We start from the raw sequence: 1,075,040 nt of genomic DNA on the forward strand, positions 1-1,075,040 counted from the left end.
TTGCTGCGAGAGATGTCGGTGAGCTTACTGCCTATGTTTTCCTCTAAGATGCTTATGGTTTCAAGACTTACATTTGAGTCTTTTATACATTTTGAGTTTATTTTTGTGAATGGTATAAGTTGGTGGTCTAGTTTCATTTTTTTGCAAGTAGCTGTCCAATTTTCCCAACACCATTTGTTAAAGAGACTGTCTTTATTCCATTGTACGCTCTTACTTCTTTTGTCAAATATCAATTGTCCATAAAGATATAGGTTTATTTCTGGGTTCTCTGTTCTGTTCCATTGATCTATATGCCTGTTCTTATGCCCATACCAAGCTGTTTTGGGTACAGTGGCCTTGTAGTATAACTTGATATCAGGAAATGTGATATCTCCCACTTTATTCTTCTTTTTCAAGATTGCTGAGGCTATTCGTGTTCTTTTTTGGTTCCATATAAATTTTTGGAATATGTGTTCTATATCTTTGAAGTATGTCATTGGTGTTTTAATTGGTATTGCATTGAATTTGTAAATTGCTTTGGGTAATATACACATTTTAATAATGTTTATTACTCCTATCCATAAACACGGTATATACTTCCACTTGTATGTTTCTTCCTTGATTTCCTTTATCAATGTTTTATAATTTTTCAGGTACACGTCTTTAATCTCCTTGGTTAAATTACTCTTATGTACTTTATTCTTTTGTTTGCAATAGTGAAGGGGGTTGTTTTCTTAATTTCTCTTTCTGACAGTTCATTGTTGGTATATAAAAATGCCTCTGACTTCTGTGTATTAATTTATACCCTGCCACCTTGCTGAATTCACTTATCAGGTCCAGTAGTTTTTTGACTGAGACTTTAGGGTTTTTTTATATACAGTATCATATCATCTGCAAATAATGATAGTTTTACTTCTTCTTTCCCAATTTGGATGCCTTTTATTTCTTCTTCTTGTCTGATTGCTGTAGCTAAGACTTCCAGTACTATGTTGAATAAGTGTGGTGAAGGGAGCACCCCTGCCTTATTCCTGATCATAACGAGATTGCTTTTAATTTTTGCCCATTAATTATGATGTTGGCTGTGGGTTTGTCATAGATGGCCTTTATCATGTTGAGGTATGATCCCTGTATTCTCACTTTGCTGAGAATTTTGATCAAAAATGGTTGCTGAACATCTTATCAAATGTTTTTTTTGTATCTATTGAAATTATCTTGTGGTTTTTCTCTTTACTTTTGTTTATGTGATGAATCACATTGATTTACGAATATTATATCATCCATGCCTTCCCAGAATAAATCCCACTTGATCATGGTGTATGATTTTTTTTATGTATTGCTGGATCCGATTTGCTAATATTTTGTTGAGAATTTTGGTATCTAAATTTGTCATAAATATTAGCCTATAATTTTCTTTCTTTGTGTTGTCTTTGCCTGGTTTTGGAATCAAAATTATGCTTGTCTCATAAAAGGAGTTGGAAGTCTTCCTTCCTCTTGAATTTTTTGAAATAGCTTGAGAGGGATAGGAGTTAATTTTTTTTTGAATATTTGGTAGGATTCACCAGAGAAGCCATCTGGCCCAGAGCTTTTGTTTGTTGGGAGTTGTTTGATAACTGTTTTGATCTCATTTGTTATAATCGGTCTGTTTAGGTTTTCTGATTCTTTCAGATTGATTTTTGAAAAATTATATGTTTCAAGGAATTTGTCCATTTTACCTGGGTTGTTTAATTTTTTGGCATACAATTCTTTATAGTATTTTCTTACAATATTTTGTGTTTTTGTTGGTCATTTGTTATTTCTTTACTTTTATTTCTAATTTTATTTATTTTAGTCCTCTTTTTTTTTTTGTGAGTCTAGTTAAAGGTTCATTGATCTTGTTTATTCTTTCAAAGAACCAGTTCTTGGTTTTATTGATCCTCTGTATTATTTCTTTAGCCTCTATGTCATTTATTTCCTCTCTGATCTTTATTATTTCTTTTCTTCTACCTCTGGGCTTTACTTGATGTTCTTTTTCTAGTTCTTTTAGATGCACGGTTAGGTTATTTTTTGAGCTCTTACTACCTTCTTAAGGTATGCCTGTAATGCTATGAACTTTCCTCTCAGGACTGCTTTTGCTCTGTCCCACAGTTTTTGAATTGGTGTTTGCTCATTATCCTCTGTTTCTTGATTTTTTAAATTTCTTTCTTTGATCTCATTGTTAACCCATTTATTATTTAATAACATGCTATTTAGTTTCCATGTGTTTGAGTATTTCCAGTTTTTCTGTTGTGGTTGATTTATAGTTTCATGCCATTGTGATTAGAGAAAATGCTTGATATGATTTCAGTGTTCTTAATTTTGTTGAGACTGCTTTGTGCCCTAATATGTGGTCTATCCTAGAGAATGTACCATGAGCACTTGAAAAGCATGTATATTCTGCTGCTTTAGGGTGAAAGGTTCTGAAGATATCTATTAAATCAAATTGATCTAGTGTGTCCTTTAAGTCTGCTGTTTCTTTGTTAATTTTTATTTTTTTGAAGGTCTATCTAGTGATGTTAGTGGGGTATTGAAATCCTCTACTATTATAGTATTATGTTGATCTTGCCCTTTATATCCATCAAAGTCTGCTTTATATAGTTAGGTGCTCCTATATTAGGTGCGTAGATATTTATAATGGTTATATTTTTCTGTTGGGTTGCTCCCTTTATCATTATGTAGTGACTTTCTTTATCTCTTACTATAACCTGATTTTAAAGTCTATTTTGTCTGATATAAGTATTGCTACCCAAGCTTTTTTTTTCATTTCCATTTGTATAAAATATTTTTTCCATCTTTTTACCTTCAGTCTATGTGCGTCTTATGTTTTTAGGTGTGTCTCATGTAGACAGCATATTAATGGGTCCTGTTTTCTTATCCATGCAGCTACCCTATGTCTTTTGATTGGAGCTTTTAATTTATTTACAGTTAAGGCTATTATTGATATGTAGTTGTTTATTGCCATTTTATTCTTTAAAGCTATATTCCTCTTTTGCTATATTCTCTCCCCCCTTTTTTCTGTGTACAACAGGCTCCTTAACATTTCTTGCAGCATTGGTTTAGTTGTAATGAATTCCTTGAATTCTTTTTGTCTGGGAAGGTTTTTATTTCTTCTTCAATTGTTAAATGATAACCTTGCTGGATAAAGTAGGCTCTTGTTCTGAATTACTTTGATTATTTCTTACTGTTCCCTTCTGGCCTCAAGTGTTTCTGTTGAGAAGTTGGCTGTCATCCTTATGGGGGCTCCTTTGTAGGTGATAGTCTTTTTTTTCTAGCAGCTTTTAATATTTTCTTTTTAGCTCTTAGCTTTGGTATTTTAATTATGATGTGTCTTGGTGTGGATTTCTTGGTGTTTTTCTTTAATGGAATTCTCTATGCTTCTTGAACTTGTGTGACTTTTTCCTGCATCAATTAGGGAAGTTTTCAGCTATGATTTGATTGAACAAAGTCTCTATCCTTTGTTCTTTCTCTTCTTCTTCTTCAGGAACCCCTATGATGTGGATATTGTTTCTTTTTAGGTTGTCACAGAGCTCTCTTAGAGTATCCTCATATTTTTTTAGCCACTTTTCTTTTTGCTGTTCTGCTTTCATGTTTTTGTTTATCTTGTCTTCTAAATCACTGATTCAATCCTCTACTTCATCCAGCCTGCTTTTAATTGCTTCTACTGTAGTCTCCATTTCTGATATTGCATTTGTCTTTTCTGACTGGTTCTTCTTTATTATTTCAATGTCCTTTTTGATGCTTGTTATCTCTTATGTGCTCACTGTGTCCATCCATTGTTGTTATAAGATCTTTCAGATTCTAATAATCATTATTTTTAATCTGAAATACATTATTTTTAATCTACAATAACTCAGCATCTGGTAATTTGCCTATTTCCATTTCACTCAGTTCATTTTTGAGGGTTCCTCTTGTTGATTCATCAGATTGCACTTCTCTGTCTTCCCATTTTGTCTGTGTTGCCCTGGACCTCTCTGGCCAGGACCTGGTACAAATCAGTGGGGGTTACTGCTATCACTGGCTTTTATCCACTTTTTGGGAGCTACCGGTTATCCATGTCTTGTGGCTGCCTCTGCTGGGTCCAGGTGCCATTGTAAATACTAGTTGCACTCCTAGGCTTGCTTTTATCTACTCTTGACCTGGGAGAAGTTCCTTTAAAAGTTCAAGTTCCCCTAAAATTCACTTTCTGTTGCTTCTTATTTCTGGCTACTTATTGGGCTCAAAACTGTAATTCAGAGACTAGGTACAGATTTAGATGTGGCCTATGCCTTAGCCTCAGGTATCATTCTATCCAGACATTTTATTTACTTATTTTCTTTTATTTTGTTCTATTGTTCTTTTTCAGCACTCAGTAGTAGAGTGTAGTTACAGGGGTCCAGTGGGTGTGGCCCCTGTGCTCCTGTTGTGTGGTCTGTCTACTGGGCCACCACCACTGTTGCTACCTAGAGATTTTGGGCTCAGACCCTGCTGGTGCCAGCCCACCTCCGTGGCTGCCGCTGCCCTGGTCAGGCTCTGCGTGCCCGCGAGGGCATTTGGACTGCTTTTTTGTCCACTCCAGCTCCGCTGCCTCTGAGAGCCAGTCTGCGCCATAAGCACTATTGCTCACGGGCTTGGGCATCTGCCCAGGCTTTCACCCCCATGGGTGGGGCTGGGCACTCCCACTCAGACCACTTTCGGAGCTGCCTTGTCTCAGACCTCAGCAGCGGCCTGGGGGGGGGGTGCCCACACCTGCTCCAATCACTGCCGAGGTCTCCCTTGCTTTTGCTGCTGCTGAGAGTGCACCAGCACCCTAAGCAGGTTTGTGTGCTTGCCTGGATCCATGCAGCAGCTGGCACAACTTCTGTCCTCGCTGGCAGGCTCAGAGGTGCCCAAGTGTACCCCTCCACTAACTCTCGGGTCTCTATCTCCACCAATGGTAGGCCCACTCAGTGAGCAGGACTGTGTGTTAGTCCGGATCTCTGCAACTGCAGCAGTGGTTCTGGCTCCTGGGGCCAACTTGCACCTGCTTGCTTGAACTTCCATAGCCATGCCTTGCTGCCTCTGCACTGCCTGCTCCAGGGGAGCACTCAGCAGTACAGGGGATGGTGTAGCTTAGACCTCTGCACTCCCTATTTATGTCCCTAACATGTTAGGGGTTAGGGTGTCCTCCTGGAGCTCTGAGAAAGTGGCTGTGAGCAAGGCTTTCTGTGTAGTTCCTTTAATACAGAGCCTGGGTCTGAGAGTCCTGCCTTCTTTTCTCAAACCATGTCTAGGCTTTTTTCTTAGCCAAATGTAAGCCCCTTTCAGGCTCCAGGGCTCTAGGCTGGGATTCTGGTTTTGGGGATAAAAACCTACACTTCACTGGACATCCTTCCCTATTGTGAAAGTCCCTCTGGGCTGCTGCTTGCTCCCAGGAGCGGGGCAGCCCTTTCCGTGTCTCTTCCTTTCTTACCAGTCTCAGTGTGGGTTCTTTGGTGGTCCTTGGTTGTAGAATCCTCTTAGTTTAGTCCAAAGTTTGTCTTTCATGATGAGTGTTCTCAGATTAAGTTGTAATCCACCTTGGTACTGGGATGTGAGAGTTGGAGTGTCTGCCTACTCTGTGACCATCTTAGAACTCTAATAGTTTTAATTTTTAAAATATCACTATTAATTTATACACTGTAACTAATATACTTGTTTCAATCAATTGTAGTCACTATTCTTTTTTGATGCTTGATTTTTCTCTTTTAGCTACAGTTTTTCTACAAAATGTCTTTGGTGTTTTGTTTTGTTTTTTGTCACTAGCCAGATAAGTAGTCTTTGATATATTTTTTTCTTTCTTGTACAAAAACACGCATATGTTCATTATGTTGATTTCCTGGCTAAGATCTGAAATTATCTATTTCTCTAAGGAACCCTGGTTGTTGTCATTTTTTTCTTCTAAGTGAGAAGAGTGGAGATAGTGAGACAGACTCCTGCATACGCTGGAACTAGGATACACCCAGCATGCCATGTCTGGCGTTGATGTTCTGCTTATCTGGGGTCTGTGCTTTTAACTAAACTATTTTTACTGCCTGAGGCAGAGGCTCCACAAAGCCATCTTCAGCACCTGTAGCAATGCACTCTCATCAATTGAGACAATGACTATGGAGGGGATGAGAGAAGGTGGAGGGGAGGAGAAGCAGATGGTCATTTTTCCTGTGTGTCCTGATTGGAAATTGAACTATCATTAATTTTCACAGTCTGTCTTTAGATAATCCACCAATTCACTTATAAAAATATACTATTTCTTTCCTCCCATCATTTATGCTATTTTGTCCAAATTTTACTTATGCAATAAACCTCAGAATACACTTTTGTTATTTTTTGCTTTAGACAACTATATTATCATATTTTGAAATAACTTTAGGCATACAGAAAATTGCTAAAAGAGTGCTGAGAATTCATGTATACCCTTTATTCAGTTTTAGCATCTAAAAACACCATAGCACAATTATCCAAATCAGGAAATTTATATTGATCTAATACTACTTATTAATTTAAGACTCCAATCAAAATAACAACCTTTTTTGCTAATGTACTGTCTTTGGTCCAAGACGTTATTCAAAATCTCACATTTCATCTAGTTGTCACGTCCCCTTAGTCTGTTCCAATCTGTGACTGCTTCTCAGTCTTTCTTTATCTTTCATGACACTGATAAATTTGAATATAAATAGATGATTACAGCCTGCTGCCGTTATTGCTGTCATGTTTACCTATTAGATATTTTTCTGTTTTCCTCATTCTTCCTATATTAATTAGAATTCTGTGTAAGAAAAAAAAACACAGTTTTTTCTCCTTTTCTCTCTCACTCATCTATCTAATTAAGTATACAATTAGTTTTTGCATTATTTTCTCCATGAAAACAGTACAAAGTTTGTGTAGTCAAATTTTTAAATATTTTTAAATTAATTTTCTCTGTATCTTTGATTCATAGTTCAAAAGTTTTTTCTACATGTAGTTATTAGAAAAAGTCACCTTTTTTAATATTTGCAATATTTATTTTACACTGAAATTCCCAGTCCATTTGGAGTTTATTCTTATGTGTGATACAAAATGTGGACCTGATTTTTTTTCCAAATACTACTCATTGCCCAGTCTCATGTATTAAAAATTTTGCTTTTATATTAGTGATATGAGATGGCTCTTTTATTATTTTATTATATACTCTGATATAAAATCATGGGTTTTTTTGAAATTTATCTGTCATTTATTAATAGATATGTTAAAAACCTGCCACTATGTTAGTACAGTATTTTCATTTACTTGCAAGTCTGCCTCATTTTTTTTAAAGCTGTATTATTAGGAGAAAATAACTTTTAAATTGTTATATTTTTCTGATTTGTTAAAACATTTTTATTACTGTCTAATAAATCCTTTGATTGCTAATAATGCTTTTTGCTTTAAAGAATGTATGCACTAATATTAATGTAGGTTTCTAAGCTTGTTTTCTTAGTATTTGCCAGAACTTTTACCCATATTTTTATTTTTACTCTTTCAGGTACCTATATTTTAGGTGTGTGGCTACATGACTTTTTAAAATCTAGTCTGATAAATATTGTTTTTTATTTATTTATTTATTTATTTTATTTATTTATTATTATTATTATTTTGTATTTTTCTGAAGCTGGGAACGGGGAGAGACAGTCAGACAGACTCCCGCATGTGCCCAACCGGGATCCACCCAGCACGCCCATGAGGGGGCGACGCTCTGCCCCTCCAGGATGTTGCTCTGTTGCGACCAGAGCCACTCTAGCGTCTGGGGCAGAGGCCAAGGAGCCATCCTCAGTGCCTGGGCTATCTTTGCTCCAATGGAGCCTTGGCTGCGGGAGGGGAAGAGAGACAGAGAGGAAGTTGAGGGGGAGGGGTGGAGAAGCAAATGGGCGCTTCTCCTGTGTGCCCTGGCCGGGAATCGAACCTGGGACTTCTGCACGCCAGGCCGACGCTCTACCACTGAGCCAACCAGCCAGGGCTAAATATTGTTTTTTAATTGCAAAACCTATTTATTTTAATTGTAGTTACTAGTATAGTTGGAGTATTTCTTATCAGATGCTAGGGACTGCTATCAGCTCATAAACACTTTATCAAAACTAAGAATATTTACAAGAATAAAATATAGTAGCACTTTATTTTATCACTTAGGTAATATGAATTTATTCAAACTTACATGAGAGCTTGCCTTTGATAGCTAATGTTTTTAAGAGCCTTTTTTCCTCCTCCTCCCAGAATCCAGGCGAAGTCACAATTTCTCTATTTCCCCTTATTGTAGGTTATCCTACCTATATTCCCTATTACTGAGTGCATATCCCCTTCAGGATTCTGTATTTATGAAAGGGTCGATATAAAATCTTGACCAGATGTAAGGTTTATTCTTCTACCTGTATCTGGTCATGAAAATGAAAATTCAAGATCCTGTGTTACTCTAAATTAGTCTCTCTTCTGAAAACCTCTGTCACATGTTGAGTCATCTAGTTCTGGTTTCCATTGGAATGTCTCCTAACCTTTGAAGCCAAACGGTTTTTCAATTGCCCATCTGCTTTGCACTCCACCTGGACCTTCCTCAGTCTTGCCAGTCAGTTGCTGACATCACCATGCATTCAATATGGTGCTGACAATAGAGAATTAATCTTGCCCTTCTTCATTTTTATTTCTGCATCCAACCCATTAGCCAATTGTATTGATTTTACATCCAAGTGTATCTCAAATCTAATTCTCTGCATCAGTCAAGATAAAAATCATCATCATTTTTTCCATAGGTTATCTTAATAACCACCTGACTGGTCTTATCTAGAGCCCAAGTATTCTATCTATTCCATACACACAGCATTCAGGATATAGTTAAAAAATAAATTTGATCATGTGATTCCTTTGACTTCATTTATCATCATAAAAATAATAATACCTAATTTCTATATTTCCTACATGGCCCTATGATATCAGGCTCCTGTATTTTCCTACAAACTAGATGCTTTTTCCTACAAACTTCAACAAAAGAAACATTTTAGTGCTGTCTTGGGTACTCTTCTCATGGATCTTCCTGTTAGAAAAAATATCTCGAACAGCTATGCTAAGAAGGCTAGATATTCTTTGTATTTCAGCATAAATATCATATCTATAAAGTTCTCTTCTCTGACCATCTTATCTAAATTATATTTAGTTCTTTCTTCTGGCCTTACTGCTTATTCTTTTTAATTAAATCTTGTTTGTTTTCTTTGTAGCACTTACATTTTGAAGTTCTATGTTGTTTGGGGAATTTATTCTTTAATTGAAAAATTATTTTAAATTGTCTTGCTCCTCGTTAGAGTGTTAAAACCACGACACTGGACACTATGTTTTGTTCACTCTTATGTTCTCAGTATCTAGGATTGTGCCTTACACATAGCAGATGCTCAATCAATATTTCTAAAATAAATCATCATGGCTTCAGGTTTCTCTAAATATTATTAGAGCTCTTTTCAGAAAGATACAGTTTGTGATTTTAATTCAGAATTCAAAGTTATGGTTGCAAGTTCTGTTTCTGTCACTAGCTGCATATCAGATTCCAAATTTATTTGTAAATAACAGGCTTGGGCTCTCCCTGTATTAGGATCATTCTTTCATTAACCAACTACCCATAGTATTTTGGGGTACTATAAGGAGGGAGAAAAGTTAAAATATCTTTTTTTTTCCAGCATGACTCCTACCATGTATGTAGTGGGAATCAGATTATGTCTTCATCTAGTTAAGCCTGTCTTAGAGAGGAGGAATTCCATGATATTTTATAAGTTCAGTAATAGAGTATTTCTTTTTTCTCAAACTGGATTCATTTTCTATTTCCATTTAAACCCATACAACAAATGGTGGAGAAGAGGATCCTTAGAGCCTTGTCTTCTTTGATATTCCATGAATATGACTTTACTGAGTAGGCATCAAAAATCCCAACCGATTTATATTTTGCATGTCATAAAGGGTGTTGTTCTATTCATAGCTCTGTTCACAGAGTGCTGTAATTGACTGCAGAAAAGGTTGGTCTCCGTGGTATTCTGTAGCAATTAACAGGAACTACTGAAAACCTTTCATCAAATACACGCCCTTTAGACTCTATAATGCTTCAAAGATATAAAATCAAATACCAAGTGAAGAATAGGCCAAGGGTCAGTTTCAAAGTTTTCCTGTTTGAGTGCATTTCCATTTTAATACTTGAGTTTATATTTAATATTTGGACTTTTCAGTATGAGGTCTTTAAAATTTTTAATTGTCGATACAGCTGTAACTTTGAGAGATGTGGCTTTTAGATCTAATATTCTTTCATTATGCTTTAAGATATACACAGTGATTTTTGCTAAAAATTGATTTTTGGGTAATTCTTTAGAATATAAATTAGATAATTTGTTTATATACTAACCTGTTAATTAAAAATTTTAAGAACAAGTCAAATTAATGACTTATTATTAACAATTATAGGACTATATAGGGCACTGTGCTCTAAATTAGACTATAGCAATACATATTTACATTGAGTTGTGGTAAAATATACTTTGAAATGAGAGAAATCTACATTTGAATTACATTTCTAATATTGAATAGCTGTGATCTTGAGGTACCTAAGTGTCTTTCCTACCAGATTCTCTTCCTATTTTGTTTTCTACTGAAAATGATAAGTACTGCTTTTAGCCCAGGACCAACAACCATTCTAGTTATATGCTTAGGGGTTAATAAACAGGTTTATACCATTCCTTTTATTGTTTAAATGATTCTGTTAAATGCTTTTTAAATACTTCTGTTAATTTGGAGGAATGGCTCCCAAATGTATATTGAATCTACTAGATTTCCATTCATTTCCATAAATTGACCTTTTTAAGGGACATTATGAATGGGAACATGGGTAGAAAACTTAAATTTATACCAGACACATGCATTTTTAGTAAAATAAATACTAATTTGTTTTTCCTTAACAGAAGCAGCAGAGCATGACACTTGATAGCTAAGACTGTGGTGTGAATTCTAGCTCTACCATTTGCTGGTTTACTTATTTGTTTAGAATAAACAACTTGACTTCAGTTGGGAAATGGGCTGAGAGAGATGAAGTTTTTGACTGAAGTAACAGATTTGTTACTGACAGTGGGATAGATATAAGCATTCTGCCCACTCCATTCCATATGTAAAAAGAAAAAAGATGGTGATATATTTACCCTTCTGTGATCTCACATGTTAATCACAGAATTTCACTGGAGTTTCAGGCATTATAATAGTCCAGTCCAGATGACCCGGCACTGGTGCCATGAGCCCTTGGTCCTAGACCCTTTCTGATCTCTGTTTCTTGTTTCTCAGACACACAAATAGCATTGTGGGGTGTCATGCCTGAATGAAGTGTATTTTGCTCAAGTGTTTGTCTTGAAAGAGAGTTTTACTATTATTAGCACTTCTTGTGGTATCTGAAAGTTGGCCATTGACCATTTCTTTTGGGGAGTCTCACCTATTCAAGAAGTCTGTCAGTGTCAGGAAAACTACACATGATATAAAGGATTTTTTTAATGGAGTTTCTGAGGCAATGGAAATTAGTCAGGCTCTTCGAGTGAACTTTTGTACCCTTTAATGAAATGATAGATTTGTCATTTCTCTCTCCCTACTCCCTCTTGATCTGGTAAGCACTGGATCTGACTGGGACTTTTGAGCTTTCTAACTCAGAGATTTCTGGAAAGTTATTGACCTCTAGGATATTTCTTAACACTCAAATGATACATGTCACACGGAGTACAAAATGCTGTACATTAAGAATTGCTTGGCTATCCTTTCTAGTTAAGTGGCTGTCAGCTGTTTGGGACATCCCTAGTGAGGAAGCATTGTATCCAAACTGGCCAAAGGAAACCCAAAGAATCCCTGGAGAAGAGACATGAAAAATTGAGTTCTCACTTGTGAGCTCATGACTCTTATGGAGTTCAGGAATCATAAAAAGTTAATAAAGGCTTTGTCATAAAGAGAGAATAGCAATGACTACTCTGGCTGGTGTGTTACTACCTGTGTACATAGCTACATACTCTATGCATGGCTAACCTAGTTCTGAGGTGAGGCTGAGAGATTGATGCTCTGTCAGGTGGTTTGTTGGGCAGACAACTACCAGGTGGATAGGAATATGGGCATGAGAATCAGACTAACCTGCATTCTAATCCAATAAGTCTCTACCACTCATTAGACACTTGAGTTTGGAAAAGTTATATGACATTGCTAAATCTCAGAGTTTCAGATGATGAAGGAGTATAATGCTTTTTATTTCATATATCTGTCATGAGAATTAATATAAAGTACCCAAAAGCCTAGTACAGTTTCTGGCATGTAGTAGGCCCTCTTTAAACAGAAGTAGTAATTGTTTTTAAGAAAAGGAAATAGCTGTTTTCCAAAAGATTTTTCAGGCTCTATGTTTATTGTAGCTTGTGAAGTAATCACACGCAATTTTCCATCCCAACAAATTCTCTAACAAACTCAAAAAGAGTCTGAAGGCTTTGTTAGAATAAATGAGAGAATTATTCAATGGACTTAGAGTTTGCAAATTAAAAATGCAGCTAGGCCAAACCTCAGAAGTATTCCAAGAAGAAAGTAAAGTTGAATTTTTATGATAAAAAGTGCATTCCTGAGAATAAGTAGTTCTGCATTCTTAGCCCTTGGATTGGTCCAATATGGTTATTAATCTGGATGATGGATATAAGGTGGTCTGGAAGATGGGTGCTAGAAAGTCTGGTCACTTTCAGGGGCCTGAATAATGGAGGTTGGGTGGATGTATATGTGAAGCCTTCAGGAGGCAATCAGTTGGCCTGGATATGTGAATCTTTCAGGGGGGTGATATAAAGCCAGATATAAATCTCTATATTGACCCAGGACACAGGCATTGATGTAGGACTGAAAAGTTCTTTTAAAAATTGCATACCCAGGCTAATTAAAACAAGAATAAAGTTTTCCTAATGCCAGAACTGTCATAATGTCAATAATTTTAGGGGCTTGCTTGAAGTGACTTTATTTTATATATTTTCTATCTTTAGTTTCTTTTTCTCAAAATGATGGTCGATGCAAAGAAACTATTTTCCAAATGTATATTTTTTTAATTGCTGAAGTTGATGGGAGTAGTAAAATACCTGAAAAGGGACTACCTTAGACAGTGGTCCCCAACCTTTTTTAGGCCACGAACCAGTTTAATGTCAGAAAATATTTTCACGGACCAGCCTTTAGGGTGGGACGGATAAATGTATCACGTGACTGAGACAAGCATCAAGAGTGAGTCTTAGACAGATGTAACAGAGGGAATCTGATCTTTTTTTTTTTTTTTTTGTACTCCTCCAAAGCTGGAAACAGAGAGGCAGCCAGACAGACTCCCACATACGCCTGACCGGGATCCACCCGGCACGCCCACCAGGGGGCGACACTCTGCCCATCTGGGGCACCACTCCGATGCAACCAGAGCCACTCCAGTGCCCGAGGCAGAGGCCATGCAGCCATCCTCAGTGCCGGGGCCAACCCCACTCCAATGGAACCCCGGCTGCAAGAGGGGAAGAGAGAGACAAAGAAGAAGGAGAGGGGGAGGGGCAGAGAAGCAGATGGGCACCTCTCCTGTGTGCCCTGGCCAGGAATTGAACCCGGGACTCCTGCACGCCAGGCCGACACTACCTCTGAGCCAACCGGCCAGGGCCACTGAGCCAACTGGCCAGGGCCTGATTCATTTTTTAAAAATAAAACATCATTCAGACTTAAATATAAATAAAACGGAAATAATGTAAGTTACTTATTCTTTCTCTGCAGACTGGTACCAAATGGCTCACGGACCAGTACCGGTCCGGATCCTGGGGGTTGGGGACCACTGCCCTAAGATATAGTTGGAGCTAACTCCTGGTGGTCAATTAGTACCCTTCCTTGTTAAAGGCCAGAGTTGATTAACACCCATCACTGGAAAAACTTAAATTACAGCAGCTACAAATAGACCTCTTATAATTGCATCGTTGCCCAGTGGTTCCCAGAGAGGAATGTAGTTATCAGTAGTTGGAATGGATTAGACATAATAGTAGACCAGTTACTGGTTAAATGATCCTAAAATAAATGCTGGGACAGACCACAGGCCATATGTGCTGGGTGTGTACTGGTAGCTGACTGAGAATATTTCATTGTAAAGACCAAGTGCCTACTGACTTATTCAATCATGGTTTCCTGATATCCTGAAAAACACCTGGATGTAGTTAGTAAACTATTTTTAGGAGTTTAGACATCATTCTCTGTAGTGAACCAAGAGTGAACTAACAGTCCCACAGACTGGAGCTGAACAGCTTTTAAAGGAAGAGTAAATGTCATTAAGGATTACATTTTAGATCCCTGTATCAATCAGTCTGGCTTACTAGGACCCTAGAAACAAAGTCAAGCAGAAAAAATAGATGTTAATGTAGCGGAAATAGAATATCTTTTTTTTCTCCCTAGTGCAGTTTCAATATTTTGTGAATGTCTCAGGGGTACTGCATAGTGCTTAGATAGTCATATACTTTAGAACAGAGTATATTTTGTTTGTGGCTTGCATTTTAATGAAATGGATATATCCATGGAAGTGATCTCATTCTGTTCTTTCAAAGCTGCCAATTTCAGTAATTTGGAACTTGATGCATAGGAATTGATGACTTACTGTCTTTGCTGAACATTCTCAATCTGCCTTTTGGGCTTCACTCTCCGGTTTCATTCTGCTCTGTGTTCTAGGAGGTTGCTCTCCATGAACTGGAGGCTCCATTGCCTTTCTGATTTTGCTTGGAATGGCCAATGGGGAGAACCAAAATGAGACAGAGGAGACAAAGAGGTTGGAGTGTTTATTTCTTTGGTCCCATTTCTCCGTGTCTTTCTGTCTGTTGTGACCAGAGCTCTTGTTGGCTGATCCTTTCTTCAGATTTTCAGTTTCCAGTAACCATTCTTCTCACTTGCTTCCTGTTGTGGCCTACCTCAGGATGCCTCACCATCCTTTGTGATTTTCCTTGACTCTGCCTACGTTTTGTGAACTGTCCCTTTATTCAACCATCTTCAGCCATCCCTTTTGAGTGGGCTGTCTGTTTATTGCTGCGCCGTTGTTTCTAAAGAAGCGGAAGATGGAAGAATGGGTGTATTCCTAGCGGTTTTCACTGAATATCCGTTAGAAATAAGAGTGTCCTCAGCCTCTACATGTTCTCGACTGCTGGTTCACAGCTGGAAGCACTGGAGTATTTGACAGTGTGGTGCTGTGAACAAAAGGCAGATAAAAACCATACATATTTGGATATTAATACATTTCTAAATAAACCATGAGACAAAAAGAAAATCACGAGGGAAAATGAAAGTATTTAGAGCTCAGTTAAAATGGAAACAAAACATAAAATTTATAGGGCTAATATTTATGCAGAATGCAGGTTTAATATGTAAAAGATCAATTATATAGTCTACAAAGAAGAATTAAAAATAAAATTCTAAAAATTACCATTTAAAGTGGCATCAAAAGACAAGAAATAATTAGGGAAACTTTTTTAGCAGAATATGTTCTTGACCTATACACTGAAAACTATAAAACATTGCTGAAAGGATTGAAAGACTTAAATAAATGTTCCTGGACCAGAAGATTCAGTACTGTTAAGATGTCAGTTTGCCTAAAAATGTTCTACAGATTCACCACAATGCCAGTTAAAACGCTTGTAGTTTTTTAAATTTTATTTTATAGATATTTAGCTGCTTCTAAAATTTATATTAAACATATGAGAAAAAAATTAAAGAGAATTAGAATATCCTAAATCATTTCTAAAGAAAAACAAAGTTGGCAAATATTATGAAGAATTTTATTTTTTTTTTATTTTATTTTTTTTTAATATAATTTTTTTTTAATTTTTCTTTATTTTTTTTTTATTCATTTTAGACAGGAGAGGGAGAGACAGAGAGAGAGGAGAGACAGAGAGAGAGAAGGAGGGAGGAGCTGGAAGCATCAACTCCCATATGTGCCTTGACCAGGCAAGCCCAGGGTTTCGAACCGGCAACCTCAGCATTTCTAGGTCGACGCTTTATCCACTGCGCTACCACAGGTCAGGCTGAAGAATTTTATTGATGTCTATTATTATACTAATCAAGACAGTATATTATTGGTATGAGAATAAACATGGATCAAGAAAACAGAATAGGCCCTGGACGGTTGGCTCACTGGTAAAGGGTTGGCCTAGAGTGTGGAAGTCCCCAGTTCGATTCCTGGTCAGGGCACACAGGAGAAGCGACCATCTGCTTCCCCACCCCTCCTATCTCTCTCTCTCTCTCCCCTACCCCCTCCTCCCTTCCTGCAACCATAGCTTGTATGGTTCGAATAATTTGGCCCCAGAAGCTGAGGATGGCTCCATGGCCTCACCTCAGGCTCTGAAATGGCTCCGTTCTGAGCAATGGAGCAGCAGCCCCAGATGGGCAGAGCATCGCTCTCTAGTGGGCTTCCAGGGTAGATTCTGGTCAGGGTGCATGCAGGAGTCTCTCTCTTTGCCTCCCTGACTCTCACATAATAATAATAATAATAATAATAATAGTAGTAATAAAAGGAAAACAGAATAGAATGCTCAGAAATAGATGCACACATTGTGTATATGTGTACATAAATGAAATATATGTATATATGTGTGTATATATACATATTCTATTTTTTAAAAAAGTACTTCAACCTTACCTTACACTACACACAAAAATTAATTTAAAATATATTAACTTTTTATTAAGTATAACTAAGACTTAAACATAAAACTGAAAAACTTCTCAAAGAAACAATAGACTAAAAAGAACAAAATATTCTTCATCTTGGTATAGAAGAGCTGTATGCCACAAAATTATGAACCACAAAAGAAAAAGTTGATAATTGTACTAGAATGAAATCTAAAACTTTGCTAATTAAAAATATACTCTTGAGAAAAAAAAGAGACATTACACATAAGACCTGGATAAAATTGTATGTATATGTCTGTGTGCATATACAGTGTGTCCGTAAAGTCATGGTGCACATTTGACTGGTCACAGATAAGCAACAAAAGATGATAGAAATGTGAAATCTGCACCAAATAAAAGGAAAACTCTCCCAGTTTCATACCTATTCAGTGCAGTTTGGTGTGGACTCATGCACAGATTTTTTAGGGTTCCTTAGGTAGCTATCCCGTATAGCCTTTACAGACTTGTCACTGACTGATGGCCTACCAGAACAGGGTTTCTCCACCAAACTGCTGGTTTCCTTCAACTGCTTATCCCACCAAGTAATGTTATTCCTATGCGGTGGCACTGCGTTATACATGCGCTGATATTCACGTTGCACTTTGGTCACGGATTCGAATTTAGCGAGCCACAGAACACACTGAACTTTCCTCTGTACCGTCCACATCTTGACTGGCATGGCCGTGGCTGCTCCACTGTATACACGGTGCTACGTCATCATCTGCACATGTGCACATGCTGCCACATCATCTTACAGAAACTGGAAGGGTTTTCCTTTTATTTGGTGCAGATTTCTCTCTTTTGTTGCTTTCCTGTGACTGGTTAAAAGTGCACCATGACTTTACGGACACAGTGTATATATTTGTGTGTGTGTGCATCTATATATATATATATATATATATATATATATATATATATTTTATTTTCAACACATTTATAAGATAAATAACGCAATTAAAAATGTTCAAAGATTTGAACAGATGTTTCACATAAAGGAATATACAAATGACTAATATACACATGTAACTATGTTCACTATCACTGACCATTAGAGATATACAAATTAAATCTTCAATGAGATATGACTACACACTCACTAGAATAATTGAAATTAAAAATGCTGATAATAATGTGTTGACAAGGATAAGGAGCCATTGGAACTTTCATACATTGTAAAAATGTCAGATGACACAACCACTTAGGAAAACATTCTGGAAATTGTTATACAATTTAAAAAAATGTCCAATGGCCATGAACTTCAGTAATTTTACTTTTAGGGATTTATGTAAGAGAAAGGAAAACATGTAACTACACAAATTGGAACCCCAGTAATTATAATAGCATGGTTTATACAGCCAAATACAGTACTGGAAATAATGTAAATGAATATAAACAAGTATAAGAATAAATAAGTTCCATTTTACTACTCAATAATAAAAATGAATAAAGCACTGATACAATCAACAATGTAGATTAATTTCAAAAACATAAGTTGAAAGAACTCAACACAAAGTTATATACAGTATATTCCATTTATATAAAATTTTAGAAAAGACAAATTAATTTAGTTACAAAGAGCATATATATGGACTTGGACTCAGGTACAGGAATGGCGGCACTGACTAGGAAAGGGTGCAAGGGAACTTTGGGGGTGATGGATACATTTGATATTTATTTTGGATTGGTTACATGAATGTATACATTTGTCCAAACTCATCAAACCGTATTCTTAAAATGGATGCAATTATTGATTACACTGGGGAACAAAATTTTTGTTGCATCCACAAAAACACTTGTCCTTACCTAACTTGAGTGTGCTGATCTCAAATCTGACATTAGTTTTTCTCTGTAAGCTACAGGTTTTTTGAAATTCAAGATTATAGGTTTTCATCTTATTGTAAAATTTTCAACATTTAGTTTAACATAATGAAGTAGAATGTCTTCTTGGGCATCATCTTTGTGAAAATAAAATAATTTATATAATGCAGTAAATATACTAATACACTAAAAGATATACTGCATCAGAATTTGTCTACAATTTCAAAATAGAACATATTAAGACACCTATTTTAATCATAACATTTGCATAAAACTTATTTAAATTATATTCAGGCAAAAATTTGCATTTGTAGGTCTTGCGTTTGTTGAGGACAATCTCGTTTGATGCTCCAGCAGTAGTCTGCTCATCACTAACAGCTCCAAGATTTTCAGGAAACTTATCAAGGTGACTGTTCAGGAAGTGAATCTTAATGATCATGTTACATCCAGTGTCGCAGAAAGCCAACAGCATCCTTTGAACCAGAAGTTCATAGTTTTCCGCTTTTTTGTTGCCAAGGAAGTTCTTTGTAACTGCCACAAAAGACTGCCGTGCTGCTTTCTCCTCTTTATTTATCTTTCTGGCAAATTTTTCTTCATGTACGAGGGTTCGAATTTGGGGTCCACCGAATACACCTTCTTTTATCTTCTCAAAAGACAAGGCAGGAAAAGCAGAAATAATATGCTGAAAGTATTCACTTTCTCTATTCAAAGCCTGGCAAACTGCTTCTTAAGCCAAGTTTGATGTGAAGAGGGGGAAAAATGATCCTGTCTCACTTAACTACAGGTTCATTCACAATATTTTGCATCCTTACTTCCAGAGCTTCACGTTTCCACCAGTCCTTCTATGTCCAGTGTTTCTCCTGAGCTCAGCTGTCCCACAAACACAGAAAGCAAGGATACTTTATGAAAACTTTCTGTTGTCCTACAGGAAATTTACCATTTTAAGATCCACACAAATGATCCAGTTATGCTCCTCATACTTCAGAAATTTGAGGACAATTTTTATGTCATTATAATCTTCTTATAGATGAGTTGAATAACCAATTGGAACCACTGCATAAACATTACTATTGTGTAGGAGAACATATTTCAGACTCCATTTAGAACTGTCAAGAAATAGCCGCCACTCTGTTGGACTGTAAGTGGTAACTCGTAGCTGTCTGAGAAGACTACTGATATTATGACAGTAAACAAAGTGTTTGTCTTTGGAAAAAAAGTCCACAAAAATTTGTTCATGCTTCCTGAAATGGGATACTTTGACGGTGAAGTACATTCTTTTCTTGAAACCTGGAGGCTAATAACTCAGCTGCTTTCTTTGATGGGCCCAAATCTCTTACTATGTCATTCAATTCCTGATGGCTAAACTGCTGAGGGGTTAATGACTGCTTGGCATCAGAAGAAAACCCTTCAGATTCTACAACTATTTCCTCATGCATCTTATCAAAATATAGTTGATCACCATGTTCACTTTCTTCATTCTTAGAAAAAAATAAGACCATTAAAATCTGGAACGAGGAGTGTCTCAGAGTGTGGGATAGGTCGTATTGCTGAAGGAATATTAAGATATGCAATTATATGCCGTTTTTTCTTGCTGATGCCCTTTGTATGGGTCAGACAGAAATAACAGTCACTGCTGTGGTTCTTAGGTTCACGCCAAACCATGGGAATACCAAAAGGCATTCCTTTGCGTTTTCCTTTTGTCCAGTCACAAAGTGTTTCCTCACAATTATGACACACAATATGAGGAGCCCAATTCTTGTTTTGATCGCCAAGGGGAACTTGAAAATAGGTAATATATGCACGTGTCACAAATGATGAAATATTGCACCTTTGATGTTGAGGTGCGTAACAGCCACATATATAACAGAAGGTGTCAGGACTATTCTTACATTTACGCCTACTTGAAGAAGCCATGATTCAATATTAAAACAAAATAAGATAGTGTTTTTATCAGATAATATTTTTTTACATTTAAAAACAACTACAATTATGTAAAAGTGATATTTGTAAAACATTAATTGCCTTGTGGTTATGTTCAATCTAAGAGTCATTGTCAATTTAAAAACCAATGCATTCCATTACCTGTAACAAAAATAAAAGAAAATTGCATAAAAACTAGAGCATCCACCAAAAAACAGATTTCAGATTTGGAATCAGCTATGCAGAAATATATGGAAACAGTTCTAAAACCTCATGCAACAGAAAATGAAAAAAAAAATTGTTCCCCAGTATTATATATTATACCTTCACAAAGTTGATTAAAAATAAAATTAAGAATGTATATAAGTATTTCCATTTATGTGATGTTACCAATGAGTAACAAAAGAAACACTGCAATGAATTTATGTCCACAGAACAAACCCACTAAGTTGAAAGCACATGTTTTTCTTTTAAACAGGGAAGTAATTTACTCTTCCAAGAAAATGAAACCCTACAGGCATGATGGGCTTTGCTAATTAATTGAGTTTACCTTAAAATTTAGTTTTAGTGTAGTGTTTTGTTTTGTTTTGTTTTTGTTTTTTGTTTTTGGAGGGGAATGGGGCAGGACTGAATAGAAAAAAAACAAAAAAACAAAAACAAAAACAAAACAAAACAACCCTAGGATATGATGGCATATTGCCATTTACGACAACATGGATGGACCTTGAGAACAGTATACTGAGTGAAATAAGTCAATCAGGAAAAGGTAAAACCTGTATGATTTCACACATAGGTGGGTATAAAACTGACACTCACAGACATAGATAAAAGGGAAGTGGCTTATGGGGGAACGGGATGTGAGAGAAGGGTGGGGAGAGGGAAGGGTGTAAAGAGGAACAAATATAAGGTGACAGAAAATGATTTGACTTTGAGTGATGGATACAGAACATAATCAACAGTTCAAATGCTATAGAAATGTTTACCTGAAACCTATGTACTCTTATTGATCAATGTCACTCTGTTAAAGTTAATTTTCTAAATAAAAAAATAAAAAAAGCAAGGATATATTTTCATGTTGTGAAGATATACCAATAAGTTTAAATAACTAAGTGGAGTTTCTTCACAAGATTTTTGTGTGCATTACAAACCAGTTATTTAGCCTTCTTTTCTCATATCCCGATGTCTGAAATCTTTTGCTTGCCATCTGTGATGTAAGACTTTCTCTATATTTAATTTTCTGTGTCACTGAAAAGTTGTCCTCCTTTAAAGCATCATTTTCTCATAAAATAATTGTTTTTGCATCCAAACTTTAAATGTTTTTCTTCATAAAAACTACCTTTTTATTATAAAAATGTGGGAATCTTATTGCAATAAAAAATAGGAATGTATAAGTTCAAAAAATGCTAGTTTTCCCCTTTCTTTTTTTGTTGGTGAAGTAAACACCATTAACAGTTTGCTGTACATTCTTTTCAATGCTTATGGAAACAAACACATCTACAATTTGTATGCATAGTAGGTTAATAGGCAATTATACTTTATCTAGTATTCTGAAACTTTTTAATTTAAACATTTCTAACCTGTGTGTGTGTATAATTGTTTCTTCTGACCGTAGAGTATTCACAGTGTGCATAAACCACAATTTACTCAACCATTTGCCTATTAATGAACGTTTGCTTTATTCTGTTTTTTATTCTTCTGCATTATAAACAATTCTGCTCTAAATTTCTCTCTACATATACATTACATATTCATTCTTTTGTTTCTTTGAGACAGAAATCTAGACAGACATTAACATGAACCTAAATACCTTAACTTGTTTGTTTATGGCTTTCAAAAATCTCTGTGCATAAGAAAAATAGAGGTTCTTTGTAAAAATGCAAATTTCTAGAGCAAACCTACCTCCCATGATTCTCAGATGGAATCCGGTACTTTCTACCTTGAAACAAACATTTTTAATGACTTTAAAACAGATACTCCTGGATGCTGGCTGGTTGGTTCAGTGGTAGAGCATTGGGCTGGCATGTGGAAGTCCCAGGTTTGATTCCTGGTCAGGGTAAACAGGAGAAGCAACTATCTGCTTATCCACCCCTTACCCTCCCCTTCTCTCTCTCTCTCTCTCTCTCTTTTTTACCTTCAAACAGCTGGAATGAGCAAGTTGGCCCTGGGCGCTGATGATGACTCCATAGGCTTTCCTCAAATGCTAAAAATAGCTAGGTTGCCGAGCAATGGAGCAGAAGCCCCAGATGGATAGAACATTAATTAGCCCCAGATGGGGGTTACCGGGTGGATCCGGATGGGGTGCATGCCAAAGTCTGTCTCTCTGCCTTCCAGCCTCTCACTTGATAAAACAAAACAAAACAAACAAAATACTTCCAGAAGTACACTTTAGAAAACATTATTCTTAATTATTATCCTGGGAAAGTTGCATATCATTTTTGAATGTGTTTTCTCATTTTTCCACATTGGAATGTAAAATTCACCAGGGTGAGTAGTTTTTATTTGTTTAGATTACTAATTTAAAGCCTAGAACCATGTCTGGCACATCAAAATCCACAAATATTCAATGAGTACAAAAATGAATAAATGAATGATTCACTCTGTGTAATGGAACTAATACCTATTGCCTAGGATTGCTTTTAGGTTTCAGTGCAATAATGCAACTAATATTGTTGTACCCTCTAGCACTTAGTAAATATGAGCTCTCTTTTTTCCCTTGAAATTTTAGGCATCATGGTATACAAAATGCCAACTACAACTTAATGGATAGTGTTATTTAAAACAAAAATAATATAATAAAACAAGGAAAATGAGCTTGCCAATTCAATGACACAAACATGATATGTTTTATTTTTTTAATGAAAGGGTTATAGAGCAATCCATACTATGCCCTTTCTTTACCAAAGAATCCATCAGAGGGAAACATTAACTTACTTCAATAGCAGTATGAAAATGTGAAAAATGAGTCATAGAGCACAATACTAATGTTGCTAGCTATTCTAAATCAAACTCTGTGTGTTTATAGAATGCAGAGGGTTATTACTGATGATGATAGGAGATCTATTTAAGTTTTAAAATTAACTAGTCAAAATTTAAGGACAAAACATATTCCACATAAACTTAATATAAAATAAATTATTCATCCAGATCTTAAATGACATTTTTTTGTTTAGGCCGTCAAGACTTCCCTTACCATGTGTACCTTGGAAATGCATTGGTTTAAAAAGTAGACAAAGCTTTGCAAAATTTTAGATCTTATAGGTTATGACTCAGAACTTACACTTCCCATTAATATTAACTCACTGTTTAATTGGACATTTAACTTCACCCTCTGGGAGCTTCTGTGAAATAGTCTCATCAATCAAATAGTTGTAAATACAGTTATAGTTCTGGAAAATTACTGTGATGCTAAGTTCCACAAAGAAAAAGTTAAGATGTAACCTCAAGAGATTTGGGGACAAAATAAACATAGGATTTCAGTGCATCAAATAGGTATTGTATTAAAAAAGAGTAGAAGAAACTCATAAAGCTCTTTCATGTGTGTGAAAGTAGTTAGAAGTCATGGTAGTATGTTTTATCATAAAAATAAAAGATAGTGCTTTCAACATATCCTACAATGCTCAAGAAAAATTAGCCAAAGGTGACTTATTTTACACATGAACAAAATGTTAATATCATGTTTTTACCGTGAGACAAAGTGAAACTTTATTGAAATTTTGACTATGCTGACTAGTTCATTTCGTCATCCAGGTAAGTGAGGGAGTCTTTTGGGAAGTTGACTGGTAGGGAGTTTTCATTATGACTTAAAGCAGGGGTCCCCAAACTACGGCCTGCGGGCCACATGCAGCCCCCTGAGGCGATTTATCCAGCCCCCGCCACACTTCTGGAAGGGCACCTCTTTCATTGGTGGTCAGTGAGAGGAGCATAGTTCCCACTGAAATATTGGTCAGTTTGTTGATTTAAATTTACTTGTTCTTTATTTTAAATATTGTATTTGTTCCCATTTTGTTTTTTACTTTAAAATAAGATATGTGCAGTGTGCATAGGAATTTGTTCATAGTTTTTTTTATAGTCTGGCCCTCCAATGGTCTGAGGGACAGTGAACTGGCCCCCTGTGTAAAAAGTTTGGGGACCCCTGACTTAAAGGATATGATTTCACAGAGCTGATGTTGGTTCATGTTAACAATCTAAAAAAAAAGGAAGGAAGAAAGGGACCTGACTGGGTTGCTCAGTTGGTTATAGCATTGTCCCAATAAGCCAGGTTTGGGGGTTCAATCCCTGGTAAAGGCACATACAAAAATCAATGAATAAATAAGTGGAAGAACAAATTGATGTTTCTTGCTCTCTCTCACTCTGTCTTCCTCTGTCTTCTCTCTCCTTCTCCCTCCTTCTCCCTCCCTATCCCTCTCTTTTCCTCTTTGTCTCTAAAATGAATAATTTTTAAAAAAAGAGAAAACAAATAAAAAAGAAGAAATGAGCAGCATTTTTGCCCCCAAGGGGACTATATACTCCATTACCACATTTTATAGCAGAGATGAAAGTAAAATTAATGCAGAGAGAAGGAAAAGAAGAAACAAATCACAGCCAGCATACACACACACACACACAAATGTGTTGACATAAAGAAATAAGATCTTTGAAATATATGTCTCCTATTATCTTTATTAATGAAAATGGCTAACAAATTATCTTATATCATTTCTTATTTGGAAAATGTTATGTTAGTCAACTGGATGTGGTTTCCTGGACACCTTTCCCTGGGAAAGGTGGGCTAGTCTGGGTTTGATCTGACTCCGTAGATGGTGATTTCTAGTTCATACAAAGAGAGCTGCCTGGTACCTTCGTGAGACTCAGCTGCCTTAACCACCATGCATCTTCTAAAACTCATTTTTATCAAGCTAAATGTCTAGGTTTATAAACTCTCTTCTGCATTTGTTTTATACATTGAGCATTTTGCTCTTTGGAAGGAATTGTGATTGTTAGATAGGAATGCAATGTATAGTTTGGCACCGCCATGTGAGAAAGTGAGTCTGCTTTCTTTCTCTGAATACTGAAATGAATTCCTATACTCATGATAAAGCTATTAATGCTTGTTGTGCAGACAGAATGTCCTCTGGGCCAAGATACATCTCAGAATGCTCTAACTCTATCATAGTTACCAGCACTGTGGAATCTGTATACTCAGTTTAAAAATGGCTGAACCAGCTTGAGCCAAGTAGATGGGCACTATCTACAGATAACTTGAAAGGATTACATGATGCTACCAGCTGAGATAGCACTTTGAACAGAGGCTCAGAGGTGGTACCAAGTGTCATATGAGTTGCAGGTGGTAGGTAGGAAATAGGGAATTCAAGGAGGAGGTCAGCCTAGTTAAAGCAAACAATAAATATATGGAAAGTGGAGTTAAGACCAAGGTGGTGGCAAATTTCTGCCAATATTAGATTCTAGACAAGGACTTTCAACATGGAGTTGTAGCTTATCCTTCAGAATGAACTGCAAATAAAACAGAGCATATGGAGACTAATGTAGTAGTGTTATCATATTGTAGGCTGGAAGCAATGAGGATTAAAAGCAAACTTCAAAGCCTTTATTAATTTAAAAACTCCCAAGAATTAATAGTTCATATATTATCAAACTCATAGTCAATATGTTCCAGGTACCTCACTGTATTCATTGGGTCAGATTTGTCCATCAGTAAGATGGTTATTATTATGGTTTGGATATTAAACACAACATGGTAAATAAGCTGTTATTGGTGAAAGAGTCAGTCCACGAAGGATGTACCTAATGCAGATCATAGGCAGAACAGCCTACGTGAACTTTGAGACAAAAAGGAGGCAAGCAAGCTTTTCTTTAGCTTCCAACTCACACCTTCACCCCAGTGGGACTTCAGATGCCAGAGGCCAGCTTAGTTGTCAGGTTTCCCATCCTGGTGACAGAGAAACATCCTGTAGGTCACACACTTGGAATCAAATATTATTGATACTACACTGGCAATGTAGTATTTAATGAGGATTTAAAAGAACTCGACTTAGCTAAAGAACTATGAAAATAATGAGATAAAACTCTTGAAACATGACTCAGAGTTTTATATAACCCGCTGGCAAATAGTGAGCCTTAGGCTGCTTCCCAGAGAAAGGACATTTGTCAGGTCACCTCTGAATACTGTACTTAGACCAAGGAAAGTGCAAGTGTTTGGGGCTTTCTAAGTTCTGTCCTCTGTGCAGATACATCTAAGGGGAGCTTCTCATTTGTTTATTTGATAGTTGTTTGCTCATACATTCAAGAAGCTTTAAGAGCTATTCCAAGCACTCAGGATACAGAAATGAAGTTTTAATGGTGGACACCGATAAGTAAACAGAGAAAAGCATAGAACAGGAAAGAGGGTGTGTGTGTGTGTGTGTGTAGTGGGGGAGGATACAAGGCTTCCTGCAAAAAGTGAGTTCTGGACTGAAGTTAAAGGTGAGAAAAGATGAAAGCAAAGACATTCTAGAATGAGGACAGAACTTGAAGTCAATTCCTGCTTGGACATTTTGTTTTATCAGTTCTGAGAGATGCTTACAATATCAACAGTGCATTTGAAAGGCATTTTGTTGCCTGAAAGCTTTCTTTTTCTCTCATTCAGAAATGAGTGAGCTGCATGTGTCGGCTGACAGTGGCAGAAACAGAAGGAGCAGAGCTCCTTGAAACACTTAGTGTGACTGCTCATAGGACTGTGCTCTGTAGGACAATGGAGGGATTGGTGAATCTCAGTGTCTATGAGTTCCCTAATAATCATTTAAGACTTTCTTGAAGGGTGAAGAAGGGCTTAAATAGCGCCACCCTCTTTTATTTCTTAAAACAACCTAGCTGTAGCTGTTTCATAGGAGACAGTGTTCATTTGGTGAGCATGTGTGGGGTTCCTCACCAGCAGAGAGGCGCAAACCCTGACAGGGAGTGGAGGCTTTGTTTCTCAGGCCAAGTGTCTTCACTCCTGAATGGAGTCCAGGACAAATAATCTGATAAAACAGACATCTAGCTCAAGGCTTTGGATTCTCTTTTACCCATAGTAGCAGATTTCAGTGCATCTTCTCCTCTAAGTTATATTCAAATAAATTTTTTAGAGTCACACACTGACTGGCATTAAGATTCATTAAAAAAATAAAGAAAAGGCCCTGGCTGGTTGGCTCAGCGGTAGAGCGTCGGCCTGGCGTGAGGGGGACCCGGGTTCGATTCCCGGCCAGGGCACATAGGAGAAGCGCCCATTTGCTTTTCCACCCCCCCTTCCTTCCTCTCTGTCTCTCTCTTCCCCTCGCGCAGCCGAGGCTCCATTGGAGCAAAGATGGCCCGGGCGCTGGGGATGGCTCCTTGGCCTCTGCCCCAGGCGCTAGAGTGGCTCTGGTCGCAGCAGAGCGACGCCCCGGAGGGGCAGAGCATCGCCCCCTGGTGGGCGTGCCGGGTGGATCCCGGTCGGGCGCATGCGGGAATCTGTCTGACTGTCTCTTCCCGTTTCCAGCTTCAGAAAAATACAAAAAAAAAAAAAAAGAAAAAAAGAAAAAAAGAAAAAAGGACAATGTTACCAATATGAGGAAACAGGTATATGGTATTCGTTCAATGAATAACATTTAATTAGGTCATTAGCTAATTAAATAAGCTATTCATAACTTATTTGTTAAAGTTTTGCTAGATTTTGTCCATGTTTGTTTAATGGTAAAAGACAATAAAACTTGGAAGGCAACTATCTACATGATATATAATGAAAGCCCGTCTTCAAAGTGTTGTGTGAATTTCTTTTTCTGAGTTGACCTTTAGCAAGTAACGTGCTCTGTTCTCTAGAAGTTGTAGCTCTCAGTACATACTTCTTCACACACCCTTAACATCAAGTTTCCTACTTTCCTACGTTATCTGTGACATATTTCCAATCATAGAATGTTCTTTAAACAAAACTTCTATAGTAACATTTCTCTCTTGACATCTCCTGTTACAGTTTAACCCAAATAAATATTTTTTTTCATAAAACAACAAATAGAAACAAATTTAAATTTCTCTTTAAACCTCTCCTAAAATCTTTTTATTTAAATGCCACTCAAAATTTAATGTAGTGTTCTGAAAAGGGGGGACAAGAGCTAATATTTATTGAATGCCTATTTTATGCCAGGAGCATGACAGATTTTTTTAATTGAGTCTCTAAACCAGTGGTTCTCAATCTTTCTAATGCCGTGACCCCGCAATACAGTTCCTCATGTTGTGGTGACCCCAAACCAAAAAATAATTTTGGTGGCTACTTCATAACTGTAATTTTGCTACAGTTATGATTCAGAATGTAAATACCTGATATGCATTATGTATTCTCATTGCCTCTCCGCCTCCTAGGCTTCTGTTCTCCGGCGCTTGCTGCGCCTGCCCACTGATTACGTCAGCAAGCACCGGACACAAGTAATGTGCTACTATGGATGAGCAACCCCGCTGCTATGGACTGTGGAGCATTCCCCCTGCTTCCCCCGCCCCTTAGGCCCCAGACGGATGATGCAATCACATCTGCACATGACCGCAGGCATTCAGTTTGGAACACACGTCCAAAACGGTGTGCGTTCAAGCTGAATAGCGCTGCTGCCCAAGGTAGCGCCACTTCTCAGCGGCTAAAACCATCGAAAATATGTATTTTCCGATGGCTTTAGGCGACCCCTGTGTTTTGGTCATTCTACCCCCGCCGGGGTCGCGACCCACAGGTCGAGAACCGCTGCTCTAAACAAACTCATGGGGTATGCTTTGCATACAAATGTGGAATTTGAAACACAGTAGCAAGACGGTTGTTCAAACTCACACAGTTAATTTTTATTAAGGATCTGAGCTGGAGTCTGCATGGTGCCAGAGTTCATCCTCATTCTCTTATAAACTGTCAACAGGTAAAAGCCCCAAACATAGGACTGCCCTGGATTCTTCAACTGCAAAGAGATGTGTTTATATACTTCTGTTTCAGGAAACAACTTAGTACCTAGCATCTCAAAAAACTAAAACAATAACACAAAGCAAACAATAACCGTCGCCCTAACATAAATCATCATTTCTCCTGACAAAATATGACTTGAGATTCTTTGTCTACGCAAAACTTTTGGTTGGTTTTAAAATACTTTCATTTCAGAAACAACCAAAAAGTATTAAAACAAACAATATTCCTACACAATACCCACATAACAGAGAGATTTGTTTGAATCAACTAGTTTTTTCTACCAGGATTCATATACGGGGTGTGGCAAAAGTAGGTTATGGTTATTTGTATGGAAAATAATACAACAATTAATAGATAATGACACAAGGATAAACTCTGTGTTTCATATACACACAACTATAAATCTACTTTTGTCCCACCCTGTAATTATTTGGCAGTTTGATAACATTTTAGTAACTTATATCATGTTTAATAATAAGAATCACAAATAGCCCTGGCCAGGTAGCTCAGTTGGTTAGAATGGCATCCCCATACACCAAGGTTGCAGGTTCAATCTCCATTCAGGACACATGGAAGAATCAACCAATGGATGTATAAATAAGTGGAATAACAAACCGATGTTTCTCTCTCTCTTTCCCTCTCTCTCACTTCCTCTGGTTCTCTAAGAATTGACTATAATATTAAAAAAGAATCACAAATGGTAAAAATCCTCTGTGTAGTTATAGACACACAAGAAACCTAGGCACTCTTGTGGATGCTTTTCATTTTAAGGGATGATAATTAAATATTGTCCTATTAAGCACCAACAAAACATTTACTGAGTATCTGAGATTGATGCTTTGTATGGCAAGACTGCACTGCAGTCAGTAGGAGGGAGAAGGATCAGAATAAAAAAGCAAATGTCAAAACCAGCAACAAAGTCTTTGCACAGGAGCCCCTTAGATAAAAAAAACAACTGTAAGCTACTTGACTTTAAATGCAAGTTACCTGGGGAAGGGTTGAGTAGGGGGCATTTAAACTGTTGATATTCAGACAAGCTCTCAAAATATCACTCAGTGGTATGTTGAAGTTTTATATGGTTCTTTTATTCTTAAAGAAGTTTATTTTTTCTTTTTAGAATGATGTTGGATGAAGAAGCACTTATGGAACTTGTGTAGATACTGAAGGTCTTGCTTGAGAATGGATTTTCTTATGTCTAGTTTAGGACTAAGCTAACAAATGTTTATTATCCTAGAAAAAAAATAAGTTTTTATGGACTTTTCTGACTCTATTCAGTTTTTTGTGCATCCCTTAATCTTTGCAAAGGCCACTGCTTTCAAGAAATAAGTGATAGTGTTGTTGGTTCAATTAAGACTCCTTTCCTACCTGATGGAATTCAATTGTCTGTGCTTTTTTAAGATAAAAAAGTATATTTACAATTACTATTAATGCTAATTATCAAAAAATGCAAAATACAAGAGTAAATTAAAGAAAATATCATTCATAAACCTATCACTCGTTAATATTTTAGAATGTTTATTCATTTAATATATTTAAATATTCTCTACCTCCACATTTACATCTACATCAGTACCAACTTTGTGTCAAGCACCACATAAGAATGCAATAATAGGCAAAACAGATATAATCTATGCTCTCAGAGAATCTGCTGTGCATTTTTGGAGCATAGATGAATATTAACCAAATAATCACACAATAATAGCCACTGTGATTTAGTGCTATGGAGAAAAACATGATAAAATGAGATGTCATAAGAGGAAACTATCTTATCAGGTAAATTTTTTTGATAGAGAAGATTTGAGATAAGGTCGTTAAGCTGAGTAGAAAATAAGAAATGGGTAGAAAGTATGTAGTAAAGAGAGAAAGAAGAAGAAACTACAGGCAAAGAGAACAAGTGATAGCAAGGCTATGAAGGGGAGTGCAGAGATGCATTTGATGAACAGAAGAGGATCAGAACCTGCAACACAGAATGTGATGTTGAAGACATACCAGGTGCCAGATCATGGTTTTTATTTTAGATCATGTTATTAATTTTGATCTTTATTGTAAAGACAATGGGAAACCATTATGCTGTTTTAATCAAAGGATTTACACGAGGAAATCAACACTAGACAGTCACGCTGGAAAAGAGGTTAAAATGGATTTAGGGAGAAAGACTTGAAGATTCTGATGTTAGTACAAAAGAGCTAGGACAGTTGTGTGGACCTGGATGGTAGTGGAGAGAGAGAAAAAAAGGTGAGACAATTTGAGAGCTATCTCAGCTTAAGCGGATAGTATTTGGTCATGGATTGGGCATGGGAGGTTAGGGTTTGGAGTTATTGGCTTGCTTAACTCAACAGGTGATAATTACTGTGCTAGGAAAGAGGTAAGGTAGTTGGGAATTAAGGAAAGTTTATGTTGTCTGCTTTGGGCCTGCTGCGATTAGTGCTTCAGAGCTTTATGTTTAAATATCAGTAAGCAGTTCGGTATGGATGTTTAGGGTCCATAGAAGTAATCTATGAAAATAAAATATATTTAGGGGTCCTGGGACCAGATGGTAATTGAAGATATATATATGGTTGTGTTGTGCACTGCTGAGATTTTTCTTTTTTTTAAATTTTTAAAGCCAGTTCCTCACTTAAGGTACTGGTTCTAAAAAAAAAAATGTTTAAGCTTGTGATCAGATGCAATTTGTTTTAAATATTTTAAAATACTTTTGTCCTATGCTTACACTAAAATTTGATTATTTCCCCTATGGTATAAAAGAAATAGCACATATCATTTAGGATTAGGTTCCATTCTATATAACACTGACTTTAACACAGTGGATTATTTTTCTTCATGTAAATAGAGATTGCTTTTTGAGACCAATATACTGATTCCACAGTCATCAGGGTTTTAGACTTAGAACATGATCTTAAGTTTGCCTCATGATTTAAGATGTTTGTTACACCTCCAGCCATTACACCTAATGTTCCTAGAAGAAAATATAAAGCAAAAGAAAAGGTTACTGTCCACCTACTGCAATAAAGGAAGCTGAGAAATACTATCTTTTAACAGGACATTTTGCCACCTGATATAATGTCTATTCTCTTCTTTTAGTGAGAAAGAAAGGGAGAAGGAATATGAGTAAGCAACCAAATCATTCTATCTCTTTGCCACAGAACATGTGGAGATGAAGTTTAATTCCAAGACTTGCCGTTAATGGGCTTTGTTACCTTTAAAAACCCCTCTGTGAAGAATAAATGGCATATAGTGTGTGAAAATGGCTTTTTGTAAATGTTATACACTGTTAGCTATTGTGATTATTTCCAAAGTGATAAGATCTGCTGGTACTTGAAAGGTAGCTCAATGTTTGTTATAAATATTGAAAGGCCACTTAGATTTTAAAATTATTGCTCTAGAAATAAGTTATTCTTTTAAATGGATAAGTATGATTTTTCCATAGCTTTACTACAATGTCATTTTCTGTCTTGCTTTCCTATTTAATACTACATTCTAAGCATTGTCACATACTTTCACATAACACTCACAGCCACCAATTTTATTAGTGGCTGTATAAAATAATAAAATCATTATTTTTAAAAATTTGCTATTTCAGTAATTTTTATGAGTTAAGCAGGAAGCACAATTTTTCTTGGATTCATGCATTATAGCAATTTTTAAAATTATAGAAAAGTATTAAATATTGCTGAAAGTAGGAAATTTTGTCTTTTTTCTCTTTTAAAAGGGGCAGTTACTCCTTTTTTGTAAATTTATAACTAACTTATTTGTTAAATCTCATAGTTTATAGCATCAAATGAGATGAACATTTTATTCTGTATATCAATGTGCTACAGTTCTATTAATAGATTTACTAATATTTGATCTTTGTATTCCTAGAAGAAATTTTCTCTAGTAGATGATTTTCTTATAATACTATTGAATACAGTTTGAAATAATTTTACTTACAATTAAAATTTATTTAAAGTTGTGATAAGTGTATTATTTGCTTATGGAATGATAATTTTAGAAATATATATTATTTATCATGTTGCATCCATTATTAAAATACTTTACATAATTTATTTAATCATCTTAATAACTCCAACTCTAGGAATATTATCACCACTTTGCAGCTGAAATAGCACTATAGTGAGACACTATTTATATCACAATGGAAGTCAGTGTTAAATTATCATCACAAAATAGAGTAATTTACTCTTTTAATATTCTGTAACATTTCAACCTGTGTGCTTAAAAATGTTTTCAATCATATAATACCTGACTGTTAGTCAGGGCACTGACCTCTTTTTCCTTAGATTGTCAAATAAAAAGTACAAAAGACAACACAACAATAGTGATCTGGTGTGAATGAATCAAAATTATACCTATTTTTTGTCAGATGGGCAAAAAATATATTTTTGGTGGATTTTAGTATTTAATTTATGTCTGCCATGCATGAGACACAAAAGGTTGAAAATTACTGAATTAAACCAAATCCTCTAGAACTTTTGGGGACAAGATTTTTTTATGAGTCATTAGTCAATGCTGATATGACAAAAATTGGCTACATGCTCAAGTAAAGCTGGGTTCCCTTTTTTCTTTTTCCTTTAGGTGACAGGAGGGGAAATAGTGAGACAGACTCCTGCATATGCCATGGTCAGGATTCAGCCAGCAACCTACCTGGGGCCAATGCTCAAATACTGAGCTATTTTTAGTGCCTGAGGTTGATGTACTCTGACCGAGCTATCCTCAGTGCATGCAGCCACGCTTGAACCAATTGAGCCACTGACTGCGGAGGCTGGGTGGGGAGAGGGAGAGAAGGGCGGGAGAAGCAGTTGGTTGCTTCTCCTTTGTGCCCTGACTGGGTATCAAGCCCAGACATCCATACACTGGCCTGACACTGTAACCACTGAGCCACTGGCCACTGAGTTTCTTTTAGGGAACACAGGACACTTACTTTGTCAGGCTCTCTTACAGTTAGGTGGTCTTGCAATTAGGCCAGTAGAAAGTGGATAAGTAATGATATATGCTACTCCCATGACTACCTGGAATGGTCCATATGACTTCCATGGCTATCTTTTATCCTTTTTAGGTGACTGCAAGTGGAGAAAGGACACTGAAGTCACTGCTTAAACACAAGCTGCTCAGCAGTCAACCAACCCACATTAGATTTGCTATAAGAAATAAACCTTTATTATTTTGAGCCACTGAGTCTTTGCTTAAGGTGAGTTAATTTTATTTTTTTCATCACCTTTAGTATGGGTCTAGTATGGCCTATATTCTTTTGCCTTTTCCCAACCCTTCCTTCCTTCCTTCCTTCCTTCCTTCCTTCCTTCCTTCCTTCCTTCCTTCCTTCCTTCCTGCCTATTTAATGATATTTCCTTTGTGGCAAAATATTTGATTAATATTGCAAATGTTTTATGTAAATTGAGAAAAGATGTGCACTATTTATATTTGCAAATTTTAAATGACATTAATTCTCATTAAATGTATTATTCAAATATCTTGTGTTTTTCATTCTATTTTGGTATGTCAATATCTTTATAAATTAAAACTGGTGTTTGGTTTTAGTTTTCACTCCTTGGCCTGGATTTACTCAATTTGTTCTTTTTTAAAAATTAATATATATTTGACATATATAATATAATTTTAGGGTGTACAGAGGTCAATTTGATATATTTATTATTGCAGTATTATGGTCTTTGTAGCATTAGCTAGCACCTCTATCATATAATTATTTCTTTCTTTGTGGTGGGATTAATAAAGTTCTAGTCTCTTAAATATACTGTGTATTGGATCTACAGGACTTATTTACTTACTAGTTGCAAGTTTATACCCTTAAGCAATCTCTCTCCTATACCCCCACATACTCCCATCTCTGGTAATCATGATTTAACTCTTTTTATGAGTTCAGCTTTTATAGATTAAACATACAAGTGATATATATCATATTTGTCTTTTTTTGGTCTGATTTGTCTCATTTAGAATAATACCCTCATAGTTCATTTGTATTGTCACAAGTGGCAGGATTTCCTTCTTTGTTGTGGACAAATACATTTCCTGTATGTGTGCTTGTGTGTGTATTTTTCTTCTTTATCCACACTTATTAATGAATACATAGGTTGTTTCCTTCCATATCTTAGCTATTGTGAACAACTACAGGAACTGTGGAAGTGCACATCTCTCTTTAATATTTTATTTTATTGGATATGTATCCAGGAGAAGAATTGAGGGATCATATGATAATTCTTTTTTTTTTTTACTTTTTGAGGAATCTCATACTGTTTTCTATAGTGCCTATACCAATTTAATTCCCACTAGCAATGTACACAGGTACCTTTTTCTCCACATCCTCTTCAATACTTGTTGTTTCTTATCTTCTTGATAGCAGCCATCCTAACAGGTGTGAGGTGGTATGTCATTGAGGTTTTGATTTGCATTTCTCTTATAACTACTAAAGTTGAGCATTTTTTTCTATCTGTTGGCCATTTGCATGTCTTTATGGGAAACACGTCTGTTCAGGTCATCTGCTAATTTTTAATTGTTTTTTTTTGTTGTTGTTGTTGAGTTGTATGAATTCTTTATAATATATGTTGGATACTAGCCCCTTATCTTAGTTATCATTTGCAAATATCTTCTCCCATTCAGTTGGTTGCCTTTTTATTTTGTTCATGGTTTATTTTTCTATCTAGAGCTTTTTAGTTTGATGTTGTCTCATTCATTTATTTTTGCTTTAACTTTACTTGTCTTTGGGGACAAGTTCACAAAAACCCCTCTGTGATTAAGGCCTATAAGATTACTACTTATTATTTTCTGCTATGTATTTTGTTGTTTTAGGTCTTATATTCAAGTCTAGTCCATTTTGAGTTAATTTTTATGTCTGGTGTCAGATAACAATCTAGTTTCATTCTTTTGCATGTGGCTTTCCAGTTTTCCCAACACCATTTATTGAAGAGGCTTTTCTTTGTCTGTTCTATGTTTTTGGCTCCATTGTCAAAAATCAATTGCTCATATATATGTGTATGTTTATTTGGGGTCTTTTTGTTTCCACACAAATTTAATGTTTTTTTTTTTTCATTCTATTGCCTTGAAATTTATTGGACAAATCCTTCGGAATTTGTTGGGCATTGTACTAAATATGTTATCACTTTAGGTAATAAGACCATTTTAACTGTGTTGATTCTTCTAATCTATGAACACAAATATCTTCCCATCTCTTTGTGTCTTCTTTAGCTTCTTTCAACAATGTCTTACAGTTTTCAAGTAGGTCCTTTATTTTCTTTGTTTATTTCTATGTGTTTTATCCTTATTGTTACATTTGCAAATGAATTTGTTTTCCTCTTTTTCTGATATTTCATTTTTACTATGTAGGAATACAATAAATTTTTGTACATTGATTTTGTATGCTGCACTTTACTGTATTTGTTTATTGTTTCTAAAAGTCTGTTGGTGGAGTCTTTAGGGTTTTCTATATATACAATAATGTCAGCTGCAAAAAGTGACAGTTTTACTTATTCAGTCCCAATTTAGATGCTTTTTATTTCTTTTTATTTCCTGATTGCCAGTACATGTTGAATAACAATGGCAAGAGTGAACATTCTTTTCTTATTCTTGATTTTAGATGAAAAACTCTCAGTTTTTTGCTCTTGAGTATGAAATTAGCAGTGGGTTTGTCATAATATAGCCTTCATCATGTTGAGGTATTTTCCTTCTATACCTACTTTATTAAGTATTTAATTATAAATGGATGTTGTATTTTATCGGATGCTTTTTTTGCATCTATGATTTTTAGCCTTTATTTTGTCAATGTGGTGTATCAGACTGATTGATTTGTATCCCTGGAATGAACCCCACTTGATACGTATTTTGTATTTGATATGCTAGTATTTTGTTTAGGACTTTTGCATTTATGTTCATCAGTGAAATTAGCCTATGATTTTCTTTCTCTTATGTTAATCCTGCCAGTTTTTGATATCAAGGTAATGTTGACTTCACAAAATGAGATAGAAAATATTGCCTCTTCAACTTTTTTTTGGCAAATTTTGAGAAGGATAGGTATGCAATCTTTGAATGACAGGATTCACTGGTGAAGACATCTGGTCTCAGACTTTTGTTTTTGGAAAGATTTTTTGATAACAGTTTCAATTTTCTTACTGCTGACCAGTCTATTTAGGTTTTCTAGTTCTTCATTGTTCAGTCTAGGAAAGTTATACATTTCTAATAACTTGTCCATTTCTTCTAGGTTATTGAATTTGATGGAATATAACCATTTATAGTATTCTTGTATTAGCTTTTGTATTTCTTTGGGGTTCCTTTAACTTCTTTTTCATTTCTGATTTTATTTGAGTCTTTTCTCTTTTTTCCTGGAGTCTAGCCAAAGGTTTGTCAGTTTTATTATTTTATTTATCTTTTCAGAGAAGCAGAGCTTTGTTGTATCAATATTTTCTATTGTGTTTTTGTTCTCTATTTTGTTTAATTTTGATCTAATTTTTATTATTTTCTTCCTTCTACTGACTTTGGGCTTCATTTGTTCTTTTTTAGTGCTTTAGTGGAAATGTTAAATTGTTGATTTGAGATTTTTTTTGTTTCTTGAAGCTTCTAATGCGATAAACTTTTCTCTTAGTACCACTTCTGCTGCATCCTTAAATTTTTGACATATATTATCATTCCCATTTGTCTCTGCATCTTTTGATCTCTTATTATTTTTTTTTTGATGCTGTAGATGTTCAGTAGTATGTTGTTTAATCTCCAGATATTTGTGGGGTTTTTTAGTTTTCTTTTGCAGTTGATTTCAAACCATTGTAGGTAGAGCATGTACTTTGTATAATTTCAATCTTAAATTTACTGAGACTAGTTTTCTGCCCAACATATGGTTTATCCTTCAGAATGTTTCATGTGCACTGGAAAAGAATGTATATTCTGGTGTTCTGAATATCTTTCATGTCAATTTTGTCTAATGTGTCATTTAAGGCTAATATTTTCTTACTGATTTTCTGTTTGGATGATCCATCCATTGCTGTCAATAATATATTTAGGTCCCCTATATAATCATATTTTTGTCAGTTTTTTTTTTCTTTAGTTCAGTTAGTAATTGCTTTATATATTTTGGTGCTCGCAGATGGGGTGCATATATAATATATTGATGTGTTATGTCTTATTAATGTATTGACCTTTTTATCATTAAAAAAGGTCCATCCTTTTTTTCAGATTCTATTTATTTATTTTAGAGAGGAGAGAGAGATAGAGATAGAGAGAAAGAGAGAAGGGAGAAAGAAGGGTAGAGGAGCAGGAAGTATCAATTCCCATATGTGCCTTGACCAGGCAAGCCTGGGGTTTCGAACTGGTGACCTCAGCATTCCAGGTGGATGTTTTGTCCACTGCAGCACCACAGGCCAGGCTATAAAAGGTCCATCTTTGTCTCTTGTTTCTTCTTTATATTGAAATCTATTTTGTCACATATAAGTGCAGTTATACTGGCTTTTTTCTAAATGGCATATACTTAGAGTATCATCTTTTACTGGTTCACTTTGAACCTGTGTTTGTCTGTAGGTTTTTTTCATGCCACCATGATGCTGATGTCCTTTTTTCCTAAGATGTTTATCTTACCATTAAGAAAGAATAAACACTTGAGGGATATATGCTCTTTGGGTTGTAATTTTTAGCCCTGAGTGTTTAGAAGAATGAGAGAGAGTAGAGTTGTTTACACCTGATTGACCAGTGCTTTCACAGTTCTGGGTGGTTTTTGACAACTTCTAAGGTGAAGACCATGATTATCTGGACTCAAGAAAGAGTCCAGTACTATGGCTAAACATCTTATGATACAGAGGATGGATCCCTACCAAAAAGGAATATCCTGCTACAATGGTGATAATTTTATTATTTACTTCTCTTTGCTGTAATCATCATTACAGTGTGTGCTATTTATTGCATCCAAAACATATTTTCTTTAGCTTTTGGCTCGTACAATTGTACAATTGATGGATGTAATGTATACTTAGATCTTTTTTTTTTTTTTTGTATTTTTCTGAAGTTGGAAATGGGGAGGCAGTCAGACAGACTTCTGCATGCGCCCAACTGGGATCCACCTGGCACACCCACCAGGGGGCGTCACTCTGCTGCAACCAGAGCCACTCCAGCACCCAAGGCAGAGGCCATGGGGCCATCCTCAGCACCCAGGCCAACTTTGCTCCAATGGAGCCTTGGCTGCAGAAGGGGAAGAGAGAGACAGAGAAGAAGGAGAGGGGGAGGGGTGGAGAAGCAGATGGGTGCTTCTCCTGTGTGCCCTAGCCGGGAATCGAACCCGGGACCCCTGCACGCCAGGCCGATGCTTCACCACTGAGCCAACCAGCCAGGGCCTACTTAGATCTTTTTAACAACATTGATGAGGAATTGTTCACAATATCATATTGATTCTCGAATCGACATTTTAACATTTTTGCCAGTTTGATGAGATATTTTGAATTTTTATTATTTCCATTAAAAAAATAACTAAATATATTTCTTGTCATTGGTTTTTCTCTTCTGTGAATTGCTCTTTCCTTTGTGTCCAATAATTCTGCCCCATAGTAATGAGAAATCAGATACCAGCCAAGGACATAACCTGAGTTCTGTAGAAATATAATTATTTTCAATTATTTGAGTGTAAAGATTAAAGCTACATACTATAGTAGTCCATTAAAGGGTTAGTATAGTCATATTTTTATACAATTTAGAGAAGTTAAAAGGAGAAATTAAACCTCACTTCCAACATTTTTTGAACACCAACTGAAAAATATTAAGCTAGAACTGTCATTTATAAATGTACCTCATTTAAGGGAAATTAAATATATAAATTATCCTAGAAATAGATTAATTAGAGCAGGTTGTTATGAGGACATCTGATTACTTATCTGAAATAATCATTCATTAGGGTTCCTTCAAATAGTAAATGCTCTACTACGGCTTTATTTTTGCTTGTTTCTTTAAGAACTTCTAATGAGAGGCTCATCTGTAGATGAATAACAGAGCTTTGTCTTTGTGCATCTTATCTAGAATAAGATAAATTACCCAGTACTTCAGTGGAGCCCCTGGTTGACAGAGATTGCTGTAAGCCTCAGAATGTTATTAATTTGAGCATGTAAACATAACAGGGTTTGTTCTGGAGACAACAGAAATACTTGTCTTGGGAGAAATAACAGAGACTATAGAATTTATAACTATTCAAATATTAGTACCTGTACTTTATGATATTAATAAATAGACCCAATTCATACTGTTATTAAATATATATCTTATACAAAAGAAGAATGGATATAATTAAACAAATACTAGAAAAAATACTTAGTTTACCATTTTTAAGTGATTAATACAAACCCAAAATGTCATTTATTCAAGTGGATTATGCTTTATGACATTAATTTTATCCTAAAGATCTCAAGTCAATGTTCTGTAAAATCATTATAAGATAAATCTAGTGTGAATCCTTCATGAAAATAATGAAACATTTTGTAATATTGTTTGTTTATATGTTGAATTTTCTTAAGGGGCTTAACAGTATTAAAAAATACTGTAAGATGCATCAGTTCTTCTTTGTTTTCAGTGTCATTATCTTGTAATATGTAGTAACTGTTTCCATGAATACAATTCCTCATAAAAAAATTTTCAAATTCTAATGAGACATTAGAATCAAACAACATGAAGATTGTTCTAGTAAAAAAAAATACCCTGGAGTTTTTATTTTTAAATAATGAAATAATGTTGCAGAAATTAATCAACAAGGCAGAAAATACAATAAGGTGTTGCATGTGCCCAATATACATCTATTTATTAATGCATATGCCAGAGGATCACATTGTATTATGCATTTGAAGAAGTCATTAACAAAGCAATCGCCTATCAATTTAATATGAATTAGTGGATCTCACTGGTCTGTGTTTTCACACCCAGTAGCAGAATGGTTCTGAGAGTCACGATAATATTAATTTTGGTTCTTAACATATCAGACCAAAGTATTTGCAAAACACAATCACTGTAACTGATTTTTTTTTCTGTCTGTATATGTTGTCCACTAACAGTTATGAGCATAAGTTTCAGAGTACTGTTCTACAGCCAAGTATTTAGATAGACTAAAAAGCCAAACCAAAAAAAATACAGAAAATGCAAATATTCATAAACTATTTTATATTCAAAATCCAATCTAGTTATGTACCATGCTGTATTGTGTTCTTATCTCCTCTGATGCATCTTGGTCTTATAAAATAACATAAATTACAAAATTATAAGCAATTTCTTCAGACTTTTACATTTTTCATTAAGTAGATGAAGACATGACTTTTTGCTTTAGTGCAATATATGGCAATGCTGTATTCAGTACAAATCATTAAATATTTTTAAAAGAAAAAAGCATTTAACTTATAGTCCTTTTATTAAGGAGTTAGGCATAGCTGTCAGAGGGAAAACACTAACAGTATAGTTACTTATCAGAGACAATTAAAAAAATAACCTTCCATTACATGACTTTCTAAAGAATAAAATTTGATAAAGCCAAGACATAATGCTAGATGGCAAATGCATCAAATTACCTTTTTAACAAATGTGATGTGACCTTGGCAGTTTTGAGAACAAATTTTGTCAATATATCAAACATTGTTAACAAACTCTATTTAGCATTGCTTTGTATAAGGTTTTTAATAGCATTTCTTCACAGTGATATTTCAGAAAGGTTGGAAACTTGTCAGCAGAAAATATTTTTCACCTTTTCTATTTTAATTTGTATGCAAAAATCATCACAATATATCTGCAACTATAAAATTACAAATGCTTTCTAGTGGTGACTGCATTTCTAATTATGATAGAAAAGGGTATTTGTAAAGACATCTACAATGAGGTAAATCTAAATAAAACAGGATTTGAGAAACAAAACCTTTCTGATCCATGGGCAATATAAACTAATTTAACAAAGACAACAGACAAACTCAAAAGACTGATTGTTTTTTTAGTATGCATAATGAAGTGAAAAACATTTAAAAAGATCTGGATATTTCACTTTACATCATAATTTTGGCACTTCATGAAACATTTATTTCTGAAAGACCAGAAATGGTATAAAAGTTCAGCAGGTTTTCCTGTAGACATCGTACGTGAGTACTGGCAAACACTGAAACATAGTGAACTAGACATTCCTACGTATTTGCACACGCATGCAGAAGTTAAACAATTATAGTTTATGAATTGTCGAGATTGTATCTTCAGTATTACTTTCAAGCACTCTCTTCAGCTGATCTTGTTTCAGATTTAAGTCTGACAAATTCTTTAGCCACATCATCGTTGGTCCTCTGAGAGAGTATTCTGAGAATAGTCAACCCAGTTTCATCCATAGAAACATTTTTCAGAAGAGGATACCATGCCCCATAGCTTCCCTTCTCTGCTATGTTCTGTAGCTGAATTACTGTCATTCCAATAATTCGATCTTCTCGGGCAAAGCAGTAATCCTTAACGGAGAGATGAAGTTCATAGGCTGCTGGGCGGTTTTCTTTACCCAGAATGCTGTGTGGATTAAAATGAGACTCAGAGACATGGACAAGAATGTGATGGTAATGGGAGGGGGGGGGGGAGAAAGGAAAGAGAGGGGGTGGGGGGAGGGGCGGGGCACAAAGAAAACCAGATAGAAAGTGATGGAAGACAATTTGACTTTGGGTGAGGGGTATGCAACATAATCAAATGTCAAAATAATCTGGAGATGTTTTCTCTGAACATATGTACCTTGATTTATCAATGTCACCGCATTAAAATTAATAAATTTAAAAAAATAAATAATGAGTTTTTAGCAAATATTTTATCTCACTTAGGAATACAGTTCTTAAAATACTGTTAAAAATGTTACACATTGCTCAGACTATTATATTGACAAAGTGAATATCATTTTTTAAATTCTGATATATATATTATTTAAATTCTACTTAGATTTTCTTTATATAGGTAATACTTGCTATCTAACTTAACAACTCCTTTTCCTAGATAGAAATAGGATAGCTAAATATGCTTTAATGTTAAGTTTGTTAATAGAAGCTGGAATTAAAATATTATGGTGGACTTAATCATTGGGGCAGGGTCTCCCCACTGATTCAGGGGTAGGATGGGGTTTCTAGGGATCATGGGAATTTGGCCAGAGTAAGGGGTAGGTGTTAAAATTTTTCTGTACCATTTCAATATCAGTTATTATAATCTCTTTTCTTTACCTCTAGCTCCTGGATATGCTGTTATACCTAGGAGCCTTTTCTCAGGGGAGTACACTGCACAGATTATCAAGCACTATTTACAAGATGCTAAATTGGATACAACTCTCCAGAGTAAATTAGTTCTAGCAGAGCTGGTACTTCAGTGCCAATTCTTTAAAATGGCAATAGTTAGGCTTGTCAAGTGTAGGGCTGCAGATGGCCTCGACGACTAACAACTCAGGACAACCTGTCAGGGCACAACTGTGCATAATGTAGAAGGAAGAGTGGTAACGTGCTAAGAATACACCCCACCCTTTAATTCTTCCTCAGATATTCTTGACTTCCAAATAAATATACATCTATTCCTCAGCTGAACAAGCTTCCACATTTCTTCTTTTTTTTAAAATAAATTTTTATTAATTTTAATGGGGTGACATCAATAAATCAGGGTACATATGTTCAAAGAAAACATCTCCAGGTTATCTTCCTTTTCTAAGTGACATTTTCTAGTCAAACATTTTGCAGATTCAAACTTTCTTGAGTTTGGACCTGTGTGTTGGACTGCAAAGCCCTGTACCCTGAGTACTTCTTCAAATTCAGTTCATCTCCCTCACTTGCCCACACTATTTATTGTTTCTTAAATATATCAGACAGGCCCCTGCTTTAGAGTCTTTGCACTAGCAATTTTGCTTGGCCTAAAATGCTCTCAACACTTTTCTCTGCTTAACTGTTTCATTTTTCCCCCGCCTCAGGTTTCAACTTAAAAGTCACATGCTCAAAGAGGCTTCCCTGAACACCTAATCTAAGTAGTTAATAATCATTCTACTACATCTTTCTGTTTTCATTCTCTGCATGATACCATCAAGATAAAGTTTTATTTATTTGTTATTTTGTTTATTATACATTCCTCATCTCTAGAAAGTAACTTCCATGAGAGCAGAGAAATCCTATTATGTATCCTCAGTCCTTATAATATTGCCTGATACATGGTAAGCACTGAACAGATACTGACTGAGTGGAAGGAAGGAACTGAAAACATAGCCTTTTTCAGCTGCATGAAAACAGTGATGAACATGAATGCTTAAAGCAATAGATTTTTCTTTCTTTAGTGAAGCCAGTACCATTCCTACCCTGAATTCTTCAGTAAGTTTAGCTATACAGTGGCTATTGCCTGGTTGAATAAATGAGTTGGATCATGACTTACAATTGAAATGTTTCATTGTACTTGGGTGACCAGGTGTTGCTTTTTGTCTTTGTGCCTTGTTTTCTTTTCTTGTCTCCAAGGTTGGGTCCCAGCATACAAACTTCCACAAAAGGGCGGAACATTGCAGTGGTCTGCCAGTTTAGGTTATTGATAGCCATCACTAAAAACCAAAGAGGGGAAGAGATACAAACTGTTAGCAAATGAGTATGTAGAATCTTTGCCTCTCCCTTCAGTTCTTAGAATGAATTCTTATTTTACAAAATGATCTATGATTTAAATTTGATAGTGTCCTAATGCCAATGACAAGAAAATATCCTTGAAGGGAAACAATTTACATTCTGGAATGCACACTTGATGGGGCTGTAAGCTCTTAGCTGTATGGCATTGGCATAGCTGTGGCAAAAAGTTAGCTGTAATTAAAATGACATTTGTTACTAATAAAAAGTTATAGCTTCTGCGTAAAAACATGTTTTTCTTATTAAAAATTGTCATTATGTTCATCATGAAATATTTAGAAAATATACAGAAAATACACTTAAAATCTATAATTTTTTAGAGGAAGTAATACTTTGTTGTATATGGCTTCATTATTTAGTTACTTCATATATAGAATGGGACTATAATATATTACAGTCTTGTAAGTAGCTGTATTTTTTAAATTCATCATGATATCTTTGCAATGCATTATATATATTTCAACTGCAAATATTTCACTCTATGGATATTCCATCCTATATTTACCCAATCAGCTATTGTTAAACACATCTGTTTCCTAAGTTCAGGCATCATAAATAGTTCTTAAATGTACCTTCTCATATATATACTTTGCTCATTCTTTAATAATAATATCCTTAAGAAAGTGTCTTATAACTAAAATTGAATGCAAAAGTTTCATAAAACTTTTGGCATTTCCTGCATAGTAACAAAATATTTTAGGATACTGGCCTACTGTATAGGCATGTGCATTTATCTGTATACTTACCTATATTGTACATAATCTATTATAGACTATAACAATATTCTTTTTATAATACAAAAATATATTAGGTAATACAATGCTAAAATATATTAGCAAGCCTTGGTTTTAATTAAAGTGGATATTATTACATTGTTTAAAATGACTAAATCTATAATATAAAAGCTGAATATGATTCTATTGAGCAAAATATTAACTATTAAATTTTACCTTTGGAATATTCCCTGCATTCTGATGATGTTTTTACCATATAAAACCAATAGATTAAAACATCATTAAAATAAAATCAAACTAGTTGTTGGAAATCACATAGAAAATAAATATTGCTAGAGTATGTGAATATTAAGAACATACTGACTTAAAATCTAAAATTTCATTGGCAAGTTATGGAGCCAATTCAATATATTAACATTATATATATATATATATATATATATATGGCATAAACCACAGAGACAATATTCAAAATATACATTTGTAATGTAATCACCAATGCAGTTAAACCATTTAGATATTTCAAATTATATAGGCTAATCATCTGTGCCATTTATTTGTTTTTAAATAAAAGTTCTAGTTCAGGAAAAAATTCTAAACATGCCCTAGAATCATTTAATATACATATTTAAAAACAGATCCAAGAAAAGACATTACTATTTTTTCAGAAATTAAAGTCTAATGAGTAAGTTGATGTATCTGGACCCAAAGTATACCTTTGACAGTGACTTTATGCTCTCCAGTGCCTGGGGTGGTTGTGATGTCCACATGAACAGATATCTGACCCACTGAATCTTTGGAGGAATGACCTGCAAATAAGCAGAAGTTTACTGGCCTGAACTTTTAGATTACTTAATAGTGGACATCTACATTCTCCACATAAGGGACTAAAGTATCCCTTTCTGGAAATAATTGGTTTGAGGAGAGACTAACACATAAGCATTTTGCTGCAATATAGTGTGATAAGTTCTATCACATAGTTATAAGGTCTTCTGATGGCATAAAAAGCAGCCAGTTTTAACCTGGGTAAAAAATTAAGCATGTTGTACAGGAAAGTGCCTGTGATTCAGGATCAGATAAACTTGAATTTAAATCACAGTTATGCCGCTGCTGATTCTGTGATAAGAATTTGCTGTATTCTCAAGTTTCAATTTTCTCATTTGTAAAATAGGAATAATAACACTAACATTTTAGTATGTATATATATTATATACACATTTAACATATCACCTATGAACATATACATTTTTTCCACAATCAGAAGCACACACTTTATCCTTTACCTTACCTCTATTATTTCACCTAAAAATATATTATGAACATCAATCCATTTCAGTATACATAAATGTATCACTCATTCTTTAATATAGCCAGAATATCACAACACTTAATACAAAGTAAATGTTCATTAAAACAGCAAAATATTTAAAATATTTAAAATAATGGTTGCCTAATATTATGTTATATGAATATATATTTTAACCATATTTCAGTTGTTCCCAATTCCTTGCTATTTTAAACAAACTATAATGAATATTTTTATGTTTATTTATGTTACTCTGTTGTATAATTTCTAGAAATGAAATTTGCCAATTTGAAATTTTAATTTTGCGCCAAAGAGATTATAACAATTTACATTTGTATATGCAACATATGAGATGAACAAGAATTATACATTTCTAAAAATAAACTATTAATATCCAAATCTAAAAATAGAAGGTTCTAAGAAACTTCCATTTTCTAACCTCAGAGAATCATTGAATTTGGGCCTGAACCTCTTACTAGGACCTGCTAGGAAGAGCCAGCTCATCACAAGAACCCCTGCCTCTCCACCTGGCCATTTGATAATAAAAGAATTGAAAGATAGCCCTGGCTGGATAGCACGGTTGGTTAGAGCATCGTCCCAATATGCAAAGGTTGCCAGTTCAATCCCTGGTTATGGCACATATAGGAACAGATATTTCCTATCTCTGGATATACAGAGATATTTCTATCTCTCTTGCCCTTCCTCTCTATCTAAAAATCAATCCATTAATAAAAAATTTGAATGGAAATGCTTCTAGAATTTTTCCAATACCCTCAGGTTTTGTGGAACAATGAGTCTTATTAGGGATTGTCACAGTTGGGGCAAAGAGGCAGGCACCTCGGAGGCATGTGGTGTGCAGTACTAGCTCAAGTGCAGCAAGAATAAGTAGCCAAGCCCTGAGCCTTGCAGAGTACATCAATTCTCCAGGTTGCTATTTGGAAATGAGTCTTACACCATCAGTTTTACAAGCTTCTATTTCCTCAAAGACAATGAACTGGAAGAACCCTAACATTATTCGATGACTCTTAAATAAATAATGACCACTAATGGTCACCACTGATGTTTAAATAAAGAGTCACTTGTTGTTTTCCTCTCTTTTCTTCCTTCTCAACATCAAGGAAACTACCATCAGAAAAAAGAGGAAAGGCACACAGGAGGAAGCCCATGTCTTCCTCCTCCTTCTATTGCTAGAGTCACTATTTTGTGTTTACAGATAGGGAAGGGACCTGCGAATCCAGTAAGTGATTAAAGATTTAATGTCAACAGGACAAGGTCTTAAAAACTGGAATAACTTTCTAATAGTGCAAGTCTCTAATATGGCGTGGACCTGGACTGTGATATCAGTAAGGGAGGTGTCTATGCAGTAGAAAGTAAGTTTATTGCTAGGGGACAGCCTCTTTCCTGGTTCTAGTAGTTTTTTCTTCCCCTTGATACTGTTGTTTAAGAGAAGTTAGTTTGCTATTCCTTCTGTCTCCTTAGTATCCTGCCTATACCTTTGTATATGTTTATTAAATCTTTATCAAATAATCTTAATTTGGGTGTGTCATTTGATTTCTGCTGGAATCTTGGTTTATAGAGTTAACATCTTTGATTTGCTCCTAACTTGAATGGAAATGCTTCTAGAATTTTCCCAATACCCTAAGGTTTTGTGGAAGAATGAGACAATCTTTTGGGTGGAAGGGCAGGGTATAAAATATGATGCTCACTACTTAGCAACTTTTATCATTATAGATTTCAGAAGAAAAACATGCTTAAGTAAGCTCTTAAAAGTTGAGTTAGAATGCATATTTTAAACAAAGGAAGCAGAAGACATAGCCTAAGCACATGTGCAGACGTATAAAACAGAACAGTGTGTCCTGAAAACTGTTATTTTGGTGTGAATGGAGCATAGATGATGGAGTAGCAACAGGAACCATTAGAGAAAATAGTGGTGCCTTGAATACCATATTAAAAATCTTTAGACATTATCCTAGTGCTGCTGAGAAGTTTCTTAAGGTTTTGGCCATGAATGGCATAGTCAGGTTTTTGAAAAAAAATTCTTTCATTTGCATAAAGGATGAAATTCCTACTCTCATCAGTTCATTCTTTTCTGGAAAACATCTCATTATATCATGAATCAAGTCCTAAAAGCCAGCCCTTCACTTGGATGCTCCTGATTACTTTTTACTTCATCTTCAATGGCTGGTCCATGCTGTCATCTTTAGCCTGATTCTTCATAACATCATATTTTCATCAAGACAAATCACATATTTGGAAAATTCTTTGTCTATTGGCCTATGAAGCCCTGTTCAAACACCTCTACCATAAAATACTTTTATTTAAAAAATTTTATAAAAAAAAATCTGCAATTAAGCCCTGACCAGATAGCTTGGTTGGTTAGAGGATCATCTGGAAACATGGAGTTTGCTGGTTTGATTTCTAGTCAGGGCACATATAGGAGCAGCTTGATGCTCCTTTCTCTCTCTTGCTCTCTTCTTCCTTCTCATTAAAATCAATAAAAAAATAAACATTAAGAAAACCTGCAATTATGTTCTTGATTTCCTCACTACTATAATATAGTACAAATCCCCTGGGCAATGGACTCAGACTGTTCTATGAATATGGTCTCAGTCACTTACTAAGAGATCATGAAAACTTTATGAACTTTTATTTACTTATTTTTATAGCACCTACCTGGCAGCATTGCAATGAGAATAAGTAATTAATTTCTTAAAATATTTTTTCATTTTTTTAGAGTAGAGAGAATGAGAGAGAGAGAGAGAGAGAGAGAGAAAGAGAGAGAGAGAGAGAGAGAGAGAGAGAAGGGAGGAGGAGCAGTAAGTATCAACTCCCATATGTACCTTGACCAGGCAAGTCCAGGGTTTTGAACTGGCAACCTCAGCATTCCAGGTCGATGCTTTATCCACGGTGCCACCCCAGATCAGGAACACATTTTTCTTTTTTTTTTAAAAGACTTTATTAATTTTAGAGAGAGAGAGAGAGAGAGAAAGAAATGGAAAGGGGGGAGGAGCAGGAAGTATCAACTCCCATATGTGCCTTGACTGGGCAAGCCCAGGGTTTGAAACCAGTGACCTCAGTGTTCCAGGTTGACGTTTTATCCACTGTGCCAGCACAGGCCAGGCTAATTTTTTAAAATGTAGAATATTTTGTGCCTTCCTATATAACAACTGTTATAAAGCATATATAATAGCTGTCTAGCATATGGATCCAAGTTTATTATTATTCAATTATTAACAGAACAATTTAAAGTATTAAATCCCTTGAACCGTCATACATAATGTCCACATTATAAAAATTACTTAAAAATCCATGGATATTATGGTTGTCAAGATCAAAGACTGCAAAAAGACAACTCTGGAGTGACTAGAGCTCTTCCTAACAAATTCAGAATTCCTACTTTCCTCCCCAACACTTTCTAGTAGAATAGTGGTGGCAGATTTTTAGAGCCCTCAAATATTTAATAGGAAAATCTGCTCCCTGTATTAAAAGCTTTCATTACCAAAACTCTGGTAAAATGACTTTTCTTAATTAATAAAGGGTTATTGTTTGTTTCTTTATTACTGAAATCACAGTTAATGAGAAAACACCTTTCAGCATCCCTGAATATGTATTCAGTTTGTATAATGGCCTCTAATGTGATAACTGAATTTCAAAGTCTGCTCAGTGCCTAGGTTTGTGGTGAAAACTTTTATGGGTGATCTTAATGTATTGCTACAAGCAGTAATGTCACTATGGCTGGTTTCCACTAATGTAAACACCAAAAAAGTGATAGGCCAGTTCTTGATAAATTTTTAAATAGTAGAAGTCTTCCATCAAAGCACTCACTAGGTATGATTTCTTCTCCTGAGTTTCTAATGGTCAAAGTAATTTAAAGGCTTTAGTTGTGTTGTTATAGACCTTGAAAGATTTCTATGGTAGAAAATATAAAATTTTAATTAGGAAAATATGTGAGTTTCTGTTCGGTGCCTTCAGTTATGGAGGAACAATCTTCTGCTTTTTCAAAACAACAAACAACTAATGTAATGGCCTGAAACCTTTTAAAAGATGCTCTTTAAACGCATAGATGTAAGTTTTCCCTTTTTACAAATTACTTTTGGGTAGTCCTCCACTTGTACATCCTTTGTGTGTGTGTGTGCTTTCTTAAGAGTCACGGACAGCTGCATTGGAAAGAGAAAGACATTAAAATTTTCACTTATGTACTCAGCAGTGCCTGAACATTTTTGTGAAAAACCTCCTGGGTGGAAACATTTATGAGACTCTCAAAATGCACATTTTCTTTTCGAGCACAACATGTGAAATTTACTGCTCAATCAAGTCAAACATAGTCTTGAGAACTGACTGCTTAATGTGGCACAACCTAAAAACGTGGAATTAGGAAAGCAATAGAGTAGAAACAACTGGTTTAAAAGGGTTGATCATTATTGCAATTATTGCCTAATAGTCATGCTATTCATTATTGTCACTTTAGAGAGCCAGGTTTGTGCTTTCATGGCCTGGAGTTTATACCACTTTCTAGCACCATCTTATGCCTTATATTGCAGTTAGTGATGCAGATTTTTTTTTCTTCCTAACTACATTCCATTATGGCAGGAAACCTCCATCAATAGTCCATACTTTCTATCACTAATTCCTACAATAAACTTGTAATATTCTTTTGCTATATATTAAATGACCAATTTATAGTTATTTATTTATTAAACATGCAAGCAATTCTCATTTACATGGTGTGATATGCCCAGATTCCACTTTCCACAGTTCAGTTCAATGTCACCTGTCTCCCAACCAGATGTTCAAATTTCAGCTATCATGGTACATTAAATGTGTATCCTTGCATATTATCAGTTATCAATCACATCACTTCTTTCCAAATCTCTTGGTGATTGGTCATTGTGCATCTGTTCAGTTCACCCAGAACTGAGGATAAAAGGGCCATATTGAGATGGTAGGAGAGGCAGAGACACATTCCCACTAAAATCACACCCTTGGCACAGCATTTCCCCTAGACCAACAAACAGAGAAACAAACAAAAAACAGAGCTTCCTTCTTCCTTAGTAGCAAGGAGTCTCCCACATCAGGCACCCCAAACCTTGAGATTTGTACCAGAGAGATAAACCCCCAAAGTGTTTAACTCTGAAAACCAACAGGTTAACAGAACTTACATCCCTACAACATAGAGCTGTAGGGAACAGAGATTCTGCTCTTTAGCATAAAAGCAATATTTGGAAAAGAGCCAATATCCTATGTGAAAAATATTTATTTGCTAACTTTAAAGCTTTTTTCTAGAGAGGTAAACTTCTTTTGAGACTCGAGGAATGCAGATGCTGGTGGGGTCCATTTCTGTTCTTCTTTTATATTGCTAGCACCAACATGGTGGTGTCATTTTTGCACTCTTTCTCTAACCTGCTAACGGGGGCAAGCAAACAGGCCCACTCCCATGCTTTGCTCCAAAAATGGACCCCACACTGACCTACTCCTGCAGCCCTGCCAAACCAGTAGGTGTGCACAGCCCACACAGGAACACACTCTGAGTGCCAGGCTCTGGTGGTCAGGGCAGATTGCCTTTCTAGGACCCACAGCTTTGAAATAGACCGTTTTAGAGACAACAAAGAACTAAGGAAAAGTTAAACATTAAGTGTTATCTCCTGTGCAAGGCCACTGCTTTTACACTGGAAGAGAGCTAATATATAGAAACAACCATCGTAAGTCAAACAAAATAAATAAGGGATAAAAGAAATATGTTACAAGAACAAAACAAGATATGAAAGCAAAGATAAGTAATTTTGTTCCCACCTTTCTCCCTAAAAATGTTAAAGATGATGTTCTTAAAGATGCCCACAAAACTCAGGAGAAGAATAGATGAACACAGTGAAAACTTCAACTAAGAGAAGAGTGGATCCAAGATAGTAGAGATGTAAGAAGATGCTAAACTCCCATGAGAAAAATCAAATATACATGTATATAGGTAGCACTGACTCCTGTGAGATAACTGAGCATTGAATGAGCAGCTGTGTCAACAAACAAGAGATAGAATAGAGGAGGCTGGGAAGCTGAGAGAGCCATGGGGAAGATGAACAAACTCTCCAGGGCCAGAGGACCAGGTGAACACCATTGTTTATGTTCCGCTCCACTTTGATTTAAAGCAGGCAGGAGCTCTATTTGGGGGCTTTGGTCTGCCTGATAAATCACTGCACATTGCCTGGAGCCTTTGCAGGGAACAAGTAGGAACAACAGGATGCCACCACACACCTGGCCTCCCTACTGAAAGCTCCTCTGGGCCAGCAGGCTAATGCCTCAGATGCCATAAGTGCTAGCTAGGCTCCAAATGGCTTTCCCAAACTACCCAGTACATAGAGCCTACACAGAGATCTCTTCTACACAAGACCATGTTCTGTATAACAAACAAATTATGGTATAGAGAAAACTGGAAAGCAAAGAAGCTTTCTAGGAATTGTGGGAATTCTCTGGGGCCTGAGGAGCAGGTGAGCACCATTGTTTACATCTCCATATACCTCCATAGGCTGAGTGGGGGCTCCATTCAGGGGCTCAGGCCTACCTGCAAGGTTAGTGAGAAATGTTTCTAGACATAACGTCTGAGCCAATTTTGATCTGAAAAAAGGGGGTAGGCAGGATCAACAGGGCATTACGGCACACATCTGGCATTCCCATCTGGAGCTGCGCTAGTGTGGTAGGCTAGTTCTCCAGATGCCTTAAGCACCCACTTGGCTCTTACTGACCTGGCAAAACCACCTTGCACTCACAGACTACACAGAGCTTATTTACATAAAAGGTACTTTTCCAAGACTGAAAGAGACAACTATTTCATCTAACTAATATAAACAAACATACAAAGTTAAACCAAATAAAAAGACAGAAGACTATTTCTCAAGTAAAGAAACAAGAAAATTCTTAGAAAAAATGGAAATAAATAACCTGCCTGATAAAGAATTTACAAAAAGATCCCAAGAATCCTCAAGGAGCTTGAGAGTAGGCTACAAGAACTTAGGGAGAACTTCAATAAAAAATTAGATAGTATAAGAAAGAAACAAGCAGACCTGAAGAATACAATAACTGAAATGAAAAACACATTAGAAGGAATTAAAAGTAGGTTAATTAACAAAGAAGAACATATCAGCAACCTGGAAGACATACCAGTGGACATCAACTTATTAGAGCAGCAGAAAGAAAAAATAATTAGAAAATTGGAAATAGTTTAAGGGATCTCTGGTATAAGATGAAGCATTCAAATGTTGTAGTATAAGGATCACAAAAGTAGAAGAGAGGGAGATGACGTCAGAGTAATGGCGGAGTAGGAAGCGATACCGATAAATCTCCCCCAAAACTCAACAAGATCATCAACCAGAAACAGAAAAACCTATACTTGGAGCCTCCAGATGCTTCACAATACACCCGAAGGTATGGTCGAGTGAAAAATTGGCTAAATATATAACCAAATCCTGAAGGAAATAGGGAGTAAGAAATGCTCCGCCTTCCTCACTAACCTAAACAGGGCGGCTTTCTCTGGTAACTGTGAATATAGAAACTGAGGCGGGCAAAGGGGGTGAATACACATCCAGGCCGCGCACAAAAGGCCGAACCAGGCTGTGGCACGGAGATCCTAGCGGAGGAAAAACTGTTCCTGTGGCAAGCCGGGCAATACAAGCTAACACTCGCGCCAAACCCAAACAAAGAAAGACAAGCGGGGCAGCCATTTTACCCGTTCTCCTGGTTGGTGCGCAGTTAGTGGGAGAGAGATCTCTTCCTAAGCCCCAGAAGTGGGTGTCCGTGTTGCCCCACAGAGAGGCAGGGTCAGAGGCCTTTCTGTGGGCCGAAAGCAGAATCTCTGGGCAGCCCCAGTGCCCTGGGAAAGCCGCGCACGGGAGGGAGCGAGAACTAATTCCAACGGTGGAAATTTTCCGTGCTGGTGAGGGTTTCACTCAGGGCAACGCGGCCGGCCTCATATCCTGGTGTGCGCGCGCAGATAGGTAGTGAGCGATTCCTCTGAGTGCCTCGGCAGGGCGCGCCCGTGTTATCGCACAGAGGGGCAGAGTCAGGGGCTTTTGTGTGGGCAAAAGCGGAATCTCGGGCCGCCCCAGCGCCTTGCAAAAGCCGCGCACGGGGACAGAGCGAGAGCGAATTCCAGCGCTGCAAATTTCCCTGCGGTTGGGGGTTTCACTCAGAGCGTGAGACTACTGGCCGGATATCCTGGTCTGCGCACGCAGATAGTGAATGAGAGTTTCCTCCAAGCACCCCGGAAGTGGGTGCCCGCCTGTGTTACCGGACAGAGTGGCAGAGCCAGAGGTCTTTGAGTGGGCGGAAAGCCCACCTGATTATGCTAGCAGCTCTGACTGACTGAGCCTTACCCAGAGCCCTGTGCTGAGTGGAAATAGAGTGGGGAGTTGCCAGCTCTTTGAACCTCTTACTATCCAGGCAGAGGCAGCAACAACCCCATAGCTGGATTATCAGGCTGCTAATTGAGGAAGGAAAGACTAGGAGAAAGGCTCCAGGAACACGGACTCTCTCACTGTCGGAGCCTATGAAAGCTAATGAGCCTTGACCCCCAACGAGACTAAAGCACAATACATGACATTGCCATAGAGACTTATCAACTGCAAACCTCTACCTGAGCGTGCCAAAGGGGCAGAACCTGGGGTACAGAGTCACCGACCAGGAAGAGGGAGAGAAAAGAAAAAACAAGAAGATAACCTCTCAAAATCAAGAATAATCTGCAGACTTTATAACCTATCCCATTTTATTATATTTGTTCGTTTGTTTCTCTTATCTTCATTCTTGATACTTTTTTTCCTCCTCCAATTTGGCCGATTAACTCTCTGCCGGTCTTACTCTCTCCTCTCCTTGAACTACACTACCCATAAGTGTTACATCTCCCATTATCTTTTTTCTCCTCTTCCTTTCTCTCTATGAGGGTTGCACTCCAAAATCCTTAACTCTCTCTCTCTCCTTTCTTTTTTCTTCTTTTACTGGTTCCCTCTTTTTTTCTCTCTCTCTCTTTCTTTTCTCCCTCTATATTAGTTTCTTCCTTTCTCCTTTACATCTCCTCTCATTCAAACCTCAATAACAAACAAATTATCTTATCTGGGACTCAAACTTATGTTTGTGGCATTTTGGGGGTTTTTTACTTCACCTTTTTAACTCACTAGCAGTGCTCCCATCCCTGGCTCTCCATTTTATCTAGTTCTTGTTCCACTAAATACAATAGTATTTTTTTAATTTGTCCCCCCATTTTTCTGTTCTCTTATTCCTCTCATCATAACTCTTAGATAACACCAACACCTAAAAGGAAATCATTTTATTCTTGACCCAAATTTTTTCCTTATTTGCTTTTTGTGGGTCCATACCACCCCCCCCCCTTTTTTTTTCCTTTTTTTTTCTTTTTTTTTTTTGCCCCTTATTACTTTTCCCCAATTCAGGACCTCCATCACAGGCATTGTTTGTTATAATTCACAGTTCACCACAAGATTTTCTCAAGAAAAAGGGGAGAGGAGAGGAAAAAAGGAGGGGGGAATAATTTCCTTTTTTTAAAAATTATTATTTTATTTTTCTTTATTTCATTATTAACTTTTTTTTAAAAAAAACAACTCTTTTTGATTTTTTATTTTTTTTAACATTTTATTCTTTATTAAATCTCATTAATACTATCAACAAAACCACCCTCAGATGCCATTAAGGAAGAGAAAATCGAATATCATGGATACAAAAGAAAGAGAGGTAACACAGCTAGATGAGGAAAAATCTATGGAGAAAAAATTTAATATATTAGAAACCTTGGAGCTAAATGACAGAGAATTCAAGATAAAAATCCTAAAAATCCTCCGAGATATACAAGAAAACACAGAAAGGCAATTTAGGGAGCTCAGAAAACAACTCAATGAACACAAAGAATATATGTCCAAAAAATTGAAACCATAAAAACAAATCAAACAGAGATGAAAAACTCAATTCACGAGCTGAAAAATGAAGTAACAAGCTTAGCTAATAGAACAGGTCAGATAGAAGAGAGGATTAGTGAAATAGAAGACAAGCAACTTGAGGCACAACAGAGAGAAGAAGAAAGAGACTCAAAAATTAAAAAAAATGAGATAGCCCTACAAGAATTATCTGACTCCATCAAAAAGAATAACATAAGAATAATAGGTATATCAGAGGGAGAAGAGAGAGAAAATGGAATGGAGAACATACTCAAACAAATAATAGATGAGAACTTCCCAAGCCTGTGGAAAGAACTAAAGCCTCAAATTCAAGAAGCAAACAGAACACCGAGTTTTCTTAACCCCAACAAACCTACTCCAAGGCATATCATAATGAAATTGACACAAACCAACAGCAAAGAAAAAATTCTCAAGGCAGCCAGGGAAAAGAAGAATACAACATATAAAGGAAGGCCCATTAGATTATCATCAGATTTCTCAGCAGAAACTCTACAAGCTAGAAGAGAGTGGACCCCAATATTTGAAGTCCTGAAAGAGAGAAACTTTCAGCCACGAATACTACACCCATCAAAGCTATCCTTCAAATATGAAGGAGAAATAAAAACATTCACAGATACAGAAAAGATGAGGGAATTTATCATCAGAAAACCCCCACTCCAGGAATTACTAAAGGGGGTTCTCCAATCAGATACAAAGAACAAAAAAAAAACAGAGCCACAAGTAAAAGCTCCAAGAAGAACACAATAAAACCAAATTTAAACTGTGACAACAACAAAAAGAAAGAGGGGGAGAAGATGGAGATTAACAGTAGCAAAGGACGATGGAGTGCAAAAGTACTCACAAAATAGTTTGCTACAATGAACAGGGTAGGGACCCTTTTCATTACTCAAAGGTAACCACCATTGAAAAGACCACCATAGAAGCACATGAGATAAAAAAGACAGCAACAGAGGAAAGATGTATGGAATACAACCAAATAAAAAAAGATAGAAAAACGAAAGAGAAGGATCAAACAAGACACAAAACTAACAGAAAGCAAGATATAAAATGGCAATAGGGAACTCACAAGTATCAATAATTACACTAAATGTAAATGGATTAAACTCACCAATAAAAAGACACAGAGTAGCAGAATGGATTAAAAAAGAAAATCCAACTATATGCTGCCTACAGGAAACTCATCTAAGTAACAAGGATAAAAACAAATTCAAAGTGAAAGGCTGGAAAACAATACTCCAAGCAAATAGCATCCAAAAAAAAGCAGGTGTAGCAATACTCATATCGGATAATGCTGACTACAAGACAGGAAAAGTACTCAGAGATAAAAATGGCCATTTCATAATGGCTAAGGGGACACTGAATCAAGAAGACATAACAATTCTTAATATATATGCACCAAACCAAGGAGCACCAAAATATATAAGACAGCTACTTATTGACCTTAAAACAAACACTGACAAAAATACAATCATACTTGGAGACCTCAATACACCGCTGACGGCTCTAGATCGGTCATCCAAACAGAGAATCAACAAAGACATAGTGGCCTTAAACAAAACACTAGAGCACCTGGATATGATAGACATCTACAGGACATTTCATCCCAAAGTGACTGAGTATACATTTTTCTCCAGTGTACATGGACCATTCTCAAGAATTGACCATATGTTGGGCCACAAAAACAACATCAGCAAATTCAGAAAAATTGAAGTTGTACCAAGCATATTTTCTGATCATAAAGCCTTGAAACTAGAATTCAACTGCAAAAAAGAGGAAAAAAATCCCACAAAAATGTGGAAACTAAACAACATACTTTTAAAAAATGAATGGGTCAAAGAAGAAATAAGTGCAGAGATCAAAAGATTTATACAGACTAATGAAAATGACAATACAACATATCAGAATTTATGGGATGCAGCAAAAGCAGTGATAAGAGGGAAGTTCATATCACTTCAGGCATATATGAACAAACAAGAGAGAGCCCAAGTGAACCACTTAACTTCCCACCTTAAGAAACTAGAAAAACAAGAACAAAGAGAACCCAAAACTAGCCGAAGAAAGGAGATAATAAAAATCAGAGCAGAAATAAATGAATTAGAGAACAGAAAAACTATAGAAAAAATTAATAGAACAAGGAGCTGGTTCTTTGAAAAGATCAATAAAATTGACAAACCCTTGGCAAGACTTACCAAGGAAAAAAGAGAAAGAACTCATATAAACAAAATCCAAAATGAAAGAGGAGAAATCACCACGGACACCGTAGATATACAAAGAATTATTGTAGAATACTATGAAAAACTTTATGCCACTAAATTCAACAACCTAGAAGAAATGGATAAATTCCTAGAACAATACAAACTTCCTAGACTGAGTCAAGAAGAAGCAGAAAGCCTAAACAGACCTATCAGTAGAGAAGAAATAGAAAAAACCATTAAAAACCTCCCCCAAAATAAAAGTCCAGGCCCTGACGGCTATACCAGCGAATTTTATCAAACATTCAAAGAAGACTTGGTTCCTATTCTACTCAAAGTCTTCCAAAAAATTGAAGAAGAAGCAATACTTCCAAACACATTTTATGAGGCCAACATAACCCTCATACCAAAACCAGGCAAGGATGGCACAAAAAAAGAAAACTACAGACCAATATCTCTAATGAATACAGATGCTAAAATACTAAACAAAATACTAGCAAATCGAATACAACAACATATTAAAAAAATAATACATCATGATCAAGTGGGATTCATCCCAGAATCTCAAGGATGGTTCAACATACGTAAAACGGTTAACGTAATACACCATATCAACAAAACAAAGAACAAAAACCACATGATCTTATCAATAGATGCAGAAAAGGCTTTCGATAAAATACAACACAATTTTATGTTTAAGACTCTCAACAAAATGGGTATAGAAGGAAAATATCTCAACATTATAAAGGCCATATATGATAAACCATCAGCTAACATCATATTAAATGGCACTAAACTGAAGGCATTCCCCCTTAAATCAGGAACAAGACAGGGTTGTCCACTCTCTCCACTCTTATTTAATGTGGTACTAGAGGTTCTCGCCACAGCAATCAGACAAGACAAAGAAATAAAAGGCATCCATATCGGAAAAGAAGAAGTAAAGGTATCACTTTTTGCAAATGATATGATCCTATACATCGAAAACCCCAAAGAATCCACAAAAAGACTACTAGAAACAATAAGCCAATACAGTAAGGTCGCAGGATACAAAATTAACATTCAGAAGTCAATAGCCTTTCTATATGCCAACAATGAAACAACTGAGAAGGAACTCAAAAGAATAATCCCCTTCACGATTGCAACAAAAAAAATAAAATACTTAGGAATAAACATAACAAAGAATGTAAAGGACTTATATAATGAAAACTATAAACCATTGTTAAGGGAAATCGAAAAAGATATAATGAGATGGAAGAATATACCTTGTTCTTGGCTAGGAAGAATAAATATAATCAAGATGGCTATATTACCCAAAGCAATATACAAATTCAATGCAATTCCCATCAAACTTCCAATGACGTTTTTTAAAGAAATAGAGCAAAAATTCATCACATTTATATGGAACTATAAAAAACCCCGAATAGCCAAAGCAATCCTAAAGAAAAAGAATGAAGCTGGGGGCATTACAATACCTGACTTCATACTCTATTATAGGGCCACGACAATCAAAACAGCATGGTATTGGCTGAAAAATAGACACTCAGACCAATGGAACAGAATAGAAAGTCCAGAAATAAAACCACATATATATAGTCAAATAATTTTTGATAAAGGGGCCAACAACACACAATGGAGAAAAGAAAGCCTCTTCAATAAATGGTGCTGGGAAAACTGGAAAGCCACATGCAAAAGAATGAAACTGGACTACAGTTTGTCCCCCTGTACTAAAATTAACTCAAAATTGATCAAAGATCTAAACATAAGACCTGAAACAATTAAGTACATAGAAGAAGACATAGGTACTCAACTCATGGACCTGGGTTTTAAAGAGCATTTTATGAATTTGACTCCAATGGCAAGAGAAGTGAAGGCAAAAATTAATGAATGGGACTACATCAGACTAAGAAGTTTTTGCTCAGCAAGAGAAACTGATAACAAAATAAACAGAAAGCCAACTAAATGGGAAATGATATTTTCAAACAACAGCTCAGATAAGGGCCTAATATCCAAAATATACAAAGAACTCATAAAACTCAACAACAAACAAACAAACAATCCCATAAAAAAATGGGAAGAGGATATGAACAGACACTTCTCCCAGGAAGAAATACAAATGGCCAACAGATATATGAAAAGATGCTCATCTTCTTTAGCTATTAGAGAAATGCAAATCAAAACAGCAATGAGATACCACCTCACACCTGTTCGATTAGCTGTTATTAGCAAGTCAGGTAATAGCAAATGTTGGAGAGGCTGTGGAGAAAAAGGAACCCTCATACACTGTTGGTGGGAATGTAAAATAGTACAACCATTATGGAAGAAAGTATGGTGGTTCCTCAAAAAACTGAAAATAGAACTACCTTATGACCCAGCAATCCCTCTACTGGGTATATACCCCAAAAACTCAGAAACATTGATACGTAAAGACACATGCAGCCCCATGTTTATTGCAGCATTGTTCACAGTGGCCAGGACATGGAAACAACCAAAAAGCCCGTCAATAGATGACTGGATAAAGAAGATGTGGCACATATACACTATGGAATACTACTCAGCCATAAGAAATGATGACATCGGAACATTTACAGCAAAATGGTGGGATCTAGATAACATGATACGAAGCGAAATAAGTAAATCAGAAAAAACCAGGAACTGCATTATTCCATACGTAGGTGGGACATAAAAGTGAAACTAAGAGACATTGATAAGAGTGTGGTGGTTACGGGGGGGAGGGGGGAATGGGAGAGGGAAAGGGGGAGGGGGAGGGGCACAAAGAAAACAAGATAGAAGGTGACAGAGGACAATCTGACTTTGGGTGACGGGTATGCATCATAATTGAACGACAAGATACCCTGGTCTTGTTATCTTTGAATATATGTATCCTGATTTATTGATGTCACCCCATTAAAAAAATAAAATTATTTAAAAAAAAAAAAAGTAGAAGAGAGTAAGGAACAGAAACTTTTCTTTGTTTTGTAATTTAAGTGAGAGGAGGGGAGATAGACAGACTCCTGAATGCACCCCAACTGAAATCCACCCAGCGACCCCCACCTGGGTCATATATTCTGCCCATCTGGGGCACATGCTTGCAATTGTGCTATTTTTAGCACCTGAGGAAGAGGCTTGCGGGAACCATCCCGAGCACCTGGGGCTAATTGCTCTAATCAATCAAGTCATGGCTGTGGGAGGAAAAGAGCACAAGAGAGAAAGGGGGATGGGGGTGGAGAAGCAGATGGTCACTTCTCCTGTGTGCCCTGACCAAGAATTGGACCTGGGACTTCTACACACTGAGTCAAAGCTCTACCACTGAGCCAACTAGCCAGGGCCCAGAAACTTTATTTAATAAAATAATGGCTGAAAACGTTTCTAATCTGGGAAAGGAAACAGAGACATCAGGTCCAGGACACACAGAGATTTCCAAATAAGATGAACCCAAGGAGACCTACACCAAGATTTTTCTTTTTTTGTAGTTAAAATAGCAAATGTTAATGATGAAGGGATAATCTTAAAGGAAGAAAGAGAAAAATAAATGACATACAAAACAACAGCAAAAAAAAAAACCTTTAATGCTACCAGTTGATTTCTCATCTGTACATCTCAAGTGTACAGGTCAAACACAAGTGGCAGGACATCTTTAAAGTCTTGAAAGAAAGGAATCTATAATCTACAATAATTCCCCAGCAACATTATTATTCAGAGTGGGAGAGATAAAGAGTCTTTCAGGCAAGCAAAAACTAAAGGACTTCTGCCTGACCAGGCGGTGGTGCAGTGGGTGGAGTGTCAGGCTGGGATGCAGAGGACCCAGGTTTGAGACCCCAAGGTCACCAGCTTGAGCGTGGGCTCATCTGGCTTGAGCAGGGCTCGCCAGCTTGGACCCAGGGTCGCTGGCTCGAGCAAGGGGTTACTCGGTCTGCTGAAGGCCCACCGTTAGGGCACATATGAGAAAGCAATCAATGAATTCAGGTGTCGCAATGCACAACAAAAAACTGATGATTGATGCTTTTCATCTCTCTGTTCTTGTCTGTCTGTCCCTGTCTATCCCTCTCTCTGACTTTCTCTCTGTTTCTGTAAAAGTAAAAATAAAATAAAATAAAACTAAAAAAACAAAAACAAAACAAAAACTAAAGGACTTCATCACCATTAAGCCAGATTTATACGACATGTTAAAGGGTCTTCTTTTAGCTGAAAAGGAAAGGACATAATCAGAAATAAGAAAATATGATAAACAGAAACAATCTCACAGGTGAAGCCAATTATTAAATATATACAGCAAGTCAGACATTTAAAAAACTACTACAAAAATTTTTTTGTTGTATTTTTTTTTTAAATATCAAACTCAACTAAAATTACAATAGGTAGTTAGGAGATCACACACAAAAAATCTAAAATATGACACAAAGCCTTGTGGGGAGAATAAAAATGTAGTCCTTATGGAATACACGGGAACTTAAATGTCTGTCAGCTTAAAATAGACTGCTATAGGTAAAGAATACTATACATGAACCTCATGGTAACAAAAAACCAAAAAACCTAATAATAATATAAAAAGAACGTAGAGAAAGGAACCTAAATAAAACACTAAAGAAACACTGGAAACCACAATAGAAGAGATCAAGAAAACAATAAAAGAATAGAGAACAAGTATAAAAATAACCTAAAAACAATGAACAAAATGATAATAAGCACATACATATCAATAATTACTTTATATGTAAATGAATAAAATGCTCTAATAAAAAGACATGGGGTAGCAGAATGGATTAAAAAACATAATCCATCTATATGCTGCTTACAAGAGACTCACTTCAAATTAAAAGACACATAAAGACTGAAAGAGAAAGGATGGGAAAAGAAATTCCTTGCTAATAGAAATAAAAGGAAAGCTGGTGTAGCAATACTTATATTAGACAAAGTAGACTGTAACACAAAAATGTAAAAAAAAGACAAAAAATGACATTAATTATAAAGAAGTCAACCAAGAATGTAAGAATCATAATGTTTATGTGCCCAACATAGGAGCACCTAATTAGATAAAACATTAATGGACATAAATGGAGAAATCCATAGTAATACAATAATAGTAGGGAATTTTAGTATCCCAGTCACAACAATGGACAGATTAACTAGAAAGAAAGTTAATGAGGCAATATGGCCTTAAATATTATATTAGATACAATGCAATAAAAAAAAGAATGAAGTCTTGCCATTTGTGACAACAGGGATTGACCTAGAAATTATAGACAGAAAAAGACAAATTATTCTAACTAATATGTGGAAGCTAAAAATCGAAATTAATGAATAAATAAAACAAACCAGAAACAGACTCATAGACCTAGAGAACAAGCTGATGGTTGCCAAAGTGGAGAAGGTGAGAAAAATGAGAATTTTCAAAATTAAAAACAAAGAATATATGCTGTGCAATTTGTATTTATATCAGTTTGAAGAACATGAAGAGCCTAATCTTTTATAGAGGTGAGAATAATTGTCCTTTGGAAGTATTGACTGGGAAAAGCATAGTAAACTTTTTGAAGTGCCAGAAATACCACCACATATATACACAGGTGGTCCCTGGGTTATGAACGAGATAGGTGCTATAGGTTTGTTTTCAAGTTGAATTTGAATGTAAGTTGGAACAGGTACACTTACCTATCAAATGCAATCTAGACAGATGCTTGTCATAATATAGTATTTATTTTTACCTTTCTGTGCATATAAATATTTAAACATTTTCAAACCTGCAGAACCTATCTCCTTCATAATCCATGGACTTCCTGTATATATAACCAATAAAACAGAAGATATAAGAAAGTACCAAACAGTACAAGTGGAGTTTCACAGCAGCCTAAAGCCAAAGAAAGAACTGGTGATCTATCAGACAAAACAAAGTCACCCAAACAGAGCATCAAAAAGAAAAAAGAATTTTAAAAAGTGAAGATAATTTAAGGGACCTATGGGACAAGATCAAGTGGAATAATAACATTGGCATTATAGGTTCCCTAAAGAGGATAGAAAAAAGTGGGCAGAAAACTTGTTTCAAGAAATAATTGCTGGCCCTGACCAGTTAGCTCAATTGGTTAAAGCATTTTCCAAAAACACTAAGGTTGTGGGTTCTATCCCTGATCAGGGCATATATGGGAAGTGATCAATAAATGCACAACTAAGTGGAACAACAAATAAATGCTTCTCTCATATAAGTGAATAAATAAATAAATGAATGCTGAAAACTTTCCTAACCTGGGAAAGGAACGAGACATTCAGATCCAGGAAGCTCAAGGAGGTCCAAACAAGAAAAAGTCAGTATCCTACACCAAGACACATTATATTTATATTAAAATTTTAAGGTTAGCTCTGGCCGGTTGCTCTGTGGTAGAGCATCAGCCCAGAGTGTGGAAGTCCCAGGTTTGATTCCCAGCCAGGGCACACAGGAGAAATGCCCATCTGCTTCTCCACCATTCCCCCTCCCTCTCCTTTCTTTCTATCTCTCTCTTCCCCTCCCACAGCCAAGGCTCCACTGGAGCAAAGTTGGCCCAGGTGCAGAGGATGGCTCTGTGGCCTTCACCTCAGGCATTGGAATGGCTCCGGTTGCAACAGAGCACCGCCCCAGATGGGCAGATCATTGCCCCCTGGTGGGCATGCCTGGTGGATCTTGGTCTGATGCATGTGGGAGTCTGTACCTCTGCCTCCCTGCTTCTCACTTCAGAAAAATAAAAAAAGTTTTTTTTTAAGATTAAAGAGAATCTTAAAAGCAGCAATAGAAAAACAACTTGTTACATACAAGGGAACCTCCATCAGCCTACAGCAGATTTCTCAGCACAAACTTTGCAAGCCAGAAGTTAGTGATATATATTCAAACTACTAAAAAGAAAATAATTTTCAATCAAGAATACTCTACCCTTTGGCCTGACCTGTGGTGGCGCAGTGGATAAAGCGTCGACCTGGAAATGCTGAGGTCACCGGTTCGAAACCCTGGGCTTGCCTAGTCAGGCACATATGGGAGTTGATGCTTCCAGCTCCTCCCCCCTGTCTCTCTCCTCTCTCTCTCTCTCCTCTCTAAAATAAATAAATAAAATTGGAAAAAAAAAAAAAAAAAAAAAAAAAGAATACTCTACCCAGTGAATTTAACATTTAGAATTTTTTTGTTTTATTTTTATTAAATTTATTGAAGTGACATTGGTTAATAAATTATGTTTCAGCTGTATAATTCTATAAACCATCATCTATATATTGTATTGTGTGCTCACCACCACAAGTCAATTCTCCTATCACCATTTATCCTTCCTTTACCCTCTTCCACCTCCTACACCCCCCTTTCCCTCTGGTAATCACCATACTATTGTCTGTGTCTATGAGGATTTTTGTTTCTTTGCTTAATGACTTCACCTTTTTCACTCAGCCCTTCCACTTTCCTCCCACCTTATAGCTGTTAAACATTTAGAGTTTAAGGAGAGACAGAGTTTTCCAGTTAAGAAAAAGCTAAAGGTGTTCACTAAACTGAACTGCCATTACAGAATATGTTAAAGAATTTATTAAGATAGAGTAAAGGGTACTAACTAGTAAGAAGAAATCATAAAAGTAAATATCTCACTGATAAAGGTAAATATATAGTAAAGGTAAGGGAGTACTCACATATAAAGCTACAATGATGGTTAAAAGACAAAAGTAGTGAAAATAACTATAACTACAGTAATAGTTAAGCGTTTCACAAAATAAAATGATATAATATTGATATGTGATGTCAAATATGTAAAGTGTGGGCTAGGGCAATAAAATTTCAGAGTTTTAGAATACTTTTATACATAATGTGCTATTGACTTTAAATAGGATATATATGTATGTATATAGATATGTAATTATACATGAAACATACAGTAGGCACAAAGCACAAACCTATATTAGTTACACAAAAGATAATAAGAAAAGAATCTTTGTAACATTACAGAAAGTCATCTAACCATAGGGGAAGAAAGAAAGAGAAAAAGAAAGAAACAGAGAGAACTACAAAATAGCCAGAAAACAATGAACAAACTGCAATAAGTACAAATTTATCTATAATTACTTTAAATGTAAATGGACTGAGCTATCCAATTAAAAAAAACAGAGTGGCTGAATGGATAAAACAGCAAAACTCATCTATATAGTGCCTATAGAACGCAACTCAGATATAAGACAGAAACAGGCTGAAATTGAAGGAATGTAAAAATTGTTTCATGCAAATGGGAACCAAAAGAAAAAAAGAGGACTCAAATAAATAAAATAAAAAATGAAAGAGGAGCTATTACAACTGATACCAAAGAAATACAAAAAATCATAAGAGACTACTGCGAATAATATGCCAATAAATTGGACAACCCAGCGGATATGAATAAATTCCTAGAAATACACAATCATAGAAGACTGAATCATGAAGAAAAAGAAAATCTGAATAGACCAATTAAAAGTAAGGAGATTGAATCAGTAACTACTCTTATGCTCACCCTCAATCCCCAAGAAGAAAAAAATCCAGGACCAAATGGTTTCACTGGTCATTCTAACAGACATTTAAAGGATATTTAAAACCAATACTGCTTAAAGTTTTCCCAAAAATCAAGAAGGAGGCAATGTTCCAAAACTTATTGTATGAGACCAGCATTACCCTGATACAAAAACCAGACAAAGACAGAAAGAGAGAGAGAGAGAGAGAGAGAATCTTACAGACCAATACCTCTGATGGACATTGATGCAAAAATGTTCAATGAAATATTAATGAACCTAATTCAATAATACATTAAGAGATTAATATATATGATTAAGGGGGATTTATTCCAGGAATGTAAAGATGGTTAAACATCTGCAAATCAATCAATGTGACATATCACATTAACAAAATAAAGGATATAATTATATAATCACTTTAATAAATATAGAGATAGTATTTGATAAAATTCAACATCCATTTATGATAAAAAAAAACTCTCAACAAAGTCTATATAGACAGAACATACGTCAACATAATAAAGGCCATATAAAGGCTAAATAAGAAGCACAAATTGTCATTACAAAGCAGTCATGGGGAAGTAAATAGCACATAGGAAATATAGTCAATAATATGATGATAACTATGTATGGTGCTAGTTGGGATAATGAAAATATAGAGGGGAATACTATTGAAAGTATATGGTATATGTTTCTTTAACCACTAAGCTATACACTTGAAAAAGAGTATTTTTTTTAAAAGGCTATATCTATATATGACAAGCCCACAGTTAAGATTATACTCAATGGTGAAAAGCTAACTACTTTTTCCTTGTTATTAGAAACAGAACAAAAAGTCCACTTTTATTTAACATGCTATTGGAACTCCTAGCCACAACAATTAGGCAGAAAAAGGACATAAAAACACACAAATTATAAAGTAAGAAGTAAAACTATCACTATTTACAGGTGGTCTATATAGAGAAACCTAAAGATTCCAAGAATAGGATGTCTACTCTTGCTACTTTTATCAAACATGATATTGAAAGTTCTAGGAAGAGCAATCAGGCAAGAAAAAGAAATAAAAGACATCCAAATTGGAAAGGACAAGTAAAGTTGTCGTATTTGTGGATGTCATGATTTTACATATAGAAAACCCTAAAGACTCCAAAAATGATTAGAACTAATAAACAAATACAGTAAAAGTTTCAGTGTGCAAAGTAATATATAAAAATCTATTGTCTTGCTAGACACTAATGACAAACTATCAGAAAGCCTATAATACATTGATGAAAGAAATTGAAGATGAGACAAATAAATGGAAAGATAGTACCCTGTTCATGAATTGGAAGAATTGGTATTGTAAGAATGTCAATATTACCCAAAGCAACCTACAGTTTTAATGCACTCCCTAACAAAATTTCAAAGGAAGTTTTCACAGAAATAGAACAAATAGCCCTAAAATTTGTATGGAACCACAAAGATCCTGAATAGCCAAGTAATCTTGAAAAAAAACAAAAAGTTGAAGTCATCACTTTCCCTCATTTCAAACTGTATTACAAAGCTATATTAATTAAAACAGTACAGTATAGACACACACACACACACACACACGTCAATGAAACATAATAGCTAAATATAAATTCATGCATGTATTTTCTTTTTTCTTTTTGTATTTTTCCGAAGCTGGAAACAGGGAGGCAGTCAGACAGACTCCCGCATGCACCCGACCGGGATCCACACGGCATGCCCACCAGGGGGCGATGCTCTGCCCATCTGGGGTGTTGCTCTGCCACAATCAGAGCCATTCTAGCACCTGAGGCAGAGGCCACAGAGCCATCCTTAGCGCCCGGGCAAACTTTGCTCCAGTGGAGCCTTGGCTGCAGGAGGGGAAGAGAGAAACAAAGAGGAAGGAGAGGGGGAGGGGTGGAGAAGCAGATAGGCGCTTCTTCTGTGTGCCCTGGCCGGGAATCGAACCCGGGACTCCTGCACACCAGGCCGACGCTCTACCACTGAGCCAACTGGCCAGGGCCCATGCATGTATTTTCAATTAATTTATAGCAAAGGAGATAAGTATACAATGGGAAAGGGCAGCCTCTTCAATAAATTGTGTTGGAAAAACTGAACAGCTATATGAAAAAGAATTTAATTAGATCACTATCCTATATCATACACAAAAATTAACTCAATGAATTAATAATTTAAATGTAAGACCAGAATCATAAAAATCCTAGATGAAAACACAGGTGGTAAGTTTGTTGATATCACTCTTGGTGATATTATTTTGAACCTGATTCCAAAGGCAAATGGAACTAGACCAACTAAGAAGCTTCTTTACAGCAAAGAAAACCATTAACAAAATAAAAAGGCAGCCTACTGAATGGGAGAAGATATTGACAAATCATTTATGCAATGTCTAATACCTAAAATATATAAAGAACTCATATAATAACTTAATAATAAAAGAAAACAACAACAACAAAAACCAATTTGATTAAAAAATGGGCAGAGGATCTGAAAAGTCATTTTTCCAAAGAGGACATACAGATGGCCAACAGGCATGTGAAAAATATGCTCAACATCACTAACCATGATGGGAATCCAAATCAAAACCACAATATGTCATCTTATACCTGTCAGGATGACTTTTATAAAAATGACAAGAAATAACAAGTGTTAGCAAGGACGTGGAGAAAAGGGAACCTCTACACCAGGGGTCCCCAAACTACGGCCCGCGGGCCGCATGCGGCTCCCTGAGGCCATTTATCCGGCCTCCGCCGCACTTCTGGAAGAAGCACCTCTTTCATTGGTGGTCATTGAGAGGAGCACATTGACCATCTCATTAGCCAAAAGCAAACCCATAGTTCCCATTGAAATACTGGTCAGTTTGTTGATTTAAATTTACTTGTTCTTTATTTTAAATATTGTATTTCTTCCCATTTTGTTTTTTTACTTTAAAATAAGATATGTGCAGTGTGCATAGGGATTTGTTCATAGTTTATTTATAGTCTGGCCCTCCAACGGTCTGAGGGACAGTGAACTGGCCCCCTGTGTAAAAAGTTTGGGGACCCCTGCTCTATGCACTATTTGTGGAAATGTAAATTGGCACAGTCTCTATGGAAAATAGTATTGGAGGTTCCTCAAAAAATTAAAAGTGGAATCACCATATAATCCAGCCATCTTACTTGTGAGTATTGAGTCAAAGAAAACAAAAATAGTAATTCAAAAAGATATATGTACCCCTATGTTCATTGCAGCATTATTTATAATAGCCAATATATTGAAACAATTTAAATGCCCACTGATGAAAGAATGAATATTTATAGCCAACGGATAACTATGCAGCCATAAAAAACAATGAAATCCTGCCATTTGCAACATGGATGGAGCTTGAGGGTATTATGCTATGTGAAATAAGTCAAACGGAGAAAAAAATGCTATATGATTTTGCTTATATGTGGAATATAATAATAAAGATAATAATAATCAAGAAAACAAACCAAAACCAAACTCACAGATACAGAGAATAGACTGGTGGTTACCAGAGTAAGTGTGGTGAGAGGTGGGGTAAATGGGTGAAGGTGAACAAGAAGTACAGATCTCCAAATATAAGATAAGTAAGTCACAGGATGTAATGCACAGCATGGTGACTATATTCAACAACACTATGTCATAAATGTGAAAGCTGCTAAGAAAGTAAACCTTAAAAATTCTCATCACGAGAAAATTTCTTTTATAATTTTGTATGGTGACAGATGGTGGCTGACCTTATTGTGGTGATCACTTTGCAGGTATACAAATGTGGAATCATTATGTTGTACACCTAAAACTAATACAATGTTGCAGGTCAATTATAGTTCAGTTTAAAAAAAGAAAGAAAAATACCACAACGTCTCACAGTGGCCCTACAATATAACCAAACTGTCTAAGCATAGACCTTTGCCGGGTTCCTCAAAGGTAGGGTGTGGGGAATTCATGAGTGATGACCACTCTGCCCTACAGCTGTTCTCCCCTTCAGGTCTTAGACTCTAGTTGGAAGTAAACTACCTTCATTCTCTAAATCATTAGTAATCATCAAAGATAGTAGTAGGGATTGTGGCTTGACATAAATCCCTTTTCTACCCTTCTTCTTCTTATGCTTTCCTCCTGTTTTTTCCTTGTTCTTTATTATCTCAATGTTATTCAATATATATTTTTAGGAATTTCGGGTAATAACAATAACAGCTATAATTATTGACCTCTTATGTGTGTCAGACATTTATGTGTTAGATCATGCTTGGATATCATTTAAAGGTAATGTGTGCATTTTACTGATGGTAAAACTGGGGACCCAGAAGTTAGTTACCTGACAAAGGTAACAAATGGGAAAACTAAGAGTTGACTTCAAATCTCTAACTTACTGGTACACTTCAAGTACTCAGAAGAGAAAGCCAACCACTGAAAATAATGTTCCTGAGGAAGTCCCAATAAAAATGGAGCCATAAAATGCATGATCAAAGCAAATTTCTTGAGCTAAAAATAGTCTGAATTTTAGAGAATTTTCCCTGGCCAATAGTTTGGTTGGTCGGAACATTGTTGCAAAATACAGAGGTTGCTGGTTCTATCCCTGGTCAGGGCACATACAGGAATAGATAGATGCTCCTGTTTCTCTCTCATTCTCTACCTTCCTCTCTCTAAAATCAATAAAATAAATATTAAATATTTTTTAAAGAATTCAGTGGGTTTCAGAAAAAATAATAAATCACAAACTTATACCCATGTATATCCAGGTGAGAAGGAGATAAAGTAAAGAAGGAGGAGGAAGAAGGGAAGAACAAAGGAGGTAGAGAAGGAAAAAGAAATATATCCAAGAAGAAAAGGAAGAAAATTTCAGCTGGTCTGTATATTCCTTGCAAAATAAAATTCAGAAGGAAATGGAACAATGCCCATAAATTTATGAGGGAGAGAGTCTAGAATCCTAGAATTTTAAATCTAGCCAAGTTCTTTCTCATGCGTGAACAAACAAAAAGTAATTCTCAAAATTCAACAGCTAAGAGAATTTATTTTTATACAGGGTTAGCAAAAGTAGATTTGCAATTATGAATATGTCAAAGAAAGTTTATTCTTGTATTATAATTTATTAATTATTATATTATTTATATAACTGTGATACAAATATATCAGTGAGCATTGGCACCATTTAAATATGAGAATATAGCCTGACCAGGCGGTGGCGCAGTGGATAGAGCATTGGACTGGGATGCGGAGTACCTAGGTTCGAGACCCCGAGGTTGCCATCTTGAGTGTGGGCTCATCTGGTTTGAGCAAAGCTCACCAGCTTGGGCCCAAGGTTGCTGACTTGAGCAAGGGGTTACTCGGTCTGCTGTAGCCCCACAGTCAAGGCACATATGAGAAAGCAATCAATGAACAACTAAAGTGTTGCAATGAAAAACTAATGGTTGATGCTTCTCATCTCTCTCTGTCCCTATCTATCCCTCTCTCTGAATCTCTCTTTGTCTCTGAAAAAAAAAAATAAATATGAGAATATATTTTACTGTAACTATCATGTGGCTATCAAGGGGGTATATCATCGTTACTAAATTTGAGTTTAGGAGGGAAAGAATAGTCTTATTTAGTTTTATATTCTCAGTGCTTAAGTCTGTGCCTGGCACAATGCAGGAACTCCATAAGAAGTAAAAAAAACAGAAATTTAGATGGTATGTGGGTTGACAGGTATTAAGAAAGGATAGAGCCCTTAATGGGAAAGGTTTATTCTCTTATTCCTAATGTTTCAATATTGTGTGAAATCATGAAATTATGAGACTACTCAATGGAAATTTTCCTTCTCAAACTGAACTAGACTGATCTATGTCTGGTTTCCATTACACTGAAGTATTCTCTCTTGGGATATAATAGATACAAAGGCAAGTTTCCATCTCTGCAGGAAAATTGTTGATTCAAATAATTAAGCATTCTGCACAAAGATGATTACGGAGTCTAAAATTTGCTTTGTAGTAGCTCAGAGATGTTCATGGCAATCCCTTAATCATAGAGGTATGGGGAGTTTGGGGTTGTGTTATATTAACTACTGTACAAGTTCTACTCAATATTGTGTTAAAATAGAATGACAAAACACTAGCAAAAATGAAAAAAAAACTAAAAAGATAAATCTTAGAAAAATTTTAAATTGTAGAGAAAGTCTAGAAAATAGATCTGAAGTGTACCTGAGGATTTTGTGCTATATAAGTTTTCATAAGAAGTAAAAGAAAAACATGAAAATTATTAAATCTAGCTAAGAATTAAACAATGAGAGCAATATGACAATTAGTCACCAACCACTACCCACCAAGTCTCTCTGGGAAACTGGTTTTATTTTTAAAATTATGGAGCACTAGAAAATTGGGGTGACGTTCTTCCCCTGTTTTAACTTTTTCATAGAGCTTCTCTGATGTTGCAGTATATATTTATTTACTTTTAGTATGTCTCTTTCACCTAACTAGAAATTCCATTAGGAGCACAAATGTTTAGTGCTTAAAACAATGCCTGTATATAGAAACTACTCAATATGTTTTTGACAAACATAGTTGGAAAATTTGAAAGGTTAAGAATAATGTTTAAAAGAAAAGGACTAAATATTAAGTATAAAATGATAAACTGTGTTTATAACTCTGGAGTTTTATCATCTCCATCTCTATTTTTATTTGCAGCATTTAAAAAACAGATAAAATAGAAAGAGTTAAGGTCTCCAAAATATTCCTTCCAGTTCCCATTCTCCATTGTGTAAATTCAAAACTTATTATTTCTTAATGTTTTAGGCTGTTGTTGATCAACCCGTAAATACTATGGATTCATAAATATTATACATCTGTCACATAATAGTATCACAAAATAGGTTTTTAAATATTATAAATGGTATTATCATGAATATGATTTTACAACTTCTTTTATTCCATTTAATATAGTTTTAGAGGTTTAATAGATGTTCGTGTTTTATTCATTTTTAACAACTGTATAGGATACCACTTAATGAATGGATCATAATTTATTCATGCATCCTTCTAAATGATTATTTAGGTTTTTTCCCCCAAGATGTTGCTATATCAGATATGACACCAAAATAGCAACAGCTTTAATCAACATTTTAAAATATGTCTATTGTTGAGATTTGATGAACATTGTATTGAATTTATAGATTAATTTGAAAATTGGTATCTTGTGATAATATTGTTGTATAGTCTATGAACATGGTATTTTTTCTACATTTATTCAACTACTCATTTGGCTTATTTTGAATAAAATTAAAAATTTTTTTTCTTAGTTTTTGACATATCTTACCAAACTTATTTGTAGATATATTATTGTTTTATTGTTATTTTAAATGGAATTATTTTTATTTCATATTAGAATAGGCTATTAACTGTCTAAAGGGATGTTTTTAAATTTGTATGTTGTTTTTGTAAGGAGCAACCTTATTAAAATTTATTGTTCTAATAGTTTCTCTATAGATTTGCTTATGTTTTTTACATAAACAATTAAATTGTCCTTCTACCAAGAAAGGAAACAACAAGAATTCATCCACCTGGAAAAGAGCCCTCACACAACAACATAAAAATTACAACTAAACTATAGAACAACCATCATTCGGAACTGCCTGAAATCTAGCAGAATAGAAGTTCTACAACTAGGGATTTAAAAAAGAAGCCATATTGCCCTGGCCGGTTGGCTCAGTGGTAGAGCATCAGCCTGGCATGCAGGAGTCTCGGGTTCGAATCCCGGCCAGGGCACACAAGAGAAGCACCCATCTGCTTCTCCACCCCTCCCCTCTCCTTCCTCTCTGTCTCTCTCTTCCCCTCCCACAGCCAAGACTCCATTGGAGCAAAGTTGGCCTGGGTGCTGAGGATGGCTCTATAGCCTCTGCCTCAGGCGCTAGAATGGCTCTGGTTGCAACAGAGCGGCGCCCCAGATGGGCAGAGCATCGCCCCCTGGTGGGCATGCTGGGTGGATCCCGGTCGGGTGCATGCGGGAGTCTGACTGCCTTCCCTTTCCAACTTCAGAAAAATAAAAATAAATAAATAAAATTATAAAAAAGAAGCCACATTGAGACTGGTAAGAGTGGCAGAAGATGTAGAATGGGCTGGTCCCAAACCCACAAATAGCTGTTTAAAATTGGGGTGAATGGCTCAGCTGTGGAGGTTTCCCTGAGGAGGACAGAGTCCCAGCCCCACTCCTTTTGGCTGTAAAAACTAATAGGGATTGTGGCTGAGTGAGATGGGGACCTGTGGGAGTCCCAGGAAGCTCCTCTTAAAGGGCCCACACATGGATGTACTTGGACATATTCCCTCTGAGCTCCAGCACTGGGCATCAGTTTGGAAGGAACCAGGGATATATGGGGATTAACTGTATTGTTTGGCATCAGGACAAGATCTGAGGGAGGCAGCTTTCTGCCAGATAAAAATGCTGGCAGAGGGCATTGTTCTTTTTCTGAGATTCCAACCTCTAACCCCCTACAGAACTAGCAGAACTACCATATATGAGTTTCCATCAACTTGGCTCACACTGTTCACCCCACATAGGTATTCCCTGAGACCTTGCTCCACCCAACTTGTGTGCCCATTCAAGCCGTTTCCAGTGGCTTTTTCATACAAATTTTTTCTCTTGCCTCATGCTTCGAACTTTCCTAAAATCTTTCATACAAGCAGCATCTGGCCTCTGCATATCTTATACTTCTTGGTAAGTGGCCCCATGTCTACCACTTGCAGCAGCTGGCCCTGGTTCACCATTTAGCCTCTCCTGAACACTCTAAAGCCAGTACAAGTAGTAGCTATTTGCACATTTCTCTGTAGCTAGTGCCAGGTGGCTCCAGGCTGGCCACAGGCAGTGGCTGACCTTGCATCTCTTTGGAGGCCCCAGAGCCACTGCAGCCCAGTGTACAGCTTCAGACCACACTAGGTTAAAATACTTCACGAGTGACACACTCAAGGGTGAACACCAAAGTCCAACTGAAGCAAGTCCTAATTTGTAGAGTTGACTCCAGCACAGCAGCTCCTCTGTTGTAGTCACAGCCTTGCCCTCACAGCCTATCAGCAGAGAGGTCAATACCTCCCAATGATGCCAATAGCAATCAAGGTTCAACTACAACAGGCCAGCACACAGCCCACACACAGGCACAGCTGGAGCACCCAGCTTGGGTAACTGGGGAGGCTATGCCACTGGGCCCTACTACAGAAGGCCATTCTACCAAGTCTGGGAGACATAGCAGCTCTACCTAATACGTAGAAACAAACACAGGGAAGCAGCCAGAATGCGGAGACAAAGAAATATGTCCCAAATGAAAGAACAGGAACAATCTCCAGAAAAAAGTAATAAATGACATGGAGGCAAGCAAACTGCCAGATCCAGAGTTCAAAACAATGATTATAAGAATGCCCAAGGAACGTAGTAGTGAGTATATAGTAACTATAAAAAAGAAACTAGTCATAAATAAAGGATACAGTAACTAAAACAGTGGTTCTCAAACTTTTTGAAGTAAGAGTGCATTTAAAATCCTACAAATAATTGTAGGCGCACTATATACAAATTTCTGAGAAATATGTTATAATAATTAAGTCAAATATTAGAGAAAAAAATATAAAGTCCAAGTGTGCTTTTACGGTAATTAAATGAAATAAATATGACAAAATTAAATTTATTCTAACAATATACTCTGGTTTCTCTTCAGATCGCATAAATCTTTCACCTTTTTAAATTTATTCTGACATTAAAAAACATTTTTATGTTATATATTTTGAGTTATGCTTTTTAGAATTCATAAAAAATAGGGTTAAAAATTAAAAAATGACAAAAAGTTATCTTTTTATATAAATAGATACATTCTTAGTAAGATTTAGTAAATTCGGCAGGTCCCAGCGCGAATGTGTTTTTTCATTCTTGTGTTTATGAGAAACATGAGCCTGATGTGTCCTAGTGATTTCTTCAATGTTTGGGCATATGTTTGAAAGGCAAACTCTCATTTCCTCGTTAATACATTAAAGAATTCCTCATTTTTTACTCTTAATTGTGTTGAGGGTAAAAATCCTAATTTACATAAATAAGATGTTGAAAATTGTAGTAAAATGTTTAAAGCTTTTTTATATATTGCCATATATTCTTCTTTTATAGAAATACAAAAGGCTTCAAGAGACAATTCCTTTTGTTTAATCATCTATACAAACCTCCCATCATACATATCATCTTAACTTTACACCAAACAAAATATAGAAGAAACTTGCCTCCAGTCTTTCCAGGGAACATGGGGGGTAGTATAAACAATACAGCACCACAGCTTAACAGCTTTTACAACCTAATCAGGCAAGTGAGGTGGGTGGTTGGGCAAACTGTCAGCTTACAGCCAATTCTCCACACCTCTGTCTCCCAAAAATCTAAACTCTAAAAACCTGTTGGTTTTTTGGTCACCAAAATGCATATATTTCTCTGGAATACCATAGGGCGCACTTGGAAATCTTCTAGGGCACACTAGTGTGCCCTGGAGCACACTTTGAGAGCCAATGAACTAAAATAAAGAATGATTTACCAGGGGATCAGTAGTAGAGTAGATAAAGCTGAAAATCATATCAGCAATTTGAAAAATAAGGAAGCAAAAAACAATCAGAACAGTAAAAAAAGAAAAAATAATCCAAAGATATGAAGATATATAAGGAGCCCTGGGGACAACTTCAAGCTTACTAACATTTGCATCATTGGGGTGCCATTAAAAGACGAAAGCAAGAAATTGAAAATCTATTTGAAAAAGTAGTGACAGAAAAATTTCTAACCTGGTGAAGAAAATAGACATACAAGTTCAGGAAGCACAGAGCATCCCAAACAAGATGAATCCAAAAAGGCTATACCCAGACACATCACAATTAAAATGCAAAAGATTAAAGGCAAAGAGAAAATCTTAAACGCATCAAGAGAAAAGCAGTTAGTTACCTACAAGGGAGCTTTCATAAGACTGTCAGCTGATTTCTCAAGAGAAATTTTGCAGGTCAGAAAGAATTGGCAAGAAACATTCAAAGTGATGGAAAGCAAAGACCTACAACCAAGATTACTCTACTCAGCAAAGCTACCATTTAAAATCTAAGGACATATAAAAAGCTTTTGAGAAAAGAAAAAAACCTAAAGGAGTTCATCACCACCAACCTCCTGGTATTGCGTGAAATGTTAGTCTTCTTTAAGAAGAAGAAGAAGAAAAAAGGATACAAAACATGAACAATCATTATGTCAATGAATACATAGCTATCAACAATTGAATTTAAAAAACAAAATAAGCAGAACAGGAAGAGAGTCACAGTTAAAGAGAATATTTTAATGGTTGTCAGATGGGAAGGGTGTTGGGAGAATGGGTGAAAAATGATGAAGGGATTAAGAAGTACAAATTGGTTGTTACAGAATAGTTATGGGAATATAAAGTATATCCATAGGTAATATAGTCAATGATAGTCTAATAACTATATATCATGCAGAGGAGTGTGAGACTTACCAGAATGATCACTTAGTAAGTTGTTATATAATATCTAATCACTGGGTTGTACAGCTGTAACTAATATAATATTGTATGTCATTGTAATTAAAAATGATTAAAAATAATAATTATGTTGTCTGCTTATGAGGATTTTTAAAAATTTTTCATTTCTCTTTTGGGTAGAGAAGATAACCTGCCTAATAATTTTATGAGTATATAACCTTAATATAAAAACCTAACATAGAGAGTGTGAAAAAAAACCCTCACTAAACTAATTTATACTTATAATTACAAAAATTCTAAATAAAATACTGAAAAATACACCCCTTTTACCAAGTATATCTCACCAAGGAAAGATTTAAGCGATCATTGTATTATCACTGAAAAATTATCTCATAAATTCTGGAAAAGCATTTTATAAATTTTAGTGCCAATTTATTGAAAAACTCTTAGATAATTCATATTTTTAAGGATGCTTTCCAAATGTGATACAAAATATCTTTTAAAATGTACATCATAATCACATATAAATCATTAGAAACTTCTTTTTAAAATTAGGAGCAAATTAAGACTATACAAAGTAAGAATAAATACAGTTGTCTGAAAATGTATATGAAGGCATTAATTTAAAAACTAGAAGATAAAGTATGGCTCTTGGAAAGGCTGAATTTTTTTTTGCAAGAATATGCTTGTGTAAAAACTAACATAATAATTGAAAATTACTTGCTTTAAAAAGAGAGTTTTTGAATTAATTTAATGACATAAAAACATTTTGGATGACTATATTATTCTCAAAGCAGAATATTAAATTAGTAATAAAAGAATAACTAAAAATGAAACAAAATATGATATATTTAAAGTTAAGATAAAATACCTTAAGGATGTCACTTAATTACATTATTATGATGGATTTACTGCCGTTCTAAAAAAAAATTACTAAGACTTAATTTATTTTTAATATATAATCCAAAGCTCATTTGGAAATGCAATGGTAATAGAAACTAAGAACTTATTAATAGCTGTACTTATTAAAAGTAACCAAGAACTTATTAAAATTTAAGTGTAACTAAAAACTTATTAAAAATAAAAAATATCATTTTTATGAAATATTAAAGTATTTTATTACCCAACAATAATTAAATTGGTCTGATCCTGGACTATAAATTGTCAGACAGAACTGGATAAGAAGTCTAGAAACTGAATTTCAAAATATTTAAAATCGCAATAGCAACGGAATTATCAGTGGGAAAGGGAAGGACTACTCAATAATCTAAGGGACAATTAGCTACTACTTGAGGAAAAACTTTAACTTATATCCTCAACGTATATTATATACCAAAAAAGTTAAAGTTAAAAAATCAAACTAAAGAAAGAAAACATAGATGAAATTTTATTTGATATTTGCCTGTGGAAAGACTCTTTGGACTTAAAATTAAAAAAATAAATCATAAGGATAAATGCATTAAAAACATTTGTAGGTCAAAAGACATCATATGCAAGTAATCAACTGAGAAAATGTTTGCAACAAATGTTATAAAGGGTTACTATCTTTAATGTAATGTATAAAGAGATCATACAAATTGATAAACTCTAAGATACTAGTAAACAAATAAATAAAGGTCAAAAACATACAATTCACAAAAGGAGAAATTCAAGTAATTAATAAATATTAAAATGTTTAACCTTTTAAAAATCAAATTAATGAATATTGACATAAAAAAGTAAGTGTTGCCCTGGCTGCTTGGCTCAGCAGTAGAGCGTTGGCCTGGCGTGCGGGGGACCCGGGTTCGATTCCTGGCCAGGGCACATAGGAGAAGCCCATTTGCTTCTCCACCCCCCCCTCCTTCCTCTCTGTCTCTCTCTTCCCCTCCCACAGCCAAGGTTCCATTGGAGCAAAGATGACCCGGGCGCTGGGGATGGCTCCTTGGCCTCTGCCCCAGGCGCTAGAGTGGCTTTGGTCGCGGCAGAGCAACGCCCCGGAGGGACAGAGCATCGCCCCCTGGTGGGCAGAGTGTCGCCCCTGGTGGGTGTGCCGGGTGGATCCCGGTCGGGTGCATGCCGGAGTCTGTCTGACTGTCTCTCCCCGTTTCCAGCTTCAGAAAAATACAAAAAAAAAAAAAAAAAAAAAAAGAAAAGTAAGTGTTGCCCATTATATTACAACTAATTTAAACAACCATTGCTAGAGATTTAGAGGAAAATCTAATATTCTAATCTATTTTTGATGTGAATAAAAATTAGAACAAATTTTTTTGTGTGTGTTTGTGTGGAAAAGCTACTGTTACATGATTTCCAGATATTCAGAACTTTAGGTTTAGTAATTTTATTATAGAATTCTATTCAAAATATAATTCTAAATACAGAAATAGTTTACATGAAAAATATTATTTAAAATTTAATTGAAAACCAGAAATAAAATTTAATATTTTGTAATTGAGGAATAGATCAAATTATGCAATATCTATGTGATTGAATATAAGCATGACATATTGACAAAAAGTTTATAGTATTATAAAAAGTTCTTGTACTGTTATGTGAAAAGAATACATTATTGCTTACAAAGCTTCTGAAATATTTAAAAATATAAGATGAATACTAAGTTTAGTTTCTGAATAATCTTTCTTTTTTTATACTGTTCTAAAATTTCTATTGTTTTTCAATATTGCATATGTTATACCAGTTATAATAAAAATTAATAAATCTAATTAAAAACAATGTTTGTATCAAGAGAGTTTGATTTAATATTGGCCAAAACACATAATTTAATTTTAAACTCCTGGTTATAGAGCTTTGAAACAATAAACCCATATATTTTTGCAGAAGAGTTTGACAAAGATATTAAAATAGCAGAATCTTTCAGGATCCCTACCAGTTTCTCCAAAGATTAATTCAAAAATATTTTTAAAAACTCAACCAATCTTTGCATAGACCTTCTGATTTTTTTAGATGTTGTCTTATTTCTCATATTTAATGATCAAATTTCTTGAATGTATTGTCTATATTTGCTAACTATTTCTCATTTAGTTGTCTGTCATCTCATCTTGCAGCACAATCCTACTGCATGTTGAGAGTCTCCAATTTTTTTTTAAACCAAATATATATTTTTTCCAGTTACTTGCTATTATTGGTTTAGCCCTTGGTCTTGCCATGGTTGGCTACTTCCTTGATTTCTTTTCCCCTTGGCTTTTTCATTACTTTCTTGGTTCACTGCTTACTTCTCTGAGTGATGGGGTGTTTTTTTTTTTTTCTGTCTTCTTTGTAACCTCTTCTTTTTTTCAGTATTTTGTTAAGTGACATTCCCCAATATTAGTTTCTGGATCTCTTCTCAATACTCCTTCCTTGGTTTTATAGTTTAAACTCTCATCTCATTATTAATTTTTCAATCTATGTTTCTAGTTCTTACCCTACTCTTTCAATTGAACCTCATTTCTAATTGTTTAACAGATAACCTTGCTTAACCTTAGCAAGTCCAAAAATTAACTTCTGGTGTTCTCATATCTCCTCCAGTTTCAACTTCCTCATTGAACTATTCTCCAGCTATCCAACAATACATTCAACAATATACTTTTTTCACTAGCCTTCCTTTCAGGCATTCCAATACCATCCCCTTCCAAACTCTACCATCTTTATATGGCTATCTTTATCTGGCTTTCCCAGTCACTCTGGTCACCACTGTTCACTGTCACTTGAACAATAAAAATTTGAATAAGGACTTCTATGATTTTATTCATACCACCCATTTTGGCACTTAATAATAGTCTGCCTCATCATATATTGCTGCTTTTTTTTTTTTCCTGCTGATCAAACTTTATTGCATCATGAAGTTACCCTAAGATTAAAATAGTTGCAATGGTAAATAAAAAAATCCCAATATCCACAACTGGCAAAGCTGGTGAATTAATTAAGGTAAAAAAAATGTTAATTGACCTATGTTGACACAGAAGATAAAGCTTTAATCTGGAATACTAAGGTCGCTGGTTCGAAACCCAAGGCTTGCCTCATCAAGCACATATAAGAAGTCATTTATGCTGCTTCCCCCTATCTTTCTTTCTCTCTCTCTCTCTCTAAAATCAATAAATACTAAAAAAATGTTCGTTGGGAACTAAACTTTTGGGATGCAACATAATCATGAGACAATGTACACAGAAAGTAAGAGTTTAGTCTCTAAGCCATATTGTCTGGATTTGAATTCAGGCTCTACCACATAGTAGCTAAGTGACCTTGGGCAAGTTACTTAGTTTCTCTGTGCTTCAATTCCCTCATTTGTGAAACAGGAATACTAGTAGTACCTAACTCATTTAAGTGTTGTAAAAATTAAATGAAAATTAAATCACTTGCAAGGGATTTTATTTAAAGTATGTGGCAAAGAGTCATTCACTTTATCGTTGTTGTTTATTAAAATATTAAACTATTCATGTCCTTTGACCTAGCAATTTCTTTTCAATAAGTCTGTCAAACATACTTGCATAGACACACGAAGACATATATAACTAAAAATGTTAATGGCAACCGTTTCATAGTGGTTAAAGGATTAGTTACAATCTATATAAGTACTAAAATAGTGAGTATAACATATTTCTTATTGTGAAATAGTATAAATCCACACTAAATGAGTAAAGGATATCTGTATATAAGATACAAAACAATGAAACTTGACTATAGTTTGTCCCCCTGCACAAAAATTAATTCAAAATGGATCAAAGACCTAAATAAAAGATCTAAAACTATAAATTACATAAAAGAAAATATAGGTACTAACTTTATGGACCTTGGCTGTAGAGAACAATTTATGAATTTGACCCCAAAGGCAAAGGAAGTAAAGGCAAAAATGAATGAATAGGACTATATCAAACTACAAAGCAGATAGGCACCCAACTAAATGGGAAATGGTATTTGCAAACAACAGCTCCAGTGGGGGTTAATATACAAAATATACAAAGAACTCACAAAGTCCAGCAACAAACAAGCAAACAATCCAATTAAAAAATGGGGAGAGGACCTAAACAGACACTTCTCCTAAGAAGACATACAAATGGCCAACAGATATATGACAAGATGCTCATCTTCACTAGCTATTGAGAAAATTTAAATCAAATCTACAATGAGATACCACCTCACACCTGTTAGATTGGCTATTATTAACAAGACAGGTAATAACAGGTGTTGGAGAGTCTGTGGAGAAAAAGGAACCCTCATTCACTGCTGGTGGGAATGCAAAGTAATACAACTATTATGAAAGAAAGTATGGTGATACCTCAAAAAATTAAGAATAGAGCTACCATATTACCCAGCAATCCCTCTACCAGGTATCTATCTTCAAAACTCAAAAACATTGGTACATAAAGACACATACATCCCCATGTTCATCACAGCATTATTCACAGTGGCCAAGACAGAAACAACCAGATATACCCCGATAGAGGATTGGATAAAGAAGATGTGGTACATATATACAATGGAATACTACTCAGCCATAAGAAATGATGATATAGTGACATTTATGACAACATGAATGGACCCCGGAAACATTATGTTGAATGAAATGAATAAATCAGAAAAATCTATGAACTGTATGATTTCATACATAGGTGGAATATAAAACTGAGAACCTGCGGATATAGTATAAAAAAGAGAAGTGGTTACCAGAGGGAGAGGTATGTAGGAGAAGGGGATGGGGAGAGTGGGGTGGGAGGAAGGGTGTAAAGAGGGACAAATATAAAGTGACAGAAAATGATTTGACTTTGGGTGATGGGTATACGACATAATCAACAGTTCATAATCTATAGCTATACAAATGCTATAGAAATGTTTACCTGAAACCTATGTACTCATTGATCAATGGATTAATGTCACCTTGTTAAATTTAATTTTCAGAATAAAGAAAAAAACAAAGAAAGAACAAATAGCCCAATTTTGTTATCCAATTTTGAGGGGAGAAGAATGTAAGTTTTATGTGTATATGATTGAAAGTCTGGGAGAAAAAAACTTAAATGCACACAGTAGGAATGGAATCAGCTGAATGTATCAGCTTTTCCAACATACACGTTCATATTATCTGATTAGGTTTTAGTGAGTATTATCTACCACTTGTTAATTAAAATGTTTAAATATACAAGAAGAAGCAGAAAATTAGAGTAGGAAAAATATAGACGATGAGTTTTGTTTTACTGATGCAAAATTCTGTGCTTTTCCTATCTATGAGAGTACACACTACACTGATGTTGCTGTCATTTTGACCAGGGTGTTTTCCACCCCACCAAGCAGATATCATGACCAAATTGTTGAATGCAGGATATATCAAGTAATTGAACAGCATTAAGAGAAAACTTGGTAATGTGCACAGATGGGTAAATGGAGCAGTGTCCACAGTGATCCAGTAATAGATTCATAGGTGACCACAGAACATAGAACTTACTTCTTTAAATGATCAGTCAAGAATGTTCACCCAGCAAAATATTCTCAAGGAGCAGCAGTAAAAACCATTTAAAAAGCAAACAAATCCAAGAGATGATAAATGCAATCAATAGTAGGTCCCAGGGTCAGAGTATAAGGCTGAGAGATCTTTTAATACCAAAGACTTTATTGCAGGCCAAAAAGAACTGAAGAACTAGAGGCTAGTGTAGAAACAGTAAAATGTAATTCTCATCATTACAGTGATGCAGCTGCTCTGCAGGAGGCAGCCATACGAATATGAACTCTGCAGAAACGGCATCAGAGTTTAGTAACTGTGTATTGCTCTGACCTTTCAATCAGGAACTGGTCTAACCTAATGTAATTTAGCAAACATAACATAACAAGATGGAAGGGACTGTAATGAACAGAGTAAATAACATTTGTCAGAAGAGAAATAGAGAACAGATATGCTTCCACTTCCCAGCAGATAGAGCGAACACAGGAAATTTACTGCAAGAAACTCTCTGCATTTCCTTTCTTCTTCTTTTCTTCTTTTTCTCTCTCCTTCCTTCCTTCCTTCCTTCCTTCCTTCCTTCCTTCCTTCCTTCCTTCCTTCCTTCCTTCCTTCCTTCCTTCCTTCCTTCCTTCCTTCCCCTTTTCTTTTCTTTTTTCTTTTCTTTCTCTCTCTCTGTCTCTCTTTCTTTTTCTTTTGTCTATTTTGCTTATTGATCATTACATAAGACTGACTAAGACTTTGGAATCTGGACTATGTAAATATTAAGTTACTGTCTAGGATTTAAAAATAAATGAAATAGACATAATATTTTTCATTTGGTTTTTAATATATTGTATTTAACTTGCCACTTTCCCAGGTATAGTGACAATCCCCCACAAAATGAGTGCTTTGCATTCCTACATTCAGAAAAGTGGAATAAAATATATACCTAAATAACTATTTGAATATATTGGTTTTGTAATAGGCAAACCTTGGCTCTACCATTTACTAGCTTTGCCCTTGGCACTCATTTTACCATCTATGACATTCAATTTCTTTATTTTGGAACTAAGATAATTACAACTCCTTCATAATATTATGAGGTCAAAATGAGGTAACACTGGCTGACCTCACTCTCTACCACATATCAGATGCTTACGAGTGTTAATCCCTTTCTTTATGTTCCTTTACTTCAACTTGGGTAAAATAACCTATTAACTTTTGTTTAAGAATCCACTTTAACTAGGAAAAACAAATAGATGTTATTTTAAAGGAAAATATCTGATGTGTGTTGATTTGATTTTAGCTTTGATTTAATCTAGGCCTTAGGTTTGATTAAGCAGAATAATTTAAACATCTGCTCATTGATAATGCTTATTTTCTTGCAACAGCCTTGAGTTCCACCTCACAAAATCTTCTTTAGGTGTTGTCTTCTTTCTTATATTTAATAATCAAATTTCTTGAGTGTATTTTCTGTATTTGTTCACTTATTTCTCATTTAGTTTTCTGTCATCTCATCTTGCAGCACAATACTACTGGATGTTGAGAATCTCCAATGATATTTTAAAGCCATATATATATATTTTCCAGTTTCCTGCTATTTGTTTAGCCCTTGGTCTTTCCATGGTTGGCTACCTCCTTGATATTTTTCCCTTGGCTTTCTTCATTACTTACTTGGTTCACTGCTTACTTCTCTAAGTTACTTTTCTTTCTGTCCTTTTTGTAACCTCCTCTTTTCTTTTAGTATTTTGTTATGTGACATTCCCCAATATTAGTCCCTGGACCTTTCATTAACACTCTTTTCTTAGCTTTATAGTTTCAACTTTTGTCTCAATACTATTAATTTGTAAAGGTGATGAAATGACAGTAAAATAAAGTTTGACCCCTAGGTTCCCTTAAGGAATTCACAAGTGGGCCACAGGATTGACGTGGAACTATCTTTTAGTGAAATACAACCTTTGGCATGATCTACTGACCAAATACAACGTACATGCATTCTTAAATTTGTTTCCACACAAAGTCTTTCAAATTAGAGATGCTTCTTGTGAAAGACTTGCAAAATTTTATAAAGGTCATATATTCTCATCATTTTGAGAAAACTCCAAGCCTTGAATCCTTGCTCTCATCTGTGACAGAAAGCCAGAGATTATTCAACCATATTATGTGTTTAAAGAGAGAGAATCAGAAAAACATAATCTCTCTGGTTTAGGAAGACCATGATTTCTGTTACAATAACAAATGAGGACAGAATGTGTTTGTTTCATAAATGTACTTCTCTTTTATAATTTAAGAAAATAACAAACCATTACCAAAAACAATTTTTTTGTTTTATTGACAGAAGTCCTCTTCACAGAAAGAGAAACAGGTAACCCAGCAACGACATGTAGTGGTTTCATGGGCAGATGTTCTTTGTGTTCCAAAGAAGCAGAGACCACATTTGGCTGGAGCAGTGCTCGGCAAACTCATTAGTGAGTAGAGCCAAATATCAACAGTACAACGATTGAAATTTCTTTTGAGAGCCAAATTTTTTAAACTTAAACTATATAGGTAAGTACACTCCTTATTGAGGTAGCGCCTACATGTGATATTTTGTGGAAGAGCCACATTCAAGGGGCCAAAGAGCCGCATGTGGCTTACGAGTAGCAGTTTGCCGACTAGGGGGCTGGAGTATGGCAGCTAGCCTGGTATATTCTTCCTGTCTGCAAGGAGTCATTATCAACAGTTGTAGACAACACTGGCCTAGTGTCCATGAATAACGTTTAACACTGAACAGTTCCTGCTCTGTGCTAGCTGAATCTTAGTTGACTGAAACCATCATTGAGTCATTCATTTATTCACTCAGGTGTCCATCAACCACTTACTGGGCTCCTACGTCTCAGGCACTTAAAGTGGTGTAAGTCAGTGGTTCCCACCCTCAGGTTGTACATTAGAAACATCTGAGGACTTTTCAAAACACACAGAAGTGAGTTTCATTCCAGGCCATTAGAATCTCTGGGGTGGAGCTCCAGCAATGGTACTTATTAAAAGTTTCTGTACGTATTTAGATATGCTGCCAAGGATAAGAGCTACAGGTAAAGTGACTCCCAGGCAAGACATGCCAACCTCTGTGGGAGTTTGTGGGCTCATGGAGAGATAGAGAAGTAGACAGGCACCCACACACAATTCAGTGGGATCTGTGTTATTTATCATAGGGAAGATAGGGAATTTGGGCAGCACACAGGAGGAGCACATAACGGAGGTGAGGGGTGGACTTGCTCAGCATGTTAGGGAAAGCTTCTCCTTGGGCCTGGTGCTGGAGCTGACCGTCAAAGGCCAATTTCAGTGATCCCCCCTCTGCATTGTAGAAGCTTCCCTTTTCCTAATAGTGGCCCCTCTTGGCTCTCAGCCACCTGGTCCAGACTAGGACTGAGTACACTGCCTCACTGACAGGCACCAGATGGGGATTATCTGACCTTTCCTTGGAGTCAGTTTGCCTCTTTTTGTTTTTCTTGCTGATCATCTCATTCACCTAGTAGGTTCTGTGGCCTGTGTCTCAGGCAGTGACTCCTAACACCAAGTTAGTTCCCCTGCTGATGTAGTATCCTTTAGAGATGAGAGACACACTCATCTCAACATAGAGAACAGAGCTGTTTTTAGGTAGGCCTGGGTTCAGATTATTTATTAGACTTTAGCCTCTACTTTTCCTTAAAGCACGGGGAAGACTCTACTTTGTTTGATTTTTCTTATGTCATCTGTTATAATGGCATTTCTCTTCAATGGCCTTTCAGAATAATAGCAACTGTGAGTTGCTAAATGTCTTCTAGAACATTGCTGCCACAGGGCTGCCCTATGCTGGCCCTGGGTGATGTTGAATGGGAATATTATCCCACCAGAAATAACATCATCTTAAGAGTAATTGCTGACTTTAGAAGATGAGAAAGGAGTCTACCCTCACAGGAGTGGCCTTTTGTTTTCTGGAACCAATATTTAGAACTGGGAATTGGGGAGTCAGGGGAAGCAGAACTCCTTAAGGATAAAGGTATCAGTGATTCCAAAACACTTATATGTCCCAGTCAGAATAGGGTGTCTATAAGCAAATCTGCATCTAAACCTGGGGGGCAGGGGTGTTGCCACAGTGACTTTTTCTGGTTTAAGTATAAATGCAATTTCAAGTTTGTAGTTGTTTTTTTTTTAATTGAAAACAACCTAGAAGTGTTAGACCAGGCATGGCCAACATACAGCCCACGGGCCGGATCTGGCCCGCGAAATGAGTTTATGTGGTCCGTGATTAAATTTTTAATATTCTCTACTACTTTAAAATCTCAGCTACTCAGAAGCAGAAGTGTCTTTGATTATTGGAAATTGAGATATTAAGAAGATTATTGGTTGAATGGATTCGCGATACTTCTTTATTTTTTTAAAAAATTTCATTATAAAGATTGACAACTTTTGTACTCATCTGTAATTGATATGAACTATTTGACGTTTAGCAGTGATATGAAACCCACATTCTTTTAGGTGGAGTTTGCCAGTGTGCACCCAAGATCAAAGGCATTGTAGCATAGACAATAGATGCAGTTAATAACTGAAAATGTGTCCAGGCTGTTTGTAAAACAAAATAATTGTTTTATATGAGATATAACCTCTTCAAGCTCATTCTATTAATTAAATATTGTTTTGACTGATTGTGATACAGTTTGGATATTTATATAGTATGTAATTATATTTTTATTAAAATAATATTGTATATTAAAATTTTTTCACTCACATTTATTCATAAACAAATTACATAATAAAATTTTGTTTACTTAAATGAATCATTTTTGTATTTAACATTTTTTAATTTTAATATTTCATCTGGCCCATGAAAAAAGTTTTCTTTCTAATCTGGCCCGGGGGCAAAACTGTTGGCCATGTCTGTGTTAGACACATAGTTAGTACAGCTTAGCTCATCTATATGATGAGAAACTATACATTTTTTAAAACTCATACTTTCAGAGATTTTTAAATAGAACATGAAGGTATTATATCTTATCACTGGAAAAAATCAGGCCACACTATTATATACAATATGGTATATATAATGCTGGGACATGGATGACAATGGAGGCCAGCTGGTCCAGTACAGGGTTAGGAAAAGGTTGACTTTATAAAGAGAAGGACCAGGGTCCAGGTTTCAGATCAATAAACTAATAGTTAAAACATCAGAAGCAGATAAGTCAAAGGTCTGGACACTGGGGTATCAGGCATCTTCAGCCAGAGGGGAGTTAAGGATCTGCAAATAAGCGAGAATGAACACTTAGATTATGGTAATGAAGACAGTGGAAGTGTTGTGTTCAGGAAGGCAGGTTGAGAAAAGTCATGCCTGGGAGTGAGCTTTCAACAAGGTCTAGTTAAACAAAGAAGTTCCCTGTATCCTTACCATCCTTCTATGAAGGAGTTTGGGGTGGAAATGGCTAAAATCTGAATTGGAATATTAGCAACTGAAGTAATTTCTATATATGGCTAAGAATGAGCTCAATACTACAAACAGGGTTCTAGCAGCAATTAAACTATGAAATAATAAACCACCAGGCAGATAATCACCTCTCAATTTATAAAATAATATACAATATACAAAATAATATACTGGACACTCACAGAGTGTCCAGTAAAGTTGTTTTCTAAATATCAAATAGTCTTCCCACTAAAGATTCATGAATCTTTTCCAGAAAAAGTATGTAGAATATGATAAAATAAATTAAACAGGATTCTGTGAAGATGGCTGAAAGAGTGGCAGCCTAATTTTTGATCTTCCTAAAACTACATAAAAACATACAGAGCAACTACTTAGTGAAATAAAAAATCCAAGGAACACATTTCCCATGAAACAGTTGCCAAGGTAGCCCCAGCACCCTTAACTATGAGAATGCAAGAGGCACCACTAACTGCCACAAGGCTTCTGTGTCATCGGTGTCTGTGTGGAAGAAAGCATGGGGATATCCGGTAGATTTGAGAACCAGAGAACCCCAAATTAGCCACCTGGAAGATACTGAAGGCCAGTTTGAGATAACATCTGAGAATTGGAGGGGATCTGCCTGACTGAGAATAGGTGAGTGCACAGGGAGCAGAGTAAGGACCTCTCTACATTAATCCTGCTTATTGTTTTACTAAGGGATGGAACTTGAGTCCATTCAAGCCTCTGGACCAAGCAGCCAATTTGGAGAAACACAGAAGAGCATGCTGAATCACCCTCTACATTTTCAATTAGGAAAATCCAGACTGTGGGACACTATAATAAAGCAACTCATGTTCTTCAAAAGATAAAATGCAAAGAAAAGAGATGGGAGAGGAATTTATAAATAAAAAGACTTTAAAACATCAGATTAAAAAGAATGAGCAAGATGAAACTATTGGGTATAAAACTATAAAGAGGCACAAGGAAGTGATTATATGTGAAGGGAGAATGAGGGTGTGACTGGAACAGGACACTTAGGACAGGACAGCTTCTGGGGTGACTGGAAAAGTTCTGTTGTTGACTTTTGTGAGCCTTTTGTCCTATGTGTTTCTCTATATCTATTTTACTGAAGGTAAAAAAAGAAAATACTTGAGGCCCTGGCCAGTTGGCTCAGCAGTAGAGCATCAGGCCAGCGTGTGGAAGTCCTGGGTTCGATTCCCGGTCAGGGGGCACAGGAGAAGTGCCCATCTGCTTCCCCACCCTTCCCTCTCTTCTTCCTCTCTGACTCTCTCTTCCCCTCCCACAGCCAAGGCTCCATTGAAGCAAGGTTGGCCTGGGTGCTGAGGATGGTTCCATGGCTTTCCCCTCAGGTGCTAGAATGGCTCCGATTACAGGGAGCAATGCCCCAGATGTGCAGAGCATTGCACCCTGGTGGGAATGCCAGGTGGATCCTAGTTGAGTGCATGCGGGAGTCTGTCTGAATGCCTCCCTGCTTCTAACTTCGGAAAAAATACAAAAAACAAAACAAAACAAAAAAACTCGAGAACATAATATCTGTTGATAATATAATCTAAAAAATATTAAAATATTCTACGTATATGATATTAGAATGGTGGTAAGCACTTAAAGGATATGCCTGTATCTCATTTCTGTTAAGATGGCTGGGGGTGGGAGGATTCTCTTTCTACTCTTAACTTGTTTAAACTCTGTCTCACTTTCAGCCCAGTGAAATTTATTTTTTCTTTTTTTTTTTTTTTTTTTTTTATAATTTTATTTTTTTAATGGGGTGACATCAATAAATCAGGATACATATATTCAAAGATAACAAGTCCAGGTTATCTTGTCGTTCAATTATGTTGCATACCCACCACCCAAAGTCAGATTGTCCTCTGTCACCTTCTATCTTGTTTTCTTTGTGCCCCTCCCCCTCCCCCTTTCCCTCTCCCATTCCCCCCTCCCCCCCGTAACCACCACACTCTTGTCAATGTCTCTTAGTTTCAGTATTATGTCCCACCTACGTATGGAATAATACAGTTCCTGGTTTTTTCTGATTTACTTATTTCGCTTCGTATCATGTTATCAAGATCCCACCATTTTACTGTAAATGTTCCGATGTCATCATTTCTTATGGCTGAGTAGTATTCCATAGTGTATATGTGCCACATCTTCTTTATCCAGTCATCTGTTGATGGGCTTTTTGGTTGTTTCCATGTCCTGGCCACTGTGAACAATGCTGCAATAAACATGGGGCTGCATGTGTCTTTACGTATCAATGTTTCTGAGTTTTGGGGATATATACCCAGTAGAGGGATTGCTGGGTCATAAGGTAGTTCTATTTGCAGTTTTTTGAGGAACCACCATACTTTCTTCCATAATGGTTGTACTACTTTACATTCCCACCAACAGTGTATGAGGGTTCCTTTTTCTCCACAGCCTCTCCAACATTTGCTATTACCTGACTTGCTAATAACAGCTAATCGAACAGGTGTGAGGTGGTATCTCATTGCCGTTTTGATTTGCATTTCTCTAATAGCTAAAGAAGATGAGCATCTTTTCATATATCTGTTGGCCATTTGTATTTCTTCCTGGGAGAAGTGTCTATTCATATCCTCTTCCCATTTTTTTATTGGATTGTTTGTTTGTTTGTTGTTGAGTTTTATGAGTTCTTTGTATATTTTGGATATTAGGCCCTTATCTGAGCTGTTGTTTGAAAATATCATTTCCCATTTAGTTGGCTTTCTGTTTATTTTGTTATCAGTTTCTCTTGCTGAGCAAAAACTTCTTAGTCTGATGTAGTCCCATTCATTAATTTTTGCCTTCACTTCTCTTGCCATTGGAGTCAAATTCATAAAATGCTCTTTAAAACCCAGGTCCATGAGTTGAGTACCTATGTCTTCTTCTATGTACTTAATTGTTTCAGGTCTTATGTTTAGATCTTTGATCCATTTTGAGTTAATTTTAGTACAGGGGGACAAACTGTAGTCCAGTTTCATTCTTTTGCATGTGGCTTTCCAGTTTTCCCAGCACCATTTATTGAAGAGGCTTTCTTAGCCCAGTGAAATTAATCTGTTGTTCTCATTGAAATCTAGAAGTAATTGTGTTCATTGCTCTGGGTAGTATGTAAAGGAGCTATTATAGTAATTAAGGTGTTTCAGAAATAAAGTTATTTAATCTACCCCCAGACTGCAAAGCTCCATGGAAACCACCTCGAGCGTTGCTTTCTTTGGATGCTTTCTTGGTCCTCAGAGGCCAGTAAGAAAATAATCTTTTCTCAATAGCTGTTAATTGATGAAGAAAATGTTGCCTTTTGAGTGTAAGCCAGGCAGAACCAGGCAAGAAAGGGGCTAGTTAAGAGGGCAGCAAGAGAGGCTGGGGAGCTAGCCGTGGACCACAGGAGGAGTGAAGCAGGGGAGAGAGCAAGTCAATACTCCCATTTTTCCCAGATGGGGCAGGAGGTGGAGAAAAATACTGCAAATACCAGTTCTGCACTATTTCCTTATCTTTATCTGTGTCCACTTCTCTGTTTTGAGGGGGAACAGGACCTTAGATGAATAGTGGTAGCCCCAGGACTGACCCTGGATGATTTTATTTCCTTCTTCCTGTTGTTAAATTCAACAGCAGACAAAACTCCTTTAGATTAGGGGAAGAGGAAAGTGAGACAGATTTCTGGACTGTTCAACCTTGCCCCCAAAATAAAAGAGCATACCATTCATAATCAGAGGATGTCTTGCACTCTCTGTGATCTGCAAAATTATAATACCTTTTGACTGCTGACAAAGTCAATGAAAGTCAAAGTTAATTTTTATTACCTGCCTATAAAAAAAACTGATGCAAATAAGGCAATTGCTACACCAACTTTTATGTCTTTCTTTTCTTCTCTGCTTGTTGATGACTATCCAAACCCTCCCCTATGCTTCATTGAAAAGCTAGGTCTTGCTCCTCCTATGTCTTAGCCAATTCTTACTATCAATTGCTCTCTCCTTCCTCTAAAACCATAGCACTGTCCTATAATGCTCTTATACGCCTGGCTTAGATTATATCATTTTGTTTATGGACTATTCCCTCAATAAGTTATCCTTTCCTTAATGTTACAAACCCTATTATTCAGACTTCTAAATTTTTTTGTAGAATATAGAAGAGTTCCTGGCATATAGATCATCAAAATATGTTTGTTGCTTGGTTTATTTCACTCACAGACATTGCTTGGCATGCTACGTGTTCTTTGAAATTAAAGAATTGATAGCTAGGAAGAATGCAGAAGTTCACTCCAATATAACTCAATCGTTTAGATTATAGACTACCTGAGAGTAGGGGCTGAAGTATTCAATGCTGTGTCACCAACATCTAGAATAGTGATTGGTTCACAATAAACACTTAGCAAACTTTAGTAGCATAAATAAAAAAATGATCCATCAATCTCTGGAGTTCTCTTAAGGTGTAAAAGAACTGACTTTTTTTAAGAGCAGAAAAGAAATACTTCTCTTGTATATATAAAAAAAACTGATATGATAAGAATGTTGTTCCGTAATTCAGAAATGTTGTTCATCAAAAACACCTGAAAAAATAAGGCACCAAAAAGTAACTTGTAATGAGTTTTCAGGTGTTGTGATTATTATGCATTCAGCACTATGAAAATACTACTATATATGGACAAAGAAATCTAATAGGTTTCTTATCATCTAACTTCATCTAACTGAGGTCATCTTGTTTTTCAGACTAGACCTTTTGTTCCAGCCAATCTAACTTGCTGTCCATGCCCTGAGCACTGCTTGCCTATTCCTACATCTTTGTTTTTGGTGATACAATTTGATGTCCACGGAAAATTCCTTTTTCTCTAAATCATATGTCTATATCAAGATCCTTTTATAGTCTTTTCTTTTTTACTCAGTGTTACTTGGAAAACAATTCTGTTCTTTTGGGATTTACGGAGACCTCACTCTAATAAGATCAAGCAACAGTCCAGAACCTACCATATTCCCACACCAATATGTGCTTCCCTGAAACAATCCTCTATGGTTCTGTCCTTACCTCTGTCCTGGTAAGTTAGATCATGACACTGTAGAGTAGGTGTCCATTATTCTCGTGGGCCCAAAGCACTTAATAAAATAAGGGTTAATAAATATTATATGCCTGCTAGTTACACTTATAAAATCTTTCTAAAAATAAACAAAAATAATCAAAACAACCAGTAGTGATATTTTGGTAAGAATGTGGAGAAAAGGTAACTCTGTTGGTGACATTGTAACTTGGTGGAGTCACTATGGGAAGCAATATGGAAGGAAGTTTCTCAAGAAAATTAAAACAGAATTATCATATAACCTAGCAATTCTACTTCTGGGTATTTATTCAAAGAAATCTAAAAGAGTACGTAATTAAAAAGATATATGAACCTTGATGTTCATTGCAACATTATTTACAATAGCAAGATAGACAAAAGGATAAAGAATATGTGGGAATGTGGGACATGTGTACAATGGAATATTATTCAGCAATAAAAAAGAATAAATTCTTGTCATTTGCAAGAACAGGAAAACAGGGATGAATCTACAGGGTATTTATTATATTAAGTAAAATAAGTCAAAGAAAGACAAATATCATATGATTTTACTTATATGTGGAATCTATAAAACAAAATAAAGAAAAAAAACAAACAAATTCATAGACACAGAGAACAAATTGATGGGTGGTTGGGGGGATAGGTAAAAAAGGTGAAAAAATCGAAAACAATCTATTTTGTGTGGTTTTTTTTTAATTTAACAATGGTAGGAACAATCACTCTCTTTAAGTTCTTCCAGGGCTCTGAATTCATAATGGTCAAATATCATTGGAAAATCTTATTTTTCAAAACTTGGACAATCTTACTAAACAGAGGAAAGTATATAATTGTAGACAAAAATTGTAAGAATGATTGAAAGGAACTATAGAGGAAATATAAATTACGTCACACATTTAAAAAGATACAAAACCAAAGCAAAAAAAGTTAAGAGCCCAATGTAGAAAAAATTGCTCAGGTTTTATTATTTACTGATTATACCTCTAAAACTTGCATAAATACTCATTTTTAGTAGGAAATGTATTGGATGTTTAGTAGAAAATGTGCCAGATATGGAATCCTGAAACAAGAATTTGTGTCCTAGTCACTACTGATGTGCCTGAGTGAGTCTTGAACCTCAACAAACCTCTATTTACTCTATTGATAAGATAGGAATGATAATATTTTTCTACCTATGCTTCTGTGTGAGCATCAAGGAAGATCATGAATACAGATATATTTGATACACTCTAAAATAAACTATTACTATAAGGTCTGATTTTTACAAGGCACTTAAGCAGGAAGAAGTGGGATGGTGAGAAGAATAATAGAATAGACCGTTTTTTTTCTGCAGTAGCACAATTGCTGATTTTTCATTCAATAAATATTTATTGAGCATCAGGCACCAGAAGTTTAGAAATGAAGAAGACAGACAAATAACCCTGCTATTATTTTTGAAGAAAAGCTTTTCAAATTCATGAGCATGTATTTGCATTTTAGTTTAATCCATTTTTATAAATGTCATTATGAGTCATCTAAACGAAACAGGTTTATATTTAAGAGATTTCCATGAACAAATATATATGTGGAAATATTGCACAGTATATCCATCAGCAAATTAAAAGTTAGGGGAAACTGCTTAACTTTTAATTTTAAGTCAGAGATCCCAAGACTAATTTGACCACAGGACTTATTTTTGTTTCTCTATTTTTCCCATTATAGCCTCTATAATTACTCTAAAGAACAACTGGGAAACACTGAGTTATTCTTACTTGAGAGTTATTTTATTTTTTTTAAGTAAGAGGAGGGGAGATAGTGAGACAGACTTCCATATGCACTGTGACTGGGATCTACCCACAACCCTCATCTGGGGCTGATGCTTAAATCAACAGAACTATTTTTAGCACCTGAGCCTAAGAGGCTCACACCAACCAAGCTATCCTCAGTGCCTGGGGTGACACTTGAATGAATGGAGCCACTGGCTGCCAGAGGAAGAAGGAGAAAAGAGGGAGAAGAGAAGGAAAGAGGGAAGGGGATAGAAGCAGATGGTCACTTCTCATGTGCCCTGAGTGAGAATTGAACCTGGGACATCCACATGCTGGGCCGACGGTCTACAACTGAGCCAACTGGCCAGGACTTTCTTTCCCTGATATTAAGCCAAACTCTGTCTTGCTGGAATACAGCTAATGCCTCAATTAAAGAAAAAATCACTATTGTGCTCCATGAAAGTTAGGTATACTTGGAAAATGGCTTACATTATTGCCTGGATATATTATTATTTATAGAGAGTCAGAATAAAAATTTTATTTAATGTATTTGGTGTTCTAACACCTAGATATCATTAATGTTAGCAGTCTCCTATAAGATTTCTGATACAATGTATCAATGCACTCTTCACTAATTTATTTACTCAAATATATAATATTCTGAGTTATTATGTGTTAGACAATAGGTTGCCAGCCTTTGAGAAAATAAAAGTCTAGTTCTTTGTTATAATTATTGCATTTCACACAGCTGGGACTCTCTTGTGCCCTTCTGCAATGCCTCAGTATTGAGATGATTTTATGTGCCTAATAGTGCTTCCTTCTCTTCCATATGCTTTTCTCCCACACATATCTGTGGTATTTAAACTAAGATAAACCCCTGCATGGAGGGCCTGAAGCAGCTGGAAATCTGATCTGGAGGTGCTGTGGACTGTCTTTCTAGCAGAGGACCCTGGGTCCTAAAGGTGAAGGAAGGTTTATCCTAGCCCTTATCTCCTTGAGAACTTGGTTGGATTCTTTGGCTCACTGCTGCTGCTGCCCTTGGCTCTTCTCTTTCTCTGGGTACCCAGTTCTCTTGCCTGTGTAATACTTTATATAATTATACTACTTGTTCCTGGTGATTTATCTCAATTGGCTTCTTAAGTAATTGTCATATATGTGTATATGCCTGTACACAGCAGGAGGTAACTCCTCAGTGCAAGTCTGGGACCTAAAGTGATTTGATAGACTATTTAAGTTCCAGTTCATAAATGAAAAAAGGAAAACCTCACGATCTATACCTCTTGTAGACAGCATCCTTATAAGGGACAAGTTATCTAAAAGTCACAGAACAGCATGTTCGGCATATGATATAGTAAAGAGTCTTTTACACATAACACTTCTGGTAGAAAGAATTCCCAAAGTTGAAATTAGTATACATATATGTCATTAAAAATGAAATTTTTGCCCTGGCCGGTTGGCTCAGTGGTAGAGCATCGGCCTGGCGTGCAGGAGTCCCAGGTTTGATTCCCGGCCAGGGCACATAGGAGAAGCGCCCATCTGCTTCTCCACCCCTCCCCCTCTCCTTCCTCTCTGTCTCTCTCTTCCCCTCCCGCAGCCAAGGCTCCATTGGAGCAAGGTTGGCCCCGGGCGCTGGAGATGGCTCCATGGCCTCTGTCTAAGGCACTAGAATGGCTCTGGTTGCGACAGAGCAACGCCCCAGACGGGCAGAGCATCGCCCCCTGGTGGGCATGCTGGGTGGATCCCAGCTGGGCGCATGTGGGAGTCTGTCTGACTGCCTCCCTGTTTCCAGCTTCGGAAAAATACAAAAAAAATAAAAATAAAAAATGAAAGTTTTGGTAAATGTATTCTCTAATATGAAATATATACATATTTCTGTGCTTAAAATTTTAGACTAAGCAGTTCAAAAGCTGTCCAGTTCAGCTAGAGTTAGTCATGTTGGATGTTTGAGAACCCTGAAGCCAAACCCTAAATACACAATTAGACTGCTTTGAATACATTTCTTTCATTGAAAGTGTGTGTGTGTGTGTGTGTGTGTGTGTGTGTGTGAAAGAGACAGAGAGAGGGACAAATAGGGGCTGACAGGAAGGGAGAGAGATGAGAAGCATCAGTTCTTTGTTGTGGCACCTTAGTTGTTCATTGACTGTTGTCTTATATGTGCCTTGACCTGGGGCTATAGCAGAGTGAGTGACCCCTTGCTCAAGCCAGCAACCTTGGGCTCAAGCCAGCAATGTTGGGCTTTAAGCCAGCAACTTTTGGGTTCAAGCCAGCGACCATGGGGTCATGTCTATGATCCCACACTCAAGCTGGTGAGCCTGCACTTAAGGCTGTGACCTCAGGGTTTCAAATCTGGGTCCTCCGCATCCCAGTCCGATGTTTTATCCACTGTGCCACCCAGATGTGGATTAAGGTTGGTTGAGGCTGCAGGCACAGAAGAAAATATTGGACCCCTTACATTAGGAAAAAGGGTAAAGTTGGGGTTTTGCGCGGCCCTTCAGAAGTCAGGGCCCAGGGTGCACCACTGTCTGGTCAGGTTCACTGAAAGTTCTTAAAGTCATTTTCATATTTAACATTTGTTTGCTGTGAGGAAACTGTTAGCTATTTCATTTAATCATTTTCAAGAGACTGAGTGAGTAATAAAATGAATAGAAGATTATTTTTCAATTTCTATACAATATCATGTACAAGTGACTTGAAAATTAAGCCTGTTTGAGTCAAAGAATGAAACAAATAGAAGCTGTTCAAGAATTTTAAATTTTTTCTGGAGAAAAATGTTATATATTTGCATCACCCAACATACTGTTAGTATGACTAATAAAAATATATATGGCCATGTAGTTTTCTTGATAAAGAGATCAAAACACAATCAACCCAGTTTATTTAAACAAAAATGATTAAATATCACTTATCTCAAAATTAAGAATCCAGTTATAAAGTATCTACTATGTACTAGGAATTATTTTAAGAATTTTACATATATTGATTCATTTAAACTTCTCACCAACCATACTCAGAGGTACTATTATTAAAACTTTACAGATAAGAAATTTAGGCATAGATAAATAATAACTAAGGTTACATAGTAAGTGTCAGAGTCAAAATTTAAAGAAATCAGTAATATGACTCTATTTGCAAAGGAGAGTTCACTTTCCTTGAGAAACAAAAAATTTTCAAATATATTGGCATTTTATTTGTATGTCGGCAAGTAATGCTTGGGGTCTAGGGCTACTCAATGAGCCATCTTATTTAGGATTCTCTAATCTCTACCTTTTAATTATGCCTGGTCCAGAAATGAATTCAAAACTCATCTTCCTGAGACTAAAGACTAAACAAAATGTTTCATCCATGGTGGTGAGTGCCCTGGACCAATTTTATTGTCTTCTGAGGCTTGGTACAAATGCACAATGAATCATCATCCCTTCTTTTCTTAAAAAAAAAAAAAAAAAAGTGGTGTCTCAGGGTGTCTCAGTTATTAAAACATGTGCAACTGGAGTCTCTTAAATATTTTATTATTGAGTGTATTGATATCATACATGAAGAGATCAACTTTGCTGTCCTGTTATCTGTATCTACTATATGTGTTATATATGTATAATTTCACTAATCCCTTCACCTCTGATCCAATCCCCCTCATCCCCCTTCCCTCTGACAGCTATATCTCTGCTCCCCATGACTCCGCCTCTGCCTCTATTCAGTTCCTCAGTTCACTGTGTTCATTAGATTCCACATATAAGTGAGATTATATGATTTTAATACATTTTAATTCTGCTGCTCATATAAGACAACCAAAGATAGGCTGATGAAAATGAATAATGACTATAGACCAAAGTTGGTTTTACTTAGTGTCCATAGCATCACTTTAAATGTAAAAAAATAAATAAAAGATTGATTAGTGGGCTGGTTAGTGGAAAATGTTCCATATTTGTAGTTGGAAGAATTTGAACCCATTACCACTACTTAATATCTATGTGTCTCTTATAAATCACTCAGTCTCATCTTGTAGCCTGGTCTTCTCATCTGAAAGTGGGAATAGTCTTGTCTTTCTTATAGGGTCACTGAGAGGACCAAGTGTAATACACAGGTGGGCTTTGTATAATGTACATTTGTACCATAATGTTTATCTGTGATTCACTAATCTTGTTATCTGTTTAACTGTATAAACACTTCATGCTAACTGATTGCACCAGTGGACCTCAATATAATAAAGGCCATATATGACAAACCTTTAACTAACATGAATGGTGAAAAACTTGAAATTAGGAACAAGACAAGGATGTCCACTCTCACCACTCTTACTCAGATAGTACTGGAATTCTTAGCCAAAGCAATCAATCAAGAGAAAGAAATAAAAGGCATTCAAATTGGGAATGAAGAAATAAAAGTGTCACTTATAGCAAATGACAGGCATGATTTTTTATATAGAAAACCCTAAAGACTTCGCCAGAAACAAACAACCTATTAGAAACAATAAGCAAATACTGTAAAGATGAAGGATATATAATCAATGAAAAAAAATCTACTATATTCCTATATACTAACAATAAAATTTCAAAAAAAAGTCATAAAAAACTATTCTTTTTGCAATTACAACAAAACAATAAAATACCTAATAAACTTAATAAAGGATATAAAGGACCTATACACTGAAAACTATAACACATTATTAACAGAGATTTAAAAAGACACAATAAAATAAAAAGATATTCTGTGTTCAAGTATTGGAAGAATCAACCTAGTTAAAATGTCCATATTACCAAAAGCAGTATACAGATTTAATTCAATCCCCACCAAAATCCCAAGGATGTTTCTAAAAGAAATAGAACAACAATAAAAAAATTATCAGATTTGTATGGAACCACAAAAGACCCCAAATAACAAAAGTAATCCTGACAAGAACAAAACCAGAGGTATCATACTACCTGATTTCAAATTATACTACAGAGCAACGATAATCAATTCAGCATGGTATTGGCAGAAAAACAGACACACAGACCAATGGAAAAGAATTGAGAGCCCAGAAGTAAAACCACATATATGGGCAAATAATTTTTGACAAAAGAGCCAAAAACATTCAATGAAGAAAAGAAAGCCTCTTTAATAAATTGTGCTGAAAAAATTGGAAAGCCACATGCAAAAAAATGAAACTAGACTACAGTTTGTTCCCATGTACAAAATTTAATTTAAAATGGACCAAGACCTAAGTATAAAATCTGAAAAAATAAATTACATAAAAAAAACAAACTAAAATTATGGACCTTGGTCCTAGACAAGATTTTATTAATTTGACTTTAAAGGCAAGGAAAGTAAAGGAAAAAAAATAAATGAATAGAATTATATTAAACTAAAAGCTTTCTACACAGCAAAAACAAATAAAAACATCCACAAAACAAAAAGGCAACCATCTGGATTGGAGAAGATATTTGCCAACAATAGCATTGACAAGGGATTAATATCCAAAATATATAAAGATTTCATAAAACTCAACACCAAACAAACAATCCAAAATAAAAAAAAATGGGCTAAAGAGCTGAACAGACACCTCTGCTAAGAAGACAGACAAACAGCCAATAGATATATTAAAAGATGTTTAACCTAAGTATTAGGTAAATACAAATCAAAACTACAATGAGATACCTCCTCACACCTGATAGAATAATTATTATTGACAAGAATAGTAATAACAAGTGTTGAAGAGGTTATGGAGGAAAAAAAACCTTCATGCTGATGGGAATGTAAACTGGTATAGCCACTATGGCAAACAGTCTGGCAATTCTTCAAAAACTTAAGGATAGAGTTACCATATAACCCAGCAATCTATCTCTGGTTACCTACCCCCCAAAATTTGAAAATATTTTTGCAAATATATGAACCTTTATATTTTTTGGCAGCATTATTCACAGTGGCCACAGCATGTAAACAACCCAAAAGTGTCTTTTGATAGATGATTGGATAAAGAAGATGTGGTACAGATATGCAATAAAAGACTACTCAGCTATATGAAAAAATGAAATATTTCCATTTGCAATAACATGGATGGACCTTGAGATTATCATGCTCAGTGAAATAACTCAGAAAAAGCTAAGAATCACATGCTATCACTCATATGTGCAATATAAATGAAAACTCATAGACACAGACAACACTATGGTGGTTTCCAGAGGGAAGGAGGGAAGGAGGGGAGGAATAGGGTAACAGGAGCCAAATATCTGGTGATGGAAGATGATTTCACTTTAGGTGGTGAACACACAATGCAATGTACAGACTGTGTATAATAGTAATGTACACTTGACACCTACATAATTTTATTAACCAATGTCACCCTAATAAGAAAAACTTTCTCAAAAAGAAAAAAAAAAAAAGATAATAAATAACTGTAACATTTACCTAACTTTCAAATTGGCTTACTCCAGAGGAAATGAAAACTTGATTTTCTTCATTTCCATTTCCATTACATCGATCTATTTGTTCACTCTTTTTAATTTCTTCACAGTGGCTTTCCTGCCTTTCATTATGATTCTTTTTTTTTTATTTAATGGTGTAGGAGATAGGGCTGTATCAAACCTTTGCTCTGTTTAATTTGATTCTACCTTGGGAGTTATTATTGTTAAGGGGGTGCTCTATCATTCCTGTTATCTTGCCCCCCCCCCACTTTTTTTTCTTTTTGCCTTTTCAGTTAGAGAGAATTCAGTGTGTTTATAAACCAAGGGAATAAGATAAATTTGAGTGGAAAATGAAGTGAGACATACCTGCATATGACAAGATAGCAATGCAATTTTGAGCTAAAATAGATCTAACATGTTCTAATTCTTTCATAAAGATTTCACATTATAAACATATATATAAATAGCCAAGCATTACACAGAAACTGACTTTTAAATCCTTTACATAATATTGTTCGCAAACAAAAAGTAAACTGAAAATAATTAAAAATAACCCCTCTTTTTTTGGAATAACAGGTTGGGATCAAGGGTCTAGTGTCTTCTATTATATATTATATATATAATAGAAGAAAATATGAGAAAAATGTGTAGGCCTGAATGATAACTTTGGCAACCATGAACATGTTTTTGTTTTTCTTTCATAAAGGCCTTCCTTGTTGTAGCTTTCAGATTTCTAATTTTTTAATTTTTAATTTTTGGTGTAGTCTACCTGAGGATCTTCCTTTGAGGTTGTCAAATGCAGGCTTTCATTTGAAAAATAACATTTTTATTGACTCCATATAGTGCTTTTATGCTTTCTGACTGCTCCTTTTATCTAGAGGTTTCTGGCTAGAAACCTTTGCTAAAAGTAAAAATTGACTACAGTTATAGTTTGCAACAAACACGTCAACCTGAGTTAGCTATTGGTGGATCTCACTTTAGGGAGTATCTCTAGGTAAGGGTTAACAATGGTTCTCAAAATGTGGCTCCTACCCCGGCACCATCTGCAGCTTCTGGGAGCTTGTTATGGATACAGATTCTGACTCCACACCAGACCTCATGAATCCAACAATCTAAGAGCGGGGTCCAGCAATCTGTGTATTAACAAACCCTCCAGATGATTCTGATGTGTACTAAAAAGTTTGAGAGCCACAAGTTTACTGTTACAGAAATGCTAAATGAGGTGACACATACAAAAGGTCAATATCCTTAGGTCCTTCAGATGGCACCGAAGGCCATTATCCTGTTTAACAATGGGTCAGGCTAATGGCAGTGATGGTCAAAATTCATATGTTTAATAGTTGGCCCTATTCATAAGCATGCTGATTTACTCAAGGACTCACAATGTGTTACAAACTTGTCCCTTCTGACTCAATTAGAGAACCTTTAAGGTGCTAGCAGCAAAAGTGTTTAAACACTTTATATGATATTTATCCTGATATTTGTCCTGATATTCATCCTCTATTTCCCGGCAACGCCTTTCTTTTGAGTGGCGGCTGGCTCCATGACTTTCCTTTTCCACCTGTGTGTGTGCCTTTTCTCAGAGCTCACACCCACCCCTAGGATTCAAATTCACCTCCTCAATGTAGTTTCAGAACTAACTGCTCTCTTAGCGACATCTCCCATCTGCCCAGTGGACACAGTCACTTAGATATCCTGCTATTAACACTTGGCAGAAAAAATAAAGCTGAATTCATCGTTTGCCTCACACGGATCTGCAAGTTACCTAAGTTTACCACTCCTCCTTTCCTTGCTTTTCCTATAATGGTCTGAAGGTTATTGCTTTCTATTTCTCGTAGTTACCCCTTCTTGTCTATTCCTACTATTAGTATACTCCAGGGGTCCCCAAACTTTTTACACAGGGGCCAGTTCACTGTCCCTCAGACTGTTGGAGGGCCAGACTATAAAAAAAAACTATGAACAAATCCCTATGCACACTGCACATATTTTATTTTATGTAAAAAAACAAAACGGGAACAAATACAATATTTAAAATAAAGAACAAGTAAATTTAAATCAACAAACTGACCAGTATTTCAATGGGAACTATGGGCCTGCTTTTAGCTAATGAGATGGTCAATGTCCAGTTCCATTATTTGTCACTGTAAGAAGTGATATGATGTGCTTCCGGAGCGGTGACACATGCGTTCCCGCATCACCGGAAGTAGTACTGTACGTGAGTGACGCCACACTTTGCGGTGCTACCACATACAGTACTCCAGGAGCACAGGATGCATCTCACTGACCACCAATAAAAGAGGTGCCCCTTTCGGAAGAGCGGCAGGGGCCGGATAAATGGCCTCAGGGGACCCCCGCCATACTCCCTCTCTTCCTATGCAAAAGTAGACATCATAGCATGAGCGCTTTATATTCTTTTATTTGACCACCTCCCCTTTTGGGCCTCTTTCTAATTACAGATCCGTCTCCATACTCCTGGGCCTGGCATTTAAAGCTCTCCAAGTTCTGATCACAGCCTACTTCTTCCATCTCCTGTCCATTCCTCCTCCTTGCAGATATTTACTCTGGTGGTTCTTAAACTCAGTCAGTGAGAAGGCTGGTTAAAACAAACTTTTGGGCCCTACTCCTGCAGTTTTTTGCTCCTTAGGTCTGGGGCTGAAGCCCAAAATTTTGCATTCCTAAGAAGTTCTCAGGTGTTAATGGACCGAATGATTGTGTCCCCTCCCCACCCTGCCCTCAATTCAATACTGAAGCTCTGACTTCCAATGTGACTGTATTTGGAGATGGGGCCTCTAAGGAAGTAACAAAGATGAAAGGAGATCAAATGAGTGGGGTCCTGCCCCAACAGGATTAGTGTTCTTAGAAGAAAAGATACAAAAATACTAGCCTCTTTTTCACTGCTTGTCTGCTGCCATCATGGGTCACATGTATACTCCAGGGAAGGGCTTATCCGAGTCAACTCTGCCCAACCTCCCCACCTGGCTGAAGTTGATGTCTGAGGATGTGAAGCAGCAGATCTATAAACTGGCCAAGAAGGGCCTGACTCCCACACAAATCAGTGTGACCCTGAGAGACTCACATGGCATTGCACAAGTTTGTTTTGTGACAGGCAATAAAATCTTGAGAATTCTTAAATCCAAAGGACTTCTAATCTTCCCAAGGATCTCTACTGTTTAATTAAGGAAGGTGTTGCTATTTGAAAGGTTCTTGAGAGAAACAGAAAAGAGTGCTAAATTCTGTCTGAATCTGATAGAAAGTTGGATTCACCGTGTGGCTTGATGTTATAAGAGCAAGCAAGAACTCACCCCACCCCTCACCCTCAATTGGAAACATAAGTCATACATAGCCTCTGCCCTGGTTGCATAAAATACCTGTATACTCAAGCAATAAAATCATTGTTTAACTAGAAAAAAAAAAAGAAGAGGAAGAGATGCTTAAGAGCTCACTCTCTCTCTCTCCACCATGTGAGGACATCATGTCATGGCAGCCACCTAAACCCAGGAAGAGGGCTCTCACTAGAAATTGAATTGACCAGTACCTGCAGCCTCCAGAATGGTTGTGAAAGCCACCCAGTGTGGGGTATTCTGTCCTAGTGGTCTGAGCTGACTGGTACCCCAGGAGATCCTGACTTCACTGCTCTTGGAACTGCACTGAGAAGCACTTCTCTAGTTGTTCCTAAAAGGTCTTTGTGTCACCTTGCTTCTGTGCCCTGCTGACACGCCTTTCTCTTCTCCTCCCACTACTTTAATCACATCCATTCTTCTAAGCCACCTTCAACCATACTTCTTCACTGAAGCCTTCCAACTTTCCTGCCCACAATAATTTCTCTCTTTTCTCAAAGCCCTTAGTACCTGTCTTTAGGTTCTAGTATTTAATGTAAGCTACCTTGTATGATTCTTTTCCCTGCATATGCTTATTCTAGCTTCTTTTAAAGTTCCTTGGAGCAGGGAATTTTCCCATGTCTTATACCCAGCATAGTGCTTTGTGCACAACAAAAGTTCAATAAATATATGATTATTTGGCAACCATGGACTTTATGGAGAAGTTCATAGAAACTGCAGGTTTGAGTTCTTCAGGTGCTAGTATAGGTTTCTTGATAATTCTGAGAGCCTCTTGGTAATGTAGAGGAACAGCTCACGGGGGAGCACATGGTTATTGGGTTCCTTGCTTAGAGAGCCATATCTTAAAACAAACAGTTTCTCTTTTTTTCATGTTTACAAAGAAAAGAGGTATTATTTAGATAGTGCATATAATAATGATGATGATGCACTAATAATGAACATTTATTGAGAGATTGCTCTGTGCTAGGTGTTTCATGTATATTACCACTTAATATCCTCCAAGTGACCAGTGGACTTAGGAGTTACTATGCTATCTATTTTACATATGAGAAAACTGAGGCTTAGAGAGTTTAAGTGACTTTTGCCAAAGTCATATTATCCAGGCAAAGGCAGAGGAGCAGGTGCATGGTCTCCTACTTCCTTGTCTAAACACACCAATTTCTTGCCCCTTCTTATCTTTAAGCAAATTAATGCCAGTAGTTAATACAAATCTGATTTCCAACCTTTGACATTTAGATTTACTATTTTCCTTCCACTTGATACAATTCATATTTCTTTTTAAAAAATAAATTAAACACTTAAAAACAAGCTTTAACTTCTAGTTCTAAGGGATCGCTGAAGGGGAAAACATCCTTTGTCGTTTGTTGGAAGTGAGTTATAAAGGGCACGTGGAGGTTGAGAGGCAAGAGTCTGCAGTTTTCAATTCATGTCACTGACCTCATTGGTCATAAAGCCTGTTCTCAGTAAATAAAGATGGACATTATGGCTCAGTGGGTCCAGAGAGTTTGTGTTGCATTTTGCTTGCTTGATTCAGTGATTTAGAGAATGCTTTTCTGTCATCTCAGTTAGTCAATATTTCCATAAAATTCCCAAGCAACTGATTCTAATCTCTTTTTATTTTTTAATCAACCCTAAACCAATAACAACAGCAATAACAAAAACTTTAAAGAGTATCATATCAATAGTTACCCACAATAAGAAAATGTTATGTAATTTTGAAAACACCTGGTTTATCATTGACTTAGTTTTTGTTTAATTTTAATCAATGCATTATTCAATCACTCTGTTGGATAACTGTCTTCATAAAATAAAATGTATAAATTATTAAATTACATATACACATAAAATGTGTGAAAATACAATGTGTGGGTAGATCCTACTTTAAACAATTCTCTTACCCACAGAGCAATTTTGAGATCCATTGAGTTGTAAGGAGAAAGTTAAACTTAGCTATTTATTCCACCCAAAGAATTAAATCCACATTCTTGAAAGACTTCAGAATCTACCATTTTTAATTACTTATACCTTTGTATTCAATTAAACTAGTTTATATAGCAAAGTATGTTCCTCATATCTCTTTTCAAAGGAAAATTATGATTAAAAAAGAAATACCTGGATATTTTAAATAATTGGAAAGTACAGAAAATTATAGGCAGGCAGAAAAAAAATCCACCATAATTTCACCATGCTGAAGTAAATATTGCATTATTTTGGAATCTAAAAGAAATTTAGTATCACAGATCTTGACTAATTTAACAAGCTTTATTTCACTAGTCCTCATCTATTCTACTGAATGGACTAGATCTTGAATCTGCCCACATCTCTCCACCCTGATTTCCACCAGTCCAGTATAAGTTACCTGCCTGCTTCTGTCTCGCCTCCCTTGGTCTTTTCCCACACTGCACCCTTGCTCAAGTCACTTCAATGGCAACTATTGCCTGTGGGTGAAATGACCATCTCTAAAAAGCACCCAGAATCAGTGTGGAATATCAAGCCAATAATACAAAGATCTCTGAATGACTTTGCAGGGTTGTTGTGAGGCTCAAGTGAGAAAAAGGTTTTCAAAAACGCCTATAAACTAGTAATCTGCAATTGTGAGCTGTTATTAGGTAGATCTTTGTATTCAATGTCAAGTGTAAAGCTTTTTTATTTGGTTTGGTTTGGATTTTAATTTTAATTTTTTGGTTTTGTTAAATTTTAGAAAAATAAACACACAGTTTTCAGAATTATTTGAAACACAATGTTAGCCTTTGAGAGGCAAGAAACAGAGAACACTGTCAGTCAGAAACCTATCAGTCTAATACCACTGATAGTCTGATTGGACTAGGAATGAGATCTGGTTCTCACCCAACTGAGAAATGAAAAGATGCACCACAAACACAAACCACACAAACCACACACACCACACATCGACTTAACATGGGTAGTGTTATGAAAAAAATAAACAAGAAAAGCATACCTGTTTTGAACTAGACACACACTAAGATAAGTTCACTAAGAATGATACATAGGATACAGCAAATATCTGCTTATTCTGTGCTGTGAGGACTCTTATATTTGGCAAATGATGTCACCAGTGACTCCCAGTTATCTCAACTTGACTTCAGGTTTCCACAGAAAATGAGATGCTGGGCAAGAAACACTGCATTATGAGAAAGTGAGATCTGGGGTTTTGATGCTCTGGCCAGACTGTAATGGAAACATTTCTATAAGTGAAAAGCTAGTATAGATTTGTGCTTAAACTGGACATCTTTGTCATCAAAATATGATATTGTTTCTTACTCCAAAGAGAAGTATTCTGATGCTTGACTTGATTATTTTAACATGTTTATCTTTGATGACCAAAATGAAAGAGCCAGCATGAATGATAAACATAAGAAATCCATGAAGAGTTGCCTTTGTATCAGTAAGGGTATCAATAGCAAATAAACTGAAACTCAAGGGTAACTTCAGGAAGGTTTAAGAAAGAGATTGTTCATAAAAGTTAGGTGAGGTTAGGAAAAAAAAGAAAACAAGGGATAGTGGAGCTAATACCCCTAGACCATAAAACATGAGGAGCAGAAATAGCTACTGAGGTCCAGAAGGAGAGAGTCCTCTAGGAAGATAATGTTGAGAGAGTCAAAGGACAGTGAGCCTGAGTGGACCATCCCAGAGGAGCCTAGAGAATGAATACCTGACCTCATTCTTTCCTCCCTCAGAGCTTTGCAGGGACTCCCTGCTGGCTGAAACCAAATGGGGAAACAGTGAGTAAGAGGGCTCATAGTTGTCATCAATACAACCCTGCCTCCTGGGGATAGAGTAGGGAGAACTGGAGGGGCAGACAAAAGATATTCAGCATAGCCTTTCATTGCAGTTTACCTAGCGTCTACCACGAAGGTTGGCACATAGTAAATGCTTCTAAAAATTAGTGTAATAAAAATATATGAAATCTGTCAGTGATATACACCAAACACAGCAACATATATTATATTTTTCCTAGTTCCTACTGAGTTTCATGTTTTGGATTGACTACAACACCATGGTTTCAAGAGTTTGAAGAGTTAGTAATTTTATTCTCCCCATCTAACTTTACATGCCCCTTTGTTTTTCTCCAGTGGCATTTCCAGTTTTCTACCTTGAATGAAAACTACTGAACAGTATCAATGGGAAGACTGTCAGCATTTTTCCCTAAGGGAACAAATACACTTGTGGGTGGAGGGCAGAGCACATTTCTAGCAGCTATGGCTGATGCAATGCTGTGAGAACACTCCAGATCCCAGAACCCTCCTGGGCACACCCAGGAAGGGAGCTTGCCCGCAATAAGGAAGTGACTTAGCGCCAACCATGCAGCTCCCTGACCTTTTCAGCCATTGGCTTTGAGGAACACACTGTAACACCCTATAGGCTGAACCCATGTATATAAGCTAGCTTACTTCCTGAATAAAGTGGATCTGCATCACTGAACCTGGTCCCTGGAGTTGGGTCTTTGCATCTCCGTTGTCCTCACCCCCCACAGGACTTGTTCACATACACTCACATTCTCTCTCTCACACACATACTCATACATAAACACACTTTGGGTGCTCTATAGTATATTGAACAGGGCTGTAAATCACATACTTTCCATAAAGGCCTGTTGAAAGGTTTGTAATCACATCCATCCATTCAAATTGTCAAATCACAATTTTTTATGTTTCTACATTCAATTTTCTAGCATTCAGCTATTCTAAAATTTACCAAGCACCTAATTCCTATCTAGTACTGTACTGAGCACTTAGGTTTCAAGAATAAGTAAGGTCCCTGTCCTTGTAGGGTTTACACTGGGAGAAGGGAGACATACAAATTAACAATTCTAATATGACTCAATGTGCTAGGGGAAATGTTACAAAATAATACTTCTGCTGATGGGGAACAAGGGTGGAGGGGAGTAGAGTAGAGAGGGAAACCAAAGTAGCAATATTCTATAGATATATCTTATACATATACACAGTAAACTAGAGGAATGAAATCAGGCTATGTCTAAAAGGAGAATATATTTCCTTACATTCAATTTGATTCCTATAATGTAAATAATTCATTAATATTCAAAAGGTGCCCTGACCACTGAGCATGCCTCATAACTGGGACCAGAATAAGAAGAAACTGGGAAGCAAAGTTAGAAGATAGACATTTTGGATGGAGTTTGTTGCTGACATAGATAAAAAAAAAAGTATCAACTTCAAAGATGGTCTCCTGAACAGAATAAAGATTTAGTCATAGTCAAATAGAAAGTAAGGAGGATGGGCCCTGGCCGGCTGGCTCAGTGGTAGAGTGTCAGCTGGTGTGTGGAAGTCCTGGGTTTGATTTCCAGTCAGGGCACACAGAAGAAGCACCCATCTACTTCTCCACCCTTCCCCCTCTCTTTTTTTTCTCTCTCTCTTCCCCTCCCACAGCCAAGGCTCCATTGGAGCAAAGTTGGTCCAGGCACTGAGGATGGCTCTATAGCTTCTGCCTCAGGTGCTGGAATGGCTCCAGTTGCAATGGAGCAATGTCCCAGGTGGGCAGAGCATCACCCCTTTGTGGGCATGCTGGATGGATTCAGGTTGGACACTTGCAGGAGTCTGTCTCTCTGTCTCCCTGCTTTTCACTTCAGAAAATAAAAATATGGAGGATGAAGTAAAACTGATTGTTCAGAACTAAGGAGAAGACAGCATGGTCTGTGAAAACTAAAAATCACTTTCTTTGCTTATTAACATAAATGTGAGATTGTGGCAAGGGCACCATCTCTATAACATTAGTAAATTTATTAATCTGTTTGTGGCTCATTTTTTAACCCAAGAAGTATGGGTAATGTTACTAGCCTCCCAGGATTATTAGGAAGAGTAGCATGGTGGTAGACAACTTGCTTGGATCAAAGTATTGCTCAGCATTATGGCAACGGTATCTAATATAGTAGTTGTCATTTCTATTTTGGAAAAGGATTCAGTGTACTCAGAACCATATTAACACTCCTATTAAAGTTATGTGTGTACAGCTTTTTGATTGCACGAAAGAGCCTCAGCCAGCTTTGAATACCATCAAACTGATGGCAACATTCAAAGAGCCAAGCCTCGTCAATTCTCCTCCATTTTTCCACTTGTGCATTTAAGAAATGCTAACCTCTGGTCTTGAGAGGCAATGCTAGCTAGTTGTATCTTACTGCCCTAGGGATAAGACAGTGGCATAGCTTTGTTGGATAGGATATTGGATCCCTGGTTATCTCTGAAAGGCTTATCAGTAAAGTGAGAAACTACTTCTAACTGTGCTCTAGTATAAATTGAAGACGGCCAAGTGGATTTTAATATTACTTCCCCACATGAACTGAAGACATTCCTGAGCATTTTCTTCCATAGATGGCATCCAGCTGAAAATTTAGCCAGAGACTTTGGCCCCTGAGATAATATCTTTATTTTGATGCCAGTCCTTCTTCCAACTAAATACTATTAATGTTAAGTTTTCCTATAGTTCTGATAAAAACAGACTTTTTCCACAGTGAACCATTTCTAAAAAGAGTATCTTTTCTACTTGTGGATATATTCTCTATAGTTTGAGGAACATAATTAGAAATAATTAATGCTTTATATATAGTTAATGTACTAAAGTATAATCATACATTCCAAAACATGAATCAGTAGCTCTCTTATTCTCATTTCAAATTAAAATACATTATTCTTCACTTTAGCAGAAAACAGGTTACTAAAATGACTAAAAAGATATGATTTTAACAAACTTTAAATAAGTAGGGACTCAAAAATGTTAGTCATAAAACTTAAAAGAACAGATCATGTAATTAAAATTTAATCTCATATATTTTAATTTCTATAGTCATTAAATATAAATTTTTTCTCCATGAGCCAGTTGTAGTTTTGACATAAAATACCCCTTTTGTGTGTAAAACTTTTGAGATTTTGGTCTCAAGCCGTAATAAAAGCTCAGATAAAGAAACAAAATATGACACAGGATGGCTTGGCAATTAATCATTTGTTCCAAATTGTTTTATTCATTGGAAAAACTCTACTTGGTCTGTTTTAGTTTTATACATATTTCTGTCTACTACTGCAGGAAATATTCAAAGAGCCCTTGGTATAATGAAATAGCTATTAGAAAAAACTCTTTTATGATGAATATTATAATCAAGATGCAAAAAAAATGAATTTAGTACCAGCTTATAAACCTATAAATAACATGCTCTTGAGAAACAACAAAAAAGTATAATTTTTCAAGCTGAATACCCAATTTAAACCATTGAGTAAAGTTTTAAGAGGTTATAATATGTGGTAATTACTATAAATATTAAAATAATTTCTACTTATGTCACACAAAACTTACTACAGTATTTCTGTATATTTTAATGGTATAAGGTAATCTAAGGCACTTTTAACTGTATCTCTTGATCAAAAAGTTGGTGATATGGTGGGTTTTTTAAAAGAAAAATAAAAATTTTTTAAATAAAAATACACTGTGGATATGCTTGACACACTGGAATTTTAAAATTAAGAGTAGAAGCACACACTTTCCTGGACACTTTTTTTATTCAGACTGCTTTTTCTTTCTGTTTCCTCATGATCCAGTTTAGCCACTATCTTCTGCCTTCTCTCTTTTTTTTTTTTGTATTTTTTTGAAGCTGGAAGCGGGGAGAGACAGTCAGACAGACTCCTGCATACACCCGACCGGGATCCACCCGGCATGCCCACCAGGGGCGATGCTCTGCCCACCAGGGGGCAATGCTCTGCCCCTCCGGGTGTCGCTCTGTTGCGACCAGAGCCACTCTAGCGCCTGGGGCAGAGGCCAAGGAGCCATCCCAAACGCCCAGGCCATCTTTGCTCCAATGGAGTCTCAGCTGCGGGAGGGGAAGAGGGAGTCAGAGAGGAAGGAGAGGGGGAGGGGTGGAGAAGCAAATGGGCACTTCTCCTGTGAGCCAGCCGGCCAGGGCCCTCTGCCTTCTCTTTTATTTTACTTTACTTTTTAGAGAGACGGAGAGAGAGATAAGAAAGATAAACTTATAATTGCATCATGTTAGTTGTCTATTGATTGTTTCTCATATGTGCCTTGAGTAGGGGTGGGCAGGTGGGCTCCAGGTGAGCCAGTGACCCCTTGCTCATGCCAGCAATCCTAGACTCAAGCCAGTGATATTGGGCTTCAATTCAGCAACTTTTGGGCTCGAGCTAGATACCATGGGGTCATGTCTATGATCTCATGCTCAAGCCAGCAACCCTTGCTTAAGCTGGTGAGCAGGTGCTCAAGCTAGTAACCTTGGGGTTTTGAATGTGGGTTCTCAGCATCCCAGACTGATGCTCCATGAACTGCACCACTACCTGGTCAGGTCCTTCTCTGTCTTCTCAAGCAAAATTTTCCCTTTTAACATGACTTTTGTTATATCACTTCTCACTTTTTAATCTGGTATTATATGTCCCAACATTAGTATTATTGCCATGTGTAGCAAGGGAGCTGTCCTGTACAGTTCCCCCGACCAGAAAGCAGTGACACAACTGTTCCAAATATGATAGTCAAAGCTCTTATAATATTCTTAAATGTCTCTGGGTAGACAAAATAATACTGCTTGAGAACCACTGATTTAGAGCAACTGTGCATATAACTTCATGTTCACCTTTGAATATATGCCTCATTGTATGGGACTTTGTTCTGAGATAATGCTCTGTAAGTAGTCATTAAGAGACTGCAGAGTAAGATGATATTTTACTACTGTAGTACATTGCTAGGATAATAAATATGGTACTCTTATAAAGTAAACTTTGTTTCATTTGAGGACTTCAGCTTTTCTATTCATTTTGCAATTGTTTATTTTTCTATTTGGAAAAGAAAGAGGAGAGAAGACAGTGTTTTCCCATATCAATATATCTCATTTGGCTCATAAATTTCTAATGGGACTAAATACCTCGTAGTATTTTCTAACTTTCATTTCAACTACTAGCAAAAAATAACGTTGAAATCTATTGAAAAAGACAAGGCAGAAAAAAAGCAAGCTATAGAGTAGAAAGGCACAAAATAAATAAGGAAATAAAAAGAGAGTAAGAAAAGGAAAAATCAATGAGCAAGAAACAGCAGGTTTTTCTATACTTATAAGCCCATTTTAAAAAAAACTGAATTTAAATAAAATATTTTAAAAGAAAAGTACACCTTTCTATTTGAAATAGCAAAAAAACTTTAATAGTAATTGAATTTTTAACATTTAATAGTACAGTTCATTTTCTAACATAGAAGAAAAAAACAAAAGAGAAAGATGAGAAAAAATTTTTATAAAAGGTAGACAAAGAAGAAAATGAAGGAAAAATTTTATGAGGATAAAAGAAGCAGAATATAAATGCTTTAAAAAACACACTGAGATTTCTAATGGACCCCCAAGTCCTTTTATATAACATGTAGATCTGTTATATAACACTTGAATAATGATTTAATGTAGTTTTAAACAGTTATTTCCCTGTAGAATATGAGTTAAAAATTAAGGGAATAAAAAATCAACTTTGTTTTACTGATCATGAGGTAAATGAAAACATGTGAAATTTTTCAAAATAATGTTTACTTATTTATAGGTTTTTCATTTAGATCTATATTCCTGACTTGAGAAATCGGGAAATAAAAGTCTAAGTAATGGCGAAAGATTTATTCAGAATGTTTGGCCTTTATACTTATCATCCTGAAGATGTACACACAGTGTTTAAGAGCACTGAATCCACAGATCTAGACTAGATGAATTAGAGTTTGGCTCCCCACTCTCGACTGTGCAACCCTGGATTTAGGCTCCCCCCAGAACTGGACTCTGAGACAAGCTTTCAAGGGTAAATGGTCTACCTGCGAAGGGATTCCAGGAAATGCTGAGAAGGGACTGAGGAGGTGAGAAAAGATAAAAGGAAGAAAGCCAAAAAAAAATTTTTTTAATATGGTGAAAAAAGTGAAGAAATTAAGGAAAGAAAAGTAAAAAACCTCATAGACACACACAACAGCATGGTGATTACCGAAGAGAAAGCAGGGGACTGGGGGTTAAGTGAGGGTAAAAGGGTATAAATGGTGATGGAAGGAGACTTGACTTGGGGTGGTGAACACACAGTGCAATGTACAGATGATGTGCTATAGAATTGTACACTTGAACCCTATATAATTTTATTAACCAATGTTATATCAATAAATCCAATTAAAAAAGAATGTGGTATCAAGCCAGACTTCTGAGGGAAAATGGAGATCCATCTAAAGAAGAACTCTGGAGTTTGTGCAAAACACATGCGAGAATGAGCAATTAGCTTATGGAGCCCAGTTCATTCTGAATGGAGCTGAATGTACTCCCGGGGCTCCTCAGACAAGAAAACAGCAGGGGTTTGCAGTATGTGGTACTAGCTTTTACTTCAAATGTTGTATTTGCAAGTTATCATGCCTGACCTGTGGTGGCGCAGTGGGTAAAGTGTCAACCTGGAACACTGAGGTCACCAGTTTAAAACCATAGGCTTACCTGGTCAAGGCACATATGGGAGTTGATGCTTCCTGCTCTTCCCTCCTCCCTTCTCTCTCTCTCTCTCTCTCTCTCTCTCTTTCTCCCCCCTGCCTTTCTAAAATGAGTAAATAAAATAAAAAAAGAAAGTTACCATAACACCAGAATTATCTTTCTCATTTAGAAAGATAAGAAAGTTAAGAAAATATAAGATTTAGAAAGTTAAGAAAATATAAATTTTTATATTAAAAAGAAGTTTGGTACTGTGCTCAGTGCTAGAAAATTATTTGGATAACTGCAACAATTTTACACTAGAAACTGGAACCTCATTTGGTCATTCTGGACTCTTACGTTACCAGGAAATTAGGTGTAAAAAGGGGATTATTGGTTCTACTATTAACTGGAAATGTCCATCTGCTGGTGGGTACCAAAGGATTCCCAAGGATGGAACCTAAGTTCTTCTGTTTCAACATGTTGGTGTCAAATATTCATAGAAGAATATAGAAACCCATATAAATAGGACCCTTTGAGAATTCAACTTTTTTATGTTTCTCAGTTAACAATTCTAGAAGCTGAAGTTCCTTTGAAGGCAAAGGGAACATGATCCGAATAGGAGCATTTGGAAGTCATAAGTATAAACAATGACTTTAGGATCAGTTATAGAAATGAAGATTGTTTCTTCTACTATATTTTCTTTTTGGTTGTGCCATACATAATTTTAATATTCAGCAAGTTTCCACCTTATCTTTCCTTTTACTTACTCTTTTATAAAAAATATGGTACTAGCCTACCCTGTGGTGGTGCAGTGGATAAGGCGTTGACCTGGAAATGCTGAGGTCACCGGTTCGAAACACTGGGCTTGCCTGGTCAAGGAACATATGGGATTTGATGCTTCCAGCTCCTCCCCCCCTTCTCTCTCTCTCTCTCTGTCTCTCCTCTCTCTCTCTCTCTCTCTCTCTCTCTCTCTCTCCCTCCCCCTCTCCTCTCTAAAACAAATAAAAAAAATTAAAAAATATGGTACTGTTGGCTAATTTTTTATTATTCAGGCTATGATAATGAATATTGCGGTGGGACTATGATAAAATTAGAAGAGAGGGTATAAATATAAACTCAGAAATCTTTCACCAGTTATGAGAATTTGGCTTGCCTCAATTTTTGATTGAACAATGGTTTGTTATACTAGGTAGTTGTATTTCTCCCTCCAACCTCCTCCAATTTGGAAATATAAACATCTATTTGAGCAGGTGGAGAACTGTAGAGAGATGGCAGTTGACAGTAGGGAATCCCCCATTATCACCAGAGATGTGAAAAGAATGAATGAGGTTTTCTATGGCTCAAATGGATCCTACAGGAGGAAGCTGTTTTTCAGCCCTCTTGCTGGGACCTAATTCCCGAGGGCTGGCCACTAGGAGCAGAGGCAGTCACTGAGGGGTCCCTGAAGGGAGCTGGAACAAATTCTGCTCACCCAAGAGATTAGCAAATACAATGGTCCCTAACACCGGGCCCCTCAGAAAGCCAGCATTTAGCGACAACCACACAGAGGACATTGAAGATATCTCCCTTCCCTCATTTAGTTTCTGCCCCCTCAACTGCTATAGCAGAAAGGGATGTAGAGGTGGGCAGAGATGGGGAGCAAAAGGCGCATCACCCTCCCTTCACACCGCAGGTATGTTGGACCCGATCATGACTGGTTGGGGACAGTTGTGGGGATGATGAGGTAGTTGGGCTAAATTTCCACAGAGCTGGGCTGAAGTCAGCTATTAAAGAAAATGCAAAGCTGTATCATATCTATGTCTTACCAATTTTAATTATGCCGAAACGAAGAAAAACAAAAGCAGCATACTGAACAAAACCAGAAAAAGGAAAGCTAAAAAACCAAGGGAAGCTCTGGCCACATAACTTAGGTGGTTAGAGCATTGTTCTGAAGCACAGAAGGTTGCTGGCTGGTTCGATCCCCAGTCAGGGGTCAGGTCACATACAGGAAGAGACTGATGTTCCTGTTCCTCTCAAATCAATAAAATAAACATTAAAAAGAAACAAGCAAAAGACCAAGATTGAAATGTAGTTATGGTAAATCAGGTGGTTACTGTGATTGTAATCCCACAATCCAGTATATTTTTAATGTTGTCATACAACACATACTATTAAAAAATATGTGTGCCAAATTCCGTATCCCAAAATTGATATACATATGCAGTTTTTTGGTGTGAATCTATGCTAAAATATGGGCTGTATGTACACTTAAATGTATACTTATAAAAGGAAAGCAGGTTTTATATACTTACATTCTCTGGGAATAAAGCTACAACGCTATCTATATGATGTGCTAGCATTGCATCAATATTTATAAAGTTCCGAAAACCTTGAAAGATCATGGATTCAGGGATTAATGTTCTGAATATTTCTGTATTTCTCGATAAGCCCTGATGAGCTCAGTTTACTTCCCCTTTCGGGAACCATCCCAAGATGTATGCTGGGTTTGCATACTATATATAACAAGGATTTGTAACATTTAATTGGGCATTATCAGGAAGCACAAAGCATTAAAGACAGGCCAAGCACCTACATACCACTTCACCTTGGCATTATCTTTGGTGTAGTTAGAAATGTTAAATATCCATGAAAAAACACAAATAAGTACAGAGAGTTTTTAGTACAGAAAACAAATGTCTCTAGTCTTTCCTTTCTGAGAACCTCTCATGAATGAAGACCATATCCCCTTATTTATATTTATGACTTCTGTGTTGTGATTGATTATGTTGTCGAGTTTCAGCAGCCTGCTCTCAACGTTGCATTTGATTCTTTTCGACTCACGCTGACATTTTCAATAATCTCTCAGAAATGCCAGACCAGAAGTTCACATAATTACCAAAATCTAATAAGTCACAAAACAACTTGAAAGGAAGGTTATTTCACAGTAATATCCTAGAAGTTTATGAGGTGGCATCTTCGCCATGTGAAACAGACCTGAGTTTTAAATAAAATACTTAATGCTTGGCCCAGTTTAAAGTAAAAGTTGAAAATTTTCCTAAAATGAAATTAAGATAAACTGATATTTCCCTTCTGGAAACCCCAAACCAGGAGATTTTACATTTGAAATCAGAATTTAGGGAATTACTATCATTTTTGGGGGGAGTTACCAAGAACAGCAAACACTGAGTCTTTTGTACTAAATTGAAGAGAATATCACAGTAATAAATATGTTAAACTAAATTTTGTTAAATTTTATAAAGTTAGAATCAACAATAAGTCAAACATTCTATACAGTTTTAGTATTAAGCATCCCCTAGAGTTATTGAAATGATTCATAAAATTATAATTTAGGAATGTTTAAAAAAGTAATTTTCTATTAACCATATCCTCTATTCTTATTGCTTTACTATAGCAAAAATCATTAATACTATTTATAATAATTTTTATGTTGAATTTTAGTTAGGCATTTATTTTACTCTTACATCCAATGTGTTACTTACTCTGTGAGGTTTGAGTGTCTATGAATTTCTTTACCAAGGCATCTGTTGTTTGAGTATAAAGACTGAGAGCATATCTCAGGGACTGAAGATCTGGGCTTTTCTCCAAGAAATTCTTTTTGAGGCCATTTCCTCCTGCATGAAAGTATTGCTAAAAAGAAAATAAATTATGTAAGCAGAAGCATTTTAAAATAATGCTAGAGGACAGGTTGTATTGCTGTAATAGTAAAGCTCAAATGGAACAGTGCAGTATGATCAATACAGTAAGATGGGTACAAAGGAAGTACTACTACTACAGGCCCACTGCTAAGTCATCACCATCTACTTAGATTCTCTCTCTATATTTTTGAAATGATGTTCTCCACTACGGACCCCAGATTCTTGAGGCTTAAGTCTTTTCATTCAAAACTTTAGTTAAGCATATGAGATTATGAAGATGCTGAGGTTAGCATCCTTTAAGCAGGGGTCTCAAACTCGCGGCCCACCGAACAATTTTGTGCAGCCCGCAGACTGTTTTCAACTGCAGTGAGAAAAGTGTTGCGTAACAGTTGCCTTTTGTAGACCTAGTGCGGCCAAGCGAACGACTGTGATCTTGCTCTGTGGCCCACATGCTGAGTTGAGTTTGAGACCCCTGTCTAAAGTTTAGAATGACACATTTAGGTAATAATCAACTTGGCTATTGACTTCTGTTTCCAGAGAATGAGAAAAAATATTTAGGGTTAGCAAAACTTCACAAGGAAATGTAATTTAGTCACATATTTCCAGACACTAGTTTGTAATTCAAGGCCAGATACCTGCTAATTCAACTTCTCCACCCTGTAATGACATTAAAATGCCAACCTAAAGAACTGGAGTGGTCCTTAGAAAGCCAACATCCCCTGAACCTTGTGTCTGATAAATGTAATAAACCATATAGGTTATTAACTTTTTTTTTTTTTGCTAATGTCATCCAACAAACTCAAAATACTACAACAATTATAGGTAAGATAATAGAGAAAATGTAAGCTCTTTGACAACAAATATGATCATTGGAGGATGTTAGCATTTTGCATGCTTCAAGTATTACGCACAATATCTTGTTGGAAAGCAGAACATGCAGAGATATGTAATAGAACTATAAGTTTTTTTTCCCAATCATTTAGAGATGATAATATATTTATACTATTTATAATCTGATAATGTTAGATAAATGGTTCTCTCTCTCTCTCTCTCTCTCTCTCTGTACCAATAATGCTAAATTACACATTCATTGTGACACGACTCATTATGTATGGTTCATATTCCTGGAAAATGACATATTTTTTTTAAAAAACTCAACAAATAATTTTGATATATGCTCTTAAATAGATATGTGTCATCCCTCTATCCCACTCCTTAAAACATTCTGAGCTAAAACATTACAGTGAACCAAAAAATTATGATTATCTCAATTTTCTCCCCTATTTATGAGATGTAGTAAAAATTGTACATTTGTAGACATCTGATACACTTTAAATTGGATAATGTAGAAAAGATTCAGGGCATGGGCCAGTGAAAGGAGGCAACGGGGATATAATCTGAAAAAAGATTGCTCTAGTTACAGACATCATCTCCAAAGAGAAAAAACTACGGCTACTTAAAATCTCAACAAAATAAAAAACCCTCTTCTTACTTTTTAAAAAAGGACAAAGATATAACATTTAAAATTATTTTTATACTTTGACCTTCTTATAAAAATGTTAAATTAAAATATTTTTATAAGTAGAAAGTATTTATTGAGGACTATGATTCCAGAATTGTTTTAGGTGCCTTGGTGAATGAAAAAAAATATATGATCGTTCTTTTTTTTTTTATAAAATATGATATGAAAAGGTGGAAAAATATTAAATAGTTGTTGAAAGAGAACGGTTTAGTTTGGTCTTGACATTTCTCCAAGAGGACTGCTCCAGTGAGGGTGCTTTCTGGGGGTCCGTTTATGTATGAACAAAGGAGTCATGGATGCAATAACTCACCACTGCTTTAGTAAACAGCAGTGGGTTACATTGAATGAAAAACAGGCAAGATCTCCGAGAAAAAATGCATTTTCTTTATGTGTTTCTAACAAACTCCAGTCTTATTAAGCTCAAGCATAAGTGCTAGGAGATTATAATTGAAAGATGTATAAGAATAATAATAATAAGCAACTATAATGGTATTTGCTATCCTTTGGGAAAAATGAGAGCTGTCAGCAAAGATTGTGAAAGACTTTGAAATGGGAAAAAATGATTAGTGCGTGTGTTCTCAATAGTATACCCATCTGGGTTATCTTTGCTTTTCATTGTCTTTAAGCTATATAGAGCTCTAAATTGTAGAAAATGAGTAATAATGTAAATGATGGGTTTTTTTTTCATAGAAATGCAAATCAATTATTTGCTGGTATGACACAACTGACCATTGTTCTGTGGGCAAACCTTTTGCCTCTATTTGTAAATTACTTAAGCTTTCTTATTGCTTATTCATATGTGTGGTTCTTGAAATTCTTCTTAGAGTTGGTTGTAAGAGCTTACTAGTTCCTTCAATATATGAGTAAAATACCATTTTGGCTTGTTTTATAATTGCATGAATGCCACAGTTATATCCTTGTTGGGCAAATGAGTTTGTAAAATTTGTATTGTTTGAGTTTGCTCACTTTTAGTGTTAAAAAATGGCACAGGGCAGCGCCAGGTAAGTGATCTGTGAAATTGCAAATTACCTACCTGCTTGGGAGGGCCATTGTCTTGCTAATGTTTACTGGAGGAGAGGTTTTGTGCCAGAAAGGTTTTGAATATGAGAGGAGGCAAACAAGGGAGGAAGCCAGTATGTGAAGAAAGAAAGAAGCCAGTTTGTGCAAAGGGAGAGAAGTCATGTTTGAGAGGAAGAACAGAGAGAATGAAGGTGTGCAGTTGGGGAATCAGAGCTGAGGGGCTTTGAGAGCCCTACTGAGGCTTGTGGGGGGCCTTTGATTCTAGGAGAAACTAGAGGAGATTCTCCTGGTTGTGGAATCGGAGAATGTGTCAGGGCTTTGGGAGTCCTGTGTGTTTACTTGTCAGCCAGTGTGAGACTTCAATAAAGAAACAGACCACCAATTTTTGGCTCCAGTTTCTTCTACTGCCTGACTGAATCCAATGGGAATCTGCATCTGTGTGGCCATGACGGCTGCAATTACTGGCCATACAATCCTCTTTTAAAAACTATTCTTTAACAGTGTATGTAAAGTAGCCCTGGGTGACAGCATTTATAAGGGTAACCATAATTTTTGTTGTCTAAATTGTGAGAACAAGGTCATGGGCCTGTGGCTCACCCCAAGAGCGTGGATGTCAGGGTCCGCCTTCCTGCCTGTTTTTTCTCCCTCTATTCCTTAACAAATATTTATTAAAATTGTACTATGAGCCAGACCTGGTGTTGGTTGTCAAGGATACAAAGCTAAAGAAGTCCAGAAGTTGCTCTCAAAGGGACTATAATCTAGTAGAAAATGTAACCAAAATGCCAAAATGACTTTAATAATACATTGCAGGTATAAGAAAAATGATTTGAAATACAGATAATGGGCAGGCAAACAATTCTATTGGGAAAGGAATCTGTAGAGGTTCCTAAGGAGGTGATATCTTTGGTGTTTATTATTTTATCAGCATTGCCATTTTAAATTTCAGCAGTGCCTGTATAAATCACTGCAGTGGATTAGAGAAAGAAGATACCCTTTCAACCCTCTTCCCCTGGTAACCAAGAGAAACACTAGCAGTCCTAGCAACACTTAATAAGAGAGTATTTGTAATTCTCAAAACATGTTTCTTTGGTATAGTTAAAACTATACTTGTTTGCTACTATTATTTTATTCTCATCACTAAACTCGTGCTGCCTAGAAGTTTCAAGTTGTCTCTGGCAGTGGTGGGCCTATAAAAATTAAGAGATGACATTATAGTTTTAAAGATTCACAATGATAATTAACATATTAAAGGCTCTGAGACCCTCTGTGGTAAAGAAATCTGTTTAACCTTTCATTAACACGCAGTAGTCTCCTTAGTTGCAGGGGATTTGTTCCAAAACCCCCAGTGAATGCCTGAAACTAGGATAGTACCAAACTATATATACTATCTTTTCCTATACATATATGCTCATGATGAAATTTAACTTATAAATTAGGCACATGTTGGGCAGATAAAATATATTATGCTCACTTTGTTAAAGACGGCGCTGCCGACGAGGAGGCTGTCGCCCAGGTGATATTAATGTGTGTCTCTGTGGGCAGGTAGAATCCTTGTAGCCTGGGGTTTGGTTTGGGGATTAAGCCTTTCCCACCCTTTTTGATATGGGGTGGTACAATCCAATCATGCCTCAGAGAAGTGACTTTGTACTAGAGACTTCCCTATTTTGTATATTGGATTAGAGGTTGTGAAGCTACAATATAAAATGGGGGCAGAACGAGAGCTTGCTCTCTTGGTTCCTGGGATAATTAGCATGAGAGAGCAGAGGGAGCAGAACAGAGAGCAGAAAGAGGCCATGTGGCCAGGAGAAGCAGCCAAGATGGCGGAGTGCTGAGTGAGATGCCAGTTTGTGCAGAGTTTGTGCAGGGAGAAGGAAGGAGATGGGGAACTGAGGAGAATAAGTCTGGTGAGCTAGAAACCTTTGATTCTAGGAAACTTGGATAAGTCAGTAGCTTTGTGAGCACTGAATGTGAGTGGGTTTTGGAGCCCAGTGTGTGTTTTTACTTGCCCGCCGGGTGCAAGCTAGAATAAAAGATGACAGCCCATCAGTTCTTGGCTCCATTGTTTCTTTACCGACTGTCCGAATCCAATGCAAACCTGCATGGGCTGGGCGGCTCTGATGGTGGCCCTGGCCATGGCCACTGGCTTTACAGCACATATAGGATTAATAACAATAACTTGTAACAAAATAGAACAATAATGACAATACAGTGTAACAAAAGTTACACCAATGTGACATTATTATGTAAAATAAGGGTTACTTGAACACTAGCACTGTGATATTGTGACTGTTGATCTCATAACCAAGAAGGCTATTAAGTGACTAAGTGGTTCCTGAGCTAATTTGCACATTCCAGGAGCCCACCTTGCTCTCAGCCCTCAGGAGTCAATCCCTAAGCATGTTTAAAAGAGCCAGTTTTTTCAATTCCCCAGGGTGCAACCAGTTCAAACTCAGATTATGGGGTGGGAGGGAGTTTCTGTGCTTCTATATACTTTAAGGTATACTCTGTGGAAGCCAAGATGGTCACTACAGAGGCTTGTCAGTCTAGCCTCGAAGAAGGATAGAACTGGTTAGTGGGAGGAACCAACGCAAGCTCGTGAAATTTTAAAGAAATTGATTGGGTGGCTTAAGGAAAGCTAGACCTTCCCAGTCTGAAAATATAAACAAGGATTTAACAGAGATCTGGCCCTTTTTCTCTCTGCCTTCCTGCTTGGGGACACACTTGCCCCATTTGATCCTATGCGTGGGCTGGCAGCTGCCTGTGGCCTGGGCCCTGTATGGTCTCCCAAGTACAGGCTTTGAGCAGTACCTGAACTGGACAAGCTTTGATATGGACTAAACCATTGTGCAGGATAACTGGACATTGGTCTTTATGCTGGGCTTAGTGAAGACAAGACTGGACTTTTTCCTTGGCAGGACAGTTGGAGATAAGACACTGAATACCTGTGAGCAACCTTCTATTTTAACACTGAATAAATATTACTATACAAACCTAAGCTTCTCCAAACACAGGTCCTATAAAGCGCTTTGTGTGTGTGTGTGTGTGTGTGTGTGTGTGTGTTTCTGAAGTTGGAAACGAGGAGGCAGTCAGATAGACTCCCACATGTGCCCGACCAGGATCCACCTGGCATGCCCACCAGGGGGCGATGCTCTGCCCATCTGGGGCATTGCTCTGTTGCAACCAGAGTCATTCTAGCACCTGAGGCAGAGGCCACAGAGCCATCCTCAGCGCCCGGACCATCTTTGCTCCAGTTGAGCCTTGGTTGCAGGAGAGGAAGAGAAAGACAGAGAGGAAGGAGAGGGAGAGGGGTGGAGAAGCAGATGGGTGCCTCTCCTGTGTGCCCTGGCTGGGAATTGAACCCGAGACTCCTGCACACCAGGCCAACACTCTACCACTGAGCCATCTGGCCTGGGCCTAAAGTGCTTTTTATGCAACTTCATACAAGAACCACATTTCCACCAGCATCAAAAACATGGAACGTGAAACCATGGATAAGAGGGCACTACTTGTACCTTGTTCTTAAAATTATCTGGATATAGGACACGTATCACACAGGTCATTTATTCACACTTGGGGACACAAGTATTCCATGGAATATGATTTAGGAAATCTTAGAAGAGAAGAATATAACTGGAATTTCTATACTTCAGATAGTTCTAAGGGTTTAGAAGGCTTCACGGAAGAAGGAAACTTGAGTTAGGCTATGAAGGCATAAACTAGGTACAATATTTCTTCATGTCCCCTTATGATAACTGCATAGGAAGAAATGTTTTTACTAGGAAGGCATTATTTTGAAGATCTCTGGGACATGGGGGACTAATAATAAAATGAAAGCATAAATAGGTATGAGCTTTCTTCTGAGGAAAGCCTAAGTTTCTCCCTAGAGTTTTCAGTTATGACATCGAACTGAATTCGGCTAAAGGCTCTAGGAGTATAGTAAATGAACAGAAGGTTTGTAAGGACAAAAATGATGCCTATGTCTTTGGGTACATTGTATAATAGGAGATGTTGCAAAACAAACCCAGGACAGAAGGTAGTAATGTTAGAAAAGAAAATAAGAAAGCAAGATGCTATGAATGAAAGTCTCCATTCAGTGAACATAGACAAATAACACATGCCAAAGGGTCCTTACTCAAAGAGCAAAGGAAATGAGTTCTATATTCAAATGTAACCTTGATGAAACGTTGCTTTATGGGAAGACTTTCACGTAGTGTTCAGAACCAGGGCTGTTCTGAACATGTTCCTAGGAGCATGGTCTGTTTATCTCCCCAGCACAGATAGTAAGGAGAAAAGAGGATGCAGTCACTGCATGCACCTTGTCATTCAGAAATTTCACATTTAGTGTTGATTTTTTGCAGGAGCCTTGAAGGAGCAGGAGAGTGGAATTTGTATTTGGCTGATGCTTGGGTTTGAAGGATCTAGACGTGAGGCTGATATGTGGGAGTGAACGTCTTAGCTATTAAAATCCACTATCCACAGCTCAGTGCTGCTGAGTTGCTCTTCATTTCTTATAGTAAGTATGTTGGGGGAAAGAATGTCTTAGAGGGGAATTTGTGAATGTGGAGTTTTTAAAGCCTTTGCGATGTTTCCCTTATGCCTGTGGAGAGTGAATTATCCTCCATTGGTTCTAAACATGAAGATTTAAGACTCAACTTCTTATTGTTCCTCTGCAACCTGCACCATAGGCCTCAAACATTTCTGATCTGTTTAGGTGTTTTACTTAGACTGGTGCAAATTAGCAGAAAATAATTGGCAAAATAACCCACTAGGACAGGTCATATCCTCCTCATTCAGGAAAGGAATTTTTAATCAGAGGACCAGGGAGAAGTTGGCTGTTTCGTGCTGGGAAGGATAAAATGTCAGCTGGCTGGGATTTTCTCTATGTTTGGCCCTGTCCTGGCTGATATTTTCTCCACAGACTTGGATGGACAAAGGCAGAAAGCATATTTTTCGAATGTGCAGTTGAGCCAAAGCTGAAATTATTGGATGACAGAATTTGGCTCTAGAAAGGTGTTGGCAGTCTGAAATGGTGGGTCAAAATTTACAGGATCAGATGACAAAGAGAAAAAATGTCTTTTATTTATGATAAAATGTTTTTTACAAAGTACAGAATAGGGGTGACTTAGCTTAATATCAGTAAAATTTAAAAAGCTCTAAAGGTTTATTTACTATTAAGCTCAACATGATTTAGTAAGCGAGGGGGAAGCTATCAAAGCTAATGAAATCTTATCATGTGTTAATATAAGTCAAGGGTCAGGAAACTTTTTGGCTGAGAGAGCCATGAACTCCACATATTTTAAAATGTAATTCTGTGAGAGCCATACAACAACCTGTGTACATTACACATTATCCAATAGAAATTTGGTGTTGTCCTGGAGGACAGCTGTGATTGGCTCCAGCCACCCGCAACCATGAACATGAGCGGTAGGAAATGAATGGGTTGTAATCCATGAGAATGTTTTATATTTTTAATGTTATTATTTTTTTTATTAAAGATTTGTCTGCAAGCCAGATGCAGCCATCAAAAGAGCCACATCTGGCTCGTGAGCCATAGGTTCCTGACCCCTGATATAAGTAATCAGGTTAAGACAAAAGAATGCAATAGAGCAACAGAGAACAATATCATCTACTAGTTAGAACAAATCAGGAACATTAGAGCCATTCCTAATTCATTCCTAGACTTCATTGCTTATGAAAAGTATGTAAGATAAAGGGTATGCAGAGGTAGGCAAGCAGGATTTTGTAAGGCCTAGGGACAAGTTATTTAATGAACAGCTGCAATGACTTCAAGCAGCATGATAGTTTTCTTCTATGTCTGAAGGGCTATCATATACAAAAAGAAACATTATAGTAGTTTCAAAGGACAGAAGGAGAACCAACACATAGCTACAAGTATCAGAGAGCAGATTTTCGGTCCAATCTAAAGACAACCTTTCTAACAATAATGCATCTTCAAAATTGGAGCTATTGCTTTTGGGTTAATGAGGTTTCATTACTGGCCATTCAGTGGTGGCCAGTTGACTATGGGCCAACCACACTGCAGATGGCATCTTTCTATATGAGCAGAAGGGAGATGTTGAGTTATATTTCCAATTCTTAGATTTTAAACTCCTCTTACCTTTGACTCTCTCTTACTTTGAAATGTGCTAGAAAATGTAATTTTCCACCTTGCTTCTGTGCTATGTAATTTTTGCATAGATTATTTAACCTCATAGAATATCAGTTCATTTATTTGTAGACTGGGAACAGAATAGCCTCCGTGCCTGACTGCAGTGTGGTAAAGATGAAATTAATTACCCTGTCTGTAACAGCTTTGTAACCTCTAAAGATCTTTCTACTTGTAAGAAAATATGCTTAATTGGTAGAATAACTCCTCAAACTCCAGCTCTGCTTTGTTCCCTGCCTCCAGCTTTTTACTGGATATTTATTTTCATGTTTCTGCCACCATACCTAACTCCAATGAGCAATAGGAAAATGACCTGCCTGCCTAATTTGCTGCTTTTCTCAGTGGAACCATTCTTTTCCCAGACTTGGCTGATACCTGAGTCACCCTGGGCTCCTCCCTTACTCTTGCTTCAATTTCAGTTGCCAAGTTCCAGTGAGTCCATTTCTTGTGTCACTCGTGTTCACCTTTCACTCTCTAATCCTATGGCCACCACCCCAGTGAAGACCCTCATCATCTTATTCATTTAATAACTATAACTGATTGCTGTTACTATAATCGTAATTCATTCAGCCCATCTTGCACATTGCTGTAAACTTTCCAATGCTAAAATGGTGCTCTGGCATGCCATATGCTTTCAAAATCATCAACAGCTCCTCATTTATAGAATCCACTGAGGATGCAAAAGGACATCTGTACTTTCAACCCAAACCTCATTTTTCACTGTTTTACTATGCAAGCCTCCAGTTCAATCCAGTTTGGTAAGTAGAATGGTCTAGTCACTGATTCCTAGCTGGCTGGTCTTATGCTTTTCTATGGTGAAATTCTTCCTCCCTGATTATGTTCAAGTCAGGGGTCATCCTCCAAGGAAAAGGTGTCTTTCCTACCCCGCCTGTTAGCTCCCTTCCATCCCATCAAGGCCACTCCTTCGGCTTTTCCCTATCCCTTGAGTTTAAAGTGCTGGCTTACTCCTCTAAGCTTTCCCACTGTTTGGGCCCTCAATTATCATCATCTTGTTCCATCTCTTACCCTGTTGTCTTGTCTTACAAGTTAACACATATCATTATCTTATCTAATTATTATTATTATTATTATTATTATTTGTATTTTTCTGAAGTGAGAAGCGGGGAGGCAGGCAAACAGACAGACTCCCACATGCACCTGATTGGGATCCACCCGGCATGCCCACCAAGGGGCAATGCTTGGCCCATCTGGGGCATTGTTCCATTACAACCAGAGCCATTCCAGTGCCTGAGGTGGAGGCCTGGAGCCATCCTCAGCACCCGGGCCAACTTTTGCTCCAGTGGAGCCTTGGATGCAGGAAGGGAAGAGAGAGAGAGAGACAGAAAGGAGAGGGGAAGAGTGGAGAAGCAGATGGTCTCTTCTCCTGTGTGCCCTGCCTGGTAACTGAACCTGTGACTTCCACACACCAGGTGGACACTCTACGACTGAACCAAGCGGCCAGGGCCTCATTATCTAATTTTTAATGTGATTTTTCCATCTTTAAATGCACAGTAGGAACTCCTTGAGAGAAGAATTAGCAGTTTCCCAGAGGGACGTCTCAGAAAATACTGGAGAATCTTAGGGTGATTATGCCCTTTATACTGATAAGTTGCTGTGCGCCAAAACCCAAAAGGTTGGAGCACAAGGCCTAGAGGATTTGAACTATTGTTTGGGGCAAATAATTAGATATAATAGGTAGTTTCACTGAGAGAATAAAAGGTTTATTAAGGAAGGAGGAAAAAAACTGGTCATTAGTTCACATGGGATGTTGAGTTTAACAGTGGAGAGGGCCTCCTTTAAAATAAGCCAGTTCTCAGGCCATGTTGTTGCTACATTTAAAGAGCTTTCCATGTGACAGAAACTGTTGTATTTGTTTTATATGTGATAACTCATTCCTGACAATGACCCTTTTTATCCTATTTTTATTTCCATAGGAGAGGACAATAACTTGTGTTCTCGAGTTTCTCTTTCTTAATCACCCACTATCCTGCTACTCTAAATGCCAGCAGTATAATTCTCCACATAGTTTCAAATATTTCATTTACATTTGTATTTGTATTCATTTTCTGATATTTGTAACATCTTCAATCCATTATAGTAACATATTGGCTTTGCTAATGTAAGGTTGCCTGGTGTAAAGCATTATTATTATTACATCTGAATGGGGACTGAAAAGGACTAGATATAAAGTATCATCTTATCTTGAAAAAATAGCTATTTTCTGTATTTTTGTATTCTTCATTAAACTGCAAACAAACAAACAAACAAAAAACCCAGAGTACTACTGACCTGATTATAATCTGTAAGAGGAAAAAAATAGTACTGCTAAATAAAAAAAAAAAAAAAAGAAATCAGGATAAATATTGTCTGCGTGTTTAGCAACACATTCCTTTTATAATTCCAATTAAAAACTTTCTAAATTCTTCAACTCCTCATATATGTCCTATATTTGAAGATCTTTCACAATCTATTTTTACTGACTGATGAGAACATGCTAATGTTTCTTCACGAGTTTGCAGGAAGAATTTACTTTTTTTGGCTACATATACTATTTTGGTAGTGATTTCTCCTTATCATATTTTCCCTTACAATGCCTGAATCATAATTTTAGTACATTCAGGCAGATAATTTAATCTGCAAATTTAGATACAATAATAATCTGTCCTTAAAAACTGAGGTTTACGTTTAAGAAAATTATTTGATAGATAGTTTAAAAACTATTTTCTACTACACCTGGAGTCCTCTTTTCTATACCAGATCACATTTGGCCATTCCCTCCCTTTTACCACTAAACTGAAGTTCAGATTCTTTACCTTGATGTTGAAGCCTCGGTATTTTGGCTCCACCCTGACATTCCACTTTTGTTCCCTATAATACACAACCAGTCAGGCTCTATTCCTCTCCACTGGATTGCTGGAGATTTTTTTATTTTTGGTCCAAAGTGAGAAGCGGGGGTGGGGGGTGAGGGATAGAGGGGGTGGTTGGCAGAAAGACTCCCTCATTCACCCTACTGGGATCCACCTGAAATGCCCACCAGGGGGTGATGCTCTGCCCATCTGGGGTGTTGCTCTGCTGCAACCAGAGCCATTCTAGCACCTGAGGGGGAGGCCATGGAGCCATCCTCAGTGCCCACGCCAACCTTGCTCGCATAGAGACTTGGCTGCGGGAGGGGAAAAGAGAGATAGAGAGGAAGGAAAGGGAGAAGGGTGGAGAGGCAGATGGGCGCCTCTCCTGTGTGCCCTGGCCAGGAATCAACCTGGAACTTCCATACACTGGGCCAATGCTCTACTACTGAGCCAACCGGCCAGGGTCTATTGGAGATATTTAGGCTGACCCACATCTTGCAATCCACTCAGGTTGTCTCTCAGCCTACAATGATATTCCCCCTTGTATTTTCTCAATTTTTACCCTTTAAATTCCAAATTTTCCTCTCTGGGAAACTTTCCCTTAGGTACTCACAAAGAATTTATCACCCTTTCCGCCCTCCCCGCCACTTTGTCCACCTGTTTTATTTTATCAGTTGTGAATGTTTTTGTTCATAAGTCAAGATCAAGGTCTCTTTTATCTCCAGCCACCTCTTCATTGCTCACCATATTTTCTGCATACAGTAAAGCTTCAAATCATAATGTTTGAATGATAATACTCAAAAAACTAGGTAAGGCACTGTGTTCTTCTCGGAGCAGCTGTATTTTAAATAATGCAAAAACTATACTTATAACGATTAAAAAAAGAAGATGCTGAGCAGCAGCCACTGAGATTGCCTGGTGAATAATGGCTAACAGTAGGGGGAAGGCCTCAGGCTGGGCAAGAACAGCAGGCTAACATCGCACATCCTGCTATTTGTCTAGAATCCTGAGCACCAGAACTGTGTTACCTGGGATTAAGTTAGAAAGGAAGAAGTAAATTCCAAAGCTATATTTAAGTAGATACTCATCTTTCATCCAAATTCTTTCCTTTAACCAAGAAATACACATTTCTAGAGGGCCCTGATCTATATGTTTACTATTTTTAAAACCCTGTATCATCACTGCAGGCAGTCAAACACATCTGCAGCAAACATTACAGTGTTGTGTGCGTGTCCAAATGACAAATGGTCCAGGGCAACTGGAAGTTTGGGCAAAATCGAACCCACCTGCCTTTTTTTTTTCTGGGTATTTAAAACTTCATTGTAAAATAACTTGGGGATTGTTCACAATTTAGGTGTGTCCAGAAGTCTGGGGATTTCATGCTCAGGCTGAGTCCTTGCTGCTGAAAAAAAATGTCTCCTGTTTCTCCTTGAAAGAAAGAAACCCACATGTCAGGGAATCTAAAATCAGTCTAGAGTCTTCCTGACATGTGGAGGGAGATTCAAAAGCTCAAGTGGGAACTCTTCAAATTAGGGCTTCCCAATTGGCCTTGGCCTTTCTTTTAGCTTGTACATACTGATGAAGTTGTTGGCTATCTGACTCAGAGCTGTCATCTTTCTACTGTGATTTTCAAATACTATTGATCTGGCTGTGTTGGCAGGTGAACGGAATGTCTCAAAGCCCAACCGTGCTAGCTGCAGCTTATCATTGTAACTTCTGTTAGTTGTACCATAGTCTAACCTTTTGGCTTATAATTAAAACTACATGTGTCTGGTATGAGAAAATGTCCAGTAAAAATGTTATCACTTAAAAGAGTTAATATTGTTTCAGTAATATTTGCATAGAGGTGGAAGGATTTCAAATTATTTTTAAAGAATTGGGAAATAATCTAAATAATTGCAACATGGTATTTTAATTTAGAAATAATTAATCACTCTAAAGAAATACCATCCATTTTGGCCTGTTACATTTTATCCACACTTTGTTAACATTCAGTGAAATAATGTGACATAGAAACAAGGACATTGACTATAGAGTTTGGAATGCTTTCTCAGCTCTGCCAACTACTAGCAAGTCTATGGCCTTAGACAAACCATTTAAACCCCCTTACTCATTCTTTTCTCCTCTATAAAGTGTGAATAATTATTCGTGACTTATCTAATATCCAGGATATTTATAAGAACCAGGCAAGTTTTATAAAAAAATATTAACTCTCCCAAGTAATAACATTTTTACTGAACATTTTCTCATACCAGACACATGTAGTTTTAATTGTAAGCAGAAAGGTTAGATTACAGTACAACAGAAGATACAGTAATGTGCTGCAGCTAGCAGGTATATACTTGAAAGGTATTAGAAAAAATTAAAAACAGTTTATCAGTCTATACTCTATAAACTCCATAACATTCTCCTTCTTTTCTTACTCCCAGTTTGTTTGCTTCAATGGAGCTCAAAAGAAATGAGGGCTCCTCTCTTCAGCAGCCTTTGGGTGTTAGGCTGCTTAGCATCTGCTGCTTCTAAGAACACCTTTCTCATGAGGCCTCTGCTTGTCTTATAGTGCTTCCTTTGGTGGGCGCCAGGCAGATGGTGGGGTTATACCGTATTTCCCTATGTCTAAGATTTTCCCATGTTAAAATGCATCTTAATTTTGAGGCCTGAAATTTGAAAAAAAGGTAAATGTGAAAAATCGGGAAATGCAAATAAAAAAGTCTACAACCACTGTATAAGACACACTCAGTTTTTAGACCCCAAATTTTTTGAAAAAGGGTTTATCTTATACATGGGGAAATACGGTAATTATTTTAAGTAGTTTGTTTGTTTGTTGTTTTTTTACAGAGACAGAGAAAGCATCAGAGAGAGGGATAGATAGGGACTGACTGGCAGAACGGAACGGAGAGAGAAGAGGAACATCAATTATCAGTTTTTTGTTGTAGCACTTTAGTTGTTCATTGATTGCTTTCTCATATGTGCCTTTACCATGGGGCTACAGCAGACCGAGTAACCCCTTGCTCAAGCCAGCGACCTTGGGTCCACGCTGGTGAGCTTTTTTGCTCAAACCAGATGAGCCCGCGCTCAATCTGGCAGCCTCAGCGGGGTCTCGAATCTGGGTCCTCCGCACTGATGCTCTATCCACTATGCCACCACCTGGTCAGGCTGAGTAGTATTCTAAGTAGTATTCTTCTTTCTCCTGAATTCTTTTGTAGTCAACATGAGAATCACTGCTTCATATGAGACAGTCAGGACAGTCAGTAGGGGCAACTTGCAGCTTCATCAAGATAAAGGGAGTCCCAGCTTTGGCTAACTGATGACATGGGCATTGAAAGCAGACATCAGGAGAGTGCCTCAGCAGATGGGCAGGCATTGGGGATAAGAGAGTCTAATAGCAGGCCTAGCACGAAGGCCCCTGAAAAAGAGTTGGCTTCACAGAAGTTGGGGACTAGAGGGACTGGAGACCTGACCTCAAACTCTGAGGCTCAGGAGTACCAGCATTGGACTACAGTCCTAGAATAACAATATAATGACACACACAGAGCCATTTATTGACATAAGACAAGTCTTAAAGAGCAGGGCAAGTAGTGGAGACTGAATTAAAAGATCACCACAGATGACCTAACAGGAAGATGGGATAGTTGAGCTGTCAAGATATAGATTAGCTTGGGGGTCAGGATTGTCCTAGAGTTTGGGCAGAACTCAGTCTACAGGTATTGGTCATGTGTCCTGACCAAGAATAATTAGAAAACCATTGGGGTTGTGGACAGGAACCCAGTCTGTTAATAGTTTGAATGTCATTCCTTATTTTCACAGAACATATTTTCCTTTCTCTCTAAAGTCATACATTGACCTATAAAATCCACGAAGGGCTGAATTTAGAATCTAAAAATTGTATTTTTCTTCCTCTTCATGGTACACTTCAGAGTTTCTTTTTTTCCGCTAGCATGTCCCTATATATAGCCGTTAGTGCTGCTATAACTTGAAAGGCCAGTCGTTTCTCATTCACATTTTTTTGAAAATAATTTTTAAAAAGAACTGGTTTTTCACTTTTCATGTTTTTCATTTCTTTCTGAAATTTATTTTTTAAAATTTCCACACATCCAGACAATACTCTTGCTGTATCTTTAGAAATTCTATTTCTGTAATCTCACAGTCTAAAATAACACTCCCCAGTTTCCATCAGGTGTTACAAAACTTTCACCTCACAGTTTTCATCGTGTAGTTTTTGACCTTGAAGATGTAGAAGATAGCCTCTTATTAAATGCTAACACTGCAAAACAAAAGTTATGAGGTGGTAGTTTTGTGAAGGTGTCCAGTTGTTATACAGGTAGAACTCTGTTCTAATGAGAATCACTAGAATGTCTGTTCCCAACCAGTGAGACTATTTCATACTCAGAAACAGCTCCTGGTAGCTGACACTTTTTGCTACACTGTTCACACATTCTGAGTAATATATAGATGCTTGACAAAGTGAAGTGTGGAGACATTAGATACAGTTTAAATTTACAAGGCAAATTAATATTTCACTCTTTAAAAGCCTTAGTATATAAGTAAAAAATTTATGTACATAATATGTAGGGTATCAATAAAAACAAAGAAATTCTACAATAAAATTTGAGATCTGCCCACATTCAGCCCACACTATAACTTTTGGTCAACCTTTGGCTATGAAAAATTGATGCACATAACACAATGTCTTTGAGTTTTGAGTGGAAAATTATTGTTCTAAGAGAAAGGAAAAGATCAATCTTTTAAAAACCATTTCAACCTACATAAAATAAATTCTGTTAACCTCAAATCCCCTGATACATCCTTTCACTGGGCTTTGGGGATAGTACATGTCTTTCTCTGAAAACACATGTTACAACACAGGGTTCACACACGTTTCCTAGAAGATAGACAGAGGAGGCAAGTAAAAGGGCAGAGTAATGTGGATAATAATAAGATGGTCTGGGATGAATCTGACACACATCAGGAATGCATCTATACACTGTGCTATAGATGGCACAGCTTTATAGATACACATCTGGGCTACCTTTCCCCGGGGGTATAGGGGGAATGCTGGATGCGTATTCAGAGGCACTGTAACCTTACCTTGATGGTAGCCAGGACCACTTCCATTATGGTGCAATGTCTCAGCGTCAGACCCTTGGCATCCTCTCGAATCATGTGCTCCTGGTAAACAGGTTAATTGCTTATAAAATAACCAGTTCATTAATTTAACAACTATTTTTAAACAAAATCTGTATAATCCTTATATGCAAACATTTCTATTTGTAATTTCTTCTTCCTATCAACACTTCAGATGATTATTTTGTCATATATTTAATAAATATCCATTTTGCCAAAAGAAATGCTAAATGTTTACTTAAAGAGTAATACTTGAATTCATATGTGGCTCCCCCCCCCCACTTATACAACTTAATGTAAGAATAAAAGAAAGAAATCTGAAAAATGAGATTTTTCCCCTTAATTCTTTGCTTTATATTATTTTACACTAAAGGAGGTCAGTTACGAAAGGGATTGCAGAGGTGATTTTAGTCTCTCTCAATTACTACTGGTAGTGGGTGCTTTAAATATAATGCCTCCAATGTATTCTTTCCTGGAGCCCCTTAATGCTTAGTCATTACTAGAAAAGAGTTAACTGAATTTAGGTCTAGGTAGTTTCAATATTTTAAAATCATTTTTCAATATATTAGAACCGATTTCAATATTTTACAATGGATTTTTCTTATTGTTCAATGTGCATTGTCTCAACCCATCATTCAAAACTTCTTTAGGGAAATGATGGTAGAAAATTGAAGACAATAATAAAGGAAATAGAAATTTGTCTACAATAAACATTTAAAAAATTCCCAATCTCCCAAATTAATACAATCTTCCCCAGGCTGCCAGTACTCTAGTCAAAAAGACCCAACACATATTTATTGAGTGCTCATTATGTGCCAGTACTATTCCAGGGGACTGAGATACATTGTTCAACAATAAAAGACTTTTGCCCTAAAATTCTACTTCTATAAGTGCCTTTGTGCGAGTTAGAGGAAAAGCCCGTGTGGGTGGACACCGGTCTGACAATGCATGGCTTGATGAATGGATCAGTGCGTTTGGTCAGTAATAGAGGGCGTCTCGCTTTCTATGGGACACAGCTCCACATCAGCACATGTGGCTTGGCAAGTGGAGCACGGGATTTATTTTGAAGATTGTTTGTTACCTTAGCCAGGCACTCTGTGCTGTTCACACATTGTGCAGTCACAGTTAGTGGCTCCTCTTCCAGTCCTAACCCTTATGTGGTTATTTAGTAGATGCTATGACTTCCGGAAGGTGGTTTCTGTGTCTTACTTCTGCAGCCTGCCAGTGCCCATTTTAGCAATTACCACCTGCTAGCCATGCTATATATTTTTGGTATAATTGGATTGTATTTCTTTTAGCTTATCTTGTAAAATTCAATGTGCTTAAATAGAATCACGCTCCTCTGAATATTGTTGAAACCACAGTATAATACCTCACAGATCCATGGTATACACATCAACGCCCTGCTGTGTCTTTCTAATATAGGGATTTCAACTCAAACATATAAATTCATTTAATATTTTTTAAACATAAATATTAAATAACCATTGAGACTCAAAGAGTAATAAGGAATGTTTCCTGAATTGCAGGGAGAAATGCTTAGGGCAAGTAAATACAAATATTTTACATTAAATAAATCTCTGGCTTCATCAGCCTTGACTAGGTTTACAATGTGGTCACATTTTTTTAAAGACTTTATCCATTTTTGGAAGAGAGAGAAAGCAAGACAGAGAGAGAGAGAGAGAGAGAGAGAGAAAAGGGGGGTGGCGAGGAGCAGGAAGCATCAACTCCCATATGTGCCTTGACCGGGCAAGCCCAAGGTTTTAAATTGGTGACCTCAGCATTCCAGATCAATGCTTTATCCACTGTGCCACCACAGGCCAGGCCTTGTATTTTTTTTTAATAGATGCTGATAAATAATATATGTGGTGCTGTAGAAAAATATAATTTTTGCTAGAAATAATTTTCTGGGGTTAAACAATAGCTCATTCAAATAAAGGAATCTCTGAAAGAGGCTGGCAATGAGTTATTGCCCAATAAGTTACTGCTTGCTTGCAGTAAATCATAGTCCCAGATATATTTTTATTAATTGGTTTGATATTGTATCTGCTGTCCATAAGATATATTCACTTAAAAAATTATGACAAATCTGATACCATTAAATACTAAAAGTTGGGTGTACATAATATACACTATGAAGTTCCAGAAACATGACATAATAAATATATATCAAAATTCTGAACAAATATGTGCTTTATGAATCCATTCAAAATTGTAGTTCCCTCATTGTTCCGTTTTCCTTGATCCTGTGTTCTTTTAAGTAAGGTTGTTATTTGTTAATATATAGGATTTATAATTTTATCCATCAGTACAGTAATTTTAAATAGCACTTTCCTGGTAGACAATTCTGCTTTCCAACTAATTATAGGCCCATGGACTAAAAAATATTTGGTAGTGACATTTTAGTAAAATAAGGGAAAATATCAAGTTCTTTATTAAGGCTAACTTTAAAACTTTTGCATATGATTACAGATGCTTTGTTGTTCTGTAATCCAAATAATAATTAAATGAACTTATAATTTAAAAATTTATAAAATCAAGAATGAATAATAGAACAATATGATACAGAACTCAGTTATTTTTTATCACCCGTGGAGAGCCAGATTCTGTTTTTAGTACTTCAGATTATTTCAGTGTTAATGAAATTTCCTTTTTATGACATTTATTCACAATTTGCTCTTAGATCATTATAATCAAAAGAGAATTTATTGAACTGATGAAATTTGGGATCTGCAAAGGAACCTAGTCTATGTTTTTGGTGGACTTTGATTTTTCCCACCTAGTATGCATCCTTCTGGGGAGCCAGTTCCCATCTTCTAAAACTCAGAGTTTTATAAGATTTGAACAGGTCTGATTGTATCCTCAGCTCAGGAGTGAGCATGTGAGTTAAGCTAAATGGGCATATGTCACTCCTCAGGCCACAGTGGTTGGCTTGGGAATGATGATAACACTCCGTCAGAGCTGATGATGTGCCCGTGAACTTTGCTGGAATTCCTTGCATCAAGATGAGTATTCTCTCTACAAGATTCCAAGGTCAAAGATGTTAGATACGGAACAGAGATGATTCCTCTTATCATGAAGGGGGGTTTGTAATATGTCAAGTAAGGAAACAGCAGAGCTTAGAGATAATAACTGGGTTCTATAACATTATTTGAGTTCCTAATCAAGCAGTTGTGGACACCAGAGTTATCCCAGAACTACAGAAATTCATGTAGAAATAAAATTCTTCCTTATGTTAGCCTGGCTCTTCGTCACCTGAAACTGATACATTTTTAGCTGATACAATGGTCCATTCAGGAGACTGAAGCTCAGGGAGTTGGAGGCTGTTTACTAATATCATACAGATGCAAGAAGCATGGGGAGGGCCATTTCTTTCTTTCTTTCTTTCTTTCTTTCTTTCTTTCTTTCTTTCTTTCTTTCTCTCTCTCTCTCTCTCTCTCTCTCTCTCTCTCTCTTTTTCTTTCTTTCTTTTTTTGTAATGAGACACTACAATGTTTTACCTTCATGGTTTTATTATGAGAAACTTCAACACTGTGTAAACCCAATTTTCAAAGTAAAAACTAGAAATCCCAGGAAGGTAATAAGAGGGATAGAGAAAGAGAGATCTAAGATACAAAACAATAGTTTGGCTGTGACATCTACCTTTCCTTTAAACTATCAAAATCACTGGAGTCCTGTAAAAACAAATGTAGGTGATAGTTATATCTTCTAAATGGATTATTGGCTTTTTTTTTCCCCTAAGGAAGACGATAATGTAGGTGATAAAATAGGATTTTGAAATTATAAGGCAGCTATTTCATCACAGGAAGTAATTACACAGTCAAATGGATTATCCTCCCCCTGTGTTTTACACAAGAAACAATCACCAGGATACCTAACTCTGAGCTGCCAGCTGGGGAAGGAGGCAGACAGCTCTTTCTGTGGGAGGAGCATCCTCTTTGCAGTTACTATGCAAAGATAGTAGATGTATTATCTCACTTATCCTCCCAACAATCCTATGAAACAATTGTTAAACGTTTCTGCATTTACAAAGACCACATCTGAAGATTTAGAGGGTGAAATGTTTGGGCTAGTGTCACCATAGTTGGAAGCAGCTGAGGTGGAACTGGAACCAAGGTGGTCTGTGTCTGGCACCCACCTCCATGCTACACTATATTCTAATCCACAAAAATGAAACCGGACATGCATTCTGACTATAGGGACAATGTGGGCCTATATGCGGTCCATTGAAGAAGGAATAAATGGATGAAAGAATATGTGATATGTACATAGAATAAAATATCATTTGGCCTTTAAGATAAAGGAAATCCTGTCATATGTAATAACATGGATAAATCCAGAGAACGTTATGATAAATGAAATAAGCCAGCCACAGAAGATTAATATGTATTTTAACCAGTCAAGTTTTTTTTTCTAACTATTCAAGTGCCTAACACAGCTACAAAGTATTGTGGATCTCAAACAGTGATAAAGGACAGGGTTATTTAGTCAGGATATTCTCCTTTATAATGGCATTGAGTATATTGACAAGTTTAATGTCTTGCTTTGATGAGTTTCATGTTCCAAATTATGTGTGTGTGTCTTTTTTTTTACCTATAAGCCTTCTCTAGATTTTATTGAATTTCCATGAAATGTTCCATTTTGCTTTTATTCAAAGCCAGGTTTGTAAATGAAAAAAAAAAAAGTTCTCTAATTTACTCCAAATGCAGTAATGCTACAACACAAAGTCAAAATGCTACAACCTAAAGTAAAAAAAAATGCCCAGTTACCATATCAATTGTAAAATGTAAAAAACATGGGGGAAAAAAAAACCAAAGAAAAACTCAGTCCTTCAATTTTGACTTGATTCAATTCACCCTCTGAGCAGATTGTGAGGTCACAGACACACATGCTTTTAGTCCTGCCATGGTAGCTACCGTTACTGGTAGGAGGATGGTTTCCTGCAGAGCTGTAGTAAGCTCATAACTTTTCACAGACAGCCAGAACTTTCTAAAATTCTTATTACCTTCAATTTGGATAATTGTCCAAGATCTTTAGCAGCGATAAAAATCATCTGGGGTCCCTAGAAATACACATAAAAAAAGAGAGAACATTGAGTCTTAAAAGCTTTAGTTATAGTCATGATAGAAATGTGGTTGATAGAGAATTTGCTTTATTTTCCTACAATATCTTTGAGTTTTATGCCAGATGCCCTTAATAGGTTCATTTTACAGATTGGTTCAAAGATACCTAGTAGTGCTAGCATTATAACTTTCCTCCTAAGTATCGCCCTTCTGTAGGTGTTAAGTCTGAGTTACTGAAAGGGTTGCCGCTCATATAGCCAGTTTGATAGAGCATATGGATTAAATCAGTGAGATTTAAGTTTTATTATTTTATTTTCATTAGAGAAAACTCCTTTACTCCATTCTTTCCCAAGATAAATATATAAAAAAAATTTCAAATGCAGCACGAAAGAAGGTGGACATGTTCCTCTTAAAAGCTGTACAATCTATCGGAGACCTGCCTTTTGAGTCCTCCCTCAGCTGGATCCTCTTCCTGGGACCTGATGGTCCTGGAAAGAGCTTGAAAACAACCAGAATAAGCCATCCGACACACTATTAAATGAAAAACTAGAGGCATATATGTTGGTAAATGTGACAGAAGAAGTACAAAATTTGACTAAGTTCATTAGTATCCCAGGATATTTTCACAGTTAGGAAAAGCAACCATTCTGGAGTTACTGTATCCAATGTTTAGTGGAGCCTATATATTCATTAAGAGATTAAAAACTACAAAGTTCACGAGAATAGAAATCATGTCTAATTTTATTCAGATTTTATCTCCAGCATGAACACCGTACCTAGTACATAATAGAAGCACAAAGAACATGTAGCAAATGAATGAATAAATGATATAATTTCATACTTAGAGATCTCAATGCTAGAGAAAACTGAGGTGATAGTACGCTTTCCTAAGGAAGGCTTGTATCAAAACTGAAATAAAGTATATAGTATTTCTGCTATAAAATGAGTTATGTATCCTTGAAAAACCTTGTACTATACAAAACTGTGCATTAGAAATAGTAGGGCTCACAGGGAAAATACCAGTGGGCTCATGCAATTTTGTTACCAAATAACTGTCAAGAGCAATAAATGCTAGTTGGGGAGATAGCTTGCAGGTTGCTCAGTGAGGCTGGTAGATGATTCAGGGAAAACTAAAAATTCAAAAAATGAAACAAAACAAAAAACAAATGAACAACAACAAAGTAATAGAGTACAATTATGGGCTGATACTACACTATACAAGCACAGTGGAAGGGGCCTGCCAGGTGTGAGCCATGCAAGGCACATCTTTCTGGGAAGAAGACCTGTGGGCAAGTAGTCCCTCTCCCCACTTTAATTTTTTTTTTAATTGGAGATGAAAGGGCTCCTGCCTATGTTGTAATCAAGCTCAGTGCTTCCCTTTTCTGAAGTTTATAGTCCTTCTATTATATTCCAGAGCCTCTCACCTAGGATGATTTTCATATAAACCAACCTAACTTCCAGATTATATTGTTATCATTCCCCTTTTAACCAATTACATGGTCACTCAATGGTCTCACAGAAATGCTTTATGCATTGTAGCAGAACAGGGTACATGTGGGGGCGTGAAGTCGTTTGTCTACACACACACACACACACACATACACACACAGAAACAATGAGATAGCTACACTATACATTCCCAGAATAAAAGCAAACTTAAAGTAATTTGTATTTTACTACTCACTGTTGGCAGTAAATCAACAAAACCATATGTGTCTTTGCATCTTGAAACACTTTACAAGAAAACATTTTCTTTTTTTTTTCTTTCTTTTTTTTTAATAAATTTTTATTAATGGTAATGGGATGACATTAATAAATCAGGGTACATATATTCAAAGAAAACATGTCTAGGTTATTTTGTCATTAAATTATGCTGCATACCCCTTGCCCAAAGTCAGATTGTCCTCCGCCACCCTCTATCTAGTTCTCTGTGCCCCTCCCCCTCCCCCTAACTCTCTCCCTCCCTCCCTCCCATGTCCTCCCTCCCCCACCCCTGGTAACCACCACACTCTTGTCCATGTCTCTTAGTCTCATTTTTATGTTCCACCAGTGTATGGAATCATGTAGTTCTTGTTTTTTTCTGATTTACTTATTTCACTCCTTATAATGTTATCAAGATCCCACCATTTTGCTGTAAATGATCTGATGTCATCATTTCTTATGGCTGAGTAGTATTCCATAGTGTATATGTGCCACATCTTCTTTATCCAGTCTTCTATTGAAGGGCTTTTTTGGTTGTTTCCATGTCTTGGCCACTGTGAACAGTGCTGCAATGAACATGGGGCTACATGTGTCTTCACGTATCAATGTTTCTGAGGTTTTGGGGTATATACCCAGTAGAGGGATTGCTGGATCATAAGGTAGTTCTATTTGCAGTTTTTTGAGGAACCACCATACTTTCCTCCATAATGGTTGTACTACTTTACAGTCCCACCAACAGTGAATGAGGGTTCCTTTTTCTCCACAGCCTCTCCAACATTTGCTATTACCCGTCTTGTTGATAATAGCTAATCTAACAGGAGTGAGGTGGTATCTCATTGTAGTTTTGATTTGCATTTCTCTAATAACTAATGAAGCTGAGCATCTTTTCATATATCTGTTGGCCATTTGTATCTCATCCTGGGAGAAGTGTCTGTTCATGTCTTCTTCCTATTTTTTTATTGGATTGTTTGTTTGTTTGTTGTTGAGTTTTATGAGTTCTTTGTAAATTTTGGATATTAGGCCCTTATCTGAGCTGTTGTTTGAAAATATCATTTCCCATTTAGTTTGCTGTCTGTTTATTTTTATATCAGTTTCTCTTGCTGAGCAAAAACTTTTTATTCTGATGTAGTCCCATTCATTTATCTTTGCCTTCACTTCTCTTGCCATTGGAGTCAAGTTCATAAAATGTTCTTTAAAACCCAGGTCCATGATTTTAGTACCTATGTCTTCTTCTATGTACTTTATTGTTTCAGGTCTTATATTTAGGTCTTTGATCCATTTTGAATTAATTTTAGTACACGGGGACAGGCTGTAGTCGAGTTTCATTCTTTTGCATGTGGCTTTCCAGTTTTCCCAACACCATTTGTTGAAGAGGCTTTCTTTTCTCCATTGTGTGTTGTTGGCCCCTTTATCAAAGATTATTTGACCATATATATGTGGTTTTATTTCTGGGCTTTCTATTCTGTTCCATTGGTCTGTCTATTTTTCTGCCAATACCATGCTGTTTTGATTATCGTGGCCCTATAATACAGTTTAAAGTCAGGTATTGTAATGCCCCCAGCTTCATTCTTTTTCCTTAGGATTGTTTTGGCTATTCGGGGTTTTTTATAGTTCCATATAAATCTGATGATTTTTTGTTCCATTTCTTTAAAAAATCTCATAGGGATTTTGATGGGAATTGCATTAAATTTGTATATTGCTTTGGGTAATATGGCCATTTTGATTATATTTATTCTTCCTATCCAAGAACAAGGAATATTTTTCCATCTCATTGTATCTTTTTCGATTTCCCTTAACAATGCTTTGTAATTTTCATTATATAGGTCCTTTACATTCTTTGTTATGTTTATTCCTAGGTATTTTATTTTTTTTGTTGCAATCGTGAAGGGGATTATTTTTTTGAGTTCGTTTTCTAATATTTCATTGTTGGCATATAGAAAGGCTATGGACTTTTGTATGTTAATTTTGTATCCTGCGACCTTACTGTATTGGCTTATTGTTTCTAATAATCTTTTTGTGGAGTCCTTCGGGTTTTCGATGTATAGGATCATATCATCAGCAAAAAGTGATACCTTTACTTCTTCTTTTCCGATATGGATGCCTTTTATTTCTTTGTCTTGTCTGATTGCTCTGGCCAGAACTTCTAGCACCACGTTAAATAAGAGTGGAGAGAGTGGACAACCCTGTCTTGTTCCTGATTTAAGGTAGAAAGTCCTCAGTTTTATGCCGTTTAATAGGATGTTGGCTGATGGTTTATCATATATGGCCTTTTTCATGTTGAGATATTTTCCTTCTATACCCATTTTTTTGAGAGTCTTAAACATAAAATTGTGTTGTATTTTATCAAAAGCCTTTTCTGCATCTATTGATAAGATCATGTGGTTTTTGTTCTTTGTTTTGTTGATATGGTGTATTACGTTAATCGTTTTGCGTATGTTGAACCATCCTTGAGATTCTGGGATGAATCCCACTTGATCATGATGTATTATTTTTTTAATATGTTGTTGTATTCGGTTTGCCAGTATTTTGTTTAGTATTTTAGCATCTGTATTCATTAGAGATATTGGTCTGTAGTTTTCTTTCTTTGTGCCATCCTTGCCAGGTTTTGGTATGAGGGTTATGTTGGCCTCATAAAATGTGTTTGGAAGTATTTCTTCTTCTTCAATTTTTTGGAAGACTTTGAGTAGAATAGGAACCAAGTCTTCTTTGAATGTTTGATAGAATTCACTAGTGTAATTATCTGGGCCTGGACTTTTATTTTGGGGGAGGTTTTTAATAGTTTTTTCTATTTCCTCCCTGCTGATTGGTCTGTTTAGGCTTTCTGCTTCTTCATGACTCAGTCTAGGAAGGTTGTATTGTTCTAGGAATTTATCCATTTCTTCTAGATTGTTGTATTTGGTGGCATGTAATTTTTCATAGTATTCTACCATAATTCTTTGTATATCTATGATGTCTGTGGTGATCTCTCCTCTTTCATTTTGGATTTTATTTATTTGAGTCCTGTGTCTTTTTTCCTTGGTGAGTCTTGCTAAGGGTTTGTCAATTTTGTTGATCTTTTCAAAGAACCAGCTCCTAGTTTTATTGATTTTTTCTATAGTTTTTCTGTTCTCTATTTCATTTATTTCTGCTCTGATTTTTATTATCTCCTTTCTTCGGCTGGTTTTGGGTTGTCTTTGTTCTTTTTCTAGTTCCTTAAGGTGTGAGGTTAAGTGATTTACTTCGGCTCTCTCTTGTTTGTTCATATAGGCCTGAAGTGATATGAACTTTCCTCTTATTACTGCTTTTGCTGCATCCCAGAGATTCTGATATGTCGTATTTTCATTTTCATTTGTCTGTATATATCTTTTGATCTCTGCGCTTATTTCTTCTTTGACCCATTCATTTTTTAGAAGTATGTTGTTTAGTTTCCACATTTTTGTGGGTTTTTCCCCCTGTTTTTTGCAGTTGAATTCTAGTTTCAAGGCTTTATGATCAGAAAATATGCTTGGTACAATTTCAATTTTTCTAAATTTGCTGATATTGTCTTTGTGGCCCAACATATGGTCAATTCTTGAGAATGTTCCATGTACACTAGAGAAAAATGTATACTCTGTCGCTTTGGGATGAAGTGTCCTGTAGATGTCTATCATATCCAGGTGTTCTAGTATTTCGTTTAAGGCCACTATATCTTTATTGATTCTCTGTTTGGATGACCGATCTAGAGCCGTCAGCGGTGTATTGAGGTCACCAAGTATGATTGTATTTTTGTTAGTTTTTGTTTTAAGGTCAATAAGTAGCTGTCTTATATATTTTGGTGCTCCTTGGTTTGGTGCATATATATTAAGGATTGTTATGTCTTCTTGATTCAACTTCCCCTTAATCATTATGAAATGACCATTTTGTCTCTGAGTACTTTTTCTGTCTTGTAGTCAGCATTATTAGATATGAGTATTGCTACACATGCTTTTTTTGGGGTGTTGTTTGCTTGGAGTATTGTTTTCCAGCCTTTCACTTTGAATTTGTTTTTATCCTTGTTGCTTAGATGTGTTTCTTGTAGGCAGCATATAGTTGGATTTTCTTTTTTAATCCATTCTGCTACTCTGTGTCTTTTTATTGGTAAGTTTAATCCATTTACATTTAGTGTAATTATTGACACTTGTGGGTTCCCTACTGCCATTTTATAAATTGCTTTCTGTTAGTTTTGTATCTAGTTTGATTCTTCTCTTTTGTTTTTCTATTATTTGTTTTTGTTTGTTTGTGTTCCATACTTCTTTCCTCTGTTGCTACCTTTTTTAAGTCAAGTGTTTTTGTGGTGGTTTTTTTAAGGGTGGTTACCATTAAGTAATGAAAAGGGTACCTACCATATTCATTGTAGTACCCTATCTTATAAGTATTTCTGCACTTCATCGTCCTTTGCTACTGTTAATCTCCAACCTCTCCCCTCTTTTTTTCCTTTGTTGTCACAGTTTAAGTTTGGTTTTATTGTGTTCTTGGTGGAGCTGTTACTTGTGGTGTTGTTTTCTTTTGTTCTTTGAATCTGGTTGGAAAACCCCCTTTAGTATTTCCTGGAGTGGGGGCTTTCTGCTGATAAATTCTCTCATCTTTTCTGTATTTGTGAATGTTTTTATATCTCCTTCGTACTTGAAGGATAGCTTTGATGGGTATAGTATTCTTGGCTGAAAGTTCCTCTCTTTCAGGGCTTTGAATATTGGGGTCCACTCTCTTCTAGCTTGTAGAGTTTCTGCTGAGAAATCTGATGATAATCTAATAGGCCTTCCTTTATATGTTGTACTCTTCTTTTCCCTGGCTGCCTTGAGAATTTTTTCTTTGTCATTGGTTTGTGTCATCTTTATTATGATGTGCCTTGGAGTGGGTTTGTTGGGGTTAAGAAAACTCGGAGTTCTGTTTGCTTCTTGAATTTGAGGCTTTAGTTCCTTCCACAGGCTTGGGAAGTTCTTGTCTATTATTTGTTTGAGTATATTCTCCATTCCATTTTCTTTCTCTTCTCCCTCTGATATACCTATTATTCTTATGTTATTCTTTCTGATGGAGTCAGACAATTCTTGTAGGGCTTTCTCGTTTTTTATTATTTTTGAGTCTCTTTCTTCTTCTCTCTGTTGTGCCTCAAGTTGTTTGTCTTCTATTTCACTAATCCTATCTTCAATCTGGGCTGTTCTGTTACCTAAGCTTGTTACCTCGTTTTTCAGCTCGTGAATTGAGTTTTTCATTTCTGTTTGATTTGTTTTTATAGTTTCAATTTCCTTGGTAATATATTCTTTGTGTTCATTGAGTTGTTTTCTGATCTCCCTATATTGCCTTTCTGTGTTTTCTTGTATCTCTCTGAGTATTTTTAAGATTTCTATTTTAAATTCTCTGTCATTTAGCTCCAAGGCTTCCAATATGTTAAGTCTTTTCTCCATAGATTTTTCCACATCTATTTGTGTTACCTCTCTTTCTTTTGTATCCATAATATTCGATTTCCTCTTTCTTATCGGCATCTGAGGGTGGTCTTGTTGATAGCACTAATTAGAATTAATAAAGAGTAAAAAGTAAAAAAACAAACAAACAAACAAAAAAAAAGGTAAAACACCCCACAAAAAAAACAGTAAGAATTTATTATTTCCCCCTTTTTTCTTTCTTCTCTTTCCCTCCTCTCCCCTCCTCAGGGAAATATCGTGCCTATAATGGAGGGCCTGATTTGGGGTGAAGAGTTCAAGGGGCAAAAAAAAAAAGGGAGTAGGGACCTATTAAATGCAAAAAAAAAAAAAAAAAAGGAAGAAAATCTTAGACAAGCATAAGATGATTTGCTTGTAAGTGATGGTCAACTAAGAGATATAATGAGAGGGATAAGAGGGAACCAGAAAAAAGGACCAAAAAAGAATAATAAAGAAGAGAAAAATAAAAATAATAAGTAAAAATCTGTTGTATTAAGTGGAGCAAAGACTAAATACAATGGAGACCTTGGGTTGGGAGGACCCAAAATGCCACAAAAATAAACAAACAAGAAAAAAAAATAAAAACAAAATCAAATAAGAAAAATAAAGCCAAAAAAAGCCTTGAGTCCCAAATTAACTAATTTGTTCGTGATTGAGGATTAAATGGGAGGAAAGTACAATGAGAGAAGAAAAAACAAATAGAAAGGAAAAAATAAGAAAAAGAGAAAAACAAAGGAAGAAATAAAAAGGAAAAGAAAAAAAACAAAATAAAGCAAAACAAACAAAAAAAACAAAAGAGGAGAGAGTGAGAGTTAAGTGTTTTGGAGTATAACCTTAAAGGAGGGTGAGGATGAAGAAGAGAAATAAAATGTAACACTCATTGGTAGTGTAGTTCAAGAAAAGGGAAGCATAAGATGGGTAGAGAATAGAAGGACCGAGGTGGAGGAAATAAAGGCAGTAAGATAGAAGAGACAAACAACAACAACAAAAAAATTAGTGGAACAAGTTGTAAAGTCTGTGGATTTTTCTTGATTTTGAGAGGTTAACTTCTTCCTTTTTCTTTTCTCTCCCTCTTCCTGGTCGGTGACTCTGTACCCCAGGCTCTGCCCCTGTGTCACACTTAGGTAGGGATTTGCAGTTGATGGGATTATATGGCAATGTCCTATAATGGGCTTTAATCTTACTGGTAGTCAAGGCTTGTTGGCGTTTGCAGGGTCCAACGATGAGAGAGTTTGCTTTCCTGGATTCTCTCTCCTAGTCCCCCCTTTCTGAATTAGCAGCCTGGTGATCCAGCTATAAGGCTGCAACTGCTTCTGCCTGGGGAGTAAGAGGCTCAAAGAGCTGGGAAATCCCCACTCTATCCCCACTCAGTGCAAGGCTTTGGGAAAGGCTCTGGTAGTCAGGGCCTCCAGTGTAATCAGGCAGGGGTGGGAGTCAATTGTTGTCAAGGTGACTGTTCAGCGCCTATCATTTAGTTGGACCTCTCAACCCAGGCTTTCCACACTTTGTAGCCTGTTTTTGCTGGGAAGAAGAGGCACTAGTCTCTGCTTGCGACTAGTGTAGTATAGATCTTATTATTTGCCAAGTCCTTCTTGTTAGCGTTTATCCCTGAATATGGAGGCTCTATCAATCAGAAGTTGCCCCCGCCCCTTTAGCAAGAGGCACTAAAAAATATCACGCCTCTTGTCTTGGGTCGCTGAACTGAGAGAGATCTTATCAATTAGAACCGAGGGTGCACAGATTTCATGGGTTAAGCTAATTTCAGTGATTGGGTCGCAGCTGAGCTCCCGAAGGTATTTTAGGCTGCCTGCGCGCTCCCCTCCCCCTACACTTGATTGTTAGCTTGAATGGCTGGGTGAGGTGCCCCGCCCACGGAGAGAATCTCCCAAGTAGGGGAAGACCACCCTGATGCCTTTCCCGCTCGCCCTGCCGCTGGCGGCTGGATCGCACCAGGCGCAGGATAATGGGGCACCCTGGGTGTGCGGGCCAGTAGGGTGCTCTGGGCGCGTGGAATGCCCAGGGCACGCGCGCGAATGGGGTGCTCCGGGCACCGGTGGCTGGCGACTCTCACTCGCAGTGCGCGGGCCGCTGGGAACGTTAGCGATGCTCGCTCTGCAACCGGACCGGGCGCGCGCCCGCGGCAGCTCGTGGCGGCTCGCGGTGGCGGCTCGCGGCGGCTCCCGAGTATGGGCTGACTCACCACAGGCGCACAACCTCGCGGCTTGAATGAATGCCCCTGCGGTAGCTTCCTCCACACCCTCGTCTCTCAGATTCAAGTGATAACAGTCCTTTCGCTATCAGTTTGTGTGGAACTCCGGAATGCTCCGAGGATAAATTTTTCTGTTTCTAGTTGATAAATTTGTTGTGATTTAGGGGAGAGCTGTCGGACGTGCTGCTCATGGCGCCATTTCCGTGACGTCACTCCTCCAAGAAAACATTTTCTATATAATTTCGTTGGGTAAATATGGGCTGAGTGTGCATAATTATGGCTCAATACACATTTTTGTTTAGTTTATAATTAATGAGTATTTATATCAGCTTATCTTCTTCACAGAAAAAAAATTACACTGTAACAGGTGCCTGCTAGGACTATTTTTTCCTTTCATGGCTCAGGATATAAGAACTGAGATACCTGGCACTGTGTGTCTATTTAGCCACTGTCTAACGTTGCTGCCAAAATGTTCTTTCTGGTTCTTTTTTCATTCATTGTGTATGACACAGCCATGTGCTTCAAATCCTCTAGAAAGTGTCTCTTCTATTAACCTCCAGGAAGGAAGGTAATAGAGGAAAGCAAAATGTAAAGAATAAAAGAATTCCATGTGGCAGTGCTGGGTTTATCTTCTTAAACTATAAGATTTCAGAGAGAAACATAGTGGAGATGTTCTAGCCTAAATCTCTATCTCTGGATGTTCACAGCAAAATTAAATTAAAAAAAAATTTATGTGTATAGACCAGATAACTCTATAAATTGAACTTTGATGCTTTTTTTTTTAAGAGAGAAAGTTTGACTGCTACCACCACTATAAAAAGAAACTGATTTGTATAGGACAATGTTATTTAAATGATCATTATTAAGACATTGTATACTAAACACTTTTTCCCAAAGGGCATTTGTAGGTCAAATAAGTTTGCAAATATGATGTATATGTTTGCTCGCTTATAGTTTGCATTGGGTGAGGGGAACAGGCTGTAAGCAGGCAGGGTCCTTATAGCCTAGGCTTAGATTTAAGACTAGGCTTATCCCACCCTTTTAATACTAAGATCTTCTTAATGCTGAGTTTCTCCCCACACCCTTGACTGTTGCATGATGTAGGGTTGTGCATTCTTATGAGGAATCCCATTTATGCCTCAGAAAGGTGACTTTGTATCAGAGACTTCCCTATTTGTATATTGGCTTAAAGGTTTTGATTTCTACATTATAAAATGGGTCAGACCAGGAGCTCTCCCTCTCAGTTCCTGAAATTAGCATTGCATAGGAGAGGTAGCCAAGATGGTAGAGTGCTGAAGGAGAAGCCAGTTTGTGCAGAGTTTGTGCAGAGAGAAGGAGGTGGGGAACAAAGGTGAATAAGGCTGGTGAGGTAGAAACCTTTGATTCTAGGAAACTCAGATGACTTTGTGGCTTTGGGAGCCCTGAATAGAAAGGTAAGTGTTTACCCACTGTGTGTATTTCTTGCCCACCAGGTACAAGCTAGGATTAAAGAGAATGGCCCACCAGTTCTTGGCTCCATTGTTTCATTACCGTCTGTCTGAATCAAATGCGAACCTGCACGGGCCAGATGGCTGTGATGGTGGCTGCAGCTACTGGACATACATTTGGCATAGTCTGTGGCAGGATTTGACACAGGTTGGTATGGAGCTAACACCACCTTTGAGTGGTGGAGTAGAGGATTGGCTGCTGCTATGGTTGCCCATGGCTGTCCTTTTGGGGACTGTAGGCTGGCTGACTTTTACAGCCATGCATGAGGAAATCGAGAGCTCTGTGGAGGAGGCTGCCTGGGACCTGCAAACCGAGCAGTGGAAGGAGCTGGAGAAAACGTGGGAGAAAAAGATGCCAACCCTGAAGCTGGAGCTAGCACTGGAGGAGGCTGACCAGGTTTGTGAGATTTGCTTGGAAATGGAGCAGCTGCTGGAGAAGGAATCACAGGTTTCTGAGTTGCAGATTGCCATGGACATTGTGGAGAGCCAGTAGCAGTGGGAGGCCCTGAGGCCAGGGCCAGTGCTGCAAGGCCTGTGGAGCAAAAGGCGGCGGTGGCCCGGGGCTCAAGCCCTACATCAGCAGCTGGTATTTTCAGTTCCTCTTTGGAGGATGAGGAAAATTGGGCTGGAGTTGTGATCTACAGTCTCCAGAAGATGAGAGCCCAGTAGCAAGGAGTTCCTACTACGCCTCTGGTAGGTCTGCAATTTTGGGATATAGGGGTGGATGCCATCATGCTCTCCAGAGCAGAAATGGAAATGCTGACTGCCATTGCCATGTGCTCCTCCTTGGGAAAGTGTAAGACCTGCCAGGATGGCAGGGATAAGGGGGGGTGGATGAGGCCCCACGTGTGTGGACTGATTCCTGGACGACGACTGGAGTGGGCACTGGCTCTTTTGTTGAATAGACTTACGGATTTTGGACAATTTGAAATACCCTGATGGGGATGGGGGGTGACTTTGTTGGAGGCCCTTCTCCTGCCCTGGGAAGCTTTTCAAATGGCAAGAAAGAAGTGCGAGGACATTTTGCGCTTTTGGCAAAGTGCTCAGAGACTGGTGGAAATGTACCTTTGTAATTGCTGAGAACGTTTGATTTGTGCTGTTGTTGCAATTTGTGTAATGTGCCTAATTTCCTTGTGCAGGAATACCTGTGCGTTAGATTGTAAGCGAGTGAGAGAGGAGGAATGTGGGTCAAATAAGTTTGCAAATATGATGTATATGTTTGCTCACTTATACTTTGCATTAGGTGTGGGGGACAGGCTGTAAGCAGGCAGGGTCCATATAGCCTAAGGCAGGGGTCAAGAACCTTTTTGGCTGAGAGAGCCATAAATGCCACATATTTTAAAATGTAATTCCGTGAAAGTCATACAACGACCCGTGTACGTTATGCATTATCCAATAAAAATTTGGTGTTGTCCCGGAGGACAGCTGTGATTGGCTCCACTAACCTGCAACCATGAACATGAGCAGTAGGAAATGAATGGATTTTAATACATGAGAATGTTTTATATTTTAATGTTATTATTGTTTTAATTAAAGATTTGTCTGTGAGCCAGATGCAGTCATTAAAAGACCCACATCTGGCTTGCGAGCCATAGTTTCCTGACACCTGGCCTAAGGTTTAGTTTTAAGACTAGGCCTTTCCCTCCCTTTTAATACTAAGATCTTCTCAATGCTGAGCTTTTCCCCACACCCTTGACTGTTATGATGTGGGGTGGTGCACTCTTACGAGGAATCCCATTTATGCCTCAGATAAGTGGCTTTGTATCAGAGACTTCCTTATTTGTATATTGGCTTAAAGGTTTTGATTTCTACACTATAAAATGGGTCAGACCAGGAGCTCTTCTTCTTAGTTCCTGAAATTAGCATTGCATACGAGAGGTAGCCAAGATGATGGAATGCTGAAGGAGAAGCCAGTTTGTGCAGAGAGAAGGAGATGGGGAACAGAGGCGAATAAGGCTGGTGAGGTAGAAAACTTTGATTCTAGGAACCTCAGATGAGTCAGTGGCTTTGGGAGCCCTGAATGGAAAGGGAAGTGCTTTCCCACAGTGTGTATTTCTTGTCCACTGGGTGCAAGCTAGGATTAAAGATAATGGCCCACCAGGTCTTGGCTCTGTTGTTTCATTACTGTCTGTCCAAATCAAATGCAAACCTGCACGGGCCAGGTGGCTGTGATGGTGGCCATGGCTCCTGGCCATACAGCATTTAATAAATATTTAATCTAGATCAAATCCATTTGAGATTCCAAGATGGCCATGGAGTAGGCAGACATTGCAGCAGCCACCTCCCTGGACCAAACTGGAATACAACTTAATTTAAGAACAACCATCATGAAAAACCAACTTTAGGCAAAATGAAGAGGACTCTACTATAACTAAGGAACACAGAAGAAGTCACAATGAGTCTAGTAGGAAGTGCGTAGACGCGGTGGGGGCTGCCTCTCTCCTAGAAGCGAGAGGTGGAGTAGTGCCCAGAAGGAATCCCACTGCAGGGAGAGGGACCCTGAGAGGTGGGGGGCCTCATCCCCAGGCTCGGAGCCTCAGCTTGGAGCCCCAGTGTTGGGAGGAGGCAACCATACAGCATTAGTGGTGAAAAGAGCAGGGCTACAGTCTGTGGAGAGGAGACAGCTTTCAGAGTAGCAAACTCAGCCTTCAAGGGCCTGCACAGAAAATCTTGCTCGAGGCCACTTGCCTAGGGCTTGGGGACGAGAGAGCTGAGAGAACTGGAGCTGCATGGAGTTGGAGGCATGGGGGGGTGGGTGGGAGATGGGGAAGATATGGTTAAGGCGACTGGACCTGAACACCTGTGCTGAGTCATTCTCCAGGGCTAAAGTGGACATATACAGGGGAGAAGTGATCCTTCTGTCCCACACCAGTCTGTGGAAAGGCAGCTGCCCCACACCTGGAAATCTTTCCATATCCAGCCAAGGGAAAGGCTCCTTTGGAAATTGAAGAAGCAGAGGGCGGGATAGTGACTGGGTTTGGGTTTCTGGTGAGATCAGAGCTACACCTCCCCCCTCCACTGCTGAGAGCATGCCCTGCCCCCAGAGAGCCCGAGGGCAGGTCATACCTTTGGAACTCAGAGGACACACCCAGCACACTCCTGTGGCAAAACTCCACAGAAATATGTAAAAAAAAATCTGGATAGAGTGAAAACTGGGACCAAGAGTAATCCATACCCACTGTCCCCGCACTAATCCCTGGAGTTTCCTGCTGGGCAATGTGAGTAGCTAGCAATTACAGACAGCAGAAAAAGAAAATCAGAAGAACTCACTTTCCTGTGGCTCACCTTGTTGGGGAGAAATAAAATTCAGGTATCCAGCAGAGGTTGTAGGATTAGGCCCTGGAGTAGGGGCCATATTCCCTGTACTGAATTACAGCTAAGAGACCCCTTAAGTAGGGGATTCCACTAATGTCAGAGTCCCAACGCAGCTGCCCTAACCCAATAAGTTTGCAATATGTGCAGGGGTAGGTTAGGTGAGGCCAGTTGGGCCCACATTACAATCTCTCAACAGAGGACTCTGGAAAGATGAGGCAGCTGCAAGAGGACCTGGAGCACTGAAAAGTGGGATATATCTTTCAGAGCTTGCAGCTTATACAGATCTGCTGACAGCTCTAAGCAGGAGGAAGCTGATCCTTCTAGACAGGTTGCCCCCCCCCCACAATACCCAGGCACAGAAACCACCCACACAAGCAGCAAAAGGAGCAGTAGCTAATGACAAGTAGCCCATAGCAGTTAACAAACAACAGATGATGCCAACCCAAGAAGATCTAGAACCAACAAAACCAATAGCAAAAAGCAGAAAACTTAAACCCTAGCCTCAGCTATTCAAACAGCACACCCAAAGGAGCAGTCCATACATAGAAAAAATGGGAAGACAGAGAAATGCAACCCAAATGACTCAATAAGAGAAATCCCCAGAAATAGAACAGAATGAGATGGAAATAACCAAATTACCAGATGCAGAGTTTAAAATAATGCTTTTTAGAATGCTCAAAGATCTTAGAGCAACAATGGATGGACATAATGAGCACCCACATAAAGAGACAGCAAGCATCAAAAAGGACAATAAAATCATAAAAAAGAATCAGTCAGAAATGACATACAATGTCAGAAATGAAGACTACACTAGAAGGAATTAAAAGCAGGCTGGATGAAGCAGAGGGTTGAATCAGTGATTTTGAGAACAAGATAAATGAAAGCACAGAAGCAGAGTAGCAAAAAGAAAAGAGGCTCAAAAAGTCTGAGGAAACTCTAAGAGAGCTCTGTGACAACATGAAGAGAAACAACATCTGCATCATAGGGGTTCCTGAAGAAGAAGAGAAAGAACAAGGGATGGAGAACCTGACTGAAGAAAGCAGAGCTGAAAATTTCCTTAAATTGATGAAGGAAAAAGTCATACAAGTTCAAGAAGCACAGAGAGTCCCATTAAAGAGGAAGCCAAAGAGGGCTACACCAAGACACATCATATTTAAAATACCAAAATTAAGAGATAAAGAAAGAATACTAAAAGCTGCAAGAGAAAATCAGTCAATTACCTACAGAGGAGCTCACATAAGGATGACATCCAACTTTTCAACAGAAACACTTGAGGCCAAAGGGAATGGCAAGAAATATTTAAAGTAATGCAAAACAAGAGCCTACAACCAGGACTTCTTTATCCAGGAAAGTTATCATTTAAAATTGAAGGAGAAATAAAAAGCTTCCCAGACCAAAAACAAACAAACAAACAAAAACAAAACAAAACAAAAAAACAATCAAAACTAAAGTAATTCATTACAACTAAACCAGTTCTGCAAGAAATGTTAAGGGGCATGCTGTAAATAGAGCAAAGGAAAGAAAAAAAATCTAGAAAAAGAGTACTGTAGATTAGATTTAAAGAATAAAATGGCAATAAACAACTACATATCAATAACAACCTTAAATGTAAATGGATTAAATGCTCCAATCAAAAGACATAGGGTAGCTGAATGGATCAGAAAACAGGACCTGTTCATATGCTGCCTACAAGAGACTCAATTCAGAACAAAACATACACATAAACTGAGAATGAAGGGATGAAAAAAAGTATTTCACACAAACGTAAAGGAAAAAAAACTGAAGTAGTAATAAATATATCTGACAAAATAGACTAAAATAAAGGCTATAAGAAGGGATAAAGAAAGTCACTACGTAATGATAAAGGGAGCAATTTAACAGGAAGATATAACCAGTATAAATATCTATGTGCCTAATATAAGAGCACCTAAATTTATAAAGCAGATTTTCTATGGACATAAAGGGCAAGATCAACATCAATACTATAATAACAGGGAATTTTAATACCCCACTAACATCAATGGATAGATCCTCAAGACAAAAAAATTAACAAAGAAATAGCACCTTAAACAACACATAGATCAACTGGATTTAATACATATCTTCAGAAACTTTCATCCTAAAGCAGCAGAATATACATTCTTTTCAAGTGCACATGGTACATTCTGTAGGATAGACCACATGTTAGGACACATAATGAGTCTCAATAAATTTAAGAAGATTGAAATCATACCAAGTATCTTTGCTGATCACAGGGCATGAAATGAGAAATTAACTACTATAGAAAAACTGAAAAACATGCAAACACTTGGAGACTAAATAGCATGCTATTAAATAATGAATGGGTTAACAATGAGATCAAGGAAGAAATCAAAAATGTCCTTGAAACAAATGAAAATGAACATACAACAATTCAAAATTTATGGGACACAGCAAAAGCAGTCTAGAGAGGGAAGTTCATAGCTTTACAGGCATACCTTAAGAAGCAAGAAAAAGCTCAAATAAATAACTTAACCCTGCATCTAAAAGAAATAGAAAAAGAACAGCAAGTAAAGCCCAGAGGAAGTAGAAGGAAGGAAATACTAAAAATCAGAGCAGAAATAAATGACATAGAGGCTAAAAAAACAATACAGAAGATCTATAAAACCAAGAGTTATTTCTTTGAAAAGGAAAACAAGATTGATGAACCTTTAACCAGACTCACTAAGAAAAAAAGAGAGGACTCAAATAAACAAAATTAGAAATGAGAGAAAAAAAAAAGTAACAACTGACAGAGCAGAAATACAAAAGCTTGTAAGAAACTACTATGAAGAAATGTATGCCAAAAAATGAGACAACCTAGATGAATCGGACAAATTCTTTGAAACATAAATTTTCAAAAATCAATCTGGAATAATCAGAAAACCTAAACAGACCGATTACAACAAATGCAATTTAAACAGTTATCAAAAACTCCCAACAAACAAAAGTCCTGGGCCAGCTGGCTTTACAGGCAAATTTTACCAATTATTCAAAGAACTAACTCCTATCCTTCTCAAGCTATGTCAAAAAATTCAAGAGGAGTGAAAACTTCCAAGCTCCTTTTATGAAGTGAACATATTCCTCATTCCAAAACCAGGCAATGACACTACAAAGAAAGAAAACTATAGGCCAATATCCCAGATGAAAATACATGCTAAAATTTTCAACAAAATATTAGCAAACTGGATCCATCAATACATGAAAAAAATCATACACCATGATCAAGTGAGATTTATTCTGGGGAGGCAAGGCTGGTACAATATTTGAAAGCTAATCAATCTGATTCATCACATTAACAAAAGGAAGGACAAAAATCACATGATAATATCAATGACACAGAAAAAGCATTTGATAAAATCCATCATCCACTTATGATCAAAACTCTCAGCAAAGTGAGAATACAGGGAACATAGCTCAACATGATAAAGGACACCTATAACAAACCCACAGCCAACATCATACTCAATGGGCAAAAATTAAAAGCAATCCCGTTAAGATCAGGAACAAGGCAGGGGTGCCATCTTTCACCACTGTTATTCAACATAGTTCTGAAAGTCCTATCCACAGCAATAGACAAGAAGAAGAAATAAAAGGCATCCAATTTAAAAAAGAAGTAAAATAATCATTACTTGCCAATGACATGATACTGTACATAGAAAACCCTAAAGTCTCCATCAAAAAACTACTAGATATGATAAATGAATTCAGCAGGGTGGCAGGATATAAAATCAATATTCAGTAATCAGTGGCATTTTTATACACTAACAATAAGCTGCCTGAAAGAGAAAATAAGGAAACAATCCTCTTCACTATTGCAACAAAAATTAAAGTACCTAGGAGTAAATTTAACCAAGGAGGTTAAAGATTTGTACATGGAAAATTATAAAACAATGAGAAAAAAAATAAAAATAAATACAAACAAGTGGAAGCATATACCGTCTTCATGGATAGGAAGAATAAACATCATTAAAATGTCTATATTACCCAAAGCAATCTATAAATTCAATGCAATTCCTATTAAAATACCAATGGCATTCTTCAGAGATATAGAACAAGTATTTTAAAAATTTGTACAGAACCAAAAAAGAACACAGATAGCCTCAGCAATTTTGAAAAAGAATAAAGTGGGGGGTATTACACTTCCTGATATCAAGTTATACTACAAGGCCATTGTACTCAAAACAGCTTGGTACTGGCATAAGAACAGGCATACAGGTCAATGGAACAGAAAAGAGAACCCAGAAATAAACCCACGCCTCTATGGTCAAGTGATATTTGACAAATTAGGTAAGAGCATACAGTGGAGTACAGACAGTCTCTTTAACAAATGGTGATGGTAAAACTGGACTGGTACTTACAAAAAAAATAAAACTAGCCCACCAATTTACACAATTCACAAAAATAAAGTCAAAATGGATAAAAGATTTAAATGTATGTCATGAAACCGTAAACATCTTGGAAGAAAACATAGGTAGTAAACTCTTGATATCTCTTGTAGCAATGTTTTTGCTGATTTATTTCCAAGGGCAAGTGAAATAAAGGACAGGATGAACAAATGGGACTATATCAAACTAAAAAGCTTTTACACACCTAAAGGCACCATGAACAAAATAAAAAGACAAACCACACAATGGGAAAACATATTCGACAATGTGTCTGATAAGGGGTTATTAAACAAAATTTATAAGAACTTCTAAAACTCAACACCAGGAAGGCAAACAATCCAATCAAAAATGGGCAAAAGAAATGAATAGACACTTCTCCAAAGAGGACATACAGATGGCCAATAGGCATATGAAAAAATCTTCAACATCTCTAATCATCAGAGAAATGCAAATTAAAACCACAATGAGATACCACCTCACACCTGTCAGAATGGTGCTCATTAACAAATCAACACACAATGAGTGCTGGCGAGGGTGTAGAGAAAAGGGTACCCTCCTGCACTGCTGGTGGGAATGCAGACTTGTATAGCCACTGTGGAAAACAGTATGAAGTTTCATCAAAGAATTAAAAATGGATCTGCTGTTTTACCCAGCTATCTCACCTTTAAGTATATATCCTAAGAATACCAAAACACTGATTCAAAAGAAGACATGCACACCCATGTTTATTGCAGCATTGTTTACAACAACCAAGATCTGGAAACAGGCCAAGTGTCTATCAGTAGACAAGTGGATGAAAAAGCTGTGGTACATATACACAATGGAATACTACATGCTGTGAAAAAAAAGGAAATCTTACCTTTTACAACAACATGGATGGACCTGGAGACTATTATGCTAAGTGAAATAAGCCAGGCAGAGAAAGAAAAAATATCATATGACCCCACTCATATGACAAATCTAATGAACAATGTGAACTAAAGAACGGAATAGAGGCAGAGGTGGGATCAAAGGGACCAAAGGGAAAGGGGAAGAGAGTATGGGATCAGAGAGGGGAAAGGGATTAGTGAAATTATGTATACATAACACAGAGACAAAGAGAGCAGGACAGCAAATCCTGGAGGGAAGAGGGGAGGGCATTGGGGGGAGGGGGCAAAAGGCATATCAAGGGGAATACAGAGTGGGGGGAGAGGGAGATATATTTGATGGGACTCTTGAATTTATGTAAACACAATAAATTAAAATAAAAAAAATCAATTCACTTAAACGAAAAAACAATTAGATGGGTTATTGAAAGTATAATCAAATTTTAGTTTAAATACATACCGTTTGATCGGTCAGAGGAGGGAGGACAATTTGTTTTTCTATTTTGTTGAGAACTAGCTTCCACAGCTCCTTCAAAACTCGCTTCAGGACTGTTTTCTCACAGATTTTTGCTGAGAGACTTAATCTGAAGTAAAATAATGCATATAGTCATGTATGAACCTCCTGTCCAGGCAGTAACTTATTTTAATAATCAGAGGTTCACATTTTTCAATACTGAGATTCAAATACCTGAAAGGCCTTTATAGTTTTCAAATGCCAGATTTCAAATTTATATCCTCATACTATATATGAGATAATTCACTAATTGGTAGAAAATGAATTTGAACTATTTTTTTCTTAAATTGTTTTTTGAATTGACAACAAGGCTCACAAAATACATGGTCTTTACCCTCATTTCGACTGGTGTTTTCTACCTGCTCGATTTCATGGGGCAGGCCAAACACACTGTCATCACTACTTGGCACCGAATCAATGTAACAGCATGGCAAAGATGCACAGAATTTCACTTAAGAACCAATATTTACCAACTTTATTACTTATTAATTTTTCAGTTTTATTCATACATAATTGACATATAACAGTGTGTAAATTTAAGGTGCACAACATAATAATTTGCTCTATATGCATTTATTTTAATATATGTATATAAGTTTAGTTAATATTCATCACTTCTCATAGTCATCATTCTTTTCTTGTGATGAGAACTTGTAAGATCTACTATCCAAGCAATTCTCAACTATACAATGCAGTAACTATAGTCCCCATGTTGTATGTTATATCTCCAGGACTTACTTATCTTACAACTAATAGTTTGTGCCCTTTGATCACCTTCATCCTTTTCCCCACTTCCCCATCCTCCACCTTTGGCAACCACCAGATAGATTTATTCTCTGTTTCTCTGACTTCAGTTTTTTTGTTTTGTTTGTTTTTTGTTTTTTTTTGTTTTTTTTTAATTCCTGATACACCAACTTTAATAGGTTTAAGGCAGGGGTTGGGAACCTTTTGGCTGAGCCATGAACGCCTCATATTTTAAAATGTAATTCCGTGAGAGCCATACAGCGACCTGTGTATGTTAAGCATTATCCAATAAGAATTTGGTGTTGTCCCAGAGGACAGCTGTGATTGGCTTCAGCCGCCCGCAACCATGGACATGAGCGGTAGGAAATGAATGGATTGTAATACATGAGAATGTTTTATATTTTTAACGTTATTATTTTTTTTATTAAAGATTTATCTGCAAGCCAGATGCAGTCATCAAAAGAGCCACATCTGGCTCGCGAGCCATAGGTTCCCGACCCCTGGTTTAAGGTATCTGTTACGAATTATTTTATTGATGAGATAATGATGGTGGCATCATTTAGCATTTATATAACACTTTGGTTTAGTAACCTCTTCCACTGATATTTCTTATCTATGACTATATACATTTTAGAAGACAAGAACAGGCTCAGAGAGGTTAGTAGTAAGTGAGGGCTTAGATTCAAAGTCAGACTCTTTCTCTAAATCCCCATGTTGTCCCAGACCCCATGCTGTCTCTGACAAATGTATTTTTGTATGAAGTCCCAGCAGTATATAAGGACACACTGCTGCCTAAATATTTACTGAATGTACCAAAATATTACAATGAACTCCAAGACTTTAACCAGAGCTAAACAAACCTGCTTCACAAAGGGCCAAAAGTGGGTCATCTATGTCACGAAAGCCTCACCAACTTTGTGTAGTGCTGCTAAGTACTCTTTGTACTTTTGGACTCAGAAATTATAACCTGGGTTCTGGTTCTGAGAGAGATAGAATTGACTATCTTAAATATTTAAACATATAATTAACATTCAAATAATAAAGTTAATAGTTAATAAAGGCATGTGACATGTGAGAGGCAAAGGGAAATATTTCCAAAATGTATTTTCATGTAGAAGTATTTCTCCTAACATTATAGTATGTGAATACTTAAATATATAAAAGTATATGAAAACAACCTCCTCTGGATGAAGAGCAGAGGTTGGGGTCCCTGAGGCATACCCATGGACTGCTATAGTCCAATATTCCAATTAGCTTAGAAACCGTTGTTCAAGGGTAACATCTCTAGTCTGCCAGTGGCTATTCATTATCTGGACACAAGGCAGAAGCCCGGGGAAATGTCATGGCAGAGCAACAGAATTTCTCTACCTTGGAGAATTCCTAGGATGATGTGAGATGCAACAAATTTCCCCATTTTGCAGCAGATGTGTAATTTCCATTTTCAAAAGATCTGAGCTTAAGAACTGATCTTGTTTTTATGGGCAAGCTCATGTTCTTGGCATGCAACTAACTCTGCTTAGAGTGGAGCTGAACGAATGGGTATAAAATCATTGACATGTTTGCAGCTCTGTGTGGATTTCCACCAGCTGGAAGCTTACAGCTCATTTTATAGACTGGTGAGGCCATGGTGGGGAAAACGAAACATAAACATATAAGATGTCTTACTTAGAGAGGTTGCACAAAGACAAAGAGAGCCTACCCATTTACAATATAACCAGTTTCTGAGGAAACTTTCTCAAAGCTCCCTTGAAGACTTTCAGCCACTAGTATTCATTTTAACTAACAGGAAAAAAAAAAAATGGACATTTAGCAACTGCTTCTTTAATTTAGTCAGAGATAATCAAATAGATAATGCAAGCCAAAAATCATGTACTTGGAACCTGAGCCATCGAGATTTGCTGACCACAGAAACAGTTAACCAGAAAAGTTTCAAATGCTCAGTATGCTAACTGGACGTGGAGAGATCCTGCCATACAGTTGAGAAGGTTTTTATAACTTAACCAGCCTTTCTTCCTTCCCCTGGAAGTGTGCATCCCTCATTGCCATGTGTTCAGACCCAACCCAAATCCAATTTATTCTGATCGTCTGAACGGAAGATTATTGCTTTAGACTTTATTGTGTTTATTTCTATATTTTCCTTATTATTTTCTTGCTAATCTTGAAAACAGAATTAATATTTTAGTTTAAAAAAAAAAATCTCCCCTGACAACTGGCTTTATGGTAATGAATTCTGAAATAACCCTGGGAATTTCTGCAACTCTTCATGACATATAATAACTCTTTCCAAAAATTTTAAATATCTTTCACAAATTTTTAAGGCTTATAAATGTTTTTTCTATTTTTATACGCTGTCTCTACTAAGAATTAGAATAAATTATATGCATGATGATATAGTAAAGTATAATTTTAAGTAGAAAATGAAAACAGTAAAATAACAATCTTAAATATACTAAAAATAAGGGTCTACCCACTTCATGTGTAGCCTCAATTTATAGATGGTGAAATGGATCGAAGGTCCCTTAGCTAATAGCTAACAGTATCAGGATAACTTAAAACTTTCTGTATGTTCTGCAACTTTGGGTTACAGTATATATAAATATACATAATTTTGCTAATGATAGATGACATATCCACACACTGCTGTTAAGATTTCTAACAACAAAAGACATTCTGGTAGGAGTTTTAAGAAAATCAGTATTGCTCTGGTCTGCTTCCCATTCACCGTCACCAAATGGTAGTGTGCTCATGTGATTCAATTTTGATTTGTTCATAGAGAAGAGCCGTAAATAAGACAAAAATTTTAAGGGGTTGTATAAGAAATAAGGTGATAAGAATAAAAGTCTACATCAAGAATCAAATTAAACAAGAAGTCTTTCTCCCCGTCTCCCTTTCTCTCTTTCCTTCCTCCCTTCCTTTCTTCTGTTTGCTAATTCTTTCTACATCCACTTTCCTCACTACGTCCTGCTAAGTTGTTTCCTCATAGAGAACAAGAAAGAAGAGTTAATTTGTCTACTAAATATTGGAATTAAAGTGTTAGAATGTTAGTCTTACTTACATACTAAGATTAGTTTATGACACATTATGCAGATGATGTTTTATTGAGTTATATATTTGGAACCTGTATGGTTTTGTGAACCAATGTCACCCCAGTAAGTTCAATTAAAAAATAAAAAATAAGATATACAGTTACATTTGAGCAAAATAAATGAATAAAAATAAGCAAAGGGAAATGGAATTATAAGTTGTAAATTATAGAAGAGGTTTCTCTTTGTCTTTAAAGAGAAGTATTTATCTTGCTACCTATGTTATTAATTTTCCACAACAATATTAAACAATGTACCATATGTAAACTACCAGGCATAGCACCAATACCTTGGTAGTCATTAAAAATTAATTTTTGCATTTCTCTTCTCCCTTCAATTCTAATTTTAAGTATCACTCTTTTAAGAATTTATGTTTTGGGTTGCCTTAGATCAGTGGCTCCCAATTTTGGACACATGTTAAAACAGAAGTCTTGACTCTACTCCAAACTTATGAAATTAAAACTTCTAAAAGTAGGGACTGAACAGGAACATTTATTTTTAGTTTACTTATTTAAAGAGAGAAAGGGAGAGAGATAGAATGAGAGATTAATTTTTAGAGAGAGAGATAGGGAGAGCGAGAAAGAGAAACATCGATTTGTTGTTCCACTTATTTATTCTTGTATGTGCCTTGACCAGGGATCAAACTGCGAACTTGGCAGATCTGGACAATGCTCTAACCACCCGAGCCACCTGGCCAGGGCCAGAAACATTCTTTTTTTAAAGCAAGCAAATGAACAAACAAAACTTTTTGGTGAAGCACGCCGTCTTTGTTGGTCATAAAGGTTTCCATTCCCACCCACTCCCAACAACTAGCCTGTAATCTCCATGGAGTCAGGAACTTTGCTTCTCATTTTTTTCATTATCTAATGCCTAGAATAGGGTTTGGTACAGATAGGCACTCAGTAAATAGTTATTGAAGGTTCAGGTGGGCAGCAATCTACTTGCCTCCGAGCTGAATTAATTCTGGTCACATTTGTGCCATTCTCTTCTTAAGTAGGTTTCTGAGACAAAATCAGATATTCTGGACTCAACTCACTCTTTTATTTATATCCAACAGGTTGGAAAACAATATGTAATCTGAGTAGCATGAAACCTTAAAGCTCTTTCTCCTCAAAATAACAACCTCCTTAGTTACCAATATTTACTTCCTTTCCTGTATAAAGTCACTCCTGTTTTGTTTTGTTTTTTGGGGGTTTTTTTTTTTTTGGTTTTTTTTTTTTTTGCCATCTATTAATGGACTAAGAGTTTTTGCTATTTAATATATTTTGTAGAAGACTTTTGAAAACTGTCTTATGTAGAGAAAAACATTTTCCCCCTTAAACCCATATCAGTCAAATTTAGGGCAATGAGTAAAGAGAAAATTGGATAGAAAACTTACGTTTTGTCCAAGAAGTCCATGAGAGGTCTTAACACAATCTCTGCATCCATTGCTGCACTGTTCTTATTCGATGCAGAATTCCCATTTGTTCTCATTTGATTTAGTTCAAAACCCATCTGTTTTATACACTCTTCAATGATAAACTGGAAACTAAAAATAAGGAATAAAAATACTAGAATAAAAGCATGTATGCCTTTCTTTGCTCATGTTTTTCTAATTCAACCCACAGCAGTTTGATCTGTTTTGAATAGTGTGAAATTCCTTGTTCGTTCATTTTCAAACTTAATTGTTCAGTTGGAAAAAAATTTTGATGCAAAAGATGCTTACTTGAAACTCGCATATGCAAAGCAGAGAAAAGTAATACCCTTCACCTTGTATGGATGTGAGTGGGGGTTCATGTGGTCCCTGTCTCTCAGAGAAATAGCTGAAGTGTTTCTCTGAGAATTGTTTGGGGAAATGACTGTTCTCAAAGGACACTTGGTGTCTGGGTACACCTTTTTCACTTGACTTACAGGACTCCACACATTTTGGGCTTTCCTCTGACCTCATTGGCTGCTCCTTCTCAATGACCTGACCTTTAACCATTGGAGTAAAGTTGCCAGATTTAGCAAATAACACACAGGATGCCCAGGTAATTTGAATTTTAGATGGTGAATATCTACTTTTTTAATACAAGTATAATTTTATTTTTTTAAAGATTTTATTTATACATTTTAGAAAAGAGAGAGACAGATTGAGAGAGAGAGAGAGAGAGAGAGAGAGAGAGAAAGGAGGAGAAGCAGGAAGCATCAACTCCTATATGTGCCTTGACCAGGCAAGCCCAGGGTTTCAAACTGGCGACCTCAGTATTCCAGGTCAATGCTTTATCCACTGCGCCACCACAGGTCAGGCTAGATGGTGAATATTTTTAAGTATAAGTATATCTCATGCAATATTTGGAACATATTTATACTAAAATTTATCCATTGTTTATCTGAAATTCAATTAATCCTACATTGTAATCCTCCAGACTCAATCCTTGGACTGCTCCATTTCTTCATAAAACAATCACTTCTTTGGTAATCACATCTGGTCTCATGGCTTTGTGCCATCAGTATACTGGTAAATATACATCAGCAAACATAAGTTTTAATCTGAACTCCTGACTATTTTATTAAACTGCCTATGAAAACTTTTCACTTAGAAGTCTAAGTTTCTCTTATATGCAACATTCAATCCAATCCATTAGCAAATCTTCATAAAATATCCTATATCTGAGCATCTAGTACTACTTCTACAAAATTATCATAGACCCACCCACTATTACCTTTTATCTGACCGTTTGTAATAATTTCCTAAATTGTCCCTTTGTTCGACTCTTTACAGATATCCCGTTAAAATAGAATCCAGATCATGCTCCTCTCTTGCTAAAAATCTTCAATGGCTTCCAGATCCACTCTGAACAGGGGTTGGGAAACTTTGTGGCTGAGAGAGCCATGAATGCCACATATTTTAAAATGTAATTCCATGAGAGCAATACGATGACCCATGTACGTTAGGCATTATCCAATAAAAATTTGGTGTTGTCCTGGAGGACAGCTGTGATTGGCTCCAGCCACCCACAACCATGAACACGAGCAGTAGGAAATGAATGGATTGTAATACATGAGAATGTTTTATATTTTTAACATTTTTATTTTTTTTATTAAAGATTTGTCTGTGAGCCAGATGCAGCCATCAAAAGAACCACATCTGGCTCATGAGCCATAGGTTTCCGACCCCTGACTTAGAACAAGGCTACAATGTATTTTATGGACTTAATTAAAGCCAAATATAATCTGGCCATGGAAACCCACTGAGCTCTCTTACTAATTAGAAGAAAAGAGTTCATATTAGTATTTCAGTGAAGTCAGGCTCATTTCTCTCCTCCCACCACACACAAAGATTATAGAGCTCATATTATTTGAGAAGTATCCAAATCTACCAGTTGCTCAAATTTGGTATTGAAGCTTATGAAATTTCACTATATAATGCTTCCATTATTAATTAAATTGAAAGAATATAAATATTTATTTACTAATGCATGCCTGCATTCTACAAATATTTCATAAATACTTACTATGTGCCAGTCTCAGTTATTAGGCACTGAAGATACTTCAATGAAAAAAACAGATAAAATTTCTTGTTTTTATAGCACACATGAGACATTTAATTTTAGAATTTATAGTATGGAAATATTTTTGCTAGCCTGATGTGAAATGTTTCATTTTTCTAGTTTTTGGTTTTGCTACCTAATATGGGAAATCTTTGATATATTTTAAATGATCTCAACTTGGATGTTTTTCTTGCTTCTGGAGCTTTTATAGCAGGTTTATAAATATTGGACCATAATTTTGAGCATATAGGCAAGGCATGATTCTACTTCTACCATCGTGTTGGCCTGTTTTTGTCTTTGGCTCCAGATTTCTCTTTGACTTGCTTTACTGTTGACAACATTCTTGCCGCTCCAGACTTGGCATTTGCATTTGGTTCCTCTATCCTCTGATATCAGCCTGCCCCTATGGATTTGCTTTATTTCTAGGCTCCCTGCATGGTTATCTAATTCAACATCCTCTTTCCAGCTCAGGTCCAAAGGAATCCAAATGCATGACCATTTGGCTTTTATCTGGCTAGACCTGCCTTTGGACTTTTGTCAGGCAGTGGTAGTGGTGGAGGTGGACAGGATGGTAAAGAGGTGAGAAAGGGGATGGTGGAGGTGGTGATGTGTTTATTTAGTGAGGGTAGAGATGGTAGGTAGATATTTTGGGTAATAGAAGAGGAAGGTACATAATGCTGGGCATTTTGAACTGTTCATTTACCACTGGGTCATAAGTGATTCTGCTGAGTGTAGTAGTAGTAATCACCTTTGAAATAACTACTTTCTTTTGCACTGATTCTCAAATCAGTAGAGGATAGATTGAGTAGAAGGTACAATTCTCACATTCCTATAACAAGCTCTGTGTGTGGGATTAGGCATAAGGGGGAAGGGTAATCAATGTATGGAAGATAACGGCATCTGGTTTTGGGAATAGATCAGGGTGAACTAACACCTGCATTTTATCTAAAAATCTTTTGTTTCTCTCAATTTCTGGTAAATTCAACTAAATAATTCTGTATCCATTTATTTGGTTGAAAAGGTCTTTATTAATCTGCTTGAATTATTGCCAGTTAATAATAACAGATTTGTGAGCACCTAAGTAGCCAAATACTCACTTTTTGGAAGAATTCCTATAAAATGTTTCTGAACTCTTTGTCCAATTAATCCAGCCAGCTGCTGGTACCAAATAGATCATTAAAAGAAATGTAGTAAATCCTCCTCAAAACAACAACAAAAACACCAGTCTGCAAAATATATGTGTAAGCAAAATCCTAAGTGGTACAAGTTATGAAAATTTTAATGTTGGTCAAATAAGTTTGTAAATATGATATATATGTTTGCTTGCTTATAGTTTGCATTGGGTGTGGGGGACAGGCTGTAAGCAGGCAGGGTCCTTATAGCCTAAAGCTTAGTTTTAAGACTAAGCTTTTCCCCACACCCTTGATTGATTATATGATGTGGGGTGGTGAACTCTCATGAGGAATCCCATTATGCCTCAGATAAGTGACTTTGTATCAGAGGCTTCCTTGTTTGTATATTGGATTAAAGGTTTTGATTTCTACACTATAAAGTGGGGCAAACTGGGAGCTTGCTCTCTGGGTTCCTGAGATTAGCATTAGAGGAGAGAACAGAGAAAGGAGAGCAGAGAAAGGCCATGTGGAGGAGGCCAGCCAAGATGGTGGAATGCTAAAGGAGAAGCCAGTTTGTGCAGGGAGAAGGAGATGGAAACAGAGGTGAATAAGGCTGGTGAGCTAGAAACCTTAGATTCTAGGAAACTAGGATAAGTCAGTAGCTTTGTGGGCACTGAATGAGTGGGTTTTGGAGCCCAGTGTGTGTTTTTACTTGCCCGTCAGGTGCAAGCTAAGAATAAAGCTAATGGCCCACCAGTTCTTGGCTTCGTTGTTTCTTTACCAACTGTCCGAATCCAATGCGAACCAGCACTGGCCAGGCTGCAGTGATGGTGGCTGTGGCTACTGGCTTTACATTTAAGAACATCTTTAAGATAGCACTGAAGTGGTATTACTGAGTCTCAGTTTCCAGGTGGGTGGGTGCTCTGTGACCATGTCAGGAACCCAGGAACCCAAGCTTCAGATGTGTGTTTTGGCTTTATTGCAAAATCATCCTACTAGGCACATATAAAATTACTTAATTGTGGGTTTTAATAACACCATATGATTTAGGGCTTGGACAATTAATTATGTACTTAATTTCAAAGCTCTAGTCCACTAATTTAGACACTAAGATTTAGACTTAAATTATCCAGTTTAACTTCACAGTATGATCTCACTGATCATTATGTACTTACCACCTACCCTCTGTGTGTGATGTAGACCTGGTTAGTAGTGTAGGAAATAAAACCATAGCAACAAGAATATAAAGATTATTCTTTTTATAAGGAAAGCATGACATGTGGGTTGTTTGTTCCCATAAGTCTAGCCCTAATTAAGCAAAGTATTAGAGTCTTTCTATCTTTAAAGAACAATGAAGAAATAGGCCTTGGCCGAATGGCACAGTGGATAGAGTGTCAGCCTGGCATATAGCCATCCCAGGTTTGATCCCCTGTCAGGATACACATGAGTAATGAACATTTGCTTCTCTTCCCTTCCCTCTCCCCCTTCTCTCTCTTTTCCCCTCTTGTAGCTAGTGGCTTGATTGGTTTGAGCATTGGCCCCAGGCACTGAGGATAGCTTGGTTAATTCAAGTGTTGGCCCCAGATGATGGTTGCAGGTGGGTCCTGGTCAGGGCGCATGTGGGAATCTGTCTGTCTCCTCTCCTTTCACATAAAAAAAAATAATGAAGAAATATGTAGATACTGGATAACCAAGAATTTCAATATCTAGGTTATTACAGCTGGCTTTATATGACTGAAATACTTCAAGTACCCTCCTAAGGACACTACTCCTTATTTCATAACTGAAATTTGTTCCAATTCTTTCACATAATAATTCAGATTTTAGCCTTTGTAATCTGAATATTCCTGCCCTACCCACCAAACAAAATTAAACAGGCCAAAACAGAACAAAAAGTACTGGTTCATAAATATGACTTGATAGAAAGTAATTTAAATATATTTTTTCTATTTATATTCTAGTTTCTATTCTGTTTAGTCATCTTGTTTCAGATAAAGTTCCAAACACCCCTAGCTATTCCTGACTACTTTTTTCTCCCTTTAGCGTTGCTAAATAATCTCTATTTTTGTCTTTCTAGCTGAAGCCAACAGTCTTTCTGCTAACACATATTAATTCACAACTGGAATAAAGACAGATAAGCCTAAAATAGCTGACTGAAGGCAGCATCACTAGGTGTCACCCCAAGTCAGAGGCAACGAGCCCCTAAATGTCTGGGACAATGTCTGTCTCTCTAACTCCAGGTAAATAAAACCTTTAAATTCCTTATTAACATTTAGGCAAAGGAAGCAGGATAGTCCTCATCAGCTAATAACATAAAACAGAAGGCAGAGTAACTACCTTAAGCTCAGCACAGCAAAGCTGCATCCAACTCAGCACCTGAACTATGCAGATGGGTTCCACAGGGACTGTGGACACACCTCTCATACTGAAGAGGAGGCCAAGTATGGGATTTTTCTTTACTTTGCGTTATCTCGATATCTGAGTGAAAATATGATGCTTTCAGTGTCTTCTACATTTTAGTCTTTGATTTAAAAGGGACACAACTGATCCATAAATGTTTATTAAAATGTAACTTTCCAAAACACAATAAGTGATGAGTTGAATTCGAAAACCCCTTGTCATAAAAGTAATTTTTAGTTTCATTTGATAACTGAATGCATAGTTTAAAATATTAAGTCAACATTTCTTGAGCTAATATTTAAACCAAATGTTTTATGACATTAACAGACCTCTTCAAATATATGGTTGCTTTCCTATCTATTTTTAACATTTGAGGATAGAATGATGGCTTTTTTCCTAGAGGAGCAAAATGAATTTGATACAAGATGAACTTCTTCCACTTTAGAACAACACCATGGATAAGCAAATTTACTTTTCTTTTAAATAGAGAAAATATGTATGTGTAATTTCCCAAGGAGTAGTTTTATTAAGATTTCTAAGCTGTGGCCTGACCAGGTGGTGGTGCAGTGGATAGAGCATTGTCCTGGGATGCCAAGGACCCTGGTTTGAAACTCTGAGGCAGCTTGAGCATGGGCTCACCAGCTTGACTGTGAGGTTGCCAGCTTGAGCATGGGATCATAAACATGACTCCATGGTCACTGGGTTAGCCCTAAGGTTTCTGGCTTGAAGCCCAAGGTCAATGGCTTGAGCAAGGGGTAGCTCACTCGGCTGGAGTCTCCTGGTCAAGGCACGTAGGAGAAGCAATCAATGAACAACAAAGGTGCTGCAACTATGAGTTGATGTTTCTCATCTTTCCTCCTGTCTGTCTGTCTGTCTGTCTCTCTATCTCTCACTTTAAAAGAAAAGGATTTCTAAGCCCTGAAACCTAGAATCCTAACTGAATTCAGCTTTGGGTCTGAAGTTCAGTTATTTGGTAGCGCAACCACATTGATATGTATGGCATGAATGCGACTCATATTTCTTACGTACATAAAGGTTTTCTTCCTTCCTCCCTCCCATCCTTTATTATTTCAGCAGCCAAATGGTAAGCTCTAAAAACTAGAATTGCAAACAGGAATGAGATTTGGTTTTTGCCAAATCTCATTTGCCCTTATGAAGCATATAGGAAAGTGAGGGAATCAAGCAATTAAACTGTAACTGAAAGCACAGTGTTGTAAGTGCCAACTGACTGAAGGATACATGGACATCTGTGGAGCATATAGCGAGATAGCACTCTAAGATTGCAGGGTCAGGGAAACTTTCCAGAGCAGATGATGCTTAGGTTAAATGGATTTAGCCAGTCAGAGGAGAGAAACATCATTGAAAGCATACATACAAGCATACTTACTATTAATTGAAACCTAAAGCCCTTGGATAATAACTAATTAGGCCACTTACCTTTCACCATAAGTAATGCTGAGCTCATCTAGAACCCCACTGAGTTTAGCTTGAAGTTCTTTGAGAATAGTACTAGCTTCAGGATCGAGCTGCAGAGAGACCATAAACAATATCACTTAGGAGTTCTGAGATAACATGTTTTTCTCTTACAAGTATTTTGCTTGTTATAAGATAATGTTAAATAATAGAACACATGTGTACTTTTTTTCTTTCCTTTTTTATTTTTGAAATCAAATGCAAAATTTAGGAAATTCTAAACAAATCAGAAAAGTTTTTATATATGAAACATTGATCAAAATGCATAGCATGCATACAAAAAAAAAAGAGCTAGATAGCAAAGCCTTTGTTGGTTACAGCAATGGGATGCCAGGCATAACAACATGACCTTCAAAGGCATGGTAACTTCATAACTTAGAAAAACTAACAACACATAACAAATATATGTGTTGCTTTAAAATACATTTTCATCTTTAATAGCTCTGTAAATAAATATTCCCATTAAATTTTTTTTAAAATCGGTAAGAAATTAATTTTGAGACTGCATTGTGCCGCACTTAACGGTGTTTTCATATTTTTCCAAGTATGGAATTAAGTATATATAATAGGATAAACAAGTTATCCAGATTCTCCAATGTTTCTTTGAAAGTGAGAGGCTTGACTTCTCTTTTTGGGTATCAATTTGCAACTCAGAGTTCAAGATTTAAAGTTTTACACCTATTTTTTTAAAGTTTCTCTTCTAATATTTAAATATTTATACCTTGGAGCTAAGCTATTCAGCTAATTTGTAGGCAAAAGAAAAATAATTAAATAAAAATAGCTTTCTTATGCTTATTCTGACAGTGTAAACTTTAAAAGCCAACTTTTTATTCGATCTAACTTCTTAAAATAATGTTAATATTACAAAATGTTACACTATAAATAAACAAACATCAATCAATTTGACAGATTATTTTTATAATTACTATTAAAGATCAACACAAACTTTACTAGCATTTAGAAAATTTTATCCTGTTTGTTAATTATGCTTTTGCAAATGAGTTGTAATTAGAATGACTTTAATGAATGTATTGTATCAAGGTGATAGAAGTTCATATAGATGGAAATCTCGATTATTCACTGATATATGTCAATCTTCCCTTGAGTCTTTAGAAATTGTTTCCTACTATTGATATCTACAGAGGCTAGTCTATATTTGAAAAAAAAAAGAATAAGATAAAGCCCACTTTTGGGAATAAAACAAATGAAAGGGGGGCTTAACAGCAATAAACCTAAGGACATCAAATATAAGTGGAATCCAACATCAGTTTAAACCCCTGGAACCAGCCCAGGAACCAAAAGTAGAATGCACTGATCCTGTAATTCTCCAAGAGCATTTTCTAGTGCTAAATAACTGCTAGTGAGAAATATTATTTATTTACCTTCGCTCCTGGGTGGCTTTAGGTTGTGTTGATATGACTGAAAACGTTGGAATAGAAATAAAAAATTGTATTTGACATCTGATGCTTTACTGGTTATATCAAAGTAATCCTTGCTGCCAATTTTGACTCAAATCCAGGTAATTTAAGGATTGGTTAATTTCTGCCTCTGTATTACAGCCAATATGATCCTTCCAGACTCTGTTTTTCAGTCTTTTTCATCAGATAGGCTTAGAGCTACAGACATACAAGCCACCATAAGAGATGTAGACTTTTCTGGGAGTTGAAAAATTAAAATACTCTTGATCTCATACCTTCTGAAAGAAAGTTCTATTGAGCTACAACTGCAAGGCAGTGATTCAGAAAGACAGTTAAGTGCCTGTTTAAAAAGACCTTACACTAATATACATCTTAGCACAATTAACCTAATAAACCATAACTCCTCAACATTCAACCAAAACAAACAAAACCAAAACAAAATATATGTGGATCATTTGACCTAATCCTGAAACCATGCAAGCTGAATGTTTTTTGTTATACACATATTTTATACCATCCAATCTTGGTAATATAAATCACTTGTCTGGAAGATGTAGCTGGCAGGCAAGATATATTTTAAGTTGTTTGTTCTTAAGGCTCTTCTACTTTTCCTTTAAAAGCCAATTCACTTACCACCTCCTTTTGCAAATTTTCCTCCAAATGTTGTTCGCTCCAGGAAGTGAGTAGCTTTAGCTTCTGCAGTACCTATGCTTTCTACTATTGTTGTCTACATAACACTCTCCTCTAATTGTTCTCACATAAATCTTTATCGGCCATGGTGAAACACTGTCTTTTATTTCATCTTCTCTCTAGGTGTTTTTGTCAGTGCCCTACATGCCTAAGCATTTACCAAATATTTGAGGAAGGAGGTAAGGACAGAAGGAAGTATGCATAGATTCCTGCAAAGAAAATCTTGATATCCAGAATGCTCCCTCTCCTTGGAATGATACTTTATAATGTCTATTAGTAGAAAACTTTGGCATTTGAAATCTTTCATTCCTTGCCATCCCTATATTCTGGAGTTACAACTTAGTCCTGATTTCAAATATTTGTCTCTCTGACAGACCATGTCAGGTTATGTCCTGAGATTTGTTTGATTCCAAAAATATGGTTACCATACTCACACTGCATGTTTTTTTCCAGCACAAAATATTTCCCTAAAGGATGTATATGTTATTTCAGCCACTTACAACAGCAATTGTGTAACCAACCATGTAGGTCTTGCTAGATTCTTAACTAGTTGGTTGGAAAGTGGCATTTAAACTCTTTTTTTAAAAAATTATTTTTATTTATTTATTCATTTTAGAGGAGAGAGAGAAAGAGAGAGAGAGAGAGAGAGAGAGAAGGGGGGAGGAGCAGGAAGCATCAATTCCTGTATGTGCCTTGACCAGGCAAGCCCAGGGTTTCGAACCGGCGACCTCAGCAGTCCAGGTCGACGCTTTATCCACTGCGCCACCACAGGTCAGGCGCATTTAAACTCTTTTAATAACTCAGTACAAAATCTTGAAAAACTAAAGGCTATATGGAAGAAGTTAAGGATCTTTAATGTAAACTTTACTCCTTTTCCACAGTGCTCATTGCTATTTCATTTTCTTTTTCTTTTCTACAGGCTACTAGGCTGTCTTTCCCAGTATCAGCTCATCATTGTCAGGGTTTCATTATTTGTTTATCCAAAAAAATGGAGATAAGGGAGGATGATGGCCCTCATCTTCTCAGGGTCCAAAATTGGATCATTAGTCTGGAAGGCTTCACACTCTCAAGATTTTTGCAGAAAAAAATCATTTAATAAATGCTAATGGCATACTATTTCTAGGAGAGTAAGTATCCTTTCCAACAAAAATAGTTGCTCAACTTGAGCCTGTTTTCTTCTAGATTTGTTTAATCAAATATCCCTATTTTCCATCCCTTCAACATTATTTTTATTATCCTATTTTATAAATAGGATAACATTTATGTTAAAATAAAAACTAAAAAAAGTAATAAAAGGAAAAACCCAACTAATTCGAAACTACCTTCTTATTGACATCTTGCTAATATCTTTTCTACTCTTCAAATTGCTCACAATGTAAGTGTAAAACTTGTTGCCTCCACAACCTTAACTCTTATATATTCATTAATGGTCTGTAGTGTGGCTCTGCTCTAGACACTACCAACTGAAATGTTCACACACAGGTCACCAATGATCTCTTAAATACTGAATCCAATAATTTATTTTGTTTATTCTACCCAGCCTGCATTCATCCTGTTGTTTACTCTGCTTCTCAGACTCTTGTTTTCTTGCTTCTCTAGAGATTGTCTTCTTCTACCACTTCTATTTTTCTGCCTTTGATTTGTCTCTTTTATGGACTTCTTCTATTTATTCTTAATGCCCTTCCATCTTCCCTTAACAGTCCCCCTCTCCTATATTTTCTCTTCTTGAGCAATCCTCCTTTTGCCTATGGTATCAAATGTCACTTCTATGCTAATGACCTCCAAATTTATAATCTACAGTGCTAATAGGATACCTGGTACATCATGTCTAATTTCCCTTGTATCTATTAGCTTTTTCCACTTTGATGACCACAAGTTCAACCTAACAAAGAACCATCTTATTACTTGCCCATCTTTAACTTATTTCTCTTATTGTCTCTGATTTGATTGATAACACACAATTGTTTAAGGCAGAATTGTGAAAGTCATCATTGGCTCCTCTTTCTCTTCTTCTCTTCATGTTCACTGAGATACCCAATACAACTAGGGATCTCTGAAATGTCTCCTCTATTAGTCATATCTTCTTTGTTTTCTGATGCAGAATTTTTCTCATTCAGATTATATTGCAATCAACTCCAAGTTGTGTTTCTGTTCCTGTTTTCCCTCTTCTATTTCATCCTCCTAACTATTCGTAGAGTTGTTTTTAATAAAGCCCAAATCTGATCATGGCACCTAATGACCTTCCCAGTGGCTTTAAACTGGGGGATTACTTCAAGCAATTTCATATAAATATGTCTGAGCTCTTGCTATTTCTTTGGTTTTGAAAAGATCACTTCTCTCCAGACCTTCTATTCGACCAAAAATTTACTCATACTAAAACGCCTGGCTTAACTTAAAATGTATGATGAGAAATCAGTAAAATTCCCTAGTGAATCCAGCAGGAAGGTTTTTTTCTTTGAAATGCCCTGAATTACTTTGTAGATCTACAGTGTTCAGCATGAATTGTGGGGTCAGTTGTCAGAAATAAAAGAATACATGTTCCTCTCTACTGCAAATGGACATGGCCCAGCTCTACCAAAATTGCCCCTTAATTTGGTTCTTTTTATAATGCATTTGAAGAGAGACTCTCCCATAGAATTTATAAGATCATGATTAGAGAGAGACGGTGGCATTTTTCTTATGCTATTCAGATTTGAATGAACTGTTACAGTAGAGGTATCAATTCTATAAATTCAAGCTTCTAACTTTTTGGTTTCAGAAAACTGAAAACCATCATTAGCTGTCTCTCACCCTAGTTAAAGAGAGTATGTATAAATCCAGCTGTCATTATGCTTCAAATCAACCAAATGCCTTGAGATATTAAATCCAGTTTGTTAACTAATTGAAGAGATAGGTAGGAGAAAGAAACCAGGCAATACCTGCATACTGCTAAAATAAAAGGCCAGCACTTCAAACTTTAGTTCTCCTTGTTATCTGCTGCCATGAATCTAAAAATAACTCATCATTCAGCCAAATGATATGTCACTTTTGAGCTTTGTTTACATAATAAAAGACTCAGGGTATACGTTATTCTTTGAATTGTTGCAGAATAAAATATAATGAGTACAACTTTCATTTAAAATATATTTTCAAGTTTAGAAAGTGTTGGTGATCCTCCCTCCACAAATCTTACTTCTTTGATTGTTCTGACTCCCCATTAGTAAACTTGGAATTCTTTGAGGGTGGGTCTACTTCTTAGAAATTATTGTATCTCTCTTGCCTGATGAAACCTATAGTTCATAATCGGTGCTCAGCAAATAAATGTGTGTTGAATAAAGTAATAAATTCTGTCTTCTGTTTTTCATGAGGAAATCAGCTCCAAGAAGGAAGAAATGCTTAATGATATCCAGGTAGAACAAGGTTTCTGATTTTATTATTATTATTATTATTTGTGTGTGTGTGTGTGTGTGTGTGTGTGTGTGTGTGTGTGTGTGATAGAGACAGAGAGAGGGACAGATAGGGACAGACAGCAGACAGGGAGAGAGATGAGAAACATCAATTCTTTGTGGCAGCACCTCAGTTGTTCATTGATTGCTTTCTCATATGTACCTTGACCAGAGAGCTACAGCAGACAGAGTGATGCCTTGCTCAAAGCAGATGAGCCCGCAGTCAAGCTGGCGACCTCTGGTGTTTGAACCTGGGTCCTCCGCATCCCAGTCTGAAGCTCTATCCTCTGCGCCATCACCTGGTCAGGAAGGTTGCTGCTTTTAAATAGCTCTAAATGGGTGCTAAAAGGGATAGCTGCTCTAATTGATGTTTTTGCAAGATCTTACTCTCTGTAAGCTCCTTAAGACCTAATGCATTTGTTTTTAAATCTTTTTATTTCTTATCTTAACTCCTGTCCCCTTCCCCATAGATAAATATAAATAGGTAACAATAGGCCCTTCAATTAAATAGGAAGAACTTGGCAAATTACTTTAGGAGACAATTTAGAACTAAAAGGAAGACATAATACAACTACTTAAAATTGTCTATTTTATTACCTAGTGACATCTAAGACATACTTTACTAATTTTATTTTGTAATTGCTATAAAAGAGAAAAACTGCAGATCGATTCTCATTAATGTATCAACTAATGAATTACATCTCTATTTGCATTAAGGAGAACATGTTAAATCAGAAACCTGAAAATAGAGCTTAGCCTCTTTATACTTATACCACCTCTTTAATAAGATTAAATAGAAAATGTAAGCATAAATCCCAAATGTTAAATGTTATTTGTTTATGACTGCAATTGGCCATCTATATCTTGAGAATATTATATTCTTTAATTCAAATATTTGCCTGAACTATTGCATGCTGTCTCAAGGTCCTCTCAAACAACTGGATCCCATGTGTTCTCAAGATTCAAAACATATAAAGCAAGTCAGGATAAGACAGCGAGGTGTTCTGAGCCATTTCCTGGTTGCTGTTTTAAAAGCAAAGAGCAGTAATTCTCAAAATGTGGGCCACTGGCCAGTAGCATCAGCATCACTGGGAATTTGTTACAGATGCAAATCATCAGGCACCCGACCTACTGAATCAGATACTTTGGGGATGGAATTCAGCAATGTGTGTTTTAATAAGCTTTTCAGGTACTTCTCACGTAAGATAAAGTTCAAGAACTACTGGCATGGAGGATTATTTCCATTAAAGCAGTGATCTTCAATCTCCTATTTCCTGGTAAGGATAAAGTTGAGAGGATAATGCTAAGTGAAATACGACAGAGCTTAATTTTGTCTTCTCTGGTCAGGGGTTGCTTGGCTGAAGACTGAGTCCAAGTGGTTAAAAGATTTTACAATGAATTTCAATCAGCTACATTCATATGCTTTCAGGCACTCAGATGTAGTTTTTATTAACACATCAAATTCATCATTAAAAATGACAAGTAATGTAGATACACATTTCTGAAACAAAGAGAAATAATTAAGTTGTTCATTAAAATATAAACATGTTTAGGATAGGTATGGTTATGTTCCAGATTCCTTGGCCCTGTTCAGAAAAGATTACCATGATGAGATGAGTCAAAAGATTCAATCATTTTTTGGAGACATATCAATAAAAATAATGTTATTATTCTGCAGTTGCAGAATGAAAGAATTTAGCTTACACACAACCCCACCCCCCATATTCCTTAAATGTCTTAATAGTGGCTGCATTCTAGAATTTGAAGTGCTGCTGATAGGGTGGCTGGCCTAAGGATAATTATGGATTCTACCATTCAGGAAGAGTGAACCAGGACAATATTGTGAAGGAGTAATACATCATCTGCTTACGTAAAACAAGTAAAATTCTTTTTTTTTTCTTTTTCATTTTTCTGAAGCTGGAAACAAGGAGAGACAGCCAGACAGACTCCCGCATGCACCCGACCGGGATCCACCCGGCACGCCCACCAGGGGCGACGCTCTGCCCACCAGGGGGCGATGCTCTGCCCATCCTGGGCGTCGCCATGTTGCAACCAGAGCCACTCTAGCGCCTGGGGCAGAGGCCACAGAGCCATCCCCAGCGCTGGGGCCATCTTTGCTCCAATGGAGCCTTGGCTGCGGGAGGGGAAGAGAGAGACAGAGAGGGAAAGCGCGGCGGAGGGGTGGAGAAGCAAATGGGCGCTTCTCCTGTGTGCCCTGGCCGGAATCGAACCCGGGTCCTCCGCACGCTAGGCCGATGCTCTACCACTGAGCCAACCAGCCAGGGCCTACAAGTAAAATTCTTATAAATCAATTAGTACATTGCAGGTTCTGGAGAGTTTCATAACAAATCTATTATGACTTCCTAAAATTAAATTTTGGATTATATAATTTTTTTAATGTACTTGTATTTTCTTGATCTGCATCTAATTTGTACAATTAAGTCCTTTCCATAGGCTGTAACAATTATGAAAAAAAAAAGGATACAGACTTGGTAATTTTTTGCAATTGATATGTACTGAATATACACTCATGATATAATGAAGCCATCTAAATAATATAAACCAAAATATATCTGTTTTACTTTAGAGCTAGTTGAGCTTTTATAGGATAACACTATCATTCACCAATGAATAAAAATTATTACTGGGCATTCTGATAATCATTTTATTGTTATTGTATGATAAAGGGACAGGTAATGCAGCTTGGGGATTGTGGTATAAATAATGTAACTCTATTCAAGTCAGTCCATATCATGGGTTGGTGATTTTATCTGTTAATATAGTGATTCCCAAAACTGTATTTACATAAAAACATCACCTGAGATTTTTTTTGAAAAAAAGACTCTGGGCCCCATTCGTACAGGTTATTTTTGATTCAGGGTTTGTGTGACTTTAAAAAAAGAGTCTCTAGAGTAATCAGAGAGTTGTTATGCCAAAACCTGCTCTTAGTTTTTATGCAGGGAAGCATGTTGGAAAGTCACTTTATAGGAGAAGAAATTTAGTGGTTTGCTCTTTCCTTTTAACTTTTTTTTTTCCCTAAATAGGGCATTGGAAAAGAATGTGTCACATGGCTTACAGGGATACGGTGCATGCAGCTGTTAACTGTGATTGCTCATGTGACACTTCAGGAGCCATTGTCAAAAGCATCAACACAATATTGTTGTTGTCTTAGGCAATGTTTTCCTCTTAGACTCCATACAAAGAGTAACTTTTTCTGCCCCCCCCAAAAGAAAGGTTTTTGAACATTCTTCCTGTTTGCAGAGGGAAAAGAGACTACTCCTGCAAAGAGCAAGCAGCTGCCCCAACCGCCGTCGGTTGGAGCGCTGAGAGCTGCAGCATCATGCGGCCAGGCCTGCCAACTCTGCTCTTCCAGACAGTCTCAGAGGCAAGAAACGTTGTTCTTAGAAGCCAACAAAGTAACGCAGCATTAAACACTATTTTGAGCAAGTACACAAGCAATCATTTGCTAATTAGATTCCTGTGGCAAGAAGTGCACATCCTAGCACAAGCGGTAGGGGACAAAAATAAGAAACTCCTAAAAGAAGGGTAAGTTCTAGATTGGAAAATTTCCCTTTGCAATACCAATCAAAGCTTTGCAACCAGTTCCAGCGTGAGGAAAAAACTGGGAATTGGCACTAGTACACACTGTATGACCTTTAAAAGCTTTAATAAGCCTATATTAATACCACCTATACTTTTCATATCAAAGGGTGAAATTCTGTCATTTTCAAAAAAATCCTTTTCATCTTTATAAAAGCCCCAAGTCAACAAATTTAGATCCTGCCATTTGTAGATGATTGTGTTGAAAAGGCTCTGCCTATTCAAGATTCTGGTGCTTAGAAGAAGCTAGGTGTAGCAACAAGCACTTCTAACGTAATTCCGTATGAATAATAAAGCCTGTTTCTGTCTGGGGGGCTGCACATTACACTCAGACTTGGGTTCAGGTCTTGCTTCCTCCTGACATTTTATCAAACCTCGTGCAATGCTGACTGGGTCTGCCTAAAGCTTTTTCTTAGCAGCAGATTACAAGAGACAAAAATGGAAAAGAATGAGAGGGAAAAAACCTTGCATAGAAAGGGAGACAGGAGAACATAGAAGAGCATAAAGGAGAGAAGGGATGAAATATATTTAAATGTTGGAAAGAAAGGAGTTAGGGTTCATTCTTTCCCTCTGACAGATTATATCATTAGAAGCTAGGCATTCATTTATTTAATTAAATTTTTCCTTTAAGTTATGTATGAGGAATTTAGCAATTAATATTGCCAGCGTTATGAAGGGAGAAGGCACCAAGTTCAGCATAGTTATCTTCATTATTTCCATTTTAAGAAGAGCCCTGTGATATTGCCATAAATTTGCAAACTAAATTTATAATGTGAAACCTGCAGAGTCAAGCTGGAGATATTATGTGAAATAAAGAATCTATTTTTGATAGGTGAACAAGCCACCCCACAACTTTTCTGGTTAGTGGTTTGGCCCACACAGGTTTTTGGTTGGTGTGTGTGTATGTGTGTGTGTGTGTGTGTGTGTGTGTGTGTGTGTGTGTATATATATATATATATATATATATATTACAGGTATGATTTGTTTGAGTAATATGCAGATTGACAATATATCACTCACATTAGAGTTTAACCACAAAGGGTAATAAAATAGTAGCAGAATTAGGAGAAATTTCTAGAAACACGGCATTTTAAATATAACCTCATCCATAAATGATCTGCAGTCTTTAACATTCACTAAAAGGACACAGAATTTCTCACAAGAAATTAGTAATTTCTTCACTACTTTTCAAAACAGTCAGTGGACTTAAAGTCTGAACATAAAACATAACTAGAATTACAGAAAGACTCTCCACTTATGATCTTCAATTGCTAGTACTCCCCTAATACAGCACAAGAATTCTGACGATGAGGTTGGTGCTCTCAAACCATGCAAAACCAGTACCATGCTTCAGGGAACGAAGCTTTACTTTATACAGATTAGGCTGAGTCTGCTGTGGCAGGAAGCACAGCGCATGAACATTTGTTACGGAAGTGCCACACCTTTGCACATGTACTGAATGCTTCTCCTCTGTAGGATGCTAAATAGCAAGTTCATTTCTCAAAAGACAGGCTTGTGGAGGACAAAAGTCATGGGGGGAGAGAAATGTAGAAATGTCTCTGTGGAGTCCACTTCCATGCAAAGAGGCCCAATCTTAAAAGAAGCATTCTGGGCCTTCTAAATTTAGAAATAAAAGAGTTATTTGCTTTGAAATCCAGCCTAGTTTTATGTATATCTTATACACTTACCACAACAAGAATCAGTTTAAGTAAAAATCTTATCCAGAAATATCCCCAGATTCTAATTAGCCAACATTGGGAATTTTTAACAGAAGGGATCATGCAGGGGGAATGCCCCCTGCATGACTGTCACCCTGGCACTGTCTCCAGTCCTCATTCCCCAGATGCTCCCGTTGGTCTGTGAAAGGAAAGACTGTGGCAGCAGGAGGAGGCAGGTGCACTGTCCACCTGATCCAAATAAGCAAATGAGAGTAAGTAGGAAGTGCAATGGTCTTTAGGTTTGGGTGTGGAGATGGATCAGCCAGGTAAAGGATAAGGTGCTTATTATCACAAACCTCATAAAAGAATCTTTCTCCTTCCTTCTTCTGCTCATGGAAATGCAAGTCAGAGATGTTGGACAAAAACACGACACATTACAGACACAGCACACGACACATTTTGGACAGAGACTTTTAGATGTAAACAAGAAGCCAGCAATATATCAAAACTACCAACGCCACAAAACACATTTCAGAATGAACATTGATAGCAAGTGGACATTGCACAATATGGCAAAAAATCTGCACTCTGTGGCTGGCACTTTACAGATCATTAGCATATATATTTAATTGTGTGTATATATATGACTATATATATATTACAAAAAGTTGTTGACCATCTTCCTCCTCCCATTTACACTGCTAAGATATTTACTAAAGTATTCTGTTGAGTGCACAATAATCATCTCAGTTACTAATGGGGTTTTAGATTATTATCATTTCCACTCTTTAGTTAAATCATGTAAAAATTGATTATGAACATTCAAATAGCAAAAAGATATGCTGCTAATGATCTATATTTTGCAAATGCAGGCATAAGAACATACCTACCTCTTTTCCTCCCATGGATTCAAACATTTTTTCCAACTGAACCCGCAACTGTTGAATATTGTTCATCAGTATACAGGGCTTTGAATAAAGCAAATAAAAGACAAGTAGTGTGAGAATCCTTTACACACTAAATTATTGAATGAGTTTACATTAAATATGAGCTTATACAAATATGAGCTTATACAACTATCAATGAAGTCTTATTGTATTTGGAAAATAGAATAATTTTCTAATTTAAGAGTATGCTTTTTAACAGTTAAATGGAAGAGGAAAAATGTAATGACTGCTTTACAGAATGAGATTTAGTAATATACTCAGACAATAAAGTATTGACAATCTACTACCACAGTTTCTTTTACTCTTAATATCATGGCATTTTATACTTAGAAATTAACCTAATTCTGTTTAAAGATTTATTTTGTAAGTAAATCAGAAAAAAACAAGAACTACATGATTCCATACATTGGTGGAACATAAAAACGAGACTAAGAGACATGGACAAGAGAGTGGTGGTTACCAGGGGTGGGGGGAGGGAGGACGCAGGAGGGAGGGAGGGAGAGAGTTAGGGGGAGGGGGAGGGGCACAGAGAAAACTAGACAGAGGGTGACGGAGGACAATCTGACTCTGGGTGAGCAACACCACCAAATTTTGTTGGTATGCAACAAAATTTAATGACAAGATAACCTAGACAAGTTTTCTTTGAATATATGTACCCTGAATTATTAATGTCATCCCATTAACATTAATAAAAATTTATAAAAAAAAAAGATTTATTTTGAGAACAGATTAGTTTAAAATATTTTACTTTTATAAAAAGCCAAAACACTATCTGAAATTTTTAAAAAAAGATAAAGGACTCTCTTAGGCTACATTGGTATTAAAGGCCCTTCTTTATGTGGTTCCAAAATATGTTTCCTTCTCATCTCTATCTATTACATTGTGATTATCTCCAACTCTGCAATTTATTTCCCCCCAAACACCTGCACTTTCCAGATGCTGTGACTTCACTTAGCATGTGGCCTCTTCACTTAGTCCCTTTGCCTAAGTGAATAAAATCTATCATTCAGGTTACAGCCTTCTCTTCCCTAGACTGCACCCTTTGGCCACTTACTTGACATTACTTTTATTTTAATTTATATTTGAGTGCTTTCCACTCTCTCATGAGCTGACCTTAAATGCACTGTGTGTGCTGCTTTGCCTTCTCTGCCTTTTTTCTCACAGAGTATTGCACAGAGCCTTCCACTTGCTTGCTACATGTTTCTTGACTTGTTTCTGAGAAGGCAGAAATGTAACAATAACATAAAGATGCAAAAGTGTTGTGACAGGACTGGATGTGACCTTTGAATATTAGAATTAATTTATAATTGAAAGAGCCCTGGCTGGTTGGCTCAGCGGTAGAGCGTTGGCCTGGCGTTCAGAAGTCCCGGGTTCGATTCCCGGCCAGGGCACACAGAAGAGGCGCCCATCTGCTTCTCCACCCCTCCCCCTCTCCTTCTTCTCTGTCTCTCTCTTCCCCTCCTGCAGCCAAGGCACCATTGGAGCAGTTTGCCCAGGCGCTGAGGATGGCTCTGAGGCCTCTGCCTCAGGCGCTAGAATGGCTCTGGATGCAACAGAGCGACGCCCCAGATGGGCAGAGCATCGCCCCCTGGTGGGCATGCCAGGTGGATCCGGGTCGGGCGCATGCGGGAGTCTGTCTGACTGCCTCTCCATTTCCAGGTTCAGAAAAATGAAAAAAATATATATAATTGGAAGAGATAATTCTGAATAGTTATAGAGTGTATTTTCTGCATACTGGTCCCAAAGATCTAGTACATCAAAGGAAAGAAAAAATAAGAAAGAAAGAAAAATAGATAAACCTTCCAAGGTTTGTGGAAATAAGCCAATAATGAATCAGAGAGAGGCATGCAAAGGGCTTACAACCTCAAAGAGGTGTTAGCTCTCATAAGTGGAAAGATAGTATTGTTGCTTTAATGGCTTTATTGACCTTTGAAAACTTCCTACTTTACTTTTAAAGTGACCACATCCTAGCTTCGACTTATAAAAACGATTTTAAACTTCTTTTTGTTCCCTTGATTCAATCACATAAACATTTGATTTTTAAAACACAGATATCTATTTATCTTTCGTATACGTATGCTGTTTAGTGAGCAGAACCACACATACCACAAATGATTCTGATCTCCTGCCATGATTGAAGGCCACTTGATTTAGGCTTCATTCTTTCTATAGCATGTATGACCCAAAGTTAAAAAATGGAACCAATAAATTGTTTTCCACTAGGGAATATGGGTGCAGGGGCTTTTATTTTCATAGCTGAGGAAGATATGGCTTGAATTTAAGCATTCCCACCAGGGAGAAAACGAAGACTAAAGTAGGACCTTAATGAGAAGTATGAGACTACACGGGTGAACAGCTTTATCCCCCTTCTGTCCCATGGGTCCAAGTGAGCTGGGTAGGCTCTTCTATGATTATTTGATGTTAACATTCAAGCTTATCTTTTTTTTGACACATATAACAGTCCTCCAGTGCCAGTTTTAGATATAAAAATTTAAACTCCAAGCCTTTTTAATGTGATAATTTCTGATGGAAAACAGCTACTGAGAAACAAAATGAACATAGACACTTGGGCTCACTTGACGTGGATTGCTATTGACCCCAGAGGAGACGACACAGAAAAAGAAGAGGCAGTTATCTAGAGGGAGATTCAGCTTTCCCTGACCTTGAAATGTTCCAATCTCAATGTTATTGAATTAGTTCATTAAATTACTACTGAGAATTGAATTATGCAAATCTAGCTTAAACCTAATCATGAAACAGCTTTTACTTAAAAACACCTCCATAATAAATAGAAAACACACAAACAAACAAACCCCAAAAGATACCTCTCACAGTAAAGGGAACAATAAACCTCATTTGGAAGCATCATTTGTTGATGAGTTTAGTAAGATAAAATAACCCACATTTAAAATCAAGTTGTAATCTTTTCATTTGCATATTGTGGCTTTTCCCATAAAGATATCATAATACATTGACTTTAATCTAAATCTGAAAGAAAGTTAGGAACCTAAAATACAATGACAATGAAACTTATTTCTGTTTAGACTATAGCCATTTCTATGTGACCGAAGTATGTTTCTGAGTTTAAAATGATTTCTAAAAATATTCAAATTTAAGTAATCCGATTTAGATAATGTTGCTCTGCAATATTTTGGAATGGGAGAAAAGGAATTAAAAAAACTTCTGATGCATTTTCAATGTAAAATGGCCCAGTAGAGAAAAAATTATTCTGCCACAGACATTTTATATACCTGTTGCCATTAATTCTTTTTTTTTTTTTACACAAATGTACCAAAGTACTTCTTCAGTTTGTCTCAGCTAAAAGCATAAACAAAACATCTAATTAATATTCTTTGATAGAAAAGCTAAAATAATACTTGGCATTTGATTGAGACTCTCAGATTGGTCAAGATATCAGTAATTAGGGGGAAAAGCATTGAGAAAAGGAAAACAATAAGTTCTTGTGCTGTAATATTTATAAGGTTGATTTTTCTTTATAAAAATTTGATTTTGAATGTTATGAAATATACAGAAAAATAATAAATAATACAATAAATACTAACTTATTCCTTTTCTCAAATATTAAAAAATAAAATATACTTGGAAACATTCACAAATGAAATGAAAGTCTGCAGGTGCCTTTAAAAGGAAATTTTTCTTTCTGAATGACAGGAATTAGCTTTGGTAATTCATAGACACCTTTCAAAATCTTCATTTTGGCTATCCTAATAAAATCAGAATTCTTCTGAAATTATTTGGTGCTGTTTTGATTTTTAGTAGATTACTTTTCAAATGTATTATCCTTTAATTAAAAATATATTCTTAATAAATAAATCCTCTTTCTTGCCTATTAGGATACTTATCATCAATGACAGAGATAATCTGCCGAGATATCTGAGCTTTAATAAAATTTCTGGGCAGCATATTAATGGAAATAAAAGAAAAATCTTCTGGGGCCGTCAAAAACAATTAGAACTGACTTACTTTAATGAGCTGTCAGGAAGAGGTCATTGATTTTTTAGGGAGAAAAGTAGATGCTTTATTTAGAATTTTCTTTTAGACTTGCCTGGTAATTCTCTCTTAGACTGATTTTTAAGGGGAGGGGATAATTTTCCTCTTTAAAACAATTCTATTGATTTTTTAAATACCTTTTTTTTCAGTGCTGGGTGTTTTATTCTTATAATGTTACCAACATATTTTTCCTAATATTACATATGGTCAATAAGAAAGACTTCATCTTCCACCATAAAAAAGCCACATTATAATCTAAACTTTAGTTTACCTTGCTTGCAATATTGTTTCTGTTTTTATAAACATTTGCATTATCCAAAAAATGAAAAACTAGCTCTGGTAGGTAGCTCAGTTGGTTAGAGTGATATCCCAATATGCCAAGGTTGCAGTTTCAATTCCTGGTCATAGCACATATAAGAGTCAACCAATGAATGCATAAATTAGTGAAGCAACAAATTGGTGTCTTTCTCTTTCCTTCCCCTTCCTCTTTCTTTCTAAAATCAATCAATAAAAATTTTAAAAAATAAATATTCAAAAAATAAAAGCTAAGTTAATAACTAAGTGGAAATCAGCATCATTCCTTACATTAACCATCCTTCTCAATTTATTTGAAAACTGAAAGAATAAATTATACCCATTTTAGTATTGGTACAAAACTAAACTAGTTATTATAGTATCTACAACTTGTAGAATTGGGCATCTGAAACCTGTATAATTATGTTAACCAGTGTCAGCCCAATTAATCCAATTAAAATAAACTAAACTAGTTAGTGGCAACACTAAACATTTTTTTTCTTTTCAGTGAAAGAAAGGGAGGCAGAGACAGACTCCCACATGTGTTCTGAGCAGGATCCACCCGGCAAGCCCACTAGGAGGCGATGCTCTGACCATTTGGGGCCCTTGCTCCATTGCAACCAGAGCCATTTTTTAGCACCTGAGGTGGAGGCCATGGAGCCATCCTCAGAGCTTGGGGCCAACTTGCTCTAATCAAGTCATGGTTGCAGGAGGGAAGGAGAAGAGAAAGAGAGAAAATGAGAGGAGGAGGGGTGGTGAAACAGACGGGTGCTTCTCCTGTGTGCCCTGACTGGGATTCGAACCTGGGACATCCATACACTGGGCTGACTCTCTACCACTGAGCCAACTGGCCAGGGCCCATACTAGACAACCTTTTAACTCCCTACTTCTCGGCTTCAATGTTTTACAATAATGTGGGTCTTGTTTTGTTCCTTATCATCATGAATCACAAGAGGTCTGGAATTGAGATACTCTCAAACTTCTTCTGAATTCTGTATTGAAGACTACTAGAGAAATTTTCAAACAACTTCTTGAGATATCTCTTCATTATCATCCTGTCTGCACAAAAGAAAGAAATCCATTTCTCTTGCTTATTAGTTGGGAGAGGTGGATCTCAACTGAGGTCTACTTGAATGTAGAGACATTTTTACTTACCACATTTTCCTTATCACAGTAGGAACTAAAATCACTTGATATAATTGCGGCATACTGAAGTAGTACTTTATTGATAGTCTAGAGAAAAACAAAAACAAAAACATTTGTCAAATGTATCCAGGTTAGTACATAGTTTTATATATATACTGTAGAGGTTAATACTAATCAGGCAAACTTTTCACATGTCTTTTTCAACTTTTTGTAAGCAGTGTTTAAACCTACACTCTTGCCAAAAAAGGAACTCAATTAAAATATTATGTTTAGATTAAAATTTGTCATATTTCTGAGTACATTTGAAAGATATTTCATATAAATTTATCTCATTTTAATATAGTATGCTTCATCACAAAAAAATTATTTCTAACTGTAGTAAATACTCTGGAAATATACCAGTTATTTTTGTGGTGACCTCTTTTACGTATGAATAGTTACTAAATAATGACCCTTAATGCCTTCTCTTTTTTTCTGAATAAATGACATTATGCTTTGAATCATCATTTATGGTTACTAGGTACAACCCTTGCACATACATATACAACACCAAAATTCTTTGTAGTGGTCATTTTCTCAACTTTCTCCACTATTTCTAAATACCTCATTCTAAGTAGGGTCAGAGTATTCTTACATGGCACTTAGCAATAAATATTTTCAATAAATTTATATGCTAAGGAGCCTTATTGGTTAATATCAAAGACTACCTCTTAAAACATAAAACTTCTGTTTTTGTTGTATCACAATATCTCTATACTTATCTTAATTTTCTAATTTATTTATTGATGTATTATTTGCTAAAAATATTGCCTTATTGTTTCCCTCTTTTTGTCTTTTTTTATCATATTCCACATTTTCTTTCTCGATTTAATAACTTTCTGAGCTTAAGGGTGGCCTCTGCTTCCATTAATTATGGGAAAAAAAAAAGAAAAACAAAGAAACTTGGTTAGTTACATTTAATTCAATTAATTAAAAGTGAGTTTGCATCCTGCTGCTTTTACTTAGTTTGAATGATCATAAGTCAAATATGGATGTGATTTTCATAGAAGAGAGAAAGCAACCAAGGACACAAAAGCTTTTATTTTCTTTTTTGCATAATTCATTCATCTTAATTTTCTTTGTGGCTTAGAAATCAACTCAGGAAGATACTCCAAGGAGTTAAAGTGAAGGAGACACATTTAATCTACAAAACTGAATTCACTAACTGACTGAACTTGTTTTATAGACTTTAAAAATTACAATAAAAACCTGAAATGAGGGATAACATGCAGAAAGAAAATCAATACTCTGTGAAAGTACAAACTAAAATCATAATATGTGTCAATTTAAATAGAAAATTGGCTATGGAAAATATAAATCTTATCAAGCAGCAGACCAATAAATCTAGAGAAACAGATGGCTGATCAAACAGCCGTATCTTTCAAATGCAGCTGTTCAAATTTTACTTTAGACATAATGCTGAAAATTACTTTGGGGCTTACCTAAGGAGTACTAAATCACTCATACATATGAACACTACTCTCAATTTACAGGTTCTAATAACAGTGTAAACTGTAGGAATCATTTTACTAAACTGCAAAAACAAACAAAAGCTTGACTTTAGGAGCTTGTTGCAACATAGACATGATTTGTTGGGCAGGGAAGCCAGACATCTATTTCTGATCATCATCAAGATATCCTCCAGAGGGAAGCCAGACACCTATTTCTGATCATCATCAAGATATCCTCCAGGGTCTAACTCTTGACTTGATGTCCTAGGAAAAGCTTAGTCCCTTGAATTACTGCTAGGACACAACTGAGCTTCGTTCGGATCTCACATCCATTTGAGATGGTTAGCAAGTCAGGATGGGTTGTGAGTAAGGAAAGGTACTGTTATGTAGGATGTGCCCATAGAGTTGTGGGTGCACTGGCTGTAATAACATCAATTTCTTTACTAACATACAAAGTATATCTGAATGAAAATGTCCATATACATTTTAAGAGCAACTTCAAATCCACTCTAATTTACTCAACAAAGTAAATCACTATATTAGTTCTTTAATTAATACTCATAAGTAGTTACTTAAGACATGTCTACTTAAACATGTCTCTATCATCAACATTAGCATTACCTGGCAACGTATTGGAAATGCAAATTCTCTGATGTTATCTCATACTATAGAGTCAGCAATTCTGGGGTTTGGGCTCAGCAATTTATAGTACGTTTTAAAGTCTCCATGGGGGGCATGATGTGGTGTGTAGATGATATTATATTAAGTGAGACACTTGAAACCAAGTCAACACAATAAATTAAAAAATAAAACAAAAAGTCTCCAGGTGATATTGATGCAAGCTAAACCATTGTCTTAACTGATCATATATAGCAGGGTAGAGGTAACTCTTCAGAGAGATCCTGTTAATGGAAGGGGTATATAGTAAAGCCTGAAATGGAGGACTTCTGAGTGTATGAACTTTGGTCATTATTTTATCATTCGGGGATTGTGACTGTTGGGGTTCAGAAATGGTGACAGCATAGAGAGAGAGGCAATAGATAACTTAGCAGGGGCTTTTTGTATCGTGCTCTATAATAAAACAGAGTTTAAATGAAGACAGTCATGAGGTGGAGACAGTTCTTTTATAGATGCAGCAAAGGAGCTTCCATTCAATGAGCTCCAGATTAAACATGATAAATTCTGATAGGATTGTGGCAGTGAGAGAGGGCTACTGCTGTACTTAAAGGATCGGATAGAGTGACTCAAATATCTTCAAGCTTCAGTATACTCTGATTGGACATGCAGCTTCTGGTACTATTGAGTTGAGTGGGATGGTCATCAATTACTTAAACTGATCTATGGTCTCCTAAGCTAATGCCATCCTAATAGGGATAGGCTAAAAAGCCTGTAAATACTACCAGTAGGTTCATCTAGGATTTATTCTTATAATTATTAAGATAAAAACCATGGTCCAAACTCCATTTTTGCAGTCACATTTTAAGTATGGAGCATTACAGTATCAAAACAGCACAGAGAAGAAGACTGTGCAGTATCTGTTAAGTGACATTGGAAATGTGACTTCAGTTTCTTTCTTTCTTTCTTTCTTTCTTTCTTTCTTTCTTTCTTTCTTTCTTTCTTTCTTTCTCTCTTTCTTTCATTTATTTATTTATTTTAGTGAGAGGAGGGGAAGCAGAGACAGAGTCCCATATGTGTCCTGAGCAGGATCCACCTGGCAAGCCCGCTAGGGGGTGATGCTCTGCCCATCTGGGGCCATTGCTCCATTGCAACTGGAGCCATTTTTTAGTACCTGAGGCAGACACCATGGAGCCATCTTTAGCACCCAGGGCCAACTCACTCCAATCAAGCCATGGCTGTAGGAGAGGAGAAGAGAGAGAGAAGCGAGAGAGGGAGGGGTGAAGAAGCAGACGTGTGCTTCTCCTGTGTGCTCTGACTGGGAATCAAACCCAGGACATCCACATGCTGGGCTGATGCTCTACCATTGAGTCAACTGGCTGGGGCCAACTTCAGTGTTTTATAACAGTGTATTTTAATGCGTTCAAAAAGGAGAGAAACCTTCACAGATGCCTAACTTTAGCCCAAAGAGTAAAAATTTAGTGCTGAGATCTTGCTTTTTGACTTACCACTTCATTTCTAATGACAACAGAATGTGGAGGTAGAATAGCTTAGTGGTTAAAAGCATTCTATACACACCATTTCTAGATAGGTTCCTTGTTTGAATTATTTAAACTTTCTAAGTGTTTTTTTTTTTCATTTAAAAAATTAGGGAAGATAATAGTATCTATCCCATGGGGTTGTTGATAGTATAAGGGAGACTATATAGGTGAAGTGATTAGTACACAGTGGTGCTTGATGAATTATCATTATTATTTTTAAAAATTAGGATTAGGTTCCCAGAGAATAAGGAATATGTGTGCTTCATTCACCATAGTATCTCCAGCACCTGGCAAACAGTCAGACTTATAGCCAGGAGTCAATTAATAGTTGATTTGTTTTTAAGTAGTACTGAAGATACTTTACTTCATTTTCCCTTTTTTAAATTAAACTACCCATACTTGTCAAGAGCAGTAATGTGAGTATCGGAACGTTCACTACCCATGTGCCACTTTACTACGCCTCACAGCTCCTGGATGTATCTGCTATGAAATTTAAAGCATTTGTTTGGTAACTGATTCAGTTTTATATATACGGTATTTGTAAGAAAAAAAAATCATCCCTTAAAGTTTCATTTTAGAATGCTGTATCTTTTAAAATGTCTGAAGATAAATGTATCATTAATTTGTCTTTTCTATAAGGGATGGTTTAGAACAGTATAAGCCCCAGTAAAAAAGAATGTGATTTCAACATATTTTGATATAAGAAACCTAATCCTAAAAAGAACAGGGTTTTTGCCCTGGCTGTATAGCTCAGTTGGTTAGAGCATTGTACTGAAACACCAAGGTTGCAGGTTTAATCCCCAGCCAGGGCACATACAAGAGTCAACCAATGAATGCATAAATAAGTGGAACAACAAATCAATGTCTCTCTCTCTCTCTTTCTTTATTTCTCTCTTGCTAAGATCAATCAGTAAATTAAAAAAAATTTTTTTAAAAGAAGAATAGGGTTAATAAAACCAATGGTTACATCTGATAAAATACACTCCAGTAGTCTGAAGTTGCCGCAAAATACCTAATTAAATCAACCAAGAAAGGTCGTTTTTATTTTAATGATTTATAAAATCATTCCAGTAAAATATAATTTATTTTTCAATGAATGTCACCAATTTCTACTTTCCCAGAAAATATTTGACATTACTCTTACATTATTTCCTTGTGATAATAATTGGGCATTATCACATTTTTTGAATTAATAATGTTTTACTTAATTGAAATTATTTTTTTGTGCCAATAAAAGCTCACATTTTGTCAGTGGCACATGATGTATAATTATTTTTTGCATTAGAGAATGTGTTTTCCTGAATGTAAGTCTAATACAACCCTTGTTGTGACCGCCCACCTTTTTGTGTTTCCCTTCAGTCCATTGGATTATACCCCCCATGGTCTCTATCTGGCTAGGTTTAGCTGCATAGCTGGAGAAGGTCAGAGCTGCCCAGGAGTGGAGGCTGGGCTGGGGCCCAGTGAGGCTTCTTCCCTTCTCTCTCTCAGTGCTTCCTGGTCTCACCTTATATAACCTGCTCCCTGACTGTTCTGATGGTGAAATCTATATAGTTACTGTTTTAATATCATGTGCAAGTATAATGGTACGTTACTAAATATATTAACTCTGAGATTATTAAATTCTTATATGATCCTGCTTTCACTACAAGTCCTGCAGTTTCCAAGAATAGAATGTGACATACTTTTTAAAGCAGTGTCCCTAATGACCCCATTTTCTTCTCTTCTTGGCAGTCATCCAAAACGCAGCTGCTCATCAAGAAAAGAGTTACTTAGAGCATTTTTAAAGAGTAATTCTCTTGCAGAATGACTGCAGTTTTTTAACACATTGGGAAATTAAAATCAGCTACTATCCAGAAAATCCCCTCTAGGAATGATCCCAGTAAATGATATTTAGACATCATCTTTAAAAGTGGGAGGTTTTTAGTCTTCATAATTAACAGACATAAATACTAGAGTTCAAAATATTTCACGGAAGATAATGTAACACCGTTTAGGCTGACAGACTGTCTTCCTAAAAGACTTCACTGGCTTTTCATTTTCTACTAAAGAAATTCAGCCACTGTGCCTGTTCTTCAAGACTGTGCAAAAATGGACCTAACTTTTCAATCATAGTTTCATCTGCCCTCTGAATCCTATGCTCTTTCTTCCTTGGGACCTCTCAGGTTAGAACCCCTGAGTCACAGAATGGTGGGAGTGGGGGTGAAAATGATTGTCTCCTTGACCAAACTCTAGCCAGGTTCCTCTTGTCAATTAGGCCTCAACCTTAGCCTATAAAAACTTGAACAAACACTAACAGAGTTTCCAACAGTACAGCCACAACTCCAGGATGACACTAATTCTCTTTAAAGTGCCTGCCTGCAAAAACAGAAGTTGACTATTTGTTGCAGCCAACACTTGGTGGGAGGGTCGGAACCTAAATTCAATAAGGAACCAGGGAGCAAACTCTGGTGGGTTTCACATGGACCAACTCCCTTATCTTGTTTTCCACCATTTTTCACTCCCCTGACTCTACTGAGCCCCCACTTATCCCTTCTTCCTCTTTCTCCCTTAAAAATGCCCAGTGAACTCTGTATAAATGAAAATTGAGTCTGGTTCACTCTTTCCTCTTTTCTATTTCTCTTTCCTCTTCTCTTCTCTTCTCTTCTCTTCTCTTCTCTTCTCTTCACTTCTCTTCTCTTCCCTCCCCTTTCTTTTCTTTTCTTTTCTTTTCTTTTCTTTTCTTTTCTTTTCTTTTCTTTTCTTTTCTTTTCTTTAGTGAGTGGAAGGGAGGCAGAGAGACAGACTCCCACATGCACCCCAGATTGGGATCCATCTGGCAAGCCTGCTAGGGAAAGATGATCTGCCCATCTAGGGCATTGCTAGCAACTGAGTCCTTTTTTTTCTTCCTTCCTTTTTTTTTTTTTTAGCACCTGAGGTGGAGGCCATGGTGCCATCCTCAGCATCCAGAGCCAACTCACTTGAGCCAATTGAGCCATGACTGTGAGAGGGGTAAGATAGAGAGGGAGGGAAAGAGAGAGAGATAAGGGGAGGGGAAGAGGTAGAGAAGCAGATGGTCGCTTCTTCTGTATGCCTTGACCAAGAATTAAATGGAAACATCCACATGCAGGGCAACGCTCTACCACTGAGCAAACTGGCAAAGGTCTCTTCTCTATTTCAATGGTAAATTATTGATTAAAATCCGTTCTTACCTCTTTAACTAGTATATGGCTTTGTTTATCTTTGATAATGACTCCCCTACAGAGTCACCTGACGTGTATCTGAATTTGTGTGAGCAGCAAACAAATCTTTGTTTTATATCATAGAGTTTCTTGGCTGACTTGTTACTTCAGCATAAACTGTTCTACTACAGTTAATGAAGATACTGCTTCCCACAAGAAACCTTTCTTAATTCATTTGTTAGTGAAACTAGGTTTAAACTTGTCTATGAGCCAGAGCCAATGACATGGCCAGGCTCAAATCTCCCATTCATAAAGGTCTTCAAACTTAGACTTTTAGTGATAATACCAATGAAGTTACATACCTTTTGTGTTTGTGTCTGTGGTTAAAAGCATGTTAAATGTATACATCTTTTATGAGCTGTATTGTGTCCCCTCAAAATCCATATGTTGAAATTCTAATGCCTAGTATCTCAGAATGTGACTGTATTTGGATATAGGGTCTTTGAAGCGGGGATTATTAAAGCCATTAGTGTGGGCCATAATCCAATCTGACTGGTGTCTTTATAAGAAGAGAAAATTTGGACACACATAGAAATACCAGGGGTTCATGTGCACAGAGAAAAGACCAAGTGAGGACACAGTAAGTAGGCTGCCACCTATAAGCCTAGAGAAGAAAGAAACCAAACATGAGATATGCATATAGATATAGATATTCTGGGCCATTTCAACCTCTGAGATATCCTGAGTATAGCTTTTGACTTTGCTATATAGTTGGTCCTCCCATTATAAGTTTTTTGAAATCAGAAGTTATGCTTATTCATGGCTAGTAAAGTGTGCAAGTGAGGAGATGAGCAAGGAAGCACTTGAACGAACAGCCAAGACTTCCACTATCATCCAACCTGTGGAGCCATTTGTATTCTTAGGGCAGTAAGACATAGGACTGCAGGATGTTCCCCTACATGATTTTATTTGTCATATCACTATCCTGCTTAAAAATCTCCAAATGTTCAGTGTTTCTTAAATTGTTCAAAAGTCTAAACTTCTCAACATGAAAAAAACAAAGCTCTTCACAATCTGGACCTATCTTTACTCACCAAAATTTTCCCACTGCTTCTCCCATAACAGGTGCTTGCCTCTTACGGGTCAAGCTTAACTTCACCTCTTCCTTCATTCCTGCTATTCCTTTGACTTAGAATACTTTTACACCTTCATCTTTTGAGGCTGAAAGAGCTCCATTTCCCATGAAACTTCTGCTTATTTTAGTTCGCATTATTTTTCAATCCTCTCAACTTACTGTACATCCTATTATACTTGAGATTGAATTGTGTCTTTCCACACATGATCTTCCAATAAGTTTATGTCATGTGGCCTTAATTTTGTGTGTGTGTGTGTGTGTGTGTGTGTGTGTGTGTGTGTATTGTTTGAAGGGCAGAGATTGAATCTTTTATTCCTTACATTTCTTTGACACTCCTGGCAAAGTAGTAAACACTCTGTAAGCCTTCTTAGAGTTTGAGAAGAATAAGAGATTTTAAGAGGAATGTAGTTGATCAAAATCAATTTGTTAAGTAAGAAACCTAAGTTCATAAAAATCGAGGAAACTGCTTACACTTATACTATAGTTACTGGATGATTTGAAATCAGAACTCAGTTGTTATGTCTCTAAATTCAATATACTTTTCATTATACTACAGCGTCAGCTAAAAAAATGCTTGCAACTTGAATACAAAATACCAAGGCTTTTTTTTCAGCTACAAAGCACCTAGTTGAAATGGAAACAATTTGGCCACTCATGGTAATGTCTTCATTTACAAATGATTGAGTAATTAATGTGAATAACACACAGATTTGTTTTAGGATGATAAATTCATATTTAAAAAACAGGAAGCAATGAAAGAAAGATGACAAACCTGAAACAACAGTGAAGACACACTACAAAACTGTAGCATTATTCAAGTTCCATGCAGGCAAGTAATAACCTGGCACAGTCCCAGCAAAGAAAGTATCCATTCTGTATGACCTACCTTTGCAAATCTTCTCATTAAGTGAGATAATGCTTCAGGGTTAGGGCATTCCAGTTTCTTAATAATCTCAAAGCTCTGATTAAGCTGAGCAAAGACATCAACCACGGAACAAGAGAAGAGAGCATGATCAGATGTCTGCTGGAACTGAGGGGAGAAGGTGAAACCATTCCATTAAACTCATTATCAGGATTATGGACACAGTCTTCATTATTTCACATAAACAACTGCATCCCCTATAGGACCTTCATATCACATAGTTTCATTTTCCCATAATAAAATGCCTATTCATTTTTAAATCAGTCATTTCCTATTCTGTAAGATGTAGGGGTACTAATATCATGGGGCAGGTTGCTATTAATTGGTTTATCCAATGCTGAATTGGGGAACTGTCTTTGTTTGTTTATTTGTTTTTTGTTCCCCATAGGTATCAGGATAATTTAGCTAGCAGATTGTGGCTCACGACTTTTGAGTTGCTTCAGAGGCACTCAGACGGTATCTATTTGCTCCTAATCTTGGCATCCTTGAAAGGTTCCAGAACCACAAGGGAGTTTTGTACAAGTCTGGTAACCTTGTAGATCTTAACCAATTCAATAAGTAAAGAATCATGGGGATAAATTGATTTTTGTATTTGATTTTTAAAATTTAATTGATTAAAAAAAATTTTATTTAAGCAATTTCCTAGGGTACCTATCAACCCTTTAACCTCATAGTTTAAATTTAATCAGAAGATTAAAATAAACTTTAATAAATAACAGTGAGCCTAACAATTCCCATTAGTGTAAAGATGAGCTGTGTGAATGAATCTTGACAATAAATAATTCTAGAGTAATTAAAACTTACGCCATCTTTTTTGTCTCTTTCCAGTGCTCCATGGAGAAACTCCATTGACACATCTTCATTTTCATCTAGCCACTGCATGACAAAAGGTTCAAACCACCTAAAAAGTTAATATTACAGAATATAAAAGGTGTCATTTGCACACAATTAACGGTGAAAGCTGCTCTGTTCTTACATGGGAGTAATTTAGGACATCCAATATCTTATCATTCTTTTTTCCTAGTTCTGCTTCCTCAGAGACCTTTAGCTTTACTGCATTAAATAAATCCCGCTTTCTTTTACATTCAATTTGTATCTCTTTCTATGTATATTTTAGTCTACAAAATACAGGCTTTTTAATTCTCTATTACATTACTTTAATTTTACCTGGTGTTATTTTCCCATCTGAAGCATGGTTCACTGTACATGTACTATTTTGGTAAGGGTCTCTTAGAAATGGTTTCTTTTAGCTTCTCAATTAGGTCTTTATTTTGCTTTATTTTTGATGAATATTTTTGATACTTCTCAATTAGGTATTTATTTTGCTTTATTTTTGAAGGATATTTTTGATACTTGTAGAATTCTAAGTTGATAGGTTTTCCCCCAGCATTTAAAATATATCAGCTTATTATATTAACATTATAGTTTTAGTCACTTCTCCTGAACAGACAGTCAATGAACAGTAATGTAGCTCTAGTAAAGTATTTTCCCTTCCTTGACCCTAATACATTTTTTTGTTTGTTTGTTTTTTGAAGTGAGATGCGAGGAGGCAGAGAGACAGACTCCTGCATGTACCTGACCAGGATCCACCCGGCAAGTCTAGTAGGGGGTGATGCTCTGCTCATCTGGGGAATGGCTCCGTTGCAATTGGAGCCATTCTAGCACCTGAGGTGGAGGCCATGGAGCCATCCTCAGCGCCCAGGCCAACTTTGCTCCAATGAAGCCCTGGCTGCCCCAATACATTTAAATATTTTCTTCTTTTTTGATTTTAAGTAGTTTCTATGATGAACCTACATGTGGTTTTCTTTGCATTTATCCTGATTAGGATTCATAGAAATTTTGAACTGTGCTTCATGTTTTCATCAAGTTTACAAAATTCATACCTAGTATCTTTTAAAACATTGTTCTAGAATTATTTTACTTTCTTCTATTTTTTGGGGGGGAGGTATTTTTTGTGTGTGTATATTAAACCTCTATAATTTGGCTCACATATGCCTTGCTGTAAACCACTAATGGCATATCATTTTTCTATTGACTTGTTCACTGAAAGCACAAAGTTGAGCTAAATTCATCTTCTGCCAGGGACCCCATCCTCTTGTACACATTAAATCATGACATATGACACATGCCGTATTGTTATGTCACCCTTCCTCCTCAAGCTCTATGCACGTGGACCCTTTGTTTTTATATCCCCAGCACCTCATACATGACCTGGCACAAGATGTATGCTCAATAAACATTTCTGGTATTTGATGGAACTGGGAAACCCTTCTCTTCAGGAACCAGTTAATGTGTGAACACTCTTGGGAGAAGTAACACACTAAGTCGGGCTCACTCCTGACATTTGCAAAGGTAAAAAGCACAGTGGAGGTGTGTATGCCATAGACCTAAATAATACTTAGGTTTCTAAATCAAGCTAATAAACTGTTATATAACATGTGTTCCATGTTCTACCTCAACAAATAAACTCCTAAGACTTTGCACAGTGCCCAATAAATGGAAGTCACCCATAACAGAATAAAATAGGATTCTGATAAATAGCAATGCAAAGTATTACAAGTCTGATTATTGATTATGAATGTATTTGATAGAAATATGTTTATGAAAATGTTACCTGTTTAGTAATAACTTCAATTTTAGAAATGTAAATTTTCAGTTTGAATTAAAGAATAAAATCTGATTGTATAGCTCAATATACTATGTTGGGCAAAACTAGGTTTATAGTGGTGAATATGTGAAACAGTTTTTTCTTGTATTATTATTTATTAATTTTTGTATTATTTTTCTATATGAACTGTAAACCTACTTTTGCCCCACCCTGTACAAGCACCATTATCTTCCCAAGAAAATCTAACTTTAATAACTTTTACAGAAAATAATCTCATCTTGTGACCCACTCTATCACATATTTCTTTTTCTTTGAGTTGAATATCTAAGACATCCTTGAAAAATGCAACAGAATTCAATTAACTATGGCTCCCAAAAACATGCAAATCATTTAGTGTTAATTTTACAATAAACAAGTCTGCATTCACATGCAGAATTCATGAAGAGATTTCAGGGTTGCATAATTCATGTGTAATTTTGTGAGACTTTGAATTGAGAACAAACTTTGGGTTGAAAACCACTACTCACAAGGAGTATTCAGGAACAGCATCCTTGAAGGCAGGAAGTTCACGAACATATTCATTATAAAACCATTTCACTTTGAAATGCAAATTCATATAATCGGTGCTCTTGCATAAACGCTGCTTTTCATGTTCTATAACAGATAAAATTAAATATTTAATAAAGTTTGGTTTGCCAACAAAGTTATGTTCCAATCTACTTTTATTATTAGTATTTCAAAAAGTAAGAAAACAGTGTATTTGATATAAAGTAAAAGTGAATTGCTAAAAACAGACATAAAATTTTGCAAAATGTAAAAATCATTACAAGTACTATGTGGAATTAGGTCAAGTAGTAATGGAAAATAACCTGAATATCTAATGTGCCTTCCTGAAAAAGGTGAGAATTCTGACAGTTTTTTTTTTCTATTTACCTGTAAGCTCTCATATTGTGACTACTTTTGGACAGATAAAAGTGTCAGAGAGAATTAAAACTCTAAACAGAGTAAAACATGAATTAAACTAGAAGACATAATCCCTGATTATTATGGGAAATGTGAATGAACAGACCACATTTCTGGCCTGGATATATAACACTTAAAACATTAAGAGAGCTGAAAAGGAAAGGAAGTATGTCTAACTTCTAAGCCAGATAATTTTTCTTCACCTGTCAAATTCAGCTAAAATTATTTTATACCCTGTGACTTCTTTGACATTTCTTTAGCAAAATTTCCTAATATGTGTGTGACATTTTTTTCTCTCTTGCTCAAAAAGTATAGCTTAAAACCACTATTTTGATCTGGATGTACAGTACTGGGGAAAATATATATAACTGAACATGTTTATCTCTCTTTCCTTCTTTCCAACCCCATGTTAATATCTTCACCAATTGTGGCTACAAGTATAGACACAGCCAAACTCCAAATATCCCTAACTATACTTAGGTTGAAAATGCCCTATGAGAAGCTCAGGTTGAGGTGTGAATCTCTTTTAAACTAAGGGCATTGACTTATAGTACTATAGAAACATTGTATACTTTATATTTCTGGTTAAAAACACTAATTGAAGCCATCAAATTATTATTAAAAAAAGTGAGGCCATCCCTGCTTCTCAAAATCTGACTATAGAAAGACTTAACTTCAAATGATAAGCACAAGATTCACACAACCCCAAACAGAACATTTTTAAATATCAGTATACTGATTAATTCAAAACAACTTGTAGAACCAAGAAGGAAAGAGAATACACAAATATGTGCAGAAACAAGGGTAATAAACTAATATTTCTAGAACAAACTCCCAAACAAAATTATGAACTGGGTGATGTTTTGCTTCAATTCCTTCAAAATTCATTTTCCCCCTTGGTTCTCCTTCTGTAACACCCCTTCTGATGTATAGTGTCCTTCCACACCATAAGAGGAAACAGTTATCTGATAAACTCACAGATTAAGATTTAATACAATACAAGTGAAGACTCTTGCCCTGGGAATCAACACATTAAAAGGGCTCTTCTTATTACAATTACACAAAAATTAAATAGCTTCTGGGATCCTGTCACCTGGGGTCACACACCTGGTATTGGCATAGAGCAAGCCAGGACTCTAAACAAATAGTCTTGTGACTAACACCACCTGCTCTTCTGATTAACGCCCTCTAAAACCAAGAGAATTACTTCGGACTGTCTTTTGTTCTCTCACCTAGAAAGAAAAGGTGACTGACCAAAAGCAACCAAGGTTTGTAGTTTGTCACTGTTGACAACAGAAACAGATAGTGCTTTGAAGTATAGGAAGGAATTTGAAGCATGGAAGTATTTAAGTAAGAGAGAACTAATCCATCAGGCTCTTTCTCTTGTTTACCTCTGGATAGCATAACTACAAGAGATTATTGCATAACAATTTTTTTTTTTTTTTTTTTAGGTGAGAGGAGTGGAGATAGTGAGGCAGGCAACTGCTTGCAGCCTGACCAGGATCCATCGGGCAACTTTATCTGGGGCCGATGCTTAAGTACCGAGCTATTTTATTTCATTTCTTAAATTTTATTTAGAAAACCCAACTTTAACAGGGTGACATTGATCAATAACAGTAAATAGGTTTCAGGTGAACATTTCTATAGCATTTGAACTGTTGATTATTTTGTATACCCATCTCCCAAAGTCCAATCATTTTCATCACCGTGTTGCTGTTACTCTTTACACCCTTGTCACATCCTTTCCCCCATCCATTCCCCCTCCCCTCTCCATTCACTTCCCCTGGTAACCACTTCACTTTTATCTATGTCCATGAGTTTCAGTTTTATATCCCACCTATGTGTGAAATCATACAATTCTTAACCTTTTCTTGATTTACTTATTTCACTCAGTATAACGTTCTCTAAGTCCATCCATGTTGTCATAAATATCACTATTGTCATCATTTCTTTTTTTTTTTATTTTTTTTTTTATTTTATAATTTTATTTTTTTAATGGGGTGACATCAATAAATCAGGATACATATATTCAAAGATAACAAGTCCAGGTTATCTTGTCGTTCAATTATGTTGCATACCCACCACCCAAAGTCAGATTGTCCTCTGTCACCTTCTATCTTGTTTTCTTTGTGCCCCTCCCACCCCCTATCCCTCTCCCATTCCCCCCTCCCCCCCGTAACCACCACACTCTTATCAATGTCTCTTAGTTTCTATTGTCATCATTTCTTATGGCTGGGTAGTATTCCATTATATATATGTACCACATCTTCTTTGTCCAATCCTCTATTAAAGGACTCTTTTGGTTGTTTCCATGTCTTGGCCACTTGAATAATATTGTGATGAACATGGGAGTGTATGTGTCTTTTTATACCAATGTTTTCGAGTTTTGGGGGTAGATATCTAGTACAGGGATTGCTGGGTCATGTGATTGCTCTATTCTTAATTTTTGAGGTACCACCGTACCTTCTTCTATAATGGTTGTACGACTTTGCATTCCCATCAGCAGTGAATGAGGGTTCCTTTTTCTCTACAACTTCTTCAACACTTGTTATTACCTATCTTGTTGATAATAGCCAATCTAACAGGTGTGAGGTGGTATCTCATTGTAGTTTTGATTTGCATTTCTTAAATAGTTAGTGAAGATGAGCATCTTTATATATATATACCTGTTGGTATTTTGTATGTTGTCTTGGGAAAAATATCTGTTCAGGTCCTCTCCCCATTTTTTTAATTGTATTGTTTACTTGTTTGTTGCTCAGCTTTGTGAGTTTCTTATATATTTTGTATATCAACACTTCATTGGAGTTGTTTGCAAATATCATCTCCCACTTAATTGGCTGCCTCTTTGTTTTGTTGTCAGTTTCTTTTGCTGTGCAGAAGCTTTTTAGTTTGATATAGTCCCATTCATTTATTTTTGCCTTTACTTTCCTTACGTTTGGGGTCAAATTCATGAATTGTTCTTTATGACCAAGGTTCATGAGCTTAGTACCTATGTTTTTCTCTATGTAAGTTAATGTTTCAGATCTTATATTTAGGTCCTTGATCCATTTTGAATTAATTTTTGTGTCAAGTTTCATTGTTTTGCATGTAGCTTTCTAATTATCCTAGAATGATTTATTGAAGAGGCTTTGTTTTCTCCATTGTGTCTTTTTAGCTCCTTTGTCAAAGATGATTTGTCTGTATTTATGTGATTTTATTTCTGGACTCTCGATTTTGTTCCATTGGTCTGTATGTCTGCTTTTCTGCCAATACTGTACTGTTTGGATTATTGAGGCTCTATAGTATAATCTGAGGTCAGGTAGTATGATATCTCCAGTTTCATTCTTTTTCCTAAAAATTGCTTTGGCTATTTGGAGTTTTTTGTGGCTCCATACAAACCTGGAAATTTTTTGTTTTATTTCTTTAAAAAATGGCATTGGGGCCCTGGCCGGTTGGCTCAGTGGTAGAGCGTCAGCCTGGCGTGCAGAAGTCCCAGGTTTGATTCTCGGCCAGGGCACACAGGAGAAGTGCCCATTTGCTTCTCCATCCCTCCCCCTTTCCTTTCTCTCTGTCTCTCTCTTCCCCTCCCGCAGCCGAGGCTCCATTGGAGCAAAGATGGCCCGGGTGCTGGGGATGGCTACATGGCCTCTGCCTCAGGTGCTAGAGTGGCTCTGGTCGCAACAGAGCGATGCCCCGGATGGGCAGAGCATCGCCCCCTGGTGGGCAGAGCATTGCTTCTTGGTGGGCGTGCCTGGTGGATCCTGGTCGGGCGCATGCGGGAGTCTGTCTGACTGTCTCCCCATTTCCAGCTTCAGAAAAATACAAAAAAAAAATAAATTAATTAAATAAATAAAAAATGGCATTGGGATTTTTATGGGGATTGCATTATATTTGTATATTGTTTTGAATAATATGGCCATTTTAACTATATTGATTCTTCCAATCCAGGAACATGGAATACATTTTCCATTTTATTGTGTCTTTTTAAATTTCTTTCAGTTATGTTTTGTGGTTTTCAGTATATATAGGTCCTTCACATTCTTTGTTAAGTCTTTTCCTAGGTATTTTATTCCTTTTGTTGCAACTGTAAAATACAACAGAATTTTATGTATAAAACACTCAACAATATGGGAATAGAAAGGAAAATATCTCAACATAATAAAGGCCATTTATGATAAACCATCAGCTAACATCATATTAAATGACATAAAACTGAGAACTTTTCTCCTTAAATCAGGAACAAAACAAGGTTATCCACTTTCTCCACTCTTATTTAACATAGTACTGGAAGTTTTAGCCAGAGCAATCAGACAAGAAAAAGAAATAACAGGCATTCATATTGGAAAAGAAGAAGTAAAGGTTTTACTTTTTGCAGATGATATGATCCTATACATTGAAAACCCCAATGACTCCACAAAAAGACTACTAGAAACAATATACCAATACAATAAAGTCGCAGGATACAAAATTAATATACAAAAGTCCATTGCCTTCCTATATGCCAACAATGAAACATCAGAAAACAAACTCAAAAAAATAATCCCCTTCATGGTTGCAACAAAAAAAATGAAATACCTAGGAGTAAACATAACAAGGAATGTAAAGGACTTATATAATGAAAACTACAAAGCATTGTTAAGGGAAATAAAAAAGGATACAATAAAATGAAAAAATATTCCTTGTTCCTGAATAGGAAGAATAAATATAGTCAAAATGACTATATTATCCAAAGCGATATATAAATTTAATGAAATTCCCATCAAAATTCCAATGTCATTTTTTAAAGAAATGGAACAAAAAATCATCAGATTTATATGGAACTATAAAAAACCCTGAATAGCCAAAGCAATACTAAGAAAAAGGAATGAAGCTGGAGGCATTAAAATACCTGACTTCAAATTATATTATAGAGCCATGACAATCAAAACAGCATGGTATTGGCAGAAAAATAGACACTCAGACCAATGGAGCAGAATAGAAAGCCCAGAAACAAAACCACATGTATATGGTCAAATAATTTTCGATAAAGGGGCCAACAACACACAATGGAGAAAAGAAAGCCTCTTCAACAAATGGTGCTGGGAAAACTGGAAAGCCACATGCAAAAGAATGAAACTTTCCCACAGTTTGTCCCCTTGTACTAAAATTAATTCAAAATGGATCAAAGACCTAAATATAAGACCTGAAACAATAAATTACATAGAAGAAAACATAGGTACTAAACTCATGGACCTTGGTTATAAAGAACACTTTATGAATTTGACTCCAAAGGCAAGGGAACTGAAGGCAAAGATAAATGAATGGGACTACAACAGACTAAGAAGCTTTTGCACAGCAAGAGAAACTAACAACAAAACAAATAGACAGTGAACTAATTGGGAGATGATATTTTCAAATAACAGCTCAGATAAGGGCCTAATATCCAAAATATACAAAGAACTCATAAAACTCAACAACAAACAAACAAACAATCCAATAAAAAAAATGGGAAGAGGACATGAACAGACACTTCTCCCAAGAAGAAATACAAATGGCCAATAGATATATGAAAAAAGAAATCGTTTTTTTGAGTTCATTTTCCAATGTTTCATCACTGGAGTATAAGAAAGCAGTGGACTTCAGTATATTGATTTTGTAACCTGCGACTTTGCTGTATTAATTTATTGTTTCTAATAGATTTTTTGTGGAGTCTTTGGGGGTTTCTATGTACAGGATCATGTCATCTGCAAAAAGTGATACCTTTACTTCCCCCCCCCCCCCCCATATGGATGCCTGTTATTTCTTTCTCTTGCCTGATTACTCTTGCTAAAAGTTCCAGAACTAGGTTGAATAAGAAAGGAGGGAGTGGACAGCCTTGTCCTGTGCTTGATTTTAGAGAAAAAATCTTCATTTTTTTTAACCATTTAGTACAATATTAATTGATGATTAGTCATATATGGTCTTTATTATGTTGAGGTACTTTCCTTCTTTTTCAAGTTTTTGTAGTGTTTTAAGCATAAAGGGATGTTGTATCTTATCACATGCTTTTTCAGCATCTATTGATAGGATTGTATGATTTTTGTTGTTTTGTTGATGTGGTATTTTACATTGCTTGATTTTTTTATGTTGAACTATCCTTGTTTTCCAGAAATAAATCCCACTTGATCATGATGTATTATTTTAAAAATGTGTTTTTGTATTTGATTTTCTAGTATTTTGTTTAGGATTTTTTGGATCTGTATTCATTAGTGATATTTGTGTATAGTTTTCTTTATTTGTGTTGTCTTGCCAGGTTTTGGTATAAGGAGTATGTTGGTCTCATAAAATGTGTTGGGGAGTACTGCTTCTTCATCTATTTTTTGGAAGACTTTAAGAAGGGTAGGTACCAAATCTTTGAATGTTTAGTAAAATTCACTAGTTTAGCCATCTGGTCCAGGACTTTTTTTGAGGGGGAGATTTTTGATAGTTGTTTCTACTTCCTTTCTGCTTATAGGTAAATTTAGGTTTTCCACTTCTTTGTGACTCAGTCTAAAAAGAGTGTATACTTCTAGGAATTTATCCATTTCCTGTAGGTTGTTGAATTTGGTGGTATATAACCTTTCATAATATTCTACTATGATCCTTTGTATATCTATAATATCTGTGGTCATTTCTCTTCTTTCATTTTGGATTTTGTTTATATGAACCCTTCCTCTTTTTTCCTTAGTGAGTCTAGCCAATGGTGTGTCGATTTTGTTGATTTTTTCAAAGAACCAGCTCTTTGTTCTATTAGTTTTTTCTATAGATTCTTGTTCTCTATTTTATATAGTTCTTTAATTTTTACCATTTTCTCTTTTCTGCTGACTTTGGGTTCCCTTTGTTCTTCTTTTTCTAGTTCCTTAAGGTGTGAGATTAGGTTGTTTACTTGGGAACTCTCTTGTTTTTTGATGTAAGCCTATAATGATATAAACTTCCTCTTATTATTCCTTTTGCTGAATTCCAGAAATTTTGATATGTTGCGCTGTAATTGTCATTTGTCTGTATATATCTTTTGATCTCTGCTTTTATTTCTTCTTTGACCCAGTCATTTTTTTAGAAGTATGTTAATTTTCACATTTTTGTGGGTTTCTTTGCTTTTATTTTGCAGTTGAATTCTAATTTCAAATCCTTATGTTTAGAACCAAGGTAATGTATGCCACTTCCAGTCTTGCCTTAAAACCCCTCTTGTGAAATTCTCCCTGTTTCCCCTCATTTACTGGCCACATTTAGAATATCCAGCTGAGCATTCCAAAGAACAAGAGGCTGACAGAGCTACCAGAGGGTGCAAGTCTATGCCTTGTGCCACTTTTTTTAGGAGAATTGTCTAATCAGAAATATAGTAATCTCCCCCTTATGTGCAGTTTCATGTTCCATGATTTCAGTTTCCTGTAGTCCAAGAATATTAAATAAAAATTCCAGAACAATTCACAAATTTTAAATTGCATGCAGTTCTGTATAGCGTGATGATGTCTCACGCTGTCCACGGCATCCCACCCAGAATGTGAATCATCCCTTTTGTCCAGCCCATTCACACTGTATAGTCCCTGCCCACTAGTCATCTAGCAGTCACCTCCATTATCAGATCACTATCAGCAGTATCAGTGTTTGCATTCAAGGAACCATTATGTTGTTTTATAATGGCTCAAAGTGCAAAGGTAGTGATGCTAGCAATTCAAATATGCTAAAGAGAAGCTAGAAAGTACTTCTTTTAAATAAAAAGGTATGTGCGTTTAAGAAAAAAAAAATAGCATGTATCAGGTTTGGTATTATTTAGGATTGTAGTAAGCCACTGAGGGTCTCAGAACATATCTTTAGTGGAGAAAGGGGAACTACTGTGCCTACTTTACTTGTACAAGTAAGAAATAAACAAAATGGTACTGTGTTAAGCTGTATGGAGTTAGGCTACATGGGGTTATATCCTGTTGCAAAAATATTTTCGAAGATTGAGACCTAATTATTATTAAATTATTAACATCCAAACTACTATTTCCAATTTCTATATGTATGTATGCATATGTATACACACACGCATTTAACCTGTCCTCTTGCTTTGTGGTACTATATTAGCATAAGTACCTCTAGTTGACCCCACTGTGAGTTTATCTATCATCACAGAGGAAATCGGTTAATCAAACTTAAGTTTATTTTAAGAAAATACTATATAGGCTTTAAGAGAAGGATAATCAGAAAGAAAAATACATAAGCATTGTGGGTAGACTAATATCATTTTTTAATCTTCCTGCCAGCCTTGTTTTATACTTGTGGGTTCTCAGCTATATTCTGAGTCATTATTATCACTTTAAATGATTTTATAAAAAGTGAGCTGTTACTGTTCCAAATAGATGTCTGCTTCCTTCAAGTCCTCATATATTCCTCCTATAATGTATAATTGTACATTATAAGAAGATATTTCAAATTAACTACAGTTACATTCTGACTGCTGCCTACCAAATATCAATGTAAAAGATTATATTATAAAATTCAAATATATACTCTAAATTATTTTTTGCTCAGTGGCAGGCTACATTGACAAAATTGCATTTATCTCATATAATGTGAATGACTCCCAAAATTTATATATCCATCAATCCTCCTACATTTTTAATTTTGGCAACAAAGATTTAACTAGCTCATTACATTTACAAATTAAAACATTTAATTAGTTTTCCAAACAGCAGTATGATAATTTTATATAAAATTTAATCTTTGAATTTCAATGAGAAATATAAATATTTTACTTCAGAATAAAAATGCTCCATTAAAATTGTATAGGAAACAGTTTGGCAATTTAGAAGAATATGCCTATTTTCCTTTAGATGATATGTACCAGCATTTATTAAAAAAGAATGTATTTTCTTCTGATAGTCAGTGTTTACGCATGGGGTTTTGTGTATAATGCAGAAATGTACAATGAAATATTGGTAACAGCATAGTGGTGGTATACTCTTAATTCATTCTTGTGTCAAAAGCAAATTCACTCTGTATGAGTCTTTCTCTTTTGTTTCTTAGTTTACTTTGTTCATTAAATACCACATATAAGTGAAATCATATGGTACTGGTCTTTCTCTGACTGCCATATATTGCTTAGCATAATACTCTCCAGGTCCATCCATGTTGTTACAAAGGGAAAGATTTCCTTCTTTTTTATGGCTGAGTAGTATTCCATTGTGTGAATGTACCACAGCTTTTTTATCCACTCATCTACTGATGGGCACTTGGGCTCCTTCAAAATAGAAAACAGACTGACAGATGTCAGAGGGGAGGAGGGTTGGGGTAGTGGATTAAAATGGTGGAGAAATTAAGCAAAGAAAAAAACCTCATAGACAGAAAACAGTGTGTGATAACCAGAAGGAAAGAGGACAGCAGGAGGTAGAAGTGGGTATAGAGGGAATAAATGGTGATGGAAAGAGACTTGACTTGGGGTGGCGAACACACAGTACAATACACAGATGCATTATATAGTTGTACACCTAAAACCTATATAATTTTATTAACCAATGTCATCCTGATAAATTCAATAAAAGTTTTTTAAAAAGTAGTGCCCATGTGGCAGGTAGTAAGTACTCATTAACTGTTGATTATTAGCAGACAGAGTGTCTTTGAGGGGACAGGAAACTTCAAAACACAAGTCATTTCAGAAAACAGTTATTTAATTTCACTTTAATTAATCAGTTCTATAAAATTTATGGATTATCTATTTTGTACAAGAATCTGTCCTAGGCACTAGTAGGCAGTATTCATGTCTCCAAGTTGTTTAGAAGGGGGGGCAAAGACAACCCCATATATAATTCTAATACCATATAGAAAATAAAACATTTTTTTAGCCTTATTGCTTGACTAGAACTTCTAATACCATGGTGAATAAAAGTGGTGAGAGTGAGCATCCTTATCTTGTTCCTTATCTTAAAGAAAAGCTATCAGCTTTCACCATTGAATATGATATTAGCTTTGGGCTTGTTATATATGGCATTTATTATGCTTAAGTACATTCCTTCAATACTTAGTTTGTTGAGAGTTTTATTATGAATGTTAAATTTTGTCAAATGCTTTTTTTATTTGACCTATTGTACCTATTGAGATAATCATGTGATTTTTTTCTTCTTTATTTTGTTACCTGGGTATATCATATTAATTAATTTTTGTATGTTCAACCAATTTTGTATCCCTGAAACAAATCACACTTAATCATAAATAAAGCAAATTGGCTGCCATAAATCATGATAGTGTCATTTTCTAGTTATTTATTTGTGGTATCATTTTATTGCATAAATACTCTGTGTTGTTCTATAGTTAGTAGTGTACAATTTTATAGGACTGTTTCAAACATCTATCTGATTGTTTCACAGCCTGATCTATCTTTCTCGAAGAGACAGTGATCTGAAAGATCTGGAAGGAGTATCAAATAAAAAGCCAGTATTAAGGGCCCAAAGAATTGATGTTTTGTGACATATTACATGCTAGCAAACCTAAAACCTATTGCCCAGATCTTTTGGATCTAAAAATAAATATGCAAATAGAAATCCCACTTTTATAGTTAATATACACACATGAACATCTATCAAAGATAACTATAAATTCATATAAACAGTATATGGATGGGGAATCTTTTTTTTATACATTGAGATTGCTAAGCCATAAAACTAATAATAAAAAAACTATGATTTTCCATTTTAGAGCAACTCTTTAAAAGTTCTTCTAGTATTAGCACATATTTAGAGTGAGAAATCACTTAAATTTCTAGCTGTCAAAGCAAGCTATGGTACTAACAAGACGTAAAACTTGAGAAAATGAAATAGAAATTAAAAAAAATAAATGACAAAACGTAACATGTTAACAAAAAATAATTTGGACCAGAAAGAAAAATAATTTGTGACACTCCCAGAAAGAAAAATTAGCAAACAAAGAAAAAAACTATTCACAATAGTACATTATTATATACAACTTTCTTAATTAATGACTATAAAAGAACGAGTATCATGAATTTTTGTAGCACAAGAAAAGATATTGAAGTTTCCTTCATGATATATTTCTGATAACTAAGTCTGAGAAGAACACTAGAAAAAAAATGCCAAGCACATTAATAAAATATTGCCTTACTCCATGACTACGGATACTGATACCAGAAGCAGTTTTACCCTAGAGAGGATGGGTGGCAGCCCTACTCATAATGATAACCAGTCTCTCAGCAGAATTCCAGAATGAATCCAGGCTGAGACTGCCTTTTTCAATAGGGTGCTAGAGAAAGGAAAGATCTCTAATGAGGTGACACTAAAGCAGAACTAAGTGAAGTTAGCAAACCATGCAGATTTCTCCTGGAAGAGTATTTCAGGCAGAAAATAAAGCAAGTGAGTGGCCCTCCAGCAACATCGAGTGCTTGATGAATTCGAAGAGATGCAAGGAGGCCAGTGAAGCTAAAGCCGTCAGTGAGCCACAGAGGTGAGACTGATCTGAGAGAGAAGCCAAGGCCAGGTCACCTAGGATCCTGCAGTATATGATAAGGACCTCTCCCGCTAAGAGTTATAACATAACACTGGAGAATTTGGTATAATTTATATCTGTGAAACATCACTTTGGTTGCTCTTTGGAGAAGAGATTATAGGAATGCAAAAGGGGAAGGAGGAGGTGTATAGACAAGCAATGGATGGATGGGGCAGCTTGGACTGGAGTGGGAACAGTGATGACTGTGGTGGGAGTAACAAGGCATGGGATCTAATCTTGGTTCTGTGTTTTAACATTAGATAACCGTGCCTCTCACCTCTTCCCTTTCTAGATAAACTCTCAGATGCAACAACTGATTAAAATATTGATATCCCATATTCACCTTGTCTGGTTGGAATCATAGATGGATAGAGGGATAATAGATGGATAAATAAAACATCCCTTTTGCCATGTCTATTCCTTTATTATCCTCACTTTTGCTGAAAATAAAGTGGGTCATCTACAAAATAGAGTGTTGTACAGGTAGAGAACCTATACAACATGAACTTGGTCTCTAAGTATGCTGGTTCAAAACTTCACATGGTAAAAAGTCATTGCTGTGTCTTCAAAAATAGGTCTAATTTTCTGTATTAAAATAAAAGGCCCACTTTATGTCAATAAAATTTTTATTAAGAATTATTAATGTAGCCCTGGCCAGTTGGCTCAGCAGTAGAGTGTCAGCCCGGCATGTAGAAGTCCTGGGTTCAATTCCCAGTCAAGGTACACAGAGAAGCACCCATCTGCTTCTCCACCTTCCTACTCTCCTTCCTCTCTATCTCTCTCTTTCCCTCCTGCAGGCAAGGCTCCATGGGAGCAAAGTTGGCCCAGGCGCTGAGGATGGCTCCATGGCCTCCGCATCAGGTGCTAGAATGGTTCCGGCTGCAATGGAGCAACACACAGATGGGCAGAACATCACCCCTTTGTGGGCATGCTGGTGGATCCCGGTTGGGCACATGAGAGAGTCTGTCTGGCTGACTCCCGCTTCTTACTTGGAAAAAATACAAAGAAAAAAAAGAATTATCATTGTGGCCCTGTGGCCCTGGCTGTTTGGCTCAGTAATAGAGCATCGACCTGGTGTGTGAAAGTCTTGGGTTCGTTTTCCGTTCAGGGCACACTGGAGAGGTGACCATCTGCTTCTCCCCACTTCTCTTCCCTCTCCTCTTTTTCTCTCTCTCTTTTCCCCTCTCATATCCATGGCTCCATTGATTTGAGCACTTCAGCCAGGAGCTGAGGATGCCTCCATCCAGCTTCTGCCTCAGCCATAAAAATAGCTTAGTTGCATGTGGCCTCAGATGGGCAGAGCATCGGCCATAGACAGGGGTCGCTGGGTGGATCCTTGTCTGGGCGAATGTGGGACTCTGTCTCTGTATCTCCCCTACTCTCACTTAAAAAAATATTTTTTAAAGAATATCAATGAAATATAAACATAATTTTCCTTCCATGTACACATAGCTCATCTAAAACACTTAAAAAAGTTTCATGTATTTCTTAGAAATATGTAAAATGTATGGTAAAGTCATTACTTATAATTTTTTCTTAAAAGACTTAAATCTATGGATTTTACTTCTTAAAGTTTCTATACATTTTCTCATTACTTATTTATATATAACTTGTAGTTTAGATTCTTTTTTTAGGATAAAATTGATTTCTATCAATCATCTATAAAATACAAAAATAAAAAGTAGGAATTTATCTTTTTGGTAGATATTAACTAAGCCATTTTTTGGTCAGCTTCCTGAGTTCTCTTTACTAATTATAAAGAAAATGAGAAATAACTGGTGTCATGAACAAAGGTAAAAAAAAATGCTTAATTTATATTTTAGCTGGAAGTGATTAAAACAATCCAAATACTTGATTACTTTTAATTTTATTATTGGTGATAATATACCCTTATATATTTTTACTTTATTGATAATTTCTTTGGAAATTCTACTTAATAAAAAGAGAATATATTTAAAATATTTTATTTTTTCTCTACTACTTTTATTTCTATTATCTTCTTCTTTGCATTCTTTTGGTTTTTTCCTACATCTTTAAGAATTGAATTAATTTACTTTTATTTATCTATTTTTATTGCCATAAATATTTAAAGCTATATATTTTCCTTTGGTCAGTGCTTAAACTATAATCTATATTTTGTAATTTAAGCAAAAGCTATATTTTATAATCTAGAAAGTTTTTTTACAACTATTTTTAAGTGAGAGGAGGGGAGATAGTGAGGCAAACACCCACATGTGGATCCAACTGGGATCCACCTGGCAAACCCATCAGGAGCCAATGATATTTTTAGTGCCTGAGTCTGATGTGCTCCAACAGAGCTATTCTCAGTGTCCAGGACATGCTTGGACAATTGAGCCACTGGCTACAGAGGGGAAGAGGAAGAGAAAGAGGAGAGGGAGAGGGGAGAAGCTGATAGTTACTTCTCTTATGTTCCCTGACTGGGAATCCAACCAGTATGTCCATATGCTGGGCAGCCACTCTATCCACTGAACAACCAGCCAGGGACTGTTTTTACAAAATTTTATAATTTAAGGTTTTACTTCTTTTATCCAAGAATAAATGATTTTTGTTTAATTTTCAGTTTGGACCTTTTATTTAATTAATTTCTATTTTAGTGCATTTTGATCAGAGAATTTTTCCACATTTTACCTCATGGAATTTATTAAGGCTCTCTTTGTGATCCCATAAGTAATCACATGTATAAGTTGTATATTTTTCTTTGTCAGAACATATAATATTTATACATCGCTTTTCCTCTTGCCCCCATATTTATCATCTTTTAGTCTTAGTTTTACAATTAAATTGATTGAGTGCTCACCATAAATTCTTTAGCTGGAGTTTCATCAGCCATCCTGTGATGGATAAAGCTTAAATTTTTACTAGTATATTTCTTATGAAGGGCTTGTGGATTTAAAATTCTTGATTCACACTTTATTCTCTTGAGTTTCTTCAATATACTAACTGCTTTACTGATGTTGCCTTGATGTATTTCTTGAGAAAGCTCAGGCAACGTATTTTCTCCCATTTGTTCCTTGTGTCTAAAGACTCTAAGGATTTTCTCTTTATCTTTAAAATCTAATAATTTTACTAAAATCTCTTTCAGAGTTAACAATTTAAAGGTTGATTTTTCTAGAATCAAGTGGTCCTTGTCAATATATACCTGGAGGACTTTTTCTTTAGATTTTATAAAGTTTTTCTTTATTACGATTTTAAATATAAATTCTAACTTTGTTTCATTTTTCTTCTTTAGAGATTCCAATTACATATATTAGATTTTCTCTCCTTCCCTTCCATTTAACAACTCTTTCTGACCCTCTGCACATCTTCAGAGTCCCTAATTACACATACAGGGGCAAAAGTGGATTTACACTTGTTTTTATGGAAAATAATACAATAATTAATAAATAATAATACAAGAATAAACTCTGTTTTGTGTACTCACAACTGTAAATCTACTTTTGTCTCACCATAATAGAAATTACCACTTGCTATTGCTCCTTCATACTGACCTCTTCCTCACCTGGGGAGCCATGCCTATGGGTCCTTCTATTTCCATATGAACTCTCATCCTACACAAGTTTTAATGCTGAGATCCTTATTTTTCTTTTTTTTCTTCTTCTTCTTTTTCTTAAGTTGGAAATGGGGAGGCAGTCAGACAGACTCCCGCATACGACCGACTGGGATGCACCTGGCACACCCACCAGGGGGCGATGCTCTGCCCATCTTGGGGAGTCACTCAGCCGCAATCAGAGCCATTCTAGCGCCTGAGGCAGAGGCCACAGGGCCATCCCCAGCGCCCGGGCAAACTTTGCTCCAATGGAGCCTTGGCTGCGGGAGGGGAAGAGAGAGACAGAGAGGAAGGAGAGGGGGAGGGGTGGAGAAGCAGATGGGCTCTTCTCCTGTGTGCCCTGGCTGGGAATCGAACCTGGGACTCCCGCACGCCTGGCCGATGCTCTACCACTGAGCCAACCGGCCTGGGCCAAGATCCTTATTTTTCTTATGTCAACCTTAGCATTGCTATCAGTGTCAAAAACTTTGAATGAGTAAGTTGGAATTCACCATTCAAAGGTCAAAATAATTAGTTAAACAAAGTATGAATACCACAATATACAATATAATTTATTATCTTCTGATGTATTCTTGGTTCTGAATATCTATTGGTTAATTTGAAGATGAGTGGTGTCACAAAATAGTACAATTCATTTGAAATCTGGCAATTTACCCTATTCTCTATTGTCTCACTAGTTGTCTCCTTTTGGTTCATTTATCGCTTCTGTCAAGCAGAAGTGCCACACAGATATTTTCCAAAAGCTGATAACAATAGCAATAATATAAAATGAAATTGCATGATACTGAATGCTGCCATCAGATATGTTATTATCAACTTAATATAGAAAAATTTTATTGTATTATATAGCAAATCAGCTTCCATTACACTGGGGAATAACTTCTTTTCATTTTCTGTTGCATGAGGTTTTAGAACTGTTTCTATATATTTCTGCATCGCTGATTCCAAATCTGAAATCCATTTGTTGGTGCATGCTCTAGTTCTTTGGGTTTTTTTTTTTTTACAGAGACAGAGAGAGAGTCAGAGAGAGGGATAGATAGGGATAGATAGACAGTAACTGAGAGATGAGAAGCATCAATCATCAGTTTTTTGTTGCAACTCCTTAGTTGTTCATTGATTGCTGTCTCATATGTGCCTTGACCGTGGGCCTTCAGCAGACCAAGTAACCCTTTGCTCAAGCCAGCGACCTTGGGTCCAAGCTGGGGAGCTTTTTTGCTCAAGCCAGATGAGCCCACGCTCAAGCTGGCAACCTTGGGGTCTTGAACCTGGGTCCTCTGCATCCCAGTTCGATGCTCTATTCACTGCGCCACCGCCTGGTCAGGCATGCCTTAGTTTTTATGCCATTTTAATTTATTTTTATTACAGTTAATGGTATGCATTGGTTTTTAAATTGGAGTTAAAGCGCAGTGACTCTTGGATTGAACATAACCACAAGGCAATTGATGTTTTACAAATATCACTTACACATAATTGTAGTTGTTTTTAAATGTAAAAAATTATTATCTGATAAAAAAACACCATCTTATTTTGTTTTAAGATTGAATTATGGCTTCTTTGAGTAGGCATAAATGTAAGAACAGTCCTGACACCTTCTGTTATATATGTGGCTGTTACACACTTCAACGTCAAAGGCACAATATTTCTTCATTTGTGACACGTGCACATATTGCTATTTTCAAGTTCCCTTTGCTGATGAAGACAAGAATTGGGCTCCTCATATTGTGTGTCATAATTGGGAGGAAATACTTCATGACTGGACAAAAGGAAAATGCATAGGAATGCCTCTTGGTATTTCCATGGTTTGGCATGAACCTGAGGACCACAGCAGTGACTGTTATTTCTGTCTGATCCGTACAAAGGGAATCGGCAAGAAAAAAAAGGCATATTATCGCATATCCTAATATTCCTTCAGCATTATGACCTATCCCACACTCTGAGACACTCCTGGTTCTAGTTTTTAATGGTTTTATTTCTTCTAATAATGAAGAAAGTGAACACGGTGATCAAGTATATTTTGATAAGATGCATGAGAAAATGGTTGTAGAATCTGAAGGGTATTCTTTTGATGCCAAGCATCAGACCCATCAGCAGTTTAGCCAACCCGAATTGAATGACTTAGTAAGGATGACATAAAAATTGTCCTCAACTTTCTGAAGTATGAGGAGCATAACTGGATCATTTGTGTGGATCTTAAAATGGTAAATTTCCTGTTAGGACAACAGAGAGGTTTCACAAAGTATCCTTGCTTTCTGTGTTAGTGGGACAGCCGAGTTTGGGAGAAACACTGGACACAGAAGGATTGGCCAAAACATGAAGCTCTGGAAGTAGGGATGCAAAATATTGTGAATGAACCTGTAGTTAATTGAGACAGGATCATTTTTTCCCCCACATCACATCAAACTTGGCTTAATGAAGCAGTTTGTCCAGGCTTTGAATAAAGAAAGTGAATACTTTCAACAAATTATTTCTGCTTTTCCTGCCTTGTCTTTCGAGAAGATAAAAGCAGGTATATTCAATGGACCTCAAATTTGAACCCTTCTACGTGATGAAGAATTTGCCAGGAAGATGAATAAGGAGGAGAAAGCAGCATGGCAGTCTTTTGTGGCAGTTACAAAGAACTTCCTTGGCAACAAAAAAGCAGAAAACTATGAACTTCTGGTTCAAAGGATGCTGTTGACTTTCTGTGACATTGGATGTAACATGAGCATTAAGATTCACTTCCTGAACAGTCACCTTGATAAGTTTCCTGAAAATCTTGGAGCTGTTAGTGATGAGCAGACTACTGCTGAAGCATCAAATGAGATTGTCCTCAACAAGTACACAAACACAAGAGCTACAAACGCAAATTTTTACCTGAATAGAATTTAAATAAGTTTTACACAAATTTTATGATTAAAATAAGTGTTTTAATATGTTCTATTTCAAAGTTGAAGACAAATTCTGATGTAATCATATCTTTTAGTATATTAGTATAATTACTGCATTATATATATTATTATATTTTCACAAAAATGATGCCCAAGAAGACATTCTACTTCATTATGTTAAACTAAATGTTGAAAATTTTAAAATAAGATGAAAACCTAAAATCTTTTTTTTTTCAGAGACAGAGAGAAAGTCAGAGAGAGGGATAGACAGGGACAGACAGACAGGAATGGAGAGATGAGAAGCATCAATCATTAGTTTTTTGTTGAGCATTGCGACACCTTAGTTGTTCACTGATTGCTTTCTTATATGTGCCTTGATCATGGGTCTTCAGCAGACCAAGTAACCCCTTGCTTGAGTCAGAGACCTTGGGTCCAAGCTGGTGAGCTTTGCTCAAAGCAGATGAGCCTGCACTCAAGCTGGTGACCTCAGGGTCTCAAACCTGGGTCCTTGGCATCCCAGTCCAATGCTCTATCCACTGTGCCACTGCCTGGCCAGGTGAAAACCTAATATCTTGAATTGCAAAAAAACTTGTAGCTTACAGAGAAAAACTAATGTCAGTTTTGAGATCAGCACACTTGAATTAGGTAAGAACAAGTGTTTTTGTGGATGCAAACAAAATTTTGTTCCCCAGTGTTAGCTATGGAGATAGACAATAAAATTTTTAGTGAAGCATGTTATTATAGAAGTTCTAAGATAAAAGAAAATCAATGTATGAATGCCTTTGAAATAATTTTTTCCTTAAAAACATAAAATAAATTACATAGAAGAAAACATAGGTACTAAATTCATGGACCTTGGCCATAAAGAGCATTTTATGAATTTGACTCCAAAGGCAAGGGAAGTGAAGGCAAAGATAAATGAATGGGACCAAATCAGACTAAGAAGCTTTTGCACAGCAGGAGAAACTGACAAGAAAACAGACAGCCAACTAAATGGGAGATATTATTTTCAAACAACAGCACCAATAAGGGCCTAATATTCAAAATATACAAAGAACTCACAAAACTCAACAAACAAGCAAACAATCCAATTAAAAAATGGGAAGAGGACATGAACAGACAATTCTCCTAGGAAGAAATACAAATGACCAACTGATATATGAAAAGATATTAATCTTCACTAGCTATTAAAGAAATGCAAATCAAAACTACAATGAGATACCACCTCACGCCTGTTAGATTAGCTATTATCAACAAGACAGGCAATAACAAGTGTTGGAGAGGCTGTGGCTACTTTACATTCCCACCCTCATCCACTGTTGGTGGGAATGTAAAGTAGTACAACCATTATGGAAGAAAGTATGATGGTTTCTCAAAAACTTAAAACTAGAACTAACATATGACCCAGCAATCCCTCTACTGGGTATACACCCCCATAACTGAAAAACACTGGTACGTAAAGACACATGTAGCCTCATGTTCATTGCAGCATTGTTTACAGTGGCCAAGACATGGAAACAACCCAAAAACCCTTCAATAGATGATTTGATAAAGATGTGGTACATATATACTATGGAATACTACTCAGCCATAAGAAATGATGACATAGGATCACTTATGACAATATGGATGGAGCTTGATAACATTATACTGAGTGAAATAAGTAAATTAGAAAAAACTAAGAACTGTATGATTCCATACATAGGTTGGACACAAAATTGAGACTCATGGACATGGATAAGAGTATGGTGGTGACCAGGGGGAGGGGAAGGGAGGAGAGGAAGGAGGGGAGGGGCATAAAGAAAATCAAATAGAAGGTGATGGAAGACAATTTGACTTTGGGTGATGGGTATACAATATAATCAAATGTCAAAATGATCTGGAGATGTTTTCTCTGAATCTATGTACTCTAATTGATCAATGTCACCATGTTAAAATTAATTGTCTAAATAAAATTTTAAAAAATTAAAAAAAACACATCCCATTTATGAATCCTTAATACCTTTCTGTTAGTCAAGAAAATAGTCAATAAAATTCTATTTCTTTTAGCATTACATTAATTTACTTTCATTTTCTACTGAAAAATACAACAAATTTATCTGAAGCAATATTATCTGTAATATGTAAGTCATTGCTATTGAGTACCTAAGCTATTCAAATGAAATTTTGATTAAGACACTTTTATAGTTAAGACATCCTTTTTTCGAACTAACTACAGCCACTATGGAATTTTCAAAAAAAAATTTAACTTATATAAAATGAGTTTTTATTTTTTAGGAGAAAAAAAGATTTAATTAAAATAAGCAAATACATCAATCTGATGCCTTATCTACAATTAATTAATAAGTAACTACCTTAATTGTGATGTATAATTTTTTAAATTTTTTTATTTATTCATTTTAGAGAGGAGAGTGAGAAAGAGAGAGAGAGAGAGGGGGAGAGAGAGAGAAAAAGTGGAGGAGCAGGAAGCATCAACTTCCATATGTGCCTTGATCAGACAAGTGCAGGATTTCAAACTGGTGGCCTCAGCATTCCAGGTTGATGCTTTATCCACTGTGCCACCAAAGGTCAAGCCATGATGTTTACTTTAAAAAATGAGAAAACTTTTTAATGTTTTACTAAAATGTCAATATAAAATAATTGAAAAGCCTGACCAGGTGGTGACGCAGTGGATGGAGTGTCGAACTGGGACGCGAATGATCCAGGTTCAAAACCCCGAGGTTGCCAACTTGAGTGCAGGGTCAAATGATTTGAGCAAGGCTCACCAACTTGAGCCCAAGGTCACTGGCTTGAGCAAGGGGTCACTTGCTCTGCTGGAGCCTCTGAGTCAAGGCACACATGAGAAAGCAATTAATGAACAACTAAGGCACCGCAATGAAGAATTGATGCTTCTCATCTCTCCTCTTCCTGTCTGTCTGTCCCTATCTGTCTTTCTCTCTTTGTCACCAATAAAAAATTAAATAAATAGATACATAAATAAATATAATTTAAAAATATGTGTAAGATGGTTGATAGTTCAGAGGGAGCTTCTCTGTTCCAGGAGAATTTCTTTCAAATAGCTAATAAAAGGTGAATACACCATCAGAAAAATGGGAAAAGGTCATGAATGGAAAACAAAAGAAAACTATTTGGGAAAGGATGATCAAATGCATTCATTATTAGAAAAGGAAAATTCAATCCCAAAATATTGTTCTTATAAAGGGACTGATAAGATTAAGCATATTGGTATTACCTGTTTTTGGCAAGATATGAAGTAGCAGGCACTTTCAAATGCCCTTAATGGGAATCTTTAATGGTACAAACCAACTGGAAATCACTATCAATATTTGATTCCATAGCATACTGCTTCTTTTTTCTTGGCATTACTCCAGTGGAATTTTTGTGTGTTTGAGTGATTTTAATAACTATGTAGAGGGTCTATTAGAGGGTCTATTTGGTGCCCTGGTCCTCAGCCTCTGACCTGCACTCCTCATTTGGACTTGCCCTCCATCCCATCACAGCCTGTCCATGGTTGTACCCTAGATCATGTCATTATCAACAAGCAAACTCCTTCCAAAATCTGTTTTGAGAATTATGCTGTTTAAAAAGCATCTTACTTTTGAGTACTCCGTTATCTCACTCCCTCTTGTATCCACCAAGACCTACAATTTCTCTATAAATGTACTCCTTTATGGCTTTATCCCTCCTTATCAAACTTAGAGTCTGTGGCCTATGACTGTAGCCTGTCTTTTTACATACACCCACAACTACTTGGCCTCTTTTTGTCTTTGTCATATGCACCGGCAAAGGCCAAACTTGGTTGAGTCCAATTCCTTATCTAATCTGTGCCTGTATCCCAGTACCTCAGTGTGATTGGAAAAATACGAGCATGATGACTATTATCTAAAGTGATGGTCACAAAGCTCAAGAGGTCCCTTCACACTGACAGTGCATTTCACTAAGCACTTTGACTCCTATGCTGAAATTTTTATTTCATACTAGTGTTCTCATTCTGCAAACATCTAAGAACGCTTCTCCTTTATTTTATTCTTAATTGATCACTTAAGATTGTATATCTCTTACTACTACATTTGCCAACCTGCCTTATGCTATAACCATATTCTTTGCCTCTCCTCCTGCTATTATGGCTGAACTATTCATACTACTATCTAAAGTTAACCAGTCCACTTGTATACTGAATAATACCAGAGTTCGCCCCCATCTTGAAGGCTTGGCTGTTGTAATTGTATACTATCTCTTTTGCTTCATCAATTTTCTTTTGTCTAATTGACTTATTCTCATACTCATAAAAACATATGACATTTTTCTATTATTAAATGAACTTTTAATCTTAAAATGAAGACCAAAGGGATTAAATAATTAACATTATATTAATATATATAAATTCAAATTAGAGACTAAGAAAATATTATATGGGATAACACTGGAGTAAAAACAAGCAATGAAGCTAGATGACAGAATAAACCTTTGAAATAAAAATAATATAACCTAAGTGGGAAAAGCCTTGAGAAAAATAGATGCAGCAATCATTTTAAAAATTCAAAATTCAAAGCTATTTTTTTATAAAACAGCCATAGAGATTAAAAAATTAAAATAGCATTCATTCAATTGAAGAGCAATATTTAAGGGGCAGGAACATGAATACAAAAACACAAAGAGTAAAATTATTCAACCAAAATTGTTCAACTCCTTAGTTACGAAAGATATTTCAAACTATCAACAAACAATGTGTGCTGAAACAAGAACACCCATTCATCACTGGTGTCATGCACACTGTTGAAAACTTGGGTACATAACTTAGCAATACATTTGAAGAAATATACAGTTAATCATCTTTAACGCAGTAATTCTACTGATAATTTTCCTTGGGTTTAAACGAGATGAAGAAAAAGCACAACACAAGAACATTTTCATTGTAGCATTATTCATCATAGTTTAAAGAATGCTAACAGACTGATTATCCAAAAATAGAAGGTTGGTTAAAAAGCTGAAGTTTATGGATTCGGAAGGACATTATGCAACCCTTAAAATGACTTAATCTCTGTATCAGTAAGTAAAAATCCCCCCAAAAATACAGAATTGCATTTATACTATTACAATTATATAAAATTTGTATGTGTATGTAGCAGTGGGAAATGGAGTGGTATGATCATGGCGTATCTAGTATTTTATTTCTTTTATAATAATTGAATAAAAATATTTTAAATAATTCAAAATTATCAACAAAGGAACCAGTTTTCATGTACCCTGAAACAGAAAAACTCTTTTTCTATTTGATACATTTTAATTCAAACTTTAGATTACCTAGGCTAATGAAAAGTGGTAAAGGCACTGGGTTCTTACTCCTGTTTCAAGAGTAGTAATATACCTACTCATAAATGGCATTTTCATGAAGTTAGGTACTTATTCAGTGCAAAGATATGGACTTAATATTGTTATTAATGGAGTCCCACCAAAATGTTTTCTATTTAGAACAATTGTAGGGAGATGATGGAGAGAAAGAGAGGGAGAGAGGGAGAAGGTAGAGAGAAGAGGAAGGGAAGGAGGGAGGAGAGAGAGAGGGAAGGAGGGAGTGGGAAGAGAGAGGTTTTCAGTTTAGACAGATCTTATGTGGCAGGAGAGAGGCAATTTGAGAAGCCAGATGCTTAGGAAAGAATCTATGGGAAAGTGATGTTGTCCTGAACTGGTGCTGGTGTGAGTGGGTGTGAGAAGGGAAAAGAAGATGCTTAAAAGTGAAAACTGATAGGCCTGACCTGTGGTGGCGCAGTGGATAAAGCGTCGACCTGGAAATGCTGAGGTCGCCGGTTCGAAACCCTGGGCTTGCCTGGTCAAGGCACATCTGGGAGTGGATGCTTCCAGCTCCTCCCCCTTCTCTCTCTCTCTGTCTCTGTCTCTCTCTCTCTCTCTCCTCTCTAAAAATGAATAAATAAAATAATTTAAAATAAAAAAAAAAAAGTGAAAACTGATAGAACTTTGACTTTGCAAGTGAAGAATAAGGGAGAGGGGAGAACAAGTCTGATCTAAGGATGTGACTTGGGTTACGGGGCTCAGCACGAGGTTGTGAAGTACAATAAGGACTCTAGGAAGAAAAACAGCTTTGGACAGAACATAAATTCTTGATGTGCTTTTGGGATTCTAAAGATAGTTTCCCACTGTCAACCCTTTAGAAAGGCCAATTGCATTATATATATATATATCTATATATCTATATATCTATATATCTATATATCTATATATCTATATATCTATATCTATATATCTATATATCTATATATCTATATATCTATATATATTTATATTTATATATATGCAGTTCAATCCAGGAACTTTGAAAGAGGACTCTTCATGTTGACCAGAATAGAGGGGTTAACCACACTTAAACACATATTTAAAAAATGTTCATGCTTACAATTGCTGAGCACAAAGTCTTGTAAACAAGAGAACTGTATGTTAAAAACACAACTCTTTTGTAGGTATTCCATTTTCTACTAGAAGAAAAGCGAAGAGATGGGCATCAGCGTACCATGTGATCACTTTCTATCCCTTGATAGAAGAATCAGGCCATTAGGAAACACACTTTGGGGAATTAATGGAGTCTGTAAGGATTTAGTCACTAACTTTATGCAGTTTAAAATTCACTGTGGGATCATAACTGTTGGTTGGGTTATTTAACCTGAACAGCTGACTTGAGCTGGGTCAGGAATGTGGTCTTTTTTTTTAAGGGAGAAGGTGTCCATAAACTTTCCTTAGGAGAAAACTCCATTAAATATTTTGTTAAGGAACTAAACTGATGATTGCTTAAAATTTGCTTTACTCTGTTTCCACTTATGAACCTACTCACCCCTGCTAACTAGAGAAATTTATGAGTTTAGAAAGTCAAAGAATATAAGATAAGCAATTGAAGGGCTTAAGTATAATTATTTCTATCAGATACCTACAATGTAGCAATACCTTGAGCTGCTTTTAAGTATATTCATCAAAAACTGTTTTTAACTTCGTGGGTTTCAAAGGTTAATTATTAACCTATAAAATGTACATCCAATTTATACTGGACATATTCTGCAGATGGAGGTTCATATGCCACAGTTGTGTTCTAACCACCTTGAGAAGCCTTTTAATTATTCCTTATCGCAAGTGTACTTGTTTTCAATAGAATAGAGTTAGACTAACTCCTTCTTTCTGATGTGTCTTAGATTCTAACTGGCCATATTCTCCTCATAAAAGCTTCTTTATCACTGAACTTCACCCACAGCCTGACTTCAGGGAAAATGGTCCAACTCTGATGAAATGGAACATATGGGAACCCAGAAAATAAACAAACTCTACAGATTCAGGGAAGGGATGGACTGTAATGTGAACAATCAAATCAATCATAACTAGACTCAGATTTTATGATAAAAACACCAAATGTTTTGAGAATTACACATTTTATAAATTTTGAAGCATCTGTTGAGTGAGTTTCTTTGCAGCTTACGTAATAGATACAACAACAATACTTAGATGCTGTTGAATATGTATGTCAAGCTTGACAGCTGGAAATTATTTCATGACTAAAATATCATAAACATAATCAAATACATAAAGATGGACATGGATTTCCTTTTTTTGAACTTTCTGGGGACTTGCCAACACAAAAAAATTAGTTGAGGCTAAGTGGTAACCAATGAGAGCAAGTATCCAAGGGAAAGTTAACTTTACATTGGGGAAAAAGAAGATTTGTGACCAGACTGGTAGATGCATGTGCACATAAACCAAATATTCTCAATACAGGCAGCCAACAGAAACATGCAAATTCTAGATTTTGCAAGCCATTGACTTAGAGGGTCTGCATGGATATTTATAATTAGTAGTTTAAAGGAAAATATTTTGCCATGATTTATTGGTTTTAAAGTTTTTCACTAAAACAGATCTTCTCATCCATTTTCAACTGCTTAACTGCTGTTTGTTCTTGCTAGTTCAGCTCAAAATTCACTTCCTTGGTGAACACTTTGCTGAATTACCTGAAAAAATAAAATGTCCCTCTCAAATGTTCTTAAAACAGAACATATTCATCTTTTACAGCAGGTATCATTGTTATTTTTACCTAAATGTTCATAAATATTTGATTAATATCTGTCTCCTTGAAAAGACTCTGAACTCCACAAGGGCAGAGATTCTCTATTTTTGGTCACAAGTACCTACCTACCACAGTGCCCAACACAGGACAGACATTTAAATATAATTAGCTTATTAAATGGTCAAATAAATGAGTAACATTTTGTGTGAATGTAAGGAATGTATTTTAATATAAATTATAGGTCAACTCACATCTTAAGAATACTTTGGCAGTAGACTTTTAAAAATGATTTTACAGAATGAGTATTTGGTACTTCCTAGTATTACAGCTATGGAGATAGTATTGTCTGAATTCTCTGAGATTGTTTCAGTTTCAAATATGTTGTTTCACTTTAGATAGACATATTCTCTTTTCAGACCATGTGTCGTATGATTGTAGTTTGAAGATATAGTCAACAACATAACTATACGGTATTCTGAATTCTAGGATGCTACTTTACTAAATAAAGGTAAATTACATTATGTAAAACCAACAGTCTTCAAAACTGCTTCCTCAGTTGCAATCAACATATATTACTTAGATTGTAGCATGTATTTTAAATAGATGTTTTATGGAATGTGAATCTTACAAGAATGATGAAACAACAAAAATTATTTTCATCAACCTTTAGAGTTTAAAATAAATAAAACCAGGTAGATGTACATTTTGAAGTAGTGGCATGCACTGACAAAATGAGATATTACATATTTGAAACTACATTAGATATTTTTAATATTGTAGAAAGAGGAGACAAGTTCTGAGAACTATCTTATAAAGACAGAGGAAAAGTATTGAATTCCAGGTAGAAAAAAATCTCGTTATTCAGAAAAGTAAAATTGGCAAAGGTTGTCCCCCTATATGGTGACACAACATTCAAAAAGATCTGAGCCTTAAAATTGTAATTATTCCAGAAATTTAGCTCATGTTAGAAATGAAAACAACTTTATATTTACTTTTCTTGAGTATATAATTTAACAAAACCAAACATTCACCAAAATAAATCTCCAAATTTTATACTCATTTGCAATAATTCTGAATGTTCCTCCCTCTATAGTAAGTTAATAAATTACTTTGTTTGCAAGGACAGTGGGAAGCAAAAAATGCTAATGTTACTACTTGGGGTGTTATTATCTTCTGCCCAGGTTTTCTCTAAAGGGAATCTCCCACATGGTTCAGGATATCTGAAATTTCCCATGGGAAGAATTGAATCAGTAAGTAGGTAAAATCTGTCCCAGCCCACGCTCCAACTGTTCCTTTGGTTATATTAGCTATTGAACACAGTTGACAATTTCTAGAATCTCTCAATGGAATAAATTACTGAAAGACCACCATTACCCAGCAGGTTCATTTCATTCTATTTCTTAAAATTTCTGAGATAGTATTTAGTGAACTTATCAACCTCATCATCTCTCTCCTCCATATAGTGTAAAGAAAATGTGATTTAAATTCCCATGCAAACAGTTTGTATTTGGTTAGTGCAAATTTACACAAGATAACACTTAAAAGCAGAAGCAGAGGAATTATGGTTTGACAAGTCATGTAACCTCTATACTTGAATTTCTATTAATATTATTTAATACTGATTTACTTCATAGGATATTGAGAAGCTTGATAGGCTAATGAATATAGCAAGTAGCACATTTAAAAAATGTCTATCAACATACATGAAAGGCAGAATTCAGTAAGAAAGCTATGTTTATACTTTTAAATTGCTTTTTTATTTTGGGAAAAAATGTTTTAGTAACAAGCATACATTTCAGTATGTCATATGCTTTTCTTTAACCATAAAAGATAAAATACCATTCAGATTTATTTTTTACAATTTAAATCAAATCTCTTACAATTCATCCAGAACTATATTATCTTTGTTGTCTGATACTTACTTCTAAAGTAACTTGACGTATTTCTCTTTTGGCAAATAGAAATAAATTACAAGTACAGCAAAGCAACAATGATATCACTACATTGACTTCAAAGAGCCAATATTAATTTCCCATGGAGATAAAGAATTAGTAGATCATAAAATCTGAAAATAATGAACTTATTTAGAATTAAACTAAGAAAAAAACTTTTAAAATTCACAAGTGAATAAATATTCACAAACAATATTGGTACCTATTCATAATGGAAATTATCTACCTGCATTATGCTCTACAGGAATGAATTTGATAAAGAGAAACCATGGGAAAATTACTCGTTTTAGTTAATATGTTAAACTTAAATATAACTATATGTTTTAATATTTACTTACCTAGCCCATATTTTATGGTTCATAAAAAATAACTTATGGTTTGAGATAATGATAATGTATTAGAATTACAAGTCATTGCATTTTAAAAGATAAACAGATGGAAAATATGGAAGTTTATAAAAAAATACTTTAACATGTCACACTCACAGATTTCTCTATTCTTCTTTTCATCATAAAAATGGAAAGCATCTATATAACACTGCTGCTTATAAATCACTGTTTAAAATAGCTCTATTGAGGTGTATTTTATATAAAACAAAGTTCAGCAACTTAATGTGCACATTCAGTGGAAGTAGGGATACAGGGAGTTACCTCTAATGTGTACAAGATTTTGCAATGATGAAAATATTTTAAATTTTGATTATGATAATAGTTGTACAACTCTGTAAATATACTAAAGCAGTTTCAATGTTATCCTATTTTATGAATGAAAAATCCTTTAAGAGCCTAGACTCCAGGGAAGAATAGCATTTATATGCAAGAAACATTAAGAGATTGTAAGACTTGGGATACATGGGGCCAAACAAAAGGAAGGAAGCATGTGACCGAACAACTGTTACCCATTGAGAACCAATCAAAATAACAATGAAAAAGCCCCTTTGACATTATTTTCAGTCTTTGAAATATATTTAAAAATCTAATGCATCTAGGCTAAAAAAGAAAAAAGAAAAAAAATAAGACAGACCAGGTTGTATACAAAGAACAAAATTAGTCTGGTCTTACTACATTCCTGTTATAATCCTAAACACCACAAGCCAACAGAGGAATGGCTACAGAGTTCTGAAAACAAATATGACCTCAATATTATATACTTAGCCAAGTTGTCACATAAGTTCGACAGAGAGATATTTTCAGAAATATAGCGGCTTAGAATACATGATCATGTATGTATTCATAGTGCCTGAATTTTTTATCTTGTGCGCCATCATGCACCATGCAAAGGCAACAGATCCAGACCAACTTCTCAGGAGATGGAGAAATTCTTCTGAAATGTATCCCCAGTAAAAGGGACTACAATTATTGAGAAAAGAATAATCAAACATTCTAAGCCTTGTTTGCATTTGCATCTATTAGGCTCTCTCATGCCTGTTGTCTCTGTAAATTTTTCCTACTAGGAGTATGGGATAATACAATACTTCCTCAGTCTTTTGCACCAGTTGTGATTCTCCTATGCTTGGAGTTTTTCAGCCTGCAAATGTCTTACCATTGGTTGCCTCTTTGCCTCTGCAGAATCTTTACACATATCTCCACCCCATCACCCTGTGCCCAGTTTTCATTCTTTTTACTTTGTGCCTTTGTGTTCCTCTAAGCCAGAGCAGTGGTTCTTGGCCTTGGTGTTGCAGCCCCTGCCATGTACACAGTGAGTTGTGAGGTGTGCCGTGATGAAGTTTATTCATCATGGTTATGGTACTCAATTTCATAGATAATTTACTTTCTCCTTTAAAAAAAAAACTATATGGTAATGTCACCCACACTCTCTCACATGTTGGCATGGTTTATTGTTGTTGTTTTATTTTTCTTTTTAATTTATTGTGTTGACACGGTTTCAAGTATCCCACTCAATATCATACGTTCTATACACCTCATCATGCCCTGCCATGCCCCATGCAAAATCTCTCTCCACCCCATTTCCCATGCTCTGTCCCCCTCTCCATCCCTCCACCCCCTTTTCCTCTGGCTATTGCCATCCTATTGTCTTTATACAGTGTGTCTGTAAAGTCATGGTGCACTTTTGACCGGTCACAGAAAAGCAACAAAGATGATAGAAATGTGAAATCTGCACCAAATAAAAGGAAAACCCTCCTAGTTTCTGTAGGTTGATGTGGCAGCATGTGCATATGCGCAGATGATGACGTAACACCGTATATACAGCGGAGCAGCCCACAGCTATGCCAGCTGAGATGTGGATGGTACAGAGGAAAGTTCAGTGTGTTCTGTGGCTCGCTAAATTCGAATCCATGGCCAAAGTGCAACGTGAATATCGGTGTGTTTATAACGAAGCGCCACCACATAGGAATTACATTACTCAGTGGGATAAGCAGTTGAAGGAAACCAGCAGTTTGGTGGAGAAACCTTGTTCTGGTAGGCCATCAGTCAGTGATGAGTCTGTAGAGGCTATAAGGGATAGCTCCCTAAGGAGCCCTAAAAAATATGTGCATGAGCCCACTTCGAACTGCACTGAATAGGTATGAAACTGGGAGAGTTTTCCCTTTATTTGGTGCAGATTTCACATTTCTATCATCTTTTGTTGCTTTCCTGTAATGGGTCAAAAGTGCATCATGACTTTACGGATGCACTGTATATGTGTTATGTATATATATATATATATATATACACACATATACACACACACACACACATATATATATATATTCTGGTGTGGTTTCTGCTGGGAGAGAAAGAGCTGGAGTTTCCCATAACACATGGCGTGTGTGCAGCTGTCAGCCTCTGCTCTAGTCAGACCTATTGCGAAGTCAGGATTAGCATTTTGGAGCATTCCAAAAGAACCCTCCCAATGACCAGTAATGCCCAATCACTGAAGTTTCTTGGGGAGATGATAGAGGGGGATGCCAACCCCAAGCACAGCACAATGTGCTCAACTTCCCAATAAATGTTTCTGTTCTCTCTCCTAAGTGACCCCCCCACCCCCGCCGGCTCTGATCTACTATGTTCTGTTGGGCATCAGAAAGTCATGAGGTATAAATTCTGTCTTTGTGTTCCAGTAAGCCTCTAAAAATTCTTTCTTTTTGCCTCTTAATTCAGCTCTTTTTGCTATCTCCAATATCCCATTTGTTATGGTATTGGTATGAGTCTGATATTCTTCCACAAGGTACTAACAGGTACTTTCTTAATAGGGTAAAGCATATGTGCATGTTGTCTGTTATGCTTGCAGAGCTCTGTTCCAAAGCCTAAAGGGACTTTGGATAGTGCCTTAATCCTTCTCAAGTTATAACCAGGTCACATTTCTACATATCATTCATAGGCTATACAATTGTCAATCACCCCAAAAGAACCAAGAGGAGGTCATTCTTTCAGTGTTTTCCTTGCAAGGTCTCAGAAAAGAACAACAGAAACATGGCAGAGTATGGTTCTCTGGACTCCTTATTAGGAGAAAGTCTCTGGAAAGCTGATGTTATATCAAATGCATTTCCTTCCCAGAATTTCTTTGTTGCCAAAACATTTTCACTGGCTGTATATTGGTAATCTCTAAAGACAAAGCTTCCTGACCAAAATATTACCAAATAGTAATAGATATTTATGTTTTTGGTACCATCTGTATATCTTCATGCATTGTGGTACTTGTGATTGATTTGATTTAATATAAGGAAATTTAATTTACAAGTTCCATAATTAAAGTCAAGTAGTTTAAATAATGTTCAGGTACTTCATTAATTCATTTTTTCTTTAATATCTACCAGGGCAGTGTAGGAATTAGCATCTAAGGCCATGATATTTACATATTTTTATTTCCTGTTTACATTGAGTTTCTCTAAGCAGATATTAACAATTACATTCAGTTTGTTATTTCTTTCATTTTTTTCCCCAAAAATTGCAAATAAGGAAGATAAATCTAAACAAGGTTTTTACACTTCTTTTTTATCTTTTCATTTCTTTCTCTATCTTTCCCCAGGTAAGATATGGCTGAAAGATTATTAGCAGTAAAATGAGAGAGAAAAAAAATAAAGAGTTTTATACTTTTCATATAAGTGATAATTTACTATTTTATGGTATTGATATATACATACCCATTCCTTTGTTTTGAGCAAATGCCAACTTCACTCTTAATTGCACTCTTCCTACATTTTTCTCCTGACAATTATGGCCTATTACAGATTTCCATATCAAGTGCTCCCTTTATTTATTTACTTATTTATATTTATTGGGGTGACACTGCTTAACAAAATTATACAGATTTTAGGTGTCTGATTTTATAGCATCTCTCTACATACCAAACTGTGTTCAACCCCCAAGTCAAGTCTCTGTCCATCAGCATTATCTCACCCTATCTCCTCCTGTACCTCCCCTCCAACCCCTAGGCAATGCTTCTTTTGAATACCTTGCCCAAGAGATGTGATAGTTAGCCAGGAATGGCTTAAATTAGTCTTAAGAGCAAAAGTTTTATTCTTTAATATAACATTCTCATTATATGATGTTGAGGGGAATACGGGGGAGGAGGGATGCATTTGAGACAACACTAGAATCTATGTAAACACAATAAATTAAAATCAATAAAAATGAATATTTATCCATATATATATATATATATATATATATATATATATATATAACATTCTCATTATAGCCACTTAAAGAGCTAGGTATATGTAAACAGGTCCCAAATTTGGTCAAACTCTGAAATATTAGTATATAAATTATGTATATGCTCTGTAGGTATTGGCAAACTTATGAATATAAAAATATTCCAGACATTCTTTTGTGGTATTTAAGGCTTACTGCATAGTATATATTTAAATGATTCAAAGATTATTGTTTAGCTACTGTGTTCTAGGAGTAAGGGTTCGTTTGTAAATGGGATTATAAAGTTTCTGATGCCATTCAGTTTATTTTTCAGTTTAAGAGTAGTAGTGTTTAGAAACTGCTGGCCCAAACTCATCAGTGGATCATGGAATCAATTTAGTGTATTATAACCAGAACTTAAATATATAAATATAAAACTGAAAAAAGAAGTAGGATAATAAAGTTTCAGAATTTTATCACTTCTTTTCTTGTCAGGAACCCATGTTTAATAAAAGTTTGATTTTGGTTTTGTGTATATCTCTCTGTATGTATATACTGTATCACTGTAAAAGTGTACATTTTACTTTGGATTGTGACCTGAACCTTTTACAAACAATATTATAAAAGAAAGACAAAACATTGGTAAACAAGCAAACAGCTAACTAGGCTAAATAAAATGAGTAAGATACAGTAAGAGTTTGGGGAGTGTAGTGAGGGATGGGATGATCAGGATGGGTTATGAAAAAGAAGCAACATGTAAACTGATTTGTAGAATGGGAAAGAGCCCACTTTGCAGAGAGTAGGATAGAGCTTTCTGGGTGGAAGAAGGAGAGGGCGTGAATGCCCTGGTGTAGAAAAATCTTTGGCCCCGTTGAGGAAAGAGCAAGCGGACAGTGTGCCTAGGGGGAAGGGAGAAGGGGGAAGGACAGAGAATGTGATGGTGTTGGATGGATGGGTAGAACTCAGATTACACGTTGCAACATAAGCCTGGTAAAAGAAAAAAAGGAAAAGTGGAGCTTCATCTACTGAAAAGAAAATATTTTTTGAAACTTTTATAAGCCAAAGAATGTCCTGATCTAATTTATTTTTGTGCAGGTCAGTCTGGATATTATGTACACAGTGGATTATACGAGTTTGAAGTAGAAATACAAACACTATTTGGGGGCTATTACAACAAAGAAAGGCTGTGGCTAGAAACTAGTTGGAAGCAGTAGAGATTGACAGAAAGCTACAAAGCCAGACATGTTTTGGAGATGAAACAGTCAGCATCTATTTACGAATTTGCATGTGTTGTATGACTGGGGATTGTGGTACAGTAAGAGAAATAAAGGATCAAAGATAATGTCTACACACTACACAAATGGTAGCATCTTTTACAGAAATAGAAAGGGCCAATAGAAATAGGGTTTGGGTGGGGAGATTTTAATTTTAGAGATTCATTTTTAACACATTTGTCTAACATATACTTTTCATTCATAGCACTAATTAAATTTATAATTATACATTTATTTGTATGATTATTTGTTTATTATAGAGTAAACAGTCTCTTGACACTATGGTCATGCATGTTTGCTGATCTTGTATCGTGTGTTGTACATTGCATGCCCAGCACAGAGCAAGCATTCAGGGAGTATCTATGAATGGATGGTATATATGTGCTGCTATTAATGAATACTTGAATGAATATCAGTGATTGAATTCCTTTTGGTGATCATCTTTCCAAAGAAATCAAGTTTTAACAGAAGAGAATTTCTACTTGCATGATGGTGAGCCAAGAACAATAAAATGTCTATACAGAACCATGAAGCTAGGCTCATTCACTATTATTCAATTATGTCTACACACCAACCTTCTAGAGTAATCGTTCTCAAATTTCAGCACATATTAGAATCATTTGGAGGTCTTGTTAATGCAGGGATTGCTGAACCCAATTCTCAGAGTTTCTAATTCAGTTTAGGGTAGGGTCTGAGGATTTGCATTTCTAACACCTCCCCAGGTTTTTCCGAGGAAAAATGAATTCTCTAGCAAGCAAAGATTCTTAACCTAGAGTTCATGGATCTCTGGAAAAAAAAATCTACAAATGGGCTGCAGGGTATTTATACATACATCCCTAGAAAGATATATGCAAATGTATTATGTATATGCTTTGTGCATTTTTCTGGTAATAAAGCTTGCATATTTCTTCAGATTCCAAAGAAAGCCTTCAAAATATAATTAATGTTAAGAGTAGTGGTACTCAATTATGGATATATATTAGAACTGTCTAGAGACATGGCTCTTCTATTTAATTGCTGTGTAATTTGGGCAAAATACTTAACCTCTCTGTGCCTCAATTTCATCAATAACAAGGGTCAGGAAACTTTTTGGCTGAGAGAGCCATGAACGCCTCATATTTTAAAATGTAATTCCATGAGAGCCATACAACAACCCGTGTACCTTATGCATTATCCAATAAAAATTTGGTGTTGTCCCGGAGGACAGCTGTGATTGGCTCCAGCCACCCACAACCATGAACATGAGTGGTAGAAAATGAATGGATTGTAATACATGAGAATGTTTTATATTTTAACGTTATTATTTTTTTATTAAAGATTTGTCTGCGAGCCAGATGCAGCCATCAAAAGAGCCACATCTGGTTCGTGAGCCATAGGTTCCCGACCCCTGATCTATAATATGGGGATAATAGTGATACCTACGTCATAGGTTTGTTTTGAGGTTCAAATAAGTTAATATTTGCATATCATATGGAGCAGTACCTAATAAGTGCTAACTAGGTGGTTGCTAAACAAGGTTAAAAACCTGGGAGGGTTTTCTCAAGAAGTCTAGCTCTAACCCTGGTGATTCTAATGTACAGCCAGGATTGAAAACCAATGATTTGCAATGAAGACAGAGCAAAATACAGATGAATGCTCTTCCTGAGAGAGTGGGGCTAGTGTCCTCTTAGGGAACCAGACTTCCTTTCCCAAAGGAGCTTAGGTAGTACACTCGAAAGGGTTAACAAGCATCCTCACATCCTATAAATGAATTTATCTGAATAAAATTTCAAGATTTGGTCCATGCTAACCTTTCTTATAGTAGTGGGAGTGACTTAAGGATAAAAGTAGAAGGAAAAGAATTAGTTTTATCCGTATTGACTGTTACTTTTGTTTAAAATCAACACAAACACTAAAAGTCTGCCCTACTATAAAAATACACTATTACAAAGAAATGATCAGAGAGAGAAATACAAGCTGTTGGCCAGACCAGGATGACATCAGTGATCCTTGCCCCTTGGAGTCCATGTTCTCTGTTTCTGCTCATTATATCTTACTCTGATATACTCATTTCTATCAAAGAAACACAATATATTACTCAGATTGACATAATTATTTTATACTCCCTCCCACATTGAATAATCTCGACTGTGTGACCAATAAGGTACTGTAGAAGTGACAGTGTAACCTCACAGCTTGGGCCATAAAAGACATGACTTCTTTGCCTTTCTCTCGCATTGCTCACTCTGGGAGAAGCTAGGTACCACACCGTGAAGACAGTCAAGCAGTTTGTGGAGAGGTCCACACTGAGAAGAACTGAGGCCTCGCACCAACAGCCCACAGGATTTGATAGCTTTGTGAGTAAGTCCCCCAACAGCCTCACAAGAGATCCTAGCTATACACAGAAACACTACAAATTTATTTATGTTTCAATTCACAAAGTTTAGGGATAATCTGTTACACAGCGATAGATAACTAGTGTACTATAAACCTAAACTATACATTTTTTAGAGATCTGAGCTGACAGTTTCACTTTTGCTATTTTGTTGCTACTGTAAATGATCTGCTCATTCTAATCTTTCCTAACCCTTTAAGATTATCTAAGATATAAAGAAATGATTAGCTGGTAAAGGAGCCATACTCTGTGAGGGAGAAAGAAACAGAACCCAATATCCTGGCTTGTATTTTCCTGAGGCTGCACAACCAGAAAGAAAAAAAAGTCCGTAAGACTCTTGAGCTGTACCAAGTTGAACAGTTAGCCGCTGGCTATGTTTATGACAACAGGGACCCTGAAATTGAGTCAACAAAGATTTTACATTCTGCTACTATCCAAGAAATATGGGAGAAAGCCCAGTGTTTCTTCAGGACCCAGGTGGCCAGGCTGCCTATCTAAACCCCTGAACCATCAGGGTTCATCATTGTTCTTTATTCCAAAACCAAAAGAACAACAGATTCATGTGGGTATAACTAGCATTTTTGTTGTTGTTGTTGTTGTTAGAGCCTGAGTTTGGGCAAAGAGAAAATGACCATGATGATTTTTATGTGCTACTTATATACTGACCATGCTACAATTTAAAACATAAATAGATAATGCTCCATCTCTTGATTCTAACCAACCTGGTCACTGGGCTTTTAAGAAAATCATTTCCTTTTACCTGATTTTTTGCTCAAGCTCATCACTATGGGAAGACTGTGTTAAAAAACCATTGAACTTGATTTCAGAATACAAATGGCATGTAGTTCGCCAATAGATTTGCTTACACTGTTAATGGGACTACATCCATAGTCTAAGTTAGCTTAGGCCCATTTTTGACATGTGATTATTTTTTGAGTTGGAAATTAGGGGGGCCACAGAAAGTGGCCGAACAGTTCATTACATCTTGCTCTGATACACTCCTTTCTATCAAAGGAACACAATATATTACTCAGGTCAATATATTTTATTTGTCCTTTATTGAAATAGATTATAAGCTAGTTAGTAGATGGTTAAAGGTTAAGATAAACAATAACATTACAAACACTCCTAAAGGCCTGTTTTTCTTTCCCGTTATTTAGAAGCCAAATATTTCAATCAGCATGTTCTAGATTAATTACACACCCACCCACCCTCTCTGTCTACTCCAGAAATACAAAACAAGTCGTTTCAACTTAGTTGTGGGGCCTGCAGGAAGGGAACTGCCAGAGAGAAGGAAACCAGAGAAATGCACTTGTTGGAGTGTGAAAGGACTCCTTGCTTCCCATTTAGGTCATTCGAATGAACACTGATGCTTTCCTTCAGTGTAAAGCTGAAGCAGTGGGTAATAAGCTTCATTTTAGTTTCCACTTTATTTCTTCTTATGTTTGTGCCCACATGGCCACTTCCAGCCCCCGCCCCGCGCCTGCCCATGTGAGCAAACTGTATTTGTCATCCCACCCCTCCAATTTTTAATTTTAATGTTTTTTTTCTTCCTTATTTCAATTTTAGATCTTTTTGAAGGGGATAACCAAGATGTCCCAAATACCTTAGTGCATTCAATCCTCTGGGAAGCCCTGAGTGGACCAGAGGTTCAAGAGGCAGATAACAAAGGGGGAAGGGAAGGCTAGGAAGTAGGAAGAAACAGCAGCAGGAGCAGCAGAAAGTGGGACCCAAACATACCTGCCTGCCTGGGTCTTGCCCTGGTTTCCAGGTTACTCTCCCTGATCTCAGGTTGCCCACTAGATGCTATGCGGGATTTAATAAAATGCTTTTAAACTTTAGATTATACAGCTTGACAACTGACTTTTATTAACCAGTTGTGAAATTTGTTTGATGGCTATAATTTGGCTCTGTCTCAGAAAAGCAGTTTCACCAAATGCTGTGTGTGCTGTGCTTGCTAATATAAAATAGATTGTAATATATTTGAAAGCTTTGGCTAAGGTTTAAATCACAAAGATTTACCTGATAACAGGTATCCTGATGAACTGAAGCTTTACTATGATGTCATCCAAGTATCAATAGACAATTAAACAGACAAATACTATACTTTAATATAGAATGTACTAGAAAACCTAGAGAATTAACAATGTCCAATCTCTCACATCAAAATAAAAAAAATTCTGAATTATATAGCTAACTTACACACGTGCATTTATATACACATTGTTTTCATGCACCTTGGATTTTCATCAAATTGTTATTTATTGAGCAACTATATGGGCCAGGCTTGTGTTATGTAAACAACATAAGGTGAATGTGGTCCCTTCCTGCAAAGAACTCATGTCATATAACTCAGATTATCACTAGTATGACCATCGTCCTACCTAATACAAAATAAAGACTTTTACTATGTAAAATAAGGCATAGGTAAAGAAGGTGTACAGTTGTTCATATGGAAAATAATATCACACAAAGCATGTTGAACAGTTAATATGGAAACACTGTTATGTAAGTTTTACCAAAATCACCAGTTAAAGTCACACTGATAAGATCAATAAAACAAATAAATGGTAAAGCTAGTTATCCACCTTCTAAAATATTTGTTTTTTGCAGCACCATGGGACAAAAAATAATAACTGTTTCAAAATGCATGGAGTTCTGTTCTATTCAAAATAATAAAGATAATGAAAGATGTGAACTTTAGAAGAAATTTATATGCCCTTGTTGGAATTTGACTCCAAGGCAAAAAATGAAAAATGACTTGACATAAATGCAGTATGTGTTTCTTTTTCTTTTAAATAGAAGATTAAAAAATAAGCAATTCTTTGTCATTCTTTTGAAATAAAGTTTCATTTTCCTCTATGTTAATGAGTACTCTGTAGACTTTTCATAACATAAGCTTTGTGTGCCTGCTTGGCTGAGTCATCAACATCTTTATTTTTCTTCCATTGAGTTTCAGGTTAATAAACTTAGCTTAGTGAGTTCCCTTCATCCCTTCATTTCTGTGAGAATTTTTTTTTGTTTTAGACAGAGACACAGAGAGAGTCAGAGAGAGGGACAGAGAGGAACAGATAGGGACATACAGACAGGAAAGAAGAGAGATGAGAAGCATCAGTTCTTCCTTGCAGAATGTTAGATGTTCACTGATTGCTTTCTCTTCTATGCCTTGTCCTGGGGGCTATAGCAGAGCAAGTGACCCCTTGCTCAAGCCAGCAACCTTGGGCTCAAGCCAGTGACCTTGGGCTCAAGCCAGCGACTTTGGGTTTTAAGCCAGTAACCTTTGGGCTCAAGCTAGCGACCATAGGGTCATGTCTATGATCCTATGTTCAAGCCAGCGACTGTGTGCTCAAGCTGGTGAGCCCGTGCTCAAGCCGGAATAGCTGCGCTCAAGCCAGCAACCTCAGAGTTTTGAACCTGGGTTCTCCATGTCCCAGTCCAATGTTCTACCCACTGCACCGCTACCTGATCAGGCAAGAATTATTTTTTAATTCTCTTCTTTTTCTTTATAATTATTGTAATTTTTCTCTTCTCTTCTTTACCCATACTTTTAAAAAAATTGATAGCCATGCTTAATTTGATCCTTTGTTTTTCTTGCATGATTTTATCCTTCCTGGTTTGTTCTTACATGGTCAATGCATCCACAACACTCCTCCATTTTAACCCTCATTATAAGGGACATAGTTCTGACACTTAAATGTCCTCAAAAATCATGGTATGTTCCAAATAACAATGCAAGAAAGCACTATGCTGATTATGTATTCTCTGAATTAGTTCTCAAACTTTAGCATGTAAACATGACTGGAGGTCATGTTTAGAAAAGACTGCTGGGCCCCAATCTGAATCAGTAGTTTTCAGGTGGGACCGAAAAATTTGAATTTCTAACGTTTTCCCAGATGTTGCTGATGCTGCTGGTCTGTGAAGCACACGCTGAGAACTACTGGCCTCATCAGGAAAACTTAAGAAGTTCTATAAATTTTGCTCTTGCCTTTATTTAGGGGGGAGGGAGGACAAATATAACACATGGTTTTTCATATAAACAGTCTCATCTAAATTGATATATTAATACAGAAATAATATGGCAGTTCATGGGTTGATTCATGTGACCTGCCACTAAAAATTTAAATGCATAGCAATGCCTTCCTTTGCATTAATGAACATTGAGAACTAATAACCACTGGTTTTAGTTTTGTTTTCTTTTGTTGTCCATTGATCTAGACTTGGGACTGTCCATAAAGATATGTTAGCAAAAATTAATGGGATGTTACAAAAAAAGAAGGTAGGGTGTGAAGACCAGAGTATGGCTGGAAGAGCTATTTTATAATTTTCCAAGGAAATATAGCTTATACTTCATTGTAAACTTATTATCTCTTTTTTTTTACAACATAGATACATACACACATATATACTTTCTGTAGGTAAATAAAAGGTACTTAGTTTTTTTTTCACTTTTATGATTATCGAATATTTCTTAAAACTGCTAAAACCACAATATGTGAAAATACTTGTTGGGACTACATACTTAGAAAAGTTTTCTTCTTTGTGTGATTGCTTCAGATTTGTGTGAGTCTGTTGAATTGTGACTGCTAGTGGCACATAGATCTGTGCTTTATCCTGTTTGTAGACACAGGCTTATATTCATGTAGGCAATCATAGGTTTATAATATTTTCTATTAAATGTCACAGAAAGGGGAAAGAGTAGGGAGATTCATACAATGATGAGTAAGAGCTTAGGGTATTGTGAGCAATATATTTTATTTAAGAACTTTAATACAAGGATAAATATTATAATAGGAAGTTTTAGGGGAGAATAGGAAAGAAGTACTTATTTCTCTCTCAGAATCTCAGAAAAAAATTAACAGAAGAAGTGACAGTTGAAACGGACTGCTGTAAAGAACACATGAGTCTCTGCTAGGAATAGCAAGTAAGAAAAAAAAGTGAGGAGGGTGGTCGTGGGGGAATAATGCACAATGTCCTGAAGCAGAAACTTATGTAAAGATTTCAGGAAAATTGTAAATAGTTGAATGTAGATAGAGTATATATATTGCTCACAAAAATTAGGCAATGTTTCAAAATGAATATGAAGCAATAAAAGAAGCATTTAATTTTTTTTATTAAACAAGAACTTCAGAGAAGCAAATGACAAGTCAAAGAAAGTTGTTCAATTATGCAAATGAGATGCAAAATCAACTTTTATTTCATTGGTGAAAATGCACTATACAAAAGGCTGAAAGTACTGGAGTATCTGCATGTTCCCTGGTCTCCTAATTTTTGTGAGCTATGTAGTATGTATGTGGAAAGGAATTGGCATTAGGGCTAAAGTCAGGGACAGAAAGGAGAGTAGGTACTAGTCCAGGCTTTGATGAAAAATTTGGACTTTATCCAGTGTGCAGGGAGGCATCCACTGAAGGTAATATAGTCACTTATAGGCATCTAGTCATTTTGATGGTACTATAAACTGCCTCCAAATTCTTATTTACTCATTTATAACCTTCAAAATTGTCATAATAAATATTCAACAAATATTAGCCATTATGTGCTTGGAAACAAGCTCCCCTTACCCTCATATCAATATATCTGTCTCTTCTTTTTTACAATAACTTTACAGGGTAGGTATTTTTGCTCCCTTTTTGCAAATGCTGAAATTGACACTTAATGAGTTTAATAAACTATCCAAAATCATAGCTAAGATGAAAACGGAATACATCAGAGTCTGAATGCAAACCTAGGTCTAAATTGCTGCAAAACCCATGTACCTGTCAAATTAGACTATAAAGTGTTAGTATAAATTCTTCAAAAAAATTTCTGCAGTACCAACTTTATTTCACTATAACACCAAACAAATTATCTGAACTTTAAAATGTTTCTAAACTTCCTTTTCTTTTACACAGTGTATAACTTTTTATATGTTAATCTGGAAAGTAATTTATTCTGGTCTCATTTAGCAAGTTATCACCATAGTGATCAAATAATTTACTGCTTATTAAACCTGCAAGGTGATTCATGTGAAATGTGTAAACAAAATAAGTTGGCTCAGACAGATTGAGTGCAGTTGGGGGAATGATAATTTATTCTTTAAATTAGATTATTTCTTTTGTAGCAGCTGCTGAGTTTCTGAAGTAAAGCAAAGAGCCGTGTCAAACATCAGCCAGTCCGTAAATTCTAATTGGCTGTTCTTCGCTGATCTGACCTCATCAGATGCTTTCATCACGAGACAAACTAAGTTGCCCAGATTATATAATAACAGACAGAGTTTTGGTAGGTTCATAGCCTGAAGCACTACTCCACAGTCAAGTAATTTTAGCATTCTAGAAGGCAAATAGAGTAAGAACATCACTACCAATATGCAAAAGAGCCTGCTGGAGGAAGGTTTTAGAGTATTTGCCCTCTACTCTGTGAGGTACTCTTGAGTCTTCATTTTTTCTAATTATTATTATTCATGCCACATTCTAAAAAAAATGGTAGAGTACTTTTATTGAAGCCAACTATTAGATTGAAATGGTGAAAGGAAAGGAGGGAGAGTGAACAGATTCAAATGAAGTTGAAAGCACTCTCCTAGAAGTGTAAACCTTCAATGACCCCTAAATGAGACTGTTTTGAACTCTGACCGAACATTTTTACCTTACTTAATAATAACAACATTGGTTTCCTCCCATTAGCATAGTGCTTCAGAGTTTGCAACGAGCATTTAATGTGTCAGGTGCTCCTCACACTAACCTGGGAACTCTTATCTAACCTTTTCATAGAAAAAAAAACTAAACTTTAGAGAAGTTATACATTAATTGTCCAAGAATGTGCAGCTCATGAATGACAGTTTTCTGAAACTGGATTTCCCAGACTCTGATCTCTTGCTGCCTTCCAACTCGCAATACAACAAATTTTAAGTTTAAACATGGCAAGTGTTCCGATCATGTCTCCAAGGTTCTCTGCATAGTTCTGTCACATTTGCAACTCGATTCAAATAAACAAGCACATACTAGATTTAATGAATACAAAGATGACAAATACAATCCTTGCACTCAAAAGCCTTCTTGACTAGGGAGGAAGATGCATAAACTGTGAACTGGTATCCAAGTTACTACCTTATACACCTTCCTGAAAATGTGTGAATATGCAAATATAACAACTACTAAACTGTACACTTTAAGTAGATGAATTGTATGGTATATGAACTAATTACCAAAACTGCTATTAAAAAAGTCAAACTAATAAAAATATTCTTGTTAAGGAAGAGATTATTGTATCCAAAAAAAGCTAAGATAAACACAAAATTATTAATTACCATTGATCTCAGACCTGATTTTTAATGATGCAATCTCAGCATTTTGTGATACTGTTATCACACAAAATTATTAACCTATACTTAATAAGCACTTAATAAGCATCTGATCAAAGTTACAGATGCTTTACTTGTAGCATTTCTAATTTTATTGCTCAAACACTACTTTATGGTCCTTTATTTCTCTGAGCAGAGTGTCACAGTACATACTAACTGTGGGCTAGGAGGTCCAGCACGCTGGTCCTTGTCAATTTCCTCAACCTCACTTCTTTCTAATTCTGGTTCATTAGGCCTGCTGAGTTCTCTGTTCTCAAACTCACCTTGCACTCACTCTAACTGCTAATGCTCTGTCTTCTACTAGGACAAGTCAGAGATGCTTCTTTTTTTTTCTTTTTTTGTATTTTTCTGAAGTTGGAAATGGGGAGGCAGTCAGACAGACTCCTGCATGCGTCTGGCTGGGATCCACCCGGCATGCCCACCAGGAAGCGATGCTCTGCCCATCTGGGGCGTTGCTCTGTTGTGACCAGAGCCATTCTAGCACCTGAGGCAGAGGCCATGGAGCCATCCTCAGCTGCGGGAGGGGGAGACAGAGACAGAGAGGAAGGAGAGGGGGAGAGGTGGAGAAGCAGATGGGCGCTTCTCCTGTGTGCCCTGGCCAGGAATTGAACCCAGGACTCCTGCACACCAGGCCGATGCTCTACCACTGAGCCAACTGGCCAGGGCCCAGAGATGCTTTTTGCTTACCTCTTCCCCAAACTCACTTCTACTCATATTTCAGGTCTTTGTCAAGATAACAGTTCCTCAGGAGAAGCTCCTCTAGAAAGCCTGCCTTGCCCCCTTGTCTCAAATCTGATTTAAGTGCTTCTCCTCCAGACACTTGACTATTGTCAGCCTTGATCAGCCCCTACTACTATTGTATGCACACATGTAGCTACTTCCATAATCTTGGCCAAGGACTGCAGCTATCTTGCTCATTGTTGTATCCTCCATTCTGAGAGCAGTTGTGTGAATTCAGCCTGGAGGGACTCAATTTACTTTTTTTTTGGGTTGGTTTTTTTTTTTTTGCATTTACCCCCCCCCCCTTTTTTAATGTTATGTCTTCTTGATTCAGTATCCCCTTAATCATTATAAAATAACCATTTTTGTCTCTGATTACTTTTGCTGTCCTGGGGTCAGCTTTGTTAGATATGAGTATTGCTACACCTGCTTTTTTTGGATGTTATTTGTTCTGTTCTTGTATGTGCCCTGACCAGGGATTGAACCAGCAACGTCTCTCTTTTTTTGGATGTTATTTGCTTGGAGTATTGTTTTCTAACCTTTCACTTTGAATTTGTTTTTATCCTTGTTGCTTAGATGTGTTTCTCGTAGGCAGCATACAGTAGGATTTTCTTTTTTAATCCATTCTGTTACTCTGTGTCTTTTTATTGGTGAGTTCACTCCATTTACATTTAGTGTAATTATTGACACTTGAGGGTTTCCTATTGCCATTTTACTTATTTTTTCTTATAGAGTTTATTCATTTATTTTAGAGAGGGGGAAAGAGACAGAGAAAGAGAGAGTGAGAGAGAGAGAGAGAGAGAGAGAGAAGGGGGAGGAGCAGGAAGCATCAACTCCCACATGTGCCTTGACAAGGCAAGCTCAGGGTTTCGAACCGGCAACCTCAGTGTTCCAGGTTGACACTATATCTACTGTACCACCATAGGTCAGGCCTCCTATTGCCATTTTATATATTGCTTTCTGTTAGTTTTGTATCTTGTTTGATTCTTCTCTTTTGTTTTTCTATCATTTGTTTTTGTTTTGTTGTAATCCATACTTCTTTTCTCTGTTACTTCCTTTTTCAAGTCATGTGCTTCTGTAGTGGTTTTTTCAGGGGTGGTTACCATTAAGTAATGGAAAGGATACCTACATGTTCATTGTAGTACACTATCTTATGAGTGCTTATGCACTCCATCATCCTTTGCTACTGTTAATCTTCGTCCTCTCCCCCTTTTTGTTTTTGTTGTCACAGTTTAAATTTGGTTTTATTGTGTTCTTGGTGGAGCTTTTATTTGTGGTTTTGTTTTGTTTTGTTCTTTGTATCTGGTTGGAAAACCCAGAAGTGGGGGTTTTCTAATGATAAATTCCCTCACCTTTTCTGTATCTGTGAATGTTTTTATTTCTCCTTCGTATTTGAAGGATAGCTTTGATGGGTATAATATTCTTGGCTGAAAGTTCCTCTCTTTCAGAACTTTAAATATTGGGATCCACACTCTTCTAGCTTGTAGAGCTTCTGCTGAGAAATCTGATGATAATCTAATAGGCCTTCCTTTATATGTTGTATTCTTCTTTTCCCTGGCTGCCTTGAGAATTTTTTCTTTGTCATTGGTTTGTGCCAATTTCATTATGATGTGCCTTGGAGTAGGTTTGTTGGGGTTAAGATAACTCGGTGTTCTGTTTGCTTCTTGAATTCGAGGCTTTATTTCTTTCCATAGGCTTGGGAAGTTCTCGTCTATTATTTGTTTGAATATGTTCTCCATTCCATTTTCTCTCTCTTCTCCTTCTGATATACCTATTATTCTTATGTTATTCTTTTTGATGGAGTCATACTATTCCTATAGGGCTTTCTCATTTTTTAAAAATTCATAAGTCTCTCTCCTCTTCTCTCTGTTGTGCCTCAAGTTGCCTGTCTTCTATGTCACTAATCTTCTCTTCTATCTGGCCTGGTCTATTATCTAAGCTTGTTATCTCATTTTTCAGTTCATGAGTTGAGTTTTTCATCTCTGTTTGATTTGTTTTCATAGTTTCAATTTCCTTGGTAATATATTCTTTGTGTTCATTGAGTTGTTTTTTGAGCTCCCTAAATTGCCTTTCTGTGTTTTCTTGTATATCTTGAGTATTTTTAGGATTTCTATCTTAAATTCTCTGTCAATTAACTCCAAGATTTCCAATTTATTAAAATTTTTTTCTATAGATTTTTCCTCATCTATATGTGCTACATCTCTGTCTTTTGTATCCATGATATTCGATTTCCTTTTCCTTAATGGCATCTGAGGGTGGTTTTGTTAATAACAGTAATGATAATTAATAAAGAATAAAAAGTAAAAAAATATAAACAATAAAAATTTTTTTTAATTATTATTATTTTTTTTTCTTTGAGAAAATACTGTGAAAAACTGAGAATTATATTGTGCTAAATGGAACAAAAACTACCTATAATAAAGGGCCTGAGTTGGGGAGAAGTGACAAAGGGGCAAAAAACGAGGTAGGGACCCACAAAATGCAAAATAGAAAAAAACATGTATTAAGAATAAAATGGTTTGCTTGTAAATGATGGTCAAATGAGAGATATAGTGAAAGAGATAAGAAGGAAACAAGAAAAAGAAAAAAAATACTATTGTATTAAGTGGAACAAAAACTACATAGAATGGAGAGTCAGGGTTGGGGGGAATGCTAATGAGTTAAAAAGCAAAGTAAAAAGCACAGAAAATGCCACAAAGAAAAAGTTTGAATCCAAAATAAAATAATTTGTTTGTGAGTGAGGATTGAATGAGAGGAAAAGTGAAAGAGAAAAGAAGAAACTAAGAGAGAGGGAGAAAAAAGATAAAGAAAAAAAAAAGGATAGGGTTAAGGGTGTTGGAGTGTAACCCTCATAGAGAGAAAGAAAAAAGAAAAGAAAAAAAGGGAAATGTAACACCTATGGGTAATGTAGTTCAAGATGAAAAGAAAAGAATAAGATGAGCAGAGGATAAATGGACCAAGGTGGAAGAAAAAAAATAAAGATAAGACAATGAAAGAAACAAAAAGTGGAAAAAAGTTATAAAGACTGGATTATTCTTGTTTTGAGAGGTTATCTTCTTCGTTTTTCTTTCCTCTCCCTCTTCCTGGTCGGTTGCTCTGTACCCCAGGCTTTACCCTTGTGTCATGCTTAGGTAGAGATTTGCAGTTGATGTGTCTCTATGGCAATGTCATATATTAGGCCTCAGTCTCATTGGTAGTCAGGGCTTGTTAGCATTTGCAGGCTCCGACAATGAGAGAGTCCATTTTCCCGGAGCCTCTCTCCTTTTTCTCCTTCCTGAATTAGCAGCCTGATGATCCAGCTATGAGGCTGCGCCTGCCACTGCCTGGAGAGTAAGAGGCTCAAAGAGCTGGCAGATCCCCACTCTATCCCCACTCAGTGCAGGGCTCTGTCAGTCAGAGCCACCAGCGTAATCAGGCGGGGCTGGGAGCCAATTGCTCTCTTTCCAAACGTGTCTAGTATGCCTCAGCACTCTGTGGGACCACTCTCCCCAGGCTTTTTGCACTTTGTAACCTGTGTTGGCTGGCAGGAAGATGTCCTAGTTGCTGCCTGCAGAACAGGAAGTCTTAAAAGCTGCCAAGTCCCTCCTTTTACCACACAGCCCTGAGTATGAAAGCTCTGCCAGTCAGAGCCACCAGCTTAAGCAGGTGGGGGCAGGCATGTTGACTTCAGTTCAGGTTCCTTTCTAAGGTTCCCAGGTATATCTAGTTAAATTTGCCTTAGCGTTCCATGGGATTGCTCTCTGCAGGCTTCTTTCTTGTTAAAAAGCCTACAGCCTAGCCTGTCCAACTTTTGCAGTGTTCTCTGAGGTCTGTTCGGTAGAAATGTGTTTTTCACCCTGTATCAGCTGGCAAGAAGTTGCCCCCACCACCACGTGCAGAGCAGGAGGCACTAAAAAATATCACCTCTCGCCCTGGCCGGTTGGCTCAGCGGTAGAGTGTCGGCCTGGTGTGCGGGGGACCCGGGTTCAATTCCTGGCCAGGGCACATAGGAGAAGCGCCCATTTGCTTCTCCACCCCCACCCTCTCCTTCCTCTCTGTCTCTCTCTTCCCCTCCCGCAGCCAAGGCTCCATTGGAGCAAAGATGGCCTGGGCGCTGGGGATGGCTCCTTGGCCTCTGCCCCAGGCACTAGAGTGGCTCTGGTTGCGGCAGAGTGACGCCCCGGAGAGGAAGAGCCTCGCCCGTGGGCATGCCAAGTGGATCCTGGTCGGGTGCATGCGGGAGTCTGTCTGACTGTCTCTCCCCGTTTCCAGCTTCGGAAAAATACAAAAAAATATATATGTATATGTATATACATATATATATTTATATATATATATGTATAAAATATATGTATTTATATATTTTGTATAAAAATACAAAAATATAAATATATATGTATATATAAATATGTATGTATATATATATATATATATATATATATATATATATATATATATATCACCTCTCTTGTCTTAGATCGCTGACCTGAGAAAAAAGACCTTGTCAGGCAGAGCCGCTGCTGGCATAGGCCAGTTAAGCAGTGAGCAGACTGTAAGTTAAGCTAATTTCAGCTATTGGATCCATGGATCTGCTGCAGAGACTGTCTGCAAGCTGCCTGCATGCTCCTTCCCCTTGCACTTCTGTATTTTTTCTTCCCTGGGATGTTAGCCCGTATGGCTGGCGGAGGCACCCTGCCCGCCTGCCCGGAGAAATCTGGGTGTAGGGAAGTCCACTTTCGTGCACTCCCTGTGCGCTGTTGCTCGAGGAGCAGGGATCACATGGAGACCCTGGTCGCAGCCCACGCAGAAGTCTCTGACCCTGCCCCTCTGTCCGGAACATGGGCACCCACGCCCGGGGTGCTAGGAGGAACCACTCGCACACTGTCCGCACTCGCCAACCAGGATATTGGGGGTAATGAAGGCCACCGCTTGCCCGCCTTTGCAGATGTCCGGCACCAGTGTTAGATCATGTGGCTGAGTCGCCACGGGCACACTCTTTTCTTGGCTTGAACGTCTGTGCCCCAGCCCAGCTCTTTCCACACCCCCAGCCCTCACTTTCTCTCAGTTCCAAGTGAAAGCAGCCCTTGCTCAGGTCAGAGAGGAAGGCAGAGTGTTCCATTCTCTGTCTTATTTCTTTCAGGGTTGATTATATATTTAGTCACCTTTTTTGCCCAATCATATCTTTTTGTTCAGTGTGTGGACTTACAGACACTCCTGGGATCATTTTTCTGTCTCTAAAGTTGTAGAACTTGTTGAAATTTTGGAAAGAGGTATCAGGAGCGCTCCTCATGGAGCCATTTCTCTGACATCACTCCCCCCCCTTTTTTTTTAGTGAGGCAAGGAGACAGAGAGACAAACTCCTGCATGTGCCTGGACAGGGATCCACCCAGCATGCCCACTAGGGGGTGATGTTCTGCTCATCTGGGCCATTGTTCCATTGCTCAGAAATTGAGCCATTTTTTTTTTTGGCACCTAGGTCAGAGGCTACAGGGCCATCCTCAGTACCTAAGGCCAACTTGCTGGAGCCAATTGAGCCATGGCTGCAGGAGGAGGAAAGAGTGGGGGGGAGGGATGGAGAAACAGATGGTCACTTCTCCTGTGTGGCCTGACCTGGAATTGAACCTGGGACATCCACATTCTGGGCAGGCACTCCACCATTGAGCCAACCGGCCAGGGCCAATGTACATTTGTTGAATAAGTACAAAGACAATTTTCTCCTAGACTGTAAGTTCTTAGAGAACAGGAACCATAGACTGGTTTATAGCTATATGTCTAACTCAAAATGTGTTTATAGAATATTTAAAGAATATTTATAGGCTTTTTAAACTCAGAGCTCTATTTCCTTTGCTTTTATCATTAAAAGTAAAGTTTCCTGTGAAGTGCCTTGCCATTATTCTTGCATAAGCTTCAGCCAGAGTTTCACCTGCCTAGCTTTAGATACCAGACGAATATCTAGACTCACCCACATTCTCAATTGGGTCTGCTTTAGTAAGTAAACTACAATAAAGAAGTCCTACATTTGAGCTTTATCCTGTAAGTGAAACAGTTATTATAACTCTGCAACAGACCATTTGATTAAAATATATGCACTTCTTATAGCATTTAAACACTTTGAGAAATTTCTCTTCCTACAATGTGGAAATATGTTCTATAACTAAATTGTTCACAACAACTATTTTTTTGTGATGATAAAGCTAATAGGGAGTTAACATTCAAATATATAAGGAACTTATACAATGTATCACCCCCCAAATTTTTTTATTTGAAAAAAATGGCAAGAAGACCTGAACATTTCTTCAAAGAGGAAAGACAGATAACCAAAAGACATATGAAAAGATGCTTAATGTCACTAATCAGAAAAATGCAAATTAAAACCACAAGGAGATATCACTTAACACCTGTCAGAATGATGATCATCAATAAATCAGCAACAAGTATTGGAGAGAATCTGGATGAAAGGGAACCAGATGTCCTGTTGCTAGGGTTGTAAATAGGTTCAGCCACTATGGAAAACGGTACTGAGTGTCTTGACAAATTTAAAACTAGAACTACTGTAGGTAACAACCAATGTTTTAACCCGTTAATTCCTTACAACTAAATCCAAGAACACAAAATCGTTATTTAAATATCTAATAATAGATATTTGTTATTACCTTCTAGTGCGTATTTCATATCCTGAGCGAAAAGAGTCCACATAATTTCAGCACTTATTTTCCCCATGTTCAGTTCTTGAGGAAACCTAAAACCAAACACAGATTAGTGTATCCAAAAAGAAGAATGTGCCCCCCAAAAACAAAACACAATATCTCACATTACATATATACCACAGTAATTATTATATAGATCATAAATACTTTTATTTAAATGATTTCTCTTTATAAGCTTTCCTAGGTAGGAAATAAAAACCTATGCACTAGAATGTGGTAATAAAACAATATTGAGTGTCAGGCAAATAGACTCCATTAGCTCAGTGCAATGTGATGATGACTGTAGCTCCCAACAGATGTCTCAGACTCTGTTTGTTTGTATCTAAAGAGCCTCTTTAGTTATATCATACACTCCATCTTCATATGTCTAAATTTTGAAGATACATCACCAGATAACCTAAGTAGCAGATACCATAAAGTACCAAAAACCATATCTCACATTAATCTGTTAACAATTTTACTTGAAGCAAGTTTGAGTGTTTTCATTCTCTATTTGCTTACAATGAATTATTTCAAGAAAGATTCCTCACTCCACTGGTTAAATGGCCCATGGTGGACCATTAATCAGGACTCCAGAACTCGTAGGCAGGTCTGTGTTTTAGATTAAACAAGCTTAGGCTAAAGACAACATTCATACTGCTGCTCAACATATACTCTGTGTTTTTAATCTTGTAATAAGGCCTCTACTAAAATAAGCCCAGTGAATATAACAATCAAGTCTTTCCATTACCTTGTAAATACTCACCCCATGCAAATATGTAAGATTGATAATATCTTTTTTATAATAAATATATACTATATATATATAATGCATGCATATATCAGCATACTATATATAAATATATATGCATGCATATATATATATATATATACATGCATAAAAATAATATCTATTAAGGAACACAAATAGCTCTCACATTCATTTATATTTTTGGGTCCAAATTAAAAGAGAATAATACAACTCTGAATAGGATAGAAAGTGTTACCAAAGTAAATTTGACTTCAATATACCCTCAAGTAAGGAAAGACTACAGACTCTACATAAAACATTCTAGCCCAGTTTTTCACCAAGAGCAAGGGATATTTCATCAAATATTCCTTACCAACTTCCATTGATCAATTTATCTAATGTCAATTGATACTTTGAAACTGAAATGCAGAAGATGTACATTTATCAAGCATTTACACTGAGAATCGTTCTGCAATCAAAAAATGAATATAGCTTGAATTACACAAAATTAGTTTTAAACAGTAAATTTTACTGTACTCATATGAAAATAATGTTAGGCAAGGAATTCATTTCAAAAGGTTTTATTTGTGGATAGCAACTAATATATCATTTATAATATATTAACTTTTATGTAATAGATATGCAGCAAGAAAATTGTGATATGAGAGTGCTTTAAGCTTATAAATAAGGAGATCAATGTAATTATTTTGAATCAAGAATAAAGAGCATATTAATTCATTTTACAGTGTCCTGATACAAAAAAAAGAGATAAGCAAAAGGAAAATTAAACAGCATATCTCATCAAAATAGATGCAAATATCCTCACCAAAAAAAAATGGTAAATTCAATTCTGCAATATTTAAAAAAGGATAATATATCACAACAGAGGGGTTTATCTAAGAAATGGAATGTTGGTTCAATATTAAAAAAATAAATCCATGTAATTTACCATATCAAGAGAATAAAGAGAAAAATGTGACCATTTCAATAGATGCAGAAATGTATTTTAAAAACCTAAATATTCATTTATGATAAAAAAATTTTAAAATTAGGAACTGAAAAAAAAATTTTAAACTTATAAAGAGAATCTATAAAAACCTACAGCTAATATCATACTTAATGTTCTTCTATAAGAACATGATCAAGGCAATGATATTTATTCTCACTATGTCTATTAAACATTGTACTAGAGTTCCTAAAGACTGTTAAAGGGCATGAAAATAAGTAAGAGGCATAGAACAAAAAAAGAAATTACACTACAAAACAACATAATTGTCCACTTAGAAAATTTCAAAAAAACTACAAAAAATGGTACTGAATAAGTTCAATAATGTTGCAGGCTTCAAAGCCAAAAGACAAAATTCTTGTATTTCTACATATGGGCAATGAACCATTAAAAATTGAAATTAAAATTGGCCCTGGCAGGTTGGCTCAGTGGATGGAGCATCAGCCCAGTGTGAAGACATTCCGGGTTTATTCCTGGTCAGGGCACTCATGCGAAGCGACTGTTGCTTCTCTTCCCCTTCTTCTCCTCCTCTGTCTCTTTTCCCCTCTCATAGCCAATGACCTAGATTAGTTTGTGCTTCAGCTGTGGGTGCTGAGGACAGCTCGGTTCATTTGAGCATTGGCCCCAGATAGGGCTTGCCAGGTGGATCCCAGTCAGGCCACATGTGGGAATCTGTCTATCTTCCCTCCTCTCTCTTAAAAAAAAATTGAAATGAAAATAACAGCATTATTTACCAAATAATAGCACCAAAAGTTATGGAATATTTAGGTATAAATCTAAGAAAATATGTACAAGACTTATATTAAGAAAACTATAAGGTATTAAGTAGAGATATCAAATGAAACCTAAATAAATGTTGAAATACATTGTACTCATGCATTGATATATTCAGTATTGTGAGAATGTCAATTTTTCCCAAATTGAACTTATTCAAGGTAGGGCAAAAGTAGGTCTACAGTTGTTAATAAAGAAAATAATATAATAGTTAATAAATAATAACACAGAAATAAACTGTTTAGCATCCTGACAGCTGCAAACCTACTTTTCTCCCACCAAGTAGATAAAATGCAACCTCAATCAGAATTCCAACAGGGTTTTTTTTTGTAGCAATTGACAAACTGATTCTAAAATCACATGATAAGCAACATAACTAAAACAGCAAAAATAATGTTTTATAAAGTTGAAAAATTTACACACTCTATCTCATAGATTACTATGAATTAAAGTGATTAAGACATTATACCTTTAAGTATAAGGTGAATTAAGTTTCAATAGGATATTTTCAATGGAGAAAAGATATACTTTTCAACAAATTGTCCTAGAGTAATAGGATATGCATATGCAAATAAATAAATCTAAAACTATATTTCACAACATGTATAAAAATGACTCAAATGGATCCCAGACCTAAATAAAAAACCTAAAACTATAAAACTTCTAAGGGAAAATATAGTAGAAAATCTTTATGACCTTGCATTAGGCAATGGTTGCTTAGAAGTACAAGCAATAAAATAAACTATTGGTAAATTAGATTTTATAAAAATTAAATCTGCTTTTCAAAAGATACTTTTGAAAAATTAGAAAATAAGCAATAAGCTTATAGAAAACAATTTGCAAAATACATACATGATGAAGGATTTGTATCTAGTGTATATAAACTACTCTCAGATCTTAATAAGAAAATAATACCCAATTAAAGATAGACAAATGATTTGAACAACACTTTAACAAAGAAGATAGATAGAAAATAAGCACATGAAAGTATGCTCAATTATTAGCTACTTTGAAGTTAAAATTACAATGTGATACCATTACAAGTCTATTAGGAAAGCTTAAAAGCAAAGCAAAACCTGATAATCCCACGGGCTGACTAGGATGCCAGGATGCCAAGAGGCCAGGATGCAGAGGGATTGAAACTCTGAAACATTGCTGCTGAGAATGTCAAGTGGTACAGTCTCACTGGAAGGAGTTTAGCAATTTCTTATCAAGTTAAAAATATTAATACATTAGCCAGCAGTCCAACTCTAGGTATTTATCCAAGAGAAATGAAACTAATATTTATAACAAAAGTTGTACATGCTGCGTAATTCTTAATCACCAAAAACTGCAATCAGTGTGTTTCAGCTGATGAATAATAAACTGTGGCTGATTCATACATAACATGGAATCTACAAAGCAATAATAAGGAATAAAACACCAGTACATGTAACAACAAGAAAGAATATCAAGTGAATTATGCATACTGGAAAAAGCTAATCTCAAAGGCCTATATATGGTATTATTCAATTTATAATTCATTATTAAAAAGGCAAAAATATAGGAACATAAACATATCAGTGATTTCCAGGATCTTGGGGTTGAAAAGAGGAATTGACTATAGTATAAAAGTGCATGAAGAAACTTTTGGAATAAAATATTCTATATCTTAATTTTGGTGGTAGTAACATGACTATGTGTTTTCTAGTTTATAAAATTTTGCTCTTCCTATTTCCTACCTTTTACCTTTTTTAGTTAAATATGTTGTTTCTTTTCTACCTATTTACTCAAGATATTTACATAAATTATTTTTTACTTTTTTCCTTTCTACCATGTGTATTTATGGTATAAATTTCTTTAGAAATTGCATTTAGAGGCATCCTAAAATTAATGCTGTATTTTCATATTTTCTCAAACACAATATTTCACATTAACTGTAGCTGAAAGGATATCAGGAGATAGATTAAAGCAAGAGTGAAAAAAGCTGAAAATATAGCAATGAATGTTGTTTTTCTATTTGATTTTCTATCCTAGTGTTTATGTTCATTCAAGAAACATGAGCTACAATTAAAAAGAAAAAAGAAACCCTCATTAACTGCTGGTGGAATGTAAATTAGTACAACCATTAAGGAAGAAAGTATGATGGTTCCTCAAAAAATTAAGAATAGAACTACCATATGACCCAGCAATCCCTCTACTAGGTATCTACCCCCCAAACTCAAAAACATTGATATGTAAAGACACATGCTCCTCCATTTCATCACAGCATTATTCACAGTGGCCAGGACATGGAAACAACCAAAGTGCCCCTTGATATAAGATTGGATAAAGAAGAAGTGGTACATATATACAATGGAATATTACTCAGCCATAAGAAATGATGACATAGTGACATTTATGACAATATGAATGGACTTTGAGAACATTATACTGAGTGAAATAAGTAAATCAGAAAAAGCTAAGAACTGTATGGTTTTACACATAGATGGGATATAAAACTGAGACTATGGATATAGATAAAAGTGAAGTGGTTACCAGGAAGAAGGAAATGTGGGAGAGGGGAAAGAGGGCTTGAGTGAATGGGGAGGGGGGAGAGGGAAGGGTATAAAGAGGACAAATAAAAGGTGATGGAAAATGATTTGACTTTGGGTGATGAGTATACAATGTAATCAACAGTTCAAATGCTATAGAAATGTTCACCTGAAGCCTATGTACTCTTATTGACCAATGTCACCCTGTTAAAGTTAATTTTCTAAATAAAATTAAAAAATACTACAACAGTAAGTCAAATTACTGAATACAATAAGGCTCAGATTATATGATGCAGAAGAATTTACTGGTGCAGTCATTCCCAGAAATTACTTGAAGAAAGTAAGAGTTCTGTCCTTTTGAAGGAGGGTAAAGATTAATTGGTGGAGGAGATAAATTGTACACCTCAGTTAATGGTTGTAATTACCATAAGAAAAGACTTTCAAAGTGACTTTTAAAATATTCTTCTTTAATCTAGAAGCTTTAATCAGATAACTGCAAAACAAGAAATCTAAAAATAAACTGTTAGTCTCAGGATTTTCTCAGTTGCATAAGCAATGTCAAGTTCGATTTGTATTTAAAAAAATATATAACTGTGTTTTAAGAGTTCTCATCAGTGCAATTAAATCCTCCACATGGCAAAACCTAAACCAAATCAACTACCATTTAAAATAAAAATGATACACTAGAAAAAGGTACAGAAGATATAAAAGGCAATGAGATAATATTATTCATATAAAAAGAACTGCAACAAACCTATAGAAAAAAATGAATATTAAAAAATGGCTAATGAGATCCATCAACAAGTTAAACAGGAAAAAAAGACAAATAAGCATAGGAAAAGAGAGATTCAACCTAATATTCAAATATATTTTGATTAAAAAAATAGGGAACACTTTTTACTGAAAAGATGTCAAACTAGAAAACATTTATTTAAATTTATGGTTTCGTTGAACCTGATTTCCAAAAGTTATTCAATGAGTATAGGTTTCCAGTTCTTATGCTATTTGAATACCTGTGTTACTCCCGTGCCCTTCTGTCCTGCACCCCAGCCATCCCAACTATGTGCTGCATCATTCCAATGTTATATAAAACCACAGCGTAATATACAACTATGAAAAAGAACAAGGTAGTCTGTTGTATTGACATAAAAAACTGTCTATCAGTTAGTGTTAGTTGAAGAAAGCAAATCATACATTAATATATAGAATGCATAATACATTCCAATATTTTTCAAAAAACAATATAAAATAAACATTATTAACTGCATATCTATGCTTATATGTGCATAAAATATTAACTAAATTACTGAAATATTATAAGGCTTGGGTTTGTTTTTTATTTATTTTCTTCATAACACTGATACATAAACGTTAAAACTTTTATTTTTTACTTCATACAGTTATATGAAGTTGAATAAGATTATTTTTGTGACCACAAAATTTTAAAAGGTAATATTTCTTTTGAAATAAAATCAATGGGAATTTTAGTATATATGTGAATTGTAAAAAAAGAGGTAAATTAATATTCATTTCTCACAAAAATCCCTATTTGTTGCTGTTATTCTCAGTTAATAAAGAAGAAATTGGTAGTCAGGATTTGAGCCTTGAACTATTTTCCCAAAGCTCATAATCTCTCCAATAAAGAAGAAAATATTCAATGATATATATATTTTAGACTCAGGATATTAAAGATCAAGAAATGTGTCCTGGCCTGACCTGTGGTGGCGCAGTGGATAAAGCGTCGACCTGGAAATGCTGAGGTCGCCGGTTCAAAACCCTGGGCTTGCCCGGTCAAGGCACATATGGGAGTTGATGCTTCCAGCTCCTCCCCCCCTTCTCTCTCTCTCTCTCTGTCTCTCCCTCTCCTCTCTAAAAAAAAATGAATAAATAAAAATAAAAAAAGAGAAAAATTAAAAAAAAAGAAAAAAAGAAATGTGTCCTAGTACATGAAACAAATCAATGGCAAAATCAGAAATAGAGTTAACGTGTCTTGACCATATTTCTTTTTAATTTTTTTAATGACTATAACAAGTCCCAAGCATGAAGAATATCTTCATAGTTTGTTTTTTTCTTTTTTATTTGCCTATTGATTTTGCATTAAAGTACTTAGAGCTCAAAATATTACTTTTGTATTTTATGCAATTGTTCAGACTTAAATTTATTTTTTATTTTTATTTTTTTATTTTATTTTTTTACAGGGATAGAGAGAGAGTCAGAGAAAGGGATAGAAAGGGACAGAGAGACAGGAACAGAGAGAGATGAGAAGCATCAATCATCAGTTTTTCATTGCGAGACCTTAGTTGTCCATTGATTGCTTTCTCATATGTGCCTTGACCTCAGACCTTCAGCAGACTGAGTAAACCCTTGCTCAAGCCAGCGACCTTGGGTCCAAGCTGGTGAGCTTTTTGCTCAAACCAGGTGAAGCCATGCTCAAACCGGCGACCTTGGGGGTCTCGAACCTGGAACCTTCGCATCCCAGTCCGACGCTCTATCCACTGTGCCACTACCTGGCCAGGCCAGACTTAAATTTAAATCTCAGTCTCTATTACTTTCCAAGCTCTACTTCTATGCAGAAGACAATCTTTGGGGTCTGAGATACTTTCTGGTATCTGTTTTAGAAGTTTTGCTTATAGCGCATATAATAAGCTGGTGTCAAATCTAGTTGTGCTTATTATTACCTATGGAGATAACGAATATTCTATGCTAGTGAATAGAACTCAAAGCTAGTTTATTTACTTAATAGTTACACAGGTTCTTTTGAAATCTATATTTTTATTTTACTTTACTACCTCTTTATGTCATTTTTAGTGCATTTGGAAATACATTTCTGGCCCTTTCTTATGTACAGAGCAGTGAGCAAACATAGGTTTACAGTTGTGTATGCAAAACAGAATTGATTCCTGTTTATGATTTATTAATGATATCTTGTTCATTATTTAATAATTAATTTTTATTAATCCTTGCCTATTATTATATTATTTACTGGTATTGCAACTGTAAACCTACTTTTGCTCACCCCTGCATTCTGGTCAAATAAACTAACACCCCTATTTAGCTCTAAATCTAGACAGCAAGCAAAGTCAACACTTCTCCCACAATTCACAGCATCTTCTCTTCCTACTTTCCTGTGAGCCTTCCTTTAACATGGCTGTGTAAGTTGCCTGTCCCTGCCCTATTCCTACTCTCACATCCCTAATTCGTCTTTAGCTCACTTGCCTCAAAAATTGCCCTAGCCTGTTAGCTTATCTATCTGTCTCTAACCCTTTTTCTTCCATTACATCCTTTAATCACCTTCTAAGAACACAGGCCATATTATTTCAAGACACAGCTTTGAAACCATTGATTGCTTGTCATATATCCATTAACACAGAAAAGTTGCAGCTTATCAATGGCACTTTCCTGGGCTGTGATGATCAGACTGTTGGTCTAACTTCTAGCTCTATTCTTCAACACTATCCAGGCTCTAGCCACCCAGATTACTTATAATTTCTCAATGTGTCTGACGCACCATGTTTTATGATCATTTTTCCCTGTCCTCTCTCCCCTTTCTTTTCTTTTCTTTTCTTTTCTTTTTTTCTTTTCCTTTCTTTTCTTTTCTTTTCTTTTCTTTTCTTTTCTTTTTTTCTTTTCCTTTCTTTTCTTTTCTTTTCTTTCTTTCTTTCTTTCTCTTTCTTTCTTTCTTTCTTTCTTTCTTTCTTTCTTTTTCTTTCTCCTTCCTTCCTTCCTTCCTTCCTTCCTTCCTTCCTTCCTTCCTTCCTTCCTTCCCTTTCCTTCCAAGTGAGGGGCAGGGGGACAGACAGACTCCCAAATGCACCCCAACTGGGATTCCTCTGGCAAGCCCCCTACAGAGGAGATGTTCTGCCCATCTGGGGCCACTGCTCCATTGGTCAGGTAACTGAGCTATTTTAGCACATGAGGTGAGCCCATGGAGCCATCCTCAGAGCCCAGGGCCAACTTGCTCAAACCATTTGAGCCATGGTTGTGAGAGGGAAGAGAGAGACAGACAGACAAAGAAGGGGAAGGGGAGAAACAGATGGTTGCTTCTCCTTTGTGCCCTGATCAGGAATCGAACCCAGGACTTCCACACACTGGGCTGAGGCTCTACTGCTGAGCCAACTGGCCAGGGCCCCTGTCCTCTTTCTTCTTCAATTTTCATTTGCTCATAACTACTCTCTTCTTTAAAATCACAGATCAACTATCACCTCCCTATAAAATCTTCTGTTGTACACAAGAAAGAATTAAAAGATTAATTATCTGTGAAGGATAAGGGCAAAGAAAAGTATACAATGATGACAAACTAGATATCACTTAATATTAAGAGTTAGTGAGCCTGAACTGAGTGGCACAGTGGATAAACTGTTGACCTGGAATGCTGAGGTTGCTGGTTGAAAACCCTGGGTTTGCTTGGTCAAGGTATATACAAGAAGCAACTACTAAGAGTTAATGCTTCCCACTTCTGTCCTCTCCCTTTATCTCTCTCCTCTTTCTAAACAAACTAAATAAAATAAAAATAGAAAAAGTTAGTGATAATATTGGAGTTTTCTTACTGCATAAATTTTATAATTTTACTATTGATATAAGAACTTTTCTAGTATAATTTTATTAATATTGGTTTTATGATTCAAAACTGAAGAAAATAATATATTATTTTTCTTTAACCAATTTTATCTAATGTTAGAAATGAAGAAAACAGTTTTCTCCACTTAGCATTTCTTCATAACCAAATAATATGAATTATGCTTACACAGTCTCTTCTCTCTCTCTCTCTCTCTCTCTCTCTCTCACACACACACACACACACACACACACACACACACTCTGTCTCTCTCTACATGGTTTTAAAAATTCCAGAATCTAAGATATAACTTGGAGACAACATCTGCAAAGCTAGTAATTTTACCCTGGCCGGTTGGCTCAGTGGTAGAGCGTTGGCCTAGCATGCAGGAGTCCTGGGTTCGATTCCCACCAGGGCACACAGGAGAAGTGCCCATCTGCTTCTCCACCCCTCCCCCTCTCCTTCCTCTCTGTCTCTCTCTTCCCTTCCCGCAGCGAGGCTCCATTGGAGCAAAGATGGCCCGGGCGCTGGGGATGGCTCTGTGGCCTCTGCCTCAGGCGCTAGAATGGCTCTGGAAGCAACAGAGAGATGCCCCAGAGGGGCAGAGTATCGCCCCCTGGTGGGCATGCTGGGTGGATCCCGGTCGGGCACATGCGGGAGTCTGTCTGACTGCCTCCCTGTTTCCAGCTTCGGAAAAATGAAGAAAAAAAAAAAAAAAGCTAGTAATTTTTAAAGCAATTTTTTATACCTAACCACTTAGTGAAAAAAGAGAAGAAAAAAAATCTATAACAATGAGCAAAATGCTATGGAAGAATTAAATCAGTACTTGGAGTGAGAAGAGAAGCACCTAGTATTTCTTATAACAGATTTTATCAAGCTGGCTAGATTTTGATTATGACTTTTAATGGCCCACAAATAACCATATTCAAATTAAGTGTTCTTTTCGCATTGTGTCCAAATTTCCTTTGTAGATTTGCAAACACATAATTTCACTTTGGCATCAAATATTACATGTTTTATCTATACTGTATACCCAGTACCAAATCATGATTCAAAAGACAGAGTTGTTTTGTTCCAACACACTCCACAGTTGAATATTTTAGCCTTTTCTTCAGGCTGGCTTAGAAATCTACACCATCTGCATGTTTGCTAAAGGTTTATTTTCTGCAATTTAACACAGTTCTCCTTATTTCCTCTGCATAATTCACACTAGTATAATATAGTGGTTAAGCCTCAATCCAATCCAAATGATAGAGGTTTTATTTCTCCTCTGCTATTTAATTAATTTACCCAGTGGAGCAGTGAGTAGTCTCTTTAAAACTCAATTTCCTTATCTGTCAAATGGAGAAGATAAAAATTGTGCCATTTGGGATGCCATTTGGGATTACTTCTATGGCTGTGGTGAGGGTTAAGTTAGATTTTACATGTAAATACTTTATGCAGCCACTGGCACATAGTGAACACTCTATAAATGTTTACTAATAATGATGATAAAATTCTAACTATAAATGAGACATACAGGAAAATACCATTTAGCATCCATTGATTTATAATGTGAAAAAAATTATCATAGAAACTGCATAAAAATTTACATTTGTATATGCTAGTTTTTAGTTTCTGAAATAAAAGTTGCTGTTAAAATTAATGGTAATAAACTGATTATAGAGGAGATTTTTATGTATTCACAGGAGTAAACTGGTTTCACAAACTTCAGAAATCCCTAGCTACACACTAACAATTTTTATGCTAATTGCTAATTAATTCCAAACTATGATACAGGCAGGACTAAAAGAGGTTTTAACTTTCCACAACTGTTTTCTAATCTTATAGGGATTATCACATATAATTCAACATTAAAACAAGTACATATACAATATGCATACTAATTACTCACATTGAAAAAATAAAATTGACCCCTCCTCATACCAGTTTGAATTTGAGGTTTTGCTAAACAAATTAAATTCTCTAATGTATAGCTTCACTTCTTCATTTTCAATGCAGTTGTAATTTAATCTATCATTTATAAAAGGAGGTCTAATGAAATAACTAACCCATTCCAACATTATTTGAATGTCTCCTGTTTTTAGTCTGCAGCAATTAATGCAAAGCATAAACCTTGAATCCTATAAGGCACAATATTTCAATAACCCACTTTACTGTCTTGCAAATCTCTTAGTGAAATAAGGAAAACAATCTATCATTGTCAAAATGTGATAGTAGTGATTCATTATTCACAACAGATAAAAATCAGAATCCATTAAATGTGAAGTCTTATTTTGATATACAAAGTTTGTATTTGAAGAAAAATATGTTCATTGTTACAAATGAGTAAGAAATGGTTCTGTTACAGTGTGTGTCATGAATGCAACTGAATCTTCATTATCATAGCCAGAATTCAAGAGACATTTAGTTTGCTGTGCTTTTTTCACATTATTAAAATTAAAAAATTCAGTTGTTGTTACTTTGTTCTCCATTTAAGAGCACTTGACTTGCATTAACGTAATTAACCACCAGTATCATGAAGAGAACAGCCAAAAAGAATGAGCTTTACTTAAGCAGGACTCTACCGGTAAATTATCAATTAGCCTTTCAAGTAAAAGCCATATCAAAGGGAAACTAAAACATGTAACACTGCTGTGCAGGGTGAAAGTCAGCTTATGCACTTGGAGTGTGAATTCATCTAAATGAAGCTTTCCTGTCCTAGCCATTTTTCCTTTTGTGCTGAAGTTCTTTTGTACCAAAAACAAGTGGATCACCAAAGCCATTTACACCCAATCACGCTTTCATCCTTCTGTTTTTTTCTTTTTTCCTTTATGTGTATTTACAACCTAAGGCATTGTTTTAATGAACTTGGATCTCTAAAAGCAATTTAAATATAAAAAATAAAATTGGAGATGGATCCAGGTTAACTATTAAAATTATTAGCATTTCGTAAGACAATGACAATGCCACCTGGCAATGGCAAAGGAGGTGGAGATGGCCAGAAATAGACTACAAACCTTGGGTAATGTGCCTAAGGGAAATAACAATGGAATTTACTGAATTCAGATAATTATTTCTCAGGCAACCCCAGCCCTTCCAGATTAAAGATCCAGAAAGAATAAGACCTCAGGTCCACATTGCAGATGGGACACTTGAGGCAGGAAAGGGGATATGAGGGCTGACATCTATGGAGCTTGTAACCAAAACCAGGCACTGGGCTGGGTGCTTTAAGTGAATTATTTTCCTGAATCCTGATCACGATTTCATGTGTCACATACATTTTACCTCCCAGTTTTTAAAAATGTCTAAAAGAGTCATAAAGATATTGTAAAACATTTCTAAGGTCTGATGGCTCAGTCTGTCTCGCTCAAAAATAGATCATTAAACATGTTCATTGCAGCATTGTCCACAGTGGCCAGGACATGGAAACAACCAAAAAGCCCGTCAATAGATGACTGGATAAAGAAGATATGGCACATATACACTAGGAATAATACTCAGCCATAAGAAATGATGACATCGGATCATTTACAGCAAAATGGTGGGATCTTGATAATATGATACGGAGTAAAATAAGTAAATCAGAAAAAAACAGGAACTGTATTATTCCATACGTAGGTGGGTCATAAAAGTGAGACTAAGAGACATTGATAAGAGTATGGTGGTTATGGGGGGAGGGGGGAGAGGGAAAGAAAAGGGGGAGGGGGGCACAAAGAAAACTAGATAGAAGGTGACAGAGGACAATCTGACTTTGGGTAATGGGTATGCAACATAATTGAACGACAAGATAACCTGGACATGTTTTCTTTAAATATATGTATCCTGATTTATTGATGTCACCTCATTAAAAAAATAAAATTATTAAAAAAAAATAGATCATTAAGCCACTCAAGTTTCCTCTATCTTTGAATACTTAAAACACAGACCTCTTTCTCTATTTTTACTGATTATTTATGTACAATAGTCTCCCTTGATCCATGGGAGGAATGTTCCAAGACCCCCACAGGATGCTGGAAACTGAATAATACCTAATCCTTTATATACTATGTTTTTGCCTATCCATCCCTACCAATGATAAAATATAATAGAAATTAGGTTCAGTAAGAGACTAAGAACAATAACTGATAATAAAATACAACAATTAAAACAATATACAGTACTGTAATAAAAGTTATGTGAATGGTTTTGGGGCTGTTGTTAAGTAAAATAAGAGTTACTGGAACACAAGAATTGTGATACCACAATAGTCAAACTGATAACCCAGATGGTTATGAAAGAACTCATGGGCAGGTAGTTAAGCCAGTGTGAATCTTCTGAACAAAGATTATGATTTACGTTCAGGGCAGAACAGAGTGGGACATTGCAAGATTTCATCACACTGCTCAAAACGGTGCACAATTTAAAATTATAAATTATTTATTTCTGGACTTATCTGTTTAAGATCACAGTTTACTGCAGGTAACAAACTGTGAAAAGGAAAACCGCAGATAAGGGGGAACTACTGTATTCATTTTATTCAAAAATACTAAGATATGTTTAAAAATTAACATAATAAGATGAGATTCCCCTTAAAAGTAGAAAATTTAAGGAAAATGAGGGTATAAAAATAAATGAGAGAGACATAAAAATGTGTGCTGTCAGAATTCTACAGTTATTCAATGTGGGCCTCAATTCTGACAGCGCTGGCACCAGCCCACGAAGGAGTGCTGATTATCTTTATGTATCCCTCTCACTCTGAAAGCAAAGTTCTCTAAAGGAGTGACTTCTGAGAAAAAAATTCTTTCATGTTTTCTCCTAGTGCTGTCAGTGAGTACACACTATAAATGAACATTTTTGGATAATGAATAAGAAATTACATACTATTTTCTCTATTGGTTTATATGCAATTGCACCTGGTACAATATGGTACATCTGGTACACTTAACTTCTTGTAACTACTGTTAAATGTTTATCATGACCAGGTCCAGATTAGCCAGTACAGCATCAGAAATGACTCAGTTGGACTAAAGAATTGATGCTCTTCGTCTTTACAATTAACCCTTTTTGTTAATTCAAAGGGCAACTTGGATTCTGATTCTGGCACTTCCTAGATGTGAGATCTTGGAGAAGTGGCCGAGCCCCACTGTGCTTTGGTTTCATCATCTGGGTTTGGGGATAACAGCATTGATGCCATTAGAATTAAATTCAGGATTAATTTAAATATTAAGTTATAAAAATGCTTAGTACAATGTCTGGCTCCAGTTAATGCCCTATAGGTGACCAACTTTTTTGCAATGAAAAGGAGGACAAAAATAAATAGAAGAAAACAATATCATAAATAAAAGAAACATTTTATTCACTGCAACTATAATATGATAGATGCATAATAAAAATATTTGTAATAATTTATATTCCAATTATGCTTACATGTCTATTAATTTTTTTTAATTTATTTATTCATTTTTTAGAGAGGAGAGGGAGAGACAGAGAGGAGAGACAGAGAGAGAGAAGGGGGGTAGGAGCTGGAAGCATCAACTCCCATATGTGCCTTGACCAGGCAGCCCAGGGTTTTGAACCGGCGACCTCAGCATTTCCAGGTCGACGCTTTATCCACTGCGCCACCACAGGTCAGGCCATGTCTATTAATTTTTAATAATAATTATAAGAAAAAAGTACTCATTTAGATACAAATACATCACATCACACGTAATACACTGACTCTGCATTGATCAAATACGTATACACATTTACAGATTAGTCTTCCAATATCAAAAAGGAGGACATGTAGGAGGTCACTTTTCGAGAGAGGACGGAACTTAAAAAGAAGGACGATCCTCCCTAAAGGAGGATGATTGGTCACCTTAATAATATTTATATTATCATTGGCAAGCTTAATGAACACTGAAAATCTAAGATGAATCTTTTCTTTTCTCTACAATGTACATTGAAGGAGGTAGAAAATTGAAATGTTCACAAGTGGTTGAATTAGTTTAATTCTTAGTAAACATTCTTATAGCAGAGCTCTTGAACTCTTAGAAAAACATTTTTATTCTTTTCAGATAGTGTATTGTTTGGGAAATTTGCAGAGAAAAACCTCATCTGTCTTAAAATTAAAAAATGGCTGTAGTTAACATGACAAAAATTTTCAAAATGACTTTTTTTTTTGGTACCTAGGTTAGGTAGTTTTAGCCTAGATTTTAGATTTTTTAAAGATTTTTTTTATCCATTCTCTCCACTGTAACTCTAGCTCTGCAGACAGATTGCTTGTAGAAAATAAATCATTTGTTTATTAAAATTAAAGCATTCTTTTACATTTCAATAGCAACCAACTGCAACTATAGTAGAATACATGTGTTGTTCCATATATTATCATACCAGTTAGTTATGCTACTTTGGTTATAAGGTAAGGGTTTCAGGCTGAAGTAACTACAAATTATTAAAAGGTAATTTTTGCAAGCATACTTAGTATAACAGAGTAATAAGACTAAATTGCATTTCTATATTGTACTAGAATCTAAGCAAAGCTTAGCATCATCTAACAGTGGAGGAATGACCAGTGGAGTTGGGTCTCATGGAATTATGGACGAGAAACATCTTCAGAGTTGAAGGCCACCTGAGTAGTGTAGATGAGATCTTTATTCAAAAAGTCCACCATACTGGCTAGTTTCATCATTTATACTTTTCCCTCCAATCATTCTTTCTCTTTTTTCCATTGACATCTGCCTTCTCCTTTAATCATCTTTATCTTCTAGCTATTTATATATCATTTATATATCATTTTCATTTATTCTTAATTTTGGATCACTTACTGCACTGTCTGCAAACTTGTGAATGTTCACATCTGTTCTCCTTGCCAAAGATCTCATTCTCTGTACTTTTCATTCTCATTCCAGAAAGCAGACCTAGTTTTCCTCATTAAGTTACCTCCACAAGGGACAGTGAGGGGAAGGATTTAACTCCAGAATAACTTGTGAACATGATAGGCACAGTGATTAGCCAGCTTAAGATCCGTGTTTTAAAAAAATGGAAAAAGATCTTCAAGATAAAAGGAAGAATTAACTATTTGACCTATCTTTTCTGTATTTATCCTATTGCAGAGTAACGAGTAACCACATTAAGTATCACAAGTTGATGAAGGGAAATCTTTTACAAAAAAATTCTAATAAATATTGAAGAAATAACATTACACATTTTCACAGTCCTTAATGGAATAACTAATTATAAAATGATTATAAGTAAATAAAAGCATTGCAAGAGAGAGCAATGGAAAACTTGGAGATGGCGGGAGCAAACTGTCAGCATTGAGCAATCTTTGTGTCACTACAGGGGGAATAATAAGACTTCATGTGATCCCTGATATGATGAAGTATGAAGTAGAGAATCACCTGTGATATATAGTCTCTCTCTCTCTCTCTCTTTTTTTTTTTTTAGATTTTATTTATTGATTTTTAGAGAGGGGTGGGCAGGTGGAGAGAGAAAATGGGGGGAAAACAGGAAGCATCAACTTGTCTTAGTAGTTGCTTTCAGTATGTGCTGAGGCCAGGCAAGCCCAGGGTTTCAAAGCAGTGACCTCAGCGTTCAGGTTTATGCTTTATCTACTGTGCCACCACAGGTCAGGCATCTATGATATGATATATCCTTGAAAAAATAAAAAGAGATTCTAAGATAGTGACAGAGTGGGCAGATATTCCAACAGCCAGCTCCCAGGACCATATTGGATTACAACTTAATTTAAAAACATTCATCTTGAAAAAACAACTTTGAACTAAATTAAGAGTCTATAACCAAGGATTATAGATGAAACCACACTAAGACTGGTAGGAAGGGCAGAGATGCAGAAGGGCTGAGGGTGGTGGCTGAGGGTCCTGAGGAACTCTCACTATGGGGACGGTCACTCGGAGAGGGGAAGGTCACCTTGAGAGGGGAGGGTCCTAAGCTGCAGGCTGGTTGGCCTAGGCTAGAGCCCCAGAGTCTAGAAGAGGCACCTACACAGCATTTGGTGGTGAAAAGAACTGCGGTTTCTGTCTGCAAGAAAGAGATGAGAGCTCTCAGAGATGCAGGCTCCATCTTAAAAGGCCAGCACAGAAATCCTGTTTATAGTCACTTACCTGGGGCTGCAGCAGGAGAGGCCTGAGAGTAATAGAGTTGCGTGAAGAGAATGTAAAGTTGGTGGCCCAGGGAGAGATACCACAGGGGATGGCCACTGGAACCCCTGTGCTGAATTATTCTTCAATATTGTAGTTGCCATCTTTCTTGTGGTGGAGCACTACCCTCCTCCACCTGTGGCATCAGCCTGGGGGAAAGCAACTATCCCACCCCCAGGAATCCCTCTTGCCCCATCCTATGGAGACTGGGCTGTTTTGAGAAGCTAGGAAGCAGGAAGTGCATCAGTAACTCAGTTTCCTGGCATTGAGGCTGGAGCTTTCCCCCACAAGCTCCCAATTGTATTACTGGTGCTTCTGCCTCACAGGAGACTCAGTAGAAACTGTCCAGACTATGGAAAGACCACATTTCTCTCTCAGAGGCCACACACACTGGACTCCTGGTAGCCACACCCTACTAAGGTCTGTGAAAAAAGTCTGGACAGACTGACACCTGGGGCCAAGCCACATCTACCACCCTTTCTAATTTCTGAACTGCCTCAGGCTCTAGACTCTACCAGAGGTTTTTTCATAGTCTGAGCCCAACAAGCAGCCAGCAGACAGAGGCTGCAGGAGGTGGGACTTAGGGAAACTTGGCCTTTTGTGGATCTTTCCCTAGTGCCAGTATGAGTAAAAGCCAGCCTCCATGTGTGGTGTGGTCTTTGCATGTCCACCAGGGCCCAGAAAAAGCAGACACAAACTCTGGATTGCTTGTAGCTCCAAGAAGGCTGCTGAGGGCCAGTCACAGTTTTTTTTTCCTCATTGGTCTGCACCAGGTTTCCTCCAGGGAGGCCCAGGGCCAGCACATCTAGTGGCCAGCTGCAGAGAGCATCAGTTTAGGGCCTAATGACCCTTCCTGTTTGTGTGTCCGAAGGCTCATCGGACACTGAGTTTAGCTGAGGTGAATTGCACTCTGTGATTAGCACTGGCACAGTGGCTCATGTGCATTGGATAAGGAGGAGCTTCACAGCCAGCCAGCCTGGGTGCTGGATATCCTGCCCTGCTGCATTAGATTCCACAGGAGGAAGAGAGAGGCTTGCAGCACAGACATTTAAGGTGTGGGTCCCCATGAGCCTATTGTTGGGTATGGTCTAGGGGCTTAGCCACTTTCTAGGGGGGCACAGTCAGCCCCATTGGTACACTCTCTTAGTCTTCCTTACTGAGACCAGGGTCTCACCAGTTGGAAGAACTTCTACAGAGGAAACTGTAGCCCTCCACCCCAACCCCCAATCTGAACCTCCTGCTCATCTCACTAGGGAAAAATAAAAATGAAGTATCCTGAAATGTCTGAAGGGTTAGGCTTGGGATCAGGGGCCACTTTCCCCATACTGAGCTCCTGACCAAGAGATCCCTGAAGGAGGGAGTCTTACTAATGTTGTATTTCCAACCTCAGCTGTCCTAACCCATCAAGCTTGCAACATGTAGAGAGGTTGGTGGGGTGAAGCCAATCTGAGCTCACACTACAACCTTTATACAGAAGACTCTGTGGGAAGACCAGGTAGCTACTAGACAAGGTAGAAAAGCTGAAAAGTGTAGGCAAATATTATAGAGCTTGGGGATTTTATGGAGCCACTGTCATGACTAAGCAGAAAGAAGCTGTTCCTTATACACAGGTTGGCCCTTCCCATACTACCCAGGCACAGGAAATGCAGACACAAACAGTGAACAGAGCAGTAACTCCAGACATGTATTCCATGGCAGGTTTCAAACAACAGCTGACTTCAACCCAAGGAGACACAGAATCAACACAACCAATAGTGGGTTGCAACAGGACCAATGATAGACAGCTAGCTACACAAGTAGCATGCCCAAAGGAGGAGTCCAGCAGGCACCAGACACCAGGGAGAATAGATATGCCCAACAGAACAGACACTGCATAAAGTCTAATACACATGATCAAGGTTGACTCTTAGAGCCAGCCAGCCTGAAGTGATAACCGCACCCACAAAAGGACTAACTGCATTCAGTACTCACATACAACAGGAGGGTAAATACTCCTTCAAGAAGCATTTCTAGAGCAAGAAAATCAGGTGGCTTAGAGGTCAGTACCACTGAGACCATCTCCTCATAAAGACATCATAACAAATTTCAAAGTCAGACAGCACTACCCAATACACAGACAAAGTAGGCAAACAAAGAAATATGACCAAAATGAGTCAAAAATAGAAATCCCCAGAAAAAGAACTAAATGAAATGGAAGTAACTAAACTAGCAGATGCAGAGTTTAAAATAATGATTTTTAGGGTGCTCAAGGATCTTAGAGCAACAATGGATGGTCAAGATGAGAACTTAAACAAAGAGATAGCAAGCATTTAAAAGGACATTAAAATCATAGAAAAGAACTAGTCAAAGATGACAAATACAATATTAAAAATGAAGATTGCACTAGAAGAAATCAGCAGCAGTCTGGATGAAGCAGAGGATCAAATCAGAAACTTAGAGGACAAGATAAACATAAGCAAAGAAACAGAGCAACAAAAAGAAAAGAGGTTCTCCCATCCAAGTACCCTGCTTAGCTTCCGAGATCAGACACGTTCAGGGTGGCATGGCTGTAAACAAAGAGATTAAAAAAGACTGAGGAAACTCTAAGAGACCCCTGTGACAACATGAAGAGAAACAATATTTGCATCATAAGAATTCCTGAAGGAGAAGAGAACAAACAAGAAATAGAGACCCTGTTTGAAAAAATCATAGCTGAAAACTTTCCTAAACTGAAGAAGGAAAAACTCACACAAGTTCAAGAAGCACAGAGAGTCCAATTAAAAAGGAACCCAAGGAGGCCTATACCAAGACATGTCATAATTAAAGTGTCAAAGTTAAGAGACAAAGAAAGAATACTAAAAGCTGCAAGAGAAAAGCAGTTAATTACCTACAGAGGTGCCCCCATGAGGATGACATCTGACTTCTCAACAGAAACACTTGAGGACAGAGGGGATTGGAAAAAAATATTATTCAAAGTCATGCAAAACAAGAACCAACAACCAAGACCACTTTATCCAGCAAAACTATCATTTAAAATTGAAGGAGAAATAAAAAGCTTTCCAGATAAAAAAAGATTCAAGGATTCATTACAACCAAACAAGTACTGCAAAAAATGTTAAGGGGCATGCTATAAAAAGAGTAAAATAAAAAAACAAATTGAGAGAAAGAGGATTGTAGGATTAAAGTATAAAATGGCAATAAACAAGTAAGTATGTATCAATAATAACTGAAATATAAATGATTAAATGCTCCAATCAAAGGACATAGGGTAGCTGCATGGATAAGGAAACAGGACCCAAATATATGCTGTCTACAAGAGACCCACCTCAGAAAAAAAGATACACATAGACTGAAAGTGAAGAGATGGAAAAAAGTATATCATACAAATGGAAAGTTGAAAAAAGCTGGGGTAGCAATACTTATATCTGACAAAATAGCCTTCAGAACCTTTCACCTCAAAGCAGTAGACTATATATATTTTTAAGTGCTCGTGGTACATTTTCTAGGACATACCACATGTTAGGACACAAAATAAGTCTCAATAAATTTAAAAAGACTGAAATCATATCAAGCATCTTCTCTGATCACAATGGCATGAAACTAGAAATCAACTACAATAGTAAAACTGAAAAACATTCAAACACTTGGAGGATAAATAGCATGTTATTAAACATTGTTAATAAGTGGGTTAAAATGAGATCAAGTAAGAAATAAAAAAATTTCTTGAATGAAAATGTACAACAACCTAAAACCTATAGAACAAACACAGCCAAAGCAGTCCTAAGAAGGAAGCTCATAGCATTACAAGCATACCTTAAGAAGCAAGAAGAAGCTCAAATAAGCAACCTGACTCTGCACCTAAATAAACTAGAAAAAGAAAAACAGATAAAGCCCAGAGAAAGTAGAAGGAAGGAAATAATAAAGAGCAGAGCAGAAATAAATGACATAGAGGCTAAAAACAAAACAAAACAAAAGATCAATGAAACTAAGAGCTAGGTCTTTGAAAAGGTAAATAAGATTGATGAACCTTTAACCAAGACTCATTAAGAAAAAAAGAGAGAGGACCCAAATAAATAAAAATAGAAATTAAAGTGGAGAAGTAACAACTGACACCACAGAAGTACAAAGGATTGTAAGAAAATACTATGAAGATGTATATGTTAAAAAATTGAGCATTCTAGACAAAATAAATAAATTCCTAAAAACATACAATCATCCAAAACTCAATCTGGAAGAATAAGAAAACCTAAACAGACCGATCACAACAAATTAAATTAAAACAGTTATTCAAAAAACTCCCAGCAAACAAAAGTCCTGGACCAGATGGCTTCACAGGTGAATTTTACTGAACATTCTAAGAACTAACACCTATATTTCTCAATCTATTCTAAAAAATTCAAGAGGAGAGATGACTTCCAAACTCACTTAATGAGGCAAGTATTATCCTCATTCCAAAACCAGGTAAAGACACTATAAAGAAAAAAAACTATAGGTCATTATCCCTGATGAACACAGATGCTAAAATTCTCAACAAAATATTAGCAAACAGGATCCAGCAATACATTTAAAATATAATACATTATAATCAAGTAGGATTTATTCTGGGGAGACAAGGCTGGTACAATATTCACAAATCCATAAATGTGACTAATCACATAAACAAAATGAAGGATAAAAATCCCATGATTATATCAATAGATGTAGAAAAAGCATTTGATAAAATCCAACACCCATTTATGATCAAAACTCTCAGCAAAGTGAGAATATAGAAAACATACCTTAATGTAATAAAGGCCATATATGACAAGCCAATATCATACTCAATAGGCCAAAATTAAAAGCAATCCCCTTAAGATCAGGAACAAGACAAGGATGCCCCCTTTCATTATTCTTACTCAACATAATTCTGGAAGTCCTAGCCACAGCAAACAGACAAGAAGAAATTAAAGGCATCCAAATTGGAAAAGAATAAAACTGTCATTATTTATTGATGGCATGATACTATCCATAGAAAGCCGTAATATCTCAGTCAAAATAATACTAGACCTGATGAATAAATTCAGCAAGGTGGTAGAATAGAGAACAAATATTCAGAAATCAGTTGCATTTTTATACACCAACAAAAAACTGTCAGAAAGAGAAATTAAGTTAACAATCCCCTTCACTATTGCAACAAAAAAATGAAGTACCTAAGAGTAAATTTTACCAAGGAGGTATAAGATGTATACTCAAAAAATTATAAGACATTGAAAAAAGAAATCAAGGAAGACACAAACAAGTGGAAGCATATAACATGTTCATGGATAGGAAGAGTTAACATTATTAAAATGTCTGTACTACCCAAAGCAATCTATAGATTCAATGCAATTCCTACTAAAACACCAATGGCATATTTCACAGATCTAGAACAAATATTTCAAAAATTTATATGGAACCAAAACAGAACACTAATAGCCTCAGCAATCTTGAAAATGAAGAGCAAAGTGGGAGGTATCACATTTCCTGATATCAAGTTACACTACAAGACCATTGTAATCAAAACATCTTGGTATTGGCGTAAGAACAGGCATACATATCAGTACAACAGAACAGAAAACCCAGAAATAAACCCATGCCTTTATAGTCAATTGACATTTGACAAAGGAAGCAAGAGTATACAATGGAGTAAAGATAGTCACTTTCATAAATGGTGTTGGGAAAACTGGACTGACACATATAAAACAATGAAAGTAGATCACCAACTTACACCATTCACAAAAAGAAACTCAAAATGGGTAAAAGACTTAAACATAAGTTGTGAAACCATAGACATCTTGGAAGAAAACATAAGCAGTTAACTCTTTAATATCTCTTATAACAATATTTTTGCCAATATATTACTACAGGCAAGGGAAATAAAAGACAAAATAAACAAATGGGACTATAGCAAGCTAAAATGGTTTTGCACAGCAAAAGGTATCATTAACAAAATAAAAAGACAACCCACACAATTGGAGAACCTATTTGTCAATATGTCTGATAAGGGGGTTAATGACTAAAATTTATAGCAAACTCCTAAAACTTAATAGCAGGTAGATAAACAATCCAATTAAAAAATGAGCAAAGGAACTGAAGAGACACTTCCCAAAGAGGACACACAGATAGCCAAAAGGCATATGAAAAAATGTTCAACATCAGCAATCATCAGAGAAATGCAAATTAAAACCACAAAGAGATGTCACTTCACACCGGTCAGAATGACTCTCATTAATGAATAAACAAACAAGTGCTGACAAGGGTGTGGAGAAAAGGGAACCCTCTTGCACTACTGGTGGGAATGCAGATTTGTGCAGCCTCTGTGGAAAATACTATGGCGTTTCCTCAAACATGAAAAATGGAACTGCCCTCCCCCTTTTTGTATGTTTTGAAGTGAGAAGCGTAGAGGCAGAGAGACAGACTCCTGCATGAACCAGACCAGGATCCACCTGGCAAACCCACTAGGGGTGATGCTCTGCCCATCTGGGTTGTTGCTCCATTGCAACCAGAGCCATTCTAACACCTGAGGTGGAGGCCCTGGAGCCATCCTCAGTGCCTGGACAACTTTGTTCCAATGGAGCCTTCACTGTGAGAGAGGAAGAGAGTAGAGGGGGAAGGGTGGAGAAGCAGATGGGCGCTTTTCCTGTGGCCCTGGCTGGGAATCAAACCCAGGACATTCACACACCAGGCGATGCTGTACCACTGAGCCAACCAGCCAGGGTTGGAACTGCCTTTTGACCCAGCTATCCTACTTTTAGGAGTATATCCTAAGATTCCAAAAACACTGATTCAAAAGGAAAAATGCATCCCCATGTTTATGGCAGCATTGTTTACAATAGCCAAGATCTAGAAACAGCCCAAGTGTCTGTCAGCAGGCGAGTAGCTTAAAAAGTTCATATACACAATGGAATACTGCATGACCATGAAAAAGGAGGAAATCGTATCTTTTATGATTGCATGAATGAACCTGGAGATTATTATGCTAAGTGAAATAAGCCAGAGAGAGAAAGATTATGATCTCACTTATATGTAAATGCTAATGAACACAGTGAACTGAGGAATGGAACAGAGGCAGAAGCAGAGTCATGGGGAGCAGAAAGACAGCTGCCAGAGGGAAAAGGGGTAAAGGGAAAGGATCAGAGAAGGTAAAGGGATTAGTGAATTTCTATATACATAATACACAGATACAGATAACAGGACAGCAAATCCCAGAGTGAAGGGAGTCAGGGGGAGGGGGGAAAAAAGAGGGTGTAATGAGAGCATGTTGTTGAGGGTGAGGGTGTTATATCGAGTAGAACACTTGAATCCATGTTAACATAATAAATTTTAAAAATATTAATAAAAATATGCATTAAATAGAAAAAAGTAATCATTGGAACAACTCAGTGAAACAACGAGTTGATGAAAAAAGTGGTACTCAGTCAAAAATAAACAAACACATAAAAGGTACCTGAAAGCCTCTAGAGCTAATAATGTTCAACTATGGGAAGAATTGAATATGGAGGAACAATTTAAAGATAAAGAGGCAAGCCGAATGAGTCAGAAAGTGGAACATTCTAAAGGACAATGAATGAGTGTGGCTCCTTTAAGAAGTTAGTGGCAGGATTAAAAGGAAAGGTACTGGAACTGAAGTAGAATGAGAGACATGTCACGTAACCGTATGTAGTATGTGAAGCTTATCTGAATCCTGATCAAAACAAACCAAATGTAAAAAGGCAGTTTTAAAGAAAAACAGTGGCATTTGATTACGAAAGAGGGAGTACACAATACCAAGACATCAATTACTGTCAATGTCATTAGTTGTGATAGTGACATTGTGACATGCAACAGAATAGCCACTATTTTTCAGAAATGACTATTAAACTATGTATGGATATAATGATAAAATGTCTGAGATTTGCTTATGATGATAATACAGCGAAGAAAAGAAAAAGAAATCTCAAGGGTATACATAGATCAAAATATTAAAAAATCTTGGTGATTGTTGAATTGGGGTGATGGTTATATAGTTTCATTGTATTGTCTTTGTACTTTTTAGTATGATACATACTTTGGTAATAATTTTTGTAACACACTTTTAAACATAAAATTAAGTTATGGGAGCCACGCTGCAAGCAGATAAGTCAATATATTTAATACTTTGAATACCATTAGTTCCAAAACAGAAAGAATAAGATGTAAAATCCTTGATCAAAGTAGCTTCAACCCAGTTTAGTTACTGCTGCAAATGAAATATACCATTTAATAAGATATCTAATTAGAAAATAATGTTCTGGCTCATCCTAGCCTTGAGAATTGTATATCAGTTTTGCAAATAAAATAACAGAATTTAGAAAATTGGTCCCTCTTCTACTCAACAAATTGGATCCTCTAATATGTACTCTTAATGCAGAGAAAAAAAATAAACTGAGCCTTAACTGTATGTATACATTTGGAGGAACATAAATGATATTATAGACAATAATAAAATACATGCAGACACACAGAATCAGAGAATGGATAAAATATATTTCTGGTTATATTTTAGGCAAATTAGAATAAAAAAGTAATGTAGAGGCACAATAATTTAAATACACTGAGAAGAAAATATTTTTGATATTTAAAAAAATAAGACTTCTTAGTATCAAGCATATATTGTGAACCTCCTCTACATTATACATTCAGTTGATGTCAGTCTCAATGACATCTAATTATATGATATCTTACTGCATATAATACATGAAAGTCATGCAGATAGCCAAATCTCTATGTGTCTGAATATAACTCACTATTTATGTTCTTAAATTAATACTTCCTTCTGAATTTATCATCTCAGTATTTGGCAAACAAGTGTGTTAGGCTTGCTTTGCTTGCTTGTACTTTGCCTGATTGGTGCATGAGCACAGGGCAGCACCATGTGTGTATAGTCTATGTAAGGCTGTAGGTACTTGCCCTCAGGGTGGCAGATTGTAGATTGCAGATTGCCTGCTGCCATTGGGAGGGGCCATTTTTGCTATTGTTTGCTGCAGAAGGGGTTTTAAAACCTCCCCCTCCGGTGTGCTTGTCATCTTTGAGAGAGAGAAGCAGTTTTCCCTGCCAGCTTGCTCATCTACTGTTGTGAAACTCTAATAAATAAATGGCCTACCATTTTCCAGCTCCGCAGTTCCTTTATCATTTGCCCAAATCCAATGTGAACCTGCATGGCCATGGCCACAGACCTTACATCTGGCTCAGCCTGCAGGATTTGGATCAGATTTTTTTTTTTTGTATTTTTCTGAAGCTAGAAACGGGGAGAGACAGTCAGACAGACTCCCGCATGCGCCCGACAGGGATCCACCTGGCACGCCCACCAGGGGTGACGCTCTGTACACCAGGGGGCGATGCTCTGCCCCTCTGGGGCATCGCTCTGCAGCGACCAGAGCCACTCTAGCACCTGGGGCAGAGGCCAAGGAGCCATCCCCAGCGCCTGGGCCATCTTTGCTCCAATGGAGCCTTGGTTGCGGGAGGGGAAGAGAGAGACAGAGAGGAAGGAGGGGGAGTGGGGGGTGGAGAAGCAAATGGGCGCTTCTCCTATGTGCCCTGGCTGGGAATCGAACCTGGGTCCCCCGCACACCAGGCCGACGCTCTACTGGATCAGATTTTTATGGATCCACCAACACCCTTGAAGGGTGGAATAGGGGGTAGTTGTTCCTGGTGGCTCTCCTGTTGGGGGCCATTGGCTGGGTGTTTTTTACAGCCCTGTGAGAAGAAACCAAGAGCTGTGTGTGAGAGGCTGCCTGAAGTCAAGAGCTCCAAGATGAGCTGCAGACTGAGAGGCAGGTCTGAGTACTGCAGGTCAGGCTACAGGCTAAGAACCAGTGATGGCTTAAACGAGCGAGCGCTGGAGAAGGAGGCTGACTGTTCTCAAAAGCTGTCATGTGAGATGCAGGCTAAACACCAGTGGTGCCTGGAACTAGAGCAATCTCTGGAGAAGGAGTTACAGGTTCATGAGCTCCAATTTGCCCTGGAAATGGAATGCTGGAAGCGACAGTTGATGGAGAAACAACTGTGGGTTTAAGAGCTTGAATCTCAGCTTCAGGCCAAGAGCTGGCAGCCTCAGGAGCCAAAGTAGGTGCTGAACACTAAACTGCATCCGAGCCAGCAGAGTGGCTCTGAGCCAGCGGGAGCAGACATTTCTGACCCTTCTAAGGAGGCAGAGGATGTTCGAGTTGAAGCTGCCATCCTCAGACTCAGAGCCCAGCCAGTGGTTTCCCAGAAGGTAAAAACCCCAGCAGCCAAGAGTCCCTCAGGGGCAGGCATAACCCCCTCTGCAGCCAGTGGAGTACTCTGTGGTCTATCCTTAGACCTAGGCAGAGCTGATGGAGTTGGGGGCAGAATTTAGGCAGAAACCCACTGAGCCCCTGATAGTCTGGTTGTTGCAGTTGTGGGGCATAGGGGTGAATGGCATCATGCTTTCTGGAACAGAGATAGAAAAATTGTTCATCATTACATGCACTCCTCCTTAAAGCAGCATCTTTAGTACTGCCATGACAACCCAAGAAACTATACCCTATTAGAATGGGTGATGGATACCATTTGTATAGTTTGGCAGAATGTCAAAGACTTGCCTGGAACAGTGAGTAGGTGGCTATAATGAGCTAACCAAGGTCCTTTGGGAACTAGGTATGAAAAATGCTGCTTTCAACTTGAGGTCCCAAGGGCCAGATTAGGAAGTGTTTACAACAGGGATGATGGACCTTATTCTCTGTAGTGTCCCATCAGACCATTTTGGGTCACCAGTAGCTATCTTGGGCCCCAATGTGGAACAGCCCATCAGTGTGGTGACACAGATGGTAGCAGATTTGGGGGAGATAGAGGCAATACGGGATCACAGAGCAGTGAGGACTGCTACCCGTGCTGCCCTCCACTGACTAACAAGAGAAATGGGCCTGTAAAAGTTACCTGAACACAGATTTGGGTAGATTTGATTGAGGCCAGGGAAGATAGAGAGAAATTGGATGGCAGGTCTAATAAAGTCCTTTTAGAGCTTTGGCAGCTGCTTGAGCTGAAACAGAAGTTTCAGTTGTTGAAAAAGCAGGCAGCCCCAACAGCTGCAAGAAAATGGCTGGTGTTCAGGGTGTGTGGTAGCAGAATTATTTGCTGGAGACAGCTGTGGGAAAGGAGGATTTCCCAAGACTCAATGTTCCAGTTTGAATAGGGGGAATGATGAGAGACCTGCCTAACAGGGATGGACCCATGTGAAATTGACAATTCATTAATCACCCTCTAATGTACAGCAGGTGTTGGCATTAGAAGATAACAGATGCTTTTTTTTTTTTTGCAGTGGAAGCAGCAACAGATAAGAGAACTACAAGGTGGCACAGGCCTTGAATGTGTTTGACCCCACCAAGCCCTGTAAGCTTGCTGAGGGGTTTGGATGGGGCTTGTGATAATGGGCAGAGCACTTATGGAAAGGCGCCAAGGTCCATTAATAAAGAGCTGTATGCCTAGTTGCCTGTAATGGACCTTTACCTTGGTGATTTGCACAGAGAGATGGGCTGTCTATTGTGGACTAATCACTGGGTGGTGTAACAGACTCTTGGACTGAAACCAGAGGGTGGCACCGGCTCCCTTGTTGGATGGACATGCCGCTTTTGGACAGTATGAGAGACCCTGGTGGAGGGGGGGCCAGCTCTGGTGGAGGCCCTTCTATACAGGGAAGCTGCTCTCACCCACTTGCAGAGACTCACCAAGGACACTTTTATGGTTTCCATGGACATAGCCCAGGACTATACAGGCCCTCCCACCTATTGTGGTGTAGGAGGCCAGAGATGGGCCTCCAGTTAGTGCCTTTGGCAGAGTGTTCAGGGAGACATTGTGAAGGACACCTTTGTAATTATTGTAATAGTATAACTTGTGCTGTTACTGTAGTCTGCTTGTTTATGTAATATGCCTCACTCCTCACACAGGTACCACTGTGAAAGATAAATGTTCTGTAGTGTAGACTGTGAAGAGAGCAATCCTAAAGGGATAGACAAGTGTGTTTTTGGGCAAACAAGTGTGTTAGGTTTGTTCACTTGTTCTTTGCCTAATTGGTGTTAAGCATGGGGCAGCGTCATGTGTATATAGTCTATGTAAGGCTGCAGATGCTTGCCCTCAGGGTGGCAGATTGTAGATTGAAGATTGCCTTCTGCCATTGGAAGGGGCCATTTTTGCTATTGTTTGCCAGAGAAGGGGTTTTTCCCCTGGAAAATTTGCTTGTCAGCCCTGAGAAAGAGAAGCAGTTTTTCCTGCTTGCTTGCTTCTCAGCTGTTGTGAGACTCATAAGCGGAATGGCCCACCATTTTCCAGCTCCACAGTTCCTTTACCATCTGTCCATATCCAATGTGAACCTGCATGGCCATGGCCACTGGCCTTATACCAGTTAATGCTACCCCAATAACTACAGCATATTCATCATCTCTACTTCTTCCTTAACAGTCTATTCAATGCAGTTAGTAAAAAACAAAACAAAAACCCCTCCATTTATTTCCTTAATATTTCTCAGATCTGATTCTACTTTTCTATTATTTTATACAAAGCCCTCATATCTTCTTACTAGATTACTGCTGTAGCCTTTTAACAGTTATCTCTACTTATTAAAAAATAAAGAAAAGAAATGAGTTTACTTTAAAACCAAAAATAATAGAGTTTTAATGAAACCAAAATATTTTATTTTTAGAAGACTAATAAATGTTTAGCCAGTTAGACAAAAAAGAAAGAGAGAAAAGATACAAAGTATCAATAGTAAAGATAAGAAAGAAGTGAATTCAGATTTTAAAGACATTAAAAGGGTAATAGGGAATGTCATGAGTAACCATAAGAGAGAAAATTTGACCACTTAGAATAAATGGAAAAATTCCTTGAAAGACACAAACTACAAAAACTCAATTAGGAACAAATATGTTTGGAGAAAACTGAAGTGGGGATGTAGGAAGCTCCTAAACTTCCCTTCACCCAGGGATGCACTGGATGTATAGTATAACTATATGTAAAGCAGTTCCCTCAGAGAGAAATCCAGACACTAACTGAGTGATTCCTATATATCAGGTGAAATTAGAAAATTCCTATATATCAGGTGAATCAGAAAATTCCCATATCAACATGAGGAGAATAGGCGATACCACCCCAACCCGCCCCACCCCATGCACAGTTGGGAGGAAATTTCCAGTTGTCAGCTTTTTCACGAGTAGTGAAGGGTTTGTATTGCACCAGTACACCAAATTTTAAGACTCCCAGCTGAGGGATGGACCCCTGAAACACCCAGTTTTAGAGACTAGCAGGGCTGTGTGCATAAGACTCAGGACCATAGCCAATAGAGAAGTAGTTGTTAATGTGTGCACAGGTACTCCCTGTGGTTGGCCCTTCAAGGCCCAGCCAAGAGAGAATAGGTGAAAATGGCCAGTTCCCAGTCTTTTCCTGGAAGGGGTTGGAATGCATACTTTATAAACTGATGCCTGGGTGCCTGGCTTCTAATTTAGCATGCATCTAGGGGATGGCTGAGATCCTCCCCAGAGCCCAGGGGAGCCATGGACACTTCTACTGGCTCTCCTTTTAACATGTTCCAACAATAAAACTAAGTCACCATTATCTCCTACACAGAGATTGTTCATATTTTCAGTGCCCCAACTTTTATGGTAACCACCTAGGTCCTCAAATTACCTAGCTCTGATACCTAATACAACTTGCTTTCACAGGTCCCATGGGATTACAGCCATTAAAGAACCACCTTTTCAACAGGTACAGGATATCTCCTTCCCACCCCTCACCCCTATGGCTATATACCACAGCTCAGTTTAGAGGAAGTAGGCAAAAATATCCATATTCCAATTTCTCCCTACAAGGGAGAAATTACATACTTTCCCAGATGTTGCCCAAGGACCTGGCTTCTAATTAGCCTGCCTGTATGTGCTGGCTGTATTCCTTCCCTTTGGGACATTGACAGGCCTTGGCACACTCTCAACTATGGGAGCCACTAAGAACAAAGGCAAAAGCTTAGGCCCTGGCCGGTTGGCTCAGCGGTAGAGTGTCGGTCTGGCGTGTGGGGGACCCGGGTTCGATTCCCGGTCAGGGCACATAGGAGGAGTGCCCATTTGCTTCTTCACCCCCACCCCCTTCTTCCTCTCTGTCTCTCTCTTCCCCTCCCGCAGCCAAGGCTCCATTGGAGCAAAGATGGCCCGGCGCTGGGGATGGCTCCTTGGCCTCTGCCCCAGGTGCTAGAGTGGCTCTGGTCGTGGCAGAGTGACGCCCCAGAGGGGCAGAGCATCGCCCCCTGGTGGGCAGAGCGTCGCCCCTGGTGGGCGTGCCGGGTGGATCCTGGTCAGGCGCATGCGGGAGTCTGTCTGACTGTCTCTCCCCGTTTCCAGCTTCAGAAAAATACAGAAAAAAAAAAAAGACAGAAGCTTGAACTATCATAAAGGTTGAAGAGACAACAAGGAGCTCAGGCTGTGCTGATTGATGAAACCACTCTGTCAAGTCTAGGCTGTATTATTTAAGTTTCAGAAACCAACACATAGAGTCAAGGAAAATAAAGAAGGAAGGGAATGTGTCATAAACAAAAGAACAAGATAAATCACCAGAAAATGATCTTAATGAGATAAGTGATTTATCTAATAGAGAGTTCAAAACAATGGTCATAAAAATGCTCATTGATGTCAGGAGATCAATTCATAAACACAGTGAAAATTTCAACAAAGAAACAGAATATATATATAAAAGACAAATAAAGACACTTAAAAACATCAAGAGAAAAGCAACTTGTTACATACAGGGAAATCCCCATAAGGCTATCAGTGGATATTCAGCAGAAACTTTGCAAGCAACAAAAGAGTGAGATGATATAGTAAAAATGCTGAAAAACAAAACAAAATAAGGCAAAACAAAAGAAAAACCCTGCCAACCAAGAATACTCTACTTAGCAAAGTTTTCCATCAGAATTGAAGGAGAGCTAAAAAGTTTTCCAGACTAAAGCTGACATTTATCACCGCTAGATCATTATTAGATCAATGGAACAGAGTATAGGAATAGACTCTTATACATATACTTAAATAGATTTTTTATGACAATGTTACCAGAGTAATACAAAGGGAAAGGATAATTTTTCTAATAAGCAGAGTTAAAAAGATTAGATAAATATATGAAAAAATATCCCAATGAATCTTCTCTAGTCACAGCATATAGAAAAAAATAACTTAAAATAAATCAGACTTCAGTGTAAGACATCTAGAAAAAAAGTGTGGTGTTACAAGTTGACTGAGTGTTGCAAAGATTTCTTAAATAGAAAAAATAAATAAATTATAAAGGTAAAGAAAGTAATAAATTAGATTATTTCATCAAAAATGCTCTTCAAAAGATACTTGTAACATACTGAGTGAAATAAGTAAATCAGAAAAAGCTAAGAAGTATATGATTTCAAACATAGGTGAGATATAAAACTGAGCCTCATGGACATAGATAAAAATGAAGTGGTTAACAGTGGAAGAGGGTTGTGGGACGGGGGGGGTAGGAAGGGGTTAAAAAGGAACAAATACACGGTAATGGAGAATGACTTGACTTTGGGTGATGGGTACACAACACAATCAACAGTTCAAAAGTTATAGAGATGTTTACCTGAAACCTATATACTCTTATTGATCAATGTCACCCTGTTAAATTTAATTTTCTATATAAAAAAAAAGAAAATGTAAAGGAAAGTCACAAACTAAGATAAATATTGTCAAATTTATATTTGACAACAGATGTTCATTTAGTATATATAAAGAACTATGAAAATTCAAAAATAGGAAAATAAATATTCCAATTTGAAAATGGCAAAAAGATTTGAAGAGACATTTTACTAAAAATGATACATGGATGGCAAATAAGCACATAAAAAGATGGTCAATATCAGAATTTAGAAAAGCACTAATTAAAAACAGTGGGCTATCACTATGTACTTATTTAAATGAATAGAATTTAGAGTGCAATTATACCAAGTGTTAGCATTATACAACTAATTTGTAAAGCACTTTGGCAATTTTAAGGAATATTAAACATGTACCTAACACATGACCCAAAGGAAATGGAAGAATATGTCTATGCAAAAACTTGTAAATAAATATTCATAGCAACCTAACCTGAAAAAAATCCCAATGGTGATACTAACCTTAAACCTAACCTTAACAGTCGAATGGACTCACATTTTGTGGTGTATCTATATAGTGGAATATCACTCAGAAATAAAAGGAGATGAAGTATTGATACATATGCCTGAATGAATCTCAAAATAGTTGTAACAAGTGAAAGATATCAGATAAAAATAACATATATAATATATGATTCCTTTATAAAAAAGGATACAATCTCTAAACTAAATTTATAGTATGAGAAAGCGAACCAGTGGTTATCTGGTATGGATTACACAGACTCGTGGAAACTTAGAAGGGTGATGGATATCTTCAGTACCTTAATTGTGGTGAAGGTTTCATGGCTAGATAGAGAGTTACTGATACTTAAATATCTAAAAATATTTTCCTTAATAGTTTTTAGTTTCAGTGTGAGAGTGAAATTTCTATAAATCGCTAGAAAGCCACTCATAAAAAATAATTTTAAAAATGTAAATAAATATTGTTCAAAGAAATACTCTAGTACATCAATTAATCAATACAGTAGAAACAGAGAGAACAGATACCAACTACACATATAGATTTACTTTAATTCATTCATTCACACTGTATGTGTCTGGTTATATACTAGTGTACAAAATAAGACAATTCCCTCCCCTCAAGTTTACATGGTATAATTTTTATAAATTGTTACCAAATTTGAATAAGCAAAAGCTTATAATGACTTTTCAAAGCCATGATAAATATGTCATTTAATAAACTATATCAATAACTTTAGAGCACTCTAAAGGAGATAACAAGTCCTATACATTTAAATCATTAGTCCTTCAAAGTATCTCATTGCCTACAAAATAAATACAAAACTTGTTTAAATCTGACACGTCCATCAAAACTTGGCCTGTGCTTTTATTTTACTGTACATGGAACATGATGTGCACTTTATTAATAATACAGACTTCTGTGCCAATTTCAGATTTTGACTCCATAGATTATAAATGGAACTCAGAATCTGCAAACCCAACTAGCAACTCATGTAATCCTGACTCCAGTGGTCTGGATTTTCCACTTTGTGAAACTCTGTGATAGTCTAACTAACCAATGAGATAATTAGAAAAGCCTAAATGTGATAATACATTGTGAAAAAAAAAAAGGGATAAATGAAAATTTTACAAATGCAACATTGGCCACGATGAGCACACCTCACTTTCCAGGTGAGTTCACTTAAAACACTGATTCAATTTAATAAAAAAAATAAATTAAATGATATTACAAAAATCTTTAGAACTTCCTCAAAATCTGAGCAAATATAATCATAAAACATGTATTTCTAATAGAGAAAAGGCATTTGAGGTTTTTAGAGCTAGGTTTTACAGGAAAAAAAAAAGTGACTGCACTATGACATCAAAAACAGTAATAAAAAAGCAAAACAAAGACATTTCTCTTTTTCCTGTGTGCCATTGCTCACTTTTATACTTAGTAGAAATAATTCAAAATTTATTTTTTCCATAATTACTGTATTTTCTTTAATACAATTATAAAAAGCCAAATAAAATATTTATGTCTTTCATTAGCACTGATTACATTATTTTATAATATATCTCTTTTTCAGTCACATCCTGACTTCTGATAGTTGATAAATGCAAATAATTTATTCGATTAAAAATAAAATCCTTTCAAATAACTTAATTGGTATTTCTCAGTAGATTTTTGTTTTCATTCAATAGTCATTTATCAAATGGCCTATCTGAGCCCAAGGGTCCAATCTTGAAACAAATTATTGATTTTTCTATCTTTAGGAAATCAACTCTGTTTTAACAGAGTTCCAAAGAATAAATGAGAAAACATATATATTTCACAAAGCTACCCAGAATGAACTGAGGACATGTCTTATGATAAAAATAAAAAAAAAGTCAAGTCCCGGGCCACCAGGAAAGAATTAAAGAGCAAAGTCTCTACCGATGATCATAAGAAGACACTTGGCCATCAGGCAGAAAAGGTGAATATAAGAAAAAAAGGGAGAAAAAGTGGAAAGACAAACCTAATGATACTATCTCCACAAAAAGGAGAAATTTGGAGCAGGTGAAAATGGGTGTTTAAAAAGCAGAGAAGGATAAAAATGAGGATACTTAAATTTACTTCTTCTGTAATTGGAATTTCAATTGGATTCAGCACAAGCAGAAAGGCCCTGTCTTGACCAGTAGGGTCATAGAGAATGAGAAATAATAAAACCAGCTCTGTATAGTAAGTCAGAATACACTTCATGGTCTACTTCATGGTTTGTGTGTTTCTGCTATCCCCGCTGTCCATAGCATTTCAAGTACTACCAGTATGTCAGGGGACCCTCTCCATTAACCAGACTGCAAGTACGTGGCTGACAGAATCAGCTGTTATTTTGCTTGTATAGCCCTCAATAGTGAAATAACTCCTAAATGTGCAACATTAAAGGTTGGGTTGGATTCTGGAAATTATCTAGTAACATGTTCTCATTTTACATATGAGGAAACTGAAACCCAGGAGAATTAGATAATTTGTGCAAGGTCTCAAAGCTAGTGGCATTTTGACACTTTGATGATCTTAGACTATTCTAGAATCTGTTCTTCTGGAATGGCCATGAATTTTAATTCAATTGCCTTGTCTGCTTGCTCATAATTTGTAAGTTGTATGCATGGATGCACGGGCTTAGGTTGCTATTTGAGAAAACAGAATTGTTCTATTAACTATGACAAAATTTGTTAATTCAGGATACACAACCTTTTTGAAAGCAGTTTTTTTTTTGAACGGATCTTTATTATTAGAAAGTTACATGTTTAATACTAGTTCTTTAACTTTTGTCTTTTTGAGACAATGAGATAGTTATAAAAGGAGCCAGAGGAAAGAGAATATTTTTCTACATCAAATAAAAATAAATGTTGAAAACTATTTGTCTCCATTTTCAAAAAACCACACTCTATGGGGCTTGAACTATAATTTTACAATATCACCGAATTGATATTTTCTGATAAAAATAGAAAAATAATGCTTTCCACTATAGCTTAATTATAGAAAAAATTTGTCATTGTTATAAAAGTATAAGTCATGCTTCAAATATATATTTTTAACTTTAGTTGAATAAAATTCATTTATTTATAAAACGGTGTACTTACTGATTCAGGACAGGTGTATAGGCAGTTTTATCCTCATCAATAATAGTGACCATCAGGGTAATAAGTTGGGCCCAAAAATCCAAATTCTTGGTGGTTGGTCCCTGCTCTTCCCGAGGAATATCCTGTTTCTTACTCTGCTCACAGGTTACATTGCATGCAAAAGAAAAGGTTAAATTGTATGACTTTAGTTAGAAGTCACTGTCAAACAGAGGAATCAGTAAAACATGTTATGAAAATATTTTTAGGTCATGTGAGCCAAAGCTATTAAACTCAGATTTCCTTTCTTCTTCTTTTTATTGAATAGGACCCTAGAGAATAAAGTTACAGAGGCCAGGCTTGTATTTCTAAATGTTTTGGTTTTAGATAGAATGTTTCTCTTTCTTTGACTATCATCTCTGGAATTATTACTATAGAAATTACTCCTTTAACAGGGCTTGTCCCAATGAGGAAGGTTGAATTCTGTGTATACAAAGGCGTGTGTGTTTGTGTATGTGTATGTGTGAAGATTTTATCTTGCCTAAATATTCTGTTCAAAGTTACACTGGTAGCAAGTGGGCAGAACTTAAGGCTGCCTGTTTACAAAGTTAATATTAATACTATTAAATTCTATAATATATACATATTACATGACCCATAACTCACCCCACCTACAAATGTATATAGTTTAGTAAAAAGCTTTGCCTATTTTTCTTGTGTCTGTGTGTGTATACATGTGTGTTTAAGGCAAATTTGAATCCTTCTTGATTTACCATACTGAATGAACTCTCCATCTTTCACCTCTAGAAAGAGTGTTATCCAGGATGATCTAAATTTACATTGAGATTAAGAGAGTACAATAATAATCTTGAATGCTTCACATATAAAATTCATATTCAATGCATATAATTCTTTCAAACATACTGGTAAATTATTCTGGTTGTTTTTTTTGGTAGAACAGTCTTTTACACTTACTTTTTAAAATTAGGCAAAAATAGAGAAAGACAAGATAATTTTTACTCAGGTATACATAAAAGTTGGAAACATATGGCTTCCCCGACTATTTTTGCTAAATTATTTACAAGCTTATAGGTCCAGGATATCTGAAAACTTTAATTTGTGGCTCAGAAAATTCATGGACTCTCTGATATAAAAGGTAGGTTAGATTGTATTTGGCCCAACCAATCACCATATTTAACTATTACATTTTATCTGAAAATCAGCTACCATCTTCTGTATGCATATCTTCTAATGCTGCACAAAACATGTAACCAGATTTGGATGAGTCATCATCCAACTATTAGTCTCCCTTAAGTTAAACCGTAACCCTATGTTAATCCACTTACTATTAGAGACCTCCATACACAGACTGTAATGTATTGTCAGGGACATGTTATTTCCTAAGGTGCTTTCAAGTGCTATTGATTTACCTTTATGCTCAAAATGCAACAGATATTAGAAGCTGGAAAGCAAAATTAAAATACTAAAAAATTAATGACAGGAACAAATTACTCTGAATTGCCTGAATCAACTATAAGCAGTCTTCAAAGGATCTTAAGAACCTTGTATGTCTGATCCCTGAGAACCACTTGAAGATCCAGGGCAGGCTTCCTTTTTTAATTCATGAGGTACATCAAGGCACATCAGTGGATCTTTAACAAGAAAGAGGCAGCAACACAGGTGTACAAATATTCAGCCTTGCCTATTTTTTAAGTTACACTTTTTTGTTGTTGAATTTATTAGGGTGACATTGATTAATAAAATTATATAAATTTCAGGTATATAATTCTATACTACTTCAGCTGTATATTGTATTGTGTGTTCACTACCCCAAGTCAAGTGCCCTTCCTGAAAAAAGATGAAGGGATTAAACAAAGGGGAAAAAACCTCATAGATCTAGGGGGTGGGGAGGTAGGGAAGGTAGAAGAAGGTAAAGGGGGTTAAATGGGGATGTTATATTTACTATAAAAATGTATCTTTCTTTTGTGAACAGGACTTTATTATTGTCACAATAGTGTAATTATTTGCTCATTACATTAAATTAAGCTCAATAGATTTCCCTCTCTATGTTGTATTTTAAAATCGGAGAGCCTGGTGAGTTGTACATGAAATTAGTTCTGATAGCCACAGTAGACTATATTAGAATACTGTCATTAATCATCATGATGTGCATATAGCCAAACTATATGTCTAACTTATTTCAAGTAATATAATTAAATGAGAGGAAATGACAGTGGATGATATATTTAACATCACAATCACTTATCATTCTGCAAAGAGTGATATGAGAAGGAAGAGAGTCTAAAGTATGGAGTTAAATATGCATTAAGTCCAAAGTCCCTTACCTATCACAAATTATACTTCCATTACTCTTTTTTTTTATGGCATTAGAGGACAATAGATAGTACCATTTTTTTTTTGCATCAAATTCTGTGTCTTGCATCAGAATAAACCAAATGGAATGCTGAATCAGTAAGTTTTTACATAATAACAGCAATCTCATAAATCAGGCTTTCTCTATTTTTCTAGTGCATTTTAATAGACTGCATGTTTAAAATAATGGGTAAAATGATGCATATTTGACTATATGCCTGACTTCTTAAGAACTGAATTTTTCTAAGTAAGACTTTATTAATCTCCTAGAAGTCTACCAGGGCATTTGAGTTTAGGATGGAAAAAATTAAGATAATGGTAGTAGACATTTTAAAAAGCTAATAAGTACATTAATATGTACTGAAGTCCTTTTAAATTAATACTTATCATAACATATATTTTAATAATGTATTAACATCCTATACAAATGTAATATACAACTATAAATAATAACAACATACATAATATAATAAACATAAAACTATGACAGTATACCAATTTTAATTATGGGCATCATTATCATAGTGGTTAAAATATATTTTTAATAGACTATTGAGGAAAGAAACTTAAAAGAAAATCTGTGACAGTGTAATGAGGAGGTGACTTTTTGAAAGTGGAAAGTTGCCAGGTTCCGCTGAATAAAGCATCCAATAGTCATGGTTACAAAGGGTATTGTACAACAACAACAACAAAAAAAGCTTGTACAGATAAGCTGAGAAGATGAATACTACACCTTCATAATTTTAAATAAGAAAATATGAAGATATTTTATCAAGAAGAGATAAACATATAAAGAGATTATGTGCAAAAAAACAAAATAATTGAAATAATAGATGATATCTTTCTTCATGGTAGTAAGATTTATGTAATACATCTAAAATTGTTATAGTTTTGCATCATTCCATGTATTTGTTCAATGAGCATATATGTAATTTTGAAACTCTCCTCTAAGGAGCTGGCCAGGCAAAGTTTGTGGGGAGTTTTTTGGTAAAGAAATGCAAAGATGGATGTTTAAATGCAAAAGCACATGATATACATTCTTGGAGTATTACTAACCCTATGAGGCTACAAGCTCTTGATAAGGTGAAGTTAAATGGGGTATTTTCAGACTTCTTTGAATAATGTTAATATGCATTGTAATCCTTTAAAATGGTGCTTCTCAAACTTTAGTGTGTATCAGTATCATTGGGAAGGCTTGCTAAAATACAGATTGCTAAATTCTAATCCCAGAGTTCCTGACACAGTAGGTCTAGGGTAAAGTTTGGGAATATGCATATATAATGAGTCTCAAGTATTTCTGTTGCTGGGGTTCAGGGACTAGATTCAGAACCACTGCTTTGAGAGTTAACATTAGAATGTTAGTTTCTCAAGTGTATTTAAACTTGATAAACCCTCTACTCCCTCCTATTTTCCACAGCCTATTTTGCAAAATTTTCCACAGAATAAATGGGCCTTTGAAAATACTTTGGGGAGCCTGACCAGCCAGTGGTGCAGTGGATAGAGTGTCGGACTGGGATGCCAAGGACCCAGGTTCAAGACCCTGAGGTCGCCAGCTTGAACGTGGGCTCTTCTGGTTTGAGCAGAAGCTCACCATCTTGGACCCAAGGTCACTGGCTTAAGCAAGGGGTTACTCTGTCTGCTGAAGGCCCGTGGTCAAGGCACACATGAGAAAGCAATCAAGGAACAACTGTCACAACAAAAAACTAATGATTGATGCTTCTCATCTCTCTCCATTCCTGTCTGTCTGTCCCTATCTATCCCCCACTCTGATTCCCTCTCTGTCTCTGTAAAAAAAAAAAAAAAAAAAAAAAAAAAAAAAAAAAAGAGAGAAAAGAAAATACTTTGGGAAAACAATAGTTTGGGGAAAAAAGAGACTGATATTAAATCCTGAAGTACCTTGTGTGTCATGTTAAAGAAATCAGCATTTAAACCAAACTTGATGATGGCCATTAAATGATTTTAAACATGGAAGTATTTAATTACATTGTTTAATGACTTGACAGTAGCAGTAAGTTTAGTAAAATTAAAATTTTAAAAGAGTCCAGGAAAACAAATACAACTCATTGCCTAGTTGGTGAGAAAGAGGGATGAGAGAAGCCAAGTAGCACTATCTGGAATCAAATTAGGTAGATTGGTCTGGAGTTAAAAAGCATTTGGACTACTGACATAAACAGAAGAATTTCAGGATATAAATGGTAGCTGAAATTATGGAGTAAATAAGATTATTCACAGAGAGGAAAGAAAGTTAATGGCTATAGGCAAAACCTGGGGAGGAAATTCTAAAAAAGAGAGAGAATAAAGTTCTATTAAAGAAAGGCATTGAGCCTGACCTGTGGTGGCGCAGTGGATAAAGCGTTGGCCTGGAAATGCTGAGGTCGCCAGTTTGAAACCCTGGGCTTGCCTGGTCAAGGCACATATGGGAGTTGATGCTTCCAGCTCCTCCCTTCTCTCTCTCTGTCTCTCCTCTCTCTCTCTCTCTCTCTCCCTCTCCTCTCTAAAATGAATAAATAAATAAAAAAAAAAGAAAGAAAGGCATTGATAGGAGAATGAGGACTCTGTTGAAATGGGAGAGAATGGGATCTAGTATGTATATGGGCAGCTTAGCCTCTATCAGAAATAAAAAAACATGGTTTCTTTGGAGTCAGGTGATAGAGTCTTGCTGATAAATCTTGTTGATTATGAGAAAGAATGCTAGGAATTTCCACCCTGAGAAAAAAGGAGGAGAATGTAATAAAAGATTGAAATAGCTCCTTCAAGAAATAGGAGAGAGCCTTGAGTTGAATTCATAGTGACACTGCTAGGTAGCTTGAGCTCTGCTGAGAATAAGTCTCTGAACATATGGTGACACTGCCCTGAATCATCCTGAGTTCTCTCCAGCACTGGATTTAGATATCAAGGAAACAGTGTTGGATTTGCTACTGGAGTGCAATAAAAGTAGGAAAGGAGAAAGAGATTTGAGCATTTATCAAGAATCATTGTAGTGATGGAACAAATATTTATTTTCGTCCAGAAAGAAGAGAGATGAAAGGGAAGGTGAAAGAATGGATCTAGAGTGGGTGGGGCTTGAGAAAGGTACAAAGACAGAAGATGGTGTTTAGATATTTAGACCATGGGAGCTGGAGGCAAGAATAGAGATTAGGTGATGGGCTCTAGAGCTGGGATCTAGACCAGCTAAGGAAGCTATGGTTATCTCTGAAAATGACTTACAGAATTTATCTATGTATAAGTAGGTGACTGCTAGAATGTGCACAGGGAGATAATTTTGGTTCAAGGGATATAGGCAATGATTAAAGGTTTTGGAAACAAGTTTTTTGTTTGTTTTGGTTGATTCTTCGTTTTTAATTGTTTTTTTTTCTTTCTTTTTTGTATCTTTCCCAAGTAAGAAGCAGGGAGACAGAGAGATAGACTCCCGCATGTGCCCAACTGGGATCCAACCGGCATGCCCACCAGGGGCTGATGCTCTGCCCATCTGGGGCATTGCTCTGTTGTAACTGGAGCCATTCTAGCACCTCAGGTGGAGACCATGGAGCCATCCTCAGCACCCAGGCAAACTTTGCTCCAATGGAGCCTTGGCTGTGGGAGGGGAAGAGAGAGAGAGGGAGAAAGGAGAGGGGAAAGAATAGAGAAGCAGAGAGGCGCTTCTCCTGTGTGCCCTGGTCAGCAATCAAACCCGGGACTTCCATACACCAGGCCTATGCTCTACCACTGAGCCAATCGGCCAGTGCTTGGCAACAAGGTTTATAGATGGTAGAAATTTGGAAAATCAGGACAGTGTGGCTATAAAGATATATAAAATAAAGTAAAATAGAGGTGAACCTGAGTATTTAAAAATAACTAAGCTTAGAATATAACAACAACAACAAAAAAGGCTGGCAAGATAAATTAATATCAAACTGTTAACTAGATAGCTCTTATACATGTTTGTAACTTCCTCTGACTCTGACTTGGCTATATACCACCCCATTTTTCTTAGATAAGAAAATCTTAGCCCTGGCAGTCCACTGGTTAGAAAAATGGAAATTTTATCAGTAATTTTAGAAGCACATCAAAGTTTCAGACGCTCAGTAGATCTGAGATCCTTGTGAAGAGTGATGTGGACAGTTTATCAGCTAGGAGAAGGAAGGACATTTATACTGCCCTACACCTAGACAGAATCAGACAGGATTTCTCTGAGTACCCTTCCTGTAGCCTAGGGTAACCAACTTGAACTTTCTTGACATTAGTGGAGTCACCCTTCTTGCTCCTCCATCCCGGATACCACTGCCTTCCTGTAACAGTCTAATAATACTTCCACCACCTGCAAAACAGCAACAGAGGCATCTTTTCAATTCATTTCATATTCAATCTTCACAAAAAAATCGCCAGCCTTGAAGACTGAATATACAAAAGAACAATGACCAGACCACATATGACAGAAATCTGACCTACAGTCTCTGTAGCAACCAGTCAGGGAAGCCAAAACACAGCCCCTGCAGCCATTGGCTGGGAATGGTCAGAAATTTTTAATGGCCACCAGTTTCCTCATATTTTGCTCTCACTTCCAACCTGATATCAACCAGAGAAAGCCAAATATACAAACCAACCAAACAGAATGCCCTTCTCAATAGCTGACTCCCAGTTTCCCCATGTAAACAAGCTCCAATGATATTAGACCTGATCCCTTCCCAGCTCTTCACTATAAAGCCTTCCCAACTCCCTGCCTGCTTTGGAGTCTCTGCCAAATAAAAGTGATGTTGGCTGCCTTCCTTGTTATACCAAGATCTGAATAAATAGAATCTGGTTTTTGTTTGTTTGTTTTTTTCATTTGGGTGGTCTTCATTCATTTCCAAATATGAATGCCAAATATTAAAACCTTCGTTTCAAAGATAAAGAAACTGAGGGTTGCCTGACCTGTGGTGGCGCAGTGGGATAAAGCGTTGACCTGGAACACTGAGGTTGCCGGTTCGAAACCTTGGGCTTGCCCGGTCAAGGCACATATGGGAGTTGATGCTTCCTGCTCCTCCCTCCCCTTCTCTCTCTCTCTCTCTCCTCTCTCTCTAAAAATTAATAAATAAAATATCAAAAAAAAAAAAAAAAAAAAAAAGAAACTGAGGGTTACCTTAATTCCCAGCCATCTTCTTAACTGAAAAAAAAAAGCATGAAGAACACACTTAAAAAACTTTTTCTTTCTATCAACTCTAGCAATCTCCTTGAAGCCCTACAGTTTCTGCCTACCATCACTCAACCCTAAATCAATGTCACATGTTTATCCCCCAGCAACAGATAATCAAAATAACTATATTTCCTAGTGTCCTTCACAGTTAGTTGTGAGAATAGGACTGAGTTCCAGCCAGGAGAATATGAGAAGTGCTGTAGCCTATGCATCTACCATGTACAATACTCCATGTTTTTTTTCCTTCCTCCACTTTGCTACACAAAAGCACAGCCACTTCAGTACCATGTTTAAGAGGTAGAATCACAAAGTAGAAGAAACCCATTTCTCTTAAATCACTGCTTGAAGGAGTAAACAGTTTCTTGTGGATGATCATGCCATATTCTTAAAGCTCACCCAGAGGCAGATTGAGGTTGGTTGAGGCCCCAGGCGCAGAAGAAAATATTGAGCCCTTTGTCATTAGAAAAAAGTGTAAAGCTGGAGTTGTGGGGCCCTTCTGAAGTCGGGGCCCAGGGTTTGCTCATCGTGCACCCGGTGTGCCTGCTGTTAAATCCACCTCTGAGCTCACCTGATTTCAATGTATCTATGGTTAGTAATTCCATGAATGTTGCCACAGTCCCCCATTAAGCACCCTCTGCAAGCTATCTCTATTTTGCTGCCTGGGGCTTTTTATAAAGCCAGAAAAAGCCATTCATCCTGTCACATACCAGTTGTGGCCCAGAGCAGGAAGGAATCTCCAGCTCAGCCTCCCTGTATTAGTTTCCTAGACCTATTGTAATAAGTTACTATAGACTTGGTGGTTTAACACATCAGAAATGTATTCTCAGAGTTCTGGAGCTGAGAAGTCAAGAAATCAAAGTGTTGCTGGGTTCAGTTTTTCTGGAAACTCTGAGGGAGAATTTCTTCCATGCCTCTTTCCAGCATCCAATGACTGGGGGTAACCCTTGATGTCCTTCGGTTGTGGATGCATAACTCCAACCTCTGCTTCTGTAATCACATGGTCTTCTTCTCTGTATGTGTCTTCTTTTCTGTCTCTTAGTCTATCATTGGATCCAGAGCCTACTCTCATCTCTAGATACTTACCTTGATCATATCTGTAAAGGTCTTCATTCAACATAAAGTCACCTTCTGAGGTTCCAGGTGGTCTATGTCTTTTAGAAAGGTACCTGCTACATTCCCCATCCTCCACTGGGACCTTTCAAAGGTATATTACATGTGATTTCCCAGCAGGTTCCCAAAGGAACAGAGCCTCAGTTGACCAGAGAGCTAACCAGCTCATTACAGCACCCTTTATTACTTTTTTGTCTTTCTTATCTCCTTTTTTCTATATTTTCAACTCTCTTCCTCAGGATCATGTCTCGGATAAACTACCTATAAATTCCTCTTTTAGGCTCTGTTTCCAGAGATCCCAAACGATGACAGGAAGAGCCACTTAAATATATAGCAGGAACATTCATTTGTACAAATTTTACATGAGTGTGAGTAAAACTGATTACTAATTGAGTTGTTTGTTTTAGAAGCTGGTTCGATCTGTAATAATACATATTTACTGTTCTTTATACAATTTAAACTTGCCATAGGCTTTTCTGTCTATGCTTTAGGTGTCATCCACGTTTTCTTTTTGATTCTGTTATTGTTATTTTCTCAAAATCCTTTCTGTTCTCAAAAGAATCTTGAAACACTGTGAATGACCCTTACATTTTCCCTTCTTAGACACTATAAGATATTCTAGAAATGTGATTTTAGATAGTTTCCTTGAGATTGACATCAATAATTTCTTTCCAATACTTCAGTACCCACAAATACAGTCATCCACTGAATACAAACATAATGTCTTTGAAAGAAAGCAGATACTACCGGATACTACACGATAGCAATTTGAAGTATACTCAGTGTCTGTTTTCAGTGGATTAATAATTACCTTATAAAGAGAAATAACAAAGTTTCTTTCTCAAAATAGAAAAGACCCAAGGAAATGAAAAAGTTTGATGGAAGAAATAAAATGCTGTGATTTTTAGAAAGAAAATGCTGCTGCTTAAGTGAGTGTATTTGTTTTCTATTGCTTTGTAATGAATCACAATTTTAACAGCTTTAATCAACACACATTTGTTGTCTCACAGTTTCCATGAGTCAGGAGTCTAGTCATGAATGACTGGGTCATCTACTTAGTGGACCATGGGGCCTCAATCAGGTGTTGATCAGGGCTGGGCTCTCATCTGAGGCTCAGGGTCCTCATGCAAGCTCAAGCGGTTGTCGGAAGAACTAATTTCCTTGTATTTGTATAACTCATAGAAGCTTAATTTTCAAGGCCAGCACAACAATCTCCTTGACCTCAGAAATGCCCAAGCCTCCTTTTAAAGTACTCAGTTGATTAGGTCAGGCCTACCTAGTATCATCTCTCTTTTCATTAATTCAAAGTCAAACTGATTAGGGACCGTAATTGCATCTGTGAAACCCCTTTGTCTTTAATATATAACAATCTGTGAGAAGGTTTAGGTTTGGTTTTAGATTGATAGTATTTGCCATAGTCTATCAGCTAGAAGCAAGTCAGAGGTTTTACCCTCACTTAAGGGAAAAGCATTATACTAGAGCATGGCTCATTGAGAGTTATCTCAGAATTCTGCTAACCACTGCAGGGTGAAAGTTATTTTAATACTTTATTCAGGAGAGAAATAATCAAGCTTGTCTTCTGAAAGTAGAATAGATCATCTAAACCTCTCAGTTGGCACAATTTTGACATTGAATGAAAGGTTGTCATAAAATATACAATCACTGTGGTAAACAGTGTGGCATTTTATAGTGAAGTCAATTATGCACATATTTTAACTCTTCGTAATTCTACTTATAGGCATATGTCCTGGAGAAACTCTTAGATTTATTCACTAGACAAATAGAGAAATGTTTAGAGAAACACTGTTTACAAGAGCTACCCAGCCCCAAACTGAAACAACCCAACTCTTTACCATCTGTTGAGTATACAACTAAATCATAATTTATTTATATAATGGAATTTCCATAGAATACTGAAAACAGATGGCCAACTGTGCAGTAGATACAGTGCTGGTTTGGTCAGATTCCCTCTTCAGGATCTAGCACCAGTTCCCTTGCTGCTGTTAATATTGGATGCAGAAGGCTGGTAGTGGTGCTATTCACTGGGAATTTGCCTTTGAGTCAAGTACCTGACTCACCCAATATTACTCCTTCTTTTAGGAAGCAGCTCCCGTGACCAACTTATTCTGTGATACTAAAGCTCAGCTGCTTTGCTTCATGGGGGAAAGCTTTGAAGGACCATCCCAGCCAGAGTTTTCCATTGGATTGACTGAGGTCTCAGCTATAACCATATAGTAAGTCAGCTTCTCTCTCTGCCTGATTCTGCTTTTCCACTTCCTTACTTCTCTAGATCTGTGCTGGCTAATGCAAGTAGCCTACTAGCTACATGTGAATATTTTAATTTAGACATAAATTAACTTAAGTGCTCAATACTTATATGTGGCTAGTGGCTATGACTACTATAGTAAGCATTATAGATGTAGAATGCTTTCACCATTCCATAAAGTTCTATCGGAGAGCACTGCTCTAGGGTACTCAGGTGAATCTTCTCTATGCAATTCACTTCAGAATCTGTTTTCAGGGAGCCATGCTGAAACAAACCATTAACTGCAATGCATATGATCCTCAAACACGTGATGCTGAGGAAAAAGAGCATGACACAGAAAAATATATTTAGTATGACTCCATTTATATCAATTGAAAAGCAAGTAAAATTAGATAGTAACTAATTTATAGAAATATATGTCTACAATGAAAATAAAAGTGATCATCAACACAAGCTTCATGAAACTGGTTATTTCTGGGGAAGCAGACACTATCAGGGAAACCTCTTTCTAGAATCTAGGTTACAGTTACGTAGGTGTTCATCTTATTATCACTTTTTAAAAAACATAAATGTTTACTATTTTTTAATTGAGGACATTTTTCAAAATAAAAATAATTTAAAAAATATTTTGGGATCTTGAGGAAAAGAAGGAAATTGATTATTTTTGCATGATTAGTAGAGAACAGAAATAAATAAGATAGAACCCACATTAATATTATCAACATTATTAAGGAGTCTTTTACTTTAAACAAAGCTTTAGTTAATCCATAGACAAATCCTTAGAATTAAAAAATCACACATGGCAATAAGGTTAAAGACATTAAATACTAGAATTGTAAAAGCTGTAATTTAATTACATCACATTAAAATTTATATAAAGTGCCTTCTCCACAGTACACTAGGGTACTAAGAATTGCTGATAAGCCTCAGACCAGCCAAAAACACTTTTAAATTAGTTGGGTATGTCATTTAACTTGGGAACTTAATAGGGTACTATGTAAATGGCAGGAATGGGACATGGAGTAGTGCATGTGTTAAGTGGACCTAAGAGTATCTATTCTATCCATTTCTTTCAAATGCTTGACAATCATTCCAACTAAGAAAAATAATGATTAAAAAAATTTTACATTTTAAATGAAGACTAATATTTTAATTTCTAAGCTTATGTCAGGTAGTTGTTTTTTTTTTCCCCCCAAATTTTAGATTTCTTATACCTATGAGAAATTTAAGTGCTTATACCTTGTCCAGATACTAAGGTGGGAGATCCTCACTGTAGGCCAAAAGCCAGAAAGCTGTAAAACTGTCTTAGTGTATCTGGCTTAGTATCTGAAATTTATAAATTAAAAAATGACAAGATGTCAGCTTAGAAATCAGAATGATCATCTAGAAAACACCAAATTCCTGCTTTGTCAAATGTGGGCTGAATGTTGAGATGCAATCAGGGGAAGTTTGCAGAGATTAGCACTGAGGTACCTACAGATGTCATGATGCCCTTTCATGGTCAGGTTGTTTCAAGGCAGGGAGCTTAAGAGTTGAAAGGAGGCTTAAATATTTCAAGTCCCATTTTTCTCTAGGCTTAATGATAAGTAAGCAAACTTTATCTGTATGCCTAAATGTCTATATTTCATTATAAGAAATTTATTTATTTTATGTAGTGAACTAAATCCCTTGAGAGTCATTAAGGTTCCAAGATTTATGTCAGTCTTAGAAAATATAGACAGTCACTAGGGCCTTACTTTTCTAAAACTGAATTTTTCTCATGTTTAACAGCTATGCTAAATATGATCTGGAAACAGATTGTATCAGTTCACCTCTGTTACTTACTGAATAGGTGCAGCAAGCCACTATATATTTTCTTTGTTTTGCTTTGTTTTGTTATTTTAATCTAGGTAGAGAGAGACAGATCTGGTTAATGTGGCACTAAGCAAATAGTAAGTGTTACAGAAAGGCCAACTGTTAACTCCATAGTAGTGGCTACGTCACTGATAATACGTCAGTGGTAATGGCACAGAAAATTCAACAACTGATAGTAGGCACAACCAATAAGCTCATAAGAAACCAATTTTGCCTGGTATTTCTGATCACCCCTCAAAACACAAGGATATAAAATAGCCAACACTAATTGAGACTCTAACACCAACATTCCAATACAGCCAACTCTCATTTGTCTTAAAAATGGTAGGAAGTAGCCCTGGCTGGTTGGCTCAGTGGTAGAGCTTTGGCCCAGCGTGTGGATATCACAGATTTGACTCCTGGTCAGGGCACACAGGAGAAGTGATAATCTGTTTCTCCACCCCTCCTACTCCCTTTCTGTCTCTCTCTCTCTCTCTCTCTCTCCCTCCCTCCCTCCTTGCAGCCATGGCTCAATTGGTTCAAGTGAGTTGGTCTCTGGTGCTGAGGATGGCTACCTGGCCTCCCACCTCAGGTGCTAAAAAAATATAAAAGCTCGATTGCTGAGCAACAGAGCAAGGACCCAGATGGGTAGAGCATCGCCCCTTAGTGGGCTTGCCAGGTGGATCCTGTTGAGGGCACATGCGGGAGTCTCTCTGCTACCCCTCCTCTCACTAAAAAAACAAACAAACAAGCAAACAAAAAAAAAAACAAGTGGAAATGGTAAGATGTGTAACTGGTGGAGCACAGACAGGTTCTCATCTCCTTTTATTCTCTTTATCTCTTCTTTTAGGCATATGAATTAACTAATCTGAGTGCCACCTGTCATCATTGTTTACCTACCCACTAGTAAAAAAATAAACCAGTAAAACTGTCACAAACAACAACAAAAAGGATCTTTCCAAGGAGATAACTCACCTGCAAATACCAAAAGGAGGCTGTGCTTTCTTCATACTCGATCTTAAATTTTACTGATGATAGCACCCATCTGGAATCTCCTTCTGGATTTATCATTCATTGGGTAAACATAAAATTTGTGGTGCATTTAAAAAATTGTATGGCACTTATTAATGCCTGAATCATTACTTAGGAGTTTAGTATTGCATAGGGAACAGTGAACTAAAAAGTCAATTACCAATTTAGTTGTAAACTGGCTGTTATTGTGGATTGCAATTAGCAAAAAAAGAAAGAAAAGGACTTCAGCAAAGGCAATATTTTGTTGAGGGAGAAAGAACTCCAAATTTACCGTATACTAAAAAATGGCAGTCCAAACTTACCAACATTAAAATAAAAAGGTAATATTTTACCATTCAACTGGTAAGCATTTAAAATTCAACTTTTCTGTGGCTAACAATCTTTTTATACACAAAAATCTAGTTCTGTAATATACTTGAGTATCTGAAAATCCAAAGATGCTCAATTTTATCTGTTGTGGTAACTAGGTAAAATTTATTATTATTTTTTTCATTTGTAGTGCTGAGAGGTTCTTATAAATGTATATCTGAACAAATCATTCTTTCATAGAAGAGGTAACTCTAATGGTTCTTTATTAATAAAATATAGTGAAATGAACCTGCAGTTGTTTAACATAATAATGGTATACTGATTTATTTATTCTCTAGATTTTATGAAGTAGACCCCTTAGCCTTCATAATAATCAAAAGGATAATACTAAAAGCAGTGTCTAATCTGTTTCAGTTACTAAAACAAGAGCTTTGCAGTGCATCATAGACACTTACCACAATTGCTTATTTAATTATTGACCTAGATCTATTATGTGTAACAAAAAGCAAATCTCCCTAGGCATATAGAAGGCACTCACTAAGTAGTTAGAAAGAAAATCGACATGAATTAGATGTTACATCGCCATATTGTGGGGCAGGGAGAGCAACTGAAGGTTAGAAAAGATAAATACTGGCTGATTATGTCATGATGCATATTAAGTGTTTAAACCTAATTTTGTCGAAGTAAAAATAAAACCAACAAGAGTCACTTTAGAGAGGAGATATCATTAATTTAATTATAGAAAGAAGGTCTGATATTTAAGAAACTACCACAAAAGGGGGTGGGGCAATAGGGTAAGAGAAAACATGTCTTGATTCCCACAGTAGCAACAAGGCCATTTCTTAGACCTGTGAACAATCCATACTGTAGGTGCCATTGTTCTGGAATGTAATGTAACAGTGCCCCAGTGTGATCTGTGGCTTATGAGGGCTCCAACAAATAAGGTCAAGTGTTATGGTGAGAAACTCCTGTTAATAGTCACTGAAATGCAGGGTTGGAACTAAGTTAAGGCAACTGAGATGCCATGTGTTTAAAATGTAAGGGGCAAACCTACACTTGCACGAATCAGGGAGCCTTATCCTAGTGGATCCTGGTCCTCACCCAGCTATAGCACAGCGTGAATTGTAACAGTTGCTTTGAGTTCCAGAGCTGTGTCTCCCTTCCTTCCTTCCTTCCTTCCTTCCTTCCTTCCTTCCTTCCTTCCTTCCTTCCTTCCTTCCTTCCTTTCCTTTCCTTTCCTTTCCTTTCCTTTCCTTTCCTTTCATTAAGTGAGAGGTGGGTGGAGGGGCATAAAGACAGACTTCCACATGTGCCCCTACCAGGTTCCACATCTGGGGCTGATGCTCTGCCCATCAGGAGTCATTGCTCCAATGCTGGGCAACCAGCTATTTTAGCACCTGAGGCGAGGCCATAGAGCCATATTCAGCACCAGGGGCCAACTTGCTCAAACCATTTGAGTCATGACTGTAGAAGGCTGTGAGAAGAAGAGAGAGAGAAAGAGAAAGAGAGAGAGAGAGAGAGAGAAGAGGGGGGAGGAGTAGAGAAGCAGATGGTTGCTTCTCCTGTGTGCCCAAGCTGGGAACTGAACCTGGGAATGCCATATGTCGGGCTGAAGCTCTACTGCTGAGCCAAGTGGCCAGGATCCAGAGCTGTGTTTTCTAACATGGCAACTACCAGCCAAATGTGGTTGGTTGAATTTGAATAAAATTTGGTTCCTCAATTGTTCTAGACACAAAAGCTATAATTTGTTAATCATTTACATGTACATTCTAGAAACAAATATTTACTTTGATTTGATTGACTTTATCACTATCTGTTGAGCTGATATCATGTGCAAGGCACTGTGTATAGGCAAGGGAGGAGGAAGAAAGTGATTCTCAGATATTAAGGGCCCTCAGTCTTTCCTCTGAAGGGCTTGTGGTATAAGAGGTGAACTAAAACTTGCAAAAAATGAAAACAGGAAGTGGAACAGGTTTCCAAATAGGAGTTTAGAGTGGAGAGAAATTATCTACTGTTAGATCTGTCAGGAATTCTTTATTAAAAGGTGGTATTTAGTCTGACCTGTGAAGGCACAGTGGATAGAGTGTCGAGCTTGAATGATGAGGTCTCTGGTTTGAAACCCTAAGCTTGCCCAGTCAAGGCATATGAAAAGCAACTACTATGATTTGATGTGTCCTGCTCTCACCCCGCCTCTCTCTCTAATAAATCAATAACTGAAATCTTCTTTTTAAAGGTGGTATTTAAATTGAGCCTTTAGGGATAAGGAAGGTTGAGGAATATAAACATAGTACCAGGAGAGCTATATATAAAAAAAGCAAGGCAAGAGGAAAATGTGAGCCATATATGGGAGGAACTCTTTGGTTTGCTTGGAATATAAAATATGTGGGAGTTGGCATACTTTCTGCTTTATTGATACTTTGTCAAATAACTTCTAAGAAAAAGTTATACTATAAGTAGATTTTAATATAAATAGATTTAACTTAATAAATTTCATGTCATTAACAGCTGATCTCACACATAATTAGTTGCATGAATTGTAAGTTCACTTTCAGCTTGTGAGGTTTGATGACATTGGGAAGATAGTCGTGTTAAGACCCAATTGTTCCTCATAAAAATGAGACTAAGAGACATGGACAAGAGTGTGGTGGTTACCAAGGGTGGGGGGGAGGGAGGACATGGGAGGGAGGGAGGGAGAGAGTTAGGGGGAGGGGGAGGGGCACAGAGAACTAGATAGAGGGTGACGGAGGATAATCTGACTTTGGGCGAGGGGTTTGCAAAATAATTTGATGACAAAATAACCTAGACATGTTTTCTTTGAATATATGTACCCTGATTTATTAATGTCATCTCATTACCATTAATAAAAATTTATTAAAAAAAAAAAAAAGAAAAAAAAAAAAGACCCAATTGTTCCTGATCTAACTGGGTTTTGGGGAAAGGTTCTGATTTGTTTTATGGGGACATTAGTACCTTGTAGTCCTTAAATGACTGGATGTGTTATATGCATATAGTCAAGGACTGTACAAATATGCTTTAGAACATGTATGGATTTTCGGTAAAGTATCTGTGAAAGCTCAGGCTCCTTTGCCACAATGAAACGCCATCTGTTTTCAAGATGACGTTTAATAAAAATATCACTGGACTATTTTTTATTTTTATCAATGTCAGACCTGCTTCTTCTAGCAAGCTGGATTTACAATTGCTGCCGGTATCCTGGGTCAAACAGTTAATTATTTTCAAACAATTAACAGATGATAATTATAATGCTAGTACATAAACCTCATAGAATCAAGATATCATTAAAAAAAAAAAAAAACTACAGTTACCAGTATGAACATGTCTGTGTCTGAGTGTATATTAATAAAATACAATAAAATGTTTTTAAACAAAAATGCTTTTTTATCCCACGGATCTGACATTGGTCTGGAAAAATGAATCTCAGACAAAATGCAAAGCAGGATTAGAATCCACACTGGTAAAGCTGTAAGAGAAATCTGGCAGGACTAAATATAAGTACTCTAAGCTGCTGGCTTTTTTATTCCATTTTTGCCATGTTCCAAAATAAAATCTGTTGTGCAGCAGGTAGGCGATGCATCAACAAAATTATATGTAGATGAAACATCAGTAATTAATTCTGTATAATAGAATACTCACGACAAAAATATTTTTTAAATAAAAATAAGGTAAAAAAATAAAATAATGTCTTTGTATCTGAGGGAGAGAAGCTTGATTTTCCATGGGAGTCATTAATAAAAATAGAAAATAAATGAACATGCATAGGCATTGTCCCAAAATATTTTTCTTCTATGGAACAACTAAAGAAGTTCTCCTAAAACACTTTTCCTTAAAGTGCTGCAATGGTCAGAAATGTTAAAATAATTCTAAATATCTTTAAAAGGTGAGATTGAAACTGATGTATTGTATATATTTTTTTTCCTTCTAAAAGCCTGTGATATTTTTACAAGTGGATAAGATAGGTAGTTCAAGTACTAAACCTCCCGGGAGACACAGAGTAACTGAAGAAGTTCTAAAGAATGTTTCTACGATGTTCCCAAAGATGGGGCTGCTTCTGGGGGTCAGGTGTTGGGAGGGCACAGCACAAGTGGGGCGTCTATGAAATCTGTCACATGAACACTGACCAAAAAGAATGACTCCTCTTATAAACCTTCCGTCTCCCAGGACATAAAGCTGACATATGTAAAAAATGCAAATCATTGGCCCTGGCCAGATGGCTCAGGCATAGAGCGTTGGCCCGGCCTATGGAAGTACTGGCTTTGATTCCCGGCCAGGGCACACAGGAGAAGTGCCCATCTGCTTATCTACCCTTCCCCTTTTTCTTCCTCTCTGTTGCTTCTCTTCCCCTTCCACAGCCAAGGCTCCATTGGAGCAAAGTTGGCCCAAGTACTGAGGATGGCTCCATGGCCTTCACCTCAGGAACTGGAATGGCTCCTGTTGCAAAGAAGCAATGGCCCAGATGGGCAGAGCATCGTCCCCTAGTGGGAGTGGCCTGTGGATCTCAGTCGGGCGCATGTGGGAGTCTGTCTCTCTTCCTCCCTGCTTCTAGCTTCAACAAATAAAAAAAAAAGAAAGAAAAAGTAAATCAGTTGGACTCTATGCTATCCTAAATTCCTAAACAATACAAAGGATATTTTGCAAATATAAGAAATAAATTTGAGCAAATAAAAAGAAAGACTGCTTTAGTACACAGCCTATGGGCAGTAATAAGAGACCAGAACTTCCTCAAGGAACTATGAAGATGATGGGAAACTGGAGCGGATGTGGTGAGTTTAGGCTCTTAAGGGGCCATAGTGGGAGATGTAGAGGAAACAATCCAGTGGCATCATTGCATCCAGTGAAATCAAGAACAGAGCGGAGACAGGAAAGCACTGAGAGGACCATTAAAACAGCCCAGGGTTTGTGCTGGTTCTGCAGCTCTGCACATCTGACAGGGACTAGTTTAACTCTCCAGAGGGGCTTTCCTCTGATGAGCAAGAGGAAAGAGCTGTCAAAATTAGAATTACTGTGGAGCTGCACTATTCAGTGGCTAAGTTCTTTGAATTCAATGAGAACTATTGTTTCAGACACCATGCTAGAGTCAGCATCAAATATGGAAATTCAGTAGTCTGCCTAATGGTTGTGACCCAGTGGATTGTTCTTATGTCCAGCCAAAAGTCCTTCTAGAATACTACAATTAGACTCACTCATGGTTTTCTAGTTCACACACTAATATCAGTGAGACTCCATCACTAGGTAAGTGTGTTACCAGCACTTTCTAGACAAATTCTATTGAATAGGCCCATTAAATCATTGATGGAACACAGTAAATACAATCGGTGCCATATTACACACTAGTGCTCTGAGGTGAGTTAGATGATACCTCTCTCTTTTCATAAAGGTTTTAGACTTCTTCTTGATAGTCATACAAGTTTGTTCTCATAAAAAAGGACTAAACTGAATTCTTCCTGTCCCTCACTAAAAGTACCAACTGTCATCAGCTCAAATGACAAAAGTTTCTGCCACTCAAAAGGCAAGAGGAATTAAATTTAAATATGAACAAAGTGGCATTAATTCCCAGTAGGCTCTCTACCCTTAAGAAAAATAAACATTGAATTGGGATCTGTAAACAATCCACCCCTATGCTCACTTTACTACCCACAATCTATACCACTGGCATCTCTGTGCAAGGAAATTAGAACATTACACAAATTACAACAGCAAAAATCATACAGTTTCAACAATCACAAAGGTACATTTTACCAGTCTCTCAGCACTTAGCCCAAAGCGCAAAATGTCCTCGGCCTTGTTTCTAGCCATGGGAAAAGCTTCCCGGGGCAGGGGAGTGCTTCCAGCAAAGCCACCCCCCACCCCCATCAGGGTAATTCACATTGTCCAAAATCTGTAATCCGTAAGTTCATCCAACAAAGGAGTCAATGCCCACTCCGGTCGTAGTCCAGGAAATCAATCCACGCACGTGGGTCATCAGCCACCCCCTTCATTCCTGCCATCCTGGCCCAAAGAGGGCCACATGGCAATGGCAGTCAGCATTTCTATCTTGGCTCTGGAGAGCATGATAACGTCCATCCTATGTCCCCAAAATCGCAGACCCACCAGGAGCATAGTAAGCACTCCTTGCTTCTGGGCTCTCACCTTCTGGAGACTGCGGATCACAACTCCAGTCCAATTCTCCTCATCCTCCAAAAAGGAACTGAAAACACCAGCTCCCACTGCCGGGCTCGAACCCCGGGCCGCTGCCGCCTTCTGCTCCACAGACCTTGCAGCTCCAGCCCTGGCCTCAGCTTCAGCCTCAGCCCCAGCCTCCTGCCGCTGCTGGCTCTCCACAACATCCAGGGCAATCTGCAACTCACGAACCTCTGAATCCTTCTCCAGCGTTTGCTCCATTTCCAGGCGAATCTCGAACACCTGGTTGGTCTCCTCCTCCAGCATTTCCTCCAGCTCCAGGGTCAGCATCGGTTTCTCCTGCGTTTGCTCCAGCTCCTTCCACTGCTCGGTTTGCAGGTCCCAAGCAGCCTCTTCCACAAAGCTCTCAGTTTCCTCACACATGGCTGTAAAAGTCAGCCAGCCTACAATCCCCAAAAGGACAGCCATGGGGAACCATAACAGCAGCCAGTCCTCTACTCCACCACTCAAAGTCTCCTTGCCGATCTGTATCGAATCCTGCCAACTACGCCAAATGTAAAGCCAGGAGGCACAGCCAGAGCCACTATCACAGCAGCCACCTGGCCCATGCAGGTTCGCATTGGATTCGGACAGTCGGTAAAGAAACAATGGAGCCACAAACTGGTGGGCCATAGTCTTTAATCCTAGCTTGCACCTGGCGGGCAAGTAAAACATACACTGGGCTCCAAAACCCAATCACATTCAGTGCTCACAAAGCTACTGATTTATCCGAGTTTCCTAGAATCAAAGGTTTCTAGCTCACCAGCCTTATTCTCCTCAGTTCCCCATCTCCTTCCTTATCCCAAATACAAACTCTACACAAACTGGCTTCTCACTCAACACTCCGCCATCTTGGCTGCTTCTCCTGGCCTCCTCCACGTGGCCTCCTTCTCTGCTCTCCTCTGCTCTCTCTTCTAATGATAATCTCAGGAACCAAGCGCCAAGTCCCATTCTGCCCCCATTTTATAGTGTAGCTTCACAACCTTTAATCCAATATACAAAATAGGGAAGTCTCTAATACAAAGTCACTTCTCTGAGGCATGATTGGATTGTACCACCCCACATCAAAACGGGTGGGAGAGGCTTAATCCCAAAACCAAGCCCCAGGCTACAATGATCCTACCTGCCCCCAACACACATTAATATCACCTGGGCAACGGCATCTTTAACAAAATGAGCATAATACATTTTATCTGCCCAACAGGATCCCTGCTCTAATACCAAGAAAGCCAGCCTTTCCTGGAAGCTGATGCCCTTCCACTATTGTATCTAAAAAACTGAACTGTTTTCAGGCAATTCAATTTTCCTTTTTCTTCATTTCAGGACAGTTTTGTGTGTAAATCTTGAATAACCACCTAGTTCACCCAAGTTCAATGATGTCACACAATAGACTATGTGTCATGGTTGGTAACTGTAAAGCCAGTAGGCAGGGCCAGGGCCACTATCACAGCCGCCCGGCCCATGCAGGTTCGCATTGGATTCAGACAATCAGTAAAGAAACAAAGGAGCCAAAAACTGATGGGCCATAGTCTTTAATTCTAGCTTGCACCCGGCGGGCAAGTAAAAATACACACTGGGCTCCAAAACCCACTCACATTCAGTACTCACAAAGCTACAGACTTATTCGAGTTTCCTCGAATCAAAGGTTTCTAGCTCACCAGCCTTATTCTCCTCAGTTCCCCATCTCCTTCCTTATCCCAGATACAAACACTACACAAACTGGCATCTCACTCAGCACTCCGCCATCTTGGCTGCTTCTCCTGGCCACATGGCCTCTCTCTGCTCTCTGCTCTCTGCTCTGCTCCCTCTGCTCTCTCATGCTAATCATCCCAGGAACCAAGAGAGCAAGCTCTCATTCTGCCCCCATTTTATAGTGTAGATTCAAAACCTTTAATCCAATATACAAAACAGGGAAGTCTCTAATACAAAGTCACTTATCAGAGACATGATGGGATTGTACCACCCCACATCAAAATGGGTGGGAAAGGCTTAATCCCAAAACCAAGCCCCAGGCTACAAGGATTCTGCCTGCCTTTAGCCCACTCCCAACACACATTAATATCACCTGGGCAACAGCCTCCACGTGGGCAGCACCATCTTTAACAAAGTGAGCATAATATATTTTATCTGCCCAACAGTAACTATCAAGTACACACCCATTTAGCTTTCTCCTCTAGATCCTATTTTGTTTTCTTTTATACTGCATCAATTACACAAAAAGCTCATTTTCTCACATTTTTGTTTCCCAGTGATACGCAAAAGTCAAGCTTGGATTTCTAATTAGCATAAAATGACAAGAGTATTTATATTGACTTGACATACCTTTAGCCAAAATGAAAAAAAAAAACGCATGAAATTTTAATTTGCTTTTACATAAATGTATGGTTTCTGTCGAACTTTTTGATAAACTGAAAATAGCTTGATTTTTCTCTTACTTCTACATTCACTACAAGTTGTTCTGGAATCCCCAAATTGAAAGCCACGTTGACAAGATAAAACTTTCACCTTTCTATGTGTATTATACTTACTCAACATTCACTGTAGAACTAGAGCAAATTTTTCTAAATAAATTAATTTATCAAGAACATGCCAAGTTCTATTATAAAACGTAACTCAGTCAGATTACCCAAATAGCCTTTTACCTACTCTTCTTGCTTCTGGTCTCACCCCTCCAATCAGCTCTCTGTTCTACAGCCAGACCCATCTTTATTGAACACAAATCCAGTCATGTCACGCTCCCACTTAAAAACCTCAGTGACTACCTTTCCTTCAGAATTAATTTCAACTCTTTTACTTGACATACAAAACATTTGCTTTCCTCTTCAGCCTTATCTATCACCAGTGAAAGGAAACTGTTTGTAGCCCCCATAAGTTCACTAATGACAGTATTTCCTAGTATTTCTATATCTACCATTCCAGCAGTACATTTCCACATGGTCAAATACTGAAGATTAAACTTGATTTTAAAAAGTTATCTATATTTCATACTGATTGAATGCAGAATCCCCTCAGTCATTTATTTTTAAACAGAGTTAGATGTCGCTAGGTAATACCATAATAGCATAGTCAGCCTTACATGGCTTTTTAACGATAATCGAGGCAAGACAAAGATGATTTATTAAAAAAGGAAACATGTATTTTGTAAGAAAATGCTATTCCAAGAACAAGAGAAATTTGTATGTTAGCCACAGAATAGTCTACTGAAAGAATGGAAGCATCTGTCTGTGAGTTTGTATTGCCACCCCCACCTGCTTTTTCAGTGATTCTCTAAGTTACTCTCCTAAAAAAGTTTACATCTGCAATTTATCTATTTTTATAGCTTTGGAGTCTTGAAGTACATTTTTAATATGGGAGCTTGATAAAACCCCTTAATTTCTGCTTAATCTTTTAAAACTATTAGTGTACAAAACCTATGTAAAAATAGCACTAAAATTTAACTTTTTTTTTCGGATTTCAGGCAATAAGGTTAAAATGGAAGGAAATAATTTCATTTCTTAAGCTTAACTTAACAAGTACTTTCAAATTTAATATTTTATGAAAACAACTTAAAACAGAACTGTTATATATACTGTAAGAAGACAAAGACAAAAGTCTTTTTATAGTTCTCCAGGCTGAAGTTCAGAAAGAATCAGTAACAAAGCAAAAATATTATTGGTTGATTTACTTCTACACTCTAATTTATACTTAACTTTTATTTCTAAACTTGCAGTAAAACATTCTTCAACACAACATTCCATCCCATTTGACATCAAAATAAATAATTACTTCTAATACATAAGTGTTAATATTTATTTGTTCTGGAGCTTTGGTCTGAGAGGCAGGCTCCATGCTTATCACACTTCTGGAGGCTAACAAGATGCTCCCAGAAAATGTGGGTCAGGGGAAGCCCTCCTTGTGCTCTCTGGCCTCACTGCTGTTTGCTAATATCTCAGAAAGCAGCTTACACATTTGTCTTGAGCAGCTGTCACCCACGGGACACCTCCAGATCACCTAGTTTGGAGGTCAGTTAGACTACTGTTATTTGCATACTTCAAAAGCTTCTGGCTTCCAATCAAGCCTGGAACTAGTTGCTGAGTGAGAGTCCCTCCTTTTGGGTGCTTGCTGACAGGTCTTGTCACACCCTCAACAACTTGGAAATACCAAAAATAGAATAGGCTGCTTGGACAATCATAGATGTTTGAGAGACAATCTAGAGCTCTCTAGGTTTGAGAGACAATGTAGGCAGTAGCAAAGCTGAACGAAAAGGTTCATCTTCTACATGAGGATGCTCCTTCAAGGCATTGGATCTGATATTTTTCTGAAGAAAACATACAGAAGACCAACAGGTACATGAAAAGAAGCTCAGTATCACTGATCATCAGGGAAATGCAAATCAAGACTAAAATGATATATCACTTCACACCTGTCAGGGTGTTTATTATCAAAAAGACAAGAATAAGTATTGACAAGGATGTAGAGAAAAAAGAACTCCGTGCAGTGTTGCTGGGAATGTAAATTGGTATAGCTACTATTGAAAAACCACATGGAGGTTTCCCACAAAAAGGAAAACAGAACCACCATGTGATTCAGCAATTCTACATCTTGGTATTTATTTGAAAAAAAAATCTAAAACACTGATTAGAAAATATATATGGCCCTCCATGTTCATTGCAGCATTATTTACAATACCCAAGATATGAAAACAACCTAAGTGTACATCAGTAGATGAATAAAGAAGATGTTGGACGTATATACAATGAAATATTCCTCAGTCATAAAAAATAATGAAATATTGCCGGCCCTGGCTGGTTGGCTTAGCGGTAGAGTGTCGGCCTGGAGTGCTGGGGACCCGGGTTCGATTCCCGGCCAGGGCACATAGGAGAAGCACCCATTTGCTTCTCCACCCCCACCCCCTCCTTCCTCTCTGTCTCTCTCTTCCCCTCCTGCAGCCAAGGCTCCATTGGAGCAAAGATGGCCCGGGCGCTGGGGATGGCTCCTTGGCCTCTGCCCCAGGTGCTAGAGTGGCTCTGGTCGTGGCAGAGCGACGCCCCGGAGGGGCAGAGCATCGCCCCTGGTGGGCGTGCCAGGTGGATCCCGGTCGGGCACATGTGGGAGTCTGTCTGACTGTCTCTCCCTGTTTCCAGCTTCAGAAAAATCCAAAAAGAAAAAAAAGAAATATTGCCATTTGAGATGATGTGGATGGACAGGGAGGGTATTATGTTAAGTGAAACAGGCCAGTGAAAGATAAATACCATATGATTTTACTTATATGTGGAATCTAAAAAACAAAATAAATGAACAAACAAAATAGAAACAAACTCATACATACAGAAACAAACTGACAGTTGTTGGATGAGGGGGAATCAGGGTGGTAAAGGTGAACGGATTAAGGAGTAGAAATTGCCAGTTATAAAAACAGTCACAGAATATAAAGTACAGCCTAGGAAATATAGTCAATAATATTGTAATAAATATGTATGGTGTCAGATGATCACTTTGTAAGGTATACATATAAATGTTTAATCACTGTCACACATGAAACTAACATATTATGTCAAGTGTAACTGAAAAATATATTTTTAAATATTTTTGTATCAAAGTTCCATTAAGTAAGCAAATACTTATTGATTTCTGCTACTATATATGAGGCACATTGTCTTGTGCTATAAATTCAATAGTAAGACAAATAGAGTTTCGGCTTTCATTAAACTCAGTGTTTACCATGGGAATCACACAAGTAAAAAGGCATTTTAACACATGTTAAAAAAGAGAGGGTGCATTTGACCATATAATACAAGATGGCAAATCTGTATTATTTCTAGTAGAAATGGGAAGAGTAGAGAAAAGTTTACATTAGGGTCCAGGGCCCCTTATGAAAAGCCCTAGCTAGCCAGGTGGAACTTCAGGTGACCCAGCACCAGGGCAGTTCCATAACTCTCCACGTGAGCAATCCTGATTGATATCTTACCTTCGCATGACCCTCGGACATCCTGTCAGTTAGTCATCCTCCCATCACTTATCTGACTTAGTCTGCACCACCCCCTCCCCTTGTTTAACTGCCACACATAACAGAAATTTATGATGGAAAAACCCCTGCAACAGGAAATACCACCAATCTCAGTTCTACATAGGATGGGGCTTTTCATCGTCTCACTGCTGAAGCCACTAGGGTCTCAGCTCATCTGTTCACAGATGCACAAATAAATTTCTTGTAAAACTCAGCAGGCTTTGTGTGCCCTGCTTTTGGTGACCTAACAGAAAGGAGGGCATTCTTCTGTTCTTTAAGAGCACAGGCTGCAAGGTGCACACATAACTTCTGTGGGAAAATAGCTGTGAATTAGACTGTGGTCCTGAGATGAGTCTTTTGTGTGGACTTTGGAATGCCAGGTTCTGCAGGGGCAGAACGTTGCCCTTGCAAGCACTGGAAAGATCGTTTAAAGCAGGGGTCTCAAACTTGCGGCCCGCCCACCAATTTTGTGCGGCCCGCAGATTAATCCACGAAGTTTGATTAGTCTGCGGGCCGCACAAAATTGGTGGGCGGGCCGCACGGCTGCGAGTTTGAGACCCCTGGTTTAAAGGAAATCAGTTGATCCCTAGGGTCTTTTCCTTTCATACCTGAAAGACATTAGTTAATTACCCTTCTATGCATCTGAACCCAGGCTCTGTTAACTTACCTAATAAACAAAGAGACCAATAAATTTGATGAGGCTGCAGTGATCTAGGCTCTCAGTCCTAGAGTCTGGGAGTTCCCTGTACCCACTTTCTCTGTATGTTGTGTCTTGTATATGTTTTTCTTGAGTCCTGCAGCACCTTCCTTTCATGCATGGCCATGGCTGAGCTGGTCTTGGCAACTTCTACAACAAACATATTCATTGCACTATTATTTGTAAAAGTGATATACTGAAGTTGATGTGCAAAAAAGGTGGTGTATTAATGTGATAGGAAGCTGTAAAAAATCAATAAAGTGTACCTAAATGTATCAGCATAGGTTCTCAAAAAGGAGTATTGAGCTTAAAACTTTCAGACCTATCAAATAACATTTTGGCAGTCTGGTTCTGGAGTAGCACATATAACCATGCCACAATACTACTTTTTATCTGAGGTAGTATGTGAAAGATTGATAGAGATACAAATAGAACTGCATATGGGTAATAAACATATATAATAAATATACACAAAGATGAATCAGAATGCTAATATTAAATTATAATAGAGATGGCCTCAGAAGTAAGAGACAGGGGATTTAATTTGGGAGGAAAATGAAGAGTCTCTAAGTAAAAATATATGATTTTTCATGGATGAATCATGGGTAGGTAGGTGAAAAGACAAATGGGTAGATGGATAGACATGGATGGATGGATGCATAGGCAGATAGACAAATGTCCAGACAGATATTCAGTGCTATTAATGCTAGGCACTAGTGCTGGTCCTGAGGATACCTTAGGAAAAAATAATAATTAAAAAAAAAATAAAGGGCAAACAAATATACCTGAGACTGTTTTGTTTTGTCCTCTCCTGGAAGGTAATTTATATAAAAAGAAAATTTGTAATTTGAAGGTTGCTTTAAGAACATGGAATAATGCCAACAGAAATTAGTTGGATGATCTTAATTAATAATGATTATTACCAACCTAGAACACATCCATTTTATTAAGTCTATATAATGTCTCCCTATATTTGTGGGATGGGTAGAAAAGATATTTTAAACCTCCAAGGCACTAATTTTAAATAGAAAAATTGATCACTTTGATTATATTAAAATGAGAACTTATAAATGTATACTGTATCAAAGGTAAAAAATGATGATGGGTGCAAGAAATATTTGCTATGTCAAGGTTGACAAAAAACTAAGAAATGCTAGAATATTAACCAGAAAAAAAACCCAAGAGATTGTATTTTTTTAAAATTCACATAATAATAGACAATTTATAAAATGGTTACTGAAAAAGCTAATAAGCTTATGAGAAAATTCTCAGACTCATTATTAATTAATAAACTATAACTGTAAAAACATTGGTCTGGTTATAGTTTGAGCTCTTAGGTGTCTTTTTATGCAAGAGATCAATCATGTGTGTCCACATTGCCACATTTGGAGGTAAATGCCACTTCATGAGCATGCAGCCAGCCCCTAGAGACCACACTTCTATCTTATTTGTCCTTTAAATTTTATTTTATTTTATTTTGGTGAGATGAGGGAAGGCAGAAAGACAGACCCCTGCATATGCCCTGACCAGGATCACCTGGAAGCCCACTAGGGAGCGATGATTTATCCATCTGGGGCCATTGCTTCATTGCTCAGCAACTGAGCCATTTTTTAGCACTTGAGGCAGAAGCCACACAGCCATCCATGGTGCCTTAGGCCAACTCACTCAAACCAATGGAGCCATGGCTGTGGGAGGGGCAGAAGAGAGAGAGAGAGAGAGAGAGATGTAGGAAGGCAGGAGGGGAGGGGTGGAGAAGCAGATGGTTGCTTCTCCTGTGCGCCCTGACTGGGAATCAAACCCAGGACATCTACATGCCAGCTGATGGTCTAACACTGAGCTAACCAGCCAAGGTCATATCTTGTTCTGCTAACTGTGATTGTTGACATTCTCTAAAATCTAATTTCCATATTTATTCCAAGCACTATTTTCATCTGGTTCTTCAAAACCCCTTTGGAGAAAGTATACTTCCCCATTTAAATAATCAGAATTGCACTGTATCTAACAACCCTAAAATTCTTATTTTATTTTGGTTTCAGGCATTAAATCTTCTAGAGAAAACTCAGATAAATCAGAAGTAGCATGAATATTAAAAATATGTCCTAATGAAAAAAAATGGGACATGAAGAGGCTAAATGGCTCACCCAATGCCACAAAATTAGTAAGGAGTAGAGCCAGAATTTTAAAAAAGGGTTTTGATATCAGAGAACAAGTTTTACATCACAGGCTTGGAAGTGGAGTTGTTGAAAGAAACTAATTAACTAAGTGACATAATACTGGTTTTTTTTTTATCATATTTGATTTTTATTATTTTATCAACTCCATTCTGTGTGAGGCACAGCTTTGAATATTGGGACTACAGAGCTGAAACTCACAGCTTACTGGGAAAGATAAGCCAAAACAATATTATATTGTGTGCCTAATAAATTCAGCATAAGTGCACATATTATGAGCACTGAGGGAAGGAATATTTACTTCAGGTAGGAGAGGTCCCAAGGGCTTTCTGAACAGTTCAGATGAGCTAGAGTTAGCCATGAAGGGGGTTGGGAGGATGAAGCAACTTTAGACAGCTAAAGACAATGTAGAGAAAGGCACTAACAAGTTTAGTGTTCTGAGTCATAGAACGTAAGGTGGAAATGAGGCTGAAATGAGAAAAGATAGTCAGAGTTCAGAACTTAGAGGGCTTTTGGATAATGGCAAAGAATTTTACTTAATCTCATGAATGAATGGAGGTTATAGGGTTATAATATAGACATAAATATATATGAAATAAGTAGTTTTGGTGGCAGGTTCGGCATATATTTACAGGTCTGTTAGTTAAAATAAGCCAAGTTATGCTGTAGTATCACATCCCCATATCTCAGTGAGTTAATGCAATAATGGATTAATTTTTAAATATCCAGTCTAGAACAGGCTGGATAGCCCTTCTCCATCTGGGACCTATACCATCTGAAGTGTATCTCCTTCCAGGGAACTGAAGCACAAGAGAGCCAGAGGATACTACAGGATCTTTTTACTAGTTGGGGCTAGATGAAGCTTTCATCAACTGCTCCCACGCCTCCTCTCCTGAACATGACCCAGTAAAATTGCAAGAGGCTTTTACACGAGCACTGAGCATCTGCCTCGCAACAGAATACTCCTTTCTGTCATGTTTATAATAGGCCACACACTCCTATATGCTCTTACTGTTTGATAAAAATTGTTTATTCATTTACTCACTTCATAAAACCAATGCTTTTTTGAGCATCTATTGTGATCCAGGCACTGTCCTAGTATCAGGGGTTAGCATTGTTCATGTTACTTTCCTGTGGTAAACTCTTTGGCTCTCCATTCACATGATGATATGTGCAAGGGGTGCAGTAATAGGGTAAGTGGGGTGGAAGGTATAATATGGGACAATCCTATGTCTTTTTTTGTTTGTTTGTTTGTTTTTTGTATTTTTCTGAAGCTGGAAATGGGGAGAGACAGTCAGACAGACTCCCGCATGCGCCCGACCAGGATCCACCCGGCACGTCCACCAGAGGCGACGCTCTGCCCACCAGGGGGCGATGCTCTGCCCCTCCAGGGCATCGCTCTGCCGTGACCAGAGCCACTCTAGTGCCTGGGGCAGAGGCCAAGGAGTCATCCCCAGTGCCCGGGCCATCTTTGCTCCAATGGAGCCTTGCTGCGGGAGGGGAAGAGAGAGACAGAGAGGAAGGAGGGGGTGGAGAAGCAAATGGGCGCTTCTCCTATGTGCCCTGGCCGGGAATCGAACCTGGGTCCCCCGCATGCCAGGCCGACGCTCTACCGCTGAGCCAACCGGCCAGGCAGATCCTATGTCTTATATGTCGTTGGAAGGACTTTACATTTGACTGCCACTGAGGGACTTTAGAAGATTTTGTGCAAAAGAGTGGCCTAATTTGACTTCTTTTTAAAAAGGATCATTCTTGCTGCTCTGTTAAGAACAGAAATAAGGTGGTAATCTATTGGGCACTTATGCAGTAATATGTGAGCAATGATGGTGGCTCAGACCAGGGCCGAAGTATGGAGCTGGTGAAAAGTGGTCAATATTTAAATGTACTGTGAAGATATTTAATTTTGAAGGTACTATTATCAGAATTTGAGGGCAACTCCAGTATATAGTGTGAGAAAAAAGAAAAGGCCTTCACTTAAGCTCTCAGGAGAATAAAGTTGACATCAACTGAGGGGAAATGTACCTTAATCATTAAAATTGTTCTGAGATAGTTCCTGAAGGGCTCTAGGGATTATTAGTTTCTTAAACTATTCAGATCCAATGAATGTTCCTTTAGAATTTCAAATAAGAACAATGTTTACAAAAAAGTCTTTTTCTAAGATTTAAAGCTTAGCTCCAAACATTCCCCACAACTGATAAAATTTCATATAAAATTTATAGATCATTCTACAAGTTGGTTAGCAAATTACATATCCTTTTTGAAATTCAGCAAATATTAAGCTATATTAAATTCCTTTTGATGTAGCAATTTATTTACCTTTTGTTAGGAGCATGTTTGCTTATGGAAACTCCCCATATTTCTACATCTCTTATGTAAATAAAATTGTATGTTATTATTATTAATTATTATTATTATTATATTAGAAATACACTAAAGTATGCTACTTTACCTTGATTTGATTCATCCACTGGGTCTGAACTAGTAGAATGAGATCAGGTCTAAGTTGGATTTTGATGAAGGCAGAGAATGGGAGAAGAATATTTTAGGCATATAGGACAGGACACATAAATGCATGGAGGTAAGAGAGGATGGTGAATTCATGGAAATAATCGATTTTGAAGTCTATGTGAGGGATCAGTTTGGGTTTGGAGTTACAAGGAGTAGAAAATTGGGACTGGTAAGGACTGGTAAGATTAATTATAAGTTATATATGGTAAATTATATGGTATAAAAATTTTCAATTTTATATTTTAGGTAAAATGAAACAATGATGTGAAAATGTAGAAGACGAGTGAAAAAATACTTGTGGGAAGTAGATAAGAGGTGAAAAGAGATGAAGGAAATTAGCTAGAAAGTCAACCCATTGGTAGAGTATAAGTGAGAGACAATGTAATGCCTAGAAATCTCAGAGAATCAAGTTTTTAAACTAGAGCACACCTAACACAAATGACAAGCTAAAGTTACTAGCAATTATGTGGTTATAGATTATTTTGCTTAGACAATCACAAACATCAGGTTTACTTTTTTCTTCTATTAGGCTAAAAACTCAGTGCCCCTAGAAAGATTTAATATCACAAGAAACCTAGCTTGAAACCTAGGTTGGAATTGTCCCACTCACCTTCATCTAACATATGCTTTCTAGAATCTGACCCATTCAATTAACCAGAATGTTCCACACGTAACTGCACAATTTTTAATACATAGTGGAAAAACTGAATTCGTCAGGGAAGTAGGCAATAGATACGTGTTAAAAAGTCATCCCCTAACACAAGTTGTACAGAAGTAATAGCAATATATAAATCAGAGCATGCATCAGCAAACTTCAATACAACCAAATAATGCATATAAAAAGGAAATAATATATGAAACAACATAATCAATAGACAATTACTGTGCAGAACATATTTTAGAATTTTCTACAAATTAATAAGCAAGATACAAGCAAGGCAAGAGAAAAATCAGCAAAGAATTAATAGGCAATTCACAGAAAATAAAACTGAAGTATTCATGTAACACATATGAAGAAATGTTCAAACACCAATATAAAAAGTGTTCATCTCGAAGGAAGATGGAAAGGAAGAGAGGGGAATGAAATTTTGAAGAAGTGCAAAGTGAAATACCTTTTTTTAGGTAGCATTTAATACCTTTAAACAATAAAAAGCAGAACAAATATTGCTACATATTAACATTGGTTATCTAAGTGGTAAATCTATGCATGTTTGATTTATTTATTTTTTGTAGTTTTGAAATATTTCTTAATAAATTTATATAACATATGACATTTTTACCATTCCATTTTATAAAAATTTCTCCATCTCTCACTTTTCTGAAGTAAAATATATAATAAAAGAGGCAGTATGATTTAGGGGAAGAACATAAGAGCAGGAGTTAGAGTCCTAAATCTAGCCCCAAATCTGCCACTTGCCCACTGTGTGACCTTGAACAAATCACTTAATTCTTCTAAAACTGACTCCTCACCTGAAAAACTTAAACAATAATATCCACCTTTGCTAAAGTTGTAAGTGGTGAATTATCTCATGTATATAAAAGTGATGTTCAAATGTAAAAAAATATGTGAAAATTCTGAAAATCTCCAGTTAATGTGAAACTAAACAAATTTTTTCATTTATTATCATTCTGAACATATGGAAATTGACATTAGAAATAGAAAGACACGTGTCTCTTCTTACCGGGTCTATTAGCTGGAAATAGAGTTCATGGCAATTGTCAAAAATATACTTGTACGTAGAATCCAGGCAAGCTCTGACACAGTCCTTTACCACCATGCTGGCCTTTGGGGGGTTTTGCAGCTCCAGAACCTGACAGACAAATTATTCTCTTAAATAAGAAAAATAGAACATTGCAATCTAGTAAAAACAAGTCAAACAATTTGAATAAGTGCTTTTAGTTGATTTTTCCATCTTCAGGAAAAATGCGGTCTCAGAAATGTTTTAAATATTAGTATCTGCTTTAATGTTCTAATGTGACAACTCAGTGAAAATGTTCATAGTTGTAAATATTCAAATAGTAACACTTAAAGTGACTACAGCACTCATTCATTTATTTTATTCAATCATTCGACAAATATTTATCACCTATTATATGCCAGATAATGGTTACAGAATGAACAGAATTGTTACAAAATGAACAGAAATAAAAATATTTTTCCTAATGGAGTTAAATTCTAGTAGACAGTAAACAAAATGAATCAGTAAATTATAATATATTGCATGATGATGCATGTTGAAAAAAATAAGAAAACAGAGAAGAGGGGATAGGAAGTATTTCAGTAGAATAGAACTAATACAGAGGACAGTGAATATATATGAACTTAGAGAAGGTAATGGGAACAGGGAAAAACCATATATATACTATTATAAGAACCTTAACTTTGAACAAGGTGGGAAAAATTGGACTTTTTGAATAGAAGGGCAAAATGAACTTGACTTTTAAAAGGTTCCCTTAAGCTGCTTTAAGGTGGGCTATGGAAAAAGTAAAAAGACCAGTAATGGGAATAGTGCTATAATCCAGTCAAGAGAAGATAGTGCTTGGACTATAGTGGTAAGCTAGGAGCTGGCTGTTATAAGAAGTTTCTTTGGAAGGAAGAGCAGGATTTGCTGACATTGTATGATTGATGTGAGGGAAAGAGAGGAGTCAGGACCCTAAGATGTTAGCCTGAATAACTAGTATAGTGGAGGTGGTCTCAACTTAGATGGGTAAGGCTGTACTTGGGAGATCAGGAGCTCAGTTTCAGACAGGTTAAGATTGAGAGACTTGTTATGCATACTAGCACTGGTAGATTTCAAGCAGACATTTGGATATATAAATCTAGAGTAGTGGAAATTATTAACTTGTAGAAGAATTAAAAGAAATGAGACTAGATGGACATGGTTAGTGAAGGGAAGAGGTCCAAGAAATAAACCCTCGGTAATTATAGTCCCCTGACACCAGGCAATAGAGAAAAAACAAAGCAGTGAAGACTAGAGCAAAGCAGTGAAGACCAGAAAAGAGCAGCCAATGATATAGAAGGAAAACAAAGCAATAAGAAAAATCTAGAAACTAAAGAGTTTCCTAGAGGAAGAACTGTTGAAATAAATTAAGTGATACTGAACACTGTAGAATGAGGATCAAAATTGACCAGTAGATTTTGCAAAATGGTGGTCATTAATGACTTTGGTTTTTTTTTTTTTTTTGGTTGTTGTTGTTTCTTTCTTTCTTTTTTTTTTTTTTTTTGTATTTTTCTGAAGCTGGAAACTGGGAGAGACAGTCAGACAGACTTCCGCATGCGCCGACCGGGATCCACCCGGCGTGTCCACCAGGGGTGACGCTCTGCCGCGACCAGAGCCACTCTAGCGCCTGGGGCAGAGGCCAAGGAGCCATCCCCAGCGCCCGGGCCGTCTTTGCTCCAATGGAGCCTCGGCTGCGGGAGGGGAAGAGAGAGACAGAGAGGAAGGAGGGGGGGAGGTGGAGAAGCAAATGGGCGCTTCTTCTGTGTGCCCTGGCCGGGAATTGAACCTGGGTCCCCCGTATGCCAGGTCGACGTTCTACCGCTGAGCCAACCGGCCAGGGCGGTTGTTGTTGTTTCTTTAGTTAGTTATTGGGGATTTTGACAAGATCATTTTTGGTAAAGCAATGGTGTAAACATCTGACTGAAGTAGGTTAAAAAAATAAGGATTAATTTGAAAATCTATTATTGTTCAAATTTCAGTTCTCTCCAGATTGATCTATAGATTTAATGCAATCCCAATAAAAATTTTTAGTAAGAACTTAACATCACCTATACAATTCTAGGGGGGAAAAAAAGAAAAATGGTGAGGAACTCATACTATCTGATTTAAATATTTGCTAGAAGACTTCAGGAATCAGGACAGTATTGTAATAGTAAAAGTATAGACAACAGTATACAGAGTCCAGAAATAAACCCAAATATGGACAACTGCTGTTTTTTTTTATAATGGTGTAAATGGAATTCAATGAATAAAATATACTCCTTTTTAAAAATGGTGTTAGAACTATTGAACATATATATGCAAAAAAAAATTAACCTGAACCCATACCTCACAGCCTATTAATAATTCTCTAAATGAAAGAACAAAATATAAAAGGTAGACTAAAACTTTTAGAAAAAAAAAGAGACTCTCTTTGTGGCTTTGGTTTAAGCAAAAGCACTATTAATAACTATAAAATTGTTAAAGCAGACTTCATCAAAATTAAAAACTTTTGCTGATAAAAAATAAAAAGGTGAAGAGTAGACAGGGAGAAAATATTAGAAAATAAAGTAGCTGATAAAAAAGACTTGTATCTGAAGTATACAAAGAATTTCTAATATTCAAGAATAAGAAAATAACTGAATAAAAACTGGGCAAAATATTTTAATAGATTCTTCATAAATGAATCTCAGGTGGCAAATCAGATCAAGAAAGGATGACCAACAATATTAATAGAGAAAATTAATCACAATAAGATATTTCATTCCTATTAAAATGGTAAAAAAGGGACAAAAAAATCAAAACCGTGGAAAATACCAAGAGCCAAGAGCTCCACCACCAGCAGCAGAACAACTGGAGTTGGCATTCTCACACATCGCTGCTGAGAATGCAGAACTGTACAACTGCTTTGGAAATCAATTTGGCATTGCTTATAAACTTAAACATACATTTATCAAATGATCCAGGAACCTCACTCTTAGGCATTTACCCAAGGAAAGTGAACACTTGTGTTTGCACTAAAAACATATACACAAATATTTTTAACAGCTTTATTTGTTATTACTCTAAACTGGAAACAACCCAATGCCTGTAGTACATACCTAACAAAAAATCACTACTCCGCAAAGAAAAGAATAAACTGAAACACTCAACAAGATGGTTGAATAGCCAATGCATTATGCTATATATGATTTCATTTACATGATGTTCTGGAAAAGGCAAAACCATAGGGGGACAACAGATCAGTGGTCACCAGGGAATAGGCAAGGGATCGACACTAAAAAGGAGCAGCACAGGGGAATTTTGGAGGCTCATGGAACTACATCTTTACTGCAGAGGTTGTTTCACAACTACACATTTGTCAAAACTAATAGATCTATGCAACAGAAAGTGAGTTTTACTGTCTGTAATGAGGAAGAAAAGATAACAGGGGTGGAAATTTGTTTAAAGAATAATGGGAAAAAAGAAATAGAAAAGAATGTGAAGAGGACTATTTTGAGGAGTTTTGTTGTTCAAAGTGAAGAGAAATTAGGGTAGTAGCTGTAGAAGAAAGTAGAATCAAGCAATATGTTTAGATTGGAAATTAATAGCTTGTTTGATGATGGAGAATATCCAGTAGAGTTGGAAAATTTGATAATTCAGGTGAGTGAAGAGGATTGCTGAACCAACTCAAAAGAGGATACAATCAATTGGACAAGTGGAAGAGATGGCCTTTTCTAATACAGCTAATCAAGAGTAATAAAAGAGAGAAGGAAGAGTATATGGACAAAGATACAGGTAAGCAGGTAGATGGGGTGGGTGGTAAGAGCATGGGGTTGGAGCTTGAGGAATCTCTCCCATCTTTGCTCTTGTTTTTATAGTGGAATAGAAAGCAAAGTCATCAGCTGGAATTGAGGATGGAGCAGGAGGAGGTGCAAGTGTGAGGAGATTTTGTTTTCTATATGCTGCAAGGCTGATGGCTAAGGGATGGCAGATAGGTAGCACTTGGGCTGGTGCTCCAAGCCTCACTCTCATTCCCCCAGCCTCTCAGTGCCAACGACAAGCATCCCTATCATTCTCTACACACTGCTCCAGCAGCTGCCGCCAGAAGATCAGAATTGACATAAATTCTATTCATCTCAGGCATCCAATTTAATTGATTTTAAACCAAATGAATTTTAATTGAACTTAAAAGAATCTAAATAATCGCTGATATAGTAAGATTTTCTTTTCTGCCTCTCATAAATTACCCTTTTTAGTGCTCCTAATGAAAATATTATGGGTAACTAAAAATAAAAAAAAAATTCTGTACAAGAATTATCTGAATAAATGTCATCAAACTCTTTTTCCAAGAGCAAAAATTTTTAGCCCATAGCCTACCATGTAGATTTAGGAAAGTTTTGTGTCAGTTATTCAGCTAGCCAAATTATGATTGCAGAGAACTTGCTATTAAAGCAGAGGAGCTATAGCTAAAAAAAAAATGCCTACATAGTTTGGTAGGTAATAATTAAATACTGTATATTAATAGTTTAAGCAATCAAATATATTCTTCTGTAGACATTGCCAGTGCTAAAAACAGAAGTGACCACAATTGGGGTCATCTTAAGAGTCAGTTATTTTCCTGCAACAAAAAATTCAGCAAGACATCTGAGTTAAAACTAAGGTAAGAAGTAAACTTTATTTTCATTTAACATTCTTAGTATTTTTTTTGTAAGTGCCATGTCCACTTACTAGGGAGCTTTGTTTAAAATAGGTTTAACTTAAAACTAAATTTGAGCCAAATATGTTCAAATATATTGTGTCTAGGATAATTCTTTTTCAACACATCTTATGTTGGAAGATTCATTAAACTCAGACAAAAGCACCACAGCCTAATTGCTGAGGCTGAACAGTACTGATCATGAGAAGAGTAAACCTAAATCTTTTTACACAGTAAAGGAAACCATTAACACAACAAAAGTGTAACCTACTGAATGGGAGAAAATATTTGCAAAATGTTTGTCTGACAAGGAGTTTATTTCCAAAATATATAAAAACTCATACAACTCAATATAAAAAAACCCAACAACAATCCAATTAAAAATGGTGAGAGGACTTGAACAGTTTTCCAACAAAGACATACAAGTGACCAACAGGCATATGAAAAGTTGCTTAATTATATACTTCACTAATTATCAGGGAAATGCAAATCAAAACTATAATAAAGTACCATTTCACACCTGTCAGAATAGGTATGGTTAAAAAGACAAAAAATAACAAGTGCTGGCAAGGATGTAGAGAAAAGGAATCCTTATAACCTGTTGGTCAGAACGCAAACTGGTACTTCCAGTATGATAAAGAGTATGAAGGTTCCTTAAAGGATTAAAAATAGAACTATCATAATGACCCAGCAATTCCACTTCTGGATATTTATCTGAAGGAAAAAAAACCCACTAACTTGATACGACATGCACCTCTCTGTTCATTACAGCATTATTTACAGAAGCTAAGATACTGAAGAAACCTTTGTGTCCATGGGTAGATGAATGGATAAAGAAGATATTACACACACATACACACACACACAATGAAATATTACTCAGCTATAAAAAAGAATGAAAAATTGCCATTTTGAACAACACGGATGAACCTGGAAGATATTATGCTAAGTGAAATAAGACAGAGTAAGACAAATACCATATAATTTCTTTTACATGTGAAATCTAATAAAACAAATGAATAACCAAAATAAAACAGGAGGAAACTCATAGATACAGAGAACCAACTGATGGTTGCCAAAGGAACAAGGGGTGAGAAAATGAGTGAAATGGGTAAAGGGGATTGAAGAGTACAATCTCCCAATTATAAAATATACTGGTAAATACTAGTAAGTCATATGGTAGTAATGAACAAAATAGAGAATATAATTAGGAATATTACAGTAACTATACGGTGACAGAAGGACATTAGACTTATCATGGTGATCACTTTGTAATGCATATAAATAGTGAATCATTATGTTGTATACCTGAAACCATTGTAATATTGTAAGTCAATTATATTTCACTTGAAAAAAAAGGTAAATCCAGACTTTATAGGAAATAAATGTGTTATATAACACTATGTCAGTGACAGAAATAAAATAAGATACCTTCATCCTAAAAAAAGTGATACTTGTTAGCAGGTCGACCGTTGATTTCAGATCTTGCAGTCTCTCAGCATTGCTGGCAGGAAAGTTCTCCTGGTTGGTTAGGCAACAAAAAAATAGGTAAATTGTCAGCATTAATACTGGTGGGAAAATAAATAAAAACTAGCTTTCTGTGAAAGAAAATGAGAACTAAGCTGTGTAAAATTTTAAAAATATCCCTACAGTATTTCTACAATGTTTTTATTATAAAACATTACAGAAAATAAACAATTTGGCAATATTCTCTTCTTTATCTTAGGGAGCTATATCCTTCTATTTATTCTCACAATGCAATAAAAATATACAAAACAATATTAATTCAATGTTATTAGGTTATTCTTTTTTGTTATAAAATAGTTTTGCTATTAAAAGGCAAATACAGCATATGTTTGAAAATAGTTTTATAATTTTCTCAAAATGGGTAATTTTTTTCAGAAGTACTTTGGGAAATTTTACAGGTGCTGCATTTACTTTTAATCATAAAGAAGTTTTATAAAGTTAAAAAATAAGACTGCACTACATAATCTTTCCCTGAAGTACTGTGAATTTTAATAAAATGTTAACGAGATTTGGAGAGACATCATATAAAAATGTAGAAGTACTCAGATTGGCTTCTTAAATAACTCTCTGGAAAACCAGGGGTAACTTTTAGCTATTTATGAACTGAAGTAGAGTTGGGGGTCTCTAAATGATGGCAAATAAGTGAACTGAAGGTCTTTTTTGCCCCCCAATTATCTGTATTATACCCTAGTATAGCAGACCTCTTCACAAAGGGTTGCCCCCAGGTCCAAGATGAAATGTGTTTGACAAAATTTGGTTTTATAATTTTCAGAAATATACAATTAAGATATCCATCAATAAGTGACTAAAAAATAAATATAGGAGAAATACATGTGTGCAGTCATGAACAGATTTTTAGGGATAACTGTTAAATAAAGAATAATCATTATTACTATAGATTTTTTAATAGACAAAATTTGTAACTAATTTATTTTATAACTAAGATATTAGACTAAAATTACATATGTGTATTTGCACACACATGCATGAATATATATTTGTGTTTGTGTGGGTTTGTGCATGTTTCACCTGGAAGTGAAGTGGAGAATTGTTGACAATGAACTCTGGGCAGCTTCAAAAAAGCTCACTGTACTGATCTAGAAAGAATGCTTAAGCAGCAGGTTCCGATAGGAATCTGAAAAGCTGGAGAAATATCAGCAGGCTATCTCAGTAACAAGGGGTAAGCTTTCAAGATGAGGACTGGGCCACATGTCTATTTCATAAGTTAGCTGAGGACCACTCAATTGGATGGTTATTAAAAGAAGTATATAATATACTCCTCACAAAAAATTAGGGGATATTTTATAGTTTCATGTTCATTTTGAAATATCCCCTAATTTTTGTGAGCAGTATATTAAGCTGCACGTGCACTCGCACACACAGTATTGTTGTAGGCTTATGTGTGGCAAGGTGCCTGAATAAGGGACATATACTTGTTTATTTAGTAGACCCTTCTCATGTGACAGGAAATGAGATCCCATAATCAGGATTTTACTTTTCCATTACATCATTACATAATGAATAGTATTTTACAATATGACAAGAAGTCACTGAGCCAAACACAGTATTTACCTTTAGGTAAATAATTTTGTACATACCCTATATTTTGACAGGTCAATTCTCAAAGAGTTGTGCAACTGGTCTAGTAGTTTTATGAATTTTTCCCTCTGTATAAAGGAAACACAAAATAAGATAATGGAAATAAACGGTCACTCTAAATATAGTCCTTACAACAGTTCTGTCAGTTATTGTCTCCATTTTATAGAAAGCAAGGTTCAGAATATCAAGACTTATCCAGGATCACAAAGCTGGTATGTGACATAGCAATGATTTAAACCAAGGTCTCTTGACACCAAACTCAACATTTTTTCCAATAAGTCAAACAGCCTCTCTGTTATGAATGAAAGAGTATCCAGAGATTTATGTGCTATAGAAAGAGTCCAGGAAACTGAGTTGCCACTGTACTGACTCATGACAACATGAGTCAGGAAGAGAAAAATATAACCCATCTCTCTACCCCCACACACCAGTTCATCTCCCCAGAAATAAATTATAGTTTTTTATAATACTTCTCCCACCTATGGAAGTAGAAACAGCTGTTATTTTTTTCAAAAAACAATTTGAAAAAGCATTTTCTTTTTGTTAACCAGTACAAACTTCATAATGTGAAAGGATTTATTTTCTTTAATTTATGTTCATGATTTATTGCTAAAAGGAGATTAAAAATATCAGGGGAAAATGCTGATGCTTCCTCTGATGCTGTATCGGTGTTGGAATGACCTTTTCATAGAGGTATTTGAAGGTGGTAAGAAAAAAAGTTTTTCTAATAAACATAAAGTTGTGCGGACTTAGTAAATTAGATAAAGTAAAAGTATCAAAGTCATACACTCAAACCTTATAGGTAATTTCACTATTCTGAGCCTCCAATTTCTAATAAAAATTAAAAAAAAATAGGGGGTTAGGAATAAATGACAGTAAAGGTCTCTGTCTACATTGATATTCTCTGAACACCAAATTGCACTCTGAGGATGCTGGCAAAAGTTAAATCTTTTTTTTAGTACATTCACATACAAAGTGGATTATGGGAAATGTAACTCTTATCCCTTGAAGTCACTGATTTTGAAGAAGTGAGCTGAATATTTAGTTGATATATTGTTCCTAAATTGTAACTTCAATTTTCTGATAAACTGTCTTCATCAGGTTAGACATCAGTGAACAAAGTTTGAATATTGCCTATGTTAACCTTTATGGAGGCAATAAAGGAATCTGAGAAATGAACCTTGCCTTCCAGAAGTTTGCCACTTAGACAGATAAGACTCCAGTAAAGCTGCTGAAAAGTACAGATGAGTTGACTGGCTTAGATTTTTCTCTTCCATTTCCCTTATACCTTACCAGGGGAGGATATGACCTATACTGTCCTTGATTAACCTTCTATTCTGCCATGCATGTGAGTCAGTGGCTCTCAGTCAAAATTTAAAAAATAAAATAAAAGAGCTACTATAATAGTTATTATAGTAAAGTTTAATTTAGGCCACAGTAAAGTTGATCATTGAATGATTATAAAAGAAAATATGTTCATGTCATATCTCTGGCCTCTTTATCTGACATCTATGATTGTTACAAATCATCAAGTCAGCCAATGAGATCTTAGTCAACTGTGCTCTGGCCCAAATTACTGGCCCTATTACATACACTGGGACCAATGGTTCTGGCTGTCTGCCTGATACCCATTCTTCCACTCTTCCTTACTAATGGAACCACATAGAGTCAAGTGTGTCCATTATGAAATGCTCACCTTCCCATATCTCTTTTCCTCTAGGAATGGCCATGTAGCATAGTTTAGGCCAATGAGATGTATACAGCTTATTATAAAAGGTGATGGACTCAGCATATTGTCAATGAGTTACTATTTGGAAAGATTCTAAAGAGTGCTTGGCAAACAGTGTTTGTTGTGTTAAGTGTTCACTACATAATTCTTTGTCAGGCTTTATTTCCATTTTCTCTTTGTGCTTTTTTTTCCTTTCTCACACCTTAAATTTAGACTAGATGCTAGAAGGCAAAACAGTCATCCTGTGGCTATAAAATGAAATGCTAAATAACTGGTAAGAATGGTGAAGAAAGGAGCTAGGAAGAGACTCCACAGTGTAACAAGCCATGCCTGCTCACCCTTTCAAAGTATTATAGTCCTGAGCAGCTACACTAGCACTAGATTCCTTGTACCTGGATTACCTCTGTATTTAGGTTACATAAAAAAAAAACTTCCTTAGTTAAGTTTGTTTGGGTTTCTGTTTCATGCAGCTGAATAAAATCCTGACTGATACAGATCACATGTTTTGTTCCCACCTAGGTCATCAGTAACCAGCTGGAAAATTTACATTTAAGGAAAATAGAAAACTAGAGAAAACTAGAAAACTAGAGAAAACTGCCAGGCTTGTCATGAAATCTCAAACAATATCATATAATGTGAAATTAAAAGTGTGCTGCTGATTGAATTTTCATGCAGATCTTTTAAACATCAGGACAGCTTGAAATTTAATTTTAACTTCCATGTTTCTACATAGTTAGTGAGATTGCCTTTGCAAGAGCAGAAGAAACTCACTGCTTGCATGAAGTGATTTGAAGAATAAGACTGGGTGATTAAAGATTGTTTCCCCTAAAGGGCAGGCCACAATATCAGAAACTACCACACTATTCGGTTCTTTGTTCTTACCCACTGGTAAGGACTACATATGTCTGGTATTTGGTAGGGGCCAAATCAATAACAAGAATTCCAACTATTATCAGTTATCAAAAATTTAGTTTTAATTAAATTTCTGAAAAAGAAATGGAAAAAAACCAATTTCTTTTGCAATTGCAACAACAAAAATAAAATACCTAGGAATAAATTTATCAAAAGATGTGAAGGACCTATATCTAAAAACTACAAAGCATTATTAAAAAGATTGAAATAGACAATGAAATGGAAAGATATTCTATATTCATGGATTGGAAGAATTAACATAGTTAAAATGGCCATATTAACCAAAGCAATATACAAATTTAATGCAACCCCCACCTAAATCTCAATGACACTTTTTAAAGAAATAGAACAAAAACTATTAGATCTATATGGAACCACCAAAGACCTCAAATAGCAAAAGTAATCCTGAGAAAATTGAATAAGGCTGATAGTATCCCACTACCTGACCTCAAATTATACTATAGAGCTATTACAATCAGAACAGGATGGTGTTGTAAAACAAATAAACAAACAAATAAAAAAAACAAAAATAAATTAAATTAAACTAAAACTGGACACACAGACCACTGGGACAGAATTGAGAGTTCAGAAATAAAACTACATGTAAATGAGAAAATGCTTCTTGAAAAAAAGAGCCAAAAACATCAATGGAGAAAAGAATCTTCTTTAGTAAATGGTGCAGAGAAAATTGGAAATCTACATGTAAAAGAATGAAACTAGACTACATTTTGTTCCCATGTATCAAAATTAATTCAAAATAGACCAAAGACCTAAATATAAAATCTGAAATAATAAATTACATATCAGAAAACATAGGTACTAAAGTTATAGACCTTCATTGTAGAGAACACTTTATGAATTTGACCCCAAAGGCAAAAATAAATAAATGGGACTATATCAAACTAAAAATGTTCTGCAAAGCAAAATAAACCACCAATAAAATAAAAAGGCAACCAAATGAATGGAAGAAGACATTTGCAAACAATTCCACTAAGAGGTTAATATTCAAAATATATCAAGAACTTATACAACTCAACACCAAACAAACACTCCAATTAAAAAATGACAAAGGATCTGAATAGACACCTCTCCCAAGAAGTCATATCAATGATCAACATATATATGAAAAGATGTTCAACTTCATTAGCTATTAGGAAAATGAAAATCAAATCTACAATGACAGAAAGGCACATGCCCCCAATAACGGACCCAGCCAGCTGACTGGCTCCAGCACCTGACTTTCAGGATCAGACCATGAAGGAGGAAGGAAGCACTTTAGACGCTGGGGTGGGAGAGATCAGCACAGAGGTCACTGTGGCAGATAAAGGCCTGAGGACTAAGGACAGGCTGCACTAACTAAAGTCCAGGAACTGCTTCATGGAGAGCGGGGATGGTGAGAAAATCCTGGCTATTGTAAACAATGCTGCAATAAACATGGGGTGCATATCTTTTTTTGAATCAATATTTTGGGATTCTTAGGATATATTCTTAAAAGTGGGATAGTTGGGTCAAAGGCAGTTCCATTTTAAAATGGAACAAGTGGCTGTACAAGTCTACATTGCCACCAGCAATGGAAGACACCTGAATCCATGTTAACATAATGAATTGAAAAAGTGAATTAAAAAACCTACAATGAGATATCACCTCATGCTTGTTAGAATTTCTAGTAACAAGAAGACAGGTAATAACAAGTGTTGGAGAGTTTGTGGGGGGAAAGAGACGTTCATTCAAAGCTGGTAGGAATATAAACTGGCACAGTTGCTATGAAAAAAAAGTACGGCAGTTTCTCAAAAAAACTAAGAATACAGTTACCATATGAACCAACCATACCTCTTCCGGATATCTACCCAAAACACTCTCGAAAACATTTATTTTCAATGATATATGCATCCTCATGTTTATTGCAGTGTTATTCACAGTAGGCAAGACATAGAGACAAGCAAAGTGTCCCTTGATAGATGATTGGATAAAGGATGTGGTACATATATACTATGAAATACTACTCAGCCATGAGAAAGTATGAAATACTGCCATTTCGGCAACATGAAATCTTGAGAATATTATTCTAGGAGAAGTAAATCAATCAGAAAATATTAAGAACCATATGATTTCCCTCATATGTGGGATTATAAAACTGAAACTCATAGACACAGACAACAGTATGGCGGTTACCATAGGGAAGGCAGTGGGGTGTGACAAAGGGTAAAGGAGGCCCAATTTACGGTGGTGAAAGATGACTTGACTTTGGGCGGTGGGTACATAATGCAATATACAGATTATGTATCAGAACTGTGCACTTGAAACCTACATGATCCTATTAACTAATGTCACCCCAATCAATTTAATTTAAAAAAAGTATACATAAAATATTGAAATCTACCTCAAATAAACATTGAGATAGCACTTCTATCTCCCAGCCTCTGCAGGGAGGTTGTAGACTAGTTTTATGGGTGTCAATTAGCAAACACGAATGGCCTAAACACAGAAAAGTACATCTGCAAACTCAGTTCAATATGCTCAGCATGTCCCATTGATCAATCTTCCCTCTAATATCCTCAGCTTAGGAATCCATCCCCTATATTATCCCAGCCTTTATTATAGTGGAGTTGAGCTCAGGCTAGCCTCTCTTACCTATTTCAATAGTCTTAAATAGAGACTTCCTTGACTACCTAACTTGGCTGGGTGCAATTTTTTCCTTTGATATCATACATGATAAAATATGAAAAACGTTTTCCCAAGTTAGAAGAGTCATTAAAAGGTATGTGATCTTTTCAATGAATTATGAAAGTAGAATTGAGCACCTGAAAGCTGTATAATTTTGTAAACCAGTGTCACCCTGGTCAATTCAATTTAAAAAAAGAAACTTTTCTAGAGTATCAATTTTCCAAATTTGATCAACTATGCTAGATAAGAGTTAATTGTCTTTTATCAATAAAAATATTTCAGAATTTTTGTCATATGAAGAAGTGATCCAACAGCTGCAGTCAAAACTGTAGATAAACTTCTTATAGAGGTGTGTTAGGCAGTTAATAATGAAAATATATATTATGTTGTTTTTCTGAAATTTTAAATATTTGTGGATTTTGGCTTATAATAACAACTCGTCGTGGTTTATTTTTATATTAGAAATAAATATTGGCCCTGGCTGGTTGGCTCAGTGGTAGAGCGTTGGCCTGGCATATGGACATCCGGGGCTTGATTCCCGGTCAGGACACATAAGAGAAGTGAACATCTGTTTCTCCACACACCTCCTCCACCCCTTTGTCTCTCTCTTTCTCTCTTCTCCTCCTGAAGCCATGGCTAGATTGGTTGGAGTGAGTTGGCCCTGAGAGCTCAGGTGGCTCCATAGAGCTTCTGCCTCAGGTTCTAAAAATAGCTTGTTTGGGTTTCCAAGCAATGGTCCTAGATGAGCAGAGCATTGCCTGGAAGGGGACTTGCTGGGTGGATCCTGGTCAGGGTTCATGCAGAAATCTGTCTCTCTGTCTCCCCTCCCCCCACTTAAAAATAAATAAATAAATATTAATTTCATGTCACATTTTTCATGGACAATTTTGCATTCTTCTTAAAGAGAGTCATCAAATTGTATAAGGTTTAGGCAGTACAAAAAGTAGATCCACTTCTTCCCAAACTAATAATTTACAAGTTGTAAAGATGTGATCTCTTCCGTGATGTTTTCCACATTTCTACTCTCCTTTGCCACATCACTTCATTTTCTCTAAACCGTTTTCCAGATGCAGCATCACTTTGTCTAACCAGGGCTAGCACTGCAGCCTTCTCACTAATTTCCATCTATGGTCAGTCAGAAACTGGTTTCTCACTCCTCCTTTCTTCAGTGTGGCTTCCTGTAGTTTTGAGAATAGAAAACTAAATGCCGTGTTTCTCAAACTCATGTTCAGATAGGTTTCTGCTATCAATCAACTCAGTTTCTGCTTATTAGATGCATACTCTGCTACCTTTGGAAAGCAGATATGAGACGGAGGCCCATTTCCTGCTTCTTGGTTTACTTCTGCTGCTAAATTAAGTCCTGGAGACATTCATTTCTTAGTCTCTTGTCACTAGCTTTGTGGTTTTTAAAAAGATGGTTGCATTGGAAATAAAAGCAGCCTTCTGATTCTTCACCCTTCTGAATGTAAGAAAACTCGTAGCTTCTGTTGCAAATAGACTTCACTGTGATATTTTAAGAATTTTTACAGAAGGATCCTCCTCCAGTCCTTCAGATGATATTTTAAGCATCTAGTTCTCGTTGCCAAACCTCTTTCTATTTAAAGTCGCTACGATGGTTTCTATTAGCATGACTGAACTCTGTCCGATACACATTCTATCTTTCCGCTCTGTACAATTTCCTCCACAGAGTAATACTTCTAAGTCAAAAATCCTATCAAATTATATCCTATGCCTCAAGCTGAAGTCCTCACATTTTAGTAGGCAATATAGCATCAACCCAATAACACAGCACCCTCTTTACCCCCATCTTTTATTCCATCTGCCATACTCATAAAGTAGCAGACTACCTTACACAAATGTCTTTCAACTTATTTTACATCTAAACTTCTCCTTGTCTTTACTCAAACATCCTCGCAGATCTAAAGTTGCTTTTCTACTACTTCTTGCACCTTGAAAAACACTACTCATCCCTAAAATCCTTGTACCTTTTGTCAAGCTTTCACTTGCTTTTTGTTCAATCTCAGAGCAAATTTATAAGTATAAACTCCTTTGCACTTACTGCATTTGGGGAGTAATTTCTGGTCATTGTTAGATATGTTTATCTGATTATCCACTAGAATATAAGCTCCAGATAGTATAGAGGTCAACATCTTTAAGTCCCTCTGCTATCTGCCATAATAGTGTCTTACATGAGGTATCACATAAATATGTATTGAATAAACATGTAAAGAAAAAAAGAACATATACAATGCAAATATTTATTAGTGTATTTTTTTTGTCCTATACTGGTTGTGTCAAAGATGGTGTACATGCTCAAAAATATGAGTGATATAAACATCATTAATGCTAATAATGTATTTGCTTTTTTTGTTTTAAGGGAACTCATTAAATACATTTCCTAAAGACTTTTCTTCAAAGTTGAGTTATTGATTCCTACATCATGGAGTTTTCTTCCTTTCCAACCCTTGATACTATGGTGTTTTCAACACCCATGAAGATGTTATATCCAATAAAGTTCTTTCATCTTTTTTACTCCAAGCAATCTTTACACTTAGTGGTGAGTTGCTAAACTCTCTCTAGAAGAGAGTTTAGCATTTTCCATTTTCCATGATGTAAATAGTCTCAGGACTGACGTCAGAGAAATGGCGCTGTAAGAAGAAATACTGATAAATCTCCCCAAAAATTCAACAAGATCTTCTTCAACCAGAGACAGAAAAATCTATCCTTGGAGCCTCCAGATGTTCCACATTAAACGTGAAGGTATGATTGAGCGAAAAATTGACTAAATATATAATGAACCCCGAAGGAAATAAGGAGGAAGAAACACTCCGCCTTCCTCACTAACCTAAATAAGGGCTGCTCTCACTGGGAACTGAGAGTATAGGAACTAAGGTGGGCATAGGGTGTGAATAGAACCAGACTGCGGCACAAATGTCCGAACCAGGCTGTGGCATGGACATTCAAGCCGAGGAAAAACTGTGCTTATGGCAACCCAGTCAACACAAGCTAACACTCGCGCCAAACCCAGACAAAGAAAGGCACTTGGGACAGCCATCCACCCTGATCTCCTGGTCGGTGCACGCAGATAGTGGGTGAGAGATTTCTCCTAGAGCCCCGGGAGTGGGCGCCTGTGTTACCGGACAGAGGGGCCGGGTCAGAGGTCTTTCTGTGGGCTGAAACTGGAGTCACGGGGACACCCCTGTGCCCTGAAAAGCAGCGCATGGGGAGTGAGTGGGAGCGAAATTCCCTACGCTCAAACTTTTCCATGCAGGCGGGGCGCCTCACTGGGAGTGAGAGGCAGCTGGCCTGATATCCTGGTCAGCGAGCGCAGAGAGTGGGCGAGAGATTCCCCTGGGAGTAGGCGCCTGTGTTCCCGGACAGAGGGGCAGAGTCAGAGGCCTTTCTGTGGGCCAAAACCAGAGTCTTGAGGTCACCCCTGCACCCCAAAAAGCAGTGCATGGGGAGTGAGTGGGAGAAAAATTTACTATGCTGGAATTTTTCTGTGTGGGCGGGGCGCCTCACCAAGAGTGAGAGGTGGCTGGCTGGATATCCTGGTTGGTGAGCGCAGATAGTGGGCGAGAGATTCCCCTGGGAGTGGGCACCCATGTTCCCGAACAGAGGGACAGAGTCAGAGGTCTTTGTATGGGCCAAAGCCCTGCCTGATTATACTAGTGGCTCTGATTGACTGAGCCTTGCCCAGAGCCCTGTGCTGAGTGGGAATAGAGTGGGGATTTGCCAGCTCTTTGAGCCTCTTACTCTCCAGGCAGAGACAGCAGAAACCCCATAGCTGGATCATCAGGCTACTAATTCAGGAAGGAAAGACTAGGAGAGAGGCTCCGGGAATACAAACTCTCTAATTGACAGAGCCTGCAAATGCTAATGAGCCTCGACTGCCAATGAGACCAAAGCCCAATATATAACATCACCATAGAGACTTATCAATTGCAAACCTCTACCTAAGCATGCTACAGAGGCAGAACCCGGGGTACAGAGTCACCAATCAGGAAGAGGGAGAAAAAAGAAAAAGCAAGAACATAACCTCTCAAAATCAAGAATAATCCACAGACTTTATAACCTATCCCATTTTATTATATTCATTTGTTTCTCTTATCTTCTTTTCTTGATTATTTTCTTCCTCTTCCAATTTGATCATTTAATTCTCTGTCGATCTTACTCTCTCCTCTCCTTGAATTACACTACCCATAAGTGTTACATCTCCCATTATCTTTTCTTTCTTCTTCCTTTCTCTCTATGAGGATTGCACTCCAAAACCCTTAACTCTCTCTGTCTCTCTCTCTTTTTATTCTTTTTTCTTCTTTTTGTGTTTTCCTCTTTCTTTTATTTTCTCCCTCTATATTAGTTTCTTCTTTTCTCCTTTACTTTTCCTCTCATTCAGTTCTCAATCAAAAACAAATCATTGTACCTGGGACTCATTAATACTAGCAACAAAACCACCCTCAGATGCTCTTAAGGAAAAAGAAATCAAATATCATGGATACAAAAGACAGAGAGGTAGCACAGATAGATGAGGAAAAATTTATGGAGAAAAAATTTAATATATTGGAAACCTTGGAGCTAAATGACAGAGAATTTAAAATAGAAATCCTAAAAATACTCAGAGATATACAAAAAAACACAGAAAGGCAATTTAGGGAGTTCAGAAAACAACTCAATGAACACAAAGAATATATTACCAAGGAAATTGAAACTATAAAAACAAATCAAACAGAGATGAAAAACTCAATTCACGAGCTGAAAAATGAGGTAACAAGCTAAGCTAATAGAACAGGCCAGATAAAAGGTGGGATTAGTGAAATAGAAGACAAGCAACTTGAGGCACAACAGAGAGAAGAAGAGACTCAAAAATTTTAAAAAATGAGAAAGCCCTACAGGAATTGTCTGACTCCATCAAAAAGAATAACATAAGAATAATAGGTATATCAGAGGGAGAAGAGAGAGAAAATGGAATGGAGAACATCCACAAAGAAATAATAGATGAGAACTTCCTAAGCCTGTGGAAAGAACTAAAGCCTCAAATTCAAGAAGGAAACAGAACTCCGAGTTTTCTCAACCCTAACAAACCTACTCCAAGGCGCATCATAATGAAATTAGCACAAACCAACGACAAAAAAAAAATTCTCAATGCAGTGAGGGAAAAGAAGAATACAACATATAAAGGAAGGCCCATTAGATTATCATCAGATTTCTCAACAGAAACTCTACAAGCTAGAAGAGAGTGGACCCCAATTTTGAAGTCCTGAAAGAGAGGAACTTTTGACCATGAATACTGTACCCATCAAAGCTATCCTTCAAATACTAAGGAGAAATAAAAACATTCACAGATACAGAAAAGATGAGGGAATTTATCATCAGAAAACCTCCACTCTAGGAATTACTAAAGGGGGTTTTCCAACCAGATACAAAAAAACAAAACAAAACAAAACCACAAGTAAAAGCTCCACCAAGAACACAATAAAACCAAATTTAAACTGTGACAACAACAAAAAAGGGGGGGGAGAGGACAGAGATTAACAGTAGCAAAGGACAATGGAGTGCAAAAGTACTCACAAGATAGTGCACTACAATAAACAGGGTAGGAACCCTTTTCATTACTTAAAGGTAACCACCATTGAAAAAAAACCACCACAGAAGCACATGATTTAAAAAAGATAGCAACAGAGGAAAGATGTATGGAATACAACCAAACAAACACAAATGATAAAAAAACAAAGGAGAAGAATCAAACAAGACACAAAACTAACAGAAAGCAATGTATAAAATAGCAATAGGGAACTCACAAGTGTCAATAATTACACTAAATGTAAACAGATTAAACTCACCAATAAAAAGGCACAGAGTAGCAGAATGGATTTAAAAAGAAAATCCAACTGTATGCTGCCTACAAGAAACTCATCTAAGCAACAAGGATAAAAACAAATTCAAAGTAAAAGGCTAGAAAACAATACTCCAACAAATAACATCCAAAAAAAAAAGCAGGTGTAGCAATACTCATATCTGATAATGCTGACTACAAGACAGCAAAAGTAGTCAGGGACAAAAATGGTCATTTCATAATGATTAAGGGAATGCTGAATCAAGAAGACATAACAATTCTTAATATATATACACCAAACCAAGGAGCACCAAAATATATAAGACAGCTACTATTGACCTTAAAATAAAAACTGACAAAAATACAATCATACTTGGAGACCTCAATACACCACTGATGGCTCTAGATTGGTTATCCAAACAGAGAATCAATAAAGATATCTTGGCCTTAAACAAAACACTAGAGCACCTGGATATTCTAGACATCTACAGGACTTTTCACCCCAATGTGACAGAGTATACATTTTTCTCCAGTGTACATGGATCATTCTCAAGAATTGACCAAGTGTTGGGCCACAAAAACAACATCAGCAAATTCAGAAAAACTGAAGTTGTATCAAGCATATTTTCTGATCATAAAGCCTTGAAACTAGAATTCAACTGCAAAAAAAGAGGAAAAAAACCCATAAAAATGTGTAAACTAAACAACATACTTTAAAAAACTGAATGGGTCAAAGAAGAAATAAGTGCAGAGATCAAAAGATATATACAGACAAATGAAAATGACAATACAACATATCAGAATCTATGAGATGCAGCAAAAGCAGTGATTAGAGGGAAGTTCATATCACTTCAGGCATATATGAACAAACAAGAGAGAGCCCAAGTGAACCACTTAACTTCACACTTTAAGGAACTGGAAAAGAAGAACAAAGACAACCCAAAACCAGCCGAAGAAAGGAGATAATAAAAATCAGAGCAGAAATAAATGAAATAGAGAACAGAAAAACTATAGAAAAAATTAATAGAACAAGGAGCTGGTTCTTTGAAAAGATCAACAAAATTGACAAACCCTTGGCAAGACCTACCAAGGAAAAAAGAGAAAGAATTCATATAAACAATATCCAAAATGAAAGAGGAGAAATCACCACAGACATAATAGATATACAAAGAATTATTATAGAATACTATGAAAAACTTTATGCCACTAAATTCAACAGTCTAGAAGAAATGGATAAATTACTAGAACAATACAACCTTCCTAGACTGAGTCAAGAAGAAGCAAAAGCGTAAACAGACCAATTAGTGGGGAAGAAATAGAAAAAAACTGTTAAAAACCTCCCCAAAAATAAAAGTCCAGGCCCAGATGGTTATACTTGTGAATTCTATCAAACATTCAAAGAAGACTTGGTTCCTATTCTTCTCAAAGTCTTCCAAAAAATTGAAGAAGAAACAATACTTCCAAACACATTTTATGAGGCCAACATAAGCCTCATACTGAAACCGGGCAAGGACAGCATAAAAAAAGAAAGCTATAGACCAATATCTCTAATGAATACAGATGCTAAAATACTAGCAAATCAAATACAACAACATATTAAAAAAAATAAAACATCACGATCAAGTGAGATTCATCCCAGAATCTCAAGGATGGTTCAACATATGTAAAACGGTTAACGTAATACACCATATCAACAAAACAAAGAACAAAAACCACATGATCTTATCAATAGATGCAGAAAAGGCTTTTGATAAAATATAACACAATTTTATGTTTAAGACTCTCAACAAAATGGGTATAGAAGGAAAATATCTCAACATGATAAAGGCCATATATGATAAACCATCAGCTAACATCATATTAAATGGCATAAAACTAAAGGTTTTCCCCCTTAAATCAGGAACAAGACAGGGTTGTCCATTCTCTCCACTCTTATTTAATGTGGTGCTAGAGGTTCTAGCCTGAGCAATCAGACAAGAGAAAGAAATAAAAGGCATCCATATCGGAAAAGAAGAAGTAAAAGTATAACTTTTTGCAGATGATATGATCCTATACATCGAAAACCCCAAAGAATCTACAAAAAGACTAATAGAAACAATAAGCCAACACAGTAAGGTCGCAGGATACAAAATTAACATACAAAAGTCCATAGCCTTTCTATATGCCAACAATGAAACATTTGAGAACGAACTCAAAAAAATAATCCCCTTCACGGTTGCAACAAAAAAAATAAAATACCTAGGAATAAACATAACAAAGAATTTAAAGGACTTATATAATGAAAACTACAAACCATTAAGAGAAATCAAAAAAGATACAATGACATCGAAGAATATTCCTTGTTCTTGGATAAGAAGAATAGATATAATCAAGATGGCCATATTACCCAAAGCAATATACAAATTTAATGCAATTCTCATCAAAATTCCAATGACATTTTTTAAAGAAATGAAACAAAAAATCATCAGATTTATATGGAAGTATAAAAAACCCCAAATAGCCAAAGGAATCCTAAAGAAAAAGAACAAAGCTGGGGGCATTGCAATACCTGACTTCAAACTATATTATAGAGCCACGACAACCAAAACAGCATGGTATTGGCAGAAAAATGTACATTCAGACCAATGGGACAGAATAGAAAGTCCAGAAATAAAACTACATATATATGATCAAAGAATTTTTGATAAAGGGGCCAACAACACACAATGGAGAAAAGAAAGCCTCTTCAACAAATGGTACTGGGAAAACTGGAAAGCCACATGCAAATGAATGAAACTCGACTACAGTTTGTCCCCTTGTACGAAAATTAACTCAAAATGGATCAAAGACCTAAATATAAGACCTGAAACAATAAAGTACATAGAATAAGGCATAGGTTCTAAACTCATGGACCTTGGTTTTAAAGAGCATTTTATGAATTCGACTCTAAAGGCAAGGGAAGTGAAGGCAAAAATAAATGAATGGTACTACATCAGACTAAGAAGTTTTTGCTAAGCAAGAGAAACTGACAACAAAATAAACAGACAGCCAACTAAATGGGAAATGGTATTTTTAAACAACTGCTCAGATAAGGGCCTAATATCTAAAGTATATAAAGAACTCGTAAAACTCAACAACAAACAAACATTCCATTAAAAAAATGGGAAGAGGACATGAACAGACACTTCTCTCAGGAAGAAATACAAATGGCCAACAGATATATGAAAAAGATGCTCAGAAATGCAAATCAAAACTGCAATGAGATACCACCTCACACCTGTTAGATTAGCTATTATTAACAAGACAGGTAATAGCAAATGTTGGAGAGGCTGTGGAGAAAAAGGAACCCTCATTCACTGTTGGTGGGACTGTAAAGTAGTACAACCATTATGGAAGAAAGTATGGTGGTTCCTCAAAAAACTGAAAATAGAACTACCTTATGACCCAGCAATCCCTCTACTGGGTACATACCCCAAAAACTCAGAAACATGATATGTAAAGACTCATGATACATGCAGCCCCATGTTCATTGCAGCATTGTTCACAGTAGCCAAGACATGGAAACAACCAAAAAGCCCTTCAATAGAGACTGGATAAAGAAGATGTGGCACATATACACTATGGAATACTACTCAGCCATAAGAAATGATGTCATCGGATCATTTACAACAACATGGTGGGATCTTGATAACATTATACGAAGTAAAATAAGTAAAACAGAAAAAACCAAGAACTGCATTATTCCATACATAGGTGGGACATAAAAACGAGACTAAGAGACATTGATAAGAGTGTGGTGGTTACGGGGGTGGGGGGAGAGGGAAAGGTAAAGGGGGAGGTGGAGGGGCACAAAGAAAACTAGATAGAAGGTGACAGAGGACAATCTGACTTTGGGTGATGGGTATGCAATATAATTGATTGACAAGATAACCTGCACATGTTTTCTTTGAACATATGTACCCTGATTTATTGATGTTACCCTAATAAAATTTAAAAAATAGTCTCAATATTTCCACTTTCAAGGATGGTTGTGTTCAACAATCAGCTTGTGATAGTTCTAAAAATTCAGTAATTGCTGCCTTTGAGCAGGTACAAACGTGTTCTACTATACCACTGTTTTGCACTCAGTTTTCAACAGTCTATCTATTCCCAGAGCTACATCTTGGATTTAAGACTGCCCCTTTAAAATCTTATAAATTAAAAAGTCTTGTGAAATATATGATATTCCTACCAAAGTTCTTTATGTCTGTTTCTGTTTTGGTACCACTTAACAAACCTAGACTCCATGGTTTAATCACTTTTACTTTACTCTTAGCAGAATCATCTATATGCTCATTTTCTCATTTCCTCTTTTGTGAAAAATTTCAATCTAGATTCAATCTAATCATCTGATAAATTTAACACTCCATCAGTATCAGAATGCTGAGAAAATTGCATAGTTACATGAATTGTGACAACAAATTTATGTTTCCCAACATCAAATGAGAGCATCAGTTGTACTAGGGATCGTTCAACATGTTCCTGAAGCATTCCTCTTTCTAGTCCCTTCAGTATCTTACTGAAACCTTTACCAACCTCCTCCTTCACCTCTTGCATCCATATCACAACCCTTGTCTTGTAGAAGGGCACTTCTTGTCTTGTTCGCTACCATAGAGAAAGTTAGGGCAATGAGGCATGACTCTCCAATTTTTCACTCCCATAGCAAAGCTCAGCATGCTTTGCAAAGCATCCTACACTATTTTGTCAAATTTCAGAACAGAAGTGGTCCTTTCTTTTTCTCAATGTCCCTCCTGTTGTCCTCTTGACAGTACTTCCTTCTCTCTCCTCTGGGCTATCACTGCACCACTTATTCTCCATCTTATAAATTTGCAACTTCACTCTTACAATTAGTTCCTTTCCTTATAATATATAACCATGTTCATATTTATCTTATTAATAAAAAATCCCTATCCGCACCAGACAGTAAAAACAAAATCTTTTTTTATGACAAAACTTTCTCACTGTTGACTCTTCTTGTTTCCCCTTCACATTTAAATTCCTTAATACAGTAGTCTGTATATCCTCACCAACTTTTACTCTTTTTTCTCACATTTTCATAACATTTATCCAATGTAATATAGAAAATTTTACAATTTCAATATAAAGATAAAGACAACACAAAAGCATCAAAATATTAACTGTCATCCTACTAAACTGCTACACCATTGAAATGTTAGCACATTTCCTTCTGGTCTTTAGATGTTTGTATAATTTTTTTCATTTATCACTATAATATAAATATTACTAAATTATATAAAATTTGCTTTAATAACTTGATTTTAATGAATTCATTACATCTTAGTGAATAAATGAACCCTAGCATACATAGATATTTATCTATGCCCTTCTCTGAAGGACACTATGAATGAGACATTAACCTAAACTGTTTGGCTAAGCAATGACCTCCTAATTGCCAAACCCAATGGCCTCATTTCTTTTCCCAGCTTATTTAAACTTTTTTCAACACTCAACAATGTTATGTACTCCCCTTTTCTCAAAATGGTTTATCTTCCTTATAATATCCCATTTTTATTATCATTTTTGTTCAATTTCTTTAACCATTTTCCCAGCAAATTTTGCCAGCCCCTCCTTTACACCTCCCAAGGTACTGTCCATTTCACTTTATTCCTGAGTATTTTCATATAAACAATGACCTGAAATAACACTTGTACACAAAAAGTTCTGAATTTGTAAGAATAATGGCATTCTTTTCTTGAATATTTGTTTTACAATCTTCATGAGTTTAAAAATAAACACCTTTCCAGTTATTTTATTTTCTGAAGACTCAGAATATCAAAATGTCTAGGTTACAGCTTAGAGAAGATAAAAAAAGGATCAATATAATGATATTGTTAAGTCACAAGTGACATTATCAGCTTAGAATTCAGGTAAATTAGAACTTCAAGCCCAGATTGCACATCAGTGACACTATCCTGTCATATATTTGAGTGCAAATAGCATTATTCTCAATAGATAGAGAACAAAATGGTTACATCTGCATACCAACTCACCAATTTTTCAAAATGTACTTTGAGAAAGATTTCTTTTTGACACACTTTTATAGTAAGTTATTTGATTTACAAAATGAGTTTGTTATAACCATTCTATGCCACTGAAACACTGAAAAGTACTGAAATCAATTTGAATTCTCTTCTTTGGGTCAGCATGAAGTAAAAAGCATGCTATCTCATTTCCCTTCTGTAGCTTTTTGTTTTTTTAAATTTTATTTATTCATTTTTTTTTTTTTAGAGAGGAGGGAGAAGAGGAGAGAGAGACAGAGAAGTGGGGAGGAGCTGGAAGCATCAACTCCCATATGTGCCTTGATCAGGCAAGCCCAGGGTTTCGAACCGGCGATCTCAGCATTTCCAGGTCGATGCTTTATCCACTGCGCCACCACAGGTCAGGCCCTCCAGGTAGCTTTTATGCTGGATATTAATTATATAAGCACACCTTCTTTCTCAGTGGTAGAAAGGCTCAGCGTTACACAAGGTTGGCTTATTCTGTACAATGTACCCAGGCTGAATATTATAAGCAAAACAATTTTATAATGCTGAATACTCTATGTTACAGGTAAAATCCTAGGGCAATAAATGCTGTTATCAAGATGAGGTTACTGTAACAAAACAATTCTATTATTTGGTATGGTCATGATAGTATTTTCTTTAGATGGTTAGGGAATGTTCTTTGGTTTCAGCTCTTATAAGAGTCAATCTGGCTAACAAATGTAGTTGACTGTGTATTGTTTATACTCTAGGTAGGGCAGGAGAGATTACATCCTCAAATCTTACATTATAGAGCACTTTCAATGTTTAGAAACTCGCTTGCCATTTTTTAGCTCATTTTATTTTTTTAAATTTTATTTATTTTTTATTTATTTATTTTAGAGAGGAGAGAGAAAGGGAGAGAGAGAGAGACAGAGAGGGAGAGAGAGACAGAGAAGGTGGGGAGGAGCTGGAAGCATCAACTCCTATATGTGCCTTGACCAGGCAAGCCCAGGGTTTCGAACCGGCAACCTCAGCATTTCCAGGTTGACGCTTTATCCACTGCACCACCACAGGTCAGGCTAGCTCATTTTAATTTGAGAAACATGTTAAAGAAATAATTCTTATCCTCATTGAGCAGATTGAGAAACTGAGGCTTGGATAACTGAACTGACTTGCCAATTTTGATTGCAAACTCAAACCTCGTGTCTCCTAACCCAGATAGAGTTTTCTTCTACTAGTATTTATTTTGATTTGTCATTAAAGAGCAATAACATTTTTACTTTGATTCATTACAACTCATTTCACCTACCTTGTGCATTTTCTTTTAGATGAAAAAGACAAGAAAAGTGTAAACTCACTAGCATATACTTTTTTTTCCTGTTGGCTTTATACCCTTTTCTTTGTTGGGCTTAATTTGTTTCTACTCTATGACATGTATTGCCCTGAATTTGATTTCTAAACAACATGATCAATCACAAAAACCTATTCAGTGAACCAATTTGGAAGTTTGCTGGGAAATATAACTGTGGTGTCATGAAAAATACCTGTCTCCCAGGGTTATTGAATGGAGTTACTGGCCTACCCAGATGGCCTGGCCAATACCTTGAGAATCTTTCTAGGTACTTTTCCCTTTCCTTTACTGTCTTCATCCCTAAAAATAACGAGTGCAGTTGCATACCCTGAAAAGCTCTGAAATTTTTCCTTCCGTCTCTATCTCCACTAATTCTTAGTTTATAGCCTATATCCAGTCTTGTCAGTTTCAATTTAATTATGCTTTTATGAGTTCCAGTGACAGTGACAACAGCTAATGCTTGAGATTCTACAGGATCTCTGCATTTTTACTTTTTAATGTGTTTTTGATGCATTTGAATACTTCAGGTGGATAGTCTTAATTAGATAAAGGTAGTTCTCTTAAGCTCTTTACACACCTATTATTTTTTACTTAGGAGATGTGCTGTTTGTTATCCAGCAGCACCAGTAAAACCCAATAGAAAGGACAAAAGGAGCCTAATAAACCCCAGAGAAGTCAACCAAGCTCACATTTACCAGGGAAAAGCATCTGCAATGGTGAGTCCCTAATTTGTATACATGGAGAATTTTCTATAAAATACCAGTACTGACCCTGGCCGGTTGGCTCAGTGGTAGAGCGTTGGCCTGGTGTGCAGGAGTCTCAGATTCAATTCCCGGCCAGGGCACACAGGAGAAGCACCCATCTGCTTCTCTACCCCTCCCCCTCTCCTTCCTCTCTGTCTCTCTCTTCCCCTCCAGCAGCCGAGGTTCCATTGGAACAAAGTTGGCCCGGGCGCTGAGGATGGCTCCATGGCCTCTGCCTCAGGCGCTAGAATGGCTCTGGTTGCAACAGAGCAACACCCCAGATGGGAGAGCATCGCCCCTGGTGGGCATGCCGGGTGGATCCCAGTTGGGCATATGTGGGAGTCTTGTCTGACTGCCTCCCCGTTTCCAACTTCAGAAAAAAAACAACAATAAAATACCAGTAATCTCACAAAGTGTATGTTTTCTTCCATTGGAAAAGGTTATTCTAGATATGGAGATTTAATCTAATGAAGATGCCTATTGGCTATTAAATTTTTTTCACTAAATATATTTCAAATAAACTTTTAGCCTTAGTCCAATTAAACTTAAAGATATTCCCTAAGCTATAGCTTCTGCAATAAGATTGCAAGAATATCTGGAACCCAATGCCCCCTTTAAAATGTAACTCTCACAAGCTACTAGAAATGTTACATTTAACAAAACAATACTTACACCAAAGTTGGTAGCAGCAAACCGATCTGAGGCAGAAACCTGTACATTTGTTGAAACTGTTGTGTGAGCATAGAAAGCATTTATGTTCGCCAGCAAGGTGCTCATGACGGCGGGGACACCAGGGCACATGTACTTAGAAGATAGGCATGAGAAGTGCCTGCAAGGCAAAATCGTCAAGCGCTTTAACACAGGAATCAATTAATTCGCTTAACAGCATAACTGCTAACATCAGCAATTAAATAATTCTTCAACTGCATCTGTGAAAAAGAGCACAAACTCCCATAATCTTTTACTGAAATAGAAAACTATTTCAGCTCTTAAAAATGGCTTACTTACAAATGTGAAGTGGTTTCATTAGCATATGATTTACCACAGGGATGTGGGCATAAACCTTTTGAACTGTGAGAGTGTTATGTGTACACATCAAGTTGCAATTTCCAGGGGGACTCCAGCACTGTTGGGAAGCAATAACACAGGAGTCTCTTGTCTCTTTTTCTCCCCCTTATTTCAGTCTGTGAAATGGCATATTTCAATCAGAATATTCATTCACACTGATATTCCTCTCACATGGGTAAAGCAAGAGGCCCTCCTTGTACTGCATATTGATTGAACAAGTAAACTTAACATCATCTGCCTGCGTCCAGGTTGTGAGCTTCTGCATAAAGGAATATCTTCCATAAGTAGTTCTGTTTTCCAAGCATTTTGCTAAAACCAGGATGTAATTAAGCAAACAGATGACTAGTGAGGGTAGATTGAATTATGCCAGCTTAATACTTAAAGATAATTTCTTTTAAACCTTGAATAATAGTATCATATACAGACTTCAGAAACAATGTGTTCAATTCTTTTACTGCTCTCATGAAAAACTGTTTCACTTTGAACTATAACAAAAGACTTGAATGTTGATAGCACAGTTTAGGGATGAAAGTGAAAAGATAAAATATACATGGAGGAAAGAAATTTTCAGTACATACTCTGAACCTACATCGCTGTCATATCTCAGTAATTTATCCTCCACTGAGGCATCAGTGAATCGGTATTACTGAAAGCAAACACAGAGTGTACGTATGTAAATATAATAAATGCTCTGAGGTGCATCTCCAAAGAAATAGATGGTAGTTCTGCAGATGGCGGCTTCTCTTAGATCTCAGCTAAGCCACTCTCCTAGCCAATAAAAGTAGGTTAAAATTTTAAATGTGGATCTTTGGGCATCATGAATAACAACATATACCATGAGAGTTACATAATTTGTACCATTTAACCCTGGAATTATATTATTACTGATTGCTTCTTTTAGGTAAATAATATATATTTTGACTCCTTATACATAAAATGATAATTAATATTGATATTAAAAGTGATATAAATATATTTAAAATAGAAATGAAAAATCTTCTAGTGCTACACTTTCAAATTTCTTTTTATTTCCCCTAACAATTCATAAGTCATATTTGTTAATCCCAAGTTAGAAGTGAAGAGTTGTGGCCTACTCAATGCCTAAGGCAGCTTTTATTTTTTGAGAGTTTTTAGCTAATAGGCTTCTTCATGGTCTTCAGTTTAGCCAAGTTTCTGCCTCTGAATTTGGGTGTCCTTTTTTTATGCATGGTTACTGCCAAGGCAAACTTTCTTGCTTCTAACCATCCTTTTGAAAATCATTTCCTTTTAAAGTCTGCAGTTCCAATACTACTTAAATTATCCTAAAGGGAAGAGAGGAAACAGGATTAAAAGTACAATGAGCAATTTAAATGACTGAGTATATCCCTGCAGTAACCTACCCTTTCAAAAGGTACACCTTCAAATAAAGTAGGTGAAAAAGTACTATCGTAATTTCTGGATGCTTAACAATTCCCCACAAAGACTTGATTAAAAACAATTAATTAAGAATGTTAAAATCACTTTACTCATTTTTACAAGGAAATAGGGTTGGTGTCAAGTCAGTTTAGCAAGTGGAATTTCATTCAGTTCCACAGGAAAAGTTGGCGTAACAAACTCAAAAAAAGATGATACTTAAATTACCAATAATAAGATTATTACTGGCATGTTTTTAGCTGAAGCAACTGCTCTAATAATATCAACCATTAATTCTCAAAATATTACAGAAAATATATTGGGAAGTTGTGTGTACTTCAAATAACACATCTGGATTCAGCTCACTTGCTATTATTTTGTAGGCCTCGTAATGGACCAAAAAAAAAAAAAATCACCTGACTTTTCATGAATAATTATCACTAATCACACCCATCATGTGGTTTTCAAGGTATGAAAATGCCTTTGATTAGACAGATTTAAAAATCAACTACTTTTTTAATGAAATTAAGAGCAGGATGATTGGAAAGACATACCAAAGACAGTGATTATTTGATCCTTATTAGGGTTTTCAGAGAAGCAATCCAAGATGAAAGGAAAGACTATCTGTTTTCCTGATATTAGAAATATACTAAAACAATCTCACATTTGCTCCCCAGAATTCAAATTAGTATGCATTTCAGTGTAAGTAAATATTTTATCCATCTTTGTCACTAAAGAGGGGCTCAAATATTTATGATCACTTCCCTTTTGGCCAAAAGCATCAAAACTTTTCATAGATGCTATGGATTGCTTAAACTCAATTACAGAGGGTTTTGAAGGCAGATGGGTAGGACAGCAAAATAATAAAATGCATACGGTTTAGACCAGGGGTTCTCAAACTTTTTGAAGTTGGGATGCATTTAAAATCCTACAAATAATTGTAGGCACACTATATACAAATTTCTGAGAAATATGTTATAATAATTAAGTCAAATATTAAAGAAAAAATATAAAGTCAAAGCATGCTTTTATGGTAATTAAATGAAATATGACAAAATTAAATTTATTCTGACATTAAAAATATTTTTATGTTATATTTTTTGAGTTATGCTTTTTAGAATTCATAAAAAAGAGGGGTTAAAAAAAAGACAAAAAAGTTATCTTTTTATATATATAGATACATTCTTAGTTAGAATTAGCCAATTCAGCAGGTCATGGTGCGAATGTGTTAAGTTTTTTCATTCTTGTGTTTATGAGAAACATGAGTCTGATGTGTCCTAGTGATTTCTTCAATGTTTGGGCATATATTGATATTTAAAAGGCAAACTCTCATTTCCCCATCAATACATTGAAGAATTACTCTCTTTTTACTCTTAATTGTGTTGAGTGCAGAAAACCCCCACCATACATATCATCTTAACTTTACACCAAACAAAGGATAGAAGAAACTTGCCTCCAGTCTTTCTGGGGAACATGGGGGAGTGTAGTGTAAACAATCCAGCACCACAGCTTAACAGCCTTTTGCCACCTAATTAGGCAAGTGAGGTGGGGGTTTGGGCAGACTGTCAGCTTACAGCCAATTCCCCACACCTCTGTCCCCCAAAAATCTAAACTTCAAAAACCCTGTTGGTTTTTTGGTCCCCAACAGGCACATATTTCTCTGGAATACCATAGAGCGCACCTGGAAATCTTCTAGGGTGCACAGTGCACCTGGTGCACACTTTGAGAACCACTGGTTTAGAAAATGAGCAAAGCTGAAGAGCAAGTAAGGATGGGACCCACAAACTGCCCATCAGCTTTCTATGGCACCACTCCGCATCTATGCCTGAATTTGGTCTGATGTCTATGCCCTTACAGCACCCATGTATACCGCTATTTTATTGTCTTGTTATTATATATTTTATCCTTCCTGATCCTCCTAAATTAGGAGCTCACTGGGTATGAGCCATGTTTTATTGGTGAATCCTCATTGCTTATCAAATAAAGAAATTACATCTTTAGAAATATGGGCTTATGAGGAACTAGACCTTGCCTCCTTGTTCACTGATGTATTCTCAGTGAACTTTCTGGTACATGGTAGGCATTCAATAAATATTTCTTAAAGGAATGAATGACTTAATTGAGCAGCATTCTCCTTAGAAAGCAGACTTATGGCTCAAGCAGCTAAAATAAGAGCAGTGACTTTAAAGTAATCTATATCCCAACAGTTCTGGCTCAAATATGAGTTAGGTTAAGATGGCTAGTGCCAAAGTATAATTTATTAAGCACAACAAAGTAAAGGACATTGACCTAATGAGGCATGACTGTGTAGAATCTTATATTTTGTAAGTCACCCTGGGCTTCATTTTACAATAAATAAAAGACTCATTAATTACTTACGTAATATGTATTTGCTTGACAGAAATCACCTAAAGAGGTGATGTAATTCTTAATGCTTGACAATAATTTCCTGCATGTGTTCAGGGGTAAACAGTTGGTGTCATAACATTGTTAAGAACATAGATGTTTGCATAAATAAATGGAAAGCATTAAGGACTCCCTAATTCTCATGATGACAACAGGACCTATGCCAAACCTCACTGTACTAAATACACAGAATAGTGTGCTCCTTTGAAAAGTAAACCACACTTTCCTTCATACACTCATAAATTGGAAAACAGTTTTTATTTCAGGTGGATGGTTCCATTTACCATATGGAAAAAAAAAATCCTCAGGTCTTTGATCAATCACTTGTCCAAATAGGAGAATTATAATCACTTTCGTCTTCCTCATGAATGATCCAAGAAAAAGGATACATTTTTATGCAATGAATAGAACAAAAAATGTTCTGTGATAAAAGGAGAGAGTAAGTAGCAGGCACCTTGGAGGGCTGGGCAGTTCAGTATTAATGGTCAGGTCATTTACTAGCAAAATAGATTAAGCCTCTTATGAGAAATACATAAGACAAAAAGTTAATAATGTATAACCTTACTTTCTGACTTAATTAATACACACTTTCTTTCATTTATTTATGCCCCAAGTTCATCTTTATACATATGAGAGTATACCTAAAGAAATCAAGCAATCTCTAATATAAGACAAAAGTTATAAAGTGACCCAGGAGGGGGTTGGCTAAGCATAAGAGGACTTTAAGAATTAAAAATAAAACCCTTGGGATTTGAATACTTTTTCTGATCAAATGGTATATAGAAAAAATCCACAAGATTTAAACAATTTTGTTCTTTCCCAACTTATGTCTACTATGTGGATAGGATCATTGTTTCTCCCATTAAACTAAATTCCCTAATTTTGTGTTTTTAAAAATTAAGAGGCAAAAATAAATAAAAAAATAAATGAAGAGATAATCTTGCCATGTCTAGTTATATGTTGTTGATTGGTTTTCTAGTGCCCTGAAGCAAAATTTCAAAACAACAGAAAAATACTGATTCAACAGACAACCAGTTTAAATTCAAAGATATGGTTGTTTATTCAAAAACTATTTGTTGTTGTTGTTGCATTACTCATTGGTCAACAATAGTTTAGGGCTCAAATCACAGTTCAATTACAAAAGTGTCATTTGGAAAATAAAGTAGAAAATATCTCTGAAAGTTTTATTTTGTATCTGACAGAAGAATGTCAGTACTCTGAAGCTTCTCCAAATTATTAGAAATTATCAATCAGTATGATATGCTTTAAAACACATAAAAGCAACATAAATGACAAAACAGATACCTATATCAACCTAATTAAGTTTTTAGTTCCGCTCTGCTTGCTTTAGGCAACTAAAGATGTCTGACATGAAGATATATGCCAGGAGAAGTTGAGAATAAATTTAATTCTTATAAACATGATTATATATCTAATTATAATATTAACATATCAACATAAAATGTGTATTTTTCTATAAAACAATTTTTTTATTTTTTATTCATTTTAGAAAGGAGACAGAGAGGGAGAGAGAGAGAGAGGAAAGAGAGAGAGAGAGAAGGGGGGAGGAGCAGGAAGCATCAACTCCCATATGTGCCTTGACTAGGCAAGCCCAGGGTTTCGAACCGGCGACCTCAGCATTTCCAGGTCGACGCTTTATCCATTGCGCCATCATAGGTCAGGCTATAAAACAATTTTTAAGTAATGATCACCAATGAATAATAAATGAAGAAATCATATCTATGTTGGTGATAAAACTTTCTAATAGTTATAAGATTATCAAATTGCTCTTAGCAGTATTTTTTTGGATATGTCTCCTTGGGCAAGGCTAACAAAAGAAAAATATACAAATGGAACTATAGCAAACTAAAACATTCTGTACAGTGAAAAAAAATCATTAACAAAACAAAAGAGAACATATTGAATGGGAGAAGATATTTGCTAATAATACATCGGATAAAGAGTTAATATCCAAAATAAGGAACTAATACAACTTACCAAAAACCCAAACAAAACAAATATAAAACAATCTGATTTAAAAACTGAGCAGAGGATCTGAATAGATACTTCTCCAGAGAGGACATACAGATTGTCAATAGAGGTATGAAATATGCTCAAGGTCCCTAATCATCAGGGAAATGCAAATTAAAACCACAGTAAGCTTTCACCTCACACTTGTCAGAATGACTGTCATCAAAAAGACAAAAATTAAGTATTGAGGCAGATGTAATAAAATGGAAATCCTTGTATACTGTTGGTGAGATTGCAAATTGATGCAGCCACTATAGAAAATTATATAAAGGGTCTTCAAACATTAAAAATATAACTACTACATGACCTAAAAATTCTACTTTTGGCTATTTATCTGAAGAAACACAAAATACTAACTTGAAAAAATATACGCACTATGTTCACTGCAGCATTATTTACAGTAGCCAAGATATGAAAGCTACCTAAGTGTCCATTGATAGATGAGTGGATAAAGAAGAAGTGGTGTACATATACAATGGAATATTATTTAACCATAAAAATAGTAAAATTTCCATTTGAAAAAACATGAATAAAGTTAGAAAAATTTATGCTAAATGAAATAAGTCAAACAGAAAAAGATGAATACCATATGATTGCATTTACATGTGGAATCCAACAAACAAACAAACAAAAGCAACAACAAATCAGAAGAAAACCCGGGTTCGATTCCCGGCCAGGGCACACAGGAGAAGCGCCCATTTGCTTCTCCACCCCTCCGCCGCGCCTTCCTCTCTGTCTCTCTCTTCCCCTCCCGCAGCCAAGGCTCCATTGGAGCAAAGATGGCCCGGGCGCTGGGGATGGCTCTGTGGCCTCAGCCTCAGGCTCTAGAGTGGCTCTGGTCGCAACATGGCGACGCCCAGGATGGGCAGAGCATCGCCCCCTGGTGGGCAGAGTGTCGCCCCTGGTGGGCGTGCCGGGTGGATCCCGGTCGGGCGCATGCGGGAGTCTGACTGTCTCTCCCTGTTTCCAGCTTCAGAAAAATGCAAAAAAAAAAAAAAAAAGAAAAGAAAAAAAAATCAGGAGAAAACTCATAGCTACAGAGAACAAATTGATGATTGCCAGATGGAAGAGGGTGGGCAGATGGTTAGAAAAGGTGAAGGGACTAAGAAGTACAAATCTCCAGTCATGGTTATATACAGTAGAGAACAGGAAATATATAGTCAACATTGTGATAACTGTGTTGGTATCAGATGGGTACTAGGCTTATCAAGGTGGTCATTTCATAAATTATATAAATGTCTAATGACTATTTTTGTACCCCTAAAACTAATATTTTATGTCAACTATAGTTGAAAATAAAAGAAATTATTTTAAAAAGGGGGATATCAGATTATCAAAAATAGGAATTATTTTATTCTGGGGAGATGGTAAATTTTGTACAGTCAAAGCAAAAATTACAGTGAACAGAGCTGGTAAAGGAAAATTTTATTCAAGGCTATGCCATAAGAGAAACCAGAATTCAGTCTGAAATCAATTCTGCTGAAATAAAAGATGGGAAGGATTTTAATTAAGAGCTGAGATAGGAATAGGAGGGTAGAGATTCTAAGAATTGGAGTGGGGAAAATTCTGGTAATCTGTATTTGCTAATTGTCCTTACCCAAAGGAAAAATTCACGTTCTCTTATCCTCATGGTACTATTACAACTTGGATCAAAGTCTCTATCCAAGTTAGGCTTCTGCTCTCCCAAAGAGATTGGGAAAAGGTGGTTTAACATCCTTGATGATTACATTCAAGGGGGATGGCTCTCCCAGATCCTTGAGAGAGCCAGTCCTGTGTTGTATAGCTAGCCAGAATCTTTTTAAAAAGTTAACATCCTAAAAGGTCAGAGAAATAATTTATAATTCTAAGTTTTCTAAAGTTTATTCCCTAAGAAAAGGGAGGTGAGAGGCCTCTGGTGTTAGGGGAGAGGGAGATCAGGGCCAAGAAGCAGAAAGAGGTCTGGCTAAATTTTGTCCAGCTGAGGGAAATATGAAGGCCATCTTGGTTCATACTTAATGCTAAAAGAAACATTTAATACATATATATTTCAATATCAATCAAGTATATAACAACAAGTAGATATAATTACCACATTCTGTTATCATCCAAGTGCAGTTGACAATTTATTACATGAAAAAGTAAGGCATTATTTTTCCTAATGCCTACCAGCCTTGCTTTCATTCTTTAGACCAGCAGTTGGCAATCTAAAAAGCCAAGAGCCAAATCCAGTCCATAATTTTTGGTTTTAAAATAAAGTTTCATAAGGACACAGCCATACCCATTTGTTCACTTACTATCTATGGCTGCTTCTGCACTAGCAGTCCAGAGCTGAGAGTTGTGACAGAAATTTTAGGACTCACAAAGCTAAAAAACATTATCTAGTCATTTACAGAAAAAACTTGTCGACCCTGCTTTAGACTAATTTCTAAACTGAATCTTAGAAATATGGTGAACGCACATTACAATATACCAATGATGTACTATAAAATTGTACATCTGAAACCTATATAATTTTGTTAATCTATGTCACCCCAATAAATTTAATAAGAAATATGATAAACCTTATTCACCTCCAGGTCACTTGATACCAATATTATCTAAAAATATGGTTTGTTGTTGTTTATATATGTTAAAAGGTAAGAAAATTTCAAGTGATAAGATGAAGGAGGATGTTTCTCCTCTTTTAAACTATCATCCATTTACCATTTTTCTATATTAACATGATTGTGCTTCTTAGAATACAAAAAAACATGAAACTGAAGAAATATAAATCAGCTCACAGAGATATTTTACAATAAATGTAACTTTCTTTTTACTGGGATTCTTTCCAGGAGTTTATTTATTTAAATTAATCATAGGTGTCTTTTGGCAGAACACTTTATTTAGTTTAGACTGTTAATAATAGTTGCATTTTAATTGCACTCAAGTTTTATGCTAGATGTTTTGATGAATTATTATAGCCATTGACATGGGATAGAGCAGGTGGCAAAGTTACAGACTCCTTTATGACTACTCAATTACAAAATAAATTGCCTCAAAAGGAGTCAGTTCTCTGTTAGTGGATGTGAGCAAGCAGAGTGATACTGAACACCAGTCAGGGATTCAATAATAAGGTTTTCAAATTTGGAGGGAGGTTCAATTGGGTGAACTCTAAGTTTTTTTTTTTGTGCCTAAGAATCTGTAAGTCTTTATTATTTGACATTAGGTCATACTGTAAACTGAAAAAGCACACACTTTATCAGAAATTTTAAAGAAATTTACATATGCTGTTCTAGAATTATGACGTGATTAAATGCTATAAATCGTAAACTCTGAAGAACACTGATTTTGGCCCAATACATAGTCATCATTAAGGTGGTTGAAAATTATTATCTCTGCTAGCATCTACTCAGCTCATGTGAAAATATAATTTGATTATTAATTTGAAAGAACAGTTCTCTAAACATGTACATAAATAGTTTACGTATTATATATAGTACATAGCTAAACAAAATGCATTTACAAACTTAGACCAGGTTTCAAAACATAAACTATAGTTAATATTAACTTAATTCCTCAGTAAGGATTATGTGTTTATATGGCTCACTTCTATAGTTCCATATTTACTGTAGTGTTGTGTTTATGGGTGCTCAATAAATCTTGGTTTTACTGAATTAGCAGCGACGTTATAATAATAGGAAGGAACTAATATAGTCTAATGTTAAGGTCAAGATACTGTAATGGCTCTAGATGTGTCTCTGACATTAAAAGGCTTTATAACCATGGGCAATGCACTTCAATCATCAGACTATAGCTTTTTCATATATCAAAGAAGGCATTGGTTCTTAAACTTTAGAGTGAGAATTACTTGTAAGGCTTGTTAAAGATAACTGGGCCCCACAGAGTTCCTGATTCACTAGGTCTGGGGTAGGGTAGGGAAATTTCATTTCTAAGTTCCCAGGTGCTGCTAATGGCTGCTAGTCAAGCGACCACACTTTGAGAACGCAATAAGACCTGGGAAGATAGTATAGTGAATTGCCAAATCTTTAATACTTTATAGCAGTTGTAAGTCAGAAGGTAGCTCATATCAAATTGGCACATTAAAATGTAATTTGTAATTGCCTTTTTTTTTTTTACACAGAGAGAAAGAATCAGAAAGAGGGACAGACAGACAGACAGGAAAGGAGAGAGATAAGCACCTTAGTTGTTCATTGATTGCTTTCTCATATGTGTCTTGACCATGGGGCAACAGCAGACTGAGTAACCTCTTACTCAAGCCAGTGACCTTGGGTCTAAGCTGGTGAGCTGTGTTTAAACCAGATGACCCCGCGCTCAAGCTGGCAAGCTAGGGGGTCTCAAACCTGAGTCCTTGGCATCCCAGTCCAACGCTCTATCCACTGTGCCACCACCTGGTCAGGCTATAATTGCCTTTTTAATCAAAATTTCAATTAAATTGAAAACAGGGATATGAACACTTTTTTTTTAAAGAGCTCAACAGGTTTTTGAACACATAAATAAATGTTCTATGGTACTTACGTCATAGCTTGATAAATAGATTCAATCCCATAACGCATAGCAAACTCATCCACTATTTCTTGTGAAGCATCATCAAAGAAAACCTTCCAGGCTTCATCTCCCTTGACCTCTGGGATTTTCACTGCACCATTAGATTTCACTTCAGTCAAGTAATGGAACAGATTCTAAAAGTAAGTGGTTTTCAATTATTCAGTAATTCCTTAGAATAGGCCAGAAATGTTTAACTGTAACTTTCAGTAAATTATATTTGCATTGTGATTGCCTTTAATGTTTCATCAGCATCTATAAGCAATAGGAATAGCTTTGATTTTTATTCTAATTAATCTCATCCTAATGCAAATTCTGTCTGCGTCTATAGGAATCAAGAATCCAAATGTTTCATACTCACCAAGTCATTTGAAAACAAAGTAAAAGTTTTTGCTTGCAAATGTTTCTAAATGCGAGAACATATTTTGTATTCATGGGGACTCTGAGCAAAATTTAGAGTCTTGATTGAATAGTCTGATTTTGGCTGTGTCAATACAGAATCCAGGTGTGTAGATGGTATTAAAAGGCTTTGGCTGCAAAATGGTAAAGAGTCAGGGCAATGAACTGAGGTTAAAAATGCATGTGTGTGAATTCTATAATAGAAAAACTGACTACATACATATTTTTTCATTGAGTGGATGAATAAAGTGTTTGGCCCAAGTGTGAAAAAATACCTCCAGGATAATCAGTTGTCCCTTAAGTGCCACCTGGTAATGGATAATGCTCCTACACATCCTCCAGGCATTCAGTTTTATCACAGTAAATTTCTTGCCCCCTAATACCACACCACTCATCCAGCCCATGGACCAGAATGTTATTTCAAATTTCAAGAAACTGTACACAAAAGCAATGTTTCAAAGGTGTTTTGAGGTGACATCAGATACACAATTGTCCTTAAGAGAGCTCTGGATAAAAACATTTCAACATTCTCAACTGCATTAGCCTCATAGATAAGGCTTGGCAGAGAGTGACATCCAGGACAATGAACTGTGCCTTGAAGAAATTGTGCCCAGGATATGTGCATGAGAGAGATTTTGAAAAGTTTGAGTCTTCCTCTGGGTAAAGTCAATTGTTGATTTGGGAAAGTCCATGGGTTTGGAGGTGAGGGGTGAGGATGTGGAAGAGTTGGTGGATGACCACAGTGAAGAACTCACTACTGAAAAGCTGCAAGACCTTCACCTAGAAGGGCAACAGATGGCAGATGAAGAAGTTGCTTCAGATGAGGAGGAAGAGACAGGGGAGAATGTGCCTTCTTCAGAGATTAAGGACATCTTCTCCATGTAGAGTAAGGTACAGGGGTTTGTGGAGAAAAATCACCCAGACAAACTTGTTGCAGGTTGTGTCTGCAACTTGTTTAATGATAATGTCTTGCCCCATTTTGGGCAAATCTTAAAGAGGCAGCAGAAACAGACCTCTTTGGATAGCTTTCTTGTGCGACATGGGTCGATTGACTCTGAAGCTGGTCCTAGCACCAAAAGACCAAGAAGGAAAGTGACTCCAGATAGTGCCTTGATACCTAAGGTCCTTATGGAGGGACAATAATATCTGCACCATTTCAAATTCCCACCAACAATGTATAAAGATCTCAACTTCTTCACATCCAAGACAAATTTGTTATTATCTGTCTTTTTGGTTATAGCCATCCTAGTATGTATGAGGTGGTATCGCATAAAAATTGTTAATTTCCCTAATGGATCAAGATAATGAACATTGTTTCATGTGCTTATTGGCCATTTGTTTATCTCTTATAAAGAAATGTCTACTCAGGTCCTTTGTCTATTTTTAAATTGGGTTATTTGTCCTTATATTGTTGAATTGTAAGAGTTCTTATATATTCTGAATACAAATCCCTTATCAGATAAAAAAAATGCATGTGTATGAATTCTATAATAGAAATCCTGACATACTAATCCTTTTTGCTTCTAACAAGTTTAGGAACTGCTGCATGGATGTAGATAGACTAGGTCACTAAAGGTATATTTCTTAGATTTCAATTTTGTTTTTGTTTTATTTTGCTGTTTTTTTGGTTTTGGTTCTTTGACCAGCAGAAAAGACCCTGAAAAGCAGAATATAATACTCTTTGTCTGATTCAAACCTTTTCTCCCCTATTTATGGCTTCCCATCTTGCCAGTTCAAGGAATTATTTTATTGGTCTGAAAACTTAACCACTTTTATTTATTTTTTCCCCATTGATTTGAAAGAGAGGAAGGAAGGAAGGTAGGTAGAAAGAAAGGGAGAGAGGCAGGAGGGAGAAGGGAGGGACAGAAAAGAACCATCAACTCATCGTTTCACTTAGTTGTGTCCTTATTGATTGCTTCTCCTATGTACCCTAACCAGGGTGGGAGGCAGTGGGGGAGTCAAACCTGCGACCTCTGGTTCTCCAGGTCAACATTTTAACCACTGAACAACACAGCCAGGACCCTTAACAACCTTTCTTGAAGAAATGATAAAACTGGACAGATTGCAGTCATTAAATTAAGCCTACATCTTATATCTAATTACTATATAATGTATAAAAGACTTAAATACTATTTCTTATTCATTCTTTAGTAAAATAGAGTTACAAATAATTACACATTAATTTTTATAGATATATTAAAACATAATATGCAAAGATTCTCTTAGGTTTTTTTTTTTTCTTGTCTTAGGTAGGTACTTTCTCTTTACCTCTTTGGATACAGGGAAGGGTACATTCCCCAGTTTCTCCTCATATTTTTGATATATGGGACAAGTGTCATTTGTATCTGAGAAAGGTGTTGCTAACACCACTAAATTCGCAGAAGCAAAGCAACCAATAGAAACCCAAGATTATTTGTCCCTGTGTCTACATTGAGGTACAGCTAGGAACTGCTGATTCTGCCTATTAGTATCACACTGGGTAGTCTTTGCTTCCTTCTAGCCTAATGAGGCCCTACCTTTTGGGTGGTAGGGCCTACTATGAGTGGGTAACTTCATTCAAATACTCACTCTTCATATCCCTATATGTATGTGGAGAGGGTAGACAGATGGAGGAGGTTTCGATATGTCTGAAGCCCTTTGTGCACTCAGAAAAAGAAAAAAAATACTGCTTATTACATTAACTTCCAAAAGCCATTACTATAACATCAGCATTTTAATATTTTTAGTTGTAAACAATATACTCTTAATTAAATCTTCAATAATACCTAAACACTAACCCAGAGGTCTCAAAAACACTCATGATTTGATCCTCTCCTGCATTACTGAAGTACTACTAGATCTTTGGTGCTTCCCAAATATTTGTCATGACTTATGTCTTCAGTAACTGCTTTTTAATATTCTCTATTCTTCTTAGAAGAGTGGTCACTTCATTTGGTTTACTAATTCATTATTTCATTGCCTTATTTATTATTGAACCCATGAGGGTTCAAAATATATAAATTGTTGTACTCAGAAAAAGGAAGAAAAAATCACTGCTTATTTCATTAGCTCCCAAAATCTATTGATGCAACACCATCATTTCTATATTTTTATTTGGAAGCAACACTCTTAATTAAATGTTTTTAAAAACCTAAACACTAACCCAGAAGTCTCAAGAACACTCATGATTTGATCCTCTCTTGAATTACTGATGTACTACTAGATCTTTGGTGCTTCCAAAATATTTGTCATGACTTATTTCTTCAGTAAATGCTTTTTAACATTCTCTGTTTTCCTTGGGAGAGTGGTAATTTCTTTTGGTCTACTATTGTAATTCATTATCTCATCGCCTTGTTTATCTCACTGTCTCATGTGCTTGTTCTAAACTCTCATTAGAGGACATCCACTTACGTCATTACTGGTATCGTATAGAGTTAGAACTTCAGAAACAACTCTAGAAAGGTAACTTGATTTTATACATATTTTAAAATAAAAAAAAATTTTGTTGTACAATTCATAATCAAGACAAATTTATCTTCTAAGTTTTTTTAAATTAATACAATTTAATTTACTTACCTCATGTAAACATGTATATTGTATATGATATGGAGCAACTTTCTCCTCTCCTTTTATTTCCACATTGATTTTCAGTCGAATAGCCCCAGATACAGCTGACTTATCTGTTCGTTTCTCTGACAAAGTGAAAGTAACTCATCAGTCATTTTAGATAAGACCAGATTTCTTACACAAGTTCTCAAAAGTTTGAAAAGAGGCTTACATTGTTAAAAGCCATTTTTTTTTAGATCAGGCTTTTAATATTATCTAACCATAATGATTCTGCTAAATACCATTTAATACCATAGTCTATTCTGTCACTATGATTGTCAAACTACATTATAACTAGATACTTCATATAAAAAAACTTAATCAGAGACTTTGCCATTCTATTATGAATTTCTGTGTACTCAGTTTATACAATAAAATTAGAGTATTTGGGCAATTAAAAGCAATATAACTTAAAGATAAAACAAACTAGGAAAGTAATTCATCTAAAAATTTCTACTGCTCTTTCATCTATGCTTGAAAAGATGAGTCAAAGCTTTGGATAATGACAACAAAAAGGTATTTTCTTTGTTAGTGATTCATAAAGGCCTATATTCTACAGCCTATGTTTTACCCATGAGTGTTGAATTAACTATTTATTTGAATGGAATCAATATGCAGTTAATTCAGTCAAATAATATGTGTATGTACACAAATGTGTTTCCAAAATGAGCTTATCAATAGCTTTGAGAGAAACAAAAGCATAGTCATAAAATCCTTAGATTGTGAATGTAGTTAGGGGATCTATGTTTAATACCCACTTCACAGATGGAACAGAGAGAGGCAAGCTGACCCATATCAAAAGTGAAATGTCAGGAATTAGATAGAGTGCCACAAGTCAATAGTGAAGACTCCAGCAATTGACCCTCTATCTAAGTATAACTGTTTTAAGCCACAAGATAAAGTTAAATCATAAAGTCTACTTTTTTTTATATGAAATGTCTGCTGACTTTTTTTTTTCTATTTTTCCAAAGTGAGAAGTGGGGTTAGGGCAAGGGGGAAGACAGAGACAGACTTTTGCATGCACCCGACAGGGATCCTCCCGGCAAGCCCACTAGGGAACGATGCTCAGCCCCTCTGAGGTATTGCTCCACTGCAATCAGAGCCATTCTAGCACCTGAGGTGAAGGCCATGGGGCCAACTCAGCACCTGGGCCAATTTTGCTCCAGTGTAAGGTAACCAATTGTCCTCCTTTAGGGAGGACAGTCCTTCTTTTGTAATTTCTGTCCTCCCTCGAAAAGTGTCCTCCTACATGTCCTCCTTTTTGATATTGGAAGACTAATCTGTAAATGTCTGTATTTGATTGATGCAGAGTTGATCCATTGCATGTGATGTGATGTATTTGTATTTTCCATGACAATTTGCCAAGGATCAGTACAGAGCAGTGATACTGTTTTCTTCAATTTATTTTTGTCCTTCTTTACATTGTAAAAAAGTTGGTCACCTTACTCCAATGGAGCTTTGCTGTGGGAGGGGAAAAGAGAGAGAGAAAAGAGAGGGGGAAGGGTGGAGAAGCAGATGAGTGCTTCTCCTGTGTGTCCTGACCGGGAATTGAACCTGGGACTTCCACATGCTGGGCTGATGCTCTACTGTTGAGCCAACCGGCAAGGGCCTGCTGACTTTTTATTACTAGTTTTTAATAGTCACTATGTTGTGAAGATTCTTTCCTCAGGAGTGTTGGAATCATGGGTGTTTCTCTTACATGCTGGGAAATTGTTGATTCTCTAAATTATTAAATTTCGCTGCTGGGGCCAAGAGAAATTAAGTCCTGGGGTCTTTTTTGGTCAAGACTTCTTTGCAGAGCCCTGGGAGAGCATAGGTTCTTTGGTTTTAATTATCATCATCCCAATGCATTCAGGGGACACTGGCTCTGCTTGGATTCCCAGGGCTTTAGGCCAAGTTCTCTTCACGGTGGAATGAATTCTAAGTGACTAGGGGAAAAGAATGTTGTATAAGCAATGAAAATTTGGTGCTCCTGTAGATTGAACCACTGAAGGATTTTAACAAAGTGAAAACCTGTACCCCATCCCTCCCTGTTTTAAAAGGTTAAACACCAGCAATGCGAGTACAAAAGTACAAACAGCGTGAGCAGTTTCCTGTGCCATGTTACATTATATTTTTCTCTTAGACTGAAGGGCAGTTACTGCATGAAAGCTGGGTAGCAGGTTTTACTAATAGCACATTCAAATTCCCAGGCAAAACTTAATAATATTCCCGTGTATGTTTTGTCAAATGAACAATTTGAGACATTTCTGTTCTGAATTCTAACTGCCTCAATTTAAGGACATGCTAACGTATTACAGGAAAAAGTCCACATGTAGGCAAATGGTGTTTAATTAAAACACTATTTTTGAGTATTGCACAGAGTTAATGGCCTGATGTTTACTCTTGATGAACATCCAGCTGACTCTTTGAAAGACTTTCCTCTTTACATCTGAAACTTACTAATGTCTTCCAATAATAATGAATTTGAATGAATAGTTATCATGTTTAGTTTCATTAGAGTAATGTAGTGAGTTCACATAGAATCCAACAGAATTTTCTAGAAAGTCATTGGCTATTTTTATCTATATGGAAGAGAATACATGACACAGATATTCTGGAATTTCATTTAACTTTTTATCAGATAGTCACCTAAGTTGTACCAGACATCCATTTCTCCACTCAAAGTCCTCACTTCTACAATCGTTTGTCCCAGAAAATCATCTGACTCCTTTTTGAAATGTTGCTTGACTCTGGATTTAATGTCGTCATCTTCATCCCATACTCTGACTTTGATTCTATCTGTGGAGTTATGGCACTCACTGAAAATAAATATGAATAAGTTAACCACCTCAGATAACTGCATTAAATGGCATTTGATGTTAGCAACTTATTTTAAGTCTACCTAATTCAGAAAGTCATCTAGTATATTCCATAATAAATTAGATTCTCACTGATGTATTCAATCATAATATGTTGTAGATATCAGGAATATTGAAGAAAAATCCTATCCCATTCCATTTTATTTCCTTTAACTGAACTAGATATAATCAAATTTGGGTCAGAAATATTTGTTTGGTATATTTTCTTTATGACATAGTTCCTTTACACAATAGTCATCTACAACAACATATCTAAGCTCAGAAAATTATGCATCATAAATATAAAGCTAATTTCACTGCAATAGGTATTGAAAGAACAGACATCACACAATCCACTTGATAAACTTAAAATTCCAGTAAGCTTATATTGTTAGCTCAAGTAGAGTTAGATTTTATTGTTTTTAACAATAAGCTGCACATTTTAGTTCATTCCTCATTTCCATGATTCCTCTACCTTATCTTGCTGAAATAAACTCCTTAGTATTGATAACCTATATCATGGTCTTTCTTAACATTATGACTTTTGTATATACTCTTCCTTATGCTTTTCAGCCAGCAAATAATCATTCTTTAAGAATCAACTAGTCATCTGCTTTTCATAACTTTTTCTCCAAGCTGTTTGAGCCAGTTTAAATGATCAACCTTGAGTTCCCAATTTACCCTGAACATGCATTTACTTTAGTACAGGGGTCTTTAACCTGAAGTTGGTGGGTGAGTTCTGAGCATCAGAGACATTGGATTTAGAAAAATAATAAAACAACTTCAGCTTTATTTTCCACAAATTATGAATATAGACACCAAACCCCAGCAATATTATCAGTACCTGTAAGATTTTTCTCACCAATAAAGCCCCAGATATTTACTTAACATTACATGTATTATGGATCTTGAAATATTATTTATAAATTTCTTTATTGTACTAAAAGTAAATCAACATAATTGACTTGGTTTTCAATTCTATGTATCTTATGCATTTAAAATATAATTTTGAGAAAAAGGTCTATAGTTTTTACCATATTGCCAAATGGGCTCATGCTACAGAAATTACTTTAAGAATTTTCTGACAGTATACTCTCTCTCCCATTAATCTGTGAGGCAAAAGAATATAGCACATACAAGAATGAGTTTTGAGGTCTGACATGCCAGTGAGCAAAATAATAGCCCCACTGGTCTGCTTACCATGGAATTTTTCAACATAGAGCACTCTGACAAACTCTGGGACATTTTTAGTGTACTCAACAAATGATGAAAGGCACCACTGGCATTCAGTGGACTAGGTAAGGTACTAAGATACCCCATCTAAAGGACAGTTTAGATGTTTTAAAATGATCCCAAGATACTGAATGTGCAACACCCAAACCTTAGCTTGGAATCTTTTATATAAAAACACCAACTCTTTCCTTTCGTATGTTTTACTAGATAATGAAATTTCCTGATAAACAACTAGTACGTAAATCAATAGTTAAAGTCAGATTTTATTGTTGTTGCTCAAAACTTTATGAGTTGTTTCCATTTTGAGAAATTACTTGTTACTCAGAACTTTACAAGATTTGTTTTTTATTCTGAGAAATTACATTACCAATGTCAAAACCACTCAAAATATTTGAATCAATATAGTCGTATCAGCCTGAATTTGAGATGGTCACATTCATGCTAATTCTACCTACAGAGGAAAGTATGTTGTCTACTAAACTATGTATTCCAGGATAGTTTTATCTACTTTTATATATTAAAATACATATTAGAATACTTTAATTTTTCTTGTCTATTATAGTTGGAATATATTATTGATTTTGAAATATAGATAGATTAAATAATATATTATTTTGTTTCAGAATAAAAATATCATAAATTACTTTATGTAAAAAGGTCATTGTGTCTGATAGGGTTGTGAACTACTAATTATTTCTAAGACTTAACCTGTATGAATTTCATTCTCTTTATCTATAATTGGGGGTAATAATACCTATCTTACACAATGTTAATGAAAAATAAGTGAAATAATGTCTTAGAGCAGTTAGCACAGTGATAGACACATGGGATTTTATCTATATTGGTCATATTATTATAATATCAATATTCCATAAGATCTTTGTGAAAGCACAGCCTATGTTGATATCTCTATCCTTGACACACTTCCTGGCATGTATCTTTCATTTAAAAAATTTTCAGTTTTGCCAAAATAAAATCCCCTTTATTATGTTTAAAGGAAAAAAATAATTTTACCATTCATAGAACTATAGAAATTATAAAAGAAATTCTCCAATTTTGATAGTAATTTTGTTGGTAAAATGTGGTGGGACTAGTGGGGAGAGAGAGAATTCATTTGTGATACTATGTCCCTAGAAGCCAACAAAGCCCACTTTCAACCAAGGAGAGCAGTAAGAATAGATAACAACACAGCTGCCTCCCATCTACTCAGAATTACAAGGATAACTATTAAAAATACACATCTGAAATTTCAACAATAAGAATATTTACATAGTGAAATCTTTGGCAATTTAGACACAAAAACCCAATTACCAGCTCATCGCATTCTTATCTTAGGAAAGAAAAAGAAAACAGGGTATCAGAAAAATAATTATCATTCTCCTAAACTTAAAACTAAAATATTATAAAAGCAGAAAGAAGTCCCTTTTTGTTACCTTTTGATAAATCACCAAAGTTCATGTAAGTTCTAGGAGACAGAGATCTACTATATTTTTACCCATTAATAACAGGTACGGTGAGTAGCAAGCTCTCAGGGGTCCCCAAACTTTTTACACAGGGGGCCAGTTCACTGTCCCTCAGACCATTGGAGGGCCGCCACATACAGTGCTCCTCTCACTGACCACCAATGAAAGAACCCCTTCCGGAAGTGCGGCGGGGGGGGGGGGGGGATAAATGGCCTCAGGGGGCCGCATGCGGCCCACAGGCCGTAGTATGGGGACACTTGCTCTAGATAATAAAGATTGGTAACTATTTCTAGAAGCTATACGTTAACAATATAAAACAGCTTGTCTTATTTGAAGACAAAGTTTTGATGGTCTAGTTTATGTTATAAATTTAAGATAAAGAATTTTATTTAAATGTATACACAAATAGTAATCCAATAATAACAAATATGTATATGTTTACATATCTACACACATATACATACACACATATTATCACCCCTTCCTCTCTGTACATAATTAATTAAGTAGTATGTTATATAGCAAGAGGAAAGAGAGACAATACTATCCAAGTTTCTATGAGTAATGACTTTTTTAAAACTAGGTAGAAGTACACCTTCCAAATGCCAACTCATTACTCCATTAAGTTTCTGCATTAATTTGGTTTTTATGTTTCTGTTTTTATTATGACATCAAAAGTTCACTATACCTTCATCCATAGATCATGTATTTATTCAGTCACCTATTACGCAGTTATTTATTAATACCTACTAATGCACTAGTCACAATGGAGGTTTACCAAGGCTACATAATTAAACCAACTGAACTATTTCCTTATTTAAGGTAAAAATAAAATACATGTGAAATTATGGATTCAGCACAAATATAAATAATTAATAATTACCCCTATAAATATATCAATAGTTAGGATGTTGCCAAAGGGAATTTCAATGTCTCTGCATTTTTCACTGATTCTTTATTTTTCATTTTTAAATTAAGTAAACAAAAATTTAGACCATTTTAAATTTACAGAAAAGTTGGAAAGAGAGTTCAGAGACTTCTTGTACATCCTACACCCAGATTCTCCTATTGTTAACCATCTTTCATTAATAACACTGGTTCTACTTCTTTCTCATAAAGGCTTGCTAGTTGTTACTTTCTTCATATTTTCTGAAGAGCTATTTTTGAGGAATATTAAAAATGAACAATCTTAGGTTTAAATAGTCAGAAACTTATATTTTGATCTCTGCAGACTAAAAACAGTATTAGGGCTGCTGTTTCTAATACCGGAAATTATTCAAGGATTTTGCAATGGGTATAAAACCAGAGGTATAGTCTAAGATAGTGTGGTGGAGAGTCATCATGTATGAATGTCCAGCACCTCTAAACATTCTCCTTTCATTTGGCTGTGTCTCTCATCTGCTCAAGAGAGAAGCTAGATAACTCACGTTGCTAAATTCCATTGTAGCTATGGTCTAGGTATTTGACCAGCATTCAAGCAAGACCTGAACTCATAATTTAGCAAAGTGAGGCAGTAGTCTAGGGTTTTGTTCTTTTGGCAACAGTGATAGTGGAAGTTTTAGTATTTTAATGTAGAGTTTCTGATATTTAGTCCTGAGGGCCAAAAGTATCGATAAATGTTGGCAGTAATGTTTTCTCCAAAGAAATCTGTGATAAAATTGGACATTGTTTCTGCAGTAGTTTCAGAGGCTGGTACTTTGACCTCTCCAAAAATTCTTGAGCGGCCTAAAAGTCTATGAAATAATCTTTTTCTGCATAAGCTAACTATAGTAAACTCTGTTATTTGCAACTAAAAATACTGACTAAGGTAGTAGTTTTAAAAGTATTAAGGGAGCTCCAATAACAGAACTTAAAATATGGAACTGGGCCCTGGCCGGTTAGCTCAGTGGTAGAGCGTCGGCCTGGCGTGCAGGAGTCTCGGGTTCGATTTCCGGCCAGGGCACACAGAAGAAGTGCTCATCTGCTTCTCCACCCCTCCCCATCTCCTTCCTCTCTGTCTCTCTCTTCCCCTCCCACAGCCAAGGCTCCATTGGAGCAAAGTTGGCCTGGCGCTGAGGATGGCTCTATGGCCTCTGCCTCAGGCGCCAGAATGGCTCTGGTTGCAAAAGAGCGACGCCCCAGATGGGCAGAGCATCGCCCCCTGGTGGGCATGCCGGGTGGATCCCGGCTGGGCGCATGCAGGAGTCTGTCTGACTGCCTCCCCGTTTCCAGCTTTGGAAAAATGCAGAAAAAAAAAATGTGGAACTGACTCTGTGAGATCTAGGAAAACAGTAAAGATTTAATTACCTCAGGCTGAAAAGGCAACACATTTTATTTTATTTGTTTGTTTTGTTTAGCCAAGGTTTTTAAAATATTTTCTTGTGTGTTAAATTTATTTGGGTGACATTGGTTAATAAGATTATATAAGTTTCAGGTGTACAATTCTATAATAAATCATCTGTGTATTGTTTTGCATGTTAAACACCCCAAGTCAAGCATTTTAAAATGCAGCAGCTAAACAGGTGGTCAGAATGTTGCTTGCTATACCTTGAAACTCCAACCACATGCCAAACTGAAGCTTTTTATTAGTACAGATGGTAGAAATAAAATTCTGAATGTTGGTATATGGCTTATTAAATCTTGCTGCCTTTGAAAATGTACTACACTACAGATGCACTTAAAGTAGAGCTAGACAGTCTGTAAGTAGAGATAAAAGGGAGACAGCTATGCCAAAAGGGGCTCAGTCTGCTTGTGTTCCACAATATGAATTGACTGAGAAAATTATAATTTGGAATCCTGAAGGCCTGAGAAATGCCACTTGCTTCTCTATATAAAAATGAACCTGTACCAGCAGAGGTTTCTAAGTGCAACTTCGAAAAGTGATAATATTATTGTCTTTGAGCTTTTCAAACATCTTCCTTTAGGAAGTATCCAAGTGACAACAAAGGAGAAATTGGTGGCAATGGTCAAATTAATGGTATTGCAATCTCATGCTGGCATACTATTCTGCAAGGCCTGAGACAGCATCTATTAGATAAAGAGAGAGGAATTGGTCAGAACAGAGGAGCCAGTAGCAGAGAGTTCAAATTTCTCAGTTTAGGTGATTACTTATAAAATTGGCTTGAAGCCCATCTCTTGGAGGTCTGGTAAATTTCCTAGGGTATTCCCAAATGTGCCTCTAGTTTGTGTGGCTACAGCTATCCTTAAAGTAATGCCTAAATTCTTAAAGTCACAAAAATAGAAAGAGTGGTCCAAGTAAAGTCTCTTCTCAACTAGGAAGACCATGCACCTGGCTTTCCTGAGATGGTCCCAATTTATGATTATTTTATATATGTAATGCTTTTTAATTATGTTTAGAGTCTTCATTCATTCACTTTCACTTTACACAGTACCTGCCTAGAGTGTGTAGGCATTGACAAACTGTGTAAGGACAGTCTCCCCAGAAGTATAACCAAGGACCTGGAGGAAAATGAATATAAAAATTACTCCCCAAAAACCAGTGTATGGCATGTTGGCTAGCCAAGCAACTATTATACTTCTGCTGCTAGGATAAGAAGTTTTGAGCATAACAGTCTTCAAAACTCTGTATTTGCTATCTACCACGTATTCCTCACTTTCCCTTTTACTGAACAAGACTTTTAAAATTGCTGTTATCCTATCATCTTCTCTCTATAGTACATTGGAATTGTTGGAGGAAGATGACTTGTCTCCAATTTCTAGGTGCAAGGATCACAAAGCAAAACCTGAAACTGTTAGAGAGACTACTCAAAGATCCTGGACTTCAAAGTTAAGTGCAGTAATGGAATATAATTTTTGCATTACCTACCATGGGAGGGAGAGGATGAATTCATTTGATTTAAATATAAAGGTAGAAAGTTTGCATATAAATTTCAGTTAGTCAAAGGTAGAAGTTGACAGATACTATAACTTTGTTCATACAAAACCCTTTCAACCCTTCTTTGTGGGAAAATGGCTGGGAATTAGACTGTGATTCTGAGACGAGTCTTTTTGTGCAGGCTTTGGAATGCCGGGTCCTGCAGGGGCAGAACACTGCCCTTGCAAGCTCTAGAAAATATCATTTAAAGGAAAACAGTTGAGCCCTAGGGCCTTTTCCTTACATACCTGAAAGACATTAGTTAATTACCCGCTTATGCACCTGAATCCAGGCTCTGTTAATTTATCTAATAAGCAAAGAGACCAATAAATTCGATGAGGCTGCAGTGATCTGGGCTCTCAGTCCTAGAAGCTGGGAGTCCCCTGTACCCATCTTTCTCTGTATGTTGTGTCTTGTGTATGTTTTTTCTTGAGTCCTGCAGTGCCTTCCTTTTATGCACGCCCACGGCTGAGTGGTCTCGGCACTTCTTTTCCCTTTCGTACTTTTATGCAATACCCAGCTTTCCTTGCAACTAGAGAGGGCCTCTTAACATAGTTCTGCAAATGAGATTCAAGCAGAAGTCTCCTGGTACTGTTTCTTCTGTTTTCTTTTTTATTACCCAGGAACACGGATGTAGCATAGACCTCACGAAAGACGTTACAACACAAAGATAGAGTAAGCTTTGTTTTTTTGATAGAATAATTGAATTACCATATTATCTCTCTAATGCCTACACCTGGAATTCTTGTTGAATGAAATAAATCTCTTTTTGACTAAGCCACAATTGTGGCTTAATGTGAAACTAAATGAAATTCTAATTGAATCAAGTGGGGAAATAATTAAAAAAACCTATTATTTTTTAATAGTACATGAAATGATTTAAAATAAAATTAATTTATAAATGGTTACTATTTTTTTCAGACTTTAAAACTTTTTACTTGCATATTTAAGAAATTGTGCATTTCGCCCTGGCCGGTTGGCTCAGCGGTAGAGCGTCGGCCTAGCGAGTGGAGGACCCGGGTTCGATTCCCGGCCAGGGCACATAGGAGAAGCGCCCATTTGCTTCTCCACCCCTCCGCCGCGCTTTCCTCTCTGTCTCTCTCTTCCCCTCCCGCAGCCAAGGCTCCATGGGAGCAAAGATGGCCCGGGCGCTGGGCATGGCTCTGTGGCCTCTGCCTCAGGCGCTAGAGTGGCTCTGGTCGCAATATGGCGACGCCCAGGATGGGCAGAGCATCGCCCCCTGGGGGGCAGAGCACCGCCCCTGGTGGGCGTGCCGGGTGGATCCCGGTCGGGCGCATGCGGGAGTCTGACTGTCTCTCCCTGTTTCCAGCTTCAGAAAAATGGAAAAAAAAAAAAAAAAAAGAAATTGTGCATTTCAATAATTAAACTCATTTGAAGAACAAAAAATGGCACTCTGGTTAAACTGAATTTTACAGCCTGAAACACCTTATTACCAGCTTGTCTTATACTCCATATTTCACTTTCCCACAGCTTCTTCTTTCACCAACATGTAAGTTCCTGTCCTTCCCTGCCAGCCAGACAGGCTGATGGGAGAGGCAGAAATGGCCTTTGTTGTCAGTACAGTAGTTCTCTAATGTGAAAAGGGGCAGCTCTCTCATTTAAAGTGATCCAACCTCTTTGCATCTTATAAAGTTAAACATCCTAAAGAAGTAAAATAAGAAGGCAATGCTTGCTGAATGTACAGTGCAGACTGGCAGTGCATGCCTCATTATGATTCACCTGCTTGCTTCTCCTGTTCAATCGTTTCTTTGGAAGGCAGTGGGTTTTCTCTTGTGTTTCTGTCTTCAGTTTTGATTTACTGAACTTCTCAATCTCAGCCATATTAGGTTTGTCAGATGTGGCTGCACTAGCTTTTATTCTTGCCATGTTTTATATTACCCCTTAACTATTTAACATGTATTTCATAAACCTTGACTTTTATGAAAATATATATAAAGGTTTGCATTTCATATGGGAAATAAGCTCATGTACTGAACAAAATTTGACAAAAAAATCTTCACATACAAGAGAAAAATCTATCACATATAATCGATAGAAAAAGCATAGTCCCAATAAATATTAATTTACTAGACCATTTCCAAAGACTCCTGGTTTAGTTTGCCAGTTTGTGAATTTGTTGTTGTTTTTTATTAAAGAATAAGTTATTTTATCATACAAACTCTTGATAAGTAAAATTAATAGTTAGAATCATTTGCTTTGTAGTTTTCCTTTAATTAAAAGTAATTCCCTTCAAATAGAGTAGTAAGTTGTTTATGTCTAAGTTTTTTTTTATTGTCAAAGAGAGGACTGGTTTTGTTTCCATCAGAATAAGATATGTTATTCTTTTTACTGTTAAAGAAAAATGTTTCAAATGTTGGGGCTCAGAATTCATGTGTGTGTGTGTGTGTGTGTGTGTGTTAAGTTTTAGTTTTAATTTAGGTACCATATCTCTGTAGGGCCAATCACTATTTGTCCAATTTTATTTTGGCAGCCATCCAAATGACTAATTTCTTTATAATTATTTATTTTAACTTTGTAAATGGTGTTACTACAAATATTTTCAGATTTAGAGTTTACTGGATATGGTCTCAATATATATCTCCTATGATTAAATCAAAGATAAAAAATCAAACAAAGTAAACAAAACCCAGAGGTTGTGGTTCAGGATAGCAATATAGGAGATCTAAAGTCACCTTCTGTCATGAACACATTGAATCTGCAGTTACATAAGTAACAATTTCTTTGAGGGATAAAATATTCCTAAGGGCTGGCTGAGCAACAACTACACATCAGGCAAACAAAAGCACCTAAATAAAAGAAAATATTAATGGACTTAAAGGGAGAAATAGCAATACAATTATAATTGGGGACTTTAATATCCTGCTTATATAAATGGATAGATTATCTAGACAAAAAATCAATAGGAAACATTAGCTTAAAGACATATTAGCCTGGATAAACATAACAGATATATATAGAACATTTCACCCAAAGGAAATAAAATATACATTCTTCTCATGTGCACATAAAACATTCTCCACAAAACACACATTAATAAATTTAAGAAGCTTGGAATCATATTAAACATTTTTCCCAATAAAATTAGAAATAAAAGAATAGAACTGCACGAAATAATATAAGACTATTGAACAATTATTTGCCAACAAATTTGTCAATCTAAAAGAAATGGATAAACATACAACCTACCAAGATTAAATAAATAAATAGAAATTTTGAACAGACTGATTACTAGAAAGGAAATTGAGTGAATAATCAAGAACCTCCTAAAGAACAAAAGTCCAGAAGCAGACAGCTTCACTGATGAATTATACTAAATCTTCAACTAAGAATTAATACCAATCTTTTCCAAACTCTTGCAAAAACTAGAAGAGGGAATACTTTCAAATTAATTTTATGAGGCCAGCAGTACCCTGATATCAAAAGCAGATAAGGGTTCACAAGAAAGGAAAAATACCAGCCAAAATCCCCAATGGAAAATAAAGGCAAAATGCTCAACAAAATCTTGGCATACAGAATTCAACAATACTTTAGAAGAATTCTACAAAATGGTCAAGTGTGAGTTATTTAAGGGATGTAAAGATGGTTCAACCTTCACAATCAATCAATGTGATATACCATATTTGCAAAATAAAGGATAAAAGTCAACAAAATGAAAAGGCAATATACTTAGCAGGAGAAAATATTTGCAAATTACTTATTGAGGAGGAGTTAATATATGAAATATATTTTAAAATTATACAATTCAACAGAAAACAACTTGTTAAAAATGGACAGAAGATACAAATACATATTTTCCAAAGAAGATAGGCAGATGGCCAACAAGTAATAAAAAATGCTGAACATGACTAATAAACAAGGTAATAGAAATCAAAACCACAATGAAATGTCACCTCACACCTGTTAGAATGGCTATTATAAAAAAGACAAAATAACAAGTGTTGGTGAGGATGTAGAGAAAAAGGAACACATGTGCACTATTGGTAGAAATGTAAATTGGCCCAGCCACTATAGAATTCAGTATAATGATTTCTCAAAAAATAAAAATACCATGTAATTCAGAATTTCCACTTCTGGGCATTTACTTAAAGAAAATGAAAATAACTAACCATGCCCATGTTCATTACAGCACTATTTATAATAGCTAAAATATGGAAAAATGTAAGTCTCCATCAATGGATTAAACAAAAAAGAAGATATGGGTATATATACAATATATTAGAATATTATTCAGCCACAAAAAGAATGCAATCTTGCCATTTGTGATAACATGGGTAAAATTCAAGGGTGTTATGCTAAGTTGAATAAGTAAGACAGAAAACACAAATACCATCTGATCTCATTTATATGTAAAATCTAAAAACAAAATCAGAAAGATACCAGAAAACCAAGCTCATAGAAACAGAGAATAGCCTGGTGTTTATCAAAAGTGGGAGGTTGGAGAAATGTGTAAAGGAGATCAAAAGATATGAACTTACACTTATAAAATAAATAAGCTGTGGGGACATAATGTACAGCATGGTTACTATAGTTAATAATACTGTATCTGAAAGTTGCTAAATGAATAGATCTTAAAAGTTTTTATTATAAGATAAGATTTTGTAAGTATGATGATGACATACTTACAATGATGATGACAAATGTTAGTAGACTTATTGTGGTACTTATTTCACAATGCATACAAATTTTAAATAATTATGTTTTACAACTAAAACTAATATATGTTATAACTCAAAAAAGGAAAAACAGAAACTATCCCTTTAAAGGATAAATAATCAGGGTGGAACAAATTTTAAGAAATAATGACTGTGAAATGAAATATTAAGACTGAAAAGTGTGGTTATAAAAAGAAGAATCAGCTTTCAAAAAATTAAAAAAGGACCCTGCCCAAATCTCTCCATAGCTATTATTAGAGTTTAATCCATACTTAAATGAATTGTTCTAACTAGAGAGATGCCCATAAATTTCATACAGTCAATAAAGCCTGATTTTAATGGAATCAAGAAGTTCTTGCTCAATTAATCATCCCATGATGTGAAATCATTACAAAGTTAATATAGAAAAGCTGCACCTATAGTCAAGCTATTATATATATAATGGAGCAACTAAAACATATCTCACATTGCATTTGTATCAGGAAAAAAAAGCCAAAAATAGGTGATGTTAACCATTTAAAATTATATTATTCAAGAATGTGTAATCAGCAAAGTTGTATTTTAAGATACTTAGTAATGGTAAATTATCCCATTTTAACTCAGGCTAGAAGGCAGGGCACTGATTGAAGGGGGAAGGGTTTAAAGAGAGACAAATATAAGGTGACGGAAAATAGTTTGACTTTGGGTAATGGGAATACAACATAATCAACAGTTCAAATGTTATAGAAATGTTTACCTGAAACCTATGTACTCAGCCAGAAACCTGCAAGAGCAATCCTGAGGCAAAGCAGCAGCAGCCTTTCAGACAGTAATTGAATTCCCTAGTTACAGCTTCATTCCTTAACTGACCCACCAAACAGAAATATTGTTAGATATTCAACATTCACAATTCTTCTTAGTAATTTATTATAAATTATACAACCCACTGCCACTGCAATAGTGGTGCTTGATATGTTATGAGATCAAGATCCCCAAACTTATTATCTCTGAATTCTATTATAGAAGCTGGACAAACTCCAGAAGTTCAAAATCTAGTGAAAATACATAGCAACTTTTCCCCTCAGCATTTATCAAGGACAATTTAATTATGTGAGTTAGGATAAAAAAAAAAGATAGTACCCAACATTTTACTTTTGTTTAAGTTTTTTTTGAGGTATTTCTTTGTAGAATTTGAGTATTGTAGATCCTTTCCACAAATCAATGATATACAAAACAATTAAAAATAAGAATAGGCCCTGGCCAGTTGGCTCAGTGGTAGCGCATTGGCCTGGCATGTGGAAGTCCTGGATTCAATTCCTGGTCAGAGCAAACACTCCTCCCCTTCTCCCTTCTCTCTCTTTCTCTCTCTCTCTTACTCTCTCGCAGCCATGGCTAGATGGGTTTGAGCAAGTTGACCCTGGCACTGAGGATGCCTTCCTGGCCTTGCCACAGGTGTTAAAATAGCTTGGTTGCTGAGCAATGAAGCAGTGGCTCCAGATGGGCAAATCATCACCTGGTAGGAGGCTTGCCAGGTGTATGCTGGTCGGGGCTCATGTGGGAGTCTGTCTCTCTGCCTTCCTGCCTCTCACTTAATAATAATAATTTTAAAATAAACAAAAAATAATCATATTTTTAGAGGCACTTTTGAAAAAAGAAAGAAGGTGAAGAGGATTTCAGGCATGGGCATTTAGGGTTTGCTAGAGCAAGTCCTTGTACTGTAATAGGTCATAGAATCAAAGGACAGGTATGACCTTATAAAATACATCCATTTCCCTTTCCACCTTCCAGCTCCACAGTTAAATTAGAATACCTGGAAGTTTTATATTTTTATATCTAATATATTTCTCTCCAGATACTAATGTTTCAAAATAAACTTATTTTAATAGATGTTTTAGACTTATTAAATATGAAAATAATATTAGTATTAATAATCAACAATATGTAAAAAATGAAGGTAAGAAAATTGTTTACAAAATTACTTTAGTGTTCATTTTGATATGGGAGAATAGAAAATGTAGGAAAAGAGAGATTAGAAAACAGGAAGATCTATATGATATCACTCACATGTGGAATCTAAACGTCCAAACTCATGAAAACAAAGAATAAACTGTTGGTTACCAGGGGCTGAAGGGTGGAGGGGCAGGTAGGAAAGATGTTGTTTAAAGGTACAAACTTGCAGCCAGTAGGTAAATAAGTCCTGGAGATACAGTGTACAGCAGGGGTCCCCAAACTTTTTACACAGGGAGCCAGTTCACTGTCCCTCAGACCATTGGAGGGCCGGAATATAAAAAAAACTATGAACAAATCCCCATGCACACTGCACATATCTTATTTTAAAGTAAAAAAACAAAACGGGAACAAATACAGTATTTAAAATAAAGAACAAGTAAATTTAAATCAACAAACTGACCAGTATTTCAATGGGAACTATGCTTCTCTCACTGACCACCAATGAAAGTGGCGCCCCTTCTGGAAGTGCGGCGGGGGCGGAGAAATGGCCTCAGGGGGCCACATGCGGCCCGCGGGCCAGGCCGTAGTTTGGGGACCCCTGGTGTACAGGATAGTGAATAAAGACAGTAATACTTAATTTTAATTATCAAACTTACTAAGAAGCTAGGTCTTAATTATTTCCACCACACAAAAAATCTATAATTACGTGATGCAGTAGAGGTGTTATTCATAGCTATACTGCCAGTCATACTGCAATATCTAAATTCATCAAACCCACATATTCTACACTTTAAATCTCCACAGTGCTGTATGTCAAATCTATTTCAAGTATAAAAAAAAAAAAACCAGAAGGATCAAATTGCTCTAAAAAAAAATAGGAGAGCGTGTGTGTGTGTGTGTGTGTGTGTGTGTGTTTTACAGGGATGGTTTCTACTCATCATTTCTTCACCATGTATTTTTCCTGCTCAGACCCATTGTTCATTGTGTTTCTTGGGGCACACATATCTTTTCCCTATCTTACTCCTCTATCTGGGAAGCACTTATATGTCTTTCAAGACCCTTAAATATCACCTCTGTGTAACATTTCCTGGAAGTTTTTGTTTTCCCATTTTTAGTACCTGCAGCCAAGTAGATATCGAAGAATTGTTTATAGAATAAATAAGAGAAATATCACAAGTAAGAGTAATCATGTTCTTTTTTGTTCACTGAATATCAATGCATATTCTAATTAGTGACATAACTATGTCATTCAAATTAGACCATTTGTTTGAAGCTGGAAATAAGGTACACTTAGGATGTAAATTTGACATTTACTTGTCATTTGATAATAGACATTATCTGACTTTACTTTAAGTGGTGATGCATTTCTTAACTTACTTGTCCATAAAACAAAGAACTGTATGTTTATGATCTCTAAAGCAAAAAATAATGTAACTTTAAAGAGCCTAGAACAGTGTATGTTGCTGTTGTTTCATAGATGTCCTACCTATCTCTAGTATTAAAAGGTCTGTGACTCATGGTATGTGATGGCTTTCTGCATTTTATTTCCAAGGTCCATGTGTATGAGGCATGATGGTGTAATATAACAAGCTTGGCAAAAGACTTGCTTGATTAAAATTCCATTTGAACCACTTACTAGCAATATGAATTCAGGCAAGTTACATAACCATACTGAGCCTCTATGCTCAATTTATTAAATTAAAATGTCAATAATTATCTTTTAAAAATAATTAAATATATATGTGTAAAACGCTTACAACAGTGCTGAGAACCTAGTAATGTTTTTAAATAGTCATAGTAGGCCGATGTAGATAACTATATTCGTCAAACATATAAATGCATGTTGCTTTGACAGCAAAGAACAAGTTATTGCAGATATATAAACTAGAAATTTTTTTTAATTTCTAAATCACAGCAAATTGATTAATTAATATGTACTGATACAATTAAATCTTACTCAGCTCTTAAAGGTTTATTTGGGTTCTCCATTATTTTCCACCGGTCTGTATGTCTGCCTTTGTGACAGTCCAATATTGTTTTGGTTATTGTAGTTCTATAATTTTTTATGTGTCCCATACAGTACATTGATTATAGGTACAATGTTGTTCAGCTTATCTCCAGAATTTATTTCTTTTGTTTAGTTGAAACTCTTGCCTGTTGGTTCGTTAACTCCTTATTTCTCCCTCTCCTCAGGCCCTGGAAACTACCATACCAGGTTTTGATTCTATGAATTTGACTATTTTAGATACTTCAAATCAGTGGAATCATGAAGAAATTGGATTGTTGTGACTGGCTTATGTCACTTAGCATGTCTTTAAGGGTCATCCATGTTGTTTCATATTACAGAATTTCCTTCTTTTGTATTGCTAAATAATATTTCATTGTATATTCATACAATTTTGTTTATTCATTCACCTGTCAATGGACATTTAGGTCATTTTCACATCTTGGATATTAATAATGATGCAATTAACATGAGAGTCCTATTATCTCTTTAAGATTCTGATTTCAACCATTTTGGACACTCAGAGGTACTACTGGGTCATACGGTAAATCTATTTTCATCTTTCTGAGGAAACCCTATACTGTTTTCCATAGTAGCTGCACCAATTTGCATGCCCCTCAACACTGTAAAAACGTTCATTGATAAGAGTGCCAAGACTAAGTGGAAAAAGACAGATGATAAGTAGAACCATACATAGAGGAGGTACTATCTGATGGAAGCTTAAATCATAGAAGTGACTCAGACACTGTTTTAGGTGCTGTCCAAGGCAGATAGAGAAGGGAAAAAATACTGACTCCCATATTTCCAGTTTTAATTTTACCACAGTTTCCTCATGTCTAAACCTAATGGGCAAGAAAGTTTGAGAAAGGTAACCTTAGGAGCACAGGTGTCTGAGATACACTTAGCTTGAGTACTTCTTTGGTTCTCTTATTCATTTGAATGTTTCTTTGTTCTGACCTAAAAGGTTTTATTTGCATCTAAATGGATAAAACCCTTTCATGCTAAAAGAAATTTTCTAGAATACATCATCCAACTTCCTTATTTCAGAAAAGGAAACTGACAAATAAAGAATGATAAATATTTCTTCACTAAGTAACACAATGGGTGATTTAGAAAGAAAATTATGGGCATAAAAAGGCTTTGGAAAAATAATAGCGCTTTAGAAATATGAGCCATTTTATTATGATTTTATACTTATATAGTCACTGCATAAATATAAGCATGTTTTAAAGATTTTTTAAAATAATATAGAGTGTTTTTCAAAAGGATAGAGCATTCCCATACCAATTTCCATCTACAATAAGTAAAAGTCATATTATTATATATCTGTATTCAGTGTATTACTTGACTCACAATACTAAAATTACTGAATTTTATTGTGAATATTTTAATAGAAAGATATTGTTTAATATTAATATTTACTTCTAAAACAGATACATTGTTTTCTCTATGTGTATCTCTTTATGAACTTGTGAAACATTTAGTTTAACTAATTATTAAAAGTGAATTGTCTGGTTCAGAAGGAATGTATATTGATTATATATATATATCTGTATATAGATAGATACATATTCACGAACATACATTTCTAAAATATCCTGCAGAAAGCATGTGAGTGTTTACCCTAGGGCCTATTTGTCTATACTCTCATTCATACTGCACATTATCATTTTTTAATCTTTGCTAATCAGATAGGAACAACCTACATTTTCATATAATATTAACTTTTAGGGAGCATATCCATTAAACAGTACACAAAATTATATGTACATGGTATTTGTGCAATACTTTATCTTTACCATATCAGACCATTTTTAAAAAAAAGACAAAAAGCCTAGGTAGTTTCCTCACCCCACTTCCTGCGTATCGAAGAGACCTTTAAAGAACTTATACCTGCCTGACCCAGTGGTGGTGCAGTGGATAGAGCGTCGGACTGGGATGCGGAAAACCCCGGTTCAAGACCCCGAGGTCGCCAGCTTGAGAGTGGGCTCATCTGGTTTGAGCAAAAGCTCACCAGCTTGGACCCAAGTTTGCTGGCTTGAGCAAGGGGTTACTCAGTTGGCTGAAGGCCCACGGTCAAGGCACATATGGGAAAGCAATCAATGAACAACTAAGGTGTTGCAATGAAAAACAAATGATTGATGCTTCTCATCTCTCTCCATTCCTGTTTGTCCCTATCTATCCCTCTCTCTGACTCTCACTCTGTCTCTGTAAAAAAAAAAAAAAAGAACTTATACCTATTTCTTGATGGAGAAAAAGGGTTAGCCTTACTAGGCAGTGGCGCAGTGGCACAGTGGGTAGAGCATAGGGCTGGGATGCAGAGGACTCAGGTTCAAAACCCTGAGGTTGCCAACTTGAGCACAGACTCATCTGGTTTGAGCAAGACTCACCAGCTTGAGCCCAAGGTCACTGGCTTGAGCAAGGGGTCATTCGCTCCGCTGTAGCCCCCAGTCAAGGCATACATAAGAAAGCAATCAATGAATAACTGAAGAGCCATAACAAAGAATTGATGCTTCTCATCTCTCTTCCTTCCTGTCTGTCTGTACTTATTTGTCCCTCTCTCCATGTCTCTCTGTCTCTATCACCAAAAAAAAAAGGTTAAACTAAATAGCCAGAATATATTCCTGGCAAGAAAACAACTGTCAGCATCCACTTCTATAACCACTTAGCTTGCCCTTCTCTTAGATTCTCCCTTTCAGTCTTTTCTTTCTTTCTTTCTTTCTTTCTTTCTTTCTTTCTTTCTTTCTTTCTTTCTTTCTTTCTCTCTCTTTTTTCTTTCTTTCTTTCTTTCTCTTTCTTTCTTTCTTTCTCTCCCTCCCTCCCTCCCTCACTCCCTCCCTCCCTTCCCTTCCCTTCCCTTTCTCTTTCTTTCTTTCTTTCTTTCTTTCTTTCTTTCTTTCTTTCTTTCTTTCTTTCTTTTTCTTTCTTCCCTTTTTTTTGTGTGACAGAGACAGAGAGAGGGAGAGATAGGGACAGACAGACAGGAAGTTAGAGAGATGAGAAGCATTCTTCGTTGCAGCTCCTTAGTCTCCTTAGTTGTTCATTGATTGCTTTCTCATATGTGCCATGACCAGGAGGATGCAGCAGAGTAAGTGATCCCTTGCTCAAGCCAGCAACCTTAGGCTTCAAGCCAGTGACTTGTGGGCTCAGGCCAGCGATCATGGGGTCATGTCTATGATTTCACTCTCAAGCCAGCGACCCCGTGCTCAGGCTTGTAAGTCTGCACTCAAGTCAGTGACCTCAGCATTTCAAACATGGGTCCTCTGTGTTTCGTCCAACACTGTATCCACTGCACCACTACCTTGTCAGGTCCCCTCACTCTTTTCTGGAAAAGAATAACTGCCATTCTCCTAAGAACAAAGAGCTGTTATTCTCCTAAGAAACTTTAAATCAATGAAAATGTCAGCAGCAAGTGGCATTTGCATCAGTCGCCTGACCAGACTTTATTTGAACATCATACCTGAATCAGAAGCAGCCATCATAAAGGCAAATACTATTTATCTAACATTCCAAATATCAGCAGCATGGAACAGGCTTGTGGAAAACTGCACTAGTTGCCAAGGGATTGGTAAAGAAGGGAAGAAATGTTAGGAAATCCTACATTCCAATTAACTTTTTCACTCAAATCAAGCTTCAACCAATTATCTGGAATGGAGAAATGGTGCTTAAGAATTCATAAGTCGTAACACTGATTATACTTCAGTCCTCTCTGGACCCTTTCAGTGAATGTTATGAAAACTGCAGAGATGGAATCCATAAAGAGAAAAGCACAAGACACTTGGCAACACCTGTGGTTCTTCAGCACTTACATATGCTTTATCATTAAAATGCAAATTCAAGTGTTTTAAAAACTAAAGTGGAATCTATATAATTATAAACATTTACCCAAAATTTAGATGAAAAGTAAAGCTGAACATCTGAAAACATTGGGATGTTTTCAGACTTCCAAAAGTTTGTATAAAGAAAATAAAGCAATCTAATTTGCTTAACTATAAAGATAGGTACGTTTTAATAAGAACATAAAACACTACTTTCCAAATCATGAAGATCTGGAATAATTTTAAACAAGACATGAAAGGAGAGTGAGGTGTTAGTATTAAAAAGGGTAGAGTAGGAGATGACGTCAGAGTAATGGCGTGGTAGGAAGCGATACTGATAAATCTCCCCCAAAACTCAATAAGATCTTCAACCAGAAACAGAAAAACCTATCCTTGGAGCCTCCAGATGTTTTGCAATACACCCGAAGGTATGGTCAAGTGAAAAATTGGCTAAATATATAATCAAACCCTGAAGGAAATAGGGAGTAAGAAATGCTCCGCCTTCCTCACTAACCTAAATAGGGTTGCTTTCACTGGTAACTGAGAATATAGAAACTGAGCCAGGCAAAGGGGGTGAATAGATCCAGGCCATGGCACAAACGGCCGAACCAGGCTGTGGCACAGAGATCCAAGCTGAGGAAAAACTGTGCCTGTGGCAACCCAGTCAATACGAGCTAACACTCATGCCAAACCCAGACAAAGAAAGACAAGCGGGGCAGCCATTTTCCCCGATCTCCTGGTCGGCGCGCGCAGATAGTGGGCGAGAGATTCCTCCAAGTGCCTCAGCAGTGAGCGCTAGAGTTACTCCACAGAGAGGCAGAATCAGGGGCCTTTGTGTGTGGAATCTCCGGCCGCCCCAGTGCCCTGAAAAGCCGTGCTCAGGGAGGGAGTGAGAGCCAATTCCAATGCTGGAACATTTCCGTGCGGGCAGGGGTTTTACTCAGACTGTGAGACATCCGGCCTGATATCCTGGTCTGCGCACAGATAGTGAGTGAGAGTTTCCTCCAAGCGCCCTGGGAGTGGGCGCCCACCCATGTAACTGGACAGAGTGGCAGAGCCAGAGGTCTTTGAGTGGGCGGAAGCCCCGCCTGATTATGCTAGCAGCTCTGACTGACTGAGCCTTACCCAGAGCCCTGTGCTCAGTGGAAATAGACTGGGGAGTTCCCAGCTCTTTGAGCCTATTACTAACCAGGCAGAGGCAGCAGCAACCCCATAGCTGGATTATCAGGCTACTAATTGAGGAAGGAAAGACTAGGAGAGAGGCTCCAGGAACACGGACTCTCTCACTGTTGGAGCCTATAAATGCTAATGAGCCTCAACTGCCAACGAGACTGAAGCAAAATACATGACATCGCCATAGAGACCTATCAACTGCAAACCTCTACCTGAGCATGCCAAAGGGGCAGAACCCAGGGTACAGAGTCACCAATCAGGAAGAGGGAGAGAAAAGAAAAGAAGAAGATAACCTCTCAAAATTAAGAATAATACGCAGACTTTATAACCTATCCCATTTTATATTTGTTGGTTTGTTTCTCTTATCTTCATTCTTGATATTTTTTTTCCTCCTCCAATTTGGTCGTTTAACTCTCTGCCAGTCTTACTCTCTCCTCTCCTTGAACTACACTACCCATAAGTGTTACAACTCCCATTATCTTTTCTTTCCTCTTTCTTTCTCTCTATGAGGGTTGCACTCCAAAACCCTTAACTCTCTCTCTCTCTCTCTCTCTCCTCTTTTTTCTTTTTTCTTTTTTGAGTGGTTCCTTCTTTTTTCTCTCTCTCTCTTTCTTGTCTCTCTCTATATTAGTTTCTTCCTTTCTCCTTTACATCTTCTCATTCAAACCTCAATAATGAACAAATTATATTATCTGGGACTCAAACTTATGTTTGTGGCATTTTGGGGGGTTTTTACTTCACCTTTTTAACTCACTAGAGTGCTCTCAGCCCTGGCTCTTCATTTTATCTAGTTCTGGTTCCACTAAATACAATAGTAATTTTTTAATTTGTCCCCCCATTTTCCTGTTTCCCTCTTGTTCCTCTCATCATAACTCTTAGTCAACCAACACCTAAAAGCAAATCATTTTATTCTTTTTATTTTTATTTATTTATTTTTTGTATTTTTCTGAAGCTGGAAATGGGGAGAGACAGTCAGAAAGACTCCCGCATGCTCCCAACCGGGATCCATCCAGCACGCCCACCAGGGGGCGATGCTCTGCCCCGACAAGAGCTACTCTAGCGCCTGGGGCAGAGGTCAAGGAGCCATCCCCAGCAGCTGGGCCATCTTTGCTCCAATGGAGCCTCTGCTGCGGGAGGGGGAGAGACAGAGAGGAAGGAGAGGGGGAGGGGTGGAGAAGCAGGTGGGTGCTTCTCCTGTGTGCCCTGGCCGGGAATCGAACCCAGGACTTCTGCATACCAGGCCGATGCTCTACCACTGAGCCAACCGGCCAGGGCCCAAATAATTTTATTCTTGACCCAAATTATTTCCTTATTTGCTTTTTGTGGGTCCATACCCCATTTTTTCTGTTTTTTTTTTGCCCCTTTATTACTTCTCCCCAATTCAGGCCCTCCATTACAGGCATTGTTTGTTCTATTTAGTACAATATAATTCACAGTTCACCACAAGATTTTCTCAAGAAAGAGGGGAGAGGAGAGAAGAGGAAAAAAGGAGGGGGGGAATAATTTCCTTTTTTTAAATTTTTATTTTATTTTATTTTATTTTTCTTTATTTAATTATTAATTTTTTTAAAAAGAAATCCTTTTGATTTTTTAATTAATTTTTTTAACTTTTTATTCTTTATGAAATCTCATTAATACTATCAACAAAACCACCCTCAGATAACATTAAGGAAGAAAAAATCGAATCTCATGGATACAAAAGAAAGAGAGGTAACACAGATATATGACTAAAAATCTATGGAGAAAAAATTTAATATATTGGAAACCTTGGAGTTAAACAACAGAGAATTTAAAATAGAAATCCTAAAAATACTAAGAGATATACAAGAAAACACAGAAAGGCAATTTAGGGAGCTCAGAAAACAACTAAACGAACACAAAGAATATATTACCAAGGAAATTGAAACTATAAAAACAAATCAAACAGAGATGAAAAACTCAATTCACGAGCTGAAAAACGAGGTAACAAGCTTAGCTAATAGAACAGGCCAGATAGAAGAGAGGATTAGTGAAATAGAAGACAAGCAACTTGAGGCAAAACAGAGAGAAGAAGAAAGAGACTCAAAAAATTAAAAAAATGAGAAAGCCCTACAGGAATTGTCTGACTCCATCAAAAAGAATAACATAAGAATAATAGGTATATCAGAGGGAGAAGAGAGAGAAAATGGAATGGAGAACATACTCAAAGAAATAATAGATGAGAACTTCCCAAGCCTGTGGAAAGAATTAAAGCCTCAAATTCAAGAAGGATACAGAACTCTGAGTTTTTTTAACCCTAACAAACCTACTCCAAGGCACATCATCATGAACTTGGCACAAACCAACGGCAAAGAAAAAATTCTCAAGGCAGCCAGGGAAAAGAAGAATACAACATATAAAGGAAGGCCCATTAGATTATCATCAGATTTCTCAACAGAAACTCTACAAACTAGAAGAGAGTGGACCCAATATTTAAAGTCCTGAAAGAGGGGAACTTCCAGCCATGAATACTATACCCATCAAAGCTATCCTTTAAATATGAAGGAGAAATAAAAACATTCACAGATACAGAAAAGATGAGGGAATTTCTCATCAGAAAACCCCCACTCCAGGAATTGCTAAAGGGGGTTCTCCAATCAGATACAAAGAACAACAACAACAAAAAACCAAAGCCACAAGTAAAAGCTCCAAGAAGAACACAATAAAACCAAATTTAAACTGTGACAACAACAAAAAGAAAGGGGGGGGGAAAGATGGAGATAAACAGTAGCAAAGGACGATGGAGTGCAAAAGTACTCACAAAATAGTGCACTACAATGAACAGGGTAGAAACCCTTTTCATTACTTAAAGGTAACCACCATTGAAAAAACCACCAGAGAAGCACATGATTTAAAAAAGATAGCAACAGAGGAAAGATGTATGGAATACAACCAAATAAAAACAAAAGATAGAAAAATGAAAGAGAAGGATCAAACAAGACACAAAACTAACAGAAAGCAATCTATAAAATGGCAATAGGGAACTCACAAGTGTCAATAATTACACTAAATGTAAATGGACTAAACTCACCAATAAAAAGGCACAGAGTAGCAGCATGGATTAAAAAATAAATTCCAATGGCTAAGGGGACACTGAATCAAGAAGACATAACAATTCTTAATATATATGCACCAAACCAAGGAGCACCAAAATATATAAGACAGCTACTATTGACCTTAAAACAAAAACTGACAAAAATACAATCATACTTGGAGACCTCAATACACCGCTGACGGCTCTAGATCGGTCATCCAAACAGAGAATCAATAAAGATATCTTGGCCTTAAACAAAATACTAGAGCACCTGGATATGATAGACATCTACAGGACATTTCATCCTAAAGTGACTGAGTATACATTTTTCTCCAGTGTATATGGATCATTCTCAAGATTATATGTTGGGCCACAAAAACAACATCAGCAAATTCAGAAAAATCAAAGTTGTACCAAGCATATTTTCTGATCATAAAGCCTTGAAACTACAATTCAACTGCAAAAAAGAGGAAAAAAATCCCACAAAAATGTGGAAACTAAACAACATACTTTTAAAAAATGAATGGGTCAAAGAAGAAATAAGTGCAGAGATCAAAAGATATATACAGACTAATGAAAATGACAATACGACATATCAGAATCTATGGGATGCAGCAAAAGCAGTGATAAGAGGGAAGTTCATATCACTTCAGGCATATATGAACAAACAAGAGAGAGCTCAAGTGAACCACTTAACTTCACACCTTAAGGAACTAGAAAAAGAAGAACAAAGACAACCCAAAAGCAGTCGAAGAAAGAAGATAATAAAAATCAGAGCAGAAATAAATGAAATAGAGAACAGAAAAACTATAGAAAAAATTAATAGAACAAGGAGCTGGTTCTTTAAAAGATCAACAAAATTTACAAACCCTTGGCAAGACTTACCAAGTAAAAAAGAGAAAGAACTCATATAAACAAAATCCAAAATGAAAGAGGAGAAATCACCAAGGACACCGTAGATATACAAGGAATTATTGTAGAATACTATGAAAAACTTTATGCCACTAAATTCAACAACCTAGAAGAAATGGATAAATTCCTAGAACAATACAACCTTCCTAGACTGAGTCAAGAAGAAGCAGAAAGTCTAAACAGACCTATTAGTAGAGAATAAATAGAAAAAAAACATTAAAAACCTCCCCCAAAATAGAAGTCCAGGCCCAGACGGCTATACCAGCGAATTTTATCAAACATTCAAAGAAGACTTGATTCCTATTCTACTGAAAGTCTTTCAAAAAAATTGAAGAAGAAGCAATACTTCCAAACACATTTTATGAGGCCAACATAACCCTCATACCAAAACCAGGCAAGGATGGCACAAAAAAAGAAAACTACAGACCAATATCTCTAATGAATACAGATGCTAAAATACTAAACAAAATACTAGCAAATCAAATACAACACATATAAAAAAAAATAATACATCATGATCAAGTGGGGTTCATCCCAGAATCTCAAGGATGGTTCAACATACGTAAAACGGTTAACATAATACACCATATCAACAAAACAAAGAACAAAAACCACATGATCTTTTTTTTTTTTTTTTTCTTTTCCATTTTTCTGAAGCTGGAAACAGGGAGAGACAGTCAGACAGACTCCCGCATTCGCCCGACCGGGATCCACCCGGCACACCCACCAGGGGCGACGCTCTGCCCACCAGGGGGCAATGCTCTGCCCATCCTGGTGTTGCCATGTTGCGACCAGAGCCACTCTAGCGCCTGGGGCAGAGGCCACAGAGCCATCCCCAGCGCCCGGGCCATCTTTGCTCCAATGGAGCCTTGGCTGCGGGAGGGGAAGAGAGAGACAGAGAGGAAAGCGCGGCAGAGGGATGGAGAAGCAAATGGGCGCTTCTCCTGTGTGCCCTGGCCGGGAATCGAACCCGGGTCCTCCGCACGCTAGGATGATCTTATCAATAGACGCAAAAAAGGTTTTCGATAAAATACAACACAATTTTATGTTTAAGACTCTCAACAAAATGGGTATAGAAGGAAAATATCTCAACATGATAAAGGTCATATATGATAAACCATCAGCTAACATCATATTAAATGGCACAAAACTGAAGGCTTTCCCCCTTAAATCAGGAACAAGACAGATATGTCTACTCTCTCCACTCTTATTTAATGTGGTACTAGAGGTTCTAGCCATAGCAATCAGACAAGACAAAGAAATAAAAGGCATCCATATCGGAAAAGAAGAAGTAAAGGTAACACTTTTTGCAGATGATATGATCCTATACATCAAAAACCCCAAAGAATCCACAAAAAGACTACTAGAAACAATAAGCCAATACAGTAAGGTCGCAGGATACAAAATTAACATACAGAAGTCAATAGCCTTTCTATATGCCAACAATGAAACATTTGAGAACGAACTAAAAGAATAATCCCCTTCACAATTGCAACAAAAAAAAAATAAAATACCTAGGAATAAACATAACAAGGAATGTAAAGGACTTATATAATGAAAACTATAAACCATTGTTAAGGGAAATCGAAAAAGATATAATGAGTTGTTGTTCTTGGTTAGGAAGAATAAATATAATCAAGGTGGCCATATTACCCAAAGCAATATACAAATTTAATGCAATTTCCATCAAAATTCCAATGACATTTTTTAAAGAAATGGAGCAAAAAATCAGCAGATTTATATGGAAGTATAAAAAACTGAATAGCCAAAGCAATCCTAAAGAAAAAGAATGAAGCTGGGGGCATTACAATACCTGACTTCAAACTATATCAGAGGTCCCCAAACTTTTTACACAGGGGGCCAGTTCACTGTCCCTCAGACCATTGGAGGGCCAGACTATAAAAAAAAACTATGAACAAATACTATGAAAAAACTATGCACACTGCACATATCTTATTTTAAAGTAAAAAAACAAAATAGGAACAAATACAGTATTTAAAATAAAGAACATTAAATTTAAATCAACAAACTGACCAGTATTTCAATGAGAACTATGCTCCTGTCACTGACCACCAATGAGAGAGGTGCCCCTTCCGGAAGTGCGGTGGGGGCCAGATAAATGGCCTCAGGGGGCCGCATGCGGCCCGCAGGCTGTAGTTTGGGGACCCCTGAACTATATTATAGGGCCACGACAATCAAAACAACATGGTATTGGCAGAAAAATAGACACTCAGACCAGTGGAACAGAATCGAAAACCCAGAAATAAAACCACATATATATAGTCAAATAATTTTTGATAAAGGGGCCAACAACACACAATGGAAAAAAGAAAGCCTCTTCAATAAATGGTGCTGGGAAAACTGAAAAGCCACATGCAAAAGAATGAAACTGGACTACAGTTTGTCCCCCTGTACTAAAATTAACTCAAATGGATCAAAGATCTAAACATAAGACCTGAAACAATTAAGTACATAGAAGAAGACATAGGTACTCAACTCATGGACCTGGGTTTTAAAGAGCATTTTATGAATTTGACTCCAAAGGCAAGAGAAGTGAAGGCAAAAATTAATGAATGGGACTACATCAGACTAAGAAGTTTTTGCTCAGCAAGAGAAACTGATAACAAAATAACAGACAGCCAACTAAATGGGAAATGATATTTTCAAACAACAGCTCAGAGAAGGGCCTAATATCCAAAATATACAAAGAACTCATAAAACTCAACAACAAACAAACAAACAATCCAATAAAAAATGGGAAGAGGTCATGAACAGATACTTCTCCCAGGAAGAAATACAAATGCCCAACAGATATATGAAAAGATGCTCATCTTCTTTAGTTATTAGAGAAATGCAAATCAAAACGGCAATGAGATACCACCTCACACCTGTTAGATTAGCTATTATTAACAAGACAGGTAATAGCAAATGTTGGAGAGGCTGTGGAGAAAAAGGAACCCTCATACACAATGTTGGTGGGAATGTAAAGTAGTAGAACCATTATGGAATAAAGTATGGTGGTTCCTCAAAAAACTGAAAATAGAACTACCTTATGACCCAGCAATCCCTCTACTGGGTATATACTCCCAAAACTCAGAAACATTGATACGTAAAGACACATGCAGCTCTATGTTCATTGCAGCATTGTTCACAGTGGCCAGAACATGGAAACAACCAAAAAGCCCATCAATAGATGACTGGATAAAGAAGATGTGGCACATATACACTATGGAATACTATTCAGCCATAAGAAATGGTGACATCGGATCATTTACACCAAAATGGTGGGATCTTGATAACATGATATGAAGTGAAATAAGTAAATCAGAAAAAAACAGGAACTGCATTATTCCATACGTAGGTGGGACATAAAAGTGAGACTAAGAGACATTGATAAGAGTGTGGTGGTTATGGGCGGAGGGGGGAGAGGGAGAGGGAAAGGGGGAGGGGGAGGGGCCCAAAGAAAACTAGATAGAAGGTGACAGAGGACAATCTGACTTTGGGTGATGGGTAGGCAACATAAATGAACGACAAAATAACCTGGACATGTTATCTTTGAATATATGTATCCTGATGTATTGATGTAACCCCATTAAAAAAATAAAATTATTAAAAAAAAAAGGGTACAGTAAAAGCTAGGCAAAACAGTCAGAGGTCTGAAGCCAAGGCCAATTGGCTATTAATGGTAAGAAAATTAGCTCGGTGAGCTCACAGCATTCACTTAAGAGGTATTATTTACAATTACATGCTGTGCTGATCCCCTTTCCATAAACAGAAATTCTTCTAAGGGGTCTGACTCTACTTGTCAATTGGCTACAACCTGTACTTAAAAAGTGCCTCATTCTAGAGCAGTCCCTGACCTCTGAGATTTCCTGGAAAACCAATGCAGTAATGTATGAGCAACTTAATTCTTCCCCAGTTTATCATTTTCTCCACAACTCTACTCCTGTATTACAAAACAGTCTGAGTTTGAACCTTTTATTATATTCCAATCCTTTTGCTGAATATAAAACTGAAAAACTAACACTGGATTAGACATTTCAATTTGTCTTTAGAACAAAGGGAAGCCATTGACTTAAAATTAAATCTTTAAGTAAGTATGCTTTAAAACATTTTAAATATAGCTCTTATATTAGCAGCATTAAAAAATATATAGCATCTCCTTTTTTTTATGGAATTTTCCCAACACGTATATGTACTTAATTATCTTTGAACAGTACAGCAGTTACATAAACTAATAAACTTCTGATGACAGAAAGGGTTCTAGATATCATCTTAAGGTGAAAAGATATGCTAAAATTTCCCCCTAGAGTTAATGGTAGTTTTCCATTCTGTGTTTTTTAATTTTATTCTTAGTTCTGTGAGACAGAGTGAAAAAGGATGACAAGATCTAGTCATAGTAATAGCTCAAGAGGTTACTTCCTAGAGCTTATTTCTTATAACTAAGCGACAATTCATGTATTTTCTTATATTGTCCCTTCAGGTCAAATTCAAATCAAAAGCAACATTCAAGTATTTAATAGGTAGAAACATAATTGAAAGGAAATAACAAATATCTCATAAGACTAAATATAAGGTTTCATCAGGCAGGAAGTCATATATTGGAAATGCAACAAAAAATTAAATATGGCCTGACCAGGCGGTGGTGCAGTGGATAGAGCATCAGACTGGGATGCAGAAGATCCATGTTCATGACCCCGAGGTCACTAGCTTGAGCACGGGCTCATCAGGTTTGAGCGAGGCTCACGAGCTTGAACCCAAGGTCACTGGCTCGAGCAAGGGGTCACTCAGTCCGCTGTAGCCCCCCGGTCAAGGCACATATGAGAAATCAATCAATGAACAACTAAGGAACCACAACGAAGAATTGATATTTCTCATCTGTCTCCCTTCCTGTCTGTCTCTCCCTCTCTCTGACTCTCTCTGCCACCAAAAAAATAAATAAATAAAAAATAAATAAATATGAGTTCACCAAATAACACTCAAGTAGCATACACAGAGGTGTATTTAATGGTGGGTGCACCAGGCATGTGCCCTGGGCCCCGACTTTTGAAAGGCCCCACAAATCCCCAACTTTATACTTTTTTCTAATGACGCCAAGTTTGGTTTCATATGTGCAATTTTTACATTAATAGTACATAATATTTTTTATTTATTTAAAAATATGGTTAACATATATTTTTATTTTCCATGTCTCTCTCTTTTTTTAAGGGGCCCAATATTTTCTTCTGCGCCCAGAGCCTCAACAGACCTTAATCTGCCTCTGAGCATACACAGAGAAGAAAGATATGTTTGGAATTTCTTGGGAAATAATAAAAAGCTTTTTCATGTACAATTAAATGAATAGTAGGAAAAGAGAAGTAAGTGTTAAACAATAGTGCAAAAGAGAAAAAATAACTGGATATTTGTAAAAGACAGTTTTATTGGTAAGAAATTATGATTTGAAAATAACCATCAATTAGATTTTTAGACTTATTTTGTACCCAACCTTATTTTAGGAGGTTCCTACCTTCAAGGAGTTCAAAATCATTAAGTATATTTTAAAATGCTCTAAAATGTTACATATCTAATAGAATAGTCAATGCAGGTAAATGTGCCTATGATAGCACATTTTTAAAATTTTGAGTAATAATTTTCTATAGAGAAATCAGTGAGTATGCTAAGTTTTTATTACTATGTGCAAATTATTCTCTCCAGTAACCTCTAGTGAGAGAGTCAAGTATTTTGGGGGAAAAAAGACAGAGGTTGAGACTCTCCTACCTATAACTTCAGAAAAGTCTGAGACTCATATTCCTCAGCTATAAATGTAAGGATGCAAATGCCCATGACACTGAGTTTCTTCTGGGATTTGAATGAAATTAGCTAAGTAAAGAATATGATAAACATGAAACTAATGGCACACAAGAAGCAGTGTTGATGGCAGTCACTGACATCACCATTGTTGTGGTTGCAATCATTGTGATAGTCCTAGAAACAGCAATTCTATATTATCTTGAATTTGTAGAGTGTAAATAATTAATGGAGTACTAATTTTGTTGAGATTGATAATATATTTAATGAAGGTTTATTTAATATAATGAGACATAATTGACAATTAATTGTACATATTTGAAATGCATGATTTACTAGGTCTTGTCCTATGTATTTAACCATGTAATCATCACAATCAATATAATTAACATATCTATCACCTCTAAAAGTTTTCCTGGACTTCTTGCAATCAATTTCTCTTATTTTTTCCCATTCTCAGTCCTCAGGCAAACAGTGACCTGAGGTATTACTACTTTAGTTTGCACTTTGCATTTCCTATAATGTTATATGATATAAATGGGATTATGCTATATGCACTTTTTTAATTTCAATTTTATTTAACATTTTAAAGGGAACATCCAACAAAGATATAACCCTTATAAACATTTATATATCCAACATAAGAGCACCTACATATGTTAAGCAAATCTTGATGGACATAAAAGGGAGAGATCAACTAAAATACAGTCATAATAGAGGATTTAAATACCCCATTAAAATCAATGGATAGATTTTTCAAACAGAAAATCAACAAGGAAATGGTAGCCTTAGATGAAATACTAGATCAGCTGGATTTAATTGATATTTTCAAAGTATTTTACCACAAAGCAGCAAAATGTACATTCTTTTCAAGTGTACACAAAATATTTTCTGGGATAGATCACCTGTTAGCACACAAAACAAGTCTCAACAAATTTAAGAAAACTGAAATCATATCAAGCATTTTCTCAGAACATAATGTTATGATACTAGAAATTAATCACAAGAAAAAACACACACACACACAAAGACATGGAGGCTAAATAACATGTTACTAAACAATGAATGGGTTAACAATGAGATCAAGGAACAAATCAAAAGATACCTTGAAACAAATGAAAATGAGAACACAACAACCCCAAATCTATAGGACAGAGTGAACGCAGTCCTAAAGAGAAATTCATAACATTATAGGGCCTCCCTGAAAAAATAAGAAATATCTCAAATAAACTATGTGATTTTACACTTAAAGGAACTTGTAAAAGAACAACAAAGCCAAAACTGAGCAGAAGGAAAGGAATCATAAATATCAGACCAGAAATAAACAAAATAGTCTCAAAGAAAAGAAAAAAAACCCCATACAGAAGATCCATAAAACCAAGAACTGATTCTTTGAAAAGATAAACAAGATCAAGAAAGAAAGAGAGAGGATTGCAATTAAATAAAATATCAGAAATGAAACTGGAGAAATAACAACTGATGTCAAAGAAATACAAAGAATTCTAAGAAAATATTACAAACAACTATATACCAACAAATTAGACAATCTGGACAAAATGGATAAATTACTAAAAACACACAATCTTCCAAAATTGAATTGGGAAGAATCAGATGATCTGAATAGACATATTACAGCCAGCGAAATTGAAGAAGTAATCAGAAACTACCAACAAACAGAAGTCCTGGACCAGATGGCTTCACAGGTAAATTCTACCAAACATTCATAGAACACCTATCCTCAAACTTTCCCAAAAAATTCAGGAGGAGGGAAGACACCCAAGATCATTTTATGAGGCCAGCTATTCTAATTCTAAAACCAGATAAAGATATTATAATGAAAGAAAATTATAGGCTACTATTCTTAATAAAGATACGTGCTAAAATTCTCAACAAAATATTAGCAAACTGATGTAGTAATACTTTAAAAAGATCCAACGTCATGATCAGGTGGGATTTATTCCAGGGATGCAAGGCTGGTACAATATTTACAAATCAATTAACATGATATACCACATAAACAAGAGGATAAAAACCACATGATCATATCAATTTTAATTTACATTTAATATTATTTTGTATTATTTTCAGGTGTACAGCATAGCAGAGAGATAATGATATACTTTACAGTGTTCCCCCTGTTATTTCTAGTACCGAACTGGTACCATATATAGTTATTACAATATTATTTACTATATTTCCAATGTTGTACTTTATATCCTATTTTGTAACTACCAATCTGTACTTCTCAATCTCTTCATCTTTTTCACCCAGTCCTCCAACCCCTCTGCTCTCTGGTAACCATCAGTCTGTTCTTTGAATCTATAAATCTGTTTCTGTTTTGTTTGTTTGTTATAGTTTTCTTTAGATTTCACTTATGAGTGAAATCATATGATACTTGTCTTTCTCTGACTGACTTATTTCACTTAGCATAATGATCTCCAGATTCATCCAGCTGTCAGAGAAGGTAAGATTTCTTTCTTTTTTATGGTCATGTAGTACTCCATTATGTAAATGTATCACTACATTTTTATCCACTCATGTACTGATGGGCATTTGGGCTGTTTCCAGGTCTTGACTATTGTAAATAATGCTGCAATAAACATAGGGGTGCACATATTCTTCCAAATTCATTTTTCAGGGTTCATAGGGTATATTCCTAGGAGTGAGATTGGTGGATCAAAAGGCAGTTCCATTTTTAATTTTTTTTTTTTTTTGTATTTTTCTGAAGCTGGAAACGGGAGAGACAGTCAGACTCCCGCATGCGCCCAACTGGGATCCACCCGGCATGCCCACCAGGGGGCGGCGCTCTGCCCACCAGGGGGCGATGCTCTGCCCTGACCAGAGCCACTCTAGCACCTGGGGCAGAGGCCAAGGAGCCATCCTCAGAGGCCGGGCCATCTTTGCTCCAATGGAGCCTCTGCTGCAGGAGGGGAAGAGAGAGACAGAGAGGAAGGAGAGGGGGAGGGGTGGAGAAGCAGATGGGCCCTTCTCCTGTGTGCCCTGGCCGGGAATCGAACCTGGGACTTCTGCACGCCAGGCCGACGCTCTACCACTGAGCCAACCGGCCAGGGCCCCATTTTTAATTTTTGAAGATAACTCCATACTGCTTTCCACAGGGGTGATACCAATCTACATTCCCACCAACAGTTCATGAGGGTCCCTTTTCTTCACAACCTATCCAGCACTTATCTGTTGATTTATTAATGATGGTCATTCTGACAGCTGTGAGGTGATATCTCACTGTGGTTTTATTTTCATTCCTCTGATGATTAGTGATGTTGAGCATTTTTTCATAGACTATTGGACATCTGTATGTCCTCTTTAAAAAGTCTATTCAGGTCGTTTTTTCATTTTTCAATTTGATTGGTTTTTTGATGTTGAGTTTTAAAAGTTCTTTATAAATTTTGGATACCAACCCCTTATCAGATGTATCATTGGCAAATATGTTCTTCCATTCAATGGGTTGTCTTTTCATTTTGTTGGTTTCCTTTGCTGTGCAAAAACTTTTCAGTTAAATGCAGTTTTATTTGTTTACCTTTTCTTTTATTTCTCTTGTCCAAGGAGATCTATCTGAAAAAAATATTGCTATGAGAAATGTCTGAGATTTTACTTCCAGAATATTTATAAATTTGTGTCTAATATTTAAGTCTTTAATTCATTTTGAGTTTCTTTTTGTATATGTATAAGAAGGTCATCTAGTTTAATTTTTTGCACATATCTGTTCAATTTTCCCACCATCATTTATTGAATAGTCTGTCATTATCCCATTGTATGTTCTTTCCTTCTTTGTCAAATATTGACTATATAGATGTGGTTTTATTTCTGTGTTCTCTATTCTGTTTCATTGATCTATTTGTCTGTTTTTATGACAGAACCATGCTGTTTTGATTACCACAGGCTTGCAGCATAATTTGATAGCAGGTGCCATGATTACTCCAGTTTTGTTCTTTTACACAATTGCTGTGGCTATATGGGGTAATTTCTGGTTCCATATAAAGTTTTGGAATATTTGTTTTAGTTTTGTGAAATATGTCATTGGTATCTTGATAGAAATTGCATTTATCTATAGGTTGCTTTGGGTAATATGGACATTTTAGTGATGTTAATCCTTCCTATCCATGGACACAGTATATGCTTCTTCTTGTTTGTATTATCTTCAGTTTATTTCTTCAGTGTCTCTTAATTTTCTGAGTACAGGCCTTTTATATAACATGTACTCAGAAAATTAAAATGTGTATTTTGCTGTTGTTGGTGATATGCTCTAAGTAGTAGTAGACTTATTTGAGTCTTTATTTATTTAGAAAGTATTTCTTATAATCTATTGTTGGGCTTTGCTTTTGTGTTCAATATGGCAATCTCTGCCCTTTAATTGCAGTGTTTTCAATTTTTATATTAAATGTGATCGTTAACATGTTTAAGTTTTAGTCTATCGTGACGCTGTTACTTTCTATTCTCCTTTCCCTTTCTTCTGCTTTCTTTGGATTTATTGCATATTTTTAATGATTGAATTTTATCTACTTTGTTGGTGTTTTTGTCATTGCATTTTTTAATTTTAGTCATTACATTATAAATTATAATACACATATTTATATAAATAGTATCATGGTAAATTTACTAATATTTTATACTCCTTCATATACAGTATAGGAATCTTACAAGAGTGTATTTACAGTTCTATCCTCTATACCTTTGCACAATATTGTAGTAGTTATATACCCAGAAAATTTTTTCTAATACTGAGTAATCTTTTGAATAAATCTAAATAAAAGCATAAAAGTTTATTATGTTTGCCAATATACTTAGTATTTCCAGTGTTCCTTATTCTTATTCATGCTTTTATAGAGATTCATATTTTCATCTGGTGTCACTTTTCTTCTGGCTAAAGAATTTCCTTTAACATTTCTTTTAGTGCAAGTCAGAATTAACAAAATCTGTTAAGCTTTTATATGTTTGAAAATCCCTTTCTTTTTCCTTTTGAAATAAAAGTATTTTGTTGCCTTTGTTTTTGAAAGATATTTTCTCTGGATATATAATTTCAGTTTGACAGCTTTTGTTTCATTAAGTTAAAGATGGTTCTCAACTGTATTATTGCTAATATCAATTCTTATAAAAAGTTTGCTGCCATCTTTATTTTTCTATGTAAGTACTGTGTCCTTTTTCTCTGATAGCTTTTTTTATTATTATTCACTTTAGAGAAGAGAGACAGACAGAGAGAGAGAGAGGTAGAGAGAAAGAGAAGGGGGTAAGCAGGATGCATCAACTCCCATATGTGCCCTGACTGGGCAAGCCCAGGGTTTTGAACCTGCAACCTCAGCATTCCAGGTTGATGCTTCATCCACTGTGCCACCACAGGTCAGGCTCTGAGAGCTTTTAGGATTTTCTCTTATTTACTGGTTTTGAGCAATTTGACTATGATGTGCCTTGGTGTAATTTTTTTTTAATTTTTATGCTTAGGATTCATTGAACTTGAATATGTGGGTTTATAATTTTTATCAAATTAAAAAAAATGGCTATTATTTTCTCAAATATTTTTTTTACCCACCTTCCTCTTTCTTTAGAGGACTCTGATTAATATGGCATTTGGCTGCTTTAAATGGTCTTACTTGCTCTGTTAATTTTTTAAAAATTTTCTGTTTCATTTTGTACTTTTTAAGTACTAGGGCTTTAAGTCCCATATTCTTTTTTTCTGCATTTTCTAACCTGCTTTCATTCCTATTCAGTGTACTTTTTTTTTCTTGTATTTTTCTGAAGTGAAAAGAGGGGAAGCAGAGAGACAGACTCCTGCATGCGCCTGACCTGGATACACCCAGCAAGCCCACTAGGGGGCGACGCTCTGTCCATCTGGGGCATCGCTCTGTTGCAACCAGATCCACTCTAGTGTTTGGGGCAGAGGCCATGGAGCCATCCTCAGTGCCCGGGCCAACTTTGCTCAAATGGAGCCTTGGCTGCAGGAGGGGAAGAGAGAGATATAGAGAACGGAGAGGGGGAAAAGTGGAGAAGCTGATGGGTGCTTCTGCTGTGTGCCCTGGCCAGGAATTGAACCTGGGACTTCCACATACAGGGCTGATGCTCTACCGCTGAGCCAACCGGCCAGGACCCAGTGTATTTTTTTTTAATATTATGTATTATATATTTTTATTTCACAAGTTCATTTTTCTTTCTTTTTTTTTTTTTCAAAGAACTTCCATATCTCCACTTACCTTTTATCATGCAATGCTTTTTGCATTGACTTTTCCATTGCCTTCTCTAGGAGGTTGTTTTGAATAATTGGCACTCATGAGGGAATGAGATAGTGTGGGAAGAACATTAAATGTGGTAACCAAAGATAAGGATATATGTCCTTGTTCTTTTACTTTACTCATTGGATCGATTCTTTAGCAACACTCTTGAATTTCCTGAGCCTCACTTTGCTCATTTGTAAAACAGCAACAAAAACAATGATGACAATGTCAGTGCTTTGTAAGGTATTTGTGAAGTGTAATACATGTGACAGAAGTTGAGATACAGTAAATAGCTACACAAATATCAGTGACTTTTATTATGATGATATTTGGAATGACTTATAAGGGCTTTAGATTTTTCTTCCTAAACATTAATAAATCTTCAAGGTGCTTACCTACCTAGAATTTCTTTTGCTCAGCCTTCTAATATTATCAATCTCTAAACAGCTTTTATTTAGAGATAAGTAAGTATTATATCATCAAGTCCAACCAAGATGGCAGCACCAAGCAGACTTCCCCAGACTGCCTAGGCTGAACTCTTTCTAGATGATGATATTAGCCTCAGTATCATCTCTACTACAATTAGAATAAGAGCTGTATAAAAGGATATCAATTTCTTCATATTTACCTCAATGTCTATAGCACTAAGGAGAATGCCTCATACATAAATATTTGTTAAATAAATTATTTCTGTAAAGACTGATGGAGCTGGTAGTGGGAAAAAAATTATCCAGTAAGTTGAATTTTACATTTTATGATTCTGAGTCAGTAGAGATATACAAACTAAGTTTGACTAGGAATAGTACTAGCATGTTATGCTCCTTTTTCTATCTTCAAAATGGTCAGCAGGCACGTGAGGTGCATCCAAAAGCTAGGGGAAGTAACCAAATAGAAGTTGATGGGCATTGTAGTATTTGGGTGTTGAAAATGCTTGAGAGATCAAGATAGTTATAGTACCCTTACTAGATATATTCTACTCAGGGAAAATTGTTTCTATCCATCAGCCCAAATGAGTTACCAGCAGACCTCCAGGACTTCCCTATTCTCCCTGCCTCACACAAAGCACAGTGGATAGTTTAAGATGTTCTGATCACAGTCTAACATATAATTTGTATGGTTTGCTCTTTAACAATGAATTGGACTATTTGGCTAAAAATTCAAAGATGCTTCTGGCAGTAAACTGAATTCTAGAATCAGGAGACATGGGCACAGGGCCAAGGCTGTTATGGACCATACAAAAGCTGATAACATAAAAGCTACTGAGTAGTAATTAGGAATCAGACCAGCGTAAAGAGGGAAAAGGGAAGAAAGGAGAAAAAGAGGTCGTGGAAAGAGGGGCAGAGTGACAGCTGAGAGAGATAGAGACAGAGATAGAGGAAAAGAGAAAGAAAATATAATGGAGAGACAGAGAATAACTGATGCAGGTGAACAAACAGAGAGAAATAAAGAGATAAATAAAAGAGAATAATAATTTTTACCCTGTGGAGTTCTTATCTTGATATTCCTGGATTTCTACAAGGGCTTTTTGTGTCCACATAATAAAATTTGTTCCATCCTAATTCCTTTTCCATGGACCAGTTTAAATGTGTGAGCTTCTCTTCCTTTCCAGCAAGAGGGATTCCTATAGAATGGTCCTCAGTGCCCTAAGTGTTTGCTGTTGTAATCAAACTGCTCCCTGAAGATTTGAAGAATTTTGTTTGAATTCTATTTGATCCTTAGTTTCAAATTAAGGGAAGGACATATCCCTTACATCACAATGCTGTCTCCAAGGATTTGGTATGCTCAGAAGTTTTATAGTTTGTTGACTATAAACTAATCCTCTTTGGTAACCCTAAATTCATTCTTCATTGCATTCAGTCAAAGATCTCTTTTTATACCCACTTCTTCTCATTACAAAGACTTTAGGTTCTGGTATGAAGCAGTAGTGAACTAAATGCCATTTAGTACTGCTATATGGATCAGTGATAACTAGTCCAATTTACCAAGGAATGGTTATAATATCTTTCTATTATCAAGCATATTTACAATGGAGACAATGACTAGTTCAAACATTTCTAATCCCATAGTGTGACTAAACTCTAGACAATCGTGGGAACTTCTTGACAAATGACTTCCTAATGTGGATACCATCACTGTACGCTCATTCCGACAACTGAGGAAATGTTCCCTTCCTACATAGCCCAGAAAAAGCCTGTGCTGGTGATATAGGCAATAAATCAAATCCTTGATTACATTCAGGCTATCATTTTAAAATATTAACCTGCTGTGTTATGAAGACATTTTAGTTTAATTGTAGTATTTAAATAAGCTATTTCCTATGAAGCTTAGTTTATGCTTAATTTACACTTGGCTTTGGGCTGAGAAGCACATGGCATGGTGGAGAGCCATGGGCCCGAGGCGCTCTAAGTGCCAATGCATCTGGGTAACTGAACTGAACAAGGCTGCCATATGCTTCAAAGGGCCGAGACAATTACGACTATAAACAGCAGCATTATGAGCTTCTGGTGCCTATGTGTTCAAAGAGCTTCCATGTACACTGTCTCTTAATGCCATCACAGAATCAAAATGAATAATACATTTTTTTGCACATTGCTCACTGTAAGAATGAGATTCAAATAAGATAAGGGGTTACCTGGAGCCAAGAAGCATGTAAGATCCTAGACAGTCTGGAATTCAGGTTTATAAACCTATAAATTAGATAGCTTTTTAGTTACACAGAGTTGCTCTTCAAGTCATGAACCCACTACAGTGCTTTGCATACAATGGACACTCAGAAAATGTGGGTGGAATTTAACTGATACTCCACTAAGCAAGTGGAGCTGGTTGTCCAGTCAATTACATAAGTAGACTATATCATACAAGCACCACTGTACTGCTGTACTACCTATAAAAAACCACCCTTAATGAATAAGGGCATGTTTTCACTCTTCCCATAGGCACTGTGTTAACTAAACTTTCTGTTTTTAAAATAATTTTATGACTCAATGTTTAATACCAATTAAAAAAAATAATACATACGTGCTATTGCAGTTATGACCTACATTCTGCCTAGAAGGGAGTCAGGATGAGCTTTTGTTTTTATATCAGAAATTAGCAAAAATAAAGCACCAAGGATCAATTATAGAGTCCCCTACAAAATACAGCATTAATCAATATCTACGTAAACTGTAAGTCTCCTAACACAGAATTTCTTATTAAAATGGGCAGACTACATTGCCATTTTCTCTCTGGAGCCCACTGGGAAAATCTTATTTTTATTCCTCCTGAGGAAATGAATAATTTATGATAAAATAAAACATTTCATTAACTGTAGCAATGGGAAAATAAAAACCAAATGTCATAATTAACTACGTAATTGTCAAGTACACAACTTACTAGGATCAAAAAGCAACATAACAAGCACCTTAGATTTATGTAATACTAAGCACTTTCATAAACATTATCTTAATTAATCCTAGTAATATTTTAAAAATTACATGTGTTTACAACCCCTCCTAATCCATATTTCTGCAAAGGCTTAATTGGTCATGCCTTCATTCTCTGAAAACATTCTCCAGAGTGCCCCAATTTAGAAACACACAACATTCATGGTTTTTTGAAGATTAAATTTTAAGCTTGTTTTTTTAACCCACGGTGAGGGAGGTAAAATTAAAATGGAAATTACTTAAAATTAATCTCTTGAAGGCATCATAGTACAATTAATGGGGGGGACAATTAAGTTTCAAACAAAAAAAATTAAAAACTTATTTGCATTTTCATTACTAGCTCTGTGATTGCCTGCCTTGTTCATGTCAAAGACTTTTTTCAAAAGAAGAATTTGGATGTAGAAAAAAAATATGTTACTTGTATCTTTTCTGTGGCTTCACAACAGGCCAGCTGCTTTGTAGTCTTGGCTGTTCTATAATTTGCCTGAGTTTTGATTCTCTCATCAGTAAAATAAGGGAGTTAGATAAAACAATCTCTCAGATTCTTTGCTCAAGCTTAGTTCCTTAACCAGCTTTGCTTTAGTGTAGTGAATCTCAGCACAAAAGATGGGATTATGTTATTAATACTAATAATTATAATAATACAACTAGCCTGTCTAGTGCTTAACAAATGTCATGAGATCTATAGACATTATCTTAACAAATATAACAATCTTGTGAGCTATGTATTATTATGTCAATTTTTCATATTAGAAGATTTAAAGCTCAGAATTTAAGCGAGCTGTTCCAAATGTAAATTAAAACTATCCTATTAATAAGAAATTCTTCTTTCAGAATATGGATATGTTTTTACACTTCCTAGATAGGGCAGAACTATCCAGGTAGTGGAAGGTATAAATAAGCTCATCTGTGACATGTATGAATTTTTATAAATTTGCACATAAATTTCTTTATGAACTAATTTCCTCCAGCAAAAGAAAACCATTTATAAAGGCAGATAAGTTTGCAATTCTCATGCTATTTCTATGATAAAAAGAAAACATACACAGGTAGATTGAAGATGGTATTACTGTAACCACAATGATATAAAACCTTGATAATAAAATGGAATCTCTTGGAGTTCAGGACACTAGCAACAAAAGAAGTATTGTTGAAAACTTAGGCATTAATTTTTGATATTCTAGAAGGAGACAAACAGAAGATAATTGGCAGTGTAACTTCCTTTAAAGCTAAAGTGAAATATATATATATATATATATATATATATATATATCATTCACAGTAGAGTGCAATGGATTTAAATTTGAATTTCTTCTTCTTTGAAAGTATTGCTGTTTAAAAATAGAGACATTGTTATTGACAGAGTAGATCATGCCTCATCAAAAGGAAAACAGAGGCATATATATAATAAATTATATGAAAACTGCCACTTAGAATATAGATATTCCAGATCCTAACTAGCCATCCAAAGAACAGGTGTAACTGTCCTTTGTACTGACCCCCATGAATCATGAGGCTTTTTTTTTACCTATCTGGTGGGAACAAACAGTATTCTTGGCCTGAAATGAGTGCTGGATATTGTTATATCTAATTCTTTTTGGTGGGTCTTATCTTGGTCTTGCCTCACATGCAGATATACAGCAATTTCTCAAGGGAACCTTTTGCAGGAATAAAATATTAGAGTCAATTTTGTGCTACTGCATTTTTGGATGGATGCTTTATATCACAATTGCAACCGGCAATCTATGAATCAAATATCTCCAGAAGTTGTATATCGTTTTGATACGCCTCATGTTGGCTCTCATACTGTTTTGTTTTGCTCATCAGTTAAATTTAGATTTCAAGACTTTCTATTTTAGTCAAGAAGGTATAACAGGGACTAGAGATTTCTCCTCTATGAAAAGTCATAATGTATAAAACGTCGACCTGGAACACAGAGGTCGCCGGTTTGAAACCCTGGGCTTGCCTGGTCAAGACACATATGGGAGTTGATGCTTCCTGCTCCTTCCCCTTCCCCTTCTCTCTCTCTCTCTCTCTCTCTCTCTCTCTCTCTCTTCCCTCTCTCTCTAAAAAAGTCATAATGTGAACAGAATATATCTAACAATGGTTTTCGATATACTGTTGATCTGTCAATGAAAGACAGTCATGATAAGAAGACAAAAACTAATGGGATGAGCCTTTCTATTCATTACTTCAGCTTACTGCCTTGAGAAAGTTTCTAGGAAAGGGAACCTAAGGTGGAATCCTTTGGACTCTGAGTTAAAAAGAACAGAAAGTATGAAAAGACAGAGGCAGCTAGAGGTCACAGGGAGTAATAGCAAAAAGAAGAAAGCTGAAGAGAAAAAAAAACTCCAACAATCTGCTGAGGGTTCTTCTTGACCAATCATCTGAGTAATGACAAGTACATGCATGTGATGAAACTACCCAAGGCCAAGTTAAGAGCCACCAAAATGAATCTCATGTAATAATGCTTAGCATTCCCTATGGCCAGAAACAGTCCTAGATCCTACTGGGCAGACTAGAAAGCCTTGTCATTCATGAGTCAGTAGACTCAGAAGAGTCTTGGTTCAATACTAAGGAACAGTTAGCCTTTAGTTAAACACTATTTCATTCCCACTTAACAAAACTCAAAAGCAATGTCTAAAGAAACAAACTATTTTCATGTAGACCCAGAACAAAGCTCAAGAGTATTTATAGGATGCCAAAAGATTCAGCTGCCATTAAGGTAATATTTACAATGTCTGTCATCCAACATAAAATTACCACCAATGTGAAATAGCATAAAACTATGATACATAATAAGAAAAATCTATCAATCAAAACTGACCAAGAATGAACACAGCTGTGAGAATTGGCAGTCAAGGACAACAGCAGTTATTAAAAGTTTTGCATATGTTCAGAGTTAAGTAGAGAAAGATAATGTATGATAATGAGGAGATAAGTCATTATGGGAAGTAAACATTTTCAAAAGACACTTCTGATAAAGGACTCATCTAAAACATTCAAAGGACTCCTAAAACCCAACAATAAAGAAACAAATAACTTTGATTAAAAATGGGCCTAAAATCTTAAAATACACTTCACCAAAGGATACAAAGTATGGCAAATGTAAGGTAGTTCTATAATATATGTTTAGAAGGACAGAATTGATTATTATAATTGCATAAACACAATTATATGATGATAAAACAGACAGAAACTTTAAAAAATGTTTAAATGTTATACCCAATTGGATTAAATAAGTTTTTCTATTCCATCTTATCTGAAATTAAATTGTGCTAGGTGTAAATACCAATAAAATATACTTTTTCTTTTTAAAAAATAGAGTACGAAGATATACAGCTAGTAAGTAAGCATATGAAAAAATGCTCCATATCATGTTATCAGGAAAATGCAAATTAAAATAACGATAATGCACCACTACACATCTATTAAAACAGGCAAATCCAGAACACTGTCAACACAATAATAAAAAGGATATGAGCCTGACCAGCAGTGGTGCAGTGGATAGAGCATCGGACTGGGATGCAGAGGACCCAGGTTCAAGACCCTGAGGTCTCCAGCTTGAGTGCAGGCTCATCTGGTTTGAGCAAAGCTCACCAGCTTGGACCCAAGGTGGCTGGCTCGAGCAAGGGGTTACTTGGTCTGCTGAAGGCCCATGGTCAAGGCACATATGAGAAAGCAATCAATGAACAACTAAGGTGTCACAACAAAAACTAATGATTGATGCTTCTCATCTCTCTCTATTCCTGTCTGTCTGTCCCTATCTATCCCTCTCTCTGACTCTCTCTGTCACTGTAAAAGAAAAAAACCAAAAAGGATATAAAACAACAGGAACTCCTATTCATTGCTGGTGGGAGAGCAAAATGGTACAGCCACTTTGGATGACAGTTTGGCAGTTTCTATAAAACTAAACATACTCCTACCATTAATCTAGCAATCATTTTTCTTGGAATTTATGCAAAGGAGTTAAAAGCATGTCCACATAGAAACCTATGTATAGATGCTCATAGCAGCTTTACTTACAATTGCCAAAACTTGGAAGCAACAAAGAAATCCTTCAGTAGGACAATGGGTAAATAATCCATACAATGTAATATTATTTAGTACTAAAAAGAAATGAGATATCAAGCCATAAAAAGACATGGAAGAGGCCCTGGCCATTTGGCTCAGTGGTAGAGCGTTGGCCTGGTGTGCAGGAGTCTCGGGTTCAATTCCTGGCCAGGGCACACAAGAGAGGCACCCATCTGCTTCTCCACCCCTTCCCCTCTCTTTCCTCTCTGTTTCTCTCTTCCCCTCCTGCAGCCAAGGCTCCATTGGAGCAAGGTTGGCCCGGGTGCTGGGGATGGCTCTGTGGCCTCTGCCTCAGGCACTAGAATGTCTCTGGATGCATCAGAGCGATGCCCCAGATGGGCAGAGCATCGCCCCCTGGTGGGCTTGCCGGGTGGATCCCGGTCAGGCACATGCGGGAGTCTGTCTGACTGCCTTCCCATTTCCAACTTCAGAAAAAAAAATACATGGAAGAACCTTAAATGAATATTACTGAGTGAAGAAGCCAATCTCAAAAGGACACATACTGTATGAATTCAACAGCAATTGAGCTTTAAACAGCATGGTGTGAACTTCAAAGGTTCACTTACATAAAGATGTTTTTTCAATAAACACTGGTCCTTCTTATCAGTAGATTTTACATCTGCTGATTGAACCAACCATGGATCGAAACCATTATTATTTCCTTCTGTGGTTTTCCATCTGTGGATTCTCAACAGTGGATATAAAATACTATTTTAGAAAGTTAGTTGGTTGAATCTGCTGATGCAAAGGGATGACTGTACAGTCAATAATTATATTCAGATTTTCAATTGTACATGTTCTGTGTACCTTATCCCCAAGCTATTCAAGGTCAACTCTATATAACATTCTGGATAGAGAAAAATAAGAGAGACAGTAAAACAATTAGTGGTTACCATATCTTTGGGAGCGAGAAAGGGTGAAAAGATGGAGCACAGATAACTTTTAAGACAGTTAAAATACTCTGCATGATTTCAAAATGATTAGTAGATGTTACTGTTTATTTGTCCAAACCCATAGACGGTACAACACCAAGAGTGAACCAACTGTACTGTAAACTATGAACTTTGAGTGATAATGATATGTCAATGTAGGTGCATCAACTGTAACAAACGCACTACTCAGGTGGGGGATGTTAATAACAGGAAAGACTATGCAGATGTAGGGGTAAGAAGTATATTGAAAATCCGTATACCTCCCCTCAATTTTTCTGTGAACTTAATACTTCTCTAAAAAAATAGTCTTTATAAAAAGCAAAAAGTTAAGTGGAAACATGGAAGATGCAAAAAATCCAGTTTGAACTTTCTGAGATAGAAACACATAAGATAAAAAAGAAGTGTGAGTGTTCGAGAAGGAAAAGGGGTGACAGAAGGTGAAAGCAGATGGATGGGGGTTGATAGTAATGGGGGGAGATGACTTGGGTGGTAAACACACAATACAATATGAGATGATGTATTATAGAACTGTATACCTAAAACCTGCAGAACTTTTTTAACCAATGTCACCCCAATAAATTCAATAAAAATTAAAAAAAATACAGTGGCTTGAATAGATTCAACATCAGAAAATAAAAAGTTACTGATCTTGAACATATAGCAATAAAAAGCCTGACCAGGCGGTGGCACAGTGGATAGAACATTGGACTGGGATGTGGAAGGACCCAGGTTCGAGACCCGGAGGTTGCCAGCTTGAGCGAGGGCTCATATGGTTTGAGCAAAAGCTCACCAGATTGGACCCAAGGTTGCTGGCTAGAGCAAGGGGTTACTTGGTCTGCTGTAGCCCCCAGGACAAGGTACATATGAGAAAGCAATCAATGAACAACTACGATGTTGCAACATATAGCAATAAAAATAACCCAAAGTGAAGTACAAAGAAAGAGAAAGGGAGAAAAGAAAACCTGAGCACCAGCGGGCTATGGGACAACTTCAAAGACCCAATAAATACATAATGTGGAGTTGCCAAAAGGTAGGGGCAGAAGGAATATTTAGAGAAATAATGGCCATGTTTTCCAAATTGAAGAAAACTTCAGACATACAGTTTCAGGTAGCTCAACAAATCCTAAGCACCAGAAACATAAAGAAAGCCTCACCATGGCACATCATAATCTAGTTGTGCAAATAAATAAAAAAAACATAGTCATAAACAAACGGTAGTACAGGGGATCAAATATATGGTAATGAAAGAAGATTTAACTTTGGGTGGTGAGCACACAATGCAATATATACATGATATCTCATAGAATTATACATTTTAAACTTACATAATTTTATTAAGCAATTTCCCCCCCAATAAATTTAGTTTTTAAAAAAGTAAAGTGAGGGAAAAATAAAGATATGCACAGAAGAACAAAAATGAGGAAAACAGATTTCTCATTGAAAACAAGAAAACAAGTCAAACACAAAGACAATGAAGCGATATCTTCAAAGTAAATTTTTAAAAATGGCACTGAGAAGCAATGGCCGGTTGGCTCAGTGGTAGAGTGTCGGCCTGGAGTGCAGTAGTCCCACATTCAATTCCCGGCCAGGGCACACAGGAGACGCGGCCATCTGCTTCTTCACCCCTCCCCCTCTCCTTCCTCTCTGTCTCTTCCTCTCCCACAGCCAAGGCTCCATTGGAGCAAAGATGGCCCGGGCGCTGGGGATGGCTCTATGGCCTCTGCCTCAGGCGCTAGAATGGCTCTGGTTGCAACAGAGCGACGCCCCAGATGGGCAGAGCATCACCCCCTGGTGGGCATGCCAGGTAGATCCCAGTTGGGCGCATGCGGGAGTCCGACTGCCTCCTTGTTTCCAGCTTCAGAAAAATACAAAAAAACAAAAAAAATAAAATAAATAAAAATAAAAATGGCACTGAGAAACATATGATCTATTCAATAGATGCAGTAAAAGCCTTAGACAAAATACAACTTCCATTTTTTATCAAAACTCTTGGCATACCAGGGATAGAAGATAGCTGTCTTAACTTGATAAATGGCATCTATAATAAGTCTACAGCTAATATCATACTTAATCAAGAATGTTTTTCATCTAAGTTTGGGAACAAGGCTAGGGTATCTGCTCTTATCACTTTCACTTAGCACTGTATTGGAAATCATAGCCAGGGCAAAAAGGCAATCAAAATTGTACCAGGATTTTATTGTGTATGTAAAAAATGATAAGCTGATTATAAAATTTATATGGAAATAATTTATATGGAAAGGTTCTAAAATACCTAAAATAACTTTGAAAAAGAGAAAAAGTCAGAGGACTAACACTACTTGGTTTTGAAACTTATCAAGTAAAGCTGTAGTAATCAAAACCATGTGGTACTGGCATACAGATAGATAAATAAATCAATGAAAGAGAATAGGTAATTCAGAAATAGATACCTACATGTACAGAGAGCTGAATTTCAATAAATGTGCAAAAGCAAGTTAGTAGAGAAAATATAGTACTTTCCAATATATATACATATGCAAACTAATGAAGTTGAATCTATAATTTATATGATATTCATAAATAACATCAAAATATATCATAGACCTAAGTGTAAAACAAAAAAACTATAAAACTTATACAAATGTAAATACAAAAATGGGTACAGTATTTAAATAGACACTTAACTAAAAAAGATAAAGGATAGCACATAAGTACATAAAAGGATAATTAAAGGCGTTAATCTTTAGAAAATTGCAAGGTGAAATCCCTATAAGATACTACTACACACATATTATTAAGTGCAGGAAGGATGTGTATGTCCTAGAATTTTTATACAGTGGTGACAGAAGTGTAAAATGGTGCAACAACTTGGGAAAGTGTCTTAAAAATCAAACAGATTTCCTAATATATATCTATGTATTCTACTTTTATTTATTCAAAAAATGTAAACATATATCCATACAAATACATATGCACATTGTTTCTGACCACTTTATTTTTAATAGCTAAAAAATGGAAAGAAATCAAATATCCATTAAAAAGTGAGTATCTAAACCAATATTTTAAAGTAAAATGCTACACAGTAATGGAAACAAACTGTTGCTAAACTCTAACATGGATAGATCTCAAAAATAACTACTCAATGACTAAGAACCACACAAAAGAAGAGTGCTTACTGAATTATCTATTTGTACAAGATTCTAGAAAATAGACTTGTGGTGGCACAGTTGATCAACTTGGAGTACTGAGGATGCTGGTTCAAAACCCCAGGCTTGCCCAGTCAAGGCACATAGGAGAAGCAACTACTGTGAGTTGATGCTTCCCACTCCTCCCCTCTTTCTCTCTCTCACTCTCTGCTGTCTAAAATCAATAAATACAATATTTTTTAAAGATTCTATAAAATGAAAAATTCTCTATAGCATCATAAACTAGATCAGTGATTGCCTTGGTTTGGGGGAGTTAGAAAGGATTGCTTCAACAAGGCATAAAGAATCTTTTTGAGGTGATGGGTTTGTTCATAGTCTTGTCTGTGGTGATGATTTCATGGAGGCACACATATATCAAAATTTAAAATTGTATACTTTAAATATGTAGATTTTATTCTTTAATAAAATTTCTTAAACTTTTTAATCTAGGACTTATCCTGAGAAACTGGAAGCACCAGCTTTATTGTATCAGCATGATTGCATGGTGACAGAAGTCCCTTTTCTATATCACTTGCTGTCAGATTTGTCACAGTACACTCCTCTTTGGTGCTGTTATCCTATATTATTCATTTACTTGACTACCTTAGAATTTGAATTAATTACTATAGATTAATTTCTTGTCTCTATTTTTTTTTTTTTTTTTTTGACAGAGAGACAGAGTGAGAGACAGCCAGCCAGGAAGGGAGAGAGAAGAGAAATTTCAATTCTTCATTGTGGCACTTTCATTGTTCATTGATTGCTTTCTCATATGTGCCTTGACTGGGGGGCTACAGCAGAGTGAGTGACCCCCTTGCTCAAGCCAGTGACCTTGAGCAACTGCTGACCTTGGGCTCAAGCAAGTAACTTTGGGCTTCAAGCTAGCGACCTTTGAGCTCAAGCCAGCGACCATAGGGTCATGTCTATGATCCCATGCTGAAACCGGTGATGCCATACTCAAACTGGTGAGCCTGTGCTCAAGCCAGATGAGCCCATACTCAAGCAGATGATCTCAGAGTTTCAAACCTGGGTCCTCCACGTCCCAGTGTCCAATGCTCTATCCACTGTGCCACCACCTGTTCAAAAGCTTCTTGTCTTCTATTAACACATAAATATTAAGTAAAATAAGCCAGTCAGAGAAAGACAAGTCCATATGATTTCACTCATATGTGGAATCTAGTGGACAAAATAAACTAACAAACAATAAAAACAGACTCACAGGAAAAAGAAGGACAACTATCAGAGGGAAGAGTTATTAGAGGACTGGATGAAATAGGTGAAGGCATTAAGCAAAAAAGAAAAAAAAAAGGGAACTCATGGACACCGACAACAGCATGGTAATTACCAGAGGGAAAGGTGGAGGTGGAGAAAAGTAATGGAGGGGATAAATGGTGATTGAAGGAGATTTGACTATGCGTGGTGAACACACAATATGATATACAGATGATGTACTATAGAGTTGTAAACCTGAAACATATATGTTTAATAATTAGTGTAACCTCAATCAATTCAATAAAAACATACAGAAAAACAAAGAAATATCTAAAATAGTTTCTTCCCTCTGTTTAAAGGGAAAAATCATCTCCTTATTCATATTATGGTATCCTCCGCTATTTGGTCCCAACTGATTTTTCAAACGTAATTCTTAAAACTGCCTTTTTCAGCCCATATACATAAGAAGCTCTGTATTTCATACACACTACTGCCCACATTCTCAAATAAGCTCTATGTGTTGGGTTTGCTTATTTAGCATGTTAATGAGATCCATGTTTAAACTATTAGCAAAGTGAGAAAAAAAAAAAAGACAGCCTTTATATTCATTGTTAGGGATTTCCATTTTTACTAAATAATAATTGGAAGTCATTTTATGTCTCTCCAAGAAGGAGTAATAGAAAGAAAAGAATACTTGACAGAAAAATAATTTCATGCTGTTTGGTGCAAGATATGAGAGGTTTAAAAATAAATGACCTCAGAAAATGAGAGGTTGTAAAAGTTATGATCGACCATTTCATCAGCATAGGCTGGTGTAGATATGATGGCCAAGAAGTTACCTAAATTTTCTTCTGCTGTCTTTAGTCATAAATCCTCAGATTTCAAGGTGTTTCTGAAGTAAGCCTATAAGTTTCTAGCTATGTTAGGTCAATTGTTAGAGATCAGATTGTAATCATTTTTTTTCCCCTGCAAATTCACCCAAACTCTGTCACATTTTCTCATTTGTAATATTCATTTTATCACTTGCTTCCAAAGTTGAGGAATAAATAATAATTATTATGAGAGTACTAAGCTGGTTCATAACACAAGTTTTATTATTTTTATAATTTGCATAAATACTAATAATGTGATAATTGTATATTTTGCATGCCTGTCTTAAATTTAAATTCATATATTTTATTATTTGTAATAGATTCACATTATATACTTACAAATAAAATTTCTCATCCCATACTGGATTCAAGTTTCCAAAAATGGTTTTAGTTCTTCTTTTGTTCTTTCCAACTTGAACTGTGACATATGGGTCACTTGACCCTGTTTTATCTTTTGCCTGCAAGCCTTGTGCAGAAACCACTGAAATAACAAAAACAAACATTTTAGTATAAAGGCTTACCCAGAAACAAAAAGTAATAATGAAGGAAACACTTTTTTATCACTTTGCTCCTGGTTTTAAAGATGTTTCCCCATTGATTTCATTCTTATGAGCAACAGGGCTGTAAAAAAAATGTTTAGTAGACTGACCAGGTGGTAGCACAGTGGACAGAACATTGGCCTGGGATGCTGAGAACACAGGTATGAAATCTTGAGGTTGCCGGCTTAAACATGGGCTCATCCAACTTGAGCGCAGGGTCACTGGCTTGAGCGAGGGATCATAGACATGACCCCATGGTTGCTGGCTTGAACCCAAAGGTAACTGGCTTGAAGCGCAAGGTCACTGGTTTGAGCCCAGTAACACTGGTTTGAGCAAGGGGTCACTGCCTTGGCTAGAGCCCCCCTGTCAAGGCACATATGAGAAAGCAATCAATGAACAACTAAGCTGCCACAACTATGAGTTGATGTTTCTCATCATCTCTCTCCCTTCTTGTCTGTCCCTGTCTGTCTGTTGATCTCTCTCTCTCTCTCTCTCTAAGAAAAAAAAAGCGATCAATGAACAACTAAGGTGCTGCAACTATGAGTTAATGCTTCTCATCTCTCTCCCTTCTTGTCTGTCTGTCTCTGTCTCACTAAAAAAAAATGTTGAATAAAATAAATACATACACTAAACATTAAAACCTTTCTTTGGACTAATATAATTTTGCCTGTAATGAATAGTAGCTATAATCTTATCAAGCTTACACATAGTAGCTATATGCTAATATATGCATTATCATATCCATGTATAGAGAAATAAACATGGACATAAAATATGCAAAAAATTATCCAACATAATTCAAAGACCTATAATTTAAAATTTATTTATGAGTTCGCTGTCAGTATTGATCAGCACACCCAATATAAGAAGCATCTTTGTTCTACACTGTAAATACTATATCAGAAAGTTAAGAGGCTTGTGAATTTTAACATGATATCTATGTACTTACTGTTATGTTAATGTTGCAAGCAAATTCAGAAGATCAAATTACTGGACATTATTAAAATTAAATTTTCTTGACTCAAGGATCAATTGGAAGAGGAATATTGATTCAAGAGTAAGTAAAACAATATTTGTATGTTGTTTTATTAAGAAAAGTTGACTGAAGAGATTATTGGCTACTCTTGTAATTTGTCTGTGACAGGCAGCAACCAAACTAATTTCTTGTAAACTGCAAGATATTGATGAGTATTTTATAAAACAGAACCTTCTTCCGCTAGAAGATCTTTTGATTAGACTGACACAGCTTTTGATTAAAACAAAACACAGAGAGAACAAGAAATTACCTCACTGATCTAATACATATTTTAGAAATCTGAAGTACCAATTAGACTTCTTGCCAATAGTGATAAGGTTGAAAATTCTATTTGTCCATAATTATTCTTAGCAGTGATTTCTAAGACATGGAAATATTCAACACAGGAAAAAGTTTTAAAAACTTATTTTTACCTGTAATTGTTATTTTTGCTGACCACTTAGACGTCCCATCCAATACACTTTGTTTGGCTGCCTTTGTATATTGAACAAAATCTTCTTTAGAAATCTGAAACATTTCTTGAATTACTTCAAACACCTCTGGCCTATTTTTTTCCCTGATCTTCATTCTTTCTTTCATAGCTGTAATAATAGTCTGTGTCTTGTCTTCGGCACCATGTTTAGAACTCTTTTCTGCTGCCCCTACAAAGGAAAAATCAGTGGTAGTATTAATGTATGTGTAGTTACTTTTTGATGACCCAATAGAGGTAGGAAATAAAGATGAATCTGAGAATGAATTAAGGCTTTTATTCTGAGGAGTTAGAATGGCTTTTTTGGAGAATTTCAAGACAACAAGTCACAATGTCAAGAGACAGAACAGCTTGTGTTATTGGCAAGTGAATGTACCTCAGTAATCTCTAGTTTTCTCACTTATATTATTAGACTAAATCAGAGATCGTGCAAATGTTTATGTTTAGTTTGGTTTTTTAGAAATGAATTTCAAAAACCCTCAAAAGAAGGTACAAAATCAAATGTATTTATTGTATAACACATAAATTTACTCAATGGATAATCGAATCAAACTGGGAAATAGATTGGAATTATATATGACAGATGTCACTCAAAATCAATATCATAAATACTTGTGTTCATCCAAAGTATCTAATTATTTTTATTGATTTTATAATACTAAATGAACCTTATAAAATACATCTTATAAAATAAATATACCACTATTTATTATATATTGAAATATGAAGTAAGATTTCACTTGGAATGAAAGTGATTCTGCTATTTAAAAAAGATTTTGAAATCACTGAGTGAGATGACCTCTGAAGTATCTAATGGACTTCAGATTTGAATCATCAGTCTGTAATATGGCTTTCGTTTTTGAACAGTCTGAATTCTCACTTTTCACTTGAAATTTTTTTTTATTTCTAGGACATTGTATGTTTTTATGATTGGTCTCAACTTTTGGGGCATTTCTGTTTATAACACAAATCCTCTGGCAGCGAAGGATTGCCTATAGTCCACTCTTGGATTCCTCACCTTTTCCAACCACCAGCCAGATAGTCCCAATGCTCTGTCTGGCATCTCTGGGATGCTTAATATTACAGAACAAATAAATAGTGAGCCGTATTTCAACTCTCACAGTCCCTTACTGAATATAAAGTAAAAAATCAAAAGCCCATGCACTAGTGTCTGCAGGAACTGCCGCTGCCAAAAGCAAACATATTTGGGCACAGAAGCAACTGATATATAGTGAAAAGAATAAGAAACTTGTGTTCATAGCTAATAATTGTTCCAATATCCATCTACATGGACTAAGTATTGCCCAACTTGTATTATTGATTTTTGAGATATATTTCAAGAGATATACTCATACAATATTTTATAAGATGTTAGGGGATTAGATGGGATAACTTATCTGCACAATTCCTACCAACAGGATAGCCTCAGTAATGTCTTTTCAATTTAATTCTGTGAATTCCAAGCCAATTTAAGTATAGAAGTTCAGATAAAAGAGAAAACATTAACTACTAAATTTCCTTTGTATAAGTTTATATGTAATTTGACAGCAGTAATTTAGTGAAAATCTTTATTTATTTGAAAATATAACATTTTTTTACTAAAGTAGAAAAAATACATTCATAATAATCAAGGGATAATTAGAGAAAGTTAAGAGATGAACATTCGAATGGTAGAAAGAACAGATTCCCTATAATTAACTTTAAAAACACAAATAAAAAAAAATCCTTTGAGGACAAATCACATTTTAAATAATGCCAAAAATCAGTGCATTCTATTTAAGGTAATTTGCCATTTATAACACACTAGTCATTACTTAAAACATGCCCTAACCTATTTGTACATTATGTGTCTGTAGGCAATTATACATTTATAATTTATAAATAATTTAACTTCACCCTGAATAATTCTTACACAGCAAAATTAGCTTAGGCTACACTAAATATTAGTTGTAACTATTCAATAGGCAGATTTCTAAACAGCTATTACCTTGGTGTTAATGAGTGCTTCCAGTTTCCATGAAAGAGTATAAAAGTCTCCAAGAGTTAAATATATATATTTTGGGTTATATATTTTTTTAATTTAGAAAAAGCCAGTTGACCACCACCCTCATAATATATGCTAATTCAAATAAAAACTACTAAATTCCATGATGGAATGTCAGGAGATTTTTTCATTTTAAGGGATCAAATATCTGTACTTAACTCTAACTTGTATAGACAACAGACCCATAAATTATGAAATTGCCAGTCTAGGAAAGTAGGTTAGCAGAGATTTATATTTAAGCCCTTTTCTCTGTTATTTCTAGAAAAGAGATAAAACTTTTTTAAATTTCTACTTTTATATTTTTGATTTGAATAAAATAATTTAACTTAGACCTGTTTAGTGCAGAGATTCAGAGAAAATTCATAATTAATTTTTGTCACTGATCTGTAAGTACTTTCTCTTACCCTATTGAGTATCAATCCCACATAAAGCATCTTTTCTTTTCTTTTTTTAAACAACACTATTTATTAAACAAGTACAATTTGTTATGAATTTCTAGCTCTTTGGGTTTATCATTTTCTTTTGGGCTTATGCTGGTTATCTCAAAGTTATCAGAGATAAACTTAAATGTGCATTTATATGAGTCTTTTTTCAAAATATCTGGTCTAGTAGCTTCATTGAAATATAGTAATATACAAGCCAGAGAGAAAAAAGAAAGATCAAAAGAGATAATGTACAGTAAAAGCACTTTGTAAAGTATAATGCATTGTACAAATAAAATTCATCATGGTTATTTTTAAAAACACTTAATTGACAGATCAGTCAAAATAATTATGCACAGCAAAACTGCGAGAGAATTCAGCCTTAAACAGAGGCACACTTACCTCCTGTGGCTCTCTTCTATGTCATTTAATGAGACAGCCAAATAATCAGAACCCTTTTTTAAAAATTTTTATTTATAACCCAAAACATAAATTTTATGTAAAATTCACAATTTTGCCACCTTTCTAAGGTGATTTACATTTTAGTGTATCTTCTAGATAATTACCTATATATATACATATTAACTACAGTATTCTCCCTTGGTCTCAGTCTCTTCTCTTCCCTATTTTTCTCAACAGCTGATCCCAAATATTTCTACTCTCTTTACCTATCTCACCCCCATTACCTTCCATTCTCAGTAGATGATCTTATCTCTTAACAGAAAAAGAGGTTTTTTAAACTCAGTGGTCACATTTTCTCCCCCAACCTGCTATAGACAATAACAAACAACAGCAAAACAAACATGATTTATAGCCTTAGCAAATTTTTGTGATGTAAATATGCCTAACATGGCTGATTTCAAGCAACAGCCTCATAAAATTATTGAATAATTATTAATCACCACTGTCACAGCCAACTGAATGTACATATATCCTACATGCTAGCCTGTAAGGCCAACCTTAATTAACTGTGTTTTCCAACTATCTAGCATACTTCTTGGAAAATAGAATACACTCAATAAATAAAGAAGACAAAATATTTCTAGGGTAACCTAAAATAAAATGATTACTGTGTTTGACTAATTTTGGTCTGTGTTTAATTTAATGTGTTAGGAATACCTTATCAACTGATGTGGATATTTATCCTGGAATAAACAAGAATAAATTCAGTGTAAAATGAGAAACATGCTGTGGAATTTACCTTATGAAGCTACAAAGTATACCTGGCCCTTTGCTTTGGATTTGAAATTAAAAACAAAAAATGCTGTGTGTCCATCATTGGAAAGCAGAATTTGTTTGGCTTATATACCTCATGAACTTAGTAGTCAGCATAAAACAAAGGTATAAGTCCAAATGGAAGAAATATATCAAAAAAATCACTTTCAAATAAGGCAAAATTATAGTGGCTTACAATGCCTTTTGTAGAGGAGAGTTTTGGGTTTGAATCCTGGTTTGTCACCCACTAACCATTTGAAATTGAGATAGTTATTTTATCTTTATAAACTTTAATTCTTCATCTATAAAACAAAAAGAAAAAAATAATAGTGCCTTACTTAACAGAGTTCTTGTTAGGATTAAATAAGATAATGAATATAGTTTAATACTAATAAATAAGTATAGTGAATTCAGAATGTCAAAAAGGTAAAGGTATGAGCACTTATTAAGGAATTTCACATTAATAAGAAATTTTATGGTTTGGAACATCATGATTCCTTGACCTAGGAAGCAACTCCTTGAAAACTCTCCCAAGGAGAGTGCCCCATCCAATGTCGGCCATCTGCTAAATGCTCTATAAATATTTACTAATTGTGAGCCAATGAAGTACTTGGATATAAAAGAAAATAGAGTTCCGAGAAATTTAAAAAAGAAAAAAATATATATAATATTAAGTATTACTTATATGATAAATAGAATTATTAGTATTTTTTCATTCTTTCTTTCACACTATACAAGCCCCTTCAGTGCTCACAGCCCACAGGTAAGGAGGTCAGGCAATGGTTCAAGGCTGCAACTTACTCTGGCATGGGTACACTATGAGAGAATTAATAGTATTTTTAACAAAAAAATACATACTGAAATATAGAAGAGAAAGGCTCTTAGAATAAGTAACCTTAAGCAGAACTTACTTTCTCTAAAACAAAGAGACTTTCAGCAGAACTTCCTTTTTTTCTAAGACTCCCTACCCCTGGCCTTGAGTCTGGTTTCCCAGGCTGTAGCCTTGGGCTAGTTCTGCAAGGTTGCAGAGGTTCCCAGAATGTTTCTCCCTGAATTAATCTTATAGATAAATATTGTAAAAGAGCTTGTTTCACTGCTTTGTTTTACTGCAATGCTTCCCGTCCTCCCCAGTCCTTATTCCTCTATCAGTGTGTAATTTTCTCTTTAAAAGCAGACTTCAAACTGTGTTCGGGCCACATGATTTGACTGACTTAGGTCTCTGTGTGGTCATCAGCTTTGAATAAAAGACTCCTTTAAATTTGAACTTTGGTGTGGAGAACATCTGTTTACTCTCACTGGTTTTGCTACATCAATATAATGGTAATAATAAATATAATGATTATTTTACATTCATAAATTTTTAGGTGCATTTGAGGCTGGTGAACTCAGAGAAGATACGAGTTAACACATGAAAAGCACACACAAGGCCTGATACTGAGGCATTTCTCTCTCCAGGAGTCTCTAGCAGGAAAAACTTGGTTGCTTTTCTTTCCTTTCCTAGTAAGGTCATGCAGGCAGGCCTGCTTTTGGTACCTCTCTGGTTTTTTTTTTTCTAGCAAATCATGTAGGTGGACAAGTAGTTAGTATTTCCTACCCTTTTCTTTAGCTGCTTTATATTCAAGATCATCTTAACCCTCCTCTTTTCACAGGCCTGCCTTCTTGTCAAGGAAACGACCTGCAACTCTCCCAGTCTTCATGTCAGCCGCCTGCTTTTGCTTATAAAATCAAAGCTACACACGGCACACTGATTTCTGGCAAAGCAACAAAGGACTGATATCATATTTAACATAAAGATAATTGGAGGAACACAGATCTAGCATAGCATCACCTCCCTCTCCCATGGGTGGCCCCTTCACTGATATCAGGGGAATGTGGGCAGGTAGCCGTCTTTCAAGAAATTGCTGCCTTCTGTGAAGTGACTTAACTGTCAAGAGAGCTTGAGTCCAAAAACACAAAGCAACATTTTCGCCCCCTCTACCTATACCAACCCCATAGATTCAACACCCCATTAATTGTAAATACAAACGTTTAAAACAAGTTTGGAAACAGTTGCATATTAAAAGAAGACAAAGTCAGTAATGCAGTCTCACAATTGTATGCCAAAGCTACTATATCTCACAAGCATTACCAAGATACTTGCTTTCTTAAGATTTCCTAATCATTTCAGATCCAAAAACTATCTACATGAATTTGGGCAATGAATTAATTGTATAAATAGTAAACAATTTCTAAAATATTTTTACTATGTAAGGAAAAAAGAGAAAGCAAGGGAGGGATGGAAGAGAAGAAAAGACCCTTTTGTTCTTATTATTTTTAGTTACATAGATTTCTTCATGTCCTTTTCAAAAAACAAACAAGAAAAGATAAAACAAAAAAACAAACATTAGATTGTTTCTATTTCTCTTCTCTCTCTCTCTCTCTCTCTCTTTTATTTTTGGATTTTTCTGAAGTTGGAAACAGGGAGGCAGTCAGACTCCCACATGCTCCTGACTGGGATCCACCCGGCACGCTCACCAGGGGGTGATGCTTTGCCCATCTGGGGCGTTGCTCTGTTGCAACCAGGGCCATTCTAGCGCCTAAGGCAGAGGCCATGGAGCCATCCTCAGTGCCCGGGCCAACTTTGCTCCAATGGAGCCTTGGCTGCAGGAGGGGAAGAGAGAGACAGAGAGGAGAGGGGGAGGGGTGGAGAAGCAGATGGGCGCTTCTCCTGTGTGCCCTGGTTGGAAATTGAACCTGGGACTCCTGCACGCCAGGCCGACACTCTACCACTGAGCCAACCAGCCAGGGCCTTCTCTTCTCTTAAATAGACTGACATCAGGAACTTGGCTGACACAAGTTCACAGTGTCATTGGAAACTGACCTGGGACTCACAGCTAGATCATGTTGTTCTCCTGTTGGATGTTACATGAGCAAGCTCGGGACAGCCACCACACAGATTCACATTATAACAGTGTTGAGGTAACACAAATAAGTACATTTTATATTTTTGTCCAAGCACAAATGAAAACAAGGTCATTGTATAAACCACCACACAGCAAACACCCTTCTTCTAACTGACTACTGTTTCTTTACTAAGTACAGCTATTAGCTTCACTGTCTAGTCTTCCCTCATTATAGGTAAGGTTTGCTAACCTGTAGAATTATAGAGTTGTTTTCACTTTCAGACAACATTTAGCCCAGAGCAAACTTCTCCTGTCTACATACTCTTACTGAGATGCTGTACCATTTACCCTGCTCTGCAATCTCCCTAAACCAGTGGGTAATTACCTAAACATTTAAAACTATAGGTGTGTTAGTGGTGGTAGTCTTTAGTTGGAGGACATTAATGGGTATTATAAACTCTTTTCATACATGTGGAAAATGATGCTCAGAGAGGTTTTGAAAAATTTCAGTGGCAGCAAAATGAGAAACTAGATCTTTTACAAGTAGTTCAGAATTATGACATAGGTGTGTTTGTATCTCCATTGCCTATGTTTAAGTTGAATACCTATATGTCATTATGTAAGGCATACTCACCCTTTTGTTCCCCTATAGCAGCCTCACCCAGCACATGAAAATACTCCATCCATTATTAGTTTATTCTTTTGGACTAAGGAATTAACCATTGTACTAAAGTAATTTAACTATTGATCCCACTTTTACCCAAATGAACTTATCAGATTGTTTTCTTTTTAGTGTTGTTAAAAAGTCAATGAAAGAAGTATGCTGTCAGAGTTATGTTATACCCCAAGATTTGTGGATTGGCCATGGAGAACAGGCATTGAGATGTTGACATGATGGGAAGTTCTGTTAAACCAAGGTCTGGGCAGCACAGGATGTCTTACAAACAGGGGTACTCTATAGGAGACTGGAAAAGCACTACAAATAAAACTCAACAAATTTCAGTTTTTTCCTTAGGGTCAACTTTGTTTACTTTATAAATCAGGGGAAAACACTAGGCTTGGAATTCATAGACCTGCGTTCTAACTCTACCTATAAGAGACGCTTGCTTATTTTTTGACAAGATATTGTATAACAGTAAAACTAGTAGATTGGGTTCTCAAATCCTCTGATTTAAAGGTTTTCTAAAATTCTATAGCTCTATGAAAAAACGATCTTTAAAACATTATATGCTATTTCAAACTATAGTCCTCATGCCTTCACTTGCTGCTTAACTGACATTTTTTAAGCAGTTAATTGTGCTTAAATGTATGCTACATTCTGGAGAAATAAAGGCTATTGTCTGCCACTTCAGCAGTGAATTCAAAGAATTGTACTTCCAAGCTTCCTGAGTATTCATTGCATAAGCATATTTTGTATAATTGCTGTTGAAAGAGTACATGTCTAAAGTTTCCAAGATACGTATTCACATCTATTCACCTGAATCAAATTTTTAAAAAATAGGTTTGAATTGAGGAACAACATCAATTACTTTCTTTTGAACTCTAAATTCCCAGAATAAAGCTCCTACCCATGGAAGCTGCTCAATACCAACAACTGTCTTAAGACATCAAGATCGTGAAATGCGGTAACACAAGTACAAAGAAGGAGAATCAATATCTAGTTTGCCGACAGGGGAGTTCACTAGCCAGATTTCTTAATGTTATGCATTTGCAGTGGGTGGGAATTAGGACATGTAAGCTTTACATAATGTCAGTGGGGAACACATAGGACAAAAGAAGACACAGGATTGTGCATCTTCTTTTGGTGAAATACTTTTTGTCCTTATTAGGCAGACGGTTTATTCAGTGGGATTCTGGGATTCCCTCTTAGGAAATGTATAAAGAAATAAGGGCCAGTGGAGTTAGGTACCATGACACTTGCATGTTTTCCCAATATTGTTGTCTCTTTTCTACTTTGAAAAGAAAAAGCAAGTATTTTTTACAGATGATCTCTCCCTTAAATAGGTTTCCCACAACACACATCCTCATCTCAAACAACATTACTGTTATTGCCTTTTTCTAGTTTAAAACTGCTGTCATAGCTTTAATGACACATTCATTATGGGTTATATTCACATCATTCAGGGCCACAAGTTTTTCCTCCATACTTACATTTTAATTCTACAACAACCAAATGCTTTTATGAAGAAAAAAGAAAAAATATGGCTTTTTAGATAGCAGAACCCAAGTGAGTTAAAAAAAAATAGCAGACTCTGGTACATGGAACTGAGACAGGAAAGTCAGTTCCTTTTTCTCAAGGATTGGTCTTTCTGTTTCCCTCCATCTCCTCTGTTCCTACCATTTACTACATAGCTGTCAGCCTTGGGCCAGAAAGAGAGTAAAGTGTAGGAACCACCACCAAGTAAAATTAACTAAAGTGGAGCTGAGACGAGACTGTAAGAAACTAATTTCATGTTTTCCTGTATCTCCAGGCCTTCAAAGAAGTACTTAAGCAGTGAGTGGGATTTTATCATCATTTGATTCAATCCCACTTGACTGAAGGTATAAAAATCACAGACCCAAGACTTAATAAGAATGAAATACCAAACTCAAATCAATTTAAAATAAATGTAAATACTCTTTTGCATGGGTCATTGATCAGACCATGTATATTTATTTATTTGTTTAACTGTTTTTTCTTTTTTTGAGAGAGAGGGAGAGAGAGAGAGAGAGAGAGAGGAATGAATATGTTTTTAAGCTGACAGGTTGCAGAAAAGAAAGAGCAAAATAATAAGGGTCCTAGAAACCTGAAGAAAACTATTGCTTTCAAGTATTTGAAAAACTGTTACATTCAATGAAAGTCACTGTATTAAGTGTTTTCTCCAGAGGTAAGATTTAGCTTAAAGAATAGAATTTAAGGAGGCAGAAAGGACTTAGTTCAAATTTTCATTTATAAGCTAGAATTTTCCAGTGATTAATTCAGGTGTCTACCAAGGTATTAAATTTTCCCTGGAGGTGTTCAAACAGAGACTGCATGACCATTTTGAGAAGGAAATCAGAGAAACTCCTTAAAGGAGGCTACATTAGCTACACCATCCAACTCTGCTTTCTCTTAATTTTTTATTCCTTCTTTTGTTTTCAGTGATGACATACACAAAAATGTCTCACACATGATGTTGCCATTCCAAATGTCTGGCTAAAAGTAACGATCAAGGGAAATGTCTTAAGAAAATGTCATTGATTCCAAAGGGAGACTTTAAAATATTATTGATAGTTATTGTGGAAAATGGTGAAGCTGAATTCACATAGTTGCAAAATTCCTTTCTGTTCAATGTGACAGTGTGGGTTTTGGCAAAAAAGAAAGTGTTATTAAAGAAAACAATAAATATTCCCTTCTTAGAACATATATATATATGTTAGAACATCTATATATATATACATACACACTCTCATTTTTCTGAACTATTGTTGATTCTTCCGATTATATGTGCATTTTAGTGAATAACGTCAATAAAAATTTTGCCTAATCTATTGGCCAATATCTACTAATACATGCTGTCTTAAGAAATAAAAATAGATTATAAAAATTCATCTAAAGTTTAATAAGTATGTGCCATTCCTCTTCCTTAAAAGACTAAATGAATGAGCTCATTTCTCATGTGTGATCTGCATCATTTCTTTAAGGGATTCAAGCCACTTGTTTCAAGATGGCAATAATTATCCTGTTTTCTTAAACATCACTGGCCTAATAAGCTTATTTCTTAAGATGCATATTTTACAATTCATTTCTAAACAAGTGGACTAGATTTTAACTGAGTTATAAGATTTTATAAGTAAATGGTCTGAGCAATATTGAGTTAATCCCCTTTCTCTTCCGCTGTCATTACTAAATATATACTTATATATTTTCTATTTTTTAAAGGGCTACTACTTATTTTGCTAAGAAAAGAAAAAATGTATTCATTACCATTAATAGCCTCTATCTGATCTGACTGTGTAGGAGAATATCAATCAGATAGAGAAGCCTGTAGAATGTATATTTCTGTTTCTACAAAAGCCAGACATGAAAGCATTTCTTATTTAATCTTTACTTGACATTTTCCTCTGTCCCTTCTCAATTTGAGGCAACCCATGAACCTTACATTGACTGAATTTATATAAACAATAAACAGGGAGAATGTTGAGATGTGAAGAAAAAAAAGCCCACTACTTGCAAGTGAAAATCCATGTTACTATATTTCTTTGGCAATGTTTTGTTTAACGATTTAAGGTCAGCACACAAGACCAAATAAATGAGGCAGTGAAAAGTCAGTAATATGTATTATAGAGTGTGATGTTCTAGCATTCCTGGACCTAAGCTAAAGTATCAGTATAAAGAACTCTTTTGGAAATGGAACATTTAAGATAACATGTCATGAAGGTTGAGGCGTGTACCTATTAAGAAGTGTGAAAGCATCAAAAGGCCACAAAGATTCATTGAGCATCTAATATGTGCCAGACTATTAGCAGAGACTATTTTGTTTAGCCTTCCCAATACCCCTCTGGGGTAAATTTTATTAATCCTGTTCATTTGGTGGAAGAAAATATAGCCCTGAGAAGTTAAAATCCTTGCTCTAGGTTCCATGTTTGGTAACTTAGATCTATTTTTTACATTCAAACACAAGACCCACTTCCAAGACCTGTGCCTGGAATGTAAAGGAAAATGGCTCCTTAAGTCAGACAACAAATAGACTAGGACAAGAATTCCAGTAGCTGGAATCACAGGGGTGTGTGTTGGCCCCTGTTTGAGGAACTTGAGTTATATATTCACACTTACCACATCAGGCTCTTATGAGGTAAAATGAAAAAATAGATTGGGAGTCACTTTAAAGTTTTCTACTTCATGTGAGTGCAGTTGTACTCTAGGTACTCGGAGGAAATTTAACCATGCTGAGTGAGTTCAACACAGTAGGAATCGTACCAAGTTCAACTACATGACTGAATGGGCTGTATATGTTTCTTTGATTAAGTGGTAGGAGAGGAGAAGTAGGATTTACTGAAAACCAGCAGAGCTGAAGAGAGTAACCTGAAAATATATAAGATAAGGCAGGTTTTACATAACCTGTCTAACAAAGTACTTACTCTGCAAACAGTCAGCGTTTAGGAGATCCTGGCACTTTTCATGGCACTTGACTCCACACTCCAAGCACTTCATGCCTTGCCGGGCAATGCCCCACAGGAGCCCTTCACACTCATAACAGTATGTAGGTGCCGTAGCGGTCCACACCTCAAAATTGTGTGGGGTGGTGGAAGACATGGGGTAGATCAGTGCCTGCAAGGTCTTCTTGAAGACATGCATTTTCTGTGAAGAAGACAGGAGTTACCAATGTAAGCCAAGTCAGTGGATTTGAAGAGTTTCAACATAAAAAAAAATTATTACTTTCCCGTGAATATACTATTTTGAAAGAGACCCTTGATTACCTATTTATTTATTCATTTACTTAGTAAGTAAGAGGCGGGTAGCAGGGGGGCAGAGAGACAAACTCCTGCATGCACCCCAACCAGGATTCACCTGGCAAGCCCACTATGCGGTGATGCTCTGCCCAACTGAACAGCTTTCATTGCTTATCCCTTAGGAAGGAGTAGAGCAACTAATTCACAAGAAAGCAATAGCAGCAAATAAAGGTTAAATGTGGCACTCTCCCATGGTAATTTATATTTTAGAAGGAGATAATTTTTAATACCATGTGAAAATACTCTAATAACAAGCCATCAGTGGGGTGGACCAATCTACTGAATGGGTAGCCAGAAGATCTGAGTTTACTAGCATCGGGCCTATGCTAATTTTCTAGCATAGGCCCAATCACATGGTATTTAAAATGGGTTGCGTTAGGCAGGAAACATCTTTCATATCTCTCTCCTTAGTGCCAATATAGTGACTATCATTAAAACTGGCACAGAGTAGGGGCACAACACATTTTTATGTGAAGCAAATGAATATTCTGTGAAGAGTTTGTATCCTAGACATTTAAGATCTCTAAGCTTCACATTCCTTTCTACCTGACCTATCTAAAGCATTATTTGAATACTCATTTCTATGATGGTAACATAACTAACATATTTTCCAAAGACTTTAAAACTAAGTAAATACTAAATATTAGTACTGGTAATGAATTTTCAATCAAAAACTGGTGGTCAATAGAAAAAGAGACTTATTTGGATGAGTCCTTCTCCAGGTCCCTCATATCTCACTATATAGGTGACTTTCTGAGGGAAAGACTGGCACTCGTTGAAGTTAATTTACATATAATTTTACACAGCTGGTGGATGAATTAGAAATTGATATTTATATACATTCTGTAAGAGCCAAGTTGATAAATAATGCTAGGAGGGAGGCATTTATATTTTGCATTTATTATCTTTAAAACTCATTTTGGAATATCTTCCCACAGCATTGAAATGACCAACTTTCCATTATTTTTCTATTCCACATTATAGTGACTGCTTTTTTCCTTTTATTATTACATTTTCCTCATTATGTGTTTTCTGAGAATATGTTTGGTAATAGTAATGGGAGATTACCTGCTAGGAAGTTAAGCTTTACTAATAATTTTTCTAACTTTGAACAGCAAAATCCGTCCATGCTACCCATGAGGGTCCAGTCAAAGCCCTTTATGCTTTAGGTGAGTCCACAGAGCAGCATATGGTAAAGTAGAGGAATAACTCAAGTGAGAGACCTTGTATCAGGGTTTATACAGACAGAACAACTTTTCAAACGTAATCTGTGCCAAGTAAATCTCTTGGGTTTATTTCATAATAAAGATGTCTCACAAAAACTGTTAAGAGTTTGTTTAGAATTAAGAGCATGTATTCTTTATCTTTGCTTCCCTTTTACTGCCTAGCAAAGTGGGTATCTTCAGCACTATTAAAGTGAATTGAATGATTCTTGGCATAACAGATTTTCCATGAGCTATCCATACACAGTTTGCTATTCTAGTTGGGTTGAGGAGCTCAAGGGGTGTGTGTGTGTGTGTGTGTGTGTGTGTGTGTGTGTGTGTGTGTGTGTGTGTGTGTGATTTGTTATTTGTCTTAGTAGGTGAAAATAATAATTCTAACTCAAAGGAATACTGGTTAGAAAGGAATACAAGACAGTCTGTTACTAAACACAGAAAATTAAGAATACAATATGACCTTAGAATGCAGCTGAACAAGAAGTTATTTTTTAGCATGAAAAGATATTTTAAGATTAAGTAAATGATTAATATATTTTATCTAATCCCCATGTTCATTTTCTTTTTATTAAATTCAAGTGATATATAGCCAGTCCTATAAATCCATAGGCTCTAGTAGGATTAATAAATATAAGGAACATTGCTAAAAAATTAAGCATGCTGAAAGAAAACAAAAGAGTTCTGCACAGACAACTGAGATTTCATTGAAATTTTTTGTTTGGCTTGGTTTCATAAAGGAGCCATTAGCTATTTCATGAGAAGAGAGTGAAGCTAATTTTTAAAAAGTAAGAAATGCGGAAAATTTACTAGACAGCACATTGAAAATCAGTTGAATGGGGCATTAAAACAAATGCCAACATTTAAAACTATAGAAGCTGGAAGAAAACATTTAATAATTTGTAGGAGGGTATTTTCATAATCTCCAGGAAAAGATAATATGAGTCTTTTTATTCTTGATTTTGGAGATATGGGCATATTGAAAATTACTCTGAAATAAATGAGATATGAAACATTTCTTACTCCACCAAAACATAAGATATAATTATGGTGAGTTTAGAAACTCATTAAATAAGTAGTTAAGGAAAACATGTTAGGCCCTGACTGGGTAGCTCTGCTGGTTAGAGCATGGTCCCAGTACACCAAGGTTGCAGGTCGGATCCTCCATCATAAAACACCCAAGAAACAACCAGTGAATGTGTAAGTAAGTGGAACAACAAACTGATGTTTCTCTCTCTCTCTCTCTCTACTTTCCTTTGTCTCTCTAAAAAATGAGTTAAAATTAAAAATAAAAAAACATATAATACTACATCTTACAGGAGAGGATTCTTATACCTCAGAGGCGTACTGCATCCTGGGAGAAAGAAGGTACTTTCTTAGCAGAAAAATAAGACCGTATCAAACAAGATGATAAGAAGTGAGAGTATGGGATCTTATGGAATAAGACCAAAAATTGAGGTATGGGGCACTGAATAAAAATAAGACAGAAGAACATAAGGAAAAAAGACTAAAATTAGCCATCCACCCGGGGAAATTGAAGTTTGTAATGCACCATTAGGAACTAGATTAAAAAGGAAAAAAAATATTTTAAATGTAGCATTTTGCATTTTTGCACAGGCAGAAAGATAGATAGGTACAGCTAACAGGATCCCAACTGAGTGAAAGGACAGGACTGGGTATGTTAAAATGAGAGGGTCTCTGGCATATGTCAATCAGGAACCAAACATGTAGAGAGGATGGTCCCAAGAACAAGCAGAGCCCTGACTACTAGAACTAGGGCTCAAGAACAAAATGAATTCAGAAATTTGGGAGACTTGTCACTAATCTCTTTTAAATGTTTCTAAGATTTTCAAATCCTCTACAACAAACATTATTTTCTAAAGTATATGTATTTTCTCATTATAATAAAATAAATGCTCATTGTAAAAATACTTTATAAAACACAAAAAGCACAAAGAAATCTTTTAAAATTATTATTATTTTTTTATTTTTTTATTTTTTTTTTGCGACAGAGACAGGAAGAGAGAGGGGGGACAGACAGGGACAGACCGACAGGAAGGGAGAAAGATGAGAACCATTAACTCTTTATTGCAGCACCTTAGTTGTTCATCGATTGCTTTCTCAAATGTGTCTTGACCAGGAGGCTCCAGCCAAGCCAGTGACCCCTTGCTAAAGCCATTGACCTTGGGCTCAAGCCAGTGACCTTGGGCTTCAAGCCAGAGACTTTTGTGCTCAAGCCAGTGATCACGGGGTCAAGTCCATGAGTCCACGCTCAAGCTAGTGACCCCGCACTCAAGCCAGAGGAGACTGTGCTTAAGCTGGTGACCTTGGGGTTTCAAACCTGGGTCCCCTGCTTCCCAAGCCAACCCACTCTCCACTGCACCAGTGCCTGGTCAGGCTCAATTTAATTTTTAAAAGTTAGGAATGCTCTGTATCATTTTTTCTGTTTATACACAGGATTAAAGGCTTTTGTAATTAGGAAAAGCAATAAAGCCTATTTCCATATTAATAAAAGGAAGTACATTTTTTGTCATGTATTGACACTGTTTTAATCTACAGAGGTGAGGGTAAGAAATACTTTGACTGATAAGTCTTTGTAGTCAAATATAACCTGTAGACTACAAAATGGAAGATGCTCATATTCTACACAAATATTTTGTTAAAAACTCCTGAGCCAAGAAATTGGAATTTAAGGTAAATTGCCTTAATATATCACTTTTTAAACAATCAAGACACTGGAAGGAAATGAATTGCTTTTTCTATATGAGGAAATTAAAATGAGTTTGAGAAATAAAGCAATCAGGCTTTCTGCCAAGAGCAGTGACTAGTATTTTTAGACCATCAATATTCCAATTTACCAACTGTTAGTACTTAGAACAGGAACAGAGCCTATCTACTTCCATTTGCCATATGAATTTTCTCTTTCACCATTGCTATGTTAACCAGTGACTTACTAATGAAGATTTTCCTCTTCATTCTGTAGGTTTCCCTCATGGAATTATGAAAGCCATCATTATACTTTAAAAAAAATCACATTTTGATAATTCCAAGAAAAAAGTCTGTTTTTTTTTTTGTTTTGAAGTATTTGTGCGTGCACGTGTGTGTGTGTGTGTGTCTTTGATGCTTGCATTTTAGACAAAAAAATTATTTTCTGTCCTCTAGGTATCATTTTATTATTTCAAGACAAAGTCATCAGAAATATTTGCAGAGTAAAGATTAGGTACAATATGACCTTTAAAATTTGTTACCAGCATGAAGACAGAATGATGATAGAATACCAAGTTCCTAAGTGTAAAAAGAGACATAATTTCAGGACTAATTTACTCATCAGAATCATCACATAAAATTGGCTAGAGAAGCTAAAATTACTCAAGTAAATGTATTTTTTTTTGTAGGAAAAAATGCAAACAAAGACTAAAAGTTATTTGCCTATCCATGGAACACTATTAAATAACTTTTTTACTTGTATTGTTTTATAACAGATACTAATTATCATTGACCTAAGTAATTTCTAACTTTTATTTGTATAAGTCAAATAAAAAAGGCAGAACAATGATAAAGTGGATGATTCAATAATTCAAGGAGAATATACTATAAGATATGCCCTTTATGATAGAATCTTGTCTGAAAATATATATATATATTAGGATACATTTGTCATGTACTATGTGTATCAATTTTTCTCCAAATCAAGTTTTCAATGAGAATGTATATATAAATAATGAAGTGATATGAGTAATTTATTAAATATGAAGCCAAAATTCTTCCACAAGGAGAAACTTTAAAAGTACTTCGTATTAGTTGGGTTAAAGACTGAGTTCATATAACTATACTATTCTGACAGAGGCATGGAAAAGCCAGAATAAGGGTTAAGAAATTATAAAAGGAAGAGAGGGAAGGGGGTGACCATCCATCTATCTTAGAGAGAACGCATTCTACTATTCCCTTGTGTGACCAAGCGAAGCCAGTCATGGAGCTATGGAAAATTGTGTGGTCAAAACCATTAATAACCAAAATAATAACTAATACTCACTACATACCTAGATGTCAAAAATGGTTGAAGTGCTTTCTACCAACAATGGCTCTAGAAGTATCAGTACATTCATTTTACAGGTAGAAAAACTGGCCTGGCAACATGGCAGACTAAGTTAACATAGCTTACTAGAGTGTGTTGGAGAAAACATTTTAATATGTAAAAGAGCTGAGAAAAAAAAATTCCTTGGGTACCTGGAATAAAAAAGAAAATAAACTTAATGCCAGAATTACAAAAGCTGTTTCTGTGGAAACCCAAGAGTTGTGTCTGGAACTTAGTTAAACCACATGGTCCAGGAATTTGCAGTTTACGGACCATTTTCAGACATGATGTTTAGATTTGCCTTCTTCTTAATGTGGGCACTGAGGGTAATAATGTGATCCTAAGCATCTCCAGATATTTATGTTTTCTTTTTCAGGACACAAATACTTTAAAATTTGAGAAGTAAAGTATGTTTATTAAAGATTTAAGAAATATATGAACTATATTAAAGAAAATAGTATAGATAATTTTAATCAATTTGATGGAGAAGAGGAAAAAAAAAAAACTCAATCTATACAAAAAAAAAAAGCTTAGAAAAGAATGTAAAAAGAAACAGTAAATTTTTAAAAAGAAATAGCACCAAGCTCAATTATATCATGGTAGGTGTAAATTGAGTGAATTAATCCGTAAAGATAAATTCTCAAATTGAAATTTAAAAATCAAGTTATGTGTTGTTCAAGAGATACTCATTCAACAGTAAGTTTTTTAAAAAGAGCTAGAAAAAATATCAAGGAAATATTGACTTAATCTAGTATACCTACGTTAATATCACATATTGGGTAGGCAAGAAAGTATTTTTGGTTGTCACACACAGCGTTGTAATTGTTTTGAAGGACTTCTGTCAGTGTTATGCTTTTTTTTCTTTCAGCGTTTGGTATCAGTCACATTTAGGTTACTTTAGAAACAAGTTGTGTGTAATTTTGTTTGTAGCTGTTAGTTTAGAGTCAATTTTAACATGGAGTGCAGAAATGAACATTTTCGACATATTTTACTTTTTTATTTTCGTAAAGGAAAGAAAGCTGCTGAGGCTCACAAAAAAAAAGATATGTAATGTTTATGGTGTTGATTGCATAATAGAACACACATGTCAGAATTGGTTTAAAAAATTATGTTCTGGAGATTTTTCATTCAAAGATGACCAATGTTCTGATTGACCTACTGAAGTTGATGATGAACAAATCAAAGCCATAATCAGAGAATCGTCATTCAAGAGATTGCAAGAGGTTAAATGTATTGCACACAACAATTGAAAATTACTTAAAATATCTTGAGATTCACTTAACACAACGAATCAATATTTGCGATATGCATCTCAAGCACAATGAAACTGACCCTTTTTTGAAAAGAATCATCACTAGTGATGAAAAATGGGTCTACAATAACTTCATTTGAAAATCATCATGGTCCAAGCATGATCAACCAGCACAAACCACATCTAAAGCTGAATTGCATCAAAAAAAGGTCATGCTGTCAATTTGGTGGGACTACAAAGGTGTTGTGTATTTTGAGCTAATTCCAAGAAACCAGACAATCAATTCAGCTGTTGATTGTCAACAACTAATAAAACTGGATGAAGCAGTCAAAGAAAAATGGCCAGAATTGGCAAATCACCAAGGAATTGTGTTCCACTATGATAATGCAAAGCCTTACACAACTTTAGTAACTAATGAGAAATTATTGCAGTTTGGTTGGGAAGTGATGTCACACCCCCATAAAACCCTGACCTGGCACCATCTGATTATCATTTATTTCGAAGTTTGCAAAACTCTTTGAATGGTAAAACTTTCACAAATAATAATGACCTTAAATTGCACCTGGTTCATTTTTTTGCTGATAAGGACCAAAATTTCTGAGTGCGGAATCATGAAGTTGCAAGAAAGATGGCAAGAGGTCATTGAGCAAAATGGAAAATATATAATTGATTAAAGTTTACTTTTTGTATAAAAATGAGTTTTAATTCACACTAAAAAAAACAGAACTACTTTCTTGCCAACCCAATACAATATAATTTTAGGAAAAAAGCACCTAAGAGATAAGATTATTATCAAAACAATCTATGAAACAATTTATCAGTAATACAGAACTTACAAAATCAATGTACCCAACAGCAAAAGCTCATATGGGATATCCACAAAATTGATTATATGTACTAAGCCATAAAAGAATTCTCAATTAAATACCAAAGACTGAATATACAGTCCATGTCCTCCAAACAAAATGCAGTAGCAAAAATTAAACCCATATAACTTATCTTTGAAAGATTAAAAAATTTTTTTAAGTAACCTTATGAGTCAAAATAAAGATCAATGTATCATTTATGAAATAATTGTATCTCAACAGTAAAAGCAATATATATAGAACTTGTATGATACTGCTAAAATGTACTAAGAGAAAAATGAATAGATTTAAATGCATATGTTAGAAAAGAAAAGGTAAGGAAATTAAGTTAAAATAGACAAGTGAAAAAATAGACATAACATCTTTGAAGGCAGGAATGAGGGAGAAAACAAAGAAGAAATACATTGAGTCATGGATACTTATGTGTACATATTATTTTTATTTATTCCTTTCACTTATATTGTGGATATTCTTTTGTATATATGCATAGTTGATATTAATTGATAATCTATACAATTAATAAACTATATGTTCAACTTAATAAATTATAAAAGTAGCATCAGGATAAATACAAAGAGAATAGAGGATGAATCTAAACATCACAAAAGCAAAAATAAACAAAACAGGTAAAAAGAAACACTTTGGAATCAACAAAACAAATGCCAGAGAAATCTCTTATAGTACTGATTTTACAAAAGAGAGAAAATGTAAGTAAATGATAACTGAATTAAAATAGCCTACAATTTATGTGTTATGATATCAGTGGTTTTCCACTGGTGTGCTGCAAGAATTTTTAAAACATGCACTATGCACTACTTGACTTTGTAGTCAGAGGCATTGACCTCTTTTCCCTTAGATTGTCAAATAAAAATATGACAATAGCCAACGCAACAATAGCTGTCTGGTATGAATAAATCAAAATCATATCTATTTTTTGTCTGATCAGCAAAAAATATATTTTTTGGTGTGCCACAGAATTTTTATAATTAGTTTAGGTATGCCATGAGATGAAAAAAGATGAGAATCACTAATAATATGATTATATGAATAATTTGGTAGCATTAGATTTTAAAATTTAGGAAAAAAGACCAACTTACTGGGAAAAAATATCAAAATTGACTCAAGAAGAAATAATTAAAGAGCATGGATAAAATTATTATATTAAATAAGTTGATTCAGTGGTAAACTAAAAGAAATGAAGATGGTTTTAGTGGTGAGTTTTGGCAGCATTTCAAGGTATCGCATCACTTATTTCAGGCAAACCATCCTGGAGAAGTAACAAAGGGGAAGTCCCATCTTATTTTATGAAGATAATTTATTATTGTTGCCAAAATTGTTCAAATACACAATAAATAATAGGGCTTTTGGCCTATGAACATCAATGTAAAAAATTTTATATAATTAGCAAACATCTAAAAAATATCAAAGCCAACCTAATTTCTGTAACTTGCTCATGTTTCCACAGCTAGCGGTAGAGCTGTTCTAAAACCTATCTGAAGTCAAACACTGTGCTCTTTCGAAGGATGGAAGCAGGTTCAATAGCAATACTTGTAAACAAGATAATCTTCAAATCTGGTGTCATTGCAGCTGGTTCCCAAATTCATACTCTCTGAAATCAGACACTCAGCTTTAAAGGTGACCAGGAGGCATTGGGCTTAGCTTATTTTCTGGATACTTCACCATCAGTCCCTGCTCTATTTCCCTGATTGCTACTTGCTCTGTCTGGCAAAATATTTTTTAATTTTCACAAATATAAGATAAGTATTATTACTTTAATTTTAAGGATGAGGTGAGCAAGTCTCAAGGAGTCAAGAAGTATTGGTAAGAAACAAGTTTTCAGAGGTCGTAAGAGGTGATGCTGAGATTCTAATTCAGGCCTATATCTCGTCAACACTCGTCCATGCGGCTTGAAAGGATTCTTGTTCCTGGCAGTATTCCAGAGAACCTGAGTTTTTGCGGGCCTACAAATTCTGTGTTGAAACCTAGACGAGACAGGTGTTCTGACCTGCTTGAACTTTGCATGCTATCTCTTTAGTGTCATGGCAGGGGTAGCAGTGATCTCCTGATTACTCCCACACCTAGTTCCCTGAGTCCTTTTTACTGGGCTTGAATCCTGTTTTTGGAAGAAGGACCTGCACTCTTCCAGACAAACCAACCCTTCCACAGAGTTGACAAATCCTGAAAGCATGCCAATAGATGAGACTCCTAAACAAGGTCATCAACTCAGATAGAAAAAAAAAAAAAAGGTCTAGTATCCCTTTTAGGCTTGATGAATTCTATTCCTCATTCTATTTGAGTTTCCATATCCCTCATTTGGGTCTGTCTTAAATACTCCTGCCTGCTAGAAGCTCCCATCATGACCTGTATGTAGCAACAGTGGATACAAAAAGAGTATCTCACCTCTCCTATCACTATATATCTTTTCAATTTTGTTTTTCAATTGCAGTTTACACTGAATATTATTTTGTATTAGTTTCATGTGCACAGCATAGTGGTTAGATAATCATATGTTTTACATAGTGATTCCCATGATATTTCCAGTACCCACCTGGCCCATACATAGTTATTACAATATTGACTACATTCTTTATTTCCTATGTCGTACTTTACGTTCCCATGGCTATTTTGGGACTACCAATTTGTACTTCCTAAGGCCTTCACCTCTTTCACCCAGTCCCCAACACCACGCCTCTCTGTTTATCAGTCTGTTCTCTGGCAGATTCCCTCCTGCTGTATTTAAGCCCCATCACTGCAGAGCTTTTTTTAGCTGAGTTGTTTACTGTCTTATTTCCAGAATCTGAAACAATGCTTGATACATGGTAGTCAATTAATATTTAATTTTTGAACGAATCTACTTTGATTGTCCCACAGCTGGATCCACACCTAGGAAGCTCATGGTGAAAACAAGCACAAAGCTGGGCATTGTAATGCCAGGCAGACTATTGTTGCAGTACATGGACATTAGATTGTTACCATTTCTTGTGTTATTAAATCTTGGCCAGTTAGCTCAGTGGTAGAGCATCAGTCTGGTGTGCAGAAGTCCCGGGTTCAATTCCCACTAGGGCACACAGGAGAAGCACCCATCTGCTTCTCCACCCCTCCCCTTCTCCTTCCTCTCTGTCTCTCTCTTCCCCTCCCGCAGCCAAGGCTCCATTGGAGCAAAGTTGGCCTGGCACTGAGGATGGCTCTATGGCCTCTGCCTCAGGCGCTAGAGTGGCTCTGGTTGCAACAGAGCAATGCCCCAGATGGGCAGAGCATCGCCCCCTGGTGGGCATGCCGGGTGGATCCTGGTTGGGCGCATGCGGGAGTCTGTCTGACTGCCTCCCCGTTTCCAGCTTCGGAAAAAGGCAAAAAAATAAATAAATAAAAAATCTTGTGTTATTAAGCCAGATGGGAATATACAGAAACTGTAGTCCTTAAGGGCTCATTAGACCGAGATTTCCCATCAGCCCCAACAGCTCCTCACGGTAGAGCAGAAGCTGGTGACAGAAGGCACCCGGCAGAGCTTCTCCCTATGCAACAGAGTGTTAAGGGAGGCTGTGCTGCAGAGCCATGTCACCTGGCATTGACTTCACAGCCTTTCCTTCTTTGAAAGAGATGCCTGGGCTTTGTACCGTACATCTCTTTAATGAAAATAGAAGTATTAACATTTCATGGCCAAGCCATTTACCTTCACATGAAGGATAGGATTTCATGCTTTCACATCGAGCATGTCTAGGAAGACTTTCGGCAGCCAGAAGTGGAAATTTTCCTCTTCAGCCTTTATGTTAGTTGCCCATGTAATTAATTAATGTGACAGCTTGTCAAAAGTGGCATTTACTATCCCTGTTGTACAGAAGTCACATTTCATTTATTTTTTCAGACGTGGGCCCCAAAGAAATGGGCTTTAATAACTTGAGAGGGAGCTGATGGACACTGTTTATCCACCCAATACCCATACCGAAAAAATCTTTCATATCAGCCGTCTGAAATTAAAGAAGTAAAATGATAATTAAGTTGACAAAAACATAGATGAATAATTAATTTAACCATAAAGTGAAGGTGTGCTCCCTGTCAGAGCCTAAGAAAATGTAGTAACATTCCTTTGATTTCTACTGGTTTGCTCTTAGCTTTCTATGAGTATTTGTGCTTCAACCAGTTACCATATTTTAGAATATAAGAAAGGAATAGAACAGGGGTATATAAATATAAACCCTTGACCTCGATTGTTTTGTATAAAACAAAAGCCTATATAATTTGCAATTCAGAAAGCAATATGGCATTCTGTCCTACATCAGAGGATGTTGGCTTTATCTTGAATCCGAACTATGCTCAAAATATTATATTGGCATTGTATAATAAATCTGGGAAAGCAGCCACATTGTTTAATCCTGTGGCACAATTAAAAAAAATTTTTTTTAATTTTTCTTAAGTGAGAAATGGGGAGGCAGAGAGACAGACTCTGGCATGTGCCCCAACTGGGATCCACCCAGCAAGCCCTCATGGGGCAATGTTCTGTGCATCTGGGGTTGTTGCTCCATTACTCAGCAACCAAGCTATTTTTAGTGCCTGAGGTGAGGCCATGGAGGCATCCTCAGCACCCGATGTCAACTTGCTCCAACCGAGCCATGGCTGTAGGAGAGGAAAAGAGAGATGGAGAGAGAGGGGATGAGGGGGAGGGGTGGAGGAGCAGAGTGCTACAGCAAATAAATGTATATTGCTTTGCTGATGTATATTGGGGTCGGGGGTTGCTGATAAGACCTAGGTAATGTTGGCCTTTGAAAGGTAACAATGGTAGAAGGAAGAGATTGAGAAATATAATGTAAATAATGGTATTTAAATGTCAAGTGTATAAAAATTTGTAGCAAGTCAAGTAATATTTTTAACAAAAAAAGACACTATAAGAATGACAAAGTTGCTAAAATTAGTAAAGGTAAAATGTGTTAATTTTCATAACAGGGGGCACAGAAAAATTATCTAGAGTCAAAGCCTCAGCAGTGTGTGCAGGATGGAGCTACATGTCACAAAATCCACTGCATATTAGAATCGCCTGAGAGTTTCCTCTATGCAGGCTACACCTGAAGCCAATTAAGTTAGAATCAGTGGAAAGGAGAGGCAGACAGAAGTATGTTTTAAAGTTCCCCCAGTGAATCTTATGAGCCAAATTTAAGAATCCCTGACCTAGATATTTGCAGCCTATTTGTATCTTTGAATTGGTTCTTTCATTCAGCAAGAATTACAAAGCTTCTACCTCATCTCAGAGAGTATACTAAGCACTACAAATAAAAAGATTTCACAAGAAGAATAAACAAAATAGTAGGTTACCCTCAGGGATATCAGTCTATAAGGAAAGGTTTATGCAAAATAATCAAATTAATTCTAATAAAAATAATAAAAAAAAACAGCAGCTCACATTTATTGTTTCCTATAGCCTAGGTCATGCTGAATGTTAAACATGTTTCCATTCCCTTATTTCATCTGTCTCATTATTTCCTCACTATATAGATGAAGGAACTCAAGTTTAGAGAAGTTACATAACATGCCAGATCCAACAATAATAATTTAGTGGTACAGATGGGACTCACCCCAAACAGCCCTCACTCTTAACTATACTAGCTTATGTATGGAGGTAGTGATTAAATGCAAAAAAAAAAAAAAAGCCGTGAGAAAGAAACTAACTCAGCAAGAAGGGGAGGAGGATGTTGAAGAAAGCCTCAGTAATGAGGCAAAATTTGAACTATGTAAAAATTTAGCAGAATTTTTTTCAGGGGGAAAATAAAAGCTAAATTGCATTAGAATGGAATAGCATTTCTAAAGATGGAAAAGTTCATGCATATTTGAGCAAGAGAAGATAATTTGGATGATAGTAAAGCTGAGGCCCAGAGGAAATTTGTTTCAGGGTCAGACTCCTCCCATGCTCCCAGTTATTTCTACAATGTTGGAATAAACATTACAAATGAGTTCATCAGGTTTTCCCACTACACTACAATGAATACATAGTAATTGACTTTGCACCTACCAGTTCCTCATTGTTTAGTGATGTCCTAATCACCATAGCCAGGGAGAGTCCAGATTTCCGGGCAGCCAGGGTCTAAAATAAACAGAATTATGAGTTATTGGTACATGAGGTAACTGCGCAGCAGAATGTGAAAATATAAGTATATAGACTATTGGTCATATTTTAGTCAATAAAGACCTACCATATTCAGTGTTCAGCCAGTTCACCTCGAATGTGGAATCACAGAACATTAAAGCTGAGAGAAGCTCCCCCATAATCAAACCTAACCCTGACATTTTTTACAGATGAGAACAGTGAGGTTTAGCATGGCAGGGTGATTGGCCCACAATTTCCAGGCTAGAAGAGGCTTTTGGAGTTTTTTTTCCCCCAAGTTGGTCATGCTCACATTTATTAAAAAACATGATCACTGGTACAGAGTTTGCTGAAATGTATAAGGACACTGAATCACAGCTGGTGTTAGATGGTTCTTGAGTTGTTTATAGTTCCCTGGAATGTTCTTCCACATCTAGCCAGGATATTTTCATCCAAGGGTTTATTTTATCAATTGAAAAACATTATACCCAGATTTGTTTTCTTACTCAAGCCTGGTAACTTCAGTGATTTTAAGTAAGAGTCAAATCCTTTTAGACTCCCCTGTAAAATAGAGCCATTATATTGCTCCTACCCAAAACATATGTAATATAATAAATTCAACATTACTATAGAAAACTTTGGAACTTAGAAATTCTACATGGGACTATCGAATCTGCTCTACTATTAGGAGCAAAGGAAAGTCATAGTGGAATAATGCATCTGGTCAGAAATATCAATATATTGCCTTTAGTGACAAAGCCATGCACCCATATCAAATTCAGCACAACCCTAAGTGAAGAAGTCACTCTCTACCCGTCTCTACCCATCTCCACCCCCCCCAGGCATCCCCAAACTATGGCGGGCACATGCGGCCCTCTGAGGCCATTTATCCGGCCCCCACCACACTTCCTGAAGGGGCACCTCTTTGGTCAGTGAGAGGAGCACTGTATGTGGGGGCCCTCCAATGGTCTGAAGGACAGTGACTGGCCCCCTGTGTAAAAAGTTTGGGGACCCCTTATGTAGACCTATGGAGGGCCTACATCCAAGGGTTTATCCAAGATGATCTCTCATCTCTGACAACAATTGTCTCTATTATTTTTATCCTATCTTAGTCTGTATTTGTATGTGTTTACATAAGTTGGTCTGTATTTCTGTTTTTTGTTTTTGTTTTGTTTCTGTTTATTTTGTTTGTTTTGTGACAGGGTCTGAGAGAGACAGAGAGAGGAACAGATAGAAACAGGAAGGGAGAGAGATGAGAAGCATCAATTCTTTGTTGCAGCATCTTAGTTTATTGATTGCTTTCTCATATGTGCTTTGACCAGGGGGCTACAGCAAACATAGTGACCTCTTGCTCAAGCCAGAGACCTTGGGCTGAAGCTGGTGAGCCTTGCTCAAACAAGATAAGCCAGTGCTCAAGTTGGCGACCTCAGAGTTTCAAACCTGGGTCCTCTTCATCCCAGTCCAATGCTCTGTTCACTGCACCACCACCTGATCTGGCTGGTCTTTTTGAATTGAACTAGATGTTAAATTCTTGCATAATCCAAGTATTATTTTCATATGTTTCTTTTTATTTCCCCATCCTTTCCTCTTTTATCCCATGAATAAGTGCATTATATGTTTGAGAAAAATTGGCAAATATTACTTAATTAAATGAAAAATCACTTTTTCCTTTGCTTAAATACAATTAAAACAATGAAAAGTTAGAATACAAATACTTAAAATAGAAAAAAAGAAAATCACTTACCATGGCCTGAAGATTCCATGTACCAAAGTGTAAATAAAATGAGACATAAGAAAGATAAGAAGAGAAAATAAAAATGTTAGAAAGCCTAATACTTTAAAATAACATCCACACTATAATGGTAGGATTCTGAGCTAACAGAACAGACATGTCATGCTTTTCAGTGTAAGATCTTTCCAGTCACAATTTTATCTTTCCTACTTTAAAATTAAAATGATGACTTTAGATAAAGGTTTTCATAGCAAAATTAAAAATTACTAATATCAAGAAAGTTTGTTTTCTCTGGGGTAAAATACATTTTTCATGTCATAAACTATTAAGTATATGCCTCCAGAAAAATATGTGAAGACACTGTGGATGACAGAAAACACTCTTTTTCATGCTGATGGACTATTTTTTTTCTATAATTTAACACAGACTATTATTAATTATTTGTATCTCTAGATGTTCTCCAGCATATTTCACTATAGGAGACCTTGGGTTATTCAGAGTTATGTTCAGGGCTAGTAAAAGTTATAATTTCTTGGGAGCCATGTTTTTCTTTAGACAGTGGAGCAGCTTATTTATTTGGCTATACTTGATCTTAATAGAATAGAATAAAAAATGGTTAATATTATTTGCTTGCTTTGTAGTGTTCAAGTCTACTGAATTAAGGTGAAGAGGTTCAAGTCAAGCCTTAAACTGCAAATTAAACTTGTGGTCATTCAAAATATAACACTTCAAAGCCCACTTGCAGAAGCTTGCTTAGGATGCTGTATGACTTTTTTTTTTCTCAATTATAGAGTCATTTTAGCTCCACTTGTAATTTCAACTAATATCCAGAGCTATTAAAAGTGTAGAGTGAGTTTCTCCACCTAATAGATTTTAAAGAGATAATATAACACTTACTAGAATCCAGCTTCTTATGTGTTCTATACTATGAAATACTTACAGGCTAGATATTTAATGAGAAGGACAATATGATATGTAATGAAGACCAAGACAACACATGCAATCAAAGGGAATATGACAAGAGTGACTTACCACATCTCGTACAATAGGCAAAGTTTTCTTTCTGCGGAGATCTGGCATGCTGTCAATACCATAAAGACCCCGCCCAGCCCTGAAGGAGGAAAAAAGGAATGATTTTAATGAGTCATTGAATTTCTAGAAAAAAAATTCCAGTGTTCATAGTAAAAAGGCTGTGCAAAAGATTAAGTGGATATCATAGGTTTTAACTGGTTGATAAAGTAAAAACGATCCAAGACTCTACGACCTTGCACAGGGAGAAGGAGAGATTCTAGCTACTGTGCAAAATAACCATTGTCACTTTGGATAACTCCATACATTGAAACTTTAAAATACACATGGCCTGGTTTGATGCTCTGTGTTATTGTCAGTATCACAAAGAGAATAATTAAAATTGTTAGGTATATGGAACTTTGTACCAAATCATTTGGTGCAAGTTTGGTCTGTCTGCAATGGTAAAAAACAACAACTAAAAAAAAATGTTTACTATAAGAATACCATTGTGTGTGTGTTTAATATTTAGAGATCAAACTGCAAAGTGGCACCTCAAGGATACAGATATTTATACATTGAAATATTGGTGATTACACTAATATGAATATTTGTACTTATCTGAATTTATCCACAGATAAATAAATGCACAAGATTAAAATAATTTCTTATACAATAATGTTCAGTGCAATATTTTGTAACAGCAACAACAGCTAGACAACCAAAATATTAATCAATAATATATTGAATAAATGAGTTATAGTATATTGTATAATAGAAAGAACACAATAATTAGATGAGGAAAATCTTTGTATATATGTATATATATGAAAAAATAATCAATCTATTAAGTGAAAAAAAACAAGTTGACATGATAGTAAGTTTATTATTATCCCATATGTCTATGTGTTTATTTAGGCACAGAAAATATCTAGAAAGATATTCATCAAATTAGTAACCATAGCTACTTGTGTGGAGTGAAATTAGGTGAGAGAAAAAGAGAACACACTTTCTATGCTATAAATTTGGTAATGGCCAATGTTTTTATAGGGATATGCTTTTCTTTTTTTTGCAATTTAAAATCATTTTGAAATATATTTTTTATTTAAAATAAGTTTAATACATTGAATTTGATTTTTATTGCACCAAAGCTAGTCTTTTTATACAAACAAAATGGTGCTAAAATCACAGGTGCTAAAATTAATAGCTTATCCTTATGCTCAACTAAACTACAAAACTCTTGCTAATCTACAGCTTTGAGTCAGCATTTTCACTGGACCAACTCAATTCATAACTATGTTTGTTAGCTGGGCAGCTCTGCCATTGGAACAGGCTATCACAACATTTTATAGCCCACTTTTCCACTGACACAGAGATGGCCTCTTTGCTTTCGCTGCTTGGCTTAAGAGAAATCTTTTTTTTATTGGACTTTTCTAGTAGCCATGGTCTTAACTAAAATACTCTAGTTGTATCAATTATTAGCTGGGTGATCTTGGAAAGTTTATTAATTGCATCACATAACTCATGTAAAATATTAATAAAAGAAAAATATGAATAAAGATAAAATGATAATTAGTAACAATGCCATAATTTCTATATTTGAAAACAAGGATCAAATGCAGTGATAAATGTGAAATATTAAAACCATTGAATATGTGTAGGAATATGCTATGAAAACTTGCAGAGTTAAACAATCAGAGAGAGACAGCTAGGTCCTCTAGGGCAGTGGTCCCCAACCCCCAGGCCATGGACCGGTACCAGTCCGTGGGTCATTTGGTACTGGTCCACAGAGAAAGAATAAATAACTTACATTATTTCTTTTTTATTTATATTTAAGTCTGAACGATGTTTTATTTTTTAAAAATGACCAGATTCCCTCTGTTACATCCATCTAAGATTCACTCTTGACGCTTGTCTCGGTCACGTGATACATTTATTCATCCCACCCTAAAGGCTGATCCATGAAAATATTTTCTGACATTAAACCAGCCATGGCCCAAAAAAGGTTGGGGACCACTGCTCTAGGGTGAAAGCCCTGAGCGGAGGAGAGTCCAGGGGCCTCTCTGACCTGTACTGGAAACAGCAAAACAGCAGGATAAGATTCCCCAACAAGAAATGTTTAGGCCCTCGGAGAAGATTAGAAGTCAATGTTCCTTGTCCCTTACTTCACCCCCTGAAAACATCTTCTGTTTCCTTGAGTTATTTGTAGTTGCTAATAAATATCTGAGTATGGCTGGGGACGGGGTTTCAGTCCTTCAGTCTGTGGACAGGGGCTGTTGCCTCCCCTCAGCCCATTGGAGCATGTCATCTGGTCTCCGAGTAGTTCACTGTAGCTGCTACAAGAGGTGCCCCGTGTGAGGAACAGGAACCAAATGACAGGTTTGCTACTCCGAATAGTTCATTCTCGCCACAACACACATGAGCAAGAAGAATGTCAATGATGAACAACAAATTATGCTTAGGTCCTGTACTTCAACTAAGAGTTACCTTTAGATCAGAGGTCGGGAAACTCTTTGGCTGAGAGAGCCATGAACGCCACATATTTTAAAATGTAATTTCGTGAGAGCCATACAACGACCCATGTACCTTACGCATTATCCAATAAAAATTTGGTGTTGTTCCGGAGGACAGCTGTGATTGGCTCCAGCCACCTGCAACCATGAACATGAGTGGTAGGAAATGAATGGATTGTAATACATGAGAATTTTTTATATTTAAATGTTATTATTATTTTTATTAAAGATTTGTCTGCGAGCCAGATGTAGCCATCAAAAGAGCCACATCTGGCTTGCGAGCCATAGGTTCCTGACCCCTGGTTTAGATCATGGAATACAGGAAAAGAGTATCATGGAGCAGAGATCAAGAAAGAGGAAATTAAGAAGAGAGGAAAAGGAGAAAAAATGAACTGGAAGATAGTGTGTGTGGTAGGGGGAGATGACATTTAAGATACTGTCCACCACTGATTCTATGAGAAAAGAGTTGATACAGTTTCTATCCTTGCCAGAGTATTGACAATTAACATTCTCTAGGCCAAGGGCTGTGAAGGTGACATGACAGTCAAAGATCAAGCAGTGGGGTCACAAAAAGAAACATGGTCAGCATGAGCCTATGAACTGCAAGAAACTGTAGAGTGGAGAAGAAGAAAGAACAATGAACTTCTGTTTTGTCTTCTTAATACCCATCTTCAGAAAATGAACCCACAACTCTATGAATATAACTTCCTGCTTCCCTCCTAACCTCTTTCCAGATTCTTCCACTCTCCCTGCCAGTGCATGCTTGACCCTCCCACATTCCAAAAATTAAATAAATGGATTATGTGAGTGGATTTTTGTTCACAGAAGGAAAGAATTTTTTCAGTTTTATTTGCTCTACTCGAAGGCTCTGATTCCAAGCAGTTTCTACTTTCTCACCTCAGTGAATAAAATTAATGATGGCATAAAGTGTGCAGTAATAAATGCCTCTCCACTACATTAGAGCAAAATCATAATAACTGCCTTCAAATGTTTTGAAATTTTTTTACTTCTAAATAATGTGACTTTAATAACTATGTAAAGAAACACTGAATTGTGATAATGGTTGAGAAAGTGATTTATAAACTGCAGTGTTATATGAGTTGTATTTTCTTTCTATCAATAATGATTTATTTTATTTATGTTTTCTTTTTCATGGAAGTTAATTCAAATTCCCAAGTGCACCTAGAATCTTGAGCAACTCCATAGACACACAAACTCAGGAATCAGTTGTAATTTGTAAAATTGCAATGCAATAACAATGTTCTCTTAACTTTCTGATAACCTCAAAAGTGTTCTCAATCAGGTTGTGTTTCCTTATAATTCTACATTTTCATCATTACTGTGAGAAGTTTGTATAAACATATACTTTCATGAGCTTATTCATCAAGTACTAATAAAGCTTTTACTGAAAACCTGAATCTTGAAAAAAAGAAATGTTTGCTCTTCTCATGAGTAGAATTGAGCTTGGTGAATACTGTGAGGCTCCATGAAAATGTAAAATAATTACGTAATATTTATTGAGAGGCTTCCTAACCAGGAGAGATCTGGGACAGATTAAATAACAGAACATGGTGAAGACTGAAAATATCAGTAGATAAATAAGTCACTGACCTTCCAAGCAAAAGGTCAAGTTCAAGGATATCAGTTAAAATCCAGAAGAAAGAGCTAGGCTCAATGATGAAAAGGTAAGAGGGAGTCCTTCACATAGGCCACAGCAGACAAGTAATTCTGAAGGTAAGATCTGAGTCTATGAAAACTGTTAGATTTCAGGGGTTTTTTTCTCTTTTCTTTCTTTTCCTCTCTTTTCTTTTCTTTATTTATTTTTAATAGCTGATTAGAGTAAGCTGCTCCTATTTGTAGCCAGCAAACTACCTATGCATAGCTAATTCATGGGATGTTTATCAGGGACCACATATAATGCTGGCAGTTATAGTCAACTTTACATGTATTATCTCATTTAATTCTCAAAAAACTTCAATGAGAGATAAGTACAATCATTTCTCTCATTTTGTAAATGAGGAAATGGAGGCATAGAATAATTTAGAATCATCCCCAAGGTCACTGTCTAAGAGATAACAGCGGCAGAATTTAAACCCAGCTCTATGGCTTACCATATACCTTATGGTCTATATGATTGAATTATGATACTTATAATAAAATGAGTTGAGGCTTACAATTAATCCCATTTTACTTTTAATAAAACTAAAGCAATTTACCCAGGCTTAGCACTATATGGCAGAATTTAATTTCCATTGCAAGACTGTCTTACCTCAAAATTCATATTTTTAAAATTTTATTTAGAAAATTAACTGTAAGAGGATAACAATGATCATTAAGAGTACATAGGTTTCAAATAAACATTTCTATAGCATCTGAACTGTTGATTACGCTGTATACCCATCCCCTAAAGTCAAATCATTTTCTATCACCTTATATTTGACTCTCTTTACAACCTTCCTCAAGCTCCCCTTCTTTGGTAATCACTTCACTTTTATCTATGTCCATGAGTCTCAGTTTTATATCCCACCTGTGTGTGAAATCATACAGTTCTTAGCTTTTTCTGATTTACTTATTTCACTTAGTAGTATGTTCTCAAGGTCCAACCATGTTGTCGTAAATGGCACTATGACATCATTTCTTATGGTTGAGTAATATTCCATTGAATACATGTACTACTTCTTCTTTACCCAATCCTCTATTGAGGGTCATTTTGGTTGTTTCTATGTCTTGACCACTGTGAATAATGTTGTGATGAACATGGGGGTGCATGTGTCTTTTTGTACCAGTGTTTTCAAGTTTTGGGGTAGATACCCAGTAGAGGGATTGCTGGGTCATATGGTAGTTCTATTCTTAATTTTTAGAGGAAACAACACATTTTCATCCATAATGGTTGTACTAATTTGTATTCCCACCAGCAGTGCATAAAGATTCTTTTTCCTCCACAACCTCTCCAACACTTGTTATTACCTGTCTTGTTGATAACAGCCAGTCTAACTGATGTGAGGTGGTATCTCACTGTATATAGTTTTGATTTGCATTTCCTGAATAGCTAGTGAAGATGAGCTTTTTTTTCATATATCTGTTGGCCATTTGTATGTTCTTTGGGGAGAAGTATCTGTTCAGATCCTCTCCCTACTTTTTAATTAAATTGTTTGCTTGTTTGTTGTTGAGCTTTAGAATTCTTTATATATTTTGGGTATTAATCTCTTATCAGAGCTGTTGTTTGTAAATATCATCTCATTTAGTTGGCTGCCTATTTGCTCTGCTGTCAGTTTATTTTGAAAATCTCTTCAATAAATGCTGCTGGGAAAATTGGAAAGCCACATGCAAAAGAATAAAATTTGACTACAGTTTGTCCACTTGTACAAAATTACTTCAAAATGGATCAAAGCCCTAAATATAAGATCTGAAAAAATAAATTACATAGAATAAAACACAGGTATTAAACTCATGGACGTTGGCTGTAGAGAATAATTCATAAAATTTTTACCAAAGGTAAGGGAAGTAAAAGCAAAAATAAATGAATGGGACTATATCAAACTAAAAAGCTTCTGTACAGAAAAACCCTCATATTCTTTTTTTTAAATTTTTAATTTTATTATTATTTTTACAGAGACAGAGAGAGAGAGTCAGAGAGAGAGAGAGAGATAGACAGGGACAGACAGACAGGAATGGAGGGATGAGAAGCATCAATCATTAGTTTTTTCATTGTGCATTGCGATGCCTTAGTTGTTCATTGATTGCTTTCTCATATGTGCCTTGACCTCGGGCCTTCTGAGTAACCCCTTGTTCAACAGCCAGCAACCTTGGGTCCAAGCTGATGAACTTTTGCTCAAACCAGATGAGCCCGCGCTCAAGCTGGCAACCTCGGGGTCTCGAACCTGGGTCCTCGCCATCGCAGTCCGACGCCCTATCCACTGCGCCACCACCTGGTCAGGCCCTCATATTCTTAATAACTATATTTTGGTTGATGTTTGGAGGAAATAAGAGGACTATCCCAGTTGATCTAAGTATAATTATTTGAAAACTTTTCAACTTATTTCCAAAATAATGTTATGACCATATAAAATATTGAATAGTTCCAATTTTTCCCAAGTACTTCTTCTCTAGGTATTTAGATGCAGTCCCTCAGAAAAAGGAGTCTTTTAGACTACAGGGAATACAAATGGGATAAAAAAGACAAGAGATTTACATACATGGAAAGTCAATGATCACATAAAATTAACAACATGGGTAATATTTTATAGGGTAAACTGAAATGTATTCTAATTCAACATTACCTAGTCTCAATTTTTTTTATTTAGAAAATTAAACTTAACAGGGTGACATTGATCATTTAGAGCAGATAGGTTTCAGGTAAACGTCTCTTTAGAATTTGAACTGTTGATTATGTTGTGTACCCATCACCCAAAGTCAAATCACTCTCCATGACCACATACTTTCCCCTCTCTACTCCCTCTCCCCATTGTGGCCACTTCTCTTTTCTCGGGTCTTTTTGTTTTGCATAATTATTCTAAAAGGGGTTTACTGGTTTAATAAAACTTACAATATAAAAGTACATTGCTATATACCTTGACTCAAGTTCAGTTAATCATCTTGTTATAGAACAAACACAATACAAACAATCTAAAGGACATATGTTATGTATTTTTTAAGGTATCTGACATTTAGGTAAAGGAGGTAAAAGCTGATTTTACTGAATTAATTTTAATTATTATTTTCATCTAAAATGATTTGATAATATACTGGATGCATATAGATTGGAAAAGATTTCTCAGAAGGCACCAGGAGAGTATTGCATGAAAACTTTCAAGAAGACTTTCCAAAGATAGATCTTTCTGATTATGGGACAAAGTTGTGCTATTTCCACAAGTGGATAGTTGATGATTCTTAGACTAGTCAATTTTCATTAGAAATCAGAATGTTAGTAGACTCTGTTTATAAACAAAGAAGTTTTTTTATTAGTGGAATCCTAAAAAAAAAATTATACTGCTTCTGATTATTTGTATCTCTAAGACAATTATTGGGCAAGGCTATATAACTAATTTTTTCTTTTTTTATCACAGTGGAACATTAAGGAAAACTAAGGGATTAACAATAAATCATTCTAAATCCTTCTCCTATAATCCTTTAGTTGTATTCTCCTTCAGACTTTTAAAAATAACTCTTTGTATTTATTTAGTTACTTAATTGCAAACATACAATACTCTATTTTGCCTTTTTTGCTTAACATTATACATTTTACATACATTTTTATACGATTTTCCCAATGCTCATTATATACTTTACTTAATTGTTCACCTGCTCCACATTAGGTTATGCTAGTCAGGATATTCTCTTTTTCCTGTTTTTTCACCTTTTTAAAATATCTTTAATGTCACCTGACCAGGCGGTGGCACAATAAATAGAGTGTCAGACTGAAATGCGGAGGACTCAGGTTTGAGACTCCAAGGTCACCAGATTGAGCGCAGGCTCATCTGGTTTGAGCAAAGCTCACCAGCTTGGACCCAAGGTTGCTGGCTTGAGCAAGGGGTTACTTGATCTACTGAAGACCCGTGGTCAAGGCACATATGAGAAAGCAATCAATGAACAACTAAGGTGTCGCAACAAAAAACTGATGATTGATGCTTCTCATCTCTCTCTGTTCCTGTCTGTCTGTCCCTATCTATCCCTCTCTCTGACTCTCTTTCTGTCTCTGTGAAAAAAAAGAAAAAAATCTTTATTGTCAACAATAAATATTTTTGTCTGTGTAAATGACTCATGACCCACATACATAAAGCTTTTTTAGTTCCCTATTTCATCACAACTAAGACACCATCTGTTGTAGTATACAGCCATACCATTATGAAAAGAATCAAATTAATCTCTTGTACCAATTAGAAATTTAAATTTTATACTTATTTAAAGGTCCTCTTAATAAGACTTCATCTATGTCATAGATTCCTGTTATATATCAATCATATTTTTCTATAAAAAATATAAACAAAAGAATTATTCCTTGAACTTCTCATCCAGAGTCCAACTTTTGAGAATTACTCTTCAACTCAGGCTTGTCAATGTTTGGATGTTTTTCAAATTATTTTCCTTTCAGCCAACAAAAGTATTGGTGATTTAGCAGTACATAAATGAGTGTTTCATTATTGTCTCTTTTGCTCCAAAGAGGAGTAGGTATGCTGCAGATATTGATGCTGGTGGGCTGTTAATCTTACTAAAGGAGGAAAAGGGGACATTCATGGCTCCCACTTCAAAGATGGACTTCTCAGCAGCTGTGTGGGCTAAAAGATAAATGTTACTGACAGGAGAATGTCCTACTTTTTGATTGAATTGGGGCAGAAAGTCCTCTGCCATAACCCCTGTGAAACTTCATTCTATTTATTTGTTTATATACTTGTCCCCAGTAGATTATATTTCCAAAAAATGAGAAATAAATCTTACTCATCTCTCTTCCCTAGAGCTAATTCTGGTGTGTAGCAGAGAAGAATGAGATGTAGAGGTTTTAGTGTATAGGCCTGAGACCAGTGAGATTAGACAGTAGAAAAACCATGGTCTTGTCTTTTTTTTTTAATATTGTTATTTTTAAAATAATACCTGGGCTTTTTGGTTGTTTCCATGTCCTGGCCACTGTGAACAATGCTGCAATGAACATGGGGCTGCATGTGTCTTTATGTATCAATGTTTCTGAGTTTTGGGGGTATATACCCAGTAGAGGGATTGCTGGGTCATAAGGTAGTTCTATTTTCAGTTTTTTGAGGAACCACCATACTTTCTTCCATAATGGTTGTACTACTTTACATTCCCACCAACAGTGTATGAGGGTTCCTTTTTCTCCACAGCCTCTCCAACATTTGCTATTACCTGTCTTGTTAATAATAGCTAATCTAACAAGTGTGAAGTGGCATCTCATTGCCGTTTTGATTTGCATTTCTCTAATAACTAAAGAAGATGAGTATCTTTTCATATATCTGTTGGCCATTTGTATTTTTTCATGGGAGAAGTGTCTGTTCATGTCCTCTTCCCATTTTTTTATTGGATTGTTTGTTTTTTGTTGAGTTTTATTGAAGATGTGGCACATATACACTATGGAATTCTACTCAGCCATAAGAAATGATGACATCAGATCATTTACAGCAAAATGGTGGGATCTTGATAACATTATACAAAGTGAAATAAATAAATCAGAAAAAACCAGGAACTGCATTATTCCATACGTAGGTGGGACATAAAAGTGAGACTAAGAGACATTGATAAGAGTGTGGTGGTTACGGGGGGAGGGGGGAGGGAAAGGGAAAGGTGGAGGGGGAGGAGCACAAAAAAAACTAGATAGAAGGTGACAGAGGACAATCTGACTTTGGGTGATGGGTATGCAACATAATTGAACGACAAGATAACCTGGACATGTTATCTTTGAATATATGTATCCTGATTTATTGATGCTCCCCCATTAAAAAAATAAAATTATTAAAAATAATAATAATAAAATAATACCTGGAAATAGAAAGACAAAAGCCTGAAGACCAGGGCGAAAGGCAGAGACCTTACACTAATCTGGTTAGTAGGCACAGACTTAGTCACAGGTAGAAGACTTAGTTCTAGACCAAGTAAATATTTTTTAACATTTCTGAACCTCAGTTATTTCATAGAAAAATGGAAATTTGCCCTCCTTGCAGTATTGTTGGGAGCATTGACTGAGATAATATATATAAGTAGCTTACAAACTATTGGTAGCAATTATTTTATTATAAATTTGTTTTAACAGGAAATTTTTTTTGTATTTTTCTGAAGTGAGAAGCGGGAAGGCAGAGAGACAGACTCCTGCATGCACCCGACCGGGATCCACCCAGCAATCCCATAAGGGGTGATGCTCTGTCCATCTGTGGTGTTGCTCCTTTGCAACTGAAACTATTGTAGCACCTGAGGTGGAGGCCATGGAGCCATCTTTAGTGTCTGGGCCAACTTTGCTCCCATGGAGCCTTGGCTACAGGAGGGGAAGAGAGAGATAGTGAGAAAGGAGAGTGGGAAGGATGGAGAAGCAGATGGGTGCTTCTCCTATGTGCCCTGGTTGGGAATCAAACCCTGGACTTCCACACGCTGGGCTTACACTCTACCACTGAACCAACCAGCCAGGGCCTAAACAGGTTCATTTTTTAATTTGACTGCTGACTCACTGCTGTCCTAGAGTTATTCACATTCCTCCCAAACAAGAAAGAGATTAGTAACAGTGTCTCTGGCAGACATGACCATGTAGGTAACTACTGAAAGAATTAGAGAAAGAGAAGAGCAGAAAGTCAAAGCTCTGATTGCAGCCTCTTTGTGTTCCAAGTTCCATTAACTTTCTCTTCTGACTCAGCTTAGGTATAGACTTCTGTCTTCAAATCCTGTTTTGATTGCATTCAGCCCTGATAATATATTTTGACTAAGTTTATTATTCCTTGCTTAATTCTTATCTGTAGACCTGGTCCCAGTTATTTAAGTTAATATCTGACAAGGGTCTCATGGATGCTCCAATCAAGTTTATTAATACTGTTAACTTTAATCTTGAAAAACAGAACTTTTTATCCTCTCAAATAATTTTCCAAGCTCTGTTGCAATAAAACAGTAATAAAATTCAAAGCATAAAGCTTCTCCCCAGTACTAATCATTCCAGATTCCTCCATCATCTCTCTCATACCTCCTGGATACTCTTTAACTGTGGCCATAAGGTAGTATGCTTGCCTTTATTGGAAATGGTATATAGTCCTCTAAACTACCCTTGATGACCCCTTTGGTGGAATAACATTAGAAACCACCATGCCATCTCTTAATGAAATCAGTACAGATCATGTTGGAGTAATCACTAGACTTTTCTACTTGTCTGTCTTGAATTCATTCTCTTACTCTTTCTCTAGTTCATACAGTAAATTTGCATATGAAGTGGCTCCACTGAAGCAGGCAAAGAGCATGTTTGTTCTGCTAAGTGCCTACAATATATGGGTATCAAGAATAGTTTTGAAATGTTCTTGAATATTCCACATATCTTTCCGCAATTTCAAGACTAGACATCTATTTTAGAACTAATTTTTAAAATTAGTTCTAATTTTAAATAGTTTCAAAATTATTCCTGCAATATTTTTGGATGTTTTATCTAGATTTATCTGTTTCTTATACTATCACCATTTTTCCAGTTGCAGCAGTTTAAAATCCTAAACAAGAACTAGTCCTAGTTGTAAAAGTCAAGCAACCTAAGAAATGGTGCATTCTGACATTCATGTATCTTTGAAATGTGGAAACTGAGCTGCAAAAAATTCAAATGCTTGTCCAAAATATCCTGATTATTGACAGCAAACTAGAAACACCCAGGGCTCTGGTCCATCACTGCAGTCTTTTTCTTCTTCTTTGCTTCTGATATCCAAGAGCTACCAAACACTGTCCATTTCCCTTCTCATCTCTGGCTCTCTCTCTCTGTCTTATTCTCACACACTCTCTCATTTGCATATTTCTTTATATTTGGATCACACAATGTTGTTGTGGATTTTATTATGCTATGCCTGGAATGCTTTTCATTGATTTTTTAATTACCAATTTCTCTATCTCCTGTTTATCTCACCTTCAGTTCACCCTGAACAAAACTGCCACATCCATCTTCCTGTAGGTAAGTAGCTGCGAGACTAACATGATGGAAGCGATGTTTAAAGACCACTTTGGCAGTGCTGTTCATAAAGGATTGGAGGACAAATAAAGGAGAAAGAGAATGGGCTAAAAAATTGTTGAAGTAATTCTGGGTTCTGTAATGGATTCTTTAATAAGGGTCTTGACTAAGGCGGTTTCACCACTTTCTTTTTCAACCCCTTCATTCTACTTTATGAACTTTGATAGAATTCCCAATTCAAACTGCTATAATATTTCAAAGAGTAAATGGCCTTGTGTCAAAGAGAGCCTCTGAATTCTACTAAATTATTTTCTCCTTTCGTAGGCGTTTGACCTTTTAACACTCTGTAATGCTCCTTAACACTTTAAGCAGCTTTTTCTTTAAAACCCTGGTTCCTTTGAAACATAGTTTTGGAAGTGCTAACTACCTCATTATTCATCTTTACATTATTATTTTTAACGCTAATGCTATTTTTAAATATTTGAAGAGATAAAGGGTATGTGAAAGATTTACTTTCCTGGTGGTAAAGGGGATTTCAAGTTATATTTCCAGTGATTAAAAATAATTTTCAGAAGAAAACAACCAAGTGATCCTAGGAGTCATTACAGCAAGTTGCTCAAGTGGAAACCTTAAATGCAGCTGTTAAACACTCCCCTGAAGGTTTTCTCAATATTATGGTTGGGGGACAATATCAGGTGTCAGGGATTAACTTCTCACAACTCAATTACAGTATGTACCTTCTGGAACCAATGTACTTCACTGATTGTTTACCAAGTAGACAAATGAGCCTTTTCTGCCCTTAGATCCCTATACCAAAAACCTTTCTTACCCCTCCCAGAACATTATCTGCACCTAAATAAACTTCAGAAAAAAATCGCACGTTACAGAACAGAAAACAAATTAAAAATACAGCCCCAAAACTTGCTCATAATTAGCCACCCAATATTGTTTGAGAAAAAACACACGTCCATTTAATTAAAATTCACGCTACATAGAATCTCAATTAAGTGTAGTTTGAAACTCCTATACTATGCTGCTGTAGCTCAAGGCTGTAGTAAATATGAAATTGTGTATATTAATGTTCTTTGGTTTGAAGTTAATTTTCTTAGTAACCCCTCTCCGGAAAATCTTGGCATTCATTTATACATAGTTTATAAAGTACAATTATTCAGAAGTTAATGAAAGACCAGCTTCTTAATATACTTACTTAATGCCATTAAGTACAATAAAAAATTCAATAGCAAAGAAACAACATTTCTCAAACTAAACCTCAGATTTATTTAATTGTATTGTTCTTTAGATGTATGCTGCATTTTTAAACCCCTGAAGATTTTTAACAATTCTCGCTAATCACTAATGAAAATTTGTAGTAACTGACGGCAGAGAATAAAGCCATTAAATGGTTGCCAGACTTTCACAGTCAAGTCCCTCTTATTTTTAGACAATGTTTCTTGAATCTTTTTATAGTTTGCCTGCTCCATGCTAACAGAAACACAAAACATGACCCGGACTTTAACTCATAATACAGGAACATCCAACCCAGTGTTCTAGCTTTGATTGTGCCAAGAAAGGTCTTGAGGTCCTGTTCACTACAAAGAAAAAAGAATGAAGAGCAAAGAAAACTCATGCTATGTATATCTCAGAAACCAACTCATTCATGGATAAGACAACCAAGCCAAACCCATGGCTGTCTCGGTATTTTAAGAGATACTACAGAATTCTTATACTAGAATTTAAATCTAATTTTAGATAAACAATAAATATATATCAGATACTGTTTTTGATGAATTGCCTACCAGGGGGGTGGGTGTTGAAATATTGCAATTGAACTAAATATGAAGGGATAGGGTAATATTTATTATTATACATATTAAAAAATAAAACATTTTACCGATCACTGATTCTCAGTCTGTTACTTCTCTGCCTTATTAGCTCTGTGTTCTCAATCCCTGGGTATCTGATCTCAAGTCACATGGCTAGCAGAGTTCTGGCAACATCGAACTAAAGAGCATCCCCATACCTCTGAAAGTTTCCAGCATAACTACCTGTTATACTTGGCAAGTTAAGATGTGGCTTCCATAACCTATCCAGCTTTTACCAAATCATTCCTCTGCAACCCATGAATATATTCAGAGTAGTGACTACTTAAGGTTGTGCAAGTGATCAAAAGCTTATAAAATTTACAAGACTCAATTGCATGATCTTAAATTACTTTAATAACCAAGACCAATTTGGCCATGCCACATTGCACTCAACTTATTCTTTTTATAATGCATAATAATCATTGTGCTATAATTATTTGAACAAATCTGATTTCCCCTCAGGTTATATACTCCTCAAAGATAGAAAATATATAAAATTTATTTTTTATTTATACTATTCATTATAGAATTTTACATGTATTAGCATTAGTATACATATTACTTAGTAAATATGTAACAGTAAAATTAATTATTGAAAGACTTCTTTTTAGTTTTTCTTTTAGGCATTTCTTTCTAAGGCAAATAAACATACATTCAGAATCTGAGTAATTAGAATTTAAAAATTGTCCCAGTTTTCTTGTCTGTCTCAGGATTTAGAACAAAAGTTATTATTCTAATAGGTATGCTTAACTGAAAATTGAAAAAAAATTATCTTTTAATCCAATATATTGCTCCTACTGTTCTTAGCATAGAAGTATTTTACCTACTCTAGCAATCAGGGGTTAAATAAAAAATTAGTGGGTTTTTTTTTTGTGTGTGTGTGTGTTCTTAATGATTATGCCTTGCATTTTCAGGTACAGTTACTGGAACTGAAATGGAACTCTAAAAAAACTGCACCCAACCAAAAGGTAATTACAGTTATTTAAACAAAGGCAAACCCATCTATATTTAGCATAATGTGTAATCAACTCTGCTAGCCGGCTATCAAACTAGTATTTTAGAAACACTTTTTAAACCCAATATTTAAGACAAACAAACAATCTAGATCTAATTAGAATGGAAGAGAGAGGGAGGGACCCAAATATAGAGAGTAGGGGGATTTGGCTATGCTGACTAAAGAAGCAGAAACAGGGCAGACTTGCTTATTCTTCTCATTTTCTTTGAGGAACTGCTTACTATAAACATTGTGTGTTGTTATTGGAGCAGTTTTTTTTTTTAATGAATGTGTGAGTCTCTGAGTTTGGGCAAGAACCATTTGGACAGTGGTTTATACATATAGTTACTAATTAGAAAGAATATATGCACCCAATATTCACTGCAACGTTATTTACAATAGCCAAGATCTGGAAGCAGCCATCAGTAGGGAAGTAGATAAAAAAGCTGTGCTACATTTGTATAATATAATGGAATACTACTCAACCATAAAAGAAAAGAAAAAAAGGAAATCTTACCTTTTGTGACAGCGTGAATGGACCTGATGATTATTATGCTAAGTGAAATAAGCCAGTCAGAGAAAGACAAGTATCATATGATTTCACTTCCCATATATGTGGAATCTAATGAACAAGATCAACTAACAAACAAAATAGAGACAGACTCATAGATACGAAGAACAGACTGGCAGCTGTCAGAGGGGATAGGGGTTGGGGAACTGGATGGAAAAGTTGAAGGGATTAAGCAAAGGAAAAAACTTATAGACACATACAGCAGTGTGGGGATTACAGGAGAGAAAAGGGGTAGAGGGAGGTGGCCGAGGGTTCAGAGGGGACAGAGGGTGATGGATAGAGATGACCTGAGGTGGTGAACACACAATGCAATATACAGATGATGTGTTATAAACTGTGGACCTGAAACCTGAATAATTTCATTAACCAATGTAACCCCAATAAAATTTAAAAAAGGGGTTTTTAAAGAAAATGGTCATGTTTCTGAATTGTAATTAATACAAAAACTATTCAAACATTTACTTGAATTTTCCCCTTAGGTTCATGCCTGCCTGGGATTTGTCTATGACATGCATCTTTCCTTAGCAGCTGAGCACAGTAAAAGCTTAGCTAGTTAACTTTCTGTGATTTTTTTTTTCACTATAGGAGATGAGGTAAAGAGAGTACATGTCAAATTTGTTTATAAATTCCAAGCAATATGATAATGAAATAAAGGTGGCAAGTGCTGGTCACAGAATATAGTAATTCCTGGAATCGTAACTGGTTCATTTGCTTTTTTATGCAAGCTAAAACATTTGACCCAATGACCCTTAAAACCCGATATTAAATAAAATGAGTCCTAAGAGTTAGTAAGCCTATGAGTAGTAATCTACTAACTCTTATAACCTGGGGGCAATGCATCAGGAATGAGTAGACTTTTGTCACTGATCATGATAGAGTTGTAGGAGACAGGAGCTAAGTTTGTATCTGACCTGAGCTGTCACACAAACACATTTTCTTAGTTTTTTTCTGAAAAACAACTAAGACTAGATCTGTCAAGTACAGTATATTCTCCAGATCCTACTACATGGTACTCAGTACTTGTATTATATTGAGGGAGAGTTTGAGATAAAGAGTGGGAGCTAGTGGTGCACGGAATCTGACATACTCTAGAGGACAAACTGGGAACATCATTCCCTTAACTCCACATTCAGAGACATCGTATTGATAGCCTAACATTGTTCATGGTGGGGTAACAGAACAGGAAAACAGACAAACACCACAAAAACAGACAAACACCACAAATTAGGGTCTATTTCTACTGGAAGGCCAGTCATAAGACATTTACTAGCATGCCACTAATCACAAGCCTTGCTAATATCTGAATAAGGAATTTCTATAACTTGTCACTTCACCAACTAAACTAACTTTGTTAGTTCCATTTATTTCTATTTTTTGATTGATGTGGGCACTTACTGTCTTTCTACATCATTGCTTGCAAAAATACTTGAGTTCTTATTCAGTATGTTCCTTAGAAACTCAATTGAAAGTCAGTATAGAGCAGGGGTAGTCAACCTTTTTATACCTACCATCCACTTTTGTATCTCTGTTAGTAGTAAAATTTTCTAACCGTCCACCGGTTCCACAGTCATGGTGATTTATAAAGTAGGTGATTTATTTTACTTTATAAAATTTGTAAAGCAGAGTTATAGCAAGTTAAAGCATATAATAATAATTACTTACCAAGTACTTTATGTTGGATTTTTGCTAAGTTTGGCAGAATAAATCTTTATAAAACAACTTACTATAGTTAAATCTATCTTTTTATTTATACTTTGGTTGCTCCACTACCGCCCACCATGAAAGCTGGAATGCCCACTAGTGGGTGGTAGGGACCAGGTTGACTACCACTGGTATAGAGTATATGTATATAGCCATGCAATTTATAGAAATGACATTACTCTGGTCAAATTAACTCACTTCAACATCTACTGATTTCCTGCTATGTGCTCTGGAGTGTTGGGAGAGTTCTTGTGTCTATTGAATTTCTGCACAGCTTGTGAGTAGAGGCACTGACTTAGACTCCCTTTCATTAGTTTGTACATTATATATAGTGTCCTTCTCTAGAGTAGTGGACAGATGTGTGTGCTGCCCAGTGTAGTAAATATAATGTCTCCCTCTGGCACAGAAATTTGGCTTGATTTGCTCTTAAAAGATTAGAGTTTCTTAAGCTCAGAAACTGGCTCAGATGTACTCTGTACCTGGCATCCACCTTGGTCTGCCTCCACATTGCCCTATAGGGCTTAGGAGATTGGAGAAACTGATGCAGACATGAAGCTTATGCCAGCCACCTGGTGTACCATGAGTAATAAAGGCCTTTGTCTCTGACCCAGCAGTCTTTTGTCTTCTGCCAGCTTTTATCAAGCTGTGGTAGGCAGGGTAAAATACCAGACCCTTCATAGTTCTTGACACAGAGGACCTAAGTTTATTCTTGGCCTTAAAGAGACATATAAACTAGTTGAAAAGATATGTGATGATGTATGAATGCATATAATTATAAAACACTGAATTGCATGTAACTAAAATACACAGCTATATTAAAGAGTTCAAAAGTGGAAAGATTTGTATCATAAATGATCAGATCTGTCATCATGAAGAAACTCATAGTACAGCATTGCATTTCAGTACAAAAATAAATATTTTATGCCATACAACACTCTTCATGATGATGCTTGTTAGGTAAGAGGATTGATTATCCAATTAGTGATAAAGCAACTAATTTAAAGAACAGAGATAGAAATAACTTTTAACAAAATTTCTGTTATAGAAAAATGAACACTTGTTTTGCCAGACAGAAAACTGTAGCTTAGTAAGTTCTTTCTTGCTTAATAAATAATATTAAACATTTCTTCAATTTTTTGAACAGCAATACATGCCAAGGAATGCACCAGGTTTTTTATAAGTATTATTTGTAATACAAAAACTTTTTCAAATAATTATTATTTCTATTTTATAGAAGAGGAAATTGTGGTTTAGAGAAGCTAAATAATTAAAAATTAACAGAGCCCCTAAATAGTAGGAAATTGAGTCAAATAATATTAGATAATTATTAAACATACTATTACATATTATTATAAAAGTATAATTAATTAGTATATAGTAATTAACATATGCCAAACTCTTCACACTAGCTCTGGACTATTTAAGATAGTTTATAATTGTCCCTGGCCAGTTGGCTCAGCAGAAGAACGTCAGCTTGGTGTATAGAAGTCTTGGGTTTGATTCCTGGCCAGGGCACACAGGAGAAGAGCCCATCTGCTTCTCCACCCTTCCCCCTCTCCTTCCTTTCTATCTCTCTCTTCCCTTCCCGCAGCCAAGGTTCCACTGAAGCAAAGTTGTCCTGGGTGCTGAGGATGGCTCTATGTGGCCTCCACCTCAGGCACTGGAATGGCTCCAATTGCAGCGGAGCAACGCCCCTGAGGGGCTGAGCATCACCCCTGGTGGGCATGTGGATCCCAGTTGGCACATGCGGGAGTCTGACTGTCCCCCACCCCACCCCTGCCTATCACTTTGAAAAAATACCAAAAAAAAAAAGATAGTTTATAATTGCAACATAAAATTGGGGTTTCAGGTTGCCCATAATCTCCTCTCAGATAGCAAATACAGTTAAAAGGAACTTCAAATAGGAGAACTAGCAATACCTTTTGCTAACTCTTTGCCTTTCTAGGACACCGCCCCCCCAACACACACACACTATGCTTCTAGTTATACCCTGAAGACTGCCCTCCTCTTAAGTCTCCATACAGCTAACATTCAGAGTGGAGTGAGACAGAGGTAAAGGGGGATGAAGGCAAGGGTTGAATACTCATGTGCAATATCTCAGGGACACTTGCTTCCAGTACGAGGAGCCACAGGAGGGCAAGGACAGATGCTCAAGGTCCAGGAACTTGCCTTGTTAAGGCTCTTGGCAGCCCTAAAATCTCACAGAACAAAATTCTTGTTCCACTTGAGGTTGACTATGGAGACAAATGCTGATAAGCGTAACTATAGTGGGGCTGAAATAATACACAAGTAGAGAACCAAAAGGCAATTTATCTCTTCCTTGAAAAGCAAATATGTGGACTCAAAAATACTAGAGTTTAGGACTATTTATTGTATATGGTATATGTTTTTTATTGAAATCCCATCTTTTCAACAAAACTTAACTTTGCCACTTTAGCACTGCAGCCTGTGGACTGCGCCTCCCTCAGCACTCCCAATTTCCTTTCTCCAGCTTTAGTTGTTTCTATTTCCACAGCTGTTAAGACCATCTCACACATTACATGATTTAAACATTTATTCTTTTATCTGTCACCCCTACTAGAATTTGAGTTTGACAAGGAACAGGGATCTTTGTTTTGTTTCCAAGTGCCTTCAATAATGCCTGGCTCAAGGTTGCTTAATAAGTATTATGGGAATGATTAAGTCAGTAAACAATCTTTAATTGGTCAATAACAATAACAATTATTTTTTTAGCTCCTATTGTGAGCCAAGTATATTATAACTTCTTTACAGGCATATTAATTTGTTTAATCCGTACAATACATAAAAATCTATGAGCTTGAACTACTGTTATCCTTATTTTATAGGTTAGCATATTGAAGTACAGAGATGTTAAGTATCTTGCTCCAGAATTACACAACTAGTAAGTCCAGAGCTGAGTTTTAAATTCAGGGAGTACAGATGGATGATTCAGAACATATCCTTCTAACCACTACATCAGTGATTAATATTCACAATCGTAGAAAAGACAAATATTGTATTATGTTTTAAATATTTTAAAAAGTAAGAAATGTATGTAATATTTGTTGGAAAATAATTAAAATAATTCTAATAAAATATTAATTATCGGCCCTGGCTGGTTGGCTCAGCAGTAGAGCGTCGGCCTGGCGTGCTGGGGACCCGGGTTTGATTTCCGACCAGGGCACACAGGAGAAGCGCCCATTTGCTTCTCCACCCCCACCCCCTCCTTCCTCTCTGTCTCTCTCTTCCCCTCCCACAGCCGAGGCTCCATTGGAGCAAAGATGGCCCGGGCGCTGGGGATGGCTCCTTGGCCTCTGCCCCAGGTGCTAGAGTGGCTCTGGTCGCGGCAGAGCATCACCCCCTGGTGGGCAGAGCATCGCCCCTGGTGGGCGTGCCGGGTGGATCCCGATCGGGCACATGCTGGAGTCTGTCTGACTGTCTCTCCCCGTTTCCAGCTTCAGTTCTTTATCAGAAAGAAAAAAAAATTAATTATCTAGGTATCTTTAATGGCCACTTTGACTATCTGGACAATCAACTTCTATGTATTATCCCATTTTCTCAAATACTTGGTTAATTATAGAATTACACTGGGCATATATTTCTGTTTTCATAATTTCTTCTCCTTCTTTCCCTCATCTAATCACTAATCATTCTTCCTTTCTTGTTTTCCTCCTGTCCTTTCCCTTATCTAATTCTCAATGGTCACCATCATCATCATCACTATCATCACCACTAACAAGGTGTCACTGTTACCTTAAATGGACTCACAGCATTGTATAAGCATGTTTCCTCTCTGATACTGTGAGCTCCAAAATGTTATTAATAACTTTCATTTAGGGCCCAGGTTATTCTTGCTAGTTCATATACCTCAGACTTTATTTTCTATTACAGGTGGTTTATACTTTAACAACCCTAGCACAAATAAACATAACAGAGCTCACCACATTAGAGACTTGTGCATGAATTGTGTTTTTTGCCATAGCAATTTCATAAGCTGATAGCCTTTGCCTTGTAGTTTCACTTTGCTGTCGTTTTCCAGATAAATCTTATTGTTTGACCACATTAAGATTTGAGTCCTTATATTCACTACATCTATTAGAAAGAAACACCATGAAACTTCCACTTTTACATTACACTTGCTGACAAGTGCCACAAATACCTTTAACACAATTTACTGTCTGGACTAAACAGAATTTCTTTTGACAGGCATTTTCTTCACCTGAGCCTGGTTTACTGCTGAACTGTGAGAATGACCTGCTTATTCTTAGGAAAAAACAAGGTGATGCAGTCCTTAAATATTGTGAACAGTGATTCATGGACCATACTTTCATAAGTAACCACCAAACATTTAGGTTCTAAAAAGAACCTAACCTGTGGCGGTGCAGTGGATACAGCCTCGAACTGGAATGCTAAGGTCACCGGTTTGAAACCCTGGGCTTGCCTGGTCAAGGCACATACAGGAAGCAACTACTATGAGTTGATGCTACCCACTTCTCATCCTCTTTCTTTCTCTCCTCTATCTAAAAATCAATAAATGAAAATAAATTTAAATGTCTAAACAGAGACACTATGACATTTTAGTCACTCTTTTCTTTTAGGAAAGCTAGGCTTCAAGAAGATAGAGATGAGTTCAGAAAATTCTAATGAAAAAAATAAACCTTTGTTCTTAGGGACAATTACTTCTAATCATGTAAATGAAAACAATTTCATTGGAGGATAAGGGATAGGAATCTTAGGAAGATCAATTTAGACAGGGCAAGTAAATAAATAGCACAAAGAGAAGGAGAGATGCTATCAGAGGGCAACCTGTCACCACCCTCCACCAAAAGAAAACACAGATAAATAATCTGTAAATATTTTTGGGAAAGTAATTTTTGAGTTTTTGTAAAGTACATAACATCTTGTATAGATACCTTTAAAAGTTTGACTTTATTGCAAATTCAGTCTGTTATGCATTAATACTATATATCATTAATTTCATTACATTTTGTTATCTCAGATGATAGTAAATGATCTAATTCAGCATAGGAAATATAGTCAATAATATCATAATAACTATGTATGGTGCCAGGTAGATACTTTAAATATGAGAGAGACACTTTGTAAAGTATATGATTGTCTAACCACTATACTGTATACCTGAAGCTATTAGAAACTAATATGAAACATAAATTGTAATTAAAAACAAAATTAAAAAATTGAAGTTAAATTTTGTGCTGATCTCTCAAGTAAAAACTAAATAGTTCAGTGGAAGAAATTTGTTTTTATTTATTTATTTATTTATTTATTTATTTTTTATAGTACTTTTCTGAAGCTGGAAACGGGGAGGCAGTCAGACAGACTCCCGAATGCGCCCGACAGGGATCCACCTGGCACGCCCACCAGGGGGCAATGCTCTGCCCATCTGGGGCGTCACTCTGTCGCCACCAGAGCCACTCTAGCGCCTGGGGCAGAAGCCAAGGAGCCCATCCCCAGCGCCTGGGCCATCTTTTGCTCCAATGGAGCTTTGGCTGTGGGAGGGGAAGAGAGAGACAGAGAGGAAGGAGAGGGGAGGGATGGAGAAGCAGATGGGCACCTCTCCTGTGTGCCCTGGCCGGGAATCGAACCCAGGACTTCCACATGCCAGGCCGACGCTCTACCACTGAGCCAACCGGCCAGGGCCAGAAATTTGTTTTTAGATATGCCTAGTTTTGTCCTATACCAGTCATAAATTCTCAGGAGTACAGGGAGTACAGCTATAATTTCAACTGATTTAATTATTGCCTTGTCACCCTACTGGTGACCCAATATGGGAGGGCTGCTATAATATACCCCCTTCCTGTGCTGTTGTAATCTGCAATACACCATGAGCACTCAGAAAGGGGTGGGGTATGCATGTCAAATCACATTCTAAATCAGTGGTAGTCAACCTGGTCCCTACCGCCCAATAGTGGGCATTCCAGCTTTCATGGCGAGTGGTAGCAAAGCAACCAAAGAATAAATAAAAAGATAGATTTAACTATAGGAAGTTGTTTTATAAAGATTTATTCTGCCAAACTTAGCCAAAATCCGACATAAAGTACTTGGTAAATAATTATAATTATATGCTTTAACTTGCTGTAACTCTGCTTTATAAATTTTATAAAGTAAAGTTACTTCCCTACTTTATAAATCACCATTACTGTGGAACCGGTGGACGGTTAGAAAATTTTACTACTAACAGAGATACAAAAGTGGGCGGTAGGTATAAAAAGGTTGACTACCCCTGCTCTAAATGGTTGTGAGGAGCCTGGGCCTTGGATAAAAACCTATGCATGCTTCTCAGACCTGACCATGGACATTTGTAAAGGCTTTACATGTGATCACATGGGAGAGAGCCGCCCTCCCCACACCAGACTTGGTGCACAGTCAGTACATTGCAGTCTCTACAGGCAGGTGCAGTCAATGACTTAGGCCCGATGGCAGGACATGCTCTTCCACATATTCACATTCCTAGCCCTGGAGCCTTCATTCCTACGTCTCTTTATGAGGTGCCTCAGGGTCTCCTCATACGGGTACAGTGGGGAAACCTTGAAGATCTCTGACTCAGTACATTTCTGCTCCTGACCCTTCCTCCTTCCCTTTTCCCTAAACACTCACCTCAGGATCAACAAACTGCTGGAACACTTTGGTCTGGACTTCCAGAACTGTGAGGTCTCCATGTCTGCATTGATCCCCATGGTCCTCTTTCATGTGCAAAGTTTTATGAGGGGTACGAACAAGGGGAGTCAGCACTTCCTCTGGATTTAGTCTCCTGCTTATACCATCACAGTAAGTGATGAAAGTCTTAATTCTTTCATTTTTGCTGTGTTGTTTTAATTGGCTAGTCTTGACACTTCGCAATTTAGCTCTCATTTGCCCTGTTCAGCTGAGCTCTGGACAGTAAGAACTACTGGTATGTTGCAAAAAGAAGAGGAAATTCAGACATGACATGACAAGGCTTTTTAAGACGTGTCATGGCAAGGCTTTTAAAATGTTTAAAGAACAAATTCCACTGTAGAGAACAGGGACATGTTCAAAAAGCAGAATGAGGATCAAATTGTAAATACCAGGAAATTAGAAACTGAATCTAATCATCACCATTTTCTATAATTATAATAAACATGGAAATAGACAATATTTCTAGAGACTTTGCTGTGTACCAGGCATGAGGCACAATGCTATACAAGAAGTATCTCACTTTTTTCTCATTGTTAAGACTTTTGAAAAATAAAACCTATCGTTAATGGAAGAATTGCTTATGAGCTTCTTACCAATGCAAATATACAAGCTGAGGTGAGTTAACTGCCTATTATGATAGTGCAGAAAAATAAAATCTTACATTGCAAGAAAAGATAAATTAGAAAACTAATGGTTCCTTTAACTGACTGATCATCGGAATCACCTAAAGAATTCTTTAAAAATAAAGGAAAGTGGATGTTTGGTTGTTAAAGCAGAGTACTACATTATCAATCATTACTCCCTTTGCCATACTCCCCTGACCAAAGATCTGGTTTAGTAAAATATGATTGAAAGGAGAAAGCTATGCTCTGACAGACTGGCTCAGAGGTAGAGCCATGACCTGGGATGTGGATGTCCTGGATTCAATTCCTGGTCAGAGCACAAAGGAGAAGCGCCCGTCTACTTCTCTACTCCTCCCCCTCTTGCTTCTCTGTCTTCTCTCTCTTCTCCTTCTGCAGCCATGGCTCAATTAGAGTGAGTTGGCCCCAGACACTGAAGATGACTCCATGGTCTCCACCTCTGGGGCTAAGAAGAGCTCAGTTACTGAGCAATGAAGCAATGCCCCATATGGGCAGAGCATTGCCCCCAATTGGGCTTACTGGATGGATTCTAGTTGGGGCACATGTGGGAGTATGTCTCTGCCTCCTCCCCTCTTCTCACTGAATAAAAAAATAATAATAATAAAATAAATAAAAAAGAAAAGAGAAAGCTATGACATCTATATTTTATAAACTCTTTGGTACTCTGATTAGGAATAAGAATTAGAAACCATTAATTCTAATGTCTCTCCTAATTCTAAGATTCAAAAAGCCTGAGAGGCAATATAAAAAGAATAAAGTAAAATTTAATATTAAAATTATTTTAACACTGAATTTAAGCAGTTTTATTATTAAGTAATTCATGTTATAATGTAACATTTAATATAAATACAAATAAAGGCTCTTATATTTACTACTCAGTTAACATATTATTTCCATTTCATTGACTGTTTTACATCTTATTCCTCTCTCTCTTCTGCAAAAGTTACTACTATCCTGAATTTTCTGTAAAGTCCCTTGATCTCCCCACACTACTGTATTTTAATTGCTATAGTTTTAAAATAAGTTAATTATTTGATAGGGTAAATATCTCTGCCTTGTTAATTTTTTTAAAGACTACTTAGCTGTTTACTCTTTTGTCTTCCATAAAAATCCTATAATTACATTGAACCCATAGATCAATTTAAAAAATTGATATATATATATATATACACACACACACACACACACACACACACACACACACACACACATTGGGCCATCTTATCCATGAACATAGTATGTAATTCTATTTATTTATCCTTTAAGTGTTTTCAATTAAGTTTTGTATATTTTTCCACAAATGGTGTAAATATTTATATAACCTAATAGGTTATTCCTATAGTCCTTATACTCATTAACATTCTGGATTCTTCTTTTTTATTGTATTATATATAACTCTTTGTTGCTAATATATGGAAATGTCACTGAGTTTTGTATATTAAAGTTATCCAGTATTCTTTCCAAACTGACTTGTGAAAATTAATAATTTTTAAAAATTTCTTTTGAGATTTTAATGGAAACTAATGTGCCATCTGCAAATAATAAAAGTTTTGTTTTCTAAATACCTTATAAACATAATAGTTTTTCTTTCTTTTTTTAAATCTTATAGCACTACTCAAAATTTCCAAAAACATTACTCTCACAGAAATATTTTCTTATTCTTTGCCTTAATGTGAACTTTTAACCATTAAGCATAACATGTTCTCTAGGTTTTTGTTATATAAATTATCAAGATATTTTTCTTTCTGTTCCACTAGGATATTTTTTCTCAAAAATTACTAATTAGTTTCAGTTTTATTAAATGATGTTTTAAATGTATTTAAATGATTTATAATTTTTCTCCTTTGTTCAGCTAGTATAGATTATATTATATACTGTTAAAACAAACCTGCATTCCTGGGATTAACCCCTCTTGGTCATAATGTATTGTCTGCTTATACATTGCTGGGATACCACCTAATATTGTATTTTGTAATTTTCTATCCACAGACCTGTGTGCGCATGGCTTTAACTTCTGTTCTTATTATATTCCTGGTCCTATTTGAATACCTGGGTTATACCAGTTCCATTAAATCAGACAGAGAATGTTCTCTATTTTTCTATTACCTGGAAAAATATAATAGGTCCTTCTCGGGTCCTAATTTTTTCAGGAATCTCCACTAAAAAGTCTTATTTTTAAAGGTCCCAGATTCTTTTCTCCTATGGCCTGTGTAGGGCTAAAGTTAAAACTCTAGGCTTTGGAAACCGGAAGATGGCCCCAGACAGTGATTCCACATGTGTGTTTCTCTCTGTATTTGCAATCCCAAATGATGTGGGACATGAGGATTTTCCTTACTTTCTTGAAAGTTCAACTGTACATTTTACAATGATAATTTTTATATTTTATTTAGAAAATGAGAATATGTCGTATTTTTAGAGAAAGATAAAACCTACTTCCTCTTCATGAGAAAGTTTGTCTACCATGGTGAACTATAATCTGCTTGCATGAGTACAGGGAAGTATTCCGAGAGTTGGTGAGTTGGGAATAAAATAAAGAAGATGGCCATGATGGTGCAGTTCTATGAGAAAGAGGGAGAGCTTGTGTATTTGCTAGGTAGCAGTAATGACAAAATAAGATGCAGCTCCAACAAGATCATCAACACTACTTTTCTTATTTTTTTTTGTTTCACTTCACTGAAACCTTCTCTATTCTGCTCCTTGAAACAAAACAACATTGGTAGGCATCCCTAAAAAAGAATGGTAAGGAGGCTGAACCACTAAAAGTTTAGAGACTTGAAAAGCAAGTTGTTGAGGATTTTGAATATTCACAGAAGTTGGATTATTTGAAGTATGACTTGCTTTGTACCTGTGAATCTTTATGATGTTAATGTTTGTATTTATTGACCCTTCTGTGGTAAACAAGAGGCTACTTCTCTCCCTCTCCCACAACTCTATCTCTGTGGTCAAAAGTGCAGAGTTGGCCACTTAAGAATGATTACTGAATGAATAAAGGGAAGATTGGCATATCCATTGCTCCCTTCAGAACCATTGTCAATGATTTTATGTTGGCTTCATCTCAAAATCACAAGGTAATGGTGGTTTGGAAATGTGATAGGTACATTGTTAAAATATCAAGTAACTATTCTTCCTACCTACTGTGGACATAGGTTTTTTCCCTCTTCAAGTAGTAGTGTTTATGGAGTGGTTACCCACTAAAGAAATCAAGATTAAAATATGTATTACCATCCTTAAAATGTGTAATATCAGAGATTTTGAGAAAAAAAACAAATAATCATAAACACATACAGAGATCTTTCTCATCCTGAAAGGATAACTAGCCTCAATATTTTATTCATATAAAATAGGGAAATGTAATTTTTCATTAAGGATGATAAAAGACATAGAGAGGAACTTAATGAAGTATATCATCATTTCCTATTTACATTTGTTAAAGTTTTTTGAGTGATTTCATCTTTGATCTTTTTTCTCAGTAAACCTGTTTAATTTCTTTGTGTGTGTATGTGTGTGTGTGACAGAGACAAAGAGAAAGAGAAAGAGACAGATAGGGACAGACAGGAAAGGAGAGAGATGAGAAGCATCAATTCTTTGTTGGGATGCCTTAGCTGTTCATTGATTGCTTTCTCATATGTGCCTTGAACAGGGACTACAGCAGAGCAAGTAACCCCTTGCTCAAGCCAGCAACCTTCGCCTTCAAGCCAGTGACCATGGGGTCAAGTCTATGATCCCACACTCAAACCAGTGACCCTGTACTCAAGCTGGTGAGCCCATGTTCAAGCCAGATGAGTCTGAACTCAAGCCAGCGACCTCGGATTTTCTAACCTGGGTCCTCTGTGTCTCAGTCAGACACTCTATTCACTGCTCTACTACCTAGTCAGGCTGTTTAATGTTTAAAATATATATATATTTCTTTGTTATGTTTCTGTATGTAATTTAAAGAGCAGAGCCCCACTTAGCTGTGCCTTTGGGGACAAGCATAACTGTATGGTTGATTTAGGTCTCCAACATGTGGAAGCATTTGAATGTCTTCTGTTCCTAGACAGTATCCTGCTCCATTTCACCCCTGGGACCTCCAGTACTGTGGTAAATGAACCTTGTAGCATTTTATCCAGCTTTCACATTTAAATTTCACAGACTACCTTTGAAGCCATTTGAATTCAAGGATGTTCTGCATCAATTTGGTTTTAATCCACTGAATCAAGCAACATTATAAAATTCTTACATATCAATGTAGAAAAGTACGCTAAAGCCTCAGTCTTCATTAAAAATTTTAATTAAAAGCTTCAGTTTTAAAAATCATCTTTTACTTAGCATTAAAAATATTATATAATTAAAGTACAGATTAATACTGTTCTTGCCACAAAATATGTCAAAGGACTTTGAAACCAGTTTTTTAAAAGTTAGACAAATAGAATATGTTATCATTATCATAACCAAGAAATCATCCCTTGCATAAGGATAAAAATTAAGAACATGTGTCAGGGAAAAGAAGAAGTGAGCTTGTTAAAATAGGATTTAGCTGAAGATCTTTATGGAACTTCACAATATGATCAACTCTATTCATCACTGCTCTGGTCTAAATCACCATTCTCTCTAGACTAGATCATTGCATAGTCTCCTAACTTGTCTATACAGAACTGCCACAGTGACCTTTATACATGGATGTCAGATCCCCTAATTAAAATCCCTCATTGCTTCCCACTAACAGTAGAATAAAATCCATACTGTGCATGAAGGCTCTAGTCTTTTCTTCACTCCAAATTCATATTGAACTATTCCTCCTCTAGCTTTATCATATTTGGACTACACTAGACTTCTTTCTGTTCCCCTATTTGGCTAGGTACTTTCCCACCCTTGATATATAAAGCCTTTATTGTCTTCAGAGCTCATGGTATTAATTCAAATGTTATATTGAAAAACATTCCAAAAATCTAACTGGCACTTTCTAGTCTTGTTTAATTTCCTTCATATCTTAGTTTGTTTGTTTATGTTTATATATTAGAATTTAAATTCCCTAAGAATGAGATTTTGTCTTGTTTGTAACAGTTGCACAAGAGCCTAAAACAGTGCATGAAACATTGCAGGAAGTTAATAATGACTTGTTGAATGGGTGAATTAAAGAATATTCTCCAGTAATCAATAGAGAACTACTGTAGCTTCTGAGCAAGGGAGTTATTTGCTATGTTGTGGGCAAACACTTGCAGATGGGTGAAAATATGATTAAAATAGAATGGCCAGCAGAAATTCATGATGAATTGTCTTCTTAAATTGAATTTAAATGAGGACATACTGCTCAAAGAATTTATATTGTCAGGAAGAAAAGATGAAAGAATTTAATAGCACAAGCAGGGTCTTAACCCTTAGGAAGAAGTAAGTGGGGTTGCTACTCATAGAGAAAGAATGTAACTGCAAAAATTATTTTCTGAAAAAGATTTGATTTTGGGGGGTGGGCACACAATGTAATAGATGATGTATCATAGATTGTACACTAGAAACCTATATTATTAACTAATGTCACACCTATAAATTTAATTTAAAATAATAAAAATTTAAAAATATCTTCATATGGGAAGAAAGTAAAGAAAAAATTTATTAAATACTTAATTTTTATTTGTTGAATGAACTCATTTTTAACTCATTAAAAACAAAGGAGACCTATATGAGAATGAGAAATCAAGTCCAGATATGTACATTTAGGGAAGTACATTTAGCAGTGCTATATAGGTAATAAGAACTCTTCATAGGAAGGTAGGTAATAAGAAATCTTAAGGAAGATTTTCCTTAAGAGAAGGCCTCTATTGAAGTAAGGCTGGGTCACTTTATCTCTTACACCATCAGTGTCCTTATCAGTAAAAAGAAGATGATGGTAGACACCGGTAGACTGCCTAGCTCAATCAGTTTATTTTTAAAGGATAAAATAGAAATGGCAGAGTAGATTGAAGAACCAGAGGGTGTGAGTGTGAGGTTTTTTGGTATGTGGGACAAGAGAAAACACTGAAAAGGAGTGAGGCTGATGGTGACTCAACACAGATGGAAGCCTGTAAGAGAGAAGTGGATGAAGAAGAGGGAAAGAGAAAAATAAAGTGGTGGAAAGTGATAGGCTTTAGGGAAAAAGTAAAAAGTGCTAGCTTTTTAAAGAAAGAAGTTATTTATTCAGTAAGGAGGTGTCAACATATACTAGGTGTTGGTAGAAAGCTGTGACTTATATATTCAGAATATTTAGAGAAGGGCGTCATGTGGTCATTAGTGACCAGTGGTGATTAAAACCAAATTACTGATTCCTAAAAGATACATGAAGACTCTGATCAGAACTTTTAAAAAATAAATAAATAAAACCATTGTTCCTAAAAGTTTAAGTCTTTAATATCTTCCTTGTTTGCCACATATTAAATATCACATCAGTTAGAACTTTATAATGAAAATAATAATAATAATAACTTTATAAATACCTGGAGCCCCAGTTGGCAAAAATCATGAATCTAACTTGATATTTAGAAAGATAATAGTGGGGCATTGATAATGTAGTACAGGAGTTATAACAGAGCAACAGAGTATGAACTTTGGGTTACTCAGGTTGCTTCTAATTTGAGAATGAAAAAAATATAGCACTTTTTCCTTTCTCCTTTCATCTGAAATTAATGAGAGAAAAAGAGAAGCAAATTTGATCTTAGATAAAACCAGGAGATATCTGTAATTCAAATCACAGTATATGAGAAAGGGCTGCCAAATACAGTGAAGGTCGAATAAAGTACAGGGCAAAGCTGGTAGAGCGGTCCTACAGCTATAGTTCTTGGATGAAACTAACAGAACACAATGATCAAAATCAGATATCCCATCCTGAGCAATAAAGCCAATAATCCATTATAATGGTGAAAAAGATATGTCCTCCAGACAGTATGATGTTTAAGTAAATCAAGGGAGAACCAACAAAAGAGGAATTATCCAGACATCATAATTTGAGAAATAAAATAGGATCAGTTGGGCAGCTGTTACTCTGTTATCTAGAAAAGAGTAAAAGTTAAAAGAATTTATAGATACACAGTCCTGTGCCATCCAGTATATTTGTGAATCATAGAGAAGCTATACTTGCCTGAGACATTCTATCCATAGATGATTTAAGAGAAAGCATTTATTTAAAAAAATAACTGAATAATAATAACAAAAACAATAATAAGGACAATAACAATAGAATAAAACTAAAGCAAGATTGATAAAGACACTACAAAAATAAAGATGAAAAGAAACAGGAAAAACAAATGACAAGGAAGAATACCATCAAGACATAAAAAGTTTCCCTTGCTGAAATGAAAATGGTAACACACACACACTATTTTCTATTGAAGAAATACTTAAAGAAATGTGAAACAGTTCCCTCTATAAGACAAGATGTCACATGAAACATACACAAGCTCTGAGAATATATACGGGGGCACTCAGGTTACAACAGTCTCATACAATATTTTGAGTTTACAATGCTCACTCCCTTAAAAACTTAAAAGAATTGAGACGTGAGTGTGTCGGCTTGTCATTAGTGTCATACTTCTAGACTACGTGGGCAAACTAGTTTGGTTGTGCATGGTGGAAGAATACACAGTACAGTGTACAGTACAGTATAATTATGTAATTTTCCTTTTTCTGTGGCTTAGTTGTGTTTTTATATTCTAGATTATGATTTTACAACTGTGTTAGGATAGGTAACTGACTTAGGCTAGGGTGTGTTTTGATTTACACCAAAATTCAGGTTATGTCACTGTTGTTGGAATGAAACTTTGTTTTAACCTGAGGACCCCTGTAGTTAACTAGCATCTAGAGATAAATCATTAGAAGATAGAATTTAAAAGAAAAGAAGTAAAGGGAAACAAAACTGAAATCAAGAACTAGAGTAAAAAGGAACAAACACTACTGAAAATAAAAAAAAGAATAAGGAGGATAAGATTGAAAAGAGTGAGCAAATTATAATGAAAATAAATTCAGCATACAAAAGGCTTACAAATAAAAACGTAAATATGGAAGTCCAATGAAAAGTGATCTCATTTATGTATATTCAGTGTTCCAAAGGTAAAAGGCTAGAATAATAACAGTATATATTTTAAGATAAATGATAAGTTTCTAGAAATAAATGCAGGTTTAAAAACAGTTTGAAGATATATTATGTTCCAAAATTAAAAAAAATAAAAGCCTCAGTACAATATGAAAGTACATCTTATTAAAATTGCTGAACTAGAAGTAAGTAGGCAAAGATACTAAGTTACCAATAAAGGGGGAAAAGCATTTATCCTTAAATTCCTACATAGCCACATTCAGAATGTAGACATGCTACTATGTATATTAGTGAGGATGAATTCAACTAAGACCTAAAAAAGAGATGATGGCAAGATAGGAGGCAACATTATATCATTGTAACTGTCATATAAACACAACAATGGGTATAAACACTTCTGTATATAGAAACACACACACACACACACACACACACACTACAAAGAAAAGAAATCAGCCTGAGCAGGCAGTGGCATAGTGGATAGGGCATTGGACTGGGATGTGGAGGACCCAGGTTCGAGACCCCGAGGTTGCCAGCTTGAGTATGGGCTCATCTGGTTTGAGCAAAGCTCACCAGCTTGGACCCAAGGTTGCTGGCTCGAGCAAGGGGTTACTTGGTCTGCTGAAGGCCCATGGTCAAGGCACATATGAGAAAGCAATCAATGAACAACTAAGGTGTTGCAACAAAAAACTGATGATTGATGCTTCTCATCTCTCTCTGTTCCTATCTGTCCCTATATATCCCTCTCTCTGACTCTCTCTCTGTCCCTGAAAAAGAAAAAAAAGGAATCATAGGTTATAAAATGAAAAATGATAGAACTAAGCATGTTAAATAACTAAGTATAAATGGTTACTAAGTATAAATGGTTTAAATATCATAACATTAGATCAAAACAGAATTCAACTCTTTTATATGTAGAAAGATACACCTAGAACAAAATTACTAAATATAAAAATCATAGTCTTTGCAGCACTGTTAGTAATAAAACAAAACTGGAAACAACCTAAGTGTTCCTCATGAATACTAGGATACATTATACAATGAAACACTACACAGCTTCTAGAAAATGTTGCAGTTCTATATCTATTAGTATGGAAGAACCCCTATGACATATTAAAAAATGCAGAATAGCATATATGACATTCTACCAGATTTTTTTTTCACATGTACATAAAAATGCTTGTAATGCTTGGAATATCACTAGACAGACATGCAAGTAAATGGCAGCAGTGGTTGTCTCTAAGGAAAATGAACATGTGGCTGACTAAAAGAGATTGGGAGAGTTATTTATCATTATGTACTTTTGTTGCATTTTTAGTTTTTGAATATAGAATGTGGGGCAAAAGTAAGTTTACAGTTGTGAGTATGCAAAATATAGTTTATTCTTATATTATCCTTTGATAATTATTGTATTATTTTCTATATCAACACTGTAAAACTCCCTTTGCCCCACCCTGTATGTATTGCCTATTTTTAAAATAAACTATTTTTTCAAGCAATAACTTTTCAAGTTAGTAGTCTTGGGTTTGAGTCTTGATTTTGCTACTTATTTGTGCAGTAGTTTATTATAAAAGAATGGAGGTGTCTGGCTGAAGTAGGGCTGCTATAACAAAATATCATAGACTGGCTAGCTTATAAAACAAGAAAAATTCATTCCTCATAGTTCTGGAGGCTGAGAGGTCTAACATCAAGGCACTGGCAGATATAGGATTCACAGATAGCTATCTTTTTCAGTAATCTCACCTGGTCTATGTTCTCTTTACGGTCTCTTTTATAGGAACACTAATCCCATTCATAAGGGCTTATAGCAGGAAAGTAAATCATATGGTTAAGTATCTCTCTCTGTCTTTCTTTCTTTATATATATGTTTATCAATATAGTCATTTTAACCATCCTCAGGGATCAGAATACATAGTACCCTATAACCATCATGAGTAAGGCACTGTCACATGGAACATTTTCATAGAATTTTTTAGCATCAGTTCTGGCCCCAAGCCTTCTTTTTTTTTTTTTTTTTAATGAAGGAATTTTTTTTAATTTACTCATTTTTAGAGAGGAGAGGGAGAGACAGAGAGAGAAAGAGAGAGAGAGAGAGAGAGAGGAGAGGAGAGACAGAGAGAGAGAAGGGGGGAGGAGCTGGAAGCATCAACTCCCATATGTGCCTTGACCAGGCAAGCGCAGGGTTTCGAACCGGTGACCTCAGAATTTCCAGGTCGACGCTTTATCCACTGCACCACCACAGGTCAGGCACTGGCCCCAAGCCTTCTTATGCAAAAAATTAACTAAAAAGAAGACCATTTATCTGAAGTTTTATATCATATTTAAATATTTTATTACTAATTATTAAAGTCAATTCTATCTACTATTATTCCTTCCAAAATGTTTTTTATACTAAAATGGATATCTATTGACATAAAATGCCATAACAATACAGCTGTGAATGGCATTAAAAACTTGAACTGCACATGTTCTAATAAAAATTTTTGTAAGTAATATTGACTCATGACCAGGAAACTTCTTGAGTTAAATAATTCAGTTTTTCTCTTAATGATATTGCTTCTGTTTGCCCAAAATATATAGAAAATTGCCTCTAATGCTTATTCATTCTGCTTCTGTTGACATATCTCCACATACTAATATACTCTTAAAATTTCCTAATAACTTTAGTTGGAGTAGTTACTACTATGGAGCTCATTTTCTTAATAGTTATAAAAGACTCAGTAGGCAACTGGTTCTATGAAGGTACAGTTTTTCTTGGAAGTGCTATTAAAATAAATTGAATTTTTGAAAATGGTAACATCAAAGAGCTCACTTTTTAAGGAAAGAAATTCTAAATAAAATATGAACTGGATAGCTGAACACCCACATCCTCCAACTCACTTTTCCCGTGCGTGCTGAGGGAATATTTATTTTCTGGATGAAAGGAAAGAATATCCTCTGTCACTTTTTTTATGTTCTACTCTGATTCCAGACACTGACTATTGGACAAAGAAAATGAGCTTCTCATACCTAAAGAGCAGATGACCAGTACTTATAATAGCCAATAGGATGCCCCTGATATTCCATCCATATTTTGTTGGTGCAGAAAGCTCTAACTTTTCTAAAAATTGATTTCTTTGAATATCATTAAGCCAAAATCAACTTTCAAATCACTAACTCTCCTGATCTTTAATGTAGTTTTATCAAAATAGTATTAAGTAAACATATATATTGCTGTTAGAGAATTCATAAACTAACAATGCAAGAGAGAGCTTGCATTGCTTCCTGAGAAAAGCTCCTATTTAGAAAAGATAATAGTTAAGCAGTACTGATTTCCCCTATCTGTGATCAATTTTAAATTCCTAATGCATAAAAATGCACAAAGAGAGTATCTAATAAATAGGATAATCTAGCAATAAGGTTTAAGTGAGACCACGTACCTAAAGCCCTTAGTAGAGCACCCGTCCAATTAGAGATGCTTAACAATGATAGCTAATATTATATACATATAATTGCTACAACAAAGCAGTAGTATAATTAAGAGCTTAGCCGCTAGACTCAGGTCACCTAGTTTTAAATCCCATTCACAGTTGCACGCATGAGTATTAAACTAATATTTGCAAACTGCTTAACAAAACCAATCACATAATGAATTAAAATATAGCTTGCTGTATTCCATCATCATTATCATAAAACCTTTTTATTATATTAGTCTATTAAAACTATATATATGCTCCCAATAATACATAAAATCCCTTCTTATATAATTACTATTTGCCTGTGACCAATACATTAGTAAGATAAAAAATCAACAAGTATTTTACTTTTATATACATCAGAACTAGAAAATTAACAATTTTTTGTTTTTTTCCCAAACAAGATCAATTTATGCCTTCTTGTTCAATTGGAATAAACCCCAACTGTAATATATTTCTACTTAGTTTAAATGATGTAAGATGATTAAATATTGTTTACTGAGTGTTATATAACTTTCTACTGAGTTGTCAAAAAATTAAACTATTTTTATTAAATGCTCTTATGTACCAGGGACACTTAGCTAGGTGCTGGGGAGTTGATGGTAAGTAAGAACACACAGACTGTGTCCTGGTGGCCTTCACCATTTTGTGGAGAGAGAAGACACTGATCAAATATTACACTCATACAGGCATAAATACAGCCAGCTGAGTGACATAAAAGAGACATGAGAACTTACAAAAGCAAATCAGACTCATACATGTCATCAAGGTTTGTCTCTAGGACATGCTGACTGAGATTTGATGGATAAACAGGAGATAACTATGCAAAGAAAACAATAGGAAGACAACTCTGGGCAGAGGAGTTATCAGGGAAAAGGAGCAGTGGTAGAGACTTAGTTTAAATGATGTAAGATGATTAAATATTTAGACACATTTTAGAAGCTGAAAACCTTTATATTTTGGATATTAACACCTTATCAGAGCTGTTGTTTGTGAATATCAACTGTCATTTGGTTGGTTATCTGTCTTGTCAGTTTCTTTTGCTGTGCAGAAGCCTTTTAGTTTGATACAGTCCTATTTATTTATTGTTGCCTTTACTTCCCTTGCCTATGGGGTCAAACGCATAAATTGCTCTCTACATCAAAAGTCCATGAGTTTACAAAGCTCAGCAACAAACAACCAAACAATCCAATTTAAAGAAGGGAGAGAGTGCTCGCTTCGGCAGCACATATACTAAAGTTGGAACAATACAGAGAAGATTAGCATGGTCCGTGCATAAAGATGACATGCAAATTTGAGAAGTATTCCATATTTCTTAAAAAGCTGGGAAGATGACATGCAAATTTGAGAAGTATTTCATATTTCTTTAAAAAGCTGGGGTAGCAATATTTATATACAACAAAATAGCTTTTAAAACAAATGCTATAATAAGAGATAAAGAAGGTCACTACATAATATTAAAGGGAGCAATCAAATAGGAGGATATAACCATTATAAATATATATATGCACCTAATATAAGAGTACCTAAATACATAAAACAGATTTTGATGGACAAAAAGGGTGATGTCAACAGCAATACTATATATAATAGTAGCGGATTTTAATACCCCACTGACATCAATGGATAGATACTCAGACAAAAAATTAACAAAGAAATATCAGCCTTAAATGACATACTAGATTAACTGGATTCAATGGATATTTTTAGAACCTTTCACCCCAAAGCAGCAGAAGAATATACATTCTTTTCAAGTGCTCATGCTACATTCCCTAGGATAGACCATATATTGGGACAAAAACAAGTCTCAATAAATTTAAGAATATTGAAAATATATCAAGCATCATCTCTGATCACAATGGCATGAAACTAGAAATCAACTACAATAGAAAAATTAAAAACCACTCAAACACATGAAGGCTAAATAGCATATTATTAAATAACAAATGGGTTAACAATGAGATCAAGGATGAAATAAAAAATTTCCTTGAAACAAATGAAAATAAACATACAACAAGCCAAAATCCATAAACACAGCAAAAGCAGTCCAGAGAAGGAAGTTCATTGTATTATAAGCATATCTTAAGAAGCAAGAAAAAGCTCAAATAAACAACCCTGTACCTAAAGAACTAGAAAAATGACAACAAATAAAGTTCAGAGAAAATAAAAGGAAGGAAATAATAAAGATCAGAGAAGAAATAAATGACATAGAGGCTTAAAAAAGTGATTCAAATGACCAATGAAACCAAGAGCTGGTTCTTTGAAAAGGTAAACATGATTGACAAACTTTTAACCAGACTCATCAAGAAAAAAAGAGAGAGGACTCAAATAAATAAAATTAGAAATGAAAGTGAAGAAATAACAACTAACATCGCAGAAATACAAAGGATTGTAAGAAAATACTATGAAGATCCATATGCCAAAAAATTGGACAACCTAGGTGAAATGAATAAGTTCCTAAAAACACACAATCTTCCAAAACTCAATCCGGAAGAATAAGAAAACTGAAACAAACCGATCACAACAAATGCAACTGAGACAGTTATCAAAAAGCTCTCAGCAAACAAAAGTCCTTGACCGTATGCCTTCACAGGTGAATTTTACCAAACATTCAAAGAACTAACACCTATCCTTCTCAAGCTATTTCAAAAAGTTAAAGAGAAGAGAAGACTTCCAAACTCACATAATGAGGCAAGCATTATCCTCATTCCAAAACTAGGAAGAGATACTACAAAGATAGAAAATTTTAGGTCATTATCCATGATGAATATTGATACTAAAATCCTCAACAAAATATTAGCAAACTGGACCCAGAAATACATTAAAAAGATCATAGATCATGATCAAGTGGGATTTATTTTGGGGAGGCAAGGCTGGTACAATACCTGCAAATCAATAAATGTGATTCATCATATAAACAAAATGAAGGATAAAAAGCACATGATTATATCAATAGATGCAGAAAAAGCATTTGATAAAATCTAGCACCCATTTATGATCAAAACTCTTCGTAAAGTGGGAATACAAAAAACATACCTCAACATAATAAAGGCCATATATAATAAGCCAATAGCCAACATCATAGTCAATGGGCAAAAATTAAAAGCAATCCCTTTAAGACCAGGAACAAGGCAAGAGTGTCCCTTTCACCACCCTTATTCAACATTGTTCTGGAAGTCCTAGCCACAGTAATCAGTAATCAGACAAGAAGAAGAAATAAAAAGAAGTAAAACTGTCTTTATTTGCTGATGACATGACACTGTATATAGAAAACCCTAAAGTTTCAGTCAAAAAACTACTGGACCTGATAAATTTAGTAAGGTGGCAGAATATAAAATTAATATTCAGAAAACAGTGGCATTTTTATACTCTAACAATAAACCGACAGAAAGAGAAATTAAGAAAACAATTCCCTTCATTATTGCAACAATAACAACAAAAAATAAAGTACCTAGGGATAAATTTAACCAAGGAATTAAAAAATTGGTACTTGGAAAATTATAAGACACTGTAAAAAGAAATCAAGGAAGATACAAACAAGTGGAAGCATATACCGTATTTATGAATAAGAAGAATAAATATCATTAAAATGTCTATACTACCCAAAGCAATCTATAAATTCAACGCAATTCCTATTAAAACACCAATAACATGCTTCACAGATCTAGAAAAAATGTTTCAAAAAGTTATATGAAACCAAAAAAGAACCCAAATGGCCTCAGCAATCTTCAAAATGAAGAATAAAGTGGGAAGTATCGTACTTCCTGATATGAAGTTATACTACAAGGCCATTGTAATCAAAATAGCTTGGTACTGGAAAAAGAACAGACATACAGATCAATGGAATAGAACAGAAAACCCAGAGATAAACTCACATCTTCATGATCAATCGATAGTTGACAAAGGAGGTAAGAGATAAAATGTAGTAAAGACAGTCTCTTTAATAAATGGTGTTGGGAAAACTGGACAGGTACATGCAAAAAATAAATGAAAATAGACCATCAACTTACACCATTCACAAAACTAAACTCAAAATGAGTAAAAGACTTAAATGTAAGTCATGAAATCATAAACATCTTGGAAGAAAACATAGGCAGTAAACTCTCCAATATCTCTGGTAGCAATAATTTTCCCAATATGTCTCCATGGCAAGTGAAATAAGGGACAAAATAAACAAATGGGACTATATCAAACTAAAAAGCTTTTGCACAGCAAAAGACACCATTAACAAAATAAAAAGTCAACCCAAACAATGGGAGATTATATTTACCAATACACCTGATAAAGGGTTAACAACCAAAATTTAAACTGGCCTGTGGTGGCCCAGTGGATAAAGCATTGACTTCTAAAGCTAACATCACTGGTTTAAAACCCTGGGCTTGTCTGGTCAAGGCACATGTGGAAATTGAGGCTTCCTGCTCCTCCCTGTCCTTTCTCTCTCTCTCTCTCTCTCTCTCTCTCTCTCTCTCTCTCTCTCTTTCTATCTCTCTCTCTCTCTCTCTTTCTCACCCTCTCTCAAAATAAACAAAATATAAAAAGATTAAAAAATTTTTATTAAAAGAAATAACCAAATTTTATAGAGAACTCCTAAAACTGAAAACCAAGAAGGTAAACACTCCAATTAAAAAATAGACAAAAGAACTGAATAGACAATTCTCCAAAGAGAACATATGGTTACCAGGGGGAGTGGAAGGGAATAGAGGAAGAGGGTGGGAGGAGGGGAGGGGCACAAAGAAAACCAAATAGAAGCTGACAGATGACAATTTGACTTTGGTTGATGGGTATACGACATAATCAAATGTCAAAATGACCTGAAGATGTTTTCTCTAAATCTATGTACCCCAATTAATCAACATCACTCTGTTAAAATTAATTGTCTAAATAAAAAGGGATGTTAATTAAAACAAACAAAAAACAAAGTATCAGCTAAAGTAAAAAAAAATGATACCACTCTGTTTTTAATGTGTATATTTTAGCTCATAATATTTTGATAATTAATGGCAATGTATATTAAGTAATTTTTAAATCAAAGATTCACTCTCTTTTTTCTCAACCATATAATAGAGATTTTCTCCAAAAGGCTAAAGGTAATAAGTTATTCTGATATGAAGATGGTATTGATTCATCCTTACTACCAACCCACAATTTTTTTTACCACAGTGGTGTGAATTTATTTTGTTAACAAATTATTTACCTTGAGAAGAGTTATATTGTGTGATATAAAGTTGAGAAAAAAATTGCTTTTAAAATCCCAAAATATGCTGTGTAATTGAGGAGAACAATTTTAAAGCAGTCATGTGCCACCTAAGGACAGGGATACATTCTGAGAAATGCATTGTTAGGTGATTTTGTCATTATGTGAATATCACAGAGTATAATTACACCAACCTAGACGGCACAGCCTACTCCACACTGACACCTCAGTTATGTGGTATAGCCTATGGCTCCTAGGCTCCAAGCCTATACAAAACAATACTGTACAGAGCAACATGTGATTAAATCAAGCACAAGAGAGAATGATACAATCAAAAGACATAAACAGAAAATACATAAGGCTGCTGCTGGCATAACTGGGAATGTGATTTTACAGTAAACTTCTTTTATAAGTAGAAAGGATACACTCTAAAATAAAATAAAATATATAGTAAATGCATAAACTGTAGCAGTTGGTTATTATCATTATTAGGTACATTATTAGTACATAACTGTATGTGTTATACTTTTATACACTGGCAGTGCAGGTTTGTTTACACCAGCATCACTGAAAACACACGAGTAAAATGCTGCACTACAGAGCTCTGATGAGTATGACATCCATCATTAAGCAATAGGAATCTTTCAGCTTTATTATAATTTTATGGGACCACCATCGTATATACAGCCTTGTTGACTGAAACATTATGTGGTGCATGACTGTACTGCTGTACTTGATTCAACACATTTTTTCTATGGTTTAAGACATAACTTTTCAAGTGTTAATTATAATATACAAGCACTTATTTTCTCCAAACAATTTCAGTGAAAGAAAATTGAACTTACAGAACATAGGGATAATGAATCAAATAAACACTAGTAATTTCAACATAGAAGACACCTTGACTTTGCTTTCTTGTTAACTTTCTTGTTAGCATCTCTCACTTCCGAAACAAAACAAGAGTAATGAAACTAAATCAGATACAACACTTGTTGTGACAGAAATGCATAGACTGTATTTCATAGAGGATGATCCTGAAAATTTGTCATTTATTTTAATATTATCTTTATAATTTTTATTTATAACTTTTTAGAAGTTATGAATCTAGTTGCAATTTTCTTTCAAAACTGGTTAAACATTCCTTCCTCAGCTACTTCATCCTTTCAATATTTAAGATGCAGCTAATTGTCTGATTCTTTGTAAAGACTTTAACAAAATGTCTCACTCTAACAAAATCAGATTTTCCTTTCTTTGTGCCTCTGCTCAATCCAGGATGTACCTCTACTCCACTACTCTCACTGTCTGCAATAATACATCTCTAATAATAAATTGAAATGCTTTTTTTTCATTTCCTTATGTCTGATGCCTATCACAAAGACTGGCATATATATATTAGGTACTCAATAAATACCCATTGCATGAATGGTTGAATTTTATAATATGGTCCATTACTCTCATTCTCCAGAATGTGATTTCAATAACACATGCCAGTCAATTTTATAAATTCTGTATGTGGGTAAATTTCTTTTTTATTTTAACAGACACAGCAATATATTGATCCTTAATAACCCTGTCATTACATGTGTAAATATTCAGGCAAGGCAAATAATAGTACCCATTTCCTCAGAAAAATTATTGAAGAATTATATATGTATTAAAGTAAAGCTCTTTAAAATTATCTTTTGTTTTCTCAAGACATGTTGCTATACCCTGGTTTTACAGAGAGTTGATAGCATAGTCAATATTAAATCCAGATTGTCTAAATCCAGAAAATATTTTCTCTACTTCCCTGTGATAGTTAATGCTAGTGTTTTCCAAATGTCTATCATCTGTGTACAATCAGTATTACTTTTAGTATTTTTAAATCAACTTACTTTGTAGGTTAAAATAAAACTCTATATTACTATTATATAATAAATGGAAAATCAGTTTTATAATATGTAATATTTTATATTCATTGCCACATCTTTTGTCCCTTTATTCCACCTTTCTTACCTTCTTTTGATGAGTCAAATATTTTTCAATATTCCCTTTCCTTTTATTTGCTTTTTTGTGTTATTTTATTATACTGGTTATTCTAGATACTAAAACTGCATCCTTGCTGATGAAAGTCAACTTCGCATTAGAACTTTTATCACTCCCTGAACAATGAATGGGACATAATATTTTAACTCCACTTACACAATATTGTGGGCATTTATTTTGTTGCAACATTTGTTATAAACCACATATGACATTTTATTTACTTTATGTAGTCAATATTTTTTATAACTACATACATATTTTCCTTTTCATGATCTTCATGCTACTATTTTTCTTTAATCTAAAAAACTTTTAGTGTTTCTTGCAGTACAGTTATGCTGCTGATTTACTTCAGTTTTGTTAAAGAACATTTTATCTGGTTACACTGTTGCACAGAATAAAATTCTAGGTCAACTTTTAAAATATTTTTTGCAATTAAAAATATTTTATTTTCTAGCTTCTATAATTTGTTAAAATATCAACTATAAATTGCATTGCTTATCTTTTACCATAACATATATAAAATATACATATTTTAGAAATATATAAAATATAGAAAATCTGCTTTTGAGATTTTATCCTTTTATATGGTATTTGACAATTGAACTATAATGTACCTTCTTGAGATTTTCTTTTTATTTATCTTGCTTGGGATCTGTTGGGCTTTTGAATCTGTGATTTGATGCCATTAATAATTTTTGCATAACTTGTTGGTATTTTATATTTAAATATTAATTTTCCACCTCTTCAATGTTTCTCCTCTCTTAGAATTCCAATTGGACATATATTTGAATTTCTTACTATAACTCACATTTTTCTTATGGCTTTCTCTGTTTAATTATTTATTTCTCTCAGAGTTTCACTTAAGCATTTTTAATGGGCCTAGCTTTAAGTAAATTTATAGTATCTTCGCCATGTCCTTCCACTTGTTAAATCCATCCAATGAGTTCTTAATATATATTATGTTGTATAGCTCTCAATGTCAACTTATATATTTCAATTCTCTGTGAAATTATCTACTTAGATATTCAGTGTACCTTCTGTTCTTTAATATATTAATTGGTTATTTTAACGTTTGTACCTACTAAAGCCAATATTGTGTTATTTGCTTATTTTGTTTGTTTCTTGTGATTATTGGTCACATTTTCTTGCCTATTCATGTATCTAGTAATTTTTTATTTATGTACACATTGTGTATAAAAGAAACATAACGGCTCTGATTGATTTTTCTTCCAAGACACAGTCCTCCTTTTCCTCTGTAAGGGACATAAAGTGTGGATGGGTAATCACTTCCACACAATCACTGTTTGAGATAGGTCCTTGGCTGGGGTAATGTTTTACTAAAAATTACTTCTGATTCCTTCTTGTTCATCAGGCATGTCTCACGCTTTTGCCTCAGAGACTAGTAGGTCCCTAAACACCTTACCTTCTGTCTATATGACTATGAAACATTCAGTCTTTGTAGCTTATGAGTTATACTATTCAAACTTCCATGACATGCTACTTCCAAATTTGGAATATGTCTTGAGAAGATGCACTGTGTGTTTGAGGCAGACCTGCTCCTCAAGTGAGATTTTATGTTGTCAATTCTGAGAAACTATGGAAAAATGTCAGGCTTCCCTATAAAATGTCCTAACTTTCATCTTGACACCAAAATTCAGCCAGTGAACCAGAAGAAAACACATAGACTTTTGAAATTTCTAGAGTTTCTAAAATGTTTTGTTTATATCCTGCACATAATATTAATTTCATTTTCCAATTTATGTAAGCAAAGCCTGATCCTTTAAAAATATATATATTGATTTTAGCCAGAGAAGAAGGGTGGCGAGAGAGATGGAGGGAGAGAGGGAGAGGGAGAGGGAGAGGGAGAGGGAGAGGGAGAGGGAGAGGGAGAGGGAGAGGGAGAGGGAGAGGGAGAGGGAGAGGGAGAGGGAGAAGGAGAGGGAGAGGGAGAGGGAGAGGGAGAGGGAGAGAGAAACTGTTCCTGTATATGTCCTGACCAGGGATCAAACCACGAACTCTGTGCTTCAGGTGATGCTCTAACCAACAGAGCTATCCAGCCAAGACCTGATCCTTAACTCATACTAAGAATTGGTCATTTCTCCCAGGGGAAAAACAAAAACAAAAACAAAACAAGTGTCCAAATTTGCACGTTGGAAAAGCTTGTCCCTATAGGCATTTCTGTTCATTTAATCCTTTTTGTTCCACACTTTCTTTTTTTTATAAACTATATATTAAACAGATTATTTAAGACTCCAAGTGTTACTCTTCTATTAGCTGACACTTTTTGTTTAAAATTTGGGTGGGGATACATCAAATCTAGCAATTTTTAAGCTGATTTTTTAAAGACAACCGAGAGCTGCTTTCAAGGCTTATCAAAGCTATTCTGACTTGGGTAGGGAAATGCATAGCGAAAAAGGACCCCTATTTCCTTAGAGGGGGTTTATAAACAAAATATCTATATATCTGCTATATTTTTACATATTCAACTTATATCCAATGACCAATTGAATACAGGATTCTACAGCTTAAAAATTACGCCTCATGATCAAATACATGGTTACTGTATTGGAAAACTACAATTTTCTTGCTTAAAAAATATTATGGTGGAAGGTAATGGGAAATAGGGAGGAAATTATAGGGTTTTATTTTTTCTTAAATCAGAACTATGCTCAGAGACAAATTTCATAGGCAAAATGTTCAGAGTAATGATTCCTGTAGAATTAAAGCCCACAACTATTAAAAAAAACAAAAAAAAAGAAAGAGAAAAAATATTTAATAATACTACCTACACATGATGAATAAAACAGCATTTTCTCTGTGATAAAAGAAAATCATTTACTTGGGAATAAAATAACAGAGCTTTTATACCTTACTAACTCAAGAAGAAGATGGACACATAGTAACTGAATTTCCTATGAGATATTCAAATAAAAAATGGACATTGTTTGCATGTAATCTTTAATGACAATATAATCAACTCCATAATATCAAGTTTAAAATATTAATTTATCTTGAACAAAAAAAATGCTGCTGCATGTCTGAACTTTGGAAGCAGAAAGGGAAGTGTTTTCAAAAGAAGACTGCATTTGTACTTCCTGGGCCCATGAGATTTGTAAGTTATCTGTAGGACTTCCTAATACAGAACTTCTCCTATAGTCACCTCCGTGTTATCAAGAAACCTAAAATAAAAAGAGGTATAAGACCCTAAGTGATCCCTACCTCAGGATCTCCGACTAATAAAATACGCAGGAACTCCAGGAGGCTGGAGGGTAGACACACTATTTCCAAGATTTATTTAACTATTTATTATGTCTGAGTATATATATGGAATGATTAAACAAAAACTTATTTTTTAGTTACCAAAAAACCCAGATCTACAAAAGCTAATATATATTGGAACAAAAGTAGAAAAATAAAGTTCTGCTTATTTCATTCCACTTTTCCTCTGAATTTGTTTATGGCTTTTTTTTTTCTTCTTTTTTTTTTTTTTTCTTCATTTTTTTTCTGAAGCTGGAAACAGGGAGAGACAGTCAGACAGACTCCCGCATGCGCCATACCGGGATCCACCCGGCACGCCCACCAGGGGGCGATGCTCTGCCCATCCTGGGGGTCGCCATGTTGCGACCAGAGCCACTCTAGCGCCTAAGGCAGAGGCCACAGAGCCATCCCCAGCACCCGGGCCATCCTTGCTCCAATGGATGGAGCCTTGGCTGCGGGAGGGGAAGAGAGAGACAGAGAGGAAAGCGCGGCGGAGGGGTGGAGAAGCAAATCGGCGCTTCCCCTGTGTGCCCTGGCCAGGAATCGAACCCTGGTCCTCCGCACGCTAGGCCGACGCTCTACCGCTGAGCCAACCGGCCAGGGCCGTTTATGGCTTTTCTTTAACCTCATAGTGAGGATAGACTGATAACTCATTTCAGAATTACAATGTAGTTATATTTACTTGATCATTTCATATATGTTTATATTAATATACATGGCTTCATGTAGTCCTCTTCCAGGGTATGGAAAGTTGCCTTAGCCATTTGTGTGCATGGGTGCTTATGAAATCCTGAATTGTAAAAGATGACTTCAGGTATTAAGGGAGAACACAATGCATTAATGTAGTCATTATCCCAGCTTACACACATAGTACCTCTGGTAACTATTAGAATCACCATTATTTTTTATTACTTTGGATGGCAGAGCTAGTAGTAGCAGCATTTTATAGAACAGACCCTGTATAGAATAATTTTTCTTTAACTGTGTTAACCCTTACCCATGTGTATGGGGTGATCCTAAAACGTGTCATATTGTTAAGTGTAGCTGAGTTTTTAAAGATCATTCTTTAGACTCCCTTTGAAACATTTTAGGTTTTCAGCTTTTGAGGCTATAACCAGAGAAATGTATTTATTTGGGATATTAAAGTTACACAACCTAATCAGCCGCCAGTTTAAAGATAGCTTATTATATCAGTCTCAATGCTACTGTTCTTCACTTGATAAAGAATATTACTCTCTTCACCTTAACTTGATTTCTTCATCAGTGGTATTTATGCTTCTTCTATAACACTGTAAGATGTCTTTAATAAATGATTTGTTATTTTTTTTTCTCCATAGAACAAATCACTACTGCATGGTGAACCAAAAATTTAATTCTAGATCTGATATTTTAGTCTTCAAATATTAAACCCATATCATATTTATGCTTTTAAAGTAGTATTTGGTAATATTAAATCTATTCTTCAATGTCAAACTTTTATAAAAGATAGCTCTATTGGCTTAACCATTTTTTTTTACTTTCTTGATGTTACTGTGGATATAAATTATTAGAAATATTATTTTCTCCTTAAGAACCTTTTCATAAAAAGCTTAAGCCTTTCAATAATTGTTCTAGTCTCATTACTTAATATATATTTGTAGAAACATTATAATAAAAGGAGAATAGAGGCTAAAGGAGATATTACAAAAGGTGATAGCTTACAGGGCCAAGGTAAACCAGATCTAAAACTCCAAAAGACTGAGGCAGAAAGAAAGAACAGACAACCGAAGTCAAAAGACAGATTGGTTCTTTGATGGCAGATAATCCCAGAACATTCCCTGGAATTGGCTCTTATCTTCCAAAAATCATTGATTCATAGTGTGATTTAGAGACGCTATCATAAAGTAAAAACACTTTCTTACCTATCATTGAAAACACCCACATAAAATTTGATAGAGAATAAAAACTTTGAAGATTGTAGTTAAAAAAATTATGTTGAACAGCCTATTTTTTCAGGATAATTCAATCTATGATTTCACAAAATTGAAATAAAGGATAATATAAAAACATAAGGAAAGAAAAGTGTAGACATCTATACTGAATCTAAAGGGCAGATGGTTTGTTTAAGGGTTGGGATAAAAGAAACTCTATGTATGACAGACATTATTTTAGGCACTAAAATATGTTGGATAATACTGCTTCTTGAACAAACTATGGCAACAGTCAAGACTTTGTATATTTTTCATTTTACTATCCATGGTAGACTATTGTGTGGTCCTACTATTTATAACTAGCTTATAGCTAACAATATGATTTAATAACATGAATCCACTAATTATGAATTTGAATGTTGGGACTATGTCAAGTCATTAAACCATTTTCGAAACCTCAGCTTCTGTAATATCCCTCTTGAAATGGTAAGGATTCTTGGACCACAATAGGGTTTTGGGAGACAAGGTGGCCTCATTTCCTTTCATCTCACTTCTATTCAACTCTATCCTTATTTCTTCACAAGAGGATAGAAACTTATTTTGGTTGGTCAAGTTCATAATGTTAGGTTGGTTATATTTATAACAGTCTAGGGTCATTTTGCCTTAAAATACAGCTTCCATGTAGTGATTATACACACAGGTAATTATTTTATTCTCTCTTCCCTTCTAACCTCTGTCTTTCACTCTCCTGGCCCCTAATTTCTACTTCCAGAAATGGTGGTTTAGTGGATTCAAATCCTACCCAGCTGATGCTATTACCTTCTATTCACTCGAAGGCCCTAGTATATTGTCCACTGAAGTGAACAAATAATGGTATGATTCCAATAATTATATCCTGACTTTATTGAGAGGCTGAGATACACTTAGGTCTCCAGTTTAAGCTACATGCTCTCTATCAGCTTCGCAGAATATCCTACATTAAGGTATCAAACACTGGTTTATGTATTAAGAACTTTATACTCTGAATTGGCAACTTGGAATTCCATGTAAAGAAGAACTGATGGCGTGATGGGATTTAAGAATTTCAAGGATTACTAGCTACTATGCCATCAAATATAATTTAACATTAAATAACATTAAGGAGTTTGGACAGCTTAATTGATGAACTAACCTTTGAGAGCAATCCGTTCATTGAGAGAACCAAGCTCTAAGTCAAATAACTATGACTACAGCTGATATTAGGTACACAAGAAAGAGAATTCTTTTGGCACTATGGGAGACTCATCTTAAAATTATGGGTTTTAGGTCTACTGTTTTAGGGGTACTGGTAGGGAGAGTAAAATATTGCTATTGATGCTAAAATGGCCATTATAGATTCTGTTCTTCTTGTGCTTGTTTTGCACCTTTCTCCCCCTTTTGTCTGTTTGTAAGCCAGGGCTCATAAATAGTTTGCTTTCCATGGAAAGTTAGTTTCTGTTGCAGCAAGAAAGTAAGTGGTATAAATTAAATATACTGCTCACTAAAATTAGAGGATATTTCAAACTGAATATGAAATGATAAAATATCCCCTAATTTTTGTGAGCAGTATATTTTGGTCCTGTTAAAGTAATGAAAGTTAGTTAGCTAAGGCTTTGGAATCAAAAAGCTAAGATAAAGACACAGACCACTGTTTCTCACTGGCACCAGGGCCACAGTATGTATGTACTAGCAAGTATAAGTAGGACCATGTGAGGTCAATAGGCTGAGGTTGGCAAAAAGATTTAGCATAATTAGCAAAATCAAAATTTAGTCTTATATGTGGTTTCCTCTAAATAAATTTAAAGACTGTACAAAGTTTGTGAACTTTGGACAGTTGGCATCTTTGTAAAATTGACACCAAGATACTATCACTATCTCACCTGCTCTGTCTATATGTACACCCAAATTATTCATGACTAGAAAAGGTAACATGAAAATTTTATTTTGATCATGAAATACTGTTACTCTGGAGGAAATAATGGGTTTTGAATTGTGTAGGTCAGACTCTGGTTAGTATAATTCTCTATAGCTCTGTTGACACTTAAGTGTTTTGGGCAAGCGGGACTTGGGACAAACTGTGTCCTGAGTAATTAAATGCTGTAGATGTTACAGAAGCTAACGTATTCCAATGAACAATATCCTTGGCTATCGATCCCAAAGAAGGAACAAAAACTGCCTCAAGCTTCTGAGATAGAGCATCATATAACCAAAACAGTGAAAACTAGGAAATAGAAAAGCAATGAATTTTGAATTTTAACAATTTGGAGACTTCAGTTTCTACATGAAAAGTTAGGTAATTTGATTTTAATTTCTTTGATAGAATTCAGTAATAAGAGTTTATACTGCTCAAATGTGGAGCATTTTTATATTGCTGGACTTTTCATATTTTGATTAGGTTATTATTCAACTTGTTGTTTTAGTCTTATAATTTAGGTCAAACAACATAGTTGGAGATTGTTGATATGAATGAACTTTTGGTCTGAAATACAGAACAGCCATACAGTTAAATTAAATATGGCCCACCTCATGTTTGCAGTCAGAATGCAGAAGAACCAGGATATATATAAAATAATAGCCTCATCATTGTGAGAGCTAGACCCCTTAACTATCACCAGGCTTTAGTCCAATGGATCAGGAGAAATAAAGAGTAGAAGAATGTATACACATGGATCTTTTGCTTCCTTTCAGCATATCAGGACACTGTCACACACCTCTTCAAGCTCACTCACATCATTTCCATTTCACTGTTGCTAATCTGATTAAAGTAATTAGAATTTAAAATATTTATTTGGTCATGTGTGCCAGTGAGCATGGTCAACATGCATTAAATGCCAAGAATCCATTGTTCTAACTCTTCAATTCTCTTTTATATGGCAGGTCCTGCCTCCTGCAGCAAGTGGCATAATGCCTCCAGGTATTCTCACTGCTTTTCCAGAAGTCTAGAAATAGTAGAGCCATCAAATTTAACATTTGACTTTAAAAAGAACTATAGTGTAGTGGTTAAGACACCAAATTTTGGAGCCAGACATTCTGGCTTCAAATCCCCAACTCTGACACCTAATAAGTTTGGACAACTTATTTAACCTCCCTGTGCCTCATTGTACTTGTGTATAAAATGGGCATAGTCATAGTACTTCTCTTATAGGGTTATTATGAGGATTAAACAAATGATAATATATATTTAAAGCTCTTATAATAGCCTTTTAAAAAAGTTGGTCATTGTTGATTTTGTTGTTATAGCCCCACTTGGATGGACATCAAGGCTTAAGCAATGTTCCCTAATTGAGCTTTTAACTAAAAGTTCTCTGTTGGGGGTGGGGGTCACTGAGTACTAGGCAGTTCTTTCTACAATAAAATTTAAATTTTATTTGTTATTTGGCCCTGGCCGGTTGGCTCAGCGGTAGAGTGTCGGCCTGGCGTGCGGGGAAGCCGGGTTCAATTCCCGGCCAGGGCACATAGGAGAAGCGCCCATTTGCTTCTCCACCCCCCCTCCTTCCTCTCTGTCTCTCTCTTCCCCTCCTGCAGCCAAGGCTCCATTGGAGCAGGGATGGCCTGGGCGCTGGGGATGGCTCCTTGGCCTCTGCCCCAGGCGCTAGAGTGGCTCTGGTCGCGGCAGAGCGAGGCCCCGGAGGGGCAGAGCATCGCCCCATGGTGGGCAGAGCATTGCCCCTGGTGGGCGTGCCGGGTGGATCCCGGTAGGGCGCATGCGGGAGTCTGTCTGTTTCTCCCCGTTTCCAGCTTCGGAGAAATACAAAAATAAATAAATAAATAAATAAATAAATAAATAAATAATAATAATAAATTTTATTTGTTGTTTAATATGTAGGTAGAGGAGGGAGCAAAGAGGATGATTGGCAAGACAAGATTACATTTCTACATTCCTGGAAATCGTTGAAACCTTACCTATACCACTCACTTGGCAGAACAGAGCTATTTCACCAGATTTTGATATAAGCTAATGGCCTTATCTCTAGACCTCAGTGTTTTCCAATAAAACTATAATTTAGTATCAATATTAAATAAACTAAAATATATTTTATTTAACCCAATAAATCCAAAACATTATTTTACATGTAATCCATATAAAACTATTAACAAGATATTTTCCTCAGACCGATTATTTGAATTCCAATACACATTCTATACTTTATTGTACATCTCAATTTGAACTAGCCACATTTCAAGTGCTTGCTATTAATTTGTGGCTAGTGGCTACCACATTGTACAACAAAGCCTAGATCATCCACCTCACAGTTTTTGGGGTTTTTTTTAATTATTTATTTATTCATTTTTTTAGAGAGGAGAGAGAAAGAGAGAGAGAAGGGGGCGAGGGGAGCAGGACGCATCAACTTCCATATGTACCTTGACCGGGCAAGCCCAGGGTTTTGAACTGTTGACATTAGCATTCCAGATCGACGCTTTATTCACTGCACCACCACAGGTCAGGCCATAGTTTTAAATTCTTGCTTTACAATCTGTCCTTCTATTATTTATATAATGTTCCATATCCCATGGTGTGAGAGTATAAATGTCCTAAGTAGTTTAATTCTAAAATGTATATACTCCATCTTTTCAGAATAAATTAGTCTCAAAGAATTTGTATACAGTGATCTAGTTACATAGAAATTGAACTTCCCTATGTAGTCTCCCCTTAAAGGATAAAAACAGGCTGGAAAGAAAAATTCTACAAAATTAATAACCATTACAATCACAGCACTATTTGATGTTTAGCCCCACATAGCCAAATTTAGAAAAATCAACACTGGTTAGAATTAAATGATTAAAAGTAATTTAAGTTCCATCCTAAAGTCTAAGGAGCTATATCCGCTTTATATCCATTCAGTAATTTAGTTGCACCACAAGCAGAAAGTTTATCTTCAGTGACATGTAAGATTATAAAAATTACATTAAATCTTAAATTTGGGGGACTAGGCTGACATTACTTAAGATTCAATCAACTCTAAAGAAATCTGCATTAAATCTCTTGCTAGAATTCAAATTACTAAACAAAGATGGGCATCCAAATTTCTCAGACTTAGAGGCAAAATTTTAGGATAACCATAAAATGTAGCACCTAAGTAGAAAACTCTTCTGAGAGTGAATGTGGTATGTTAATAACAACAATGTATAAATTATATCATACTAGTTAATAAATGTCTTGCCCTGGGTGGTGGTACAGTAGATAGAGCATCATACAAGGAGCAACAAAGGCACTGGCCTAACTCCAAGGTCACTGGATTGAGCCCCCGTCAAGCAATATACAACAATCAATTACTGTACAATTAAGTGGAACAATGAGTTGATGCTTCTCTCTCTCTCTCTCTCTCTCTCTCTCTCCCCCTTCCTCTCTCTCACACACATAAAAATTATTTAAAAAATCTCAAAATTGATACCTTGTAAACCTTGATATATATAATGCTGTTGTCCAAATGTGTCTATGAGGATAACAATAACCTTTAAGCATTAAAATTTATACTACTGATTTTTTAATAAGATTCTAAATCCAATTGGGATAATGAATTATACTCACAGAAAATAAATAAAGAAGAGAACAAGAAGTCAGATAATTTCATATAGCATCTTTTTTTCTCTAACATTACAAGCCCAGCACAGTTACTTTTTCCTTTCACTAAATTCTGGTTATCACTTTATCTTTTATTTATTTATTTATTTAGAAAATTTAATTTAACAGAGTGACATTGATCAACAAGACTACACAGATTTCAGGTAAACATCTCCACAGCATTTGAACAATCAATTATGTTGTATACCCATCACTCAAAGTCAAATCATTTTTTGTCATATTTGTTTCTCTCTATACCCTTTCCCCAATTCCCTCCTCCTCCCTCTCTCCCACATTCCCCCTTCCTGGGCAACGACTGCACTTCTTATCACTTCATCTTTTTGAATCCTATAAATTACATGGATTTCAACAGACCTATGTTTATATTTTGCTTTTGCTACTTACTAATGAGTGATTTCTGGTAGATAATCTCCCTGGGAATCTCCTTTTAGATGTGGATGATAACATTAGTCTCACAGGATGGATGTGTTAGTGACAGAATATCTCATATCTTATACGTATTCTAATGTGTCTTATATACTGACAGCTGTAGATGACCAGCTGTCTTCCCCACCATTGTAAAAATCTCCGTATTTAAATACTGATTTTTATCCTTGAATGACACACTGAGTTATAGGGCACTTGATTTTGACTTGAGTGGCTGATACTTTTCCAAGCAGATGTTAATTGTTCTCTTCCTTTCTGCACCCAAAGCCACATGGAATTGAAACTTAGGCTGCCTCTCTCTATCTCAGTGCCATGTATCTCCAACATATCCAGTTGGTCATAGTCCTTTAAATTCTACCCCCTAAATAACTAGGAAATGTATCCTCTTTTTATTCTTGCAGCTACTTCCTTTTGTAGACCCTTGCTTTTCATTCAGATTTTTAGTCTTCTAACTGGTCTCCTTCTCTTCATTCTCACAAGCCAACAATTCATTCTACACGGTACACAAACTGACTTTCCTAAAACCCAGATTTACATTGTTAATTCAACTAATTAAAATCCCACAAATTTTTCTAAAGCTTCCAAAAAAAACCCACTCCCATGTTCTTCAGCATGGCATGCTCTTCACCATATAAACTTCTCCTCTATTGCCACCTTGTCTTTGAACAAATTTCACCTTACCTTTATTTTTTCTGTTTTGAAATTCTTATAGTTTCCTAGATTCACTGTACTGGTTTATAATTCATTACCTTTGAAAATTCTGTGTTCCTGCCTTTGAAATGTTTTTCCTCTCTAGTCTGTGTGGCAATCCCTGTTCACCCCTCCAGACCTACCTAGCCCAAGAAGTTACACTTCTGTAATTATTTTCCCAATGTAGCCCCTCTTCTCTCTTTTTCTTTAGTTCATTATTCTAATAAAGCTCTTATTGATTTTTATCATTATTTGTTTATAACTCCATATCCCCTATTTATCTATTAGCTCCTTGAGAACAAGGTAAAAAATAATTATGGATTTAATGTACTGTCCAGACCTCATTTTGCTTTGTTTGATAATTTGAGACTAAGAATTATATATAATTTATACTGTTTACAAAATGTTGGTATGTTATAAGTACAAGTTGATTTTAAGCCTAGCTATTTAGTTTTATTTCCTGATGTTATTCTATGTTATAGTTGAGAATATAATAATTAAGTTACACCTAAACTGAACCATTTGCTGCATTTTAATATGAATTAAAATATTAAAAATTTAAAGCAAAATTTTCTATCAATAACTTTTTCACAAATAAATGAGAGTTAATTGTAGAAATGAGCCAGTTTCACTAGTGATAGGAACACTCATATTCTTGCAGATTGATTTGTATAAAAGCATCTTCTATCTGTTTTTGCAATCAATTGTTTTCCTCTCCATTACTTATTTTTTAAATATGATAACCCAAATATCTAAAAGTCACACAAATAGAGGTAGTATTTCCCTATCCTCTATGTAACAACATCATTTTATGTTATTTCTAGAAAATAGGATGGTGTTCTCACAAGTGTTGCTGTATATCTCTTATTAGTTATTTTAATAATATTTTGGCATAAGTATGAAAAAGAACATCAAAATTAATAAGATCCATATAGCATGACATTAAGAACATGAAATCATAGAAACCAATAAGAAGTAATAACATTTTACATACGTATGTATATGTATATATGTATGAATCTATCTAACCATACACATTGACCCAGCCATTTGTGTAAATTGCCCCTGTAATGACACTTTCCAAAAGCTTGATATAAAAAATATCATATCTACTCCAGGTAAAAACGAATACACTGGAGACTTCTATCAAATTTTTAAAAAGAAAATATTTCACTTTAATGCAAACTTTTCCAGAAAATTGAGGAAGACAGAATATTTTCTAAGTATTTTATGATGATACTATGGCCTTAATACCAAACCCAAACAAAGATGTTAGTGGAAAAGAAAACAACAGACCAATTTTTCTCATGAACATACACACAGAAATTCTTCACGCTATTATGAATTCAGTGAAATTCACCAATAGATTTTTAAACAATAGAAGGAGATTACATCCTGACCAAGTAGGTTTATCCAGGAAATGAAAGATTGATATAACATTTGATAATCAATTTAATTCACCTTATAAACAAATTAAAGGAAATCCATAAAATAAATACATGCAGAAAAGGCATCTAACAAAATGCTACACAGAGCTAAAAATAAAAAACTTTCAGGAATAAAAGTGAACTTAATCAAGGGTACCTACAGGAAAACTACAGCTAATGTATGCAATGGTTGAAAGCCTGAAGGCCTCTCCTTAAGATAGAGGAACATAGTGAAGATGTGCATTCTATCACTATTACTTAGCTTGTCCTAGCATTTCTGCTTGGCACATTAAGAAAAATAAAAGAAGCCCATATACGGGAAGAAAATAATTAAACTATACATGTAGACAAACAGGGTTGTCTACATAGAAAATCCTAAGCAACTTGCACAAATAAAAACATGATTTTAGCAAAGACTGCAAAATACAAGATTGATGTTACAAAATAAATTTCATCTCTAATCCTGAGAAACAATATTTGGAAAGCAAAATTTTAAAAGTACAATTTGTGACAACATCCAGTCCATGAAATATTTACAGATGAATCTAACAAATATACCGCTCACAAAAATTAGGGGATATTTTAATATGAATATGAATCAATAAAAAAAAAGCATTTGATTTTTTTTTAAACAAGAGCATCAGAAAAGCAAATGACAAGTCAAAGAAAGTTGTTCAATTATGCAAATGTGATGCAAAATCAACTTTTATTTCATTGGTGAAAATGCACCATACAAAAGACTGAAAGTACTGGAGTAGCTGCATATTCCCTGATCTCCTGATGTTTGTGAGCAATGTACTGGCTAAATTGTATACTGTAAACTACAAAGATGAAGTGAAACTGAAGAAAACCTAAAGTGATAGCCTATATTCTTGGATCAGAACACTATACTTTAAATTTTTAAAAAAATTTCTTTATTGATTTTGGAGAGTAAAGAAGAGAGAGAATGGGAGAGAAAGAGAAAGAGAGAGACAGACAGACAGAAACATCGACCTGTTTCTGTATGTGCCCTCAATGGGAATCGAACCCTCAATCTTTATGCATTAGGAAGATGCTTTAAATCAACCTAGCTACTGGCCAGGGAAGAGCACTCACTTTTAAGATTACAATCAACCCTCAATTGATCAAGAGATTAAATGTTTCCAATCATAATTCAAAAAAAATTTTTTTGGTAGAACATGTAAGAATTTACATAAAAATGTAAACCTTAAAATACCTATAAAAAGACAAAATTGGAGAAATACACAAATAATTTTTAAGGCTCATTATCAAGGTATAGAAATCATGGTGGTGTGATACTAGCATAAAAGTACAAATAAATCAGTGATCAGGATGATAGAGACTTGAGAAATAGACTCACACATATAAGATTAATTCATTTTCAACTAATACCAAGGTGATTTCATGGGGAAATGCTAGAATTTTCAAAAAGTTATGTTGTAACAACTATATATTAATATGGACAAAATAATTTTCTCTTATATTTATAGTATACACAAATGTTAACTATAAATGGATCACAGGTACAAATGTAGAAGTTAAAACTATAAAATTTCTAGGTCCTGGCCAGTTGGATCAGAATTACAGTGTCAGCCCAGCTTGTGGAAGTCCAGGGTTCAATTCCCGGCCAGGGCACATAGGAGAAGCGCCCATCTGCTTCTCCACCCTTCTCCCTCTATTTTCTTTCTATTTATCTCTCTTCCCCTCCTTCATCCAAGGCTCCATGGGAGCAAAGTTGGCCCCGGCACTGAGGATGGCCCCATGGTCTCCACCTCAGGCACTACAATGGCTCTGGTTGCAGCAGAGCAACACCCCAGAGAAACCGAGCATTGCCCACTGGTGGGCAAGCTGGGTGGATCCTGGTTAGGCGCATGTGGAAGTCTGTCTGTCTGCATCCCCCCCTGCTTCTCACTTAGGAAAAATACAAAAACAAACAAACAAAAAAACCCAAAAAACAAAAAAACTATAATATTTCTAACAGGTACATAGAAAAAAATCTTTATAAACTTGGGGTGGAGATATATTTCTTAGGATCCAAACTGTCCTGAACAGAAAAGAAAAAATTATACTGGACTTTGTCAAAATTTAAACTTATATAAGAATGTTTATAGAAGTTTTATTAAAAATAGCCAAAAAAAAGCCTGACCAGGCAGTGGCACAGTGGATAGAGCTTCAGACTGGGATGCGGAAGGACCCAGGTTCGAAACCCCAAGGTCACCAGCTTGAGCACGGGCTCATTTGGTTTGAGCAAAGGCTCACCAGCTTGAGCCCAAGGTCACTGGCTTGAGCAAGGGGTCACTTGGTCTCCTGTAGCCCCCTGGTCCAGGCACATATGAGAAAGCAGTTAATGGACAACTAAGGTGTCACAATGAAGAATTGATGCTTCTCATCTCCCTTCCTGTCTGTCCCTATCTGTCCCTCTCTCTGTATCTCTCTGTCTCTGTCACACACACAAAAAAAAAAAAATAGCCAAAAAATAGCCCAAACCTGGAAATATTCCAGGTGTGTTTCAGTTAAGGATGATAATCTGTGGTATAGTCATACAGTGGACTACTGTTCAGCAATAAACAAGGAATTACTACTGATATAATCAACATTACAGCTAGCTAAAAAAAACTGGAATCAAAGGGTACATACTGTATTCTCCACTTATATAAAAACTAGAAAGTGTGTCCATTTGTCAACAATTATTGAGTTGTACACTTAAAATGGGTTAACTTTAGTGTATATAATGTATAAGCCCATCCTGATGGTTTTCCTATACCCACATTATAGAAAGAGTCCCTTTGTAAACAAACCTCCTCAGTTCTGCTTTTCTATGCCATCTGTCTCTTGCTCAGACTCTGATCAAAGCAGCTTATACCTCTAGACAGATGTTTTTCAAGTATCCTCTCAAATTTCTTGCATAAGTTTAGGCTAGTTGACTCATTAGGTATTTGTGAGAGAACAAAGTTTCTGTAAAGGAACAGTCTTTGTTGTTATAAAATATATCATGTATTATATACGGCATTATGTGTGCAAATAAATAAATAAATAGCTGGTGAAAAGAGATCGCCATGAAGTACTCACTGCAGAACTCTCCTCAGCTGAGTACTGAACCTTTCCAGCACAATTTATAATCTAACATCTTGAGAGCTTAAAGTACAGGATGCATAACAGAAGATCCTATCACCTGCTCAAATAAAATGTCTGTCTCCTAGATAAATAAAACATTTTAGGAATAAAAAAAGCAATTAAAATATCCTTACCAATGTGTTTAATCTGCTTGACTGCTTCTCAGTAGCATATATAATGACACTAATGGCATTTTTAAACCCCCGCAAAATATATAGATTATAGAGTATATCTTTTTATCTACATATTCATACCCCCTCTATAATAGTTATATTAATAGATCTTTCCCTTTGCCAAATATAGAGCTTGGAATTGATAGTTATCTATGTGCCTATGAGATAAATAATATTGTTTTCCTTATTCTTCTCCTCTTAGTACCCTGTAGTCAGTTCTACATCTGAAAATTCTATCAGAAGAGCTCTCTATTCCAGTAACACATTGTATAATTTTCATATACAAGTGCTTCTCATATGGAAATCTATTAATTCACTATATCACTATCAGACATGATAGCATGATAGAGACAAGCTTTTCATTTCTTTCTTACTTTCTAAACAGACAGATGAAAGCAATGACCTATCTGGAAAAAAACAGAAACAGATTTTGATAGCATTTCATTTCTTAAAAATATTTTTGGAAATCCTACTTTGTAATATGCACTGTGCTAGGATAGGAGTACAGTGCTTGAGGGGGGAAAAGACATCCTTGTGGATGTGATGCTTACAAGCTTAGGAGAGGAGATAGATATCAAACGAATTATATTACATAAAAGAGATAGATTTATGAACTGTGAAATGAACCTGAAAAATAAAAGTACTGGCAGCAATGAGAGGGAACAGGAGGACCTAATATAAACTACAGAATTGGGGAAACCTTCTTGGAAGAAGGGTCCCATAAGCAGAGATCTAAGATATGGACTGGGGTTGGCAAAGAGATGTGAAAAGTGCCAAAGAGCACTCCTGACAATGAAAAAAAGTTCAAAGTCCTAACGCTACGAAGTTCAATTCTCATATTTGAGGAAACAAAACAGGTAGACAGTGCAATGAGGGAAGAAAAAAAGAACAGGAGATAAGAATGGGGACGTAGCCTTGGCCTTTTGGGTTGTATTAGGTGCATTGAGTTTTAACTCTAAGCTCAATGGGATGTCATTATTTAAAGAGAATGCCCCCACCCTGACCAGATAACTTGGTTGAAGTATTGTCCCAAAGCACAGAGGTTTCTGGTTCGATCCCTGTCGGGGCACATACAGCAACAGTTCGACTCCCCTGTCTCTTCTTGCCTCTCCCTGCCTCTCTCTTTCTTTCTATAAATGAATGAATGAATGAATAAATAAATAAATAAATAATCCAATGTCCCATTACACCAGCTGTCAAATGAATAACTATTGAAATTGACAAGAGAATTTAGTAAGGTGATCAATAATGTACAAAATGCTAAAAAAAAAAAAAAAAAAAAAAAGCAATAATTTTTCTACCTAAGAAAAATCCTATACTTAGAAAGAGGTTAGGTTCCAAAAAGCTGTTCATAGTTACATTAGTGCATGATTTCAAAATGACTAGAAGAAATTTATGCTAATTAGATGCATTCCACCAAATAGGCTTTTAAATTAATCCATCAAAGATATTTAACAGATAATGTCCTGTAAACACTCAGTCATCTTTAAAGGAACCATTTTTATCTATACCGAAAAAAATTCTAAGCAAATGCACACCCCCTCTAATAATCTCTGCCATTTTACTTTTTTAAAAAAATTCAGTAAGAGGAGGGGAGGCAGAGAGGCAGACTTCCACATGCACGCCAACTGGGATCCACCCAGCAAGCCCACTAGGGGGGTTAATGATTAGTTCATTGCTCCATTGCTCAGTGACCAAGCTATTCTTAGTGCCTAGGTGAAGGCCATGGGGCCACCCTCAGTTGCCTATCCTCTATTGGCCAACTCGCTCCAATCAAGTCATGGCTGCAGGAGGGGAAGAGAGACAAAGAAAGAGGTGAGAGAGGGACGGGTGAAGAAGCAGATGAGTGTGCTCTGACTGGGAATTGAACTCACGACATCAACATACTGGCTGACTCTCTATAACTGAGTCAACTGGCCAGGGCCCATTTTACTTTTTTAATAGCTGGGTTACCTGCAAAGTTTGCCTTGCCATTTATTTTGATTTTGTGCTTGTTTGAATGGGTCTTTAGTCTATCCAACTTGTGACTGAGTTTAATCCGCAGGACTCAATCATGCTTACCCTTATTCTGAATAAACATTATGATAAAAGGTGACCCACCTGAAAAAGATGTTTCAGATGTACCTTTAATATTTTTCCATTTTTAGCTCTTTTATTGATTGTAGTGGAATAATCCATTGCATGACCTTGGATGAAAACACAGCCAACAAGAAAAGAATGTTTTGCCAAGAGAATTGTTTTGTGATTTGAAGGCGAGTCACTGAAACAAATCTATGTGACCAAAAGCAGTTGCTAGACTCTCTTTTCAGTAAAACATTCTCATATGATTTTACTGCTTTCTTCAAGGCTATTCCTTGAGATAAAGAGAGGAATGTTGTAGGAACCATAGAAGCAATAACAGTTAATGCTTTTTGATATTGTATTGTCGTTTCGCTGTCATGTAGCTGTATTTCATGTATCTTTAAGTAAAGGTTATGCTTGATGCTATGCCAATTTCTGAGTAAACAAGCTTTTTGAAATCTGTGAACAAAAATAGAACACAGGCCCTGGCTGGTTGGCTCAGCAGTAGAGCGTCGGTCTGGCGTGCGGGGGACCCAGGTTCGATTCCCAGCCAGGGCACATAGGAGAAGCGCCCATTTGCTTCTCCACCCCCACCCCTTCCTCTCTTCCCCTCCCGCAGCCAAGGCTCCATTGGAACAAAGATGGCCTGGGCGCTGGGGATGGCTCCTTGGCCTCTGTCCCAGGCGCTAGAGTGGCTCTGGTCACGGCAGAGCGAGGCCCCAGAGGGGCAGAGCACCGCTCCCTGGTGGGCGTGCCGGGTGGATCCCAGTTGGGCGCATGCGGGAGTCTGTCTGACTGTCTCTCCTTGTTTCCAGCTTCAGAAAAATACAAAAAAAAAAAAAGAACACAGCACGAACTCAGCACCATTTGCCTGAGCAAGCGGTGGTCTTTTGCTAGTTCATGATGATTTCATCTGCTGATCTCTCTCTCTGCCCCCAACTCACAACAACAATTGATTGTTGTTGATTATTGTTGATTGCATAAAACACATTACTTGTGTTTACAAGATTTATTTATGTCCTTCTAGAAGTTTAGCATGTCAAAAAAAATGTATCCCATATGCACATATAGTAATTATATTTTAAATTTTATTTTTTTGACTTTTAGCTCCAATTTAATGCTATAACTCAGGAGAAGAAAAATGGGGAGAGATGGGGGAGGGCACAGAGGATACAAATAGTGATGGATGGACACTTGACTTGGGGTAGTGAACACATAGTACAGTGTAAAGTTGATGTGTTGTAGAATTGTGAAAAAAAGCAAAAAAGGTGCCAAAAAGTGCATTCCACTGATACACTTTCATTATTATGACAGTTCCCACTGTTTGGTTATTGTAACTTTATATCATATCTTAAACTCAATGTACGTCCTCAAACTTGTTCTTTGTCAACAGTGCTTTGAATATTCTAGTCCTTTGCATTTCCATGTAAATGTTAGAATCAGTTTGTCACTCTAGTTAAAAATGAAAAGGCTTCTAGGATTATGACTCAGAATGACTAGGAATCAGATTTGAGAAAATTCTATTTTAACGTTTTTGCATTTTCCAATCCAGAAACATGGCATATTCATTTTTTTAGGATTTCTTTAAATTCCTTTATCCATATGTGTATTTATTTGGACACAAATCTAGCACATTATTTAAAATGTTTTTCTATGTGTCATGTGTTTTGAGAAATTTTTTAAATTTCATTTTATAATTGTTTACTGACAGTGTATAAAAATAAAACTGACTTTGGTTATGTTGACTTTCAATCTCTATCTTCTTGTTAACTCTACTCTTAGTTCTAGTATATTTTTGTAAATTCCTTTTGCTTTTCTACATAATTCTTTCACTTATAAATATTTATATTTCTTTTTTCCCAATATTTGAGGCAATTTATTTTTGCCTAATAATTTATACTTTTTTGAAAAACTGTGGAATTGGCCACCAGAACTGACAGAAAATGGAAATTCCAGAAATAACAAAATATTATTTGGTTACAAATACATGTAATAAATACTCAAATTTCAAATATCTGGAGAATTAATTCTTTAATAAATGTTATTAATTACATAAATAGTTGGAAAAGTAACTTTTTCCATATCTCCTACCAAACATTTAAATAACGTGATATAGACTAAAGATACAAATATTTGCCTTAAGAGAACTGGAAGAAAATCACTTTATAATCTTGGTATTTGGAATAATTTTATAATTATTATCCAAAGGCAAAAACTAAGAGAATATTGGTAGATTAAAATTCCTTCAAAATGAAGACTAACAAAAGGAATATTCAAAATATGATAAACTGGAAAATAATATACATAAGCCAAAAATACCCTTAATATATAAATAATTCCTAAATAGAAAAAAAAACTGAAAAAAGATAATTTAGCAGAGAAGATAAATAGAAAGAAAGTAGTAATCATAAAATAAAAATTACAAATAACAAACATAAGAAGCTTGGACTTCACTAGTAATAAAAATACAAATTAAAGAAATGAGATGCATTTTTGATCTTTCAGATTGCCAACCAAATTATAATATAAACAATAATACATAAGTAATAGTAAAAGTAAATAGATGATAAAATCTTTGTTGAGGATAATTTAAAATTCTAGTAATTAAGCTTCTAGTAACTTATTTTAGCAAAATAATTTTGAAAGAACATTATTTAGAATTATGAGAAGAAAACAACCTGCATATCTAATGATAGAATTTGGCTAAATTATGGTATATCATTATAATTTAATGTTATACAATATTATATAAAAATTGAAAACATTTATTGCCATGAGAAGAAGTCTACAGTACTTGAGCTGTGAAATAAGCCAGGGCTGGAATCAAAGCATGGTTCTATCATTTACTTGCTCTGTGACCTTGGACTTAATGTTTACCTCTCAGTTTCCTCATCTATAAAGTGGCAATAACGGGAACAACATAATATTGTTGTGAGAATTAAATGAAATAATGGAAAATAAATACTAGCACCCAGAAAATAGTTCTTATAAAAGTTATTTTATTTGCATTCTTCCAGAAATATTCTAAATATATGCTTATACTTATTTATTATTATCACTAACACCTTAAGATTAAAATAGATATTTAAATATTATAGTAAATATAATTCCATTTTTGTTAAAAATCATACACATACAGCAAGAGAGAAAGGGGATTTCTGAAAGAGTATGCAAGAAATTGTAAACACTGGTTAATCATGAGAAGTGGAAAATAAGATATTGAGAGGAAGGAAATTGAAAGTGGGCTTTTTATTTATTTCACCTTTTAAATTTTGAAATGAGTCAAGGATTCTTTAAAAAATACACACACACCCCAAAATGTTCACTCTAGTTTTCTCTAGATGGTAGGATTCTACAAGGGATTTTGATTTATTCATTTATATAGTTTTCATTGTTTAATTAAAAAATATATTTTTCTCTTTTTTATATTTTGAAATTAAACTTAACGGGGTGACATTGATCAATATGAGTACATAGGTTTCAGGTGAACATCCCTATAGTACTTTAACTGTTGATGACTTTGTGCGCTCATCACCCAAAGTCAATCATTTTCTTTTTTTTTTTTTTATTTTATTTTTTTTTATAATAAATTTTTATTAATGGTAATGGGATGACATTAATAAATCAGGGTACATATATTCAAAGAAAACATGTCTAGGTTATTTTGTCATTAAATTATGTTGCAAACCCCTCGCCCAAAGTCAGATTGTCCTCCGTCACCCTCTATCTAGTTCTCTGTGCCCCTCCCCCTCCCCCTAACTCTCTCCCTCCCTCCCTCCCATGTCCTCCCTCCCCCTCACCCTTGGTAACCACCACACTCTTGTCCATGTCTCTTAGTCTCATTTTTATGTTCCACCAATGTATGGAATCATGTAGTTCTTGTTTTTTTCTGATTTACTTATTTCACTCCTTATAATGTTATCAAGATCCCACCATTTTGCTGTAAATGATCCAATGTCATCATTTCTTATGGCTGAGTAGTATTCCATAGTGTATATGTGCCACATCTTCTTTATCCAGTCTTCTATTGAAGGGCTTTTTGGTTGTTTCCATGTCTTGGCCACTGTGAACAGTGCTGCAATGAACATGGGGCTACATGTGTCTTCACGTATCAATGTTTCTGAGGTTTGGGGGTATATACCCAGTAGAGGGATTGCTGGGTCATAAGGTAATTCTATTTGCAGTTTTTTGAGGAACCACCATACTTTCCTCCATAATGGTTGTACTACTTTACAGTCCGACCAACAGTGAATGAGGGTTCCTTTTTCTCCACAGCCTCTCCAACATTTGCTATTACCCGTCTTGTTGATAATAGCTAATCTAACAGGAGTGAGGTGGTATCTCATTGTAGTTTTGATTTGCATTTCTCTAATAACTAATGAAGCTGAGCATCTTTTCATATATCTGTTGGCCATTTGTATCTCTTCCTGGGAGAAGTGTCTGTTCATGTCCTCTTCCCATTTTTTAATTGGATTGTTTGTTTGTTTGTTGTTGAGTTTTATGAGTTCTTTGTAAATTTTGGATATAAGGCCCTTATCTGAGCTGTCGTTTGAAAATATCAGTTCCCATATAGTTGGCTGTCTGTTTATTTTGATATCAGTTTCTCTTGCTGAGCAAAAACTTTTTATTCTGATGTAGTCCCATTCATTTATCTTTGCCTTCACTTCTCTTGCCATTGGAGTCAAGTTCATAAAATGTTCTTTAAAACCCAGGTCCATGATTTTAGTACCTATGTCTTCTTCTATGTACTTTATTGTTTCAGGTCTTATATTTAGATCTTTGATCCATTTTAAATTAATTTTAGTACACGGGGACAGGCTGTAGTCGAGTTTCATGCTTTTGCATGTGGCTTTCCAGTTTTCCCAACACCATTTGTTGAAGAGGCTTTCTTTTCTCCATTGTGTGTTGTTGGCCCCTTTATCAAAGATTATTTGACCATATATATGTGGTTTTATTTCTGGGCTTTCTATTCTGTTCCATTGGTCTGAGTGTCTATTTTTCTGCCAATACCATGCTGTTTTGATTATTGTGGCCCTATAATATAGTTTAAAGTCAGGTATTGTAATGCCCCCAGCTTCATTCTTTTTCCTTAGGATTGTTTTGGCTATTCGGGGTTTTTTATAGTTCCATATAAATCTGATGATTTTTTGTTCCATTTCTTTAAAAAATCTCATAGGGATTTTGATGGGAATTGCATTAAATTTGTATATTGCTTTGGGTAATATGGCCATTTTGATAATATTTATTCTTCCTATCCAAGAACAAGGAATATTTTTCCATCTCATTGTATCTTTTTCGATTTCCCTTAACAATGCTTTGTAATTTTCATTATATAGGTCCTTTACGTTCTTTGTTATGTTTATTCCTAGGTATTTTATTTTTTTTGTTGCAATCGTGAAGGGGATTATTTTTTTGAGTTCGTTTTCTAATATTTCATTGTTGGCATATAGAAAGGCTATGGACTTTTGTATGTTAATTTTGTATCCTGCGACCTTACTGTATTGGTTTATTGTTTCTAATAATCTTTTTGTGGAGTCCTTTGGGTTTTCGATGTATAGGATCATATCATCAGCAAAAAGTGATACCTTTACTTCTTCTTTTCCGATATGGATGCCTTTTATTTCTTTGTCTTGTCTGATTGCTCTGGCCAGAACTTCTAGCACCACGTTAAATAAAAGTGGAGAGAGTGGACAACCCTGTCTTGTTCCTGATTTAAGGTAGAAAGTCCTCAGTTTTATGCCGTTTAATAGGATGTTGGCTGATGGTTTATCATATATGGCCTTTATCATGTTGAGATATTTTCCTTCTATACCCATTTTGTTGAGAGTCTTAAACATAAAATTGTGTTGTATTTTATCAAAAGCTTTTTCTGCATCTATTGATAAGATCATGTGGTTTTTGTTCTTTGTTTTGTTGATATGGTGTATTACGTTAACCGTTTTGCGTATGTTGAACCATCCTTGAGATTCTGGGATGAATCCCACTTGATCATGATGTATTATTTTTTTAATATGTTGTTGTATTCGGTTTGCCAGTATTTTGTTTAGTATTTTAGCATCTGTATTCATTAGAGATATTGGTCTGTAGTTTTCTTTCTTTGTGCCATCCTTGCCAGGTTTTGGTATGAGGGTTATGTTGGCCTCATAAAATGTGTTTGGAAGTATTGCTTCTTCTTCAATTTTTTGGAAGACTTTGAGTAGAATAGGAACCAAGTCTTCTTTGAATGTTTGATAGAATTCACTAGTATAACCGTCTGGGCCTGGACTTTTATTTTTGGGGAGATTTTTAATAGTTTTTTCTATTTCCTCCCTGCTGATTGGTCTGTTTAGGCTTTCTGCTTCTTCATGACTCAGTCTAGGAAGGTTGTATTGTTCTAGGAATTTATCCATTTCTTCTAGATTGTTGTATTTGGTGGCATATAATTTTTCATAGTATTCTACAATAATTCTTTGTATATCTATGATGTCTGTGGTGATCTCTCCTCTTTCATTTTGGATTTTATTTATTTGAGTCCTGTGTCTTTTTTCCTTGGTGAGTCTTGCCAAGGGTTTGTCAATTTTGTTGATCTTTTCAAAGAACCAGCTCCTTGTTTTATTGATTTTTTCTATAGTTTTTCTGTTCTCTATTTCATTTATTTCTGCTCTGATTTTTATTATCTCCTTTCTTCGGCTGGTTTTGGGTTGTCTTTGTTCTTCTTTTTCTAGTTCCTTAAGGTGTGAAGTTAAGTGGTTTACTTCGGCTCTCTTTTGTTTGTTCATATAGGCCTGAAGTGATATGAACTTTCCTCTTATTACTGCTTTTGCTGCATCCCAGAGATTCTGATATGTCGTATTTTCATTTTCATTTGTCTGTATATATCTTTTGATTTCTGCGCTTATTTCTTCTTTGACCCATTCATTTTTTAGAAGTGTGTTGTTTAGTTTCCACATTTTTGTGGGTTTTTCCCCCTCTTTTTTGCAGTTGAATTCTAGTTTCAAGGCTTTATGATCAGAAAATATGCTTTATAATTTAGAAAAATTTGCTGATATTGTCTTTGTGGCCCAACATATGGTCAATTCTTGAGAATGTTCCATGTACACTAGAGAAAAATGTATACTCTGTCGCTTTGGGATGAAGTGTCCTGTAGATGTCTGTCATATCCAGGTGTTCTAGTATTTCGTTTAAGGCCACTATATCTTTATTGATTCTCTGTTTGGATGACCGATCTAGAGCCGTCAGCGGTGTATTGAGGTCTCCAAGTATGATTGTATTTTTGTTAGTTTTTGTTTTAAGGTCAATAAGTAGCTGTCTTATATATTTTGGTGCTCCTCGGTTTGGTGCATATATATTAAGGATTGTTATGTCTTCTTGATTCAACTTCCCCTTAATCATTATGAAATGACCATTTTTGTCTCTGAGTACTTTTTCTGTCTTGTAGTCAGCATTATTAGATATGAGTATTGCTATGCCTGCTTTTTTTTGGGTGTTGTTTGCTTGGAGTATTGTTTTCCAGTCTTTCACTTTGAATTTGTTTTTATCCTTATTGCTTAGATGTGTTTCTTGTAGGCAGCATATAGTTGGATTTTCTTTTTTAATCCATTCTGCTACTCTGTGTCTTTTTATTGGTAAGTTTAATCCATTTACATTTAGTGTAATTATTGACACTTGTGGGTTCCCTACTGCCATTTTATAAATTGCTTTCTGTTAGTTTTGTATCTAGTTTGATTCTTCTCTTTTGTTTTTCTATCATTTGTTTTTGTTTGTTTGTGTTCCATACTTCTTTCCTCTGTTGCTACCTTTTTTAAGTCAAGTGTTTTTGTGGTGGCTTTTTTAAGGGTGGTTACCATTAAGTAATGAAAAGGGTACCTACCATATTCATTGTAGTACCCTATCTTATAAGTATTTCTGCACTTCATCATCCTTTGCTACTGTTAGTCTCCATCCTCTCCCCCCTTTTTTTCCTTTGTTGTCACAGTTTAAGTTTGGTTTTATTGTGTTCTTGGTGGAGCTGTTACTTGTGGTGTTGTTTTCTTTTGTTCTTTGAATCTGGTTGGAAAACCCCTTTAGTATTTCCTGGAGTGGGGGCTTTCTGTTGATAAATTCTCTCATCTTTTCTGTATTTGTGAATGTTTTTATATCTCCTTCATACTTGAAGGATAGCTTTGATGGGTATAGTATTCTTGGCTGAAAGTTCCTCTCTTTCAGGGCTTTAAATATTGGGGTCCACTCTCTTCTAGCTTGTAGAGTTTCTGCTGAGAAATCTGATGATAATCTAATAGGCCTTCCTTTATATGTTGTACTCTTCTTTTCCCTGGCTGCCTTGAGAATTTTTTCTTTGTCATTGGTTTGTGTCATCTTTATTATGATGTGCCTTGGAGTGGGTTTGTTGGGGTTAAGAAAACTTGGTGTTCTGTTTGCTTCTTGAATTTGAGGCTTTAGTTCCTTCCACAGGCTTGGGAAGTTCTCGTCTATTATTTGTTTGAGTATTTTCTCCATTCCATTTTCTTTCTCTTCTCCCTCTGATATACCTATTATTCTTATGTTATTCTTTCTGATGGAGTCAGACAATTCCTGTAGGGCTTTCTCGTTTTTTATTATTTTTGAGTCTCTTTCTTCTTCTCTCTGTTGTGCCTCAAGTTGTTTGTCTTCTATTTCACTAATCCTATCTTCAATCTGGGCTGTTCTGTTAGCTAAGCTTGTTACCTCGTTTTTCAGCTCGTGAATTGAGTTTTTCATTTCTGTCTGATTTGTTTTTATAGTTTCAATTTCCTTGGTAATATATTCTTTGTGTTCATTGAGTTGTTTTCTGATCTCCCTATATTGCCTTTCTGTGTTTTCTTGTATACCTCTGAGTATTTTTAAGATTTCTATTTTAAATTCTCTGTCATTTAGCTCCAAGTCTTCCAATATGTTAAGTCTTTTCTCCATAGATTTTTCCACATCTATTTGTGTTACCTCTCTTTCTTTTGTATCCATAATATTCAATTTCCTCTTTCTTATCGGCATCTGAGGGTGGTCTTGTTGATAGCACTAATTAGAATTAATAAAGAGTAAAAAGTAAAACAAAACAAAACAAAACAAAAAAACAAAAAAAAACAAAAAACAAACAAACAAAAAAAAAGGTAAAACACCCCACAAAAAAAAAAAGTAATAATTTATTATTTCCCCCTTTTTTCTCTCTTCTCTTTCCCTCCTCTCCCCTCCTCAGGGAAATATCGTGCCTATAATGGAGGGCCTGATTTGGGGTGAAGAGTTCAAGGGGCAAAAAAAAGGGAGTAGGGACCTACTAAATGCAAAAAAAAAAAAAAAAAAAAAAAAAAGAAAATCTTAGACAAGCATAAGATGATTTGCTTGTAAGTGATGGTCAACTAAGAGATATAATGAGAAGGATAAGAGGGAACCAGAAAAAAGGACCAAAAAAGAATAATAAAGGAGAAAAAATAAAAATAATAAGTAAAAATCTGTTGTATTAAGTGGAGCGAAGACTAAATACAATGGAGACCTTGGGTTGGGAGGACCCAAAATGCCACAAAAATAAACAAACAAGAAAAAAAAATAAAAACAAAAGCAAAAAAGAGAAATAAAGCCAAAAAAAAGCCTTGAGTCCCAAATTAACTAATTTGTTCGTGATTGAGGATTATATGGGAGGAAAGTAAAATGAGAAAAGAAAAAACGAATAGAAAGGAAAAAATAAGAAAAAGAGAAAAATGAAGGAAGAAATAAAATAGGAAGAGAAAAAAACAAAATAAAGCAAGACAAAAAAAAAACAAAAGAGGAGAGAGTGAGAGTTAAGTGTTTTGGAGTATAACCTTAAAGGAGGGTGAGGATGAAGAAGAGAAATAAAATGCAACACTCATGGGTATTGTAGTTCAAGAAAGGGGAAGCATAAGATGGGCAGAGAATAGAAGGACCGAGGTGGAGGAAATAAAGGCAATAAGATAGAAGAAACAAACAACAACAACAAAAAAATTAGTGGATCAAGTTGTAAAGTCTGTGGATTTTTCTTGATTTTGAGAGGTTAACTTCTTCCTTTTTCTTTTCACTCCCTCTTCCTGGTCGGTGACTCTGTACCCCAGGCTCTGCCCCTGTGTCACACTTAGGTAGGGATTTGCAGTTGATGGGATTCTATGGCAATGTCATATAATTGGCTTTAGTCTTGCTGGAGGTCAAGGCTTGTTGGCGTTTGCAGGGTCCAACGATGAGAGAGTTTGCTTTCCTGGATTCTCTCTCCTAGTCCCCCCTTTCTGAATTAGCAGCCTGGTGATCCAGCTATAAGGCTGCAACTGCTTCTGCCTGGGGAGTAAGAGGCTCAAAGAGCTGGGAAATCCCCACTCAGTGCAAGGCTTTGGGAAAGGCTCTGACAGTCAGGGCCTCCAGTGTAATCAGGCGGGGGTGGGAGTCAATTGTTGTCAAGGTGACTGTTCAGCGCCTATCATTTAGTTGGACCTCTCAACCCAGGCTTTCCACATTTTGTAGCCTGTTTTTGCAGGGAAGAAGAGGCACTAGTCTCTGCTTGCGACTAGTGTAGTATAGACCTTATTATCTGCCAAGTCCTTCTTGTTAGCGTTTATCCCTGAATATGGAGGCTGTATCAATCAGAAGTTGCCCCCGCCCCTTTAGCGAGAGGCACTAAAAAATATCACGCCTCTTGTCTTGGATCGCTGAACTGAGAGAGATCTTATCAATTAGAACCGAGGGTGCGCAGATTTCATGGGTTAAGCTAATTTCAGTGATTGGGTCGCAGCTGTGCTTCCGAAGGTATTTTAGGCTGCCTGCGCGCGCCCCTCCCCCAACGCTTGATTGTTAGCTTGAATGGCTGGGTGAGGTGCCCCGCCCACGGAGAGAATCTCCCAAGCCTCTCCCGCTCGCCCTGCCGCTGGCGGCTGGACCGCACCAGGCGCAGGATAATGGAGCACTCTGGGTGTGCGGGCCAGCAGGGCGCCCTGGGCGCATGGAATGCCCAAGGCACGTGCGCGAATGGGGTGCTCCGGGCACCGGTGGCTGGCGACCCCCACTCGCAGTGTGCGGGCCGCTGGGAATGTCAGCTGTGCTCAACTGGACCAGGCGCGCGCGCGCGGCTGCTCGCGGCAGCGGCTCCTGGCGGCCGCTGGCGGCTCGTGGCGGCGCTCGTGGCAGCGGCTCGCGGTTCCCAAATATGAGCTGACTCACCACAGGCGCACTTCCTTGCGGTTTGAAAGAACGTCCCTGTGGTAGATTCCTCCACACCCTCGTCTCTCAGATTCAAGTGATAACAGTCCTTTCGCTATCAGTTTGTGTGGAACTCCAGAATGCTCTGAGGATAATTTTTCTGTTTCTAGTTGATAAATTTGTTGTGATTTAGGGGAGAGCTGTCGGATGCGCTGCTCACGGTGCCATTTTCGTGACGTCACTCCAGTCAATCATTTTCTGTCACCGTTCATTTGTCCCTCTTTATTCCCCTCCCCTCAACCTCTACCCCTGGGTAACCATTTAACTTTTATCTAAGTCCATGGGTCTCAATTTATATCCCAATATTTTTTTTAACAATTGTATGAGATGTACAAAAACTTAAAGGTAAACAAATTATTATCTTATTAGGTAAAACATCAAATCAAATTATCTGGTGAAACCATTCCAAAGTAGTAGAGCTACCTGTTATTATTTTCTGCTTTAAAATCATAAATATCTCATTATTCTTAGTCCTTCAGTGCCAACCAAATTAGTTGCTAAGTAAATCCAAAATAGTTTACAGCAATCCAGAGCACTTGCCACCGTACTTCAACTTTGAAACACACATACACATCATAGTCATTAGTGAAAGTGGCCCCTCAGAAGGCCAACAATTCTGAAAGCCCTATCGAGTTGACAAAATAAAGGCTGCTTCCACTTCTAAACCTATTCTCACTTAGGAAATGTTAGCTCCATGCTTACTTTCTTTTCAGTTAGCACTGTCTTCCTCACATTGTAAAGAAGCAAATTACTTTATGAGTAATAACTTCCAAAATAAACTGGTCTTATAATTTATAGTTGAGAACATAATTTTCCAGGTAGGAAAAGAAATGTTTTTGCTATGCCAGCTAATGGAAGAGATAACTGCCTTTTCAGTTTGCAAGTAATTTCACTCTCTAAATTTATTTCTCAACTCATGATTACAAAAGAGATTATAACCTCTTAGAGAAGAAACATTAAAACAACACACAGCACAACACTGAACACCTAGCAGACTCTGGAAAAATAACTTGTTAAATTAACGACAGATGCAATCCCAGCTCTCATGAAGTGAGAGTAGTGAATCTGCATAAGAGGCTCTGGCTATAATGCAGAGCATCCTGTGTAGAAAAGAAGATGGGAAACCAAAAGGAACAGGTGTTCTGGAAGATGCACAGAGCTTTGGTGGCAAAGTTTAGAGATGATTTTGACCCACTGAAAAAAATAGAGGGAGAGTATATCAGTTTCCTATTGCTGCTATAATGAAGTACCAAAAATCTAGTGACTTAAATAGTGCAAAATTATTATCTTACAGTTCTGGCCAGAAGTCTCCAAATCAAAGTGTCAGAAGGGCTTGTAGAGGCAGAAGCTGCCAGCAGTCCTGATAATTTCCTCATTTCAAGATACTGAATTTAATTATATCTACTAAGTTCACTGTGCTATGTAAGATAAAATATTTACAGGTTTCAGGGATTAGGAGATAGACATTTTGGCTAGGCCATTATTCTGTCAATCATGGGGCAGGGGAGGGGGGAGGTTGAGAAAAAGCAGAAAATACTAAAATATGGCATCACCTAACTTTATCTAGAGATAACTGACCTGTTCAGGGAGCAGAGTTTGAAAAAATCCAGTGATCTTTCAACATCTGTTTACCTACATCTTTTCTTCATTCTTACTCTAGTTGAGTTGAATAAGAGATTATTTAGGAAAGAATTTTAAACTCAGAGTAGAATTTTTAAAAATACAGCTCAGTAAGAGGTTATAGAGCTAATGAATTAAGCAAAAACTAAAATTATGTAAACCACAATCGAAACTATTAATAGTTTGCATTGGATGCAATGGACGGAGGTGGGGAAAGATTCCGGAAGCCAATGACCCCACTAAATTTTAATGAGTTTAATTTCTCACTAAAAGCCAGGAAACTCTCTGTTTTTTGGAACTGGTATAAAAGGATGGAAGATGTAATAAGATAAACTAATTTAAAAGCACAAATTTGGTTTTGACATAAAAGAACCTTCATCAGATAGTGAAGGTAATAAAATGTCAGAATTATTTTAAAGGAAAAGAGACTTTAAAATCTCCTTTTGAGGAGATATTCTAGCATGAGACAACAATATGTCAAATGTTCTCTAACCAAAGGCTGACCCATCCAGGTGATCTGTCCTGAATGCCTTTTGGTTTCTCCATTCAGATTTCATAAGGGCACAAGCCACAGGTGTTGGGTCTGTAGATTCTGTAATCACAGGAATGAGCCCTACAGTGAACCAAACAGGGAAATGGGTGAGTTCCTACCTTGTTAATGAAATGAAAAAGGACTATATTCTAGTCACTTGCCTGGGCTCATCTTAACCCTTTTGAAGTTACAGGGATTTTTGCCAAAAGGAAAAGAGTCTTGAACAGCAAGCAGGCACTTGTCATATACATACAGAGACTTACAAACAATAATATAACTCTATCTTATGTAGTTTCTTAACAACTAGAGAGCAAGGAGCAGTAAATCAAAAATTTTGTATCACTGACATAAAATTGGTGCTTCAGCCAAATCACAAATTGCTCTATGACACAGATATGGAATTTCTTGGAAGAGATCAAACTTCAAATAACTCACCTATTATATCCAATATGAAACAAAACACAAAAACACCAAACCAGAAGGAATACAACTCTGAACTTATAAAGTAATACTAAAATATTTAATCCTATCATAAGAGAAATTGTGACAGTATTACTAATTCTCCCAATTTATTGAAATATTATTAAATTAAGTAAATAAATATTTACTTAAAGTGACCATCTTCTTGGATAAAACCACTGGTCTTGGGAAGGCTTTTACCACTGTCAAAGTTAAGCACATGTGTCTGGCAGCAAGTCAGGGCTTTTCATTGATGCTAGCCATTCATTCACTATGTTCAAATTGACCAATTTAATTTTTTTTTCTGTTTATTATCCAATTTATATAAAATAAGCTTGAAAATAAACATGCATCAAAGAGTTATTTATGAGCATCTATTGAGTGCAGACAAGCTGAGCTCTTTTATAATTGTTGAGCTGACCTGTCACTCACATTGGTTTTCCTTAGCCCATTTAGAACGATGTATTATAGTATAATCTGAATGAGCAGATATAGGGATTTTTTAATATTACAAAGTGTGTTCACTGCTGTGCCCACTTAAATTCTTATTAAAATATAGTTTGATCTTTAAAATCTAAATTTACTATCAGAAATATACATATTGAAGCATATTTCAAAACACAGAAAATTATTAATGTCCAGTTTCTAATGGACATTTATTTATACACACTGTAAAAATTGTGTGAAATGCCTGACCTGTGGTGGCATAGTGGATAAAGCATCGACCTGGAAATGCTGAAGTCGCCGGTTCGAAACCCTGGGCTCGCCTGGTCAAGGCACATATGGGAGTTGATGCTTCCAGCTTCTCCCCCCTTCTCTCTCTCTGTCTCTTCTCTCTCTCTCTCTCTCTTTCTCCCTCCCCTCTCTAAAATGAATAAAAAAATTTTAAAAAAAGATTGTGTGAAATGTTTACATGTGTATATTCATCAAATACTCATAACAATGGAATGAGGTAGAAATTGTAACTATTCCCTTACATAGATGAAAAAATAATGTTAGAAAAATTAGGCAACTTATTTATGGTTATACTGCTGAATAGCTATTTAGCTAGAATTTACAACCATCCATTAAAATCTTATACCAGATTTAAAGTTCATGAATACATTTCTAGATAGAAAAAAAAAGGATGAATGATAGATCTTCATAAATTAGTGTTATAATGCAAATAATGATATCCTGGAGTGATCAACAAGGTATTACAGTCCCCATGACACAGCACAAGTCCTAACTTTCTGTGAATTGATAGAGAAAAGAAAGAAGTAGTAATCATTGCTATGACAGTTTAGCAACATCCTTCTTTCTTAGTCATTCAACCTGTTTCTATACTGTGCCATTTCCATGTAGCTATCACTTGCAGAGCTGAATCTCAAATTTCTATACCAGTCCTGAAATTTCACCCATGATCCAATCTCTCACTCCTAGCAGTTTACCTAATTTTTTTTCATTCTTTTCTTTTCTTTTCTTTTCTTTTTTTTTTTTTGCCAGAGAGAGAGAGATACAGAGAGAGGAACAGACAGCAATAGACAGACAGAAAGGGAGAGAGAAGAGAAGCATCAAGTCATAGTTGTGGCACCTTAGTTGTTCATTGACTGCTTTCTCATATGTGCCTTGATCAATGGGCTTCAGCTGAGCCAGTGACCCCTTGCTCTAGCCAGTGACCAAGGAGTCATGTCTATGATCCCACACTTAAGCCAGTGACCCCATGTTCAAACTGTGAGTCTGTGCTTAAGCTCGCAACCTCGGGGTTTCAAACCTGGGTCCTCAGTATCATAGAGTGACTCTCTATCCACTGTGTCACTGCCTGGTCAGGCAAAATTTCTATTTGACTAAGCAGCTGATGTTTTTCCGTGCTGAAGATGCTTAAAGGTTAAGTCATTCATTATTCTGATAAAGTAGTTTCTTTGCTTTCTTTTTTGTTTTTAATATTCCATATTCAAATTGCCTTGTTTCATATATATATATATATATATATATATATATATATATATATATATGACATCCACCTCTATCTTCATAGACCAGGGATTTAATTTTTTAAGTCACTGTTCAAATGTCTTACTAGTATACCACTACCATATTAGTAAACCAACATATCCTTTGAGTATTTGCAGTTACAGTGGGTTAGGAAAAAAATCTCCATGCTTCTTAGCTGATGATATTCAAGGTCCTTCCCAATCTCTTACTGGCCTCTCTTTAAAATCCTTATGTCCCAATAATACCCCTCATGAACCTTATTGACCTACTAAAATGAAACACCAATTCCCATGTCCAACTAATTGTTCAAACCAGAAGTTGTATCCATCTTAAATACTACTTAATATAGATAAAAGACTATTAATGCACATTTTGGGTACATTTGGGCACAAGACCACCTGATTTGTTCTTTTCTGTTTCCTACGGTTCCTTATAATTTACATGAATGTCTTATCCCCTCAACTATCTTCTCTGTTAAATGCAACATGCACAGGAGAGAGAAGGCTTCCTGCTTCTGCATCCTTCAATAAAAAAAATGACCCATAGGATAAAGAATGCTTTTGTACTTGATGTACTTTCAGTGAATGTGTTAACTTGACCTCCTAAGTTTTTCCTCCTTACTTAAATCCATTGATATTTATATTGTGTCAGATTTTTACTGTGTTTATTCTGACAAGTTTTGCTTGGTTCCCAAAGAAATAACCTAAAGTTACATGTATCCTTTTTTTCTCCTTAAAAGTCACTTATAAAACCAGGGTAGCTGGGTAAAACATACACAGAGTAACCAGAATTCCTTTTGACCGATACTCAGGTATTACTGCCGAGACTGAATTGCTATGTCATGTTCTTTGTTCCCTTATGATAAGAGTTTTTACAGGAATCCCCCCATCCTTCCCTGAATTCAGCTGCCCACCAATTTTATTATGTTAATCCAGTCTTCCATTAAATATACCTAAGTCTGAACCCCAATTGTGATTACTGTACAAGTACTCTCCCAGACTCTGTATAAATTGATGGAGGTAAACATATATATACTTTGGGAAGACTTTTCAGAGATCTCATAATGTTGCTCAAAACTGAGCCTCAGTTCTAATCTGAACAGGATACTCTGTTACTTGCAATCTGTTGTTCCATCCAGTCCTACTTTATAGCTTTGGTACTTCTAAATTTTATCAAAATAAATGCATCTTATCATTAATCTTGAGGAATCTTCTGAAACGTGAGATTCTATAGTTGTCACTCTGGAACAATATTTTAAGTGTTGTGTCCTAAAGGCATCTGTATAATGTAATGATTATTTGGCAGATGGTGTCACCTTGTGTAAAAAGGTTTGTACTCAGAGTGTTCTGAGCAGTGATGGCTTCTGCCAATTTCATCCTTTGGCCTTTCCTACCTAGGACCTTACAATCTAAACATCAAAGTAATGAGCAGAAATTATTTTATTATGATGTTTATTATGGTTGACAGAGTTACATAAAAGTACTCAAAGCAAAAGAGATGTCTGTCATGCTTGGGTACACTTGCTTCTGAAGACTAATGTCTTCCTAAAAATTAAGTTTCTTATAGTTTTGGCAGATGACTCTATTCTGGTTAATGAAAACTGCATACAGGACTGTGAATACAAATGTATAGCTTCTTCCCTCTCATTGCTCAGCCACTATGTTTTCAGAACACTTGAGTCATTTTTGTAAGTAGCAGGTATTCAAAATTATAGACATGGTATTCAGAAGATGAATATGTTTAATATCTTTAGTCAGGCATTCAGAGTTTAAACTTACTTGTCCAAACACATTTTCCACTTTGTTCCTTCATCTACTGTGACACATTATTGTCCAATACATTTTCTTGCCCGTGACGCTATGATGCTATTCAAGTTTTTATACTACTTTCTGCTCTGCCCTTTTCTTTTTCATATCTACATATAAAAATTCTAACCAAGCTTCAAATCCCAACTCAATGCCATCTTCTCCATAAATTCTGCCCTGATAACTCCAAATCAGAAATATATTCCTTTTTCAAAAGTTCACAGCACTTTAATAACCGGAAAGCAAATCACCATATACCTTATATTGTAGCTGAGGTAATTGGGAGATACCAAAAATGAGATGCTGATATTTTCATGCGATTGCTATTTTTTTTATAACTCCGAGTACTGCAAATATATTGTATTTAAAGGTGAATATATGCAATAACACTCTATTTTCTTCAAGTTATAAAAAATATGTAATTTTGAAGATGTTATTTTATAGCTATACATGATTATGATTAGGGTAGTGTATTACATAGTAATATCTGTCTGATACACTGATTAGGATAGGATATAATATTACTATAGAATGTAATAAAATCTTACAATTGGAAGAAGTTTTAAATAATCAAGCATCTGATATTTAAATTTCTTTTGCAATATTTCCTACAGGCTATTTAAATATCTCTAGAAATGGGCAACTTAGTTTTTACAAAGGCAACTCTTAGTGTTGGAAATTTCTTCTCATACTGAGGAATCTGCTTACCTATAATAACCCATGTCTGCTCTTCACAAAGATCAGGACAATTTATTTTCCTTTTCTTTTCTTTTTTTATCTCCATGTGAGAGGAGGGGAGATAGGCAGACTCCCACATGCAACCTGACTGGAATCTACCTGGCAACCCCATTTGAGGCTGATGCTCTGCCCATCTGGGGCCACGCAGGCAACTGTGCTATTTTTAGTGCCTGAGGTGGAGGCTCAAGGGAGCCATCCACAGTGCTTGGGTGGGAGGGGCTCAAAACAATCAAGCCATGGCTGCAGGCAGGGAAGAGAGAAAGGGGGGAGAAGGGGTAGAGAAGCAGATAGCTGCTTCTCCTGTGTGCCCTGATCAGAAATGGAACCCAAGACATCCACATACCTGGCTGATACTCTATCATTGTGCCAACTGGCCAGGGCCTTAACTTCTTTTCCATATCTAATGTATTAACTATTTGAAAACCTTGAACATGCTCTCACCTAAACCTTCTTTTTTCCAGACTCACTATCCTGGTTCATCGGTGATTTTTCAAATAGTATAACGTATTTCTCCATGTACAGGATGCTCCCATGTATAAGATTCACCTTAATTTTGGGGCCCAAAATTAAAAAAAAAATTGTATTCCATAAAGTTTTTGAATTTGTTTTATTCATCATAATATTCATACAACTCTTCATCACTGTCAAAACTCCCATCCATTAGCTTGTCCTCATCTATGTCTGATGATAAATCACTGTCTTCATATACTGCCTTGTCCTCAGTTTCATTGATGGCATTGGAAATGCCACAACCACTGTATGAGAGGCACCCCGTTTTTAGACCCGGATTTTTTTTTAAAAGGGTGAGTCTTATGCATAGGGAAATACAATATTTTTGAGACCTCTTTTGAATCTGCTTGTTTGATCTGCAAGCTTTCTCTTTTGTCTGCACCCTGTTCAAGCACTGTGCCCTGAGTCCCACCCAGCAGCCCAGCAGCAGCAGAACTCTGGGAGCTGCCGGGGGTTCTCGCTTCTTCCCATAGGCCCTCCTGGCCCTCCTCTCCGTGACCACTCAGGTCCATCTCCCCAGCACTACGAGCTGACTTTATTTACCATTAGATTCAGTTAATACTTTAGTTTTTTATGTGATGACATTAAACTGTATTCTACAGAGTCTGAGTTTAAGATTGCCATTTATCCCTCATTGTGATAATTTGGGCTGTTAGAAAAATTCCAGTTCTAGTCATCTTTTAAAACATGTGAGAGGAAAGCATTTCAACCCTCCCATTAGACCTAGTTATTGCCATGTAATTTGCTTTGTCCAATGTGATATGAACAGAAGGACGGTTTGTCACATTTCTGTGGAAGTTTTAAGAGTTAAAGTACAAATCGCCACATCCTAATTTTCCTTCCGTGAAATCAACATGAAAGCATGTGTTGAGGCAAACCTCTGCCAGCCTGGTGCCCTGAGCAACTATGAAGAACAAAGTGCCTATTCCTCCCCTTTATCTGTATGTACTTAGAATGGGTGAGAAATATATCTTTAATTGTTTGTTATTGTCCCATAACCTAGCTTATACTGACTGATGGATACATCATTTATATTTCATCTTGTTAGATTTAGCTTATTGTATGTTAAGATCTTTTGGAAAATAATTCCATCACCTAATATATTAGTTATTTTTCCCAGTCTTATGTCATTCTCAAAGCCTATAATCAAATCTTTTATGTTTCTATCTACTTCAACAAAAAATAGTCTGTCTAAAGGCAACTCCTGAAGCACTCCCCTAAGAGGCTCCCCTGAAACCATTCATAAACTATCACACTTTGGGTCCAGTCGTTCAACTCATAATTATTCCATTTAGGATATTTTCCTAGGAGGTATTTTGAAAATTCTCATTAAATGCTTTCGGGACTCTAGATCATAATAGATATATCACATTTATTTGGTATACCACTTAGAAACCTTTCAGACCAATGCATGATAAAAAAAAAATAAGTTTAAAATATAATTACAAAAACTGAGCCAGAAATAAGCATCATTTATTTGAAAATTATATCCATTTGGCGTAATAGTGAAGCAGTTAAGCCTGGAATTAGGTAATGTAGTTCAAATTCCAGCTCTGATATTGTCACTGTTTGACCTGACCAGGCTCAATGTCTTTAAACCTTAGTTACCTCACCTGAAAAATGGAATTATTATAACATCAATTTCAAAAAGTTGTGATGAGGAATAGAGGAGATAATGCATGAATAATTCTTAGCTATGGGCCTGTTATACTGTAACAATTCAAAAAGTGTTAGTTATATCATTACTAACATTACAAATTTATTTTTATTTATTTATGTATGTATGTATGTATGTATGTATTTATTTACTTATTTATTTTGCATTTTTCTGAAGCTAGAAACGGGGAGAGACAGTCAGACAGACTCCCTCATGCGCCCGACCGGGATCCACCGGCAACGCCCACCAGGGGGCGACGCTCTGCCCATCCAGGGCGTCACTATGATGCGACCAGAGCCACTCTAGCGCCTGAGGCAGAGGCCACAGAGCCATCCCCAGCGCCCGGGCCATCTTTGCTCCAATGGAGCCTCGGCTGCGGGAGGGGAAGAGAGAGACAGAAGGAAGGAGAGGGGGAGGGGTGGAGAAGCAGATGGGTGCCTCTCCTGTGTGCCCTGGCCGGGAATCGAACCCATAACTTCTGCACACCAGGCCGATGCTCTACCACTGAGCCAACCGGCCAGGGCCTACAAATTTATTTTTAAATGATATTCAAACATCTCTTTCTATTTACACTACAAAATTTTATTCTGTTTCTAAATACTAAGGAAGACTAAAAGCCAAGCACTATGTTAATCTGCTAGTCTTCGATTTAGAATTCATTATACCTGAGAATTATGTATAGTTTTGGCAGCAAGCTGTTTAATATTTAAGAAAGAATATGGATTGAGCAAAGCTGTTACTTTAAATAAGGAGTGAATACAGGTACAACTCAGAGATACTGCAGGTTCAGTTCCAGACCACTGTAATAAAGCAAGTAACACAATAAACTGAGTTGTAATCTTTCTGCTGGTGGAAGGACTTGCCTTCAATTTGTAAAAAGTGCAACCTCTGTGAAGCATAATAAAGCAAAGGACAAAAAAAATGAGCTATGCCTGTAATAACAAAGTTGTGGAAGCGGGCTATTTTGTTAGCCCTGATTATTTTACTTCCCATAGCACTACTCCATGTCTGCTTATAGGAGGATACCTATATTATATACCTTCATCAAATACGGTATTCCTTTATTGAAACATACTTAGAAAGACACTTTAAAAAACATTTATTTTATTGATTTTAGAGAGGAAGGAAGAAAGCAAGAGAAAGACAGGAACATCAACCTTTTCCTGTATGTTCCCTGACCAGGGATCAAAATGGCAACAACCTCTGTGCTTCAGGACAATGTTCTAACCAGCCGAACTATCCAGCTAGTGCTTTAAAAGACACTTAACATATGCTTTATGGGAAAATAAATGATCAAGCTTAGTGTTCCTTTATTTTTTCTAAGACAGTTTGTATATGTGAGATATATTCAATAGCCCCATTAATTGCATTTTGGAAATAAGCTAGCAGGTTTAGAAACCATGGCATTCATTATAATTGCCACCCTATCTAGGAGAGTTCTTTCAATATTTTTTAGTAACTGGTAATTTTCTAACATGTGATTATTCTGCTCAATGTAGCAGATGACATTTTTTATAGTTGTTGAACTGACATTGTTTTAAGACTGACTACTGGAATATTTTTACAAAGGATATACCAGTGCTTTTAATTAGCTTCTCCTCCAACATAAAACATAACTGGAAGGAATTAGAAGATTACGTGATTCAGTGTGGTGTATCCCTAAAGATTCATTGATTTTCTAATAAAATTAAGCCAAATCAGAGACCAAGAGGTCATCAAATAAAGATGTGTTTTAAAGAACTGAAAATATATAGTAATATATAACTGTTCAAAAAGCAATTTGAACACAGAAAATCTTTAGAAAAACATGCTCCTACCTAGCATTTTTTTTTCTCCAGCAAATACACTCTCCACAGGCTTTCTACTTAGGAATTTTATTTTTCTGAGACTGTATCATCTACAGTAGCTGCTACATTAATTAGATGGGTCCTCTTGTGATGTTCAGAGTTGGAAGAAAGTGTGACAAGCACTGGCTTGAGAGGTATTTTGTTTATATGGGTTTTTTTTGTTTGTTTCTTTTTTGTTGTTTTTTTACCCCATTAGGTGAAGTCAGGAGCAGGAAAAAAAGCACCTTGAATAGGAGTCATAAAGGTTAAGGAGGTAGAATTAGCACCACACTTAAGTTTATGTTGGTGGCCTTTCCTAATAGAAAAAATTTAGCTTCAGCATTTGGGTGTATAATACAATTTCTATTGCTAAAACACTTGTCTTTGGAAAGTGCACAGTTTGGGATTCATTTAAAGTACGTCTCAAGTACTCTGAGGTAGAGTTAGTGCTCTTAGAAACTAGGAAGAGGCAGACTTCTTGTCAGGCTTGGTTTTAATGGGCAGTTACCCAGTGGCTAGTCTCTATGGCTAATATCAAAATATACTCTGATGACCCCATGAGTTTCTAAATACAGAAGATATCAAGAGCTTCCTAAGTATTTTCCAAGAAAGCCTAGTGATGCAGTCAGCTGACCCTGACTACAGAACTGATTGCTGGTTCTAGGCCAAAATTAGATAGGCCAGGGTTTTTCGTTTTGTTTTTGTCATTGTATTTTGCTTCAGGATGCTAATGGCTTAGCAAGCAGTTCTTGATACTTGAGCTTTAGAAAGCTAGTGACCTTTGTGCTGTCAGCTTTCCTAATCAGAGGCTCTCCGTCTCTGGTAAACCTTTCATATAGGATACACTATGTCTCCTATTGGGAGGTCTGCAAGCAAAGTGCGGAGGACTAGCAGACCTCCCACAATCAAGAGTCGGTGAGAGGGTTAGGACTTCCCCACTTCACTGACCTGCTATCCTAGCTGATATAACAACCAGGTGGCACGTTTGTGTCTGATATTAGTTAAGGGATGCCAAGGTATTATTGCTGTGATAGATTAAGCAAAATACCTGCCTTTATTACTTTTATAAAAATCAGGGTAAACAAGGTGATTCAATTAGTACAAAAGCTCTCCTTCCAAAAGATGTTGTAAGGGCTTGTATTAAAGGAAATCTTTAATATAATATTAATTTATATTCTGAATGTTCTAAAGTGCTAAGGATCTCAGAAAGGAGAATGAAAGAATAAAATTTATATCAGCATAATTAAAGTGATATTTTTATAGATGTGTTGAATATATGTTTCAAAAGTTTCTCCAAAGTAGAGAAAAGAGGATTCATTATCAAAGCAAGTGTCCTCTTTAATCAACTGGAATTAGATCTAACATGAGAAAAACTCGTGGATGGTCATTTTTTTTCCTGCAAGGGCTTAGTAACATGACTTTAGTGATGAGTTCAGCTGCTTTCAAACCTCACCGAACTTCTCATGTGTCTCATCCTGAATCCATGATACTTTCAGAAATATTTTTTTTCTTAATATGCAGTAGACTTGAATTTCCTAAGAAATGATTCTAGCCAAATGATCTAAGATACAGCCATGCTAAAGCAAGATTAATCATAAATAACGTCTTTATATGGGCAGGACACTGTCATAAGCTTTGTTGAAGTAAACCACCAAGAACAAATTCTATGCCTTAATAGTTTTATTTTATTTAAACTTTTTCTGAAGGTGGAAACGGGGAGGTAGTCAGACAGATTCCTGCATGCGCCCAACCAGGATCCACCCGGCACGCCCACCAGGGGGCGATGCTCTGCCCATCCGGGGCGTCGCTCTGTTGCGACCAGAGCCACTCTAGCGCTTGAGGCAGAGGCCACAGAGCCATCCTCAGCACCTGGGCCAACTTTGCTCCAATGGAGCCTCGGCTGCGGGAGGGGAAGAGAGTGACAGAGTGGAAGGAGAGGGGGAGGGGTGGAGAAGCAGATGGGTGCCTCTCCTGTGTGCCCTGGCCGGGAATCGAACCCGGGACTTCCGCACGCCAGGCCGACGCTCCACCACTGAACCAACCGGCCAGGGCCTATGCCTTAATAGTTTTAAAGTTAAGTTGGAAGGCATAAATCTTATTATATTTATGCAATTTAAATTCATATAGGCCATAGGAATGACACAAACAAGTGGAACAATAAAAAAATGGTGATGATACTTCTCCACTGTAAAAAGATAGCTAGAAATCAAGAAGGATATTCAAAGCCATGTAGAAAAAATTATTTCACATAGCAGAAAGAAAGAGCCATTAAACACATTTAAATAGAAACATATTGTATTTTAAGAAAATTAATCTTCAACAGTGTTTAGCTTGGTCTTAATGTGGAGGAAAGGTTGGACAAAGAAAGTTTGCAATTGTCTAGGTAAAAGGAATTGAGGAAGAAGACTAGATTGATGGCAATATGAATAAAAACAAGCTTAAAGAATTATGATCATAAAGATCGAATTGCTGTACAATAATGAATTGTGAAAGTATACCCTCTTTGCATCTGATAGTCTTCATAATAATTAGCAATTCTTAATCTTAATTCACTCTTTCGTAAATCTATAGTGAACTCCTTCTGTAACAAATCCCCTGGAAGGCAAACATCTTTTTCATAAAAACAACTTACTGAAAAGTTAAATAAAATAAAGACTTCCTGTTTTCTCCAAAATAGTAACATCTTACTGAAATTGAAGCAGACTGGTGTGTGTGTGTGTGTGTGTGTGTGTGTGTGTGCGCGCGCGTGCATGTGGGACATCATTTTTCTAATATTTGGTACACTTACTCAAACATGCAAGGATGTTCAGTAGGATAAACCATTGATCCAGGGAAGGCAGTGAGCTATGGAAACAGCCATTTTCAGGGCTTAGGAGAACCTCTGGTCCCTTTCTTACGAAATAAGGAAGTTACCTGAGGGGATAGGGAAGAATCTGATTTATAAACTAAATAGAAAAAAAATGAAATAAAAAGTTCTAAATTTCCAGAGAAGAAAAACAGTTGTTATGAGAAAAGATGGGTTAACAGCTCTGGAGAGTAAGAACATCCTTAACTTTCATGTTAAATGGCTCATTTTAGATCCTGGCTAATATGGAGTCCAAGACAAAGAGCAGGGAAGAAAGCACGAGGACAACATGTAAACTCCTAAGCTTTATGGAGAAATATAAAAGCAATGTCAGAACTATGGCAGAAATATCAAGAGTATATTAAATCAGTTATATCTATACATTGTGCAGCCTAACTCATGTCAAGGAAAAAAAATCACTTTTAACCCAGATAAATTTAGAAACAAAGAATTTGTTTAGAAGTTTGGCTGATAATTGACTTCTTCACATTTATCAAATAATTTATTCATGGCAATAAGTGAACGACCTTGGAAATTTCAGAAAATGTTCTATATAATTATATATATATATTTTTATTCAATTGTATCTATTTGAAAATGAAGTCAAAACAGAAACTTCTCTTTTTCTATTTGGCCATCTCTCAGTGATCTGCCACTCAACAGAAAGAGAGAGAGAGAGAGACAGAAAAGGAGAGAGATAAGAAGCATCAACTTGTAGTTGCAGCACTTTAGTTGTTCATTGATTGCTTCTCATATGTGCCTTGATGGGGGGGGGGAGGTTAGGGGGCTCTAGCCATGCCAGTGACCCCTTGCTCCATCCAGTGACCTTGGGCTCAAACCAACAACCATGGGAACATGTCAATGATCCCACACTCAACGCTGGTGACCTTGGGGTTTTGAATCTGGGACTTCAGTGTCTCAGGTCAATGCTCTATTCACTCTATCACCACTGGTCAAGCAGGAACATCATTTTTATTAATAATATGGTTCATATTTGGAGAAGGTACTTATGTGACTTCATTTACTATTATTTATTAAAGTAATTTCATCAAATTGACTTATTAAATTCTGGATAGCCATGGGCATGCATCACTTAGATATTCCTCAGAGAAAATCTTAGCAAAGTGTAATTGGATGACAGCCTTCAGCTACTACACCCACAGAATACACTGCAGCATTAAGCCCCAGGCTACATTCCTCAAGCTGCTCCCAACCAATGACTGAGAATGGTGGAGGTCACAGAAATGGCCACAGGTTGCTCATTGTGGGACACTTCTCACAGGCAAACATTTTTCTAGGACTTTTCATTAGTTGCTTAACACTTTCTTGTAACCTCATTGTAGGCAGTTTAAGGCTTCCCATACTGAGTCCTTCCTTCCTTCCTTCCTTCCTTCCTTCCTTCCTTCCTTCCTTCCTTCCTTCCTTCCTTCCTCCTTCCTTCCTTCCTTCCTTCCTTCCTTCCTTCCTTCCTTCCTTCCTTCCTTCCTTCCTTCCTTCCTTCCTCCCTCTCTCCCTCCCTCCCTCTTTCTTTCTTTCTCTTTCTTTCTTTCTTTCTTTCTTTTTCTTTCTTTCTTCCTTCCTTCCTTCCTTTCTTTCCTTCTTTCTTTCTTCCTTTCTTTTTCTTTCTCTCTTCCCTCCCTCCCTCCCTCCCTTCTTCCTTCCTTCCTTCCTTCATTCCTCCCTTCTCTTTTCTTTCACAGATGTCATACCTATGTCATGGTCCAAAGGCTTTTCTTGCCTATTCCTGCTGTTTCTCTACTTTATCTCTGAGATCTTTCCTTCAAAAAAGCTCTTGTACTTCTCTAATATCATCTAGGTGTGTCCTTCTGGTATGACTGTAAGGTTATATATCTAACAAAAGCTATCATGCTTCTGTAACACCACTAGAAGATGTAAAATGTTAAACTTAATTATGTCACTACAACATGCATCCTTCCAGTCTTTTCTCTCTTTTTCTATGTATTTCTTCTTAATAAGTCTCCAAGTTCCTTTCCCAGAGCCTGTCTAAATTCATTGTGACAAATGGGAAAAATAGAATGAAGTTTTGGCATATCTTTTCTGGCAACATTTATAAGAAATGTACAGAAAGATGAGCAGAAGTCAGAGAAGAGTATGGTTAACTCCATTAAGTTGTTTTGGCATGTGTAGATTGTTCTTTCATTGACACTTGAGAAAGGGGAGGAAGTAACTAATATGGTTTGACTCTGAACTGATCAGGGATGTTGAAGTTACAGGAGTGAAGGATGAAATAGTATTGTCAAGGAGAAGCAATGACTCCCTATATAGAAAGTCTGCTCCAGACTCAGTTTCACAGGACAACAGAAGTTACAATATTTAGAAGCATTATAATAAAATATTATTTTATTAAAAATAATTTTAAAATATATATAGGAAAATTAAAACAAGAAGCAAATCTTCCTGAAAGAGGATGTAGATAAAGGCCTTATTAAAGGCATATTCAAGAATCTTCAAGAGGAAATAAGCATTCATATAATAGCAAATTCTCTTGATGACTGAAGATTATCACCCCTTTCCTATACCATTATAAGTCCTAACTAACCTAGAAAGTCCTTAATTTAGGCAGTCTCTGGAAAAAACAATGTGGAAAGACTAGTCAAAATGAAAGATGACCTAATTTAGCTAGACATTTACATAGCTTGCATTTAACAAATACATGAATGTAGGTTAACTCTTTCTCTGACAATAATACAAGTCTATATTTAGACATGAATTAAGAAAGCAAGTTCTTATAAAATGATGGATACTTTAGGCAAGGAAGAGTTGCAGAATATATAAGATTATAAAATCAGATAAGTCTCCAAGATCATGACATACAGCATTTTTTTCACAATTAAATTGGAATTCAACTTAATTATTAACTAAGCTAATTTTTTATTCATTTTGTGAAGTTATTTTTTAGTAAACTTAAAGATGTTAGGGGTAAGGTAAAGAAAGCAATCCATTTATTACCTTAATTTTCTATAGACACTGTGTGGTGATCTTTTATGAAAGCTGGTTTTCTTAGCAAATTTAAATCACTGTGACATTACAATAAAAATGTGAGTAAATTCTTCACATATTTAAAGACATGGAAGCATTTAAGATATAATAACATCATACTTTTGAGAAAAATTAAAATGATATATGTTATTTTTCAGGATATTTAAACTTGAAATTTTACATGCTTAACTTAGAATACATAGTGGGTATATTTAACACAATATGCATTTTTGAAGAATGAGAATATTTTAAAATATAACTGAAACTATTTATTTGCCAACCCCCCCAAAAAAAAACATGTATATAAAGCTTGCTTCTATTTACTTTACATACAAATGTGTTCAAATGTCAACACTAATAAAAAAAATTGTCTGTCTATACTATGCATAAGTTTTGGTCTACCCATCATAAATATAAAATTTCTTGCTGGTTTGCTATAGTATAATTTTCAATAACAACACCTAGAAATATTCTTGAAAATCAGTTAGTAGAAAAATAAATAAATATTGTATAAATATTCTACAACATTTGCATCACTTAGAAATAATGGAGTGGAAAGTATTCCAAGACATGCTGTTAGATGGAAAAAAGAAGAGGCAAGGAAAAGGAAGCCATGAGTTGTCCATACAATATAGCAGTTACTGAGACTCTGGGGCTAGACTAATTGGGTTTGAGTACTGATGTTGTCACTTACTAGCTGTATAAAGGAAGAGTTTTTTTGTAGCTATTTTATAGATGGGTTCATTTGTAAAATGGAAGTCAAAATATCAATAGTACTTACCTCAATGGGCCATTGTAAGGATCAACATGTCATTATACATAAAACAATTATAACAGTACCTGCTACAGAGTCAGCCCTAAACTGGTGCTTATTTACATAAAAATGGCCTAATTTATGCTAAGTGTACATAGATACACAATATAAAGCTATTTTTATGAACATAAATATGTATGCAAGCACAGAGAAAAAGATATACGAACATAAATGTCAAACTGATACCAATGTGTACTTATGAGCCTTAAAGGCAATCTTTTGCTTTTTGTTTGAGTATTTTACATAAAGAATGTAATTCATACATTATTTTTGATTAAATTTTAAATTCTTATATCCATCCAATAAATGCCACTATAAACAATGATAATGGAGATATTAATTCATTGACATTGAAAAATCTACACACATATCATTAAGTACAAACAAGCAGATCAAAGGGTAGTATTAACTGTATTAATATGTTTATTTATGTAAAATTTTGTGTTTGTATTTGTGTTTGGAATGATAATGTTAACAGGTAATTTCGTTAGTTGATTTTTACTTCTTTGTATATAGATACATGTATAGATTATTATACACATATACATCTATACATTTTTTAAAACAGTATAGGAGTTAACAAAATAAATAAATAAAACAGTATAGGAGTTACTTTATTATGGAAAAAACAAAGCAACAGTGAGATTATCTAGTTATACTATCATGCATCATTCAAAATACCTGCATTCAAAATACATATGTTGACAGCACAGCCAAATACTACTGATGAAAGAAATAAATTTAAAAAGTTATGAATGTACTTACCCACCAAATGCTTGGAGCGTAGAGAATTTGGAAGCATCCAAATCATTGCCACTTACTATTCGAGCCTTAAATAAAACATGAGAAAAAAAAACAAAACAAAAGAAAACAAACAGACTTTTAGCATACCAGAGCTTTGTAGGCAGCATTTGGGACATGGGTCAACTGCACTAGACACATAACACCTATTATGACAAATGCTAAGCAGGGTCAGCTCCAAGTCAAAGCGACTATGTTTTTGTGAGTGGAGGTTTTGAAATTAGCTGTCAGCATTTAAACCAAAGCACTGGCAGAGTCCAGGAAAATGTATCATAGTCCAAATACTATCTGCCCTTAAAACTTAGTATGTGCAGTGAAGATCATGAGTCAATCAAGGAGATCATGATTAGCCAGACTTAAGAACAGATGCTGAGTTTGACCGTAGCAGACCCCTAGGTTGGCAAGTGTAAGCTAAAGTAAGCGCAGCTGGCAAGGTGTAACCTCTTCATAAATGCAACATATCAGGGGCACATTTAAAGGACAACCAAAGAATGAAAAGCTGGGATAACATGCACATTTCACAACTAAAACAGAGGAACCAAAACAGGTCTTATCTGTCACGAACAAACATGTACAAAAGACAAGATCCCTCAGAAGGGAAGAAAAAGTATGATTTAAAACCTTTTCATCCACAGAACTGCTATCTGAAAGAGAATCAGGAAAAGAAGGGATAAATGTTAGATGGAGTACTTTTCAAGAAATCATTTAAACATAAACATGAACAAAGTGTTAATATGTTACATTATTTAAAATCATAAATTAACAGAATTTCAAGGTTGAACTCCATGGCAAGAGGGCTAGTAGGGCCTCATAATTTAAAGAATTGAAAAATGTGCCAGAATGCTTGAAAAGTATCAAAGGGTGATCACAGGATTTAATGAAAGACAGTGTGTCATACAAAGTGAAGAACACAGTTGGAGAAGCAGAAGTCCTAAGCTACTGCTGAGGTCTGCCACTGACTAAGCACTTTGGGCGAATGACCAAATTCTCTAGAGTCTATACCTAACTTCAATAAGGTCAGTCACTAATACTTTTCCTATTTGCCTTAAAACTTTGTTGAGAGCGTCAGTTCAGATCAATATACATAAAGGAAACCTCAGATAATTGCATAAACTGAGGAAGCTTTATTAACAGATCATTTACTTATGGCTTCCCACATCATAGAATTTAAATTAAGAGCTATAAAAGTAATTAAATATACTCCATGTTGTAAATAACAACACTGATTGCTGAAAGGATTAAGTGACTTGATTAAGATCCAGACTTAGTAAATGGCAGAAGTGGTACAGAAATCCAAGGCTCCTGATCCCCCATGCATTGACCCTTTAGAGTTAGTATTTCAGGTGAGTTGAACAAAGGAGAGGGCAGTGACTGGTCCATACTTTTCCAGTGAAATTTAAGTTAAATCACGGAGTCAACATTTTTCAGTTTCAACTGCTCAAGGGCCCAAGCAGATGAACACTAGACTAATAAACTTTTTTTAGAGCTCAAGTTTAAATCTGCCAAGGTCATCAGGGCATGGTCCATTTTCACCTTACATAGTATTATTGACTCTTAAAGTTATTAATTCAATTTTTCTTTTTGCTATAAAGTTGAAGCTACTTCTCTATAAATACAAGTTGACAGAAAGCTGGAGCTGGGTTGACTTTGGGTTCATGTAGTTTGAAACCCTAATTTTTATAAATGAGCTGCAGAGAGATAAAGATTTGTCCAAGCTCACAGATCAATTATGATTCTTATTGATGAACATCTGAAATACATTTGTTTTTTCTGAATCATTAATTTTATATTAATTACTATAACTAAATATTTTTGTGCAATATTTTAGAGATTTTACAATATCTCAGGGTTACATCCTTGAATATGAAACAAGGTAAAGCACAGTATAAAGTAATAAAAAACCACTCTTATTTATGACCATAAATAATTTAAAATACATAAGAAAAGTCAGCATAATATCATAAAAAGAATGATCATATATCATATATATTTTATCCCAAGCATAATTTAAAATTATAGAAACTAATTTAATTTGACATGTCCACTAGTCAAAATATATATAACTGAATTCCAATAAATTATAGAGGGTCATTTGATAAAATTTTAAAAACTTCTAATTTTTTTAAAAATATAATCAGAATGAATCTTCTTTAAGTTAAGTATGTTTAAAAAAATCTTAGTTCCAGTCATCAAATTAAGTGTGAAATATTAGGGCACCTCCAATATTGTTAAAGCAAAACAAAAATACCTACTACCACTAATTTGATTTATTTTTGGAAACTCTGACCAACATATTTACACATGAAATAGAAAAAACAATGTAAGTGTTAGAAGACAGAATACAATGTTATTATTTTCAGAATTTGGAATTTTCAACTCAGGAAACAAACAAAAATGAAACTCTTCTGGTCAATTATTAGGGTTAATAAACTAGTTATCAAGGTTAATATATATAACCAATATGTAAAATAATAATAATAGTAAGTTATTACCCACATACTAGCAACAACTAGCTTGAAAAGCAATGACATGACAACTGATTTCAACTATTCAATATTTGACATCTCCCACTGATAACTGGCTTCTATACCAACCATCACACTAAATACAGGTAATTCTGACAAAGTCATAAATAATTTTTTTTTTATATTTAGACTGAGAATTAAATTTAACAGGGTGACATTGATCAACAAGAGCTCAAATATTTTTGGTAAACATCTCCACATCATTTGAACAGCTGATTATATTGTATACCTATCACCCAAAGTCAAATCATCCTCCATCACCTTATATTATATTTGTCCCTCTTTATATCCTTCTCCCAATAGTTTCCCATCCCCTCATGTCCCCCTCCATCTGGTAACCACTGCACTGTTATCTATATCCATGAGTCTCAATTTTGTATTGCACATATGTGTGGAATTATACAGTTTTTAGCTTTTTCTGATTTACTTATTTCACTCACTATGTTATCAAGGTCCATCCATGTTGTCATAAATGATACTATGTTATCATTTCTTATGGCTGAGTAGTATTCATTGCATATATGTACTTTATCTTCTTTATCCAATCCTCTAGCGAAGAGCTCTTTGGTTGTTTCCATGTCTTGGCCACTGTGAATAATGCTGTATTGAACATGGGGTGCATGTGTCTTTATGTACCAATTCTTTTTTTTTAGTTTTTGTGGTATATAACCTGTAGAGGGATTGCTGGGTCATATGGTAGTTCTATTCGTAATTGTTTGATGAACCACCATACTTTCTTCCATAATGGTTGTACTAATTTACATTCCCATAGCAGTGAATGAGGGTCCCTTTTTCACCACAGCCTCTCCAACACTTCTTGTTACCTGGCTTGTTGATCATAGACAATCTAACAGGTGTGAGGTGATATTTCATTGTAGTTTTGATTTGAATTTCTCAAATAGCTAGTGAAAATGAGCATCTTTTCATATATCTGTTGGCCATTTGTATGTCTTTTAGGGAGAAGTGTCTGTTCATATCCTCTCCCTATTTTTAGTTGGATTGTTTGCTTGTTTGTTGCTGAATTTTTTGAGTTCTTTCTTTATATATATATTTTGGATATTAACCCCTTATCTGAACTGTTGTTTGCAAATAACTCCCATTTAATTGGCTGTTTTGTTAACTTTTTTTTTTTTTTTGCTGTGCTGAAACTTCTTAGTTTGACATTTACATTTCATTTACTTTACCCCTTTATTTCCCTTGCCTTTGGGGTCAAATTCATAAATTGTTCTCTATGGCCAAAGTCCATGAATTTAGTACCTATGTTTTCTTCTATGTAATTTATTATTTCAGATCTTATATTTAGGTCTTTGATCCATTTTGAATTAATTTTTGTTCAAGGGAACAAACTGTAGTCAACTTTTATTCTTTTTCATGTGGCTTTCCAATTTTCCAAACACCATTTATTGAAGAGGCTTTCTGTTCTCCATTGTGTATTTTTGGCTCCTTTGTCAAAGATGATTTGTCCATATATATGGGGTTTTATTTCTGGGCTCTTGATTCTGTTCCGTTGGTCTGTGTGTCTATTATTCTGCCAATACCATGACGTTTTGATTATTGTGGCTCTGTGTAATAATTTGAAGCTAGGTATTTTAATGCCTCCAGCTTCATTCTTTTTTCTCAAAATAGCTCTATTTGAGATTTTTTATGGATCCATATAAACTTGGTAATTTTTTGTTACATTTCTTTAAAAAATGACACTGAAATTTTGATGGGAATTGCATTAATTTGTATATTGCATTGGGTAATAAGGCTACTTTAATTATATTTATTCTTCCTATTCAAGAACATGGGATTTTTCTATTTCATTGTATTTTTTTCAATTTCCTTTAAAAATACTTGGTAATTTTCAGTATATAAATCCTTTACATTTTTTGTTATATTTATTCCTAGTTTATTTTTTTGTTGCAACTGTAAAAGAGAATATTTTTTAGTTTATTTTCCAAAGTTTTATTGTTGGTGTACATAAAAACAATAAAATTCTGTATATTAATTTTGTATCCTGTGACCTTACTGTGTTGGTTTATTGTTTCTAATACTCTTTCTGTTGGATCTTTAGGGTTTTCTATATACAGGATCATGTCATCTGCAAAAAGTGAAACCTTTACTTCTTTTCTGATAAGAATACCTTTTATTTCTTTCTCTTGTCTGATTACTCTGGCTAAAACTTCCAGCACTATATTGAGTAGGAATGGAGAGTGAGCAGTCTTGACTTGTTTCTGATTTTAGAGGAAAACCTTTCAGTTTTTTACTGTTTAGCATGATTATCAGCTGATGGTTTGTCATATATGGTCTTTATTATGTTGAGTTATTTTTCTTCTAAATCCATTTTGTTGAGTGTTTTAAACATAAAGGACTGTTGTATTTTATCGACTGCCTTCTCTGCATCCATTGATAGGATCATATGATTTTTGTTCTTTGTTTTGTTGATATAATGTATTACGTTGATCTATTTACATATGCTTAACCATCCTTGTGCTCCTGGAATGAATCCCACTTGATCATGATGTATTTTGTTTTATGTGTTCTATTCGATTTGCTAGTATTTTGTTTAGGAGTTTGGCATCTGTACTCATTAAAGATATTTGTCTAGTTTTCTTTTTTTTTAATTGTCCTTGCCAGGTTATGGTATGAAGTTTATGTTGGCCTCATAAAATGTATTCAGAAGTACTGCTTCTTCTTCAATTTTTTGGAATACTTTGAGAAGCATAGCCACCCAGTCTTCTATGAATATTTGGTAGAATTCACTAGTGTAGCTTTCAGGTCCTGGACTTTTATTTTTGGGAAGGTTTTTGATGCTAGTTTCTATTTCCTCCCTGCTTATGCGTCTAATTAGGCTTTCCACTTTGTGATTCAGTCTAGGAATGTTGTATAGTTTTAGGAATTTATACATTTCTTCCATATTGTTGAATTTGGTGGCATATAGTTTTTCATATTATTCTACATGATCTTTCATACATCTGTGATGTCTGTGATAATTTCTCCTCTTTCATTTCATATTTTGTTTATATGAGTCCTTTCTCTTTTTTCCTTAGTGAGTTAGCCAGGGGGTTGCCGATTTTGATGATCTTATCAAATGAGAACCAGCACTTTGCTGTATTAATTTTTTTTATAGTTTTTCTATTCTCTATTTCACTTATTTCTGCTCTAATTTTTACTATTTCTTTTCTCCTGATGATTTTGAGTTGCCTTTATTCTTCTTTTTCTAGATCCTTAAGATATGATGTTAAGTTGTTTACTTGGGCTCTCTCTTGTTTCTTGATATAAAATTGTCATGATATAAACTTCCCACTTTTTATTGCTTTTGCTGCATCCCAGAAGTTTTGATATGCCATGTTGTCATTCTCATTTGTCTGTATATATCTTTTGATCTCTGCTTTTATTTCTTCTTTGATCCAGTCATTTTTTAGAATCATGTTGTTTAATATCCACATTTTTGTCTTTGCTTCATTTTTTATATTGAAATTAATTTTAAAGCTTTATGGTCAGAGAATATGCTTGGTATAGTTTCAATCTTCCTGAATTGGTTGATGTTAGTTTTGTGGCCCAAAATATGCCCTATTCTTGAGAATGTTCCATGTACCTTGGAGAAAGTTGTACACCCTTAGATCCTGAGAAGAAATGTTTTTAGTTGTCTATTAAGTCTGTTTTGCCTAGTGTGTAGTTTAAGGCCAATATTTCTTTTTTGTTTTTCTTTTGGATGAATGATCTAGAACTGTCAATGGTGGGTTGAGTTATCCAAGAATGATTGTGTTTTGTCTTTTTTTATTTTTACATCAGTAAGAAGATGTATTATGTATATATTTTGGTGCCCCTCATTTGGTGCATATATAATGCTCACAAAAATTAGAGAATATTTTAGAACAAATATGAAGTGATAAAATATCCCCTAATTTTTGTGAGTAGAATTAAAGGATATTTCAAAATAAATATGAAGTGATAAAATATCCCCTAATTTTTATGAGCAGTGTATATTAAGAAGTGTTATGTCTTCTTGTTACAATGTCCCCTTTATTATTATTAAATAACCATCTTTTTTCTGGTTACCTTTTTTGTCTTGAAATCAGCATTGTCAGATATGAGTATAGCTACACCTGCTTCTTTGGGTATTATTTGCTTTAAGAATCATTTTTCAACCTTTCTCTTTGAATCTACTTTAGTCCTTGCATCTTAGATGTGCCTCTTGAAGGCAACTTATGGTTGACTTTTGCTTTTTGATCCAATCTGCTACTCTGTCTCTTTATTGGTAAGTTCAATCATCTACATTTAGGGTAACTATTGACACTTGAGAATTTCCTATAGCCATTTTATATATTGCTTTCGAATAGCTCTGTGTCTCGTTTGGTTCTTCTCTTTTGTGTTACTATCAATTGTTTTTGTTTGGTGGTATTTCATCCTTCTTTCTCCTATTTCTTCTTTTTCTAATCTATGTGTTTTCGTAGTGGCATTTTTATGGGTGGTTACTTTTAGGTTATTAAAAGAAACATTGTCATATTTAAAGAGTCCATTATCTCATGTGTGTTTCTGCATTTCATCCTCCTTTGCTACTCCTGATCTTTATCCTCACCCTTTTTATGTTATTGTTGTCACAGATTATATTTATTTTCATTGTGATCTTGTTGGACTTTTTACATGCAGTTTTGTTTAATTTTGTTTTTTGTATCTGGTCAGCTAACCCCTTTGAGTATTTCCTGCAGTGGGGGTCTATTGGTGATAAATTCCCTCAGCTTCTCTATGTCTATAAACATTTTTATTTCTCCTTCATATTTGAAGGATAGCTTTGATGGATATAATATTATCGACTGGTAATTCCTTACTTTCAGTACTATAAATGTTTGGGCACACTCTCTTCTGGCTTGTAGAGTTTCTGCTGGAAAATGATGATAACCTGATGGGCCTCCCTTTATTAGTTATATTCTACTTTTTCCTAGCTGACTTAAAGATTCTTTTTCTTTTTTTAATTCAATGAGAGGAGGGGAGACAGAGAGTCAGACTCCCACAGGTGTCTTGACCAGGATCCACCTGGCAAGCCCACTAGGGGGCGATACTCTGCCCATCTGGAACATAGCTCTGTTGCTCAGCAACTGAACTCTTCTTAGCACCTGAGGTAGAGGCCATGGAACTATCCTCAGTGCCTGGAGCCAATTGCACCATGGCTGCAGGAGGTGGAGAGAGACACAGAAATGAGAGGGGGAAAGGGGTGAAGACAGATGGGTGCTTCTCCTGTGTGCTCTGACCAGAAATTGAACCCGGGACATCCACACGCCAGAAGATTCTTTTTTTTTGTCATTGATTTATGACAATTTTATTATGATGTACCTTGGAGTAGGTCTGTTTGGGTTAAGGTAACTCAGTGTTCTGTTTGCTTCTTGGATTCCAGGCTCTAACTCTTTCCATAGGCTTGGGAAGTTCTCATCAAGTATTTGTTTGAATAGGCTCTCCATTTCCTTTTCCCTCTCTTCTTCTTCTGATATGCCCATTATTCTTATACTGCTCTTTCTAGTGGACTAAGACAATTCTTATAGGGCTCTTTCCTTTTTTAAAAATTCATGATTCTCTTTCTTCATCTCTCTGTAGTGTCTCTAGTTGCCTGTCTTTGATGTCACTGATTCTTTCCTCTATCTGGCGTGTTCTATTAGCTAAGTTTGCTACTTCATTTTTCAGGTCATATATTGAGTTCTTCATCTCCGTTTGGTTCTTTTTTACAGTGTCAATGTCCTTGGTGAAGTAATCTTTTAGTTCATTTATTTGTTTTTTGAGCTCATTAAGTTGCCTATCAATGCTTTATTGTATCTCATTATTTTTAAAACTTTAATTTTGGATTCTCTGTCACTTAACACCAAGGTTTCTATGTAATTAATATTTTTTCTGGAGATTTTTTATTATCTATCTGACCTACATCTCTGTCTGTGTATCCATTACATTTAATTTCTTTTTCCTTGATGATATTTGAGAGTGGTAGTATTAGAAATTCTAACAAGAGACAACTAAAAAGTAAAAAATAAGAATTGAAAAAATACAGTGAAAACATAAAAATTCTAAAAATAACACATGGAAAAACAACAGAAAAACAGAGCAAGAATTAAAAAAGGGAAAAATGAAATAAAATAACCAAAACACCACAGAAAGTGAGTAAAAAAATATAATAATTTGAATCAAAATAAAGTTCATATGAGAAAAAAAGGGGAGACAAAAAGAAGTATCAAAAATAAAACCCTCACCAAAAAAAAATATAAAAACTAAGGCTAACAAAATTTAAATGGGAAAAGAGAAAGAAGAAAAAGAAAATATATATATATATATATTTTTTTTTGAGAGGTTACTTTTTTCTTTATCTCTTAGGTGTCACTATACTACTAGTTTTGGCTCTGTGGATTTCTTGAGTAGAGCTCTGCAGAGGCATTGCTTTTATAATGACGTAGGCAGGGCCACAGTCACATTGGTGGGTGTGGCTTGTTTTTAGGGCTTTACAGCTTCACAGTTTTATGGCTTTAGCACTGATGCTCTCAGTTCTCCAGGTGCTCCTCCTCACATCCCAACAGACCAGGGGATCAAATGCAGGTCACCTCTGTCTCTCAGAAGAGAGAGGCCCCAGAGAGACAGCTTTGGGGGATCTTCCACAGCCACTCTTCCTACTGCGAGAGTAGGGAGACAGGATCTGGGAAGCTGGGGGGGCACACTTTGATCCTCTCTGACACTGTAGAAAGTGCAGGCTGCAAGCAGAGTGTGGGCTGTGCACTTTGACCTGACTGCGCTAGATCTCTGTGCCTGTCAAACACTGTGGTAGGGCCAAACTCTGTGCGCTAAGTACATGCCAATTAAGTGAGTGCTGCAGGCAGTGCATGTGCCCAGTCATAAGTGGAGCTCCGTGATGCGGGCAAACCATGAGAGCTGGCAGTGTCCCTGCTTTCTATTGTACTCGCCTTAATTCAGCTCCTTCCCCACTGCCCCTCAGTCTCACTGACATTCCTAGCTCTGAAACAAAACTCAAGCTAAACATGCACTCTTCCTTCAGATCAGCAAGAAAATAGAAAAGTTTGGTCCTCCAGCTTCTCTCCTTTCCAGAGTCCACAACTAGAGTGTTTTATTTTCTGCCCTGCTTTTCAACCTGTCCCATCTTCAGTCCCTTCCATATGCAGATTTTTTAGGTGTGGCTTCATGCCCAGCTGGGATCTCTTCACTGCGTTATAGCTGTTTAATTTATTGAAATTTCAAGGGGAGAGATCAGGAGTATCTTTCTCTCTGACATTTCTCTGATGTTACTTCCAATTATTTTTCATCTGCTAAAATCCAATCAAACATTTCAACTCTTTTATTGAATGATTCATTCAATGTTTTATTCACTCACTGAACACATTCCTATCATCAAAAAACCCTTTTATTTTATTCCCACTCTTTTTCTGTCTGCAATATTTTACCACTTGAAATCTTTCTAAAATATAGAACAAGCATGTCTCTTCCCTTTTGAAAGCTCACCAATGTTACCCAATGACCTCATGAGAGAAAATTAGCTTTGTGTATACTGCAGGCTGATGGCTCAACAGATCTCATTCACATTCAACACTTTGGTCTCAGCTAAATTCTTGCCATTTCAACTTTATGCCATGCTCTTTGACACCTGTGCACCTTTGCATTTTTAGTTTCCTTTCCTAAAACACATGCTTCCATTTTTTGTCTACCAAATTGCTTGTTAGCTTCTAAAATGCAGTTGAAGTATAATCCCACTCTTGGAAACACTATACATGTGCATTCCTCTTGGCTAAGTCACATCTTTTGCCAGTTTTCTTATCTATGATCTTCCTAGGTACAAGCTCCTTGGTTATATTAATCACCCTTTCTTAACTTCTATTACATTTCCAAAATATAGGTAATCAAAAAATGTTAGTTGAACTTTGAACAAAAAACTTTTTAATAAGTTACACCACTTTTTAGAAGTATAGGTATATAAAAATCTATACTAAGGAAAGATTTAACATTTCTATGTCAGAGAATGAATTGTTTTTTATTAAACATAGATTTAAGAGTTAAAACTGTAATAATAATTTGTAAGTTTAAGTTACTACTGAACAAATGAGTAAAAACATCTAATTTTTAAAACTAGAATTATGAGGAGAGTGTATGCAAATATTAAAAATCCATAAAAGCTGAAACTTTATGTATCTGGCAAAATAACAGATTAAAAGTTCAGTGAAACATAAAATGTAGGTAAGTAATAAACCCTTATACTTAAGAATTCAATGCACAAAAAGAGATATGTGTTATTAAAGATGAAGAGAAGCAAGAGTCAATGATTGATATTTAGACAATAGGCCAAGTATCTGTTACATTCATTTGTATCTTTATCACACACATATCCCAAGAAGTTCCACATGTATGAAATAATTAAATTTAAAGAGAAGTAAATAAAAATACAAAAGAACATTAACAATATGGAATGAGAAGATATGTTTAAACTTAAGAGGTAAAAACATTACCAAAGAAAAGTTTGAAAAATTTGTTATGTCCAATTAGTACTTTTGTATATAAACTAAAAATAAAATATATATGCTACTACATATAGCATGTACAAATAACCTACATATCTATAAAAATGATCTTAATACCCTAATAAACAATGCTCAATGCCTGGCCTTTGATGGTGCAATGGATAAAGCTTTGACCCAGAATGCTGGGTTCACTGGTTTGAAATCCTGGGCTTGCCTCGTCAAGGCATATTTGGGAGTTGATGCTTTCTATTCCTCACCCCCTCTCTCTCCCTTCTTTCTCTCTCCTCTCTAAAATGAATACATGAGATCTTTAAAATATAAATAAAAATAAATGCTCAAGAATGTGACTAGATAATTCACAAATTAGAATGCAACAATGGTAAATAAGCATGACAAATGATACAATTTATTAAAACTATATCCTATATATAATTATGATTTTAAATTTAGCAATGATTAGGGTAATGATATTTTAATATTATAAATAATTTCTAAAGCTGTTAATAATGTCATGAATCAGACACTGTGATGCATGGTTGATGACAAAGAAAATGATGATAAACTAGTCAGAAATTTTAGTGATGTCTAGCAATTGTTTTGATAAGGCAGTTCTGTTTTAAGAAGTTAATGCTAAGGAAATTATTTTTGTTATGGATTAAATTGTGCTCTTCAAAGTTTATATACTGAAAGCCTGACTTCCTGTCTCTCTTCAGAAATAGAGTGTTGCAGATATAGTGAGTTAAGATGACATTTTACTGGAGTAGGGTGATCCTAATTCAATATGTGAGGTGTTCTTATAAAAAGAAAAAACTAGGAGACCCTGGCAAGTTGGCTTAGTAGTAGAGTGTCAGCCTGGCATGTGGAAGTCCCGGGTTCAAGTCCAAGCCAGGGCACACAGGAAAAGCGTCCATCTGCTTCTCCACCTTTCTCCCTCTTCTTTCTCTCTCTATATTTCTTCCCCTTCCACAGTCAAGGCTCCATTGGAGCAAGTTGGCCTAGGCACTGAGGATGGCTCCATGGCCTTCATCTCAGGTGCTAGAGTGGCTCTGGTTGCAATGGAGAAATGTCTCAGATGGGCAGAGCATTGCCCCCAGTGGGCTTGTCAAGTGGATCCCGATTGGGCACATACAGAAGTTTGTCTCTCTGCCTCCCCGCTTCTCACTTCAGAAAAATAAAAATTAAAAAAATAGGAGAAACTTGAAGTCACTTCTGTGCACAACAAAAATTTAATGTAAAGATTGGAGTTATGATACCACAAGCAAAGAAATTATTTTCCAGAAGCTATGAGAAAGGCCTGGATGATCCTTCCCAAACATTTTAGAGGGATCACTGCCCTGTCAACATGACTTCTAGACTCTAGGAACTGTGAAACAATAAATTTCTACTGTTCTCAGTCACTCAGTTTTTGGTACTTTGTTACATCAACCCTAGAAATCAACTACAATTTTAAATACTGAAAATAAATCTTTCTGTAAAGATCTGCACTGTTTCATAATTTACAATAAAAATTGAAAAAAGGTGTACACGAACAAGCATAAAAGTACGAATTGAAAATCGTGTTCTATGATTGTCAAGCTATAATTTGCAACCATTAAAATAAATGGACTTAAATACTATCTAAAATTTAAAAAATGTTATGGTATATATGCATACATACATGTATAATATATATACATAGTACAATATGTATATATGTACTTATATAATATTTATATACAAATGTATACAGATGTTATACATGTTATATATGGAAACATCACATACATGATTATTTTGTTATCTAATGAATTGCCTTTTCTTCTCCATATAGTTATTTTGCTTAGTCAAATTCTGGCTAAGTCTCTGTAATGACATGTTGGATACTTCCTATAATGCTGCTTCCAATGCTTCTTCTTGTCTTAGAAGTCCTATCACCTCACAAGGCCATTTTGCAGTTTAGTTACTTAATGTCATTAATATAGGACCATGGTAACTCTATATACTTTATAGTGAAGCTTCCTCTCTGAATGGAACTAAAGTTAAGTTCCAGTGACTAACTTTTTTAATGTCTCAAAACTAATCATTTAAACAATTTTTTAAAACTTAGAAAATACTTAAAAGGTAAATATCACTATTCAGTCATGCTGCTTGAAAACCTAAACAGCAAAACCCTAGGCTTATAGAAATGCACATGATATATATGCATCTCCTGAGTATTAAACCTGTCAGAGGTTCTTGTGTGAGCATCCCTGAGAAGAAAATTTCAATGTGATTTAAGGCAATGTGTGACATCCTTAGTCCACAGTTTTCCTTCATATAGTTATATAAGCAAATTAAGAAAGTTTGAGCAGCATATAGCTAAACCTCCTAACTCTAAATGCTATGATTTGGTACATATAATGAACTTCAGTATAACAAGGAATATTTACTAATTACCACCAAAAATAAATATTTTAAAGTAATACTGAATGCCTAAATTTGAAATATTTCATAATTTTCTAAGATAAAAGTAAAGATTATGTAACTTCTCTTGATTTTCACCCTTACATTATATAATATTATTTTTGAAGTAAATTGGGTTAGAAGAGATTTTGAAATTTGTAAAGAATTTGATTTCTATATTATGTTGTTTAGCAATTTTTTTTAAACTTCTATGCTCTAAAGTCCTTCAATAATAATATAAATCTCACAGTGGGGAAAATATTGTTCATTAGTTGCTTAGGAGATAGACTTGGTTTATTTATCACTATATCAATATATCTATATATATCTATATATATAATCAGAAGAAAGTTGATTTATGAAAGGGTGTTTCTCAGAAGAATGAAAGCATTCTTGGCAGAGGAAAATATTTGTATAGGCATTGAAGCTTAAAAGAGTATAGAGTATTAAAAACTGAAACTCTATGGAACTGTAATAATGAATAATTTAAAAAAATAAAAGGTAGATGAATAGAGTTCATAGCATTAAAGTCTTTATATACTATATTAAGGAATTTAAATACACCATAATTGCAATGCACAATCACAGATTGTTTTCAAGGAACACTGCAGCATACAACATAATCAGAATTTTATTTTCTGTTTTTAAAACCTTAGGCTAGTCTTCTGGATAATAAAGCAGAGTAAATATTCTGCTTTCGGCCTCACTTATACCACAATTCCATACACATGTAAAATGCTAGGTAACAATATTTTAACCTTTAAAACATATCCAAGCTTTTATAGTAAAGCAAATGTATTCTACTATTGCTAATAAAGAGACAACTCAAATTTATTAGTGAATAAAGTAAAAGTCAAAAGTGCTCACAGGGGTATTAAAAATTCATTCATTCTGCAAACATTAATCAAGTTCCCCCTAAATACTAGAGGTTGAATAAAACACTTGAAAATAAAGATAAATATCCCTACTTTTCATGAGGCTTTAATATTAAGTCCACACCACAAAATATGTGCACAAGAAAAACTTTTCTTAAAGCTACCTGGATAAAGCAAAAAGTCAATACAGTACAACTACACATACAATATAAATTAATAAGATAAAAAATATCTATGAGAATAAAAAAAAGGAAGTTTTTCATCCACTTAGGGATAGAAAGGAAAAAAAATTAGCCATTTTTAATGGAACCTCAGGCCTGTACCAAGAATGGGTTCAGAATTCACATCAAACTTAAATACATCCCCTAGGGAGCAATCAGCAGTAGCAAGAAATATCACTGAGGAGTTGGGTACAGATTCAATTGTACTGGGGTACAGGGATAGATTACTGATTTAAAGGACACCTAATCTATATGGGGGGAGTCTATTCAATAACTCCAAGATCCTTGCCAAACAGATGGGGAACTGTGGAAACTCAGAATTGTGGGAACTCTGCAGGATCAGAGGTACCAGTAAAGCACCACTGTATATTCTCCCTATATCTAGGTAGTATGATTAGAGCTTGTACAAGAGCTCTAGCCAAGGATTCCAAGATGGCAATGGAGTAGGTCAGTGTTCCAACTGCCACCTCCCGGGACCAAACTGGATTACAAATTAATTTAAAAACAATCATTGTGAAAAACCAACTTTGGACTAAACAAAGAGGACTCTATAACCAAGGATCACAGAAGAAGCCACACCAAGTCTGGCAGAAGCAAGGGGCAGCAGAGTGTCTATAGAGACTCAATGCAAGGAGAGGAATCCTGAGAGGTGGGGGTCCTCAGTCCCAGGCTCAGCACTCCAGCCTAGAGCCACAGTGACTAGAAGAGAAAACCAGACAGCACTGAGTGGTGAAAAGAGCAGGGTTTCTGTTTGTGAGAAAGAGTTAGCTTTCGGAAACACAGATTCTGTCTTAAAGGGCCAACACAGAAAATCTTGCTCACAGCCACTTCTCTGGGGTACTGGGGGAGGGAGAGGTGAGAGGACTGGAATGGCATGAGGAGAGTGTAAAGTTTGAGGCACAGGGAGAAACACGGTGATGGGAACCAGAACACCTGTGCTGAGTCATTCTCCAGTGCTAAAGTGGCCATTTTCATGGGAGAAACAAACCCTTTGTCCCGCACTAGCCTCGGGACAAGGAGATCCCACCCCCGAAAATCTCTCCAGATCCAGCCAGGGGAAAGGGTCTTACTGAAGGGAGAAGCAGGGGGCATGTCAGTGATTCAAGTTTCCCGTGAGACCTGAGCTACACCTCCCCTGTCCACTGCTGAGAATGCACACTGCCCATGGAGAGTCAGCAGGCAGACTACACCTCTGGATTTCAAAGGCCACACACACCACACTCCTCTGGCAACACCCTACTTAAATTTGCAAAAAATAAATATCTGGATAGAGTAACAACTGGGGCTAAGGGTAAGCCACACCAACTACCCATCCTAATCGCTGGAGTTCCCTGCTGGGACCAGCAAACAGCCAGCAGTCAGAGGCAGCAGAAAGAGGAACTCAGAGAAATTCAGACTTTTCTGTGGCTAACTTTGTTGGGGAGAAATAAAATTTGAGTATCCAGCAGAGGTTGAGGGAAAAGGCCCTGGAGTAGGGGCCACAATCCTGTACTGAGCTACTGCCCAAGAGACCCCTAAAATAGGGAGTCCCACTAATGTTTTATTCCCAATCTCAGCTGCCCTAACCCAACAAACTTGCAATCTGTACAGAGGTTGGTTAGTTGAGGCCAGTTGGTCCTACAATACAGTCTTTCATCAAAGGACTCTGGAAAGATAAGGCAGCTGCAAGAGGGGTTGGAACAGCTGAAAAGCAGTGGCAAATCTTTCAGAACTTGCAGCTTGTACAGAGTTGCTGACAGTTCTAAGTTGGAGGAAGCTGATCCTTATAGAGAGGTTGTCCCCTACCATACAACCCAGGCACAGAAACCACTGACAGAAACAGCAAAAAGAGTAGTAGCTACTGACAAGTACCCCACAGTGGATTACAAACAACAAATGATGGCAACCCAAGAAGATCTAGAATCAACACAACTGATAGCTGGAAGCAGACAATTTAAACTGTAGACTGAGCCAGCTATTCAAATAGCACCCCCAAAGGAAAAGTCTATAAACAGAAAAAATGAGAAGACAGAGAAGTAGATTCCAAATAAATAAACAAGAGAAATTCCAAGAAAAAAAACTGAATGAGATGGAATTAACCAAATTACTGGATGCAGAGTATAAAATAATGATTGTTAGAATGCTCAAGGATCTTAGAGCAACAATGGTTGGACATAATGAGCACCTAAATAGAGATAGTAAGCATCAAAAAGGACATTGAAATCATAAAAAAGAATCAGTCAAAAATGACAAATACAACATCAGAAATGAAGATTACACTAGAAGGACTTAAGGCTGGATGAAGCAGAGGACTGAATCAGAAATTTAGAGGACAAGATAAATATAAATACAAGCACAGAAGCAGAACAGCAAAAAGAAAAAAAGGCTCAAAAAGTCTGAAGAAACTCTAAGAGAACTTCATGACAACATGAAGAGAAACAAAATCCACTTCATGGGGGTTCCTGAAGGAAAAGAGAAACAACAAGGTATAAAGAACCTGATTGAAGAAAGCATAGCTAGAAACTTCCCTAAATTGATAAAATAAAAAGTCACACAAGTTTAAGAACCACAGAGAGTCCCATTAAAGAGGAATCCTAAAAGGCAGACACCAAGACACATAATTAAAATATCAATGTTAAGAGATAAAGAAAGAATATTAAAAGCTGCAAGAGAAAATCAGTCAATTACCTACAGAGGATCCCCCATAAGGATGACATCTGACTTTTTAATAGAAACACTTGAGGCCAGCAGGGAGTGGCAAGAAATACTCAAAGTAATGCAAAATAAGAGCCTACAAAGAAGACATCTTTATCCAGCAAGATTATCATTTAAAATTGAAGGAGAGCCTGACCAGGTGGTGATGCAGCAGATAGAATATTGGGCTGGATGTGAAAGAACAGGTTCGAGACCCTGAGGTCACCAGCTTGAGTGTGGGCTCATGTGGTTTGAGTAAAGCTCACCAACTTGGACCCAAGGTCACTGGCTTGAGCAAGGGGTTACTCGGTCTGCTGAAGGCCCGCAGTCAAGGCACATATGAGAAAGCAATCAATGAACAACTAAAGTGCCACAACAAAAAACAAATGATTGACGCTTCTTATCTCTCTCTGTTCCTATCTATCCCTCTGACTCTCACTCTGTCTCTGTTAAAAAAAAAAAAAAAAACTAAAGGAATTTATTACAACTAAACCACTACTGCAAAAAATGTTAAGGGTCCTGTTGTAAACAGAGCAAAGGAAATAAAATGTCTAGAAAAAAAGGACTGTACATTTAAAGAATAAAATGGCAATAAACAACTACATATCAATAATAACCTTTAATAAAAATGGATTAAATGCTACAATAAAAAAACATAGGGTAGCTGAATGGATAAGAAAACAGGACTCATTCATATACTGCTTATAAGAGACTCACCTCAAAACAAAAGACACATAGAATGAGAGAGAAGGGATGAAAAAAAGTATTTCATGTAAATGGAAAAGAAAATAAAGATAGGGTAGCAAGATTTATATCTGACAAAATAAGACTTTAAAACAAAGGCTATATATAGTAAGGAATAAAGAAGATCACTAGATAATGATAAAGGGAGCAATCCAACAGGAATATATATCCATTATAAATATCTATGCACCTAATATAGGAGTATCTAAATATATAAAGCAGATTTTGATAAACATAAGGGCGAGATCAACAGCAATATTATAATAGCAGGGGATTTTAAAACCCCACTAACATCAATGGATAGATCCTCAAGAAAGAAAATTAACAAAGAAATAGCAGCCTTAAAAGACACACTAGATCAACTGGATTTAATTGATATCTTCAGAACCTATTACCGTAAAGCAGCAAAATATATATTCTTTTCAAGTGATCATGGTACATTCTCTTGGATAGACCACATGTTAGGACACAAAACGAGTCTCAAAAATTTAAGAAGTTTGAAATCATCAGGTTTTTTTCGGATCACAGTGGCATGGAGCTAGAAATCAACTACAATAGAAAAACTGAAAAACATGCAAACACCTGGAGACTAAAGAACATGATATTAAATAATAAATGTGTTAACAATGAGTTCAAGGAAAAAATTAAAAGTTTTCTAGAAACAAATTAAAATGAACATACAACACCTCAAAACTTATGTGACACAGCAAAGGCAGTCCTGAGAGGGAAGTTCATAGCATTACAGGCATATCTTAAGGAGCAAGAAAAAGCTCAAATAAACAACTTAACCCTGCATCTAAAAGAAAAAGAACAGCAAATAAAGCAAAAAAAAACTAGAAGGAAGGAAATAATAAAGATCAAAGCAGAAATAAATTACATAGAGGCTAAAAATATAATACAGAAGATCAATAAAAACAAGACAGCTTCTTGAAAAGGTAAACAAGATTGATAAACCTTTAACCAGATTCACCAAGAAAAAAAGAGAGGACTCAAATAAATAAATTTAGAAATGAGAGTCAAAAAGTAACAACTGACACAGCAGAAATACAAAGGATTATAAAAAAATACTATGAAGAACTGTATGCAAAAAATTGGACAATCTATGGCCCAGTCTTACCCAGAACTGTGCTTTGAGCTGTACTGGAGGAAGGACCTTGCTGCTTTTAGAGCTTCTTGCTCTGTAAGTAGTGACTGAAGCGAACCTCACAGCTAAGTCCCCAAGCTGCTAGCTCATGTGGGAGAGACATGGGGACAGGCAACTGGAAATCCAAGAATCCCATTGCCAGAGCCTCCAAGCCCTAACAAGCCCTGCCTACCAATGGGACTGAGGTTCAACCTATGTCATTGCCATAGTAACAAAACAGCAAACCTCTACTCAAAAGCCCCACAGGGGCAAAACCTGTAGTACAATGCCATCTGCTGGAAAATAAAAAGCTACCTCTCAAAACCAGAAAAAATTGACATTTTTTTATACTTTTTTTTCCTTTTTCTTTCCATATTGGTCATTTTATCTTTTTTCCTTTTTATTCTTTCCTTTTTCTTTTGAACTTCATTATCCATAGTTGTTACATTTTTCATTCTTGTTTTTTTATGAGGGTTACATTTTAAAATCTTAACTTTTTTGTCTTTTTTCTTTTTTTTCTCATTCAATCATCATTTATCAACAAATTATTTTATTTTGGATTAATATTTTTTGTGGCATTTTGCATGTTTTATACTTCATTTTTTATGTCTTTGTCATGTTCTCTCAGTTCCGACCTCCTATTTTCTATCATTTTTGTTCCACTTATCATTACAAAATTTTCATTTTATTTTTTCAATTTTTATTTTATTTTACTTATCTCTTATTAGTGCTATTAACAATACCACTCTCAAATGCCATTAAGAAAAAAGAAATCAAATATCATGGATACAAAGACAAAGATGTAGCTCAGATAGATGATGAAAAATCTCTAGAAAAATATTTCAATTGCTTGGAAAACTTGGAGTTAAATGAGAAAGAATTAAAAATTGAAGTCCTAAAAATACTCAGGGAAAAACAAGAAAGCACTGAAAGGCAATTTAAAGAGCTCAAAAAACAATTCAATGAAGAAAAAGAATAAATCACCAAGGAAATTAAAACTATGAAAAGGAACAAAACATAGAAGAAAAACTCAATACATGAACTGAAAAATGAGGTAACAAGCTTAGAAAATATAACAGGCCAAATAGAGGAAAAAATTAGTGATATAGAAGACAGGCAACTAGAGATACTACAGAGAGAATAGGAGAGAGAGACTCACAAATTAAAAAAAATGAGAAAGCCTTACAGGAATTGGCTGACTCCATCAGAAAGTGCAACATAAGCATAATGGGTATATCAGAAGGAGAAGAGAGAGAAAATGGAATGGAGAACATATTCAAACAAAAAGTTGATGAGAACTTCTCAAGCCTGTAGAAAGAATTAGAACCTAGAATCCAAGAAGCAAACAGAACACCAAGTTACCTTAACCCAAACAAACCTACTCCAAGATACATCATAATAAAATTATCACAAACCAATGACAAAGCAAAAAATCCTAAAAGCAGCCAGAAAAAAGAAGAATATAACATATAAAGGAAGGCCCATTAGGCTATCATCAAATTTCTGAGCAGAAACTCTACAAGCCAGAAGAGGGTGGATCCCGATATTTAAAGTACTGAAAGAGAGGAACTTCCAGTCAAGAATACTATATCCATCAAAGCTATTCTTCAAAAACAAAGTGAAAATAAAACATTCACAGATAAAGATGAAAGAATTTATCACTAGAAAATACCCACTTCAGGAAATGATGAAGGAGGTTATCTGACCAGATACAAAGAACAAAATAAAACAAACTTACAAGTAAAAGCTCCAATAAGATCACAATAAAAACAAGATTAATATGTGACAACAGAAACAAAAAAGGGGAGAGGACAAAGATTAACAGTAGCAAAAGAGGATGGAGTGCAAAAGCACACATGAGATAATGTACTACAATGAATATGATATGTATCCTTTTTATAACCTAATGGTAACTACCCCTGAAAAAACCACTATAGAAACAAATGGCTTAAATAAAGAAGAAACAGAGGAAAGCAGTATGGAATATAACCAAACAAAAACAAATGACAGAAAAACTAAACAGAAGCACCAAACGAAATACAGAGCTATCAGAAAGCAATATATAAGATTGCAATAAGAAACCCTCAAGTGTTAATAATTATATAATGTAAATGAGGTGAACTCACCAATAAAAAGACACAGAGTAGCTGAGTGGATCAAAAAAGAAAATCCAACAGTATGCTGCCTTCAAGAAACACATCTAAGCTACAAGGATAAAAACAAATTAAAGTGAAAGGTTGGAAAATGATTCTCCAAGCAAATAACATCCACAGAAAAGCAGGTGTATCCATACTCATATCTGACAATGCTGACTACAAGACAGCAAAGGTAATCAGAGACAAAGATGGTCATTTCATAATGATAAAAGGGATATTGAACCAATATGATATAAAACTTCTTAATATATATGCACCAAACCAAGGAGCACCAAAGTATATGACATCTACTAACTGATCTAAAAATAAAATACCAACAAAAATACAATCATACTTGGAGACCTCAAACCACTCATGGCTCTAGATTGCTCATTCAAACAGAAAATTAATGAAGAAATATGGGCCTTAAAAAAACACTAGAACAATTGGATATGATAAACATCTAAAGGACATTTTATCCCAAAACACCAGAGTATATATTTTTCTCCAGTGTACATGGGACATTCTTAACAAGTGACCATATATTAGACCACAAAACTAACATCAACAAATTCAGAAAAATTGAAATTATACCAAGCATATTCTCTGACCACAAAGTTTGAAACTAGAATTCAACAGCAAAAAGGAAATAAACAAACCCACAAAACTGTGGAAATTAAAGAACATGTTTCTAAAAAGTGAGTGGCTCAAAGAAGAAATAAAAGCAGAGATCAAAAAATAAGTAAAGACAAATGAAAATGACATTACAACATATCAGAATCACTGGGATGCAGCAAAATTAGTAACAAGAGGGAAGTTCAAATCACTATAGGCTTATATGAACAAACAAGAGAGAGTCCAATTAAACAACTTATCATCACGTCTTAAGGAACTAGAAAAAGAAGAAAGGCAACCCAAAACCAGCAGAAGAAAGAAGATAATAAAAATCAGAGCAGAAATAAATAAAATAGAGAACAGAAAAACTATTTAAAAAATCAATAAAACATGGAGCTGGATCTTTGAAAAGATTAACAAAATTGACAAACCCTTGAGACGACTCACTAAGGAAAAAAGAGAAAGGACTCATATAAACAAAATCCAAAATGAAAGAGGAGAAATCACCACAGATATCATAGATATACAAAGAATTATTGTAGATTACTATGAAAAACTATATGCCACCAAATTTAACAATCTAGAAGAAATGGATAAATTCCTTGAACAATACAATTTTCCTAGACTGAGTCACAAAGAAGTAGATTGCCTCAAAAGGTCCATGAGCAGGGAGGAAATAGAAACAACTATCAAAAACCTCCCCAAAAATAAAAGTCCAGGGCCAGGTGGCTACACTAATGAAATCTGTCAAACATTTAAAGAAGACTTGGTTCCTATTCTACTCAAAGTCTTCCAAAAAATTGAAGAAGAAGCAATACTGCCAAACACATTTTATGAGGCCAACATAACCCTCATACCAAAACCTGGCAAGGACAACACAAAAAAAGAAAACTACAGACCAGTATTTCTAATGAATACAGATGCTAAAATACTAAACAAAATACTAGCAAATAGAATACAATAATACATTGAAAAAAAATAATTCATTATGATAAAGTAGGACATATGATTCTATCAATAGATGCAAAAAAGGAATTTGCTAAAATACCACAACATTATATGTTTAAAACACTCAACAAAATGTGTAGAGAAGAAAACCTTCTCAACATAATAATGGCCATTTATGACAAACCATCAGCTAACATCATATTAAATGGCAAAAAACTAAAGATTTTTCCTCAAAATCAGGAACAAGTTAGGCTACCCACTCTCTCCACTGTTATTCAACAAAGTGCTGAAAGTTCTAGCCAGAGCAATCAGACAAGAAAAAGAAATAAAAGGGTATCATACTGGGAAAGAAGATGTAAAGGTTTCACTTTTTGCAGATGATCTGATCCTGTACATCAAAAACCCCAAAGACTCCACAAAAACACTATTAAAAACAATAAAGCAGCCCTGGCTGGTTGGCTCAGTGGTAGAGCGTCGGCCTGGCGTGCAGAAGTCCCAGATTCGATTCCCGGCCAGGGCACACAGGAGAAGTGCCCATCTGCTTCTCCACCCCTCCCCCTCTCCTTCCTTCCCCTCCCGCAGCCAAGGCTCCATTGGAGCAAAGATGGCCCGGGCGCTGGGGATGGCTCCTTGGCCTCTGCCCCAGGCGCTAGAGTGGCTCTGGTCGCAACAGGGCGACGCCCCGGAGGGGCAGAGCATCGCCCCCTGGTGGGCAGAGCGTCGCCCCCTGGTGGGCGTGCCGGGTGGATCCCGGTCGGGCGCATGCAGGAATCTGTCTGACTGTCTCTCCCCGTTTCCGGCTTCAGAAAAATACAGAAAAAAAATGCAGCATTGTTCACAGTAGCCAGGACATGGAAACAACCAAAAAGCCCGTCAATAGATGACTGGATAAAGAAGATGTGGCACCTATACACTATGGAATACTACTCAGCCATAAGAAATGATGACATCGGATCATTTACAGCAAAATGGTAGGATCTTGATAACATGATACGAAGTGAAATAAGTAAATCAGAAAAAAACAGGAACTGCATTATTCCATAGGTAGGTGGGACATAAAAGTGAAACTAAGAGACATTGATAAGAGTGTGGTGGTTACGGGGGGAGGGGGGAAAGGGAGAGGGAAAGGGGGAGGGGGAGGGGCACAAAGAAAACTAGATAGAAGGTGACAGAGGACAATCTGACTTTGGGTGATGGGTATGAAATATAATTGAACGACAAGATAACCTGGATTTGTTATCTTTGAATATATGTATCCTGATTTATTGACGTCGCCCCATTAAAAAAATAAAATTATTTAAAAATAAAAAAAAATAAAAAAACCCAATAAACCAATACAGTAAGGTTACAGGATACAAAATTAATATACAGAAGTCCATTGTCTTCCTGTATGCCAACAATGAAACATCAAAAAATGAACTAAAAAAATCCCTTTTATGGTTCCAACAACAAAAAAATACCTAGGAAAAAACATAACAAAGAATATTGAGGACCGATATAATGAAAAGTACAAAGTATTGTTAAGGGAAATCAAAAAAGATACAGTGAAATGGAAAAATATTCCTTGTTCTTGGATAGGAAGAATAAATATAGTCAAAATGACCATACTGCCCAAAGCGATATACAAGTTTAATGCAATTCGCATCAAAATTCCAATGTCATTTTTTAAAGAAATGGAACAAAAAATCATCAGGTTTATATGGAGCTATATAAAAAAACCCAAATACCCAAAGTAATCCTAAGTAAAAAGAAAGAAACAGGGGGTATTACAACACCTGACTTCAAATTATATTACAGAGACATGATAATCAAAACAGCATGGTAATGGCAGATAAATAGACACTCAGACCAATGGAACAAAATAGAGAGCCCAGAAATAAAACCACATATATATGCACAGATAATCTTTGATAAAGGAGCCAAAAACACACAATGGAGAAAAGAAAGTTTTGTCAATAAATGGTGCTGGGAAAACTGAAAAGTCACATGCAAAAGAATGAAACTCAACTACAGTTTGTCCCCTTGTACCATAATTAATTCAAAATGGATCAAAGACCTAAATATAAGACCTGAAACAATAAATTACATAAAAGAAAACATAGGTACTAAACTCATGCACCTTGGATAAAAAGAGCATTTTATGAATTTGACTCCAAAGGCAAGGGAAGTGAAGGCAAAGATAAGTGAATGGAACTACATCAGACTAAGATGCTTTTGCACAGCAAGAGAAACTGACAACAAAACAAACAGACAGCCAACTAAATTGGAGATGATATTTTCAAACAACAGCTCAGATAATGGCCTAACATCCAAAATATATAAAAAACTAAAAAAACTCAACAACAAACAAGCAAACAATCTAATAAAAAAAAATGGGAAAAGGACATAAACAGACACTTCTCCCAGGAAGAAATAGAACTGGCAAATAGATATATAAAAAGATGTTCATCTTTACTAGCCATTAGAGAAATGAAAATTAAAACTACAATGAGATATCACCTCACACTTATTAGACTAGCTATTATTAACAAGGCACATAATAATAAGTGTTGAAGAGGTTGTGGAGAAAAAGGAACCCTTATTCACTGTTGGTAGGAATGTAAAGTAGTATAACCATTATGGAAGAAAGTATGGTGGTTCCTCAAAAAACTAAGAATAGAACAACCATATGACCCAGCAATCTATCTCCTGGGTAAATACCCCCAAAACTCAAAAACATTGGTATGTAAAGACACATGCAGCCCCATGTTCCTCACAGCATTGTTTGTAGTGGCCAAGACATGGAAACAACCAAAAAGCTCTTCAATAAAAGATTGGATAAAGAAGATGTGGTATACATATACTATGGAATGCTACTGATCCATAAGAAATGATAACATAGGATCATTTACAGCAACATGGATGGATCTTGATAACATTATACTGAGTGAAATAAGTAAATCAGAAAAAAACTAAGAACTGTATGATTCCATACATAGGTGGGACACAAAATTGAGACTCATGGACATGGAAAAGAGTGCAGCGGTTACCAGGAGGATTGGAAGGAAAAAAAGAGAGGGGTTGTGGGGATGGGAGGGGCATAAAGAAAACCAAATAAAAGGTGACGGAGGACAATTAGACTTTGGGTAATGGGTATGCAACATAATCAAATGTCACAATGATCTGGAGATTTTTTCTCTGAAACTATGTGCTCTAATTGATCAATATCATCCTATTAAAATTAATTGTTTAAATAAAATTTTTTTTAATTGGCAACCTAAGTGAAATGGAAAAATTTATTGAAACATATAATCTTTCAACAATCAATCTGGAAATATCAGAAAACCTAAACATACCATATAGAACAAATGAGATTGAAACAGTTATCAAAACATTTCCAACAAACGAAAGTTCTGGGCTAGATGGCTTCACAGGTGAATTCTACTAAAAATTTAAAGAAAAGCTAACTCCTATCCTTCATAAGTTATTTTAAAACATTCAAGAGAAGGGACGACTTCCAAGCACCTTTTATGAGTCGAGCATAATCCTCATTCCAAAACCAGGCAAAGACATTACAAAGAATGAAAATATACCTGATAAACTTAGATACTAATATTCTCAGCAAAATATTAGCAAACCTGATCCAGCAATACATGAAAAAGTCATACATATGATGAAGTGGGATTTATTCTAGAAAGCAAGGCTGGTACAATATTCACAAATTAATCAATGTGATTCATCACATAAACAAAAGGAAGGATAAAAATCACATGATAATATCAATATATGCAGAAAAAGCATTTGATAAAATCCAGCACCCATTTATGATCAATACTCTCAGCAAAGTGGGAATACAGGGAACATACATCAACATGATAATGGCCATCTATGACAAACCCACAGCCAATATCATACTCGATGGGAAAAAATTAAAAGTAATTCCATTAAGATCAAGAACAAGGCAAGGGTGCCCCCTTTCACCACTCTTATTCAACATAGTTCTGGAACTTCTAGCAACAGCAATCAGACAAGAAGAAGAAATAAAAGGCATCCAAATTGAAAAAGAAGTAAAACTATCATTATTTGTCTTTGTTATGATACTGTACATAGAAATCCCTAAACTCAGCCCTGGCCGGTTGGCTCAGCGGTAGAGCGTCGGCCTGGTGTGCGGGGGACCCGGGTTCGATTCCCAGCCAGGGCACATAGGAGAAGCGCCCATTTGCTTCTCCACCCCCCCTTTCTCTCTGTGTCTCTCTTCCCCTCCCGCAGCCAAGGCTCCATTGGAGCAAAGATGGCCCAGGCGCTGGGGATGGCTCCTTGGCCTCTGCCCCAGGCGCTAGAGTGGCTCTGGTCGCCGCAGAGCGACGCCCCGGAGGGGCAGAGCATCGCCCCTGGTGGGCATGCGGGGTGGATCCTGGTCGGGCACATGTGGGAGTCTGTCTGACTGTCTCTCCCCGTTTCCAGCTTCAGAAAAATACAAAAAAAAAAAGAAAGAAAACCCTAAACTCTCAGTCAAAAAACTACTGGAACTGTTGAATAAATTCAGCAAGGTGGCAGGATATAAAATCAATATTCAGAAATCAGTGGCATTTTTATACACCAACACTGAACTATCTGAAAGAGAAATTAAGGAAACAATCTCCTTCACTATTGCAACCAAAAAAAATTAAAAAACATAGGAGTAAATTTAACCAAGGAAGTTAAAGACTTGTACTTGAAAAATTATAAAACCTTGATAAAAGAAATCAAGAAAGATACAAGCAAGTGGAAGCATGTACCATGTTCATGGATAGGAAGAATAAACATCATTAAAATGTCTATACTACCCAATACAATCTATAAATTTAATGCAATTCCTATTACAATACCAATGGCATACTTCAAAGATTATAGAACAAATATTCAAAAATTTATATGAAACCAAAAAAATGAAAAACACAAATAACCTCAGCAATTTTGAAAAAGAATAAAGTGGGTATTATCACACTCCCTGTTACCAAGATATAGTACAAGGCTGTTGTACTCAAAACAGCTTGGTACTGGCATTAGAACAAGCATACAGAGATCAATGGAACAGAACAGAGAACCCAGAAATAAACCCACACCTTTATGGTCGATTGATATTTGACAAAGGAGGTAAGTGCATACAGTGTAGTAAAGACAGTCTCTTTAACAAATGGTGTTGAGAAAATTGGACAGCTACCTGCAAAAAATAAAACTAGACCACCAACTTTCACCATTGACAAATATATACTCAAAATTGATAAAAGACTTAAATATAAATTGTGAAACCATAAACATCTTAGAAGAAAACTTAGGCAGTATACTCTCCGACATCTCTTGTAGAAATATATTTGCTGATTTATCTCCACGGGCAAGTAAAATAAAGGACAGGATGAACAAATGGGACTATATCAAATTAAAATGCTTTTGCACAGCTAATGACACTATGAACAAAATAAAAAAACAAACTACACAATGGCAGAATATATTTGACAATATGTCTGATAAGGTGGTAATAACCAAAATTTATAAAGAATTTGTAAAACTCAACACCAGAAAGGTAAACAATCCAATCAAAACATGGGCAAAAGAAATGAATAGACACTTCTCCAAAGAGGATATACGAATGGCCAATAGGCATATGAAAAAATGTTCAACATCACTAATTATTAGAGAAATGCAAATTAAAACCACAATGAAATATCACCTCACTCCTGTCTGAATGGCACTCATTAACAAAACAACACATAATAAGTGCTGGCAAGGGTGTGGAGAAAAGGAAACCCACTTGCACTGCTGGTGGGAATGCAGACTGGTGTAGTCGCTGTGGAAAACAATATAGAGCTTCCTTAAATATTTAAAAATGAAACTGCCTTTTGACCCAGCTATCCTACTTTTAGGAATATATCCTAAGAATACCAAATCACTGATTCAAAAGAAGAAATGCACCCCTATGTTTATTGCAACATTGTTTAAAATAGCAAAGATCTGCAAACTGCCCATCAGTTGATGAGTGGATTAAAAATCTGTGGTGCATATATAAAATGGAATACTATGCGGCCATGAAAAAGAAAGAAATTTTACCTTTTGCGACAACATGGATGGACCTGAAAACTATTATGCTTAGTGAACTAAGCCAGGGAGAAAGAAAAATATCATATGACCTCACCCATATAAGGAATCTAATGAACAATGTGAACAAAGGGACTGAATAGAGGCAGAGGCTGGGTCATAGGGACCAGAAGAAAAGCGATCATGGGGAAAAGGAAAGAGAGGATGGGATCAGAGAAGGGAAAGGGATTAGTGAAGTTATATATATTACATAACACAGAGAAAAAGAGAGCAGGACAGCAAATCCTGGAGGGAAGGGAAGAAGGCCTTAGGGGGAGGGGGTAAAGGGGGTATCAAGGGGAACACAGGGGTGGGATGGAGGTAGATATATTTGATGGGACACTTGAATCTATGTAAACACAATAAATTAAAACCAATATAAATTTTTAAAAAAGAAAAGAACTTTAGCCAAACTGCAAGTCTACCGTGCCACCTTGGCTAGTGCCTGCACCAGCCCCAGCCAAGTGGACCACCAGGGTGCCACAAGAACCATGTTCATTAGGCTAAAAACACCCCATGCACACACCAGATCTGGGAAGCCCCTAGGCATGTATCCTGAGAAACCTATCACATGTCCACCTGAACTCCAGCCAGCCAGCCTCCTAGGACACCCTGTGTGCTTCATGTGAATGCTTTGGCACCAGCCAGCTGGCCAAAGTCACCCAGGACATGTAGTCTACAGAGAGGTTAATACTGTTCAAGGCCACTCCTTCAAGATTGGGAGAGGTAGCAGTTTTGTCTAATTCATAAAAAACAAACAAACAAAATGAAGAGAAGAATGAATATATTCCCAATGAAAGATGAGAAAATACCCAGAAAAAATAAGCCTTCATGAAATAAAGGTACTTGTTCTGACAATGAATTTAAAGTAATGGTTATAAGAATGATTAAGTAACTTGAGTGAAGAATAGAGGAACACAGTGAGAACTTTAATAGAGTTAGAAAATATAAAGAACATTTCAGAGTTGAAACACAATAATAGAAATTTTAAAAAATGCACTACAGAGAATCAAAAAGTTTGAATAATATAGAAAAATAGAGTAGTAACCTCAAAGATAGAATAGTGAAAATCACCCAATCAGAACAGCAAAAATAAAAAAGAATTAAAAAAAAAATGTTAAGAGACCTCCAGGACAGCATTAAGCATGCTAACATTTAAATTATAAAGATCCCAGAAGGAGAAGAGACAGAGAAAGGGGCAAAAAACATATTTAAAGAAATAACGGTTAAAAACTTTTAACTTGGGAAAGGAACCAGATATCCAGGTCCAGGAAGCACAGGGTACCAAATAAGATGAACCCAAGCAGATTCACATCAACACATATAATTAAAATGGCAAAAGTTAAAGATAATGAGAGAAACTTAAAGGCAGCAAGAGGAAACAACTAGCCACAGACAAAGGATATTCCCTAAGACTCTCAGCTGATTTTTTGGGCAGAAATTAGCAGGCCAGAAGGTGGATGCAGGATCTATTTAAAATGCTGAAATAAAGAAATCTATAATCTAAAATATTCTGCCCTGCATGATTTTCATTCAGAATTGAAAAAGAGATAAAGTACTGCCTAAACAAAAACTAAAGATTTCATCACCAATAAAACAGCCTTACGAGGGGCATTAATGTAGCTTTTATCTATTGGGGAAAAAGTCATAACTAGTAATAAGAAATATATGAAATAAAAATATCTCTGATAAAGACAAACATATAGTAAAGGCTGGGGATCAACCACTTAAAAGCTAGTATGAAGGTTAAAAGACAAAAGTGGCAAAATCAACTATAACTACTTAAGTAGGGGATATAAAAAATATATAAAATATGTCAAAAACAAAGTATGGAGTGAGAAAACAAAAATGTAGTCCTTTTAGAATGCATTCAAACTTAAAAGCCTATTAGCTTAAAGTAGACTATTATACATATGGGTTGATATATATGAATCTTGTGGTAATCATAAACCCAAAAGTAGAAAAAGATACATAAGAATAAAGAGAAAGAAGCCCAAACATAACACTAACAAAAGTCACCAATGTACATGAAAAGAGAGCAAGAGACAAAAGAAAAAGAGAACTACAGAACTAATTTAAAAATAACTTTTAACAAAATGGCAATACATATGTAATATTCATACTTATCCTAAATGTAAGTAAACTAAATGCTCAAATAAAAAGTATTGGGTGACTGAATAAAGAAAAAACTAAGACCCTTTCTTTTTTTTTTTTTTTTTTTTTAAAAGTGTAGCTTTTTAATTTTTTATTTATTCATTTTAGAGAGGAGAGGGAGAGACAGAGAGAGAGAGAGAGAGAGAAGAGAGAGGAGAGAAAGAAGGGGGGAGAAGCTGGAAGCATCAACTCCCATATGTGCCTTGACCAGGCAAGCCCAGGGTTTTGAACCGGCGACCTCAGCATTTCCAGGTCAACGCTTTATCCACTGCGCCACCACAGGTCAGGCGACCCTTTCTATATGATGCCTACAAGAGTCTCATTTCAAATAGAAAGACACATACAGACCAAAAGTAAAAATAATAAATATTTCCTGTAAATAGAAATAAAAAAGTTAGCGTAGCAACACTCATATCAGAAAAAATAGACTTTAAAACAAAAATTATAAGAAGAGACAAAGAAGGACATTACATAATAATAAAGGGGTTGATGTAAGAAGAGGATCATTTATAAATGTCTGTATATCCCACATGAACACCTAAATATATACAGAAAATATCAACAAACATAAAAAAAGGAATTGACAACAGTTATATACAATAGTACAGGATTTTAATACCTGACTTAGATCATCTAGACCAGGGGTAGTCAACCTTTTTATACCTACTGCTCACTTTGTATCTCTGTTAGTAGTAAAATTTTCTAACCACCCACTGGTTCCACAGTAATGATGATTTATAAAGTAGGGAAGTAACTTTACTTTATAAAATTTATAAAGCAGAGTTAAAGCAAGTTAAAGCATATAATAATAATTACTTACCAAGTACTTTATGTCAAATTTTTGCTAAGTTTGGCAGAATAAATCTTTATAAAACAACTTACTATAGTTAAATCTATCTTTTTATTTATATTTTGGCTGCTCTGCTACCACCCACCCTGAAAGCTGGAACATCCACTAGTGGGCAGTAGGAACCAGGTTGACTACCACTGATCTAGATAGAAAATGAATGAGAAAAAAATGGCCTTAATTGACACATTAGATCAGGTAGTCTTAATGGATATTTACAGAACATTTTATGCAAAATTGCAGAGTATGCATTCTTTTCAAGTACACATGGAACATTTTCCAAGATAGATCATATTAGGCTACAAAACAATTCTCAAATTAAAAAATTAAACTCATATTTAAACATCTTTCCAACCATCATGTTATAAAACTAGAATTTTATTATATGAAAAAAAACAGGAAAAAACAAAAACATATGGAGACTGTACAATATGCTACTAAATAAACAATGGGCAAAGAAAGAAATCAGTAATTTGAGACAAATGAAAATAGGAACACAACTTTTCAAGGTCTATGGGATGCAGCAAAAGCAGTTTTCAGGGAAGTTCATAACAATAAAAACAATATCTCAAGAAACAAGAAAAAAATTTCAAATAAACAATCTAACTTGACAACTAGAGTACTAGAAAAAAAGAAACAGCCTGACCTGTGGTGGCACAGTGGATCAAACACTGGCCTGGAATGTTAGGGTCACTGTTCAAAAACCTGAGCTTGCCCAGTCAAGACACATGTGGGAAGCAACTACTATGAGTTAATGCTTCTTGCTTCTCACCTAGTTTCTCTCTCTCTCTCTTTCTCCTTCTCTCTTCTTTCTCTTAAAAAAAATTAGTAAAAGTAATGAAATATTATAGAGCATACAAGAAATAAGTAAAGACAAAAAAATGAAATTAACAGCTGGCTTTCTTTAAAAAATTGATACACCTTTAACTAGACTCATTAAGAAAAAACAAAAACAGAAGAAAACAAAATCAAAGAAACAAAAGCCCTGGCAATCACCAGATGGAAAGGGAGGTGAGGGCAGTTCAAAAAGGTAAAGGGGAAATTAATGGTGACAGAGGAGGACATGGCTTTGGGTGATGAACATACAATTTACATATGATGTATTATAAAATTATACACTTGAAGTCTATATAATTTTATTAACCAATCTCCCCTAATTAACTCAATAACAATTAAAAATGAAATGATGAGAAATTAAAACTGACAGTGCAAAAATACAAAGACTAAAAGAATATAATAAAAAATATATGCCAACAAATTGAACAACTTAGAAGAAATGAATAAATTTCTAAAAACATAAAATCTCTCAAGACTGAACCAGGAAAAATCAGAAATTTGAACAGGTGATTACTAGTAACAAATTGAAGTAGTAATTAAAAAACTCCAAACAAACAAAAGTCCCAGACCTAACAACTTCACTGATGAATTCTGCCAAACCTTCAAACAAAAATTAATATATATCCTTTTCAAACTATTCTTAAAAAGTATTAAAAAGTGCTTCCAAAGTTATTCTATGAGTCCAAAATCACCTTAATACTAAAACCATAAAAAGGCACGACAAGAAAAAGAAAATTACAGGCCTATATGTCTGATAATCAAAGGTGCAAAGTTCCCAACAAAACATTAGTAAACCAAGTGCAACGATAAAGGGACCATACACCATAATCCAGTAGGTTTGATTTTAGTGATGCAAGGATGTTCCAATATCTGCAAATCAGTAAGTATTATATACATAAACCACGTAAACAAAACCAGGGATAAAAATCTGATCATCTCAGTAGATGCAGGAAAGGCATTTGGCAAAATGTAACATTCATTTACTAAACAAAACAAAACAAAACTCAAAACAAAACAAAAAACCTTTCAACAAAATATGTAAAAATGGAACATACCACATAATAAAGACTATGTATCACAAACCCACAGATAACATCATACTGAATTCTGAAAAGCTAAAACATTTTTCCCCTAGGATCAAGAACAAGACAAGGATGCCATTGTTACCATTTTTATTCAACATGGTTTTAGAAATCTTGGCCACAGCAATTAAATTAGAAAAAGAAATAAAAGGTATTCACACTGGAAAGGAAGAAGTAAAACTGTCACTATCTGCAGATGACATAATACTAGAAATAGAAAACCTTAAGGACTCCATGAGAAAAAAAAAAACTAATAGAATAAATAAATTCAGTAAAGTTGCAGGATATAAAGTTAATATTTATAAATTTGTTGCATTATTATAAACTAATATTGAATTAGCAGAAAGAGAAATTTAAAAACAATCATATTGCTTGCCTGGTCAAGGCACATATGAGAGTTGATGCTTCCAGCTCCTCCCCCCCTTCTCTCTCTCTGTCTCTCCTCTCTAAAATGAATAAATAAAATAAAATAACCCAAATAATTATTTAAAAAAAAACAATCATATTTACAATTTCATCAAAAAAATAAAATACCTAGAAATAACTTAAATCAAGGAGGTGAAGAACCTATACTTGAAAATTATAGACATTAAGGAAAAAAATGAAAGAGGACAAAATAAATGGAAAGATATACCATCCTTATATATTAAAGGATTAACTTCATTAAAATGTCTATACTAACCAAAGCAACCTACAGATTCAGTGCAATCCCTATCAAAATACCAATGGCAGTTTTCACAGAACTAAAACAAATAATAAACTTATATTATAGCACAAAAGACTTCTAACAACCACAGTGATATAGAGAAAGAAGAAACATGGGAGGTATCAGGTGCCCTGATCAATCTATATTACAAAGCTGTAGTAATCAAAACAATACAGTACTGGCACAAAAACAGATTAATGGAACATACTTTTGAAAAGAAACAAAAAAAATATGCATTTATTGCAGTGTTATTCAAAATAGCCAAGACATAGAAACAACCTAAGTGACCCCTGACAAATAACTGGGTAAAGAAAATGTGGTTAATATACACTATGGAATACTTATCCAACCATAAAAAAGATAAAGTATTGCTATTTTTTGACAACATAGATGGATCTTGTGTGAAATAAGTAAAATAAGCCAGACAGAAAAGAACAAGTACTGTATGATTTCACTAATATGTGGGCTATAAAACAAAAAGCAATGATTGAACAAACAAAACAAACAAAAATCAAGCTCATAGACACAGACAACAGAATGGTGGTTACCAGAGAAGAGTGAGGGTGGACAAAGAAGGTAAAGGGGGTCAACTATATGGTGACAAAAGGAAACTAGACTTCAGGTAGTGAGAACACAATACAGCACACAGATGTCTTATCATAAAGACACACATCTGAAATGTATATGTTATTATCAATCAATAAATTTAATTTTAAAAAACCTGAAAGTTGAAATGGAAAAAGCATACTCTGTAGTGTCTGTCTTTGGATTCAAAGCACAAGATGTTAATGAGCACTCTGGCTTTTCTTTTTGCCTTATATATCCCAAATGGAGTACTAGAGAAGCCAGCAATCCAGAAATGTCAATGGATGTGGACAAGAAGAGCCCAAAGATAAGCCTACTCTCTAACAGAAGGGCTAAGAAAATGGATAGGCTAGAGAGAAAGAAAACCTTTAAAGAATAATTAACCCACTGTAGCCAAACATCACAGAAAAACCTGTTGCTCCCATTTCCACTCCTATTAGCAAAGACTAAGTAGATAGAGTGCCTAGACTTCTACCCTTTCAGGCTGTAATAAGGTACTGCAACCTCTGAGGTTGTTGGGATGCTGTAGGAGAAGGCCAAGTAGGGAGTCAAGCACATGGGAAGCCTGAATTACTCCCCTAAGGAAGTAGTAATAAGGCTAACCTCACTGGAGTGTTGTTAAAGGCAGGGTACTGGAGAGTCAGGACAGTCTTGACTGCTCAATAGGAACAAGGTCACCCTCATAATGTCACTGGGAGCCACATAGGAAGCAGCAATTAGGCACTCATTCCTCCGTAAACTAGAATGATGTAAGAAGAGATCTAGCGGGAAGCCATAACTCCCAGTCATGCTCTGCAGTAACAAGAAGTCCCTCCCCTTGGTTATCTATGGAAACCGACTAGGGAACATGGTCTTGCATTTCCAGAAGAAATGAGTCTAGCAGAAATGAGTCAGCACTCTCATTCAATCACTGTAGCAGTATCAAAGAAGACCTACTACTGTGAACAATGCTGCGATGAACATGGGGCTGCATGTGTTTTTACGTACCAGTGTGTTTGAGTTTTGGGGTATATACACAATAGAGGAATTGCTGGATCATATGGTAGTTCTAGTTTTAATTTTTTGAGGAACAACCATATTTTCTTCCATAGTGGTTGTACTACTTTACATTCCCACCAACAGTGGATGAGGGTTCCTTTTTCTCCACAGCCTCTCCAACAGTTGTCATTACCTGTCTTGTTGATAATAGCTAATCTAACAGATGTGAGATGGTATCTCATTGTAATTTTGATTTGCATTTCTCTAATAGCTAATGAAGATCTTTTCATATATTTGAGCATCTTTTCATATATTTGTTGGCCATTTGTATTTCTTCCTGGGAGAAGTGTCTGTTCATGTCCTCTTCCCATTTTTTTTATTGTGTTGTTTGCTTGTTTGTTGTTGAGTTTTATGAGTTCTTTGTATATTTTCTATATTAGGCCCTTATCTGAGCTGTTGTTTGAAAATATAATCTCACATTTAGTTGGCTGTCTGTTTATTTTGTTGTCAGTTTCTTTTGCTGTGCAAAAGCTTCTTAGTTTGATGTAGTCTCATTCAAGACATGGAAACAATCAAGAAGCCCTTCAATAGATGATTGGATAAAGAAAATGTGGTACATATATACTATGGAATACTACTCAGCCATAAGAAATGATATCGGATCACTTACAACATGGATAGACCTTGATAACATTATACTGAGTAAAATAAGTAAATCAGAAAAAAACTAAGAACTATATGATTCCATACATAGGTGGGACATAAAAATGAGACTCAGGGACATGGACAAGAGTAGTGGTTACAGGGTGGGGGGGGGAGAGAGAGGAGGAGAAGGGCACAAAGAAAACCAGATAAAAGGTGATGGAAGACTATATGACTTTGGGTGATGGATATGCAACATAATCAAAGTCAAAATAACCTGGAGATGTTTTCTCTGAACTTATGTATCCTGATTGATTAATGTCACCCCATTAAAATTAATTTTAAAAAGGCATGCTAAAATGTGAAACTTAAGATCCAAAGTCTTATAACGTAATATTCAAAACACCTGGGATTCCATGTTTTAATATCAAGAACTTTAAACTAAATGAGAAAAAATAACAGATGCCAATATTATGACACAGATGTTAGAATAGTCTGACAAGGATTTTAAACCATCCAACATAAAATGTTCCAATAAACCATTATAAATATGTCTGAACAGATAAAATAAGTTTTAGTAGAGTCTCAAATAAATGAAAAGTATGTAAAAAATAAGTTTTTACAATAAAAGAATGTAACAGCTTAAATAAAATACAAAATGGATAGAATTAACACTCATTTGAGAGAAGAACAAATCCGTGATCTTGTAGAATAGAAAAAAATATGTAGCGTCGGCCTAGCGTGTGGAGGACCCAGGTTCGATTCCCGGCCAGGGCACATAGGAGAAGCACCCATTTGCTTCTCCACCCCTCCGCCGCGCTTTCCTCTCTGTCTCTCTCTTCCCCTCCCGCAGCCAAGGCTCCATTGGAGCAAAGATGGCCCGGGCGCTGGGCATGGCTCTGTGGCCTCTGCCTCAGGCGCTAGAGTGGCTCTGGTCGCAATATGGCGACGCCCAGGATGGGCAGAGCATCGCCCCCTGGGGGGCAGAGCACCGCCCCTGGTGGGCGTGCCGGGTGGATCCCGGTCGGGCGCATGCGGGAGTCTGTCTGACTGTCTCTCCCTGTTTCCAGCTTCAGAAAAATGAAAAAAAAAAAAAAAAAAAAAAAAAAAAAAAAAAAAAAAAAAAAAGAAAAAAATATGTAATCTGAACCAGAGAAGCTAAAAAAAAAATGACAGCCTCAGAGACATGAGGGATTAAGTAAAAATCAAAATGTCTTTTAATAGGTGACTAGTTAAATTATGATACAGTCGTATCATAAAATACTACAATAAAAATAAACTATTAATAAAAAACTATTAATATATTTCAAGGGCATTATGCTAAATGAAAAAGCCAATATCCAAACAGTAGATATTATATAATTTCATTTACACAACATTCTTGAAATCACAAAATTATAAAGATAGAAAACAGATTAATGGTTGCCAGGGATTACAAGTGGTTAAGAAGGGCTGTTTTGAATAAGGATGACCACAAAATCTTAGCACTAGGGATAAATCTTGTTAAGTATGAAATAGTTCTGTATCTTGATTAGTAATGGTATTTATTACAATCTAGACACTTGATAAAATGCCAGAAATACACACACATAGCACACCAATGTTAAATTCCTGATTTTGATATTATGTTTTAATTACATAAAATGTAACTATTAGAGGATACTGAGGGAAGGGTACATGTGATCTCTTTACAACCTGTAAGTTTTTCAAATTAATCAGTTAATAAATCAGTGTTAAAAGAAATTGAATTTATCAAAAATTTTAACTTTTGCTCTTTGAAAGACACCATAAAAATAAAAGAAAATAGTGAGAATATATATGAAAATAATTTATGACATTTATATATGTGTGTAGGCATGGTGGGTAACAGCTGGTTTGCCTCGGTTTGGCAGAACTGATAACTAATTTTTTGTTAAGTTTGGCAAACCGATTGTTAAAATAGCACTTTTAGTCAGGGTTCTCTCTAAGGTGGGTGCCTGGGCAGTTACCCAATGTGGAAATCAAAAATTTACTTTTCTTACTCTTTTTGAACATTCATCTGTGCAACAGCATATTCTAAGCATTCCTAGTAATGTTCATTCTGTCCATAGGTGAAAAAAATTTTATGGAACTATGCTTGTAATATTTATTTATTCATTACATAAAACTCATTATAACTTTGATGAAAGACTAAATTTTGATTCCCTTGCATTTGTTACTTCAGTAAACAAACATTTAAGGTAAAGAGAAAAAATACCAAACAACTAGGGGTAACAAGCTGTAGTTTGTCTTAGCTTTGTGTTACACCCAAAATTCTGCCGAGATATTATGAGTGTGGTGGTATTCCCCAAATGAGGAAACCAATAGGAAGCTAGAACACAATGAACCTATAGAGATATAGACTTCAAGGGTTATCTGATCGCCCATTTCAGAAGAATGCTCACAACTTTCCCATGACAAACAGGTTTGTCATACACATTATTCAATCGTGTTCTAATCTGCACAGCCTATGCCATTTATTAATTCAGCCTAGAAATTTTTATTTAATATAGATAACATGAATAAAATGTATGTTATGACTCATGTTTATGAATAGTGTAAGCACAGTGCTTTGTTTATAAAGTTTATGATGTGACCACACATGCACAAAAAGTTCTCCTGAGAGTTTGAAGACAGATGTCTTAGAGCAAATAATGTAATCATTTTTAATTTTGGGGAATCACCATATCAAATGGAGGATGCTGAACAAATAAAATCTTTACTTTCTAAGACAGATTTTGTCAATGTATCCAAGATTGCAGGACATAGACTGGGTTAACCAGCTGCAAACAAAATGAACCCCATAAAGGTCAAGCTGAAATGTCATAAAGATGCACTGCATATTCAAGGTATTGTTAACAAAAGCATCAAAATGCTAGGTTTTGTTTATTGCTTCATAAAGGATTTTTGTAACATTATTGTGCTCAGAATCCTGTACTATATACCCTGGTTCAATCTAGCTTGGAATTTAATGCAATTTAGATGATTTGCTAAAGGAAATAAAGCAAATAATTTAAAAATATTTATTGATAAAATATATACTATTTTTTATCAGTCCAATAAGAACCAAATTGAACTTACCAAACTATCTGAACAACTTAGCATTAAAATTATAATGTTTGGTAGAGTTTGGGGACCAAAATGGGCTGCCTGTAATTTAAGGTCAAGTGTACCATAGCTGTACGGTACACTTATCCAGTGCTACACTATTTTTATCCAAACAAAAAGTACTTAGGTATGGCTGCTTTGAAAATATTTTATAACTGATTTGTCATTAATGATTGATATTTTAAACAAAATTTGTTTTCTTCCAAATGCACTACAAGCAAGAAATATAGATATAATAAAGGCTGAAAAATTCATGATATGATCTATTAAAGCATTTCAAATGATTATAAAGAAAAATGATCCATGCAAAAAAGTGAATAAATTAATTATTTTAGAAACATTCAAAAATGTAAAATTTGTAGAAAATTATCAATTTGTTGGGTTTCCTTGGAAAAGACTTTTTGAAAACATTGTAATGAATGTGAAAAAAAATACTGGATTATGAACATCTAAAAGCAAGTTGTAGCTAATTTCAAGAAAGGTATAAATTAATATTTCTCAATTATTTGGAGCCAGATTACTGGAATATTGAAGAAGTACTAGTTCCATGGAAAGCAGCTGAAGAACAATTGCTCATATTTAATGACATTTTAACTACCAAATTGATATTAATGATTATCAAGATTTCGTGAAAAACATTTGTTTAAACTTTTCAGAACTATGCAATTCCTAAAAGTGTTCAAAAAGCTAAAAAAAATAGTCAAAACAACTGCTTTAAGTTCAGCAGAAATGTGAAAGAGGCTTTTTAAAGATGAACGTAATATGTTCAGAGAAAAGTCGCCAGTTTCTAATATATCAAACACAATGACTGTTAGTCTAATTGGCCCTCCTCTAAAGAAATGGGGATCCTACTCCTACAGTGAAAAGATGGTGAAGGATAAATCACACAGCTGATTGTGCTCAGATAAAAATGAAGGAAATTGCAAACGAGGACGCCAATCCAGAAGCAATAACAGTTTTATTATTTTTTGTCAGGTTATTATTTAACATTTTTCATTAATATTTTAAAACTTTTTCTTATAACATAATCTAGTTTTTTGTACCTCTTTTATTGTTCTTACTTAAGTATTAAATAATAAAATAATAAACTACATTTGGTATATCATTTTTTATACTTAAAATGGTCATTAGGGCAGAGAACTGGTTGTTAAATTATTTGAATCTCAACACTGCGTAGATATATATGTATGTAGGTAAATATACATATATGTATTTATGAACTTGTATCTAATATACTATAATAATTGTATAAATAATTGAAGCAGACTCTTCACAAAAGAAAAAATATATATAGATGGCCAAAAGCACGTTATCTTTACTCATTGAGGAAATAAAATTTAAGATCACGTAAGATACCATGACATGTACTGTAGAATGAATAAAATTTAAAACAACTGATAATAATAAGTGTTGACAAATATGCTAAGCAACTCCAACTTGCTTACACTGAAGGTAAAAACGTAAAATGTAGCATCATTTTGGAAATACTACTTTCATAAAACAACAAGCACTACATTGCTAATACACACAAGCGTATGCATGGATCTGAATAATATTATGCTGAGAGAGAAAAAAAGATGCAGAAATGTGTACACTGCATTATTGCATTCCAATCTAGTTCAAAACCAAGCAAAACTATTGTATAGTAACTAAAATCAGATCAGCAGTTGCCTAGTATAGCAGGCTGGGGAAACAAACTGAAAAGGGGCATAAGGAAACTTTCTGTGGTGATGAGCATTTCCTCTGTCCTGATTGTGATGTGTGTTACATGGGTGTTTGCAAATATATCAAACTACACACATGAAGTGGATACACACACACACACATATACACATTCACATACATATATAGCATATACCTCAAAGGAGTTGATTTTAAAAGTTTATCAGTACAAGTTAACATATAAAAGTCAATAAATACTACCTATATTTTAATGAGAAATAATGAGGAAATATTTTATATTTATATTTATATATGCCCTAATATTCCATTCTCAATAATGTAAGGATATTATGTCCAGAAGAAAAATCTAACAAAACAAGTACAAGACCTTTACAAAGAAAATTATAAAAACTTTTGAGGAGATAAAAGAAGACAAATAAGGCCCTGGCTGGTTGGCTCAGTGGTAGAGCATTGGCCAGGTGTGTAGAAGTCCCGGCTTTGATTCCCAGTCAGGGCACACAGGAGAAGTGACCATCTGCTTTTCCACCCTCCAACTTTCCCTTCTCTCTCTTGTTTTCTCTCTCTCTCTTCCCTTTCTGGAGACATGAAAGTTTGAGCAAGTTGGTCTCAGGTGCTATGGATGGCTCCATGGCCTCATCCCAGACACTAAATTGCTTGAGCTTGATTGCCAAACAATGCAACAGTGGCCTCAGATGGGCAGAGCATTGCCAGGTAGGGGGATCCTTATCAGGCATATGTGGAAATCTGTCTCTCTGCCTCCCCACCTCTCACTTAATAAGTAAATAAATAAAGACAAATATAAAACTATTATTTTTATGGGAATAAAATTCAGTATCTAAATATATAGTCTCCTAAAATTAATCTGCAAAAGCAATCCTTTTCATGTCAATACCACAAAAAAATTTTTATAGACATCTACATACATAAAATTTATATAAAAATTAAAGGTCCAAGAGTAGCCAAGATAAACCTGTGTAAAGAAAAAAGGAAAAACCATCATCCTAACAAATATCAAAAGTAATTAAAGAGCTGTGATAACTGGGACAGTGTGGTATTATCACCGAATGGATAAAAATCATTGAAATAAAAGAGTCCCAAAACACACACAAACACATACACACATGCAGACTTACATAAAAGAAATAGCAATAAAACACCGTAAGAAATTAATGAAGTTGGCACAATTCATTTTTAGCATAAAATAAATAAAATTAATTTTTCAAAACATGTACCTGACATTTTTGGTATATTAAAACCTAAATATGAGTAAAATTTTAAATTTAGAAATATAGTATATGGCACACACATGCATAATATATATTAGCATGAGATAAAGATATAAAAACCATAAATCAAAGAGGATAAGAATGATAAATTTATCACAGCAAAGGAAAAATGAACTGTAGAAGATATTTACAACACATATAACAAATAGTTAATTTAGCATGCCTAATAAAAGAATTTGAAGATAAACAACTCAGAAAAAGCGGAAATGCATTTCAACATGCAATGTACTAAGAGGCATTCTGAATTAACACTGAAAATCAAAAAAGCTGTTCAAGTTCTTCAGCTATGAGAATTGTGCAAATATAGCAGTGATGTATTATTTTACAACCACTGAAATAGAAATAAAATTAAATATCTGTGACTGCCATGCTGCTATGCATAGAAACTTCTGAAGTATTTTTGGTAGTGAAATTTATATGACCACTTTAGAGAACAATATCACAATTTCTAGTATGGTTAAAAATTGCTACCTTTTTGCCCAACAATTCTGTTTGTAGGTATTTGACATGAGGAAACTCTTGCACGTATGTATCAGATTGTATATAGAAAGATGTTTACTAGAACACTATTTGTAGCAGCAAACTGATATAATACAGTATAAATGCCTATTCATGGGGAATGAATAATTTTGGATATATCCATATTGCAAAATACATTAAAATTAATAAATTAGACCAACAGGCATCAATGTGAATAGTTTTCAAGATATAATGAGTTTAATAAGGAAGTTGCAGAATTATCTATGATGTTATTCATACATTTTAAATCAGAAACTCCACTTCTATAGTATTTATGGATAATAAAATTATGACAACATAGCCTGGAAGGATACTTATGAAATGTTTTTTAGTGATGTCTCTAAAAAAGGAACAGCATGCGACCAGAGAGCCAAATAACCTTTTACAAAAGAGCAGTAGCTTTGTTCATGTCTGACAACACTCCTCTCTGCCTTCCACACTGGCCTCAAGTATTCTTTCACTTTCCATTTTCCTCTCAAATGATGTTTCCTTTGATGACAGGAACCTCCTCTGTCAATTTCCCATGGGGTATAGCGAAGTATAGAGTAAATAACGTGGTTGCACTCAGTAATTACTTATTGGAATTATAATATCTTGTAACCAAAAGGCTTTTAGAGATCATATTGCTTTGTAGTCATCAAATTGTGTTCTGAGAAGTCCTAGGCTACCCAAGAGAAGCTTCACTGAGAAAGGAGTGTGGCAGCTAGGATTATGCATCCACCACCTCTTATTCAAGTACAGCAGTTCTGATTTTATCTGCTTTATAATCACAGTACCAAATAAGACTGTTTACAAAAACACTTTTTTTTAAAGGAAGAATAAAAACCACTGAGTTTAAGCATTTGTTTTCAAAAATAAAAAGGTTAGTCATTTTCTAACAAGGCCACATGGTTCTTCTATGTTTAACTGACTTAATGTTTACAGAATTCTTGGCACAATGGGAAGCTATTAAGAAAGATAGAGATGAGCCTTTGGTTTCTAATGTTCATCTTGCTATATCATATAAACAAAAAGATGTTCTTCCAAGTATCAAGTTTGAAGTGAAAAGATAATTATATTTAATTTACCAACTCATCAATTCTGGTATAAATTCAGGGAGGAAGGAGAAGACAGAATTTACTGTTTCAAATTTTGTAGTGTGCATCATAGCTTGCTCTAACAATCAGAAGCCATCATCAACTGCTATGGGCATAACTTTTAGATTCATTTAACCTAGGAATAACCCTGTAAGTAAGCATTATGCATTAAAGAAAGCGCCGTGGTATATAAACTTTTGGAAAGTAATTGTCTGAATGTTGCAGGAGAAAAGACTAAATCATCAAGTTTCATTCTGCCTCTGTTAGCTTGGTAATCTCTACTGGAAGTCATTTATGAGGCTAATCAGTTATCTTCATAAAAATTACTAAACAACGGAGATAATCATTTCAGGCACCAAAGTTTGTGAGGAAGAAAATTCACACAAACCAACCTTGATCTTTACTGGAGGTTCTGCTTAATGGTCTAGAAAACTAATAATCATTAGTTTTCACAAAAGATGTTATATGGCTAAAGCTACAGTATTCAAATAACATGTAATTATATTTTATCTAATGAGTTAAGCCTCTTTTAATCATTTTGAAACCAACTACCACCAAATGCATTGTTTTATTACTGTAATATCTTCACCAAAGTCTTCAAAACACAGAAAGCAATCCTACTTCCCGGGTTACACATTGAAGATGCAAAAATTGATCTTGCCATTCAATCTCATTTGACTGAACACATAGAATGATAACAATAGTTTCCTCTACTCTTCCTCAGAGAGCATCTCTGAAAATTAATGTCTGTCTTAAAGAATTTCCCAGATTAGGAGGTATCAATTAATATTTTTACTTTAAACATAAGAACCTACAATCATATTTGGAGATAATGTTAGAATAGTCCTCCACTTCCTTGCTAGAGCCCAAGGAAGATGATGTAGCCACCAAATGGAGTGACATTAATGGGGAAAGTGTTATCACAGTCTGTTTGAACAGATTTTTTAGGGGGAGGGAAATATATCTCAATATTTATCCAATAATATCCCAAACATACCTATGATATCTCACTGAAACTCAATGTTTCATACTAATTCCACCTCCTATTAAGAAGAACTGCATGTGTAGAATTTATTATATCTGGATTATTCCAAATAAAAATGATGAGGTAAAAAATTATTTGTATTTGTCAGAAAATATAGTTTATAAAATGTTCACCACTGCTGGCAGAGAAGTTGCTATTTTTAGCTCTCAGTTTTCTGAAGTTTTATTTGGAGGCTGAGACAGCCACAGATAAAAACATTATTAATCCTAAATAGGAACTATCTCTCAATGCTAAAGATTGAGTAGGTGCGTGAAGTCTAAATGGACAGGTGAAGAGCACGGGAACTCTACTTGAGGTAAAGGAACTGAGAGCTTGCACCCATATTTCAGGTTCTGACTCTCTATGTATCAGAATTACTCCCAGCTGATTGAGGACACCACCCCAAGAGAGAAAGCTACATAGAATGCTTCTTTCTCTAAGTTTGCTGAGGAATACCTCTGTCTAAAGAGTCGCTTGTACCTAGAATATCCCCCATAGCAGACTCCTTCCCTTGTAATCACTAAATCAACCAATGGAGAGAAATTCAGCTGACACTATACCTAAATTTACCTCCTTTAAATATACTACTCTTATGTTTTAAACAAAATAATAACAATGGAGAGAAAAATGTCAACTTAACACTTAGAGAAGGATAAGGCCCTCCCTTTAAGTATCAATAATTCTTTCTAGCTTTGTAGGTAAGTCTATATGCTATGGGAAAAATTAAGGTATCTTGATACAGCTTGAGACTTGAAATCAAATCTAGTATAAATACTATAATTATACTAGATAGTGTTTTTCTTGACAAACATTGTTTGATATTTTAAATAAAAGTATTATATAGTGAAATATATTTTTGTTGAAATAACAGAAAAACTATTATTGTCAAGTGATTATTTCCAAAAATTTATCACAGATCCAAAACAAGCATTTCTATAAACAGAATAGAAATGAAATAATTCTTGTATTCTATGAGACTCTTCAAATTTCCTCTGAAGTATGTTTTTTTTTCCTACTTTACAAAGTCACAGAGAAATCATTCACTTCTTTGCTCATACCAGTTTTCAGTAACTTTTAGTAAAGGATATTAAAATTTAAAGACTCAACTCAAATCTTCTAATGGAAAGTTTCATTTTAAAGGGCGCTTCTGCCCTTTTATACATAATTTTAGAATAAAAATAAAGAGATGAAGATTACAGAGTAATGGCAGCATGAGAGATACCACTTATCTCTCCCCTTGAAATTTCAACAAATTGAACAACTTTGAATAACTATAACACAGCAAAGGCTTGGGTTCACAGGCAAGCCTGAAAGATCTGTGCACAGAATGGACTAAAAGTGGGGCAGGTTGGAAAGGGGGGAGGATGATAAAACACACTCATGGTCCATTCCAGAGATCATCCTCAATTGACTATTTTGTTTTGTTTTGGTTTTTTCTTAGCAGGGACTATGGAGGGGAGGGAAGCTCAGACTGTCTGGATTTTGTCTAAGGGGGTTACAAGGGGGGATGCATTGAGTGACTGGGCCTCCTTCTGCCAGAAGAAACAGAGAGATTGAGGGGAAGAGGGAGATATACTAAACCAAAGTAGTGGCAGAATGAGGGGTCAGAGAAAGTGTTCCCACAGACTGCCTGCAGCCCACATTTGGTACAGAGATAGAGAAAACCAAAGTATAGCCATCCAGTCTCCAAGATCCTGCCTTCCTCAACTCACAGATATGGAGAGTGGCAGAGACAGACCCTCAGAGCCACTCTCTCCCCTGAAGAACAGAGGTGTTCTGCACCTGGTTCCTTGGTCTATGAAAACATGGGGATGTGTACCCAGAGGTCTGAGATTGCCATTGCTAAAACTGTAAAACCACAAAGCCCTTACAACAGTCCCCAACCTGACTTAAGCCCTGCCTACATCATTATGACAGCAGCATCTTAGCAGAGGTCAGCCATGAAATTTCAGATTCAAAACTTGTAATACAATGACACCTAATGGAAGAGAATAATAACCTCTCAAAATTAAAATTTTTTTCCTTGTTTTCCTTTTTTGCCCTTTTTCTTTTGAATTTCACTTTCTTTAATTTTTATTTTGTATTCTTATTTTTGTAGATGTTTTTATCTTTATTTTTTTATTTTTGCTATTTTTTGTTGTTATTTTCATTATAGTTGTCATTTTTAAATATAAATTTCATTGTATTTTTTCAATATTATTTTCATTTTTAGTTGCTTTTTCTTAAAGTTCTTAAAAATACCACTCTCAAATGACATCAAGGGAGAATAAATAAAAAACCATGGCTACAAAAGACAAACAAGTATTTCAAGGAAAAAACCTAGAGAAAGAAATCCCAATCATACAGAAACCTTAGAGTTAAATGATAAAGAATTCAATTCAACATTTCAAAATACTCAATGAGTTGCAAAAAAACACTGATAGGCAATTTAATATGCTCAAAAACAAGTTAATGAAAAAATGAGTACTTTACCAAAGATAAAGTTTAAAAAAGAACCAAACAGAGAAGAAAAAATACATAAATTGAAAACTGAGGTAGCAAGGTTAGCTAATAGAACAGGCCATACAGAGGTAATAATCAGTGATATTGAAGATGAGCAACTAGAGATGGTATAGAGAGAAAAAAAACTCATGAATTTAAAAAAAATGAAAGAGCTTTATAAGAATTGTTTGACTCCATCAGAATGAGCAACAAAAGAACAATGGATATATCAGAAGAATAAGAGAAAGAGAAGGGAATGGAGAGCCTATTCAAACAAATAATTGATGAAAACTTCCCAAGCTTATGGAAAGAGAGCCTCAAATCCAAAAAGCAAACAGAACACTGAGTTACCTCAACCCAAACAGACCTTTTATAAAGCAAGTCATAATAAAATTGTCAAAAATCAATGACAAGTAAGGAATCCCCAAAGCAGCTAGAAAAAAAAAAGAACATAACAGATAAAGGAAGGGCCACTAAGTTATCATCAAACTTCTCAGCAGAAATGCTGCAAGTGAGAAGAAAGTGGACTCAACCATTCAAAGTACTGAAAGAAGGGAACCACAAGCCAAGAATACTATATCCATCAAAGTTATCTTTTAAATATGAAGGAGAAAGAAACTTGCAGACACACAGAAGCTAAGAAAATTTATCACTGGAAAAACCCTCACTACAGGAAATATTCAAGGAGATTATCTGACTAGATACAAAGAACAAGACAAAAACTACAATTAAAAGCTCCAACAAGGTCACAATAAAATAAAAAATAATCTGTAACAACAATATAAAAGGGAAGAGGATAGAAATCTGAAGTCACAAAGGAACATGGAGTGGAGAATTATTTATAAGACAAAGGACTTTTGTATGTATAAAATTTTTTCTTTTGCCCTGGTTGGTTGGCTCAGTGGGAAAGTGTCAGCCCAGCATGTCAAAGTCCCAAGTTTAATTCCCAGCCAGGAAACACAGGAGAAGCACTCATTTGCTTCTCCACCCTTCCCCTCTCCCTTCTCTCTATGTCTCTCTTCCCTACCTGCAGCCAAGGCTCCACTGGAGCAGAGTTGGCCTGGGTACTGAGGATGGCTCCAAGGCCTCCGCCTCAGTTGCTAAGTTGGCTCTAGTAACAATGGAGCAATGCCCCAGATGGGCAGAGCATCACACCCTGGTGGGCTTGTGAGGTGACTTCCAGGTGGATGCATGCAGGAGTCTTTCTGCCTCCCCACTTCTCACTTCAGAAAAATACAAAAAAATTTTTTCTTTTAATAACCTAATATTAAACACTCAAAAAAAGCCACCACTGAAACACATAACTAAAAAAAGGGAGGGGGTGAGAAACAGGAAAAAGAAATACAGAACACCACCAACCAAAAACAAGTGACAGTAACACAAAAGAGAAGAACCAAATGAGATTCAGAGCTAACAGAAAACAAAACATAAAATGGTTATAAGAAATCCTAAGTGTCAATAATTACCCTAATGTAAATGAACTGAAATCACCAATAAAGAGGAAGAGTAGCAGATAGAAAAGCAAAACCCAACTGTATGATGCCTTCAAGAGACATATCTAAGTTGCAAGGACAAAAGTAAACACAAAATAAAATGTTGTAAAATGATTTTGCAAGCAAATAATATCCTCAAAAAAGCAGGTGTAGCCATATTAATATCTGACAATATAGACTTTAAGATAACAAAAATAACAAGAGACAAAGATGGATATTTCATAATAGTAAAGGGACCATTATATCAAGAAGACATAACATTTTTTAATATATATGCCATGTACCAGGGAACACCAAAACATATGAGATCTACCAACTGATCTAAAAATAAAAACAGAAAAACTATGATCATACTTGGGGATTTCAAGACACCATTGATGGTTTTAGATAGATCACCAAACAGAAAACCAATAAAGAAATATTAGCCTTAAATGACACACTACACCAAAAGAACATAATAGACATTTATAGCACATTTCATCCCAGAACATCAAATTATACATTCTTTTCCAGTATGCATAGAACATTCTCAAGGATAGGCCATATGTTGGGCCACAAAACTAACATCAACAAATTCAAGAAGACTAAAATTATAACAAGCATATTTTCTGAACAGAAGGCTTTGAAATTAGAATTCGACAGCAAAAAGAAAATAAAGAAACCAACAAAATGTGGAAATTAAACAAAATACTTCTAAAAATGACTGGGTCAAATAGGAAATAAAAGCAGAGATCAAAAGATATATACAGATAAATGAAAATGAGTACACGACATATCAAAATTTTTGGGATGCCGCAAAAGCAGTAGTAAGAGGAAAGTTTATATCATGACAAGCTCATATCAAGAAGAAAGAAAGATTCCAAGTAAACAACCTAACTCCACATATCAAAAAACTAGAAAAGAAGAACAATGGAACCCCAAAGTCAGCAGAAGAAGGAAAATAGTAAAAGTTGGAGCAGAACTAAATGAAATAAAGAATAAAAAAAAACTATAGAAAAAATGAATACAACAAAGACCTGGTTCTTTGAAAAGATCAATACAAACCACAGGGTAGACTCACTAAGGGAAAAAGAGAAAAGATTTATATAAACAAAATCTGAAATGAAAGAGGAAAAATGAACACAGACATCATAGATATACAAAGAATCATAGTAGAATATTTTGAAAGATTATATGCCACCAAATTTAACAACCTAGAGGAAATGAATCAATTCTTAGAAATATATAATCTTTCTAGATTGATTCATGAAGAAATAGAAAAGCTAAATAGACCTATAAACAGGTAAGAAATAGAAACAACTATAAAAAAAACCTTACCCAAAATAAAAGTCCAGGGCTAGATGACTGCACTAGTAAATTCTAGCAAACATTCAAAGAAGATTTGATAGTTATCCAAAAAATAGAAGAAGCAACACTTCTGAACACATTTTATGAGGCCAACAGAACCTTGATATCAAAACCTGGCAAGGATAACACAAAATGAAAGCTACAGACCAATATCTCTAATGAATACAGATGTAAAAATCCTAAACAAAATAATAGCAAATTGATACAACAACACATTAATAATACATCACAATAAAGTGGGATTCATTCCAGGAGCACAAGAATGGTTCAACAAACATAATCAATGTTACACATCACATCAACAAAGCAAACAAAAACCATATGATTCTATCAATAGATGCAGAAAAAGCATTGAATAAGCTACAACATACTTTTATGTTTAAAACACTCAATAAAATGGGTATAGAAGGAAAATACCTCAACATAATAAAGACCATATATTACAAACTACCAGCTAATATCATACTAAATAGTAAAAAAAATGAAGGCTTTTCCTCTAAAATCAGGAACAAGACAAGGCTGTCCACTCTCTCCACTCTTACTAAACATAGTTCTGAGAGTTTTAGGCAGAACAACCAGGCAAGAGAAAGAAATTAAGTTACACATATGAGGAAAGAAAAAGTAAAGGTATCACTTTTTGCAGATGACATATAGAAGACCCTGTATATAGAAAACCCCAAAGACTCCACAGAAAAACTATTAGAAACAATAAACCAGTAGAGTAAAGTCACAGGATACAAAATCAGTATCCAAAGTCTATTGTTTTTCTATATGCCAACGATGAAACTTTGGAAAATAAACTAAAAACAAAACAAAACAATTACTCTTACAATTACAACAACAAAAAAATAAAATACCTAGGAATAAACTTAACAAAGGGTGTGAAAGACTTCTATACTAAAATCTACAAGGAGTTATTGAAAGAAATTGAAGAAGACACATGAAATGAAAAAATATTCCATTTTCATAAAATAGAAGAATCAACATAGTTAGCATGATTGTATTATGCAAAGCAATATACAAATTAATGCAATTCTCATCAAAATTCCAAAGTCATTTCTGAAGAAATGGAACAAAAAAATCACTAGGTTTGTATGGGACCATAAAAAAAAACCAGTCTAAGCAATCCTGGGGATAAAAAATGAAACCAGAGGTGTCACACTATCTGACTTCAAATTACACTATAGAGCCACAATAATAAAAACAGTATGGTATTGGCAGAAAAACAGACATACAAACATTGGAATGACATTGAGAGCCCAGAAATAAAACCACATATATATGGACAAGTTATCTTTGACAAAAGAGCATTATTCACAGTGGCCAAGACATGGAAACAACCAAAGGGTCCTTTGATAGATTCTTGGATAAAGAAGATATGATACACACATACAATGGATTACTACTCAACCATAAGAAATGATGACATACTGCCATTTACTACAACATGATGGATCTTGAGAACATTCTACTGAGTGAAATAAGTAAATCAGAAAAAGCTAAGGACTGTAGGATTTCACACATAGGTGGGATATAAAACTAAGATTTATGGACATAGATAAAAGTGAAGTGGTTTACAGGGGGAGGATGATATTGGGGAGGGGATGTGGGAAGGGAGTAAAGAGGAACAAATATACAGTGATGGGAAATGATTTGATTTTGGGTGATGGGTATACGACATAATCAACAATTCAAATGTTATAGAGATGTTTACCTGAAATCTATGTACTCTTATTTTTTTTTAATATTTTATTTATTTTTTATTTTTTAGAGAGAGAGGAGTGAGAGAGAGAGAGACAGAGAGAGAGAAGGGGGAGGAGCAGGAAGCATCAACTCCCATATGTGCCTTGACCAGGCAAGCCCAAGGTTTCGAACTGGCAACCTCAGTGTTCCAGGTCGACGCTTTATCCCACTGTGCCACCACAGGTCAGGCTATGTACTCTTATTGATCAATGTCACCCTGTTTAATTTTCTAAATAAAATTTTAAAAAGAATGATTATTTATAGCAATTAATTACCTTATACTATCTGTTTTTAAAATTTTAAGAAAATTTTCTAAAAAAAAGAAAAAAGAAAGAGACCTTCAGAGATAATTTTATGTGTCCTTAAAAGTGGACAGCACAACTATCCTAAAGTAATGTGAATGTATTTAATATAAAAGCTTGAGTGAAGACTCTGCTCCTAAAGTGCTGTATATCACACTAATTCTCTTTAAACCACCAGGTGAGTTCTCATTCTGTAGCAAAAAGTAATGCCATTGAAGCCAATTATGCTGCTGTTTTCAGCCAGGTCTCAAAGTTCAATTAATACTGTTGATTTTAAGGATTCCCTTAGTTTACTGCCTCTCCTAAATATTGAGAACTCTTCAAAAATAGGACAGTGCCTGGTACACACTTGTATATATCAAGAAATACATAAAAGTACTACAAGTATATAAGAAACTATGTTAAATTACTGGCTTGGAAATGTTTATGTTGATATTTAAATCATTGTTTAACATATACATATAAATTCTTTTTTATTATAGCCCTTTACCCCCTTATACCTACATAGCCCTTATTTTCAGCTTTATTATATTCAATTATTTGTATCTAAATTAAAAATTCAGACAATGAATCATAAATCTAAATACAATATGGAATTATAACTTCAAATAAAAATAATGGTCAGAATACCAGTATCAGTCACAACTCCTTTGCATATCAATTAAAATAGGTCTTGCAATAATGCATTTTCTAACTTTCTGATATTGTTCTACATAAATATATATTTAATTTTAACATGGTCAGATGATACTTACTGCATACTTACATGTGGAACAAACTAATTTGTAGAATTTATGCTTCCAGGAATATAACTTTCTCAAAGAGCATCTTTCATTACACACAGTAGGGGAACATATTTGAGCAAGAGCACTCCCTCAGCCAGTGTTCTGCAATGTGAAGCTTCGTCTAAAATCTCAAAAAACAAAGAAAGTGCTTTTTCTGTCTTATCAGACTGCTGACTGCCAGTGCCCCACTTTATTCAACTTTTTCTATTGTCCAATTGCCAGTAAACACAGACTGATTTAATATCTTGCCCAGTTTAAACCTAAGCCATATGATAGACATTGATTAAAAATCTTTTCAGAGACAGAATGAAAAAGAAGAATGACCAAAGAAAGACATCTAGTAGGTAAGATGACATGAAGAGATAGTATATGAAAGAGAAATAATTTTATTTGAAGAGAGAAGTGATGATTTTTTTTGCTGAAAGAAGAAACTAAGAACAAAATTGTGTGTTAAGTAATGATTATATGCTACTTTTTATTCTAAGTCCACCTCAAGTCATTCTGTGTAAACTCTCAAATCTGAATCACTTTTTAACAGCAAACCTGAAAATATTTTCATTTGGTGGGCTTTTCTTTTTTAAAGTTTAGAGAAGTTTGGGTGGTCACTGGAATGTTTCAAGTTCTTGTTTTAATATGCATATTCTTCCAGATGACTTGAGGATCAATAACAATTTCTTTTATAAGACTGAAAATCACCCACTCTGACAAACCTAAACTCTAGGCTTTAGATCCTGTTCCATATATTTGTCATCTCCTATTTCTATAAACATGAGTCTCAGAGGTTTTGTAATTCTTTCTCATTTCAAATAAAGGCAGATGCTTTTGAAATGGAATCAAAATATTACTTAAGTCTGTTGCTGAATGAGTCAAGAGATCTAGAAATATTGCTATACCAAAAAAATAGAATTATTAGAGCTCATTACAACTATAACCTTGGGGATGACTAGCAAACATTGCAGTCACTGCCCTTCAAGAGCAAAGTCTCTACCTAGTGCCCTTCTCTACTTAGGTGAGCTTCAGGCATTGCAAATTCAGTTAAGTTTAAAACAGAACTGATCTATTCCTCTGCCAACCTTCCTCCTACATTCTCTTTGTTTAAAAGATGATTATTGTGTCCACCCAGTCATGAAGTCAAAAGCCTTCAAGTCATCCTTTACCTTTTTTTACATTCATCCTCACTAAATCTGGTTGAAACCACCTTCTAAACCCCTCTAAAATTCACTGTCTTCTATTCAGTCCTGTCTCTGCCATAGTTTATATTTTTATGATTTCTGCAGTAGTCAGTATAATTTCCCTACTTCTGGATTTTCATTACAAGCTGGTAACGTGTATTTTTTTATCATTTGTAGTAAAGGGTGTTGTTTTATTTTAATCTTTTTATTTCTTACTCACCCAAGGGCTTTAAAATCCAACAGGAAACTTGTGTTCAAACCTGATGAATTGGCCATAAAACATATTTCTTCTCTCATTTGTGACTCCACTAAAGTGATAAGGAAATATTAAAATATACTAAAGTCTTCAGAATGAAAGAATCAATAGGAAAAAACCTAAAGTGGGTAGTTACTACAAAAAGTAACTTATTTATATCCTATGAACCTCTAACAGTATCCGGATTGTGAGGCACCAGATGGCGAGGAATATGGATTGGGAGAAAAGGACCAAAAGTAAGAAGTATTGACTATATGAATACAGTATTTGGATCTCCAGGTCCTGTTCACCATCAAGCTGTCACTGCCTCAGGAAAGAGACCCAAGGTTTATTATCGTGAGAAATTGAATCAGAGAGGCTATGAACCCAAACATAATGTAAATGGTATGAATGAGATAAAACCAACCAAAGTTAAGTAAAATCCTAGTATGAACTGCTGAACTGTCAGACTGTTGCTGCTCTGCTCTGGAACCACACAAGCAGGTATATGCCCTTCAGGAGAACTGGAGGTTTCTCCTTTGCACACAGTAAAGAGCCTGAGAGAGAAGATTCCCAGAAAGTGGCTTTGCAACACTTTCAGACACACATAACTATACCCTGCAATCTAACCCAGCAGTTCTCAAAACCCATCCAAGTACATAGAGCTTTCAGTCATCTTCCTAGCGCCTTATTCTTAAATATGAAACAATAGAAAAGGACAAACTGTTAATATGACAGATACAAACAAACCAAAAGAGAAGCCCAAATAAATCATAGTCAATATGTGGAAAAGTCAGGAAGCATAACTTAAAAACTGAAAATTTAACTTCTTTAGAGAGATAAGACACCATATTGCAGCATAAAATAGGAATAAAATGCTATGAAAATGTGACTATCAGAGAAGAAAAAAGAACTCATATTTAAAATCTAATAGCTGAATTAAAGTATTCTATTAAAGCATTGAGGAACAGAGTTCATAAAAGCTCTCAGAAATCAAAACAGAAAGGGAAAAAAAGGCAGAGAAATAGCACAGATAAAAAAAATAGAGATCGGGGCCCTGGCCAGTTGGCTCAATGGTAGAGCGTTGGCCTGGCGTGCAGGAGTCCCGGGTTCGATTCCCGGCCAGGGCACACAGGAGAAGCACCCATCTGCTTCTCCACCCCTCCCCCTCTCCTTCTTCTCTGTCTCTCTCTTCCCCTACCGTGGCCAGGGCTCCATTGGAGCGGGGTTGGCCCAGGCGCTGAGGATGGCTCTGTGGCGCTGGAATGGCTCTGATTGCAACAGAGCGTCGCCCCAGATGGGCAGAGCGTCGCCCCCTGGTGGGCATGCCGGGTGGATCCCGGTCGGGCGCATGCGGGAGTCTGTCTGACTGCCTCCCCGTTTCCAGCTTCGGAAAAAAAAAAAATAGAAATCGGCTTTACCTGTGGTGGTGCAGAAAGTGTCAACCTGGAATGTTAAGGTCACTGGCATGAATATGCTGCCCCCCCAAAAAAAGATTAAAATGTGTCTTATGAAGTCTTTCTCAGAAAGTTACTGACCTCCATAACAAACTCAAACCCCAAAAGAGATAGGATCCAGGCAGTATATGAAGACAATGAAAAGAATTATTAGAAGGGCTGCCAACAGAAGTTTCAGGAAGAACAACAAAGCAGGGACACTGAGCAACCAGCCCAAGCCTGAGGCTTGAGGGCTGTAAGAACAAAGGAAACTTGCCACAACTATCTTAAAACTCTGTATGTTTGAGAAATGATATTGACAGTTGTTTGCTAGGTAACATGGTGCATGTAGGAAAAAATAAAAAGGTAGTGCAATAAAAAAAATTAAACAAATGAAGAAATAGGCAATCAATAATTCTAGGGAAAACATGAGATGTTCAAGTAAATTATTTTTATTTATTTATTTTTTTTCGAGAGAGACAGACAGAAAGAAAGAGAAAAGCATCAATTTTTCATTGTGGCACCTTAGTTTTTCATTGATTGCTTTTTCACATGTGCCTTGACAGAGGGAGCTCCAGCCAAACCAGTGACCTCTTGCTCAAGCCACTGTGACCATGGGGTCATGTCTATGATCCCACGCTCAAGACAGTGACCTCAGGGTTTTGAACCTGGGTCCTCTGCATCCTCTGCTTCCCAGACCAACACTATATCTACTGTACTACTGTCTGGTCAGGCTCAAGTAAATAAATGTAATAGAAGGATTCAACTGGGTTTGCAATTATGTATAAATTATGTATACATGAATAGTAAACATAAACAAGAACTATTTCAATAAAATGGGAAATACAGAGAAGGGTGAGTAAAGAAAAAAAAGGTGTTGAAGAGTTTAATACATCTGTATTATATAAGTCAAATAGATAATAATTAATAAAGAAAAAAAGGAATGGCAATATAAGCACATTATTTTAACAAATGAAAATAAACCCCAGAATTTAAAATATTTTTGAGAGATTGTTGTGAAGTAAAATTCTGAGAAGAAGAGAGAGGTAAGACATACTCACTGTATTAAAGGTCATTGATTTAAAATAATATATTATTTTAATATATGTATAATTTTAGTAATGATTTATTTAGGCAGATTTTGTTGAATGATAAATTGTTCAATCCAGTTTTTTACTTCCCTAGTGAGTTTGAAGTCCCGTGAGCAGAGAAATACCCTACATGTTTCCTGTGAAGTTGACTTTCCAGTGCTTTTCATTCTTTTGTATGGATTTATATTTCTATCTGGTATAATTTTCCCACTTCCTGAAAGAAAGTTTTTTTCTTTCAACATTTCTTGGGAGTGTAGGTCTGCTGGTGTCTTTGATTTTTGGCTGTTTATAAGATTTTTTCTTTCACAGAAATAAAAAGCAACCCTAGTGGTTAAAGTAGTCCAAATATACAATGATGGAAGATGATTTGACTTTGGGTGATGGCCATACAATGATACAGTATACAATCATGTATCATAGAAATGTATGCTTGAAAACTATCAACCAATGTCACCCCAATAAATTAAATAAAAAAGATTTGTTCTTTCATAGAATTAAAAAAAAATTCTAAAGTTTTCTAAGGAATCACAAAAAAAAACAAATAGTCAAAGTAATCCTGAAAAAGAACAAAGCAAAAGGTATCACACTTCCTGGTTTCAAGCTATAATATAAAGCTATAATAATCAAAAGAGTATAGTACTGGCATAAAAACAGACACATAGAACAATGAAATAGAATGAAGAACCCAGAAATAGACTCATGCATATATACTCAACTAATATTTGACACAGAAGCCAAGACTACTCAATGGACAGTCTTCAGTAAATGGTGCTAGGATAATTAGATATGCACATATTAAAGAATAAAACTAGACCTGTTTTACACCATTGACTAAAATGAACTGAAATGAATTAAAGACTTAAATGTAAGACAGGAAACCATAAAAGTCCTAGAAGAAAACATAGGAATAAAGCTCCTTGACATGAATCTGGGCAATAATTTTTTGGATAACACCTAAAGCACAAGCAACAAAAAAATAAAAATTAACAAGTTGAACTACATCAAAATGAAAAGCTTCTGCACAACAAAAGAAACAAACAAAATGAAAAAAACAACCCAAGGAATGGGAAAAATATTTGCAAATCAGATAACTGATAAGGAGTTAATTTTCAAAATATATAAAGAAATCATATAACTCAATAGCAAAAAAAACAAATTGTCCAATTTAAAAACAGGCAAAGGGACTGAACAGACATTTCCCCAAAGAAGCTATACAAATGACCAACAGATACATGACAAGGTGTTCAACAGCTCTAAACATTAGGGAAATGCAAATCAAAATCCCAATGAGATATCATTCCACACCTGTTAGAATGGCTATCATTAAAGCACAAGAGACAGCAGATGCTGGCTAGGATGTGGAAAAAAGAGAACCCTCAAAATTGTCATATACATGAGATAGCTTGAGAAGAAATCCTAAGAGTTCTCATCACAAGAAAGAAAATACATTTTTCTTTTTCTTTATTTTTGTATTTATATGATGTACTGTATTGGATATTAACTGAACTTATTGGGATAATCATTTCACGATATATGTAAATCAAATTATTATGTTGATCACAGTAAACTTTTACAGTGCAATAAGCATTTCAATAAAATTGAAAAAAAATAACTTAAGGAAAATAAAATCTATAATGTTAAGACTTTCTATGCAATAACAGATGTCCCTCAAGAATTGTTCAAAAATTCTTTGGTGCCTATTAGGAGTGTTCACCTACATTTTAAAATTGTTTTTCATATACCTTAAGGGTTGTATTGAGTTTTTAGAAATGTCATTAACAGACAAAATGAAGATAATATATGTCACATTCAATGCAGATAAAAGGACCAATATCTTAAATGATAATGTGACTTTCACAGACAGTAGGTGATGCTTTAATAACCAGTAGCTTGATTGACGAATGCCTTTGATGAAATTTTATCAGTGTCAGCTGTAGAGAGATGCTTTGGGCAGCCAGGGAATGCCAGAAATACAGGTTCATTTTCTTTCTTAGATCTTTCTTTCAGGGTTCTGCAGGGAGCCAGTTCTTACCTACCTAAACCATGAAATTTCTTCAGAAAGATAAACAGCTTCCCCCTTACTAAACATGGGAGAAGGAGGCTGACATAACCAATGGAGACAGTGATCTGAGACAAAATATTTCAGACTAGAATGAGGAAAAAAGGGCAGTAAGTGTGTAAGAGTTTGTAGCCAGGACAGCAAAGCCCATGTAATAGAATAATCCAGTGCTGGTATGTTGCACAGAATTTACACTTATACATCTACCCTCACACACACAGAGGACAGAGAATGACAAAAGAATTGGTCAAGACACAAAGGTCTGAGAACACAGGCCCAAACTTGGCCACCCCAGCTGGAGAAATTAGAGCAAGCCTCACCCCTCCATAAGTGAGGTGTGGGGTTTTAAGACAAAAGCACCTTGATACATTAGATTTCTAATCAGTTGTCAAGTTTAACTATTTAGACAATTTTATCCATTACTGACACTTGTATTTTCAGAATAATGTTTAAATATAAGTCCCAGTTTAAGAACCAAATAATGTTATATGAAATGCAAATCTCATTAGCTCCTACTGCCCGCTAGTCTTGGGCTTAGCGATGGATGGCCTGCATTTAGCATGTCAGCTCCCTTTCTGTCTGGAGGGAGGAAGGGTACCAGCTCTATGACTGATACTCCCAGTGGAGAGGTTGCCTCAGGCCTCACCTGCAGATCAGGCATAGTGAGATTCAGGTGAGTTCATTAGACCTGATGCAAAGTTTTGTAAAGCCTGGGTCAGGAGACCACCCACAGAGGCTGACCTCCCCTCTAGCTCTGCTCCTAATTTACTCTTTGACCAGAGCAAACCCTGCTGCATCTTGTTTTACCTTTCTGATCTGTCAAATGAGAAAAAAAGGCACATGCCCTGTTTACTTGACTGACATTGATTAAAACGATACAGTAAGTGGGAAGACACATTAAAAAGAAATAAAAATCTGTCTAAGTAAGGATTGTTCTAGAGTGGTTCAGTGAACTCCGTGTTCCAGTACTTCTTAGTGTTTTAAGTAGGAAGAGAGGGAGCAGTTAGATAGTTTGCAAACATATTTGTCATGGATTAAATATCCACTCAGTGCCTGAGTCACCATTATAACCATGGTTGTCTGCATATTAGATCATTTTAAAGGGGCTGAGAAATCTGTGTTCCACCAGCTGAAATGACTTCCAAGCCCCCATCACCTGGAGGGCAGACTTAGGAATGAAGCCATCCCCACACTGCTGGCAGGAAAGCTGAGGGGGTGGGGAAGAAGGAGGTTGAGTCAAAGCAGAAAGTTATTGTGACTCTGGAGTAGTCTGTAGACTCAGAGAAGGAGCGGCTGTTATATTTAACTAGGGAATCAATATAATGAAAGAAAGCCTCACATTTACATCTGTTCCTTTCCAGGTAAGCTTATCTGTCCTCTGAGTTCATGTCCAGGAACAGTAAGCACCTTGAGGAACTCAGTACTTGGAAGTATTTTATGGCGCAGAGACCTGTGAAACCTTCTCCCACACAACAGCCTGGTGAAACCTAGCACAGATGGAGTAAGTCACACAGGGACCCTGCTGCAGTGACACCTTGCTGCCTGTGCCTGGGGACTCTGTTCTGTCGCTTCTCTTGGACTGAGACTGGACTCAGGGAAACAGGATCCAGGGGACAATGCGAGGCTGGGAATTCAGTCTTTCAGGACCTCAACTTCCGCTTTCAAAAAGGCACTTTTTCAACCTGGGGAGGTGTCCTTTTTTAAATTTCTGTCAGTGTTAGATTCAGGGAGTACTGGAGCTGCCAAAGAGTGAAACTATTGCAGGAACAGTAAGTGCTGATATGGCTCCTGTGAGGCTGGGAACAAAGAAGGTCAGAGACCCTTATCAGAAGTTTAGGTTTGAAATTCGCCACTAAGCTAAAACCGGCCCCTGTTGCTATGCCGGCCCCTGTTGCTATGCTGCGTGTGACCTCCCTAGCCAATAGCTAAACTGCCACATCTGCTTCTGTCTATGCTTGCTCACTTAGGATATGTAAAGGCCTGGCTGTAAGCTCCAGGCGCGGCTCCCATTTGCAGCTCCTTGTGGGCACGGTGTCTCCGGACATCTCGGGAGTTCACCCCTGCGCAGGTTAAACTGGCCAATAAAGTAACATCTTAACTCCTAAAAGTCTCTGACATTTGTTCTCGTACCCGGTGGATGCTACATTTTGGGGGCTCGTCCGGGATTCTCCCTTGGCGGAGTTTTGGGTTGGAGACCGGAAGGACAGCTCGAGCTGAGTAAGTATTCATGGAGGATCCTCATTTGGTTTGGTTTTGGGCTCCGGAGCATATAAACCTGAGGTAGTAGGTGGGACGCTGCTGGTAACCTACCCAGGGCTTTCAGAAGCGGGACGCCACTCTCTGAAATTTAGATATTTGGATTTATTAACTTTGGGAGTGACCGGTCACATTAGGAATCCGTTTTGCGCTGCGTTTTGTCTGAGCTCAAATGACTGAGTTGAGTGTGAGAGAGACAAGTGTGTTCCTTGTGTTAATAGTGTGTGTTGCCTGTATCCTACCCTTTCTCATTATTCCTGAGTCATCTAGGATGGGACAACAGGAGTCTGTGCTGGGATCCCCACTCGAGTGCCTATTGAAGAATTTTTCTGATTTCCAGAAGAGGGCTCAGGGGTACGGAGGTCCGCAGCCAAGTCCAGGTTTCCTCCCGACCTTGAGCCAGCTGGAATAGCCTGCATTTAATGTAGGACGGCCCACAGAGGGCACTTTTGACCTTCCAATTTTGTTTGCTGTCAGAGCCATGGTCTATAGGGCTCCCCACCCAGACCAATACCTGTATATGGATGTGTGGGTAGATACAGCCATTTTGTCTCCTCCTCCAGGAGGGCAGCCATTTTGCCTCCTCCTCCGGGAGGCGCCGCTGGCACCAGATGCTGGCCCACGGGCACCTCCTCACCTCATCTATGTGCCTTTTTCCACTAGTGATTTATACAATTGGAAACATCAGAATCCCCCATTTTCCGAGAAACCTCAGGGACTAATATCTCTCCTTGAGACCATTTTTAGGACCCATCAGCCCACATAGGATAATTGTCAGCAGATTTTACAAACCCTCTTCACTTCTGAAGAAAGGGACAGAATAATGAGAGAAGCAGCTAAGGCAGTATTAGAAGAAGAAAGGGAAACTTAGGAGGGAAGAAGGGAAATAAAAGACGTTCTCCCGTCTCAACCTCCTACCTGGGACCCTAATACCGCTGGGGGAAGGGACATGCTCCTCCAGTATCACCGGGCTCTGTTGAGAGGGCTCAAGGCAGCAGCTAGAAAGTCAACCAACTTTAGTAAAGTAAGTGAAGTCATCCAGGGAAGAGAGCAATTCCCAGCAGCCTTTCTAGAGAGACTCATAGGGGCTTATAGAGTATATACCCCTCTAGATCCTGAGGCAGAAGAGAACAGGAGACTAATAAATATAGCCTTTGTGACTCAGGCCGCTTCAGATATTAGGAAAAAGCTTCAAAAGATTGAGGGGTTCGAGGGAGAGAATAGAAGCAAGCTATTAGAGATAGCCCAGAAGATGTATGTCAATAGGGATGATCCGGAGGTTGGCAGGGCGAAGGAAGTTGCCAAAATTCTGATTGCTGCCACTGCCCAGAAACCTCCTCCCAAAGGGAAAAGGGGACAGCAAAAGGGCCAGGGCTCCATTTCCGCCAGCTCCCAGGAGCCCATGGTCACCTTAACAGTCGAAGGAAAACTAATAGACTTCCTAGTCGACATGGGAGCCACCTACTCAGTTCTAAAGAAACCACAGGGCCAGATGTAGAAGACAACTACTAAGATAAGAGGGGCAACGGACAAAGCAGAAGCCTACCCATGGGCCACCACAAGAATTACTGACTTAGGTCGAGGCACCATCACCCATTCTTTCCTAGTCATTCCAGACTGCCCCTACCCACTGCTTGGAAGGGACTTATTGCAGGAACTTCAGGCCACCATAACCTTCCGACGGGAGGAAAGCCCTATGGGGAACAAAGAGGCAGAGGTCAGCATGGAAGTAACTGTCCCACTGTCTGAAGAACACTTACTTGCCACCGTCCTAGAAGGTAAGGAGACTGAGGAAAGGGTTCCAGACGCCCTGCGTGCCCGGGTACCTGAGGTTTGGGCGGAAACCAACCCCCCAGGTTTGGCTGCTCACCAACCGCCTGTCCTGGTGCAACTGCTTAGCACTACTAGACCGGTTAAGATCAGGCAGTACCCGGTCCCAGCCCGAGCTAGACAGGGAATCGCCCTGCACTTGCAACGCCTGCTGGAGGCAGGCATCCTTCGAAGGTGCCAATCAGCCTGGAACACCCCGCTACTTCCTGTCCAGAAACCGGGGAGCCAAGACTATCGTCCGGTCCAGGACTTGTGGGAGGTGAATGCACAGGTAGAGACTATTCATCCCACGGTGCCCAACCCGTATACCTTACTGAGCTCATTGCCTCCAACTCATACCTATTATTCTGCCCTGGATTTAAAGGATGCCTTCTTTTGTATTCCCCTGGCACCTCAGAGCCAAAGGATCTTTGCCTTTGAATAGAATGACACAGATAATAGACTGGTGGGGCAGTTCACTTGGACCAGACTACCACAAGGGTTTAAGAATTCCCCCACCATTTTTAATGAAGCCCTCAGCAAAGATCTGCAGGCTTTCCGCTCCTCCCATCCGTCAATCGTACTGCTCCAGTATGTGGATGGCATCCTCATAGCTGCCAAGGACGAAGGAGAGTGTGAGGAAGCTACCTCGGACCAATAGAGTATCGAGTCTTTGCCAAGAAGGCCCAGATTGTGACGCAAACTGTAAGTTATTTGGGTTATAACTTACAGGGAGGGCAAAGGACATTGTCCAGCCAGCGAATTCAGATGGTCTTGCAGATCCCCGAGCCTACTAACAAGAGACAGGTACGAGAATTCCTGGGTGCAGTAGGATATTGCCAATTGTAGATATTAGGCTTTGCAGAACTAGCTGAACCCCTGCATGAACTGACCAGGGGTAAGGAAGAGCAGTTCACATGGACAGATAAGAAGAAGCAAGCGTTCCAAGCACTGAAAGAGGCCCTGGCGGCTGCCCCAGCTTTGGCCCTGCCAGATCTGGCCAAACCCTTTCAGCTATTTATAGCAGAAAAGGGAGGGGTAGCTTTAGGGGTACTGAGCCAGGAACTTGGGCCGTAGGAGAGGCCTGTCACCTATCTGTCCAAGAGACTTGATCCTGTAGCCTCGGGATGGCCAACATATCTGAGGGCACTTGCTGCCACCTCCATACTAGTCAAGGAGGCTAGTAAATTGACTTTAGGGCAGGACATCAAAGTCATTGAGGAACACTATGTAGAGCAAGTGCTGCGAGCACCTCCTGACTGGTGGCTATCTAATGTGCGGCTAGTGCAGTATCAGGCTCAGTTGCTGAACCCTCCATCTGTTCAGTTCCTCAAAACTGCTGCCCTGAAACCAGTGACTCCACTTTGGTCCACAGTTGCAAACAAATCCTTGACACAGTAACTGGCTCCCGCCCGGAATTAAGGATCAAGCATATAGGAAGGCAAACCTGACCCTCTTTACAGACGGGAGCAGTTTTATTAAGTATGGACAGCGACATACAGGGGCAGCAGTGACCACGGAAAATAAGGAGGGAAAAGTTGCCAACATCTATAACTGACAGCCGGTATGCATTCGCCACTGCCCATGTCCACGGAGCCATATACAAAGAGAGAGGCTTACAGACAGCAGGGGGGAAAGACATTAAAAATCGCAATGAAATTCTTGCCCTCCTAAACGCCATTTGGCTACCTACCAAAGTTGCCATCATCCACTGCAAAGGACACCAGAGAGGGGCAGCCACTAGGCCACAAGAAAGCCTTCTGCCATTGCTGCCTAAGCCAACGCTACCTCTGATCCTAGATATTCCCCAGAAGAAGAGCAGAAAGGGATACAGTTGAAAGGGAAGAAAAATCAGCAGGGAAAGATAGAGCTTCCAGACTCCCAGCTCTATTTACCCCAGGGAATAGTAAAAGAAATAGTAGGAAGTATTATGTAGGGCCCAACATCAGAGATATTGTCCACTCCATTGTCTCGAGGTGCAGCATCTGTGCCAGAGTAAATGCTCAGAATAAGAAGCTACCCCCCTTTATAAGGTATTAGGGGAAAGCTCCGGGAGAACTGTAGGAAATAGATTTCACAGATATGACCCCTGGGAAGTCAGGTTATAAGTATCTACTAGTATTATTAGACACCTTCTCAGGATAGGTAGAAGCATTCCCCATGCGAGGAGAGGCTGCTTCCACAGTCTGCAAAGTCTTATTAAGGGAAATCATACCTAGACATGGCATTCCCTTAGCCCTAGGATCAGACAATGGACCTGCATTCATATCCAGGATATCTCAAGAATTAGCCACAAAGTTCGGTATTAATTAGAAATTGCATTGCATTTATAGGCCCCAAAGTTCAGCACAGGTAGAAAGAATGAACAGGATTCTGAAGGAAACTATAATTAAGCTGAGAGGGGAAACCGAGACCGGCGAAAACTAGGTTGAGCTCCTCCCTTTCGCCCTTTTTACACCCAGATATACCCCCATCTCAATAAATAGACCCCTTATGAAATCTTATTTGGGCAACCTGTGCCCCTTGTACCTCGATTGACCAGAGGGGAACTAGAGATTTCTAATCATAATTTCCTCAAGTCCTTGCAGGCCCTGCTTCAGAGTAGAAAGAAAGGTCATTGAACTGAAAGCCTGCCAGGCTTCCCGGCCCCATCAAGGGATACGTCTGTGCTGTAGAAAGTAGGACATAAGAAGGTTTTACAGGTTACTCAGCAAACTGTTCAAAGACTGTCCAAGAGGCACTTCTAGAAGTACACCACCCAAGGACTGACTCCCACGTAGACGGGTCCACACACCATGATCCTGAGCACCCCCACTACTGCCAAGGTAAAAGGCATACCTGCCTGGGTCCACCGCAGCCAGCTGAAGCTTGCAGTCCCAGCAGAGACACCTTTGTGGACAGCGAAGACTGACCCCGCCAACCCTTGTAAGCTGACCCTGAGAAGGACAGCATGCCCTGCTTCAGCCACAAACCAGAAGTTAATTGGTCCACGCATGGCTAATGCCTAGAGGAACTAACTAAGGACTCTTTTAATCAGGCTTTAGGAAAAGGGAAACTAGGATAAAAAGAAAGTCAACTTAATTGTTACTAAAGGTTAAAGATTTTTAAATCAAGAGTTTTGACTAGAAAGGAATTATATAATTTTAATAATAAAAAGTATAAAGTGTAAAGGTACTTTTTAAAAAAAAAGAAAAAAGCAAGTTGTTATGAAGGCCAGTTATTTCTAGATAAGAAAGTGCATAAAAGTTGAAGGTTTATGTAAGTTGCAGAAAATTTGTGCAAGTTCTAAGAAATTAGTGCAGAGAAGAAAAATACAAGGCAGGACACGTTCCTTGTGTATCAGCCCTGCCCATATTGCAGGAAAGTATCAATAGTTTATTATCTTAAAACAGTGTGTGCTTGTGTACTTTTGCAAAGATATTGTACAAATGTGCTGAAAACATTGTAACCTTGTAGGTTTCGCCTATAAATACCCCTCTCCCCCTGAGCTCATGGCTGACCATTGTGAGAGGCGTAGTAGGCTAATCACTAGCCAGTGTATAAGACCCAATTAGCTTATAGCTACAGCTAAAGTAGAAAATTCTCATGAGCCCCAGCCTTATACCATTCTCCCCAATGATGAAGAATCAAGGGTTTGATTTATGCCCAAAAGAGATAGGGGAATGTTAGATTCAGGGAGTACTGGAGCTGCCAAAGAGTGTAACTATTGCAGGAACAGTAAGTGCTGATATGGCTCCTGTGAGGCTGGGAACAAAGAAGGTCAGAGACCCTTATCAGAAGTTTAGGTTTGAAATTCGCCACTAAGCTAAAACCGGCCCCTGTTGCTATGCCGGCCCCTGTTGCTATGCTGCGTGTGACCTCCCTAGCCAATAGCTAAACTGCCACATCTGCTTCTGTCTATGCTTGCTCACTTAGGATATGTAAAGGCCTGGCTGTAAGCTCCAGGCGCGGCTCCCATTTGCAGCTCCTTGTGGGCACGGTGTCTCCGGACATCTCGGGAGTTCACCCCTGCGCAGGTTAAACTGGCCAATAAAGTAACATCTTAACTCCTAAAAGTCTCTGACATTTGTTCTCGTACCCGGTGGATGCTACATCAGCACTGGAAGAGGACTCACCTTAGGCACCTTTATTTTACTGTGAATACATTTGGCATCAGGAAACTTCTCCTTTGTGTCATAATTTCAGCCCTTTAAACAGGAAAGTGGAATGTCATATTTTCTTTTAAGATATTTACAGTCATCAGCAAATAGGTGTGTGTATCTCACAAACTCCTGCTAGAGAGGCCAGCCCCAAGAGAAAACTAAATATAGTTGTTTAGGGCTCTTAGGGATCACTAGGGGTACAAAGGTGGGGGGTGCTTTCTTCATCCCCCAGGATTGCCCCCTGTAATGCTGGTGGTTGAGGCCAGGCAGGTTTTCATTGAATTCGGGAGATGGTATAGGAAAAACAGGTGGGCAAATAAAAAAAGGAAAATCTGCTTTTCACAGTGAAGAACAAGGGATCAGAAAAACTGCCCCTTGCAGTGGTGGGAGAGCAATCTGGGAGGATCGCCCCAGGGGAAAGCACCCATACCTTTACACAGGTGGCACATGTGGCACTGCCACGTGCTCATGAACTAGTCAGGCAAAGTGCTTGCAGCCAGTAAACCAGCAAGCAAGCCTAACACAGCTGTTTTCCCCACACCCCCTTACCTGCTCTCTCTCCTGGAGCTGCCAAGGCTTCCTCCAGGTGGCTGCTTGTGACAACACAGCTCTGCTCCCATCCCTGCAGAGCAACCTGCTCCTCCTTTTCTAACTCATCCCTGGTCTCCGCTCCTCTTCCCCAAGATCCCCCAAGGTCCCGGAACCCGTTCTCCTCGTCCTTCTCCCTTTTTGGGCTCCCTGCCTGATTTCAGTTTCTCCACCCACCCATGCTTTCTTGTCAGGTAACAGCTGTTTCCCAGTCATAAAAGTGACCCACAAGTGCAGGCTGGAGTGCCCAGGGCTCTAGGCCTGCTGGCATTTGGACTCTAAAGTGAGGAGGAGGTGGCTGAATTCTTGGTGGGGGGAGGGGTCAGGCAGTGTCTGGGATGGGATCGAGGAAAATAAAATGTGACCTGGCACAGGGGAAAGGGGACTGGGAGCCCAGGTTATCAACAGGCATCAGGCTCAGGTGTGCACACACACGTGTGTGTGTGGGGGGGCAGGAGAAGACCAGCTCCCAGTGGAGAAATTGTTGGTAATACATCTGTACCTGGTTGAATTGCCCTTCACTTGATTGTGCTTCACAAGTGTTACCTTTTCACAAACTGAAGGTAAGACCCTCCACTGGCAGAAAGATTACAACTGGCTTTCTTGTGATCCCTGCTTTATTACCATGGTTTGATGCTAAACCTACTGTCTCTCTCTTATATTACAGGTCCTGCAGTATAACAAGAGGGAAGAAAAACCTAAAAGCAATGGTTTGGATAGAAAAACACTACCAATTATATTGTTTATAATCTTCCTCAATTACTCCATAGCCTATTAAATACAAAATATAGTAAAATTTACTTCTAAAAAAATGGTTCTTTATTATCTGTGTTAAGCAATTTGCTTATGATGTGCCTTGATGTAGTTTTCTTCAGTTTTTTATGCTTTGCAATGAAGGTAAAACCCACAGCAGATTTTAAAAAATTTTAAATCCTATTGCTTTTGTATTGAAAATATTATAAAACTGTCTCCATGTCTCTTTATTTAAATTTCTTAGGACAGTGTTTTGTCAATCACAATTCTCTAATTTATCGCTCAGGAGGTCCATAATCTCCTCTCTTCTCTCATTACAATTTCAGATTTGAAAGTATTTTATTAATGATTTATTTGCTAATATTTGCAGGCATCCTAATTGGATTATGGTTTGACAACTAATATACAACTGACAATAATAATTAGGATAAACAAACATCTATCTTTCATTATTCCACTTATCCTATCTGCATATATTGAATGATGACATTGTGAAAGGTACCGTGAAAATTTCAGGTACTGTATTAGGCTCAATTTATTAAAAAGAAAAAGATGATATTTTCTCATTGACATATCTCAATGACATTGTTCACAAGGAAGAGAGATTTAGAAGTTCCTTCTCTAAGTATGCCAATGCATTTGAAAGTTCAGTCCTATTGAATGCTAAAAACAAAAAATAGTGGCTACTAATTATTAAGCACTTACTCTTAGGCAGGCAGTGCAGTGGAAAATTTGAATCTACTATTTCTAATTTTGATGAAGACCTTAAAAGAATTACTGTATTTTTCGCTCCAAAAGATGCACTTTTCCTCCCCCAAAAGTGGAGGGGAAAATGCCCGTGTGTCTTATGGAGCAAAAAATACGGTATTTTATTAAATATTTTAACACACCATTTGGTTCAGAATATTTTTTTCTTATTTTCCACCTTAAAACCCTAGGTGTGTCTTATGGTCAGGTGAGTCTTATGGAGTGAAAAGTATGTGGTATTTTCATATGACCAATATAAAAACTGACTTCTTGAGATCCCATAGCTAGTAAACAGTAAAGCTTAGAGTCTAAGAAAGGAATCTTGTTCCAAAGCTTGTTGTCACTTAAAAATTTTACATAATATAATACAAATCATACTCCTTTAACCATTAAAGATTAATCAGGCCATTACTTTTACTATTTTAACAGTTAGTTGTCACCTGCACACAATGTTTCTTTTTATTATTTAGCAAAGATTTGGGTAAGATATCTTGAAATTTGTTCCTCTGAAGAGGAAGAAAATTAATGTTTTATATTTCTATAACATAGAAGATAGTATTCTAGGTTATTTCACATTTATTATCTCCTTTATTTTTACCAAAAATAAATTGTAAACTGTATATTATCTTCATTTACAGATGAGAAAACCCAAGGTTAAATAAGTGATTTCCCATCAGTTATAAGTTGCAAAGTCTGAGTCTGAAGTAGAACCAGTGATCATAAGGCCAGAGTTCTTTCAACTGTATTCACTATGTGTTATTGTAGCAAAGAAAGAGACTGAATGATGTAAGAGGATGATAGTTCTTAAGGTGTAACTCGCCAACAAAGTGACCTGACATCATTGAAGCAAACTAATGTCCTTAGTTTTTCAGTAATTCTAAAGTGCTGATGGGAATGGTTGTTTTCAGTTGCCTGAATTCTGAAACCCATACCATGAGACATAGGGCTGTTATCCACCTTACCACTTACTGGATACATTAAAAAAAAAAATCTATATCCAAAAATGGACTTCCTTTTGGAAAATAAAATCATATACTGATAAATATGAGAAAAAAATATACTGCTCACTAAAATTAGGAGATATTTCAAAATATGAAATTTTAAAATATTCCTAATTTCTGTGAACAGTATAGATAAATGAAGAGTATTATTTTATAAAACTGGCAATACATGTATAGAGTAACGAAAATAGTATGACAATCAAAATGTTCAGAGAGTTTTTCTGCAAATTTGAGGATTCTTAAATTTCTATAAAAGGGCTGAAAATTCCCAATAAAATAAAAACTATAATAAATATTACTTTGTGTAATACTTAATATATAAAGCAATTAAGATTGTGGATTTGCTTTAGAGACAAATATACCAATGGAACAGAAGTGAGAGCCTCCAAATGATCCTGCATCAATTTAGCTATCATCTCTCTATCTACTTTTCTACCTTCCTATCTACTATGTACCAGACAGAGGTAGCAGTAAGAAAAGAATAAAAGATTGTATAATTATACTGGGATAATTATATACACATATAAAAAATAACCAGATGGTGGTGCAGTGGATAGAGCATTGGACTGGGATGTGGAAAGACTCAGGATCAAGACCCTGAGGTCGCCAGCTTGAGCACGGGCTCATCTGGTTTGAGCAAAGCTCACCAGCTTGGACCCAAGGTCACTGGCTTGAGCAAGAGGTTACATGGTCTGCTGTAGCCCCACAGTCAAGGCACATATGAGAAAGCAATCAATGAACAACTAAGGTGTTGCAATGAAAAACTGATGATTGATGCTTCTCATCTCTCTCCCTTCCTGTCTGTCTGTCCCTATCTGTCCCTCTCTCTGCCCTGTAAAAAAATAAAATTTATATTTTATTATTCCTTTTTTAAAAAGCCAGATAAATTAAGAAAGCTATAAAAATTAAAATTCTAAAACTTTTAGAAGTAAATTTAAGAAAATATATAACCTGGGGGTAGGAAAAAATGTCATCTAAACTCCCAAAAAACTTAGAAAGGCAGAAGATGTTAAATTTTACTACAAGAAATATAAAACTTAAAAAAGGTCACCATACCAGAGTTAAAAAAAATAAGGACACAGACTATGAGAAGATAGAGCTGACCAATTTAAAAAACAAGGGATTATAATTCAATGTATATGAAGATTTTCTACAACTGAGGAAGAAGATGTATAATAGTTCCATGACTGGTCAATTAAATTCTTCCATCTATTCCTTGCAGGCTCTGCTTTGTGATAACATGTATAAGAATGTATATAGCAACATTATTTTAAATAGAGAAAAACTATTTAAAAATAAACTAATGTAATTGTAATGAAAAGGGACCTACTAGAAAGTAGAGGAAACGAATAAACTAGGACTACATGTACCAAGATGAGTGAATCTCATAAACACATAGTCCAGTGAAAAAGTAGTAGACAAATACATATTTTAAAACTTTTATTTAAAAAAATCTATGTGTCAAACATCTTTTTAATCTTTTATGCTCTTGACAACCAAATAAAGTAGATGCTATTATTTCCATTTTATAAATGACACACTGAGACAAAAAAGTTATGAGACTTGTCAGAAGATGCAATAGACATTGTTTATAAATCCATATATATGCAATAAAACTTAAGAAGTCAGAAAATAATAAACACCAGATAAAGAATGGTGGTTACTCATCATGAGAAGAGAAATAAAGCTGGATAAAGAGGGATACATATCGGGTTCAATTCTATTTATAGTATTTTATTTCTTAAAATGAGTGGTGTGTGCATCAGCATTCATGACATTATTTTTTTTACATTTTTATGTCTGAGTAATTTTTTTTTTAATTTTTATTTTATTTTATTTATTCATTTTAGAGAGGAGAGAGAGAGAGAGGAGAGAGAGAGAGAGAAGGGGGGAGGAGCTGGAAGCATCAACTCCCATATGTGCCTTGACCAGGCAAGCCCAGGGTTTCGAACCGGCAACCTCAGCATTTCCAGGTCGACGCTTTATCCACTGCGCCACCACAGGTCAGGCCTGTCTGAGTAATTTTTATGTACCAATAATTTGTAAAATTTTTTAAATAAAGCACTCTATATTGAGGGAAATAAAAGAAATGGAGACATTTGTCATGTAAAATGGTATATATACCCTTGGGCATGTCCCTTAATGTCCCTGACCTTTGTTTTCATTTTAATCTATAAAAGACAAATCATACTACTGTGTTTTCAAATAAAATAATTGATTTGAATACACTTTCTAGATTATAAAATGTTATATAAACACCACTAGTTAGAGCTTTAACTTTGAAGAAATATTATTCATTTGTTTCTAAGAAGGTAAGATTTCAATTCTCAAAGGCCTAAATGTTAGGGTAATAAAGGCGGGCTGTGATCAGTCAACCTGATGTGCCCCTAAGGAAAAGTGTGAGTGTAGGTGTATGTGTGTGTGTGTGTGTGTGTGTGTGCGTGTGTGAGAGAGAGAGAGAGAGAGAGAGAGAGAAAGAGAGAGAGTCATCACACATCCATAATGAATGGTCTAGGATGGGCATAAAACACTTTTGAGTAAACACTGTGGAAAGGTCTTTCTCTCTCAGGTTTGCACCCTGAGAAAATGCCAGACACTGAACCTCAGAATGAGCACGGAATCTACCTTCCTTCTGGAACAATAGAAGTATTGATCTGCTAAAGCTATCAACAGGCTTCCAGCAAGAGACAGACACTGTATCTGGTCCAGGGATATTTACTGTCGATGTGACACCAGTATTATGGCAATGTCATAGCAGAGAATGCTACTTTCCAAGAGAGCATATTTTTTCTTTACTTTTCTCCCATGAAGAAAGAGATGCCAGGACTGAGTGAACACCCCTGGAGTTCTTGGCAGACAAGGAGAGTACAGGTAAAAGGACATGCAGAAGAAGAAAGAGTCATTTTTTCAACAGTACAGTGGGCACTTAGAATCATTTAATTTAAAGATTTAAAAAGATGTGGCTTATTAAAATTACTCCAAGCAAAGAGTGTAGAGTAGAAATGTTAGATATATCCAGAAGATTTATTTATTATACTTTTAAAATATTTATTTTGCTCTTGCATTCCCCGCCCCCAAATATAGAGTCTTTCTTCATGGATGGCATGTTTACTCTTGTACAGACACACTTCAAGACTGAGGGAGGAGCAGGCAGCTGAACAAGGGCTCTGGGCACCATGACGGTGACTTACAAGAGCACATTCCACAGCAGCAATGAGGTTTTCAACCTGAAAATCCTTCAGCCAGAACATGAGGCTCTCAAGGTACTTCTGGACACCCTCTGACATCTTCTTTGAAAGTTAAATCCTGATTTTAATAAAAATACTATAGAATGATACAAACACTCTCAGGGTAGGCTGGACCTCCAGTTCCCAGGTAATTATATTAAGAAGGATCTGGTAAAAGATTATATACATTGGAAAGAATACTGGACTGCAAATCATAGTACTTTGCTTTCACCTCATTCATTTCTTATGATTTATAGAAACTTGCTTAAGCTGAGACTTTTTTTTTTTAAGCAAGAGAGAGAGAGATAGGGACAGACAGACAGGAAAGGAGAGAGACAAAAAGCATCAATTCTTTTTTTTAATTTTATTTATTTATTATTTTATTTATTTATTCATTTTTAGAGAGGAGAGAGAGAGGTAGAGAGACAGAGAGAGAGAGAGAGAAAGGGGAAGAAGCTGGAAGCATCAACTCCCATATGTGCCTTGACCAGGCAAGCCCAGGGTTTTGAACCGGCGACCTCAGCATTTCCAGGTCAACACTTTATCCACTGTGCCACCACAGGTCAGGCTAGCATCAATTCTTTATTGCAGCACCTTAGTTGTTCATTGATTGCTTTCTCATATGTGCCTTGACCCAGGGGTTCTTTTTTTTTTTTTTTTTTTTTTTTTTTTTATTTTTCTGAAGCTGGAAACGGGGAGAGACAGTCAGACAGACTCCTGCATGCGCCCGACCAGGATCCACCCGGCACGCCCACCAGGGGGCAACACTCTGCCCACCAGGGGGCAATGCTCTGCCCCTCCGGGGCGTCGCTCTGTCGCAACCAGAGCCACTCTAGCGCCTGGGGCAGAGGCCAAGGAGCCATCCCCAGTGCCCGGGCCATCTTTGCTCCAATGGAGCCTTGGCTGCAGGAGGGGAAGAGAGAGACAAAGAGGAAGGAGAGGGGGAGGGGTGGAGAAGCAGATGGGCGCTTCTCCTGTGTGCCCTGGCTGGGAATCGAACCCAGGACTTCTGCACGCCAGGCTGATGCTCTACCACTGAGCCAACTGGCCAGGGCGACCCAGGGGTTCTAGCAGAGCAAGCAAACCCTTGCTCAAGCCAGTGACATTGGGCTCAAGCCAGTGACCTTGGGTTTCAAGCCCACGACCTTTGGTCTCAAGCCAGCAACCATGGGGTTATGTCTATGATTCCATGCTCAAGCCAGTGATCCTGCACTCAAGCTGGTGAGCCCATACTCAAGCTGAATGAGCCCACACTCAAGCCAGCAACCTTGAGGTTTTGAACCTGGGTCCTCTGCATCCCAGGCCAACACTCTATCCACTGCGCCACTGTGAGAGACTTGGTTTTTCTCCATTTATAACATGGATATATTAAATTCCACACCTTAGCTACCTCACACAGGATGCAGTGGGCATCAAGTGAGTTATGTCCAGACACTGTGTAATATAATGCAAAACACACTAAACAAAGGTAGGGGGTTTAACACTTTGAACTAAATCAGTCTTCCAGTGTTTTTTAATTTTGTTCATTAGTTCTCTCGATTACTAAGGGGGAATATAATAGTGAGGAGAGGCATGAGGAGCAGTGAATGGAATGAACTCCATGTACCACCTGCACTGAATCTGAAGCAACTCTACTTTTATCTTGTACATAGATTAGAATTATGAATAATATTTTATTCAGTAAAAAATGTTTTCTGCTTTAAAAATATAAAATACAGCCATAAACAACAGGAGAAGGAGTGGGGGACTCTCCCTAATGAACAGGCCAAAAGTAAAAACCTCTAATCTAATGTAACGCAATATGGCAAAGAGAAGCAGTAAAAGTAGTAATAGATTGTAAATCAGAAAACTTGAATTATATTATGTACCAGCCAAGTGTATGACTGTAAATGAGTCACTTAACTTTTGAAGACTTCTGTTTCCAGACATGTAGCATGAAAGTCGTTTTCTCTAGTTACAAATTATAAAATTCATTTCTGGAAACATTTGATTTAAGACCTTCCAATACACCTATAAGTTTCTCTTTGACTATGCATTAGTTAAGAGAAAAGTGGAGGGAGTGGGAAAAAAGAGCAAAGTGATGTGTGTATTAGTGTATGTGTGAGAGAGAGATACTTGAGGTTAAGATTTAAATCACTACTAAATATAGGATTAAGTTCATATAACCTGGAGTCTTTTTAATAATTTGGGCAGTAATTCTAACTTTGAAGAGATAATGGAAAAGCTTCTTATGTAGTTTAGTCTTTTTTAATTTTTTGTATTTTTCTGAAGTGGAGAAGCAGGGAGGCAGAGAGACAGACTCCCACATGCGCCCGAGTAGGATCCACCCAGAAAGCCCACCAGGATGCAATGCTTTGCCCATCTGGGGTGTTGCTCCATTGCAACCAGAGCCATTGTAGAGCCTGAGGCAGAGGCCATGGAGCCATCCTCAGTGCCGTGACCAACTTTGCTCCAATGGAGCTTTGGCTGCAGGAGGGGAAGAAAGAGATAGAGAGGAAGGAGAGGGGTAAGGGTAGAGAAGCAGTTGGGTGCTTCTTTTGTGTGCCCTGGCCAGGAATCAAACCCGGGACTTCCACACACCAGGCCAACACTCCACCACTGAGCCAGCCAGCCAGGGCTAGTTTAGTCTTATTGATATTAAAGACCTTCTATAATAGGAACACAAATATTACTCAGTAAAATCCTATATGTTTCCATGTCTAGTGATTCTTCTCACAAGTTTCATAACATCTCAATTTCATCATTAATAAAATGGGAATAGTTATAATACCTACTTTATTAGGTTGTTGAGAACATAAATGATTTGTATCTATAAAAAAAAACAATGATTGGCATAGAAGTGAGCTTTTTTTGTTAAAAGTTTTAAAATATTAACTTTATAATCTAATTGGAGATCAGAAGGTGAAATGGCCCCACTTTATTCTTCTCTCTCAAGATTACTTTGGCTATTCAGAATCTTTTGTGGTTCTATATGGATTTTAGAGGTTTTTTTCTATTTCTGTGAAAAATGCCATTGCAATTTCAATATGGATTGCAGTGGAACTGTAGATAACTTTGGATAGTATGAACGTTTTGCCAGTATGAAATCTAGCCCATCAACATGGGATAGTTTTACATTTATTTGTGTCTTCTTCAATTTCTTTCATCAACATTTTATAGTTTTTAGTTTACAGATCTTTCACTTTCTTGATTAAGTGTATTCCTAAGTATGTTATTTTTTGATGCTATTATAAAATAAGTTGTTTTATTAATTTCTTTTTTGGATAGTTTGTTGTCAGTGTATAAAAATACAACTAATTTTGTATATTGCTTTTGTATCCTACAATTTTACTAAATTTATTTGTTCTAACAGGTTTTTGGTGGAGTCTTTAGTGTTTTCTACACAAAGATCATGCCATCTGCAGGCACAATTTTATTTCTTTTTTTTTGATTTGCATGCCTTTTATTTCTAATTTCTCTGACTAGAACTTCTAGTACTATAATGAAAAAAAGTGGCAAGAGTGGGAGATCCCTTCAAGTGACCTGGAGCATTGATATTGCCAGTTTAATCCTTGGTGAAGGCATGTATAAGAAGCAATCAATGGGTACACAATAGGTTGATGCTTCTCTCTATCTCTAGCTCTCTGCCCCCTTCTTCTCTCTATATATATAAAAAGAAAGTAAAGCAGACATCTTTGTCTTATTCCTGATTTTAGAAAAATTCTTTTAGCCTTTCACTGTAGAGTACAGTATTAGTTATGGGCTTGTCGTATATGACCCTTATTATGTGGAGGTACATTTCTTAATTAAAAATGGAACTATGATATAATCCAGAAATTCTACTTTTGGGTATTTATATAAAGAAACTAAAATCAGGATCTCAAAAACATACCCGCACCATGTTCATTGAAGAATTATTCATAATAGACAAGAGGTGGAAGGAAACTAAATGTCAGTCAACAAATGAATGGATAAAGAAATGTGGTATAAAAAAGCAATATTATTCATCCATCCTTTTAAATAAGGAAACCCTGCCAGTTGCAACACCATGGATGAACTAGGGGGACATTGTGCTACGTGAAGTAAGCCAAACACAGAAAGACAAATACTACATATCATTTAAATGTAAAATATAAAATAGTCAAATTCATAGTACCAGAGATTAGGATGGAGGTTGCCAGGGGTTGGGGGGAATGGGAGGTGATGATCAAGGGGCACAAAGGTTCAGTTATGCAAAATAAATAAGTTTTGGAAGTCTACTATACAGCACAGTGCCTATAACTAGCTATGGTATTGTACTCTTAAAATTTGCTGAGAGGGTAAATTTTATGCTGTGATATTACCACACACAAAAAATAATGATAAGAAATTGGAGGGAAACTTTGAGGAGTGGTGGACATGTTTATTCACCAAATTGTGTATGTTAAACACATATAGCTTTTTGTATGATACCTCAGTAAAGTGGCTTATACTTTTTAATTAATTTAAAAAGAGAGTACTGAAAAGGAGAGGGTAATGAGGCAGGAGAACAGCCAGGTGAATGTTGTGTCAAAGAAGCCAAAGCCTGACCGGGCGGTGGCGCAGTGGATAGAGCGTCGGACTGGGATGCGGAAGACCCAGGTTCGAGACCCCGAAGTTGCCAGCTTGAGCAAGGGCTCACCAGCTTGAGCCCAAGGTCGCTGGCTCGAACAAGGGGTTACTCGGTCTGCTGAAGGCCCGCGGTCAAGGCACATATGAGAAAGCAATCAATGAACAACTAAGGTGTTGCAATGCGCAACAAAAAACTAATGATTGATGCTTCTCATCTCTCATTTCTGTCTGTCTGTCCCTGTCTATCCCTCTCTCTGTCTCTGTAAAAAAAAAAAAAAATTTAAAAGAAGCCAAAAGAGCAGAAAACATATTCTGCTCTTTACAAGGAACATTAACAAGGAAGAATTGGCCAATAATATTGAATTAAGGCCCTGGATGATTGGCTCAATAGATAGAGTGTCAGCCTGGCATGTGGACATCCCAGGTTCGATTCCTGGTCAGGGCACACAGAAGAAGCAAATATCTGTTTCTCTCCTCCTACACATTCTCTCTCCCTTCCCACAGCCAGTGGCTTGATTGGTTCAAGTGTTGGCCCTGGGCACTGAGGATAGTTCAGCTGATTTGAGCACTGGCTCCAGATGGGGGTTGCCAAGTGGATCCCGGTCATGCACGTGTGGGAATCTGTCTCCCTATCTCCCTTTCTCTCACTTAAAAAAAATGAATTATAATGAGACATTGAGTAAGATACAAGCTGATATTTAACTGAATGAAGTTCATTGTGGGCCTTGATGAGACAACAGTGGGTGGTGGTAACAAAAACTCAAAAGAGTAAGTCAAATGAAAGTAAAAGGTGAGCAAGCAGACACAACCAATAGGGATAACAATCCTTTTATAATGTCAAAAAGGGAGAAAAAAAAATTAGGTGGTAGTTGGAGTAGTGTAAGAAGAACACGTTGTTTTGTTTTTAATATGGGATATATTAAAGCCTGTTCCCATTTTATAGAAACAAAATATCAAAAAAAAAATCAGTGGATAGGTGAAGATTGCAAGTAGAAGGGAGAGGAGGGCTTTTCTTCCATCTCAATCACAAAGGAAATTCAAAGATGCAAAGATGAGGGGTTTCTTACTTGAATATTTCAATTTTCTCATTAAAGTTTGAAAATTTTTATCATTGTGGGGCATGAATATTTGAAGAAAAAAGATGTGAAATAGTCATCTTGGGGAATTAGAGAGGAAATCTATTAAGAAATAAGGCAGAGAAGCTGGAAAGGGCTCTGCTGAGATTCCTGACCACAGATTTACAGTGACCTCACTTACCGGGTTTTGCTCTCTTCTCAGGTGAAGTTCAGTAGTGCAGGTGTGGGAGGGACAGAGCTTGAGAGTTGGGGAAGGTTAGATTGAGCCATGGCTTTGATTTTTCCATTATTCTTGTAATTGCTATAGCCTCTTACACTGACATACCCCAGAAAGTTCTGTCACCAAATGTACAAAGAAGCCAGGGACAGGAAATCCAGATTTGCTGTCACTTATCATTGTTCCACTCTGACAAAATTGCTTTTTTCCAAGTAAAGAGCTATACAAGTTCATTAACTTGGTATAAAATTCTTTGAACATTTTTGGTTAAAGCAAAGAGACTGCTGAGCTTTGATAAGTCGTCTCTCAGAAGAATTATTTAGGTCAATAAAATACATAAGGCATTCACAAATTATAGTTATAGAAATGACAAACCACTTTGTAGCCCTGAGTTTAAAGAGGCAATTGTAGTCATACCTAAATACTCAACAGTTTCATACTCTGCTGACCACTTTAGCAGTGCAGAATAAAAATGTCCTTTAGGAATTCACTGACATTTTATAAGATGAAAATCTCTATTAGGAAGATCATTGTTTACTAATTATCAAAAATAAAATATTTAATTTCTTGGTTAAAAACATTTCTTGGTAAGATGTTTTTAAAATGTGCCTGTTGAAAGGTAAAACAGAGCATATCACTTGCCTGCTGTGATATGCCTTGGAAAAGCTAATTCTTTGTGACATATATATACATCCTGCACTATTGTGGCATTCTTTTATTTAAAAACCCATTGAAAGAAACTCATGTAAAGTAAAAACATAGTATCTTTATTCTTGGTAAGAATATGGGGCATGCAAATAAATAAAGATTGGGATCTGGTGCTTGGTGCTGTTGCAGGACTTTGGGAGGAAGGGAGGAATCTATAAGGGAGTCACCAGACTCAACTATCCCTAAAGAAACTGTCCAGACCACTCTGTCTGGCTGAGATAATCTGCCATGACTTCTTACTGATCTCTGTACTGATAAAAACTGTGTTCTTCTATAACAGTTAGTGCACCATAGTTATTTAGCATAGATGCAATGTGGTTCTGCTGCAGGGAGAGTTAATTTTTCCTTCAAATTCCAGTGTCTATACATACAAATAAATATTATTGCCTTCACAATACTCGTTTTACAAGCAAGTTAACCCAACAATAACCTCAATGTTATTTTGATGTATACTTCTTGGAGATGGTTTATTAGTCATTTAAGAATATCAGTCTCATTACTAGACCCAATTAATCATTTTAAATCCTTGGTGGACAAAGAGTGATTGACAAGTGAAGAGTTAAGTGAACCACAGGATGAATTGAAGATAGACTTGAGACCACAGCTCCCTCTGAGTCTATTCCTAGGATTTGCTACAAATATGAGTAGTTATTTGTACTTTGAGGTCTTCTGAGATTTCTACCTAGAAAACAATCCATTATTCTGGGTCCCAGATTCCTTTACAAGTTAAAAAAATAATAAATAGAAAAGTGTTAGAAAATCATCAAACTACACAAATTACCAAGCATAGTAATTTATCCCATTTAAGCCTTTTTAAAAATCTGACTTTAAAATTTGTCAAAGGATACATGAATTTATTTTTAAGGTGGTATGAAAATACCAGAAAACATATATATTGCCCTCTTTCTACTTCCCAGCACAGTGCTCCTCAAGCCCTTAACATTTCTTAATTGGTAAGAGCTCTAAGAGCATCTTTTGTCCTAATAGAACATCATCTTTGACCCCAGTTCTTGACACTGAGTTAAATCTCTTGGAATTTTCCTGGGTGATAGAAATGTCTTTTGTTCCAATGAGGTGACCCATTGTGTTATCCTGGACAACTTCAGGATCATACCGAGTCACCAAAAAGACAAAGACATAATTAGAAGGGGAAAGGTGCTAGGGATTGAGTTAATGATCAATCATGCCCATATGATGAAGCCTCCATAAAAATCCGAATAGTACAGTGTTCAGAGAGCATCCAGGTTGTCAACCCCATTTACACGTCATGAGAGTGATACAGCCCAATTCACAAGAACAGAAGCTCCCTCTCAGGACCTTTCTTGAGCTGGTCCTTTATATTTCTTCATTGAGCTGTTCATTCATATCCTGTATAACAAACCAGGTAACATGTGTCTCAGTTCTGTTAGACATTCTAGCAAATTATTGAACCCAAGGAGGGGGTGTGGAAACCCTTACTTATAGCAGGTCTGTCAGAAGTTCAGGTAACAAGCTGGAACTTGAAATTGGTGTCTGAGCCCGACCTGTGGTGGCACAGTGGATAAAGCGTCCACCTGGAAATGCTGAGGTTGCCGGTTCGAAACCCTGGGCTTGCCTGGTCAAGGCACATATGGGAGTTGATGCTTCCAGCTCCTCCCCACCTTCTCTCTCTGTCTCTCTCTCCTCTTTCTCTCCCTCTCTGTCTCTCTCTCTCCCTTTCTCTCTCCTCTCTAAAATGAATTAAAAAAATTAAAAAAAAAAGAAATTGGTGTCTGAAATAAAGTCAGTCTTGCAGGACTGAGCCCTTAACTTCTGGGATTTGACGCTAACTCATGGTAAAGGCAGAATTGAATTGAATTATAGAACGCCCAACTTGTATCGCAAAGAATTACTTGCTATGTAAAACAAACAAACAAAAACACCTTCTGGGGGAGCTGGTCTCCCTAGAACTGGTAAACAGCCTGTAAAAGATGAAGTCAGTGTGGACAGGTCTGCTACCTTAGATCCGGCCACACATGACTAAGGGAAACAGGCAGGGACAGTATGCGTGCACACCCATCTTATGCAACCTTCACTTACGTAAAATCTCTGTAATCATGGCTTGGTGCCATTTTTTTGTGATTTTACTATAAAATACCTGTGCACTGCATCAGGCTCCTGCTGTTGCCACTGCTGTAATGCTGTTGTTGCCACTGCCACCCAATAAGGCACGTCCTATCTGCCTATATATAGCTCCACACATCTTCTTTCAGCTCTGGCCCCTCGCAGCCTTCCATTCCTTGACTTTGAACTCAGACCCTACACAACCCACACATTTGGTGACCAGATGTTAAGTGCAGTAGGGTGAAAGTAAAAGAGAAACACAGGAATTTCTCTACCTATACAGGTAGAGAACCACATTCAAATATTACAGATATGATGAATAAAACATTACAGACAAAATTGATATAAAAATTTCCCCTGTCAATCTCAATTTCTCCCCAACCCCAAAATAACCACAATGTTCAGTCTATCCTGTAGAGGAACATACAGGATTTTCTTTTTCTTTAACCCTAGATCTTTCTTATATGTTTTATTCTTCTGCTGGCCCAAATGAGAGGTAGAAAACTATAAGATAACCTTAGAGAGGAGAGCAGGAACCAGACCACATTAAATTTTAGGCAATGGTAAGAAACTGGTGTTTAGTCTGTATTGTTTTTAAATGGTTGAAACAGAAAATTGTCATAATCAGGCTATGTCTAAAGAACACTCTAGCAGCTGAGTGAAGACTATCAGAACGGGGATTGATCCATGTAGAGAGGGAATAAGAGCTGAAGGATTGGAGACAATAAATATAGACAACGAGAGAAGTTTATTGTGAAGGGGAGCAGAACAATGGCATTTCTCCAAAGCAGGCTCCCAAACACTGTATTCAGCATGTTCCCCCCGGTGTCCTTGAGGCCATAGTTCTTTGTTTAAATTGGATTTTTTTTTTTTTTTTTTGCAAATAAAGAAATGAACAGCATCAAAAATGGTGGGATCAATACCGGGATCACTGACCTACCACAGTCCAACCTTCATCTCCAGAGTTATACTTTCTGCTCCAGCTAGATTTAAACTTCAGCACCAAAATAAAGTCTCCAGATATGTTTCCAAAACACTAGAATTTGCAGAAGAAGAGCACCTAAGGAGAATCTTCCATACATCACCAGAACAACCTCTTCTCTTCCTTTCTAAATGGCTGTCTGTTCACCTGCTGCCCGTGAGAAGCAGTTTTCCGTTTGTTCATCCACCATTTTGGGAATCTATTAAATGAGAATGGCCCAATGCTTTCCAGCTCCGCAGTTCCTCTGCTGTCTGCCCATATCCAACGAGAACCTGCCTGGCCTCGGCTACCAGCATTATATAAGGTCTACCGGAAAGTTCTGTCCGTTTTTGGAATAAAACAAAATACAAATTTTTCTTACCATCAATAAACTTTATTAAATAATATAATTGCCATTATTATTAATGATTTCTTGCCAGCGTGAAGGTAATTTGTATATCCCTTTTTTCTTTTGTATTTTTCTGAAGTTGGAAACAGGGAGGCAGTCAGACAGACTCCCGCATGCACCCGACAGGGATCCACCTGGCATGCTCACCAGGGGGCAATGCTCTGCCCATCTGGGGCATCACTCTGCTGTAACCAGAGCCATTCTAGCACCTGAGGCAGAGGCCACAGAGCCATCTCAGCGCCCAGGCAAACTTTGCTCCAATGGAGCCTTGGCTATGGGAGGGGAAGAGAGAAACAGAGAGGAAGGAGAGGGGGAGGGGTGGAGAAGCAGATGGGTGCTTCTCCTGTGTGCCCTGGCCAGGAATCGAACCCGGGACACCCACACACCAGGCCGACACTCTACCACTGAGCCAAACGGCCAGGGCCTATATATCTCATTTTTGAAAAATGTTTTATCTTTTGATGTGAAAAATTGAACCAGTGCTTGTTTGATATCTTCTTCTTTTTTGAATTTTTTGCCCTTCAAAAAATTTTGTAAGGACAAAAACAAGTGATAGTCAGAGGGTGCTAAGTCCGGGGAATATGGTGGATGTGACAGACATGCTTCTGTAGCATTTCTTCCTTGTTGAAATTTGAAAAAATTACAGTGGCGTAAATGAGCTTTATCAGTAGCCATGGGTACACTATCACTTCACACATAAGACTAACGTGAATCAACTTTGTTTTAGTTAATTTGCTACGTCAGTATGTATACATTAAGTGATAAAAATAGAGAGGCACACATGCGCCAAATAAACATGTGCTTATGTGTCAAAACTTGTTGTGATAGAAACAGACAGAACTTTCTGGTAGACCTTATAATATATGAGGTTGTTTAAGTTCCCTTCCAAGTCCCTAATTAAGCCTTTTGAAATATGTCATGTATCTAATAGTATTCAGTAGATATTGATTGAATAAATATTAAGTACAGTGGTAACAGAATGTTAAGATAATTCTTACCCTTGTTTCAGCTGTGTCCTCCAGGCTAGTGCTTTTCAAAAGTTTCTGTGACTACAAATCACTTGGGGACCAGGTTACACTCTGCATTCTCTTCAGCTGGTCTGGGATGGCAGCTGAGATTCAACATTTGCAGAAGCTCCCAGGTGAGGATGTTGCAGGTACTTGGGCTACTCTTTGAAAATCAATCTATTAAATAGGTGCCAAATAGTCCCCACATTGCTGAGTGGGACCACAAAAGCAGGCATGGTTGCTTAACACAAGTGACAAGGAATATAAAATGCATCTCTAGCTTGGAAGAAAGGTTAGAATGGCCAAAGGGGGGGCTTGAAGTTTAGAGTAATTTTGGTAAAAACATAGCATACTGAGAGCTCTGCCCAGCCCACCACACCCCAACTTATAAGTAGAGAAAAGATACTCTTTCATCCCTCAAGCCTTGGGAAAAGTCTAGAATGGGACTAAGATAGAGCTGGGTTTGTGTCCCCTTGAATATAAGACACACAATGCCTGAGAAAGCTAAAGGGAAAGAGGCTGTGGCAGTTGGTTTTCCAAAGTGGACAGTGTTCTTCAGTGAGACTACTACATTGAGGCAGCTTGCATGTCCAGAGTTGGCTGATCAAAGGATCTGTAAGTCTTTCCTGTGGAGCAGATGTGGACACAGCTGTGAAAGTCAGTGCGGGCTTGTCAGGTGTTGCTCAAGAGGGCCATCAGAAAATGTTTAGAGACCTCACTGAAGAGATTCTGCAGCTGTTTAGATAGATCTCTCAGAGATGAAAGTGGATTTAAACAAATAACTGTTAAGTCTTGAATATGGCCCTATCAAGAAAACAGGAGTGAGAGGCCCCTTGTCTTACAGGTTTCCAAAACAATCAGAGAGAAAAGACTCAGCTTTAAATACTTGATAAAACTCAGAGATGGTGCCATGGGCGGGCCTTAACTGAAAGGGAGGAAGAACTTTAATGAAACTCTAATAGACCTTTGATTATTACATGAGAGTAGGCACTTCAATTGACACACTGAGGTAGTTTGATAAACTAAAATGTTCAAAGAATTTTTTTGTTATCTGATGATAACATAAAAGTCAACGACATCTGTCCAAGTGTCGTTCCCCCTCTAAAGGGAGGAAAGGAAAAACCCCCAAAACAAGTTTGAAAGGACAGCAGGGGACTTTAAAATAAAGTTACTTTAAAGTTTCACCCTATGAGTCTAACTTGTTTAAGGACATAATTACACAGTGACCTCAAACATAATATAAAATGCACAAAATTTTGAGTTCCAGTTGGCCTTAAAACTAAGCCAGTAATACGATCTTAGCTCAAAAGGTGAGGGTGCTACACCAGGTCTTCCAAGAAGCAAATGTCAAGATGGCATTTATTAGCTGCCTACAGATTTTCAAGGAAAATATGAAGGGACCCAGGAGAGTCCAAGAGAGCTGTCCGAGATGCAGAACTGATCCTGGGTGAAGGAGAGGTAGATGGAAGGTTGCGTAGAAGAGTATTAGGCTTGCGTAGAAGAGTATTAGGCTTGCGTAGAAGAGTATTAGGTAGCAGTATAGTTGTAAGAGAATTTGGCAAAGCCTTTGTAGAGTCCTTACATCAAAGTTATTTGTCAGAGGAGTCTCATGTCACCCAGCAAGCATGTCTGGCTTTGCATCTCTGCCCTGCTCAGTCACTGACTGACGTAGCCCACGGGAAGCATGGCCTCAGAGGAAACACAATAATGGATTTCAGAGCACAGTGGCTGAAGCTGTAGGTCACTCCTTCCTGCTACTCATAGAAATCTGAGAAGTGCATTTTCACAACTTCCACAGTGGCTATGCAAATTTTGAATTTATTCACCTACTTATTTTTTCCTAGGACCTTCAACTGAGAAAAGAGTATTTTCAGGATGAACCATGGCTTGTGCTGTCATATTTTGAGAAAGTGTTATTGAATTACTCTTGGAAAATGTATTTATAAAGTTGAATGTGAGACTACTTCTCCTCTTCAGAACTGAGAGAGAGTTATTAATATGGGCACTCAACAGCAACAAGAGACAGTCACATCAGGTCCAGAATATATCTGAATTATAGCAAGAAGAACTTGAATAATGTTTTCCAAGGACTTTCAAATCACTCCAAGGCAGACCATTGTAGCGCCCTCTACAGCATTTGATCATTATCCACTGATATGAACAAGATCTTAAAATATAAACTCATGAAAAAATAAAAGATGTTCTCATTAAACTGTTCAAGAGAGTATGATACCCAGCTTGACAAAAATTAAAACCTGTGCTTTTTATTAGTTTCTAATCATCAAATTATACCTTTACTGAAAGCAAAGGACAATTTAAGAAGTAAGACTAATACAAAAAAACATTCTAGTTTAACTATTTAGCTATCTCTGGATAAATGTTTATAAAATTAAATGGCCCAGGGAAAGTAAAAAATTAATTCAGTAATTTTATCTATGCAACAAAAAATATATAGGCTAAGTATATTTGACTGACTCCAATTTACATGTTTTTAAAAAATATTTTACCTATAATTTTTAGCATCCTATACACATACCCCTAGGAAAGAAAAAAAGTAGCATACATATAAGTTTGAGTAGGACTGGAAATCAAGAAGGTATGACAAATAAAGCCAAGATCCCAAGGAACCTCGTACCATGAGACATGAATAAGAGTAAAGGGAACTGAAATACTCTAATCTTGAAAGTTAGGGGATCCTTCAAGACCATTTCATCTTTCTCTGAGAGGAAGATATCATCGATCTTTTTTCTCTAAGCAAAGAAAAGTTATTTTCTATTTTTTTATAGAATAACTGGAAATTTAAAAACCATTTTCTAGTGAGGTCTCCAATAAGGTACAATTGACCTTTGAACAACATCAGTTTGAACTGCACAGGTCCCCTTACATGCATATTTTTTTAAATTTGTGGTATTGATAAATACAGTACATCTCTTTCTCCTGACTTCCATTTCTCTAGCTTATTTATTGTAAAAATATAATATATAATACATGTAACATACAAATATGTATTAATTAAAAGTTTATGTTAGCAGAAAGGCTTCTAGTCAACAGTAGGTCATTAGTAGTTAAGTTTTGGAAGAGTCAAATGTTATACATGATTGTTGACTAAACAGGGTGTTGGTGCCTGCCCCTAACTTCCACATTGTTAAAGGGTCAGCTGGAATGTCAAAATTCATGCTACAAACCAAATCTGTGATGATATCATAGGTAACTACATCTCCTATAATCCTATTATATCTGTGTATACTTCTACTTACAGTATGTTTATATTTGACATATTATATATTAATTATAAAAATATCTTTATTCTCAATAGACTTCTAAATGTCTTGAAGGTATTGCACAGTTCTTTACATCACCCACAATTAGCAGTGTTCTTGGTAATTACCGGTCAGAAGAATTTTTCCACATTCAAATCTTGGTTTCAACACTAAATGTGTTTTCTTGAACAAAGTAGAAACTTTTTCAAGATACAGTTTAAAATTGGGATTATAATACTACCCCACTGTGTTGGGATGAGCATAAATAATGAAATAATATATGTAAAGATTTAGGTAGTACCAGATAGTTATTATAAATTGTCAATAGTTTATCACTATCACTATAAGTTTTTAAGATTATAACAGGTAACTGTATATATTGGGTAAATTAATAGATTCTATGACTCTAACTATCATAATAAAAATAAATGCATTAAATACCTGCCTCCATAATACCACGCCCTATCATCCTTGAATTATTTGTTCAGGTAGCATCCTGAATCAGGCAAATTATAGCCAAGGCCTCAAAGGGTGGCAATGTGGGAGAAAGAAATTAAAAAGACATGGCAGCTCCTAAGAGAGTCTCCAGTCCAATTCTTAATTATAAGAGGAAGAGTAAATTTGAATTCCATACAAGCCAATGATGATATCACATGACTGATACCTAAAGAAAGAAGCATGGTTGGATACATAATAAAACAAAGCTTGTCAATAATGAGTACACTAAAAATTCAGGACTAAATCTCAAGAGGAAAATGCTGGTAGCAGAAACCATGACATGGAAAGTTTTAAGTCCTATGCAACACAAGTCAATAAAATGATGCCTCCTGAAAAGCCTATCAACTGAAACACTTCAAACTCTAATTAGGGTTTCAGAAGAGAACAATTTACAGACATTGATAGTTTCTCTATATACTAGTAATGCACAGTTAGAAAAAGTAATGAAAAAATACCTAATTCAAAGGAGTAATAAAAATATAAGACCTATAGAAATAAATATATCAATAAATATACAGGAACTATATTTAAAACCTACTAAAATTTACAGAGAGAAAATAAATCTTCAATAAATATAAAATGTCAAAATAGTAGGGCTGAGAGGACTCAACATTATAAATATATCAACTCTTGCCAAAATAATTCACGAATTTAAAGCAGCTCCAATATAAATGTCAATGAATGATTTAGAACCTATAAAAACACTCTAAAATTCATCCAAAAGAATAACTGGGGAAAACAGTCAAGGGGAAAAAAATGGGTTGAGGCTCTACAAGGAGAAGTGCAAAGGGAGAAGTGCAAATTCTAAGCTAAAAATCAGAGGCAGAATCAAGCCAGCCTCACAAAGTGAGTTCTGAGTGAACCAGAGAGAGGCAATGAAGGAGGGCTATGGGAGGCTGTTGGGCAACCCTGGTTGGCCTTTTGTGGAAAGTGTGTGATTCTTGGGCATTTTGGGATGATCGTTAGAGGTTAAATCACAAAGCCAAGTAGGTATCAACAGTATTCTCACCCCTCTAAACAAAGACTCCAGATTATTCTAGTGCTTCTTGGTCTGTTATCATATTCCTACCAACAGGTATCAATCCCATCATGTACTCTCCATCAGGGAGGGATAGAATCATGTGGATGTTTTCCAGGGTTGATGCATCTGCCTAAACCTCAGGCTGCTTAGCCCAGGTAATGGGACTTCCAGCCAACAGTATCTCCACAGGAGCCATCAAATGTTCTGCCATCCACCATGTCTACAGCATATCAACATCAGATGGAAAGAGGGGGAGGATAACTCCTGTCCTTCAGATTTTTTCAAACATCTTAATGTTAATGTTTAGCAGAGTGCCGAATAACTTCCTAATAACTGACTGCATATAACACAATTGGTTATGAGCATTAACTTGAGCCAGAGAGTGTGGGTGTAAATCTTGACTTTGTCACTTACTATCTAATGTGAAAAATTACTTAATTTCTCTAAGCCTACATTGCATTAACAGTCACTACTATCTTATAAGATTGTTATGAGAATTATAAGCAAATATAAAAAATATTTAAAAGTATGTTTATTACATAATGTTATTAAAGCATTTGCTCTTATTTTATTTATTTATTAATTATTGAATTTATTGAGGTGACATTGGTTAATAAAATTATATAGGTTTCAGGTATACAATTATATAGTACATTATCCATATATTGTATTATCTGTTCACCACCCTAAGTCAAGTCTAGGACAGTAAGTGCTGGGGAGGCAAAGTTTGTTGTCACTCATCCTTGAGCCTTTTTGCTAACACATTTTTCTACAGAAATGGCAGAGTTCTGACAAATCTTTAAAAAACAAAAACAAAAAAACAGTATCTGAAGAAATCCTTTAAAATGGCCTGCAAGGACCCAGGAGAAGTCCCATACAAAATGTATTCTCAGCCCTGGCTGAATGGCTCAGTGGTAGCACATCAACCCCGTGTGTGGAAGTCCCTGGTTTGATTCCCGGCCAGGGCACACAGGAGAAGCGCCCATCTGCTTCCCCACCCCTTCCCCTCTCCTTTCGCTCTGTCTCTCTCTTCTCCTCCCGCAGCCAAGGCTCCATTAGTGCAAAGTTGGCCCAGGCACAAAGGATGGCTCCATGGCCTCTGCCTCAGGCACTAGAATGGCTCCGGTTGCAGTGGAGCAATGCTCCAGATGGGCAGAGCATCGCGCCCTAGGGAGCTTGCTAGGTGAATCCCTTTTGGGCACATGTAGGAGTCTCTCTGCCTCGTTGCTTCTCACTTCTGAAAAATACAAAAATGTGTGTGTGTGTGTGTGTGTGTGTGTGTGTGTAAACAAAATGTATTCTCCCCATGCAATCTTGAAGTGGTTATATTTTCAATGAACTGATACTCTTTGTCAGCACAAAATTATCACTTGACATTTGCAGGTGATAACACAGAGAAAGATTTTGAACCTATATCAGAGTTCTCTGGCACAACAGTGGAGATAACACATGAGAGAGCCCTAGGCTGTTTGTGTCAGGGCCAAAGTCTTTCCCAGGAATACGGGTCAGAGTGTGGCTGTCATCTGCATTCTCCCGCCCATATGTTCCTCTCACGATTGAAACGTGGCATTCAGAAGTCCGATTGCCTGCCTGGCCCCATGCTACAGGAGCACAAGGGAGGAGGACAAGGGAGGCATTTTAATGAAGCAGAGGAGAAAGGTGAAATAAGGCTGCTGAGACTGGCCAAGGGAAAGGAGATGTCAAAAAAAGATGGAACCATGAGAGCGCTGCCAAGCCCCGCATCAACTTTCTGGAACTCATATGATGTTTTTCTTTGTAGCCCCAAAGCTAGGTGGGGCTACAATCAATTTCTTTCTACAATCAATCCCCAATTTCTTCTATCTCACTGGTGTAAAGCGTGTTCCATCTTTTCCTCCCCCCAGCACTGTTAGAAGAAAGAATAAAGTAATCATGAAAAAAGTAGAAAATGTTTAAGTTCTCATTTATTGTTTGCAATATGAGTGCTGAGTCAAACTATACATGACCTGGTCTCCACTCTCTACCAGGAGTCCCCAAACTTTTTACACAGGGGGCCAGTTCACTGTCCCTCAGACTGCTGGAGTGCCGCCACATACAATGCTCCTCTCACTGACCACCAATGAAAGAGGTGCCCCTTCCGGAAGTGCAGTGGGGGGCCAGATAAATGGCCTCAGGGGGCCGCATGCGGCCCGTGGGCCTATGGGGACACCTGCTCTATGCTCAGAAATGAAAATTTTAGCCTGACCAGGTAGTGATGCAGTACATAGGGCATTGGACTGAGATGCAGAGGACCCAGATTTGAAACTTGAAGTCACCAGCTTGAGCACGGGCTCACTAGGCTTGAGTATGGGTAGCTGGCTTGAGCATGGGATCATAGACATGACCCCATGGTTGTTGGCTTGAGCCCAAGGGTCACTGGCTTGAAGCCCAAAGTCGCTGGCTTGAGCCCAAGGTCACTGGCTTAAGCAAGGGGTCACTCATTCTGCTGTAGCCCCCTGGTCAAGGCACATATGAGAAAGTAATCAATGAACAACTAAGGAGATGAAGGAGCCGCAATGAAGAATTGATGCTTCTCATCTCTCTCTCTTCCTGTCTGTCTGTCCCTATCTGTCCCACCTGTCACAAAAAAAAATAAAGATTTAAAAATAGACTGAAGGTATTCATTCTCTTCTTAACCCACAATACTAACTCCTATATCAAATTTAACCCTAACAGAATCTTTGGGAAAAAGCAAGTAGCAAGCACTGGTAAGAGCTACAGTCCAGGAGTGTATAAACCTGTTTGTAGCTGAGCTCTGATCCAAACAATGACAATATCAACAATAACAATAGTGATTTGTGAGCAAAAAAGAAAATTCTTATAAATCAGCACAACCACCTATCCTCTTAAAAGCATTTATTGTTTGAAACAACATCTGGAGTTATACTTTGAACCATGCTGTCTAAAAATGCTACTCTTCCTTCACAGTCAGAATACAATGTCCTTTTTCTCCTCAACTTTTCTTAAGAGGAAAAGACTGACTTGCTTCACACTGAAGGTCAGTGACAGGCAACAATGGGGGCGGGGACTTGGTGGGGAATAATCCTTGGGGACTGGATTCTAAGGATTAGGGCTGTGAAAATAGAGGATTTGGAGGATTAAATAAAGAAAAAAAAAGGAAAAAGAAAGAGCTTACATCTGCTACAACCTCTATGCCTAATGTGCTTTTAAAAAGGGACAATTCAGTTGATACAAACACTGTAAGAGCTCATTTTAAGGCTGTTATATAATCAACAGATGTATATAATATTCTGGATTCCCAAGACACCTGGGGATTATATGTACACATTTCAATAATGTTTTTAGAACAGATGAATGTGTTTTTAAATATTGGATGTAATTTTAAGTAGATGAAATTACACTCTTTCCATTTGGTTTCTGTTTTACCTCGTTTTGTTCCAAATTATATTGAAAATTATCTCTAATCTCCTTCCTTCCCAATATCCATGTTAACCAGAATTGATTATAGTAGTTGGAAATTATATATTTGGTAATTTCCCCATTCCCTGGTAGAAATGAGAGCTTTGGTCACTAGAGAAAATGAGTTAGAAGAATATGAAACAGAAAGTTGTTTTCATTATAGAAACCTGATCTATAATAACTCTCCTCTATGTCTAGACTCTGTGTAAAGCAACTGCTGTGTAGACATCTGTCAGTGGTAACTGAAGAAGTTCTAGCACAGGAAATCCACCTGTGATGGTAATATCCATCAAGCTAATTTAAGCCTGTAACCTGCACAGCTGTGGACTTGAGTCTTTGACAATCTCTGTACACTAGTTATTGTATGCTCATTACTGAGGAAAATAGAAATAAAAATGATCACAAATATTACAATAAGGATAGAACAAAAGGGGTTAAGAATGAGTAAAAATTCAGTGTTGCCTATTTTCACCTAATACAATGAGTGATCATGTTAATGAAAAGATAATATTCTCATATATAGAGGAAGAGAGTATGTTTGTGTTTTATAAGTTAATGAGCTCCCCAATATCAATGTTTTTCAAGTGTAGGTTAGAAATCGTAACTCTATTTGATGAACTACAGAATTTCCATGGACTCTCTTAAATTCAAGACTCTCTTATTTTATAAAAAATTTAATTGATTTCTTGCTGCCTCTCAAAAACATAGGAAATACAAAGACAAATGATACATACACCTCCCAAAGTTAGAATTAACATTATAATATTTAACATGAGAAAACCAGACTTTCAGTCTGTTCTACTATCCATAGTAAAATCTATAAAACTAGTGTTTGAAATGGAAACAATAAGAAAAAAAAATATATCAGAGGAGGTGAATGACACTTGTCTAAATCAGGTAAGTTCAATTTATGTTGCTAGGAGATAAGTGAATAGTGCTTTCAGCCAAGAAAAAGCACTGAGGTAGAAAATTAGAAGCACCTGTTGTGCATGTGAAGTCAATGGTAATGTTTCAAACCTACAACAAATAAGACAATTTCCATGGCAGCATACTGCTGAATTTCAACAAATTCATGATTCCCTTTTCACCACCCTGCACTCCTCTTATGAATGCTCATTTTAGGCGGTTTACAAAAACAAACACAACAGATGAAAAGCGATTCACATTTTTCTGTTGTTAGGCAGTATCAAACCCATGTAATGTCTAGGCCCTTTTACTAAATTTTATTTTGAGTGGGTTAGTAGCCTTGAGGTAAGCATTTTGTTGATAAAGTTTGTGGTTATGCCATGTAACCCTTAAGGAGATATGAAACATTGTTTCTGAGAATCTTAGAAATAGATTTCTTCAAAAATATTTTTTGGGCCCTGGCCGGTTGGCTCAGCGGTAGAGCGTCGGCCTGGCGTGCGGGGGACCCGGGTTCGATTCCTGGCCAGGGCACATAGGAGAAGCGCCCATTTGCTTCTCCACCCCCCCCCCCTCCTTCCTCTCTGTCTCTCTCCTCCCCTCCCGCAGCGAGGCTCCATTGGAGCAAAGATGGCCCCGGGTGCTGGGGATGGCTCCTTGGCCTCTGCCCCAGGCGCTGGAGTGGCTCTGGTGGCAGCAGAGTGACACCCCGGAGGGGCAGAGCATCGCCCCCTGGTGGGCAGAGCATCGCCCCTGGTGGGCGTGCCGGGTGGATCTCGGTCGGGCGCATGCGGGAGTCTGTCTGACTGTCTCTCCCCGTTTCCAGCTTCAGAAAAAAAAAAAATTAAAAAAAATTTTTGGATGCTGTTGGGAAAACAGCTGTGTTAGGCTTGCTCGCTTGTACTTTGCCTGATTAGTGTGTGAGCACGTGGCAGCACCACGTGTGTTTAGTCTATATAAGGCTACAGGTGCTTACCCTCAGTGCAGATGGTGGATTGCAGATTGCTTGCCTGCCACTTTGAGGGGCCGTTTTTGCTGCTTGTGTGTCTGCTGCATGAGAAGCAGCTTTCCCCAGCCTGTTTGTTTGTCTGCCATTGTGTGGCTGTTAAACGAGAATAGCCCAGTGCTGCTCTGCAATTTCTCTATTGTCTGCCAGAATCCAATGTGAACCTGCCTGGTCTGGCCCATTAGCCTTCTATTGATAGATGCTCCATCCATACCACTTACACATATTTCTCTTCAATATGTGTAAATTCTCTGAAAGCCTGTCTTTCCATTTGGGATGGAATAAAAATAAAACAACAACAACAACAAAAAAAAAAACAAGAAGAGGTTACACAACTCTCCAAAGCTCTCCCACAATAATTTTATTTTTAAATTTCACTTTGCTTTTAAACACTTTTAATTGCACTGACAGAAAATTGCACTGTACAAAATAGAGTTAAAAATTATAATAGTGCTTATACCTCTGTAAACCCCCCCCCCCACGCACACACACATACATTTAGGTGAGGAAATAGGATATTACTAGTACCCTTGAAACTCATTTTGTGTGTCATTCAAATTACTATTTCCTCCCAGTACCCCAAAGGTAACTATAGTTCAGACTTCCATGCTTATCACTTTTTTGCTTTCCTTTCTAGTTTTACTACATGAGCTGTAGTCCTATAATTTAGATTGGTTTTTGAACTTATGTAAATGAATCATACAGTTAAATATTCTTTTGAGATTGTTTTTATTTCCTTGAAATTATGTTGGTGAGATTCATCCAAATTGTCTGTGCAGCTGTTCTTCATTCATTTTTATTACCATACAACAAGTTTTCTCAAATTGGCACTACTGATACTTTGAATCAGATAATTCTTGTTAAGAAAGTTTGTTCTGTGCATTGTAAGCTATGTACCAGCATCCCTGGCTCCTACCCATTAGATGCCAGTAACATCCTCCCAACTCAGTTATGACAACCAAAAAATGTCTTCAGACATTGCCAAATATCCTCTAAAGTTCTAAATTGCCCTTACTGAAAACATTGCTATAGAGTATTTCCTATATGATTATACCATAATTTCTCTGTTGAATGACACTGGATTATTTGCACTTTGAGGTTATTAGAAATAATACTATATGAATATTCTTATTCATATCTATGTCTCATTAATTCTTAAGCATATCTGCAAGCAGAATCATGAGATCACAGGGTATGGTTTCCTTTTTTTTTTGTGAGAGGAGGGGAGGCAGAGACAGACTCCTGCCTGCACCCCTACAGGGATCCACCAGACAAGCCCACTAGAAGGCGATACTCTGCCCATTTGGGGTCCTTGCTCCATTGCTACTGGAGTTATTTTTAGTGCCTGAGATGGAGGCCATGGAGCCCGGGGTCAACTCACTCCAATCTCTTCAGGGGAAGAGAGAGAGAGTAGTGAGAGGGGGAAGGGAAGGGTGGAGAAGCAGATGGGTGCTTCTCTTACGTGCTTGTGTGCCCTGGTCAAGAATCGAACCTGGGACATCCACAGGCTGGGCTGTTGTTCTACCACTGAGCCAGCTGGCCAGGATTAAGTATGGGTCTCTTTAACTTTGATAGATAAAGAAAAAGTTTTTCTGAAGTGGTTGAACCTACTAACACTTAACAACAGTCCATGAACATTTCCAGTTCTCCATACCATTGTGTTTGCCACTGGTGACCATTTTCATTTTAACTCTCTTGGTGGTATGTAAATGTATTTAATTTGCAGTTTTACTTAGTATATCACAGATTACTAATGAGACTGAGTGTTTTTATTTGCATGTTTATTGGTGAATTGACTATCATAACTGTTTTTATTTGCATGTTTATTGGTGAATTGACTATCATAATGCCTATTTATATCTACTGCCCATTTTTCTGTTGAGTTGCCTGATTTGTAGAATTACATATTGTGAATAAAAACTCTTTGTCATTTATACAGTGTGTCCATAAAGTCATGGTGCACTTTTGACTGGTCACAGGAGAGCAGTAAGACAACAGAAATGTGAAATCACCAAATAAGAGGAAAACCCTCCCAGTTTCTGTAAGATGATGTGGCAGCATGTGTGCATGTGCAGATGATGATGTAACACCATGTATACAGCAGAGCAGCCCACAGCCATGCCAGTCAAGATGTGGACGGTACAGAGGAAAGTTCAATGTGTTCTATGGCTCGCTAAATTTGAATCCGTGACCAAAGTGCAACGTGAATATCGGCACATTTATAACAAAGCACCACCACGTAGGAATAACATTACTCGGTGGGATAAGCAGTTGAAGGAAACCAGCAGTTTGGTGGAGAAACCCTGTTCTGGTAGGCCATCAGTCAGTGAGGAGTCTGTAGAGCAACGGTTCTCAACCTGTGGGTCGCGACCCCAGTGGTGGTCGAATGACCAAAACACAGGGGTCGCCTAAAGCCATCGGAAATACATATTTTATTGACCAAAACACAGAGGTCACCTAAAGCCATCGGAAAATACATACATATTAATAAAATAAACTAAATTATCTAATAAAATAAACTAATTAGTTTATCTAATAAAATAAACTAATTTATAAATAAATTAAACTAAATTATCATTTAGTTTAATACATACATATCATTTAGTTTAATAAAATACATATTTTATTGACCAAAACACAGGGGTCACCTAAAGCCATCGGAAAATACATACATATTAATAAAATATGTATTTCCGATGGCTTTAGGCGACCCCTGTGTTTTGGTCATTCGACCCCTGCCTGGGTCGCGACCCACAGGTTGAGAACCGCTGCTGTAGAGGCTATATGGGATAGCTACCTAAGGAGCCCTAAAAAAATCTGTGCATGAGCCCACATCGAACTGCACTGAATAGGTATGAAACTGGGAGAGTTTTCCATTTATTTGGTGATTTCACATTTTTATCGTCTTTTGTTGCTTTCCTGTGACCGGTCAAAAGTGCACCATGACTTTATGGACACACTGCATGTCATTTAGCCTGTGAGGACTGTCATACAGAATACCACAGAATGGATGGATTAAACTAAAGAAATATATTTTCTTATAGTTCAAGAAGCTGAAAGTCCAAGATCACAGAGCTGGCAAGGTTAGTTTCTGGTAAGATCTCTCTTCCTGATTTGCACCCAGACGCCATCATCTTTCTCTGTGTAGATACCCCTGGTGTCTCTTCTTCTTCCTGTAGGGACACCAGACCCGTTGGATAATGGTACTCCTTTATGACCTTTTCCCACTTCAAGTCCTTCTTAAAGGCTCTATCTCCTAATATAGTCACATCGGTTGTTAGAGCTTCAACATATGGATTTAAGGGGACACAATTCAGTCTGTAATGTATGCATAGAAAACATGTCCTGTCACTTTGTAGCTTCCTTTTTTACCCTCCTGATATTATCTTTTGATGAATAGAATGTCTTCATTTTAGTGGCAGTCATCCTTCAGTCTTTCCTTTATAATAAGTGCTTGTGTGTTAAAAAATATTTTTATAACCAAAAGTCGTAAAGATAATTTTCTCTTTATCTTTCAGAGCTTTATTGTTTTGCCTTTATGTTCAGATCTATAGTCTAATAAAATTGACTTGTGTGATGTAGGGATGAAATTGAGGTTTATTTTTCTAATATAGTTGTACAATTTAACCAGCAGCATTTATTGAAAATATCATCCTTTCCCACCACTATGTAGGGCCTACTTTGCAGTTAATCAAGTGTGCATAACATATTGGTCATCTCTGGATTCTTTAGACACACCCATTATTCTATATTTTCTTACGATCAATACCACTCTGATTTTATTACTACAACTGTATCACTTGTCTTAATATTTAGAAAACAGGTCTCATTTTGTCCTTTTTCATTAAGAATGTCCAAACTAGTGTTCAAAGGTAAAATTATTTGATACCTGGTAATTGCTCTAAAATATATCAACAAAATGATAGGGGGATAAATGAAATAAAATTAGCGAAGTGTTAAAAATGTTTGAATCTAGGAAACAGGTACATGGGAGGTCATTATATAATTCTTCTAGTTTTGTGTACCTTTAAAATTTTTTTTCAAAAAAATACCATTGGCCCTGGTTGGTTGGCTAAGTGGTAGAGGGTTGGCCCCACATGTAGCTGTCCCGGGTTTGATTTGTGGTCAAAGCACACAGGAGAAGTGCCCATCTACTTCTCCACCCTTCCCCATCCCACTTCTTTCTCTCTCTCCTCCTCCAGCCATGGCTCCATTGGAGCAAGTTGGCCTCAGGAACTGAGGATAGCTCCATGGCCGCCTCACCTCAGGCACTAAAAATTGGCTTCAGTTGCAACAGAGCGAAGGCCCCAGATGGGCAGAGCATCGCCTCCTAGTGGGCTTGCCGGGTGGAGCCTGGTTGGGGTGCAGGCAGGAGTCTCTCTCTGCCTCCTCTCTTCTTGCTAAAATAAAAAAAATCATTAAAAAGTCTATCTTGTATACCTCTAGAAGAATGTCTTGGATATTCTTTGTCATTGCATTTAAAAAGAGGTTGTTAACTTTAAATAGATTAATTATATGGTTTGTTTTATATATTTTATACATACAACTATTTCTCCTGTAAATAATCACATAATTATATTTTTATTTATTTTAAGTTTTACGTCTTTTTTTGCTTTTCTTACTTCATTGTCTAATATCTTCAAAGCAATGTCCTGCTGGAGCAGTAATAGGCATCTCATCTTGTTTCTATTCCAGAAAACTTCTCAACATTTCTCTCCTACATATGACACTTTATCATTTTATAGATACCCTTCAGATAAAGGAAGTTCATTTTGTGTGAGTTTGCTAAAGGTTAGTCAAAAATGGATGTTGATATTTATGTAAAACTTTTAAAATTTTATCTAATAAAAGCATTACGTGATTTTTCCCCTTCATTTTTGGCAATTTTGAGTACCATACCTTGCTAATTAAGTGTTATCAACTCTATTTTCTTAAAAGAAATTTTACTTATTTATGATACATTATCCTTAATATATATTATATTTAGTTTTCTAATATGTATTTAGAATATTTGTGTTTATATTCATAAATGCAATTATTCTGTAATTTTTTTTCTCATATTGCCCTTATTGGGTTTTAATATCAAAGGTATATTATCTCTATAACATTAATTAGATTGTTTCTTCTTTTTCAGACTCCAGAGTTTACAAAAATTGGCATAAAATAGCCATTTGAAAGTTAGCTATAATTTCTAGTGATGTCATCTAGGCCTAGAGTTTAACATGTAAAAAGATTTTTAATTAAAGATTTAATTGCGCCCTGGCTGGTTGGCTCAGCGGTAGAACGTCAGCTTGGTGTGTGGGGGACCTGGGTTCGATTCCCGGCCAGGGCACATAGGAGAAGCGCCCATTTGCTTCTCCACCCTACCCCCCTCCTTCCTCTCTGTCTCTCTCTTCCCCTCCCGCAGCCAAGGCTCCATTGGAGCAAAGATGGCCCGGGCACTGGGGATGGCTCCTTGGCCTCTGCCCTAGGCGCTAGAGTGGCTCTGGTCGGGGCAGAGCGACACCCCGGAGGGGCAGAGCATTGCCCCCTGGTGGGCAGAGCGTCACCCCTGGTGGGCGTGCTGGGTGGATCCCGGTCGGGCACATGCGGGAGTCTGTCTGACTGTCTATCCCCGTTTCCAGCTTCAGAAAAATACAAAAAAAAAAAAAAAGATTTAATTGCTTTCATTGTTACTGACTATTCAGACTTCTCTAAGTGTTTTGTCTATTTCATTTAAATTTTGAAGTTTATTCTTATAAGGTTCATAATATCCTGCTATGATCTTTTAAGTATCTTGAGAAGCTCGTTGTAATGCCTTTTTAAATTCTTCACTTCAATTGCTTTATTTTCTCTTTAGTTTCTGTTCAGTTTCACCAGGTGTTTAGCAGTTTTATTAGCCTTTACAATGAACCAATCCTCAACTTTGTTAATCCTATTTTTATATTTGTTCTCTTGCCATTAATTGATACTCTTGTGTTTTTTGTTTTTTTTTACAGAGACAGAGAGAGGGATAGATAGGGACAGACAGACAGGAACAGAGAGAGATGAGAAGCATCAATCATTAGTTTTTCATTGCGACACCTTAGTTGTTCATTGATTGCTTTCTCATATGTGCCTTGACTGTGGGGCTATAGCAGACTGAGTAACCCCTTGCTTGAGCCAGTGACCTTGGGTTCAAGCTGATGAGCTTTGCTCAAACCAGATGAGCCGGCACTCAAGCTGGTGACCTCAAGGTCTCAAACCTGGGTCCTCCGCATCCCATTCTGATGCTCTATCCATTGCGCCACCGCCTGGTCAGGCTAATTGATACTCTTATCCTTATTTCTTTGTATTTTCTTTGTGGTTTTTCCTAATTTCTTAAAATGAATGCTTACATTTGTGATTTCAACAATTCTTCTTTTCTGATATATCCATTAAAGACTATAAACTTTTCTAAAAACTGGTTTTATCACATTTAACAGTTTTTATATTGCATTTTAAATTATCATTTAGTTTAATATATTTACTAATGTCATTGAAATATCTTCTTTGATTCAGGGGTTATTTCTAAATGCCTTCATTTTGAAATTTTTATTATGAAAAATTTCAAACATAAGAATTGTGATAATAGTTTAATGAATCCACCTTGGACTCATAATCCAGACTCAACAACTTTCAACTCATAGTTTTGTTTTGTTTTTTACTTTTATTTCCCAACTATTACTCCACTTTCTGGACTATTTGAAACAAATTACTAGTAATTATTTCATTTGTAAATAGCTTTAAAAATATAAGAACTCTTTAAAAAAGACACACAGCCCTGGCTGGTTGGCTCAGTGGTAGAGCGTCGGCCTGGTGTGCAGGAGTCCTGGGTTCGATTCCCGGCCGGGACACACAGGAGAAGCATCCATCTGCTTCTCCACCCCTCCCCCTCTCCTTCCTCTCTGTCTCTCTTTTCCCCTCCCGAGCCAAGGCTCCACTGGAGCAAAGTTTGCCCGGGGGCTGAGGATGGTTCTATGGCCTCTGCCTCAGGCGCTAGAATGGCTCTGATTGCAGCAGAGTGATGCCCCAAGATAGGCAGAGCATCGCCCCCTGGTGAGCATGCCGGGTGGATCCTAGTCGGGCACATGCAGGAGTCTGTCTGACTGCCTCCCCATTTCCAGCTTCGGAAAAAAACAAAACAAAAACAAAAACAAAAAAAAGACACAATAATTCCTTAATGTAACCCAATATTGAGTTTGTTTAAATTTTCCCAACTCTCATAACTTAATTTTTTCAATGCAATAGTGAAACAAGCTATGATAGCCATATTTCACCATTGATTGATATATCAGAAGTAGATTTTTTAATTTTCAAACATATGAAGAATTTTACGGGGTCCTTATTTCTTGCTGAATTTCATACTGACAACATACTCTAATTTTATTTCTTTGGAATTTAATAAGATTTATCTTATATTTGGTCAAATTTTAAAAATATCTCATGAATACTTAAAACCAATTTGGATGTGTATATGCAGTTGGGGGTTGCAGTGCTCTAAAGAAATCCATTATGTCTAGTGTGTGGACTGAGTTTTTCAAATCTTTAATGTCCTTACTAATTTTTTATGCTAGTTCTACCAGTTACCAAGAAAGATATATTCAACATCAATCATTATAATTGTGGCTTTATTTATTTCCTATGTTTCTATCAATATTTAAGTTGTATATTTTAAAACTAAGTTACTAGGTACATACATATACATTTAAAATTATTTAACTGGTAAATGGAAATCTTGTTATTGTGGTAAGGTACCAAAGAATTGCAAAAATTAATATTAATATTTTAAAAAGAAAAGTCAGACTTTTTGCCCATCCTTTCTCTAAAGAAAGGAGGGAGAAGAATGCTGAAGCTTTCTGGCTTGCAAGGATGACTGGGTCATTTAGTTTTAACTATAGAATAAAGGTTATCTGAAGAACTTCCTTTCCTTTTCAATAAGAGACAAAATTTACATACTCTACACTGATTTTAACTCTTCTTCCCTTCCTGAAATCTTGAGAGTAACAGATACCTCTAGACAAAGGAATGGGAGGTAGACACTAGAAGATTTGTGAATGTCTTTGATATGTAAAGCAACATCACTATTGTGTTACCTTATAGATTTTAGTGTGTAGGAATGTTTTTATAGATCCTATAGACCAGGGGTCCCCAAACTACGGCCCGTGGGCCGCATGCCGCCCCCTGAGGCCATTTATCCGGCCCCCACTGCACTTACAGAAGGGGCACCTCTTTCATTGGTGGTCAGTGAGAGGAGCATAGTTCCCATTGAAATACTGGTCAGTTTGTTGATTTAAATTTACTCGTTCTTTATTTTAAATATTGTATTTGTTCCCGTTTGTTTTTTTACTTTAAAATAAGATATGTGCAATGTGCACAGGGATTTGTTCATATTTTTTTTATAGTGTGGCCCTCCAACAGTCTGAGGGACAGTAAACTGGCCCCCTGTGTAAAAAGTTTGGGGACCCCTGCTATAGACAAATGTTATAAGCTTGTTTATGAATGGATTATTGTGTCATGTTCCCCTTCCTTTTCCCTTCCTCCAAACCTGTATGTGATCAAGTCTATATAACGAGCTATAAGGCTATTTCATGACGCACACAGTTTGGATCAGCTATAGCCATGTTAGTCATATGCAGCCGGCTTAATCAATAAAACTCCTCAAAAATTCATTTTGACTTGGTGTCTCTACATAAACCCGCGGAAGTAAGGTACGGTACTTTACAACATATTATTAAGTTCTCTTATTATCTAAAATAATCTTTTTGCCATCTTCTTTATCTTGATATTAATGTAGCCACAATAGCTTTCTTTACATCAGTATTTGCATGATACTTTTCTTTTCATTATTGTATATCCAACCTGTATGAATCCTGATGTTTTAGATATGTCTCTTTACATGGCTAAAAAATTTCAATGGCAGTAAAGAGCACAAATTCAGGCCCAGAACCCCTGAATTTTTAAAAGTAGATAGAAAAAAATTCAGCTCTGAGGAAGGAATTTATAAGGCCAGAAATCAATATTTATATAAAACTTATTTAAGAAGAAAAGAAGATGGATATGCCTCCACATTCATTGCTCTTGAGTTATTTAGACAACAGATTAACCCATAATATGAGATTGCAAAAGGAGAACTTTGAGAGAATCATACTCATCCATTTTGTCACCTAGAGGAAGTTGGATCCAACTGAATAAAAAATATAGAATAGAATAGAAAGAGTACAGAAACAAAGAAAAAAAAATGATAAGGAAAGAAAATTACACAGACTTATTTATTTAGGTAGTAATTTCTTATTTAGCAAGTTGGCTTGTAATTATTGCTATTAAATTTAATTAGATATTGTCGGGCAGATAAAATATATTATGCTCACTTTGTTAAAGATGGCATTGCCTACATAGAAGCCCATCGCCCAGGTAATATTAATGTGTGTTGGGGGCGGGCTGTGGGCAGGCAGGATCCTTGTAGCCTGGGGCTTGGTTTTAGGACTAAGCCTTTCTCACCCTTTTTGATGTGGGGTGGTGCAATCCCATCATGCCCCAGATAAGTGACTTTGTATTAAAGACTTCCCTATTTTGTATATTGGATTAGAGGTCTGGATTTCTACACTATAATGTGGGACAGAACGGGAGCTTGTTCTCCCGGTTCCTGAGATTAGCATTAGAGGGGAGAGCAGAGAGGAGAGCAGAGAGAGGCCACGTGGAGAGCAGAAGAGCAGGAGAGCAGGAGAGCAGGAGAAGCAGCCAAGATGGTGGAGTGCTGAGTGAGAAGCCAGTTTATGCAGTGTTTGTGCAGAGAGAAAGAAGGAGATGGGGAACAGAGGTGAATAAGTCTGGTGAGCTAGAAACCTTTGATTCTAGGAAACTTGGATAAGTCAGTAGCTTTGTGAGCACTAAATGTGAGAGAGTTTTGGAGCCCAGTGTGTGTTTTTACTTGCCCGCCGGGTGCAAGCTAGGATTAAAGATGATGGCCCACCAGTTTTTGGCTCCGTTGTTTCTTTACCGACTGTCCAAATCCAATGCGAACCTGCATGGGCCAGGCGGCTGTGATAGTGGCCGTGGATACTGGCTTTACAGATATTATGAGAATAATAAAGCAGCAACTATTTGTACCAATTACTGATTAGATCTTTTAAGAATTAATATTCCTGAAGAAATACAATCTGCAAATAGAAAGATGCATTAAAAATGTACTACAAAAATAAAATAATGTGTGATAAGAATGTGTATTTAACATTTTCTAAGAAAGAGAATAGCATATTCAGTGAGAAATAGCATATTCATGTTGGGCAGCCTTTCCTCTTTTTTCTTTCTCCTTACCTGAAGGCTATTTGAGACCCTCATACAGAAGAAAAGAAATCACATGGTCTTCTCAGAAGAACCCTAGACTTGCTGTCTAAAGACCAAAATCTGAGCCCTGGCTGGTTGGCTCAGTGGTAGAGTGTCAGCCTGGCATGCAGGAGTCCTGGGTTCGATTCCCGGCCAGGGCACACAGGAGAAGCGCCCATCTGCTTCTCCACCCCTCCCCCTCTCCTTCCTTTCTGTCTCTCTCTTTCTCTCTCTTTCTCTCCCGCAGCCAAGGCTCCATTGGAGCAAAGTTTGCCGGGGTGCTGAGGATGGCTCTGTGGCCTCTGCCTCACGCGCTAGAATGGCTCTGATTGCGGCAGAGCGATGCCCCAGATGGGCAGAGCATCGCCCCCTGGTGGGCATGCTGGGTGGATCCTGGTCGGGCGCATGCGGGTGCCTGTCTGACTGCCTCCCTATTTCCAACTTCGGAAAAATACAAAAAAAAAAGACCAAAATTTGAAACCCAGTTTAACCACTGACTAAACGTGTGACCTTGATGAATCACTCATTTCTCAGATGTTGTTTCCTTACCATAAAGATGAGGATAAAATGACCCAATCTACAGACTAGACATATATTAAAATAATTTGTAGAGATCATTATACAAAAGGAATGTTTATATTCACTTATCTAAATCATTCTAATAATATTAAGCTCAATTTTCATGGAAAGAAAGCAAGTACACATATGTATTCAGCTATATCCATATTTCCCCTTTGTCCCGCCTTCAGAGCAAAGAATATTCCCACTGACCTTAAACAGAACATGGTAATGAGGTGAATGGTGTGTGTGCATTTGTGTGTGTTGGGGAGGGTGGAAATTACTGCAATTCCAAGTCCTTGTTTCTTCATATCAAATCAAGCTCATGATGAATTAAAAGTAGAGGCTGTCTCTCCATTCCCAGCAGCCTCCAGGGCGTTTGGTAGTGGATTGAAGTCCTTCTATTTCAACCATTCAGTAAATGTGCTACTTTCCAGGGAATTGTAAACATTAAAAAAATAATATAATACTTTGTCTAAATGATTTCTGCATTTACAAATGAAAGAGGAGGAGCATTTAAAAAATTAAATTAAATGCAAGAATCTGAGTGAGAAAATAGGAAAAGCTGGCCTAGAAATCTAGATGATTCTGCAATACTAACCCATGTAACTGAGAAAATTACCAAGCACTTTCATCTATACAGTATGAAGCCAATTAACTAGATGTTCTCAAAGATCTTCAGTGTTAGCATTAAAATAATAATTACTTGTAAGTTTATGCATCTAATATTTGAAAATTATTCTGACAATATTATATCTGAGGATAGTAGTTACACAGAGAAGGATTTTAAATGTATGCACACACAAAAACATGAATGAAATGTACACTGATGCTTTTCTTTTAAATGATCTGAATTACTCATGAGTTATTTGAAATAATAAATTGCAGTACCGTTGGCCAGACTGATATCACACAATGGCTGCTCAATGTTAGTACTTTTAATAGTATCAGCAACCATCATTTACAGAAAGCTCACTAAGTCTAAGATGCTGGGTGAAGCAGTTTATCTTCACCCTCTTTTTAATTCTTTCATTTTGTGAGAAGACATTTACAGATGAGAAAACTGAGATTCAGGCTACATGTAAATGTTAGAGCACAGGGTCTGCTCATAGCCAACCACATATTGATGATACTAAAAACCTGTATAACCAATAAGACAGTACTTTAAGGTAATCAAATCTTAGCTGTGAATAGGAAGAGGCTATAGATCCACTGCAGTTTAAATTGTTGGAAAGCTCTTAAGGTTTGGTTAGTAAATTCAGTATTCAGTTATATAATTACACCTACTAGTAAAATGTTTTTTTTTTTTTACACACATCAGCCTGAAAGACTCAAAAGTGCACATTACCCAAGAGAAATGAGGACAAATCTGTCTTGTTAAGAGTGTCTAGGTAATTCAAATCCCTTTCTCAATTTATCTCCACCTATCCCAAGCTGAACTTTCCATTAAAATCTCTGCTGTATGAAAAAAGAAAATATAGTGACTTGACAGAAAGGGGGGATATAAAGGCTTATGTTGCCTGACCTGTGGTGGCGCAGTGGATAAAGCGTCGACCTGGAAATGCTGAGGTCACCGGTTTGAAACCCTGGGCTTGCCTGGTCAAGGCACATATGGGAGTTGATGCTTCCAGCTCCTCCCTACCTTCTCTCTCTGTCTCTCTCTGTCTCTCTCTCCTCTCTCTCTTCCTTTCTCTCTCCTCTCTAAAATGAATAAATAAAATAAAATAAAAAAAAATTAAAAAAAAAAAAAAAAGGCTTATGTTGTCTAATCAAAATCAAGACCCATGTAATAGTGACATGGCCAACTCGCAAGCTGTTCAGATGATGTGCAAAACTTTCCCTTTCTCGTGCCCTATTGGCTCCATTTAGGAAGAAATGGGTGTAAAGTACAGCCTTAACAGTTCCCAGTGCTTTTTCTAGACTCCCCGATAGAGAATTCAGCTTCCCTTAGATTTGTGTTTATCATTAATTTTATCTGCAGAAAAACTAGACTGCAAAATACCTATAATATAGGCAGTAAAGGTTTTCAAAATGGGATCTAGCTGGCTTATCTTGGGCTGGAGTTTTGACATTCTTGAAATAACACCTGACCTTGTAGATTGCATTATCCCAGAGTAAATGCACCTCGCTGCCCACTCTCTGCTTCCACTGATCAATCCCAGAGCAGCCACAGACAAGGCCCCTGGTTTCCCGGAACTGGGAACACAGTAGGATATAAAGTCCATAGTTGAAGTGACAAGGAAAGAAAGATGAAGGTCAAATTCTGCAATGGAGAAAGAGGTTACCCCAAATCATAACAGAAATAAATGCAAGGCCATCTTAGAGAACTGGGTAGAGTAAAATGGGTTTACTTGGCAAAGTAAGATATGGGAAGACAAGGGTGACTAAGTCTGGAGCCAGAGAAACTGGGAGGAGCAGGAACTGTGTGACCAGGAATAGGATAGAGCAGGGGATGCAAACCTCTATAATGGTAAAAAAAAATTATAAATATTTTAGGATTTGCAGGACCTATGATCTCTGCTGCAACTATGTAACTGCCATTATGACAGCCATAAAAATTATAAAAATAACTAAGTATGGTTGTGTTTCTAATAAACTATGCATAGACACTGACATTTGAATTTAATATAATTTTCACATACTACAAAATATTGTTCTTTTGTTTATTGTTTTCATTCACTTTAAAATGTGAGAAACATTTTTAGGGTATGAGTCCTAAGAGGCAGCAGGCCACTTTTGGCCCATGGGTCCTGGTTTCCTGTTCTCTGGGTCAGGTTAAACCATTCAGAGCAGATTGTACTGAGAGCCTCAGTGTGCTGAAACATAGACACTCACAGGGTGGTTAGAGTAAAAAACAAAAATCAAGAATCTGATTTATGAAATAAACTTTATAAACAACAATATCAATAATAGAAAATAATAACTATTATATAGATCTTACTGTGTTCCAGGCACTGTTCTTTATATATATGTTAAATCTTTGATAAAGTAGGAACTATTATTATTCTCATTTTATAGTCAAAAAAACTGAGCCAATAAACAAAAAAGTATTAAGATAGCTGTAGCTATCATAAGCCTTTATCTGTTACTCTGAAATCTTAAAAGTTTAGAAATAGGAAAAATGTATTGCAAAACCTGGCTTAATCTGAAATTTGATAACAAAAACTGACCTCAATTGACATGTGGTTTGGCAGTCTTTATTTCTCCCACTTAGGGTTCACATTCACACATTTCAGGGCAGAAATGTTAACTTGTTTTATTTAGAATGCTGCCCCAGACTCCACTGACTTTTTCCGTAACAGTTGACATACTGACAGTATTACCTTCCTAAGGTTTTAAAGATTCTGCCTCTCCAAACATATCTGGCCCCACAAATGTTAGATAATAAATTGCACACCTGTTTCAAGTCCATATTCTCTGCAAAGTATAAAGTGACTCTGATAAATGATAATATGTCTTTTAAAAAGAAAACTAGATGAATAGTCAGGAGTCTGTGTCTAATCTATCCTGTTACTGTTTAGTTGGGATATTAGAAAATTTACTCCCTGTTCTGGTCTCATTCTCCTCATCTTATCAGAGGTGATAAACTGAAATACCCTCTGGCCATGAGACATCAATGGGAGAAGCGGAGCAGCTGTCGCTCCTGGGAGGGCAGAGGCCTGAGTAAACTGGAAAAGGCTTTTGCTCTGTGAATACACGTGGCTGAAATCTAAAAATTTATTCTGAGAAAAAGCAAAAGCCAGATTTTTATGTGAATTTACAAAAGTTTAAAAAAAAAAGCAGAAAAACAAAAAATTACACAGCCAACTAAACAGGTCTTTAGGCTAAATGTGATGTCCATGGGCACCACTCACCTGGCTGACGGGCTATGAAATGTCTGTCATAGACTTCATCCAGACTCCAGGTCCTCTCCCTTCTGGGATCACCAGCCCCTGGAAGGGACTTGCCTATCTCTCAGCTCAGAATCACTAACACATTCCACTTAGCTCTTGGAATGGGTTGCCTACAACTTTTAGTTATATTTTTCATATTGTCCTGTCTTTTAATTAGATTATAAGATCCTTGAGGGTGACAATGTATCTTAATTTCCATAACAATTGGCACAGTGCCTTGGCCACAACAAGAGCTTAATAAAAACATTTGGATTGATGTTTAAACAGGCTATAAACAGTTCAGGTTAATCAGAACAGCCCCAAGTCTAAGTTATTTGGTTTCCTCTTTCAAGTGGGAAATATTGTGGTGAAATCACCTGCTTGGGGCTTGGAATTCATCAGACCTAAGCTAGAAAGCCAGCTCCTTTGCTTTAAGCTCTTTGACCTTGAGTCTATCATATAAATTCCCTGAGAAGCCATTTCCTCATTTGTCAATTGAAAAGTTAACAATCCTTAACTCATTCTATGGATTAAATAAAATAATGTATAAATGATGCAGCATAGAACATCTATTGCCATTAGTAGCAGCTGATTCTCTTTCTTGCTATGTGGTTTGGGAAAGGAAATCTTTTTACAAAAGGTTAAAATGGGTTTACTTGGCAAAGACATGGGAAGACAAGGGCGACCAAGGTGACCAATCGTCCTCCTTTAGGGAAGACAGTCCTTCTTTTGTAAGTTCGGTCCTCTCTCGAAAAGTGTCCTTCTATATGTCCTCCTTTTTTGATATTGGAAGACTAATCTGTAAATGTCCATATCCGTTCGATGCAGAGTCGATCCATTGCGTGTGATGTGATGTATTTGTACCTAAATGAGTACTTTTTTCCTTACAATTATTAAAAATTAATAGGCATGTAAGCATAATTACAATATAAAATATTATGTTTTATGCACTTATCATATTATAGTGTACTCTTGTTGTAATGAATAAAATGTTTCTTTAATTTATGATATTGTTTTATCCAATTTATTTTTGTCCTTCTTTTCATTGTAAAAAAGTTGGTCACCTTATTAAAGACTACATTTCTTGTGGCTCTTCATCATCTACAGGAAATCAAGTCCAACAAATCTTGTGGAATGCCCAGGGACTAGGGATAGTTCCTGGTAGCTTGAAACATGATCTCACTTCACAGTGTATCTTATGTTAGTTTAAATCGGCTATGATTCTCTGAATTACCTTGAAAAGTCATTATTTTCTTTCGAAGCAATCAAAATACCTCTGCAAACACAAGGCCTGTGGCTAAAAGATATTTGTAGCTTCCAAAAAAAAAATAAGTTTGAGACAAACTTGGCAAAAATGTAAAGCCATATATAATTTCAATATATACATCAAAGAACTGAGTCAAGGATATGGACTCATGACTATTTTGTGCAAAAAGTAATAAATTTACAAAGTAACAATCTCATTAAGAAAATATATGCAGGGGTTCAGTATCCATAGACACACTTGTGATGTTATCAATGCCTATTCACATGGGATGCATAAACAGAAGACTGCTATAAAAAGGAGACTGTAAACAAGAGTTGTAAAATATCAGAGGCTGTTAATGTAATCTCAGCATAGAACGGGTCTTTGATATCCACCTCCTTCAGCTCTTATCTCTACAACTTCTTGTTGGTGGTCCTGGAGCTGCTTCAACATTTTCAACCTGAAAAGGAACTTGCTCTTTCCCATGATCACCTTTATCATGTTAGGAATGAAACTGAGACAAGACCAGCCTCCTTAGAGCTGCTTCTTATGGTCCCTTAGTCTGGTCTTGGCCTTAATGTGTAAGCATCCATGTTTATATGTGTATATAATATGTATCCTATTGTGTCCTTGGGATTATTTAAGATGTGATAGAGAAAAAAATCTAGTGTTTTTTTTAGATGGTATCACCTTGATGGAGCAACCCAGGCAGTATGCCTTAGTGTAGAATTCTGAAACAGACACAGTGCTCTCTGTACAATGACCTCTCAATAAATCCTACTCACTAATCATGATGTTTACCCTAATTATGGGATAAAAAATATAGAGGGAAAAAATTCAGTTCTGACAATTCTAGTGCCCCTTACTAAAGTTAAATGTCTACTACATGTCTAGTAAGTCATGTATTCATTCAGGATTGTGTGCAGCTGTTTTGTCATTTTTGAAAAGTAAATTATACATTTAGTATGTCTGCCTACAATAATTAAGTACAAACCCAGTCACAGCCTTATAACAATGGAGTGAAGACAGCCCCTTTCCCTTCAACAAGAATGGAAAGACTGTTTTTGTAAAAAATCAAATAATAAATATTACAGGCTTTACTGGCCATAGCATTTCTGTTGGAGATAGTTAGCTCTGACATTGTGGAATGAAAACAGCCATAGACAATATGCAAATGAGAAGTTGTGGCTGTGTTCTAAATAAAACTTTATTTATAGGCCCAGCATGTGGAAGTTCTGGGTTTAATTCCCAGCCAGGGCACATAGGAAAAGCATCCATCTGTTCTCCACCCTTCCCCTTCTCCTTTCTCTCTATCTCTCTCTTCCCCTCCCACAGCCATGCTCCATTGGAGCAAAGTTGGCTCAGCACTGAGGATGGCTCCATGGCCTCTACCTCAGGCTCTATAATGGCTCAGGTTGCAATGGAGCAATGGCCCAGATGGGCAGAGCTTCGCCCCCTAAGGGTCTTGCTGGGTGGATCCCAGTCAGGCACATGCAGGAATCTGTCTCTCTGCCTCCCTGCTTCTCACTTCAGAAAAATACAAAAAAAAACCCAACCAAACAAAATAACTTTATTTATAAAAGCAGGTGGTTGTCTGGAGTTAAGCACAGTGTGGTGGAGTGGAAAGAACATAAGTACAGGAGTGAGGAGGATGTAGTGCTAGCTGCGGTCATTTCTCTAGCTACCTGTGTGATGGCAAGCAATTATTTTACACTTTGGGTTGAGTCTTCTTCTCTAAATGGAGCAAATGTATACAGGCAAACAATTTTTGACAAAGAAGCCAAGACCATACAATGAAGAAAAAAAAAACCTCTTCAATAAATGGTGCTAAAAAAAATTGAAAGGCCACATTGTAAAAGAATGAAACTGGTCTGCTGCTTGTCACATACACAAAAATTAATTCAAAATGGATCAAAGACCTAAATATAAGGTATGAAACAATAAATTACATAGAAGAAGGCATATGTACTAAATTTATGAACCTTGGTTTTAGAGAAATTTTTATGAATTTGACCTCAAAAGCAGGGGAAATGAAAGCAGAAAGAAATTAATAGGACTATAACAAACTAAAAAGCTTCTGCACAGCAAAAGAAATCACCGATAGAACAAAATGAGCACCCAACCAGATAAGAGAAAATATGTTCCAACAACACTCCCAATGAGGGGTTAATATTCAAAATATGTACAGAACCTATACAACTAACAACAGCAACTAAAAAACTCAAACAATTTTAATTAGAAATTGAGCAGAGGACCTGAACAATCACTTCTCCCAGGAAGACATACAAATGGTGAACAGATAAATGAAAAGATGCTCAATTTCATTAGTTATTAGGGAAATACAAATCAAAACTACAATGAGATACAAACTCATACCTGTTAGAATAGCTATTATCAACAAGACAAGCAATAAATGTTGGAATGTTTGCGGAGAAAAAAGAATCCTACTTCACTGTTGGCAAAAATGTAAACTCGTACAGTTACTATGGAAAGTGGTATGGAGTCTCCTCAAGAAAATAAGAATAGAGTTATATGATCTAGCAACCCCTTTTCTGAGTATCTACCTGAAAATTTTGTAAATACTTATTTTCAAAGATATACGTACCCCATGTTCATCGCAGGTTTATTCACATTGGCCAAGACTTGGAACCAACTGAAGGGTCCTTGGATAGAGGATTTGATAAAGAAGATGTGGCACATGTGTACAACAGAATGCTACTCAGCCATAAGGAAAGATGAAGCACTGTTATTTGTGACAGCATGAATGGATCTTGTGAATATCCTGTTAAGCACAACATGTCTCACAAAAAAAATGTCAAGAACCATATGATTTCACTTACAGGTGGAATATAAAACTGAAAGCAACAAATGAGCTAACAAGACAAACAAACAAACAAAAACTCATAGGCACAAACAGGATGGCGATTACCAGAGGAAAACGGGGCCGGGGAGGAGGTAACAAGTATAAAGGGAGTCAAATATGTAGTGACAGGAGATTTGACTTTGGGTGGTGAACACACAATGGAATATACAGATGATGTGTTGAACACTTGAAAACTGTATAATTTTATTAACCACTGTCACCTGAATAAATATGATTTAAAAATATAAAAAGTGGACTTCAATTTTTAAATATCTATGATCCATTCCTCAAAATCTCTCAAACAGTTGTGGCTATTGAATTATTCAGGTTGCAAGCAGCTGCATTCAGAACGGTTTATCAATGTTTTCCTTAAGACTGACTACAGCAATTCCTGCAGGGCCCCCAGAATATCAGTGATCAATGTAGGTGACAGGAAGGACAGGAAATTTCTCTTTCCTTTGGAAAGTGATAGTGACTTGCCTTGCAGCTTCCCAATAACTCCATTCTAGATTTATCAGACTTACCAAGTATAAATTATTTGTTTATCTAAAATTTACATTTAATGGACATCCTGTATTTCTTCTGGCAACATTACTCCAATTCTTTAATTTGAGAAAGGAGTCAGACTATAGGTACCTCTACTGATCTCATTATGTTTCATAGAACTTCACCTGTTTGATACAGGGAGCTTTATCTTTATTCTGATCAGAGAAAAGCTGAGGCATAAGGATTCATGAATTATTAAAGGTCAGAGAGTTAGTGACAAATAAGTCTGAATAACACATAGTAACTCCAGACAGATACAAACATTTAATTCATAATGAATTACCATCTATTTTGTACAGTAAGTATTCATAAAGATATACTTGTCCAGGTCCTGATAGGTAGGCTCAGCAATAGAGCATTGGCCTGGCATGTGGAAATCCTGGGTTCATTCCTGGTCAGGACACACAGGAGAATCGACCATCTGTCTCTCCACCCCTCCCCCTCCCCTTTCTCTCTCAGCCTCTCTCTCTCTTTTCTTGCCCTACAGCCATGGCTCAATTGGCTCAAGCAAGTTGGGCCAAGGGGCTGAGGTTAGCTCCATGGCTCCATGGCCTTGCCTCAGGAGCTGAAATAGTTCGGTTGTTGAGCAATGGAGCAGTGACTCCAGATGGACAGAGCATTGCCCTGTACGGGGTCTGCCTGATGGATCCTGGCCTGGGTGCCTGCCAGGGTCGATCTCTGCCTCCTTGCCTCCCTGCCTTTCAAAAACAAAACAAAACAAACAAAAAGAAAAACATATACCTGTCCAAAGTATAAAACTTCAGTTTTCTTTTATTTTGTTTTGTTTATGCAGTGCCAACATTTATAGTTATTTCCTAAAATAAAATTCATATGAGTTATCATGGGATAACCTTTATCTGTCACAGCATGGCTTACTGACTGAGACAGCAAATTCTCCTTCTCTGGGAAAAGGGGCAGTTTTGTCACTCAATTGAAAAAAGTCAAATATTTAACAATTTTATAGCACATTAATTAAATCTAATAATAGAGAATCCAAAATTAGATTTGGAGTGTGCTGCCCTAAAAGACAACCTAATAGATATACTTGGTCATTCCAAGGATAAAGCAAATGATTAAAAGTCATTTTAAATATGGCATTGATCTAAAATATTCACTAGTGTTTATATGAAGACAACCTGAAGGAAAAGTAATTACTTGAGACAACATCACTTTCAGGAATACTCAATTACAATGAAGAAAATAGTCATTAAACTGAACTAAATAGAAAAATAGAGAAAAAATAATGTCTTCGTAGTCTTAAAATTCATTTACCTTGAGAAATACCAGCATCATCCAGGACTATAAACTAAAAGGCTGTCAAAACAAACAAGCATTAGATGGAGTAGGGTAACACCTTAAATTAGCATGGCAAAACCTTTTCTGCCTAGATTTAAGACAACCGAACACAAAGTTTTATATTTCCCTTCAACATGAATGCCTATATTCCAGGATCAAATTTAGACACTGCTGTGGGAGGAGTGCTGCCTTCCGAATACTACGTGGAACAAAATTTGGAGGATGTGATGAACCTATGATTTCTAAGGCTTCTTTTGTTCTCTTTCTCAATTGTGGGTGCTCAAACATCCCCATTTCTGGTTTTTACTTCTCACTGGAAAAAAACAGTCTGTCAATTTGGTCCCTAACTTCCTGGGCACAGTCATTAGAAGGTATGAAATATGACCTCCTCTCAGCATCACAAATTTCATTGCAGTGGACCCGTTTTTTCACGTGGGGAGTGTTATGGGTGGGGAGCCCTTGCAGCCATCTTGGGGTGGGGCTGAAGGCTAAATAAAATCCTTGGCTCATAGCACCTTTCTCTGTATCTGTTTAACACAGTTAACCATGAAGATAACATTGAATTTGAACTGCTGACATGAACTTCTAAGCCTAGAACAAATGTTTGAAAATAGTGGGGACAAGATGGGCTGGTTCTAAATAAACCTACTAGGAAAGAATTTCAAAAGACTACTTCAGATTCATTGGAAAAATCAGTCATCAGAGAAGGAGAAAATAAATTAACTTTTTTTAGTACCTGTTCTGTACTAAGCTGCCAATCATCATGAAAGGAAATGAGAAAAGCCATAGATAAAACCTTAATAAGTCTACAATTGCTTACTTATTAGACAATCCATGAGCATTGACACTAATCATAACAGTGATATCATCCCAGAAGCTGTTCTGGGCTTACATTGCTGACTGGTTTATGTTTTTTTTGGAATTTTTTTTTTTATTTGCTGAAGACTAGTTCAAGTAGCATTAAAGTCATATACAGAGATAAGGTAATTCTGATCTCCAGAACTTTACATGGAACACCCATGCAAGTAGATAGTAAAATTTGTGGGTATGGTTAATCATTTCATATTAAATTCAAACTGTTTGCTTTTCCCCCTAGTTGGTATTATAATCACTATTACTTCCCTTATTGGATGTTAAAAGTCATTCAGTAACAGGTGTGCTTGAGAGTAGCTAGATGTTCACCAGTAGCATTTCCTCTTTCTAGACATGTAGGAAACTTCCCAGTCTTGTTTTCAATTAGACTGGGATCAGAGGACTAGCTCTGGCCAAGGACTGGCCTTGCTTCTGAAAGTTCCCATGAGGTCCTGGACTTTCTCTTACTAATTGGAAGTACAGTAAGAGGATCTAAGATGGTAAAGCCACCCTAAAGAAACTGCCCAGATGCCTGGGTCCTATTTAGAAGATAGCCTCCTAATCTGCCTTGCACTGAATATGAATGAGAAAGATACTACTTTGTTAAGCCACTGAATGTTAGGTTTAGGTCAGGGCTCCTTTAAATTCAGGGCCCTTTCAAAACTCAAATTTCTCTCACCCAACTTCCCACTAGGGCTCAAAACAGAATTCTTATCCTCCATTGTGAGGTCATAGTTAATTGGCTTGCTATTTTCTCTTTTTTTTTTTCTTTTTTGTGGTTTTTTTTCCTTTTTTTTTTCTATTTTCTCTTAATGGCTTCCTGGCCTTTACTTTGAAATGTAGCAAAAAGTTTACCTTTGCAGGAATGTCAGGGAAAGCTTACACTGGGGAGGAACCTGACCATTAGGGGAGTTTAAATCACAGTAGTTGTTAGTGAAAGCCTAGCCACCGGCCTAGAGGTGCTAGGTCTCAGCTGTTCCAGGGAGATTCCTGAACTCGGCTGTCTTCAAAATTTACCAAGGACACCATATAGGACCATGCTGGTTAGACCTGTGCTACAGAAAGAACTTGTGTTTCTTCCCCTGAATCCCCCTTCTCCTGCACATTGTCAAGTAAGTGACCAAGGCCACTATTAGACATATAACATTGTAAAGATGTGATTTTTATGCTCACTTTGTTAAAAGTGGCACTGCCCACATAAATGATGTTGCCCAGGTGATACTGCTAATTACCTTCCTGCTTGGGAAGGGGCTTTGTTATGCCAATGTGTGCTGGAGGAGGGGTATTCGTGCCAAGAAAAGTTTGTGAAGCAGAAGGAAGGAAAAGGAGGAGGCCACGTTTTTGCAGAGAAGCAGCCAAGATGGTGGGATGCTGAAGGAGAAGCCAGTTTGTGCAGAGAAGAGAAGGGAGATGGGGAGTGAGAGGTGACTGAACTGGTGGGGGCCTTTGATTCTATTAAAACCTGGATGTGTCAGTAGCTTTGTGAGCTGAATGAGTGGGTTTTGGTGCCCTGTGTGTTTGTGTTCATTTGCCTGCTGCATGCGAGGCTAGAATGAAAAATGGCCCACCAGTTTTCGGCTCCACTGTTTCATTACCATCTGTTTGAATCTAATGTGAACCTGCACAAGTATGGCTGTGATGACCAAGGCGACTGCTGGACATACAGCCACAAACCCCAATATGCTAATCTGAGAATGTCCAGGTGCATCCAACCCCATGCCAGCAAATGTCTGCAGCAACCCCTATAGCTAATGCTCCCTCCCATTGCTCAGGGCTGACACCCTTTGTTGGTCTCAGCCCACCTGAACCCAGATGATTTTATAATAAACTTTCCTTCTGGAACACACTAGCCTTGTGTTTTCTGTTCTGCCAACAATTTCTGCCTTTCACTGAGATTTTGGAAACTCTGTTTCAACAGTTTACTAGCATTACCCTAACATCAAAGAAGGGGCTCATTTAGACCCAGTATTATGAGTTATTTTAGCATGGCTCATTATCATGGAAAAATAGTAACAGAGCTAAAAGGAAGACATAAGAAAATGGTAAAGAGTAAGGGTTGGCAACAGAGATCATGTAATTCAGAAAAGCAAAGCAAAGCAAAGAGTGAAGTTGGGAATCTAGAGAAGCTGAGACTGTTGGCAAATCAGAGGCAGAAATAGCAGAGTTCAGGCCGACCTGGAGAATATATCCTGAAGCTGGCTCCCTTGTTTGGACTAGGAAGGCAGTCCACCAACAGAGGAGAGAGACCTCTTGCTGGAGAGACCAGCATTTTCTTGACTGTACTTGGTATTTATCTCTCTGATCCAGGCTAGAAGGTGAGCTTCTGTATGGCCAAACCAATTGACATGTATACAGCAATCCAGAGATTGGAGAAAGTCACTGTTTGCATGTCTAATTTGGAGGCCTAGTCTTAGCTCAGAATTCCAAGGGTGCCATGAAATTGGAATGAATGAATCTTAAACCCAGGCAGTGTTTTAAAATAAAAGTTATATTTATCAGCTAGAAATCTTTGTGAGTGAATTTATTTATTTACATATTGTATTTCTCAAATACTCTCAACCCACTCCAATTTTGAGAACATTCTTCAATGAAAGCTTTCTCACTGGTGATGGTGCACAACAGCAAATTCAATCATCTACGGTTTTAGGCAGCACATCCAAAAACGATGAAAACTCTTCCATTAAAGCCTGTTTCCTGAAAGTAAATTAAACAGTACCTCTAGTTGCTCCTATTTAACAGTTCTTAACAAGATTGTAAGTGGTGGTTCCTGCTGATGGAGTGCAGAGGAGGGAGAAACACAGGAAATGGGAGGGAATTGAAGGGTTTGAGTAAATGTGTATTTGGAAGATTTCCATTTAATTCTTCTGAATAAGCTTATGGTTCATGTTAACATCATCTCTTGGGAAATCAGTCACATTGCGTTTGTTTCACTGCTCCCGCCTGCATAATGAATGAAGCAGTGCAGACTCAATACAAATTCTTCCTCTGCTGATCCTAACTAAGGGGAGCAGAGTGTGAGCTTGAGGCACTGGCCCGCCTACCTCCTGCTGTAAATTCTGAAGTGAGGAGAGTCCTCACCATGAGACCTCTTCTCTTAAGTATTTTTTTTTCAAACTTCAGGGATGTGATTATTTCTTTATATTTTTTATTAGCAACAAATTGACCACATTTACATAGAGCCAGTAGGTCTACTTATTAGGTAGAAATGATAACAGAAATAAAATCATGGCAGAATCGTGTAGCTATGGGCCTGTGTCACCATAGTATAGCCCTACAACTTCAAGGTAGGATCTCTAAATAATTTCGTCTCTTACCTTTGTAAGTGCAGCATCTTTTGTGAGAGCAATTTCAACAAAAGGTAGACACAGAAATGCATATACTTTAAGAACAGAAAAGAAGAAACAGGCAGGATTTGCTGAGAAGTTAAACACAGAGAGAAGCAGTTGAACCTTCTCCATCTGGCTCTTTCTTATCTGGCTGAGGGTCAGATTTCAGAAATGAACGGGGGGCAACAAATAGTAATTGTTCTCTCCATAAAACTCCTTTGCCTCTTGTTCCCCTTAAAGTCCCTTATTTCCAGGTTGTAGTACAGTTATTTATCTACTGTCCTTTCTCCTCATCCTCAGTGATAGCCACTCTGGGGTAGCCTTTGTGCCTCCCAACTTGGTATCCCCTGAATTATCTGCAGTGGGTACCATTAGCATTTTTCTGTGCGCACACACACGTACACAGACACCATTTCTGGAACTCAATGGAAATACAGCATTTCTTTCACACTAAATATAAAAAGTGATAATTTTTTAAAGTGCAAGTTATTCTTATAGCATTTGCTAGGTACCTCAAATTTATTCATGAGAGGATTATTTTAAAACTTTTTCCTCCATACTAGTGCCAGAAAAACACTCTTGTTTTCATACACTCCTTTCTTCTGAATCCAGGAAAACAAAAATAAGTGACAAAAGTCTAAGTAGGGATGCCAAAAAAAAAAAAAAAAAAAATGAAAGCTATTCTTGACTGAGAACTGATGGCTTTTAAGAAGAATCTAAAATAAAAGTGAATAATAATAGAGCAGGTCATTTTGTTATTTGTTTTGTTGGTCATTTTGTTATAATATTGAGAGAAAAATAAATTCCCACCAGGACCACTGTCTGCAGTTCGCTTGTTCTTTCCTTGTCTATGTGGGTTTTCTCCCACATTCCAGAGATGTGCACATTCAGTTATCTGGTATATCTGAACTTTTCCAGCCTGGGTGAGTGTGGGTGTGAGTTAGTATGCTCTTGCATGGAAGCGGAGTGGGTGTGGGGAGATCCTGTCCAGGGTTGGGTCCCACTTCATGCCCTGAGTAGCCAAAAAAGGCTCCAGCAACCATTACCCTGAAATGAAATAAACGGGTTGAAAAATAATGAATTTTTTTGTTTTTATTAACCTTCCTTAAATGTATGTGCAGTTCACATTTTTTTCAATGTTTAACATTAGAAGTGTTTGGGGTTTTCATTTAGAAGTTTGGTGAGGTTCTTGTGACCAGAAATATACTGTAAGAACTTAACTCTTATTTATATCATTTAGCCTCTAGTAAACTGGTTTCTTTATACATTGGTAGTTTTACTTAAAGTCACAGCTTCTAAGAACCTATTGACAATATTAACTGAGGACTTCCTGTATTTGCATTAGCATATACCTCCAATACCTCCCCCTCCCCCTTGGTGGCCTGTGCAAGCTCATCCCTTACCTAAGGCCTCCAAGTGCCTAAATCCTTCCCCATCACCCCCTCCCATTGTCCTAGAATCCCCACGCATCCTGCTCAATCTCATGTATATCTTGCTTTGGGGGGGCAGGGGAGGGTTAAGTAGGTCCACTTTATTACCAAATAATTTTGTCACAGATTATAAAATGATAACTGTGTATACATTTTGACAATTAGTTGATTCCTTAGGAACTTCTTATTTGGGTCAATATTAAAGAGTGCAATTGCTGGATTACAAGGTAAAAAAATGTTTAATTTTGTAAGCATCTGCCAAACTATTTTCCAAAGAATGTGTACTGTTTTCCTTTCCTACCAGCAGTGATGGCTGTTCCTGTTGTTCCATATCATCACCAGCATTTTGTGTTGTCAGGATTTAAATTATTTACCTTTCTAATAAGTGAGCAGTGGTATCTCATTATTGTTTTGGTTTTTTTACTTTCCTTTTTTCTTTTTTTTTTTGTTTTTGGTGAGAGGAGAGGAGATAGTGAGGCAGACTCTCACATGAGCCCAACTGGGATCCATCAGCAACCCCATCTGGGGATGATGCTTGAGAACTGAGCTATTTTTAGTGCCTGAGGCTGATGTGCTCCAGTGGAGCCATCCACAGCTCCTGGGGCCACACTGGAATGAATCGAGCCACTGGCTGTGAGAGGGGAAGAGGGAAAGGATGGGGAAAGAAAGGGGGGAAGAAGCAGATGGTCACTTCTCCTGTATGCCCTGATGGGAAATCAAACCCTAGATATCCATATTCCAGGAAGACACTCTATCTACTGAGCCATCAACCAGGGCCTCACTATTGTTTTCTAATGACTCAAGATCTTTCTATGCTTATTTGCTACCTGTTGAGGTGTCTTTTTATATTTTTTGCCCACTTTTAATTGAATTGATGGCTTTTATTATTATTGAGTGTAATCATCTTTAAAATTATTTTTAAAAACATATTTTCAAGAATCATCTTCATTATACATAGAAACAAGTACATTAAAGAAGCTTTTGTCTAATTGTTTCCTTAATACTACTATCCTCTTTTAGATGTTTCATAGGCATTTTGTGACTTTACCATAAATAAGCTGAGTATTTACTATCCACAAGTGCATAGATGGCAAACATCCTTCTCCCTATTTATAAGGACACTCATCTCTACATACCCTCAGCTACAGGAGTCAAAGTACTATCCAAATTTGTCACATTAATTTCCTGAGCAGCAGACTTTAAGATGTTAATTTTGCCCACAGAGATTATGAGGAACTTCCACAGTGTAAGCACCTATGGAGGTATGAGGAGACATGATTGGGAAGAGGGAGAAGTACTGATGCACTTGCAACAAAGCAGACACTATTATGGCTCTAGAGTTGAGACGGCCCCTCAGATCCTGAAGTGGAATGAGAGGTTAGAACCTGGCAACTGCATTAGTAAGGCACTGAATGCAAATTAGTGGGCTTGGTAATCCCTTACCCAAGGGATAGTCTCAAATGGGACTCAGCTGAGACCCGTTGGCTGATTTCATTCAGCTGCTGGGGAAGACATGGTTCAGTCCTGCAGCAGGGCATCACTGCATCCAATACAGTCCACTTCTTGCAAATGCTCAGATCCCAGTGCTTCATAGAATGAGCTTTGGGAGCAATTCTTTCTGGATGATTTTTGGTCTCTTTTACAGAAGTAAACTTGAAAGAGGGTAATTTAGTGAGAAAAACACAAAGCCTACTGCTGAAGTTGGTCTCAAGACTGTAATGAAAGCTAATTATCCTCAGCCTCTACCACCCATTTTAAATTTTCCTAAACTTTGAAAAGCACCTGGGCTGGTTTAGGTGCCTTAGCTGGTGGGGATACCAAACTCTCATCTCTGAGTCTGCACCCAGTCACTATGTGTATCTCAGAGCTATGTTATTGGGTCTATTCACTTATGATTCAAATTACACAAGGAAGACATGCCATAGATCCTACTCATGACAACCACAAAATTTCTTCTACCTTATCCTGATGCTCAGGCTTAATTGTTCCTGCCAGTTTGATGGCTTCTCTCTGTCCCTGTTTTCTTGTTATGAGGGGTATCAAGTGACCTCATGGAGCTGAACTTGAAGGTTATTGGCACCTTTGCTCTGTCTTTTATGTACACATTCATGTGTAAAAATCACAACTTCCAAATCCATAGGCCCATAGTTGTGGGGAATGAACACGCACATCCCCCAAGTAGATCATCAGCTGTGATTAACAGAGAGACCTCTCCTACTTGCACCCTGTAGTATCAGGATAATATAGAATTTCACATCAGAGCACAGTGCTGTAAATTAATTATGCTTTATGGTGAATGCATATTTTCAAATACAAGTCCCCATGCAGAAAGGATATCAACTTGGGGTTATTACCCCTGCTGCATTTTCAACTGACCTGACATTTATACCTTCCTTTTTGTTACTGAATGTAGATTTGATCTGAGCTTAGTATGTTATTCTCTATAGCTTAGATTGACACTTAAACTGCTGATAACTTGAAGCTGACCACTGAGTCTTTACAACAATGGAAAAAGGTGTTTCTTTGAAGGGGGATCTGGGAAATCCATACCTATGCCCATCAACTGGGGTGAGTGAGGCATAATCACTAAAATACATTAACTGATGCATGGGACCAAAGAGGTATATTGATTCTTATTAAAACTCTTAAGCAGGAGACCTATTTCTTTTGTGATTTTCATACAACCCCTTAGGATCTCAACCTTGTGTTTTGCTGGAATGCTACAGGGGAAAATTGGCTCATAACTCATCCTCCTTGGCAGAAATATTTCAGAATTTTTATTCTGTCAAGTCAATTTACAATGAGTGAATTGCTTACTCTTTAATTATTTAAAATGTTTTTATATCACTTTTCCACAACTATTCTCCTGGCTAAAATTCTTTGATATCTTGTTCTTTTACAATTTAAAGCATTACCTTCCAGCTCGTTACAAATATTTTGTTTGGGGAAATAAATAAACCATGTGTGAAACATTCTTGATTTGGAGAGAAATGGCACATCTCTCTAACATACCTTCTTGCAGCTTATTCTGTGTCACTCCAAATCCATCTCCTATCACCACCCCATAGCTATCTCTCCCTGCCTACCCTTCACCCCTGCAGGGAACACTGCAGTCAGGAGCCATCTATATAGGTAGGGCATGTGCTCTGAGGGCAGATGGGCCAATGCAGTTCTACTTTTGTGATCCAATTTCCTTTCTTCTTTTTTTTAAGTTGAATTTACTGGGGTGACATTGGTTAACATAATTATACAGGTGTAAGGTGCCCAACTCTACAACACATCTCTGCACACCACATTGTATGTCAAACCCCACAAGTCAAGTCTTTGTCCATCACCATTTATCCCCACTATTTTCCTCCTCTACCACACAACCCCAGCCCCTACAATCACCACACTGTTGTCCATGTCCCTGAATTTTTTTAATGTCTTGCTTTGAAATTTCTCTAGATCAAAACTTTTATTTTCTTTCAGACAAATCAGCCAAGTTAGAATGAGAGCTAATTAAAAACTAATGACTTATCATCTCCCCATATACTCTTTAACCTGTTCAGGAAGGTTTTATTAACTCTAATCGGTTACATTTTACTCCATGTGGAGAAGACATTTTGGAACAGAAATGAGAAAACCTAAAGCTACAGATCTTTTCTTAATCCATTGCCACCTCAGTTCCCAGACCTACCTCTGATAAGAATGGGAGAGCCATCTTTAACCCCTGTTACCAACTTCCTAATTCAAGACCAATGAGCCTCCCTACTGACAATTGTGTCTCTCAGTGAAAGGGTTGCAGATAGTAAAACTAAATGTCTAGCCTTAAATAAAGTTTTAGTAGTGCCTCCTTCTCTCAGTTCCAAAAATTTGCAACTATAAATTTTTAAACTAGTAGTTCTCAAAATTGACAGTGGATCAGAATCACTTGAAGGGCTTAGATCTGTTAAAAAAGATTGCTCAGCTCCACCTCCAGTTTCTAATTCAGTATGTATAGGTAGAGCCAAACTTTACACTTCCATTATGCTTTCTGGTGATGATGATGCTTTGGTCCCAGGATGACATGTTAAGAACCACTGCTTTATAGAAAACTTTCCTTCCATAGGGATAGATATATACTTAACAACAGAGCGATAAAGGAGTGTGATGTGTTTAGTAACAGTCGTATTATGTTTTCCCTGGAGATTGAATAGATTTGAGGCACCCAATAAATGCTTTAAGAATAAAGTGCTCTTGACACAGTACAAGTCTAAAGTAGTTCTATATGACCCACCTCCAGAAAGCTCTACAGCTCTAATCACACAACAAGAAACAGCTGAAAACAGGAAGTGAGAAAGAGAGGCAGTAACTCAGGTCTCCATGAAGATCTAAGATACACCTCCCCCTACTGAAGCAGAAAAAGCACCTGCCCCTCCCCAGAGAAACTGGCAGATCACACCTTCAGAATCGCAGGTTACACCCACTGCATTCTTGGATTCAGTTTCAAATAATCCCACTGCTGAGATCAGTAAACAAGATTACCACTGAGTTAAAAAAAAACAAAAACTGAGAACAAACAAATCAAGACTTCAAAAAGGCTCTACTAGAAAAGCCAAATCTGACTGCAGATTACAATCAACAGCTGATGCCAACCCAAGAAGAATGAGAAATAATACAACTAAAAATTGGAGGCAGACAACACCAATGCTTGACTTAGCCAGCTCTACAAACAGCACACCTAAACGAGGAGGGTATACACAGACAAAATGGGAAGACAGAGAAGTGCAATGCAAATGAACCCACAAGAGAAACCTCCAGAAAATGAACTTATTGAGATGGAAATAAGCAAATTACCGGATGTAGAGTTTAAAATAATGATTATTAGAATGCTGAAATATCTTAGAACAACAATGGATGTACACAATGAACACAGAAATAAAGAGATAACAAACATCAAAAAGGACATTGAAATAATAAAGAAGAACCAGTCAGAAATAACAAATACAATATCAGAAATGAAAAACTACACAAGAAACAATAAAAAGCAGGCTGAATGAAGCAGAGGATCAAATTAGTGATTTAGAAGACAAGATAAATGGAAACACAGAAGCAGAGCAACAAAAAGAGAAGAGGCTGAAAAAATCTGAGGAAACTCTAGGAGAGCTCTGTGACAACCTAGAGAAACAACATCCACAGCATAGGGGTTTCTGAAGAAGAAAAGAAAGAACAAGGGATAGAGACTTTGTTCAATGACATCATAGCTGAAAACTTCCCTAAATGAAAACAGGAAAAAGTCACACAAGTTCAAGAAGTGCAGAGAACTCCATTAAAGAGAAACGCAAAGAAATCCACACCAAGACACATCATAATTAAAATACCAAAGCTAGGAGATAAAGAGAAAATATAAAAAGCTGCTAGAGAAAAAAAGTCTATCACCTACAAAGGAGCCTGCATAAGGATGACATCCGACTTCTCAACAGAAACACTTGAGGCCAGAAGGGAATGGCAAGAAATATTCAAAGTATTGCAGAAAAAGAGCCTACAACAAAGACTTCTTTATCCAGCAAGACTATTGTTTAAAATTGAAGAAGAAATAAAAAGCTTCCTAGACAAAAACAAAAACAAAAAACTCAAGGCATTCAGTACAACCAAACTAATGCTGCAAGAAATGTTAAGGGGCCTCTTATAAACAGATCAAAGGGGGGAAAAGAACATAGCAAAAGAAGAATAGAGCTTTAAAGAATAAAATGGCAAGAAACTACTACATATCAATAATAACCTTAAATGTAAATGGATTAAATGCTCCAATCAAAAGACAAAGCATAGTTGCATGAATAAGAAAACAGGACTCATACATATGCTGTCTACAAGAGACACACCTTAAAACAAAAGATACACATAGACTGAAGGTAAAAGGATAGAAAAAAAAATTTCATGCAAATGGAAATGAAAAAAAAAAGCTGGGGTAGCAATACTTATATTAGACAAAATGAACTTTCAAACAAAGGCTATAGTAAGAGATAAAGAAGGTCATTACATAATGATAAAGGGAACAATCCTACAGGAATAAATAACCATTATAAAAATCTCCATACCTAATATAGAAGCACTAAATATATAAAGTAGACTTTGATGGATATAAAAGGTGAGATCAACAGCAATACTATAATAGTAGGGGATTTCAATACCCCACTAACATCACTAGATAAATCCTTAAGAAAAAAATTAACAAAGAAACAGCAGACTTAAAGGACATACTAGATCAACTGGATGTAATAGATATCTTCAGAACCTTTTACCCTAAAGCAGTAGAATATACATTCTTTTCAAATGCTCATGGTACATTCTCTAGGACAGACCACATGTTAGGGCACAAAAATGGTCTCAACAAATTTAAGAAGATGAAATCATATCAAGCACTTTCTCTGATCACAATGGCATGAAACTAGAAATCAACCACAACAGAAAAACTGAAAAATACTCAAACACATGGAAACTAAATACTATGTTATTAAATAACAAATGGGTTATTAATGAGATCAAAGAAGAAATTAAAAAAAAATTCCTAGAAACGAATGATAATGAGAACACAACAACTCAAAATTTATGGGACATAGCAAAAGCACTACTGAGAGGTAAGTTTATAGCACTACAGGCATATTTTAAGAAGCTAGGAAAAGCTCAAATAAACAACTTGACCCTGCATCTAAAAGAAATAGAAAAAGAGCAGCATGTAAAGCCCAGAGGTAAAAGAAAGGAAATAATAAAGATCAGAGCAGAAATAAATAACATAGAGGCTAATGAAACAATACAGAGAATCAATGAAACCAAGAGCTGGTTCTTTGAAAGGGTAAACAAGATTGATGAACCTTTAACCAGACTCACCAAGAAAAAGAGAGAGAGAACTCAAATAAATAAAATTAGAAATGAAAGTGGAGAAATAACAACTGACACAACAGAAATACAATATACTGTAAGAAAATACTATGAAGAACTGTATGCCCCAAAATTAGACAACCTAGGTGAAATGAACAAATTCCTTGAAACATATAATTTTTTAAAAATCAATCTGGAAGAATTGCCTGACTTGTGGTGGCGCAGTGGATAAAGTGTCGACCTGGAACGCTGAGGTTGCTGGTTCGAGGCTGTGGGCTTGCCCAGTCAAGGCACATATGGGAGTTGATGCTTCCTGCTCCTCCCCCTCCTCTCTCTCCCCACTTCTCTTAAAAAAAAAAAGATTGTCTAAAAAATCAATCTGGAAGAATCAGAAAATCTAAACAGACTGATTACAAAATTGAGATAGAAACAGTTATCAAAAAACTCCCAACAAAGAAAAGTCCTTGGCCAGATGGCTTCACTGGTAAATTCTACCAAATATTCAAAGAAGAACTAACTCCTATCCTTCTCAAGCTATTTCAAAAAATTCAAGAGGAAGGAAGACTTCCAAGCTCCTTTTATGAGGCGAGCATGATTCTGATTCCAAAACCAGGCAAAGACAACACAAAGAAAGAAAATTAAAGGCCAATATCCTTGATGAATTTAGATGCTAAAATCCTCAACAAAATATTAGCAAACCGGATCCAGCAATACATGAAAAAAATCATACATCATGATCAAATGGGATTTATTCTGGAGAGGCAAGGCTGGTACAATATTCGTAAATCAATCAATGCGATTCATCACATGAACAAAAAGATTAACCACATGATAATTTCAATAGATGCAGCACCCATTTATGATCAAAACTCTCAGCAAAGTGGGAATACAGGGAACATACCTCAACATGATAAAGGCCATCTATAACAAACCCACAGCCAACATCATACTCAATGGGCAAAAATTAAAAGCAATTAATTCCCTTAAGATCAGGAACAAGGCAGGGATGGCCCCTTTCACCACTTTTATTCAACATAGACTGGAAGTCCTAACCACAGCAATCAGACAATAAGAAGAAATAAAAGGCATCCAAATTGGAAAAGAAAAAGTAAATCTATCATTATTTGCAGATGATATGACACTGTATATAGAAAACCCTAAAGTCTGAGTCAAGAAACTACTGGAGCTAATGAATGAATTCAGCAAGATGTCAGGATATAAAATTAATATACAGAAATCAGAGGCATTTTTATACACCAACAATGAACTGTCAGAAAGATAAATTAAGGAAACAATCCCCTTCACTATATCAACAACAAAAAAATAAAGTACCTAAAATTTAAACAAGGAGATTAAAGACTTATACCCGGAAAATTATAAAACATTGATAAAAGAAATCAAGGAAGATACAAACAAGTGGAAGCATATACTGTGTTCATGGATAGGAAGAATAAACATTATTAAAATGTCTATATTACCCAAAGCAATTTATAAATTCAATGCAATACCAATAAAAATATCAATGACATAATTCAAAGATACAGAACACATATTCCAAAATTTTATATGGAACCAAAAAAGAACTTGAATAGCCTCAGCAATCCTGAAAAAGAAGAATAAAGTGGGAGGTATCACAGTTCCTGATATCAAGTTATACTACAAGGCCATTGTACTCAAAACAGCTTGGTACTGGCATAAGAATAGGCATATAGGTTAATGGAACAGAACAGAGAATCCAGATATAAACGCACATCTTTATGGACAATTGATATTTGACAAAGGAGGTAAGAACATACAGTGGAGTAAAGAGAGTCTCTTTAACAAATGGTGTTTGGAAAACTGGACATCTACCTGCAAAAAAATAAAACTAGACCTCCAACTTACACCATTCACAAAGATAAACTCAAAATGGATAGAAGACTTAAATGTAAGTCGTGAAACCATAAGCATCTTAGAAGAAAACAGGAAGTAAGCTCACCAACCTCTCTTGTAGCAATATATTTGCTGATTTATCTCCATGGACAAGTGAAATAAAGACAGGATAAACAAATGGGACTATATCAAACTAAAAAGCTTTTGTACAGCTAAAGACAATATAAACAGAAGAAAAAGAGAAACCACACAGTGGGAGAACATATTCAACATTCACTCTGATAAGGGGTTAATAACCAAAATTTATAAAGAACTTGTAAAACTCAACACCAGGAAGACAAACAATCCAATCAAAAAATGGGCAAAAGTAATAAATATACACTTCTCCAAAGAGGATATACAGATGGCCAACAGACAGATGATAAAATGTTCAACATCACTAATCATTAGAGAAATCCAAATTAAAACCACAATGAGATACCATTTCACACCAGTCAGAATGGCGCTCATTAACAAAACAACACATGATAGGTGCTGGTGAGGATGTGGAGAAAGGGAAACCCTCCTGCACTGCTGGTGGGAATGCAGACTGGTGCAGCACTGTGGAAAACTGTATGGAGATTCCTCAAAAATAAAAATGGAACTGCCTTTTGACTCAGCCATCCCACTTTTAGGAATATATCCCAAGAACATCATATCACTGATTTAGAAAAAGAAATGCACCCCCATGTTTATGGCAGCATTGTTCACAATAGCAAAGATCTGGAAACAGCCCAAGTGTCCATCAGTGGATGGGTGGATTAAAAAGCAATGGTACATATATACTATGGAATACTACGGGGCCATGAAAAACTAGAAAATATTACCTTTTGCAACAACATAGATGGACCTGGAAACTATTATGTTAAGTGAAATAAGCCAAGCAAAGAAAAATATATGACCTCACTCATTTGAGGAATCCAAGAAACAATGTGAATTGAGGAACAGAACTGAGACAGAAGTGGGATCAAAGGTACCAGAGGAAAAGAGGACAGAGGGAAACGGGATGATAAAAGAAAAAGAATAAAGTGCTATTTATAAAAGACCACTCTTTGTATTCAATGTGTGAAAGAAATGCTATGTTTCCAGTGAATTCCACAAACACACACATGTGTGTATGTGTGTGCATGTGTGCAGAAAAATACTAATAATAATCATCACAAATAATTCAAGGGAAGGAAAATGAAGTTGAGGAAGTTTGGAGCAAAGAGTGAGTAATTATGTATGTTTAGAATGTGGTGCTGGGATTGCCCTCTTAAGAAACAGTGGCCTCTAAGTTGTTAGGAGAGAAGAGAGAATGGGAACTGTTAAAAGACATGTGGAGTCATCTTGAGTCATTGCCCATACTGGCATTAACTAAGAGTCAAGTTATGGCCCCAGCCATAACTGGATGGCTCAGCAGTAGAGTGTCAGTGAGGGTGTGAAAGTCCTGGGTTCAAGTCCTGGCAAGGGCACACAGAAGAAGTGACCATCTGGTTCTCCCCTCCACCCTCCTCTCTCTTCCCCTCCCGCAGCCATGGCTCAAATGCTTCGAGCAAAGTTTGCCCCAATTCTGAAGATGACTCCATGACCTCGTCTCAGGTGCTAAAATAGCTTGGTTGCCGAGCAACAGAGCAACTGCCCAGACAGGCAGAGTATTGCCTGGTAGGGGGCTTGTCAGGTGGCTCCTAGTCAGGGTGCATGCAGGAGTCACTCTCTGCCTCCTCACCTCTCACATAAAAAAAAATTAAGTTATTGGTGTATAACATTGGCAACCTAAGTTCTGAGATGTATTTTTAAATTTATAAATATCCAGAACACTAATTTACCTGACATACCTGTGGTTAGAGCAAAAGGTGTGAAGGTATTTACCTCATTTACTTGCCACTCTTCCCTTTTTTCTCCTTAACTCTTCCAGCATTTACATCATTCTAGCACCTTAATCATGCTGTATTTACACTGAGCAAGGTCATTGCACATGAAGGTTTTTGCAGAATGAGATTCTTCTCTTCAACATTCTCTTGTCCCCGTGTTGAGGGCACTCACAGAACCTTTTCTTCACTATCTTGCTCTTTGTTCTCTCCTACATACATGCCTAAGGGGCTTCTTGTACCATTTTGCTAATAAGGGAGGCAAGACTCTAAGATCTGCACTTGTACATGGTGTGTTGTGTGTGTGTGTGTATGAGGGGGGGCTATACACTTCTTCAGAAGCCTTTAGGCTGGTCTTTTTGCTCTAATCCAGCTTTATAAAAGAGAAATCTGATATTAAGGGATATTAGGCAGTGGTCCAATTAGTAAAAAAAAAAAAAGTATCTGGTCCAGTGCAAAAGATAGGCCAACTTCCTAAAGCAAAAATAAATGTTTCTTCTGTGTCTGTGTGTACAACCAGAGTATACTTAATAGAGTACTATTTTTCTTCAGCAACCTGGATTCTGAAGGAGCGCAGTCATAGGTCATAGGTCACAACCTCAGTTTGGGTTCTCCCAGAATCAAAGCCTGAAGTAGTTTAATTGGAGGACAGTCTAGAAAGCATTGACAGAGGAGTAGAAAAGTGAGAAAGAAAAAGGGAAAAAGTCAATAAAGAAGGGTTAACCCCATGGAGAACTAGGGCTCATTCCTGTTTGCAAACTTTAGAAAATGGTATAGGATACACCTCAGGGTTGCTTCACCTAAGTACAAGAAAGTCAGGAGGTGTATCAACCAACTTTCTCTAGTCATTAGTTAAGAAATGTTCCCAACATGTGAACTCTCTGACATTGCTGGCTTATCCTCAGATGGGCCATGGATGCTCCTGCAAACAAATAAATTATTGCAATTCACAGAAACTAACGAAGGGTGTCCAGTGGAGGTAGAGAGAGCCAACACAGCTCTCCCATAGTCACTTGGGGATTTCCTCTAACATCATTCAGTTGTCCTAAAATTTCTTGCTGTCAGTTATAAATTATATCCATTGAAAGTGATACACTTATTTCAGTTTCATGATCTTTTAGTTTAGATTAGTATCACCTCAATTATGTTTTATCCTGTTATTTGATTGAGTCTATCAACATGTTGTTAGAAAATGTATGTAGGAGCCTGACCTGGTGGTGCAGCAGTGGATAAAGCATTGGACTGGGATGCGAAGGACCCAGGTTTGAGACCCCAAGGTCGCCAGCTTGAGCGCGGGCTCATCTGGTTTGAGCAAAGCTCACCAGCTTGGACCCAAGGTCACTGGCTTGAGCAAGGGGTTACTTGGTCTGCTGAAGGTCCATGGTCAAGGAACATATGAGAAAGCAATGAATGAACAACTAAGATGTCGCTACAAAACACTGATGATTGATGCTTCTCATCTCTCTCCATTCCTGTCTGTCTGTCCCTATCTATCCCTCTTTCTGACTCTCTCTCTGTCTCTGTAATAAATAAATAAATAAATAAATAAATAAGAAAATGTATGTAGGAATAAACTTATCCTGAAAAATCAAACATCACCTATGCCAAGATATCTTGAAAGCCTTGAGAATTAGTTGTATAAAGCAATCAACCCAGAGAAGTAGGCTCAACATTTCCCAAATGCATACTGACAGTAAGAAAAAAAATTCCCCACATTTGCATTTTGTCTAGACATGGTTACAAACTAAAATCCCTCAGTTGATCAACCTGAAATACCAAATGAAATCTCTGTCAATGCAAGAGTACTTCCTTGTGTGTTTTATAGCAGTACATATCAAAAGAAAAACATTAAGAAAATGAATCTCAAAAAATATATTTCCCCATGGTAAACACTCACCAAAGTAAAATTGAATGATTAGATTGGTATGACTTTACTAGAGAAATCAGTGGTCCCAACCTTTTTTGGGCCACGGACCGGTTTAATGTCAGAAAATATTTTCACGGACCGGCCTTAGGGTGGGACGGATAAATGTATCACGTGACCGAGATAAGCGTCAAGAGTGAGTCTTAGATGGATGTAACAGAGGGAATCTGGTCATTTTTTAAAAATAAAACATTGTTCAGACTTAAATATAAATAAAATGGAAATAATGTAAGTTATTTATTCTTTCTCTGTGGACCAGTACCAAATGGCCCACGGACCGGTACCACTCCGCAGCCCAGGGATTGGGGACCACTGAGAGAAATGACAGAAAAGATAGGACAAAGTTGGCAACAACCAACACTGAACAGCTAATCTGGTGTTTAAGGAAATCCAAATACAAAGATATAGAATTTTTCCATTTGCATTTTGTTCACATACCACCAGTGAGCTGCTTAAAACAATTTAAAAGCAAGGTAAGAGTATTTTGTTATAAAAAAATTAATTATATGGTATTGTGTTTTAATGAATTTAATCAAATCAATTTGCCTTTGTAGATAATTGCCTTTTTTGATACTCTTTGTAGACAAAGAGTGATTCTTGTAGTGTGACATGTAGCATAACCAAGGTCAATCCCTAAAATAATGCCTGTTTACCTGTAGACTATAATTATCCAACAAGAAAATAAATAAAACAATCTAGCAACCTTGACTGAACAATGCAGGCCACAGTTGATTCAGATACTACAGTAGTTGATCCAACTCATTTGGCAGCACACATCATGATCACTAAAGAAAAATAAAAATCTACTATGCAAAAGTCAACTGAGTTTATGTCTAGCTTTCATCAAGAGCCAACAAGATAAAATTAAAAACAAAAAATACCTTGATGGAAATCTTATTTTGGCTCTCATCCTGATGGCAGGGTATAGAAGAAAAATACATATCTGAGACAAATCATTGACATTGTGATTTGCCTTTATGATTGAAGATCTTTGACTTAGTCCATTTTAGAACTAACAGTCAATAGAAAGTTATTAAGGTGTGATGAAAGTCTATCAAATTTGAATCACACATCCACATTTAAATTATAAAGTATAAGTGGGTGCTGAACACCCAGTTTCAAGACCGTTGCTTCCTGATTCTGCAAAAGTGTCAGAATTCTGAAAGTACAAAGTCCTTGATTCATAACATTTAAATATATTCACAAAATTCTGTTTGCACCAAATCATCCAATACATATTTAACAGGGCCCAGCCCTAAGACAGGCTCTGTGATGGAAAAATGCAAAGATGCATCAGACATGTTCATTGCCTTCTGGAAACTTACTGGAAACTTACATCAAATAGGGAGAGACTGACAAAAGCAAGGACGGCATGGATACTCAATGGTGGTATCTATAGGGTAAGTGGAGGCACAGGTGGGCAAGGAAGCAGGTGTCCCAGAAAGCTTTATACAAATTATGAAGTTTGAACTAAATGTTCATCATGGGATTTATATTTGTATTTACATACTAATCAATCCAAAATTCCAGGAACACAATTTAGGTTAAAGATGAGAGAGTTTGAATCAGTTAGATTTCTAAATTTTTTTATATTCCTATTTGGACAGTAATCACTTCACTGAGCATCCTGTTTCTTTCATTGGGTAACTGTTAAATCAAATAAACCATTATAGAAGACATTGTCCTAGATGGTAAGTGAACTCAAACAAACAAAAAAGGTAGTGGTGGTGATGCATGGTAAAGTACAACCTTTGCAGTTCAAGAGGGAAAATTACCCATAATGTAAGCTTTAGTGTGTGAAGAGTTAAAAATAAATATTTAAGATAGAGTTTAACAAATAAAAAGACATCCTTTCTTGGATAGTACATTTCAATACCACAAATATGTCATTTATTATTTATCATTCCACATATACTGCAATCCCTATGAAAGTACTAACACAAACTTTTGAGGTCAACAAGCTGAATATAAATTTCATATAAATGAACAACTTAGAAATAGATGGAAAGCCATAAAAAGAAAAACCATGGAGTACACACTATCTGGTCAGAAGCAAGGCTTTCCAGATTCTGAAATATATTTTAAAACCTCTATAACTGAAAGGTAATGATGTAGCACATGAACAGAGAAATTAAGCAGTGGTAAAATATAGAAAAAGAAGCCTGAGTACATATAAAAATTTACTGTAGTATATGATAAAGATGTCAACTTAATCCACTAGGTAAAAAATATATACTTTAAGTAATTAGTGTTGGAACACTGAATAGTGATGTGAAAAATGATTAATTAAATCCATACCCTATCTCATACATCAGAATAAACTCCAAATAAATCAAAGGTACAAATGAAATACATGGAATCATAACACTACTAGATGAAAACAAGACATGGGTCTATTCTTTTAGTACCTTGGTATAGGGAAAAAAACTTTCTAACTATGACTAAAATCTAGATGTAGTAAAATATTGATGAACATGATGATACAGTATAAAATTTTGGCATAGCAAAAGTCACAGTAAACAAAATAAAGAAAAATTAAAACTAAGAGGATATATTTATAACCTATAGGATAGGTAAAGGGCTAACAATTAGTATAAAAAATACTCTTAAAAGTTAAAGAAAAAAGCCATTTTAAAACTGTACAAAAAAGTATGAATGGAGGTGAAAGACTTGTACACTGACAACTACAAAACATTACTGAAATTTAAAAAGACAAATAAATAAAAAGACATTTCATGTTCATGGAAAAAAAAGTATGAATGGTAAGTTTACAAAAACATTTATAAATAACTTTTAAATATGTGTAAAGATGCTTAATTCATTCAAACTAAGAGAAATGCAAAAATATAAATTTGACAACGTACATTGTTGGTGAGGCTCTGACAGAAGAGACATAGTCATCATACAATACTGGTAAAAAAAAAAATCACTGTTTAAGGCTATTCCTCCACACTTTCATTTTCAATGGTAAGTTCACAGTTTATCAATGATAAATCCCAATGTGGTTTCATTTGTCTATATCAAAAATAAAATTTTTAGAAAATAAGAAAAAAATTCTGACAATATTTGTATCTAGAGCCCCAATACCTGACTCTGTAGTATTGTGATTTCTTATAATGCCAACCTCCAACTCTATGATGCTAAATTGAAAAGTATAAGACCAAGTTTTGAAACATAGTATCCATAAACCTTACCAAACAGTCTCCTTCACCACTGACAGCAATATACTCCAGGACAGACAAGATTCAGTAAGAATGAAGAGACAGAAAAGTTCCATTACCCCAGATTGTGCCTCTTTTAACAGATGACATCAAATGATTCATATGAAGCCAGATACTTTATGTGCATATAAGAATTCTTATTCCATAGCCTTTCAGTTAAAACTCTCTGGGCACCACAGTCTCAACTATGAAAAAGTTAATCCCTCTGCCATTAGAAATATCATGGAGGATTTTACACTGCAGTTCTGAGGAACATCATGGGGTGCTTGTGAAAATGTTGAAAAGGAGCTGTTCTATGAAAGTCCAAGCCACCGTAGCTGCCAGTGCATAAATTACAGAATTAGTTCAATTTCTCCCCTGCTTTTATTTAAATATCCTCAGAAACAGCAAGCTAACTTGAAAATAAAAGCCAAGTTAGAACTTAATACACTAAAATACACTAAATACTGTAATATGTATTTTAAGGAGATAAAATAAACAAAAAGTAAGTCAGTAACGATAAAGATAAATCTAAAATACAGAGTAAATAGTTCTTTGATTTCTAAATGAGAAAAATCTTCTAAACTTAAAAATATGATAAAGGAAATTAATGTATTACCATATAACATAATACAACTTACAGATATCAACAATTAAACAGCAAATATTTAGTCAGGAAAGTATTTGCCCCGAATATAACCGATTAATATCCTTACTATATATAAGGAACCACATAAGAAAACAATAGAAGAACAAAATCCCCCCCCAAAAAATGTAAATTACAAATATTAAGGGAAGTGCTCAACTTCTTCAAGGTGACACTTCAAAATGCAAATAAGGTAAAAGCAAGGTACCATTTATTTACTTATCAACTTAAAAGGGTCTCAATATAATAATAGCTTATAGTTACATAGGGTTTGCACATACCAGTTTCTCATCTAAGTGCTTTGGATATATTAAACAATTTAATCTACACAACAATCTTATTAGGTAAGCAGTATTATTTCATCATTCCCATTTAACAGATGAAGAAAATGAGGTACAAATAAGTAAAGTAACTTGTCGGAAGTCACACAAGTCATAAGTTAGAGAACCAGTATTCAATCCATGTCAGTTTATTCAGACACATGCTCTTAACCACTATGCTACCCCTACTGCCTCCAGTCAATGGAAGGCATATGGTGAGTCAGACATATTTATTCACTGCTGGTTAGAGATGTCTGAGGAGAAATTTCTGGAAGACAATTTCATATGGATCTATCAAGAGTCTTGGCAGTAATTTTTAGGCTTTTGTCAATACTTTGACTTCTAGAAATCCACTCTAAAGAAACAATAAGTAGGGCAAGGGAGGTGTCAAGGGGAACAAGGGTGTGTGGGGGAGATATATTCGGTGGGACACTTGAATCTATGTAAACACAATAAATTAAAATCAATAAAAATTAAAATAAATAAAAGAAAGAAACAATAAATAAAAGGAAACAGAATTATACAAAGAGAAGTTCATGGCAGCATTATTTAAAAATCACTCCTCTTGAAAAAATAGTAAAAATCGAAATGTGAAAACTTTTAAGAATGTTTAAAATAATTTTAATTTATGGAGACAATGGAATATTTGAGTGTCAATAAAAATTACTTTCTTGCCCTGGCCGGTTGGCTCAGCACTAGAGAGTCGGCCTGGCATGCGGGGGGCCTGGGTTTGATTCCCAGCCAGGGCACATAGGAGAAGCGCCCATTTGCTTCTCCACCCCCAACGCCCTCCTTCCTCTCTGTCTCTCTCTTCCCCTCCCGCAGCAAAGGCTCCATTGGAGCAAGGATGGCCCGGGCGCTGGGGATGGCTCCTTGGCCTCTGCCCCAGGCGCTAGAGTGGCTCTGGTCGCGGCAGAACGATGCCCGGGAGGGGCAGAGCATCGCCCCCTGGTGGGCAGAGCTTCGCCCCTGGTGGGCATGCGGGAGTCTGTCTGACTGTCTCTCCCCGTTTCCAGCATCAGAAAAATACAAAAAAAAAAAAAAAAAAAAATTACTTTCTTTAGGAGTTTCATGGTATGGGAAATACTGATGATACAATGCTAAGCAAAATGCAGGACACAAAATTTTATGTATACTACTATCTCATTTATATGTAAAATACAGAAATTTATTTATTCAAATAAGTAAGTAAAACAAAGTTTCCTGTTCTAATGGAGCTCACTTTTTAGAGGAGCAGTCAAACAATTAACAAAGTAAGTCAATGGATTATGCAGTTCTCTCTGTTCTGTTCTGATTTCTCTCTTTTCTCCCTCTCTCTCTTTCTTTTTTAATTTTAGTGAGAGGGGGAGAGGCAGAGACAGACTCCTGCATGTGCCCTGACCAGGGTTCACTGGGCAAGCCCACTAGGGGGCAATGCTCTCCCATTTGGTGCCCTTGCTCTGTTGCATGGGAGCCATTTTTTTAGCGCTTTGAGGCAGAGGCCATGTAGCCATCCTCAGTGCCTGGGGCCAACTTGCTCCAATCTAGCCAGGACTGCAGGAGGGAAGAAGACAAGGGTGGGGGAAGAGAGAGAGAGAAAAGCAAGAGGGGGAGGGATGGAGAAGCAGATGGGCACTTCTGCATGCCCTGACTGGGAATCAAACCTGGGACATCCACACACAGGGCCGATGTTCTACCATTGGGCAGACCGGCCAGGGACTGTTCTGATCTCTTAACACCTCAAATTACGATACAGTTTAGCAAACTACCACAGGTCCCTCATAGAAGGCCAGATTCAGCCAGGTGGAAAAAGAGCAGGAAGAGAATGTCATTGCATCTTGGCTGCTAAGGAGGGATGTAGTGCAGAGACAATGGAAGCCTGGTAACATTTGCTTGGACAGGCTCAGACCAAGGCAGACATTACTTTGATCTTTTTATATATAGGGAAACTGAAGCGAAGAGTGATTCATTATGGCTAAACAGGTTATTACCAGCACATTGAAATGTGATCCCAAAGATGCTTAAAGAGAAGGATTTTTGAATGTGCTAAATAGGAGATACAAACCGTAATGCCTTTAGAAAATTCATAACCTCCCTGGGCCTCAGTTTCTCTCTCAGTAAATTGGAGGATTTGGACTAGATCAAGATTCCTCCACTGCAGGCGGCTCAGTCCTGACTGTGGTCTGTTCTGTGCACTGTGGGATGAGCAAGGCCTGGCCTCCGCCCACCAGCATCAGCAGCAAGCAGGCCCCTGAGTCACAGAGGCCTCTTCAGCTTTAATACACTGTATTGTGATTCTGAGAATACTTTCAAGCTTTTATCAGTACCACTTTTATTTATTTTTAGAGAGGGGGGAGAGAGAGACACACAGAGAGAAGCAGGAAGGAGCAGGAAGCATCAACTCCCATAAGTACCTTGACAAGCCCAGGGTTTTGAAACTGCAACCTCAGCATTCCAGGTCGCCACTTTATTTACTCTGCCACCATATGTCAGGTCTTATCAGTAACACCCTTTGACTAGCTTATCAAATCCTAGAATTCTAAGTTTCTTTAGGAATGTATGCAAGACTGAAGGTATATAGAGTGTCATGGAAAGGGAAAGGGTTGTACTCTGGTGGCAAAGCTCTCAATATGGCTTGCAAGCTCCTAGCATGACAGTAGTTATTTGTAACTTCAAATCCCAGATGGCCAGCCTACAAAATCACTTAAGTACTATGACCAGAACTGCTTTTTATGACAGAGGAATTTATGACCGCACCTTCATCTTTGCTATCTCTTTTCCCACAGCTAATGACTTCATCGAAAAATATAATCCCTCCTCTCTTTGATTTGACACATTGCCTCTGTGCGAAACCTCTCTGTGCATTGCTCGGGCTTTTGGACCCTTGTTCTGGATTCTCTCTCTGCTTCCTGGCAGCATGTTCTCTCACCCGTTCGTTTTCCTTTATGTCACGGACACCTTGAATGATGAAAACCTTCTTTCCACCTGCGGAAATCAGTATCCGTGTTTATCTCTCAGTGATGGTATACCCGAGCATTTCTCAGTAAATAGAGTCAGAGCTCAAGTCACCTCTCTAGTGACAAGCTGCATGCATCCAGCAATAAAATAGGCTTTAGATTTAAAGTGGTTAGAATAAGGGCAGTGAAACTGGGAGGCAGCTCCCTATACAGAGCTGCCTCTCAATTGGAGACATGAGTTCCTATGAAGTCAGTCAGTTCATTAGCAGTAAGTGTTTGCTGGGTGCGTCTAAGTCCTCACTACCATCATTGGGGCATTATGGTGTTTTTATTATGCAAATAGTACATGCTTATGATTTTTTAAAAAAGAAAGGGTAAACATAGGGATAAGTCTCCGAAATAGGGTCACATATCATATGCTGTTCTGCATCTTCAATTATTTCCATCTTATATCTCAAGCATCTACATATCTCTGATTTTTTTTAATGACAACAGAGTATTCATTCCATTGACAACGTTACACATGCTTAGCACGTCTCTTTTAATGGAGGATGAAGTTGTATGCTGTGTTTTACGTGACAGTGCTGAGGTGAACAGCCTTCCATGTGTATCTGAATCATCATTCATAAAAGAAGAAAACCTGGCAGAAAGGGTTTGTCTATTGAACACTTTGTTAGATACTGCCAAATTGTCCTTGAAAGTGGTTGCAACAATTTATACTCTTCTGGGGGACATTTTGAAGGGTTTTGTTTCAGACTTCTGGGACAAAGTAAATTGCAGTTTGTGGGAATGACATAAATTGAATTTCTTCTTCCCTGATACTTTCATTCTGTGGTCTCCCTCCAGCTTTAATGTCTTTTATGATACGTACAGTGAAGTTACATTTAACCATAAAATGAAGTTCTAAAGTCGGTGTCTAAGGAGGGAAATCTATGTGGTCAAAATTACCTTTGAAAACATCCTAAAGAACTCACAAATTACATAGTGTATAGTTTTCTGCCAACCATTTTATACATTAATCATGCATTCAAAAATGATAAATGTACAGTAATATCCAATGCAAAGTAGAATTTTACATCACTATATTTTTATTCTTATCCTTTTCTCTTTCCTTTTTTTTTTTTTTGAGAGAGAGAGAGGAAGAAAGGAAGAGAGATAGACAAAGCATCCGTTCGTTATCCCACTTAGACGTGTGCCCATTCATTGCTTCTCACATGTCCTCTGACTAGGGCTTGAACTGGTGCCCTCAGGATTGAGCTGGGACTCTGTGTTGAGTCTTGACCAGGGCTCGAAAAAGCAACCTCAGGGTGGAGCTGGTGCCTTCGGGAATGAGCTCATGACCCTGGGATCAAGCTCGTAAACTTGGTGCCTTGGGACAACACTCTATACACTGTACCACTGGCCAGGGCCACACCACTCTATTCTTAAGGGTAAATCATTTTCTGTTCAAGGAGATACTGGTACTATAAATCAACTCAAGAATTTAGAATTACTGAGGTAAATAAATAATTCTACTTCCCATCTTGTATTAATCTAGCTGCCTGCAGAAAACAAAATTAATGCCAGTGACTCAAATGAATGTATTTAAGAAAAGGACACACTGACCTTAGCTGGTTGGCTCAGTGGCAGAGCATCAGCCTGGCGTGTGGAAGTCCTGGGTTCGATTAACAGCCAGGGCACATAGGAGAAGCACCCATCTGCTTCTCAACCCTTCCCCTTTCTCTCTATCTCTCTCTTCCCCTCCCGCAGCCAACGCTTCATTGGAGCAAAATTTGGACCAGGTTCTCTGAGGATGGCTCTATGGCCTCTGCCTCAGGTGCTAGAATGGCTCTGGTTGCAACGGACCAATGCCCCAGATGGGCAGAGCATTGCCCCTAGTGGGCTTGCTGGGTGGATCCTAGTCGGGCACATGTGGGAGTCTGTCTCTCTGCTTCACTGCTTCTTACTTCAGAAAAAATACAAAAAAAAAAAAAAAGAAAGAGACACACTATTGAGGTGTGAGTTGGGTTAAGAGAACAGAATAGGAATGGGAATGTCCCCAGAGATTACATATAGTAGAAAATGGCTACTGTGCCTGAGATTTAAGGACAAAGGGGAGAAAATGGTGTGCCCAGTGCCCAGAGCCTGGTGAAAGCTGCAATGGTGACCAACAGAGGCACTGCACCAGAGAGACAGCTAAACACACTGAAGCAGAGAATGAGAGGAGGTACTCTGCCTAACCTCCTTTCTCTTCTCCCAGCGACTCTTGCAAACTAGACCAGAAGCCAAAGAAAGCAAAAGAGACTGGTTGCAGTAGCTGAGGTCAGCCTGCTGAGGCAGAGAGCAAGCCAAAGAAAAAATTCAGGGGCAAAGGCTCACTGAATGAATTGGCAAGAGGTATCACTGGCACTATTTAAATCTGTCTCTCTCTCTTCCCCTACCCAACCCCCCAATGGAGTTGAACTAATTTAGTGACCCTATAATAAGACTTCACTGTATATAATAGGGTTTTACCTGAGAGCTCATTCCTGATGGATGCTTTTCCTAGCCCAGAAAAGTAAACAGTAAAAGGACACATAGGTTGCATGTACTCAAGAGGAGAGCGTTCATGAAGTTGTACTAAAAAACAAAACAAAAATTGACCCAGGAAAGTAATATCTGAATTTCCACTTCAATTATTTGCAAAACAAGGGCACTGGGTTGAGAGTTCTCCAACCTGGCTGGTCTTCAGAAACTTAGGGAATCCTACTGGCAATACATATCCCTAAGTCCTTCTCCGGGCCAATTAAATTAGAATCCTCAGGAGTGTGATCTCAGAACCACTGTATATAAAATGTACCCTGGTGATGCTGGCAAATATCCAGGCTTGGGAGTAAATGTACTCAATGATCGTCAAGATCTGTTCCACCTCCACAATCCCAGGACAGTATGATACAGCTAGAGAGGTAATCGAAAGAATCATTTTTCTTATCACGCAAAAAGAGAAAGCTTGAAATTAAGATATAGCCAAAGTAATACTGTTTCTCTAACTAACTTTATTCAAAAATATTTTAACACATATTTTTTTATTTTTTGCATTTTCAGATTTTCATTCTAATATTGGTAAATAGCTACTGAGGGCAGGTTTGAGGGGCTGGGCAAGGGAGGTAGAGGGAAGAGCAAAAGAAAACAAACAAACAAACAAAAAAACAATTCATGGACAGAGACATAGCAATTGCCGGGAATGAGGAGGTGGAGGATGTGAATGGTGATGAATGAAGACCTAATTTGGGGCAGGGGGGTGATCACACAATAGGGTGTACAAAGATGCATTGTAGAATTGGGCACCTGAAACTTGTATAGTTATGCTAAATAGTGTCACCTTAATAAATTAAATTAAAAAAATAAGTGCATTGAGTATTTTGCATTAGTGTTTCTTCCTATAAATTAGGTAATGAGCTCTGAGGCAATTAGTCTTATTATTAATTGCATCTAAGCCATTATTAATAAACAGCTGTTTTATCAGCAGCATCCTTTTATTGCAACTCTCAGCATGTAGTTTGAAACTGACTACATGAGGAGAACCAGTTTCTAGCTAGTTCTTCAGCACAATTACTGTGTGATTGTAACCTCCAGGCCTTCATTTCCCTCAACTATTAAATGAGAGAATTGGCCTAAATAATTTAGAAAGGTCCTTTTAGCCTAAAAACCCATGACTCTAAGAAATTGCACATTAAATCTACATGTTTTTCCTTTGTTTTCTGCTGTTGCACTTTAAAGAAGTGAGTCTGGGTTTTTAAAATATCCTTTGTGCGAAAGGAAGTATAACAAAGAACCAACCCTGGAGTAGTTATTTGCACTTCAAACCTGAGTAGTCATTCCCTAGTGCAATGGGGAAGCCCAAGAGGGTGGTCAAATTTTCTTTGAAGAGTCAGATTTTAGGTCAGTCCAAGCATCCCTCATATTTCTTATTTTATAATCAATGGATCATTTTCTCATCAATCTGATTTTATTTACCTTGACATGGAAATGACTTCCTTCACCACAAGCTGCTTTCCTTTCTAAATCATTCATTCTGACACTGAACAATGCCATAAAAATCAAAGCCACCAACAGAATCAAATTACAGTTATAAATGAATACTCATAACTTAAACTACTCAGCATGAGGCAATCGTCTGACCCTGAACTGTAAATTAGATCTATTTCTTCCTTCTATAATCTTCCTCAGTCTTTAAGACACCCAGAGCCTTTTTCATAAGAAAATAAAATTCTTCTCAATGATACTCCATTAACTGTTTAAGTTGTAGGCAGAATAGTCAGTTTTCAAAGAAGAAGACAGGATAAAGCAACCATGTAATAATAATTCAGTGTTACAGCAAACAAAATTTATGATAAAGTTCACAGTGATATATAAAAAATGGTTTTGCTTAATATTTATATATTTTTTTGTATTTTTTCAAAGTTAGAAGCAGGGAGGCAGTCAGACTCCCACATGCACCTGACAAAGATCCACCTGGCACGCCCACCAGGGGGCGATGCTCTGCCCATCTGGGACATTGTTCCATTGCAGCCAGAGACATTCTAGCACCTGAGGCGGAGGCCATGGAGCTGTCCTCAGCACCCAGGACAACTTTTGCTCCAATGGAGCCTTGGCTGTGGGAGGGGAAGAGAGAGACAGAGAGGAAGGAGAAGGGGAGGGGTGGAGAAGCAGATGGTTGCATCTCCTGTGTGCCCTGGCTGGGAATCGAACCCAGGACTTCTACACGCCAGGCCAATGCTCTACTGCTGAACCAACTGGCCAGGACCAACACTTAGTTTAATAATAATGTGACCATGTTAACATACTTGATAATGTACTCGACTATGATTACAGTTAATTTTATACAGCCAGATCAAAGGTTTACCGTATTTGATCCTTATTTCTACAGTGTCTATTTAAGGAATTAATGAAACCCATTTTCCCAGTGACCTGTACTGTTAGGTCATTATGGATGAATGCAGGTGAGCACACACACTTGTGCCCCTTCCCAAATATTTGGACATAAATAATTCTCTGATTGTTTCCATTTTTCTCGATCAGTCCTTCCAACTCTACGTCAAAATGTAAACACTTCAAGTTGTCCAAACATAATTTTATTCAAGTTTAGCTGTTTATGTGCTCAGTTGCTAAAATGGTATGATTTCAAAATACCCAAACAAGTTCTACTATCCAAAAACTATACCCCACCTGCTTGCCAATGCCTAAAATGCCTTTATCAGCAGGAAAACCTGGCACTGTATAATGGAAGAGAAACACATAAAAATGCAAACACCCCCAGGAGATGCAGCTTATTAACTGAAAATCAATTATAATAAATATCAGAGTCATTCTACAAAGCCGTGTGGGAAAGTGCTGGGAAGGGAGAGTCAGAGAACAGGTGGCTACAGGACACAGTAATCAGAAGACACAGCACGGCCAGTTCAGGAGACTGAGCTGGGGGTGGATCCTGAGGAGAGAATGAAGGAAGCCCTGTTTACTTCTGCACAAGTCTGTCTCTATGATTCTTAACACACAGAGAAGTGTTTTTGCTCACTTACTACCGTCACTAACAATTTCTAACCTAATTCATCTCACTGGCTGAGATCATTTCTAAGGCCTCTTAAACCTAGGCATTCTGATTGTAATTAGTTAGACCTTTTCCACTAGTACCTTCATATTTTTCTCAAGAGGTTGTATAGTAATTAAGAGCAGGGGCAGGTATTCTAATCCTGGTTCTGCTTAAGGTGAGTTAGCTAGGTGAGTGACGGTCAGCTTAATGGCCTCAGGCTCTGTTAACTCATCTGTAAAATGACTACTATATAGTAACCATGACCTCAGGTCTTACTTGGGACTCCCCCCAAAAACAGAGTTCGGACAAGGACATGAAGGCAATTAGTTTTTTTTGGAAGGTGATCCCTGGAGACAGGAAGAATAAGACAAAGGAGAAAAAACCAGGTGAGGGGCTCATTGAGAAGGCTGCCTCTGCAGACAATAGGGGCTAATTTACTCAGCTGGGATCTCCAGCAGTAGAAGCTGCAGCACTGATCTGGTCAACGCTGGATTAATGCAGTGGCTGAGGGTTGCTGAGGGGAATCTCTAAACATGAGGAGGACTAGGAGGTAGAAATCTGAAGGAAAGAAGGTGCCTGATTGAGGTGGGAGGCTGTCAGTGAATGAGGAGGCTGAGTTCACATACTGTGGTCACCCCCACTGCAGCTGTAGTCAGGGGACAGCTCAGGAGGGTGACATGGAGGTCCAAAGACTTGTGCTGTGCCTCTGGAGAGTGTGTGGACATTTAAGTTGAAAAATGCATTACAGAGTACTTACCTCTGTTTGGGTTGAATAAATGTTAGTTATTATTTTTTAATGTTGTGCTCCTTTTATCTTAGCTTATTAATTACAAGTATATATAATATAGTAATAATTATACCTCTGAATTAAATAACAATAATTAAGTAGTAATTGTCATTAGTCAACCAGTTATAAATTATCTTTTCTGTGTCTTCTCTTCTAATTATGATTGTGATGTTCTTTACAGAACTATACATTTAGGTAAGTACTAATAAATATTTTTATATAAACAATAAAATAATAATAATATTTGGTAAAATGCCACTCACAATACTTAGCTTGAAAAATAATTTTGAGTCGAATTAGACTGTAATGCTATCAATGAAAGAATTCATGTTTTTGCATCCTTTGTTTTCTCCTTTTCCAGGGCCCTAATCTTGAGCTCATCACACTGTAGTAATCAGTAAATGCTGATGGACTTACCTGGGTCTCTAGGTTGAAACTGCCCCAAGCAACACAGTTAACAAGCCAGAGAGTCCAGGCAGTTCCATGTTTTTCTGTTTCAGGAAAACATCAGTAACTGTAACTATTAATACTATAATGGAGCAGCTTGTGCCAAGCTGCCTGTGCCCAAAATCTTTCAAGAATTCAAACCACAAAAATAATCACATAATTGGTCACTTCCCAAAATGCATACTGGATGGTTATTTTACTTCAGTTAAGAAATATATAGTTTAGCCCTGGCTGGTTGGCTCAGTGGTAGAGCGTCGGCCTGGCGTGCAGAAGTCCCAGGTTCGATTCCTGGCCAGGGCACACAGGAGAAGTGCCCATCTGCTTCTCCACCCCTCCCCCTCTCCTTCCTCTCTGTTTCTCACTTCCCCTCCTGCAGCCAAGGCTCCATTGGAGCAGAGTTGGCCCGGCGCTGAGGATGGCTCTGTGGCCTCTGCCTCAGGCACTGGAATGGCTCTGGTTGCAGCAGAGCAAAGCCCCAGGTGGGCAGAGCATTGCCCCCTGGTGGGCATGCTGGGTGGATCCCGGTTGGGCGCATGCGGGAGTCTGTCTGACTGCCTCCCTGTTTCCAACTTCAGAAAAGTACAAAAAAGAAAAATTAAAAAAAAAAAGAAATATATAGTAAGGTAACCGTAGCATTTGCCTTCTGGCTCATATTTTTCAGAAATAGTTTAAGATCAAAGGGAGAAATCTATGCTTTTTAGGTAGCTGGCTCCTTATATACTGGTTTGGCTGAAAGGTGGTCTTATTTTTATTTATATTATTTTAGCATACTATTATTATTTGCATTTTGTCAGTGAGGAAACTGAGCCACAGAGAATTTAACTTGCTTAAGATCTTGCACCTTGTAGGCCAATTCCAGAGCCCATGCTTTTAACCACTAGGCTCAGCTGCCTCATTGCGGGTCACTGGTGGGCACTAGCAGAGATGCCCAGGGTACACAGCACAGTGCCTGGTACTAAGTCCCAGGAGCATACAGCCTAGTGAGCAAGGCAGCAAGCAAACAGGCAGTAAGACTCACTGTTTGCTTGGACCTCATCCTAAAAGTACTACAAAGATTTTTTTTTATAGTTTTGCATATTTGTAAGAATCCCTAGATACAGAGAGATGACAGATTGGGGAAAAGGGTAGTGGGAGCACTACACACAGACAAGAAAACTAGTGAGAAAGTTCTAGAAATAGTCCAGGAAAGAGTTGGTGGTTACTAGAACTATGGTAGAGACAATAAAGAATGAAAGAATTTGCTGTATTTGAGATTTACTAGGAGGTAAACTTGTTGGGTCTTGTTAAATGACTGATACAAATTTAAATTTCTAGACAGAAGCTTCCAATTAGCCAAGTCTATGCTATGCCATGTGTGCAAGCCATAGCTGCCAGTTTTGGGGAGAATGAACTCTCAGCTCCCTCCAGCTTCTTCAGCAGGACTCAGGGCATTACCACCACCCCCCCTCCACATACCCGCCAAGAGCTCACACACTCAGGACCACAAATAAGAAAGGAATTCATATTCTGGGCAACAAAAAAAAATGTCCACCACAGTGTGACCAGGAAGAAGCCAGGAAGGATGAGTGACCAGAGCAAACAGGTGGGTGGTGGTACCATGTATGGAGATAGAAAATCCAGGAGGAGAAGCAAGATTAGGAAGAAAAGAAGTCAGCGTTAGGCACGATGAATTTGAGACCTGAGGGATATCCTACTTGACGCATGTCCTCCAGTTTGTCATAGCAACCCCTTTCAGTGGCTTTCCATGGTTACTAAAACAGGAGAAAAAATCCCCCAGTGATCCATAAAACTTAGAAATATGGCCTCTGAGTATTGTACCAGATTTGTTTCACACCATCCATTCTCTGCATTGTTTGATGTACGCTAGTCACACCAGGCTTTCACTTGCTCAGATATGTCATGTCACGTCTGTCTTAAGATGCTGGTGCATGTCATTTCTTCTGCCTAGAATGCTCCTTTTCCTTTCTCTTAGCTTAGTTCAATATATTCATTCTTCAGATCTCAGATCCAATGTCATTTATTTCCTCAGACCGACATCTCTAACCTCCAGACCATAAAACGCTTTCTTAACACTTTGAATTTATTTCTACGCAGCTATCAAAGTTCAAAATGATATCTGAGTCATTTTTTTAAAAATCTAAATTCATCTCATTCACTTAAAAAAGACAAAGAGCTAATAAGATTTGTCACTACTATATCAAGATGCCCACCCAAGCAATTAAATATTTATTAAAGAATGAGTGAAATAATGAGTGAATTAATGACTGAGAGAATAAATGTATATAATAGACTAAGTCTGAGGAAGGAAGAGTTAGCCCAAAGACACTGATTTGGGATATCCAGTACACAGAGATAGTAACTCAAGCCAATCAAGCAAATGAAATTCCAGAAACGCTGAAAGGAAAAAAGCATTTAAGATCTATTATTAACTATTAAGCTTTTCTTTTTTTTTTTATTTTTTCTCTTTTTTTTTTTATTTTTTTCTTTTCTGAAGCTGGAAACAGGGAGAGACAGTCAGACAGACTCCCGCATGCGCCCGACCAGGATCCACCCGATACGCCCACCAGGGGCGACGCTCTGCCCACCAGGGGGCGATGCTCTGCCAGAGCCACTCTAGCGCCTGGGGCAGAGGCCAAGGAGCCATCCCCAGCGCCCGGGCCATCCTTGCTCCAATGGAGCCTTGCTGCGGGAGGGGAAGAGAGAGACAGAGAGGAAGGAGGGGGTGGAGGTGGAGAAGCAAATGGGCGCTTCCCCTATGTGCCCTGGCCGGGAATCGAACCCGGGTCCCCCGCATGCCAGGCCGACGCTCTACCGCTGAGCCAACTGGCCAGGGCCTAAACTTTTCTTAATGTGATCCATGGATCATCCTGCATTGGACTAAACACGAGATTGGATTGTGGAATTCATTTTTTTATGGTGATTATCACACATTCTAAAATCTAAGAACTACTAACTTCAGAAATCAGCAGAACCTGACCAGGCAGTGGCGCAGTGGGTAGAGTATCGGCCACGGATTCTGAGATCCAGGTTCAAAATCCTGAGGTTGCCGGCTTGAGCATGGGATCATAGATATGAGCCCATGGTTGCTGGTTTGAGCCCAAAGGTCACTGGCTTGAAGCCTAAGATTGCTGGCTTGAGCCCAAGGTTGCTAACTTGAGCAAGGAGTTACTTGCTCAACTGGAGACCACTGGTCAAGGAACATATGAGAAAGCAATCAATGAACAACTAAGGTGACACAACAAAAAATTGATGTTTCTCATCTCTCTCCCTTCCTGTCTCTCCCTCTCTTGCTCTCTCTTTCTCTCTCTCAAAAAAAAAAAAAAATCAGCAGAGATATATTCTTGACACAGCCTCAGAAGTTTGTCTTATAGACCAGTACTCAAGTGTTTTAACATCCAGAAAAAAAGAAGTGTAAATGTGAGCAAGTAGCTAAGATATGTTATTATGCAAAGACTACTACAGTAGGATTGTGAAGTGCTTGGGCTGATAACCTGGTACCATCACTTGCTAGTCTTACAACCTACATAACTACTAATAATCACCTTGAGGGAAAAGAGACTTAGGGAGGTTGGCAATAGTTTATTTCATTGATTTTTTATGAGGATTAAGTATATGTAAGAGTTAACTTTTAAAAATATTAAAATGCTTTATCTGTTTAAAAAATGTAAAGGGAATGTTGATCAACATGGAAATTTCCTATTGCATTCCCTCAAGTAGTAAAATGCCACTCTGCTAATCATTAAGTGAATTTATATTTTCTGTCATCTGTGAATGCCTGTGAGATTGTGTATGTCTTTAACTGTAATCACTGGAAAACAGAAATAGAAAACTAAAACCAAGAGCTTTCCGTAAGACATCACCAGGCAATTGGAAAAGGCATTAAGAAAAGGGGAAGCTTAACCTACATCTCTGGGAAGTAAGATCATATTCAATCTGTCAGTTCTTGTTGCCACTATTATACACAGTCAACAATTTCTTTCATCACAAGTTACACAGCAATGACACCTGGATAATCATGTTGTCTGTAAAAATATCAGGTAAAATGAGAAAATGGTCTGTTAGCTTGAGTACTGGTTTATAATTTTAGAAATAGCTTGTAATTGTAGCTCTGCTGACAAATTGGAGCCATTGGGTAAATAAACATTTTGCCAATTCAGGATTTTGTCTTGTAAGTTGAATATCAATATTTAATTTATAAAGTCTTAAACTAGGCTACAGTGAGTACCCACAGAGAATCTAGGAATAAAATGCCTAATTCTAAATCCTTGTTCTGTCATTTCCTGTTTTTTTTTTTCTCCCATAGGTAAGTTAGTGTTTCTGTTTCTCATCTAGAAAATGGAAACAGTCATAGAGTTGTTGTGATAATTATGTGACTTAATATAGTGTAAAATATATTTTTAAAGTTTCTGTAACTTAACAAAAAACTCAATAATGTTACCCATTATTCACCTACCTACTTTATACAGTCCTTAAGAAAATGTGTGTGTGTCAATGTTACATTACAAAAATGCCCACACATACATCACATTTTACACTTCAAAATGAGGAATCTTTTAAAGATGTAATCATGGTTGAATTGGGGAAGACATGAAGAATAAGTTGAAGGCAGTGAAGAAAGATGAAGGGAGTAGGGAAAGATACATTTATTCAAATAAAGTGACATTGCTCAAAGTACCTTTGGGAGCCTTTAGGATTGCCTAAAGAGTCACGTCACAGTTGTTTGAATCCTTTGAAAGTTAGTCATTTTTATTCTCTGAGGGTTTTTTTTTTATTTTTGGAAGTAGCTGAGAGCCAGAATGAACCATGTTTGATGAATGAGGTAGTTGACAAGATTCCACAGCATATATTTCATTAAAAAGGGAGGAGGAGGAAGAGAAAGAAAGGGAGGAGGAGATAGAAGGTGGAGAAACAGGAGGAGGAAAAGTATACCATAGGTTGAAATAAACCACAAGGAAGAAATCCATTAAGGCATTTAGTTCTCTCTGTTCTTAGAAGCTGTAGAGACAGCCTAAGTTAATACCATGAGCATGAAGAACAGTTCTATTTATGGTCAGGTTATCCCAGCAAACTGGGACTCAATGTCAAGTCATGCTGGATGCACATTGGGCTCAGTCCTTGGATGCCAGGGAAATAATCAGGCCTTTTTTTTTAACCTGTCCTAGAGACTCCTTCTGGATCTGAACCCCAGTTTAGGTTACTTGGTCACTCTCTTGGCCTGTCTAGTCCTCTGGGATTTGCTTTCATCCTACCAATTATCACTCTGGGATGTTTAGAGCCTTCCCTAGTCCCTAGCCAGGTAACCAAAGCCCTATCAGCAAAAAGCCTTCCTGGATGCAACTTCCTGCTCACCTGTAGCCTGAGGTATAATCTCAGGAATAGCCCAAACTATGTATTATCACTCGTGTTAAAAGAGATCAGTACTGCCTGACCTGTGGTGGCGCAGTGGATAAAGCGTCAATCTGGAAACACTGAGGTTGCTGGTTCAAAACCCTGAGCTTGCCTGGTCAAGGCACATATGGGAGTTGATGCTTCCTGCTCCTCCCCCTTCTCTCTCTCTCTCTCTCTCTCTCTCTCTCTTTCTCTCTCTCTCTCCCCCTCTCTAAAATGAATAAATAAATAAATAAAAATTATTAAAAAAAAAAAAAAGAGATCAGTACTTAATATGCCTGCTAACACAAAACTGGCTGACCTTGAAAGTATAACTTACTCATTTGCTTAAATGTACGAACCATGCCCTTTCATGGCAAGACTTGGCTACATTTCAATGGGATGTCATAGAGACAGCATCAGACTTTGGATTGTGTCAGATGTATATCATATTCCATCAACACTCTTATTAGCTGTGTGAACTTAGACCTGCTTTGCCTCTCTGAGACTCAGTTGTCTCATTTGTAAAGTGGAGCTCATATCACCTTCATCCCAAGATTATACTGTGGTTTAAATATGTACTTAAATATTCCAGACCTGGATCTGATTTCCATACCTTTCTCTTAGTGTACTTCATATCAGCGAATACTTTAAGGCTTTTGGCTGTACTGGGAACTAATCTCCTGTATACACCACCATTACCTTTCTCCTCTCACAGCTGATTTATAGACACACATGTAGGCCCTGGCCAGGTGGCTTGGTTAGTTAGAGTGTCATCTGGATATGCTGAGGTAGTGAGTTCAATCACCAGTCAGGGCAAATACAAGACTCAACCAATGATGGCATGAATGAGTGGAACAACAAATTGATCTCTCTTTTTTTTTTCTACCTTCCTCTCTCTCTCTCTCTAAAAATCAATAATAAATAAATAAATAAATATATAAATAAAAACACATGTTCTTTGAGTCTCAGTCCTGTTCCCTAGAAGAAACATGCCCTTGGGCCTTTGGGGCTTTGTGTCTAGCAAGAAGCAAAAACGCCAACTGTTTCTCTTGCCTCCAGAGTCTCTCAACGTCTTCAGCCCTAACAGGTAGGTCTTTTTTGTGGATCATAACCTCTTTCAAAGACCAAGACAATTTCTGTATATTATAGGCAATTCTAGAGTATATAGATGTAAACAAGACTAAGCGAAAAGTTTACGACTATGAACTATATTTGCATGAAATGTTTTTATGAGCTGTCTTCTACTATTACTAGTATTGCTATGCTTTCTTTAAGAAAGAGATAATGATGATGATGATAATAATAATAGTAATAATAAAAACACACCTCAAACTTTCAAAACAGATAAAATATGGAATATCTAAGATGATGAGGCTTTGTTTATAAGCACAATAATGCACCAAGTAGTTCCTACAACAGAATCTTTGAGGACTTTCAAAATAGATGACTTCTAAAATTTTCAATTTGCACATACCTTTTAATAAAGATGAAGACCTCATCACTCCTGACCTGGACTCTCTGCAGGTGAGATCCAACACACTCTAAAGTTTGAGAAGCACTTTATAATATAGATTTGAGCTACCATGGCCTAAACACTTAGTTAAAATATTTATTCTTCTTAAACTTTAAGCCTGGAATTTAAGTAAATTCAACTATGTTTTTGGAGATGTCTAGGTTATATCATCATAGAAAGACTAGCTAACCTTTCACAGATGTGATTAACTGGGCCAAAGGGCGAACAAGTCAGGTTTTCACTCTCAGTATGTTTTACTTATTGTACTATATTACAATATATAATTTTAAAAATGTCCTTTTAAATGAAAGAAATAAAACTAAAGTCAATTTGAATTCAAAATGTTCTCTGCCTTAAATGCAACTAAATAGCAACTTTAGAGAGGAGGATAGCATTCATTTATCTATTCAACAACTATTTATCAAAGATTTACTCTATAACAAATACTGGAGTAGGCTCTGGCATTACAATAGCAACAGAATGAAACATTCACTCATTGACTTTATAATCTATTCTAGTAGCAGAGATTTACAATAGACAAATAATCATATACCGAAATCTAAATTTACAACTTTGACAGGTGCTATGAGAATAAAGTACTTGGAACTGACTTAGAACTCATGCGTTCCTAACACACTTAAACTATGAAATTCACTGAACCAGTAATTCTACGTCTAGGAATTTATCTTACGTATATGTTCTCATTTTCTCAGATAGGTGTTAGGGTTGCATTGTTTATGAGTTTGTAAGAAACTTAACTGTTCAACGATAGGGAACTAAGCCAATAAATAATGTAATAACTATATAGTAGAAATATTTCTGTCATTAAAATTGTAGTAGGTAATAAAATGAGAAGATATTTTAAATATATACTACATGAAAAAACCCATAATGCAAAACAGTATGAATATGTGACAGGTTAATACCATTTATGTTAAAAGGGGAAAAAATGAGTGTGTATGTATTTATGCATATGAACATCCTGGAACAAATTATCTTTCTCTAAAGAATTTCACTTTGAAATGTCTAGTATTTTGTTTGGTTATGTTTTTATTTGTATATGTGTGGTTGTGGTGGTTCTTTTATTTACAAGGGCAACTGTAATTCATCAATAATATACAATTTTGAACATCCCTGGGCTCTATATTACATGACTATTACAGAACCAACGTGTTTAATGATGGGATTCTAATAATTTGTAATTTTACATCACCACTAGAGGAACAGAAATTACTGTACTACCTAGAGTTCTTAGACGACTCTAGCAACCTCTCAGATTGGGAACCACTAGTCTAAATATCAACCATGGGGAAAAAAAATTTACATTGAAGCCTGAGCAGGTGGTGGTACAGTGGATAGAGCATTGGACTGGGATGTGGAGGACCCAGGTTCAAGACCCTGAGGTGACCAGCTTGAGTGTGGGCTCATCTGGTTTGAGCAAAGCTCACCAGCTTGTACCCAAGGTCGCTGGCTCGAGTAAGGGGTTACTCGATCTGCTGAAGGCCCGTGGTCAAGGCACATATGAGAAAGCAATCAATGAACAACTAAGGTGTTGCAACGAAAAACTGATAATTGATGCTTCTCGTCTCTCTCTGTTCCTGTCTGTCTGTCCCTATCTATCTCTCTCTGTAAAAAAAAAAAAAATACATTGAAGTTCATACCCTTATTAGGAAACAAAATATTTTCACAAGTTCTATAACTATTTAGAAAACAAAATGTACCCTAATTAAAATATTAGTAGTTATGCTAATTGCAGATGTTACAGTCTTTTTCAAAGAAACTACAGGAGCCCAGAAATGACATTTGAAAACAAAACAAGATTTTTGTTCTTCTGCTAGAAAAATTTACTTCAAGTATATCATCCTTCAAGTAGCTAATTATACAGCATTAACTGGACTCTACAAGTTTTAATTTATAAGATGAACCAAGGATTTGATGTAGAAAAACTGAGAATTAACTATTTCATATCAAAACCTCACTGCTTTTGATATTACGAATTATTCATGAAAATTCTTTTGTTAGAATAAACCTAATGTGAATGGTATCCTTCATTTTTAATCGTTTCTCCTCCTTAGAACATGAATAACACAACATTTGAAGTAAGTAAGCATATAGCCACTCAAAATAACCAAATTAACTATTCATTTAATTCTAGATTCAACCTAAGCTATCTGTACAATATTAAGTTAAATAAGTTGTAGGAAGTAAAAGAATAAAAGAGAAAAACTGCTTGGAAAATCCCTGGTATATAGTAGTAATCTATTGATTACTTAAGCTTTTATCTATTGATATAATCATACTTCTGAACTCTCAAGATAAAAAGTCATAGTCTAAACAATTAAAGCCACAGTTTGGATTCACCTTTGACGTCAAAGCTTGTGCCTTTTATTTCAAATCCTGTTTCCCTGGGTTCAGGCATTCATCAAACACATATTATCTCAGTGCCATCTCAGATCAAGCATTGGTCTAGGAACAGGGCTATAAAAGGGTGAAAAGACCCTCTTGCCATTTGGATTAGAGTTGAGTTGAGAGAATAAGAAATGTGCACATACTGTCATTACACTGTGTAGAAGACCATGCCATCAGAGGCAGGGATATGGGAATTCAGAGGAGACAATAGTTAACTTCAGTTGATATGTGGCACAGGGCTGGAAGTGGGGAATCAATAGTTACCACCATGGTGTTGAGTTCAGGCCAGCCACACAAAAGATACTACGCAGCAGGGTCTGGCAGCAAGGGAAGGATATGACCTCATGGAGTTTCTGGCTACACACACTCTAAGTCCCTTTTCCAACAGGCATGCTGTTCAAGGTGAAGTTTCTCAGAAACACCAGCACCTAATATCTCTGTAGATAAACATCAGGGTCTTTAAAATTCCTCTTTACCAGGTCCCTGAAGATAAAAGTTGAAATAAATAATTTAAATCTATGAACTTATAATTCCATAAAGCCATGTTAGCACCCCATGTTGTTTACAGCAAGAAGTCTGTGGTCCGGTGGAGAAAAGACAGCACTGCTGCCAAATGGTGACTGGATAGTCATGGAGAGAAAAATATGTTGGCATTTACCCAAACCCAGTAAGCAGATGGCCATGGGCACAAATTCTATCATGACGATTGGCACCTCATTGGGATACTATGAGCATGGAAGGGGACCTAAAAATGCCCTTTTCTGGCTGCCCTCCCTCCTGAGGCATATTGGTGGCACAGGAGGTGGACAACTGCCTGACTGCTGCCAAGGGGAGAAGAGATGGCCTGTAAAATCTAGGCTACTGCAGCCTCCTGGGTAGTCAATCTGGTGCCTTTCAAGCAACAAGAGAGCATCTTAAAGATGTGTGTCTGATTTCTTCTAGGATAGATGATATCCAACAGATTCCATTCAAAGCTGGCTCACAGAATAACAAGCCAAGCTGCAAGATAGCGGAGGGGGGTCTGAGTTTTCTGTAGCCAGTCCTAGTATGTCAAGTAAATGGCACAAGATTGTTTTACCTATTTTAGATTTCTTAAGCTTCTGGTAATTGTATAACAAGTACATTTGTGTTTTCTAAGGATCAGTGCCTGTGAATGACTAGGGTTGTTAGCTAGTTGAAGGGTCATTACCATCAACATTCTACTTGACAGAGGTTTGCTAATTTAGAATTCTAAAAAAGTAGATGAAGATCCATTTTTTATTTCCTGAATAATATAGACTCGTTGTGTTTATAACACTGCCTAACATTTCAGATACGTTAACCAACTGGCATTAAAACATGTATAGATTACATCACAATAGACACACAAGCATATACACACTACTTAGTACTAACATGCTTTTGAGTAGACTTCTCTGAATCCACAGTAAATAAAACACAATGTCAAATTGCTGGCCTATATCCCAAGGAACTATCAACTAAGTTTTAGTAATGAGAATATCTAACTATTAAAAGTCACTCTGAAATAAAATGTATTATTCTAATATGAACTTTATTTATGTAAAATTTCAACTACTTTGCATTTTCCAATAAGTTTTAAATATGGTTATGAACTTCACCCTGAAAACCAAATCATAGCCAATGCACCCCAGATCCCCTTGACTTACCTTTTTAAAAAAAATAAATTATATAGAATGTGTAATTTTATACAGATAGATTTTTAGAGCAGAGAACCCTAATTATTATTTCAAATGTCTTAGCATCTATGACAGTTTAACAATAAAAGTATCTGATTACTCAATAACCCACCCATATCAACCAGAAAATGGCCAGTTTTGAGTAGTGTCTAATCAAAACTTTGGTCAAGACAAAGAAACAATAATCAGTCACTGGCTAAGGAAATTATTATAACATTTTATAATAACAAATAACACTCAGTTATATAAAAGTATATCTTTATGAAATATTATGTAAAAGAAATGTTTTACTTAGCGAGGACAATGTCATAATCAAGGAAAACATTAAAAATATATAATTCATTAAAATTGAGATTATAGCAAACTATTCCAAAGATATAAAGTGCTAAGCATGAAAATAAAATAAATGGTAAGGGATTAAGGTAAATCCTTAATTCATGCAGATGAATTTTGGTTGAGAAATTAAAAGTCAATACTTTTTTTATTTATATGCAACTACTTTTCTAAAAAGTATGATCCAAAATTATTCCTCTAAGATATCAAGTAAAATTTTACGTAAGGTACTCTTTTTATTTCCATAATGGGCAAGAGACTTCTACTTTAGTCTCTAAGAAGAAACTTCTTTATTCTACCACCTTACTGAGTTAAAGGTAAATTGTGTGAATTGTGACTACTGAGGCATGGTCTAGAGGGCTTTGGCTCTAGTGCCGGAACCTCAGTTGCATCAGTAGATAAGATAGTAAAGGAGGCTCTGGTCCTCTGTGGGACTGGTTCAGGTTGGCTGTGCACACCCAGCTCTTCCTACTGGCAGGCCTCAAAGTGTGGATTTGATGAAACAAAGAATAGTAAATCTGAGAGTCCATCTTTCTTAATTCTTTCAGATTAACTATACCTTTCTCCCCCGATGCTATAAACCTAATGGTATCAAGAAATAGACCATAGGCTGCTCTTTGATTTCAATCATTCTTTCCTCGATAATTGATGCCACATAGCTGGTTAATAATGAAATGGAGTTTATGTATAATCCTAATAGAGAAATTTTGATCCACAGAATGTAGGGTTTGTTTTAGTATGACCTGTGTGAAAACATTTTGATTTTAAAACATTAGTCCCTATGTGTTGGGAGAGCTATTTGAGTAAAATAAAATCCTTCTCAGAATAAACATGCAAATTCCTTGCCAATAAATTCTCTCTCACAAATAAACACAGAACATGGTCTAAAGAAGCACCACCCAACATTAAAACACAATTAGCTCATAATGTATCATTTAAACATGAGTACCTCCAGCCAGGATCTTCTCTTCCAGTTCTGCCATTTGCCTTCTGTAGGCTTTTAAAGCTGCTTCCTTGAAAGAGGGACGAATTCTCTTTGGCTTTGTGATTTCCACTGGCTGTTCAGGAATGTTTTGGTTTTCATCTTCTTTTATTTCCATTTCATGTAATGTTTCATTTAAGGATTCCAATCCTCCTTCACTAACCACGTCTTCTGCTTGCCCATCATAACTTTCATCTTGTGGGGTTTCATAAGGTGTTTCATAAGAAGGGTGATCATATTCCTGCATTGGCTCATCTGTTTCCGTAATACTAGTCCTATTTTCTAGCTTAGCAAGAACTTGTTCCATCACTTCAACATAATCTGTTTCATTATCTGCCACTGGTTCACTATAGTCCTCCTCATCTTCTGCTTTGTAGTAATAAGGCTCTGTGTAAACATCAGAGTCCAAGGTGGTACTTGATTCATTTGCAGTTGATTGGGATAATGTCCGAAATCTCCCCATTAAGGAAGAGCCACTGTCCTCATACCCACTTAGACTCTGTGTGCTTTTGTTCCATACTACTTCCAAGGCTGATTTAGCCCGCTGTAGTGTAGGCCCAAATTTTGGGAAGCTGAAAGCCTTATCAGAAAGGTCAATGCTTAATCGACTATGCCAAGATTTGGGTGGGGCATCCTCTGAATCATCACTTTGCAATTCACTTTGACTTTGATACATTATGGACAACTGGTTTTGATTTTGATACAACTCATTAGAATTAGCTTCTTGATAAGAATCATATTGGCTATCCCATTGGCCTTGTAGTTCATTATCCAACCCAGGACATGGAGATGAGTTGTCATCTTGGGTTAAATCATAGCTCTCAGAGTCATCCTGAAGGTCACTGGGGCACTTCCTCAAGTCTTCTTGGTCTTTATTGTAAACATCTAGTTGTTGATCAGACAGACTGTTTGTGTCATAGTCAAAAACTTCCTGAGTAGATGAATCCAAACCTAAATCAGCTCCTTGTTCTACTTGATTCCATTCCTTCCATGGAGAAAGATCCTCATGTAAACAGCGCTGAGAGTCACTGTAATGACTTTGGTCTCCAGATGCACACAGCATGTCATTACTCATTCCACTATCCACAGTCTCTGTGTTCCCAGTTTCACTCTGCCCTTGGACACCCTGAACAGCCCCTTCCAAAAATAAATCCTGAGGACTGCCATAAAAGGTAGGTGTGTCCTCCTGTTTCCTCTGCCAAAGTTCCCGATCTGAAGATGACAGGAGGGAGCTTCCGTTAGTTCTAGTGAAAAACTGATTTTCTGAAAAATCCTCCAAGTAAGTTTGACACAGTTTGGAGAAATCCGATTCAGAACGACTAAGTTTAGTAGTAAAAAAATCACTCTGTGAATGCCAAAGGGGTGTTGCATCTGCATAACGGGTTGTGGTTTGTTTTTTCAAAGTATCTGATTCTGGCAACTGTGATGAAGTTTTATCATAATCTGATTTATTATTTGAAATTCTGCTGCTACTAGCAGTTTTATTTTTGGCTCTAGCATTGTGTGATTTTGAACTTGACTTGGAAATACTTCCCTTTGTTGGAAACTCTGACTTGGAAAGCACAGCATAACTGTTTCTATTGAGGTCAGGTTCTAACTCTTCATCACTGTCATCTGGCAACTGCCAGTTTTTCTTCTTGATTTGGGGCTCTGGAGTAGACAGCTTTATATCCATGCTTTCATATGTCTGGGAGGATGTTATCCCTTTCTCTTTTCTTTCTCTGATGTCATGAGTAAGAATATCTGTTGAGATTCCAATACCTGTTCCTTTGAGTTTATAGGATTTTTTTAAGACGGAATCCCTTTGCTTAGGGGTTTCAAAGTACACAAGTATGGGTCGAGGCTTTGCATTTGGGCAGTCCCTTTGGTGTCCTATTCTTTGAGCAAATTCAATTTTAATGGAATTTGGTGCATCTGAAAACCCCATTTTATCTATTAGAATTTGGTACACCACAATTTCAACGTATTCAAATCTTTCTTCTGGCACATTTAAAAATCTCAGGCTTGCCTTGCTACCCATGTGACCTAAGTGTTTAATATAATCATGGATGTCTCTGGTTTCCCTCCGAGACTGGACAAACCCCGTACGTAGCTGCTCAATCTCACTTTGTACAACCTCCACACTGCTGGAGATTTCATCGATGGAATGCTTCAGAGCATTGACATGTCCTCGTAGTTCTGAAAGTTCTGTCTCGATCTGACTTATACCCTGAAGTTCCTTAAAGATCATTTCCATGACATCATGTGTTTGGCTAATACAGCCAGAGGAACTGAATCCTGGCTCTAGGGCACTTGTCTTTGGGTTTCGCGCTGTTCTGTCCAAAGATTTGCTTCTTATTCCCCAGGTTTTCTTCATTGTGCTCAACTCTGAATCTGAGGAGACACAGTCTTGACTCTTTTTCCATTTCCTCAGTTTACGTAAAGCTCCTAGTTTTAAGCTGTGCAGAGTGCGTTCCCCATCAGAGCTGCCTTCAGAAGGAGCCAGGCTGCTTGAACTCTTCCGATTGCGTTTAACTGGCATCGTGTGTGTTGACTGTGCCTGGTTTTCTGTGCTACTCCTTAGTTCATTGAGCGATTCTGAGTAGGAACTCTCAATTGAAGATAACTCTTGAAACAACTCTTCATTATCACTGTTGGTTGCATTAATGTTTTTTTGTAGGCCGTTGGCAATAGCTACTCTATAACTGAATGTTGGTGAGAGGGAAAACTCTTTGTTAGCTGTGTCTTCTTCAGTGGATAGGTTGCGAGTGGATGAACACTTTGCAATCTTCTTTACAGTACTTTTCAAGGTGTTAGAAAGTTTGGGGGTTTTGGTCTGGCCAGCAGTGAGAAAGGCTTGATCGTTTTTCTGCTGACGATTTTCTTTTTTCCTGGTTGTATTTCCCAATTTCTTTGTAAACATTCCTTTGCAAAGCTTATGTATGTAAGGTAAAATCAGCCTCTTGAAAAAATTAGCCACCATGGAGAGCAATTAGTGCAAGTTTCTCTACTCCAAAAACAGAAACAAGGTATCAGGAAGGAAATCTGTAAATCCAAGGCAAGCATCACTGTTCAGATGTTCTCTAAATCATTGAAAATATTCAGTGAAAGGGCAGTCGTGGCTCTGCCACAAAGTCAGTGCCCATGGAAACCAGAAGCAAAGCTCCATTTATGATAGACATTCTCTCTTGGAGGAAGGGTTTCATGAGTCTTTCTCATTTCCACATGATTTTATGCAATGTCTAAAAGAAAGCAATGGTAAAAATGAGTATCAGAATATAATTCTAGACTTATTTCTAACATTTCCTATAAGTATTCAAGATACATAATGTGTAAAAAATTGCAGATGGGACAGGGGAATATATGAATTTCAACACACAGTTACTTTGAAAACAACTCTAAAGCAAATTAGTACCAATCACTATGTTTAAATTATACCTTTTTTGCTAGATTATTTAGGGGTGGACACAATTGAAATGGTAATAAAAGATAATAGTGATTATTTAGAAAAGATTGTATAATGACAAATTTGAAAAGTTTTATTAACTGCATAATACTATTGTTCTCTTATTATTTTATTTCCTAAATAGCATTTACTTAGAAACACAAAAGAATTTAAAATAAAATGTATTCTCCCAACTCTAGACATTTGAAATTCATCACATTAATATTATACATGTATGTAAGACCTTTTCTTAATCAAGTAGTCTTTTACTTTTCTAGGTATTCAATGGTTGCAAATTTTTTAAATAATGATTTAAGTAATCCAAGTAAGACCTATTTCATATGATGAAGTAAATACTCAGAGAAGGTTCATCTTTTATAGCAATCAAATTTGTCAATGGTTATAATGGGTTGAAAAGGAAATAGAAGGTTATATAAAGTTAGATATTGTAACAACAATTAATCCAATAGAAAAATATATTTGAAAATGCAGATAATACGTCCAAGTTTTGAGAGGTTGTGAGTTGAGAGAGCAGAGCCATTCAAATCAACTAGAGCAGCTTTGTGGCAGATGGCAGGAAAACTCATCCCTAGGAATAGGACTGGGAACAGAATAGGCATCAAATTACACACACTCACACTCACACAAATTGTATCACAAATTAAATGTTCTTACAGAGAGTCAAGAATTGGTTGAATATAATTCATCTTATAAAGGATAGAAGAAGAAAAGGAGGAGGAGGAAGAGGAGGAAGAGTGGGAAAAAGAGGAGGAGAAAGAGGGGGAGGAGGAAGAGATGGGGAGAAAAAGGAGGTGGAAGGGAAGGCAGAGGAGGAAGTCTATATTAATTTTGCTTGTTCACTAGCCCTGTGTGACTTATATGTGATTTTATTTAAGTAAAATCTTGTTAAATCTAACTTACTATTTTATTGTTAAAATATATCACAGAATAATGGTAACAGTCACAAGCCTTTTCTGACACTAGACTACATATTTGGGTAGATAATAACCTATTTAATTCTTTAATAATACATCATGGACTGTATATTGTTTTAGGAGCCAACTGACTCTTTAGCAGCTCCCTTCACTTGGAAATCTGCCATTTCTCTTCACTCAAGCTCCGCAGGGACTTGGGGAAGACATGCTCTGGCCAGGAGCCAAGCTTCACGAAAGACATGGCAATGCAAATGAGAAAGGGAAGCAAAAAGATGGAGGAGAGAAAGAGACTAACTCTGAAAAAGTCCATGTATTCAAGGTTTCACAAGTTGTCAGAGATCAGTTACTCTTGTCTGAAACAATTTGTTGCTCATTCAAAATTACAAGCCAGGATCTGTTTTTTACTAATAAAAATGTCAAGAAATTGACTCCTGAATTAAATTTTAGAAAATATTTTTTGTACTTCTATGTGACCTCTCCTTCTGGAGAAAAGACTTTGAAAGTTAAGTAGCAGTAGGGTAGATAAATTACTTCAGTACCAGCTTTGATAGAATAAACTGTTCTGCCTACTAATCACTCAATCCTGACTCCTGGATTCCCCAAACCTAAAAACAAATACCTAGTCAGGTTTTTTATTCTTCCCTCAAAGATCTCTGTTGTGGGTGTTGATAGTCCTATTTTCTGCTGCTTTGTTTAATATATAGTGTTTCCTTTATTCCTCCTACCTCAATGTCCCACTCATATTTCAGGCTGGGACCTACTCCTAATTTAGAGCTCTCTTTACCCCTTTTGCCAACTTCTATTATGAATCTACCTTTGGCACCCAGCTTACTGTATCCCAAGGTTCTCTTTACCACGCCACAGTCGCAGAGCTCCAGGGAAAAGCAACCTGGTCTCATTTTTCCAGGCAGAGAATAGAAGCTCCATCTCCACACATGCTCCAGATGGCTTTTCCAGTCTACCTGAATCATTACCAGCTAAAAGCAGCGGTCATCGGGACTTGGACGTGAGCTGCAAAGTATAGAATTGTGACAACAATTCCAGTGCCATGCGGACTTTTCTTGGATGTGGACTTTTCCTGGACCCCTGCTCCTTGTGACAGCTCCTAACAGACTGAACTGGGGTTGGGTTGCATTTTTCAGGGATTTGGCATGGTGATGGTGCCAACTTGGACTTGGTGAACATGTTAAGGACACTACTCTTTTATGGATTCTTGCTGTACTGGCCAAGAGTTTGCTTAAAGGTTTTAATCACTGTAAAAAAAAATAGAAGACTGGATAAAGAAGATGTGGCACATATACACCATGGTATACTATTCAGCCATAAGAAATGATGACATCAGATCATTTACAACAAAATGGTGGGATCTTGATAACATTATACGGAATGAAATAAGTAAATCAGAAAAAAACAAGAACTGCAGGATTCCATACATTGGTGGGACATAAAAACAAGACTAAGAGACATGGACAAGAGTGTGGTGGTTACGGGGGGCGGGGGGAGGGAAGGAGGGAGAGGGGGAGGGGGAGGGCCACAAAGAAAATTAGATAGAAGGTGACGGAGGACAATCTGACTTTGGGTAATGAGTATGCAACATAATTGAATGACAAGATAACCTGGACACGTTTTCTTTGAATATATGTACCCTGATTTATTGATGTCACCCAATTAAAATTAATAAAAATTTATTTATATAAAAAAACTTACATTTGGTTTAAATGAAAGCAACAATTTTAGCAATGTTTCTGATATTTTCATGAAATTATGCCTAAACTTTCTGACTTGTATTTCTAGTTCAGAAATATTATTTTACACAATAACTGTTGAAAAAATATTGAGCAGGAAAACTCAATCCAAATTGAAATCCTGCCTCAAAAGCCACGAACCCAAGGGCACACTGTTGCACACACTAATTCACTTACTCTATATTCCAATCACATAGAATGACTTCTAATTCACTGCAGGCTCCATACTCTTTCACTCCTCAGTAACTTTTCTGTTCTCTCCACCCAGAATTTCATTCATGCCCAGTCCTTCTAGTCAGTAAAAACTGTTTTAACTCCAAAATCATCTGTCCTGTGAAGACTTCACCAGCCACCCATTCTAAGCTTTTGTCTCTCTTGCTATATTTTCTGAAAACCTAGTTCACTGGCAACTAAAATTCTTTACTGTAATCTCATTTCTGTTTCCATCTGCTGGGCTATGTCTTCTTTAAGGGAAAAAACTATGACTTGTTCAATTTTAAACATCTTGAACCCAGCACACCTAATAAGCACACAAGAAATATTTACTAAAGAACTGGCTGAAAGGGTACAGAGTTTTGTTATGCAAGATGCATACATCCTAGAGATCTACTATATAGCATAGTGTCTACAGTTTATAATAATACTTACTATATTGTATACTTAAAACTTTTTTATAAGAGGGTAGGTTTTATGTTAAGTATTCATATCACAAAATAATAATAAAGTAAGAAGAAAGGCAGGAGAAAACTTCTAGAGATAATGGATATGTTTGTGACATAGACTATAGTGATGGTTTCACAGATGTATACTTAACTCCCAACTCATTTAATCATAATATTAAAAGAATTGCCCCATAGTCCCTTACTAAATATCTTCACCTTGTTGCCCAAAATTAAACTCCACCCAAAACCTAGACATTTTCTTTAATTATTAGTCTCAATTAATATTATAATTATTCACTATTCCAGGACATATTCCCAAGAATCATTCCTAGGTATATTCTAGATGGATATTATTCTAGGGCCATATTATTTATTCAATATCCATACCCAATGTATGTTGCCTCATCCTACTGGTAATGCCATAGTTCTGAACTCCATAATTTTTCATCTGGACTATTAAAATTTTCTCTTACATGACCTTCTGAACTCTAATTTGGCCCTTTTCTGAAATCCTCTTCTCTAAAATTAATATACTCTTAAAAGATATAAATCCTCCTACTTTAAACATTGCCTGTCTTAGCAGACTCATTTTTTAAAATTAATTTTAATGCAGTGACATTGATAAATCAGGGTACATATGTTCCAAGAAAACATCTCCAGATTATTTTGACATTTGATTATGTTGCACACCCCTCACCCAAAGTCAAATTGTCTTCCATCACCTTCTATCTGGTTTTCTTTGTGCTCCTCCTCTCCCCCCACCCCACCCCCTGTTACCATCACATTCTTGTCCATGTCTCTGAGTCTCATTTTTATGGCAGACTCATTTTTTATCACTCCCAAGAGCACATCTGCCCCAGCCATGTAGAGGAAGTAACAGTTCCCTGTCTACCATATTGTTACTTCAAAATGTGCCTTTTCCATGCTGTCCCTTCTTCCTCCATTCCTTTCATGGATATCTCTAGGGCACCTACATATATATCTTACGTGAGACATAAAGCTTTGGGAAAGAGATATTTGAGAGATCAAAATAATATACTATGTTGTTATAGAAAACTTTAGTAATAATATTTATTATTCACTATGTGCCAAGCACTGCATATATTATTTTCTAAAACCTAATTTCCTTTCACTCCTAAAATAATGTGTGAAATGAATATTACTATTTTCTAGATGAAGAAGGTGAAGTTTCAAGTTTTTAGGAAATTTGATTTAGATCATGTTTACAAGCAACGCAGCCTTGATTCCAAGCTCCAGATTTGGACTGCAAGTACACAAACCCTAAAACTACAATAATATTAGCATTGAATGGAGAATAAAATATTTTTTGCACGTGTACTAGCAAATTCATCTTTTTAGAGAGCCACTTAGTATGACTATAAACTTAGGTACCCTGTGGGTTAAAAGTGATGATGAACCTTTAAACAGTCAGCAATTAATTAAATCATCATTAGAATTATGTGAAGGCATTTTGTAATCAATAAACAATTATGTATTTCTTATCAAATGAAGGAAAGTAAACTGGGTATTCAGGTATTAACTTGCAAGAGGAGAGACAGAAAACAAGGAGATGTGATCTGATACAGTCCTACCAGGTCAGTTCCCTTTGTCCTGCCCCCTCTACTTAAGCATGATGCTTACCTTACAGTAACTGACTCTGATCTCCTAGATTCCCACTTCTGACCTAGGAAACCCACACATATCACCCGAATATCTAACATTTAGTTTACTATTATGCAGTTGCTTAGTTCCTACCCCAGACCCATAGGGTAACCTCACTCTTAACTACTCCTTCATTTATATTGAGTTTCTGTTGAGAATCCTAGACTGTGTTAGGATGATAATTAATCCTTGGCCAGAATTCCCACTACACCAGCACCTCCGCAGTAAAATACCCTATACTAAATAATTGATAGTTTAAATTTTTTCCAAAAATAAGTAAAAGAAATAGATAAATATACATAACATAACTGATGGTCACAGGGATGACTGTGACAATGAAAAATGCTGGAACACAATAACATAAAATGATGTTCTGTGCACTACTCATTTTCACTGTAGGTTCAGGCAAAACAATACATATTAATTTTTCTAATAAAAATGATCAAACCAGAAAGTGATTAAAAAGTTTATCCTAAGTTAATAAATTATTTTTTTAAATAATAACCTATTTCCCCAAGATGATGTATGTCCTCTTTTTTTCCAGCTAGTCAGATATTTTGTGAATTTCCTCCTTCAACTACAGTTGAATATTTTTTACTCACTTCCATTGCTGCTCTTTGGTTTAGGAATAAGCAATGACGTCTAGTATTAGTACTTCTACAAGCACCATGGAACCTACAAAGTATTTTGTGTGTGTCAAGTCATGTGATGTTCATGGTAATCTATCAGTGTCTTATCTCCAGTTACAGTTATGGACTAAGAGTCTCATAGATGCTAAAGTAGTTACCTGGGTTTCCTGACTCCAAAGTTGGTTCTTTAACTATAAATTTAACATTCTCCTTACTTTAGATCTTTATTATTGCAATAGCTTCATGGTCTACTGGTTTCTAAAGTAATATTTTCCACCATTTTAGACAATCCCACATACTGATTTCCATCTAATATTCCTTAAATATTATTTTCTTCTTCTTGATATCCTACTAATGACTACTGCATATCCTCTACTCTGGGCTATTTCATGGTTCCATGGATCCACCAAGTTTATTTTTTGTGTGTGTGGTTTCTTTTATACTTGTTCTTTACTCTGCCTAGAATTTCCTCCCCTGCTAATCTGGTCTCAACCATTAAGGACAAATCAAGACTAATCTTTTCCACAAATGTTGCTTTAACTGCTCAATCATCTTTTTTTTTTTTTTACTACAGTTCTTATAGTCTTAACCATGACATTTATTTCTTAATTATTCTTCTAAACTATTTATCAAATAGTCTTTGTACAAGTTTTTCCATTTTTTGTGCATTTATTATAATCTAGACACTTTTTTGAAAGCTTTGTATAGATTACTGCATTAATAATTGAAAGAAATCTCTGCAGTAGTACTGTTATTAATCTCCACTTTAAAGACAAAGAAACAGAACCTAAGTAACTAGCCCAAAGCCACACAGTTGGGAAGTGATGCAGCTAGAATTATAACCCAAACTAACTAGCTTCAGAGTCTATTACACTAAATAAATCTATAACAAGAAGTCATGAATATTTTGGGCAAATTGGTACATTGATTAGATGTCCAAATGTCTAATTAATGAAATCTAAGGAGCTCTGTACCTTCAGTGTCTTAATAAAAATGTGTTCACAAAGTATTCTTTATAGATGATTAGGTGCTGATAGCTCATTTTGCTCAATTTTATCATTTTTACTTGTCGAAAAATTTACTTTAATGCCAAAAGCACATGCTTAAAAGAAACACAATGGATTAGTAATGAGTGACAATTTCAGACTAACTTCTAACTAACCAATAAGCACATGGAAATGTGTTCCACAGCATTAATTATCAGGAAAATTCAAATTAAAAACAAAAATAAGATAGCATTTTATACAAATAAAAATATCTAAAACCACATGGGTTGGTGGCCAGGGTTGGATGGGCAGACACCTCCCTCTACCATACCCCTCCCGTGTGTGATTGGAAAATGTTTTTTGGGCAGAGGGTATTGAATAAAAAATATTCTATTAACACAAAAAAACTAGCTAAAAATACTGGCTACAAATGCTGGAGAGGCCATGGAACAACTAGAATTTTATACATTATGGAGGGAAATATAAAAATGTCTAATCACTTCAGAAACTTTCTGACAGTTTCTTATAAAGTTAAACCTACAATTTAATTATGACCCAGCAATTGCATTCCTAAATTTTTAGCCAAGAAAAATCAAAGCACATTTTCTAAACAAATTTGTACAACAATTTCTATAGATGCTTTTTATATAGTATACCAAAACAGGGAAAATATCCATCAGGAAAAGAATGGATACACAAATTAGAGTATATTAAAATAACGGAACACTAATCAGCACTAAAAAAGAATGAACTACTTTTACACATGTATCTCAAAAACATATGTAGGGCAAAATAAGTCAGACACAAAAGAGTATATATCCTACGATTCCATTTATTTTACACTTAAATAAAAATTTTAAAAGTTGCTGCATATAAAGGGTGGGAACTGACTTAAAGGAGACATGAGAAATTTTAAGGGTTATAAAATGCTCTATATCTTAATTGGGATAGTAGGTATGATGTTCAATTATTTTTTAATTGTTCAAATTATAAATTTAAGCTTTGCTTATTTTACTGTTTATAAACATTATTTCAATAAAATAATATGTAAATAAAATATAATATGTATTTTGATAATGGGAGTAGCCCATTAGAAGCAATATCCTGGAATGGCTAGGAAATGATTTACTAGAATGTTGCACAAAAATTGGGTCTTTTTTAGTTGCCTTATTTGACACAATTTCAGAACATGCAGCACAGAGAGAGATGCTGACTAACCTCATCATAAAGGCCAGACTTCAAGTCTCACATCTGTTCTGAAACCCTCTAGCTAACACAGAAAAGCCTCCCTCATTGAGGACAAAGGTTCCCTGTCATCCAATTGGAAAAGTTACAATATATATCCAGAAAGATACTTATTTCAGTGTTGTATATTCAGTAAGACACAAGAATCTTTTCTTTCCAAGGGCCATAGATCCTCCTGTGCTCTTAATTGAATCACCATCTCTAAGATAATGCTCCAGAAACTATACTGCTCACAAAAATTAGTGGAATATTGCAAAATGAATATGAAGTGATTAGAAAAAGAAGGATTTGATTTTTTTATTAAACAAGAACATTAGAAAAGCAAATGACAAGTTAAAGAAAGTTGTTCAATTATGCAAGTGAGATGCAAAACCAACATTTATTTCATTGGTGAAAATGTATCGTACAAAAGGTTGAAAGTACTGGAGTATCTGGACATTCCCTGATTCCCTAATTTTTGTGAGCAGTATATATATATATATATATATATATATATATATATATATATATATACTGTATATATATATACATATCTTCTCTTGCTTACATTTGAAGTCCCTTAAGATTTTTATTTAAACTTAAAATAAATGGAATCATAGGATATATACTCTTTTGTGTCTTTCTCTTGCTCTACATAATATTTTTGAGATACACGTGTAAAAGTAGTTCATTCTTTTTTAGTGTTGATTTTGTGTTCCATTATTTTAATATACTGGGTCCATCCAACCTAAGCAATAAGCATGTTTACATTTTACCTTATTGTAAATGAAGAAAACAAACAGGACAACCTTCTACTTTCCTTCAATGTTGTCATATTTTCAAGGTTACTGTTCCCTCCACCAACTCTTCCAAAGCATAGAGGAGACCTGCTCTTTGCACTTTCTCATGAGTCTATTCATCTTCAGCCTCCTGATGTCCAGTTCCAATCTCAGAAGCCTACTTAAATTTCTTTTTTTTTTTTTGAGGTATGAATAATATTTGCATAAAACCTTAATTTCCCCCAACCTACCTGCTCTATATGAAGCCAATAACCACGTTGCCTTTCTTTAAATCATTCCATAAACCTCCATGACAATACAGCCCACTCGAGCCTCTCTGGGCACATCTATTTTGACTAGCATGGTCACATGACAGAAGCTAGGTCAATCAAGTTTTCTTTCTTGGGAAGTGGAAGTTGAATCATGGAGACTGTCATATTGGTTTTGGCATTTTAAAAAGAAAGCAACATCAAGTTCCAAGCAGTCAATTTTTAAACTTTGTATAACTTTAGCAGTGAAAACATACTTTCAAAAAAAGAAAGGTGCAGAGAGAGGGTCAAAAGCAGAAATGAGAGAACACATGCGCATAGAGGGAGTGGATGCCTTTGCTTCTGACTGCTCTTTAGGCATAGGTCTGGGACCATTATTGGTTTTGGCTAATTATGGTGAGATATCAGTTTCAGTAAGTGTTCTTAGAAACAAGTCTTAATGAGATCTTTCCCTGGTCTCTCTTCTTCTTTTCAGACTTTTATCTCCCTTTCTTCTAACTACCAAACCATATACCTTCATCTAGCTTCTCTACTTTGTATTAATGCCTATGTGTGTTTTGACTATCTTTGTCTGAATGATCATTATCATCTCAAAATAAATATTTCAAATTCATCTGAACTAAATTACAATCTTCTCAAAGTTTCTCACACAGTACTTATTAACAAAACCAACATTCTTTTATTTATGCAGACTGGTACTACAAGTTCACCACTGATTCCTCTATTGTTTTTTCCCAGACTCATCTTACATTCCTTAACTTTACAATTTCTCTCATTCCATATACCTCTGTTCCATTCTCAGAGCTACCATTTTGTTACGGGGCCTCATTAATGCTCACTTGAGGTCATTAACTTCTTGAGAAAAGAAAATTCACAAAATAAATAGTTTTATGTAAGTTCTGAAACATTTCAATCACCACAGACTTTATCCTCACCACAGACTTTTTCAGTTGATTATTGATGTGACTTTCTGGGTGTTCTTCTCACCTCACTGATTGTACATAACTCTAAATATGTCTTTGTTCTGTAGTAAAATCGAGAATTTAAAATTTTAATGATATTTGTGCAGTGTGGCAAGAGACCAAAACTTAGATGCTTACCTAATTAGCATCCTCCCTCCCTTTCCCTTTAGAGTATTAGATCCAGTGTGATTCTCCTCACACAATGGAGCTTCTCTTGATTCTAATTCTTGGGTGAAAGTCAATTACTGATGCTTCGAAGCATGCAAAAGGGGTGTGACACATAACTAAAATTAAAATTAATGTGTCACTAAACAGAGCTGCAATTTCATCCTTTCCTTTATCACAGGGTGCTTTTAAAGAAATTCCATATAGAAATTATTTTAAAATGCCTAATAACAAGACATTTAACTTTTTCAGGAAAGATAGAGCACATTCTATATAATGATAATATATACCCTCTGTAAAAAAATTAAATATTGGAGTTAATTGTTCTTTAAAAACCTTATGTTTTTATTTATGGAATAATAAGTTATATATATATACATGCTTAGCACCAGCCAGCTCTTACCTGAAAGAGCATCTGGGAATAAATAATCACAACAAATACAGTTGGTAACGATCTATGGCAAGTCTAGGTGGTGTTGCAATTGAAATAAAATAAGACATTAAGAAGGTATACAAATATTTTTATATCTCTAATAATCACAGAGGTAAAAATATATAGTGCCTTTGTATCTAAATTTAAGTTTCCTAATGTTCCTTCTCACAAAAGAAGGTAAGTGTTTTCTCCCTCTCCCAAAAAACAAATCTGGGCTCTGGCTTTACCTGCATTTTTCTGTCCCCCATTCCAACTCAGTGCAGACCCTTTACTTAGGCTTTAACAATAGCTCAAAAACAACGACCCAGAAGAGTGCTGCAGAAAATCAGAGAGACTATTTTTGACACCCAGAAACCAGTCTGCTAATTTTTTTTAAACATTTAAAAAATAATTTTAAAAAAGTATTCAGTGAATAAGTCTTCTGCTATACTTCTGTGCCTTTGTAGGAATAAGAATATAAAAGGAGTAATCCCAGAGAGTTTATATATTCTGTATACCCTTAATTAGGACCAATGAATTTTAATCATATTTATACTTCATCCTCTCATCCAAGTTTATCCTCTGAATCAATGGAAAGATACTGTATGGTATAGCTGTGGTGTGCCACACAGATATCCCCTCCAGGACTGACTCACTCATTTCTTTCACTGCTGAGAGTGTTGTATTTATTGTGAAAGTCATTCTGAGTATGACCTATGGCCAAAGGGTTTTTCCCCTCATTTTGGGGCAGCCCAAATTCAATGACTAATTGATGTAGGTGTTCAAATGCGTAGCACTGTTGATTTAATACAGGGCCTTTGCAGCATCAGAGATTCCTGTAAGACTGGCTGAACCTTCTGCTGCAAATGCATTCCATTTCAGTTCCCCCTTCTACCCAATCCAAGATAAGTTCCATATCTTTGTTTCATAGTCTGTCTTCCAGGGAAACTGACTTAAGAAAGTCAGTGTAAAGGGAGCACTGAGGAAGTGACTCTAAGTTGAGTTATTTTATCTAGATCTTCTCTATTACACTAGCTCTGAGAACCTAATCATTAATGCTATGTGGGAAACTGAAAGCCTGTGGTGTATTGCAGCAGTCCAGCTGTTAAAATATTCACTAGTGGTGGACTTGGGTGGGATACCAGCGGAAGGGAATTAAGGCATTCATACAGTGTCTCATGTTGTTTGATAGGTTGAGGAGAGGAAGTGATTAGCACTATGGAATAGAATAGTTGCTGGGGTCTCTTGATGCAGTAGACAAAGACAATGAAAGGCTAAGGGTGATTAATTACAAATTAATGGCTAAGTATAAAGACAAAGGAGATCCATATCATCAGATAAACAAATTCTCACTTCTTGCAGCAAATGCAGAAAAAGCTGAGTGCCAGACCCAATAATTAATTTTGAGACTGGCAGAACTTCAGAGACTATTTCTCAATTTAGGTAGGTTGGCTATGCCAAGGTCAAGATTTAATAGGGAAAAAATAGAACTGTGACTGTGAATCATGGAATAGGGACATGAGGGTTAATTCATATAAAACTATTGAATCCTTAGATTCCCTGAATTCTCTACCTGCTCCTCCCTGTTAGTGGCTAGTGCCCCAACCTTGCTTGAGGGCAATACAGAAGTCTTTGACTCCCAAAATAATCTGTACATCTTCCATTGAGATCCACCACAAACAACCCCATGGACCTCCAGAACAAGGGTAAAGTCACAACATAATCCAGCTGAGTAAATGTATGGTATGGTAAGAGAGGAAAGAGACTATATGCTAAAGAAACTATTGAACCCACCAACATATCTGCACCATCAGGAACTGAGATACTACTTACAAACTGGCTTCTGTGGGTGTTAAATTAATGGGGAGGTATATAAACTTAACTAGGAAAGAATTTATTGCTATAGCAGCACTCTCCTATGGTATTAAATTTAACACCTAACAAAAACCATGGGAGGCAGTATTAACACAAAGCTATCATGGTTCTTTGAAGCTTGGAAAAAATGATAGCCTGGCAGATAATAGAGAAAGATATTATAAGTCTCAGAGAAGTAGATGTGCTAGAGTGGATATACTACATCAAACATAAAATTCACCAGCCAACAATGTTTCATGGAAGGATACACCAATTTACTAATGAGATAAAAAACCGTATGTTTCTCAAAGGCATCGCTGAGCAATTCAGTGGTGGCTATCTTCTGTAGGCCAGGGATGCTACAGAACTAGGTTTTAACAACAATGACAATAATAGGATACCAAAATAACTGAAGTTAGGTACTAGCATTTACCTATCATAAACAAGATAGGTACAAGCATCATGATAAGCTATAATGTTGGAGTGGCAAATATGAAGCAATTTAGAGAGAGCTATGGAGATGGTAAATAAAAATCAGTTCCTAGAGGTTAAATAGATGCGCTTTCCTCAACAGACAATGTTTAATTTATACAAGCAAAAGAAATCATGGGTAGATAATCTGGAGACTGAGGATATCCTCCCCAATAAAATGATAAATCGCTTGCCCAGTTTCTGGGTCTGAGCCAATACACAAATCCAAGTCCCATTGCCTGAAGGAAAGACCAGGTCTCTATGAGGTTTAGACCCAACTACATTATGCCAAATTAATATGGTGATGATTCTCATAGACCTTCATCAGAAAAACCTACTTGGGCCCATGGATTCACCTAGTAATGTTCTTTCTCAATCTTCAAGTGTATAATTTGAATGAACATATGTAGTGTTGGCATAACCTCCATGTTTATTCCTTAGCCTGATAAGAGCTATTATAGTGGATAAGGAAAGAAGGTAAATAAAAGACATTATCACATCTTGGGAAATGCAGAGATTAGTATTACCCTTAAAAATGTCAATGATGCAGGGGCAACAGTCCATATTTAATTTATTTTATCATATCCATATTTAATTTATCTCATTCAGTTCACCCCTACAAAAGCCAGAGAGATCCTAGTAGATTACTGAACTACCAATCATGAGCTGCGTTCTCTCCAACACATCAAATCATGAGATTTAATAAGCCCAATAGCAATTCACTATAAAATGGAAATGGTATATCTGGGATTATCAGGCATGAACAAGGTCACAGGGCACAAGTAAGCTGCATGAGTATGTGGCCTAGACATTTGTTATCCATTACCATTGCAGCAGTGTCTCTTCCTCAGTGTGTGTGTGTGTGTGTGTGTGTGTGTGCGCGCGCGCGCGCGCACACGCACGCGCGCGTGTGTAAGACAGAGAGACAAGATATACAGTTGACTTTGAACAACTCAGGTTTGAACTGCATGGGTCCACTTATATGTGAATATTTTCCAATAAATACCTGTGCTGTTTTTGATCCATGGCTGGGAGGTTATAAATGTATAGGGCTGACTGTATGCATTGTGCTATGCCATTTTATATAAGATACTTGAGCATCCACGGACTTTGGCATCTGCAGGGGATTCCTGGAACCAATCCCCTGCAGATACCAATGCGAAGACTAGGTTTTGAGGTAGTCAAACATTATACATAGATTTTTCAACTGCATTAGGTGCCAGCACCCTTAATTCCTGTGTTGATCAAGAGTTAGCTGTGTGTGTTTCTATTCTCATTGAAAGATATCCCTTATAGACAACCAAGAAAGCAGGAAAAAATATAAACTAAGTGACTTAGTATATGGACAGGTTATCTCAGTATGTGAGTGTCTCAGTGTGTGAAAGTCCACAAAAATGGACTATGCTACACAGTCCCACTCAACATGGCACTGAAACACAACCATGAAGGAAAATCCTCCCAATGGGCAAAATTTGAGATAGGTTACCTGGTCATCCACTTTGTGTGGAAAGAGAAGTGGCCCATGGTGAGAATACACATGGACTCATGAACAGTGGTGAACAGCTTCACTAGTTTTTCAGGAGCCTGTAAAAAGAAAAAAATTGAAAAATCAGGGTCAAAGAGAGATAGAGAAGAGGCTCAAACTGTGGAATATTCTGTGTTGCACACTGAGGCTCACCAGAAAGCATTCACATGGAAGTAGCATTAAATAACCCAGTAAAGAGTAAAATTTGACCAATTGTGGTTGAGATGGAGATTATGCATGGACCCAGTAGCATGGACTCTTATTTACCACAACTGATCAAGGTACTGCTCCTGCTTAAATGTCCAACCTGCCAGTAACAGGTACCAGTGCTGAGTACTTGATACAACAACATCTTTCAAGAAGATCAACGAGCCACTTGGTAGCACTTGATTACATTGAACTTTTACTCTGGAAAGGGCAGTACTTAATTTTAATTGGACCAACACAATTCTAGTTATAAATTTGCCCTCCTAACCCACATAATTTCATCTTAGGCCGTAAAAACTACTTCACAATAGTGGATGTGCAACAGTGAGCTCATGACTTCTGGTTCCTATGGGGGCTGCTTCTATGAAGACATATGATGAAAGTATCATGAAATCTTAAAATATAATTGTTATCTGGTCACTTTAGACTTATGGCAGGAGAAACTGACTCTGATTATTAAGAGAATATAGGACTGAAATTATACTATAAGGACAAGGAGGAATATGTTTGGCACCCAGATAAGCCACTGAAAAAATTCTTCATAATCTTTTCCCTGATTTGATGGTAAATAAATAAGAATAGAAAAACAACCAAGGGCCCAGATCCCTTAGGAATGATAATTTGAGTCATCCCAGCCATTGGAAGAGGATATCTAAAATGGGAGGCCTAGCAAGGAGATGATGTGTTGTGGTCTTGAAAGCAGCTATAATTACAAGGGCTCTAGTTCATGCTGGTAACCTTCATTCATATAAATTTCCTCAGATATAAAGACAAACCAACTACTCCAGATGGTGATAACCTGACATATAAAACAGGTGGGTTTGAGTGGCACACGGGGCAGACTGTAATGAACGCCAGGCTCTAATACCTTCAGGACCAAAGGATTTATTCCCCTGAGTTGACCTCTGGGAATGGCCCTCAACTGAAGTGGCTTGGTTCCTGGATTGCCACAAATACCAGTGCACAGTTTTTCCATACTGTCTCTGAACACACTCTAGTTTTGACCTTCAGATTACGTAAGTCTAGATCCACAAAATATATTACCTTTATTGTCACAGAATATCACAAGTTAGCAGAGACAGCTAACAAAGAACAATAATTATAGGTGCTACTATATGCTTGCTCTGTTCCAGGCACTGCCTCATTTAATCATGGTAACAATCTTCCATAAAATATACTATACTATTACTGTTGTAAAGAGGAAAAAACTGTGGCCTGCTACAATTAAGCATCTTGCCAAAAACCACAGTTCTAATAAGTGGCAATATCTACATCTGAATGCAGGATATAAAACTCCAAAGCCTTCATCTTATGTCACTACATTATACAGATAGCATGAAAAATAGAAAAACATACATACTTACGTCAGAGAGAACATAATTTGAATTTAAACTGCTTGATTATCCATTTAAATATACTATTGAATATACTAAATATAAAAGTAGTAAATATTCTACTGAAAAGACCCTGTATTGATCTATTGTACAGAACTTAAAAAATCATTCATAATGGATTTTTAGAAATTGCATTTCCCCAGCAGATTCTCCATTTGCCAGCTGTGTTCAAACATGGATCACCATTCTAAATCAAAAATTTTTCTAACATTTAATGAAGCTCTCAGTAAGCTGATCTGAGCCTTAAAGCAGAGAAGCAGAGAAATTCCTAGCCTGGAAAATAAAAAGTATGTGAAGTAAATAAATTTTGTTCCCAAGGACCAGGCCCTGCCTTTGATCAACTCTTCTGTCTCATTTAATGATTATTTTCTCTGCCTCAAGTATGCAATCACTCAGGTTTTACCCAACCTACCATAACTTTCAGGAAAGAATTTGATGGCTAGACATGTTAATAACAGAAGGAGTCTAACTTATTTACTTTTCTGGAACATTTGTAGGAATTTTAGAGTAACAATTAAAGAATTCTGAGGGAGAGGAGAGAGAAATAGGGTTATTTTTGTTTTTGTTTTCCAAACATGAGAACTTCATGACTCTGAACTCTTACCAAATAAATAAACTACTTTGCTACTCCTAACACACCTAGTTTATTTTCCTTTATTTTTTCATCATCTGCAGGTTCAAACTTTTATTACTAATAGTAAAACTTAAATCTATCTACACAATAAAAGGAAAAGTACAAATACAATTGATATATTTTAGAAGATACACTAAGGTAGAAAATATATGTATAACTATCACTACTGAAAAAATTTTTAATAAAGACATTTAATAATTTTACCGTATAACACAGGTGTGACTTCAAAATGTTCTTTATGCAAAAATCAGTACAGACCAATTAAAGCTTGATTTGTATAACCAATTTCTTGGTTATCAGGGAAAAACAGACAGTCCTCTATACTTTGTTCTGCATTTAACCTTCCTAAACTTTTATTGGGTTCTCTTGAAAGTGCTATAATTCTTTTGTTATTCTTTATTCATAATACTTCTTTTATAAGTGGCTCTATGAATACATGAAATATAATAATAATCTGCATGTTTGGAATAATTTAAAGCATTTCAAATAAGTAAGAGAAAGAGACACAGAACAGGTATGTTTTAATAGAAAGAACAATATAAAAATAGAATAGAGAATTGGGTTGAGGTAAGGAGACAGAGGTACTCATAGTTGTTTACCTTTTGCACAAGTTAGCCTGTTCTTCCTTTATGAGTTCTTCTGCTTAAGTGATCCCTACCTCATTACCCTGTTTAGAAATAGTAGTCAAGATCACTGAGATAAACATGAAAATTGTCTTAGATTCTTTATCCCAATTCTTACTCTGATTTCTATGTTGTGACAGTACCAGAGATTTCCATCAAAGGTGAGATGCAGGGCTCATGCAGTGTTACATATCAGCACCTAGGACAGCTTCTTTTTTATCTGGAGGGCAGAATGACAATACTGTCTGTAGTTTTCTCAAAATGTCTAGTTATTCAACAGTATAAGCTAATTCATACTTATAAAACAGGTACATCAGTGGATTGATAAGTACTTTACAAAGGTATTTAGCACACTTTCCCAGAAAACAAAAAGTCAGCTCCCTAGAGAATTTAACATTAATATTAGCTTGCAGATATTTTGAAAACCCACATTATTTATAAATTGAGAAACACTTGAATATACTATAAAATCAGAAATAATCCTCCCTCTTATTTCTGTTTTGCTGTGTTTGTATCCAACAGCAAAAATTAAGAAAAGAGAGAGAGAGAAAATATTTTGCATGGCATAATAAATAAAACACACAATGCTCTGTTTTCCAAAGAAGAAATTTATAGATTTAATGGCAAAATTTGTGAAGCCTGAGAAACCATAGGTTTAATTTAAGGCCATTGTCCTGCCTTGGTGTCTTTAGAATAATTTAAACTAATTATTTTTTTCTATTTTTATCTCTAAATTTCCATTATTTTAGGAAAAAACAAAGACAGTTGCTTCATATTTTTAAATTAATAATAATGGGGTGATATTAATCAATCAGGGTACATATGTTGAGAAAACATCTCTAGGTTATTTTGACATTTGATTATGTTGTATACCCATCACCCAAAGTCATATAGTCTTCTGTCACCTTCTATCTTGTTTTATTTGTGCCCTTCCTCTTCCCCATCCACTCCCCACCCCCAGTAACCACCACACTCTTGTCCATATCCCTGAGTTTCATTTTTATGTACCACCTATGTACGAAATCATATAGTTCTTAGTTTTTCTGATTTATTTACTTCACTCTGTATAATGTTATCAAGGTCCATCCATGTTGTTGTAAATGACCCGATGTCTTCATTTCTTATGGCTGAGTAGTATTCCATAGTATATATGTACCACCTCTTCTTTATCCAGTCTTCTAATTGAAGGGCTTTTTGGTTGTTTCCATGTCTTGGCCACTGTGAACAATGCTGCCATGAACATGGGGTTGCATGTGTCTTTACATACCAGTGCTTTTGAGTTATGGGGGTATATTCCCAGTAGAGAAATTGCTGGATCATATGGTAGTTCTATTTTTAATTTTTGAGGAACCACCATACTTTCCTCTATAGTGGTTGTACTACTTTCCATTCCCACCAACAGTGGATGAAGGTTCCTTTTTCTCCACAGCCTCTCCAACACTTGTTATTACCTGTCTTGTTGATAATAGCTAATCTAACAGGTGTGAGGTGGTATCTCATAGAAGTTTTGATTTGCATTTCTCTAATAACTAATGAAGATGAGCATCTTTTCATATATCTGTTGGCCATTTGTATTTCTTCCAGGGAGAAGTGACTGTTCATGTCCACTTCCCATTTTTTATTGGGTTGTTTGCTTGTTTGTTGTTGAGTTTTATAAGTTCTTTGTATATTTTGGATATTAGGCCCTTAGCTGAGCTGTTGTTTGAAAATATCATCTCTCATTTAGTTGGCTGTCTGTTTTGTTTTCAGTCTCTTATGCTGTGCAAAAGCTTCTTAGTTTGATGTAATCCCATTCAATTATCTTTGCCTTCACTGCCCTTGCCTTTGGAGTAAAAATCATAAAGTGCTCTTTGTAATCAAGGTCCATGAGTTTAGTACCTATGTTTTCTTCTATGTAATTTATTGTTTCAGGTCTTATATTTATATTTAGGTCTTTGCCCCATTTTGAATTAATTTTAGTACAAGGGGACAAACCGTAGTCGAGTGTCATTCTTTTGCATGTGGTTTTCCAGTTTTCCCAGCACTATTTGTTGAAGAGGCTTTCTTTTCTTCATTGTGTGTTGTTGGGCCCTTTATAAAAAATGATTTGACCATATACATGTGGTTTTATTTCTGGGCTTTCCATTCTGTTCCATTGGTCTGAGTGTCTATTTTTCTGCCAATACCATGCTGTTTTGATTGTCATGGCTCTATAACATAATTTGAAGTCAGGTATTATAATGCCCCAAGCTTCATTCTTTTTCCTTAGGATTGCTCTGGCTATTCGGGGTGTTTTACAGTTCCATATAAAGCTGATGATTTTTTTGTTCCATTTCTTTAAAAAACAACATTGGAATTTTGATGGGAATTGCATTAAATTGTATACCCAAAGTGTATATCACTTTGGGTAATATAGTCATTTTGACTATATTTATTCTTCCTATCCAAGAACAAGAAATAGTTTTCCATTTCATTATATCTTTTTCAATTTCCCTAACAATGCTTTGTAGTTTTCATTATATAGGTCCTTTACATTCTTTGTTATGTTTATTCCTAGGTATTTTATTTTATTTTTTTGTTACAACCATGAAGGGGATTGTTTTTTGGAGCTCATTTTCTGATGTTTCATTGTTGGCATATAGGAAGGCAATGGACTTTTGTATATTAATTTTGTATCCTGCAACCTTATTGCATTGGTTTATTGTTTGTTGTAGTCTTTTTGTGGAGTCTTTAGGGTTTTTGATGTACAGGATCATATCATCTGTGAAAACTGAAACCTTTACTTCTTCTTTCCCAATATGCCTTTTATTTCTTTTTCATGTCTGATTACTCTGGCTAGAACTTCCAGCACTACGTTGAATAAGAGTGGAGAGAGTGGACAACCTTGTCTTGTTCCTGATTTTAGGGGAAAAGTCCTCAGTTTTATGCCATTTAATATGATGTTAGCTGATGGTTTATCATAAATGGCCTTTATTATGTTGAGATATTTTCCTTCTATACCCATTTTGTTAAGTGTTTTAAACATAAAATGATGTATTTTATTGAATACTTATTCTGCATCTATTGATAAGATAATATAGTTTTTGTGCCTTGTTTTGTTGATATGATGTATTATGTTAACCATTTTACGTATGTTGAACCATCCTTGTGATTCTGGGATGAATGCCACTTGATCATGATGAATTATTTTTTTAATGTGTTGTGCATTCGATTTGCTAGTATTTTGTTTAGTATTTTAGCATCTGTATTCATTAGAAATACTGGTCTGTAGTTTTCTTTTTTTGTGTTGTCCTTGCCAGGTTTTGGTTTGAGGGTTATGTTGGCCTCATAAACTGTGTTTGGCAGTATTACTTCTTCTTCAATTTTTTGGAAGACTTTGAGTAGAACAGGAACCAAGTCTTTGAATGTTTGGTAGAATTCACTAGTATAGCCATCTGGCCTTGAATTTTTATTTTTGGGGAGGTTTTTAATAGTTGTTTCTATTTCCTCCCTGCTTATAGGTCTGTTTAGGCTTTCTGCTTCTTCATGGCTCAGTCTAGGAAGATTGTATTGTTCTAGGAATTTATCCATTTCTTCTAGATTGTTGAATTTGGTGGCATAGTTTCTCATAGTATTATACAAAAATTCTTTGCATATCTATGCCATCTGTGGTGATTTCTCCTTTTTCATTTTGGATTTTGTTTATATGAGTCCTTTCTCTTTTTTCCTTGGTGAGTCTTGCCAAGGGTTTGTCAATTCTGTTGATTTTTCCAAAGAACCAGTTCCTTGTTTTATTAATTTTTTCTATAGTTTTTCTGTTCTCTATTTCATTTATTACTGCTCTGATTTTTAGTATTTCCTTTCTTCTGCTGGTTTTGGGTTGTCTTTGTTCTTCTTTTTTTAGTTCCTTAAGATGTGAAGTTAAGTGGCTTACTTGGGCTCTCTCTTGTTTGTTCATGTAGGCCTGTAGTGATATGAACTTCCCTCTTCTTATTGCTTTTGCTGCATCCCAGAAATTCTGATATGTTGTATTGTTATTTGCCCGAATGCAAAGCCTGGAGAGCCATAGGACGTCTTGAAGCTGGTAAGACACAGACGACAGTGGCAACAGTACTTGGAGCATCCCAAAGTTTGATTAGCAGACTGTGGAATTGCTTTCAAGAGACTGGCACAGTACGAAGAAGACAAGAGCAGAGTTGCCCATCTGTCACAACAGCAGGAGATGACTGCTACTTGACCTTACTGGCAAGAAGGAACAGGGGCAGCAATGCAACAGAGCTGTAGGACAGTGTTTTGCTGCCACTAGACAACAGATATGCACCCAGACCATATGAAATAGGTTCCATCGTGTTGAACTGCATGCCGGGCAACTAATGATATGCATTATTTTATTGCTGGGCAATTAATGATATGCATTATTTTATCTGCTGAACATCATAGGACCCATAGAAGGTAGGCTGCTGAGCATCATCATTGGACCTGTGATGAGTGGTCAACTGTCCTCTTCTCTGATAAGTCACAGTTCAGTCTGCAGCCTGACAATCATTGTGTCCTGATCTGGTGTGAACAAAGGAAATAGGAGAATCCATGTTTCATGCAAGAAAGGGACTCCCTTAGTGGTGGTGGAATGAATCATAGTGTGGGCTGGCATTAGCATTGGTGGTTGTACTGACCTCCATATTATCAGAAATGGATTACTGATTGCTGTCAGATATCAAGATGAGGCCCTGCACCCTATAGTGTACCCTATGCTGGAGCACTTGGAAACTTTCTTTTCATGGACAATAATGCAAGGCCCCACTGTGTGCATCCTGTGGACAACATGCTTCAGGAGGCAGGAATTGAACACATGGGCTGGCCTTCATGTTCTCCAGACCTGAATCCTGTTGAACATGCTTGGGATGAACTGGGAAGACATCTGGAAAACCATCCAATGTCTCCCACAATACTTCTTGAGCTGGAAGTTGTCCTGGAGCAAGACAACTATTCACCTCTTCAGCAACCATCCTCCTTTAATTCTTTCCTTTAATAATAATTTGTGTTCATGTCTCCTTCCCCCAGAGGATCCACAAGAACTGTTGGACAATCTGATCCTGTCCATGCCCCATCACTGTCAGTATGTTTTGGCAGTCTTGGGTGACCATATACCCTATTGAACAGTGAATGTGTGGCACTCTCATCCAGTTTGGCATGCTTCTGTTCCCCCCCTCCAATATGTCACTTGCTACTCAATCATGATAATTGAGTTTGCATCTCATTTGCATAATCAAAAACTTTCTCTGACTTGTTGTTTGTTTTACTGATGTTCTGGTTTCATAAAAAAAGAAATCAAATACTTCATTTTTTATCACTTCATATTCATTTTGAAATATCCCCTAATTTTTGTGAGCAGTGTAATTGAGGTTGCATAACCTTGCCTTCATTGACAAATGCAGATTGAGCCATAGTGTTTGGGTGAAAAATGTGTGATCACAGTTTGAAGGGGACTATTTATTAACATTTCAAAATGTTGAACAATATGTTGACATTAGGGAAACAGCTCAGTTTACTCTGTGTTTTATTCACACAAAGCATGGCATCTATCTGGCTTCTTGCTAATAAGGTTATCTATGAACTCCTCCTTTGAAAGACAATTCTTTGTAACCCCCTATACCTTCATGATGTTCTATACAGAATAAGTTACTAGTGAATATGAACACATGAAAGATACATTCAAGAAGAATCAAACTTGTTAAAAGTTTATATTTAAATTCAAAAGTTTTTCTAGAATACTTATAGTATCAACACTTGACTCATTCACCCAATAAACATTTATTGAGTACCAGTCTAAGTATTATGACCTGTATTAGCTTTGGGAGAATACAATGGTGAGCAAAACAGTAATAGTCTTTAAAAAAAAACCCAGCAAAATAACAATAGTCTCTACCATCTATAAGATCAGAATGAACAGGGAAAGTTCTTTTAAACAAGCAATTTTAATAAATAATGATATTTTCTTTCAAACCATATCCACCAAAAAGTAACTCTTTGGTGACTGCTCCATGAAATTCATACCTACCAATAACCCTAATCCTCACTATATAGTTTCTGCTCTAACCCAAGACATGTCTTTACCTCTTTGCTTGAATAGAACATACTTGCCTTCTTAACAGACTATCAGTGTTGCAATACAAACATTATAGTTTATTCCCTCCATTAGTAGTTCATGTTTAGCCCCTATTCACCTCTTCAGCAACCATCCTCCTTTAATTCTTTCCTTGAATAATAATTTGTGTTCATGTCTCCTTCCCCCAGTAGATGTAAATGTTTTTGATGGCAGGTCCTCTTTTTACTCATCTTCACATTCCTTCTACAGAACCTTGCAAAGTACCCTAAAGTACCCTAAGTTGTCTTGAACATCAGCAAAAGCAGCTTATGCCTCTTGACTCATACAAACTTTGTTATTTCCTTTAATTCACAAACATTTCTAATGCATAGAAAATTCTCTCTGGCCAATCATCATAATCTATGTCATCCCTTTCTTTAAAATATCAAGAAAATACTCTTTTAAGCACTAATGCGTGTGTGTGTATTTGTGTGTGTGTGTGTGAAATTAATAATGTCAAACACAGGAAACTGTTACATGTATCCAATCAGGATCACTTTAATTTTCCAGTCTTTTTTTTTTTTTTTTTTTTTTTTGCTCTGCAACTAATAAACTACTAGTTTTGCAGTACAGAAAACTATAGCACAAGCCTTGTCCACAAGGAGCCTACAGTCTAGTGAAGAATAGAGGAGAAAGCAGGTGCAGGTACTGGATATTCAGCCCAGGCTTAATGGTGAAGGAGAGAGGCATCAGCAAAGAACAGCCTTTTGGCCTCTGCACAGGTAATCATGCATTAACCACACATCTTGACTGAAATTGAACTTGCTTTACTCCTCTTGCAAAGCTGCTCACAGTCCTGTAATTAACCCAGAAGGAATCCCCTAGACTCCAAGTGGTTTATCGCCAGTCTAATTAGGACAAAGGCAGTAGCAGCTCAAGAGGCAGGATATACACTTCTCAATCAGAGATGTACAAGCGCTGTCCCTCAGGTAGCCTAAGGCATACAGCAAAACAGAAAATATAAACACAGTCACCTGGATGTGTTGGGATTTCTGAAATATAAATTTTTTAGATATGTTTCGAGCCCAAGCTTGGCTTTCTTCTGTTGTCGGGGATATTGCTGCCCCACCTTCTTCCATAGCCACCTGCTGAGTCCTCAGGACCCTCAGACTAATGTCAGTAATCTAAGCAAAACATAATTAGGATAAACACACTAGTACTCAGAAAATGAAAAAACGTCCTGTTCTTCATGTGTAGAGTTAGTTAATGCTCTAGCTCCCCTTCATTAGATGCTGGCTTTGAATTAGTTTTCTGGGAAAAGAGATAGATTTTGCAAAACAGTAATTGCATTTCTATTCTTCTTTATGACCAATCTTTCCTTCTTGCAAAATGATGTGTTGGGATCCAGGGCTCTAATCTTGGGTCAGAATATTTTCCTCAGTGCTAATAATCAATCCATATAGAAGTTAACTTATTTTCAAAAGGTCATTTCTACAAACCCCCATTCCAAATCAATAAAATTCTAATTACCAAGACAGCCATCCCTCATCACTACCACTGTTATTTAACTAAATAAGAAATGCCCATTTCTCCAAAATATCTATTTATCAATTTCAAATTATTAGAAAATATTAATTAATTCCAATTACACAAAACATAATTTAATACTTCATAATGTAGAGAGCACTAAAGGAACAACTTTAGAATCTGTCATGGCATCATTATGAATATATGTTATTGTACAATATTACAGCTATAAAATGACAATTTAATCTGTAAGTTGTATCATCACCTATAAATATCTATTATGTTTATATTTGTTCTAAACTTATTTTAACGTACTCTTTTTTTAATAACAATGAGATCATGTCTCTCAAAACAAGGCTTCAAAAAATTGAGTCAAGACTCAGAACTGTTACTCTTCACGGAATTCTTTAGTAAAAGGCCAAAGATTTATGCGACCTGAAGAAAAACCAGAGTATGTTCTAAACTTATTGCCACAAACTAGTGAATCGTTTACTAATTTTTGAATTTTTTATAAATAAGAGTTCACAGTATGTCTCCATTAGATTTCACTCATTAATGCTGACAAAAACATAGTAACAAAATTTTACATTAAAATAGGAACAGATTTTACTGTATTTTGGTATATTTTCATCAGGTATTAAGCAGTACAGTAAATCATCTGTCCTGGAGGAGTTTTATATCACTGAACTAAGAGATTGGGTTCACAATACAATGTCAATTAACTGAAAAATAATTGAAAGACAGAAACCTAAAAACTGTAAGTTCTTTGACAAGTTCTTTCTTGATAATTCCATAATTTTTTATAAATTCAATTAAGTTTGACATCTGAAAGTTGTGTCACATCCTGTGGACTTTAAATTTTTTTCTGCATTCTAAGAAATATTTTCTTTATTTTCACGGAAGGAAGCTTTTTATTCCAAACACAACAACCAGCAAATAATAACTTCTGGGTAAGGCCTATAGTGTCGGCAACTGGAACCAACTCTGAGAAAAATTAATGAATCCTTATAATATCAAGTATTAAGAGGAAATTAATATAAAATCTAGAAACTCACAAAAAGAAATCTTTTTTTTATTATTTCTCTGAAGTTGGAAATGGGGAGGCAGTCAGACTCCCGCATGCACCCGACCGGGATCCACCCAGCATGCCCACCAGGGGGCGATGCTCTGCCCATCTGGGCGTCGCTCTGCCGCAATCAGAGCCATTCTAGCACCTGAGGCAGAGGCCACAGAGCCATCCTCAGGCAAAGGCTGCTCCAATGGAGCCTTGGCTGCAGGACGGGAAGAGAGAGACAGAGAGGAAGGAGAGGGGGAGGGGTGGAGAAGCAGATGGGCGCTTCTCCTGTGTACCCTGGCCGGGAATCGAACCCGGGACTCCTGCACACCAGACCGACGCTCTACCACTGAGCCAACCAGCCAGGGCCACAAAAAGAAATCTTAAAGACCAATCTCAAGGTTTCTCTCAGTAGAATCCAGAGTTGGTCATATATTGCCCCAACTAATTGACATTCCTTCCTCTTAACATCATTATTCAGGAATTTAAAGACTTCAAATCTAATCAAAGAATTTAAGGAAGATTTTGCTTATATTCCTCATTCACTGTTTTTGGGAATATTTTCCAATAGAAAACGTCACAGGGGAACACACCTGTCTAACCAACCACAGTACCTCCTATCTCCAAAAAAGCAGATACCCTAAGAATTTCTTCTAGAAAACTATTAAAGACTACTGGAAATTCCTGGATTTCTTTCCACAATTGTGGCTACTCCTGAATATTGGGCACTAGAGGCCACAGAGCAGAAGCCAAGATGATAAAAACCAATAACATTGACATGAGTTGGATAGCTATAGGACAGGGGTCCCCAAACTTTTTACATAGGGGGCCAGTTCTCTGTCCCTCAGACCATTGGAGGGACAGAGTATAAAAAAAACTACGAACAAATCCCTATGCACACTGCACATATCTTATTTTTAAGTAAAAAAACAAAATGGGAACAAATACAATATTTAAAATAAAGAACAAGTAAATTTAAATCAACAAACTGACCAGTATTTCAATGGGAGCTATGCTCCTCTCACTGACCACCAATGAAACAGGTGCCCCTTCCAGAAGTGCGGTGGGGGCCGGATAAATGGCCTCAGGGGGCCGCATGTGGCCTGCGGGCTGTAGTTTGGGGACCCCTGCTATAGGACTAAATAGAAGAGAGATAAATCACATTTTAGACTATCAACTAAAGTTAAAAGGCGAAGATTTAGATAAAAGGAAGTGAGGGAGTATAGAGGACACAGAGCTAGTGAGGAAAATATTGTTTCTAATAACACCGAAAGGTAGTACTTAGTCTCAAAACCCTTGATTGTAGAACAGAAAGAAAAACACTATAGCAAATTGACATAGACTTGTAACATGATATGGTTTTGGCTCCAATAAAGTCAGGCATGCAGGCAGCACCTTTTGTTGTTTCCACCCCTCTTGAAACTACAATTGTTCTGCCTTTCAGTAGAGCAGGGGTAGTCAACATTTTTATACCTACCGCCCACTTTTGTATCTCTATTGGTAGTAAAATTTTCTAACTGCCCACCAGTTCCACAGTAATGGTGATTTATAAAGTATGGAAGTAACTTTACTTTATAAAATTTATAAAGCAGAGTTACAGCAATTTAAAGCATATAATAATAATTACTTACCAAGTACTTTATGTTGGATTTTCGCTAAGTTTGGCAGAATAAATCTTTATAAAACAACTTACTATAGGTAAATCTATCTTTTTATTTATACTTTGGTTGCTCCGCTACTGCCCACCATGAAAGCTGGAACGCCCACTAGTGGGTGGTAGGGACCAGACTGACTACCATTGCAGTAGAGGTTTGACTTTTCTCTCTCTCTTTCCATCTCTCTCTCTCTTTTTTTTATTACTTCCTACTTTGTATACTAGTCCCTTTCCTTCCCTTACTAGACCTTTCCTGTAATAACTGAGATTATAGAATTCAAATTAAATATAGAAGTAAACAAATTTATTGAGCACCTATCTTCTATATCCTTCTATACACAAGATAGTGAGGAATACTAACATAACTACAATCAGTAATAGCCAGCATTCTTTAAGTACTTAATATATATTACTTAATTTAATACTTTAAAAAAACCTCTGTGAAGCAATGATCTTTATAGTGACAGTATTTTTTAGTTGAGAAGTTAAGATAAAGACATTTTAAGTAACCTCCCAAAGTATACACAGACACTATACTTAATGGGTTGATGGTTTTGCTAGAAATTTTTTTGAGTACTTGCAACAGTATAGGTTTAAACTATAGGTCAAAACCAAAGGAGAAATCTTACACGAAATTATATAATGTGTTAGTAAATAAAGTTTGCAAATCATTTGGTATTATAGAATTGTATAAAATTTTAGTATTCGGAAACTGTAAGGAATCTGTTTAATTGGGGCAGAGATTGAATAAGGAACTAGAATAAGAGAAAGATAAAAAAAGAACTACCTGGGATCCAGTTGTAAAACTTGTTTTTTATTACACAAAGTAATTTTGGATTTATTTCATATAAAATGTGGTGTCCTTGAAAGTTTTTGAGCAGGGAGTGACATGTGCCACCATCAAAGCATTTTTAGGACAATGGATCTGGCAGTAGTATGCAGAACAGATGCTCAGAGGAGAAACTCATAACAGATAATACTGGAAGATTACAGCAGTATTCTAGTCATAAAGCAGTAAGAATCTGAACTAAGATGGTGCCAATGGAGTGAAAAAAAGGGGCATAGCTGGAAAAGGTATATAAAAGAGGAACAAGATTCGGTGAGTAGTTGAGTAGGGGTCGTGAGAAAGAAGAAGACAGAAAGGATGACTTGCGATTTGAGGCTGAGATACTGAGGAAATCAGAAAAAGGAGCTTTTGAGGGGAAACTAGAAGGGTTGAATCTCTTGACCTTGGTGAAATATGCAAATCCCCTCAGTGAGAGCAGGCTGAAAATATCAGGAGAAAGCTCCGGCTCAAGGTTAACTGGAGGAAGACAGCAATTGATACATGTATTTATTGTAATTTGTTGTGTTTATTTATAAGACTGGTATGTCTTATATCACTTACTATTATAAAGAAAAAAAAAGATGATTCTTCACTACTGTCCAGTAATATTGTGATTTCTTATTCGGTACATAGCAAAATATTCTAATCCTATGGATTGCTTTCTAATAAGTAACTAGAATTAAATTTGAATTTTTACATGTATATAACTGGTTTGTATATTTTGCCTTCTGACAACTGACTCTCTTTGAAATTCAGAAGGAACTATAAATTGTTCTTAGGTTTGAGAAGCTTCCTTACTTTAGCTGGTGCTTTTGGCCACAAGAGAGCCCTATAATCCCTTTCTTTCTAGCATATTCTCATCATGTACCCATACAGAGGGAAAGACAGCTGAAAGAAGAGAGTAAATCTATTCAAATTACTAAGTAGAGTATGCACACACTTTATTTTTTAAAACTCTCATTAAAACTGTTCTCTGGAATGACACTAATAAAGTGAGCAGCTAAGCACCAAAACACCACTTGTTTTTGTAGCAAAATGGCATCATTTACCATTTCAATATCTATCAAAGCTGTGGCAAATACTTTATGACTCACAAATACAGGGCCTTATACAAAGTATGCAGATAAAATAGAATATTATTAAGTCAACATTTATCATTACCTCATTGTGCAGAGGTAACAAGTAGACAAATTTATTAAAAGTTATAAAAAGATTAACTTCAGCTTCTCAGACAGGTAATAATTTTATAAACCACTAAAGCAGATCAGAGTCAAATAATTTTATAGTGGCATTTCAAATGGAGTCAGCCTTGAAGAGACTGCATCATGTAGATTTTATGGAATATCTGAATCTAACAACTAGAAGAGGTTTTCATGATTATCAAACAAATAGTCCTGTTTTACAGATAAGAAAACCAATGCTTAGGAAGGGACTGCCTAAATGTATGCATCCAGTTAGACACTCAGCCAGGATTTGACTATTTCCAGTATTTTCTACTAGATAGCAAAGAACACTGGACTCTTTTGGGAGTAGGTATATTAATTCTCTATTTTTTTTTTTTTTTTTTTTTTTTTTTTTTTTTTTTTTTTTTTTGCATTTTTCTGAAGCTGGAAACAGGGAGAGACAGTCAGACAGGCTCCCGCATGCGCCCGACCGGGATCCACCCGGCACGCCCACCAGGGGGCGACGCTCTGCCCACCAGGGGGCGATGCTCTGCCCATCCTGGGCGTCGCCATGTTGCGACCCTCCTGGGTGTCGCCATGTTGCGACCAGAGCCACTCTAGCGCCTGGGGCAGAGGCCACAGAGCCATCCCCAGCGCCCGGGCCATCTTTGCTCCAATGGAGCCTTGGCTGCGGGAGGGGAAGAGAGAGACAGAGAGGAAGGCGCGGCGGAGGGGTGGAGAAGCAAATGGGCGCTTCTCCTATGTGCCCTGGCCGGGAATCGAACCTGGGTCCTCCGCACGCTAGGCCGACGCTCTACCGCTGAGCCAACCGGCCAGGGCCAATTCTCTATTTTTACTTTATCTCAGTGGCTATTTTCACCTAAGAGTTCCCATTGATAAATAAATCAATTGTTTAGGTTTTCTCAGCTATGTGCCACTTAGCAATGACCTGATTCACCTGTTCTTTCTCTAGATTTCCTATGATCAGATCAACACGGTCCCCTTTCTCAGAAACATGCCTCAGTGGTCATGCCTAAGTCATCAGTTTTTTCAACCTGTAAAATAGAAATAGTCATTCTGTCTGATAGCTACCATTTTTCTTCTTCTTTCTTTTCTCTTAGGTTTAATATGCCTAAAATAGTTACTTCTAGACTATGTCATTTCCACTTATAAAATATATGAAACAAAATATTTTCACACAAAACATTTTTTTGTCTATCAAAAAAATTTTTCACTTAGATTCTCAAGATGCAGAGCACTTGGAAACAAAGTATGTTTTACCTGGAATGTAGGAGTTGGTTCAGTGGAGACTGGCAGTTGGGAATAGAGACAGGCTAAAGGCGAGGTTGTAAAGGTCTAAGAACAAAAAAATATTTAAGAGGGAAACCCATCTTCTCTGAATACTCTTTTTTTTTCATTCTTGAAAAACTCTGGCCCTGGCCGGTTGGCTCAGTGGTAGAGTGTTGGCCTGGCGTGCAGGAGTCCCGGGTTCGATTCCCGGCCAGGGCACACAGGAGAGGCACCCATCTGCTTCTCCACCACCCCCTCTCCTTCCTCTCTGTCTCTCTCTTCCCCTCCCGCAGTTGAGGCTCCATTGGAGCAAAGATGGCCCGGGCGCTGGGGATGGCTCTGTGGCCTCTGCCTCAGGTGCTAGAATGGCTCTGGATGCAACAGAGCGATGCCCCAGATGGGCAGGGCATCGCCCACTGGTGGGCATGCCGGGTGGATCCCGGTTGGGTGCATGCAGGAGTCTGTCTGACTGCCTCCTCGTTTCCAGCTTTGGAAAAATGAAAAAAAAAAAGAAGAAGAAAAACTCTGAGTACCATTTATAATGTTGAGTTTCTATCTTGCAAACCAGAATTTATTCTCACATGATATTTTCTTAATTTTCTGTGTAGTAAAAAGAAAATCTTCTCCCATATCAAGGTTATGATCATTTTTATATGCTGAGGCAAAACTGTACAATATAACGAGGATGTATAAGAGACAGGAAACATTTATGTGTCTTGGAGCACAACTACTTTCACAACAGAAAGAGAAATAATTCCGTCTTCATTTCTACTTCTCTTCTGGAGGACTTTTTATCTAGAGGCTACAATAACATCTGTCCTCCTAACTATGCCTTAAAAGACAAGTAGAGCATCCATTATCTCTATAGAGCTTACAGAACTGGGTGCTCAGTCTTCCGAGTGCTCAAAAGCTACAGACTGAGGGCTATTAAGAACCCCTCCACCTGTTTTGTTCATCTGAAAAGGAATGGGAGCCTAGCATTCAGACAATTTAAGTTCCAGAGATTTGTAACAACAGCAACAATAAAAGGAATCCAATTTGCAATTATTGCTTGAGAGATATTAATTTAAATGTATGCTATCAAATAAGTTAACATTAGGTATAAATCATAATATAGTTAGAAAGTGGCTTTTTATATTTAAAAGTGCATTTTAGAAACAAGTGTGGTATGTATTTAAAATTTCTAGTTGAAAAGCAGAAATATTTTTTCTAAGGGGAGAAAGTGATTTCCATTTTCCCAAACATTCTAGTGAGTCTGTAGTAAAGACTATGGGATGGAAAGAATGAAGACAAAGCTAATAGTATTGAAACTGGAAGGTAGTGTACAGGTGATACAATGTCTCGGAGAACTCACAGAAGGGTTATGTGCATTGTGTTAGCTGGGATGCTCTATAGAAATAAAATGCCTGGAGCATTGGGAAAAAGATATTATCATGCCAAAAGTGTACTGATGTTCAAAATCACAGATTTACCCCAAATCAACGAAGACATGCAGAATATTTCATTCTAAGCTGGGCCTCCACCCCATACACACAAACACAACCTCTTAATATAGGGAATCACCACAGTTGTCATCTGTTTTTAATGATCAATGGATTCTTAAGCAAGTAGTTCTGTGTACTACATTCAGGGTGGGGCAAAAGGAAGCTTACAGTTGTTGGCATGGAAAATAATACAATAACTAATAAATAATAAAACAAGAATCAATTGTTCTGCATATTCACAACTGTGAAACTACTTTTGCTCCACCCTGTATTTTATAGCTTCATATTTAAAGACCAGCAACCATAGAAAGGTGTTAGATGGCCTAGAAATAAAAATAGTTTACTTTGTTAATAGTAATCACACAGAAAGTAAATTAATTAGGCCTATATAACATGTTTACTTTATATTTCACCTGGGCATAGATTTGTCCAACCACATGGAGGTGACAATTTCTGGAAGAAAATTCCAAATTTTTATGATGAAAATCTAACAATAAATAATCAAGTGCTAGGAAATAAACCCATACCTGCATATCCACCTTCAAATCCGAGTCCACAATTCTATTGAAATTACTTTCTCAACAGAATCCCACTGTGGTTTGAAAAGGCAACTTTATATATGAGGGTTTCAAATATCCTTTAAAAGAATCTTAGTTTATTCATTAGTTTGAAAAATAATCATTTAATGGGTTCAGTATTACTGAATTACTGTTATATCACTGCTATAGTGTTTCATCTACAGATATTAAAGCCCTCATATAAGATGTCAACATAGAAGAAAAATGTGTTTTCCACGTCCCACTAATTAATGTAAACTCAACTCCGCTCATCTTCCAAATCACTCTTCTAGTCCAGGAATTGCTTATAGTTACTTACAACATTGTGATGTTGTTATTATAGTAATGTGTGAAATTTTGGAAGAACTGATTCTTTTATTTTGTTGTATGGCCAAACTCAGTGCTCCAGATTGCTACCATTTGGCAAAAGTGAGGTTTTAGTTTTAAAAGAGCAGGGTAGTGATTTACTTTACAGTATATACAAGTTGTAATTTAAATCCTATTTACCTCTACTGCATTTGGATTTTTAAATCATAAGCAAGTAGGTTCAACAATAATTAAAAGTCAGGGTTCTAGAGCTTTGGCGTTAACTCTTTGTATTTAGTGAAACACTTTAAACACCTATAAAATATTTTGATATATACAAAAATGTAGCAAACTTTCTCATTCTCTTGTTTCTCACCTGTAAAGCTCATTTAATTTCAATACATCTGTTTAATTTATTGCCAATTTTGCTCACTTTATGAAAATACTGTATTGAAGTGTATAAAAGACAGCACTATTTTATAAGTACTACATTTTATATTAATTCAAAAATGAGACAAACTTACCTTTTTGGCTTTTAAAAGAAATGCAGAGTATTTCTAAAAATTCAGTTTTATGTGTTATCCACCCACCTATTTCCTTTTTCTCTTTAGAAACCTAGTAAGAAAAACTGACTTTCAGCTTTATCATCTCAGCCTAGGTCCTAAAGGCAGCCAACATTACTATTGTTACCGTATCTGCTTTATTATACAAGTATATCGATGATGTAATTGCAGAAGTTAGGGCTCACACAAGCTGTTGGAGCAAAGGGATTTTTTTTTTTTTTTAGACTGCCTCCTTCAGCACTGTAGAACAATTGTAAACCAGAACCAAGTGCCCAATTTAAGCAATTCATTTCTTGAAAGCCGATCTGCAGGATCTTCGTTTTAAAGGATTGATCAAGAGATCAGAATGCATAACCACCGGAAAGGCTCAACGTGCTCCAGACTGGATGCTGAGCTGGAAAAACACTTGGGTGACCCACTGCTATTCTGTGACATTTTAGCTTTTAACCCTTTGCCAGAAGCCCTTAACTTTTCTTTTTCTGTTTGGCTCTAATCCCCCCTCCCCCCCCCAAAAAAAACAACCTAAGAGATTAAGATATATTCCAGCCTTTCATCCCAGCCCTGTTTTTCCCTAAACAGATATTCCCCTGAAAGTTGAGCGGAAACTAAGCAAATCATTTATCACTCTGCATTTAAAATAAAGCAATGACTGAGAAATCCTTGATCTCTAACAGAACCATCCCTGTTATAAACACAAGACAATTGAACATTTACAAATGTATCAACTACATTAGGAGAACCCCATGGTTGTGATTCAAAGTGCCAACAGGAAGAATCAACAAGAAAAAAAAAACAGACACAAAATTAAAATGCAGATAAGGCAGCGTATACTGGGGCAAGAGAACATACCTGAGGGAATCTCCTTTTAAAAAAAAAAATGTACACATCAGCTGGGCTGTTCCTCCCCTCCTTTCGGAGTGTATGTGTTTTCCTTCCAGGAATATCACTTGCGATTCGTGTTTCTAGTCTGGTTTCCTTTATTCAGCCACAAAGAGTTAGGGCAGGAACGGAGCGGAGGCTGCGTCCCAGCGTTCCGACTCAAGTGCAATCAGGCATGCCTTTGGTCTGCAACGGTGTCTGTTCTTGTCCATTTCATCGTGCTCCCCGGGCAGCCTCCAAAGCAATTTTACAACTTAGCTGCTGGCACGAAACTGCCTTTCCCTGTCCTCGTTGCCAAATTCCTCCGGCAGCTCATTGCTCATCCCTATCTCTAAGAAAGCAAACTGGGCTGTCTTTCGTGCGTTGACGAGCGCCAAGGCTCATCAACAATTGAGCGTGAGGAGCCGCGCGGCGGAGTGCGTGCGTGAAGTTTCCACGGCGCCCGCGCGGCCGCTGCTCTGGGGAATGCAGCACCGCTGCTGCGATCGCGGGCCTCCTGTGCCCAGAGAGCCCCGGCTCCCTCTGCTGCCACCGCTGCCACTGCCGCCACCGCTGCACAGAGCAGCTCTGCCAGGCTGAACACAGCCCTTGCTCACAGAGGGTGCACTGTGGAGGTTGCCAGGTGTGGCCGTCACCACCGCACTGACAACTAACTGGGGGCGCAACCTCATCACTGGGGGGAAAACGCTTGGATGCTGGAGCTTCCTTAGCCTAATTTTTCCTTATCACTGAGTGATGACCTAGGAGACAATCCTACGGCCCATTCTGCTAGCCGCGTGTGCAGCCCCTTCGATAACAGGGATAATTTAATAATTACTGGTTTGGGTGTAATTGGCTGTGTTTGAATCACGAAGAACACACTGTACACGGTGTAATTCCCAATTTGCCAGGGGAGAAGTACTGTAACTAATAGAACCCGGTATTTAGATAGAGGAGATGCTGATATCTCATCCCAGATGGTTTTCTTTTCCTTCTTTTTAATGTACAGAAAATCATTTGAAAGGGATTCCTCAAATTTCTGAATTATAAACATACACACGATCAAAGTGGGAAATGGTGGAAAACTTACAGTGAGGCAAAGGTTTTGTTTCTCACTCAGAAACGTCTTCCCATTTGATGATAGCGTTTTGTAGAGCTGACTAGGAATGAAGTGGGCTTGCTTTCTTTTTTAGTTTTGCTGAGTACAAAAGATGAGGGGAGTAACAGCTCCCACTTTCCATCAATAAAACATTTTCCCATCTTCTAGCCCTCCCGTTGAAACAAACAAAAAAGTACTGGATCTTAAAATAGAACCTTAGAGAAGCTCCAGTCCTGGAATAATGCGTAGGTTTTTAGCTGCATCTGGTCTGCTGGCTTACTTCAATTCACTTTTCTTTGCTTTTAATAGGAGAATCGTTTTTAGGACTGAAGAACAGTCAACTCTTAGCTGAGATCAGTTTAAGAAGCATATACATACAGTTTAAGAAGCATATCGCATTTTCCTGTACTTTTAAGGATGAATATGCCTTGACCAACCTTCGAATTGATTCTACTTTACCTAAATATTTAATATATAACAGTTGCCAACAAAATGAACAGTTAATTCTGATAGAACATTTTTGATAAAACTTGAGGCACAAACTCTATGTCATAACCAATAAATAATATCTTTATGATAAAAAATATTGTCCCCAACTTTAACCCAATATATGTGCCAGGGGCTGGTAGCTGAGCCCTCTTGTTCCAAGCACTCAGCTCAGCCGCACCTTTAGCTCATAACAGCACTGCTTCCTCCACCTGCTGCTTAAGTGACTGTTAATGGACCTGCGCAGCTGCTCAGTGTGTAATAAGCTTCCTCAAGAGGCAAACTCTGGGGCAGTGTGACCCCACCTTCAGCAGGCATCAGAGTGGCAGGTAGGACAAAGCTCAGTTGCCCCTGGCTGTAAGCACTCAACAGTGGCACAGAAAAACTAGTTCAACCTCAAAGTAGATGATAGAGCAAAACTTGACTCTGTGTGTGTGTGTGTGTGTGTGTGTGTGTGTGTGTGTGGTTTCAGTGATATAATACAGTGGTGTTTTATACAGAAAAATTCAGGCTAACTGATATACTGTTTTGAATTTTCTTCAACACACAGCGGAAAGAACACCCATTCATAGAGTCTCTCTTCTTTTTTTGGTGAGCAATGCCCAGAACAAAGTACTGAAACTATGCACAGCTAGGAGCCTTCAGCCCTCAAAATAGTGTAGTGTGTGTGTGTGTGTGTGTGTGTGTGTAATAAATAGGAATGTGCCATCATTGGTCTAAGTGCTTAAACCTCTAGAAGGAAATACAAGGAAGATATTCTTAACCCTGAGCAGTCTCCAGAATGTGTATATAGTGAAATGAAAAGAGGTATGGAAATATTGCTCTAATTCAAATACTCTTAGAGAAGAAGTAACAACAAGGGTGGGGATTACCAATCTTTGCTTTTAAGAAAAAATGTATCATGAATGCTCCAAAGCCATGTGTGTGCTTATAAAGGCACTGCTCAGCTCCAATAATCAGGATTCTGGTTATATATTTCAAAATGGAAATTGTTTACACCTCTGAAAGTGGCAGGAATCATGTATCTGAGGGATATCAGCTGCTAATAAAATATGTCACTACTGGAGAAAGTGACAGAGCTTTATGACTTTATTGATCCCTAACAGAACTTTCTTGGCTTTTGATGGGTAGTTTTCACCTGCTGAGTATCTGGTTTGAATAATGTATCATCACAATGACATGCACATAGCCATCAGAATCCTACACATTCTTATCAACAAAACACATTTATTTCTGCAAAGGGTTTTTTAACTTCTTGGATTAGTAACATTAACAACACAGGATAGAAAATTAATATGCATATATGTTCACAGCACAAGCACAAGCCCCAAACTTACAAAATAATTAAGACAATAAGATCATTTCTCCTCTATGTGTTTCAGCAGCGATTTTAGGAAGAATAAACCTCGAGGGTGCCATTCACTTCCTATATCCCAAGACATAAATTGGGCCAGATCATTTGTTTCATTTATGGTTTAGGTGAGAGAAAAGCAAAGTGTCTGGGTCATGGGTCATTGGTCATTTTTAATTAGTAATAAAGCTTGACTAAACCAAAAGGATCAAGTGAAAGGAACTTTCTTGAATAAATCTGTTATTGCCTATGCACTTGGCTTTAAGCAATAGAGGAATACCTGAAAAAGCATAAATCAACCTTATGTACACTGAATTGCATTTTCAGCATTCTAGATGACCTCGTTCTTTAGTTCAGGGAATGGGTAACCAATACCTGGACCTCACTAATTAAAAAAACAAACAAACAAACTGTGACCAGCATTGGCTTTATGCATTAATTAAGTGAATTGGTAAAATAGAATAATTTCCAAGATAACTGAGGACAAAAACATAATTACATCTAAATAGCAAGTTGGTGTTTCTATCTCTGTGTAACTGAGTAACATATATATGGAAGAACTAATATCTGGGACTAAAAATCCAATTTGGAAAGATTTGCAAAATGTTGATTTCATGATAGTAGAGAGCATACTAATTTCATTTTAAAATTAAAGCTTTTCATTAAATTATGGGTTACTTAAAAACTATACAGTTATTAACCTGTGGTGGTGCAGTGGATAAAGCGTCGACCTGGAAATGCTGAGGTCGCCGGTTCGAAACCCTGGGCTTGCCTGGTCAAGGCACATATGGGAGTTGATGCTTCCAGCTCCTCCCCCCTTCTCTCTGTCTCTCCTCTCTCTCTCTCTCTCTCTCTCTCTCTCTCTCTCTCTCTCTCTCTCTGTCTCTCCCTCTCCTCTCTAAAAGGAATAAATAAAAAATTAAAAAAAAAAAGAATAAGCTTTGGCCCTGGCCGGTTGGCTCAGTGGTAGAGCGTCGGCCTGGCGTGCAGAGGCCCCGGGTTTGATTCCCGGCCAGGGCACATAGCAGAAGCGCCCATCTGCTTCTCCACCCCTCCCCCTCTCCTTCCTCTCTGTCTCTCTCTTCCCCTCCCTCAGCCGAGGCTCCATTAGAGCAAAGATGGCCCGGGCGCTGGGGATTGCTCCTTGGCCTCTGCCCCAGGCGCTAGAGTGGCTCTGGTCGCAACAGAGCGACGCCCCGGAGGGGCAGAGCATCGCCCCCTGGTGGGCAGAGCGTTGCCCCCTGATGGGCGTGCCGGGTGGATCCTGGTCGGGCGCATGCGGGAGTCTGTCTGACTGTCTCTCCCCGTTCCTAGCTTCACAAAAATACAAAAAAAAAAAAATAAATAAACTCTACAGTTATAAAAGGGAAGTAAGGAAGTAACAGTGTATAACTTTGGAGACTAGATTACACAAGGTGCTATAGCTTTCTCTTTGTCTACTCTCCCTTGGTTACTTATCCTGGGGATAGCGAGCTGCCATGTCATGAGGACACTCAGGCAATCTAAGAGGAAACCCACAGGGCAAGTGTATGGCCAGCAGTCGAGATGCAGGTTCTCATTAGATTCGGACAGATGGTAAAGAAACAGTGGAGCCAGAGGATGGTGGGCCATTCCTTTATTAAAGTCTCGCACTCACAGGGAAAACACTTCCCTTTCACTCAGGGCTCCCAAAGATATTCTCCCAAAGTTTCACAACTAGGAGAATCTTCTCCAGTTTCTCCTAGAATCAAAGGTCCCATCAGTCTCAGCGGAGCTCGCCTCTGGTTCCCCATCTGCATACCTTCTCCCTTCTCTGCCAACCTGGTTTCATATTTAACACTCTGCATTCTCTTTGCTCTCACTCTGCAAACATGGCTTCTCTCTCCCTCTCCTCCTTCTTCTCTTCTTCAAAACTTTCTGGTGCAAAACCTCTTCTCAGGCAAACATTAGCAAAACAATGGCCCTACCCAAGCAGGAAGGTAATTTGCAATTTCACAGACCACACAACTGGCGCTGCTCAGTGCCATTTTTTAACATTGAAAGTGAGCAAACTCAAAAAATACAAATTTTACAAACTCATTTGCTGAACAGCAAGGAACTAAGGTCTCCTGCCAATAGCCCAATAGGAACTGAGACTCCATGTCAATAATCACATGCATAAACCATTTTGGAAATGGAACTTTTAGCCACATTCAAGCTTTGAGATGATGCAGCCCCTACCACTATGAGAAAAAATATTCACCTTTTAAGTAAAAAAAAAAATTAAAAGAAAAAAAATATATACCTTTGAAAATTTCAAATGAAGAATTAGATTACCTATTATTTAACATGTTAATTTACATGTACCAAAGTGTTTTAAGATAGTGTACAGATGATGTATTATAAAATGATACACCTGAAATCTATGTAATTTTATTAACCAATGTCACCCCAATAAAGTCAATTTTTTAAAAAGATGTAAAAATTTTAGGTTCAACAAATTCAGTAACAAGTTGAGAATATTATTATTTCCCTGTCCAGTATTGCTGTTCTCTGTATCCTTAGCACTTTTATAAACCTTTATTGTATCCTTAGTTTTTTATAAAGTACACTAACTATTAATTCACTCATCCCCCAGCCTCACCTTCTGTGAGGAGACTGTGATCTCCTTGAGGACAGAGACCATAGTTCATTCATCTTTATCTCAACAATGCCCAACCAAAGTCCAGACTCATGAATGGTAGGTTGAGTGAGTTAATGGGTGGGTAACAAACAATGTGCTTAGTTAGTAGAGTGCAGCGTTAACCAATTTAAGGACATGGGTTGCATCCCTGTGTAGCTAGTTAGCTTTGTTCTATTTCTTGGTTTAAATAGCACCCTTAGTTCTCACCAGCTGTCTCAAAAATGTTTGCCAGGACGTTCCTTCTAACTACATATTCCAACAGTGGTGAGTCAATAACACAATAATAGTGACTAAAGTTTGTTTAACACCCTTACAAACTACTTCTACATATATATTTTCATTAAAAAAGGTATCATTAAAAAACTGCAAGATGTTATAGTAGTCTTTCTATTGACCCCATACCAAAGTGTTAAAACAGAGACTCAGAAAGGCTGCATGACTTACCTGATTGTACAGAACTATGTAGTAAGTGATGGTTTCAAGATCAAAAATCAGGCATTCAACTCTACTTCAACCCTGGTTCTACCACCAATTTAGCTAGTAAAAATTAATATGTCAAACTTCTAAGCAGATAATACAGTCATCATTTTTTACTATTATTAACTTGCTCTCCATTTGTTGTGGTCAAGTTTTCAGGAGTAGATTTGTTTTTTTTAATTATAGTAATAATTTTTAATCAAAGTTTTAGAATGCCAAAGGGCACATCTCTGATTCATTGCTCTGCTGCTTTCTCTCTACATGATCTTATTTATACCAGTTCTGTAACCCCTCTGAGCCTGCTTTCTGTGTTTGCATGTACTATGTGCTCAATATGCATATTCCTTTTCCCCTTTTCCATGCTGTATGGATTTCCAAATGCAAATTTCAAGTTGGTTTGACAAAAATAAAAATGACCGTTTGAATAGTTTGTATTTCCTTGCTAAACATTTTATGTTCACTACACATTTTTATATCCTTGACAATAGTTAAAGTTCACACATAAATTAAGATATCTTGTTCATTTTCAGAAGGAATAAATGTCTCAATAAAATATTTATGTGCACAGCCATAAATAAATGATTTGGGGTTTTTCTTTCTTCCAAAAAAACAGCAATGGTCTTTTTTCCTCTTGAGAAGATTAAAGGTGTAATTCTGAATCATATTACTTGCCAGTATTTCAGGAGTTATTCAATATGTGCTGATGACTCCCAAAGAAGTGAAAATGACCTCAACAGAAGCTCCTTGCTGATGAGGTGAGAGTCATTATTGACCAGAAACTGCATAAATTTAAACTTTGTGAAGATACATACTTTGTTTAACAGGTTTTTTAAAACTATATTTAGTACTAAAGAGATTTTAATAGCCCAGTTTCTGGTTATAAACAATGGTTCATGTCTCATACTCAAAATCCTTCCACCTAACTTAAATAACTGTCGAGGATATACGCAAACCATGAAGCAAGTCAAGAACATATTTCTTTAAATGTGTCTAAAATACTTGTATCGAAAAACAGTTCCACTTAGAGTTTTTTATTTAATATAATCATACACCAAATCTTTCTTCCTCATGGTATTTCATATTCTACTCAGTTTCTTGGTGGATTTTTCCAGGGAGCATACACACACTATAGAGCCTGGAAGTGAAAAAGCAAAAACAAAAAGCCTTTCTGGACTCTACCAGAAGGGTTGACTCTAGGTCACCTGTGAACTTAACAAAGCTTGTCTGCAGAACCCTTCACTTTCCAGGTCTTCCTCGTTTTTGTTTCTCCTTCATCAAGCTTTTTGAATACATTGGTATCCTACTGAGAAAGGGCTCTATAAGGATGCAATGCAATGCTGTAAATTAATGAAGTATATATATCACGTGAGAGGAAAAGGAAGTTAAAGCAATAAAACCATAGTCATTTAAGAATAAGTCTGATACCATATGTTGGGCCACAAAGACAATATCAGCAAATTTAGAAAAATTGAAATTGTACCAAGCATATTTTCTGATCATAAAGCCTTGAAACTAGAATTCAACTGCAAAAAAGAGGGGGAAAACCCCACAAAAATGTGGAAACTAAACAACATACTTCTAAAAAATGATGGGTCAAAGAAGAAATAAGCGCAGAGATCAAAAGATATATACAGACAAATGAAAATGAAAATACGACATATCAGAATCTCTGGGATGCAGCAAAAGCAGTAATAAGAGGAAAGTTCATATCACTTCAGGCCTATATGAACAAACAAGAGAGAGCCTAAGTAAACCACATAACTTCACACTTTAAGGAACTAGAAAAAGAAGAACAAAGACAACCCAAAACCAGCCGAAGAAAGGAGATAATAAAAATCAGAGCAGAAATAAATGAAATAGAGAACAGAAAAACTATAGAAAAAATCAATAAAACAAGGAGCTGGTTCTTTGAAAAGATCAACAAAATTGACAAACCCTTAGCAAGACTCACCAAGGAAAAAAGACACAGGACTCAAATAAATAAAATCCAAAATGAAAGAGGAGAGATCACCACAGACATCATAGATATACAAAGAATTATTGTAGAATACTATGAAAAATTATATGCCACCAAATACAACAATCTAGAAGAAATGGATAAATTCCTAGAACAATACAACCTTCCTAGACTGAGTCATGAAGAAGCAGAAAGCCTAAACAGACCAATCAGCAGGGAGGAAATAGAAAAAACTATTAAAAACCTTCCCAAAAATAAAAGTCCAGGCCCAGACAATTATACTAGTGAATTCTATCAAACATTCAAAGAAGACTTGGTTCCTATTCTACTCAAAGTCTTCCAAAAAATTGAAGAAGAAGCAATACTTCCAAACACATTTTATGAGGCCAACATAACCCTCATACCAAAACCTGGCAAGGATGGCACAAAGAAAGAAAACCACAGACCAATATCTCTAATGAATACAGATGCTAAAATACTAAACAAAATACTGGCAAACCGAATACAACAACATATTAAAAAAATAATACATCATGATCAAGTGGGATTCATCCCAGAATCTCAAGGATGGTTCAACATACGCAAAACGGTTAACGTAATACACCATATCAACAAAACAAAGAACAAAAACCACATGATCTTATCAATAGATGCAGAAAAAGCTTTTGATAAAATACAACACAATTTTATGTTTAAGACTCTCAACAAAATGGGTATAGAAGGAAAATATCTCAACATGATAAAGGCCATATATGATAAACCATCAGCCAACATCCTATTAAACGGCATAAAACTGAGGACTTTCTACCTTAAATCAGGAACAAGACAGAGTGTCCACTCTCTCCACTCTTATTTAACGTGGTGCTAGAAGTTCTGGCCAGAGCAATCAGACAAGACAAAGAAATAAAAGGCATCCATATCGGAAAAGAAGAAGTAAAGGTATCACTTTTTGCTGATGATATGATCCTATACATCGAAAACCCGAAGGACTCCACAAAAAGATTATTAGAAACAATAAACCAATACAGTAAGGTCGCAGGATACAAAATTAACATACGAAAGTCCATAGCCTTTCTATATGCCAACAATAAATATTAGAAAACGAACTCAAAAAAATAATCCCCTTCACGATTGCAACAAAAAAAATAAAATACCTAGGAATAAACATAACAAAGAACGTAAAGGACCTATATAATGAAAATTACAAAGCATTGTTAAGGGAAATCGAAAAAGATACAATGAGATGGAAAAATATTCCTTGTTCTTGGATAGGAAGAATAAATATAATCAAAATGGCCATATTACCCAAAGCAATATACAAATTTAATGCAATTCCCATCAAAATCCCTATGAGATTTTTTAAAGAAATGGAACAAAAAATCATCAGATTTATATGGAACTATAAAAAACCCCGAATAGCCAAAACAATCCTAAGGAAAAAGAATAAAGCTGGGGGCATTACAATACCTGACTTTAAACTATATTATAGGGCCACGATAATCAAAACAGCATGGTATTGGCAGAAAAATAGACACTCAGACCAATGGAACAGAATAGAAAGCCCAGAAATAAAACCACATATATATGGTCAAATAATTTTTGATAAAGGGGCCAACAACACACAATGGAGAAAAGAAAGCCTCTTCAACAAATGGTGTTGGGAAAACTGGAAAGCCACATGCAAAAGAATGAAACTCGACTACAGCCTGTCCCCGTGTACTAAAATTAATTCAAAATGGATCAAAGACCTAAATATAAGACCTGAAACAATAAAGTACATAGAAGAAGACATAGGTACTAAAATCATGGACCTGGGTTTTAAAGAACATTTTATGAACTTGACTCCAATGGCAAGAGAAGTGAAGGCAAAGATAAATGAATGGGACTACATCAGAATTAAAAGTTTTTGCTCAGCAAGAGAAACTGATATCAAAATAAACAGACAGCGAACTAAATGGGAAATGATATTTTCAAACGACAGCTCAGATAAGGGCCTAATATCCAAAATTTACAAAGAACTCATAAAACTCAACAACAAACAAACAAGCAATCCAATAAAAAAATGGGAAGAGGACATGAACAGACACTTCTCCCAGGAAGAGATACAAATGGCCAACAGATATATGAAAAGATGCTCAGCTTCATTAGTTATTAGAGAAATGCAAATCAAAACTACAATGAGATACCACCTCACTCCTGTTAGATTAGCTATTATCAACAAGACGGGTAATAGCAAATGTTGGAGAGGCTGTGGAGAAAAAGGAACCCTCATTCACTGTTGGTGGGACTGTAAAGTAGTACAACCATTATGGAGGAAAGTATGGTGGTTCCTCAAAAAACTTCAAATAGAACTACCTTATGACCCAGCAATCCCTCTACTGGGTATATACCCCAAAACCTCAGAAACATTGATACGTGAAGACACATGTAGCCCCATGTTCATTGCAGCACTGTTCACAGTGGCCAAGACATGGAAACAACCAAAAAGCCCTTCAATAGAAGACTGGATAAAGAAGATGTGGCACATATACACTATGGAATACTACTCAGCCATAAGAAATGATGACATCAGATCATTTACAGCAAAATGGTGGGATCTTGATAACATTATAAGGAGTGAAATAAGTAAATCAGAAAAAAACAAGAACTACATGATTCCATACATTGGTGGAACATAAAAATGAGACTAAGAGACATGGACAAGAGTGTGGTGGTTACCAAGGGTGGGGGGGGAGGGAGGACATGGGAGGGAGGGAGGGAGAGAGTTAGGGGGAGGGGGAGGGGCACAGAGAACTAGATAGAGGGTGGCGGAGGACAATCTGACTTTGGGCGAGGGGTATGCAACATAATTTAATGACAAAATAACCTAGACATGTTTTCTTTGAATATATGTACCCTGATTTATTAATGTCATCCCATTACCATTAATAAAAATTTATTAAAAAAAATAAGAATAAGTCTGATAACTTTTAAGTTCGGTTGGTAATTTTTATTTATGTAACATTTATAAAATGAGAGACTATAAAGAACAGCTACCCACTTAAGTGTTTGTTGTGAGGACTGAATGTGTGAAAAATATAAAAGCTTGACAAAGGGTCAGCCATTATTATCATCATTGTCATCATTATCATTTTTTTAATGGGTGCTGGAGAAGATGCTGTACCTCTGGAAGTGGTGGAAAGAAGTATCCGATAGCATGACATAAGAAATACAAGGAAGATAATAAAAGTCTTCCTCATGTAGATGAATTTTTAACCAGTTTCCAAATATATAACTGGAAAGAATGACAGTATTTTAAAAAATAATTCCAGAAAGGTCTTCTGCTTAAAAACATTTTTCTCTTAACACTCTCACACCTAGGAGAGATCTTTTTAGATTAATAAATCATTCTGTATTAAATTTAAAATACTGCTACCTGCAAATATTTTCTCCCATTCTGTATGTTGCCTTTTCACTCCATTGTTTTCTCTGACGGTCAGACATTTTTAAGTTTTACGTAGCCTCATTGGTATACTTATTTTTGTTATTGTTTCCTGTGCTTTTGGTGTCATTCCAATAAATCATTGCCAGGTCAAGATCTTGAAGCTTTCCCCTAAATTTTCTTTTAGGAGTTTTATAGTTTTAGGTCTCACATTTAGGTCTTTTATCTACTTTGAAAGGTAATCCATTTTGTTGTAAGGTAATAGACCAGCTTCATCTTTTTGCATGTAGAGATCTAGTTTCCCCAACACCATTTGTTAAAGAGACTATTGTTTCTTTATTATATGGTCTTGCTCTCTAGTGAAAGATCATTTGATCATACACGTGAGACCTATTTCTGGGATGTCTATTTTATTTCATCAGTCTGTATGTCTTTATTTAATGAAGGATTTGTATCCATAACAAAAACTTTATAGGATCCATAGATAGTTGTTGTTGTTTTTTCAGACAACCCATCACAATTGATATTGTTCCGTAGTATTACTAACTACACAAAACTACCAAACTAATTTTCAACAAACTGGCTTATACCATATATAGTTATTTACTTTCAAGAAAGGCAAGTACTTCATTAAAGAAAATAACAATTCATGCTTCTTTCTCTCCTACTTCCACCTTAATCTAAATTATAAAAGCTGTTCTTTAATATTAGTTCAAGGAAACACCACTAAAAATTAAATAGAGTAACTGCAACAGCAAAACAAAACAAAACACCACACTCACAAAACCAACAAACAAAAATTACTTGGGTCTTATTAGTATAATCAGAGAGATAACCGATAAGATGATTAACATTACTTTCCTGTACAACCTTAAAAAGATGAGAAAACATTTCTAAACACCATGAGACATGACATTGGAGGGCCCTGATGCAATATTAACAAGTTTCACACAGAAAAATATTGATGCCAACTATATCATGACAACATGTACTGTAAATGACAAATGCACCTCCACTACTGGAGGGAAAAGTCTTTTCCAAGGTTCTGCTGCCCAGAAAGCGTGGCAATTCAGAAATCATTTTAGCATGTAATACACAAGCATGAGGGTGGTTGACAACATGGCTTTTAGCTGTGCTACCATCCCCCTGCAGCGATAGTGGCTGCTGTTAGAACCTCTGAGGAGCCAAAGGGCTTGTCAGATCTTCACCTGGTGCTGACTCAGGAGGACAGGCTATGTGATGTTTTAGAAAAGTATGGCATTTCATATACCATCTTTAACAATAAAAGTGAAATCTTGCTTTAATATGGTAGTTTTCTGGCTCACATAAGTGTGCAGCCCTCTTTTATTTAGATGTATATTTAAATACCTCTGAAGAATACCTGAGGATCACTTCAGAATTTATTTTGTCCAGTTGAGAGGCATTACATGACCTCAGAGTACATAGAAATATAGACTACTTCGTTATTATCTACCATTTTTTATCTACGTTTCACATATACCCAATAGGATAAGCACTGTACAAATAACTGTAAAAATATAGTGTTGGTACTAAATGCAATTCTCAGACTTTAAAATACTACTTTCACAAGAGTGTTCAGGTTTTAGGAAGACACATCAACTATATGGATTCTTTCCAGCAAGTAGGCAAATATCCCCACGAAATTGTTAATTTGCTTCCAAACCCTTTTTATCAAGCTATGTGATTTAGTGGTCCCCTGAATACACAGTTCAGAATGAAGAGGTAGATACGGTCTTTCCCAAGAGCTGTCTCAGAGCTCATTCTACTTCCATAAGCATATTGGTCCTTTCTGATTTTATTTCCTGCAATTGTAACCCATTTTCACTCCCCAAAGCTCACATCTTTCATCTGTCAAGCTTCCAATCTGTAAAAGAGCAATGGGGAGAGGCTATTTCCTTCCAGAACATATGGGGCTGTTTGTGATTTGCCAAACTCCAAAATATATGTTCTTCCCCAAAATTCTGCCAGAAAGAACTTGGGTGCTAAACAAGATATGGAAAATCCCTCTGTCCTGACACAATCACTTACCTTAAATTATGTTTCTGGATATAAAACCATACAGCCCATTTTATTTCCATGTGCATGTATAGCACTCAATTTCCCTGACAATTTTTTAGTCATTGTAGGTTTGTGAACCGAAAACTTTAGTCATTGGCTCCATACTCCTGTAGATTCATTCACCTCTGCTAACTGAAATATGCACCAGACTGCTTTGAGCACCTCGTTCATCCTTCAGTTCTGCGGATGCATCCTATAGTAAGCCTTCCCCAATCCACTCTTAGCACTTTTCTAACAGGTGATATTAGTGTTTTTGTGTGTCTACTCTTTCCAAGGATTGGTACTCATTGCTAGTGATATGTCACAGCAGGATTTTACCGTGTGGCTGATACAGCTAAATCCTTTACATGTAGTATCTGATTCAGGTAGCTCGGCAACAGTGAGGTAGATATCCTTGTCTTCCCAATTTGACCAGTGAGGAAACTGAAGGTCAGAAACTCAAAATTTAAGGAAACTCAAAATTTGTTTCAGGTTACATGGCTCCCAGGTGGGTTTGATTGAATTCAAAGTTTTGTGCATTCTATTACGCCAGGCTATTTCACCCCCACCAAAAAAAAAAATTATAACAGAAGTTCGAGTATAATTTTGGTGAACTAAAAAGATATCAGTTGAAGGTTTTCACATAACAGAGAAAGTACAGTAATTTAAAATGTGTAAGCTTTTAAAATAAGGTCCACAAAATAACCTAGTCTTTAGTGTGTGAGTACATCTAGGAGCAGCGGTTTTCAGCCTTTTTTTATATCATGGCACACATAAACTAATTACTAAAATTCTGTGGCACACCAAAAAAGTATATATTTTGTCGATCTGACAAAAGTAATAAATATAACTTTATTTATTCACACACTGGACAGCCACTGTTGTGTTGGCTGTTGACATTTCTTTATCTGACAATCTAAGGGAAAAGAGGTCAGTGCCCTTGACTGTTTAGTCAGGTGTCACATGTTTAAAAAATCCTTGTGGCACACCAGTTGGAACTTGCTGCCTAGCTGAAAGTCTAAGTTTGTTTGCCTCTATAAAAATGAGTGTCAACCCCTGCCTTTCTTGTGGCTAATGCTTGCCCCCCTCACCCCCACTCCCATTGGTGAATCTAATTTGTGTTTCTTTCTTTCTTTCTTATTTCTTTTTCTTTTTTGAATTAGCTTGTAAGACATTGGTTCACAAAACCATACAGGTGTTAAGTTACAACTCAAGAAAACATCATCTGCTCACTGCATATTGCTCTCATCATCCCAAGCAAAGCCTCTTTCTGTATCATTTCTCCACATTTGCCTCCCCCCTTTCCTGGTGGCTATCACCACACTGTTGTATGTCTATGTGTTTATGGTTTAATTCCTTCACCTTCTTTCATCCAGTTCCTCAACATACCTCCCTTCTGATAGCTGTCAGTCTGTTCCATGAAACCATGCCTCTGTTTCTATTTTCTTTGTTAGTTCATTTTGTTCATTAGATTCCACATATAAGTGAAATCATACAAAACTTGTCTTTTCTGGCTGGCTTATTTTACTTAGCATAATAATCTCCAGGTCCATGTGTGCTGTTGCAAAAGGTAAGACTTTTTTTTCCTCCCTTCCTCCATTCTTTCCTTCCTTCCTTCCTTCCTTCCTTCCTTCCTTCCTTCCTTCCTTCCTTCCTTCCTTCCTTCCTTCCTTCCTTCTTTCCTTCCTTTCTTCCTTTCTTTTTTTTCTTTTTTATTACAGCTGAATATTATTGCATTGTGTTTTAAAAACATTCTTTGCAAACTAGAATCCGTCTGTAGGGTCACTAGATAACAACATGCCTTTTCTCAGTTTAGAATTAAGACAGCAAAATTAGCTTTCATTCCTCCATAAAGTCAGTGTAAAAAATGATGACATAAAAAGACCTACACAGATATGCTCTATTATTTCTTTCCAGGTGGGGCTACTTGCTGCCTTTGATTTCTAGGCAATCTGAGTTTTGTCATACACAAAAGATGGCAGATGCATTCTTATTATTATGCCTGTCAGGTGGTTCTGATGAGGACAGCAGAGAAGGATAATATTCTAACTAAGGTAAGAATTAATTAGAGCAGACACTCACCTCTGTGGTTCCATTTTTATGTCTGAAGAAAAAAAAGACACTAAAAACCTTGGCATTTGTTCCAATCTACTCCTCTCTTCTCTTTAATAATGCAGTATTCATTTTTGCAGCCAGTTACCCGATGAATGCTACAACAGTGAAATGAAATAGTCAGCATCTTAGAGTGTTGCTTACTTCTTGAGAAAGATAACTGTCACTAAATTTGCTGATATCTTCACTGGAACTAAGGGAATCAATCAGACATGTGGTCTCCAAGAAACAGGAGTAGACCCAGAGCATAACAAACTAACACTCAAACACACATACATACACATACACACATACACACTTCAAAAGAAAATAAAAAATATTAAATCACATAATTAAAAGAAATCATATATTTATAATGAGACAGTGAATATATAAAAATATAATTTACTCAAATGACATGAGTATTTTAAAGGGGTAATATCTAAAAATAATTAGCAAAATAGGAACTTTCAATCTGTGCTTCCTGTTCTATTTCTCATCTAATGATCTATACATTTATTTATTCATCTGATCTGCTCACTAAATTTGTTAGTGTGGAAACTGATATTTCTCAATCCAGTAGAATGCTTAACATTGTGAGATACTAGCTTGATACTACAGTTTAGACAAAATGCATGCAAAGATCAAAGATTACTCCTGAAAATTGGATAATATAAACATTAGTGAGGAAATAAGAAAAGGCATTAAAAGTAAGGAGGAGGAATGAATAAAGAGGAGGAAGACAAGTTTGTCTTTCAATTCCTGACACTGTGATATGAGTCTGTAGATCCATCATCATTATTGATCCTAATGGACAAACAATTTTTTGTGCTGGGCACTTAGACATGCCTTAACCATGCTGTGTCATCAGGGGTGCTCCAGCAGCTCCAGGGAATTGTCCGCTGACTGTGAGCTTCAGGAAACCTCAGGAAAGGCTGAGGCCAGGAGATATGGGGGCCATCAGAAAGTAGACAGTCCCTCAATAGGTATTTGCCCATCTATACATTTTAGGTAAAGGAATACACACACACACAGACACAGGTACACACACACACACACACACACACACACATAAATGTTTGAACTTTGAAAAAATAATTTTGAAGCATACCTCAAAATTATCACTAAGGATAATTTAAAATACCCACATCATATTTTTGGCCTGTTTGTGTATTCTATGAAACTAGGGATTCTCATATCTATGTGGAATCTAAAACAGCTGAACTTATAGAAATAGTAGAATGGTGGTTGCCAGGGGCTAGGAGGTGGGGAAAATGGGACAATGTCAATCAAAAGTATAAACGTCTAGCCTGACCAGGCAGTGGCGCAGTGGATAGAGTGTCGAACTGAGATGTGGAGGACTCAGGTTCGAGACCCCAAGGTCGCCAGCTTGAGCAAAGGCTCATCTGGTTTGAGCAAAGCTCACCAGCTTGAGCCCAAGGTCGCTGGCTCGAGCAAGGGGTCACTTAGTCTGCTGTAGCCCCCCCCCCGCCCCCCGTCAAGGCACATATGAGAAATCAATCAATGAACAACTAAGGAACCGCAACAAAGAATTGATGTTTCTCGTCTCTCTCCCTTCCTGTTTGTCCCTGTCTGATGCTCTCTCTGACTCTCTCTGTCTGCTATACACACACACACAAACAAATATATATATGTATGTATATAGATAGATAGATATAGATATATAGATATAAACTTCTAGCTATGAGTAAGTTTTGGGGATCTAATGGTTACTATAATTAACACATTGTACTATAAAGTTATTAAGAGAGTAGATTTTAAATATTATTATACACAAAAAATTGTAATTATATGAGGGGATGGAGGTGTTAACTAACTGCACTGTGGCAATCAACTTATATGTGTTATACATCTTAAACTTATGTAATTCGTGTATCAGTAGTATCTCAGAGATGTGTTGTAGAATTTGACACCTGAAATCTGTGGAATTATGTTAACCAGTGTCAATCCAATAAAATTCAATTGAAAATATTATCTCAATTAAGCTGGAGGAGGGGACATTGGCCAGAAAAACAACTAGGGAAGATGTAAGGATGAAAAATTGGCTGCAGAAAAGATGAGACTATCTGTGGCATGTAACTCAATAAACAAACTTAAGATTAGTCAAAATGGATATGAAAGGGTGGACTACTAAAATGACAAAACTGGGCAAATTATGCCCTACCTTCTTAAGAAGATCTAACTTTGGGATCTAATCGCATAGGTAGTTACTATTGCTCTGGTAATTGGAGTCGTTTACAGACCACAGCCTTACTTCACATTGTACCAGTACATGTTCATAGTAATCTTAAGGAAGAAGTATTGTCAGTGTCTATGCATGTTCCAGGGGATAGCTGTTGGTTCTCTTATTTAAAAAGCTTTTTAAAATGGTACACTAAAGGCCTAAGAAGTTTAATCAAACTTTGAACAAGACAAAGTACAAAACGATCCTTCAAAGAATTAGAACACTCCAATTTCATTCTTGCAATTCTATAAAACCCAAGCTACCATTTAGAGGAAAGAGATATAGTGTGGTGGGCTTCATACTTGGGAGTCTACTGTAGGATTCCATACAGTATACACAAAACCCTCTAAAGTAGTTGTTAGCCTATTACACAGATAAAGAAAATAAGTCTTAGGCTATAATTTGATTGATGTGATAATGCCAGCATGGGGATCTCAACCTAGGTCTGAGTCTACTCAGATGCAAATGGCCCTTTAGTAACTGCATGAAATGGGTGAAAATGGCACAGCTACTTAGCGGTAGTACATCACCTCAGCAACCACAGTTAGCCAGGGTAATAGAGTGACTTCAGTGTTTTCTGTAAGTATAAATTATTTTTAAAATGGGAAAAACAATGCTCAGCCAGGGAGTGCTAAATGTCACCTTGTAGCCAGTTCATTACATTTATTAAAATGTCATAATTTTTGCTCTTCTAAAATGTGATCTGTAAAGAAGTGCTTCTTTTTAAAAAAAATTTTCAATTCCAGTTTACCTTCAATATTATTTTGTATCAGTTTTAGATGTATAGCATAATGGTTAGACAATATGCACTTTACAGAGTGATTGCCCCCAATATTTCAGGTACCCACCTGAACTCATACATAGTTCTCCTGATATTATTGACTATATTCCTTATGCTGTAATGTACACCTCTGTGAATATTCTGTAAGAATGTGCTTCTTCAATTTAATTTTATTACAGTGACATCCAGCTCAGATGTTTTAAGTCCATAGAAAAAATGTTAATGGAAATGTATTTGGCTGTAAGATTTATTCTGGTCAAAATGTACTATATACATCATATTGAGTTTTCATTTTAAAACTGCAGTTTGGATCTGTTTTCTGTTGTAAGACTTAACTTTTAAAACATTACCATGAAATCTGTCTCAAGTAACAATGCATAAATTAATTTTATCAAACTGCCTTAGAAAGCCATTGTTTGAGTCCTGAAACCCAAAAAGGACACTCTCAGGCTTACAAAACTGTGGGGAAACTACTAGGTGTGGTTGGAATATCAACAGTAGGAGTTGAACAAAGATGGCCACCAGCATGAACACGAGCAAGGGGATAAGAGGCAGGGGCTGCAGGAGGAGCCTGTGATGGGAAGCAGTCAACTAAAGTCATATCATAACTCATCAAAAGAATGATTTCAAGCAAGTCAAGAACTCTATTTCCTCATCAATAAGCTGAGGCGCCTGTATTAGATGCAGTTTCCCTTTCTATGGAGTATGATCTTAGCCTCCTAAAGAAAGACTGCACCAAGGATTCAAGACCAGGTGAAAAGGCCACAATGGTAAGCACAGGCATTCGCTTCCCTCTGATCTCAACAGGGGGGGAAACAAGAATAAGAATTCCCTGAATTAGTCTTGTGGAACCCTGAGTCTGAATTCACTTGAAATGTACAGTGAACTTTGGAGAGAAAGGAGGACACTGTGATATGTCTCCAGAGTTGTCCAAGTTTGAGGTGGTTTTGATTCTAGGAGCCTAACCCCAGTCCTTTAAGCACTGGTATAGGTAGAGTGAAGAAATGGGATTGAATGACAAACCTTGTCTAAATTCTCTCCAGCTCATCATCTCTCTTTAAGCAATGGCTTTATAGATTTTCAAACTCCTACTAATTTACATGGGAAACATAACTTAGCACTGTTTCACTCTTTCTAAAAAAAATGCTCTGAAAATAAGGAATAATGTCATCCCAGTCTTTGCCTTTCCCATTCACTAAAACACACTGTGTAAGCCCTCCTTGAAATCTTTAACCCTAGTTTGCTTTCTAGGAGATCTGTTTATCGATGCTTCTTTCTTTCTCACGTGCTTGTGAACTTCCAGGCAGAAGGTACTGTGGTTTTCTACTGCGTTCTACACAGTGTGTAGCACTGTTGCTGCATCTGCAGGGAAGTTCAATAAATGTGTGCTGACTTGAACCAAATTTAAAATGAGGCTGAAGTCCTTTCTTTATCTTACTATTTCAATATGCTGTAATTGAATATTGAACGATAACGACAGAAATAAAATGGTGCTTATACTAAGCTAGGTAGAATCTCTAGGATATGAAAGAAAATGATGAAATGGGAAGGACCTTTCTCCTTTTGTAGTATAATACACATAACAAAATTTACCATTAATTCTATATGGTACATTTATAGTGTTGTGAGGATTTTAAGATTATATTTAAAGTCTATTAAACAAATGAAGTATTTACAAAGAAACAAACCACCACTTTTAAAACACAACTTTGAGAACATTCCTATTTCTGTAAATTCTCAGTTTGCATATGTTAGAATTTCAGAGTAAGGACTGGCATAATTAATATACCTGGAGTAATAGTATGTATGCTTTGACATGTATTTTAGTGATAAAATATTTTTATGAAGGCAATATCCGAGTGTTTTGAGCCTTGTGGATAGTACTCAGAGTTTCTAAACTACTTTATAAACCTGTAGATGCAGGGCATCCATGTCTTACACACTTGCATATTACATAAGCACACTCTGCAGTGTGACTTTACCAGCCCCCATGAATGGCCCAGCCAAAAATGCTCCCTCACAATTCAAGACCTTCTTAACTCTGATGATCTCTTCCTTCATCTATACCCACCACCCATTCCCTGGACCATGCCATGATATAGTCATCATCCATCACTTATCCAACTATATATAATCATTGTCTGATCAGAGTTTCCTTTGGTTCAACTGCTCCCAGTATAATCAATCTGCAAACTCAATGAGCTATCCATCTCTATGAGCCCCTAATTTATTCCTAATCCATAAACTCCCCCTTCCTTTTTCTCTAGCCAATTTGCATAGTTTATATTCCAAGACCCAACATACCTTGCCAATACCCTAAATGTCTTTATCCTATGTTTTATTTTAGAGACAGTCATTATCTAAGACACATGATAGTTAAGAACAGGAGTCTGGAGCAAGACAGTATATGTCTGTTTTTGATCAATGAACATTCTGACAGCTAGCATAGTGCTTACATGTTATAAGCAGTAAATGCATATTTGCTGTGTGAACACCTCAATCCTTTACATTCTAAATGGGTGAAGCCTTTTAAAAATGACTAGCATGAGTTATTGTCCCTTTACCCTATTGTAATCCACATTCTGTGTGTCTGTATCTATGAGGTTTTTTCTTGTTAATTCCTTCACCCTTTTTCCCTAGCCCTGAACCCCACTCTGACAGCTATCAGTCCTTTCTCTCTATCTATGAACCAGTTTCTATTTTGTTTGTTAGTTTATTCTGTTCATTAGTTTCCATATATAAGTGAAATAAGTGGCAATGAAAGGAGATTTGACTTGGGGTGGTAAACACTATACAATATACAGATGATATATTGTAGAATTATATACCTGAAACCTATATAATTTTATTAACCAGTATCACCCCAGTAAATTCAATTTAAAAAAATTACTAACTTGAGGATGTGTCAGGATGGGGCATGTAAGGGGATTGTGGGGTTGTCAGACCACCCAGCTAATTGTGTATGTATAGAGCATTGGGATTTTTAGCACAAATGCTTCTCTTTCTCTGTTTACTCTGCCTTCCATGTATTCTTGAGCCACTGCCACCATCCACTTACACCTTAGCATGTTACAACTACTTCAAATTTCCCTAGAGAACACTCAAACTGCATTTAACTGTTTGGAAGAGAAATTTCAACAGCCCTGCCACGTTGATTGTGTTTCAGCCAAATGTAAATTTCTCTGATTACCCATATCATTTTGGCTGAAGCAGCTTCAATATTTCTCATTTCCTAGTTTCTTTCATTCTAATGGAAATAATAGGAATACAGCGATGAAAAATTACTTCTCTTACTAACCCTGTCTCTTATAATTTTGTATTCTTTTATTTAACATGTTCAACATTAAAGGCTATTTCTTTCTAGGTTGCTCTTTTCTCGTTATGACATTTTTCTTAGTTTGATATGACATATAGGATTCTTTAAAAATATCAAAACTTTTATTCCATTGTATAAAAAAAGGTAGATGCCTGACTGGTGTGGTGCAGTGGATAGAGAGTTGACCCAGGATGCTGAGGTCCCAAGTTCAAAATCCCAAGGTTCGTCTGGCTTGAGTGTGGGTTCACGAGCTTTAATGAGGGGTCACGGGATTGAGCATAGGATCATCGACCTGAGCCCATGGTCCATGGTTTTCTGGCTTGAGCCCAATGATTGGTGGCTTGAGCCTAATGTTGCTGGCTTGAGCAAGGGGTCACTGACTCAGCTCGAGCCTCCTAGCCTAGGCATGTATGAGAATCAGTCAGTGAACAACTAAAGTGCCACAACTAGGAGTTGATGCTTCTCAGCTCTCTCCTTCACCACTCCACATGCTCATAAAAAAATAAAAATAAAAATAAATAAAAAGGTAGAAATCTTCAGAGAAGTCCAGCATCTATATATACATAGGAGAAATATTGTAGATAATAGAAAATGTTATATGGATAATTTATACTTAAAATATGTATTTGCCTGAAATTGCCTTGTGCTTAATAGCACTTATATTTTGGTGCTTACGTGATTGAGCTTATATGCTCCAATTCTCTTATATTTGTCAAAATATCAGAAGTAGAACCAAGAATTTGAATTTCAGATGTTCTAACCAGATCAACTTAACATTATAACTGAACTATGAAATTATAGTAATTTCTTGATCATTTTAACCTTTAGCATTGAACTTTCATCTTGACTTTGGTGTCACCGTAAATTATAAAAACCTCAAAGTAATAAAATGGCAATACAATGATACTCCATGTAAGACTAAAAGTATATCATTTATTTATTATAATTTTTGAAATATAAATATATTGTTTTGTAATTTATGCAAAATTTCTGCCTTAAGTTTGAGAGCATGAGAATATCCTATCCCTTAAGTATAAACCAAACCATTTTAGAGAAATCTTACTATTCCTTCATAGTTTGCCTTAGAAGCCATCTAAACTTATATTTCTATAACAGACAAATCTAATTCCTAACCTCCATTTGAAACCTACAGTTGGATGACAAAACCCAGAAAGTTATGAAAATGCACAGTAACATCTAAATTTTTATTTCAGCTGTATCAAAAGAGATTGCATAAATAGCTGGAACAATCCTGAGACCTGAACCTGGAGCCCTGGGATCTGAATTCAGGTTGATCGATTTATGAGTGTGTAACCTTGATCAAACTACTTTGAAACTTCCTGGACTTTAAGCTTTCTTTGTTCATTCAGTTGACTTACTTCTTTTGCAAATATCAGTCACTGAAATATAAAACAAGTTTAAATTATAGTAAACATCTATTAGGTGAAATTTCACTGTTAAACAATAATAGTTCAAAGGGAAACATCGTCTCTAACTTCAGAAAGCACAGAGTCCAGTGAGACAAAAAGACAAAACATTGTGTCAGTAGAGACTTGGACATGGAGTATGCTATAAGAAATGCAGCAGAATCACCTGGCTCAGACAGTGGCTGTGGAAGTGATGATAATAGCTCTGACAGGTTATTTGAGTTAAGTGAGCTGGCATATGTAAAACTCACAGGCATAGAGTAGTCATTCCTCCTACAACCCATCACTACAAGAAATCCAGGCTCTTTCAACAATAAGAAGGAAATGATGAATGAGAAAAAAAAGGAGAAATATTGGAGGACAAAGAAAGGGGTGCTGCCCTGATGTTCCTTGCACTTGAAGCTCAGAGCTATGAGCACTTTCCTGGCTGCTGTGTGTCCTTCCACAGTCCCTGTGTGTGTGTGTGTGTGTGGTCATACCCAATTGCATTTAGCATCTGGCAGCTAGTTAACACGAAACTCTGGATTCTGGTCTGACATTGTTTCCAGGATGTAAGAGCAAAAAGAGATTTGTGATGAGAAAACCTATCATTCCTGAATGACTTAGAGGCAATTTAGCAGGAAACCAGAAAGTTCTAGGATCTTTTCATATCCCTTTTGGTCCTGTGATTTCACAAGTGAAATTAATATCTAATGTGTTGGCAAGTATAATCACAAATGCTATGAAACATGTCGATTACATATAAATAACTCTCTGTCTTGCCTCTGAGTCACTGCCACCAGTCCCTGCCACAGAGCAACTACCCCTAATTTGTAATGCATTCATTTTTAGAGAAAACTTGTTTAAGCTTTCACCATGTCCAAAAGGAAAATGTTTATTTTGTTTGTCTTCTAAAACTATTGAATGATGCCATCATGTTGCTATCCAGAAATATCCCTGGGTCTAAAGATTCTTCAGGGTTGAGTTGGACAGAAGCTGGAGATTTGTTGCTAATGTGCCTTGACTTTTGGGGCCACCCTATGGGGAAGCCCCTGGAGCACCACTCAGTAGCGACCTGTTGGCACAGCTTTGCTCTCTGCTTACCCATCATGCTATTAGAAGGAAAGCCATCAATTTCTCATTTCCCTCAGGATTCAAGAGTGCCTGCTTTGCATCAAATTAATGAAGGTTTTTCCACGTTGAAATAAAATGTGATCTCTGATCATTCAACCACATGAATCTGAGGAAAAGTATTCTCAAAATGCATTTCCAAATTCTCTCTTCACATCAAAATCTGAAGCATAATGTAAAAAGAAGCCTAAGTTACCCCCAAGAGCAGCTGCTGTGGAGTACTAATTTGGTAAAAAGTTGCTCTATTCATTCTACTACTCTACTTAATGTTTTGAACATAGAAATGACACATTCGACACTTCACAGAAATACAAGCACTCTGGCACCTTATTTTCATTTTCTATGTTCTTTGCCAAACTTTTTTTTAGAGAAAAAAATTTAGACATTCTAAGAAATTGTAAAATTGTAAACTTTTATTATATATGCCCTGAATGTTATGAATATGGTTGGTCCCTGTGCTGTAATTGTTTTTCTGAACACTTGAGGTAAGAAGAGTACATTTTGAATCCCCTATTTCACTAGAATTTTTAAGGGTATCAGTTTGCTTGGGTCATCTCTTATTCCTAGCTTCTAATCTGGTTCTTGGCCCAGTGGATTCCTAATTTGGTTATACAGTAGAATAATCTGGGAATCTTTAAGCAATCCTGATGTCCTAACCACAGCCTACCAATTAAATCAGAAAATCTAGTTTGGTAGCCAGGCAAGATCCTATCATGTTTTATCCTAGCAATTTTTAAAGATCCCACCATGTTTTAAATAGGCATCTGCATTTGGAACCACTAGCCTAGCTACAGAGTTGGTACTCAATAAATGTTTGATAATAACCGAGTATAAATTAACTGATAACTGGAAAGGTGGATTGATGAGGAAAGAGAGAATAAATGACAAAATGATTTAGAATTAGAAGTCCTGAGTTTAAGATATAGATTATTTCAAACATTGGACAAACAAGTCATAAGTTGTATAAGTCTATTTCTTTTTCATATAATTTCAATAATAATATTGCCTTAAATATAATACCATCATCCTCTTAAGCACCATTACCATATTTACTTCTTCACCACCTTATGAAGCTCCCACTTTGGTTCAAATATGCACAACTTTAGGACAATGACCATGCTTCTCTGGGCCATGTGTCCAAGATCTTAAGGATCCCTAATCTTTAGAGACGATTCTTTTTTTCTTCTCAGAACAAGGAGAAGAATAACTTACTGCCTTTGCCTTCAGAATATCACTTTAGCCCACCACTACAAGCCTCAACATTGCCTAAGCTCCCACATTGTCCTGTAGCAGATATATGAACCAAAGTCTTTCATTTACTGAGGCTTAAAAAATAAATACACCTTGAACCAAGATAAAAATCCTCGTGACCAGCTGGTGCTTAGCTCTGCTGGGTCAGAGCCAGGAATCACTTGAATTTGCAACAAGATGGATTTGAGTTTAACATAAGGAAAATGTCCTAGGAGTGAAGGTTATTGGTGCCTAAAAAAATAAAAACAAAGGATGTAATACCGTTTTCAGTGTTACTTCTTAAGTAAGTTTTTCCAGCATTTGGTAGGAAAAGGAATCCTTGAAAGATATGCTTAAGAATATTGCTTTTTCTCGGGGTGGCGAATGCACAGTTCAGTGTACAGATGATGTATTATGGGACAGTACATATGAAACCTATGCAATTTCATTAACCAATGTCACCTCAATAAATTCAATGTGTAAAAAAAATAACATTGGTTTTAGTACCAGACAGCACTTATTTTCATCTTGGCTTCACCACTTGCTAGCTTAAGCAAGTTGGTTAACTTCTCAAAGCCAGATACCATTTCCTGATCTGTGGAATTGGGTGACCAAGACATACTTTACAATGGTGTTATAAGAAATAGGGTAACCATATAATTCATCACTCAAACCAGGATACTTTTGAAAGTGATATGGGGTCATAAATAATTCACTGATTTTGGCCCTGACCGGCTGGCTCAGTGGTAGAGCGACGGCCTGGCGTGCAGAAGTCCCAGGTTCGATTCCTGGCCAGGGCACACAGGAGAAGCGCCCATCTGCTTCTCCACCCCTCCCCCTCTCTTTCCTCTCTGTTTCTCTCTTCCCCTCCCGCAGCCAAGGCTCCATTGGAGCAAAGATGGCCCGGGCGCTGGGGATGGCTCCTTGGCCCCTGCCCGAGGCGCTAGAGTGGCTCTGGTCATAATAGAGCGAGGCCCCGGAGGGGCAGAGCATCGCCCCCTGGTGGGCAGAGCTTCGCCCCCTGGTGGGCGTGCCGGGTGGATCCCGGTCGAGCGCATGCGGGAATCTGCCTCTCCCCATTTCCAGCTTCAGAAAAATTAAAAAAATAAAATAAAATAAAAAAATAATTCACTGATTTTCATTAATCTGTACTAGAGTTAAACAAAGTCTGTCCTGGCAAACCCAGATATAGTCAAACTGTCAACCCTACATAGTGGGCATCCCCAAAATGTCTGGGTTATTTTCATTATTGTGTTAAGTACCATAAAAAGGTGTTCCTAGGTATGGCAGATGTGAAATCAGAACAAAATGTTGAAATGAGTTTGTTTAGAATTCAGCCCCCCTTTCCCCTTAATTCAGTTTGTATTTTGACTCATTGATGAAGCAGTTCTTATGACAAACCACCCCTCAGTACTTTCCTGAGTTAAACTGAGTTGAATCTGGATTAACATAAAAAACAGATTTTCACATTTGTTACCAACATATATAAATTATCATTTAGGAAATATTGACAATAGGGACCTTAGAAATTATCTAGTCCACTGCTCACATTTTACAGTATAGGAAACAGATTCAAAGAAAAGGTATACTCTCCCCATATTCCCCTTACAGTGATAATCAGAGCATAGAGAATATGCCAGGGTTCTTTATCAGATTATAAATTAAATTTCCCTTTGTAATATATATTTTTAAATGCTACATAAAGACCTAAAACTTTTGAAAATATGTTTATGAAGGAAATGCACTTGCCTTAGCTGGTTTCCCAAAAGCCTCTTTGAGCACAAATGTGTCTTACCTTGCACAGCAGTGTTGTAGTCCAATGCTGACTGACCCCCAGCTTGCTCTCTCTGCTAAGAGAAAAATCCACAATTAGTGGCTGCTATTCACTCTTTTGATACAGGAAGCAACCAATGAATGCACAACTAAAATACAATAAATGCAGGCTTCTCTTTCTCTCTCTTTCCCTTCCCCCTTTCCTCTCTCTGTCTCTCTAAAATCAATTAATAAAAAGCAAAGAACACTAAGGGGACCTTCTCTGGGCAAATTGCTTGACATCTCCAAGTTCAAATTTTTTCCTAAAAAATGGAATGGAAAGAAGCCTGACCAGGCAGTGGTACAGTGGATAGAGCATTGGACTAGTATGCTGAGGACCCGGTTTGAAACCCAAAGGTTGCCATCTTGAGTGTGGGTTCACCAGCTTGAGCAAGGGGGTCACTGGCTTGAGCAAGGAGATCACTCACTCTGCTGTAGCCCCCCCCACCCCCCACCCCCGGTCAAGGCACATATGAGAAAGCCATCAGTGAACAACTAAGGTGCCACAATGAAGAGCTGGTGATTCTCGTGTCTTTCTTTTCCTGTCTGTCTGTCCATATCTGTCTCTCTCAAAAAAAATGGAAAGAAAATTGTCTACTTCACATGACTGTTGTAAAAACATAAATATAAGGTATGTACTACATGGTAGTCCCTCAATACCTGACCATCATTACCCAGCCCCTTATATATATTTTAAGTGTGAAAGCTACCATAGAGATGACTTTTAGTTGCCTGACTGAGGTTAATGAGGATGTTTTTTCCCCAATGTGTACTGATATAATATACTTAGGTAAGAGTGTCACAGATGTTTTGCTAGATACATTTCTGTGTATTGACATTTATATCTTCTTCCTGCTTGTGTTTCTGACATTGGGAATAGTGGTGCCCAAAATATGAAAAGAACAAAATTAGATTGTGGAGATTTTTAAGGTCAAATATAATTTTAGCTAAACCTGAATTTATTATAAGATACTTTCTTCACCTAAAAAAGAATAAATTCTTGAATATCATTTCAACCAACATTTTATTGAGTCTTTATTTAATGTTTCTCAGACTTTAGTGGACATAACACTCTCTTGAGAACTATTTTAAAATGCAAAGACCCAAGGCCTCCTAATAAATTCTGATTCAGTACTCAAGCTGGGCTCCAAGAATCTGCATTTTCACAAATCCTTCAAGCAATTCTGACATGATGCTTTGAGAACAATATATCTTTGACACCCCAGGTCCTCTGTTTAGGATTTACTGTAGAAATTTGAAGTGCTCACAGTATTCCAACTAGGATGTGTAGTCAGAGATTACAGTACAATAGTAAATACTAATGGTGGTCTACACAGCGCTCTATGGGGAGATAGAAGAAAAAATGACTAAGTACTCCAGATTTTAATTAATTACATATGTCTTTGAGAAATTATTCTATACAACTTATTTTAGTTAAATTTTTTATTTTCTTTCTTCTTCTGTCTTAAAACAACAGACATATAAGCACAACATGAAACCAGAAGAAAGCTGTCTGGATTTCCTGGGTTACCTCCATGAATAATTCCTATTCAGGTTAATTTTTTTAAAATGTCTGACAATCTCCCTTCCATCAGTAGGGTATGGTCTAAGATTTAAAACATGAACTGAGAATCTTCTGTGTAGCAGCAGATTCTTTACTTAAACATTAGCATTTTGTGCATCCCAACTTTGCTAGGCTATAGCCATCTCCAAAATGCACCAAAAGTGAACAACCTAAAATATTCATAAGTCCTTAAAAGGTGCCAAGTCTCTTCCCTTCAGACAATGATAAAGCATTTATTATATTTTAATTGCCTATTCATTTATCTATATCCCTGTGTCTTACCCTCTGCTAGATCTCTAACATGTAGAACAACACCTAGCACAACAAATATGGAGTTATGAATGGATAAATGGAAAATACCTTCATTGGTTTAATAAAACACAAATTCTAAGCTCTTTAAGCACATATAAGGCTCTGAATTCATCTTTCTAGTTGTATTTCATATCATTCCCCTGCCTTACACTGCCTCTTAAGGTCATCATACTCTGTATCAGCTATATAACTTCACCCTTCCTATTTGCTCTGCTTGAAAAACCATTTCCTCACCTGACTAGTTCCCACACATCCTTCTAGAGTCATTTCAGTCCCTCTCCCTTTTTGTAAATCTAAGAGCTCAGATTATAAAAGGACCCTGGTCTTAGATTGCTAGAGTATAACAAATACATTTTTGTTTGTCTTTAGTACCAGCAAGAGCTCTTTCTTAGGTAAAGTCTTTTCAACAGAGTACATTCTTCTGAAAGCAGTAGCATTTTTATCTCTCTTTAAAATTTCCATTAGAACCAACTTCAAAAAATCACATTAAGTTAACTGGCACTTTAAAGAATTAGAAATAAAAGAGTAAACAAACAAGAATTACTATGTTAAAAAGCCTAAGTAGTTCTTACCTGAGTAGTTTTTGAGATGGGAAATGCTTTTAAATCAAGATTTTGGATTTAGTCTGTAATTTAGTCTTTTTGTTACTTTCAGTTCTTGCTCATTTGTCTTTAAGATATTATTTATCTGGTTTCACTACTGAATTACATAGCAAACCGATTCTGTTGACAAAGTTAAAACTACAGATGACTTTGTATTCAAGAGAATTTTTGTCATAATTTAGTTCTGAAGAAAAAGTCATTGTGGTGCCATAGGCAAGTTTTGGGTTGAGATGTTTTTCTGACCATCTGTTTCTTTGCAGTGAAACCTGAAGGGTCATCTTCTAACCTTGTCAATTCTTCGCCTTCATCATGGAACAATTCCCAGACAGTAACAACATCCATCTCAACCAGTCACAATTTTCAACAGTAGATATTCAACAACAACCTCTGATGGGTACAAGATACTGTACCAAGCACTGTAGTGATAAGATAAGAGAGATGGATGCTTGTTTTAGGAAATAAAGAGAGCGACAGGGTCATAGTAAGACAAGTGTGTAAATATTTCCAACAAGAGGTAGAAGGTGATCTAAGATTTCAGGAAAGGGAGACACTGCTTTTAGTGAGAAGATTCAGAAAATGTTGTGAAAGAATTGAACTTTGAACTGTGCCTTGGAGGATAGGGAGGTCTGGAAACGAGAGGATGCAAGGGTATTCTAACCACTGAGGACGTTCTAGAGCAGAGGGCTAATAAATCAGTTATCTGCTTCATCTGTTCATTCAGTCGTTCAACAAATACTAATCAAATGTTTTCCATGGGCCACACTATACTGTGCTTTAAGTGTAACGTGGTGAAGAAAAGTAGCACAGCTTCTGCCTTATGGAGCTTAGATCTAAAATGCTCTCTCCATCTCCTCCCTCATTTTCACTATGAGGTTGGGGGAAGTGTAAAGCCCTGGAAGTCATCAAAGCATAGATTAAAGAATCCAGAGCAGGCCGTATAGATTGCTGTTGTTGATTGCACACCAGTCATCATCGTAAGTTTAAGACCAAGTTTTTTATACTTACATTTAGAAAGATAGAAAACAAAAGAAAAAAGATTACATATTTCACGTCTGTTCACATACGAAGGATAAAAAACGAAAGCCTTTATTACAACCTACTAGGCTTTGTGCTAATGACATTTTAAAAATCAAACCAAATAAATTAAATTGTCAAAATAATTCTTTTGGAACTTTAAGAGACAACAACAATTAGACTGGAGCCGTCTTAAGATGGCAGATGTAAGCCATTTTATATTAAATATAAATTTAGTTAATGTAACTGATCTAAATATACCAATAAGAGACTGATATTGATAGAATAGACTAAAAAAATGACCTTATTATAGGCCATCTACAAGAAACTCAATTCACCCTGGCTGATTGGCTCAGTGGTAGAGCGTCAACCTGGCATGTGAATGTTCCAGGTTTGATTCCCAGTCAGGGCACACAGGAGAAGCGCTCATCTGCTTTTCCACCCCTCCCCTCTCACTTCTCTCTCTTTTTCTCTCTCTTACTCTTCTCCCCCTCTCCTGTAGCCAAGGCTCAGTAAAAGCAAGTTGGCCCAGGTGCTGAGGATGGTTCCATGGCCTCCATCTCAGGAGCTAAAAAATGGCTCTCATTATAATGGAGCAAGGGTCGCAGATGGGCAGAGCATCACCCCCTGGTGGGCTTGCCAGGTGGATCCCGGTCAAGGTGCATGCAGGAGTCTGTCTCAGACTCCCCATTCTCTCACTATATTTAAATAAATAAATAAATAAGAAACTCACTTCAAATAGAGGAATATAGTCACATCAAAAGTAGAAGCATAAGACAAAAATACTGTATAAACATTAGTCACAAAAGGCAGGAGTGGCTATAAGTACCATCAGATAGGAATATAGATTTTGATCAAAGAAAATTATCAGACACTGAGAGAGACATTACATCAAGATAAAAAGGGTCAATCAACCAAAAAAGCAAAGCAACCTTAAATGTACATGTGCCAAATCCAGGTTTGTAAAATATGTCAAGCAAAAACTGATAGACTAAAAGGAGAAGTAGATAAATCCATATAGTTATAGACTTTCATCTAATCTCTATCAAAACAGATAGAGTGACTACACAAAAAATTAGAAAGAATATAGAAGAATGCAACAGTAGCATCAACCACCTAAATTTAGTTAACATTTGTTGAACAATCTCCCAATAACATTAGAATACACATTCCTTTCAAGAGCCCACAAAATTTATAACAAAATTAGCCATATTAGGGGCTATAGAGTAAACCTTTACAAATTGAAGTCACAGATAGTGTATTTTCCAGTCACAATAAAATAAAACTAGAAATCAATAACAGAAAGACAACAGAAAATCTCCAAATGCTTGGAAACTAACTAACAGACTTTTAGTCAATGGGTCAAAGAAACAGTCTTAGAGGAAATTTTCAAAAGTGCATTAAACTGAAAAAAAAGTATATATATTATATATATATTATATATATAAATTGTGGGAAATAGCTAAAGCAGCATTGGAAAAGAACTTGATATCACTGAATGCATACAACACAAAAGTCTCAGATCAATAATCCAATTTTCTACCCATGAACCTAAAAAAGAAGAGTAAAATAAGCCCAAAGCTAGCAAAAAGAAGGAAATAATAGATAAGAGCCAAAATCAATAAAATAAAAAATAAAAACAAGAGAAAATCAATGAAACAAAGTGCTTGCTCTTTGGAAATATCAGTAAAATTACAAAACCTCTAGAAATACTGAAAAGAAATGAAAGAATACACAAATTACCAAAATCAGGAATAAAACAGGGTATCACTACAGACTCTACAATATCAATAGAATAATCAGAGTATACTATGAACAATTTTTCACCATAAATTTGATGTTGATAAAATACATCACTCAAAAAAATATAAACTACTACAACTCATCCAGCATGAAATAAATAATTTTAACAGCCCTACCCTATTAAGAAAGTTGAATTCATTAATAAAAAACTCACAAAAAAAGTCAAAATTCAGATGGTCTCACTGGAGAATTCTACCATACCTTAATATAAAAGAATCAGCATAAATTCTACATGATCTCTGCAAAAGATGGAATAAGTGAAACTTTTTGATTTGTTGTAAAAAGCTGATATTAGTTTGACTCCAAAATCAGACAAAGACATTACAAAGAACGAAAACACACACATACAAAAACTATGGACTAATATCCTTCAGAAATTTAGATGCAAAAATTGTTAGCAAAACATAAACAAATAGAAGTCAGCAACAAATAAAAATAATTATATACAGTGAAACACTGCTATTTATTTCAGAACTCCAAGGTTGGTTCAGTATTTGAAAATTAACCAATGTAATCTAGTATATCAACAGGAAAAGAAAGGAATCACATTTTAATAAAAATGATGCAGAAAGAGAGGTATATGAAAAGAATTTGACATTCATTCTTTTTTTTTAATAATTTTATTTTTTTAATGGGGTGACATCAATCAGGATACATATATTCAAACATAACATGTCCAGGTTATCTTGTAGTTCAATTATGTTGCATACCCATCACCCAAAGTCAGATTGTCCTCTGTCACCTTTTATCTAGTTTTCTTTGTGCCCCTCCCCTCCCCCTTTCCCTCTCCCTCTCCCCCCTCCCCCCGTAACCACCACACTCTTATCAATGTCTCCTAGTCTCACTTTTATTTCCCACCTACGTATGGAATAATGCAGTTAGTGGTTTTTTCTGATTTACTTATTTCACTTCGTATAATGTTATCAAGATCCCACCATTTTGCTGTAAATGATCCAATGTCATCATTTCTTATGGCTGAGTAGTATTCCATAGTGTATATGTGCCACATCTTCTTTATCCAGTCATCTATTGATGGGCTTTTTGGTTGTTTCCATGTCCTGGCCACTGTGAACAATGCTGCAATGAACATGGGACTGCATGTGTCTTTATGTATCAATGTTTCTGAGTTTTGGGGGTATATACCCAGTAGAGGAATTGCTGGGTCATAAGGTAGTTCTATTTTCAGTTTTTTGAGGAACCACGATACTTTCTTCCATAATGGTTGTACTACTTTACATTCCCACCAACAGTGTATGAGGGTTCCTTTTTCTCCACAGCCTCTCCAACATTTGCTATTACCTGTCTTGTTAATAATAGCTAATCTAACAGGTGTGAGGTGGTATCTCATTGCAGTTTTGATTTGCATTTCTCTAATAACTAAAGAGGATGAGCATCTTTTCATATATCTGTTGGCCATTTGTATTTCTTCCTAGGAGAAGTGTCTGTTCATGTCCTCTTCCCATTTTTTTATTGGATTATTTGTTTGTTTGTTGTTGAGTTTTATGACTTCTTTGTATATTTTGGATATTAGGCCATTATCTGAGCTGTTGTTTGAAAATATCATTTCCCATTTAGTTGGCTGTCTGTTTATTTTGTTATCAGTTTCTCTTGCTGATCAAAAACTTCTTAGTCTGATGTATGGCACAAAAAAAGAAAACTACAGACCAATATCTCTAATGAATACAGATGCTAAAATACTAAACAAAATATTAGCAAATTGAATACAACAACATATTAAAAAAATAATACATCATGACCAAGTGGGATTCATCCCAGAATCTCAAGGATGGTTCAACATACGTAAAACGGTTAACATAATACACCATATCAACAAAACAAAGAACAAAAACCACATGATCTTATCAATAGATGCAGAAAAGGCTTTCAATAAAATACAACACAATTTTATGTTTAAGACTCTCAACAAAATGGGTATAGAAGGAAAGTATCTCAACATGAAAAAGGCCATATATGATAAACCATCAGCTAACATCATATTAAATGGCACAAAACTGAAGGCTTTCCCCCTTAAATCAGGAACAAGATAGGGTTGTCCACTCTCTCCACTCTTTTTTTTTTTTTTGTATTTTTCTGAAGCTGGAAACAGGGAGAGACAGTCAGACAGATTCTCGCATGCGCCCGACCGGGATCCACCCAGCACGCCCACCAGGGGACGATGCTCTGCCCACCAGGGGGCGATGCTCTGCCCCTCTGGGGCGTTGCTCTGTCGCGACCAGAGCCACTCCAGAGCCTGGGTCAGAGGCCAAGGAGCCATCCTCAGCGCCCGGGCCATCCTTGCTCCAATGGAGCCTCGGCTGCGGGAGGGGAAGAGAGAGACAGAGAGGAAGGAGAGGGGTAAGGGTGGAGAAGCAAATGGATGCCTCTCCTGTGTGCCCTGGCTGGGAATCAAACCCAGGACTTCTGCACACCAGGCCGATGCTCTACCACTGAGCCAACCGGCCAGGGCTCTCCACTCTTATTTAATGTGGTACTAGAGGTTCTAGCCAGAGCAACCAGACAAGACAAAGAAATAAAAGGTATCCATATCGGAAAAGAAGAAGTAAAGGTATCACTTTTTGCAGATGATATGATCCTATACATCGAAAACCCCAAAGAATCCACAAAAAGACTACTAGAAACAATAAACAGTAAGGTCGCAGGATACAAAATTATCATTCTTAATAAAAACTGAGGAAAAGAGAAGTAGAGAGGAACTTTCTCAACCTGGTAAAGACCATCTACAAAAGAATTAGAGCAAACATTATATGTAACACTAAAAAACTGGATGATATAATTTTTTCTATGATTGGGAGCAAAGCAAGGATATTTGTTCCTACCACTCTTATTCAACATAGTAGTGGTTCAATTTATACTTCCATACAATATAAACATATTATATATTATGTATACATATATATTAAATATGCATACATACACACACAAATACACATAGGAAGAAATTTAATCAAAAAAGTAAAAGATCTGTATATTGAAAACTATAAGAAATTAATAAAAGAAATTGAATAAATACAATTAAGTGGAAAGATATTCCATACTCATGTATTTGAAGAATTAATATTGTTAAAATACCCCCCTCAAAAACAATTTCAAGTGCCTATACTACCCAAAGCAATATACATGTTCAGTGCAATCTTTATCAAAATTCAAATTTTATTTTTCACAGAAATAAAATAATAATCCTAAAATTTGTGTGGAATCATAAAATATTCTGAATAGCCACAGTAATCTTGAGAAAGAAGAGCAAAGCCACAGGCATCATGCACCCTGATTCCAAACTACGTTACAAAGCTCTAGTAATTAAAACAGTATATTAACATAAAAACAGACACATAGATCAATAAAACTAAATAGAGAACCCAAAATTTTCCCCATGCATATATGTCCAATTAACTTATGACAAAAAAGCTAAGAACACAAAATAGGGAAAGGATAGTCTCTTCAATAAATAGTGCTGGACAGACACAAGCAAAAGAATAAAACTGGACCACCACATTACACCATACACAAAAATGAACTCAGTGTAGATTAAAGACTCGAACATGAGACCTGAAACCATAAAACTCCAAGAAGAAAACATAGGGAGTAAGCTCCTTGACATAGGTCTTGATGATGACTTTTCAAATCTAAAACCAAAAGCAAAAGCAAAAATAAACAAATGAGATTACATCAAATTTAAAAGTTTCTGCATCACAAAAATAAACCATCAACAAAACTAAAGCAAAATCTACTAAATGGGAGAAAATGTTTTCTAATTATATATCCAATAAGTGGCAAATATCCAAATATATATAAAGTCATATAATTCAACATCAAAAATATAGACAATTTGATTTAAAAATGGGCAGCTGGAAAAAAAATAAATTAAAATGGGCTGCTGGTGTGAATAAACATTTTTCTAATGATGACACACAGATGACCAACAGATACATGAAAAGATGCTCTACATTATTGATTATCAGAAAAATGCAAATCAAAACCAAATGCATTATCAACTTATACCTGTTAAAATGACTATTTGCAAAATAAAATAATGATCATAAGAGTTGATGAAGATGTAGAGAAAAGGGAACCTTTGTGTACTGTTGGTAGGAATGTAAATTGGTGTAGCCACAATGGAAAACAGCATGGAGGTTCCTCAAAAAGTTAAAAATGAACTACCATATGATCCAGCAATTTCACTTCTGGCATTTATTCAATTAAAACAGAAACAGCAATTTGAAAAAATCTATGCATCTTTTATGTTCACTGCAGCATTATGTACAATAGCCAACATATGTAAATAATCTAATTGTCCTTTAATTAATGAATGTGTACATATCTAAAATAAAAGTAAAAAATACTGACAAGACCTAGTACTGGAGAGGATGTAGAGAAACTGATCCCTCATATTGCTGGTGTGTATCTAAAATAATACAGCCGCTCCGGAAAACAGTTTGGTACTTTCTTAAAATAGTGCACATACAGCTACCATAAGGCCTAGCAGTTGCATTCCTGAATATTTATCCTAGTAAAATGAAGGCTTATTTTCACACAGAAACTTGTACAACAAGCAGATTTATTTATAATGGCCAGAAACTGGAAAAAATATGGATGTCTTCCAATATGTAATTTTAAAAAAATGTGATACCTTCATATCATATAATGCTACTAAACAATAAAAAGGAATAAACTATTGGTACAAGCAATAACCAGGATAAATCTTCAGGGATTTATGTTATGTGAAATATAGAAGTCTTACTATTATATGATTTCATTCGTATAACATTCTTGAATGACAGTTTATAGCAGTAATATATAATTATTCCACATTCATGTATATATTGTGTATTTTATATATATTAATTATTACCAGAGATTAAATAGATGAAATGGGAAGTAAATAGGTGTGGCTATAAAAAGACAGCAGGAAGGATCCTCATGAGAGGAAAGTATTCTTTATCTTGACTGATTATCAGTATCCTGGTTGTGATATTGTACTATAGTATGATGTTATCATTGGTAAAATTGGGTTAAGAGTACATATGATTTTTGGTATTATTTTTTTAAAACTGCATGTAAATGTATAGTTACCTCAAAATGGAAGCATAATTTAAATTATACACAGACACTTAAAGGATAAACTATAAATATTTGTTTAAAAATAGAGATGTGCTTACCATAGACAATAAATGCTCTCAAAACTTCTTTCTGGCTTCAAAGCAATTTCAATTGAAATTTCCACAGTCTTTGTTATTTTTGTTTAGAAACATGAGCTGCTAATTCTAATATTATGTGGGAATTAGAAAGAGCCAGAATAGCAAAGACACTTATAAAAGAACAAAATAAAATGGTGGAATTTATCTTATTAGATAGCAAAAATTATTATATAACCCTGTGATTAGCATAAACATTCATGTATGTCCTTGTGCCTCCTGACCATCTATGATCAATTTATTTAAAAATGTAAAGACAACATTTTTAAAAAGGCAAATGTATGTTCTCCTTGTTTCAATAAATTGGTTATCAGACAAACATTGTTTTAAGTTAATAAAACTAAAACGAGAACTAATTTCATTTTTGGGAAAAAGAAAACCTCACTCCTGGGGGGTCAGCGAGCATGAAAATAACTTACTACTCTAAGGGATAATTATGATAAGAGAGCATGATTTTGGTCTAATCATGATACAATAATCAATGAAATTGCAAGTTTAGAAAGATATCCACTGAAATTTGCTATACAAAGAAGCATTTAAAATTAATGGAAAAATGTGAAACAATTCAATAAATTATATCAAGACCATTGGCTATACAAATGGGGGTTGTGGAATAAATGAAGTTAAATCTCACATACGTACACCAAATAAATTCCAGACATATTAAAGAATTTCCATGTAAATGATAAAGTTAAATTTTATGATAAAATATAGACTAATATGTTTGTGCTCTCAGAGAAAAGAAAGATTTAATAAATAAAATATTAAGCAAAAATTTGTGATAATGATTACCTAAAAAGAAAAAATGAAGATGGAACAGAGGAAAAATACAGATTCAAATGCAATGATAATGTAGTATTCTATATATATTTTTTTGAGCCTGACCAGGCGGTGGCACAGTGGATAGTGTTGAACTGGGATGCAGAGGACCCAGGTTCGAGACCCTGAGGTCGCCAGCTTGAGCGCGAGCTCATCTGGCTTGAGCAAAAAGTTCACCAGCTGTGACCCAAAATCGCTGGCTCCAGCAAGGGGTTACTTGGTCTGCTGAAGGCCCGCGGTCAAGGCACATATGAGAAAGCAATCAATGAACAACTAAGGGGTCGCAAGGAAAAACTGATAATTGATGCTTCTCGTCTCACTGTTCCTGTCTGTCTGTCCCTGTCTATCCCTCACTCTGACTCTCTCTCTCTTTCTGTAAAAAACAAACAAAAAACAAAACAAAACAAAAAAAAGTAGTATATATTTTTTGATGTAACTAAGAGTTGATGTTTTTTTCTTTTCTTATTTATGTATTTTTATTAATTTTTAAAATTTGTGTTAACATGGATTCAAGTGTCCCACTTAATATAACACCGTTACCCCTCAACCACATGTAGCTCATTACATTTGTCTTGTCTCCCTCCCTTTAACCTCCTTCTCCCCTTTCCTTTGGGATTTGCTGTCCTGTTTTCTATATCTATGTGTTATAAATATACGGTTTCACTAATCCCTTCACTTTCTCTGATCCTGTCCCCTCATTCCCCCTCCTTCTGACAGTTGTCCTTCTGCTCTTCATGACACCGTTTCTGCCTCTATTCCATTCCTCAGTTCACCTTGTTCATTAGATTCCACATATAAGTGAGATCATATGATATTTGTCTTTCTCTGACTGCTTATTTCACTCAGCATAATAATCTCCAGGACCATCCATGCCATTGAAAAAGGTAAGATTGCCTTTTATTACACAGCCACATAGTATTCCATTGTGTATATGTATTATAGCTTTTTAAGCCACTTGTCCATTGATGGACACTTGGGCTGTTTGCAGATCTTGGCTATTGTAAACAATGCTACAATAAACATGAGGGTGCATATCTTCTTTTGAATCAGCATTTTGGTATTCTCAGGACATATTCCTAAAAGTGGGATAGCTGGGTCAAAAGGCAGTTCCATTTTTATTTTTTTGAGGAAACGTCATACTGTTTTTCACAGTGGCTGTACAAGTCTACATTTCCACCAGCAGTGCAGGAACATTCCCTTTTCTCCACACCCTTGCCAGCATTTGTTGTGTGCTGATTTGTTAAAGAGTGCCATTCTGACAAGTGTGAGGTGGTATCTCATTGTGGTCTTAATTTGCATTTCTTATAATTATTAACATTAAACATTTTTTCCTATGCATATTAGCTATCTCTATGTCCTCTTTGGAGAAGTATATATTTAGGTCCTTTGCCCATTTTTAAAATGGACTGTCTACCTTCCTGGTGTTGGGTTTTAAAAGTTCTTTATAACTTTTGGTAATTAACTCCTTATCAGACATATTGGTGAATATGTTCTCGCATTCTGTGGGCTTTTTATTTTGTTAATGGTGTCTTTTTCTTTTCAAATGCTTTTTAGTTTGATATAGTCCTGTTTATTTCATCTTTTATTTCACCTGCACATGGAGATATATTGGCAAAAATATGGCTATGAGAGATATCGGAGAGTTTACTGCCTATGTTTCCTTCCGAGACGTTTATGGTTTTGCAATCTGCATTTAAGTCTTTTATTCATTTTGAGTTTATTTTTGTGAATGTTGGAAGATGGTGGTCTAGTTTCTTTTTTTTTTTTGCACATACTTGTCCAATTTTCCCAACACCATTTATTAAATAGACTGTCCATTGTATACTCTTGCCTCCTTTGTCAAATTATCAATTGACCATAAAAGCATTGGTTTATTTCTGGGCTCTCTATTCTGTTCCATTGACTTTTATGCCTATTCTTATGCCAGTATCAAGCTGTTTTAATTACAACAGGCTTGTAGTATATACCTTGATATCAGGAATTGTGATACCTCCCGCTTTATTTTTCATTTTCAAGATTGCTGAGGCTATTCAGGTTATTTTTTGGTTCCATATAAATATTTGCAATATTTCTTTTATATCTTTGAAGTATGCTATTGGTACTTTAATAGCAATTGCATGAAATCTTTAGTAGTACAGATTTTTAATGTGGTTTATTCTTCCTATTGATGAACATGGTATATGCTTCCACTTGTTTGTATCTTCCTTGATTTCTTTTTTCAATGTCTTAGAATTTTTCAAGTACAAGTTTTTTACCTCCTTGGTTAAATTTATTCCTAGGTACTTTATTTTTTTGTTTCAATAGTGAAGGGGATTGTTTCCATAACTTCTCTGACAGTTTATTGTTGGTGTATAAAAATGCCTCTGATTTCTGCATATTAATTTTATATCCTGCCACCTTGACAAATTCATTTATGAGGTCTAGTAGTTTTTTAAATAAGACTTTAGAGTTTTCTAAGAACAGTATTATATTACGAGCAAATGATAATTTCACTTCTTTTTTTCCAATTTGGATGCCTTTTATTTCTTTTTGTCTGATTACTGTGGCCAGGACTTTCAGAACTATGTTGAATAAGAGTGGTGAAAGTAGGCACCCCTGTCTTATTCCTGATCTAAAATTGATTTCTTTTCATTTTTGCCCATTGAGTGTGATGTTGGCTGTTGATTTGTCATATATGGCCTTTATTATGTTGAGGTATGTTCTTTGTATTCCTGCTTGGCTCAGAGTTTTGACCATAAATGGATGCTGGATTTTATCAAATGTTCTTTATGCATCTATTGAAATAATCATGTGATTTTTATACTTCCTTTTTTTAATGTGATAAATCACATGTATTGATTTGCGAAAATTGTACCAGCCTTGCCTCCCTGGAATAAATACCACTTGATCATGATTTATGATCTTTTTATTGTATTGCTGGATCCAATTTATTGATATTTTGTTGATAATTTTAGCATCTATATTCCATAAAAGTCCCAACCTCCATAAGATTTGCATTCACTTTTCAGCTGTTCCACCTCTTCTTGTAGCTGCCTGGTCTTCCTACAGAGTCTTCTGTAGAAAGACTGTAGTGTGGACTCAGACTGGCCTCATCCAACCAACCCTTCTACAGGTTGCAAGTGTGGTGTGTTAAGGCAGTTGAGGTTGAGAATACAAGATTAGTAAGACCCCCTACTCCAGGGGTCTCTTGGTCAGGAGCTCAATATGAGAAAAGTGGCCCCTACTCTAGAGCCTACTCTCTCGGCCACTACTGGATACTCAAATTTTATTTCTCCCCAGCAAGGCAAGCAGCAGGTTCAGATTGAGTGAGGTTTACAGTCTGCTCTGCAGCAGTTCTTCCAGCTGGTGAGACTCTGGTCTCAGGGAGGAAGACTGAGAGCGTCTTCCTGTGGGGCTCAGTGTACCCCCCAGAAAGTGGCTAAACCACTCAACTGCACCCAACAGTAGGCTCGCAGGGACCCACTCTTTAAATGTCCATGCTCTAAAACTCTTTCCCTTCTCACTGGGGAATCTAGCCAAGCAAGACAGGATATCCAGCACCCCGGCCAGCTGACTGTGAAGCTCCACCCTGTCCAATGTGCATGAGCAGCTATGCTGGTGCTGATCACAGAGAGCAAAACTCTCTTCAGCTGGGCCAGGCGTAAGGAACCCTTCTTTAAGACATGCCACAGCACGGGTTGTTAGGTCCTAAACCAATGCTCTCCACAGCTGGTCCTAGGCCTCCCTGGAGTGAACCCAGCACAGATCAATGGGACACTCTACCCATGACTGGCCCTCAGCAACCTTCTCAAAGTTACAAGCAATCCAAAGTTTGTGGTTGCCTTTGATGGGCCCAGGTACACATGCAAATACCAAGCTGTACACCTATGCTGGCTTTTACCCACACTGGGCCTAGGGGAAAGTCCCCAAAAGGCTAAGGTTCCCTGAGCCCTACCTTTGGCATCTTCCGTCTACTGGCTGATTGTTGGGCTCAGCCACTGAAAAAACCTCTGGAGTCTGGAGAAATTCAGGGATTAGGAAGGGTGGTAGGTGTGGCTCCACCCCTCAGCCCCAGATGTCAGTCCATCCAGACTTTTTTTTACAGACCTCAGTAGGTAGGGTGTGGCCCCAGCATTCTGGTGGATGTGGACTCTGAGACCCAGAGATGTGGTTTGCCCACAATCCTGACATTTTTCTATTGAATCTCCCGTGGGGTGGAAGCACCAGTCATAGACTCGAGAGAGTGCAGGGATAACTTCTGGCCTCAACTCCAGAAAACTGAGTCACTGATGCACCCCCTGCTTCCTAGCTGACTTCTCAGAAGATCAGCCCAGTCTCCATGAGGTAGGACTGGAGGACTCCCAAGGGTGGGGCAGTTGCTTTCCCCTAGGTCAGAGGTCGGGAACCTATGGCTCGTGAGCCAGATATGGCTCTTTTAATGGCTCATCTGGCTCACAGACAAATCTGTAATAAAAAAATAATAACGTTAAAAATATAAAACATTTTCATGTATTACAATCCATTCATTTCCTACCACTCATGTTCATGGTTGTGGATGGCTGGAGCCTCTGGGACAACACCAAATTTTTATTGGATAATGCATAACGTACATGGGTCGTTATATGGCTCTCATGGAATTTCATTTTAAAATATGTGGCATTCATGGCTCTCTCAGCCAAAAAGTTTCCCGACCCCGGCCTTAGGCTGATGCCACACAAGGAGACTGCTTTACCCAAGAAAGATGGGGACTGCAGTATTCAAGAATGACTCAGCACAGGAGCTCTGGTAGCTGTCCCTCAAAGTCTCCTCTTGGGCCTCCAACTTCACATTCTCCTTATGCAACTCTAATTCTCTCAGCTCTCCTTCTGGCAGAGCTCCGAGTAAGTGGCTGTGAATGAGATTGTCTGCCCTGGCCCTTTAAGATGAAGACTGTGTCTCTGAAAGCCTCTGCCCCTTTCTGGCAGACAGAAACCTTGGTTCTTTTCACCTCTAAATGTTGTGTGGGTGCCTCTTCCAGGCTCTGGGGCCTGGGGCTTAGGACCCTCCCCTGTCAGGATGAAGCTCCCTGCAGTGAGTCCCTCTGACCCTCGGCCACTGCTCACTCCTGGGAGCAGGGCAGCCCTTTCCAAGTCTCTTCCTACTAGTCTTGGTGTGGCTTCTTCTGTGATCCTTGGTTACAGACTCCTCTGTTTAACCCAAAGTTGTTTTGTCAAGATGATTGTTTTTAAATTAAGTTGTAATCCTGGGAGGTGGCTGTTGGAACGTCTGCCTACTCCATCACCATCTTGGAATCCCAGTCATGTAGTATCCTTAAATTGGGTGTTTGGTTCATGAACAACCTTTATTTCTCTGCTTCTTACCCTACCTATATTATAGTACATATATTATTTTATAACTATATGTTATATGGTTTTTTTATGACTCTAGAACCAAATTCAAAAAATAAAAACAAATTAAAGTTTCATTTCCTTTGAATGAAGAAAAGTCAGTTACTATCCCTTCAAGAAACGGAGAAATAAAGCTAAAGGTAGAGAACTACTTCTCAATGTATTATGATTTCCTAATCTGGGAAAATAAAAAAGTAGTACTCTCACTGGTAAGCCAAGTTCATAACGGGTGGTCCATTCCCCTAAATCAGGGACCAATAAAAAAGCTTAAGCCAATGGGAAGGGGAGCAGTCAGAGATGCAGTGGGCACAGGGGAATTCTCCAGCATGGGCTGTCAGGGAGCTGCTGTGTTTCAGCATGACTACCACAGTGTGCTAACTGGGTGTGTTAAGGTACAGAGAAACTAGATCATACAAGATATATTAACAACTTTGAAATAATCCAATAGCTCAGAAGTCTACAGAGTGGGATATATTGCTACCAGGGCTATTGTATCCCATGCTAGAGAGTGTGGGAAGTAAGAATATTACAATGTCTAATTATATTTATTTCAAAATTATGCTTAACTTTTGTTTTCCTGTATATTTTATAATATACTATTCACAAAAATTAGGAGACATTTTATTGCTTCACATTTATTTTGAAATATTCCTTAATTTTTGTGAGCAGTATATATTTGTGTAGTAATACATGTTGATATTTTATAAGTAAATAAATAGACATATATTAGGAGTATAAGTTTAAATTTTTTCTTTACTAATTAAGAATAATATTTACAAAATTTGGAGACAACTTTGGTATTTAAGTACTATGCAGGACCATAAAGTAATGAGATTTTTGCATTATAAAGTCCTCATGGTAAGAGGCAATGGACAGTGTGAGTATAGATCAGAGGCAGGGATACCAGTGATAATGGCATTGCAATTGTCCAGGGGGAGATGAGGATCTGAACTATGGCAATAGCTTTAGATTTGGTGGAAATTGAAGGACTGGTATTGGAGTATTTTATGGAAAAAAATATTACCAGGATTTAGTCCCTGTTAAGAGACAGAGGGGAGGAGAGGAAAGTATCAGGACTGACTTCTATATTCCTTGATTGGATGACTAAGAGGATGGTAGCCCAATCCTGGTGATTGGAAAATGGAAATAGAGAAGTTTTGGTGGAAAAGATGAACTATACTTCAACATATTAATTGTGAAATTCTTATGCAAAAATCAGATGGAAATGTTTAGGATAAAGCTGGATATGTGGGTTTTAAAGTTTTCAAAAGAGATCCAGTTTTGTAGGAACCTCACACAAATGACCAAGAATGCCCAGAAAGTACAATGAATAAAAAAGGAAAAGAAGCTCAAAAGCAGAAGCAAAGGGCACTCCAACTTTTAATATATATTTAAAAAAGCACTGTTCATAGATGTTCTCTGCCTCTGATCTATACTCACACTGTCCATTGCCTCTTACCATGAAAACTTTATAATGCAAAAATCTCATTACTTTATGGTCCTGCATAGTACTTAAATACCAAAGTTGTCTCCAAATTTTGTAAATATTATTCTTAATATTATGCTTTCTCTTCGTATATATATATATATATATATATATATATATATATATATATATATATATATACGAAGAGAAAGGCAAGAAAAGAAACTCAGAAGCTTCAATTGCTAGGAACATTATGCCCAGAGATGGGAGTTGTGGAAGTCCAAGTAGGCAAAAGTTACAAGGAATAAGTGACTTGTCTAATTGCCCTGAGTAAACACAATTCCCTTTTTCATTTTATTAATAATGTTTTTAAGTATTCTTTGAGCACTTGTAATTAATTTTAACATCACAGGTTTGTGGACACACTATCATTCAGAACAGAACATCTATGAACAGTGCTTTCAACATTAAGCATTTTTGTCTGTCATTTAACTGTCTGAGGTCATCATTGTTAACTTAGCACCTAGTACATGATAAATTAAGAGCAGCATGAGGTGCATGTTGTGGATAGTTAAAAGATTGAATGCAATGGTGGTCCAGATGTTAACAAATTGTCAAGTTAATCATCTCCATTTTGGTAAATGGCTTCATTCCTACTACATAAATCACTGACAACATTATACTACTGGGGACCTGGATCTACTTGTGGTATATATGGTATATGTGTCATTAGGCATACATACTTCCTACTGGCGAAACAGATAATTGTTTTAACCAAAATACAACTCAATTGATTTCATCCTTCCTTAAAAAGAAAGAGTCCCAGGATCTTACATAAAACTCACCCCAGTAAATGTTTTGGTTTATTTATCTTAACAATGTGTTTTAAAGTTTAGGCTAGAGACATAAACCAGAGGTCAAGTATTGTTATAAATTTACCTTTCATTCTCAGTCATACAAGAAAGTTTGTCTGATTAGGAACAAAAAAATAAAGACAATTTATATACACACATATACATATATATAAATATATACTTTCTATTATACAAGGTGTATGAGTAATAAAAAAAAAGAAAGAAAAGAAAACACACCTACTGCCTGAGATGGCAAGCTCATCTCACTTAAGCAGAAGTCACTGTCATGAAGTGTCATTGGACAGTTTTCATTTCCCATTTCTTCCTCTGGGAAGCCTCTTCATTAAATACCTTTTCCAATTAGGCCCATTAAATTTAGGAAAATACCGTTAAACAATGACTAGATAATATTTTTCATTTGACATGATCAAGTGTTCTCTGCAGAGGTTGCCAATAACTTTATTTGAATTTAAATCTAACTTTCAGTTCCTCGCTAGGAAAATTTGAACAGATCTCAGAACTAAAACACATGAACACAGCAACTATGTCTGCATTGTTCATGGCTGTTTCCCCAGCATTGACCTAACATTCAATAAGCCCTAAGTAATTGCCAAATGAAGAAGAGTATAACCTTAAATCTGTACATTATATTGATTATGTCAAGTAATGAGTATAACATGTGAGAACAGAGGAAAAAAATACAAATAAAATTCAGCAAAGATTACTAAGAAGCAATTCTTCCCAGTGCAGATGGGCCAATATGGTTCTTTTTAATATCAGCATTTAATATAGTCACTGCAACGCTGCCATAGAAGCCTTAGTGGCCTTCTTTTTAGAAAATCTATTTTTTTTCTTTTTTATTCAATGAGAGGAGGGGAGACAGAGAGACAGAATCCTGCATGCGTCCCAACCAGCATCCACCCAGCAAGCCCATTAGGCAATGCTCTACCCATCTGGAGCTTTACTCCACTGCTCAGCAATGGAGCTTTTCTTTAGCATGTGAGGTGGAGACCATGGAGCCATCCTCAAAGCCTGGGGCCAACTTGCTACAATCAATCAATGGCTGCATGAGGAGAAGAGAGAGAGAGAAACAAGAGGGAGAAGGGTGGAGAAGCAGATGGGCACCTCTCCTGTGGGCCCTGACCTAGAATCAAACCTGGGACCCCTACACGCTGGAATGATGCTCTACCACTCAGCCAACTTCCTGGGGCCAGGAAATCTATTTTTAATGATGTGGTTGATTGTCTCCAAAATTGACCATCAACCATTTTGCAAGTCCTTCTAGATACAGGCTACCCCGCCCATCAAGAGGTAGAGAGTATTTCCCCTCCTTTTAAATGTGGCCTTGTGATGTGCTTTGATAAGTAGAATCAAAAGGCAGGGGCAGTGCCTGCTCATTTAGATGACTCATAACCCCCATTTTTGCTCTCTTGTACTCAACTGCCACGCTGTAGGGAAGTCTGCGCTACTCTTATGGAGAAAGTGATCATGTTGAGAAACCTGGAAAATAAGATATCATGTGGAGAAGAGGCCGTATGAAACCCTGAATGGGATCCAAGATAGCCCAGCAGATAGGCAGTGTGAAGGCCCAGACATGTGAGAGAGCTAACGTGGCTGTTTCAGCCTGGCCCAGATGCCAGAGGAACACAGGCAACTGAGTGAGTCTACCTGGAGTGGAAGGACCACCCACCGAGTGGTGAGAAATAATAAATCATTCTTGTTGGAACCCCTATGCTTTCGGTGGCTTGTTAACAGTATGGATAACTAAAACAAATGACATCACAGTCCTCTCCTTCTATGTCTCCATTAGCTTTTCTCTCTCTCTCTCTTATTTATTGATTTATTGATTGATTGATTGATACTTTTCTCTTGGAAATTCTACCCTGGTTCTTTTAGTTGTAGTGTTAAAACCAGTTTCTAAAATGAAGGGCTATACCTGGAAAATGTTGATTTCTAGGATTTTCTAATGGGTACTATGCTAGATAACATCACTTTTATTATAATAGAGACTGTGTCTAAATTGTTTATAATCACTGTGCTTGAAATATTTAAATGAATTGAAGTTTTATTCTTAATATTCTGCTGCTGTTTAAATAGTTCAAAATGTACAAAGCCCTAATTTAATGTAGCAAGTTCCTACCATATGTTCCTAAAAAAGCTTTTCAGGTCTAAGCTGATCCATTATATTGTTTCTTTTTTTATTTATTTATTTATTTTTTTTTGTACTTTTCCGAAGCTGGAAACAGGGAGAGACAGTCAGACAGACTCCCGCATGCGCTCTGCCATGACCAGAGCCACTCCAGCGCCTGGGGCAGAGGCCAAGGAGCCATCCCCAGCGCCCGGGCCATCCCCGCTCCAATGGAGCCCCGGCTGCAGGAGGGGAAGAGAGAGACAAAGAGGAAGGAGGGGGTGGGGGTGGAAAAGCAAATGGGCGCCTCTCCTGTGTGCCCTGGCCAGGAATCGAACCTGGGTCCCCCGCACGCCAGGCCGACGCTCCACCGCTAAGCCAACCGGCCAGGGCCTATATTGTTAACTACATACCTAAATATCAAACTTTTTTAAAGTTAATTTTAATGGGGTGACATTAATAAATCAGGGTACATATGTTCAGAGAAAATATCTCTAGGTTATTTTGACATTTGATTATGCTGCATTCCCATCACCCAAAGTCCAATTGTCTTCCATCACCTTCTAACTGGTTTTCTTTGTGCCCCTCCCCTCCCAAAACCCCCTCCTTCTCCTCCACCCCACCTCGTAACACCCACACTCTTGTCCATGTCTCTGAGTCTCATTTTTATGTCCCACCTATGTATGGAATCATATAGTTCTTAGTTTTTTCTGATTTACTTATTTCTCTCACTATAATGTTATCAAGGTCCATCCATGTTGTTGTAAATGATCTGATGTCATCATTTCTTATGGCTGAGTAGTATTTCATAGTATCTATGTACCAAAGCTTATTTAATCCACTCATCCACTGACGGACACTTGGGCTATTTCCAGATCTTCACTATTATGAACAATGGTGCCGTAAACATGGGGGTGAATTTCTTCTTTTCAAACAGTGCTATGGTGTTCTTGGGGTATATTCCTAAAAGTGGTATTGCTGGGTCAAAAGGCAGTTCGATTTTTAATATTTTGAGGAATCTCTATACTGTTTTCCACAGTGGCTGCACCAGGCTGCATTCCCACCAGCAGTGCAGGAGGGTTCCCTTTTCTCCACATCCTTGCCACACTTATTCTGTGTTGTTTTGTTGATGAGCGCCATTCTGACTGATGTGAGATGATATCTGATTGTGGTTTTAATTTTGCATTTCTCTAATGATTAGTGATGTGCATTTTTTCATATGTCTATTGGCCATCTGTATGTCCTCTTTGGAGAACTGTCTATTCATTTCTTTCACCCATTTTTGATTGGATTGTTTGTCTTCCTGGTATTGAGTTTTACAAGTTCTTTATAAATTTTGGTTATTAACCTCTTATCAGACATATTGTCAAATATATTCTCCCATTGTGTAGTTTGTCTTTTTATTCTGTTCTTATTATCCTTAGCTGTGTAAAACTTTTTAGTTTGATATAGTCCCATTTCTTTACCCTGTCTTTTATTTCACTTGCCCATGGAGATAAATTGGCAAATATATTGCTGCAAGAGATGTCAGAGAGCTTACTACCTATGTTTTCTTCTAAGATGCTTATGGTTTCACGGCTTACATTTAAGTCTTTTATTCATTTTGAGTTTATTTTTGTGAATGGTGTAAGTTGGTGGTCTAGTTTCATTTTTTTGCAGGTAGCTGTCCAATTTTCCCAACACCATTTGTTGAAGAGGCTGTCTTTACTCCAATGTATGCTCTTACCTCCTTTGTCAAATATTAGTTGTCCATAAAAGTGTGGGTATATTTCTGGGTTCTCAGTTCTGTTCCATTGATCTATTGCCTGTTCTTATGCCAGTACCAGGCTGTTTTCAGTACAATGGCCTTGTAGTATAACTTGATATCCGTAAGTGTGATACCTCCCACTTTATTCTTCCTATTCAAGATTGCTGAGGCATGTTCACTTTTGGTTCCATATAAATTTTTAGAATATGTGTTTTATATCTTTGAAGTAAGTCATTGGTATTTTAATTGGTATTGCATTAAATTTATAAATTTCTTTGGGTAATATAGACATTTTAATGATGTTTATTCTTCCTAACCATGAGCATGGTATACGCTTCCACTTGTTTGTATCTTCCCTGATTTCTTTTATCAATGCTTTATAATTTTTTGAGTATAAGTCTTTCATCTCTCTGATTAAATTTATACCTAGGTACTTTATTTTTTTGGTTGCAATGGTGAAGGGAATTGATTCCTTAATTTCTCTTTCTGACAGTTCATTGTTAGTGTATAAAATGCCTCTGATTTCTTAGTATTGCTGACCTGTGGTGGTACAGTGGGAAAAGCCACAACCTGGAGTGATTTCTGAGTATTAATTTTATATCCTGCCATCTTGCTGAATTCTTTTATAGGGTCCCGTAGTTTTTTGACAGAGACTTTAGGGTTTTCTAAATACAATATCATATCATCTGCAAATAATGATAGTTTTACTTCTTCTTTTTCAATTTGGATACCTTTTATTTCTTTTTCTTGTCTGATTGCTGTGGCTAGGACTTCCAGAACTATGTTGAATAAGAGTGGTAAAAGGGGGCACCCCTGCCTTTTTACTGATCTTAAGGGGATTGCTTTTCATTTTTACCCATTGAGTATGATATTGGCTGTGGGTTTTTCATAAATGGCCTTTATCATGTTGAGGTATGTTCCCTGTATTCCCACTTTGCAGAGAGTTTTGATCATGAATGGGTGCTGGATTTTATCAAATGCTTTTTCTGCATCTATTGAAATTATCATGTGGTTTTACTCTTTCATTTTCTTTATGTGATGAATCACATTGATTGATTTGCGAATGTTGTACCAGCCTTGCCTCCCAAGAATAAATCCCACTTGATCATGGTGTATGATTTTTTCCATATATTGTTGGATCAGGTGTGCTAATATTTTGTTGAGGATTTTAGCATTTAAATTCATCAGAAATATTGGCCTATAATTTTCTTTCTTTGTGTTGTCTTTGCCTGGTTTTGGAGTCAGAATTATACTCGCCTCATAAAAGGAGCTTGGAAGTGTTCCTTCTTCCTGTATTTTTTGAAATAGCTTGAGAAGGATAGGAGTTAGTTCTTTTTTAAATATTTGGTAGAATTCACTTGTGAATCCATCAGGCCCAAGACTTTTCTTTTGGGGGAGTTTTTTGATAACTGTTTCAATCTCATTTGTTGTAATTGGTCTGTTTAGGTTTTCTGATTCTTCCAGATTAATTTTTGAAAGATTATATGTTTCAAGGAATTTGTCCATTTCATCTAGGTTGTCTAGTTTTTTGGTGTACAGTTCTTCATAGTATTTTCTTACAATATTTTGTATTTCTGTTGTGTCAGTTGTTATTTCTGCACTCTCATTTCTAATTTTATTTATTTGAGTCCTCTGTCTTTTTTTCTTGGTGAGTCTGGTTAAAGGTTCATCGATCTTGTTTACCTTTTCAAAGAACCAGCTCCTGGTTTCATTGATCCTCTGTATTGTTTCTTTAGCCTCTATGTCATTTATTTCTGCTCTGATCTTTATTATTTCCTTCCTTCTACTAGCTCTGGGCTTTACTTGCTGTTCTTTTTCTAGTTCTTTTAGATGCCGGGTCAAGTTGTTTATTTGAGCTTTTTCTAGCTTCTTAAGTTATGCCTGTAATGCTATGAACTTCCCTCTCAGGACTGCTTTTGCTGTGTCCCATAAATTTTGAGTTGATGTATGCTCGTTATTGTTCATTTCTAGGAATTTTTTAATTTCTTCTTTGATCTCATTGTTCACCCATTCGTTATTTAATAACATGCTATTTAGTTTCCAGGTGAATGAGTATTTTTCAGTTTTTCTGTTGTGGTTGATTTTTAGTTTCATGCCATTGTGATCAGAGAAAGTGCTTGATATGATTTCAATCTTCTTAAATTTGTTGAGACTGCTCTTGTGCCCTAACATGTGGTCTATCCTAGAGAATGTACCATGAGCACTCAAAAAGAATGTATATTCTGCTGCTTTAGGGTGAAAGGTTCTGAAGATATCTATTAAATCGAGTTGATCTAGTATGTCCTTTAAGTCTGCTGTTTCTTTGTTAATTTTCTTTCTTGAGGATCTATCTAGTGATGTTAGTGCGGGTATTGAAATCCCCTACGCCTGACCTGTGGTGGCGCAGTGGATAAAACGTCGACCTGGAAATGCTGAGGTCGCCAGTTCGAAACCCTGGGCTTGCCTGGTCAAGGCACATATGGGAGTTGATGCTTCCAGCTCCTCCCCCTTCTTCTCTCTCTCTGCCTCTCCTCTCTCTCTGTCGCTCCCTCTCCTCTCTAAAATGAATAAATAAAATAAAAAAAAAGCAACCCCCTACTATTATAGTATTGTTGTTGACCTCACCCTTTAAATCCATCAAAATCTGCTTTATATATTTAGGTGCTCCTGTATTAGGTGCGTAGATTTTTTAATGGTTATATCTTCTTATTGGATTGCTCTCTTTACATTATGTAGTGACCTTCTTTATCTCTTACTATAGTGTTTGTTTTAAAGTCATTTTGTCTGATATAAGTATTGCTACCTCAGCTTTTTTTTTCATTTCCATTTGCATGAAATATTTTTTCTATCCTTTTATCTGTAGTCTATGTGCATCTTTTGTTTTAAGGTGTGTCTCTTGTAGACAGCATATGTATGGGTCCTGTTTTCTTATCCACACAGCTACCCTATGTCTTTTGATCATATCATTTAATCCATTTACATTTAAGGTTTTTATTGATATGTAGTTGTTAATTGCCATTTTATTCTTTAAAACTCTATTCCTCTTTTGCTATATTCTTTTTCCCCTTTGATCTGTTTACAACAGGTCCCTTTGCATTTCTTGCAGCATTGGTTTGGTTGTAATGAATTCCTTGAATTTTTTTTTTTTGGTCTGGAAAGCTTTTTATTTCTCCTTCAATTTTAAATGATAGCCTTGCTGGATAAAGTAGTTTTGGTTGTAGGCTCTTCTGCATTACTTTGAATATTTCTTGCCATTCCCTTCTGGCCTCAAGTGTTTCTGTTGAGAAGTTGAAAGTCATCCTTATGGGGGCTCCTTTGTAGGTGGTAGCCTTTTTTTCTCTAGCAGCTTTAAATATTTTCTCTTTATCACTTAGCTTTGGTATTTTAATTATGTTGTGTCTTGGTGTAGATTTCTTTGGATTGCTCTTTAATGGAATTTTCTGTGCTTCTTGAACTTGTGAGACATTTTCCTGCCCTAATTGAGGGAAGTTTTCAGCTATGATATGTTTGAACAAAGTCTCTATCCCTTGTTCTTTCTCTTCTTCTTCAGGAACCCCTATGATGTGGATGTTATTTCTCTTCATGTCACAGAGCTCTCCTAGAGTTTCCTCAGACTTTTTGAGTCTCCTTTATTCTTTCTGCTCTGCTTCCATGCCTTCATTTATCTTGTCCTCTAACTCGCTGATCTGATTCTCAACTTCATCCATTCTGCTTTTAATTCCTTCCATTGTGTTATTCATTTCTGATATTATATTTGTCATTCCTAATTCTTTTTTATTATTTCAATGTCCTTTTTTATATTTGCTATCTCTTTATTTAGGTGTTCATAATGACCATCTATTGTTGTTCTAATATCTTTGAGCACCCTTACAATCGTTATTTTAAACTCTGCATCTGGTAATTTGGTTATATCTGACTCATTCAGGTCCTTTTCTGGAAATGTCTCTTGATTTATTTGTGTTGCATTTCTCTGCCATTTCATTTTGTCTGTGTAAAAGAAGGTTTTTGCCACTGGAATCCACTGGGTGTTGCTCTGTGTTCCCTAGGTGTGGTCTGTCTGCAAGCCCGCCACCCCCTATGCTGTTGCTGCCTAGGGTGTTTGGGTATGGGCTTTGCCGGTGCCTGCCCACTGGGGCTGTTGCTGTGGTTTCTGCCTCTCCTTCATGGGAGAGGCTGTGATCACGTGCTTGGGTGTACAAGCCTCAGTGGACTTGGCCTTCGCCCTGCCCCTGTGGGTGGCATTATTCTCAGCCCTGAGGGTAGGGGTGAGCACCTTTGCTTGGCTGCAGGTCTCCGCCTGATTCCAGGCTTTTGCCCCAACCCTGCAGGAGGAGCCTGCTCATGAAATGGCTGCAAGCCTTGGCTCCACAGGCTGGGCATAACTGCATGCCCATGCTCAGTAGCAGGACTCTGCCTATTCTGGGCTTTTGGCTCCATCCCTGTGGGAGGAGCTGGCTCCCAAGTCAGGCCACAAGCTTATGTTCTGTGGGCGGGGCAAGGCTGTGCTCCTGCACCCTTGCTCAAGGGCGGATCTCCGCCCCTTCTGGGGCTCCTGCCCTTCCCCCACAGGCTGGATTGCAGGTGGCCCACAGCTGGGCTTGACCACTTTTGCACGTCCCCTGCTCCCCAGCTGGGCAAGACTGAGCTCACACCTGGGCCTCAGTGGTGGCCAGCCGACTTCCGCCCTTGCTGACAAAACTGTGTTTCCACATCCCACCACCACCCACCCTTGGGCGAGCCCTTAGCCATGTGGGTAGGGGTGCTGCAGGTCAGATCCTAAGACTCACTACTGTAGTCCCGAAAGCTTCCTCCTTCTAAGCGACTCTACTCTGAGTACTGCAGGAGAGCTTGTTTGGCTGGTTTCCTGCTTCCTTTTGCTAGTATTGCTGTTTCCAGGGGAAATATTCACTTCAGATTTGGGGAGTGACTCATCCCAGAGGTTAGGGTGGCTGTCTCTCAAAATGTTTCTCCCTGTGCCTCCTAGATTACACTCTCTTCCTGCTACTCCAGTCCTCTCCTCTATCCCCATCCCCCAGAGCCCTGGGTGAGTGGTTGTGAGAGAGGTTTTCTGTGCGGTCCCTTTAAGAACAATCCTGGGTCTGAGAAATCAGTCTCTTTCTCACAAACAGTATCTTGTCTTGTTTCCAGCTAAATACTGTCCACACACCTCTTCTAGGCTCTGGGGCTGCAGGCTGGGGCTTTGTTCCTGGGGTTCAGGACCCTCCCCTCTCTGCTAAACTCACTTCCCACCATACGAGTCTCTCCCAGCTGCCGTTTGCTCTGGGGAGTTGGGCAGCCCTCTTTGTGTTTCTGCTTTTTCTATCAGTTTCAGTGTGGCTTCTTCAGTGTTCCTTGGTTGAAGAGTCCTCTTAGTTTAGTCCAAAGTTGGTTTTTCCAGATGATGGTTCTTATAATTAGTTTGTAATCCACTTTGGTCCTGGGAGGTGGAAGTTGGTATGTCTGCCTACTCCATCGCCATCTTGTCTTTCTTTCTTCTAAATATTAAACTTTCTAAAATAAGAATTCTTTTTCCTCTCTCATTCTAAATTTCAGTATGAGATGCTTTAGAATTACTTAGAGTAGATACACTGATCAAAAAAAGTTTCTGGCAATATCATTTTTATTTAGTGGTATTTCCAAATAACATGGCATCATGAGGTAAACTCTCTTAGTGTACTCTTGGTGAACACTAAGTAGAAGCTGTTTCTTTAGTGATTCTTGTCATGATGTACTAATCCTCATCCCTTTCTTTCAGTCTGAATTTTAATGTGGACTCTTTCCAAACACAATATAAAAGGTATGAGCTACTCCTGAAATTGTTCCTTTTTCCACTGACTTAAGGAATCTTTTGTACATTAGGATTACTTATTCAATAGGTGATACACTAAGGTATACTTCCCGTACTGTTTGAAAGTAGCTGTTTCTCAGATGGCATCCTAGCCTGCCCTGTGAAAGCCATTCACCATAAAGCACACTGAATTATACATCTCAACTCCAAAAGCCTACATTCAGTGACACTTGCTCATATCAAAAATAAAGCAGATATAATCAAGTGTCCTCCCAGGGGAGCCGAAATAGAACTTTCTTTTTTTTTTTTTTTTTTTTTTTCATTTTTCTGAAGCTGGAAACAGGGAGAGACAGTCAGACAGACTCCCGCATGCGCCCGACTGGGATCCACCCAGCACGCCCACCAGGGGCGAGGCTCTGCCCACCAGGGGGCGATGCTCTGCCCATCCTGGGCATCGCCATGCTGTGACCAGAGCCACTCTAGCGCCTGGGGCAGAGGCCACAGAGCCATCCCCAGCACCCGGGCCATCTTTGCTCCAATGGAGCCTTGGCTGCGGGAGGGAAAGAGAGAGACAGAGAGGAAAGCACGGTGGAGGGGTGGAGAAGCAAATGGGCGCTTCTCCTGTGTGCCCTGGCCGGGAATCGAACCCGGGTCCTCCACATGCTGGGCCGACGCTCTACCGCTGAGCCAACTGGCCAGGACCTAGAACTTTCCTTTTGAATAGTCAGTCTATCTCAGTCTATCTCTGTGCTGAAATGCTTAACAGGTAGACATGCTTTATCCCTTCTTTTTATAAACTATTATTTCTGCAATTGTCAAACTCTAATTGAACAGTTAGTTACATATGCCAATTTCAATGAGTTGCTGGCAGAATACACTGATGATTCTGATTGTTCTATTCTTCTTCAAGACATCAAAATATTGGGCTTTCCTTGAATTCCAAGTCCTCTGCTCTTCAGCATATGCCAACAGAAACAAACGTAAATACTGTATTTTTTGCTCCATAAGACATACTTTTTTCCCCCAAAGTGGACAGAAAAATGCCCGTGCATCTTAAAACATTATGAAGTGGAGTAAAAAATACATTATTTTATTAAATATTTTAACACACCATTTAATTCAGAATATTTTTTTCTTATTTTTCTCCTTAAAACCCTAGGTGAGTCTTATGGTCAGGTGCATCTTATGGAGCGAACAATACGGTACATACTTCTTCATGCCAGACCACCTCAGTAAGGATGCTTTCTAAATTTCCTGGGTAATCATATATATACCCATAGCCAGTGGTGGGATTAAAATAATTTAACAACTAGTTTTCTGCCCTCATGACTGTTTTAAGTATAAAAAAAGATATACCTAAAGATAGTTTATTATTTCATGCATTTAATTTTTAAATAAGAACAGAAAAAGAGGTACACAAAACTAGATTGTTATAAAAAAGTTTTAAAATATTAATAAAAAATGTTAAATAATACCTGACAAAAAATAATAAAACTGTTATTTAAGATTATTTCAATGACAGCTTGTCACCCCTTGGTTGTATGGCACTTTTTCTATTTATGTTATATGTTTGTTTACTGAAATAACAAACACTAGGAAATTAAATTGTTGTACTTCATCAAAGGTATAAAGAGTTTTTTTAAATAATATTTTTTAAAAATGTATTGATTTTAGAGAGAGAGAGAGAGAGGGAGAGAGATATCATACATAGTTGCTTCACTTAGTTGTTCATTGGCTGCTTCTTGTACGTGCCTTGACCAGGCAAGCCCAGGGTTTTGAACCAGCGACCTTAGCATTCCAGGTTAATGCTCTATCCACTGCACAACCACAGGCCAGGCATAATGAGTTTTATAAAATGAATAAATAAATATTACAAACATAGTTTCATCAATTTATTTTTCACCTATGGATGGAATGCACATTACTATGGGAGTTTAGAATACATAGTTGTGCAGATGAACATTAAAAAAGAGTAAGGGCCCTGGCCGGTTAGCTCAGTGGTAGAGCATCAGCCTGGCGTGTGGGAGTCCCGGGTTCAATTCCTGGCTAGGGAACACAGGAGAAGCACCCATCTGCTTCTCCACCCTCTCCCTCTCCTTCCTCTCTGTCTCTCTCTTCCCCTCCTGCAGCCAAGGCTCCATTGGAGCAAAGTTTGCCCAGGTGCTGAGGATGGCTCTGTGGCCTCTGCCCCAGGCACTAGAATGGCTCTGGTTGCAACAGAGCGACGCCCCGATGGGCAGAGCATTGCCCCCTTGGTGGGCATGCTGGGTGGATCCTGGTCAGGCTCATGCGGGAGTCTGACTGCTTCTCCGTTTCCAATTTCAGAAAAATACAAAAAAAAAAAAAAAAGAGTAAGGACCATTTTCTTATATGCCTATAGGCCAAACACATAGATACAGATAACAGGACAGGAAATTCCAGAGGGAAAGGAGGAGGGGTTTAGGGGTAAGCAGGCAAAAGGGGTGTAATGGGGGACATGGGGTGGGGGTGAGATTATTACATTGAGTGGGACATTTGAATCCATGTTAATACAATAAATTAAATTAATAATAATTTTTAAAAAAGAGAGTAAGGAATGTAAATTTGTGATTTCCACTTGGGGCAGCTGCCCAGGTGCCCACCTCAGAGAATACAAGTGCCATTTTAACAACCAGTTTGCCAAATTCAACAAAAAACTAAGCATTGGTTCTGCTGAACCGGTGCAAACCAGCTGAAGCCCACCACTGCCCACAGCTTCCAGTGATGACTCTCAAATCTAAATTTCAGATGTAGACCTTTCCTTTGAATTGCAGCTCTATATAACCATCTGCCTTCTGTACATGACAATCTGTATATTTCACACCTGCTTCAAAATCCACGTGATTAACTGCCTTTTTCCTTCCTTTCTTGGTCCAATACTTTGTCTTGTTAATGAAATCACCACCTACCCCCAAACCTGAGATTTTTAACTTCTATCTTAGATTTTACAGTCAACCCATGTTAATGACTATCAGTTCTACCTGAAACACATCCTTTGACATCATCCATTTCCTCTCTCTTACCTCATTGAAGAATCATTTCCTATCCAGATTCTGGCCCCTATATCCCATTGATCTTCCTAACTGTGGCCTGGCTTTCTTCCTAGTTCATTTTTTACACAGTAGCTGTGATGGTCTTTCTAAAGCATAGAACTAATCCCATGTGGCAGCATAGTAGAGAGGTTCAGAATGTAACTCAGAGCTTGGGTCAAATCCTGGTTCTTTCGCTTATTATCTGTGTCTTCTTGGCAATGTTACATAACCCATGTATCCTTCACTCACCTCTGAAGTTAACTGGGAATAAACATAAATCTACTTCATTGTTGTTAGGAAGATAAAATGAATTATCATCTATAAAGCTCTTAGAACACTGCCTGGCACATAGCAAGTGTAACGTAAGTATTTGTTAAACAATTGGATGCCATTTACCTGTTTAAAACCTTTTCTAGGGAAAAGTGCTTAGTTAGGAAAATCCCCCCCTCCCATAAACTAATCTGCTACCTGCTTGCCTGTCTAGCCTGCTCAACTCTTTATTCCACAAGAGCAGAGTTCCAGGCATAGCAGACTAGGGGAAGATCCCTGACCTGCCCCACTATCTCATTCCTCCTGAATGCCCTCTTCCCCATGGAAGCTGAGTATGATCCTATCAATCCTTCAAGCTTCAAAGGATTAGGTATCTTCTTCCTTTGAAAGCCTTTCCAGACCCACCTAAACCAAACTACTCACTTCCTTTTTTGTTCTGTTCTGGAATCTAGGTGATAACTATCCCTATTATTCCATTTATTACACAGTTTTTCAATTATATTTTTGACAAGCCTACTTCCCCTACCAGGTATACTCTCTGAGGTCAGGAACTATGTCATGTGTCTACTTGTATCTTTAATGGATAACATAGTATCTAGTATGGAATATAGGATACAACCAGTATTTGTATTTATGCATTCTCTATGTTCTCTTCTTTCCCAATAGTATCATTAGTATAATTCATAATAATAGCTTACTGCTTTATTATTCATTAAACACTTTGAAGCCATATTATTTTATTTTGACTGACCCATAGAAAAAAAAATTATCTCCATTTTATTAGTGAGAAAACCAAAGTCTCAGGAGTGGCGTGGTTTCCCAAGGATCACACAGCCATTATTTAAATCCAGGACATGCGATTCCAACTCATGTATTTTTGTTTCACAATCATCCATTCAAAATAACCAGTTTTTACTAGTAACACCTAGGGAAATCAATAATACTGCCCTCTCCACCTCTTTAAAAAATTACCTCTGCTTTAATGTCTGTAAGTCATACTTCACCATCAAAAAAAGACAACTATCTTGTTTTAATCAACAAAAATAGTATTAGCCTGACCTGCGGTGGCACAGTGGTTAAAACGTCGACCTGGGATGCTGAGGTTTTGGTGCAAAACCCTGGGCTTCCCTGGTCAAGGCATATATGGGAGTTGATGCTTTCTGCTCCTCCCCCCTTCTCTCTCTCTCTCCCTCTCCATTTCTGTCCCCTCTCTCTAAATGAATAATTTAAAAAAACTTTTTAAAAAGAATAGTATTATCTTTTGTCAAATGCATTTATTTCTTACAAATGTGTCTTGTAAACTCCAAGATGGGTGTCATTTTAAAATATATTGTGTCCCCATGAGATCATCAATAAAAATCCATGGGTCCTACCCAAGGGTACCACATCCTTGGAGCCAGGTGAAGAAGCCTGATCTGTGATGTCATTTCATATTTTATATACAGGGAAGGATGTTCACAAAAAGTAAAGCACCTGATGAGGCATGGAGATTTTTTATAAGATCTAAAAAAGAAAGATCTTTCTTTAAAATATAGTTTTTAGGGACACCTGAAGATTAGGCTCAGAGCCAGTGTCACTGGTAAATAATAGTCTGGTGTTTACATTTTCACTGGGGATTGTTTCTCCTGACACCACAGATTAAATGAGGTAGCCAGACTCTCAGAGCCTTACATTTTACTGGGGGAGCTATATGTTTGAAATTTAAACAAAAGGGCGAGCCTGACTTTCTAGGGAGTTTAAGAAAAGCCAGAATTTAAAATGCATAAAATGCTTCTATCCTGTTTCTACACTTATAGCAAAGCTCTAAAATGCATTCTTTTGCTCACCTCAGAAGTCCTTCCAAATTCAGGCACGTGGCATGTGCTCATTGCCAGAGAAAACAAGCCTTTCCCTGGGGGAGAAGAGGCTGTATCGCCAAACACAGATCTTTTGGGGTTTGAGATCTTGACAGGCCCCAACAAAAGCATCTTGTTTTTGTCTCTTTGTTATATAGATTTCAATGTTTATCTTTTTGTAAATTTAAATGATATACTATAACATGTTCTACTTGATATTTATTTTAGAAAAATTTCTGTCCTATGAGAGACTATCTGAAATAAGAATCTAATGAATAGCTATAAAAGTCCGTGAATATGCAATGACCACCAAGTAACATTTATCCTCTCCATTGAAAAAGCAGGATAATGCAAACAAATTTCTTTTGTTCTAGGACATTCCCCATGTAATTAAGTGCTACTTTCTCTGTATAAAAACCATTGACTGAAACAATATTCTGACTCAATATATGGCCCTTGAACAGCTGTGAAAGCACAATTTTTGATTGTTAACTTAATTCCTATCTCACCTTGGGATTATTAACTATAAGCAGGTTTGTACACACATATAGCCATATGTGTTCATAAACAAAATTGCATCTTAAAAGGAAAAATGTTACTTTTTTAAATCAACAGAGTTTATTTACTTGTGCTAAAGCAGTCATATTTTGATTATAATAATACTCAGATGATTCAGTTGTCAAAAGTCTGTGATTTAGTCAAATAAAACATAGGCCTTCTTTGGAATTAGGAAAGGATGCCTCTTGCTTTTGGATTTTCTGATTACAAGCCAGTATATACAGCACATCAAGTTTTCTAAATTTGTAGTGAAAAGTAAATAATTAGGATAAACTAAGCACAGGATTATAAACCAGTGTTACTGTCTAAATTATCCCAAACTAAAATTATCCTTAATTACAGGCAGAAATATAGTACAGTCTGTCACTATCTTCTTAATTCGTGAAAGTAAACCATAAGTGAAAGAGGTAAATAACATCTTACATTTTCCACTTACCTATTTTTTTTACATAGAGCCTCGTAACAAATCTATGAAAGAGAAGAGAAGGGATCCTTACTCTTTTGAGAAGCTAAGTGTCAGAAAGACAGCATGGTTTCTGTGACTTTATCCAGTCGGTAGAAGGCCAGACTGGAAAGAAATCAGGTTTCCTGGCACTGAACTCACCAGGCTACCTCTCTTGAATAAACTTTACTGTTACTAAGATAATCCACTTAGCACCCTGTTGGGCAAATAAGTTTGTAAAATTTGTGTTATTTGGTTTTGCTCACTTTTATTAAAAATGGCGCTGCCCATGTGGGGCGGCTGATTACCTTCCTGCTTGGGAAGGGACTTGGTAATGTTAATGTGTGCTAGGGGAGGGCTTTTGCGCCAAAAAATTTTAAAAGGAGGAGCTAGGAGGCCATTGTAGGAGAGACCACATTGTTGCAGAGAAGGGAAGAAAGACCACGTTGTTACAGGAGAGAGAGGCCAGTTGGTGGCGGAGGAGGCAGCAAGCAAGATGGCAGGGAGCCGAAGGGGAACAGCAGTGAGGGGCTTTGTAAGCTCTGCTAAACTCATGAGGTGGGAGCCTTTGATTCTAGCAAAAACCAGAAAGATTCTCCTGGTTGTGGAACAGAGAACATTCAAGTGGGTTTTGGTGTCCCATGTGTGTGTATTTTCTCGCCTGCCAGTTGTGAGCTGGAATAAAGGTAATGGTCCATCAGTTCTTGGCTCTGTTGTTTCCTTACGATCTATCCAAATCAAATGCAAACCTGCATGGGCCAGGCAGCTGTGGTGGTGGCCGTGGCTACTGGCCCTACACACCCAAAAAGCTATCGGTTGCCAATCAACTCTAGCAGGGGGTCTACAGACTTTGCAAACATGAAAGAAAAGCTTCTGAGAAGCAGCTGTGGCGCACTTATATACCAAGAGAAGACTCTCAGGGTCACGGTTACATTCCATGGAAGGACCACACTCTCCCTCAACATGCCCAGGCTTTCTGTGTGCTCAGCTCTTTCCCACAAATACTACTCTTCACAGCACTGTAGTTTACTAGTTTCCACCAGAAAACAAATACACAATGAGACCTCTCCAGTGACAGTTAACATTGGAGGAACATGCACTGCATTGTGTTGCAGAGTTGGTCTTTTTGTATCAACCAAGGGTTACAGGGGAAGTTTCCTGCAAGGCCATCAGGGTTGCTCTTTGCTTGGGTTGTCACAACCTTCTTCATTTTTGCTTTTACGACAAACATCAGAAAGCATCAAATACGCAATGAAGACAATCCTAGAATAATCTAAAAATTGTTCTGTGACACACATGGAGACTTACCAAATTTTTCCAGTCTTCATTCATCCAGAAAATAATTTTTTAGCCTCCATTATATGCTATGCTCTAGACTAGATCCTGGGATATGCTAGTCTTGTACAAACAAGCAATCACACTGCCACATCCTTCTGGGTGAGTGGTATAACTAAATCTTTGGGTGTGACTGTTTCCACTTGGTGGCTGGGAACACTTCACAGAAATTGTCATCTAGTTCTTATAGATTAAGTAGCAGAGCAGTAAACAAGGAGTAGAAAGGATAGTATTTTACTCATGCTGCAGTTCACAAACATACAAATACAAATGAATACATCCCCTAGGAAGTCTCTACCAACCTAATGTTGAAATATTTTAATAGAAAGAAAAACCTCCAGAACAATGAACTGAATGTCTCAGTAAATAGTAACAACAGAAATGCACCTCATGCCTTTCACTGTATTACTACAGCTATGCATAGATTCTCAAAATATTAAAAGTAGAAAAATTTTTAGCCATAACCCAGTCCAATATCATCTTTTTTTTTGGTAAGTTAAAGGAAGGTTAAGTCTTATTTAAAAGCACACAGTTAATTGCTCACATTTAAAAAAAAATACAAAAAACTAGAACTTAGACTTCTTGTTGTCTAGCTTAGTTTCTTTCTGCAACATTGCATGCTATATTGTTGGAGGTCAATAGTTTGTGGTTAGAGATGACTTTTGTAAAGCATCAGAGTGCTAGGTAGTTTGAAGTCAGAGTATCATGTAAATAAAACTCATAGAGGTTCTTTATTATCTGCTTACTATGAAAATAAATAAATTCCCAAGGAAGAGAACATGGGGCAGGCAAAAACTTTCAAAGGTGAAAGAAAAAAATGGAGGTAAATATGAAAGACCATGAGTCAGAACTCCTCATGGATGCTCTTGTGATTCATTTTTGTTAAGCGGTCTTGAACAGCATTTGCCCCATTCCTTTCTATTTTACCACCAGTAAAATAGAGCCAATACCTGGCTGGGAATCATTTACTTGTCTATTTCCTGTCTTTGTATGAACACGTGCTGCATTTCTGAATGTATTTATATAGATTAACATCTCCTGGTAACCTTTCTGACATATGCTCACAATGATTACTCAAGCTAGTCGCACACATTCCGGACTACTTAGTCCCACTATAGAAATGAGCAGACTGTGCTACAAAGAGTTCATATGACTTACCCAAAGCCACTTACTTAGTAAGTTACAGAGCTTCAATTTGAACTCAGTTGTTAAGCCCATTGCTTTTTCTGTTAAAAATATTCTTGAACTAAATAACCCTTGAAGTCTGTTTTGATTCTAAAAACTGTACTTTTAATACAATAAAAATTAAAATGCTTTAGAAAATTTTGAGATCCATAAAAATATGAGGTGGCCATAACACCCCATTGATTATATCTATCCATCTGTATGGACCCAAAGCTCTACAAATTTCACTCATTACTTTCTACAGACCAGAGTGAGGGCAGGCTTTCTGAGTCCTTTTATAGCTCAGAGAAAATTAAGGCATAAATACCCATAGTTTTTACTGACATTTAGAAAGTTGATATCCCACTGAAGAAGTTATTAGATTGGACAACTCTGAATAAAATAGATGTTTAAGCAATCTGACTTCCTTTCAGAGGCAATATATAATCTTTACAGGGATTTGGGGAAGTTAATGTCAATTAGAGTATTTATGTTTGCTTTAGTTGGTTCAGAAGTCATGTTGAAAATGAAACGCCTTATATTGACATAAGTCATAGATGTGAATTTCCTCTCCTAAAAAGAGTTATATAAATAATATGGCAACCCCTTTTTCTTATTGAATATAAGTGAAAGATTATTTCTAACAGGCTGTGGGCACCTGTCTTAGGCTTGCTTGCTGTTTACCGGCTGCAGGCCCTTTGCCTGATTGGTGAATGAGCACGTGGCAGTCATGTGTGCATAGGTGCTTGTGCTCCAGAGAGATTAGAGATTGCAGATTGCGGATGGCAGATTGCGTGCTTGCCACTGTGAGGGGCTATTTTTGCAGTTTGTGTGCCTGAGAGGTGGTTTCCCCTGCCTGTGTGCTTGTCTGCGGTTGTGAGATTTTATTAAACAGAATGACCCAATGCTTTCTGGCTCTGCAGTTTCTTTACTATCTGCTTGAATCCAGTGTGAACCTGCTTGGCCTGGGCCACCGACGTTACATAAGCATATAAAGATCAAGCAACTTTTAAGGTTTTTACCACTATTAGAACTAGTTTTCTACAGTAGCAATGAGAAGTCTGCTAAATGAAAGGTAATAAAAAAAATTGACTACTGTCCTATTCACATCCAGAGTAAATACTCTTTAAAGCAATATGCCTTCCTGTCCCAGAAAACAGGGTGCCTCAATATCTACGCTCTAGCTCCCTTTGCATGGCTTTCTCATCCCCAGTGAGCCTTGTCCCTCTGGCCACAGCACCAATTAAAATGTCTTCCCCACTGCTTAGAAAACACCCTGGCCCCCTAATTTAATGTCTTTTCATCCTTCACAACTAAACTCAAATATTATTTTTTCAGAAAATTACCCTGAGTAATTTTCTCTTGCCTTATTTAAACCCTCATGGCATATTGTGTGAAAACAGCTCTGTTAGTCTTGTTAGCTGGTTTACTGGCTGCAAGCACTTTGCTTGATTAGTGCATGAGCACATGGCAGCGCCACATGTGGATAGTCTATGTAAGGCTATGCATTCTTGGGCTCAAGGCGTACTGCAAATTGAGAATGGAGGATTGTGGATTGCCTGCCCACCACTGTGAGGGATTGTTTTACTGTTCCTTTGGGTAAGAAAAGGTTTCCCCTGCCTGTTTGCTCATCTGCTTTTGTGGGAATCTATTAAATGGTAATGGGCCAACACTTTCTGGCTCTGAAATTTTTCTACCATCTGCCCGAATCCAATGCGGACCTGCCTGGCCTCAGCCACTGAAATTACACATAAACATATTTTATTGTGCAGCTCTCATCAGAAGTTGTGATTCATTACTTATTTGTGTGATTCTTTGATTAAAATGATTTTCTCACTAGATCAAACTATAAGATGACAGGAACCATATTTTGTTTATTTGTTTTTGTGACAGAGATAGAGAGAGGGATAGATAGGAACAGACAGACCGGAAGGGAGTGAGATGAGAAGCAGCTCTATCTTCATTGCAGCACCTTAGTTGTTCATTGACTGCTTTCTCATATGTGCCTTGACAGGGAGGTTACAGCAGACCAAGTGACCCTTTGCTCAAGCCAGCAACCTTGGGCTTCAAGCCAGCAACCCAGCACTCAAGCTGATGAGCCTGCGCTCAGGCTGACAACCTCAGGGTTTTGAACCTGGGTCTTCGTCTCAGCCCAATGCTCTATCCACTGTGCCACTGCCTGGCCAGGCATCATATCTTTTTGTCTACCATCACATTCTCAGGGTTTACCAGAGTGCCTGGGACATGCAAAATACTGTTTTCTTTTTTTTTTTTTTTGGAGAGAATAAATGGTTCTCTACTGGAAAAACTCCATCCAATCTCAGCTGCCATGTTTATATCCTCCTTCAAATTCTATGGCTTGAAGCTATTTCTAAAGGACCACAAATGCCAAGGAGCTAATGCTCTATAAGAATAAGACAGTCTATTTCATAATTATGAATATACTAATACTTTTTAAGTTGATGTCTATAAAAAGACTCCAAGAAAAGGAAGAGAAGTTTATACACATAGTAATATGCTATAGTGTTACCTTGACAGTAATATAAAAATGACCTTAGCATTCAACAAGAAGCAAATGGTTAAATATAATACATGTATTCAGTAGAATGCTGTTTATACATTAAAATGAGTGTTTTGAAGATTATGTTGTAAAAAGAAAAATGCTCAATAAATAAGGCCAAGTGAATAAGAATAAAATGTAAAATTACATATCTTCTAACATACAAAGATTATGTTCATATAAAGACTAGAAAAGAACATGAAAAAGAAAAGCAACTTGATATGGGAGTATCATATAATCATATAACCTTATACTAATATTATAAGTATGATAAGATTATAATAATTTTATTTTGGTATAATGTTATCTAAATCAAGTTAATAATTTAGAAATATACCTAAATTAAAACTCAGAAGCTGACTGCAGAATTTTTTCACCAAAATTTTAGATATTACACTTAAGAATAGTACATCATGTTATACGTGGCACATTTTCCAGTGTAAAGAACAATTGGATTATGCCTTTGAATGAAGACTAAGTACCAATAAACTCCTAGTCTTATTCTTGGAAACTCTTGTGATTTACAACTACTGAGCATACTTGGCTAGAATCTACAATTAACATAGTTTCAACATAGATTATGTCAGCGTCTCAAGTTCTGAGTGCTCCTCCCATCGCGAGCTGATACTGGGGAGGCACAGGTGTTCGTCTGGACTGTGAATAAGCTCAGGTGTTTTCTGTTTAGAAGTCAGCACCCAAGCAGCCACAGGATCCATCTGCTGAGAACCCCTCTGTGATTCCAACAAGGGAGCTAATTTATTATCCAGCCAGGGAAGCTCTACCCTAAGACCACGAATTTGCTGAGGCATGCAGTTTCCCAGGAAAACAAGCAAACCCTCTTATATTCATAACAAGGTCTAATGTGTTTGTTTTTAATGCACCAACACATCTCTGAGCACGTCAACCATGCTGCTCCATTTCATCCTCAAAACAACTCCATATATTAGGCATTATTATTAACCTCACTTTTTAACAGGAGTCCAGACACCTGTAATGGTTACATAACCCTCCCAAGATCATAGTGTCTCTAAGTGTCTGAGTCAGAAACTGAGCCTAGAGACTATTCAACCATTTAACCATTACACGGTGCTGCCATGAAAGTGTGAGATTTCAAAACTTTAGAAAAAATGGCAAGTTAGAAAGTACTTGCTTCAGCCCTATATTATTAAATTCACATAAATTATAGAGCTTATTATGCCTCCACATATTATCTCACTGTGCACCCCCTCCCCCCACTATCAGGGACATGCAGGCTGTGACTGTAGAAAAGTCCCTTGTGTTCCCATCTTTCTAAATACTCTATAATACTACACAATTCCCCCAACAAATTTGCAAGCCCATGACTTCTACTACCAGATAAAATTCATGGTGTGTGGGATAGGGGCTCTCTGATGATAGGCACTTGCAGACAGAAGCACCTGGCTTCAAGATTCTCACTTTACCCATAGTCTTTGTCTTGGAAAACAGCCAGTTGCCAAGTGTGAGTCCAACAGTCACCAGGCAAGGGGTGTGTGTAGTTTCCAGTAGCCCCATACGGTGCGTAATATCCGCTACACGGGCTGGGACAGTCCCTGAGCTCAGCATTGACTTGGCTGTCATAGCAGGGAACAGACATAAACAAGACTCACTAGCCAGGGACAAAAATATCACTGTCACAGACTGATGCTCCTCAAGGGAGAGGGAGGATAATGTTACAAACTGTGAAAGGTTAAAGGTTAAGATATTTTCACCTCTGCCTAATTAAAAAAAAAAAAGTAAATACTGTTAACAACCTGTTAATAAGTGTGATTCGTGAGAAGAGCATGAGAAAAAAGAATCTTAGTAGGGAAATAAAATGAACAGTTGTTGACAATGGAAGGAAGGCACCTGGGCCTCAGGCCAAATACCTGCTCATCTCCCTGGAGCTGCAGCTTAGTCTGGGAGAGTGGCACAAACAGGGTAAATAAACAGAGCTCAACGCTCAGCTGATTCACTCCAGTCTGTGTTGCTTCTGAACGTGAATGCCTCTCATAAACAAAAACAAAACAAGCAAAAAAAAGGGGGGGGGGATAAGTCAGAGCGAAAAGTAAATAATCAATCATCCTTATTAAAACAGAATATAAAGTCAACTCACGTTTTAAGCAAATAACATTCTGGCAGGAGACTTGTTGGGGGCAGAGGGAGAATTTGTTGTGTGAGAACAGCATCCACAGTTTTCTCCTTAAGTCTCACTCACGCTTCTGGAGTCTTTTCTTTTGATCCTACAGGTACCACCATGCCCAGCTCCAGGAATGTCTTATTCTCCTCGAAACATGATGAACTAAAGAATATTGAACAGAAATCCTTTCATTTTCATTCTCTTCTCTCAGCTTAAGACATGTGACCATGTTTTAAGTTTCAAAATATTTAGGAAAAGCAAAAAAGGAAATAGTAACCAGATAATAATCAAATGCTATTTTGCAAACAAAATCAATGAAAGTAATCAAAATTTTTATATAGCTTCTGTATGGCCAGTACTCTCCACCATCACAGCCGCCAGGCATGTGCAGGTTCCCATTAGATTCGGACAGATGGTAATGAAACTGCAGAGCCAAAAACTGGTGGCCCATACCTTTATTCTAGCCTCGCACCCAGCTGGTGAGTAAATACAAACACACAGAGGGCACCAAAACCCACTCATTCAGCGCTCACAAAGCTACTAACACATCCGGGTTTTCCTAGAATCAAAGGCCCCCCACTAGCCTCAGCAGAGCTCACAAAAGCTCCTTGCCCTCCACCTCTGGTTCCCCATCTGTCAACATGGCTTCTTACTCTCCACACAAACTGGCTGCTCTCTCTTTCTTTTCCATCTTGGCTTCTTTCTCTTCAGCACTCTTCCTCCCTGCTCTCACTCTGCAAAAACATGGCCTCCTTCCTCTTCCTTCTTCTCTTAAAACTTTTTGGCTCAAAACCCCTACTCCTGCACATATTAGCAAGCAGGAAGGTAATTAGCAGTTTCACCTGGGCAGTGCCATTCACTTGGGTAATGGCCATTTTTAACAATAAAAGTGAGCAAAATCAAATAACACAAGTTTTACAAACTGATTTGCCCAACAGCCTCCAATCCTAAAAAAATGGTTTCACTTTGTACATATCTTGCCTGTTCCACTTTCTTATCTTCTAGAGAAAAAATAACGGCCTGACTAAAATGTGTGTGAGTTAGTGTGTATGCAGTTGGGGGAGGAGGGGTAAGGAATGAGGTAGGGGAGAGGGAAGGACATGGAGAAGGACATGTATCACACTTCTGTCCACAGAGTTACCATTGAGTTATAAATGGTATACTCATTCATACAAGTTTCTTCCTGGGGCCACTGACAGAGCTAAATTTTATTTTGTTCTTTTCTTCTCTATTGTATTTTTTTAATTAAAATCTCTGAAAGCATTGTGCCGTCCCACTTTTTTCCTCCTAATCTTAAAAATACAGTCAGCTGGGAGCAGGGGCTAGCCAATGTCTGGCTCAGGCATTAACTGTGACCACTTATTAAAGAATTCTGGGAGGCTCAGTTGGATGAAATCACTTCTCACCTCCAAGAAGTGAGCTTATAAAAATGACTGTAAGTAGGACATGGGGATGAGAAAGGACAAGTTTCTCTTGCAAAGTCCTCATATTATGTTTATTCAAATAATAAATTCACCAGAACTAGACTATCAAATAGATGGATAGAGATAGATAAATAAATAAATAAATAAATAAATAAATACTTAGAATGTCATTTTTTTGGGACCAGCTATTAACTTTATTTAAAGAACCTGTAACATTGTTTTCCTAAGTGTAATTTGTAAATTACCTGCCTCAAAGCCTCAAGGTGCTTGCTAAAAATGCAGGTTGCTTGACAGGACCCAGCTACAGTGCATCAGGATCTCCAGGGATCCAGTACAGGGATATATATCTTTTTATAAGCTTCCTGACAGTTCTTATACATGCAGATGGTTCATTGTTCTCACAATTTAAATGCTTGAGAATGAATTTGAGAAGATATATGAAATGCATGTCCTCAGGACTGGGATTAGGCTCAACTAGCAATGTTAGAGAAACTGGTAATCTTGAAAGGAGCCCATATTGCACTGTGTTGAAGTTCCTGAGAATTCGACAACGTAGGCAGTTCTCCTTCCCAATTTGTAAATGTCTCAATTTTCTTTTGTCTTGTAAGCTCTCACCCACTCTTCCCATTCTTCCTCTGGTTCCTTCTCTGGTGTTACTTTCCCCCATTCTTTCTGTTCCAGGACAGCTCACTCTTTGATTCAGATGCAAAAGGAAACTGTACTGGAGAATGGGGATTATTTTAGGAAATGTGCAGCTATAGTAGAGAGATTACAAAGAGAAATTCTCAATGTTCAGGATGTCTTCTCTGATCTGAATGCTCTGCTTCCAGGCCCTGATTTAGGTTATATTCCTTTTTTATTTAGTTAAATTTATTGGGGTAACATTGACTCACAAAACCATGCAGGTTAAAGTATACAACTCAATATAACATCATCTGCACTCTGTGATGTTTGCCTATCGCCCCAAGTAAAATTGCTTTTCATCTCCATTCTCCACCCCCTTTTCCAACTCCACCTAACCCCATCCCTTTTCCCTCTGGCTATCACCACACTGGCTAGCTTCCCCAGTCAGTTCTCTTAGCTCAGATACAGCTAATGACAATTTATGCTGGAGATCCCTGCCCCGGGCTGCCAGCTCTTCCATTACCATTCCCTGACCTGTGATGAAACCTGATCTCAGCCTACCCTGCTCTACTGCCCCCTCTTACAATAACCTATGTCCAATTTATATATATATATATATATATATATATATATTAATTTTTTTGGCAACATAGAGAGATAGACAGTCAGACAGACAGAAAGGAAGGGAGAGAGATGAGAAGCATCAACTTGCAGTTGTGGCACCTTAGTTGTTCATTGATTGCTCCTCATATGCACCTTGGCCCTGTGCGTTCCAGCCTCACCAGTGACCCCTTGCTCAAGCCAGTGACCTTTGGTTCAAGCCAGTGACCTTGGGCTTCAAGTCTGAGACTTTGGGGCTCAAGCCAGCAACCATGGGGTCATGTCCATAATCTCCTGCTCAAACCGAATGAGCCCACGCTCAAGCCAGCAACCTCAAGGTTTTTAACCTGAGATCTCAGTGTCCCAGGTCAATGCTCTATCCACTGTGCCACCATTGGTCAGGTCAATTTATAATTTTTTATTTTTATGCCATTATTTTATAGATTTTTATTTCAAAAGTATAAGAAATATAATACTATAGCAGAAATTTCAGAAAACAATAAATAAAAGGAAAAATATATTAAAAGTAAGGCATTTCTTTCCCTCCATTTTATAGATAAGGAAACTGAAATAAAGAGCAGTGAAGATCATCCCATCAGTATTTTTTCATAAATACATAACTTTATTCAAATGCATATATTTCTATCATGGAATAAAAAAATGCATCTTGTATTTTTCCTAACATACACCAATCCATCTCTTCATTTATTCAACAAATATTTATTTAATGTAAGACACTGTGACATTATTAATAAGATTTTTTAAAGAAAAGAGAGGAGAGAGAGAGAACTAAAGGGGGAGGAGCAGGAAGCATCATCTCCCATATGTGCTTTGATCAGACAAGCCCAGGGTTTTGAACCAGCAACCTCAGTGTTTCAGGTCAACGCTTTTTCCACTGCGCCACCACAGGTCAGGCTGTGACATTATTGACTGATATTCCTTTATAATTTTTTTTATATAATAAACAAAACATGACACAATCTTTTTTGATTTGCAATACTTTACTGGCTAGTAAAAGTTGAACTCGGTTTTCAAATATTTGTTTATTGTGTTTCTCATTTATTAAATCATTTGTCCATTTGTCTTTTTTTTTTTTTAAGTGAGAGAAAGGGAGATAGTGAGACAGACTCTCGCATGTGCCCTGACAGGGACCCACCTGGCAACCCCCATCTTGGGCTGATGCTTGAATCAATCAAGCTATTTTTTGTGCCTGAGATTGCCTCACTGGGACCAATCCAGGCTGATACTTGGACCAACTGAACTATCCTTAGCACGTAGGGCCAAATCTTTAACCAACCAAGCCACTGGCTGTGAAAGGGGAAGAGGGAGAGAAAGGGGAAATGGAGGAGAAAGCAAATGGTTTCTTCTCTTGTGTGCTCTGACCAGGAATCAAATATGGGACATCCATGCACCAGGCCAATGCTCTACCAACTGAGAAACTGGCCAGGGCCCTATTTGTCTTTTGAAGCCTTTCTATTTATATGAGCACTTTATACCTGTATATAAGAAATATAATCCTTTATTGGTCATGGTTGCTACAATATTATTCCAGTCTATATTCTTATTTTTGTTGTTTTAAAAAGTTTATATGTGTAACCGAAGCCTTTTAAAATCATAGCAAGCTGTTCTGTTCATAAATTTTTACATTTATCATTTGCTTTTATCACTTGACATAAAAATGTATTCTTCTACAAATGTTTAATAAATATACAGTTCTATTTTTCTCTAATTTTTATTTAATCTAGTAGAATTTGGGTAAGAGTCACATTTATCTCACAGTTTCTCTTTCTGCATCCATAATACCTGAGATCCTGTCTTCTCTACAGCATTGTTATTTGTATTCTTCTTAAAAACCCAGCAGGCATAAGCTAACATTAAAAGGTCCTTCCTGTGTTATACCTAATCAGACATGGTTGGACTCCTTGCTTGAATGAGAGCTTCTTGGAGCAGTAACTATATTATATTAATCATTCACCCTGTCCTACTACACTGCCTACCCTAATCTCAGCAGAGAAACGCATACAAAGTTATGTGTTCAATATTATATCTAAGTTAAAAATAATTATATTAATGGAAGATAACTGAGTAACTCATGTACTTGAAGAAAAAGTTCTGAAATAAGCTTTGAATAAGGCAGGAGGCAGAACAGATCTGGGGTTCTCAGGTAAAACACACACACATGCACACACACGCGTGCGCACACACACACACACACACACACACACACACACACTCACCGTCTACTGGGTTCCACTTACTGCCATCTGAAAGAATCAGTGATAACTGTTTTAGTTCTTGAATCAGTCCATTCAAGATCCAGTATCCCTGAGTAAAAGCTTAATTGCTCTGGCTGATCCCTTAGCTAGAGAAAAATGGGGCATCTTGATTGACTGCCATCTACATGTCATGCAAGGGAGAAGGAGGATCTTACTAGAAGAATGGAGAATAGCTGCCAGAAAGAATCACCAGATGCAACCTAAGCAGATGTTATTAAAGTGAATATTGAACCCCAGAATTTTGTGTAAATTCAGAGACATCAATGCAAATAGTCCATGCTGGATTGGTAGACCTGGAGCAGTAATAGGACTAATCATATATATCCATTACAGAGATTTATAATGGTTTTGCATGTTTCTCTCAGCCTCTAAATGTTCACTCTAGAAAGAGAGAGGAACAGTGGTTATTTACATGTCCTCTACTTTGTCAAGGGTAGTGACAAGCCCTTTATTTTTAATTCTTCTACCTGGAAGCATGGAGATCCATGGCCAATGAATATGAGTAATTTATTCTCCATGCATGTCTCTGTTCCAAGGCCCTTGGAGACATATTTAACTTAGAGAAGATTTTTTTATATATATTTTATTTAGAAAATTAAATTTAACAGGGTGACATTGATCAATAAGTATACATAGGTTTCAGGTAAACATTTCTATAGCATTTGAACTGTTGATTATGTTGTATACCCATCATCCAAAGTCAAATCATTTTATGTCACCATATATTTGTTCCTCTTTTTTTCCTTCTTCCCACTCTTTCTCCTGCATCACCCTCCTCATGATAACCACTTTATTTTTATCTATGTCCATGAATCCCAGTCTTATGTCCTACCTGTGTATGGAATCATACAGTTCTTAATTTTTTCTGGTTAACTTATCTCACTCAGTATAATGTTCTCAAGGTCCATTCATGTTGTTGTAAATGGCAATATATCATCATTTCTTATGGCTGAGTGGTATTCCATTGTATATATGTACCACATCTTCTTTATTTAATCCTCTATCAAGGAATTCTTTGCTTGTTTCCATGTCTTGGCCACTTGAATAATGCTGTGATAAACATGAGGGTATATGAATCTTTACACATCAATGTTTTTAAGTTTTGGGGGTAGATACCCAGTAGAGTGATTGCTGGCTCATATGGTAGTTCTTGTCTTGATATCTTGAGGAATCACCATATTTTATTTCATAATGGTTGTACTAAGTTTACATTCCCACAAGCAGTGAATGAGAGTTCCTTTTTCTCTCCAGCATCTCCAACATTTGTTATTACCTGTCTTGTTGATAATAGACAATCTAACAGGTGTGAGGTGATATCTCATTTTAGTTTTGATTTGCATTTCTCAAATAGTTAGTGAAGGTGAGCATCTTTTCATATATTTGATGGCCATTTGTATGTCCTCTTGGAAAAAGTGTCTGTTTAGGCACTCTCCCCATTTTTTAATTGGATTGCTTGCTTGTTGATCACTGAGCTTTGTGAGTTCTTTATATTTTTTGGATATTAACACCTAATTGGTGCTGCTGTTTGTAAATACCATCTCCCATTTGGTTGGCCATCTATATATATTGTTGTCAGTTTCTTTTGCTGTGCAGAAGCTTTTTAGCTGTTATAGTCCCACTCATTTATATTTGCCTTCACTTCCTTTGCCATTGGGTCAAATTCATAAATGGTTCTCAATAGCCAAGGTCTGTGAGTTTAGTACCTATGTTTTCTTCTATGTAATTTATTGTTTCAGATCTTATATTTAGGTCTTTGATCCATTTTGAATCAATTTTTGTGCAGGGGGACAAACTAGTCAAGTTTCATTCTTTTGCATGTGGCTTTCCAATTTTCCTAGCATGATTTATTGAAGAGACTTTCATTTCTCCATTGTGTGTTTTTGGCTCCTTTGTCAAAGATTGTCACAGTGACAATGAACTACTCAGACACCAGATGAAATGCTCAGAGGGGCCAAAGAGAGGCAACAGTCCTGGTCAGCAGATCAAAGAACTGACTCCCTGTCCCCAGCTTTACTCAGATGTTTATTAGCCAGTACACGTAACTTAAGGACACAGAAAACAAAAGTTCTCAGGAGGTGAAGTAAAAGTGCTAGGAACATGCTGACTCCTAATCTCTGTTCTGAGAGCGTAAACATTGTTGCTGAGTCTTCTGCTCTTTTGCTGTTTCCAGCACACACTGTTTCCTGTATGGGATCAGAGAGGCCCTGGTCTCCTGTACACTTAGGGCTTTTGCCCTAGATTGCCTCTCTGTCTCTAATTATAATTCTAGCTACATATTTTTATAGCATATTTTGACAGAAAATTATCTGTCTATATACATGTGGTTTTATTTCTGGGCTCTCAATTCTGTTCCATTGGTCTGTATGTCTATTTTTCTGCCAATACTGTGCTATTTTAGTTATTATGGCTTCATAGTAGAATTTGAAATAAGGTAGTGATACCTTCAGCTTCATTCTTTTCTTTCAGGATCACTTTGGCTATTTGGGTTTTTTTTTTTTTATGGTTCCATACAAACCTGGTGATTTTTTGTTCCATTTCTTTAAAAAATGACACTGGAATATTGATGAGGATCATATTAAATTTATATATTGCTTTGGATAATATGGCCATTTTAACTATGTTGATTCTTCAAATCCATGAACATGGAATATTTTTCCATTTCACTCTTTTTTTCAATGTCTTTCAAAAATGCTTTGTAGTTTTCAGTATATAGGACCTTTATATCCTTTGTTAAGTTTATGCCTAGGTATTTTATTTTTTTGTTGTTGCAATTATAAAAGAAATTGGTTTTTTGAGTTCATTTTTTAAAGTTTTATCTTTGGCATATAAAAAAGCAATGAACTTTTGAATATTGGTTTTGTATCTTCTGACTTTAATATTTTGGTTTATTATTTCTAATAGTTTTTCAGTGGAGTCTTTAGGGTTTTCCATATAAAGGATCATGTCATCTGCAAAAAGTGATATCTTTACTTCTTCATTCCAGAGATAGATGCCTTTTATTTTTTTCTCTTGCCTGATTGCTTTGGCCAAAACTTCCAGAACTATGTTGAATAAGAGTGGACAGCCCTGGCAGGTTGGCTCAGTGGTAGAGCATCGGCCTGGCATGCTGGATTTTGTCTCTCTCTTCTCCTCCCACAGCCAAGGCTCCATTGGAGCAAAGTTGGTCCCTGGTGCTGAGGATGGCTCTATGGGCTCAGCCTCAGGCACTAGAATGGCTCTGGTTGCAACAGAGCAATGCCCCAGATGGGCAGAGCATTGCCCCCTGGTGGGCATGCCAGGTGGATCCCGGTCCGGCGCATGCAGGAGTCTGTCTGACTGCCTCCCAGTTTCCAACTTCAGAAAAATACAAAAAAAAAAAAAAAAAAAAAAAAAAAAAAAAAAAAAAGAGTGGAGAGAGTGCGCAGCCTTGTCTTGTTCTTGATTTTTAGAGGACGGGCCTTCAATTTTTCACCATTTAGTATAATAACAGCTGATTGTTTCTCATATATGGCTACTAGTGTGTTGAGGTACTTTTCTTATATACCCATTTTATTAACTGTTTTAAGCATAAAGTGATGTTATATCTTATCAAATGCCTTTTCTGCATCTATTGATAGAATTGTATGATTTTTGTTCTTTGTTTTGTTGATTGATTTATGTATGTTGATCCATCTTGTGCTCCTGGAATGAATTCTACTTGATTATGGTGTATTACTTTTTTAATGTGTTGTTATATTCGACTTGCTAGTATTTTGTTTAGGATATTTGCATCTGTGTTTATTAGAGATATCAGTCTATAGTTTTCTTTTTTTGCATTGTCCTTGCCAAGTTTTGATATCAGGATTATGTTGGCCTCATAAAATATGTTAGGGAGTATTGTTTCTTCTTCTACTGCTTGGAAGACTGTGAGAAGGATAGGAACTAAATCTTCCATGATGTTTGGTAGAATTCAATAGTATAGTCAGCCAGTCTTGGACTTTTGTTTTGGGGGAGCTTTATGATAGTTGTTTCTATTTCTTCCCTGCTTATGGATCTATTAAGGTTTTCTACTTCTTCATGACTCAGTCTAGGAAGATTGTATAGTTCTAGGAATTTATCCATTTCCTCTAGGTTGTTAAATTTGGTGGCATATAATCTTTCATAGTATTCTATTCTGATCCTTTGTATATCTATGATGTCTGTGATAATTTCTCGTCTTTCATTTTGGATTTTGTTTATATGAATCCTGTCTTTTTTAAAATGAATCTTGCCAAGGTTTTTCCAAAGATTTGCCAATTTTATTGATCTTTTCAAAAAAGCAGCTCTTTGTTGTTTTAATTTTTCTATCATTTTATTTTTCTGTATTCCATTTAATTCTACTCTAATTTTTACTCTTTCCTTTTCTTTTCTTTTTTAATTAAGTGAGAGTAGGGGAGGCAGACAGACAGACTACTGTATACACGGAGACAGGGATTCACCTGGCAAGCCCCCTATGGGGCAATGCTTTGCTCATCTGGTATGTTACTCTGTTGCTCAGCAACTGAGCTATTTTTAGCATCTGAGGCAGAGGCCACAGAGCCATCTTCAGTGCCCGGGACCAACTCACTGAACCAATCAAGCCATGGCTATGGGAGGAAGGAGAGAGAGAGAGTGAGAAAGAGGGGGGAAAGGAGAGGAAGGAGAAGCAGATGGTCACTTCTCCTGTGTGCCCTGACTGAGACTCAAACCCGGGACATCCACATGCCAGGCCAACACTTTACCATTGAGCCAATTGGCCAGGGCACTCTTTTCTTTCTTTTGCTGACTTTGGGTTGCCTTTATTCTTCTTTTATAGTTATTTAAGATGTGATGTTAGGTTGTTTATTTGAGATCTCTCTTGATCTTTGATATTAGCATGTAATGATATAAATTTTCCTCTTATTACTGCTTTTTCTGTAAAACTCTGACATTTATTATATCAAGTTACTGGTGTTTTACTATATTTCTTATTTCATTAAACCTCACACAACATTTATAGGTTGTAACTGTTATTTATACTTCTCTTCAGATAAACAAGAAGCATCATAAAGGTTAATTGCCTAAATATCATAACTATTAAGTAATAGAGCTAAGGTATAATGCCAGCAAGCTGATTCCATAATTTATAGTCATGAACATAAAAATGTAGTTTTCTCTCAATTATCTGATTTGAAGTACTGCATTTCCCCATGTATAAGACTCACCTTTGCTCCAAAAAATTTGGGGTCTAAAAACTGGGTGAGTCTTATACAGTGGTTGTAGATATTTTCACTTGCATTTTCCACTTTTTCATGCTTGTTTTTGCACTCATTGTTGAAGATAGTGATTCATCATCATACACATATGAGGACAAGCTAATGGATGGGAGTTTGGATAGTGATGAGGAATTGTATGAATTTTATGATGAATAAAACTAAATTTCAATAACTTTATGTAATACATTTTTTTTCTTTTCAAATTTGGGCCCCCAAATTAAATTATACATGGGATCGTCTTATACATGGGAAAATAGGGTAGTCAAAAAGAATATTTGACTTAAGAACAAGAACCTGATGCCAGAGGGGAGGTGTTGAGGGTACTGGGTGAAAAAGGTGAAGGAATTGAGAAGAGGTGAAGGATTAAGAAATACAGATTAAAAATTAAATATAGTCATGGGGGTATAAAGTACGGCACAGAGAATACAGTGAATAATATTTTAATAACTATGTATGGTGCCAGGTAGATATTGGAAATATCAGGGGGAAAACTTTGTAAAGTATATTGTCTAACCACTGTGCTGTATCCTGAAGCTAATACAAAATAATATTGAATATAAACTATAATCGAAAAACATCTTTTTAATTTTAAAAAGAATAAGTAAATTTCAGTTTCTCCCAACTAAAGTTCTCTTTATTGAAGTTTCAAGATTTAAAATTATAATTCTAAGGCTTGCATTTAGCTAAGTAAACTAATCAGTCAGCTTCTTTATCAATTAATAATATTAGGTATGTAGATATTCATGTTAAAGACCCACTGAGGTTCATGTGTTTTATCTTTTATGTCCCTTCATAGTGTTATCTCCACTCATATTATCTTTCATTTCTCTCTTTTTTTAACATTTTATTTATTGATTTAAGTAAGAGGGGAAGGGTGAGAGAGAAACAGGAACACTGAGCTGTTCCTGATATGCCCTAATCAGGGATTGAACCGGCAACTTCTGTGCTTCTGGACCATGCTCTAACCAACTGACCTATCCATCCAGGGCTACATTTCCTTTCTTGTGAGTTTCCAAGGCATAAAAACTAAGTACTCCCTATCTAAAGGAAACTGCATTATCTGCCTTTTCTTTCACTATCCCACAACCACCAAAGCAGCTCTCAGAGAGGTCTTCATTCACTGAATACTTTGTCATTCACAACTAATTAAGCTGTACATATGATTTCCTGCCTTGTCTCAACTGGAATACAACCCTTCAATTTGCAGTTTTCCAATATCAGATTATGCCTACTGCCTGATTTTCTATGCCTGCTTTCAGGCTACAGAACATTGCTAGAAAATGTCACTGGACAGCAATATATTTAATCTAGTTGTTGTGAACAGCTTAGAGGTTGATAGCAATTGCCATTCTATTGATTTGATGGAGGATAACAGGATTGAAGATGGGCTAACTATCTGGTCAGCCTGATGGCCATTCAGTTCTACATGAAAATATCATCACAATCTAAATTAATGAAGAGGACTCTTTTTATTATTTTAGATTTTATTTATTCATTTTTAGAGATAGAGAAAGAGAGAGAGAGAGAAGGGGGAGGAGAAGAAAGCATTAACTCCCATATGTGCCTTGACTAGGCAAGACCAGGGTTTTGAACCGGCGATCTCTGCATTTCAGGTCGTTTTACCCACTGCACCACCACAGGTCAGGCAATGAAGAGGACTCTTGATCAGATTTGTCTTGCTCCAGCTGGATTTCCACTTCAAAAAATTTAATTAGAATAAAAATTACTTTCTCTTGAGAGATTATACTCTGAAATATTTCAAATGACATTTGATGGATGTATTTCTGATTTATCTTGATAAGCTCCATCAAGAAATCTTGTGATGTAGAACGATATGTGTGGGCCCTTACATTTACACTAGGAAATTCTAGTGTGTTGCATCTGTTGGGGTCAAGGCAATCTTGCAATGTGAGTTGATTTTCTGTCAAGCAGTCTGCATTAGCTTTACAGTGCCAAAATGGAGAATAATATCTACATATCATTATAATTTATTTGAAATTTTTAGATAATTATATACTTTATATTTTAATTAAAAATTTATTTAATTAAAATTCACATTCAATATTATTTTGTATTAGTTTCAGATATACAGAATAGGAGTTAGACAATCATATATTTTACAGAGCGATTGCCCTGATATTTCCAGTACCCACTTGGCACCAGACATAGTTATTACAATATTATTAACTACATTTCCTATGCTCTACTTTACATCCCCTTGACTATTTTGTAACTACCAAACTATAGTTCTCTTTTTTATTGGTTACAATGTTTATATTCTTTTTTAAATCATTTTTAATTTATCAATTACAATTGATATACAATATTATTTGAATTGTTATAGGCTTTATCCCCTGTGTTAGAGGATATCTTTTAAGTGAACAAATGATTACACTGGCATTATCTTGTTTTTATTTCACACAGAATAAAAATTCACACTGACTACATGATTTCCATCTGCCAAAGAACTTTTATTAGGACCCATGTCCCAGCAGTCCAGCTTTTCACTGCCATCCTTAAAGTTTCCACTGCTTCTGATTTTTTCTTTCTATTTCTACTATAATCCCTTCTTAAACCATTATTTCCTTCCTTCCTGCTTTATATTATCATTCCAAAATGAGTTTCAGTTGCCTTCTCTACTACTGTTGATACCAAGGTCTATTTATATTACAATCACTATGCATCTTTGACCTCTTAAATTCCCCGAGGCTACCCCGACCAATCTTTCTTTATTGACTTCTACAAAATTTTTGATTCTGCTGGTATTGCCAATGGATTGCCTACCCCTGAAACACTATATTCCTTGTGCTCAGTATGCAGAACATGTTTAATATGAGTTAATTAAATAAATAAATCAGACTTGTTAGTCTCAACTATTTTCTGATGCCCCATCTGTCATTATGATTGGCCCCTTCTCTTCCTAATTATTCTCCTGCTACTGTGTTATGTTCTTGTTGCCCCAAAGTACTATGTTATGTCCTCATGTTCCACAATCACTGACTGATAACACTACTCCTTCCTTCAGTGCACTTTGTAAGCATCAGTCTCTTTCCTCTTTCATTACTACCAGTCCTCGGCTATGGCAGGCAACCCTGTTGTGGTAAAAAACTAAGTACATCTGTCTGCTATCTCAGGAAAAGTACATCTAGATAGGGTTAGGATCAGGCAGTATTAAAGAATCATAACAGACAAGTAAGATGAGTTCTAAAAAGAGCCCATTGGATTTACACATAGTAGATCTCTGGTGATCTGCACAAACATTAGTGCCGAGGAGCATGTCTGAAGTAGAGACAGTAAACGTAGAAATTTAGACGACTGTTTCTTTTACTTTTTAAAATATTTTATTTAGAATATTACATTTAATGGGCTGACATTGATCAATAAGAGTATATAAGTTTCAGGTAAACATTTCTATAGCATTTAAATTGTTGATTATGTTGTGTACCCATCTAATAAACCTGGCCATAAAAAGAAAAAGAGATATAAAACTGCAAGTAGGAGGGAAAAATAGGATAAAGAAATGATTTATTAATAAAACAAGTTCTAATGCAGTTATAACCTATGAGGAAAGAACCCTAAGAAAGGAAGGTATTGAAGACAGAGGTATAGTGAGAGAGCATGCTCTTGGAGAATATAGAAAGAAATGTGAACTGAAGCATAAGTTGAGGTATTAGCCTAAAACAAAAAGAGAAATTCTATTATTGAGGCAAATGGAAAGGATCAAGAATGAGTGTGTTTATGAGTGACTTTGTAGACGAAGGGTTAAGAATCTTCAGTTTTCACTTTAAATAAGAATAAAGGTCATCTGCTAAGTCAGTGACAAGAAAGAAAAGTTGAGGAGAGGATAGAGACATGGAATTAACAATTATCTTTAAAAAGAATTTAGTAAGAATATCCAAATGTTTTGAATGCAAGAAAATATTTGGCAAAATTGCTGGCAACACTGTAAATTGGGAAAATGTTTTTGGAAGCCTTAAAAAGATTAAGATATTTGTATTTGAATCTATTGACCTCATTTCTAAGAAAGTAATTTTGATACAAAAATGGCTAATTAAATCCAAACAATAGAAGTCTATTCAGATGTTAAATTTTAAAGTTACCAAGAATTTTAATTTTATGGAGAATTTCTTTTATAAAATTATGAACCTAGTGACTACTATGTTAATTAAAATGTCATAGACTAAATATAGTAAATTTTTATGTATAGAAGAATTATTCTTGCATATTCTTATATATATGCAAGTTTTCTGCAGAGTATCTTACTTTTGTAATCAGAAGGTATATATGTTTTTAAAATATTTTAAATATTTTATTTAAGTATTTATTAAATATTCAAATTATTGAGAATAGTGTTGGAGAATAGAAAAATATATTTACCAAGCACAAATTGTAAATGAAGATAAAGTTGGGGAATGAAGTATTGAATCAGCGAACACAATTAATAACAAAGGTCATTGAGTCAGCATTGCAAAAGTACAAAATAAAGCTTTCAGATTTAACCTCAGATATGTTGAACTTTTAAAAGTTGGGTGATTTAACATAAACATATGTATGTCCAATCCTCTTTGGATGAGACCAGAAGCTCAGTAAATGCTGGGCCTCCGTTTTTATACAGTAATCATCCCCTGGGCATGTCCTGTGGCTGCCTTCCTTAGATGTGTCATATGAGTACAGTTATCCACAGTCCTCACCACTATGCCTAATTATTTTCCTGACAATGATATCAAATGTCAGTCGCCTTTTGGTCTCACCTTTGCTTTTCTATATTTTTAAGTGCATAAGTGTTTACAATAAATAAATGTTTTTCTGTCACCCTGTCCAGTAAAACTGGAATGAAGTAGACATACTATGATCTATGAAACATAGAGGTGGCATTTTTGATATTTGGATTTGGTCTTCACTTTCAAGAAATTAATTAACTATAAATAAAATAGACTTAGAATATATTACACCAACCTGATGACAATATAAAAAATAAGATATATGTAGCAGAAAAGGAACAGCTTTGCACAGGCTAGGGTAGTCCTTGGTGGTGAAGGGGAAATTGAACCATGTGGAATAAAGTAATAATACCTAGTAGGAGAGACATAAAAAAGATGACTTTCTCTGGGACAAGGAAATCAGTCTTCCAACCCAGAATTCATTTCAGGAATGGTGGCTAAAATGTGTGTACAAGAAGAGTTAATTAAGGAAATTAGTATCTTGGAGCATTATTGTTTGAGGAAGCCATTGTGTGCTTTCAAATACAAGAAGTTAATGTTTCAAGAAGTTTAATTGGGAGGAAAATTATTTGGAGGAAGACATTAGAAACAAAGATGACAAGGAAGTGTTTATAATGATCCACAATTATTCAGACAGTGAACAATTTCTTACAGAGTACTTCTTATGAGAAGCTCTCTACCAAGCACTGGGGATATTAAACAATCAAATTGCTTGACCTTAAAGATATAGTTCAGTAGATATACACAGATACTAGGTATGTGAATAAATAAGTAAAGTGGTACAACAGAATAGAGTGACTTGTGTGCACCTGATCCTACTAGAGTTAATGAGATCAGAGGAAACCTCTTTGAGAAGTGAAATTATTCAACAGTCTATGTCTTCAGTGATGAAAATGAAACTGCTACATGAAAACACATCAGAAGAGTATTCCAGGCAGTGGAAATAACAAGCACAAAGGCCCCAATAGGAAATGAGCATTATGTGTTTAAGGGACAAAAGAAAAAACCAAGGTATCAGAAAGGTAGTGAGCAATGGGAAGAGTGATAGGATGTGTGATCAGAGAAGTAATCACAAACTAAATTTTGAAGGGACTTAAGCCATTGTAAGTACTTGGACATTATTCTTATTGACCTGTGAATCCACTGAAGACTTTTAGACAGGCAAGTGATTTAGTGTGTCTTCCTGTCTGGAGAGAATACTTTGGCTCTATAGAGAATGGACCATGAGAGGACAAGGATGAACACAGGAGATCCATAAGAAAGCTATTGTAATAGTCAAGAGGAGAAGTAAAAGTGGCTTAGATCAGGTGCAGATGGTTTCAGCATTTCAGATTTTAATATATTTTGGAGGAAGTACTGATAGAACTTATTAATGGATTGGGTGTGGACAATAATAAGAAAAGCAAATCCAAAACTTTAATTGTCTAGAGATCTGAACAAATGGGTTTGGTCATTCCTGAAATGGCCAAACTGAGAAAAAATGATGGGTACCACATAACAATTAAGATTTATACTTAGAAATGTACACTTAGGAGACATCAGGTGATATTTCAAGCCATAGTTCTGCGAAAGATCGTCAGAACAAAGAAAAACCAAGAATAGAACCTTGAGGTAATTGAACATTTAGAATTTGTAAGAATGGTGGATTAAAACTCAGATGTGTCTGATTAAATCAGAGCTTTTAACAATATCCTGGAAAATGAATCTCTGAAGATTCTTACCTAACTGCTTATCTAAAGATCAACAATATTCTCTACCAAGTCATTATTGACCTAAAAAGTAAATGCTACTATGTCTTCTTAAATCACATTGACTCTCTACTTCATAAAACCTATTAACTTTTAAATAGCTGAGTCAAAAAACTGTTTCCCAAGTAAGATGATGATGTGTAATTCTTCTCTCATTAAATAGGTAATCAGAAGAGGCCATGGTGACCTCCATACTTAGGCTGGTATGAAGCGAGCCAGTTAAGAAAAAGGTTCATTTTATTTGTTTTAAAGAGTAAACATAGTAGCCCTGGCCAGGTAGCTCAGTTGGTTAGAGCATTTTCCCGATATGCTAAGGTTGTAGGTTCAATCCCCAGTCAGGGCACATATAAGAATCAACCAATAAATTAATAAATAAGTGGAACAAGTCATTGTTTCTCTCTTTTTTCTCTCTCTCTTTCTTTCCCCCTCCACTCACACTCTCTTTCTAAAATCAATCAATAATTTTTTTTAGATAAAGAATACACATAGGCTCTGGCTGGTTGGCTCAGTGGTAGAGCCTGGCATGTGGAAGTCCTGGGTTCAATTCCCAGCCAGGGCACACAGGAGAAGTGCTCATCTGCTTCTCCATCCTTCCTTCTCCTTTCTCTCTCTCTCTCTCCTCTCTCTCTCCCCATTTTACAGTCAAGGCTCCCCTGGAGCAAAGTTGGCCAGGGTGCTGAGGATGGCTCCATGGCCTCTGCCTCAGGCACTAGAATAGCTCCAGTTGCAATTGAGCAACACCCCAGATGGCAGAGCATCACGCCCTAGTAGGCTTGCTGGGTGGATCCCGGTTGGGCACATGCAGGAGTCTGTCTCTCTGCCTCCCTGTTTCTCACTTCAGAAAAAATAAAAATAATAATAATAATACACATAGCTATGGGGGGGGGAACGTATGTGTGTGTGCATACAAGAATTCCAATAGACTGAGAATACCTTAGGTCAGAAAAATGCGCTGAATAACAACACAATCTCACACTTGATTATTTATAAAATTATTAGGAGCACATAGGTGGGATAAAACTTGAGACTGTTAGACACAGACAAAAGTGAGGTGGTTACCAAAGGGAGGGAAGTAAGGAAAGATATATATATATATACAATGATAGAAAATGATGTGACTTTGGGTGACAGGCACACAACACAATCAACAGTTCAAATGCTATAGAGATGTTCACCTGAAACATATCTACTCTTGTTGATCAATGTCACACCCTTAAATTTAATTTCTAAATAAAAAAATATTAGGACCATGTTTGAAAGATAAATATGGCTGGATTAAAAATACAATGGTCTAAGAAAAATATCATATGACCTCACTCATTTGAGGAATCCAAGAAACAATGGGAACTGAGGAACAGAATTGAGACAGAGGAGGAATCAAAGGGACCAGAGGAAAAGAGGACAGAGGAAAATGGGACAATAGGATGGGATAAACGTGAAAGGAAGGGGGGAGGGAGCTGTTGGGAAGGGGGAAAGAGAGATGTTGAGGGGAAAATGGGAGGGGGGATGCATTCGGGGCAACAGTAGAATCTATGTAAACATAATAAATTAAATAAAAAATACAATGGTCTAGTTTTAACTTTTATATAAGAAAAAAGAAGAAGAAGAAGAAGAAGAAGAAGAAGAAGAAGAAGAAGAAGAAGAAGAAGAAGAAGAAGAAGAAGAAGAAGAAGAAGAAGAAGGTGGAGGAGAAAAAGGCTATCAAATTTGTGTTACAGGAGAAAAGGCTAGACAGACCATAAACACTAGCAGGAAGAAGCTATCTAGAAGTTCATATATATTGAACCAACTAGCCCAACAGAAAAACACTTGTATAGAGCAGGGTTTGGTGTTTTTGTTTTGTTTGGGTTTTTTTGTTTTTTTGTTTTTGTTTTTGTTTTAGCAAGAGAGATAGACAGGGACCAACAGACAGAAAGGGAGAGAGATGAGAAGCATCAATTCTTCATTGCAGCATTTTAGTTGTTCATTGATGGTTATCTTATATGAGCCTTGACTGAGGGATTCCAGCAAAGCGAGTGACCGCTTGCTCAAGCCAGTAACCTTGGACTCAAGCCATCAACCTTGCACTTCAAGCCAGCAAACTTTGGGCTTAAGCCAATGAACTTGGAGTTTCAAACCTGGATTCTCAGCATCCCAAGCCAACACTCTATCCACTGTGCCACTGCCTGGTCAGGCTAGAGCAGGGCTTTTATCATCAGACCCTAATGCTCATAAAGACTTCTATCACAAAAAAAATGAAAGAAAGAAAATTTCCAACTAGAACTATAGTGGTCAAGATCCACTGTTTTTCAAAATATAACATTAATTCCTTGGAAATTTTAGAAAGAGTAAGGCACAAAATGGAGATAAATAGGGTGTTCTTAGAGAAAATATTTCAGGAAAATGTTAAGCTAAAGTTAAATGTACTTTTTTTATTATACTACATACCAGAACCTTTTCTCATGTGCTATGTGATATTGTAAGAAACAGACCCACATACAGAACCCTTGAAGGGATAGTTTTCAGTAATGAAAATTCATAAAAAGTGGCAAAAATAACATTATATGGCAGACAAGCCTAAAGAGATGATTCTACAGGGGTTTGATGACGTATTAAGAGATTCAATTGAATTGTTATGTACTGCTGTTTAAATTTGTGAACAGAATTGTCATTGCTATCCAAGGATGTGTAAGAGCCCTCAGAGCATCAAGCAGTGTAATGAAAGATTACTGAGCTGGTTACCAGGAGATTGAATTTTCACCTATATTTTACCATTTTATTAATGTAGTCACTAGACCAGGGGTCAGGAACCTTTTTGGCTGAGAGAGCCATGAACGCCACATGTTTTAAAATGTAATTCTGTGAGAGCCATACAATATGCTTAATGCTAAATACAAGTAAATGTGTGGATTTTATGTAAGACCAACACTTTAAAGTACAATAAGTCTCTGAATTCTTTTTAACAACGTTGTTATGCTGTTGCTAACCAATGATGAATAAAGTACTTTTTACCATTAATGTGACTTCTGGTGCTGCATGGTTTTGCTGATGGCTTTGTAGTCTGGTTGATACGTGATGAGGTTAAGCTTCAGGCAGGCGTTGAAACTTCCATCCATTAAATGTGGTCGTAAGTTGGTCTTAACGTTCTTTAGATGTGAGAAAGACTGTTCACATGCATACATAGAGCCAAACATTGTCAGTACAGCAATACTCACATGCTGCAGTGTGTGGTATGTGACGGGAAGTGTGTTCCAAGTTTTGACAATCAGTTGGTCCATAGGTTGAAGATTTTTCATTTCTCCCCACTTGTGTTTGCTCACCAACTCTGCTTGCTGTCATGCAAGTCTTTCCAAATCTTCATTCAGTGACTTGAACTTATTCACCCACATGCCTGAGGCCTTCAGGTCAGCAGCTTATAGCTCAAAAATCTCTGACGGAGACACGAGGGATGTAACTCAGGTTGGCGCTGTCCACTGCACACTCATGTGAATGGGCAATGAACTTAAAAAGATGAGTACACTCACAAAATTCTCCAAAGCACACTTTGAATAACTGCAGGAGATTTAAATGCAAAGCCCGCTAGCTGCTGGAGATCAAGATGTTGAGCAGAGTCACTTGCTGTACATGCATCTTTAATCTCTCCCAGTTTTTCAAAGCTTAGTAAACAACCTGTTTCAATGTCGGTAATGAAGAGTTCTAGCTTGTTTTCAAATGCAAACACTGCTTGTTGAAGGGATAAGACTGTATTACCAATGCCTTGCATTTTCACATTGAACTGGTTCAGATGTTCAGTCACGTCCATGAGATAGTAGAACTTCATGAGCCACTCAGTGTTAGCTAACTCAGGATGCTTTATGTTTTTTATTTCAAGAAAAGTCCGGATTTTGCTTCGATAAGCTGTGAAACGACTGAGCACTTTTTCTCTTGACCACCAACACACATTGCTGTGCAGAAGCAGACCAGGATAATTATTCCCAACTTCATCCAGCAGTGTTTTAAACTGTCAATCATTTAAAGCTTGGGCAACAACAAAGTTGACCACCCGAATGACCAGCAACATCACCTCACCAAGCTGCTTGCCACACATCTGAGCCCAAAGCACCTCCTGATGTAGGATGCAGTGAAAACTTAGAATGGGTCTCTTTTCATGTTCATGAAGAAGCGCTAAGAATCCTCTGTTTTTCCCCACCATGCATGGAGCACCATCAGCACACACAGAAATAAGTTTATCCATCAGTAGATTTTTTCTTTAGTGAGCTCAGTGAAAGACTTGAATAAATCCTCCCCTCTTGTTGTCTCTTTCATAAGCAAAACAGCAAGACTTTCCTCACATAGTGTGTCATCAACAGCATACTTTGCAATCAAGCTGAACTGGGATAAATGGCTTACGTCTGTTGACTCATCCAAAGCAAGAGGAAAGAATGGTGCTGCATTTATGTCTTTCACTTGTGTTGCCTCAATTTGATTTGCCATCATAATGGTATGATCATGAATAGTTCTTGCCAACAGAGGCATGTCTTTTATTTATTTGATTATCTTGTCTTTATCCAAAAAGTCATCACAAAGTTCATTGGCAACATCAAGCATGAATGTTTTGGCATACTCTTCATCTGTGAATGGCTTTCTGTTTCTCACAATTGCTAAAGCACCAACAAAGCTAGTCAAATTCCAGTCACCTTGTTGGGTCCAAACACGGAGTTGTTGCTGACTAGCTTGCACTCTGCACAGTAGCTCTTGACATGCTTTCTTCCTGCTGTCCCTCGCTGGATATTTTGATGCAAATGTAGTATGGCATGTGTCGAAGTGCGCTTTATATTTGACCATTTCATCAATGTAATTTTATCACTGCATATTAGACACACTGCAGAACCTGCTCTCTCCACATAGGTGAATTCCTCTGTCCATTCCTGCTGAAAAGTACGATACTCCTCATCTTTTTTTCTTATAGCCATCTTCTTCATTAAAAGGGTTTCTGCAACTAGCTAGCTGACTACTTGATTAAAAGGAGGGAAGTTTATTTTCTGACTTCACAACAACCCGTGTACATTATGCATTATCCAATAAAAATTTGGTGTTGTCCCGGAGGACAGCTGTGATTGGCTCCAGCCACCCACAACCATGAACATGAGCGGTAGGAAATGAATGGATTGTAATACATGAGAATGTTTTATATTTTTAATGTTAATATTTTTTTATTAAAGATTTGTCTGCAAGCCAGATGCAGCCATCAAAAGAGCCACATCTGGCCCGTGAGCCATAGGTTCCCGACCCCTGCACTAGACCCTCTGATGGCTCACTGATTTACTTGTTTATTGAATAAACATTGAGAGTAAGAAAAATCTAGTCCTTAACCTCATTAAACTTATAGTAAGTAAGAAAGACAGACAGTAAATAACAAATATATAATTTCAGATGATTATAGGTACCTTGAAAAGAATAAAATTGGAAAAGGTATTACAAAGTGGAAGAGAAGAGTAAGGCTCCATTATTTTCTCTATGAAATGGAGAAGGCCGAACTGCATCAGTAATTTTCAAAGTCTTTAAGTAATTACATGTAACAAAAATCCAAACAAATTAACTACTTCACTTTTCCAGATAAAAGTTCATTTTTAAATTTTTTGAAGTATCTCCATATTGCTTTTCACAGTGGCTACACAGTGCATTCCCTCGATCAGTGCACGAGGGTTCCCTTTTCTTCACATTCTTGCCAACAGTTGTTTGTTGATTTATTAATGATAACCATCTGACACATTTGAGGTGATTTCTCATTATGGTTTTAATTTGCATTTCTCTGATGCTTAGTGACATTGAGCATTTTTTCATATGTCGACTGGCCATCTGTATGCCCACTTTGGAGAAGTATCTATTCAGGTTCTTGGCCCATTTATTAATTAGATTGTTTGCATTTTTGGTGTTGAGTTGTATAAGTTCTTTATAAATTTTGGATGTCAATCACTTATCATATATATCATTGGCAAATATGTTCTTCCATTCAGTATGTTGCTTCTTCATTTTGTTGATGGTATTCTTTGCTATGCAAAACATTTTAGTTTGATGTAGTCCCATATGTTTATTTTTCTTTAGTTTCTTCTGTCCAAGGAGATATGTTAGAAAAAATACTGGTTTGAGAAATGTCTGAGATTTTACTGTCTGTGGTTTTTTTTCCTAGGATTTTTATGACTTTGAGTCAAACATGTAAGTCTAATCCATTTTGAATGTATTCTTGTGTATGGGGTAAGAAAGTGCTGTACTTTTATTTTTTTGCACATATCTATCCAATTTTCCCAACACCATTCATTGAATAAACTATCTTTATCCCATTGTATGTCCTTGACTCCTTTGTCAAGTATTAATTGACCATAAAGGTATGGGTTTATTTCTGGGATTTCTATTCTATTTCATTGATTTATGGTTCTATTTTTATGTGAGTACCATGCTGTTTTTATTACTAAGGCCTTGTAGTATTTTTTGACATAAAGCAGCATGATTTATCCAACTTTGTTCTTTCTCAAGATTGCTATGGCTATTCATGGTCTTTTGTGATTCCATATCAATTCTTAGAGTATAGTTCAATGAAACTGCCTTATAATCCAGCAATTCCACTTTTGGGTATACAACCAAGGAAACCCAAAACAGTAATTCAAAAGAATGTCTACACCCCTATGTTTACCCCAGTATTATTTAGAATACCATTATTTACAATAGCCAAGATTTGGAAGCAGCCCAAGTGCCTGTTAATAGATGAATGGATAAAAATATTGTGGCACATTTACACAGTAGAATACTAGTTGGTCATTTAAAAAAGGATATCTTACCCTTTGCCATAGCATGAATGAAACTGGAGGGTATTATGCCAACTAAAATAAACCAATCATAGAAATTCAAGTATCATATGATTTTATTTACATGTGAATCTAATGAATATATTAAACAAACAAAAAAGAAACAGACTCATAGATACAGAGAACAGACTGAGAGCTGTTAGGTGGGAGGCAGGATAGAAGAACTGGGTAAAAAAGATAAAGGGATTAAGCCAAAAAAAGAAAAGAAAGAAAGAACTCACAGATAAGACTATGGTGATTAGCAGAGGACAGGAGAGGTGGGTGGAGGTAGAAGAGAGTAAAGGATGGATAAATGGTGGTAGATGGAGAACATATAATAAAATATGCAGATGATGTATTATAGAATCTATACCTATATAATTTTATTAACCAATGTCATCCCAATAAATTTAATAGAAATATAAAATTCAAAATATAAATACATTAATAAATAAAATACAAATTTAATAGTTTATTTTTTTCTTAGTTAACAAGAAGGTGATAGGTAGGCAATCTAGGACTTGTGCAATAGTTTCATAATGTCACTAGTGTCCTGACTGTCTTCACTGTTTCTCCTCATTGTTCTTAGGCTATGGCTTTTATGCTAATGGCCCTCATGCCAGATAGCTATTTTACATTTGTGTTCCAGGCATGTCATAGAAAGCTGTGTCAAGAATTACAAATCCCCAGCAGACATCTCTTGCTTGTTTGGGGTGGGGAGGGGGGAGGGCTGGAAAACATGTAACAGTCAAGAGCGTGGTGAAAAGCTTAGTTTCGAGAAGATCTTAGTATTAGAAGGATGTTGAAAAAGTCTTAGTATTAAAAGGGTGGGAAAGGCTTAGTCTTAAAACTAAGTCCTTAGTCAAAAAGGACTTTTCCAGCTTACAGCCTGTCTCCCACACCCAATGCAAAGTATAAGCCAGAAAACATATATATCATATTTATAACTTATTTGACCTACATGGCCTCTAGTAGTATATTTGTCACATTTATCACAAGTAAGTTAAAAACAAACACCAAATAAAACAATGATAATTACATGGTCTTCAAACAAAAACATGTTTATAAGATACTCAAATATATTTCTGTATATGACTGGAAAAGTGTTATTGAGACTCTACAAAAGTTTATTACTTGGCAACTCAAATTAACTTGATGATGGCCCCTAATGTGCAATATTTGATATTAGCATATTAGATCATGTGGTTTTTAATTACTGATTATTATTTTAACTTGCTTCAAATGTATTTTTAAATAAAATAAAATAAAATGTTGCAGAGCTCTGAAGACCCTTGAAGAAGTGCTAAAGAGAAAACACTGAACTAAACGGTCTCATTTTCAGACTCAGACATTCTTAATTTTTTTCATCTTACAAGAACCCTGTCTTTGTTCAAGATATTAAGATCAAACAGTGGATTAACATTCATTTTTGTTCTGCTTTCAATGCCCATCAAAGAGAAGTAATTTCTTAAACTTTTGAAGAATTTGAAGTAGACATTATAAAGCTGGTAGAAATATTAATGATGTAATGAATTCAGATATGAATAAATCCTTCTCACCTATAGTTCTTAAACACAGAAAGCAGCATTCCTTCTTTGGCTATCTGTACACATTCTAATCTCACAGACAGTGGGAGAATACAAAACTCATCTACAAGTGATTACCTGAGTTATTAGAGAGATATATAGTTTACCTAGCCTACAATATACTTTAATTAGGTTTATAGAAGCATTCTAAAATATGTTTTAGAGAAAATGCTTTTATTTGTAGAGTCATGAACATTTAATTATTTCATCTGAAATTTAAACAGTATCAGATCATGCCTAAATTTTCTATAATATATGTTTCAAAAGACAAAAACTATTACCTAATGACCCGATAATTTTATTTCTAAGGAAATATTTTCAAGAAATAATTCTAACAACAAAAAAAGCTTTATTCATGAAAATATTCACTAGGTAATGATACGTAATATTTAAATAGGGAAACATTATCATTATCAATATAATACTGCATGGAGAAGATTGAAAAAATAGACAATAAATAATAGAGTATTATGAAGATGTAGATAGATTATAATGGACATTTTTAGAACATATTTTGTTAGGTTTATGTCTAAGTATGTCTTTTTGGTGCCTTTATAATATAAAGGGCGTTATGTTTTTAACTTAAAATTGCAATTCTGCATTGCTGGTGTATAGAGAAACATTTCACTTTTATATGTCGACCTTGTATCCTTTGATATTAAAATGCTTACTATTTAGTTCAAGAAGGCATTATTTTATTTTTGTCAGTTGTGTGGTTTTCTTCATAGACAAGCTTGTGATTTGCAAAAAAACCCACTTTATTTATTTATTCCCAATCTGTAAATACTTTAATAATACTTTATTTTTATATGTTGGTGTTTGTACACATTTTCTAGCTCACAACTCCCAAAACACTTGGAAATTTCTCAGCCGAATGAGTAATAACAGCATCCATTTTTACAATATTTGTTATTTCGTCTTCAGTTCTTGAATACTCTATTCTAGCTTTATTTAATGTTATTTAGGAAATAAAAGTTAACGAAGTGGCATTGATCAATAAGAGTACATATTTTTCAGGTAAACATTTCTATAGCTTTGAACTGCTGATTATATTGTATACACATCATCCAAAGTCAAATCATTTTCTATCACTGTATACTCATTCCTCTTTATTTCCTCGCCCTCCTCCACACCCCCTCCCCCTGATAACCACTGCACTCTTAGCTATGTCCATGAGCCTCAGTTTTGTATCCCACCTATGTGTGAAATCATACAGCTTTTAACTTTTTCTGATTTATTTATTTCACTCATAATGTTTTCACAAGGTCCATATATGTTGCCATAAATGCTACTTCATCATCATGTCTTATGGCTGAGTAGTATTCCATTGTATATATGTAACACTTCTTTTTTTATCCAATCCTATATCAAGGAACACTTTGGTTGTTTTCATGTCTTGGCCACTGTGAACAATGCTGCAATGAACATGGGTGTGCATGTGTCTTACATATCAACGTTTTTGAGTTTTGGGGATAGATACCCAGTAGAGGGATTCTGGGTCATATGGTACTTTATTCTTAATTTTTTGAGAAACCACCATTCTTTTTTCTATAATGGAATTTTCATTCTCCCAGCAGTGAATGAGGGTTCCTTTTTCTCCACAGCCTCTCCATTTGTTATTACCTGCCTTGTTGATAATAGCCAATCTAACAGGTGTGAGGTGGTATCTCGTTGTAGTTTTGATTTGCATTTCTCAAATAGCTAGCAAAGATGAGCATCTTTTCATATATCTGTTGGCCATTTGTATGTTCTCTTGGGAGAAGTGTCTGTTCAGTTCTCTCCCTATTTTTTAATTGGTTTGTTTGCTTGTTGGGTGTTGAGCTTTGTGAGTTCTTTATATATAAATATTTTGTATATTAACCCTTTAATGGTGCTGTTGTTTGAAAATATCATCTCCCATTGGTTGGCTATCTATTTATTTTGTTGTCAGTTTCTTTTTTGTGCAGAAACCTTTTAGTTTGATATAGTCCATTCATTTATTTTTGTCTTTACTTCCCTTGCCTTTGGGGTCAAATTTATAAATTGTTCTCTATGTCCAAGGTCCATGAATTTAGTACTTATGTTTTCTTCCATGTAATTTATTGTTTCAGATATTATATTTAGGTATTTGATTCATTTTGAATTAATTTTTGTACAAGGGGACAAACTGTAGTAGTTTCATTCTTTTGCATGTGGCTTTCTAATATTCCTAGCACCATTTATTGAAGATAATTTCTTTTCTCCATTGTGTGTTTTTGGCTCCTTTATCAAAGATGATTTGTCCATATATATGTAGTTTTATTTCTGGGCTTTCGATTCCATTCCATTGGTATAGTTTTCTGCCAATACCATGCTATTTTGATTATCATGGCTCTATAGTATAATTTGAAGTCAGGTATTATAATACTTCTGAATTCATTTTTTTTTTCTCAAAAAATATTTGGCTATTTGAGTTTTTATTGGTTCCATACAAACCTGGTGATTTTTTGTTCTATTTCTTTAAAAAAAAAGTCATTGGAATTTTGGTGAGAATTGCATTAAATTTGTATACTGCTTTGGGTAACACAGCCATTTTAAGTATGTTGATCCTGTCTATCCATGAACATGTAATATTTTTCTATTTCATTGTGTCTTTTTCAATTTTTTAAATAATGCTTTGTAGTTTTCAGTATAAAAATCCTTTACATTCTTTGTTAAGTTTATTCCTAGGTTTTTTATTTTTTTGTTGTTGCAACTGTGAAAGGGATTATTTTTTTGAGTTCATTTTCTGAAGTTTTATCATTGGCATATATAAAAGCAATAGACTTAGGTATACTGATCTTGTGTCATGTGACCTTATTATATTGGTTTATTGTTTTAATAGACTTTCTGTTGAGCGTTTGGTGTTTTCTATATACCAGGATCATGTCATCTGCAAAAAGTGAAACCTTTACTCCTTTTCCAATATAAATGCTTTCTATTCTTTCTCTTGTCTGATGGCTCTGGCTAGAACTTCCAGCTGTATGATGAATAGGAATGGAAAGAGTTGACAGCCTTGTCAACTTCCTGATTTTAGAGGAAAAACTGGAAGCTAATATATTAGCTGATGGTTTGTAATATATGGCCTTTAATATATATATTGAGGTATTTTCCTTTTATACCCATTTTATTGACTGTTTTAAACATAAAAGATGTTGTATCTTTTTGAATGCTTTCACTGCATCTATAGATAAGATCATATGATTTTTGTTATTTGTTTTGTTGATATGGTGTATTATGTTAATGAATTTGCATATGCTGAACTATTGTTGAACTCCTGGAAAAAAATCCCACTTGATGGTAATATATTATTGTTTTAATGTGTTGTGGTATTCAATTTGCTAGTATTTTGTTTAGGATATTTGCATCTGTATTTATTAGAGATATTGGCCTACAGTTTTATTTATTGTATTGTTCTTGCCAGGTTTTGTTATGATGATTATGCTGGCCTCATAAAATGTGTTAAGGAGTATTGCTGCTTCTTCTAGTTTTTGGAAGGCTTTGAGAAGGATAGAAACCAAATCTTCTATGAATGTTTGGTAGAATTTATTAGTATAGCCATCTGATCCTGGACTTTTGTTTTTTGGGAGGTTTTTGATTGTTATTTCTATTTCTTCCCTGCTTATGGGTCTTTATACATTTTCCACTTCTTCATGACTCAGTCTAGGAAGATTTTATAGTTCTAGTAATTTGTTCATTTCTTCTAGATTGTTGAATTTGGTGGCATATTATTTTTCATGGTATTCTAAAATGATCCTTTGTATATCTATGATATCTGTGGTAATTTCTCCTTTTTTATTTCAGATTTTGTTTATAGGAGTCCTTTATTTTTCTTCAGTGAGTCTAGCCAGAGGTTTTTCAATTTTGTTGTTCTTTTCAAAGAACCAGCACTTTGTTGTATTAATTTTTTCTATAGTTTTTCTGTTCTCTATTTCATTTATTTCTACTCTAATTTTGACTATTCCCTTTCTTCTGCTAATTTTGAGTTTCCTTTTCTCTTCTTTTTCTAGTTCTTTAAGATGTGATGTTATATTGTTTAATTCGAATCTCTCTTGTTTATTGATAAAAGCTTGGAATAATATATATAAACTTCCCTCTTTTACTGCTTTTGCTGCATCCCATAAATTTTGATATGTTGTCTTGTCATTTTCATTTGTCTCTATATATCTTTGATCTCTGCTTTTATTTCCTCTTTGACTAATTTTTTTAGATGTTGTTTAATTTCCACATTTTTGTGTGTTTCTTTACTTTTTTGCATAGAATTCTAATTTCAAAGCCTTATGGTAAGAGAATATGCTTGGTATAATTTTAGTCTTCCTGAATTTGTTGATGTTAGTTTTGTGGCCCAACATATGGGCTGTTCTTTAGAATGTTTCATGTACACTGGAAAAAAATATATACTCTGAAGTTTAGAGATAAAATGTCCTGTAAGTGTCTATTATGTCCATTTGGTCTAGTGTGTCATTTAAGGCTATCTTGTTTGATTTTCTGTTTGGATGATCTATCTAGATCCATCAATGGTACATTGAGATCTCTAAGTATGATTGTGTTTCTTTCTGTTTATATTTTTAGATTACTTAGTAGCTGTCATATATTTTGGTGTTCTCTGGTTTGGTGCATATATATTAAGAAGTGTTATGTCCTTTTGATACTATGTCCCCTTCATCATTATAAAATGACCATCATTATCTCTTGAAGTCTTTTGTTGTTTAGAAGTCCTTTGTTGTCTTGAAGTCAGTATTGTCAGATAATAAATTTGGTTTCGACTGCTTTTCTTTGGGTATTATTTGCTTGGAAAATAGTTTTCCAACATTTCACTTTGTGTCTACCTTTGTCCTTGCAGCATAGATATGTGTCTTGAAGGCAGAATACAGTTGGCTTTTGCTTATTGACCCAATCTGCTACTCTGTGTATCTTTCTTGGTGAGTTCAATCCATTTACATTTAGGGTAATTATTGACACTTGAGGATTTTCTATAGCCATTTTATGTATCATTTTCTAATAGCTCTGTGTCCCATTTGGTTCTACTCTTTTGTTTATCTGTCAGTTGTTTTTGTTTGGTGGTATTCCATACTTCTTTCCCCTGTTTCTTCTTTTTTTAAGCTATATGTTTCAGTTGTGGCATTTTCATTGGTGGTTATCATTAGGTTATTACAAGAAAAATTTTTATATTTATAATAGTCATAAAACTCAATGTTTTATGAGTGCTTCTGCACTTCATCTTCCTTTGCTACTGCTGATCTTTATCATCTTCTTTTTAATGTTGTTGTTGTCCAGATCATTCTTGTTTTTATTGTAACATTGTTGGAGCTTTTATTTATAGTTTTGATTTACTTTCCTTTTTGTATCTGGTCAGATAGCCCCCTTTAGTATTTCTGGCCATTAAGGCTTTTGCTGATTAATTCCCTCAGCTTCTCTATGTTTGTAATAATTTTTATTTCTTCTTCATATTTGAAGGACAGCTTTGATGGATATAGTATTCTTGGCTAGTAATTTCTCTCTTTCAGTACATTATATGTTTGGGTCCACTCTCTTCTGGCTTATAGAGTTTCTGCTGAGAAATCTGGTGATAACTTAATGGGCCTTTCTTTATAGGTTATATTCTTCTTTTCCCTAGCTTCCTTGAGGATTCTTTCTTTGTTATTCATTTGTGACAATGTCATTACAATGTGCCTTGGAGTAGGTCTGTTTGGGTTGATGTAACTTGGTGTTCTGTTTGCGTCTTGGATCCCAGGCCCTAACTCTTTCCATAGGCTTGATAAGTTCTCATCAATTATTTGTTTGAATAGGCTCTTTATTCCCATTTCCTTCTCTTCTTCTTCTTCTGATATACCCATTATTTTTATATTGCTCTTTCTGATGGATTCAGACAATTCTTGTAGAGTTCTTTAATTTTTTTATATTTGTGAGTCCTCTCTTCTTCTCTCTTTAGTGTCCCTAGTTGCCTGTCTCCAAGGTCACTTATCCTCTTCTCTATCTGGCCTGTTCTATTAACTAAACTTGCTACCTCATTTTTCAGTTCATATATTGATTTCTTCACCTCTGCTTGGTTCTTTTTTAAAGTTTTAATGTCCTTGGTGAAGTACTCTTTTTGTTCATTAATTTGCTTTTTGAGCTCATTATATTGCCTAACAATGTTTCCTTGCATCTCATTGGGTATTTTTAGAACTTCAATTTTTAATTCTCTGTCATTTAACTCCAAAATTTCCATGTACTTGAGATTTTATTTTGTGGTGATTTTTTGTTATTACCCGAGATATGTCTGTATTTTGTATCCATGGTGTTTGATGTCTTCTTCTTTGGTGCCACCTGAGAGTGGTATTGTTAAGAACTCTAACAAGAAAGAACTAAAAAATAGAAATTGAAAAAACACAGTAAAAAAGTTAAATTCCAGAAATAATTGTAAGTAGAATAGAAAAACTACAGAAAACAAATGGCAAGAATGAAGAAAAAAGTGGGCAGGGGAATGAAATAAAAAACAAAGAAAACACCAACAAAAAAGAAGTGTAAAAATATAAAAATTTGAAAAAAAAACCAAATTAATATGAGAAAAAGAGCAAAAAAGGAAAAGGAGAAAAAGATAGAAAAGAAGAGTAAAAAATGTATCAAAAATAAAGCACAAAAATAACGAAAGTATAAAAACTAAGAATAATGAAATTCAAATGGGAAAAATAAAGAAGAAAAAGAAAAGAAAAATGAGAAAAATAAAAAAGATATATTTTTTAGTTTTAAGAAGTTACTTTTTTTTAAAAAAAAAAAAAGATGCTTTTATACTACAAGTTTTGGCTCTGTAGACTTCTTGGACAGAACGCCTCTGACTATTTTAGGTATAGAAACCTTGCTCAAACCTTATAAAGATCCTGTTTAAAAAAAGCAAAAACTTTTAGTCCATAAATATAAACTTTTAATTAAAGAATGAATTTGTTCACTTTAATTGGAACATGTACTAATAATTAAAACATAGTTATTATAAACAAATCATTTGTCAATAATATAACATTTTAAATGTAGTGCATTTCTGTGTATTATTCACATGGCCCCAGGGACCACTAATGTCATAAATTAAGAAACTGAATGCAGCATATAAAGTACTTTAAGCATAAGCAAAATAAACAGATTCTTACACTGGCCATCACAGAAGCCAAGATGATACTGTGCTTAATAATTCTTTTATATAAAAATAAAATTATTTGTTATTTTTATAAAATGTCATCCAAAAACCTTAATAAACTTTTTACAAATTTTGAGATGGTGTTATAATTTGATTATCAGCACTCACAAAAAAGGTTTTAACATTCAGGCTACTTACAAATATTACCAAGTTTGTGAATGAATTACAAAAATCAAAACTTGTAGCTATTCATTTATCTAACAGTCTATTTCACTCTCCACTACATTTAAATTAGGCAGGTAGTATCCTTGAAACAATTGTAAATAAATTTATTCTTATAAAGTTTTAATTTTATTATTAACAATTATACTAAATCATTTCATAGAATTAGAAAAGTCCTCCTAATTTGGTCAGTTATCTAAACAATATGTTTATTCTTATTTGTAATTCTAATAATTAAAATACTTATGCTGTTCCAAATCTTATTTATCTTTTAAAGTATACCATGAAAGTTCTCCCAAGCCCACATTACCAATATGGGGTGGGGAGGAGGGACAGATATTTGAAAAAGCAATGGAATTTGTTTATTAGATGGATTCTAAAAGATACCACTCAAACTAAAGAATAATGGTAATCCCAAATCCTAAATTTTATCATAATAGCTTTAATTTAATTCAACAAATATTTATTGAGCACCTGCTTATGTGCAAAGCACTTGTTGGAGTTTTACCCTCAGTGGGAAAGTGCCTGGCATGTTCAGGTGACAGCAATAAGGTTGTGTAGCTGAAACAGAATGAGTGAGGGGAAGAAGTCAGAGGGGTAACAGGACAGAGTTGAGGGTGGTTGTAAGAAAAAGAGGCAAATCATTTAGAGTCCTGTACATTATTGTAAGGACTGTGCCTTTCACTCTGAGTGAACTGGAAAGCCGTTGTAAGGTTTTGAGCAGAAAAGTAACATTATCTGACCCACGTTTTAAAAGTGCTATTTGACTACTTTTTGAGAATAGAAAATAAATGAACAAGAATAAAAGGAAGGGCTTTTTCAGAGGCCATTGTAAAGAGTATAGATAAGACATAATGGTGGTCTGAGCCAAGGTGCATGTGGAATTTAAATAAGAAGAGGACTTTATAATAACTCATGTCTTTTGGCCAGGTCATTTGAAAAGATGAAGTTGCCATTAGTAGAGATGAGGAAGGTTTTGTAGAGGAGTGGATCAGTGTTTACTTTTTGATATGTGAAGATTCTTATTGCTAGAAGTGGCCCTGGCTGGTTGGCTAAGCAGTAGAGCATTGGCCCAACATGTGGAAATCCTGGGTTTGATTCCCAGTTAGGGCACACAGGAGAATAGACCATCTGCTTCTCCACCCCTCTCCCTCCCTTTCTCTCTCTCTCTCTCTCTCTCTCTCTCTCTCTCTTTCTCTCTCTCTCACCTGCTCCCACAGCCATGACTTGAAAGGTTTAATCAAGTTGGCCCCCAGTGCTGAGGACGGCTCCGTGGCCTCACCTCAGGCACTGAAATAGCGTGGTTGTCAAGCAATGGAGCAGCTGCCCCAGATGGGCTGAGTATCTCCCTGTAAGGGGCTTGCAGAGTAGATCTTGGTTGGGGCTCATATAGGAGTCTGTCTTTCTGCCTCCCTGCCAACCCCATCTCTCACTTAAAAAAAAAAAACAGATTGCTAAAAGAGATTAAATGTCATACTGGTTAGGCACAAAAATCCAATATTCATGTAATTTTTCCCAAATAAATCTCTACTGTAGGCAAAAAGGGAAAAACATAATGGCAACAAACCCATTCTTTCTATTATACACTAATTAACTAAAAATAGATAAAAACAAAATAAAGTTCTCTAACTTTGAAACTATAAAGATTCTTCTATAGACAAAATTCCAGAGTTTTAGAATTTGGGGGATTATTTAACTTCACCATAGTAAAGAGAAAGAGCTTGTTTGGTAAAAACTTAAAAAAAAAACAGTGTAGACAATTCAAATACAATGGTTTGATTTCTCACAAATTAAATTCTATACTAAAAAACTTTCTTGGAATCTGAAAAAATAATAGTTGGTCTGAGTGTCTAAAAGTTATATAAATGTCTATAACACATTGAAAAATAAAGAATATTTAATAATGACAAAATCTGAACTATATGAAATTGTTAATACTTTGAACTTCTGTTAATTTTTGAATCAAAAAGATAACAACCTAATATGGTTCAATCTAATATATTACAAAATGAAAAAGAAATAATCATGTGATTGGACAAAGGGCATGCTTTGGTCATTCTTTTCTAAACAATAAATAGTAACTTTCCATGGCTAACACACTCATACCAAACAGTAACTCAATAATTCATTTTAGCTAATGTTTGTGAAGTAGCAACTGTCTGCAAGATCCCTGATTAATGCTGCTGGGTAAACAAAGACAGAGGAATACAGTGTTTGAAAAGCTTACAATATAATGAAGATGAATAGTATAACTATCAAAGTAACTGCACCAGAAGATTGAATAAGATGAATGAGATTTCAAAAAGAATTTCCCAACTCAATGAAGTAGTTAAAGAATGTTTTCATACAAGAAGTTATACTTGGCCTGACCTGTGGTGGCGCAGTGGATAAAGCGTCGACCTGGAAATGCTGAGGTCGCCGGTTCGAAACCCTGGGCTTGCCTGGTCAAGGCACATATGGGAGTTGATGCTTCCAGCTCCTCCCCTCCTTCTCTCTCTCTCTGTTTCTCCTCTCTCTCTCTCTCTCTGTCTCCCCCTCTCCTCTCTAAAATGAATAAATAAAAAAAAAATTTAAAAAAAGAAAGATATTTAAAAAAAAAAAAAAGAAGTTATACTCAACTGGACAGGGGAGGGTGCTGTAAAGCTGCCAGTGAGACCATTAAGAAATCTTTAAAACTGTATGTAAGGGCCTTTTAGGAATGAAAAAAGAGTGGACTATGAAAAAGAAGATTTTTTAGACATGTTTTGGCCTAAACTGGTCATGAACAAAAACTAAGAGTGAATATCAGGGCTGAAAAATGATTACTTAAGTATGCAAAAGAATCACCAAAGCTTTATTCACTTGTTTCATTTTACCCATAAATTACTATGTGTTTCTGGAATCTCATGCGACCTAGAAGGGAAGAGTCAATAATTTCATTGCATTGCTTTTGGAACAGGTATCAGTGCAGTGATGTAATCCCACATAGTAAATATACAACAAGCTAATTCAATTAATAACTATCTCATTAAACATTGGAGGAGTAAAATGCTAAAATGGGTTTCTTTGAGCAAAGAAGGAAATAGTTTCAATACTACTAATTTAAGATGTGCAAACCATTATTGACTTTTTTTTTATTTAATAGGCTGCCTTTATGGTATTATTTTAATGAGTATAAAATATATTAATACTTTCATAATTTATAAGCAACTTCAATTATTTAACCTTATTTTTTCCTGTAATATCAAATATCTTAAACACAAACATGGCAGTTTTTAGAATACTAAGCTTCATGACTACAGCATGTATACTTTTGAAAACAATGTATACAATATAAAATCTAGTCAGTAAGTATAGTATATTATTTCTTCCTTTTGAAAGACTTAAGCTATGTAAGTAACATGTCATCTATGTTTCTATGTTTTCTTATTAAAACTTTTATTAATATATAGAAAAGACTACTTTTAAAGTCCATATATATATATATATATATATATATATATATATATATATATAAAGACAATCATAGGCCCTGGCTCATTAGCTCAGTTAGTTAAGAGTGTCTTCCTGGAACAAGGTTGTGGGTTCAATCCCTGGTCAGGGCACACATGGAAAGCAACCGAAGAATGCATGACTAAGTAGAACAACAAATGAATGCTTCTCTTCTCCCTCCCCTCTCTCTCCCTATCTTTCTCTGTCTAAAATCAATAAAAATTGAGCCCTGGCTGGATAGTTTAGTTGGTTGGAGCATTGTTCCAGAGCGCAGAGGTTGCCAGGTACAATTCCCCAGTCAGGGCACAAACAGGAGTAGTTCAATGTTCCTGTCTGTCTGTCTCTCTTCCTGCCTCTCTCAAGGAAAACAAAACAAAACATAAAATAAACCACCATAAAGCTTCTACAAAAGGGAAGAAAGATTAGTAGAATTACCCTAGACTTCTCTTTTGACAAAACTTTTCCTTGATGAGGTAGTATCACTAGAATGGAAAGAGTAACCATCACAGGCTTTCACATGGTTGGCACTAAATAGACCTCTGTTGAATTGAATGTGGGCTGATGAAATATATAACAAGTTTAGAGAGGACAACCCTTAGTAGGGAAGTCAGGGAGGGCAGAGGCAGACAGAACTAGTGTGTGATGAAGAAAAGAGTAAAGGACTAGAGAGAGAATGAAATGTCCATGAAAAAGCAATGAAAAGGAAGTCGTGCATTAATAGTTCCTGAAGAAATGGCAACAAATCCCTGCCCCACAGTAGTGGACATGGGAGTCACCTTAAGGCTGGTAAAACCACGGCTACAATTTTATGCCAGGTAAAGAATAAAAATTGTTCATTAAGTTTCATTTATTTTTAACCTATTTGAGAAATATATTGAATCCTGAAATAGTCTCCACTTAAAACTTGTTTTTCAGAAAAAGCAAGTCAAGTTAGAAAAATGACCAGAATTATAAACAATAAAATAAAATAAAAAATCTATGTTCAACTTTATAGGAAGGGATGTCTTTTAAAAGAAGACTCAAAGCATGCTGGCCATGGGTGTGGGGCTCAGGTGTTGCTGAGTTGGGTAGAGCCTACCACAGTGGATGAAACTGGGAGGGGATCGCAGGGGAAGAGAAAGAGAGACAGAGTGCGATGGTTAGAAATAAAGTTCTCCTTCTTTTCAAGTCCAAGTGTAGATCTGTCAATCCAGAAAAAAAGAATTAGTCAGTGAGGTTTTTTTCCCTTGAGACACAACGCAGAGGAAAAACAGATATTACTTTGGTTTTTCATCAAACCACCAGATGGAATAATTCACTGGGTCTTTGCCAAAAGAGAAAAATGTCCCCCTCCCAGCCCATGAGGGCCACACTGCAGCAAGGAGTATTATTCCTCATCATAAATATGTCTGATCACTGAATAGGGTATGGAAAATGGAAATTATAGGAACTTTAGATTATTAATTTAGTTTGTGTATGACAGTGTAATCACCATACTTTAATAAACAGTGATAAAAATTCAAAGATTAGTGAAGAGCCTTATTAAGATTTGTGTAGTCTGCGTCCCTGTTAATCCTCACAGAGTGAGAATAATGATGGATAGGACGACAGCCACGTGGACCCCAGAGCACTGGAATATTCAGGGTTAGCCTAGTCATATACATAGAGTCAGTCTTACCTAGATTCAAATGCCAACTGTACCCACTTCTAATTGTGTGATCTGAAGTAAACCACTTATTATCTCTCTAAAAGGAGAATAAAATTCCATACTTTATATAATTACTGTGAAGATGAATTGAGATAGTAGATGTGAAAATTTCTAGCATATTTCTATGCCCATAACAGACATTCATGAATATTTTTTCCTCCTTTTGCACTCATGCAGTAAAGTATCCTTCTAAGAATTCCTTAATATAAGGCTGTCATATGAGAGCCTTCTAAGTACCTTTAACTCTAAGGAGCTGCGATCAAGGAAGGAAAAAGTGAGAAGATGCAACCTGCTTTAGCTAACAAGGCAGCAGGTATCCTTTGGCAGTTGCTGGAACAAAGGCTGCCACAGACCCCTTCCGACCATGATGTCTTCATGGTAGTGAATGTGAAATGGTTTTAAAAAAAATGTCTCTTGAGCTGCAAAGTGGAAAGTAGAAAAAAACATGGAAATCAACTGTGTTGCATCAAATATATCAGGGCATTCTATATAATCTGGCCATTTGGAGTTTCAATCAGGAAGCATCTATTTCAGCAGAAAGGAGTTACTGGTTTCTGTTCAGCCAGGAGAGTGACAGGTAACCAACCATTCCCATTCCCTTATAACAGGGTAGGTAGAACATGGAACACAGAGCCCAAAGAGCAGAAAGCTGGGAAGCGCCCACACCAGACAAGCCCAAAGAGGGAAGTCTTGTGAGTTAATATATAAAATGTAAGTAAAGTCATTTTAGAGAACAGATTCATGGGAACCAGAGTCTCCTAAACAGTGCAAATTGCCATGATTTGTTACTCAGGACCTGAGCTCTTGGCAGCTCAGGTTGGGGTGGGGGTGTCATGAGAAGGGCATGGATTTGCACAATCCTGAATTTTGATCACAGCTCACATTTCCCACTATAAATTGATGGGAATATGAAGTAACCTCTCTGAGTTTTGATTTCCTCAACTGCAAGGTGGTAAAATACCCACCTTAAAGAGCTGTGGTATGGAATTCATGAGCTGGTTTTTACAAATTGTCAAGCACAATGCCAGACAGACAGAAAGAAGTAACTGAATACATTGTGGTGGTGGTGGGAACAGAGGCAGCAGCAGCTGTAGCAGTAAAAGCCAACAGGTTTAAAAGGAGTCCAAGGCATTGATAAGAGTGTGGTGGTTACGGGGGGAGGGGGGAGAGGGAGAGGGAAAGGGGAAGGGGGAGGGGCACAAAGAAAACTAGATAGAAGGTGACAGAGGACAATCTGACTTTGGGTGATGGGTATGCAACATAAGTGAACAACAAGATAACCTGGAGTTGTTATCTTTGAATATATGTATCCTGATTTATTGATGTCGCCCCATTAAAAATAAAATTATTAAAAAAAATAAAAATAAAAGGAGTCCAAGGTCATCAGGAACTAATACCTCCAGAGGTGTTAAGTCCAAGACAAAAACCATACAGAAAATGGCAAGGAAATCTCACTGAGTCAGTTTACCCAAAGAGCAGGATTGAGGCCAAAACAGTAGCCTGGTCAAGATCGGGGACCAGTTGGAATGGAATGGGCTGAAATCAGTCAACAGTGAAGTAAAAAGGCTGATCTGTGTGTATGTGTGTGTGTGTGTGTGTGTGTGTGTGTGTGTGTGTAGAAGGGGGGTGGCAGTGGATAAGGCATCAGTCTGGAATGCTGAGGTCACTGATTTGAAACCCCAGACTTGCCCAGTCAAGGCACATACAAGGAGCAACTACAAGTTGATGCTGCCTGCTCTTTGCCCCTCCCTTTCTCTCTCTCTTGTCTCTAAAAATCATTATATAAATCTGTTTATTAAAAAAATTATCTAAAAAATAAAAGTAAGTTACAGAGGATACTGGGAAATCACTGAGAAAACCTCTAAATGGAGAGTCAGTCTGCCTAGATCACAACTCTGACAATAGCTGATAATATGAACTTGACAGGCCCGTGCTTTTCCCTATCATCTCGGTTTCCCACTTGAAAAGTGACAGAATTATACATTTGGTTTGGACTACCCCTTCCAGCGTTAAGCACTTTGTGAATCTCTTTTATTAAATACTGTAACAACAAAGGTCTCAGCAGGCCTGGTGGATACCTGAACTCACCTGTGCACAGGACCTGAAGCTTCCCCCCCCCCCAGACCCCTGCACCAAGGAAACTCAGAAAATTGGGAAAATAGAGAGAAAATGGAAGAAATCTATCCTCAGACTTCCCCTAGGAGTTTTTGAAAAAACATCGATACCAATGCCTTGAAACATTTGATGTGCCTTTTCCAAATATTATAATGCTTAGAGGAAATCTGAGTTTGCCAAGTCAAAACAGAACCTATTCTGAAAGAAAAACCTTACTCTTCAGGTTCATGTACTTCTGAAATGGGAAACAGAGCCTGGGAATTCTTTCTCCGATTTTTGTAACAGCCAGAAGCAAATATAATTTCTTTGACAAATAACAGTTCTGTATTATGACTTAAAAAAATATTGCCATAAAACTTTAATCATGGGAAAACACATACTCTGCATAAAAGAGCAATAATGGATCCAATATCTATCATTTCTGTCACTTATGAATTTAATTGCTTTACCAATAGCACTGTGAAAGGACATGTGATGAACTGGCATTTGGCTCTCTCCTTTTAGCTTAAGAAAAGTAAAATAATTCTTGAACCTGATGCAAGAATTAAAAATCAGTTATCTTTTAAGAGTTATCTTTTGCTTGTGACCCCACCCAAAAATTGGAGAAGTGTGTTCTATTTGTCATCCCTGGTAGGCTATGACTTATACCAAGAGGAAATATTTCAGAGCAAACAGCAATAACATTTAATGTCAGAGTGGAAAATAAACCAAATTTTTCATTTTTTAAATGCTTTTTGGTTTGATTGTTTTTTAATGAGAGAGAGAGTGACAAGAAGGGAGAGAGATGAGAAGCATCAACTCATAGTTGCGACACTTTAGTTGTTCATTGATTATTTCTCATACGTGCCTTGACCAGCGGCTCCAGCTGAGCCAGTGACACCTTGCTCAAGCCAGTTACCTTGGGCTCAAGCTAGCAACCATGGGGTTACATCTACAATCCCACGTTCAAGCTGGTGACCCTGAGCTCAAGCTGGTGAGCCTGTGCACAAGTCGGATGAGCCCACATTCAAGCTGGTGACCTTGGGGTCCCAAACGTGGGTCCTCATCATCCCAGGCCGATGCTCTATCCACTGCACAACTGCCTGGTCAGGCAAATGCAGCTTGTCTGAACTGGGACAAACTTGAAACTCTTAAAGTTACAGACTGAGACCCATATCCACCACCAGCTGCCTTGCCCTTTTCTAAGGCTCATATTCACCGATGCTAAGATAATCAATTTGTGTCATTTTAGTTTTAAAGTCAATTGCTGGTTCTCCATCATATTTCTGAATCATGAAAACTTGAGAAAGCAGCAATCTCTCACCCGGCACAGCTATCTTGAAGCTCAGAAGAATTTAAATACTTAGTAAGTTCCACCATTACTCCTCCTTTACAGAGCAAAACAAACAAAACCAGTTAGATTCAAATTTATACACATACACACAACTTCTCCAACTGGCCTAGAGGAGTTAATACAGTCCTTTAAGGATAGGCTTATTTCTTGCTGTGGCTGAGACATTGCTAAAACTTGTCTCAAGCTGTGATGTATTTGACAAGGCCAACCGTTACTAAGGCCAATGAAGAAAAAAAGATGGTTTCTTCCCTAATCTACTTCCAATTCAGCCCAAAGTTCCTTTTCTCTCTTGATATGTGTTTCTTTATTGCCTTCCAAATTCAGACTCTTATTCACAGGCTCTTTCTTTTATTCATGAACATTCAAACCAAGCCATTGTTATCCGAAAACCCATTTGGATATTCTCTAAGGGGAGTAAGAAGCAATGGTGCTGGGAGGGGCAGTGAGCAATTGCCTGCATTTTATTTTGTCTATTATCTGCAGCACCATCTTAAGCAGACAGCTCTCTCAGACTCATCTTTTGTGACGATTTTAGTAAATGAAGGATGACAAAGCAGCTTGCTTTTTAAAGAGAAGAAAAAGAGATTGTGGTTAATTCCTGTTAGAAATCTCATTTCAAGAGCAGACTTTCCTGATTGTAGATCAGGATTTGGTCCCAGAAGAGGTCTCAACTGACCTCACAGAAGCTTCTTGAAGTTTAAAGGCCTTATGATGTGCTGTCACCAAAATGCTGACCCATGGTTGCATTCTAAAGCATTACAAGCGATCTTCTCTGCAAACCAAATGTTATGGGGCTAGTTCATCAACCCTTCTGAAAACAGCTGCAAGGCTGCTGCACCGCAAATGGACTTCTTTGTAATTTAAGTAATTGGTCAATAAAGTTTATTCTGGATAAATAATGATTTGCCATTCAATTTTGTCAATCTCGATAATACAGTTTTCCAGCCAGCTTTCTAGTGCTCAGATCTGAGTAAAATTACTGTTTATCCAGAGCTTTCACTATGACATTTGCAGACTCTTTCTGTTCTTGGCTCTGCTCCTGATCCTCCCCTTGGGTAGCTGTACCAGAAACTGGAAGGCTAAGCAAAGAAAAGTGTAGCAGAGAACACTAGAAATCTCTTAGAGGACCTGAATTTTCATTCTGGCCTCGTCTCTTTCTAGCCATTTAATACAGGGTGGGGCAAAAGTAGGTTTAATGTTTTTCATATGGAAAATAATACAATAATTAATAAGTAATAACACAAGAATAAACTGTGTTTTGTGTAATCACAACTGTAAACCTACTTTGCCTCACCCTGTGTTGCAGAGTCACCTTCCCGTAGCTGTAAAGTGGCCACAGTACTTGCCCCGTCTACTTCACAGAGCTTTGTAGAATAACTGTATGGTTTAAACAAAAATGCCAGTAATCCTTGATACAATGTGTTTCCTAAAAATAAGTAAGAAAAATTACACATACACATGCATATGCAGCATAAGAAATTTATTTAAATTTATCATACCCTATATATTAGATTATATGGCCTGTATACAGTTTTTATTATTTTAAAAAATCAGAATTTATTTTCAAAAATGTCACAGGCATAAAACTAGACCACCATCTCACACCATACACAAGAATAAACTCAAAATGGATTAAAGACTTAAGTGTAGGACGTGATAACATAAAAAATCCAAGAAGAAAACAGATAGTAAAATCTCAGACATGACTCATAGCAATATTTTTCTGATCTATCTCTTCAGTCAAGGGAAACAAAAGAAAAATAAACAAATGGAGTACATTAAAATAGCTTTTGTACAGTGAAAGAAATTATAAACAAATGAAAAGGCAACCCACAGAATGGGAGAACCTATTTACCAATTATACATATGGTAAATATTATATTATAATATTTTAAAAGGTTAATATTATAAAATTATAATTTTATATTATAATTTTATAAAAGGTTAATATCCAAAATTTATAAAGAACTTATACAAGTCAAAACCAAAAGGAAAAACCCAATTTAAAAGTGGACAAAGAACCTGAAAGGACCCTTCTCCAAAAAGGTCATACAGAGCCCCAATAGACATATGAAAAGATGATCAACATCACTAATCATCAGAGAAATGCAAATTAAAACCACGTTGAGATATTACCTTACACCTGTCAGAAAGGCTATGGTCAATAAATTAACAAGCAATAAGTGCTGGTAAGAATGTGGAGAAAAGGGAACTCTCGTGCACTATTGGCAGAAATGCAGACTGGTGCAGCCACTGTGGAAAGCAGTCTGGAGTTTCCTCAGAAAATTAAAAATGAAACTGCCTGATGATCCAGTGATTCCACTTATGGGAATTCATCTGAAGAAACCTGAAACACTGATTGGAAAAAATATGTGCACCCCTATGCTCACTGCAGCATTATTTACAGTAGCTGAGATTTGGAAGCAGTCCAAGTGCCCATCAATAGATGAGGGGATAAAAATCTGTGGTACATATATATACAGTGGAATACTACTCAGATGAAAGAAAGAAAGAAGGAAGAAGAAAGAAAGAGAAAGAAAGAAAGAAAGAAAGAAAGAAAGAAAGAAAGAAAGAAGAAAGAAAGAAGAAGAAAGAAAGAAAGAAAGAAAGAAAGAAAGAAAGAAAGAAAGAAAGAAAGAAAGAAAGAGAAAGAAAGAGAGAAAGAAAGAAAAAGAGGGAAATCTTACCCTCTGCAACAGCATGGATAGCATAAGTGTATTATGCTAAGTGAAATAAGAAAGGAGACAAATATCATGTGATTTCATTTATGTAGAACCTAATGAACAAAATAAACAAACAAAATAGAAACAGGCTCATAGATATTGAGAACAGATGGAGAGCTCTCAGAAGGGGGAGTTTTGTGAGGCTAGATCAGTGGTAGTCAACCTAGTTCCTACCGCCCACTAGTGGGCGTTCCAGCTTTCATGGTGGGCGGTAGCCGAGCAACCAAAGTATAAATAAAAAGATAGATTTAACTATAGTAAGTTGTTTTGTAAAGATTTATTCTGCCAAACTTAGCGAAAATCTGACATAAAGTACTTGGTAAGTAATTATTATTATATGCTTTAACTTGCTGTAACTCTGCTTTATAAATTTTATAAAGTGAATTTACTTCCCTACTTTATAAATCACCATCACTGTGGAACCAGTGGGCGGTTAGAAAATTTTACTACGAACAGAGATACAAAAGTGGGCGGTAGATATAAAAAGGTTGACTACCCCCGGGCTAGATAAAATAGGTAAAGGGATTAAGCAAAGGAAAAAAACCTCATAGACACATGCAAACAGTATATGGTGATGAAAGGAGACTTGACTTGGGCTGGTGAACACACAATACAATATACAGATGATGTATTATAGAATTGTACACTTGAAACTCATTTAATTTTATAAACCATTGTAACCCCAATAATTTTTTTAAATGTCACAGGTATACTCAAAAGAGCTACAAGTGTGATGCTCATCACTTACTGATAGCGTCTATAAATAACTATTAACATAAATGTTATTTCAACACTTAAACGTTTGACAAAAATTGAACCCATTTAAAGTTATGGAGGAATAGTTTCTGTGCTAAAAAAAAAAAGAGTAAGTTTTGACTTTTCAACAGGCTACTTTTAAAAGATAAACAAAAGTACAGGGCATCTGTGTTTTAGAAAGAGAGTTTGGAGGTGACTCTTTTCCAGTGGAAATGTGACCAGAATTGACTTAATTGTTTACACGCACAAATTGTTCTGAACGAAAGTCAAAGAGCTCGTAACACAATATAGTACACTTCCTAAAGGTCATCAATCTTCTAGATATGAAACAGTTTGTATAGGCACATTCATTGCCATGAAGGTGCATTTATTGGCTGGTCCCATAAACGAAACAGTAGTGGTCTCTGACTAATGCAGTAGGATATCTATACAAGTTGTTGTACCTTTTCCTTTGGTGATTTCAAAACTAAATTAAATTGAAAATGTCTTGATTTCAGGCAGCCAACTCCTCAATTTTTTTTTTAATAAAAGATGCCTAATATTCCTTACTTTTAAAAAGCAATGTCTAAAAGAATAAAAAGCAGCACAGAGAGGAGCCACATGGCTGGAAACAGGCACCTCAGCAGGAAGTAGAGCTGGCTGCACTGGAACCCTAGCCAGGCCCTTATGTCCACACAGAGAACCAGCAATGCCTATTACAGTCCCAGAGAAATTGAATGAGCATCACATCACAAAATTAGAATTTGGGGGGAAGAGAACAGAAAGCCCCTATACCTGACTCTCCATTTCAAAATCTGGTACCTAGAAACTCTCAAAATATTGATCAAGGTAAAAGAAGTTATTGTGCATAAAAATGCTTTGTAAACTGTAGAGTCCCACATAAATGTGAAATACTATTACCAAGTAGAGCCAGGTACTGCAGTGGACACTAGCTTTGGTTTAAAGTTTGGTAGTGAGGAGGTGATAATAATGGACAACAGTTGCTAGGTTGACTGTAGATTTTAATTAACTATTATTCATTTCCAGATGATCTGGTCCCTAATTGTGTTCTGTTTGAATATTAAAATTGCAGCAGTTGAAACACAATATAAAACACTAAAATGGGACAAAACAGAAAGACAAGTTTCACGGATAAGCATTAGAAGAAACAAAAAAAGCCAGATACAAAAGAGAACATAGTGTGATTCCATTTCTAAGATGCTCAAGAACAGTCATACTAATCTCTAGTAACAGAAGCCACCACAGATTTTGGATGGGTGGCACAGATGGGATGGGAGGCAGAGTGAAGAAGCTGTCTGAGGGGAAGGGAATGTTCTGTATCTTTACTGGATGTTGTTTACACAGGTGTATACATGTAGGAAACCTCATCCAAATATACAGTTAAGATCTGCACATTTCACTATAGATATTTTTTACCTCAATATATGTTTTTCTCTCTTCTTCTCTCTTCTTTTTTCTTCTTCTCACCTGTCTCCCTTCCCTTTTTGTTTCTTTTCCCTCATCTTCCATCTGTTTTTTTCTCTCTCTCTCTCCCTCCCTCCCTCCCTCCCTCCCTCTCAGCCCCTTCTCTCTCTTCAAAGACAGAAGCCTTTCTATTTAAACTCATCTCTCCCTATCACCTGATCTAGTCCCGGAGAAAGTACAGTCCTTTCTTCTTAATTCCCTTGAATATTGATCTCAGTTTTAAGCTGGATTAACCTTAAACAATCCTCTGAAATTTATAGCAGAAATCTCCCTAAACTGGATTCTGTCTTTCTTAAGCCTGCAATTCTAAAAGCTTCTGCTCACCATCAGGGATGGATTGATTGATGGGATAGGAGATACTGGAGAGAGTAAGGTAAGGGAGAACAGGACTCTTTTCTGGCTCTGCTAAAAACTACTCAGGGAACATTGAAACTTTTTTTGATGGATTTCTCCAATCAAATTAAAAATTATCTAAAAATACAGTTTTTAAACTGAGCTTCATTATCTCAGAGGAAATTTATCTTGGCAATTTCCTAAATAAACCACTTCTAGAATCTTTAGGACTAAATAAGTATTCCATATGGTTAACTCACCAATGATTTGATTATTAAATAGAAGTGTTTAACAGCCTGAGATCTAAACTTGAGTCAATGAGTAATCCTTCAACAGCCATAAAGTTAAGTAACATCCCCTACTGAAGTTGTTGGATCTTAGACCAAAATAAAATCCAAAGATGAAATAAACTGAATGATTCCTGAACAATAAGCCATAGTTGAACTTATAGAAACACCATTTATTTTTCTTTTGGTGAAAGCACCAAGAATCCTATTTTATCTATCTATTTTGCTAGACATCAGACAGTGAAACAGTTGACAGTGGTTATCTCTGGGGAGAGGAATCATAGAAAGCCATGTCAATCTTACTCATTTCCTGTAATTTGTTTGTTGGTTTGTTTTTACAATTAGTACATGGCTTATATAATCACAAGAAAGACTAAAGATATAATAAATATTTCTAGGATGAGACAGATAAATAGATACATATAACAGTCAGTACCCACTTTGTTGTTCATATTTTGTAAAAAAACATAAACCTGGAACAGATTTGTCCAAAGATAATATTATAAAAATCATTACAACAATAACAACAAAAAATGACATTGACAGTAGTTTCTGCTCTTATTTAATTTCCAAGACAAGGTGTTGTGTGAGTACTATACTTAAGGCTTTTACATAAAAAAAAAATTAATCCATTCCCATAGCATTTTTAATTATTTTAGCTACATAACGTGAGAGTCAACATCAGGCAGTTGAATTGCTAAGCCTCATCACTATTCCTACAAAGATCAACAACATAACACTGAGTGAATCCTTCAAGTCTTTATTTTAAAATATAATACTGAAATGAGGAGATTCAATTTTGAGAAGGACTCAACTGAGAATGTGCCTCCCCGAAACTCAATAGAAGTTTTGGTACTTGAGCTTTTATAGATGTGAACTTTTCATTGAACTAGGAAAACAGGCTCCAACTTATTAGTGAGTAAATTTAGTGCTGCATTATGCCAAAATGTCTGCATATTGGACTTCAAAATGCACCATGAGCAAAAGCTAAAAAAAATCATGAATAATTCAGGTCATATTACATATGTCAGACTGGAAAAAATATATTTTATCTTAAACAAGAAAGAGGATTTAGCATAAAAGGTCATTGTGCAGAACCAGAGTCAAAGAAAAGTCCTGTACTTGGGTATCTAAGAGAACTTCTTTAATAATGCAAAATGATGTCACATGAATAATATCCCTTCCTTACCACCACTTGTTACCACCAGAGATGTAACATTAAGTTTCCAATCAAACAACTCTCATGGACTGCCTGCCATGGGTCAGCATGGTGTGATCCACAAAAGAAACAAGGCACAACCCCAGAATTCGAGCTTAAGTAAAGAAAGCTGCAACAGTTAAAAATTAAAGATTACAGGACAGTGCTGAGTCATGTAGGGCAGAGCACAAGTACTACTGGAGATGTATAACAGTCTGTGACATATGCTTTGAGGGAACAAAGGGAACATTCATTTCTGGATTCCCACTTCTTTCTGCTCCATCTAGAAAATGGGAGGAGGGGTTGGCAGGGGAAGCAGAGCAAGAATAAGGATGTTAGAAGAGGTTCTAGGAGCCATAGCATAAAGGTTTTTATAAATGAAGGCCTATGTAAAAGTATTTGACAAGGAATTCAAGGACAACACACAGCAATCAAATATTGTTGAGAGCAGGTGACTTTGGAGGTTAAATGAGAATGAATTAGAATTAGAGGAGAATATGACTGGCAGCAGGGAAACCAACCGGGAGAATGACGATGGCTGATGGTTGTGGAGCTGGGGGAAAAGGAATAGATTTCAAGACTACTGTCCAGATAAATTTATAGGCCTTGGTGTTAATTATTATGTGAGGACCAAGGGCAGGAGGGATGAACTCATCCTTGAGTAAAGATGTCACATGGTGGTTCAGAGCAGACGCTCTAGTTTTCCCTTTGTTAGCTATGGCCCTGGTCATCTTCTTAAATCACAATCCCTCGGTGTTGGGAAAACAGCTGTGTTAGGCTTGCTCACTGGTTACCAGCTGCTTGATTAGTGCATGAGCACCTGGAAGGGCCACGTGTGTATAGCCTATGTAAGGCTATGGGTGCTTGTGCTCAAGGGAGACTGAGGTTGGCAGATTGTAGATTGCTCTCCCGCCACTGAGAGGTGCGGTTTTTCTGCTCCCTTCTGCTTCACTGTGAAGAGCAGGTTTTCCTTTGTTTATTAGCCCCTTTTCTTTTTTGTTTATTTGCTCGCCTATCTTTGTGAGTCTCCAATACATGGGTATGGCCTGATGCTTTCTGGCTCTGCAGTTCCTCTACCATCTGCCCAAAATCAATGTAAACCTGCCTGGTCTTAACCACCAGCATTTATTCCTTTGTAAAATATAAATAACAAGACATGCCTTGTAGAATGCTATGAAGATTCAATGTGATGATGCACTTAAAGTGCTCAACTGTTACTTGGTACATATTAGATGCTTGTATTCAATAGGACATAGGCTCACTTGCTGTACCAGATGCTTTAAACTAAGGTGGATTAAATAAACTAGAATGTATCCAGGTGTAAGCAATCTTAGGAAGGCAAGCTGGACGGCCAAAGATGCTCCGACCCTGTTGATCTGCCATCACTGAGAGGATACAGTTATCCTAATGACCCAAGACATCTCCATTCCATCCAATGGGAAGAAGAAGAAAAAATTAAAAAGGAATGTACAGCTACAATAAAGGAATTGTGTCATTAAAGAAAAGAAGAGAATGCAAATCAGGTGAATAGCCAGCAGCTAGCAATATTCCATGCATGTCAATATTATATAGAGATATGAAATAACTGCTTGGAAAATAGAAAATATGCAGGAAAAGAGCATTTCTTGTGGTTGAGACTTATTTAACTTAAGACAAAATATTTCCAATGCTTTACTGAAGGAGGATTCAGACCAGGCTATGTTACGTCAGAATAATGAGGGACCCAAAGGATTTGATCTCTATGTAGTAAGATATTGCGAGAATTACAGTATTTAAAACAGAGCTACAGAAACCCCAAAATATTATTAATAGCTTTTTTAGGAAAGGGGAAATATCCTAATAATGAAAGAAAAATGAATAAGCCCACATGGAAGTTTACTTGGATTCTCTTCTTAGAAAAGAAAGCACGACATCAGGGAGAGATATTAATGATTTTCTTCTTCTCTTGAAATGTCTTCAAAAGAAAACGTCATGGATGTGTATGCCTGTGTCTGAACACTTGCTTTTAGGTGGCTCCTGGATATGTGCTATCTTATCTGAGAGACACAGCCTCCAGGCAAGCGGTGCGGGACAACTCATGATTGCAGACATTTGCCGCCCCCCTGTGGCTGTCATCTGTGACTGCAGGGACTGTTGGTCACCCACTGCTCTAATCTTTACATGCTTTCAAACCCTAAACCTTGATCCCGGATGGGTCTGTCTCATCCAAAATAGAGAACTATCATTTAGCTTTCCATATTTATGATTATTCTTGTTTTTAAATCTGGCCCTAAATGAAGTCTACAGAGCACCTTCATTTTTCCACATCCTTGAGTAATGGAATCAAGTTTCTAGTTTAGAATTTATTTTCTTTCCTCCAGAATGTATGGGTTATTTTTAGCTCTTTATGGTTTAGCCTAAAGCAAAATCAACAATCCAAACTGCCTGTGGTTTCACAAGAGGACAGAGATGACTTCTTCCGGACAGGGTACTTTCCCAAGCAAGAATATCCTGTACTTAAGCCAAGATAAGGACCCTCCTGAGACAGGCTGCACAGACTAATAGGTCTCCCACGTACTCCTCTTCTGACCCTGCAGCACAGTTAACACAAGCTTAGTATTCAGTCTCCAGATGCAGGAAAGATAACCTGGAGGCTGATCCTTAGATGGATCATTGTGCCTACTTTCCTCCTTTAAATTAGTCCTTTTGTTGTAAAAAATACAGTCCAAATGGACCCTGCCTGAATTTTTGTTGTTGTTATCAGTCCAAGCATGTAATACAATTGCTTCTCCAATTGCAAGTGAGGTGGGAGTGCATTGAAATATCCTCTATCCCTCCCTGACTGCAAATCCAGTCAAGCAGTCAGTGGAGATTTCTGGGGATTAGAAAACGGCAACTTTGCCATTTTCTATTCATAGCTAGATTAATGTGATAAAGGTTTGTAATATAACCTTGAACAAGGAAGTGAAGCGTGCATCTTAGCAAAATAATGTAAGCCTTATTACTTTACAGGAAATAGAATCTAAATCATATTAATGAACAGGAAGGAGATCAATCATCATAGCGCAAGGTGTGTTTATTCCTAGATACTTTAAAGAAAAACAACCACCATCCACAAGATCAGCACTCTTATTGCTACCCACAACTCTCTCTCTCTCAACTACTCAGATCTTTTCCATTTGCAGTACATTTTTCCAGAAGACACAGCCATTGACATTTAGTGAGTATCTTGAGACTGGAATTAGGAAAAAATTTAAAAAGCTAGTAGTTATTTTCATTAAGCCATAAAGAAATGGAGGCAGTAAAAAAGGGAGGCACATATAAAGGGTGTGGTTGAGTGAATAAAAAGCAGCAATACATTTACACAGTGGAATACTACTCGGTCATGAAAAAGATGGAAATTGTACCTTTTGCAACAGTATGTATGGACCTGGAGAGTATTATGCTAAGGGAAATAAACCAGTCAGAGAAAGACAAGTACCATATGATTTTACAATATGTGGAATCAAATGAGCAAAATAAACAAAATAGAAATAGACTCAGATACAGACAATAGACAGCTCTTAGAGGGGAGGTGATAAGGGGCTAGGTGAAAAGGTATCCAAATTATTTTAGTTTACTCATTATGTAACTTGTCTATTCCCAATAGGCATTAACTCTTTCCTTTAATTTGTTCATTTCTTTTCTCTCTGCTTAAAGTTTAACCACACCTGTTGTAAAGTACCATACCCCAGATGCTGAAAAGTACCATACCTCACTTCTATGGGTTTATGTAGAGACACCAAGTCCAGATGAATTTTGAGGAGTTTTATTAAAGAAGGAGATTTATTAACTATTCTGGCCACATACGGCTGACACAGGGCATTTGCAGACCCAAAAAGTGTGCCCCAAATACATCTCAGGGGCTGATTATATACCTTTGATCACACACAGGATGGGGAGAGTATGACATCATGGCATAAGCTTACAACATTTGTTTAGGGATACACAGAAACATTAAGACTTTCAAGGTAACACAATCAAAGATATTTACAATCTTTCAGGGTTCATCTTTTTTCCTTTGCCTAGAGGTACGTTACTCTCAGGATTCCAGGAAGGAGGGAGGAACTACAATCAATGTAGGGTGGCATGTAAATTCTGTCTCCCATTGAAAGAGAAAAAGGTCCTCAGTTAACTTTTATTTTCGTTTTAAAACTAAATGACCCATTATTCTTGCTAGTCAGAAACTTCTACATTCTTCTCCCTCCCCTCCCCAAAGGAAGGATGGGACAGGAAAGCCTGACCTTTCCTCCTAGAATATCAATATTAATTTTGCAGCTTTTTGGTACCTTACTACACACCCACAGCTAAACAAACAGGTCAGTAGCTGGTCCAATGAATTCAGCTTTCCTGACTCTTGTTTTAATGCCCTTTCCCATTCACTATACTACTCATTTCTTAGACTCAATGATTTGTTTATGTAATTTACTTTTCCCTCCATCTATACAAGTAGAATTACATGATAGTCAAACAATTACCTTCAAGCTTTTGAGAAAATGAACATTTCTGAAATCCATCATAAAGTTTGATATCTTTTCATCTAAAGATATTTAGAATTACTTTGTAATAAATCGTATAATCTAAGATGAGATATTCTTCAGGGATGGCTATACCTCCAATTCTGCAAACACTGTTGGTTTCTACAGGTTAATGTTTTCTAGTGAAAAATAAAAATTTTAGCTCTGATACCTAAAGATGTTGCCAAGGCGGAGAATATTCAAAGTTTAAAACTGAAATCCACTTGCTATGGAAACTGTTTGAGTCCTATATTACCTTTAATATTTCTTTGGCTGAAAGCCATTATATAATTATGCAATAAGTCCTTACACCATAAATCAACGGGACTCATGGTAAGTAGCTTTCTTTGGAAGGGATTAAAATGAGAAGGGAGTTAATCAAGAAAGAGTGAATGAGGGGAAAGCATTTGTTAATATTTTTCAGTTTAAAATAACTTTCATTATTTTTTGCCATCTTCCAGGTTCATTAAAGATAATGTAAATAATTAAAAAAGAAGAAAATAGCCACCTATAATTTTACCATCCCCGGTAATAACCAATATTGCTAATCTGATGTACATATTTGCAATCAGTTTTGTATAGACTTAAATATTATTTTTAATGAAAGTTCTCTTTAAAATGGTGTTTTAGGTTGGATTTCCCTAGAAGAGAGCCTTAAGACAAGGAGTTGAGTACAAGTAGTTCATCTGAGTGATGATGTCAGGAAACACAGGTAGGGGAGGGGAAACACGGGACAAGGAAGGGAAAGGGGACAATAAGAGGGTTCATTACCTCAGAAGTTACCACGTGGGTAACTGGATCTGATCCTAATGGGGAACACTGAGAGTCAGTATGGAACAGGGGTCTCAGAGTTATCTCAGCACAGGGGTGAATGACCTGGGCTCTTTGTACATAAGTTCCATCACCTACTAGGTGAGGGGCATAATTCTCCAGCACTCTGGCCTGGTAAGCACATGAACAAAACTCAGGCAGACAGATGTTGATGCTGACAATTGGAAGTACAGCCAGAATACACTGAAATAGTGACCATGAAGGTATATGGCTGTGGTGCTCATAGCATCTACCACAATTAGAATGTGGTTTGGCAACCTGCTGCAATCATTTGTTATACTTTGAATTTTTTTTTACATGATGTTAAATGGTCTGAGTAGAATATTGTCCCTTCTTATAACTGCCTACTAATCCATTGAATGATGACATCCATCTCTGATTATGGGCATTTGGGTTTCCATTTTTATCATTATGCTATGCAAATTGTGATAAACATTTATGTGTTGAAACATTTTGTGCAACTATAGTGGTATCATTATTATAAATAACTTAAATTTGAATTACTGCATCAAAGGACACACAAAATTTTATGGCTTTGGTTTGCACTGCAGAGCTCCTCTTTAGAAAAATTGTACTAATTTATACGATTAATAATGTGTAATTGTTTTTTCTATTGTTTTCTCCCCAATATTGAGCCATAGGAACATGGTTACCCAAGGAGCCATGAGGGTGATGCTGCCACCCCAGTAGGTTTGGAGATTAGAGCATCAAACCAGAGAGAATTCTTCTTGGATGTTAAGATATAATGGACTCTGCCTTGCTAAGTTTTGGACTTACTTGAACCTGCCATCCCACACTTCCTTCTACTTTCTCCCTTTTTTAAATGGAGATATTTATCTTATGCCTGTCCACCAATGTATTTTGAAATCACAGAACTTGTCAGGTTTCATTTAGAGGATAATTTTGCCTCAAGATGAATCAAATCTTGAATTCTGCTTGTCTCTGATTCAGATGACATTTAGGTGAGCCTTTGGACTTTATAATTTAGAGTTGATGCTAAAATGACTTAAAAAATTTGGAGCTATTAGAATAGAATGAATGTATTCTGCATGAGAAAAGAACATGAACTGGTGGCAGTGGACAGTGGTGAATAAAACAGACTTAATTGCACCCAAAATTTGTATGTGGAGCTTTAACTACCAGTATGATGATAATTGGGCATGGAGCCTTGGGAGGTAACTAGATTTAGATGCCCTTTGAGCAGCCTGCTGGGTCTGTTTCCAGCTCGCTGGGCTTCATGTCTTTCTTAGCCTCACTTCTCTCCTTCTCTTACCACACATGTGGTTGGTCACACCTCCTTAGCACCAGCACTTCATTGTGGCCTCAGGCTCTGCTTTCTAGAGCATCCAGAATAAGAAACATATTTTTTGTAAAGATACTATATTTTATTATGATAGGAATAAAGTTCAATGAACATATAGAAAAAATATGTGCAAAATTACTGAATCGGGTTATGTTTGAGATCGCTATTAAGATACCATTAACTTTTAAACTGAAAGCAATTAAGGTTCCAATTATATCCTTGTATAAAATTGTGGTATGAATAATAATGTATACTTAATTGGATGACTTTTAGACAACTACACCCAAATAATATAAATTAATAACAAAGTATAAACTTGATGGGAGGCCTCAAATACAGATTTATTGACAGATTTATTTTAATATTTATAACTGACATTTATTTTAAAAAACTAAATTGAATGTGCAAATAATAGAAAATTAAGAGAAATATATTTTAAAATAATAAATTGAAATTCAAAACAATCTCATTTTACAATGTGAAATATCTACATCTTATATTGAATGCTGAAATGTATTGCCAAGATTAATTTTTTTTTCTTTTTTTTTAATTTCAATAATTTTATTTCTTTAATGGGGTGACATCAATAAATCAGTATACATATATTCAAAGATAACATGTCCAGGTTATCTTGTCGTTCAGTTATGTTGCATACCCATCACCCAAAGTCAGATTGTCCTCTGTCACCTTCTATCTAGTTTTCTTTGTGCCTCTCTCCCTACCCCCTTTCCCTCTCCCTCTCCCTCCTCTCCCCGTAACCACCACACTCTTATCAATGTCTCTTAGTCTCACTATTATGTCCCACCTACATATGGAATAATGCAGTTCCTGTTTTTTTCTGATTTACTTATTTCACTTCGTATAATGTTATCAAGATCCCACCATTTTGCTGTAAATGATCCAATGTCATCATTTCTTATGGCTGAGTAGTATTCCATAGTGTATGTATGTGCCACATCTTCTTTATCCAGTCATCTATTGACAGGCTTTTTGGTTGTTTTCATGTTCTGACCACTGTGAACAATGCTGCAATGAACATGGGGCTGCATGTGTCTTTACGTATCAATGTTTCTGAGTTTTGGGGGTATATACCCAGTAGAGGTATTGCTGGGTCATAAGGTGGTTCTATTTTCAGTTTTTGAGGAACCACCATACTTTCTTCCATAATGGTTGTACTACTTTACATTCCCACCAACAGTGTATGAGGGTTCCTTTTTCTCCACAGCCTCTCCAACATTTGCTATTACCTGTCTTGTTAATAATAGCTAATCTAACAGGTGTGAGGTGGTATCTCATTGCAGTTTTGATTTGCATGTCTCTAATAGCTAAAGAAGATGAGCATCTTTTCATATATCTGTTGGCCATTTGTCCTTCCACCTGGGAGAAGTGTCTGTTCATGTCCTCTTCCCATTTTTTTATTGGATTGTTTGTTGTTGAGTTTTATGAGTTCTTTGTATATTTTGGATATTAGGCCCTTATCTGAGCTGTTGTTTGAAAATATCATTTCCCATTTAGTTGGCTTTCTGTTTATTTTGTTATCAGTTTCTCTTGCTGAGCAAAAACTTCTCAGTCTGATGTAGTCCCATTCATTAATTTTTGCCTTCACTTCTCTTGCCTTTGGAGTCAAATTCATAAAATGCTCTTTAAAACCCAGGTCCATGAGTTTAGTAGCTATGTTTTCTTCTATGTACTTAATTGTTTCAGGTCTTATGTTTAGATCTTTGATCCATTTTGAGTTACTTTTAGTACAGGGGGACAAACTGTAGTCCAGTTTCATTCTTTTGCATGTGGCTTTCCAGTTTTCCCAGCACCATTTATTGAAGAGGCTTTCTTTTCTCCATTGTATGTCCTTGGCCCCTTTATCAAAAATTATTTGACTATATATATGTGGTTTTATTTCTGGACTTTCTATTCTATTCCATTGGTCTGAGTGTCTACTTTTCTGCCAATACCATGTTGTTTTGATTGTCATGGCCCTATAATATAGTTTGAAGTCAGGTATTGTGATGCCCCCAGCTTCATTCTTTTTCTTTAGGATTGCTTTGGCTATTCGAGGTTTTTTATAGTTCCATATAAATCTGATGATTTTTTGCTCTATTTCTTTAAAAAATGTCATTGGAATTTTGATGGGAATTGCATTAAATTTGTATATTGCTTTGGGTAATATGGCCATCTTGATTATATTTATTCTTCCTAGCCAAGAACAAGGAATATTCTTTCATCTCATTATATCTTTTTCGATTTCTCTTAACAATGGTTTATAGTTTTCATTATATAAGTCCTTTACATTCTTTGTTATATTTATTCCTAAGCATTTTATTTTTTTTGTTGCAATTGTGAAGGGGATTATTCTTTTGAGTTCATTCTCAATTGTTTCACTGTTGGCATATAGAAAGGCTATTGACTTCTGTATGTTAATTTTGTATCCTGCGACCTTACTGTATTGGCTTATTGTTTCTAGTAGTCTTTTTGTGGATTCTTTGGGGTTTTCGATGTATAGGATCATATCATCTGCAAAAAGTGATACATTTACTTCTTCTTTTCTGATATGGATGCCTTTTATTTCTTTGTCTTGTCTGATTGCTCTGGCTAGAACCTCTAGTACCACATTAAATAAGAGTGGAGAGAGTGGACAACCCTGTCTTGTTCCTGATTTAAGGGAGAAAGCCTTCAGTTTAGTGCCATTTAATATGATGTTAGCTGATGGTTTATCATATATGGCCTTTATCATGTTGAGATATTTTCCTTATATACCCATTTTGTTGAGAGTCTTAAACATAAAATTGTGTTGTATTTTATCGAAAGCCTTTTCTGCGTCTATTGATAAGATCATGTGGTTTTTGTTCTTTGTTTTGTTGATATGGTGTATTACGTTAACCGTTTTACGTATGTTGAACCATCCTTGAGATCCCACTTGATCATGATGTATTATTTTTTTAATATGTTGTTGTTATTCGATTTGCTAGTATTTTGTTTAGTATTTTAGCATCTGTATTCATTAGAGATATTGGTGTGTAGTTTTCTTTTTTGGTGGCATCCTTGCCTGGTTTTGGTATGAGGGTTATGTTGGCCTCATAAAATGTGTTTGGAAGTATTGCTTCTTCTTCAATTTTTGGAAGACTTTCAGTAGAATAGAAACCAAGTCTTCTTTGAATGTTTGATAAAATTTGCTGGTATAGCCGTCAGGGCCTGGACTTTTATTTTGGGGGAGGTTTTTAATGGTTTTTTCTATTTCTTCTCTACTAATAGGTCTGTTTAGGCTTTCTGCTTTTTCTTGACTCAGTCTAGGAAGGTTGTATTGTTCTAGGAATTTATCCATTTCTTCTAGGTTGTTGAATTTAGTGGCATAAAGTTTTTCTACTATTCTACAATAATTCTTTGTATATCTACGGTGTCCGTGGTGATTTCTCCTCTTTCAATTTGGATTTTGTTTATATGAGTTCTTTCTCTTTTTTTCCTTGGTAAGTCTTGCCAAGGGTTTGTCAATTTTGTTGATTTTTTCAAAGAACCAGCTCTTTGTTCTATTAATTTTTTCTATAGTTTTACTGTTCTCTATTTCATTTATTTCTGCTCTCATTTTTATTATCTCCTTTCTTCAGCTGGTTTTGGGTTGTCTTTGTTCTTCTTTTTTTAGTTCCTTAAAGTGCGAAGTTAAGTGGTTCACATGGGCTCTCTGTTTGTATATGCCTGAATGATATGAACTTCCCTCTTATCACTGCTTTTGCTGCATCCCATAGATTCTGATATGTCGTATTGTCATTTTCATTAGTCTGTATATATCTTTTTTTTTTTTTTCCATTTTTCTGAAGCTGGAAACAGGGAGAGACAGCCAGACAGACTCCCGCATGTGCCCGACCGGGATCCACCCAGCACGCCCACCAGGGGCGACGCTCTGCCCACCAGGGGGCGATGCTCTGCCCATCCTGGGCGTCGCCATGTTGCGACCAGAGCCACTCTAGCGCCTGGGGCAGAGGCCACAGAGCCATCCCCAGCGCCCGGGCCATCTTTGCTCCAACGGAGCCTCGGCTGCGGGAGGGGAAGAGAGAGACAGAGAGGGAAAGCGCGGCGGAGGGGTGGAGAAGCAAATGGGCGCTTCCCCTGTGTGCCCTGGCCGGAATCGAACCTGGGTCCTCCGCACGCTAGGCCAACGCTCTACCGCTGAGCCAACCGGCCAGGGCCTGTATATATCTTTTGATCTCTGTACTTATTTCTTCTTTGACCCATTCATTTTTTAAAAGTATGTTGTTTAATTTCCACATTTTTGTGGGATTTTTTCCCTTTTTTGCAGTTGAATTCTAGTTTTAAGGCTTTATGATCAGAAAATATGCTTGTTGGTACAACTTCGATTTTTCTGAATTTACTGATGCTGTTTTTGTGGCCCAACATATGGTCAATTCTTGAGAATGATCCATGTACACTAAAGAAAAATGTATACTCAGTCACTTTGGGATGAAATGTCCTGTAGATGTCTATCATATGCAGGTGCTCTAGTGTTTTGTTTAAGGCCACTATATCTTTGTTGATTCTCTGTTTGGATGGCCGATCTAGAGCCATCAGCAGTGTATTGAGGTCTACAAGTATGATTGTATTTTTGTCAGTTTTTGTTTTAAGGTCAATAAGTAGCTGTCATATATTTTGGTGCTCCTTGGTTTGGTGCATATATATTAAGAATTGTTATGTCTTCTTGATTCAGTGTCCCCTTAGCCATTATGAAATGGCCATTTTTGTCTCTGAGTACTTTGTTGTCTTGTAGTCAGCATTATCCGATATGAGTATTGCTACACCTGCTTTTTTTTGGATGTTATTTGCTTGGAGTATTGTTTTCCAGCCTTTCACTTTGAATTTATTTTTATCCTTGTTACTTAGATGAGTTTCCTGTAGGCAGCATACAGTTGGATTTTCTTTTCTAATCCATTCTGCTACTCTGTGCCTTTTTATTGGTGAGTTTAATCCGTTTACATTTAGTGTAGTTATTGACACTTGTGAGTTCCCTATTGCCATTTTATAGATTGCTTTCTGTTAGTTTTGTGTCTTTTTGGATCCTTCTCTTTTGTTTTGCTATCTTTTGTTTTTATTTGGTTGTATTCCATGCATCTTTCCTCTGTTGCTATTTTTTTTAAATCATGTGCTTCTGTGGTGGTTTTTTCAATGGTGGTTACCTTTAAGTAATGAAAAGGGTTCTTACTCTGTTCCTTGTAGTGCACTATTTTGTAAGTACTTTTGCACTCCATCGTCCTTTGCTACTGTTAATCTCCATCCTCTCCCCCCTTTCTTTTTGTTGTTGTCACAGTTTAAATTGGTTTTATTGTGTTCTTCTTGGAGCTTTTACTTGTGGCTTTTTTTGTTGTTGTTGTTCTTTGTATCTGATTGGAGAACCCCCTTTAGTAATTCCTGGAGTGTGGGTTTTTTGATGATAAATTCCTTCATCTTTTCTGTATCTGTGAATGTTTTTATTTCTCCTTCATATTTGAGGGATAGCTTTGATGAGTACAGTATTCATGGCTGAAAGTTCCTCTATTTCAGGACTTTAAATATTGAGGTTCACTCTCTTCTAGCCTGTAGAGTTTCTGTTGAGAAATCAGATGATAACTAATGGGCCTTCCTTTATATGTTGTATTCTTCTTTTCCCTGGCTGCCTTGAGAATTTTTTCTTTGCTGTTGGTTTGTGCCAATTTCATGATGATGTGCCTTGGAGTAGGTTTTTGGGGGTTAAAAAAACTCGGAGTTCTGTTTTCTTCTTGAATTTGAGGCTTTAGTTCTTTCTGCAGGCTTGGGAAGTTCTCATCTATTATTTGTTTGAGTATGTTCTCCATTCCATTTTCTCTCTCTTCTCCCTCTGATATACCTATTATTCTTATGTTATTCTTTTTGATGGAGTCAGATAATTCCTGTAGGGCTATCTCATTTTTTTAAATTTTTGAGTCTCTTTCCTCTTCTCTCTGTTGTGCCTCAAGTTGCTTGTCTTCTATTTCACCAATCCTACCTTTTATCTGGCCTGTTCTATTAGCTAAGCTTGTTACCTCGTTTTTCAGCTCATGAATTGAGTTTTTCATCTCTGTTTGATTTGTTTTTATAGTTTCAATTTCCTTGGAAATATATTCTTTGTGTTCACTGAATTGTTTTCTGAGCTTCCTAAATTGCCTTTCTGTGTTTTCTTGTATATCTCTGAATATTTTTAGGATTTCTAATTTAAATTCTCTGTCATTTAGCTCCAAGGTTTCCAATATATTATATTTTTTCTCCATAGATTTTTTCTCATCTATCTGTGTTACCTCTCTTTCTTTTGTATCCATGATATTCAATTTACTCTTCCTTAATGGCATCTGAGGGTGGTTTTGTTTATAGTATTAATGAGATTTAATAAAGAATAAAAAGTTAAAAAATAATAATAATAAATTGAAGTTTTTTTTTAATTAATAATTAAATAAAGAAAAATAAAATAAAATAAAATAAAAAATAAAAAAAGGAAATTATTGCCCCCCCCTTTTTTCCTCACCTCTCCTCTCACCTCTTTCTTCAGAAAATCTTGTGGTGAACTGTGAATTATATTGTATTAAATAGAACAAAGAATGCCTGTACTTTAGGGCCTGAATTGGGAGAAGTAATAAAGGGGCAAAAAAAAAAAAACCGAGAAAAAAAAGGGATATGGACCCACAAAAAGCAAATAAGGAAAAATTTTGGTCAAGAATAAAATGATATCTTTTAGATGTTGGTAGTCTAAGAGTTATGATGAGAGGAATAAGAGGGAAACAGGAAAATGGTGGGACAAATTAGAAAATTACTATTGTATTTAGTGGAACAAGAACTAGATAAAATGGAGAGCCAGGGATGGGAGAACTGCTAGTGAGTCAAAAAGGTAAAGTAAAAAACCCCCAAAATGCTGTAAACATAAGTTTGCATCCCAGATAAGATAATTTGTTCGTTATTGAGGTTTGAATGAGAGGAGACGTAAAGGAGAAAGGAAGAAACTAATATAGAGGGAGAAAAGAAAGAGAGAGAGAGAAAAAAGAGGGAACCACTAAAAGAAGAAAAAAGAAAAAAGAGGAGAGAGAGAGAGAGTTAAAGGTTTTGGAGTTCAACCCTCATAGAGAGAAAGGAAGAGGAAAGAAAAGATAATGGGAGATGTAACACTTATGGGTAGTGTAGTTCAAGGAGAGGAGAGAGTAAGACCAGAAGAGAGTTAAACGACCTAATTGGAGGAGGAAAAACAAAAAAAATCAAGAATGAAGATAAGAGAAACAAACGAACAAATATAATAAAATGGGATAGGTTATAAAGTCTGCGGATTATTCTTGATTTGAGAGGTTATCTTCTTGCTTTTTCTTTTCTCTCCCTATTCCTGGTTGGTGACTCTGTACCCCGAGTTCTGCCTCTTTGGCATGCTCAGGTAGAGGTTTGCAGTTGATAAGTCTCTATGGCAATGTCATGTATTGTGCTTCAGTCTCATTAGCAGTCAAGGCTCATTAGCATTTATAGGCTCCGACCGTGAGAGAGCCCGTGTTCCTGGAGCCTCTCTCCTAGTCTTTCCTTCTTCAATTAGTAGCCTGATAATCCAGCTATGGGGTTGCTGCTGCCTCTGCCTGGATAGTAAGAGGCTCAAAGAGCTGGCAACTCCCCACTCTATTCCCACTCAGCACAGGGCTCTGGGTAAGGCTCAGTCAGTCAGAGCTGCTAGCATAATCAGGCAGGGCTTCTGCCCACTCAAAGACCTCTCACTCTGCCTCTCTGTCCAGTAACATGGAGGGGGCACCCACTCCTGGGGCGCTTGGAGGAAACTCTCGCTCACTATCTGTGCATAGACCAGGATATCAGGCCGGAAGTCTCACACTCTGAGTGAAACCTCTGCCCGCATGGAAAAGTTCCAGCGTTGGAATTGGCTCTCGCTCCCTCCCCGTGCATGGCTTTTTTAGGGCACTGGAGTGGCCTGGAGATTCCGCTTTTGGCCCACACAGAGGCCCCTGACTCTGCCCCTCTGTGGGATGACATGGGCGTGCACTGCTGAGGCACTCGGAGGAAACTCTCGCTCACTATCTGCTCACGCAGACCAGGATATCAGGCCGGAAATCTCACCCTCTGAGTGAAACCCCCGCCTGCACGAAAAAGTTGCAGCATTGGAATTGGTTCTTGCTCCCTCCCCATGCACAGCTCATTCAGGGCACTGGGGCGGCCCGAGATTCCACTTTTGGCCCACACAAAGGCCCCTGACTCTACCCCTCTGTGGGATAATACGGGCTCCCACTCCTGAGGTGCTGGGAGGAATCTCTTGCCCACTCTTCGTGCGTGCCCACCAGGATATCAGGCCAGCCACCTTACTCTCTGAATGAAACCCCCACCCGCACGGAAAAGTTGCAGCGTTGGAATTGGCTCTCGCTCCCTCACCGTGCGTGGCTTTTTCAGGGTGCTGGGGTGGCCCAAGATTTCGCTTTTGGCCCACACAAAGGCCCCTGACTCTGCCTCTCTGTGAGGTAACACAAGCGCCCACTGCTGAGGCACTCGGAGGAATCTCTCACCCACTATCTGTGCATCGACCAGGAGATCGGGGAAAATGGCTGCCTCACTTGTCTTTCTTTGTCTGGGTTTGGCGTGAGTGTTAGCTTGTATTGACTGGGTTGCCACAGGCACAGTTTTTCCTCGGCTTGGATCTCTGTGCCACAGCCTGGTTCGGCCGTTTGTGTCGCGACCTGGATCTATTCACCCCCTTTGCCCGCCTCAGTTTCTATTCTCAGTTCCCAGTGAAAGCAGCCCTGTTTAGGTTAATGAGGAAAGTGGAACATTTCTTACTCCCTATTTCCTTTGGGGTTTGATTATACATTTAGCCAATTTTTCGCTCGATCATACCTTCGAGTGTATTGCAAAACATCTGGAGGCTCCAAGGATAGGTTTTTCTGTTTCTGGTTCAAGATCTTGTTGAGTTTTGGGGGAGATTTATTGGTATCGCTTCCTACTGCGCCATTATGCTGACGTCATCTCTGCCAAGATTAATTTTAACAAAGAGAAATCTAAAGCTCCAACCTTTGTTTCAGAAATTTAAACATATAAGAACTGTGTAGAAAAAAACCTGTTTTGACTAAAGATTAATTCTAGGGGGTTTAGTTGATCACAAAGTACATGTGAACACCTTCAAGAATTTAAGCCAGCCTAATTGGTGGTGTTGCAGTGGATAGAGAATCTAACTGGGATGCTGAGGGCCCCAGTTTGAAACCCTGAGATCACCAGCTAGAGTGCAGAATAATTAACATGAGTCCAAAGGTTGCTGGCTTGAACAAAGGGTCGTTGGATCAGCTTGAGCACCCCCACCCTGCCCTGGTCCAGGCGTGTAAGAGAAGCAATCAATGAACAACTAAAATTAACGCAACTGCAACTATGAGTTGATATCTTTTTCTCTCCTCCCCTTCCTGTCTTTTTCTCTCCTCCCCTTTCTGTCTCTCTGTCTCTAAAATAATAAACAAATAAAGAAAAAGAAAAAAATAAAAGAATCTAACCCAATTTTACACTCTATTAAGAAACACTTTGTTGAGGTGACCCAAAATTAATAATTCATTATTGTCTGGTCTGTAAGACCTTTCAGGAATATTGTGTGCAGAGTTAGGAGTCAATGTGAACTGAAACACTGCAAAGATAGTGTTATATTTAGGAAAATTAAGTCTGAAAAATAAAGAATCTCAGAAGCACATTATAAGAAAAGTAAAGGGTTGAAAGGACTAAGAATTCTTAGTAAAAAAAAAAGCAAAGACTTTTAGGGTATTTGACAGCTATCTTCAAATAGTCAAAAGACTATTATTATAATTGAAAAAAATAGACTTACAAATTTCAAATAATTCTAAAAGGGAAATTTCCAACAATAATTCCCAAACTTAGGTAGTGACAACCTCCCCATGATTAGAAGTTGCAAAACAGAGGTTGGATGACTATTTGATACTGTGCATTGTGATCGGAATGGTGGCTCACTGACCTCTATGGTCCTCTTCAACCCTAAGTTACTTGCTGAAAATCCTCAAAACATTCTTTAATTGTAAAAATTTGAAAATTTTAAGTCATAGAAACAATCTGTAAAATATCGCTTAAAATACATTATCATGTAATTCTCATGTCAGAAAACTGCTTTTTTTAAAATTAATAATAAGCTCCATACATATTCAAAACCTAAGACAACTAAACAACTATATTATACAATGAACAAAATAAATTTTTATTTTAAGTGTCATGGGCAACAGAGAAGATTTAATATCCAGGAAAAGAAGATGCATTATGCTGATATAAATAGCAGAACTGAAATATTATTCAAGAGGAAAATATATGTCTGAGTATTTTTTAATCAAAACTGGGGCTGTCACAGTAAGGATGGGGATCCCAAGGGGCAATGCCATAGCACAGGAATTTTTCACTCTAAAGCAGCAGAGAATGACAAATCCAAAGGAGTGTGCAAAGTCCAAAACCTTTAAAGAAAACCTAAGTCACCGAAGCCAGAAGTGGAATCGGAAGAACCGTGCAATGGAAAGATAGCACAAACAGGTATTAGAAATGGGGTGTGGGGCCAAGAATCTGGCCAGGGAGATAAAAACAAGGTCTGCATAACTGGCGAGAATTGTGTTCCCTTGACACCCATTTCAATGAAGGTTTCTGAATGTGAGGGTGGAAGTTCATAGCATAAAAAATAAATATAGAAAAAAAAAGAGATAATTTACTTTATAACCTGTTCTAATCAAAGACTTCTTTGATTACAACCTACCTTTCTTTTGAGGAGTGGTAGTGTTTATATAGCTTTTCTTTTATAAAAAAAATGATAATTGCAGATAATTTTGTTTTGTTTTGTTTAATGCTTTCACTGGTAATAGAAAGTACTAATCAACCTAGGCTGACCTCTTCAATTGTTTTCCTTTTAATTTCACCAGTCTGTGGAAGTTTAAATCAAATCTGGAAACTGGCTCAGAAAACCTGTTCATGTTTATGATTTGATTTTCTGAGGTAGTCAGGTAATGAGTTAAGTGTGGACTAACAAAAAAAGTTTGAAAAGAGTCGATTCATGTGGAAAATGCAGTCAATAACTATACAAATTATTTTCTTCATACCACACAATTTTATTAATGTTCAAATATTCAAAAAGTTTGAAATAACATTAAAATATTCTAAAGACTGAACAGGGTTCTTTTTTGTTTTACTGTGTTGATTAACTGCTTTGATAAGTGTTAGGTAACTAGCTTTATTGTTCTGTGAGTGGTACATTCTCATTTACAAAATGCAAATAAGAAAAAATAAAAAAAAATCTAAGTTGATAATTTTTAATATTTAAATTTAGCAGACTTCAAATATTAAACATCGTTACCAAGAAATATTTCTAAGTGCACATAAGAACTTCTTAATATTTCAACCTCAAAATATATCTATGGCATAAAATTGTATATACAGGTAGTTGAAATATATGACTCTGACTAAGTCCTATTAGAATAAGAATATTCCAACCATTTTATCAACTCCTTTGAGAATTAAAATAAAATAATAATTATAAACTTAATGCATATTTACACTTGTAAAATTTAAGAAGCAATGTGTTACCCATTAGGCCACAAACAAACATTATTTTTTGAGACTGCTTCCAAATCTTATCATGAGAAAGAAAAAGGGACAATGTATGATATATGACTGTGAATTATTTTTATTATTGAAAATTGTATCGGTAATCACATTACTAAAATGATATCAAGCATAACATAATTAACAATATTCTTAAGCAAATGATTCAAAATGCATATCACAATCTTATAAGATGTTTTACACTATCTTCATTTTTCACTGTGTGTAAATATGTTATAAAATAGAGTGCCAATTGATAGAATACTAGTCAATATATTGACTATTCTCATTTCTATCTAAATGAAGAAGTTAAATATGACATATAACATTCATATAGAGCATAAAAATACTCTTTTCATAAGAGCTCAATTAGAAACCCCAAAATAATGTGCTATTTTTTCATACTAACAAGTTTCAAATAAAGAAAGCAGCATATTAACTCTATATCTTAATTTATGAACTGCCTTTGAGGATGAAATAAATTCTGGATGACTAAGTTTTTTGGGGGGGATTTTTTTTTTATTATTATTATTTTGTATTTTTCTGAAGCTGGAAATGGGGAGAGACAGTCAGACAAATTCCCGCATGCGCCCGACCGGGATCCACCTGGCACACCCACCAGGGGATGATGCTCTGCCCACCAGAGGGCGATGCTCTGCCCCTCTGGGGCATTGCTCGTTGCGACCAGAGCCACTGTAGTGCCTGGGGCAGAGGCCAAGGAGCCATCCCCAGCGCCTGGGCCATCTTTGCTCCAATGGAGCCCCAGCTGCAGGAGGGGAAGAGAGAGACAGAAAGGAAGGAGAGGGGGAGGGGTGGAGAAGCAGATTGGCACCTCTCCTGTGTGCCCTGGCCGGGAATCGAACCCGGGACTTCCGCACGCCAGGCCGACGCTCTACCACTGAGCCAACCGGCCAGGGCTGGATGACTAAGTTGTTTTAAATGTAACCTTGCAGCCCTAGCCGGTGGTTCAATTGGATAGAGCATTGGCCCAGCATATGGATGTCTCAGGTTAGATCCCCAGTCAGGGCACACAAGAAAATCAGCCATCTGCTTCTTTTACCCTCCCTCTCCCCCTTCTCTCCCTCTTCCCCTCCCATAGCCAATGGCTTAATTGTTTTGAGCTTGGCCCTGGGCACTGAAGATAGCTCTACTGAAACACATCAGTCTCAGGTGCAAAAAATAGCTCAGTACTCAAGCATCAGACTCAAATTGGATTGCTGGGTGGATCCCAGTCAGGGCGCATGCAGGAATCTGCCTCACTATTTCTTCTACTCTCATCTAAAAAAAAAAAAAAATTATATCTTTTTTCACTTTAAGCAATATTGAAGAAAATTTTCACACCTACTCACTGCTGTGCTTTCAGCTTGATAAGGCAAGCGTCACCCAATAAGAGCTAGTTTATCATATAATATTTACATTAAGTCATTCCATTTTTACATTTTTCTCCTAATCCATTGCCAAAATCTAAGGAAAAAATAGAATGTTTTCTCTGCAAATTTCCCCTTAGCAGGCTGCCATTGCCAGCAATATTAGGTTAATAACAGATGCTCTGCGACTCTCAGAGCATTACTGGTGTTAGGCAGTACAGAGCCAGGCGTTGACACAAAGGTCACTTAGGGTCATTCTGTTTAATAGATCTACAATAATATTTTGCTAAAATTCTCTTCCACAGAGCTTAAAAACTTTAATGTCTTCTCTCATATTTCTGAAATTTTTCATGAGTTTATGTTTCCTAATCTGACTTCGAGCTTCCATTCCCAATGTTAGCTCGATTCAGGGTAGCCTTTTCCTCTCATGCATGTTATTTCTGTTCTATCTGGTGCTAGTCCAGATGTGGAAACTAACACTCTTTCTTAATTTCTAAAAAAATCACTTACTCATTTATTTTTGTACATAGCAAACTCTACTGATTATTTGATATATTAAAAGTATTTATATCGCAGAAATACAAACAACATTTAATATTAGGCAGTCTTCTTTTTTAAAAACCTCCCCCTTTCTTCTCCTCCTTCTTATTAATTCACAATGTTTAAAAATCTATAACCTGAGCTCCAGCCTCTTACTATGCTATTTTATCCTCCATTCTAGCTCCCTCTTTTTCTCTTGTCCTCTTTGCTCATTAAGGCAGTGGTTCCCAACCTTTTTTGGGCCACGGATCAGTTTAATGTCAGAAAATATTTTCACAGACCGGCCTTTAGGGTGGGACAGATAAATGTATCACGTGACCAAGACAAGCGTCAAGAGTGAGTCTTAGATGGATGTAACAGAGGGAATCTGGTCATTTTTTAAAAATAAAACATCATTTAGACTTAAATATAAATAAAACGGAAACAATGTAAGTTATTTATTTTTTTCTCTGTGGACTGGTACCAAATGGCCCATGGACCGGTACCAGTCCACGGCCCGGGGGTTGGGGACCACTGCATTAAGGGATTAAATTAGAAAGAGCTTATTTTTAAATGTAGTTTCAAATTTCTCTTAACAACACTGCCTATGACAGTGACCATAAAAGCAACATCATAGTAATTCATTTAGAATTCAAAAGAATTTCTCAGTTTAAAGGCTCCCATCTAAAACTCAAAGCTACTTGGAATAATAAAAGTTTAAGTTACTATGATTCAAATATCCTCTGCTGAATGAACACACAGGGGATAAATTCTCTGGAGATCACTTCAGGCAAGTACCTCCTTCCAAAGAAAGGATAAACATATCCCAGGGAGTTGGAGGCATAAGCCAAGTCACAGCATATAGGCAGAAATAAAGTTTACAAGTCCCGGATGTGATTAGTATGTATACTCATCTGAATCAAATATCTTTCCTTTCCTCTTATATTCTCAACTATTCAAGTGTAGGGCAAATAAGTTATTAAGATTGTCCTTAAAGTATCCAGAGTTCTTCAGCAATTTACTCAGATATATAATATTATTTTTTTCTATTTCACCATTAACTACCCCAAACACTGTTAAATTAATTTCTGCTTTCAGTCATGAAGGATTACTAAAATTCAGAATTAACCAACTGTCATAAACAACAAAAAAACTAGAAGAAATATATTTTAAACAAAAACTATTTTTAGATATGGACTTCAGGTAGTGTGGGGTTATGATGCCAGAAAGAAATAAAACAATGAGGTAAACCTTATCATTGCCTGTACTTTCTACCTTGATGCAAGTGCCAGACAGCACCATAGATCAAAGTAACCAAAAAAGAGTCTAGAGAAAGAGGTCAGATTTCAGAGACTAAGGGAACTGAAATTCCCAGGGAAGAAGACCTGAGAGAGAAAAGCTATGCAAAGAAAAAGTTCTAGAATGGTCACCTTAAGTCTGTGGCTGAATAGCAAGCTGTACATATATAGAGGAAAATCCAATGAGGCCAAACTAGGAAAAAACTTCGGGGGAGGGGGGGGACACTTGCAGAGGTGTAAGATGAAAAATTCTCAGAGCTCACAAATGACCTGGAATCATTTAAGTTCTCAACAGCCAGACTAAAATGCCCCAGCGAATATAAAGTATATTTATTATATTTATTAGAACCTCCATAAAGGCCAGACATTATAATTGGGTCTAAAGTACAGACTATTCTATACTCACCATAAACAAACTTTAAAATAAACCTCAGCCCTGACTAAGTAGGTTGTTGGTTAGTGTGTCATCTCTACACACCAAGGTTATGGGTTTGATCCCCAGTAGGGCACATAGAGAATCAACCAATAAATGCATAAATAAGTGGAACAACAAACAATCTCTCTCTCTCTCTCTCCTTGTCTCTCACTTTTTCCTTCCTCTCTCTCTAAAATCAATAAATTCAAAATAATTTTAATTTTTAAAAAAGCCTCGGAATGATCAAACTAAAACAAGTTAAAGGTACTGTTTGCCAGAACAAAGTCAAGCACTCTTTACAGAAAAATAACAAAGTCTAGGCATTCAGTAACATAAAATTTAAAATGTCTATAGATCTTAAAAGTTTTCATCATAAGGAAAAAATATCTTGTAACTATGTGAGGTAATGGATGTTAAATAGACTTAGGGTGGTGATGTTTTCAAAATATATACAAATATGAAATCTTTATGTTGTATACCTGAAACTAATATATGTCAATTATATCTAAATAAAACTTCTGGCATCCAATCAAAACTAAGTAGACATATGAAGAAGCAGAAAAATGTGACCAATAAGTAGAAGAAAAATCAATAGAAACACAGACATGATGGAAATTGTGGAATTATTAAGGATGTGTAAACAGTTGATATGTGTGCTCTATATGCTCAAGGATGTAAGAGACAAATGAAAATAATGAGAGAAATAGAAAATATTTTTAAAAGAATAGTACTACAAGAGATACCAAAATAAAATTTCTAAAATAAAAACTTTAGAGGGTAAAAATAACAACAGATTAGACAATAAAGAAGTAAAGATCACTGAACTTAAAGACATAGTAATACAACTTCCCAAAATGAAGTGTAGAAAGAGAAAAAAGAAAAATGGCTGAACATAATGACCGGTGTGCCAGTGGCATGTAGAAAATTATCAAAAAATTTAATACACGAGGCCCTGGCCGGTTGGCTCAGCGGTAGAGCGTCGGCCTGGCATGCGGGGGACCAGGGTTTGATTCCCGGCCAGGGCACATAGGAGAAGCGCCCATTTGTTTCTCCACCCCTGCCCCTCCTCCTTCCTCTCTGTCGCTCTCTTCCCCTCCCGCAGCCAAGGCTCCATTGGAGCAAAGATGGCCCGGGCGTTGGGGATGGCTCCTTGGCCTCTGCCCCAGGCGCTACAGTGGCTCTGGTCGCGGCAGAGCAACCCCCCGGAGGGGCAGAGCATCGCCCCCTGGTGGGCAGAGCGTAGCCTCTGGTGGGCGTGCCGAGTGTATCCCAGTCAGGCGCATGCGGGAGTCTGTCTGACTGTCTCTCCCCATTTCCAGCTTCAGAACAATACAAAAATACAAAAATAAATAAATAAATAAAATTTAATACACGAGCAATTGAATCTGACAAAATAAAGAATGGAGAATAGAAACTTAATAATAATAATAATAATAATAATAATGAGGAGGAGAAGAAAGAAGGAGGAAAGATAATGGTCAAACTTTCCAAATTTGATGAAAATTGTAAACTCTAAGATCAAATATGATCAATAAATCCCAAGTAAAATGAACACAAAGAAAATCACTTGAAGGTTCATTATAATCAAATTGCTAAAAACTAATGGTAAAAAGAAAAGAAATTAAAGGAGCCAGAAAAAAATTATTTCAGTGCAACAAAGAATAATTACTAATTTGTATCAGACACTGCAAGATAAAAGACAATCAAATGACAATCTTTAATGAGTGCATGAAAAAGCAGTGGTACCTCTACACAATGGACTATTATTTGGTTGTAAGAAAGAAAGAAATCTCACCCTTTGTGACAGCATAAATGGACATGGAAAACAATATGCTAAGTTAAGTAATCCAGCCAAGGAAGACAAGTATTATATGATATCACTTATATATGGAATCTAATGAACAAAACAAACAAACAAACAAAATTGAAACAGTCATAAATAGAGAACAGACTGACAGCTGTCAGAGGGGAAGGGGGTTGCAGGGTTGGGGGAAAAAGTGAAGAGAGTAAGAAAAACAACCTCATAGACTAAGACAACAGTATGGTGATTATCAGAGGGGGGGGATGGTAAGAGGAGGTAGAAGGTGTGGGAGAATAAATGGAGATGGAAGGAGACTTAACTAATGAAAACACAATACAATATACAGATGATGTATTATAGACTTGTGTAACTTAAACCTATATAATTTATTAACCAATGTCACCCCAATAAATTTAATTTTAAAAAAATTTAATAAAAAATAAATAAATTCTCAATGCAAAATATTATCTATTTCTTCTAAATTTTACCTCATTAAATTTTTACCTTTGAAATTTTGCATTTTGTAAAGACAAACTATATTATTCATTCCTTTTGGTTTTGTGTCATTTGTAAATTAGGGTTTAATTTATGATCTATTAAAGTAACCATAAACAATAATAAGTAAGTCATTTGAGATTTTACTAAATAGATTTTATTTAAAAACACACATACACACATTACCAAAGTCAGAGATGAAAATAAAAGGTCATCTCTAGATAGCCTACAAACATGCAAAGGATGTTAAGTAATTGTCATAAAAAATGTATGACCACTAGTATGACAACATAGATAGAATGATATATGCCCATCCTTCATCAATAACTTCAAGGGTATGAAATGTTTTGATTGGCCCAACTTTGCTTACATGTGTACAGTGATGGGATTCAGGAGATTAGCACAGGTTTGGCAGAACCGATACCTAATTTTCGTTGAGTTCTGTGAACTGGTTGTTAAAATGGCATTTGTAATCAGGGTTCTGTCTAAGATGGGTGCCTGGGAAGCTGCTCAATGGGAAAATCACAAATTTACATCTCATACTCTTTTTTAAGGTTCATCTGTGCAACAGCATATTCTAAGTGCTCGTAGTAATGTTCATTCTGTCCACAGGTAGAAAAATTGCAAGTGAGGATGCCAATAAAGAAGCAATATGGAAATATCTTAACAGTTTTATTGTTTTTTGTCAGGTATTATTTAATATTTTTATCAATATTTTAAAATTCTTTTTTATAAAATGGTTTTGTGTACTTCTTTTATTGTCCTTATTTAAGTATTAAATGCATGAAATAATAAACTACCTTTCAGCATATCTTTTTTTATACTTAAAACTGTCATTAGGGCAGAGAACCACTGTTAAATCATTTGAATTCCACCAGTATATGTCTCTCTGTCACCAGAAATTTAATTTCACTCAAACCTCATAGATAACAAATACAAGAGAGGTACTGAGTAGTCAAAGAAATATATGCTTAGTCTACCACAATGGTTCATGTTTAACCCCACTGTTTCATATTTGTCATTTGTACTATTGGGTAGTCACTGTCTATAAGTCAATTTCTATCTAACGGTTATATCTTTCCTACCTGGGAAAATGTAGAAAATTAGCTAATGAAATGCTTTGCCTAGTTCAAGCTCCATGATCTTTCCAAGGTCCTTTAAAATCTCCCACAGTTGTTGACACAAATTTACAATTGTTGAAACTTAAAAACTTACAAGTCTAGGCCCTGGCCGGTTGGCTCAGCGGTAGAGCGTCAGCCTGGCATGCGGGGGACCCGGGTTCGATTCCCGGCCAGGGCACATAGGAGAAGCGCCCATTTGCTTCTCCACCCCCGCCCCCCCTCCTTCCTCTCTGTCTCTCTCTTCCCCTCCCGCAGCCAAGGCTCCATTGGAGCAAAGATGGCCCGGGCGCTGGGGATGGCTCCTTGGCCTCTGCCCCAGGCGCTACAGTGGCTCTGGTCGTGGCAGAGCGACTCCCCAGAGGGGCAGAGCATCGCCCCCTGGTGGGCACAGCATCGCCCCTGGTGGGCATGCCGGGTGGATCCCGGTCCGGCGCATGCGGGAGTCTGCCTGACCGTCTCTCCCCGTTTTCAGCTTCAGAAAAATACAAAAAACAAAACAAAAAAAAAACCACTCAAGTCTAGCTTCACCCAAATTCTAGAGTCAGTTTTGAATTTGGTCACCAGGAAGTTAAGAGATTTAAAATTTTTAGCATGAAGTCTCTACATTTTGTTTTTTGACCTTGGGTCCAGGTATATCTTCCCTAGTTTTTTTGTTTTGTTTTGTTTTTTGATTTTTGTCCCTGAGAGCATGCTTTGACACTGCACTCAAATCCTTGTAGGCTAGGATAATGGCTTTGCCTAGTATTTCTAGTACAACTATTCTCAACCCACAGCTCTATCCTTGAGCCCTACCCTATGAGACTTGATTCCTCTGAAGTGGCTCATTTACTTGGTTACTGAGCCCTGTTCTCCTGCTGAGAGAGTCTGAGATGTTCTTAACTCTTCCTCAAAGTATGGATATTAAACATCACCAAGATACAACTAAGGGTTTTTCCTAAAACAGCTTAGAATTATTAAGTGACCTACCTTCCCAGAAACTTTTTTTTGAAAATTAATTGGGTTATGGTATAAGGAATGCAAAATTCCTTTTCTATACAGTAAAATCTGCACATTGTTTTTTATTTGCTGTTTTTTAAAACTTCCTAAAAATGTCTTAGAGCAAATAACTACCACCATATTAATACATGAATATGTCTAGCTTTGACTGTGTGAACAACTTAAAACACTATTTCATTTAATCTTTATATAACTTTGCAAGGTAAATACTAAAAACTCTCTGTTCATAAATGTGGAAATTAAGTAACTTAATTAGAAACACAGATGGCTGAAATTCAAACACTGTAGCAGCACTCATCTCATGGATGCATTTATTATAAAAACTATTAAGTAAAATATAAGTGAAAAACAAAAATCATAAAAGAGTCCACTATAAATTTGAATTCTGTTTACCAAATGACATTACTAAGTGCTATGGACTGAATGTATCCTCCAACCCCAAATTCATATATTGAAATCCTAATCTACAAATTGATAGTATTAGGAGATGGAGCCTTTAGGAGGTGATTAGGTTGTGAAGACAAAGCCTTCATGTATGGAATCAGTACCCTTGTAAAAGGGAACCCACAGAGATCTCTTGCTCTTCTGACATGTGTGAACCAGAAAGCCATTCCTCATCAGACACTAAATCTGCTGACATCTTGCTTGTGGACTTCCCACTTTCCAGAACTGTGAGAAATAAATTTCTGATTTTTATATGTTACCCAGTATATAGTATTTTGTTATAGCAGCCCAAATGGACTATGATATCTAAACTCAGATTCATTTGCTGTGTGCCCAAACCTTACCACATTATATAATGCCATGTGAATGCAAAGATCTGATGAGGTCACTTCAGTGTATAGATTCTGCCCAAGAAAGAACACATGGTGCTGCTTGCAAATGTTAACTGGGTCTGCTCCAATTCAAATATGTCTCATAGATAATATGTAAAAGATTTTTATGAATTCAGAACATTACGTGAAATAAAAAGATCCATGAATAAAACTTTATCACTTTATGGACTGAGTCACATACAATTTACTGACAAATTAAGCACAGATATATACAACACACAATTAAAAAAATAGTTACAATTATATTGACTTTTCATCCCAGACTAGTGATTGGCATACAGTAGGCATTCAATAGTTCTCATGAATGATTGAATTCATTGGAAGGGTTTTGCCTGTCTTCAGGTTCTACTTCATAGTCCTTCCTACTATAATTTTAGTTGTGTACTTATATACCTTTTAACCTATTTGTCTGTTTCAATTTTTCACATTGCTCTGAATTGAACTTTTTCTCATCATTTTTTTTTTAATCAGTTTGAAGAACTTTCTCTTATAGTGTTTAGACTCCCTACTTCATCACTTGGGTTCAAACTTGAATCATCCAAATCGGTATATTGAGAAAATCAAACACCAATGTGGTGAAAAACACTTTCTTCTTGACAAACTCTATCAAGTATTCTATCAGTTTAAGGCCATGTCCCTAAGATGTCAAGCCCCAAGCCACTTAACAGAACGGGAAGTTTAATGCTACCAAAAGAATTTGCTGTTTGTCCAAGCTAAAACCTGACCATGAACCCCTGATCTCTTTTTTCTCCATTTACTTTAGAAAATTTGCAAGTAAATCTTTTCTATATCCTTTTGAGATATATCTTCTACAATTTAAGAATGCCATTTTCAAAGACCTGGGAGCCATCCCTCTGAAATGTAATCATTAAGATAGATTGGGCCCCTACCTCTCAGTTTTTGTGCCAGGGTTGGAGCCTAACTTTGATAAGTACCAGTTAGCAAACACAGTTACCCTAATCACATTGATCAGCCTCCCTCACCACAACGATCTTCATTACTTTTTCTTTAGCACATCCTAACATTTATAAAGCTTCCCACTTTTTGTTTCAGTAGAAATTAGCTCAGTTTATACTGAAGTCTCTACTCCACTTCAGTAGCCTGAATAAAATCTGTCTTTCCACCTTTAACAAATGTCTCTCTTTTTTTTTACAGTGGCCCAATTTCTTTCTTTCATATATAACTTTGCTGTGTTGCTAGAAGATTAAACTAAAATGATACTTTATACCTGAAAAGTGCTTTTTAAAAATCTTCTCAACAATAGAAATTATTTATACTTTATGAAAGAGCAAAACCAAATTCTAAAGAATAAACTCAAAGTCTTATAGTAAAAAAAACAGTATTAGACTTTAATTTCCATTTCTCACTCTAAGGTCATTATTCTTTCCATTCTGCAATGAATTTAATTATCCTGCTCAATAGGAATAAGAGACTACATTTTTTAGAGTTAAAAAAAACCACTTTACCAAAACTGAAAATTTATGCAAATACAAATATATAGTTTGGTGTTCTCACTCATGTTCAGAATATAATAATAAATATCAAAATAGAAAGAAGTATACAGACAATCACAGAATAGAGTCAACTTTTTATTTATATTTTTTTCAGAGTCAACCTTTTAATGGACAACTGTCTATCTTTACCTTGGTCTTAACATATATAAAGAAACTTTCCCCAAAGGTCCAGAAATTCTATCTACCCAGCTCATACCAAAGGTAAGAGGCAGCAATCTTCTGTGCAAAGCTTGATGTCATAACATCACCATAGTAACAATATCCCTGAAGCAAGGAGATGCAAATTTTGTCCTGAACATTAATCAACTACAGTAACAATTTATTTACTATCTCTGGCAAGTAGTACAAATCCACATAAGATTCCCTGATAATTGTCCAGAGTTCATTTCCATTAAATAAGAGCATGAATCTTATTGAGAAAATAATTTTTATTTAACTAAAATTATAAACCTAATTCTAGGGCATTTTGTGGAAAGTATACATTTATCACATGCACTATAAACTGTAAAAATTGCATATAGGAATTACTAAAACATAAAGATATTGAAAGGGTGAGAAATAAGGATTAAAGCTAGTGAAGCTATATTTCCTTAGACAAAATAATCTTTAAAACAAAAGTATTTCTAGTAATAAAAAATTGTTACTAGATAATATAGTAAACCAGTTTTAAAACTACTTAAGATGTATTATAGAATTGAACAAATAAGTAAATGTGGCGATTTTGGAAGCCAGGTTTCTCACAAGGGAAGAACACCTCCCCCCATACACACATAAATATACAAATGTACATACACACATGCCCATATAGACATGAATATGCACATCTTATATATACATATTTTAGAAATCATGGGGGGAAAGAGAAGCACAACTATGAAGTAGTTGGAATCAATAAGGTCATAGCAAAGATAGAATCACATTCAGAAAATAGAAAGAGAATATGTTTAATTACTAGGCTAATGACTTTGCAAATCCAGAAAAGTTTTAAGTTTTCTGAAAAATTACTTAATAAACATAACTTAATAAATTAAAAACTAGGATATACTTGAAACCAGAAATATAATTAATAAGTAAAATTCTAACCAAGACTTTGTTTACTTGCAATGTATACCAAATGTTCAAATGTTAACAAACTTTTCCTGAGAACAAAAAACGAGAAAATTGTCACTAAATTGTTTTATGAGGATAGCAAAATCTTGACATAAAATCAGACAAGAATAGTGTAGGAATGAAAAATTATAGGCGATCCCTCTCACAAAACAATGCATACATACTAAATAAAACCTCAAGACAGTTGAAATATATACAAACATACTTTCTCATAATCAAGTCAACTGTATATTAAAAATATTAGAATGGTTTAATGTTAGAAAGTCAACTAGTATAATTTTCCACATTAAGTTTGAAGGAGAAAACCTCATAGCTACCTCAACAGATGTATTAAAGCATTCAATAAAATTTGACATCTATTCATTGTAAAAGGTAAGTCTAGAAGGAAACAACCTGATGAAAACAAATCTATAAAAACATATAGTAAACTTTACAGTAATGGTTTTAAGGAACTGTCCAATTTTTTAAAATCAAGAATGACATGAGTATGCTGATAAATTTGCTGGTATCAAAAATAAGTGAATTAATGAATGAATAGTATAACATACATATAATTTTTTTGAAAGAATAATAAAACATTTTGAAAGTAATAAAGAGGACAAATAATGGATAATTATATTATGTTTATACAAAGATAATAAAGATACTGATCCTTCCAAAATTGATTTATAAACATATGTAATTCTAATCAAAATCTTAATGAGATAATTTTCCAGGGAAAATTATAAGCTAATTTAAAAATTTATATAGAACAGAAAAAAATAAAAAAAGAAATATTCCCCCTAAAATGATGATTAAAGGAAGGAAAATTACCCAACAAAAGAGCAAGATATATCAAGCTTGATCAGTTTAGCAAGTTTGTAGAAATGTATTGATTTAAAAGTAATGCATTAATTAGAAAAAAAAGAGAGAGAAAAACCAATGGAACAAGATTCAGAGTTCAGAATCTGATCTCTAACAAAGTGACACTATCAGCACAGAAAGAGTGGACTACTCAATAAATGGTGCTGGGGAGAAATTTCATATTTTAAAAGTAAAATTGGATTCCCTACCTCACACTATACACGAAAACCAATTCCAGTTATATTAAATGCTGAAATACAAAATCAAAAACATTAAAACTTTCATAAGAGACTGTTACCTTCCACTCCTGCTATCCCCTAATGCAAGTTTGGTACTGCCTGGAACTTCTTTTTTAACATGGCAGCTAAAACTATTCCAGCATTCACCTTGGCCAGTGAAACAAACCGATGAACAGAATCAAGACTAATTTGATTAACTGAGTTAACTGAAGTGGCAGGCTAGGCATTGTAGTGTTGTTTAAGATTAAGATGTTTATTCCTCTTAGTAAATGAAGAAAAACATACTGTGAACTACAGGGCTTTTCCTTAAGGCGAATCAGCTCCTGATTTAGTGGGCAACCAATCAATAAAACAGACACACCTACACAGCTGGGCAGAGCTAAACATAGAGAATGAAGATGACTCCAATCTGTTCCAGCTGCAGATAGGTCAGCAGTGCCTTATAGGAAGAACTTGCTACTTTTCTCTACAACTATGCTCCTGTATAAGGCAATGTAGTCTAAATTACAAAACTGCAATTTTGTTTCAACACCCACTGACAGCTCTGATAGGTTTTCTTTAGCCTTTTATTTTCATCTCTGTCATTCATTTTAATTGTACATAAAATTACTGATGTGTGCCCACAGATACACTGTATTTTATTTTCCAAAAAGAGGATGATATACAAAGCTGGGCATGAAAGGAGTGACTCAGCTCTTAGAAATTCTGATATGACTTTAACTCCTTCAAACTTTTGTAATTAGTTTCTCAGAGATAAACCCTTTTCAGAGTATCCTGAATGTGGCATCTGTTTTCTTGAATTCTGATTCATACATCTATTTTTCCCAGGCTTTGGACCAACTCACTATATTTGGTGGCAAAATCTGTATGATTGTCTACTGAATGGTGTAATCGGTTATGGCTGACGTCTGGAACTTGGAAGCCTCAGAGAAAAGACCACCAGTTAAGTAGCTGGCAGCCTCACAACTCAGTTAATATAAGACCCTAAGTGTGTTTCTAGAAAGATGACAGATAATGAAGTGAGTTCTTGGGTCTCACAGTTCTACACAGGAATATGTTCACATAAAATTTAACTGTAATTTGTAATTCATAGCTAACAGAATGGAAGCAAGCAAATTAAGCATCTATTTATTCCAATAGATTTATTACCTTCTTGCATAAACTTGAAAGATTATAAAAACAAAACTTTCTAGTATGTTGATGCATGAAGACATTTGTTAATAATGAGGAATTTATTTATGAGGTAAGCTACAAAATCTTTATACGCTAAAATAAATATATGAAAACTTACAAAATTTTAAAGAATAAGATGTTATTCTGGTCTAAAGGCCCCTTTACCTTCAGACATTGAAGACGTTATTAACTCTGTGGTTATAAAGTCAGAACAAGGATGCCAGACTCTGAGGTTTCAGTTCCCTAGAATTCAAGATCCTCAAACTTATCAATGTTTAAGTCCTTGGGAAGTTCAAGATCCTTAAGTATGCTAAGAGGATTTGTTGTGCTCTGTGTTGCTTTTTTGTGTTGTGAGATAATTCAAAATATTTAAATTCTTTTTTTTTTTTTTTTGAGGCTTTATTTATTGATTTTATGGGAGGACGAGAAGTAGTTGCTTCACTCTAGCTGTTCATTGGTTGCTTGTCTTATGTGCCTCGACCTGGCAAGCCCAGAGTTTCCAACCAGCCACCTCAGCGTTCCAGGTTGGCGTCCTATCCATTGTGCCACCACAAGCTAGGCTAAATTCTATTTTTTTTAAAAGCTCTCTAATCTTCTCCAGTCTCTGTGTTCACTTAAAAATATTTTTTTTAGTATTAATGACAGAAAATTTTCATAACTCAGCTCCAACTACTTCCCCAGTGTTCTCTTCTATTTTTCCCACCTAACAGCCTTTGCCCAGCCTCTCCCTGTTCCTGGCTCAGCTGTCCCTTCACATTCCTCTTGCAGGTGACATTTTCACTCAGCCTTCCTTAAGCATGTACCTCATGTCTCTTTGTCTGAAATCCCCTCCTTTTTCACTGAAGCCTTTCTAGCAGCTGCCCCTTGATATTTCCTTATTACTCTTTTCACACTGAATCACCCTGGAGCTCTGGTCTCTTCAGAGACCAGAGTCCCTTCCTTCTTCCCCACACTTTTTTGGTCAGGTATTGTCTGCCCTGCCCTGAAATATTATATTAGCTTTTAAGCCAACCTGCTTGGCAGGTTGTGAGAAACTGTTGTATGCTGGGTACCCTGCTAAACTCTGGCAAAACAGAGATTAACAGGGTGACGGAATAAAGAAGGTGGGAAACAACAGACATTTGGGCATAGAGGCACATTACAGCAATCCATCCAGGAGCCTGTGCGAAAGGCACAGTGGGCAGGAAGGAGTTCAAGACATGTCCTGCTGCTCTCAATCTGCATCATCGTTTCATTGCAAAGTCACATAGGTTGAGTTTCAGGTTATTTGGAAGAAAAGACCAAAATAACAAAACAAAACAAAACAAAAACCCCCACCTCAGGGCAAATAGTGTGTTTTCTGGGGCAATCTTTCTGCAACCTCTCTTCTTGTCCAGACTCACAGGGCAAAAATCTATATCCCCTCTGAGCACTGAAGAGCCCCTCCGCGGCTTCATCAGATCTTCTATGACCGGTCTTACTGTGCCAGGCCTCTCTCCTTCCTGGCACCTGGCAGAGCTGCAATTTTGAATGTTTTAAAATGTGATCACTTGCTGCTTTTCTATAATGCCTTGACTATAAAAGCCACAAGGCCAGGGCTGTGCTTATTTTTTTTTTTATTTTTGTGTCCTTGGCACCTAACATAAGCCTTGTCACATTAAAATGCTCAGTAAATAGGCCTCAAAGAAGAACCAGTAAATGGTAATTCTATTATCAGCTAAATAGCTACATAAATCTGGCTACATTGTCTCACCTTTCTTACCAAATAATCCTATTTTACATATGAGATAAGTGAGTTTTTAGTGTGGGAAAATGGCAGGTTTAAGATTCAAACCCTATTCTGTCTGGTCTTATGAGAGGCATACCTTTAACTATATATACCATCTTACAATAATATCCATGCTCTTAATGGAAGAAGGGGAGACAGTTGATTCAGAAAATTTTCCAAAACAGCAGGGGATGGAAGTGACACACAAAATGAAGAATCATTTTTAGCAAGTCCCTGTGACTCCCAGGGCTGAACTCCTGTCACTTTTTTCCTACGGTGACATATTGGAAATCACTTAAATATGAAAATAATAAAACTCTTAAGTCAATTATGGCACATCTGTGTGATATAATACTAGTCATAAGAAGTCATGTTTTATAAGAATATGGAAAAATTTTCAAAACACATCTTAGGGTGAAAAGGCAAATTATAAAATAGACTATATATATGCTATAACTCAACTTTGTTGAAGTATATATTGCAATATGTTTTAACAAAATGGTTCACACACACACACACACACACACACATTATAAAAGGAGAGACACCCTAATGGCAATAGTGGTGTTATGGGTAGTAGAATTATGGATGATTTTCTTTCTAATTTTTTAATTTTTCATATTTTCTATAATTAGCATACAATACTTTTAAATTGTTGAAAATATAATTGATGGTAAATATATGGATAAAATAAAAGAAGCTAAATCATGCCTGACCTGTGGTGGCGCAGTGGATCAAGCGTCAACCTGGAACGCTGAGGTCGCTGGTTCAAAACCCTAGGCTTGCCTGGTTAAGGCACATATGGGAGTTGATGCTTCCTGCTCCTCCCCCTTCTCTCTCTCTCTCTCTGTCTCTCTTCTCTAAAATAAAAAAAGAAATAAAAATAATTTTAAAAAAGAAGCTAAATCAAAATTTTAATAGTGATTTTTCTCTGTGTGGTAAAAGAATGGTGTTATTTTTTCAATAATAATCTTTCTATATATTTTTAATCAAAGAAACAGAAAAGATTTATCAAACTAAAATCCATTAAATTTCTCCTTCAATATGCTTTCAAAACACTCAGGTTACAGCCTGACCTGTGGTGGCGCAGTGGATAAAGCATCAACCTGGAAATGCTGAGGTCGCCGGTTCGAAACCCTGGGCTTGCCTGGTCAAAGCACATATGGGAGTTGATGCTTCCAGCTCCTCCCCCTCCTCTCTCTCTCTCTCTCTCTCTCTCTCTCTCTCTACTCTCTAAAATGAATAAATAAATAAAAATTAAAAAAAACACTCAGGTTACAAACAGAATTATCCTTTTACCCCTCCCACTCCTCCTTATGTAACTGCTACACAAATTGATGTCCTTAGCATATGTTCACAGTTGCAATAATTTTAGGGTTCCAGTCATTTGTGTAAAATAGAGACCAAAAACATGGACCCTAAAGTAAACAAAAGTCTTGCCTCCATCACATTGCTAACATGGGAAAGACGAGGTTTATTTTCACAGCCAATTTTTGCCTTTTGGCCGCCCTGGGTTCTGGCTTCCTTCCCAGAGTAGGTCTTGGCTCCTGCTAGGAGTGAATCAACTGCTGAAGATGCAGAAACTTAGAAGCCAAAAGACTGGAAAAGAAGAGCTTGAAAAATGAGCTGGTCACTCAGCTAGCCAACAAGCTGTAACTGGTGGGAAGAGGGCAGGCAGAGGCTCCTGACAGCTGTCAAAGGGATTTCATGATGGACCACAGAACACATCTGTGACAAGCTGCAGGGGGTTCATGGGTGGAACTGTTTCCAATTTAAATGCTGATGATAATCTAATTATAATTTTTCTCATTTCATTATCTTTCATGAGGGTCTTACCTTTCATCCCCTCCTATCATAGTGCTTTCTCCCTTTCCACACCTTTCCATAGTCATTCTTACTATAAGCAGGTTATAAAATTTCTTTCTTCTTTTTTACTGCTCCAGCAGAACATGAGTTAGACTAGTTACCCTAAAAGTTTATACTCAGGGTAGAGTGTAAGTCTGAGAAGTTTATACATACTAAAAAGATTAGCAGGCTCTTCCCAGATAGCTCAGTTGGTTAGTGCATCATCCAGGAGTACAGAGGTTGCCGGTTTGATCCCCGGTCAGTGCTTATACAGGAACAGATGGACGTTCCTATCTCTCTCCTTTTCTCTCTCTCTCTCTCTCTCTCTCTCTATATATATATATATATATATATATATACATACATACATATATATATACACACACACATATATATACATCTCCCTTCATTTATCTCAAAAATTAATTAATTAATTAATTTTAAAAAAGGATTAGTAGGATCATCCTCAACCCTCTTACAAACTGTATGGAAGTAAGAACTCCCAGGAAGCTCAAGAGCTTTGCTAAAATATGAGGGTTATTTCAAGTCAGCTTTCTTATGTGCATAGAAAAAAAATATTGAGCAATAAAGAACAAACGGGGTATTGAGTAAACAATATATAATTATAAATGTGGAGTATTGAGCAATAAAGAACAGAGGAACAGCCTGACCCAGGAATCAGAGGCAGAAGTTTCAGGTACAACCCTCCCATAATCCTCATGTCTAAATAAAATATATTTTATCCTCTGTTTTTTTAAAATGTGTTTTATAACTACCTAGGATCCAGATTCAAATTTCATGTTTTCTCACTCTTCAGGAGAAAAATACTCTTCATGTATTGCACAGGATGTGGCTCTTCCAGGGTGTCCGTCTCAGGTGAAAAAAAAAATGCCTGAAATTGTTATAAAACAATAGCTCGTCCACCCGACACCAGCAGAACCAAACACTAGACACCAAGAATTGTAGTGGAGACAGATTGGCTATTTTATTATGGATAGCACTACCCAGGAGAAGGAGAAGCTAATTTTCAAAAGACCAAACTATCCAATGACCCAAGGTTATGCGTTATATAAGGCAAAATCACAAGACACCGTGGGTTAAGGGTTCAGGACGTCTTAGAAGCTGATTTGGTCAGAGATCAGGTAAGGGCAATGAATCATTTCTTCTGGTCTTGAGGATAGCTCTGAAGTCTTTCCTGGCATCCCTCAGTCTGGTGTCATGGGAAAGTACCCAGAGGGTTGTTCCACCTGAAGGTTCAGGAACTGAAACATAACTTAGGTCAGGTTGTTATCCATGGCCAGCCAGAGGCCTGGAACATATATCTATTAGCCTGATCCAGGCTATTATCTTCTGCTACCTCAGAGGTTTCTGAATATCTGAGGTAAAGACTAGGTCTCTGAGGGAGAAAAGAAAGAGAGAGAGAAAGAGAGAGGGAGGGAGGGAGGGAGGGATGGAGAGATGGAGGGAAAGAGAGAGAAAGATCATTTCTAGAGCTACGATTTAAAACCAAATTTAATCAAAGTCATAAGGACCTTCAAGATCAAAATGCACATTGTGGATCCCTAGGGGAACATATAAGCTCTGACCTCTCCCACCTCTTCAGCAGCCTCTCTTTGCCATCTTGGGCTGGCTCAGAGTCCTACAACTTAAAATGCTGGAGATTGAGTATCCAGAACTGGCCTGTTGGGGGCAGCCGGGGCACTGCAGCCTCAAAGTGGGCACATTTTTTTTTGTCCTGCTAACTTCACAACTTGCAGAGCGGCATAGTCAGTAAAGGCTGGGGTGGGGTCCAGAGTGGGGGCTTCTCTTGAAAGAGGCTAAGAGCAGTGTCACTCACTATTACCATTCTATAAATAAGAAAATTGAGACAGAGAAATTATTCATCTCTCAACTTGAAGTAATCTGCAAGAAAAATCTGGCAGAATCCAAAGCCTATAAGAAACCTGAGTAAAATGTACAATTTATTGTATTTAAGGAGTCTAACAAGGGCCTCCCTATTTCCTCATAGCTCTTATGATTATGAGTCAGATATATAAATTGCCTTTCTCAGGATTTATATCATTCATTTAAATGCAATAGATCAGTATTGAAATTGGATTCAATTCAACAGGCAACCATTGAGAACCTATGCCACAGCTGTTTAGACTTTGATCATTATCTGCAGGGCCAGCTCATTACTCTTGATTAAGGTGCCAACTCTACAACATAAAAAATAGATGCTAAACTTAGACAAACACAGTATGCAGTCACAATTATAAAGAGTGAAATGCTTTAACAAGCACTCCGGAGACACTTTTATGCATTTTATTCTTTTTTCATTACTTATAGAAATTTCTTTCATGGTCTTAAAGAATGAATTGATTAGATAGAATGATATACAAAACCCACCTTCCCTTCCCCCACATAGGAAGATGGGGAAAGAGGTACGCAAAGGGAAAGTTGGACAGCAGAAAGGAATGAAACTGGAGGAGAATAACAAAGCTTAAGAGTTAAAAATGCTTTCTGTTTTGTCAACTACAGCCCTCCCAGGACCTCTCACTTCTAAACTCTAAGAAATGTCAACTGTATCTTTGCTCCGAGGTCTCAAACTTGCGGCCCGCCGAACAATTTTTTGAGGCCCGCAGACTAATCCACGAACTACAGTTTCTGGTCGTTTTGTGACACTGAAAAGTGTTGCGTAACAGTTGCCTTTTGTAGACCTACTGCGGCCCGCCAAACGGCTGTGATCTTGCTCTGCGGCCCACATGCTGAGTTGAGTTTGAGACCCCTGGCCATGTTTTCTACTGACAGAGTAGTTTAGACATGCAGGACTAACTTCACCCTACAGCATTGTGAATGAGCTGTGTGGTCCATCCTGTCAGCTGGGGTAAACAAATTCTTCTTCACACAAAGTGGAATAATCAGGGGGATCCCCAGGATCAAGAAAGGAGGGAAAGTTCCTGCCACAGCACACCATGAACATTTATCACATGTCTCTTCTAATGGTTATTTGTGAAGATGGGGCGATAAGAAGAAAATGTCAGTTTCAGGGCATGGATTTGAGGTATCTCTTCTGGCAGCCCAAAGGGTGTATTTTTCTGGATTCTCTTTTATATTTCATTTAGGTAAGAATTTGGAGTCAGAAATTTTTAGGTAAAAGAAGTGTTACTTTCCTAAGAAACTCTTACATATTTAGGAAATCATTCTCAAAATAAATTCAGTCTACAGAATACAAGAATGTTAAGCTATTTAAAAGATGTGAAGAGAAGTCACTGGCAATATTTTTCACAGTGTAAAATATGCTAAAGGCCCTGGCTGGGTAGCTCAGCTGCTTAGAGCATCATCCCAATATTCCAAGGTTAAGGGTTTGATCCCTGGCAAGGCACATACAAGAATCAACCAATAAATTCATAAATAAGTGAAATAACAAATCCAGGTTTCTCTATTTCTCTCTCCCTTCTTCTCTCTCTCTCTACAAAAATTAATAAATTAAAAAATAAAATAGATTGACATCAGAAAAATGGCGGCATGAGAGATACTCCCGATTTCTCCCCTTGAAATTTCAACAAATTCTACAACTATATGCAGAGAAAAAAAAACGCAGATGAACCTAAATATACACACATCAGATAGACAAAAGTATGACTGACTGTGTGCAAGAAGGTGGGCCAAAGATAAAATCTACTCACAGAAGGAAAAAAAAGCCAGAGGACAGAGTCTTTCTCTTTCCTCATGGACCTGAGGGAAGGAGGCAGTGTTGGCACAGGCTTTGTCTCAGAGCCAGAGCCAGGAGAAGAGGAGAGTCTGTGGGGAAGGAGCTAAGGTAGGGGCGACCACCAAGAATGGGGAGCAGTGCCGTTTCCCAGCATCTGCTGCACCCGTGATTGTAGGTGATGGGCGCACACAAAGCCCATGGTGCATTCCAAAGAACTGCATGCAAATAGGTTGTGGAGATTGGCCCATGTGGCACTGGGGCACACTTGATCTGACTGGGCAACCGGTGGGGTTTAGCCTTGTGGTGCCAGAGGCACCTGATCTTCGATATCTGCCACAACTGCTCTCAAAGCTCAACACCAACCTGTGCCATGCAGTCCCTTCCCTGCCCAGGGCTGTACTTTGAATGCTTAGAGAGGTATCAGAGGAGGGACCAGACAGTGTCACCCTAGCCTCTCAGTCCCACATTGCACCCTCAGCTGGGTGTCTAGGCTGCTTTCTCCTGTGAGAGGTGGAGTGCCTGAACACTTGATCCCCTGCTCTGTTGGGACATGGGGGAGGGCCCTGGAGGACCCATGGTAGGCCATTGCTAGAACCATAAATTTGCAAAGCTCTAACAACAACCACCTTCTACCAATGCAACAGCCCTGCCTGCATCATTACAACAGTGACGCCTCAGCAAAACTCCACCCAAAATGTCACAGAGGCAAATCTTCAAGTACAGTGCCTCCTACCAGAAAAAAGAATAATTATCTCTTGTTAATGTTATTAACAATACCACTCACAAATGCTTTCAAGGAAGAAGAAATCAAATATGAACATACAAGACAGAGATGAAGCTCAGATAAATGATGAAAAAATTTTCAGAAAAAAAATCTCAATTACATGGAAACCTTGGAGCTTAATGACAGAGAATTCAAAAATGAAGTTCTAAAAATACTCAATAAGATACAAGAAAATACTCAAAGGCAATTTAGTGAGCTCAAAAAACAAGTTAAGAAACAAAAAGAATACTTCACCAAGGAAATTAAAATAATAAAAAAGAACTAAACAAAGATAAAAAAAAAAAAACCTCAATACACGAACTGAAAAATGAAGTAACAAGCTTAGCTAATAGAACAGGTCAGAAAGAGGAGAGAATCAGTGACATTGAAGACAGACAACTGGAGATACTACAGAGAGAAGAAGAGAAAGACTCATGAATTTAAAAAAATGAGAAAACCCTATAAGAAGTGTCTGACTCTATCAGAAAGAGCAATATAAGAATAATGGGTATATTAGAAAAAGAAGAGAGGGAAAAGGGAATGGAGAACATATTAAAACAAATAATTGATGACAACTTCCCAAGCCGGTGAAAAGAGTTAGAGCCTTGAATCCAAGAAGCAAACAGAATGCCAAGTTACCTCAACCCAAACAGACCTACTGCAAGGCATATCACAATGAAATGATTACAAATCAATGATAAAGAAAGAATCCTCAAGGCAGCTAGGGAGAAGAACAATATAACATATAAAGGAAGGCCCATTAATCTATCATCAGATTTCTCAGCAGAAACTTCACAAGCCAGAAGAGAGTGGACCTCAACATGTAAAGTACTGAAAGAGAGGAACTACCAGCCAAGAATACTATATCCATCAAAGCTACCCTTCAAATATGAAGGGGAAATGAAAACATTTACAAACATACAGAAACTGAAAATTTATCACCAAAAAACCCCCACTACAGAAAATACTAAAGGGGGTTATCTGATCAGATACAAAAAACAAAACAAAACAAAATCATGAGTAAAAATTTTAACAAAACCACAATTAAAACAGGGATAACTGTAACAATAATATCTTAAAAGGGAAGAGGATAAAGATCAGCATTAGCAAAGGAGGATGGAGTGCAGAAGAATGCATAAAATAATGGGCTCTAATAAATATGATAAATTTTCTTTTAATAACCTAATGGTAACAACCCCTGAAAATGCCACTACTGAAACACATATTAATAGCTTAAAGAAAGAAGAAACATAAGATAGAAGTATGGAATACCATCACATAAAAACAAATGACAGAAAAACCAAACAAGACACAAAGCTGTAAGAAAACAGTATATAAATGGCAATAGGAAATCCTCAAGTGTCAATAATTATACTAAATGTAAATGGGTTGAACTCACCAATAAAGAGGCAGAGAGGAACAGATTGAATCAAGAAGCAAAACCCAGCAGTATGCTGCCTTCAAGAAACACATCTAAGCTAGAAGGATAAAAATAGATTCAAAGTGAAAGGTTGGAAAATGATTCTCCAAGCAAATAATATCAAAAAAAAAAAAAAAAAGCAGGTATAGCCATACTCATATCAGACAATGCTGACTATAAGACAACAAAGGTAACCAGAGACAAAGATGGACATTTCATAATGATAAAGAGGACAATGTATCAAGAAGACATAACACTTCTTAATATATATGCACCAAACCAGAGAACACCAGAATATAAAACACATCTGCTAACTGATCTAAAAGTATAAACCGAAAAAAATATAATCATACTTGGAAACCTCAATGCACCATTGTCAGGGGTCTCAAACCAGCGGCCCGCCCACCAATTTTGTGCGGCCCACAGACTAATCAAACTTCGTGGATTAGTCTGCGGGCCAGTCTGCGGGCCGCACAAAGTTGGTGGGCGGGCCGCATGCGGCCCATGGGCCCGAGTTTGAGAACCCTGCTTTAGATTGTTCATCCAAACAGAAAATCAATAAAGAAATATTGTCCATAAATGAAACACTAGAACAAATGGACATAATAGACATCTATGGGATATTTCATCCCAAAACATCAGATTATCCATTTTTCTCCAGTGTACATGACACATTCTCAAGAATAGACCATATGATGAGCCACAAAACTAACATCAATAAATTCAGAAAGACTGAAATTATATCAAGCATATTTTCTGATCATGAGGCTTTGAAACTAGAATTCAACTGCAAAAAAGAAGTAAACAAACCCACAAAAATGTAGAAATTAAACAACATACCTCAAAAAAAGACTGAGTCAAAGAAGAAATAAAAGGAGAGATCAAAAGATATATACAGACAAATAAAAATGACAACACAACTTATCAGAATCTCTGGGATGCAGCAAAACCACTATTAAGAAGGAAGTTCAAGGCCCTGGCCGGTTGGCTCAGTGGTAGAGCATCGGCCTGGCGTGCAGAAGTCCCGGGTTCGATTCCCGGCCAGGGCACACAGGAGAAGCACCCATCTGCTTCTCCACCCCTCCCCCTCTCCTTCCTCTCTGTCTCTCTCTTCCCCTCCCGCAGCTGAGGCTCTACTGGAGCAAAGATGTCCCGGGTGCTGGGGATGGCTCCTTGGCCTCTGCCCCGGGAGCTAGAATGGCTCTGGTCGCAGCAGAGCAATGCCCCGGAGGGGCAGAGCATCCCCCCTGGTGGGCAGAGCTTCACCCCATGGTGGGTGTGCCAGGTGGATCCCAGTTGGGCGCATGCGGGAGTCTGTCTGACTGTCTCTCCCTGTTTCCAGCTTCAGAAAAATACAAAAAAAAAAAAAAGAGAAAGTACAGAAAAAAATATCTCAATATAATAATAAAGGCCTTTTATGACAAACCATCAGCAAAAAACTGAAAACTTTTCCACTAAAATCAGGAGCAAGACAAGCCTGCCCACTCTCTCCAGTTCTATTCAACATAGTGCTGAAAGTTCTAGCCAGAGCAATCAGACAAGAGAAAGAAACAAAAGGTGTTCATATCATGAAAGAAGAAGTAAAGGTTTCACTTTTTGCAGATGATATGATCCTATATATATTATAGAAAACACCAAAGATACCACAGAAAGACTATTAGAAACAAAAACCAATACAGTAAGGTCACAGGATACAAAATTAATATACAGAAGTCTATGGCTTTCTTATATGCCAATAATAAAACTTTGGAAAAAAACTCAAAAAAATAATTTCTTTTACAGTTTCAACCACAAAAAATAAAATACCTAGGAATAAACATAACACAGAATGTAAAGAACCTATATACTGAAAATTATAAATCATTATTTTAAAAAATTGAAAAAGACAATAAAATGGAAAAATATTTCTTGTTTTTAGATAGGAAGCATAAATATAGCTAAAATGGCTATATTACCCAAAGCAATTTACAAATTTAATGCAATTTCCATCAAAATGTTAATGTCATTTTTTAAAAAAATGGAACAAAAAATTATCAGGTTTATATAAAGCCATAAAAAAACCAGAATAACCAAAGTAATCCTAAGGAAAATAATGAAGCTGGAGGTATTACAATACCTGACTTCAAACTATACTGAAAAGCCAAGATAATCAAAACAGCATGGTACTGGGAGAAAAATAGATACACAGACCAATGAAATAGAATACAAAGCCTAGAAATAAAACCACATATATATGGTCAAATCATCTTTGATAAAGGAGCCAAACACACAATGGAAAAAAGAAATCCTCTTTAATAAATGGTGCTGGGAAAATTGGAAAGCCACATGCAAAAGAATGAAAATTGACTACAGTTTGTCTCCTTGCACAAAAGTTAATTCCAAAAGGATCAAAGACCTAAATATAATATCTGAAACAATAAATTACATAGAAGAAAACATAGGTACTAAACTCATGGACCTTGGCAGTAGAGAAAATTTTATGAATTTGACCTCAAAGGCAAGGGAAGTAAAGGCAAAGATAAATGAATGGGACTGTAACAAACTAAGAAGTTTCTGCACAGCAAAAGAAACTGACAAGAAAACAAATATACGGCCAACTAAATGGGAGGTGGTATTTTCAAACAAAAGCTCAAATAGGGGGCTAATATCCAAAGTATATAAAGAACTCACAAAACTCAGCAACAAACAAGCAAACAATCCAATAAAAGAAAATGAGAAGAGGACATGAACAGACATTTCCTCCAAGAAGAAACACAAATGGCCAATGGATATATGAAAAAAATGCTCATCTTCACTAGCTATTAGAGAAATTCAAAGCAAAACTACAATGAGATACCACCTCACACCTGTTAGGTTAGCTATTATCAACAAGACAGGTAATAACAAGTGTTAGAGAGGCTGTGGAGAAAAAGAAACCCTCATTCACTGTTGGTGGGAATGTAAATTAGTACAACCATTATGGGAGAAAGTATGGTGGTTCCTCAAAAAATTAATAGTAGAACTACCATATGACCCAGCAATCCCTTTACTGTGTATATACCCCCAAAACTTGAGAATATGGGTACGTAAAGACACATGCACTCCCATGTTCATCACAGTATTATTCACGGTGGCTAAGACATGGAAATAGGCAAAATTTCCTTCAATAGAGGATTGGATAAAGAAGATGTGGGACATATATACAATGGAATACTACTCAGCCATAAGAAATAATGACATAGTATCATTTATGAAAACATGGATGGACCTTGATAACGTTATACTGAGTGAAATAAGTAAATCAGAAAAAGATAAGAACTGTATGATTCCATACATAGATGGGAGACAAAATTGAGACACATGGACATAGATAAAAGTGCAGTGGTTGCCAGGGTGAGGGGAAGGGAGGAAAAAGAGGATTGGGGGAGGCTGAGGGGCTTAAAGAGAAACAAAATATAGGATAACAGAGGATGATTTGACTTTGGATGATGGGTATACTGCATAATCGACTGTCCAAATGATATGAAAATGTTTTTTCTAAATCTATATACTCTGGTTGACCAATGTCATCCTGTTAAATGTCATTGTATATGCCCTGGCCGGTTGGCTCAGTGGTAGAGCATCGGCCTGGTGTGCAGAAGTCCCAGGTTCGATTCCCGGCCAGGGCACACAGGAGAAGCGCCCATCTGCTTCTCCACCCCTCCCCCTCTCCTTCCTCTCTGTCTCTCTCTTCCCCTCCAGCAGCAAGGCTCCATTGGAGCAAAGATGGCCCAGGCGCTGGGGATGGCTCCTTGGCCTCTGCCCCAGGTGCTAGAGTGGCTCTGGTCGCAACAGAGCGACACCCCAGAGGGGCAGAGCATCACCCCCTGGTGGGCAGAGCGTCACCCCCTGGTGGACGTGCCGGGTGGATTTCAGTCGGGCGCATGCGGGAGTCTGTCTGACTGTCTCTCCCCGTTTCCAGCTTCAGAAAAATACAAAAAAAAAAAAAAAAATGTCATTGTATAAATAAAAAAATATATTAAAAAAAATAAAATAAAATATGCTGAAAGTGAATAAAATCAGTCAATGCCATGAACTGGATCACAAAGAATTACATAAGTGGAGAAAAAGTAGGATAGTGCTGAATAAGGGGACCGGAGCAAAGGTGAGGAAGCAGGCACGCGGGTGATGCATAACTGAGGCAGAGATAGGTCTTCTAGATTGAACTACTGCTATATCTGAGAGTGCTTCCTGTTTCCACCTTGCCTGATACCTCCTATTTTCAACACAGACACCAAAAGCACTGCGGGCTTCCTAATTACTTGAAACGCCATGATTTACCATGCCCTCCAAGTCTTACATAATCTGACCTCTGGCTATCTCTTCAACTACATTTCTTACTGTGCTTCTCCTGAGCTTAATCTACTCATCCACTTTGATCAGCTTGCTATTCCACAAACAACTCAAGTATGTTTCTACTTCAACAACTTTCACTTACTGTCCCCTGTGGCTAGAATGTTTTTCTCTAAAAAGTCAAATAACTCTCTCTCTTAATAACCTAAGTTTCTTTTCAAATGCCCCCATAACCCAAGAAAACTTCCTTAATGACCCTATTCAAAATATCACATATATTCATCTAAATCGCTCTCTCTTCTATATCCCTCTTATTATCTCTTCACAATAAAGATTACTAACTGATGACATGTTAATGTGTTTAGTGTTTGAATCCCATATTGGCTTTGAAATCGATGAGGAAAAGGACTTTGTTTATATTCTCAATGCCTATAACATCTCCAGCAGGAGGCAAGCTTGCAGAGGAATTTGTAGAATGGAGAAATGAAGTAGGTTGAGTGGTTGTTGGGCAGATAAAATATATTATGCTCACTTTGTTAAAGATGGCGCTGCCCACATGGAGGCCGTCACCCAGGTGATATTAATGTGTGTTGGGGGCGGGCTGTGGGCAGGCAGGATCCTTGTAGCCTGGGGCTTGGTTTTAGGATTAAGCCTTTCCTACCCTTTTTGATGTGGGGTGGTACAATTCCATTATGCCTCAGATAAGGACTTTGTATTAGAGACTTCCCTATTTTGTATATTGGATTAAAGGTTTGGATTTCTACACTATAAAATAGGGGCAGAACGGGAGCTTGTTCTCTTAGTTCCTGAGATTAGCATTAAAGGAGACAGCAGAGAGCAGAGAGCAAAGAAAGGCCACGTGGAGGAGGCCAGGAGAAGTAGCCAAAATGGTGGAGTGTTGAGTGAGAAGCCAGTTAGTGCAGAGTTTGTGCAGGGAGAAGGAAGGAGATGGGGAACAGAGGCGAATAAGTCTGGTGAGCTAGAAACCTTTGATTCTAAGAAACTTGGATAAAGTCAGTAGCTTTGTGAGCACTGAATGTGAGTGGGTTTTGGAGCCTAGTGTATGTTTTTATGCCCACCGGATGCAAGTTAGGATTAAAGATGATGGCCCATCAGTTTTTGGCTCCATTGTCTCTTTGCCAACTGTCCGAATCCAATGCGAACCTGCTTGGACCAGGCGGCTGTGATGGTAGCTGTGGCTACTGGCTTTACAGTGGTTCATACTGAAGTACTCTGTGAGAGATAAGTATGGCCAAATGGATGAAAAAAAGTAATCATCAAAAGACTTAAAACAGAATGAATTTAGACATGGAGGCAACAAATCTTTTGTACAAGAGAGTTCAAGCCACAGAAGCCAGCATAGTTCCTAGCTCACAGTGACATATTCATGAAATGTTTTTATAATGATATGTTGAATGTTAAACCAAACAGAGAAATTCCTTTTCTGTCTGTAGAGGAGATACTTCTTCAAGACACAAATGCTTCCTGGCCCATGAGCTAGCACCAGGCTAGAAAAGGGAAATTGCTTTCTGTAAAGCCAGAAGCCACAGCCACTACCATCACAGCAGCCTGGCCCATGCAGATTCTCATTGGATTCGGACAGTTGGTAAAGAAACAACGGAGCCAAAAACTGGTGGGCCATAGTCTTTAATTCTAGCTTGCACCCGGCAGGCAAGTAAAAACACACACTGGGCTCCAAAACCTACTCACATTCAGTGCTCACAAAACTACTGACTTATCCGAGTTTTCTAGAATCAAAGGTTTCTAGCTCACCAGACTTATTCACCTCTGTTCCCCATCTCCTTCCTTCTCCCTGCACAAACTCTGCACAAACTGGCTTCTCACTGAACACTCCGCCATCTTGGCTGCCTCTCCTGGCCTCCTCCACGTGGCCTTTCTCTGCTCTCTGCTCTCTCCTCTAATATTAATCTCAGGAACCAATAGTGCAAGCTCCTGTTCTGCCCCTATTTTATAATGTAGAAATCCAAACCTTTAATCCAATATACAAAATAGGGAAGTCTCTAATACAAAGTCACTTATCAGAGATATGATAGGATTTTACCACCCCACATCAAAAAGGGTTGGAAAGGCTTAATCCCAAAACCAAGCCCCAGGCTACAAGGATTCTGCCTGCCCACAGCCCACAGAGACACACATTAATATCACCTGGGCAACGGCCTCCACGTGAGCAGCGAAGTGAGCATAATACATTTTATCTGCCCAACACTTTCTAAAACCCCTTTGGAGACTCTCATCATAATTGATGTTCATTTTGACATAAACCAGTACCCTTCCACTGTCTCACAGTGTGCTGGCTCCTGGAATAGGCCACTGTTCTGACCTGGTCAAACACATACAGTCATTTTCTGTATCTGGTAGCCTTTCTGTACTAGTACCCATGCCTATCCCCCACTTTACTGTGTATAATTTTTTGGCTTTTGCCAAGAAAGGATTCATTTTATTTTACAGACATCCCACCCTCCCCAAGATAAGCCTCGTACATAAGTTCCTCTTAATAAACTCTATTAATTACCAGACTAAAATGTCCAGTCTCTTTCTTAGGCCTTTTCCTGCCCAGCTCTTAAGGAGGTAGATTTTCAGTGCCACAACCTTTCTCTGGCTCTATGTGTACTAACACTGTCACATAACAGGAGGAGGAGAATGCAATCACCCAAATAGGATTAACATTCCCTGAATTCCTCTTCGCCTATACAGAACATGGGAGAGAGCTGCTATGGGCTAAATTGTTGTCTTATAAAAAGTTATACATTGAAGCCCTAACCTCAAATGTGACCATATCTGGAAATAAGGTCTTTAGGAGGAAATTAAAGCTAAATGAGGTAAGAAGGGTGGAGTGTTAATTTGATAGGAATGTGGCCATATAAGAAAAAAAAGAGATCGCTCCAATTCCCTCTCTTTACCATGTGAAGACACAGCAAGATGGCGGCCATCTGCCAGCCCATAAGGGAGCACCCACCCGAAACCAAATTGGGAAATACTCAGTGAAGGAGACAAGATGGCGCTGGAGTAGGCGAACGTACCAGCATCTACCTCCCAGAACCAATGTGGATTACAAACTAATTTTATGAACTATCAACTGGAAAAACCAACTTTGGACTAAACTAAAAGGACTCTTCAACCCAGGAACGCTGAAGAAGCCACCCAGAGACTGGTAGGAAAAGCGGAAACGCGGAGAGGGCTGCCCAGCTTCTCGGAGCGAAGGGCAGCAGGGAGAGACTCGCGTAGCGGGAAGTGAGTTTAGCAGAAGGGAAAGGGTCCTGAGCCTCAGGAACAAAGCCCCAGCCTGCCGCCCCAGAGCCCAGAAGCAGCGTAAGGACAGTATTTAGCTGGAAACAAGTCAGGATACTGTTTGTGAGAGAGTCTGATTTCTCAGACCCAGGATCCTTCTTAAAGGGACCACGCAGAACATCTCTCTCACAAACACTCACCTGGGGCTCCTAGGGACGGGAGGAGAGAGGAGAAAACCACAGTAACAGGAAGAGAGTGCATTCTAGGAGGCATAGGGAGAAACATTTTGAGAGATAGCCACCCTAACCCCTGAGATGAGGCACTCCCCAAAGCTGAAGTGAATATTTCCCCCGGAAACAGCAATACCAGCAAAGGGAAGCAGGAGAGCAGCCAAACAAGCTCCCCCGCAGCATTCAGAGCAGAGTCGCATAGAAGGAGGGAGCTTTCAGGTCTACAGTAGTGAGTCTTAGGGTCCGAGCTGCAACGCCCCCACCCACGCGGCTGAGGGTGCACCGGAGAGCGGGCGGCAGCGGGAGACAAAAGCGCGGTTCTGCTGGCAGGGGCAGAAGCCGGCTGGCCACCAGTGGGCTCAGGTGTGAGCTCAATCTTGCCCGGCTAGGGAGAAGGGGGCGTGCAAAAGCGGCTAAGCTCAGCTGCCGGCAGCCAGTAATCCAGCCTCCGGGAGAAGGGCGGGAAACCAAGAAAGGGTAGAAACCAGCCCCGGAGCAAGGGCAGAGGAGCACATCCCTGCCCCGCCTGTGCAACCCAGGCTTGCGGTCTGACTTTGTAGCAGGCTCCTCCCGCGGGGGTGGAGCCAAAAGCCCAGAAGAGGCGGAGTTCCGCTACGAAGCTGAGCTTGGGCACGCAGCCTTTCCTGGTGGTAGAGCCAAGGCTAGCAGCTGTTCCTTGAGTGGGATCATCCTGCAAAGGCAGGGCGAAAGCTCGGAAACAGGCGGAGACCCGCAGCTGAGCAAAGGTGCTCGCCAGAGCCCTCAGGACCGAGCATAACATCACACACGGGGGCGGGGCAAAGGCCAAGGCCACCAACCCTTGTGCACCCGAGCACGTGATCACAGCCACTCTCGTGAAGAGAAAATGCGGAGGAAGAGAAATACAACACAAATAAACCAAGAGAAATCCCCAGAAAAGGACCTAAGTGAATCAGATATAACCAAATTACCAGATGCAGAGTTTAAAATAACGATTGTTAGGATGCTCAAAGATATTAGAACCACCATAGATGGCCATTACGAAAACCTAAATAAAGAGATAACAAATATAAAAAGGACATTGAAATAATAAAAAAGAATCAGACAGAAATGACAAATACAATATCTGAAATAAAGAATACAATGGAAGGAATTAAAAGCAGGATGGATGAAGCAGAGAATTGAATCAGTGAGTTAGAGGACACAATAAATAAAGGCATGGAAGCAGAGCAGAAAAAAGAAAAGAGACTCAAAAAGTCTGAGGAAACTCTAAGAGAGCTCTGTGACAACATGAAGAGAAATAACATCCGCATCATAGGGGTTCCTGAAGAAGAAGAGAAAGAACAAGGGATAGAGACTTTGTTCAAACATATTATAGCAGAAAACTTCCCCCAATTAAGGCAGGAAAACATTTCACATGTTCAGGAAGCACAGAGAACTCCATTAAGGAGAAACCCAAAGAAACCAACACCAAGACACATCATAATTAAATTATCAAAGCTAAATGATAAAGAGAAAATATTAAAAGCTGCTAGAGAAAAAAAGACTATCACCTACAAAGGAGCCCCCATAAGGATGACTTCTGACTTCTCAACAGAAACACTTGAGGCCAGAAGGGAATGGCAAGAAATATTCAAAGTAATGCAGAACAAGAACCTACAACCAAGAATACTTTATCCAGCAAGGCTATCATTTAAAATTGAAGGAGAAATAAAAAGCTTTACAGACAAAAAAAAAACTCAAGGATTTCACTGCAACCAAACCAAGGCTGCAAGAAATGCTAAGGGACCTGTTGTAAACAGATCAAAGGAAAAAAAGAATATAGCAAAAGAGAAAAACAGTTTTAAAGAAAAAAAATGGCAATAAACAATTACATATCAGTAATAACCTTAAATGTAAATGGATTAAATGATCCGATCAAGAGACATAGGGTAGCTGCGTGGATAAGAAAACAGGACCCATACATATGCTGTCTACAAGAGACACACCTTAAATCAAAAGATGCACACAGACTGAAGATAAAAGGATGGAAAAAAATATTTCACGCAAATGGAAATGAAAAAAAGCTGGGGTAGCAATACTTATATCAGACAAAATGGACTTTAGAACAAAGACCATAGTTAGAGATAAAGAAGGTCACTACATAATGATAAAGGGAGCAATCCAAAAGGAAGATATAACCATTATAAATATCTACGCACCTAATATAGGAGCACCTAAATATATAAAGCAGACTTTGATAGACTTAAAGGGCGAGATCAACAGCAATACTATAATAGTAGGAGATTTCAATACCCCATTAACATCATTAGATAGATCCTCAAGAAAGAAAATTAACAAAGAAACAGCAGACTTAAAGGACATATTAGATGAACTCGATTTAATAGATATCTTCAGAACCTTTCACCCTAAAACAGCAGAATATACATTCTTTTCAAGCGCTCATGGTACATTCTCTAGAATAGACCACATGTTAGGGCACAAAAGCAGGCTCAACAAATTTAAGAAGATTGAAATCATATCGAGCACTTTCTCTGATCACAATGGCATTAAACTAGAAATCAACAACAATAGAAAATTTGAAAAACATTCAAACACTTGGAAACTAAATAGCACGTTATTAAACAATGAATGGGTTAACATTGAGATCAAAGAAGAAATTAAAAAATTCCTAGAAACAAATGATAATGAGCATACATCAACTCAAAATTTATGGGACACAGCAAAAGCAGTCCTGAGAGGGAAGTTTGTAGCATTACAGGCATACCTCAAGAAGCTAGAAAAAGCTCAAATAAACAACTTAACCCTGCATCTAAAAGAACTAGAAAAAGAACAGCAAGTAAAGCCCAGAGCTAGTAGAAGGAAGGAAATAATAAAGATCAGAGCAGAAATAAATGACATAGAGGCTAAAGAAACAATACAGAGGATCAATGAAACCAGGAGCTGGTTCTTTGAAAAGATAAACAAGATTGATGAAACTTTAACAAAACTCACCAAGAAAAAAAGAGAGAGGACTCAAATAAATAAAATTAGAAACGAGAGTGGAGAAATAACAACTGACACAACAGAAATACAAAATATTGTAAGAAAATACTATGAAGAACTGTACGCCAAAAAACTAGACAACCTAGATGAAATGGACAAATTCCTTGAATCATATAATCTTCCAAAAATCAATCTGGAAGAATCAGAAAACCTAAACAGACCAATTAGAACAAATGAGATTAAAACAGCTATCAAAAAACTCCCAAAAAAGAAAAGTCCTGGGCCTGATGGCTTCACAAGTGAATTCTACCAAATATTCAAAGAAGAACTAACTCCTATCCTTCTCAAGCTATTTCAAAAAATTCAAGAGGAAGGAAGACTTCCAAACTCCTTTTATGAGGCGAGCATAATTCTGATTCCAAAACCAGGCAAAGACAACACAAAAAAAGAAAATTATAGGCCAATATCCCTGATGAACTTAGATGCAAAAATCCTCAATAAAATATTAGCAAACCGGATCCAGCAATATATGGAAAAAATCATACACCATGATCAAGTAGGATTTATTCTTGGGAGCCAAGGCTGGTATAATATTCGCAAATCAATCAATGTGATTCATCACATAAACAAAAGAAAGGAGAAAAACCACATGATAATTTCAATAGATGCAGAAAAAGCATTTGATAAAGTCCAGCACCCATTCATGATCAAAACTCTCAGCAAAGTGGGAATACAGGGAACATACCTCAACATGATAAAGGCCATCTATGACAAACCCACAGCCAACATAATACTCAATGGGCAAAAATTAAAAGCTATCCCCTTAAGATCAGGAACAAGGCAGGGTTGCCCCCTTTCACCACTCTTATTCAACATAGTTCTGGAAGTCCTCGCCACAGCAATCAGACAAGAAAAAGAAATAAAAGGCATCCAAATTGGAAAAGAAGAAGTAAAACTATCATTATTTGCAGATGACATGATATTGTATATAGAAAACCCTAAAGATTCAGTCAAAAAACTACTAGACCTGATAAAAGAATTTGGCAAGGTGGCAGGATATAAAATCAATACTCAGAAATCAGAGGCATTTTTATACACTAATAATGAACTGTCAGAAAGAGAAATCAGGGAATCAATCCCCTTTACCATTGCAACCAAAAAAATAAAGTACCTAGGAATAAATCTAACCAAGGAGATTAAAGACTTGTACTCAGAAAATTATAAAACGTTGATAAAAGAAATCAGGGAAGATACAAATAAGTGGAGGCATATACCGTGCTCATGGTTAGGAAGAATAAACATCATTAAAATGTCTATATTACCCAAAGCAATTTATAAATTCAATGCAATACCAATGAAAATACCAATGACTTACTTCAAAGACATAGAACACATATTCCAAAAATTTATATGGAACCAAAAAAGAACACAAATAGCCTCAGCAATCCTGAAAAGGAAGAAAAAAGCGGGAGGTATCACACTTCCAGATATCAAGTTATATTATAAGGCCATTGTACTCAAAACAGCATGGTACTGGCATAAGAACAGGCACATAGATCAATGGAACAGAACAGAGAACTCAGAAATAAACCCACAGTTCTATGGACAACTGATATTTGACAAAGGAGGTAAGACAATACAATGGAGTAAAGACAGCCTCTTCAACAAATGGTGTTGGGAAAACTGGACAGCTACCTGCAAAAAAATGAAACTAGACCACCAACTTACACCACTCACAAAAATAAACTCAAAATGGATAAAAGACTTGAATGTAAGCCATGAAACCATAAGCATTTTAGAAGAAAACATAGGCAGTAAGCTCTCTGACATCTCTCGCAGCAATATATTTGCTGAGTTGTCTCCACAGGCAAGTGAAATAAAAGACAGGATAAACAAATGGGACCTTATCAAACTAAAAAGCTTCTGCACAGCTAAAGACAATAAGAACAGAATAAAAAGACAAACTACACAATGGGAGAATATATTTGACATAGCGTCTGATAAGGGGTTAATAACCAAAATTTATAAAGAACTTGTAAAAATACCAGGAAGACAAACAATCCAATCCAAAAATGGGCAAAAGAAATGAATAGACATTTCTCCAAAGAAGACACACAGATGGCCAATAGGCATATGAAAAAATGTTCAACATCATTAATGATTAGAGAAATGCAAATTAAAACCACAATGAGATATCACCTCACACCAGTCAGAATGGCGCTCATCAATAAACAACACAGAATAAGTGCTGGCGAGGATGTGGAGAAAAGGGAACCCTCCTGCACTGCTGGTGGGAATGCAGACTGGTGCAGCCACTGTGGAAAACAGTATGGAGATACCTCAAGAAATTAAAAATCGAACTGCCTTTTGACTCAGCTATACCACTGTTAGGAATATACCCCAAGAACACCATAGCACTGTTTGAAAAGAAGAAATGCACCCCCATGTTTATGGCAGCATTGTTCACAATAGCAAAGATTTGGAAACAGCCCAAGTGTCCATCAGAGGATGAGTGGATTAAAAAGCTTTGGTATATATATACTATGGAATACTACTCAGCCATAAGAAATGATGACATAGGATCTTTTACAACAACATGGATGGGCCTTGATAACATTATACTGAGTGAAAGAAGTAAATCAGAAAAAACTAAGAACTATATGTTTCCACACATAGGTGGGACATAAAGATGAGACTCAGAGACATGAACAACAGTGTTGGGGTTACAGGGTAGGGGGAGGAGAGGGAGGGGGTTGGGGGAGGGGAGGGGCACAAAGATCATGGCTTTTCAGCATTGGCCATATTCCCCCCTTAATCTATAGACAGACAGCAAATATTTACGTATGGTGTTCCCACTATAAAGACTGCTGTCTTAGGGACAAATGCTGACAAACTATTTCAACAGTTCCTCCTTCTTCAAAGACTTATATGTAAACATAGAGCTCCATGTTTCATAGGACATACTCAAGCTCACTCCATGCTTCCTGGTGCTTTAGCACAAGGGAATGCCCCCCCCCCCTTTTTTTTTTTTTGTATTTTTTTTTGTATTTTTTCTTTTATTTATTTATTTTTTGTATATTTCTGAGGATGGGGATGGGGAGGCAAGCAGACAGACTCCTGCATGCGCCTGACTGGGATCCACCTGGCATGCCTACCGGGGGGAATGCTCTGCCCATCTGGGATGTTGCTCTGTTACAACCGGAGTCATTCTAGCAACTGGGGCGGAGGCCATGGGGCCATCCTTAGTGCCCAGGGTGGATTTGCTCCGGTGGAGCCTTGGCTGTGGGCGGGAGGGGGGAGAGGGGGAGGGGTGGAGAGGTAGATGGGCGCTTCTCCTGTGTGCTCTGGCCGGGAATCGAACCCGGGAATCCTGCACACCAGGCCAATGACTCCGACGGGTCTACCATATCATGCTTTTTACTTAAAAAAAAAAAAATTTACATTTCTTTTGAAAGCTGATGAACAGGAGACACCAAATCTACCTTCTTTATTAGATCTAGCTAATAACACTGTTCTGTCTTTTTTCCAAATAGCTCCAGATATATGGAAAAGATTTATATAGGCGGATGGGGATCCTCAAACCCCTCAGCGAGATCTTCTGAGAATGGCTTTTAAGATACCTAGAGGCAGAAAAAGCCCAATAGAGATCAGGGGGAACTACCAGCTTTTAGGATACACCCTTAAAGGCTCCAGCACCCCAAAGGGGTCTCATAGGATGCCATCTGGGTCCTGCTTCAATAGTGGAAAGGAAGGTCATTGAGCTAAAGCCTGCCAGGCTTACACACCTCTGCTGTGAGGAAACAGGGACACTGGAAGGTGGGCTTCCCCCTCGCTCCTCTAAGGGAGGGTTCAGTCTCTTCCAGGCCTGCTCCAGCCACCTATGACCTAACCTTGCCCAGAATGCTGGGGTTTGCCACTGAAGGCTGAAGGTGCCCAGGGCCGTCGACCCCATCTACGACACTGTGGACGAGCCTAGGGTATTTCTTCCAAGAAGCAGGTAAACTGATCTCATTTGCACAAGGGCCACTTAACTATGTTTTGCCTGAATAGTCAGGTTCTTTATTCTTCCCTCAAAGATCTCTGTTGTGGGTGTTGATAGTCCTATTTTCTGCTGCCTTGCTTAATATATAGTGTTTCCTTTATTCCTCCTACCTCAATGCCCCACTCATATTTCAGGCTGGGACCTACTCTTAATTTAGAGCTCTCTTTCCTCCTTTTGCCAACTTGTATTATGAATTTACCTTTGCCACCCAGCTTAGTGTATCCCAAGGTTCTCTTTACCAGGCCACAGTCACAGAGCTCCAGGGAAAAGCAACCTGGTCTCAACTCTCCAGGCAGAGGAGAACAGAAGCTCCATATCCACGCATGCTGCAAATGGCTTTTTCCAGTCTACCTGAATCATTACCAGCTAGAAGCAGCGGTCATTGGGACTTGGACATGAGCTGCAAAGTATAGAATGGTGACAACAATTCCAGTGCCATACGGACTTTTCCTGTGGGGAACTTTCCTGGACTCCTGCTCCCTGTGACAGCTCCTAACAGACTGAACTGTGGTTGGGTTGCATTTTTCAGGGATTTGGCATGGTGAAGGGGCCAACTTGGACTTGGGGAACATGTTAAGGACACTACTCATTTATGGATTCTTGCTGTATTGGCCAAGAGTTTACTTAAAGGCTTTTAATCACTGTAAAAAAAATAGAGGACTAGATGAAGAAGATGGGGCACATATACACCATGGTATATTATTCAGCTAGGAGAAATGGTGACATTGGATCACTTATAGCGGAATGGTGGAGTCTTGGTAGCATTGTGCGGAGTGAAATAAGCGAATCAGAAAAAAACAGGAACTGCAGGATTCCATACATTAGTGGGACATAAAAGCGAGACTGAGAGGCATGAACAGGAGTGTGGTGGCTATGGGGGGTGGGGGGAGGGAAGGAGGGAGAGGGGGAGGGGAGGGGGAGGGGTACAGAGAGAACTGGATAGAGGGTGGCAGAGGACGATCTCTCTTTGGGTGATGGGTATGCAACATAACTAAATGACAAGATAACCTGGAAATGTTTTCTTTGAATATATGTACCCTGATTTATTGATGTCACCCCATTAAAATAAAAATTTATTTATATATAAAAAAAAAAAAGAAACCAAATTGCCCAGCACCTTAATCTTATATTTCCTATCCTCCAGAACTTGAGAATAATTTTTTTTAAGTTACTGAGCCTATGGTATTTTGTTACAGTAACCCCAGCTGACTAAGATAAGAGTCTTTGAATATTTCTGTTCCACAACATTAGAACTTCCTTTTTGCTGAAAAAAGATTCTTCTGGAAATTGTGTCCTGGGTGAAACAAACCCTGTCCTGGTGATGGATGGCAAATGGGACTCTAAGTCATATATCCATCACTGAGGCAGCCAGCATAAGAACCCCATTATAAGTCCCATCTGAAGATATATTATGGAAAATGATGTCTAATTTTCCTTTGGAAAAGTATCCAATTTTCAGAGCTACATTATGCTTTCTCACAGACAAGGAGGGCTGTCCTCAGCTGTTTATAGCAGTGGTCTAAGAAACACTAGAAAAGAATTTTAATTTGCTCCCATTATTAAAACAGTATTTCTGAGCCAATGTGTAACCTGCAATTTTTTTTTTTACTACAAAGAGTATCATGTTTTTCATGTATAAGATGTAACCTTTTTAGAAAAATTTAGAGTCTAAAAACTGGATGTATCTTAGACAGTGATTGTAGAATTTTTTACTTGCATTTCCCGCTCTTTTGCACTTGTTGTTTTTGCACTGTTTCACACTTGTTGCCGGTATTTTACAGTAGGTTACATTTTGCCACGTTCTGCCCAGAAAGGGCTCAGAAAAGATTTTTGTACAGTGCTTAATTCAAGTTAAAGGTGATGTAGTTTGCAAAAGTGAATGGAAATTATGTTTGGTCCTCCAAAAATCAATCTGAGACTGGCTATGGGAAAAGAAACCCTACAGAAAATGCCATGGCAGAAGAAGACCATCAGAAGCAAGTCAGCAAAATGGCCTGATTTAGAGAGGGAATTGAAGATATAGATTAAAGAGCAAATGGCAATTGGAATTCCTGTACTCACAAAGGTGGTTCAGCATGAGGCAAGAAGAATTGCTGATGAGAAAGAAGTTACTGATTTCAAAGGTGCTTCAGGTTCATAAAACAGAACAGACTAAGCATGTGTGCATGCATCAGACTTGCGCAAAATCTGCCTGAAAACTAGAAGCAGAAGGTCCTTGAATTTCATTGTTTTGTCATTCAATGTCAAAAGACACATCAGTTTGAGTTGAGACAGATTGCAAATATAAAGTCTCCCTTCAATTTGATGTCCCAAATAACAGAACTATTGACAAAAAGAAGGTGAAAACTGTAACTGTGAAGACAAGTGAACATGAAAAGATTCATTATACAGTGGTTCTAGCTTGTTGTGCCAGCAGAACCAAGCTACCTCTTATGCTGATTTTCAAATACAATACAATGCCAAAAGAAGACATTCCTTGAGGAGTGGTTGTCCATGTTCATGACAAGGGTTGGATGAATCAGGATGGGATGAAGATCTGGTTTGAGAAAGTTTGGAGAAGGAGACCAGCTGGCCTCTTATGCAAACCTGTCTTATTGGTGATTGATCAGTTCAGAGCACACATAACAAAAAATATCAAGATTGGGATAATATCAAGATTGAGATTGTTGTCAAGTCATTTAAAAAGTGTGGCATTTTAAATACCATAGAAGGAACTGAGAATGAGGTAATATATGAAGACAGTAATTCATCATCTGATACAGATGAGGACAAGCTAATGGATGAGAGTTTTGACAGTGATGAGGAGTTGTATGAATTTTATGATGAATAAAACTTGAGTTTGATAACCTTATGTAATCCATTTTTTTTCAAATTTCGGGCCCCCAAATTAAAGTGTATTTTATACATCAGAGCATCTTATACATGGGGAAATTCAGTAAGTAATAATTCTGTAGTCATAAAAAGTTTAATATGTAAAATCTTAACTCTTATTTATATTAATGAGCTTATAGTAAAACTGATTTTGAAAACCTATGAATGACAGTAAGTAAAACTGTACTATTTTTACAGGCCCAAGTTGTATAGTCAACATATTTATGCTTTTGTTTTTAAAGCCAAAAACTCACAAAGAAATCTATGTTTAATGTATTGATGTTAACAAGATAGATATTTGACAGAACACTGAAAGATATTTAATTTGTCATTATAAAAATATAATTAGAATTATACAATACATATGTTATCATGGAAATTTTATTCTGTTATTATGTATAAAAGGATAATATTTGATATCCAATGGAAAAGAAATTTATGAAAGTTTTATTGATATTGTACTATAAGAAATCTAGTGTGCCCTGGCCGGTTGGCTCAGTGGTAGAGCATCGGCCTGGTGTGTGGGAGACCCGGGTTCGATTCCCAGCCAGGGCACACAGGAGAAGCGCCCATCTGCTTCTCCACCCCTCCCCCTCTCCTTCCTCTCTGTCTCTCTCTTCCCCTCCCGCAACCAAGGCTCCATTGGAGCAAAGATGGCCCCAGGCACTGAGGATGGCTCTGTGGCCTCTGCCTCAGGCGCTAGAATGGTTCTGGTCACAACAGAGCAACGCCCCAGATGGGCAGAATATCACCCCCTGGTGGGCATGCCGGGTGGATCCCTGTTGGGCACATGCAGGAGTCTGTCTGAGTGCCTCCCTGTTTCCAACTTCAGAAAAATACAAAAAAAAGAAGAAAAAAAGAAATCTAGTGAATATTTTCTCAGAATTTCTGGACACTCAGTAAACCCCAAGTTGTCTGTTATATCTGTTATAAGAATTATAGTTTATAACTTAGCAATTTATATTTTCAGAATTTCCAAACAGAACATATCTCCAGAAAGCCTACTCCAATTAGATTACAAAAGCTCCTTGTTAAGAGAGACGATAAGGAAGCACTGTGATTTAAATAATTTTGCATACTATTACATGTACCTCCTGAAACTGGTGTATGTAAAAAAACACAATGAAAGTAAGAAAGTTATATGTTAAATCATAGTGGAGAACATCTATAGTAACTACTATAAAATGAGAGCTATATCATGTAAGTTAGGCCAGGCATGGTTTTATGGACCATCTATTTAATGCCCATTTCAATGAAAGGTATATTGAAAGTAATAGAAGATTTCTTTAAAAGAAAAAAAATACTAAAAATTAATTTTAAAAGAAAAGCAGGATACACAAATGTATATTATTATTATTATAATAAACTGTAATAACACATGAGAAAAAAGCATAAGAGCAAATCATCGAGAGTGATTGCCTTGGATGGCATGAGCTAATGCTTACTATATGCGTTCTGAAGCCAGATGGGTCATCAGACTGACTCACTTTGTCTGACAGCAATCCTATGGTATAGTTACTCGTAACATCATCTCCATTTTATGAATGAAGAAATCGTGACCCAGACAAGAAAAGTAGCAGTAGCATTTCCAAGATCATACAGTTAGTTGCCAGCATGGCTGAGGCTTGAACCTAATTACGTAGATCCTAAAATCTACCTATTGTCAAAGATACGGTATTTTATTCCTTCTACTTTCACTGATTTTTATATGGTAAGCATGCTTTACTTTTACAATGAAATTTTTAAGAATCTTCATATTTCTTATTTTTCATGTAGAAATATAAAATGATATTAAAGGATCAATATACCAAATTTGAGGTGATTACAAAACATATTCTTAAATCACAACCTGTTTTATAGACTTCTGCCCTGCATACATAAAATCCCATTGCCCATTTCTTGCTCAAACAGTTTTTATGGAACTGGAAGTCACACATTCCCTGATGGAATGACCAATGACTTGGAAAGAGAGCCTGCTGTGACAACTTCTGCAATCTGAATCACAATTTTCAAAAGAATTAAACTAGGGGGAAAAAAAGCGACAGTGGCATGAAGTATGTGATTTGAAAAAGAAATGAATGGTGAAACAAGTTTATCTTTTTTAAATCATTAATTCTTTTCTAATCTTTAAAATTATTGTTTAAAGGGGAAATAGATTTAAAGAGAGTGAATTTTTAAATGTTATAATTTGCTGAAAGAGACATTAATCCTTTAGGAAAAATTAAAGAAGATATCATGGTATTCATTAAAATTCAATAACTATAAGCATTTTTAGAAAGAAATCTAAAGGTAAAAAAGTATATTGAAATCTGTATATGATCTATATCTTAAGAATCAGTGACTACAAGATCCATTTTACAAGACCCAGTTAGATACAGATATAAGGAAAGCCATAATTTTCAGTGAGTTCTGGTAATATAGTCAAAGCGATATTATGCAAGCTACTGTCCAAGAGTTAGTTTGTGTCTCAGTTGCATGTTTTACACGATCTTAAAGAGAAAGTCATATTTTTAAGGTTACTTTCAATCAATATTGGATACTTAGAAAAATACATATATTGGAATTAAGATGAAGGATTTAAACATTCTTTTTTAAAATATTTATTCAGAGTTGGGCCCTGGCCAGTTGGCTCAGCGGTAGAGCGTCGGCCTGGCGTGCAGGAGTCCTGGGTTCAATTCCCGGCCAGGGCACACAGGAGAGGCGCCCATTTGCTTCTCCACCCCTCCCCCTCTCCTTCCTCTCTGTCTCTCTCTTCCCCTCCCGCAGCAAGGCTCCATTGGAGCAAAGATGGCCCGGGCACTGGGGATGGCTCCTTGGCCTCTGCCCCAGGCGCTAGAGTGGCTCTGGACACAACAGAGCGACACCCCAAAGGGGCAGGGCATCGCCCCCTGGTGGGCATGCGGGAATCTGTCTGACTGCCTCCCTGTTTCCAGCTTCGGAAAAATGAAAAAAAAAAAAAGATGAAGTTTATCAGGAATAAATTTCATTTAGAATAAAAAAAATATTTATTCAGAGTTGAAAAATATACATCTCATTTAACTGCTGACAAAAAATCACATTATTTTAGTTGAATAAAAGCATCTTGCTTATTGTCACTCAGACACCCATTATTTTATATATTCTCATGATTCAGTTATTAAATTTAAATTAACAGAAATATGTTATAGATACTCCTGTAAGTATTGCATCTTTTATAAGTGCATACTTAGTAATAACGAATATTTTATCTTCTTTTTTCACTTTTACTATTTACTTTAAGTATGGGTATAGAACAAATGTTACCAAATTACCTGTTCTGAAGTATAGAAATATATTGGAAACAGCATCAGAGAAATGGCGGCATAAGAGATACTCCTGATCTCTCTCCTTGAAATATCAACAAATTCAACAGATTAAATGCAGAGAAGGAGTCATAGGTATGCCTGAAATATCCACACACCAGATGCACAAAGGTTTGATTGGGTGAGAAGGCGGTCTGAAGATAAGGATCCACTCCTGGAAAACAAAAGCCGGAGGACTGAATTTTTCTCTTTCTTCGCTGATCTGAGGGAGGAAGACACTTTTCGCATGGGTTTTGGAAGCCAGGAGAACTAGAGAGACTGAGGGGCAGAGGGAAAGGAGGTGAATTATGGTAAATACACAACCCAGAGCAGGAACATGGTCCCCAGTCCCCAGCATCTGTCTGCATTGCTGGGTTTCATTTGTGATAGCAGGCGCTGGGCAGGCACATAGCCTGAGGCATGCTTCTGAGATTTGCTCATGAATGGCCCATGGAGATCTATCCTTGGGGTGCTGAGGTGTTCTCGATCTGCCTGTGCAGTCCACTGAGTTTGGCCTGGGTGGCTGAGATCTACACCCCTACTCATGAAGCTCTGGTGCCTGCTCCTGGCATGCAGCCTTTTCCCTTCCCAAAGCCACACTTTGAGTGGTATTGGAGGAAGAACCAGGCTACATCTCCCCTGCCTCCCAAGTCCTGCATAACTCCCCTTGCTGTGCAAACAGTGGCAATAGCAGATCCCCCAAGCTGAGTTTTTGGGTCACTCTCTCCTGTGAGAGGCAGAGATGCTAGGGATTTGATCCCCTGATCTGTTCGGACATGGGAGAAGCACTGGGACACCTGTGACTACCATTGCTAGGCCTTATAATTGCAAAGCCCTATGAACAAGCCATTCCTACCAATGCAAATGTGACCCTGCCTACATCATTATGACAGTGACGCCTCAGCAAAACTTTATGCAAGAACCTCACAGAGGCAAAACTTATAATAGAGCACCACCAGCCAGAAAAAGGAAAAAATTACCTCTCAAAACTGGAAAAAATACTTTTTAGTTTTGCTTTTTAAAATTATTTTCTTCTTTTTTTTCTATTTGAACTTCATTACCCTTAATTGTTATATTTTTATTCTTGTACTTTTGAGAGTTTCATTTCTGCCACTTTCTCATTACTCCCTTTTTTTCTCTCTTTTATTTTTTCCTCCTTTTCCCCATCATATAAACTTCATTTTTCTTCAAATTATTATATTTTGAACTCATGTTTTTTGTGTAGTGTTTGTTTTTTACTTCATTTAAAAAAATTTTTCCTCAGCTCCTTCTCATTTTTCTCTGTAGTTTTTGTTCTACTTATTGTTATTTATAGAATTTTAATTTTTTCACTGCATTTTTTCAATCTTTATTTTTATTTTTTTAATTATCTCTTGTTAGTGTTTGTTGTGGACCGGTAATGGCAAAAAGCCATTATAGATTCAAGGCTTGGCAGGGGGCTTAAGTTCTACCCCCTCCATCTCCATATTTGGCTTTGATGCTCTGTGTTTGCACCCACTCCCCTTCCTTCCTTGGGTTACAGGAAGCAATATACATACCCTTCTTCTGACTCTTTGTTTTCAGATGTTTGTAAAATTCACTAATGTATACTGTTTTTGCCTTGGGAGAGTTCCTGTCTTAGCCTTTGATGTGCAACTTTGTATCAGGGTCCTTGATTTGCATAGGTCCATATAATAAAGCGAACTGAGGCTGTGAGGCACTCAGATGCTGCCAGGCAGTTTGAGGAGTCCTCCCGGTCCCATCGGTTTTGTTCTGACAAAGTGTGTTTCCTTAATTCCACACCGTTATTTGGAAGCTGCGCTGGTCTGCGGCAAGTGTTATTAACAATACCACTCTCAAATGCTACCAAGGAAAAATAAATCAAATATCATGGATACACAAGGCAGAGACATAGCTCTAGTAGATGATGAAAAATCTCCAGGAAAAAAACCTCAATTATATGAAAACTTTGGTGATAAATGACATAGAATTCAAAACTTAAGTTCTAAAAATACTCAATGAAATACAAGAAAACACTAAAAGGCAATTTAGTGAGCTCAAAAATCAAATTAATGAACAAAAACAGTACTTCACCAAGGAAATTAAAGTGATAAAAAAGAAGAAAACAGAGATGAAAAACTCAATACATAAACTGAAAACTAAGGTAGAAAGCTTAGATAATATAATAATCCAGATAGAGGAGAGAATTAGTGACATTGAAGACAGGCAACTAAAGATACTACAGAGAGAAGAAAAGAGAAACTTGTAAATTAAAAAAAAATAAATTTCTATAAGAATTATCTGACTCCATCAGAAAGAGTAATATAAGAATAACGAATCTAGCAGAAGAAGAGAGGGAAAAGGGAATGGAGAATATATTCAAATAAATAATCAATGAGAACTTCCCAATTCTATGAAAATATTTAGAGCCTCAAATCCAAGAAGAAAACAGAACACAAAGTTACCTCAACCCAAACGGACCTACTCCAAGGCATATCATAAAGAAATGATCACAAATCAATGACAAAGAAAGAATCCTTAAGGCAGCTAGGAAGAGGAAGAATATAATATACAAAAAAAGGCCCATTAAGTTATCATTAGATTTCTCAACAGAAACTCTACAAGCCATAAGATAGTGGACCTCCAATATTTAAAGTACTGAAAGAGTAGAACTATGAGAAAAAAATTCTATCTCCATCAAAGCTATTTTTCAAAAATGACAGTAAAATAACAATATTTACAGTCATAGAAAAGATGAGGGAATTTATCACCAGAAAACCCCCACTACAGAAAATACTGAAGGGGGGTGTCTGATCAGATACAAAGAACAAAATAAAACAATACTACAGATAAAAGTTTCAAAAAGTCCACAATAAAAACAAGGATAACATAAAAGGGGAGAGGACAAAGGTCAGAAGGAGCCAAGGAGGATGAAGTCCAAAAGCATTGATGAGATAATAAACTCTAATAAATATGAAAGTTTTCCCTGGAAAGCCACATGCAAAAGAATGAAACTGGACTACAGTTTGTCCCCCTGTACTAAAAGTAACTCAAAATGGATCAAAGATCTAAACATAAGACCTGAAACAATTAAGTACATAGAAGAAGACATAGGTACTCAACTCATGGACCTGGGTTTTAAAGAGCATTTTATGAATTTGACTCCAAAGGCAAGAGAAGTGAAGGCAAAAATTAATGAATGGGACTACATCAGACTAAGAAGTTTTTGCTCAGCAAGAGAAACTGATAACAAAATAAACAGAAAGCCAACTAAATGGGAAATGATATTTTCAAACAACAGCTCAGATAAGGGCCTAATATCCAAAATATACAAAGAACTCATAAAACTCAACAACAAACAAACAAACAATCCAATAAAAAAATGGGAAGAGGACATGAACAGATACTTCTCCCAGGAAGAAATACAAATGGCCAACAGATATATGAAAAGATGCTCATCTTCTTTAGCTATTAGAGAAATGCAAATCAAAACTGCAATGAGATATCACCTCACACCTGTTAGATTAGCTATTATTAGCAAGACAGGTAATAGCAAATGTTGGAGAGGCTGTGGAGAAAAAGGAACCCTCATACACTGTTGGTGGAAATGTAAAGTAGTACAACCATTATGGAAGAAAGTATGGTGGTTCCTCAAAAATCTGAAAATAGAACTACCTTATGACCCAGCAATCCCTCTACTGGGTATATACCCCCAATACTCAGAAACATTGATACGTAAAGACACATGCAGCCCCATGTTCATTGCAGCATTGTCCACAGTGGCCAGGACATGGAAACAACCAAAAAGCCCATCAATAGATGACTGGATAAAGAAGATGTGGCACATATACACTATGAAATACTACTCAGCCATAAGAAATGATGACATTGGATCATTTACAGCAAAATGGTGGGATCTTGATAACATGATACGAAGCGAAATAAGTAAATCAGAAAAAACCAGGAACTGCATTATTCCCTATGTAGGTGGGACATAAAAGTGAAACTAAGAGACATTGATAAGAGCTTTTAATAACCTAATGGTAAGCACCCCTGAAAATACCACTACTGAAACACATAGTTTAAAAAAAGAAGAAACAGAAGATTGAAGTATGGAATACCATAAAAAAAAAAAAACAAATGACAGAAAAACAAAAAAAAGAAGAACCAAACAGGACACAAAGCTATCATAAAACAATGTATAAAATGGCAATATAAAATCCTCAAATGTCAATAATTGCACTAAATGTAAATGAATTGAACTCACCAATAAAAAGGCACATAGGAACAGATTGAATCAAAAAGCAAAACCCAACAGTATGCTGCCTTCAAGAGACACATCTAAGCTATAAGAATGAAAATAGATTCAAAGTAAAGGCTTGAAAAATGATTCTCCAAGCAAATAATATCCAAAGAAAAGCAGGTGTAGTCATACTCATATCTGACAATGCTGACTACAAGACAGCAAAGGTAATCAGAGGCAAAGATGGTTATTTTATAATGATTGTATCAAAAAAACAAAAGATTTCTTTTTTTTTTTTTTCTTTCTTTTACAGAGACAGAGAGAGAGTCAGAGTGAGGGATAGACAGGGACAGACAGACCAGAACGGAGAGATGAGAAGCATCAATCATTAGTTTTTCCTTGCGCATTGTGACACCTTAGTTGTTCATTGATTGCTTTCTCATATGTGCCTTGACCATGGGCCTTCAGCAGACCGAGTAACCCCTTGCTTGAGCCAGCGACCTTGGGTCCAAGCTGGTGAATTTTTGCTCAAACCAGATGAGCCCACGCTCAAGCTGGCGACCTCGAGGGTCTCGAACCTGGGTTCTCTGCATCCCAGTTCGATGCTCTATCCACTGCACCACCGCCTGGTCAGGCAGATTTCTTAATATATATACACCAAACCAGGAAGCACCAAAATATATAAGACATCTACTAACTGATCTAAAAATAGAAACAAACAAAAATATAATCATACTTGGAGATCTCAACACACAATTGACAGATATGGATGGATTATCCAAACAGAAAATCAATAAAGAAATAGCCATAAATGACACACTAGAACAAATGAACATAATAGACATCTACAGGACATCCCAGAACATCAGAGTATACAATTTTCTCCAGTGTACATGAAACAGTCTCAAGGATAGACCATATGTTGGGCTACAAAACTAATATCAACAAATTCTGAAAGACTAAATTATACCAAGCATATTCTTTGTCCCTAAAGCTTTGATATTAGAATTCAGCTGCAAAAAAAGATGTAAACAAACCCACAAAAATGTAGAAATTAAACAACATACTTCTAAAAAATGACTGTGCCAAAGAAGAAATAAAAGCAGAGATTAAAAGATATATACAGATAACCTGACCAGGCGGTGACACAGTGGACAGAGCATCAGACTGGGATGTGGAAGACCCAGATTCAAAACCCTGAGGTCGCCAGCTTGAGTGCGGGCTCATCTGGTTTGAGCAAAAGTTCACCAGCTTGAGCCCAAGGTCGCTGGCTAGAGCAAGGGATTACTCAGTCTGCTGAAGGCCTGAGATCAAGGCACATAAGAGAAAGCAATCAATGAACAACTAAGGTGTTTCAATGTGCAATGAAAAACTAATGATATAAACAAAACAAAACAAAAACTAATGGTTGATGCTTCTCATCTCTCTGTTCCTGTCTGTCTGTCCCTGGCTATCCTTCTCTTTGACTTTCTCTCTGTCTCTGAAAAAAAAAATTTTTTTTTAAAGATATATACAGATAAATGAAAATGACAACACTACATATCAAAATCTCTAGGATACAGCAAAAGCAGCAATGAGGGAAGTTCATATCATTATCGGCTTATATAAAAAAAACAAGAGAGTCCAAGTTAATAACACCACATCTTAAGGAACTAAAAAAAAAAAAGAGCAAAGGCAATGCAAAACCAGAATAAGAAAGGAAATAATAAAAATTAGAGCAAGAACAAATAAAATAGAAAACAGAAAATCTATAGAAAAAAATTAATACAACAAAGAGCTGGTTCTTTGAAAAGATCAATAAACCTGATAAACCCCTGGCAAGACTCACTAAAGACAAAAATGAAAGGACTCATATAAACAAAATCCAAAATAAAAGAGGAGAAATTACCACAGATATCATAGATATACAAAGAATCATTGTAGAATTCTATGAAAAACTATATGCCATCAAATTCAACAATCTAGAAGAAATGCATACATTTCTAAAGTTATTCAATCTTCCTAGACTGAATCACAAGGAAGTGGAAAGCATAAAAAGACCCATAAGCAGGGAAGAAATACAAACAGCTATAAAAAACCTCCCCATTAATAAGTCTGGGGCCAGATGGCTACACTAGTAAATTTGACCAGACATACAAAGAAGATTTGGTTCCTATCATTTTCAAAGTCTTCCAAAACTAGAAGAAGAAGCAGTACTTCCAAGTACATTTTATGAGGTCAACATAACCCTCATGTCAAAACCTGGCAAGGAAAATACAAAAAAGGAAAACTACAGACCAATATCTCTAATGAATACAGATGCAAAAATCCAAATAAAATACTAGCAAATCAAATACAACAACACATTAAAAAGATAATTCATCATGATCAAGTGGGATTCATCCCAGAAACACAGGACAGTTCAACATACATAAAATGATTAACTTAATACACCATATCAACAAAACAAAAAACAAAAACTATATGATCTTATCAATACATGCAGAAAAGGCATTCATTAAAACACAACATCCTTTTATGTTTAAAACACTCAATAAAGAGGGTACAGAAGGAAAATATCTCAACATAATAAAGGCCATTTACAACAAACCATCAGCTAACATCACACTAACTCGTGAAAAACTGAAAACTTTTTCTCTAAAATCAGGAGCAAGATAAGCCTGCCCACTCTCTCCAGTCCTATTCAACATAGTGCTGGAAGTTCTAGCCAGAGCAATCAAACAAGAGAAAGAAATAAAACGCATTCATATTATGCAAGAAAAAGTAGAGTTTCACTTTTTGCAGATGACATGATCTTGTATATAGAAAACCCCAAAGGCCGTCGGAGCAGCAGCAGCGTTGCGCACCCTAGAAAACCCCAAAGATGCCACAGAAAGACTTTTTGAAATTAACGAATACAGTAAGGTTGCAGGATACAAAATTAATATACAGAAGTCTATTGTTTTTATATATGCCAGCAATGTAACTTTGGAAAATGCTCTCAAAAAAATAATTCCTTTTAGAGTTGCAACAGAAAAATAAAATACCTAGGAATAAACATAAAAAAAATGTAAAGGACCTATATACTGAAAACTGCAAAGCATTATTAAAGGAAATGTAAAAATTCACAGTGAAATGAAAAAATATCCCCATCTTTTTGGAGAGAAAAAATAAATATAGTTAAAATGGCCATATTACCCAAAGCAATATACAAATTTAATGCAATTCCAATCAAAATTGCAATGTCATTTTTTAAAGAAATAAAAGAAAAACCATCAGGTTTATATTGAACCATAAAAAGCCCCAAACAACCCCAAGTAATTCTAAGGAAAAAGAAAACAAAGCTGGAGGCATTACAATACCTGACTTCAAATTATACAACAGAGCCATGATAATCAAAACAGCATAATATTGGCAGAAAAATAGATACACAGATCAATGGAATAGAATCGAAAGCCCAAAAATAAAACCACATATATGATATATGGTCAAATCACCTTTGATAAAGAAGCCAAAAACACACAATGGAGAAAAGAAAGCCTCTTCAATAAATGCTTCTGGAAAAATTGGAAAGCCACAGTGAAAAAGAATAAAATGATTACAATTTGTCTCCTTGCACAAATTAATTGAAAATGGATGAAAGACCTAGATATAAGACCTGAAACAATAAATTACATTTAAAAAACCAGATTTTTAACTCATCATTTGTTTTTGTTTGTGTTCCATACTTCTTTCCTCTGTTGCTACCTTTTTTAAGTCAAGTGTTTTTGTGGTGGTTTTTTTAAGGGTGGTTACCATTAAGTAATGAAAAGGGTACCTACCATATTCATTGTAGTACCCTATCTTATAAGTATTTCTGCACTTCATCATCCTTTGCTACTGTTAATCTCCATCCTCTCCCCCCTTTTTTTCCTTTGTTGTCACAGTTTAAGTTTGGTTTTATTGTGTTCTTGGTGGAGCTGTTACTTGTGGTGTTGTTTTCTTTTGTTCTTTGAATCTGGTTGGAAAACCCCCTTTAGTATTTCCTGGAGTGGGGGCTTTCTGTTGATAAATTCTCCCATCTTTTCTGTATTTGTGAATGTTTTTATATCTCCTTCATACTTGAAGGATAGCTTTGATGGGTATAGTATTCTTGGCTGAAAGTTCCTCTCTTTCAGGGCTTTAAATATTGGGGTCCACTCTCTTCTAGCTTGTAGAGTTTCTGCTGAGAAATCTGATGATAATCTAATAGGCCTTCCTTTATATGTTGTACTCTTCTTTTCCCTGGCTGCCTTGAGAATTTTTTCTTTGTCATTGGTTTGTGTCATCTTTATTATGATGTGCCTTGGAGTGGGTTTGTTGGGGTTAAGAAAACTCGGTGTTCTGTTTGCTTCTTGAATTTGAGGCTTTAGTTCCTTCCACAGGCTTGGGAAGTTCTCGTCTATTATTTGTTTGAGTATATTCTCCATTCCATTTTCTTTCTCTTCTCCCTCTGATATACCTATTATTCTTATGTTATTCTTTCTGATGGAGTCAGACAATTCCTGTAGGGCTTTCTCATTTTTTATTATTTTTGAGTCTCTTTCTTCTTCTCTCTGTTGTGCCTCAAGTTGTTTGTCTTCTATTTCACTAATCCTATCTTCAATCTGGGCTGTTCTGTTAGCTAAGTTTGTTACCTCGTTTTTCAGCTCGTGAATTGAGTTTTTCATTTCTGTTTGATTTGTTTTTATAGTTTCAATTTCCTTGGTAATATATTCTTTGTGTTCATTGAGTTGTTTTCTGATCTCCCTATATTGCCTTTCTGTGTTTTCTTGTATATCTCTGAGTATTTTTAAAATTTCTATTTTAAATTCTCTGTCATTTAGCTCCAAGGCTTCCAATATGTTAAGTCTTTTCTCCATAGATTTTTCCACATCTATTTGTGTTACCTCTCTTTCTTTTGTATCCATAATATTCGATTTCCTCTTTCTTATCGGCATCTGAGGGTGGTCTTATTGATAGCACTAATTAGAATTAATAAAGAGTAAAACGTAAAAAAAAAAAAAAAAAGGTAAAACACCCCCCCAAAAAAACAGTAATAATTTATTATTTCCCCCTTTTTTTCTCTCTTCTCTTTCCCTCCTCTCCCCTCCTCAGGGAAATATCGTGCCTATAATGGAGGGCCTGATTTGGGGTGAAGAGTTCAAGGGGCAAAAAAAAGGGAGTAGGGACCTACTAAATGCAAAAAAAAAAAAAAAAAAAAAAAGGAAGAAAATCTTAGACAAGCATAAGATGATTTGCTTGTAAGTGATGGTCAACTAAGAGATATAATGAGAGGGATAAGAGGGAACCAGAAAAAAGGACCAAAAAAGAATAATAAAGAAGAAAAAATAAAAATAATAAGTAAAAATCTGTTGTATTAAGTGGAGCGAAGACTAAATACAATGGAGACCTTGGGTTGGGAGGACCCAAAATGCCACAAAAATAAACAAACAAGAAAAAAAAATAAAAACAAAAGCAAAAAAGAGAAATAAAGCCAAAAAAAAGCCTTGAGTCCCAAATTAACTAATTTGTTCGTGATTCAGGATTATACGGGAGGAAAGTAAAATGAGAAAAGAAAAAACGAATAGAAAGGAAAAAATAAGAAAAAGAGAAAAACGAAGGAAGAAATAAAATAGGAAGAGAAAAAAACAAAATAAAGCAAGACAAAAAAAAACAAAAGAGGAGAGAGTGAGAGTTAAGTGTTTTGGAGTATAACCTTAAAGGAGGGTGAGGATGAAGAAGAGAAATAAAATGCAACACTCATGGGTATTGTAGTTCAAGAAAGGGGAAGCATAAGATGGGCAGAGAATAGAAGGACCGAGGTGGAGGAAATAAAGGCAATAAGATAGAAGAAACAAACAACAACAACAAAAAATTTAGTGGATCAAGTTGTAAAGTCTGTGGATTTTTCTTGATTTTGAGAGGTTAACTTCTTCCTTTTTCTTTTCTCTCCCTCTTCCTGGTCGGTGACTCTGTACCCCAGGCTCTGCCCCTGTGTCACACTTAGGTAGGGATTTGCAGTTGATGGGATTCTATGGCAATGTCATATAATTGGCTTTAGTCTTGCTGGTAGTCAAGGCTTCTTGGCGTTTGCAGGGTCCAACGATGAGAGAGTTTGCTTTCCTGGATTCTCTCTCCTAGTCCCCCCTTTCTGACTTAGCAGCCTGGTGATCCAGCTATAAGGCTGCAACTGCTTCTGCCTGTGGAGTAAGAGGCTCAAAGAGCTGGGAAATCCCCACTCTATCCCCACTCAGTGCAAGGCTTTGGGAAAGGCTCTGACAGTCAGGGCCTCCAGTGTAATCAGGCGGGGGTGGGAGTCAATTGTTGTCAAGGTGACTGTTCAGCGCCTATCATTTAGTTGGACCTTTCAACCCAGGCTTTCCACACTTTGTAGCCTGTTTTTGCAGGGGAGAAGAGGCACTAGTCTCTGCTTGCGACTAGTATAGTATAGATCTTATTATCTGCCAAGTCCTTCTTGTTAGCGTTTATCCCTGAATATGGAGGCTCTATCAATCAGAAGTTGCCCCCGCCCCTTTAGCAAGAGGCACTAAAAAATATCACGCCTCTTGTCTTGGATCGCTGAACTGAGAGAGATCTTATCAATTAGAACCGAGGGTGCACAGATTTTATGGGTTAAGCTAATTTCAGTGATTGGGTCGCAGCTGTGCTTCCGAAGGTATTTTAGGCTGCCTGCGCACGCCCCTCCCCCAACGCTTGATTGTTAGCTTGAATGGCTGGGTGAGGTGCCCCGCCCCCGGAGAGAATCTCCCAAGCCTCTCCCACTCACCCCGCAGCTGGCGGCTGGACCGCACCAGGCGCAGGATAATGGAGCACCCTGGGTGTGCGGGCCAGCAGGGTGCCCTGGGCGCGTGGAATGCCCAAGGCACGCGCGCGAATGGGGCGCTCCGGGCACCGGTGGCCGGCGACCCCCACTCGCAGTGTGCGGGCCGCTGGGAACGTCAGCGGTGCTCAACCGGACCGGGGGCGTGCGCGCGCGGCTGCTCGCGGCGGCGGCTCGCGGCGGCCACTCGCGGCGGCTCGCGGTTCCCAAGTATATGGGCTGACTCACCACAGGCGCATTTCCTTGTGGTTTGAATGAACATCGCTGCGGTAGCTTCCTCCACACCCTCGTCTCTCAGATTCAAGTGATAACAGTCCTTTCGCTATCAGTTTGTGTGGAACTCCGGAATGCTCCAAGGATAAATTTTTCTGTTTCTAGTTGATAAATTTGTTGTGATTTAGGGGAGAGCTGGCGGACGCGCTGCTCACGGCGCCATTTCCGTGACATCACTCAGATTTTTAACTCAGGAACCTCAGCCATAGAGAACAATTTATAAATTTGACCCCAAAGGCAAGGGAAGTAAAGGCAAAAGTAAATGATTGGGACTATATCAAACCAAGAATTTTCTGCCAGCAAAAGAAACTGACAACATAATCAACAGCCAACTAAACTAGAGATGATATTTTCAAATAACAGCTCAGAAAAGGGATTAATATCAAAAATCTATAAAGAACTCACAAAACTCTGCAACAAACAAGCCAAGAACCCAATAAAAAAAATGAGAGGACATAAACAGACACTTCTTCCAAGAAGAAACACAGATGACCAATAGATATATGAAAAGATGCTCATCTTCAGTAGCTATTCAAGAAATGAAAACACTACAATAAGATACCACCTCACACCTTTTAGATTGTCTATTATCAACAAGACAGGTAATAACAGGTATTGGAGAGGCTGTGGAGAGAAAGAAATCCTCATTCACTGTTGGTTGGAATCTAAATTAGTACAACCACTATGGAAAAAAGTATGGTAATTTCTCAAAAAATTAAGAATAGAACTAGCGTATGACCCAGCAATCCCTCTACTGTGTAAATATTTCCCAAACTTGAAACCATTGGTACGTAAAGCCACATGCACCCCCATGTTCATTGCAGCATTATTCACAGTGGCCAAGACATGAAAACAACCCAAGTGTCCCTTCAATAGAGGATTAGATAACAAAGATGTGGTACATACATGCAATGGAATAGTACTCAACCATAAGAAATGATGACATAGTATCACTTATAACAACAAGGATCGACCTTGATAATATTATACTTACTGAAATAAGTAAATAAAAAAACCTCTAAAAACTGTATTATTCTATATACAGTTGGGATACAAAATTGAAACTCATGAACATAGATAAGTGCAATGGTTACAAGGGAAAAGGGAAAGGGGGAGGGGGGGGGATGAAAGGAGGGGAGGGGCATAAAAGGGACAAATATAAGGTGACTGACTGAGGATGATTTGACTTTGGGTGTTGGCTACAGAACCTAATCAACTGTCCAAATCGTGTGGAGATGTTTGCTTAAAATTTATGTACTCTTGTTGACTAATGTCCCCCCATTAAATTTTATTTTCTAAATTAAAAATATATATATAAAGTATAGAAAACTAGTTTGGTCACTTAGAATGTATTCTTCCCTCTCAGATTTTGTTAGGATGTGCTTGCTCCATCAAATTAATAATAAATAAAAAGTTTCTACATTGAAATTAAATTACAAATGTGACCATGTATAATAAAGTCTTAAGGGTTCATCTCTCCATCACACTTATTAAGGCATATTGAAACAACTCATATACAATTGAAATTTGGCCATGAAAAAAATCCTAAGTGCACAATAGAAATGAAACTAATGCTTAATTCTCAACCCTTCTTATTCTAGCCATAAAAAACTGCTAATCTACAGAAATATGTTCTATTTGAAAAAAAGTTTTATGCAGCTCACTAAAGGATGATTTAATGAAATAATTGTGCTTGTTATACTTAATAATTAATTGACTATATTTAGTAAAGTGATCAATTGTTCTCCTTAGGACAGGGAGGACAGTAGTCCTTCTTTTGTAAATTCTATTCTCCCTTGAAAAGTGTCCTTCTACATGTCCTCTTTTTTTTTTTAAGATTTTATTTATTCATTATAGAAAGGGGAGAGAGAGAGAAAGAGAGAGAGAAGGGGGGAGGAGCAGGAAGCATCAACTCCCATATGTGCCTTGACCAGGCAAGCCCAGGGTTTTGAACCGGCAACCTCAGCATTTCCAGGTTGACACTTTATCCACTGTGCCACCACAGGTCAGGCTACATGTCCTCTTTTTTGATATCAGAAGACTAATCCATAAATGTCTGTTTTCAATCAATGCAGAGTCCATCCATTGCATGTGATGTGACGTATTTGTATTTATATTTGACATGACGATTTGTTAAGGATCAGTACAGTGTGGCAAGATGCGATTATGAGATGCATGCGCTTCACAGGGGAGTCCTTGAGGAGTGTGCCATATACTAAGTGTGCAAATAGATTTGTGTACTTACTGAAACACGACAGGGCACATACAACATTGTAGAATCATGATTATTTCTTTCTCAGTGAATATTCAATCATAGACAGGCAAGCACAATTCACGTTTTATTAATTTATTATCTATCTAATAATTTCCAAATACATATAACTTTATTTACAAGTATTTTTCTGAAATTAGAGTTTTAAAGTGAAAATCTAACCTCAAACCATATCTATTAATAATGTATTTTGATTAAATAGTTGCATAAAACAGATGTTTTTTAATTAGAAAATGATAGATACACCTGAATATCATTCCAAATTAGTGGTTTTGTTTGATACTTAGTTTTGTTAATTTAGCTTCCGGAAAATTCGCCTACCATGATGTAACGTTTTCAGTTCCTAATGTGCTTGCATCATATGTATAGCTCTATATTTTATTTTTAATTTTAAATTTCATATAAGGGATGTAAAAATAAAAAAAGAGATAATGCCATTTCAACAGTAAATTGAAAAAGGAATTTCCATTCCTCATATCAAAGAAAGATGCCATTGTTTTCTGCAATATTTGCAGTGGAGAATTTTGTATTGCAGTTGGGAGCAGAGCAGTGATAACAAAACATTTGACCACAAACTAACATAAACAATCATTAGATGCATCAGCTTCCAGTTGTAAAGTAACAAGTTTTTTTAAAACTTCAAATTATTTTGAAGATGAAAACCAGGTGGCTGCAATGGAGGGAACATTTGCATTTCATACCATAATTCACAAAGTTTTCATAGTATGGATTGTACAACTAAGTTATTGAAAAAGTTTCACAATGCAAAATTTTCATGTGCCAGGACAAAATGCGAGGCTATTTTGAAATCAGTATTTAAAATTCCTGTGACAGCCTGACCTGTGGTGGCACAGTGGATAAAGCGTCGACCTGGAAATGCTGAGGTCGCCAGTTTGAAACCCTGGGCTTGCCTGGTCAAGGCACATATGGGAGTTGATGCTTCCAGCCCCCCCCCTCTCTCTCCCTCTCTCTCTCCTCTCTAAAATGAATAAATAAAATTAAAAAAAAATTCCTGTGACAAAATACTTACAGAGGACTTGGAAACTGCAGCATTTGTAATGATTTTATCTAATACATCAAATCATAATGAAATTAAATTGTATCCAACAATAGCAAGATATTTTAATGTTACCAAGGGCATTCAAGTAAAAATTTTAAATTTAGAATCAATTAAGGGTGAAACTTTTGAAATTTTGTCAAGCCATCCATACAGAGTAATAAATGAAAACAATTTGAAATCCAAAATTATTGCACTGATGGCTGATAATATAAATACAAATTTTAGTGGGCGAAGATGCAAAGAGGTGAATAATGTGTATGTAAAATTACAAGAATTACTCCAAAAGAAAATACTAGGAGTATGTATTTTATCAAATGCAATCAACACAGTGTCATGTGCCATGCCAATTGATGTTGAAGTAATAATAACTACAATTTATTTGCATTTTAGTTGTTTTACCCTTTGTGTTGCTACTTTAAAAGAATTTTGTGAAGAAGCAAATGTTGAATACAAAAAAATTCTAGGATATTCAGAATTTGGTGGCTTGCTCTAACACCTGCTACAGAGCGTGTTCTACAATTATTTGAGCCTATCTGCTCATATTTTTTAAGTTTAGACAAATGTCCTAAAATCCTGTAATCATTTTTCAATAATAAAATATCTGAGATACTAATGTATTCTGTACATAATCAAGCATCTATTTTTCACAAAACAATTCAAAAGATTGAAGGTGAACACATTTCAGCTATGAAATTAGTCTTATTTTGAATGACTTTATCCTTCAATATAAATCTTGTTTTGAAGAAAAATTTATTTCTTTAATTATAGAAAAAAAATTGTCAGACTTAGAGGAATCAAACCTGGGCATAACAGAAAAGTTTATCAAAGAAGTGCAGAATTTTTACCAGACATGTTTTCAATATATCGAAGAATGGTCTGACACATACATCACAGGAAATAACAGTTTTCAATGATGTTTTTTTTTTTACTTCATCGCAAGCATATTGGACAGATATTGAATCTTGTCTTGAGTTTTTATCTAAAGAAATGCTAGACATCAAATTAGATGACAATTGTGTCTTTGAAGAAATTAGAAGATCGAATGTATATTTAAATTCTGCAAAATTAATACGATGGAAAAATGAACACATTGAAATTCATAAAAGATGGGTGGAAATATTCAGCCATTCCAAAAATGAACATATTCTATGTAAAAGTTCATTTATTCTTGTTCAATTTACATTGTGCTGCCCTGGAACTAATGTAGCAGTTGAAAGAGTTTTTTCAATTGCTAATGATTTTTGGACAAGTGAGAAATCGAGATAGAGTGTTTATACTCTAGCTGCAGCACTTGCCGTAAAATATGAAGGATATTTCTTGTTCAGATATTTTCAATATATTGTTACAAGATGATACACTGACAAAAAAATATTCATTTAATGAAAATATTATCTAATTGAGTACTTTTTTCTTACAAGTATTATTTAAAATTAATAGGCATGTAAGCTGTTGGTCAAATAAGTTTGTAAATATGATGTATATGTTTCCTCATTTATAGTTTGCATTAGGTATGGGAGACAGGCTGTAAGCTGGTAAGGTCCTTCTAGCCTTTCCTAGCCTTTTAATAGTAAGATCATTTCAAAACTAAGCTTTTCCCCACACCCTTGACTGTTGTTGCATGATGTAGGGTACTGCACTCTTATAAAAAATCCCATTTATGCCTCAGATAAGTGGCTTTGTATCAGAGACTTCCTTATTTGTATATTGGCTTAAAGACTTTAATTTCTATACTATAAGATAAGGCAGGCCAGGGAGCTCTTTTGCTCGGCTCCTGCCATCAGCATTGCAGAGGAGAGGCAGCCAAGATAGCAAAGCGCTGAAAGAGAAGCAGTTTGTACAGAGTTTGAGCAAAGAGAAGGAGATGAGGAACAAAGGTGAATAAGGCTGGTGGGGCCTTTGATTCTAGGAATACTCAGATGAGTCAGTGGTTTTGGGAGCCCTGAATGGAAAGGGAAGTGTGTATTTTCTCGCCAGCTGAGTGTGAGCTAGGATTAAAGGTAATGGCCCACCAGTTCTTGGCTCCATTGTTTCATTACCAGATTTGAATCAAATGCAAACCTGCACAGACCAGACAGCTTTGATAGTGGCTGCGACTACTGGCACTACATAAGCATAATTACAATGTAGAATATTACAAATGTTTTTATTATGCATTTATCTTATTATAGTATATTATCATTGCAATGAAAAAAATTTTCTTTTATTTACTATATTATTTTCTTCAATTTAATTTTGTTCTTTTCATTGTAAAAAATTGGTCACCTTATATTTAGGAGAATTATGTAACTTTTATTTTAAAATGTTGATAGTTTTTAAATGCAAGGGGCTTTTCTCCCATTTTACTTAGTTGTTCATATTTAAATATCTAGGAATATTTGGACAAAAGGTATAAAAATCATTCCAATAAAAAATTTTAAATATAGTTCTAAATGCAATAGAAAGTTCTTAAGATTTTACCATGAGATTACCAAAGTGATAAGATTCATATTCTTGAAAGATCATGGTGGTTGACACATCTGAAAAGATGTTGAAGAGTGAAATCAGAGACACTGGTTGAAAGGCAATTTCTATCCTTTCATGAGAAAGAATGGTTGTGTGGACTGGGGTGGTGGATCTAAGAACTGAGAAAGGGAGTGGCTTCTGTGAGGTCAGTTGGCAATGGGGGAAAGTCCCGTGGAGAACCAGGTATGGGGATTTTGGCTGGAACCACCCACACCCATGACCACCAAAAAAAATGGCCACACCCATGCTCACCAAAAGAAACATCCCAGGAGCATTTTGAAAAATAATAACTATCAGCCAATGAAATTTTGCTACCCACCACCACCCTACCAATGCTATAAATTACCCCTGGGCAGGAGAAGCTGTGTGACTTCCCTGGCCCCTGTCTTGCAGACCAGTGAAACTCTCCCAGGAGCACTCTAAATAAAGCTTTTGCTTGTCCACACTTGGTGACTACATACTTCTTTCTTCCTCAGTGGAAAATACCTTACATTTGGTGCTGAAACCTGGGAGGAGCTTGAGTCCTCAAGGGCCACTCCTCTCCCCTTTCCTTCCAGGGAAGGCCAGGACCTTCAATCTTCCACCCACTTCAGCACATGGTGCTGCCTCTGGCCTCCCCTCAGTTCTTTCCAGCTCTGACACTTCCTGTCCGTAATCTCAGCTGCATCAGGGACCTCCTACCCTTTCCAAGTGCATGTGTGCCCGTAGAGATGTCCCAAACACTCCCACTCTGTCTGACTGTTTGGTGGCCAGAGATTGAGTTGCAGGATGCCAATTCTCATCTCTAATCACCCCAAGGCTGAGGGTGGCCATGGGGGGCACAGGAATCTAAACCTGGCTCAAAAACACCCCTAGGGTGCCTTATCCAGAATCTCTCAAACATAGATCTCTCCCTAAAGAAGAAGAAACTTATCTTCTACTCCACTGTGGCCTGGCCACAATACCCACTGGATAACCAGACCAAGTGGCCTCTTGAAGGAATGTTCGACTTTAACACCCTCACCAATTTACAGAACTATTGTCAGAGAACTGGGAAATGGTTGGAGATTCCTTACATTCAGGGCTTCTGGTGTTTGCACTCCAGTCCTAATCTCTGTGCTGCCTGCTCTATGGCACAGGTCCTTTTAGCCAAAGAAACCTTAGCTAAACCCTCCACTCCTGATCTTTTCTTCTTCACCAACCCCCTTGAGGAACTCTTTTCCCCTCCTGCATGACCCCCTCCGTCCTATGAGGGTCCTCCTCTCCCTTCACTGGATTCTGTTTCTTATTTGCCTGCAAATACCAGTCCCTCTCTCTCCTCCCCTGTTAGCGCTCACACCTGATCTCACTCTGAGCCACAAGAGGGAGACAAGTTTCTATGCCCTCTCTGCAAGGTGGCTGGAATGGAAGGAATTGTTTGAGTTCATGTTCCTTTTTTCCTCTCTGATCTGTCTGCAATCAAAAAGTGTTTAGGTTCTTACTCTTCTAATCCTACCACCTATACCAAGGAATTCCAATATCTCACTCAGGCATATGACTTCACTTGGCATGATCTCTGTGTTATTATGTCTTCTACCCTTACCCCTGATGAACAGGACCTGATCCAGATGGCGGCATGGACTCATGCTGATCAGGTTCACCTCACAAACAACCAAATGCCAGTTGGGGTACAAGCAGTCCCCGATATGAACCCAAACTGGGATTACCAGATGGGACAAACAGGTAGGAGATGACAAGACCAAATAATTGAATGTCTCATAGTTGGCATACAGAGCGCAGCACAAAAGGTAGTTAACTATGATAAATTAAGAGAAATCACTCAAAGACCTGAAGAAAACCCAGCCCTCTTTTTGAACCGTCTCACTGACACTATGGTCCTTCATACCCATCTAGACCCTGCCTCTGATGCCAGGGCCATTGTATTAGCTACTCACTTTATTTCTCAATCGGCTCCGGACATTCGGAAGAAACTTAAAAATGTGGAAGAAGGCCCCCAAACCCCTGAGACCTGATAAATATGGCATTTAAAGTTTTTAATGGTTGAGAGGAAAAGGCCTAGGCTGCTTGCCAGGACTGCATTCAGCAAAAGGTGATGCTCCAAACTAAGGCTCTTGTGGCAGCCCTGAGGCCAACAGATCAACAGGGGCAAGGTATAGGAGGTGCCCGACCCAAGTCTGAGCCTCAAAAAAATACTCCACAGGGAGCTTGCTTTAAATATGGCAAAGAGGGTCACTGGGCCCAGCAGTGCCCCTGCCTGAGGCCACCCACTAAACCCTGCTCTGACTGCAAGTAGCCTGGCCACTGGCAAAGCAATCGCCCCTTTCAGGTAACAGGCTCTTCCTTGGCATCTCCACACAGAGGACAAGCCACCCGAATGGGAGGCCAGGCTAGCCAGGTGGGCCCATTGCTCGAACTTCTCGGTCTCATGGATGACCGACGTGGCCCGGACTCGAAGACTCCCATCACCCTCGCCGAGCAAGGTAATGCTGCAGGTAGCCGGTAAGTTTATCTCATTTCTTATGGACACGGGGCTACCTTCTCTGTTTTGCCATCACACTCTGGACCTTTAGTTCCCTCACAGGTCTTGGTCATGGGAATTGGTGGGATCCCGTTTTTTCCTCTTTGCATGCCACCCCTGACATGTAGTTTGGATGGACTCCCCTTTTCCTACTCCTTCTTAGTTATGCCATCATGCCCTGTACCCTTTCTGGGTCGGGACATTCTACAAAGTCTCAGAGCCACTATCCAGCTGACAACATCTTCCCACTTACTTCTACCACTCCTTACTGAAGGCTCTCCCACTACCAGAGATCATCCTAACCCGATCACACTCCCTCCAGCCAGGAGACAGGGTTCTTCTGAGGGAGCTCCAGCCCGGCTCCCTATAGTTCAAGTGAACGGGACCCCATATGATAATATTGACTACTCTTACCACAGCCAAGCTCCTAGTGCAAACAACTCGGTACCATGTTTCCTGCCTCAAGCTTGCCCCCGTACAGCACCACTGGCAATTGGAACCACTGGGCCCCACCTGTCTCCAGCTCACTAAAAAATTAAGCCTCGCAGATCCTCCTGTTACTCCTGTCCCTTCCATCGGGAACCTGCCACCAGAGTGAATTAAAGCAGGGAGCAGCCTGACCTGTGGTGGCGCAGTGGATAAAGTGTTGACCTGGAAATGCTGAGGTCGCCGGTTCGAAACCCTGGGCTTCCCTGGTCAAGGCACATATGGGAGTTGATGCTTCCTGCTCCCCTCCCTTCTCTCTCTCTGTTTCTCTCTCTCTCTCCCTCTCTCTCTCCTTTCTAAAATGAATAAATAAAATTAAAAAAATAAAAAAGTTTAAAAAAAAAAAAGCAGGGAGCAATGCTGTTACTATATCAATGAGACTGACCTGGTGGAAGAAAACATCAATGTCCTGAACTTTCTGCAAGAGAAACTGCCTAAGGACCTTTCTTTTTACAACCCGCTTAACTCCTGATGGTAATCAAACATCCTCAACTGGGATGGCCCTATCCTAGGTCCTCTTCTAATTATCAGCATATTACTCATGTTTGCTCTTCTTTTTCTTATATTCTTACAGGGTTGCATCCATGAGGTTTCTCGAATCACGGTCAACCAGATACTCCTATAGCCATATACACAACTCCTATACCCATATACGCAACTCCCCTCAGAGCCACCACCTTCCAACCTCCAATCCCCATGACGTCCCAAACCAGCAGAAGCAGCCAGATAAATAGCAGTGCCCCTATGTTGGTCAAATAAGTTTTTTGGGCCCTGGCCGGTTGGCTCAGTGGTAGAGCATCAGCCTGGCGTGTAGGAGTCCAGGGTTCAATTCCCGGACAGGGCACACAGGAGAAGCGCCCATCTGCTTCTCCACCTTCCCCCTCTCCTTCCTCTCTGTCTTTCTTTTCCCTTCCTGCAGCCAATGCTCCATTGGAGCAAAGTTGGCCCGGGCGCTGAAGATGGCTCTGTGGCATCTGCCTCAGGCGCTAGAGTGGCTCTGGTTGCGACAGAGCAATGCCCCAGATAGGCAGAGCACTTCCCCCTGGTGGGCATGCTGTGTGGATCCTGGTCAAGCGCATGCTGGAGTCTGTCTGACTGCCTCCCCATTTCCAACTTCAGAAAAATACAAAAATAAAAATAAAAAAATAAGTTTTTAAATATGATATATATGCCACAGTTGCAGAGCTCCAAGGAAAAGCACCCTGGTCTCATCTCTCTAGGCATAGGGGAACATAAGCTCCATCTCCACACATGCTGCAGATGGCTTTTCAAGTCTACCTGAATCATTACCAGCTAGAAGCAGCGGTCATTGGGACTTGGACATGAGCTGCAAATTATAGAATTGTGACAATTCTAGTGCCATGTGGACTTTTCCTGGATGTGGACTTTTTCTGGACTCCTGCTCCTTGTGACAGTTCCTAACGAACTGAACTGGGGTTGGGTTGCATTTGCAGGGATTTGGAATGGTGTTGGTGCCAACTTGGACTTGGTGAACATGTTAAGGACACTACTCTTTTATGGATTCTTGCTGTATTAGCCAAGAATTTGCTTAAAGGCTTTCATCACTGTAAAAAAAAAATAGAAGACTGGATAAAGAAGATGTGGCACATATACGCTATGGTATACTACTCAGCCATAAGAAATGATGACATTAGATCATTTACAACAAAATGGTGGAATCTTAATAACATTATACGGAGTGAAATAAGTAAATCAGAAAAAAAAACAAGAACTGCAGGATTACATACATTGGTGGGATATAAAAATGAGACTAAGAGACATGGACAAGAGTGTGGTGGTTAGGGGGGGAGGAGAGAGGGAGGAGGGGGAGTGGGACCAGCACAAAGAAAACCTAGATAGAAGGTGACGGAGGGCAATCTGACTTTGGGTGATGAGTATGCAACATAATTGAATGACAAGATAACTTGGACATGTTTTCTTTAAATATATGTACCCTGATTTATTGATGTCACCCCATTAAAATTAATAAAAACTTATTTATAAAAAATATGATATATATGTTTGCTCGCTTTTAGCTTGCATTGGATGTGGGGACAGGCTGTAATCAGGCAGGGTGGTTATAGCCTAAGGCTTAGTTTTAAGACTAAGCTTTTCCCCACACCCTTGACTGTTGCATGATGTGGGGTGGTGCACTCTCATGAGTAATCCCATTATGCCTCAGATAAATGACTTTGTATTAGAGACTTCCCTATTTTGTATATTGGATGAAAGGTTTTGATTTCTACATTATAAAGTGAGGCAGACCGGGAGCTTGCTTTCTTGGTTCCTGAGATTAGCATTAGAAGAGAGAGCAGAGAGAGGCCACATGGAGGAGACCAGGAGAAGCAGCCAAGATGGCGGGGTGTTGAAGGAGAAGCCAGTTTGTGCAGAAAGAATGAGATGGGGAACAGAGAACAGAGGTGAATAAGGCTGGTGAGCTAGAAACCTTTGATTCTAGGAAACTCGTATGTCAGTGGCTTTGTGAGCACTGAATGAGTGGGTTTTGGAGCCCAGTGTGTGTTTTTACTTGTCCACCAGGTGCAAGCTAGGATTAAAAGAAATGGCCCACCAGTTCTTGGCCCTGTTGTTTCTTTACCGACTGTCCAAATTAAATGTGAACCTGCATGTGCCAGGCAGCTGTGATGGTGGCCGTGGATACTGGCTTTACATCCTGTCTAACACAAAAGGTCAGAATGTGAGGTCAGTTGGCAATGGGGGAAAGTCAAATGGAGACCCAGGTCTAGGGACTTTTGCTGGAACCACCCACACCCATGACCGCCAAAAGAAATGGCTCAGGAGCATTTTGAAAAAGAACAACTGTCAGCCAATGAAATTTTGCCACCCACCACCACCCTACCATTGCTATAAATTATGCCCCCCCCTCGGGCAGGAGAAGCTGCATAACTTCCCTGGCCCCTGTCCTGCAGACCAGTGAACCTTACCAGGGAGTGCTCTAAATAAAGCTTTTGCTTGTTCACACTTGGTGGCTACGTCCTTCTTTCTTCCTTGGCGGAAAATACCTTACAGCTATGAAATATATTTTGGAAGTACAATCAAAAGTATTTGCTGATGGGTTTGATGTGTGAAATCAGTGCAATAATTCCCAGGGTTTTTTTCTTTTGTGTTTTAATTGAACATTTGAACGGATTATTGTGGCATTTGTTGAATTAAGAAATCTGGAGGAAGGTAAATGGGGAGACATCAAGAATTCTATTTCTACAAATGAAGCGTAAGTTCCTTATTAGCTATTTAGTTGATTTTCCAATTAAGCTATGGGGTATAGAGGTTTGTAAGTGATAGGACAGATTTGAGCTGGAGATATAAATGTGGCTTTATCAATATTAGATTGTACTAAATCCATGGGATGAGAGAAAACCACCAATGGAATGTTGGTGAATAAAGAGCAAAATTCTAACTTTTCTACATCCAAATGCAGTACTTTATTTGGGGATTCAATAGAGAAGGAGGAACCGGTAAGGAGACCAGGAAATGATAGCTGGTGAAGTAGGATGGAAAACAGGGGAGTGCAGCTTTATGAAAGGCAAGATATAAAAGCTTTTCCAAACATATGAACCACACCTTCTATTGGTCCATGCCTGAAATTTGCTGTGCAGAGTTTAAATTGTTTTTTTTTTTCTGAAGTTGGAAACAGGGAGGCAGTCAGACAGACTCCCGCATGCACCCAACCGGGATACACTCAGCATGCCCACCAGGGGGTGATGCTCTGCCCAGCTGGGGCGTCGCTCTGTTGCAATCAGAGCCATTCTAGCACCTGAGGCAGAGGCCATAGAGCCATCCTCAGCGCCCGGGCCAACTTTGCTCCAATGGAGCCTTGGCTACAGGAGGGGAAGAGAGAGATAGAGAGGAAGGAGAGGAGGAGGGGTGGAGAAGCAGATGGGCGCTTCTCCTTTGTGCCCTGGCCAGGAATCGAACCCGGGACTCCTGCACGCCAGGCTGACACACTACCACTGACCCAACTGGCCAGGGTGCTGTGCAGTTTTAAAAACAGTTTTAAATAAAAAATTGTGAAGCCAGTAGCCAGGGCCACCATCACAGCCGCCAGGCCCAAGCAGAGTCACATTGGATTCAGACAGTCGGTAAAGAAACAACGGAGCCAAAAACTGGTGGGCCATCACCTTTAATCCTAGCTTGCACCCAGCAGGCAAGTAAAAACACACACTGGGCTCCAAAACCCACTCATTCAGTGCTCACAAAGCTACTGACTTATCCGAGTTTCCTAGGAACAAAGTCTAGCTCACCAGACTTATTCACCTCTGTTCTCTATCTCCTTCTCCCTGCATAAACTCTGCACAAACTGGCTTCTCACTTAGCACTCCACCATCTTGGCTGCTTCTCCTGGCCTCCTCCACATGGCCTCTCTCTCTGCTCTCCTCTCTGCTCTCTCCTATAGTGCTAATCTCAGGAACTGAGAGAGCAAGCTCCCGGTCTGCCCCTATTTTATAGTGTAGAAATCAAAACCTTTAATCAAATATACAAAATAGGGAAGTCTCTAATATAAAGTCACTTATCTGGGGAATAATGGGATTGCACCACCCCACATCAAAAATGGTGGGAAAGGCTTAGTCCTAAAACCAAGCCACAGGCTACAAGAATCCTGCCTGCCCACAGCCCGCCCCCAACACACATTAATATCACGTGGGCAGCAGGCTTCCATGTGGGCAGCGCCATCTTTAACAAAGTGAGCATAATATATTTTATCTGCCTCACAGAAATTATAACAAAAAGTGATTTTGTAAAGAAAGAAGATAAATAATTTGGATAACAATTAAGGCAGGGGTCCCCAAACTTTTTACACAGGGGGCCAGTTCACTGTCCCTCAGACAGTTGGAGGGCCAAACTATAAAAAAAAACTATGAACAAATCCCTATTGTTGGGCAGATAAAATGTATTATGCTCACTTTGTTAAAGAGGCCGTTGCCCAGGTGATATTAATGTGTGTTGAGAATCCTTGTAGCCTGGGGCTTGGTTGTGGGATTAAGCCTTTCCCACCCTTTCTGATGTGGGTTGGTACAATCCTAAAATGCCTCAGGGGTGACTTTGTATTAGAGACTTCCCTATTTTGTATATTGGATTAAGGGTTTGGATTTCTACACTATAAAATGGGGACGGAACAGGAGCTTGCCCTCTTGGTTCCTGGGATGACTAGCATGAGAGAGCAGAGGGAGCAGAGCAGAGAGCAGAAAGAGGCCATGTGGCCAGGAGAAGCAGCCAAGATGGCGGAGTGCTGAGTGAGATGCCAGTTAGTGCAGAATTTGTATCTGGGATAAGGAAGGAGATGGGGAACTGAGGAGAATAAGGCTGGTGAGCTAGAAACCTTTGATTCTAGGAAACTCGGATAAGTCAGTGGCTTTGTGAGCATTGAATGTGAGTGGCTTTTGGAGCCCAGTGTATGTTTTTACTTGCCCGCCGGGTGCAAGCTAGGATTAAAGACTATGGCCCACCACTTTGTGGCTCCGTTGTTTCTTTACCGACTGTCCGAATCCAATGCGAACCTGCATGGGCTGGGCTGCTCTGATGGTGGCAGTGGCCTTGGCTTCTGGCTTTACACCTATGCACACTGCACATATCTTATTTTTTTTTTTTTTAATTTTTTTTTTTTTTAATAAATTTTTATTAATGGTAATGGGATGACATTAATAAATCAGGGTACATATATTCAAAGAAAACATGTCTAGGTTATTTTGTCATCAAATTATGTTGCAAACCCCTCGCCCAAAGTCAGATTGTCCTCCGTCACCCTCTATCTAGTTCTCTGTGCCCCTCCCCCTAACTCTCTCCCTCCCTCCCTCCCATGTCCTCCCTCCCCCCCCACCCTTGGTAACCACCACACTCTTGTCCATGTCTCTTAGTCTCATTTTTATGTTACACCAATGTATGGAATCATGTAGTTCTTGTTTTTTTCTGATTTACTTATTTCACTCCTTATAATGTTATCAAGATCCCACCATTTTGCTGTAAATGATCTGATGTCATCATTTCTTATGGCTGAGTAGTATTCCATAGTGTATATGTGCCACATCTTCTTTATCCAGTCTTCTATTGAAGGGCTTTTTGGTTGTTTCCATGTCTTGGCCACTGTGAACAGTGCTGCAATGAACATGGGGCTACATGTGTCTTCACGTATCAATGTTTCTGAGGTTTTGGGGTATATACCCAGTAGAGGGATTGCTGGGTCATAAGGTAGTTCTATTTGCAGTTTTTTGAGGAACCACCATACTTTCCTCCATAATGGTTGTACTACTTTACAGTCCCACCAACAGTGAATGAGGGTTCCTTTTTCTCCACAGCCTCTCCAACATTTGCTATTACCCGTCTTGTTGATAATAGCTAATCTAACAGGGGTGAGGTGGTATCTCATTGTAGTTTTGATTTGCATTTCTCTAATAACTAATGAAGCTGAGCATCTTTTCATATATCTGTTGGCCATTTGTATCTCTTCCTGGGAGAAGTGTCTGTTCATGTCCTCTTCCCATTTTTTTATTGGATTGTTTGTTTGTTTGTTGTTGAGTTTTATGAGTTCTTTGTAAATTTTGGATATTAGGCCCTTATCTGAGCTGTCGTTTGAAAATATCAGTTCCCATATAGTTGGCTGTCTGTTTATTTTGATATCAGTTTCTCTTGCTGAGCAAAAACTTTTAATTCTGATGTAGTCCCATTCATTTATCTTTGCCTTCACTTCTCTTGCCATTGGAGTCAAGTTCATAAAATGTTCTTTAAAACCCAGGTCCATGATTTTAGTACCTATGTCTTCTTCTATGTACTTTATTGTTTCAGGTCTTATATTTAGGTCTTTGATCCATTTTGAATTAATTTTAGTACACGGGGACAGGCTGTAGTCGAGTTTCATTCTTTTGCATGTGGCTTTCCAGTTTTCCCAACACCATTTGTTGAAGAGGCTTTCTTTTCTCCATTGTGTGTTGTTGGCCCCTTTATCAAAGATTATTTGACCATATATATGTGGTTTTATTTCTGGGCTTTCTATTCTGTTCCATTGGTCTGAGTGTCTATTTTTCTGCCAATACCATGCTGTTTTGATTATCGTGGCCCTATACTATAGTTTAAAGTCAGGTATTGTAATGCCCCCAGCTTCATTCTTTTTACTTAGGATTGTTTTGGCTATTCGGGGTTTTTTATAGTTCCATATAAATCTGATGATTTTTTGTTCCATTTCTTTAAAAAATCTCATAGGGATTTTGATGGGAATTGCATTAAATTTGTATATTGCTTTGGGTAATATGGCCATTTTGATTATATTTATTCTTCCTATCCAAGAACAAGAAATATTTTTCCATCTCATTGTATCTTTTTCGATTTCCCTTAACAATGCTTTGTAATTTTCATTATATAGGTCCTTTACGTTCTTTGTTATGTTTATTCCTAGGTATTTTATTTTTTTTGTTGCAATCGTGAAGGGGATTATTTTTTTGAGTTCGTTTTCTAATATTTCATTGTTGGCATATAGAAAGGCTATGGACTTTTGTATGTTAATTTTGTATCCTGCGACCTTACTGTATTGGTTTATTGTTTCTAATAATCTTTTTGTGGAGTCCTTCGGGTTTTCGATGTATAGGATCATATCATCAGCAAAAAGTGATAGCTTTACTTCTTCTTTTCCGATATGGATGCCTTTTATTTCTTTGTCTTGTCTGATTGCTCTGGCCAGAACTTCTAGCACCACGTTGAATAAGAGTGGAGAGAGTGGACAACCCTGTCTTGTTCCTGATTTAACGTAGAAAGTCCTCAGTTTTATGACGTTTAATAGGATGTTGGCTGATGGTTTATCATATATGGCCTTTATCATGTTGAGATATTTTCCTTCTATACCCATTTTGTTGAGAGTCTTAAACATAAAATTGTGTTGTATTTTATGAAAAGCCTTTTCTGCATCTATTGATAAGATCATGTGGTTTTTGTTCTTTGTTTTGTTGATATGGTGTATTATGTTAACCGTTTTGCGTATGTTGAACCATCCTTGAGATTCTGGGATGAATCCCACTTGATCATGATGTATTATTTTTTTAATATGTTGTTGTATTCGGTTTGCCAGTATTTTGTTTAGTATTTTAGCATCTGTATTCATTAGAGATATTGGTCTGTAGTTTTCTTTCTTTGTGCCATCCTTGCCAGGTTTTGGTATGAGGGTTATGTTGGCCTCATAAAATGTGTTTGGAAGTATTGCTTCTTCTTCAATTTTTTGGAAGACTTTGAGTAGAATAGGAACCAAGTCTTCTTTGAATGTTTGATAGAATTCACTAGTATAACCGTCTGGGCCTGGACTTTTATTTTTGGGGAGATTTTTAATAGTTTTTTCTATTTCCTCCCTGCTGATTGGTCTGTTTAGGCTTTCTGCTTCTTCATGACTCAGTCTAGGAAGGTTGTATTGTTCTAGGAATTTATCCATTTCTTCTAGGTTGTTGTATTTGGTGGCATATAATTTTTCATAGTATTCTACAATAATTCTTTGTATTTCTATGATGTCTGTGGTGATCTCTCCTCTTTCATTTTGGATTTTATTTATTTGAGTCCTGTGTCTTTTTTCCTTGGTGAGTCTTGCCAAGCGTTTGTCAATTTTGTTGATCTTTTCAAAGAACCAGCTCCTTGTTTTATTGATTTTTTCTATAGTTTTTCTGTTCTCTATTTCATTTATTTCTGCTCTGATTTTTATTATCTCCTTTCTTCGGCTGGTTTTGGGTTGTCTTTGTTCTTCTTTTTCTAGTTCCTTAAGGTGTGAAGTTAAGTGGTTTACTTCGGCTCTCTCTTGTTTGTTCATATAGGCCTGAAGTGATATGAACTTTCCTCTTATTACTGCTTTTGCTGCATCCCAGAGATTCTGATATGTCGTATTTTCATTTTCATTTGTCTGTATATATCTTTTGATTTCTGCACTTATTTCTTCTTTGACCCATTCATTTTTTAGAAGTATGTTGTTTAGTTTCCACATTTTTGTGGGTTTTCCCCCCTCTTTTTTGCAGTTGAATTCTAGTTTCAAGGCTTTATGATCAGAAAATATGCTTGGTACAATTTCAATTTTTCTAAATTTGCTGATATTGTCTTTGTGGCCCAACATATGGTCAATTCTTGAGAATGTTCCATGTACACTAGAGAAAAATGTATACTCTGTCGCTTTGGGATGAAGTGTCCTGTAGATGTCTATCATATCCAGGTGTTCTAGTATTTCGTTTAAGGCCACTATATCTTTATTGATTCTCTGTTTGGATGACCGATCTAGAGCCGTCAGCGGTGTATTGAGGTCTCCAAGTATGATTGTATTTTTGTTAGTTTTTGTTTTAAGGTCAATAAGTAGCTGTCTTATATATTTTGGTGCTCCTTGGTTTGGTGCATATATATTAAGGATTGTTATGTCTTCTTGATTCAACTTCCCCTTAATCATTATGAAATGACCATTTTTGTCTCTGAGTACTTTTTCTGTCTTGTAGTCAGCATTATTAGATATGAGTATTGCTACGCCTGCTTTTTTTTGGGTGTTGTTTGCTTGGAGTAGTGTTTTCCAGCCTTTCACTTTGAATTTGTTTTTATCCTTGTTGCTTAGATGTGTTTCTTGTAGGCAGCATATAGTTGGATTTTCTTTTTTAATCCATTCTGCTACTCTGTGTCTTTTTATTGGTAAGTTTAATCCATTTACATTTAGTGTAATTATTGACACTTGTGGGTTCCCTACTGCCATTTTATAAATTGCTTTCTGTTAGTTTTGTATCTAGTTTGATTCTTCTCTTTTGTTTTTCTATCATTTGTTTTTGTTTGTTTGTGTTCCATACTTCTTTCCTCTGTTGCTACCTTTTTTAAGTCAAGTGTTTTTGTGGTGGTTTTTTTAAGGGTGGTTACCATTAAGTAATGAAAAGGGTACCTACCATATTCATTGTAGTACCCTATCTTATAAGTATTTCTGCACTTCATCATCCTTTGCTACTGTTAATCTCCATCCTCTCCCCCCTTTTTTTCCTTTGTTGTCACAGTTTAAGTTTGGTTTTATTGTGTTCTTCTTGGAGCTGTTACTTGTGGTGTTGTTTTCTTTTGTTCTTTGAATCTGGTTGGAAAACCCCCCTTAGTATTTCCTGGAGTGGGGGCTTTCTGTTGATAAATTCTCTCATCTTTTCTGTATTTGTGAATGTTTTTATATCTCCTTCATACTTGAAGGATAGCTTTGATGGGTATAGTATTCTTGGCTGAAAGTTCCTCTCTTTCAGGGCTTTAAATATTGGGGTCCACTCTCTTCTAGCTTGTAGAGTTTCTGCTGAGAAATCTGATGATAATCTAATAGGCCTTCCTTTATATGTTGTACTCTTCTTTTCCCTGGCTGCCTTGAGAATTTTTTCTTTGTCATTGGTTTGTGTCATCTTTATTATGATGTGCCTTGGAGTGGGTTTGTTGGGGTTAAGAAAACTCGGTGTTCTGTTTGCTTCTTGAATTTGAGGCTTTAGTTCCTTCCACAGGCTTGGGAAGTTCTCGTCTATTATTTGTTTGAGTATATTCTCCATTCCATTTTCTTTCTCTTCTCCCTCTGATATACCTATTATTCTTATGTTATTCTTTCTGATGGAGTCAGACAATTCCTGTAGGGCTTTCTCATTTTTTATTATTCTTGAGTCTCTTTCTTCTTCTCTCTGTTGTGCCTCAAGTTGTTTGTCTTCTATTTCACTAATCCTATCTTCAATCTGGGCTGTTCTGTTAGCTAAGCTTGTTACCTCGTTTTTCAGCTCGTGAATTGAGTTTTTCATTTCTGTTTGATTTGTTTTTATAGTTTCAATTTCCTTGGTAATATATTCTTTGTGTTCATTGAGTTGTTTTCTGATCTCCCTATATTGCCTTTCTGTGTTTTCTTGTATATCTCTGAGTATTTTTAAGATTTCTATTTTAAATTCTCTGTCATTTAGCTCCAAGGCTTCCAATATGTTAAGTCTTTTCTCCATAGATTTTTCCACATCTATTTGTGTTACCTCTCTTTCTTTTGTATCCATAATATTCGATTTCCTCTTTCTTATCGGCATCTGAGGGTGGTCTTATTGATAGCACTAATTAGAATTAAAAAAGAGTAAAAAGAAAAGAAAAAAAAAAAAGGGTAAAACACCCCACAAAAAAAAACAGTAATAATTTATTATTTCCCCCTTTTTTCTCTCTTCTCTTTTCCTCCTCTCCCCTCCTCAGGGAAATATCGTGCCTATAATGCAGGGCCTGATTTGGGGTAAAGAGTTCAAGGGGCCAAAAAAGGGAGTAGGGACCTACTAAATGCAAAAAAAAAAAAAAAAAAAAAGGAAGAAAATCTTAGACAAGCATAAGATGATTTGCTTGTAAGTGATGGTCAACTAAGAGATATAATGAGAGGGATAAGAGGGAATCAGAAAAAAGGACCAAAAAAGAATAATAAAGAAGAAAAAATAAAAATAATACGTAAAAATCTGTTGTATTAAGTGGAGCGAAGACTAAATACAATGGAGACCTTGGGTTGGGTGGACCCAAAATGCCACAAAAATAAACAAACAAGAGAAAAAAAAATAAAAACAAAAGCAAAAAAGAGAAATAAAACCAAAAAAAAGCCTTGAGTCCCAAAGTAACTAATTTGTTCGTGATTGAGGATTATATGGGAGGAAAGTAAAATGAGAAAAGGAAAAACGAATAGAAAGGAAAAAATAAGAAAAAGAGAAAAACGAAGGAAGAAATAAAATAGGAGGAGAAAAAAACAAAATAAAGCAAGACAAAAAAAAAAAAAAAAAAAGAGGAGAGAGTGAGAGTTAAGTGTTTTGGAGTATAACCTTAAAGGAGGGTGAGGATGAAGAAGAAAAATAAAATGCAACACTCATGGGTAGTGTAGTTCAAGAAAGGGGAAGCATAAGATGGGCAGAGAATAGAAGGACCGAGGTGGAGGAAATAAAGGCAAAAAGATAGAAGAAACAAGCAACAACAACAACAACAAAAAAAAAATTAGTGGATCAAGTTGTAAAGTCTGTGGGTTTTTCTTGATTTTGAGAGGTTAACTTCTTCCTTTTTCTTTTCTCTCCCTCTTCCTAGTCGGTGACTCTGTACCCCAGGCTCTGCCCCTGTGTCACACTTAGGTAGGGATTTGCAGTTGATGGGATTCTATGGCAATGTCATATAGTTGGCTTTAGTCTTGCTGGAAGTAAAGGCTTGTTGGCGTTTGCAGGGTCCAACGATGAGAGAGTTTGCTTTCCTGGATTCTCTCTCCTAGTCCCCCCTTTCTGACTTAGCAGCCTGGTGATCCAGCTATAAGGCTGCAACTGCTTCTGCCTGTGGAGTAAGAGGCTCAAAGAGCTGGGAAATCCCCACTCTATCCCCACTCAGTGCAAGGCTTTGGGAAAGGCTCTGAGAGTCAGGGCCTCCAGTGTAATCAGGCGGGGGTGGGAGTCAATTGTTGTCAAGGTGACTGTTCAGCGCCTATCATTTAGTTGGACCTCTCAACCCAGGCTTTCCACACTTTGTAGCCTGTTTTTGCAGGGAAGAAGAGGCACTAGTCTCTGCTTACGACTAGTGTAGTATAGACCTTATTATCTGCCAAGTCCTTCTTGTTAGCATTTATCCCTGAATATGGAGGCTCTATCAATCAGAAGTTGCCCCCGCCCCTTTAGCGAGAGGCACTAAAAAATATCACGCCTCTTGTCTTGGATCGCTGAACTGAGAGAGATCTTATCAATTAGAACCGAGGGTGCGCAGATTTTATGGGTTAAGCTAATTTCAGTGATTGGGTCGCAGCTGTGTTTCCGAAGGTATTTTAGGCTGCCTGCGCGCACCCCTCCCCCAACGCTTGATTGTTAGCTTGAATGGCTGGGTGAGGTGCCCCGCCCATGGAGAGAATCTCCCAAGCCTCTCCCGATGGCCCCGCCCCTGGCGGCTGGACCGCACCAGGCGCAGGATAATGGAGCCCCCTGGGTGTGCGGGCCAGTAGGGCGCCCTGGGCACGTGGAATGCCCAAGGCACGCGCGCGAATGGCGCGCTCCGGGCACCGGTGGCCGGCGACCCCCACTCGCAGTGTGCGGGCCGCTGGGAACGTCAGCAGTGCTCAACCGGACCGGGCGTGCGCGCGGCAGCTCGTGGCGGCCGCTCGCGGTGGCGGTTCACTGGGGCTCGCGGCAGCTCGCGGTGGCGGTTCGCGGGGGTTCGCGGCGGCTCGCGGGCTCGCGGCGGCTCGCGGTTCCCAAGTATATGGGCTGACTCACCGCGGGCGCACTCCCTGGCGGCTTGAATGAGCGTCGCTGCGGTAGCTTCCTCCACACCCTCGTCTCTCAGATTCAAGTGATAACAGTCCTTTTGCTTTCAGTTTGTGTGGAACTCCAGAATGCTCCGAGGATAAATTTTTCTGTTTCTAGTTGATAAATTTGTTGTGATTTAGGGGAGAGCTGTCGGACGCGCTTCTCACGGTGCCATTTCCGTGACGTCACTGACACGTATCTTATTTTAAAGTAAAAAAACAAAACGGGAATGTAAGGCCAGGAGCCGCCATCGTGACCATTCACATGCAGGTTCCCATTGGATTCGGGAAGACGATAAAGAAATGGCGGAGTCAGAGGATGGGGGGCCATCCTATTTATTGGTGTCTCACCAAGACAGGCAAACCACAAAAGAAGACAAGGGAAAAGCAGAAAACCAGCTCTTCCCATGAAGGGCAAGGGATCAGGGGAGCCCCTGCAATTGTGATAGCAGGAACTGTGTGTCTGAGCTCCTGGTCTGTCCCACTTTATAGTGTAGAAAACCAAAATCCCTTAATCCAATATACAAACAAGGAAGTCTCCGATACAAAGTCACTTATCCAAGGCATAATTGGATTCCTCATGAGAGTGCACCACCCAGATCATACAATCAGTCAAGGGTGTGGGGAAAAGCTTAGTCCCAAAACCAAACCTCAGGCTACAACAACCTGGCCTGCTTATAGCCTGTCCCCCACACCCAATATAAGTCACAAGCGAGCAAACATATATATCATGTTTACAAACTTATTTGACCAACAGGGAACAAATACAATATTTAAAATAAAGAACAAGTAAATTTAAATCAACAAACTGACCAGTATTTCAATGGGAACTATGGGTTTGCTTTTGGCTAATGAGATGGTCAATGTGCTCCTCTCAATGACCATCAATGAAAGAGGTGCTTCTTTCAGAAGTGCGGCAGGGACCAGATAAATGGCCTCAGGGGGCCGCATGCGACCCGCGGGCCATAGTTTGGGGACCCCTGAATTAAGGGAACATTTAATCTCTTTATTTATTAACATGTTATTTATTAACAGAGGCTAATTAGGAGACATGTCAAACTGAAACCAAGGAGGAAAAAGCTGAGAAAGCTGTTTTCAGATCTCTTCGCACATCAGAATCTTGAAAGAATAAACTTGAAGGAAACTTCTTTACTTGTAGAGAAGTACTTATTTTGGTAGGGGAAATTGAAGAGTTTCAATTTAGCTTAAGCAATGGCAGCTTTGGTTATGGTCGGTGGGCATAGTGTTTAATGCAAGTAAAAACTTTTTTCCAGGAACTGGGATACCTGTACAAGCCTACATGACTTAATAAGATCTGTTAGTGATCCACCTTTGAGCCCCAGGAGATTGCAAGAAAAACATTTGCATTCCAAAGACAAAACACCCACTGACTGTAATCCAACTAACTTTTACTATGCTCTGATTAACTCTCCTTTGAAATTCCAAAACTCTTTACCTACACTTTTCTTACCCTTATAAAAAGGTTGGTTGGGGAAAGGAAGTTGAAATGATTTGGTAATGTAACCCCCACCTCCGCAGGTTGCTGGCTGTTGGGCAGATAAAATGTATTATGCTCACTTTGTTAAAGATAGCGCTGCCCACCTGGAGGCTGTTGCCCAGGTGATATTAATGTGTGTCTCTGTGGGCTGTGGGCAGGCAGGATCATTGTAGCCTGGGGCTTGGTTTTAGGACTAAGCCTTTCCCACCCTTTTTAATGTGGGGTGGTACAATCCAATCATGCCTCAGAGAAGTGACTTTGTATTAGAGACTTCCCTATTTTGTATATTGGATTAAAGGTTTGGATTTCTACACTATAAAATAGAGGCAGAATAGGAGCTTACGCTCGTGGTTCCTGGGATGATTAGAGGAGAGAGCAGAGCAGAGAGCAGAGAAAAGCCACATGGAGGAGGCCAGGAGAGGCAGCCAAGATGGCGGAGTGTTGAGTGAGAAGCCAATTAGTGCAGTTTGTGCAGGGAGAAGGAAGGAGATGGGGAACAGAGGTGAATAAGTCTGGTGAGCTAGAAACCTTTGATTCTAGGAAACTCGGATAAGTCAGTGGCTTTGTGAGCACTGAATGTGAGTGGGTTTTCAAGCCCAGTGTGTGTTTTTTACTTGCCCGCTGGGTACAAGCTAGAATTAAAGATGATGGCCCACCAGTTTTTGGCTCTGTAAGGCCAGGAGCCACCATCGTGGCCATTCACATGCAGGTTCCCATTGGATTCGGGAAGACGATAAAGAAATGGCGGAGTCAGAGGATGGGGGGCCATCCTATTTATTGGTGTCTCACCAAGACAGGCAAACCACAAAAGAAGACAAGGGAAAAGCAGAAAACCAGCTCTTCCCATGAAGGGCAAGGGATCAGGGGACCCCTGCAATTGTGATAGCAGGAACTGTGTGTCCAAGCTCCTGGTCTGTCCCACTTTATAGTGTAGAAAACCAAAATCCCTTAATCCAATATAGAAACAAGGAAGTCTCTGATACAAAGTCACTTATCCAAGGCATAATTGGATTCCTCATGAGAGTGCACCACCCAGATCATACAATCAGTCAAGGGTGTGGGGTAAAGCTCAGTCCCAAAACCAAACCTCAGGCTACAACAACCTGGCCTGCTTATAGCCTGTCCCCCACACCCATTATAAGTCACAAGCAAGCAAACATATATATCATATTTACAAACTTATTTGACCAACATTCCACCCCTTTTGCTCGCTTTACAATCTAAACCACAGGCATCTTCCATGATGGTCACTGTGCAAGGAGTAGGATACATTGCATAAACAGAAATAGGACCAACTACAGCAATAGGATTAACAGATCAAAAACTATGGGTGAAATGAGAGAGCTGTCAGTGGCACCAAGAGAGGCAAATCTTTTGCCTCTGGCAGAATACAGGCCAGAGTTTTGTCTGCAGACAGCACCATAGCTGTCACCAGAGACCGCCCTGAGCGGGCATACCAAACCTTATTGGCCAATACATCAGCATCTGCTGGTTCTATGTGTAGTAAAATAGGGGAACTCATTATTGGCCATAAAGAAATTACAAAGGTGCCCTTTAAAATGCTGTCCCCTTTAGCACTCAAGGGATAATACACTTCTACCTTAGGTGGCCAGGTGCTGGTTGCCCAAGGAGTTAACTGGAGGTCCACCTCTAACCCCTTTCCCCATGGTGCCAACAAGGCCACCCATCTCAGATGGGGGGCCTGTACAGTCCAGGGCCATATCCATTGAAGCCGTTGTCCTTTAAGTAGGGCTGTTGGAGCAGGCAAGAACATGTTGCCCTGCTGTTCGAAACCTGGCTTGAGTAAAATATCCTTGGTGCGTATCTGCAACTGAAGAGGGGCAGCTGTCTGATGCAGGAGGGCCTCTACTGGAGCTGGGCTTCCCCGTCGAGGTCGCTCATTCAAAATCCGAAGTACTGTCCATAAGCGGCGTGTCCATCCAGTAAGAGAGCCGGTGCCCCCCTCCTGTCGCAGTCCCTGCTTTAAGAGTCCATTATACTGCTCAATGATACCAGCAGCCTGGGGGTGGTAGGGAACATGGTACTTCCAGTCCACCTCCAGCTTTTGAGCCCATTGCCTCACCGTTGAACCAGTGAAGTGGGTACCATTGTCACTTTCAAGGACCAGCGGTCGCCCGTATGCAGCACTCAGGCGGTCCAGAGCCTGTAGGACTACCCTCTGGTCAGGGTTACGAGCGGGGTAAGCAGCAAGCAGCCCGGTGGCAGTATCTACACAAGTGACTGCATACTGATACCCTTCTGACTTTGGTAAGGGTCTAATGATGTCTATCTGCCATCGTGTCAGTGGGACATGACCCCTCTGAATCTGTCCAGGTGACACCAGTGGTCTCAGAGGGTGTTCCTTGGAACATACTGCACATTGCTCACAGGCTGCAAGTACCTCTGCATAGGACACAGGCAAGTTCCAAGCCTTAACCGTAGCCCACATAGTTTTCTGTACTGCATGGAGCAGGCGCCGGTGAAGCCACTGTGCCACATTACCTGCAGGTGCAGTCTCCAACCATCGCACCCTTGCCAACGTATCTGCCTCATCATTCCCAGGATAGGCTAGAGGGGCATGCCCTGTGACATGATATACTGTTACCTGCTTCTGGTGTCCTATTTCCCATAAGTCCTGCCACATGGCCTGACCCCATAATGGACGGTGCATTACCATCCACTGGTTAATGTGCCAAGTAGCAATCCAAAGGGTCAGTCCACGATAGACAGCCCAACTGTCAGTACAGATCACCAGAGGTGAAGGTTCATTATGGGCAACTAGCCAAACAGCTCTTAATTCTGCCCATTGGCTGCTTTGGCCTGTACCCGTGTCCATCCAAATAGTCTCAGTGGCCGGATGGAAGGTGATAGCCGTCCATTTGGCAGGTTGGCCCCTGCTGGAACCATCAGTATACCAGGCATCTTTGGGGATGGGCACCTGCCCCTCCTGGTAGGGACTGACCTCAGGTTCTGCCTCCTGAGCCCCAGTTGCACCTGACTCTAAGGTCACATAGGTGACTGGACCCAAGACCTCCTGCAGTTCTGCCCTCAATGGGCTGGTGCTAAGAGCACAGCGTTGTTGCAGATAGGCACCCCACTTGGCCAGGGTAGATATTTGGGCCATACCACTACATGGTTTAGTGGCCCAATCTCTCACCCATCCAGCTATAGGGTATGTTGTTTTGACTGTAACTGGTGTTGTGGTTGTAATACTCTCAGTTGCCAGGAGGGCAGCATACACAGCTGCCAGCTGCTTCTCTACTAATGAGTAACGAACTTCAGCACCTTTCCACAATTGGGACCAAAACCCAATAGGTTGCCGTAGGCGCTCTGTCCGCTGCCACAAGCCCCATCCAAACCCCTCTGAGGTTACATGAACATCCAGCTCACAGGGCCTGGCAGGATCAAACACATTCAAGGCCTGTGCCACCTTGACAGCTCTCTTAGCAGCTGCAAATGAACCTTGCACCTGCTCAGTCCAATCCCAGCGAACCCCCTTTCGAATAAGGTTGTACAAGGGGCGTAGTAACTGAGCCAAATGTGGTATAAATGCTTGCCCATACCCCAAAAAACCTAAGAATTCCTGTAACTGTTTTACCGTAGTGGGTACGGGGTATGCTTGAATCTTATCTATAACTGCGTCAGGGATAACTTTTGTCTTACCCGACCAGACAACTCCCAAGAATTTAACAGATAACCCAGGTCCTTGTAATTTGTTCTCATTAACTGCCCAGCCACATGCTTTCAAATGGGATAGCAGGGTAGGGACTGCTTGCTCCAATTCTGAAAGAGAATCACTAGTTAGCATAATATCATCAAAATAATGGTACATGCGGACTACCTCTGGCTGTTTCCATTTAGCCAGGTCAGCAGCCACCAGCCGATGGCACAAGGTGGGGCTATGCAAATAGCCCTGGGGTAACACTGTGAAGGTCCATTGTCTCCCTTCCCAACTGAAGGCAAATTGGTCTTGACTCTCTGCGGCTATATCAATAGAGAAAAAAGCATTGGCCAAGTCTGCCACAAAGTGGTATGTCTCCAACTCATGGCTTAGCCAATCCATCATGTTAGCTATCGAGGGAACAGCAGCGTGCAAAGGGGGAACAACTTTATTAAGTTCCCCGTAATCTACTGTCATTCTCCAGGTTCCATCCGCTTTGCGCACAGGCCATACTGGGGAGTTGTAAGGACTGTGTGCTGGCCGGATGATCCCCACCTTTTCTAGTTCAAGGATTGTCCCTGTGACTTCTTCATAACAACCTGGCAGGCGGTACTGCTTGGTGTTAGTCACAGGCCGAGGGACGGGTAATTGCAAAGGGGAATGTGATGCATGTCCCCGCAATACTGCTTTTACAACCCTGATCCGCAGTCGGAACTCCCCAGCTGTAGTTTCCAACCACAGTCCTTGCAAGACATCTACCCCCAAAATATATTCAGGAATAGGAGATACATACACCTTATATGGCTTAGGAGGCAGTCTCCCTATCCCCAATGGAATAGTTATTGGCTTCACTTGAACAGTTTGGCCCCCATAACCGTCAATGGCCACTGGGGTCCCAGCAAACCGCTTTGGGTTTCCATAGAGGAGGGAACATTCTGCACCTGTATCCACCAAGGCCAACACCTGTTGTACGTTGGAAGGGAACCAGTGGATAGCCAGTTCCACGTGTGGCCTTCGGTCCCCGCCCATCCCCGTTAGACGGGTCCCTCGGCCTTTTTCCTATTCAAACTGGTACAATGGGTCTTGGGAGTTCCCCTCTTTCTCGGCTGTCTCTATCATATAATCTTGTAACCGAGCTGTGCGCGCACCAAATGTTTTATTGGTAGCTGCTGGGGCCTTTCGTCTCAGTGGCTGGAACTTCTGTTCTGGTTTAAGCTGCCGCCAAAGCTCCAAAAGAATTTTATTAGACTGGCCATCTAATTTCCCCTTATCTGCTCCAGCCGCAATCAAGTCTACCCACATCTGCGTTCAGGTAACCTTTACAGGCCTGTTTCCCTTGTTAGTTGGGGGGGAAACATAGGCAGCAGCCCTCACTGCTTTATGATCCCGAGCGGCCTCCAGCTCTCCCAAATCTGCTACCATCTGTGTAACTGCATTGATGGGCTGCCCCACATAGGGGCCCAAGATAGCCACAAGTGACCCAAAAAGGGCTGACGGGGCACTAGCAAGGACAAATTCCCTCATTTTGGCCGTAAACTCTTCCTCATCTGGCCCACGAGACCCAGGGTTGAAAACAGCATTCTTCATACCTAATTCTCGAAGGACCTTTACTAACTCACTGTAGCACTGCCACCAACTCATTGCCCCCAGCAGTTCTCCAGCATTCTGCCAGACCATACGAATGGCAGCCATCACCCATTCTAATAGGGTATGGTCTCCTGGGTTGCCATGGCAGTTCTGAAGACGCTGCCTCAAGGAAGAGTGTGTGATAATGGCGGCCAATTTCTCCATCTCTGTTCCGGAGAGCATGATGCCATCCACCCCTATATCCCATAATCGTAGTAACCCGGCTACCAGGGATTCAGTAGGTTTCTGCCTAAATTGTGCCCCCAACTTCATCAGCTCTGCCTGGGTATAGGGCCGAACCACAGAGTGTTCCACTACCTGGGCAGGAGGCTGTGGCTGCCCCTGAGGGACTCTTTGTTGCTGGGTTTTTACCTTCTTGGCGACAACTGGTCGGGCTCTCAGTGTGCATATGGCAGCTTCAGCCTGAGCCTTCTCATCCTCAGTAGAGGAGTCGCAAGTGCCTGCTCCCGCTGACTCAAAGCCAATCCACCGGCACGGATGCTGCTGCTCCTTTGGTGACCGTTTAGGTTCCTGTGGCTGCTGGCTTTTGGCCAGAAGCTGAGACTCGAGCTCTTGAATCCGCAGTTGTTTCTCCAACAACTGCCGGTGAAGACGTTCAGCTTCCAGGGTAAACTGCAACTCTCGAACCCGTAATTCCTTCTCCAGTGCTCGCTCCAATTCCAGCCTTTTCTGCCGTTCTATTTGCAATTCATGCTGAAGCTTTTGACCTCAGGCAGTTTTCTCTTGAGTAAAAAACATGTAGCCCATGGCCCCTAAAAAGACAGCCATGGGGAGCCAGAGCAGCAACCAGTACTCTATCCCAATCATCAAGGGTGGTGGCTCCATACCAATCTCTGAATCCTGCCGGAAACTACGCCAGTTGTAAGGCCAGGAGCCGTCATCATGGCCATTCACATGCAGGTTCCCATTGGATTTGGGCAGATGATAAAGAAATGGCAGAGTCAGAGGATGGGAGGCCATCCTATTTATTGGTGTCTCACCAAGACAGGCAAACCACAAAAGAAGACAAGGGAAAAGCAGAAAACCAGCTCTTCCCATGAAGGGCAAGGGATCAGGGGAGCCCCTGTAATTGTGATAGCAGGAACTGTGTGTCCAAGCTCCTGGTCTGTCCCACTTTATAGTGTAGAAAACCAAAATCCCTTAATCAAATATACAAACAAGGAAGTCTCCGATACAAAGTCGCTTATCCAAGGCATAATTGGATTCCTCATGAGAGTGCACCACCCAGATCATACAATCAGTCAAGGGTGTGGGGAAAAGCTCAGTCCCAAAACCAAACCTCAGGCTACAACAACCTGGCCTGCTTATAGCCTGTCCCCCACACCCATTATAAGTCACAAGCGAGCAAACATATATATCATATTTACAAACTTATTTGACCAACAGGCTCCATTGTTTCTTTACCGACTGTCCGAATCCAATGCGAACCTGCATGGCCAGTGTAAGGCCAGTAGTCACAGCCCGGGCCACTATCACAGCAGCCCGGCCCATGCAGGTTCGCATTGGATTCAGACAGTCGCTAAAGAAACAATGGAGCCAAAAACTGATAGGCCATTTTCTTTAATTCTAGCTTGCACCCGGCATGCAAGTAAAAACACACACTGGGCTCTAAAACCCAATCACATTCAGTGCTCACAAAGCCACTGACTTATCCGAGTTTCCTAGAATCAAAGGTTTCTAGCTCACCAGCCTTATTCTCCTCAGTTCCCCATCTCCTTCCTTATCCAGATACAAACTCCGCACAAACTGGCATCTCACTCAGCACTCCGCCATCTTGGCTGCTTCTCCTGGCCACATGGCCTCTTTCTGCTCTCTGCTCCGCTCCTTCTGCTCACTCATGCTAATCATCCCAGGAACCAAGAGAGCAAGCTCTCGTTCTGCCCCCATTTTTTAGTGTAGAAATCCAAACCTTTTATCCAATATACAAAACAGGAAAGTCTCTAATACAAAGTCACTTCTCTGAGGCATGATTGGATTGTACGGCCCCACATCAGAAAGGGTGGGAAAGGCTTAATCCCAAAACCAAGCCCCAGGCTACAACAATCCCCAACACACATTAATATCACCTGGGCGACAGCCTCACGTGGGCAGCACCATCTTTAACAAAGTGAGCATAATACATTTTATCTGCCCAACAGCCAGGCGGCTGTGATGGTAGCCCTGGCTACTGGCTTGACACTGGCCATCTGAATAAAGCACCCATAAAGATTCAGTCTCTGTTTCTGAATTGGGAACAGGCAGCACAAACTCTGATATGTTTTCCAGTTTCAATTTTAGATCATAGTTTGGCCAACAAATGCCAAGTTTGTCATTCAGAAACATGAAAAAAAAAGACAAACTAAACAACAACAAACAGGATATAGAGTGAGATACTGTTCCATCTCTATCTTCACCACTCCCACTCATTTACCATAGACATTTGCATAGAGTAAACAGACAGTTAATAGTGTAAAGAGAGATACAAATTAAAAACAAGAGGCTTAATTTTCTCTGTTAAAAATAAAAAGAGCCTAACCAAGCGGTGGCGCAGTGGATAGAGCGTCAGACTGGGATGTGGAGGACCCAGGGTCAAAACCTTGAGCGCGGACTCATCTGGTTTGAGCAAGGCTCACCAGCTTGAGTCCAAGGTCGCTGGCTTGAGCAAGGGGTCACTCGGTCTGCTGTAGCCCCCTGGTCAAGGCACATATGAGAAATCAATCAATGAACAACTAAGGAGCCACAACAAAGAATTAATGCTTCTCATCTCTCTCCCTTTCTGTCTGTCTGTCCCTATCTGTCCCTCTCTCTGTCTCTGTCACAAAAATAAGAGAAAAAGAAAAAGAAAAAAAGAAAAAATAAAAAGATTTTTTTTTTGAGCATTTACTTAAGAGAATTTATAACTATTATTGTAAGTACTATGTTCTCTCTTTGAAATGTATAGAAATTTCTGTGAAGACTAACTAGATTGGCATTTTGTCAGCTTTATGATCCACAAATACCTTTCTCAAAAACTTGGAGCCATATGTTTGAAATGTACACATCAACGGAGATACTGGTCAAATAAGTTTGTAAATATAATATATATGTTTGCTTGCTTAGAGTTTGTATTGTGTGTGGGGGACAGGCTGTAAGCAGGCAGGGTCATTATAAGCTAAGGCTTAGTTTTAAGACTAAGCTTTTCCCTACACCCTTGACTGATTGCATGATGTGTAGTGGTGCACTCTCATGAGGAATCCCATTATGTCTCAGATAAGTGACTTTGTATCAGAGACTTCCTTGTTTGAATATTGGATTAAAGGTTTGGATTTCTATACTATAAAGTGGGGCAGACCAGGAGCTTTCTCACTCTTGGTTCCTGAGATTAGCATTAGCGAGGAGAGCAGAGAAAGGTCACATGGAGAAGGCCAGGAGAAGGAGCCAAGATGGTGGAATGCTGAAAGAGAAGCCAGTTTGTGCAGAGTTTGTGCAGAGAGAAGGAGATGGGGAACAGAGGTGAATAAGTCTGGTGAACTAGGAACCTTTAATTCTAGAAAACTCAGATAATCAGTGGCTTTGGGAGCCCTGAATGGAAAGTGAAGTGTTTTCTCACTGTGTGTATTTCTTGCCCACTGGGTGCAAGCTAGGATTAAAGCTAATGGCCCACCAGTTCTTGGCTTCATTGTTTCATTACCATCTGTCTGAATTTAATGCAAACCTGCATGGGCCAGGCAGCTGTGATAGTGGCTGTGGCTACTGGCTTTATAAGAGTTAACACTCCTATATCTGTTTTTGTGGGAGGGTTGGAGCCTAACCTTCCTGTGCATCTTATTCTGTGGTAAGGTACCAGAAAACTGTAAAACTTAGTATTGGCAATGCCATTTTAAAGAAGAAAAGTAAAAAAATAAATAAAGAAAGAAAGAAGAAAAGTCTGGCTTTCTGTCCTGTTTTTTCTTTGGAAAATGGAGGAAAAAGGATATGAAAGTCTCCTGACTTACAAGGACAATTGGATCATTTAGTTTTAGTTCTCTGAAAGGATTAAGGTTATCTGAAGAAATTCCCTTTTTTTTTTTTATTACAGAGACAGAGAGAGAGTCAGAGAGAGGGATAGATAGGGACAGACAGACAGGAACAGAGAGAGATGAGAAGCATCAATTATCAGTTTTTCATTGTGACACCTTAGTTGTTCATTGATTGCTTTCTCATATGTGCCTTGACCGTGGGCCTTAGCAGACCCAGTAACCCCTTGCTCAAACCTGTGACCTTGGGTACAAGCTGGTGAGCTTTGCTCAAACCAGATGAGCCTGCGCTCAAACTGGCAACCTCGGGGTCTTGAACCTGGTTTCTCCACATCCCAATTTGACACTTTATCCACTGTACCACTGCCTGGTCAGGCATTCCTTTCCCTTTTAATAAGAAACAGAATTTACATACCACCCTACATTGATTTTAGTTCTCCCTCCCTTCCTGGAATCCTGAGATTAATGTGTATCTCTAGGCAAAGGAGTAGAGATAGACACTAAAAGGTTTATGAACGTATTTTGATATGTAAAATGACATCACCATTGTGTTACCTTGAAAGTTTTAACGGTTTTTTAAAACCTCTAGACAAATATTATAATCTTGTTAACGATTGTGTCATGCTTGCATACCCTCCTAACCTGTGTGTGGTCAAAGGGTATATAACTAACCTCTGAGATATATTTGGTGTAGAGCCAGGAGGCACGGCCAGGGCCACCATCACAGCCTCCTGGCCCATGCAGGTTCGCATTGGATTCGGACAGTCGGTAAAGAAACCATGGAGCCAAAAACTGGTGGGCCATAGCCTTTAATCCTACCTTGCACCCGGCGGGCAAGTAAAAATACACACTGGGCTCCAAAACCCAGTCACACTCAGTGCTCACAAAGCCACTGACTTATCCGAGTTTCCTAGAATCAAAGGTTTCTAGCTCACCAGACTTATTCTCCTCAGTTCCCCATCTCCTTCCTTATCCCAAATACAAACTCTACACAAACTGGCATCTCACTCAGCACTCCACCATCTTGGCTGCTTCTCCTGGCCTCCTCCACGTGGCCTTTCTCTGCTCTCCTCTGCTCTCTCTTCTAATACTAGTCTCAGGAACCAAACGCCAAGTCCCGTTCTGCCTCCATTTTATAGTGTAGAAGTCCAAACCCTTAATCCAATATACATAATAGGGAAGTCTCTAATACAAAGTCACTTCTCTGAGGCATGATAGGATTGTACCACCTCACACCAAAAAGGGTGGGACAGGCTTAATCCCAAAACAAAGCCTCAGGCTACAACAATTCTCAACACACATTAATATCACCTGGGCAACGGCCTCTTTAACAAAGTGAGCATAATACATTTTATCTGCCCAACATTTGGCATGTTTTGGGTCAGATATGCCCCGTGTTAGTCATATGTGGCCGGCATATTAATAAATCTCCTCCTTTTAATAAAGCCCTTCAAAATTCCTCTGGACTTGATGTCTCTACATAAACCCACAGAAGTGAATAACCAAGTAAGGGTTAGTGTTGGGCAGATAAAATGTATTATGCTCACTTTGTTAAAGATGGCGTTACCCAGGTGATATTAATGTGTGTCTCTGGGCAGGCAGGATCCTTGTAGCCTGGGGCTTGGTTTTGGGATTAAGTCTTTCCACCCTTTTTGATGTGGGGTGGTACAATCCAATCATGCCTCAGAGAAGTGACTTTGTATTAGAGACTTCTCTATTTTGTATATTGGATTAAGGGTTTGAATTTCTACACTATAAAATGGGGATGAAACGGGAGCTTGCCCTCTTGGTTCCTGGGATGATTAGCATTAGAGAGCAGAGGGAGCAGAGCAGAGAGCAGAAAGAGGCCATGTGGCCTGGAGAAGCAGCCAAGATGGCGGAGTGCTGAGTGAGATGCCAGTTTGTGTAGAGTTTGTATCTGGGATAAGGAAGGAGATGGGGAACTGAGGAGAATAAGGCTGGTGAGCTAGAAACCTTTGATTCTAGGAAACTCGGATAAGTCAGTGGCTTTGTGAGCACTGAATGTGATTGGATTTTGGAGCCCAGTGTGTGTTTTTACTTGCCCGCCAGGTGCAAGCTAGAATTAAAGACTATGGCCCACCAGTTTGTGGCTCCGTTGTTTCTTTACCGATTGTCCGAATCCAATGCGAACCTGCATGGGCTGGGCTGCTGTGATGGTGGCCCTGGCCCTGCCTGCTGGCTTTACAGTTAGATAAACTATGTGTGACAAAAAAAAGTTGCTAAGACCCCTTGCTTGAGGACTAGTTATTAGTTATTTTAGGAACGTGTATGTAATGGGTTATATCTGCTTCAGTATATGAAGGGGACAATTTCTTTCTGTCTTTGCAGTCTTAGTTACCCATCATATCTGAACTAACTTTGTTGAGAGGATTTCTGGGTTGGAAGAAAACATTTTTTAAGTATATTATTCTCAACAATACCCATTTACCATATAAATTAACCATCTGCCTTAATTTAAATTATAAAAAATAAATCCCAAACGGTTATTTGTGAAAAGTGTTTCCTACCAAGTTATAGCAGAAAAATAACTTCAAACAACTTGTTGGTCAAATAACTTTGTAAATATGATATATATGTTTGCTCGCTTGTGACTTATATTGGGTGTGGGGGACAGGCTATAGGCAGGCCGGGTTGTTGTAGCCTAAGGTTTGGTTTTAGGACTGGGCTTTTCCCCACTCCCTTGACTGATTGTATGATCTGGGTGGTGCACTCTCATGAGGAATCCAATTATGCCTCGGATAAGTGACTTTGTATCAGAGGCTTCCTTGTTTGTATATTGGATTAAAGGTTTTGGGTTTTCTACTCTATAAAGTGGGACAGATCAGAAGCTTGCTCACTCAGTTCCTGCTATCACGATTGCAGGGGCTCCCCTGATCCCTTGCCCTTCATGGGAAGAGCTGGTTTTCTGCTTTTACCTTGTCTTCTTTTGTGGTTTGCCTGTCTTGGTGAGACACCAATAAATAGGATGGCCCACCATCCTCCAAATCCACCGTTTCTTTACCATCTGCCCGAATCCAATGAAACCTGCATGGGCCAGGCGGCTGCTTTGATAGTGACAGCCATGGCTCCTGGCCTTACAACTGGCCAGGATAGTCGGCAGGATTCAGAGATTGGTATGGGGCCACCACACTTGATGGGTGGGGTAGAGTACTGGTTGCTGCTCTGGTTCCCCATGGCTGTCCTTTTAGGGACCAGGGGCTATGTATTTTTTACTCAAGAGGAAACTGGGAGTTCTGTGCAAGTTCTGTGTCGAAAGCTTCCATATGAATTGCAAATCGAATGGCAGAAAAGGCTGGAATTGGAGCGAGCACTGGAGAAGGAATTACGGGTTCGCGAGTTGAAGTTTACCCTGGAAGCTTAACATTTTCACTGGCAGTTGTTGGAGAAACAACTGCGGATTCAAGAGCTCGAGTCTCAGCTTCCAGCCAAAAGCCAGCAGCCACAGGAGCCTAAATAGTCACCAAAGGAGCAGCAGTATTCATGCCAGTGGATTGGCTTTGAGTCAGTAGGAGCAGGCGCTTGCAACTTCTCTTCTGAGGATGAGAAGGCTCAGGCTGAAGCTGCCATACGCACACTGAGAGCCCGACCAGTGGTCGCCAAAAAGGTAAAAACCCAGCAACAAAGAGTCCCTTAGGGGCAGCCACAGTCTCTTGCCCAGGTAGTGGAACACTCTGTGGTTCTGTCCTATACCCAGGCAGAGCTGATGGAGTTGGGGGCACAATTTAGGCAGAAACCTACTGAATCCCTGGTAGCCTGGTTACTATGATTATGGGATATAGGGGTGGATGGCATCATGCTCTCCGGAACAGAGATGGAGAAATTGACTGCCATTACCACACACTCTTCCTTGAGGCAGCGTCTTCAGAACTGCCATGGCAACCCAGGAGACCATACCCTATTAGAATGGGTGATGGCTGCCATTCGTATGGTCTGGCAGAATGCTGGAGAATTGCCGGGGGCAATGAGTTGGTGGCAGTGCTACAGTGAGTTAGTAAAGGTCCTTAGGGAACTAGGTATGAAGAATGCTGTTTTCAACCCTGGGTCCCGTGGGCCAGACGAGGAAGTGTTTACGGCCAAAATGAGGGAATTTGTCCTTGCTAGCGCCCTGTCAGCCCTTTTTGGGTAACTTGTGGCTATCTTGGGCCCCTATGTGGGGCAGCCCATCAATGCAGTTACACAGATGGTAGCAGATTTGGGAGAGCTGGAGGCCACTTGGGATCATAAAGCAGTGAGGGCTGCTGCCTATGTTGCCCCCCCAACTAGCAAGGGAAACAGGCCTGTAAAGGTTACCCGAATGCAGATGTGGGTAGATTTGATTGCAGCTGGAGCAGATAAGGGGAAATTGGATGGCCAGTCTAATAAAATTCTTTTGGAGCTTTGGTGGCAGCTTAAACCAGAACAGAAGTTCCAGCCACTGAGACGAAAGGCCCCAGCAGCTACCAATAAAACATTTGGTGCGCGCACAGCTCGGTTACAAGATTATATGATAGAGACGGCCGAGGGAGAGGAGAATTCCCAAGACCCATTGTACCAGTTTGAATAGGAAAAAGGCCGAGGGACCCATCTAACGGGGGTGGGTGGGGACTAGAGACCACACGTGGAACTGGCTATCCACTGGTCTCCTTCCAATGTACAATGGGTGTTGGCCTTGGTGGATACAGGTGCAGAATGTTCCCTTCTCTATGGAAACCCAGAGCGGTTTGCTGGGACCCCAGTGGCCATTGATGGTTATGGGGGCCAAACTGTTCAAGTGAAGCCAATAACTATTCCATTGGGGATAGGGAGACTGCCTCCTAAGTCATATAAGGTGTATATATATCTCCTATTCCTGAATATATTTTGGGGGTAGATGTCTTGCAAGGACTGTGGTTGGAAACTACAGCTGGGGAGTTTCGGCTGCGGATCAGGGTAGTGAAGGCCATATTGCGGGGACACGCATCACATTCCCCTTTGCTATTACCTATCCCTCGGCGTGTGACTAACACCAAGCAGTACCGCCTGCCAGGTTGTTATGAAGAAGTCACAGGGACAATCCTTGAACTAGAAAAGGTGGGGATCATCCGGCCAGCACACAGTCCTTACAACTCCCCAGTATGGCCTGTGCGCAAAGCGGATGGAACCTGGAGAATGACAGTAGATTACGGGGAACTTAATAAAGTTGTTCCCCCTTTGCACGCTGCTGTTCCCTCGATAGCTAACATGATGGATCGGCTAAGCCATGAGTTGGGGACATACCACTTTGTGGCAAACTTGGCCAATGCTTTTTTCTCTATTGATATAGCCGCAGAGAGTCAAGACCAATTTGCCTTCAGTTGGGAAGGGAAACAATGGACCTTCACAGTGTTACCCCAGGGCTATTTGCATAGCCCTACATTGTGTCATGGGCTGGTGGCTGCTGACCTGGCTAAATGGAAACAGCCAGAGGTAGTTCATATGTACCATTATATTGATGATATTATGCTAACTAGTGATTCTCTTTCAGAATTGGAGCAAGCAGTCCCTACCCTGCTATCTCATTTGAAAGCATGTGGCTGGGCAGTCAACAAGAACAAATTACAAGGACCTGGGTTATCTGTTAAATTCTTGGGAGTTGTCTGGTCGGGTAAGACAAAAGTTATCCCTGACTCAGTTATAGATAAGATTCAAGCATACCCCGTGCTCACTACAGTAAAACAGTTACAGGAATTCTTAGGTTTGTTGGGGTATTGGCGAGCATTTATACCCAATTTGGCTCAGTTACTTCGCCCCCTGTACAACCTTATTCGAAAGGGGGTTCGTTGGGATTGGACTGAGCAGGCGCAAGGTTCATTTGCAGCTGCTAAGAGAGCTGTCAAGGTGGAACAGGCCTTGAATGTGTTTGATCCTGCCAGGCCCTGTGAGCTGGATGTTCATGTAACCTCAGAAGGGTTTGGATGGGGCTTGTGGCAGCAGACAGAGCACTTACGGCAACCTATTGGGTTTTGGTCCCAATTGTGGAAAGGTGCTGAAGTTCGTTACTCATTAGTGGAGAAGAAGCTGGCAGCTGTGTATGCTGTCCTCCTGGCAACTGAGAGTATTACAACCACAACACCAGTTACAGTCAAGACAACATACCCTATTGCTGGATGGATGAGAGATTGGGCAACTAAACCACGCAGTGGTATAGCCCAAATGTCCACCCTGGCCAAGTGGGGTGCCTACCTACAACAACGCTGTGCTCTTAGCACCAGCCCATTGAGGGCAGAACTGCAGGAAGTTTTGGGTCCAGTCACCTATGCGACCTTAGAGTAAGGTGCAACTGGGGCTCAGGAGGCAGAACCTGAAGTCAGTCCCTACCAGGAGGGGCGGGTGCCCATCCCCGAGGATGCCTGGTATACTGATGGTTCCAGCAGGGGTCAACCTACCAAATGGACAGCTATAGCCTTCCATCCGGCCACTGAGACTATTTGGATGGACACAGGTACAGGCCAAAGCAGCCAATGGGCAGAATTAAGAGCTGTTTGGCTAGTTGCCCATAATGAACCTTCACCTCTGGTAATCTGTAGTGACAGCTGGGCCGTCTATCGTGGACTGACCCTTTGGACTGCTACTTGGCACATTAACCAGTGGATGGTAATGCACCGTCCACTATGGGGTCAGGCCATGTGGCAGGACTTATGGGAAACAGGACACAAGAAGCAGGTGACAGTATATCATGTCATGGGGCATGCCCCTCTAGCCCACCCTGGGAATGATGAGGCAGATACGTTGGCAAGGGTGCGATGGTTGGAGACTGCCCCTGCAGGTGATGTGGCACAGTGGCTCCACCGGCGCCAGCTCCATGCAGGACAGAAAACTATGTGGGCTACAGTTAAGGCTTGGAACTTGCCTGTGTCCTATGCAGAGGTACTTGCAGCCTGTGAGCAATGTGCAGTATGTTCCAAGGAACACCTTCGGAGACCACTGGTGTCGCCTGGACAGATTCAGAGGGGTCATGTTCCACTGACACGATGGCAGATAGACATTATTGGACCCTTATCAAAGTCAGAAGGGTACCAGTATGCAGTCACTTGTGTAGATACTGCCACCGGGCTGCTTGCTGCTTACCCCACTCGTAACCCTGACCATAGGGCAGTCATACAGGCTCTGGACCGCCTGAGTGCTGCATATGGGTGACCGCTGGTCCTTAAAAGTGACAATGGTACCCACTTCACTGGTTCAATGGTGAGGCAATGGGCTCAAAAGCTGGGGGTGGACTGGAAGTGTTATGTTTCCTACCACCTCCAGGATGCTGGTATCATTGAGCAGTATAATGGACTCTTAAAGCAGGGACTGCGACAGGAGCGGGGCACCAGCTCTCTTACTGAATGGACACGTCGCTTATGGACAGTACTCCAGGTTTTGAATGAGCGACCTCGACGGGGGAGCCCAGCTCCAATAGAGGCCCTCCTGCATTGAACAGCTGCCCCCATTCAGTTGCAGATACGCACCAAGGACATTTTACTCAAGCCAGATTTCGAACAGCAGGGCAACGTGCTCTTACCTGCTCCAACAGCCCTTCTTAAAGGACAACGGCTTCAATGGACTTGGCCCTGGACTGTACAGGCCCCCCATCTGAGATGGGTGGCCTTGTTGGCACCATGGGGAAAGGGGTTAGAGGTGGACCTCCAGTTAACTCCTTGGGCAACCAGCACCTGGCCACCTAAGGTAGAAGTGTATTATCCCTTGAGCGCTCAAGGGGACAGCATTTTGAAGGGCACCTTTGTAATTTCTTTATGGCCAATAATGAGTTCTCCTATTTTACTACACATAGAACCAGCAGATGCTGGTGTATTGGCCAATAAGGTTTGGTATGCCCACTCAGGGCGGTCTCTGGTGCCAGCTACGGTGCTGTCTGCAGACAAAACTCTGGCCTGTATTCTGCCAGAGGGAAAGGATTTGCCTCTCTTGGTGCCATTGACAGCTCGCTCATTTCGCCCATAGTTTTTGATCTGTTAATCCTATTGCTGTAGTTGGTACTATTTCTGTTTATGCAATGTATCCCACTCCTTGCACAGTGACCATCATGGAAGATGCCTGTGGTTTAAATTGTAAAGCGAGCAAAATGGGTGGAATGTTGGTCAAATAAGTTTGTAAATATGATATATATGTTTGCTCGCTTGTGATTTATATTGGGTGTAGGGGACAGGCTGTAGGCAGGCCTGGTCGTTGTAGCCTAAGGTTTGGTTTTAGGACTGGGCTTTTCCCCACACCCTTGACTGATTGTATGATCTGGGTGGTGCACTCTCATGAGAAATCCAATTATGCCTCGGATAAGTGACTTTGTATCAGAGACTTCCTTGTTTGTATATTGGATTAAGGGTTTTTGGTTTTCTGCTCTATAAAGTGGGACAGACCCAGAACTTGCTCACTCAGTTCCTGCTATCACGATTGCAGGGGCTTCCCTGATCCCTTGCTCTTCATGGGAAAAGCTGGTTTTCTGCTTTTCCCTTGTCTTCTTTTGTGGTTTGCCTGTCTTGGTGAGACACCAATAAATAGGAGGGTCCACCATCCTCCGACTCCGCCGTTCTTTACCATCTGCCCGAATCCAATGGGAACCTGCATGGGCCAAGCGGCTGCTTTGATAGTGACAGCCATGGCTCCTGACCTTACACAACTCTCTTAGAGTAGCTAGATTATTATTGGTCAAATAAGTTTGTAAATATGATATATATGTTTGCTCACTTATAATTTGCATTGGGTGTGGAGCACAGGCTGTAAGCAGGTAGGGTTGTTATAGCCTAAGGCCCTAAGACTTAGTTTTAAGAATAAGCCTTTCCCACTCTAAGTGACTTGGTATCAGAGATTTCCTTGTTTGTATATTGGATTAAAGGTTTTAATATCTATATTATAAAATGGGCAGAGAAGCCCATGCTGGAGGAGACTAGAGAAAGGTCACATGGAGGACAGGAGAAGCAGCCAAGATGGTGGAGTGCTGAAGGAGAAACCAGTTTGTGTAGAGTTTGTACAGAAAGAAGGAGATGGGGAACAGATATGAATAAAGCTAGTGAGGAAGAAACCTTTGATTCTAGGAAACTCAGATGAGTCAGTGGCTTTGGGAGCCCTGAATGGAAAGGGAAGTGTTTTTCACTGTGTGTATTTCTTGCCCGCTGAATGCAAGCTAAGATTAAAGCTAATGGCCCACCAGTTTTTGGCTTCATTGATTCATTACCATCTGTTGGTCAAATAAGTTTTTAAATATGATATATATTTGCTCACTTATAGTTTGCATTGGGTGTGGGGACAGGCTCTAAGCAGGCAGGGTGGTTATCACCTAAGGCATAGTTTTAAGACTAAGCTTTTCCCCACACCCTTGACTGATTGCATAATGTGAGGTGGTGCACTCTCATGAGGAATCTCATTATGCCTCAGATAAGTGACTTTGTATCAGAGACTTCCTTGTTTGTATATTGGATGAAAGGTTTGGATTTCTATACTATAAAGTGGGGAAGACCGAGAGCTTGCTCTCTCTTCATTCCTGAGGTTAGCATTAGAGGAGAGAGCAGAAAAAGAAGAGCAGAGAAAGGCCACATAGAGGAGGCAAGATGAAGCAGCCAAGATGGTGGAGTGCTGAGGAAGAAGCCAGTTTTTTCAGAGTTTGTGCAGAGAGAAGGAAATAGGAAACAGAGGTGAATGGGGTTGGTAAGCTAGAAACTTTGATCCTAGGAAACTCAAATAAGTCAGTGGTTTTGAGAGCCCTGAATGGAAAGGGAAGTGTTTTCCCTCTGTGTGTATTTCTTGCCCGCCAGGTGCAAGCTAGGATTAAAGCTAATGGCCCACCAGTTCTTGGCTTCATTGTTTCATTACTGTCTGTCTGAATCCAAAGCAAACCTGCATGGCCCAGGCAGCTATGATGGTGGCCATGGCTACTGGCCATAAACCATCTGTCTGAACTAAATGTGAACCTGCACAGGCCAGGTGGCTGTGATGGTGGCAGTGGCTACTGGCTTTACATTTGGCATAGTCTGTGGCAAGATTTGAGTCAATTCGGTATGAAACCACCACCACTTTTGAGCAGTGAAGTAGAGGACTGGCTGCTGTTATGGTTCCCCATGGCTGTCCTTTTGGAGGCTGTAGGCTGGCTGACTTTTACAGCCATGCATGTGGAAACTGTGGAAGATGCTGCCTGGGACCTGCAAACCAAGCTGTGGAAGGAGCTGGAGCAAACATGGGAGAAAGAGATGTCGATCCTGGAGCTGGAGCAAGCACCGGAGAAGGAGACTGACCAGGTTTGTGAGATTCACTTGGAAATGGAGCAGCCCCTGGAGAAGGAATTACAGGTTTGTGAGTTGCAGATTGCCCTAGATGTTGTAGAGAGCCAGCCTTGGCGGGAGGCTGGGGCTCAGGCCGGGGTCGGAGCTGCAAGGCCCGTGAAGCAGAAGGCGGTGGAGGATCGGGGCTCAAGCCTGGCAGCAGGAACTGGTGTTTTCAGTTTCTCTTTGGAGGATGAGGAAAATCGGGCTGGAGTTGCAATTCACAGTCTCCAGAAGATGAGAGCCCAGCAGCAAGGAGTACCTACCATGCCCCTGGTAGGTCTGCGATTTTAGGACAATCATGCTATCTGGAGCAGAGATGGAAATGCTGACTGCCATTGCCACATGTTCTTCTTTGGGACAATGTAAAATCTGCCAGTATGGCAGGGATGAGGGGGGTGGCTTAGGCCACATATGCTTGGACTAATTCCTGGACTATGACCTGAGTGGGCACTGGCTCCTTTGTTGGATAGACTTACAGATTTTGGACAATGTGAAATACCCTGATGAGGGTGGAGGGCTTCTTTGGTGGAGGCCCTCGTTCTGCCCCAGGAAGCTTTTTAAATGGCTAGAAAGAAGGCTGAGGACATTTTGTGCTTTTGGCAAAGTGCTCAGAGATTGGTGAGCCTCTATAATTGTTGAAATTGTATGATTTGTCATGTTGTTGTAATTTGTGTAATGTGCCTAATTTCCTTGTGCAGGAATATCTGTGCTTTAGATTGTAAAGCGAGCAAAAGGGGTGGAATGTTGGTCAAATAAGTTTGTAAATATGACATATATGTTTGCTCACTTATAGTTTGCATTGGGTGTGGGGGGCAGGCTGTAAGTAAGCAGAGTCATTATAGCCTAAGGCCGTGATGGTGAACCTTTTTATAAAAACTGCCCACATTTGCAGTGCTGGTCAACCTGGTCCCTCCTGCCCACTAGTGGGTGTTCTAGATTTCATGGTGGGCCAATTTCAGCTCTATTTGGTTGCTCCGCTACCTCCCACTGTGAAAACTGGAATGCCCACTAGTGGGCGGGAGAGACCAGGTTGACCAGCACTACAAAAGTGGGTGGTTTTTACAAAACAATTTGCCATCCCAGGCCAATGGCTTAATTTTTAAACTAAGCTTTTCCCAACCTAAGTGACTTTGTATTAGAGACTTTCTTATTTGTATATTAAATTAAAGGTTTGAGGCCTGACCTGTGGTGGCGCAGTGGATAAAGAGTCAACCTGGAAATGCTGAGGTCACCGGTTCGAGACCCTGGGCTTGCCTGGTCAAGGCACATATGGGAGTTGATGCTTCCTGCTCCTCCCCCCTTCTCTCTCTCTCTTTTTTTTTTTTTTTTTTTAATAAATTTTTATTAATGGTAATGGGATGACATTAATAAATCAGGGTACATATATTCAAAGAAAACATGTCTAGGTTATTTTGTCATCAAATTATGTTGCAAACCCCTCGACCAAAGTCAGATTGTCCTCCGTCACCCTCTATCTAGTTCTCTGTGCCCCTCCCCCTCCCCCTAACTCTCTCCCTCCCTCCCTCCCATGTCCTCCCTCCCCCCCCACCCTTGGTAACCACCACACTCTTGTCCATGTCTCTTAGTCTCATTTTTATGTTACACCAATGTATGGAATCATGTAGTTCTTGTTTTTTTCTGATTTACTTATTTCACTCCTTATAATGTTATCAAGATCCCACCATTTTGCTGTAAATGATCTGATGTCATCATTTCTTATGGCTGAGTAGTATTCCATAGTGTATATGTGCCATATCTTCCTTATCCAGTCTTCTATTGAAGGGCTTTTTGGTTGTTTCCATGTCTTGGCCACTGTGAACAGTGCTGCAATGAACATGGGGCTACATGTGTCTTCACGTATCAATGTTTCTGAGGTTTTGGGGTCTATACCCAGTAGAGGGATTGCTGGGTCATAAGGTAGTTCTATTTGCAGTTTTTTGAGGAACCACCATACTTTCCTCCATAATGGTTGTACTACTTTACAGTCCCACCAACAGTGAATGAGGGTTCCTTTTTCTCCACAGCCTCTCCAACATTTGCTATTACCCGTCTTGTTGATAATAGCTAATCTAACAGGAGTGAGGTGGTATCTCATTGTAGTTTTGATTTGCATTTCTCTAATAACTAATGAAGCTGAGCATCTTTTCATATATCTGTTGGCCATTTGTATCTCTTCCTGGGAGAAGTGTCTGTTCATGTCCTCTTCCCATTTTTTTATTGGATTGTTTGTTTGTTTGTTTGTTGTTGAGTTATGAGTTCTTTGTAAATTTTGGATATTAGGCCCTTATCTGAGCTGTCGTTTGAAAATATCAGTTCCCATATAGTTGGCTGTCTGTTTATTTTGATATCAGTTTCTCTTGCTGAGCAAAAACTTTTAATTCTGATGTAGTCCCATTCATTTATCTTTGCCTTCACTTCTCTTGCCATTGGAGTCAAGTTCATAAAATGTTCTTTAAAACCCAGGTCCATGATTTTAGTACCTATGACTTCTTCTATGTACTTTATTGTTTCAGGTCTTATATTTAGGTCTTTGATCCATTTTGAATTAATTTTAGTACACGGGGACAGGCTGTAGTCGAGTTTCATTCTTTTGCATGTGGCTTTCCAGTTTTCCCAACACCATTTGTTGAAGAGGCTTTCTTTTCTCCATTGTGTGTTGTTGGCCCCTTTATCAAAGATTATTTGACCATATATATGTGGTTTTATTTCTGGGCTTTCTATTCTGTTCCATTGGTCTGAGTGTCTATTTTTTTGCCAATATCATGCTGTTTTGATTATCGTGGCCCTATAATATAGTTTAAAGTCAGGTATTGTAATGCCCCCAGCTTCATTCTTTTTCCTTAGGATTGTTTTGGCTATTCGGGGTTTTTTATAGTTCCATATAAATCTGATGATTTTTTGTTCCATTTCTTTAAAAAATCTCATAGGGATTTTGATGGGAATTGCATTAAATTTGTATATTGCTTTGGGTAATATGGCCATTTTGATTATATTTATTCTTCCTATCCAAGAACAAGGAATATTTTTCCATCTCATTGAATCTTTTTCGATTTCCCTTAACAATGCTTTGTAATTTTCATTATATAGGTCCTTTACGTTCTTTGTTATGTTTATTCCTAGGTATTTTATTTTTTTTGTTGCAATCGTGAAGGGGATTATTTTTTTGAGTTCGTTTTCTAATATTTCATTGTTGGCATATAGAAAGGCTATGGACTTTTGTATGTTAATTTTGTATCCTGCGACCTTACTGTATTGGTTTATTGTTTCTAATAATCTTTTTGTGGAGTCCTTCGGGTTTTCGATGTATAGGATCATATCATCAGCAAAAAGTGATAGCTTTACTTCTTCTTTTCCGATATGGATGCCTTTTATTTCTTTGTCTTGTCTGATTGCTCTGGCCAGAACTTCTAGCACCACGTTGAATAAGAGTGGAGAGAGTGGACAACCCTGTCTTGTTCCTGATTTAAGGTAGAAAGTCCTCAGTTTTATGCCGTTTAATAGGATGTTGGCTGATGGTTTATCATATATGGCCTTTATCATGTTGAGATATTTTCCTTCTATACCCATTTTGTTGAGAGTCTTAAACATAAAATTGTGTTGTATTTTATCAAAAGCCTTTTCTGCATCTATTGATAAGATCATGTGGTTTTTGTTCTTTGTTTTGTTGATATGGTGTATTACGTTAACCGTTTTGCGTATGTTGAACCATCCTTGAGATTCTGGGATGAATCCCACTTGATCATGATGTATTATTTTTTTAATATGTTGTTGTATTTGGTTTGCCAGTATTTTGTTTAGTATTTTAGCATCTGTATTCATTAGAGATATTGGTCTGTAGTTTTCTTTCTTTGTGCCATCCTTGCCAGGTTTTGGTATGAGGGTTATGTTGGCCTCATAAAATGTGTTTGGAAGTATTGCTTCTTCTTCAATTTTTTGGAAGACTTTGAGTAGAATAGGAACCAAGTCTTCTTTGAATGTTTGATAGAATTCACTAGTATAACCGTCTGGGCCTGGACTTTTATTTTTGGGGAGGTTTTTAATAGTTTTTTCTATTTCCTCCCTGCTGATTGGTCTGTTTAGGCTTTCTGCTTCTTCATGACTCAGTCTAGGAAGGTTGTATTGTTCTAGGAATTTATCCATTTCTTCTAGATTGTTGTATTTGGTGGCATATAATTTTTCATAGTATTCTACAATAATTCTTTGTATTTCTATGATGTCTGTGGTGATCTCTCCTCTTTCATTTTGGATTTTATTTATTTGAGTCCTGTGTCTTTTTTCCTTGGTGAGTCTTGCCAAGGGTTTGTCAATTTTGTTGATCTTTTCAAAGAACCAGCTCCTTGATTTATTGATTTTTTCTATAGTTTTTCTGTTCTCTATTTCATTTATTTCTGCTCTGATTTTTATTATCTCCTTTCTTCGGCTGGTTTTGGGTTGTCTTTGTTCTTCTTTTTCTAGTTCCTTAAGGTGTGAAGTTAAGTGGTTTACTTCGGCTCTCTCTTGTTTGTTCATATAGGCCTGAAGTGATATGAACTTTCCTCTTATTACTGCTTTTGCTGCATCCCAGAGATTCTGATATGTCGTATTTTCATTTTCATTAGTCTGTATATATCTTTTGATTTCTGCGCTTATTTCTTCTTTGACCCATTTATTTTTTAGAAGTATGTTGTTTAGTTTCCACATTTTTGTGGGTTTTTCCCCCTCTTTTTTGCAGTTGAATTCTAGTTTCAAGGCTTTATGATCAGAAAATATGCTTGGTACAATTTCAATTTTTCTAAATTTGCTGATATTGTCTTTGTGGCCCAACATATGGTCAATTCTTGAGAATGTTCCATGTACACTAGAGAAAAATGTATACTCTGTCGCTTTGGGATGAAGTGTCCTGTAGATGTCTATCATATCCAGGTGTTCTAGTATTTCGTTTAAGGCCACTATATCTTTATTTATTCTCTGTTTGGATGACCGATCTAGAGCCGTTAGCGGTGTATTGAGGTCTCCAAGTATGATTGTATTTTTGTTAGTTTTTGTTTTAAGGTCAATAAGTAGCTGTCTTATATATTTTGGTGCTCCTTGGTTTGGTGCATATATATTAAGGATTGTTATGTCTTCTTGATTCAACTTCCCCTTAATCATTATAAAATGACCATTTTTGTCTCTGAGTACTTTTTCTGTCTTGTAGTCAGCATTATTAGATATGAGTATTGCTACGCCTGCTTTTTTTTGGGTGTTGTTTGCTTAGAGTATTGTTTTCCAGCCTTCCACTTTGAATTTGTTTTTATCCTTGTTGCTTAGATGTGTTTCTTGTAGGCAGCATATAGTTGGATTTTCTTTTTTAATCCATTCTGCTAGTCTGTGTCTTTTTATTGGTAAGTTTAATCCATTTACATTTAGTGTAATTATTGACACTTGTGGGTTCCCTACTGCCATTTTATAAATTGCTTTCTGTTAGTTTTGTATCTAGTTTGATTCTTCTCTTTTGTTTTTCTATCATTTGTTTTTGTTTGTTTGTGTTCCATACTTCTTTCCTCTGTTGCTACCTTTTTTAAGTCAAGTGTTTTTGTGGTGGTTTTTTTAAGGGTGGTTACCATTAAGTAATGAAAAGGGTACCTACCATATTCATTGTAGTACCCTATCTTATAAGTATTTCTGCACTTCATCATCCTTTGCTACTGTTAATCTCCATCCTCTCCCCCCTTTTTTTCCTTTGTTGTCACAGTTTAAGTTTGGTTTTATTGTGTTCTTGGTAGAGCTGTTACTTGTGGTGTTGTTTTCTTTTGTTCTTTGAATCTGGTTGGAAAACCCCCCTTAGTATTTCCTGGAGTGGGGGCTTTCTGTTGATAAATTCTCTCATCTTTTCTGTATTTGTGAATGTTTTTATATCTCCTTCATACTTGAAGGATAGCTTTGATGGGTATAGTATTCTTGGCTGAAAGTTCCTCTCTTTCAGGGCTTTAAATATTGGGGTCCACTCTCTTCTAGCTTGTAGAGTTTCTGCTGAGAAATCTGATGATAATCTAATAGGCCTTCCTTTATATGTTGTACTCTTCTTTTCCCTGGCTGCCTTGAGAATTTTTTCTTTGTTATTGGTTTGTGTCATCTTTATTATGATGTGCCTTGGAGTGGGTTTGTTGGGGTTAAGAAAACTCGGTGTTCTGTTTGCTTCTTGAATTTGAGGCTTTAGTTCCTTCTACAGGCTTGGGAAGTTCTCATCTATTATTTGTTTGAGTATATTCTCCATTCCATTTTCTTTCTTCTCCCTCTGATATACCTATTATTCTTATGTTATTCTTTCTGATGGAGTCAGACAATTCCTGTAGGGCTTTCTCGTTTTTTATTATTTTTGAGTCTCTTTCTTCTTCTCTCTGTTGTGCCTCAAGTTGTTTGTCTTCTATTTCACTAATCCTATCTTCAATCTGGGCTGTTCTGTTAGCTAAGCTTGTTACCTCGTTTTTCAGCTCGTGAATAGAGTTTTTCATTTCTGTTTGATTTGTTTTTATAGTTTCAATTTCCTTGGTAATATATTCTTTGTGTTCATTGAGTTGTTTTCTGATCTCCCTATATTGCCTTTCTGTGTTTTCTTGTATATCTCTGAGTATTTTTAAGATTTCTATTTTAAATTCTCTGTCATTTAGCTCCAAGGCTTCCAATATGTTAAGTCTTTTCTCCATAGATTTTTCCACATCTATTTGTGTTACCTCTCTTTCTTTTGTATCCATAATATTCGATTTCCTCTTTCTTATCAGCATCTGAGGGTGGTCTTATTGATAGCACGCAGGCGCACTCCCTCGCGGCTTGAATGAGCGTTGCTGCGGTAGCTTCCTCCACACCCTCGTCTCTCAGATTCAAGTGATAACAGTCCTTTTGCTTTCAGTTTGTGTGGAACTCCGGAATGCTCCGAGGATAAATTTTTCTGTTTCTAGTTGATAAATTTGTTGTGATTTAGGGGAGAGCTGTCGGACGCGCTTCTCACGGCGCCATTTCCGTGACGTCCTCTCTCTTTTCTAAAATGAATAAAAAAGAAAAAAGAAAAAAAAATTAAAGGTTTGAATTTCTACACTATAAAATGGGGCAGAAGAACCCATGTTGGAGGAGATCAGAGAAAGGCCACGTGAAGAAGAGGAGAAGCAGCCTAGATGGCAGAGTGCTGAAGAAGAAGCCAGTTTGTGCAGAGTTTGTGCAGGGAGAAGGAGATGGGGAACAGAGATGAATAAGTCTGGTGAGGTAGAAACCTTTGATTCTAGAAAACTCAGAGAGTCAGTGGTTTGGGGAGCCCTGAATGGAAAGTGAAGCGTTTTCCTACTGTGTGTATTTTTTGCCCGCTGGGTGTTAGCTAGGATTAAAACTAATGGCCCACCAGTTCTTGGCTTTGTTGTTTCATTACCATCTGTCTGAATCAAATGTCAACCTGCATGGGCCAAGTGGCTGTGATGGTGGCCATGGCTACTGGCTTTACAATTATATACAAGGGAACTTCATGAATTTTCATTGCATTACTCTAATTTGTCAGTGTTGTTTTAATTTGCATATCTTTTCTTAATGTAAAGTTGAGTATATTTTATATATTTAAGAACCAACTGTAAATATTTTTCTATGAACTCACTCTTTACCCATATCTTTGCTCATTTTTCTACTGAATGTTTTATTTTTTCTTCATTTTTATAAGTTTATTATATATTAACATTGTATATATACATATAGATAAATAATTATTTTTTTATTTGTGGAAAATATTTTATCGAGTGTGTCATTTGACTTTGCCTATGATTTCTCTTTGACACACATACAGAAAAAAACTATTAGAAAATCACATTTAACTATTTTTACTTTTATTTTATTTAGATCTTTAACCATAGAAAATAATTTATAGTTATATAGGAGTTTATCTTGGGTATAAAGTTTTAAAAAATCTACCACAGTTTTCTTATAATTTATTTTTTTACAGTGATACATCTGATTTATTTAGAGTTTATTCTTGTGTGTGATACACTGTATGTCCAGCAGCTGTGGCCACCATCACAGCTGCCTGGCCCATGCAGGTTCACATTTGATTCAGACAGACAGTAATGACACAACGGAGCCAGGAACTGGTGGGCCATTACCTTTAATCCAAGTTCGCACCCAGTGGGCGAGAAATACACACAAGTGGGAAAACACTTCCCTTTTCATTCAGGGCTCCCAAAGCCACTGACTCATCTGAGTTTCCTAGAATCAAAGGTTTCATTCTCACTTGCCTTATTCACCTCTGTTCCCTATTTCTTTCTCTGCACAAACTGGCTTCTCTTTCAGCACTCCGCCATCTTGGCTACTTCTCCTCTCCTCCATATGGCCTGTCTCTGATCTCCTCTGCATGGGCTCCTCTGCCTCATTTTATAGTGTAGAAATAAAAACCTTTAATCCAATATACAAACAAGGAAGTCTCTGATACAAAGTCACTTATCTGAGGCATGATGAGATTCCTCATGAGAGTGCACCACCTCACATCATGCAATCAGTCAAGGGTGTGGGGAAAAGCTTAGTCTTAAAACTAAGCCTTAGGCTATAACCACCCTGCCTGCTTACAGCCTATCCCCCACACCCAATGCAAACTATAAGCAAGCAAACATATATATCATATTTACAAACTTATTTGACCAACATACACATTATGGATCCAATGATTCCTAAGTTGTCACAATACTATTTATTTATTTACTTACTTATTTTTTCTTCTTTTATAAGTGAAAGAAGGAAGGTAGAGAGATAGACTCCTGCATGTACCCCATCCAGGATCCACCCAGCAACCCCCATCTGGGGCTGTTGCTTTTTCCATCTGGGGCCATGCTCACAAACGAGTTACTTTCAGCATCTGAGGTGGAGGCTCCAAGGAGCCATACTTAGCCGTCAGGCTTATGTGCTGGAATCAGTGGAGCTATGACTGTGGGAGGGAAAGAGAGACAGAAAGGGGAGGAGCAGAGAGAAGGGTGGAGAAGAGATGTTGCTTCTTTTGTGTGTCTTGACTGGAACTCAAACCTGGGACATTCACATGCTGGGCCAATGCTCTAACACTGAACCATCTGGCCAGAGCCACAATACTATTTATTTAAAAGTGCAACTTTTCCCCATAGATTTGAATGGCCACATATATTATTTAATATATTTATGTGTGTGTGTGTATATAAATACACATACATATATATACACACATACAATCACACACACACACACACATGCACACACATATATACATATGTACATACTTTGGTCTGTTTCTGAATGTGATCTTTTCCTTATCAGTTTATTATTCTCCAGTACCATGATGCTTTAATTATAGAGGCTTTATAGCAGGGGTCGGGAAGCTATTTGGCTGAGAGAGCCATGAACGCCACATATTTTAAAATGTAATTTCGTGAGAGCCATACAATGACCCGTTTACGTTATGCATTATCCAATAAAAATTTGGTGTTGTCCCTGAGGACAGCTGTGATTGGCTCCAGCTACCTGCAACCATGAACATGAGTGGTAGGAAGTGAATGGGTTGTAATACATGAGAATGTTTTATATTTTTAATGTTATTATTTTTTTTTATTAAAGATTTGTCTGCGAGCCAGATGCAGCCATCAAAAAAGCCACATCTGGCTCACAAGCCATAGGTTCCCGACCCCTGCTTTATAGTGTGTTTTATTATCTGGTAGATGTAAGACCCTTCATTGTTTCCTTTTAAAAAAATAACAGGACTTTTATAGCTATTCTTTTTTTTAAGATTATTTATTCATTTTAGAGAGGAGAGAGAAAGGGAGAGAGAGAGAGAAACAGAGAGGGAGAGAGAGAGGAGAAAGAGACAGAGAGAAGGTGGGGAGGAGCTGAAAACATCAACTCCCATATGTGCCTTGACCAGGCAAGCCCAGGGTTTCGAACTGGTGACCTCAGCATTTCCAGGTCAACACTTTATCCACTGCACCACCACAGGTCAGGCTATAGCTATTCTTACAAGTTTATTTTTTATACTAAATTTAGAATTAATTTGTCTTGTTCCAGAAATACGTACGTTATTTTAATTGGTATGGCAGTAAAATATTGTCATCTCAGGGGAATTGGCATCTATATATGCCATTGACAAGTCTATCCATAAAATTTTATTTTAATTTGTTCAAGTCTATTGTTGTGTTTTTTTAGTACTACTGTAAAGTTTTCCTCATGTAGGTTTTGCATACTTTGTTAGGTTTATTTCTAGGTATATTGTCATAGTTGTGCTATTCCAAAGAGATCATTTTTTATTAAATGTGTTAGGAATAACCCGTACTTTGAATATCAAAAGCTATCTAATACATTTCTCTTGGTAGTAAAATAATATTCTTTCAGCAAAATAATTTTAATCCTCTACAGAGCAGATGGATATTTAGGGCTGAGTGGACACAAAATATATCTTATCTGAGAAGGCAAAATAGAACATCTTTCTACTTCCTAAGTGAGGTAGAAAGATGAGCTCACTTTCTGAGACTTACTAGATAATTTCTGTGCTATGGTGACATCTAGTGGCCTACTCTGGTATAGTCCTTGGTAAAGAAAGGTTATCAATTCTGTTAGAGAATTAGGAGCTACAAAGTTACTTAGCACATATTTGAATGTTAGATGATTTTACATATAATTAACATTTACACAGTATATGGTAATAACAACATTACAAGTTAATAAATATTGACATAAGAATGATTGCTCTAAACAATAAAAATTTATAAATCTCACTATTTTAGATGTCCTACTATCTCACAATAAATCCATTTACTTTATAAGCTCTCTACCCACCATACATAATTGGCAAATATCCCAGAAATAAAGATGAATAAAAATAGTTCTGGTGTTGGAGGCAAATTGCTGTTATGTTTCTGTTCCATCGTTCCATCATTTAAGAAAATTATTTAAATTTTCTGAATTTTTAAATGACCAGTGTTTGGAGGAAAATAGAAGAAAAGGCTTTATGTTTTAGAGAGTACAGGGAAATGCAATTATAGAAAAGAAGGCACAAGTGAGATCACAAATTCAGGACAATGGAGCCAGAGATGATGAAAGGAAATGTGAGTCACCCGGGACTGTCTTCCCCATCAAGAATCACCAGACAGATGGTATTGCTTATAAAGCATGGGAAGGGGTTTTTTAATCAGTTTGAAATAAATCATAAGAAAAAGAGAGGCCCTGGCCAGGTATTTTAGTGAATAAAGTGTCCACTTGGCACACCAGATGTCACGGGTTCCACCCCTGATCAGGCCACATAGAAGAAGCAATCAATGAGTGTACAACTAAGTGGAACAACTAAGTGAAACAACAAATGAATGCTTCTCTCTCTCTTTCTCTCCCTCTCAAATCAAGGAAAAAAGTTAAAAAAAATAATAAAGAGAATTTAAACAATATCTAAATCGCACATCCAGACTGCCTGACATAAAATAGATGTTACAAACATTTTGACTCTTTATCCATATTGACTTTATTTTTTCTAGGGAATAAAATTTAACATAAAAAATTAATTATATTGTTATTTTTAATATCATTTGACTTGAAAAGCCAGAAAATTCATGTAAAAAATAAAATATCAAAGTACATATTTTGGAAGATGGTTGAAGATCGCTGAAGAATGTCAGTCCTGGCTTATCATTATAGAGCACACACACATCATTTAAAGCTTACAATAGATAAATCCTTAAAAGACAGAGAAATTGGAGTACAGTGAAAGGATACTAATTTTTGACAGTAAAATTTCAATAATAACATAGATTAATTAATGTAAAACACATTTTCTTATTTGTGAGATGGCCCAGTATTCTGACTTGATTGTAAATTATATATATAACTGTTAAATTATAGTTTATATGTGCACTAGCAGAAGTAACGTAATTATACATTAAAGTCTAGCTATTTTTATTTTCTAAGGATCCTAAGATGCCAGGGTGACATCTGGTGGACAAACAGTGCTAACATGTCTAGCAAGACTAAAAATTTCTACTGGACTCCCAACTTCTTTAAAAGTTGTGAAAATATTAGGCCCTGGCCAGTTGGCTCAGTGGTAGAGCGTCGGCCTGGCATGCAGGAGTCCCCGGTTCGATTCCCAGCCAGGGCACACAGGAGAGGCGCCCATCTGCTCTCCACCCCTCCCCCTCTCCTTCCTCTCTGTCTCTCTCTTCCCCTCCCGCAGCCAAGGCTCCACTGGAGCAAAGTTTGCCCGGGCGCTGAGGATAGCTCTGTGGCCTCTGCCTCAGGCGTTAGAACGGCTCTGATTCACCCCAGACAGGCAGAGCATCAATCCCTGGTGGGCATGCCGGGTGAATCCCGGTTGGACACATGCGGGAGTCTGACTGCCTGCCCGTTTCCAACCTTAGAAAAAAGAAAAAAAAGAAAAGTTGTGAAAATATTAAGCATTCCAGAAGGAAGTGGTGCCTCAATTGGGCATAAAACACATGCTTACCCCTAAACATAAACTTTATTATTTAATTTTTTTATTTTTTTAATAATTTTATTTTTTAATGGGGCAACATCAATAAATCAGGATACATATATTCAAAGATAACAAGTCCAGGTTATCTTGTCATTCAATTATGTTGCATACCCATCACCCAAAGTCAGATTGTCCTCTGTCACCTTCTATCTAGTTTTCTTTGTGCCCCTCCCCCTCCCCTTTCCCTCTCCCTCTCCCCCCTCCCCCCATAACCACCACACTCTTATCAATGTCTCTTAGTTTCACTTTTATGTCCCACCTACGTATGGAATAATGCAGTTCCTGGTTTTTTCTGATTTACTTATTTCGCTTCGTATCATGTTATCAAGATCCCACCATTTTGCTGTAAATGATCCGATGTCATCATTTCTTATGGCTGAGTAGTATTCCATAGTGTATATGTGCCACATCTTCCTTATCCAGTCATCTATTGATGGGCTTTTTGGTTATTTCCATGTCCTGGCCACTGTGAACAATGCTGCAATGAACATGGGGGCTGCATGTGTCTTTACGTATCAATGTTTCTGAGTATTGGGGGTATATACCCAGTAGAGGGATTGCTGGGTCATAAGGTAGTTCTATTTTCAGATTTTTGAGGAACCACCATACTTTCTTCCATAATGGTTGTACTACTTTACATTCCCACCAAGAGCTTATGAGGGTTCCTTTTTCTCCACAGCCTCTCCAATATTTGCTATTACCTGTCTTGTTAATAATAGCTAATCTAACAGGTGTGAGGTGGTATCTCATTGCAGTTTTGATTTGCATGTCTCTAATAACTAAAGAAGATGAGCATCTTTTCATATATCTGTTGGCCATTTGGATTTCTTCCTGGGAGAAGTGTCTGATCATGTCCTATTCCCATTTTTTTAGTGGATTGTTTGTTTGTTTGTTGTTGAGTTTTATGAGTTCTTTGTATATTTTGGATATTAGACCCTTATCTGAGCTGTTGTTTGAAAATAACATTTCCCATTTAGTTGGCTGTCTGTTTATTTTGTTATCAGTTTCTCTTGCTGAGCAAAAACTTCTTAGTCTGATGTAGTCCCATTCATTAATTTTTGCCTTCACTTCTCCTGTCTGTGGAGTCAAATTCATAAAATGCTCTTTAAAACCCAGGTCCATGAGTTGAGTACCGATGTCTTCTTCTATGTACTTAATTGTTTCAGGTCTTATGTTTAGATCTTTGATCCATTTTGAGTTAATTTTAGTACAGGGGGACAAACTGTAGTCCAGTTTCATTCTTTTGCATGTGGCTTTCCAGTTTTCGCAGCACCATTTATTGAAGAGGCTTTCTTTTCTCCATTGTGTGTTCTTGGTCCCTTTATCAAAAATTATTTGACTATATATATGTGGTTTTATTTCTGGACTTTCTATTCTGTTCCATTGGTCTGAGTGTCTATTTTTCTGCCAATACCATGCTGTTTTGATTGTCATGGCCCTATAATATAGTTTGAAGTCAGGTATTGTAATGCCCCCAGCTTCATTCTTTTTCTTTAGGATTGCTTTGGCTATTCGGGGTTTTTTATAGTTCCATATAAATCTGATGATTTTTTGCTCTATTTCTTTAAAAAATGTCATTGGAATTTTGATGGGAATTGCATTAAATTTGTATATTGCTTTGGGTAATATAGCCATCTTGATTATATTTATTCTTCCTAACCAAAAACAAGGTATATTCTTCCATCTCATTATATCTTTTTCGATTTCCCTTAACACTGGTTTATAGTTTTCATTATATAAGTCCTTTACATTCTTTGTTATGTTTATTTTTTTAACAAGTATTTTATTTGTTGCAATTTTGAAGGGGATTATTCTTTTGAGTTCGTTCTCAATTGTTTCATTGTTGGCATATAGAAAGGCTATTGACTTCTGTATGTTAATTTTGTATCCTGCGACCTTACTGTATTGGTTTATTGTTTCCAGTAGTCTTTTTGTGGATTCTTTGGGGTTTTCGATATATAGGATCATATCATCTGCAAAAAGTGATACCTTTACTTCTTCTTTTCCGATATGGATGCCTTTTATTTCTTTGTCTTGTCTGATTGCTCTGGCTAGAACCTCTAGTACCACATTAAATAAGAGTGGAGAGAGTGGACAACCCTGTCTTGTTCCTGATTTAAGGGGGAAAGCCTTCAGTTTTGTGCCATTTAATATGATGTTAGCTGATGGTTTATCATATATGGCCTTTATCATGTTGAGATATTTTCCTTCTATACCCATTTTATTGAGAGTCTTAAACATAAAATTGTGTTGATTTTATCGAAAGCCTTTTCTGCGTCTATTGATAAGGTCATGTGGTTATTGTTCTTTGTTTTGTTGATATGGTGTATTACGTTAACCGTTTTACGTATGTTGAACCATCCTTGAGATTCTGGGATGAATCCCACTTGATCATGATGTATTATTTTTTTAATATGTTGTTGTATTCGATTTGCTAGTATTTTGTTTAGTATTTTAGCATCTGTATTCATTAGAGATATTGGTCTGTAGTTTTCTTTCTTTGTGTCATCCTTGCCTGGTTTTGGTATGAGGATTATGTTGGCCTCATAAAATGTGTTTGGAAGTATTGCTTCTTCTTCAATTTTTTGGAAGACTTTCAGTAGAATAGGAACCAAGTCTTCTTTGAATGTTTGATAAAATTCGCTGGCATAGCCGTCAGGGCCTGGACTTTTATTTTTGGGGAGATTTTTAATGTTTTTTTCTATTTCTTCTCTACTAATAGGTCTGTTTAGGCTTTCTGCTTCTTCTTGACTCAGTCTAAGAAGGTTGTATTGTTCTAGGAATTTATCCATTTCTTCTAGGTTGTTGAATTTAGTGGCATAAAATTTTTCATAGTATCCTACAATAATTCTTTGTATATCTACGGTGTCCATGGTGATTTCTCCTCTTTCATTTTGGATTTTGTTTATATGAGTTCTTTCTCTTTTTTCCTTGGTAAGTCTTGCCAAGGGTTTGTCAATTTTGTTGATCTTTTCAAAGAACCAGCTCCTTGTTCTATTAATGTTTTCTATAGTTTTTCTATTCTCTATTTCATTTACTTCTGCTCTGATTTTTATTATCTCCTTTCTTCGGCTAGTTTTGTGTTGTCTTTGTTCTTCTTTTTATAGTTCCTTAAGGTGTGAAGTTAAGTGGTTCACTTGGGTTCTCTCTTGTTTGTTCATATATGCCTGAAGTGATATGAACTTCCCTCTTATCACTGCTTTTGCTGCATCCCATAGATTCTGATATGTCGTATTGTCATTTTCATTAGTCTGTATATATCTTTTGATCTCTGCACTTATTTCTTTTTTGACCCATTCATTTTTTAAAAATATGTTGTTTAGTTTCCACATTTTTGTGGGATTTTTTTCCTCTTTTTTGCAGTTGAATCCTAGTTTCAAGGCTTTATGATCAGAAAATATGCTTGGTACAACTTTGATTTTTCTGAATTTGCTGATGTTGTTTTTATGGCCCAACATATGGTCAATTCTTGAGAATGATCCATGTACACTGGAGAAAAATGTATACTCAGTCACTTTGGGATGAAATGTCCTGTAGATGTCTATCATATCCAGGTGCTCTAGTGTTTTGTTTAAGGCCACTATGTCTTTGTTGATTCTCTGTTTGGATGACCGATCTAGAGCTGTCAGCGGTGTATTGAGGTCTCCAAGTATGATTGTATTTTTGTCAGTTTTTGTTTTAAGGTCAATAAGTAGCTGTGTTATATATTTTGATGCTCCTTGGTTTGGTGCATATATATTAAGAATTGTTATGTCTTCTTGATTCAGTGTCCCCTTAGCCATTATGAAATGGCCATCTTTGTCTCTGAGTACTTTTGCTGTCTTGTAGTCAGCATTATCCGATATGAGTATTGCTACGCCTGCTTTTTTTGGATGTTATTTGCTTGGAGTATTGTTTTCCAGCCTTTCACTTTGAATTTGTTTTTATCCTTGTTATTTAGATGAGTTTCCTGTAAGCAGCATACAGTTGGATTTTCTTTTTTAATCCATTCTGCTACTCTGTGCCTTTTTATTGGTGAATTTAATCCATTTACATTTAGTGTAATTATTGACACTTGTGAGTTCCCTATTGCCATTTTATATCTTGCTTTCTATTAGTTTTGTGTCTTGTTTGATTCTTCTCTTTTGTTTTTCTATCTCTTGTTTTTATTTGGTTGTATTCCATACATCTTTCCTCTGTTGCTATCTTTTTTATCTCATGTGCTTCTGTGGTGGTTTTTTCAATGGTGGTTACCTTTAAGTAATGAAAAGGGTTCCTACCCTGTTCATTGTAGCGCACTATTTTGTGAATAGTTTTGCACTCCATCGTCCTTTGCTACTGTTAATCTCCATCTTCTCCCCCCCCCCTTTCTTTTTGTTGTTGTCACAGTTTAAATTTGGTTTTATTGTGTTCTTCTTGGAACTTTTACTTGTGGCTTTGTTGTTTTTTTTTTTGTTCTTTGTATCTGATTGGAGAACCCCCTTTCGTAATTACTGGAGTGGGGGTTTTGTGATGATAAATTCCCTCATCTTTTCTGTATCTGTGAATGTTTTTATTTCTCCTTCATATTTGAAGGATAGCTTTGATGGGTATAGTATTCCTGGCTGAAAGTTCCTCTCTTTCAGGACTTTAAATATTGGGGTCCACTCTCTTCTAGCTTGTAGATTTTCTGCTGAGAAATCTGATGATAATCTAATGGGCCTTCCTTTATATGTTGTATTCTTCTTTTCCCTTACTGCCTTGAGAATTTTTTCTTTGCTGTTGGTTTGTGCCAATTTCATTATGATATGCCTTGGAGTAGGTTTGTTGGGGTTAAAAAAACTCGGAGTTCTGTTTGCTTCTTGAACTTGAGGCTTTAGTTCTTTCCACAGGCTTGGGAAGTTCTCGTCTATTATTTGTTTGAGTATGTTCTCCATTCCATTTTCTCTCTCTTCTCCCTCTGATATACCTATTATTCTTATGTTATTCTTTTTTATGGAGTCCGATAATTCTTGTAGGGCTATCTGATTTTTTTTAATTTTTGAGTCTCTTTCTTCTTCTCTCTGTTGTGCCTCAAGTTGCTTGTCTTCTATTTTACTAATCCTCTCTTCTATCTGACCTGTTCTATTAGCTAAGCTTGTTACTTCATTTTTCAACTCGTGAATTGAGTTTTCCATCTCTGTTTGATTTGTTTTTATAGTTTCAATTTCCTTGGAAATATATTCTTTGTGTTCATTGAGTTGTTTTCTGAGCTTTCTAAATTGCCTTTCTGTGTTTTCTTGTATATCTCCGAGGATTTTTAGGATTTCTATCTTGAATTCTCTGTCATTTAGCTCCAAGGTTTCCAATATATTAAATTTTTCCCCCATAAATTTTTCCTCATCTAGCTGTTACCTCTCTTTCTTTTGTATCCATGATATTTGATTTTCTCTTCCTTAATGGCATCTGAGGGTGGTTTTGTTGATAGTATTAATGAGATTTAATAAAGAATAAAAAGTTAAAAAAATAAAAAATTGAAAAGAGTTTTTTTAAAAAAAATTAATAATGAAATAAAGAAAAATAAAATAAAATAAAAATTTTAAAAAAGGAAATTATTCCCCCCCCTCCTTTTTTCCTCTCCTCTCCTCTCCTCTCTTTCTTGAGAAAATCTTGTGGTGAACTGTGAATTATAACAAACAATGCCTGTGATGGAGGGCCTAAATTGGGGAAAAGTAATAAAGGGGTAAAAAAAAAAAAGAGGAAGAAAGAAAGAAGAAGGGAGTATGGACCCACAAAAAGCAAATAAGGAAAAAATTTGGGTCAGGAATAAAATGATTTGCTTTTAGGTGTTGGTTGACTAAGAATTATGATGAGAGGAATAAGAGGGAAACAGAAAAACGTGGGGACAAATTAAAAAATTACTATTATATTTAGTGGAACAAGAACTAGATAAAATGGAGGGCCAGGGATGGGAGAACTGCTAGTGAGTTAAAAAGGTGAAGTAAAAAACCCCCAAAATGCCACAAACATAAGTTTGAGTCCCAGATAAGATCATTTGTTTGTTATTGAGGTTTGAATGAGAGGAGATGTAAAGGAGAAAGAAAGAAACTAATATAGAGGGAGAAGAGAGAGAGAGAGAGAAAGAGGGAACCACTAAAAGAAGAAGAAAGAAAAAAGAGGAGAGAGAGAGAGACTTAAGGGTTTTGGAGTGCAACCCTCATAGAGAGAAAGGAAGAGGAAAGAAAAGATAATGGGAGATGTAACACTTATGGGTAGTGTAGTTCAAGGAGAGGAGAGAGTAAGACCGGCAGAGAGTTAATCGGCCAAATTGGAGGAGGAAAAAAAAAATCAAGAATGAAGATAAGAGAAAGAAATGAACAAATATAATAAAATGGGATAAGTTATAAAGTCTGCAGGTTATTCTTGATTTTGAGAGGTTATCTTCTTGCTTTTTCTTTTCTCTCCCTCTTCCTGGTCGGTGACTCTGTACCCCAGGTTCTGCCCCTTTGGCACGCTCAGGTAGAGGTTTGCAGTTGATAAATCTCTATGGCAATGTCATGTATTGTGCTTTAGTCTCGTTGGCAGTCGAAGCTCATTAGCATTTATAGGCTCCGACAGTGAGCAAGTCCGTGTTCCTGGAGCCTTTCTCCTAGTCTTTCTCAATTAGTAGCCTGATAATCCAGCTATGGGGTTGCTGCTGCCTCTGCCTGGATAGTAAGAGGCTCAAAGAGCTGGCAACTCCCCACTCTATTTCCACTCAGCACAGGGCTCTGGGTAAGGCTCAGTCAGTCAGAGCTGCTAGCATAATCAGGTGGGGCTTCCGCCCACTCAAAGACCTCTGGCTCTGCCACTCTGTCCAGTAACATGGGTGGGCGCCCACTCTGGGGGCGCTTGGAGAAACTCTTGCTCACTATCTGTGCGCGCAGACTAGGATATCAGGCCGGCAGTCTCATGCTCTGAGTGAAACCCCCAACCGCACGGAAAAGTTCCAGCGTTGGAATTGGCTCTCGCTCCGTCCCCATGCGCGGCTTTTGCAAGGCGCTTGGGCGGCCCGAGATTCCGCTGTGGCCCACACAAAGGCCCCTGACTCTGCCCCTCTGTGCGATAACACGGGTGTGCACTGCCGAGGCACTCGGAGGAATCTCTTGCTCACTATTTGCGCGCAGACCAGGATATCAGGCCGGCCGCATTTCCCTCTGAGTGAAACCCCCACCAGCACGGAAAAGTTCCACCGTTGGAATTAGTTCTCACTCCTTCCCGTGCGCAGCTTTCCCAGGGCACTGGGGCTGCCCAGAGATTCCGCTTTCGGCCCACACAAAGGCCTCTGACTCTGCCTCTTTGTGGGACAACACGGGCACCCACTCCCGGGGCTTTGGAAGGAATCTGTCACCCACTATCTGCGTGCACCGACTAGGGGATCAGGGAAAATGGCTGTTCCGCTTGTCTTTCTTTGTCTGGGTTTGGTGTGAGTATTAGCTTGTATTGCCTGGGTTGCCACAGGAACAGTTTTTCCTCAACTTGGATCTCCATGCCACAGCCTGGTTCGGCCGTTTGTGCCGCGGCCTGGATCTATTCATCCCCTTTGCCCGCCTCAGTTTCTATATTCACAGTTCCCAGAGAAAGCCGCCCTGTTTAGGTTAGTGAGGAAGGCGGAGCATTTCTTACTCCCTATTTCCTTCGGGGTTTCGTTATATATTTAGCCAATTTTTCGCTCAACCATACCTTCGGGTGTATTGCGAAACATCCGGAGGTTCCAAGGATAGGTTTTTCTGTTTCTGGTTGAAGATCTTGTTGAGTTTTGGGGGAGATTTATCGATATCGCTTCCTACCCCGCCATTACTCTGATGTCATCCAGGTAGGCATTTTTAAAGACCTAAACACAAACTTTTTAAGGCAGATTTTCAATTGAATGATTGGGTCAAGAGATCTTACACTGCCCATTTCTAAGAAAAGGCATGACTATGAATGAAAAATATTTGCATTTTGTTAAAGAATAGTTTTTAAAAGAGGACATAATCATTTAAATGATCCTGTGTTAAAAAACTTTATTTAATTCACTAGGTAATGAGGAAACTAGTAAGTTTTTATAAACTGTTCAAAGAGCACATGAATATGGAAAAATAAGGAATGCTAAAATAAAATGGGTCAATAATCAATTGGAGTTCACCGAATATAGCTAATTTTCATTTTTATGGAAAATAATCATCTGCATTATTTTTAATTTTCTATAACTTATTGAGTTGTAAAATAGTAAAAAATGTTGAAAGCAGAAAGGGTGCTCATTTCAAGTTCTTTCATTAATTTCTCTGACAATCAATTACAGATTACTTATTAAACACCTGTGATACACAGTGTCAGACTAACTGAAGGGTAAAAAAAAGGAAAGTTACATACACTTAAGGAACTTAAAATACACGTGATAAAATAAGGTCAATGCCGCCTGACTAGGAGGTGGATCAGTGGATAAAGCATTGGACTGGGATGCAGAGGACCCAGGTGTGAGACCCCGAGGTCGCCAGTTTATGCGTGGGCTCATCTGGTTTGAGCAAGGCTCACCAACTTGAGCCCAAGGTCATTGGCTCGAGCAAGGGGTCACTTGGTCTGCTGTAGCACCCCGGTCACGGCACATATGAGAAATCAATCAATGAATAACTAAGGAGCCACAACAAAGATCTGCTGTTTCTCATCTGTCTCCCTTCCTGTCTGTCTGTCCCTCTCTCTGTCTCTGCCACACACACACACACAAAAAGGTCAATGCCTAAAGCAGATCTTTTGTAATTTCAACATATCCTCTGTGACTCCTTTTCTACTTTCTTCTATCCATAAATATCTATGGAGCATATACTACTGATAAATGCAAAACACTTTCTAGGCACTTGGCATTCATTGTGAAAGAGAGACAAGTTCCTTTCTCCTATGGTGTTTTCCTGCTAGTGAGGAATATCGATAATCAATAGGTAATTAAAAATACAAGTCAAGTCTGACTGGTGGTGGCACAGTGGATAAAACACCAACCCGGAATGCTGAGGTCTCTGGTCCCTGGGCTGCCCAGTCAAGGCATAGATGAGTAGCTATTAATGAACAACTAAAGTGAAGCAACTACGAGGTGATGGTTCTCTCTTTCCTCTCTCTCTCTCTCTCTACCTATCTTTCTAAAAATCAATAAATAAAAAATTTAAAATACAACACAGGTAAATATTTCTCTTAACACTTTGACATTACAATTCTTCAAATTATTCAAAACCAACAACTTTTGTTATGCTGCAGAAGTTCTCCACTCCAAAGTACAGTAAGTAGTACAAAATTTAGGTTCTAGTGATATTTGATGATATTCAAATCTTACTCCACCTTTTGCTGACCAGAGTAATTTAAGCAAGTTGACCAAATTGTGCTCCTGTTTTCTTTTCTGCTAAATGGTCATGTTAGTATCTACCTCTTAAAATTATGGTGAGGCCTGACCTCTGGTAGCGTTGATCTGGAATGCTGAGTTTGCTGGTTCAAATCCCCAGACTTGCCCAGTCAAGGACCATAAAAGAAGTAATTATGAGCTGTATGTTTCCTGCTTCTCCTGACCCCATCACCCACCTTTAGCTCCCACTCTCTAAAAACAATAAATAAAATCTTTCAAAAAAAAATTTAAAAATAAATAAAACTGTGATGAGGATTAAAGGGATGTTTTAATGTATCTGTTGACAAGAGTGCCTAATACACAGTTGTGTTCAATATTACTAACAATATTAGTAATATTACAATATTATTATTGTTATTATTATTATAACCTTGAATTTCATCACCTTTTGGAAATGCTTGAGTCTAGAAATTTCTTTCTGGATTCAATCTTGAAGCATTTGTAAACGTGCTGTTTACTCATTTATTCAATGAATATTTATTAGGTATTATTAAATGTAGATCCATGTATTAAGCACCATGGATCTAAAGATAAAGATATTGAAATACACAAAATAAAATGCATGATCAGTTTATGAAACTGCCAACCGTGAAATGTGACTTGAGCATGAAATACAAAGTGGGAAGGCTGAATGAAAGTCTAGGAAGGATGACTGAAGTCACATCGTGAAAAAAAACTTCCAAATCAACATAGAAGATGGGCTGCTTTTCTAAAAAATATAGGGAGCTATTGAAATTTTTAAGCAGAAGAGTGACATCATTTAATTTGTTCCACAGAAAATTAATCTAGCACCATGTAGAGAATGAATTAGAACTTAGAGATAAACAGAAGGCAGAATCAGATTAAAAGTTGGTACAGTAGCCTGGTTGAGTGTAGTCAGTGGCATGAGTAAAGCATACGAGACAAATCTGAGTGACATCTGTGGAAGGTGGGTATCTCTCAACCTCACAAGCCTGAGGGTAGACTGAACCACACCAACACTTCAAATCTAGCTAACTAACTGAGTCTCCCCACCTCAAACAAGACTTCCCTTTCTGTGTACACTTTCTCTAAAATATTAGTGGGAGTTTACAATGGATTTTTTACATGTGCTGAGAGAGCAAAAACAAACACAAAAACTTTAGGTATCACTTGTTGTTGTGGCAACAGTAAACTACTGGAAGTAGCAAACCTGTCATTTGGTTCTTGTTTCTCACGCAGGGCACCACTTGTCACAGCAACAATGAACTTCTTGGAGACCAGATGAAATGCTCCAAGGGAACAAGCAGAGGCAACAGTTCTGGTCAGCAGACCAAAGCACTGTCCTCAGCCTTACTCAGATATTTATTAGCCAGTACAAATAATTCAAGAAAGCAGACAGAGGAAGTTTTCAAGGGATGAATTTGTTGGTCAAATAAGTTTGTAAATATGATATATGTTTGCTCGCTTATAGTTTGTATTGGGTGTGGGGGACACATTGTAAGCAGGCAGGATTGTGATAGCCTAAGGCTTAGCTTTAAGACTAAGCTTTTTCCCACACCCTTGACTGATTGCATGATGTGGGGTGGTGTACTCTCATGAAGAATCTCATTATGCCTCAGATAAGTGATTTGTATCAGAGACTTCCTTGTTTGTGTATTGGATTAAAGGTTTTGATTTCTATGCTATAAAATGGGGGCAGACCGGGAGCTTGCTTTCTCTCAGTTCCTGAGATTAGCATTAGAGAGGAGAGCAGAGAAAGGCCTCGTGGAGGAGGCCAAGAGAAGCAGCCAAGATGGTGGAGTGTTGAAGGAGAAGCCAGTTTGTGCAGAGTTTGTGTAGAGAGAAGGAGATGGGGAACAGAGGTGAATAAGACTGGTGAGCTAGAAACTTTGATCCTAGGAAACTCAGATAAGTCAGTAGCTTTGTGAGTACTGAATGAGTGGGTTTTGGAGCCCAGTGTGTGTGTGTGTGTGTGTGTGGTTTTTTATTTATTTATTTATTTTCTGAAGTTGGAAACGAGGAGGCAGTCAGACAGTCTCCCGCATGCGCCCGACCGAGATCCACCTGGCATGCCCACCAGGGGGCGATGCTCTGCCCATCTGGGGTGTTGCTCTGTTGCGACCAGAGCCATTCTAGCACCTGAGGCAGAGGCCATAGAGCCATCCTCAGCACCCAGGCCAACTTTGCTCCAATGGAGCCTTGGCTGCGGGAGGGGAAGAGAGAGACAGAGAGGAAGGAGAGGGGAAGGGGTGGAGAAGCAGATGGGCACCTCTCCTGTGTGCCCTGGCAGGGAATTGAACCCAGGACTCCTGCATGCCAGGCCGATGCTCTACCACTGAGCCAACCGGCCAGGGCTAGCCCAGTGTGTGTTTTTACTTGCCAACTGGGTGCAAGCTAGGATTAAAGCTAATGCCCCACCAGTTCTTGGCTCCATTGTTTCATTACTGTCTGTCCAAATTTAATACAAACCTGCATGTGAATGGCCACATTGGTGGCTCCTGGCCTTATAACTGGTGTAGTTTGCAGCAGGATTCGCAGATCGGTATGGGGGCACCACCCTTGAGTGGTGGAGTAGAGGACTGGCTGCTGTTATGGTTTCCCATGGCTGTCCTTTTGAGGACGGTAGGCTGGCTGACTTTTACAGCCATGTGTAAGGAAACTGAGAGGTCTATGGAAGAGGCTGCCTGGGACCTGCAAACCGAGCAGTGGAAGGAGCTGAAGCAAACATGGGAGAAAGAGATGCTGACCTTGGAGCTGGAGAAAGTGCTGGAGGAGGAGGCCGACCAGGTTTGCAAGATTCGCCTGGAAATGGAGCAGCCACTGGAGAAGGAATCACAGGTTTGTGAGTTGGAGATTGCCCTGGACGTTATGGAGAGCCAGCAGCGGCAGGAGGCCGGGGCTGGGGCTGCAAGGCCCGTGGAGCAGACTGTGGCAGCAGCCGGGGGCTCATGACCGGCAGCAAGAGCTAGTGTTTTCAGTTCCTCTTTGGAGGATGAGGAGAATCAGGCTTGAGTTGCAATCCGCAGTCTCCAGAAGATGAGAGCCCAGCAGCAAGGAGTTGTTACTACACTCCTGATAGGTCTGCAATTTTGGGACATGGGGTAGATGCCATCATTCTCTCAGGAGCAGAGATGGAAATGCTGACTGCCATGGCCACGTGCTCCTCTTTGGGACAGTGTAAGACCTGCCAGGACGGCAGGAATGAGGGGGTTGGCTGAGGTCCCACGTGCTTGGACTGATTCCTGGACTACGACCTGAGTGGGCACAGGCTCCTTTTTGGATGGACTTACCGATTTTGGACAATGTGAAATACCCTGATGGGGGTGGGAGGTAGCTTTGTTGGAAGCACTCCCCTGCTCCAGAAAGCTTTTCAAATGGCTAGAAAGAAGGCCGAGAAAATTTTGCACTTTTGACAAAGTGCTAAGAGACTGGTGAAGTGTATTTTTGTAATTGTTGAAATTGTATGATTTGTCATGTTGTTGTAATTTGTGTAATGTGCTTAATTTCCTTGTGCAGGAATCCTGTGGTTTAGATTGTAAAGCAAGAAAAAGGGGTGGAATGTTGGTCAAATAAGTTTGTAAATATAATATATATGTTTGCTCACTTATAGTTTGCATTAGGTGTGGGGGACAGGCTGTAAGCTGGCAAAGTCCTTATAGACTAAGGCAGGGGTCCCCAAACTACAACCTGCAGGCCGCATACAGCCCCGTGAGGCCATTTATCCGGCCCCCGCCACACTTCCAGAAGGGGCATCTCTTTCATTGATGGTCAGTAAGAGAAGCACAGGATGCATGATGCATCCCGTGCTCCTGGAGTACTGTATGTGGTGGCACCACAAAGCACGGTGTCGCTCACGTACAGTACTACTTCTGGTGATGCGGGAAGCTCACGTCATGGCTCCAGTAACGTGTCATATCACTTGTTATGGCTAGCAGTGACAAATATGGAACTGGACATTGACCATCTCATTAGCCAAAAGCAGGGCTATAGTTTCCATTGAAATACTGGTCAGTTTGTAGACTTAAATTTACTTGTTCTTTATTTTAAATATTGTATTTGTTCCCGTTTTGTTTTTTTACTTTAAAATAAGAATGTGCAATGTGCATAGGGATTTGTTCATAGTTTTTTTATAGTCTGGCCCTCCAATGGTCTGAGGGACAGTGAACTGGCCCCTGTGTAAAAAGTTTGGGGACCCCTGGACTAAGGCTTAGTTTTAAGACTAAGCTTTTCCCCACACCCTTGACTGATTGCATGATGTGGGGTGGTGCACTCTCATGAGGAATCCCATTATGCCTCAGATAAGTGACTTTGTATCAGAGACTTCCTTGTTTGTGTATTGGATTAAAGGTTTTGACTTCTATGCTATAAAATGGGGGCAGACCGGGAGCTTGCTATCTCTCAGTTTCTGAGATTGGCATTAGAGAGGAGAGCAGAGAAAGGCCATGTGGAGGAGGCCAAGAGAAGCAGCCAAGATGCAGCCAAGATGGTGGAGTGTTGAAGGAGAAGTCAGTTTGTGCAGAGTTTGTGTAGAGAGAAGGAAATGGGAAACAGAGGTTGTAAAGCCAGAAGCCAAGGCCAGGGTCACCACTATCAAAGCAGCCGGCCCATGCAGGTTCGCATTGGATTCGGACAGTCGGTAAAGAAACAACGGAGCCAAGAACTGATGGGCCTTCATCTTTAATCCTAGCTTGCACCTGGCGGGCAAGTAAAAACACACACTGGGGCTCCAAAACCCAATCATATTCAGTGCTCACAAAGCTACTGATTTATCCAAGTTTCCTAGAATCAAAGGTTTCTAGCTCACCAGACTTATTCTCCTCAGTTCCCCATCTCCTTCCTTATCCCAGATACAAACACTACACAAACTGGCATCTCACTCAGCACTCTGCCATCTTGGCTGCTTCTCCTGGCCTCCTCCACGTGGCCTTTCTCTGCTCTCCTCTGCTCTCTCTTCTAATACTAGTCTCAGGAACCAAGAGCGCAAGTTCCCTTTCTGCCCCTATTTTATAGTGTAGATTCAAAACCTTTAATCCAATATACAAAATAGGGAAGTCTCTAATACAAAGTCACTTCTCTGAGGCATGATTGAATTGTACCGCCCCACATCAAAAAGGGTGGGAAAGGCTTAATCCCAAAACCAAGCCCCAGGCTACAACGATCCTGCCTGCCCCCAACACACATTAATATCACCTGGGCAAAGGCCTCCTCGTGGGCAGCGTAATCTTTAACAAAGTGAGCATAATACATTTTATCTGCCCAACAGAGGTGAATAAGACTGTTGAGCTAGAAACTTTGATCCTAGGAAACTCAGTTAAGTCAGTAGCTTTGGAGTACTGAATGAGTGTGTCTTTTTACTTGCTGGCTGGGTGCAAGCTAGGATTAAAGCTAATGCCCCACCAGTTCATGGCTCCATTGTTTCATTACTATCTGTTCAAATCTAATGCAAACATGCATGTGAATGGCCACAATGGCGGCTCCTGGCCTTACAGAAGTAAAGTGTTAGGACCATGCTGACTCCTAATCTCTGTTCTGAGAGCCTAAACATTTTCTCTTTCTTAATCTTATGCTGCTATTTTGCTGTTTCCAGCATGCACTGTTTCCAGTATGGGTCAGAGAGGCCTTTGACTATCGTCTGCTCAGGGCTCTAGCCCTGGGGTGCCTTGCTGTCTCTGATTTTAATTCTAACTTTGCATGTTTTCATAGCATATTTCCACATATTCCCTTCTTTTGTTTTAGTAAAGATTAACAGAGAGTAAAATGATCAGGTGGTTCAGTGATGACTGGCTTGTTAAAGGTTGCAGTTGTAGGTAAAGGGTAAGCATAGAGAGAAACAGGTTTTTAGGCATACAGGTGTGTCTGTATTCTGTAAAACTTTAGAGCACCTGATTGGATGTTTTAAAGTGTCTCAGGTGTTGTCAGGTGTTCTCTGTGTGTTTGGGGGTGAGGTAAGTGTCCTTCTCTTTTCGGGCTTGTGTATGAGTTAGGTGTTCTTCTTTTTTCAGGTTTATTTCTGGAGGCGGATTCACTATCAACTTCTAGATCTCTAGAACCAGTTGCTTTCTAAGGGCTGATGCCAACTCATGATAAATTTTCATGTTCCTCACTGGTATTCAAAGAGGACCTGTTGATGACAAAATTGCAACATACCCTTGCCCCCCGGGTTAATAATTTAACTGGATTCTGCCACTCAGGGCCAGCTAATATATTCTGGTAAAACATGAGAGGCTTGGGCCATTGCTCAGCTGGTATAAAATGCCTCTGGGCTGCAGTAATTATAGATGAGGAAGTGTTTAAAAAATTAAGAGTGAAAAGATTCTTATACAATTGTTCTTGTGGGGTGAGTCTCTCCTCCTGACTACACCTTTATTTTGTGTGTAGTTGGGACTTACAAAGGCTATCGGCTTTTTCTGCAATACCTGTAAGTTTGGGTGAATTTCTCAAGTTCCTGAGGCCCCTAAGAATGTTCTAATGTTCCTTTTTCTTTTCCTTTTAGGACAATCTGTTTTCTAAAGTCCTTCCTTCTTCTCCTTACCTCACCTTTGTCTACTTTTTCAATTTCTTCTCATTTTTCTCTGCACAAATCTTCTGCAACTTACACAACCCTTCTGCAATTTTCATAAACTTTATCTATTCAGAAATAACCAGCTTTCAGAACAATTAACTTTCTTTCTTTTTCTTTCAAAAGTACCTCCATACCTTATAACTTTTATCATTAAACTGTACAATTTCGCCTGACCAGGCAGTGGTGCAGTGGATAGAGCATCAGACTGGGATGCAGAGGACCTGGGTTCAGGACACCGAGGTCGCCAGCTTGAGCATGGGCTCAGCTGGTTTGAGGAAAAGCCCACCAGCTTGAACCCAAGGTCGCTGGCTCCAGCAAGGGGTTGCTCGGTCTGCTGAAGGCCCGCAGTCAAGGCTCATATGGGAGAGCAGTCAATGAACAACTAAGGTGTTGCAACGCGCAATGAAAAACTAATGATTGATGCTTCTCATCTCTCTCCATTCCTGTCTGTCTGTCGTTATCTATTCCTCTCTCTGACTCACTCTCTGTTTCTATAAAAAATAAATAAATAAAAATTAAAAAAACTGTACAATTTCTTTCTAACTAATCAGAATTTTTTATTTCCAAAAACCTTAACTTTCAGTGAGGACTAAGTTAATAATTAATTTTAGATGAACACTTATGAACATATTTTATGACTTTTAGAAATAGGTATTTTTATTGGCAAACAAACTTATATGTTAGAAGACATAAAAAAGATAACAGGAACTTTAGTAAACCTAGGGAAAACAAGTATATTTTTTTGTTAAAAACTTCAAAAGACATTAATCATATTTAAACCATAGTAATATTAAATGTTTTTCTAGAACACCTGGTTAAAAAACATTTGAAATAGTTTCATATTTTATAGTATTATTAGTAATTGCAGAGAAGGCAAGACTTTATTGGTCCTTGACAGCTGTAAGGCCAGGAGCTGCCATCGTGGCTATTCACATGCAGATTCCCATTGGATTTGGGCAGACGGTAAAGAAATGGCAGAGTCAGAGGATGGTGGGCCATTCTGTTTATTGGTGTCTCACCAAGACAGGCAAACCACAAGAGAAGACAAGGGAAAAGCAGAAAACCAGCTTTTCCCATGAAGGGCAAGGGATCAGGGAGGCCCCTGCAATGGTGATAGCAGGAACCGAGAGAGAGCAAGCTCTCAGTCTGCCCCACTAAATAGTATAGAAATCAAAAGCTTTGATTCAATATATAAACAGGAAGTCTCTGATACAAAGTCACTTATCTGAGGCATAATGAGATTCCTCATGAGAGTGTACCATCCCACATCATGCAATCAGTCAAGGGTGTGGGGAAAAGCTTAGTCTTAAAACTAAGCCTCAGGCTATAACAATCCTGCCTGCTTACAGCCTGTCCCCCACACCCAATGCAAACTATAAGCGAGCAAACATATATATCATATTTACAAACTTATTTGACCAACAGCAGCCTTCCAAGATGACTGAAGAGAAATGAGAGGATGGGTCACTGAGCTGCTTAGATTTTTAAATTGTCCTTCCCCTGACCTCCAAAGAGACAAATTAAGATTATCCTAGTGACAGTACTATATCTAGTTTTAACTTGGCCTGGTAATTTGTATAAACACAATAAGAATAGTAATTGATCATACTGGCTTTTATAATCTGCTTTACTGGAACTTTACAAGAAACTTTTAGATTGAGTTTTAATTAGCTTCTCAGGGCACACACAAAAGCCAAGTTAACAGTTGTTATTAGGCTCTGCCTGTAATCTTTCTGAAAATGTCTTTGTTCTCTACAATTGTAACAAGTTTGTGGCCTTGGTCACAGACTGTCTCCCTTTTCCAATGTAAAGCCAGTAGCCAGGGTTACCATCACAGCAGCCTGGCCCATGCAGGTTCGCATTGGATTCGGACAGTCGGTAAAGAAACAACGGAGCCAAAAACTGATGGGCCAACATCTTTAATCCTAGCTTGAACCCGGCGGGCAAGTAAAAACACACACTGGGCTCCAAAACCCACTCACATTCAGTGCTCACAAAGCTACTAACTTATCCGAGTTTCCTAGAATCAAAGGTTTCTAGCTCACCAGACTTATTCACCTCTATTCCCCATCTCCTTCCTTCTCCCTGCATAAACTCTGCCCAAACTGGCTTCTCACTCAACACTCCGCCATCTTGGCTGCTTCTCCTGGCCTCCTCCACGTGGCCTTTTCTCTGCTCTCTCCTATAATGATAATCTCAGGAACTGAGAGCACATGCTCCCGTTCTGCCCCCATTTTATAGTGTAGAAATCCAAAACTTTAATCCAATATACAAAATAGGGAAGTCTCTAATACAAAGTCACTTATCTGGGGCATGATGGGATTGTACCACCCCACATCAAAAAGGGTGGGAAAGGCTTAATCCCAAAACCAAGCCGCAGGCTACAATGATTCTGCCTGCCCACAGCCCACAGAGACACACATTAATATCACCTGGGCAATGGCCTCCATATGGGCAGCGCCATCTTTAACAAAGTGAGCATAATACATTTTATCGGCCCAATAGCCATCATCTTTAATCCTAGCTTGCACCTGGCGGGCAAGTAAAAAACACACACTGGGCTCGAAAACCCATTCACATTCAGTGCTCACAAAGCTACTGACTTATCCGAGTTTCCTAGAACCAAAGGTTTGTACCTCACCAGCCTTATTCACCTCTGTTCCCCATCTCCTTCCTTATCCCAGATACAAACTCTGCACAAACTGGCATCTCACTCAACACTTCGCCATCTTGGATGCTTCTCCTGGCCTACTCCACGTGGCCTCTCTCTGCCCTCCTCTCTGTTCTCTCTTGTAATATTAATCTCAGGAACCAAGAGAGCAAGCTTCCGTTCTGCCCCCATTTTATAGTGTAGAAATCAAAACCTTTAATCCAATATACAAAATAGGGAAGTCTCTAATACAAAGTCACTTATCAGAGACATGATGGGATTGTACCACCCCACATCAAAAAGGGTGGGAAGCCTGACCAGGTGGTGGTGCAGTAGATAGAGCGTCGGACTGGGATGCGGAAGGATCCGGGTTCGAGACCCCAAGGTCGCCAGCTTGAGCGCGGGCTCATCTGGTTTGAGCAAAAAGCTCACCGGCTTGGACCCAAGGTCGCTGGGCTACAGCAAGGGGTTGCTCGGTCTGCTGAAGGCTCACGGTCAAGGCATGTATGAGAAAGCAATCAATGAACAACTAGGAAGTCGCAGTGTGCAACGAGAAACTGATGATTGATGCTTCTCATCTCTCTCCATTCCAGTCTGTCTGTCCCTGTCTATCTCTGCCTTAAAAAAAAAAAAAAAGTAAAAAGGGTGGGAAAGGCTTAATCCCAAAACCAAGCCCCAGGCTACAAGGATTCTGCCTGCCCACAGCCCGCCCCCAACACATTAATATCATCTGGGGACGGCCTCCACGTGGGCAGCGCCATCTTTAACAAAATGAGCGTAATACATTTTATCCGCCCAACACCCAACCCTCAGGTTTTCGTGAAGTCCGTGTTCTAAGAACATTTCCCAGACCTTCCCACGGTAGGGGTAGTTCTTAAGGCGAGGGGAGGGTTGGGTGAGGGGAATTTGAGTTTTTAAAGAAGTTCTGGATTTGAAGGAGTCCTGGACCCAAACCTAACATTCCAGCCTTTTGTTGTTTAAGGAAAAGGGGCAAAAGTATCTTCTTCTGTAGCTACTTTCTGCTGGTCATGGTAGGTGAAATATCTAGGGGGAGGGGCTGGTCTGAGGTTCAGGCTACGCCAGGTGTAAAGCCAGAAGCCAGGGCCAGGGCCACCACTACAGCCGCCTGGCTCATGCAGGTTCGCATTGGATTCGGACAGTTGGTAAAGAAACAACGGAGCCAAAAACTGATGGGCCAACATCTTTAATCCTAGCTTGAACCCGGCGGGCAAGTAAAAATACACACTGGGCTCCAAAACCCACTCATATTCAGTGCTCACAAAGCTACTAACTTATCCGAGTTTCCTAGAATCAAAGGTTTCTAACTCACCAGACTTATTCACCTCTGTTCCCCATCTCCTTCCTTCTCCCTGCACAAACTCTGCCCAAACTGGCTTCTCTCTCAGCACTCTGCCATCTTGGCTGCTTCTCCTGGCCTCCTCCACATGGCCTCTTTCTGCTCTCTAATGCTAATCTCAGGAACCAAGAGAGCAAGCTCCCGTTCTGCCCCTATTTTATAGTGTAGAAATCCAAACCCTTAATCCAATATATAAAATAGGGAAGTCTCTAATACAAAGTCACTTCTCTGAGGCATGATTGGATTGTACCCCCCCACATCAAAAAGGGTGGGAAAGGCTTAATTCCAAAACCAAGCCCCAGGCTACAAGGATTCTGCCTGCCCACAGCCCACCCCCAACACACATTAATATCACCTGGGCAACAGCTTTCACGTGGGCAGCGCCATCTTTAACAAAGTGAGCATAATATATTTTATCTGCCCAACACCGGGGGTCACCAAAGGATGGCCCATGGGCAACATGCGGCCCCCTGAGGCCATTTATCCGGCCCCCGCTGCACTTCCGGAAGGGGCACTGTAAAGCCAGTATGCACGGCTGCCACTATCAAAGCAGCCTCCTGGCCCATGCAGGTTCGCATTGGATTCAGACAGTCGGTAAAGAAACAATGGAGCCAAAAACTGATGGGCCATAGTCTTTAATTCTAGCTTGCACCCGGCTGGCAAGTAAAAACACACACTGGGCTCCAAAACCCACTCACATTCAGTGCTCACAAAGCTACTGACTTATCCGAGTTTCCTAGAATCAAAGGTTTCTAGCTCACCAGACTTATTCACCTCTGTTCCCCATCTCCTTCCTTATCCCAGATACAAACTCTGCACAAACTGGCATCTCACTCAGCACTCCGCCATCTTGGCTGCTTCTCCTGGCCTACTCCACGTGGCCTCCTTCTGCTCTCTGCTCCCTCTGCTCTCTCATGCTAATCATCCCGGGAACCAAGAGAGCAAGCTCCCGTTCTGCCCCCATTTTATAGTGTAGAAATCCAAACCCTTAATCCAATATATAAAATAGGGAAGTCTCTAATACAAAGTCACTTCTCTGAGGCATGATTGGATTGTACCACTCCACATCAAAACGGGTGGGAAAGGCTTAATCCCAAAACCAAGCACCAGGCTACAAGGATTCTACCTGCCCACAGAGACACACATTAATATCACCTGGGCAACGGCCTCACGTGGGCAGCGCCACTTTAACAAAGTGAGCATAATACATTTTATCTGCCCAATAGTTCTCCATCTCCTTCCTTATCCCAGATACAAACACTACACAAACTGGCATCTCACTCAGCACTCCGCCATCTTGGCTGCTTCTCCTGGCCATATGGCCTCTTTATGCTCTCTGCTCTGCTCCCTCTGCTTTCTCATGCTAATCATCCCAGGAACCAAGAGAGCAAGCTCTTGTTCTGCCCCCATTTTATAGTGTAGATTCAAAACCTTCAATCCAATATACAGAATAGGGAAGTCTCTAATACAAAGTCACTTCTCGGAGGCATAATTGGATTGTACCGCCCCACATCATAAAGGGTGGGAAAAGCTTAATCCGAAAACCAAGCCCCAGGCTACAAGGATTCTCAACACACATTAATATCACCTGGGCAATGGCCGCCTCATGGGTAGCGTCATATTTAACAAAGTGAGCATAATATACTCTATCTGCCCAACGGCACCTCTTTCATTAGTGGTCAGTGAAAGGAGCATAATTCCCATTGAAATACTGGTCAATTTGTTGATTTTAATTTACTTGTTCTTTATTTTAAATATTGTATTTGTTCCCATTTTTTTTTGTTTTTTTATTTTAAAATAAGATAAGTGCAATGTACATAGGGATTTGTTCATAGTTTTTTTTATAGTCTGGCCTTCCAACGGTCTGAGGGACAGTGAACTGTCCCCCTGTGTAAAATGTTTGGGGACCCCTGGGCTAGGCGGTGAGGATATTTTTTATGTCCTTTCCAATTCCAAGACATCATTTCATATCCCATCCCCATTGCTTCAATCATCCCCTGGGTAAAAGTGCTTTCCCAATCTTCTAAGTCTGAACTTCCCTCTTTTAGACACTGTTGGGCAGATAAAATGTATTATGCTCACTTTGTTAAAAATGGCGCTGCCCATGTGAGGCCGTCGCCCAGGTGATATTAATGTGTGTTGAGAATCCTTGTAGCCTGGGGCTTGGTTTTGGGATTAAGCCTTTCCCACCCTTTTTGATGTGGGGTGGTACAATCCAATCATTCCTCAGAGAAGTGACTTTGTATTAGAGACTTCCCTATTTTGTATATTGGATTAGAGGTTGTGAAGCTACAATATAAAATGGGGGCAGAACGAGAGTTTGCTGCTCTTGGTTCCTGGGATGATTAGCATGAGAGAGCAGAGGGAGCAGAGCAGAGAGCAGTAGAAAGAGGCCATGTGGCCAGGAGAAGCAGCCAAGATGGCAGAGTGCTGAGTGAGATGCCAGTTTGTGCAGAGTTTGTATCTGGGATAAGGAAGGAGATGGGGAACTGAGGAGAATAAGGCTGGTGAGCTAGAAACCTTTGATTCTAGGGAACTCGGATAAGTCAGTGGCTTTGTGAGCACTGAATGTGAGTGGGTTTTGGAGCCCAGTGTGTGATTTTTGCTTGCCCGCCGGGTGCAAGCTAGAATTAAAGATGACAGCCCATCAGCTTTTGGCTCCGTTGTTTCTTTACCAACTGTCCGAATCCAATGCAAACCTGCATGGGCCGGGCAGCTGCTGTGATGGTGGCCCTGGCCACGACTCCTGGCTTTACAGACACCAAGGGCATTTTCAGATCATGAGTGAGAAGGCAATTAAATTCTGATCCAACACCTGAAGCTCTGAGGAGTCCCCATTGCCGTAACTTGAGATTCCACTGCTCAGGGAAAAGGGAATTCTCTGTGATAAAGAAGAGATAATGGGAAAGGGAAATCCCCTGGCCTGATCCCTAAAGTGACCTTGCTGCAAGCATTCAAGGGTTCTCCCCCTGCTGCTTGTGTTCATTATCAAATAGTATGAGTGGACATCCTTTTTCTTTGCCAGGCTTTGGGAGGTCATTTCTTCTGGCACCTCACATGGGGCACCACTTGTTGTGACAATGAACTACTCAGAGACCAGATGAAATGCACCAAGGAAACTAGAGGAGGTAACACTTCTGGTCAGCAGACTAAAGGACTGAAGTCCTGTCCCCAGCCTTATTCAGATATTTATTAGCCAGTAAAAATAACTCAAGGAAGCAGACAGAAGAAGTTTTTCTTTCAGGGGGTAAAGTGTAAGGAACATGCTGACTCCTAATCTCTGTTCTGAGCCTAAACATTTTCTGTTTCTGAATCTTATCCTGCTCATTTTCTGTTTCTGAATCTTATCCTGCTCTTTTGTTGTTTCCAGCACTAACTGTTTCTAGAATGAGGTCAGAGAAGTCCCTGGATTGTTGTCTGGTCAGGGCTATCACCCTAGGGTGCCTCGCTGTCTCTAATTGTCTTCTTAACTCTGCATTTTGTCATAGCATATTCTCACAACTTGCCACCAGCAGCTTCTGCTCTGAAATCCAGAAATGTTCCCTTTTTTTCTGGCCACCAGTATGCTCAATCTCACAGGGCAGAAGAAGTCCAGGAATCTCTTTAGAAGTGGGAGGCTTATCTACTTACTCCACAGCCCTCACCCTACTGTATTTAAATTCAGGATGTCCAAAGCAGAGTGGATTGAGCAATGATGTGCACACTGTAGCTTACTGATGTCTGCAGGATACCTGCCATCCATTTTTCTTCAGAGAGTACACATGCTACCAGGATAGCTGGAGAGGCATTAGTTTCCACACCAGTCACTACCTTGAACCTTATACCATTCTGACCCTCAGTCTCTGCTGCTGAATTGAAATGCTAGATAGCTTCCTTATTTCATTCTGTGTGTACTTTCTATGCCTGCTGTCTAACTGTCCATCTGTTAGACCTGTCTGCACTCAAGATGTGGAGAGAGTTCATGCCTTTACATCCATCAGTGTCCTCAACACTCATGGAAATTACATAATCAGAAAAAATAGGTCTAGAAGGTACAGGAAGAAGGAAGGACTACCCACCAGCCACTTTAGAAAACTAGTTCTAAACCAGAGCTAACACAGTAAGCAATTAAATGCAAAATGCAAAGAAAAGCAAATAGGCAGGGATGACTCCAAGGTGTCTCTCTGACTTACATTAGTTTTTATTAAAAAATGGGGGCATTATAAGAGGAAAAACAGATACTTATGTGAAGAAGATGGGATCAGTTTGGGACACATTTCATGGGGGTAATAGAACATTTAAGTGGGATATGTCACAAGGACCAGAGATCCTCCAACAATGATGTATATCAAATTGGGAAACTTTTAAAAATAAATCTTGGGAATTAATTGAGGCCTCGATGTCTATCATTTTAAACATTGATTTAGAAGCTTAGAAAAAATCTGAAAAAAACATTTGTTAAGTCATGAGACCTTAGTGAAAAGTCATTTAAGGTGTTATTTATAAAGCTGATTCTTTTTATGCAAAGCTACTGGCTGACTTGGTGATGTAATTTGGGATTTCCAGAAGAGGTGTTTACTTGCAAATACCTATCTCCTTGTTTGAATTTCAAGAAAGAAAATATTCCATAAATAAATTTAAGGCTATTAATTTTTTAAAGACACTTAAAATTCACCAAAATATCAGCAGTGGTTGTCTCAAAATGAGAGTGCTTCAGGAAAGAGTTGTAGTTGCAAGCACTAAAAAAACAATTATGGTTGTTTCAAACATAAAACAGAATTATGTTAAAATATCTAAGATAGTTTACAAAACCTTAAGAGTAGAGGACATAAAGAACTGAAGAGGCTCTTCTACCCCGGGAGAAGTGCCCGGCAGGGTTCCTTTCTTCCTTTCAATAAAGCCTGTGACTCTGGTCTTTCGGACTCCCATGGATTCTAACCTTTGGTGCCGAAACCCGGGACAGGGTACTAGCTGCCTGGATGATCCCTCTTTGCCGTTCAAACTTACAACCAGGGAAGCAATGGACAGCGGCAGCTCATCCCGGGCTTACTCCCTGATTCTGTTTGGATGTGTAATTGTGGGTTGATTGGCCGGCAGTCTAACCCTGTCCTGAACCCCTGCTGGACCAGAAAGAGTCGAGAAATGATAGATACGTGAATTCCAAACTGCCCTCTTGCTGTTCCGCTTATCTGTCAGACCTCACCCTTACTGGACTACCGCCCCTGAGACAAAGGAATTCCAAAAAGTTGACAACCCGCCCCAAGGAGGGGCTCCGGACACACCAGGACTTTTGATTCAACACCCACATGCTCAAAGCCCCCCAAGGAAGAGCATTCGGGACATACCAGGACTTTTGCCTCAGTATTCCCTCAGGCTCTCCCAAACACTATATAACTCGCCCCTAGTCTGTAACCAGTGCTCTTCTCCCCCGGGAGAAGTGCCCGGCAGGGTTCCTTTCTTCCTTTCAATAAAGCCTGTGACTCTGGTAAAAAAAAAAAAAAAAAAAAAAAAAAAAAAAAGAACTGAAGAGGTGAGCTCAGGAAGGCAAGAGCAATGTTCAAAATCACTCCAAAACTAGTTTGGTGAAGTCAGCACTGCCCCAGGCATTGTCAATGTACAGATTCAATCAACTCAATAAATTCCACTCCTCATTGAACTGTGCAGTGGGTTAGGGTGGCTGGCTTTACCAGTGCCCCCTGTGTCACTGGCATTGCTGCCTCAGAAGTTAGACAAGCTGCACTCTCTGGGTTTGTATCTCCTACAAATGTGAATTCTTTTCTTCCCCTGCTACACTGTGTCATCAGACACCCATCTGAGGCAGAGGCTCAGTCCCGTGCCCACACCTCAGCTAACAGTGGAGGTTAGGAAACCAGAATTTCTATCTCTACAGTGAAGCAGAGTCAGAAGTTAAGCAACCAAAAGGAAGAAAAAAATAATTATTTTAGGTGATTTTTTTCTTCTTTATGCTTCTGCAAATGTACTCTTTTTATAATGAATAGTATTATATAATCAGAAAAAATTAATAAACTTTTTATACTAGCATTTTATTTTCAGTTCTTTTAACCAAGTCTGTCTAGTATCATTTGCCCTGCTAGTGGATACTGTTAAGCCTAATCCAGAGGGACTCAAAACATTGAAGACATGAACAAAATCCGTCAATTCCACATCAAAGCTTTATTGTCTAGTTTGGCCAAGTGGTGGCAACTCCGACAGAAATCTGAGGGAGAGCGCACCGGCCCTTTGTTCTACTTAGTTTTTATAGTTTTGCAAGTGGGAAGTACAGAAGCAAAAATTGCAATTAGGTGCCCTTTACCACTATTGGTTATAGTCATATGTCCTTTAACATGATAGGACCATGTTCAATTTGCAAGCCATACATCATTTTGGAGAAAACAAAATTTACAAGTCAACACAATGATAGAAAGATGTCTCTTTACATATTAAAAGACATTCCTATATTTTCTAATGTTTATCCGCCATCTCTTTGTCCAGAGTCACACACATTAACTATATGCATTCACATGGGAGAGGTAGTTTCCCTGGGGACAAATGCCCGCAAATGGCACATTACATTAAGGAAAGGTTTATTTTGGCTTTTCTTTTCTTCCTGCACCTGGCTAGCCATTCACCCCTTTCCCTACAGGGTTGGTGGAATGTCAGGGAATCCATGTTTTCCTTCCTTTTGCATTTACTATACAATGCCAAGGGCCATCCTGGTTTTATGCCAATCACACAGTACAGAGATTATTCACAAAATTTCTCTGCAAACCTTAACCCAAATTAATAAAATGTTCTTTAAGCCTCTTAAAATATTAATATCAATTCTGTAGCTTTTGGTACTTTACAAACATCTGTGGGTGAGGTGGCGCAGTGGCTCCTCAGATACAAAGAGGAAATACACAGGTGGATAAATTGCTTGTTTGTCTTCTGATCTTCCTGGAGAATACCACTAGAGTTAAAGATACTACCATTTTACTTCATAGATGAGTAAACTGGGCTGAGAGATAAGAGAAATGTTATACCAAAGTCAGATATGAAATAATGGGAGAGCCAGCCCTACAATCATATCTTGATTTAGGCATCTATTTTGTCTACTCCCATAAACTCTAAAGGGCAGCTTTGTGGTGTGCTTTAAGGAGCATTCAGAATCCCTGCATCGACCCCTTCATTTTTGAATAGAGGAGAAGAATTAGCTACAGCTAAATAGGAAGCTGGTCTCCGTAATTAGCCCATTTGCTGGCTCAGTAAATTTTGGCAAGTGATTTAACCTCTCTTTACTTCAGTTTTTCTGTTGGCAGATGGAAATAATAATAGTTTCTATAGCGGTTGTTTGTAAGAAATAAATTCTTATTTGCAAAGAACATTTCTCGCACCCAGTAAGCACTAAATATTTATGAAGTAAAAGTGAGCAAGAAATAGGGCAGAGGTCTCATTTTATTTTATTTTATTTTATTTTATTTATTTATTTTGGTTACAGAGACAGAGAGAGAGTCAGAGAGAGGGATAGACAGGGACAGACAGACAGGAACAGAGAGATAAGAAGCATCAATCATTAGTTTTTCGTTGCGCATTGCAACAGCTTAGTTGTTCATTGATTGCTTTCTCATATGTGCCTTGACCATGGGCCTTCAGCAGACCGAGTGACCCCTTGTTCGAGCCAGCGACCTTGGGTCCAAGCTGGTGAGCTTTTGCTCAAACCAGATGAGCCTGCACTCAAGCTGGCGACCTCGAGGTCTTGAAGCTGGGTCCTCTGTATCCCAATCCGACGCTCTATCCACTGCGCCACTGCCTGGTCAGGTGGCAGAGGTCTCATTTTTAACTGGGCTCAACTTTGCTAAACATTCAAAATGAGTTCATTGACTGACTCTTGTGATAATGGTGAAGAGGCTTAGACCAAACTAACCATCAATTATAGTTTTAAATTTTGAACAAAATTATTTAACAAGAAAATCCATTGGAGATATCAAAAAACAATCAAAAAGTAAAATCTGGAAACAAATCTAATCTAGAAAAACAGAAATTGTACCTGCTGAGATTGAAAAATGAGAAACTTCTTCCTTGAGGATAATCCCCAACTGCACAACAGCTCACAGCAGCAGAGAGACAAAGCTTTCTGCTCTGAAGCATAGGAGGCCAGAGTTCACGGTTTGGAGAGTAAACAAAGCTACAAAAAGGATCTGGAAAGAAAAGATCCATGTAGGGTGTGATTCCCATAGCATGCAAACAATATTGGTCTGCATTGTTGGCTGACCATTAAACAAACATTCACAAGGGAAAAAACAGAGGAAATATTTTAAAAAATAAAACATAGCTGGACATTACAGATCTGAAGAAAATGTCAACTACTGACTATAGAGGGGACAGAGTATGGAGTTTTGAATCTAGCCAAGTTAAACGTTGACTAGAATAAAAATTACTCTTCCATTATTCTCCTATGTCTCATTTGCAATATCAGGTATCCAATCAAAATTCAGTAGATATACAAAGAAACAAAAAGGTGACTTAGAACAAAAGGAGTAAAAGTAAATCCAAGTTGAGATGACCTAAATGATATAGTTGGCAGAGCAGTTATTTTTTGTTTAAAGTAACACACATAAATAAAAGGAAACTGTACAGAAGATTTCCTCTTGGCTGTTTTTGAGATTTTCCTTGTTTTTGATAACCTTGCAAATTTTGAGGAACACTAGTCAAGTATGTTGTAGGATGCTCCTCTGTTAGAAGCTGTTTGTTGTTTTATTAAGATTAGACAGTAGTCCCTGGCCGGTTGGCTCAACGGTAGAGCGTCGGCCTAGCGTGCGGAGGACCTGGGTTCGATTCCCAGCCAGGGCACACAGGAGAAGCACCCATTTGCTTCTCCACCCCTCCGCCGGGCTTTCCTCTCTGTCTCTCTCTTCCCCTCCCGCAGCCAAGGCTCCATTGGAGCAAAGATGGCCCGGGCGCTGGGGATGGCTCTGTGGCCTCTGCCTCAGGCGCTAGAGTGGCTCTGGTCGCAACATGGCGATGCCCAGGATGGGCAGACCATCGCCCCCTGGTGGGCAGAGCGTCGCCCCATGGTGGGCATGCCGCGTGGATCCCGGTCGGGCGCATACGGGAGTCTGTCTGACTGTCTCTCCCTGTTTCCAGCTTCAGAAAAATGAAAAAAAAAAAAAAAGATTAGACAGTAGTTATGGGTTATTTTTTTAATGTAAGTATAGTTGACATTTACTATATTAGTTTCAGATATACAGCATAATGATTTATATATCTTACAATGTGATCACCACTCTAAATCTAGTAACCATTTGTTACTATGCCATGTGATCACAATATTATTAACTATAGTATTCTTCATCTTTTTCATTCAATTCCACCCCTCTCTGGCAACTATCAGTTTATTCAGTTTCTGTGACTCTGCTTTTTTCTTGTTTTTTTTTGTTTGTTTGTTTTTGTTCATTTGTTTTATTTTTAGTTTCCACATTTAAGTGAAATTATATGGTATTTGCCTTTCTATGTCTGTTTTATTTCACTTAGCATACTTCCCTCTAGGTGCATCTATGCTGTCACAAATGACAAGATTTTACTATTTTTTATGGCTAATATTCCATTGTGTGTACATGTATGTATGTGTGTATATATATACACACACACATACATCTTTATCTATTCATCTATCAGTGGACACCTAGGTTGCTTTCATATCTTGGCTATTGTAAATAATGCTGCAATGAAAATAGGGTGTGTGTGTGTGTGTGTGTGTGTGTGTGTGTGTGTATATATATATATATATATATATATATATGGTCTACCGGAAAGTTCTGTCCGTTTCTACCACAAGAAGTTTCGACATGTAAACACATGTTTATTTGGCGCATGTGTGCCTCTCTCTTTTTATCACTTAATGTATACATACTGACGTAGCAAATTAACTAAAACAAAGTTAATTTACGTTAGTCTTATGTGTGAAGTGATAGTGTACCCATGGCTACTGATAAAGTTCATTTATGCCACTGTAATTTTTACAAATTTCAACAAGGAAGAAATGCTACAGAAGCATGTAGAAATTTATTGAAAGTGTTTGGTGAAGAAATAATACTATTACTTGTTTTTGTCCTTACAAAATTTTTTGAAGGGAAAAAAATTCAAAAATGCCCTGGCCGGTTGGCTCAGTGATAGAGCGTTGGCCTGGTATGCAGGAGTCCTGGGTTCGATTCCAGGCCAGGGCACACAGGAAAAGCGCCCATCTGCTTCTCCACCCCTCCCCCTCTCCTTCCTCTCTGTCTCTCTCTTCCCCTCCCGCAGCCGAGGCTCCATTGGAGCAAAGTTGGCCCGGGCACTGAGGATGGCTCTGTGGCCTCTGCCTCAGGTGCTAGAATGGCTCTGGTTGCAACAGAGTGATGCCCCAGATGGGCAGAGCATTGCTCCCTGGTGGGCATGCCAGGTGGATCCCAGTCGGGTGCATGCGGGAGTCTGTCTGACTGCCTCCTTGTTTCCAACTTCAGGAAAAAAAAATTCAAAAATGAAGAAGATATCAAACAAGCACTGGTTCAATTTTTTGCATCAAAAGATAAAACATTTTTCAAAAATGGGATATACAAATTGCCCTCACGCTGGCAAGAAATCATTAATAATAATGGCAATTATGTTATTTAATAAAGTTTATTGACGGTAAGAAAAATTTGTATTTTGTTTTATTCCAGAGACGAACATAACTGTCCAGTAGACCGTATATATATATTTGTCAATATATTTAGCAAGAGAGAAAGACAGAAAGAGAGAAGGGGAGGAGAGAGATGTTGATTCACTTTAGTTGTTTATTTAAAAGATTTGATTTATTGATTTTTTTCAAAGAGAGGAGGCAGGGTTGAGAAATAACTTATTATTGCTTCACTCTAGTTTTCATTGATTGCTGGATGTATGTGCCTTGACCTAGCAAGCCTAGGGTTTCAAACTGATCATCTCAGCATTCCAGATCAATGCTTTATCCACTGCGCCACCACAGGTCAGGCCACTTCAGTTGTTTATTGATTGCTTTTCTTATGTTCCTTGACCAGTAGGCTCAGGCCAAACCACTGACCTCTTGCACAAGCCAGTGACCTTGGGCTTCAAGCCAGCTTCTTCTGGGCTCAAGCCAGTGACCTTGGGATCATGTCACTGATCCCAAGATGGTGACCCTGTGCTCAAGCTGGTAAACCTGTGTTTCAGCTCATGAGCCTGTGTTCTAGCTGGTGAACTCAGGGTTCTGAACTGCAGTCCTCAGCATCCCGGACTTACCCTCAACTCATTGTACCACCACCAGTCAGGCTGTAGCTTTTCATCAAATTATTGGGTTTTGTTTTATTTTTATCAGATAAATACTGAGAAATGGAATTGCTGGGTCATATGGTAGTTCTTTTTTTAATTAAAAAAATTTTTTTTGAATTTTTTTTCTGAAGTTGGAAAAGGGGAGGCAGTCAGACAGACTCCCGCATGTGCCTGACCGGGATCCACCTGGCATGCCCACCAGGGGGCGATGCTCTGCCCATCTGGGGCATCGTTCTGTTGGAATCAGAGCCATTCTAGCGCCTGAGGCAGAGACCATAGAGCCATCCTCAGCGCCCAGGCCAACTTTGCTCCAATGGAGCCTTGGCTGCGGGAGGGGAAGAGAGAGACAGCGAGGAAGGAGAGGGGGAGGAGTGGAAAAGCAGATGGGTGCTTCTCCTGTGTGCCCTGGCCTGGAATCGAACCCGGGACTCCTACACGCCAGGCCGACGCTCTACCACTGAGCCAACTGGCCAGGGCCCTATTTTTAGTTTTTGCAGGACTCTACAAACTGTTTTCCATAGTGGTTACACCAATTTACACTCCCACCAGAGTGCATGAGGGTTTTCTTTTCTCCACATTCTAGCCAACACTTACTGACTTTTTTTATAACAGCCATTTTGACAGGTGTGAGGTGATATCTCATTGCAGTTTTGATTTGCATTGCCCTGATGATTAGTGATACTGAGCATCTTTTTGTATGTCTGTTTGCCATGTATATGTCTTCTTTGGAGTAATGTCTACTCATATTCTCTGTCCATTTTTGTTTGTTAGTCAGTTTGTTTATTTTTTTGTTTTTGAGGGAAGCAGGGAGAAAGAGAGAGACAGGAACATCAAGCTGCTCCTATATGTGCCCTCACTGGGGAATCAAACCGACAACTTCCGCGCTCTGAGACAATGCTTTAATCAACCAAGCTATCTGTCTAGAGCTTTTTTTTAGAGAGAGACAGAGAAAGGAAGGGAGTGAGAGGGGAGGGTAGAAGGGAAACTTCCATTTGTTTGTTCCACTCAGTCATGCATTCATTGGTTGTTTACCACGTGCGCCCTGACTGAGAATCAAATCTGCAAATGTGTCATTTCAGGATGATGCTCTTAACCAACTTAGCTAACCAGCCAGGGTCCGGAGTGCTTATATTCTTTTGAGTCAGTGTTTTCAGTTTCTTCAAATTCCCAGAAGTGGAAACATTGGGTCATAAGCCAGTTTCATTTTTAATTTTTCGAGGAAGCTCCATAGTGTTTTTCACAATGGCTGCACCAATCTGCATTACCACTAACAAAACACAAGTGTTCTCTTTTCTTCGCTTCCTTGCCAACACTTGTTATTTGTTGATTTAATGATAGCCTTTCTGACAGGTGTGAGGTGATAGTTCATTATGGTTTTAATTTGCATTTTTCTGATGATTACTAATGTTGAGTATCTTTTCATATGTCTGTCTGCATATCTTTCAAGAAACATCTATTGAAGTCCTCTGCCTATTTTTTAATAGGACTTTTTTTGGTGTTGAATTTTACAAGTTTTTTATAAAGTTTGGATATTAATACCTTATCAGATGTATCAGCAAATATGCTCTTTCATTCAGTGTGTTGTCTTTTAATTTTGTTCATAGTTTTCTTTGTTGTGCAAATTTTTTAAATTTGATATAGTCTCATTTATTTGTTTTTTATTTTATTTCCCTTGCTCAAGAAGATATATATATTAGAAAAAATATTGCTACAAGAAATGTCTGAGATTTTACTGCCTACGTCTTCCTCTAGGATTTTTATGGTCTCATGTCGGATATTTAAGTCTTTGATTCATTTTGAGTTTATTTTTGTGTATGATGGAATAAAGTGGTCTAGTTTTATATTTTTTAACATATCTGTTCAAATTTCCAAACACTATTTATTAAACAGACTATATTTACCCCATTGTATGTTCTTGTCTCCTTTGTCAAATATTAATTGACACCATAAATGTGTGGCTTTATTTCTGGGGTCTCTATTCTCTTCCATTGATATATATGTCTGTTTTTCTGCCAGTTCCATACTGTTTTGATTACTATGGCCATGTAGTATAGTTTGATATCAGGTAGCATGGTACCTCCAACTTTATTCTTCTTTCTCAAGATTGTTGTGGCTATTCTGGGTCTTTTGTAGTTCCATATATGTTTTTTGAAATATTTGTTCTAATTCTGTGAAGTACACCATTGCTATCTTCATAGGAATTGCTTGAATCTATAAATTGCTTTGGATAATATGGACATTTTTTTAAAGACTTTGTTTTTTCTTTTTTCTTTTTTTTTTTTTTTTACAGAGACAGAGAGAGGGATAGATAGGGACAGACAGACAGGAATGGAAGGAGATAAGAAGCATCAATCATCAGTTTTTCATTGCGCATTGCGACACCTTAGTTGTTCATTGATTGCTTTCTCATATGTGCCTTGACTATGGGCCTTCAGCAGACCTAGAAACCCCCCGCTCGAGCCAGCGACCTTGGGTCCAAGCTGGTGAACTTTGCTCAAACCAGATGAGCCCACACTCAAGCTGGCAACCTCGGGGTCTCGAACCTGGGTCCTCCACATCCCAGTCCGACACTCTATCCACTGTGCCACTGCCTGGTCAGGCTAATATGGACATTTTAATGATATTAAGTCTTCCTATCCATGAAAACAGTATATGCTTCTACTTATTTGTATCTTCTTCACTTTCTTTCTTCAGTGTCTTATATTTTTCTGAGCACAAGTTTTTTACATCTTTGGATAACTTTATTTTTAAGTATTTTATTTTTGATGCAATTATACATGGGATTGGTTTTTTAGTTTCCCTTTCTGACAGTTTATTATTAGTGTGTAGAAGTGGAACTGATTTCTGGATATTTATTTTGTATCCTGCTACATTACTGAATTCATTTATCAGTTTTAGTTGTTTCTTGGTGAAATTTTTAGGGTTCTTTATATATAATACCATGTCTTCTGCAAATAATGAGAGTTTTACTTTATCCTTTCCAATTTGGTTACCTTTTTTTTTTCCTATTTTTTTAAAAAATTTATTTATTAAATTTAATGCAGTGACATGGATAAATCAGGGTACATATGTTGAGAGAAAACATCTCTAGATTATTTTGCCTTTTTTTTTTTTTTCTGAAGCTGGAAACAGGGAGAGACAGTCAGACAGACTCCCGCATGCGCCCGACCGGGATCCACCCGGCACGCCCACTTTGGGGTGATGCTCTGCCCACCAGGGGGCGATGCTCTGCCCATCCTGGGTGTCGCCATGTTGCAACCAGAGCCACTCTAGCGCCTGAGGCAGACGCCACAGAGCCATCCCCAGCGCCCGGGCCATCTTTGCTCCAATGGAGCCTTGGCTGTGGGAGGGGAAGAGAGAGACAGAGAGGAAAGCGCGGCAGAGGGGTGGAGAAGCAAATGGGTGCTTCTCCTATGTGCCCTGGCCGGGAATCGAACCCGGGTCTTCCGCACGCTAGGCCGACGCTCTACCGCTGAGCCAACCGGCCAGGGCCTTATTTGGACATTTGATTGTTCTGTATACCCCTCCCCCAAAGTTAAATTGTCTTCTTTCACCTTCTATCTGGTTTTCTTTGTGCCCCTCCCCTCCCCCAACCCTTCTCTCCTTCTTTACCCCATCCCCCCTCCCCCCACCCTCCACCCCTATTGCCATCATATTCTTGTTCATGTCTCTGAGTCTCATTTTTATGTTCCTTCTATGTATGGATTCATATAGTTCTTAGTTTTTTTTCTGATTTACTTATTTCACTCCGTACAATGCTATCAAGGCCCATCCATGTTATTGTAAATGATCTGATGTCATCATTTCTTATGGCTGAGTAGTATTCCATAGTATATATGTACCAAAGCTTTTTATTCCTCTCGTCCTCTGATGGACACTCGGGCTGTTTCCAGATCTTCGCTATGGTGAATAATGCTGCCACAAACATGGGGGTGCATTTCTCCTTTTGGAGCCCTTCTATGGTGTCCTTGGGGTATATTCCTAAAAGTGGGATAGCTGGGCCAAAAAGCAGTTCGATTTTCAGTTTTTTGAGGAATCTCCATACTGTTTTCCACAGTGGCTGCACCAGTCTGCATTCCCACCAGCAGTGCAGGAGAGTTCCCTTTTCTCCACATCCTCGCCAGCACTTATTCTGTGTTGTTTTGTTGATGAACGCCATTCTGGCTGGTGTGAGGTGATATCTCATTGTGGTTTTAATTTGCATTTCTCTAATGATTAGTGATGTTGAGCATTTTTTTATATGCCTATTGGCAATCTGTATGTCCTCTTTGGAGAAGTGTCTATTCATCTCTTTTGCCCATTTTTGGATTGGATTGTTTGTCTTCCTGGTGTTGAGATTTACAAATTCTTTATAAATTTTGGTTATTAACCCCTTATCAGACGTATTGTCAAATATGTTCTCCCATTGTGTAGTTTGTCTTTTTATTCTGTTCTTGTTGTCTTTAGCTGTGCAAAAGCTTTTTAGTTTGATATAGTCCCATTTGTTTATCCTGTCTTTTATTTCACTTCCCCGTGGAGATAAATCAGCAATTATATTGCTCCGAGATATGTCGGAGAGCTTACTGCCTATGTTTTCTTCTAAGATGCTTATGGTTTCACGGCCTACATTCAAGTCTTTTATCCATTTTGAGTTTATTTTTTGAGTGGTGTAAGCTGGTGATCTAGTTTCATTTTTTTGCAGGTAGCTGTCCAATTTTCCCAACACCATTTGTTAAAGAGGCTGTCTTTACTCCATTGTATTTCCTTGCCTCCTTTGTCAAATATCAGTTGTCCATAGAACTGTGGGTTTATTTCTGGGTTTTCTTTTCTGTTCCATTGATCTATATGCCTGTTTTTATGCCAGTACCAGGCTGTTTTGAGTACAATGGCCTTGTAGTATAACTTGATATCAGGAAGTGTGATACCTCCCACTTTATTCTTCTTTTTTAAGATTGCTGAGGCTATTTGTGTTATTTTTTGGTTCCATATAAATTTTTGGAATATGTGGTCTATATCTTTGAATTATGTCATTGGTATTTTAATTGGTGTTGCATTGAATTTATAGATTGCTTTGGGTAATATAGAAATTTTAATGATGTTTATTCTTCCTAACCATGAGCACAGTATATGCTTCCACTTGTTTGTATCATCTTTGATTTCTTTTATCAATGCTTTGTAATTTTCCAAGTACAAGTCTTTAGTCTCCTTGGTTAAGTTTACTCCTAGGTACTTTATTTTTTTGGTTGTAATTGTGAAGGGGATTGTTTCCTTAATTTCTCTTTCTGACTGTTCATTTTTGGTGTATAAAAAACCTCTGATTTCTGAGTATTGATTTTATATCCTGCCACCTTGCTGAATTCATTTATCAAGTCCAGTAGCTTTTAGACTGAGACTTTAGGGTTTTCTATATACAAATCATATCATATGCAAATAATGATAGTTTTACTTCTTCTTTTCCAATTTGGATGCCTTTTATTTCTTCTTCTTGACTGATTGCTGTGGCTAGGACTTCCAGGACCATGTTAAATAAGAGTGGTGAAAGGGGGCACCCCTGCCTTGTTCCTGATCTTAAGGGTATTGCTTTTAATTTTTGCCCATTGAGTATGATGTTGGCTGTGGGTTTGTCATAGATGGCCTTTATCATGTTTAGGTATGTTCCCTGTATTCCCACTTTGCTGAGAGTTTTGATCATGAATGGGTGCTGGATTTTATCAAATGCTTTTTCTGCATCTATTGAAATTATCATATGGTTTTTCTCCTTCTTTTTGTTTATGTGATGAATCACATTGATTGATTTACGAATATTGTACCAGCCTTGCCTCCCCAGAATAAATCCCACTTGATCATAGTGTATGATTTTTTCCATATATTGTTGGATCTGGTTTGCTAATATTTTGTTGAGGATATTAGCATCTATATTCATCAGAGATATTGGCCTATAATTTTCTTTCTTTGTGTTGTCTTTGTCTGGTTTTGGAATCAGAATTATGCTCGCCTCATAAAAGGAGCTTGGAAGTCTTCCTTCCTCTTGAATTTTTTGAAATAGTTTGAGAAAGATAGGAGTTAGTTCTTCTTTGAATATTTGGTAGAATTCCGTTGTAAAGCCATTGGGCCCCGGACTTTTCTTTGTTGGGAGTTTTTTGATAACTGTTTCAATCTCATTTGGTGTAATTGGTCTGTTTAGGTTTTCTGATTATTCCAGATTGCTTTTTGAAAGATTGTATGTTTCAAGGAATTTGTCCATTTCATCTAGTTTGTCTAGTTTTTTGGCATACAGTTCTTCATAGTATTTTCTTACAATATTTTGTATTTCTGTTGTGTCAGTTGTTATTTCTCCTCTCTCATTTCTAATTTTATTTATTTGAGTCCTCTCTCTCTTTTTCTTGGTAAGTCTAGTTAAAGGTTTATCAATCTTGTTTACCTTTTCAAAGAACTAGCTCCTAGTTTCATTGGTCCTCTGTATTGTTTCTTTAGCCTCTATGTCATTTATTTCTGCTCTGACCTTTATTATTTCCTTCCTTCTACTACATTTGGACTTTACTTGCTGTTCTTTTTCTAGTTCTTTTAGATGCAGGGTTAAGTTGTTTATTTGAGCTTTTTCTAGCTTCTGAAAGTGTGCCTGTAGTGCTGTGAACTTCCCTCTCAGTACTGCTTTTGCTGTGTCCCATAAATTCTGAGTTGTTGTATGCTCATTGTCATTCGTTTCTAGAATTTTTTTTATTTCTTCTTTGATCTCATTCTTAATCCATTCATTATTTAACAACCTGCTATTTAGTTTCCATGTGTTTGAGAATTTTTTAGCTTTTCTGTTGTGGTTCATTTCTAGTTTCATGCCGTTGTGATCGGAGAAAGTGCTTGGTATAATTTCAGTCTTTTTAAATTTGTTGAGAGCACTTTTTTGCCCTAACATGTGGTCTATCCTAGAGAATGTACCATGAGCACTTGAAAAGAATGTATATTCTGCTGCTTTAGGGTGAAAGGTTCTGAAGATATCTATTAAATCGAGTTGATCTAGTCTTTCCAATAAGTCTTCTGTTTCTTTGTTAATTTTCTTTCTTGAGGATCTATCTAGTGATGTTAGTGGGGTATTGAAATCTCCTACTATTATAGTATTGCTGTTGATCTCACCCTTTAAATCCATCAAAGTCTGCTTTATATATTTGGGTGCTCCTATATTAGGTGCATAGATATTTATAATAGTTATAACTTCCTGTTGGATTACTCCCTTTATCATTATGTAGTGGCCTTCTTTATCTCTTAATATATCCTTTGTTTTAAAGTCCAATTTGTCTGATATAAGTATTGCTACCCCAGCTTTTTTTTTATTTCCAATGCATGAAATGTTTTTTTCCATCCTTTTACCTTTAATCTATGTGTATCTTTTGTTCTAAGATCTGTCTCTTGTAGACAGCATATATATGGGTCCTGTTTTCTTTTTTTTTTCTTTTTTTTTTTTTTCATTTTTCTGAAGATGGAAACAGGAAGAGACAGTCAGACAGACTTCCGCATGCGCCCAACCAGGATCCACCCGGCACGCCCACCATGGGGCGACGCTTTGCCCACCAGGGGGCGATGCTCTGCCCATTCTGGGCGTCGCCATGTTGCGACCAGAGCCACTCTAGCGCCTGAGGCAGAGGCCACAGAGCCATCCCCAGCGCCTGGGCCACCTTTGCTCCAATGGAGCCTCGGCTGCGGGAGGGGAAGAGAGAGACAGAGAGGAAAGCGTGGCGGAGGGGTGGAGAAACAAATGGGCGCTTCTCCTGTGTGCCCTGGCTGGGAATCAAACCCGGGTCCTCCGCACGCTAGGCTGACGCTCTACCGCTGAGCCAACCGGCCAGGGCCTGGGTCCTGTTTTCTTATCCATGCAGCTACCCTATGTCTTTTGATTGGATCATTTAATCCATTTACATTTAAGGTTATTATTGATATGTAGTTGTTTATTGCCATTTTATTTTTTAAAGGTGTATTCCTTTTTTGCTATATTCTTTTCCCACTTTGATCTGTTTACAACAGGCCCCTTACCATTTCCTGCAGCATTGGTTTGGTTGTAATGAATTCCTTGAGTTGTTTTTTGTCTGGGAAGCTTTTTATTTCTCCTTCGATTTTAAATGATAGCCTTGCTGGATAAAGTAGTCTTGGTTGTAGTTTCTTGTTCTGCATAACTTTGAATATTTCTTGCCATTCCCTTCTGGCCTCAAGTGTTTCTGTTGAGAAGTTGGATGTCATCCTTATAGGGGCTCCTTTGTAGGTGATAACTTTTTTTTCTCTTGCAGCTTTTAATATTTTCTCTTTATCACTTAGCTTTGGTATTTTAATTATGATGTGTCTTGGTTTCTTTGGGTTTCTCTTTAATGGAGTTCTTTGTGCTTCTTGGACTTGTGAGAGTTTCTCTTACATTAACTTAGGGAATTTTTCAGCTATGATATGTTTGAACAAAGTCTCTATCCCTTGTTCTTTTTCTTCTTCTTCAGGAACCACTATGATGCAGATGTTATTTCTCTTCATGTTGTCACAGAGCTCTCTAAGGGTTTCCTCTGAATTTTTGAGTCTCTTTTCTCTTTTCTTCTCTGCTTTCATGCCTTCATTCCAGTTGTCCTCCAACTCACTGATTCGATCCTCAGCTCTATCTATCCTGTTTTTAATTCCTTCCATTGTGGTCTTTATTTTTGATATTGTATTTGTCATCTCTGACTGATTCTGTTTTATACTTGCTATTTCTTTATTTAGGTGTTCATAATGACCATCCATTGTTGTTCTAAGATTCCTAAGCATCCTTACAATCATTATTTTGAACTCCGCATCTGGAAGTTTGATTATTTCCATATCACTGAGTTCATCTCCTGAAGGATTCTCTTGTGGTTTCATTTGGATTGCACTTTTTTGTCTTCTCATCCTCTTTTTTGGATGTTTTATTTGTAGAGTTGGTTGAGTCTAGGCTTGGTGTTGTCTGCTTCCAGTTTTCAGTTGTGTTATTTATAGGTCTTCTTGGGTTGGTATCAGCTGTTATCTGTAATCCACTTTCGGATTTGGGCAGCTTTGAAGTCTTGATTTGTTTGTTTTCTTAACAGGTGATAGTCTTGTTTACTGATCTCAGCAGGGGGCTTCCTTGAAACTGTATCCAGGAATGCGATGGATGTAACCTGAGACTCTGAAGGCCTCTTTAGCCAACTAAGCTCTCTGGTGGCAGGGTGTTTTCTCAGCTTCAGTTGGGAGAGGTGTATCTCAGATCTCCATGGAGACCTGAGTTACTGCCCCTCCTCCCCACTTCTTGTTTTCATCTATGTCTTGTTGCGCTGATTGGAGCTGGATAGATGTCTGGTAAGCTCTGATCCGGAAGCAATTCAGCTCTGTTTTGTGAAAGGTTCAGTTCCTCCCCCAGCTATGGCCGCCTCCACACAGATGAGTCAGCGTTTTTAGGTTGTCTCCTTCATTCCTTAGCCCCTCACAGTCTGTCCCTCTCTCTTTCCTTTCCACTTGGGAGATAAGCTGTTCTTTTCAACACACCTCACTCCCTGGTCGCCAGGCAAGTGGCTTTGAGCAGTAGTTTCTGCTCTTTTCCCTTGTGTGAGATCCCCTCTGGGCTCTCAGCCTCACCCTCTCCTCCATTCCTGTAAGCAGGGGAGATTCAGGCGCTCCCTACCAGGTTTGTTGTGGCTTCTTATTTGCTCCTTGGTTTTTGAGAGCTGTTCTTGTAGTTCAGAGTTGGTTTTTCATGCTGATTTTTCCTAAATTGATTTGTATTCCATTTTGGTGGTGAGAGCTGGGTGTCTATGCGTCTGCCTACTCCACTGCCATCTTTTCAGTCCTCCAATTTGGTTACCTTTTATTTCTTTTCTTGTCTTATTGCTGTGGTGAAGACTTCCAGTACTATGTTAAATAAAAGTGGTGAAAGCAGATATCCCTGTCTTATTCCTAATTTTAAGAGAAATGCTTGTAATTTTTATCTATTGTGTATAATGTTGGCTGGGAGTTTATCAAATATGGCCTTTTTTACATGAAGTTATGTTTTCTCTATTCTCATTTTACTGAGAGTTTTTATCATAAATGGGTGCTGAATTTTATCAAATGGTTTTTCTGAATTTTTTTATATAACCATGTAGTTTTATCCTTCATTGTGTTTATGTGGAGTACCACATTTATTGATTTGCAGATATTACATCGACCTTGCATCGCCAGAATAAATCCCACTTGGTCGTATTTTAGGATCTTTCAAATGTATCATTGTATCTGATTTGCTAATATTTTCTTGAAGACTTTAGCATCTATTATTTAAACTTTTAAAGTGTGTTTTATGTTCTAGAACATGGCCTATTTTTATAATGTTCCATGAGTTTAAGAACAACATGTATAATGCTGTTGTTGAAGGAAGTATTTTATACATGTCAAGTAGATAATGTTGATTGATGGTACTGTTTAGTTTAGGTCAACTATATCCTAACTGATTTTTGTCTGTTGGATTTATCAATCACTAAAAAAGAGTGTTGAAGTTTCCAACCATAGTTATGAATTTGTCTATATTTCCTTACAGTTCTATCAGGTTTTGCCTTATATATTTTTGATGCTTTGTTGTTAAATGAGAACAGTTAAACTATTGATATGTCCTCTTAAAGAACTGACCAATTTAACTTTATACAGTGCCATCTTTATCTCTATTTATTTGTTCTTGAGTCTGTTTTGTCTAAAATTAACATAACTACTTCATTATTTTTCTTTTTGATTAGTGTTATCACGATATGTCTTTTCATATCTGTTATCTTTAATCCATCTGTGTCTTTCTTTATATTTAAAGTGATTTTCTTGTGGAAAACTTATAGTTGGGTCTTGTGCTTTTATTTACAATGACAAACTCTGCCATTTAATTGGTATATTTAGAACATTCACATTTAAAGTGACTATTGATATAACTGAATTAATATATGCTGTGTTTTAAAGTTTTTTCTATTCATCACTTTTTTGTTTTAGTTTTTTAATCTTTTTTCTTACCTTCTCAGATTTTAATTGAACATTTCATATGATGCCATTTTCTCTCCTCTTTTAGTAAATAAATTATATTTATTTTTCCCATTTTTTTAGTGGTTGCCCTAAAGTTTGAAATATGCATTTATATCTAATATAAGTTTACTTTTCAAATAGCACTATGTCATTTCACATGTAGTGCAGGTAACTTTTAATAGGCTTATGTTCCTTAGCTGTGACCTTTACAGAAGTTTCTTAGCATTTTCTTCTACCTTTTTGTGAGATAAGAAAGCTAGGTTCCTGGAGAAAAAATACCCCAAAGTATGGGCACCCTAAATCTGGGACTCTGGCAGATTCTCATTCTCAGTCTACTCAACATTCAGACTCCAAAAATTCATCAAAATTACCACTTAAGTGCTCTTACCATTTTATGGCTCCAGTAGTTTCTGTTTCATGTAAGCTTATCTCAGTAGAGATTCTCTGTATTCAGCTGTCTCTCTTGATTTTGGGGTGGCACTTGTCCCGTGACCTCAGTTCTCTAATGGGTATAAGGAAAAAAACTAATTTTTCAGTTTTTTCAGCATTTTTTTCTTGTTTTAAGATTAAGAGTGATTATTTCCTAGCTCTTATATATCTTTTAATTTATAAATTTCCTTTCACTGTTTCTTTTAATTTATGATTTATTTGTTGAAGGAAGTGAACCCCAACATTCTAAACTTTGCTCATTGCTCCCTTTGTGGGGACTTTTTACATATACTTCTGTTTCCTATATTCTCTGGAAAGCTAAAGGCTTGATCAGATTCAGCTAAGATTTATGACTATTTTATAGGGGTGTTGTGTAGTTCCATTAGGAGGCACATAATGTCTAGTTCTTTCACTTTTTTGTGTGGGTGACGTTAAGACTGGTCAGTAGGTTTGCTGTTGTCAGCCTGATCCACCATTATAAGGCTTCCCATCAGCAATTCACCTAATGGTTTTAATAGCCATTGATGATCATGGCCTAAATCCATTACTTCATTAGGAGTTCAATGGTGATATTCCAGTTCTACTATTGCTTCAATATTTGTTCACTGAAATTCTTTTAAAAGGTCTTTCCTAAATTAACCATTTGGCACCGTTAAATACTATTTGTACAAGAAATGTGATATAAATGCTTGATTGCGTCACTTCATTTACTAGTTTTCAGAATAAAGTGTTGATTCCATAGCATTTTCCAAAGGTGATTAATGAGAGTTTTTGTGTGTAGCATTAAGAACTAATGGATTTTAACATATTTGATTTGTCTCAATCCATTATCATTATTCTTCTTTTTTTGTTGCTAACATTATCCCATCTTTGGCAAGTATAACCTCCTTCAAATTGGCTGTGGTGTCCATTTGACATGAACCCAGTTGTCTCTAATAGCTTTCTTGTCTTTCAGTATGATAAAATATTTTAGACACATTTTATGCCTTTTCTGATTCAGAATTGGTATTAGCCATTTTTCCAAGGATTGCAACACTCTCCAAGCCCACCCAGCATGCCTACTAGGGGGAAATGCCCTACCCATCTGGGGCATTGCTGCATTGCAACTGGAGCCATTCTAGCACCTGAGATAGAGGCCATGGAGCTATTCCCAGCTCCCAGGCCAACTTTTGCTCCAATGGAGCCTTGGCTGCAGAAGGGGAAGAGAGAGATAGAGAGAAAGGAGAGGAGGAAGGGTAGAGAAGCAGATGAGTGCTTCTCCTGAGTGCCCTGGCCGAGAATCAAACCCAGAACTTCAACACGCTGGGTAGACACTGCACTGCTGAGCCAACCAGCCAGGGCAAGCCCTATATTCTTAATACAAACAACACATACAAGACAGTTTGAAATAAAGTGATGACAGGCTACAATTTGCTAATATTTTATACCATTCTGTTGATTCTCTACTATAAACTATATGTAAGATAATAAATGTCTTTATTGTGAATATTTCTGTAAAACAGTTAATGTCTAAGTCAATTATCTACATACCTCAAGTAACATTTCATGCAACACAATTTCAGTGCACCACAATAATATTTATGAATCTCTGAAAACTATCTTGGTATTTTTCCTTTCTGGCTACCATTTATTTGGATAGTATTGTTCATACTTCTGCAATATCAGCTCTCCAGCCTTATTCCAACCTTCATCCTTCATAACTGCACCTCTTCTCCCCCAACACATTTGGAACTTATTCTCAGTTCAGTTTTACCCAAGTATCCAACACCTATCTTAGACATCCTGGTCAATAAATGTATGGAATTATCAACCTCAGATGACTTCTACTATTTAGTAATTTCTTTAATCCACTTATATTCTCTTGTTCCATAAAGGAGGGCATGTAGTCTGCTCTATGTGTGTACATAGCAATATTTTTTTTTCCTCCATTACCTGACAATTTTATTCAACCTCTTAAGCAGTGCTCTTCAAACTTTATTCTGCATAGGAATTCCATGGTCTTGTTAAGATGCAATTCTGATTCACTAGGTATGAGGTAGGGGCCAAGATTCTGCATTTCTACCAAATCTCTCATTATGCAGATGATAATGCTTTTAGACCATACTTCAAGAAGCAAGGCCCTACTTTGCTGAGGTTATATGCTCCAAAGAGGAGATATTTTATTATTTATTTATTCATTCATTCATTCATTTATTTATTTATTTTGGTATTTTTCTGAAGCTTGAAACGGGGAGAGACAGTCAGACAGACTCCCGCATGCGCCCGACCGGGATCCACCCGGCACGCCCACTAGGGGGCGATGCTCTGCCCATCCGGGGTGTGGCTTTGTTGCGACCAGAGCCACTCTAGCGCCTGGGGCAGAGGCCAAGGAACTATCCCCAGCGCCGGGGCCATATTTGCTCCAATGGAGCCTCGCTGCAGGAGGGGAAGAGAGAGACAGAGAGGAAGGAGAGGGGGAGGGGTGGAGAAGCAGATGGGTGCTTCTCCTGTGTTCCCTGGCCGGGAATCAAACCCGGGATTTCTGCACGCCAGGCCGACGCTCTACCACTGAGCCAACTGGCCAGGGCCGAGGAGATATTTTAAGCAAACACATTTCTCTGTTTATCTCTACTTTTGTGCTTGATGATCTTCTCCCATACTTCATCAAAAACAAGATTAACAACATCACCTTGGATCATTGATATTCTACTGCATTTTTGACAGTGAGAAGTCTATTATGTCATGTAGTAGTTTTAAAACTTGTTACAGATTATTTGGAATTTTCTCTTTTCATAAAGGGAAGTCTATTCTCTTTCCCTCGAAATTGATCAGCAGTAGAGATTTGCTTCTAAAGAATTGCAGAGGAAGTGATGCTGAGGGACTTTCAAGTCTAGGTCATAAAGGAAACACAACTTCCACTTGCTTCTATTTAGACCATTTACCTGTTCTGTTTATTAAGTTTTTTAATCTTGTGTCCTTTTCTGTAAGTTGCTTCAACTTTTTTTTAAAAATAGAGATGCTATACATAATGATTTTCTGTTTCTCAATGATTTGCCTCCACAGTCTCATGTCTAATTTTATTTTGTTGCATTCTTTCTTGTTGTCTCAAAAACAATTAATGTCTTATTTTTTTTCCTTTTTCAGTATCTTTATTCTCTTACTACCTGAGTCATTGCCATCTCATTTTAATAAGTACAAAGTTCTATCTTAAGAATAACTTTACTTTTTCATTACTACCATGTTTAGCACTTTTTTTCAGCTTTCTGAAGAATGTTCCACTTCTATTTTATTGAGGTTAAAATTAAGCTGTCACTTGTATATCACTAAACAAAATTGGACCATTCCTCTAAATTAAACATGTGAGTATGGTTGGTGCTTTAATTTGATGTGAAAGACCATCAGTAGAGTCCTACTATTGTTAAACCTGAAAAACATTTCGTGGTCAGCACTGAAAAACTGCTCTTTAATTATTGCATGAATCTCTAGTGAACACTTTTCACTTATCTATCCTTTGGCAATTCATGAAAGCACATCATTTTTTAAAACATTGTAATCACATCTCCAAATTTCATTCAGATAAAAGTAACACAATATGTGAATTTTTCACCATTTCATCCAGTAGATTATCTTTGCAAAACAAAAACCTGGTAATAATAAGAAAAGGTGACATTTTTTCATTGATATTTAATTGTGTTGTGTGTACAATAATGCGATAAACCCTCCGTCTTTGACACTGTCCTTAAATATATACTTTAAACTAATATCTCCTCTTTCTTTACTATGAAAACACCTCTCCCCACAATGGATGAGCATTGATTAAGATCATTTCTTGGTGACAGGGGCCTGCAACTGAAGTTAGAAGGAGGACAGGATCTGTGTCAAACCTACTCTGGGATCAGAAACATGTTTACCATGTTGATGGGTCTATACATGATGAATTTCATCAAGAATGTCAGACCAGATGCTCTGCATCTAATGAGGGTTGTTAAATAAAACTCTAGCTTTTAGAAGCTGGTTTACCTATTCAAAACTCTATTTTTGGAATTACCAATTCTCTTCTTAAAATCATTCATTGGTTACTTATTTGCCTCAAGATAAAAGTCAAGCTCCAAGGCCTGGCTTATAAGATCTGTTTTAGCCAATCTCATCTCTGCCTCTTTATTTCTTCCATCCCCATTTCTCATCTGTCAGAGAAGCTTATCTATGTTTTTGCCAAACTAAACTATTTGCTTTTCCACAATTGTGACACATTTTCTTGTGTAATCCAAGCTTTGAAGACGCTATCTTTTTTATTTAGAGTTCTATCTTCTATTCTTACTCTATTCTAACCACCTTCTTACTACCATTTATCTTACACCTGCTACCCTTCAATTCTCAACAGGGACATCAACCTTCCATAAGGCCTATCTGACTGCCCACATTGGGGTTCAGTACCCTTTCTCTACAGTCATACAGCATTCTATCAAATCAGCGTGACCACTGTTTTGGATCACCTTTTCACATGTCTAAAAGAGGGATCATGTTTCTTTGCTTTAACATTGTGTCTCCTGCTTCACAGACCCTCACACAACAGCTGGCACATGGTATACTTGGAATGAACATTACATGTTGAGTAAGAATGTAAGAACTGCTCATGCATTCATTCCTTTCAATGCTTCAGAAAAGTACATTTTACACATACAAAGGTAGGTTTGCTTTTTTACTATAGTCAAAAGTAATTTAAATTAAGTAGAAAATAAAGGGAATGTTCAAGTTTAATAAAAGCATTTTTGTGTGATAAAAAATATAACTACTCTCCCCCCAAAAAAGTTACTACTACAGAATAAAGACACATTTTCCTAGTTTTTGAAATGTCACTAAAATTATACCCAAAGAAGGTTTTAGAGAGTGAGAAATAATATCTAAAGAAAATGAGAATATTATACCTTAAAAAAACTTTTCTGAATGGGACCATTTTCCTTTGGCTGTATAGAGGAAGTCATACAAAAAGTGGTTCCAGGCCCTGGCCGATTGGCTCAGTGGTAGAGCGTCGGCCTGGTGTGTGGAAGTCCCGGCTTCGATTCCCAGCCAGGGCACACAGGAGAGGCGCCCATCTGCTTCTTCACCCCTCCCCCTCTCCTTCCTCTCTGTCTCTCTCTTCCTCTCCCGCAGCCAAGGCTCCATTGGAGCAAAGGATGGCCCGGGACCTGGGGATGGCTCCTTGGCCTCTGCCCCAGGCGCTAGAGTGGCTCTGGTTGCGACAGAGCGATGCCCCGGATGGGCAGAGCATCGCCCCCTGGTGGGCGTGCCAGGTGGATCCCAGTCGGGTGCATGCAGGAGTCTGTTTCCACTTCAGAAAAATACAAAAAAAAAAAAAAGTGGTTCCAGTTTTAAAAATCCTGGAACAAAGTTCTAAGTTCTGACTCTATCTCTCACATTGATCCGACAGACAACATTGGGGTAAAGAATCTACCTTGTGTTTTCTTCCCCTTCGCAAAACAATGGACTAACAGGGCTGCTTCTCAAGGTAATCACTACACCACTGGCATTGTGGCTCCTGACATTAAAAGCCAGGAGCAAACCTAGGCAGTGTTACAACCAAAAATGCTCTCAGTGGAGAACTGCTGTCTCATGATCTTCCAGCTTTTACTGTTCTATCATCCCACAAAAGAGGCCGAGGCCTCCTAATTATTTATTTATTTATCTATCTATTTATTTATTTTACAACCAACACTTTGTTTCCAGTAGAGGTTTCAGGAGCTTTGTTCAATTGGCTTTGTTTCCTTGATATGAATCTTCTAATTGTTTAGTCTCTGCTAGGGTATCTGAAATTTCATCGATATATTCTTAATTTGGATTAAATACTGACATTTTAGGACACTTGCACATGAACGAGATCCCTGAAAGACTCCAATTAATTTCTTTAGCTGTTATCTGAAAATGAGTAGGGAAGAAAGGACTAATCAATAAAAAGAAATAACCTAAAATTAGGAAGATCATGATAAGGTTTTGGGAATTAGAATATCTCCCTCTAAGGAAGAGAGATAAACATAGTAGAAAGAATGATCAATTACTGCACACGCTACCAATACCTTATCCACTGCTAAGAGATACAGAAAACCTCAACAGCTTTGGTCTTTCCTATGACACAAAGTGAAAAATAAATAATGAAAAGGAATGTAAAGTAGAGAGAACAATAGTAGGTGAGTACAAAAGATGCACTGTAACCAAGAAATGGATTAGAGAGAAATTTTTCTTAGACTTTAAGACTATCAGTTTGAAAGAATGTGTCTTAGTCTATAAAACAGAAGTAAGGTTTTATAGACTGTCCATTGCTTTTTCTCCAGCACCTAAATTATAATAAATCTTTACTAAATATGTGTTGAATGAATAAGAGCCAACACACTTCTTAACTGTTGCATTTAAAGGTACAACAAAATTGAATAACCCATCAATACCATTGACCTATCAGCAGAGGTTAAGGAGATGTATTGGGTCACAATTCCCTCTCTGATGAAATGGGATTTAGGAAAGGGAAGTTGGGAACAGTGTTCTCTCAAGGAGAAAACAAATTGAAGTGACAGCCAGAATAAACTGGCTGAGAGATCCCCAAAATTAAGACTATACCAACTTCTCTCACTTGACAAGTTTGTCAATAGCCAGACCTATAAATAAATCATCACTGGCAGTGTCACTCTGTAGTAACCAAGGAGATTGGAGCTTCTCATTATTGTTGTCTCAAGAGTTTTAAATTGACCTCAGTGATAATATTTTAATAGAAGTGAAAGCCTTTAAATCAATGGACTAAGCATAAACTTTAGAGTTAGGCAGCTGTAGGTTAAATCCCAGAGGAGTGGTACATATCATGTTCCCTTCCCTCATTTAAAATCTATCTCTCATCTCTCCTTCCCTAACTTCAGGAGCAGAGGCATTGACTTGGAAAGAACTAATTGAATCAAGTCAAACCTCCAAGGCTATGGTATACTTTGTTTTTGTGTTTGGTTTTATCTTGATGAAAAATATATATTTACAGTCATCTCAAAAAAACTGATAGAACTTCACTCATGTTTTATATACCTTACTGTACCTGGAATCAGAAGTATATATATATGCAAGGACCATCATAATTTATTATCACATCTTCAAAAGTTAGAGTTTTTCTCTTTGGGATTTTAATCAATGATGTGAGGTGCTATACTATAACCCGGGAACATGTGATCATTTTATTTCATCATCAACTGAAGCTAGACCACTGCTGTGAAATTATAGTTGTGTGACCTTGGGCAGTTAACAGTTAACCTCTGCAAGCCTCCTTATTTTTAAAAGGGGAATTACAATAACATAGAAAGTTTAGTATGTGTTAGTTCCTACTCTAAACATTTACACTGCATTACCTAATCCTCATGACCTTCCTGGAAGGTAAATATCATTTTATAGAATAAAAAACCTGGAGCTCTAAAGATTAAATACCTTCCCCAAGATTGCACAGCTTTTAAGCAGTGCATGTTGAATTCGACTCCACACTGTCCTGCTCTGGGTCCAACTTCTTAGTCACTGTGCTACCACTGCTTCTGTTGGTCACCTCCAAAATGTTCCACACAGCAATAATTACCATCAGATATTATTGTTACTATGTTTTAAAATTTTATAATGGCTCCATGTTTCTGTGTGGGAACTATCCAAACATCCATTAGGAGCTAAAGACCCTGAATGATCAGGTACCTGCTTGCATTTCCAGCCTCACTCCCAGAATGAAGTTTACCTGCTAATACTTCCTAGAATGCTTTCTCAAAATTTTTACATACATATAGTTCTTGCATATATATATATATATATGGTATCATATATATAAAGTTTCATATATATGAACAAAGTTTAAGTTTACATATGTGTATATAATGATATACATATTTTTATGTATGTTACATAATAATTTAATAAAATGGAACTATATCAAACACATAGTTTCCTCTTTTTAAACTCAGAACTATATCAAGAACATCTTTTCAATGTTTTAAGTCCATAAATATAATTTTGCAACATCATGTTTGCTACACCATCATTTGATTCATATCCTAGAGTCAGAAAATCACAAATATTTTTATTTATTTATTTATTTATTTATTTATTTATTTATTTTACAGAGACAGAGAGTGAGTCAGAGAGAGGGATAGATAGGGACAGATATACAGGAACGGAGAGGGATGAGAAGCATCAATCATTAGTTTTTCATTGTGTGTTGCAACACCTTAGTTGTTCATTGATTGCCTTCTCATACGTGCCTTGACTGCGGGCCTTCAGCAGACCGAGTAACCCCTTGCTGGAGCCAGCGACCTTGGGTTCAAGCTGGTGGGCTTTTGCTCAAACCAGATGAGCCAGCACTCAAGCTGGTGACCTTGGGGTCTCAAACCTGAGTCCTCTGCATCCCAGTCTGATGCTCTATCCACTGCGCCACCACCTTGTCAGGCGTGAACTAAGTTTTTAATTAATTTATAGGTCTTAAGATTTACAGTAAATCCTGTGGCTAGGCTTTTACAAACAACTACTGTGATTTAAACTCCCCTAATTGTCAGATCCCTCCCAATGTAAGCTTTTCCTGACATACCTGCAAAGGTAAACTTTTCCCTGCCTTTCAAAGTAAAATCCAGGGAGCCATTAAGAGAGAATAGCAAGCAGATTAACTATTTCTTAACCCTTACACATAGCTTATTCATTACAACTAAAAAGCTACTATTACTGAAGCCAAATCTCTCACTTTTGTTCTCCTCTATTGGTACTAACTGCACTCCCAAAACATTTTATCAAAGTTCACTCACAGTAGCAAATATGAATGCATGTCTTCCTATTATAATTCTATTTACTTTGGTCAGTTTGTTAAGCAAAATAAACAAGCACTCAGCCATGATACCATTTTAGTTTGTATTTCTTTGATTATTAGTGGGATTGATTATGTTTTTATATATTTACTGTATATTTATGTTCTGCATGAAATGCTTGTACATCCTTTGCCCATTTTCAAATTGGGATATTCAATTTAGTTGTTTATAAAAGGTTATTTGTTTATTCAATAGACATTAATTTATAAACCACCTTTTTCTGAATATGTGCTATGTCTTGGGGATACAATTCAGTTTATAATCAAACCAACTTTCATAATCTTTGAGGTCCTTCCAACTTTAGCTATAATCCAGGCCCAAGACCAATGCCACATGTTTTAGACTTTTTATTACAGCCATAGTTTTAACAACTGCTGTGGACTGAATGTTGTGTCCCCCCAAAATTCATATATGGAAACCTAATGGCAAAATCAATGGCTTTTGGAAGATGATTAGGTCATAAAAATGGAGCTCATTAATGGGATTAGTGTTCTTATAAAAGAGACCCGACAGATCTCCATAACCCTTTCAACCTTTTGAGGTTACAGCAAGAAGGCACAGTTTATGAACCAGAAAGTAAACCCTAACCTAACACTAAATTTGCTGGCACCATGATCTTGGACCTTCCAGACCACATAACTGTGAGAAATAAATGTTTGTAAGCCGCCCAGAATTTTGTATGTTTTTTTAAAATTTATTTATTCATTTTTTAGAGAGGAGAGAGAGAAAGGGAGAGAGAGAGACAGAGAGAGAAGGTGGGGAGGAGCTGGAAGCATCAACTCCCATATGTGCCTTGACCAGGCAAGCCCAGTGTTTTGAACCGGTGACCTCAGCATTTCCAGGTCGACGCTTTATCCACTGCACCACCACAGGTCAGGCTGTATGTTTTTCATAGGAGCCCAAATGGACTAAGACAACTACCTAATTCCATTTCAGTTTTGATTGCTGCCTTGAATGTCAATCATTGTATTATGTTCCTTAGTTCTGGGGTTTACTATACTTAGCAGAGTACTTCTCCTACTGGTTTTGTTTGGGATCACTCACAAAGATGCCATCAGATGTCCTCTCAGGCTAGAGTCATTTGGATTCTGAAATGGGGTAATCAGATTCCTTGTCTTCTTTTCCTCTTCATGCAGCATCAGGTCTCAGGGCCTCCCCTTTCCACATGGGATCTACATGTGGTCCCTTCACATGCTCTCTTAGGCAAATTTGTTGGATTTCTTGCATGACAGCTCAGCATGCTCCAAAGCACACATGTGAAAGCTATCAGCCCACCTTAATGGTCAGCCCTTCCACCTCCAAAAAACTCATAGACATAGACAATACTATGGTAATTACCAGAGGGAGGGGGTGGGGAAAAGTGGAGGAAGGTATAGGGGGGACAAATGGTGATGGAGGGAGCCTTGTCTTGGTGTGGTGGGCACACAATGCAGTGTACAGATGATATATTATATAGTTGTACAACTAAAACCTATATAATTTTATTAGCTAAAAAGAAGGAGAGAGAGAGAGAGAGAGAGAGAGAGAGAGAACCAAGAGAAGGAGATGAAAGAAGAAAAGCTAAAGGAGAAAGAAATATGACAAAGAAAAGCTCTTTTCCAGACCAACATTTTAAAATATTTACTGATATCTAACTCAGAAAATTTTGTAGTTTCATTGTCGTTTTTTTTTAACTTCTAAATCTGTAATTTATTTGAAATTTATTTTTATGACCTGAGTTAGTATATAAATTTAATGTTATTTTACAAGTGATTAACTGGTAATATAGTTTTAGTGATTCATTTTATTATTTGACAAATTTTATTAAGCACCTACCACGAACTAAGCACTCTGGTGCTCATTAAATGTATAACAGTGAAAAAAGGTGCTGATTCAGCCACTACCTACCATCATGGAGCTTATAATTAGTCAGTGGGGGACACAAATAAAGAAATATATAATCATTAATTTAATGAATGACTTAAAGGGGGAAATTGGGGTTGTAATGATAAATTAGAGAAGTAAATAATGGGAATATAAACTTAGAACCAAACAGAGTACAGTGTGGGAGCAAACTAGACTGAAAAACCAGAGAACATGAAAGGATGATTAACAGATGTGACAGTGAACAAATAAGAAGTGATATGGATTATTTCTGAGAAAAGAAAGTTTAGAACTGAAGGGAGTTTATATTTTCCATGGAATGAGCTGGATTCAGTTAAAGGAGCCAATACACAAAATATAATCCTCCAAAAAATGACTGCTTAAGATGACAATCAGAGTTCACCTCAAAATGACATAACACAGAATTATCAAAAGCAATGCAGGCCCTGGCCGGTTGGCTCAGCGGTAGAGCGTCGGCCTAGTGTGCGGAGGACCCGGGTTCGATTCCCGGCCAGGGCACATAGGAGAAGCGCCCATTTGTTTCTCCACCCCTCCGCCGCGCCTTCCTCTCTGTCTCTCTCTTCCCCTCCCGCAGCCAAGGCTCCATTGGAGCAAAGATGGCCCGGGTGCCGGGGATGGCTCTGTGGCCTCTGCCTCAGGCGCTAGAGTGGCTCTGGTCGCAACATGGCGACGCCCAGGATGGGCAGAGCATCGCCCCCTGGTGGGCAGAGCGTCGCCCCTGGTGGGCGTGCCGGGTGGATCCCGGTTGGGCGCATGCGGGAGTCTGTCTGACTGTCTCTCCCTGTTTCCAGCTTCAGAAAAATGGAAAAAAAAAAAAAAAAAAGCAATGCAAAGTCAAAAACAAATAATTTCTATATACAAAGGAATACTACTCAACCATAAGAAATGATGATCTATTGACATTTATGACAACATGGATGAAGCTTGAGAACACTATACCGAGAAATAAGTAAATCAAAAAAAGCTAAAAAGTTTATGATTTCATACATAGGTGGAATATAAAAATGAGATTCATAAACATAGAAAAAAGTGAAGTGGTTACCAGGGGGAAGAGGTTATGAAAGAGGGGGGCAGGGAACGGGGAGTAAAGAGGGACAAATATATGGTGATGGAAAATAATTTGACTTTGGGTAACGGGCACACAACACAATCAAATAGAAATATTACCTGGAACCTATGTACTCTTTATTGATCAATGTCACCCCATTAAATTTAACTTTCTGGATAAAATTGAAAAATAAAGAAAAATCTTCAGTGAGCAAGTAAAAAGGAAAAGCAAATAATTTAATAATTTCTCTTCTATGTAATGTCATTTGTCTGTTACTTGGGCACCTTATCCTCTCATTATATTAGTTAAAATAATATGTATAAAAGTTTATTGAGCAAGCACTATCTAAATATCAGACATTGTTGCTGTTATAAATTGGAGTTCAGTCTTAGTTTGTGAACTGATTTTCTCAGGATAACATATATAGTCCTAGGTTACTAACTACAGACTACTCTGTTCCTTGATCCTTTCTAGGATGTTAATATAATTTGGTTCTGCAAACTGACCTTTCTTTCATGTCAGAGTGTGTTAAAATCTATGGGACAGTTTTCTTCTGGAAACTTCCATTTGCTGATGATTCATTATACAATGTCACTATCATTTATATAGACAGATGAGCAAAATTCACAAGGAGACCACAAAATCCAAACTGCATGTGAATCATTCATTCTATAACACTGTCTCAGGTAATTACTGTGTTTCTTGCATGAAGCATTTAGAAAATGAAAAATAACTTGGTTTGGTCACTGTTGTAGTAACAACTTCAAATTGCTTCATATCTACCTTTTCTAAGATCCAGAATTCTATCACAAATGATATATTTATTTATCTTTTCTCATTTTGCTTTTAGTGTAGGCACTTCCAAAACATGAAGAAATATATTTGACCTTGAAATCAAGTGCTAGAAAAATAACCTAACTCTTACTTTCACCTAAAATATTATATTATAGGCCTGCTCAATGGCACTGCTATAATAAAAAATCTGTCATCATTTTTTAAGCTAATAGTTTCATAGAACTATAACTTCTTTAAAAGTCACTCAAGGATCTTTAATCTCACAGCCAGTTCAAGAAAGAACACACACACACACACACACACACACTCACACACATGCAATTGGTTACCTATTCAATTTTAATTTTTTAGCCTAAATGTTTTCCAAAACATGTGTTTATAAAAAACATTAAGTCCTTGATTTAAATAATAAACAAGAAGTTGCTAGCGTGGTCTAAATCTTCACAAAGATGATGTCAGTGGTGGAAAGACCTCTAGGCTAAAAAAGTTAATATTTGAGCACAGCTTCATCATAACAAAATGCACAGTCTTTAGCAAATCCCTTCTCCTTTTTCCCCCAAGACATAAGACAATGGAGGTTTAGTTTTCATTCAATGTACATTCTAGGCCAACTGAAAGTTCCATCTTCCCTTTAAATACATGTACACACATAACTATCATAATTTACAGTGTACGACAACTTAAGCAACTTTATACATTATAGTGCACAAAACAAAAGAAGAAACTCTGCTAAGAGTGACAAAAAGAAATTTTGCAAAAGGTCCCTTAATTTCTGAAGGCTTTCATTTTCCTAGATAAAATGTTATGTTGACTTGGTAATGTTTAAAATCCTCTAGTTTTAGGCCCTGGCCGGTTGGCTCAGTGGTAGAGCGTCAGCCTGGTGTGCAGGAGTCCTGGGTTTGATTCCCAGCCAGGGCACACAGGAGAAGTGCCCATCTGCTTCTCCACCCCTTCCCCTCTCTTTCCTCTCTGTCTCTCTTTTCCCTTCCTGCAGCCGAGGCTCCATTGGAGCAAAGTTGGCCCGGGCACTGAGGATGGCTCTGTGGCCTCTGCCTCAGGTGCTAGAATGGCTCTGGTTGCAACAGAGCGATGCCCCAGATGGGCAGAGCATCGCCCCCTGGTGGGCATGCCGGGTGTATCCCAGTCAGGCGCATGCGGGAGTCTGTCTGACTGCCTCCCTGTTTCAAACTTCAGAAAAATAAAAAATAAAATAAAAATAAAATCCTCTATTTTTAATAGAGCTTTAGCTGAATAGCATAAAAACTAAAAGTCTTGTACTTCCCTCCCCAGTGACTAATTAGAACAATTTTTCAGGCTCTACAATTTTTTTGTTCATTGTCAGGTATTTTTATAGTTTTTCTATTACACAGTATTGATTAAGAGATTATAATCTAGTGAAAGAATGCTTGTGAAATGTCAATAGTAAATGCTAAATTCTTATTATACACGTCTGAGATAGAAACCTACTGTAGAAGCTTCAGGAGAAAAATTGATTCATTATTAAAGTACTGCCAAGGACAATGAATGGTTTAGAATCTTCTGTGGAGATGTGAATACCTTAGCAACTGGGAACAGCCAGCACAACTTTTAATTGGCTGCAGTAACTGGATTCTATCATCAGAGCCACCCCATTTTCACTTACCATTGCTGAATTGTATTCTGATATGTAAATATAACACAATTTGCATATTCTCCAGCTGAAGGAGAACAATTTGAGTTGCTCTCATAAGCATTTGCATACAGAATTTTGCACAAACATAAATTTTCATTTATTAGGGAGGATTGTTAGATCATAAAGCAAGTATATGTTTAACTTTGGAAGAAATTGCAGAAGCATTTCTAAAGTATCTGAACAACTTTCCAATATTTGTAGCCATGTACAAGAATTCCAGATTTCCTGTATCTTCACTGGCATATACCAATGTCAAAGTTTTTTTTTAAGGTTAGCCTTTTTAATAGTGGTTTAATTTTTATTTCTTTAGTAACTAACTGATGTTGAGCATGTGTCATATATTTATTTTTTACCTATCTATTTTATTTGGTGAAATGGCCAAATATTCTGTCATTTCAAAATTTAGTTATTAATTTACTTATTACTGAATTTGGAGATTTAATTTTATATTCTGGATACAAGACCTTTGTCAGATATATAGTATAAAAAAAATTTCTCCTAGTCTGTGATTTTTTAAAAACTTCCTCTTAACAGTGCTTTTCATAGATCCAGAAGTTTTTAATATTGATGATATCTAATTTTTCATGTTTTTCTTTTATGAACCATGCTTTTTGATGTTATACCTAGAAACCTTTGCCAAACCCATGATCACAAAAATTTTCCTCCTATATTTTCTTCAAAAAAATTTAGTTTTATGATTTACATTTAGATTTATAACTCATTTTGAGCTAACATTTGTTTAAGATGTAAGATGTGAATTAAAATTCATTCATTCAGTCAGTCAACATATAAATTACAACAGTGCCAGCACCATTTGTTGAAAAGACAATCATTCTCCGTTCAATTGCCCTTGTATCTCTTTAAAAATCTCAGCTGACTATGTATGTGTGAGTCTGTTTTTGGACTCCATTTTATTTCACTGATTTATATATCTTTTCTTTCACCACTACACTGTAATGCAGTGTGTTATTTTAGATAGAAATCAGAGAATACAAGTCCTCCAGATTTGGTCTTCTTTTTCAAAATTGTTGACTATTCTAGTTCCTTTGCTTTTTCATATAATGTTAGAATCAGTTTGTCAATTTTAAAAATAATTTCTGGCCCTGACTTATTAGCTCAGTCGGTTAAGAGCATCATCCTGAAACAACAAAGTTGCGGGTTTGATCCCTGGTCAAGCACACATGGGAAGCAGCCAATGAAGGCAGCCTGAGTGGGACAACAAATGAATGCTTCCCTTCCCTCTCCCCTCTCTCTCTTCTTCTCTCTGTCTCTCTAAAAACTCAATAAAAATTAAACCCTGGCCTCATAGCTTAGCCAGTGGCATGTCATTCAAGATCATGGTGGTTGCTGGTTTGATTCCCTGGTCAGAGAACACTACAGGAGCAGCTCAATGTTCCTGTGTCTGTTTCCCTTCTTATCTAAAAAAAAATAAAAGTGAAAATAAATTTTAAAAACTTTCTGGATGTCAGAGTAATGGCACTATGAGAGATACCCCTCATCTCTTCCCTTAAAATTTCAACAACTTGAACAGCTATAATGCAGCAAAGCAATCCCAGCTGAGCTCAAAGGCACATCAGAAAGATCCATGCACTGAAACAGCTAAAGGTGGGGAGAATTGAGAATGGAAAATAAGATGCACTTGTGGATGGCTTCAGAAGGGAGAGAGCTTTGGACTATCTGGGTATTTGTTCACTGGGCTCCAGAGAGGAGTGAAGCCTGGCGTGACTGGATTTCCTTCAATCAGAGGAGCTGTGAAATTGAGGGGCAGAGGGGGAGATACTACACCAAAGAAGTGACTGAATGAGGGGTATGGTGAGTGTTCCGTGGTCTGCCTCCAGCCCACACTGGGCACAGGGACAGAGAACACCAAAGTGCATCTCCCAGCCTCCTAGATCCAGCCTCCCTCATCTTGTGGCATATGAAGAGTGGCATAGACAGACCCCACAGCTGTCTTCAGAGACACTTCTCCCTTTAAGAACAAAGGTACTTTGTGTCTGGTCCCTTGGTCTGTTGAGACATGGGAAGGAGCACCCAGAAGACTGAGATCACCATTGCTAAAGCCATAAAACTGTAAAGCTCTTACAACAGACCTCACCCACCAACACAACTGTGGCCCCACCTATATCATTGTGATAGCAACATCTCAGCAGAAGTCAGCCCAGGAATTTCACAGAGCCAGAACTTGTAACACAGTGACACCTACTAGAAGAAAACAAAAAATCTCTCAAAACTGAAATATTTTTTGTCTTTTTTCTTCTTTTAAATCTCATTTTATTGTTTTTATATTTTTATTCTTATTTATTTAGGGTGTATTATTAGTTTTTGACATTAAAATTTTTTAAGTATTTATTCAATTTTTAGAAATGAGACAGAGACAGAGACAGAGGGAAGAGGAGCAAGAAGCATCAACTCTCCATATGTGTCTTGAGCAGGTAAGCCCAGGGTTTTAAACTAACAACCTCAGTGTTCCAGGTTGACACTTTATTCCACTATGCCACCACAGGTAAGGCTTGATTTTTTTTCAATTTTTCTCTTTGTTGTCTTTGGTTATTCTTTTTTACTTATTATTTTTTAAATTTTTATATTTTTAATTGTATTTTTTACTTCATTTTTTATTTTTTATTTGTTTTTGTTAGAAGTGCTTAACAATACCACTCTCACCTGACCAGGTGGTGGTGCAATAGATAGAGTGTTGGACTAGTTGCAGATGACCAAGGTTCATAACCCTGAGATCAGCAGCTTGAGCATGGGCTCATCTGGCTTGAATGTGGGCTCACCAGCTTGAGCATTGGGTCACTGGCTTGAGTATGAGATCATAGACATGATCCCATGGTCAATCGCTTGAGCCCAAAACTGCTGGCTTAAAGCCCAAGGTTGCTGGCTTCAGCCCAAGGTCACTGGTTTGAGTGAGGTGTCATAAACTGTGCTGTAGCCCCCTGGTCAAGGCATATATAAGAAAGCAGTCAATGAACAACTAAGGTGCACAATAAAGAATTGATGCTTCTCTCTCCCTTCTTGTCTGTCCATCCCTATCTGTTTCTCTCTCAGTCTCTTTCTGTGGTTCTTTCACACACACACACACACACACACACACACACACACACACACACCCATCTCAAATGCCATCAAAAAAGAAGAAATCAAATACCATAGCACACAAAAGAGAGAAGTAGTACAGAAAGAAAATGAAAACTACCAGAAAAATATCTCAATCACATGAAAATCTTGGAGATAAACAATAGAAAATTCAAAACTGAAGTTCTAAAAGTACTCAATGAGATGCAAGAAAACACCAGTAGGCAAATTAATGAGCTGAGAAAACAAGGCAAATACCTCACCAAAGAGATTGAAATTTTAAAAACAGAGAACTCAATACATGGATTGAAAACTGAGGTTGCAACTTTATCTAATAGAACAGGTCAGATAGAGGAAAAAATCCATGAAAGTAAAGATAAGGGACTAGAGATGTCACAGAGAGAAGGGAGAGATTCGGGAATACAAAAAAATGAAAGAGCTCTACAAGAATCATCTGACTCTATCAGAAAGAGCAATATAAGAATAATGGGTATATCAGAAGAAGAAGCGAAGGAAAAGGGAATGGAGAGCTTATTCAAACAAATAATTGATGAGAAACTCCCAAGACTATGGAAAGAGTTAGAAACTTGAATCCAAGAAGCAAACAAAATGTTGAGTTACCTAGCCCTGGCTGGTTGGCTCAGTGGTAGAGCATCGGCCTGGCGTGTAGAAGTCCCAGGTTTGATTCCCGGCCAGGGCACACAGGAGAAGTGCCCATCTGCTTCTCTACCCCTCCCCCTCTCCTTCCTCTCTGTCTCTCTCTTCCCCTCCCACAGCGGGGCTCCATTGGAGCAAAGATGGCCTGGGCACTGGGGATGGCTCCTTGGCCTCTGCCCCAGGTGCTAGAGTGGTTCTGGTCGCAACAGAGCAATGCCCCGGAGGGACAGAGCATCGCCCCCTGGTGGGCAGAGCGTCGCCCCTGGTGGGCGTGCCGGGTGGATCCCGGTTGGGCGTATGCGGGAGTCTGTCTGACTATCTCTCCCTGTTTCCAGCTTCAGAAAAAAAAAATGTTGGGTTACCTCAACCCAAACAGACCTTCTCTCCAAGGCACACTGTAATAAGTGTTAAAAATCAATGAGAAAGAAAGAATTCTCAAGGCATTTAGGGAAAAGAAAAACATAACTTATAAAGGAAGGCCCATTAGATTATCAGCAGACTTATCAGCAGAAACTCTACAAGCCAGAAGAGAGTGGACCCAAACATTCAAAGTAATGAAAAAAAAGAAAAGAATTACCAGCCAAGACTACTTAGATTCATCAAAGTTATCCTTCAAATATGAAGAAGATATAAAAACTTTTGCAGACATACAGAATCTGAGAGAATATGTCACCAGAAAACCCTCACTGCAGGAAATATTCAAGGGAATTATTTGAAAAGACACACAAAACAAAACAAATCAAAATTATAAGTAAAAGCTCTAAGAAGGCCACAATAAAAACAAGGATAATCTGTGACAACAATAACATAAAAAAAGAGAGGATAAAGATCTACAGAAGCAGTCTGACCAGGCAGTGGTGCAGTGGATAGAGCATCAGACTGGGATGTGGAGGACCCAGGTTCGAGTCCCCGAGCTCATCTGGTTTGAGCAAAGATCACCAGCTTGAGCCCAAAGTCGCTGGCTCGAGCAAGGGGTCACTCGGTCTGCTATAGCCCCCCAGTCAAGGCACATATGAGAAATCAATCAATGAACAACTAAGGAACCACAACAAAGAATTGTTTCTCATCTCTCTCCCTCCCTGGCTGTCTGTCCCTATCTGTCCCTCTTCTTACTCACTCTGTCTCTCCCACCAAAAAAAAAAAAAAAAAAATTAAAAAAAAAAGATCTACAGAAGCAAAGGAGAATGGAGTATTGAAGTACTCATAACACAAAGCACTCTTGTACTCACAATTTTTCTCTTAATAAACTAATGGTAATCACCCATGAAAAAGCCACTACTGAAACAACAGCTTAAGAAGAAAGAAAAGGGTGAAGAAGTATGGCATACTACCATATAAAAACAACTGACAGAAACAAAAAAAGAGAAGAACCAAGTGAGATACAAAGCTAATAGAAAACAAAACGTAAAATGGCTATAGGAAATCCTCAAATGTCAACAATTACTCTAAATGTAAATGGACTAAACTCACCAAAAAGAGGCACAGAATAGCAAATTGGATCAAAAAGCAACACGCAACCATGTGTTGCCTTCAAGAGACACATCTAAGCTGAAAGGACAAAAGTAGACTCAAAGGGAAAAGTTAGGAAACAATTCTCCAAGAAAATAATACTCATAGAATAGCAAGTATAGCCATACTCATATCTGACAACACTGAATTCAAGACAACAAAGGTAACAAGAGTCAAAGATGGACATTGCCTAATGATTAAAGGGACATTGTATCAAGAAGATATAACACTTCTTAATACATATGCACTGAATAAGGAAGCACCAAAATATATAAGATGTCTACTAATGAATCTAAAAATAGAAACAGACAGAAACACAATCATTCTTAGAGATCTTAACATACCGTTGAGGCTTTAGATAGATCATCCAAACAAAAAATCAATAAATATTGGCCTTATGCAACACTCTAGACCAAATGGACATAACAGACATTTACAGAACATTTCATCTTAGAATATCAGAATATAGTTTCTTTTCCAGAGTGCAACAAGCATTCTCAAGGATAGACCATATGTTGGGTCACAAAACTAACATCAACAAATTCAGGAAGACTGAAATAATACCAAACATATTTTCTGATCACAAGGCTTTGAAATTAGAATTCAACTGCAAAATGGAAGTAAGGAAACTGACAAAAATGTAGAAATTAAACAACATACTTCCAAAAAATGATTGGGTCAAAAAAGAAATAAAAGCAGAGATCAAATGTTATATACAGACTAATGAGAATGACAACACGACATATCAAAATTTCTTGGATGCAGTAAAGGCAGTAATAAGAGGAAAGTTTATACCATTACAAGTTTATATCAAGGAAGAAGAGAAGTCCCGAGTCAACAACCTAACATCACACCTTAAGAAACTAGAACAAAAGAGCAAAGGCAACCCAATCTCAGCAGAAAAAAGGAATAGTAAAAATTAGAGCAGAACTAAATGAAATAGAGAAGAAAAAAATTAATACAACAAAGAGCTGGTTCTATGAAAAGATCACTAACACTGACAAATCCCTGGTTAGACTCACTAAGGAAAAAATAGAAAGGACTCATATAAACAAAATCTGAAATGAAAGGGGGAGAAATTAACACAGAAATCATAGACCTACAAAGATCGTAGTAGAATACTATGAAAATATGCCACCAAATCAACAATCTAGAAAAAATGGACAAATTCCTAGAAGTATACAATCTTCCAAGACTGAGTCATGAAGAAGTGGAAAACCTAAAATGCCCCATAATCAGGGAGGAAATAAAAACAACTACCAAAACCTCTTCCAAAATAAAAGTCCAGGACCAGATGGCAGGACTAGAGAATTCTACCAAACATTCAAAGATTTTTACCTATCCCTCTCAAAGTCTTCAAAAAAATAGAATAGGAAGCAATGTTCCCTAACACAGTTTATGAGGTCAACATAACCCTAATACCAAAACATGGCAAAGACAATATGAAAAAAAGAAAACTATAGACCAATATTTGTAATAAATACAGATGCAAAAATCCTAAACAAATACTAGCAAATTGAATACAACAACACATTAAAAAAATAATACATCATGATCAAGTAGGATTCATTCCAGGAGCACAAGGATGGATCAATATATGGAAATTAATCAATATAACGCACCCCATCAACAAAACAAAAGACAAAAATCATATGATTTTATCCATAGATGCAGAAAAGATAAGCTACAATATCCTTTATTTTAGTCACTCAATAAAATGGGTATAGAAGGAAAGTACCTTAACATAATAAGGGCCATATATGACAAACCATCAGCTGTTATCATACTAAATGGTGAAAAATGAAAGCCTTTCCTCTAAAATCAGGAAAAAGACAAGGCTTCCCACACGTTCCATTTTTACTCAACATAGTTATGGAGGATTTAGCCAAAGCAATGAGGCAAGAGGCAAGAGGCAAGAGAGAGAGAAAAAAAACATCTATATTGGGAATGAAGAAGTAAAGGTATCACCTATTGCAGATGACATGGCCCTATATGTAGAAAACCTCAAAGACTCCACTGAAAAACTATTAGGAACAATAAACAAATATAGTAAAATTTCAGGATATAAAGTCAATATAGAAATATATTGCTTTCCTATACACCAATGATGAAACTTTGGAAAATGAACTAAAAAAAATTTTTTTTTTACAATTGCAACAGGAAAAAAAGGAAAGATCTAGAAATAAACTTAACCAAGGAGGTGAAGAATATATATACTGAAAACTACAAAGCATTATTGAAAGTGAAAAAGACAAAATGAAATGAAAAAATATTTCATGTTCATGGGTTGGAGGAATCAACATAGTCATAATGGCCATATTACCCAAAGCAATATACAAATTAAATGCAATCCCCATCAAAAATTCCACTGTCAGCCTGACCTGTGGTGGCGCAGTGGATAAAGCATCGACCTGGAAATGCTGAGGTCGCCGGTTCGAAACCCTGGGCTTGCCTGGTCAAGGCACATATGGGAGTTGATGCTTCCAGCTCCTCCCGCTTCTCTCTCTGTGTCTCTCTCTCCTCTCTCTCCCTCTCTGTCTCTCCTCTCTAAAAAATAAATAAATAAATATAAAAAAAAAATTCCACTGTCATTTATTTAAAGAAATAAAACTTAAAAAATCCCCAGATTTGTATGGAATCATAAGAAACCTGAATAGCCAAAACGATCTTGAGAATAAAGAATGAAGCCAATGTATCACACTACCTGACTTCAAATTATATTATAGAGCCTGACCAGGAGGTGGTGCAGTGGATAGAGCGTCGGGTTGGGATGCTGAGGACCCAGGTCCGAGACCCCAAGGTCGCCAGCTTGAGCACGGGCTCAACTGGTTTGAGCAAAAGCTCACCAGCTTGGACCCAATGTCGCTGGCTCGAGCAAGGGGTTACTCAGTCTGCTGAAGGCCGATGGTCAAGGCACATATGAGAAAGCAATCAATGAACAACTAAGGTGTTGCAATGCGCAACGAAAAACTAATGATTGATGCTTCTCATCTCTCCATTTCTGTCTGTCTGTCCCTGTCTATCCCTCTCTCTGACTCTCTGTCTCTGTAAAAAAAAAAAAAATTATTATAGAACCACAATAATCAAAACAGCATGGTATTGGCAGAAAAACAAACATACAGACCAATGGAACAGTATCAAGAACCCAGAAATAAAATCATATATATATGGGCAAATTATCTTTGATAAAGGAACCAAAAACACATAATAGAGAAAGGAAAGCCTCTTTAATAAATGGTGCTGGGGAAATTGGAAAGCCACATGTAAGAGAATGGTACTTGATTACAGTTGGTCCCCTGCATAAAAATTCATTCAAAATGGATCAAAGACCTAAATATAAGATCTGAAACAATAAATTACATAGAAGAAAACATAGGTACTAGTCTCATAGACTTGGGCTGTGAGAAAAATTTATGAATTTGATCCCAAAGGCAAGGGAAGTAAAGGTAAAAATAAATAAATAGGATTATATCAAACTAAAAAGCTGCATAGAAAAAGAAATAAGAAGCAGAACAAAAAGGCATCTAACCAAATGGGAGATGATATTTACAAACAATAGCTCCAATAAGGAGTTAATATTCAAAAATATATAAGAAACTCACAAAGCTCAGCAACAAACAAGCAAACAATCCAATTAAAATATCAGTACCTCAGTGAATAGTGTGGGCCCAGTGTGTTAACATCCCAGGTTTGATTTAGGGTCAGGTCACACAGGACAAGCAATCATCTGCTTCTCTCCCACCCTCTTCCTTTTCTCTCCCTCTTCCCCTCCTGCAGCCAGTGACTTGATTGGTTCAAGTGCGGCCCTGGGTGCTGAGGATAGCTCCATGAGAGAGTGTCACCTCAGGCACTAAAAATAGCTCAGTACTTGAGCATCAGCCCAAAATGGACTTGTTGGGTGGATCATGGTCAGGGCACATGTGAGAGTCTGCCTCAATGTCTTCCCTCTTCTCACCTAAAAAAATAATAATTACTATTATTAATAATAATAATAATGGGGAGAGGAACAAACACTTCTACCAAGAGGACATATAAATGGCAACACGAAAAAATTCTTATCTTCAGTAGCTATTTAAGAAATAGGGATGATGTCAGAGTAATGGCGGAGTAGGAAGCGATACCGATAAATCTCCCCCAAAACTCAACAAGATCTTCAACCAGAAACAGAAAAACCTATACTTGGAGCCTCCAGATGCTTCACAATACACCCGAAGGTATGGTCGAGTGAAAAATTGGCTAAATATATAACCAAATCCTGAAGGAAATGGGGAGTAAGAAATGCTCCGCCTTCCTCACTAACCTAAACAGGGCGGCTTTCTCTGGTAACTGTGAATATAGAAACTGAGGCGGGCAAAGGGGGTGAATACATCCAGGCCGCACACAAAAGGCCGAACCAGGCTGTGGCACGGAGATCCTAGCGGAGGAAAAACTGTTCCTGTGGCAAGCCGGGCAATACAAGCTAACACTCGCGCCAAACCCAAACAAAGAAAGACAAGCGGGGCAGCCATTTTACCCGTTCTCCTGGTTGGTGCGCAGTTAGTGGGTGAGAGATCTCTTCCTAAGCCCCAGAAGTGGGTGTCCGTGTTGCCCCACAGAGAGGCAGGGTCAGAGGCCTTTCTGTGGGCCGAGAGCAGAGTCTCTGGGCAGCCCCAGCGCCCTGGGAAAGCCGCGCACGGGAAAGAGCGAGAACTAATTCCAACGGTGGAAATTTTCCGTGCTGGTGAGGGTTTCACTCAGGGAAACGCGGCCAGCCTCATATCCTGGTGTGCGTGCGCAGATAGGTAGTGAGCGATTCCTCCGAGTGCCTCGGCAGGGCGCGCCCGTGTTATCGCACAGAGAGGCAGAGTCAGGGGCCTTTGTGTGGGCCAAAGCGGAATCTCGGGCCGCCCCAGCGCCTTGCAAAAGCCGCGCACGGGGACGGAGCGAGAGCGAATTCCAGCGCTGCAAATTTCCATGTGGTTGGGGGTTTCACTCAGAGCGTGAGACTACTGGCCGGATATCCTGGTCTGCGCACGCAGATAGTGAATGAGAGTTTCCTCCAAGCACCCCGAAAGTGAGTGCCCGCCTGAGTTACCGGACAGAGTGTCAGAGCCAGAGGTCTTTGAGTGGGCGGAAAGCCGGCCTGATTATGCTAGCAGCTCTGACTGACTGAGCCTTACCCAGAGCCCTGTGCTGAGTGGAAATAGAGTGGGGAGTTGCCAGCTCTTTGAACCTCTTACTATCCAGGCAGAGGCAGCAACAACCCCATAGCTGGATTATCAGGCTACTAATTGAGGAAGGAAAGACTAGGAGAAAGGCTCCAGGAACACGGACTCTCTCACTGTCAGAGCCTATGAAAGCTAATGAGCCTTGACTCCCAACGAGACTAAAGCACAATACATGACATTGCCATAGAGACTTATCAACTGCAAACCTCTACCTGAGCGTGCCAAAGGGGCAGAACCTGGGGTACAGAGTCACCGACCAGGAAGAGGGAGAGAAAAGAAAAAACAAGAAGATAACCTCTCAAAATCAAGAATAATCTGCAGACTTTATAACCTATCCCATTTTATTATATTTGTTCGTTTGTTTCTCTTATCTTCATTCTTGATACTTTTTTTCCTCCTCCAATTTGGCCGATTAACTCTCTGCCGGTCTTACTCTCTCCTCTCCTTGAACTACACTACCCATAAGTGTTACATCTCCCATTATCTTTTTTCTCCTCTTCCTTTCTCTCTATGAGGGTTGCACTCCAAAACCCTTAACTCTCTCTCTCTCCTTTCTTTTTTCTTCTTTTACTGGTTCCCTCTTTTTTTCTCTCCCTCTCTTTCTTTTCTCCCTCTATATTAGTTTCCTCCTTTCTCCTTTACATCTCCTCTCATTCAAACCTCAATAACAAACAAATTATCTTATTTGGGACTCAAACTTATGTTTGTGGCATTTTGGGGGTTTTTTACTACACCTTTTTAACTCACTAGCAGTGCTCCCGTCCCTGGCTCTCCATTTTATCTAGTTCTTGTTCCACTAAATACAATAGTATTTTTTTAATTTCTCCCCCCATTTTTCTGTTCTCTTATTCCTCTCATCATAACTCTTAGACAACACCAACACCTAAAAGCAAATAATTTTATTCTTGACCCAAATTTTTTCCTTATTTGCTTTTTGTGGGTCCATACCGCCCCCCCCTTTTTTTTCCTTTTTTTTTCTTTTTTTTTTTTTTGCCCCTTTATTACTTTTCCCCAATTCAGGACCTCCATCACAGGCATTGTTTGTTATAATTCACAATTCACCACAAGATTTTCTCAAGAAAAAGGGGAGAGGAGAGGGAAAAAAAAGGAAGGGAATAATTTCCTTTTTTTAAAAATTATTATTTTATTTTTCTTTATTTCATTATTAATTTTTTTTAAAAAAAAACAACTCTTTTTGATTTTTTATTTTTTTAACTTTTTATTCTTTATTAAATCTCATTAATACTATCAACAAAACCACCCTCAGATGCCATTAAGGAAGAGAAAATCGAATATCATGGATACAAAAGAAAGAGAGGTAACACAGCTAGATGAGGAAAAATCTATGGAGAAAAAAATTAATATATTGGAAACCTTGAGCTAAATGACAGAGAATTCAAGATAGAAATCCTAAAAATCCTCCGAGATATACAAGAAAACACAGAAAGGCAATTTAGGGAGCTCAGAAAACAACTCAATGAACACAAAGAATATATGTCCAAAGAAATTGAAACTATAAAAACAAATCAAACAGAGATGAAAAACTCAATTCACGAGCTGAAAAACGAAGTAACAAGCTTAGCTAATAGAACAGGTCAGATAGAAGAGAGGATTAGTGAAATAGAAGACAAGCAACTTGAGGCACAACAGAGAGAAGAAGAAAGAGACTCAAAAATTTTAAAAAATGAGATAGCCCTACAAGAATTATCTGACTCCATCAAAAAGAATAACATAAGAATAATAGGTATATCAGAGGGAGAAGAGAGAGAAAATGGAATGGAGAACATACTCAAACAAATAATAGATGAGAACTTCCCAAGCCTGTGGAAAGAACTAAAGCCTCAAATTCAAGAAGCAAACAGAACACCGAGTTTTCTTAACCCCAACAAACCTACTCCAAGGCATATCATAATGAAATTGACACAAACCAACAGCAAAGAAAAAATTCTCAAGGCAGCCAGGGAAAAGAAGAATACAACATATAAAGGAAGGCCCATTAGATCATCATCAGATTTCTCAGCAGAAACTCTACAAGCTAGAAGAGAGTGGACCCCAATATTTAAAGTCCTGAAAGAGAGGAACTTTCAGCCATGAATACTATACCCATCAAAGCTATCCTTCAAATATGAAGGAGAAATAAAAACATTCACAGATACAGAAAAGATGAGGGAATTTATCATCAGAAAACCCTCACTCCAGGAATTACTAAAGGGGGTTCTCCAATCAGATACAAAGAACAAAAAAAAAAACAGAGCCACAAGTAAAAGCTCCAAGAAGAACACAATAAAACCAAATTTAAACTGTGACAACAACAAAAAGAAAGAGGGGGAGAAGATGGAGATTAACAGTAGCAAAGGACGATGGAGTGCAAAAGTACTCACAAAATAGTTTGCTACAATGAACAGGGTAGGGACCCTTTTCATTACTCAAAGGTAACCACCATTGAAAAAACCACCACAGAAGCACATGAGATAAAAAAGATAGCAACAGAGGAAAGATGTATGGAATACAACCAAATAAAAACAAAAGATAGAAAAACGAAAGAGAAGGATCAAACAAGACACAAAACTAACAGAAAGCAAGATATAAAATGGCAATAGGGAACTCACAAGAATCAATAATTACACTAAATGTAAACGGATTAAACTCACCAATAAAAAGGCACAGAGTAGCAGAATGGATTAAAAAAGAAAATCCAACTATATGCTGCCTACAGGAAACTCATCTAAGTAACAAGGATAAAAACAAGTTCAAAGTGAAAGGCTGGAAAACAATACTCCAAGCAAATAACATCCAAAAAAAAGTAGGTGTAGCAATACTCATATCGGATAATGCTGACTACAAGACAGGAAAAGTACTCAGAGATAAAAATGGCCATTTCATAATGGCTAAGGGGACACTGAATCAAGAAGACATAACAATTCTTAATATATATGCACCAAACCAAGGAGCACCAAAATATATAAGACAGCTACTTATTGACCTTAAAACAAAAACTGACAAAAATACAATCATACTTGGAGACCTCAATACACCGCTGACGGCTCTAGATCGGTCATCCAAACAGAGAATCAACAAAGATATAGTGGCCTTAAACAAAACACTAGAGCACCTGGATATGATAGACATCTACAGGACATTTCATCCCAAAGTGACTGAGTATACATTTTTCTCCAGTGTACATGGATCATTCTCAAGAATTGACCATATGTTGGGCCACAAAAACAACATCAGCAAATTCAGAAATACTGAAGTTGTACCAAGCATATTTTCTGATCATAAAGCCTTGAAACTAGAATTCAACTGCAAAAAAGAGGAAAAAAATCCCACAAAAATGTGGAAACTAAACAACATACTTTTAAAAAATGAATGGGTCAAAGAAGAAATAAGTGCAGAGATCAAAAGATTTATACAGACTAATGAAAATGACAATACGACATATCAGAATCTATGGGATGCAGCAAAAGCAGTGATAAGAGGGAAGTTCATATCACTTCAGGCATATATGAACAAACAAGAGAGAGCCCAAGTGAACCACTTAACTTCCCACCTTAAGGAACTAGAAAAAGAAGAACAAAGACAACCCAAAAGCAGCCGAAGAAAGGAGATAATAAAAATCAGAGCAGAAATAAATGAATTAGAGAACAGAAAAAGTATAGAAAAAATTAATAGAACAAGGAGCTGGTTCTTTGAAAAGATCAATAAAATTGACAAACCCTTGGCAAGACTTACCAAGGAAAAAAGAGAAAGAACTCATATAAACAAAATCCAAAATGAAGGAGGAGAAATCACCACGGACACCGTAGATATACAAAGAATTATTGTAGAATACTATGAAAAACTTTATGCCACTAAATTCAACAACCTAGAAGAAATGGATAAATTCCTAGAACAATACAAACTTCCTAGACTGAGTCAAGAAGAAGAAGAAAGCCTAAACAGACCTATCAGTAGAGAAGAAATAGAAAAAACCATTAAAAACCTCCCCAAAAATAAAAGTCCAGGCCCTGATGGCTATACCAGCGAATTTTATCAAACATTCAAAGAAGACTTGGTTCCTATTCTACTCAAAGTCTTCCAAAAAATTGAAGAAGAAGCAATACTTCCAAACACATTTTATGAGGCCAACATAACCCTCATACCAAAACCAGGCAAGGATGGCACAAAAAAAGAAAACTACAGACCGATATCTCTAATGAATACAGATGCTAAAATACTAAACAAAATACTAGCAAATCGAATACAACAACATATTAAAAAAATAATACATCATGATCAAGTGGGATTCATCCCAGAATCTCAAGGATGGTTCAACATACATAAAACGGTTAACGTAATACACCATATCAACAAAACAAAGAACAAAAACCACATGACCTTATCAATAGACGCAGAAAAGGCTTTCGATAAAATACAACACAATTTTATGTTTAAGTCTCTCAACAAAATGGGTATAGAAGGAAAATATCTCAACATGATAAAGGCCATATATGTTAAACCATCAGCTAACATCATATTAAATGGCACTAAACTGAAGGCTTTCCCCCTTAAATCAGGAACAAGACAGGGTTGTCCACTCTCTCCACTCTTATTTAATGTGGTACTAGAGGTTCTCGCCACAGCAATCAGACAAGACAAAGAAATAAAAGGCATCCATATCGGAAAAGAAGAAGTAAAGGTATCACTTTTTGCAGATGATATGATCCTATACATCGAAAACCCCAAAGAATCCACAAAAAGACTACTAGAAACAATAAGCCAATACAGTAAGGTCGCAGGATACAAAATTAACATTCAGAAGTCAATAGCCTTTCTATATGCCAACAATGAAACAACTGAGAAGGAACTCAAAAGAATAATCCCCTTCACGATTGCAACAAAAAAAATAAAATACTTAGGAATAAACATAACAAAGAATGTAAAGGACTTATATAATGAAAACTATAAACCATTGTTAAGGGAAATTGAAAAAGATATAATGAGATGGAAGAATATACCTTGTTCTTGGCTAGGAAGAATAAATATAATCAAGATGGCTATATTACCCAAAGCAATATACAAATTCAATGCAATTCCCATCAAACTTCCAATGACGTTTTTTAAAGAAATAGAGCAAAAAATCATCAGATTTATATGGAACTATAAAAAACCCCGAATAGCCAAAGCAATCCTAAAGAAAAAGAATGAAGCTGGGGGCATTACAATACCTGACTTCAAACTCTATTATAGGGCCACGACAATCAAAACAGCATGGTATTGGCAGAAAAATAGATACTCAGACCAATGGAACAGAATAGAAAGTCCAGAAATAAAACCACATATATATAGTCAAATAATTTTTGATAAAGGGGCCAACAACACACAATGGAGAAAAGAAAGCCTCTTCAATAAATGGTGCTGGGAAAACTGGAAAGCCACATGCAAAAGAATGAAACTGGACTACAGTTTGTCCCCCTGTACTAAAATTAACTCAAAATGGATCAAAGATCTAAACATAAGACCTGAAACAATTAAGTACATAGAAGAAGACATAGGTACTCAACTCATGGACCTGGGTTTTAAAGAGCATTTTATGAATTTGACTCCAATGGCAAGAGAAGTGAAGGCAAAAATTAATGAATGGGACTACATCAGACTAAGAAGTTTTTGCTCAGCAAGAGAAACTGATAACAAAATAAACAGAAAGCCAACTAAATGGGAAATGATATTTTCAAACAACAGCTCAGATAAGGGCCTAATATCCAAAATATACAAAGAACTCATAAAACTCAACAACAAACAAACAAACAATCCCATAAAAAAATGGGAAGAGGATATGAACAGACACTTCTCCCAGGAAGAAATACAAATGGCCAACAGATATATGAAAAGATGCTCATCTTCTTTAGCTATTAGAGAAATGCAAATCAAAACAGCAATGAGACACCACCTCACACCTGTTCAATTAGCTATTATTAGCAAGACAGGTAATAGCAAATGTTGGAGATGCTGTGGAGAAAAAGGAACCCTCATACACTGTTGGTGGGAATGTAAAGTAGTACAACCATTATGGAAGAAAGTATGGTGGTTCCTCAAAAAACTGAAAATAGAACTACCTTATGACCCAGCAATCCCTCTACTGGGTATATACCCCAAAAACTCAGAAACATTGATACGTAAATACACATGCAGCCCCATGTTCATTGCAGCATTGTTCACAGTGGCCAGGACATGGAAACAACCAAAAAGCCCGTCAATAGATGACTGGATAAAGAAGATGTGGCACATATACACTATGGAATACTACTCAGCCATAAGAAATGATGACATCGGAACATTTACAGCAAAATGGTGGGATCTAGATATCATGATACGAAGCGAAATAAGTAAATCAGAAAAAACCAGGAACTGCATTATTCCATACGTAGGTGGGACATAAAAGTGAAACTAAGAGACATTGATAAGAGTGTGGTGGTTACGGGGGGGAGGGGGGAATGGGAGAGGGAAAGGGGGAGGGGCACAAAGAATACAAGATAGAAGGTGACAGAGGACAATCTGACTTTGGGTGACGGGTATGCATCATAATTGAACGACAAGATACCCTGGTCTTGTTATCTTTGAATATATGTATCCTGATTTATTGATGTCACCCCATTAAAAAAATAAAATTATTTAAAAAAAAAAAAAAGCAAAACTATGAACAAATCCCTATGCATACTGCACATATCTTATTTTAAAGTAAAAAAACAAAACAGGAACAAATACAATATTTAAAATAAAGAACAAGTAAATTTAAAAAAAAAAAAAAAGAAATGAAAATCAAAACTATAATAAGATACCACCTCACACCTGTTAGATTGGCTATTCTCAACAAGATAGGTAATAACATGTGTGGGAGAGGTTGTGGAGAAAAAGGAACCTTCATTCACTGCTGGTGGGAATGAATCATTATGGAAGAAAGTATGGTGGTTCCTCAAAAAATTAAGAATAGAACTATCAAGTGACCCAGTAATCTCTCTACTGGATATATATCCAAAAAACTCGAAGATTTGGTACAGAAAGACACATGCACCCCCACATTCATCACAGCATTATTCATAGTGGCCAAAACATGGAAACAACCAATTTGTCCTTCAATAGAGGATTGAATAAAGAAGATATGGCACATAAATACAATGAAATACTACTCAGCCATAAGAAATGATGACATAGTGACATTTACAACAACATGGATGGACCTTGAGAACATTAGACTGAATGAAATAAGTAAATCAGAAAAAGGTAAGAACTATATGATTTTACACATAGGTGGGATGTAAAACCGAGACTTATGAACATAGATAAAAGTGAAGTGGTTATTAGGGGTAGGGGGATGCGGGGAAGAGGGTGGGGGAAGGGAGAAAAGAGAGACAAATATAAAGTGACAATAATTGATTTGACTATGGGTGATGCATACACAACATAATCAACAGTTCAAATGCTATAGAAATGTTTACCTGAAACCTATGTACATTTATTGATCAATGCCACTCCTTTAATGTAATTCTTTAAACAAAATTTTTTTAAAATTTCTGATAGACTTTTGACTAGGATTGCATGAATTTTATAGATTAGTTTGGGAACATTTTAAAAATATTGAGTCCCAGGGCCCTGGCTGGTTGGCTCAGTGGTAGAGCGTCGGCCTGGCGTGCAGGAGTCCCGGGTTCGATTCCAGGCCAGGGCACACAGGAGAAGCGCCCATCTGCTTCTCCACCCCTCCCCCTCTCCTTCCTCTCTGTCTCTCCCTTCCCCTCCTGCAGCCAAGGCTCCATTGGAGCAAAGTTGGCCTGGGCACTGAGGATGGCTCTATGGCCTCTGCCTCAGGCACTAGAATGGCTCTGGTTGCAACAGAGCAATGCCCAGATGGGCAGAGCATCGCCTTCTGGTGGGCATGCTGGGTGTATCCTGGTCGGGCGCATGCGGGAGTCTGTCTGACTGCCTCCCTGTTTACAACTTAAGAAAAATACAAAAAAATAAATAAAATAAAAAAAATAAAATATCGAGTCTTCCCCTTGGTGTATTTATAGATATGTTAGAGTTTCTATATTCACCAGTTGAAGAATATTTAGGTTATTTCTAGTTATGAATGAAGCTGCAATAACCATTTGCATACATAATTTTATTTTTATTCCCCTGAGTGCTCAGTAGACTCTTTCTACCTAGAAATGCATATTCATTTTTTTCTTTCTATTAGATTTCCTCCTGTTATTTTTTTGATTAGTGATTCATACTCTACCCTTTTCTCTGTTTTTTCTTAAGGGAATGTTCGGTAAAGTGTTGGAACTCATGGATTGATTTAGTTTTCTTTCTCATTGTTTACTCTCTACCTTTTTTACTTTTAGGCAGATTGCCTTTATTTTTTAATCTTTCTATTGAAATGTATATATTTAACATTATTTTAATTCAAATAAATTTGATCATTCTCTAGTTCTTTTTAAAACATAGAGTGGCTTAATCTTATGGATTCAGCTTTTTCTATCCCTGAGAATATTTACCTGTTTTTTCCTTTTTCCTTTTCTAATTGATATTTTTTAATCTCTTTTATGTTGGAGGTTTACACATAATTCTGGTAATTCTTTGTTTCTTGCCAAAATATAAAAGTGAAGTACACTAAAAAGTGTACTAAAATTTGAGTGGACCCCTATGTGAGGGTTGGACTTGTCAAGTATTGCCCTTCACAGTCACATTGATAGGGGGAACTCAAGAGCTAAAATTTTAGCTTGATTGATGGTGGTTTTAGTTATGGTCCATGGGCATAATGGTTAATGCAAGTAAAAGCTCTGTTCCAGAAACTGGGATACCTGAACAGGCCTACATGACTTCAGGATATTTGCAGGTATTCCACTTTTGGGCCCCAGGGGATCTTCAAGTGATACACTCTGTAAGCAAATCCTTTATGCTCCAAGGACAAAGCACCAACGGACTATGATCCAATTAACTTTGACTATGATCTGATTAACTCACCCTTAAAATCCCAAAATCCTTACCTATCCTTTTTTTCCCCCTTATAAAAAGGTTAGCTGAGCCTGACTAGGTGGTGGCGCAGTGGATAGAGCATTGGACTGGGATGTGGAGGACCCAGGTATGAGACCCCGAGGTCACCAGCTTGAGTGTAGGCTTATCTGGTTTGAGCAAAGCTCACCAGCTTGAACCCAAGGTCACTGGCTTGAGCAAGGGGTTACTCGGTCTGCTGAAGGCCCACGATCAAGGCACATATGAGAAAGCAATCAATGAACAACTAGGTGTCGCAATAAAAAACTGATGTTTGATGCTTCTCATCTCTCTTCATTCCTGTCTGTCTGTCCCTATCTATCCTTCTCTCTGACTCTCTGTCTCTGTAGAAAAAAAAAAAGGTTAGATGAGAGTAAGGGGTAGAGAAGATTTGGGAATAAGGTGCCCATAAAAGGCACAATCTCTGTCTCTATTTATTTGGCTAAAGTGGTGATATGCAGCAGAAACTCTGATATTTTCAGTTTCAACATGGGTACTTTTGGGCAGACAAAATATATTATGCTCACTTTGTTAAAGATGGCGCTGCCTACGTGGAGGCCGTCGCCCAGGTGATATTAATGTGTGTTGGGGGCGGGCTATGGGCAGGCAGAATCCTTGTAGCCTGGGGCTTGGTTTTGGGATTAAGCCTTTCCCACCCTTTTTGCTGTGGGGTAGTACAATCCCATCATGTCCCAGATAAGTGACTTTGTATTAGAGACTTCCCTGTTTTGTATATTGGATTAAAGGTTTGGATTTCTACACTATAAAATAAGGGCAGAGCGGGAGCTTACTCTCTTGGTTCCTGAGATTATCATGAGAAGAAAGAGCAGAGAGGACAGCAGAGAAAGGCCACGTGGAAGAGGCCAGGAGAAGCAGCCAAGATGGTGGAGTGTTGAGTGAGAGGCCAGTTTGTGCAGTTTGTGCAGGGAGAAGGAAGGAGATGGGGAACAGAGGTGAATAAGGCTGGTGAGCTAGAAACTTTTGATTCTAGGAAACTCGGATAAGTTAGTAGCTTTGTGAGCACTGAATGTGAGTGGGTTTTGGAGCCCAGTGTGTGTTTTTACTTGCCCACCGGGTGGGGTGCAAGCTAGGATTAAAGAAGATGGCCCATCAGTTCTTGGCTCCATTGTTTCTTTACCGACTGTCCGAATCCAATGCAAACCTGCATGGGCTGGGCAGCTGTGACAGTGGCCCTGGCCATGCCTACTGGCTGTACAGGTACTCACTCCTTTACTTGAGAAACTTGAAAATGTCATTTTCTTGAGGTCTTTTTTAAGAATCATTCAATTTTCTTTTAAGAAAATGTATCCAGTATACTGCAGAGGGTTCTAGGCTTAGTCATCAGCACTCTTACAATTGATGGAATGAAAGCACTGGGTTCCTGTTCATTAAGTAAACTTGGTCCTAGCCCCTTAGTTTTCAGGACCACTCCAACGGTTGGGTAGAGACTGGAGTCTCTGTTTCTTTGGTTAGGATAAGGTGGGGTTGTTAAGACAGGTAGAGAAGCATAGTTAAGTATTTTTTTCATAAACAGAGAGCATAACTAGTAGATGAGAATAATTCCTGAAGGCTCAGAGAGGCTGCAAAGTAAAATCACCACTAAATGTGGGTTTTGAAGAGGCAAACTGATTAAAATAGATGGGAGGCAGTGATGGACAGAAAAGTATCTGCAGGAAGAAGTATCTCTGCAATATCAAGAACTATTGATGAGTATGCTTTATTCTGAAGCAGTAGAAGTTTCAATGTCATAATGTTGCCACTTAATATGTGTGTAGGGGCAGAAAACTGGCATTTCATCTGGTTTGAAGAAAAAATATTAATTTTTTAAAAATATGTAAACTTTGTCTTTTAAATGCTAAAGTTAAATGTCTTCTTAGCTCAGTCTGTACTAATTGATATATTCTGACTGTATCACTTGCTACTTGTACCTAATGACACATCAGTAAAACTTTGGTCCTCAATGTTCTCTAAACAATGGAATGGAAATACAGTATTATCTGCCTCTTGCAGTCAGGGTTTTTAGGCTTATGCCAAAGAAATTAATATTTGTTCATTTAAATACAAAAGGATTTTGATAAAAGGATATTGAATCTCTCTAAGGAAATGAAAAACTAAGATTGGATATTTTGTAGTCATGACAAAGTCCAAAATCATACTGTAGCTTTGGTACCATGGAGACATCACTGTCACTAGCTCTTGGCACAGACAATGATATTTTTGCTGCTACTGGTTGAATGCAGCTGCTGGAAGCCTAAAATCTCTGCCTCTAGAAACCAGATGTGGCTGTGTTGCTGCCACTTCTTTCACCAGGATGTATTTTGTCTGAAGCTGTGAATCTGACTCGCATAACCTAGACCTGTGTACAATGGAGTATCAAATAGTAAGCAATGGCACTTGTTAGTAAAATAAGTGTGTAAATATGATATATATGTTTGATCGCTTACAGTTTGCATTGGGTGAGGGAGACAGGCTATAATCTGGTAAGGTCCTTATAGCCTAAGGCTTAGTTTTAAGACTAAGCCTTTCCCACCCTTTTAATACTAAGATCTTTTCAACATTCTTCTAATACTAAAATCTTCTCAAAACTAAGCTTTTCCCCACACCCTTGACTATTGCATGATATGGGGTGGTTTACTCTTATGAGGAATCCCATTTATGCCTCAGATAAGTGGCTTTGTACCAGAGACTTCCTTATTTGTATATTGGTTTAAAGGCTTTAATATTCTACACTATAAAATGAAGCAGACCAGGGGCTCTCACTGGCGCAGATCCTGCCATCAGCATTGCAGAGGAGAGGCAGCCAAAATAGCAGAGTGCTGAAGGAGAAGCCAGTTTGTGCAAAGCGAAAGAGATGGGAAACAAAGGTGAATAAGGCTAGTGAGGTAGAAACCTTTGATTCTAGGAAACTCGGATGAGTCAGTGGCTTTGGGAGCCCTGAATGGAAAGGGAAGTGTTTTCCCATTGCGTGTATTTACTCGTCCACCAGGTGTGAGCTAGGATTAAAGGTAATGGCCCACCAGTTCTTGGCTCCATTGTTTCATTACCATCTGTCTGAATCAAGTGTGAACCTGCATGAGCTAGGTGGCTATGATGGTGGCCATGGCTACTGGCTTTACAGCACTGTTGTGCAGTTTCTCTAGGAAGACATAAGCTGTGTTTTATATGGGGAGTGAGGATTCTGCAAAGAATCAAAGGCAAAGACTGGGTACTTTAAAAGAATGACAAATGCCCACATGGTTTAGGCTATTGTTGGGCAGATAAAATGTATTATGCTCTGTTGGGCAGATAAAATGTATTATGCTCACTTTGTTAAAGAGGCCATTGCCCAGGTGATATTAATGTGTGTTGGGGTGGGCTAAAGGCAGGGAGAATCCTTGTAGCCTGGGGCTTGGTTTTGGGATTAAGCCTTTCCTACCCTTTTTGATGTAGGGCGGTACAATCCAAAAATGCCTCAGAGAAGTGACTTTGTATTAGAGACTTCCCTGTTTTGTATATTGGATTAAGAGTTTGGATTGCTACACTATAAAATGGGGACGAAGTGGGAGCTTGGGCTCTTGGTTCCTGAGATTAGAAGAGAGAGCAGAGGAGAACAGAGAAAGGCCACATGGAGGAGGCCAGGAGAAGCAGCTAAGATGGCGGAGTGCTGAGTGAGATGCCAGTTTGTGTAGAGTTTGTATCTGGGATAAGGAAGGAGATGGGGAACAGAGGTGAATAAGTCTGGTGAGCTAGAAACCTTTGATTCTAGGAAACTCGGATAAGTCAGTAGCTTTGTGAGCACTGAATGTGACTGGGTTTTGGAGCCCAGTGTGTATTTTTACTTGCCCGCCGGGTGCAAAGCTAGAATTAAAGACTATGGCCAACCAGTTTTTGGCTCCGCTGTTTCTTTGCCGACTGTCCGAATCCAATGCGAACCTGCATGAGCCAGGCTGCTCTGATAGTGGCTCTGGTCCTGGCCGTGCCTACTGGCTTTACAGCTATCAAAAGGTTTTTGAAAAATATATAAAACATTATACTGCAGAAAAGTTTAAAAATGACTGATATTAATAATATTATTATCTTTAGCACATCATCTTCAGGAAAGTATCCTAAATAAGGTTTGTATTAGTTTCAAACAGTGTTGCAGGCAGGGGCCATGACCCCCTTTTCCCTTAAGTGGACAAAGGGACATTAAAAAATTAGATGGTCCAGATCACCTTCCCCCAGGCATCTGGACTTACTCACCCTGGTGTGGAAGGTCCCCTAGTTTACTTAAGGTTAATCCTTTTTTTTCCCTAACAACTGCCAGCCCCCACCCTTGAATCCCCCACTTAACCCTGCCTGTTAGAGAAATGGGTGCTCACCTCTGCCTTAGGTGTCAGCCCTGCAGATGACCCCCTATAAAACCAGTAACCATGGCCACCATCACAGCCACTTAGCCCATGCAGGTTTGCATCTGATTCGGACAGACGGTAATGAAACAACAGAGCCAAGAACTGATGGGCCATTAGCTTTAATCCTAGCTTGCACCCAGCAGGCAAGAAATATACACAGTGGGAAAACACTTCCCTTTCCATTCAGGGCTCCAAAAGCCACTGACTTATCCAAGTTTCCTAGAATCAAAGGTTTCTAGCTCACCAGACTTATCACCTTCTGGTTCCCATCTCCTTCTCTCTACACAAACTCTGCACAAACTGGCTTCTCCCTCAGCACTCCACCATCTTGGCTGCTTCTCTTGGCCTCTTCCACATGGCCTTTCTCTGCTCTCCTCTCTAATGCTAATCTCAGGAACTGAGAGAGCAAGCTCCTGGTCTGCCCCACTTTATAGTGTAGAAATCAAAACCTTTAATCCAATATATAAACAAAGAAGTCTGTGGACAAGTCCTGCCAGGGGTGAGGATGACGGAGACGCAAAGACTTGACTCCAGGGACCAGGTTCAGTGATGCAGATCCACTTTATTCAGGAAGTAAGCTAGCTTATATACATGGGTACAGCCTATAGGGTGTTACAATGTGTCCCTCATAGCCAATGGCTGAAAAGATCAAGGAGCTGCGTGGTTGGCGCTAAGTCACTTTCTTATAGCAGGCGAGCTTCCTTCCTGGGTATGCCCAGGAGGCTTCTGGAAGCTGGAGTATTCTCACAGCATTGCATCAGCCACAGCTGCTAAGAATGTGCTCTGCGCTCCACCCACAGAAGTCTCTGACACAAAGTCACTTATCTGAAGCATAATGGGATTCCTCATGAGAGTGCAGCACCCCACATCATGCAATCAGTCAAGGGTGTGGGGAAAAGCTTAGTCTTAAAACTAAGCCTTAGGCTATAACTACCGGGCCTGCTTACAGCCTGTTCCCCACACCCAATTCAAACTATAATCAAGCAAACATACATAGCACATTTAGAAACTTATTTGACCAACACCCCCTGTAAAGCCAGTATCCATGACCACCATCATAGCCACCTGGCTCATGCAAATTTGCAGTAGATTCAGACAGACGGTAATGAAACAATGGAGCCAAGAACTGGTGGGCCATCATCTTTAATCCTAGCCTGCACCCAGCAGGCAAGTAAAAACACACACTGGACTCCAAAATCCACTCATTCAGTGCTCACAAAGCTACTGACTTATCCAAGTTTCCTAGAATCAAAGCTTTCTAGCTCATCAGACTTAATCACCTCTGTTTCCCATCTCCTTCCTTCTCCCTGCACAAACTCTGCACAAACTAGCTTCTCCCTCAACACTCAGCCATCTTGGCTGTTTCTCCTGGCCTCCTCCACATGGCCTCTCTCTGCTCTCTCCTCTAATGCTAATCTCAGGAACCAAGAGAGCAAGCTCCCAGCCTGCCCCACTTTATAGTATAGAAATCAAAACCTTTAATCCAATATATACATACAAACAAGAAAGTCTCTGATACAAAGTCACTTATCTGAGGCCTAATGGGATTCCTCATGAGAGTGCACCACCCCACATCAAAAAGGGTGGGAAAGGCTTAGTAAAACTAAGCCTTAGGCCCGTGATGGTGAACCTTTTTAAAAAACCGCCCACTTTTGCAGTGCTTGTCAACCTGGTCTCTCCCGCCCACTAGTGGGCATTCCAGCTTTCATGGTGGGCCAATTGCACTATTTGGTTGCTCCACTACCACCCACCATGAAAACTATAACACCCACTAGTGGGCGGGAGGGACCAGGTTGACCAGCAGTTGAAAAGAGGGCGGTTTTTATAAAAAACCATCACGGCTTTAGGCTATAAGAATCCTGCCTACTTACAGCCTGTCCCCCCACATCCAATGCAAACTATAAGCGAGCAAACATATATATCATTATTTATAAACTTATTTGACCAACACCTCATTGTTAGGCAGATAAAATATATTATGCTCACTTTGTTAAAGATGGCACTTCCCACATGGAAGCCCATCACCCAGGTGATTGCTTGGATGCTTGGGATGGGCGTGATTGTATTAATGTGCGTTGGGGGCGGGTCTGTGGGCAGGCAGGATTCTTGTAGCCTGAGGCTTGGTTTAGGACTAAACTTTTCCCACCCTTTTTGATGTGGGGTGGTGCAATCCCATCATGCCTCAGATAAATGACTTGTATTAGAGACTTCCCTATTTTGTATATTGGATTAAAGGTTTGGATTTCTACACTATAAAGTGGGGCAGACCAAGAGTTTGCTCTCTCGATTCCTGAGATTAGCATTAGAGAGGAGAGCAGAGAGCAGGGAGAGCAGAGATAGGCCACGTGGAAGAGGAGAAGCAGCCAAGATGATGGAGTGCTGAGGGAGAAGCCAGTTTGTGAAGAGTTTGTACAGTGAGAAGGAAGGAGATGGGGAACAGAGGTGAATAAGTCTGGTGAGCTAGAAACCTTTGATTCTAGGAAACTTGGATAAGTCAGTAGCTTTGTGAGCACTGAATGAGTGGGTTTTGGAGTCCAGTGTGTGTTTTTACTTGCCTGCTGGGTGCAAGCTAGGATTAAAGATGATGCCCCACCAGTTTTTGGCTCTGTTGTTTCTTTACTGACTGTCTGAATCCAATGCGAACCTGCATGGGCCAGGCAGCTGTGATGGTGGCCACAGCCATTGACCTTACACCCCCTAATAAACTTTTCTGCCTAAACTCGGTGTCCTCCTTTGGCCAACCTTACAGTTTTCTATTGGTGTGTAACAAACCTCTACAGCATTTATATAGCAGAGTATCTGTGGGTTAGGGATTCAAGAATGGCTGAGGTTGTAGTCAAGATGTCAGCTAGGACTGGAGGATCCATTTCCATAATGGTATCTTTATATGACCTGGCCTCAGTTCCATAATGGCTAGTGGTAGATGGCTTCAATTCCTTACCACCTGGGCCTCTCTATAGAGCTACTTGAATGTTATAACAACATGTTAGTTGGCTTTCTCCAGAGAGAGTGATCCAACAAAATGAGAATAAAATGAAAGTTATAATGCCATTTTGTGATGTAGATATATGCCTCTCCATCATTCCTAACACATTTTATTTGTTAGAAGGCAGTTACAAAGTATAGCCACACTCAAAGGGGGAAATTAGGCTCTAGCAAAGGGATGAGTCTCATAGAATTTTGGATATGTATTAAAACTATCAAGTTGTTTTTTATTTTTTCCTAGAAATGACCAAATTAATTTCCTTACACATTATTTCTATTCATTTTTGTATTCTAATATGTCAGAGACTCTATTCTGATTTGAAGTTGAATTACCATACATCCTCCAGGGATACTTATTTTATCTGGTAAAAATCTTTCAGTGCTTAAAAAGGAGAGAGGGTTGCACTGGATGGCATCTTATCACCAAAGAAACACATTTCAAGTATAAATGAAATGTTTGTCCATTTGTTAAAACTCCTGAATCCTATCATATAGAGATTAAGGCAGCCATCATAGGCAGCCATCCTGACTGCCTATCCCTATGTGGCAGGAGGAAAGAGAGGAGGTATTTTTATAATTCAAATTAATTTTGTAATTTTGGATTACTCTTCTCTGAGAGCACAAAATATTCTAGAGGCACAAAGTAATTGTCTTCAGAGGCAAAACATGTAATATAACTGGAGAAGACTATAAAGAGTAGTGAAGCCTGTGATACTAAGTCCAATTTAAAAAATAACAGCAACAATACCAGGCTAACCAGACCAAATGCCTGCAAGTTTCCTGTTTGGCTCTCACCTGCCAGATTGCTCTTCTCATTGAGGTCTGTAAGATCTGATTTGCTTTTCTTAGTAAATTCTGCTTCTGCATTCATTAGTTTTATAGTCAGAAAAAATATTGGGCTATCTAATCCAACTTCTCCATTTTATAGATAGAAATGAGGCCCAAAACAGAAAATAAACAAAGAAAGAAAAACTGATGGGATTTAAAGGGTCTGTCTGTCTGCAGCTTATCATAGATAAATAGGGCAAGTCTTATCAGTAGTTTATGTAAGTCCTTTCAGGAGGGATGATTCCTTGCTCTAAACCATTTCCCCAACACAAAGAAGTGGGAAGATTCTTTAACTCTTCCAGTTTTCCAGGCTTACATGGCTGAGTACAGTTGAACAGTGTCAAGAACTGCACTGAAATATAGACCAAATAATTAATTATAAACTTTCTTCGCACTAAAAGTTATTTTATCCCTTCTTTACATTTTATTTTTTATTTTTTGTATTTTTCTGAAGGTGGAAACAGGAAGAGACAGTCAGACAGACTCCCGCATGTGCCCAACCGGGATCCACCCGGCACGCCCACCAGGGGCGACGCTCTGCCCACCAGGGGGCGATGCTCTGCCCCTCCAGGGCGTCACTCTGTTGTGACCAGAGCCACTCTAGTGCCTGGGGCAGAGGTCAAGGAGCCATCCACAGCGCCTGGGCCATCTTTGCTCCAATGGAGCTTCGGCTGTGGGAGGGGAAGAGAAAGACAGAGAGGAAGGAGAGGGGGAGGGGTGGAGAAGCAGATGGGCACTTCTCCTGTGTGCCCTGGCCGGGAATTGAACCCGGGACCTCTGCACGCCAGGCCGACGCTCTACCACTGAGCCAACCGCCCAGGGCCCTTCTTTACATTTTTGTTGGTCCTAAAAGTATCTAGGGCCCTGATGTGAGACTCAGAAAGGTTTAGAGCAGTGATTTTCAACCTTTTTTGAGCCGCGGCACATTTTTTACATTTACAAAATCCTGGGGCACACCACCTACCAAAATGACACAAAATGACACTCTAACACAGTACATATTATACATATAGTTAATAATATAGTTTTTAAATGTATTTATACTCACTTAGTGTGAAACCTGGGCCTGTTTCGATGAACACAAAAGGGATATCCTGGCAGGAATGGTAGAAAGACACACACGAAGCTCTTTCTCAACAGTTCTCAGTTTCTCTCTGTTTTTAGTTTTTATCGCAGTCAAGCTTGAGAAGCTAAGCTCACATAGATATGTGGTTGAAAATGGGAGCAATGTCAAAATAGCTTTATTGGCCAGAATGGGGAACTCCTTGGCAACAGATAACCAAAAACTATCCAAAGGAAGATCAGCAAACTTTAGCTTTAAAGTTAGATAACATTGTGATGCATTGTATAACACCCTCTGCGGGGGGCCTCTTTTAAAAAGAAAAAGGTCAAATATCTATATACACCATCAGGATAGACATAACCAGCTGAGGCTGAGGCTTCATCTAGTGGTGGCAACATTTACATCCAGTCCTGACCAGGATTAGAAATCGGGACCATGGGGAGGAGTAGCAGCTTCAACTACTCGCTGTGGCCACACAATGACAAGTGCGCAGCAGCCCAAGAGGGACCTTCCTGGGTGTGGATGAGAGGCGGCCTACTATTGGTTCATCGCTAGTGGTCGGGATGAATCCTAGAAGGTGATTGGTCAGTGAGCGTTCCCTGTGCCTCCACTCTTCCTGTCGCTGATAGCTGGAGGGATTGTGAGGGGAATGTTTATGTTCGGTTGGAGGCGTCTGGCAGCTGGCTGGCTAGATAAATAGCCTCCGCAGGCTATATCCGGCACGCGGGCCGTAGTTTGGGGACCCATGTTTAATTTCCCCACGGCACACCTGAACAATGTCTCACTGTACACTAGTGTGCCGCAGCACACTGTTTGAAAAACACTGGTTTAGGGCACTTATGACCACAGAGCTTGTTATTGTAGAGTTCAGATAAGAAGAATCAAGTCTCAGGCTCATACCACACCTGCACTTCTATGAAAAATGGAGAAGACTCTGCTCAACAGGTAGGATGAAGACTTGAGGATGAGGAGGAGATGGAAATATTAACTTTGAAATAAGATCCTTGAGATTTATATGGTGAAGATAGGTGAGGGAAGTATCTTAAATTTTAAGACTTAAAGAACTGGGACCAGTAGATGCCTTAAAAGCCTGTCACATGCATGTCACCATTCAACATTATGTACTTATTATGTGATTGCGTTGACAGTCAAGCAGGGAAGCCAGTGCCACCAGCAGCTCAGTAAATTGTGACTGGGGTTATGGCAGAGGAATAGAGGACTCTTGAGAGTGAACTGCAAGAACAGCTACCGTGGGGGTAAGTGAAGTTTCTGAGTGAAGATGAGGGGAGTGTCCTAGCCTGAGGTGGTTCACACAGGAGGATCCAGGATCTGTGAACTTCGACCACAGAGCCAATGTACCACTGGTGCCTGGTGAAATACCCTTAGTATTTGGGAAACCAGGGATCAGTGCAGAGAGAGTGGTTAACATCTCTCCCCACCTGCTTCAAGAATCCATGACTAAGTTGCCCAGAGGGTTTGAAAGATTGAGTGAAATAACTGACAAACACGAGGAAAAACAAACTGTCCCTCCCATTTTTCTAAACTACTCAGTCGGTTGTTCTTGGGCTGTTTAGGACACTGGTACCCATGTTGAATTTTCTACCCATTCTAAGTACCTCGAATCTCACTCTTCTCTGCAAGAGGGTGCGGTTTTGAGGGGGTGTTCCTCTCATCCCTTACTGAGAGGCTTGGGGGTTCCAGTCCTTGCCAGCTCACCTGGCCTGCCTTAATTTTCCTCACCTTAGTGCCAACTC

At 37.1% G+C, this 1,075,040-nt stretch overlaps 1 protein-coding gene, 2 non-coding genes and 2 pseudogenes across 3 annotated transcripts; 2 read left to right on the plus strand and 3 right to left on the minus strand.

Moving 5' to 3' along the window:
• Window positions 1-41,090: 41,090 nt before the first annotated feature.
• UNC13C (unc-13 homolog C) lies at window positions 41,091-706,409 on the minus strand. Its single transcript, XM_066276244.1, has 32 exons — window positions 703,412-706,409; window positions 543,818-543,840; window positions 543,161-543,225; window positions 451,495-451,573; window positions 450,475-450,480; window positions 448,659-448,730; window positions 434,882-435,101; window positions 423,163-423,390; window positions 421,514-421,655; window positions 371,171-371,340; window positions 368,510-368,625; window positions 364,529-364,692; window positions 353,810-353,966; window positions 333,903-333,971; window positions 332,209-332,298; window positions 326,082-326,210; window positions 292,810-292,943; window positions 255,836-255,921; window positions 204,593-204,719; window positions 202,262-202,358; window positions 201,422-201,565; window positions 192,606-192,683; window positions 187,089-187,166; window positions 175,372-175,460; window positions 168,289-168,438; window positions 163,030-163,153; window positions 143,114-143,170; window positions 138,073-138,153; window positions 121,278-121,425; window positions 46,394-46,486; window positions 44,708-44,867; window positions 41,091-42,832 (listed from the first exon to the last, which is right to left on the minus strand). The coding sequence occupies exons 1-32, from the start codon at window positions 706,404-706,406 to the stop codon at window positions 42,547-42,549; spliced, it is 6,657 nt and encodes a 2,218-aa protein (XP_066132341.1). The 5' UTR covers window positions 706,407-706,409; the 3' UTR covers window positions 41,091-42,546.
• On the plus strand, window positions 106,942-107,391 carry LOC136335250 (small ribosomal subunit protein uS15-like; annotated as a pseudogene).
• On the minus strand, window positions 379,658-379,779 carry LOC136335042 (thymosin beta-4-like; annotated as a pseudogene).
• LOC136336938 (U6 spliceosomal RNA) lies at window positions 488,758-488,864 on the plus strand. Its single transcript, XR_010731672.1, has one exon. It is a non-coding gene; the product is annotated as a U6 spliceosomal RNA (small nuclear RNA).
• A 25,507-nt stretch (window positions 706,410-731,916) lies between the features above and the next one.
• On the minus strand, window positions 731,917-732,031 carry LOC136336887 (U5 spliceosomal RNA). The gene has a single exon (XR_010731627.1). It is a non-coding gene; the product is annotated as a U5 spliceosomal RNA (small nuclear RNA).
• Between the last annotated feature and the right edge of the window lie 343,009 nt (window positions 732,032-1,075,040).

Source organism: Saccopteryx bilineata, chromosome 4 (genome assembly GCF_036850765.1).
Source record: "Saccopteryx bilineata isolate mSacBil1 chromosome 4, mSacBil1_pri_phased_curated, whole genome shotgun sequence".
Lineage (NCBI taxonomy): Eukaryota > Metazoa > Chordata > Mammalia > Chiroptera > Emballonuridae > Saccopteryx > Saccopteryx bilineata.

Excerpts from the sequence above, each read along its gene's own strand:
- UNC13C (XM_066276244.1), bottom strand. The coding sequence starts at position 706,406 with ATGGTGGCTAATTTTTTCAAGAGGCTGATTTTACCTTACATACATAAG. Across the intron at positions 201,566-202,261 it reads AAAGAGACAAAAAAGATGGC|TTCCAGCAGACATCTGATCA; the intron begins GTAAGTTTTAAT and ends TTCTCCCCTCAG. Across the intron at positions 168,439-175,371 it reads AGCATTACTTATGGTGAAAG|TTTCCAGTTTATCATTGAAG; the intron begins GTAAGTGGCCTA and ends CCTTATTTTTAG.